We start from the raw sequence: 1,153,433 nt of genomic DNA, 5'->3' as shown, positions 1-1,153,433 counted from the left end.
ACTGCACATTGTGTTTAATGTAAAGATCCCTGCATCACTAGGGGGAGCTCACTACACATTGTGTTTAATGTAAAGATCAGTGCATCACTAGGGGGAGCTCACTGCACATTGTGTTTAATGGAAAGATCACTGCATCACTAGGGGGAGCTCACTACACATAGTGTTTAATGTAAAGATCGCTGCATCACTAGGGGGAGCTTCACTGCACATAGTGTTTAATGTAAAGATCGCTGCATCACTAGGGGGAGATCACTGCACATAGTGTTTAATGTAAAGATCAGTGCATCACTAGGGGGAGCTCACTGCACATAGTGTTTAATGTAAAGGTCAGTGCATCACTAGGGGGAGCTCACTGCACATAGTGTTTAATGTAAAGGTCAGTGCATCACTACGGGGAGCTCACTGCACATAGTGTTTAATGGAAAGATCAGTGCATGACTAGGGAGAGCTCACTACACATAGTGTTTAATGTAAAGATCGCTGCATCACTAGGGGGAGCTTCACTGCACATAGTGTTTAATGTAAAGATCAGTGCATCACTAGGGGGAGCTCACTGCACACTGTGTTTAATGGAAAGATCACTGCATCACTAGGGGAAGCTCACTGTACATTGTGTTTAATGTAAAGATCACTGCATCACTAGGGGGAGCTCACAGCACATTGTGTTTAATGTAAAGATCAGTGCATCACTAGGGGGATCTCACTGCACATTGTGTTTAATGGAAAGATCACTGCATCACTAGGGGGAGCTCACTACACAGTGTTTAATGTAAAGATCGCTGCATCACTAGGGGGAGCTCACTACACATAGTGTTTAATGTAAAGATCGCTGCATCACTAGGGGGAGCTCACTGCACATTGTGTTTAATGGAAAGATCAGTGCATCACTAGGGGGAGCTCACTGCACATTGTGTTTAATGGAAAGATCAGTGCATCACTAGGGGGAGCTCACTGCACATTGTGTTTAATGTAAAGATCAGTGCATCACTAGGGGGAGCTCACTGCACATTGTGTTTAATGTAAAGATCAGAGCATCACTAGGGGGAGCTCACTGCACATTGTGTTTAATGTAAAGATCACTGCTTCACTAGGGGAAGCTCACTACACATTGTGTTTAATGTAAAGATCTCTGCATCACTAGGGGGAGCTCACTACACATTATGTTTAATGTAAAGATCAGTGCATCACTAGGGGGAGCTCACTACACATTGTGTTTAATGTAAAGATCAGTGCTTCACTAGGGGAGCTCACTGCACATTGTGTTTAATGTAAAGATCAGTGCATCACTAGGGGGAGCTCACTGCACATTGTGTTTAATGTAAAGATCACTGCATCAGTAGGGGGAGCTCACTACACATTGTGTTTAATGTAAAGATCAGTGCATCACTAGGGGGAGCTCACTGTACATTGTGTTTAATGTAAAGATCAGTGCATCACTAGGGGGAGCTCACTACACATTGTGTTTAATGTAAAGATCACTGCATCCCTAGGGGGAGCTCACTGTACATTGTGTTTAATGTAAAGATCACTGTATCACTAGGAGGAGCTCACTGCACATTGTGTTTAATGTAAAGATCAGTGCATCACCAGGGGGAGCTCACTACACATTGTGTTTAATGTAAAGATCAGTGCATCACTAGGGGGAGCTCACTACACATTGTGTTTAATGTAAAGATCAGTGCATCACTAGGGGGAGCTCACTGCGCATTGTGTTTAATGTAAAGATCAGTGCATCACTAGGGGGAGCTCACTGCGCATTGTGTTTAATGTAAAGATCACTGCATCACTAGGAGGAGCTCACTGCGCATTGTGTTTAATGTAAAGATCACTGCATCACTAGGGGGAGCTCACTGCGCATTGTGTTTAATGTAAAGATCACTGCATCACAAGGGGGAGCTCACTGCACATTGTGTTTAATGTAAAGATCAGTGCATCACTAGGGGGAGCTCACTGCACATTGTGTTTAATGTAAAGATCAGTGCATCACTAGGAGGAGCTCACTGCACATTGTGTTTAATATAAAGATCAGTGCATCACTAGGGGGAGCTCACTGCACATAGTGTTTAATGTAAAGATCGCTGCATCACTAGGGGGAGCTCACTGCACATTGTGTTTAATGTAAACATCACTGCATCACTAGGGGGAGCTCACTGCACATTGTGTTTAATGTAAAGATCACTGCATCACTAGGGGGAGCTCACTGCACATTGTGTTTAATGTAAAGATCAGTGCATCACTAGAAGGAGCTCACTGCACATTGTGTTTAATGTAAAGATCACTGCATCACTAGGGGGAGCTCACTGCACATAGTGTTTAATGTAAAGATCAGTGCATCACTAGGGGGAGCTCACTGCACATTGTGTTTAATGTAAAGATCAGTGCATCACTAGGGGGAGCTCACTGCACATAGTGTTTAATGTAAAGATCAGTGCATCACTAGGGGGAGCTCACTGCACATAGTGTTTAATGTAAAGATCAGTGCATCACTAGGGGGAGCTCACTGCACATTGTGTTTAATGTAAAGATCACTGCATCACTAGGGGGAGCTCACTGCACATTGTGTTTAATGTAAAGATCAGTGCATCACTAGGAGGAGCTCACTGCACATTGTGTTTAATGTAAAGATCACTGCATCACTAGGGGGAGCTCACTGCACATAGTGTTTAATGTAAAGATCAGTGCATCACTAGGGGGAGCTCACTGCACATTGTGTTTAATGTAAAGATCAGTGCATCACTAGGGGGAGCTCACTGCACATTGTGTTTAATGTAAAGATCAGTGCATCACTAGGGGGAGCTCACTGCACATTGTGTTTAATGTAAAGATCACTGCATCACTAGGGGGAGCTCACTGCACATTGTGTTTAATGTAAAGATCACTGCATCACTAGGGGGAGTTCACTGCACATTGTGTTTAATGTAAAGATCAGTGCATCACCAGGGGGAGCTCACTACACATTGTGTTTAATGTAAAGATCAGTGCATCACTAGGGGGAGCTCACTGCACATTGTGTTTAATGTAAAGATCAGTGCATCACTAGGGGGAGCTCACTGCACATTGTGTTTAATGGAAAGATCACTGCATCACTAGGGGGAGCTCACTGCGCATTGTGTTTAATGTAAAGATCAGTGCATCACTAGGGGGAGCTCACTGCGCATTGTGTTTAATGTAAAGATCACTGCATCACTAGGAGGAGCTCACTGCGCATTGTGTTTAATGTAAAGATCACTGCATCACAAGGGGGAGCTCACTGCACATTGTGTTTAATGTAAAGATCAGTGCATCACTAGGGGGAGCTCACTGCACATTGTGTTTAATGTAAAGATCACTGCATCACTAGGGGGAGCTCACTGCGCATTGTGTTTAATGTAAAGATCACTGCATCACTAGGAGGAGCTCACTGCACATTGTGTTTAATGTAAAGATCAGTGCATCACTAGGGGGAGCTCACTGCACATTGTGTTTAATGTAATCATCACTGCATCACTAGGGGGAGATCACTGCACATTGTGTTTAATGTAAAGATCAGTGCATCACTAGGGGGAGCTCACTGCACATTGTGTTTAATGTAAAGATCACTGCATCACTACGGGGAGCTCACTGCACATTGTGTTTAATGTAAAGATCACTGCATCACTAGGGGGAGCTCACTGCACATTGTGTTTAATGTAAAGATCAGTGCATCACTAGGGGGAGCTTCACTGCACATTGTGTTTAATGTAAAGATCAGTGCATCACTAGGAGGAGCTCACTGCGCATTGTGTTTAATGTAAAGATCAGTGCATCACTAGGAGGAGCTCACTGCGCATTGTGTTTAATGTAAAGATCAGTGCATCACTAGGGGGAGCTCACTGCACATTGTGTTTAATGTAAAGATCACTGCATCACTAGGGGGAGCTCACTGCACATTGTGTTTAATGTAAAGATCAGTGCATCACTAGGGGGAGCTCACTACACATTGTGTTTAATGTAAAGATCAGTGCATCACTAGGGGGAGCTCACTGCACATTGTGTTTAATGTAAAGATCAGTGCATCACTAGGGGGAGCTCACTGCACATTGTGTTTAATGTAAAGATCAGTGCATCACTAGGGGGAGCTCACTGCACATTGTATTTAATGTAAAGATCAGTGCATCACTAGGGGGAGCTCACTGCACATAGTGTTTAATGTAAAGATCAGTGCATCACTAGGGGGAGCTCACTGCACATTGTATTTAATGTAAAGATCAGTGCATCACTAGGAGGAGCTCACTGCACATTGTGTTTAATGTAAAGATCAGTGCATCACTAGGAGGAGCTCACTGCACATTGTGTTTAATGTAAAGATCAGTGCATCACTAGGGGGAGCTCACTGCACATTGTGTTTAATGTAAAGATCAGAGCATCACTAGGGGGAGCTCACTGCACATTGTGTTTAATGTAAAGATCAGAGCATCACTAGGGGGAGCTCACTGCACATTGTGTTTAATGTAAAGATCAGTGCATCACTAGGGGGAGCTCACTACACATTGTGTTTAATGTAAAGATCACTGCAGTAGGCTCCTACACTCCCCCTAGTGGTGGCTGTAAGAAGGTACATTGTGCTCATGTAAACAAATCTACATAAAAACTGCAAAAAAAATAAAAATATAATCAGTTTTTGCTCCTTGTGAATTTTTTAATGGCAAAAAAAATGAAAAAAAAAAAATCATTCATTTGAACAGAAATGTTATTATTTCCCCCAACTTGAGTCAAGGAGTATACAGCGGACTTGCTGCAGCTTTTCCCAAATCTTAAAGAAAATTGCCCAAAAGGGTTCATATACTTTTGCAATCATTAGTTTCATTTTTCCAATGAATGCAAAACTAAAAAGGAAGTGCAAAATACTCTAATCAGAAAAGTTCCGACCGTTTTGTGTATACAGCTCCCATGCAGTCCTGCATGTCTCCATGGTATCAGATAGCACAGATCCTGTAGTCTGGTGTCAGTTCACTCCAAGGTGGCAGAGGGAGGGATCAGACGGTGAAGGGTTTGTTTTGTAATCTGTAACCATGGAGATGCATAGGTCTGCATGGGAGCTGTAGGCTTAAAACGGTTGAGATATTTTTGGGGTATATAGAAAAAGGGAGGCAGTGAGCAAAAATCATCAGAGCCGGTAAGCGTCTGCAGTATTATTAAAGCTACCGTTACAGTGATCCAGAGCCACATCCCAGTCACTTCAATAGGAACTGAGCTGCAGTATCGAGAGCGGCCACTGCAGGTGCTGATCCATGGGCGGGGGGGACAGTTGTCAGACCTCCAACGCGATTTGATATTGAGTCCTGGACAGCCCCTTTAAGTGCTGCCATTTCAGTGGCATGGATGGAGGTTACGGGCTCCTAGTTCTTCCGATAGGAGACGGTTCAGGAGGTGGAACCCCTGTGCCATCAGGTTATTTTATTTGGGTGGGGGAAGGGGGGCATTTCCTGTGAATATGCCATCAATTCTTAAAGGGATATCCCAGCACTGCTCACTTCCTCAGCGGGAGGTCAGCAGCATCCGGTGACGTCTACAGATACCTGCTGGGTCGCAGTCAACAATCCCAGTAGGTATTTGTAGACGTCACCTGCATCAGTGGTTGGGACTAATCATTTCCCGGAGTAGGGCAGCCATGTCTTGGTGTCTATGGCATCAAAAGGGTTAAATTAACGGGATCCGTATTTTGGGCTGAGGGTCTCAGCTCCAGTCCTGCTGCAGGCGGGGGAGGGAAGACTCGGAGTTTAGCCCTTTATAGTCTGTGGACGGCCTCTGCTCAGCCCTTGATGACGGCGATGGGTCGCAGCTTGATGGCTTTCTTGCTGATGCCGGCATCGTGGCAGGTGTTCACCACGTCCGTCACGTTCTTGTACGATTCGGGGGCCTGAGGGGACATGGTGGATGTGAGTCGTACGGAGATGAGCGGCGCTGCTGCCCCCTTCCCCCCGTACCGGTCCACTCACCTCCTCCATCACCAGTTTGGGGGAGGCCACGCGGATGGCGATGCCCAGGTCTGCCAGCTTGTCCAGAACATCTTGGAAGTCCAGGTTGCGTCTAGATTTGGCTCTGGACAGCGCTCGACCCTGAAGAATGGAAAAGTCAGAGGCGCCATCTTATTAACCCAACACGGACCGGAGGCGCTACTCACCGCTCCGTGGCAGGTGGTCCCGAATGTCTCAGTCATGCCTTGCTCGGTGCCGGTCAACACGTAGCTGCAGGTGCCCATGGTGCCGCCGATCAGCACTGGCTGCCCGGTCAGCTGCGGAGAGGAAACGCAGCATAAGATCACCATTGGACTCTGCTCCCGAAAGTGTGGGGGGTCCCCGATAAATCTCACCTGGTAATCCACGGCAATCAGCGGGTGGTGTGGCGGGAAGGCGCGGGTGGATCCCTTCCGATGCACCAGCAGGGTCCTCTCCTTCCCGTCCACTACATGCTGCTCCACCTTGGCGATGTTGTGTGACACGTCGTAGATCACGTGCATGTCCAGGTCGTCCGGGGTCGTGTTGAAGACTTTCGCAAACGCCTTGAGAGATCGAAAACAGAAATGAGGGGGGTCTCAGAAGACGACGATTAACCCCCGCAGTCCCGTCCTCCTTACTTGTCTGGTCAGGAAGGTCATGGAGGAGCGGTTCACCCAGGCGTAGTTCCCGGCCCCGGCCATGCCCTTCAGGTAGTCCTGTCCTTCGGGGGAGGAGATCCTGGCGCACGCCAGCTGCCGATCATTCACTGTAATTTTGTCTCGCTTCATGGCTTTCTCCATGGCGACGAGAGCGTCTGGAGAGGAGGAGAACAGATGGGTGAGCGGCTGATATCAGGGAACAATAGAGGATATATGGAGGATGCACGCACCTGTCGCCACCTGGTGGCCGAGGCCGCGACTGCCGCTGTGGATCATCACGCACACCTGCCCCTTATGGTCGATGCCCATTTTCTTGGAAGCGTACTCGTCGTAGATCTCGTCCACCACCTGGATCTCGGCGTAGTGGTTCCCGGCTCCCAGGGTGCCGAGCTGCGAATAGAAAAAAAAAAAAAAAAAAAAAAACCTATTGCAGCGTATCCCAGAGTTGAATTAGGAGTTCAGCTCTGGAGGGCGATGTACCTGCGGCAGCCCCCGCTTCTTGGCCTTGGATGACACCTTGCTGGGGTCGGCCTGCAGCATCCGGCCGTACTCCTCGCAATGCTCCTTGTCCTCGGCCCACGCGTAGCCCTCCCGGAGGGACCAGTCCACCCCCATCTCCAGCGCTTCCTCCAGGTCTCTGGGTAAGAAGAGCGGATGGATTAGGACGCCCAGAACCAGAGCTTAGGGCCCCTTTAAGGTTTAGCCCCTCCCCCCACATACTTAGCGGTCATGGGGATCACCCCCTTGGATCCCACCCCGACGGGAATGTGGTCGAACATAGACTGAGCCAGCTGCTCCTTCACCGGCTGCACGTCCCCCTCGTCCAGATTGGTCCGCAGCAGGCGGACCCCGCAGTTAATGTCAAATCCGACGCCCCCTGTAGGATGATGGGTAAAACAGCAGCTGAGCAGGCAGTAAATTTTAGGGCCAGGGCCTCTTTAAAAATGTTCACAGATCCGTTTCCCTCCTACCTGGAGAGACCACCGCATCGGGGTTATCCATATCGAAGGCCGCCATGTTTCCGATAGCGAAGCCATAGCCGGAGTGGACATCGGGAAGCCCGATGGATCTCTGCAGGGCGAGAGAATGGGGGGTGAGGGGGCGGCACAGGTCAGAGCCCCTGCAGCGCCCCCCATCGCTCCCTGAGCTTACATGCACGATCCCGGGCAGAGCCGCCACGTTCCCAATCTGCTTCATCGCAGGAAGAAAACCGCCAGCGCCTGAGAAAGGAAAGAGGAGGAAAGGCGAAATTCACTGGTGTAACTGATAACATAGAAACGAGGAGAAGTTCATATCACTTCTGGTATACAGGACCTGTGCAGAACAATGTACCGCCATGGTTATAGAATACAACCTAGCCCACGCGTCACTCATCTATATGCCCCTCATAAGAGAAGGGGGAGGGGGAACAACATACAGAACACACAGGGACGAGACCCCGATAATACAGATATGTTATCATAAAGGACTCTACAACGTACCGCCACCCCGACAGGCGTTCCTCAGCTCCTCAAACATCAACTTCTCCAGGGGGTCATTCACATAGAAAACACCTTCCACCTGAGGGCGAGACAAACATCCTGTATTATACTCCAGAGCTGCACTCACTATTCTACTGGTGGAGTCACTGTGTACATACATTACATTACTGATCCGGAGTTACATCCTGTATTATACTCCAGAGCTGCACTCACTATTCTACTGGTGGAGTCACTGTGTACATACATTACATTACTGATGCTGAGTTACATCCTGTATTATACTCCAGAGCTGCACTTACTATTCTGCTGGTGCAGTCAGTGTGTACATACATTACATTACTGATCCGGAGTTACATCCTGTATTATACTCCAGAGCTGCACTTACTATTCTGCTGGTGCAGTCACTGTGTACATACATTACATTACTGATCCGGAGTTATATCCTGTATTATACTCCAGAGCTGCACTCATTATTCTGCTGGTGCAGTCACTGTGTACATACATTACATTACTGATCCTGAGTTACTTCCTGTATTATACCCCAGAGCTGCACTCACTATTCTGCAGGTGCAGTCACTGTGTACATACATTACATTACTGATCCTGAGTTACATCCTGTATTATACTCCAGAGCTGCACTCACTATTCTGCTGGTGCAGTCACTGTGTACATACATTACATTACTGATCCTGAGTTACATCCTGTATTATACTCCAGAGCTGCCCTCACTATTCTACTGGTGCAGTCACTGTGTACATACATTACATTACTGATCCTGAGTTACATCCTGTATTATACTCCAGAGCTGCACTCACTATTCTGCTGGTGCAGTCACTGTGTACATACATTACATTACTGATCCTGAGTTACATCCTGTATTATACTCCAGAGCTGCACTCACTATTCTGCTGGTGCAGTCACTGTGTGCATACATTACATTACTGATCCTGAGTTACATCCTGCATTATACTCCAGAGCTGCACTCACTATTCTACTGGTGCAGTCACTGTGTACATACATTACATTACTGATCCTGAGTTACATCCTGTATTATACTCCAGAGCTGCCCTCACTATTCTACTGGTGCAGTCACTGTGTACATACATTACATTACTGATCCTGAGTTACATCCTGTATTATACTCCAGAGCTGCACTCACTATTCTACTGGTGCAGTCACTGTGTACATACATTACATTACTGATCCTGAGTTACATCCTGTATTATACCCCAGAGCTGCACTCACTATTCTACTGGTGCAGTCACTGTGTACATACATTACATTACTGATCCTGAGTTACATCCTGTATTACACTCCAGAGCTGCACTCACTATTCTGCTGGTGCAGTCACTGTGTACATACATTACATTACTGATCCTGAGTTACATGCTGTATTATACTCCAGAGCTGCCCTCACTATTCTGCTGGTGCAGTCACTGTGTACATACATTACATTACTGATCCTGAGTTACATTCTGTATTATACCCCAGAGCTGCACTCACTATTCTACTGGTGCAGTCACTGTGTACATACATTACATTACTGATCCTGAGTTACCTCCTGTATTATACTCCAGAGCTGCCCTCACTATTCTACTGGTGCAGTCACTGTGTACATACATTACATTACTGATCCTGAGTTACATCCTGCATTATACTCCAGAGCTGCACTCACTATTCTGCTGGTGCAGTCACTGTGTACATACATTACATTGCTGATCCTGTACTGATCCTGAGTTATATCTTGTATTATACCCCAGAGCTGCACTCACTATTCTACTGGTGCAGTCACTGTGTACATACATTACATTACTGATCCTGAGTTACATCCTGTATTATACTCCAGAGCTGCACTTACTATTCTGCTGGTGCAGTCACTGTGTACATACATTACATTACTGATCCTGAGTTACATCCTGTATTATACTCCAGAGCTGCCCTCACTATTCTACTGGTGCAGTCACTGTGTACATACATTACATTACTGATCCTGAGTTACATCCTGTATTATACTCCAGAGCTGCACTCACTATTCTGCTGGTGCAGTCACTGTGTACATAAATTACATTACTGATCCCGAGTTACATCCTGTATTATACTCCAGAGCTGCCCTCACTATTCTACTGGTGCAGTCACTGTGTACATACATTACATTACTGATCCTGAGTTACATCCTGTATTATACTCCAGAGCTGCACTCACTATTCTACTGGTGCAGTCACTGTGTACATACATTACATTACTGATCCTGAGTTACATCCTGTATTATACTCCAGAGCTGAACACACTATTCTGCTGGTGCAGTCACTGTGTACATACATTACATTACTGATCCTGAGTTACATCCTGTATTATACTCCAGAGCTGCCCTCACTATTCTACTGGTGCAGTCACTGTGTACATACATTACATTACTGATCCTGAGTTACCTCCTGTATTATACTCCAGAGCTGCACTCACTATTCTACTGGTGCAGTCACTGTGTACATACATTACATTACTGATCCTGAGTTACATCCTGCATTATACTCCAGAGCTGCACTCACTATTCTGCTGGTGCAGTCACTGTGTACATACATTACATTACTGATCCTGAGTTACATCCTGTATTATACCCCAGAGCTGCACTCACTATTCTGATGGTGCAGTCACTGTGTACATACATTACATTGCTGATCCTGAGTTACATCCTGTATTATACCCCAGAGCTGCACACACTATTCTGCTGGTGCGGTCAGTGTGTACATACATTACATTGCTGATCCTGTACTGATCCTGAGTTATATCTTGTATTATACCCCAGAGCTGCACTCACTATTCTGCTGGTGCAGTCACTGTGTAAATACATTACAGATCCTGAGTTACATCCTGTATTATACTCCAGAGCTGCACTCACTATTCTGCTGGTGCAGTCACTGTGTACATACATTACATTACTGATCCTGAGTTACATCCTGTATTATACTCCAGAGCTGCACTCACTATTCTGCAGGTGCAGTCACTGTGTACATACATTACATTACTGATCCCGAGTTACATCCTGTATTATACTCCAGAGCTGCACTCACTATTCTGCTGGTGCAGTCACTGTGTACATACATTACATTACTGATCCTGAGTTACATCCTGTATTATACTCCAGAGCTGCACTCACTATTCTTCTGGTGCAGTCACTGTGTACATACATTACATTACTGATCCTGAGTCACATCCAGTATTATACCCCAGAGCTGCACTCACTATTCTGCTGGTGCAGTCACTGTGTATATACATTACATTACAGATCCTGAGTTACATCCTGTATTATACTCCAGAGCTGCACTCACTATTCTGCTGGTGCAGTCACTGTGTACATACATTACATTACTGATCCTGAGTTACATCCTGTATTATACCCCAGAGCTGCGCTCACTATTCTGCTGGTGCAGTCACTGCGTACACACATTACATTACTGATCCTGAGTTACATCCTGTATTATACTCCAGAGCTGCACTCACTATTCTGCTGGTGCAGTCACTGTGTACATACATTACATTACTGATCCTGAGTTACATCCTGTAATATACTCCAGAGCTGCACTTACTATTCTGCTGGTGCAGTCACTGTGTACATACATTACATTACTGATCCTGAGTTACATCCTGTATTATAGCCCAGAGCTGCACTCATTATTCTGCTGGTGCGGTCACTGTGTACATACATTACATTACTGATCCCGAGTTATATCCTGTATTATACCCCAGAGCTGCACTCACTATTCTGCTGGTGCGGTCACTGTGTACATACATTACATTACTGATCCTGAGTTATATCCTGTATTATACCCCAGAGCTGCACTCACTATTCTGCTGGTGCGGTCACTGTGTACATACATTACATTACAGATCCTGAGTTACATCCTGTATTATACTCCAGAGCTGCACTCACTATTCTGCAGGTGCAGTCACTGTGTACATACATTACATTACTGATCCTGAGTTACATCCTGCATTATACTCCAGAGCTGCACTCACTATTCTGCAGGTGCAGTCACTGTGTACATACATTACATTACTGATCCTGAGTTACATGCTGTATTATACCCCAGAGCTGCACTCACTATTCTGCTGGTGCAATCACTGAGTACATACATTACATTACTGATCCTGTACTGATCCTGAGTTATATCCTGTATTATACCCCAGAGCTGCACTCACTATTCTGCTGGTGCGGTCACTGTGTACATACATTACATTACTGATCCTGAGTTACATCCTGTATTATACTCCAGAGCTGCACTCACTATTCTGCTAGTGCAGTCACTGTGTACATACATTACTGATCCTGAGTTACATCGTGTATTATACTCCAGAGCAGCACTCACTATTCTGCTGGTGCAGTCACTGTGTACATACATAACTGATCCTGAGTTACATCCTGTATTATACTCCAGAGCTGCACTCACTATTCTGCTGGTGCAGTCACTGAGTACATACATTACTGATCCTGTACTGATCCTGAGTTACATCCTGTATTATACTCCAGAGCTGCACTCACTATTCTGCTGGTGCAGTCACTGTGTACATACATTACATTACTGATCCTGAGTTACCTCCTGTATTATACTCCAGAGCTGCACTCACTATTCTGCTGGTGCAGTCACTGTGTACATACATTACTGATCCTGAGTTACATCCTGTATTATACTCCAGAGCTGCACTCACTATTCTGCTGGTGCAGTCACTGTGTACACACATTACATTACTGATCCGGAGTTACCTCCTGTATTATACTCCAGAGCTGCACTCACTATTCTGCTGGTGCAGTCACTGTGTACACACATTACATTACTGATCCTGAGCTACATCCTGTATTATACTCCAGAGCTGCACTCACTATTCCTTTGGTGCAGTCACTGTGTACATACATTACATTACTGATCCAGAGTTACATCCTGTATTATACTCCAGAGCTGCACTCACTATTCTGCTGGTGCAGTCACTGTGTACATACATTACATTACTGATCCTGAGTTACATCCTGTATTATACCCCAGAGCTGCACTCACTATTCTGCTGGTGCAGATACTGTGTACATACATTACATTACTGATCCGGAGTTACCTCCTGTATTATACTCCAGAGCTGCACTCACTATTCTGCTGGTGCAGTCACTGTGTACACACATTACATTACTGATCCTGAGCTACATCCTGTATTATACTCCAGAGCTGCACTCACTATTCCTTTGGTGCAGTCACTGTGTACATACATTACATTACTGATCCAGAGTTACATCCTGTATTATACTCCAGAGCTGCACTCACTATTCTGCTGGTGCAGTCACTGTGTACATACATTACATTACTGATCCTGAGTTACATCCTGTATTATACCCCAGAGCTGCACTCACTATTCTGCTGGTGCAGTCACTGTGTACATACATTACATTACTGATCCGGAGTTACATCCTGTATTATACTCCAGAGCTGCACTCACTATTCTGCTGGTGCAGTCACTGTGTACATACATTACATTACTGATCCTGAGTTACATCCTGTATTGTACTCCAGAGCTGCACTCACTATTCTGATGGTGCAGTCACTGTGTACATACATTACTGATCCTGAGTTACATCCTGTATTATATTCCAGAGCTGCACTCACTATTCTGCTGGTGCAGTCACTGTGTACATACATTACTGATCCTGAGTTACATCCTGTATTATACTCCAGAGCTGCACTCACTATTCTGCTGGTGCAGTCACTGTGTACATACATTACATTACTGATCCTGTACTGATCCTGAGTTACATCCTGTATTGTACTCCAGAGCTGCACTCACTATTCTGCTGGTGCAGTCACTGTGTACATACATTACATTACTGATCCTGAGTTACATCCTGTATTATACTCCAGAGCTGCACTCACTATTCTGATGGTGCAGTCACTGTGTACATACATTACTGATCCTGAGTTACATCCTGTATTATACTCCAGAGCTGCACTCACTATTCTACTGGTGCAGTCACTGTGTACATACATTACTGATCCTGAGTTACATCCTGTATTATACTCCAGAGCTGCACTCACTATTCTGCTGGTGCAGTCACTGTGTACATACATTACATTACTGATCCTGAGTTACATCCTGTATTAGATTCCAGAGCTGCACTCACTATTCTGCTGGTGCAGTCACTGTGTACATACATTACTGATCCTGAGTTACATCCTGTATTATACTCCAGAGCTGCACTCACTATTCTGCTGGTGCAGTCACTGTGTACATACATTACATTACTGATCCTGAGTTACATCCTGTATTATACTCCAGAGCTGCACTCACTATTCCGCTGGTGCAGTCACTATGTACATACATTACATTACTGATCCTGAGTTACATCCTGTATTATACTCCAGAGCTGCACTCACTATTCTGCTGGTGCAGTCACTGTGTACATACATTACATTACTGATCCTGAGTTACATCCTGTATTGTACTCCAGAGCTGCACTCACTATTCTGCTGGTGCAGTCACTGTGTACATACATTACATTACTGATCCTGAGTTACATCCTGTATTATACTGCAGAGCTGCACTCACTATTCTACTGGTGCAGTCACTGTGTACATACATTACTGATCCTGAGTTACATCCTGTATTATACTCCAGAGCTGCACTCACTATTCTGATGGTGCAGTCACTGTGTACATACATTACATTACTGATCCGGAGTTACATCCTGTATTATACTCCAGAGCTGCACTCACTATTCTACTGGTGCAGTCACTGTGTACATACATTACTGATCCTGAGTTACATCCTGTATTATACTCCAGAGCTGCACTCACTATTCTGCTGGTGCAGTCACTGTGTACATACATTACATTACTGATCCTGAGTTACATCCTGTATTATACTCCAGAGCTGCACTCACTATTCTGCTGGTGCAGTCACTGTGTCCATACATTACACTACTGATCCTGAGTTACATCCTGTATTATACTCCAGAGCTGCACTCACTATCCTGCTGGTGCAGTCACTATTGTACATACATTGCATTACTGATCCTGAGTTACATGCTGTATTATACCCCAGAGCTGCACTCACTATTCTGCTGGTGCAATCACTGTGTACATACATTACATTACTGATCCTGTACTGATCCTGAGTTATATCCTGTATTATACCCCAGAGCTGCACTCACTATTCTGCTGGTGCGGTCACTGTGTACATACATTACATTACTGATCCAGAGTTACATCCTGTATTATACTCCAGAGCTGCACTCACTATTCTGCTGGTGCAGTCACTGTGTACATACATTACATTACTGATCCTGAGTTACATCCTGTATTATACTCCAGAGCTGCACTCACTATTCTGCTGGTGCAGTCACTGTGTACATACATTACTGATCCTGAGTTACATCCTGTATTATACTCCAGAGCTGCACTCACTATTCTGCTGGTGCAGTCACTGTGTACACACATTACATTACTGATCCGGAGTTACCTCCTGTATTATACTCCAGAGCTGCACTCACTATTCTGCTGGTGCAGTCACTGTGTACACACATTACATTACTGATCCTGAGCTACATCCTGTATTATACTCCAGAGCTGCACTCACTATTCTGCTGGTGCAGTCACTGTGTACATACATTACTTTACTGATCCTGAGTTACATCCTGTATTGTACTCCAGAGCTGCACTCACTATTCTGCTGGTGCAGTCACTGTGTACATACATTACATTACTGATCCGGAGTTACATCCTGTATTATACTCCAGAGCTGCACTCACTATTCTGCTGGTGCAGTCACTGTGTACATACATTACATTACTGATCCTGAGTTACATCCTGTATTATACCCCAGAGCTGCACTCACTATTCTGCTGGTGCAGTCACTGTGTACATACATTACATTACTGATCCTGAGTTACATCCTGTATTATACTCCAGAGCTGCACTCACTATTCTGCTGGTGCAGTCCCTTTGTACATACATTACATTACTGATCCGGAGTTACATCCTGTATTATACTCCAGAGCTGCACTCACTATTCTGCTGGTGCAGTCACTGTGTACATACATTACATTACTGATCCTGAGTTACATCCTGTATTGTACTCCAGAGCTGCACTCACTATTCTGCTGGTGCAGTCACTGTGTACATACATTACTGATCCTGAGTTACATCCTGTATTATACTCCAGAGCTGCACTCACTATTCTGCTGGTGCAGTCACTGTGTACATACATTACATTACTGATCCTGAGTTACATCCTGTATTATACTCCAGAGCTGCACTCACTATTCTACTGGTGCAGTCACTGTGTACATACATTACTGATCCTGAGTTACATCCTGTATTATACTCCAGAGCTGCACTCACTATTCTGCTGGTGCAGTCACTGTGTACATACATTACTGATCCTGAGTTATATCCTGTATTATACTCCAGAGCTGCACTCACTATTCTGATGGTGCAGTCACTGTGTACATACATTACATTACTGATCCTGAGTTACATCCTGTATTATACTCCAGAGCTGCACTCACTATTCTACTGGTGCAGTCACTGTGTACATACATTACTGATCCTGAGTTACATCCTGTATTATACTCCAGAGCTGCACTCACTATTCTGCTGGTGCAGTCACTGTGTACATACATTACATTACTGATCCTGAGTTACATCCTGTATTATATTCCAGAGCTGCACTCACTATTCTGCTGGTGCAGTCACTGTGTACATACATTACTGATCCTGAGTTACATCCTGTGTTATACTCCAGAGCTGCACTCACTATTCTGCTGGTGCAGTCACTGTGTACATACATTACATTACTGATCCTGAGTTACATCCTGTATTATACTCCAGAGCTGCACTCACTATTCTGCTGGTGCAGTCACTGTGTATATACATTACATTACTGATCCTGAGTTACATCCTGTATTATACTCCAGAGCTGCACTCACTATTCTGCTGGTGCAGTCACTGTGTACATACATTACATTACTGATCCTGAGTTACATCCTGTATTGTACTCCAGAGCTGCACTCACTATTCTGCTGGTGCAGTCACTGTGTACATACATTACATTACTGATCCTGAGTTACATCCTGTATTATACTCCAGAGCTGCACTCACTATTCTGATGGTGCAGTCACTGTGTACATACATTACAGATCCTGAGTTACATCCTGTATTATACTCCAGAGCTGCACTCACTATTCTACTGGTGCAGTCACTGTGTACATACATTACTGATCCTGAGTTACATCCTGTATTATACTCCAGAGCTGCACTCACTATTCTGCTGGTGCAGTCACTGTGTACATACATTACATTACTGATCCTGAGTTACATCCTGTATTATACTCCAGAGCCGCACTCACTATTCTGCTGGTGCAGTCACTGTGTACATACATTACATTACTGATCCTGAGTTACATGCTGTATTATACCCCAGAGCTGCACTCACTATTCTGCTGGTGCAATCACTGAGTACATACATTACATTACTGATCCTGTACTGATCCTGAGTTATATCCTGTATTATACCCCAGAGCTGCACTCACTATTCTGCTGGTGCGGTCACTGTGTACATACATTACATTACTGATCCTGAGTTACATCCTGTATTATACTCCAGAGCTGCACTCACTATTCTGCTAGTGCAGTCACTGTGTACATACATTACTGATCCTGAGTTACATCCTGTATTATACTCCAGAGCAGCACTCACTATTCTGCTGGTGCAGTCACTGTGTACATACATAACTGATCCTGAGTTACATCCTGTATTATACTCCAGAGCTGCACTCACTATTCTGCTGGTGCAGTCACTGAGTACATACATTACTGATCCTGTACTGATCCTGAGTTACATCCTGTATTATATTCCAGAGCTGCACTCACTATTCTGCTGGTGCAGTCACTGAGTACATACATTACTGATCCTGTACTGATCCTGAGTTACATCCTGTATTATACTCCAGAGCTGCACTCACTATTCTGCTGGTGCAGTCACAGTGTACATACATTACATTACTGATCCTGAGTTACCTCCTGTATTATACTCCAGAGCTGCACTCACTATTCTGCTGGTGCAGTCACTGTGTACATACATTACTGATCCTGAGTTACATCCTGTATTATACTCCAGAGCTGCACTCACTATTCTGCTGGTGCAGTCACTGTGTACACACATTACATTACTGATCCGGAGTTACCTCCTGTATTATACTCCAGAGCTGCACTCACTATTCTGCTGGTGCAGTCACTGTGTACACACATTACATTACTGATCCTGAGCTACATCCTGTATTATACTCCAGAGCTGCACTCACTATTCCTTTGGTGCAGTCACTGTGTACATACATTACATTACTGATCCAGAGTTACATCCTGTATTATACTCCAGAGCTGCACTCACTATTCTGCTGGTGCAGTCACTGTGTACATACATTACATTACTGATCCTGAGTTACATCCTGTATTATACCCCAGAGCTGCACTCACTATTCTGCTGGTGCAGATACTGTGTACATACATTACATTACTGATCCGGAGTTACCTCCTGTATTATACTCCAGAGCTGCACTCACTATTCTGCTGGTGCAGTCACTGTGTACACACATTACATTACTGATCCTGAGCTACATCCTGTATTATACTCCAGAGCTGCACTCACTATTCCTTTGGTGCAGTCACTGTGTACATACATTACATTACTGATCCAGAGTTACATCCTGTATTATACTCCAGAGCTGCACTCACTATTCTGCTGGTGCAGTCACTGTGTACATACATTACATTACTGATCCTGAGTTACATCCTGTATTATACCCCAGAGCTGCACTCACTATTCTGCTGGTGCAGTCACTGTGTACATACATTACATTACTGATCCTGAGTTACATCCTGTATTATACTCCAGAGCTGCACTCACTATTCTGCTGGTGCAGTCACTGTGTACATACATTACATTACTGATCCGGAGTTACATCCTGTATTATACTCCAGAGCTGCACTCACTATTCTGCTGGTGCAGTCACTGTGTACATACATTACATTACTGATCCTGAGTTACATCCTGTATTGTACTCCAGAGCTGCACTCACTATTCTGATGGTGCAGTCACTGTGTACATACATTACTGATCCTGAGTTACATCCTGTATTATATTCCAGAGCTGCACTCACTATTCTGCTGGTGCAGTCACTGTGTACATACATTACTGATCCTGAGTTACATCCTGTATTATACTCCAGAGCTGCACTCACTATTCTGCTGGTGCAGTCACTGTGTACATACATTACATTACTGATCCTGTACTGATCCTGAGTTACATCCTGTATTGTACTCCAGAGCTGCACTCACTATTCTGCTGGTGCAGTCACTGTGTACATACATTACATTACTGATCCTGAGTTACATCCTGTATTATACTCCAGAGCTGCACTCACTATTCTGATGGTGCAGTCACTGTGTACATACATTACATTACTGATCCTGAGTTACATCCTGTATTATACTCCAGAGCTGCACTCACTATTCTACTGGTGCAGTCACTGTGTACATACATTACTGATCCTGAGTTACATCCTGTATTATACTCCAGAGCTGCACTCACTATTCTGCTGGTGCAGTCACTGTGTACATACATTACATTACTGATCCTGAGTTACATCCTGTATTAGATTCCAGAGCTGCACTCACTATTCTGCTGGTGCAGTCACTGTGTACATACATTACTGATCCTGAGTTACATCCTGTATTATACTCCAGAGCTGCACTCACTATTCTGCTGGTGCAGTCACTGTGTACATACATTACATTACTGATCCTGAGTTACATCCTGTATTGTACTCCAGAGCTGCACTCACTATTCTGCTGGTGCAGTCACTGTGTACATACATTACATTACTGATCCTGAGTTACATCCTGTATTATACTCCAGAGCTGCACTCACTATTCTGCTGGTGCAGTCACTGTGTACATACATTACTGATCCTGAGTTACATCCTGTATTATACTCCAGAGCTGCACTCACTATTCTACTGGTGCAGTCACTGTGTACATACATTACTGATCCTGAGTTACATCCTGTATTATACTCCAGAGCTGCACTCACTATTCTGATGGTTCAGTCACTGTGTACATACATTACATTACTGATCCGGAGTTACATCCTGTATTATACTCCAGAGCTGCACTCACTATTCTACTGGTGCAGTCACTGTGTACATACATTACTGATCCTGAGTTACATCCTGTATTATACTCCAGAGCTGCACTCACTATTCTGCTGGTGCAGTCACTGTGTACATACATTACATTACTGATCCTGAGTTACATCCTGTATTATACTCCAGAGCTGCACTCACTATTCTGCTGGTGCAGTCACTGTGTCCATACATTACACTACTGATCCTGAGTTACATCCTGTATTATACTCCAGAGCTGCACTCACTATCCTGCTGGTGCAGTCACTATTGTACATACATTGCATTACTGATCCTGAGTTACATGCTGTATTATACCCCAGAGCTGCACTCACTATTCTGCTGGTGCAATCACTGTGTACATACATTACATTACTGATCCTGTACTGATCCTGAGTTATATCCTGTATTATACCCCAGAGCTGCACTCACTATTCTGCTGGTGCGGTCACTGTGTACATACATTACTGATCCTGAGTTACATCCTGTATTATACTCCAGAGCTGCACTCACTATTCTGCTGGTGCAGTCACTGTGTACATACATTACATTACTGATCCCGAGTTACATCCTGTATTATACTCCAGAGCTGCACTCACTATTCTGATGGTGCAGTCACTGTGTACATACATTACATTACTGATCCTGAGTTACATCCTGTATTATACTCCAGAGCTGCACTCACTATTCTACTGGTGCAGTCACTGTGTACATACATTACTGATCCTGAGTTACATCCTGTATTATACTCCAGAGCTGCACTCACTATTCTGCTGGTGCAGTCACTGTGTACATACATTACATTACTGATCCTGAGTTACATCCTGTATTATATTCCAGAGCTGCACTCACTATTCTGCTGGTGCAGTCACTGTGTACATACATTACTGATCCTGAGTTACATCCTGTATTATACTCCAGAGCTGCACTCACTATTCTGCTGGTGCAGTCACTGTGTACATACATTACATTACTGATCCTGAGTTACATCCTGTATTATACTCCAGAGCTGCACTCACTATTCTGCTGGTGCAGTCACTGTGTACATACATTACATTACTGATCCTGAGTTACATCCTGTATTATACTCCAGAGCTGCACTCACTATTCTGCTGGTGCAGTCACTGTGTACATACATTACATTACTGATCCTGAGTTACATCCTGTATTGTACTCCAGAGCTGCACTCACTATTCTGCTGGTGCAGTCACTGTGTACATACATTACATTACTGATCCTGAGTTACATCCTGTATTATACTCCAGAGCTGCACTCACTATTCTGATGGTGCAGTCACTGTGTACATACATTACAGATCCTGAGTTACATCCTGTATTATACTCCAGAGCTGCACTCACTATTCTACTGGTGCAGTCACTGTGTACATACATTACTGATCCTGAGTTACATCCTGTATTATACTCCAGAGCTGCACTCACTATTCTGCTGGTGCAGTCACTGTGTACATACATTACATTACTGATCCTGAGTTACATCCTGTATTATACTCCAGAGCTGCACTCACTATTCTGCTGGTGCAGTCACTGTGTACATACATTACATTACTGATCCTGAGTTACATGCTGTATTATACCCCAGAGCTGCACTCACTATTCTGCTGGTGCAATCACTGAGTACATACATTACATTACTGATCCTGTACTGATCCTGAGTTATATCCTGTATTATACCCCAGAGCTGCACTCACTATTCTGCTGGTGCGGTCACTGTGTACATACATTACATTACTGATCCTGAGTTACATCCTGTATTATACTCCAGAGCTGCACTCACTATTCTGCTAGTGCAGTCACTGTGTACATACATTACTGATCCTGAGTTACATCCTGTATTATACTCCAGAGCAGCACTCACTATTCTGCTGGTGCAGTCACTGTGTACATACATAACTGATCCTGAGTTACATCCTGTATTATACTCCAGAGCTGCACTCACTATTCTGCTGGTGCAGTCACTGAGTACATACATTACTGATCCTGTACTGATCCTGAGTTACATCCTGTATTATACTCCAGAGCTGCACTCACTATTCTGCTGGTGCAGTCACTGTGTACATACATTACATTACTGATCCTGAGTTACCTCCTGTATTATACTCCAGAGCTGCACTCACTATTCTGCTGGTGCAGTCACTGTGTACACATTACATTACTGATCCGGAGTTACCTCCTGTATTATACTCCAGAGCTGCACTCACTATTCTGCTGGTGCAGTCACTGTGTACACACATTACATTACTGATCCTGAGCTACATCCTGTATTATACTCCAGAGCTGCACTCACTATTCCTTTGGTGCAGTCACTGTGTACATACATTACATTACTGATCCAGAGTTACATCCTGTATTATACTCCAGAGCTGCACTCACTATTCTGCTGGTGCAGTCACTGTGTACATACATTACATTACTGATCCTGAGTTACATCCTGTATTATACCCCAGAGCTGCACTCACTATTCTGCTGGTGCAGATACTGTGTACATACATTACATTACTGATCCGGAGTTACCTCCTGTATTATACTCCAGAGCTGCACTCACTATTCTGCTGGTGCAGTCACTGTGTACACACATTACATTACTGATCCTGAGCTACATCCTGTATTATACTCCAGAGCTGCACTCACTATTCCTTTGGTGCAGTCACTGTGTACATACATTACATTACTGATCCAGAGTTACATCCTGTATTATACTCCAGAGCTGCACTCACTATTCTGCTGGTGCAGTCACTGTGTACATACATTACATTACTGATCCTGAGTTACATCCTGTATTATACCCCAGAGCTGCACTCACTATTCTGCTGGTGCAGTCACTGTGTACATACATTACATTACTGATCCTGAGTTACATCCTGTATTATACTCCAGAGCTGCACTCACTATTCTGCTGGTGCAGTCACTGTGTACATACATTACATTACTGATCCGGAGTTACATCCTGTATTATACTCCAGAGCTGCACTCACTATTCTGCTGGTGCAGTCACTGTGTACATACATTACATTACTGATCCTGAGTTACATCCTGTATTGTACTCCAGAGCTGCACTCACTATTCTGATGGTGCAGTCACTGTGTACATACATTACTGATCCTGAGTTACATCCTGTATTATATTCCAGAGCTGCACTCACTATTCTGCTGGTGCAGTCACTGTGTACATACATTACTGATCCTGAGTTACATCCTGTATTATACTCCAGAGCTGCACTCACTATTCTGCTGGTGCAGTCACTGTGTACATACATTACATTACTGATCCTGTACTGATCCTGAGTTACATCCTGTATTGTACTCCAGAGCTGCACTCACTATTCTGCTGGTGCAGTCACTGTGTACATACATTACATTACTGATCCTGAGTTACATCCTGTATTATACTCCAGAGCTGCACTCACTATTCTGATGGTGCAGTCACTGTGTACATACATTACATTACTGATCCTGAGTTACATCCTGTATTATACTCCAGAGCTGCACTCACTATTCTACTGGTGCAGTCACTGTGTACATACATTACTGATCCTGAGTTACATCCTGTATTATACTCCAGAGCTGCACTCACTATTCTGCTGGTGCAGTCACTGTGTACATACATTACATTACTGATCCTGAGTTACATCCTGTATTAGATTCCAGAGCTGCACTCACTATTCTGCTGGTGCAGTCACTGTGTACATACATTACTGATCCTGAGTTACATCCTGTATTATACTCCAGAGCTGCACTCACTATTCTGCTGGTGCAGTCACTGTGTACATACATTACATTACTGATCCTGAGTTACATCCTGTATTGTACTCCAGAGCTGCACTCACTATTCTGCTGGTGCAGTCACTGTGTACATACATTACATTACTGATCCTGAGTTACATCCTGTATTATACTCCAGAGCTGCACTCACTATTCTACTGGTGCAGTCACTGTGTACATACATTACTGATCCTGAGTTACATCCTGTATTATACTCCAGAGCTGCACTCACTATTCTGATGGTGCAGTCACTGTGTACATACATTACATTACTGATCCGGAGTTACATCCTGTATTATACTCCAGAGCTGCACTCACTATTCTACTGGTGCAGTCACTGTGTACATACATTACTGATCCTGAGTTACATCCTGTATTATACTCCAGAGCTGCACTCACTATTCTGATGGTGCAGTCACTGTGTACATACATTACATTACTGATCCTGAGTTACATCCTGTATTATACTCCAGAGCTGCACTCACTATTCTGCTGGTGCAGTCACTGTGTCCATACATTACACTACTGATCCTGAGTTACATCCTGTATTATACTCCAGAGCTGCACTCACTATCCTGCTGGTGCAGTCACTATTGTACATACATTGCATTACTGATCCTGAGTTACATGCTGTATTATACCCCAGAGCTGCACTCACTATTCTGCTGGTGCAATCACTGTGTACATACATTACATTACTGATCCTGAGTTATATCCTGTATTATACCCCAGAGCTGCACTCACTATTCTGCTGGTGCGGTCACTGTGTACATACATTACTGATCCTGAGTTACATCCTGTATTATACTCCAGAGCTGCACTCACTATTCTGCTGGTGCAGTCACTGAGTACATACATTACTGATCCTGTACTGATCCTGAGTTACATCCTGTATTATACTCCAGAGCTGCACTCACTATTCTGCTGGTGCAGTCACTGTGTACATACATTACATTACTGATCCTGAGTTACATCCTGTATTATACTCCAGAGCTGCACTCACTATTCTGCTGGTGCAGTCACTGTGTACATACATTACTGATCCTGAGTTACATCCTGTATTATACTCCAGAGCTGCACTCACTATTCTGCTGGTGCAGTCACTGTGTACACACATTACATTACTGATCCGGAGTTACCTCCTGTATTATACTCCAGAGCTGCACTCACTATTCTGCTGGTGCAGTCACTGTGTACACACATTACATTACTGATCCTGAGCTACATCCTGTATTATACTCCAGAGCTGCACTCACTATTCTGCTGGTGCAGTCACTGTGTACATACATTACTTTACTGATCCTGAGTTACATCCTGTATTGTACTCCAGAGCTGCACTCACTATTCTGCTGGTGCAGTCACTGTGTACATACATTACATTACTGATCCGGAGTTACATCCTGTATTATACTCCAGAGCTGCACTCACTATTCTGCTGGTGCAGTCACTGTGTACATACATTACATTACTGATCCTGAGTTACATCCTGTATTATACCCCAGAGCTGCACTCACTATTCTGCTGGTGCAGTCACTGTGTACATACATTACATTACTGATCCTGAGTTACATCCTGTATTATACTCCAGAGCTGCACTCACTATTCTGCTGGTGCAGTCACTGTGTACATACATTACATTACTGATCCTGAGTTACATCCTGTATTGTACTCCAGAGCTGCACTCACTATTCTGCTGGTGCAGTCACTGTGTACATACATTACTGATCCTGAGTTACATCCTGTATTATACTCCAGAGCTGCACTCACTATTCTGATGGTGCAGTCACTGTGTACATACATTACTGATCCTGAGTTACATCCTGTATTATACTCCAGAGCTGCACTCACTATTCTGCTGGTGCAGTCACTGTGTACATACATTACATTACTGATCCTGAGTTACATCCTGTATTATACTCCAGAGCTGCACTCACTATTCTGATGGTGCAGTCACTGTGTACATACATTACATTACTGATCCTGAGTTACATCCTGTATTATACTCCAGAGCTGCACTCACTATTCTGCTGGTGCAGTCACTGTGTACATACATTACATTACTGATCCTGCATTACATCCTGTATTATACTCCAGAGCTGCACTCACTATTCTGCTGGTGCAGTCACTGTGTACATACATTACATTACTGATCCTGAGTTACATCCTGTATTATACTCCAGAGCTGCACTCACTATTCGGCTGGTGCAGTCACTGTGTACATACATTACATTACTGATCCTGAGTTACATCCTGTATTATACTCCAGAGCTGCACTCACTATTCTGCTGGTGCAGTCACTGTGTACATACATTACATTACTGATCCTGAGTTACATCCTGTATTGTACTCCAGAGCTGCACTCACTATTCTGCTGGTGCAGTCACTGTGTACATACATTACATTACTGATCCTGAGTTACATCCTGTATTATACTCCAGAGCTGCACTCACTATTCTACTGGTGCAGTCACTGTGTACATACATTACTGATCCTGAGTTACATCCTGTATTATACTCCAGAGCTGCACTCACTATTCTGATGGTGCAGTCACTGTGTACATACATTACATTACTGATCCGGAGTTACATCCTGTATTATACTCCAGAGCTGCACTCACTATTCTACTGGTGCAGTCACTGTGTACATACATTACTGATCCTGAGTTACATCCTGTATTATACTCCAGAGCTGCACTCACTATTCTGCTGGTGCAGTCACTGTGTACATACATTACATTACTGATCCTGAGTTACATCCTGTATTATACTCCAGAGCTGCACTCACTATTCTGCTGGTGCAGTCACTGTGTCCATACATTACACTACTGATCCTGAGTTACATCCTGTATTATACTCCAGAGCTGCACTCACTATCCTGCTGGTGCAGTCACTATTGTACATACATTGCATTACTGATCCTGAGTTACATGCTGTATTATACCCCAGAGCTGCACTCACTATTCTGCTGGTGCAATCACTGTGTACATACATTACATTACTGATCCTGTACTGATCCTGAGTTATATCCTGTATTATACCCCAGAGCTGCACTCACTATTCTGCTGGTGCGGTCACTGTGTACATACATTACTGATCCTGAGTTACATCCTGTATTATACTCCAGAGCTGCACTCACTATTCTGCTGGTGCAGTCACTGTGTACATACATTACATTACTGATCCTGAGTTACATCCTGTATTATACTCCAGAGCTGCACTCACTATTCTGATGGTGCAGTCACTGTGTACATACATTACATTACTGATCCTGAGTTACATCCTGTATTATACTCCAGAGCTGCACTCACTATTCTACTGGTGCAGTCACTGTGTACATACATTACTGATCCTGAGTTACATCCTGTATTATATTCCAGAGCTGCACTCACTATTCTGCTGGTGCAGTCACTGTGTACATACATTACTGATCCTGAGTTACATCCTGTATTATACTCCAGAGCTGCACTCACTATTCTGCTGGTGCAGTCACTGTGTACATACATTACATTACTGATCCTGAGTTACATCCTGTATTATACTCCAGAGCTGCACTCACTATTCTGCTGGTGCAGTCACTGTGTACATACATTACATTACTGATCCTGAGTTACATCCTGTATTATACTCCAGAGCTGCACTCACTATTCTGCTGGTGTAGTCACTGTGTACATACATTACATTACTGATCCTGAGTTACATCCTGTATTGTACTCCAGAGCTGCACTCACTATTCTGCTGGTGCAGTCACTGTGTACATACATTACATTACTGATCCTGAGTTACATCCTGTATTATACTCCAGAGCTGCACTCACTATTCTGATGGTGCAGTCACTGTGTACATACATTACAGATCCTGAGTTACATCCTGTATTATACTCCAGAGCTGCACTCACTATTCTACTGGTGCAGTCACTGTGTACATACATTACTGATCCTGAGTTACATCCTGTATTATACTCCAGAGCTGCACTCACTATTCTGCTGGTGCAGTCACTGTGTACATACATTACATTACTGATCCTGAGTTACATCCTGTATTATACTCCAGAGCTGCACTCACTATTCTGCTGGTGCAGTCACTGTGTACATACATTACATTACTGATCCTGAGTTACATGCTGTATTATACCCCAGAGCTGCACTCACTATTCTGCTGGTGCAATCACTGAGTACATACATTACATTACTGATCCTGTACTGATCCTGAGTTATATCCTGTATTATACCCCAGAGCTGCACTCACTATTCTGCTGGTGCGGTCACTGTGTACATACATTACATTACTGATCCTGAGTTACATCCTGTATTATACTCCAGAGCTGCACTCACTATTCTGCTAGTGCAGTCACTGTGTACATACATTACTGATCCTGAGTTACATCCTGTATTATACTCCAGAGCAGCACTCACTATTCTGCTGGTGCAGTCACTGTGTACATACATAACTGATCCTGAGTTACATCCTGTATTATACTCCAGAGCTGCACTCACTATTCTGCTGGTGCAGTCACTGAGTACATACATTACTGATCCTGTACTGATCCTGAGTTACATCCTGTATTATACTCCAGAGCAGCACTCACTATTCTGCTGGTGCAGTCACTGTGTACATACATAACTGATCCTGAGTTACATCCTGTATTATACTCCAGAGCTGCACTCACTATTCTGCTGGTGCAGTCACTGTGTACATACATTACATTACTGATCCTGAGTTACCTCCTGTATTATACTCCAGAGCTGCACTCACTATTCTGCTGGTGCAGTCACTGTGTACATACATTACTGATCCTGAGTTACATCCTGTATTATACTCCAGAGCTGCACTCACTATTCTGCTGGTGCAGTCACTGTGTACACACATTACATTACTGATCCGGAGTTACCTCCTGTATTATACTCCAGAGCTGCACTCACTATTCTGCTGGTGCAGTCACTGTGTACACACATTACATTACTGATCCTGAGCTACATCCTGTATTATACTCCAGAGCTGCACTCACTATTCCTTTGGTGCAGTCACTGTGTACATACATTACATTACTGATCCAGAGTTACATCCTGTATTATACTCCAGAGCTGCACTCACTATTCTGCTGGTGCAGTCACTGTGTACATACATTACATTACTGATCATGAGTTACATCCTGTATTATACCCCAGAGCTGCACTCACTATTCTGCTGGTGCAGATACTGTGTACATACATTACATTACTGATCCGGAGTTACCTCCTGTATTATACTCCAGAGCTGCACTCACTATTCTGCTGGTGCAGTCACTGTGTACACACATTACATTACTGATCCTGAGCTACATCCTGTATTATACTCCAGAGCTGCACTCACTATTCCTTTGGTGCAGTCACTGTGTACATACATTACATTACTGATCCAGAGTTACATCCTGTATTATACTCCAGAGCTGCACTCACTATTCTGCTGGTGCAGTCACTGTGTACATACATTACATTACTGATCCTGAGTTACATCCTGTATTATACCCCAGAGCTGCACTCACTATTCTGCTGGTGCAGTCACTGTGTACATACATTACATTACTGATCCTGAGTTACATCCTGTATTATACTCCAGAGCTGCACTCACTATTCTGCTGGTGCAGTCACTGTGTACATACATTACATTACTGATCCGGAGTTACATCCTGTATTATACTCCAGAGCTGCACTCACTATTCTGCTGGTGCAGTCACTGTGTACATACATTACATTACTGATCCTGAGTTACATCCTGTATTGTACTCCAGAGCTGCACTCACTATTCTGATGGTGCAGTCACTGTGTACATACATTACTGATCCTGAGTTACATCCTGTATTATATTCCAGAGCTGCACTCACTATTCTGCTGGTGCAGTCACTGTGTACATACATTACTGATCCTGAGTTACATCCTGTATTATACTCCAGAGCTGCACTCACTATTCTGCTGGTGCAGTCACTGTGTACATACATTACATTACTGATCCTGTACTGATCCTGAGTTACATCCTGTATTGTACTCCAGAGCTGCACTCACTATTCTGCTGGTGCAGTCACTGTGTACATACATTACATTACTGATCCTGAGTTACATCCTGTATTATACTCCAGAGCTGCACTCACTATTCTGATGGTGCAGTCACTGTGTACATACATTACTGATCCTGAGTTACATCCTGTATTATACTCCAGAGCTGCACTCACTATTCTGCTGGTGCAGTCACTGTGTACATACATTACATTACTGATCCTGAGTTACATCCTGTATTAGATTCCAGAGCTGCACTCACTATTCTGCTGGTGCAGTCACTGTGTACATACATTACTGATCCTGAGTTACATCCTGTATTATACTCCAGAGCTGCACTCACTATTCGGCTGGTGCAGTCACTGTGTACATACATTACATTACTGATCCTGAGTTACATCCTGTATTATACTCCAGAGCTGCACTCACTATTCTGATGGTGCAGTCACTGTGTACATACATTACATTACTGATCCGGAGTTACATCCTGTATTATACTCCAGAGCTGCACTCACTATTCTACTGGTGCAGTCACTGTGTACATACATTACTGATCCTGAGTTACATCCTGTATTATACTCCAGAGCTGCACTCACTATTCTGCTGGTGCAGTCACTGTGTACATACATTACATTACTGATCCTGAGTTACATCCTGTATTATACTCCAGAGCTGCACTCACTATTCTGCTGGTGCAGTCACTGTGTCCATACATTACACTACTGATCCTGAGTTACATCCTGTATTATACTCCAGAGCTGCACTCACTATCCTGCTGGTGCAGTCACTATTGTACATACATTGCATTACTGATCCTGAGTTACATGCTGTATTATACCCCAGAGCTGCACTCACTATTCTGCTGGTGCAATCACTGTGTACATACATTACATTACTGATCCTGTACTGATCCTGAGTTATATCCTGTATTATACCCCAGAGCTGCACTCACTATTCTGCTGGTGCGGTCACTGTGTACATACATTACTGATCCTGAGTTACATCCTGTATTATACTCCAGAGCTGCACTCACTATTCTGCTGGTGCAGTCACTGAGTACATAGATTACTGATCCTGTACTGATCCTGAGTTACATCCTGTATTATACTCCAGAGCTGCACTCACTATTCTGCTGGTGCAGTCACTGTGTACATACATTACATTACTGATCCTGAGTTACATCCTGTATTATACTCCAGAGCTGCACTCACTATTCTGCTGGTGCAGTCACTGTGTACATACATTACTGATCCTGAGTTACATCCTGTATTATACTCCAGAGCTGCACTCACTATTCTGCTGGTGCAGTCACTGTGTACACACATTACATTACTGATCCGGAGTTACCTCCTGTATTATACTCCAGAGCTGCACTCACTATTCTGCTGGTGCAGTCACTGTGTACACACATTACATTACTGATCCTGAGCTACATCCTGTATTATACTCCAGAGCTGCACTCACTATTCTGCTGGTGCAGTCACTGTGTACATACATTACTTTACTGATCCTGAGTTACATCCTGTATTGTACTCCAGAGCTGCACTCACTATTCTGCTGGTGCAGTCACTGTGTACATACATTACATTACTGATCCGGAGTTACATCCTGTATTATACTCCAGAGCTGCACTCACTATTCTGCTGGTGCAGTCACTGTGTACATACATTACATTACTGATCCTGAGTTACATCCTGTATTATACCCCAGAGCTGCACTCACTATTCTGCTGGTGCAGTCACTGTGTACATACATTACATTACTGATCCTGAGTTACATCCTGTATTATACTCCAGAGCTGCACTCACTATACTGCTGGTGCAGTCACTGTGTACATACATTACATTACTGATCCTGAGTTACATCCTGTATTATACTCCAGAGCTGCACTCACTATTCTGCTGGTGCAGTCACTGTGTACATACATTACATTACTGATCCTGAGTTACATCCTGTATTGTACTCCAGAGCTGCACTCACTATTCTGCTGGTGCAGTCACTGTGTACATACATTACTGATCCTGAGTTACATGCTGTATTATACCCCAGAGCTGCACTCACTATTCTGCTGGTGCAATCACTGAGTACATACATTACATTACTGATCCTGTACTGATCCTGAGTTATATCCTGTATTATACCCCAGAGCTGCACTCACTATTCTGCTGGTGCGGTCACTGTGTACATACATTACATTACTGATCCTGAGTTACATCCTGTATTATACTCCAGAGCTGCACTCACTATTCTGCTAGTGCAGTCACTGTGTACATACATTACTGATCCTGAGTTACATCCTGTATTATACTCCAGAGCAGCACTCACTATTCTGCTGGTGCAGTCACTGTGTACATACATAACTGATCCTGAGTTACATCCTGTATTATACTCCAGAGCTGCACTCACTATTCTGCTGGTGCAGTCACTGAGTACATACATTACTGATCCTGTACTGATCCTGAGTTACATCCTGTATTATACTCCAGAGCTGCACTCACTATTCTGCTGGTGCAGTCACTGTGTACATACATTACATTACTGATCCTGAGTTACCTCCTGTATTATACTCCAGAGCTGCACTCACTATTCTGCTGGTGCAGTCACTGTGTACACACATTACATTACTGATCCGGAGTTACCTCCTGTATTATACTCCAGAGCTGCACTCACTATTCTGCTGGTGCAGTCACTGTGTACACACATTACATTACTGATCCTGAGCTACATCCTGTATTATACTCCAGAGCTGCACTCACTATTCCTTTGGTGCAGTCACTGTGTACATACATTACATTACTGATCCAGAGTTACATCCTGTATTATACTCCAGAGCTGCACTCACTATTCTGCTGGTGCAGTCACTGTGTACATACATTACATTACTGATCCTGAGTTACATCCTGTATTATACCCCAGAGCTGCACTCACTATTCTGCTGGTGCAGATACTGTGTACATACATTACATTACTGATCCGGAGTTACCTCCTGTATTATACTCCAGAGCTGCACTCACTATTCTGCTGGTGCAGTCACTGTGTACACACATTACATTACTGATCCTGAGCTACATCCTGTATTATACTCCAGAGCTGCACTCACTATTCCTTTGGTGCAGTCACTGTGTACATACATTACATTACTGATCCAGAGTTACATCCTGTATTATACTCCAGAGCTGCACTCACTATTCTGCTGGTGCAGTCACTGTGTACATACATTACATTACTGATCCTGAGTTACATCCTGTATTATACCCCAGAGCTGCACTCACTATTCTGCTGGTGCAGTCACTGTGTACATACATTACATTACTGATCCTGAGTTACATCCTGTATTATACTCCAGAGCTGCACTCACTATTCTGCTGGTGCAGTCACTGTGTACATACATTACATTACTGATCCGGAGTTACATCCTGTATTATACTCCAGAGCTGCACTCACTATTCTGCTGGTGCAGTCACTGTGTACATACATTACATTACTGATCCTGAGTTACATCCTGTATTGTACTCCAGAGCTGCACTCACTATTCTGATGGTGCAGTCACTGTGTACATACATTACTGATCCTGAGTTACATCCTGTATTATATTCCAGAGCTGCACTCACTATTCTGCTGGTGCAGTCACTGTGTACATACATTACTGATCCTGAGTTACATCCTGTATTATACTCCAGAGCTGCACTCACTATTCTGCTGGTGCAGTCACTGTGTACATACATTACATTACTGATCCTGTACTGATCCTGAGTTACATCCTGTATTGTACTCCAGAGCTGCACTCACTATTCTGCTGGTGCAGTCACTGTGTACATACATTACATTACTGATCCTGAGTTACATCCTGTATTATACTCCAGAGCTGCACTCACTATTCTGATGGTGCAGTCACTGTGTACATACATTACATTACTGATCCTGAGTTACATCCTGTATTATACTCCAGAGCTGCACTCACTATTCTACTGGTGCAGTCACTGTGTACATACATTACTGATCCTGAGTTACATCCTGTATTATACTCCAGAGCTGCACTCACTATTCTGCTGGTGCAGTCACTGTGTACATACATTACATTACTGATCCTGAGTTACATCCTGTATTAGATTCCAGAGCTGCACTCACTATTCTGCTGGTGCAGTCACTGTGTACATACATTACTGATCCTGAGTTACATCCTGTATTATACTCCAGAGCTGCACTCACTATTCTGCTGGTGCAGTCACTGTGTACATACATTACATTACTGATCCTGAGTTACATCCTGTATTGTACTCCAGAGCTGCACTCACTATTCTGCTGGTGCAGTCACTGTGTACATACATTACATTACTGATCCTGAGTTACATCCTGTATTATACTCCAGAGCTGCACTCACTATTCTACTGGTGCAGTCACTGTGTACATACATTACTGATCCTGAGTTACATCCTGTATTATACTCCAGAGCTGCACTCACTATTCTGATGGTGCAGTCACTGTGTACATACATTACATTACTGATCCGGAGTTACATCCTGTATTATACTCCAGAGCTGCACTCACTATTCTACTGGTGCAGTCACTGTGTACATACATTACTGATCCTGAGTTACATCCTGTATTATACTCCAGAGCTGCACTCACTATTCTGATGGTGCAGTCACTGTGTACATACATTACATTACTGATCCTGAGTTACATCCTGTATTATACTCCAGAGCTGCACTCACTATTCTGCTGGTGCAGTCACTGTGTCCATACATTACACTACTGATCCTGAGTTACATCCTGTATTATACTCCAGAGCTGCACTCACTATCCTGCTGGTGCAGTCACTATTGTACATACATTGCATTACTGATCCTGAGTTACATGCTGTATTATACCCCAGAGCTGCACTCACTATTCTGCTGGTGCAATCACTGTGTACATACATTACATTACTGATCCTGAGTTATATCCTGTATTATACCCCAGAGCTGCACTCACTATTCTGCTGGTGCGGTCACTGTGTACATACATTACTGATCCTGAGTTACATCCTGTATTATACTCCAGAGCTGCACTCACTATTCTGCTGGTGCAGTCACTGAGTACATACATTACTGATCCTGTACTGATCCTGAGTTACATCCTGTATTATACTCCAGAGCTGCACTCACTATTCTGCTGGTGCAGTCACTGTGTACATACATTACATTACTGATCCTGAGTTACATCCTGTATTATACTCCAGAGCTGCACTCACTATTCTGCTGGTGCAGTCACTGTGTACATACATTACTGATCCTGAGTTACATCCTGTATTATACTCCAGAGCTGCACTCACTATTCTGCTGGTGCAGTCACTGTGTACACACATTACATTACTGATCCGGAGTTACCTCCTGTATTATACTCCAGAGCTGCACTCACTATTCTGCTGGTGCAGTCACTGTGTACACACATTACATTACTGATCCTGAGCTACATCCTGTATTATACTCCAGAGCTGCACTCACTATTCTGCTGGTGCAGTCACTGTGTACATACATTACTTTACTGATCCTGAGTTACATCCTGTATTGTACTCCAGAGCTGCACTCACTATTCTGCTGGTGCAGTCACTGTGTACATACATTACATTACTGATCCGGAGTTACATCCTGTATTATACTCCAGAGCTGCACTCACTATTCTGCTGGTGCAGTCACTGTGTACATACATTACATTACTGATCCTGAGTTACATCCTGTATTATACCCCAGAGCTGCACTCACTATTCTGCTGGTGCAGTCACTGTGTACATACATTACATTACTGATCCTGAGTTACATCCTGTATTATACTCCAGAGCTGCACTCACTATTCTGCTGGTGCAGTCACTGTGTACATACATTACATTACTGATCCTGAGTTACATCCTGTATTGTACTCCAGAGCTGCACTCACTATTCTGCTGGTGCAGTCACTGTGTACATACATTACTGATCCTGAGTTACATCCTGTATTATACTCCAGAGCTGCACTCACTATTCTGATGGTGCAGTCACTGTGTACATACATTACTGATCCTGAGTTACATCCTGTATTATACTCCAGAGCTGCACTCACTATTCTGCTGGTGCAGTCACTGTGTACATACATTACATTACTGATCCTGAGTTACATCCTGTATTATACTCCAGAGCTGCACTCACTATTCTGATGGTGCAGTCACTGTGTACATACATTACATTACTGATCCTGAGTTACATCCTGTATTATACTCCAGAGCTGCACTCACTATTCTGCTGGTGCAGTCACTGTGTACATACATTACATTACTGATCCTGCATTACATCCTGTATTATACTCCAGAGCTGCACTCACTATTCTGCTGGTGCAGTCACTGTGTACATACATTACATTACTGATCCTGAGTTACATCCTGTATTATACTCCAGAGCTGCACTCACTATTCGGCTGGTGCAGTCACTGTGTACATACATTACATTACTGATCCTGAGTTACATCCTGTATTATACTCCAGAGCTGCACTCACTATTCTGCTGGTGCAGTCACTGTGTACATACATTACATTACTGATCCTGAGTTACATCCTGTATTGTACTCCAGAGCTGCACTCACTATTCTGCTGGTGCAGTCACTGTGTACATACATTACATTACTGATCCTGAGTTACATCCTGTATTATACTCCAGAGCTGCACTCACTATTCTACTGGTGCAGTCACTGTGTACATACATTACTGATCCTGAGTTACATCCTGTATTATACTCCAGAGCTGCACTCACTATTCTGATGGTGCAGTCACTGTGTACATACATTACATTACTGATCCGGAGTTACATCCTGTATTATACTCCAGAGCTGCACTCACTATTCTACTGGTGCAGTCACTGTGTACATACATTACTGATCCTGAGTTACATCCTGTATTATACTCCAGAGCTGCACTCACTATTCTGCTGGTGCAGTCACTGTGTACATACATTACATTACTGATCCTGAGTTACATCCTGTATTATACTCCAGAGCTGCACTCACTATTCTGCTGGTGCAGTCACTGTGTCCATACATTACACTACTGATCCTGAGTTACATCCTGTATTATACTCCAGAGCTGCACTCACTATCCTGCTGGTGCAGTCACTATTGTACATACATTGCATTACTGATCCTGAGTTACATGCTGTATTATACCCCAGAGCTGCACTCACTATTCTGCTGGTGCAATCACTGTGTACATACATTACATTACTGATCCTGTACTGATCCTGAGTTATATCCTGTATTATACCCCAGAGCTGCACTCACTATTCTGCTGGTGCGGTCACTGTGTACATACATTACTGATCCTGAGTTACATCCTGTATTATACTCCAGAGCTGCACTCACTATTCTGCTGGTGCAGTCACTGTGTACATACATTACATTACTGATCCTGAGTTACATCCTGTATTATACTCCAGAGCTGCACTCACTATTCTGATGGTGCAGTCACTGTGTACATACATTACATTACTGATCCTGAGTTACATCCTGTATTATACTCCAGAGCTGCACTCACTATTCTACTGGTGCAGTCACTGTGTACATACATTACTGATCCTGAGTTACATCCTGTATTATATTCCAGAGCTGCACTCACTATTCTGCTGGTGCAGTCACTGTGTACATACATTACTGATCCTGAGTTACATCCTGTATTATACTCCAGAGCTGCACTCACTATTCTGCTGGTGCAGTCACTGTGTACATACATTACATTACTGATCCTGAGTTACATCCTGTATTATACTCCAGAGCTGCACTCACTATTCTGCTGGTGCAGTCACTGTGTACATACATTACATTACTGATCCTGAGTTACATCCTGTATTATACTCCAGAGCTGCACTCACTATTCTGCTGGTGTAGTCACTGTGTACATACATTACATTACTGATCCTGAGTTACATCCTGTATTGTACTCCAGAGCTGCACTCACTATTCTGCTGGTGCAGTCACTGTGTACATACATTACATTACTGATCCTGAGTTACATCCTGTATTATACTCCAGAGCTGCACTCACTATTCTGATGGTGCAGTCACTGTGTACATACATTACAGATCCTGAGTTACATCCTGTATTATACTCCAGAGCTGCACTCACTATTCTACTGGTGCAGTCACTGTGTACATACATTACTGATCCTGAGTTACATCCTGTATTATACTCCAGAGCTGCACTCACTATTCTGCTGGTGCAGTCACTGTGTACATACATTACATTACTGATCCTGAGTTACATCCTGTATTATACTCCAGAGCTGCACTCACTATTCTGCTGGTGCAGTCACTGTGTACATACATTACATTACTGATCCTGAGTTACATGCTGTATTATACCCCAGAGCTGCACTCACTATTCTGCTGGTGCAATCACTGAGTACATACATTACATTACTGATCCTGTACTGATCCTGAGTTATATCCTGTATTATACCCCAGAGCTGCACTCACTATTCTGCTGGTGCGGTCACTGTGTACATACATTACATTACTGATCCTGAGTTACATCCTGTATTATACTCCAGAGCTGCACTCACTATTCTGCTAGTGCAGTCACTGTGTACATACATTACTGATCCTGAGTTACATCCTGTATTATACTCCAGAGCAGCACTCACTATTCTGCTGGTGCAGTCACTGTGTACATACATAACTGATCCTGAGTTACATCCTGTATTATACTCCAGAGCTGCACTCACTATTCTGCTGGTGCAGTCACTGAGTACATACATTACTGATCCTGTACTGATCCTGAGTTACATCCTGTATTATACTCCAGAGCAGCACTCACTATTCTGCTGGTGCAGTCACTGTGTACATACATAACTGATCCTGAGTTACATCCTGTATTATACTCCAGAGCTGCACTCACTATTCTGCTGGTGCAGTCACTGTGTACATACATTACATTACTGATCCTGAGTTACCTCCTGTATTATACTCCAGAGCTGCACTCACTATTCTGCTGGTGCAGTCACTGTGTACATACATTACTGATCCTGAGTTACATCCTGTATTATACTCCAGAGCTGCACTCACTATTCTGCTGGTGCAGTCACTGTGTACACACATTACATTACTGATCCGGAGTTACCTCCTGTATTATACTCCAGAGCTGCACTCACTATTCTGCTGGTGCAGTCACTGTGTACACACATTACATTACTGATCCTGAGCTACATCCTGTATTATACTCCAGAGCTGCACTCACTATTCCTTTGGTGCAGTCACTGTGTACATACATTACATTACTGATCCAGAGTTACATCCTGTATTATACTCCAGAGCTGCACTCACTATTCTGCTGGTGCAGTCACTGTGTACATACATTACATTACTGATCATGAGTTACATCCTGTATTATACCCCAGAGCTGCACTCACTATTCTGCTGGTGCAGATACTGTGTACATACATTACATTACTGATCCGGAGTTACCTCCTGTATTATACTCCAGAGCTGCACTCACTATTCTGCTGGTGCAGTCACTGTGTACACACATTACATTACTGATCCTGAGCTACATCCTGTATTATACTCCAGAGCTGCACTCACTATTCCTTTGGTGCAGTCACTGTGTACATACATTACATTACTGATCCAGAGTTACATCCTGTATTATACTCCAGAGCTGCACTCACTATTCTGCTGGTGCAGTCACTGTGTACATACATTACATTACTGATCCTGAGTTACATCCTGTATTATACCCCAGAGCTGCACTCACTATTCTGCTGGTGCAGTCACTGTGTACATACATTACATTACTGATCCTGAGTTACATCCTGTATTATACTCCAGAGCTGCACTCACTATTCTGCTGGTGCAGTCACTGTGTACATACATTACATTACTGATCCGGAGTTACATCCTGTATTATACTCCAGAGCTGCACTCACTATTCTGCTGGTGCAGTCACTGTGTACATACATTACATTACTGATCCTGAGTTACATCCTGTATTGTACTCCAGAGCTGCACTCACTATTCTGATGGTGCAGTCACTGTGTACATACATTACTGATCCTGAGTTACATCCTGTATTATATTCCAGAGCTGCACTCACTATTCTGCTGGTGCAGTCACTGTGTACATACATTACTGATCCTGAGTTACATCCTGTATTATACTCCAGAGCTGCACTCACTATTCTGCTGGTGCAGTCACTGTGTACATACATTACATTACTGATCCTGTACTGATCCTGAGTTACATCCTGTATTGTACTCCAGAGCTGCACTCACTATTCTGCTGGTGCAGTCACTGTGTACATACATTACATTACTGATCCTGAGTTACATCCTGTATTATACTCCAGAGCTGCACTCACTATTCTGATGGTGCAGTCACTGTGTACATACATTACTGATCCTGAGTTACATCCTGTATTATACTCCAGAGCTGCACTCACTATTCTGCTGGTGCAGTCACTGTGTACATACATTACATTACTGATCCTGAGTTACATCCTGTATTAGATTCCAGAGCTGCACTCACTATTCTGCTGGTGCAGTCACTGTGTACATACATTACTGATCCTGAGTTACATCCTGTATTATACTCCAGAGCTGCACTCACTATTCGGCTGGTGCAGTCACTGTGTACATACATTACATTACTGATCCTGAGTTACATCCTGTATTATACTCCAGAGCTGCACTCACTATTCTGATGGTGCAGTCACTGTGTACATACATTACATTACTGATCCGGAGTTACATCCTGTATTATACTCCAGAGCTGCACTCACTATTCTACTGGTGCAGTCACTGTGTACATACATTACTGATCCTGAGTTACATCCTGTATTATACTCCAGAGCTGCACTCACTATTCTGCTGGTGCAGTCACTGTGTACATACATTACATTACTGATCCTGAGTTACATCCTGTATTATACTCCAGAGCTGCACTCACTATTCTGCTGGTGCAGTCACTGTGTCCATACATTACACTACTGATCCTGAGTTACATCCTGTATTATACTCCAGAGCTGCACTCACTATCCTGCTGGTGCAGTCACTATTGTACATACATTGCATTACTGATCCTGAGTTACATGCTGTATTATACCCCAGAGCTGCACTCACTATTCTGCTGGTGCAATCACTGTGTACATACATTACATTACTGATCCTGTACTGATCCTGAGTTATATCCTGTATTATACCCCAGAGCTGCACTCACTATTCTGCTGGTGCGGTCACTGTGTACATACATTACTGATCCTGAGTTACATCCTGTATTATACTCCAGAGCTGCACTCACTATTCTGCTGGTGCAGTCACTGAGTACATAGATTACTGATCCTGTACTGATCCTGAGTTACATCCTGTATTATACTCCAGAGCTGCACTCACTATTCTGCTGGTGCAGTCACTGTGTACATACATTACATTACTGATCCTGAGTTACATCCTGTATTATACTCCAGAGCTGCACTCACTATTCTGCTGGTGCAGTCACTGTGTACATACATTACTGATCCTGAGTTACATCCTGTATTATACTCCAGAGCTGCACTCAGTATTCTGCTGGTGCAGTCACTGTGTACACACATTACATTACTGATCCGGAGTTACCTCCTGTATTATACTCCAGAGCTGCACTCACTATTCTGCTGGTGCAGTCACTGTGTACACACATTACATTACTGATCCTGAGCTACATCCTGTATTATACTCCAGAGCTGCACTCACTATTCTGCTGGTGCAGTCACTGTGTACATACATTACTTTACTGATCCTGAGTTACATCCTGTATTGTACTCCAGAGCTGCACTCACTATTCTGCTGGTGCAGTCACTGTGTACATACATTACATTACTGATCCGGAGTTACATCCTGTATTATACTCCAGAGCTGCACTCACTATTCTGCTGGTGCAGTCACTGTGTACATACATTACATTACTGATCCTGAGTTACATCCTGTATTATACCCCAGAGCTGCACTCACTATTCTGCTGGTGCAGTCACTGTGTACATACATTACATTACTGATCCTGAGTTACATCCTGTATTATACTCCAGAGCTGCACTCACTATACTGCTGGTGCAGTCACTGTGTACATACATTACATTACTGATCCTGAGTTACATCCTGTATTATACTCCAGAGCTGCACTCACTATTCTGCTGGTGCAGTCACTGTGTACATACATTACATTACTGATCCTGAGTTACATCCTGTATTGTACTCCAGAGCTGCACTCACTATTCTGCTGGTGCAGTCACTGTGTACATACATTACTGATCCTGAGTTACATCCTGTATTATACTCCAGAGCTGCACTCACTATTCGGCTGGTGCAGTCACTGTGTACATACATTACATTACTGATCCTGAGTTACATCCTGTATTATACTCCAGAGCTGCACTCACTATTCTGCTGGTGCAGTCACTGTGTACATACATTACATTACTGATCCTGAGTTACATCCTGTAGTATACTCCAGAGCTGCACTCACTATTCTGCTGGTGCAGTCACTGTGTACATACATTACATTACTGATCCTGAGTTACATCCTGTATTATACTCCAGAGCTGCACTCACTATTCTGCTGGGGCAGTCACTGTGTACATACATTACATTACTGATCCTGAGTTACATCCTGTATTATACTCCAGAGCTGCACTCACTATTCTGCTGGTGCAGTCACTGTGTACATACATTACTGATCCTGAGTTACATCCTGTATTATACCCCAGAGCTGCACTCACTATTCTGCTGGTGCAGTCATTCTTACCAGCGCCACCTATGGACCGCGCTCCGGTATGACACTGACTATATATAGCCGTACGGACACATTACGCAGCCGCTCGCTCTCGGATACGGACCTGCATGTTGGGCACGAATCCCTTGCGGATCCTCCAGCAGTTCTTGTGGATCTTGTCCAGATACTGTAACTCGTCATTGTAGCTGCGGCTCATGGTGACAGCTTCTGGCCTCACACACACTGTCCCCAAGCCGGCACCGGAACTGCCTCTGACATCACTTCCGGCAGACACTTTCTGCGTCACTGAAACCTATTTTTTCCGCCACGCTTTCAATGGCCGTCATATGTGGACACCGTGCTCTATCACGTGATTTGACGTTTTCCCGCAAGCTTTTCCGCCACCCTCTTCAATATGGCCGGCATAGAAAAGCTGTTGCGGCTGGCGGCGTCCTTAGTCATGTGACCATGATGTCATCACGTTTCGTTTGTTGTGTGCGCGCAGGTAAGGAAGAAGCAGCTGCTCATCGTCTCCCTCTGCTGGCTGAGGTTGGGATCACCGTTTGTTTGGCGTGTGTGCGCGTTATAGTAGCTGGACCGAGGAGCCTGCACTCTATTTGTGTCCCGCCCCTCTTAGTTAAGCAAACCGCAGGCATTAACCCCTGTTTAACCTGTGAGCTCTTCCTATGTGGCAGCCATAGACGTCGTGTGACTCAGCGTCAGATTTCGCACTGTATGTAGCCGCTAAAGTGAAAGTGGGGGGCGGGGCGCGGAGCTGACGGCTGCTCTCTCCTATCAGGCCCAGGATGAAGCTGAGGGTCCGCGCCGGGCAGCACAGCGGCCGCCTGGAGCTGGGGGGCGGCGAGGAGACGCTGGGGGCGCTGCGGAGCCGACTGCGCATGTCCTACCTCCCGGCCCTGGGGTACAGGTAGGTGATCGGCTGCGGCGGGGCTGCTGTCAGTCACACAGCTGAGGGTCTGATGCAGCGGGAAGGAGGCTCCTGAACCCTCAGACTGTACCTTGGTCATAACATAATGTGATGCCCCCCCGCATGGTGTGAAGTGCCCCCCATACAGTATAATTCCCCCCACATGGTGTGAAGTGCCCCCCACATACAATACAACACCTCCCCCTGAACCCCGCACGCACAGTGTGGCGTCCTCCACGGAGTTCCCCCATACACAGCATGATTCTTTCTGCCCCCCACGTCCAGTATGGCATCTCCCTCTCTCCCTGAGACCCCCACGTACAATTTGATACGCCCCCCTGCACAGTATGACATCTCCCACGGAGTGCCCCCCCCACCCCATACACAGTATGATGTCTTCCTCTCCCCTGGAACCCCCCACGTACAGTATAATGCCCCCCCACGCACAGTATAACGTCTCCCGCGGAGTTCCCCACATACAGTATGATTGCCCCCTCCTCCCCACTCACAGTATAATTACCCCCTCACAGTATGATTGCCCCCTCCTCCCCACGCCCAGTATGATTGCCCCCTCCTCCCCACGCCCAGTATGATTGCCCCCTCCTCCCCACGCACAGTATGATTGCCCCCTCCTCCCCACGCACAGTATGATTGCCCCCTCCTCCCCACTCACAGTATGATTGCCCCCTCCTCCCCACTCACAGTATGATTGCCCCGTCCTCCTCACGCACAGTATGATTGCTCCCTCCTCCTCACGCACAGTATGATTGCCCCCTCCTCCTCACGCACAGTATGATTGCCCCTTCCTCCTCACGCACAGTATGATTGCCCCTCACACTCACAGTATGATTGCCCCTCACACTCACAGTATGATTGCCCCGTCCTCCTCACGCACAGTATGATTGCCCCCTCCTCCTCACGCACAGTATGATTGCCCCCTCCTCCTCACGCACAGTATGATTGCCCCTTCCTCCTCACGCACAGTATGATTGACCCCTCCTCCCCACGCACAGTATGATTGCCCCTCACACTCACTGTATGATTGACCCTCCCCACTCACTGTATGATTGCGCCCCCCCCCTCCTCCCCACTCACTGTATGATTGCCCCCCTCACACGGGTTACCCGGCTTTGTTGGTGCGCTGCTTCCTGCCAGATGTATTATGGGTAGTAAAGGCAGAGGGCGTCACAGAGCGATATCACAGCAGTTGTAAAGGGAATCTCAGTAACAGTCATCAGCCTATTCCTGCCTTATCCACCAGGGGGAGGCAGTGAGTGCAGGAGAAAGCTCCTCCTAGATGGCAGTATTCCTGACCTTTGCCCTGTCCTGAGGCATGCTGGGAGGGCACACAGGTGTGGAGGGGGCACTTTCTGACTCCCGTACGGCTGCTTTCGGTCCGGAGTTGCCCTCTGATGGTCTTCCTTCCCCCCCTCAGCCCTGATCTGCTTTTCTCCATCACCCTGAACGGCAGCGACTCCCTGACGGAGGACGAGCGCAGCCTGGAGTCCTTGGGGATCGTATCCGGGGATCTGATCGTCATAGTGACCGAGGACCTCCCTGCCCCGGAGCAGCCGGCGCCTCAGGCTGCCGCCGAGACCAAAGATGGCGGCTACAAAAGACAGAAATACGAGGGAGATGCCGCCGCTGCCGGGGCGCACGATGCAGCAGAGGTGAGACGGCTCGCTGCCCACAGGAATCACCTTTCTAGCAATTGTCTGATATCAGCCTGTGTCTCTGCAGGCGGAGGAGGCCGCGCTGCGCTGCTCCCCGGAGCCCATGCTCTGCAGCGAGGCGGCAGACGGAAAGATCCCGCACTCCCTGGAGGCGCTGTACCCCGACTGCCGCTGCGCCAGCGACGCCCTGGTGGTCATAACACATCTGCTCATGCTGGAGACCGGGTACAAAGAGGAGGTGAGCAGTGACTGCCAGCTGCCACCGGGGGGCAGTATGTGCATAGTCGCTGTACGGCCTGGTCATAGAGCCAGGGACCAGCAGAATAGTGAGTGCAGCTCTGGAGTATAATGCAGGAGGTAACTCAGGATCAGTAATGTAATGTATGTACACAGTGACTGCACCAGCAGAATAGTGAGTGCAGCTCTGGAGTATAATACAGCAGGTAACTCAGGATCAGTAATGTAATGTATGTACACAGTGACTGCACCAGCAGAATAGTGAGTGCAGCTCTGGAGTATAATACAGGATGTAACTCAGGATCAGTAATGTAATGCACCAGCAGAATAGTGAGTGCAGCTCTGGGGTATAATACAGGATGTAACTCAGGATCAGTAATGTAATGTATGTACACAGTGACTGCACCAGCAGAATAGTGAGTGCAGCTTTGGAGTATAATACAGGATGTAACTCAGGATCAGTAATGTAATGTATGTACACAGTGACTGCACCAGCAGAATAGTGAGTGCAGCTCTGGAGTATAATACAGGATGTAACTCAGGATCAGTAATGTAATGTATGTACACAGTGACTGCACCAGCAGAACAGTGAGTGCAGCTCTGGAGTATAATACAGGATGTAACTCAGGATCAGTAATGTAATGTATGTACACAGTGACTACACAAGCAGAATAGTGAGTGCAGCTCTGGGGTATAATACAGGATGTAACTCAGGATCAGTAATGTAATGTATGTACACAGGGACTGCACCAGCAGAATAGTGAGTGCAGCTCTGGAGTATAATACAGGATGTAACTCAGGATCAGTAATGTAATGTATGTACACAGTGACTACACCAGCAGAATACTGAGTGCAGCTCTGGAGTATAATACAGGATATAACTCAGGATCAGTAATGTAATGTATGTACACAGTGACTGCACCAGCAGAATAGTGAGTGCAGCTCTGGAGTATAATACAGGATGTAACTCAGGATCAGTAATGTAATGTATGTACACAGTGACTACACCAGCAGAATACTGAGTGCAGCTCTGGAGTATAATACAGGATGTAACTCAGGATCAGTAATGTAATGTATGTACACAGTGACTACACCAGCAGAATAGTGAGTGCAGCTCTGGAGTATAATACAGGATATAACTCAGGATCAGTAATGTAATGTATGTACACAGTGACTACACCAGCAGAATAGTGAGTGCAGCTCTGGAGTATAATACAGGATGTAACTCAGGATCAGTAATGTAATGTATGTACACAGTGACTACACCAGCAGAATAGTGTGTGCAGCTCTGGAGTATAATACAGGATGTAACTCAGGATCAGTAATGTAATGTATGTACACAGTGACTGCACCAGCAGAATAGTGAGTGCAGCTCTGGAGTATAATACAGGATCTAACTCAGGATCAGTAATGTAATGTATGTACACAGTGACTACACGAGCAGAATAGTGTGTGCAGCTCTGGAGTAAATACAGGATGTAACTCAGGATCAGTAATGTAATGTATGTACACAGTGACTGCACCAGCAGAATAGTGAGTGCAGCTCTGGAGTACAATACAGGATGGATTTCTTCTTGTCCTCTCTGTTTCCAGGGGGTGACGCACAAGGTGTCTTCGATGCCGATGGATTGGAGAAGCGGTGATGGTGTCTACAAGCTGCACTACTCCCATCCTCTGTGCGGTGACAGCTCCGCAGCGCTCCTCTGCGTGCCGATGGGCAAACTGCTGATCATTAATGGTGAGACCGGTACATGGACGCTCTGACTGCGCTGACACATTGTAACAAGGCAGCAGACAGTGTGTGCAGACTCTCAGCTGTGAGCAGTGACTGGTTTGTTCGGGTTTTGAGCTTTTAGACAGAAGCAAACGGAGACCGTGAGAATCGTGAGGGAACGTTTAATATTACAGTAATGAGATGCCTCTTCTCCGCTTAGTGACCACAGTCACATCCAGAGCTGCATTCACAATTCTTCTGTGGGATCTGGTTCTGTGTCCTGTGTTGCTGTAGTGTTGGCCATACCATAGTCTGTGGGATCACTAGTAATTGGTTGGGGTTTGTGATGCAGCTTTGGATGTGAGTGGAGTACAGACCCTCGCGTGTGATCTTACATTTCTCCGTCTCGTCTTTGTAGCTGCTTTAACCATCGGCGGTGAGCTGAGGTGTGTGAAGAGGCTGCAGCTCCCCACCGACTCCTACATCACCTTCCCACAAGAAGGTAAGAAAGTCACCAAAAGTGGCCGCATGACAGCCCACGGGGGCACCTGCTCTATACTGAGGGGCTGGACTTGTGTGATGTGAAAGCAGATTGTCACTGCTGCTCCTCCTCCCCTCTCACAGCATGAGTTTCACAGAGAGGCTGTAATATGATGCCTCATCCCCCTCCCCTCTCACAGCATGAGTTTCACTGAGAGGCTGTAATGACGCCTCGTCCTCCTTCCCCACTCGCAGCATGAGGCTGTAATATGATGCCTCGTCCTCCTTCCCCACTCGCAGCATGAGGCTGTAATATGATGCCTCGTCCCCCTCCCCTCTCGCAGCATGAGTTTCACTGAGAGGCTGTAATGACGCCTCGTCCTCCTTCCCCACTCGCAGCATGAGGCTGTAATATGATGCCTCGTCCTCCTTCCCCACTCGCAGCATGAGGCTGTAATATGATGCCTCGTCCTTCTTCCCCACTCGCAGCATGAGGCTGTAATATGACGCCTCGTCCTTCTTCCCCACTCGCAGCATGAGGCTGTAATATGATGCCTCGTCCTTCTTCCCCACTCGCAGCATGAGGCTGTAATATGATGCCTCGTCCTTCCCAACTCGCAGCATGAGGCTGTAATATGACGCCTCGTCCTTCTTCCCCACTCGCAGCATGAGGCTGTAATATGACGCCTCGTCCTTCTTCCCCACTCGCAGCATGAGGCTGTAATATGACGCCTCGTCCTTCTTCCCCACTCGCAGCATGAGGCTGTAATATGACGCCGCGTCCTTCCCAACTCGCAGCATGAGGCTGTAATATGACGCCGCGTCCTTCCCAACTCGCAGCATGAGGCTGTAATATGACGACTCGTCCTTCTTCCCCACTCGCAGCATGAGGCTGTAATATGACGCCGCGTCCTTCTTCCCCACTCGCAGCATGAGGCTGTAATATGATGCCTCGTCCTTCCCAACTCACAGCATGAGGCTGTAATATGACGCCTCGTCCTTCCCAACTCGCAGCATGAGGCTGTAATATGACGACTCGTCCTTCTTCCCCACTCGCAGCATGAGGCTGTAATATGACGCCGCGTCCTTCTTCCCCACTCGCAGCATGAGGCTGTAATATGATGCCTCGTCCTTCCCAACTCGCAGCATGAGGCTGTAATATGACGCCGCGTCCTTCCCAACTCGCAGCATGAGGCTGTAATATGACGACTCGTCCTTCTTCCCCACTCGCAGCATGAGGCTGTAATATGATGCCTCGTCCTTCTTCCCCACTCGCAGCATGAGGCTGTAATATGATGCCTCGTCCTTCCCAACTCGCAGCATGAGGCTGTAATATGACGCCTCGTCCTTCTTCCCCACTCGCAGCATGAGGCTGTAATATGACGCCTCGTCCTTCTTCCCCACTCGCAGCATGAGGCTGTAATATGACGCCTCGTCCTTCTTCCCCACTCGCAGCATGAGGCTGTAATATGACGCCGCGTCCTTCCCAACTCGCAGCATGAGGCTGTAATATGACGCCGCGTCCTTCCCAACTCGCAGCATGAGGCTGTAATATGACGACTCGTCCTTCTTCCCCACTCGCAGCATGAGGCTGTAATATGACGCCGCGTCCTTCCCAACTCGCAGCATGGGGCTGTAATGACACCTTGTTCTTCTTCCTCTCTCACAGCATGAGTCTCACACACAGGATGAAGTGAGACACCTTGTCCTCCTTTCCCTCACAGCTTGAGTCTCACAGAGAGGCTGAAATACGACACCTTGTCTTCCTTCTTCCCTTCTCACAATGAGGCTGGGAAGAAGGGATGTAATATTCCTCTTCCTCCCCTCTCACAGTAGAAGTTTCACAAATATTCTGTGAGAGGGGAAAAAGGAGGTGGAGGGATCATATTACAACCAGCCTGTGTGACTCATGCTGTGAGAGGGGATGAAGGAGAACGAGGTGTCATATTACAGCCTCATGCTGTGAGCGGGGAAGGAGGGTGAGGCGTCATATTACAGCCTCTCTGTGAGACTCATGCTCTGAGGGATTACTGCATGTGTCTTGTAGACTGGCTGTAACATGATCCCTCCTCATCTTTCCTTCTCTCTCATGAGTCTCAGAGACAGGCTGGGGAAGACCGGCTATATGATGATCCCTTCTCCCCTCTGGGTATCTGCGAGACTCATGCTGTGAGAGGAAAGGGGAGGAGGGTCTTTATTGATAGTCGTTCTGACTACCCCAGTTTGTCTGTGAGAGGGGAGGAAGTAGGACGACTCGTTTGACAGCAGGAGTCTCACCGACTAGGGAAGAGGGTCTGTAATCTGACTCCTTCCTCACAGCATGAGTCTCACAGACTGGAAAAGAGGGTCTTTAATCTGACCCCTCCTCACCGCATGAGTCTCTCCGACTGGGAAAGAGGGTCTGTAATCTGACCCCTCCTCACCGCATGAGTCTCTCCGACTGGGAAAGAGGGGCTGTAATCTGACCTCTCCTCTTCCTTTTTTCCCATCTCACAGCATGAGTCTCAAGCAGACAGTGAAGGAGAAATTCTTCTGCAGCTGCATCCCCCTCCTCCCTCGCGATCTGCGCTGAGTCTTCAGGCATAATGTCGCCCTTACATTATACTACCAATGCAAATGCTTTTCCTTTTAGACCGTTCTGTCGCCTCGGTGTACAGGGACTTGCAGAAGTTATCACGCCTCTTCAAAGATCAGGTCGTGTACCCTTTACTCGCTGCTACTCGGCAAGGTAAGAGATCAGCAGCGCCACTGAGAGGCAGGGAGGGAGGGCTGCAGTTATTAGTGGACCTGACCGTGTCCTACTCCTCCATCCCGCAGCCCTGGGTCTTCCCGATGTTTTCGGTTTGGTGGTTTTGCCCCCCGAGCTGAAGCTGCGGATCTTCCGTCTTCTGGACGTTCGCTCCATCTTGTCGCTCGGCGTCACTTGTAAAAATCTGCACGCGGATGTTGAAGACCCTTCCCTGTGGAGGTTCCTCTACCGGCGAGACTTCAAGGGTAAAGCGATTGTGTTTATGTAGTGTCTTATACTCCGATCACACACAAAGCTGCGTTCACAGCTCTGCAGGATTCCTGAGAACTCTCGAGTTCTAAGTGCAGCTTTGGCTGTGACTAGAGGATAAGGCTTGATATTGCTCCTAATGAGCTTGAGAAGTAACCAATGTCTCTGTCTATATAATCAGATGGCAGCGAGCGAGACCCTCACCACACAGACTGGAAGGAGGTAGGTGCATTTATCTGTACACTCACACCCCCTGGTCACGCAGGGGCCGCGCCGCTGACACGCCTCCCCCCTGGTCACGCAGGGGCCGCGCCGCTGACACGCCTCCCCCCTGGTCACGCAGGGGCCGCGCCGCTGACACGCCTCCCCCCTGGTCACGCAGGGGCCGCGCCGCTGACACGCCTCCCCCCTGGTCACGCAGGGGCCGCGCCGCTGACACGCCTCCCCCCTGGTCACGCAGGGGCCGCGCCGCTGACACGCCTCCCCCCTGGTCACGCAGGGGCCGCGCCGCTGACACGCCTCCCCCCTGGTCACGCAGGGGCCGCGCCGCTGACACGCCTCCCCCCTGGTCACGCAGGGGCCGCGCCGCTGACACGCCTCCCCCCTGGTCACGCAGGGGCCGCGCCGCTGACACGCCTCCCCCCTGGTCACGCAGGGGCCGCGCCGCTGACACGCCTCCCCCCTGGTCACGCAGGGGCCGCGCCGCTGACACGCCTCCCCCCTGGTCACGCAGGGGCCGCGCCGCTGACACGCCTCCCCCCTGGTCACGCAGGGGCCGCGCCGCTGACACGCCTCCCCCCTGGTCACGCAGGGGCCGCGCCGCTGACACGCCTCCCCCCTGGTCACGCAGGGGCCGCGCCGCTGACACGCCTCCCCCCTGGTCACGCAGGGGCCGCGCCGCTGACACGCCTCCCCCCTGGTCACGCAGGGGCCGCGCCGCTGACACGCCTCCCCCCTGGTCACGCAGGGGCCGCGCCGCTGACACGCCTCCCCCCTGGTCACGCAGGGGCCGCGCCGCTGACACGCCTCCCCCCTGGTCACGCAGGGGCCGCGCCGCTGACACGCCTCCCCCCTGGTCACGCAGGGGCCGCGCCGCTGACACGCCTCCCCCCTGGTCACGCAGGGGCCGCGCCGCTGACACGCCTCCCCCCTGGTCACGCAGGGGCCGCGCCGCTGACACGCCTCCCCCCTGGTCACGCAGGGGCCGCGCCGCTGACACGCCTCCCCCCTGGTCACGCAGGGGCCGCGCCGCTGACACGCCTCCCCCCTGGTCACGCAGGGGCCGCGCCGCTGACACGCCTCCCCCCTGGTCACGCAGGGGCCGCGCCGCTGACACGCCTCCCCCCTGGTCACGCAGGGGCCGCGCCGCTGACACGCCTCCCCCCTGGTCACGCAGGGGCCGCGCCGCTGACACGCCTCCCCCCTGGTCACGCAGGGGCCGCGCCGCTGACACGCCTCCCCCCTGGTCACGCAGGGGCCGCGCCGCTGACACGCCTCCCCCCTGGTCACGCAGGGGCCGCGCCGCTGACACGCCTCCCCCCTGGTCACGCAGGGGCCGCGCCGCTGACACGCCTCCCCCCTGGTCACGCAGGGGCCGCGCCGCTGACACGCCTCCCCCCCCTGGTCACGCAGGGGCCGCGCCGCTGACACGCCTCCCCCCTGGTCACGCAGGGGCCGCGCCGCTGACACGCCTCCCCCCTGGTCACGCAGGGGCCGCGCCGCTGACACGCCTCCCCCCTGGTCACGCAGGGGCCGCGCCGCTGACACGCCTCCCCCCTGGTCACGCAGGGGCCGCGCCGCTGACACGCCTCCCCCCTGGTCACGCAGGGGCCGCGCCGCTGACTCCGCTTCCCCCCCTGGTCACGCAGGGGCCGCGCCGCTGACACGCCTCCCCCCTGGTCACGCAGGGGCCGCGCCGCTGACTCCGCTTCCCCCCCTGGTCACGCAGGGGCCGCGCCGCTGACTCCGCTTCCCCCCCTGGTCACGCAGGGGCCGCGCCGCTGACACGCCTCCCCCCCCTGGTCACGCAGGGGCCGCGCCGCTGACACGCCTCCCCCCTGGTCACGCAGGGGCCGCGCCGCTGACACGCCTCCCCCCTGGTCACGCAGGGGCCGCGCCGCTGACACGCCTCCCCCCTGGTCACGCAGGGGCCGCGCCGCTGACACGCCTCCCCCCTGGTCACGCAGGGGCCGCGCCGCTGACACGCCTCCCCCCTGGTCACGCAGGGGCCGCGCCGCTGACTCCGCTTCCCCCCCTGGTCACGCAGGGGCCGCGCCGCTGACACGCCTCCCCCCTGGTCACGCAGGGGCCGCGCCGCTGACTCCGCTTCCCCCCCTGGTCACGCAGGGGCCGCGCCGCTGACTCCGCTTCCCCCCCTGGTCACGCAGGGGCCGCGCCGCTGACACCGCCTCCCCCCTGGTCACGCAGGGGCCGCGCCGCTGACACCGCCTCCCCCCTGGTCACGCAGGGGCCGCTCCTGTTAACAAACGCCGCTCGTCTCCTTCTTGTCTTGCAGCTTTATAAGAGGAAGCAGACTCAGCTCCGGGTCTTGTGCCTTAGACGTCATCCCTACAACCCGGATTTCCCGCCGCCGGACTTCCCACCATTTTGTCCTGACCCTTTGCACCCTGACCAGTCGCCACCCAACTTTCCCTACCCGCCGGGCATCATCGGGGGCGAATATGACCAGCGCCCCTTGTTTCCATTTCCTAGAGATCCTCTATCATTATTAAACCCGCGCAGACCTTACGACCCGGGTCTCTTCCAGCTCGCCAGGCCCCGGTTTAACCCTCCATTACCTGGTCATTTTGGTGAATCATCACGTTCAAGACGGGGGCCTTTCTTGTGAAAGAAATAGGATCCAGAGTGCCCCCCCATCGCATTCAGGACCATGGACAGCTCCTCCTGATGTATGATGGTGAATCGGAGGCACTACTACTCCCGGGGGAGGATGGGAGTGATCACCTCTCCTGTTTATACTTTTCAGATGGAGTTTACCTTCTCATTTACTTCTTTGTTAAAGGGGAACTCCCCCAATAACTAGTTGCCTTATTTCCGATTTAAGTTTTTTTCCCTTTCGAATGGGGTTTGTCACAGCCGTGCCCCTTTAATATCCCAGCGGGGTCATCCATAAAAGTAAACTTTACCTAAAGAAAAACGGGTGACCACAGTTTATCCTCAATTTTTCACTCCCTTTATCTGGGTCTATGGGGTCCAGGATTTGGGGGGGTGGTTGTTTAATGGGGTCCTCACACTGCCGATCTGCTATAACTGCCACTGTGATGCCGGCAACATGGCGGGAGGTTCGGTCGCCTGCAATTATTTTCCTAACGAACAGCTCCTCATATCTCAGACCTGACTACATGGAGTTCGTAGTCTGTTTCCATAGAGACAAGTTGAACTTAAAGCTAAAATCTGTCCATCACAAATTTTTATATATATATTTTTTTTTTCTGTGCTTCCATCAATAGTTGATCAGCATAAACTGGGGTAAAGCTCTCTGGCTTGTATTAGATTGTAAGCTCTTTGGGGCAGAATAAGTTTGAAAATATTTCAGATTTCAGTTGAATGAAGTTCCAGAATGTTTTTTACATTGTTGCTAATTTTGTCCTATACTAAGGATGATGATGATAATAATAATAAAAAAAAAAGTTGCTTATAAAAAGCTTCAGACTCTAATCTATCAAATTACAGTTGTCTCTGAGCTTGTGGGTGGAATCTAGCTGCTGTGATGTCTCATGTACAACACACACACGAGAGATTCCTGCTCTCCTGTATGTATGTAGCACATGTTCAGACTCAGCAGCTGCATGGATGATACTATACAGCAGTGTAGCTGTGAATCCAGCTGTAAGAGTTAAAATACTCACAAGAGGACATTATACAGCAGCACTGAGCAGTATAGCTGTGCATCCAACCCCGGGATGAGCTAAACCACTTACTAGTAAGCATTATCATCATCTGTCTCTGCTCTTTCCTCACTCGCTGCTCTCTGCCCCCCCCCACTCTTGCTGCTCTCTGGGCCACCCCCCCTCTACTCTCGCTGCTCTTTCTCGCCCACCCCCCCTCCACTCTCTTGCTGCTCGTTCCCTGCTCTTTCTCGCCCACCCCCCCCTCCACTCTCGTTCCCTGCTCTTTCTCGCCCACCCCCCCCCTCGACTCTCTCGCTCGCTGCTCTGGATGTATTTGAGCCATTTTTCTTTTTTAGAGTGAGGAAGAAGTGGTTCATAAGTGGAGAAAGAAACAGTTTTTTTCTGAATTATATTACCTTGTACTGTTATTTTGCATAAATTTTGTTGAAGCAAAAACAAACATTTAGGCGGCTTTTATTTTATTTTTTTCCGCTATCATTAAATAAACACAAATACACAAAACGTAAAGCAGGAAGATCGTGGAGTAAAACTGTGGACTCCAAGGCCACATCTTCTATCACCTTCCACCCCCGTTCCTTTACAATCTACCCAAAAATCGTCTTCTCGGTGCTCATATCTTGTTCACAGTCTGGCTCTGCCTCCTCTTTCCAGGATTAGTGAAACACCGCTGCCATACCTGTTTATCGATTGTATCTTGTTTTCAGTTCAGCTCCATTAAGATAAATGAAGCTGGACTTGGACTGCAATACCATTAAAAACCTGTTGGCAGGTGGGGCGCTGTTTCTAGAAGAAAACTGTCATGTTTTTCTAACCCTGTACAAGCTTCTTTAAAAGAATTGAAAAGAAGCTGCGAATTGGAAAATGAAAATAAATATTAATTTCACACGTGGATGAACTCAATTCTAATAATGTCAAATACCCAGTTCTTAGTGCAATCCGCTGAATCCCGATAAAGAACATTTGATATGTGCATTGCTTTGAGTTTGAGGTTTTTTTTTGTAACATGCATGTTGGTATTCAAGCCAAGATGTTAAAAGTGGGAAATCTCTGAGGACATAAGGCAACAACTCAAAGTAAATGGCTCTGTTCTTGGTCTCTATATTACTTGAAGACTCAAAGGATGGAAAGCATTGATGACGTAACCTGATGTAACTGAGAAATTTCACATTTTTATGAACGGTCTAGAATTCAGATTCCAAGACTTGATTTATATTTCTGTAATCGGCACCAATAATCCACATATTTAGGTCAGGGTACAGTAATGGGGTCAGACTTGACCCCAATTTGAGTACTTTACCTGAAGATTCAAACTGCACAGAACTTACTCATCTCGCATGTGTTGTTGGTGTGGACACAAATGGATCCATGGCTTTTGTGGGATACATAAACCCAATTCAGAGCTCTTTGAGGCCCAAAGGATGGAAGCATAAACTGTTAACCTGAATAAAGTGAAAAATCTTGCATCCAGTATGTGAATTAGATTCTTAAGACTTACTGTAATTTTATATTTGTTTTCTGGCCAAAATGATGAATCTAATCTTAAATTTCTAATCTCTAAATTATTGCAAGGCCAAAGTCTATGGTACAGTAATGGGGTCAGACTTGCCCCAATCCCATTAGTAGTGTAACTCAATATTCAAACTGTACAACCCCCACTCTAGTGTTTTGTTACCAAAGCTATACTGTACCTTTATGGACTTTTCAGGGTGGGAAGACTTATTGGTAAACATAATGAGAAGTCACAAAGACTGGAATGGCTTCAAGTTTTTGCAAAAGTTATTGAGTGTTAGGGTGCGAGGAACCAAGATTTGCTGGGTGATTGAGGAGTATGGGGTAGGTTGATGGTGGCATCATGGATTGTTGATATGCCTGATGACCTCAGACAATGGCAGCATAGACAGGATCGAGTCTCGAGCATTGCTAAGAGAGGGTGAGGGTCGGCTTCACTTAATATTTGGACTGCAAAGATACGAAGGTTTTCTGGACTTCACGGTAGTAAGGGTCCATGGTAAGATGGTCTACAAGTTCTAGAAAGTCTTAGTCTGAAGCTAAATGCCAGTCTCTCCAGAATATTCCATGTTCTTGATCGGTTTTAGGTTCCTGAGGATGAGGGTTGAGCACCACAGGTACGAGATATCAGAACACATACTCATGCTGGGTAAACTATGTAGATGAGGGGACACCACGGGAGAGATCTGGAAGGTAAGGAAACGAGATGACTCCACCAAGTTTAGGGATCTTTACTAGGTTTCAGGCTTTGAATCAAACTAGTTACAAACATTCAAGAAGTTGAGGAACCATTGAGGGTTGACAGAAAGATGACCAACTGTAAGATGTGGTTGGAGTTAGGGAAATATTCTATACAGGAGACTTCATGATGATCTTCTGGTAGTGCACAATTGGATGCGTCCGCGTGATCCAGCAGAATAAGGTGTCTTGATAGGGTCAGACGTTCATGTGTTTTGGTGGCTTTAGGAAGAGCAGAGCTCAACAGAGGTGAATGATATATGTATTTATTATTAGTCGGAGAACAGGCTTGCAAATGATTTTCTCAGGTTGCGAATAGTTTCCGCTTTAGCTTCATCCTCATTTCCGGAGCTTCGCTGAGATGGATCCGAGATATTGAAGTTGTTGGTCAGTGACTGCGATTTACTGCAAAATAAACATATAAAGAGTGATACAAGTACTATAATACTGCCCCCTATGTACATGAATATAACTACTATAATACTGCCCCTATGTACAAGAATATAACTACTATAATACTGTTCCCTATGTACAAGAATATAACTACTATAATACTGCCCCTATGTACAAGAATATAACTACTATAATACTGCTCCCTATGTACAAGAATATAACTACTATAATACTGCCCCTATGTACAAGAATATAACTACTATAATACTGCTCCCTATGTACAAGAATATAACTACTATAATACTGCTCCTATATACAAGAATATAACTACTATAATACTGCCCCTATGTACAAGAATATAACTACTATAATACTGCCCCTATGTACAAGAATATAACTACTATAATACTGCCCCTATGTACAAGAATATAACTACTATAATACTGCCCCTATGTACAAGAATATAACTACTATAATACTGCTCCTATGTACAAGAATATAACTGCTATAATACTGCTCCTATGTACAAGAATATAACTACTATAATACTGCCCCTATGTACAAGAATATAACTACTATAATACTGCTCCTATGTACAAGAATATAACTACTATAATACTGCTCCTATGTACAAGAATATAACTACTATAATACTGCTCCCTATGTACAAGAATATAACTACTATAATACTGCCCCTATGTACAAGAATATAACTACTATAATACTGCCCCTATGTACAAGAATATAACTACTATAATACTGCCCCTATGTACAAGAATATAACTACTATAATACTGCCCCTATGTACAAGAATATAACTACTATAATACTGCTCCTATGTACAAGAATATAACTACTATAATACTGCTCCCTATGTACAAGAATATAACTACTATAATGCTGCCCCTATGTACAAGAATATAACTACTATAATACTGCCCCTATGTACAAGAATATAACTACTATAATACTGCCCCTATGTACAAGAATATAACTACTATAATACTGCTCCCTATGTACATGAATATAACTACTATAATACTGTCCCTATGTACAAGAATATAACTACTATAATACTGCCCCTATGTACAAGAATATAACTACTATAATACTGCCTCCTATGTACAAGAATATAACTACTATAATACTGCTCCTATGTACAAGAATATAACTACTATAATACTGCCCCTATGTACAAGAATATAACTACTATAATACTGCCCCTATGTACAAGAATATAACTACTATAATACTGCCCCCTATGTACAAGAATATAACTACTATAATACTGCCCCCTATATACAAGAATATAACTACTATAATACTGCTCCTGTGTACAAGAATATAACTACTATAATACTGCCCCTATGTATAAGAATATAACTACTATAATACTGCCCCCTATGTACAAGAATATAACTACTATAATACTGCTCCCTATGTACAAGAATAGAACTACTATAATACTGCCCCTATGTACAAGAATAGAACTACTATAATACTGCCCCCTATGTACAAGAATAGAACTACTATAATACTGCTCCTATGTACAAGAATATAACTACTATAATACTGCTCCTATGTACAAGAATAGAACTACTATAATACTGCCCCCTATGTACAAGAATATATCTACTATAATACTGCTCCTATGTACAAGAATATAACTACTATAATACTGCCCCTATGTACAAGAATATAGCTACTATAATACTGTCCCCTATGTACAAGAATATAACTACTATAATACTGTCCCCTATATACAAGAATATAACTACTATAATACTGCCCCTATGTACAAGAATATAACTACTATAATACTGCCCCCTATGTACAAGAATATAACTACTATAATACTGCTCCTATGTACAAGAATATAACTACTATAATACTGCCCCCTATGTACAAGAATATAACTACTATAATACTGCTCCTATGTACAAGAATATAACTACTATAATACTGCCCCCTATGTACAAGAATATAACTACTATAATACTGCTCCCTATGTACAAGAATATAACTACTATAATATTGCTCCTATGTACAAGAATATTTATACACGCTCTCCATTCCTCACTAACACGGTTCGCTGATTGGTCGCGGCCGCCGCCCGCGACCAATCAGCGATTTTGGCGCCAAATTTAAACACCGCTCTGGTCGCGGTCGCCTGCCTCGACCAATCAACAGAGCGTTGTTTAAATTTTGCGCCAAAATCGCTGATTGGTCGCGGCCGTCAGATGCGACTAATCAGCGACTTTGGGGCCAAATTTAAACCCCTCTCTGCATCGCTCTGCTGATTGGTCGCGGTCGCCTGCCTCGACCAATCAGCAGAGCGTTGTTTAAATTTGGCGCCAAGCTCGCTAATTGGTCGTGGCTGGCGTCCGCGACCAATTAGCACAGCAGTGTTTAAATGTGGCGGCAAGATCAGTGATTGGTCGCGTGCGGAGAGCGCGACCAATCTGCGAATCGTATTGGTGAGGACCGGGGAGCGCCGCTGCCTGTGCGGGTACTTCCGCTGCGAGAACCCGGGACATGAGCGGGCGCTCACAGCAGAAGTATCCCGACCCGCAGCGCCGCTCCCCGGTCCTCCCTTCACACCCTAGCCGCTGATGTCCCCACAGTATCCGCATGGTGTTACAAAGATCCGGACATTTGTGTTAAAAATCGCTGATTGGTCGCTGGTGCTGGCTGCGACCAATCACCGATTTGGGCGCCAAATTTAAATATCGGCCGCGATCAATCAGCGATTTTTAACACAAATGTCCGGATCTTTGTAACACCATGCGGATACTATGGGGACATCAGCGGCTAGGGTGCGAAGGGAGGACCGGGGAGCGGCGCTGCGGGTCGGGATACTTCTGCTGCGAGCAGTCGCTCATGTCCCGGGTTCTCGCAGCGGAAGTATCCGCACAGGCAGCGCCGCTGACATCCATGTGGCTAGGGTGTAAAGGGAGGACCGGGGAGCGGCGCTGACATCCAATTGGTCGCGGCCGCTATTTAAATGTGCCGCACAAATCGGTGATTGGTCGCGGGCAGCGTCGGCGACCAATCAGCACAGCGGTGTTTAACTTTTGCGTTAAGATCAGTGATTGGTCGGGTCCGAAGACCGCGACCAATCATCGAATCGTCTTGGTGAGGACCGGGGAGCGGCGCTGCCTGTGCGGCTACTTCCGCTGCGAGAACCCGGGACATGAGCGGGCGCTCGCAGCAGAAGTATCCCGACCCGCAGCGCCGCTCCCCGGTCCTCCCTTCCGCATGGAGGTCAGTGACGCCGGCGGTCCTTCCGCTGCTACCGGCCGGGACATGAGCGCCTCGCGCCGCTCATGTCCCGGCTGCATCTCCGTCCCGCAGATGGGTCCGGCGGTCGGGGTCCTTCTGCTGGTACCGGCCAGGAGATGAGCGCCTCGCGGCGCTCATCTCCCGGCTGCAACGCCGCTGAGCTCCGTCCCGCAGATGAGCCGCTAACGGCCGCCATCTTTTTTCTGAAATCCCGCGGTGCTGATTGGCCGCTGCTGGACCAATGAGCGACGCGGGATTTCCTGGACGGACGGACGGACAGGATAAGACAATTATACAGTAGATAATACTGCCCCCTATGTACAAGAATATAACTACTATAATACTGCCCCTATGTACAAGAATATAACTACTATAATACTGCTCCTATGTACAAGAATATAACTACTATAATACTGCCCCCTATATACAAGAATATAACTACTATAATACTGCCCCCTATGTACAAGAATATAACTACTATAATACTGCTCCAATGTACAAGAATATAACTACTATAATACTGCCCCCTATGTACAAGAATATAACTACTATAATACTGCCCCCTATGTACAAGAATATAACTACTATAATACTGCCCCCTATGTACAAGAATATAACTACTATAATACTGCCCCCTATGTACAAGAATATAACTACTATAATACTGCCCCTATGTACAGGAATATAACTACTATAATACTGCTCCTATGTACAAGAATATAACTACTATAATACTGCCTCTATATACAAGAATATAACTACTATAATACTGCCCCCTATGTACAAGAATATAACTGCTATAATACTGCCCCCTATGTACAAGAATATAACTACTATAATACTGCTCCTATGTACAAGAATATAACTACTATAATACTGTCCCCTATGTACAAGAATATAACTACTATAATACTGCTCTTATGTACAAGAATATAACTACTATAATACTGCCCCCTATGTACATGAATATATCTACTATAATACTGCTCCTATGTACAAGAATATAACTACTATAATACTGTCCCCTATGTACAAGAATAGAACTACTATAATACTGCCCCCTATGTACAAGAATATAACTACTATAATACTGCTCCTATGTACAAGAATATAACTACTATAATACTGCCCCCTATGTACAAGAATATAACTACTATAATACTGCTCCTATGTACAAGAATATAACTACTATAATACTGCTATATACAAGAATATAACTACTATAATACTGCCCCTATGTACAAGAATATAACTACTATAATACTGCCCCTATGTACAAGAATATAACTACTATAATACTGCTCCTATATACAAGAATATAACTACTATAATACTGCTCCTATATACAAGAATATAACTACTATAATACTGCCCCCTATGTACAAGAATATAACTGCTATAATACTGCCCCCTATGTACAAGAATATAACTACTATAATACTGCTCTTATGTACAAGAATATAACTACTATAATACTGCCCCCTATGTACATGAATATATCTACTATAATACTGCTCCTATGTACAAGAATATAACTACTATAATACTGCCCCTATGTACAAGAATAGAACTACTATAATACTGTCCCCTATGTACAAGAATAGAACTACTATAATACTGCTCCTATGTACAAGAATATAACTACTATAATACTGCCTCCTATGTACAAGAATATAACTACTATAATACTGCTCCTATATACGAGAATATAACTACTATAATACTGCTCCTATGTACAAGAATATAACTACTATAATACTGCTCCTATGTACAAGAATATAACTACTATAATACTGCTCCTATATACAAGAATATAACTACTATAATACTGCTCCTATGTACAAGAATATAACTACTATAATACTGTCCCTATGTACAAGAATATAACTACTATAATACTGCTCCTATGTACAAGAATATAACTATTAAAACACTGCCCCTATGTACAAGAATATAACTACTATAATACTGCTCCTATGTACAAGAATATAACTACTATAATACTGCTCCTATGTACAAGAATATAACTACTATAATACTGCCCCCTATGTACAAGAATATAACTACTATAATACTGCTCCTATGTGCAAGAATATAACTATTATAACACTGCCCCTATGTACAAGAATATAACTACTATAATACTGCTCCTATGTACAAGAATATAACTACTATAATACTGCTCCTATGTACAAGAATATAACTATTATAATACTGCTCCTATATACAAGAATATAACTACTATAATACTGCTCCTATGTACAAGAATATAACTACTATAATACTGCCCCCTATGTACAAGAATATAACTGCTATAATACTGCCCCCTATGTACAAGAATATAACTACTATAATACTGCTCTTATGTACAAGAATATAACTACTATAATACTGCCCCCTATGTACATGAATATATCTACTATAATACTGCTCCTATGTACAAGAATATAACTACTATAATACTGCCCCTATGTACAAGAATAGAACTACTATAATACTGTCCCCTATGTACAAGAATAGAACTACTATAATACTGCTCCTATGTACAAGAATATAACTACTATAATACTGCCTCCTATGTACAAGAATATAACTACTATAATACTGCTCCTATATACGAGAATATAACTACTATAATACTGCTCTTATGTACAAGAATATAACTACTATAATACTGCTCCTATGTACAAGAATATAACTACTATAATACTGCCCCCTATGTACAAGAATATAACTACTATAATACTGCTCCTATGTACAAGAATATAACTACTATAATACTGCCTCCTATGTACAAGAATATAACTACTATAATACTGCTCCTATATACGAGAATATAACTACTATAATACTGCTCCTATGTACAAGAATATAACTACTATAATACTGCTCCTATGTACAAGAATATAACTACTATAATACTGCTCCTATATACAAGAATATAACTACTATAATACTGCTCCTATGTACAAGAATATAACTACTATAATACTGTCCCTATGTACAAGAATATAACTACTATAATACTGCTCCTATGTACAAGAATATAACTATTAAAACACTGCCCCTATGTACAAGAATATAACTACTATAATACTGCTCCTATGTACAAGAATATAACTACTATAATACTGCTCCTATGTACAAGAATATAGCTACTATAATACTGCCCCCTATGTACAAGAATATAACTACTATAATACTGCTCCTATGTGCAAGAATATAACTATTATAACACTGCCCCTATGTACAAGAATATAACTACTATAATACTGCTCCTATGTACAAGAATATAACTACTATAATACTGCTCCTATGTACAAGAATATAACTATTATAATACTGCTCCTATATACAAGAATATAACTACTATAATACTGTCCCTATGTACAAGAATATAACTACTATAATACTGCTCCTATGTACAAGAATATAACTATTATAACACTGCCCCTATGTACAAGAATATAACTACTATAATACTGCTCCTATGTACAAGAATATAACTACTATAATACTGCTCCTATGTACAAGAATATAACTACTATAATACTGCTCCTATATACAAGAATATAACTACTATAATACTGCCTCTATGTACAAGAATATAACTACTATAATACTGCCCCTATGTACAAGAATATAACTACTATAATACTGCCCCTATGTGCAAGAATATAACTACTATAATATTGCCCCCTATGTACAAGAATATAACTACTATAATACTGCTCCTATATACAAGAATATAACTACTATAATACTGCTCCTATATACAAGAATATAACTACTATAATACTGCTCCTATATACAAGAATATAACTACTATAATACTGCTCCTATGTACAAGAATATAACTACTATAATACTGCTCCTATATACAAGAATATAACTACTATAATACTGCTCCTATATACAAGAATATAACTACTATAATACTGCTCCTATATACAAGAATATAACTACTATAATACTGCTCCTATATACAAGAATATAACTACTATAATACTGCTCCTATATACAAGAATATAACTACTATAATACTGCCCCTATGTACAAGAATATAACTACTATAATACTGCTCCTATGTACAAGAATATAACTACTATAATACTGCCCCTATGTACAAGAATATAACTACTATAATACTGCCCCTATGTGCAAGAATATAACTACTATAATACTGCCCCCTATGTACAAGAATATAACTACTATAATACTGCTCCTATATACAAGAATATAACTACTATAATACTGCTCCTATATACAAGAATATAACTACTATAATACTGCTCCTATATACAAGAATATAACTACTATAATACTGCCCCTATGTACAAGAATATAACTACTATAATACTGCCCCCTATGTACAAGAATATAACTACTATAATACTGTCCCCTATGTACAAGAATAGAACTACTATAATACTGCTCCTATGTACAAGAATATAACTACTATAATACTGCCTCCTATGTACAAGAATATAACTACTATAATACTGCTCCTATATACGAGAATATAACTACTATAATACTGCTCCTATGTACAAGAATATAACTACTATAATACTGCTCCTATGTACAAGAATATAACTACTATAATACTGCTCCTATATACAAGAATATAACTACTATAATACTGCTCCTATGTACAAGAATATAACTACTATAATACTGTCCCTATGTACAAGAATATAACTACTATAATACTGCTCCTATGTACAAGAATATAACTATTAAAACACTGCCCCTATGTACAAGAATATAACTACTATAATACTGCTCCTATGTACAAGAATATAACTACTATAATACTGCTCCTATGTACAAGAATATAACTACTATAATACTGCCCCCTATGTACAAGAATATAACTACTATAATACTGCCCCTATGTACAAGAATATAACTACTATAATACTGCTCCTATGTACAAGAATATAACTATTATAATACTGCTCCTATATACAAGAATATAACTACTATAATACTGCTCCTATGTACAAGAATATAACTACTATAATACTGCCCCCTATGTACAAGAATATAACTGCTATAATACTGCCCCCTATGTACAAGAATATAACTACTATAATACTGCTCTTATGTACAAGAATATAACTACTATAATACTGCCCCCTATGTACATGAATATACCTACTATAATACTGCTCCTATGTACAAGAATATAACTACTATAATACTGCCCCTATGTACAAGAATAGAACTACTATAATACTGTCCCCTATGTACAAGAATAGAACTACTATAATACTGCTCCTATGTACAAGAATATAACTACTATAATACTGCCTCCTATGTACAAGAATATAACTACTATAATACTGCTCCTATATACGAGAATATAACTACTATAATACTGCTCTTATGTACAAGAATATAACTACTATAATACTGCTCCTATGTACAAGAATATAACTACTATAATACTGCCCCCTATGTACAAGAATATAACTACTATAATACTGCTCCTATGTACAAGAATATAACTACTATAATACTGCCTCCTATGTACAAGAATATAACTACTATAATACTGCTCCTATATACGAGAATATAACTACTATAATACTGCTCCTATGTACAAGAATATAACTACTATAATACTGCTCCTATGTACAAGAATATAACTACTATAATACTGCTCCTATATACAAGAATATAACTACTATAATACTGCTCCTATGTACAAGAATATAACTACTATAATACTGTCCCTATGTACAAGAATATAACTACTATAATACTGCTCCTATGTACAAGAATATAACTATTAAAACACTGCCCCTATGTACAAGAATATAACTACTATAATACTGCTCCTATGTACAAGAATATAACTACTATAATACTGCTCCTATGTACAAGAATATAGCTACTATAATACTGCCCCCTATGTACAAGAATATAACTACTATAATACTGCTCCTATGTGCAAGAATATAACTATTATAACACTGCCCCTATGTACAAGAATATAACTACTATAATACTGCTCCTATGTACAAGAATATAACTACTATAATACTGCTCCTATGTACAAGAATATAACTATTATAATACTGCTCCTATATACAAGAATATAACTACTATAATACTGTCCCTATGTACAAGAATATAACTACTATAATACTGCTCCTATGTACAAGAATATAACTATTATAACACTGCCCCTATGTACAAGAATATAACTACTATAATACTGCTCCTATGTACAAGAATATAACTACTATAATACTGCTCCTATGTACAAGAATATAACTACTATAATACTGCTCCTATATACAAGAATATAACTACTATAATACTGCCTCTATGTACAAGAATATAACTACTATAATACTGCCCCTATGTACAAGAATATAACTACTATAATACTGCCCCTATGTGCAAGAATATAACTACTATAATACTGCCCCCTATGTACAAGAATATAACTACTATAATACTGCTCCTATATACAAGAATATAACTACTATAATACTGCTCCTATATACAAGAATATAACTACTATAATACTGCTCCTATATACAAGAATATAACTACTATAATACTGCTCCTATGTACAAGAATATAACTACTATAATACTGCTCCTATATACAAGAATATAACTACTATAATACTGCTCCTATATACAAGAATATAACTACTATAATACTGCTCCTATATACAAGAATATAACTACTATAATACTGCTCCTATATACAAGAATATAACTACTATAATACTGCTCCTATATACAAGAATATAACTACTATAATACTGCCCCTATGTACAAGAATATAACTACTATAATACTGCTCCTATGTACAAGAATATAACTACTATAATACTGCCCCTATGTACAAGAATATAACTACTATAATACTGCCCCTATGTGCAAGAATATAACTACTATAATACTGCCCCCTATGTACAAGAATATAACTACTATAATACTGCTCCTATATACAAGAATATAACTACTATAATACTGCTCCTATATACAAGAATATAACTACTATAATACTGCTCCTATATACAAGAATATAACTACTATAATACTGCCCCTATGTACAAGAATATAACTACTATAATACTGCCCCTATGTACAAGAATATAACTACTATAATACTGCCCCTATGTACAAGAATATAACTACTATAATACTGCTCCTATATACAAGAATATAACTACTATAATACTGCTCCTATATACAAGAATATAACTACTATAATACTGCCCCTATGTACAAGAATATAACTACTATAATACTGCTCCTATATACAAGAATATAACTGCTATAATACTGCCCCTATGTACAAGAATATAACTACTATAATACTGCCCCCTATGTACAAGAATATAACTACTATAATACTGCTCCTATATACAAGAATATAACTACTATAATACTGCTCCTATATACAAGAATATAACTACTATAATACTGCCCCTATGTACAAGAATATAACTACTATAATACTGCTCCTATGTACAAGAATATAACTACTATAATACTGCCCCTATGTACAAGAATATAACTACTATAATACTGCTCCTATATACAAGAATATAACTACTATAATACTGCCCCTATGTACAAGAATATAACTACTATAATACTGCTCCTATATACATGAATATAACTGCTATAATACTGCCCCTATGTACAAGAATATAACTACTATAATACTGCCCCCTATGTACAAGAATATAACTACTATAATACTGCCCCCTATGTACAAGAATATAACTACTATAATACTGCTCCTATATACAAGAATATAACTACTATAATACTGCTCCTATGTACAGGAATATATCTGCTATAATACTGCCCCCTATGTACAAGAATATAACTACTATAATACTGCTCCTATGTACAGGAATATATCTGCTATAATACTGCTCCTATGTACAAGAATATAACTACTATAATACTGCTCCTATATACAGGAATATAACTACTATAATACTGCTCCTATGTACAAGAATATAACTACTATAATACTGCCCCTATATACAAGAATATAACTGCTATAATACTGCCCCTATGTACAAGAATATAACTACTATAATACTTCCCCCTATGTACAAGAATATAACTACTATAATACTGCCCCCTATGTACAAGAATATAACTACTATAATACTGCTCCTATATACAAGAATATAACTACTATAATACTGCTCCTATGTACAAGAATATAACTACTATAATACTGCTCCCTATGTACAAGAATATAACTACTATAATACTGCTCCCTATGTACAAGTATATAACTACTATAATACTTCTCCTATATACAAGAATATAACTGCTATAATACTGCCCCTATGTACAAGAATATAACTACTATAATACTGCTCCTATGTACAGGAATATATCTGCTATAATACTGCTCCTATGTACAAGAATATAACTACTATAATACTGCCCCCTATGTACAAGAATATAACTACTATAATACTGCCCCCTATGTACAAGAATATAACTACTATAATACTGCCCCTATGTACAAGAATATAACTACTATAATACTGCCCCCTATGTACAAGAATATAACTACTATAATACTGCCCCCTATGTACAAGAATATAACTACTATAATACTGCTCCTATATACAAGAATATAACTACTATAATACTGCTCCTATGTACAAGAATATAACTACTATAATACTGCTCCTATGTACAGGAATATATCTGCTATAATACTGCCCGTATGTACAAGAATATAACTACTATAATACTGCTCCTATGTACAGGAATATATCTGCTATAATACTGCTCCTATGTACAAGAATATAACTACTATAATACTGCTCCTATGTACAGGAATATATCTGCTATAATACTGCTCCTATGTACAGGAATATAACTACTATAATACTGCCCCCTATGTACAAGAATATAACTACTATAATACTGCCCCCTATGTACAAGAATATAACTACTATAATACTGCCCCTATGTACAAGAATATAACTACTATAATACTGCCCCCTATGTACAAGAATATAACTACTATAATACTGCCCCCTATGTACAAGAATATAACTACTATAATACTGCTCCTATATACAAGAATATAACTACTATAATACTGCTCCTATGTACAGGAATATATCTGCTATAATACTGCTCCTATGTACAAGAATATAACTACTATAATACTGCCCCCTATGTACAAGAATATAACTACTATAATACTGCCCCCTATGTACAAGAATATAACTACTATAATACTGCCCCTATGTACAAGAATATAACTACTATAATACTGCCCCCTATGTACAAGAATATAACTACTATAATACTGCCCCCTATGTACAAGAATATAACTACTATAATACTGCTCCTATATACAAGAATATAACTACTATAATACTGCTCCTATGTACAAGAATATAACTACTATAATACTGCTCCTATGTACAGGAATATATCTGCTATAATACTGCCCCCTATGTACAAGAATATAACTACTATAATACTGCTCCTATGTACAGGAATATATCTGCTATAATACTGCTCCCTATGTACAAGAATATAACTACTATAATACTGCTCCCTGTGTGCAAGAATATAACTACTATAATACTGCTCCTATGTACAGGAATATATCTGCTATAATACTGCCCCCTATGTACAAGAATATAACTACTATAATACTGCTCCTATGTACAGGAATATATCTGCTATAATACTGCTCCTATGTACAGGAATATATCTGCTATAATACTGCTCCTATGTACAAGAATATAACTACTATAATACTGCCCCCTATGTACAAGAATATATCTGCTATAATACTGCCCCCTATGTACAGGAATATATCTGCTATAATACTGCTCCTATGTACAGGAATATATCTGCTATAATACTGCCTCCACTGTATTATTGAGGTTGTTCTGCATATATCGGTCACAGACGACTCACTTGAGGTGCGGATGTGGCGCTGGCTGGGTCTTTGCTGCTGCTCCAGGCGGTGCCTGTTGGTTCTGCGCCTGCCCTTGTGCTGGGGGTCTTGGCTGTTGGGGGGATGTAGATTTGGTGGGGGTCTGGCCTGGAGGGGTTCCACTCGCGGCTCTGGGGAGCTGTGGAGAATTTGGAGACCTCTGAGGCTGCGGTGAGCTCGGCTGGGAAGTCTGGGTGGGTTGCTGTCCCTGCGGTGAAAGCCTTTGCTGTTGAGGGGCTGCTGTCCTGGAAGAGGGGGCACCCTGTGCTGGACGAACTCCACCTTTACAGAAAGACATAATATGTAGAAAATAAATGTAATTTATTCCCATTTTCCCTTTATTCAGTTAGCTTGCAGATGATTGTCCAGCCCGGATTCAAGAGTAGCAAACCCTCAGCTGTGATAAGCGCTGTCGGGGTCCAGAACACCAGAAGTCTATATAAAGGCTTGTTATAGCGCATTACTAACTATGACCAGCAGATGTCACCCATGTACCAGCACATTATTACTGATGGTGGGATAAAGGGGAACTGCAGCAGAGACAGCGCCCCCTTGTGGGGCAGCTCTTTTGTTTTTTTGCAGACCTGTTAAAAGTTTACCTTGTGGGGAAGGTCTTGGCTGAGCTGAAGGTGGAGCGCCCCCTGCTCCTGGTGGTCCCGGCTGGGGCTGCATCTGTGGCTTGACCGCCTGCGGCTGCATCTGTTGCGGCTGGGAGAGAAGAGATGGAGTTTTTCTTGGTCACTGTGGTTTTTCACCTTCTGCGGGGTGCCCCTCACCCACTGGGGTGGCACGAGGCCAGACTGGCACTGAAAATGAGTTATACACACAGTGTCGGGTACCAGGCCTCATGTCTGAGGGGCAATTTCTAGGTTTCTTTAATATACCGCCCCTTTAAGGTAGACTAAAATTGTGGAAACCGTTCTCTGAGATCTCCCTTCAAGGCTGAGATCTGACAATCTCTCCTGATCTCTGTTATCAGGGTGGAATCTGAATATACCTGATTTCTTTGAATCGGGGCTGCCGGAGATTTCATCTGGACGTGCTCCGTCATTTTGGCCACCACCAGATCGGCCACGAGCTGCCGGTCTTCCTCCACGTGTTCCCCGATCAGCGGCATCGAACTGTCCATCACCTGAAGAGCAGAAGATGGAAAAAATGCCAACTTTACTCCTATCAAAAAAAAAAAAAACATGCTTGGAAACAGTGTCAGCAAGTTGCTGTTGACAGATCTCTTATCCTTCGAATGCCTCTAAAGACTGTGAATTGACATCCACACGACCCATAATTAATTTTTATTTATAAAAATAACATAATCTGAGGCTAAAATATCCAAAAAAACTATACTTGGAAACTGTCAGCAAGTTGCTGTTGACAGATCTCTTATCCTTAGAATGTCTGTGTCTCAGAAAACTGTGAAATGACAACTACACGAACCATAACTAATATTTATTCATAAAAATAACTTAATCTGAGACTAAAATATCCAAAAAAACTATACTTGGAAACTGTCAGCAAGTTGCTGTTGACAGATCTCTTATCCTTAGAATGTCTGTGTCTCAGAAAACTGTGAAATGACAACTACACGAACCATAACTAATATTTATTCATAAAAATAACATAATCTGAGACTAAAAATAAAAAAAAGAACATGCTAGAAAACCGTCAGCAAGTTGTCTATGTCTCTGAAAACTGTGAAATGACAACCACATGAACCATAACTAATATTTATTAATAAAAAAATAACATCATCTGAGACAAAAAAAAACAAAAAAAAAACATGCTTGGAAACCATCAGCAAGTTGCTGTTGACAGATCTCTTATCCCTAGAACTTCTCTGAAAACTGAATTGACATCCATACAACCAATAATTAAATTTTATTTAGAAAAATCACATCATCTGAGACTAATAATTAAAAAAAAAAAATGCTTGGAAACCGTCAGCAAGTTGCTGTTGACATCGCTTATCCTTAGAATGTCTCTGAAAACTTTGAATTGACGTTCACATGACCCATATCTAATAGTTAGTTATGAAAATCCGATATTAGCAGCTCCTGCCCTGCTTTTTGATGGTTTCCATGCACACTTTCTTTTTCTATGTAAAAAAAAACAAAGCAAAAACAGTTGTGGCCTATAGAGCTGATACTAATCCAAAGTGAAGCGAAATATGCTACATGCTGACTGTTTCCCTTCATCCTTGTATGATTGTTGGATGTTGTAGTACTTTCTGAAGGTGATCTAGCACTAAAAAAATTGGTCTGTTATAGCAGTTCTGCCCTTGAATAGAGATTATGTGCAGTACCAGACATGGCCACATGGACGAGGGTGGCGCTGTTTTGTGGAAGATAAAGCCCTCTTTTATTATTATTACTAGGAAAAGCGGCAAAATAACAATGCACACGGGAAAGACATGACGATGTGAGCGGCTCATTAACGATGACACCGTGACCCAACATCTACGGGAGCATCTGCTGCAGCCATCAGCATTCCTCCTGCGGAGCATCATACAGCGACCAGAAATAGGGACCGTGTCACCCGCGTCCTCATGTGACACCAGATAAAGGAAAAGTGCTGCATTCAGTGGACTAGAGATGTATCGAACGTATGTGAGCAGGCTATAAAAAGTCATAGAATGAGGGGCAGAGCTAAAAGAACTATAGAATGATGGGCGGAGATATAACAATATAGAATGAGGGGCGGGGCCATTAAAATGTAGAATGGGGGCGGAGCGATAAAAAAAACTACAATGTGGGGCAGGGCCATAAAAACCCTAGAGAGAAGCGTCAAGTTATAAAAAACTATAATGTGGGGCGGGACAATAAAAAATCCTAAAATGAAGGGTGGAGCTATAAAAAACTAGAATGAGGGGTGAGGCTATAAACTACAGAATGAGGGGCGAGGCTATAAACTATAGAATGAGGGGCGAGGCTATAAACTATAGAATGAGGGGCGAGGCTATAAACTATAGAATGAGGGGCGAGGCTATAAACTATAGAATGAGGGGCGAGGCTATAAACTATAGAATGAGGGGCGAGGCTATAAACTATAGAATGAGGGGCGAGGCTATAAACTATAGAATGAGGGGCGAGGCTATAAACTATAGAATGAGGGGCGAGGCTATAAACTATAGAATGAGGGGCAAGGCTATAAACTATAGAATGGGGGGCGAGGCTATAAACTATAGAATGAGGGGCGATACTATAAACTATAGAATGAGGGGCGAGACTATAAACTATAGATTGAGGGGCGAGGCTATAAACTACAGAATGAGGGGCGAGGCTATAAACTATAGAATGAGGGGCGAGGCTATAAACTATAGAATGAGGGGCGATACTATAAACTATAGAATGAGGGGCGAGACTATAAACTATAGATTGAGGGGCGAGGCTATAAACTACAGAATGAGGGGCGAGGCTATAAACTATAGAATTAGGGGCGAGGCTATAAACTATAGAATGGGGGGCGAGGCTATAAACTATAGAATGAGGGGCGATACTATAAACTATAGAATGAGGGGCGAGGCTATAAACTATAGAATGAGGGGCGAGGCTATAAACTATAGAATGAGGGGCGAGACTTTAAACTATAGATTGAGGGGCGAGGCTATAAACTATAGAATGAGGGACGAGGCTATAAACTATAGAATGAGGGACGAGGCTATAAACTATAGAATGAGGGGCGAGGCTATAAACTATAGAATGAGGGGCGAGACTATAAACTATAGAATGAGGGGCCAGGCTATAAACTATAGAATGAGGGGCGAGGCTATAAAACTAGAGAATGAGGGAGGAGGCTATAAACTATAGAATGGGGGACGAGGCTATAAACTATAGAATGAGGGGCGAGGCTATAAACTATAGATTGAGGGGCGAGGCTATAAACTATAGAATGGGGGACGAGGCTATAAACTATAGAATGGGGGACGAGGCTATAAACTATAGAATGAGGGGCGAGGCTATAAACTATAGATTGAGGGGCGAGGCTATAAACTATAGAATGAGGGGCGAGGCTATAAACTAGAGAATGAGGGACGAGGCTATAAACTATAGAATGAGGGGCGAGGCTATAAACTATAGAATGAGGGGTGAGGCTATAAACTATAGAATGAGGGGCGAGGCTATAAACTATAGAATGGGGGGCGAGGCTATAAACTATAGAATGGGGGGCGAGGCTATAAACTATAGAATGAGGGGCGAGGCTATAAACTATAGAATGAGGGGCGAGGCTATAAACTATAGAATGAGGGACGAGGCTATAAACTATAGAATGAGGGGCGAGGCTATAAACTATAGAATGAGGGGCGAGGCTATAAACTATAGAATGAGGGGCGAGGCTATAAACTATAGAATGGGGGACGAGGCTATAAACTAGAGAATGAGGGACGAGGCTATAAACTATAGAATGAGGGGCGAGGCTATAAAACTAGAGAATGAGGGAGGAGGCTATAAACTATAGAATGGGGGACGAGGCTATAAACTATAGAATGAGGGGCGAGGCTATAAACTATAGATTGAGGGGCGAGGCTATAAACTATAGAATGGGGGACGAGACTATAAACTATAGAATGAGGGGCGAGGCTATAAACTATAGATTGAGGGGAGAGGCTATAAACTATAGAATGAGGGGCGAAGCTATAAACTAGAGAATGAGGGACGAGGCTATAAACTATAGAATGAGGGGCGAGGCTATAAACTATAGAATGAGGGGCGAGGCTATAAACTATAGAATGAGGGGCGAGGCTATAAGCTATAGAATGAGGGGCGAGGCTATAAACTATAGAATGGGGGGCGAGGCTATAAACTATAGAATGGGGGCGAGGCTATAAACTATAGAATGAGGGGAGAGGCTATAAACTATAGAATGAGGGGCGAGGCTATAAACTATAGAATGAGGGACGAGGCTATAAACTATAGAATGAGGGGCGAGGCTATAAACTATAGAATGAGGGGCGAGGCTATAAACTATAGAATGAGGGGCGAGGCTATAAACTATAGAATGGGGGGCGAGGCTATAAACTATAGAATGAGGGACGAGGCTATAAACTATAGAATGAGAGGCGAGGCTATAAACTATAGAATGGGGGGCGAGGCTATAAACTATAGAATGAGGGGCGAGGCTATAAACTATAGAATGAGGGGCGAGGCTATAAACTATAGAATGAGGGGCGAGGCTATAAACTATAGAATGAGGGGCGAGGCTATAAACTATAGAATGAGGGACGAGGCTATAAACTAGAGAATGAGGGACGAGGCTATAAACTATAGAATGAGGGGCGAGGCTATAAACTAGAGAATGAGGGAGGAGGCTATAAACTATAGAATGGGGGACGAGGCTATAAACTATAGAATGAGGGGCGAGGCTATAAACTATAGATTGAGGGGCGAGGCTATAAACTATAGAATGGGGGACGAGACTATAAACTATAGAATGAGGGGCGAGGTTATAAACTATAGATTGAGGGGAAAGGCTATAAACTATAGAATGAGGGTCGAGGCTATAAACTATAGAATGAGGGGCGAGGCTATAAACTATAGAATGAGGGGCGAGGCTATAAACTATAGAATGAGGGGCGAGGCTATAAACTATAGAATGAGGGGCGAGGCTATAAGCTATAGAATGAGGGGCGAGGCTATAAACTATAGAATGGGGGGCGAGGCTATAAACTATAGAATGGGGGCGAGGCTATAAACTATAGAATGAGGGGAGAGGCTATAAACTATAGAATGAGGGGCGAGGCTATAAACTATAGAATGAGGGACGAGGCTATAAACTATAGAATGAGGGGCGAGGCTATAAACTATAGAATCAGGGGCGAGGCTATAAACTATAGAATGAGGGGCGAGGCTATAAACTATAGAATGGGGGGCGAGGCTATAAACTATAGAATGAGGGACGAGGCTATAAACTATAGAATGAGAGGCGAGGCTATAAACTATAGAATGGGGGGCGAGGCTATAAACTATAGAATGAGGGGCGAGGCTATAAACTATAGAATGAGGGGTGAGGCTATAAACTATAGAATGAGGGGCGAGGCTATAAACTATAGAATGGGGGGCGAGGCTATAAACTATAGAATGAGGGGCGAGGCTATAAACTATAGAATGGGGGGCGAGGCTATAAACTATAGAATGAGGGACGAGGCTATAAACTATAGAATGAGAGGCGAGGCTATAAACTATAGAATGGGGGGCGAGGCTATAAACTATAGAATGAGGGGCGAGGCTATAAACTATAGAATGAGGGGCGAGGCTATAAACTATAGAATGAGGGGCAAGGCTATAAACTATAGAATGAGGGGCGAGGCTATAAACTATAGAATGAGGGACGAGGCTATAAACTAGAGAATGAGGGACGAGGCTATAAACTATAGAATGAGGGGCGAGGCTATAAAACTAGAGAATGAGGGAGGAGGCTATAAACTATAGAATGGGGGACGAGGCTATAAACTATAGAATGAGGGGCGAGGCTATAAACTATAGATTGAGGGGTGAGGCTATAAACTATAGAATGGGGGACGAGACTATAAACTATAGAATGAGGGGCGAGGCTATAAACTATAGATTGAGGGGAAAGGCTATAAACTATAGAATGAGGGGCGAGGCTATAAACTAGAGAATGAGGGACGAGGCTATAAACTATAGAATGAGGGGCGAGGCTATAAACTATAGAATGAGGGGCGAGGCTATAAACTATAGAATGAGGGGCGAGGCTATAAGCTATAGAATGAGGGGCGAGGCTATAAACTATAGAATGGGGGGCGAGGCTATAAACTACAGAATGGGGGGCGAGGCTATAAACTATAGAATGAGGGGAGAGGCTATAAACTATAGAATGAGGGGCGAGGCTATAAACTATAGAATGAGGGACGAGGCTATAAACTATAGAATGAGGGGCGAGGCTATAAACTATAGAATCAGGGGCGAGGCTATAAACTATAGAATGAGGGGCGAGGCTATAAACTATAGAATGGGGGGCGAGGCTATAAACTATAGAATGAGGGACGAGGCTATAAACTATAGAATGAGAGGCGAGGCTATAAACTATAGAATGGGGGGCGAGGCTATAAACTATAGAATGAGGGGCGAGGCTATAAACTATAGAATGAGGGGTGAGGCTATAAACTATAGAATGAGGGGCGAGGCTATAAACTATAGAATGGGGGGCGAGGCTATAAACTATAGAATGAGGGGCGAGGCTATAAACTATAGAATGGGGGGCGAGGCTATAAACTATAGAATGAGGGGCGAGGCTATAAACTATAGAATGGGGGGCGAGGCTATAAAAAATAGAATGTGAGGAGGGGCCATAAAAAATCCTAGAAAGAAGGGAGGCGCTTTAAAAAACTAGAATGTGGGGCGGCGCCTTAAAAACTACAGAATGAAGGGCAGAGCTATAAAAACTAAAGATTAAGGGGCGGGGCTATAATAATTATAGAATGAGGGGTGGGGCTATAAAACTATAGAATGAGGAGCAGTATTATTTGAAAATTAAATGGTTAGGTGAGATCTATATGGCGGTCTTATATGGGATACAGAAGGCGGTATTATTTGGACGCTTCATTTGATTTAGGCATTATGTGCTGGTAGTGGTTGGGTTACATATCACTATATTGTATTGGCACTATATGGCTATATTACGTGGGTTCTTTAAGGGAGTATTATGTATAGATACTGCATATTGTTTGGGACCAATATGGCGGTATTATGTGGCTGGTGTATGACAGATATTATCTTTGCACTACATTGTGGTCTTATGTGGCCTATTAGAAGGGACACTATTTGGTTCTCCATATAGTTAGGAAACGATATGGCGGTATTATAGGGAAGATAAATGACAGTATTTATTGTGGCACCATTTTGCAGTACGATGTGGGCTATTCCTGGGGTGGTAATTTGGCTCTTCAAGGGTTCTGGAAACTATGTTGTGGTATTGTTTGGATACTGCAAATTGTTTAGAAACTATTTGGCGGCATTATGTGGACTATATATGGCAGTATTATCTCGCTACTATATGCCATTAATATGTCAATTATTTAAAAGTAATATGGTTTGGATACTGCATATTATTAGGTATTATAAGGTTGTATATTACAGTATTATCTAGCACCATATGGCGATACTGGGCACTATATGTTATGTCTCATTCTCCCTATTAATATATGACTATAAGACGGCGTTACTCACCTCAATAATATAATCTTTGTCATCTTTGCTGTGTACGGCTTTCACTGCGCAAATGTCTAAACCGCCAAACATCTCAGCGCAGGAGTCCGCCCATAGCCGGTACCTGAGACGACAATTACACAATATTCACTACATACTTCTACTGGGATGGACTGATGCAAAGCTCCAAATCCTCAGCTGCTCATGCTGCTGCAATGTTGTATTGTATCCGCCAGCAGCCACCACTAGGGGGAGCTCCCTGTATACAGATACATTATAAGATCCTGTCTGCAGTCACCACTAAGGGGAGCTCCCTGTATACAGAGATACATGATAAGATTCTGTCTGCAGCCACCACTAGGGGGAGCTCCCTGTATACAGAGATACATGATAAGATCCTGTCTGCATTCTCCACTAGGGGGAGCTCCCTGTATGCAGAGATACATGATAAGATCCTGTCGGCAGCCACCACTAGGGGGAGCTCCCTGTATACAGAGATACATGATAAGATCCTGTCTGCAGCCACCACTAGGGGGAGCTCCCTGTATACAGAGATACATGATAAGATCCTGTCTGCAGCCACCACTAGGGGGAGCTCCCTGTATACAGATACATGGTAAGATTCTGTCTGCAGCCACCACTAGGGGGAGCTCCCTGTATACAGAGATACATGATAAGATTCTGTCTGCAGCCACCACTAGGGGGAGCTCCCTGTATACACAGATACATGATAAGATCCTGTCTGCAGCCACCACTAGGGGGAGCTCCCTGTATTTAAGTATTTAATCATTTAACTCTTTGTGATAAACCCCTCACCTGTCAGTCATGGCAATCTGCTCCAGCATGGCAGAGCCGGTGTTTGCCTTCCAGTTTCCGGAGATAGACGTGCGCCTTAATTAAAAGAAAACCCATATATATATATTAAAGGAACAGAAAAAAATATATATTTTTGACAACTGATATTGTAACAAGTCTTCAGCTGTGAGAAAGACTTAAGTTTTGGACTAAAGTTTTGGTTTCTATTCACTGACAGCGAGTGTACAAGTAAAGTAAGTGTGGCCCGGCTTTTCCCCAGTAGTGTGGTGGGGTTTCTCGGGTGCGGGGGTCTTCTCTTGGGTTTGTGCACCTGCAGCGAGCTCGGAGTTAACCCTCGCTGGGGCAGAGCTGGTTGCCATTCTCTGCACGCTTCCTATCAGGCAGCCGGGGCTCGCAGCTGACGTTCCCATCATTGCGGCTTTCTTCTCCTATGTTGCGCCGGTGGCTCTTGGCTCGGGGCTCAGACCACGTCCCGGCCTCGCAGACAGCGCGGTATTGTTCCGTGGCCGAGTCCCCCCGGGGTGCGTGTACTGCGCTTCCTGATCTCCCAGAAGGAGCTGTGCCCGCCTGTGATGGCAGCATTGTGTGCCCGCTGCGCCCGCATCATGTGGGGTCATCCGGCTGCAGCCATTAATCATACGAGTCAGCGGAGCGCAGGCGGATGATGAGAGTGATAGTGAGAATAACACCCTGCACTCGTGTGTCACCACACACCATATACAGGAGACCCTCCATCATCGGAGGCCCCGGGGGGCCGGGACATTTTGTGGGATCCTCTCTATGTAAGTCATATAATTTATTAGGGCTAAACAAGGAACAAAAAAATACTACACAGTGTTTTATGGGTGCAGAATATACTCCAGAGCTGCATTCATAATTCTGCAGTATTTCTTTCTTGTTCAGGTGAATGTATTCAGAGTAATACAATCTTTACACCAAACTCCGTACAGTCATCTGTAACTGCCCCTGTATAATACAAGCTCATCTAAACTGTAAGGGCTGTGCCAGCAGAATAGTGAGTGCAGCTCTGGAGTATAATACAGGATGTCACTCAGGATCAGTGATGTAATGTATGTACACAGTGACTGCACCAGCAGAATAGTGAGTGCAGCTCTGGAGTATAATACAGGATGTAACTCAGGATCAGTAATGTAATGTATGTACACAGTGACTGCACCAGCAGAATAGTGAGTGCAGCTCTGGAGGATAATACAGGATGTAACTCAGGATCAGTAATGTAATGTATGTACACAGTGACTCCACCAGCAGAATAGTGAGTGCAGCTCTGGAGTATAATACAGGATGTAGCTCAGGATCAGTAATGTAATGTATGTACACAGTGACTGCACCAGCAGAATAGTGAGTGCAGCTCTGGAGTATAATACAGGATGTAGCTCAGGATCAGTAATGTAATGTATGTACACAGTGACTGCACCATCAGAATAGTGAGTGCAGCTCTGGAGTATAATACAGGATGTAGCTCAGGATCAGTAATGTAATGTATGTACACAGTGACTGCACCAGCAGAATAGTGAGTGCAGCTCTGGAGTATAATACAGGATGTAGCTCAGGATCAGTAATGTAATGTATGTACACAGTGACTCCACCAGCAGAATAGTGAGTGCAGCTCTGGAGTATAATACAGGATGTAGCTCAGGATCAGTAATGTAATGTATGTACACAGTGACTGCACCATCAGAATAGTGAGTGCAGCTCTGGAGTATATTACAGGAGGTAACTCAGGATCAGTAATGTAATGTATGTACACAGTGACTGCACCAGCAGAATAGTGAGTGCAGCTCTGGAGTATAATACAGGATGTAACTCAGGATCAGTAATGTAATGTATGTACACAGTGACTGTACCAGCAGAATAGTGAGTGCAGCTCTGGAGTATAATACAGGATGTAGCTCAGGATCAGTAATGTAATGTATGCACACAGTGACTGCACCAGCAGAATAGTGAATGCAGCTCTGGAGTATAATACAGGATGTAACTCAGGATCAGTAATGTAATGTATGTACACAGTGACTGCACCAGCAGAATAGTGAGTGCAGCTCTGGAGTATATTACAGGAGGTAACTCAGGATCAGTAATGTAATGTATGTACACAGTGACTGCACCAGCAGAATAGTGAGTGCAGCTCTGGAGTATAATACAGGATGTAACTCAGGATCAGTAATGTAATGTATGTACACAGTGACTGTACCAGCAGAATAGTGAGTGCAGCTCTGGAGTATAATACAGGATGTAGCTCAGGATCAGTAATGTAATGTATGCACACAGTGACTGCACCAGCAGAATAGTGAATGCAGCTCTGGAGTATAATACAGGATGTAACTCAGGATCAGTAATGTAATGTATGTACACAGTGACTGCACCAGCAGAATAGTGAATGCAGCTCTGGAGTATAATACAGGATGTAACTCAGGATCAGTAATGTATGTACACAGTGACTGCACCAGCAGAATAGTGAGTGCAGCTCTGGAGTATAATACAGGATGTAACTCCGGATCAGTAATGTAATGTATGTACAAAGGGACTGCACCAGCAGAATAGTGAGTGCAGCTCTGGAGTATAATACAGGAGGTAACTCAGGATCAGTAATGTAATGTATGTACACAGTGACTGCACCAGCAGAATAGTGAGTGCAGCTCTGGAGGATAATACAGGATGTAACTCAGGATCAGTAATGTAATGTATGTACACAGTGACTCCACCAGCAGAATAGTGAGTGCAGCTCTGGAGTATAATACAGGATGTAGCTCAGGATCAGTAATGTAATGTATGTACACAGTGACTGCACCATCAGAATAGTGAGTGCAGCTCTGGAGTATAATACAGGATGTAACTCAGGATCAGTAATGTAATGTATGTACACAGTGACTGCACCAGCAGAATAGTGAGCGCAGCTCTGGAGTATAATACAGGATGTAACTCAGGATCAGTAATGTAATGTATGTACACAGTGACTGCACCAGCAGAATAGTGAGTGCAGCTCTGGAGTATAATACAGGATGTAACTCAGGATCAGTAATGTAATGTATGTACACAGTGACTGCACCAGCAGAATAGTGAGCGCAGCTCTGGAGTATAATACAGGATGTAACTCAGGATCAGTAATGTAATGTATGTACACAGTGACTGCACCAGTAGAATAGTGAGTGCAGCTCTGCGGTATAATACAGGATGTAACTCAGGATCAGTAATGTAATGTATGTACACAGTGACTGCACCAGTAGAATAGTGAGTGCAGCTCTGCGGTATAATACAGGATGTAACTCAGGATCAGTAATGTAATGTATGTACACAGTGACTGCACCAGCAGAATAGTGAGTGCAGCTCTGGAGTATAATACAGGATGTAACTCAGGATCAGTAATGTAATGTATGTACACAGTGACTGTACCAGCAGAATAGTGAGTGCAGCTCTGGAGTATAATACAGGATGTAACTCAGGATCAGTAATGTAATGTATGTACACAGTGACTGCACCTGCAGAATAGTGAGTGCAGCTCTGGAGTATAATACAGGAGGTAACTCAGGATCAGTAATGTAATGTATGTACACAGTGACTGCACCTGCAGAATAGTGAGTGCAGCTCTGGAGTATAATACAGGATGTAACTCAGGATCAGTAATGTAATGTATGTACACAGTGACTGTACCAGCAGAATAGTGAGTGCAGCTCTGGAGTATAATACAGGATGTAACTCAGGATCAGTAATGTAATGTATGTACACAGTGACTGCACCTGCAGAATAGTGAGTGCAGCTCTGGAGTATAATACAGGAGGTAACTCAGGATCAGTAATGTAATGTATGTACACAGTGACTGCACCTGCAGAATAGTGAGTGCAGCTCTGGAGTATAATACAGGAGGTAACTCAGGATCAGTAATGTAATGTATGTACACAGTGACTGCACCAGCAGAATAGTGAGTGCAGCTCTGGAGTATAATACAGGATGTAACTCAGGATCAGTAATGTAATGTATGCACACAGTGACTGCACCAGCAGAATAGTGAGTGCAGCTCTGGAGTATAATACAGGATGTAACTCAGGATCAGTAATGTAATGTATGTACACAGTGACTGTACCAGCAGAATAGTGAGTGCAGCTCTGGAGTATAATACAGGATGTAACTCAGGATCAGTAATGTAATGTATGTACACAGTGACTGCACCAGCAGAATAGTGAGCGCAGCTCTGGAGTATAATACAGGATGTAACTCAGGATCAGTAATGTAATGTATGTACACAGTGACTGCACCAGTAGAATAGTGAGTGCAGCTCTGCGGTATAATACAGGATGTAACTCAGGATCAGTAATGTAATGTATGTACACAGTGACTGCACCAGTAGAATAGTGAGTGCAGCTCTGCGGTATAATACAGGATGTAACTCAGGATCAGTAATGTAATGTATGTACACAGTGACTGCACCAGCAGAATAGTGAGTGCAGCTCTGGAGTATAATACAGGATGTAACTCAGGATCAGTAATGTAATGTATGTACACAGTGACTGCACCTGCAGAATAGTGAGTGCAGCTCTGGAGTATAATACAGGATGTAACTCAGGATCAGTAATGTAATGTATGTACACAGTGACTGTACCAGCAGAATAGTGAGTGCAGCTCTGGAGTATAATACAGGATGTAACTCAGGATCAGTAATGTAATGTATGTACACAGTGACTGCACCTGCAGAATAGTGAGTGCAGCTCTGGAGTATAATACAGGAGGTAACTCAGGATCAGTAATGTAATGTATGTACACAGTGACTGCACCTGCAGAATAGTGAGTGCAGCTCTGGAGTATAATACAGGAGGTAACTCAGGATCAGTAATGTAATGTATGCACACAGTGACTGCACCAGCAGAATAGTGAGTGCAGCTCTGGAGTATAATACAGGATGTAACTCAGGATCAGTAATGTAATGTATGCACACAGTGACTGTACCAGCAGAATAGTGAGTGCAGCTCTGGAGTATAATACAGGATGTAACTCAGGATCAGTAATGTAATGTATGCACACAGTGACTGCACCAGCAGAATAGTGAGTGCAGCTCTGGAGTATAATACAGGATGTAACTCAGGATCAGTAATGTAATGTATGTACACAGTGACTGCACCTGCAGAATAGTGAGTGCAGCTCTGGAGTATAATACAGGAGGTAACTCAGGATCAGTAATGTAATGTATGTACACAGTGACTGCACCAGCAGAATAGTGAGTGCAGCTCTGGAGGATAATACAGGATGTAACTCAGGATCAGTAATGTAATGTATGTACACAGTGACTCCACCAGCAGAATAGTGAGTGCAGCTCTGGAGTATAATACAGGATGTAGCTCAGGATCAGTAATGTAATGTATGTACACAGTGACTGCACCATCAGAATAGTGAGTGCAGCTCTGGAGTATATTACAGGAGGTAACTCAGGATCAGTAATGTAATGTATGTACACAGTGACTGCACCAGCAGAATAGTGAGTGCAGCTCTGGAGTATAATACAGGATGTAACTCAGGATCAGTAATGTAATGTATGTACACAGTGACTGCACCAGTAGAATAGTGAGTGCAGCTCTGCGGTATAATACAGGATGTAACTCAGGATCAGTAATGTAATGTATGTACACAGTGACTGCACCAGCAGAATAGTGAGTGCAGCTCTGGAGTATAATACAGGATGTAACTCAGGATCAGTAATGTAATGTATGTACACAGTGACTGCACCTGCAGAATAGTGAGTGCAGCTCTGGAGTATAATACAGGATGTAACTCAGGATCAGTAATGTAATGTATGTACACAGTGACTGCACCAGCAGAATAGTGAGTGCAGCTCTGCGGTATAATACAGGATGTAACTCAGGATCAGTAATGTAATATATGTACACAGTGACTGCACCAGCAGAATAGTGAGTGCAGCTCTGGAGTATAATACAGGATGTAACTCAGGATCAGTAATGTAATGTATGTACACAGTGACTGCACCTGCAGAATAGTGAGTGCAGCTCTGGAGTATAATACAGGATGTAACTCAGGATCAGTAATGTAATGTATGTACACAGTGACTGTACCAGCAGAATAGTGAGTGCAGCTCTGGAGTATAATACAGGATGTAACTCAGGATCAGTAATGTAATGTATGTACACAGTGACTGCACCTGCAGAATAGTGAGTGCAGCTCTGGAGTATAATACAGGAGGTAACTCAGGATCAGTAATGTAATGTATGTACACAGTGACTGCACCTGCAGAATAGTGAGTGCAGCTCTGGAGTATAATACAGGAGGTAACTCAGGATCAGTAATGTAATGTATGCACACAGTGACTGCACCAGCAGAATAGTGAGTGCAGCTCTGGAGTATAATACAGGATGTAACTCAGGATCAGTAATGTAATGTATGCACACAGTGACTGCACCAGCAGAATAGTGAGTGCAGCTCTGGAGTATAATACAGGATGTAACTCAGGATCAGTAATGTAATGTATGTACACAGTGACTGTACCAGCAGAATAGTGAGTGCAGCTCTGGAGTATAATACAGGATGTAACTCAGGATCAGTAATGTAATGTATGCACACAGTGACTGCACCAGCAGAATAGTGAGTGCAGCTCTGGAGTATAATACAGGATGTAACTCAGGATCAGTAATGTAATGTATGTACACAGTGACTGCACCTGCAGAATAGTGAGTGCAGCTCTGGAGTATAATACAGGAGGTAACTCAGGATCAGTAATGTAATGTATGTACACAGTGACTGCACCAGCAGAATAGTGAGTGCAGCTCTGGAGGATAATACAGGATGTAACTCAGGATCAGTAATGTAATGTATGTACACAGTGACTCCACCAGCAGAATAGTGAGTGCAGCTCTGGAGTATAATACAGGATGTAGCTCAGGATCAGTAATGTAATGTATGTACACAGTGACTGCACCATCAGAATAGTGAGTGCAGCTCTGGAGTATATTACAGGAGGTAACTCAGGATCAGTAATGTAATGTATGTACACAGTGACTGCACCAGCAGAATAGTGAGTGCAGCTCTGGAGTATAATACAGGATGTAACTCAGGATCAGTAATGTAATGTATGTACACAGTGACTGCACCAGTAGAATAGTGAGTGCAGCTCTGCGGTATAATACAGGATGTAACTCAGGATCAGTAATGTAATGTATGTACACAGTGACTGCACCAGCAGAATAGTGAGTGCAGCTCTGGAGTATAATACAGGATGTAACTCAGGATCAGTAATGTAATGTATGTACACAGTGACTGCACCTGCAGAATAGTGAGTGCAGCTCTGGAGTATAATACAGGATGTAACTCAGGATCAGTAATGTAATGTATGTACACAGTGACTGCACCAGCAGAATAGTGAGTGCAGCTCTGCGGTATAATACAGGATGTAACTCAGGATCAGTAATGTAATATATGTACACAGTGACTGCACCAGCAGAATAGTGAGTGCAGTTCTGGAGTATAATACAGGAGGTAACTCAGGATCAGTAATGTAATGTATGTACACAGTGACTGCACCAGCAGAATAGTGAGTGCAGCTCTGGAGTACAATACAGGATGTAACTCAGGATCAGTAATGTAATGTATGTACACAGTGACTGCACCAGCAGAATAGTGAGTGCAGCTCTGCGGTATAATACAGGATGTAACTCAGGATCAGTAATGTAATGTATGTACACAGTGACTGCACCAGCAGAATAGTGAGTGCAGCTCTGGGGTATAATACAGGAGGTAACTCAGGATCAGTACAGGATCAGTAATGTAATGTATGTACACAATGACTGCACCAGCAGAATAGTGAGTGCAGCTCTGGAGTATAATACAGGATGTAACTCAGGATCAGTAATGTAATGTATGTACACAGTGAGTGCACCAGCTGAATAGTGAGTGCAGCTCTGGAGTATAATACAGGATGTATCTCAGGATCAGTAATGTAATGTATGTACACAGTGACTGCACCAGCAGAATAGTGAGTGCAGCTCTGGAGTATAATACAGGAGGTAACTCAGGATCAGTAATGTAATGTATGTACACAGTGACTGCATCAGCAGAATAGTGAGTGCAGCTCTGGAGTATGATACAGGATGTAACTCAGGATCAGTAATGTAATGTATGTACACAGTGAGTGCACCAGCTGAATAGTGAGTGCAGCTCTGGAGTATAATACAGGATGTAACTCAGGATCAGTAATGTAATGTATGTACACAATGACTGCACCAGCAGAATAGTGAGTGCAGCTCTGGAGTATAATACAGGATGTAACTCAGGATCAGTAATGTAATGTATGTACACAGTGACTGCACCAGCCGAATAGTGAGTGCAGCTCTGGAATATAATACAGGATGTAACTCAGGATCAGTAATGTAATGTATGTACACAGTGACTGCACCAGCAGAATAGTGAGTGCAGCTCTGGGGTATAATACAGGATGTAACTCAGGATCAGTAATGTAATGTATGTACACAGTGACTGCACCAGCAGAATAGTGAGTGCAGCTCTGGAGTATAATACAGGATGTAACTCAGGACCAGTAATGTAATGTATGTACACGGAGACTGCACCAGCAGAATAGTGAGTGCAGCTCTGGGGTATAATACAGGAGGTAACTCAGGATCAGTAATGTAATGTATGTACACAGTGACTGCACCAGCAGAATAGTGAGTGCAGCTCTGGAGTATAATACAGGATGTAACTCAGGATCAGTAATGTATGTACACAGTGACTGCACCAGCAGAATAGTGAGTGCAGCTCTGGGGTATAATACAGGATAACAGTGTGGTGGGATTATTAGGGTACAGTAGGGCAGAGCGGCCTCATACTCCTGGTCCAGGTGACCATGTCCTGTACTGACCTTATGTATCCTCATAAACTCTCCATGCCTGTGAGTCATCGGGGTCCTCCCTTCACTTCCGGGGGATCCCCCATCACTCTCTCCGCAGCCACCACATGTTTGGTGTCTTTGGGATGGCGGCCTCTGACATCAGCTCATCTTCCAGTAATCCCATCTGTGTAGACAGGGCAAGGACCCCGGGGCTGGGTCTCCGAAATGACGGCAGCAGATACATTAACTAAACAAACTCTGCATCCAGGAACCTGCAGTGACCTCATCTCACACCGAACCTGCGTACTTAACCCCTTACTGCACACGTGGCACATACGACAAATTCATTGCCACTCCTGGCCCTGACAGATGTCGCACACATAGTGCGGAGAGGTGCAGGGGCGGCAGTGAGGCGAGGCAGCGGAGTCACACTTACATATAAGCCTTATAGTTATTCCCGATCTTCTGGATGCGGATGTCGTACTTGGAGTCTACGAACGGCTCGGTGGTCACGTAGGTTTTTGCCATGGCCACGATGCTGGACATGTCCTGGAAGTCGTACTGGTTTTCCACCTTTATCTAAAAAAAAAAAAAAATAATATAATCATCTAAAACCAAATGAAAGGTATAGAAAAACGTCCAATAATCCCGCAAGGCGAGCACAATCCTTCCACCGCCACGTGGGGCACATTCCCGACCACGTGCTGCCGTTATTAGCTCCACATGAGTCATCGCCCAAACTGTGCGGTTTACAAATGTGCAAGTTTGACAGAAATGAAAATTTTTATGTTACTGGAGTGATTTATTTGGGCGTCACAGACAGACGGACGGGAGGCACGTGGAGTGCGGGCGCTGGATAGAGAGTCACTGTCTTCTTTAAAGAGTCATTAAAAACATCAAAGCGGAAATAGAATCTGGGAACGCAGACGTTTTGGAACGTCGATGGGAACCTGTCCGGCCCAAGCAAAATATATTATAGCTGTAACATGCCCTAGAAATATAGAGGCATTTGTCACCTCTGTATTCCATAACAGGAAGTAGCTAACCTGTCACATAGGCCCCTCCCCTCTAAAAATATGAAAGTGGAAAAAGAAACTGGCACCTGATACATTTTGGAACCATAATGGGAATCTGTCCGGCCCACTCAAAATGTTTTATAGCTTTGATGCCCCATGAACATAGATATTGTACTCGTATAACAGGAAGTAGCTAACCTGTCACATAGGCCCCTCCCCTTTAAAAATATGAAAGTGGAAAAAGAATTTAGCACCTGATACATTTTGGAACCATAATGGGAACCTGTCCTACCCACTCAAAATGTTTTATAGGTTAGATGTCCTATGAACATAGCTATTGTACTCGTATAACAGGAAGTAGCTAACCTGTCACATAGGCCCCTCCCCTTTAAAAATATGAAAGTGGAAAAAGAAACTGGCACCTGATACATTTTGGAACCATAATGGGAACCTGTCCGACCCACTCAAAATGTTTTATAGCCTAGACGCCCCATTAACATAGATATTGTACTCGTATAACAGGAAGTAGCTAACCTGTCACATAAGCCCCTCCCCTTTAAAAATATGAAAGTGGAAAAAGAAACTGGCACCTGATACATTTTGGAACCATAATGGGAACCTGTCCGACCCACTCAAAATGTTTTATAGGTTAGTTGTCCTATGAACATAGCTATTGTACTCGTATAACAGGAAGTAGCTAACCTGTCACATAGGCCCCTCTCCTTTAAAAATATGAAAGTGGAAAAAGAAACTGGCACCTGATACATTTTGGAACCATAATGGGAACCTGTCCGACCCACTCAAAATGTTTTATAGCTTAGACGAGTACATAGATATTGTACTCGTATAACAGGAAGTAGCTAACCTGTCACATAGGCCCCTCCCCTTTTAAAAATATAAAAGTGGAAACTAAACCTTTGGAGCCTTAAAGGGAACCTGTCTGGCTCACTTAAAATATATGTCCTAAAAAATTGACCCTCTAGGCTCCATTGTACCCACATAAGTTACATTGTGCTCTTATAGTCATTGAATGGGGCTAAGAGAGAGCACATAATTCAATAGGGCACATATCTTGTAAATCAGTTCCTGAAGAAGGAGACATATTTCTTAAGAGCTATTGGAGCGGAGGGGGGGCAAGAGTCATCTTTTTGTATCCATAGTTGGGACCTCAGGGGCCAGTTTAGTGTGAGCAATGCTGGCTACTATTATGTTACATACAGCTCTAATTTTTTGGGGGGGTTGAGGGAGGGGGTCACATAGTCCCCTTTTTTTTTAGAAACATCAAACAGCATTTGAAAACTAATACATTTTTGAAACCGGTATAACCCACCTAAAAAGATATACTAGGCACTACTGTACCCCCAATGGGAAACTGTCTAGCCCACCTAAAATTAGATCCCCTAGACACTATTGTACCCCCATAATAGGGGCAGGAACAAGCTTAACTGTCGCATAGGACCCTCCCCTTGAAGAATCAAAGCGGAAACAGAATCTGGTAAACAAGAGTTTGGAACCGCAATGGGTACCCATCCAGCCCACTGAAAATATTTTATAGCTGTACTATATCCTAACCGTAGACTGACTTTGCTCCGTTGTACCCTAAACAGGGGCAGAAAGTTTTTTAGCATTTACATAGGTTCCTCCAAATTTTGAGCTCCTATGGCGATAGAGATCACATGATTTAATAGGTTACATATCCCGTCGATCACTTCCTGTAGGACTAGACATACTTCTCAGGAGTCTGGGGGCAGGACTTGCTTTTTGTGCCCATAATTGAGGTTAAAATTTAAAGTAAGTAATGGCGGCTACTAGCTACATTTGCATCAGGGTCACATAGGGATCTTTCCTTTAAAATCTGAAAGCAGAAACAGTATCTGGGAACCAAGGCATTTTGGGACCTTAATGGGAACCTGTTCAGCCCACCAAAAACTGACCCATTAAATGCTATTGTGCTCCCATTGCACTCTCACCATCCACCCTCGTAATAGGTGCTGGAAGTAGCTGAACATTCACATTGTTCTTCACCTTTAAAATCATCAAAGTGGTAACAAATTTTGGGAACTAAGTTTTGGACCTTTAACAGAATCCTGTCCGGTCCCATTAAAATATGTTATAGCTTTCTACCAAAAATGGCACTACAAGGCGGTACTGAACCCACTAACCAGGGGCAGGAAGTAGCTTACTAGTCATATAGGTCCTCCTTTTTTTGGAGCTAATTCTCAGAGCCAAGAGATGTCACGAGTCAATAGGTTACATATCTTGTTGAAGGAGGAGACATGTTTCTAAGAAGTCAGGGGGGCGGGACTCACCTTGTTTTCCACTCATAGTTGGCATTTTAGGGAGTCATGTAATGTCAGCAATGGCGTCTACAAGCTAGGACACTGTACAGCTACAATAATCCATAATAATCTACATAAAGCCTCATGTCTCATGCTCTGATCACATCCAGAGCTGCATTCAAAATGCTGCTGCTTTCCTGTTGCCAGAGAGATAGACATTATAAGAACAAGGCTGCACCATGTAGCTGCCTGATATTCATGGTGTTTGGGATAACTCCGTCCTACTGGTCTTTCATATCCTTGCTGTTGTGTGTGAGCATCATCCTCCAGTACTATCAGTGTCGTAGCGATCACACAGTCCATACCATAGTCCTGAGCTGTCAATCACCATCTAGCAGTCCCACTCACATTCAGCTGCTCAGCTTATACACACAGGGCACAGATCTGAGATCAGCTGTGATCGGTGAAGGAAATGGGAGTGTTCCATCTCCCTGCAGTGCCTCCACAGGAGAAATGAAGTATTACATGACCCTTCAGAAATCGATGAACCGTCGAGTCCTCCAGAGAGACACTCTTTTGTAGCATTCCCTGCTCAGTCTTTGTCAAATGGCAACCAGCAAAGGTTTGAAGGCAGCTCTGGATGTGACTGGAGTATAAGACAGGATGTAATTTTAAATCTGAACAAAACAATTAACTCTTTATTATATGTACATAGCAGTCATGGGAAATTTTGCTTGGTAGCAGCAGGTACATGGAAAGATCGGTGCTTTACAGCCACACGCCGTCACATCTCATCAAGATCTGCTCTGGTGGTGCTTGAGGATTTTATGGGAGACTCCTAATCAAAGCAGCCGTCCAGCTGGGAAAACAGGGATTGTTGTCTTACATGTGGGAGTGGAGGCCGATGACATCACTTGGCCGGATAGACTTTGGGGGCCGACAAGGGAAGTGGGGTGAGGACATTAAGTCCATTATCCAGCTCCTGTTCTCCTAGAAAAATATTTATCAAGATGCTGATGAGCCAGAAGGACACGAAGATAGAAAGATGGGCGCCGATAAGGCCGGGGCGTCACTGTCAGGCCACACTTCTGTCACATCACCTATCTTCTCTTCTATAATCTTTATTTTTATATATTCTTATTTCTTACCTATACATCTCTCTCTATCACTCTCTCATATCTATCATTCTATCTTATCTCCTATCTATCTAGCTAGGCTCGGACTGGCCCACGGGAAGCCGGTGAAACACCCGGTGGGCCTCACCAACTGAGCCTCCACGTTTAGCACTCCTCTTGGTCTGGTGCCCCTGTCGACTAATCGAAAAAAACATGTTTTCCTATTGTTAAATATATTGAATGATATTGCTGTGATGACCCTGTATATTTGAAAGGCTGAATATACTGTATCACAGGATCTGGTCAAGCATCAATATGTGAGCGTGAGTGATGGGTATTTTTTCTACTGATCAAGATTATATCTTGTCTGACACCTGGGTCAGAAGAGCGAGGCTCACCTCATCCCAATCCAAATTCAACTCCCTGTAACTCCTGTCTGATTTTCAGCATCCAACTACTACTTACTAGCTGAGTCAGCTGTTGCTCTAAGCTCTGCTAAGTCAAGATTTCTGCTATTACGGTACCTGTTTTATTATCCATTACTGCTTTCTTAGCACTATCGCACACTAGAACTCTGCCACTCCTGTGGTTAACTGTGTCCTTGCTGCAAGATACCTGATTTCATGAATATCTCTGCTATTCCTGTGGTTAACTGTATCCCTGCTGCAAGACATGTGATTTAATGAATGTATTTGCAATTCATGTGTTTAACCACAGCCTTGCTGTAAGATACGCAATTTCATGTATGTCTCTGCTGCTCCTGTGGTTAACTGTATCTTTGCAGAAAGATACCTGATTTCATATATGTCTCTGCTATTCCTATGGTTAACCGCATCCTTGCTGGAAGACACGTGATTTCATGTATGTCTCTGCTGCTCTGGTGGTTAACTGTATCCTTGCTGCAAGATACCCGATTTCATGTATGTCTCTTCAATTCCTGTGGCTAACCACATCCTTGCCTTAAGGTACTAAGGTACATGATTTCATGTATTTCTCTGCTATTCCTGTGATTAACCGCAACCTTGCTGCAAGATACGCGATTTCATTTATGTCTCTGCTTCTCCTGTGGTTAACAGCATCCTTGCTGCAAGATACCTGATTTCATGTATGTCTCTGCAATTCCTGTGGTTAACCGCATCCTTGCCTTAAGGTATCTAATTTCATGTATGTCTCTGCTATTCCTGTGATTAACTGCATCCTAGCTGCAAGATTCGCGATTTCATGTATGTCTCTGCTTCTCCTGTGGTTAACCGCATCCTTGCAGCAAGATACCTGATTTCATGTATGTCTCTACTATTCCTGTAGTTAACCGTATTCCTGCTGCAAGATACCTGATTGCATATATAACCCTGATGTTCCTGTATGTATGAATTTCCATTCTATTATGTTGCAGCGCTTGTGTGGTATCAGGTACTTAATCGTTCAGATGCTCCAAAGTGATACCAGGATGCATTTTGTTCTCTAATACTCAGTTTGACTATCTATCTATCTATCTATCTATCTATCTATCTATCTATCTATCTATCTATCTATCCATCTAGATCCTTCACATGTATGCTTTATGCTTTCCCACTTGATAGTCCAGAACACTACTAGCCGGTCAGGATTGTATTCATGGCAGTGATTTATATTCCCACATAGCAGACCCACCTATATCCTCACTTTCCGGTCCTGTGATTTCAATCCTCCCTATGATTTTCGGAGTGAGAAGAACAATTCCCACGTCCAGGCAGAGACATTTCAGAATGATCCGTCCTGTACTGAGTCACATCACAATATTTCTTGGGTGTTTGACTCTCTGGATGAACCGTAGAACGGAAAGTCTAGAAGCGTTGGCGCCATAGTCACTGGTGATTATATCCAGTCTCAGGTTGGGTAATTCGAGATACCTTGGGTGAAGGTGTTAGAGGAACGCTTGAATTAAGGCGATACGTCATTAATAATAATTTCTCAGGGGCAAAATGTACTAATCCCCAACCAGAAATGTTCTCTTGTTCTCCGAGCCAGGATAATTTAATCCGCAGCTTCAGTGGATGGAGACACAGTGTTCCCTCAGTGGTAGAAGGAAATGTTTTCCATAGACCGGTATTAGCTGAAGAGACCGTCCCAATGGGACCATCAGAATTACCGCATCGGTCCTGCAAGCATCCATACTTGTCATAAATCTAACACTTGGTATTCAAGAAACGTACTGTATTCAGCCTAAAATCCCCAGGGCATCTGCAGCTAGGACTCCTTGTATGAGGGCATCTTCTAGACGTAGGTTGTAGCATATGGACCCACTAAGAAGCCCCTGATTCGAGGATAAAAGGGACACACCATGGAGGCGGCACACCACCCTGTCTGTCACTGAGTCATTTTGGGCAACTGATGCACCAAGAGGGCACCCATGGAGGTACCTGTCTTTATCTAAAAGACTATCTTGGATAAGCAAGTGCTCAGAAGAAAGGTACTGTATGGCTTTAGGGTAGTGGTCTTTTACCAGAGGGCATCTTCAAGACGTCCTAAAAGAGTGGACCCACTAAACAGCCCCTGATATAAGGATCAAAATCACACACTATGGAAATAGCTAACCCCTTAAAGAGGTTGTCCACTACTTTTACATTGATGGCCTATTCTTAGGATAGGTGATCAAAGTCTCATCAGCCGGGGTCCGACATCCGGCACCTCTGCCGATTACCTGTTAACGGTGGCGGCCGGAAGTGCTTACTTGTGGAGCTGGCCGTCAACTTGTAGTGGCGCCGCAGGGTACTCACATCCACCTCCTATTGATTAGAATAGGAGGCGGATGTGTAGTACTAACCCCTGGCTACTACAAGTAGACGGCCAGCTCCGCAAGTAAGTGCTTCTGACCGGTTGCCGCTGCCACCAATAAAAGCTGATCGACGGAAGTGCCGATTGTCAGACCTCGGACGATCAGACATTGATGACCTATCCTAAGGATAAGCTATCAATGTAAAAGTAGTGGACAACCTCTTTAATCTGTTACTGGGCCTAATGCCTAATGAAGGCACAAAGAGTGCACCCATAGAGGTACCACCCTGCCCCAAAACACCATACTGAAGCAGAAAGTTTTTAGAACAAGACTATGGGCTAGTAATTAACTTCAAGGAATATTCAATACTTTTTACTAGAGGAAGGCTAGTGGTAGCATAACGACCCACCAAAAAGCCCCTGGTATGAGGATCAAAGTTACACTTTATGGAAATAGCACCAACCGATCTGTCACTGCGCCATCTTGGCCAGTCAAGGCACCAAAAGAGCCACCATGCCCTCACTGTCTTAAACTATTTTGAAGTAGGAATTGTTTAGAAGAATGTTATGGGATAGTGGTCTTGTACAGGATGGTGTCTTCAAGATGTTCTACCATTACACTGCCCCTGATATAAGCCCCAAAATCAAACTACAGTACCTAGCTTTCATTGGACCATCCTGGCTAACCAGGATAATGAAAGGGCACCCATGTTAGACCTTCCTGCCACAAAGACTATGTTGCAGAAAAAGACAACAGAAAAGGCTCTGAAGAAGGCTATGGACTAAAGGTCTTCTACTTAGGAGTATCTTTGAAGAAGGCTATGGAATAAAGGTCTTATACTTGAAAGTATCTTTAAGACATTCTACTAGAGGAAGGCTAGTAGTAGCATATGGGCCCACCAAAAAGGCTCTCATATGAGAATCAAAGGCACACTCTATGGAAATAGTGCCCCATTGATCTGTCACTGTGTCATCTTGGCCAGTCAATGCACCAAAAGAGCCACCATGCCCTCCCTTTCTCAGATTATTTTGAAGAAGGAACTGTCTAGAAAAATGTTATGGGCTAGTGGTCTTCTACATGAGAGTGTCTTCAAAATGTCCCACTATTATTAGCATATCAACCAACTAAATAGCCCATGATGTGAGAATCGAAATCACACTCTATAAATATAGTATCCTACCTACTCTGTCATTGGGCTACCCTTGTCAGCCAAAACTTCGAGAGGGCACCCACAGTTGCCTTCTTGCCCCCCCAAACTATTTTGAGACAGAAAGTGTATAAAATATAGCTATGGGATAGTGGTCTTCTACTTGACAGTCTATCACAATGTTCTACCATTAAACAGCTGTTGATATAAGCCTCAAATCGCACCATCTGTCCGTCATTGGACCATCCAGGCCACTTAGGGCACCCATGTTAGCTTTTGGGCCTAGGAGGTCAATTTTGCAAAAAAAGAAAAAAAAAGCTCCATAGAAGGCTTTGGACTAGTGGTCTTCTACTTGACAGCATCTTAAAGACATTCTACTAGAGAAGGGCTAACGGTAGCATATGGACCCACTAAGGAGCCCCTGATTTGAGGAGTAAAATCACACTGTATAACAATAGTTCTGCAACCTATCTGTCACTGAGCCATCTTAGCTAATTTTGAAATTGACAAGACAACCATAGACTTGCACTCTTGCCACAAAAGAGTATTTTGAGACCGGCAGCGTCTATTGGTTAGTGGTCTTCTACATAAGGGTGTCTTCAAGATGTTCTACTACAGTGGTGGACTCATTGAGGAGCCCTTGATACATGCCTCGAAATCACATTGCCTGTCTGTCATTAGACCATACTGGCCAACTAGGGCAACGAGAGTCACTCATGTTGGTGCCTCCCTGCCCAAAAGATAGTCTTCACGCTAATAAAGCTCAGACTATGGAGTAGTGGTCTCCAACATGTTGCTTTACAGGTTCTGCGTAGCTATTGCTCTCAGTCAAGGTATGATGGAAGTTGCATTTTTCATTATCTGAAGAGCCACAGGTTGGAAACCATGGTCATGGGCTATCAAGTTGGACGACTTGGCTCAATAACAGACACACAGCATGCACTAGACTTTGGTTGCTCATCTAAAGCCATGAACCCACAAGGGTTAGAACTAGTGCTAGAGACTTCCTCGCGGAGTAGACATAATTACCATTCATGGATCTAACACAGGGTCCATTCATCCGTAACCTTTACTGTTTGGCAGACATCTTCATAGGTCACTACAATGGACACCACCAAGAATGTTCTAGAATGTAATGCTGGGATTCAAGGTGGCACCAGTAGCCTGTAGCCTCCATGTCAAAAATTCCATCTCAGGACTAAGAAAGGTGACAACTTTTGACAAAATTGGGAGCAACGACTCGAATTGAAAAGCCTCATACAAAGTTATGGTGGCCTGAGAGGTTGAGTAATTGGACATAAGGGTCCATTTAGTGACCCCCTCAGATTTTGGGGTGATACAGTCCATAAAACTCGTGTGATGGCTTCACCTGTTCCAACCTAGATGCCTCGCGAAGATATTTTATCAAGATATTATTGGAAAGGATCGAGTAATTGAAAAGAACATAAAGACCTCACAGGAAAGGGGCTTTGAACCTTCCATGAAATGCTTGTAGGACATTAATTCCAGTCTGAAGACCCAATCATTGTATCTCCACTGTTGCTCTCTTAACACTCGATCAATCCTGTAACTATAGGAAGTGATTACAAAACATCACATTGAGCAATTGCTGATACAGCAGTGTCCTAACGCATTTTGCGGCCCCAAACCTGACGCCTTTCACACGGTAAAGTGGCCATTCCCAGGTGTCGCCTGAGAAGTTGGTCAGATTACAAAACCCTCAGAGATGGAACTTCCCGATAAGCCATCGTGTTATTAGGGTCAAAGGATCCTGAAATGCGTGTAGTTGTTCCGCTAGTCCTGGTCTTGTGTGACAAGAACCATATCCCCCTTGTCACACTATTTAGGCCAGATTAACCCTATGCCTATACGGAACGATACATGTTGCCTTTGCCATGGAAGCTATCGCATTTCACCTCCGCGGGGGATTTATCACAATTGCACCTTCATTTTTGGTTAAAACAACGATTGCACCCAGCTCCCGAAAAACGCTCAGGACGATCCATCTGGGCTCAGATTTCATGTGTATTGGGGCCGAGCAAACAGCAGAGACAGCAGGGAATTCTGTAAAATCTCACCTCTCCGTGTGACACTGCACTGACACTTCTCTTACCTTCCCCATTCCTGCGTGAGCGTGACCCATCTTCACCACCACCGGAAAGGTAGGAGACGTCAGCTGAGGAGAAAGAAGCACAATGTCAGATCCTGCCAGGATTATACACGTGAGGTCAGAAGGATGCGTCCTGCGCCGACTAACAGTGAGTGCAGCTCTGGAGTATAATACAGGAGGTAACTCAGGATCAGTAATGTAATGTATGTACACAGTGACTGCTCCAGCAGAATAGTGAGTGCAGCTCTGGAGTATAATACAGGATATAACTCAGGATCAGTAATGTAATGTATGTACACAGTGACTGCACCAGCAGAATAGTGAGTGCAGCTCTGGGGTATAATACAGGATATAACTCAGGATCAGTAATGTAATGTATGTACACAGTGACTACACCAGCAGAATAGTGAGTGCAGCTCTGGGGTATAATACAGGATGTAACTCAGGATCAGTAATGTAATGTATGTACACAGTGACTGCACCAGCAGAATAGTGAGTGCAGCTCTGGAGTATAATACAGGATGTAACTCAGGATCAGTAATGTAATGTATGTACACAGTGACTACACCAGCAGAATAGTGAGTGCAGCTCTGGGGTATAATACAGGATGTAACTCAGGATCAGTAATGTAATGTATGTACACAGTGACTGCACCAGCAGAATAGTGAGTGCAGCTCTGGGGTATAATACAGGATGTAACTCAGGATCAGTAATGTAATGTATGTACACAGTGACTGCACCAGCAGAATAGTGAGTGCAGCTCTGGAGTATAATACAGGATGTAACTCAGGATCAGTAATGTAATGTATGTACACAGTGACTGCACCAGCAGAATAGTGAGTGCAGCTCTGGAGTATAATACAGGAGGTAACTCAGGATCAGTAATGTAATGTATGTACACAGTGACTGCACCAGCAGAATAGTGACTGCAGCTCTGGAGTATAATACAGGCTGTAACTCAGGATCAGTAATGTAATGTATGTACACAGTGACTGCACCAGCAGAATAGTGAGTGCAGCTCTGGAGTATAATACACGATGTAACTCAGGATCAGTAATGTAATGTATGTACACAGTGACTGCACCAGCAGAATAGTGAGTGCAGCTCTGGAGTATAATACAGGATGTAACTCAGGATCAGTAATGTAATGTATGTACACAGTGACTGCACCAGCAGAATAGTGAGTGCAGCTCTGGAGAATAATACAGGAGGTAACTCAGAAACAGTAATGTAATGTATGTGCACAGTGACTGCACCAGCAGAATAGCGAGTGCAGCTCTGTAGTATAATACAGGATGTAATTCAGGATCAGTAATGTAATGTATGTACATAGTGACTGCACCAGCAGAATAGTGAGTGCAGCTCTGGAGTATAATACAGGATGTAACTCAGGATCAGTAATGTAATGTATGTACACAGTGACTGCACCAGCAGAATAGTGAGTGCAGCTCTGGAGTAAAATACAGGATGTAACTCAGGATCAGTAATGTAATATATGTACACAGTGACTGCACCAGCAGAATAGTGAGTGCAGCTCTGGAGTATAATACACGATGTAACTCAAGATCAGTAATGTAATGTATGTACACAGTGACTGCACCAGCAGAATAGTGAGTGCAGCTCTGGAGTATAATACAGGATGTAACTCAGGATCAGTAATGTAATGTATGTACACAGTGACTGCACCAGCAGAATAGTGAGTGCAGCTCTGGAGTATAATACAGGATGTAACTCAGGATCAGTAATGTAATGTATGTACACAGTGACTGCACCAGCAGAATAGTGAGTGCAGCTCTGGAGAATAATACAGGAGGTAACTCAGAAACAGTAATGTAATGTATGTGCACAGTGACTGCACCAGCAGAATAGCGAGTGCAGCTCTGTAGTATAATACAGGATGTAATTCAGGATCAGTAATGTAATGTATGTACATAGTGACTGCACCAGCAGAATAGTGAGTGCAGCTCTGGAGTATAATACACGATGTAACTCAGGATCAGTAATGTAATGTATGTACACAGTGACTGCACCAGCAGAATAGCGAGTGCAGCTCTGTAGTATAATACAGGATGTAATTCAGGATCAGTAATGTAATGTATGTACACAGTGACTGCACCAGCAGAATAGTGAGTGCAGCTCTGGAGTATAATACAGGATGTAACTCAGGATCAGTAATGTAATGTATGTACACAGTGATTGCACCAGCAGAATAGTGAGTGCAGCTCTGGAGTATAATACAGGATGTAACTCAGGATCAGTAATGTAATGTATGTACACAGTGACTGCACCAGCAGAATAGTGAGTGCAGCTCTGGAGTATAATACACGATGTAACTCAGGATCAGTAATGTAATGTATGTACACAGTGATTGCACCAGCAGAATAGTGAGTGCAGCTCTGGAGTATAATACAGGATGTAACTCAGGATCAGTAATGTAATGTATGTACACAGTGATTGCACCAGCAGAATAGTGAGTGCAGCTCTGGAGTATAATACAGGATGTAACTCAGGATCAGTAATGTAATGTATGTACACAGTGATTGCACCAGCAGAATAGTGAGTGCAGCTCTGGAGTATAATACAGGATGTAACTCAGGATCAGTAATGTAATGTATGTACACAGTGACTGCACCAGCAGAATAGTGAGTGCAGCTCTGGAGTATAATACACGATGTAACTCAGGATCAGTAATGTAATGTATGTACACAGTGACTGCACCAGCAGAATACTGAGTGCAGCTCTGGAGTATAATACAGGATGTAACTCCGGATCAGTAATGTAATGTATGTACACAGTGACTGCACCAGCAGAATAGTGAGTGCAGCTCTGGGGTATAATACAGGATGTAACTCGGGATCAGTAATGTAATGTATGTACACAGTGACTGCACCAGCAGAATAGTGAGTGCAGCTCTGGAGTATAATACAGGATGTAACTCGGGATCAGTAATGTAATGTATGTACACAGTGACTGTACCAGCAGAATAGTGAGTGCAGCTCTGGAGTATAATACAGGATGTAACTCAGGATCTGTAATGTAATGTATGTACACAGTGACTGCACCAGCAGAATAGTGAGTGCAGCTCTGGAGTATAATACAGGAGGTAACTCAGGATCTGTAATGTAATGTATGTACACAGTGACTGCACCAGCAGAATAGTGAGTGCAGCTCTGGAGTATAATACAGGATGTAACTCAGGATCTGTAATGTAATGTATGTACACAGTGACTGCTCCAGCAGAATAGTGAGTGCAGCTCTGGAGTATAATACAGGATGTAACTCAGGATCTGTAATGTAATGTATGTACACAGTGACTGCACCAGCAGAATAGTGAGTGCAGCTCTAGAGTATAATACAGGATGTAACTCAGGATCAGTAATGTAATGTATGTACACAGTGACTGTACCAGCAGAATAGTGAGTGCAGCTCTGGAGTATAATACACGATGTAACTCAGGATCAGTAATGTAATGTATGTACACAGTGACTGCACCAGCAGAATAGTGAGTGCAGCTCTGGAGTATAATACAGTATGTAACTCGGGATCAGTAATGTAATGTATGTACACAGTGACTGCACCAGCAGAATAGTGAGTGCAGCTCTGGAGTATAATACAGGAGGTAACTCAGGATCAGTAATGTAATGTATGTACACAGTGACTGCACCAGCAGAATAGTGAGTGCAGCTCTGGAGTATAATACACGATGTAACTCAGGATCAGTAATGTAATGTATGTACACAGTGACTGCACCAGCAGAATAGTGAGTGCAGCTCTGGAGTATAATACAGGATGTAACTCAGGATCAGTAATGTAATGTATGTACACAGTGACTGCACCAGCAGAATAGTGAGTGCAGCTCTGGAGTATAATACAGAATGTAACTCAGGATCAGTAATGTAATGTATGTACACAGTGACTGCACCAGCAGAATAGTGAGTGCAGCTCTAGAGTATAATACAGGAGGTAACTCAGGATCAGCAATGTAATGAATGTACACAGTGACTGCACCAGCAGAATAGTGAGTGCAGCTCTGGAGTATAATACAGGATGTAACTCAGGATCTGTAATGTAATGTATGTACACAGTGACTGCACCAGCAGAATAGTGAGTACTGCTCTGGAGTGTAATACAGGATGTAACTCAGGATCAGTAATGTAATGAATGTACACAGTGACTGCACCAGCAGAATAGTGAGTGCAGCTCTGGAGTATAATACAGGATGTAACTCAGGATCAGTAATGTAATGTATGTACACAGTGACTGCACCAGCAGAATAGTGAGTGCAGCTCTGGAGTATAATACAGGATGTAACTCAGGATCTGTAATGTAATGTATGTACACAGTGACTGCACCAGCAGAATAGTGAGTGCAGCTCTGGAGTATAATACAGGATGTAACTCAGGATCTGTAATGTAATGTATGTACACAGTGACTGCACCAGCAGAATAGTGAGTGCAGCTCTGGAGTATAATACAGGATGTAACTCAGGATCAGTAATGTAATGTATGTACACAGTGACTGCACCAGCAGAATAGTGAGTGCAGCTCTGGGGTATAATACAAGATGTAACTCAGGATCAGTAATGTAATGTATGTACACAGTGACTGCACCAGCAGAATAGTGAGTGCAGCTCTGGAGTATAATACAGGATGTAACTCAGGATCAGTAATGTAATGTATGTACACAGTGACTGCACCAGCAGAATAGTGAGTGCAGCTCTGGGGTATAATACAGGATGTAACTCAGGATCAGTAATGTAATGTATGTACACAGTGACTGCACCTGCAGAATAGTGTGTGCAGCTCTGGAGTATAATACAGGATGTAACTCAGGATCAGTAATGTAATGCATGTGCACAGTGACTGCACCAGCAGAATAGAGAGTGCAGCTCTGGAGTATAATACAGGATGTAACTCAGGATCAGTAATGTAATGTATGTACACAGTGACGGCACCAGCAGAATAGTGAGTGCAGCTCTGGAGTATAATACAGTATGTAACTCAGGATCAGTAATGTAATGTATGTACACAGTGACTGCACCAGCAGAATAGTGAGTGCAGCTCTGGGGTATAATACAGGATGTAACTCAGGATGAGTAATGTAATGTATGTACACAGTGACTGCACCAGCAGAATAGTGAGTGCAGCTCTGGGGTATAATACAGGATGTAACTCAGGATCAGTAATGTAATGTATGTACACAGTGACTGCACCAGCAGAATAGTGAGTGCAGCTCTGGAGTATAATACAGGATATAACTCAGGATCAGTAATGTAATGTATGTACACAGTGACTGCACCAGCAGAATAGTGAGTGCAGCTCTGGGGTATAATACAGGATGTAACTCAGGATCAGTAATGTAATGTATGTACACAGTGACGGCACCAGCAGAATAGTGAGTGCAGCTCTGGGGTATAATACAGGAGGTAACTCAGGATCAGTAATGTAATGTATGTACACAGTGACTGCACCAGCAGAATAGTGAGTGCAGCTCTGGAGTATAATACAGGATGTAACTCAGGATCAGTAATGTAATGTATGTACACAGTGACTGCACCAGCAGAATAGTGAGTGCAGCTCTGGGGTAAAATACAAGATGTAACTCAGGATCAGTAATGTAATGTATGTACACAGTGATTGCACCAGCAGAATAGTGAGTGCAGCTCTGGAGTATAATACAGGATGTAACTCAGGATCAGTACAGGATCAGTAATGTAATGTATGTACACAGTGACTGCACCAGCAGAATAGTGAGCGCAGCTCTGGAGTATAATACAGGATGTAACTCAGGATCAGTAATGTAATGTATGTACACAGTGACTGCACCTGCAGAATAGTGAGTGCAGCTCTGGAGTATAATACAAGATATAACTCAGGATCAGTAATGTAATGTATGTACACAGTGACTGCACCAGCAGAATAGTGAGTGCAGCTCTGGAGCATAATACAGGATGTAACTCAGGATCAGTAATGTAATGTATGTACACAGTGACTGCACCAGCAGAATAGTGAGTGCAGCTCTGGAGTACAATACAGGATGTAACTCAGGATCAGTAATGTAATGTATGTACACAGTGACTGCACCAGCAGAATAGTGAGTGCAGCTCTGGAGTATAATACAGGATGTAACTCAGGATCAGTAATGTAATGTATGTGCACAGTGACTGCACCAGCAGAATAGTGAGTGCAGCTCTGGAGTATAATACAGGATGTAACTCAGGATCAGTAATGTAATGTACAGTGCTGGCCAAAAGTATTGGCACCCCTGCAGTTTTGTCAGATAATACTCAGTTTCTTCCTGAAAATGATTGCCATCACAAATTCTTTGGTCTTATTATCTTCATTTAATTTGCTTGCAAGGAAAAAACACAAAAGAGAATGAAGCAAAAATCAAATCATTGATCATTTCACACAAAACTCCAAAAAAGGGCCGGACAAAAGTATTGGCACCCTCAGTCTAATACTTGGTTGCACAACCTTTAGCCAAAATAACTGCGAACAACCGCTTCCGGTAACCATCAATGCGTTTCTTACAATGCTCTGCTGGAATTGTAGACCATTCTTCTTTGGCAAACTGCTCCAGGTCCCTGATATTTGAAGGGTGCCTTCTTCAAACGGCCATTTTGAGATCTCTCCACAGGTGTTCTATGGGATTCAGGTCTGGACTCATTGCTGGCCACCTTAGAAGTCTCCAGTGCTTTCTCTCAAACCATTTTATAGTGCTTTTGGAAGTGTGTTTTGGGTCATTGTCCTGCTGGAAGACCCATGACCTCTGAGGGAGACCCAGCTTTCTCACACTGGGCCCTACATTATGCTGCAAAATTTGTTGGTAGTCTTCAGACTTCATAATGCCATGCACACGGTCAAGCAGTCCAGTGCCAGAGGCAGCAAAGCAACCCCAAAACATCAGGGAACCTCCACCATGTTTGACTGTAGGGACCGTGTTCTTTTCTTTGAATGCCTCTTTTTTTTTTCCTGTACACTCTATGTTGATGCTTTTTCCCATCTACTTTTGTCTCATCTGACCAGAGAACATTCTTCCAAAACGTTTTCGGCTTTCTCGGGTAAGTTTTGGCAAACTCCAGCCTGGCTTTTTTATGTCTCGGGGTAAGAAGTGGGGTCTTCCTGGGTATCCTACCATACAGTCCCTTTTCATTCAGACGCCGACGGATAGTGCGGGTTGACACTGTTGTACCCTCGGACTGCAGGGCAGCTTGAACTTGTTTGGATGTTAGTCGAGGTTCTTTATCCACCATCCGCACAATCTTGCGTTGAAATCTCTCGTCAATTTTTCTTTTCCGTCCACATCTAGGGAGGTTAGCCACAGTGCCATGGGCTTTACACTTCTTGATGACACTGCGCACGGAAGACACAGGAACATTCAGGTCTTTGGAGATGGACTTGTAGCCTTGAGATTGCTCATGCTTCCTCACAATTTGGTTTCTCAAGTCCTCAGACAGTTCTTTGGTCTTCTTTCTTTTCTCCATGCTCAATGTGGTACACACAAGGACACAGGACAGAGGTTGAGTCAACTTTAATCCATGTTAACTGGCTGCAAGTCTGATTTAGTTATTGCTAACACCTGTTAGGTGCCACAGGTAAGTTACAGGTGCAGTTAATTACACGAATTAGAGAAGCATCACATGATTTTTCAAAGGGTGCCAATACTTTTGTCCACCCCCTTTTTTAGATTTGGTGTGGAATTATATCCAATTTAGCTTTAGGACAATTCTTTTTGTGTTTTTTTTCATTGAAGACAAATTAAATGAAGAGAATAATACCAAAGAATTTGTGATTGCAATCATTTTCAGGAGGAAACTGAGAAATATCTGACAGAATTGCAGGGGTGCCAATACTTTTGGCCAGCACTGTATGTACACAGTGACTGCACCAGCAGAATAGTGAGTGCAGCTCTGGGGTATAATACAGGATGTAACTCATGATCAGTAATGTAATGTATGTACACAGTGACTGCACCAGTAGAATAGTGAGTGCAGCTCTGGAGTATAATACAGGATATAAATCAGGATCAGTAATGTAATGTATGTACACAGTGACTGCACCAGCAGAATAGTGAGTGCAGCTCTGGAGTATAATACAGGATATAACTCAGGATCAGTAATGTAATGTATGTACACAGTGACTGCACCAGCAGAATAGTGAGTGCAGCTCTGGGGTATAATACAGGATGTAACTCAGGATCAGTAATGTAATGTATGTACACAGTGACGGCACCGGCAGAATAGTGAGTGCAGCTCTGGAGTATAATACTCAGCTTTGAGTCACATTTACCAGGTATCATATAAAGTTTTAACACCAGAAGTTCAAAGAGTCATCTTGTTACTTAGTGGAAAAGCAACTGAATCCATCCTTGTAGTGAGTTCTGTGATCTCCTCGTCATCCAGTTCACCCTTTACATCACATTATTTATGTCACTTGTTTGATATTTTGAAATTCTTATTTTTCTGTAAAGATTTATGTTCAGGACAGGAAGAGACATCTCCACTCCCAACTCTTTCACCAGGAGGAAAAACGCTGCTTTTATATTTGTACATTCAACCTTCGACCTGATACAGGGTGGAACAGGGAGTGTGACCAGAATACACAGGAGCCATCATACTGAAAGTGACAACTAATCAACTCATCTGTAGCAAACTACAACAAAGTAGTGAGACTAGAGGTGGTGCCGTCACTGTGTACACACATAATGTAGCACCCTGAGGATTCGGCTGCTACAGGGGTATTGCACCTCAACCCAGAGGTGTGATATTCCACTCCCGGGTAAGGATGGAGTGTGGATCTGAGCTCGGTAGGCTGCATGCACTACATACATCCCATTTCCGAGGAACGGACCAACGGTACTCCCACTTAGAAATGTGCAGGTACGACCGAGTCTGTTCCTGGCTGGAGTGGGAGGGGGGTGGTACATCCCATGTAGTGTAGGGGCAGATAGGGGGAGCAGCCTGGGTAAAGATAGGAGCTCATTGGGTGCTGGTCACCTGAGCTCACACATAGAGGGTGTATATAAGGTGGGCACCAACTAAGAACAGGGTCAGTCTGTTAGCCTTTGCAGAGGAGTCACAGGAAGAGGAGCAGAGCAGATCCAGAGAGAGAGAGAGGAGAAAGAAAGAGAGACCCAGAGGGGGAAACAGAAGAAAGGAACTCTGAGAACCCAAAGTCCATCAGCGGGTGAAGAGTTGGCATTAGGGTACCGGAACCCAAGCTGGTGGGGGCAAAAACACACCCCAGCCAGAGACCGGAGGCCGTGGGCAGCGTCTGCCACGGCCACCCACCACATCCACCACGAAGGCGTACCACGTGGAGGGTCAGGGAACCCAAGGCCAAGGGTCACCCAACAGAAGGCCCGAGGGAGCTGGACCTGGGTGGATCACTAGTGGGGACGGCCAGAGAAAGGACAGAAGGAGAGCTCAGGGTCACGCTCCGGACTCGCTTGGGGGTTGGCTGGATCCAGGACCTGGTGGACGCAGCACGGCTCGGGTGGTCACTAGCAGCTGGAGTGACCGGAACATCAGCAGTGAGTAAATACCCTAAACTGCACAACCCGACTCTGTCTTCCTTTAACATCTATGCTGCACCACTACAACCCCTATCCTCTGCACCTGACCCCCTGAGGCTATACCCCACCCGTTGGGGGTTATACCATCACAAGCTGCACCTACACCATCAGCCTCAGCGGACCCTGCTGCAGCGGCGGCCACAGTGACCGCATCACAACGGGTGGCGTAGTCGACACAAAAGAACTCTTAATAACATCTGTAGGACTGCCACATAACACTGAGCTTGACGCCCTGGGCACGGGGCCGGGTCACAGCCGCTCGGAGACTACAACCCCCCATCTGATCCGGTGCCGGGTATTCCCCTCAAAAAGAAATATGTCCCAGGGGGCGCGTCAACTTTGGCGTAGTCGGCAGGATTACGTGCCCGCAACACCCGGGTACTGCGTGCCTGAAGAAAAGTGCAAGTTTACCTCAGAAAGAAGTCTCCCGCCGGTTCCGGAGGGTCCACGCCATCGGACTCCATCACCAGTCGTTTCCCGCCGATTGTCCGCCATTTCCAACTTGTTCCCGCCATCTGCAGAGTTTCCCGCCACTGGGCGACGCTTCCCGCCAAAACCGCAGATTTCCCGCCTTGGAAGAGCAGCGGACGCCATTATGGGCGTGCCAAAGGAGGGCAGGAGGCCGCCTCCCATCGTGGGCCAGGACAGAAAATGGCGCCAAAAGTGGAAACCGCCCCCACCAACAGAGACTGTGATGCTGGAGGTGTCTGTCAGCGTGAAAGAACTACCCCTGGAGCTGACAGTCACCGAGTTGCCCCGGGACCGCCCTCGAAGTGGGAGGAGACGAGAGAAAAGAGCGAAGATGGGTGCCGCCTGGAGCAGTCTGGAGCGAGCGCACCCGGAGGCAGGAAGCCTGGAGAAGAGTAGCAGAAAAGCTCACCCGGAGATGTCCAGAGAGCAGAGCAGCACCGGCCCGCTGGCCAGGAGCCTGCTGGAAGAAGAGCAGAGCAGCACCGACCCGTTGGTCAGGAGCCTGCTGGACACCACGACCCCACTAGGCCTAGTGGAGGTCCTTGCACAGCTCCCCCGAGACCGGGAGTGTGCGCAGACTGCCCTGGAGGGCCTCGCACGGAGGATGGCCCGGGTACAGCGCGAGATATTGGCGGAATGGAGCCGGGAGATGGCCCAGCAAGCTGAAACCAAGACGCAAGCTGAAACCGAGACCCGGAGTACGCCACCCAAGATGAGGAAGGAGACCGCCTCTGAGGATGGCGCGGGAGGACCCAAGGCCGGAGACGGCGCCGAGGAGGGAGCCGAACGCATGGAGGCAGGTAAAGGGGACGCCTATACCCCAAGCCGTGACACCGCTTACCTGCCCCAGCTCCCCGTCGCAGAGCCCGAAAGTCCCCCTGCTGTGCCCGAAAACGCCATGTCACCGACGCAGACTAGGCCCCAACCGGAAGCCGCCGCCGCGACCCCTGTGACGTCACACGCCTCGACCCCGAGCGTGACCAAGCAGGAAGTACCACCAGCCTGGTCGCAGGGCCTAGAATTCCCGGGCGCCGCAACACCAACAGCGCCCCCTACCTCTGCGGAGCCTCCGGCCTGGCCGCAAGGCCAGGTAGCCCAGGGCGCCGCCGTATTAACGGTGCCCTTCACCTTCCAGGTGCCCCAGGCCTGGCCTCAAGGCCTGGGCAACCCGGGCGCCACCACCACCGCGCCCGCACCCGTAAAACCAAGGGTGCCGCGTCTGGGAGAGGACTTGTTTGCCCAGCACACGTGGCCGGACGGGCAGCCTTTCATCTGGCCCCAGAAGTATTACGAACTGGAGCACCAGAGGAGGGTTGGGGCCATGTGTGCACCCCTGATTCCGGCTCCGAAGCCCGTAGTAAGGATCTCGCCCCCGCTAGCGGAAGCACAGTTTGAGTGGGACCCCACCGGAGAAGATCTAATGGGGTTCACTCAGGAAACTAGGGCAGCTGCAGCAGAGCGTGCGGAGTGCTGCCGCCAACAGCTCGAGGAGTTTGCGAGGGAGCGGAGAGAGAGGCGGGTCCGGGAACAACAGGCCCAAATAAGGAGCGCCGAGCAAAAGAGCCGGACCAGGAGGGACCCCCGTGCAGCGCACAGTCCCCGTACCACCGGGACTGTAATCAAGTTTAACCAGCAGCACGGGTGGGGCTTCATCAGAGACAACAACACCCTCGGCGACGTCTTTGTCACGCGCAGAGACGTGGAATCCCATCTGCCGGAGGGGCACAGAGGTCGTGACCTCTACATCGGAGACGAGGTCACCTTCACCCGGCACAAGTGTGCCAAAGGACCTTATGCCCTCCACGTACACCGCCTGACGGAGGAGGAGTTGCGGTGCGAGGAGGAGGAACAAGAGGACCCGGACGGGTCTGAAGTAACAACCAGCTATAAGCAAAGAGCAGGAGGAAGACGCCGTTGAGTGCGGCAGAGCAAGTGATGTAAATAGTTACCCGACCGGGTACCAAAGAAACTGTTGATATATATATATATAGTCCCCGTTGGGACCAGCAAGTGTGAACTGTTTACCCGTTAACCCCTTAATCGCACAGGCTGAGGACTGTGAGCAGCCATTCCCTTCCCTCTACCTGGCCGAGGACTGAGAGCGGCCAACTTCCCCTGTATATAGTTGCGCTTCCTAAAGCGCCCCCTACCGGTTTTATAGGAAAACCAGTTTTTCTAAGAGACTGTCGCACTTTTCCTGGACACACGTTGCACAGTGTCCGGAGGAGGAACCTGAAACAAGAAACGACTACGAGAATGTTTATATGAAAAGTTTCATACATATAATGTTTTATATGTTTTATTATGTTTATATGAAAAAAAAAAAAAAAAATTTTTGTATGTTTTGGTGTTTTTGTCTTTACAGCCCGAGGACGTGCTGTGATTTACCAGGGGGGAATGTAGCACCCTGAGGATTCGGCTGCTACAGGGGTATTGCACCTCAACCCAGAGGTGTGATATTCCACTCCCGGGTAAGGATGGAGTGTGGATCTGAGCTCGGTAGGCTGCATGCACTACACACATCCCATTTCCGAGGAACAGGCCGACGGTACTCCCACTTAGAAATGTGCAGGTACGACCGAGTCTGTTCCTGGCTGGAGTGGGAGGGGGGTGGTACATCCCATGTAGTGTAGGGGCAGATAGGGGGAGCAGCCTGGGTAAAGATAGGAGCTCATTGGGTGCTGGTCACCTGAGCTCACACATAGAGGGTGTATATAAGGTGGGCACCAACTAAGATCAGGGTCAGTCTGTTAGCCTTTGCAGAGGAGTCACAGGAAGAGGAGCAGAGCAGATCCAGAGAGAGAGAGAGGAGAAAGAAAGAGAGACCCAGAGGGGGAAACAGAAGAAAGGAACTCTGAGAACCCAAAGTCCATCAGCGGGTGAAGAGTTGGCATTAGGGTACCGGAACCCAAGCTGGTGGGGGCAAAAACACACCCCAGCCAGAGACCGGAGGCCGTGGGCAGCGTCTGCCACGGCCACCCACCACATCCACCACGAAGGCGTACCACGTGGAGGGTCAGGGAACCCAAGGCCAAGGGTCACCCAACAGAAGGCCCGAGGGAGCTGGACCTGGGTGGATCACTAGTGGGGACGGCCAGAGAAAGGACAGAAGGAGAGCTCAGGGTCACGCTCCGGACTCGCTTGGGGGTTGGCTGGATCCAGGACCTGGTGGACGCAGCACGGCTCGGGTGGTCACTAGCAGCTGGAGTGACCGGAACATCAGCAGTGAGTAAATACCCTAAACTGCACAACCCGACTCTGTCTTCCTTTAACATCTATGCTGCACCACTACAACCCCTATCCTCTGCACCTGACCCCCTGAGGCTATACCCCACCCGTTGGGGGTTATACCATCACAAGCTGCACCTACACCATCAGCCTCAGCGGACCCTGCTGCAGCGGCGGCCACAGTGACCGCATCACAACGGGTGGCGTAGTCGACACAAAAGAACTCTTAATAACATCTGTAGGACTGCCACATAACACTGAGCTTGACGCCCTGGGCACGGGGCCGGGTCACAGCCGCTCGGAGACTACAACCCCCCATCTGATCCGGTGCCGGGTATTCCCCTCAAAAAGGAATATGTCCCAGGGGGCGCGTCAACTTCATTACTGATCCTGAGTTACATCCTGTATTATACTCCAGAGCTGCACTCACTATTCTGCTGGTGCAGTCACTGTGTACATACATTACATTACTGATCCTGAGTTACATCCTGTATTATACTCCAGAGCTGCACTCACTATTCTGCTGGTGCAGTCACTGTGTACATACATTACATTACTGATCCTGAGTTACATCCTGTATTATACCCCAGAGCTGCACTCACTATTCTGCTGGTGCAGTCACTGTGTACATACATTACATTACTGATCCTGAGTTACCTCCTGTATTATACTCCAGAGCTGCACTCACTATTCTGCTGGTGGAGTCACTGTGCACATACATTACATTACTGATCCTGAGTTACCTCCTGTATTATACTCCAGAGCTGCACTCACTATTCTGCTGGTGCAGTCACTGTGTACATACATTACATTACTGATCCTGAGTTACCTCCTGTACTATGCTCCAGAGCTGCGCTCACTATTCTGCTGTGGAGCAGCTTTCTATCCTCTCCCCCAGTAACTTCGATCCTCGGCTCATTACACATAACATTCCAGGGGACGGATTCATCTCCTGCGTGTGATTTATCGCGTCGCCCCCACATTGTGCCTCCTATGAAATCCAGGGAATTGTTTGTCCCGGGGGCTAATGAGCCGCTGCGGTCACATGGGATCCGTTATCAGAACCAAAGGAAATGAAAACAATGGGCAGCGCCGTCTGTCCAATGTCATAAAAGGAAATTCTCCAGAAAAGAAAGCGAATCTCGTGCCGTCCGGTGACGTCATCACTGCCTGAATTAAAGGGGGTTTCCATTGACGCGTCAGAAATCAGCAGAGGGCAAACATATCCCCCTATATCATTTTATCTGCAGATTTTGGGGGTTCTGGTGACTCAGCCATAAAAAAAAACCCCAGTGATCAGCTGTGATCGGTGAAGGAACCTGTTAGTAAGTGCTGATTTTCCCTGCAGTGCCACCACCAGGGGAGATGAAGTATTACACCGTCACACTGAGATCAATAATGTAAGGCTTGCTTTGGCTGGATCCTCCAGTGGGTAACATCGGGACTTCTTATATACTTCATCATCATCATCATCATCATCATCATCATCCTCATCATCCTATTACATGGGTTAAAGGTCACCTATAAATAACTGCAGAAAAAACATAGTGTTTTATAATCTATAGGGCCAGGACCTCACATCCATCATCTCGGAGGTGGCAGCGAATTTGTGAGACAATAGTGGTTGTGCCGTCTTAAGACAGACCTGGGAACCCTGCAGCTACGCAACCTCTTCACCCCATTATCTTAATGGGGTGCAAAGCAGTCATCAAAGCAAAAGGTGGCTACTTTGAAGAACCTAGAATATAAGACATATTTTCACTTGTTTCACACTTTTTTGTTAAGTATATAATTCCACATGTGTTAATTCATAGTTTTGATGCCTTCAGTGTGAATGTACAATTTTCACAGTCATGAAAATACAGAAAAATCTTTAAATGAGAAGGTGTGTCCAAACTTTTGGTCTGTACTGTAAGTGAACACCCAAGGAAATTGCCCTTCGCCCCAAACAAAAACAGATTTCCGCTGCGTCATGTTCCCGCAACTTCAGAGAACTATATTTGAATCATAAAGGAAACTTTAAGAAATCGGAAAAAAAAAAGGGCGAAAAACCAGAAAAGTTCAAAACCTCGTCATCGGGACCAGAAAAACAAACGTAAGTTAAAAAAATGCGCGCGTTGCAACATTTCAGAGAAAGGTGAAGTTGTGTGCGTCCGCACGTAGGAACCTTCTACCGGGAGCGTGAACAACTTCTGCTTTGTTGCGAGCGGAGACGTGACGACTGCAATTTACAAACCAGGGGAAAATACTCACATTATTTTTTAGAAGTCACCAAAAATTTCAAAATTGTCACTTTTGCATATTTTGGAAAGTTTCCCATTAGGATTTCGAAAGAATCGGGATAATCCTATTGGTTGTCACTGCGCTGTTCCAAAAAAAAAAAAAAAAAAAAAAAAAAAAAAGATGAAAATTTTTTTGGGGGGGAAATTTTTGTAATTTTTAGTTTGATTTATGATTCCTTTCCCCATGAATTCAGCTGTCCTCGCTCTCATCGCCCTGAGGACGTGGTCCGAGGACGCTTCCTATGTAATTCTATAGAGTTTATCCATCAGGGGCCGTCACCGGTGGCTGAAGATTCTCAGGAAGACGTTCTATTTATATAACGTGAGAGAAACGAGACCGCCGCTAATTAAGACGTCTCCCGGGATGATGAAATGTCCACGCGGGAGACACTTAGTTCGGGACTTTCTCAAGGTAAATGATCAAAAAATGTATACAATAAGTGTCAACACCTTTCACGTATCGCCGCGGGGGCCACGGGGGTCACTCGAGGTTTCTCCTTCTATGTGAATGTAGAATTATAACCGGCCCATCCATGGATTCCCTATGAGCCCCTCACTTACATGCTGTAAGAGATCCTCAGATTCCCATCAAATCTGTAAGTGCTGTGGTCTCGAAGGGTTAATGATACTTGGCGTGTTATAGCGCCTGCTAGGAGGATCCATAGGGTGGGATTTCTCTAGCTTCTTTCTCTAAAATACCACTTTAAATTCAGCGTAACTCAGGAAGAGGAGCCATAGAGAGATAAGCGGGGGCTGAGACAGCAGGGTGGAGCCTGGGCGACCCTACGAAACGTATGGCTGTCGCTGCCTGCTAGGAGGATCCATAGGGTGGGATTTCTCTAGCTTTTCTGTCTTAAATACCACTTTAAATTCACCGTAACTCAGGAAGAGGAGCCATAAAAAGCTAAGCGGGGGCAGAGACAGCAGAGACTTAGTATCCCTACGCCATGTATTGCTGTCACTGCCTGCTTGAGGATCCATATAATGGGATTTCTCTAGCTATTCTCTCTGAAATCCTACTTTAAATTCACTGTAACTCAGGAAGAGGAGCCATAAAGAGATAAGCGGGGGAGGAGACAGCAGAGACTTTGTATTTATGAAGCCTGGGTCATCCTACGAAACGTATTGCTGTCGCTGCCTGCTAAGAGGATCCATTGGGTGGGATTTCACTAGCGTTTCTCTCTCAAATCCCACGATAAATTTAGTGTAACCCAGGAGGAGCCATAGAGAGATAAGCGGGGGAGGAGACAGCAGGGACTTTGCATTTATGAAGCTTGGAAGACCCTACGACACATATTGCTGTCACTGCCTGCTAGGAGGATCCATTTTTTGGGATTTCTTCAGCTGTTCTCTCTGAAATCCCACTTTAAATTCAGTGTAACTCAGGAGGAGCCATACAGAGATAAGCGGGGGCGGATACAGAAGCAACTGCATTTTTATGAAGCCTGGGTGACCTTACGACACATATTCCTTTTGCTACCTGCTAGGAGGGTCCATATGTTGGGATTTCTCTAGCTTTTCTTTCTGAAATACCACTTTAAATTCAGCGTAACTCGGGAAGAGGAGCCATACAGAGATAAGCCTGGGAGGAGACTGCAGAGACTTTGCATTATTATCAGTCCTGGGTGACCCTACGGTGTGTCTCTGCCTGCTGGGAGGATTCATAGGGTGGGATTTCTCTAGATTTTCTCCCTCAAATCCCTCTTTAAATTCAGTGTAACTCAGGAGGAGGAGGGATAAAGAGATAAGCGGGGGAGGAGACAGCAGGGACTTTGCATTTATAAACCTGGGCGACCCTACAACACATATTGCTGTCGTTGCTGTGGGGTCATGGGGATGACTCAAGGATTCTCCTTCTACGTGAACATGTCCTTCCATGGATTTCCTATGGTCCCTCATATACATCCTGTAAAGGTCCGTTCATATATGTCAGAATTGGCACCAATTCGGGCCGAATCCATATCTACTGGTGATCTTCTCTAACAGTTGGCATTTTATAGCAACTAGTGGAGCAACCAGATTGTCTGATTTCTGTAGCTTTTCTTTCTCAGGTCCCATTTTTACATTCAGAGTTAACTCCTAGGAGGAGGAACCATAGAGAGATAAGCGGGGGCGAAGTCAGCAGGGACTATGCATTTCTATGAAGCCTGGGCGACTCTGTGACTGGGTGAGAACCCAAACCTTATAAAAATGGCTCCACTCCCTGGCCTCAATGAGGAGGTAAGTAAGAGACTAAGCACTACTGTAAAATATGTCTATTACCCGAATTCCCCCATTTATTGTCCTGTGGGGCAACGGTTGAGAACTTGATTTTTTGACACCCCCAAAAATCAAGTTAAGATTGCTGATAATGGTTCGATATGGATAAGTAATCATCAACGTGGCCACATTGTTCTAGAATACACGTCTTCTTAGCAAAAAGATGCAGTGTATGGACCTTGGGTCTAGTTTTGGGCAATTTCAATCACCTGAACCGAAACGATAAGGCTCTGAACTTGCCCCCCATAGGCACCGTTGGACGCTGCCGGTCTTTTCAGATTAGTGACTGTAGCGGTTGACCAGATGTCTTTAATTTGCTAGAGTCTTGAGAATTCGGATCGTTTGTGGCCGACGCGTTTTGGGAGTTAATGAATTCCTGTAATTTGTGGGTTTTCTGTTATCAGGAGAGGTGGGAGAGTCGCTGCGGAGCGCGGTAATGGAGGAGCAAAGCCTAATTTAAGGGGTGGCTTTCTCTAAATGTTTTTTTAATTCCATTTGCTTTATTATGGCTTCAATAGTAGCTGCAGAGACGTGAGCAGAAGAAAACTAGAAAATCACCTTCTGAATTCTATGGGAGAGTGTAGAGAGCATGCTCTGTGTCATGCGCAGAGGTCACTGTGCAGGGAGAGGGAGGAGGGAGGTGGAGCTGCACAGTCTCAACCTTTTAAAAAGCCTTTTAGTTAGGGCCAGTAGGTTCAGCCGCTCTGTAGGGCCAAAAGAGACCTCTGCATCCAGGAATTTGAGGATTATTGCGTCTAGTCCCATGACTGGGACTATTAGGAGCACTAAGTGGTTACTGTTTGGTCCCAGCTCAGCTGGGAGACAAAGTTAGTACTGATGAAATCTTGAGACGTCTCTTTACAGTCGCCCTACAATCAGTTCCAGAATCCTTTTAACATTTTTCCCTATAGCCAGGATGTTTCTCATCCTCATCGGGCGCCGAGACGAGGAGCAGAGCAATAATATGTGACAGGTAATTATTAGCGAGGTCAGCGAACCCTTCGTTCTTCACCGTGGATGAATATGTATCAATTTGCATCACATATAGGAAACATTTTTACATATCATGCAAATCCCAAAATGTAAATGGCAGACACATTACGTGTTTGGACTCCTGAGATGAGAATATATATATTTACACCACTGCCTCACCACCAATGTGTACGTAGTAGGGGGTATAAGTCTAATACAAAAAGTATAGCGCTCGTACACACAGATGGAGAGTGAAAGCTGACAAACTTCTCTTTTTTTATGGAACTATTTTATTACCTTAACCATAACTCTAGCTCTAACCCTAATCATAGCTCTAACCCTTAAAATAACCCATATCATAGCTCTAACCCTAGCACTAACCCTAACCATGGCTCTAACCATACTAACCCTAACCATAGCTCTAACCCTAGCACTAACCCTAACCATGGCTCTAACCATACTAACCCTAGCAATAACCCTAACCATAGCTCTAACCCTAGCACTAACCCTAACCATGGCTCTAACCATACTAACCCTAGCAATAACCCTAACCATAGCTCTAACCCTAGCACTAACCCTAACCATGGCTCTAACCATACTAACCCTAACCATAGCTCTAACCCTAGCACTAACCCTAACCATGGCTCTAACCATACTAACCCTAGCAATAACCCTAACCATAGCTCTAACCCTAGCACTAACCCTAACCATGGATCTAACCATACTAACCCTAGCAATAACCCTAACCATAGCTCTAACCCTAGCACTAACCCTAACCATGGCTCTAACCATACTAACCCTAGCAATAACCCTAACCATAGCTCTAACCCTAGCACTAACCCTAACCATGGCTCTAACCATACTAACCCTAGCAATAACCCTAACCATAGCTCTAACCCTAGCACTAACCCTAACCATGGCTCTAACCATACTAACCCTAGCAATAACCCTAACCATAGCTCTAACCCTAGCACTAACCCTAACCATGGCTCTAACCATACTAACCCTAACCATAGCTCTAACCCTAGCACTAACCCTAACCATGGCTCTAACCATACTAACCCTAGCAATAACCCTAACCATAGCTCTAACCCTAGCACTAACCCTAACCATGGATCTAACCATACTAACCCTAGCAATAACCCTAACCATAGCTCTAACCCTAGCACTAACCCTAACCATGGCTCTAACCATACTAACCCTAGCAATAACCCTAACCATAGCTCTAACCCTAGCACTAACCCTAACCATGGCTCTAACCATACTAACCCTAGCAATAACCCTAACCATAGCTCTAACCCTAGCACTAACCCTAACCATGGATCTAACCATACTAACCCTAGCAATAACCCTAACCATAGCTCTAACCCTAGCACTAACCCTAACCATGGCTCTAACCATACTAACCCTAGCAATAACCCTAACCATAGCTCTAACCCTAGCACTAACAATAACCATGGCTTTAACCCTAACCATAGCTCTAACCTTAGCATTAACCCTTACTATAACTCTCACCCTAGAAATAACCTTAACCATAACTCTAACCCTAGCTGCAACCTTAACCATGGCTCTAACCATACTAACCCTAGCAATAAGCCTAACCATAGCTCTAACCCTAGCACTAACCATAACCATGGCTGTAACCCTAACTAACCATAGCTCTAACATTAGTACTAACCCTTACTATAACTCTCACCCTAGAAATAACCTTAACCATAGCTCTAACCCTAGCTGTAACCTTAACCATGGCTCTAACCATACTAACCCTAGCAATAAACCTACCCATAGCTCTAACCCTAGCACTAACCATAGCCATGGCTGTAACCCTAACCATAGCTCTAACATTAGCACTAACCCTTACTATAACTCTTACCCTAGAAATAACCTTAACCATAGCTCTAACCCTGGCACTAATGCTAACCATAGTCCTAACAAAAGAAGTAACCCTAACCATAGCTCTAATCCTAGCACTAACCCTAACTATAACTCTTACCCTAGAAATAACCTTAACCATAGCTCGAACCCTGGCACTAATGCTAACCATAGTCCTAACAAAAGAAGTAACCCTAACCATAGCTCTAACATTAGCACTAACCCTAACTATAACTCTTACCCTAGAAATAACCTTAACCATAGCTCGAACCCTGGCACTAACACTAACCATAGTTCTAAAAAAGTAAATAAACCTAACCATAGCTCTAACCCTAGCACTAACCCTAACCATAGTTCTAACCCTAGCACTAACCCTAACCATAGTTCTAACCCTAGCACTAACCCTAACCATAGTTCTAACCCTAGCACTAACCCTAACCATAGTTCTAACCCTAGAAATAACCATGACCCTAGCTCTAACTCCAACCATAGCTCTAACCTTAAGAATAACCCTAACCATGGCTCTAAGTCTAACTATAACTATAATGTTAGAAATAAGCCTAACCATAGTTCTAATCTTAACCACAGCTCTAACCCTAGCACTAACCATAATCATAGCTTTAACTCTTGCCATCCCTCTAACCCTAACACTAACCCTAGCAATAGCTCTAACTCTAACCATACCACTAACCATAGCTCTAAACCTAGCCATAGCTCTAACTCTAACCATACCTCTAACCCTAGCACTAACCCTATCCATAGTTCTAACCCTACCACTAACACTAACCCTAGCATTAACCTTAACAATAGCTCTAACCTTAGCAATAACCCTAACCATGGCTTTAATCCTGAAACTAACTCTAACCATAGCTCTAACGCTAGAAAAAAAGCACAACCATAGCTCTAATCTTAACCATAGCTCTTAGCCTAGCACTAATCTTAGCCACAGCTCTTACGCTAACCATAGCTCTAACCTTAGCAATAACCCTAACCGTGGCTCTAATCCTGATACTAATCTTAACCATAGCTTTGACACTAGAAATAACCCTAACCATAGCTATAACTTTAACCATAGCCCTAATCCTAGCTCTAAACCTGACCATAGCTATAACCCTAGAAATAACCCTAACCCTAGCTCTAACTCCAACCATAGCTCTAACCTTAGCAATAAACCTAACCCTAGCACTAACCCTAACGTAACCCTAGTTGGGGTTTAGAAAAAGTATGTAAATATGTAATTTTATTTTTTCTTAATTTTTTTAACAGGGAACACTTTTGAAAATTTGAGACAGCTCTCCCGGTAGGTCTTGGTCTCTCCTTTTCGTAAAATTACAAGTGTAAGGAGAGGTGGGGAGCAGGGGGAGAGCACAGTGCAGTGAACATGATTCAATACCGTCTTGCTCAGCCTCTGCCTATACAGAGCGCAGCAGTTGAGATGAGGTTGTCATCATCTGCTGCGCTCTGCATAGGTAGAGACTGAGATAACACAGCTCACTTTATTATACCGAGAGCTTTGTCATCTCGGTTATTGCCTATGCAGAGCGCAGCAGCCGATGATAAACTAATCTGAATAGCTGTGCTCCACCTAGGCAGCAACTTGGATGAGAAAGCAATTGATGGCTTCCTCATTCATTCTAATAAAGCCTAAGAGGGAATCATATTGGCAGATTATTCTACAATTTTCCAGGGGGGTGGTGCCCTTTAAGACTGGCAGACATCTTGCCACAGTAGATATATACAGTACAGACCAAAAGTTTGGACACACCTTCTCATTTAAAGATTTTTCTGTATTTTCTTGACTATGAAAATTGTACATTCACACTGAAGGCATCAAAACTATGAATTACCACATGTGGAATTATATACGTAACAAAAAAGTGTGAAACAACTGAAAATATGTCTTATATTCTAGGTTCTTCAAAGTAGCCACCTTTTGCTTTGATGACTGCTTTGCACACTCTTGGCATTCTCTTGATGAGCTTCAAGAGGTAGTCACCGGAAATGGTCTTCCAACAATCTTGAAGGAGTTCCCAGAGATGCTTAGCACTTGTTGGCCCTTTTGCCTTCACTCTGCGGTCCAGCTCACCCCAAACCATCTCGATTGGGTTCAGGTCTGGTGACTGTGGAGGCCAGGTCATCTGGCGTAGCCCCCCATCACTCTCCTTCTTGGTCAAATAGCCCTTACACAGTCTGGAGGGGTGTTTGGGGTCATTGTCCTGTTGAAAAATAAATGATGGTCCAACTAAACGCAAACCGGATGGAATAGCATGCCGCTGCAAGATGCTGTGGTAGCCATGCTGGTTCAGTATGCCTTCAATTTTGAATAAACCCCCAACAGTGTCACCAGCAAAGCCCCCCCACACCATCACACCTCCTCCTCCATGCTTCACGGTGGGAACCAGGCATGTAGAGTCCATCCGTTCACCTTTTCTGCGTCGCACAAAGACACGGTGGTTGGAACCAAAGATCTCAAATTTGGACTCATGAGACCAAAGCACAGATTTCAACTGGTCTAATGTCCATTCCTTGTGTTCTTTAGCCCAAACAAGTCTCTTCTGCTTGTTGCCTGTCCTTAGCAGTGGTTTCCTAGCAGCTATTTTACCATGAAGGCCTGCTGCACAAAGTCTCCTCTTAACAGTTGTTGTAGAGATGTGTCTGCTGCTAGAACTCTGTGTGGCATTGACCTGGTCTCTAATCTGAGCTGCTGTTAACCTGCGATTTCTGAGGCTGGTGACTCAGATAAACTTATCCTCAGAAGCAGAGGTGACTCTTGGTCTTCCTTTCCTGGGGCGGTCCTCATGTGAGCCAGTTTCTTTGTAGCGCTTGATGGTTTTTGCAACTGCACTTGGGGACACTTTCAAAGTTTTCCCAATTTTTCGCACTGACTGACCTTCATTTCTTAAAGTAATGATGGCCACTCGTTTTTCTTTACTTAGCTGCTTTTTTCTTGCCATAATACAAATTCTAACAGTCTATTCAGTAGGACTATCAGCTGTGTATCCACCAGACTTCTGCACAACACAACTGATGGTCCCAACCCCATTTATAAGGCAAGAAATCCCACTTATTAAACCTGACAGGGCACACCTGTGAAGTGAAGACCATTTCCGGTGACTACCTCTTGAAGCTCATCAAGAGAATGCCAAGAGTGTGCAAAGCAGTCATCAAAGCAAAAGGTGGCTACTGTGAAGAACCTAGAATATAAGACATATTTTCAGTTGTTTCACACTTTTTTGTTAAGTATATAATTCCACATGTGGTAATTCATAGTTTTGATGCCTTCAGTGTGAATGTACAATTTTCATAGTCATGAAAATACAGAAAAATCTTTAAATGAGAAGGTGTGTCCAAACTTTTGGTCTGTACTGTATCTGCGATCATCTAGCGATATATGAAAATACAACAGGGTGCACTAATCATTCTGCTGGCGACACAACTACCCTACACTGCTACTATGCGATGCCAGGTTTATGCCCGCAGGATGCCAGTGTCATCTGCTCAGTGTCAGTAGGACGCCGTGAAAGCTGGCAGGGTGTGCGGCACAGATGAGCTTTTTTTTGCTGCGGGGCCCAGAATGTGCCAGGTTCTGTATCTTTTGCGGGGCCTCCACCTTAATGATATTTTCGGCTGATGAATGTGCCGCCCCCCTCGCTCCACATTTTTCTGACTCGCGTTTACGTTTTCCGGGCGATGTTCCCAGTCCGATCGGGTTCAGAGACGACAGAATGTTAATTAAAACAAGGCGGAGGGGTGAACTCGGCCTCATTTGGGTTGTGATTGCCGCGGCCGGTTCCCCTCGGTCACATAGGGTCCACTAGCTTTGTGTGTGATATCTCCTGAAATACTCTGCGCTGCTGTGGGGATCATTGTTTCTTTCACGATCTGGTCGTGCTTTCTTTTCTTCTTAGATTCACAACCCGTGCGAATATTATCACATGAGTGGACGGGTCACTGCGCCCCCCATTATCCCCAACCCCACAGGAGCAAAATACTTGTCTCCTGAAATACTCTGCACTGCTGGAGAACTGCTCTTTAGACTATGTCTTTCCCATATCATGGAGGAGTGCTTATCACATGTAATCCTGTCCTCACTAACACGTCGCAGCTCCCCTCCCCAAGAAAAAAAATCATCTCCTGAAATACTTTGTGCTGCTGGAGACTGTGCTCTGTATGATAACTCCACCCCCCCCCCTATATTACTGTTCCTGTCCTCACTAACATTATCACATGATCACATGAGGGGACTGATCACTGCCCCCCTCCAAGATAAGTCTTCTTCTGAAATACTCTGTGCTGCTGGAGGACTCGGCTTCTCCTACCTGCTCCCATACCCTTTCATACATAATGGCACTGACCCCGTGAATGTGCAGCTCTGTCCTCACAAACCTCGCATGATACTTCTCCTTTACATGATACCTCCTTAAATACTCTGTGCCGCTGTGGAAAGCCACGTCCTTTTCACGCTTGTAAAATAACTTTTTCTCCATTAATAATAAAGCAGAATAAATAATATCTACTGTTTTCGAGAGGAGTATGGAGGTCGGGTGATTAATGGCGCTCTGTCCCTTTAAACGACAAACAAATGTTATTCATTAAGAGCCATTATGAGGCAGCGTGGTGTCAGTCCTGGTGATAATGAAGATAAAGGGCTACCTAGCTTCAGACCATATGCTGCACTTAAGCTTTCCATTTGCTGTGCGGTTGAAGCTATTGTTCTCCGTTATCAGCCACCCAATGCAGAGGCATAGACGGGCTCTTTGGATTATCTCTGCTCATTTGGTTCTAGGGTCAGCAAAAGTCAAATCCAGCAACTTTGCAATATATATTCCTTGTCTTTTACGCTGTTTTTTTCAGTTACTTGTCCTAGATGGAAACCATCAGTAAGTTGCTGGTGACTGATCTACCATTCTTTTTGGGTTTCTCTAATGGACACTCTGAATACATACTGGTGTCCTGTGACCTGCGGGTCTGGTCCGGTTCTAGTACAAAGTAAAGTATCAGGATGATAGATATAAAATAACCCAGTAACAGCAACTTGCTGATGGTTTCCAGGTAGAAAGAATGAATCAATTGCAACGTTCGGTGGCGTGTCTTCTCGGCTTAAACGGTCTGTACACTTGTAACCATTTTATTTATTTGCCCTAGTACATTTAAATCAGTGAAGCACATCTACCGTTTTGTGTATACAGCCCCCATGCTGTCCTATGTGTTTCCATTGTTGCAACTACAAACAAACCCTGGGTGTAGTCTGATTCCGCCTTCATGACTTAAAGAAGATGAGACGAAACGTAACACAACTGCAATATCTGACTACGCAGGGTTTGTTTGTAGTCTGTAACCATGGAGACCCATCGGTCTGCATAGGAGCTGTGTACATGAAAAAAAAAAAAAAGTGGTATTGCCTCTTTTTGCAGGATTGGCAATGTTGAAGCACCTCAGTAACACCTCTGTATGGCTGTGCCTTGAGGGGTGGGATGGGATGAAGAGTGGTGGGGGGTCTATTTGACCAAGAGGACCCTCTGGATTGGAGCATTGTACATGTCCTTCATGTGCGTGTCAGACGAGGGAAAAGATACAGACGAGGGGAATTACACACATGTCCTGGATCCTACACTTGGATTGCGCTGCGGGAGATTAAAGCCCAGACTGGGACATTTAAAGGAACGGTAGCCAAATTAACCATAGTAAGGAGCCAAATCAGGCTGGGGGGAATATCGGTGCCAGGATGTGGAGGGGACAGTATGTCGGTAATAGGAAAGGATGACATAAAATGGAGAGAGAATTTAACGATATAAAAAGTCACAATGATACCCCCTCTTGTTTAATAAGGGCGGGTGTCAGTATCAGTCAAATTTAGGAAAATACCGGGTCCTAGTGCATTTTCCCCTGGTGTAAATGCCGCTGTTCTCCTGAATCCGGCTATATTTTACTTTTGTTCCTGTGACTTTCCGTTCCTGAGATATGGCCCCTTCTTCCCTGCCTATCAAACTAGCCTTTTAAGTCAACTAGGTGTGGTCATCAAAGACAACGCCCATAAAAAATAGAGGATCACACCCACTTGGCTGAAAAGACTAGATTTCTACTCAGGAAAGAAGAGGCGATATCTCAGGAACGGAGAGGCGCAGGAACACAAGAAAAGCATCGCCGGATTCAGGAGAACAGCGGCATTTACACCAGATGGAAAATTATAGGAATCCATTCTATGCCATTCCATGCTACTTGCTGATGGTTTCCAGGCTTAAATAATCAATTTTATGATTTTGATTAATTTATTACTTCGTACTTACGTACGTCTTACTATTACCATATTTTTGCCCTAAACTGTGTTATTGTCTAGCGGGGAGTGATCTGCTTGTTCCATCATTATGGGACATCTATATGGGCTGCGGACGGCCTGAGTCACAGGGATGGGAACGTGCTTGGAAGATCACACAACTATAGAAAAGAAAATAATGATGGTCCATGGGATAAAAGGGGGTGGGGGCAGGATCGGCACATGTCTGCAGGGCTGAGCTGTCAGGGGACTTCAGCTTGGGGTCAGCCCACGCTGGGGTCCCATCATTAGCTCAGAGGTGCAATGTACTCTGTGTCTGTTTGGTGGAAATGATTCATGCTCTGTGTACAGTCGACACGCTGACTCACAATGAGAAACAGAAGGTAATCTCACATTAAATTGACAAGGCTCCGACACAAATCTCCTTCCCATTTTTCCAAAGGAATCAGCGAAGAAAAGAGAAACAAATATTCTGTGTGTAATATGTTAACTAAAGTAATACAGCCCTCATGTGCTCATCTGTGGAGCACGACTGAGCCCTCCTAATGCTCCAAAGACTCCCAAACAAAGTACATCTGAGTGATTTGATTTATTGCCACTTATGTACAAGAATATAACTACTATAATACTGCTCCCCTATGTACAAGAATATAACTACTATAATACTGCTCCCCTATGTACAAGAATATAACTACTATAATACTGCTCCCCTATGTACAAGAATATAACTCCTATAATACTGCCCCCTATGTACAAGAATAGAACTACTATAATACTGCCCCCTATGTACAAGAATAGAACTACTATAATACTGCCCCCTATGTACATGAATATAACTACTATAATACTGCCCCTATGTACAAGAATATAACTACTATAATACTGCCCCCTATGTACATGAATATAACTACTATAATACTGCCCCCTATGTACAAGAATAGAACTACTATAATACTGCCCCCTATGTACAAGAATAGAACTACTATAATACTGCCCCCTATGTACATGAATATAACTACTATAATACTGCCCCTATGTACAAGAATATAACTACTATAATACTGCCCCCTATGTACAAGAATAGAACTACTATAATACTGCCCCCTATGTACAAGAATAGAACTACTATAATACTGCCCCCTATGTACATGAATATAACTACTATAATACTGCCCCTATGTACAAGAATATAACTACTATAATACTGCCCCTATGTACAAGAATATAACTCCTATAATACTGCTCCCCTATGTACAAGAATATAACTCCTATAATACTGCTCCCCTATGTACAAGAATATAACTACTATAATACTGCTCCCCTATGTATAAGAATATAACTCCTATAATACTGCTCCCCTATGTACAAGAATATAACTCCTATAATACTGCCCCCTATGTACAAGAATAGAACTACTATAATACTGCCCCCTATGTACAAGAATAGAACTACTATAATACTGCCCCCTATGTACAAGAATAGAACTACTATAATACTGCCCCCTATGTACATGAATATAACTACTATAATACTGCCCCTATGTACAAGAATATAACTACTATAATACTGCCCCTATGTACAAGAATATAACTCCTATAATACTGCTCCCCTATGTACAAGAATATAACTCCTATAATACTGCTCCTATATACAAGAATATAACTACTATAATACTGCCCCTATGTACAAGAATATAACTACTATAATACTGCTCCTATGTACAAGAATATAACTCCTATAATACTGCCCCTATGTACAAGAATATAACTCCTATAATACTGCTCCTATGTACAAGAATATAACTCCTATAATACTGCTCCCTATGTACAAGAATATAACTACTATAATACTGCCCCTATGTACAAGAATATAACTCCTATAATACTGCTCCTATGTACAAGAATATAACTCCTATAATACTGCTCCCTATGTACAAGAATATAACTACTATAATACTGCCCCTATGTACAAGAATATAACTACTATAATACTGCTCCTATGTACAAGAATATAACTACTATAATACTGCTCCTATGTACAAGAATATAACTCCTATAATACTGCTCCCTATGTACAAGAATATAACTACTATAATACTGCCCCTATGTATAAGAATATAACTACTATAATACTGCTCCTATGTACAAGAATATAACTACTATAATACTGCTCCCTATGTACAAGAATATAACTACTATAATACTGCTCCCTATGTACAAGAATATAACTACTATAATACTGCCAGTATGTACAAGAATATAACTACTATAATACTGCCCCTATGTACAAGAATATAACTACTATAATACTGCCCCCTATGTACAAGAATATATCTACTATAATACTGCTCCTATGTACAAGAATATAACTACTATAATACTGCTCCTATGTACAAGAATATAACTACTATAATACTGCCCCTATGTATAAGAATATAACTACTATAATACTGCTCCTATGTACAAGAATATAACTACTATAATACTGCTCCCTATGTACAAGAATATAACTACTATAATACTGCTCCCTATGTACAAGAATATAACTACTATAATACTGCCAGTATGTGCAAGAATATAACTACTATAATACTGCCCCTATGTACAAGAATATAACTACTATAATACTGCCCCCTATGTACAAGAATATAACTACTATAATACTGCCCTTATGTACAAGAATATAACTACTATAATACTGCCCCCTATGTACAAGAATATAACTACTATAATACTGCTCCTATGTACAAGAATATAACTACTATAATACTTCTCCTATGTACAAGAATATAACTACTATAATACTGCCCCCTATGTACAAAAATATAACTACTATAATACTGCCCCTATGTACAAGAATATAACTACTATAATACTGCCCCCTATGTACAAGAATATAACTACTATAATACTGCCCCTATGTACAAGAATATAACTACTATAATACAGCCCCTATGTACAAGAGTATAACTACTATAATACTGCCTCCTATGTACAAGAATATAACTACTATAATACTGCCCCCCATGTACAAGAATATAACTACTATAATACTGCTCCCCATGTACAAGAATATAACTACTATAATACTGCCCCCTACGTACAAGAACATAACTACTATAATACTGCTCCTATGTACAAGAATATAACTACTATAATACTGCCCCCTATGTACAAGAATATAGCTACTATAATACTGGTCCTATGTACAAGAATATAACTACTATAATACTGCTCCTATGTACAAGAATATAACTACTATAATACTGCCCCTATGTACAAGAATATAACTACTATAATACTGCTCCCTATGTACAAGAATATAACTACTATAATACTGCTCCTATGTACAAGAATATAACTACTATAATACTGCCCTTATGTACAAGAATATAACTACTATAATACTGCTCCTATGTACAAGAATATAACTACTGTAATACTGCTCCTATGTACAAGAAAATAACTACTATAATACTGCCCCTATGTACAAGAATATAACTACTATAATACTGCTCCTATGTACAAGAATATAACTACTATAATACTGCTCCTATGTACAAGAATATAACTACTATAATACTGCCCCCTATGTACAAGAATATAACTACTATAATATTGCTCCTATGTACAAGAATATAACTACTATAATACTGCTCCTATGTACAAGAATATAACTACTATAATACTGCCCCTATGTACAAGAATATAACTACTATAATACTGCCCCCTATGTACAAGAATATAACTACTATAATACTGCCCCTATGTACAAGAATATAACTGCTATAATACTGCACCCTATGTACAAGAATATAACTACTATAATACTGCTTCTGTGTACAAAAATATAACTACTATAATACTGCCCTCTATGTACAAGAATATAACTACTATAATACTGTCCCTATGTATAAGAATATAACTACTATAATACTGCTCCTATGTACAAGAATATAACTACTATAATACTGCCCCCTATGTACAAGAATATAACTACTATAATACTGCTCCTATGTACAAGAATATAACTACTATAATACTGCTCCTATGTACAAGAATATAACTACTATAATACTGCCCCCTATGTACAAGAATATAACTACTATAATACTGCCCCTATGTACAAGAATATAACTGCTATAATACTGCCCCCTATGTACAAGAATATAACTACTATAATACTGCCCCTATGTACAAGAATATAACTGCTATAATACTGCCCCCTATGTACAAGAATATAACTACTATAATACTGCTTCTGTGTACAAGAATATAACTACTATAATACTGCCCTCTATGTACAAGAATATAACTACTATAATACTGTCCCTATGTATAAGAATATAACTACTATAATACTGCCCCTATGTACAAGAATATAACTACTATAATACTGCCCCCTATGTACAAGAATATAACTACTATAATACTGCCCCTATGTACAAGAATATAACTGCTATAATACTGCCCCCTATGTACAAGAATATAACTACTATAATACTGTCCCTATGTATAAGAATATAACTACTATAATACTGCTCCTATGTACAAGAATATAAATACTATAATACTGCCCTCTATGTACAAGAATATAACTACTATAATACTGTCCCTATGTATAAGAATATAACTACTATAATACTGTCCCTATGTATAAGAATATAACTACTATAATACTGCCCCTATGTACAAGAATATAACTACTATAATACTGCCCCCTATGTACAAGAATATAACTACTATAATACTGCCCCTATGTACAAGAATATAACTGCTATAATACTGCCCCCTATGTACAAGAATATAACTACTATAATACTGCTTCTGTGTACAAGAATATAACTACTATAATACTGCCCTCTATGTACAAGAATATAACTACTATAATACTGTCCCTATGTATAAGAATATAACTACTATAATACTGCTCCTATGTACAAGAATATAACTACTATAATACTGCCCCCTATGTACAAGAATATAACTACTATAATACTGCTCCTATGTACAAGAATATAACTAATATAATACTCCCCCTATATACAAGAATATAACTACTATAATAGTGCCCCCTATGTACAAGAATATAACTACTATAATACTGCCCCTATGTACAAGAATATAACTACCATGTTACAATAATAGAGCACAATCAATCCATGACAATTAATGGTGGTGAGAGCTTTTCATGAAGTATAATGAGCAGAACTAAAAGGCCTGGGGTAGAGAAATCCAGAATACAGGTGCAGCATATGAGGAAACTTGGGAGACATTAGTGAGATCATATGAAAAGTTATTACAATAACCAGAGACCACTAGGAAAAGAGACGTCTTGGGTGGAGATAGAGTAACAGCACCGCATATCTCAGTGTTATGTAATTTGGGGTGTGAGCGGGGATGCTGGGGTTATCACTAGTCATTTTTAGTTTCTGAGTGCAGTTATTCTTTCTTCGGCCACTTCATCATTGCCTTTGGCAAAACAAATACTAATCTGCTTTCCTCGTCTCTTTCTTGCCAGATCCTTTCGGAATAAATCCCGCTGCTGATGACTGATTTCACTTTGATCTTCTGTTCAATGCAAAAGTGAAGACGGGGATAAACAGGACGCAGCAGCTACACAATGTTCACGTTGGTCCAGGGCCATCATTGTGGTAAGCAGGAGCGTTGCTCCGCTGCTATTAACACTGTGTGGCGGCTGATTCACAAGGATTCAGACATCCACCCCGTCTGCTGGTCTGTACGGTCCAGCATGTGACTGACATAAGTGACAGCATCGCTGGAGATTTTCATCAAACTCCTGGTCTGTGACCCATTATTCTCGCTGTGAAAAAGTTTTACAAAAATTAAATAATACCGCCATAGAGTGCTCACAATTCTTTTATATAATACATAATATACTAACACTGACACAATGTGCTCATATAGTTTGGTCGCTAACATGAACGCAACCTCACACTGCCCAAAAATGAATACTACCTCACAGTGCCAAGATGATATCATCATACAGTGCTCATGATTTTTCAATAAAATACTGATACCGCCACACTGTACTTATGTAATTTAATTTTTACATAATTAATACAGCTACACAATGATCTTGACTGTCTTCATGTAATAATCTTGACTTTCTTGGCGGAATGTTGTTGACTATTCTTGACGGAGCAATTTTGATGGAATTATCTTGACTTTCTTGGTGGAATATTCTTGTTAGACGATTCTTGACTTTTTTGGTGAAGTGTTCAAAACCATCTTGGCGGAATGTTCTTGACTTTCTTGACAGAATGATCTTCACTGTCTTGATGGAATGATCTTGACTGGATGGAAGTGTGGCACCCCAGGGGTCTGGTTGCCACAGTAATAGGAATATTACGTCTGAGAGCAAGTGGGAGGTTTCTCTGGTCAGGAGCCCTAAGCATGCAACACCTCCTGCCCAGACCTGGGAGGGGAGGAATCTGCCCTTATAAACTGGGTCTGGGCGGGATTAGTGGAGTCAGAGCCTGGAGAGGGAAAGTTACAGCAGGAGCTCTGTAGGAGCAGGAGCGAGTGCCAGGGGCTGGAAGCTGAGCAGAGATATAGCTCACCCTGGCAGAAGAATCTAGGACACCGGAGTCCAAGGCTGTGGGGACTGATATCCACCCAGCAGCAGAAACCAGCCGGCAGGGGATTCCAGGTCCTCTGGCCATAGAAGCCCGGAGGCTCAGTCACAAGGAATGGACCAGCACCGCCATCCAGGAGCGGAGGCTAACAGAAGGCCCCAAGTCACCAGTCATACGGGTGAGCACTACACGGTATACTCAGGGACGTGGGCTACTTCTACCCGCTTACAGCAAGGTAGCCAGAAAGAGTGCAGATAGACGGGGAGGCCTACAACTCCACCTGGCCAGGGGAACTCCTGCTTGCTCGCAGACTGACCAGGCCCCTTATGCTAGCCAGTACTCCCGGGAGGGTCTGCCTTAATATCACCAGTAAAGACCCTGAACTGCACTGCAAAAGACTGAGTCGTTCCTGCTCATCGCCGCACCAGCACTACTAGTGCTGGGACGCCCGCGCACCATCACTCCCATCATCCACATTCCCTGCTCTGAGGCCATACTCCTCCCGTGGGGAGTTATCCCATCTTTTGCTGCGCACACCACACCAGCCTCAGCGGACTGCCTCGCAGCGGCGGTACACCTTGACCGCAATCCACGGGTGGCGTAGTCGGACAATTAACTTAAAACCCCTAAAAGACTGCCATCGGCCTGACCACCCTGAGCCACGGGACCGGGTCGCCGCCACGGAGACTACAACCCCCAGAGATCCGGCTCCGGGTAGCCCACACACGTCCACACTAGGCCCAGGGGGCGAGTCAGCTTTGGCGTAGTCGGCAGGATTTCGTGCCCGCAACCACCGGGTACTGCGTGCCTTCAAAAGACTGTCATACCTGCCGTGGTGAAGGTTCCTGCCATCCGGAGCTGTTTCCCGCCGTCTTCGGTCGGTTCCCGCCATCCGGAGCCGTTTCCCGCCGTCTTCGGTCGGTTCCCGCCATCCGGAGCCGTTTCCCGCCATCCGCAGCTGTTTTCCCGCCATCCGCAGTCGTTTTCCCGCCATCGGACGCCATCTTCGGGACGCCGCGCGGGAAGAAGAGGGGCGTGGACGCCGAAAGCGCGCGAGATCCGAAGCTCCGCCTCACGCATCGACGCTGCGCAAGGTCCTGGAAGGGAGAGAGAGCGACGCTGACGTCACCAGAGCGCGACGCAAGGTCCTCCACCCTGACGATCGTCTGCGGAGCCGCGGCCTACGGAGAAGAAGCAACAGAAGGTAGGCCACACTTAACTAGTGGGGAGGAAGATGACGGATATGGAGGGACCCTCTACCACCAGCGCGGCCGCTGCCGTGGTAATGCCATTTACAATGCCCTATATCCCCGGAGCGGCCTGGCTGCCCCAGTACTCAGGGGAGTCGCATACCCTAAGCGACTTTAAAGAGAGACTGTACAGCCTGTTTAAGGTGTACCCCCTGACAGAGGGACAAAAAGTGAGCATATTGGTAGGCCAGCTAACCGGGGCAGCCCAACGTGAAGTAAAGTCCTGGTCAGTCCGGGATAAGGAGACTGTAAAAGAAATCTTAACCAGTCTGAGGGACACTTTTGATACCCGCACCTCAGCAGAGATCAAAATGAAATTCTATGGGTGCAAGCAGCGGGCCCAAGACAGTATAAGAGACTATGCTTTGAATTTGCAAGAGGCCCTGGGAGCCATTAAACAGGCAGACCCTGACAGTGTGCGGAATGCAGATGAACTGTTGACTGAGCAATTCATCGAGGGTCTGCTGTCCAGCGCCCACCGAACCCAGTTACGTGCAATGGCCTTGCAGAACCCTGGTCTGGACTTTGCAAAGTTCAAGGACAGGGCCATCCGGGTGCTCAGAGAACCGGCACCGGGTAGCGCTGTAACCCACAGGCGCACTGCTATTACCTATCACCAGGACGCGGCGCCCTTGTCTGCAGAGCCTATAGGAGCTGGTGCGCAGGCTTTGGATAACAACCTGGCTATAGACCTGCAACATCAGGTCCAAGAGTTAACCAAAAGCATAGCCGAGCTAACCAGAACTGTGCAGTCTTTACAGGTTTCTCCTCCAGGAAGGATCAAGCTGGCCACCAGTCCGGAGGACATCCCGTGGCACCGACAGAGGAGGATCCCATCGTCCAGAGGAAGACCCAGCGACAGATACAACGAGGACGGACAACCCATCTGCCGCCGCTGCAATCAACCCGGACATATGGCAAGGTACCGTCATTTAAACGGGCACAACCTGGGGTAGAGGGCCAACCCCCAGGCATAAGATCATCAGGCCCATCGAACTGGCGTGATAAATACGTAGGGGGACGTCCGGTCTTGCCTGTGGTACTGGATGGCATTCCTATGAGTGCCCTACTAGACACTGGGTCACAAGTGACTACCATCCCGTACGTGCTCTTTAAGCGGTACTGGAATGACTCGGACATAACCCGCTACCCAGATGACGACCTGAGTATCATCGCCAGCAATGGTCAGCCCGTGCCGCAGGTGGGATTCAAGGAGGTGACCATTAAGGTCGGTAAAGTCGAACTGGCGGCACAAGGACTGATTATTGTGGACATTGACCGTCATGAGAGCCACCCTAGAATAACCTTGGGAACTAACGTGATTGAAAATTGTCTTGCAGAGGTGATTCTCATTTTACAGCAGGTTGCCAAGAACCCCAGCTCCAGTCAGCAGCGTGTCCTCCAAAAAGATATCCGGGTACTGATGAAGCGGCAACAAGTGGAACTATCTGGTGGTGAGATAGGTAGCGTGAGAATATGTGACCCGTTCCCTATTGCCATGCCCCCGAAAAGTGAGATGATGATCTGGTGCCGGGCAGCTATTGGTCTAAGAGGTAGAGACTACCAAGCAATAGTAGAACCCGTCTACTCAGACAGTAGGCCCACCATTTTGACAGCACGGGGGGTGGTCGATGTACGCCATGGGAGGGTGCCCGTCCGCATCATAAATATCGGGGAGAGAGAAGTATACCTGCCCCGGTATGCCACGCTAGCCAAATTGTTCACCATAAACCAAAATTCTGTAAAGGTCGTAGAACCCTTGCCTCCATCTCAACCAGAGGAAGGTAAAGGCTCTAAGAAACAAATGAAGGACTGGTGTCAGCAACTGCATTTGGGTACTGACTCCACTCCCTCACACCAAAAACAGGGAGTCTACCGGGTGGTTCAGGAGTACGAAAGAGTCTTTAGTAAACACCCGCTAGACTTCGGGCGAGTAAAGGGGGTAGAACATCACATCCCCACAGGAGACCATCCACCCATAAAGGAAAGATACCGACCTGTACCCCCTGCACACTATCAGCATGCAAAGGGGATGTTGCGGGACATGAAGGAGGCTGGGGTAATCAGGGACAGCTGTAGCCCCTGGGCAGCTCCACTAGTTCTAGTGAAAAAGAAGGACAACACAATGAGAATGTGTGTAGACTACAGAAAGGTCAACCGTATCACACACAAAGATGCGTACCCGTTACCTAGAATAGAAGAATCTTTAGCTGCATTAAAATCTGCTAACTTCTTCTCCACTTTGGATCTTACTAGCGGGTACTGGCAGGTTCCTGTAGCAGAGGCGGACAAGGAGAAGACTGCGTTCACCACCCCGATGGATCTCAGCGAATTCAATTGTATGCCGTTCGGGCTCTGCAACGCACCAGGAACCTTCCAGCGGTTGATGGAATGCTGTCTGGGACACCGGAACTTCGAGACGGTCCTGTTATACCTGGACGATGTCATCGTTTATTCCAAAACCTACGAGGACCACCTGAAACACCTGGCAGAAGTGTTTGATGCCCTGGCAAGCTACGGCCTAAAGGTGAAACCCTCCAAGTGTCACCTCCTGAAACCAAAGGTGCAGTACCTGGGACACGTGGTGAGTGCTGACGGAGTGGCTCCCGACCCCGATAAGATCACCGTGATTAAGGACTGGTCAAGACCCTCCAGCATAAAGGAAGTGCGGCAGTTCCTCGGGTTGGTAGGCTACTACCGAAGATTCATTCCCGGTTTCACCAAAATGGCAGCCCCTATGCAGGACCTCCTGATAGGCCAATCCAGGAAGGCCAAAAACCAGAAGCCGCCCTTCAGATGGGAAAAGCTGGAAGAAGAGTCCTTTCGCCAGCTGAAGATGGCCCTCACGGGGGACGAAATTCTGGCATACCCTGACTACAGCCAGCCCTTTATCCTCCACACGGACGCGAGCAACATCGGGCTAGGAGCCGTACTGTCCCAGATCCAGCAGGGGAAAGAACGGGTAATCGCTTACGCCAGCCGAAAACTACAGCCCACAGAGAGAAACCCTGAGAATTATAGCTCATTCAAGCTAGAGTTCCTGGCAGTGGTGTGGGCAGTGACCGAACGTTTCAAGCATTACCTTGCCTCTTCCAAGTTCACCGTGTACACGGATAACAACCTGTTGACACACCTGGACACTGCAAGACTTGGTGCCCTGGAGCAGAGATGGATGGCCCGCCTGTCCAACTACGAATTCACCATCAAATACCGGGCGGGACGCTCAAATGCCAACGCGGATGCCCTGTCCAGAATGCCAAACTTACCGGACGTAGGGGAAGATCCAGAAGATCTGGAGGAAGTCGAACTCCCTGCGTTCCACCGTCATGGGATTACCCTGTATTCCCACCGTGTGAAGGACAGGCGCTCTGCTACGTTCAATCCCTTACCCCAGTATAGCTGGGCGGAGACACAAGACAGTGATCCCGCAGTCCGTCTAGTGAAGGAAATGCTGACACAGGCTGATGCCCGTCTTGACCCAGATGCTCCGGAGGAGACCAAGCAACTGTGGAAGGAGAAAAGTAAGCTGTTTCTCTACAGGGGAAGCTGTGCCGGAGAATGGTCAACTCTCGAACACATGAGCTAACCTGGCAGGTAGTGGTCCCAAGACGAGACGCGGCTATGGTTCTGGAGGCATACCACAACGGAGCGGGACACTTCGGATGGAAAAAGCTGGAGTTCTTGTTGCGTGAACGGTTCTACTGGATTGGCATGAGAGGAGCCATCGAGAGGTGGTGCAGAGATTGTGGCCCGTGCAACCTAAGAAGAAAGGACTGTGCCAGCCAGAAGACTCCCCTGCAGTCCATCATCACCAGGCAGCCACTGGAACTGGTAGCCCTGGACCATGTGAAACTGGCTCCAAGCAGATCTGGGTAGGTCTACGCCCTCACCATCGTAGATCACTACTCCCGGTTCCTGGTGGTGGTCCCTGTCAAGGACTTAACGGCTCAAACAGCAGCTAGAGCCTTCCAGCAGCACTTCTGCCGTCCACACGGGTATCCGGAGCAAGTGTTGACGGACTAAGGACCAGCCTTCGAAGCGGAGGTCTTCCAGGAGTTCTGCAACCTGTATGGCTGCAAGAAGATAAGAACAACGCCCTATCACCCTCAGACCAACGGACTATGTGAGAAAATGAACCAGGTGGTGATAGACTTGCTAAAAACATTGCCCCTGGAAGAACGCAGTCTGTGGCCTGAAAAACTGCCTGATTTGGTGGACTTGTACAATCACATCCCCGTAGGCTCCACCAACTGTACCCTGGCTTACCTAATGAGAGCAAGACCTGGTAAGCTGCCTATTGACCTGGATATGGGAGTCCTGACACCTGAGGACACCTCGCCAGAGGCAGACTGGGATACAGAATGGCAGCAGCAGTATCGGAAAGTACAGGAGAGCGTCGAGCAGAGTCTGTCTCAAGCAAGAGAAAGGCAAGAGAAGGCTTATAACCAGTATGCTCCCGCTGTTCCCCTGGTGCCTGGAGAGCAGGTCTTGAAGAGAAAGAGGCGGCTCCACAAGTTGGATGACCAGTGGGAGAAGGACCCATACACCGTACTGCCCTCAAGTCATGAGAACCCAAAAGTATGTATCATCAGTAAGGACGGAGGAGAAACCACAGCCATTGTTTCCAGAGACCACCTGAAAAAGTGTCCCGAGCAGCTGCAAAGCCCTGAAGAAGATCAAGAAAACCCTCAACCCGCAGAGGAAAGGGAAGAAATGATCAGTACCGTACTCGGAGACTTTCCCCGGTCCTGGACTCAGATTAACAACGCAGTCGTGGTACCCGTCCTCACCTTTCTCCAGCCAGCCCCAGAAGAGCCTACAGAAGAACAGGTAGTGTCAGAAGAGCAGCCGGCCCAGGAGGCAGAAGAACCCATACCAGCAGTCCAGGAGAATCAACCCTCTGCTAGTAGTGAGCCTGCCGTGCCCCTAGTAAGCCAAAGAGTACGCAGAAAGCTGCCAGACTTACCCGCAACACCTCCTACACCCTGTAGTGCAGAACCAGATAGTGGGTTACGTAGGTCCACCAGGAGCACTAGAGGACAAATGCCCGCTCGCTGGAGAATCTAAACTGTAATATATATTTACCTGTACATACGTAAATGTTGAAAAAGGTTCATGTTTTGTTACCTGGGTACTAATTATGTTTCTCTAGTTACCCTTCAGGTTTATTTGGACTGACAGGTTATGGACGCTGAATAACCAGAACTACATGTAGATAGTTGTACCTTGGTGCCTCTTTCGAAGATGGCCGCAGAAGAGAAAACCTGTCTGGCGTGGCCTCCTTGTGGCCCAAAGTAGCTAGCTTCAGCCTTGCAGCCACGCCCAGGGCCAACGCTTGGGGTTTGCTTTGGACAGGTCTCCTACTCTGTGCCAAGACTTCACCTTGTTGGGTGATATGGACACCCGGTCACGGACACGCCGTGACCTCTAAAGACTAAAGCTTCTTGTATATATGTTGTTGTATTATTGTTTATACCCTGTATTTGCGTTTTCTTAAAAATGTGTTTAGTCCCGGAGTACTAAAATTCACTAGGGGGGGAATGTGGCACCCCAGGGGTCTGGTTGCCACAGTAATAGGAATATTACGTCTGAGAGCAAGTGGGAGGTTTCTCTGGTCAGGAGCCCTAAGCATGCAACACCGCCCGCCCAGACCTGGGAGGGGAGGAATCTGCCCTTATAAACTGGGTCTGGGGCGGGATTAGTGGAGTCAGAGCCTGGAGAGGGAAAGTTACAGCAGGAGCTCTGTAGGAGCTAGGAGCAGAAGACCAGGGGCTGGAAGCTAAGCAGAGATATAGCTCGCCCTGGCAGAAGAATCTGATAACCGGACACCGGAGTCCGAGGCTGTGGGGACTGATATCCACCCAGCAGCAGAAACCAGCCCGCAGGGGATTCCAGGTCCTCTGGCCATAGAAGCCCGGAGGCTCAGTCACAAGGAAGGGACCAGCACCGCCATCCAGGAGCGGAGGCTAACAGAAGGCCCCAAGTCACCAGCCATACGGGTGAGCACCACACGGTATACTCCCGGGAGGGTCTGCCTTAATATCACCAGTAAAGACCCTGAACTGCACTGCAAAAGACTGAGTCGTTCCTGCTCATCGCCGCACCAGCACTACTAGTGCTGGGACGCCCGTGCACCATCACTCCCATCATCCACATTCCCTGCCCTGAGGCCATACTCCTCCCGTGGGGAGTTATCCCATCTTTTGCTGCGCACACCACACCAGCCTCAGCGGACTGCCTCGCAGCGGCGGTACACCCTGACCGCAATCCACGGGTGGCGTAGTCGGACAATTAACTTAAAACCCCTAAAAGACTGCCATCGGCCTGACCACCCTGAGCCACGGGATCGGGTCGCTGCCACGGAGACTACAACCCCCAGAGACCCGGCTCAGGGTAACCCACACACGTCCACACTAGGCCCAGGGGGCGAGTCAGAAGACTCTTGACTTTCTTGGTGAAATGTTCTAAACCATCTTAGCAGAATGTTCTTGAATTTCTTGGCAGAATGTTCTTGACTGTCTTTATGGAATGATCTTCACTTTCTTGGCAGAATGTTCATGACGGAACGATCTTGACTGTCTTGATGAAATGTTCTTGAATGTTTTACTGGAATAATCTTGACTTTTTGGCAGAATGTTCTTGATTGAAGGCTCTTGGCATTCTTGGTAAAATGTTCTTAACTATCTTGGTGGAATGTTCTTGACTTTCTTGGTGGAATGTTCTTAATCATCTTGGCAGATGTTTGTGACTTTTTTGATGGAGCAATCTAGATGGAATGATCTTGAATTTCTTGGCAGAATGTTCTTGATGGAAGGCTCTTGACTTTCTTGGTAAAATGTTTTTAACCATCTTGGTGGAATTCTTGACTTTCTTAATGGAATTGATCTTGACTGTCTTGATGGAATGATCTTGACTTTCTCGGCAGATTGTTCTTGACTGTATTCATGTAATAATCTTGACTTTCTTGGTGGAATGTTGTTGACTTTCTTGATGGAGCAATCTTGAAGGAATGATCTTGACTTTCTTGGCAGAATGTTCTTGATGGAAGGCTCTTGACTTTCTTGGTAAAATGTTTTAAACCATCTTGGCGGAATTCTTGACTTTCTTGACGGATTGTTCTTGACTTTCTTAATACAACGATCTTGACTGTCTTGATGGAATGATCTTGACTTTCTTAATACAACGATCTTGACTGTCTTGATATAATAATATTGACTTTCTTGGCGGAATGTTGTTGATTTTCTTGATGGAGTAATCTTGATGGAAAGCTCTTGACTTTCTTGGTGAAATGTTCTTAACCATCTTGACAGAATAATCTTGACTGACTTGTTGGATTGATCTTGATTTCCTCAGCAGAATGTTCTTGATGGAAGACTCTTGACTTTCTTGGTAAAATGTTTTTGTTTTTTCATCTTGTTCTTGACTTTCTTGGCGGGTGTAACGGGTCTGGGAGGCTGAACCTCTGAGCTACTATACAAGGGGGCAGTCCTTGTAAGGGAGCGGGTGGCGACCAGGGAAGACGGGCAGGAGGTCACAGCAGGTGACCGGGACAGTCTCTGAGTGAACGGGCTAGAGGTCACGGCAAGTGACCGGGGCAGTCTCTGGATGAACGGGCTGATGGTCACGGCAAGTGACCGGGGCAGTCTCTGAATGAACGGGCAGATGGTCACGGCAAGTGACCGGGGCAGTCTCTGAATGAACGGGCAGATGGTCACGGCAAGTGACCGGGGCAGTCTCTAGGTAAAGGGTTGGTACGACCTGTGGCGGCTGATGATAGACGTGAGCTCCCAGGTGAGCAGGCGAGAGTCTCTGGATGAACGGGTGGTCACAGCATGTGACGGCGGAGCCTCCAGGAAGACCAACAGACAGGCGGCAGATGAGCGCTCCCAGGTGAGCGGGCAGAAGTCTCTGGACAGGCGGGTGGTCACAGCACGTGACGGCAGAGCCTCCAGGTAGGCTAGCAGACAGGCAGCAGATGAGCGCTCCCAGGTGAGCGAGCAGGAGTCACTGGACAGGCAGGTGGTCACAGCACGTGACGGCGGAGCCTCCAGGTAGACTAGCAGGCAGGTAGCAGGTGTGTGCTCCCAGGTGAGCGGGCAAGCTGGTCCATAGACAGACTGACAGGAGTTGGAAGGCAGACCGTCGGACCTCAGGCAAGCAGGCAGGTGGCTGATGTGCGCTCCCAGGTGAGCGGGCAGGCTGGTCCTTAGACAGACTGACAGGAGTAGTAAGGCAGACCGTCGGACCTCAGACTAGCAGGCAGGTAGCAGATAATCAGGCAGGAATCTGGCAGGTAACTGGCAGGTAACTGGCAACGGGACCTGAGGGCTGAAGCAGAGTAGTGAACAGTGCAACAACATTGCTCGGGCACCTCCATTTTGGAGGAGGTGCCTTATATATGGTAAAGTCCTCCGGCCATTGGCCGGGGACTCCTTAGGACGGCGCGCGCGGCCCCTTTAAGAGGGAGGGAGGGTGCGCGCGCGCGCCCTAAGCACAGTGGCCGGGAAGGAGCGCGCGCTGCGAGCAGAGCGGGAGAGGGACGCCGGGCACGGAGCAGAGCGGTGAGGGGAACAGCGTCCCTGCCTAGCAGAGGGCAGGGACGCCGGCACTACAGTACCCCCCCCTTTAGGCCCCCCCTTTTTTAGGCCAGATAGAAATTTAGCTAGGATGAGAGGGGCATGGATGTTCTCCCGGGGCTCCCACGTTCTCTCCTCAGGACCAAACCCCTTCCAATCTACCAGAAAAAAGGTCTTTCCTCTTACCCTTTTGGTGGCAAGAATGTTCTCTACCTCAAACTCGTCCTCAGCAGAAACCGGAGCAGGAGGCTTACCTGTAGACTTGGAAAAAGAGTTAAGCACCACGGGTTTGAGGAGAGATACATGGAAGGAGTTAGGGATCCGTAAGTTGGCCGGGAGTTTCAATTTATAGGCCACCGGGTTGATCTGACTGATGACCTCCAGAGGGCCGATGAACCGAGGCCCTAACTTGTAAGAAGGTATCTTGAGTCGAACATATTTAGATGAGAGCCAGACTTTATCTCCTGGACGAAATTGTGGAGGATCCAGGCGTTTTTTGTCAGCGTGTCTTTTCATACGCTCGGATGACAGAAGGAGTGCGGACCGGGTACTCTCCCATATGGAGGAAAATTTGCTAACGAGAGATTCCGCAGCCGGGTTGTCCACAGAGGTGGAGACAGGAAAAGGAATCCGAGGATGCTGACCAAAGACTACAAAAAACGGGGATTTGGAGGAGGATTCGCTCTCGTGATTATTATAAGAGAACTCGGCCCATGGTAGGAGATCCACCCAGTCAGAATGGTGGGCATTAACGAAGTGCCGGAGGTAACTGGTCAGGTTCTGATTGGTCCGCTCCACTTGACCATTGGACTGTGGGTGGTAAGCGGAAGAGAAGTCCAGGGTGACGTCTAGTAGTTTACAAGTGGCTCTCCAGAAACGTGAGGTGAACTGTACCCCACGATCCGACACGATGTGGAGGGGCAGGCCATGAAGACGGAAGATGTGGCGGATAAAGTCTTTAGCCAGCTCGGGTGCAGACGGAAGGCCTGGCAGGGGAATAAAGTGAGCCATCTTGGAAAAGCGGTCAGCGACCACCCAAATGACCGTACAACCGGCAGAGACGGGGAGATCAGTTATAAAGTCCATTGCTATATGCTGCCAGGGGGCAGCAGGTACAGGAAGCGGAAGGAGGCGTCCGGCTGGCAGATGTCTCGGGACTTTGTTGCGGGCGCAGGACACACAGGCAGAAACAAAGTCTATTATGTCCTTGTGCAGGGTAGGCCACCAATAGTGCCGGGCAATAAGCTGGAGGGTCTTTTTCTGACCGGCGTGGCCAGCTAGTTTAGACGAATGGCCCCAGTGTAGGATCTTCTCCCGATCAGGTACTGAAACAAACGTCTTACCGGGAGGGAGACGATTTAGACTCACGGGAGCCACCTGCATTACTCTGGCGGGATCGATGATATGTTTAGGTTCTTCCTCGAGATCGGACACCAGAAAGGATCGGGACAAGGCGTCTGCTTTGACGTTTTTGTCAGCCGGGCGAAAATGAAGAACAAAATCAAAGCGAGCAAAAAACAAGGACCACCGGGCTTGGCGCGGGTTAAGTCTCTGGGCATGCTGGAGGTAAGCCAAGTTCTTGTGGTCAGTGTAAATTATTACCGGATGAAGAGCCCCCTCGAGTAGGTAACGCCACTCCTCCAATGCCAGCTTGATGGCCAATAACTCTCGGTCTCCTATGGAATAGTTGCGCTCAGAAGAGGAGAAGAGTTTGGAGAAGAAGCCACAAGTTACCATTCTCCCGGAAGATGATTTTTGAGTAAGTACCGCTCCGGCTCCAGAGGAGGAGGCGTCAACTTCCAGGAAGAACTGCTTGTTGCCGTCCGGGCGATGCAGCACCGGGGCGGAAGAGAAGGCCTGTTTTAGGGAAAGAAAGGCCTCCTCTGCTTCGGGCGGCCACTCTTTGGGATTAGTACCCTTACGGGTGAGCGCGGAAATTGGGGCAGTCCGGGAAGAGAAGTGCGGGATGAAGAGGCGGTAATAGTTGGCGAAGCCCAGGAACCGTTGAATAGCCTTCAACCCCTCTGGTCGGGGCCATTTCTCGATGGCAGACAGTTTCTCAGGATCCATTTGTAGGCCGGTCTGAGAGATAATGTAGCCCAGAAACGGAAGCGAGGTCTGCTCAAAGAGGCACTTCTCATATTTAGCGTAGAGATGGTTCTGCCTGAGCCTGAGCAGGACCTGACGAACATCCCTCCGGTGAGTCTGGAGATCCGGAGAGAAGACCAAGATGTCGTCCAGGTACACCACTACGCAGGAGTAGAGAAGGTCCCGGAAGATGTCATTGACCAACTCTTGAAAGACGGCAGGAGCGTTACAGAGGCCAAAGGGCATTACCAGATATTCATAGTGGCCGTCCCGGGTGTTGAATGCCGTCTTCCATTCATCCCCCTGACGGATACGAACCAGGTTGTACGCCCCACGGAGGTCCAGTTTGGTGAAGATTCTAGCCCCCCTCAGACGATCAAATAACTCCGGAATGAGCGGAAGGGGGTACTTATTCTTCACCGTGATCTGGTTAAGGCCTCTATAGTCTATACAGGGACGGAGAGAGCCGTCCTTCTTTTTGACGAAAAAGAAGCCTGCTCCCGCCGGGGAGGTAGATTTCCGGATGAATCCCCTGGCCAGATTCTCCTCAATATATTCGGACATCGACCGGGTCTCAGCAGCGGATAATGGATAAATACGCCCACGGGGAGGAGAAGTACCAGGTAACAGGTCGATAGGGCAGTCGTATGGTCTATGAGGGGGTAGTGTCTCTGCCTCCTTTTTATTAAAGACATCAGCATAAGACCAATAAGGAATCGGAAGTCCAGGTAGATTAGCTGGGGTAGGAGGAGGACGGACGGGATGAACGGGAACCAGACAGGTCTTATGGCAGCCCTGTCCCCAGCGAAGGACTTCTCCGGTCTGCCAGTCAAGAACGGGTGCATGTTTCTGGAGCCAAGGTAGGCCTAGCAAGAGGGCGTGAGAGAGTCCAGGCAGAACATGGAAGGAGATACTTTCAGAATGCAGCATTCCCACCTGCAGAGTAATGGATTCGGTGATGAGTTGGATGGGGCGTGGTAAGAGCCCCCCATCCACGGCAGCAACAGACAAGGGTACAGCCAGAGGTTTGGTGGGGATGCGGTATTTCTCTACCAGGGACTGTGAAATAAGATTCCCGGCTGCTCCAGAGTCCAGTTGGGCTAGTTCGAAATAACGGTTCTCCCCGTAGACGATTGAAACTGACAACAGCAGGGATGGAGAGGATTTATTCTTGTCTAGGTGGACCTCTCTGAGCGAACCTAGACACAGGCGTTTCCCGACCTCTCCGGGCAGGCACGGATCCGGTGCTCCTTACTGCCACAGTAGAAGCAGGTCCCCTCGGCACGGCGTAAGTCCTGACGGGTCTTGACCATCTTGGTCTGGTCGACCTGCATAGGCTCAGGAGGGTGTACCTGGTTAGAGACAGAAGGAGTGACGGGTTTCTGAAAAGTAGGAGCTAGACGTGGTAACCTCCTCTCACGGGTGACCTCTCTGGCACGCTCCTGGAACCGTAGGTCAATCCGGGTGGCAAGAGTTATTAAGTCATCGAGAGTGGTAGGAATGTCCCGACCAGCAAGTTCATCTTTAATACGGCCGGACAGACCCTCCCAGAAGACGGAAACCAGAGCGTCGTTATCCCAGGCCAGCTCCGAGGCAAGGGTACGGAACCGTATGGCATATTGGCCCACGGTGAGACTCTCCTGACGGAGGCGTAGCAACGATGATGCGGATGAGGTCTTCCGTCCGGGTTCGTCGAAGACTTTCCGGAAAGCCGTGAGAAAAGCAGGCAAGTTGGACACTAGGGGGTCTCCTCTCTCCCATAGAGGATTTAGCCAGGCCAGGGCCTCCCCGGTGAGATGGGACATGATGAATGCAATTTTGGCTCGGTCGGAGTTAAACTGGTGGGACAATAGTTCAAAGTGCAGGGTGCACTGATTTATGAAGCCCCGAGCCTGGGCTGAGTCGCCTCCGAAGCGAGGAGGTGCAGAAAGCCGAGGTCCGGGGTAGGATATCATGGTGTTAGTGGACAGCGGAGCTGCCGGATTGCGAGACATGGCACTGGCGGAGGTTGTTGGTGGAGCAGTCAGAGTGTCCAGGCGAGTATTGACATTCCGCAGGTGACCCAGGATGGACTCCTGTTGGGACCTTTGATGGGACAGTTCATGACACAGGTCCGAGAGCGAGGGAGCTTGGGTGCCACCGGGTTCCATGGCCCGAGCAAACTGTAACGGGTCTGGGAGGCGGAACCTCTGAGCTACTATACAAGGGGGCAGTCCTTGTAAGGGAGCGGGTGGCGACCAGGGAAGACGGGCAGGAGGTCACAGCAGGTGACCGGGACAGTCTCTGAGTGAACGGGCTGGAGGTCACGGCAAGTGACCGGGGCAGTCTCTGGATGAACGGGCTGATGGTCACGGCAAGTGACCGGGGCAGTCTCTGAATGAACGGGCAGATGGTCACGGCAAGTGACCGGGGCAGTCTCTGAATGAACGGGCAGATGGTCACGGCAAGTGACCGGGGCAGTCTCTAGGTAAAGGGTTGGTACGACCTGTGGCGGCTGATGATAGACGTGAGCTCCCAGGTGAGCAGGCGAGAGTCTCTGGATGAACGGGTGGTCACAGCATGTGACGGCGGAGCCTCCAGGAAGACCAACAGACAGGCGGCAGATGAGCGCTCCCAGGTGAGCGGGCAGAAGTCTCTGGACAGGCGGGTGGTCACAGCACGTGACGGCGGAGCCTCCAGGTAGACTAGCAGGCAGGTAGCAGGTGTGTGCTCCCAGGTGAGCGGGCAAGCTGGTCCATAGACAGACTGACAGGAGTTGGAAGGCAGACCGTCGGACCTCAGGCAAGCAGGCAGGTGGCTGATGTGCGCTCCCAGGTGAGCGGGCAGGCTGGTCCTTAGACAGACTGACAGGAGTAGTAAGGCAGACCGTCGGACCTCAGACTAGCAGGCAGGTAGCAGATAATCAGGCAGGAATCTGGCAGGTAACTGGCAGGTAACTGGCAACGGGACCTGAGGGCTGAAGCAGAGTAGTGAACAGTGCAACAACATTGCTCGGGCACCTCCATTTTGGAGGAGGTGCCTTATATATGGTAAAGTCCTCCGGCCATTGGCCGGGGACTCCTTAGGACGGCGCGCGCGGCCCCTTTAAGAGGGAGGGAGGGCGCGCGCGCGCGCCCTAAGCACAGTGGCCGGGAAGGAGCGCGCGCTGCCAGCAGAGCGGGAGAGGGACGCCGGGCACGGAGCAGAGCGGTGAGGGGAACAGCGTCCCTGCCTAGCAGAGGGCAGGGACGCCGGCACTACAGCGGGATGTTCTTGTTGGAAGGCTCGTGACTCTATTGCTGAAATGTTCTTGACCTTCACGGCTGAATGTTCCTTAAATTTTGGTTTGTCTTCCTGAGAAGATTCTTCATGGTGACGCCATGCATCTTACATAATATTTGAATAATAATAGTCTCATACTTGGGATGTGCTGGCACAAGCCGTGCACTTACATGACAGGACCTCCCAAATTCAAGCATAATGGAGTCATTGAAACATAGGCAGCAATATATATAATATAACAATGATATCACTTGAAAACAGTGACCGTCTGGGAGGAGTCTTAAAGGGAAGGTACACAACAGCCATGCCACTGGAGCTTAATTTGCTAAACTTCTGTCCTCGATCATCAGCCACATCTAACAGGTTGTGATTTGTGGGGGTCTTACTAGGAAGCCGTAAGAGGGCCACATCGTAGCATGGTATGTGGGGAATACCAGCAGGTAGATGTGATGCCGGACACATCCAGAATCCACCGCTAAAAGTGCCAGGGGCATCGGATAACTCCTCCCGTAGTTCCTGTTGAATTCCTGGTTGGTTACTCAGATGGTACTTGTGTTATTGTAATCAGTCTTGGAGGATTTGCTCGGCACGGAACCAATGTCAGGAAATGAAACATTTCGAAAAAAAAATTCTACTCAAATTCCAAACAAAAAAATCCTTCTCCGCGCGACTGATCAAAGACGAAAATGAAGGTCAAAAAACATTCAGCGTTCAGATACACAGAGATCATGCAACGAGCCTCATAATCAAGAAAACCCTCACATTACACCCCACCATAATACTACACAACCCTGGCATTACACCCCACCATAATATTACACAACCCTCACATTACATCCCACCATAATACTACACAACCCTCAAATTACACCCCACCATAATACTACACAACCCTCACATTACACCCCACCATAATACTACACAACCCTCACATTACACCCCACCATAATACTACACAACCCTGGCATTACACCCCACCATAATATTACACAACCCTCACATTACATCCCACCATAATACTACACAACCCTCACATTACACCCCACCATAATACTACACAACCCTGGCATTACACCCCACCATAATATTACACCACCCTCACATTACATCCCACCATAATACTACACAACCCTCACATTACACCCCACCATAATACTACACAACCCTCAAATTACACCCCACCATAATACTACACAACCCTCACATTACACCCCACCATAATACTACACAACCCTCACATTACACCCCACCATAATACTACACAACCCTGGCATTACACCCCACCATAATATTACACAACCCTCACATTACATCCCACCATAATACTACACAACTCCCACACTACACCCCACCATAATACTACACAACCCTCACATTACACCCCACCATAATACTACACAACCCTCACATTACACCCCACCATAATACTACACAACCCTCACATTACACCCCACCATAATACTACACAGCCCTCACATTACACCCCACCATAATACTACACAACCCTCATATTACATCCCACCATAATACTACACAACCCTCACATTACACCCCACCATAATACTACACAACCCTCACATTACACCCCACCATAATACTACACAACCCTCACATTACACCCCACCATAATACTACACAACCCTCACATTACATCCCACCATAATACTACACAACCCTCACATTACACCCCACCATAATACTACACAACCCTCACATTACACCCCATCATAATACTACACAACCATCACATTACACCCCACTATAATACTACACAACCATCACATTACTTCTCACCATAATACTACACAACCCTCACATCATACCCCACCATAATACTCCACAATCCTCACATTACACCCCACCATAATACTACAAAACTCTCACATTACTCCTCACCATAATACTACACAACCCTCACATTACACCTCACCATAATACTACACAACCCTCACATTACACCCCACCATAATAATACACAACCTTCACATTACATCCCACCATAATACTACACAACCCTCACATCATACCCCATCATAATACTACACAATCCTCACATTACACCACACCATAATACTACACAACTCTCACATTACACCCCACCTTAATACTACACAATCCTCACATTACACCCCATCATAATACTACACAACCCTCACATTACACCCCACCATAATACTACACAACCCTCACATTACACCACACCTTAATACTACATAACCCCCATATTACACCCCCCCCACAATACCACACAACCATCACATTACACCCCACCATAATACTACACAACCCTCACATTACACCCCACCATAAAACTACACAACCATCACATTACACCCCACCATAATACTACACAACCCTCATATTACACCCCATCATAATACTACACAACCCTCACCTTACTCCCACCATAATAATACACAACCCTCACATTACTCCCACCATAATAATACACAACCCTCACATTACTCCCACCATAATAATACACAACCCTCACATTACTCCCATCATAATACTACACAACCCTCACATTACTCCCACCATAATACTACACAACGCTGGCATTACACCCCACCATAATACTACACTACCCTCACATTACACCCCACCATAAAACTACACAACCCTCACATTACACCTCACCATAATACTACACAACCCTCACATTACTCCCACCATAATAATACACAACCCTCACATTACACCCCACCATAATACTACACAACCCTCACATCATACCCCATCATAATACTACACACTCCTCACATTACACCCCACCATAATACTACACAACCCCCATATTACACCCCAACATAATACTACACAACCCTCACATTACACCCCACCATAATAATACACAACCTTCACATTACATCCCACCATAATACTACACAACCCTCACATCATACCCCATCATAATACTACACAATCCTCACATTACACCACACCATAATACTACACAACTCTCACATTACACCCCACCTTAATACTACACAATCCTCACATTACACCCCATCATAATACTACACAACCCTCACATTACACCCCACCATAATACTACACAACCCTCACATTACACCACACCTTAATACTACATAACCCCCATATTACACCCCCCCCCACAATACCACACAACCATCACATTACACCCCACCATAATACTACACAACCCTCACATTACACCCCACCATAAAACTACACAACCATCACATTACACCCCACCATAATACTACACAACCCTCATATTACACCCCATCATAATACTACACAACCCTCACCTTACTCCCACCATAATAATACACAACCCTCACATTACTCCCACCATAATAATACACAACCCTCACATTACTCCCACCATAATAATACACAACCCTCACATTACTCCCATCATAATACTACACAACCCTCACATTACTCCCACCATAATACTACACAACGCTGGCATTACACCCCACCATAATACTACACTACCCTCACATTACACCCCACCATAAAACTACACAACCCTCACATTACACCTCACCATAATACTACACAACCCTCACATTACTCCCACCATAATAATACACAACCCTCACATTACACCCCACCATAATACTACACAACCCTCACATCATACCCCATCATAATACTACACACTCCTCACATTACACCCCACCATAATACTACACAACCCCCATATTACACCCCACCATAATACTACTGTCATGCACAGTGTAGGAAAGACAAAGTGCAACTCAAAGGGATGAGGGGAAGGGAGCCCAGACACTAAGGAAAGGGGGTTGAGACCTCCTAGGCTGCTCTGATATCACCCTGTCTTCCCTACCGTCCCTATATTGGTTTCTCACCAATTGCCTATCAGGAACCTAAAACCCTACAGTACAGACCAAAAGTTTGGACACACCTTCTCATTTAAAGATTTTTCGGTATTTTCATGACTATGGAAATTGTACATTCACACTGAAGGCATCAAAACAATGAATTAACACATGTGGAATTATATACTTAACAAAAAAGTGTGAAACAACTGAAAATATGCCTTATATTCTAGGTTCTTCAAAGTAGCCACCTTTTGCTTTGATGACTGCTTTCCACACTCTTGGCATTCTCTTGATGAGCTTCAAGAGGTAGTCACCGGAAATGGTCTTCCAACAATCTTGAAGGAGTTCCCAGAGATGCTTAGCACTTGTTGGCCCTTTTGCCTTCATTCTGCGGTCCAGCTCACCCCAAACCATCTCGATTGGGTTCAGGTCTGGTGACTGTGGAGGCCAGGTCATCTGGCGTAGCACCCCATCACTCTCCTTCTTAGTCAAATAGCCCTTACACAGCCTGGAGGGGTGTTTGGGGTCATTGTCCTGTTGAAAAATAAATGATGGTCCAACTAAACGCAAACCGGATGGAATAGCATGCCGCTGCATGATGCTGTGGTAGCCATGCTGGTTCAGTATGCCTTCAATTTTGAATAAATCCCCAACAGTGTCACGAGCAAAGCACCCCCACACCATCACACCTCCTCCTCCATGCTTCACGGTGGGAACCAGGCATGTAGAGTCCATCCGTTCACCTTTTCTGCGTCGCACAAAGACACGGTGGTTGGAACCAAAGATCCCAAATTTGGACTCATCAGACCAAAGCACAGATTTCCACTGGTCTAATGTCCATTCCTTGTGTTCTTTAGCCCAAAAAAGTCTCTTCTGCTTGTTGCCTGTCCTTAGCAGTGGTTTCCTAGCAGCTATTTTACCATGAAGGCCTGCTGCACAAAGTCTCCTCTTAACAGTTGTTGAAGAGATGTGTCTGCTGCTAGAACCCTGTGTGGCATTGACCTGGTCTCTAATCTGAGCAGCTGTTAACCTGCAATTTCTGAGGCTGGTGACTCGGATAAACTTATCCTCAGAAGCAGAGGTGACTCTTGGTCTTCCTTTCCTGGGGCAGTCCTCATGTGAGCCAGTTTCTTTGTAGCTCTTGATGGTTTTTGCAGCTGCACTTGGGGACACTTTCAAAGTTTGCCCAATTTTTCGCACTGACTGACCTTCATTTCTTAAAGTAATGATGGGCACTCGTTTTTCTTTACTTAGCTGCTTTTTTCTTGCCATAATACAAATTCTAACAGTCTATTCAGTAGGACTATCAGCTGTGTATCCACCAGACTTCTGCACAACACAACTGATGGTCCCAACCCCATTTATAAGCAAGAAATCCCACTTATTAAAACTGACAGGGCACACCTGTGAAGTGAAGACCATTTCCGGTGACTACCTCTTAAAGCTCATCAAGAGAATGCTAAGAGTGTGCAAAGCAGTCATCAAAGCCAAAGGTGGCTACTTTGAAGAACCTAGAATATAAGACATATTTTCAGTTGTTTCACACTTTTTTGTTAAGTTTATAATTCCACATGTGTTAATTTATAGTTTTGATGCCTTCAGTGTGAATGTACAATTTTCATAGTCATGAAAATACAGAAAAATCTTTAAATGAGAAGGTGTGTCCAAACTTTTGGTCTGTACTGTATATCTCCCTAGAGCTAGGCCCTCCTGGCTAGGGAAGAGGGGGGTGAGCAGTAGTCAGTCCCCACTAACAATTAAAGACAACGAGGTAGACAGACACGGGGGAAAGTAATTTAGCTTGAGCAGACTTCAGAGAGATTACACACACGTCCTCTTAGCTCCAGAAAGGAAGTAAGCAGACTGCGGCAGCTCCAAGCTTTCACAAGGAAAGATGTGAATATCACTGGCACCTGCCTATTGCAAATTTGAAAGTATTTAAACACCCAGGCCAGGGTGTTAGTCAGCAAGAGGAAGGCAGCCGCTAGGTCCTAAAGTGAGATAGATCTAAAAAGGCATCTGTAATGCCAAAAGAAGAGATCTCCTGCAACCAGCTGCTGGGCGACTATCTGTCACATCTGACACACCCGTGACAACTACACAACACTCACATTACACCCCCACCATAATACTGCACAACCATCACATTACACTCCACCATACTACACAACCATCACTTTACACACACCATAATACTACACGACCCTCACTACACAACCCTCACATTACACTCCACCATAATACTACACAACACTCACATTACACCCCACCGTAGCACTACACAACCCTAACACTACACCCCATCATAATACAACACAACTGTCACACTACACCCCACCATAATAATACACAACCCTCACATTAAACCCCATCATAATATTATACAACCCTCACATCATACCCCACCAAAAAACTACACAACCCTCACATCATACCCAACCATAATACTACAAACCCTCACATTACACCCCACCATAAAATTACACAACTCTCACACATTTCACCCCACCATAATAATACACAATCCTCACATTACGCCCCACCATAACACTACACAACTCCCACACTACACCCTAACATAATACTACACAACTCTCACATTACACCCCACCATAATACTACACAACCCTCACATTACATCTCACCATAATACTACATAACCCTCACATTACACCCCACCATAATACTACACAACCCTCACATTAAACCCCACCATATTACTACACAACCCTCACATTACACCCCACCATAATACTATACAACCCTCACATCATACCCCACCAAAAAACTACACAATCCTCACATTACACCCACCGTAATACTACACAACCCTCACATTACACCCCACCATAATACTACACAACTCTCGCATTACACCCCACCATAATACTACACAACCCTCACATTACACCCCACCATAATACTACACAACCCTCACATTACACCCATCATAATACTACACAACCCTCACATTACACCCCACCATAATACTACACAACCCTCACAATACACCCTACCATAATACTACACAACTCTCACATTACTGCTCACCATAATACTACACAGCCCTCACATTACACCTCACCATAATACTACACAACTCTCACATTACACCCCACCATAATAACACACAACCCTCACATGACACACCACCATAATACTACACAACTCTCACATCATACCCCACCATAATACTACATAATCCTCACATTACACCCCACCATAATACTACACAACTCTCGCATTACACCCCACCTTAATACTACACAATCCTCACATTACACCACAAATTAATACTACATAACCCCCATATTACACCCCCACCACAATACCACAAAACCCTAACATTACACCCCACCATAATACTACACAACCCTCACATTACACCTCACCATAATAATACACAACCCTCATATTACACCCCATCATAATACTACACAATCCTCACATTACACCACACCATAATACTACACAACTCTCACATTACACCCCACCTTAATACTACACAATCCTCACATTACACCCCACTATAATACTAAACAATCAGCACATTACACCCCACCATAATACTACACAACCCTCACATTACACCCCACTATAATACTACACAATCAGCACATTACACCACACCTTAATACTACATAACCCCCATATTACACCCCCACCACAATACCACACAACCCTCAGATTACACCCCACCATAATACTACACAACCCTCACATTACACCCCACCATAATACTACACAACCCTCACATCATACCCCATCATAGTACTACGCACTCCTCACATTACACCCCACCATAATACTTCACAACCCTCACATTACACCCCAACATAATACTACACAACCCTCACATTACACCCCACCATAATACTACACAACCTTCACATTACACCCCACCATAATACTGCTGTCATGCACAGTGTAGGAAAGACAAAGTGCAACTCAAAGGGATGAGAGGAAGGGAGCCCAGACTCTAAGGAAAGGTGGTGGAGACCTCCTAGGCTGATCTGATATCACCCTGTCTTCCCTACCATCCCTATATTGGTTTCTCACCAATTGCTGATCAGGAACCTAAAACCCTATATCTCCCTAGAGCTAGGCCCTCCTGGCTAGGGAAGAGGGGGATGAGCACTAGTCAGTCCCCACCAACAACTAAAGACAACGAGGTAGACAGACACGGGGGAAAGTAATTTAGCTTAAGCAGACTTCAGAGAGATTACACACACGTCCTCTTAGCTCCAGAAAGGAAGTAAGCAGACTGTGACAGCTCCAAGCTTTCACAAAGAAAGATGTGAATATCACTGGCGCCTCCCTATTGCAAACTGAAAGTATTTAAACACCGGGGCCAGGGTGTTAATCAGCAAGAGGGAGGTAGCAGCTGGGTCCTAGAGTGAGACAGATCTAAAACGGAATCTGTAATGCCAAAACGAAGAGATCTCCTGCAACCAGTTGTTGGGCGACTGTCTGTCACATGTGACACACCCGTGACAACTACACAACACTCACATTACACCCCCACCATAATACTGCACAACTATCACATTACACCCCACCATAATACTGCACAACCATCACATTACACCCCACCATAATACTACACAAGCCTCACATTACACCCAACCGTAGCACTACACAACCCTAACACTACACCCACCATAATACAACACAACCCTCACACTACACCCCATCATAATACTACACAAACCTCACATTGCAAGCCACGATAATACTATACAACTCTCACACTACAACCCACCATAATACTACACAACTCTCACATTACACCCCACCATAATACTACACAACCTTTACATTACACCCCACCATTATACTACACAACCCTCACTTCATACCCCACCATAATACTACACAATCCTCACATTACACCCCACCATAATACTATACAACCCTCACAATACACCCCACCATAATACTACACAACCCTCACATTACACCCCACCATAATACTACACAATCCTCACATTACACCCCACCATAATACTACACAACTTTCACATTACACCCCACCTTAATACTACACAACCCTCACATTACACCCCACCTTAATACTACACAACCCCCTTATTACACCCCCACCACAATACCACACAACTCTCACATTACACCCCACCATAATCTATATATATAATCGTCTTATCCCGTCTGTCTGTCTGTCTGTCTGTCTATCTTTCTGTCTGTCTGTCTGTCTGTCAAGGAAATCCCGCGTCGCTTATTGGTCTGACCCCGGCCAATCAGCGACGCGGGTTTTCGGAAAAAAGATGGCGGCCGTTAGCGGCTCATCTGCGGGACGGAGATGCAGCACGGAGATGAGCGGCGCAAGGCGATCATCTCCTGGCCGGTAGCAGCAGAAGGACCCAGACCGCCGGCGCCGCAGACCTACATGCGACTAGGGTGTGAAGGGAGGACCGGGGAGCGGCGCTGCGGGTCGGGATACTTCTGCTGCGAGCAACCGCTCATCTCCCGGCTTCTCGTAGTGGAAGTAACTGCACAGGCAGCGGCGCTGACATCCATGCGGCTAGGGTGTGAAGGGAGGACCGGGGAGCGGCGCTGCGGGTCGGGATACTTCTGCCTCGAGCAGTCGCTCATCTCCCGACTTCTCGCAGCGGAAGTAGCCGCACAGGCAACGCCGCCCCCCGGTCCTCACTAATACGATTCTTCTCCCCGGTCCTCACCAATACGATTCACTGATTGGTCGCGCTCTCCGGCCGCGACCAATCAGTGATCTTGTCGCAAAAGTTAAACACCGCTGTGCTGATTGGTCGCGGCCGCTGCCCGCGACCAATCACCGATTTGGGCGCCACATTTAAATAGCGGCCGCGACCAATCACCGATCTTGGCGCCACATTTAAACAGTGCTGTGCTGATTGGTCGCGGACGCTACCCGCGACCAATCAGCGATCTTGGCGCCACATTTAAACACTAGTGTGCTGATTGGTTGCGGACGCTGACCGCGACCAATCAGCGATTTTGGAGCCACATTTAAACACTGGTGTGCTGATTGGTCGCGGACGCTGCCCGCGACCAATCAGCGATCTTGCCGACACATTTAAACACTGCTGTGCTGATTGGTCGCGGACGATGCCCGTGACCAATCAGCGATCTTGCCAACAAATTTAAACAGTGCTGTGCTGATTGGTCGCGGACGCTGCCAGCGACCAATCAGCGAGATTGGCGCCAAATTTAAACACCGCTATGCTGATTGGTCGCGGTCGCCGGCCGCAACCAATCAGCATTATTGGCGCCAAATTTAAACAATGTTCTGCTGATTGATCGCGGCCGCCAGCCGACCGCGACCAATCAGCGAGAGTGGCGCAAAATTTAAACAACGCTCTGCTGATTGGTCGCGGCCAGCCGGCCGCGACCAGTCAGCGAAATTGGCGCCAAATTTAAACAACGATCGGCTGATTGGTCGCGGCCGCCAGCCGACCACGACCAATCAGCGAGATTGGCGGCAAATTTAAACAACGATCGGCTGATTGGTCGTGGCCGCCAGCCGACCGTGACCAATCAGCAGTATTGGCGCCAAATTTAAACCCCGCTCTGCTGATTGGTCGCGGTGGCCGGCCGCGACGAATCAGTGATATGGGCGGCAAATTTAAACGCCGCTCTGCTGATTGGTCGAGGCCGCCGCCTACGACCAATCAGCGATTTGGGCGCCAAATTTAAACGCGCTCTCCAGTACTCAGTAACATGGTTCGCTGATTGGCCACGATCAATCAGCGACTGCCGCAGCACGTCCGCGAATTGGCGCCGGATTTTAAACACTCAGGCCACCGTCGGGAGATCAGCGGCGACGCAGTCGAGAGATGAGCGGTGCCAGCCGCTCATCTCCTGGCTGCACGCAGCACAAGTACCCCGACCGGCGGCCTCGCTCCCCGGTCCTCCCTTCACACTTGCCATCGGGAGATCAGCGGCACTAGCCGCTGATCTCCCGACGGTAGCCGCATGGAAGCCAGCAGCGATGCAGCCGGGATATGACCGGCGCTAGCCGTTCATCTCTCGGCTACTCACACCGAAAGAACCCGCACATCAACGCCACTCCCCGTTCTCAGTAACACTGGTCGCTGATTGGCCGCAGCCACCGCCCGCGACCAATCAGCGATATGGGCGGCAAATTTAAACGCCGCCCTGCTGATTGGTCGCGGTCCGCGACCAATCAGCATTATTGGCGCCAAATTTAAACCCCGCTCTGCTGATTGGTCGCGGTTGCCGGCCGTGACTAATCAGCATTGTTGGCGCCAAATTGCCGACCGCGACTAATCAGCATTATTGCCGCCAAATTTAAACACGGCTCTGCTGAATGGTCCCGGCCGTGACCAATCACCATTATTGGTGCCAAATTTAAACACCGCTCTGATGATTGGTCGCGACCGCCGGCCGCAACCAATCAGCATTATTGGCGCCAAATTTAAACCCCACTCTGCTGATTAGTCGCGACCGCCGGCCGTGACCAATCAGCGATATAGTCGCCAAATTTAAACACCGCTTTGCTGATTGGTCGCAGTTGCCGGCCGCGACCAATCAGCGATTTTGCCGCCAAATTTAAACACCGCTCTGCTGATTGCACCCGGTCGGCCGCATACATATTCTAGAATACCCGATGCGTTAGAATCGGGCCACCATCTAGTAATATATAACCCTCACACTACACCCCACCATAATACTACACAACCCTCACACTATGCCCGTCCAGATTTCTCTTATGGCAGTTTTCGGTGGAGAATCTAGTAAATGTGACCCCGTCTCACACAGACAAGCTATTCACATCCCTCCACTCCACCATTAGTCACAGACACCGAGGCATCACCCCAAATTAGTCATGTATCACGGCCTACCCACTATGGGCCACTATCCTTCCTGGAATCCACGCGCGTAGGTTGGAAATATTATCTGTTTTTTAAACTAAAGAATGAAGAAAATATGATCATAATTTCGTCAGGCTATCCGGGGAGTATGTGATGGGGGAGATCCCCGAGCTGGGCCAAGATATCTTACGTTCTCTCATTGTGTGGGAGGACATGGGGTAAAAAGGGGAACGCCGGACAAAAGGGGACAGAAGTCGTTCTCCAAATATCTAAAAAAAAAGCTCAGAGAACGGAAATGTGCCGGGATTTCTTGGATTATCTTTCTAGTTTTCTCATCATGACCTTGTATGGACGGCAGATCGCGGGATTATTCTATATGGTGGAGTAGTAGTTTTACCTGCAGTCCTATGCAAAACTGGCCATAAAACAAACTCAGCTCTGCTACATATAAAAAAAATCATTCTTGTCTACTCTGCCAGATTGGTCGAAGAGAACCGGGAAATCTTAAATAACCCTCACACTACACCCCAATATAATACTACACAACCATCACATTACACCCCACCATAATACTACACAACCATCACATATTACACCCCACCATAATACTACACAACCGTCACATTACACCCCACCATAATACTACGCAACCCTCACATTACACCCCATCATAATACTACACAACCCTAACATTACACACCACCAAAATACTACACAACCCTTACATTAGACCCCACCATAATACTACGCAACCCTCACATTACACCCCACCATAATACTATATATCCATCACATTACACCCCACCATAGTACTACACAACCCTCACATTACACATCTCCATAGAAATACAGAACCCTCACATTATACCCCACCATAATACTACACAACCCTCACATTACACCCGACCATAATACTACACAACCCTCACATTACACTTCACCATAATACTACACAACCATTACATTACACCCCACCATAATACTACACAACCCTCACATTACACCCCACCATAATACTACACAACCCTCACATTACACCCCACCATAAAACTACACAACCCTCACATTACACCCCAACATAATACTAAACAACCCTTACATTACACTTCACCATAATACTACACAACCATTACATTACACCCCACCATAATAATACACAACCCTCACATTACACCCCACCATAATACTACACAACCCTCACATTACACCCCACCATAATACTACACAACCCTCACATTACACCCCACCATAAAACTACACAACCCTCACATTACACCCCAACATAATACTACACAACGCTGGCATTACACCCCACCATAATACTACACAACCCTCACATTACACCCCACCATAATACTACACAACCCTCACATTACATCCCACAATAATACTACACAACCCTCACATTACATCCCACCATAATACTATACAACCCTCACATTATACCCCACCATAATACTACACAACCCTCACATTACACCCCACCATAATACTACACAACCCTCACATTACACCCCACCATAATACTACACAACCTTCACATTACATCCCACAATAATACTACACAACCCTCACATTACACCCATCATAATACTACACAACCCTCACATTACACCCCACCATAATACTACACAACCCTCACACTATGCCCCGTCCAGATTTCTCTTATGGCAGTTTTCGGTGGAGAATCTAGTAAATGTGACCCCGTCTCACACAGACAAGCTATTCACATCCCTCCACTCCACCATTAGTCACAGACACCGAGGCATCACCCCAAATTAGTCATGTATCACGGCCTACCCACTATGGGCCACTATCCTTCCTGGAATCCACGCGCGTAGGTTGGAAATATTATCTGTTTTTTAAACTAAAGAATGAAGAAAATATGATCATAATTTCGTCAGGCTATCCGGGGAGTATGTGATGGGGGAGATCCCCGAGCTGGGCCAAGATATCTTACGTTCTCTCATTGTGTGGGAGGACATGGGGTAAAAAGGGGAACGCCGGACAAAAGGGGACAGAAGTCGTTCTCCAAATATCTAAAAAAAAAGCTCCGAGAACGGAAATGTGCCGGGATTTCTTGGATTATCTTTCTAGTTTTCTCATCATGACCTTGTATGGACGGCAGATCGCGGGATTATTCTATATAGTGGAGTAGTAGTTTTACCTGCAGTCCTATGCAAAACTGGCCATAAAACAAACTCAGCTCTGCTACATATAAAAAAAATCATTCTTGTCTACTCTGCCAGATTGGTCGAAGAGAACCGGGAAATCTTAAATAACCCTCACACTACACCCCAATATAATACTACACAACCATCACATTACACCCCACCATAATACTACACAGCCCTCACACATTACAATCCACCATAATACTACACAACCCTCACACTACACCCCACCATAATACTACACAGCCATCACATATTACACCCCACCATAATACTACACAACCATCAAATATTACACCCCACCATAATACTACACAACCATCAAATATTACACCCCACCATAATACTACACAACCCTCACATTACATCCCACCATAATACTACACAACCCTCACATTATATCCCACAATAATACTACACAACCCTCAGTTTACACCCCACCATAATACTACACAACCCTCACATTACACCCCACCATAATACCACAAAACCCTCACATTACAACTCACTATAATACGACACAACCCTCACGCTACACTCCACTATAATACTACACAACCCTCGCATCACACCCCACCATAAAACTACACAACCCTCACATTACACCCCACCATAATACTACACAACCCTCGCATTACACCCCACCATAAAACTACACAACCCTCACATTACACCCCACAATAATACTACACAACCCTTACATTACATCCTATCTATAATACTACACAACCCTCACACTACATCCCACTATAATACTACACAACCCTCACATTACATCCTATTTACAATACCACACAACCCTCACACTACACCCCACTATAATACTACACAATCTTCACATTACACCCCACCATAAAACTACAAAACCCTCACATTACACCCCACTATAATACTACACAAATCTCACACTAAACCCCACCATAATACTACACAACCCTCACACTACACCCCACCATAATACTACACAACCCTCACATTACACCCCACCATAATACTACACAATCCTCACATTACACCACACAATAATACTGCACAACCATCACATAACACCCCCCATAATACTAAAAACAACCCTCACATTACACCCCACCATAATACTACACAACTCCCACACTAAACCCCACCATAATACTACACAACCCTCACATTACACCTCGCCATAATACTACGCAACCCTCACATTACACCCCACCATAATACTACGCAACCCTCACATTACACCCCAAAATAATACTACACAACCCTAACATTACACACCACCAAAATACTACACAACCCTTACATTAGACCCAACCATAATACTACACAACCCTCACATTACACCCCAACCATAATACAAAACAACCCTCACATTACACCCCACTATAATACTACACAACCCTCACATTACACCCCACCATAATACTACATATCCATCACATTACACCCCAACATAGTACTACAGAACCCTCACATTACACCCCTCCATAGAAATACAGAACCCTCACATTATACCCCACCATAATTCTACACAACCCTCACATTACACCCCACCATAATACTACACAACCCTCACATTACACCCCACCATAAAACTACACAAACCTCACATTACACCCCACCATAATACTACACAACCCTCACATTACACCCCATCATAATACTACACAACCATCACATTACACCCCACCATAATACTACACAACCCTCACATTACACCCCACTATACTACACAACCCTCACATTACACCCCACCATAATACTAAACAACCCTTACATTACACTTCACCATAATACTAGACAACCCTCACATTACATCCCACCATAATAATACACAACCATCACATTACACTCCACCATACTACAAAACCCTCACATTACACCCCACCATAATACTACGCAACCCTCACATTACACCCCATCATAATACTACACAACCCTCACATTACACACCACCATAATACTACACAACCCTTACATTAGACCCCATCATAATACTACACAACCCTGACATTACACCCTAACCATAATACTACACAGCCCTCACATTACACCCCACCATAATACTACACATCCCTCACATTACACCCCACCATAATAATACACAACCCTTACATTACACTGCATCATAATACTACACATTCCTCACATTAAACCCCACCATAATACTACACAACCCTCACATTACACCCCACCATAATACTACACAACCCTCACATTACACCCCACCATAATAATACACAACCCTTACATTACACTGCATCATAATACTACACATTCCTCACATTAAACCCCACCATAATACTACACAACCCTCACATTACACCCCACCATAATACTACACAACCCTCACATTACACCCCACTATAACACTACACAACCCTCACATTACACCCCATCATAAAACTACACAACCATCACATTACACCCCGCTATCATACTACACAACCCTCACATTACACCCCACCATAATACTACACATCTCTGACATTACAACCCACCATAATAAAATAAAGCCCTCACATTACACCCCACTATAATACTACACAACCCTCACATTACACCCCACCATAATACTACACAACCTTCACATTACACCCCACCATAATTTTACACAACCCTCACATTACACCCCACTATAATACTACAGAACCCTCACATTATACCCCACAATAATACTACACAACCATTACATTACACCCCACCATAATACTACACAACCATTATATTACACCCCACCATAAAACTAAAAAACCCTTACATTACACCCCACCATAAAACTACACAACCATCACATTACACCCCACCACAATCCTACAAAACTCTCACATTACACCCCATCATAATAATTCACAACCCTCATACTATACTCCACCATAATACTACACAACCTTCACATTACACCCCACACTAATACTACACAAGCCTCACATTACACTCCACACTAATAATACACAACCCTCACATTACACCCGAACCATAATGCAACACAACCCTCACATTACACCCCATCATAAAACTACACCTGACCATAATAATACACAACCCTTACATTACACCCCACCATAATACCACACAACCCTCACATTACACCCCACCATAATACCAAACAACCCTCACATTACACCACACCATAATACCACACAACCCTCACATTACATTCCACCATAATACTACATAACCCCCAGATTACACCCCACAATAATACTACACAATACTCACACTAAACCTTTCCATAATACTACAGAATCCTAACATTACACCCCACCGTAATACTACACAACCCACACATAACATTCCACCATAATAATACACAGCCCTCACAGTACACACCACCATAATACTACACAACTATCACATTACACCCTACCATAAAACTACACAACCATCACATTGCACCATAACATAAAACTACACAACTCACAAATTAGACCCCACCATAATACTACACAACCCTCACATTACATTCCACCATAATATTACAGAACAATCACATTACAACCGCCATAATACTACACAATCTTCACATTACACCCCCATAATACAACACAACCCTCACATTTCAACCAACCATTATACTATAGAACCCTCACATTACACCCCACCATAATACTACACAACCCTCACATTAAACCCTACCATAATACTACACAACCCTCACATTACAACCTCCCATAATATTACACCCCACCATAATACTACACAACCCTGACATTACATCCCACCATAATACTAAACAACCCTCACTTTACACTCACCATAATACTACACAACCAGCACATTACACCCCACCATAATACTAAACAACCCTCACATTACACACAACCATAATACTGCGCAACTCCCACACTACACCTCACCATAATACTACACAACCCTCACATTGCACCCCACCATAATACTACAAACCTCACAAAATTACACCCCACCATAATACCACACAACCCTCACATTACACCTCAGCATAATACTACACAACCCTCACATTACATTCCACCATAATATTACAGAACAATCACATTACACCCCACCATAATACTACACAACCCTCACATTACACCCCATCATAATACTAAACAACCATCACATTACACCCCACTATAATACTTCACAACCCTCACACTACGCCCCACCATAATACTACACAACCCTCACATTACACCCCACCATAATACTACACATCTCTCACATTACACCCTACCATAATACTACACAACCCTCACATTACACCCCACCATAATACTACACAACCGTCACATTACACCCCACCATAATACTACACAACCCTCACATTACACCCCACTATAATACTACAGAACCCTCACATTATACCCCCCATAATACTACACAACCCTTACATTACACCCCACCATAATACTACACAACCATCACATTACATCCCACCATAATACTACACAACTATCACATTACACCCCACTATAATACTACAAAACCCTCACATTACACCCCAACATAATATTACACAACCCTCACATTACACTCCGCCATAATACTATACAACCCTCACATTACACCCCACCATAAGACTACACAACCCTCAAATTACACCCCACTATAATACTACACAACCATCACATAACACCCCACTATACTACACAACCCTCACATTACACCCCACCATAATACTAAACAACCCTTGCATTACACTTCACCATAATACTACACAACCATTACATTACACCCCACCATAATACTACACAACCCTCACATTACACCCCACCATAATACTACACAACCCTCACATTACACCCCACCATAAAACTACACAACCCTCACATTACACCCCAACATAATACTACACAACGCTGGCATTACACCCCACCATAATACTACACAACCATCACATTACACCCCACCATAATACTACACAACCCTCACATTACATCCCACAATAATACTACACAACCCTCACATTACATCCCACCATAATACTATACAACCCTCACATTATACCCCACCATAATACTACACAACCCTCACATTACACCCCACCATAATACTACACAACCCTCACATTACACCCCACCATAATACTACACAACCTTCACATTACATCCCACAATAATACTACACAACCCTCACATTACACCCATCATAATACTACACAACCCTCACATTACACCCCACCATAATACTACACAACCCTCACACTATGCCCCGTCCAGATTTCTCTTATGGCAGTTTTCGGTGGAGAATCTAGTAAATGTGACCCCGTCTCACACAGACAAGCTATTCACATCCCTCCACTCCACCATTAGTCACAGACACCGAGGCATCACCCCAAATTAGTCATGTATCACGGCCTACCCACTATGGGCCACTATCCTTCCTGGAATCCACGCGCGTAGGTTGGAAATATTATCTGTTTTTTAAACTAAAGAATGAAGAAAATATGATCATAATTTCGTCAGGCTATCCGGGGAGTATGTGATGGGGGAGATCCCCGAGCTGGGCCAAGATATCTTACGTTCTCTCATTGTGTGGGAGGACATGGGGTAAAAAGGGGAACGCCGGACAAAAGGGGACAGAAGTCGTTCTCCAAATATCTAAAAAAAAAGCTCCGAGAACGGAAATGTGCCGGGATTTCTTGGATTATCTTTCTAGTTTTCTCATCATGACCTTGTATGGACGGCAGATCGCGGGATTATTCTATATGGTGGAGTAGTAGTTTTACCTGCAGTCCTATGCAAAACTGTCCATAAAACAAACTCAGCTCTGCTACATATAAAAAAAATCATTCTTGTCTACTCTGCCAGATTGGTCGAAGAGAACCGGGAAATCTTAAATAACCCTCACACTACACCCCAATATAATACTACACAACCATCACATTACACCCCACCATAATACTACACAATCCTCAAATTACACCCCACCATAATACCACGCAACCCTCACATTACACCCCACCATAATACTACACAACCGTCACATTACACCCCACCATAATACTACGCAACCCTCACATTACACCCCACTATACTACACAACCCTCACATTACACCCCACCATAATACTAAACAACCCTTACATTACACTTCACCATAATACTACACAGCCATTACATTACACCCCACCATAATACTACGCAACCCTCACATTACACCCCATCATAATACTACACAACCCTAACATTACACACCACCAAAATACTACACAACCCTTACATTAGACCCCACCATAATACTACGCAACCCTCACATTACACCCCACCATAATACTATATATCCATCACATTACACCCCACCATAGTACTACACAACCCTCACATTACACATCTCCATAGAAATACAGAACCCTCACATTATACCCCACCATAATACTACACAACCCTCACATTACACCCGACCATAATACTACACAACCCTCACATTACACTTCACCATAATACTACACAACCATTACATTACACCCCACCATAATACTACACAACCCTCACATTATACCCCACCATAATACTACACAACCCTCACATTACACCCCACCATAAAACTACACAACCCTCACATTACACCCCAACATAATACTAAACAACCCTTACATTACACTTCACCATAATACTACACAACCATTACATTACACCCCACCATAATACTACACAACCCTCACATTACACCCCACCATAATACTACACAACCCTCACATTACACCCCACCATAAAACTACACAACCCTCACATTACACCCCAACATAATACTACACAACGCTGGCATTACACCCCACCATAATACTACACAACCCTCACATTACACCCCACCATAATACTACACAACCCTCACATTACATCCCACAATAATACTACACAACCCTCACATTACATCCCACCATAATACTATACAACCCTCACATTATACCCCACCATAATACTACACAACCCTCACATTACACCCCACCATAATACTACACAACCCTCACATTACACCCCACCATAATACTACACAACCTTCACATTACATCCCACAATAATACTACACAACCCTCACATTACACCCATCATAATACTACACAACCCTCACATTACACCCCACCATAATACTACACAACCCTCACACTATGCCCCGTCCAAAATTTCTCTTATGGCAGTTTTCGGTGGAGAATCTAGTAAATGTGACCCCGTCTCACACAGACAAGCTATTCACATCCCTCCACTCCACCATTAGTCACAGACACCGAGGCATCACCCCAAATTAGTCATGTATCACGGCCTACCCACTATGGGCCACTATCCTTCCTGGAATCCACGAGGGTTGGTGGGAAATATTATCTGTTTTTTAAACTAAAGAATGAAGAAAATATGATCATAATTTCGTCAGGCTATCCGGGGAGTATGTGATGGGGGAGATCCCCGAGCTGGGCCAAGATATCTTACGTTCTCTCATTGTGTGGGAGGACATGGGGTAAAAAGGGGAACGCCGGACAAAAGGGGACAGAAGTCGTTCTCCAAATATCTAAAAAAAAAGCTCCGAGAACGGAAATGTGCCGGGATTTCTTGGATTATCTTTCTAGTTTTCTCATCATGACCTTGTATGGACGGCAGATCGCGGGATTATTCTATATGGTGGAGTAGTAGTTTTACCTGCAGTCCTATGCAAAACTGGCCATAAAACAAACTCAGCTCTGCTACATATAAAAAAATCATTCTTGTCTACTCTGCCAGATTGGTCGAAGAAAACCGGGAAATCTTAAATAACCCTCACACTACACCCCAATATAATACTACACAACCGTCACATTACACCCCACCATAATACTACGCAACCCTCACACATTACAATCCACCATAATACTACACAACCCTCACACTACACCCCACCATAATACTACACAACCCTCACATTACACCCCACCATAATACTACACAGCCCTCACACATTACAATCCACCATAATACTACACAACCCTCACACTACACCCCACCATAATACTACACAACCATCACATATTACACCCCACCATAATACTACACAACCATCAAATATTACACCCCACCATAATACTACACAACCCTCACATTACATCCCACAATAATACTACACAACCCTCACATTACACCCCACCATAATACTACACAACCCTCACATTATATCCCACAATAATACTACACAACCCTCAGTTTACACCCCACCATAATACTACACAACCCTCACATTACACCCCACCATAATACCACAAAACCCTCACATTACAACTCACTATAATACGACACAACCCTCACGCTACACTCCACTATAATACTACACAACCCTCGCATCACACCCCACCATAAAACTACACAACCCTCACATTACACCCCACCATAATACTACACAACCCTCGCATTACACCCCACCATAAAACTACACAACCTCACATTACACCCCACTATAATACTACACAACCCTTACATTACATCCTATCTATAATACTACACAACCCTCACACTACATCCCACTATAATACTACACAACCCTCACATTACATCCTATTTACAATACCACACAACCCTCACACTACACCCCACTATAATACTACACAATCTTCACATTACACCCCACCATAAAACTACACAACCCTCACATTACACCCCACTATAATACTACACAAATCTCACACTAAACCCCACCATAATACTACACAACCCTCACACTACACCCCACCATAATACTACACAACCCTCACAGTACACCCCACCATAATACTACACAATCCTCACATTACACCACACAATAATACTGCACAACCATCACATAACACACCCCATAATACTAAAAACAACCCTCACATTACACCCCACCATAATACTACACAACTCCCACACTAAACCCCACCATAATACTACACAACCCTCACATTACACCTCGCCATAATACTACGCAACCCTCACATTACACCCCACCATAATACTACGCAACCCTCACATTACACCCCAAAATAATACTACACAACCCTAACATTACACACCACCAAAATACTACACAACCCTTACATTAGACCCAACCATAATACTACACAACCCTCACATTACACCCCAACCATAATACAAAACAACCCTCACATTACACCCCACTATAATACTACACAACCCTCACATTACACCCCACCATAATACTACATATCCATCACATTACACCCCAACATAGTACTACAGAACCCTCACATTACACCCCTCCATAGAAATACAGAACCCTCACATTATACCCCACCATAATTCTACACAACCCTCACATTACACCCCACCATAATACTACACAACCCTCACATTACACCCCACCATAAAACTACACAAACCTCACATTACACCCCACCATAATACTACACAACCCTCACATTACACTACACAACCATCACATTACACCCCACCATAATACTACACAACCCTCACATTACACCCCACTATACTACACAACCCTCACATTACACCCCACCATAATACTAAACAACCCTTACATTACACTTCACCATAATACTAGACAACCCTCACATTACATCCCACCATAATAATACACAACCATCACATTACACTCCACCATACTACAAAACCCTCACATTACACCCCACCATAATACTACGCAACCCTCACATTACACCCCATCATAATACTACACAACCCTCACATTACACACCACCATAATACTACACAACCCTTACATTAGACCCCATCATAATACTACACAACCCTGACATTACACCCTAACCATAATACTACACAGCCCTCACATTACACCCCACCATAATACTACACATCCCTCACATTACACCCCACCATAATAATACACAACCCTTACATTACACTGCATCATAATACTACACATTCCTCACATTAAACCCCACCATAATACTACACAACCCTCACATTACACCCCACCATAATACTACACAACCCTCACATTACACCCCACCATAATAATACACAACCCTTACATTACACTGCATCATAATACTACACATTCCTCACATTAAACCCCACCATAATACTACACAACCCTCACATTACACCCCACCATAATACTACGCAACCCTCACATTACACCCCACTATAACACTACACAACCCTCACATTACACCCCACCATAAAACTACACAACCATCACATTACACCCCACTATCATACTACACAACCCTCACATTACACCCCACCATAATACTACACATCTCTGACATTACAACCCACCATAATAAAATAAAGCCCTCACATTACACCCCACTATAATACTACACAACCCTCACATTACACCCCACCATAATACTACACAACCTTCACATTACACCCCACCATAATTTTACACAACCCTCACATTACACCCCACTATAATACTACAGAACCCTCACATTATACCCCACAATAATACTACACAACCATTACATTACACCCCACCATAATACTACACAACCATTATATTACACCCCACCATAATACTAAAAAACCCTTACATTACACCCCACCATAAAACTACACAACCATCACATTACACCCCACCACAATCCTACAAAACTCTCACATTACACCCCATCATAATAATTCACAACCCTCATACTATACTCCACCATAATACTACACAACCTTCACATTACACCCCACACTAATACTACACAAGCCTCACATTACACTCCACACTAATAATACACAACCCTCACATTACACCCGAACCATAATGCAACACAACCCTCACATTACACCCCATCATAAAACTACACCTGACCATAATAATACACAACCCTTACATTACACCCCACCATAATACCACACAACCCTCACATTACACCCCACCATAATACCAAACAACCCTCACATTACACCACACCATAATACCACACAACCCTCACATTACATTCCACCATAATACTACATAACCCCCAGATTACACCCCACAATAATACTACACAATACTCACACTAAACCTTTCCATAATACTACAGAATCCTAACATTACACCCCACCGTAATACTACACAACCCACACATAACATTCCACCATAATAATACACAGCCCTCACAGTACACACCACCATAATACTACACAACTATCACATTACACCCTACCATAAAACTACACAACCATCACATTGCACCATACCATAAAACTACACAACTCACAAATTAGACCCCACCATAATACTACACAACCCTCACATTACATTCCACCATAATATTACAGAACAATCACATTAAAACCGCCATAATACTACACAATCTTCACATTACACCCCCATAATACAACACAACCCTCACATTTCAACCAACCATTATACTATAGAACCCTCACATTACACCCCACCATAATACTACACAACCCTCACATTAAACCCTACCATAATACTACACAACCCTCACATTACAACCTCCCATAATATTACACCCCACCATAATACTACACAACCCTGACATTACATCCCACCATAATACTAAACAACCCTCACTTTACACTCACCATAATACTACACAACCAGCACATTACACCCCACCATAATACTAAACAACCCTCACATTACACACAACCATAATACTGCACAACTCCCACACTACACCTCACCATAATACTACACAACCCTCACATTGCACCCCACCATAATACTACAAACCTCACAAAATTACACCCCACCATAATACCACACAACCCTCACATTACACCTCAGCATAATACTACACAACCCTCACATTACATTCCACCATAATATTACAGAACAATCACATTACACCCCACCATAATACTACACTATCCTCACATTACATCCCACCATAATACTACACAACCCTCACATTACACCCCATCATAATACTAAACAACCATCACATTACACCCCACTATAATACTTCACAACCCTCACACTACGCCCCACCATAATACTACACAACCCTCACATTACACCCCACCATAATACTACACATCTCTCACATTACACCCTACCATAATACTATATAACCCTCACATTACACCCCACCATAATACTACACAACCGTCACATTACACCCCACCATAATACTACACAACCCTCACATTACACCCCACTATAATACTACACAATCAGCACATTACACCAGACCATAATACTACACAATCCTCACATTACACCCCACTATAATACTACAGAACCCTCACATTATACCCCCCCATAATACTACACAACCCTTACATTACACCCCACCATAATACTACACAACCATCACATTACATCCCACCATAATACTACACAACTATAACATTACACCCCACTATAATACTATAAAACCATCACATTACACCCCAACATAATATTACACAACCCTCACATTACACTCCGCCATAATACTATACAACCCTCACATTACACCCCACCATAAGACTACACAACCCTCAAATTACACCCCACTATAATACTACACAACCATCACATAACACCCCACTATACTACACAACCCTCACATTACACCCCACCATAATACTAAACAACCCTTACATTACACTTCACCATAATACTACACAACCATTACATTACACCCCACCATAATACTACACAACCCTCACATTACACCCCACCATAATAGTACACAACCCTCACATTACACCCCACCATAAAACTACACAACCCTCACATTACACCCCAACATAATACTACACAACGCTGGCATTACACCCCACCATAATACTACACAACCCTCACATTACACCCCACCATAATACTACACAACCCTCACATTACATCCCACAATAATACTACACAACCCTCACATTACATCCCACCATAATACTATACAACCCTCACATTATACCCCACCATAATACTACACAACCCTCACATTACACCCCACCATAATACTACACAACCCTCACATTACACCCCACCATAATACTACACAACCTTCACATTACATCCCACAATAATACTACACAACCCTCACATTACACCCATCATAATACTACACAACCCTCACATTACACCCCACCATAATACTACACAACCCTCACACTATGCCCCGTCCAGATTTCTCTTATGGCAGTTTTCGGTGGAGAATCTAGTAAATGTGACCCCGTCTCACACAGACAAGCTATTCACATCCCTCCACTCCACCATTAGTCACAGACACCGAGGCATCACCCCAAATTAGTCATGTATCACGGCCTACCCACTATGGGCCACTATCCTTCCTGGAATCCACGCGCGTAGGTTGGAAATATTATCTGTTTTTTAAACTAAAGAATGAAGAAAATATGATCATAATTTCGTCAGGCTATCCGGGGAGTATGTGATGGGGGAGATCCCCGAGCTGGGCCAAGATATCTTACGTTCTCTCATTGTGTGGGAGGACATGGGGTAAAAAGGGGAACGCCGGACAAAAGGGGACAGAAGTCGTTCTCCAAATATCTAAAAAAAAAGCTCCGAGAACGGAAATGTGCCGGGATTTCTTGGATTATCTTTCTAGTTTTCTCATCATGACCTTGTATGGACGGCAGATCGCGGGATTATTCTATATGGTGGAGTAGTAGTTTTAACTGCAGTCCTATGCAAAACTGGCCATAAAACAAACTCAGCTCTGCTACATATAAAAAAAATCATTCTTGTCTACTCTGCCAGATTGGTCGAAGAGAACCGGGAAATCTTAAATAACCCTCACACTACACCCCAATATAATACTACACAACCGTCACATTACACCCCACCATAATACTACGCAACCCTCACATTACACCCCATCATAATACTACACAACCCTAACATTACACACCACCAAAATACTACACAACCCTTACATTAGACCCCACCATAATACTACGCAACACTCACATTACACCCCACCATAATACTAAACAACCCTTACATTACACATCTCCATAGAAATACAGAACCCTCACATTATACCCGACCATAATACTACACAACCCTCACATTACACCCGACCATAATACTACACAACCCTCACATTACACTTCACCATAATACTACACAACCATTACATTACATCCCACCATAATACTACACAACTATCACATTACACCCCACTATAATACTACAAAACCCTCACATTACACCCCAACATAATATTACACAACCCTCACATTACACTCCGCCATAATACTATACAACCCTCACATTACACCCCACTATAATACTACACAACCATCACATAACACCCCACTATACTACACAACCCTCACATTACACCCCACCATAATACTAAACAACCCTTACATTACACTTCACCATAATACTACACAACCATTACATTACACCCCACCATAATACTACACAACCCTCACATTACACCCCACCATAATACTACACAACCCTCACATTACACCCCACCATAAAACTACACAACCCTCACATTACACCCCAACATAATACTACACAACGCTGGCATTACACCCCACCATAATACTACACAACCCTCACATTACACCCCACCATAATACTACACAACCCTCACATTACATCCCACAATAATACTACACAACCCTCACATTACATCCCACCATAATACTATACAACCCTCACATTATACCCCACCATAATACTACACAACCCTCACATTACACCCCACCATAATACTACACAACCCTCACATTACACCCCACCATAATATTACACAACCTTCACATTACACCCATCATAATACTACGCAACCCTCACATTACACCCCAACATAATACTAAACAACCCTTACATTACACATCTCCATAGAAATACAGAACCCTCACATTATACCCCACCATAATACTACACAACCCTCACATTACACCCGACCATAATACTACACAACCCTCACACTACACCCCACCATAAAACTACACAACCCTCACGTTACACCCCAACATAATACTAAACAACCCTTACATTACACATCTCCATAGAAATACAGAACCCTCACATTATACCCCACCATAATACTACACAACCCTCACATTACACCCGACCATAATACTACACAACCCTCACATTACACTTCACCATAATACTACACAACCATTACATTACACCCCACCATAATACTACACAACCCTCACATTATACCCCACCATAATACTACACAACCCTCACATTACACCCCACCATAAAACTACACAACCCTCACATTACACCCCAACATAATACTAAACAACCCTTACATTACACTTCACCATAATACTACACAACCATTACATTACACCCCACCATAATACTACACAACCCTCACATTACACCCCACCATAATACTACACAACCCTCACATTACACCCCACCATAAAACTACACAACCCTCACATTACACCCCAACATAATACTACACAACGCTGGCATTACACCCCACCATAATACTACACAACCTTCACATTACATCCCACAATAATACTACACAACCCTCACATTACACCCATCATAATACTACACAACCCTCACATTACACCCCACCATAATACTACACAACCCTCACACTATGCCCCGTCCAGATTTCTCTTATGGCAGTTTTCGGTGGAGAATCTAGTAATTGTGACCCCGTCTCACACAGACAAGCTATTCACATCCCTCCACTCCACCATTAGTCACAGACACCGAGGCATCACCCCAAATTAGTCATGTATCACGGCCTACCCACTATGGTCCACTATCCTTCCTGGAATCCACGCGCGTAGGTTGGAAATATTATCTGTTTTTTAAACTAAAGAATGAAGAAAATATGATCATAATTTCGTCAGGCTATCCGGGGAGTATGTGATGGGGGAGATCCCCGAGCTGGGCCAAGATATCTTACATTCTCTCATTGTGTGGGAGGACATGGGGTAAAAAGGGGAACGCCGGACAAAAGGGGACAGAAGTCGTTCTCCAAATATCTAAAAAAAAAAGCTCAGAGAACGGAAATGTGCCGGGATTTCTTGGATTATCTTTCTAGTTTTCTCATCATGACCTTGTATGGACGGCAGATCGCGGGATTATTCTATATGGTGGAGTAGTAGTTTTACCTGCAGTCCTATGCAAAACTGGCCATAAAACAAACTCAGCTCTGCTACATATAAAAAAATCATTCTTGTCTACTCTGCCAGATTGGTCGAAGAGAATCGGGAAATCTTAAATAACCCTCACACTACACCCCAATATAATACTACACAACCGTCACATTACACCCCACCATAATACTACGCAACCCTCACATTACACCCCATCATAATACTACACAACCCTAACATTACACACCACCAAAATACTACACAACCCTTACATTAGACCCCACCATAATACTACGCAACCCTCACATTACACCCCAACATAATACTAAACAACCCTTACATTACACATCTCCATAGAAATACAGAACCCTCACATTATACCCCACCATAATACTACACAACCCTCACATTACACCCGACCATAATACTACACAACCCTCACATTACACTTCACCATAATACTACACAACCATTACATTACATCCCACCATAATACTACACAACTATCACATTACACCCCACTATAATACTACAAAACCCTCACATTACACCCCAACATAATATTACACAACCCTCACATTACACTCCGCCATAATACTATACAACCCTCACATTACACCCCACCATAAGACTACACAACCCTCAAATTACACCCCACTATAATACTACACAACCATCACATAACACCCCACTATACTACACAACCCTCACATTACACCCCACCATAATACTAAACAACCCTTACATTACACATCTCCATAGAAATACAGAACCCTCACATTATACCCCACCATAATACTACACAACCCTCACATTACACCCGACCATAATACTACACAACCCTCACATTACACTTCACCATAATACTACACAACCATTACATTACACCCCACCATAATACTACACAACCCTCAAATTACACCCCACTATAATACTACACAACCCTAACATTACACACCACCAAAATACTACACAACCCTTACATTACACCCCACCATAATACTACGCAACCCTCACATTACACCCCATCATAATACTACACAACCCTAACATTACACACCACCAAAATACTACACAACCCTTACATTATACCCCACCATAATACTACACAACCCTCACATTACACCCGACCATAATACTACACAACCCTCACATTACACCCGACCATAATACTACACAACCCTCACATTACACTTCACCATAATACTACACAACCATTACATTACACCCCACCATAATACTACACAACCCTTACATTACACCCCACCATAATACTACACAACCCTTACATTACACCCCACCATAATACTACACAACCATCACATTACATCCCACCATAATACTATACAACTATCACATTACACCCCACTATAATACTACAAAACCCTCACATTACACTCCGCCATAATACTATACAACCCTCACATTACACCCCACCATAAGACTGCACAACCCTCAAATTACACCCCACTATAATACTACACAACCATCACATAACACCCCACTATACTACACAACCCTCACATTACACCCCACCATAATACTAAACAACCCTTACATTACACATCTCCATAGAAATACAGAACCCTCACATTATACCCCACCATAATACTACACAACCCTCACATTACACCCGACCATAATACTACACAACCCTCACATTACACCCCACCATAAAACTACACAACCCTCACATTACACCCCAACATAATACTAAACAACCCTTACATTACACATCTCCATAGAAATACAGAACCCTCACATTATACCCCACCATAATACTACACAACCCTCACATTACACCCGACCATAATACTACACAACCCTCACATTACACTTCACCATAATACTACACAACCCTCACATTACACCCCACCATAATACTACACAACCCTCACATTACACCCCACCATAATACTACACAACCCTCACATTATACCCCACCATAATACTACACAACCCTCACATTACACCCCACCATAATACTACACAACCTTCACATTACATCCCACAATAATACTACACAACCCTCACATTACACCCATCATAATACTACACACCCCTCACATTACACCCCACCATAATACTACACAACCCTCACACTATGCCCCGTCCAGATTTCTCTTATGGCAGTTTTCGGTGGAGAATCTAGTAAATGTGACCCCGTCTCACACAGACAAGCTATTCACATCCCTCCACTCCACCATTAGTCACAGACACCGAGGCATCACCCCAAATTAGTCATGTATCACGGCCTACCCACTATGGGCCACTATCCTTCCTGGAATCCACGCGCGTAGGTTGGAAATATTATCTGTTTTTTAAACTAAAGAATGAAGAAAATATGATCATAATTTCGTCAGGCTATCCGGGGAGTATGTGATGGGGGAGATCCCCGAGCTGGGCCAAGATATCTTACGTTCTCTCATTGTGTGGGAGGACATGGGGTAAAAAGGGGAACGCCGGACAAAAGGGGACAGAAGTCGTTCTCCAAATATCTAAAAAAAAAGCTCCGAGAACGGAAATGTGCCGGGATTTCTTGGATTATCTTTCTAGTTTTCTCATCATGACCTTGTATGGACGGCAGATCGCGGGATTATTCTATATGGTGGAGTAGTAGTTTTACCTGCAGTCCTATGCAAAACTGGCCATAAAACAAACTCAGCTCTGCTACATATAAAAAAATCATTCTTGTCTACTCTGCCAGATTGGTCGAAGAAAACCGGGAAATCTTAAATAACCCTCACACTACACCCCAATATAATACTACACAACCGTCACATTACACCCCACCATAATACTACGCAACCCTCACATTACACCCCATCATAATACTACACAACCCTCACATTACACACCACCATAATACTACACAACCCTTACATTAGACCCCATCATAATACTACACAACCCTGACATTACACCCTAACCATAATACTACACAGCCCTCACATTACACCCCACCATAATACTACACATCCCTCACATTACACCCCACCATAATAATACACAACCCTTACATTACACTGCATCATAATACTACACATTCCTCACATTAAACCCCACCATAATACTACACAACCCTCACATTACACCCCACCATAATACTACACAACCCTCACATTACACCCCACCATAATAATACACAACCCTTACATTACACTGCATCATAATACTACACATTCCTCACATTAAACCCCACCATAATACTACACAACCCTCACATTACACCCCACCATAATACTACGCAACCCTCACATTACACCCCACTATAACACTACACAACCCTCACATTACACCCCACCATAAAACTACACAACCATCACATTACACCCCACTATCATACTACACAACCCTCACATTACACCCCACCATAATACTACACATCTCTGACATTACAACCCACCATAATAAAATAAAGCCCTCACATTACACCCCACTATAATACTACACAACCCTCACATTACACCCCACCATAATACTACACAACCTTCACATTACACCCCACCATAATTTTACACAACCCTCACATTACACCCCACTATAATACTACAGAACCCTCACATTATACCCCACAATAATACTACACAACCATTACATTACACCCCACCATAATACTACACAACCATTATATTACACCCCACCATAATACTAAAAAACCCTTACATTACACCCCACCATAAAACTACACAACCATCACATTACACCCCACCACAATCCTACAAAACTCTCACATTACACCCCATCATAATAATTCACAACCCTCATACTATACTCCACCATAATACTACACAACCTTCACATTACACCCCACACTAATACTACACAAGCCTCACATTACACTCCACACTAATAATACACAACCCTCACATTACACCCGAACCATAATGCAACACAACCCTCACATTACACCCCATCATAAAACTACACCTGACCATAATAATACACAACCCTTACATTACACCCCACCATAATACCACACAACCCTCACATTACACCCCACCATAATACCAAACAACCCTCACATTACACCACACCATAATACCACACAACCCTCACATTACATTACACCATAATACTACATAACCCCCAGATTACACCCCACAATAATACTACACAATACTCACACTAAACCTTTCCATAATACTACAGAATCCTAACATTACACCCCACCGTAATACTACACAACCCACACATAACATTCCACCATAATAATACACAGCCCTCACAGTACACACCACCATAATACTACACAACTATCACATTACACCCTACCATAAAACTACACAACCATCACATTGCACCATACCATAAAACTACACAACTCACAAATTAGACCCCACCATAATACTACACAACCCTCACATTACATTCCACCATAATATTACAGAACAATCACATTACAACCGCCATAATACTACACAATCTTCACATTACACCCCCATAATACAACACAACCCTCACATTTCAACCAACCATTATACTATAGAACCCTCACATTACACCCCACCATAATACTACACAACCCTCACATTAAACCCTACCATAATACTACACAACCCTCACATTACAACCTCCCATAATATTACACCCCACCATAATACTACACAACCCTGACATTACATCCCACCATAATACTAAACAACCCTCACTTTACACTCACCATAATACTACACAACCAGCACATTACACCCCACCATAATACTAAACAACCCTCACATTACACACAACCATAATACTGCACAACTCCCACACTACACCTCACCATAATACTACACAACCCTCACATTGCACCCCACCATAATACTACAAACCTCACAAAATTACACCCCACCATAATACCACACAACCCTCACATTACACCTCAGCATAATACTACACAACCCTCACATTACATTCCACCATAATATTACAGAACAATCACATTACACCCCACCATAATACTACACTATCCTCACATTACATCCCACCATAATACTACACAACCCTCACATTACACCCCATCATAATACTAAACAACCATCACATTCCACCCCACAATAATACTTCACAACCCTCACACTACGCCCCACCATAATACTACACAACCCTCACATTACACCCCACCATAATACTACACATCTCTCACATTACACCCTACCATAATACTATATAACCCTCACATTACACCCCACCATAATACTACACAACCGTCACATTACACCCCACCATAATACTACACAACCCTCACATTACACCCCACTATAATACTACACAATCAGCACATTACACCAGACCATAATACTACACAATCCTCACATTACACCCCACTATAATACTACAGAACCCTCACATTATACCCCCCCATAATACTACACAACCCTTACATTACACCCCACCATAATACTACACAACCATCACATTACATCCCACCATAATACTACACAACTATAACATTACACCCCACTATAATACTACAAAACCCTCACATTACACCCCAACATAATATTACACAACCCTCACATTACACTCCGCCATAATACTATACAACCCTCACATTACACCCCACCATAAGACTACACAACCCTCAAATTACACCCCACTATAATACTACACAAACATCAATAACACCCCACTATACTACACAACCCTCACATTACACCCCACCGTAATACTAAACAACCCTTACATTACACTTCACCATAATACTACACAACCTTCACATTACATCCCACAATAATACTACACAACCCTCACATTACACCCATCATAATACTACACAACCCTCACATTACACCCCACCATAATACTACACAACCCTCACACTATGCCCCGTCCAGATTTCTCTTATGGCAGTTTTCGGTGGAGAATCTAGTAAATGTGACCCCGTCTCACACAGACAAGCTATTCACATCCCTCCACTCCACCATTAGTCACAGACACCGAGGCATCACCCCAAATTAGTCATGTATCACGGCCTACCCACTATGGGCCACTATCCTTCCTGGAATCCACGAGGGTTGGTGGGAAATATTATCTGTTTTTTAAACTAAAGAATGAAGAAAATATGATCATAATTTCGTCAGGCTATCCGGGGAGTATGTGATGGGGGAGATCCCCGAGCTGGGCCAAGATATCTTACATTCTCTCATTGTGTGGGAGGACATGGGGTAAAAAGGGGAACGCCGGACAAAAGGGGACAGAAGTCGTTCTCCAAATATCTAAAAAAAAAGCTCCGAGAACGGAAATGTGCCGGGATTTCTTGGATTATCTTTCTAGTTTTCTCATCATGACCTTGTATGGACGGCAGATCGCGGGATTATTCTATATGGTGGAGTAGTAGTTTTACCTGCAGTCCTATGCAAAACTGTCCATAAAACAAACTCAGCTCTGCTACATATAAAAAAAATCATTCTTGTCTACTCTGCCAGATTGGTCGAAGAGAACCGGGAAATCTTAAATAACCCTCACACTACACCCCAATATAATACTACACAACCGTCACATTACACCCCACCATAATACTACGCAACCCTCACATTACACCCCATCATAATACTACACAACCCTAACATTACACACCACCAAAATACTACACAACCCTTACATTAGACCCCACCATAATACTACGCAACCCTCACATTACACCCCAACATAATACTAAACAACCCTTACATTACACATCTCCATAGAAATACAGAACCCTCACATTATACCCCACCATAATACTACACAACCCTCACATTACACCCGACCATAATACTACACAACCCTCACATTACACTTCACCATAATACTACACAACCATTACATTACATCCCACCATAATACTACACAACTATCACATTACACCCCACTATAATACTACAAAACCCTCACATTACACCCCAACATAATATTACACAACCCTCACATTACACTCCGCCATAATACTATACAACCCTCACATTACACCCCACCATAAGACTACACAACCCTCAAATTACACCCCACTATAATACTACACAACCATCACATAACACCCCACTATACTACACAACCCTCACATTACACCCCACCATAATACTAAACAACCCTTACATTACACTTCACCATAATACTACACAACCATTACATTACACCCCACCATAATACTACACAACCCTCACATTACACCCCACCATAATAGTACACAACCCTCACATTACACCCCACCATAAAACTACACAACCCTCACATTACACCCCAACATAATACTACACAACGCTGGCATTACACCCCACCATAATACTACACAACCATTACATTACATCCCACAATAATACTACACAACCCTCACATTACACCCCACCATAATACTACACAACCCTCACATTACATCCCACAATAATACTACACAACCCTCACATTACATCCCACCATAATACTATACAACCCTCACATTATACCCCACCATAATACTACACAACCCTCACATTACACCCCACCATAATACTACACAACCCTCACATTACACCCCACCATAATATTACACAACCTTCACATTACATCCCACAATAATACTACACAACCCTCACATTACACCCATCATAATACTACGCAACCCTCACATTACACCCCAACATAATACTAAACAACCCTTACATTACACATCTCCATAGAAATACAGAACCCTCACATTATACCCCACCATAATACTACACAACCCTCACATTACACCCGACCATAATACTACACAACCCTCTGTAGCGCTGGCGTCCCTGCCCTCTGCTAGGCAGGGACGCTGCTCCCCTCACCGCTCTGCTCCGTGCCCGGCGTCCTCTCCCCGCTCTGCTGTCAGCGCGCGCTCCTGCCCGGCGTCCTCTCCCCGCTCTGCTGTCAGCGCGCGCTCCGTCCCGGCGTCCTCCTCCTGCTCTGCTCTCGGCGCGCGCTCCTTCCCGGCCCCTGTGCTTAGGGCGCGCGCGCGCGCGCTCCCCTCCTCTTAAAGGGGCCGCGCGCGCCGCCCTAAAGAGTCCCCGGCCAATGGCCGGAGGACTTCATCATATAAAAGGCACCTCCTCCAAAATGGAGGTGCCCGAGCAATGTTGTTTGCACCTGTGTCTCACCTGTGCTTCAGCCCTCAGGTCCCGTTGCCAGTTACCTGCCAGTTTCCTGCTAGTTACCTGCCAGTACCTGCCAGTTACCTGCCTGATTCCTGCCTGAATACTTGTTACCTGTCTGCCAGTCTGAGGTCCGACGGTCTGCCTTACTTCTCCTGTCAGTCTGTCTAAGGACCAGCCTGCCCGCTCACCTGGGAGCGCATGTCAGCTACCTGCCTGCTTGCCTGAGGTCCGACGGTCTGCCTTACTACTCCGGTCAGTCTGTCTATGGACCAGCTTGCCCGCTCACCTGGGAGCGCTTCTCCGTTATCTGCCTGCTTGCCAGCCCGGAGGCTCCGTTGTCACGTGCTGTGACCACCAGCTATCTCAGAGACTCTTGCCCGCTCACCTGGGAGCGCATCTCCGTTACCTGCCTGCTTGCCAGCCCGGAGGTCCCGTTGTCACGTGCGGTGACCATCAGCTATTCCAGAGACTCTTGCCCGCTCACCTGGGAGCGCATCTCCGTTACCTGCCTGCTTGCCAGCCCGGAGGTCCCGTTGTCACGTGCGGTGACCATCAGCTATTCCAGAGACTCTCGCTTGCTCACCTGGGAGCACACATCTACCACCTGCCTGCTAGCCTACCCGGAGGCTCTGCCATCACAGGTCGTACCTACCTCTTACCCAGAGACTGCCCTGATCACTTGCCGTAACTCCCTGTCCGTTCACCCAGAGACTGCCACCCGCTCCCTTACAAGGGCCGCCCCCTTGTATAGTAGCTCAGAGGTTCCGCCTCCCGGACCCGTTACAGTCCGCCTCCCGGACCCGTTACAGTTTGCTCGGGCCATGGAACCCGGTGGCACCCAAGCTCCCTCGCTCTCGGACCTCTGTCTTGAACTGTCCCGTCAGAGGTCCCAACAGGAGACCATCCTGGGTCACCTGCGGAATGTTAATACTCGCCTGAACACTCTGTCTGATCCACCAACAACCTCCGCCAGTACCATGGTATCCTTTTCCGGACCCCGGCTCTCTGCACCTCCTCGCTTCGGAGGCGACTCCGTCCTGGCTCGGGGCTTCATAAATCAGTGCACCCTGCATTTTGAACTATTATCCCACCAGTTTAACTCCGACCGAGCCAAAATTGCCTTTATCATGTCCCATCTCACCGGGGAGGCCCTGGCCTGGCTAAATCCTCTATGGGAGAGAGGAGATCCCCTGGTGTCCGACTTGCCTGCCTTTCTCATGGCTTTCCGGAAAGCCTTCGACGAACCCGGACGGAGGACCTCATCCGCATCTTCTCTGCTTCGCCTCCGTCAGGGAAGCCTCACCGTGGGCCAATATGCCATACGGTTCCGTACCCTTGCCTCGGAGCTGGCCTGGGATAACGAAGCCCTGGTATCCGTCTTCTGGGAGGGTCTGTCCGGCCGTATTAAAGATGAACTTGCTGGTCGGGACATTCCTACCACTCTCGATGATCTAATAACCCTTGCCACCCGGATTGACCTACGGTTCCAGGAGCGTGCCAAAGAGGTCACCCGTGAGAGAAGGATTCCACGTCTAGCTCCTACTTTCCAGGAACCCGTCATTCCTTCCGTTTCTCCACAGGTACACTCTCCTGAGCCTATGCAGGTCGACCAGACCAAGATGGTCAAATCCCGTCAGGATTTCCGCCGTGCCGAGGGGAGCTGCTTCTACTGTGGCAGTAAGGAGCATCTGATCCGTGCCTGCCCGGAGAGGTCGGGAGAACGCCTGTATCTAGGTTCACTCAGAGGGGTCGATCTAGACAAAAATAAATCCTCTCCATCCCTGCTGTTGTCAGTCTCAATCATCTGCGGGGAGAATCGTTATTCCGAACTAGCCCAACTTGACTCTGGAGCAGCCGGAAATCTTATTTCACAGTCCCTGGTGGAGAAATTCCGCATCCCCACCAAACCTCTGGCTGTACCCTTGTCTGTTGTTGCCGTGGATGGGGGCCTCTTACCTCGCCCCATCCAATTCATCACCGAATCCATTACTCTGCAGGTGGGAATGCTGCATTCAGAGAGTATCTCCTTTCACGTTCTGCCTGGTCTCCCTCACGCCCTCTTGCTAGGTCTGCCTTGGCTCCAGAGACATGCACCCGTGCTTGACTGGCAAACCGGAGAAGTCCTTCACTGGGGACAGGCCTGTCATAAAACCTGCCTGGTTCCCGTCCATTCCGTCCGTCCCTCTCCTATCCCAGCTAATCTACCTGGACTTCCGATTCCTTATTGGTCTAGTGCTGATGTCTTTGTTAAGGAGGAGGCAGAGACATCACCACCTCTTAGACCATGTGACTGCCCCATCGATCCCGCCAGAGTAATGCAGGTGGCTCCCGTGAGTCTAAATTGTCTCCCTCCTGGTAAGACGTTCGTATCGGTACCTGATCGGGAGAGAATCCTACACTGGGGTCATTCGTCTAAACTAGCTGACCACGCCGGTCGGAAAAAGACCCTCCAGCTTATTACCCGACACTACTGGTGGCCTAACCTGCACAAGGATGTTATGGACTTTGTTTCTGCCTGTGTGTCCTGCGCCCGCAACAAAGTTCCGAGACACCTGTCGGCCGGCCGCCTTCTTCCTCTGCCAGTACCTGCTGCCCCCTGGCAGCATTTAGCGATGGACCGTCCTCAATTCCGTCCTGGGGATAAAGTCTGGCTCTCGTCCAAATATGTCCGACTCAAGATCCCTTCCTATAAGTTAGGGTCTCGGTTCATCGGCCCACTGGTGGTCATCGGTCAGATCAACCCGGTAACCTATAAATTGAAACTCCCGGCCAACTTACGGATCCCTAACTCCTTCCATGTATCTCTCCTCAAACCTGTGGTACTTAACTCTTTTTCTAAGTCTACAGGTACGCCTCCTGCTCTGGTTTCTGCTGAGGACAAGTTTGAGGTAGAGAACATTCTTGCCAGCAAAAGGGTAAGAGGAAAGACCTTTTTTCTGGTAGATTGGAGGGGGTTTGGTCCTGAGGAGAGAACGTGGGAGCCCCGGGAGAACATCCATGCCCCTCTCATCCTAGCTAAATTTCTGTCTGGCCTAAAAAAGGGGGGGCCTAAAGGAGGGGGTACTGAAGCGCTGGCGTCCCTGCCCTCTGCTAGGCAGGGACGCTGCTCCCCTCACCGCTCTGCTCCGTGCCCGGCGTCCTCTCCCCGCTCTGCTGTCAGCGCGCGCTCCTGCCCGGCGTCCTCTCCCCGCTCTGCTGTCAGCGCGCGCTCCGTCCCGGCGTCCTCCTCCTGCTCTGCTCTCGGCGCGCGCTCCTTCCCGGCCCCTGTGCTTAGGGCGCGCGCGCGCGCGCTCCCCTCCTCTTAAAGGGGCCGCGCGCGCCGCCCTAAAGAGTCCCCGGCCAATGGCCGGAGGACTTCATCATATAAAAGGCACCTCCTCCAAAATGGAGGTGCCCGAGCAATGTTGTTTGCACCTGTGTCTCACCTGTGCTTCAGCCCTCAGGTCCCGTTGCCAGTTACCTGCCAGTTTCCTGCTAGTTACCTGCCAGTACCTGCCAGTTACCTGCCTGATTCCTGCCTGAATACTTGTTACCTGTCTGCCAGTCTGAGGTCCGACGGTCTGCCTTACTTCTCCTGTCAGTCTGTCTAAGGACCAGCCTGCCCGCTCACCTGGGAGCGCATGTCAGCTACCTGCCTGCTTGCCTGAGGTCCGACGGTCTGCCTTACTACTCCGGTCAGTCTGTCTATGGACCAGCTTGCCCGCTCACCTGGGAGCGCTTCTCCGTTATCTGCCTGCTTGCCAGCCCGGAGGCTCCGTTGTCACGTGCTGTGACCACCAGCTATCTCAGAGACTCTTGTCCGCTCACCTGGGAGCGCTTCTCCGTTACCTGCCTGCTTGCCAGCCCGGAGGTCCCGTTGTCACGTGCGGTGACCATCAGCTATTCCAGAGACTCTTGCCCGCTCACCTGGGAGCGCATCTCCGTTACCTGCCTGCTTGCCAGCCCGGAGGTCCCGTTGTCACGTGCGGTGACCATCAGCTATTCCAGAGACTCTCGCTTGCTCACCTGGGAGCACACATCTACCACCTGCCTGCTAGCCTACCCGGAGGCTCTGCCATCACAGGTCGTACCTACCTCTTACCCAGAGACTGCCCTGATCACTTGCCGTAACTCCCTGTCCGTTCACCCAGAGACTGCCACCCGCTCCCTTACAAGGGCCGCCCCCTTGTATAGTAGCTCAGAGGTTCCGCCTCCCGGACCCGTTACAGTCCGCCTCCCGGACCCGTTACACCCTCACATTACACCCCACCATAAAACTACACAACACTCACATTACACCCCAACATAATACTAAACAACCCTTACATTACACATCTCCATAGAAATACAGAACCCTCACATTATACCCCACCATAATACTACACAACCCTCACATTACACCCGACCATAATACTACACAACCCTCACATTACACCCCACCATAATACTACACAACCCTCACATTACACCCGACCATAATACTACACAACCCTCACATTATACCCCACCATAATACTACACAACCCTCACATTACACCCGACCATAATACTACACAACCCTCACATTACACTTCACCATAATACTACACAACCATTACATTACACCCCACCATAATACTACACAACCCTCACATTATACCCCACCATAATACTACACAACCCTCACATTACACCCCACCATAAAACTACACAACCCTCACATTACACCCCAACATAATACTAAACAACCCTTACATTACACTTCACCATAATACTACACAACCATTACATTACACCCCACCATAATACTACACAACCCTCACATTACACCCCACCATAATACTACACAACCCTCACATTACACCCCACCATAAAACTACACAACCCTCACATTACACCCCAACATAATACTACACAACGCTGGCATTACACCCCACCATAATACTACACAACCCTCACATTACACCCCACCATAATACTACACAACCCTCACATTACATCCCACAATAATACTACACAACCCTCACATTACATCCCACCATAATACTATACAACCCTCACATTATACCCCACCATAATACTACACAACCCTCACATTACACCCCACCATAATACTACACAACCTTCACATTACATCCCACAATAATACTACACAACCCTCACATTACACCCATCATAATACTACACAACCCTCACATTACACCCCACCATAATACTACACAACCCTCACACTATGCCCCGTCCAGATTTCTCTTATGGCAGTTTTCGGTGGAGAATCTAGTAAATGTGACCCCGTCTCACACAGACAAGCTATTCACATCCCTCCACTCCACCATTAGTCACAGACACCGAGGCATCACCCCAAATTAGTCATGTATCACGGCCTACCCACTATGGGCCACTATCCTTCCTGGAATCCACGCGCGTAGGTTGGAAATATTATCTGTTTTTTAAACTAAAGAATGAAGAAAATATGATCATAATTTCGTCAGGCTATCCGGGGAGTATGTGATGGGGGAGATCCCCGAGCTGGGCCAAGATATCTTACGTTCTCTCATTGTGTGGGAGGACATGGGGTAAAAAGGGGAACGTCGGACAAAAGGGGACAGAAGTCGTTCTCCAAATATCTAAAAAAAAAGCTCCGAGAACGGAAATGTGCCGGGATTTCTTGGATTATCTTTCTAGTTTTCTCATCATGACCTTGTATGGACGGCAGATCGCGGGATTATTCTATATGGTGGAGTAGTAGTTTTACCTGCAGTCCTATGCAAAACTGGCCATAAAACAAACTCAGCTCTGCTACATATAAAAAAATCATTCTTGTCTACTCTGCCAGATTGGTCGAAGAGAACCGGGAAATCTTAAATAACCCTCACACTACACCCCAATATAATACTACACAACCGTCACATTACACCCCACCATAATACTACGCAACCCTCACATTACACCCCATCATAATACTACACAACCCTAACATTACACACCACCAAAATACTACACAACCCTTACATTAGACCCCACCATAATACTACGCAACCCTCACATTACACCCCAACATAATACTAAACAACCCTTACATTACACATCTCCATAGAAATACAGAACCCTCACATTATACCCCACCATAATACTACACAACCCTCACATTACACCCGACCATAATACTACACAACCCTCACATTACACTTCACCATAATACTACACAACCATTACATTACACCCCACCATAATACTACACAACCCTCACATTACACCCCACCATAATACTACACAACCCTTACATTACACCCCACCATAATACTACACAACCATCACATTACATCCCACCATAATACTACACAACTATCACATTACACCCCACTATAATACTACAAAACCCTCACATTACACCCCAACATAATATTACACAACCCTCACATTACACTCCGCCATAATACTATACAACCCTCACATTACACCCCACCATAAGACTACACAACCCTCAAATTACACCCCACTATAATACTACACAACCATCACATAACACCCCACTATACTACACAACCCTCACATTACACCCCACCATAATACTAAACAACCCTTACATTACACTTCACCATAATACTACACAACCATTACATTACACCCCACCATAATACTACACAACCCTCACATTACACCCCACCATAATACTACACAACCCTCACATTACACCCCACCATAAAACTACACAACCCTCACATTACACCCCAACATAATACTACACAACGCTGGCATTACACCCCACCATAATACTACACAACCCTCACATTACACCCCACCATAATACTACACAACCCTCACATTACATCCCACAATAATACTACACAACCCTCACATTACATCCCACCATAATACTATACAACCCTCACATTATACCCCACCATAATACTACACAACCCTCACATTACACCCCACCATAATACTACACAACCCTCAAATTACACCCCACCATAATACTACACAACCTTCACATTACATCCCACAATAATACTACACAACCCTCACATTACACCCATCATAATACTACGCAACCCTCACATTACACCCCAACATAATACTAAACAACCCTTACATTACACATCTCCATAGAAATACAGAACCCTCACATTATACCCCACCATAATACTACACAACCCTCACATTACACCCGACCATAATACTACACAACCCTCACATTACACCCCACCATAAAACTACACAACCCTCACATTACACCCCAACATAATACTAAACAACCCTTACATTACACATCTCCATAGAAATACAGAACCCTCACATTATACCCCACCATAATACTACACAACCCTCACATTACACCCGACCATAATACTACACAACCCTCACATTACACTTCACCATAATACTACACAACCATTACATTACACCCCACCATAATACTACACAACCCTCACATTATACCCCACCATAATACTACACAACCCTCACATTACACCCCACCATAATACTACACAACCTTCACATTACATCCCACAATAATACTACACAACCCTCACATTACACCCATCATAATACTACACAACCCTCACATTACACCCCACCATAATACTACACAACCCTCACACTATGCCCCGTCCAGATTTCTCTTATGGCAGTTTTCGGTGGAGAATCTAGTAAATGTGACCCCGTCTCACACAGACAAGCTATTCACATCCCTCCACTCCACCATTAGTCACAGACACCGAGGCATCACCCCAAATTAGTCATGTATCACGGCCTACCCACTATGGGCCACTATCCTTCCTGGAATCCACGCGCGTAGGTTGGAAATATTATCTGTTTTTTAAACTAAAGAATGAAGAAAATATGATCATAATTTCGTCAGGCTATCCGGGGAGTATGTGATGGGGGAGATCCCCGAGCTGGGCCAAGATATCTTACATTCTCTCATTGTGTGGGAGGACATGGGGTAAAAAGGGGAACGCCGGACAAAAGGGGACAGAAGTCGTTCTCCAAATATCTAAAAAAAAAGCTCCGAGAACGGAAATGTGCCGGGATTTCTTGGATTATCTTTCTAGTTTTCTCATCATGACCTTGTATGGACGGCAGATCGCGGGATTATTCTATATGGTGGAGTAGTAGTTTTACCTGCAGTCCTATGCAAAACTGGCCATAAAACAAACTCAGCTCTGCTACATATAAAAAAATCATTCTTGTCTACTCTGCCAGATTGGTCGAAGAGAACCGGGAAATCTTAAATAACCCTCACACTACACCCCAATATAATACTACACAACCGTCACATTACACCCCACCATAATACTACGCAACCCTCACATTACACCCCATCATAATACTACACAACCCTAACATTACACACCACCAAAATACTACACAACCCTCACATTACACCCCACCATAATACTACACAACCCTTACATTAGACCCCACCATAATACTACGCAACCCTCACATTACACCCCAACATAATACTAAACAACCCTTACATTACACATCTCCATAGAAATACAGAACCCTCACATTATACCCCACCATAATACTACACAACCCTCACATTACACCCGACCATAATACTACACAACCCTCACATTACACTTCACCATAATACTACACAACCATTACATTACATCCCACCATAATACTACACAACTATCACATTACACCCCACTATAATACTACAAAACCCTCACATTACACCCCAACATAATATTACACAACCCTCACATTACACTCCGCCATAATACTATACAACCCTCACATTACACCCCACCATAAGACTACACAACCCTCAAATTACACCCCACTATAATACTACACAACCATCACATAACACCCCACTATACTACACAACCCTCACATTACACCCCACCATAATACTAAACAACCCTTACATTACACTTCACCATAATACTACACAACCATTACATTACACCCCACCATAATACTACACAACCCTCACATTACACCCCACCATAATACTACACAACCCTCACATTACACCCCACCATAAAACTACACAACCCTCACATTACACCCCAACATAATACTACACAACGCTGGCATTACACCCCACCATAATACTACACAACCCTCACATTACACCCCACCATAATACTACACAACCCTCACATTACATCCCACAATAATACTAAACAACCCTCACATTACATCCCACCATAATACTATACAACCCTCACATTATACCCCACCATAATACTACACAACCCTCACATTACACCCCACCATAATACTACACAACCCTCACATTACACCCCACCATAATACTACACAACCTTCACATTACATCCCACAATAATACTACACAACCCTCACATTACACCCATCATAATACTACGCAACCCTCACATTACACCCCAACATAATACTAAACAACCCTTACATTACACATCTCCATAGAAATACAGAACCCTCACATTATACCCCACCATAATACTACACAACCCTCACATTACACCCGACCATAATACTACACAACCCTCACGTTACACCCCACCATAAAACTACACAACCCTCACATTACACCCCAACATAATACTAAACAACCCTTACATTACACATCTCCATAGAAATACAGAACCCTCACATTATACCCCACCATAATACTACACAACCCTCACATTACACCCGACCATAATACTACACAACCCTCACATTACACTTCACCATAATACTACACAACCATTACATTACACCCCACCATAATACTACACAACCCTCACATTATACCCCACCATAATACTACACAACCCTCACATTACACCCCACCATAAAACTACACAACCCTCACATTACACCCCAACATAATACTAAACAACCCTTACATTACACTTCACCATAATACTACACAACCATTACATTACACCCCACCATAATACTACACAACCCTTACATTAGACCCCACCATAATACTACGCAACCCTCACATTACACCCCAACATAATACTAAACAACCCTTACATTACACATCTCCATAGAAATACAGAACCCTCACATTATACCCCAACATAATACTACACAACCCTCACATTACACCCGACCATAATACTACACAACCCTCACATTACACTTCACCATAATACTACACAACCATTACATTACATCCCACCATAATACTACACAACTATCACATTACACCCCACTATAATACTACAAAACCCTCACATTACACCCCAACATAATATTACACAACCCTCACATTACACTCCGCCATAATACTATACAACCCTCACATTACACCCCACCATAAGACTACACAACCCTCAAATTACACCCCACTATAATACTACACAACCATCACATAACACCCCACTATACTACACAACCCTCACATTACACCCCACCATAATACTAAACAACCCTTACATTACACTTCACCATAATACTACACAACCATTACATTACACCCCACCATAATACTACACAACCCTCACATTACACCCCACCATAATACTACACAACCCTCACATTACACCCCACCATAAAACTACACAACCCTCACATTACACCCCAACATAATACTACACAACGCTGGCATTACACCCAACCATAATACTACACAACCCTCACATTACACCCCACCATAATACTACACAACCCTCACATTACATCCCACAATAATACTAAACAACCCTCACATTACATCCCACCATAGTACTATACAACCCTCACATTATACCCCACCATAATACTACACAACCCTCACATTACACCCCACCATAATACTACACAACCCTCACATTACACCCCACCATAATACTACACAACCTTCACATTACATCCCACAATAATACTACACAACCCTCACATTACACCCATCATAATACTACGCAACCCTCACATTACACCCCAACATAATACTAAACAACCCTTACATTACACATCTCCATAGAAATACAGAACCCTCACATTATACCCCACCATAATACTACACAACCCTCACATTACACCCGACCATAATACTACACAACCCTCACATTACACCCCACCATAAAACTACACAACCCTCACATTACATCCCAACATAATACTAAACAACCCTTACATTACACATCTCCATAGAAATACAGAACCCTCACATTATACCCCACCATAATACTACACAACCCTCACATTACACCCGACCATAATACTACACAACCCTCACATTACACTTCACCATAATACTACACAACCATTACATTACACCCCACCATAATACTACACAACCCTCACATTATACCCCACCATAATACTACACAACCCTCACATTACACCCCACCATAAAACTACACAACCCTCACATTACACCCCAACATAATACTAAACAACCCTTACATTACACTTCACCATAATACTACACAACCATTACATTACACCCCACCATAATACTACACAACCCTCACATTACACCCCACCATAATACTACACAACCCTCACATTACACCCCACCATAAAACTACACAACCCTCACATTACACCCCAACATAATACTACACAACGCTGGCATTACACCCCACCATAATACTACACAACCCTCACATTACACCCCACCATAATACTACACAACCCTCACATTACATCCCACAATAATATTACACAACCCTCACATTACACCCCACCATAAAACTACACAACCCTCACATTATATCCCACAATAATACTACACAACCATCACATATTACACCCCACCATAATACTACACAACCATCAAATATTACACCCCACCATAATACTACACAACCCTCACATTACATCCCACAATAATACTACACAACCCTCACATTACACCCCACCATAATACTACACAACCCTCACATTATATCCCACAATAATACTACACAACCCTCAGTTTACACCCCACCATAATACCACAAAACCCTCACATTACAACTCACTATAATACGACACAACCCTCACGCTACACTCCACTATAATACTACACAACCCTCGCATCACACCCCACCATAAAACTACACAACCCTCACATTACACCCCACCATAATACTACACAACCCTCGCATTACACCCCACCATAAAACTACACAACCCTCACATTACACCCCACTATAATACTACACAACCCTTACATTACATCCTATCTATAATACTACACAACCCTCACACTACATCCCACTATAATACTACACAACCCTCACATTACATCCTATTTACAATACCACACAACCCTCACACTACACCCCACTATAATACTACACAATCTTCACATTACACCCCACCATAAAACTACACAACCCTCACATTACACCCCACTATAATACTACACAAATCTCACACTAAACCCCACCATAATACTACACAACCCTCACACTACACCCCACCATAATACTACACAACCCTCACATTACACCACACAATAATACTGCACAACCATCACATAACACCCCCCATAATACTAAAAACAACCCTCACATTACACCCCACCATAATACTACACAACTCCCACACTAAACCCCACCATAATACTACACAACCCTCACATTACACCTCGCCATAATACTACGCAACCCTCACATTACACCCCAAAATAATACTACACAACCCTAACATTACACACCACCAAAATACTACACAACCCTTACATTACACCCAACCATAATATTACACAACCCTCACATTACACCCCAACCATAATACAAAACAACCCTCACATTACACCCCACTATAATACTACACAACCCTCACATTACACCCCACCATAATACTACATATCCATCACATTACACCCCAACATAGTACTACAGAACCCTCACATTACACCCCTCCATAGAAATACAGAACCCTCACATTATACCCCACCATAATTCTACACAACCCTCACATTACACCCCACCATAATACTACACAACCCTCACATTACACCCCACCATAAAACTACACAAACCTCACATTACACCCCACCATAATACTACACAACCCTCACATTACACCCCATCATAATACTACACAACCATCACATTACACCCCACCATAATACTACACAACCCTCACATTACACCCCACTATACTACACAACCCTCACATTACACCCCACCATAATACTAAACAACCCTTACATTACACTTCACCATAATACTAGACAACCCTCACATTACATCCCATCATAATACTACACAACCCTCACATTACACACCACCATAATACTACACAACCCTTACATTAGACCCCATCATAATACTACACAACCCTGACATTACACCCTAACCATAATACTACACAGCCCTCACATTACACCCCACCATAATACTACACATCGCTCACATTACACCCCACCATAATAATACACAACCCTTACATTACACTGCATCATAATACTACACATTCCTCACATTAAACCCCACCATAATACTACACAACCCTCACATTACTCCCCACCATAATACTACACAACCCTCACATTACACCCCACTATAACACTACACAACCCTCACATTACACCCCACCATAAAACTACATAACCATCACATTACACCCCACTATCATACTACACAACCCTCACATTACACCCCACCATAATACTACACATCTCTGACATTACAACCCACCATAATAATATAAAGCCCTCACATTACACCCCACTATAATACTACACAACCCTCACATTACACCCCACCATAATACTACACAACCTTCACATTACACCCCACCATAATTTTACACAACCCTCACATTACACCCCACTATAATACTACAGAACCCTCACATTATACCCCACAATAATACTACACAACCATTACATTACACCCCACCATAATACTACACAACCATTATATTACACCCCAGCATAATACTAAAAAACCCTTACATTACACCCCACCATAAAACTACACAACCATCACATTACACCCCACCACAATCCTACAAAACTCTCACATTACACCCCATCATAATAATTCACAACCCTCATACTATACTCCACCATAATACTACACAACCTTCACATTACACCCCACACTAACACTACACAAGCCTCACATTACACTCCACACTAATAATACACAACCCTCACATTACACCCGAACCATAATGCAACACAACCCTCACTTTACACCCCATCATAAAACTACACCTGACCATAATAATACACAACCCTTACATTACACCCCACCATAATACCACACAACCCTCACATTACACCCCACCATAATACCAAACAACCCTCACATTACACCACACCATAATACCACACAACCCTCACATTACATTCCACCATAATACTACATAACCCCCAGATTACACCCCACAATAATACTACACAATACTCACACTAAACCTTTCCATAATACTACAGAATCCTAACATTACACCCCACCGTAATACTACACAACCCACACATAACATTCCACCATAATAATACACAGCCCTCACAGTACACACCACCATAATACTACACAACTATCACATTACACCCTACCATAAAACTACACAACCATCACATTGCACCATACCATAAAACTACACAACTCACAAATTAGACCCCACCATAATACTACACAACCCTCACATTACATTCCACCATAATATTACAGAACAATCACATTACAACCGCCATAATACTACACAATCTTCACATTACACCCCCATAATACAACACAACCCTCACATTTCAACCAACCATTATACTATAGAACCCTCACATTACACCCCACCATAATACTACACAACCCTCACATTAAACCCTACCATAATACTACACAACCCTCATATTACAACCTCCCATAATATTACACCCCACCATAATACTACACAACCCTGACATTACATCCCACCATAATACTAAACAACCCTCACTTTACACTCACCATAATACTACACAACCAGCACATTACACCCCACCATAATACTAAACAACCCTCACATTACACACAACCATAATACTGCACAACTCCCACACTACACCTCACCATAATACTACACAACCCTCACATTGCACCCCACCATAATACTACAAACCTCACAAAATTACACCCCACCATAATACCACACAACCCTCACATTACACCTCAGCATAATACTACACAACCCTCACATTACATTCCACCATAATATTACAGAACAATCACATTACACCCCACCATAATACTACACTATCCTCACATTACATCCCACCATAATACTACACAACCCTCACATTACACCCCATCATAATACTAAACAACCATCACATTAAACCCCACTATAATACTTCACAACCCTCACACTACACCCCACCATAATACTACACAACCCTCACATTACACCCCACCATAATATTACACATCACTCACATTACTCCCTACCATAATACTATATAACCCTCACATTACACCCCACCATAATACTACACAACCGTCACATTACACCCCACCATAATACTACACAACCCTCACATTACACCCCACTATAATACTACACAATCAGCACATTACACCACACCATAATACTACACAATCCTCACATTACACCCCACTATAATACTACAGAACCCTCACATTATACCCCCCCATAATACTACACAACCCTTACATTACACCCCACCATAATATTACACAACCATCACATTACATCCCACCATAATACTACACAACTATCACATTACACCCCACTATAATACTACAAAACCCTCACATTACACCCCAACATAATATTACACAACCCTCACATTACACTCCGCCATAATACTATACAACCCTCACATTACACCCCACCATAAGACTACACAACCCTCAAATTACACCCCACTATAATACTACACAACCATCACATAACACCTCCCATAATACTAAAAACAACCCTCACATTACACCCAACCATATTACTACACAACCCTCACATTATACCCCACCATAATACTACACATCCCTCACATTACACCCCACTATAATACTACACAACCATCACATTACATCCCACCATAATACTACACAACCCTCACATTACACCCCACCATAATACTACACAACCATCACATTACATCCCACCATAATATTACACAACTATCACATTACACGGCACCCTAATAATACACAACCCTCACATTACACCCCGCCATAATACTATACAACCCTCACATTACATCCCACCATAATACTTCACAACCCTCACTTTACACTCACCATAATACTACACAACCAGCACATTACACCCCACCATAATACTACACAACCCTCACATTGCACCTCACCATAATACTACACATTCCTCATATTACAAACCACCATAATACTACAAACCCCGCAAAATTACACCCCACCATAATACTACACAACCCTCACATTACATCCCACCATAATACTACACAACCCTCACATTACACCCCACCATAATAATACACAACTCACAAATTAGACCCCACCAAAATACCACACAACCCTCACATTGCACCCCACCATAATACCAAACAACCCTCACATTACACCCCACCATAATACCAAACAACCCTCACACAACACCACACCATAATACCACACAACCCTCACATTACATTCCACCATAATACTACATAACCCCCAGATTACATCCCACCATAATACTACACAATCCTCACACTAAACCCCACCATAATACTACAGAACCTTAACATTACACCCCACCGTAATACTACACAACCCACACAACATTCCACCATAATAATACACAACCCTCACAGTACACATCACTATAATACTACACAACCATCACATTACACCCTTCCATCAAACTACACAACCACCACATTGCACCCTACCATAATACTACACAACTCACAAATTAGACCCCACCATAATACTACCCAACCCTCACATTACATTCCACCACAATATTACAGAACAATCACATTACAACCGCCATAATACTACACAATCTTCACATTACACCCCCCATAACACAACACAACCCTCATATTTCACCCCCATCATAATACTACACAACCCTCACATTTCACCCACCATTATACTATAGAACCCTCACATTACAACCCCCCAAAATATTACACAACCCTCACATTACACCCCACCATAATACTATACAACCCTCACATTACACCCCACCATAATACTACACAACCGTCACTTTACTCTCACCATAATACTACACAACCAACACATTACACCCCACCATAATACTACACAACCGTCACATTACACCCCACCATAATACTACACAGCCCTCACATTGCACCACACCATAATACTACACATACCTCAAATTACACCCCACCATAATACTACAAACCCCACAAAATTACTCCCCACCATAATACTACACAACCCTCACATTACACTTCAGCATAATACCACACAACCCTCACATTACATTCCACCATAATATTACAGAACAATCACATTACACCCCACCATAATACTACACAACCCTCACATTACACCTCACCATAATACTACACAACCCTCACATTACACCCCACCATAATACTACACAACCCTCACATTACACCACACCTTAATACTACACAACCCTCAGATTACACCCCACCATAATACTATACAACCCTCAAACTACACCCTACCATAATACTACACAACCCTTACATTACACCCCATTATAATACTACACAACCCTCACATTACACCCCACCATAATACTACACAACCCTCACATTACACCCCACCATAATACTATACAACCCTCAAACTACACCCTACCATAATACTACACAACCCTTACATTACACCCCATTATAATACTACACAACCCTCACATTACACCCCACCATAATACTAAACAACCCTCACATTACACCCCACCATAATACAACACAACCCTCACATTATACCCCACCATAATACTACACAACCCTCACATTACACCCCACCATAAAACTACACAACCCTCACATTACACCCCACCATAATACTACACAACCCTCACATTACACCCCACCATAATACTACACAACCGTCACATTACACCCCACCATAATACTACACAACCCTCAAATTACACCCTACCATAATACTACACAACCCTCACATTACACCCTATCATAATACTACACAACCAGCATATTACACCCCACCATAATACTACACAACCCTCACATTACACCTCACCATAATACTACACAACCCTCACATTACACCCCACCATAATACTACACAACTCCCACACTACACCCCACTATAATACCACACAACCCTCACATTACACCCCACCATAATACTACACAACCCTCACAATACACCCCACCATAATACTACACAACCCTCACATTACACCCCACCATAATACTACACAACCGTCACATTACACCCCACCATAATACTACACAATCCTCAAATTATACCCCACCATAATACCACGCAACCCTCACATTACACCCCACCATAATACTACACAACCGTCACATTACACCCCACCATAATACTACGCAAACCTCACATTACACCCCATCATAATACTACACAACCCTAACATTACACACCACCAAAATACTACACAACCCTTACATTAGACCCCACCATAATACTACACAACCCTCACATTACACCCCACCATAATACTATATATCCATCACATTACACCCCACCATAGTACTACACAACCCTCACATTACACCTCTCCATAGAAAAACAGAACCCTCACATTATACCCCACCATAATTCTACACAACCCTCACATTACACCCCACCATAATACTACACAACCCTCACATTACACCCCACTATACTACACAACCCTCACATTACACCCCACCATAATACTAAACAACCCTTACATTACACTTCACCATAATACTACACAACTCTCACATTACATCCCACCATAATACTACACAATCCTCACATTACACCCCACCATAATACTACACAACCTTCACATTACACCCCACCATAATACTACACAACCCTCACATTACACCCCACCATAATACTACACAACCCTCACATTACACCCCACCATAAAACTACACAACCCTCACATTACACCCCAACATAATACTACACAACGCTGGCATTACACCCCACCATAATACTACACAACCCTCACATTACACCCCACCATAATACTACACAACCCTCACATTACACCCCACCATAATACTACACAACCCTCATATTACACCCCATCATAATACTACACAACCATCACATTACACCCCACCATAATACTACACAACCCTCACATTACAACCCCCCAAAATATTACACAACCCTCACATTACACCCCACCATAATACTACAGAACCCTCACATTACACCCCACCATAATACTACACAACCCTCACTTTACTCTCACCATAATACTACACAACCAACACATTACACCCCACCATAATACTACACAACCGTCACATTACACCCCACCATAATACTACACAGCCCTCACATTGCACCCCACCATAATACTACGCATACCTCAAATTACACCCCACCATAATACTACAAGCCCCACAAAATTACTCCCCACCATAATACTACACAACCCTCACATTACACTTCAGCATAATACCACAAAACCCTCACATTACATTCCACCATAATACTACACAACCCTCACATTACACCTCACCATAATACTACACAACCCTCACATTACACCTCACCATAATACTACACAACCCTCACATTACACCCCACCATAATACTACACAACCCTCACATTACACCCCACCATAATACTATACAACCCTCAAACTACACCCTACCATAATACTACACAACCCTCACATTACACCCCATTATAATACTACACAACCCTCACATTACACCCCACCATAATGCTAAACAACCCTCACATTACACCCCACCATAATACTACACAACCCTCACATTATACCCCACCATAATACTATACAACCCTCAAAATACACCCTACCATAATACTATACAACCCTCACATTACACCCTATCATAATACTACACAACCAGCATATTACACCCCACCATAATACTACACAACCCTCACATTACACCTCACCATAATACTACACAACCCTCACATTACACCCCACCATAATACTACACAACTCCCACACTACACCCCAATATAATACCTCACAACCCTCACATTACACCCCACCATAATACTACACAACCCTCACAATACAACCCACCATAATACTACACAACCCTCACATTACACCCCACCATAATACTACACAACCATCACATTACACCCCACCATAATACTACACAATCCTCAAATTACACCCACCATAATACCACGCAACCCTCACATTACACCCCACCATAATACTACACAACCGTCACATTACACCCCACCATAATACTACGCAACCCTCACATTACACCCCATCATAATACTACACAACCCTAACATTACACACCACCAAAATACTACACAACCCTTACATTAGAGCCCACCATAATAGTACGCAACCCTCACATTACACCCCACTATAATACTACACAACCCTCACATTACACCCCACCATAATACTATATATCCATCACATTACAACCCACCATAGTACTACACAACCCTCACATTACACATCTCCATAGAAATACAAAACCCTCACATTATACCCCACCATAATACTACACAACCCTCACATTACACCCGACCATAATACTACACAACCCTCACATTACACCCCACTATACTACACAACCCTCACATTACACCCCACCATAATACTAAACAACCCTTACATTACACTTCACCATAATACTACACAGCCATTACATTACACCCCACCATAATACTACACAACCCTCACATTACACCCCACCATAATACTACACAACCCTCACATTACACCCCAACATAATACTACACAACGCTGGCATTACACCCCACCATAATACTACACAACCCTCATATTACACCCCACCATAATACTACACAACCCTCACATTACATCCCACAATAATACTACACAACCCTCACATTACATCCCACCATAATACTATACAACCCTCACATTATACCCCACCATAATACTACACAACCCTCACATTACACCCCACCATAATACTACACAACCCTCACATTACACCCCACCATAATACTACACACCCTTCACATTACATCCCACAATAATACTACACAACCCTCACATTACACCCATCATAATACTACACAACCCTCACATTACACCCCACCATAATACTACACAACCCTCACACTACACCCCACCATAATACTACACAACCCTCACACTATGCCCCGTCAAGATTTCTCTTATGGCAGTTTTCGGTGGAGAATCTAGTAAATGTGACCCCGTCTCACACAGACAAGCTATTCACATCCCTCCACTCCACCATTAGTCACAGACACCGAGGCATCACCCCAAATTAGTCATGTATCACGGCCTACCCACTATGGGCCACTATCCTTCCTGGAATCCACGCGCGTAGGTTGGAAATATTATCTGTTTTTTAAACTAAAGAATGAAGAAAATATGATCATAATTTCGTCAGGCTATCCGGGGAGTATGTGATGGGGGAGATCCCCGAGCTGGGCCAAGATATCTTACGTTCTCTCATTGTGTGGGAGGACATGGGGTAAAAAGGGGAACGCCGGACAAAAGGGGACAGAAGTCGTTCTCCAAATATCTAAAAAAAAAGCTCCGAGAACGGAAATGTGCCGGGATTTCTTGGATTATCTTTCTAGTTTTCTCATCATGACCTTGTATGGACGGCAGATCGCGGGATTATTCTATATGGTGGAGTAGTAGTTTTACCTGCAGTCCTATGCAAAACTGGCCATAAAACAAACTCAGCTCTGCTACATATAAAAAAATCATTCTTGTCTACTCTGCCAGATTGGTCGAAGAAAACCGGGAAATCTTAAATAACCCTCACACTACACCCCAATATAATACTACACAACCGTCACATTACACCCCACCATAATACTACGCAACCCTCACATTACACCCCATCATAATACTACACAACCCTCACATTACACCCCACCATAATACTACACAACCCTCACATTACATCCCACCATAATACTACACAACCTTCACATTACATCCCACAATAATACTACACAACCCTCACATTACACCCCACCATAATACTACACAACCCTCACATTACACCCCACCATAATACTACACAACCCTCACATTACACCCCACCATAATACTACACAACCCTCACATTACACCCCACCATAATACTACACAACCTTCACATTACATCCCACAATAATACTACACAACCCTCACACTACACCCCACCATAATACTACACAACCATCACATATTACACCCCACCATAATACTACACAACCATCAAATATTACACCCCACCATAATACTACACAACCCTCACATTACATCCCACAATAATACTACACAACCCTCACATTACACCCCACCATAATACTACACAACCCTCACATTATATCCCACAATAATACTACACAACCCTCAGTTTACACCCCACCATAATACTACACAACCCTCACATTACACCCCACCATAATACCACAAAACCCTCACATTACAACTCACTATAATACGACACAACCCTCACGCTACACTCCACTATAATACTACACAACCCTCGCATCACACCCCACCATAAAACTACACAACCCTCACATTACACCCCACCATAATACTACACAACCCTCGCATTACACCCCACCATAAAACTACACAACCCTCACATTACACCCCACTATAATACTACACAACCCTTACATTACATCCTATCTATAATACTAAACAACCCTCACACTACATCCCACTATAATACTACACAACCCTCACATTACATCCTATTTACAATACCACACAACCCTCACACTACACCCCACTATAATACTACACAATCTTCACATTACACCCCACCATAAAACTACACAACCCTCACATTACACCCCACCATAATACTACACAATCCTCACATTACACCACACAATAATACTGCACAACCATCACATAACACCCCCCATAATACTAAAAACAACCCTCACATTACACCCCACCATAATACTACACAACTCCCACACTAAACCCCACCATAATACTACACAACCCTCACATTACACCTCGCCATAATACTACGCAACCCTCACATTACACCCCACCATAATACTACGCAACCCTCACATTACACCCCAAAATAATACTACACAACCCTAACATTACACACCACCAAAATACTACACAACCCTTACATTAGACCCAACCATAATACTACACAACCCTCACATTACACCCCAACCATAATACAAAACAACCCTCACATTACACCCCACTATAATACTACACAACCCTCACATTACACCCCACCATAATACTACATATCCATCACATTACACCCCAACATAGTACTACAGAACCCTCACATTACACCCCTCCATAGAAATACAGAACCCTCACATTATACCCCACCATAATTCTACACAACCCTCACATTACACCCCACCATAATACTACACAACCCTCACATTACACCCCATCATAATACTACACAACCATCACATTACACCCCACCATAATACTACACAACCCTCACATTACACCCCACTATACTACACAACCCTCACATTACACCCCACCATAATACTAAACAACCCTCACATTACACCCCACTATAATACTACACAACCCTCACATTACACCCCACCATAATACTACATATCCATCACATTACACCCCAACATAGTACTACAGAACCCTCACATTACACCCCTCCATAGAAATACAGAACCCTCACATTATACCCCACCATAATTCTACACAACCCTCACATTACACCCCACCATAATACTACACAACCCTCACATTACACCCCACCATAAAACTACACAAACCTCACATTACACCCCACCATAATACTACACAAACCTCACATTACACCCCATCATAATACTACACAACCATCACATTACACCCCACCATAATACTACACAACCCTCACATTACACCCCACTATACTACACAACCCTCACATTACACCCCACCATAATACTAAACAACCCTTACATTACACTTCACCATAATACTAGACAACCCTCACATTACATCCCACCATAATAATACACAACCATCACATTACACTCCACCATACTACAAAACCCTCACATTACACCCCACCATAATACTACGCAACCCTCACATTACACCCCATCATAATACTACACAACCCTCACATTACACACCACCATAATACTACACAACCCTTACATTAGACCCCATCATAATACTACACAACCCTGACATTACACCCTAACCATAATACTACACAGCCCTCACATTACACCCCACCATAATACTACACATCCCTCACATTACACCCCACCATAATAATACACAACCCTTACATTACACTGCATCATAATACTACACATTCCTCACATTAAACCCCACCATAATACTACACAACCCTCACATTACACCCCACCATAATAATACACAACCCTTACATTACACTGCATCATAATACTACACATTCCTCACATTAAACCCCACCATAATACTACACAACCCTCACATTACACCCCACCATAATACTACACAACCCTCACATTACACCCCACCATAATACTATATATCCATCACATTACACCCCACCATAGTACTACACAACCCTCACATTACACATCTCCATAGAAATACAGAACCCTCACATTATACCCCACCATAATACTACACAACCCTCACATTACACCCCACCATAAAACTACACAACCCTCACATTACACCCCAACATAATACTACACAACGCTGGCATTACACCCCACCATAATACTACACAACCCTCACATTACACCCCACCATAATACTACACAACCCTCACATTACATCCCACAATAATACTACACAACCCTCACATTACATCCCACCATAATAGTACACAACCCTCACATTACACCCCACCATAAAACTACACAACCCTCACATTACACCCCAACATAATACTACACAACGCTGGCATTACACCCCACCATAATACTATACAACCCTCACATTATACCCCACCATAATACTACACAACCCTCACATTACACCCCACCATAATACTACACAACCCTCACATTACACCCCACCATAATACTACACAACCTTCACATTACATCCCACAATAATACTACACAACCCTCACATTACACCCCACCATAATACTACACAACCCTCACATTACACCCCACCATAATACTACACAACCTTCACATTACATCCCACAATAATACTACACAACCCTCACATTACACCCATCATAATACTGCACAACCCTCACATTACACCCCACCATAATACTACACAACCCTCACACTATGCCCCGTCCAGATTTCTCTTATGGCAGTTTTCGGTGGAGAATCTAGTAAATGTGACCCCGTCTCACACAGACAAGCTATTCACATCCCTCCACTCCACCATTAGTCACAGACACCGAGGCATCACCCCAAATTAGTCATGTATCACGGCCTACCCACTATGGGCCACTATCCTTCCTGGAATCCACGAGGGTTGGTGGGAAATATTATCTGTTTTTTTCAAACTAAAGAATGAAGAAAACTTAATTATAATTTCGTCATCCTATCCGGGGAGTATGTGATGGGGGAGACCAAGATATCTTACGTTATCTCATTGTGTGGGAGGACATGGGGTAAAAAGGGGAACGCCGGACGAAAGGGGACAGAAGTCGTTCTCCAAATATCCAAAAATAGCTCCGAGAACGGAAATGTGCCGGGATTTCTTGAATTATCTTTCTAGTTTTCTCATCATGACCTTGTATGGACGGCAGATCGCGGGATTATTCTATATGGTGGAGTAGTAGTTTTACCAGTTTTTTTTATTAGGGGGCACTCCTCTGGCTTTATTACTGTGGGCAGTTTCCGGGCACTGTTGTTTATGAGGGGGCACTCCTCTGGCTCTATTACTGTGGGCACTTTCCTGGTACTGTTGTATATGAGGGGGCACTCCTCTGGCTCTATCACTGTGGGCACTTTCCTGGTACTGTTGTATATGAGGGGGCACTCCTCTGGCTCTATCACTGTGGGCACTTTCCTGGTACTGTTGTATATGAGGGGGCACTCCTCTGGCTCTATTACTGTGGGCACTTTCCTGGTACTGTTGTTTATGAGGGGGCACTCCTCTGGCTTTATTACTGTAGGCACTTTCCGGGCACTGTTGTTTATGAGGGGGCACTCCTCTGGCTCTATCACTGTGGGCACTTTCCTGGTACTGTTGTATATGAGGGGGCACTCCTCTGACTCTATTACTGTGGGCACTTTCCTGGTACTGTTATATATGAGGGGGCACTCCTCTGGCTCTATTACTGTGGGCACTTTCCTGGTACTGTTGTATATGAGGGGGCACTCCTCTGGCTCTATCACTGTGGGCACTTTCCTGGTACTGTTGTATATGAGGGGGCACTCCTCTGGCTCTATCACTGTGGACACTTTCCGGGCACTGTTGTTTATGAGGGGGCACTCCTCTGGCTCTATCACTGTGGACACTTTCCTGGTACTGTTGTATATGAGGGGGCACTCCTCTGGCTCTATTACTGTGGAAAGTTTCCTGGCACTGTTGTTTATGAGGGGGCACTCATCTGGCTTTCTTACTGTAGGCACTTTCCTGGTACTGTTGTATATGAGGGGGCACTCCTCTGGCTCTATTACTGTGGGCACTTTCCTGGTACTGTTGTATATGAGGGGGCACTCCTCTGGCTCTATCACTGTGGGCACTTTCCTGGTACTGTTGTATATGAGGGGGCACTCCTCTGGCTCTATTACTGTGGGCACTTTCCTGGTACTGTTGTATATTAGGGGGCACTCCTCTGGCTCTATCACTGTGGGCACTTTCCTGGCACTGTAGTATATGAGGGGGCACTCCCCTGGCTCTATCACTGTGGCCACTTTCCTGGTACTGTTGTATATGAGGGGGCACTCCTCTGGCTCTATCACTGTGGGCACTTTCCTGGTACTGTTGTATATGAGGGGGCACTCCTCTGGCTCTATTACTGTGGGCACTTTCCTGGTACTGTTGTATATGAGGGGGCACTCCTCTGGCTCTATTACTGTGGGCACTTTCCTGGTACTGTTGTATATGAGGGGGCACTCCTCTGGCTCTATTACTGTGGGCACTTTCCTGGTACTGTTGTATATGAGGGGGCACTCCTCTGGCTCTATTACTGTGGACACTTTCCTGGTACTGTTGTATATGAGGGGGCACTCCTCTGGCTCTATCACTGTGGCCACTTTCCTGGTACTGTTGTATATGAGGGGGCACTCCTCTGGCTCTATCACTGTGGGCACTTTCCTGGTACTGTTGTATATGAGGGGGCACTCCTCTGGCTCTATTACTGTGGGCACTTTCCTGGTACTGTTGTATATGAGGGGGCACTCCTCTGGCTCTATTACTGTGGGCACTTTCCTGGTACTGTTGTATATGAGGGGGCACTCCTCTGGCTCTATTACTGTGGGCACTTTCCTGGTACTGTTGTATATGAGGGGGCACTCCTCTGGCTCTATTACTGTGGGCACTTTCCGGGCACTGTTGTATATAAGGGGGCACTCCTCTGGCTCTATCACTGTGGGCACTTTCCTGGTACTGTTGTATATGAGGGGGCACTCCTCTGGTTTTATTACTGTAGGCACTTTCCTGGCACTGTTGTATATGAGGGGGCACTCCTCTGGCTCTATCACTGTGCGCACTTTCCTGGTACTGTTGTATATGAGGGGGCACTCCCCTGGCTCTATCACTGTGGGCACTTTCCTGGTACTGTTGTATATGAGGGGGCACTCCTCTGGCTCTATTACTGTGGGCACTTTCCTGGTACTGTTGTATATGAGGGGGCACTCCTCTGGCTCTATCACTGTGGGCACTTTCCGGGTACTGTTGTATATGAGGGGGCACTCCCCTGACTCTATCACTGTGGGCACTTTCCTGGCACTGTTGTATATGAGGGGGCACTCCTCTGGCTCTATCACTGTAGGCACTTTCCGGGCACTGTTGTTTATGAGGGGGCACTCCTCTGGCTCTATTACTGTGGGCACTTTCCTGGTACTGTTGTATATGAGGGGGCACTCCTCTGGCTCTATTACTGTGGGCACTTTCCTGGTACTGTTGTATATGAGGGGGCACTCCTTTGGCTCTAACACTGTGGGCACTTTCCTGGTACTGTTGTATATGAGGGGGCACTCCTCTAGCTCTATTACTGTGGGCACTTTCCTGGTACTGTTGTATATGAGGGGGCACTCCTCTGGCTCTATCACTGTGGGCACTTTCCTGGTACTGTTGTATATGAGGGGGCACTCCTCTGACTCTATTACTGTGGGCACTTTCCTGGTACTGTTGTATATGAGGGGGCACTCCCCTGGCTCTATCGCTGTGGGCACTTTCCTGGTACTGTTGTATATGAGGGGGCACTCCTCTGGCTCTATCACTGTAGGCACTTTCCGGGCACTGTTGTTTATGAGGGGGCACTCCTCTGGCTCTATTACTGTGGGCACTTTCCTGGTACTGTTGTATATGAGGGGGCACTCCTCTGGCTCTATTACTGTGGGCACTTTCCTGGCACTGTTGTATATGAGGGGGCACTCCTCTGGCTCTATCACTGTAGGCACTTTCCGGGCACTGTTGTTTATGAGGGGGCACTCCTCTGGCTCTATTACTGTGGGCACTTTCCTGGTACTGTTGTATATGAGGGGGCACTCCTCTGGCTCTATTACTGTGGGTACTTTCCTGGTACTGTTGTATATGAGGGGGCACTCCTCTGGCTCTATCACTGTGGGCACTTTCCTGGTACTGTTGTATATGAGGGGGCACTCCTCTGGCTCTATTACTGTGGGCACTTTCCTGGTACTGTTGTATATGAGGGGGCACTCCTCTGGCTCTATTACTGTGGGCACTTTCCTGGTACTGTTGTATATGAGGGGGCACTCCTCTGGCTCTATTACTGTGGGCACTTTCCTGGTACTTTTGTATATGAGGGGGCACTCCTCTGGCTCTATTACTTTGGGCACTTTCCTGGTACTGTTGTATATGAGGGGGCACTCCTCTGGCTCTATTACTGTGGGCACTTTCCTGGTACTGTTGTATATGAGGGGGCACTCCTCTGGCTCTATCACTGTGGGCACTTTCCTGGTACTGTTGTATATGAGGGGGCACTCCTCTGGCTCTATTACTGTGGGCACTTTCCTGGTACTGTTGTATATGAGGGGGCACTCCTCTGGCTCTATCACTGTGGGCAGTTTCCTGGTACTGTTGTATATGAGGGGGCACTCCTCTGGCTCTATTACTGTGGGCACTTTCCTGGTACTGTTGTATATGAGGGGGCACTCCTCTGGCTCTATCACTGTGGGCACTTTCCGGGCACTGTTGTATATGAGGGGGCACTCCTCTGGCTCTGTCACTGTGGGCACTTTCCTGGTACTGTTGTATATGAGGGGGCACTCCTCTGGATCTATTACTGTGGGCACTTTCCTGGTACTGTTGTATATGAGGGGGCACTCCTCTGGCTCTATCACTGTGGGCACTTTCCTGGTACTGTTGTATATGAGGGGGCACTCCTCTGGCTCTATTACTGTGAGCACTTTCCTGGTACTGTTGTATATGAGGGGGCACTCCTCTGGCTCTATCACTGTGGGCACTTTCTTGGTACTGTTGTATATGAGGGGGCACTCCTCTGGCTCTATTACTGTGGGCACTTTCCTGGTACTGTTGTATATGAGGGGGCACTCCTCTGGCTTTATTACTGTGGGCACTTTCCTGGTACTGTTGTATATGAGGGGGCACTCCTCTGGCTCTATTACTGTGGGCACTTTCCTGGTACTGTTGTATATGAGGGGGCACTCCTCTGGCTCTATTACTGTGGGCACTTTCCTGGTACTGTTGTATTTGAGGGGGCACTCCTCTGGCTCTATCACTGTGGACACTTTCCTGGTACTGTTGTATATGAGGGGGCACTCCTCTGGCTCTATTACTGTGGGCACTTTCCTGGTACTGTTGTTTATGAGGGGGCACTCCTCTGGCTCTATCACTGTGGGCATTTTCCTGGTACTGTTGTGTATGAGGGGGCACTCCTCTGGCTCTATTACTGTGGGCACTTTCCTGGTACTGTTGTATATGAGGGGGCACTCCTCTGGCTCTATCACTGTGGGCACTTTCCTGGTACTGTTGTATATGAGGGGGCACTCCTCTGGCTCTATCACTGTGGACACTTTACTGGTACTGTTGTATATGAGGGGGCACTCCTCTGGCTCTATTACTGTGGGCACTTTCCTGGTACTGTTGTTTATGAGGGGGCACTCCTCTGGCTCTATCACTGTGGGCACTTTCCTGGTACTGTTGTATATGAGGGGGCACTCCTCTGGCTCTATTACTGTGGGCACTTTCCTGGTACTGTTGTATTTGAGGGGGCACTCCTCTGGCTCTATCACTGTGGACACTTTCCTGGTACTGTTGTATATGAGGGGGCACTCCTCTGGCTCTATTACTGTGGGCACTTTCCTGGTACTGTTGTTTATGAGGGGGCACTCCTCTGGCTCTATCACTGTGGGCATTTTCCTGGTACTGTTGTGTATGAGGGGGCACTCCTCTGGCTCTATTACTGTGGGCACTTTCCTGGTACTGTTGTATATGAGGGGGCACTCCTCTGGCTCTATCACTGTGGGCACTTTCCTGGTACTGTTGTATATGAGGGGGCACTCCTCTGGCTCTATCACTGTGGACACTTTACTGGTACTGTTGTATATGAGGGGGCACTCCTCTGGCTCTATTACTGTGGGCACTTTCCTGGTACTGTTGTTTATGAGGGGGCACTCCTCTGGCTCTATCACTGTGGGCACTTTCCTGGTACTGTTGTATATGAGGGGGCACTCCTCTGGCTCTATCACTGTGGGCACTTTCCTGGTACTGTTGTATATGAGGGGCACTCCTCTAGCTCTATTACTGTGGGCACTTTCCTGCTACTGTTGTATATGAGGGGGCACTCCTCTGGCTCTATTGCTGTGGGCACTTTCCTGGTACTGTTGTATATGAAGGGGCACTCCTCTGGCTCTATCACTGTGGGCACTTTCCTCATACTGTTGTATATGAGGGGGCACTCCTCTGGCTCTATTACTGTGGGCACTTTCCTGGCACTGTTGTTTATGAGGGGGCACTCCTCTGGCTCTATCACTGTGGGCACTTTCCTGGTACTGTTGTATATGAGGGGGCACTCCTCTGGCTCTATTACTGTGGGCACTTTCCTGGTACTGTTATATATGAGGGGGCACTCCTCTGGCTCTATCACTGTGGGCACTTTCCTGGTACTGTTGTATATGAGGGGGCACTCCTCTGGCTCCTTTTTTGTGGGTACTTTCCCAGCATAGTTCTTTTTGGGGCACCACCATGGGTATCTTTATGTGGGTTGTTTCCTGGTACTGTTGATTATTGATCCTCTATCGCAGTCTTAGCATTAATTCTCACCCATAGCATCGCCCAGATGACACCCACTAGTGGTCAAGGTTTACGTAAACTGACCGGAACATGCCCAAATTTGCCAGGATTGCTTTTTGAAAACCAGTTTGGGCAAATTCGGAACTGTTGGCAACTAATAAAGTCCCCCCCACCAGAAAATGATATAACAAAGTAAAGGCCGGTATAGGTTTTCACCACTACCTGTGTATACAGAACGAGGGCTATAGGATGCCGACATCGAGGAATCATTTCCCATTTATACCAATTGATATTTTAAGGAAACAGGGGGAAGCCATTAATAAATGTAAGGAATTTGTGGGGTGGGGGTTGGACATGTCTGTTCTGCATTACTACCCAGGGAACGCACTGCCCCAAGCTACAAACATCACTAATGAATGAGTAGTATTATTATAATCATAGGTTGTAATGAGATTGCCCTCTTAACCCTTACAGTCCCAGGGGACCACCAGCACCACTTAGACTGAAGCTTAACAGGCCTTGTAGGCAGTCAGGTGGTCACTAATGGAAGTAACCCTGACACTGCCAACTAGATTCTCACTTATTGATGCACCCAATTTAATATCTGTCTTTACACTTTTATAGAAGACCCGTCACTTGCCATAAATATGCAAAAAATTTGTACCTGGTGTAAATGCCGCTGTTCTCCTGAATCCGGCGATGTTTTTCTTGTGTTTCTACGCCTCTCCATTCCTGAGATATGGCCCTTTCTTCCCTGCCTATAAATGTAGCCTTCTTAACCAAGTGGGCATGGTTCCTGACTCCTCTCTGTGGGCGTGGTCTGAATGACCAAGTCCTTCTGGATAAAAAAGATCAGATTTAAATACAGGGAAGAGAGGGCTATATCTCATGAACGGAGAGGCGCAGGAACACAAGAAAAACACTGTCGGATTCAGGAGAACAGCGGCATTTACACTAGTTAAAAAAAAATACAAATTCACGGCAAGTGACAAATCCCCTTTAAGGGTGCCAAAAAGGGGCATAATTAATAAATTGGCTGGTGAACAATTTTTACCAATAAATACTGGTGTGGACAAAGCGGCACCAAATATATGAAGCCACCTGTGCCATTTTCATGAATCTGGTGTCCCTATTAGCGCCATTTTTTTCCTCGCAAATCTTCTATGCCTTAAAGGGACGCAAAGGTGCAGCGCCTATCTCCTTTGTCATTTAGAGGACGTTGTGTTATGTATTAGCAAAAAAAAAACCCTTTAAAACAATTGAAATCTTACATTTGATAATTCAAAAAATCTTATAATCCAGAAATGTTGAAAATTGAAAGCCACTTTTTTTCAGGCTAAATTCATGCAAGGAGCCACAATACCTTAAAAAAACCTAAAAATTTCCATTAAAGTCAATAGGGTTATTAACAGTTAACGGCAAGAAATATCTGAATATATTATTATCGTATTCCTCATAGCAGTGTGCAGTGCTCCCCCTAGTGGTCATTAACCCAAAATACCAAAAATAATGTACAAAACTCTCCACTTTACGGCATCATCGTTAGATGTTTGCTCAGTCTCTTCCAGAAATGATTCAGATCTCATGCTCCTGCTCCATCTACACCTAATGGTGCTTGTCTGCATTGAATAGGTGCTGAATATTGGAGATAAGGGGGGTTATAAAGGCTTTGCAGCACCCTGATGGGTATACTGGAGGGTCCACATCCACATCAAAACTCATTTTTGCAAGCTATTGTTATCTGTTATCAGCCTTTTATATATTGGAGCTTTGGTTGCGCTTCCTAGGACTAACTTCTTCTTCTATCTCCTGTTACACCCATATGGGTCGTGGAAGATGAGATATTCGGAGACACGGGATCATTTTACCTACAGAGTTGTGCTACCTGCAGCCACCACTAGAGGGAGCACACTATGTCTGCATTAATAGAACATTATGCAGTGAGCTCCCTCTAGTGGTGGCCTTAGTTAGATCAAAGTTGATCATTTTCTTTTACGTCTCTGCTGTGGATTTGGAGCTTTGTATGGAGCCCTCCCCACTACGAGGATATATTAAAGTTAAGGCTAGTTATATCTATTTTTACCCGGGGGTTGAGCCCTGTTCACATCTTAATCCCGGGGGAAGGACCTTGCTCTGAGTGTTTATGTGCAGAGAGGGGCGGGGAGCCAGCAGCACAGCACTTGCCAAACCTCTGGACTGTACACCGTGTGCCGCGCACCCGCCCTGGGCGCTCACTACGACGGGTGCAGAAGTCGCCCCTTGCATCACACAGCACGACACCTGCCTGCCATTAATGGGGCACTTTTTCTTAAAGGGCCATACACAGTTTTTTTTAATCGACGACAAGTGTAGAATAATGTTCCGATCTATAGAGAATTGTCCTCTGACTTAAAGGGATAGTGTAATTAACACAGGATCCTGTGACCACTAGGATTCGGCAAATATTTGAGCTACCGGAAAGACAAAGCGAAACCTACAGTGCCTGGAAAAAAGAAATGACTACAGAATCACTTTCATTAATATCCTTCTATGAAATGGGAAGTGTCGCTCCGGATCCATGAGGCCGATTCCGAAGTCACATGACGGCAAGTAAGAGGGTCACATTGCCGGGTTTCCTCCACCGCAGCCGACAGATAAGGACGGGGACGGAGGAAAGTTTTGATGCTACCTGTGGCCATGTGACGTCTTTTAAATTGGTGGAAAATGAGCGATTCGCGTCCTGTTATTATATTATTACATTAAGGAATTGTACTATGAGCGATTCTCCCATATAATATCATCAATACTGGCGCTCATGAGATTCCCGGTAAATCCAGACATCAACGTATCAGTTCTCCAAGAGTCCTAAACCCCCGAGAATGATCAAAACCTACATCCTGTATTACCCTCCAGAGCTGCACTCACTATTCTGCTGGTGCAGTCACTGTGTACATACATTACTGATCCTGTACTGATCCTGAGTTACCTCCTGTATTATACTCCAGAGCTGCACTCACTATTCTGCTGGTGCAGTCACTGTGTACATACATTACATTACTGATCCTGAGTTACCTCCTGTACTATACTCCAGAGCTGCATTCACTATTCTGCTGGTGCAGTCACTGTATACATACATTACATTACTGATCCTGAGTTACCTCCTGTACTATACTCCAGAGCTGCACTCACTATTCTGCTGGTGCAGTCACTGTGTACATACATTACATTACTGATCCTGAGTTACATCCTGTATTATACTCCAGAGCTGCATTCACTATTCTGCTGGTGCAGTCACTGTGTACATACATTACATTACTGATCCTGAGTTACATCCTGTATTATACTCCAGAGCTGCACTCACTATTCTGCTGGTGCAGTCACTGTGTACATACATTACATTACTGATCCTGAGTTACCTCCTGTACTATACTCCAGAGCTGCATTCACTATTCTGCTGGTGCAGTCACTGTATACATACATTACATTACTGATCCTGAGTTACATCCTGTATTATACTCCAGAGCTGCACTCACTATTCTGCTGGTGCAGTCACTGTGTACATACATTACATTACTGATCCTGAGTTACCTCCTGTACTATACTCCAGAGCTGCATTCACTATTCTGCTGGTGCAGTCACTGTGTACATACATTACATTACTGATCCTGAGTTACATCCTGTATTATACTCCAGAGCTGCACTCACTATTCTGCTGGTGCAGTCACTGTGTTCATACATTACATTACTGATCCTGAGTTACCTCCTGTACTATACTCCAGAGCTGCATTCACTATTCTGCTGGTGCAGTCACTGTATACATACATTACATTACTGATCCTGAGTTACCTCCTGTACTATACTCCAGAGCTGCACTCACTATTCTGCTGGTGCAGTCACTGTGTACATACATTACATTACTGATCCTGAGTTACATCCTGTATTATACTCCAGAGCTGCATTCACTATTCTGCTGGTGCAGTCACTGTGTACATACATTACATTACTGATCCTGAGTTACCTCCTGTACTATACTCCAGAGCTGCACTCACTATTCTGCTGGTGCAGTCACTGTGTACATACATTACATTACTGATCCTGAGTTACATCCTGTATTATACTCCAGAGCTGCACTCACTATTCAGCTGGTGCAGTCACTGTGTACATACATTACATTACTGATCCTGAGTTACATCCTGTATTATTCCCCAGAGCTGCACTCACTATTCTGCTGGTGCAGTCACTGTGTACATACATTACATTACTGATCCTGAGTTACATCCTGTATTATACTCCAGAGCTGCACTCAATATTCTGCTGGTGCAGTCACTGTGTACATACATTACATTACTGATCCTGAGTTACATCCTGTATTATACTCCAGAGCTGCACTCACTATTCTGCTGGTGAAGTCACTGTGTACATACATTACATTACTGATCCTGAATTACATCCTGTATTATACTCCAGAGCTGCACTCACTATTCTGCTGGTTCAGTCACTGTGTACATACATTACATTACTGATCCTGAGTTACATCCTGTATTATACTCCAGAGCTGCATTCACTATTCTGCTGGTGCAGTCACTGTGTACATACATTACATTACTGATCCTGAGTTACCTCCTGTACTATACTCCAGAGCTGCGCTCACTATTCTGCTGGTGCAGTCACTGTGTACATACATTACATTACTGATCCTGAGTTACTTCCTGTATTATACTCCAGAGCTGCACTCACTATTCTGCTGGTGCAGTCACTGTGTACATACATTATATTACTGATCCTGAGTTACATCCTATATTATACTCCAGAGCTGCACTCACTATTCTGCTGGTGCAGTCACTGTGTACATACATTATATTACTGATCCTGAGTTACATCCTGTATTATACTCCAGAGCTGCACTCACTATTCTGCTGGTACAGTCACTGTGTACATACATTACATTACTGATCCTGAGTTACATCCTGTATTATACCCCAGAGCTGCACTCACTATTCTGCTGGTGCAGTCACTGTGTACATACATTACATTACTGATCCTGAGTTACATCCTGTATTATACTCCAGAGCTGCGCTCACTATTCTGCTGGTGCAGTCACTGTGTACATACATTACATTACTGATCCTGAGTTACATCCTGTATTATACTCCAGAGCTGCACTCACTATTCTGCTGGTGCAGTCACTGTGTACATACATTACATTACTGATCCTGAGTTACATCCTGTATTATTCTCCAGAGCTGCACTCACTATTCTGCTGGTGCAGTCACTGTGTACATACATTACATTACTGATCCCGAGTTACATCCTGTATTATACTCCAGAGCTGCACTCACTATTCTGCTGGCACAGTCACTGTGTACATACATTACATTACTGATCCTGAGTTACATCCTGTATTATACTCCAGAGCTGCACTCACTATTCTGCTGGTGCAGTCACAGTGTACATACAATACATTACTGATCCTGAGTTACATCCTGTATTATACTCCAGAGCTGCACTCACTATTCAGCTGGTGCAGTCACTGTGTACATACATTACATTACTGATCCTGAGTTACATCCTGTATTATACCCCAGAGCTGCACTCACTATTCTGCTGGTGCAGTCACTGTGTACATACATTACATTACTGATCCTGAGTTACATCCTGTATTATACTCCAGAGCTGCACTCAATATTCTGCTGGTGCAGTCACTGTGTACATACATTACATTACTGATCCTGAGTTACATCCTGTATTATACTCCAGAGCTGCACTCACTATTCTGCTGGTGCAGTCACTGTGTACATACATTACATTACTGATCCTGAGTTACATCCTGTATTATACTCCAGAGCTGCACTCACTATTCTGCTGGTGCAGTCACTGTGTACAAACATTACATTACTGATCCTGAGTTACATCCTGTATTATACTCCAGAGCTGCACTCACTATTCTGCTGGTGCAGTCACTGTGTACATACATTACATTACTGATCCTGAGTTACCTCCTGTACTATACTCCAGAGCTGCGCTCACTATTCTGCTGGTGCAGTCACTGTGTACATACATTACATTACTGATCCTGAGTTACTTCCTGTATTATACTCCAGAGCTGCACTCACTATTTTGCTGGTGCAGTCACTGTGTACATACATTATATTACTGATCCTGAGTTACATCCTATATTATACTCCAGAGCTGCACTCACTATTTTGCTGGTGCAGTCACTGTGTACATACATTATATTACTGATCCTGAGTTACATCTTATATTATACTCCAGAGCTGCACTCACTATTCTGCTGGTGCAGTCACTGTGTACATACATTACATTACTGATCCTGAGTTACATCCTGTATTATACTCCAGAGCTGCACTCACTATTCTGCTGGTGCAGTCACTGTGTACATACATTACATTACTGATCCTGAGTTACATCCTGTATTATACTCCAGAGCTGCACTCACTATTCTGCTGGTGCAGTCACTGTGTACATTCATTACATTACTGATCCTGAGTTACATCCTGTATTATACTCCAGAGCTGCACTCACTATTCTGCTGGTGCAGTCACTATGTAAATACATTACATTACTGATCCTGAGTTACATCCTGTATTATACTCCAGAGCTGCACTCACTATTCTGCTGGTGCAGTCACTGTGTACATACATTACATTACTGATCCTGAGTTACATCCTGTATTATACTCCAGAGCTGCACTCACTATTCTGCTGGTGCAGTCACTGTGTACATACATTACATTACTGATCCTGAGTTACATCCTGCATTATACTCCAGAGCTGCACTCACTATTCTGCTGGTGCAGTCACTGTGTACATACATTATATTACTGATCCTGAGTTACATCCTGTATTATACCCCAGAGCTGCACTCACTATTCTGCTGGTGCAGTCACTGTGTACATACATTACATTACTGATCCTGTACTGATCCTGAGTTACATCCTGTATTATACTCTAGAGCTGCACTCACTATTCTGATGGTGCAGTCACTGTGTACATACATTACTGATCCTGTACTGATCCTGAGTTACCTCCTGTATTATACTCCAGAGCTGCACTCACTATTCTGCTGGTGCAGTCACTGTGTACATACATTACATTACTGATCCTGAGTTACATCCTGTATTATACTCCAGAGCTGCAATCACTATTCTGCTGGTGCAGTCACTGTGTACATACATTACATTACTGATCCTGAGTTACATCCTGTATTATACTCCAGAGCTGCACTCACTATTCTGTTGGTGCAGTCACTGTGTACACACATTACATTACTGATCCTGAGTTACATCCTGTATTATACTCCAGAGCTGCACTCACTATTCTGCTGGTGGAGTCACTGTGTACATACATTACATTACTGATCCTGAGTTACATCCTGTATTATACTCCAGAGCTGCACTCACTAATCTGCTGGTGCAGTCACTGTGTGCATACATTACATTACTGATCCTGAGTTACATCCTGCATTATACTCCAGAGCTGCACTCACTATTCTGCTGGTGCAGTCACTGTGCACATACATTACATTACTGATCCTGAGTTACATCCTGCATTATACTCCAGAGCTGCACTCACTATTCTGCTGGTGGAGTCACTGTGTACATACATTACATTACTGATCCTGAGTTACATCCTGTATTATACTCCAGAGCTGCACTCACTATTCTGCTGGTGCAGTCACTGTGTACATACATTACATTACTGATCCTGAGTTACATCCTGTATTATACTGCAGAGCTGCACTCACTATTCTGCTGGTGGAGTCACTGTGTATATACATTACATTACTGATCCTGAGTTACATCCTGTATTATACTCCAGAGCTGCACTCACTATTCTGCTGGTGGAGTCACTGTGTATATACATTACATTACTGATCCTGTACTGATCCTGAGTTACATCCTGTATTATACTCCAGAGCTGCACTCACTATTCTGCTGGTGGAGTCACTGTGTACATACATTACATTACTGATCCTGAGTTACATCCTGCATTATACTCCAGAGCTGCACTCACTATTCTGCTGGTGGAGTCACTGTGTACATACATTACATTACTGATCCTGAGTTACATCCTGTATTATACTCCAGAGCTGCACTCACTATTCTGCTGGTGCAGTCACTGTGTACATACATTACATTACTGATCCTGAGTTACATCCTGTATTATACTCCAGAGCTGCACTCACTATTCTGCTGGTGGAGTCACTGTGTATATACATTACTGATCCTGAGTTACATCCTGTATTATACTCCAGAGCTGCACTCACTATTCTGCTGGTGGAGTCAGTGTGTACATACATTACATTACTGATCCTGAGTTACATCCTGTATTATACTCCAGAGCTGCACTCACTATCCTGCTGGTGCAGTCACTGTGTACATACATTACATTACTGATCCTGAGTTACATCCTGTATTATACTCCAGAGCTGCACTCACTATTCTGCTGGTGGAGTCACTGTGTACATACATTACATTACTGATCCTGAGTTACATCCTGTATTATACTCCAGAGCTGCACTCACTAATCTGCTGGTGCAGTCACTGTGTGCATACATTACATTACTGATCCTGAGTTACATCCTGCATTATACTCCAGAGCTGCACTCACTATTCTGCTGGTGCAGTCACTGTGCACATACATTACATTACTGATCCTGAGTTACATCCTGCATTATACTCCAGAGCTGCACTCACTATTCTGCTGGTGGAGTCACTGTGTACATACATTACATTACTGATCCTGAGTTACATCCTGTATTATACTCCAGAGCTGCACTCACTATTCTGCTGGTGGAGTCACTGTGTATATACATTACATTACTGATCCTGTACTGATCCTGAGTTACATCCTGTATTATCCTCCTGATAAAATAGCGGCTTTGTACTTTGAAGCCTACAGAATTATGAGTGCAGCTCTGGAGGAGATTTGTCTTTTCTGGGTGATTTTCTGCAGGTGTTCTCATACACGGTGACATCATCTTTCAGGTTTATGCTCCTGATTTACCATCTGGAGAGCCGCCAGTGAATAACGTAATGTGCTATAGCGCTGATAACTTGGCCATGCGCAGGGAAGGAATTTCGGAACTACGGACAGATGTAGCAGAGCTGACGCCATGTGATGAGGATGAGTTTGCCGGGTGACTATATGAGCTCTGCTACATATGAGGTGCACAGCATCAGTAAGTTGTAGTGGATGTTTGCTTCGCAGACGCTTTGTGCCCTGGCGCGGCTCCCAGGCCTGGCACCGGCTATGTTGTGGTAGATTCAGGACAGATCTTAGATGTGGCAGAGCCCAATCTGCTATTTAACAGATTCATTTATGCACTCTATTATCGGGCTATGTTGGGATGATCAGAGGACAAACCCAGCTCTCCTGTATTGGCCAGGTCGGCTCTGCTTCATATGTACAGATAAATAGAGCAGAATGATATAATGTAGGTTGTATACCTGTGCCATATGATAAACTCAGCTCTGCTACAACTCTATACATTCCTGTCTGTTTAAAATGTCAGATTGCAACATTATATATCTATAGCTGTGCCATACAACAAAAACAGCTCAGCTACATCCATATGCAGCCCTCCAGCTCGGAGATGTTACGGCTTTATATGTTTTCGGAAAACCCTTGTGGCAAATGGCAAACTCAACTCTGCTACATCTGTAAGAATTCCTCTATCATCTATATAGTTGTGCCATTAGACAAACTCAGCTCTACTACATTGCTATATATCCATGCAAAAGAGAAAGAAAAAATCAAGAGATTGGACCATCATCTACATAGCAGTACTAAATGAGAAACTCGGCTCTGCTACATCTGTATACTTATGTTAAAAAAAAACAAACATGCGATATCATACAGTATTGGACAAAAATTTGGACACCCCTGTTAATGCGATGGTTTTCTTTTTTTTTTTTTTTTTTTTATTGGAAAGTGCACATTTCAGGCTGAAGGCAGCAAATCCACGAAGTATGAAATATGGAAACAAGGAGTAAAGAAACACATTCAAGGTTCTAGCAACTGCACTTGTGGATACATTCAAGGTTCTAGTAACTGCACTTGCAGATATCTTCAAGGTTCTAGTAACTGCACTTGCGGATACCTTCAAGGTTCTAGTAACTGCACTTGCGGATACCTTCAAGGTTCTAGTAACTGCACTTGCGGATACCTTCAAGGTTCTAGCAACTGCACTTGCGGATACCTTCAAGGTTCTAGTAACAGCACTTGCAGATACCTTCAAGGTTCTAGTAACAGCACTTGCGGATACCTTCAAGGTTCTAGTAACTGCACTTGCGGATATCTTCAAGGTTCTAGTAACAGCACTTTCGGATACCTTCAAGGTTCTAGTAACTGCACTTGCGGATACCTTCAAGGTTCTAGTAACTGCACTTGCGGATACCTTCAAGGTTCTAGTAACTGCACTTGCGGATACCTTCAAGGTTCTAGCAACTGCACTTGCGGATACCTTCATGGTTCTACTAATTGCACTTGCGGATACCTTCAAGGTTCTAGTAACTGCACTTGCGGATACCTTCATGGTTCTAGTAACTGCACTTGCGGATACCTCCAAGGTTCTAGTAACTGCACTTGCGGATACCTTCAAGGTTCTAGTAACTGCACTTGCGGATACCTTCATGGTTCTAGTAACTGCACTTGCGGATACCTCCAAGGTTCTAGTAACTGCACTTGCGGATACCTTCAAGGTTCTAGTAACTGCACTTGCGGATACCTTCATGGTTCTAGTAACTGCACTTGCGGATACCTCCAAGGTTCTAGTAACTGCACTTGCGGATACCTTCAAGGTTCTAGTAACTGCACTTGCGGATACCTTCATGGTTCTAGTAACTGCACTTGCGGATACCTCCAAGGTTCTAGTAACTGCACTTGCAGATACCTTCAAGGTTCTAGTAACTGCACTTGCGGATACCTTCAAGGTTCTAGTAACTGCACTTGCGGATACCTTCATGGTTCTAGTAACTGCACTTGCGGATACCTCCAAGGTTCTAGTAACTGCACTTGCGGATACCTTCATGGTTCTAGTAACTGCACTTGCGGATACCTCCAAGGTTCTAGTAACTGCACTTGCGGATACCTTCAAGGTTCTAGTAACTGCACTTGCAGATACCTTCAAGGTTCTAGTAACTGCACTTGCGGATACCTTCAAGGTTCTAGTAACTGCACTTGCGGATACCTTCATGGTTCTAGTAACTGCACTTGCGGATACCTCCAAGGTTCTAGTAACTGCACTTGCGGATACCTTCATGGTTCTAGTAACTGCACTTGCGGATACCTCCAAGGTTCTAGTAACTGCACTTGCGGATACCTTCAAGGTTCTAGTAACTGCACTTGCGGATACCTTCATGGTTCTAGTAACTGCACTTGCGGATACGTCCAAGGTTCTAGTAACTGCACTTGCGGATACCTTCAAGGTTCTAGTAACTGCACTTGCGGATACCTTCATGGTTCTAGTAACTGCACTTGCGGATACCTCCAAGGTTCTAGTAACTGCACTTGCAGATACCTTCAAGGTTCTAGTAACTGCACTTGCGGATACCTTCAAGTTTCTAGTAACTGCACTTGCGGATACCTTCATGGTTCTAGTAACTGCACTTGCGGATACCTCCAAGGTTCTAGTAACTGCACTTGCGGATATCTTCAAGGTTCTAGTAACAGCACTTTCGGATACCTTCAAGGTTCTAGTAACTGCACTTGCGGATACCTTCAAGGTTCTAGTAACTGCACTTGCGGATACCTTCAAGGTTCTAGTAACTGCACTTGCGGATACCTTCAAGGTTCTAGCAACTGCACTTGCGGATACCTTCATGGTTCTACTAATTGCACTTGCGGATACCTTCAAGGTTCTAGTAACTGCACTTGCGGATACCTTCATGGTTCTAGTAACTGCACTTGCGGATACCTCCAAGGTTCTAGTAACTGCACTTGCGGATACCTTCAAGGTTCTAGTAACTGCACTTGCGGATACCTTCATGGTTCTAGTAACTGCACTTGCGGATACCTCCAAGGTTCTAGTAACTGCACTTGCGGATACCTTCAAGGTTCTAGTAACTGCACTTGCGGATACCTTCATGGTTCTAGTAACTGCACTTGCGGATACCTCCAAGGTTCTAGTAACTGCACTTGCGGATACCTTCAAGGTTCTAGTAACTGCACTTGCGGATACCTTCATGGTTCTAGTAACTGCACTTGCGGATACCTCCAAGGTTCTAGTAACTGCACTTGCAGATACCTTCAAGGTTCTAGTAACTGCACTTGCGGATACCTTCAAGGTTCTAGTAACTGCACTTGCGGATACCTTCATGGTTCTAGTAACTGCACTTGCGGATACCTCCAAGGTTCTAGTAACTGCACTTGCGGATACCTTCAAGGTTCTAGTAACTGCACTTGCGGATACCTTCATGGTTCTAGTAACTGCACTTGCGGATACCTCCAAGGTTCTAGTAACTGCACTTGCGGATACCTTCATGGTTCTAGTAACTGCACTTGCGGATACCTTCATGGTTCTAGTAACTGCACTTGCGGATACCTCCAAGGTTCTAGTAACTGCACTTGCGGATACCTTCATGGTTCTAGTAACTGCACTTGCGGATACCTCCAAGGTTCTAGTAACTGCACTTGCGGATACCTTCAAGGTTCTAGTAACTGCACTTGCGGATACCTTCAAGGTTCTAGTAACTGCACTTGTGGATTCCTTGAAGGTTCTGGTAACTGCACTTGCAGATACCTTCAAGGTTCTAGTAACTGCACTTGTGGATACATTCAAGGTTCTAGCAATTTTCCTGATCTTCATGTCTTATGTCGATTCTCTTTCTGTAGTTGAGTGGTTCTTGCCATACTCTGGCTTAGAACAGCTGTGGAAAAGAGCTCCGTCACTGCCTCTTCCAAAACAACCCCTAATGGTGGCAAACACTTTCTTGACAAGGCGACCTGCTCATGGGACGACTTGAAGCTGCGGAGAGGGTGCTTGGGGGGGGGGGATTGTAAGGCTTTCATCATAGTAAAAGTGGGGGAACTGTGAGGAATATAAGATGTAACACACATTCCGGTTCCGTGTTTCTTTTCGCCTTGTCTCTATGTCTTCCTACCAGGTTTTGCTGCCTCCAGCCTGAATTTGCAATTGTGCACATTCCAATAAGAACAAGGGGAAGAAACAACAACAAAAAACTGCATAAGCAGGGGTGTCCAAACTTTTGACTTTTGTTCATGTAAAGAGAGAGAGAGTTGTACTAAATGACAAACTCAGCTCTGCTACATTTGTAACAAAAAAAAAAAAAAAAAAAGAGTTTGCAATATTCTCTCTGCTACATTTCTACTTTTGTAAAATTCCAGATATTTAGTTGCACCGTGTAACGAGCTCGGCTCTGCTGCATCCGTAAGGAGCGATATTATAGTAATTTTGCCCTTTTTTTCTCTCCGTCCGTGTACTGATGTAGCAGAGCTCATTGAGCTATTTTATCTCTGCGAAAACAGTCCTAATAAAAAAAAAAAAAAAAAAAAAAAAAAAAGATTTGTGCCACATGACAAACTCAGCTCGGCTGCGCCGGTCTTCTTTCTTTTGGCGCAGATCCCACGCCTGGCAGAGGGGCTGTTGTTTTGAACTTGAGCTCCTCTGCTTTGGTAATCACCAGTCCCCTCTCCCCATCCAGAGGTGCAGGAACATTCCCTTATCCCCTAGAAGGACACAGAGGAGCGAAGCCTCGCCCCCGCTGCCTGCACTGGGCTTGCTGAGGATGCCATTGGCCTGGGCTCCAGGGGCAGAGCAGAGGAGGGGACACTGCCACATATAAACCTGCAGCCACCAGGCGGGAGGCTCACTCCTACCAGGTTATACCCTCCTGCCTGCCATCCTTCAGCACCATGTCTGTCATTGCCAACCTCATGCTCTTGTCACTTTTCCTCATAGTTGGGGACTTCTTGTACCCGGCGGACGGCTGCACTTGTGCCCCCAGCCACCCCCAGGATGCCTTCTGCAACTCCGACATAGGTAAGTGCCTTATATCCTCTGGTGGGTGCGTGTTTTTCTATACGTTTAATAGATGAAAAAAAATCTATTCTTTTTTTTTTTTGCAATCTATTATTTTCTGTTATCAGCCAGATCAGACTTTACGTCGGACTATTATTAGGGTTACTGTCCCTTTAAGATGCCCCTCCTGTCGCAGTGTATTTAGGAACTTTTCCCCTCTCCGCAGACGGTTTCCTTTTTTTTTTGCTCTTGGCATCCTCCCGGTGTAGCAGAGCTGTGTTTATCATCTCCGGGGGCTGCAGAGATATCGCCGTAGATCGTCCATAGTTGTCTATGGTTTTACATGGGACTGCAGCAGGTCAACTCGACACATTACAAACTCAGCTCCGTTTGCTAGTGTCGACTTTGCTATCTGACAAACGACAGAGTCAGCTCTGCTGTGCCGACTTTTTTGGCCACACGTGACAAATTACGATTAGTGCGTGTTGTTTGCTATGGAGAAAGGATGATAATTCTGGATCTAAATCTGCAGGAGCTGGAGAACTACAAGTCCCAGCGCTTCTTTTTGGGGGTTTGCAATGGATTTTATTTTTTTTGCATGCAACCAAAACTGATTTTTTCTTTTTTGTAAACTCAATTGACTTTGGTAAAAAAAAAAAAAAAAAAGGGTCACCGGCCCTTTAAATGCTTTAAAAACACTAGCACTGGCTGTCCTCACCCAGCTTTTCCCAAAAAAAAGGATGTGGTGTCCTGAGTGCAGCCTGCGAAGGGTTAATAAGAGGCGCGCCTCCTCACCCCCTCCTCCTTAATCTGCACTTCCTCAAGGCTTTGCCTGTGGTTTCTTCAAAACCTCTACTAAACGCCAAGTGCAGGAGCGAAGCTGTGAAGTCACCGGCACAAGGAGCTGAAGGGCGCGCTGTCACTTTAAGGGTCTCACTTTTCACTTTCATCCTCCCAGGTTCTGAGAGATCCCCCTATTCTCCAAAAAAAAAAAAAGTGGTGTCCCCTTTAAGGAATTGTCATCTGATGGGGGGTTCAGCAGGGACTCCACTGCACACCCCCCCCATTGGATGAGAGTGACGCCTTATAACATCATCCCGGGGCCCTAAAGGAGTCACCTGCGGGACGTCACATTGACTCCTTGTGAGGATGTCCCTATGATAAACATTCAGGGCGCAGAGTGATGGTCACCCAAATAACGGATGCTGGGAGTTATAGTCCGGGTCTCCTGTGCCACATGTGTGAGGACAGCGCTGCCCCTTATCCTGTACGATCACGCGGCAGATGGTTCCCGGTCTCAGCTTCCAGCATTTTGGCTTCTTCTATTTTTGGTAATTCTGTGACCTCCATTCTGAGATCTCTTCACACTGCAGTCACATAAGAGACCGCAGCGCCGGTCACTGCTTCACGGATGACTACAAGCCATCTGTCAGGAGACAGTCACCTCCGAGTGCCGCACTACAGCGTCCATATATCTACAGAAACCTACATTACATCCTGTATTATACTCCAGAGCTGCAATCACTATTCTGCTGGTGCAATCACTGTGTACATACATTACATTACTGATCCTGAGTTACATCCTGTATTATACTCCAGAGCTGCACTCACTATTCTGCTGGTGCAGTCACTGTGTACATACATTACATTACTGATCCTGAGTTACATCCTGTATTATACTCCAGAGCTGCACTCACTATTCTGCTGGTGCAGTCACTGTGTACATACATTACATTACTGATCCTGAGTTACATCCTGTATTATACTCCAGAGCTGCACTCACTATTCTGCTGGTGCAGTCACTGTGTACATACATTACATTACTGATCCTGTACTGATCCTGAGTTACATCCTGTATTATACTCCAGAGCTGCACTCACTATTCTGCTGGTGCAGTCACTGTGTACATACATTACATTACTGATCCTGAGTTACATCCTGTATTATACCTCAGAGCTGCACTCACTATTCTGCTGGTATAGTCACTGTGTACATACATTACATTACTGATCCTGAGTTATATCCTGTATTATACTCCAGAGCTGCACTCACTATTCTGCTGGTGCAGTCACTGTGTACATACATTACAACTGTGTACATACATTACATTACTGATCCTGAGTTACATCCTGTATTATACTCCAGAGCTGCACTCACTATTCTGCAGCTTGATATTATCAAACATAACCCTAACAATGACTGCACTCAGGATCAGTAATGTAATGTATGTACACAGTGACTGCACCAGCAGAATAGTGAGTGCAGCTCTGGAGTATAATACAGGAGGTAACTCAGGATCAGTAATGTAATGTATGTACACAGTGACTTCACCAGCAGAATAGAGAGTGCAGCTCTGGAGTATAATACAGGATGTAACTCAGGATCAGTAATGTAATGTATGTACACAGTGACTGCACCAGCAGAATAGTGAGCGCAGCTCTGGGGTATAATACAGGATGTAACTCAGGATCAGTAATGTAATGTATGTACACAGTGACTGCACCAGCAGAATAGTGAGTACAGCTCTGGAGTGTGATGCAGAATTCAAGTTAACATCGGACCCTCCATAAGCAGCTGTCGCCCCCCACCTCCCCCACAATTAAGGATTATTACACTATTTATGGCACCATAGTCTCATATTATAGAGTTTGGGGGCATTGTCTCTATAGTATTAGATGCAGTGTATATCGGGGCTGCAGTAACTCAGCGCACGGTGCGGTTCCTATCGTGCAGGTAGTTGACCCACGAGTGAAAAGACACGATGGCTTCATTATAAATACTTAGGAAACAGCTGCGGTTTGTGCTGTGAACAGATGGACGGGGCGACAGGTGCGTGGTCAGTCTATGGGGCCATACACAGCAGGGATCCATTATATTACTGCACTACATTTATATACAGAGGGGTAGGGCTGTATACAGTCAGGGGTAGTGCTGTATATAGTCAGGAATAGTGCTGTATACAGTCAGGGGTAGTGCTGTATACAGTCAGGGGTAGTGCTGAATACAGTCAGGGGTAGTGCTGAATACAGTCAGGGGTAGTGCTGTATATAGTCAGGGGTAGTGCTGTATATAGTCAGGGGTAGTGCTGTATACAGTCAGGGGTAGTGCTGTATACAGTCAGGGGTAGTGCTGAATACAGTCAGGGGTAGTGCTGAATACAGTCAGGGGTAGTGCTGAATACAGTCAGGGGTAGTGCTGTATACAGTCAGGGGTAATGCTGTATACAGTCAGGGGTAGTGCTGTATACAGTCAGGGGTAGTGCTGAATACAGTCAGGGGTAGTGCTGAATACAGTCAGGGGTAGTACTGTATATAGTCAGGGGTAGTACTGTATATAGTCAGGGGTAGTGTTGTATATAGTCAGGGGTAGTGCTGTATATAGTCGGGGGTAGTGCTGTGTATAGTCGGGGGTAGTGCTTCATATAGTCAGGGGTAGTGCTGTATATAGTCAGGGGTAGTGCTGAATACAGTCAGGGGTAGTGCTGTATACAGTCAGGGGTAGTGCTGTATACAGTCAGGGGTAGTGCTGTATACAGTCAGGGGTAGTGCTGTATACAGTCAGGGGTAGTGCTGTATACAGTCAGGGGTAGTGCTGTATATAGTCAGGGGTAGTGCTGTATATAGTCAGGGGTAGTGCTGTATATAGTCAGGGGTAGTGCTATATATAGTCAGGGGTAGTGCTGTATATAGTCAGGGGTAGTGCTGTATATAGTCAGGGGTAGTGCTGTATATAGTCGGGGGTAGTGCTTCATATAGTCAGGGGTAGTGCTATGTATAGTCAGGGGTAGTGCTGTATACAGTCAGGGGTAGTGCTGTATACAGTCAGGGGAAGTGCTGTATATAGTCAGGGGTAGTGCTGTATATAGTCAGGGGTAGTGCTGAATACAGTCAGGGGTAGTGCTGAATACAGTCAGGGGTAGTGCTGAATACAGTCAGGGGTAGTGCTGTATATAGTCAGGGCTAGTGCTGTATATAGTCAGGGCTAGTGCTGTATATAGTCAGGGGTAGTGCTGTGTATAGTCGGGGGTAGTGCTGTATACAGTCAGGGGTAGTGCTGTATACAGTCAGGGGTAGTGCTGTGTATAGTCAGGGGTAGTGCTGTGTATAGTCAGGGGTAGTGCTGTGTATAGTCAGGGGTAGTGCTGTATATAGTCAGGGGTAGTGCTGTGTATAGTCGGGGGTAGTGCTTCATATAGTCAGGGGTAGTGCTGTATACAGTCAGGGGTAGTGCTGTGTATAGTCAGGGGTAGTGCTGTGTATAGTCAGGGGTAGTGCTATGTATAGTCAGGGGTAGTGCTGTATATAGTCAGGGGTAGTGCTGTATACAGTCAGGGGAAGTGCTGTATATTGTCAGGGGTAGTGCTGCTTGTTGTGTGCCCCCATAGGACATTATGCGGCCCCTCTCGCTTGTGCTGAGGGTGGGTCACATGGAAAGTTCAGGAATCAGCTTAAGGGAACAGGAGAAAGCGAGAAATAATGGGGCGAGAGAGAGAGAGGGCGTCATAATAGCCGAAAATGGGGAAGTGTAACTGGAGAAAAGCCGATGGGGTGAGAGAAGGGGTCAGGTTGTGGGGAAATGATTCTGACCTCTCCCCATCGCCACATTATATACACTGGAATATAGATATATACCTCCCCCTCCGTGACTTCCACAGCCTGGAGCTGATTACTCCCCCCTCCCTCCTGTATTTTAGCAGCGAGATCTGATTCATTCTCACCAATCAGGAGCTGAGGCTTTGGGGACTTGGTGACAGCGCACCTGCCTGCTGGCGAAGCAGTGGGAAGACGTCTTTTAAAACCAAGGAGGAAATTAAATCCCGCGGATGGCCGGCCCGGTGTTCTCACATACATAATTGGTCTGGCAGCCGATGTAATGAGTAAAGAGAGGACCCGTCACGGCAGAAAAACTCCGCCTCAGGGGAAATTCATCTTGGAAGATTATTTTTTCCTTTTTTTATAAAAAATATTTTTTTTTTTTGTAAGATTTGTTAAAAAAAAAAAAAAAAAAGTTTGAAAAAGTTTTCCAAAAGCGTAAAAAAGTGCATGCGAATCATTCTGTCACTTTAAATGGGCACCACAGTATTGGAAGCCCAAGCAATCCAGTCGATCCCTGGCTGATGTGGGTGGACGAGTAAAAAGACCCAGAGCGAGTAAGATCGACAATCAGTGGCAAAGGGTGTTCGGACTGCGCTCCCCTTTGTCTCATTAACTTCCAAAAAGTTGCTTTCTGGGGTCTTATTGCTGGAATAAATAGACCCATAACCATCAATGGTTGCCCATAAGGGCCCCTTTGGTCGGGGGTTGGTGGGCTAAGATAACTTGGGCATGTCCTAAAGTGGTTGTCAAAAACTTTTAACACAAAAATTCGAAAAAAAAAATCTTTTCAAAGTATTTTAAATTTTTTTTGGTGGGGGTGGTAATGGGAGCAGTAACGACCCCTCAACAGGAAAAGTCTGAGTTTGCACTACTCCTCACTTGGGCACTGTTTTTTCTTTTCCCCTGATGTTACTCAGTTCCCGCAGGTTCTCGAAACAAAGGCCACAAAAACGAAAACTCTCGGGACAAAACCTCCTGTTTTGTTTCAGTGGTTGCTATCACAACTGGCTCCATAACCTCCCCCCCCCAGCCACAGAAAAAAGGACGGACTCTTAAAGGACCCCAAAGTCTCTTCTGTCCCTTTTATGCACTCTTATCTGAAGTCTCATTAGAGAGCAAATATATATACTAATAGGAGACTTGCCTTACATTTCAGCCAATCATAGTTGTGAGAAAGGTCACATGACAATCCCCTAAAGCCATGCCTTCTTAGAAGCAGGAGGAGTCTTTTTTCAAGGTGTCCAGGGGGTGGAGCTCACATTTTCTGGACTCTTTGGGGGTTGATTTATGGAGATACATGCACAGACGGACCCCCACCAATCAATAAGTTATCACCTATTTCAAAGATAGGTCATAACTTGTTTTCAATGGACAACCCCTGTAAAGATGTGTGTGACATCCAACTTGTTGATGGTTTCCAATGACAACTAGCAGAATTATGAGTGCAGCTCTGGAGTATAATGTAATAATAGTGTAAGATAATAATAGTCTCGTCTCCTGATTGGCAGATCTACTAAACTATGAACCGTAAATCGAGTCGCACTTGTAGTGCAGGTGCCTGGGAAAGCTGGGTGGCTTCTGTGCCAGCAGTAATGGAGGTCACACCTGGAGTTCAGCTCCTGTTTGGTTTATTCTGGGTCTTTAGTTTTGGCTTTTTCTCAAAGCACAAACTTCTACATCTGATAAAGTTGTGCCGCCTTTGTGTGGAGAGATGGGTGGACCCCCAGGGTTGACATGTGCATTGGTGGTCCTATGTATTCTAACCCCTCTGAATGATTAATGACGCCCGCACTGCCCAAAGAGCAGAGCAAAGGGTGTGACAGGAGGTGAACTTCTGCACTTGTGCCATTCACACATTTCCTGAGGTCACAGAGCATAAATCATAGTGCAGACAGAAGCCCCGGAGCACAACTGAGGACTAAGACCCAAGGGCTGCAGTGAATGCTCCAGGGACTGGGAGTGTCCAAGGTCTGCAGTTTAAAGGATAACTCCACTCCGAATCTAAACTTGCAGGGGTGACCACTGTTCTGACTCCATTAGCAGAATAGTGAGTGCAGCTCTGGAGTATAATACAGGATGTAACTCAGGATCTGTAAAAGATCAGTAATGTAATGTATGTACACAGTGACTAAACCAGCAGAATAGTGAGTGCAGCTCTGGGGTATAATACAGGATGCAACTCAGGATCAGTACAGGATCAGTAATGTAATGTATGTACACAGTGACTGCACCAGCAGAAAAGTGAGCGCAGCTCTGGAGTATAATACAGATGTAACTCAGGATCAGTGCAGGATCAGTAATGTAATGTATATGCACAGTGACTGCACCAGCAGAATAGTGAGTGCAGCTCTGGAGTATAATACAGGATGTAACTCAGGATCAGTAATGTAATGTATGTACACAGTGACTGCACCAGCAGAATAGTGAGTGCAGCTCTGGAGTATAATACAGGATGTAACTCAGGATCAGTACAGGATCAGTAATGAAATGTATATGCACAGTGACTGTACCAGCAGAATAGTGAGTGCAGCTCTGGAGTATAATACAGGATGTAACTCAGGATCAGTAATGTAATGTATGTACACAGTGACTGCACCAGCAGAATAGTGAGTGCAGCTCTGGAGTATAATACAGGATGTAACTCAGGATCAGTAATTTAATGTATGTACACAGTGACTGCACCAGCAGAATAGTGAGTGCAGCTCTGGAGTATAATACAGATGTAACTCAGGATCAGTACAGGATCAGTAATGTAATGTATATGCACAGTGACTGTACCAGCAGAATAGTGAGTGCAGCTCTGGAGTATAATACAGGATGTAACTCAGGATCAGTAATGTAATGTATGTACACAGTGCCTGCACCAGCAGAATAGTGAGTGCAGCTCTGGAGTATAATACAGGATGTAACTCAGGATCAGTAATGTAATGTATGTACACAGTGACTGTACCAGCAGAATAGTGAGTGCAGCTCTGGAGGATAATACAGGATGTAACTCAGGATCAGTAATGTAATGTATGTACACAGTGACTGCACCAGCAGAATAGTGAGTGCAGCTCTGGAGTATAATACAGGATGTAACTCAGGATCAGTAATGTAATGTATGTACACAGTGACTGCACCAGCAGAATAGTGAGCGCCGCTCTGGAGTATAATACAGATGTAACTCAGGATCAGTACAGGATCAGTAATGTAATGTATATGCACAGTGACTGCACCAGCAGAATAGTGAGCGCCGCTCTGGAGTATAATACAGGATGTAATTCTGGACCAGTACATGAGGAGCTATAAACCAGTATATAGAGCTGGCATTGGTACGTTATTTCCATGGTACATTTCGGGGTGTGAATATAATGGTGTTCTCAGGTTTGCCGCGTCTCCTACTTTTGGCACCAAAAAAAGAATAGAATGTTATAGTGCAGGAATGCGGAGTGTTACTTAACGTCTTCGTGAGGAATGTGGATAGCAGCACCGTGAGTCAGCGCTGCTGTGGATCTACTTAAAGCAGGAATTCTGTCCCCAGGGGAGTCTTAAAGAGGCTTGTCACTGGAAGCTGTGTGCTTAACCTCCGCTAAGGGTCACTTTAAGACCTCCTGCATACCTCGCCCCTATGGTTCCCTTTGGCCCAAGTTCAAGTGTCTCTTGTGAACCCTTTAACCAGTTCGCCAGCGTACGATGCGCAATGGGTTTTCTGTGTGTTTCCAATCAGCGGACCGATGGGTGACATCAATTTTAGCTCATGGTCACAAAAAAGTATCCTCGTCATTACTTGGTTCACTGTATGGCGCTATTAAATGTTCAGTCTGTGCCCAATGTTATGGCAACATGATATGGCAATGAGTTTTGCTGCAATGAATGATACTACTATGTAGACTCCCTCCTCTGTAGTATGTGCTCGCTGTTTGGCTGTTATGCAGGTGCAGTATGGCGGTATTATTTGGGATCCGCAGGTCACTTTTATGCAGGTGCAGTATGGCGGTATTATGAGGACTCTCTATGCCAGTATTATAAAGTAACAATATGGCCTTATTACTTTAAAACGCTTTTATGTGCTAAGTGTAAGAGATCGTTATACATACCGCATATAGCAGTAATATCTGAGTACTTTATTGCACTTTTATAAACTAACTGTAAGGCATTGTTATATAGTTTATTATATGGCAGTATTAATTGGGCACTGTTATAAGGTACATTTTGGCAGTATTATTTGGGTACTTTATAACACTTTTATGTTTTAGATGTAAGACACACTTATCACACAATATAGCAGTATTATTTGACTACTTTATAGAACTATGGCAGTATTACTTGGGCACTATAGATCACTGTTATGCAGACATAATATGGCAGTATTGTGAAGGCTCTGTATGTCGGTGTTATAAATATGGCGGTATTACTCGGGCACTGTAGGTTAGTGCTATGATGTACAAGATGGCAGTATTATTTGCTTACTTTATACCATTTATGTACCACTAGTTAGGTGTCGTTATATAGACACAATATGGCGGTATTACTCGGGCACTGTAGTTTAATGCTATGAAGTTACAGGATGGCAGTATTATTTGCGTACTTTTTACCATTTATATACCACTTGCAAGGTGTTGTTACATAGACACAATATGGCGGTATTACTAGGGCACTGTAGGTTAATGCTATGAAGTTACAGGATGGCAGTATTATTTGCGTACTTTTTACCATTTATATACGACTTGTAAGGTGTTGTTTTATAGACACAATATGGCGATATTACTCGGACACTGTACGTTAATGCTATGAAGTTACGGGACGGCAGTATTATTCGGGTACTTTCACTTATGTACCATTTGTAAGGTGTTATATAGCCACAATATGGCAGTATTACTAGGGCACTGTAGGTTAATGCTATGAAGTTACAGGATGGCAGTATTATTTGCGTACTTTTTACCATTTATATACCACTTGTAAGGTGTTGTTATATAGACACAATATGGCGGTATTACTAGGGCACTGTAGGTTAATGCTATGAAATTACAGGACGGCAGTATTATTTGCGTACTTTTTACCATTTCTATACCACTTGTAAGGTGTTGTTATATAGACACAACATGGCGGTATTACTAGGGCACTGTACGTTAATGTTATGAAATTACAGTACGGCAGTATTATTTGCATACTTTTTATATAGACACAATATGGCGGCATTACTGACTATTGTGTGGTTACTGTGCATTCGGGGCAGTACAGGAGTGAAACTATTTATGATGGAAACTCCCTTTAAGTCCCATATCTTTCAGCTTTTTGAGCAGCCTATAAGTCATGTATGGCTTCCTGACGACTCCCCAGGGCGACCCATGTGAACGGCCCCTCCGAGCTCTGCAATCCACCTGCGATGTCGCCTATCGCCGGCCTCGTCCGAGCCTGGATCCCATCCGCCTCAGGAAATGTGCACAGAACGTTCCTGAAAAGTCAGCGTTTTCATTAGTGTCGCTGGGTCTAGAAATGAAGTGCTGCATATTCTGGGGGGGGGGGGGATGGGTGTCACTTAGGGGGTCCCTCCGCTTCGCTGCCATGGGAGTATTATTATAATGCTATTTCTTCCTGCTATTTTTATGCCTCTGGTGTGATTTCTATACCATCTGTCCATCGCGCCTCGTCGTCTTCCTCTTCAGCTGTACAGGGCGTGATTGTTATTACCAGAGGAAGACGTATATCAGCACTTGGAAGCAATTGTCTGCGCGGAGGAAACGGGCGTCCATCATATTCTCACATCCAGCCAGATGTGCTCCAAAAATACACCATTTTTTGTAAGAGTTTTTTTTCCCCCGTAATCAATTGGTGATGCCTGGCTGTCGCTTTTATATATGGCGGTGAAATGGCGCCCGATTATTGCGGTATATAGCTGAACTGAACTCGATCGGATGTTGGATTTATTGAGGGTCTGTTCTCATTGCTTCCATATTTTTATAGGGTCCATGACGGACCCCCTTTTTGGTCGTCCTAGTCATCCTTGTCTCTTTAACCATTTCTTAAAGGGGTTGTGCATCACTTCTTAGCTTTGACGGCTACCTTGCCAGCTTTGTCGCCCGGCATGGAGCAACGTTTCTCAACGGAAATCAGTAGCTGTACGACCCCTTTAATTGTAGGAGACAACAAATATGGCCGCCATTGTAGTCCCTATAGCACTTGTTACTCGGCTACACTCCCGTATGGATTTCTGTCAGCTTAGTTATTAAAGCTAGATGAAGACAATGGAGACAGGATCGATCTGGTTTAAATAAGTGAACCCTGAGAGGCCATTTGTAGGATAAATAAAGAGGGGAGAAATTGCCCGTAGCGGCCAATCGGATCGCTCCTTACACTTTCAAATCAACACTGGAAAGATGTAAGCTGCAATTTGATTGGTTGCTATGCATCTCGTTTGTGTGTGTTTGACTACATAGTGGACATAGAAAGGTGCGGTTAATAGCAACCAATCAGATTGCTTCTTTCAGTTTCAAATCAGCACTAAAAAGATGTAAGCAGCAATGTGATTGGTTGCTATGTGCCTCATGTGTACATAGCTGACTCAGTTAGGAGTAGGTGCCCATAGCGACCAATCAGATCACTTCTTTCAGTTTCAAATCAGCACTAAAAAGATGTAAGCAGCAATGTGATTGGTTGCTATGTACCTCATGTGTAAACCGTGTAAGAGCAGGTGCCCATAGTGACCAATCAGATCACTTCTTCCATTTCTGAATCAGCCATGGAAATAAGTAAGCTGTAAGCTGCGAGTGGATTGGTTACTTTGAGCAACCAGTTAATGCCATGTCTGTACCAGGCCCGCCATGAGGCCTATAGGAGACTTTTTTTCAGGAATAAAAAGTTCATGGTAGTGGTAAAACAAAGCCATGAAAGTGATGTCACATGACCATATAAAGCAATGGTTAATGGCAGTAAAGAGTCACATGATCAGGTCACATGACTATGGGATTCTATCCGTGGTTTTATTCGGGGGAATTTTGGGAAAAGGTTTGATAATAGGTGGGAACCAGCCTCCATATCAGTGGGGGAGCTCATCTCTGTAAGGAGTAAAAAAAAAAAAAGTTTATGGAAAATCCCTTTAAGAAAAAAATTCCTTGAATTAGGTTTTTCAGTAGCGATGTGTGGTTCTCTGAGGTGTCTTACACGTGGGGTATATATATATACATACATATGGACAATGCTCCGGGGGGATGAATATATGGGGGGAGTGTGTTTCATTATCACATCCCCTCTACCATTCTCACACGCAGATCTCCAGGGTCAGTAATGGATGATTTCACACGTTGCCTTCAGACATCACACACAACACTGAAGCCAGACGCTTTCCACACATTACGCTTTAGGAGCCACGTGGGGCCCCTCATGTATAAAATGGCCGCCCATTGGAATTTGGTGTAGGAAAAATCTAAAAATATATATTTATTAGGACCGAATCCATGTGTGTAATATGGCGCTTACGGCATACTTCCCGACTCTCTCAGGTCGTCCTGTAGGCTCCCGGAAATAAGGGGAGACCTCTCGGACCCCGGAAGAGTTAGCAAATCTCCCAGACAAATCGGAGATTCTGGTATATCTGAAACCAGGGAAAAAATACATATATCTACGCATTAAGGGGTGTAGCCAGGTACCCAATTTTTGAGTGGAGCGACGTGATTGGTACTCCTTAAAAGTGCACCTTTAAGGAGGACTAACACTTGCTATAAATATGTAATTATGGTGTAAATGCCGCTGTTCTCCTGAATCCGGCGATGTTTTCCTTTTGTTTCTGCGCCTCTCCGTTCCTGAGATATGGCCATTTCTTCCTTCTACATAATTCTAGTCTTTTAATACAAGTGGGTGTGGTTCCATTTACCACTCCCACAGAGAAGACCCTAGGACCACGCCCAGTTGGCTAACCAGACTAGCTTTTTATACATAGTAAACAGAGCTGTATCTCAGGAACGGAGAGGCGCAGGAACAAAAGAAAAATATTGCTGGATTCAGGAGAACAGCGGCTTTTACACCAGGTAAAAAAAAAGAGACAGGTTGTCTTTACACTTTAAGAAAAAATAACCCTCTGGGTAATAATCTAAATATTTTTGTATATTTTTTTTTCCCCGCCTGTGGCTGCTCAGTGGTTCAGTAAAGACATCAAACATTTCCGGCTTCTCCTCAGGTCAGAGGCCAGTTACCTCTGTCTTCTTCAAAGGTGAACATCATCCTCTTCTTCGGCGCGGTGACATGTGATCGGCAGGAATGTCAGCGGATCGACTTTCAATAATATTTTACTGGTCTATTGTGGGAAACTGTTACTTCCGAACGTCTCCATGAGAAGCTTGGGACTATTTCACACCTAAGTGCTCGCGTCCTCTTGGCGCGCCTGCCGCGACGAGCTATGCTTTGATCTCCGTGCCACGTCCCGGCGCTCGGGAAGAGTAGTTTCCGGGTGCAGATATCTAACTAAAGTTCTTCAGTGTTCTCACGTATTTTATTATTGAGGCAACAAGGGTCTGAAGATCTTTCTTCGGTTGTCCTGAACCCTTCGAAAATAGTCTTGTTTTGTGTATACAGCTCCTATGCAAACCCATGTGTTTCCATGGTAATATAGTACAAACAAGCCCTGTGTACCTAATCAAAGGTAGGGGACAGAGGTAGTAACAGCTGACTGCAGGATCAGACTACACAGGGTTTGTCTGTAAATGTTGACTCGCATAGGTCTTCACTGGAGCTGTGTACACAAAACGGTCGGAATTTTTTCAAGACTGTTCTGTTCAGTGATGTAATAGTAACACATACTTGGTATCCAAGGCCTGGAGACACTAACATCCCTCAGCTCAGACGTTTGGTGCCCTGGAGGTGGGTATCTTGACGGCCGTGACACCCGGCTGTAACCTCCTGTTCTCTTCAGGCCAGGACCGGATCAGGTTTCTTGGATTCCTGGGATTATATGCCGACACAATTTCCTAGAGCTCATGTATGACGGATGAGGCTGATGGCAGTCATGTCCTCAGGATTGTGACATAGCTCGGCACTTAGGATTTCTCAATCACCCCTGGTGAGAGCACTTGTATCTGATGGCAACATGAGAATGACTGGGGCTGTGACCAGTGATGTCATCATGTCTGCGAGGTGATGTCACTTCAAGGGGAACACAACTGATTGTCAATTAATGTCAGGGACCCTCGCCAGAAAGAAAGGAATAGCCCCAACATTTATTTTTGATGGAGAGTCATTGGATGATGTGGTGGGAGAGTCATTGGCCAACCATCTGTAGGAAGCCATATTGGCCAACCGTCTGTAGGAAGCCGTATTGGCCAACCGTCTGTAGGAAGCCATATTGGCCAACCATCTGTAGGAAGCCGTATTGGCCAACCGTCTGTAGGAAGCCATATTGGCCAACCATCTGTAGGAAGCCGTATTGGCCAACCATCTGTAGGAAGCCATATTGGCGAAACGTCTGTAAGAAGTCCTAGTGACAACTGTCTGTAGGAAGCCCTATTGGTCAAATGGGAAGTCCTATTGGCTTAACATCTGTAGGAAGTCATATTGGCCAAACATCTGCAAGAAGCCATATTGGCCAACCGTTTATAGGAAACCGTAATGGCTAACAGTCTGTAGGAAGCCGTATTGGCCAACCGTCTGTAGGAAACCCTTCTGGCAACCGTATTGGCCAACCATCTGTAGGAAACCCTTTTGGCAACCGTCTTTAGGAAGCCCGATTGGCCAAATGTTTGCAGGAAGCTCTATTGGTAACCGTCTCTAGGAAGCCCTGTTGGCCAACCATCTGTAGGAAGCTGTATTGGCCAACCGTTTGTAGGAAGCCCTGTTGGCCAACCATCTGTAGGAAGCTGTTTTGGCCAACCGTTTGTAGGAAGCCGTATTAGCCAACCGTTTGTAGGAAACCGTAATGTTCAACCACCTGTAGGTAGCTATATTGGCCAACCGTTTGTAGGAAGCCATATTGATTGACTACTTGCAAGAAGCGATGTTGACCACCTATAGATAGAAACCACAGTTGATGTACTACTTGTAGAAAGCCCAAATGATCCAGTACTTTGATCTATTACGATTAGGAAGCGGAAGCCTAATTGACAAATGGATTGGTGGAAAACCCTAATTCATCGATTACTTGTAGCCCAATTGACAAATCGCCTGTAAGTGATTCAGTTGATCAATTGCCTTTCGGAAGCCACTTTGATCGACTACTTGTAAAAAGTCATATTAACTTAACAGAAGCCTCAGATGAGTTTCTACTTGGAGGGAACCCAACTGATCAATCACTTGATAGAGAACCTAATTGATTGACTACTTTGTAGGTAGTCCAATTGAAAAGGTAAAGCCCAGTTGACTTGTAGGTAGCACAATTGATTAACACCTGTAGAAATTCAGATAGCCCAACTGGCTAGTAGGAAACCTTGCGTAACCAACTACTTGTAGAAGCCCAATTGACTGACTGTCAGTAGGATGCCATATTGAATCAATACATGTCTAACTAGCCCGCCCCCTTTAGGAAGCCATGGTACCCAACTGCTTGACAGAAACCAGAATTGACTTTCTATTTGTTGGAAGCCAAACCGATGAACTGCTTGATAAAAATCACATTTTATTGACCACTGTAGGTAGCCCAATTGACCGTCTATTTGTAGAAAGTGCAATTACCTAACTAGCTATAAGAAGTCTTGGCTAATCAACAACTTTTCAGTAGTCCAATGGATCAATATGGCATATTGTGGGACACCATATTGATGTACTACTTGTATACAAAGTCTAACTGGCACACCACCTGTAGAAAGCCATATTATTCAGCGTCTAGAAAATGTCCAGATGAATGACTACTTGTCGGAAGTTCCATGGACCGACTAATTGATGGTAGGTGGCCCAAGTGACTATACATCATTTTTAGCTATACCCAATTGACCAACCACATGTGGAAACCTGACCATCAACTTTTAAGAAGGTTGACTATCCAACTGTCTACAGGAAGCCATATTTTAGGAAGCCCAATTGACCAACTACTTTGTAGAAAGTCTAACTGGTCCACCCGCTTAAAGAAGCCATGATAACCAGATACTCAATGGAAAACCTTACTTCTAGAAGCCCAGTTGTCCAACTGTTTGGTGGAAACCTTAGTTGTGACTGACTACTTTTAGGTAGGCCAATCGACCGACCACTGGAAGGAAGTCCAATGAGCTCTAAGAGCCAAACTTACCATTCACTGATCTAACCACCAACTTGTAAGAAAGCCTGACTGACCACCCACGCCATATTGATTAGCTATTTGCAGGTAGCTCAATTGACCAACCTCCTGAAGGAAGTCCAACCAGTTGTAGGAAGCCTTGATTAACAATCAGCCTGTAGGAACCCAACTTACCAATCACTCGACTGACCACCAACTTGTAAGAAAGCCTGACTGACCACCCACGCCATATTGATTAGCTATTTGCAGGTAGCCCAATTGACCAACCTCCTGAAGGAAGTCCAACCAGTTGTAGGAAGCCTTGATTAACAATCAGCCTGTAGGAACCCAACTTACCAATCACTCGACTGACCACCAACTTGTAAGAAAGCCTGACTGACCACCCACGCCATATTGATTAGCTATTTGTAGGTAGCCCAATTGACAAACCTCCTGTCGGACACCATATAAACCAATTACTTAACAGGTTGACCGATCGAAGCCCAAACATGGTTTCTTGATGGAAGCCTCAAATGACCACATTGATATGAGAACTTTTTCTGAATGTTGTGGCCCCCCCTGTGTTACACCGGGTTGGGGCCCCATATTACTTTATTGTGCCGGCAGAGCATGGGTTAATCACACAACCCACCTGTCAGGGTTTATGTGAGTCTTGGGACATGAAGCTTTTGTACGCCCATCGGCAGCACATTCCGCCGCCGCCCGTGGCCGGACCGCCCTCCTCGCCCGGTTATATAACGTTACATTTCACAAGTATCAAAATCAGCAAACTTTACAAGAAATTCCTGAACAGGAAAAGTCACATCCTCCGCAGCCCTCCAGTCTGGCCAATCCCCTGTGAGTGTGAAGGTGTGTTCCCACCAATGGGGGTCCCCAATCCTCACATTAAAGGGTGTGCAGCGTTGTGTCACCTTCTACTGTGAGGTTCCTCAGTGCAACCCCATTAGAAAGAATGGGGTCACCCCTGCACAGTGGCGCCCCCCCTGCCAACAGGCTGTGCAGGGAACTGCGGCAGGGGTGGCCGTATTATGACAGTTCTCTGTGGTCAGCAGAAAGTGGTAGCTTTGTGGTTGTTTTTTTTTCCCTGTATGTTCCAAAGCCGGTGATGATGGAAAAAAAAAACCCTGACTTCTCACAGCTTCACAGAGTATTTAAGCAATGAATATTATTTTAACCAATTTTTTTCCCCCCGTTACAGTGATCAGAGCCAAAGTCGTGGGCAAGAAGCTGATGAACGATGGTCCTTTCGGGACGATGCGCTACACGATAAAGCAGATGAAGGTGAGAAAGGCGGCTAGTTAACTGCCAGCAGCACTGAGTATTTAAGGACGAGAAGGAACATGGAGACGAAAAAATCATGGTCCCCAGCAGCACAGAGTGTTTCAGGATCCAAGGCTGCAGCTCTGACACCGGTAGGGGCGGTGCAGTGACGTCAGCGCCGGGGATGGTGACAAGTGTAGGAACATAGGCCCATTGTATAAGGGCTCACTGACACACTGTGACGGCAGCCCCCCACCCTATATAGACCGGACCCTTTATAAGGCATGTTTACATTGGCTGGGCTGTTAACCGCTTAGACGCCGGGGCGCCTCACATTCCTGATGTCCCTGGCGGGGGGGGATTATTTCATGTGTTTACCCCAGATTTGCAGTAAACAGATGAGGTCAGCGGCCTCGCCCCTCCGCAGAGGTCCGCGTTGGGTTAGGGTGGTCTCCGCTTCCAACCGGTGACACTAAAACACTTTTGGGCAAGAGAAATGATTTTCCTGGTCCCGGGAGGGCGGCGGCGGGCCGCAGACAGGAGTGGCAGCCAGTTCTCTGCCAATCCTCCCTTTGTAGAGAAGTCCGAGTACAGATTTCTTAAAGAGACGCTGAACCTAAATTGTACGCTCTTTATTTACCAAGCTGTTGTTCCCTGGTATCAGCCAATTCAGGCCGAGTGACAGCTGATAATTTTAAGATTACTGGCCCTTTAAATGGAATGGAAGACCAGACCCCTACTGTATAAGGACACCAGACCCCTACTGTACAAGGATTTCAGACTAGACCACTCATGTATAAGGACCTCAGAACAGACCCCATCTGTATGAAGACCTCAGACCAGACCCCTCCTGTATAAGGACACCAGACCCCTACTGTATAAGGACCTCAGACCAGACCGCTCCTGTATAAGGACCTCAGACCAGACCCCTACTGTATAAGGACTTCAGACCAGACCCCTCCTGTATAAGGACCTCAGACCAGACCCCACCTATATGAAGATCTCAGACCAGACCACTCATGAATAAGGACCTCAGACCAGACCCCTCCTGTATAAGGACCTCAGACCAGACCCCTACTGTATAAGGACACCAGACCCCTACTGTATAAGGACACCAGACCCCTACTGTATAAGGACACCAGACCCCTACTGTATAAGGACCTCAGACTAGTCCCCTCCTGTATAAGGACTTCAGACCAGACCCCTATTGTATAAGGACCTCAGACCAGACCCCTCATGTATGAAGACCTCAGACCAGACCAATCAAGTATAAGGACCTCAGACCAGACCCCTCCTGTATAAGGACCTCAGACCAGACCCCTCCTGTATAAAGACACCAGACCAGACCCCTCCTTTATAAGGACACCAGAACAGACCCCTCCTTTATAAGGACACCAGACCCCTACTGTATAAGGACCTCAGACCAGACCCCTCCTGTATAAGGACCTCAGACCAGACCCCACCTGTATGAAGTCCTCAGACCAGACCACTCAAGTGTAAGGATCTCAGACCAGACCCCTCCTGTATAAGGACACCAGACCCCTCCTGTATAAGGACACCAGACCCCTACTGTATAAGGATTTAAGACTAGACCACTCATGTATAAGGACCTCAGACCAGACCCCTCCTGTATAAGGACACCAGACCTCTACTGTATAAGGATTTCAGACTAGACCACTCATGTATAAGGACCTCAGACCAGACCCCTACTGTATGAAGACCTCAGACCAGACCCCTCCTGTATAAGAACACCAGACCCCTCCTGTATAAGGATACCAGACCAGACCCCTTCTGTATAAGGAGACCAGACCCCTTCTGTATAAGGACACCAGACCCCTACTGTATAAGGACCTCAGACCAGACCCCTCCTGTATAAGGAGACCAGACCCCTACTGTATAAGGACACCAGACCCCTACTGTATAAGGACCTCAGACCAGACCCCTCCTGTATAAGGACACCAGACCCCTACTGTATAAGGACTTCAGACCAGACCCCTCTTGTATAAGGACCTCAGACCAGACTCCTCCTGTATAAGGACCTCAGACCAGACCCCTCCTGTATAAAGACACCAGACCAGACCCCTCCTTTATAAGGACACCAGAACAGACCCCTCCTTTATAAGGACACCAGACCCCTACTGTATAAGAACATCAGACCAGACCCCTCCTGTATAGACCTCAGACCAGACCCCACCTGTATGAAGACCTCAGACCAGACCACTCAAGTGTAAGGACCTCAGACCAGACCCCTCCTGTATAAGGACCCCAGACCAGATCCCTCCTGTATAAGGACCCCAGGTCACAACACTCCTGTATTAGGACCTCAGACCAGAACCCTCCTGTATTAGGACCGCAGACCAGACTCCTCCTGTGTAAGGACCTCAGACAAGACCCTTTCTATATAAGGACCCCAGTCCACACCCCTCCTGTATAGGGACCTTAGACCAGACCCCTCCTGTATATAGACCCCATACCAGAACCCTACTGTATAAAGACCTCAGATCATAACCCTCCTGTATACAATGTATACATACTCCAGACAAGATATACTGTATATATATATATATATATATATATATATACCCAGTACACACTCCTCTTAATATAGCCTCCTGTATACAGACCCCAGCAAAAATCCCCAAGTATATAGACCCCACACATCCCTCATATACAGACCCCTGTATACAGACTCAGTCATTTGGGGTTGTACCCAGCAGGGGAGGAAAGGGCATGAGTGGGGAGAGGCGAGGTCACGGCTCACACAGGACTCTTTGCCGACTCTTCCAGGAGTCCGGGAGATCTCTACTTTTTTCTGCGGTATCCTTGTGCTGGGCCTCGTAGACTCGTCCGGGCCTCTTGCACATTTGATCTGGGACTCCGTAATATGGACGGGGTTAAAGGATTTGGCTGCGACCACCCCCCAGTCATGAGGCTGGCTTATTTCCTCACCAAGTAACAGAGCAGAGTAATACTTTGGCACAAAATCGACAAAACCTGCAACTTATTAAAGGAATAAAGCTTCAGGGAGCGGGATACGGGCCGTCTGGGTAACAATGGCGGTATTTATGTACAAAGCTGAGGGGGGCTCAGCGAGGGGGCGCAGACTTATGATGATTATGAGATTCAGCTGTGCCCGTGGTGGGATAAGGGCAGATTTGGCTGTAGTGGTTGCGCGGCCTTAGAAAGGAAACCAAAGATTTCCCTCATAAAATTTCAGCTCCCCCAAACGTTCCATTTTTTTCTATACTGAAAGGACCGAATGTTCCAAAAAATTCAACATGAGTGATGACTATCTATGGCCTCGGCTTTAGGTTCTTCATACATGGTCCAACCTGAACAGCAAGAGAGAATTAGGTGTTACGGTCAATATGGAAAAGCCTATATGTCATACAAATTATCCTACTAATCTGTAAGGATCAGGCACCGACTAGGCAAAGAACACCTTAGGATGAGCAGATGTCACTCATCTAACAGGGAAGAATGAAGCAAAAAGACTAAGTAATAAAGAAGGGTGATGTCCACTTGAGCACCAGCAAAGAAGCAAAGAAAGATGAGCAGTTGTCTGGCCAATCAAAGGTCGTGCAAGGAAAGTCTTCGGACATGATGATGTCTCATGGACCAGAAGAGAGGGATGGTGTTTCTTGGTCATGCTATGTACAAAGAAGGCAGAAAAAAATATGCTGAAGGGCGATGCTCACTTAAGCATCAGCAAAGAAGCAAAGTGAGAGGAGCAGACGACTCATGATTCAAAATAGTAGCATGGTGTTCATTTTTCTCTGCCATGGCATGACCAGTGAACACCATCCTCCTATTTTTAATGTTGAGTCGTCTGCTCATTTCTCTTTGCTTCCATGATGATGCTGAAGTGGGCATCACCCTTCTGCGCAGGCTTAAGCACCAGCAAAGAAGCAAAGAAAGATAAGCAGTTGTCAGACTAATAAATTGTTATGCAAGGAAAGTCCCCGGACATGATGATGTTTCAAGGACCAGAAGGGAGGGATGGTGTTTCTTGGTCGTGCTATGGACAAAGAAGGCAGAGAAAACTATGCTGAAGGGCGATGCCCACTTAAGCATCAGCAAAGAAGCAAACTGAGAGGAGCAGACGACTCAAGATTCAAAATAGGAGGATTGTGTTCATTTTTCTCTGCCTTCTTTGTCCATGGCATGACCAGTGAACACCATCCTCTTATTTTTAACGTTGAGTCTTCTGCTAATCTCTCTTTTGCTTCCTTGCTGATGCTTAGGTGGGCATCACCCTTCAGTGTATTTTTCTCTGTCTTCCTTGTCCATGGCATGACTAGTGATCAGATATCTAACCAATAAACAAGAGTGATGCAAAAAAATGAAAAAAGATGAGAGGATGTCTGACCAACTGAAGTAGGTGATCACCTAAAAAGAAGGTGTCCACATTTGATGATGTCTCAAAACACCAGAACTCAGAGATGGTGTTTACAGCTCATGCCATGGACCCAGAAGGCAGAGAACTAATAACTAATAAAGGGTAATTCTCATTAAAAGAGAAAGGGAGAAAAACAGATTATTAACTATTTTAAATTGGGAGAAGGGTATTCATCACTCAAGTTCCAGTATTGCAAAGGAGGTCCCAGGACCTAGAGATGTCTTAACGACCAGATGGGAGGGATGGTCAACGAAGCTAAGAAAGTCCCAGGACAAGTAGATGTTTCCACAACAAGTATAGTAGATACGTATATTGCTCCTCACCAGAAATGCATAGGAAGTCTCAGGATGAACAGATGTCTTATCAATCAAAAGGTCTCAAGGCTGACAGATGTCTTATTGATCTGAAGGGAAGGATGAGACTCATTGGTGATGGACTAACAGCAAATAAGTGGACCAACCAATATGGGAGGATGGTTTTCATTCTTCCTCATTCACCAGTGGCACAAAGAAGGTCTCAAGACACAAAGATGTCTGTGACCAGAAGAAAAGAATAGCCATCACTGAAGTATGAACAGATGTCTCACCAGACACATTATAAGGGTTGCTTTCTAGTCATGCACCAGAGGAGGTCCTAAGATGAGCAGATGTCTTTGAGCTCTGATCTAGGATGGGTTCAAAGAAGAAAACAAGAAGTAGATGTCCTGCTGAATAATAAAGAAGTAGTGGACACCACCCATGTACACCAGTGTAGAAACAAAAGATATAACGATGTCTCAGTGACCAGGACAAAATATGGCGTTCAGTGGTTCAGCAAAGCTAAGAAGGTCCAAGGATGAGCAGATGTCTCACCAACCAAAAGATCTCAAGGCACAAAGATGTGTTAACGATCAGAAGGGAAGGATGGTGCTCACTCTCATGGACCAAAGACTTATGAGCAGAACCACAAGATGATGGAGTTTATTGCTCATTTACCAGCGGTGCAAAGAAAGTCTTAAGATATGAAGATGTCTCCGTGACCAGAAGGTATTAGCTTAATTGGTCATACATTTATGAAATTAAGAAAGTCCTAAAATAAGTAGATGTCTTGTCGTCAAGTAGTCTAGGCATACTGCTTTCCATTAATGCACCAGAGGAACGTTAGACATCTCATGTCTCACCAACCAAGACGTCTCCGAATATGAAAATGATGTAACGATCAGAAGGGCACGATGGACCAAGAAGACAGAGAGGGTCTCAGAAAGGACATATGTCCCAGGATGAGCACCAACATTTAGTGTTGATGGCCACTGATCACAATGGTGTCGAAATTTTTGGTCTGTTCCCGTGAGAATTGGAAAAGTTCATCAAGTCGCATCCAGATTATCAAGGCCGATGACGTCACTGATGTCGACGCTATGAGGTCATACAATGGCAGCTCTGGACTTGGCCATGGACCAGTCTTCTCGTTTGAAGTCACCATTGGCTACTAATAAAAGTTGACGTGTCCACCCAGCGAGCCATCTGGACCCGATAAGGGGAAATCTGGGACTTATTAGCTTGTCAAGAACCCAATAAAACCAGACTGAGTCTGATTAGCAGATCCGGGTTGTGAAGCGGACAGCGCAGCGAGGGTGAAAGAAATGGCGTCTTATCTCCACAATGTCTTCTTCAACGATCCCTGCTCCACCGCCCTAAGGTGGCCCATGTTCTGATGTAGCAGAGCTACTTCGCTACTAGAGCGGTACAATTCCTGAGGAAAATTGGGCAATTGTCCGAAGTCCAAATTTCTTTGAGAGCCCACGAAGAGCAAGCTAAATCCTCCTGGTACTATTAGGCAGTGTATGGCGGTGTTATCCAGGAACCAAAGTGCAGTATTATATGTAACTAATATGCCAATATAGTGTGGGCTATGTAAGAGAATAATCTGGAATACTGCATATTATTTGGGCACTATTTGGTGGTATTATTATGTGGGCCGTATATGGTAGCTTTATCGTTGCACTATATAGTGGTATTATATATCATAATATTATGTAGGCATTATATGGAAGTATTATGTAGGCTGTATAATGCAGTATTATCTTGGCACATACAGTATGGTATATAGTGAGCTGTATATGGCAGTATAATCTTGAAACTATATTGTTGTATTAAGTAGGCTGTATATGGTAGCGTATCATTGCCACTATATGGTGGTACAGTATTTTGTGAGCTGTTCATGGCAGTATTATCTTGGCACTATACAGTATGATGGTATTTTGTGAGCTGTATATTGACACTATATGGTGGTATTATGTGAGTTGTTTATGGCAGTTTAATATTGGCACTATATGGGGGTATTATGTAGGCTGCATATGGCAGCATATTATTGTTACTGTATCATGGTATTTTGTGAGCTGTATATCGCAGTATGATCTTGACACTATATAGTGGTATTATGTAGGTTGTATATGGTAGCATATCCTTGCCACTATATGGTGGTACAGTATTTTTTCAGCTGTTTATGGCAGTATTATCATGGCACTATACAGTATGCTGGTATTTTGTGAGGTGTATAAGGCAGTATAGTGACACTATATGGTGATATTTTGTGAGTTATGGCAGTTTAATCTTGGCACTATATGGTGCTATTAAGTAGGCAGTATACGGCAGTATATCATTAGCACTATATGGTACTATTATGTAGGCTGTATATGGCAGTATATCATTAGCACTATATGGTGGTATTATGTAGTCTGTATATGGCAGTATATCATTAGCACTGTATACTGCTATTATGTAGGATGTATACCGCAGTATATTATTAGCACTATATGGTGCTATTATGTAGGCTGCATATGGTAGTATATTATTAGCACTATATGGTGCTATTAAGTAGGCGGCATATGGCAGTATATTATTAGCATTATATGGTGCCATTATGTAGGTTGTATACGGAAGTATATCATTAGCACTATATGGAGCTATTATGTAGGCTGCATATGGTAATATATTATTAGCACTATATGGTGCTATTATGTAGGCTGTATACGGCAGTATATCATTAGCACTGTATACTGCTATCATGTAGGCTGTATACGGCAGTATATTATTAGCACTATATAGTGGTATTATGTAGGCTGCATATGGTAGTATATTATTGTTACTATACGATGGTATTTTGTGAGCTGTATAAGGCAGTATTATCTTGACACTATATAGTATGGTGGCATTTTGTGACCTTTATATGGTATAATATTATTGGCACTGTATGGTGGTATTTTATGAGCTGTTTATGGCAGTTTAACCTTGGCACTATATGGTGGTATTTTGAAGGCTGTATATGGTAGTATAATATAGTGTTATGTGGACTATATATTGTATTATTTTGCCACTATATGGCAGTATTATTAGGGCTGAAATAACAAGTAAGAAAAAGTGTAAAAACACTTGCATGAGGCTCGGGGCCCCATTTTCAATGTTATTCATCCTCCGCTATCCCGCTGAAGATATTCCCATACGTTCGCTTAATAGATGGGATGACATCCAGACAATATGGAGCACATATTTATAGAGTTCATTGTGCAAACGTAGATCTTTTTTTTCTTCTTGGCGTTGTTCATCCGAATATATTATGTGGAATTGACTCCTTGTGTTTCCTGATTCCCTGCAGATGTATCGTGGCTTTAAGAAGATGCCTCATGTGCAGTACATCTACACCGAGTCTTCAGAGAGCCTGTGCGGAGTCAAGCTGGAGGTCAACAAGTACCAATACCTCATCACAGGTGGGCACTACGTGGCACTATCCTCCGTACAAGGAGGCTGACAACTCACTGTGGTTCTTACCTGTGTGGTCAGGGCCCCTGGAGAGCCAATCCTGATCTGCCTCGCCCCCATAGGAAGGGATGGCTTGCACTTCTGCTGCACCATTAGAATGAAATGGTGGTGGTGTCAAGTAGCTGCTACAAAAGGCCCCTAAATTTTATCGTTGCTATGATATTTCCTAATTTCTTTGCGGGCCTTGTGCACGGTAGGAGTCTAATTTATGCACCACCCCCGAGGGCGCCATCTTGTGGTATGGATTTAAGACTACCCCAAGCCACCTCCTCATAAAGGAAAAGGGAGCGCCCCTAAAAATCCACCTGTACAGTCCTGGTCGTGCATATCCGTGCTGGCTGCTATTATTTGCTGATCATATAAGTTTTCCATAAATTCACGAATATGAAGCCGCTCTGTCAGAAGCTTGTAGGGATCAGTGAGGGACACGCTTATTTTTAGGATACGGTACAGTTTCTGAGCAAGGACTGTAGGGACAGGAATATCCAAGCTCCATTACAGACGGTTTATGTGGATACCCAGTGTATGGGCTGGGCGGCACTTGCTCAGATAGGTCCCGGATACCCTGGACCAGCTCCATGTAGCCCCCTGGTGACCTACAATAAGTGTACACAGGGTTACAGTGCTATTATATTGGCACTATATGGCGGTATTATGTGAGCATAGTTATTGTCCACTGAAATACAGTACTATTTAGGCACTGTCTTATGGTATTATTGAGGCAATGTATTATGCTGCTATATATTCTCCGTACGATACTATATGGCGGTATTACATGAATACAGATATTGTTCACTGCACTATGGTATTATCTAGGCGCTGTATCAATGTATTATGCTGCTATATATACTCCGTACTGTACTATATGGTGGTATTATATGGCTATAGTTGATGTCCACTGCACTATGGTATTATCAAGGCGCTGTATTAATGTATTATGCTGCTATATATACTCCGTACAGTACTATATGGCAGTATTATGAGGATACAGTTGTTGTCCACTGCACTATGGTATTATCTAGGTGCTGTATCAATGTATTATGCTGCTATATATTCCGTACGGTAATATATGGCAGTATTATGTGGGTCCATTTGTTGTTAATTACACAACAGTACTTTCTAGGCACTTTATAGTAGTATTCTCAAGGCAATGTACTATGCTGCTGTATATTCTCTGTACGGTACTATATTGTGTGGATACAATTGTTGCCCACTGCATTATAGTATTCTCTAGGCTCTGTATCAATGTACTGTCCTGATATATGTACACTGTATGGCACTATATGGTGGTATTATTTGGATACAGTTGTCCACTGCTCTATAGTACTATCTATTCACTGTCTAGTGTTAATATGATATATGTACACTGTATGGCACAATATGGTGGTATTATTTGGATACAGTTGTCCACTGCTCTATAGTACTATCTATTCACTGTCTAGTGTTATTATTAAGGCAATGTATTACTCTGTTATGGTTTTAAATCAGCACTATATTGCGGTATTATGTGGACCCAGTAATTGTGAATAGTACTAACCAGGCCCTTATAAGGGCAACATATTCTGCCGTCATGTGGACACTGTATGGTACTATATTGGCACTATGTGGCGGCATTATTTATCACATTGCATATTATTTAACCCTATTATGGCACAAATACTCTTTTGCCGAAGGGCCTTCACTTTTAAGTGTCCTGACGAATAGTTGTTCTCGCCTGATCAGAAAATCGGAGAAAATCGCCTCTAATCCGACATCCAATGCTCCAGCAATTTCTAGGAATTAACTAACAAAGGCAGAACATGAATTAGTAATGAGGTAGTAATGATAGTATAGCGGTATAATAATACGGTATAATATGTAATGTGGTTATTTATGGCGCTATAATAGGTCTCATCTTTTTCCTTCTAGGGCGCGTCTACGAGGGGAAGGTATACACCGGCCTGTGTAACCTGATCGAGAAGTGGGATAAGCTGACACTCGCCCAGCGCAAGGGACTCAATCACCGATACCACCAGGGATGTAGCTGCAAGGTAAGGGGGGCAATTCTTGTTTACCCCCAAAATAATCTAGGTCCAATCACTGACGATCTCCCGAACAATCGATTATTATAATTGGAGCTTTATCCTATTTTTTTGCTATAGAGTAGAGTGCTTCTGCAGGCTGCACAGACTTGTTTTAGGTCCCTCCCACTTAAAATTTAAAGAAACAGTACACCTGAAATAAGAAATCTCTTAAATGGTTCTCCTTTATTTATTTCTTTTTTTTACAGATCAAGCCTTGCTATTACCTCCCATGCTTCATCACGTCGAAGAGCGAGTGTCTGTGGACAGATCTGCTCTCCAACTTTGGCATCCCGGGCTACCAGTCTAAGAATTACGTCTGCGTCAAGCAGAAGGAAGGTTACTGCAGTTGGTCCAGAGGATGGACACCACCAGACAAATCCGTAATCAACACCACGGACCCCTGAGCCGCTGGACACTTAAAGGGGAAAAACCCCTCCCGAAAACTGTAAAAGGACAGTAACCCTGAAATATATACAGCAATGAAATTAGTGCCTGATTTCTTGCTAAAAAAAAAAAAAATTAGCACTTGGAACACATACGTCTTTACCATCATACTGAAAGTATATTTTTAATCACTTTTTTTATTTTTGTAATTATTTTTTTTATTTTCCAATCACCCATTTAGGCCAGATTATGTGCAGGGTACTTGCTCCATTTTCTTCTCCTTCCGTCTATGAACGGTCTATTAGGCCATTACTAGAGACGGTCTTAGTAGGGGGATATCCTACCATGGTGAAACAGGGCAGTGGATTTTTTTTTTTTTTTTTTTTTTTTTGCAGTTCAACCTCCGGCCACAAGGAGTGCTGTGTTATAAAAAAAAAATTACAAATTTGGCTTCTATGATGCAATTAGTGCATTTTTTTTTTTTGCAAGGAGGATAATGTAAGGGGTGTATTTTAGATATTTTAATGTGAAATGCTAGACCAGGTCACCCCTCGCATATGATTTGTGAGACTGACTATGCCTAGTTGGCAGGTTAAGATGAGAGCAATAATTGGTCATGTGTGATGCCTTGCGGGTCTGGGCAGAAGATATCCGTAAAAAAAATATAAAAAAATAAGCTATTTTAGATGACTATGAAGGTTACAGTGGTCCTGGCGGTAAACTACGAAAAGGTCACAGATTACGATGCAGCGCCCTCTTGTGGCCTGGAGTTCTATATATAGTATTTGGACTTAAAATTAAACTTTTTGTATGAAAAAAATATATATATATCTTTATTAAGTATGATAAACGCTAGGATTCAATATTTTTGATCAGCTGAATGAAGATATTGGGAAATGTCCTTAATTTGTATTTTTTTTGTTGTTGTAAAGTTTTACAGGATAAGAAAACATGGCTGATTTCTTCCACAAAGAGCGCCACATCACTGTACGGGCCTGTAATTGGTACTACAGTTTAGCTCTATTGAAGTAAATATGGCTGAGTTGCAATACCACTCACGGCCTGTTGACAGGTATGGCGCTATTTTGCACGAAATCAGCCATTTTTTTTTTTACATTTTTGTTTTTTATTCTGTACAACCCCCTTTATGTAAGCAGAAGGGAATAAGAATATACAAACCAATGTGGTGTCAAATGAGGTCAAAACGACAAAAAAAGAATTGAATCATGAAAATTGCCTAAATGATCTTATAAATTAAGACTGAAATTTAGGTTCCCTTTTGTATTTTAGGATCTGTTTTGGGTCAAAAAGTGAGACATGGGCCTTTTTTTACACCCATGATAATGAGCATTATAAAATTAAACATATGCGATTGCACCTCCAAGTCTATAGAGGCGTTGTTATTTTGTTTTGTACTAAAACAGTTCAGACCTATCACTTGCAACAAATTTTTTTTTCATCGGATGTAAATGCCGCTGTTCTCCTGAATCCGGCGATGTTTTTCTTGTGTTCCTGCGCCTCTCCGTTCCTGAGATATGGCCCTTTTTCCCTGTATCAAGTCATTTATCCAACTAGGTGTGGTCTACAAGAAGGACTACACCCACTTGCCTAACAAGACTAGATTTATATACAAAAAAAGAAAGGGCCGTATCTCAGGGACGGAAAGTCGTAGGAACATAAGACAAACATCGCCGGATTCAGGAGAACGGCGGCATTTACACCTGGTAAGAAAAATTACATATTTATGGTGAGTAACAAGTCGTCAGATTTTTACAGTCCGCCCTCCGACACCCTATCTAGATTTCAGAATATCCTTACAAAAGTTTTATCCAAATGTATTCTTTTTTTGTTCAATATCCCTTTGAGAATATTCTCAAAAACCTGCACTGAGCTGTGGTGCCTTGACGTGACCCTAAATTATATCTATTTTTTATTTTTACGTGATTTTTTTTTTTATATATATATAGAAGCGTTTATATGTAGATCTCTAATATAAATTCTCAATTTTCTGACATAATGGGTGACTAAGTTTTACCGCGATTGTGTGACGTAACCTATTTCCTGTTTATATATATATATATTTTTAATTTTCTCTTATTTATCGATTGTAGAGGAAAAGTTTTTTTGTTTTCTTTTTAATATATCTTCACTCCATTCCAAGTAGGGAGTAGTTTGGTTTTTTGTTTTTTTTTATGCTATTTACAAGGTTTGCTACAATTATATCACAGATAAGGATATTTTATATGAATATGCTTTTATATATTTGCAGAAAATATTCTTGGTGTCTGATGCAGAGCGTTGCGTTTTATGTCGTTTTTTTTTTTTTCTTATGTTTTTTTTTTTTTTGTAGATAGATTTAGAAAGTTTCATTTCCGGAAAACTTTGCTTCGTAGCCCAAAAAAAAAAAGCAATTGGGTTGGGTCAAACTAGAACTCCTATCAGCCGCAACTCCTGTCCATAGGATATAATAGAGCTATGGGAGATCCAATTTAAAGGGGCAGATCCACTTTTTTTTTTTTGGCGGCCGGCTAATTGGCTACGATAGGACTTTGGAAATTAGCGAAGACCATGGAGACTAATGACTTGTTTGTGAAAGTCGCCGCTTTCTGGCTCAGATCTGGACACTCGCCTTTTCTGCATCACGTAATGCGGTGACCCAGGCAGTGTAGCTCATGGCTTTCTGTGGACAGGAGATGCTGGGAGTTGTAGTTTCACCCCCCCGTCAGTCCCACCCAGCCCTGTACATACACAGTAGGAGCGACTGGTGGAAGGGTATGGGGTCACCGGTGAAGATCTGCGTCCCGCGCTGCCTGTGGCCACTTGTATGGGCGTTTTTGTGTCATGTTATTTATGAACTGTATATTCTGTGATTGTATATTGGCTTCTGCTCTAAAATGTTTGTGTTTTGCAGTATATTTTATCCTAAACATTAAACAAATCCTTTATATTTCTATCAAACACGCGGATCCCGTCTCCTCTGTTACTGTATGTGAGCCGGCGCAAAAACGCGGAGTTCTGTGCATCAATGGTCCGGCGCCAAGTAACCTCCTCTACCGCCACGTCCAAAGGTGCAGACTGGGGATGGAAGGACTGTAGGGAGGAACCATGACCAAAGTCCCCGCTCCATCATGACCCAATCATCAACAAAACTGTACCCAGGGCATTGGAGGAGATCTGTCCATCAATGGACGGGCGCCAAGTAACCTCCTCTACCGCCACGTCCAAAGCTGCAGACTGGGGATGGAAGGACTGTAGGGAGGAACCATGACCAAAGTCCCCGCTCCACCATGACCCATCATCAACAAAACTGTACCCAGGGCATTGGAGGAGATCTGTCCATCAATGGACGGGCGCCAAGTAACCTCCTCTACCGCCACGTCCAAAGCTGCAGACTGGGGATGGAAGGACTGTAGGGAGGAACCATGACCAAAGTCCCCGCTCCACCATGACCCCATCATCAACAAAACTGTACCCAGGGCATTGGAGGAGATCTGTCCATCAATGGTCGGGCGCCAAGTAACCTCCTCTACCGCCACGTCCAAAGGTGCAGACTGGGGATGGAAGGACTGTAGGGAGGAACCATGACCAAAGTCCCCGCTCCACCATGACCCCATCATCAACAAAACTGTACCCAGGGCATTGGAGGAGATCTGTCCATCAATGGTCAGGCGCCAAGTAACCTCCTCTACCGCCATGTCCAAAGGTGCAGACTGGGGATGGAAGGACTGTAGGGAGGAACCATGACCAAAGTCCCCGCTCCACCATGACCCCATCATCAACAAAACTGTACCCAGGGCATTGGAGGAGATCTGTCCATCAATGGTCAGGCGCCAAGTAACCTCCTCTACCGCCATGTCCAAAGGTGCAGACTGGGGATGGAAGGACTGTAGGGAGGAACCATGACCAAAGTCCCCGCCCCACCATGACCCCATCATCAACAAAACCCAGGGCATTGGAGGAGATCTGTTCATCTATGGTCGGACGTCAAGTAACCTCCTCTACAACGTCCAAGGGTAGAAACTGAGGATGATGGGACTGAAGGGAGTAACTATGACCGAATTCCCTGTCACACCATGACCTCGATCCACCAGAGCCCCATTATCACCAAAATTGTACTCAGGGCATTGGAGGAGATCTATTCATCTATGGTATGGTGTCAAGTAATCACCTCTCAAGGTGCAGACCAGTGATGGAAGAACTGTAGGGAGTAACCATAACTAAATTGCCTGTCCCACATCGACCCTGATCCACCATAGCCCCATCATCACCATCAGGGCATTGGAGTAGATCTATTGATCTATGGTCTGGCATCAAGTAATCACCTCTACTAGGTCTAAGGGTGCAGACCAGTGATAGAAGGACTGTAAGGAGTAACCAAAAATCACAGCTCAACCAGAACCTCCATTATCACCAAAACTCCTCCAGGGCATTGGAGGAGATCTGTTCATCTTTGGTCTGGCATCAGGTAACCACCTCTATCAAGGGTACAGACTGCAGATGGAAGGACTGTAGGGTGTAACCATAACAAACTCCCCCCCCCCCCCCCCCCCCGCCATGAACCCAATTCACCATAGCCCCATCATCACCAAAACTAGAATCCTTGACTAGGACCTCGCACCACCACCCATATCTCATTAATGAGCTGATAAGGATCGGAAGAGGGACTTGAGGAGGCAATTTTTTTCTCAACTGGGAGGCTGGGGTAGGGGAAACTAGTGGGAATACATTATTTTACCATTTGGTGGTATTGGTAATGGCACTCCGAGACGGGCAAAGTAGGAATGAGCGGGGAGCAGACATCCTTATGATAGAGTGCAATGTACGAGCTGTATGCAGTGAGCTCCCTCTAGTGGTGGCTGCAGGTGACACAATTTTATCAGGTTCCTCTATGTCGGTGCAGAAGGGTTGGAGCTGTGTAAATCAGAATTTAATCTTAAACTTACCTGATTATTGATTCTGAACAACTTTTGTCCTTGTAAGAAAGAAAAATAAAATTGTTGTCCCCTCCCCCGCAATTATAACGAACGGCCTTCATTCCGCATATTAATGAGTGCAGGTAATGACGTCCATAAGTCACGTTAACAGTGCGCCAGATGCCGCCTGCGTACACCGCCGTCTCCGGTGACTAGAGGTTTGGCCGTAAACTTAATACCTATTAAACCTAATTAATTTGACTAATTGGGGTCGGGAAATAACGATCCATAATTCGTACAGCTGCCGCCAAGACAAACTCGACGCGCCATGTTGTCCAAGGTTACCAGTCTGAAACCGCCGTCCATCTGCTCCGTGTCTTTAGAAAAAGTTTTAAAGGGGATGTGAACTTTTTTTTTTTTTTTTGCACCAATTCAGGTTTTCTGTACGCAGCTCCTATGCGGATCTACGTGTCTCCATGGTAACAGACTACAAACTGATCTCTGTGTAGTCCTGCAGTTATGATGGAACATATTTGACAACTTTTATTCCTAAATACGCCCCTTTTCCTGCGTTATGCCTGGGGGAAACTTTCCAACTGTTCTGGGTGGTCTCCCCCTTTTATTTCAGGTGCCTCCCTGACATTCTGGGGTGTTGGACAGAATCAAAAAGTCATGGCACCCCACCTGCTCACAGGTTGTGATTTGTATTGCAGCTCAGCCTCGTTCACTTCAATAGGGACGAGCTGCAGTACCGGACGTCGCCTGTAATCGGGTGGCGCTGTTTCTGGAAGGACGGAGACATTTTTTTCAAATTCTGTGCCACTGTCTCCATATAGATCATCAACAAGAAGAGGAGTAGTCTGTATCCATGGAAACACATGGCTCTTCATACTAGCTGTATACACAAAACGGTGGAAGCAAATTAAACAAGCAACCTCTGCTGTCCACTGCAGTCGCTGCGTCTGTAGCTCGGCACGTTTGGTGCCGCTTATTCCGAGCTGGTGTCAATTGGTCACAGATAAAAAGCCGTAGATTTTGGAAGACGTACAAACGGAAAAAAAAAATGTTATTAATTATTAGTATTAATTTTTTTTTATAAATTTCGGCAATTTTTACAATTCTTTTTTAGAGTTTTCAGCAGTCTCATTATCATCAGAGGCAGGATTACAATGACAGGTAACACCTCTATACACAGCTGATAACATAGGCTCCACCAATCACCTTTGCACACGCTCATTGAATGCCTGGTCATCACTGCTAATGTGTGTGTGTTATTTCCTGAAACAACAGGAAGTTAGACTCTAAAAAGCCCCGGTGGCCGGTATGAGAATTGCAAGATTTCTTTTTTTTTTTTCTGTGATATGCAAAAAAAAAAACCATTTCCAAAAAAGAAAAAAAAAAAAATTCCAGGTCATCATCTGATGACATATTCTCTTGAAGTCAGTACATGCAGAGCTTGTTTCCAGTATAGAAGGACAGAAATAAAATAAAGAAGTCACAAATCACCAGTTAATAAGAAAGAAGGATAAAATACCCCTACACATAAAAGGGAAGGAGTCTCAATAATTATGGGGGAGAGGATGAATCACATTTAAAGGGGTTGACTCCTAATGACAAGCCATGCCCATAATCTTCCTTAGCCTATGAGAACATCAAAGGAGTGTTCAGAACCACCTCTTTTTAAGATGAAGCAAATTTTTCCCAAATTTTGCCAATTTTTTCCCAACATTTTTCCAAAATTTTACCCAAGTTTTTCGCAATATCTTTCCAAAATTTTACCAAAATTTTTAGGGTCTTTAAACCAAGACCCATTTGTTTAAATGGATGGTTTGTGGCAAGTCTCAACTGGACAAGTTATTAGTTATCTGTTGATATCACAGCTGGATAAGGCTGATAGCTGGAGATATTTTCAGCAGGGCCTTAGACAATAGATGGAGCAGTGATGAACATACTTGTACTCGAGATCTGGATAAGGTCGATAGCTGGAGATATTTTCAGCAGGGCCATAGATAATAGATGGAGCAGTGATGAACATACTTGTACTCGAGATCTGGATAAGGTCGATAGCTGGAGATATTTTCAGCAGGGCCATAGATAATAGATGGAGCAGTGATGAACATACTTGTACTCGAGATCTGGATAAGGTCGATAGCTGGAGATATTTTCAGCAGGGCCATAGACAATAGATGGAGCAGTGATGAATATACTTGTACTCAAGATCTGGATAAGGTGGATAGCTGGAGATATTTTCAGCAGGGCCATAGACAATAGATGGAGCAGTGATGCACATAGTTGTATTCAAGATCTGGATAAGGTCGATAGCTGGAGATATTTTCAGCAGGGCCATAGACAATATATGGAGCAGTGATGCACATGCTTGTACTCGAGATCTAGATAAGGCCAATAGCTGGAGATATTTTCAGCAGGGCCATAGACAATATATGGAGCAGTGATGCACATGCTTGTACTCGAGATCTAGATAAGGCCAATAGCTGGAGATGTTTTCAGCAGGGCCATAGACAATAGATGGAGCAGTGATGCACATACTTGTACTCGAGATCGTGGGGGTCTCAGCAGTTGGACCCTCAGCAATCAGCAAATTACTGACTGAGGATCCTTTGGATAGGTGATAACTTGTCCAATTGGAGATAACCCTATACTGTTACTGTATCTGTTCTCACTGCAATGGACCGTCAGGGAGGAGGGAGGTGATCGGATGACAGAAAGACCTCACCATGAGGGCTAATATGGCCGACAATGGTTGGTGCCAAGAAGTTGCATTCTGTTATCACATCACACGGTATTGCACAGTCAATCAGAAGAGATTAGAGCCAGTTTAAAAGTACAGGTGGGGAATGCAGCAGCCATTTAAGGATGAATCTGGATAGTGAGAGGACGCCACAGCTCAAAGAGATAGGGAAAGAAAACCAAAAACACTGAATAAGCAATACTGATAGTGTGTGACAGCTCAGCAGTATAGAAGATTAGTGTGTGTGTCTTGATCGCGGGGTCACGTTAGCAGCCAAGTGGATGACACGAGCTCCGAATTATCTCTAATTAAATGAGCTGATGGCTGTGACGGAACGACGTTGAGGACAACTTTCTCCGCTCCTCAGCATCGGCTGTATGGGCGAGCGCATAATCATCATCTGCCATAGGCCACAGTCACCACCTCTCTACACCCCGAGACGCCCCCTGGCCCCCTGTCTCATTCTAGAGCCATCTGGGAAACCAGTGTCACTCACCATCTGCTTGTGGTTTGGGAAGAAGGACTGCTCGATCAGGGGGAACTTCTCCGCGCCCAGACTCTGGAAGATCTTTATGAGCTGTGAAAACTGGAAAGACAATGACAGTGTGAGAGCTGTGAGCACAACGTGCGGAGACCTCCATTCACCACATAGGACGCCGGCAGGTTATTACTACAAACTCATATGTACAGTGTTTAAGGCCGCATCAATACCCAGGTTATACCAGCATGCTCCTTAACACAAGATGTCAGTGGTATAAATATTTACATAATTATATACAGAAGATGACCAGGTTATACCAGATGTTCATATATACAGGAGATACCCAGGTTATACCAGTTGTACATATAGAATTATATAAAGGATGCCCAGGTTATACCAGCTGTACATATATAATTATATACAGGAGATGCCCAGGTTATACCAGCTGTACATATATAATTATATACAGGAGATGCCCAGGTTATACCAGCTGTACATATATAATTATATACAGAAGATGCCCAGGTTATACCAGCTGTACATATATAATTATATACAGGAGATACCCAGGTTATACCAGCTGTACATATATAATTATACACAGGAGATGCCCAGGTTATACCAGCTGTACATATATAATTATATACAGGAGATACCCAGGTTACACCAGCTGTACATATATAATTATATACAGGAGATGCCCAGGTTATACCAGCTGTACATATATAATTATATACAGGAGATGCCCAGGTTATACCAGCTGAATATATATAATTATATACAGGAGATGCCCAGGTTACACCTGCTGTACATATATAATTATATACAGGAGATGCCCAGGTTATACCAGCTGTACATATATAATTATATACAGGAGATGCCCAGGTTATACCGGCAGAACATATATAATTATATACAGGAGATGCCCATGTTATATCAGCTGTACATATATAATTATATACAGGAGATGCTCAGGTTATACCAGCTGTACATATATAATTATACACAGAAGATGCCCAGGTTATACCAGCTGTACATATATAATTATACACAGGAGATGCCCAGGTTATAGCAGCTGTACATATATAATGATATACAGGAGATGCCCAGGTTATACCAGCTGTACATATATAATGATACACAGGAGATGCCCAGGTTATACCAGCTGTACATATATAATTATATACAGGAGATGCCCAGGTTATACCAGCTGTACATATATAATTATATACAGGAGATGCCCAGGTTATACCAGCTGTACATACATAATTATATACAGAAGATGCCCAGGTTATACCAGCTGTACATATATAATTATACACAGGAGATGCCCAGGTTATACCAGCTGTACACATATAATTATATACAGAAGATACCCAGGTTATACCAGCTGTACATATATAATTATATACAGGAGATGCCCAGGTTATACCAGCTGTACATATATAATTATATACAGGAGATACCCAGGTTATACCAGTTGTACATATAGAATTATATATAGGATGCCCAGGTTATACCGGCTGTACATATATAATTATATACAGAAGATGCCCAGGTTATACCAGCTGTACATATATAATTATATACAGGAGATGCCCAGGTTATACCAGCTGTACATATATAATTATATACAGGAGATGCCCAGGTTATACCAGCTGAATATATATAATTATATACAGGAGATGCCCAGGTTATACCTGCTGTACATATATAATTATATACAGGAGATGCCCAGGTTATACCAGCTGTACATATATAATTATATACAGGAGATGCCCAGGTTATACCGGCTGTACATATATAATTATATACAGGAGATGCCCATGTTATATCGGCTGTACATATATAATTATATACAGGAGATGCCCAGGTTATACCAGCTGTACATATATAATTATATACAGGAGATGCCCAGGTTATACCAGCTGTACATATATAATTATACACAGAAGATGCCCAGGTTATACCAGCTGTACATATATAATTATACACAGGAGATGCCCAGGTTATACCAGCTGTACAGATATAATTATATACAGAAGATACCCATGTTATATCAGCTGTACATATATAATTATATACAGGAGATGCCCAGGTTACACCAGCTGTACATATATAATTATATACAGGAGATACCCAGGTTACACCAGCTGTACATATATAATTATATACAGGAGATGCCCAGGTTATACCAGCTGTACATATATAATTATATACAGGAGATGCCCAGGTTATACCAGCTGAATATATATAATTATATACAGGAGATGCCCAGGTTACACCTGCTGTACATATATAATTATATACAGGAGATGCCCAGGTTATACCAGCTGTACATATATAATTATATACAGGAGATGCCCAGGTTATACCAGCTGAATATATATAATTATACACAGGAGATGCCCAGGTTATACCAGCTGTACATATATAATTATATACAGGTGATACCCAGGTTATACCAGCTGTACATATATAATTATATACAGGAGATACCCAGGTTATACCAGCTGTACATATATAATTATATACAGGAGATGCCCAGGTTATACCAGCTGTACATATATAATTATATACAGAAGATGCCCAGGTTATACCAGCTGTACATATATAATTATACACAGGAGATGCCCAGGTTATACCAGCTGTACACATATAATTATATACAGAAGATACCCAGGTTATACCAGCTGTACATATATAATTATATACAGGAGATGCCCAGGTTATACCAGCTGTACATATATAATTATATACAGGAGATACCCAGGTTATACCAGTTGTACATATAGAATTATATATAGGATGCCCAGGTTATACCGGCTGTACATATATAATTATATACAGAAGATGCCCAGGTTATACCGGCTGTACATATATAATTATATACAGGAGATGCCCAGGTTATACCAGCTGTACGTATATAATTATATACAGGAGATGCCCAGGTTATACCAGCTGTACATATATAATTATATACAGGAGATGCCCAGGTTATACCAGCTGTACATATATAATTATATACAGGAGATGCCCAGGTTATACCAGCTGTACACATATAATTATATACAGAAGATACCCATGTTATACCAGCTGTACATATATAATTATATACAGGAGATGCCCAGGTTATACCAGTTGTACATATAGAATTATATATAGGATGCCCAGGTTATACCGGCTGTACATATATAATTATATACAGAAGATGCCCAGATTATACCAGCTGTACATATATAATTATATACAGGAGATGCCCAGGTTATACCAGCTGTACATATATAATTTTATACAGGAGATACCCAGGTTATACCAGCTGTACATATATAATTATATACAGGAGATGCACAGGTTGTACCAGCTGTACATATATAATTATACACAGGAGATGCCCAGGTTATACCAGCTGTACACATATAATTATATACAGAAGATACCCAGGTTATACCAGCTGTACATATATAATTATATACAGGAGATGCCCAGGTTATATATAATTATATACAGAAGATACCCAGGTTATACCAGCTGTACATATATAATTATATACAGGAGATGCCCAGGTTATACCAGCTGTACATATATAATTATATACAGGAGATACCCAGGTTATACCAGTTGTACATATAGAATTATATATAGGATGCCCAGGTTATACCGGCTGTACATATATAATTATATACAGAAGATGCCCAGGTTATACCAGCTGTACATATATAATTATATACAGGAGATGCACAGGTTATACCAGCTGTATGTATATAATTATATACAGGAGATGCCCAGGTTATACCAGCTGTACATATATAATTATATACAGGAGATGCCCAGGTTATACCAGCTGTACATATATAATTATATACAGGAGATGCCCAGGTTATACCAGCTGTACACATATAATTATATACAGAAGATACCCATGTTATACCAGCTGTACATATATAATTATATACAGGAGATGCCCAGGTTATACCAGTTGTACATATAGAATTATATATAGGATGCCCAGGTTATACCGGCTGTACATATATAATTATATACAGAAGATGCCCAGATTATACCAGCTGTACATATATAATTATATACAGGAGATGCCCAGGTTATACCAGCTGTACATATATAATTTTATACAGGAGATACCCAGGTTATACCAGCTGTACATATATAATTATATACAGGAGATGCACAGGTTGTACCAGCTGTACATATATAATAACATACAGGAGATACCCAGGTTATACCAGCTGTACATATATAATTATACACAGGAGATGCCCAGGTTATACCAGCTGTACATATATAATTATATACAGGAGATGCCCAGGTTATACCAGCTGTACATATGTAATTATATACAGGAGATACCCAGGTTTTTCCAGCTGTACATATAAAATTATATACAGGAGATACCCAGGTTATACCAGCTGTACATATATAATTATATACAGGAGATGCCCAGGTTATACCAGCTGAATATATATAATTATATACAGGAGATGCCCAGGTTATACCAGCTGTACATATATAATTATATACAGGAGATGCCCAGGTTATACCAGCTGAATATATATAATTATATACAGGAGATACCCAGGTTATATCAGCTGTACATATATAATTACAAACAGGAGATGCCCAGGTTATACCAGCTGTACATATATAATTATATACAGGAGATGCCTAGGTTATACCAGCTGTACATATATAATTATATACAGGAGATGTCCAGGTTATACCAGCTGTACATATATAATTATATACAGAAGATGTCCACGTTATACCAGCTGTACATATATAATTATATACAGAAGATACCTAGGTTATACCAGCTGTACATATATAATTATATACAGGAGATGCCCAGGTTATACCAGCTGTACATATATAATTATATACAGGAGATGTCCAGGTTATACCAGCTGTACATATATAATTATATACAGAAGATGCCCAGGTTATACCAGCTGTACATATATAATTATATACAGGAGATGCCCAGGTTATACCAGCTGTACATATATAATTATATACAGGAGATGCCCAGGTTATACCAGCTGTACATATATAATTATATACAGGAGATACCCAGGTTATACCAGCTGTACATATATAATTACATACAGGAGATACCCAGGTTATACCAGCTGTACATATATAATTATATACAGGAGATGCCCCGGTTATACCAGCTGTATATATATAATTATATACAGGAGATGCCCAGGTTATACCAGCTGTACATATATAATTATATACAGGAGATGTCCAGGTTATACCAGCTGTACATATATAATTATATACAGGAGATGCACAGGTTATACCAGCTGTACATATATAATTACATACAGGAGATACCCAGGTTATACCAGCTGTACATATATAATTATATACAGGAGATGCCCAGGTTATACCAGCTGTACATATATAATTATATACAGGAGATGCCCAGGTTATACCAGCTGTACATATATAATTATATATAGGAGATGCCCAGGTTATACCAGCTGTACATATATAATTATATACAGAAGATGCCCAGGTTATACCAGCTGTACATATATAATTATATATAGGAGATGCCCAGGTTATACCAGCCGTACATATTTAATTATATACAGGAGATACCCAGGTTATACCAGCCGTACATATATAATTATATACAGGAGATGCCCAGGTTATACCAGCTGTACATATATAATTATATACAGGAGATGCCCAGGTTATACCAGCTGTACATATATAATTATATACAGGAGATGCCCAGGTTATACCAGCTGTACATATATAATTATATACAGGATGCCCAGGTTATACCAGCTGTACATATATAATTATATACAGGAGATGCCCAGGTTATACCAGCTGTACATATATAATTATATACAGGAGATGCCCAGGTTATACCAGCTGTACATATATAATTATATATAGGAGATGCCCAGGTTATACCAGCTGTACATATATAATTATACACAGGAGATGCCCAGGTTATACCAGCTGTACAATTAGAATTATATACAGGATGCCCAGGTTATACCAGCTGTACACATAGAATTATATACAGAATGCCCAGGTTATACCAGCGTGCCCCGTGTCATTAGGAGGCTTTCTCGCACACGGGGGTTCGGCACTCTGTCCGCCTCCTCTCTGCACTGACAGTGCTGGGAATAAGCAGATGATAGAGCCCAGATCTGCGCTGTATAATGACCCGGTTTCCCTCTGTTTATTGAGTGAAGTCTCTGCTGTTTTCGTGCTGATCGTATCTAACATTTCCCGATGCAGAGTATTTGGGTGGATCATTGAGGCACCAGAAAGGTAAAAAACTGAGCTGGGAACCAAAAATCCCCCCCTCGTCCCAATGATGTTCCCCCCAACAATTACGCCGTCTCTCTAGATTTGGACATACTTGTGGACATAAGACACATTTCTCATGGGTGTAATGTAATGCGCTGGACTTAAAGGGCAATTCCATTTAGAACCAGTTCTGTATTTCCCTGCACATTGTTGGCTGAGCAATGAGTCAAAGCAGAATCAGTCAGTGAGTTGATGGGAGCTTGTATCTATTTTTTGTCTTTTTCGGAGCTCCTCTGTGCTGATTTATAACAACGGACTACGTTAAACCTGAGCTGAACCAGCTGAGAGGAGCCTAGAAAAAGACACATTAAAAAAAAAAGAAGGTGCTCACTGTTGGATCCTCAGAAAACTCATTCAGCAGCCAGGAATGTACAGGAAGACAAAGAGACAGTCAAAGATATTGAAATGAAGAAATAATGTTCAGTATAAAATATATGCATTTGGGTTAAAAAAAATAAAACATTATTACTTTTTTTTAATAAATGTAGGCAGACTATCCCTTTAATTAAATGTGTCACATTGTACATGAAGTCCTATGAGTGATCACCCCTTTAAAGAGCAGGAGGAGCTGAGTTGATTGATATATAGTTTTATAGGGAAAGATTAACTATAATGAATAAATAATTAATTTAAGCTTGTTTTTGGCTAAGGAGTCCAGTGGGTGGATCTCCTAGTCCAGTGGGCGGTCCTCCTAAGTGATTGACAGCCAGACATGTACTATGCTCCGCCTACAGGACTCCTAAGCATAGAAAGAGTAGGGATTTAAGCAGACAATATACAGGTTATACTGAATCTTTTCCCACACACCCATATATCAATCTTCTCAGCTCCTCCTGCTCTATAAGATGCCGCCCAATAGGAACTCATTTTACAAAATGACAAATTTTATTTAAAGGGATACACTACTTATATTTTGTGAGCATGCACGTTGAAGAAGTTTTGCTTGCAGTCCTATGTAAATTCACACATAACACAGTGTGATATTCCCACATGTTGTGCAGACGGCAAACCCAGCTCTGCTACGTCTGCACTAAAGGGAAGAACCGGACTACCCCTATTAACCACTGAGATGCCGGCCATGTTTTCTGTCAGTCTCATCTTACCAATAACGCAGGGCAAAAATCTGGCTCATTATTCTTGGCAAGCGGGCAAAGGAAAAACATGGCTGCCAGCATCAGAGCGAGGCGGGAGAGTGACAGGAGGAAGGAAAACAAGCGCCTGTTTAGACTGGGGATGTGTCCTATCAGCATCCTGCATCAGGGATCAGTCCTGCACCTCCTCTGGGGGTCCGAACCCCCTGTCACCAGCTCCGATATCTCCTGACCTGAACCCACCAACCAAAGACAAGATATTACATTCCATACAACAACAGCAGAATTGTGAGTGCAGCTCTGGAGTATAATACAGGATGTAACTCAGGATCAGTAATGTAATGTATGTACACAGTGACTGCACCAGCAGAATAGTGAGTGCAGCTCTGGAGTATAATACAGGATGTAACTCCGGATCAGTAATGTAATGTATGTACACAGTGACTGCACCAGCAGAATAGTGAGTGCAGCTCTGGAGTATAATACAGGATGTAACTCAGGATCAGTAATGTAATGTATGTACACAGTGACTGCACCAGCAGAATAGTGAGTGCAGCTCTGGAGGATAATACAGGAGGTACCTCAGGATCAGTAATGTAATGTATGTACACAGTGACTGCACCAGCAGAATAGTGAGTGCAGCTCTGGAGTATAATACAGGATGTAACTCAGGATCAGTAATGTAATGTATGTACACAGTGACTGCACCAGCAGAATAGTGAGTGCAGCTCTGGAGTATAATACAGGATGTAACTCAGGATCAGTAATGTAATGTATGTACACAGTGACTGCACCAGCAGAATAGTGAGTGCAGCTCTGGAGTATAATACAGGATGTAACTCAGGATCAGTAATGTAATGTATGTACACAGTGACTACACCAGCAGAATAGTGAGTGCAGCTCTTGAGTATAATACAGGATGTAACTCAGGATCAGTAATGTAATGTATGTACACAGTGACTACACCAGCAGAATAGTGAGTGCAGCTCTTGAGTATAATACAGGATGTAACTCAGGATCAGTAATGTAATGTATGTACACAGTGACTGCACCAGCAGAATAGTGAGTGCAGCTCTGGAGTATAATACAGGATGTAACTCAGGATCAGTAATGTAATGTATGTACACAGTGACTGCACCAGCAGAATAGTGAGTGCAGCTCTGGAGTATAATACAGGATGTAACTCAGGATCAGTAATGTAATGTATGTACACAGTGACTACACCAGCAGAATAGTGAGTGCAGCTCTTGAGTATAATACAGGATGTAACTCAGGATCAGTAATGTAATGTATGTACACAGTGACTGCACCAGCAGAATAGTGAGTGCAGCTCTGGAGTATAATACAGGATGTAACTCAGGATCAGTAATGTAATGTATGTACACAGTGACTGCACCAGCAGAATAGTGAGTGCAGCTCTGGGGTATAATACAGGATGTAACTCAGGATCAGTAATGTAATGTATGTACACAGTGACTACACCAGCAGAATAGTGAGTGCAGCTCTGGGGTATAATACAGGATGTAACTCAGGATCAGTAATGTAATGTATGTACACAGTGACTGCACCAGCAGAATAGTGAGTGCAGCTCTGGAGTATAATACAGGATGTAACTCAGGATCAGTAATGTAATGTATGTACACAGTGACTGCACCAGCAGAATAGTGAGTGCAGCTCTGGAGTATAATACACGATGTAACTCAGGATCAGTAATGTAATGTATGTACACAGTGACTGCACCAGCAGAATAGTGAGTGCAGCTCTGGGGTATAATACAGGAGGTAACTCAGGATCAGTAATGTAATGTATGTACACAGTGACTGCACCAGCAGAATAGTGAGCGCAGCTCTGGAGTATAATACAGGATGTAACTCAGGATCAGTAATGTAATGTATGTACACAGTGACTGCACCAGCAGAATAGTGAGTGCAGCTCTGGAGTATAATACAGGATGTAACTCAGGATCAGTAATGTAATGTATGTACACAGTGACTGCACCAGCAGAATAGTGAGTGCAGCTCTGGAGTATAATACAGGATGTAACTCAGGATCAGTAATGTAATGTATGTACACAGTGACTGCACCAGCAGAATAGTGAGTGCAGCTCTGGAGTATAATACAGGATGTAACTCAGGATCAGTAATGTAATGTATGTATACAGTGACTGCACCAGCAGAATAGTGAGTGCAGCTCTGGAGTATAATACAGGATGTAACTCAGGATCAGTAATGTATGTGCACAGTGACTACACCAGCAGAATAGTGAGTGCAGCTCTTGAGTATAATACAGGATGTAACTCAGGATCAGTAATGTAATGTATGTACACAGTGACTGCACCAGCAGAATAGTGAGTGCAGCTCTGGAGTATAATACAGGATGTAACTCAGGATCAGTAATGTAATGTATGTACACAGTGACTGCACCAGCAGAATAGTGAGTGCAGCTCTGGGGTATAATACAGGATGTAACTCAGGATCAGTAATGTAATGTATGTACACAGTGACTGCACCAGCAGAATAGTGAGTGCAGCTCTGGAGTATAATACAGGATGTAACTCAGGATCAGTAATGTAATGTATGTACACAGTGACTGCACCAGCAGAATAGTGAGTGCAGCTCTGGAGTATAATACAGGATGTAACTCAGGATCAGTAATGTAATGTATGTATACAGTGACTGCATCAGCAGAATAGTGAGTGCAGCTCTGGAGTATAATACAGGATGTAACTCAGGATCAGTAATGTAATGTATGTATACAGTGACTGCACCAGCAGAATAGTGAGTGCAGCTCTGGAGTATAATACAGGATGTAACTCAGGATCAGTAATGTAATATATGTACACAGTGACTGCACCAGCAGAATAGTGAGTGCAGCTCTGGAGTATAATACAGGATGTAACTCAGGATCAGTAATGTAATGTATGTACACAGTGACTGCACCAGCAGAATAGTGAGTGCAGCTCTGGAGTATAATACAGGATGTAACTCAGGATCAGTAATGTAATGTATGTACACAGTGACTGCACCAGCAGAATAGTGAGTGCAGCTCTGGAGTATAATACAGGATATATCTCAGGATCAGTAATGTAATGTATGTACACAGTGACTGCACCAGCAGAATAGTGAGTGCAGCTCTGGGGTATAATACAGGATGTAACTCAAGATCAGTAATGTAATGTATGTACACAGTGACTACACCAGCAGAATAGTGAGTGCAGCTCTGGGGTATAATACAGGATGTAACTCAGGATCAGTAATGTAATGTATGTACACAGTGACTGCACCAGCAGAATAGTTAGTACAGCTCTGGAGTATAATACAGGATGTAACTCAGGATCAGTAATGTAATGTATGTACACAGTGACTGCACCAGCAGAATAGTGAGTGCAGCTCTGGAGTATAATACAGGATGTAACCCTGGATCAGTAATGTAATGTATGTACACAGTGACTGCACCAGCAGAATAGTGAGTGCAGCTCTGGAGTATAATACAGGATGTACCTCAGGATCAGTAATGTAATGTATGTACACAGTGACTGCACCAGCAGAATAGTGAGTGCAGCTCTGGAGTATAATACAGGATGTAACTCAGGATCAGTAATGTAATGAATGTACACAGTGACTGCACCAGCAGAATAGTGAGTGCAGCTCTGGAGTATAATACAGGAGGTAACTCAGGATCAGTAATGTAATGTATGTACACAGTGACTGCACCAGCAGAATAGTGAGTGCAGCTCTGGAGTATAATACAGGATGTAACTCAGGATCAGTAATGTAATGTATGTGCACAGTGACTGCACCAGCAGAATAGTGAGTGCAGCTCTGGAGTATAATACAGGATGTAACTCAGGATCAGTAATGTAATGTATGTACACAGTGACTGCACCAGCAGAATAGTGAGTGCAGCTCTGGAGTATAATACAGGATGTAACTCAGGATCAGTAATGTAATGTATGTACACAGTGACTGCACCAGCAGAATAGTGAGTGCAGCTCTGGAGTATAATACAGGATGTAACTCAGGATCAGTAATGTAATGTATGTACACAGTGACTGCACCAGCAGAATAGTGAGTGCAGCTCTGGAGTATAATACAGGATGTAACTCAGGATCAGTAATGTAATGTATGTATACAGTGACTGCACCAGCAGAATAGTGAGTGCAGCTCTGGAGTATAATACAGGATGTAACTCAGGATCAGTAATGTATGTGCACAGTGACTACACCAGCAGAATAGTGAGTGCAGCTCTTGAGTATAATACAGGATGTAACTCAGGATCAGTAATGTAATGTATGTACACAGTGACTGCACCAGCAGAATAGTGAGTGCAGCTCTGGAGTATAATACAGGATGTAACTCAGGATCAGTAATGTAATGTATGTACACAGTGACTGCACCAGCAGAATAGTGAGTGCAGCTCTGGGGTATAATACAGGATGTAACTCAGGATCAGTAATGTAATGTATGTACACAGTGACTGCACCAGCAGAATAGTGAGTGCAGCTCTGGAGTATAATACAGGATGTAACTCAGGATCAGTAATGTAATGTATGTACACAGTGACTGCACCAGCAGAATAGTGAGTGCAGCTCTGGAGTATAATACAGGATGTAACTCAGGGTCAGTAATGTAATGTATGTATACAGTGACTGCATCAGCAGAATAGTGAGTGCAGCTCTGGAGTATAATACAGGATGTAACTCAGGATCAGTAATGTAATGTATGTATACAGTGACTGCACCAGCAGAATAGTGAGTGCAGCTCTGGAGTATAATACAGGATGTAACTCAGGATCAGTAATGTAATGTATGTACACAGTGACTGCACCAGCAGAATAGTGAGTGCAGCTCTGGAGTATAATACAGGATGTAACTCAGGATCAGTAATGTAATGTATGTACACAGTGACTGCACCAGCAGAATAGTGAGTGCAGCTCTGGAGTATAATACAGGATGTAACTCAGGATCAGTAATGTAATGTATGTATACAGTGACTGCACCAGCAGAATGGTGAGTGCAGCTCTGGAGTATAATAGAGGATGTAACTCAGGATCAGTAATGTAATGTATGTACACAGTGACTGCACCAGCAGAATAGTGAGTGCAGCTCTGGGGTATAATGCAGGATGTAACTCAGGATCAGTAATGTAATGTATGTACACAGTGACTGCACCAGCAGAATAGTGAGTGCAGCTCTGGAGTATAATACAGGATGTAACTTAGGATCACTACAGGATCAGTGATGTAATGTATGTACACAGTGACTGCACCAGCAGAATAGTGAGTGCAGCTCTGGAGTATAATACAGGATGTAACTCAGGATCAGTAATGTAATGTATGTACACAGTGACTGCACCAGCAGAATAGTGAGTGCAGCTCTGGAGTATAATACAGGATGTAACTCAGGGTCAGTAATGTAATGTATGTATACAGTGACTGCACCAGCAGAATAGTGAGTGCAGCTCTGGAGTATAATACAGGATGTAACTCAGGGTCAGTAATGTAATGTATGTATACAGTGACTGCACCAGCAGAATAGTGAGTGCTGCTCTGGAGTATAATACGGAACACGTAATATATGTACATAGTCGTTACGATAGATTTTACCTTCATTAACATAATATAGACAAGTACATTGGATTTTTTTGTTTAAAATTTAGGGGTGTGCATATTTTTGCACCCCTAGTAGACACTCACCACCCAGGGCTTGCTGCAGAAGTTGTAGATGGAGTAGAGAGAGTTGACGCTGGCGACCCCTCCGTACTGCAGCCCCATCACCAGGCTGCGGAAATCCTCTCCAGGGGTCATGCTGTACGCGTGCTGCCGGATCAGAACAAAGTCCGGCTTGAAGGATCTGGAAGGAAGAAAGAGAATTCGGATCAGGGCTGAATGTGGATATAGAGGAACCTACGGCCTGTGTGAGCCCCAAGAATTCGCTGTAGAGTTCCCCTTTAACACAGAGGAGCCGGGTACATCACACACGTTCCTGCCTCCTCTGTCACCTCTGAGTGTTGACCTTGGACATAACCTGAGTGTACTTTGGGTGTGTTAAGACGTCTGAAGCAGAGAAATTGGAGATTTTCCTATTTTGGTCAATCTGACCATTGGATTGACACCATTTAAGGTCACATCGCTGTCAGTCTTCAGGGGGTTACATCAAACCCTCCATTCTGGGAGCCTCTTCAGCAGGTGGAGGATGCGGGCAGGAAGTGGTGCGCTGTGGAATCCGACATTTCCTGGAGGAAATACCAAGGCTGATCCGAGACAAAGTAGGATTTTATATAGTCATGGCCGAAAGTGTTGTCACTCTTGAAATTATTCCAGAAAATGAAGTATTTGTCCCAGAAAATTACTACAATTCCACGTTATTTCCTTTGTGTGTATTGGAACAATGCAAAAAAAACAGAGAATAAAAGTCAAATTAGACATAATTTCACACAACACCCCAAAAATGGGCCAGACAAAATTGTTGGCACCTTTCCAAAAATTTAGGTAAACTACTTTTTTTCAAGCATGTGATGCTCGTTCAGATTCACCTGTGGCAAGTAACAGGTGTGGGTAATATGAAAATCACACCTGAAACCAGATAAAGAGGGGAGAAGTTGACTCAATCTTTGCATTGTGTCCGTGTGTGCCACAGTAATCATGGAGAACAGAAAGAGGAGAAGAGAACTGTCTGAGGACGTGAGAACCAAAATTGATGAACAATATCAACAATCTCAAGGTTGCAAGTCCATCTCCAGAGATCGTGAAGTTCTTTTGTCCACGGATTGCAACATAATCAAGAAGTTTACAACCCATGGCACTGTAGCTAATCTACCTGGATGTGGACAGCAGAGAAAAATTGATGAAATATTGCAACTCAGGATAGTCCTGATGGTGGATGAGAAGCCGCCAATCAAGTTCAGGCTATCCTGCAGGCTCAGGGTGCATCAGTATCAGCATGAGCTACTTGTGCACACCTCAATGAAATGTATGGCAGGAGAACCAGAGGACCCCACTGGTGACACAGAGACATAAAAAAGAGAGACTGCAGTTTGCTAAAATGTACGTAAGTCAAAATCCTTCTGAGAAAGCGTCTTGTGGACAGATGAGACCAAGATAGAGCTTTTTCGTAAAGCACATCATTCTACTGTTTATCGACAACGGAATAAGGCCTATGAAGAAAAGAACACACTACCTACAGTCAAATATGGTGGAGGTTCAAAGATGTTTTGGGCTTGTTTTGCGGCCTCTAGCACTGGGTGCCTTGACTATGTGCAAGACATCATGAAATCTGAAGATTACCAAAGGATTTGGGGTGACAATGTAGTGCCCACTGTTGGAAAGCTGGGCATGGGTCTTCAAGCAGGACAATGACCCTAAACATACTTCAAGAAGCCCCCAGAAATGGATGGAAACAAAGCGCTGGAGAGTACTGAAGTGGCAGCAATGAGTCCGGATCTAAATCCCATTGATCACCTGTGGAGAGATCTTACAATTGCTGTTGGGAGAAGACGCCTTCCAATATGAGACCTGGAGCAGTTTTTATGAAGAGTCATCCAAAATTCCAGCTGAGAAGGGTAATAAGCTTGTTGATGGTTATATAAAGTGATTGATTACAGTTATTTATTGCAAAGGGCATGCAACCAAATATTAAGTTGAGGGTGCCAAATTTAAGCTTGAGATTGTTGCTGTTTATCAACAATTTTGGTTCTCAAGTCCTCAGACAGTTCTCTTCTCCTCTTTCTGTTCTCCATGCTTAGTGTGGCACACACAGACACACAATGCAAAGACTGAGTCAACGTCTCCTCTTTTTATCTGGCTTCAGGTGTGATTTTCATATAGCCAGCACCTGTTACTTGCCACAGGTGAGTGTGAACGAGCATCACATGCTTGAAACAAAGTTGTTTACTCACATTTTTGGAAAGGTACCAACAATTTTGTCCGGCCCATTTTTGGGGTTTTGTGTGAAATTATGTCCAATTTGCCAGTTTTTCCTTTGTTTTTTTGTGTTTTTCCAGTACACACAAAGGAAATAAACCAGTGTATAACAAAACATGTGGAATTGTAATAATTTTCTGGGAGAAATACTTCATTTTCTGGAACAATTTCAAGGGTGCCAACACTTTCGGGAAACACTGTGGCTCCAGGAATGATCAATAGACTCCTGACAACCCGTATGAATATACGTCAATCAATCAAATCCCTTATAAATAAGATTTCCAGCTTTGCAGATGTATTGACCATTCAGGATCTTTGGAAAGCTGGATGGAAATTCTCCAGAACGACCCTCAAATCCCGAGAGAAAGAAGAAAATCCTGGAGGGAGAAGGCGAAGGGCAAGATAATGGCACAATATTCTTTTTTTCTTTTTTAAATGGTCATAAAAGTAATAATTAGGTAAGAAGAGGCCGGGGCAGGAGGCCGGCAGCACAGACGAGGCTCAGTCTGCTGGAGGACGCCGCTGCCGAGCTCAGGGGGAGATCTCATGACTGTTACTCCTTTACTCACAATTTCACTGCTTATTACCACTTAATTTTCAGGAAAATAAAAATCTGATTGCTAATTGGAAACAGTCAGCAGGCTGCCGCTGACAGATCTGCTCCAATTATTTGTCTGTTTTTAGTATTATGTGCAAGTACATGTCGAGCTGAGAAGGGGCTTATGGTCTGATTGGTTCAGTAGGACCGTGGTACCCCATAAAGTCTGACCTAACGCCTTAACCCTCTCCCTCCCAAAAGGTACCTTAATTCTTTATGTATTATACTCCAGAGCTGCGCTCACTATTCTCCTGGTGCAGTCACTGTGTACATACATTACATTACTGATACTGAGTTACATCCTGTATTATACTCCAGAGCTGCACTCACTATTCTGCTGGTGTAGTCACTGTGTACATACATTACATTACTGATCCTGAGTTACATCCTGTATTATACTCCAGAGCTGCATTCACTATTCTGCTGGTGCAGTCACCGTGTACATACATTACATTACTGATTCTGAGTTACCTCCTGTATTATACTCCAGAGCTGCACTCACTATTCTGCTGGTGCAGTCACTGTGTACATACATTACATTACTGATCCTGAGTTACCTCCTGCATTATACTCCAGAGCTGCACTCACTATTCTGCTGGTGCAGTCACTATGTACATACATTACATTACTGATCATGTACTGATCCTGAGTTACATCCTGTATTATACTCCAGAGCTGCACTCTCTATTCTGCTGGTGCAGTCACCGTGTACATACATTACATTACTGATCCTGAGTTACATCCTGTATTATACTCCAGAGCTGCACTCACTATTCTGCTGGTGCAGTCACTGTGTACATACATTACATTACTGATCTTGAGTTACATCCTGTATTATCCTCCAGAGCTGCACTCACTATTCTGCTGGTGCAGTCACTGTGTACATACATTACATTACTGATCCTGAGTTACATCCTGTATTATCCTCCAGAGCTGCACTCACTATTCTGCTGGTGCAGTCACTGTGTACATACATTACATTACTGATCCTGAGTTACATTCTGTATTATACTCCAGAGCTGCACTCACTATTCTGCTGGTGCAGTCACTGTGTACATACATTACTGACCTGAGAGCTGGTCCTGCGTCTCATGCCTCAGTCCAACGTCCTTAGGCCAGATCAGGCAGTGCCAGTTTTTCACCCAAATACCCAGTGTCCCACAAGATGAACCCACCTCCCCCCTTTTCCCTCCACCCAACCTAACACCTCCACCCAAACCCATATATACAATATATACAGAAACAAACAATACAATAACCACAACTGACAAAGCCCAAGTTCGGCGCCTGCAGCCCTACATCACTGTCTACTGATCAATAAAACAAAAATCTATGGTGTCAGCAGCAGCCCACCACCAGGAGAGGAGATGACCAGACTAGGGCACACTAAAAGAAAAGCCCCTCCAGAGGAGAGCGGCCCTCCGTGTACCCAGTCTCTCATACTCCAGAGAACGCACCTTCACCAGGTCACCGAGTATGGTCCTAAACACATCGTCCACTGGGAGGATTTTCCGCTGCGTCGATACTAAGCACCGTGCGTTCCACGTGTGATACCTAACCACTGCGCTAACTAGAAATAAGGTGCAGCGGTCCCGACCACCCAGGTCCCCGAATGCTCCATAGGCCCATTCCGCATAAGAGAGACCGGCCAGCCGGGGCCAGCCAATGGAGGCGCCCACCCTGTTGTACACCTCTGTGTTAAAGGGACAACGAAGCAGGAAGTGGTCCATGCTTTCAAGCATGGTACCACAATGCTCCCGAGGACAGTTCCTGTCCTCAGAGCTCCTACACTTCAGATTGTCCCTCACACACAGTTTCCCATGGAAGCAGCGCCAAGCCAAGTCCCAAACCTTCGAGGGGATCCTGATAGAATTCAAAAGATGCAGACCCACCCCAAGATCCCGAATTGGGCAATCCCTAAGCGCCAGAGGCCTCTGAAAATGGGTCAACAGAACCCTTTTGTCAAGGAGCTTCCTTGGCAGAGTCCTGACCTCCCACATTCCCAGACCCCACCGGCGAATTACCTTCAGAACCACGGTAGCGTAAGCCGGGAGATGTCCATGCGGTGTGCGGAGATCCTTCATTTGCCCTCCTGTCTCCCATTCCTGGAATAAAGGCTGAAACCATCCCTTACAGGAGAATACCCACGGAGGAGCCCTCTCTTTCCAGAGGTTTACAATATTGATCTTAATGAAGGTATTCACAAGGAATACCACAGGGTTGACCATACCCAACCCTCCTAGTCTCCTCGTACGGTAAGTAACCTCCCTCTTGACCAGGTTCAGTCTATTCCCCCATAACAGTTGAAAGAACAAACTGTAGATCCGAGTCCAGAGAGGCTCTGGCAAGATGCACACACTACCCAGATAGATCAGCAAAGGTAGCAGGTAAGTTTTGATCAGGTTTACCCTTTCCCTTAGGGTCAAAGACCAACCCTTCCATTGGTTCACCTTCTGAGTGGCGATCTCTAGCCTGCTGTCCCAATTTTGTTTGGGGTAATCCCCCTGGCCAAATTCGATGCCAAGAACTTTTGCAGAGACTTTGGGTTCTGGAAGGGTGTCCGGGAGATCAAAACCAGGATCTCCTCCTCCCAGCCAGAGACTCTCACACTTATCCCGGTTGATCTTAGACCCGGATGCCTCCGAGTAGCGATTTACCTCTGACATCAGCCATTCTGCCTCCCCATCAGAGGAAACAAAAACGGTGACGTCATCGGCATACGCCACCACTCTCAGAGTGGCTTCCGGTGCTGCCCGGTCCATCCCGATCCCAGCCAACGGTCCACGCTCCATCCTCCTAAAAAGTGGGTCAATCGCAAACACGTACAGTAGCAGGCTCAAGGGACAACCCTGGCGAACACCACACCCAACCTCAAAAGAGCTGCCAATCCAACCGTTCACAAGCGGGAAACTCTCTGCCCCAGCGTACAAGGTCTTAAGCCAATCAACAAAGCCCCCCGGCAGGCCATATCTCAGAAGGACAGACCAGAGGTACTCATGATTAACCCGATCAAACGCTTTTGCCTGGTCCAATGACAGCATGTACCCCTTCCAGTGACCAGCCCTACCATGCTCCACCGCCTCTCGGACACAGAGTACAGCACTAATTGTACTGCGGCCCAGAACAGAGCAATGCTGGGCTCCCGAAAGGAGTCGGGGCGCAGATTTCACTAGCCGATTAAACAGCACCTTTGCCAAAACCTTCCTGTCTGCATTGAGAAGCGCTATGGGACGCCAATTCTCAATGCAAGATGGGTCCTTACCCTTTGACAAGATGATCAGGGCAGACCTCCTCATTGACTTTGGCAGAGTGCCCGAGGAAAGACACTCATTGAATACCTCAGTCAAGAGGGGAACCAAGGCGTCCTTAAAGGTCTTATAGAATTCTGATGTTAAGCCATCTGGACCGGGAGATTTCTTTAGGGCAAGCCCTTCAATCGCCAACTTAACTTCCTCTTCCCTGATCATCTCTGTCAAAACGCCAAGAAAGGGGTCTACCCCTGGTTCGGGGACGGCTTCAGCCAGAAAAGCCGACATCTCATCCCAATCCAGATCCCTCTTCCCCAAGAGGTGCGAGTAGAAGGATCTGACGACCTCCAGGATCCCTGATCTGGATCTTTTCAGGGACCCCGCAGTGTCAACCAGTCCTGTAACAACTTTACTATTCACTGACATCTTGCAGTTTCTGTAAGGGTCGGGCGAGCGGTACTTCCCGTAATCCCTCTCAAAAACCAAAGATGCGTGTCTATCATACTGACACCTCATTAGCAAAGATTTCACTCTGGAGATCTCCTCGCGGCTACCTCCAGTTGAGACAAGATGCTCGAGTTTCCTCCTCAGGCCCTGATACAGGCGGTACCTGTCCAGGCTCCTGAGGCTCGAGAGCTGGCGGAAGAATCTCGCCACCCTTTTCTTAAACATCTCCCACCACTCTGACTTACTACTACAAAGATCCAGTAAGGGTACCTGGCTCTGAAGAAAATCCTCAAAGGACTGTCTTATCGCCGCTTCTTCCAAGAGAGACGAATTGAGCCTCCAAAAGCCTCTTCCCATCCGGGGGGTCTCTGTAACATTCAGGGAAAACAAAATCAAACAGTGATCGGAGAACTCCACCTCAACAACAGATACTGCTGAAGAGACGGCTTCCTCCTTTAAATAAAACCTGTCTATCCTGGACCTACAGTTACCTCTATGATAGGTGAACCCCTCGTGGCCTGGGGTGTGCCGGATGTGGACATCCACCAGGCGAGCCTCACTAGCTATACTATTAAGGGCGACGCTATCATAAGTCAGCTTGTCTCTGGAACCTCCTCTATCCCGGGGCCTCGTGACAGTGTTGAAGTCCCCTCCAAAGAAGACCTGCCGACTCGTAAAAAGGTAGGGCTTGATCCTCGTAAAGAGACACTTCCGGTCCCACTTAGATTGGGGACCATAAATGTTAATGAGCCGAAGCTCCTGTCCCTTCATGAGGACATCTAATATCAGGCACCTCCCCATTTCTAGCTCAATAACCCGTCAGTATCACCATTACCCACCTCCATCTCACCCTCCACCAAACCAGCAACCACACCACTAGACAATGAATTATCCTCATTCACCCCCACCACCACATTCATTCCTGCTGGACCAGTAACAATAGCGGATGACCTTTTGACCTCCGCATCAGGCACAAGGGGCTCAGTCACCCGAACTGGAGGCGACCTCAACCCTGGTCTTATGTGTGCCCTCCACATCATCGGTCGGTAATTTCCGCTGTTTGGCATTTGGTATAATGTGTCGCTGATCTTTAGCTGCAGTTAGGCGCCGCTGATCTTTAGCATCAGGATCTTCCGGACCAGCGACGCCAACACAAAATAGCACTTTCGTGGGAGGACCGGAACGCTCAGCCCCAACTGCCCCCTCACACTGCCGCCGCTTCTCAACTAAGTGATCAGCGGCAACAGCATTCAGAGGCGCCGAGGCTACCGGAGCTGTCCCCGACACCGGGCTGCTCCCCCCTCCCACTGAGGAGCGCACCACAGCATCGTGGCCTGATGGAACGCCCGCCGCCGGGCCGCCCTCACTGTCCAGCCTCTCGGCTGATGCACCTCCTGCTGCGTCCCCGCTACTACAAGCAGAGACGGAGCTCTGCGCCTCACTACCGCGCTCTGTAATCTCCCCGCGCCTTTGCACCGGATCCACAGCAGAACCCGGGCTGGGCTGGGCAACGGGGCTTATACAGCGAGCTGAGCCTGCCGCCGACTCAGGGGGTACAGGGAGGGGGGCATATACGTATCTTACCGCTTCCTGCAGCTTTGGCTTGGTCTTCTTTGCCTTTTTGTGGCCCCCAGGTGCCTCTTCTGGTAGATCGTCACCAAGATGGAAGTTTTGGAGGCACACTGGGGACTCCAGGAGCTTAATCTCTGCCATTAGCGCCCCTCCCTGGCCGCTGCTGTCACTGTCCTCCCCAGAGCCGACAGAACTGCGACCGGATGTCACTGTCGCCTGTCCTGCAGGGAGCTCGCTGCACGTGGCCTGCGGGTGACTTTCCAGGCTGCCAGGTGGGGCTTCCTGCTGGTCATCATCACTCTCATCATCCACCTGGCTCTCAGGCTGCAGCCCCATCTGCCTTTGCTCTCTGGTATCAGCCATTTCTCTAAAGCGGTCTTCATTTATAAGTTTTTCTTTGAAAGGACCACTCTGCTCCCTGATGGTGGCTTTCCTAAGTTCCAGGCGTTGAATTTCACTGCTCAGTCTTTTTACCTCGGCTTGGAGTTTTGCCTTCCTTGGTTTGGAGGCCCCCGTAGCTTTGGCGCTTGTGCAGCGCAGCTCCTCCCGGAGCCTCCTGATGAGCTTACTGGCATCTTCATACTCACGGAGGCGGATCATGACCCGGGAGGCATAGGTGGACACAGACTCCCGGGGTCCCTGCAGCGCACAACCCCCCTCAGGGAGGTCGGCCTCACCTCCATGAGCACTCAGCTTTCCTCCAGAAGGAGCGCCATCATACACGCCGCTGTCAGGCTTTTCCTCCATGCTGGAAGCCTTGCGGCTTCTGGGGGTCTCCACAATCCCGGGGGGAGTAGGAGCCACATTGCTGCGACTCCTGGTGCAGCGTCTCACCCCCGAGTCCTCTGATGTGCAGGCCGGTTGCTGGTTTCTTCTGCCCCCCGCCGGCCTGGTTCGGGAAGCAGAAGCCTGGGACTTGGCTCCATCACTCATCCCAGAAACCCGCTCCCTCCCTGGGAAAGAGAGAAAGCAGGTCCCCAGGTGGAGAGGTGTTGGTTTCTCAGAGATCAGGAGCTCACAGCAGGATCTGCAGCCACCACACCCGTAATCAGCACACTGACTAGCAGCTGATCAGAGCTGCACCCAGTATGCTGCTGGTGGAGTCACTGTGTACATACATTACATTACTGATCCTGAGTTACATCCTGTATTATACTCCAGAGCTGCACTCACTATTCTGCTGGTGCAGTCACTGTGTACATACATTACATTACTGATCCTGAGTTACATCCTGTATTATACTCCAGAGCTGCACTCACTATTCTGCTGGTGCAGTCACTGTATACATACATTACATTACTGATCCTGAGTTACCTCCTGTATTATACTCCAGAGCTGCACTCACTATTCTGCTGGTGCAGTCACTGTGTACGTCTATATATATAATCGTCTTATCCTGTCTGTCTGTCTGTCCTGGAAATCCCGCGTCGCTCATTGGTCCAGCAGCGGCCAATCAGCGCCGCGGGATTTCTGAAAAAAGATGGCGGCCGTTAGCGGCTCATCTGCGGGACGGGGATGCAGCCGGGAGATGACCGGCGCGAGGCGCTCATCTCCCGGCCGGTAGCAGCAGAAGGACCTCGACCGCAGGAGCCGCTGACCTCCATGCGGAAGGGAGGACCGGGGAGCGGCGCAGCGGGTCGGGATACTTCTGCTGCGAGCGCCCGCTCATGTCCCGGGTTCTCGCAGCGGAAGGAGCCGCACAGGCAGCGCCGCTCCCCGGTCCTCACCAAGACGATTCGATGATTGGTCGCGGTCTTCGGCCACGACCAATCACCGATCTTGCCGCAAAAGTTAAACACCACTGTGCTGATTGGTCGCGGACGCTATTTAAATGTGGCGCCCAAATCGGTGAGAGGTTGCGGGCAGCGTCGGCGACCAATCAGTACAGCGGTGTTTAAATGTTTCTGCAAGATCGGTGATTGGTCGCGATCTTCGGCCGCGACCAATCACTGATCTTGCCGCAAAAGTTAAACACCGCTGTGTTGATTGGTCGCGGACGCTGCCCGCGACCAATCACCGATTTGGGCGCCACATTTAAATAGCGCCCGCGACCAATGACCGATCTTGCAGACACATTTAAACACCGCTGTGCTGATTGGTCGCGGACGCTATTTAAATGTGGCGCCCAAATCGGTGATTGGTCGTGGGCAGCGTCCGCGACAAATCAGCACAGCAGTGTTTAAATGTGGCGCAAAGATCGGTGATTGGTCGCGGTCGATATTTAAATGTGGCGCCCAAATCAGTGATCAGCGGCTAGGGTGTGATGGGAGGACCGGGGAGCGGCGCTGCGGGTCGGGATACTTCTGCTCGAGCGGTCGCTCATGTCCCGGCTTCTCGCAGCGGAAGTAGCGGTACAGGCAGCGGAGCTCCCCAGTCCTCACCAATACGATTCGCTGATTGATCGCGGTCTCCGCACCCGACCAATCAGTGATCTTGGCGCTAAAGTTAACCACCGCTGTGCTGATTGGTCGCGGCCGCTGCCCGCGACCAATCAGCGATTTTGGCGCCACATTTAAACACTGCTGTGCTGATTGGTCGCGGACGCCAGCCGCGACCAATCAGCGAGATTGGCGCCAAATTTAAACAACGCTCTGCTGATTGGTCGCGGACGCCAGACGCGACCAATCAGCGAGATTGGAGCCAAATTTATACAACGCTCTGCTGATTGGTCGCGGCTGCCAGCCGCGCCCAATCAGCGAGATTGGCGCCAAATTTAAACAACGCTCTGCTGATTGGTCACGGACGCCAGCCGCGACCAATCAGCGAGATTGGCGCCAAATTTAAACAACGCTCTGCTGATTGGTCGCGGAAGCCAGACGCGACCAATCAGCAGTATTGGCACCAAATTTAAACACTGCTCTGCTGTTTAGTCGCAACCACCGGCCGTGACCAATCAGCGATATTGGCGCCAAATTTAAACACCGCTCCGCTGATTGGTCGCGGTGGCCGGCCGCGACCAATCAGCGATATTGCTGCCAAAATTAAACACCGCTCTGCTGATTGGTCGCTGTTACCGATCACGAATAATCAGCATTATTGGCGCCACATTTAAACACCGCTCTGCTGATTGGTCACGGCCGCGACCAATCACCATTATTGGCGCCAAATTTAAATACCGCTCTGCTGATTGGTCGCGACCGCCGGCCGCAACCAATCAGCATTATTGGCGCCAAATGTAAACACCGCTCTGCTGATTGCGCCCGGTCGGCCGCATACATATTCTAGAATGCCCGATGCGTTAGAATCGGGCCACCAGCTAGTCTATTATAATTATTACCTTGTTTTTTCTTCTAGCACTTTGTGAAATTGCGTCCTGCTGGGCGATACTGATCAAACATTCGTAAAAGTCATGAGTGGAAACCATAGTAAAGTAGTAGCCAGCAGCTTCTTTCCTTCTTGTTGATGGTTTCCAGGTTGCGGCATGGTATTTTTCATTGTGCAATGAACATATCTTTTAGGCTATGTGCGCACGTTCAGGATTTGAAGCAGAAATTTCCACAATGTTTCTGCATCTTCTTGGCAGGAAAAATGCTGCAGAAAAAACGTGCGGTTTTGCTGTGTTTTTTGAAGCATTTTTGTACATCAATGACTGCTTTTTGGAGCTAAATAAAGTTATTTGGTGGGACATTGCTTAAACACTTGGATTACCCTCAGAACTGGGGTGATTATATTGGTTAATTTAAATGATTAAATAATGTGTCTGTTGTATTTCAAATAAAGTGTTTGCTCTGTCTCTGTGTGTTTATTTAACTCTTTACTTTAGTTTAATTAGGTTTGGTGATGAAAGGGTCTGATTGACACCTTGTCATCACCAAACAAAAGAGCTAGGTGTCAGCTAATCCCATTCGCCCAATCTCATTAGCATTTCCATTCATGTAATTTCTGGGGCAGCTGTGAGCTGCTATTTTTAGCCTAGGAAGGTTCCATTAGGCAAACATGGTCCCTGGCTATTATTAACAGCTGACAGCTGGTTCGTTAGCCGCTACGTTCCCCCGATCAGCACTCAGCAGCGCTTTGGACGCAGCGTAGTTTTGCTGCGTCCAAAACGCGGTGTTCTAATGCCGCACTTTTGTTGTCGGTACATGTGAATCCACCGAATATAATGACACTTTAATCGGTCAAAATCTGCAGCGGAGATTTGACATGCTGCGGGTGAGTTTGGGTACGTGGCCACGGTCAGGAGCCGCAGCAGGTTTGATGCTGCGTGTTTATACAGCGTCAAACCCGCAACGTCCAGATGTTACAGCGTAGTGGATGGAATCCCTAGAAATCCCATGTCCACTATGTGTGCATCAGAGGCTGCGGATCACCCGTGGACACTGACATGCGACGCGTCTTTCAGGATCACAGCATGTCAAATTCTCTTGCAGAGTCGCTAGTCCGCGCAACAGAAATTTGACCACCAGAAAGTATTGAATGCGGTAAATCCGCACGGTTCGGTGAACACATGTGGATTCAACTGCGTTCAATAGAATGCAACGTTTTGGACGCAGCAAAAAAAAAAAAAGGGAAAAGTGGCACCGACACCGGGGGGCAGGAGGAGACACGAAAACGACACAATCTACCTCCGCTGTGCTGCAATAACACAACTTTTCCAAATATTTTCAGCTAGAGGGCACTAGAGCAACGCGAAAAATCGACACCCTTCCAGCAGAGCTCAATTGTCTAATATGATTCCTGCCACCATGCTTTACACTGCAGCTATACTCACTTTTGTGCCAATAAGGTGGCACCTTTACGATGGGGTGAAGATCTGCACTGCAATATGGCTAGGTGGGGCATGCTGGGAGTTGTAGTTTTCCTTGCTTCTACTCTGATGAACTTCCGGTCCCAGGTGCACCAATTAGTCCTCTTAGTGCAGGTATGCACTAGAGAAAATACTCCGGGTTACATCACAGAGCAGCCATCTCTGGGACACATACCTCCCATCGACTACGCGACCATTAGCCACCTTACACTATTATAGCGGCACTATTGCTCTTATGTTTACGGCTGTCACTATTATATAGACACTGATGTGACCAGTTCTACTGACATTGCTGGCACTATTATGTGGAGTGCACTCTATGGCACTATTATATGGAGACTGTATGACAGTAATATCCGGGCACCTTGTTGCTTTTAGGCACTGTATGGCACTATTATCTAGAGAGTGTACTATTAATACTGGAGAGCTATGTGGCGCTATTATTTGGTGACTGTATGGCACTATTATATGGGTCACATATGACCACTCCATTTTCAAATTCTACTGCCCCATTATTGAAGATGGATTCACAAATTTTTATACTGACTTTTAGTGGGGTCCGGTGTACCCCAATCTGGTCAGAGACCTGTGATACGAGGGGTAAAGGGTGACTGCCCCTACCTGCAGCCATGACCCTTATAATAAGCACCCCCCCCAATGACCACAGTTCAATATACTTCCTTGCTATAGCTCTGGAGAACCCCTTTAATGGTTTCCTTAAAGGATCTTTCTTTAAGGACTTTTCTTTTTGGGAGCTGTCATGGCTGATGAAGAAAAATTGAATTTTTTTTCCCATTTTTTTTTTTTTTGGATAAAATTTCAAACTATTTTCTGCCAAGAGAAGACGGTGATCGGGGTCCCGAGTCTGCGACCTGGATGTAATGACGAGTTAGCAGAGACGGGAGGGCGAGAAATTCCAGATGCTCCGTAAGACGGGCTTTGAGTCAATCGCAATGGGATCTTCACCCCCCCCAAAAAAGGACCATATGGTGTCCAAGTGGTGGGACCACAAGGGACCTACCTAGTGGTTGAAACACACATGGAGGACTCGGGTCTCCAACATACAGCTGGAGAAACACCATGGGGGAGGACGTGGAGCTCGGCGGGCGTGCGGGGACAGGCTTAGGCTGGAATGTTCAGGCCTCGGGGCTACAAGTCCTATATTAGGAGACATTCCTTCTTCTGCTGTTCCAGGACAATATAATGAAAGGGAAGGGGGGTCTCTGTCTGGGACCAGTTAAAAATATTTAGCCTTTTAACCCACCGTGTAATGGTTTATACATTGATTTCGGCCTAATCTGTATAGGGGTGTCCTAACTTTTTCCCTGAAGGATGGGGCTGCTGGATTTCAATATGTCCAATCTTTTTCGTTCGCATGTCTGGTGGGTCGGGAGCCCCTACAGAGATCATTTTTGGGGTGGGTTGTGTTTGGGCCCATGTTTTGTTTTTTTTTATCGGGTATTTGGTCGTGGAGTCGGTACGGGGAAGATCTTACACAAGAGTTGAAAAAGTAACGTCTTTCCAGTGGAGGTCTTACAGGCCTTTTTTAAAGCTCTAAGCCTCCTGTAGATAAATGATAAAACTTCCATCATCAGTCTCCACTAGGGGGAGCTCACTGCATACAGGCCTATAATAGACTTCAATGAAGAAGCTGTATGCAGTGAGCTCCTCAGCTCCCTCTAGTGGTGGATGCAGGCAGGCAAAAATGTGATCAAACCATCTCCTATTAATTGGCTCAGAAAAATGAGAATAGAGGGGTATCTACAGGATGTTATTCTCCAACGGGGTGGAGCTAATCTGTTTTGTTGTCCATTTTTTAGTTAAAGAAGGCAAGTTTTCAAATTAAAGGAAAAAGCAGAAAAATTGGTACAAAGAAGAACAAAGATATCATGTGACCATTCGGGGAACTCCTCCTACCTGACTACCTTGGTGCCGTTCCTCATGACTTGCATATCCACCATACAGCCGCCATTTACATACGACGCCAGGTTCAGCTCGGAAAATTCGGCCTAATGGAAGAAAAACTATAGTCATTTTGAATGTCATCCATTTCTGGAAAAGTTAGGTGAGAAGAAGTGTGGCCGACGTTACGACTCCTAACGGGGTTTTCTCCACATTTTATAGGGTCACAAATGCTAAAAAAAATGTTTCAAAGAATATTTACTGCTGGAAATCAGGAGAACAACCTCCATGGTGGAGATACTGATCGTCTCCCAGGTTCCCCAGACACAGAATTAACCCGAGAATTTTTGACGGGGACTTGAACTTTTATTTTAAACTTCTTAACGAACTTCCCTTTAAAGAGAAAAATACGAGTCCTGTGGGACAGAGAGTAATAAGTTCTGTCCTGTTACATCTGCTCGACTTTCACAGGAAAGGAACGTGTTTAACCCGGTAGGAGAGTTTCCTGTCAGCCGCTAAATTTAGAAAATTCGGACTTTTCTCCCCCAGTTCCAGCAGTTTCTGTAGAGAATCATCTACATTTACAGACCGCGCCAGACCACTTCACATGACAGCACGGACACTGCAAAGAAAATAACTAATATAATACTGCCCCATAGGTACAAGAATATAACTACTATAATACTGCCCCCTATGTACAAGAATATAACTACTATAATACTGCCCCCTATGTACAAGATTATAAATACTATAATACTGCCCCTATGTACAAGAATATAACTACTATAATACTGCTCCTATGTACAAGAATATAACTACTATAATACTGCTCCTATGTACAAGAATATAACTACTATAATACTGCCCCCTATGTACAAGAATATAACTACTATAATACTGCTCCTATGTACAAGAAAATAACTACTATAATACTGCCCCCTATGTACAAGAATATAACTACTATAATACTGCCCCTATGTGCAAGAATAAAACTACTATAATACTGCCCCCTATGTACAAGAATATAACTACTATAATACTGCCCCCTATGTACAAGAATATAACTACTATAATACTGCTCCTATGTACAAGAATATAACTACTATAATACTGCTCCTATGTACAAGAATGTAACTACTATAATACTGCCCCCTATGTACAAGAATATAACTACTATAATACTGCTCCTATGTACAAGAAAATAACTACTATAACACTGCCCCCTATGTACAAGAATATAACTACTATAATACTGCCCCTATGTGCAAGAATAAAACTACTATAATACTGCCCCCTATGTACAAGAATATAACTACTATAATACTGCCCCCTATGTACAAGAATATAACTACTATAATACTGCTCTTATGTACAAGAATATTACTACTATAATACTGCCCCTATGTACAAGAATATAACTACTATACTACTCCCCCTATGTACAAGAATATAACTACTATAATACTGCCCCCTATGTACAAGAATATAACTACTATAATACTGCCCCCTATGTACAAGAATATAACTACTATACTACTCCCCCTATGTACAAGAATATAACTACTATAATACTGCTCCTATGTACAAGAATATAACTACTATAATACTGACCCTATGACCAAGAATATAACTACTATAATACTGCTCCTATGTACAAGAATATAACTACTATACTACTCTCCCTATGTACAAGAATATAACTACTATAATACTGCCCCCTATGTACAAGAATATAACTACTATAATACTGCTCCTATGTACAAGAATATTACTACTATAATACTGCTACTATGTACAAGAATATAACTACTATAATACTGCCCCCTATGTACAAGAATATAACTACTATAATACTGCTCCTATGTACAAGAATATAACTACTATAATACTGCTCCTATGTACAAGAATATAACTACTATAATACTGCTCCTATGTACAAGAATATAACTACTATAATACTGCTCCTATGTACAAGAATATAACTACTATAATACTGCTTCTATGTACAAGAATATAACTACTATAATACTGCCCCCTATGTACAAGAATATAACTACTATAATACTGCCCCCTATGTACAAGAATATAACTACTATAATACTGCCCCTATGTATAAGAATATAACTACTATAATACTGCCCCCTATGTACAAGAATATAACTACTATAATACTGCCCCCTATGTACAAGAATATAATTACTATAATACTGCCCCTATATAATACTGCTCCCTATGTACAAGAATATAACTACTATAATACTGCTCCTATGTACAAGAATATAACTACTATAATACTGCTCCTATGTACAAGAATATAACTACTATAATACTGCCCCCTATGTACAAGAATATAACTACTGTAATACAGCTGCTATGTACAAGAATATAACTACTATAATACTGCTCCTATGTAAAAGAATATAACTAATATAATACTGCTCCTATGTACAAGTATATAACTACTATAATACTGCTCCTATGTACAAGAATATAACTACTATAATACTGCCCCTATGTACAAGAATATAACTACTGTAATACTGCTCCCTATGTACAAGAATATAACTACTGTAATACAGCTGCTATGTACAAGAATATAACTACTATAATACTGCTCCTATGTATAAGAATATATCTACTATAATACTGCTCCTATGTATAAGAATACAACTACTATAATACTGCCTCTATGTACAAGAATATAACTACTATAATACTGCCCCTATGTACAAGAATATAACTACTATAATACTGTCTCCTATGTAGAAGAATATAACTACTATAATACTGCCCCTATGTACAAGAATATAACTACTATAATACTGCCCCCTATGTGCAAGAATATAACTACTATAATACTGCTCCCTATGTACAAGAATATAACTACTATAATACTGCTCCCTATGTACAAGAATATAACTACTATAATACTGTCTCCTATGTACAAGAATATAACTACTATAATACTGCTCCCTATGTACAAGAATATAACTACTATAATACTGCTCCCTATGTACAAGAATACAACTACTATAATACTGTCTCTATGTACAAGAATATAACTACTATAATACTGCCCCTATGTACAAGAATATAACTACTATAATACTGTCTCCTATGTAGAAGAATATAACTACTATAATACTGCTCCCTATGTACAAGAATATAACTACTATAATACTGCCTCTATGTACAAGAATATAACTACTATAATACTGCCCCTATGTACAAGAATATAACTACTATAATACTGTCTCCTATGTAGAAGAATATAACTACTATAATACTGCCCCCTATGTACAAGAATATAACTACTATAATACTGCCCCCTATGTACAAGAATATAACTACTATAATACTGCCCCCTATGTACAGGAATATAACTACTATAATACTGCCCCTATATACAAGAATATAACTACTATAATACTGCCCCTATGTACAAGAATATAACTACTATAATACTGTCTCCTATGTAGAAGAATATAACTACTATAATACTGCCCCCTATGTACAAGAATATAACTACTATAATACTGCTCCCTATGTACAAGAATATAACTACTATAATACTGCCTCTATGTACAAGAATATAACTACTATAATACTGCCCCTATGTACAAGAATATAACTACTATAATACTGTCTCCTATGTAGAAGAATATAACTACTATAATACTGCCCCCTATGTACAGGAATATAACTACTATAATACTGCCCCTATGTACAAGAATATAACTACTATAATACTGCCCCCTATGTACAAGAATATAACTACTATAATACTGCCCCTATGTACAAGAATATAACTACTATAATACTGCTCCCTATGTACAAGAATATAACTACTATAATACTGCTCCCTATGTACAAGAATATAACTACTATAATACTGCTCCCTATGTACAAGAATATAACTACTATAATACTGCCCCTATGTACAAGAATATAACTACTATAATACTGCCCCTATGTACAAGAATATAACTACTATAATACTGCCCCTATATACAAGAATATAACTACTATAATACTGCCCCTATGTACAAGAATATAACTACTATAATACTGCCCTATGTACAAGAATATAACTACTATAATACTGCTCCCTATGTACAAGAATATAACTACTATAATACTGCCCCTATGTACAAGAATATAATTTGTGTAATACAGATGTGAGTGGTGACAATTATTAGGATCCATCTTCTTCCTCCCGGGAGACACATGTTGCTCATTTGCACAGATTGGAGTCTAAGTGTAAAGAACCACAAGATGTAGCTGAATTCTGGCAATAATAGAAGAAAAAAATTGTAGAATAATAGAAGAAAAAAATTGTAGAGAAAACCGCAGGTCCAAAAGTGACTCTTTCCAGGAACTCCTTGGAGCAGGAACACTTTTTTTGGTCACGTCCTCATCTGTTTCTCCTTTTTATCTATCTGAAAAGCCGAGGTTTTGGCTAAAGAGCAAAATGTGGTTACAATGTGGCGATATCACTAGTATGGGATCCTGGCTTATAGGCAGATTTTACTTTCAAGATACATTTCAGTGGAGCTTTATCTCAATTAGCCTCATTCATTTCTTATTAGATCTTGGCAGACCTCAGAAATTCATTTTCTTGCAACAAAGGGAAAAAATTATCTTCTAACACATACAGTTACAAGAAATTCTGCTCCGTGAGGCAGCCACTAGAGGGAGCTCACTGCATACAGTTACAAGAAATTCTGCTGCCTGAAGCAACCACTAGAGGGAGCTCACTGCATACAGTTACAAGAAATTCTGCTCCCTGAGGCAGCCACTAGAGGGAGCTCACTGCATACAGTTACAAGAAACTCTGCTGCCTGAAGCAACCACTAGAGGGAGCTCACTGCATACAGTTACAAGAAATTCTGCTGCCTGAAGCAACCACTAGAGGGAGCTCACTGCATACAGTTACAAGAAATTCTGCTGTCTGAAGCAGCCACTAGAGGGAGCTCACTGCATACAATTACAACAAATTCTGCTGCCTGAAGCCACCACTAGAGGGAGCTCACTGCATACAGTAACAAGAAACTCTGCTGCCTGAAGCAACCACTAGAGGGAGCTCACTGCATACAGTTACAAGAAATTCTGCTGCCTGAAGCAACCACTAGAGGGAGCTCACTGCATACAGTTACAAGAAATTCTGCTGTCTGAAGCCACCACTAGAGGGAGCTCACTGCATACAGTAGCAAGAAATTCTACTGTCTGAAGCAGCCACTAGAGGGAGATCACTGCATACAGTTACAAGAAATTCTGCTGCCTGAAGCAGCCACTAGAGGGAGCTCACAGCATACAGTTACAAGAAATTCTGCTGTCTGAAGCCACCACTAGAGGGAGCTCACTGCATAGTTACAAGAAATTCTACTGTCTGAAGCAGCCACTAGAGGGAGCTCACTGCATACAGTTACAAGAAATTCTGCTGCCTGAAGCCACCACTAGAGGGAGCTCACTGCATACAATTTTAGTATACAGTCAGCACCTCTGCTCCCTCTAGTGCCGACTGCAGGCAGACAGAAACCACTTTCTCTGCTCTATAGTGCACCTTCGCCCTTAGTCTCCGGCCTCTGCTGATTCTCGCAGTGCACCGATGTTTCCTAATGATCAGCGGTATCCTTGTAAATAATTGCACCCTCACTCCTTGAAATCTCAGTAATCTCCCCAGATTGTGCCATTTGTCTCAGCCCAAGTTGGTTATTTGCTAATTATGGGAGGTATTTTATAACTTTCTATATGGCCGCCCCAGGGCCGGACTGTCCGCAGGTCGTGCATTACTCTGGCGCCTGGTTTACCATCCCAGCTTACAAGCGGCCAGTCCGAAGAACAATGGGACAGATTTTTTGTCTAGATTAAAATGCACCAAATTTTTACAAATTTTGTCGTATCAAGCTTTGAGCCTGTTTATTATGTGCTTCACACTATTTTCAGAGCTTATTGGACAAGCAGGCATGGCTAAAGGAAAGACGGGCATCTTAAAATACGTATGTTTGTGACAATTCCCCCCAAGAATAAGTGTAAAGTTTGACAAAAGTGTCCCTGAGAAATAAGCAAAAAAATCATCCCAGGGTCTCTGCTTGTATAGACAAACCATGTCATAATTTTATCTTCCATAATGCCGCAATATAGTGCTAAGATAATACCCTGAAACACATCCTATATAATATCTCTAAATAGTGCCCAAATAATGTGCAACATCCAAATAATACACCATGAAACAGCCACTATCATACTACCACCTATACAATACATAATACCGCCATATAGTGCTAAGATAATACATCTAAACACAGCCTACGTAGTATCACTAGACAGCGCCCAAATAATATGCAATATTCAAATAATACTCCATGAAACAATCACTATAATACTACCACCTACACAACACATATCGCCATATAATGCCAAGATTATGCAGACAATTAAAACCTATATAATTTCGCTAAATACTGCCCAAATAATGTGCAATATCCAAATAATACACCATGAAACAGACACGATAATACTACCACCTATATAGCTCATAATACCGCTATATAGAGCTAGAATAATACTGCCAAACGCCGCCTATATATTACCACTATTTGATGCCCATATAGTGTGCAATATCCAAATGATACTCCAAGAAACAGCCACAATAATACTACCAACTATACAGCACATAATACCGCCATATAGGGCCAGGATAATACTGCCAAACACAGCCTATATAGTACCACTAAATACTGCCCAAATAACGTGGAATATCCAAATAATACTCCATTAAACAGCCACTATAATAATAATAATAGGTATAAACCACATAATATTGCCACATAATTTCTACATAATGCTGCCATACATATCTTGTACAATACCACCATTTAGTGCCCAAATACTATGCCGTATCCAAATACACATTCAGAGCTTACATAATCTATTACTGCAAAATACTGCCATATTGTTCCTACATTATACCACTATACCCCGCTAATGTAATGCCTAAATTTAATACCCAAATAATATGCAATATCCCAATAATACTGCCCATATAATACTACCACTTACATCCCATGTTATATCGCCACACAGTTGTTACATAATACTGCCATATATTGATTTTCTCCCAGGTTTCCCAGAGAAAGATAAGGGCTAATTTCTAGTATTGTCATTCTAAGATACTTTACATGACTCCAGGCAGCAGAGACCCCTCTGCTGCAAACAGATAATTAAAGTGGGTTACCTTCTGGATCGCAGACACAAACTCCATCCCAGCTTGCAGAAGAATGTGGGAGGTGACAGATTTATGGTCCTTGCCTCTCTATGTCACATAACTGCAAACAGATTTCTTTGAGCTCCTTTGTTCCCCTTTCTAAATTATGAATATTGTTTTTTTTTTAAGAACAGCCAGGGTCCAACGGTTATGGCAGACATATTTCCGGAATTGTGACAGAGTGGCAAAGATAACGAGCTAACATTACTGGGTGGTCGCCGCATCAGTCCCAAATGAAAATCTGATAGATGGATAACAATATCTATGCCATGTTTCCTATCTAAGAAAAACTAAAATCATGATAGGGAATCTGACATTAATATTTCCTGCCTGGGAACTTCAGGGGCGAAGATATCCTGAAAGTTGAAGATCTCTTAATTTCTGAGACCCTTGCCACATCCCATGACTAGCCCCCATATGAGGTCATCCAGGGAAGGTATGTGGGCTTGGTTTTTATGCCATGTTTCAAATCTATGGGAAGCTAAAATCATATGAGGAAATATTACATTAATATCTCCCGCCTGAGACCTCCAGGGGAGAAGATATCCTTAAATTTGGAGATCGCTTAATTTTTGGGACCCTAGCCACATCCTAAGACTAGACCTCATATGAGGTTAACCAACAAAAACAAATTTTGAGTTTTTGTCATTGTCTGTCCAGGAAGATACAGTGCACGGTGGTTCTGTACCATTTCCCTAAAAAAGGAGTGCTTCCCTCCACTACGATATGAGCCACATCTGTGACATCAGGTTTAGTACTTTTCTAACTTATCCCTTTTTATTTTATGAAATTGTACATATCGTACTGTTTTGTTCAAACTTTGTATCATCTTTACATATTTTTATAAACATTGCCTACTTTTATATATAAAAATGAATAGCTTAGTTCCCGTTGCTCTATAAACTGCACCCCGGAAGCCATACGTTATCTGTAACGGGTGCCCAATCGGCCTGTATAAATGATTGGTAGCAGCTAGTTCCTTAGGTGGACAGAAAATGTAATAAGGTTATGAAGGTCATGAAGGGGGAGATTTATCAAACATGGTGTAAAGTGAAACTGGCTCAGTTGCCCCTAGCAACCAATCAGTTTCCACTTTTCATACCTCACAGACTCTTTGGAAAATAAAAGGTGGAATCTGATTGGTTGCTAAGGGCAACTGAGCCAGTTTCACATATCTAGTTTTCACAGATAGATCTCCCCCAAATCTGTTTTCTTTTCAGATAATTCAGATAACACATAATGGCAAATAGTTTAAATACAGATCAAAGAAAATGGATTTTAACAGAGTATTGGAAATCTCAAAATGCTGAAACCGTTGGAGCAAATTGGGTTGAAACATTTGGTACTCAAGCCCCAAAGAGACGAACCATTTACCGCATTCGTGACAAATTCAATGCCACTGGCTCAATCCTTAATGCTCCAAAAACTGGTCGACCCCAAACAGTCTGTGCAGAAGATAATAAACAACTTGTTGCTGAAACATTTGTTCAGAGTCCAAAAAAGTCCCCAGAAGAGCCTCTGTGGAATTGGGAATTTCACAAGCTTCTATCATGCCAATCCTGAAATCTATTGGGTGGAAAGCTTATCGTTCACGTCTAATTCATGGTTTATTGGAGGATGATCCAGACAGGCGGCTGCAATTTAGTGTTTGATAAATCTCCCCTTTCATAACCTTATTACACTTTCTGTCCACCTACTTTTGGACCACCCTGTATATTCCATGTGTTGGAATCGGAGGTGTACATACCATACGCTCACTGTGAGTTTCCCAATAACTGACCTAGTGGTGCAAGCAGCTGTGGCCTCGTCCATCACTCGTCAGTCAATTGCGAAATTGTCCTGACGATTGGAGGCAGCGGAGTGATGTTCCTCCGACAAACTGGTGGCAGCGGTGAGATCTGCGCGATCTCCCTGTTGTTCAACCTGACAAGTATGATGCACAGTAGATTTCCCTCAATGAGGCCATATTATGGCGTCATTTTTCCCACACCCTCCTATGTTTATTCTCTTGCTGCAGTCGGCTCGGCTGTCACATTAGGATATCCTCCTGACGTCCTGTACACTGATGAGCGGTGAAGCCCCACCAGAATTATTAGTACTGGATCTCACGGCGGTTCGTGGGTCCTGCGGCTTTGGGGTGGGGGGCGTCAGGCAGAGGTTATGATGACATATATCCTCAGACTGTGTACGAAATGTGTTTACACTACTAATTATATCTCGTACTCAGCTCCCACGGTCCACAGTGCACCATCCTGTCACTACCCGCCACACACATAGTCGGAGGATGCCGCCAATACGGTCCCAAAATAGAGAAGTTATTTTCTGTATACAATAGATAAATATAGAAAAATCACCGAGGTCAAAGCTGCTATACAGATCGTATGTAATAATGTGCGACGGTAGCATGCGGTACAATTTATTATACTCCTGACTGGGGATGGTCACTAAAGAAGCAGAAACCGAACATGTCCACAGGGAGGAGAATAATGAAGAAAGGAGAAGCTGACCGCAAACATTGCTGAAATGGATTTTATCATAAAGCTCCTGTCCTGATGTCACACAGAATATAACTACTATAATACTACTCCTATGTACAAGAATATAACTACTATAATACTGCTCCCTATGTACAAGAATATAACTACTATAATACTGCTCCTATGTACAAGAATATAACTACTATAATACTACTCCTATGTACAAGAATATAACTACTATAATACTGCTCCTATGTACAAGAATATAACTACTATAATACTGCCCCCATGTACAAGAATATAACTACTATAATACTGCTCCCTATGTACAAGAATATAACTACTATAATACTGCCCCTATGTACAAGAATATAACTACTAAAATACTGCTCCTATGTACAAGAATATAACTACTATAATACTGCTCCTATGTACAAGAATATAACTACCAAAATACTGCTCCTATGTAAAAGAATATAACTAATATAATACTGCTCCTATGTACAAGAATATAACTACTATAATACTGCTCCCTATGTACAAGAATATAACTACTATAATACTGCCCCTATGTACAAGAATATAACTACTGTAATACTGCCCCTATGTACAAGAATATAACTACTATAATACTGCCCCTATGTACAAGAATATAACTACTATAATACTGCCCCTATGTACAAGAATATAACTACTATAATACTGCCCCTATGTACAAGAATATAACTACTATAATACTGCTCCTATGTACAAGAATATAACTACTATAATACTGCCCCCATGTACAAGAATATAACTACTATAATACTGCTCCCTATGTACAAGAATATAACTACTATAATACTGCTCCCTATGTACAAGAATATAACTACTAGAATACTGCTCCTATGTACAAGAATATAACTACTATAATACTGCTCCTATGTACAAGAATATAACTACTAAAATACTGCTCCTATGTAAAAGAATATAACTAATATAATACTGCTCCTATGTACAAGAATATAACTACTATAATACTGCTCCCTATGTACAAGAATATAACTACTATAATACTGCCCCTATGTACAAGAATATAACTACTGTAATACTGCCCCTATGTACAAGAATATAACTACTATAATACTGCCCCTATGTACAAGAATATAACTACTATAATACTGCCCCTATGTACAAGAATATAACTACTATAATACTGCCCCTATGTACAAGAATATAACTACTATAATACTGCTCCTATGTACAAGAATATAACTACTAAAATACTGCTCCTATGTAAAAGAATATAACTAATATAATACTGCTCCTATGTACAAGAATATAACTACTATAATACTGCTCCTATGTACAAGAATATAAATACTATAATACTGCCCCTATGTACAAGAATATAACTACTATAATACTGCTCCCTATGTACAAGAATATAACTACTATAATACTGCTCCCTATGTACAAGAATATAACTACTAATACTGCTCCTATGTACAAGAGCATACCTAAAATACTGCTCCTATGTAAAAGAATATAACTAATATAATACTGCTCCTATGTACAAGAATATAACTACTATAATACTGCTCCTATGTACAAGAATATAACTACTATAATACTGCCCCCTATGTACAAGAATATAACTACTATAATACTGCTCCTATGTACAAGAATATAACTACTATAATACTGCCCCCTATGTACAAGAATATAACTACTATAATACTGCCCCCTATGTACAAGAATATAACTACTATAATACTGCTCCCTATATACAAGAATATAACTACTATAATACTGCTCCTATGTACAAGAATATAACTACTATAATACTGCTCCTATGTACAAGAATATAACTACTAAAATACTGCTCCTATGTAAAAGAATATAACTAATATAATACTGCTCCTATGTACAAGAATATGACTACTATAATACTGCTCCCTATGTACAAGAATATAACTACTATAATACTGCCCCTATGTACAAGAATATAACTACTGTAATACTGCCCCTATGTACAAGAATATAACTACTATAATACTGCCCCTATGTACAAGAATATAACTACTATAATACTGCCCCTATGTACAAGAATATAACTACTATAATACTGCCCCTATGTACAAGAATATAACTACTATAATACTGCTCCTATGTACAACAATATAACTACTAAAATACTGCTCCTATGTACAAGAATATAACTACTATAATACTGCCCCTATGTACAAGAATATAACTACTATAATACTGCTCCTATGTACAACAATATAACTACTAAAATACTGCTCCTATGTAAAAGAATATAACTAATATAATACTGCTCCTATGTACAAGAATATAACTACTATAATACTGCTCCTATGCACAAGAATATAACTACTATAATACTACCCCTATGTACAAGAATATAACTACTATAATACTGCTCCCTATGTACAAGAATATAACTACTATAATACTGCTCCCTATGTACAAGAATATAACTACTATAATACTGCTCCTATGTACAAGAATATAAATACTATAATACTGCTCCTATGTACAAGAATATACCTACTAAAATATTGCTCCTATGTAAAAGAATATAACTAATATAATACTGCTCCTATGTACAAGAATATAACTACTATAATACTGCCCCTATGTACAAGAATATAACTACTATAATACTGCCCCCTATGTACAAGAATATAACTACTATAATACTGCCCGCTATGAACAAGTATATAACTACTATAATACTGCTCCTATGTAAAAGAATAAAACTAATATAATACTGCCCCCTATGTATAAGAATATAACTACTATAATACTGCTCCTATGTAAAAGAATATAACTAATATAATACTGCCCCTATTTACAAGAATATAGCTACTATAATACTGCTCCTATGTATAAGAATATAACTACTATAATACTGCTCCTATGTATAAGAATACAACTGCTATAATACTGCCTCTATGTACAAGAATATAACTACTATAATACTGCTCCTATGTACAAGAATATAACTACTATAATACTGCTCCTATGTACAAGAATATAACTACTATAATACTGCCCCCTATGTACAAGAATATAACTACTATAATACTGCTACTATGTATAAGAATACAACTACTATAATACTGCCTCTTTGTACAAGAATATAACTACTATAATACTGCCCCTATGTACAAGAATACAACTACTATAATACTGCCCCCTATGTACAAGAATATAACTACTATAATACTGCTACTATGTATAAGAATACAACTACTATAATACTGCCTCTTTGTACAAGAATATAACTACTATAATACTGCCCCTATGTACAAGAATACAACTACTATAATACTGCCCCCTATGTACAAGAATATAACTACTATAATACTGCTCCTATGTATAAGAATATAACTACAATAATACTGCTCCTATGTACAAGAATATAACTACTATAATACTGCCCCTATGAACAAGAATATAACTACTATAATACTGCCCCATATGTACAAGAAGATAACTACTATAATACTGCCCCCTATGTACAAGAATATAACTGCTATAATACTGCTCCTATGTATAAGAATACAACTACTATAATACTGCCTCTATGTTCAAGAATATAACTACTATAATACTGCCCCTACGTACAAGAATACAACTACTATAATACTGCCCCCTATGTACAAGAATATAACTACTGTAATACTGCTCCTATGTATAACAATATAACTACTATAATACTGCCCCCTATGTACAAGAATATAACTACTATAATACTGCTCCCTATGTACAAGAATATAACTACTATAATACTGCCCCTATGTACAAGAATATAACTACTATAATACTGCTCCTATGTACAAGAATATAACTACTATAATACTGCTCCTATGTACAACAATATAACTACTATAATACTGCCCCCTATGTACAAGAATATAACTACTATAATACTGCCCCCTATGTACAAGAATATAACTACTATAATACTGCCCCCTATGAACAAGAATATAGCTACTATAATACTGCTCCCTATATACATTATATATATATATATATATATATATATATATATTTTGTGTTTTGTATCTTTTTGCTAGTGTGAACATGCTCTTATTTCTTGCATGTGTACCATCTTAGACCTCAGTTCACATTGCTTGGTTTTTTGTTTTTTTTCCCCTATATCCAAGAATATAACTACTATAATACTGCTCCTATGTGCAAGAATATAACTACTATAATACTGCCCCTTATGTACAAGAATATAACTACTATAATACTGCCCCCTATGTACAAGAATATAACTACTATAATACTGCCCCCTATGTACAGGAACATAACTGCTATAATACTGCCCCTATGTACAAGAATATAACTACTATAATACTGCCTCCTATGTAAAAGAATATAGCTAATATAATACTGCCCCCTATGTACAAGAATATAACTACTATAATACTGCTCCTATGTATAAGAATATATCTACTATAATACTGCTCCTATGTATAAGAATACAACTGCTATAATACTGCCCCCTATGTACAAGAATACAACTACTATAATACTGCTCCTATGTACAAGAATATAACTATTATAATACTGTTCCTATGTATAAGAATACAACTACTATAATACTGCCCCTATATACAAGAATATAACTACTATAATACTGCCCCTATGTACAAGAATATAACTACTATAATACTTCCTCCTATGTACAAGAATATAACTACTATAATACTGCTCCTATGTATAAGAATACAACTACTATAATACTGCCCCCTATGTACAAGAATATAACTACTGTAATACTGCCCCCTGTGTACAAGAATATAACTACTATAATACTGCCCCCTATGTACAAGAATATAACTACTATAATACTGCTCCCTATGTACAAGAATATAACTACTATAATACTGCTCCTATGTATAAGAATACAACTACTATAATACTGCCCCCTATGTACAAGAATATAACTACTGTAATACTGCCCCCTGTGTACAAGAATATAACTACTATAATACTGCCCCCTATGTACAAGAATATAACTACTATAATACTGCTCCCTATGTACAAGAATATAACTACTATAATACTGCTCCTATGTACAAGAATATAACTACTATAATACTGCCCCCTATGTACAAGAATATAACTACTATAATACTGCCCCCTATGTACAAGAATATGACTACTATAATACTGCTCCTATGTACAAGAATATAACTACTATAATACTGCCCCTATGTACAAGAATATAACTACTATAATACTGACCCTATGTACAAGAATATAACTACTATAATACTGCCCCCTATGTACAAGAATATAACTACTATAATACTGCCCCTATGTTCAAGAATATAACTACTATAATACTGCCCCTATATACAAGAATATAACTACTATAATACTGCCCCTATGTACAAGAATATAACTACTATAATACTGCCCCATGTACAAGAATATAACTACTATAATACTGCCCCCTATGTACAAGAATATAACTACTATAATACTGCTCCTATGTACAAGAATATAACTACTATAATACTGCTCCTATGTACAAGAATATAACTACTATAATACTGCCCCTATGTACAAGAATAAAACTACTATAATACTGCCCCCTATGTACAGGAATATAACTACTATAATACTGCTCCTGTGTACAAGAATATAACTACTGTAATACTGCCCTCTATGTACAAGAAAATAGCTACTATAATACTGCTCCCTATATACATTATATATATATATATATATATATATATATATATATATATATTGTCTTTTGTAGGTTTTGTATCTTTTTGCTAGCGTGAACATGCTCTTATTTCTTGCATGTGTACCTTCTTAGACCTCAGTTCACATTGCTTGGTTTTTTTGTTTTTTTTTCCCCTATATACATGAATATAACTACTATAATACTGCTCCTATGTGCAAGAATATAACTACTATAATACTGCTCCTATGTACAAGAATATAACTACTATAATACTGCCCCCTATGTACAAGAATATAACTACTATAATACTGCCCCTATATACAAGAATATAACTCATATAATACTGCCCCCTATGTACAAGAATATAACTACTATAATACTGCCCCCTACATACAAGAATATAACTACTATAATACTGCCCCCTATGTACAGGAATATAACTACTATAATACTGCCCCCTATGTACAAGAATATAACTACTATAATACTGCTCCCTATGTAAAAGAATATAACTACTATAATACTGTCCCTTATGTACAAGAATATAACTACGATAATACTGCTCCTATGTACAAGAATATAACTACTATAATACTACCCCCTAAGTACAAGAATATAACTACTATAATACTGCCCCCTATGTACAAGAATGTATCTACTATAATACTGTCCCCTATATAGGAATATAACTACTATAATACTGCCCCTATGTACAGGAATATAACTACTATAATACTGCTGCTATGTACAAGAATATAACTACTATAATACTGCCCCCTATGTACAAGAATATAACTACTATAATACTGCCCCCTATGTACAAGAATATAACTACTATAATACTGCCCCCTATGTAGAAGAATATAACTACTATAATACTGCTCCTATGTACAAGAATATAAATACTATAATACTGCTCCTATGTACAAGAATATAACTACTATAATACTGCTCCTATGTACAAGAATATAACTACTATACTACTGCCCCTATGTACAAGAATATAACTACTATAATACTGCCCCCTATGTACAAGAATATAACTACTATAATACTGCTGCTATGTACAAGAATATAACTACTATAATACTGCCCCCTATGTACAAGAATATAACTACTATAATACTGCCCCCTATGTACAAGAATATAACTACTATAATACTGCTCCTATGTACAAGAATATAACTACTATAATACTGCTCCTATGTACAAGAATATAACTACTATAATACTGCCCCTATGTACAAGAATATAACTACTATAATACTGCTTCTATGTACAAGAATATAACTACTATAATACTGCCCCCTATGTACAAGAATATAACTACTATAATACTGCCCCTATGTACAAGAATATAACTACTATAATACTGCCCCCTATGTACAAGAATATAACTACTATAATACTGCTCCTATGTACAAGAATATAACTACTATAATACTGCTCCTATGTACAAGAATATAACTACTATAATACTGCCCCTATGTACAAGAATATAACTACTATAATACTGCTCCTATGTACAAGAATATAACTACTATAATACAGCCCGTTTCTTTTGTGGCCTGTGTTGCGCTCCGCACTCACACCCTGCTCTGGGCATATTGCTATATGTCGGTGTTGTGCGGCGTGTCCCTTTAACCCCCGCTGTATCTACAGTCCTGTGCTCGGATTTGTGTTTAGTTTTACGTCTCCTGGAAATTCCAAGTCTCAGGTTTTAAAATAGATCAAGCGCTGCGGATCTTATCTTCTGCGGCCTTCGTGTTCCTTCCTTCGGTTTTGCTTCTCTGTGAAGAGTTTATTATTCTGGCATTTCACATCTGCCAAGTTTCCGAGACCAAATTAGAAATAAAAATGGAAGAAAAACTAGACAGGTCTGTGTGGAAACAGTCAGGAGAGAGGGATGGGACCTGAGATCTGGGCCCCGGCCGTCCGCTGATCTTCTGCTTTAACAATTCGCCACAATGCAAATAAATGGAGACTGTCAACAAGTAGTCTTTGATATAGCGTCAGCCACTGCTAACTGATTTATATCTTCAGTAAAAATGCTGACTTTTTCCAAGTGGAAACCATCAGCAAGCAACTTAAAAATGAATGGATAATTCGTATACCACTCCTCTGGCAGGTTGAAACCAACAGGATTCTTCAACAACTTGTGCTGATGATCCACAATCTCTAACTGCCGGCAATTACCAAATAGAAACTGTCAGCAAGTAGTTTAACCAGTGCGGATACTCATCCATGTCTGTTATGTGGAGGCAGTCAGTAAGTATTTTATATGCTGCTGATTCCATATTTTGTAAAAACTAGCTATTGGCAAGTGGAAACCATCAGCAAGTAGTCTAAACATTTACTGAATGGTTCTTATATGTAACAACGGGTAGAAATAGTCAGAATGGATCACAGCCATTGCTGACATCTCCATTTGTTCATTAGAATAACAACAAGGAGCTGACGGCACCGAACAGCTAGCGAGTGCCAAGTGGAAACCATCAACAAGTAGTTAAGGCACTGCTGATTGATTCACAAACCTTACAGCTGCTGAGTACACGCGGGAAAATAGAAGATCGCTGGATCCAACCAGCTTCAGAGCGGCACTGTCAGGCTCTAATCTAAAGCCACTATGAGACTGGAGAGGTGGCCGGTTACCTAGGCAACGAGCAACACATAAAAGAATTCTAAATCCCTCAGTTTCTGAGAATGGAGGGAATTTTTTTTTTAATAGGAAGTGATTTGAAAAGTTCTAACTATTTACTAAGAACTTAAAACAATATTCCCATCTCCAGGATCCCATCCTAACATGTAGCAGGTGTAATAATAATAATAATAGCAAATACCTCCAATTAGACATGTAGTATAGTTCTTCTGATTAGCTATATTGCTTACTACATGTGCAGGGCATTGCAGTAGCTTAGGTCCATGGTTTCGACCACTAACAGCTGACTGTCACAATATGAATGGTTGTAACCAAAGACACCTAAGCTACTGCAATGCCCTACACATGGGGTAAGCAACATAGCTAATCAGAAGAACTATACTATATTTCTAATATGAGGCATTTGCTAATGTTGTTATTATTATTATTATTATTATTATTATTACACCTACTACATATTGGGATAGGATCTTGGAGATGGGAGTACCCCCTTTAAGTTGGAATTTGTCTTAAGGTGGAACTGGTAGTTAAGGAGTAACTAACATCTAAAGGTAAGGTAAAACTATAATTTAAGGTGGAACTAGCTTTTAAGGTGGAACAACTCTTTAAGGTAAAACTGTGATTGAAGGTGGAACTAATCTTTAAGGTGGAACTAGAACTACACTTCAAGGTGGAACTACCCTTTATTGTAGGACTACCATTTAAGGTGGAACTACTTTTTAATTAAAAACTACCCTTTAAGGTAAAACTATAATTTAAGGTGGAACTAATCTTTAAAGTGGAACTAATCTTGAAGGTGGAACTACCCTTTAAGGTAGGACTGCCATTTAAGGTGGATTTACCCTTTAACATGGAACTATCATCTAAGGTGGAACTATAATTTAAGGTAGAACTAATCTTTAAGGTAAACTTTAAGGAACAACCCTTTAAGGTAAAACTATTATTTAAGGTAGACTAGAACTACTCTTAAGGTGGAACTAACCTTTAAGCTAGGACTACTATTTAAGGTGGAAATAATCTTTAAGGAGGAACTACCCCTTAAGATGGAACTCTTTAAAGAGTTGTAAAACTGTGGAACTACTCTTTAAGATAAAACTAAATCTTAAGGTAGGACTCCCATTTAAGGTGGAACTACCCATTAAGGTAAAACTATCATTTAAGGTGGACTAGAACTACTCTTAAGGTGGAACTAACCTTTAAGCTAGGACTGCTATTTAAGGTGGAAACACTCTTTAAAGAAGAACTAGGACTGCAGTTAAGGTGGAGCTCCCCTTTAAGGTGGCGTTTCTCTTTCAGGTGTGGGTACCAGGTTCATCCTTTCTTTATATGGCACCGCTGCTTTGTCAGTGTGCATTGTGGGTATTCTGCTGCTGACTATATCCACTGCTGACAGTTTCCCTGTATCTCTGGAGAAGACGCCTCCTGGGCTCTCCCCTCTTCCTCGTCTTTCTTCCATCCACATGAGGAATCCATGAATGGAGGGTCTGTTCTGGAATCTGATGTGGAGAATATTAATGTAATGGAGGAATGAGAGCGGCGGGGCACCGGGCGGCGGGGGTAGGGGGCAATGCGGCTGCAGAGGGACAGTATGATGGGACGGTGGCATCGTGGTGACTGTGGAGAGAGGAGGATGGGGGTCGGAGTCGGGGGATTTTATGCTTCGACAACATCGATCAGTGCCCCCCGAGCACGTCGCTGGCGAGGCCTGGAGCTGGCAGGGGGCGAGCGCGGCACCACATTGTGCCTTCACCCTGAGCGCTGATGATTTTTGGCGCCGTGACACAAAAGGTCAGAAAGCAATTTTTTTCCTTTTTTTCACAGCATTGGGACTCAGAACTTGGCACCGCTGCCAACGACTGTGGGCACAGAATAACATCACACTGGGGGTAAATTGCTAAACTCTTCTTTTTTTCTGAAAAAAAGGGGTAGTCCATGATTAATAAAATATGGCTGCCGTCATCCAAAAATAGCGCAAACCCTGTCTACTATGGTAATGCAGATCTACACCATTCACTTCAGGGTAGATGCAATAACTGACAAATCCTGCAGACAGGGGTGGCGCTGTTTTGTAATCCTGGTGGCATGATATTAAACAGGTACAGCGCCAAAAATGTCGAATTAGCTCCAACGCACCCACTAAATTGCCAATCAGGCTCTCTTTACTTTTCATTACATTATCAAAGCAGTTGCCGCCACTAGGGGGAGCTCACTGTAAACCGTTCTCATTAGCATTCAGTTCTATAATAACATTACAAATCTCTGTATACAGGGAGCTCCCCCTAGTGGTGGCTGCAGACAGGATCTTATCATGTATCTCTGTATACAGGGAGCTCCCCCTAGTGGTGGCTGCAGACAGGATCTTATCATGTATCTCTGTATACAGGGAGCTCCCCCTAGTGGTGGCTGCAGACAGGATCTTATCATGTATCTGTGTATACAGGGAGCTCCCCCTACTGGTGGCTGCAGACAGGATCTTATCATGTATCTCTGTATACAGGGAGCTCCCCCTAGTGGTGGCTGCAGACAGAATCTTATCATGTATCTCTGTATACAGGGAGCTCCCCCTAGTGGTGGCTGCAGACAGGATCTTATCATGTATCTCTGTATACAGGGAACTCCCCCTAGTGGTGGCTGCAGACAGGATCTTATCATGTATCTCTGTATACAGGGAGCTCCTCCTTGTGATGGCTGCAGATAGTAAGAATTAGATCTTTATTAGCGTCATACTATACATGATGGAGCTTTAGATATGGCCTTTGGTCCAATTTTCTGTTTGGCTTTGAGGACTTATAGCTACTGTGTAGATCTTTACTTATTACTGTAATATCTAGTGATGTCACAGAGACATGATAAGCCTCAAAACTCAGTAAAAAAATCTTAGTACCACCTACCTGCTCCACCCGAATCTCATATTCTTTATTCACTTTCTTTCCTCTGAAATACTTGGTCCTGAAAAACAAGGGAAGAAATCATCAGTTGTCAAAGATGGAAGGAGATGAATATGGAACTATGCAAATGTAAAGTAAAGAAGTTAGTTACTAGTAGTAGTTGTTAGATTGTTGTACATAGGGGGCAATATTATAGTAGTTATATTCTTGCACATAGGGGCAGTATTATAGTAGTTATATTCTTGTACATAGGGGCAGTATTATAGTAGTTATATTCTTGTACATAGGAGCAGTATTATAGTAGTTATATTCTTGTACATAGGAGCAGTATTATAGTAATTATATTCTTGTACATAGGGGCAGTATTATAGTAGTTATATTCTTGTACATAGGGACAGTATTATAGTAGTTATATTCTTGTACATAGGAGCAGTATTATAGTAGTTATATTCTTGTACATAGGGGGCAGTATTATAGTAGTTATATTCTTGCACATAGGGGCAGTATTATAGTAGTTATATTCTTGTACATAGGGGCAGTATTATAGTAGTTATATTCTTGTACATAGGAGCAGTATTATAGTAGTTATATTCTTGTACATAGGAGCAGTATTATAGTAATTATATTCTTGTACATAGGGGCAGTATTATAGTAGTTATATTCTTGTACATAGGGACAGTATTATAGTAGTTATATTCTTGTACATAGGAGCAGTATTATAGTAGTTATATTCTTGTACATAGGAGCAGTATTATAGTAGTTATATTCTTGTACATAGGGGCAGTATTATAGTAGTTATATTCTTATACATAGGGGCAGTATTATAGTAGTTATATTCTTGTATATAGGAGCAGTATTGTAGTAGTTATATTCTTGTACATAGGGGGCAGTATTATAGTAGTTATATTCTTGTACATAGGAGCAATATTATAGTAGTTATATTCTTGTACATAGGGACAGTATTATAGTAGTTATATTCTTGTACATAGGGGGCACTATTATAGTAGTTATATTCTTGTACATAGGGGCAGTATTATAGTAGTTATATTCTTGTACATAGGGGCAGTATTATAGTAGTTATATTCTTGTACATAGGGGGCAGTATTATAGTAGTTATATTCTTGTACATAGGAGCAGTATTATAGTAGTTATATTCTTGTACATAGGGGCAGTATTATAGTAGTTATATTCTTGTACATAGGAGCAGTATTATAGTAGTTATATTCTTGTACATAGGAGCAGTATTATAGTAGTTATATTCTTGTACATAGGGGCAGTATTATAGTAGTTATATTCTTATACATAGGGGCAGTATTATAGTAGTTATATTCTTGTATATAGGAGCAGTATTGTAGTAGTTATATTCTTGTACATAGGGGCAGTATTATATTAGTTATATTCTTGTATATAGGAGCAGTATTATAGTAGTTATATTCTTGTACATAGGGGGCAGTATTATAGTAGTTATATTCTTGTACATAGGAGCAGTATTATAGTAGTTATATTCTTGTACATAGGAGCAGGATTATAGTAGTTATATTCTTGTACATAGGAGCAGTATTATAGTAGTTATATTCTTGTACATAGGGGGCAGTATTATAGTAGTTATATTCTTGTACATAGGAGCAGTATTATAGTAGTTATATTCTTGTACATAGGAGCAGGATTATAGTAGTTATATTCTTGTACATAGAGGCAGTATTATAGTAGTTATATTCTTGTATATAGGGGCAGTATTATAGTAGTTATATTCTTATACATAGGGGCAGTATTATAGTAGTTATATTCTTGTATATAGGAGCAGTATTATAGTAGTTATATTCTTATACATAGGAGCAGTATTATAGTAGTTATATTCTTGTACATAGGGGGCAGTATTATAGTAGTTATATTCTTGTACGTAGGAGCAGTATTATAGTAGTTATATTCTTGTACATAGGAGCAGTATTATAGTAGTTATATTCTTGTACGTAGGAGCAGTATTATAGTAGTTATATTCTTGTACATAGGAGCAGTATTATAGTAGTTATATTCTTGTACATAGGGGCAGTATTATAGTAGTTATATTCTTGTACGTAGGAGCAGTATTATAGTAGTTATATTCTTGTATATAGGAGCAGTATTATAGTAGTTATATTCTTGTACATAGGAGCAGTATTATAGTAGTTTTATTCTTGTACATAGGGAGCAGTATTATAGTAGTTATATTCTTGTACATAGAGGCAGTATTATAGTAGTTATATTCTTGTACATAGGGGCAGTATTATAGTAGTTATATTCTTGTACATAGGAGCAGGATTATAGTAGTTATATTCTTGTACATAGGGGGCAGTATTATAGTAGTTATATTCTTGTACATAGGAGCAGGATTATAGCAGTTATATTCTTGTACATAGGAGCAGTATTATAGTAGTTATATTCTTGTACATAGGAGCAGTATTATAGCAGTTATATTCTTATACATAGGGGCAGTATTATAGTAGTTATATTCTTGTATATAGGAGCAGTATTATAGTAGTTATATTCTTGTATATAGGAGCAGTATTATAGTAGTTATATTCTTGTACATAGGGGCAGTATTATAGTAGTTATATTCTTGTACATAGGAGCAGTATTATAGTAGTTATATTCTTGTATATAGGAGCAGTATTGTAGTAGTTATATTCTTGTACATAGGGGCAGTATTATATTAGTTATATTCTTGTATATAGGAGCAGTATTATAGTAGTTATATTCTTGTACATAGGGGGCAGTATTATAGTAGTTATATTCTTGTACATAGGAGCAGTATTATAGTAGTTATATTCTTGTACATAGGAGCAGGATTATAGTAGTTATATTCTTGTACATAGGAGCAGTATTATAGTAGTTATATTCTTGTACATAGGGGGCAGTATTATAGTAGTTATATTCTTGTACATAGGAGCAGTATTATAGTAGTTATATTCTTATACATAGGAGCAGGATTATAGTAGTTATATTCTTGTACATAGGGGGCAGTATTATAGTAGTTATATTCTTGTACGTAGGAGCAGTATTATAGTAGTTATATTCTTGTACATAGGAGCAGTATTATAGTAGTTATATTCTTGTACGTAGGAGCAGTATTATAGTAGTTATATTCTTGTACATAGGAGCAGTATTATAGTAGTTATATTCTTGTACATAGGGGCAGTATTATAGTAGTTATATTCTTGTACGTAGGAGCAGTATTATAGTAGTTATATTCTTGTACATAGGAGCAGTATTATAGTAGATATATTCTTGTACATAGGGGGCAGTATTATAGTAGTTATATTCTTGTACATAGGAGCAGTATTATAGTAGTTATATTCTTGTACATAGGGGCAGTATTATAGTAGTTATATTCTTGTACATAGGGGCAGTATTATAGTAGTTATATTCTTATACATAGGGGCAGTATTATAGTAGTTATATTCTTGTATATAGGAGCAGTATTATAGTAGTTATATTCTTGTACATAGGGGCAGTATTATATTAGTTATATTCTTGTATATAGGAGCAGTATTATAGTAGTTATATTCTTGTACATAGGGGGCAGTATTATAGTAGTTATATTCTTGTATATAGGAGCAGTATTATAGTAGTTATATTCTTGTATATAGGAGCAGTATTATAGTAGTTATATTCTTGTACATAGGGGGCAGTATTATAGTAGTTATATTCTTGTACATAGGAGCAGGATTATAGTAGTTATATTCTTGTACATAGGAGCAGTATTATAGTAGTTATATTCTTGTACATAGGAGCAGTATTATAGTAGTTATATTCTTGTACATAGGAGCAGTATTATAGCAGTATTATAGTAGTTATATTCTTGTACATAGGGGGCAGTATTATAGTAGTTATATTCTTGTACATAGGGGGCAGTATTATAGTAGTTATATTCTTGTACATAGGAGCAGTATTATAGTAGTTATATTCTTGTACATAGGGGCAGTATTATAGTAGTTATATTCTTGTACATAGGGGTAGTATTATAGTAGTTATATTCTTGTACATAGGAGCAGTATTATAGTAGTTATATTCTTGTTTATAGGAGCAGTATTATAGTAGTTATATTCTTGTACATAGGGGCAGTATTATAGTAGTTATATTCTTGTTTATAGGGAGCAGTATTATAGTAGTTATATTCTTATACATAGGGGCAGCATTTTTCTGTAATTGTAGTGAATAATCGGTTGAACATATCTGAAACATAAGAACCTCGGACATGTAAAATACCCGTAGACTCCGGTCACATAAACACTTGCCGTAAATATAGAGTCATACAACAGATTCTGAAATGTTTTGTAAAAACAAGTATTCACATGTTCCTGGCAAAAGTACTGAACATTGCGGAGATCTGTACTTTGACTACTGATCTTGTACCACTTAGAGCCTGTGAAACGCGTCAGTGACTTAAATACAAGATGTCTAATTTCACTGTGGCTCAGTGGTTAACAGTGCAGTCTTGCATCTCTGGTGTCCAGGGTTCAAATCCCACCAAGGACAACATCTGCAAGATGTTTGTATGTTTTCCCCATGTTTGCTTGGGTTTCCTCCCACCCTCCAAAATGTGATAGTGGAGATTGTGAGCCCCAATGGGTGAGATAAATAATATAAATGAAAAAAAATAAAAATAGTAGGAACATGAAAAATGAGTAATGATATGTCGCCACCTAGTGGCCAAATAATCATTAATGTGTTTTTCCACTTTAAAAAAAAATGTATTTGAGATTTAGAGTTTGTTGCAGTCTAGCTAAATAGGTCTTATACTCTAGTCACATCCAAATCTGCTTACAGATTATTTTTGGGGACTCTACACGTCCTGAATCGATAAATCCCCCATGAATGACATTCCTATCTACTCCCCCGGGATGGACCAGGAGAAATCTCCCATGGGAATAATTTGGATTCTTTTCTTTTGTGCCCTGATTTATTTTTGGCGGCTTCTTCTTTTTCACCCAGACCCCGCTGTGTATGGAGATCATGTCCCCTCGCGTCCCCCCGCGTCTCCCCCCATATGTAGGATTAATCCAGAGACACCACACGTCCCGGACTTAGCTGAGAAATGCGTCCCCCCACTGCGAGTGTCCCAATCACTGGCCCTGGAGGGTCCGAGGAGACAAGACTCTACTGTACGGGGGTATTGTGTGCAGATAATGGCGGCACTCTGCCTGGGAGATGCCGAGCAAAGGTGGAAAAATGTCATCAGGCATCGCCGGCATGGGTAATCCCACTCTCTACCAAATGGTAATCATGTTAATTGTGCTTTAATAAAGCAGAGCTGCAGTGTAAAGCATGGGGATGCACAGAGCTTCCCCTGGACTGACCATAGACCGTGCAGTTGAGGTTCTGTTCACACCACCTTTCTCGTATATGTTGGGCCAACCTCTAAACAACTGGTGAGGATTTAATTTATGCAAATTTATGCGTTTCAGAGCATTTTTGGAGGAGTAATTCTAATTTTATGAAAATACTCAGGATGACAGGTTTTCACACACTTGTTCCTGTTTTACTACACGCCCCGTTCCAATCAGTGGTCAGTGCAGTGGCGTCATCTAGTGGCACGATCTGTAATTACAGTTTTTCTTATAGAGCTCAGCACCGCTTGGCTGGTCTCCGCGTTTTCTCCCGCATGGGTGCTGCGTACTAGATATCGGCTCAGGGTATTATCTCCTGCTAAAATTAACTCTAATCAGATCCAATAGGTTTATTTATTAAATGCTGCACATTTCATGCACAGCGCCACCATGACTGCCAAATAATGGCGATATAATACTGCCATATAGTAATAAAAGATATAACCGTAATCACACAATATTACTATTCACTGCCTATATAACACTGCCATATAGTAATAAAAGATATAACCGTGACCACACAATATTACTATTCACTGCCTATATAATACTGCCATATAGTAATAAAAGATATAACCGTAATCACACAATATTACTATTCACTTTCTACATAATACTACCATATAGTAATAAAAGATATAACAGTTATAACACAATATTACCATTCACTGCCTATATAATACTGGCATATAGTCATAAAAGATATAACAGTGTCCACACAATATTACCATTCACTTCCTATATAATACTGCCATATAGTAATAAAAGATATAACAGTGTCCACACAATATTACCATTCACTTTCTACATAATACTACCATATAGTAATAAAAGATATAACAGTTATAACACAATATTACCATTCACTTCCTATATAATACTGCCATATAGTAATAAAAGATATAACAGTGTCCATACAATATTACCATTCACTTCCTATGTAATACTGCCATATAGTAATAAAAGATATAACCGTGACCACACAATATTACCATTCACTGCCTATGTAATACTGCCATATAGTAATAAAAGATATAACCGTAATCACACAATATTACTATTCACTGCCTATATAACACTGCCATATAGTAATAAAAGATATAACCGTGACCATACAATATTACTATTCACTGCCTATATAATTCTGCCATATAGCAATGAAAGATATAACCGTAATCACACAATATTACTATTCACTTTCTACATAATACTACCATATAGTAATAAAAGATATAACAGTTATAACACAATATTACCATTCACTGCCTATATAATACTGGCATATAGTCATAAAAGATATAACGGTCTCCACACAATATTACTATTCACTTCCTAAATAATAATGCTATATACAAAGCATGTAACACTGCAACTTAATTGTGTCATATACTATTACATAATAATGAAGAAAACAAACGGAGAACAAAAGAGTAATTAGCAATGAAACAAAATCTTTATTAGTGATTCATAGTCACAGTGATAAAAGGATATATGAAAGAAATAATAACAAAACAAGGGGATCAGGAACAGACAGTGCCAGAAACAGGACAACCCCTGGCAATAAAATTACTGAGCAATCCAAAGTGCAAAAATGCAGATAAATATACAGGCAGAGGGACACTCCATAGGTATATAATTACCAATAAAGGTAATGGATAAATATCACAGTTCACCCATTAAGGAATAAAAAGTCAATATGACTCAACCATAATATGTGCAAAAATCGCTGAGTAGCGACAATAAAGCAAAGATCCAAATTAAGGGTAAGTTATATGGCTGCCCTATGCCACACGATGTTAAGTAAGGAAGTATACAAAAAGTACCCGGACCTAGTTAAAATCACTCACCCAATGGCAAGGTGTTCGGGAAACAGGAAGCTCACAGGGTGCCTGGGGAGCCACAGAACGTACTACAGGTGAAAGCGCGCCCCGACGCGCGTTTCGCTCTTCTTTATCAAGAGGCGCTGTGTGTATGCCCGACAGGACCTGATTATATACGCCCACCCTTGGTCACGTGATGCAAAAGAGGGAAACACATTGGTATGTAGCGGTGCGTGTACCCGGAGCCACGCCCCCCGCCGCCCGCGTCACAGCCGTCAGGTCACGAGCGCGCACCAGGCAGCGCGCCTAGGAAGCGCTCCCGGGGGCGCGCCAGGGACAGAAGACAGCCGGACACGGGCACGGGTCAGCCAGGAGCCGGGAGACAGGCACCCCACCAATGTGAAAAAGAAGATAGATATAAGAAATACAGACAGAGGATGGTGAGCAAATACAAAATAGTAAAATACACCTTAAATAAGACAAGATGCTCTCAGACACAAATGAATGAGTAAGATAACTTAATGGAGCATAATTATAATAAAGATCCATCAATTAACTCTAGATAATTACAATAAGTGCCCAATAAGGGTAAATATATATAAGTCCAGAGATATATGTGGAGACAAGTCGACATGGGACCATTTCCCACAAGGATCAGAAGATGATAATCGAAGGGCTCTTGCGAAATGCTCCATGTTATCCGCCATAAAATGCCTTGAACAGAGAATTGAGGAAGGTCCATATGGCGCACACAAACAATGAGTTAATAGCCACGAGTCTAAAAAGGTAGAGAACAACAAAGTTAAAAGCAAATAATAAAAACAGACTAAAAACTAGAGCACGGACTTTAGATCAAGAAAAATAAACACTGAGGGAGAGAACAAGCCAAGCAAAAAAGGGCCCAATCACAAAAATGAGGAGAAGCTCAAATTTTCATTAAGGCCACGCGGTGCCAAGGTGTCCAGGGTGCTAATCCACCTGGCCTCTTTTTGTGCAAGGCAAAGTCTGTAGTCACCCCCTCGAGAGCCCAGATGTACCGCATCTATTCCCCGCACCAAAAGGCTGCGTGGGTCACAATTGTGAACTTGTTTAAAATGTCGCGGTAAAGTCCTGAGCTCACGGGGGTCCGACACAGATTTAGCTGCGCCAATGTCCCGCACATGCTCCCGCACCCGGATCCTCAATTCCCTTGTCGTAAGACCTACATAGATTTTCTGACAACTACACGTGGCATAGTAAACCACGTGTGTTGTACCACAGGAAATGTATCTGAGGATCCGGTAAGTGCGGGAGCCATCTGAGCTCGCAAAAGACGAACTGCGAAGGACATTGGCGCAGGCCCTGCAATGGCCACATGGATAGGACCCAACCCTGGGACCGCGCGACCCGAAAGGATTAGCTACAGGTGGGACATAGTGACTTGAAGTAACCAGATCACCCAGATTTCTGGCACGTCTGGCAGTCATGAGTGGGAATTGTCCCACCACATCCCTCAGGGAGGGCTCCGCACCAAGAACATTCCAATGTCGTGAGAGGACCCGCCTCATAGAAACCCACTCATGATTATAAGTGGAAATGAAGCGGGTCCTCTCAGGAGGCCCGGAGAGAGGTGATCTCGGAAGAGGATATAGTAGAGAACTGCGGGGGGTGCTGCGGGCCCTACCGTAGCCACGGCCGATGCAGCGGTTACTGTAGCCTCTCTGTTTAAAACGTTGTGTCAGAGCTGCTGCCTGCTTTTCAAAGTTGGCTTCCGTCGAGCAAATGCGCTTAATCCTAAGGAATTGTCCGACCGGGACGGCCCTAATAGTAGAGGAAGTATGACCAGAGGCCGCATGCACCAAAGAGTTCACCGCTGTGGGCTTCCTGTAGACGTCCGTCTGGATGAGGGAGTGTGAGTCCACCACCAGAGTGACGTCCAGGAAGTCCAAGCGTGTAAGGCTATAAGTGTAAGTCAATTTGATGCCCCACTCATTGTTGTTAAGCCGCCCCATAAAGTCATCAAGCTCCTCCGCCGAACCCCGCCAGAAAAATAGGACATCATCGATATACCTGAGCCATGCCACGACCCGGTCAGCGCCCCGCACACCATCGCCCCCAAAAATATCCCTCTCCCACGCGCCAAGGAAGAGGTTTGCATACGATGGTGCACAGGCCGCCCCCATGGCCGTCCCACGTCGCTGCAGGTATATCGTGTCCTTGAAAAGAAAATAATTATGGCAAAGGATAAAGCGGAGGAGCTCGAGAATAAATTCCCGTGAAGGGCCGCTCAGGTCGGAACCCCCAAGGAAAAGCTCGACGGAAGTCACACCAAGATCGTGATCAATGCAGGTATACAGACTCTCCACATCGGCCGTGACCATGATAGTGCCAGGTTCCAGAGAGATGCCATCAACCCTAGTAAGGACGTCCGTCGTGTCCCGCACATAGGACGGGAGGGTCCCCACCAGTGGTCTCAAATGACTATCAACATATTGTGAGATAGGACCACATAAACCACCCAGGCCGGACACGATCGGACGTCCAGGAGGGTTAATGGCATCCTTATGTACTTTGGGGAGTAAGTAAAAAGTAGCTGTTTTAGGGGAACGTACAGTCAGAGCCTCCACAGTTCTCTTATCTATAATACCTCTCTCACAGGCCCGGGCCAGAATACCCTGCAAGGTGGCGGAGAAGGAGGCAGTGGGATTGTATGACAGCCTAGAGTAAGTCTCCTTATCTCTCAGCTGTCGCAGGGCCTCCCTCTCATATTTGTGGTGGGGCCACAGGACGATATTCCCTCCCTTGTCCGCCGGCTTAATGACTGTGTCCTTAAGAGTTTGAAGTTGTCGAATCGCTTGGCGTTGGGCGGAGGTTAAATTGTCAAACTTTCTCCGTGTGGAGAGTTTTTTGAAATCCTCCGCCACTAGATTAACGAAAATTTCTACTGCTGGACAAATAGACAAGGGAGGAAACCTCGTTGACTTAGGATTCCTAACCTGTGGTAACCCACCTGAGGGAGGGTTAGTTTGTTCAGATAAAAGATCCTCCAGATGTTGTAAAGCCTCCTCCTCCGTCACCGCTGGGACATGATCACCATCCGGCCTAAAATGGAGTTTTTTTAGAATCAATTTCCGAGCAAACAGGTGGAGGTCCTTGAGGGCCGTAAAATAGTCAAAAGAGTTAGTAGGAGAAAATGACAGGCCCATAGCAAGGACCTCCATCTGTGTCTCGGTTAGGATATGATTGGTAAGGTTCATAACACAGAGCCCCCCACAGGGATCACCAACCAATGTGTTTCCCTCTTTTGCATCACGTGACCAAGGGTGGGCGTATATAATCAGGTCCTGTCGGGCATACACACAGCGCCTCTTGATAAAGAAGAGCGAAACGCGCGTCGGGGCGCGCTTTCACCTGTAGTACGTTCTGTGGCTCCCCAGGCACCCTGTGAGCTTCCTGTTTCCCGGACACCTTGCCATTGGGTGAGTGATTTTAACTAGGTCCGGGTACTTTTTGTATACTTCCTTACTTAACATCGTGTGGCATAGGGCAGCCATATAACTTACCCTTAATTTGGATCTTTGCTTTATTGTCGCTACTCAGCGATTTTTGCACATATTATGGTTGAGTCATATTGACTTTTTATTCCTTAATGGGTGAACTGTGATATTTATCCATTACCTTTATTGGTAATTATATACCTATGGAGTGTCCCTCTGCCTGTATATTTATCTGCATTTTTGCACTTTGGATTGCTCAGTAATTTTATTGCCAGGGGTTGTCCTGTTTCTGGCACTGTCTGTTCCTGATCCCCTTGTTTTGTTATTATTTCTTTCATATATCCTTTTATCACTGTGACTATGAATCACTAATAAAGATTTTGTTTCATTGCTAATTACTCTTTTGTTCTCCGTTTGTTTTCTACATTGGACACGAGTAGGCAATTTGAACTCGGTGCTTGACTACTTGTCTTAGCACCGGGTTTTGCATTTTTGTATATAATTGGCCAGTTTTTGTCTCATATATGCTTTTCTGTATTTTTACAGTTTTCATTTGGCCTATAATGGACTTTCGTGCACGAGATACCACTTGGCTTGCGCAGTTAGATGAGTTATCCAGCAATGGGGGTCTGGTGGTGCCGGACACAGATCAGACACTGAGGGAGAGAATTGCCAGCTTTAAGGCCTTAATTAAGCGGAGATGCCGTACCTGGTGGAACCATGCTTTCCTCACTAAATATATTGAGAAATCTCTGATTCCGAGAGGCCTGAGGATACAGATTTTCCCCTCTTTCAAAATTGAAGATGACCTCTTCAAAACTAACTGGGAATCCTTGGCTAACAACTGTTCACTTGGTTTCCTGGGTCTCCTTAGGGAGCAAAGTGAAAAATCCCTTCGTGAGTTAGAATCTGAGATTGATGTTCTACAAGTACAGCTTAAGAAGGATTTGTCGAGTGATGACCTTAAGAAACTCCAGGAGGAAATTGATGCGGACTGTCAGAAACTTGTCAAAGAAATTCAAGCTATGAAAATAAAAAAATTTCAACGTGATACATTGGATATGTCCACTCATAGAGTGTACCGGTGGAGATCACCGGTGGAAAATCTAAGATCAAGATCCCGCAATAATTCTTTTACACGATCTAGGTCCACCTCGATTGCCTCGGGAACCTCTAGTGAGGGCCAGGTACCAGTTGTTGGCGCGGATTCTCAGGGGGGTTCTGTGACTCGACCTACTGGAAGTGTTCAGACGAGACCGAATAATAGGAGGAAACGGACGGTTCCTTTTCAGGTTGGTGATCCCTGTGGGGGGCTCTGTGTTATGAACCTTACCAATCATATCCTAACCGAGACACAGATGGAGGTCCTTGCTATGGGCCTGTCATTTTCTCCTACTAACTCTTTTGACTATTTTACGGCCCTCAAGGACCTCCACCTGTTTGCTCGGAAATTGATTCTAAAAAAACTCCATTTTAGGCCGGATGGTGATCATGTCCCAGCGGTGACGGAGGAGGAGGCTTTACAACATCTGGAGGATCTTTTATCTGAACAAACTAACCCTCCCTCAGGTGGGTTACCACAGGTTAGGAATCCTAAGTCAACGAGGTTTCCTCCCTTGTCTATTTGTCCAGCAGTAGAAATTTTCGTTAATCTAGTGGCGGAGGATTTCAAAAAACTCTCCACACGGAGAAAGTTTGACAATTTAACCTCCGCCCAACGCCAAGCGATTCGACAACTTCAAACTCTTAAGGACACAGTCATTAAGCCGGCGGACAAGGGAGGGAATATCGTCCTGTGGCCCCACCACAAATATGAGAGGGAGGCCCTGCGACAGCTGAGAGATAAGGAGACTTACTCTAGGCTGTCATACAATCCCACTGCCTCCTTCTCCGCCACCTTGCAGGGTATTCTGGCCCGGGCCTGTGAGAGAGGTATTATAGATAAGAGAACTGTGGAGGCTCTGACTGTACGTTCCCCTAAAACAGCTACTTTTTACTTACTCCCCAAAGTACATAAGGATGCCATTAACCCTCCTGGACGTCCGATCGTGTCCGGCCTGGGTGGTTTATGTGGTCCTATCTCACAATATGTTGATAGTCATTTGAGACCACTGGTGGGGACCCTCCCGTCCTATGTGCGGGACACGACGGACGTCCTTACTAGGGTTGATGGCATCTCTCTGGAACCTGGCACTATCATGGTCACGGCCGATGTGGAGAGTCTGCATACCTGCATTGATCACGATCTTGGTGTGACTTCCGTCGAGCTTTTCCTTGGGGGTTCCGACCTGAGCGGCCCTTCACGGGAATTTATTCTCGAGCTCCTCCGCTTTATCCTTTGCCATAATTATTTTCTTTTCAAGGACACGATATACCTGCAGCGACGTGGGACGGCCATGGGGGCGGCCTGTGCACCATCGTATGCAAACCTCTTCCTTGGCGCGTGGGAGAGGGATATTTTTTGGGGGCGATGGTGTGCGGGGCGCTGACCGGGTCGTGGCATGGCTCAGGTATATCGATGATGTCCTATTTTTCTGGCGGGGTTCGGCGGAGGAGCTTGATGACTTTATGGGGCGGCTTAACACCAATGAGTGGGGCATCAAATTGACTTACACTTATAGCCTTACACGCTTGGACTTACTGGACGTCACTCTGGTGGTGGACTCACACTCCCTCATCCAGACGGACGTCTACAGGAAGCCCACAGCGGTGAACTCTTTGGTGCATGCGGCCTCTGGTCATACTTCCTCTACTATTAGGGCCGTCCCGGTCGGACAATTCCTTAGGATTAAGCGCATTTGCTCGACGGAAGCCAACTTTGAAAAGCAGGCAGCAGCTCTGACACAACGTTTTAAACAGAGAGGCTACAGTAACCGCTGCATCGGCCGTGGCTACGGTAGGGCCCGCAGCACCCCCCGCAGTTCTCTACTATATCCTCTTCCGAGATCACCTCTCTCCGGGCCTCCTGAGAGGACCCGCTTCATTTCCACTTATAATCATGAGTGGGTTTCTATGAGGCGGGTCCTCTCACGACATTGGAATGTTCTTGGTGCGGAGCCCTCCCTGAGGGATGTGGTGGGACAATTCCCACTCATGACTGCCAGACGTGCCAGAAATCTGGGTGATCTGGTTACTTCAAGTCACTATGTCCCACCTGTAGCTAATCCTTTCGGGTCGCGCGGTCCCAGGGTTGGGTCCTATCCATGTGGCCATTGCAGGGCCTGCGCCAATGTCCTTCGCAGTTCGTCTTTTGCGAGCTCAGATGGCTCCCGCACTTACCGGATCCTCAGATACATTTCCTGTGGTACAACACACGTGGTTTACTATGCCACGTGTAGTTGTCAGAAAATCTATGTAGGTCTTACGACAAGGGAATTGAGGATCCGGGTGCGGGAGCATGTGCGGGACATTGGCGCAGCTAAATCTGTGTCGGACCCCCGTGAGCTCAGGACTTTACCGCGACATTTTAAACAAGTTCACAATTGTGACCCACGCAGCCTTTTGGTGCGGGGAATAGATGCGGTACATCTGGGCTCTCGAGGGGGTGACTACAGACTTTGCCTTGCACAAAAAGAGGCCAGGTGGATTAGCACCCTGGACACCTTGGCACCGCGTGGCCTTAATGAAAATTTGAGCTTCTCCTCATTTTTGTGATTGGGCCCTTTTTTGCTTGGCTTGTTCTCTCCCTCAGTGTTTATTTTTCTTGATCTAAAGTCCGTGCTCTAGTTTTTAGTCTGTTTTTATTATTTGCTTTTAACTTTGTTGTTCTCTACCTTTTTAGACTCGTGGCTATTAACTCATTGTTTGTGTGCGCCATATGGACCTTCCTCAATTCTCTGTTCAAGGCATTTTATGGCGGATAACATGGAGCATTTCGCAAGAGCCCTTCGATTATCATCTTCTGATCCTTGTGGGAAATGGTCCCATGTCGACTTGTCTCCACATATATCTCTGGACTTATATATATTTACCCTTATTGGGCACTTATTGTAATTATCTAGAGTTAATTGATGGATCTTTATTATAATTATGCTCCATTAAGTTATCTTACTCATTCATTTGTGTCTGAGAGCATCTTGTCTTATTTAAGGTGTATTTTACTATTTTGTATTTGCTCACCATCCTCTGTCTGTATTTCTTATATCTATCTTCTTTTTCACATTGGTGGGGTGCCTGTCTCCCGGCTCCTGGCTGACCCGTGCCCGTGTCCGGCTGTCTTCTGTCCCTGGCGCGCCCCCGGGAGCGCTTCCTAGGCGCGCTGCCTGGTGCGCGCTCGTGACCTGACGGCTGTGACGCGGGCGGCGGGGGGCGTGGCTCCGGGTACACGCACCGCTACATACCAATGTGTTTCCCTCTTTTGCATCACGTGACCAAGGGTGGGCGTATATAATCAGGTCCTGTCGGGCATACACACAGCGCCTCTTGATAAAGAAGAGCGAAACGCGCGTCGGGGCGCGCTTTCACCTGTAGTACGTTCTGTGGCTCCCCAGGCACCCTGTGAGCTTCCTGTTTCCCGGACACCTTGCCATTGGGTGAGTGATTTTAACTAGGTCCGGGTACTTTTTGTATACTTCCTTACTTAACATCGTGTGGCATAGGGCAGCCATATAACTTACCCTTAATTTGGATCTTTGCTTTATTGTCGCTACTCAGCGATTTTTGCACATATTATGGTTGAGTCATATTGACTTTTTATTCCTTAATGGGTGAACTGTGATATTTATCCATTACCTTTATTGGTAATTATATACCTATGGAGTGTCCCTCTGCCTGTATATTTATCTGCATTTTTGCACTTTGGATTGCTCAGTAATTTTATTGCCAGGGGTTGTCCTGTTTCTGGCACTGTCTGTTCCTGATCCCCTTGTTTTGTTATTATTTCTTTCATATATCCTTTTATCACTGTGACTATGAATCACTAATAAAGATTTTGTTTCATTGCTAATTACTCTTTTGTTCTCCGTTTGTTTTCTACATTGGACACGAGTAGGCAATTTGAACTCGGTGCTTGACTACTTGTCTTAGCACCGGGTTTTGCATTTTTGTATATAATTGGCCAGTTTTTGTCTCATATTACATAATAATGCCTAACAGTAAGAACATAAAAGTGCCATATAGTGCCAACCTAGTATTACCGTACCCTTCTACTATATAATTGTCTTATCCCGTCTGTCTGTCTGTCTGTCTGTCTATCTGTCTGTCTTTCTGTCTGTCCTGGAAATCCCGCGTCGCTCATTGGTCCGGCAGCGGCCAATCAGCGCCGCAGGATTTCTGAAAAAAGATGGCGGCCGTTAGCGGCTCATCTGCGGGACGGAGCTCAGCGGCGATGCAGCAGGGAGATGACCGGCGCGAGGCGCTCATCTCCCGGCCGGTACCAGCAGAAGGACCTCGACCGCCGGACCCATCTGCGGGACGGAGATGCAGCCGGGAGATGAGCGGCGCGAGGTGCTCATCTCCCGGCTGGTAGCAGCGGAAGGACCGCCGGCGTCGCTGACCTCCATGCGGAAGGGGGGACCGGGGAGCGGCGCTGCGGGTCGGGATACTTCTGCTGCGAGCGCCCGCTATGTCCCGGGTTTTCGCAGCGGAAGTAGCCGCACAGGCAGCGCCGCTCCCCGGTCCTCACCAAGACGATTCGATGATTGGTCGGGTCCGAAGACCGCGACCAATCACTGATCTTACCGCAAAAGTTAAACACCGCTGTGCTGATTGGTCGCCGACGCTGCCCGCGACCAATCACCGATTTGGGCGCCAAATTAAAATATCGGCCGCGACCAATCACCGATCTTGGCTCCACATTTAAATAGCGTCCGCGACCAATCAGCACAGCGGTGTTTAAATGTGGAGCCAAGATCGGTGATTGGTCGCGGCCGATATTTTAATTTGGCGCCCAAATCGGTGATTGGTCGCGGGCAGCGTCCGCGACCAATCAGCACAGTAGTGTTTAACTTTTGCGGCAAGATCAGTGATTGGTCGCGGGCCAAGACGGCGACCAATCACCGATTTGTGCGGCACATTTAAATAGCGGCCGCGACCAATTGGATGTCAGCGCCGCTCCCCGGTCCTCCCTTCACACCCTAGCCGCATGGATGTCAGCGGCGCTGCCTGTGCGGATACTTCCACTGCGAGAACCCGGGACATGAGCGGGCGCTCGCAGCAGAAGTATCCCGACCCGCAGCGCCGCTCCTCGGTCCTCCCTTCACACCCTAGCCGCTGATGTCCCCACAGTATCCGCATGGTGTTACAAAGATCCGGACATTTGTGTTAAAAATCGCTGATTGGTCGCGGCGCTGCCCGCGACCAATCACCGATTTGGCCGCCACATTTAAATAGCGGCCGCGACCAATCACCGATCTTGGTGCCACATTTAAACACCGCTGTGCTGATTGGTCGCGGACGATATTTAAATGTGGCGGCCAAATCGGTGATTGGTCGCGGCTGATATTTAAATTTGGCGCCCAAATCGGTGATTGGTCGCGGGCAGCGCCAGCGACCAATCAGCGAATTTTAACACAAATGTCCGGACCTTTGTAACACCATGCTGATACTGTGGGGACATCAGCGGCTAGGGTGTCAAGGGAGGACCGGGGAGCGGCGCTGCGGGTCCGGATACTTCTGCTGCGAGCAGTCGCTCATCTCCTGGCTTCTCAGAGTGGAAGTATCCGCACAGGCAGCGGCGCTCCCCAGTCCTCACCAATACGATTCCGCTCCCCAGTCCTTACCAATACGATTCGCTGATTGGTCGCGCTCTCCGCCCGCGACCAATCAGTGATCTTGGCGCTAAAGTTAAACACCGCTCTGCTGATTGGTCGCGGCCGCTGCCCGCGACCAATCACCACATTTAAATAGCGGCCGCGACCAATCATCGATCTTGCCGCCACATGTAAACACTGCTGTGCTGATTGGTCGCGGACGCCAGCCGCGACCAATCAGCGAGATTGGCGCCAAATTTAAACAGCGCTCTGCTGATTGGTCGCGGATGACAGCCGACGGCGACCAATCAGCGAGATTAGCGCAAAATTTAAACAACGCTCTGCTGATTGGTTGCGGCCGCCAGCCGACCGCGACCAATCAGCGAGATTGGCGTCAAATTTAAACAGCGCTATGATCTCCCGACGGCAAGTGTGAACGGAGGACCGAGGAGCGGCGCCGCCGGTCGGGATGCTTCTGCTGCGAGCAGCCGCTCATCACCCAGCTGCTCGCAGCGGAAGTACCCGCACAGGCAGCGCCGCTCCCCGGTCCTCACTAATACGACGCTGATTGGTTGCGGCCGCCGGCCCCGACCAATCATCGATATGGGCGGCAAATTTACACCCCGCTCTGCTGATTGGTCGCGGTGGCCGGCCCCGACCAATCAGTGATTTTGGTGGCAAATTGAAACACCGCTCTGCTGATTGGTCGCCACCGCCAGCCGCAACCAATCAGCGATTCTGGCGAAAAATTTAAACAATGCTCTGTTAATTGGTCGCGGTCGCAGGCCGCGAACAATCAGCAGTATTGGTGCAAAATTTAAACCCCGCTCTGCTGATTGGTTGCGACCGCCGGGCGTGACCAATCAGCGATTTTGGCGCCAAATGTAAACCCCGCTCTGCTGATTGGTCGCGGTCGCCGGCTGCGACCAATTAGCAGTATTGGCGCCAAATTTAAACACCGCTCTGCTGATCAGTCGTGGTCTCCGACCGCGACCAATCAGCAGTATTGGCGCCAAATTTAAACACCGCTCTGCTGATTAGTCGTGGTCTCCGACCGCGACCAATCAGCAGTATTGGCGACAAATTTAAACACTGCTTCGCTGATTAGTCGCGGTGGCCGGCTGCGACCAATCAGCGATATTGGCGACAAATTTAAACACCGCTCTGCTGATTGGTCGCGGCCGTGACCAATCAGCATTATTGGCGCCAAATTTAAACCCCGCTCTGCTGATTAGACGTGACCGCCGGCCGTGACCAATCTGCGATATAGGCGCCAAATTTTAACACCGCTTTGCTGATTGGTCACGGTTGCCGGCCTCGACCAATCAGCGATTTTGGCGCCAAATGTAAACACCGCTCTGCTGCTTGCGCCCGGTCGGCCACATACCTATTCTAGAATACCCGATGCGTTAGAATCGGGCCACCATCTAGTTCTACATAACTAAGCATATTACTCAGTATATACAGCAGTTCCCACTTAATTGTGCCATATAACATTACATAATAATGCCTTAATATAAAAGCGCCACATAGTGCCAACATAATATAATCGTACCCTGTGCCATATAGTATTACATAATAATGCCTAATAGTGAACATATAAAAGCACCATATAGTGGCAAAATAATATTACCATAATATACTACACATGTAACACAGTATATACAGTAGTTCCCACTAAATTGTATCATATAGTACTACATAATAATGCCTAAGAGCAAATAAAAGTGCCACATAGAGCCAATTTAATAGTATTATATACTGCCTAAATAATACCGTCATATACAAAGCTTATAACACGTTATATACTGTATTTTCCATTGAATTGTGTGTTATAGTACATACATACATAAAAATGCCATATAGTGACAACCTAATATTACTGTATACTGCCTATATAATACTGTCATATAGTAAGCATACAATATGGCGTATATATGGTAGTTCACACTTACTTTTGCCGTATAGTACTACATAATAATGCCTTGAACGAATACAAGTGTCATAAAGTGCCAACTTACAAAATAATACTGTCATCCAAAAGTGACATGTATATAGCAGTACTATTTATTGAAAATATAGTGGCACAAAGTGTCCACTTAATGCTGCCATATAGTGCACATAATGATGATGACTATGGTCAGAGTGTAATTAGAAGTGTAGAAGTTTACGGCTGATGGATATGATGGATGTGAATTGTAAACTTACCAGTCTGTATGAGCATCATCAATGACCAGAAGGATTTTGGGTTTCAGGATCACAGGAGGGGCCGGGGGTCCAGTCTGCTCCACCAGCCCCGCAGCGGCCTGAGTGGTCTGTTTCACTGCATTGGTGATGGAGCTGAAGAGGCTGCTGCTTCCAGAGGTGGAGGTGGAGGAGGCCGAGACCTGCAGAGGAGGCTGCTGCTTCCGCTCCAATGCTGGAGACGCAGGAGAGCTGGTGGAGTTCTCCGGCCGCTGAAGGTCCATCATGTAACCATTGGGCAGGTTAGCCACAAAGCTGCTGTCCGAGAGGCGTCTGCGGAGGAAATTCATGGCCGCGGACAACTGCAAATAGTTCTTCTAGGTGACTGATGTTGTAGGATCTTTGTCCGCCTGACACAAACTTCAGTCTAAACAGAAAGAAAGTGAATATAAATACGTTTTATAATACTGCCCCTATATACAAGAATATAACTACTATAATACTGCTCCTATGTACAAGAATATAACTACTATAATACTGCCCCTATATACAAGAATATAACTACTATAATACTGCTCCTATGTACAAGAATATAACTACTATAATACTGCTCCTATGTACAAAAATATAACTACTGTAATACTGCCCCTATGTACAAGAATATAACTACTATAATACTGCCCCCTATGTACCAGAATATAACTACTATAATACTGCCCCCTATGTAAAAGAATATAACTACTATAATACTGCCCCCTATATACAAGAATATAACTACTATAATACTGCCCCTATGTACAAGAATATTACTACTATAATACTGCCCCTATGTACAAGAATATAACTACTATAATACTGCCCCCTATGTACAAGAATATAACTACTATAATGCTGCTCCTATGTACAAGAATATAACTACTATAATACTGCCCCCTATATACAAGAATATAACTACTATAATACTGCTCCCTATGTACAAGAATATAACTACTATAATACTGCCCCCTATATACAAGAATATAACTACTATAATACTGCCCCCTATGTACAAGAATATAACTACTATAATGCTGCTCCTATGTACAAGAATATAACTACTATAATACTGCCCCCTATATACAAGAATATAACTACTATAATACTGCCCCCTATGTACAAGATTATAACTACTATAATACTGCTCCTTTGTACAAGAATATAACTACTATAATACTGCCCCTATGTACAAGAATATAACAACTATAATACTGCCCCCTATATACAAGAATATAACTACTATAATACTGCTCCTATGAACAAGAATATAACTACTATAATACTGCCCCTATGTACAAGAATATAACTACTATAATACTTCCCCTATGTACAAGAATATAACTACTATAATACTGCCCCTATGTACAAGAATATAACTACTATAATACTGCTCCTATGTGCAAGAATATAACTACTATAATACTGCTCCTATGTACATGAATATAACTACTATAATACTGCTCCTATGTACAAGAATATAACTACTATAATACTGCCCCCTATGTACAAGAATATAACTACTATAATACTGCCCCCTATGTACAAGAATATAACTACTATAATACTTCCCCTATGTACAAGAATATAACTACTATAATACTGCCCCCTATATACAAGAATATAACTACTATAATACTGCTCCTATGAACAAGAATATAACTACTATAATACTGCCCCTATGTACAAGAATATAACTACTATAATACTGCCCCTATGTACAAGAATATAACTACTATAATACTGCCCCCTATATACAAGAATATAACTACTATAATACTGCCCCTATGTACAAGAATATAACTACTATAATACTTCCCCTATGTACAAGAATATAACTACTATAATACTGCCCCTATGTACAAGAATATAACTACTGTAATACTGCTCCTATGTGCAAGAATATAACTACTATAATACTGCTCCTATGTACATGAATATAACTACTATAATACTGCTCCTATGTACAAGAATATAACTACTATAATACTGCCCCCTATGTACAAGAATATAACTACTATAATACTGCCCCCTATGTACAAGAATATAACTACTATAATACTTCCCCTATGTACAAGAATATAACTACTATAATACTGCCCCCTATATACAAGAATATAACTACTATAATACTGCTCCTATGAACAAGAATATAACTACTATAATACTGCCCCTATGTACAAGAATATAACTACTATAATACTGCCCCTATGTACAAGAATATAACTACTATAATACTGCCTCCTATGTACAAGAATATAACTACTATAATACTGCCCCTATGTACAAGACTATAACTACTATAATACTGCCCCTTATGTACAAGAATATAACTACTATAATACTGCCCCTTATGTACAAGATTATAACTACTATAATACTGCCCGCTATGTACAAGAATATAACTACTATAATACTGCTCCTATGTACAAGAATATAACTACTATAATACTGCCCTCTATGTACAAGAATATAACTACTAAAATACTGCTCCTATGTACAAGAATATAACTACTAAAATACTGCCCCTATGTACAAGAATATAACTACTATAATACTGCTCCTATGTACAAGAATATAACTACTATAATACTGCCCCTATATAATACTGCCCCTATATACAAAAATATACTATAATACTGCCCCTATGTACAGGAATATAACCGCTATAATACTGCCCCCTATGTACAAGAATATAACTACTATAATACTGCTGCTATGTACAAGAATATATCTACAATAATACTGCTCCTATGTACAAGAATATAACTACTATGATACTGCTCCTATGTACAAGAATATAACTACTATAATACTGCCCCTATGTACAAGAATATAACTACTATAATACTGCTCCTATGTACAAGAATATAACTACTATAATATTGCCCCCTATGTACAAGAATATAACTACTATAATACTGCCCCCTATGTACAAGAATATAATTACTATAATAATGCCCCTATGTACAAGAATATAACTACTATAATACTGCCCCTATATAATACTGCTCCCTATGTACAAGAATATAACTACTATAATACTGCCCCCTATATAATACTGCCCCCTATGTACAAGAATATAACTACTATAATACTGCTCCTATCTGTACATGTGCCCAGTGTAACATACCTGGCGGCGTCCTTGCATAGTGGTCCATCTCCCACTGTGCAAGAGCGCGCACTTGATCTCCTGTCCAGAATGTCTCTCTGGCTTCCCTCCATGCTGTCTGTTTGTGTCTGTTTCTGCTGCTTAAGGGCGGCGCCCGATCACTTCCTGCTTTTTGTACCTGCTGTTGGTCACACCCCTTGTGCGTCCTCAGCCTATTGCTGTCTGTCACCTGGTATATAGCTCAGCTGCGCCCATCTATCCCTGCCTGAGCATAGTGTTTCTTTCAGTGTGTGCTTGCACTCTGAAGGTGCCAGGTCCCGTTCTGTGTTCTCTTGTCTGCCTATCCTGGAGGCTGTATTTCCAGGCCTGTCTGAACACGCTCCTAGCCTGTTCCTCCTGCCTTCTAGGGGCCGATTACCTAGACCTGTTCCTGTATCTTGTCTGACCTGTCTGAACACGCTCCTAGCCTGTTCCTCCTGCCTTCTAGGGGCCGATTACCTAGACCTGTTCCTGTATCTTGTCTGACCTGTCTGAACACGCTCCTAGCCTGTTCCTCTCGCCTTCTAGGGGCTGATTACCTAGACCCGCTCCTGTATCTTGTCTGTCCTGTCTGAACACGCTCCTTGCCTGTTCGTCCTGCCTCTCGGGTGGCCGTATTCCCAGACCCGCTCCTGTGTCCCGCTGCAGTGTCGGTCTCCTCCGTACACTCAGTTCCAGTCTGAACTCTCTCCTATCCTTTACCTGTTTTGCCTCTATGTCCGTTCCCTTCCTTTTTCTGCAGAGTCTGAACTCGTACCTAACTCCTGCTTGTTGTCTCTGTACTCCCGTTTGTGAGTTTGTGGTCCACTCGCTACTTCACTGCAAGTACCCTGTGGGTGTCTGGCTCTGCCTTTCCCTTCCTGTCTGTTCCGTGTGAACAGAGCCCTGTCCCCCCTACTCAGCCTAGCCTGCTCTGACTCCTTTGCTCACCGCTCCGGCGGTTCTAGCCTGCTCTGACTCCTTTGCTCACCGCTCCGGCGGTTCTAGCCTGCTCTGACTCCTTTGCTCACCGCTCCGGCGGTTCTAGCCTGCTCTGACTCCTTTGCTCACCGCTCCGGCGGTTCTAGCCTGCTCTGACTCCTTGCTCACTGCTCCGGCAGTCCTGTCCTGCCCTGCTTCTGCCCGCTGCTCCGGCAGTCCTGTCCTGCCCTGCTTCTGCCCGCTGCTCCGGCAGTCCTGTCCTGCCCTGCTTCTGCCCGCTGCTCCGGCAGTCCTGTCCTGCCCTGCTTCTGCCCGCTGCTCCGGCAGTCCTGTCCTGCTCTGTTCTTGCCCACCGCTTCGGGCGTTCCCTCTCTGCTGTGGTTGTCTACCGCATCTGCGGTTCTGTGACCCAGTCTGTACTGGGTCTTAACCTTTCTGTGCTCCAGCCCGTCCTTTCGGCCAGTACCTCCCTGCCTGCATACTCGCCTGTATCCACCCATCTGCATACCTGCCGTGTTTGCTTATATCCACCAGTCTGTGCCAGCCTAACCTGCCTGTTCCTGAGTCCCAGTGTGTACTGGGTCCTATCCCGCCTGTGTTCCTACCTGCTAGTGCCTCCCTGTCTGCACTCTAGCTGTGCTTGCCTGTACCCCTCTACCTGTATTGTTCCTGAGTCCCAGTGTGTACTGGGTCCTATCCCGCCTGTGTTCCTACCTGCTAGTGCCTCCCTGTCTGCACTCTAGCTGCGCTTGCCTTTACCCGCCTGCCTGCATACCAGTCGTGCCTGCCTATACCCTCCAGTCTGTGCGCCAGCCTAACCAGCCTGATCCAGTAATCCCTGTGTGGGTCAACCCCCGTGTCCGGAGTTTGACCTGGAGTAGCACCTGGTCCCTCTGCCCGGTTTCTCCCTGGTGCACTGGCGTCGTATGCCGTCGTGCCATCTTGGTCGGATCGGCCAGATACTTAGTCACGCCCCTCCAGGCACTCTCCGGTTCATGGTCCAGTGGAATCACTACAATCACACGCACACGCCGCTCAGCCCGGGCGTGTGCATAACACCCAGGAATAAGCTTGTATAATATTTATGTAATCCCCGTATATAAGAGATTTTTTTTTAAAATATTCACTTCCCTGTTCGGCCCATAGGTGGCGCTGTCATTTCAGAAATCTGCTTTTCCCGGTTTTAGGATTTATTCCGCTTTTGAGAAAGGATATAGAAATCTGCCATTTGGGATTTATGAGTAAAGAATAAAAAAAAAAAAAAAAAAAAAAAAAAACAGCTCCCTGAATTTTTTTTCCATTTGACCTAATTTTTTATTTTATAAAACTGGTTTCTTCCATCTGCTGGTTACACTGGAGACAGGAGTGAGCGCCGCCCGATGCATCCACTATGTAAATGTGATATATGTAGGCTCAGAGCATCATCCCCTAAGAGATCAATTATCACAGGGGCCCCAGGCGACGCTCCAGTCAAGGGCCCAGGCTCCATTTAATTTTCCAAACATGATCTTAATAGCTGGCAACATAATATGTAACTTGATGAAGAATGTGTCCCCGCCCTGATTAATTTCATTCATAGATTGTGTCTGGAGTTCTGTTTTTTTGACACGGAGCTCCAAATCCTCAGCATAGACATTAAAGCATATAATACAAGTTGTGTTACTTTTAGCCACCACTAGAGGGAGCTCACTGTATACAGTACTTATGCTAGGCTCACTGGGTGAGGTGGATCCTCAAAGCCCAAGGTCTGGGTGGGCACATGGGCCATGGGCGTCGGTGTAGCAGAGAGATATTGCACGTGGGAAATAGGTAGCAGAGGTCCTGAAGACTGCAGACAGGTAGCAGAGGTCCTGGAGACTGCAGACAGGTAGCAGAGGTCCTGGAGACTGCAGACAGGTAGCAGAGGTCCTGGAGACTGCAGACAGGTAGCAGAGGTCCTGGAGACTGCAGACAGGTAGCAGAAGTCCTGGAGACTGCAGACAGGCAGCAGAGGCCCTAGAGACTGCAGACAGTAAGCAGAGGTCCAGGAGACAACACACAGGTAGCAGAGGTTCTGGAGACTGCAGAGAGGTAGCAGAGGTCCAGGAGACAGCACACAGGTAGCAGAGGTCCTGGAGACAGCACACAGGTAGCAGAGGTCCTGGAGACTGCAGACAGGTAGCAGAGATCCTGGAGACTGCAGACAGGTAGCAGAGGTCCAGGAGACAGCAGACAGGTAGCAGTGGTCCTGGAGACAGCACACAGGTAGCAGAGGTCCTGGAGACTGCAGACAGGTAGCAGAAGTCCTGGAGACTGCAGACAGGCAGCAGAGGCCCTAGAGACTGCAGACAGTAAGCAGAGGTCCAGGAGACAACACACAGGTAGCAGAGGTTCTGGAGACTGCAGACAGGTAGCAGAGGTCCAGGAGACAGCACACAGGTAGCAGAGGTCCTGGAGACAGCACACAGGTAGCAGAGGTCCTGGAGACTGCAGACAGGTAGCAGAGATCCTGGAGACTGCAGACAGGTAGCAGAGGTCCAGGAGACAGCAGACAGGTAGCAGTGGTCCTGGAGACAGCACACAGGTAGCAGAGGTCCTGGAGACTGCAGACAGGTAGCAGAGATCCTGGAGACTGCAGACAGGTAGCAGAGGTCCAGGAGACAGCAGACAGGTAGCAGAGGTCCAGGAGACAGCAGACAGGTAGCAGAGGTCCAGGAGACTGCAGACAGGTAGCAGAGATCCTGGAGACTGCAGACAGGTAGCAGAGGTCCTGGAGACTGCAGACAGGTAGCAGAGGTCCTGGAAACAGCACAGAGGTAGCAGCGGTCCTGGAGACAGCACAGAGGTAGCAGCGGTCCTGGAGACAGCAGACAGGTAGCAGAGGTCCTGGAGACAGCAGACAGATAGCTGAGGTCGGGGAGGACCAAAAACAGGTAGCAGAGGTCCTGCAGACAGCAGACAGGTAGCAGAGGTCCTGGAGACAGCAGACAGGTAGCAGAGGTACTGGAGACAGCAGACAGGTAGCAGAGGTCCTGGAGACAGCAGACAGGTAGCAGAGGTTGGGGAGACCATAGACAGGTAGCAGAGGTTGGGGAGACCACAGACAGGTAGCAGAGGTCCTGGAGACAGCAGACAGGTAGCAGAAGTCCTGGAGACAGCAGACAGGTAGCAGAGGTCCTGGAGACAGCAGACAGGTAGCAGAGGTCCTAGAGACAGCACACAGGTAGCAGAGGTCCTGGAGACAGCACACAGGTAGCAGAGGTCCTGGAGACAGCAGACAGGTAGCAGAGGTCCTGGAGACAGCAGACAGGTAGCAGAGGTCGGGGGGACCGAAAACAGGTAGCAGAGGTCCTGCAGACAGCAGACAGGTAGCAGAGGTCCTGGAGACAGCAGACAGGTAGCAAAGGTTGGGGAGACCACAGACAGGTAGCAGAGGTCCTGGAGACCACAGACAGGTAGCAGAGGTCCTGGAGACCACAGACAGGTAGCAGAGGTCCTGGAGACCACAGACAGGTAGCAGAGGTCCTGGAGACCACAGACAGGTAGCCGAGGTCCTGGAGACCGTAGACAGGTAGCCGAGGTCCCGGAGACCATAGACAGGTAGCAGAGGTCCTGGAGACAGAAGACAGGTAGTAGAGGTCGAGAAGCCGGAAGCACAGGAGACAGGGAACAGGTAGCAGAGGTACTGGAAGACCAGGAACAGGTAGCAGAGGTCCTAGAAAACCAGGAGCAGGTAGCAGAGGTCCTGGAAGATCAGGAACAGGTAGCAGAGGTCCTGGAAGATCAAGAACAGGTAGCAGAGGTCCTTGAAGCCGCAGGCGGATAGGAGACATCCTGAAAGCTGCAGGCAGACATGTAGCAGAGGTCTTGGAAGACCGGGAACAGGTATCAGGGATCCTGCAAAACTGGTAGCAGAGGACCTAGAAGACTGGGAACAGGTAGCAGAGGTCCGGACAACTGGAAACAGGTAGCAGAGGTCCTGGAAGACTGGGAACAGGTAGCAGAGGTCCTGGAAGACTGGGAACAGGTAGCAGAGGTCCGGAAGACTGGAAACAGGTAGCAGAGGTCCTGGAAGACTGGAAACAGGTAGCAGAGGTCCTGGAAGACTGGAAACAGGTAGCAGAGGTCCGGAAGACTGGGAACAGGTAGCAGAGGTCCTGGAAGACTGGGAACAGGTAGCAGAGGTCCTGGAAGACTGGGAACAGGTATCAGAAGTCCTGGAAGGCACATTCGGACAGAAGACATCCTGGAAGCCAGAGGTGAACACATAGCAGAGGTCCTGGAAAACCAGAAACAGGAAGCAGAGGTCCTGAAAGCTGCAGGCAGACACGTAGAAAAAAGTCTTGGAAGACCGGGAACAGGTATCAGGGATCCTGCAAGACTGGAAACTGGTAGCAAAGGTCCTGAAGACTGGGAACAGGTATCAGAGGTCCTGGAAGACTGGAAACAGGTATCAGACAGAACTCCGGAGCAACTAGAAAATCTTAATACCAAGTCCCAGGTGTGTATCCTGGTGGGCCTCATATAGGCCTAGGAATCTATAATAATAAAACTGTATGCAGTAAGCTCCCTCTAGTGGTGGCTGCTGGTAGAATTTTTTTTTTGTACTGGGATATTAGTATTCCTCCTTGTTTACCCCTATAATACTCACCTATTACATGCTTTAAATGTAAATCCTTACTAGATTGTGCTATATTTTTGTTCTGTGGGTCCATCTGATCCAGCGCTATGCCTTTTCCATTACAAAAGAATCAGTGAACGGTATCTGTATACAAGAAAGCTGGGTACCAACCAACATGGCTGCCACCGATGCTCCACCTCCTCTTCCTAAACATATATTCTTACTTACCAACTTTTATTGGAAAGAATCCGGGAAAGGCTTGAATTTGTGGCACAAGTAGCTGTCCAGCAAACTTAAGCCATTGTGATGGCCATTTTCTGAACCTGCGCCCCTCAAAAAAAAAAAAAAAAATTCCTAATAAAAATATGTAAAAAAAACTATGATCAATAAAAATATTAAAAAGACACAATTAATTATTATATTTTATAATTGTAATTATCACATAATAATAAAATTTTAAAAATTGTATGTACCCCCAAAAGAGTACTAGTAAAAATGTCAGCTCATCCCACTAAGTACAAGCCCCCTACAGAAAAATAAAAAGTTATTGCTCCCAGGATATGGCGACACAAAAACAACATTTTTTTTAAAGGGAATCTGTCAGCAAATTTTTGCTATGTAATCTGAGAGCAGTATGATATAGGGGCTGAGACCCTGATTCCAGTGATGTATCACTTACTGGGCTGTGTGTGTTTAATACAATCAGTGTTTTATCAGCAGGCAATTATCGCTACAGGACTAGGTGTCGCGTTTCTCCTAGTCCAATCACGCCCCCACCCTTGAAAGCAGCCAATCAGTGGTGTGGGCGGGGTTATACACTGCTCAACATTCCGAGCTCTCCTAAAAGAGAAAACAGTGATTGTATGACAACTGCTGCAGCCAGTAACCTAAGTGATACATCGCCGGAATCAGGATCTTGGCCCCTACATCATGCTGCTGTCAGATTACATAGCAAAAATCTGCTGAAAGATTCCCTTTAAATGCTTCCTCTTATAAGTTCAAACAGGCCAGGTAGCAAACGTGTTAAAAAAAGAGAATATAATCCCCGGCATTAATAACGCTACCCCCGGGGTTGTCGAGCTTCGAAATGGCATGATATGAATCAAAATGAGGGCAAGCGGCGAGGACTTTCCCCGGTGGCCGACGACGTCTAGAAGGAATGATTGAGGGGCAGGCGTCGGGGCCTGACATAAACTTCTGCTGCTGTCACTATGTGATATGGGCACAGGAGGCGATGCTGGACGGGTTGGCGCGGCTGTGTGGGCGTCCTGTCAGCTCTCGTCAGCCGCCTCCTCTCTCCAGAGTGTTCAGCCAAGGGAGAATTCTGCATCAACCCATCAAAGGCATGTGATTCATGGTGGCGGGGCTACTGCAGTGCCTGGCGCGGTGCCAGTCTGGGTGCCCAAGCTGATGATGGGTCCTAGCCTTTACCAAGAAATAAAACACTGACTTCTGACTGCCACATTACAAAATGGGGAAATGCCTTGAATGAGGTGGGGGGGGTCCTACTTTACATAATAGGACAACCAGTGTGAAGACTCCATGGGGTGACGATAATAGTGGGCACAGGTGGTAGGAATAGGCTCCTTCCACTACAGAGGTATCTCCCCCTCCTCCCTCGCTTCCCTTTCTCGTTACGGTATTATTTGTGTATGGTATGGTACTATTATATGTCTTCTGTATGGAAGGCAAGGCTAGTTTGGCACATCATGATAGTATTATGCTGGCACTATATAGCAGTATTTTGTAGTTACTATTATTTCACCTTTTTATTGTATAATTATGTTCGCAGTATAAAGTGGATGATGGAAATTTGATTGTAGTACTATGAGTGCACTGTGTGGCAGTATTATATGTGTACTGTCATTTGGGAATGCTAATATAGTACTATGAGTACACTGTATGGCAGTATTATATGTATATTGTCATTTGGGAACTTTAATATAGTACTATAAGTGCACTGTATGGCAGTATTATATGTATCCTCTCATTTGAGAATGTTAATACATTACTCTCAATGCACAGTATGGCAGTATTATATGTGTGCTGTCATTTGGGAATGTTAATATAGTACTATGAGGGTACTGTATGGCAGTATTATACGTGTACTGTAATTTGGGAATGTTAATAAAGTACTATGAGTGCACTGTATGGCAGTATTGTATGTGTACTGTAATTTGGGAATGTTAATAAAGTACTATGAGTGCACAGTATGGCAGTATTATGTGTGTGCTGTTATTTGGGAATGTTAATAAAGTACTTTGAGTGCACTGTATGGCAGCATTATATGTGTACTGTAATTTGAGAATGTTAATAAAGTACTATGAGTGCACTGTATGGCAGTATTTTGTGTGTACTTTCGATCAGACACTTTAATATGGTGCTATGAGTGCGCTACATGACAATAATATGTTGGAGGCGTTAGTTGGAAACTTGATTACAGTATAAGATGAACAATGTATTGCAATACTTTTCTGTAGTATTATGTGTGCACTGTGTGACAGTATTACGTGGATATATGTTCAACATTTGATTGTAGTTCCTTGAGAATCCTGTATGGCAGTATTATGAGCATGTTTATTTGGACTTTAATGGATTATCATATAGGCACTATAGGGCAGTATTATGTGAGTGATGAGAGCTGGACACATAACTGCCATCAATGGGGAATGGCAGTATCATCTATGTGTACGATGGGGACTTCAATATCATAAAAGTACTATAGGGCAGTATAATGTGGGCGATATAAATTAAAAGTTATTTTAGTATTATGTGACTCTGTATGGCAGTATTGTGCGTTTGTTGGGGAGTTTAATGTATTATCCAATAAGGCAGTATACGTGGGTGCTGATGGTTTGACGCGTAATTACAGTACTATGAGATGGCGGCATTATGTGAATATTTATTAGTGACAACGGTAAGGCAGCATTATGTTGGTGCTTTTAGTAGGGACTGTAACTAGTATTTTGTGGGCAATGTATGGCGGTATTACTTGTGTGCACTGTATTTTTAATAAGCTATTATGGTATTGATATTGTTAGATTTTATTTTTTGGGCAGCATTTAGTAGGGACTGTTACTGTAGTGCTATGTGGGCACTGTATGGCGGTATTATTTGTGTGTACGGTGTTTTTAATACGGTAATACGGTATTGATATTGTTGTTTTATGGGCTGTATTTAGTACGGAAGGAAACTGTAGTATTATGCTGCTGCTTTTATTATATTGGTGCTTTTAGTAGGGACTGTAACTGTAATATTATGTGGGCACTGTATGGCGGTATTATTTGTGTGCGCTGTATTTTTAATACTGTAATATGATATAGATGTTGTTATATTTTGTGGGCTGCATTTAGTAGGGACTGTAACTGTAGTACTATGTGGGCACTGTATGGCGGTATTATTTGTGTGTGCTGTATTTTTAATACGGTATTATGGTATTGATATTACTATATTTTATTTTACGGGCCCAATTCAGTAGACATTAGCGTGTGCCCCTTCCTCGTCTTCATACAGTCATCTATCCGCAATGGCGGGGGAATCCCTGAGCGCAGTGCAGAGCGGCGGAGAAGTAATTGAAGCTGGGAGTGGCGGGAGGTCGGCGGACGTCCATTCATGCAGATACATGTTTCCAGGAGAATAGGATCAATATCAAGATAATTGGCTCAAACTCCAGTCACAGCAGGAAATGGCGGCACTTTATAGATGGGAATATGGACGGAGCGTGGAGGCGGGGGATTAACCCTTACACAGCCTCGTAATTTACCCACAAACCATTAATGACATGAAAACTGCTCTGTAGTGTTACGACAGATCCAATACCACTACCCTGTACCCATGTAGAGTTTTATTCTAGATTTCCATCCCTGAACCAGGAGGATCGGGATGAACAAGAAGGAGGAATCTAACATTATTACAATCCTCATTCTACCGGCAACAATATTGATCAATATGAATACACAGGGGGTCTAATACTTATGCAATTACCTAAATCAATGGGCCAATAAACAACCGCAAGTCGCAAAAGTGATAGTCCTGTGAAAAAGTATTCACGCCCTGTCAGACAGCCATACACCCCAGGGTGGTCCCATCCCACAGACCCTCAATGATGCAAAGTCGGATGCCGGTGTTAAAAGATTTTTTGAAAAATGGTTGTTAATTTTCCGTATTTATGTGACCCGCTGGATCTCGGCTGTGACAGACGCATAAATTGTGCTGCGCTCATGAGTCACAAGTCTGCACGGCTCCTACACAATATTAATGAGGCTTCTTCCTTCACTTTTTATACCAGATCCCCAAAGGACCTAATATTTGTGGTGTTTATTGGGTTTACGAGAAGCAAAGAAATTCACCCCCCACCGGATTTATCATCATTATTTCTATGTGCAGCGACTAAAGATTATTCTACAGGACAGAGCTAAATACTGACAAGATCCAGGACTACAGATCCTGAACCGCAAACCACAAATCACGTTAATGTGAGGCCGCAAACCGAGATAACTAAGCAGGGAGCACAGATCTCATACATTACTTACTCTCAAATGTACTATAATACTGCTACATACTATAATACTGCTACTATGTACAAGAATATAACTACTATAATACTGCCCCTATGTACAAGAATATAACTACTATAATACTGCTCCTATGTACAAGAATATAACTACTATAATACTGCTCCTATATACAAGAATATAACTACTATAATACTGCCCCTATGTACAAGAATATAACTACTATAATACTGCCCCTATGTACAAGAATATAACTACTATAATACTGCTCCTATGTACAAGAATATAACTACTATAATACTGCCTCCTATGTACAAGAATATAACTACTATAATACTGCCCCTATGTACAAGAATATAACTACTATAATACTGCAACTATGTACAAGAATATAACTACTATAATACTGCCCCTATGTACAAGAATATAACTACTATAATACTGCCCATATGTACAAGAATATAACTACTATAATACTTCTCCTATGTACAAGAATATAACTACTATAATACTGCCCTCTATGTACAAGAATATAACTACTATAATACTGCCCCTATGTTCAAGAATATAACTACTATAATACTGCACCTATGTACAAGAATATAACTACTATAATACTGCCCCTGTGTACAAGAATATAACTACAATAATACTGCCCATATGTACAAGAATATAACTACTATAATACTGCCCCTATGTACAAGAATATAACTGCTATAATACTGCCTCCTATGTACAAGAATATAACTACTATAATACTGCTACTATGTACAAGAATATAACTACTATAATACTGCCTCCTATGTACAAGAATATAACTACTATAATACTGCTCCTATGTACAAGAATATAACTACTATAATACTGCCTCCTATGTACAAGAATATAACTACTATAATACTGCCCCTATGTACAAGAATATAACTACTATAATACTGCACCTATGTACAAGAATATAACTACTATAATACTGCCCCTATGTACAAGAATATAACTACTATAATACTGCCCATATGTACAAGAATATAACTACTATAATACTTCTCCTATGTACAACAATATAACTACTATAATACTGCCCTCTATGTACAAGAATATAACTACTATAATACTGCCCCCTATGTACAAGAATATAACTACTATAATACTGCTCCGATGTACAAGAATATAACTACTATAATACTGCCCCTATGTACAAGAATATAACTACTATAATACTGCTACATACTATAATACTGCTACTATGTACAAGGATATAACTAGTATAATACTGCCCCCTATGTAGAAGAATATAACTACTATAATACTGCTACATACTATAATACTGCTACTATGTACAAGGATATAACTACTGTAATACTGCCCCCTATGTAGAAGAATATAACTACTATAATACTGCCCTCTATGTAGAAGAATATAACTACTATAATACTACCCCCTATGTACAAGAATATAACTGCTATAATACTGCTCCTATGTACAACAATATAACTACTATAATACTGCTCCGATGTACAAGAATATAACTACTATAATACTGCCCCTATGTACAAGAATATAACTGCTATAATACTGACGATATGTACAAGAATATAACTGCTATAATACTGCTCCGATGTACAAGAATATAACTACTATAATACTGCTCCGATGTACAAGAATATAACTACTATAATACTGCTACTATGTACAAGAATATAACTACTATAATACTGCCTCCTATGTACAAGAATATAACTACTATAATACTGCTCCTATGTACAAGAATATAACTACTATAATACTGCCCCCTATGTACAAGAATGTAACTACTATAATACTGCTCCTATGTACAAGAATATAACTACTATAATACTGCTCCTATATACAAGAATATAACTACTATAATACTGCCCCTATGTACAAGAATATAACTACTATAATACTGCTCCTATGTACAAGAATATAACTACTATAATACTGCCCCTATGTACAAGAATATAACTACTATAATACTGCCCCTATGTACAAGAATATAACTACTATAATACTGCCCCCTATGTACAAGAATATAACTACTATAATACTGCCCCTATGTACAAGAATATAACTACTATAATACTGCCCCCTATGTACAAGAATGTAACTACTATAATACTGCCCCTATGTACAAGAATATAACTACTATAATACTGCACCTATGTACAAGAATATAACTACTATAATACTGCCCCTATGTACAAGAATATAACTACTATAATACTGCCCATATGTACAAGAATATAACTACTATAATACTTCTCCTATGTACAACAATATAACTACTATAATACTGCCCTCTATGTACAAGAATATAACTACTATAATACTGCCCCTATGTACAAGAATATAACTACTATAATACTGCACCTATGTACAAGAATATAACTACTATAATACTGCCCCTATGTACAAGAATATAACTACTATAATACTGCCCATATGTACAAGAATATAACTACTATAATACTGCCCCTATGTACAAGAATATAACTGCTATAATACTGCCTCCTATGTACAAGAATATAACTACTATAATACTGCTACTATGTACAAGAATATAACTACTATAATACTGCCTCCTATGTACAAGAATATAACTACTATAATACTGCTCCTATGTACAAGAATATAACTACTATAATACTGCCTCCTATGTACAAGAATATAACTACTATAATACTGCCCCTATGTACAAGAATATAACTACTATAATACTGCACCTATGTACAAGAATATAACTACTATAATACTGCCCCTATGTACAAGAATATAACTACTATAATACTGCCCATATGTACAAGAATATAACTACTATAATACTTCTCCTATGTACAACAATATAACTACTATAATACTGCCCTCTATGTACAAGAATATAACTACTATAATACTGCCCCCTATGTACAAGAATATAACTACTATAATACTGCTCCGATGTACAAGAATATAACTACTATAATACTGCCCCTATGTACAAGAATATAACTACTATAATACTGCTACATACTATAATACTGCTACTATGTACAAGGATATAACTACTATAATACTGCCCCCTATGTAGAAGAATATAACTACTATAATACTGCTACATACTATAATACTGCTACTATGTACAAGGATATAACTACTATAATACTGCCCCCTATGTAGAAGAATATAACTACTATAATACTGCCCCCTATGTAGAAGAATATAACTACTATAATACTACCCCCTATGTACAAGAATATAACTGCTATAATACTGCTCCTATGTACAACAATATAACTACTATAATACTGCTCCGATGTACAAGAATATAACTACTATAATACTGCCCCTATGTACAAGAATATAACTGCTATAATACTGCCCCTATGTACAAGAATATAACTGCTATAATACTGCTCCGATGTACAAGAATATAACTACTATAATACTGCTCCGATGTACAAGAATATAACTACTATAATACTGCCCCTATGTACAAGAATATAACTACTATAATACTGCTCCGATGTACAAGAATATAACTACTATAATACTGCCCCTATGTACAAGAATATAACTACTATAATACTGCCCCCTATATACAAGAATATAACTACTATAATACTGCCCCCTATGTACAAGAATATAAGTACTATAATACTGCCCCTATGTACAAGAATATAACGACTATAATACTGCTCCTATGTACAAGAATATAACTACTATAATACTGCCCCTATGTACAAGAATATATCTACTATAATACTGCTCCTATGTACAAGAATATAACTACTATAATACAGCTTCTATGTACAAGAATATAACTACTATAATACTGCTCCTATGTACAAGAATATAACTACTATAATACTGCCCCCTATGTACAAGAATATAACTACTATAATACTGCTCCTATGTACAAGAATATAACTACTATAATACTGCTCCTATGTACAAGAATATAACTACTATAATACTGCCCCTATGTACAAGAATATATCTACTATAATACTGCTCCTATGTACAAGAATATAACTACTATAATACAGCTTCTATGTACAAGAATATAACTACTATAATACTGCCCCTATGTACAAGAATATAACTACTATAATACTGCTCCTACGTACACGAATATAACTACTATAATACTGCTCCTATGTACAAGAATATATCTACTATAACACTGCCCCGATGTACAAGAATATAACTACTATAACACTGCCCCGATGTACAAGAGTATAACTACTATAATACTGCTCCTATGTGCAAGAATATATCTACTATAACACTGCCCCGATGTACAAGAATATAACTACTATAATACTGCCCCTATGTACAAGAATATAACTACTATAATACTGCCCCTTATATACAAAAATATAACTACTATAATACTGCCCCTATGTACAAGAATATAACTACTATAATACTGCCCCCTATATACAAGAATATAACTACTATAATACTGCCTCTATGTACAAGAATATAACTAATATAATAATGCTCCTATGTACAAGAATATAACGACTATAATACTGCTCCTATGTACAAGAATATAACTACTATAATACTGCCCCCTATGTACAAGAATATAACTACTATAATACTGCCCCTATGTACAAGAATATAACTACTATAATACTGCCCCCTATGTACAAGAATATAACTACTATAATACTGCCCCCTATGTGCAAGAATATAACTACTATAATGCTGCTCCTATGTACAAGAATATAACTACTATAATACTGCTCCTATATACAAGAATATATCTACTATAATACTGCTCCTATGTACAAGAATATAACTACTATAATACTGCCCCTATGTACAAGAATATAACTACTATAATGCTGCTCCTATGTACAAGAATATAACTACTATAATACTGCCTCCTATGTATAAGAATACAACTACTATAATACTGCCCCCTATGTACAAGAATATAACTACTATAATACTGCTCCTATGTACAAGGATATAACTACTATAATACTGCCCCCTATGTACAAGAATATAACTACTATAATACTGCTCCTATGTACAAGAATATAACTACTATAATACTGCTCCTATATACAAGAATATATCTACTATAATACTGCTCCTATGTACAAGAATATAACTACTATAATACTGCCCCTATGTACAAGAATATAACTACTATAATACTGCTCCTATGTACAAGAATATAACTACTATAATATTGCCCCCTATGTACAAGAATATAACTACTATAATACTGCTCCTATGTACAAGAATATAACTACTATAATATTGCCCCCTATGTACAAGAATATAACTACTATAATACTGCTCCTATGTACAAGAATATAACTACTATAATACTGCCTCCTATGTATAAGAATACAACTACTATAATACTGCCCCTATGTACAAGAATATAACTACTATAATACTGCTCCTATGTACAAGAATATAACTACTATAATATTGCCCCCTATGTACAAGAATATAACTACTATAATACTGCCCCTATGTACAAGAATATAACTACTATAATACTGCTCCCTATGTACAAGAATATAACTACTATAATACTGTCCCTATGTACAAGAATATAACTACTATAATACTGCCCTCTATGTACATGAATATAACTACTATAATACTGCCCCTATGTACATGAATATAACTACTATAATACTGCCCCTATGTACATGAATATAACTACTATAATGCTGCCCGCTGTGTACATGAATATAACTACTATAATACTGCCCTCTATGTACATGAATATAACTACTATAATACTGCCCCTATGTACATGAATATAACTACTATAATACTGCTCCTATGTACATGAATATAACTACTATAATACTGCCCCTATGTACAAGAATATAACTATTATAATACTGCCCCCTATGTACAAGAATATAACTACTATAATACTGCCCCTATGTACAAGAATATAACTACTATAATACTGCTCCCTATGTACAAGAATATAACTACTATAATACTGCCCCTATGTACAAGAATATAACTACTATAATACTGCTCCCTATGTACAAGAATATAACTACTATAATACTGTCCCTATGTACAAGAATATAACTACTATAATACTGCCCTCTATGTACATGAATATAACTACTATAATACTGCCCCTATGTACATGAATATAACTACTATAATACTGCCCCTATGTACATGAATATAACTACTATAATGCTGCCCGCTGTGTACATGAATATAACTACTATAATACTGCCCTCTATGTACATGAATATAACTACTATAATACTGCCCCTATGTACATGAATATAACTACTATAATACTGCTCCTATGTACATGAATATAACTACTATAATGCTGCTCCTATGTACAAGAATATAACTACTATAATACTGCTCCTATGTACAATAATATAACTACTATAATACTGCTCCCTATGTACAAGAATATAACTACTATAATACTGCTCCTATGTACAATAATATAACTACTATAATACTGCTCCTATGTACAAGAATATATCTACTATAATACTGCCCCTATGTACAAGAATATAACTACTATAATACTGCCCCTATGTACAAGAATATAACTACTATAATACTGCCCCTATGTACAAGAATATAACTACTATAATACTGCCCCCTATGTACAAGAATATAACTACTATAATACTGCCCCTATGTACAAGAATATAACTACTATAATACTGCTCCTATATACAAGAATATAACTACTATAATACTGCTCCTATGTACAAGAATATAACTACTATAATACTGCCCCTATGTACAAGAATATAACTACTATAATACTGCCCCTATGTACAAGAATATAACTACTATAATACTGCCCCCTATGTACAAGAATATAACTACTATAATACTGCTCCTATGTACAAGAATATAACTACTATAATACTGCCCCCTATGTACAAGAATGTAACTACTATAATACTGCCCCTATGTACAAGAATATAACTACTATAATACTGCACCTATGTACAAGAATATAACTACTATAATACTGCCCCTATGTACAAGAATATAACTACTATAATACTGCCCATATGTACAAGAATATAACTACTATAATACTTCTCCTATGTACAACAATATAACTACTATAATACTGCCCTCTATGTACAAGAATATAACTACTATAATACTGCCCCTATGTACAAGAATATAACTACTATAATACTGCACCTATGTACAAGAATATAACTACTATAATACTGCCCCTATGTACAAGAATATAACTACTATAATACTGCCCATATGTACAAGAATATAACTACTATAATACTGCCCCTATGTACAAGAATATAACTGCTATAATACTGCCTCCTATGTACAAGAATATAACTACTATAATACTGCTACTATGTACAAGAATATAACTACTATAATACTGCCTCCTATGTACAAGAATATAACTACTATAATACTGCTCCTATGTACAAGAATATAACTACTATAATACTTCTCCTATGTACAACAATATAACTACTATAATACTGCCCTCTATGTACAAGAATATAACTACTATAATACTGCCCCCTATGTACAAGAATATAACTACTATAATACTGCTCCGATGTACAAGAATATAACTACTATAATACTGCCCCTATGTACAAGAATATAACTACTATAATACTGCTACATACTATAATACTGCTACTATGTACAAGGATATAACTACTATAATACTGCCCCCTATGTAGAAGAATATAACTACTATAATACTGCTACATACTATAATACTGCTACTATGTACAAGGATATAACTACTATAATACTGCCCCCTATGTAGAAGAATATAACTACTATAATACTGCCCCCTATGTAGAAGAATATAACTACTATAATACTACCCCCTATGTACAAGAATATAACTGCTATAATACTGCTCCTATGTACAACAATATAACTACTATAATACTGCTCCGATGTACAAGAATATAACTACTATAATACTGCCCCTATGTACAAGAATATAACTGCTATAATACTGCCCCTATGTACAAGAATATAACTGCTATAATACTGCTCCGATGTACAAGAATATAACTACTATAATACTGCTCCGATGTACAAGAATATAACTACTATAATACTGCCCCTATGTACAAGAATATAACTACTATAATACTGCTCCGATGTACAAGAATATAACTACTATAATACTGCCCCTATGTACAAGAATATAACTACTATAATACTGCCCCCTATATACAAGAATATAACTACTATAATACTGCCCCCTATGTACAAGAATATAAGTACTATAATACTGCCAACTATGTACAAGAATATAACTACTATAATACTGCCCCTATGTACAAGAATATAACTACTATAATACTGCTCCTATGTACAAGAATATAACTACTATAATACTGCTCCTATGTACAAGAATATAACTACTATAATACTGCCCCTATGTACAAGAATATATCTACTATAATACTGCTCCTATGTACAAGAATATAACTACTATAATACAGCTTCTATGTACAAGAATATAACTACTATAATACTGCCCCTATGTACAAGAATATAACTACTATAATACTGCTCCTATGTACACGAATATAACTACTATAATACTGCCTCCTATGTACAAGAATATAACTACTATAATACTGCTCCTATGTACAAGAATATATCTACTATAACACTGCCCCGATGTACAAGAATATAACTACTATAACACTGCCCCGATGTACAAGAGTATAACTACTATAATACTGCTCCTATGTGCAAGAATATATCTACTATAACACTGCCCCGATGTACAAGAATATAACTACTATAATACTGCCCCTATGTACAAGAATATAACTACTATAATACTGCCCCTTATATACAAAAATATAACTACTATAATACTGCCCCTATGTACAAGAATATAACTAATATAATACTGCCCCCTATATACAAGAATATAACTACTATAATACTGCCTCTATGTACAAGAATATAACTAATATAATAATGCTCCTATGTACAAGAATATAACGACTATAATACTGCTCCTATGTACAAGAATATAACTACTATAATACTGCCCCCTATGTACAAGAATATAACTACTATAATACTGCCCCTATGTACAAGAATATAACTACTATAATACTGCCCCCTATGTACAAGAATATAACTACTATAATACTGCCCCCTATGTGCAAGAATATAACTACTATAATACTGCTCCTATGTACAAGAATATAACTACTATAATACTGCTCCTATATACAAGAATATATCTACTATAATACTGCTCCTATGTACAAGAATATAACTACTATAATACTGCCCCTATGTACAAGAATATAACTACTATAATGCTGCTCCTATGTACAAGAATATAACTACTATAATACTGCCTCCTATGTATAAGAATACAACTACTATAATACTGCCCCCTATGTACAAGAATATAACTACTATAATACTGCTCCTATGAACAAGGATATAACTACTATAATACTGCCCCCTATGTACAAGAATATAACTACTATAATACTGCTCCTATGTACAAGAATATAACTACTATAATACTGCTCCTATATACAAGAATATATCTACTATAATACTGCTCCTATGTACAAGAATATAACTACTATAATACTGCCCCTATGTACAAGAATATAACTACTATAATACTGCTCCTATGTACAAGAATATAACTACTATAATATTGCCCCCTATGTACAAGAATATAACTACTATAATACTGCTCCTATGTACAAGAATATAACTACTATAATATTGCCCCCTATGTACAAGAATATAACTACTATAATACTGCTCCTATGTACAAGAATATAACTACTATAATACTGCCTCCTATGTATAAGAATACAACTACTATAATACTGCCCCTATGTACAAGAATATAACTACTATAATACTGCTCCTATGTACAAGAATATAACTACTATAATATTGCCCCCTATGTACAAGAATATAACTACTATAATACTGCCCCTATGTACAAGAATATAACTACTATAATACTGCTCCCTATGTACAAGAATATAACTACTATAATACTGTCCCTATGTACAAGAATATAACTACTATAATACTGCCCTCTATGTACATGAATATAACTACTATAATACTGCCCCTATGTACATGAATATAACTACTATAATACTGCCCCTATGTACATGAATATAACTACTATAATACTGCTCCTATGTACATGAATATAACTACTATAATACTGCCCCTATGTACAAGAATATAACTATTATAATACTGCCCCCTATGTACAAGAATATAACTACTATAATACTGCCCCTATGTACAAGAATATAACTACTATAATACTGCTCCCTATGTACAAGAATATAACTACTATAATACTGCCCCTATGTACAAGAATATAACTACTATAATACTGCTCCTTATGTACAAGAATATAACTACTATAATACTGTCCCTATATACAAGAATATAACTACTATAATACTGCCCTCTATGTACATGAATATAACTACTATAATACTGCCCCTATGTACATGAATATAACTACTATAATACTGCCCCTATGTACATGAATATAACTACTATAATGCTGCCCGCTGTGTACATGAATATAACTACTATAATACTGCCCTCTATGTACATGAATATAACTACTATAATACTGCCCCTATGTACATGAATATAACTACTATAATACTGCTCCTATGTACATGAATATAACTACTATAATGCTGCTCCTATGTACAAGAATATAACTACTATAATACTGCTCCTATGTACAATAATATAACTACTATAATACTGCTCCCTATGTACAAGAATATAACTACTATAATACTGCTCCTATGTACAATAATATAACTACTATAATACTGCTCCTATGTACAAGAATATATCTACTATAATACTGCCCCTATGTACAAGAATATAACTACTATAATACTGCCCCTATGTACAAGAATATAACTACTATAATACTGCCCCTATGTACAAGAATATAACTACTATAATACTGCCCCCTATGTACAAGAATATAACTACTATAATACTGCCCCTATGTACAAGAATATAACTACTATAATACTGCTCCTATATACAAGAATATAACTACTATAATACTGCCCCTATGTCCAAGAATATAACTACTATAATACTGCTCCTATGTACAAGAATATAACTACTATAATACTGCTCCTATGTACAAGAATATAACTACTATAATACTGCTCCTATGTACAAGAATATAACTACTATAATACTGCCCCTATGTACAAGAATATAGCTACTATAATACTGCTCCTATGTACAAGAATATAACTACTATAATACTGCTCCTATGTACAAGAATATAACTACTATAATACTGCTCCTATGTACAAGAATATAACTACTATAATACTGCTCCTATGTACAAGAATATAACCACTATAATACTGCCCCTATGTACATGAATATAACTACTATAATGCTGCCCCCTATGTACAAGAATATAACTACTATAATACTGCCCCTATGTACAAGAATATAGCTACTATAATACTGCTCCTATGTACAAGAATATAACTACTATAATACTGCTCCTATGTACAAGGATATAACTACTATAATACTGCTCCTATATACAAGAATATAACTACTATAATACTGCCCCTATGTACAAGAATATAACTACTATAATACTGCCCCTATGTACAAGAATATAACTACTATAATACTGCTCCTGTATACAAGAATATAACTACTACAATACTGCCCCCTATGTACAAGAATATAACTACTATAATACTGCCCCCTATGTACAAGAATATAACTACTATAATACTGCTCCTATGTACATAAATATAACTACTATAATGCTGCCCGCTGTGTACATGAATATAAATGCTTTAAATACATGAACTCTTCATTGCGGTTTATTATATTGTTCTGGACGTTCTCTTCTAGTCCCAGTTTTCCATTAAGGAGAGTGGCGGACGCATCGTCCATCACGTTCAGTCATTACATATTTGCTGCGGGGGAGAGGGATATTGAATGGAGGACGCATTAAATATAATGACTTAATGCAAAACAACATGACGGCATCATTGTAACTTTAATTGCCAAATATGTGAGTGTGAACTGGAGCAGAGCTGGAGTGGCGCTCTTGGTATTTAAAGGGGAATTCCTTTTTGTTGTGACCTCTTGCAAATATGTATTCTTACAAAAATGTCATATTTTTCCATTTTCTGCAGATCTCGGTGCTGGGATACATACGCTGATTGCTGGGTACCCTGCGGGGGGGAATAGAGCGCGTTTCCCTGTGTGCGTTCCCTCCGCAGACCACATGGCACAGAGAAGTGATCCTGGCATCTCAGAATAGCAGCCGGTCCAGATGGCAGCAGACGCGCGTCAGTGACAGGCACAGGCGCATCCAAGCTGAACCCTGACATAGTGGATGGAGGTGACCCCACTAGTGACCCCTGCAGACCACGGACCTGTCCTACACATCATACAAAGCAGCCTTTTACCCAAAAAGGTAAAAGTGAACATCTCCTTAAATACTCTGTGATGCTGAGGTACACGGCACTCTAATCTTCCATCTGTCATATACCAGCCCCGACCTCATCAATGAACGTAGAGATCCTAACTGCCTCCATGAGATCAGCACATTCCCCTCCTGAAATCCTCTGTGCTGCTGTGGCACTCCTCCCATTTGTCTGGATGCCCTCCTCACTTCCAGACATTGCCCCTGTTGCACGCAGCCCATGTCTTCCCATGACTGAACAGGTCGCTGCCTCCTACAAGCTCAGCATGCTCCTCTCCTGAAACACTCTGTGCTGCCAGTACACTCCTCCCTTTCCACCTTGTCTGGATTTCCTTCCTCACTTCCTGACACTGCCACTGTCACGTGCGGCCGTGTCCTCCCTAACATAAACACCAGGTGGCTCCCACAAACGAGAGCTGCTGAAATACTCTGTGCTGCTGTTTGCATCAGACGTTCTATTCCCATCTGCAGAATCTTATCCCAATATGTGCCAGGTGTAGTAATAGTATTATCAAATATCTCCATTTAGAAATGTAGTATAGTTCTTCTGATTCGCTGTGTTGCTTACCCTATGTGCGGGGAATTGCAGGAGTTTAGGTATCCATGGTTACGACCACTCATATAGTGTAAGTTGGCTGATAGTGGTGGTAACTATAAATACCTAAGCTACTGCAATGCCCTGCGCATGGGGTAAGCAGCATCGCTAATCAGAGGAACTATACTACATTTCTAATTGGAGTTAATAGTAGTACTACATATTGGGATAGAATCTTGGAGATGGGAATAACCATAAAGAATGATGAAAAGAGATGCATTCATTGCCGGACTGCAGTTAGTTTTGCCATCTACGGAGATAAGAAGCTGCAAGACGTCGTCTTATTAAAGTAAAACATTTCATCGCGTCTTCAGTGAAGCGTGAAGTCTTGAAGTGAGGCCCAGGTGCATTGTGGGTATGCTGTCAGACCCGCCGCTCCCTGCATTAGCGCTCGGATCCCCCTCGGTCACATCAGCCATTAGCTCCCCTTCTGTCATTACCCAACAGACCCCGGTGGATCGCCGCAATCCTTACAATTAATCAGCATCAATCAGTGTAATATACAGGCGGCTGTTATCATACAGGGGGCTGGGGTCCCGGACGTGGGACGCCCCTCTAATGGGTAAGGCTGTGACCTGCGGAACACCGGAGAAACTCCGCATACATGATGATGTTCCCGCCACACACAGATCAGTCCCCAAATACTGAACGTGTGAACGTTGCCTAACACCGAGGATTTTTTCAAGTGAGGAGGACGCGCTGCCTCCATTTCTGCTACTTGTATTTTGGGGTCCGATTGCCTGTGGATCTGGACGTCTGCGCCCGGATTGGTGGATTCGTGCCATCTTCGTTATTTACTTTATTCTCTCTTATCAAATATCCATCCATCCATCCATCCATCCATCCATCCATGCATCCATCCATCCATCTATCTTTGAAACCAGAAGTTTCCATAGACTATATAAAAAGACACATATCTGACATGAAATCAGAATAAACCTTTCCCGTTTTAGGTCCATTAGGATTACCATAATTACCATAATTACCATAATGTTTAATATTTGCCAAATGCCAGAATAATGAGAGAGAGAGAAAGTTTTAAGGCATTTTTATTGTGTGTGTGTGTGTGTGTGTGTGTGTGTGTGTGTGTGGATACCCGGAACCGGACCCGTTGCGGATGCTGGGGGTTGTAGTCCTTGCGTGGCGGGGACCCGGTCCCGTGGCTCAGGGTGGTCAACCCAAATGGCAGTCTATTTATAGGGTTTTGTGATATTAAATGTCCGACTATGCCACCCGTGGATTGCGGTCAGAGTGAACCGCCGCTGCAGGGCAGACCGCTGAGGCTGGTGTTGTGGGTGCAGCAGAGGATAGTATAACTCCCCACGGGAGGAGTATAGCCTCAGGGCAGTAAATAGGGATGTTGGTGGTGATGGTGCACGGGAGCAGCAGTAACCACACGGAGTCTGTCATGCAATTCAGGGTCTTTACTGTTGATGGTAGTAAGGGACCCGTCCGGAATACAGGCTAACGAAGGAGGCCTGGTCAGTCTGAGAGCAACTGGGAAATCCGGCTGGTCAGGGGGAGTTTGTAGGCCTACCGTGCTGACTTCACTCTTTCTTGGCTATCCCGCTGTAGTGTGGTGGTAGCCCACGTCTCTGAGTGTACCGTGTTGTTCTCACCTGTATGACTGACGACTCGGGCCTTCCGTGCTTCTCACCCCTCCGGGGCAGTAGTGGTCCCTCTCGTGTGGCTGAGCCTCCGGGCTTCCTTGGGCCAGAGGACCTGAAGTCCCCTGCGTGGTGGTTTTCTGCTGCTGGGCTTATAACCCTCACAGCCTCGGACTCCAGTGTCCGGCTTTGTAAGTCTCTAGCCAGGATGAGCTCTGCTAGCTCCCCTCCTGGCCTCGTGTTCCTCCTCTGCCTTCAGGGACTCTTCAGCATGCTGCTGACCTGTTCCTATCTGCGACCTGTCTGGAACTTCTCTCTGGCTGGACTCCCTAACCCCGCCCCATTTCCAGTTTATAAAGGGCAGGCTTCTCCCCTCCCTGGACTGAGGCAGGAGGTGCCGCATGCTAATTGTCCCCAACCAGGGAACCTCCCACCTGCTCTCAGACATACATTGCTGTCACTGTGGCAACCAGACCTGGGGTGCCACATTTGCTTTAAGAAATGAAGGTCAGTCAGTGCGAAAAATTGAGAAAACTTTGAAAGTGTCCCCAAGTGCAGTTGCAAAAACCATCAAGCGCTACAAAGAAACTGGCTCACATGAGGACCGCCCCAGGAAAGGAAGACCAAGAGTCACCTCTGCTTCTGAGGATAAGTTTATCCGAGTCACCAGCCTCAGAAATTGCAGGTTAACAGCAGCTCAGATTAGAGACCAGGTCAATGCCACACAGAGTTCTAGCAGCAGACACATCTCTACAACAACTGTTAAGAGGAGACTTTGTGCAGCAGGCCTTCATGGTAAAATAGCTGCTAGGAAACCACTGCTAAGGACAGGCAACAAGCAGAAGAGACTTGTTTGGGCTAAAGAACACAAGGAATGGACATTAGACCAGTGGAAATCTGTGCTTTGGTCTGATGAGTCCAAATTTGAGATCTTTGGTTCCAACCACCGTGTCTTTGTGCGACGCAGAAAAGGTGAACGGATGGACTCTATATGCCTGGTTCCCACCGTGAAGCATGGAGGAGGAGGTGTGATGGTGTGGGGGGGGCTTTGCTGGTGACACTGTTGGGGATTTATTCAAAATTGAAGGCATACTGAACCAGCATGGCTACCACAGCATCTTGCAGCGGCATGCTATTCCATCCGGTTTGCGTTTAGTTGGATCATCATTTATTTTTCATCAGGACAATGACTCCAAACACACCTCCAGGCTGTGTAAGGGCTATTTGACCAAGAAGGAGAGTGATGGGGTGCTACACCAGATGACCTGGCCTCCACAGTCACCAGACCTGAACCCAATCGAGATGGTTTGGGGTGAGCTGGACCGCAGAGTGAAGGCAAAAGGGCCAACAAGTGCTAAGCATCTCTGGGAACTCCTTCAAGATTGTTGGAAGACCATTTCCGGTGACTACCTCTTGAACTCATCAAGAGAATGCCAAGAGTGTGCTAAGCAGTCATCAAAGCAAAAGGTGGCTACTTTGAAGAACCTAGAATATAAGACATATTTTCAGTTGTTTCACACTTTTTTGTTAAGTATATAATTCCACATGTGCTAATTCATAGTTTTGATACCTTCAGTGTGAATGCACAATTTTCATAGTCATGAAAATACAGAAAAATCTTTAAATGAGAAGGTGTGTCCAAACTTTTGGTCTGTACTGATATATATATATATATATATATATATATATATATATATATATATATACACTGCTCAAAAAATAAAGGGAACACTTAAACAACAGAATATAACTCCAAGTAAATCAAACTTCTGTGAAATCAAACTGTCCACTTAGGAAGCAACACTGATTGACAATCAATTTCACATGCTGTTGTGCAAATGGAATAGACAATAATTGGCAATAATTGGCAATTATCAAGACACCCTCAATAAAGGAGTAGTTCTGCAGGTGGGGACCACAGACCACATCTCACTACCAATGCTTTCTGGCTGATGTTTTGGTCACTTTTGAATGTTGGTTGTGCTTTCACACTCGTGGTAGTGAGACGGACTCTACAACCCACAGAAGTTGCACAGGTAGTGCAGCTCATCCAGGATGGCACATCAATGCGAGCTGTGGCAAGAAGGTTTGCTGTGTCTGTCAGCATAGTGTCCAGAGGCTGGAGGCGCTACCAGGAGACAGGCCAGTACACCAGGAGATGTGGAGGGGGCTGAAGGAGGGCAACAACCCAGCAGCAGGACCGCTACCTCCGCCTTTGTGCAAGGAGGAACAGGAGGAGCACTGCCAGAGCCCTGCAAAATGACCTCCAGCAGGCCACAAATGTGCATGTAGGCACAAACGGTTAGAAACCGACTCCATGAGGGTGGTATGAGAGCCCGACGTCCACAGATGGGGGTTGTGCTCACAGCCCAACACCGTGCAGGACGCTTGGCATTTGCCACAGAACACCAGGATTGGCAAAGTCGCCACTAGCGCCCTGTGCTCTTCACAGATGAAAGCAGGTTCACACTGAGCACATGTGACAGACGTGACAGAGTCTGGAGACGCCGTGGAGAGCGATCTGCTGCCTGCAACATCCTTCAGCATGACCGGTTTGGCAGTGGGTCAGTAATGGTGTGGGGTGGCATTTCTTTGGAGGACCGCACAGCCCTCGACGTGCTCGCCAGAGGTAGCCTGACTGCCATTAGGTACCAAGATGAGATCCTCAGACCCCTTGTGAGACCATATGCTGGAGCAGTTGGCCCTGGGTTCTTCCTAATGCAGGACAATGCCAGACCTCATGTGGCTGGAGTGTGTCAGCAGTTCCTGCAAGATGAAGGCATTGAAGCTATGGACTGGCCACCCGTTCCCCAGACCTGAATCCGATTGAGCACATCTGGGACATCATGTCTCGCTCCATCCACCAACGTCACGTTGCACCACAGACTGTCCAGGAGTTGGCGGATGCTTTAGTCCAGGTCTGGGAGGAGATCCCACAGGAGACCATCCGCAACCTCATCAGGAGCATGCCCAGGCGTTGTAGGGAGGTTATACAGGCACGTGGAGGCCACACACAATACTCAGCCTCATCAGGAGCATGCCCAGGCGTTGTAGGGAGGTCATACAGGCACGTGGAGGCCACACACAATACTCAGCCTCATCAGGAGCATGCCCAGGCGTTGTAGGGAGGTCATACAGGCACGTGGAGGCCACACACAATACTCAGCCTCATCAGGAGCATGTCCAGGCGTTGTAGGGAGGTCATACAGGCACATGGAGGCCACACACAATACTGAGCCTCATCAGGAGCATGCCCAGGCGTTGTAGGGAGGTCATACAGACACGTGGAGGCCACACACAATACTGAGACTCATCAGGAGCATGCCCAGGCATTGTAGGGAGGTCATACAGGCATGTGGAGGCCACACACAATACTGAGCCTCATCAGGAGCATGCCCAGGCATTGTAGGGAGGTCATACAGACACGTGGAGGCCACACACAATACTGAGCCTCATCAGGAGCATGCCCAGGCGTTGTAGGGAGGTCATACAGGCAATTGGAGGCCACACACAATACTCAGCCTCATCAGGAGCATGCCCAGGCGTTGTAGGGAGGTCATTCAGGCATGTGGAGGCCACACACAATACTCAGCCTCATCAGGAGCATGCCCAGGCGTTGTAGGGCGGTCATACAGGCACGTGGAGGCCACACACAATACTGAGCCTCATCAGGAGCATGCCCAGGCGTTGTAGGGAGGTCATACAGGCACGTGGAGGCCACACACAATAATGAGACTCATCAGGAGCATGCCCAGGCGTTGTATGGAGGTCATACAGGCACGTGGAGGCCACACACAATACTCAGCCTCATCAGGAGCATGCCCAGGCGTTGTAGGGAGGTCATACAGGCACGTGGAGGCCACACACAATACTGAGCCTCATCAGGAGCATGCCCAGGCGTTGTAGGGAGGTCATACAGGCACGTGGAGGCCACACACAATACTGAGCCTCATCAGGAGCATGCCCAGGCGTTGTAGGGAGGTCATACAGGCACGTGGAGGCCACACACAATACTCAGCCTCATCAGGAGCATGTCCAGGCATTGTAGGGAGGTCATACAGGCACGTGGAGGCCACACACAATACTGAGCCTCATCAGGAGCATGCCCAGGCATTGTAGGGAGGTCATACAGGCACGTGGAGGCCACACACAATACTCAGCCTCATCAGGAGCATGCCCAGGTGTTGTAGGGAGGTCATACAGGCACGTGGAGGCCACACACAATACTGAGACTCATCAGGAGCATGCCCAGGCGTTGTAGGGAGGTCATACCGGCACGTGGAGGCCACACACAATACTGAGCCTCATCAGGAGCATGCCCAGGCGTTGTAGGGAGGTCATACAGGCACGTGGAGGCCACACACAATACTGAGACTCATCAGGAGCATGCCCAGGCGTTGTAGGGAGGTCATACAGGCACGTGGAGGCCACACACAATACTCAGCCTCATCAGGAGCATGCCCAGGCGTTGTAGGGAGGTCATACAGGCATGTGGAGGCCACACACAATACTGAGCCTCATCAGGAGCATGCCCAGGCGTTGTAGGGAGGTCATACAGGCACTTGGAGGCCACACACAATACTCAGCCTCATTAGGAGCATGCCCAGGCGTTGTAGGGAGGTCATACAGGCACGTGGAGGCCACACACAATACTCAGCCTCATCAGGAGCATGGCCAGGCGTTGTAGGGAGGTCATACAGGCACGTGGAGGCCACACACAATACTCAGCCTCATCAGGAGCATGCCCAGGCGTTGTAGGGAGGTCATACAGGCACGTGGAGGCCACACACAATACTGAGCCTCATCAGGAGCATGCCCAGGCGTTGTAGGGAGGTCATACAGGCACGTGGAGGCCACACACAATACTGAGATTCATTTTGACTTGTTTTAAGGACATTACATCAAAGTTGGATCAGCCTGTAGTGTGTTTTTCCACTTTAGTTTTGGGGGTGACTCCAAATCCAGGCCTCCATTGGTTAATACATTTGATTTCCATTGATGATTTTTGTGTGATTTTGTTGTCAGCACATTCAGCTTTGTACAGAACAAAGTATTCAATGAGAAGATTTCATTCATTCAGATCTAGGATGGGTTATTTGAGTGTTACCTTTATTTTTTTGAGCAGTGTATATATATACCCACCCCGATACGGTCACTGCCAACTCCACAACAACAAAAGGGAACTACCAGCTGCCACCAGCAATCTTTTATACAGGTCGAATGAACATCAGTTGCAGGTAGTGTGGCACCCCAGGGGTCTGGTTTCCACAGTAACGGCAATGTTATGTCTGAGAGCAGGTGGGAGGTCTCTTGGTCAGGAATCCTATGCATGCCACACCTCCTGCCCAGTCCTGGGAGGGGAAGAACTTCCCCTAGATAAACCTGGGGCTGAGGCAGGGTTAGAGAGTTGAGAGGGAGAGTTCAGCCAGGAGGGCTGACAGGGAGCTGTGGCTCCGGCTGGGCCCAGCTCCTGGGCCATGCCAGAAGTAGAGAAGAGAAGCAGCATAGGAAGAAACAACAGGAGCTCTGTGGGAGCAGTGTTACAAAGAGTCAGGGGCTGGCAGCTGCAGAGCTCGCCCTGACTGAGAAGATTTCTTACCGGACCCGGAGTCCGAGGCTGTGGGGACTAACTCCTACCCAGCAGCAGAATCCGTCAGGCAGGGGATTTCAGGTCCTCTGGCCAAGAAACCCGAAGGCACGGTCACACGCATGGGACCAGCACCGCCGTCGTGGAGCGGAAGCTACTAGAAGGCCCCGAGTCACCGGCCATACGGGTGAGCACCACACGGTACACTCAGGGACGTGGGCTACTTATACTCGCTTCTAGCAAGGTAGCCAGAAGAGTATCGTTAGTTTGGGAGGCCTACAACTCCGCCTGGCCAGGGGAGATCCCATCTGCTCAAGGACTGACCAGGCCCCAACCGCTAGCCAGTACTCCGGGAGGGTCTATCTTTGTCACCAGTAAAGACCCTGAACTACACCACATCGTCTCTGAGTGGTTCCTGCTACCCCCATCATCCACGTCGGCTGCCCTGAGGCCATACCCCTCCCGTTGGGGGTTATACCATCCACGCTGCACCATCCTTCCACCGGCCTCAGCGGTCTGCCCTGCAGCGGCAGCTCCATAGCTGCATTCAACGGGTGGCGTAGTCGTCCAACATCTACCGCTGATACAGCGCCACTTAGTCTGACTCCCTGGGCACGGACCGGGTCACCGCCACGAGACTACTACCCCCATCTGATCCGGCTCCGGGTAAGCCCCCGTGCGCGCGATACCGCACGACACAGAAGGCCCAGGGGCGCGTCAGTAGCATATGGCTTCAGGGGTGCGGTTTACAGAGCAAGAGGAATAGAACTATTAAATTCTATATATGTAATCCGGAAAGGTAGGCAGTGTTTATACAAAATATACAAAGATGATACAAGATGGGAACAAAACAATATGATAAATACAATTACATAAAATGAAAGGGATAACAAAAGAAAATTACTAAACCTGTGACACTGAAATGGCTCAGGGCTTAGCGGAGGGAGGGACTCCTTAGGAAAACGGGCAGAACCACAGCAAGCTGTACCTTTCAGGACTGACAAAATAGAAAGACCCAAATTCTGCTTTTTATTAGATCAAGGTTATGCCTACATACCTCCCCCTGGTGAGCACATATAGGGGAGGGTTGTGGGATGTTCTAGGTCTGTTAGAATTTTATGAGATACCCATCTTTCAGGATATCTTCACCCCTGGAGGTCCCAGGCGGTCGATATTGTCATCATGTTACCTATTGTGATTTTATCTGTCTTTAGAGATGAAACATGGAATGGATAGCACCATCCATCGGATGTTAAGTTGGAGGGGTTAGAATGGCCTTTCGGTGATGTGAGTGAATGTGTTATGTTCGTCCCTTCGCTGTGACACCGAAAATATATCTCCTATAAATACCGGATCAAAGCAAACCCCAATATTCATCACTGATCACTGGCTCCAAAAAGTCTCAAAACAGTGGTTTGATCAGAGTAAGCCCATGCTTTGGAAGTGTACTTCTCCGCTTCTGAGTAAATGAATCCCAGCTTAGAGTCTGGTTCTCAGAGCAGATCTCATGTTGTAATTACCTGGTCACCACAAGAGGCCCCTACTTCAACGGATTTGTTTCTCACTTACCTAGTTATTATTAATCCCATATGTTGAATTTGAAGTCCTACTTCAACGGAGATGGAAGTGTCAGCTCTTTCTCACTTCCCCAGTTATAATCTCATATGTTCAATGTGAGGGTGATATGTCCCCTCTCTAGAGATGTCTGTATGGATATTAACTGTCCTCTATGACAAAAAAACTCTTAAGTTTAGTATTGGTGGAATTATACTATCATGAAGAATGAGGCACAATGAAAGGAGTGAAAACGAACACACCCCCCCCAAGAAAAAACAATAGCAGAATTGCGTTTGGAAAAAGTCATTTTTCCCTATTTTTCAGGATCTTACATGGTAAAGTGAATAATGTCATTGAGATTTTGGACTCATTCCGAAAAAAAAATAAATTAAGGGAGTTAAGGGAAGGGGTTAAGGGAGCTATGAGAAGGAATAGGATAGTTAATAAAATCCTATAAGATCCCCTAATTTCTTGGGATCTCATCCTCACTGCTGCCACTAAAGCTCTTTTTATAGAAGGTGATAATTGAGTAACTGCGAAATTACAGTATGTAAGTGTCGGTGCCGTGAAATCACAAAAACACATGTCTAAGTGGTGAGAAAATGTTATCATTAAAGTAAAAAATGGCCTCGTATCCTCTGTGCCACATTGCTGTATACATCGGATGGCAGGCTGCCACTCTTTAACCCCTTACGTTCTTCACGCTGTTGTTGAGGATTCCGCTAATTATTATAAATCAGGTTCCATTAGAAATCCTAATAGTGTGGAAATACATACTGATTATTAATTATATATATATACTACAGGTCGCCACATGCAGATCCTCCTGTAAATCCATATCCCCAAGCGTATTTCCCTGTGTAAATAGACTCCTGCATGTGTCTCTTTGTTCCCTATAGATCATGATCCTCCCTACCGAAAAGAGCAAACATCTATTATTGACACGGTGGAGACCTAATTATAGTGCTGACATCCTATAGTAATGAAATGTTTATAATAAAGGGGGGAATAAAGAAAAAGACTAGTATCTGTGTATTATATGTGTAATAAATATATTCTATATCAGAGGGCAATCAATAGATCAATAAAACAACACTATAGCACTGCCGAATGTGTACAAGAATATAACTACTAAAATACAGCCCCTTATGTACAAGAATATAACTACTATAATACTGCCCCCTATGTACAAGAATATAACTACTATAATACTGCTCCTATGTACAAGAATATAACTACTAAAATACAGCCCCTTATGTACAAGAATATAACTACTATAATACTGCTCCTATGTACAAGTATATAACTACTATAATACTGCTCCCTATGTACAAGTATATAACTACTATAATACTGCTCACTATGTACAAGAATATAACTACTATAATACTGCCCCCTATGTACAAGAATATAACTACTATAATACTGCCCCCTATGTACAAGAATATAACTACTATAATACTGCCCCCTATGTACAAGTACTATAATACTGCTCCCTATGTACAAGTATATAACTACTATAATACTGCCCCCTATGTACAAGAATATAACTACTATAATACTGCCCCCTATGTACAAGAATATATCTACTATAATACTGCCCCCTATGTACAAGAATATAACTACTATAATACTGCTCCTATGTACAAGAATATAACTACTAAAATACAGCCCCTTATGTACAAGAATATAACTACTATAATACTGCTCCTATGTACAAGTATATAACTACTATAATACTGCTCCCTATGTACAAGTATATAACTACTATAATACTGCTCACTATGTACAAGAATATAACTACTATAATACTGCCCCCTATGTACAAGAATATGACTACTATAATACTGCTCCTATGTACAAGAATATAACTACTATAATACTGCCCCCTATGTACAAGAATATAACTACTATAATACTGCCCCCTATGTACAAGAATATATCTACTATAATACTGCCCCCTATGTACAAGAATATAACTACTATAATACTGCTCCTATGTACAAGAATATAACTACTAAAATACAGCCCCTTATGTACAAGAATATAACTACTATAATACTGCTCCTATGTACAAGTATATAACTACTATAATACTGCTCCCTATGTACAAGTATATAACTACTATAATACTGCTCACTATGTACAAGAATATAACTACTATAATACTGCCCCCTATGTACAAGAATATGACTACTATAATACTGCTCCTATGTACAAGAATATAACTACTATAATACTGCCCCCTATGTACAAGAATATAACTACTATAATACTGCCCCCTATGTACAAGAATATAACTACTATAATACTGCTCCTATGTACAAGAATATAACTACTATAATACTGCTCCTATGTACAAGAATATAACTACTATAATACTGCTCCTATGTACAAGAATATAACTACTATAATACTGCTCCTATGTACAAGAATATAACTACTATAATACTGCTCCTATGTACAAGAATATAACTACTATAATACTGCCCCTATGTACAAGAATATAACTACTATAGTACTCCCCCTATGTACAAGAATATAACTACTATAATACTGCTCCTATGTACAGGAATATAACTACTATAATACTGCTCCTATGTACAAGAATATGACTACTATAATACTGCTCCTATGTACAAGAATATATCTACTATAATACTGGTCCTATGTACAAGAATATAACTACTATAATACTGCTCCTATGTACAAGAATATAAGTACTATAATACTACCCCTATATACAAGAATATAACTACTATAATACTGCCCCTATGTACAAGAATATAAAACTATAATACTGCCCCCTATGTACAAGAATATAACTACTATAATACTGCTCCTATGTACAAGAATATAAGTACTATAATACTACCCCTATATACAAGAATATAACTACTATAATACTGCCCCTATGTACAAGAATATAACTACTATAATACTGCTCCTATGTACAAGAATATGACTACTATAATACTGCTCCTATGTACAAGAATATAACTACTATAATACTGCTCCCTATGTACAAGAATATAACTACTATAATACTGCTCCTATATACAGGAATATAACTACTATAATACTGCTCCTATGTACAAGAATATGACTACTATAATACTGCTCCTATGTACAAGAATATAACTACTATAATACTGCCCCTATGTACAAGAATATAACTACTATAATACTGCTCCTATGTACCTGAATATAACTACTATAATACTGCTCCCTATGTACAAGAATATAACTACTATAATACTGCTCCTATGTACAGGAATATAACTACTATAATACTGCTCCTATGTCCAAGAATATAACTACTATAATACTGCCCCCTATGTACAAGAATATAACTACTATAATACTGCTCCCTATGTACAAGAATGTAACTACTATAATACTGCTCCTATGTACAAGAATATAACTACTATAATACTGCCCCCTATGTACAAGAATATAACTACTATAATACTGCCCCTATGTACAAGAATATACAGTGCCTACAAGTAGTATTCAACCCCATGCAGATTTAGCTGGTTTGATAAGATGCAAATAAGTTAGAGCCTTCAAACTGCAAACGAGAGTAGGTTTTATAAACAGAAGCATAAATCTTACAAACCAAAAAGTTATGTTGCTCAGTTGAATTTTATTCAATTTTAAACATAAAAGTGTGGGTCAATTATTACACAACCCCTATGTTTAATATTTTGTGGAATAACCCTTGTTTGCAATTACAGCTAATAATCGTCTTTTATAAGACCCGATCAGGCCGGCACAGGTCTGTGGAGTTATCTTGGCCCACTCCTCCATGCAGATCTTCTCCAAGTTATCTAGGTTCTTTGGGTGTCTCATGTGGACTTTATTCTTGAGCTCCTTCCACAAGTTTTCAATTGGGTTAAGGTCAGGAGACTGACTAGGCCACTCCAACACCTTGACTTTTTCCCTATTGAACCAGGCCTTGGTTTTCTTGGCTGTGTGCTTTGGGTCGTTGTCTTGTTGGAAGATGAAATTAACACCCATCTTAAGATCCTTGATGGAGGAGCGGAGGTTCTTGGCCAAAATCTCCAGGTAGGCCGTGCTATCCATCTTCCCATGGATGCGGACCAGATGGCCAGGCCCCTTGGCAGAGAAACAGCCCCACAGCATGATGCTGCCACCACCATGCTTGACTGTAGGGATGGTATTCTTGGGGTCGTATGCAGTGCCATCCAGTCTCCAAACGTCACGTGTGTGGTTGGCACCAAAGATCTCGATCTTGGTCTCATCAGACCATAGAACCTTGAACCAGTCTGTCTCAGAGTCCTCCAAGTGATCATGAGCAAACTGTAGACGAGCCTTGACATGACGCTTTGAAAGTAAAGGTACCTTACGGGCTCGTCTGGAACGGAGACCATTGCGGTGGAGTACGTTACTTATGGTATTGACTGAAACCAATGTCCCCACTGCCATGAGATCTTCCCGGAGCTCCTTCCTTGTTGTCCTTGGGTTAGCCTTGACTCTTCGGACAAGCCTGGCCTCGGCACGGGAGGACACTTTCAAAGGCTGTCCTGGCCGTGGAAGGCTAACAGTAGTTCCATAAGCCTTCCACTTACGGATGATGCTCCCAACAGTGGAGACAGGTAGGCCCAACTCCTTGGAAAGGGTTTTGTACCCCTTGCCAGCCTTGTGACCCTCCACGATCTTGTCTCTGATGGCCTTGGAATGCTCCTTTGTCTTTCCCATGTTGACCATGTCTGAGTGCTGTTCACAAGTTTGGGGAGGGTCTTAAATAGTCAGAAAAGGCTGGCAAAAGAGATCTTTAATCCACACATGTGAAGCTCATTATTCTTGGTGCCTGAACTACTTCTTAATGATTTAGGGGGACCAAACAGAATTCTTGTGGTTTGAGGGGTTGAATAATAAATGACACTCTGAATTAACTTTTTACGTTTTAAAAAAAAAAAAAATTTGCTGCAGTGCATTTCCCACTTCCAGGCTGATCTACAGTACAAATGTCACAATGCCAAGTTAATTCCGCATGTGTCAACCAGCTAAATCTGCAGGGGGTTGAATACTACTTGTAGGCACTGTAGCTACTATAATACTGCTCCTATGTACAAGAATATAACTACTATAATATTGCCCCTATGTACAAGAATATAGCTACTATAATACTGCTCCTATGTACAAGAATATAACTACTATAATACTGCCCCCTATATACAAGAATATAACTACTATAATACTGCTCCTATGTACAAGAATATAACTACTATAATACTGCTCCTATGTTCAAGAATATTACTACTATAATACTGCCCCTATGTACAAGAATATAGCTACTATAATACTGCTCCTATGTACAAGAATATAACTACTATAATACTGCCCCCATGTAGAAGAATATAACTACTATAATACTGCTCCTATGTACAAGAATATAACTACTATAATACTGCCCCTATGTACAAGAATATAACTACTATAATACTGCTCCTATGTACAAGAATATAACTACTATAATACTGCCCCTATGTACAAGAATATAACTACTATAATACTGCCCCCTATGTACAAGAATATAACTACTATAATACTGCTCCTATGTACAAGAATATAACTACTATAATACTGCTCCTATGTACAAGAATATAACTACTATAATACTGCCCCCTATGTACAAGAATATAACTACTATAATACTGCTCCTATGTACAAGAATATAACTACTATAATACTGCCCCTATGTACAAGAATATAGCTACTATAATACTGCTCCTATGTACAAGAATATAGCTACTATAATACTGCCCCTATGTACAAGAATATAACTACTATAATACTGCCCCCTATGTACAAGAATATAACTACTATAATACTGCTCCTATGTACAAGAATATAACTACTATAATACTGCCCCCTATATACAAGAATATAACTACTACAATACTGCTCCTATGTACAAGAATATAACTACTATAATACTGCTCCTATGTACAAGAATATAACTACTATAATACTGCTCCTATGTACAAGAATATAATTACTATAATACTGCCCCCTATGTACAAGAATATAACTACTATAATACTGCTCCTATGTACAAGAATATAACTACTATAATACTGCCCCCTATGTACAAGAATATAACTAGTATAATACTGCTCCTATGTACAAGAATATAACTACTATAATACTGCTCCTATGTACAAGAATATAACTACTATAATACTGCTCCTATGTACAAGAATATAACTACTATAATACTGCTCCTATGTACAAGAATATAACTACTATAATACTGCTCCTATGTACAAGAATATAACTACTATAATACTGCCCCCTATGTACAAGAATATAACTACTATAATACTGCTCCTATGTACAAGTATATACTACAAATAAGAGTTTTCTACCATCGTATGCAAATTGTTCTAAACCTACATTTTTCTAATGCAGAAATAAAAAAAGAGAAGTCTAACCAAACTGTGGGTGACGATCAAATGGAGAAAAATAAAAATAAAATAATTCCTTAAGACAAAAGCATTTATTTATGCAGCAGAGTCCTCTCTGTTTAAGGTGTTTGCCGCTCTCATTTCTAATGTTCTGCCAACACGACTCTTCTTGGCAACGAAACCGGCATTTATTTTATGAACAAGAGCCAAAATGATACTGCTGATTCAATCAAGATGAGGTCACTCTAAAAAATGATGTAGCAGTAAAAAACAAATCCTCCTATACAGGGGGCTATAAATGTTTCTTTAACATTGTTGTTGACCTTTACCACTGCAGACTGACATTGATTAAAACGCTTATTGCAACTAAACAATCAATCAGTTGTAGTTAATCGTGGTTTGTGGATCGAAAGTTCTATACAATGTCTTAATCACGGCCCCGCAATGTTATATAGGTCATTACCAACATGGTCTACCAATCACAAAAAATGATGTTACTATTGACGTCAATAAGGGAGAGGTGTCCAGGAAGGTCAACAGGTGACCATATTATCTGTCCGGAGAAGGTCGAGGGGCCCCCATATACATTAGATGGTTGACTAGTCCCTCTGAAATCAGTGGGTTTGGCGTACTTTAAAATGCAGAAGGAAGGACAAAAGGTGACCACATCATCTGTTGGGGTAAAATCGGAAGGCAGCCTCACACATTACATCATTGACCAGAGCCAATGAAATTTTCAGGTATGCCTGATTTAATCAAATGGGTATGACGAACATTAGAATATTCTCCTTGATTAAAGAAAAGAAGAAAGTACACACTCCCTGCAGTTTAGGCCACTTTCAATTACAGCTTAATTCCCTGTAATCGAAAGCTGAGACATTTTCATAAACATAATAAAGATATTTTCAATGCCTAAACATTTTTCTTCACATTTTAACACCATATGTGTTCAACGTTGTCCTAATTCAGTTTTGTAGCACAACACACATTTCTTTTCTACTTGTTATTCCAACGCTTAGTTAATAACTGTGCCCTGATTCATTTTGATGTTATAACTTGGTTGTGAACTTGAAAAATAACACAGAATGAAGTTAACTAACCAAAGACAAGATGTATTTTAAAAATGCTAATGAAGGGGTTGGTAGGGTGCCCATCGCTGTACCTAAAATTTCTCCTGACCTGATTGTTTTAGAAATAAAATCATGTTATCCCTAGAGGCAAAGTACATTGTAATGTTACGAAGACATGGTATAAGTGCTGTGGATTATCTATGTATGCTGGTAGTATGATGTTCTTTCCCAGATTTTTTTTGCTACTCTGTGTTATGACTGAATATATCTCTATACACTTCTAAATTTTGAAGGAGATTCTCCAGTCCTGCTTATGGCCTGATTTAAGTTGAAATCATTTCAGTCCTGAGTTCAATTGCAAATCTACATTGAGCAGGAGATGTGAGTAATATATCAGACTTTTTGCTATCAATCGGATTTCTGACAACCCCACTGGAAACACTGTGGTTGTTACACTGCTTGTCCATAGAAAACAGTTAGTCCCCAAAAACTCAGTCCCTGTACCGGAATGGCACTATGCTATCAGAAGAGAAGGGAATATGCACCAGGCCGTTAGTCCTGCATTATTAATTAAACTTTTCTAAAAATAAATCAATGGGATGAATTCTTTATAATAATAACATCACACCCCCCAACAAAAGATTTCCGTGTTGCATTAACTGAGAATACACGGAGACTGTCTAAGCCTTGTCTCCTGCAGCCGCGCTCTCCGGACTCCTTCTTAAAATAAGTTGCTGAACTCTCAGTAAATAAAGACTCTGACTGCAAGGATCAATACGTGTTTTCATTAGCTAGATAGCTTTATAAATATCTTATACCGTCAGCTGCTGGCCAAAATCTTACATATCCCTGGGATCTTCTCAGCAACTTTATTAAAGGTAACAGAGGTAAAAGCAAAAACCATCCATCCTTGAAGTTAAATATTAAGCCAGAATCCTCCTCCTTCAAACTCCTTTCTATGCTCTCCAGAAGGTGGTCATACACATTGGGCTAATGTTATCCAAACTGCCAATTACAGTGGGACAAGCCATCCGTGACTTTTGGGGTGTCCAAAGTTTCCATGGTGAGTGAAAATGGAAGAGTATAAGAATAAGAATATACCATAATATAATATTGCCTCCTAAGTACAAGAATACAATTACTATAATACTGCACCTATGTACAGTAGTAAAACTACTATAATACTGCCCCCTATGTACAAGAATATAACTACTATAATATTGCTCCCTATGTACATGAATATAGCTACTATAATACTGCTCCTATGTACAAGAATATAACTACTATAATACTGCCCCTATGTAAAAGAATATAACTACTATAATACTACTCCTATGTACAAGTATATAACTACTATAATACTGCACCTATGTACAGCAGTAAAACTACTATAATACTGCCCCCTATGTACAAGAATATAACTACTATAATACTGCCCCTATGTACAAGAATATAACTACTATAATACTGCCCCTATGTACAAGAATATAACTACTATAATACTGCCCCTATGTACAAGAATATAGCTACTATAATACTGCCCCTATGTACAAGAATATAACTACTATAATACTGCCCCCTATGTACAAGAATATAACTACTATAATACTGCTCCCCTATGTACAAGAATATAACTACTATAATACTGCCCCCTATGTATAAGAATATAACTACTATAATACTGCTCCTATGTACAAGAATATAACTACTATAATACTGCCCCCTATGTACAAGACTATAACTACTATAATACTGCCCCTATGTACAAGAATATAACTACTATAATACTGCTCCTATGTACAAGAATATAACTACTATAATACTGCTCCTATGTACAAGAATATAACTACTATAATACTGCCCCTATGTACAAGAATATAACTACTATAATACTGCCCCCTATGTACAAGAATATAACTACTATAATACTGACCCCTATGTACAAGAATATAACTACTATAATACTGCCCCCTATGTACAGGAATATAACTACTACTAGATGGTGGCCCGATTCTAATGCATCGGGTAATCTAGAATATGAATGCGGCTGACCGGGCGCCACTAAGCAGTGAAGCAGTGTTTAAATGGGTTGTGCACTACTTTTAATTAAATTCACAATGTATCCCCTCGGTGCCCCTAATGAATTTTGTCATTACATCATGTTGTGAATCCTGCTTGTGACAGCATCGCTGACGACGCACAGTCAGCACGTAATTCTCCCGCCTGCAGCCGGCTGTTGCTTCCGTTTACATCACGACTATTTGCGGCTGCAGCCGGGGGTCTGCTGTTCCACGTACCACAGTGAATGACGGGCTGTGGGCGGGGTTATCCCCCATCGTGTCACACCCAGCATCCACCGTGCGCTCTGTCAATGAATGCGCGTGCGGTGAATGCGGGGTGTGACGGGGTACTTCTGCTGCGATTTCTGCTGCCAATTCGCGGCGGGGCTGCAGCAGTCGCTGATTGGTCGCGGCCGGCTTCCCGGCTGCATCGCCGCTGACCTCTGTGCAGAGCGGTGTTTAAATTTGGCGCCAATATCACTGATTGGTCGCGGCCGGCGGCTGTGACCAATCAGCGAACCGTGCTAGTAAGGACCAGGGAGCGGCGCTGCCTGTGCGGGTACTTCCGTTGCGAGCAGCCGGGAGACCGCTCCCCGATCCTCCCTTCACACTTGCCGTCGGGAGATCAGCGGCCCCGCCGGTCGGGGTACTTCTGCTGGCGCCGGTCATCTCCCGGCTGCATCGCCACTGACCTCCGTGCGGCAGATGAGCCGCTAACGGCCGCCATCTTTTTCTGAAATCCAGCGTTGCTGATTGTCCGCGGCCGGACCAATCAGCGACGTGGGATTTCCTGGACAGAAGGACAGACAGACGGGATAACACGATTATATATATTAGATAATACTGCTCCTATGTACAAGAATATGACTACTATAATGCTGCTCATGTGTACAATAATATAACTGCTATAATACTGCTCCCTATGTACAAGAATATAACTACTATAATACTGCCACTATGTCCCTATGTACAAGAATATAACTACTATAATACTGCTCCTATGTACAAGAATATAACTACTATAATACTGCCCTCTATGTACAAGAGTATAACTACTATAATACTGCTCCCTATGTACAAGAATATAACTACTATAATACTGCCCCCTATGTACAAGAATATAACTACTATAATACTGCTCCTATGTACAAGAATATAACTACTATAATACTGCTCCTATGTACAAGAATATAACTACTATAATACTGCCCTCTATGTACAAGAGTATAACTACTATAATACTGCTCCCTATGTACAAGAATATAACTACTATAATACTGCCCCCTATGTACAAGAATATAACTACTATAATACTGCTCCTATGTACAAGAATATAACTACTATAATACTGCCCTCTATGTACAAGAGTATAACTACTATAATACTGCTCCCTATGTACAAGAATATAACTACTATAATACTGCCCCTATGCACAAGAATATAACTACTATAATACTGCCCCTATGCACAAGAATATAACTACTATAATACTGCTCCTATATACAAGAATATAACTACTATAATACTGCCCCCTATGTACAAGAATATAACTACTATAATACAGCCCCATATGTACAAGAATATAACTACTATAATACTGCCCCTATGTACAAGAATATAACTACTATAATACTGCCCCCTATGTACAAGAATATAACTACTATAATACTGTCCTCTATGTACAAGAATATAACTACTATAATACTGCCCCCTATGTACAAGAATATAACTACTATAATACTGCCCCCTATGTACAAGAATATAACTACTATAATACTGCCCCCTATGTACAAGAATATAACTACTATAATACGGCTCCTATGTACAGGAATATAACTACTATAATACTGCCCCTATGTACAAGAATATAACTACTATAATACTGCCCCTATGTACAAGAATATAACTACTATAATACTGCCCCTATGTACAAGAATATAACTACTATAATACTGCCCCTATGTACAAGAATATAACTACTATAATACTGCCCCTATGTACAAGAATATAACTACTATAATACTGCTCCTATGTACAGGAATATAACTACTATAATACTGCCCCTATGTACAGGAATATAACTACTATAATACTGCCCCTATGTACAAGAATATAACTACTATAATACTGCCCCTATGTACAAGAATATAACTACTATAATACCGCCCCCTATGTACAGAAATATAACTACAGTGGATATAAAAAGCCTATACACCCAGTTATTTGTCATGTAAAAATATCACACCCAAAAGAATCATTTCAGAAGTTTTCCACCTTTAATGTCTCCCATAATCTTTACAAATCCACTGAGAAACAAACTGAAATCGTCATTTACAGAGATACTGATTAGCCCCATATAAAGTTTCACTGCTCTAGGAGGATTTTCTGACATTTTTTTACTTTCATTTTACAGTAAATTCCATGGTCCATAAACATCTGACAACACAGCGAAGGGATCACATTGTTGAAAGTTATCATTCAGAAGAAGCGTACAAAAAAATGAGATCTACCATGGAGCACTGTGAAGTCGTTATCAAGAAGTGACTTAAATTTGGCACAACAGTGACATTACCTAGAACTGGACGTTCCTCAAAAATTGATAAAAAGACAAGAAAGAAATTGGTCCGACAGCAACAAAAGAGCTGCAGGAATTTTTGGCAGCTACTGGTTGTGTCCTGCATGTAACAACAGCCTCCCATATTCTTCATATGTCCGGCCTGTGGAGTAGGGTGGCAGGACAGAAGCATTTTTTTTACAATAAAAAATTTCCAAGCCCAACTATGTTTTACCAAAACCCATCTAGTCTGTCAAAAGAATGTGGGGAATGTGTACTGGTCTGATGAGATCAAGGTGGAACTTTTTAGCCATGATTCCAAAAGGTGCAAAATCAACACCGCGCATCACCAGAAGATCACAATCCCCACAGTGAGGCATGGTGGAGGCAGCAATAGACTCTGGGGTTGTTTTTTCGGAATTAGGGCTTCAGTCAAGGTGGAAGAAGTTATGAACAGATAAAAATATCTGTCAATTATTCAACAAAACCTTCAGGCTAAAAAGATGAAGATAAGTTTCACCTTTCAGCACGACAACGGTATTTTACCAACGGCGTGTAGACTTTTTATATCCACTGTACTATTATAAAACTATGCTGTCCTGGTTATTGATTTGCATTTTCATCCTCTGCTCGATCAGACATGACATCCGTATTCATTATTTTGTGCAGAGGCTTCTGGGTAATATTTCCCCTCTCCCAGAGCTGCAAAGCTGCAATCATCATGCAATCAGTGAACTATGGACTCGTCTCCAACCTGTGGCTTTTCAGCTGTTGCAAAACTCCCATCATGCCCCAGGCCAGGCCTCTGATTGGTCAATGACTTCCCTAATGGGAGTGCTAGCACTGGTCTCCACTTTCTGTGTACCTGTATCCTTACACTGCTCCAGACTGACCCAGGATATACTTACAGGATGGATTTTGGGGCCCCTCATCCACCTCTTAGGGCCCCAGACTCACAAAACAACACTGAGTCTATTACACCTGCTCCTGACACAACCACATTTGCTCATGCGCACAAGTCACTGTACAGATGTAGCAGAGCTGAACTTGTCGTTTTGCTAGAATTAAGAATATATTATAGGTTGACCTGCAGTGCTATGTAAAATCAGATATAAGGCATGCTACATGACTAACTCAGGTCTGCTACATGTATATAAAAGAGGACAACAGCACACAATGTACGGGCCTTTGCAATAAAAGAGACTTTTTTAATTAACTGTCCTACGATGCACTCATAATCCAGTATTGCAGAAAATGTGCATATACACAATATACGTATGTAGCACATGTATATATAGTATACACAGAAACACACATATATTCATATAACGTGCACACATATACTGTATACTGTTTGTGTATATATATATATACACACACAGTAAACACACACACATATATATAGTACGCACACTCATTACATACATCCTGTATGTACACACACAGTACAGATATATAAACAGTACACACACATATACAATATATATATATACACCAGGTACACATAACACACACATAGCGCACACACATATATATACTCACACAGACACACATATAGTACACACACACATATATACACAGACACATACACACATATAGTATACACACATATATACACAGATACATACACACATATAGTACACATATATACACAGACACATACACACATATAGTACACATATATACACAGATACATACACACATATAGTACACATATATACACAGACACATACACACATATAGTACACATATATACACAGATACAAACACACATATAGTACACACACATATATACACAGATACATACACACATATAGTACACATATACACAGACACATACACACCTATAGTACACACATATATACACAGATACATACACACATATAGTACACATATACACAGACACATACACACCTATAGTACACACATATATACACAGATACATACACACATATAGTACACACACATATATACACAGATACATACACACATATAGTACACATATATACACAGACACATACACACATATAGTACACACACATATATACACAGATACATACACACATATAGTACACATATATACACAGACACATACACACATATAGTACACACACATATATACACAGATACATACACACATATAGTACACATATACACAGACACATACACACCTATAGTACACACATATATACACAGATACATACACACATATAGTACACATATATACACAGACACACACACATATAGTACACACACATATAGCGCGCACACACATATATAAACTCACATAAACACACATATATATGCTGACACATACACATATACAGTACACACACATGTATATACATACACATACATAGTACACACTCTACACCATATGGCAGTGCTTTTTCCCTAGAGATGTAGCAGAGCTGAGTTTGTGCTTTTCCACTATTCCCGTCGATATCCCACCACATGGTTTTCTGTAGATCTAGAAATAAACCTCAAGAGATTGATCACAATCCACCCCAAGGAGTCAGACCGCACACTCGTCTCTGCTACATCTCCACCATCATCTGTCACACCGTCACACCCTTTCCATCCTGGATCTTCAGCTCTTGTGACACATGTTGAATGATCAGAGCTGTGCACACAGCTTCGGCTCTGCTACATTGTACCGCCCCATGCTCTATATATCCTGTCTATACAGCCCTGTCCCTGTATCACCCCAGTGTAGGGAGCTGGCTGGCAGATGTGGGCACTGCTCCTGCAGATGGGGATGGATAGACACAGAGATGGCCTCTGTCCCTGCAGCATTGCAAGGGTGCACAGCCCCCAGCCCAGCCCCTGCTCTTACCTGGATCCTGGGTGCCTGCCCCTGTAGCATCAGACAGTGTCAGATCCCTTCCTGCTGCCTCTGTGCATCCTCATCCCCTGCATCATCACATCACAGGAGGCAGCTGATGCCTCAGCCTCTCCCAGCTCTTGCCTCCTGCCATTGGCTGCGGCCGCCATGGAGTCCCATCCCCTCCCTCCAACCATCAGGGCTGGATACATAATTTAGTGAACCAACTGGTGGACGGGCCGATCAACTGTCAGCCCCGCACCGGTCACATTCATGGGCAATCCGGTTCATTCAAAGGGGAAAGGTGGGGGTGTGTGGATAATGACTACTCCCAGGCAGGATGAATGCATTGTACGCAGCTCTCCTGCATAATTATGGGGGCTGAACCTTTTTGTATTACAGTATATTCCTTTATGATGCACAACAGGCTCCGCCGGCTGAAGAGACGTTGATTTAGCGGTACGATGAGTATGGAAATCGCAGTGCGTTCTGAGATACCGCAGGTGAAAGTATAGGGGAATTACTCCTAACATAGAAGGATAATACCGCCCCAATACAATGTACAAAACAGCAATAAACTGCAGTGCAAAATATTACACTAACAATACTTCCATACAGTAACCTAAATAATGGCGCTGAATAGTGCTACCACCATACAATCAAAATAATATACTGTAGGGTGCATAAGTAGATGTGTCACACAATGGTAAATTCTACTACACAGTGCTGAAATAATAGCACCATACAGTGTTCAAATAATACCGACAAATACTGTTTAAATAAAACCCACATTCAGAGCAGAAATATCACCACCATCCACTGTTAAAATAATGCCTACTGAAATTATATCACAAGAAGATGTTAAAATAATATCTGCATACAGTGCCAAAAAATAACATGCTGCCCCTGCTAAAATAATAATAATAATAATAATAATAATAATAATAAAGAAAGCCACCGTACACTGCTCGAATAACACCTAAAAAAATAATAACATACAATGCTGAAATATTACCACCAGACACTGTTCAATTAGTGCTACCATATAAAGCTGAAATAATACCACTCAGCTCAAAAAACAATACCACCATACAGTGCCAAAATAATACCGCCATACGAAGCCAAAATAATACCACCATACAGTGCCGATATAATACCATACAGATCCAAAATAATACCACCATATATAGATGAAATAACACCACCATACAGTGCCAAAATAACACTACTATATATTGCAGAAATAATACCACCATACAGAGCCAAAGTAATACCAGCATATAGAACCGAAGTAATACCACCATATAGTGCCGATCTAATACCATACAGACTCAAAATAATATCATTATACAGTGCCGAAATAATACCACCATACAGAGCCAAAATAATACCACCATACAGTGCCGATATAATACCATACAGATCCAAAATAATACCACCATATATAGCTGAAATAACACCACCATACAGTGCCGAAATAATACTACTATATATTGCAGAAATAATACCAGCATATAGAGCTGAAGTAATACCACCATATAGTGCCGATCTAATACCATACAGACTCAAAATAATATCATTATACAGTGCCGAAATAATACCACCATACAGAGCCAAAATAATACCACCATACAGTGCCGATATAATACCATACAGATCCAAAATAATACCACCATATATAGCTGAAATAACACCACCATACAGTGCCGAAATAATACTACTATATATTGCAGAAATAATACCAGCATATAGAGCTGAAGTAATACCACCATATAGTGCCGATCTAATACCATACAGAGCCAAAATAATACCATTATACGTAGCAGAAATAATACCACCATACAGAGCCAAAATAATAATAGCATATAGAGCCAAAATAATGCTACCATACAGTGCTGATCTGATAGAATACAGAGACAAAATAATGCCACCATATAGTGCTGAAATAATACCACCATACAAAAGGGCTCTCCACGTTAGTCACCCCTCCCCCATTTATGCCCCATTAGGAGGGGCTTATCCCTGCAGAGCGCTAACAACAAACCATAGAACTATTCCCTGACACACACACACGTTGTCATCCTCCTCTCCGCCCAGCGGTCACGGCGGGGTTAATCCCGTGCCCCGCTCCCCTGGCACACACCCTGACTGCTCCGTATTTAGGCATCACCGGCGTCTCCCTGCATCATTTATAGGGAAGACAAGGATGGGGTTACCATGGCAACCCATCGATTCTGGTCCACGTCCGCCCCCCCAACCGACAAAAAAAAAAAGGTGCCTGTTCCTTTAATTAGATTATTGCTGAGTGAGCGGAGGGGGTTAATGGTGGAGAGCGGGGCCCGTGTCCTACAAAGGGCCTGTTCCCCTGTGACGGTGAAAACACAAACCGCCCAAAACAGACGAGTGGCGGCAGCGTAATTACTGCTCCTCTGAGTCAGCGCGTTTAACCCCTTCATAACTGCGGGTAGTGCAGTCACCTGGAAAAATCACCTCGATTACAGTCACATTCCTTTAATCCGGCATCAATTAACGTGTCTGATTGTGGTGTATTCTGGATTACCGGACAGCTATAGCTCCGCAGAGGGCCTGTGTACTGCGTACCTCTGCGTCTCTACCAATAGAGGGCGCTCCAGGACAGGTCTCACTACAGCGCTCCAATCTGTGGCACTCCAGTGCTTGGAAAACTACAACTCTCAGAATGCCTCGCACCACCCATGTGCAGATTATGCCCCCAGCAAGTGATGAGATTCGTGTCATCCACACACACCGCCACCCCCCACAGATCTCACTGCTCTGCACTGGCACAGGCCCCGCGCTGGTGGGTGACGTGGGCGGGCGAGGCTGGCGACAGGCCGGAAACCAGGAGGCAACGACTGCGACAATCTCACGTGTCAGGCAAGAAGCCGAGATGTCACGTTATCAAGAACTAAACATCCGTCTCTTATCCATCTAAACAGCCGCCTCTGTGAGCGCCGAGACGTGCGACCACTGAATATATCACTGCTACATAGAGTATACTGATATACCTACATAATACTGCCACATAGAGTATACTGATATACCTACATAATACTGCCACATAGAGTATACTGATATACCTACATAATACTGCCACATAGAGTATACTGATATACCTACATAATACTGCCACATAGAGTATACTGATATACCTATATAATACTGCCACATAGAGTATACTGATATACCTACATAATACTGCCACATAGAGTATACTGATATACCTACATAATACTGCCACATAGAGTATACTGATATACCTACATAATACTGCCACATAGAGTATACTAATATACCTACATAATACTGCCACATAGAGTATACTGATATATCTACATAATACTGCCACATAGAGTATACTGATATACCTACATAATACTGCCACATAGAGTATACTGATATACCTACATAATACTGCCACATAGAGTATACTGATATACCTACATAATACTGCCACATAGAGTATACTGATATACCTACATAATACTGCCACATAGAGTATACTGATATATCTACATAATACTGCCACATAGAGTATACTGATATACCTATATAATACAGCCACATAGAGTATACTGATATACCTACATAATACTGCCACATAGAGTATACTGATATACCTATATAATACTGCCACATAGAGTATACCGATATACCTACATAATACTGACACATAGAGTATACAGATATACCTATATAATACTGCCACATAGAGTATACTGATATACCTACATAATACTGCCACATAGAGTATACTGATATACCTATATAATACTGCCACATAGAGTATACTGATATACCTACATAATACTGCCACATAGAGTATACTGATATACAGTACAGACCAAAAGTTTGGACACACTTTCTCATTTAAAGATTTTTCTGTATTTTCATGACTATGAAAATTGTACATTCACACTGAAGGCATCAAAACTATGAATTAACACATGTGGAATTATATTCTTAACAAAAAAGTGTGAAACAACTGAAAATATGTCTTATATTCTAGGTTCTTCAAAGTAGCCACCTTTTGCTTTGATGACTGCTTTGCACACTCTTGGCATTCTCTTGATGAGCTTCAAGAGGTAGTCACCGGAAATGGTTTTCACTTCACAGGTGTGCCCTGTCAGGTTTAATAAGTGGGATTTCTTGCCTTATAAATGGGGTTGGGACCATCAGTTGTGTTGTGCAGAAGTCAGGTGGATACACAGCTGATAGTCCTACTGAATAGACTGTTAGAATTTGTATTATGGCAAGAAAAAAGCAGCTAAGTAAAGAAAAACGAGTGGCCATCATTACTTTAAGAAATGAAGGTCAGTCAGTGCGAAAAATTGGGAAAACTTTGAAAGTGTCCCCAAGTGGAGTTGCAAAAAACATCAAACGCTACAAAGAAACTGGCTCACATGAGGACTGCCCCAGGAAAGGAAGACCAAGAGTCACCTCTGCTTCTGAGGATAAGTTTATCCGAGTCACCAGCCTCAGAAATCGCAGGTTAACAGCAGCTCAGATTAGAGACCAGGTCAATGCCACACAGAGTTCTAGCAGCAGACACATCTCTTCAACAACTGTTAAGAGGAGTGTAGCGCCGGCGTCCCTGCCCTCTGCTAGGCAGGGACGCTGTTCCCCTCACCTCTCTGCTCCGTGCCCGGCGTCCTCCTCCCGCTCTGCTGGCAGCGCGCGCTCCTTCCCGGCCACTGTGCTTAGGGCGCGCGCGCTCTCCCTCCCTCTTAAAGGGGCCGCGCGCGCCGTCCTAAGGAGTCCCCGGCCAATGGCCGGAGGACTTCACCATATATAAGGCACCTCCTCCAAAATGGAGGTGCCCGAGCAATGTTGTTGCACTGTTCACTACTCTGCTTCAGCCCTCAGGTCCCGTTGCCAGTTACCTGCCAGATTCCTGCCAGCTTGCTGTCTTATTCCTGCCTGATATTCTGCTACCTGCCTGCTAGCCTGAGGTCCGACGGTCTGCCTTCCAACTCCTATCAGTCTGTCTAAGGACCAGCTTGCCCGCTCACCTGGGAGCGCACATCAGCTACCTGCCTGCTTGCCTGAGGTCCGACGGTCTGCCTTCCAACTCCTGTCAGTCTGTCTATGGACCAGCTTGCCCGCTCACCTGGGAGCGCACATCTGCTACCTGCCTGCTAGCCTACATGGAGGCTCCGCCGTCACGTGCTGTGACCACCTGCCTGTCCAGAGACTCCTGCCCGCTCACCTGGGAGCGCTCATCTGCTGCCTGTCTGCTAGCCTACCTGAGGCTCTGCCGTCACGTGCTGTGACCACCCGCCTGTCCAGAGACTTCTGCCCGCTCACCTGGGAGCGCTCATCTGCTGCCTGTCTGTTGGTCTTCCTGGAGGCTCCGCCGTCACATGCTGTGACCACCTGTTTATCCAGAGACTCTCGCCTGCTCACCTGGGAGCTCAGGTCTACCATCAGCCGCCACAGGTCGTACCAACCCTTTACCCAGAGACTGCCCCGGTCACTTGCCGTGACCTTCTGCCCGTTCATCCAGAGACTGCCCCGGTCACTTGCCGTGACCTCCTGCCCGTTCTTCCAGAGACTGTCCCGGTCACCTGCTGTCACTGCTTGCCTGGTCGCCACCCGCTCCCTTACAAGGACCGCCCCCTTGTATAGTAGCTCAGAGGTTCCGCCTCCCAGACCCGTTACAAGGAGACTTTGTGCAGCAGGCCTTCATGGTAAAATAGCTGCTAGGAAACCACTGCTAAGGACAGGCAACAAGCAGAAGAGACTTGTTTGGGCTAAAGAACACAAGGAATGGACATTAGACCAGTGGAAATCTGTGCTTTGGTCTGATGAGTCCAAATTTGAGATCTTTGGTTCCAACCACCATGTCTTTGTGCGACGCAGAATAGGTGAACGGATGGACTCTACATGCCTGGTTCCCACCGTGAAGCATGGAGGAGGAGGTGTGATGGTGTGGGGGTGCTTTGCTGGTGACACTGTTGGGGATTTATTCAAAATTGAAGGCATACTGAACCAGCATGTCTACCACAGCATCTTGCAGCGGCATGCTATTCCATCCGGTTTGCGTTTAGTTGGACCTTCATTTATTTTTCAACAGGACAATGACCCCAAACACCCCTCCAGGCTGTGTAAGGGCTATTTGACCAAGAAGGAGAGTGATGGGGGGCTACGCCAGATGACCTGGCCTCCACAGTCACCAGACCTGAACCCAATCGAGATGGTTTGGGGTGAGCTGGACCGCAGAGTGAAGGCAAAAGGGCCAACAAGTGCTAAGCATCTCTGGGAACTCCTTCAAGATTGTTGGAAGACCATTTCCGGTGACTACCTCTTGAAGCTCATCAAGAGAATGCCAAGAGTGTGCAAAGCAGTCATCAAAGCCAAAGGTGGCTACTTTGAAGAACCTAGAATATAAGACATATTTTCAGTTGTTTCACACTTTTTTGTTAAGTATATAATTCCACATGTGTTAATTCATAGTTTTGATGCCTTCAGTGTGAATGTACAAATTTCATAGTCATGAAAATACAGAAAAATCTTTAAATGAGAATGTGTGTCCAAACTTTTGGTCTGTACTGTATATATATATGTATATATATATATATATATATATATATATATATATATATATATATATATATATATATTTCTCCGCCGTATCTCTGCATCATGAATCGTGGTATGTGTTAAAGGGGCCCACTGAGACTCTTTCGCCCGGGACCCAGAAAAACCTGGAGCCGGCCCTGCTCTGGAGCATCATCAAAAGGAGTGTCTATGATGGCGGGAGGCAGTTCACATCTAAGCAACAGCTCTGGGAGGGTATTCTGTCCTCATGCAAAACAATTGAAGTAGAAACCCTCCAAAACCTGACAAATTCAATGGACGAGAGAGTTCAGAAGCTCCTTTCAAACAAGCGGTCCTATGTGCAAATGTAACATCACCTAGAATAAAGTTTTGAGGTGAAAACTGTTTGATTTCAGTTTGTAATAACCTGCTAATGCTTATAATTTCAAAAATGACCATTTTTTTGTTCTTTATTAAAATGAAAAGGTTGAAAACTCTACTGTGCATAATAATTTGGAACATGCATTTTGAGTGCAGTTTGAGTTTTTTATTTTTTAAAAAATATCCTGTTATCATAGGCAGTTTATACAAAAACCTTTCAATTGTACTCTAATAGTTATTTGACTGGAAAATGACAATGACTGCAATTCATATAGGAAATTTGGGAAAATCTGAGAAAATAGTATTTGCATAATAATTTGGAACACAGTGTATGCTGCTCTCTCCTCCATGCTCACATACTGCACTGCTCTCTCCCCCGTGCTCATATAATGTGCTGCACTCTCCCGTGCTCCCTTACTATGTTGCTCTCTCCTCCATGCTCACATACTGCGCTGCTCTTTCCCCCGTGCTCACATACGGCGCTGCTCTTTCCCCCGTGCTCACATACTGCATTGCTCTCTCCCGTGCTCACTTACTATGCTGCTCTCTCCTCCATGCTCACATAATGCGCTGCTTTCTCCTCCGTGTTTACATACTGCACTGCTCTCTCCCCCACGCTAAAATACTTCACTGCTATTTCCTCTGCGCTCACATACTGCGCTGCTCTCTCCTCCACGCTCACATACTGTGCTGCTGTCTCCTCCACGCTCACATACAGCGCTGCTCCCTCCCCTGCGCTCAAATACTGCGCTGCTCTCTCCTCTTTGCTCACATACTGCTCTGCTCTCTCTCCTGCGTTCACATACTGTGCTGCTCTCTCCCCCACGCTCACATACTGTACTGCTCCCTCTCCTGCACTCACATAATGCGCTGCTCTCTCCCCCACGCTCACATACTGCACTGCTCCCTCTCCTGCGCTCACATACTGCGCTGCTCTCTCCTCCGTGCTCACATACTGAGCTGCTATCTCCTCCGTGCTCACATACTGCACTGCTCTCTCCTCCGAGCTCACATAATGCGCTACTCTCTCCCCCACGCTCACATACTGTACTGCTCCCTCTCCTGCACTCACATACTGCGCTGCTCTCTCCTCCGTGCTCACATACTGAGCTGCTATCTCCTCCGTGCTCACATACTGCACTGCTCTCTCCTCCGAGCTCACATAATGCGCTACTCTCTCCCCCACGCTCACATACTGCACTGCTCCCTCTCCTGCGCTCACATAATGCGCTGCTCTCTCCCCCACGCTCACATACTGCACTGCTCCCTCTTCTGCGCTCACGTACTGCGCTGCTCTCTCCTCCGTGCTCACATACTGCGCTGCTCTCTCCCCCTCGCTCACATACTGCGATGCTCTCTCCTCCAAGCTCACATAATGTGCTACTCTCTCCCCCACGCTCACATACTGTACTACTCCATCTCCTGCGCTCACATACTGCTCTGCTCTCTCCTCTGCGCTCACATACTGCGCTGCTCTCTCCCATGCTCCCTTACTATGCTGCTCAGTACTCCTTGCTCACATACTGTGCTGCTCTCTTCCCCGCGCTCACATACTACACTGCTCCCTGTCCTGCGCTCATGTGGCGCCCCTGCGGGTTCAGTCGCCACAGAGGTACTGCATCTCACCCAGAGGTGTGGTATCTCACTCTCAGGTAAGGAAGGAGTACTGCCCGGGACCCTAACACCAGCATCCAACACTACAATACTCCAGACCAGCAGGAGGGGCATGATGCGTCGCTTCCCTGCTGTGCCCTGTCCCTGGCTGGAGTGGGGGGAACCAAAGTAGGGGGAACCATGTAGTGGGTGTGGGTGGAGGAAGTAAATCAGGGGAGCACTTGTTAGGGATAGTATAAAGAGAGAAGCCATCTTGGGGAGTGTAAACAGTCTGAGAGGAGAAGGAGAAGGAGCAGGAGCTCTGCTCAGGAGGAGGGGCTTGCCAGAGAGGCCCAAGACTGAAGAGAGAGAGAGAGAGGAGCAGGAAAGGCTCCAGGAACGTGGAAGGGACCCCAGGGGTACGGGAAGTGCTGGAGGCCACTCGTACGCCCGAACCTGCCAGGAAGTGGAGGGGTCAGGTCGCACAGAGGGGACCGGTCCCTAAACTAGCAGAGTTCTTTAAGCCTCAACTAGGAAACTGGAAGCTGCAGTATTTCAGGTACTGCAGCCACAAGCCACATCTAATCACCAGAAAGGTGGCCATAGAGGACCCAGGGGACAGAGAAGACGTTGCCCGGCATGGTCCGCGGTGACTGGTTTGGGACACTAGGTGTGAGGTGCAGGGACACGGCCAGAAGGAATACACAGAAGGGGGTCCCGTTATGTACTCCGGAGAGACTTGGGAGTTTGCTGAACCCCTCCCTGAGTAAGCACAGGACGCCGTGGGAAGTTACTCTAGTACTGGTAACTGGAAGTCTAAGAAACCGTGGGTAAACCCTGAGGACTGCACCTTACTGTCTCTGTGATCATTATCTGTGCCATCTTCAGCACTACACCATAACAGCAACATCTACACTGCCCTGGAGCTAAGCTCTACCTGTGGAGAGCTAAACCAACTCTGCTACATTCACACCAGGTCCAGAGGACCTGCTCCGCAGCTGCGGCTTCATATAGCCGCATACCACAGGTGGTGTCACGAACATTTCATAAAAACTATAAATCCCCTGTAAATAATATTCCCCTTTTGATTGACCGCCCTGGGTCACGAACCGGGCCACCGCCACTGTGACATCTCCCCTAGCAACGAACGGCCCAGCAGCGAGTACCGCACGGCCCAGGGGGCGCGTTACTCACATACTGCGCTGCTCTCTCCTCCCCGCTCACATACTGCGCTGCTCTCTCCTCCCCGCTCACATACTGCGCTGCTCTCCCCCACGCTCACATACTGCGCTGCTCTCTCCCCTGCACTCACATACTGCGCTGCTCTCCCCCACGCTCACATACTGCGCTGATCTCTCCCCTGCACTCACATACTGCGCTGTTCTCTTCCCTGCACTCACATACTGTGCTGCTCTCTTCTCCCTGCTCACATACTGCGCTTCCCTCCCCACCGCGCTCACATATTGCGCTACTCTCTCCTCCGCGCTCACATAATGCGCTGCTCTCTCTCCCGCACTCACATACTGCACTACTCTCTCCCCTGGGCTCACATACTGCACTGCTCTCTCCCCCGCGCTCACATACTGCGCTGCTCTGCCCCACGCTCACATACTGCGCTGCTCTCTCCCCTGCGCTCACATACTGCGCTGCTCTCCCCCACGCTTACATACTGCGCTGCTCTCTCCTCCGAGCTCACATACTGTACTGCTCCATCTCATGCGCTCACATACTGCGCTGCTCTCTCCCCCACACACACATAATGCGCTGCTTTCTCCTCCGCACTCACATACTGCGCTGCTCTCTCCCCCGCGCTCACATACTGCGTTGCTCTCTCCTCTATACTCACATACTGCACTGCTCTCTCCCCCGCACACACATAATGTGCTGCTTTCTCCTCCGCACTCACATACTGCGCTGCTCTCTCCCCCGCGCTCACATACTGCGTTGCTCTCTCCTCTATACTCACATACTGCGCTTCTCTCTCCTGTGCTCCCTTACTATGCTGCTCTCTCCTCCATGCTCACATAAGGCACTGCTCTCTCCCCCGTGCTCACATACTATGCTGCTCTCTCCCCCACGCTCACATAATGTGCTGCTCTCTCCCCCGCGCTCATACTGCGCTGCACTCTCCCCCAAGCTCACATAATGCGCTGCTGTCTCTTCTGCGCTCACATATTTCGCTGCTCTCTCCCCCGCGCACACATAATGCGCTGCTTTCTCCTCCGCACTAACATACTGCGCTGCTCTCTCCCCCACGCTCACATACTGCGTTGCTCTCTCCTCCACACTCACATACTGTGCTGCTCTCTTCTCCCTGCTCACATACTGCGCTTCCCTCCCCACCGCGCTCACATATTGCGCTACTCTCTCCTCTGCGCTCACATAATGCGCTGCTCTCTCTCCCACACTCACATACTGTACTGCTCTCTCCCCCGCGCTCACATACTGCACGGCTGTCTCCACTGTGCTCACATACTGCGGTGCTCTCTCCTCTGGGCTCACGTAATGAGTTGCTCTCTCCTCCAAGCTCACATAATGTGCTGCTCTCTCCCCCACGATTACATACTGCACTGCTCCCTCTCCTGCGCTCACATACTGCGCTGCTCTCTCCTCCGCGCTCACATACTGTGCTGCTCTCTCCTCCACGCTCACATTCTGCGCTGCTCCCTCCACTGCGCTCACATACTGCGCTGCTCTCTCCTCCGAGCTCACATAATGCGCTACTCTCTCCCCCATGCTCATATACTGTACTGCTCCATCTCCTGCACTCACATACTGCTCTGCTCTCTCCTTTGTGCTCACATACTGCGCTGCTCTCTCCCATGCTCCCTTACTATGCTGCTCACTACTCCTTGCTCACATACTGTGCTGCTCTCTATCCCGCGCTCACATACTACGCTGCTCTCTCCCCTGCGCTCACATACTGCGCTGCTCTCTCCCCCGCGCTCACATACTGCGTTGCTCTCTCCTCTATACTCATGACGCGCCCCCTGGGCCATGATCAGGGAATACCCGGAGCCGGATCTGTCGGGGATAGTAGTCCTCGTGGCGGTGACCCGGTCCGTGCCCAGGGTGTCAAACTAAGTGGCGGAATTAGTAGAAGATGTTATAGAGTTCGACTACGCCACCCGTTGAATGCGGTTACGAAACCGCCGCTGCAGGGCAGACCGCTGAGGCCGGTGGTAAAGTTGTGCAGCGTGGGTAGTATAACCCCCAACGGGAGGGGTATGGCCTCAGGGCAGCAGACGTGGATGATGGGGATGGTAGAATTGCCCGCAGGCACCAGGAACCACTCAGAGACGGTGCGGTGTAGTTCAGGGTCTTTACTGGTGGCAAAGGTGGACCCTCCCGGGAGTACTGGCTAGCGGTCGGGGTCTGGTCAGTCCGTGAGCAGATAGGATCTCCCCTGGCCAGGCGGAGTTGTAGGCCTCCCCAACTAATTGTACTCTTCCTGGCTACCTTGCTAGAAGCGGGTAAAAGTAGCCCACGTCCCTGAGTGTACCGTGTGGTGCTCACCCGTATGGCCGGTGACTCGGGGCCTTCTGGTAGCCTCCGCTCCAGGACAGCGGTGCTGGTCCCTTGCGTGTGACCGTGCCTTCGGGTTTCTTGGCCAGAGGACCTGAAATCCCCTGCCGGACGGTTTCTGCTGCTGGGTATGGAACAGTCCCCACAGCCTCGGACTCCGTGTCCGGTGAGATCTCTTCAGTCAGGACGAGCTCTACAGCTTCCAGTCTCTGACCCCTTTTATCACTGCTCCCACAGAGCTCCTGATCTTGCTCTCCCTGTATCAGCTACACTCCAGACCAGACTGTGTCTCTGTCTGGGACTCCTCTTCTTCTCTTCTCTTTTTAACCCCACCTCAGCCCCAGTTTATATAGGGGAAGTTCTTCCCCTCCCAGGACTGGGCAGGAGGTGTGGCATGCTTAGGTTTCCTGACCAGGAGACCTCCCACCTGCTCACAGACGTAATATTGCTATTACTGTGGTAACCAGAACCCTGGGGTGCCACATTCCCCCCTAGTAAAATTTAGTACTCCAGGACTAAACATATTTTTGAAAACATAACAGGGTATAAACAGGAACAATACAATAAGGAAAAACACGTTAGGGTGGTCACGGAGTGTCCGCAACCGGGTGCAATTTTTGAAGCAAAAAGGGTGTCCATTTCACCAAAGAACAGGGAGCCGTAACCAGGTAGGGGTCTGTCCTGCCCCGAGTCTTTAACAGTCTATAGTCCGTTCCTGGGTTACGCTCCAAACATATATACAACAGAGTTCCGGTTAATCCACAAAAACACCTATAAAATAACTGGAAAAACATAATTATTTACAAGCAACAGTAAACAGGTAAATACCAATAAGACAGTCTGAACACCTTAGATCCTCCAACGTACGGGCAACTGGCCTCTAGTGGCCCTAGTAGACCTACGGAGCTTACTGACCGGTCCTGAGCTACAGGGTGTAGGAGCTGTCAAAGGTAAGCTGGGCAGCTGTCTACGGGCTCTTTGGCTCACTAGGGGCACGGCAGGCTCACTATAAGCAGAGGGTCGATTCTCCTGGTCTGCTTGTGTGGGGTCTTCTGCCTCCCGGACCGGCTGCTCTTCCAGCTCTACCTGTTTTTCCGTAGGCACTTGGGATGCTGGCTGGAGGAAGGTGAGGACGGGTACCACAACAGCGCCATTTACCTGTGTCCAAGACCGAGGGAAGTCTCCGAGTACAGTACTGACCATCTCTTCCCTTTCCTCTGCGGGTCGAGGGTTTTCTTGATCTTCTTCAGGGTTTCGTAGCTGCTCGGGACACTTCTTCAGGTGATCTCGGGAGACAATGGCTGTGGTTTCTCCTCCATCCTTACTGATTGTGCAGATTTTTGGGTTTTCATGGCTTGATGGCAGTACGGTGTACGGGTCCTTCTCCCACTGGTCGTCCAACTTGTGGAGCCGTCTTCTTCTTCTCTTCTCTTTTTAACCCCACCTCAGCCCCAGTTTATATAGGGGAAGTTCTTCCCCTCCCAGGACTGGGCAGGAGGTGTGGCATGCTTAGGTTTCCTGACCAGGAGACCTCCCACCTGCTCACAGACGTAATATTGCTATTACTGTGGTAACCAGAACCCTGGGGTGCCACACTCACATACTGCACTGCTCTCTCCCCCGCACACACATAATGCGCTGCTTTCTCCTCCGCACTCACATACTGCGCTGCTCTCTCCCCCGCGCTCACATACTGCGTTGCTCTCTCCTCTATACTCACATACTGCGCTTCTCTCTCCTGTGCTCCCTTACTATGCTGCTGTAGCACCCTGAGGATTCGGCTGCTACAGGGGTATTACACCTCAAGCCAGAGGTGTGATATTCCACTCCCGGGTAAGGATGGAGTGTGGAACTGAGCTCGGTAGGCTGCATACACTACATACATCCCATTTCCGGGGGACAGATCAACGGTACTCCCACCAGTTTATGTGCAGGTACGATAGTGTCTGTCCCTGGCTGGAGTGGGAGGGGGGTGGAACATCCCAGTAGTGTAGGGGCAGATAGGGGGAGCAGTCTGGGTAATGCTAGGAGCTCATTGGGTGCTGGTCACCTGAGCTCACACATAGAGGGAGTATATAAGGTGGGAACCATCTTAGATCAGGGTCAGACAGGCAGACAGCTACTAGTCAGTCTGTTGTAGAGGGTCAAGCAGTCCTGAAAGAAGAGAGAGAGGAGTCAGAAGAACCCAGAGGGGAAGAAGAGGGAACCCCAAGAGCCCAAATACAAGCAACAGGGTGAAGGGTTGGCACAAGGGTACCGGATCCCAAGCTGGTGGAGGGCACTAATCCTCAGCCAGAGACCGGAGGTTGTGGGCAGGATCTGCCACGACCCCCCACTAAATCCACCAGGAAGGCAGACCAAGTATAGGGTCAGGGAACCCAGAAGAGGTGTACCCACCAAGAGACCCGAGGGAGCCGGACATAGGTGGATCCCTGGTGGGGAAGGCCAGAGAAAAGGAACGTCAGAAAGGGAGCTCAGGATCACGCTCCAGAATTACCTGGGGGTTGGCCGAGTCCAGGACCTGGTGGACGCAGCACGGCTCGGGCGGTCACTCAAGGCCGGAGTGACCAGAACAACAGCAGTAAGTAAAAACCCTGAACTGCACAGCCCGACTCCGAGTCTTATTACCACCCTCACTGCACCACCACAACCATCACCCTCTACAACTGACCCCCTGAGGCTATACCCCTCCCGTTGGGGGTTATACCACAAGAAGCTGCACACACACCACCAGCCTCAGCGGACCCTGCTGCAGCGGCGGCCGTATTAACCGCAAATCAACGGGTGGCGTAGTCGACACTAAAGAACATCCAGCAACATCTGTAGGACTGCCACACACTGAGCTTGACACCCTGGGCACGGACCGGGTCACCGCCACTCGGAGACTACAACCCCCATCTGATCCGGCTCCGGGTATCCCCCAAACAACACTGGCCCAGGGGGCGCGTCACTGCTCTCTCCTCCATGCTCACATAAGGCACTGCTCTCTCCCCCGTGCTCACATACTACGCTGCTCTCTCCCCCACGCTCACATAATGTGCTGCTCTCTCCCCCGCGCTCATACTGCGCTGCACTCTCCCCCAAGCTCACATAATGCGCTGCTGTCTCTTCTGCGCTCACATATTTCGCTGCTCTCTCCCCCGCGCACACATAATGCGCTGCTTTCTCCTCCGCACTAACATACTGCGCTGCTCTCTCCCCCACGCTCACATACTGCGTTGCTCTCTCCTCCACACTCACATACTGTGCTGCTCTCTTCTACCTGCTCACATACTGCGCTTCCCTCCCCACCGCGCTCACATATTGCGCTACTCTCTCCTCCGCGCTCACATAATGCGCTGCTCTCTCTCCCGCACTCACATACTGTACTGCTCTCTCCCCCGCGCTCACATACTGCACGGCTGTCTCCACTGTGCTCACATACTGCGGTGCTCTCTCCTCTGGGCTCACGTAATGAGTTGCTCTCTCCTCCAAGCTCACATAATGTGCTGCTCTCTCCCCCACGATTACATACTGCACTGCTCCCTCTCCTGCGCTCACATACTGCGCTGCTCTCTCCTCCGCGCTCACATACTGTGCTGCTCTCTCCTCCAAGCTCACATTCTGCGCTGCTCCCTCCCCTGCGCTCACATACTGCGCTGCTCTCTCCTCCGAGCTCACATAATGCGCTACTCTCTCCCCCATGCTCATATACTGTACTGCTCCATCTCCTGCACTCACATACTGCTCTGCTCTCTCCTTTGTGCTCACATACTGCGCTGCTCTCTCCCATGCTCCCTTACTATGCTGCTCACTACTCCTTGCTCACATACTGTGCTGCTCTCTATCCCGCGCTCACATACTACGCTGCTCTCTCCCCTGCGCTCACATACTGAGCTGCTCTCTCCTCCGAGCTCACATAATGCGCTGCTCTCTCCCCCACGCTCACATACTGCACTGTTCTCTCTCCTGCGTTCACATACTGCACTGCTCTCTCCTCCACGCCCACATACTGTGCTGCTCTCTCCTCTGCGCTCGCATACTGCGTTGCTCACTACCATTCTCCCTTACTATGCTGCTCTCTCCTCCGTGCTCACATACTGTGCTGCTCTCTCCCCCACGCTCACATACTGCATTGTTCTCTTCTCCGCACTCACATACTGCGCTGCTCTCTCTCATGCTTCTTTACTATGCTGCTCTCTCCTCCATGCTCACATACTGTGCTGCTCTATCCCGCCACGCTCACATAATGCGCTGCTTTCTCCTCCACGTTAACATACTGCGCTGCTCTCTCCCCCACGCTCACACACTGCACTGCTATCTCCTCTGCGCTCACATATTGCGCTGCTCTCTCCTCCGAGCTCATATAATGAGTGTGGCGCCCCTGCGTGTATCCCATTTCATAAAAACTAAAAATCCCCTGTAAATAATATTCCCCTTTTGATGGACCGCCCTGGGTCACGGACCGGGTCACTGCCACTGTGACATCTCCCCTAGCAACGACCGGCCCGGCACCGAGTACCCCACGGGCCAGGGGGCGCATCACTCACATACTGCGCTGCTCTCTCCTCCGCGCTCACATACTGCGCTGTTCTCTCCCCCACGCTCACATTCTGCGCTGCTCCCTCCCCTGCGCTCACATACTGCGCTGCTCTCTCCTCCGAGCTCATATAGTGCACTACTCTCTCCCCCATGCACACATACTGTACTGCTCCATCTCCTGCACTCACATACTGCTCTGCTCTCTCCTCTGCACTCACATACTGCGCTGCTCTCTCACATGCTCCCTTACTATGCTGCTCACTACTCCTTGCTCACATACTGTGCTGCTCTCTCCCCCGCGCTCACATACTACGCTGCTCTCTCCCCTGCGCTCACATACTGCGCTGCTCTCTCCTCCAAGCTCACATAATGCGCTGCTCTTTCCCCCATGCTCACATACTGCACTGTTCTCTCTCCTGCGTTCACATACTGCGCTGTTCTCTCCTCCACGCTCACATACTGCGCTGCTCTCTCCCTCGCACTCACCTGCTGCACTGCTACCTTCACTGCGCTCACATACTGTGCTGCTCTCTCCTCTGGGCTAACATAATGCGTTGCTCTCTCCTCCGAGCTTACATAATGCGCTGTTCTCTCTCCTGCGTTCACATACTGCGCTGCTCTCTCCTCCGAGCTCACATAATGCGCTGCTCTCTCCCCCACACTCACATACTGCACTGCTCCCTCTCCTGCGCTCACATACTGCACTGCTCTCTCCTTCAAGCTCACATAGTGCGCTACTCTTTCCCCCACGCTCACATACTGTATTGCTCCATCTCCTGCGCTCACATACTGCGCTGCTCTTTCCTTTGTGCTCACATACTGCGCTGCTCTCTCCCATGCTCCCTCACTATGCTGCTCACTACCACTTGCTCACATACTGTGCTGCTCTCTCTCCCGCGCTCACATACTACGCTGCTCTCTCCCCTGCGCTCACATACTGCGCTGCTCTCTCCCACACGCTCACATACTGCACTGTTCTCTCTCCTGCGTTCACATACTGCGCTGCTCTCTCCTCCGAACTCACATACTGCGCTGCTCTCTCCCCCACGCTCACATACTGCACTGCTCCCACTCCTGTGCTCACATACTGCGCTGCTCTGTCCTCTGCGCTCACATACTGTGCTGTTCTCTCCTCCACGCTCACATACTGCGCTGCTCTCTCCCTCGCACTCACCTGCTGCACTGCTACCTTCACTGCGCTCACATACTGTGCTGCTCTCTCCTCTGGGCTAACATAATGCGTTGCTCTCTCCTCCGAGCTTACATAATGCGCTGCTCTCTCTCCTGAGTTCACATACTGCGCTGCTCTCTCCTCCGAGCTCACATAATGCGCTGCTCTCGCCCCCACGCTCACCTACTGCACTGCTCTCCCCCGCGCTCACATACTGCGCTGATCTCTCCCATGCTCCCTTACTATGCTGCTCTCTCCTTCGTGCTCATGTGGTGCCCCTGAGGGTTCAGTCGCCACAGAGGTACTGCACCTCACCCAGAGGTGTGGTGTCTCCTTTTCTCAGGTAAGGTGGGAGTGCTGCCCGGAACCCCAACACCTGCATCCAACACTACACTGCTCCAGGCCGGCTGGAAGGGCAAGATGCAATGTGTTTTCCTGCTGAGCCCTGTCCCTGGCTGGAGTGGGGGGAACCCAAAGGTAGGGGGAACTAGTAGTGGGTGTGGGTGGAGGAAGCAGTTTGAGGGAGCACTATATAGTGAGATATAAAAAGGGAGGCCATCTAAGGGAGAGTACAGTCCCTGGTCCCTAGCTGGAGGGTGGAACCATGTAGTGAGTGTGGGTGGAGGAAGAAGTACAGGGGAGCACTTTAGAAGGAGGATATAAAAAGGGGAGCCATCTTGGGAGTGGTCAGAACAGTCAGAGAGGAGAAGTAGTGGGAGTAGGAGCTCTGCTTAGAGGAGAGAGAAGCGGGCCTACACTGTGTGCCGAATTATTAGGCAAGTTGTATTTTAGAGGATTATTTTTATTATTGATCAACAACTATGTTCTCAATCAACCCAAAAGATTCATAAATATCCAAGCTTAATATTTTTGGAAGTGGGCTTTTTTTAGATTTGGCTATCTTATGAGGATATCTGTTTGTGCCGGTAACTATTACTGTCCCGAATTATTAGGCAACTTAATAAAAAACAAATATAATCCCATCTCACTTGTTTATTTTCACCAGGTAAACCAATATCAGTGCACAAAATTTAGAAATAAACATTTCTGACATGCAAAAACAAAAACCAAAATAATTAGTGATGAATATAGCCACCTTTCTTTATGATGACACTCAGCAGCCTCCATCCATAGATTCTGTCAGTTGCTTGATCTGTTTTCGATCAACATTGCGTGCAGCAGCCACCACAGCCTCCCAGACACTGTTCCGAGAGGTGTACTGTTTTCTCTCCCTGTAGATCTCACATTTTATGATGGACCATAGGTTCTCTATGGGGTTCAGATCAGGTGAACAAGGGGTCCATGTCATTATTTTTTCTTCTTTTAGACCTTTACTGGCCAGCCACGCTGTGGAGTAGTTGGATGCATGTGATGGCGCATTGTCCTGCATTAAAATCATGTTTTTCTTGAACAATACTGACTTCTTCCTGTACCACTGCTTGAAGAAGTTGTCTTCCAGAAACTGGCAGTAGGTCTGGGAGTTGAGCTTCACTCTATCCTCAACCCGAAAAGGTCCCACAAACTCATCTTTGATGATACCAGCCCATACCAGTACCCCACCTCCACCTTGCTTGCGTCGGAGTGGAGCTCTCTGCCCTTTACTGATCCAGCCTCTGGCTCATCCATCTGGCCCATCAAGAGTCACTCTCATTTCATCAGTCCATAAAATTTTTGAAAAATCAGTCTTAAGATATTTCTTGAACCATTCTTGAAGTTTTATCTTATGTTTCTTGTTCAAAGGTTGCAGCTCTGAAATATGGCAAAACTGGTGGCGAATGGCATCTTGGCAGCTTCACGCTTGATTTTCCTCAATTCATGGACAGTTGTTTTGCGCCTTCTTTGGCCAACACGCTTCTTGCGACCCTGTTGTCTATTTTCCATGAAACGCTTGATTGTTCGGTGATCACGCTTCAAAAGTTTGGAAATTTCAAGACTGCTGCATCCCTCAGACATCTCACAATTTTAGACTTTTCAGAGCCCGTCAAATCTCTCTTCTGACCCATTTTGCCAAAGGAAAGGAAGTTGCCTAATAATTAAGCACACCTTATATAGGGTGTTGATGTCATTAGTCAACACCCCTCCTCATTACAGAGATGCACATCACAAGATTTACTTAATTGGTAGTTGGCTCTCAAGTCTATGCAGCTTGGAGTAGGACACCATGTATAAAAAGTATCATGTGATCAAAATACGCATTTGCCTAATAATTCTGAACACAGTGTAGTGTGAGAGGCTCAGGAGGACTGGCTGAAGAGGAAGGGAGCAGAGGAAGGCTCCAAGAGTGAGGGGATCCCAGGGGCACGGCGAGTGCGGAAGCGACCCGTGCGCCCGAATCTGCAGGAACGTGGAGGGATCAGGCCGAAAAGGGGACTGGCCCCTAACTAGTGGAGAACTACAAGGCTCAGCTAGAAACCAGAGGCTTCTGTACTTTCAGGGTGCAGTTGCTCACAGCCGCAACTATATCGCCGAAAAGGTAGCCATATCGGATTCATGGAACTGCAGGTTGCCCGCCAAGATCCGAGCTTACCGCCTTGGGACACTGGTTGCGAGGCACAGGGCAGGAGGGTGAGAGCCAGCGCAGGAAGACCGAGGAAGGCACACAGAATGGGGTCCCGTTATGTATTCCTGAAACACCTGGGAGTTTGCTGAACCCCTGCCTTGGTGAACACAGGACGACGTGGGAGGTTACACACTGGCCTTGGTAACTTGGAGTGCAACAACTGTGAGTAAACCTTGAAGACTGCACCCCACTGTGTCCTAGCATTATTATCTGCGCCATCCCCTGCACTACACTGCACTGCAACATCTACCTCATCTATAACATCACTGCACCGCCCTGGAGCTTAGCTCTACCTGTGGAGAGCTGAACCAACTCTGCTGCGTCACCAACAGCTCCAGAGAATCGGCACCACAGCGGCGGCTCCATATAGCCGCATACCACGGGTAGCGTTACGAACATTAACTATAAAAACTATAATCCCCTTTCAACAGTCCCCCCTTTTATTGACCGCCCTGGGTCACGGACCGGGTCACTGCCACTGTGACATCCCCCAGTATCGATCGGCCCGGCTACCGAGCACCCCACGGCCCAGGAGCGCGTCATACTTGGCGTCACGGACAGGATATGAACCAACCCATTATAACCGGGTATTGTGCGCCTAGAGACTGTGTTGTATGCTAAATGTGGCGCCTGCCCCAGGAGAACGGGCGCCATTATGTGCGTGGAAAAAGACAACAAGGAACCTCATATCGTGGGCCGGGTCCCAGAATGGCACCAAAAGCGCAGCCCGCCTCATGCGCCTGTGGCCATATACCTGGATCTGTCCATCAGTCTGGGGAGGCCGTCCCCAGGTGTGGCCGACAGCAAGCAGCCATGGGACTGCCCAGAAAGGGGAGAGGAGAAGAGAAACCTTGGAGACAGGGCGGGGTCTTCAGCAGAGCAGCCAGACCGCACCCGGCAGGCACAATGGAGAGAGACCAGCCTCAAACTCTGGCCCGTGGCCTGCCGCCTGCAGCAGCACCCCTCAACCTGGAGGGAGTCGTGGCTAAATTGTCCCTGGAGGATACTGGATTAATCCGTGATGAGGTACAAGAGCTGGGCTGGCGGATGGAGGAGGCCCAGCAAGCTGCCGTCGCCATATGGAGAAGAAAGTTGCAGGAGAAGTTGGTGACCCGGCAGCAGTCAGCGCTAAGATCCATCAGCGGAGCCCCTCCTGGAGAGGGAGGCGACGGATAGTGCCGGAGCGACCGTGGAAGCAGGTAGGAGCGGCATCCCGGTCTCGGGCGCTGATGACGCTGATCTACTCCTGGTCCCCCTACAGGAGTCTCCTTATTCGGGCCCTTCTGACACTGACCTGCTCCTGGGCCCCCTGCAAGAGCCACCTGCCCCCACACCCGAATGGGTGTACGGACTAGGATTGGTCCGCAAAGATAGAGGACCAGAGCCTCCCTTTGCTGCCCACTCCCGCACCCCTGGTTGCCCATAGAGATGAAGGAGAGCAGTATAGATAGAATAACCAGGCGGATGTCTTGATGGGATTCCTCAGGGAGACCCAAAAGGAGGCCGCGCGCAGAGAGGAGCATTGCCGGAGGGAACTCCTTCAACTAGAGGCGGAGCGGCGGGTGCGCTAGGAGAGAATGGAGGCCCGCAACATGGAGGAGAAGACCCGGGCCCGCAAAGCGAAGCCGGCCACGCCCAATCCACGGGTAGAGGGGGTCGTAGTCAATTTGGACCTGGAAGGAGGATGGGGCTTTATCCGGGAACCACAACATGGCACATACCTCTTTGTAAACCGGCAGGACGTGGAGTCCCATTTACAGCAGGGACATCCGGAGCGGGATCTGTACCCTGGTGACAAGGTCATCTACACCAGGCACAGAGGAGAGCGGGGCTGGTACGTTCTCCATGTTCATAGGGTGGTGGAGGAGAGTGCACCCTTGCCACTTGAAGGAGATGACCCGGCTGGGCCATCTAGTGGTGGGCCAATGTTCCCCCGGACGGGACCCCACTACTAAACTGTTTAGTTGAAAATAAAAGTTGAACTGTATATAGTTACCAGGAAGGGTACATAATCGTTGAGTGAACTGAAAAGGTTTTATGTGTTACCTAGTTACCCGGTAAAGGTATGAAAACTGACAGGCTGAGGACTGTGAGCAGCCAAAAACTTTTAAACTGTATATAGTTTGCACTTCTTAAGGTGCTTCTTATTGGTTTTATACAGATCGCAGAGCAAAAACCCGTTTGGCGTGGCCGAAGATGTGGTCCAACAGCTGGATCACCTATGCCCTGCAGCCACACACAGGGCCTACGTTGGGGGTTTGTTGTGGACGGGTCCCTCAAATTGCACCTTCTTCAGTGAGATGGACACCCGGCTATAGATTTCACTGTAGTTTATTGAAAAATGTTTGATATGGAAAAAAGTTTTATATATATGAAGAAAGTTTTATTGAAGGAAGTTTTATAATGTCTTGATAAAGAAACATGTAACGTTCAAGAAAATGTGCCTCCCATAAAGGGAAGAAAAGTTTTGATAATTCTTATACAGTATGTGAATGCATTCTAAAAATTTTTGTATGTCTAAAGTACCTTGTTTTTACTCTGTTCCAGCCCTCGGACGTGCTGTGTTTTACCAGGGGGGTATGTGGCGCCCCTGCGGGTTCAGTCGCCACAGAGGTACTGCATCTCACCCAGAGGTGTGGTATCCCACTCTCAGGTAAGGATGGAGTACTGCCCGGGACCCACCCACTTGCATCCATTACATTCCACTTCAGAGAGCAGGGCGAGATTGCTCCTAAGGGAGAGCACAGTCCCTGGTCCCTAGCTGGAGGGTGGAACCATGTAGTGGGTGTGGATGGAGGAAGAAGTACAGGGGAGCACTTCAGAAGGAGGATATAAAAAGGGGAACCATCTTGGGAGAGAAAGATCAGTCTGAGGAGAAGCAGTGGAAGCAGGAGCTCTGTAGGAGGAGAGGAGAGGAGCGGGCCTAAGTTGAGAGGCCCAGGAGGACTGCAGGACAAGGAAGGGAGCAGAGGAAGGCTCCAGGAGTGAGGGGATCCCAGGGGCACGGCGAGTGCGGAAGCCACCCGTGCGCCCAAATCTGCAGGAACGTGGAGGGATCAGGCCGCAAAGGGAACCGGACCCTAACTAGTGGTGAACTACAAGGCTCAGCTAGAAACCGGAGGCTTCTGTACTTTCAGGGCGCAGTTGCTCATAGCCGCAACTATATCGCCGAACAGGTAGCCATATGGGATTCAGGGGACTACAGGTTGCCCGCCAAGATCCGAGGTTACCGCCTTGGGACACTGGTTGCGAGGCGCAGGGCAGGAGGGTGAGAGCCAGCGCAGGAAGACGATCGAGGAAGGCACACAGACTGGGGTCCCGTTATGTACTCCTGAAACACCTAGGAGTTTGCTGAACCCATGCCTTGGTAAACACAGGACGACGTGGGAAGTTACCCTGATCCTGGTAACTTGGAGTGCAACAACTGTGAGTAAACCTTGAACACTGCACCCCACTGTGTCCTGGCATTATAATCTGCGCCATCCCCTGCACCATACGGCACAACAAGATCTACCTCATCTATAACATCACTGCACCGCCCTGGAGCTTAGCTCTACCTGTGGAGAGCTGAACCAACTCTGCTGCATTACCAACAGCTCCAGAGAATCGGCACCGCAGCGTCGGCTCCATATAGCTGCATACCACAGGTGGCGTCACAAACATTAAACTATAAAAACTATAATCCCCTTTCAACAGTCCCCCCTTTTATTGACCGCCCTGGGTCACGGACCGGGTCACTGCCACTGTGACATTCCCCAGCATCGACCGGCCCCGCTACCGAGTACCCCATGGTCCAGGGGGCGCGTCATGAGCTGCTCTCTCCCCCGGGCTCACATACTGCGCTGCTCTCTCCCCCACTCTCACATACTGCACTGCTCCCTCTCCCGCGCTCAAATACTGCGCTGCTCTCTCCCCCGCACTCACATAATGCGCTGCTCTCTCCTCTGCACTCACATAATGTGCTGCTCTCTCCCCTGCGCTCACATACTGTTCTGCTCTTTCTCCCGTGGTCACATACTGAACTGCTCTCTCCCGTGCTCCCTTAGTATGCTGCGCTCTCCTCCATGCTCACATACTGCGCTTCTCTCTCCTCCATGCTCACATAATGCGCTGCTTTCTCCTCCGCGTTAACATACTGCGCTGCTCTCTCCCCCACGCTCACATACTGCACTGTTATCTCCACTGCGCTCAAATAATGTGCCACTCTCTCCTCCGAGCTCACATAATGTGCTGCTCTCTCCCACACTGTCACATACTGCGCTGCTCTCTGTCCCACACTCACATACTGTGCTGCCCTCTCCCCCACACTCACATACTGCACTGCTCTCTCCTCTGCGCTCACATACTGTGCTGCTCGCTTCCCCACGCTCATATACTACGTAGCTCTCTCCCCCGCACTCGCATACTATGCTGCTCTCTCCCCCACACTCACACACTGCGCTGCTCTCTCCTCTGCGCTCACATACTGTGCTGCTCTCTCCCCCACGCTCACATAATGCGCTGCTCTCTCCTCTGCACTCACATAATGCGCTGCTCTCTCCCCCGCGCTCACATACTGAGCTGCTCTCTCCCGTGCATCCTTACTATGCTGCTCTCTCCTCCTTGCACACATACTGTGCTGCTCTCTCCTCCTTGCACACATACTGTGCTGCTCTCTCCTCCATGCTCACATACGGCGCTGCTCTCTCCTCCATGCTCACATACTGTGCTGCTCTCTCCCACCGAGCTCACATAATGCGCTTCTTTCTCCTTCGCGTTAACACACTGTGCTGCTGTCTCCCCCACGCTCATATACTGCACTGCTATCTCCCCCACGCTCACATACTGCGCTACTCTCTGCCCAACACTCACATACTGCGCTGCTCTCTCCTCTGCGCAAACATACTGGGCTGCTAGCTTCCCTGCGCTCATATACTATGCTGCTTTCTCCCCCTGCACTCGCATACTACGCTGCTCTCTCCCCTGCGCTCACACACTGCGCTGCTCTCTCCCCTGCACTCACACACTGCGCTGCTCTCTCCCCCATGGTCACATACTAAGTTGCTCCCTCCCCCGCGCTCACATACTACGCTGCTCTCTCCCCCGCGCTCACATAATGCGCTGCACTCTCCCCCGCGGTCACATAATGCGCTGCTCTTTCTTCTGCGCTCACATACTGCGCTGCTCTCTCTAGTGCTCCCTTACTATGCTGCTCTCTACTCCATGCTCACATACTGTGTTGCTCTCTCCCCCCGGGCTCACATAATGCACTGTTCTCTCTTCCGAGCTCACATAATGCGCTGCTCTCTCCCCCGTGCTCACATACTGCGCTGCTCTTTCACCCATGCTCATATACTGCTCTGCTCTCTCCCATGCTCCCTTACTATGCTGCTCTCTACTCCATGCTCACATACTGCACTGCTCTCTCCCATGCTCCTTTACTATGCTGCTCTCTAATCCACGCTCACATACTGCGCTGCTTTCTCCTCCACGCACACATACTGCGTTGCTCTTGACGCGCCCCCAAGGCCGTGGGGCACTCGGCAGCCGGGCCTCTGAATGCCGGTTGGCGGGGAATATCACGGTGGCTGGCCTGGTCCGTGACCCAGGGCGGTCAGTGCAAAAGGGGTTGTTTTTAGAAAGTTCGTGACGCCACCTGTGGTGTCTGGTGAGGATCACCAGCACTGCAACAGCCTCTGAGGCAGATGTTAGGGCAGCTTGTGATGGGACGGCTCCCCACAGGTGGAGCAGGCCTCAGGGCAGTGAAGTGGGGAGAGCGTGGCTTGCGCTGGGCGTTGTAGTGCAGGGGGGAACAATGGCGCCGATGAAACAATGGACGGTGGCGGTGCAGTGCAGTCATCCGAGATATTATTCACAATTCTTCAGACAGTCCACAGGTGCACTGTACAGGTGCAGGCCTCCCGCGTTGCACTGCGTTCACCGGGCAGTGGTTCAATCCTTCCTCAGGCAACTTGGGAATACCTGGCAGAACCCCACTTTCTCGTGTTCCTATTTTGACCGTCTTCACACTGGTCCTTCTCCCTCCTGCTCTGCGCTGCCCACTCTCAGTCCTGTTCAGGTGCTCTGAAGTCCTTCCTGTCCATCAGAGTTACACAGACTTACTTAACCCTCAGGGGACTAGAATGCGGGTGCGATCCCTGTCTTCTGACAGATGCGGGGCGTAGGGGTGCCGTCCTGCACGCGCCGTACCACCTGGGATCCTTCCTTAGAACGGAGCCTACTCCCTGCTCCCCACCTGGGCCTCCAGGCTTGGCCCTACTTGTGGAGCAGAGCTCCTTATGAGACTCTGCTCCCGGACTGTTCTTCTGAACTGCTCTCCACTGAACCTATCTCAGAACTATCTAACCATCACCCTAAGATGGCTTCCCTATTTTATACTCCTACTAAAGTGTTCCCTCTAACTACTTCCTCCACCCACACCCACTACTGGTTCCCCCTACCTTTGGGTTCCCCCCACTCCAGCCAGGGTCAGGGCTCAGCAGCTGCGCTCTGCATGTTGCCCCTCCAGCCGGCCTGGAGCAGTGTAGTGTTGGATGCAGGTGTTGGGGTTCCGGCAGCACTCCCTCCTTACCTGAGAGGAGGAGACACCACACCTCTGAGTGAGGTGCAGTACCGCTGTGGCGACTGAACCATCAGGGGCGCCACACTCTCTCTTTCGCACTCACAAACAGCGCTGCTCTCTCCCCCGCGCTCACATAATGCGCTGCTCTCTCCCCCGTGCTCACATACTGCGCTGCTCTCTCCCCCGTGCTCACATACTGCGCTGCTCTCTCCCCCGTGCTCACATAATGCGCTGCTCTCTCCCCCGAGCTCACATAATGTGCTGCTCTCTCCCCCGTGCTCACATACTGCGCTGCTCTCTCCCCCGTGCTCACACAGTGCGCTGCTCTCTCCTCCTTGCTAACATAATGCGTTGCTCTTTCCTTCGCGCTCACATATTGCATTGCTCTCTCCTTCATGCTCACATACTGCATTGCTCTCTCCCCCGTGCTCACATACTGCGCTGCTCTCTCCCCCGCGCTCACATACTGCTTCGCTCTCTCGTTCGCACTCACATAGTGCCCTGCTCTCTCCCCCACGCTCACATACTGCGCTGCTCTCACCTTCGTGCTCACATACTGCATTGCTCTCTCCTTTGTGCTCCCATACTATGCTGCTCTCTCCACCGCGCTCACATACTGTGCTCTCCTCCTTGTTAACATAATGCGTTGCTCTTTCCTTCGCTCTCATATACTGCGCTGCTCTCTCCCCTGCACTAACATACTGCGCTGCTCTCTCCCCCATGCTCACATACTACACTGTTCTCTCCTCCATGCTCACATAATGCGCTGCTCTCTCCCCCGCGCCCACATACTGCGCTGCTCTCTCCACCGCGCTCACATACTATGCTGCTCTCTCCACCGTGCTCACATACTGTGCTGCTCTCTCCACCGCGCGCACATAGTGTGCTGCTTTCTTCCCCACGCTCACATACTGTGCTGCTCTCTCCTTTGCACTCACAAACTGTGCTGTTCTCTCCCCCGTGCTCACATACTGCGCTGCTCTCTCCCCCGTGCTCACACAGTGCGCTGCTCTCTCCTCCTAGCTAACATAATGTGTTGCTCTTTCCTTCGCGCTCACATATTGAGCGGCTCTCTCCCCCATGCTCCCTTACTATGCTGCTCTCTCCCCCTGTGCTCACATACTGAGCTGCTCTCTCCTCCGTGTTTACATAATGCGCTGCTCCCTCCCTAGCGCTCACATATTGCGCTGCTCTCTACCGCGCACTCACATACTGCGCTGCTCTCACCCGCGCTCACATACTGCGCTGCTCTCTCCACCGCGCTCACATACTATGTTGCTCTCTCCACCGCGCTCACATACTGTGCTGCTCTCTTCCCCGCGCTCACATACTGTGCTGCTGTCTCCTTTGCACTCACAAACTGTGCTGTTCTCTCCCTCATGCTCACATACTGCGCTGCTCTCTCCCCCACGCTCACACTGTGCGCTGCTTTCTCCTCCTTGCTAATATAATGCGTTGCTCTTTCCTTCATGCTCACATATTGCGCTGCTCTCTTCCCCATGCTCCCTTACTATGCTGCTCTCCCCCTGTGCTCACATACTGCGCTGCTCTCTCCCCCTGTGCTCACATACTGAGCTGCTCTCTCCTCCGTGCTTACATAATGCGCTGCTCTCTCCCCAGTGCTCACATATTGCGCTGCTCTCTCCCCCGCCCTCACATACTGCGCTGCTCTCTCCTCTACGCTCACATACTGTGCTGCGCTCTCCTATGCGCTCATATAATGCGCTGCTGTCTCCTGTGCTCCCTTACTATGCTGCTCTCTCCCGCGCTCCCTTACCATGCTGCTCTCTCCTCCGCGCTCACATAATTCGCTGCTTTCTCCTCCACGCTCACATACTGGTTGCTCTCTCCCATGTGCTCACAAACTGCGCTGCTCTTTTCCCCACGCTCACATGCTGCACTGCTCTCTCCCCCACGCTCACATGCTGCACTGCTCTCTCCCCCACGCTCACATACTGCACTGCTCTCTCCCCCTCGCTCACATAATGCGTTGGTCTCTTCTCCGATCTCACATAATGCGCTGTTCTCTCCCCCATGCTTACATACTGCGCTGATCTTTCCCCCGCACTCACATACTGCGCTGCTCTCTCCCCTGCGCTCACATACTGTGCTGCTCTCTCCCCCGCGCTCACATACTGCGCTGCTCTTTCCCCTGCGCTCACATACTGCGCTGCTCTCTCCCCCGCGCTCACATAATGCGCAACTCTTTTCCCCGCGCTCACATACTGCGCTGCTCTCTCCCCCGTGCTCACATACTGCGCTGCTCTCTCCCCCGTGCTCACATACTGCGCTGCTCTCTCCCCCATGCTCACATAATGCGCTGCTCTCTCCCCTGAGCTCACATAATGTGCTGCTCTCTCCCCCGTGCTCACATACTGCGCTGCTCTCTCCCCCGTGCTCACACAGTGCGCTGCTCTCTCCTCCTTGCTAACATAATGCGTTGCTCTTTCCTTCGCGCTCACATATTGCATTGCTCTCTCCTTCATGCTCACATACTGCATTGCTCTCTCCCCCGTGCTCACATACTGCGCTGCTCTCTCCCCCGCGCTCACATACTGCTTCGCTCTCTCGTTCGCACTCACATAGTGCCCTGCTCTCTCCCCCACGCTCACATACTGCGCTGCTCTCTCCTTCGTGCTCACATACTGCATTGCTCTCTCCTTTGTGCTCCCATACTATGCTGCTCTCTTCACCGCGCTCACATACTGTGCTCTCCTCCTTGTTAACATAATGCGTTGCTCTTTCCTTCGCGCTCATATACTGCCCTGCTCTCTCCCCTGCACTAACATACTGCGCTGCTCTCTCCCCCATGCTCACATACTACACTGTTCTCTCCTCCATGCTCACATAATGCGCTGCTCTCTCCCCCGCGCCCACATACTGCGCTACTCTCTCCACCGCGCTCACATACTATGCTGCTCTCTCCACCGTGCTCACATACTGTGCTGCTCTCTCCACCGCGCGCACATAGTGTGCTGCTTTCTTCCCCACTCTCACATACTGTGCTGCTCTCTCCTTTGCTTTGCACTCACAAACTGTGCTGTTCTCTCCCCCGTGCTCACATACTGCGCTGCTCTCTCCCCCGTGCTCACATAGTGCGCTGCTCTCTCCTCCTAGCTAACATAATGCGTTGCTCTTTCCTTCGCGCTCACATATTGAGCGGCTCTCTCCCCCATGCTCCCTTACTATGCTGCTCTCTCCCCCTGTGCTCACATACTGAGCTGCTCTCTCCTCCGTGCTTACATAATGCGCTGCTCCCTCCCTAGCGCTCACATATTGCGCTGCTCTCTACCGCGCACTCACATACTGCGCTGCTCTCACCCGCGCTCACATACTGCGCTGCTCTCTCCACCGCGCTCACATACTGTGTTGCTCTCTCCACTGCGCTCACATACTGTGCTGCTCTCTTCCCCACGCTCACATACTGTGCTGCTGTCTCCTTTGCACTCACAAACTGTGCTGTTCTCTCCCTCGTGCTCACATATTGCGCTGCTCTCTCCCCCGCGCTGCTTTCTCCTCCTTGCTAATATAATGCGTTGCTCTTTCCTTCGTGCTCACATATTGCGCTGCTCTCTTCCCCATGCTCCCTTACTATGCTGCTCTCCCCCTGTGCTCACATACTGCGCTGCTCTCTCCCCCTGTGCTCACATACTGAGCTGCTCTCTCCTCCGTGCTTACATAATGCGCTGCTCTCTCCCCAGTGCTCACATATTGCGCTGCTCTCTCCCCCGCCCTCACATACTGCGCTGCTCTCTCCTCTACGCTCACATACTGTGCTGCGCTCTCCTATGCGCTCATATAATGCGCTGCTGTCTCCTGTGCTCCCTTACTATGCTGCTCTCTCCCGCGCTCCCTTACCATGCTGCTCTCTCCTCCGCGCTCACATAATTCGCTGCTTTCTCCTCCACGCTCACATACTGGTTGCTCTCTCCCACGTGCTCACAAACTGCGCGGCTCTTTTCCCCACGCTAACATGCTGCACTACTCTCTCCCCCACGCTCACATGCTGCACTGCTCTCTCCCCCACGCTCACATACTGCACTGCTCTCTCCCCCTCGCTCACATAATGCGTTGGTCTCTTCTCCGATCTCACATAATGCGCTGTTCTCTCCCCCATGCTTACATACTGCGCTGATCTTTCCCCCGCACTAACATACTGCGCTGCTCTCTCCCCTGCGCTCACATACTGTGCTGCTCTCTCCCCCGCGCTCACATACTGCGCTGCTCTTTCCCCTGCGCTCACATACTGCGCTGCTCTCTCTCCCGCGCTCACATAATGCGCAACTCTCTTCCCCGCGCTCACATACTGCGCTGCTCTCTCCCCGGGGCTCACATACTGCGCTGCTCACTCCTCGGCACTCACATACTGCGCTGATCTCTCCTCCGCAGTCACATACTATGCTGCTCTCTCCTCTGCACTCACATACTATGCTGCTCTCTCCCCCACGCTCACATACTGTGCTGCTCTCTCCTTTGCGCACACATGCTTCGCTGCTCTCTCCCCCACGCTCCCATACTGTGCTGCTCTCTCCTTTGCCCTCACATACTGTGCTGCTCTCTCCTTTGCGCTCACATACTGCGCTGTTCACTCTCAAGCGCTCACATACTGCGCTGCTCTCTCCTCCGTGCTCACATACTGTGCTGCTCTCTCCCCTGCACTCACATACTGCGCTGCTCTCTCCTCCGCACTTACATACTGTGCTGCTCTCTCCCACGCACTTACATACTGCGCTGCTCTCTCCCCCACGCTCACATACTGCGCTGCTCTCTCCCCCACACTCACATACTGCACTGCTCTCTTCTCCGCACTCACATACTGCGCTGCTCTCTCCCCCGGGCTCACATACTGCACTGCTCTCTCTCCCGGGCTCACATACTGCACTGCTCTCTCCCCCGCGCTCACATACTACGCTGCTCTCTCCCCCACGCTCACATACTGCACTGCTCTCTCCTCCGCACTCACATACTGCGCTGCTCTCTCCCCCGGGCTCACATACTGCACTGCTCTCTCCCCCGCGCTCACATACTGCGCTGCTCTCTCCCCTGGGCTTACATACTGCACTGCTCTCTCTCCCAGGCTCAATTACTGCACTGCTCTCTGCTCCGCACTCACATACTGCGCTGCTCTCTCACGCGGGCTCACATACTGCACTGCTCTCTCCCCCGGGCTCACATACTGCACTGCTCTCGCCCCCGCGCTCACATACTACGCTGCTCTCTCCCCCACGCTCACATACTGCACTGCTCTCTCCTCTGCACTCACATACTGCGCTGCTCTCTCCCCCAGGCTCACATACTGCACTGCTCTCTCCCCCGCGCTCACATACTGCGCTGCTCTCTCCCCTGGCCTCACATACGGCGCTGCTCTCTCCTCCGCACTTACATACTGTGATGCACTCTCCCACGCGCTCACATACTGCGCTGCTCTCTCCCCCGCGCTCACATACTGCACTGCTCTCTCCCCCACGCTCACATACCACATACTGCACTGCTCTCTCCCCGGGGCTCACATACTGCACTGCTCTCTCCCCCTCGCTCACATACTGCGCTGCTCTTTCCCCTGGGCTCACATACTGCACTGCTTTCTCCCCCGGGCTCACATACTGCACTGCTCTCTCCCCCGCGCTCACATACTACGCTGCTCTCTCCCCCACGCTCACATAATGCAGTGCTCTCTCCTCCGCACTCACATACTGCGCTGCTCTCTCCCCCGGGCTCACATACTGCACTGCTCTCTCCCCCGCGCTCACATACTGCGCTGCTCTCTCCCCTGGGCTCACGTACTGCACTGCTCTCTCCCTGGCTCACATACTGCACTGCTCTCTCCTCCGTACTCACATACTGCGCTGCTCTCTCCCCCGGGCTCACATATTGTACTGCTCTCTCCCCTGGGCTCACATACGGCGCTGCTCTCTCCTACGCACTTACATACTGTGATGCACTCTCCCACGCGCTCACATACTGCGCTGCTCTCTCCCCCGCGCTCACATACTGCACTGCTCTCTCCCCCATGCTCACATACCACATACTGCACTGCTCTCTCCCCCGGGCTCACATACTGCACTGCTCTCTCCCCCGCGTTCACATACTGCGCTGCTCTTTCCCCCGGGCTCACATACTGCACTGCTCTCTCCCCCGGGCTCACATACTGCACTGCTCTCTCCCCCACGCTCACATACCACATACTGCACTGCTCTCTCCCCCGGGCTCACATACTGCACTGCTCTCTCCCCCGCGCTCACATACTGCGCTGCTCTTTCCCCCGGGCTCACATACTGCACTGCTCTCTCCCCCGGGCTCACATACTGCACTGCTCTCTCCCCCACGCTCACATAATGCAGTGCTCTCTCCTCCGCACTCACATACTGGGCTGCTCTCTCCCCCGGGCTCACATACTGCACTGCTCTCTCCCCCGCGCTCACATACTGCGCTGCTCTCTCCCCTGGGCTCACGTACTGGACTGCTCTCTCCCGGGCTCACATATTGCACTGCTCTCTCCTCCGTACTCACATACTGCGCTGCTCTCTCCCCTGGGCTCACATATTGCACTGCTCTCTCCCCCGGGCTCACATACTGCACTGCTCTCTCCTCCGCGCTCACATACTACGCTGCTCTCTCCCCCACGCTCACATACTGCACTGCTCTCTCCTCTGCACTCACATACTGAACTGCTCTCTCCCCCAGGCTGACATACTGCACTGCTCTCTCCCCCGCGCTCACATGCTGCGCTACTCTCTCCCCTGGGCTCACATACTGCGCTGCTCTCTCCCCTGGGCTCACATACTGCGCTGCTCTCTCCTCCGCACTTACATACTGTGCTGCTCTCTCCCACACGCTCACATACTGCGCTGCTCTCTCCCCCGCGCTCACGTACTGCACTGCTCTCTCCCCCACGCTCACATACTGCACTGCTCTCTCCTCCGCACTCACATACTGCACTGCTCTCTGCCCCGGGCTCACATACCACATACTGCACTGCTCTCTCCCCCGGCCTCACATACTGCACTGCTCTCTCCCCCGCGCTCACATACTGCGCTGCTCTCTCCCCCGGGCTCACATACTGCACTGCTCTCTCCCCCGCGCTCACATACTAAGCAGCTCTCTCCCCCACGGTCACATACTGCAGTGCTCTCTCCTCCGCACTCACATACTGCGCTGCTCTCTCCCCCGGGCTCACATACTGCACTGCTCTCTCCCCCGCGCTCACATACTAAGCAGCTCTCTCCCCCACGGTCACATACTGCAGTGCTCTCTCCTCCGCACTCACATACTGCGCTGCTCTCTTCCCCGGGCTCACATACTGCACTTCTCTCTCCCCCGGGCTCACATACTGCACTGCTCTCTCCCCCGCGCTCACATACTACGCTGCTCTCTCCCCCACGCTCACATACTGCACTGCTCTCTCCTCTGCACTCACATACTGTGCTGCTCTCTCCCCCGGGGTCACATACTGCACTGCTCTCTCCCCTGCGCTCACATACTGCGCTGCTCTCTCCCCTGGGCTCACATACTGCGCTGTTCTCTCCCCTGGGCTCACATACTGCGCTGCTTTCTCCCCTGGGCTCACATACTGCGCTGCTCTCTCCTCCGCGCTCACATACTGTGCTGCTCTCTCCCCTGCACTCACATACTGCGCTGTTCTCTCCTCCGCACTTACATACTGTGCTGCTCTCTCCCACGCGCCCACATACTGCGCTGCTCTCTCCTCCGTGCTCACATACTGCATTGCTCTCTCCCCCACGCTCACATACTGCACTGCTCTCTCCTCCGCACTCACATACTGCGCTGCTCTCTCCCCCGGGCTTACATACTGCACTGCTCTTTCCCCCGCGCTCACATACTGGGCTGCTGTCTCCCTTGGGCTCACATACTGCGCTGCTCTCTTCCCTGGGCTCACATACTGCACTGCTCTCTCTCCCGGGCTCACTTACTGCACTGCTCTCTCCTCCGCACTCACATACTGCGCTGCTCTCTCCCCCGGGCTCACATACTGCACTGCTCTCTCCCCCGCGGTCACATACTGCGCTGCTCTCTCCCCTGGGCTCACATACTGCGCTACTCTCTCCCCTGGGCTCACATACTGCACTGCTCTCTCTCCCGGGCTCACTTACTGCACTGCTCTCTCCTCCGCACTCACATACTGCACTGCTCTCTCCCCTGGGCTCACATACTGCACTCCTCTCTCCCCCACGCTCACATACTGCGCTGCTCTCTCCCTCACGCTCACATACTGCACTGCTCTCTCCCCCGGGCTCACATACTGCGCTGCTCTCTCCCCCACGCTCACATACTGTGCTGCTCTCTCCTTTGCCCTCACATACTGTGCTGCTCTCTCCTTTGCGCTCACATACTGCGCTGTTCTCTCTCAAGCGCTCACATACTGCGCTGCTCTCTCCTCCGCGCTCACATACTATGCTGCTCTCCCCTGCACTCACATACTGCGCTGCTCTCTCCTCCACACTTACATACTGTGCTGCTCTCTCCCACGCGCTCACATACTGCGCTGTTCTCTCCCCCGCGCTCACATACTGCACTGCTCTCTCCCCCACGCTCACATACTGCACTGCTGTCTCCTCCGCACTCACATACTGCGCTGCTCTCTCCCCCGGACTCACATAGCACATACTGCACTACTCTCTTCCCCGGACTCACATACTGCACTGCTCTCTCCCCCGCGCTCACATATTGCGCTGCTCTCTCCCCTGGGCTCACATACTGTACTGCTCTCTTCCGCGGGGTCACATACTGCACTGCTCTCTCCCCCGCGCTCACATACTACGCTGCTCTCTCCCCCACGCTCACATACTACACTGCTCTCTCCTCTGCACTCATATACTGCGCTGCTCTCTCTCCCGGGCTCACATACTGCACTGCTCTGTCCCCCGCGCTCACATACTGCGCTGCTCTCTCCCCTGGGCTCACATATTGCACTGCTCTCTCCCCTGGGCTCACATACTGCGCTGCTCTCTCCTCCGCACTTACATACTGTGCTGCTCTCTCCCACGTGCTCACATACTGCGCTGCTCTTTCCCCCGCGCTCACATCCTGAACTGCTCTCTCCCCCACGCTCACATACTGCACTGCTCTCTCCTCCGCACTCACATACTGCGCTGCTCTCTCCCCTGGGCTCACATACCACATACTGCACTGCTCTCTCCCACGGGCTCACATACTGCACTGCTCTGTCCCCCGCGCTCACAAACTGCGCTGCTCTCTCCCCCGGGCTCACATACTGCACTGCTCTCTCCCCCGTGCTCACATACTACGCTGCTCTCTCTCCCACGCTCACATACTGCAGTGCTCTCTCCTCCGCACTCACATACTGCGCTGCTCTCTCCCCCGGGCTCACATACTGCACTGCTCTCTCCCCCGCGCTCACATACTGCACTGCTCTCTCCCCCGCGCTCACATACTACGCTGCTCTCTCCCCCACGCTCACATACGGCACTGCTCTCTCCTCTGCACTCATATACTGCGCTGCTTCTCACCCGGGCTCACATACTGCATTGCTCTCTCCCCCGCGCTCACATACTGCGCTGCTCTCTCCCCTGTGCTCACATACTGCGCTGCTCTCTCCCCTGGGCTCACATACTGCGCTGCTCTCTCCTCCGCACTTACATACTGCGCTGCTCTCTCCCACGCGCTCACATACTGCGCTGCTCTCTCCCCCGCGCTCACATACAGCACTGCTCTCTCCCCCACGATCACATACTGCACTGCTTTCTCCTCCGCACTCACATACTGTGCTGCTCTCTCCCCCGGGCTCACATACTGCACTGCTCTCTCCCCCGCGCTCAGATACTGCGCTGCTCTCTCCCCTGGGCTCACATACTGCACTGCTCTCTCCCCCGGGCTCACATACTGCACTGCTCTCTCCCCCGCGCTCACATACTACGCTGCTTTCTCCCCCACGCTCACATACTGCAGTGCCTTCTCCTCCGCACTCACATACTGCGCTGCTCTCTCCCCCGGGCTCACATACTGCACTGCTCTCTCCCCCGCGCTCACATACTGCGCTGCTCTCTCCCCTGGGCTCACATACTGCACTGCTCTCTCTTCCGGGCTCACTTACTGCACTGCTCTCTCCTCCGCACTCACATACTGCGCTGCTCTCTCCCCCGGGCTCACATACTGCATTGCTCTCTCCCCCAGGCTCACATACTGCACTGCTCTCTCCCCCGCGCTCACATACTACGCTGCTCTCTCCCCCACACTCACATACTGCACTGCTCTCTCCTCTGCACTCACATACTGCGCTGCTCTCTCCCCCGGGCTCACATACTGCACTGCTCTCTCCCCCGCGCTCACATACTGCGCTGCTCTCTCCCATGGGCTCACATACTGCACTGCTCTCTCCCCTGGGCTCACATACTGCGCTGCTCTCTCCCCTGGGCTCACATACTGCGCTGCTCTCTCCTCCGCGCTCACTTACTGTGCTGCTCTCTCCCCTGCACTCACATACTGCGCTGTTCTCTCCTCCGCACTTACATACTGTGCTGCTCTCGACCACGCCCTCACATACTGCACTGCTCTCTCCCCCGCGCTCACATACTACACTGCTCTCTCCCCCACGCTCACATACTGCACTGCTCTCTCCTCCGCACTCACATACTGCGCTGCTCTCTCCCCCGGGCTTACATACTGCACTGCTCTCTCCCCCGCGCTCACATACTGCGCTGCTCTCTCCCCTGGGCTTACATACTGCGCTGCTCTCTTCCCTGGGCTCACATACTGCACTGCTCTCTGTCCCGGGCTCACTTACTGCACTGCTCTCTCCCCCGCGCTCACATACTGCGCTGCTCTCTCCCCTGCACTCACATACTGCGCTGTTCTCTCCTCCGCACTTACATACTGTGCTGCTCTCGCCCACGCCCTAACATACTGCACTGCTCTCTCCCCCGCGCTCACATACTGCACTGCTCTCTCCCCCACGCTCACATACTGCACTGCTCTCTCCTCCGCACTCACATACTGCGCTGCTCTCTCCCCCGGGCTTACATACTGCACTGCTCTCTCCCCCGCGCTCACATACTGCGCTGCTCTCTCCCCCGCGCTCACATACAGCACTGCTCTCTCCCCCACGATCACATACTGCACTGCTCTCTCCTCCGCACTCACATACTGCGCTGCTCTCTCCCCCGGGCTCACATACCACATACTGCACCGCTCTCTCCCTCGGGCTCACATACTGCACTACTCTCTCCCCCGCGCTCAGATACTGCGCTGCTCTCTCCCCCGGGCTCACATACTGCACTGCTCTCTCCCCCGTGCTCACATACTGCACTGCTCTCTCCCCCGCGCTCAAATACTACGTTGCTCTCTCCCCCACGCTCACATACTGCAGTGCTTTCTCCTCCGCACTCACATACTGCGCTGCTCTCTCCCCCGGGCTCACATACTGCACTGCTCTCTCCCCCGCGCTCACATACTGCGCTGCTCTCTCCCCTGGGCTCACATACTGCACTGCTGTCTCTCCCGGGCTCACTTACTGCACTGCTCTCTCCTCCGCACTCACATACTGCGCTGCTCTCTCCCCCGGGCTCACATACTGCACTGCTCTCTCCCCCGCGCTCACATACTACGCTGCTCTCTCCCCCACGCTCACATACTGCACTGCTCTCTCCTCTGCACTCACATACTGCGCTGCTCTCTCCCCCGGGCTCACATACTGCACTGCTCTCTCCCCCGCGCTCACATACTAAGCAGCTCTCTCCCCCACGGTCACATACTGCAGTGCTCTCTCCTCCGCACTCACATACTGCGCTGCTCTCTTCCCCGGGCTCACATACTGCACTTCTCTCTCCCCCGGGCTCACATACTGCACTGCTCTCTCCCCCGCGCTCACATACTACGCTGCTCTCTCCCCCACGCTCACATACTGCACTGCTCTCTCCTCTGCACTCACATACTGTGCTGCTCTCTCCCCCGGGGTCACATACTGCACTGCTCTCTCCCCTGCGCTCACATACTGCGCTGCTCTCTCCCCTGGGCTCACATACTGCGCTGTTCTCTCCCCTGGGCTCACATACTGCGCTGCTTTCTCCCCTGGGCTCACATACTGCGCTGCTCTCTCCTCCGCGCTCACATACTGTGCTGCTCTCTCCCCTGCACTCACATACTGCGCTGTTCTCTCCTCCGCACTTACATACTGTGCTGCTCTCTCCCACGCGCCCACATACTGCGCTGCTCTCTCCTCCGTGCTCACATACTGCATTGCTCTCTCCCCCACGCTTACATACTGCACTGCTCTCTCCTCCGCACTCACATACTGCGCTGCTCTCTCCCCCGGGCTTACATACTGCACTGCTCTTTCCCCCGCGCTCACATACTGGGCTGCTGTCTCCCTTGGGCTCACATACTGCGCTGCTCTCTTCCCTGGGCTCACATACTGCACTGCTCTCTCTCCCGGGCTCACTTACTGCACTGCTCTCTCCTCCGCACTCACATACTGCGCTGCTCTCTCCCCCGGGCTCACATACTGCACTGCTCTCTCCCCCGCGGTCACATACTGCGCTGCTCTCTCCCCTGGGCTCACATACTGCGCTACTCTCTCCCCTGGGCTCACATACTGCACTGCTCTCTCTCCCGGGCTCACTTACTGCACTGCTCTCTCCTCCGCACTCACATACTGCACTGCTCTCTCCCCTGGGCTCACATACTGCACTCCTCTCTCCCCCACGCTCACATACTGCGCTGCTCTCTCCCTCACGCTCACATACTGCACTGCTCTCTCCCCCGGGCTCACATACTGCGCTGCTCTCTCCCCCACGCTCACATACTGTGCTGCTCTCTCCTTTGCCCTCACATACTGTGCTGCTCTCTCCTTTGCGCTCACATACTGCGCTGTTCTCTCTCAAGCGCTCACATACTGCGCTGCTCTCTCCTCCGCGCTCACATACTATGCTGCTCTCCCCTGCACTCACATACTGCGCTGCTCTCTCCTCCACACTTACATACTGTGCTGCTCTCTCCCACGCGCTCACATACTGCGCTGTTCTCTCCCCCGCGCTCACATACTGCACTGCTCTCTCCCCCACGCTCACATACTGCACTGCTGTCTCCTCCGCACTCACATACTGCGCTGCTCTCTCCCCCGGACTCACATAGCACATACTGCACTACTCTCTTCCCCGGACTCACATACTGCACTGCTCTCTCCCCCGCGCTCACATATTGCGCTGCTCTCTCCCCTGGGCTCACATACTGTACTGCTCTCTTCCGCGGGGTCACATACTGCACTGCTCTCTCCCCCGCGCTCACATACTACGCTGCTCTCTCCCCCACGCTCACATACTACACTGCTCTCTCCTCTGCACTCATATACTGCGCTGCTCTCTCTCCCGGGCTCACATACTGCACTGCTCTGTCCCCCGCGCTCACATACTGCGCTGCTCTCTCCCCTGGGCTCACATATTGCACTGCTCTCTCCCCTGGGCTCACATACTGCGCTGCTCTCTCCTCCGCACTTACATACTGTGCTGCTCTCTCCCACGTGCTCACATACTGCGCTGCTCTTTCCCCCGCGCTCACATCCTGAACTGCTCTCTCCCCCACGCTCACATACTGCACTGCTCTCTCCTCCGCACTCACATACTGCGCTGCTCTCTCCCCTGGGCTCACATACCACATACTGCACTGCTCTCTCCCACGGGCTCACATACTGCACTGCTCTGTCCCCCGCGCTCACAAACTGCGCTGCTCTCTCCCCCGGGCTCACATACTGCACTGCTCTCTCCCCCGTGCTCACATACTACGCTGCTCTCTCTCCCACGCTCACATACTGCAGTGCTCTCTCCTCCGCACTCACATACTGCGCTGCTCTCTCCCCCGGGCTCACATACTGCACTGCTCTCTCCCCCGCGCTCACATACTGCACTGCTCTCTCCCCCGCGCTCACATACTACGCTGCTCTCTCCCCCACGCTCACATACGGCACTGCTCTCTCCTCTGCACTCATATACTGCGCTGCTCTCTCACCCGGACTCACATACTGCATTGCTCTCTCCCCCGCGCTCACATACTGCGCTGCTCTCTCCCCTGTGCTCACATACTGCGCTGCTCTCTCCCCTGGGCTCACATACTGCGCTGCTCTCTCCTCCGCACTTACATACTGCGCTGCTCTCTCCCACGCGCTCACATACTGCGCTGCTCTCTCCCCCGCGCTCACATACAGCACTGCTCTCTCCCCCACGATCACATACTGCACTGCTTTCTCCTCCGCACTCACATACTGTGCTGCTCTCTCCCCCGGGCTCACATACTGCACTGCTCTCTCCCCCGCGCTCAGATACTGCGCTGCTCTCTCCCCTGGGCTCACATACTGCACTGCTCTCTCCCCCGGGCTCACATACTGCACTGCTCTCTCCCCCGCGCTCACATACTACGCTGCTTTCTCCCCCACGCTCACATACTGCAGTGCCTTCTCCTCCGCACTCACATACTGCGCTGCTCTCTCCCCCGGGCTCACATACTGCACTGCTCTCTCCCCCGCGCTCACATACTGCGCTGCTCTCTCCCCTGGGCTCACATACTGCACTGCTCTCTCTTCCGGGCTCACTTACTGCACTGCTCTCTCCTCCGCACTCACATACTGCGCTGCTCTCTCCCCCGGGCTCACATACTGCACTGCTCTCTCCCCCAGGCTCACATACTGCACTGCTCTCTCCCCCGCGCTCACATACTACGCTGCTCTCTCCCCCACACTCACATACTGCACTGCTCTCTCCTCTGCACTCACATACTGCGCTGCTCTCTCCCCCGGGCTCACATACTGCACTGCTCTCTCCCCCGCGCTCACATACTGCGCTGCTCTCTCCCATGGGCTCACATACTGCGCTGCTCTCTCCCCTGGGCTCACATACTGCGCTGCTCTCTCCCCTGGGCTCACATACTGCGCTGCTCTCTCCTCCGCGCTCACTTACTGTGCTGCTCTCTCCCCTGCACTCACATACTGCGCTGTTCTCTCCTCCGCACTTACATACTGTGCTGCTCTCGACCACGCCCTCACATACTGCACTGCTCTCTCCCCCGCGCTCACATACTACACTGCTCTCTCCCCCACGCTCACATACTGCACTGCTCTCTCCTCCGCACTCACATACTGCGCTGCTCTCTCCCCCGGGCTTACATACTGCACTGCTCTCTCCCCCGCGCTCACATACTGCGCTGCTCTCTCCCCTGGGCTTACATACTGCGCTGCTCTCTTCCCTGGGCTCACATACTGCACTGCTCTCTGTCCCGGGCTCACTTACTGCACTGCTCTCTCCCCCGCGCTCACATACTGCGCTGCTCTCTCCCCTGCACTCACATACTGCGCTGTTCTCTCCTCCGCACTTACATACTGTGCTGCTCTCGCCCACGCCCTAACATACTGCACTGCTCTCTCCCCCGCGCTCACATACTGCACTGCTCTCTCCCCCACGCTCACATACTGCACTGCTCTCTCCTCCGCACTCACATACTGCGCTGCTCTCTCCCCCGGGCTTACATACTGCACTGCTCTCTCCCCCGCGCTCACATACTGCGCTGCTCTCTCCCCCGCGCTCACATACAGCACTGCTCTCTCCCCCACGATCACATACTGCACTGCTCTCTCCTCCGCACTCACATACTGCGCTGCTCTCTCCCCCGGGCTCACATACCACATACTGCACCGCTCTCTCCCTCGGGCTCACATACTGCACTACTCTCTCCCCCGCGCTCAGATACTGCGCTGCTCTCTCCCCCGGGCTCACATACTGCACTGCTCTCTCCCCCGGGCTCACATACTGCACTGCTCTCTCCCCCGCGCTCAAATACTACGTTGCTCTCTCCCCCACGCTCACATACTGCAGTGCTTTCTCCTCCGCACTCACATACTGCGCTGCTCTCTCCCCCGGGCTCACATACTGCACTGCTCTCTCCCCCGCGCTCACATACTGCGCTGCTCTCTCCCCTGGGCTCACATACTGCACTGCTGTCTCTCCTGGGCTCACTTACTGCACTGCTCTCTCCTCCGCACTCACATACTGCGCTGCTCTCTCCCCCGGGCTCACATACTGCACTGCTCTCTCCCCCGCGCTCACATACTACGCTGCTCTCTCCCCCACGCTCACATACTGCACTGCTCTCTCCTCTGCACTCACATACTGCGCTGCTCTCTCCCCCGGGCTCACATACTGCACTGCTCTCTCCCCCGGGCTCACATACTGCGCTGCTCTCTCCCCTGGGCTCACATACTGCGCTGCTCTCTCCCCTGGGCTCACATACTGCGCTGCTCTCTCCCCTGGGCTCACATACTGCGCTGCTCTCTCCTCCGCGCTCACTTACTGTGCTGCTCTCTCCCCTGCACTCACATACTGCGCTGTTCTCTCCTCCGCACTTACATACTGTGCTGCTCTCGCCCACGCCCTCACATACTGCACTGCTCTCTCCCCCGCGCTCACATACTGCACTGCTCTCTCCCCCACGCTCACATACTGCACTGATCTCTCCTCCGCACTCACATACTGCGCTGCTCTCTCCCCCGGGCTTACATACTGCACTGCTCTCTCCCCCGCGCTCACATACTGCGCTGCTCTATCCCCTGGGCTCACATACTGCGCTGCTCTCTTCCCTGGGCTCACATACTGCACTGCTCTCTCTCCCGGGCTCACTTACTGCACTGCTCTCTCCTCCGCACTGACATACTGCGCTGCTCTCTCCCCCGGGTTCACATACTGCACTGCTCTCTCCACCGCGCTCACATACTGCGGTGCTATCTCCCCTGGGCTCACATACTGCGCTACTCTCTCCCCTGGGCTCTCATACTGCACTGCTCTCTCTCCCGGGCTCACTTACTGCACTGCTCTCTCCTCCGCACTCACATGCTGCACTGCTCTCTCCCCCGCGCTTACATACTGCGCTGCTCTCTCTTCCGTGCTTACATAATGCGCTGCTCCCTCCCTAGTGCTCACATATTGCGCTGCTCTCTACCGCGCACTCACATACTGCGCTGCTCTCACCCGCGCTCACATACTGCGCTGCTCTCTCCACCGCGCTAACATACTGTGTTGCTCTCTCCACTGCGCTCACATACTGTGCTGCTCTCTTCCCCGCGCTCACATACTGTGATGCTGTCTCCTTTGCACTCACAAACTGTGCTATTCTCTCCCTCGTGCTCACATATTGCGCTGCTCTCTCCCCCGCGCTGCTTTCTCCTCCTTGCTAATATAATGCGTTGCTCTTTCCTTCGTGCTCACATATTGCGCTGCTCTCTTCCCCATGCACCCTTACTATGCTGCTCTCCCCCTGTGCTCACATACTGCGCTACTCTGTCCCCCTGTGCTCACATACTGAGCTGCTCTCTCCTCCGTGCTTACATAATGTGCTGCTCTCTCCCCAGTGCTCACATATTGCGCTGCTCTCTCCCCCGCCCTCACATACTGCGCTGCTCTCTCCTCTACGCTCACATACTGTGCTGCGCTCTCCTATGCGCTCATAAAATGCGCTGCTGTCTCCTGTGCTCCCTTACTATGCTGCTCTCTCCCGCGCTCCCTTACCATGCTGCTCTCTCCTCCGCGCTCACATAATTCGCAGCTTTCTCCTCCACGCTCACATACTGCGTTGCTCTCTCCCACGTGCTCACAAACTGCGCTGCTCTTTTCCCCACGCTCACATGCTGCACTGCTCTCTCCCCCATGCTCACATACTGCACTGCTCTCTCCCCCACGCTCACATAATGCGTTGGTCTCTTCTCCGATCTCACATAATGCGCTGTTCTCTCCCCCATGCTTACATACTGCGCTGTTCTCTCCCCCATGCTTACATACTGCGCTGCTCTCTCCCCTTCGCTCACATACTGTGCTGCTCTCTCCCCCGCGCTCACATACTGCGCTGCTCTTTCCCCTGTGCTCACATACTGCGCTGCTCTCTCCCCCACGCTCACATAATGCGCTGCTCTCCTCCCCGCGCTCACATACTGCGCTGCTCTCTCCCCGGGGCTCACATACTGCGCTGCTCTCTCCTCGGCACTCACATACTGCGCTGCTCTCTCCTCCGCACTCACATACTACGCTGATCTCTCCTCCGCACTCACATACTGCACTGCTCTCTCCCCCGCGCTCACATACTGCGCTGCTCTCTCCCCTGGGCTCACATACTGCACTGCTCTCTCCCGGGCTCACATACTGCACTGCTCTCTCCTTCGCACTCACATACCATGCTGCTCTCTCCCCCGCGCTCACATACTGTGCTGCTCTCTCCTTTGCGCTCACATGCTTCGCTGCTCTCTCCCCCACGCTCACATACTGTGCTGCTCTCTCCTTTGCCCTCACATACTGTGCTGCTCTCTACTTTGTGCTCACATACTGCGCTGTTCTCTCTCAAGCGCTCACATACTGCGCTGCTCTCTCCTCCCCGCTCACATACTGTGCTGCTCTCTCCCCTGCGCTCACATACTGCGCTGCTCTCTCCTCCGCACTTACATACTGTGCTGCTCTCTCCCACGCACTCACATACTGCGCTGCTCTCTCCCCCGCGCTCACATACTGCACTGCTCTCTCCCCCATTCTCACATACTGCACTGCTCTCTCCTCTGCACTCACATACTGCGCTGCTCTCTCCCCCGGGCTCACATACCACATACTGCACTGCTCTCTCCCCCGTGCTCACATACAGCACTGCTCTCTCCCCTGCGCTCACATACTGCGCTGCTCTCTCCCCCGGGCTCACATACTGCACTGCTCTCTCCCCCGGGCTCAAATACTACACTGCTCTCTCCCCCGCGCTCACATACTACGCTGCTCTCTCCCCCACGCTCACATACTGCACTGCTCTCTCCTCCGCACTCACATACTGCGCTGCTCTCTCCCCCGGGCTCACATACTGCACTGCTCTCTCTCCCAGGCTCACTTACTGCACTGCTCTCTGCTCCGCACTCACATACTGCGCTGCTCTCTCCCCCGGGCTCACATACTGCACAGCTCTCTCCCCCGGGCTCACATACTGCACTGCTCTCTCCCCCGCGCTCACATACTGCGCTGCTCTCTCCCCTGGGCTCACATACTGCGCTGCTCTCTCACCTGGGCTCACATACTGCGCTGCTCTCTCCTCCGCGCTCACATACTGCGCTGCTCTCTCACCCTCACGCTCACATACTGCACTGCTCTCTCCCCCACGCTCACATACTCCACTGCTCTCTCCTCCGCACTCACATACTGCGCTGCTCTCTCCCCTGGGCTCACATACCACATACTGCACTGCTCTCTCCCCCAGGCTCACATAGTGCACTGCTCTCTCCCCCACGCTAACATACTGCGCTGCTCTCTCCCCCGGGCTCACATACTGCACTGCTCTCTCCCCCGGGCTCACATACTGCACTGCTCTCTCCCCCGCGCTCACATACTACGCTGCTCTCTCCCGCACGCTCACATACTGCACTGCTCTCTCCTCCGCACTCACATACTGATATGCTCTATCCCCAGGGCTAACATACTGCACTGCTCTCTCCCCCGCGCTCACATACTGCGCTGCTCTCTCCCCTGGGCTCACATACTGCTGCTCTCTCCCGGGCTCACATACTGCACTGCTCTCTCCTCCGCACTCACATACTGCGTTGCTCTCTCCCCCGGGCTCACATACTGCACTGCTCTCTCCCGGGCTCACAAACTGCACTGCTCTCTCCCCCGCGCTCACATACTACGCTGCTCTCTCCCACATGCTCACATACTGCACTGCTGTCTCCTCTGCACTCACATACTGCGCTGCTCTCTTCCCCAGGCTCACATACTGCACTGCTCTCTCCCCCGTGCTCACATACTGCGCTGCTCTCTCCCCTGGGCTCACATACTGCGCTGCTCTCTCCCCTGGGATCACATACTGCGCTGCTCTCTCCTCCACACTTACATACTGTGCTGCTCTCTCCCACGCGCTCACATACTGCGCTGCTCTCTCCCCCGCTCTCACATACTGCACTGCTCTCTCCCCCACGCTCACATACTGCACTGCTCTCTCCTCCGCACTCACATACTGCGCTGCTCTCTCCCCCGGGCTCACATACCACATACTGCACTGCTCTCTCCCCTGGGCTCACATACTGCACTGCTCTCTCCCCCGCGCTCACATACTGCGCTGCTCTCTCCCCCGGGCTCACATACTGCACTGCTCTCTCCCCCAGGCTCACATACTGCACTGCTCTCTCCCCCGCGCTCACATACTGCTGCTCTCTCCCCCACGGTCACATACTGCAGTGCTCTCTCCTCCGCACTCACATACTGCACTGCTCTCTCCCCCGGGCTCACAAACTGCACTGCTCTCTCCCCCGCGCTCACATACTGCGCTGCTCTCTCCCCTGGGCTCACATACTGGACTGCTCTCTCTCCCGGGCTCACTTACTGCACTGCTCTCTCCTCCGCACTCACATACTGCGCTGCTCTCTCCCCAGGGCTCACATACTGCACTGCTCTCTCCCCCGGGCTCACATACTGCACTGCTCTCTCCCCCGCGCTCACATACTACGCTGCTCTCTCCTCCACGCTCACATACTGCACTGCTCTCTCCTCTGCACTCACATACTGCGCTGCTGTCTCCCCCGGGCTCACATACTGCACTGCTCTCTCCCCCGCGCTCACATAATGCGCTGCTCTCTCCCCTGGGCTCACATACTGCGCTTCTCTCTCCCCTGGGCTCACATACTGCGCTGCTCTCTCCCCTGGGCTCACATACTGCGCTGCTCTCTCCTCGGCGCTCACATACTGTGATGCTCTCTCCTCCGCACTTACATACTGTGCTGCTCTCTCTCACTCGCTCACATATTGCGCTGCTCTCTCCTCCGTGCTCACATACTGCATTGCTCTCTCCCCCACGCTCACATACTGCACTGCTCTCTCCTCCGTACTCACATACTGCGCTGCTCTCTCCCCCGGGCTTACATACTGCACTGCTATCCCCCGCGCTCACATACTGCGCTGCTCTCTTCCCTGGGCTCACATACTGCACTGCTCTCTCTCCCGGACTCACTTACTGCACTGCTCTCTCCTCCGCACTCACATACTGCGCTGCTCTCTCCCCCGGGCTCACATACTGCACTGCTCTCTCCCCCGTGCTCACATACTGTGCTGCTCTCTCCCCTGGGCTCACATACTGAGCTACTCTCTCCTCTGGGCTCACATACTGCACTGCTCTATCTCCCGGGCTCACTTACTGCACTGCTCTCTCCTCCGCACTCATATACTGCACTGCTCTCTCCCTTGGACTCACATACTGCGCTGCTCTCTCCCTCACGCTCACATACTGCACTGCTTTCTCCCCCGGGCTCACATACTGCGCTGCTCTCTCCTTTGCCCTCACATACTGTGCTGCTCTCTCCTTTGCGCTCACATACTGCGCTGTTCTCTCTCAAGCGCTCACATACTGCGCTGCTCTCTCCTTTGCCCTCACATACTGTGCTGCTCTCTCCTTTGCGCTCACATACTGCGCTGTTCTCTCTCAAGCGCTCACATACTGCGCTGCTCTCTCCTTTGCCCTCACATACTGTGCTGCTCTCTCCTTTGCGCTCACATACTGCGCTGTTCTCTCTCAAGTGCTCACATTCTGCGCTGCTCTCTCCTCCGCGCTCACATACTGTGCTGCTCTCTCCCCTGCACTCACATACTGCGCTGCTCTCTCCTCCACACTTACATACTGTGCTGCTCTCTCCCACGCGCTCACATACTGCGCTGCTCTCTCCCCCACGCTCACATACTGCACTGCTCTCTCCCCCACGTTTTCATACTGCACTGCTCTCTCCTCCGCACTCACATACTGCGCTGCTCTCTCCCCCGGGCTCACATACCACATACTGCACTACTCTCTCCCCCGGGCTCACATACTGCACTGCTCTCTCCCCTGCGCTCACATACTGCGCTGCTCTCTTCCCGGGGCTCACATACTGCACTGCTCTCTCCCCCGGGCTCACATACTGCACTTCTCTCTCCCCCGCGCTCACATACTACGCTGCTCTCTCCCCCACGCTCACATACTGCAGTGCTCTCTCCTCCACACTCACATACTGCGCTGCTCTCTCCCCCGGACTCACATACTGCACTGCTCTCTCCCCCGCGCTCACATACTGCGCTGCTCTCTCCCCTGGGCTCACATACTGCACTGCTCTCTCCCGGGCTCACATACTGCACTGCTCTCTCCTCCGCACTCACATACTGCGCTGCTCTCTCCCCCGGGCTCACATGCTGCACTTCTCTCTCCCCCGGGCTCACATACTGCACTGCTCTCTCCCCCGCGCTCACATACTAAGCTGCTCTCTCCCCCACGCTCACATACTGCACTGCTCTCTCCTCTGCACTCACATACTGCGCTGCTCTCTCCCCCAGGCTCACATACTGCACTGCTCTCTTCCCCGCGCTCACATACTGCGCTGCTCTCTCCCCTGGGGTCACATACTGCGCTGCTCTCTCCTCCGCACTTACATACTGTGCTGCTCTCTCGCACGCGCTCACATACTGCGCTGCTCTCTCCCCCGCGCTCACATACTGCACTGCTCTCTCCCGCACGCTCACATACTGCACTGCTCTCTCCTCCGCACTCACATACTGCGCTGCTCTCTCCCCCGCGCTCACATACTGCGCTGCTCTCTCCCTCACGCTCACATACTGTGCTGCACTCTCCCTCACGCTCACATACTGCACTGCTCTCTCCCCCAGGCTCACATACTGCGCTGCTCTCTCCCCCACGCTCACATACTGTGCTGCTCTCTCCTTTGCCCTCACATACTGTGCTGCTCTCTCTTTTGCGCTCACATACTGCGCTGTTCTCTCTCAAGCGCTCACTTACTGCGCTGCTCTCTCCTCTGCGCTCACATACTGTGCTGCTCTCTCCCCTGCACTCACATACTGCGCTGCTCTCTCCTCCACACTTACATACTGTGCTGCTCTCTCCCACATGCTCACATACTGCGCTGCTCTCTCCCACGCGCTCACATACTGCGCTGCTCTCTCCCCCGCGCTCACATACTGCACTGCTCTCTCCCCCGGGCTCACATACTGCACTGCTCTCTCCCCCGCGCTCACATACTAAGCTGCTCTCTCCTCCACGCTCACATACTGCACTGCTCTCTCCTCTGCACTCACATACTGCGCTGCTCTCTCCCCCAGGCTCACATACTGCACTGCTCTCTTCCCCGCGCTCACATACTGCGCTGCTCTCTCCCCTGGGCTCACATACTGTGCTGCTCTCTCCTCCGCACTTACATACTGTGCTGCTCTCTCGCACGCGCTCACATACTGCGCTGCTCTCTCCCCCGCGCTCACATACTGCACTGCTCTCTCCCGCACGCTCACATACTGCACTGCTCTCTCCTCCACACTCACATACTGCGCTGCTCTCTCCCCCGCGCCCACATACTGCGCTGCTCTCTCCCTCACGCTCACATACTGCGCTGCTCTCTCCCTCACGCTCACATACTGTACTGCTCTCTCCCCCAGGCTCACATACTGCGCTGCTCTCTCCCCCACGCTCACATACTGTGCTGCTCTCTCCTTTGCCCTCACATACTGTGCTGCTCTCTCTTTTGCGCTCACATACTGCGCTGTTCTCTCTCAAGCGCTCACATACTGCGCTGCTCTCTCCTCTGCGCTCACATACTGTGCTGCTCTCTCCCCTGCACTCACATACTGCGCTGCTCTCTCCTCCACACTTACAAACTGTGCTGCTCTCTCCCACGCGCTCACATACTGCGCTGCTCTCTCCCACGCGCTCACATACTGCGCTGCTCTCTCCCCCGCGCTCACATACTGCACTGCTCTATCCCCCACGCTCACATACTGCACTGCTCTCTCCTCCGCACTCACATACTGCGCTGCTCTCTCCCCCGGGCTCACATACCACATACTGCACTACTCTCTCCCCCGCGCTCACATACTGCACTGCTCTCTCCCCCATGCTCACATACTGCACTGCTCTCTCCTCCGCACTCACATACTGCGCTGCTCTCTCCCCCGGACTCACATACCACATACTGCACTGCTCTCTCCCCCATGCTCACATACTGCACTGCTCTCTTCCCCGCGCTCACATACTGCGCTGCTCTCTCCCCCGGGCTCACATACTGCACTGCTCTCTCCCCCGGGCTCACATACTGCACTTCTCTCTCCCCCGCGCTCACATACTACGCTGCTCTCTCCCCGACGCTCACATACTGCACTGCTCTCTCCTCCGCACTCACATACTGCTCTGCTCTCTCCCCCGGGCTCACATACTGCACTGCTCTCTCCCCCGCGCTCACATACTGCGCTGCTCTCTCCCCTGGGCTTACATACTGCACTGCTCTCTCTCCCGGGCTCACTTACTGCACTGCTCTCTCCTCCACACTCACATACTGCGCTGCTCTCTCCCCCGGCCTCACATACTGCACTGCTCTCTCCCCCGGGCTCACATACTGCACTGCTCTCTCCCCCACGCTCACATACTGCAGTGCTCTCTCCTCCACACTCACATACTGCGCTGCTCTCTCCCCCGGACTCACATACTGCACTGCTCTCTCCCCCGCGCTCACATACTGCGCTGCTCTCTCCCCTGGGCTCACATACTGCACTGCTCTCTCCCGGGCTCACATACTGCACTGCTCTCTCCTTCGCACTCACATACTGCGCTGCTCTCTCCCCCGGGCTCACATGCTGCACTTCTCTCTCCCCCGGGCTCACATACTGCACTGCTCTCTCCCCCGCGCTCACATACTAAGCTGCTCTCTCCCCCACGCTCACATACTGCACTGCTCTCTCCTCTGCACTCACATACTGCGCTGCTCTCTCCCCCAGGCTCACATACTGCACTGCTCTCTTCCCCGCGCTCACATACTGCGCTGCTCTCTCCCCTGGGCTCACATACTGCGCTGCTCTCTCCTCCGCACTTACATACTGTGCTGCTCTCTCGCACGCGCTCACATACTGCGCTGCTCTCTCCCCCGCGCTCACATACTGCACTGCTCTCTCCCGCACGCTCACATACTGCACTGCTCTCTCCTCCGCACTCACATACTGCTCTGCTCTCTCCCCCGCGCTCACATACTGCGCTGCTCTCTCCCTCACGCTCACATACTGCGCTGCACTCTCCCTCACGCTCACATACTGCACTGCTCTCTCCCCCGGGCTCACATACTGCACTGCTCTCTCCCCCGCGCTCACATACTAAGCTGCTCTCTCCTCCACGCTCACATACTGCACTGCTCTCTCCTCTGCACTCACATACTGCGCTGCTCTCTCCCCCAGGCTCACATACTGCACTGCTCTCTTCCCCGCGCTCACATACTGCGCTGCTCTCTCCCCTGGGCTCACATACTGTGCTGCTCTCTCCTCCGCACTTACATACTGTGCTGCTCTCGCACGCGCTCACATACTGCGCTGCTCTCTCCCCCGCGCTCACATACTGCACTGCTCTCTCCCGCACGCTCACATACTGCACTGCTCTCTCCTCCGCACTCACATACTGCGCTGCTCTCTCCCCCGCGCCCACATACTGCGCTGCTCTCTCCCTCACGCTCACATACTGTGCTGCTCTCTCCCTCACGCTCACATACTGTACTGCTCTCTCCCCCAGGCTCACATACTGCGCTGCTCTCTCCCCCACGCTCACATACTGTGCTGCTCTCTCCTTTGCCCTCACATACTGTGCTGCTCTCTTTTTTGCGCTCACATACTGCGCTGTTCTCTCTCAAGCGCTCACATACTGCGCTGCTCTCTCCTCTGCGCTCACATACTGTGCTGCTCTCTCCCCTGCACTCACATACTGCGCTGCTCTCTCCTCCACACTTACAAACTGTGCTGCTCTCTCCCACGCGCTCACATACTGCGCTGCTCTCTCCCACGCACTCACATACTGCGCTGCTCTCTCCCCCGCGCTCACATACTGCACTGCTCTCTCCCCCACGCTCACATACTGCACTGCTCTCTCCTCCGCACTCACATACTGCGCTGCTCTCTCCCCCGGGCTCACATACCACATACTGCACTACTCTCTCCCCCGCGCTCACATACTGCACTGCTCTCTCCCCCATGCTCACATACTGCACTGCTCTCTCCTCCGCACTCACATACTGCGCTGCTCTCTCCCCCGGGCTCACATACCACATACTGCACTGCTCTCTCCCCCATGCTCACATACTGCACTGCTCTCTTCCCCGCGCTCACATACTGCGCTGCTCTCTCCCCCGGGCTCACATACTGCACTGCTCTCTCCCCCGGGCTCACATACTGCACTTCTCTCTCCCCCGCGCTCACATACTACGCTGCTCTCTCCCCCACGCTCACATACTGCACTGCTCTCTCCTCCGCACTCACATACTGCTCTGCTCTCTCCCCCGGGCTCACATACTGCACTGCTCTCTCCCCCGCGCTCACATACTGCGCTGCTCTCTCCCCTGGGCTCACATACTGCACTGCTCTCTCTCCCGGGCTCACTTACTGCACTGCTCTCTCCTCCACACTCACATACTGCGCTGCTCTCTCCCCCGGCCTCACATACTGCACTGCTCTCTCCCCCGGGCTCACATACTGCACTGCTCTCTCCCCCACGCTCATATACTACGCTGCTCTCTCCCCCACGCTCACATACTACAATGCTCTCTCCTCTGCACTCACATACTGCGCTGCTCTCTCCCCCGGGCTCACATACTGCACTGCTCTCTCCCCCGCGCTCACATACTGCGCTGCTCTCTCCCATTGGGCTCACATACTGCGCTGCTCTCTCCCCCGCGCTCACATACTGCGCTGCTCTCTCCTCCGCACTTACATACTGTGCTGCTCTCTCCCACGCGCTCACATACTGCGCTGCTCTCTCACCCGCGCTCACATACTGCACTGCTCTCTCCCCCACGCTCACATACTACACTGCTCTCTCCTCCGCACTCACATACTGCGCTGCTCTCTTTCCCGGGCTCACATACCACATACTGCACTGTTCTCTCCCCCGGGCTCACATACTGCACTGCTCTCTCCCCCGCGCTCACATACTGCGCTGCTCTCTCCCCCGTGCTCACATACTACGCTGCTCTCTCCCCCACGCTCACATACTGCAGTGCTCTCTCCTCCGCACTCACATACTGCGCTGCTCTCTCCCCCGGGCTCACATACTGCACTGCTCTCTCCCCCGCGCTCACATACTGGGCTCCTCTCTCCCCTGGACTCACATACTGCACTGCTCTCTCCCGGGCTCACTTACTGCACTGCTCTCTCCCCCACGGTCACATACTGCAGTGCTCTTTCCTCCGCACTCACATACTGCGCTGCTCTCTCCCCCGGGTTCACATACTGCACTGCTCTCTCCTCCGCGCTCACATATTGCGCTGCTCTATCCCCTGGGCTCACATACTGGACTGCTCTCTCTCCCGGGCTCACTTACTGCACTGCTCTCTCCTCCGCACTCACATACTGCGCTGCTCTCTCCCCCGGGCTCACATACTGCACTGCTCTCTCCCCCGGGCTCACTTACTGCACTGCTCTCTCCTCCGCACTCACATAATGCGCTGCTCTCTCTAACGGGCTCACATACTGCGCTGCTCTCTCCCCTGGGCTCACATACTGCGCTGCTCTCTCCTCCGCACTTACATACTGTGCTGCTCTCTCGCACGCGCTCACATACTGCGCTGCTCTCTCCCCCGCGCTCACATACTGCACTGCTCTCTCCCGCACGCTCACATACTGCACTGCTCTCTCCTCCGCACTCACATACTGCGCTGCTCTCTCCCCCACGCTCACATACTGCGCTGCTCTCTCCCTCACGCTCACATACTGCGCTGCTCTCTCCCTCACGCTTACATATTGCACTGCTCTCTCCCCCAGGCTCACATACTGCGCTGCTCTCTCCCCCACGCTCACATACTGTGCTGCTCTCTCCTTTGCCCTCACATACTGTGCTGCTCTCTCTTTTGCGCTCACATACTGCGCTGTTCTCTCTCAAGCGCTCACATACTGCGCTGCTCTCTCCTCTGCGCTCACATACTGTGCTGCTCTCTCCCCTGCACTCACATACTGCGCTGCTGTCTCCTCCACACTTACATACTGTGCTGCTCTCTCCCACGCGCTCACATACTGCGCTGCTCTCTCCCACGCGCTCACATACTGCGCTGCTCTCTCCCCCGCGCTCACATACTGCACTGCTCTCTCCCCCACGCTCACATACTGCACTGCTCTCTCCTCCGCACTCACATACTGCGCTGCTCTCTCCCCTTGGCTCACATACCACATACTGCACTGCTCTCTCCCCCGGGCTCACATACTGCACTGCTCTCTCCCCCGCGCTCACATACTGCGCTGCTCTCTCCCCCGTGCTCACATACTGCGCTGCTCTCTCCCACACGTTCACATACTGCAGTGCTCTCTCCTCCGCACTCACATACTGCGCTGCTCTCTCCCCCGGGCTCACATACTGCACTGCTCTCTCCCCCGCGCTCACATACTGGGCTCCTCTCTCCCCTGGACTCACATACTGCACTGCTCTCTCCCGGGCTCACTTACTGCACTGCTCTCTCCCCCACGGTCACATACTGCAGTGCTCTCTCTTCCGCACTCACATACTGCGCTGCTCTCTCCCCCGGGCTCACATACTGCACTGCTCTCTCCCCCGGGCTCACATACTGGGCTCCTCTCTCCCCTGGACTCACATACTGCACTGCTCTCTCCCGGGCTCACTTACTGCACTGCTCTCTCCCCCACGGTCACATACTGCAGTGCTCTCTCCTCCGCACTCACATACTGCGCTGCTCTCTCCCCCGGGCTCACATACTGCACTGCTCTCTCCCCCGCGCTCACATACTGCGCTGCTCTCTCCTCTGGGCTCACATACTGGACTGCTCTCTCTCCCGGGCTCACTTACTGCACTGCTCTCTCCTCTGCACTCACATACTGCGCTGCTCTCTCCCCCGGGCTCACATACTGCACTGCTCTCTCCCCCGGGCTCACATACTGCACTGCTCTCTCCCCCGCGCTCACATACTACGCTGCTCTCTCCCCCACGCTTACATACTACACTGCTCTCTCCTCTGCACTCACATACTGCGCTGCTCTCTCCCCTGGGCTCACATACTGCACTGCTCTCTCCCCAGCGCTCACATACTGCGTAGCTCTCTCCCCTGGGCTCACATACTGCGCTGCTCTCTCCCCCGCGCTCACATACTGCGCTGCTCTCTCCTCCGCACTTACATACTGTGCTGCTCTCTCCCACGCGCTCACATACTGCGCTGCTCTCTCACCCGCGCTCACATACTGCACTGCTCTCTCCCCCACACTCACATACTGCACTGCTCTCTCCTCCGCGCTCACATACTGCGCTGCTCTCTCCCCCGGCTCACATACCACATACTGCACTGCTCTCTCCCCCGGGCTCACATACTGCACTGCTCTCTCCCCCGCGCTCACATACTGCGCTGCTCTCTCACCCGGGCTCACATACTGCACTGCTCTCTCCCCCGGGCTCACATACTGCACTGCTCTCTCCCCCACGCTCACATACTGCAGTGCTCTCTCCCCTGGACTCGCATACTGCACTGCTCTCTCCCCCGGGCTCACATACTGCACTGCTCTCTCCCCCGGGCTCACATACTGCACTGCTCTCTCACCCGCGCTCACATACTTCGCTGCTCTCTCCCCCACGCTCACATACGGCACTGCTCTCTCCTCTGCACTCATATACTGTGCTGCTCTCTCCCCAGGGCTCACATACTGCACTGCTCTCTCCCCCGCGCTCACATACTGCGCTGCTCTCTCCACTGGGCTCACATACTGCGCTGCTCTCTCCCCTGGGCTCACATACTGCGCTGCTCTCTCCCGTGGGATCACATACTGCGCTGCTCACTCCTCCGCACTAACATACTGTGCTGCTCTCTCCCATGCGCTCACATACTGCGCTGCTCTCTCCCCCGCGCTCACATACAGCACTGCTCTCTCCCCCACGATCACATACTGCACTGCTCTCTCCTCCGCACTCACATACTGCGCTGCTCTCTCCCCTGGGCTCACATACCACATACTGCACTGCTCTCTCCCCCGGGCTCACATACTGCACTGCTCTCTCCCCCGCGCTCACATACTGCGCTGCTCTCTCCCCCGGGCTCACATACTGCACTGCTCTCTCCCCAGGGCTCACATACTGCACTGCTCTCTCCCCCGCACTCACATACTACGTTGCTCTCTCCCCCACGCTCACATACTGCAGTGCTCTCTCCTCCGCACTCACATACTGTGCTGCTCTCTCCCCCGGGCTCACGTACTGTACTGCTCTCTCCCCGCGCTCACGTATTGCGCTGCTCTCTCCCCTGGGCTCACATACTGCACTGTTCTCTCTCCCGGGCTCACTTACTGCACTGTTCTCTCCTCCGCACTCACATACTGCGCTGCTCTCTCCTCCGGCCTCACATACTGCACTGCTCTCTCCCCCGCGCTCACATACTGCACTGCTCTCTCCCTCACGCTCACATACTGCACTGCTCTCTCCCCCGCGCTCACATACTGCACTGCTCTCTCCCCCGCGCTCACATACTGCGCTGCTCTCTCCCCTGGGCTCACATACTGCGCTGCTCTCTCCCCTGGGCTCACATACTGCGCTGTTCTCTCCTCCGCACTTACATACTGTGCTGCTCTCTCCCACGCGCTCACATACTGCGCTGCTCTCTCCCCCGTGCTCACATACTGCACTGCTCTCTCCCCCACGCTCACATACTGCGCTGCTCTCTCCCCTGGGCTCACATACTGCGCTGCTCTCTCCCCCACGTTCACATACTGCACTGCTTTCTCCCCTGGGCTCACATACTGCACAGCTCTCTCCCCCGCGCTCACATACTGCGCTGCTCTCTCCCCCGGGCTCACATACTGCACTGCTCTCTCCCCCGCGCTCACATACTACGCTGCTCTCTCCCCCACGCTCACATACTGCACTCTTCTCTCCTCCGCACTCACATACTGCGCTGCTCTCTCCCCCGGGCTTACATACTGCGCTGCTCTCTCCCCCGCGCTCACATACTGCACTGCTCTCTCCCCCATGCTCACATACTGCACTGCTCTCTCCTCCGCACTCAAATACTGCACTGCTCTCTCCCCCACGCTCACATACTGCGCTGCTCTCTCCCCTGGGCTCACATACTGCGCTGCTCTCTCCCCCACGTTCAGATACTGCACTGCTTTCTCCCCTGGGCTCACATACTGCACAGCTCTCTCCCCCGCGCTCACATACTGCGCTGCTCTCTCCCCCGGGCTCACATACTGCACTGCTCTCTCCCCCGCGCTCACATACTACGCTGCTCTCTCCCCCACGCTCACATACTGCAGTGCTCTCTCCTCCGCACTCACATACTGCGCTGCTCTCTTCCCCGGGCTCACATACTGCACTGCTCTCTCCCCCGGGCTCACGTACTGCACTGCTCTCTCCCCCGCGCTCACGTACTGCGCCGCTCTCTCCCCTGGGCTCACATACTGCACTGCTCTCTCTCCCGGGCTCACTTACTGCACTGCTCTCTCCTCCGCACTCACATACTGTGCTGCTCTCTCCCCCGGGTTCACATACTGCACTGCTCTCTCCCCCGCGCTCAGATACTGCACTGCTCTCTCCCCCACGCTCACATACTGCACTGCTCTCTCCTCTGCACTCACATGCTGCGCTGCTCTCTCCCCCGGGCTCACATACTGCACTGCTCTCTCCCCCGCGCTCACTTACTGCGCTGCTCTCTCCCCTGGGTTCACATACTGCGCTGCTCTCTCCCCTGGGCTCACATACTGCGCTGCTCTCTCCCCTGGGCTCACATACTACGCTGCTCTCTCCTCCGCGCTCACATACTGTGCTGCTCTCTCTCCTGCACTCACATACTGTACTGCTCTCTCCCCCACGCTCACATACTACACTGCTCTCTCCCCCACGCTCACATACTGCACTGCTCTCTCCTCCGCACTCACATACTTCACTGCTCTCTCCCCCACGCTCACATACTGCACTGCTCTCTCCCCCACGCTCACATACTGCACTGCTCTCTCCTCCGCACTTACATACTATGCTGCTTTCGCCCACGCTTTCACATACTGCGCAGCTCTCTCTCCCGCGCTCACATACTGCACTGCTCTCTCCCCCGCGCTCACATACTGCACTGCTCTCTCCCCCGCGCTCACATACTGCGCTGCTCTCTCCCCTGGGCTCACATACTGCGCTGCTCTCTCCCCTGGGCTCACATACTGCGCTGTTCTCTCCTCCGCACTTACATACTGTGCTGCTCTCTCCCACGCGCTCACATACTGCGCTGCTCTCTCCCCCGTGCTCACATACTGCACTGCTCTCTCCCCCATGCTCACATACTGCACTGCTCTCTCCTCCGCACTCACATACTGCGCTGCTCTTTCCCCCGGGCTTACATACTGCGCTGCTCTCTCCCCCGCGCTCACATACTGCACTGCTCTCTCCCCCATGCTCACATACTGCACTGCTCTCTCCTCCGCACTCACATACTGCACTGCTCTCTCCCCCACGCTCACATACTGCGCTGCTCTCTCCCCTGGGCTCACATACTGCGCTGCTCTCTCCCCCACGTTCACATACTGCACTGCTTTCTCCCCTGGGCTCACATACTGCACAGCTCTCTCCCCCGCGCTCACATACTGCGCTGCTCTCTTCCCCGGGCTCACATACTGCACTGCTCTCTCCCCTGGGCTCACATACTGCACTGCTCTCTCCCCCGCGCTCACGTACTGCGCCGCTCTCTCCCCTGGGCTCACATACTGCACTGCTCTCTCTCCCGGGCTCACTTACTGCACTGCTCTCTCCTCCGCACTCACATACTGTGCTGCTCTCTCTCCCGGGCTCACATACTGCACTGCTCTCTCCCCCGCGCTCACATACTGCACTGCTCTCTCCCCTACGCTCACATACTGTACTGCTCTCTCCTCTGTACTCACATGCTGCGCTGCTCTCTCCCCCGGGCTCACATACTGCACTGCTCTCTCCCCCGCGCTCACTTACTGCGCTGCTCTCTCCCCTGGGTTCACATACTGCGCTGCTCTCTCCCCTGGGCTCACATACTGCGCTGCTCTCTCCCCTGGGCTCACATACTGCGCTGCTCTCTCCTCCGCGCTCACATACTGTGCTGCTCTCTCTCCTGCACTCACATACTGCACTGCTCTGTCCCTCACGCTCACATACTGCACTGTTCTCTCCCCCACGCTCACATCCTGCACTGCTCTCTCCTCCGCACTCACATACTGCACTGCTCTCTCCCCAACGCTCACATACTGCACTGTTCTCTCCCCCACGCTCACATACTGCACTGCTCTCTCCTCCGCACTCACATACTGCACTGCTCTCTCCTCCGCACTTACATACTGTGCTGCTTTCGCCCACGCTTTCACATACTGCGCAGCTCTCTCTCCCGCGCTCACATACTGCACTGCTCTCTCCCCCACGCTCACATACTGCACTGCTCTCTCCTCCACACTCACATACTGCGCTGCTGTCTCCCTCGGGCTTACATACTGCACTGCTCTCTCCCCCGCGCTCACATACTGCGCTGCTCTCTCCCCTGGGCTCACATACTGCGCTGCTCTCTTCCCTGGGCTCACATACTGCACTGCTCTCTCTCCCGGGCTCACTTACTGCACTGCTCTCTCCCCTGGGCTCACATACTGCACTGCACTCTCCCCCGGGCTCACATACTGCACTGCTCTCTCCTCCGCACTCACATACTGCGCTGCTCTCTCCCCCGGGCTCACATACTGCACTGCTCTGTCCCCCGTGCTCACATACTGCGCTGCTCTCTCCCCTGGGCTCACATACTGCGCTACTCTCTCCCCTGGGCTCTCATACTGCAATGCTCTCTCTCCCGGGCTCACATACTGCACTGCTCTCTCCTCCGCACTCACATACTGCACTGCTCTCTCCCCTGGCCTCACATACTGCACTGCTCTCTCCCCCGCGCTCACATACTGCACTGCTCTCTCCCCTGGGCTCACATACTGCGCTGCTCTCTCCCCTGGGCTCACATACTGCGCTGCTCTCTCCCCCGCGCTCACATACTGCACTGCTCTCTCCCTCGGGCTCACATACTGCGCTGCTCTCTCCCCTGGGCTCACATACTGCGCTGCTCTCTCCCCTGGGCTCACATACTGCACTGCTCTCTCTCCCGGGCTCACTTACTGCACTGCTCTCTCCTCCGCACTCACATACTGTGCTGCTCTCTCCCCCGGGCTCACATACTGCACTGCTTTCTCCCCGTGCTCACATACTGCACTGCTCTCTCCCCCGGGCTCACATACTGCGCTCCTCTCTCCCCCGCGCTCACATACGGCGCTGCTCTCTCCCCCACGCTCACTTACTGCACTGCTCTCTCCTCCGCACTCACATACTGTGCTGCTCTCACCCCCGGGCTCACATACTGCGCTGCTCTCTCCCCTGGGCTCACATACTGCACTGCTCTCTCCCCAGCGCTCACATACTGCACTGCTCTCTCCCCAGCGCTCACATACTGGACTGCTCTTTCCCCCGCGCTCACCTGTTTCCCATCTTCTTCCTCTGCAGGTCTCTCTGGTGACCGTGCACAGAGCTGAGGCTTTTGTGAGAGCTGCTCATATGTAGCGGCCACCACTAGGGGGAGCCATTAAATGTTTACTTATATTGCCCTTATTGGCGTCAATGTGAGTTGCATCTACATGTGTAAAAAGTGCTCCCCCTTGTGGCAGCTAAGTGAAGCCAGACATTTATTATTTCTATCCCTTTAAGGATCCGGCTGAGTTTAATTTTATCAATTACTATTAGTAGCACTGAACAAAAAAAATACATAATACACCTCAGCTGCTGCAGAGCCTCATAATACACCTCAGCTGCTGCAGAGCATCATAATACACCTCAGCTGCTGCAGAGCCTCATAATACACCTCAGCTGCTGCGGAACCTCATCATACACCTCAGCTGCTGCAGAGCCTCATAATACACCTCAGCTGCTGCGGAACCTCATGATGCACCTCAGCTGCTGCGGAACCTCATAGTACACCTCAGCTGCTGCAGAGCCTCATAATACACCTCAGCTGCTGCGGAACCTCATAATGCACCTCAGCTGCTGCGGAACTTCATAATTCACCTCAGCTGCTGCGGAACCTCATAATGCACCTCAGCTGCTGCGGAACCTCATAATGTACCTCAGCTGCTGCGGAACCTCATAATGCACCTCAGCTGCTGCGGAACCTCATAATACACCTCAGCTGCTGCAGAGCCTCATAATACACCTCAGCAACTGCAGAACCTCATAATGCACCTCAGCTGCTGCGGAACCTCATAATGCACCTCAGCTGCTGCGGAACCTCATAATGCTCCTCAGCTGCTGCGGAACCTCATATTACAGCTCAGCAACTGCAGAACCTCATCATACACCTCAGCTGCTGCGGAACCTCATATTACACCTCGGCTGCTGCAGAACCTCATAATGCACCTCGGCTGCTGCGGAACCTCATAATACACCTCGGCTGCTGCGGAACCTCAAAAAACACCTCAGCTGCTGCAGAGCATCATACTACACCTCAGCTGCTGCAGAACCTCATAATGCACCTCAGCTGCTGCAGAACCTCATAATACAACTCAGCTGCTGCGGAACCTCATAATACACCTCGGCTGCTGCAGAACTTCATAATACACCTCAGCTGCTGCGGAACCTCATAATACAACTCAGCTGCTGCAGAGCATCATAATACACCTCAGCTGCTGCAGAACCTCATAATGCACCTCAGCTGCTGCAGAACCTCATAATGCACCTCAGCTGCTGTGGAACCTCATAATGCACCTCAGCTGCTGCGGAACCTCATCATACACCTCAGCTGCTGCGGAACCTCGGCTGCTGCAGAACCTCATAATGCACCTCGGCTGCTGTGGAACCTCATAATACACCTCGGCTGCTGCGGAACCTCATAATACACCTCAGCTGCTGCAGCACCTCATAATACACCTCAGCTGCTGCAGAACCTCATAATGCACCTCAGCTGCTGCAGAACCTCATAATACAACTCAGCTGCTGCGGAACCTCATATTTCAACTCAGCTGCTGCGGAACCTCATAATACACCTCGGCTGCTGGAGAACCTCATAATACACCTCAGCTGCTGCGGAACCTCATAATACACCTCAGCTGCTGCGGAACCTCATAATGCACCTCAGCTGCTGCAGAACCTCATAATTCAACTCAGCTGCTGCGGAAACTCATAATGCACCTCAGCTGCTGCAGAACCTCATAATACAACTCAGCTGCTGTGGAACATCATAATGCACCTCAGCTGCTGCAGAGCATCATCATACACCTCAGCTGCTGCAGAACCTCATAATGCACCTCAGCTGCGGCAGAACCTCATAATACAACTCAGCTGCTGCGGAACCTCATAATTCAACTCAGCTGCTGCAGAACCTCAACCTCATAATGCACCTCAGCTGCTGCAGAACCTCATAATGCACGTCGGCTGCTGCGGAACCTCATAATGCACCTCGGTTGCTGCGGAACCTCATAATACACCTCGGCTGCTGCGGAACCTCATAATACACCTCAGCTGCTGCAGAGCATCATAATACACCTCAGCTGCTGCAGTACCTCATAATGCACCTCAGCTGCTGCAGAACCTCATAATACAACTCAGCTGCTGCGGAACCTCATAATTCAACTCAGCTGCTGCAGAACCTCATAATGCACCTCGGCTGCTGCGGAACTTCATAATACACCTCGGCTGCTGCGGAACCTCATAATACACCTCAGCTGCTGCAGAGCATCATAATACACCTCAGCTGCTGCAGAACCTCATAATGCACCTCAGCTGCTGCAGAACCTCATAATACAACTCAGCTGCTGCGGAACCTCATATTTCAACTCAGCTGCTGCGGAACCTCATAATACACCTCGGCTGCTGCAGAACCTCATAATACACCTCAGCTGCTGCGGAAACTCATAATACACCTCAGCTGCTGCGGAACCTCATAATGCACCTCAGCTGCTGCAGAACCTCATAATTCAACTCAGCTGCTGCGGAACCTCATAATGCACCTCAGCTGCTGCAGAGCATCATAATACTCCTCAGCTGCTGCAGAACCTCATAATGCACCTCAGCTGCTGCAGAACCTCATAATACAACTCAGCTGCTGCGGAACCTCATAATTCAACTCAGCTGCTGCGGAACCTCAACCTCATAATGCACCTCAGCTGCTGCAGAACCTCATAATGCACGTCGGCTGCTGCGGAACCTCATAATGCACCTCGGCTGCTGCGGAACCTCATAATACACCTCGGCTGCTGCAGAACCTCATAATGCACCTCAGCTGCTGTGGAACCTCATAATACACCTCAGCTGCTGCAGAGCCTCATAATACACCTCGGCTGCTGCAGAACCTCATAATGCTCCTCAGCTGCTGCGGTACCTCATAATACACCTCAGCTGCTACAGAACCTCATAATACACCTCAGCTGCTGCAGAACCTCATCATACACCTCAGCTGCTGCACAACCTCATCATACACCTCAGCTGCTGCAGAGCCTCATAATACACCTCAGCTGCTGTAGAACCTCATAATACACCTTAGCGGCTGCAGAACCTCATAATGCCCCTCAGCTGTTGCGGATCCTCATAATACACCTCGGCTGCTGCAGAACCTGATAATACACCTAAGCTGCTGCAGAACCTCATAATACATCTCAGCTGCTGCAGAACCTCATAATACACCTAAGCTGCTGCACAACCTCATCATAAACCTCAGCTGCTGCAGAATCTCATCATATACCTCAGCTGCTGTAGAACCTCATAATACAACTCGGCTGCTGCGGAACCTCATAATACACCTCGGCTGCTGCGGAACCTCATAATACACCTCAGCTGCTGCAGAACCTCATAATACACCTCAGCTGCTGTAGAACCTCCTAATACACCTCAGCTGCTGCAGAAACTTATAATACACCTCAGCTGCTGCGGAACCTCATAATACACTTCAGCTGCTGCAGAACCTCATAATACACCTCAGCTGCTGCAGAACCTCATAATACAAACCTCAGATGCTGCAGAATATCATAATACAAACCTCAGCTGCTGCAGAACCTCCTAATACATACCTCAGCTGCTGCAGAACCTCATCATATACCTCAGCTGCTGCAGAGCCTCAAAATACACCTCAGCTGCTGCAGAACCTCATAATACATACCTCAGCTGCTGCAGAACCTCATAATACACCTCGGCTGCTGCAGAACCTCATCATACACCTCAGCTGCGGCAGAACCTCATAATGCACCTCAGCTGCTGCAGAACCTCATAATACACCTCAGCTGCTGCAGAACCTCATCATACACCTCAGCTGCTGCGGAACCTCATCATACACCTCAGCTGCTGCAGAACCTCATAATACACCTCAGCTGCTGCAGAACCTCATCATACACCTCAGCTGCTGCAGAACCTCATAATACACTTCAGCTGCTGCAGAACCTCATAATACACCTCAGCTGCTGCGGAACCTCATAATACACCTCAGCTGCTGCAGAACCTCATAATGCACCTCAGCTGCTGCGGCACCTCATAATACACCTCAGCTGCTACAGAACCTCATAATGCACCTCAGCTGCTGCGGCACCTCATAATACACCTCAGCTGCTACAGAACCTCATAATGCACCTCGGCTGCTGCGGAACCTCATAATGCACCTCAGCTGCTGCGGCACCTCATAATACACCTCAGCTGCTACAGAACCTCATAATACACCTCAGCTGCTGTAGAACCTCTTAATACACCTCAGCTGCTGCAGAACCTCATAATGCCCCTCAGCTGCTGCGGAACCTCATAATACACCTCGGCTGCTGCAGAACCTCATAATACACCTAAGCTGCTGCAGAACCTCATAATACACCTCAGCTGCTGCAGAACCTCATAATATACCTCGGCTGCTGCGGAACCTCATAATACACCTCAGCTGCTGCAGAACCTCATCATACACCTCAGCTGCTGCAGAACCTCATAATACACCTCAGCTGCTGCAGAACCTCATAATACAAACCTCAGCTGCTGCAGAATCTCATAATACACCTCAGTGCTGCAGAACCTCATAATACACCTCAGCTGCTGCAGAATCTCATAATGCACCTCAGCTGCTGCAGAACATCATAATACACCTCAGCTGCTGCAGAACCTCATAATACACCTCGGCTGCTGCAGAACCTCATAATACACCTCAGCTGCTGCAGAACATCATAATACACCTCAGCTGCTGCAGAACCTCATAATACACCTCAGCTGCTGCAGAATCTCATAATACACCTCAGCTGCTGCAGAACATCATAATACACCTCAGCTGCTGCAGAACCTCATAATACACCTCAGCTGCTGCAGAATCTCATAATACACCTCAGCTGCTGCAGAACATCATAATACACCTCAGCTGCTGCAGAACCTCATAATACACCTCAGCTGCTGCAGAATCTCATAATACACCTCAGCTGCTGCAGATCATCATAATACACCTCAGCTGCTGCAGAATCTCATAATACACCTCAGCTGCTGCAGAACCTCATCATACACCTCAGCTGCTGCAGAACCTCATCATACACCTCAGCTGCTGCAGAACTTCATAATGCACCTCGGCTGCTGCAGAACCTCATAATACACCTCAGCTGCTGCAGAACCTCATCATACACCTCAGCTACTGCAGAACCTCATAATACATCTCAGCTGCTGCGGAACCTCATAATACACCTCGGCTGCTGCGAAACCTCATAATACACCTCGGCTGCTGTAGAACCTCATAATGCACCTCAGCTGCTGCGGCACCTCATAATACACCTCAGCTGCTACTGAACCTCATAATACACCTCAGCTGCTGTAGAACCTCATAATACACCTCAGCTGCTGCAGAAACTCATAATACACCTCAGCTGCTGCACAACCTCATCATACACCTCAGCTGCTGCAGAACCTCATAATGCCCCTCAGCTGCTGCGGAACCTCATAATACACCTCGGCTGCTGCAGAACCTCATAATACACCAAAGCTGCTGCAGAACCTCATAATACACCTCAGCTGCTGCAGAACCTCATAATATACCTCGGCTGCTGCGGAACCTCATAATACACCTAAGCTGCTGCAGAACCTCATAATACACCTCAGCTGCTGCAGAACCTCATAATACAAACCTCAGCTGCTGCAGAATCTCATAATACACCTCAGTGCTGCAGAACCTCATAAGACACCTCAGCTGCTGCAGAATCTCATAATGCACCTCAGCTGCTGCAGAACATCATAATACACCTCAGCTGCTGCAGAACTTCATAATACACCTCGGCTGCTGCAGAACCTCATAATACACCTCAGCTGCTGCAGAACATCATAATACACCTCAGCTGCTGCAGAACCTCATAATACATCTCAGCTGCTGCAGATCATCATAATACACCTCAGCTGCTGCAGAATCTCATAATACACCTCAGCTGCTACAGAACCTCATCATACACCTCAGCTGCTGCAGAACCTCATGATACTCCTCAGCTGCTGCAGAACTTCATAATGCACCTCGGCTGCTGCAGAACCTCATAATGCACCTCAGCTGCTGCAGAACCTCATCATACACCTCAGCTGCTGCAGAACCTCATCATACACCTCAGCTGCTGCAGAACCTCATAATACACCTCAGTGCTGCAGAACCTCATAATGCACCTCGGCTGCTGCGGAACCTCATAATACACCTCGGCTGCTGCAGAGCCTCATAATACACCTCAGCTGCTGCAGAGCCTCATAATACACCTCGGCTGCTGCAGAGCATCATAATACACCTCAGCTGCTGCAGAACCTTATAATGCACCTCAGCTGCTGCAGAACCTCATAATACAACTCAGCTGCTGCGGAACCTCATAATTCAACTCAGCTGCTGCACTACCTCATAATACACCTCGGCTGCTGCGGAACCTCATAATACACCTCGGCTGCTGCGGAACCTCATAATACACCTCAGCTGCTGCAGAGCATCATAATACACCTCAGCTGCTGCAGAACCTCATAATGCACCTCAGCTGCTGCAGAACCTCATAATACAACTCAGCTGCTGCGGAACCTCATAACTCAACTCAGCTGCTGCGGAACCTCATAATACACCTCAGCTGCTGCGGAACCTGATAATACACCTCAGCTGCTGCGGAACCTCATAATACACCTCAGCTGCTGCAGAACCTCATAATTCAACTCAGCTGCTGCAGAACCTCATAATGCACCTCAGCTGCTGCAGAGCATCATAATACACCTCAGCTGCTGAACCTCATAATGCACCTCAGCTGCTGCAGAACCTCATAATACAACTCAGCTGCTGCGGAACCTCATAATTCAACTCAGCTGCTGCAAAATCTCATAATACATCTCAGCTGCTGCAGAACCTCATAATGCACCTCAGCTGCTGCAGAACCTCATAATGCACCTCAGCTGCTGTGGAACCTCATAATGCACCTCAGCTGCTGCGGAACCTGATCATATACCTCAGCTGCTGCAGAACCTCATATTACACCTCGGCTGCTGCAGAACCTCATAATGCACCTTGGCTGCTGCGGAACCTCATAATACACCTCGGCTGCTGCGGAACCTCATAATACACCTCAGCTGCTGCAGAGCATCATAATACACCTCAGCTGCTGCAGAACCTTATAATGCACCTCAGCTGCTGCAGAACCTCATAATACAACTCAGCTGCTGCGGAACCTCATAATTCAACTCAGCTGCTGCACTACCTCATAATGGACCTCGGCTGCTGCGGAACCTCATAATACACCTCGGCTGCTGCGGAACCTCATAATACACCTCAGCTGCTGCAGAACCTCATAATGCACCTCAGCTGCTGCAGAACCTCATAATACAACTCAGCTGCTGCGGAACCTCATAACTCAATTCAGCTGCTGCGGAACCTCATAATACACCTCAGCTGCTGCGGAACCTCATAATACACCTCAGCTGCTGCGGAACCTCATAATGCACCTCAGCTGCTGCAGAACCTCATAATTCAACTCAGCTGCTGCGGAACCTCATAATGCACCTCAGCTGCTGCAGAGCATCATAATACACCTCAGCTGCTGCAGAACCTCATAATGCACCTCGGCTGCTGCAGAACCTCATAATGCACCTCGGCTGCTGCGGAACCTCATAATACACCTCGTCTGCTGCGGAACCTCATAATGCACCTCAGCTGCTGCAGAACCTCATAATGCACCTCAGCTGCTGCAGAACCCCATAGTGCACCTCAGCTGCTGCAGAACCTCATAATACACTTCAGCTGCTGCAGAGCCTCATAATGCACCTCAGCTGCTGCAGAACCTCATAATGCACCTCAGCTGCTGCAGAACCTCATAATGCACCTCAGCTGCTGCAGAACCTTATAATACACTTCAGCTGCTGCAGAGCCTCATAATACACCTCAGCTGCTGCACAACCTCATCATACACCTCAGCTGCTGCAGAACCTCATAATACACCTCAGCTGCTACAGAACCTCACAATACACCTCAGCTGCTGCACAACCTCATCATACACCTCAGCTGCTGCAGAGCCTCATAATACACCTCAGCTGCTGTAGAACCTCATAATACACCTTAGCGGCTGCAGAACCTCATAATGCCCCTCAGCTGCTGCGGATCCTCATAATACACCTCGGCTGCTGCAGAACCTCATCATACACCTCAGCTGCTGTAGAACCTCATAATACACCTCGGCTGCTGCGGAACCTCATAATACACCTCGGCTGCTGCGGAACCTCATAATACACCTCGGCTGCTGCGGAGCCTCATATTGCACCTTGGCTGCTGCGGAACCTCATAATGCACTTCAGCTGCTGCAGAACCTCATAATACACCTCAGCTGCTGCAGAGCATCATAATACACCTCAGCTGCTGCAGAACATCATAATGCACCTCAGCTGCTGCAGAACCTCATAATACAACTCAGCTGCTGCGGAACCTCATATTTCAACTCAGCTGCTGCGAAACCTCATAATACACCTCGGCTGCTGCAGAACCTCATAATACACCTCAGCTGCTGCGGAACCTCATAATACACCTCAGCTGCTGCGGAACCTCATAATGCACCTCAGCTGCTGCAGAACCTCATAATTCAACTCAGCTGCTGCGGAACCTCATAATGCACCTCAGCTGCTGCAGAGCATCATAATACACCTCAGCTGCTGCAGAACCTCATAATGCACCTCAGCTGCTGCAGAACCTCATAATACAACTCAGCTGCTGCGGAACATTATAATGCACCTCGGCTGCTGCAGAGCATCATAATACACCTCAGCTGCTGCAGAACCTCATAATGCACCTCAGCTGCTGCAGAACCTCATAATACAACTCAGCTGCTGCGGAACCTTATAATTCAAATCAGCTGCTGCGGAACCTCAACCTCATAATGCACCTCAGCTGCTGCGGAACCTCATAATGCACGTCGGCTGCTGCGGAACCTCATAATACACCTCGGCTGCTGCGGAACCTCATAATGCACCTCGGCTGCTGCGGAACCTCATAATACACCTCGTCTGCTGCGGAACCTCATAATGCACCTCAGCTGCTGCAGAACCTCATAATGCACCTCAGCTGCTGTGGAACCTCATAATACACCTCAGCTGCTGCAGAACCTCATAATACACTTCAGCTGCTGCAGAGCCTCATAATGCACCTCAGCTGCTGCAGAACCTCATAATGCACCTCAGCTGCTGCAGAACCTCATAATGCACCTCAGCTGCTGCAGAACCTCATAATACACTTCAGCTGCTGCAGAGCCTCATAATACACCTCGGCTGCTGCAGAACCTCATAATGCTCCTCAGCTGCTGCGGAACCTCATAATACACCTCAGCTGCTACAGAACCTCATAATACACCTCAGCTGCTGCACAACCTCATCATACACCTCAGCTGCTGCAGAGCCTCATAATACACCTCAGCTGCTGTAGAACCTCATAATACACCACAGCTGCTGCAGAACCTCATAATGCCCCTCAGCTGCTGCGGATCCTCATAATACACCTCGGCTGCTGCAGAACCTCATAATACACCTCGGCTGCTGCAGAACCTGATCATACACCTCAGCTGCTGTAGAACCTCATAATACACCTCGGCTGCTGCGGAACCTCATAATACACCTCGGCTGCTGCGGAGCCTCATAATGCACCTCGTTTGCTGCGGAACCTCATAATACACCTCAGCTGCTGCAGACCCTCATAATACACCTCAGCTGCTGCAGAACATCATAATACAAACCTCAGCTGCTGCAGAACATCATAATACAAACCTCAGCTGCTGCAGAACCTCATAATACATACCTCAGCTGCTGCAGAACCTCATCATATACCTCAGCTGCTGCAGAGCCTCATAATACACCTCAGCTGCTGCAGACCCTCATAATACACCTCAGCTGCTGCAGAACCTCATAATACAAACCTCAGCTGCTGCAGAACATCATAATACATACCTCAGCTGCTGCAGAACCTCATCATATACCTCAGCTGCTGCAGAGCCTCATAATGCACCTCAGCTGCTGCAGAACCCCATAATGCACCTCAGCAGCTGCAGAACCTCATAATACACTTCAGCTGCTGCAGAGCCTCATAATGCACCTCAGCTGCTGCAGAACTTCATAATGCACCTCAGCTGCTGCAGAACCTCATAATGCACCTCAGCTGCTGCAGATCCTCATAATACACCTCAGCTGCTGCACAACCTCATCATACACCTCAGCTGCTGCACAACCTCATAATACACCTCAGCTGCTACAGAACCTCACAATACACCTCAGCTGCTGCACAACCTCATAATACACCTCAGCTGCTACAGAACCTCATAATACACCTCAGCTGCTACAGAACCTCACAATACACCTCAGCTGCTGCACAACCTCATCATACACCTCAGCTGCTGCAGAGCCTCATAATACACATCAGCTGCTGCAGAGCCTCATAATGCACCTCAGCTGCTGCAGAACCTCATAATGCACCTCAGCTGCTGCAGAACCTCATAATGCACCTCAGCTGCTGCAGATCCTCATAATACACCTCAGCTGCTGCACAACCTCATCATACACCTCAGCTGCTGCACAACCTCATAATACACCTCAGCTGCTACAGAACCTCACAATACACCTCAGCTGCTGCACAACCTCATCATACACCTCAGCTGCTGCAGAGCCTCATAATACACATCAGCTGCTGTAGAACCTCATAATACACCTTAGCGGCTGCAGAACCTCATAATGCCCCTCAGCTGCTGCGGATCCTCATAATACACCTCGGCTGCTGCAGAACCTCATCATACACCTCAGCTGCTGTAGAACCTCATAATACACCTCGGCTGCTGCGGAACCTCATAATACACCTCGGCTGCTGCGGAGCCTCATATTGCACCTTGGCTGCTGCGGAGCCTCATAATGCACTTCGTTTGCTGCGGAACCTCATAATACACTTCAGCTGCTGCAGAACCTCATAATACACCTCAGCTGCTGCAGAACCTCATAATACAAACCTCAGCTGCTGCAGAACATCATAATATAAACCTCAGCTGCTGCAGAACCTCATAATACATACCTCAGCTGCTGCAGAAGCTCATCATATACCTCAGCTGCTGCAGAGCCTCATAATGCACCTCAGCTGCTGCAGAACCTCATAATGCACCTCAGCTGCTGCAGAACATCATAATACACCTCAGCTGCTGCAGAGCCTCATAATACACCTCAGCTGCTGCAGAACCTCATAATGCACCTCAGCTGCTGCAGAACCTCATAATACACCTCAGCTGCTGCAGAACCTCATAATACACCTCAGCTGCTGCAGAATCTCATCATACACCTCAGCTGCTGCAGAACCTCATCATACACCTCAGCTGCTGCAGAACCTCATAATGCACCTCGGCTGCTGCAGAACCTCATAATGCACCTCAGCTGCTGCAGAACCTCATCATACACCTCAGCTGCTGCAGAACATCATAATACACCTCAGCTGCTGCGGAACCTCATCATACACCTCAGCTGCTGCAGAACCTCATAATACACCTCAGCTGCTGCAGAACCTCATCATACACCTCAGCAACTGCAGAACCTCATAATACACCTCAGCTGCTGCAGAACCTCATAATACACCTCAGCTGCTGCAGAACCTCATAATACACCTCAGCTGCTGCAGAACTTCATAATACACCTCAGCTGCTGCAGAACCTCATAATACACCTCAGCTGCTGCAGAACTTCATAACACACCTCAGCTGCTGCAGAACCTCATAATACACCTCAGCTGCTGCAGAGCCTCATAATACACCTCAGCTGCTGCAGAACCTCATAATACACCTCAGCTGCTGCAGAACTTCATAACACACCTCAGCTGCTGCAGAACCTCATAATACACCTCAGCTGCTGCAGAACCTTATAATGCACCTCAGCTGCTGCAGAACCTCATAATACAACTCAGCTGCTGCGGAACCTCATAATTCAACTCAGCTGCTGCACTACCTCATAATACACCTCGGCTGCTGCGGAACCTCATAATACACCTCGGCTGCTGCGGAACCTCATAATACACCTCAGCTGCTGCAGAGCATCATAATACACCTCAGCTGCTGCAGAACCTCATAATGCACCTCAGCTGCTGCAGAACCTCATAATACAACTCAGCTGCTGCGGAACCTCATAACTCAACTCAGCTGCTGCGGAACCTCATAATACACCTCAGCTGCTGCGGAACCTGATAATACACCTCAGCTGCTGCGGAACCTCATAATACACCTCAGCTGCTGCAGAACCTCATAATTCAACTCAGCTGCTGCAGAACCTCATAATGCACCTCAGCTGCTGCAGAGCATCATAATACACCTCAGCTGCTGAACCTCATAATGCACCTCAGCTGCTGCAGAACCTCATAATACAACTCAGCTGCTGCGGAACCTCATAATTCAACTCAGCTGCTGCAAAATCTCATAATACATCTCAGCTGCTGCAGAACCTCATAATGCACCTCAGCTGCTGCAGAACCTCATAATGCACCTCAGCTGCTGTGGAACCTCATAATGCACCTCAGCTGCTGCGGAACCTGATCATATACCTCAGCTGCTGCAGAACCTCATATTACACCTCGGCTGCTGCAGAACCTCATAATGCACCTTGGCTGCTGCGGAACCTCATAATACACCTCGGCTGCTGCGGAACCTCATAATACACCTCAGCTGCTGCAGAGCATCATAATACACCTCAGCTGCTGCAGAACCTTATAATGCACCTCAGCTGCTGCAGAACCTCATAATACAACTCAGCTGCTGCGGAACCTCATAATTCAACTCAGCTGCTGCACTACCTCATAATGGACCTCGGCTGCTGCGGAACCTCATAATACACCTCGGCTGCTGCGGAACCTCATAATACACCTCAGCTGCTGCAGAACCTCATAATGCACCTCAGCTGCTGCAGAACCTCATAATACAACTCAGCTGCTGCAGAACCTCATCATACACCTCAGCTGCTGCACAACCTCATCATACACCTCAGCTGCTGCAGAGCCTCATAATACACCTCAGCTGCTGTAGAACCTCATAATACACCTTAGCGGCTGCAGAACCTCATAATGCCCCTCAGCTGTTGCGGATCCTCATAATACACCTCGGCTGCTGCAGAACCTGATAATACACCTAAGCTGCTGCAGAACCTCATAATACATCTCAGCTGCTGCAGAACCTCATAATACACCTAAGCTGCTGCACAACCTCATCATAAACCTCAGCTGCTGCAGAATCTCATCATATACCTCAGCTGCTGTAGAACCTCATAATACAACTCGGCTGCTGCGGAACCTCATAATACACCTCGGCTGCTGCGGAACCTCATAATACACCTCAGCTGCTGCAGAACCTCATAATACACCTCAGCTGCTGTAGAACCTCCTAATACACCTCAGCTGCTGCAGAAACTTATAATACACCTCAGCTGCTGCGGAACCTCATAATACACTTCAGCTGCTGCAGAACCTCATAATACACCTCAGCTGCTGCAGAACCTCATAATACAAACCTCAGATGCTGCAGAATATCATAATACAAACCTCAGCTGCTGCAGAACCTCCTAATACATACCTCAGCTGCTGCAGAACCTCATCATATACCTCAGCTGCTGCAGAGCCTCAAAATACACCTCAGCTGCTGCAGAACCTCATAATACATACCTCAGCTGCTGCAGAACCTCATAATACACCTCGGCTGCTGCAGAACCTCATCATACACCTCAGCTGCGGCAGAACCTCATAATGCACCTCAGCTGCTGCAGAACCTCATAATACACCTCAGCTGCTGCAGAACCTCATCATACACCTCAGCTGCTGCGGAACCTCATCATACACCTCAGCTGCTGCAGAACCTCATAATACACCTCAGCTGCTGCAGAACCTCATCATACACCTCAGCTGCTGCAGAACCTCATAATACACTTCAGCTGCTGCAGAACCTCATAATACACCTCAGCTGCTGCGGAACCTCATAATACACCTCAGCTGCTGCAGAACCTCATAATGCACCTCAGCTGCTGCGGCACCTCATAATACACCTCAGCTGCTACAGAACCTCATAATGCACCTCAGCTGCTGCGGCACCTCATAATACACCTCAGCTGCTACAGAACCTCATAATGCACCTCGGCTGCTGCGGAACCTCATAATGCACCTCAGCTGCTGCGGCACCTCATAATACACCTCAGCTGCTACAGAACCTCATAATACACCTCAGCTGCTGTAGAACCTCTTAATACACCTCAGCTGCTGCAGAACCTCATAATGCCCCTCAGCTGCTGCGGAACCTCATAATACACCTCGGCTGCTGCAGAACCTCATAATACACCTAAGCTGCTGCAGAACCTCATAATACACCTCAGCTGCTGCAGAACCTCATAATATACCTCGGCTGCTGCGGAACCTCATAATACACCTCAGCTGCTGCAGAACCTAATCATACACCTCAGCTGCTGCAGAACCTCATAATACACCTCAGCTGCTGCAGAACCTCATAATACAAACCTCAGCTGCTGCAGAATCTCATAATACACCTCAGTGCTGCAGAACCTCATAATACACCTCAGCTGCTGCAGAATCTCATAATGCACCTCAGCTGCTGCAGAACATCATAATACACCTCAGCTGCTGCAGAACCTCATAATACACCTCGGCTGCTGCAGAACCTCATAATACACCTCAGCTGCTGCAGAACATCATAATACACCTCAGCTGCTGCAGAACCTCATAATACACCTCAGCTGCTGCAGAATCTCATAATACACCTCAGCTGCTGCAGAACATCATAATACACCTCAGCTGCTGCAGAACCTCATAATACACCTCAGCTGCTGCAGAATCTCATAATACACCTCAGCTGCTGCAGAACATCATAATACACCTCAGCTGCTGCAGAACCTCATAATACACCTCAGCTGCTGCAGAATCTCATAATACACCTCAGCTGCTGCAGATCATCATAATACACCTCAGCTGCTGCAGAATCTCATAATACACCTCAGCTGCTGCAGAACCTCATCATACACCTCAGCTGCTGCAGAACCTCATCATACACCTCAGCTGCTGCAGAACTTCATAATGCACCTCGGCTGCTGCAGAACCTCATAATACACCTCAGCTGCTGCAGAACCTCATCATACACCTCAGCTACTGCAGAACCTCATAATACATCTCAGCTGCTGCGGAACCTCATAATACACCTCGGCTGCTGCGAAACCTCATAATACACCTCGGCTGCTGTAGAACCTCATAATGCACCTCAGCTGCTGCGGCACCTCATAATACACCTCAGCTGCTACTGAACCTCATAATACACCTCAGCTGCTGTAGAACCTCATAATACACCTCAGCTGCTGCAGAAACTCATAATACACCTCAGCTGCTGCACAACCTCATCATACACCTCAGCTGCTGCAGAACCTCATAATGCCCCTCAGCTGCTGCGGAACCTCATAATACACCTCGGCTGCTGCAGAACCTCATAATACACCAAAGCTGCTGCAGAACCTCATAATACACCTCAGCTGCTGCAGAACCTCATAATATACCTCGGCTGCTGCGGAACCTCATAATACACCTAAGCTGCTGCAGAACCTCATAATACACCTCAGCTGCTGCAGAACCTCATAATACAAACCTCAGCTGCTGCAGAATCTCATAATACACCTCAGTGCTGCAGAACCTCATAAGACACCTCAGCTGCTGCAGAATCTCATAATGCACCTCAGCTGCTGCAGAACATCATAATACACCTCAGCTGCTGCAGAACTTCATAATACACCTCGGCTGCTGCAGAACCTCATAATACACCTCAGCTGCTGCAGAACATCATAATACACCTCAGCTGCTGCAGAACCTCATAATACATCTCAGCTGCTGCAGATCATCATAATACACCTCAGCTGCTGCAGAATCTCATAATACACCTCAGCTGCTACAGAACCTCATCATACACCTCAGCTGCTGCAGAACCTCATGATACTCCTCAGCTGCTGCAGAACTTCATAATGCACCTCGGCTGCTGCAGAACCTCATAATGCACCTCAGCTGCTGCAGAACCTCATCATACACCTCAGCTGCTGCAGAACCTCATCATACACCTCAGCTGCTGCAGAACCTCATAATACACCTCAGTGCTGCAGAACCTCATAATGCACCTCGGCTGCTGCGGAACCTCATAATACACCTCGGCTGCTGCAGAGCCTCATAATACACCTCAGCTGCTGCAGAGCCTCATAATACACCTCGGCTGCTGCAGAGCATCATAATACACCTCAGCTGCTGCAGAACCTTATAATGCACCTCAGCTGCTGCAGAACCTCATAATACAACTCAGCTGCTGCGGAACCTCATAATTCAACTCAGCTGCTGCACTACCTCATAATACACCTCGGCTGCTGCGGAACCTCATAATACACCTCGGCTGCTGCGGAACCTCATAATACACCTCAGCTGCTGCAGAGCATCATAATACACCTCAGCTGCTGCAGAACCTCATAATGCACCTCAGCTGCTGCAGAACCTCATAATACAACTCAGCTGCTGCGGAACCTCATAACTCAACTCAGCTGCTGCGGAACCTCATAATACACCTCAGCTGCTGCGGAACCTGATAATACACCTCAGCTGCTGCGGAACCTCATAATACACCTCAGCTGCTGCAGAACCTCATAATTCAACTCAGCTGCTGCAGAACCTCATAATGCACCTCAGCTGCTGCAGAGCATCATAATACACCTCAGCTGCTGAACCTCATAATGCACCTCAGCTGCTGCAGAACCTCATAATACAACTCAGCTGCTGCGGAACCTCATAATTCAACTCAGCTGCTGCAAAATCTCATAATACATCTCAGCTGCTGCAGAACCTCATAATGCACCTCAGCTGCTGCAGAACCTCATAATGCACCTCAGCTGCTGTGGAACCTCATAATGCACCTCAGCTGCTGCGGAACCTGATCATATACCTCAGCTGCTGCAGAACCTCATATTACACCTCGGCTGCTGCAGAACCTCATAATGCACCTTGGCTGCTGCGGAACCTCATAATACACCTCGTCTGCTGCGGAACCTCATAATACACCTCAGCTGCTGCAGAGCATCATAATACACCTCAGCTGCTGCAGAACCTTATAATGCACCTCAGCTGCTGCAGAACCTCATAATACAACTCAGCTGCTGCGGAACCTCATAATTCAACTCAGCTGCTGCACTACCTCATAATGGACCTCGGCTGCTGCGGAACCTCATAATACACCTCGGCTGCTGCGGAACCTCATAATACACCTCAGCTGCTGCAGAACCTCATAATGCACCTCAGCTGCTGCAGAACCTCATAATACAACTCAGCTGCTGCGGAACCTCATAACTCAATTCAGCTGCTGCGGAACCTCATAATACACCTCAGCTGCTGCGGAACCTCATAATACACCTCAGCTGCTGCGGAACCTCATAATGCACCTCAGCTGCTGCAGAACCTCATAATTCAACTCAGCTGCTGCGGAACCTCATAATGCACCTCAGCTGCTGCAGAGCATCATAATACACCTCAGCTGCTGCAGAACCTCATAATGCACCTCGGCTGCTGCAGAACCTCATAATGCACCTCGGCTGCTGCGGAACCTCATAATACACCTCGTCTGCTGCGGAACCTCATAATGCACCTCAGCTGCTGCAGAACCTCATAATGCACCTCAGCTGCTGCAGAACCCCATAGTGCACCTCAGCTGCTGCAGAACCTCATAATACACTTCAGCTGCTGCAGAGCCTCATAATGCACCTCAGCTGCTGCAGAACCTCATAATGCACCTCAGCTGCTGCAGAACCTCATAATGCACCTCAGCTGCTGCAGAACCTTATAATACACTTCAGCTGCTGCAGAGCCTCATAATACACCTCAGCTGCTGCACAACCTCATCATACACCTCAGCTGCTGCAGAACCTCATAATACACCTCAGCTGCTACAGAACCTCACAATACACCTCAGCTGCTGCACAACCTCATCATACACCTCAGCTGCTGCAGAGCCTCATAATACACCTCAGCTGCTGTAGAACCTCATAATACACCTTAGCGGCTGCAGAACCTCATAATGCCCCTCAGCTGCTGCGGATCCTCATAATACACCTCGGCTGCTGCAGAACCTCATCATACACCTCAGCTGCTGTAGAACCTCATAATACACCTCGGCTGCTGCGGAACCTCATAATACACCTCGGCTGCTGCGGAACCTCATAATACACCTCGGCTGCTGCGGAGCCTCATATTGCACCTTGGCTGCTGCGGAACCTCATAATACACTTCAGCTGCTGCAGAACCTCATAATACACCTCAGCTGCTGCAGAGCATCATAATACACCTCAGCTGCTGCAGAACATCATAATGCACCTCAGCTGCTGCAGAACCTCATAATACAACTCAGCTGCTGCGGAACCTCATATTTCAACTCAGCTGCTGCGAAACCTCATAATACACCTCGGCTGCTGCAGAACCTCATAATACACCTCAGCTGCTGCGGAACCTCATAATACACCTCAGCTGCTGCGGAACCTCATAATGCACCTCAGCTGCTGCAGAACCTCATAATTCAACTCAGCTGCTGCGGAACCTCATAATGCACCTCAGCTGCTGCAGAGCATCATAATACACCTCAGCTGCTGCAGAACCTCATAATGCACCTCAGCTGCTGCAGAACCTCATAATACAACTCAGCTGCTGCGGAACATTATAATGCACCTCGGCTGCTGCAGAGCATCATAATACACCTCAGCTGCTGCAGAACCTCATAATGCACCTCAGCTGCTGCAGAACCTCATAATACAACTCAGCTGCTGCGGAACCTTATAATTCAAATCAGCTGCTGCGGAACCTCAACCTCATAATGCACCTCAGCTGCTGCGGAACCTCATAATGCACGTCGGCTGCTGCGGAACCTCATAATACACCTCGGCTGCTGCGGAACCTCATAATGCACCTCGGCTGCTGCGGAACCTCATAATACACCTCGTCTGCTGCGGAACCTCATAATGCACCTCAGCTGCTGCAGAACCTCATAATGCACCTCAGCTGCTGTGGAACCTCATAATACACCTCAGCTGCTGCAGAACCTCATAATACACTTCAGCTGCTGCAGAGCCTCATAATGCACCTCAGCTGCTGCAGAACCTCATAATGCACCTCAGCTGCTGCAGAACCTCATAATGCACCTCAGCTGCTGCAGAACCTCATAATACACTTCAGCTGCTGCAGAGCCTCATAATACACCTCGGCTGCTGCAGAACCTCATAATGCTCCTCAGCTGCTGCGGAACCTCATAATACACCTCAGCTGCTACAGAACCTCATAATACACCTCAGCTGCTGCACAACCTCATCATACACCTCAGCTGCTGCAGAGCCTCATAATACACCTCAGCTGCTGTAGAACCTCATAATACACCACAGCTGCTGCAGAACCTCATAATGCCCCTCAGCTGCTGCGGATCCTCATAATACACCTCGGCTGCTGCAGAACCTCATAATACACCTCGGCTGCTGCAGAACCTGATCATACACCTCAGCTGCTGTAGAACCTCATAATACACCTCGGCTGCTGCGGAACCTCATAATACACCTCGGCTGCTGCGGAGCCTCATAATGCACCTCGTTTGCTGCGGAACCTCATAATACACCTCAGCTGCTGCAGACCCTCATAATACACCTCAGCTGCTGCAGAACATCATAATACAAACCTCAGCTGCTGCAGAACATCATAATACAAACCTCAGCTGCTGCAGAACCTCATAATACATACCTCAGCTGCTGCAGAACCTCATCATATACCTCAGCTGCTGCAGAGCCTCATAATACACCTCAGCTGCTGCAGACCCTCATAATACACCTCAGCTGCTGCAGAACCTCATAATACAAACCTCAGCTGCTGCAGAACATCATAATACATACCTCAGCTGCTGCAGAACCTCATCATATACCTCAGCTGCTGCAGAGCCTCATAATGCACCTCAGCTGCTGCAGAACCCCATAATGCACCTCAGCAGCTGCAGAACCTCATAATACACTTCAGCTGCTGCAGAGCCTCATAATGCACCTCAGCTGCTGCAGAACTTCATAATGCACCTCAGCTGCTGCAGAACCTCATAATGCACCTCAGCTGCTGCAGATCCTCATAATACACCTCAGCTGCTGCACAACCTCATCATACACCTCAGCTGCTGCACAACCTCATAATACACCTCAGCTGCTACAGAACCTCACAATACACCTCAGCTGCTGCACAACCTCATAATACACCTCAGCTGCTACAGAACCTCATAATACACCTCAGCTGCTACAGAACCTCACAATACACCTCAGCTGCTGCACAACCTCATCATACACCTCAGCTGCTGCAGAGCCTCATAATACACATCAGCTGCTGCAGAGCCTCATAATGCACCTCAGCTGCTGCAGAACCTCATAATGCACCTCAGCTGCTGCAGAACCTCATAATGCACCTCAGCTGCTGCAGATCCTCATAATACACCTCAGCTGCTGCACAACCTCATCATACACCTCAGCTGCTGCACAACCTCATAATACACCTCAGCTGCTACAGAACCTCACAATACACCTCAGCTGCTGCACAACCTCATCATACACCTCAGCTGCTGCAGAGCCTCATAATACACATCAGCTGCTGTAGAACCTCATAATACACCTTAGCGGCTGCAGAACCTCATAATGCCCCTCAGCTGCTGCGGATCCTCATAATACACCTCGGCTGCTGCAGAACCTCATCATACACCTCAGCTGCTGTAGAACCTCATAATACACCTCGGCTGCTGCGGAACCTCATAATACACCTCGGCTGCTGCGGAGCCTCATATTGCACCTTGGCTGCTGCGGAGCCTCATAATGCACTTCGTTTGCTGCGGAACCTCATAATACACTTCAGCTGCTGCAGAACCTCATAATACACCTCAGCTGCTGCAGAACCTCATAATACAAACCTCAGCTGCTGCAGAACATCATAATATAAACCTCAGCTGCTGCAGAACCTCATAATACATACCTCAGCTGCTGCAGAAGCTCATCATATACCTCAGCTGCTGCAGAGCCTCATAATGCACCTCAGCTGCTGCAGAACCTCATAATGCACCTCAGCTGCTGCAGAACATCATAATACACCTCAGCTGCTGCAGAGCCTCATAATACACCTCAGCTGCTGCAGAACCTCATAATGCACCTCAGCTGCTGCAGAACCTCATAATACACCTCAGCTGCTGCAGAACCTCATAATACACCTCAGCTGCTGCAGAATCTCATCATACACCTCAGCTGCTGCAGAACCTCATCATACACCTCAGCTGCTGCAGAACCTCATAATGCACCTCGGCTGCTGCAGAACCTCATAATGCACCTCAGCTGCTGCAGAACCTCATCATACACCTCAGCTGCTGCAGAACATCATAATACACCTCAGCTGCTGCGGAACCTCATCATACACCTCAGCTGCTGCAGAACCTCATAATACACCTCAGCTGCTGCAGAACCTCATCATACACCTCAGCAACTGCAGAACCTCATAATACACCTCAGCTGCTGCAGAACCTCATAATACACCTCAGCTGCTGCAGAACCTCATAATACACCTCAGCTGCTGCAGAACTTCATAATACACCTCAGCTGCTGCAGAACCTCATAATACACCTCAGCTGCTGCAGAACTTCATAACACACCTCAGCTGCTGCAGAACCTCATAATACACCTCAGCTGCTGCAGAGCCTCATAATACACCTCAGCTGCTGCAGAACCTCATAATACACCTCAGCTGCTGCAGAACTTCATAACACACCTCAGCTGCTGCAGAACCTCATAATACACCTCAGCTGCTGCAGAACCTTATAATGCACCTCAGCTGCTGCAGAACCTCATAATACAACTCAGCTGCTGCGGAACCTCATAATTCAACTCAGCTGCTGCACTACCTCATAATACACCTCGGCTGCTGCGGAACCTCATAATACACCTCGGCTGCTGCGGAACCTCATAATACACCTCAGCTGCTGCAGAGCATCATAATACACCTCAGCTGCTGCAGAACCTCATAATGCACCTCAGCTGCTGCAGAACCTCATAATACAACTCAGCTGCTGCGGAACCTCATAACTCAACTCAGCTGCTGCGGAACCTCATAATACACCTCAGCTGCTGCGGAACCTGATAATACACCTCAGCTGCTGCGGAACCTCATAATACACCTCAGCTGCTGCAGAACCTCATAATTCAACTCAGCTGCTGCAGAACCTCATAATGCACCTCAGCTGCTGCAGAGCATCATAATACACCTCAGCTGCTGAACCTCATAATGCACCTCAGCTGCTGCAGAACCTCATAATACAACTCAGCTGCTGCGGAACCTCATAATTCAACTCAGCTGCTGCAAAATCTCATAATACATCTCAGCTGCTGCAGAACCTCATAATGCACCTCAGCTGCTGCAGAACCTCATAATGCACCTCAGCTGCTGTGGAACCTCATAATGCACCTCAGCTGCTGCGGAACCTGATCATATACCTCAGCTGCTGCAGAACCTCATATTACACCTCGGCTGCTGCAGAACCTCATAATGCACCTTGGCTGCTGCGGAACCTCATAATACACCTCGGCTGCTGCGGAACCTCATAATACACCTCAGCTGCTGCAGAGCATCATAATACACCTCAGCTGCTGCAGAACCTTATAATGCACCTCAGCTGCTGCAGAACCTCATAATACAACTCAGCTGCTGCGGAACCTCATAATTCAACTCAGCTGCTGCACTACCTCATAATGGACCTCGGCTGCTGCGGAACCTCATAATACACCTCGGCTGCTGCGGAACCTCATAATACACCTCAGCTGCTGCAGAACCTCATAATGCACCTCAGCTGCTGCAGAACCTCATAATACAACTCAGCTGCTGCGGAACCTCATAACTCAATTCAGCTGCTGCGGAACCTCATAATACACCTCAGCTGCTGCGGAACCTCATAATACACCTCAGCTGCTGCGGAACCTCATAATGCACCTCAGCTGCTGCAGAACCTCATAATTCAACTCAGCTGCTGCGGAACCTCATAATGCACCTCAGCTGCTGCAGAGCATCATAATACACCTCAGCTGCTGCAGAACCTCATAATGCACCTCGGCTGCTGCAGAACCTCATAATGCACCTCGGCTGCTGCGGAACCTCATAATACACCTCGTCTGCTGCGGAACCTCATAATGCACCTCAGCTGCTGCAGAACCTCATAATGCACCTCAGCTGCTGCAGAACCCCATAGTGCACCTCAGCTGCTGCAGAACCTCATAATACACTTCAGCTGCTGCAGAGCCTCATAATGCACCTCAGCTGCTGCAGAACCTCATAATGCACCTCAGCTGCTGCAGAACCTCATAATGCACCTCAGCTGCTGCAGAACCTTATAATACACTTCAGCTGCTGCAGAGCCTCATAATACACCTCAGCTGCTGCACAACCTCATCATACACCTCAGCTGCTGCAGAACCTCATAATACACCTCAGCTGCTACAGAACCTCACAATACACCTCAGCTGCTGCACAACCTCATCATACACCTCAGCTGCTGCAGAGCCTCATAATACACCTCAGCTGCTGTAGAACCTCATAATACACCTTAGCGGCTGCAGAACCTCATAATGCCCCTCAGCTGCTGCGGATCCTCATAATACACCTCGGCTGCTGCAGAACCTCATCATACACCTCAGCTGCTGTAGAACCTCATAATACACCTCGGCTGCTGCGGAACCTCATAATACACCTCGGCTGCTGCGGAACCTCATAATACACCTCGGCTGCTGCGGAGCCTCATATTGCACCTTGGCTGCTGCGGAGCCTCATAATGCACTTTGTTTGCTGCGGAACCTCATAATACACTTCAGCTGCTGCAGAACCTCATAATACACCTCAGCTGCTGCAGAGCATCATAATACACCTCAGCTGCTGCAGAACATCATAATGCACCTCAGCTGCTGCAGAACCTCATAATACAACTCAGCTGCTGCGGAACCTCATATTTCAACTCAGCTGCTGCGAAACCTCATAATACACCTCGGCTGCTGCAGAACCTCATAATACACCTCAGCTGCTGCGGAACCTCATAATACACCTCAGCTGCTGCGGAACCTCATAATGCACCTCAGCTGCTGCAGAACCTCATAATTCAACTCAGCTGCTGCGGAACCTCATAATGCACCTCAGCTGCTGCAGAGCATCATAATACACCTCAGCTGCTGCAGAACCTCATAATGCACCTCAGCTGCTGCAGAACCTCATAATACAACTCAGCTGCTGCGGAACATTATAATGCACCTCGGCTGCTGCAGAGCATCATAATACACCTCAGCTGCTGCAGAACCTCATAATGCACCTCAGCTGCTGCAGAACCTCATAATACAACTCAGCTGCTGCGGAACCTTATAATTCAAATCAGCTGCTGCGGAACCTCAACCTCATAATGCACCTCAGCTGCTGCGGAACCTCATAATGCACGTCGGCTGCTGCGGAACCTCATAATACACCTCGGCTGCTGCGGAACCTCATAATGCACCTCGGCTGCTGCGGAACCTCATAATACACCTCGTCTGCTGCGGAACCTCATAATGCACCTCAGCTGCTGCAGAACCTCATAATGCACCTCAGCTGCTGTGGAACCTCATAATACACCTCAGCTGCTGCAGAACCTCATAATACACTTCAGCTGCTGCAGAGCCTCATAATGCACCTCAGCTGCTGCAGAACCTCATAATGCACCTCAGCTGCTGCAGAACCTCATAATGCACCTCAGCTGCTGCAGAACCTCATAATACACTTCAGCTGCTGCAGAGCCTCATAATACACCTCGGCTGCTGCAGAACCTCATAATGCTCCTCAGCTGCTGCGGAACCTCATAATACACCTCAGCTGCTACAGAACCTCATAATACACCTCAGCTGCTGCACAACCTCATCATACACCTCAGCTGCTGCAGAGCCTCATAATACACCTCAGCTGCTGTAGAACCTCATAATACACCACAGCTGCTGCAGAACCTCATAATGCCCCTCAGCTGCTGCGGATCCTCATAATACACCTCGGCTGCTGCAGAACCTCATAATACACCTCGGCTGCTGCAGAACCTGATCATACACCTCAGCTGCTGTAGAACCTCATAATACACCTCGGCTGCTGCGGAACCTCATAATACACCTCGGCTGCTGCGGAACCTCATAATACACCTCGGCTGCTGCGGAGCCTCATAATGCACCTCGTTTGCTGCGGAACCTCATAATACACCTCAGCTGCTGCAGACCCTCATAATACACCTCAGCTGCTGCAGAACATCATAATACAAACCTCAGCTGCTGCAGAACATCATAATACAAACCTCAGCTGCTGCAGAACCTCATAATACATACCTCAGCTGCTGCAGAACCTCATCATATACCTCAGCTGCTGCAGAGCCTCATAATACACCTCAGCTGCTGCAGACCCTCATAATACACCTCAGCTGCTGCAGAACCTCATAATACAAACCTCAGCTGCTGCAGAACATCATAATACATACCTCAGCTGCTGCAGAACCTCATCATATACCTCAGCTGCTGCAGAGCCTCATAATGCACCTCAGCTGCTGCAGAACCCCATAATGCACCTCAGCAGCTGCAGAACCTCATAATACACTTCAGCTGCTGCAGAGCCTCATAATGCACCTCAGCTGCTGCAGAACTTCATAATGCACCTCAGCTGCTGCAGAACCTCATAATGCACCTCAGCTGCTGCAGATCCTCATAATACACCTCAGCTGCTGCACAACCTCATCATACACCTCAGCTGCTGCACAACCTCATAATACACCTCAGCTGCTACAGAACCTCACAATACACCTCAGCTGCTGCACAACCTCATAATACACCTCAGCAACTGCAGAACCTCATAATACACCTCAGCTGCTACAGAACCTCATAATACACCTCAGCTGCTACAGAACCTCACAATACACCTCAGCTGCTGCACAACCTCATCATACACCTCAGCTGCTACAGAACCTCACAATACACCTCAGCTGCTGCACAACCTCATCATACACCTCAGCTGCTGCAGAGCCTCATAATACACATCAGCTGCTGCAGAGCCTCATAATGCACCTCAGCTGCTGCAGAACCTCATAATGCACCTCAGCTGCTGCAGAACCTCATAATGCACCTCAGCTGCTGCAGATCCTCATAATACACCTCAGCTGCTGCACAACCTCATCATACACCTCAGCTGCTGCACAACCTCATAATACACCTCAGCTGCTACAGAACCTCACAATACACCTCAGCTGCTGCACAACCTCATCATACACCTCAGCTGCTGCAGAGCCTCATAATACACATCAGCTGCTGTAGAACCTCATAATACACCTTAGCGGCTGCAGAACCTCATAATGCCCCTCAGCTGCTGCGGATCCTCATAATACACCTCGGCTGCTGCAGAACCTCATCATACACCTCAGCTGCTGTAGAACCTCATAATACACCTCGGCTGCTGCGGAACCTCATAATACACCTCGGCTGCTGCGGAGCCTCATATTGCACCTTGGCTGCTGCGGAGCCTCATAATGCACTTCGTTTGCTGCGGAACCTCATAATACACTTCAGCTGCTGCAGAACCTCATAATACACCTCAGCTGCTGCAGAACCTCATAATACAAACCTCAGCTGCTGCAGAACATCATAATATAAACCTCAGCTGCTGCAGAACCTCATAATACATACCTCAGCTGCTGCAGAAGCTCATCATATACCTCAGCTGCTGCAGAGCCTCATAATGCACCTCAGCTGCTGCAGAACCTCATAATGCACCTCAGCTGCTGCAGAACATCATAATACACCTCAGCTGCTGCAGAGCCTCATAATACACCTCAGCTGCTGCAGAACCTCATAATGCACCTCAGCTGCTGCAGAACCTCATAATACACCTCAGCTGCTGCAGAACCTCATAATACACCTCAGCTGCTGCAGAATCTCATCATACACCTCAGCTGCTGCAGAACCTCATCATACACCTCAGCTGCTGCAGAACCTCATAATGCACCTCGGCTGCTGCAGAACCTCATAATGCACCTCAGCTGCTGCAGAACCTCATCATACACCTCAGCTGCTGCAGAACATCATAATACACCTCAGCTGCTGCGGAACCTCATCATACACCTCAGCTGCTGCAGAACCTCATAATACACCTCAGCTGCTGCAGAACCTCATCATACACCTCAGCAACTGCAGAACCTCATAATACACCTCAGCTGCTGCAGAACCTCATAATACACCTCAGCTGCTGCAGAACCTCATAATACACCTCAGCTGCTGCAGAACTTCATAATACACCTCAGCTGCTGCAGAACCTCATAATACACCTCAGCTGCTGCAGAACTTCATAACACACCTCAGCTGCTGCAGAACCTCATAATACACCTCAGCTGCTGCAGAGCCTCATAATACACCTCAGCTGCTGCAGAACCTCATAATACACCTCAGCTGCTGCAGAACTTCATAACACACCTCAGCTGCTGCAGAACCTCATAATACACCTCAGCTGCTGCAGAACCTCATAATACACCTCAGCTGCTGCAGAACTTCATCATACACCTCAGCTGCTTCAGAATCTCATAATACACCTCAGCTGCTGCAGAACCTCATAATACACCTCAGCTGCTGCAGAACCTCATAATACACCTCAGCAACTGCAGAACCTCATAATACACCTCAGCTGCTGCAGAACCTCATAATACACCTCAGCTGCTGCAGAGCCTCATAATACACCTCAGCTTCTGCAGAACCTCATAATACACCTCAGCTGCTGCAGAACCTCATAATACACCTCAGCTGCTGCAGAACCTCATGATACACCTCAGCTGCTGCAGAACCTCATGATACACCTCAGCTGCTGCAGAACCTCATGATACACCTCAGCTGCTGCAGAACCTCATGATACACCTCAGCTTCTGCAGAACCTCATGATACACCTCAGCTGCTGCAGAACCTCATGATACACCTCAGCTTCTGCAGAACCTCATAATACACCTCAGCTGCTGCAGAACCTCATAATACACCTCAGCTGCTGCAGAACCTCATGATACACCTCAGCTGCTGCAGAACCTCATGATACACCTCAGCTGCTGCAGAACCTCATGATACACCTCAGCTGCTGCAGAACCTCATAATACACCTCAGCTGCTGCAGAACCTCATAATACACCTCAGGTGCTGCAGAACTATTAACTGTCATAGAGGTGTGTCCTGCACTTGTGGGCGTGGCTCCAGAAATTATTCTTAAAGGGACGTTCTCAACTAGAACTTTTTTGTCATCAAAATTTTGCAAATTTGAAGTTTACAAAATATTTTTTTTAATATTATGTGAAAGTGCCCCCCCCTACAGCGATACAGTAATGGAACATTCCATACACCATAATATGGATGATTTACAATCCGGGAAGCTCCAAATACCGAGAGGAGGGGTCAGATACAGAGGTAATTGATGGCTGAATAGAGACAGGGGCGTAAATAAATAATGGCGGCTTTGTAAGGTAATTGAACTGCAGCTCAGTGTGAATAACGGACTGTGAAATCGGATGAGACCGCGGACGTGACAGGTGGGAGGAGCCATATTCTGATACATATATACCGTGTATATATATATATATATATATATATATATATATATATATATATATATATATATATACAGGACTGGAGATAACCGGCAGCATCTGAACATTATTTTTTTTTTACCCACAAACGAGGCGCCATCTGTGATTACAGCCAAAACGGCCCTGAATGGCGGTATTAATTATTAACGGCCTCATTAGGAGATGGCACGGAGGGTTAATCTATTATTCACTCCATGGCGGCGTCAGATGTCAGCGAGACTATGAATGAGCGAAAAAGGGGAAAGCGACCACCTGGCAAAGGGATCCTTTTTTTGGGGGGCGGGGGGGGGGGGGGGGGGGGATATGATATTTAAAATATTAAATTGCATCTTTGGCTTAATAAGTGCTGACACCTAGTGGTGTCATGAAAGTATTACAAGAACAAATTTAATTTTTTTTTATTATTTTTTTTTCCATTATTTTAAAATTACTTTTAGGATCACGACTATTAAAAGGGGATTTTTGGCTACGTAATTTTTTTTTTTTTTTAGCTATACAGGATCTGCATCTGGTAAAACTGCAAACCTTTATGGAAAGTAGTAATCATCCAGCTTTTCCAGATTCCTGAATGAGGCAGCGATTTCCCCAATACCACCAAAAAGGAGGTCAATTTAACATTCTGGATGTCCTAATGGGAGCCATATTGCTTGTCCAGGAAAATAAATATTTTGGTAACTTGACAGACGGGGGCGACTTGAAGAATTATTTTTTTTATTGGGGATTTTGCTTTTTTTTTTTTGAGATTCACAAGAGACACAAATCTCCATGATAAAGTCTGCGCTATACAAGCATCAGTCTGTGCAGATTAGAAGGGTAGATGTCGCCATCTGGTGGTCAATATTAAAAATGCAGCTGAGAATAATTTCTAGGAAAACTTTGCCTTTTATCTGATCTCATGTAAAAAAAAAAAAAAAAAAAGGATCCAAAATCTCACAATAGGAACTAGGTGCACAAAGTTTAGCAAATGTTTAAAAACATTTTCAATATCTGCGCTTGCTGTCACTTGATGGAATTTTTGTTTTTCTTACTTTGTCACAGCTGAGGGTTTGTTACAATTGCATCCACTCTGGACAGTCCTCTGAGAAATAAATGTGTCAACCAGCATCCTTTTTTTGCCTCCATATTGCTGTTATAACATATAGTTGACACCAGGGGGTGCCGGGGGTTGCAGTGGGGTCGGAGCAGCTCAATGTAGGCGGAGCTGCTGTTTGATTGACAGCTCATGTTCTGTCCAGTAGAGTGCGGAGGAGAAGACCCCTTCATGACCTTGCAATTTTATGTTTTTTGCTCCCCTTCTTCCCAGAGCCATAACTTTTTTATTTTTCCACCAATATGGCCGTATGAGGCTTTATTTTTCTGCAGGACCAGTTGTACTTTTGAGCGACACCATTGGTTTTACCATATCTTGTGCTGGAAAACGGGAAAAAATTCAAAGTGCGTTGAAATTGCAAAAAAATGCAATTCCACAATTGTTTTTTTTTAGTTTTTTATTTACCACGTTCACTATACGGTAAAACTGACCGGCCATTATGATTCTCCAGGTCATTGCGAGTTCGCAGACACCAAACATGGATAGGTTCTTTTTTTTATTTAAGTGATGAAAAAACGGAAAAATATTTGTAAGAAAAATAATTTGCTTATGTCGCCATTTCCGAGACCCTTAGCGTCTCCATTTTTTGGGGATCTGGAGTCGGGTGAGGGCTTATTTTTTTGACAGTGGCATTTAACTAGTTAACAGCCGTGAGTGGATCAGCTGCGGTTGTGATGACACGTGACCCAGGCGCCCAATCAGCGCTGGCGTCACTGGCCCCGCCTCCTGTCCGGGCGGCAGCTGATCTCTGACTTCCTCTTCCTGATCACTTTGTATGAAGATGGGGGACAGGGACGCCAGCGCTGATTGGGCGCCGGGGTCACGTGTCATCACAACCACATGGGGGTCCCAGGACCGTGAGTGCTGACATTCCTGGAGCGGAGCCGGCACAAGAGGTATTTTAATTTTACCGGGGCCAAACATTTAGATCAAAAAGGGCTTGTCCTAGTAGTGAACAACTCCTTTAAAGTTAGGATTAGGGTCAGGGCTAGGCGTTAGTATTAGGGTCAGCATTAGGGTCAGGGCTAGGCGTTAGTATTAGGGTCAGCATTAGGGTCAGGGCTAGGCGTTAGTATTAGGGTCAGCATTAGGGTCAGGGCTAGGCGTTAGTATTAGGGTCAGCATTAGGGTCAGGGCTAGGCGTTAGTATTAGGATTAGCATTAGGGTCAGGGCTAGGCGTTAGTATTAGGGTCAGCATTAGGGTCAGGGCTAGGCGTTAGTATTAGGGTCAGCATTAGGGTCAGGGCTAGGCGTTAGTATTAGGGTCAGCATTAGGGTCAGGGCTAGGCGTTAGTATTAGGGTCAGCATTAGGGTCAGGGCTAGGCGTTAGTATTAGGGTTAGCATTAGGGTCAGGGCTAGGCGTTAGTATTAGGGTCAGCATTAGGGTCAGGGCTAGGCGTTAGTATTAGGGTCAGCATTAGGGTCAGGGCTAGGCGTTAGTATTAGGGTCAGCATTAGGGTCAGGGCTAGGCGTTAGTATTAGGGTCAGCATTAGGGTCAGGGCTAGGCGTTAGTATTAGGGTCAGCATTAGGGTCAGGGCTAGGCGTTAGTATTAGGATTAGCATTAGGGTCAGGGCTAGGCGTTAGTATTAGGGTCAGCATTAGGGTCAGGGCTAGGCGTTAGTATTAGGGTTAGTATTAGGGTCAGGGCTAGGCGTTAGTATTAGGGTCAGCATTAGGGTCAGGGCTAGGCGTTAGTATTAGGGTCAGCATTAGGGTCAGGGCTAGGCGTTAGTATTAGGGTCAGCATTAGGGTCAGGGCTAGGCGTTAGTATTAGGGTCAGCATTAGGGTCAGGGCTAGGCGTTAGTATTAGGGTCAGCATTAGGGTCAGGGCTAGGCGTTAGTATTAGGGTCAGCATTAGGGTCAGGGCTAGGCGTTAGTATTAGGATTAGCATTAGGGTCAGGGCTAGGCGTTAGTATTAGGGTCAGCATTAGGGTCAGGGCTAGGCGTTAGTATTAGGGTCAGCATTAGGGTCAGGGCTAGGCGTTAGTATTAGGGTCAGCATTAGGGTCAGGGCTAGGCGTTAGTATTAGGGTCAGCATTAGGGTCAGGGCTAGGCGTTAGTATTAGGATTAGCATTAGGGTCAGGGCTAGGCGTTAGTATTAGGGTCAGCATAGGGTCAGGGCTAGGCGTTAGTATTAGGGTTAGTATTAGGGTCAGGGCTAGGCGTTAGTATTAGGGTCAGCATTAGGGTCAGGGCTAGGCGTTAGTATTAGGGTCAGCATTAGGGTCAGGGCTAGGCCTTAGTATTAGGGTTAGCATTAGGGTCAGGGCTAGGCGTTAGTATTAGGGTTAGCATTAGGGTCAGGGCTAGGCGTTAGTATTAGGATTAGCATTAGGGTCAGGGCTAGGCGTTAGTATTAGGGTCAGCATTAGGGTCAGGGCTAGGCGTTAGTATTAGGGTTAGTATTAGGGTCAGGGCTAGGCGTTAGTATTAGGGTTAGCATTAGGGTCAGGGCTAGGCGTTAGTATTAGGGTTAGCATTAGCGTCAGGGCTAGGCGTTAGTATTAGGGTTAGCATTAGGGTCAGGGCTAGGCGTTAGTATTAGGGTCAGCATTAGGGTCAGGGCTAGGCGTTAGTATTAGGGTCAGCATTAGGGTCAGGGCTAGGCGTTAGTATTAGGGTCAGCATTAGGGTCAGGGCTAGGCGTTAGTATTAGGGTTAGCATTAGGGTCAGGGCTAGGCGTTAGTATTAGGGTTAGCATTAGGGTCAGGGCTAGGCGTTAGTATTAGGGTTAATATTAGGGTCAGGGCTAGGCGTTAGTATTAGGGTTAGCATTAGGGTCAGGGCTAGGCGTTAGTATTAGGGTCAGCATTAGGGTCAGGGCTAGGCGTTAGTATTAGGGTTAGCATTAGGGTCAGGGCTAGGCGTTAGTATTAGGGTCAGCATTAGGGTCAGGGCTAGGCGTTAGTATTAGGGTCAGCATTAGGGTCAGGGCTAGGCGTTAGTATTAGGGTCAGCATTAGGGTCAGGGCTAGGCGTTAGTATTAGGGTCAGCATTAGGGTCAGGGCTAGGCGTTAGTATTAGGGTCAGCATTAGGGTCAGGGCTAGGCGTTAGTATTAGGATTAGCATTAGGGTCAGGGCTAGGCGTTAGTATTAGGGTCAGCATTAGGGTCAGGGCTAGGCGTTAGTATTAGGGTCAGCATTAGGGTCAGGGCTAGGCGTTAGTATTAGGGTCAGCATTAGGGTCAGGGCTAGGCGTTAGTATTAGGGTCAGCATTAGGGTCAGGGCTAGGCGTTAGTATTAGGGTTAGCATTAGGGTCAGGGCTAGGCGTTAGTATTAGGGTCAGCATTAGGGTCAGGGCTAGGCGTTAGTATTAGGGTCAGCATTAGGGTCAGGGCTAGGCGTTAGTATTAGGGTCAGCATTAGGGTCAGGGCTAGGCGTTAGTATTAGGGTCAGCATTAGGGTCAGGGCTAGGCGTTAGTATTAGGGTCAGCATTAGGGTCAGGGCTAGGCGTTAGTATTAGGATTAGCATTAGGGTCAGGGCTAGGCGTTAGTATTAGGGTCAGCATTAGGGTCAGGGCTAGGCGTTAGTATTAGGGTTAGTATTAGGGTCAGGGCTAGGCGTTAGTATTAGGGTCAGCATTAGGGTCAGGGCTAGGCGTTAGTATTAGGGTCAGCATTAGGGTCAGGGCTAGGCGTTAGTATTAGGGTCAGCATTAGGGTCAGGGCTAGGCGTTAGTATTAGGGTCAGCATTAGGGTCAGGGCTAGGCGTTAGTATTAGGGTCAGCATTAGGGTCAGGGCTAGGCGTTAGTATTAGGGTCAGCATTAGGGTCAGGGCTAGGCGTTAGTATTAGGATTAGCATTAGGGTCAGGGCTAGGCGTTAGTATTAGGGTCAGCATTAGGGTCAGGGCTAGGCGTTAGTATTAGGGTCAGCATTAGGGTCAGGGCTAGGCGTTAGTATTAGGGTCAGCATTAGGGTCAGGGCTAGGCGTTAGTATTAGGGTCAGCATTAGGGTCAGGGCTAGGCGTTAGTATTAGGATTAGCATTAGGGTCAGGGCTAGGCGTTAGTATTAGGGTCAGCATTAGGGTCAGGGCTAGGCGTTAGTATTAGGGTTAGTATTAGGGTCAGGGCTAGGCGTTAGTATTAGGGTCAGCATTAGGGTCAGGGCTAGGCGTTAGTATTAGGGTCAGCATTAGGGTCAGGGCTAGGCCTTAGTATTAGGGTTAGCATTAGGGTCAGGGCTAGGCGTTAGTATTAGGGTTAGCATTAGGGTCAGGGCTAGGCGTTAGTATTAGGATTAGCATTAGGGTCAGGGCTAGGCGTTAGTATTAGGGTCAGCATTAGGGTCAGGGCTAGGCGTTAGTATTAGGGTTAGTATTAGGGTCAGGGCTAGGCGTTAGTATTAGGGTTAGCATTAGGGTCAGGGCTAGGCGTTAGTATTAGGGTTAGCATTAGCGTCAGGGCTAGGCGTTAGTATTAGGGTTAGCATTAGGGTCAGGGCTAGGCGTTAGTATTAGGGTCAGCATTAGGGTCAGGGCTAGGCGTTAGTATTAGGGTCAGCATTAGGGTCAGGGCTAGGCGTTAGTATTAGGGTCAGCATTAGGGTCAGGGCTAGGCGTTAGTATTAGGGTTAGCATTAGGGTCAGGGCTAGGCGTTAGTATTAGGGTTAGCATTAGGGTCAGGGCTAGGCGTTAGTATTAGGGTTAGCATTAGGGTCAGGGCTAGGCGTTAGTATTAGGGTCAGCATTAGGGTCAGGGCTAGGCGTTAGTATTAGGGTTAGCATTAGGGTCAGGGCTAGGCGTTAGTATTAGGGTTAGCATTAGGGTCAGGGCTAGGCGTTAGTATTAGGGTTAGCATTAGGGTCAGGGCTAGGCGTTAGTATTAGGGTTAGCATTAGGGTCAGGGCTAGGCGTTAGTATTAGGGTCAGCATTAGGGTCAGGGCTTGGCGTTAGTATTAGGGTTAGCATTAGGGTCAGGGCTAGGCGTTAGTATTAGGGTCAGCATTAGGGTCAGGGCTAGGCGTTAGTATTAGGGTCAGCATTAGGGTCAGGGCTAGGCGTTAGTATTAGGGTCAGCATTAGGGTCAGGGCTAGGCGTTAGTATTAGGGTCAGCATTAGGGTCAGGGCTAGGCGTTAGTATTAGGGTTAGCATTAGGGTCAGGGCTAGGCGTTAGTATTAGGGTCAGCATTAGGGTCAGGGCTAGGCGTTAGTATTAGGGTTAGCATTAAGGTCAGGGCTAGGCGTTAGTATTAGGGTTAGCATTAGGGTCAGGGCTAGGCGTTAGTATTAGGGTCAGCATTAGGGTCAGGGCTAGGCGTTAGTATTAGGGTTAGTATTAGGGTCAGGGCTAGGCGTTAGTATTAGGGTCAGCATTAGGGTCAGGGCTAGGCGTTAGTATTAGGATTAGCATTAGGGTCAGGGCTAGGCGTTAGTATTAGGGTCAGCATTAGGGTCAGGGCTAGGCGTTAGTATTAGGGTTAGTATTAGGGTCAGGGCTAGGCGTTAGTATTAGGGTCAGCATTAGGGTCAGGGCTAGGCGTTAGTATTAGGATTAGCATTAGGGTCAGGGCTAGGCGTTAGTATTAGGGTCAGCATTAGGGTCAGGGCTAGGCGTTAGTATTAGGGTCAGCATTAGGGTCAGGGCTAGGCGTTAGTATTAGGGTTAGCATTAGGGTCAGGGCTAGGCGTTAGTATTAGGGTTAGCATTAGGGTCAGGGCTAGGCGTTAGTATTAGGGTTAGCATTAGGGTCAGGGCTAGGCGTTAGTATTAGGGTCAGCATTAGGGTCAGGGCTAGGCGTTAGTATTAGGGTTAGTATTAGGGTCAGGGCTAGGCGTTAGTATTAGGGTCAGCATTAGGGTCAGGGCTAGGCGTTAGTATTAGGGTTAGCATTAGGGTCAGGGCTAGGCGTTAGTATTAGGGTTAGCATTAGGGTCAGGGCTAGGCGTTAGTATTAGGGTTAGTATTAGGGTCAGGGCTAGGCGTTAGTATTAGGGTCAGCATTAGGGTCAGGGCTAGGCGTTAGTATTAGGGTTAGCATTAGGGTCAGGGCTAGGCGTTAGTATTAGGGTCAGCATTAGGGTCAGGGCTAGGCGTTAGTATTAGGGTCAGCATTAGGGTCAGGGCTAGGCGTTAGTATTAGGGTTAGCATTAGGGTCAGGGCTAGGCGTTAGTATTAGGGTCAGCATTAGGGTCAGGGCTAGGCGTTAGTATTAGGGTCAGCATTAGGGTCAGGGCTAGGCGTTAGTATTAGGGTTAGCATTAGGGTCAGGGCTAGGCGTTAGTATTAGGGTTAGCATTAGGGTCAGGGCTAGGCGTTAGTATTAGGGTCAGCATTAGGGTCAGGGCTAGGCGTTAGTATTAGGGTTAGCATTAGGGTCAGGGCTAGGCGTTAGTATTAGGGTCAGCATTAGGGTCAGGGCTAGGCGTTAGTATTAGGGTTAGCATTAGGGTCAGGGCTAGGCGTTAGTATTAGGGTTAGCATTAGGGTCAGGGCTAGGCGTTAGTATTAGGGTCAGCATTAGGGTCAGGGCTAGGCGTTAGTATTAGGGTTAGCATTAGGGTCAGGGCTAGGCGTTAGTATTAGGGTCAGCATTAGGGTCAGGGCTAGGCGTTAGTATTAGGGTCAGCATTAGGGTCAGGGCTAGGCGTTAGTATTAGGGTCAGCATTAGGGTCAGGGCTAGGCGTTAGTATTAGGGTCAGCATTAGGGTCAGGGCTAGGCGTTAGTATTAGGGTTCAGCATTAGGGTCAGGGCTAGGCGTTAGTATTAGGGTTAGCATTAGGGTCAGGGCTAGGCGTTAGTATTAGGGTTAGCATTAGGGTCAGGGCTAGGCGTTAGTATTAGGGTTAGCATTAGGGTCAGGGCTAGGCGTTAGTATTAAGGGTCAGCATTAGGGTCAGGGCTAGGCGTTAGTATTAGGGTTAGCATTAGGGTCAGGGCTAGGCGCTTAATATTAAGGTCAGCATTAGGGTCAGGGCTAGGCGTTAGTATTAGGGTTAGCATTAGGGTCAGGGCTAGGCGTTAGTATTAGGGTTAGCATTAGGGTCAGGGCTAGGCGTTAGTATTAGGGTTAGCATTAGGGTCAGGGCTAGGCGTTAGTATTAGGGTTAGCATTAGGGTCAGGGCTAGGCGTTAGTATTAGGGTCAGCATTAGGGTCAGGGCTAGGCGTTAGTATTAGGGTTAGCATTAGGGTCAGGGCTAGGCGTTAGTATTAGGGTTAGCATTAGGGTCAGGGCTAGGCGTTAGTATTAGGGTCAGCATTAGGGTCAGGGCTAGGCGTTAGTATTAGGGTTAGCATTAGGGTCAGGGCTAGGCGTTAGTATTAGGGTCAGCATTAGGGTCAGGGCTAGGCGTTAGTATTAGGGTCAGCATTAGGGTCAGGGCTAGGCGTTAGTATTAGGGTTAGCATTAGGGTCAGGGCTAGGCGTTAGTATTAGGGTCAGCAGGGTCAGGGCTAGGCGTTAGTATTAGGGTTAGCATTAGGGTCAGGGCTAGGCGTTAGTATTAGGGTCAGCATTAGGGTCAGGGCTAGGCGTTAGTATTAGGGTCAGCATTAGGGTCAGGGCTTGGCGTTAGTATTAGGGTCAGCATTAGGGTCAGGGCTTGGCGTTAGTATTAGGGTTAGCATTAGGGTCAGGGCTAGGCGTTAGTATTAGGGTCAGCATTAGGGTCAGGGCTAGGCGTTAGTATTAGGGTTAGCATTAGGGTCAGGGCTAGGCGTTAGTATTAGGGTTAGCATTAGGGTCAGGGCTAGGCGTTAGTATTAGGGTCAGCATTAGGGTCAGGGCTAGGCGTTAGTATTAGGGTCAGCATTAGGGTCAGGGCTTGGCGTTAGTATTAGGGTTAGCATTAGGGTCAGGGCTAGGCGTTAGTATTAGGGTCAGCATTAGGGTCAGGGCTAGGCGTTAGTATTAGGGTTAGCATTAGGGTCAGGGCTAGGCGTTAGTATTAGGGTCAGCATTAGGGTCAGGGCTAGGCGTTAGTATTAGGGTTAGCATTAGGGTCAGGGCTAGGCGTTAGTATTAGGGTTAGTATTAGGGTCAGGGCTAGGCGTTAGTATTAGGGTCAGGGCTAGGCGTTAGTATTAGGGTCAGCATTAGGGTCAGGGCTAGGCGTTAGTATTAGGGTCAGCATTAGGGTCAGGGCTAGGCGTTAGTATTAGGGTTAGCATTAGGGTCAGGGCTAGGCGTTAGTATTAGGGTCAGCATTAGGGTCAGGGCTAGGCGTTAGTATTAGGGTCAGCATTAGGGTCAGGGCTAGGCGTTAGTATTAGGGTTAGCATTAGGGTCAGGGCTAGGCGTTAGTATTAGGGTTAGCATTAGGGTCAGGGCTAGGCGTTAGTATTAGGGTCAGCATTAGGGTCAGGGCTAGGCGTTAGTATTAGGGTTAGTATTAGGGTCAGGGCTAGGCGTTAGTATTAGGGTCAGCATTAGGGTCAGGGCTAGGCGTTAGTATTAGGGTTAGTATTAGGGTCAGGGCTAGGCGTTAGTATTAGGGTCAGCATTAGGGTCAGGGCTAGGCGTTAGTATTAGGGTTAGCATTAGGGTCAGGGCTAGGCGTTAGTATTAGGGTTAGCATTAGGGTCAGGGCTAGGCGTTAGTATTAGGGTTAGCATTAGGGTCAGGGCTAGGCGTTAGTATTAGGGTTAGTATTAGGGTCAGGGCTAGGCGTTAGTATTAGGGTTAGCATTAGGGTCAGGGCTAGGCGTTAGTATTAGGGTTAGCATTAGGGTCAGGGCTAGGCGTTAGTATTAGGGTTAGCATTAGGGTCAGGGCTAGGCGTTAGTATTAGGGTCAGCATTAGGGTCAGGGCTAGGCGTTAGTATTAGGGTTAGCATTAGGGTCAGGGCTAGGCGTTAGTATTAGGGTCAGCATTAGGGTCAGGGCTAGGCGTTAGTATTAGGGTCAGCATTAGGGTCAGGGCTAGGCGTTAGTATTAGGGTTAGCATTAGGGTCAGGGCTAGGCGTTAGTATTAGGGTCAGCATTAGGGTCAGGGCTAGGCGTTAGTATTAGGGTTAGCATTAGGGTCAGGGCTAGGCGTTAGTATTAGGGTCAGCATTAGGGTCAGGGCTAGGCGTTAGTATTAGGGTTAGCATTAGGGTCAGGGCTAGGCGTTAGTATTAGGGTTAGCATTAGGCTCAGGGCTAGGCGTTAGTATTAGGGTCAGCATTAGGGTCAGGGCTAGGCGTTAGTATTAGGGTCAGCATTAGGGTCAGGGCTAGGCGTTAGTATTAGGGTTAGCATTAGGGTCAGGGCTAGGCGTTAGTATTAGGGTTAGTATTAGGGTCAGGGCTAGGCGTTAGTATTAGGGTCAGCATTAGGGTCAGGGCTAGGCGTTAGTATTAGGGTCAGCATTAGGGTCAGGGCTAGGCGTTAGTATTAGGGTTAGCATTAGGGTCAGGGCTAGGCGTTAGTATTAGGGTCAGGGCTAGGCGTTAGTATTAGGATCAGCATTAGGGTCAGGGCTAGGCGTTAGTATTAGGGTTAGCATTAGGGTCAGGGCTAGGCGTTAGTATTAGGGTTAGCATTAGGGTCAGGGCTAGGCGTTAGTATTAGGGTCAGCATTAGGGTCAGGGCTAGGCGTTAGTATTAGGGTCAGCATTAGGGTCAGGGCTAGGCGTTAGTATTAGGGTTAGCATTAGGGTCAGGGCTAGGCGTTAGTATTAGGGTTAGCATTAGGGTCAGGGCTAGGCGTTAGTATTAGGGTCAGCATTAGGGTCAGGGCTAGGCGTTAGTATTAGGGTCAGCATTAGGGTCAGGGCTAGGCGTTAGTATTAGGGTTAGCATTAGGGTCAGGGCTAGGCGTTAGTATTAGGGTTAGCATTAGGGTCAGGGCTAGGCGTTAGTATTAGGGTCAGCATTAGGGTCAGGGCTAGGCGTTAGTATTAGGGTTAGTATTAGGGTCAGGGCTAGGCGTTAGTATTAGGGTCAGCATTAGGGTCAGGGCTAGGCGTTAGTATTAGGGTTAGTATTAGGGTCAGGGCTAGGCGTTAGTATTAGGGTCAGCATTAGGGTCAGGGCTAGGCGTTAGTATTAGGGTTAGCATTAGGGTCAGGGCTAGGCGTTAGTATTAGGGTTAGCATTAGGGTCAGGGCTAGGCGTTAGTATTAGGGTTAGCATTAGGGTCAGGGCTAGGCGTTAGTATTAGGGTTAGTATTAGGGTCAGGGCTAGGCGTTAGTATTAGGGTTAGCATTAGGGTCAGGGCTAGGCGTTAGTATTAGGGTTAGCATTAGGGTCAGGGCTAGGCGTTAGTATTAGGGTTAGCATTAGGGTCAGGGCTAGGCGTTAGGGCTAGGCGTTAGTATTAGGGTCAGCATTAGGGTCAGGGCTAGGCGTTAGTATTAGGGTCAGCATTAGGGTCAGGGCTAGGCGTTAGTATTAGGGTTAGCATTAGGGTTAGTATTAGGGTCAGCATTAGGGTCAGGGCTAGGCGTTAGTATTAGGGTCAGCATTAGGGTCAGGGCTAGGCGTTAGTATTAGGGTTAGCATTAGGGTCAGGGCTAGGCGTTAGTATTAGGGTCAGCATTAGGGTCAGGGCTAGGCGTTAGTATTAGGGTTAGCATTAGGGTCAGGGCTAGGCGTTAGTATTAGGGTCAGCATTAGGGTCAGGGCTAGGCGTTAGTATTAGGGTTAGCATTAGGGTCAGGGCTAGGCGTTAGTATTAGGGTTAGCATTAGGCTCAGGGCTAGGCGTTAGTATTAGGGTCAGCATTAGGGTCAGGGCTAGGCGTTAGTATTAGGGTCAGCATTAGGGTCAGGGCTAGGCGTTAGTATTAGGGTTAGCATTAGGGTCAGGGCTAGGCGTTAGTATTAGGGTTAGTATTAGGGTCAGGGCTAGGCGTTAGTATTAGGGTCAGCATTAGGGTCAGGGCTAGGCGTTAGTATTAGGGTCAGCATTAGGGTCAGGGCTAGGCGTTAGTATTAGGGTTAGCATTAGGGTCAGGGCTAGGCGTTAGTATTAGGGTCAGGGCTAGGCGTTAGTATTAGGATCAGCATTAGGGTCAGGGCTAGGCGTTAGTATTAGGGTTAGCATTAGGGTCAGGGCTAGGCGTTAGTATTAGGGTTAGCATTAGGGTCAGGGCTAGGCGTTAGTATTAGGGTCAGCATTAGGGTCAGGGCTAGGCGTTAGTATTAGGGTCAGCATTAGGGTCAGGGCTAGGCGTTAGTATTAGGGTTAGCATTAGGGTCAGGGCTAGGCGTTAGTATTAGGGTTAGCATTAGGGTCAGGGCTAGGCGTTAGTATTAGGGTCAGCATTAGGGTCAGGGCTAGGCCTTAGTATTAGGGTTAGCATTAGGGTCAGGGCTAGGCGTTAGTATTAGGGTTAGCATTAGGGTCAGGGCTAGGCGTTAGTATTAGGGTTAGTATTAGGGTCAGGGCTAGGCGTTAGTATTAGGGTCAGCATTAGGGTCAGGGCTAGGCGTTAGTATTAGGGTTAGCATTAGGGTCAGGGCTAGGCGTTAGTATTAGGGTTAGCATTAGGGTCAGGGCTAGGCGTTAGTATTAGGGTTAGCATTAGGGTCAGGGCTAGGCGTTAGTATTAGGGTCAGCATTAGGGTCAGGGCTTGGCGTTAGTATTAGGGTTAGCATTAGGGTCAGGGCTAGGCGTTAGTATTAGGGTCAGCATTAGGGTCAGGGCTTGGCGTTAGTATTAGGGTTAGCATTAGGGTCAGGGCTAGGCGTTAGTATTAGGGTCAGCATTAGGGTCAGGGCTAGGCGTTAGTATTAGGGTTAGCATTAGGGTCAGGGCTAGGCGTTAGTATTAGGGTTAATATTAGGGTCAGGGCTAGGCGTTAGTATTAGGGTTAGCATTAGGGTCAGGGCTAGGCGTTAGTATTAGGGTTAGCATTAGGGTCAGGGCTAGGCGTTAGTATTAGGGTCAGCATTAGGGTCAGGGCTAGGCGTTAGTATTAGGGTCAGCATTAGGGTCAGGGCTAGGCGTTAGTATTAGGGTTAGCATTAGGGTCAGGGCTAGGCGTTAGTATTAGGGTCAGCATTAGGGTCAGGGCTAGGCGTTAGTATTAGGGTTAGCATTAGGGTCAGGGCTAGGCGTTAGTATTAGGGTTAATATTAGGGTCAGGGCTAGGCGTTAGTATTAGGGTTAGCATTAGGGTCAGGGCTAGGCGTTAGTATTAGGGTTAGCATTAGGGTCAGGGCTAGGCGTTAGTATTAGGGTCAGCATTAGGGTCAGGGCTAGGCGTTAGTATTAGGGTTAGCATTAGGGTCAGGGCTAGGCGTTAGTATTAGGGTTAGCATTAGGGTCAGGGCTAGGCGTTAGTATTAGGGTTAGCATTAGGGTCAGGGCTAGGCGTTAGTATTAGGGTTAGCATTAGGGTCAGGGCTAGGCGTTAGTATTAGGGTCAGCATTAGGGTCAGGGCTAGGCGTTAGTATTAGGGTTAGTATTAGGGTCAGGGCTAGGCGTTAGTATTAGGGTCAGCATTAGGGTCAGGGCTAGGCGTTAGTATTAGGGTTAGCATTAGGGTCAGGGCTAGGCGTTAGTATTAGGGTCAGCATTAGGGTCAGGGCTAGGCGTTAGTATTAGGATCAGCATTAGGGTCAGGGCTAGGCGTTAGTATTAGGGTTAGCATTAGGGTCAGGGCTAGGCGTTAGTATTAGGGTTAATATTAGGGTCAGGGCTAGGCGTTAGTATTAGGGTCAGCATTAGGGTCAGGGCTAGGCGTTAGTATTAGGGTTAGCATTAGGGTCAGGGCTAGGCGTTAGTATTAGGGTCAGCATTAGGGTCAGGGCTAGGCGTTAGTATTAGGGTTAGCATTAGGGTCAGGGATAGGCGTTAGTATTAGGGTTAGTATTAGGGTCAGGGCTAGGCGTTAGTATTAGGGTCAGCATTAGGGTCAGGGCTAGGCGTTAGTATTAGGGTCAGCATTAGGGTCAGGGCTAGGCGTTAGTATTAGGGTCAGCATTAGGGTCAGGGCTAGGCGTTAGTATTAGGGTTAGCATTAGGGTCAGGGCTAGGCGTTAGTATTAGGGTCAGCATTAGGGTCAGGGCTAGGCGTTAGTATTAGGGTCAGCATTAGGGTCAGGGCTAGGCGTTAGTATTAGGGTTAGCATTAGGGTCAGGGCTAGGCGTTAGTATTAGGGTTAGTATTAGGGTCAGGGCTAGGCGTTAGTATTAGGGTCAGCATTAGGGTCAGGGCTAGGCGTTAGTATTAGGGTTAGCATTAGGGTCAGGGCTAGGCGTTAGTATTAGGGTTAGCATTAGGGTCAGGGCTAGGCGTTAGTATTAGGGTTAGCATTAGGGTCAGGGATAGGCGTTAGTATTAGGGTTAGCATTAGGGTCAGGGATAGGCGTTAGTATTAGGGCTAAAACTAGAGTTAGGATTAGGGCTACTATTACACTCAGGGCTATTAGGGTTAGGGCTAGGATTAGGGTTAGTATTAGGGCTATGATTAGGGTCAGGGCTAGGAGTTAATATTAGGGTTAGGACTAGAGTTTGAATCAGGGCTAGTAATAGGGTTAGAGAAAGGATTAAGAATAGTATTAGGGCTAGAGTTATTATTAGGCTTAGGACTAAGGGTAGTATTAGGGTTAGGATTAGTATTAGGGGTAGGATTAGGGTTAGGGTTAATATTAATGGTTAAGATTGAAACTAGTATTAAGGCTATGGATACTATGCGGTTCAGGATTAGGGTACTGGTTTAATAAAATAGTTACTAAAATAATGTAAAAACATTAAAAAGGAAAAAATCTACATAACTTATGTAAGCAGGTGGCGCACATGGTTTAGGGAACCCACTGCACCATAGGGCCGGGCTTACCTAGGAAGGGGCAAAGCTAAGCGTCTACCAGGTGCTCCTGATGGTGCAGTCAGCCACCAGGTAACACTCCTAGGCAGTCCCCAATAATGCAGCTGCTGACCCCAGGGGTCAGGAACGCAGAGACGGATATGGACTCGGACTCCGTTCAGACTACTAGGTTGAGGATCTTCAGGCAGAACGGTTACTGACACGGAGAGACAGAACTGATTCGGATACCGCCGGAGCGGCTTCAGGATACAGGTGCTGCTGGTGCGGTGTTATTGTTTGGGGACGGGTTATAGCAGTCCGGATATACAGGGTACTCGGATATGGCACATGTTCAGACACACTGGTCTCAGATACTGATTCAGGGACTGGTCGCACATGAACCAGAGGACAAGGTTCAGGCATGGCAGCACTAGGACCAGGGACGTTGGGTTCAGGACACTGGGACGAGGGATTCGGGTTCAGGACACTGGCTACAGTGGGACCAGGGATCCGGGTTCAGGACACTGGCTACAGTGGGACCAGGGACTCGGGTTCAGGACACTGGCTACAGTGGGACCAGGGATTCAGGTTCAGGACACTGGCTACACCGGGACCAGGAATTTGGCTTCAGGACTCTGGCCACACTGGGACCAGGAATTTGGGTTCAGGACACTGGCTACACCGGGACCAGGGACTCGGGGTCACGACACTGGCTATACCGGGACCAGGGATTCTGGTTCAGGACACTGGCCACTCAGGGACCAGGGATTCAGGTTCACGACCCTGGCCACACCGGGACCAGGGGACCTCACAACCGCACTGGTAGAACACCACACTACCTAATGACTAAATGTGTTGGTTAAGGGGGAGGGAGTCTTTTATACAAGATGAATCCCAGCTATTGGCTGAGAGCCATATTGCAGGTGCACTTTGTTACTAAATGCTTTCCAGCTATTGGCTGGGGGCATTTAACTATGTGCATTCGCTGCCCCTTTAAGAGCAGTGGAGCGGGTGCGCCGCCGGGAACTGCAGTGCGCACATTACCAGGAAGCAGGGAGCACACCGGGGACAACGCCGTGCGAAAGGTGCGGCGAGTATGCCGGCGTTCCTGCATGGAGGGGGAAGGGGAACCATGCAGGGGTGCCAGCAATAGCGTTACAATAACATTTTATAACTTGTCGGATTTCAGCAAAAAGCAGAAAAAAAATCAGATGAAGAGTAAATGACAGTCACATCAGTATTTTCTAATAATTCGTGTGGTCGGGGGATAATGAGGTCAATTCCGGAGAGTGGAAGGGACTCAGGAGTGCTAATGGTTCATGGCTTAGGGGGGCACAACATACAGCATGGCAGCCCAAGATCATGACATGTTGGGACCCCCACAGGAGGGATGAACGTCACACCAGATTATTTCACAATTTTATTGCACAACTGAAAATAAACAAATGTTCTTGAGTTTATTTACACTCCATTTCCTCCGGAGGCGCTGTGTTCACACTCAAACGTCAGCCACCATGTTTCCCACACCAACCAATCAGAGATCACATATCAGTTTTTTTTTCAGAGCAGGTTAGAATATAAAACGGAGGCTCTGATTGGTTGTCAAGGGCAATAGGAACAGCCTCCAAGAGGCTCCGTGTGTCTCTTCTCATCCGAGGACCGTGAGACGGCGATTCACATCCTTATGTGGTTATAGTCACATTTTTGGGCACTTTTTTTTTTTTTTCAAAATTGATGCAAAGACTTAGACTTAGGCAAAAAAGTTAAATATCTGCGTGTTTACAAACACCTACAGTGGATATAAAAAGTCTACACACCCCTGTATAAATGCCAGGTTTTTGTCATATGAAAAAAAAATCCTACCAAAGAAGAATCATTTCAGAAGCTTTCCTTTTCCACCTTTAATGTGGCCCATAATCTGTATAAATCCACTGAGAAACAAAATGAAATCACTTTGAGGGGGAAATAGAAATAACAAAAAAGAAAATACTGCGGTTGCATAAGTGTGAACACCCTCTTATATTGGGAATGTGTTCAGAATTAACCAATCACATTTACCTTCATGCTACACAGTACTCAGTGCATAGCTGCCGTGATTTTGATTACCCCATAGAAAGTTTCATTGTTCTAGGAGGATTTTCCTACCTTTTAGTTGCATTTTACAGTAAAATCCATGGTCCGTAAACAGCTGACAACACAGCAAAGGGATCTGAAAGTTATCAACTAGGAGAAGGGGATCAAAACCATTTCCCAGGCATTAGATCTACCATGGACACTGTGAAGACATCATCAATAACTGGCTTAAATTTAGCCCAACAGTGACCTAGAACTGGACGTTCCTCAAAAATTGATGAAAAGACAAGAAGAAAATTGATCCTGGAGGCTGCCAAGAGGCCGACAGCAACAGTAAAAGAGCTGCAGGAATTTTTGGTTGTCTCCTGCATGTAACAACATTCTCCCGTGTTCTTCATATGTCTGGTCTGTGTGGTAGGGTTTCAAGGTCGAAGCCTATTCTTACAAAGAAAACATCCAAGCCCAGCTATATTTTGCCGAAACCTCCATCAAGTCGGCCAAAAGCATGTGGGGAGCGTGTTCTGGTCTGATGAGTCCAAGGGAGAACTCTTTGGCCATAATTCCAAAAGGTACAAAGCAAACACTGCACATCATCACAAGATCACCATCCCCACAGTGAGGCATGGTGGAGGCGGCTTTATGGTTTGGGGATGTTTTTTAGCAGCTGGAACTGGTGCTTTAGTCAACAGTCCAGCCAGAGTCCACACCTGAGTCATAGGATGACTTGAAGAGGGCGCTGTAGACAGAAAACACCCCAGCAATCCGACGGATGTGGAACTACTGCATGGAAGAGCGGACAAAGATTTTCAACTCTAGACGTGCCGCGCTGATAAACTCCGACCCAAAAGGACTGAATGATGTCATAAAGGGGACTTCAACAAAGTATTAGTGTAAGGGTGTGCAGATTTATGCAACCACATTTTTTTTGTTAATTTTTCTTTTTTCCACTCAAAAGGATTTCAGTTTATCTTGCAATAGATTTGTACAGGTTATGGGCTATGTTAAAGGTGAAAAGAGTTCTTAAATGATTCTTCTTGGTAGGAATTTTTTTTATATGACAAAAACATGGCATTTTAACAGGGGTGTGTAGACTTTTTTTATCCATTCTATATTCATGAAGGATAAAAAAAATAAAAGAACACTCCCACAAACTTAGAAGATTTTTGGAAATCAAACGGCTGTGTATTTCTTTTCACAGTCCGAAAAGTGAATCCCACAAATGTCTAAATTGGAGTTAGGACCTCTCTAACATTTTATAACTTGTGTTGGGAAAGCTCATACAAAAGGTCCATTTGCACCAACTAGGGTGGATGCCAACAACAAGCTTATGACCAAGATGGCCTACCTCCTTTGGCTCCAACAAAATAGGGCACCACCTGCTCACGTCGGCCCTCCAAGACGTGAGGCAAGTTATCTGACTATCCCCTTTAAAAACCTCAAAAAGCCAACAATTGATGTCCAAGTGTTGACCAAAAGCCTTGAAGCCCCCAACCACCTCCATCAACATGGACATTGGTGGAACTCAATGAATGCCATGCAACCCTTGTAGCCCTTATCTCTAAATGATTAAAGTTCATTCTATCTGACCCTTATCTCCTCTGATGACATTGTGGGTAGCCTGCCTTCATAAACATTAGCTTCTTGATGAATCTGGACAAGATTTTAGGGATCGAATGTGTTAAATTTGGTTCTGCTAATCCCCTCGTAAAGAATGCTTGGGATCTATGGAAAAAGCTGGTTTTAGTGACACTGGACTTGAAGATATCTACATGCAACCTCTTGAGTCGCCTTGGCCCAAATGTGCTCCTCAAGGTCTTTGCTCAACTTGAGTTTTAGCCTAACCAGACAAAAATTTATGGGAAATATAGAAAAATAATAAAACATTTGAGAACCATGACCTGATGCACACGTCTCGGTGATCTACTATCTATATCGGATGTGAACAGAGCACCGAGTTGTGGTTTTTCCTCCGTCTTCCATTGGTTATGAGCAGCCACCGGCCGCATGTCTAGTGCATTAGACTTCGTGTCCTTTTTTGTAAACATGACAATTAATACTGAACGGTAAAAAATAGTGGAAAAATCCATTAGGTTATAATTCCTCTGTCTTCACGGACGTCCATCTTGGGTGGGACAGAACTTTCCGTGATTCAGTCTTTCTATTGTATCGAATCCCTGGGGAACAGCAGTCACCTTTTTACCATGCACGAGTTCTTCCGGCATGGACATGGACGTTCTTCCGAGATGAAAGTCCAGTTAGACATTGCATAGTAATGTTGTTCTGGGCTTTCCGGGAACGTTCCGAGCTCTGACTTTCCAGAAAAACGAACATGCCGCAGTATAAATGGCAAAGCCCTACAGATGTCCAGGTGTAATATTGTCTTCTAGGACCATCACTAATTACACAGAAGTTAAAACTTGACAGCCAGGGAAGGCATGGGTTCTCTTTCGTCGCGCCAAAAAGGCGTTCAGTCTTCCGGGCATAAAGTCTTCTGTTGAGGTTGATTAAGATGTCACTATCGGGAAGACGCCCGGCATCATTTGTCAAGTTCACACTGGAAATCATAGACCAACCATCACCATTATTCCGCCATTGCTCGGTTCTCCATCTTACATAAAGATAGCAGGGCGTGAATATTTTTGATTTTTTTTTTTTTTTCAGGGATGAATACAATACAAAAATAGAAAGAAATGCCCTTTGGATCTTTACAATGTCAATACTGCTACAGTTTTTATTTGCATGATCAAGTCATGAAGGTTCTTGGTTGAACCCATAAATATTCTTCTCTGGTCATTACGGCAACATCCCTTATGTGTAATCTGCTCCTTCCACTTTTTGTGGCAACACCAGAACAATAAGTATTCGGCAACTCGATGGTGAAGCAGGTGGTAGGAATTAGGCTGGAGAGATACGGCTGTCCAACCTTGGATTGGGTGTCATAACTGAGACACCAAGTTGGGAAGATGTCCAACAATTAGGCCTTATTCTGTAGGCCCAGGGAAGAAGTCGAATTTATCCGAACCTTCTACCTTCCTGGATCCATATCTATTCGTTCTCTGCTTTGATGATTGTTGGAGTCAGGGGGGGGGGCAAAAAGGGACAATAGGTAAAAGTTCCTTGGCAGTCTCCAGCCAACCATCGATGGTTGATGCCATGCCGTTGAGGTCTTCACCAGATTTTAGGCCCCTTGCATCCCCGGGTCTTGTTAGCTATTGTTCTCTGCAGTGAGGTATTTGAGAGCTGTGAAACCATAACGTCGGGACATGTCTTGTTGGAATTCCTCTTTCAACGTTTTTAGGCAAATTCGATATTGCTTGTTTGAGCGGAACTTGGTGATGTCGAAGCTCGGGGCGTGGGGCATGTGGATCATGTAGGCATTGGGCAGCACTGTGAATTCATATTCCTACGGGAAGAAGAAGAAGAAGAGAGGAGAGATCAGAGACAGCGAGGTGGACATGAAGACAAAAAGGGGAGATGGTCATAGCCTCGCCCCTCGCCACCATATTCAATATTGTGTGGCTTACGGGGAATGGTCACGTTTCAACAATTCAGGTCAAACGCTCTGTAATACTCAGGTCAAACTTCTCAATCATCCCATTTTTCTATGAGCTGTCCAGTTGGCAACTGTATCCAAAAGAGGGCGATCCTGGGGTTTCGTTGTGTGACTGTGTAGCCTAAAAATGTCCTATCAATGGGAACTCAAATGAATGGGGAGCTTTGTTTTTGGAACTAGAAGTGAATAGAGACGCCAAGCGATCAGGGTTCTCCTCTCCAGTACTGGTGGCAGCTTCAACAGGTAAAGAAAAGGGTGGACCCCAGAGGTGGCAGATCCTGTAGATATCTATGTCCAAGATGTGGACCCCCCTTTAATATATAAAAATTATGCAATAGGCTCCTTAGCGCCCCCTAGTGATGGCTGCAGAAAGTCATAATTTTATCAATTAACTCTATGCAGGGGATTTGGAGCTTTGTACCAGGACCCCGACGTGACTGCTACCTATACCCCCCACCCAACATGGACAATCCATAAAAATGTACCTGTGCATCCAGCTCCATGATGTGAGCCACTTTGTTCCACCCAAACCCAACAAATCTCCGGTCGTACTCAGGACAGTTCCGTCTGACCACCACGTAGGGCTCGAAATCTGCCTCCCATTCTACCCGGTAAGGAGTCGTCGCCGTCCTCCATTTGGCAAAGTTGGTAGGAGCATGCCCTTTAGTCCAGACGTGGTACCTGCAGGATAATGGCCGCACGTTACTGTAATGGAAGGAATACTGAAAACGATAGAAAAGACTCAGAGTAATGCGAATATTCCCCGGAACCAAACTACAGCCAGCAGATAATGATGAAATGGCAATGGTGGGTTGGGGTACAGGTGCCGAGACCCCCTCGTGATAATCTGAGCAAATGCCATTTTTACAACCACATTTTTAACAGTTTCGCCCCTGATGGAGCTCCTGGGGCGAAACATAACAGCAAAGGAAATATTGACACTTCCAGAGTAGGCTTTCTGCAGACACTGAACAAGCATAGAATACTGTGAGATTTCAGCTCTGAAACCTACTGTATTGTGAGTGCAGCTATGTACGCAGGATCAGCCCAAGTGTATAAATATATATACAACTCCTAGAATTTGTGCCGACATTGAACATGCAAAAATTTGCGGAGGGACGGCTCACCACAATCCTTCGAAGTCGGTCGGCACAGTTTCCGATGCACTACTCCCACCCAAATTTTGCTGTTACGTTGCTGTTATGTTGGCAGATCGTGTCCCCTTTAAGAGAACAGAATTCTAGAATCTTCTTCTTCCCCAGCTGTCAGCTGATTTGTACCAGATTCTGATAAACTCTTGCTGTGCTCCATCTTGGCTGTACATCAAGGACCGAGGAGGTAAAAACCACCTCGTAGTTGTCACCCCCCTCTAATAATAACTCACAGTGCCCCCGTCTCCTCGCCCGCTGTGCCCTGGCCAGATGAAGCCTCCACCGGACACCGCGGCCCCTGAACATCAGGAGGATCAGGATCTGAGACATTAAACACATCAGATTGTGCCTTCTGGGCTCCGGCACCGGGAGGGGAAGACTGAGAATAATTTATTCGGAGCCAGGAATAAATGACGGCATCTGCTGCCGCCTGGAAGCCCCCGATATTCTCCAATCTTATCACTCACAGATCCCGCTGATGTCTCAGACGTCTGTACACCGCTAATCTGATGCTCAAAGGAGACGCCTGAGGGTCTAGGGCAAATGTATCACTAATATATATATGACTCCAGTCACACCCAAAGCTGCATCCATACTGGAATACAGCTAAATCTCCGGCAGTTCAAGGCAATGTGATCTCTCAGGTCTGTGAGGAAAATTATGAAAATTTCCATATGGCAGCCAAGGAATTTCCATTGCAGCTCTGGATGTGAGCAGAGGATGTGATGTGATAAGGGTAAAATGGGCATAAAGCAATAAGTGACAGAGAACAATAACACGATCCACAATCACATCCAGAGCTGCACAGCTTTCATTTATTTGTAGAACCTATTTACTGCCTTTACAGGTCGCGGGTTCTGAAGTTTTTGAAGAATAAGTCATCAATATCAAAGTACAGTAAACCAGCTGCCGTGATGTCACAGTACAGGGATAATGCACACAGTGATGTCACAGTACAGGGATAATGCACACAGTGATGTCACAGTACAGAGATAATACACACAGTGATGTCACATTACAGGGATAATGCACACAGTGATGTCACAGTACAGGGATAATAAACACAGTGATGTCACAGTACAGGGATAATACACACAGTGATGTCACAGTACAGGGATAATACACACAGTGATGTCACAGTACAGAGATAATACACACAGTGATGTCACAGTACAGGGATAATACACACAGCGATGTCACAGTACAGGGATAATACACACAGTGATGTCACATTACAGGGATAATACACACAGTGATGTCACAGTACAGGGATAATAAACACAGCGATGTCACAGTACAGGGATAATACACACAGTGATGTCACAGTGCAGGGATAATGCACACAGTGATGTCACAGTACAGGATAATGCACACAGTGATGTCACAGTACAGGGATAATACACACAGTGATGTCACAGTACAGGGATAATACACACAGTGATGTCACAGTACAGGGATAATGCACACAGTGATGTCACAGTACAGGGATAATACACACAGTGATGTCACAGTACAGGGATAATACACACAGTGATGTCACAGTACAGGGATAATACACACAGTGATGGCACAGTACAGAGATAATAAACACAGTGATGTCACAGTACAGGGATAATACACACAGTGATGTCACAGTACAGGGATAATACACACAGTGATGTCACAGTACAGGGATAATACACACAGTGATGTCACAGTACAGGGATAATAAACACAGTGATGTCACAGTACAGGGATAATACACACAGTGATGTCACAGTACAGAGATAATACACACAGTGATGTCACAGTATAGGGATAATACACACAGCGATGTCACAGTACAGGGATAATACACACAGTGATGGCACAGTACAGGGATAATACACACAGTGATGTCACAGTGCAGGGATAATGCACACAGTGATGTCACAGTACAGGATAATGCACACAGTGATGTCACAGTACAGGGATAATACACACAGTGATGTCACAGTACAGAGATAATGCACACAGTGATGTCACAGTACAGGGATAATACACACAGTGATGTCACAGTACAGGGATAATACACACAGTGATGTCACAGTACAGATATAATACACACAGTGATGTCACAGTACAGAGATAATGCACACAGTGATGTCACAGTACAGGGATAATACACACAGTGATGTCACAGTGCAGGGATAATGCACACAGTGATGTCACAGTACAGGATAATGCACACAGTGATGTCACAGTGCAGGGATAATGCACACAGTGATGTCACAGTACAGGGATAATGCACACAGTGATGTCACAGTACAGGATAATGCACACAGTGATGTCACAGTGCAGGGATAATGCACACAGTGATGTCACAGTACAGGGATAATGCACACAGTGATGTCACAGTACAGGGATAATGCACACAGTGATGTCACAGTACAGGGATAATGCACACAGTGATGTCAAAGTGCAGGGATAATGCACACAGTGATGTCAAAGTGCAGGGATAATGCACACAGTGATGTCACAGTACAGGATAATGCACACAGTAATGTCACTGTACAGGGATAATGCACACAGTGATGTCACAGTGCAGGGATAATGCACACAGTGATGTCACAGTGCAGGGATAATGCACACAGTGATGTTACAGTACAGGGATAATGCACACAGTGATGTCACAGTACAGGGATAATGCACACAGCGATGTCACAGTACAGGGATAATGCACACAGCGATGTCACAGTACAGGGATAATGCACACAGCGATGTCACAGTACAGGGATAATGCACACAGCGATGTCACAGTACAGGGATAATGCACACAGCGATGTCACAGTACAGGGATAATGCACACAGTGATGTCACAGTACAGGGATAATGCACACAGTGATGTCACAGTACAGAGATAATACACACAGTGATGTCACAGTATAGGGATAATACACACAGCGATGTCACAGTACAGGGATAATACACACAGCGATGGCACAGTACAGGGATAATACACACAGTGATGTCACAGTGCAGGGATAATGCACACAGTGATGTCACAGTACAGGATAATGCACACAGTGATGTCACAGTACAGGGATAATACACACAGTGATGTCACAGTACAGAGATAATGCACACAGTGATGTCACAGTACAGGGATAATACACACAGTGATGTCACAGTACAGGGATAATACACACAGTGATGTCACAGTACAGATATAATACACACAGTGATGTCACAGTACAGAGATAATGCACACAGTGATGTCACAGTACAGGGATAATACACACAGTGATGTCACAGTGCAGGGATAATGCACACAGTGATGTCACAGTACAGGATAATGCACACAGTGATGTCACAGTGCAGGGATAATGCACACAGTGATGTCACAGTACAGGGATAATGCACACAGTGATGTCACAGTACAGGATAATGCACACAGTGATGTCACAGTGCAGGGATAATGCACACAGTGATGTCACAGTACAGGGATAATGCACACAGTGATGTCACAGTACAGGGATAATGCACACAGTGATGTCACAGTACAGGGATAATGCACACAGTGATGTCAAAGTGCAGGGATAATGCACACAGTGATGTCAAAGTGCAGGGATAATGCACACAGTGATGTCACAGTACAGGATAATGCACACAGTAATGTCACTGTACAGGGATAATGCACACAGTGATGTCACAGTGCAGGGATAATGCACACAGTGATGTCACAGTGCAGGGATAATGCACACAGTGATGTCACAGTACAGGGATAATGCACACAGTGATGTCACAGTACAGGGATAATGCACACAGCGATGTCACAGTACAGGGATAATGCACACAGCGATGTCACAGTACAGGGATAATGCACACAGCGATGTCACAGTACAGGGATAATGCACACAGCGATGTCACAGTACAGGGATAATGCACACAGCGATGTCACAGTACAGGGATAATGCACACAGTGATGTCACAGTACAGGGATAATGCACACAGCGATGTCACAGTACAGGGATAATGCACACAGCGATGTCACAGTGCAGGGATAATACACACAGTGATGTCACAGTACAGGGATAATGCACACAGCGATGTCACAGTACAGGGATAATGCACACAGCGATGTCACAGTACAGGGATAATGCACACAGCGATGTCACAGTACAGGGATAATGCACACAGCGATGTCAAAGTGCAGGGATAATGCACACAGTGATGTCACAGTGCAGGGATAATGCACACAGTGATGTCACAGTACAGGATAATGCACACAGTAATGTCACAGTACAGGGATAATGCACACAGTGATGTCACAGTGCAGGGATAATGCACACAGTGATGTCACAGTGCAGGGATAATGCACACAGTGATGTCACAGTACAGGGATAATGCACACAGTGATGTCACAGTACAGGGATAATGCACATAGTGATGTCACAGTACAGGGATAATGCACACAGCGATGTCACAGTACAGGGATAATGCACACAGCGATGTCACAGTACAGGGATAATACACACAGTGATGTCACAGTACAGGGATAATACACACAGTGATGTCACAGTACAGGGATAATGCACACAGTGATGTCACAGTACAGGGATAATGCACACAGTGATGTCACAGTACAGAGATAATGCACACAGCGATGTCACAGTACAGGGATAATACACACAGCGATGTCACAGTACAGGGATAATGCACACAGTGATGTCACAGTACAGGGATAATACACACAGTGATGTCACAGTACAGGGATAATGCACACAGTGATGTCACAGTACAGGGATAATGCACACAGTGATGTCACAGTACAGGGATAATGCACACAGCGATGTCACAGTACAGGGATAATACACACAGTGATGTCACAGTACAGGGATAATACACACAGTGATGTCACAGTACAGGGATAATGCACACAGTGATGTCACAGTGCAGGGATAATGCACACAGTGATGTCACAGTACAGGGATAATACACACAGTGATGTCACAGTACAGGGATAATGCACACAGTGATGTCACAGTACAGGATAATGCACACAGTGATGTCACAGTACAGGGATAATGCACACAGTGATGTCACAGTACAGGGATAATACACACAGTGATGTCACAGTACAGGGATAATACACACAGTGATGTCACAGTACAGGGATAATACACACAGTGATGTCACAGTACAGGGTTAATCGAGTAATTGATGTTACAGAGTTAATCATGGGGCCGGCCACCTTGCACAGTTATCACCAGTGGCCCGCGCGGAGTGCAGACGGCCCCCCTCATTGTTTTGCCCCCAGTAACGTCGCTGCTCACAACCCTCATATTTACAGCAATGAATGAATATCCCTGGCTTTGGCCGGCGGTGGTCTCGGTGGTTGTCGGAGGCTGAACGTACCTGAAGGTAAATAATGTTCCCATATCCAACATGGAGAGTAATTCTGCCTTAGATTTTGGGAAGGAGAGACGATACCGGAGGGTCTCAAAGGCCGGGATGATCAAAGCCTTCTTGGTGTTACTCATGTCCAGCTGCACGAACGACTTCCTGCAGAGAGAGGAAGCTCTGTGTGAAATACAGGACGAGTGTCAGGAATCACCGGGCCCCAGGAAAACACTCAGAAGGGGTCCCACCAATGGCATTGCCAAATATACTGTATATTACATACCTCCAGTCACCACAAGGGGGAGCTCACTGCACACACAATTATACAGCCAGAATAGGATTCAATCCAATGCTCCCCCTAGTGGTGGCTTTAGGCATCATAACTATCATGGCATAGGAAACCACTGGTTGTGTGTTTGGATGGATTTAATAGCAGTTGTGTAAAATGGGGAGGGGGGGGACAGGATGAAGATACTCATTATCTTAATTATTGAGCATAAAAACACATCCTATATTGTAAAATGAATGGAGACAGCTATATAGAAAAAAATATTTTCTTAATTGTAGTTCCTAAATCCACCACTAGTAGGAGCTCTGGGACAATGTATCATCAATATACAGGACGCGCTTATTATTTTATTTTCCCCAAAGGAACGAAACATCAAAGACTTTGTACATTTATTAACGAACCCTCAGAAGATGTTCCTGTAATGCGTCCTGTCTGTTCAGACGTAATTTTCCGAATGTGTTTACAAATATATTATCACAAGTGGAAACCATCAATTTGCACAGAAATTAGGTGGAAATGTGTTAAAACCCCCCAATATTAACTTCCCACAGAAACATGAGATTACTGGAACAACATCAGAACGGTATTAATCCATAAAGGCATAAGAAAGAGAGATAATACCCGGTATACAAAGGAAAGGAACAAGATACAGCTATACAAGAATACAACTGCTATAATACTGCCCCCTATGTACAAGAATATAACTACTATAATACTGCTCCTATGTACAAGAATATAACTACTATAATACTGCCCCCTATGTACAAGAATATAACTACTATAATACTGCTCCTATGTACAAGAATATAACTACTATAATACTGCCTCTATGTACAAGAATATAACTACTATAATACTGCTCCTATGTACAAGAATATAACTACTATAATACTGCCTCTATGTACAAGAATATAACTACTATAATACTGCTCCTATGTACAAGAATATAACTACTATAATACTGCTCCTATGTACAAGAATATAACTACTATAATACTGCTCCTGTATACAAGAATATAACTACTATAATACTGCTCCTATGTACAAGAATATAACTACTATAATACTGCCTCTATGTACAAGAATATAACTACTATAATACTGCTCCTGTATACAAGAATATAACTACTATAATACTGCTCCTATGTACAAGAATATAACTACTATAATACTGCCTCTATGTACAAGAATATAACTACTATAATACTGCTCCTATGTACAAGAATATAACTACTATAATACTGCTCCTATGTACAAGAATATAACTACTATAATACTGCCTCTATGTACAAGAATATAACTACTATAATACTGCTCCTATGTACAAGAATATAACTACTATAATACTGCTCCTATGTACAAGAATATAACTACTATAATACTGCTCCTGTATACAAGAATATAACTACTATAATACTGCTCCTATGTACAAGAATATAACTACTATAATACTGCCTCTATGTACAAGAATATAACTACTATAATACTGCTCCAGTATACAAGAATATAACTACTATAATACTGCTCCTATGTACAAGAATATAACTACTATAATACTGCCTCTATGTACAAGAATATAACTACTATAATACTGCTCCTATGTACAAGAATATAACTACTATAATACTGCCTCTATGTACAAGAATATAACTACTATAATACTGCTCCTATGTACAAGAATATAACTACTATAATACTGCCTCTATGTACAAGAATATAACTACTATAATACTGCTCCTATGTACAAGAATATAACTACTATAATACTGCTCCTATGTACAAGAATATAACTACTATAATACTGCTCCTATGTACAAGAATATAACTACTATAATACTGCCCCTATGTACAAGAATATAACTACTATAATACTGCTCCTGTATACAAGAATATAACTACTATAATACTGCTCCTATGTACAAGAATATAACTACTATAATACTGCCTCTATGTACAAGAATATAACTACTATAATACTGCTCCTATGTACAAGAATATAACTACTATAATACTGCCTCTATGTACAAGAATATAACTACTATAATACTGCTCCTATGTACAAGAATATAACTACTATAATACTGCCCCTATGTACAAGAATATAACTACTATAATACTGCTCCAAGTACAAGAATATAACTACTATAATACTGCCCCCTATGTACAAGAATATAACTACTATAATACTGCTCCAAGTACAAGAATATAACTACTATAATACTGCCCCCTATGTACAAGAATATAACTACTATAATACTGCTCCTATGTACAAGAATATAACTACTATAATACTGCTCCTATGTACAAGAATATAACTACTATAATACTGCTCCTATGTACAAGAATATAACTACTATAATACTGCCCCCTATGTACAAGAATATAACTACTATAATACTGCTCCTATGTACAAGAATATAGCTACTATAATACTGCCCCCTATGTACAAGAATATAACTACTATAATACTGCCCCTATGTACAAGAATATAACTACTATAATACTGCCCCTATGTACAAGAATATAACTACTATAATACTGCCCCTATGTACAAGAATATAACTACTATAATACTGCTCCTATGTACAGGAATATAACTCCTATAATACTGCCCCTATGTACAAGAATATAACTACTATAATACAGCCCCATATGTACAAGAATATAACTACTATAATACTGCCCCCTATGTACAAGAATATAACTACTATAATACTGCTCCAAGTACAAGAATATAACTACTATTATACTGCCCCCTTTGTACAAGAATATAACTACTATAATACTGTTCCCTATGTACAAGAATATAACTACTATAATACTGCCCCTATGTACAAGAATATAACTACTATAATACTGCTCCTATGTACAAGAATATAACTACTATAATACTGTCCCTATGTACAAGAATATAACTACTATAATACTGCTCCTATGTACAAGAATATAACTACTATAATACTGCCCCCTATGTACAAGAATATAACTACTATAATACTGGCCCTATGTACAAGAATATAACTACTATAATACTGCCCCCTATGTACAAGAATATAACTAATATAATACTGCCCCCTATGTACAAGAATATAACTAATATAATATTGCCCCCTATGTACAAGAATATAACTACTATAATACTGCTCCAAGTACAAGAATATAACTACTATAATACTGCCCCCTATGTACAAGAATATAACTACTATAATACTGCCCCCTATGTACAAGAATATAACTACTATAATACTGTCCCCTATGTACAAGAATATAACTACTATAATACTGCTCCTATGTACAAGAATATAACTACTATAATACTGCCCCCTATGTACAAGAATATAACTAATATAATACTGCCCCCTATGTACAAGAATATAACTACTATAATACTGCCCCTATGTACAAGAATATAACTACTATAATACTGCCCCTATGTACAAGAATATAACTACTATAATACTGCTCCTATGTACAAGAATATAACTACTATAATACTGCCCCCTATGTACAAGAATATAACTACTATAATACTGCCCCCTATGTACAAGAATATAACTACTATAATACTGTCCCCTATGTACAAGAATATAACTACTATAATACTGCTCCTATGTACAAGAATATAACTACTATAATACTGCCCCCTATGTACAAGAATATAACTACTATAATACTGCTCCTATGTACAAGAATATAACTACTATAATACTGCCTCTATGTACAAGAATATAACTACTATAATACTGCCCCTATGTACAAGAATATAACTACTATAATACTGCTCCTGTATACAAGAATATAACTCCTATAATACTGCTCCCTATGTACAAGAATATAACTACTATAATACTGCCCCTATGTACAAGAATATAACTACTATAATACTGCTCCTATGTACAAGAATATAACTACTATAATACTGCCTCTATGTACAAGAATATAACTACTATAATACTGCTCCTATGTACAAGAATATAACTACTATAATACTGCCTCTATGTACAAGAATATAACTACTATAATACTGCTCCTATGTACAAGAATATAACTACTATAATACTGCTCCTATGTACAAGAATATAACTACTATAATACTGCTCCTGTATACAAGAATATAACTACTATAATACTGCTCCTATGTACAAGAATATAACTACTATAATACTGCCTCTATGTACAAGAATATAACTACTATAATACTGCTCCTGTATACAAGAATATAACTACTATAATACTGCTCCTATGTACAAGAATATAACTACTATAATACTGCCTCTATGTACAAGAATATAGCTACTATAATACTGCTCCTATGTACAAGAATATAACTACTATAATACTGCCTCTATGTACAAGAATATAACTACTATAATACTGCTCCTATGTACAAGAATATAACTACTATAATACTGCCTCTATGTACAAGAATATAACTACTATAATACTGCTCCTATGTACAAGAATATAACTACTATAATACTGCTCCTATGTACAAGAATATAACTACTATAATACTGCTCCTATGTACAAGAATATAACTACTATAATACTGCCCCTATGTACAAGAATATAACTACTATAATACTGCTCCTGTATACAAGAATATAACTACTATAATACTGCTCCTATGTACAAGAATATAACTACTATAATACTGCCTCTATGTACAAGAATATAACTACTATAATACTGCTCCTATGTACAAGAATATAACTACTATAATACTGCCTCTATGTACAAGAATATAACTACTATAATACTGCTCCTATGTACAAGAATATAACTACTATAATACTGCTCCTATGTACAAGAATATAGCTACTATAATACTGCTCCTATGTACAAGAATATAACTACTATAATACTGCTCCTATGTACAAGAATATAACTACTATAATACTGCCCCCTATGTACAAGAATATAACTACTATAATACTGCTCCAAGTACAAGAATATAACTACTATAATACTGCCCCCTATGTACAAGAATATAACTACTATAATACTGCTCCTATGTACAAGAATATAACTACTATAATACTGCTCCTATGTACAAGAATATAACTACTATAATACTGCCCCCTATGTACAAGAATATAACTACTATAATACTGCTCCTATGTACAAGAATATAGCTACTATAATACTGCCCCCTATGTACAAGAATATAACTACTATAATACTGCTCCTATGTACAAGAATATAACTACTATAATACTGCCTCTATGTACAAGAATATAACTACTATAATACTGCTCCTATGTACAAGAATATAACTACTATAATACTGCCTCTATGTACAAGAATATAACTACTATAATACTGCTCCTATGTACAAGAATATAACTACTATAATACTGCTCCTATGTACAAGAATATAACTACTATAATACTGCTCCTATGTACAAGAATATAACTACTATAATACTGCCCCTATGTACAAGAATATAACTACTATAATACTGCTCCTGTATACAAGAATATAACTACTATAATACTGCTCCTATGTACAAGAATATAACTACTATAATACTGCCTCTATGTACAAGAATATAACTACTATAATACTGCTCCTATGTACAAGAATATAACTACTATAATACTGCCTCTATGTACAAGAATATAACTACTATAATACTGCTCCTATGTACAAGAATATAACTACTATAATACTGCTCCTATGTACAAGAATATAGCTACTATAATACTGCTCCTATGTACAAGAATATAACTACTATAATACTGCTCCTATGTACAAGAATATAACTACTATAATACTGCCCCCTATGTACAAGAATATAACTACTATAATACTGCTCCAAGTACAAGAATATAACTACTATAATACTGCCCCCTATGTACAAGAATATAACTACTATAATACTGCTCCTATGTACAAGAATATAACTACTATAATACTGCTCCTATGTACAAGAATATAACTACTATAATACTGCCCCCTATGTACAAGAATATAACTACTATAATACTGCTCCTATGTACAAGAATATAGCTACTATAATACTGCCCCCTATGTACAAGAATATAACTACTATAATACTGCCCCTATGTACAAGAATATAACTACTATAATACTGCCCCTATGTACAAGAATATAACTACTATAATACTGCCCCTATGTACAAGAATATAACTACTATAATACTGCTCCTATGTACAGGAATATAACTCCTATAATACTGCCCCTATGTACAAGAATATAACTACTATAATACAGCCCCATATGTACAAGAATATAACTACTATAATACTGGCCCTATGTACAAGAATATAACTACTATAATACTGCCCCCTATGTACAAGAATATAACTAATATAATACTGCCCCCTATGTACAAGAATATAACTAATATAATATTGCCCCCTATGTACAAGAATATAACTACTATAATACTGCTCCAAGTACAAGAATATAACTACTATAATACTGCCCCTATGTACAAGAATATAACTACTATAATACTGCTCCTATGTACAGGAATATAACTCCTATAATACTGCCCCTATGTACAAGAATATAACTACTATAATACAGCCCCATATGTACAAGAATATAACTACTATAATACTGCCCCCTATGTACAAGAATATAACTACTATAATACTGCTCCAAGTACAAGAATATAACTACTATTATACTGCCCCCTTTGTACAAGAATATAACTACTATAATACTGTCCCCTATGTACAAGAATATAACTACTATAATACTGCCCCTATGTACAAGAATATAACTACTATAATACTGCTCCTATGTACAAGAATATAACTACTATAATACTGTCCCTATGTACAAGAATATAACTACTATAATACTGCTCCTATATACAAGAATATAACTACTATAATACTGCCCCCTATGTACAAGAATATAACTACTATAATACTGGCCCTATGTACAAGAATATAACTACTATAATACTGCCCCCTATGTACAAGAATATAACTAATATAATACTGCCCCCTATGTACAAGAATATAACTAATATAATATTGCCCCCTATGTACAAGAATATAACTACTATAATACTGCTCCAAGTACAAGAATATAACTACTATAATACTGCCCCCTATGTACAAGAATATAACTACTATAATACTGCCCCCTATGTACAAGAATATAACTACTATAATACTGTCCCCTATGTACAAGAATATAACTACTATAATACTGCTCCTATGTACAAGAATATAACTACTATAATACTGCCCCCTATGTACAAGAATATAACTAATATAATACTGCCCCCTATGTACAAGAATATAACTACTATAATACTGCCCCTATGTACAAGAATATAACTACTATAATACTGCTCCTATGTACAAGAATATAACTACTATAATACTGCCCCCTATGTACAAGAATATAACTACTATAATACTGCCCCCTATGTACAAGAATATAACTACTATAATACTGTCCCCTATGTACAAGAATATAACTACTATAATACTGCTCCTATGTACAAGAATATAACTACTATAATACTGCCCCCTATGTACAAGAATATAACTAATATAATACTGCCCCCTATGTACAAGAATATAACTACTATAATACTGCCCCTATGTACAAGAATATAACTACTATAATACTGCTTCTATGTACAAGAATACAACTGCTATAATACTGCCCCCTATGTACAAGAATATAACTACTATAATACTGCCCCCTATGTACAAGAATATAACTAGTATAATACTGCCCCTATGTACAAGGATATAACTGCTATAATACTGCCCCTATGTACAAGAATATAACTACTATAATACTGCTCCTATGTGCAAGAATATAACTACTATAATACTGCCCCCTATGTACAAGAATATAACTAATATAATACTGCCCCTATGTACAAGAATATAACTACTATAATACTGCCCCCTATGTACAAGAATATAACTAATATAATACTGCTCCTATATACAAGAATATAACTACTATAATACTGCTCCTATGTACAAGAATATAACCACTATAATACTGCCCCTTTGTACAAGAATATAACTACTATAATACTGCCTCCTATGTACAAGAATATAACTACTATAATACTGCTCCTATGTACAAGAATATAACTGCTATAATACTGCCCCCTATGTACAAGAATATAACTAATATAATACTGCTCCTATATACAAGAATATAACTACTATAATACTGCTCCTATGTACAAGAATATAACCACTATAATACTGCCCCTATGTTGAATAATATAACTACTATAATACTGCTCCTATGTACAAGAATATAACTACTATAATACTGCTCCCTATGTACAAGAATATAACTACTATAATACTGCTCCTATGTACAAGAATATAACTGCTATAATACTGCCCCCTACGTACTAGAATATAACTACTATAATACAGCTCCTATGTACAACAATATAACTACTATAATACTGCCCCCTATGTACAAGAATATAACTACTATAATACTGCCCCTATGTACAATACAACTGCTATAATACTGCCCCTATGTACAAGAACATAACTACTATAATACTGCCCCTATGTACAAGAATATAACTACTATAATACTGCCCCCTATGTACAAGAATATAACTACTATAATACTGCTCCTATGTACAAGAATATAACTACTATAATACTGCCCCCCATGTACAAGAATATAACTACTATAATACTGCCCCTATGTACAAGAATATAACTATTATAATACTGCCCCTATGTACAAGAATATAACTACTATAATACTGCCCCATATGTACAAGAATATAACTACTATAATACTGCCCCCTATGTACAAGAATATAACTACTATAATACTGCTCCTATGTACAAGAATATAACTACTATAATACTGCCCCCTATGTACAAGAATATAACTACTATAATACTGCCCCTATGTACAAGAATATAACTACTATAATACTGCCCCTATGTACAAGAATATAACTACTATAATACTGCCCCCTATGTACAAGAATATAACTACTATAATACTGCCCCATATGTACAAGAATATAACTACTATAATACTGCCCCTTATGTACAAGAATATAACTACTATAATACTGCCCCCTATGTACAAGAATATAACTACTATAATACTGCCCCCTATGTACAAGAATATAACTACTATAATACTGCCCCTATGTACAAGAATATAACTACTATAATACTGCTCCCTATGTACAAGAATATAACTACTATAATACTGCCCCTATGTACAAGAATATAACTACTATAATACTGCTCCTATGTACAAGAATATAACTACTATAATACTGCTCCTATGTACAAGAATATAACTACTATAATACTGCTCCTATGTACAAGAATATAACTACTATAATACTGCTCCTATGTACAAGAATATAACTACTATAATACTGCCCCCTATGTACAAGAATATAACAACTATAATACTGCTCCTATGTACAAGAATATAACTACTATAATACTGCCCCCTATGTACAAGAATATTACTACTATAATACTGCTCCTATGTACAAGAATATAACTACTATAATACTGCCCCCTATGTACAAGAATATAACTACTATAATACTGCCCCCTATGTACAAGAATATAACTACTATAATACTGCTCCTATGTACAAGAATATAACTACTATAATACTGGTCCTATATACAAGAACATAACTACTATAATACTGCCCCTATGTACAAGAATATAACTACTATAATACTGCTCCTATATACAAGAACATAACTACTATAATACTGCCCCTATGTACAAGAATATAACTACTATAATACTGCCCCCTATGTACAAGAATATAACTACTATAATACTGCTCCTATGTACAAGAATATAACTACTATAATACTGCCCCCCATGTACAAGAATATAACTACTATAATACTGCCCCTATGTACAAGAATATAACTATTATAATACTGCCCCCTATGTACAAGAATATAACTACTATAATACTGCCCCATATGTACAAGAATATAACTACTATAATACTGCCCCCTATGTACAAGAATATAACTACTATAATACTGCCCCCTATGTACAAGAATATAACTACTATAATACTGCCCCCTATGTACAAGAATATAACTACTATAATACTGCCCCTATGTACAATACAACTGCTATAATACTGCCCCTATGTACAAGAACATAACTACTATAATACTGCCCTCTATGTACAAGAATATAACTACTATAATACTGCTCCTATGTACAAGAATATAACTACTATAATACTGCCCCCTATTTACAAGAATATAACTACTATAATACTGCCCCCTATGTACAAGAATATAACTACTATAATACTGCCCCCTATGTACAAGAATATAACTACTATAATACTGCCCCTATGTACAAGAATATAACTACTATAATACTGCTCCTATGTACAAGAACATAACTACTATAATACTGCCCCTATGAACAAGAATATAACTACTATAATACTGCCCCCTATGTACAAGAATATAACTACTATAATACTGCTCCTATGTACAAGAATATAACTACTATAATACTGCCCCCCATGTACAAGAATATAACTACTATAATACTGCCCCTATGTACAAGAATATAACTATTATAATACTGCCCCCTATGTACAAGAATATAACTACTATAATACTGCCCCATATGTACAAGAATATAACTACTATAATACTGCCCCCTATGTACAAGAATATAACTACTATAATACTGCCCCCTATGTACAAGAATATAACTACTATAATACTGCCCCCTATGTACAAGAATATAACTACTATAATACTGCTCCTATGTACAAGAATATAACTACTATAATACTGCCCCCCATGTACAAGAATATAACTACTATAATACTGCCCCTATGTACAAGAATATAACTATTATAATACTGCCCCCTATGTACAAGAATATAACTACTATAATACTGCTCCTATGTACAAGAATATAACTACTATAATACTGCCCCCTATGTACAAGAATATAACTACTATAATACTGCCCCCTATGTACAAGAATATAACTACTATAATACTGCCCCCTATGTACAAGAATATAACTACTATAATACTGCCCCCTATGTACAAGAATATAACTACTATAATACTGCCCCTATGTACAACAATACAACTGCTATAATACTGCCCCTATGTACAAGAATATAACTACTATAATACTGCTCCTATGTACAAGAATATAACTACTATAATACTGCCCCCTATGTACAAGAATATAACTACTATAATACTGCCCCCTATGTACAAGAATATAACTACTATAATACTGCTCCTATGTACAATAATATAACTACTATAATACTGCTCCCTATGTACAAGAATATAACTACTATAATACTGCCCCTATGTACAAGAATATAACTACTATAATACTGCCCCCTATGTACAAGAATATAACTACTATAATACTGCCCCCTATGTACAAGAATATAACTACTATAATACTGCTCCCTATGTACAAGAATATAACTACTATAATACTGCCCCTATGTACAAGAATATAACTACTATAATACTGCTCCTATGTACAAGAATATAACTACTATAATACTGCTCCTATGTACAAGAATATAACTACTATAATACTGCTCCTATGTACAAGAATATAACTACTATAATACTGCCCCCTATGTACAAGAATATAACTACTATAATACTGCTCCTATGTACAAGAATATAACTACTATAATACTGCCCCTATGTACAAGAATATAACTACTATAATACTGCCCTCTATGTACAAGAATATAACTACTATAATACTGCCCCTATGTACAATACAACTGCTATAATACTGCCCCTATGTACAAGAACATAACTACTATAATACTGCCCTCTATGTACAAGAATATAACTACTATAATACTGCTCCTATGTACAAGAATATAACTACTATAATACTGCCCCCTATTTACAAGAATATAACTACTATAATACTGCCCCCTATGTACAAGAATATAACTACTATAATACTGCCCCCTATGTACAAGAATATAACTACTATAATACTGCCCCTATGTACAAGAATATAACTACTATAATACTGCTCCTATGTACAAGAACATAACTACTATAATACTGCCCCTATGAACAAGAATATAACTACTATAATACTGCCCCCTATGTACAAGAATATAACTACTATAATACTGCTCCTATGTACAAGAATATAACTACTATAATATTGCCCCCATGTACAAGAATATAACTACTATAATACTGCCCCTATGTACAAGAATATAACTATTATAATACTGCCCCCTATGTACAAGAATATAACTACTATAATACTGCCCCATATGTACAAGAATATAACTACTAAAATACTGCCCCCTATGTACAAGAATATAACTACTATAATACTGCCCCCTATGTACAAGAATATAACTACTATAATACTGCCCCTATGTACAAGAATATAACTACTATAATACTGCTCCTATGTACAAGAATATAACTACTATAATACTGCCCCCCATGTACAAGAATATAACTACTATAATACTGCCCCTATGTACAAGAATATAACTACTATAATACTGCCCCCTATGTACAAGAATATAACTACTATAATACTGCTCCTATGTACAAGAATATAACTACTATAATACTGCCCCCTATGTACAAGAATATAACTACTATAATACTGCCCCCTATGTACAAGAATATAACTACTATAATACTGCCCCTATGTACAAGAATATAACTACTATAATACTGCCCCCTATGTACAAGAATAGAACTACTATAATACTGCCCCTATGTACAACAATACAACTGCTATAATACTGCCCCTATGTACAAGAACATAACTACTATAATACTGCCCTCTATGTACAAGATTATAACTACTATAATACTGCTCCTATGTACAAGAATATAACTACTATAATACTGCCCCCTATGTACAAGAATATAACTACTATAATACTGCCCCCTATGTACAAGAATATAACTACTATAATACTGCTCCTATGTACAATAATATAACTACTATAATACTGCTCCCTATGTACAAGAATATAACTACTATAATACTGCCCCTATGTACAAGAATATAACTACTATAATACTGCCCCCTATGTACAAGAATATAACTACTATAATACTGCCCCCTATGTACAAGAATATAACTACTATAATACTGCTCCCTATGTACAAGAATATAACTACTATAATACTGCCCCTATGTACAAGAATATAACTACTATAATACTACTCCTATGTACAAGAATATAACTACTATAATACTGCTCCTATGTACAAGAATATAACTACTATAATACTGCTCCTATGTACAAGAATATAACTACTATAATACTGCCCCCTATGTACAAGAATATAACTACTATAATACTGCTCCTATGTACAAGAATATAACTACTATAATACTGCCCCTATGTACAAGAATATAACTACTATAATACTGCCCTCTATGTACAAGAATATAACTACTATAATAATGCTCCTATGTACAAGAATATAACTACTATAATACTGCCCCCTATGTACAAGAATATAACTACTATAATACTGCTCCTATGTACAATAATATAACTACTATAATACTGCTCCCTATGTACAAGAATATAACTACTATAATACTGCCCCTATGTACAAGAATATAACTACTATAATACTGTCCCCTATGTACAAGAATATAACTACTATAATACTGCCCCCTATGTACAAGAATATAACTACTATAATACTGCCCCTATGTACAAGAATATAACTACTATAATACTGCTCCTATGTACAAGAATATAACTACTATAATACTGCCCCCCATGTACAAGAATATAACTACTATAATACTGCCCCTATGTACAAGAATATAACTACTATAATACTGCCCCCTATGTACAAGAATATAACTACTATAATACTGCTCCTATGTACAAGAATATAACTACTATAATACTGCCCCCTATGTACAAGAATATAACTACTATAATACTGCCCCCTATGTACAAGAATATAACTACTATAATACTGCCCCTATGTACAAGAATATAACTACTATAATACTGCCCCCTATGTACAAGAATAGAACTACTATAATACTGCCCCTATGTACAACAATACAACTGCTATAATACTGTCCCTATGTACAAGAACATAACTACTATAATACTGCCCTCTATGTACAAGAATATAACTACTATAATACTGCTCCTATGTACAAGAATATAACTACTATAATACTGCCCCCTATGTACAAGAATATAACTACTATAATACTGCCCCCTATGTACAAGAATATAACTACTATAATACTGCTCCTATGTACAATAATATAACTACTATAATACTGCTCCCTATGTACAAGAATATAACTACTATAATACTGCCCCTATGTACAAGAATAAAACTACTATAATACTGCCCCCTATGTACAAGAATATAACTACTATAATACTGCCCCCTATGTACAAGAATATAACTACTATAATACTGCTCCCTATGTACAAGAATATAACTACTATAATACTGCCCCTATGTACAAGAATATAACTACTATAATACTGCTCCTATGTACAAGAATATAACTACTATAATACTGCTCCTATGTACAAGAATATAACTACTATAATACTGCTCCTATGTACAAGAATATAACTACTATAATACTACCCCTATGTACAAGAATATAACTACTATAATACTGCCCCCTATGTACAAGAATATAACTACTATAATACTGCCCCTATGTACAAGAATATAACTACTATAATACTGCCCCCTATGTACAAGAATAGAACTACTATAATACTGCCCCTATGTACAACAATACAACTGCTATAATACTGCCCCTATGTACAAGAACATAACTACTATTATACTGCCCTCTATGTACAAGAATATAACTACTATAATACTGCTCCTATGTACAAGAATATAACTACTATAATACTGCCCCCTATGTACAAGAATATAACTACTATAATACTGCCCCCTATGTACAAGAATATAACTACTATAATACTGCCCCTATGTACAAGAATATAACTACTATAATACTGCTCCTATGTACAAGAATATAACTACTATAATACTGCCCCCCATGTACAAGAATATAACTACTATAATACTGCCCCTATGTACAAGAATATAACTACTATAATACTGCCCCCTATGTACAAGAATATAACTACTATAATACTGCTCCTATGTACAAGAATATAACTACTATAATACTGCCCCCTATGTACAAGAATATAACTACTATAATACTGCCCCCTATGTACAAGAATATAACTACTATAATACTGCCCCTATGTACAAGAATATAACTACTATAATACTGCCCCCTATGTACAAGAATAGAACTACTATAATACTGCCCCTATGTACAACAATACAACTGCTATAATACTGTCCCTATGTACAAGAACATAACTACTATAATACTGCCCTCTATGTACAAGAATATAACTACTATAATACTGCTCCTATGTACAAGAATATAACTACTATAATACTGCCCCCTATGTACAAGAATATAACTACTATAATACTGCCCCCTATGTACAAGAATATAACTACTATAATACTGCTCCTATGTACAATAATATAACTACTATAATACTGCTCCCTATGTACAAGAATATAACTACTATAATACTGCCCCTATGTACAAGAATATAACTACTATAATACTGCCCCCTATGTACAAGAATATAACTACTATAATACTGCCCCCTATGTACAAGAATATAACTACTATAATACTGCTCCCTATGTACAAGAATATAACTACTATAATACTGCCCCTATGTACAAGAATATAACTACTATAATACTGCTCCTATGTACAAGAATATAACTACTATAATACTGCTCCTATGTACAAGAATATAACTACTATAATACTACCCCTATGTACAAGAATATAACTACTATAATACTGCCCCCTATGTACAAGAATATAACTACTATAATACTGCCCCTATGTACAAGAATATAACTACTATAATACTGCCCCCTATGTACAAGAATAGAACTACTATAATACTGCCCCTATGTACAACAATACAACTGCTATAATACTGCCCCTATGTACAAGAACATAACTACTATTATACTGCCCTCTATGTACAAGAATATAACTACTATAATACTGCTCCTATGTACAAGAATATAACTACTATAATACTGCCCCCTATGTACAAGAATATAACTACTATAATACTGCCCCCTATGTACAAGAATATAACTACTATAATACTGCTCCTATGTACAATAATATAACTACTATAATACTGCTCCCTATGTACAAGAATATAACTACTATAATACTGCCCCTATGTACAAGAATATAACTACTATAATACTGCCCCCTATGTACAAGAATATAACTACTATAATACTGCCCCCTATGTACAAGAATATAACTACTATAATACTGCTCCCTATGTACAAGAATATAACTACTATAATACTGCCCCTATGTACAAGAATATAACTACTATAATACTGCTCCTATGTACAAGAATATAACTACTATAATACTGCTCCTATGTACAAGAATATAACTACTATAATACTGCTCCTATGTACAAGAATATAACTACTATAATACTACCCCTATGTACAAGAATATAACTACTATAATACTGCCCCCTATGTACAAGAATATAACTACTATAATACTGCTCCTATGTACAAGAATATAGCTACTATAATACTGCCCCTATGTAGAAGAATATAACTACTATAATACTGCCCCCTATGTACAAGAATATAACTGCTATAATACCGCCCCCTATGTATAAGAATATAACTACTATAATACTGCCCCTATATACAAGAATATAGCTACTATAATACTGACCCTATGTAGAAGAATATAACTACTATAATACTGCTTCCTATGTACAAGAATATAACTATTATAATACTGCTCCTATGTACAAGAATATAACTACTATAATACTGCTCCTATGTACAAGAATATAACTACTATAATACTGCCCCTATGTACAAGAATATAACTGCTATAATACCGCCCCCTATGTATAAGAATATATCTACTATAATACTGCCCCTATGTACAAGAATATAGCTACTATAATACTGACCCTATGTAGAAGAATATAACTACTATAATACTACTCCTATGTACAAGAATATAACTATTATAATACTGCTCCTATATACAAGAATATAACTACTATAATACTGCCCCTATGTACAAGAATATAACTACTATAATACTGCCCCTATGTACAAGAATATAACTGCTATAATACTGCCCCTATGTACAAGAATATAACTGCTATACCGCCCCCTATGTATAAGAATATAACTACTATAATACTGCCCCTATGTACAAGAATATAGCTACTATAATACTGCCCCTATGTAGAAGAATATAACTACTATAATACTGCTCCCTATGTACAAGAATATAACTACTATAATACTGCTCCTATGTACAAGAATATAACTACTATACTACTGCCCCCTATGTACAAGAATATAACTACTATAATACTGCCCCCTATGTACAAGAATATAACTACTATAATACTGCTCCCTATGTACAAGAATATAACTACTATAATACTGCCCCTATGTACAAGAATATAACTACTATAATACTGCTCCTATGTACAAGAATATAACTACTATAATACTGCTCCTATGTACAAGAATATAACTACTATAATACTGCTCCTATGTACAAGAATATAACTACTATAATACTGCTCCTATGTACAAGAATATAACTACTATAATACTGCCCCCTATGTACAAGAATATAACTACTATAATACTGCTCCTATGTACAAGAATATAACTACTATAATACTGCTCCTATGTACAAGAATATAACTACTATAATACTGCCCCCTATGTACAAGAATATAACTACTATAATACTGTCCCCTATGTACAATAATATAACTACTATAATACTGCCTCCTATGTACAAGAATAGAACTACTATAATACTGCTCCTATGTACAAGAATATAGCTACTATAATACTGCCCCTATGTAGAAGAATATAACTACTATAATACTGCCCCCTATGTACAAGAATATAACTGCTATAATACCGCCCCCTATGTATAAGAAAATAACTACTATAATACTGCCCCTATGTACAAGAATATAGCTACTATAATACTGACCCTATGTAGAAGAATATAACTACTATAATACTGCTCCCTATGTACAAGAATATAACTACTATAATACTGCTCCTATGTACAAGAATATAACTACTATAATACTGCTCCCTATGTACAAGAATATTACTACTATAATACTGCCCCTATGTACAAGAATATAACTACTATAATACTGCTCCTATGTACAAGAATATAACTACTATAATACTGCTCCTATGTACAGGAATATAACAACTATAATACTGCCCCCTATGTACAAGAATATAACTACTATAATACTGCCCCCTATGTACAAGAATATAACTACTATAATACTGCCCCCTATGTACAAGAATATAACTACTATAATACTGCTCCTATGTACAAGAATATAACTACTGTAATACTGCCCCTATGTTCAGGAATATAACTACTATAATACTGCTCCTATGTACAAGAATATACCTATTATAATACTGCTCCTATGTGCAAGAATATAACTACTATAATACTGCCCTCTATGTACAAGAATATAACTACTATAATACTGCTCCTATGTACAAGAATATAACTACTATAATACTGCCCCTATGTACAAGAATATAACTACTATAATACTGCTCCTATGTACAAGAATATACCTACTATAATACTGCTCCTATGTACAAGAATATAACTACTATAATACTGCCCCTATATACAAGAATATAACTACTATAATACTGCCCCTATGTACAACAATATAACTACTATAATACTGCCCCTTATGTACAAGAATATAACTACTATAATACTGCCCCTATGTACAAGAATATAACTACTATAATACTGCTCCTAAGTACAAGAATATAACTACTATAATACTGCCCCCTATGTACAAGAATATAACTACTATAATACTGCCCCTATGTACAAGAATATAACTACTATAATACTGTCCCCTATGTACAAGAATATAACTACTATAATACTGCTCCTATGTACAAGAATATAACTACTATAATACTGCCCCCTATGTACAAGAATATAACTACTATAATACTGCCCCTATGTACAAGAATATAACTACTATAATACTGTCCCCTATGTACAAGAATATAACTACTATAATACTGCTCCTATGTACAAGAATATAACTACTATAATACTGCCCCCTATGTACAAGAATATAACTACTATAATACTGCTCCTATGTACAAGAATATAGCTACTATAATACTGCCCCTATGTAGAAGAATATAACTACTATAATACTGCCCCCTATGTACAAGAATATAACTGCTATAATACCGCCCCCTATGTACAGGAATATAACTACTACTAGATGGTGGCCCGATTCGAACGCATCGGGTATTGTAGAATAGGTATGCGGCCGACGGGGCGCAATTAGCAGAGCGGCGTTTAAATTTGGCGCCCAAATCGCTGATTGGTCGCGTTAGGCAACCGCGACCAATCAGCAAAGCGGTGTTTAAATTTGGCGGCAATATCGGCGATTGGTCGCGGGCGGCGGCCGCGACCAATCTGCGAACCGTGTTAGTGAGGACTGGAGAGCGTGTTTAAATTTGGCACCAAAATCGCTGATCAGTCGCAACCAATCAGCAGAGCGGTGTTTAAATTTGGCGCCAATACTGCTGATTGGTCGCGGCCGCCGACCGCGACCAATCAGCAGAGCGATACAGAGCGGGGTTTAAATTTGGCACCAAAATCGCTGATTGGTCGCCGGCCGCGACCAATCAACGATTTTGGCACAAAATTTAAACAACGCTCTGCTGATTGGTCGCGGCCATCAGACGCGACTAATCAGCGACTTTGGGGCCAAATTTAAACCCCGCTCGGCTGATTGGTCGCGGTCGCCGGCCTCGACCAATCAGCAGAGAGTTGTTTAAATTTGGCGCCAATGTCGCTGATTGGTCGTGGGCGGCGGCCGCTACCAATCAGCGAACCGTGCTAGTGAGGACTGGAGAGCGTGTTTAAATTTGGCACCAAAATCGCTGATTAGTCGCGACCGCGACCAATCAGCAAAGAGGTGTTTAAATTTGGCGACAATACTGCAGATTGGTCGCGGCCGGCGACCGCGACCAATCAGCAGAGCGTTGTTTAAATTTTGCGCCAATCTCTGGCGTCCGCGACCAATCAGCAGAGCATTGTTTAAATTTGGCGCCAATCTCGCTGATTGATCTCGGCCAGCGACCGCGACCAATCAGCAGAGCGTTGTTTAAATTTTGCGCCAATCTCTGGCGTCCGCGACCAATCAGCAGAGCGTTGTTTAAATTTGGCGCCAAGCTCGCTGATTGGTCGCGGCCGGCAACCGCGACCAATTAGCACAGCAGTGTTTAAATGAGCCGGCAAGATCAGTGATTGGTCGCGGCCGCTATTTAAATGTGGCGCCCAAATCGGTGATTGGTCACGGCCGCTGCCCGCGACCAATCACCGATTTGGGCGCCAAATTTAAATATCGGCCGCGACCAATCACCGATCTTGGCTCCTCATTTAATCACCGCTGTGCTGATTGGTCGCCGACGCTGGGCGCGACCAATCACCGATTTTGGCGCCACATTTAAATAGCGTCCGCGACCAATCAGTACAGCGGTGTTTAAATGTGGAGCCAAGATCGGTGATTGGTCGTGGCCGATATTTAAATATGGCGCCCAAATCGGTGATTGGTCGCGGGCAGCGCCAGCGACCAATTAGCGATTTTTAACACAAATGTCCGGACCTTTGTAACACCATGCGGATACTGTGGGTACATCAGCGGCTAGGGTGTGAAGGGAGGACCGGGGAGCGGCGCTGCGGGTCGGGATACTTCTGCTGCGAGCGCCCGCTCATGTTCCGGGTTCTCGCAACGGAAGTATCCGCACAGGCAGCGCCGCTGACATCCATGCGGCTAGGGCGTGAAGGGAGGACCGGGGAAGGGCGCTGACATCCAATTGGTCGCGGACGCTATTTAAATGTGCCGCACAAATCGGTGATTGGTCGCGGTCTTGGCCCGCGACCAATCACTGATCTTGCGGCTAAAGTTAACCACTACTGTGCTGATTGGTCGCGGCCGATATATAAATTTGGCACCCAAATCGGTGATTGGTCGCGGGCAGCGTCCGCGACCAATCAGCACAGCGGTATTTAACTTTTGCGCTAAGATCAGTGATTGGTCGGGTCCGAAGACCGCGACCAATCATCGAATCGTCTTGGTGAGGACCGGGGAGCGGCGCTGCCTGTGCGGCTACTTCCGCAGCGAGAACCCGGGACATGAGCGGGCGCTCGCAGCAGGAGTATCCCGACCCGCAGCGCCGCTCCCCGGTCCTCCCTTCCGCATGGATGTCAGCGACGCCGGCGGTCCTTCCGCTGCTACCGGCAGGGAGATGAGCGCCTCGCGCCGCTCACCTCCCGGCTGCATCTCCGTCCCGCAGATGGGTCCGGCGGTCGGGGTCCTTCTGCTGGTACCGGCCGGGAGATGAGTGTCTCGCGGCGCTCATCTCCGGGCTGCAACGCCGCTGAGCTCCGTCCCACAGATGAGCCGCTAACGGCCGCCATCTTTTTTCTGAAATCCCGCGGCACTGATTGGCCGCTGCCGGACCAATGAGCGATGTGGGATTTCCTGGACAGACAGACAGACAGACAGATAGACAGACAGACAGACAGACGGGATAAGACGATTATATAGTAGATAATACTGCTCCTATGTACAACAATATAACTACTATAATACTGCCCCTATGTACAGGAATATAACTACTATAATACTGCCCCCTATGTACAAGAATATAACTACTATAATACTGCTCCTATGTACAAGAATATAACTACTATAATACTGCTCCTATATACAAGAATATAACTACTATAATACTGCTCCTATGTACAAGAATATAACTACTATAATACTGTCCCCTATGTACAAGAATATAACTACTATAATACTGCCCCCTATGTACAAGAATATACCTACTATAATACTGCCCCTATGTACAAGAATATACCTACTATAATACTGCCCCTATGCACAAGAATATAACTACTATAATACTGCCCCTATGTACAAGAATATAACTACTATAATACTGCTCCTATGTACAAGAATATAACTACTATAATACTGCTCCTATGTACAACAATATAACTACTATAATACTGCCCCTATGTACAGAAATATAACTACTATAATACTGCTCCTATATACATGAATATAACTACTATAATACTGCCCCTATATACAAGAATATAACTACTATAATACTGCTCCTATGTACAAGAATATAACTACTATAATACTGCTCCTATATACAAGAATAAAACTACTATAATACTGCTCCTATGTACAAGAATATAACTACTATAATACTGCTCCTATGTACAAGAATATAACTACTATAATACTGCTCCTATGTACAAGAATATAACTACTATAATACTGCTCCTATGTACAAGAATATAACTACTATAATACTGCTCCTATATACATGAATATAACTACTATAATACTGCCCCTATATAAAAGAATATAACTACTATAATACTGCTCCTATGTACAAGAATATAACTACTATAATACTGCTCCTATATACAAGAATAAAACTACTATAATACTGCTCCTATGTACAAGAATATAACTACTATAATACTGCTCCTATGTACAAGAATATAACTACTATAATACTGCTCCTATGTACAAGAATATAACTACTATAATACTGCTCCTATGTACAAGAATATAACTACTATAATACTGCTCCTATATACAAGAATAAAACTACTATAATACTGTTCCTATGTACAAGAATATAACTACTATAATACTGCTCCTATGTACAAGAATATAACTACTATAATACTGTTCCTATGTACAAGAATATAACTACTATAATACTGCTCCTATGTACAAGAATATAACTACTATAATACTGCCCCTATGTACAAGAATATAACTACTATAATACTGCCCCCTATGTACAAGAATATAACTACTATAATACTACTCCTATGTACAAGAATATAACTACTATAATACTGCCGATATGTTCAAGAATATAACTACTATAATACTGCTCCTATGTACAGGAATATAACTCCTATAATACTGCCCCCTATGTACAAGAATATAACTACTATAATACTGCCCCCAGTGTATAAGCATATAACTGCTATAATACTGCCCCTATGTACAAGAATATAACTACTATAATACTGCTCCTATGTAAAAGAATATAACTACTATAATACTGCTCCTATATACAAGAATATAACTACTATAATACTGCCCCTATATACAAGAATATAACTACTATAATACTGCTCCTATGTACAAGAATATAACTACTATAATACTGCTCCTATGTACAAGAATATAACTACTATAATACTGCTCCTATGTACAAGAATATAACTACTATAATACTGCTCCCTATGTACAAGAATATAACTACTATAATACTGCCCCTATGTACAAGAATATAACTACTATAATACTGCTCCTATGTACAAGAATATAACTACTATAATACTGCCGATATGTTCAAGAATATAACTACTATAATACTGCTCCTATGTACAGGAATATAACTACTATAATACTGCCCCGTATATACAAGAATATAACTACTATAATACTGCCCCCAGTGTATAAGCATATAACTGCTATAACACTGATATAGGTGTGGTCGGCCTCGCTCCTGCCATCGTTACCTGAGGCTCTCATAGAGTCCATACATAGGTAGGAAGTCTATATCCGAGAGGAACATGTAGGGTGTGCTGACGTGTTTCATGGCCACGTTCCTCAGCAGGTTGACCGGGTAGAACTGTCCTTCTTTGTAGACTATGTGGTAGCCCACGTTGCGCCGGTTGAGCAGCACCTCGGAGCCCTGTGCGTAACGTAAGAACTGCTGGGCCTCAGCGTCTGACAGGTACAGGGCCAGGCTGATGGGGCCCTCCCAGTGTTTGCAGATGGCTTCCAGCATCTGGAGCCTACAAGAGGAGAGAAGAACCTTAGCATTTTCAACAGTTTGATTGTGAAAGATCTGTTTTTTTATTCCCAACTCGATAAATGATATAATTCTTCCTGCCTGCAGTCACCACTAGGGGGAGCTCACTGCATCAAGATGTATACAGTTGGTATAAATCTGTATGCAGTGTGCTCCCCCTGGTGGTGGCTTTATGAACTGCTGTTACATTGCACCTACCTGTCCATGGACAGCTGGGCCACTAGCGTGACGTCAGAGTCGTCGGCCGCCGGCTCGTACTCGTAGTGCAGGAAGTAGAGGTGAGTGCGGTGCACGGTGAATCTCTCCCGCCTGAACTCGTAGCACAGGTCGTCCTCGTCCAGCTCTGACAGCTGGTTCTGGAGCTGTGGACAGAGAGACGGACAAGTCAAACCCAGGTGGCTTTCTGGTGGTAAAAGTCGGAGCGTGTCCCTTTAAGAAGAAAATAAAATGACAGTCTCTGCGGCTGGCGCATTTTAGAGCTTTTTTGTTGCCAGTTTTGCTCTTTCGCTCTCCCGGTGATCAGTAACGTTTCCCGCCGACACTTGGAGAAAAAAATCTTTGATGTTTTATTCAAGAGCAAAAACGCGAAATCTCCGCGGCTCAGGGTGAATGTCCTGTACACAGCGGGAAATGGACGGGAGGGGGGTCCCAACTAACTAAGGGGGGGTCACAACTAACTAAGGAGGGTCCCAACTAACTAAGGAGGGGTCACAACTAACTAAGGAGGGTCACAACTAACTAAGGGGGGATCACAACTAACTAAGGAGGGTCACAACTAACTAAGGGGGGGTCACAACTAACTAAGGAGGGTCACAAGTAACTAAGGAGGGTCACAAGTAACTAAGGGGGGTCACAACTAACTAAGGGGGATCACAACTAACTAAGGGGGTCACAACTAACTAAGGAGGGGTCACAACTAACTAAGGAGGGGTCACAACTAACTAAGGAGGGTCACAACTAACTAAGGGGGGTCACAACTAACTAAGGGGGTCACAACTAACTAAGGAGGGGTCACAACTAACTAAGGAGGGGTCACAACTAACTAAGGAGGCTCACAACTAACTAAGGGGGGTCACAACTAACTAAGGAGGGGTCACAACTAACTAAGGGGGTCACAACTAACTAAGGAGGGGTCACAACTAACTAAGGAGGCTCACAACTAACTAAGGAGGGTCACAACTAACTAAGGGGGGTCACAACTAACTAAGGGGGTCACAACTAACTAAGGAGGGTCCCAACTAACTAAGGGGGGGTCACAACTAACTAAGGAGGGGTCACAACTAACTAAGGAGGGTCACAACTAACTAAGGGGGGATCACAACTAACTAAGGAGGGTCACAACTAACTAAGGGGGGGTCACAACTAACTAAGGAGGGTCACAAGTAACTAAGGAGGGTCACAAGTAACTAAGGGGGGTCACAACTAACTAAGGGGGATCACAACTAACTAAGGGGGTCACAACTAACTAAGGAGGGGTCACAACTAACTAAGGAGGGGTCACAACTAACTAAGGAGGGTCACAACTAACTAAGGGGGGTCACAACTAACTAAGGGGGTCACAACTAACTAAGGAGGGGTCACAACTAACTAAGGAGGGGTCACAACTAACTAAGGAGGCTCACAACTAACTAAGGGGGGTCACAACTAACTAAGGAGGCTCACAACTAACTAAGGGGGGGTCACAACTAACTAAGAAGGGTCACAAGTAACTAAGGAGGGTCACAAGTAACTAAGGGGGGTCACAACTAACTAAGGGGGATCACAACTAACTAAGGGGGTCACAACTAACTAAGGAGGGGTCACAACTAACTAAGGAGGGGTCACAACTAACTAAGGAGGGTCACAACTAACTAAGGGGGGTCACAACTAACTAAGGGGGTCACAACTAACTAAGGAGGGGTCACAACTAACTAAGGAGGGGTCACAACTAACTAAGGAGGCTCACAACTAACTAAGGGGGGTCACAACTAACTAAGGAGGGGTCACAACTAACTAAGGGGGTCACAACTAACTAAGGAGGGGTCACAACTAACTAAGGAGGCTCACAACTAACTAAGGAGGGTCACAACTAACTAAGGGGGGTCACAACTAACTAAGGGGGTCACAACTAACTAAGGAGGGTCACAACTAACTAAGGAGGGGTCACAACTAACTAAGGAGGCTCACAACTAACTAAGGAGGGGTCACAAATAACTAAGGAGGCTCATAACTAACTAAGGGGGGTCACAACTAACTAAGGGGGATCACAACTATCTAAGGGGGGGTCACAACTAACTAAGGGGGATCACAACTAACTAAGGAGGGTCACAACTAACTAAGGGGGGGTCACAACTAACTAAGGGGGGTCACAACTAACTAAGGGGGATCACAACTAACTAAGGAGGGTCACAACTAACTAAGGAGGGGTCACAACTAACTAAGGGGGGTCACAACTAACTAAGGAGGGTCACAACTAACTAAGGGGGGGTCACAACTAACTAAGGGGGATCACAACTAACTAAGGGGGATCACAACTAACTAAGGGGGTCACAACTAACTAAGGAGGGTCACAACTAACTAAGGGGGGTCACAACTAACTAAGGGGGGTCACAACTAACTAATGAGGGTCACAGCTAACTAAGGGGGGTCACAACTAACTAAGGAGGGTCACAACTAACTAAGGAGGGTCACAACTAACTAAGGGGGGTCACAACTAACTAAGGAGGGTCACAACTAACTAAGGGGGGGTCACAACTAACTAAGGGGGATCACAACTAACTAAGGGGGATCACAACTAACTAAGGGGGTCACAACTAACTAAGGAGGGTCACAACTAACTAAGGGGGGTCACAACTAACTAAGGGGGGTCACAACTAACTAATGAGGGTCACAGCTAACTAAGGGGGGTCACAACTAACTAAGGAGGGTCACAACTAACTAAGGAGGGTCACAACTAACTAAGGGGGTCACAACTAACTAAGGAGGGTCACAAGTAACTAAGGGGGGTCACAAGTAACTAAGGGGGATCACAACTAACTAAGGGGGATCACAACTAACTAGCAGAGCTGATCTCTTCATCTCTAAACTTTCCAGCTGCAGATGGTCGACACTGGTCAGATGTAGCAGAGCTGAGGTTTGCATTTGGCACAGTGTACATTACAATGTGTTTTTTACATAGGACTGCAGGTAAAACACAGGGTACACATAAAGCAACTCCAAACCATTCAATAACTAATGCTCCACGTGACAAACTCAGCTCTGCTGCGCTGGCATTGTGCAGCTCTGCTGATGATAGTTGGCAGTCGGATGCCCGGCAGTGAAGGGGTCCGATGAGCTGGGCACTGTGTGTCATGTGTACGCATTGTCGGGCACAGAGCCTGCGCTGATACACTGTAACGAAGTCTCGCTGGCACTCACGTTCTCGCTGTTGACGTCGGTCTCGCTGGGGCAGCCGAACAGCTCTCTGCGCAGGAGGTTCCCGTCGTACTCCAGGAACGTCAGGTAAAGGTTCCGGAAGAATTCCACGTGTTTGTTCTTCACTCTCAGCTTTTTGGGAGAATTCCAGTGAATAACCTGCAAACAAAAAACCCCAAAGGAAATAGTGTAGTCTCCTGAAATACTCTGTGCTGCTGGTAATGTGTGGGATATTAATATTGCTAACTTATTGGTGGGGGTCCGACTCGACTACAGGGTCTGCAGAGCTTCACTATTTGTAGTGAGTAAATGGAGGTGCAATACCAGACTCGGCCACTAGTAAATGCTTGGCGCTGTGCCTGATATATAATAAAGGGGAGGCGGCCTTATCTGTAAACCCCCTTAGCAGTTATTTAGGGGGGCTTTTTTGTTCTGTGCAGATACATTTCGGGGAGGATAATTAAGCAGATGCGCAAATCTGACGTTGAGGAAAGTGGGGGGACAACCCCTTTAAGGGCTCTAATGGCGGCCATATTGGTTGGCACCAGCTAGAAGTGTCCCAATGCAGATATTAATAACCTGAGGATCGGGGGTGGAGGGGGCAGGATCGGCTCGCCAGGCTCCAGCATTTGGGAATGTTCCAGATCCGCTGCCATTAAAATAATGATTTGCGTGCAGACAGGAGATGTGCAGACGGTGGCGGATGTGTGCTGAGGCAGCAGCGTAACTCATCCTGAGACCGCCATCTGGGACACTGCCGCCGCCTCAGCACTTACCAGGATGGGGGCCACCGGCCAACTACAACTTAAAGGGGAACTCTACACTTCAACTACAATATATTAATGCTGCCACCTAGTGTTCAGATACATTACTGCACTGAATCGCTTTAGGAACACAGGCATGCAGATGTCCCCAATGTGGAGATAATCCTGCGGAGGGGGCACAGATACCGCCCCTATAGTATGTGGGGTGCAGCCCCCAGCTCACCTCTCTGTAGAGTTTGTAGAAACCCTAAGTTAAAGGGACAAGCAGTGCCTTGTCGCAACTCTAGGTGGCGATGTAGAAAACACCTTCTCTATTGTGTCTCACTGTGGGCAGGAATCAGACATCACAAATAATGCGTATATATATATATATATAGATATATACACATATGATATATCATGTGAGCACTGTATGGGAGTATTACGTGAGCACTGTATCCAGTATTATGCAGGCACTGTACGCAGTATTATGTAAGCACTGTATGGGAGTATTATGTAAGCATTGTATGGGAGTATTATGTGGACACTGTATGGGAGTATTATGTAAGCATTGTATGGGAGTATTATGTAGGCACTGTATGGAGTATTATGTGGGCACTGTATGGAGTATTATGTGGGCACTGTATGGAGTATTATGTGAGCACTGTATGGGAGTATTATGTAAGCATTGTATGGGAGTATTATGTGGACACTGTATGGGAGTATTATGTAAGCATTGCATGGGAGTATTATGTAGGCACTGTATGGAGTATTATGTGAGCACTGTATGGAGTATTATGTGGGCACTGTATGGAGTATTATGTGAGCACTGTATGGGAGTATTATGCAGGCACTGTATGGAGTATTATGTGGGCACTGTATGGAGTATTATGTGAGCACTGTATGGGGGTATTATGTGGGCACTGTATGCAGTATTGTGTAGGCACTGTATGGGAGTATTATGCAGGCACTGTATACAGTATTATGTGGGCACTGTATGGGAGTATTATGTAAGCACTGTATGGGAGTATTATGCAGGCACTGTATGGGAGTATTATGCAGGCACTGTATGGGAGTATTATGTGAGCACTGTATGGGAGTATTATGTGGGCACTGTATACAGTATTATGTGGGCACTGTATGGGAGTATTATGTGGGCACTGTATACAGTATTATGTGGGCACTGTATACAGTATTATGTGGGCACTGTATGCAGTATTGTGTAGGCACTGTATGGGAGTATTATATGGGCACTGTATGCAGTATTATGTGAGCACTGTATGGGAGTATTATGCAGGCACTGTATGGGAGTATTATGCAGGCACTGTATGGGAGTATTATGTGAGCACTGTATGGGAGTATTATGTAGGCACTGTATACAGTATTATGTAGGCACTGTATGGGAGTATTATGTGGGCACTGTATGGGAGTATTATGTGAGCACTGTATGGGAGTATTATGCAGGCACTGTATGGGAGTATTATGTAAGCACTGTATGGGAGTATTATGTGGGCACTGTATGGGAGTATTATGTAGGCACTGTATACAGTATTATGTAGGCACTGTATGGGAGTATTATGCAGGCACTGTATGGGAGTATTATGTAGGCACTGTATGGGAGTATTATGTGGGCACTGTATGGGAGTATTATGTAGGCACTGTATACAGTATTATGTAGGCACTGTATGGGAGTATTATGCAGGCACTGTATGGGAGTATTATGTGGGCACTGTATGGGAGTATTATGTAGGCACTGTATGGGAGTATTATGTAAGCACTGTATCCAGTATTATGTGAGCACTGTATACAGTATTATGTGGGCACTGTATGCAGTATTGTGTAGGCACTGTATGGGAGTATTATGCAGGCACTGTATACAGTATTATGTGGGCACTGTATGGGAGTATTATGTAAGCACTGTATGCAGTATTATGTGGGCACTGTATGGGAGTATTATGTGGGCACTGTATACAGTATTATGTGGGCACTGTATGGGAGTATTATGTAAGCACTGTATGCAGTATTATGTGGGCACTGTATGGGAGTATTATGTGGGCACTGTATGGGAGTATTATGTAAGCACTGTATGCAGTATTATGTAGGCACTGTATGGGAGTATTATGCGGCACTGTATACAGTATTATGTGGGCACTGTAGGGGAGTATTATGTAAGCACTGTATGCAGTATTATGTGGGCACTGTATGGGAGTATTATGTAAGCACTGTATGCAGTATTATGTAGGCACTGCATGGGAGTATTATGTGGGCACTGTATGGGAGTATTATGTAGGCACTGTATGCAGTATTATGTGGGCACTGTATGGGAGTATTATGTGGGCACTGTATGGGAGTATTATGTAAGCACTGTATGCAGTATTATGTAGGCACTGTATGGGAGTATTATGTAGGCACTGTATGGGAGTATTATGTGGGCACTGTATGGGAGAATTATGTGGGCACTGTATGGGAGTATTATGTAAGGACTCTATACAGTATTATGTAGGCACTGTATGGGAGTATTATGTGGGCACTGTATGGGAGTATTATGTGAGCACTGTATGGGAGTATTATGCAGGCACTGTATGGGAGTATTATGCAGGCACTGTATGCAGTATTATGTAGGCACTGTATGGGAGTATTATGTAGGCACTGTATACAGTACTATGTAGGCACTGTATGGGAGTATTATGTGGGCACTGTATGGGAGTATTATGTGAGCACTGTATGGGAGTATTATGCAGGCACTGTATGGGAGTATTATGTAAGCACTGTATGCAGTATTATGTAGGCACTGTATGGGAGTATTATACAGGCACTGTATGGGAGTATTATGTGGGCACTGTATGGGAGTATTATGTGAGCACTGTATGGAGTATTATGTAGGCACTGTATGGGAGTATTATGTAAGCACTGTATCCAGTATTATGTGAGCACTGTATACAGTATTATGTGGGCACTGTATGCAGTATTGTGTAGGCACTGTATGGGAGTATTATGCAGGCACTGTATACAGTATTATGTGGGCACTGTATGGGAGTATTATGTAAGCACTGTATGCAGTATTATGTGGGCACTGTATGGGAGTATTATGTGGGCACTGTATACAGTATTATGTGGGCACTGTATGGGAGTATTATGTAAGCACTGTATCCAGTATTATGTGAGCACTGTATACAGTATTATGTGGGCACTGTATGCAGTATTGTGTAGGCACTGTATGGGAGTATTATGCAGGCACTGTATACAGTATTATGTGGGCACTGTATGGGAGTATTATGTAAGCACTGTATGCAGTATTATGTGGGCACTGTATGGGAGTATTATGTGGGCACTGTATACAGTATTATGTGGGCACTGTATGGGAGTATTATGTAAGCACTGTATGCAGTATTATGTGGGCACTGTATGGGAGTATTATGTGGGCACTGTATGGGACTATTATGTAAGCACTGTATGCAGTATTATGTAGGCACTGTATGGGAGTATTATGCAGGCACTGTATACAGTATTATGTGGGCACTGTAGGGGAGTATTATGTAAGCACTGTATGCAGTATTATGTGGGCACTGTATGGGAGTATTATGTGGGCACTGTATGGGAGTATTATGTAAGCACTGTATGCAGTATTATGTAGGCACTGCATGGGAGTATTATGTGGGCACTGTATGGGAGTATTATGTAGGCACTGTATGCAGTATTATGTGGGCACTGTATGGGAGTATTATGTGGGCACTGTATGGGAGTATTATGTAAGCACTGTATGCAGTATTATGTAGGCACTGTATGGGAGTATTATGTGGGCACTGTATGGGGGTATTATGTAGGCACTGTATGGGAGTATTATGCAGGCACTGTATACAGTATTATGTGGGCACTGTATGGGAGTATTATGTAGACACTGTATGGGAGTAATATGTAGGCACTGTATGGGAGTATTATGTGGGCACTGTATGGGAGTATTATGTGAGCACTGTATGGGAGCATTATGTGGGCACTGTATGGCAGTATTATGTGAACACTGTATGGGAGTATTGTGTGGGCACAGTATGGGAGTATTATGTAAGCACTGTATGGGAGTATTATGTAAGCACTGTATGGGAGTATTATGTAGACACTGTATGGGAGTATTATGTAGGCACTGTATGGTAGTATTATGTGGGCACTGTATGGGAGTATTATGTAGACACTGTATGGGAGTATTATGTAGGCACTGTATGGGAGTATTATGTGGGCACTGTATGGGAGTATTATGTGAGCACTGTATGGGAGTATTGTGTGGGCACTGTATGGGAGTATTATGTAAGCACTGTATGGGAGTATTATGTAGACACTGTATGGGAGTATTATGTAGGCACTGTATGGGAGTATTATGTGGGCACTGTATGGGAGTATTATGTGAGCACTGTATCCAGTATTATGTAGGCACTGTATACAGTATTATGTAGGCACTGTATGCAGTATTATGCAGGCACTGTATGGGAGTATTATGTGGGCACTGTATGCAGTATTATGTAGGCACTGTATGGGAGTATTATGCAGGCACTGTATGGGAGTATTATGTGGGCACTGCATGGGAGTATTATGTGGGCACTGTATGCAGTATTATGTAGGCACTGTATACAGTATTATGCAGGCACTGTATGGGAGTATTATGCAGGCACTGTATGGGAGTATTATGCGGGCACTGTATGGGAGTATTATGTGGGCACTGTATGGGAGTATTATGTGGGCACTGTATGGGAGTATTATGTGGGCACTGTATGCAGTATTATGTGGGCACTGTATGGGAGTATTATGTTGGCACTGTATGGGAGTATTATGTAGGCACTGTATGGGAGTATTATGTGGGCACTGTATGCAGTATTATGTGGAGACTGTATGCAGTATTGTGAAGGCACTGTATGGGAGTATTATATGGGCACTGTATGCAGTATTATGTGAGCACTGTATGCAGTATTATGTGGGCACTGTATGCAGTATTATGTAGGCCCTGTATGGGAGTATTATGTGGGCACTGTATGGGAGTATTATGTGAGCACTGTATGGAGTATTATGTAGGCACTGTATGGGAGTATTATGCAGGCACTGTATGGAGTATTATGTGAGCACTGTATGGAGTATTATGTGAGCACTGTATGGAGTATTATGTAGGCACTGTATGGGAGTATTATGCAGGCACTGCATGGGAGTATTATGTGAGCACTGTATGGAGTATTATGTAGGCACTGTATGGGAGTATTATGTAGGCACTGTATGCAGTATTATGTGGGCACTGTATGGGAGTATTATGTGGGCACTGTATGGGAGTATTATGTGGGCACTGTATACAGTATTATGTAGGCACTGCATGGGAGTATTATGTGGGCACTGTATGGGAGTATTATGTGGGCACTGTATGGGAGTATTATGTGGGCACTGTATACAGTATTATGTAGGCACTGCATGGGAGTATTATGTGGGCACTGTATGCAGTATTATGTGGGCACTGTATGGGAGTATTATGCGGGCACTGTATGCAGTATTATGTGGGCACTGTATGCAGTATTATGTGGGCACTGTATGGGAGTATTATGTGGGCACTGTATGCAGTATTATGTGGACACTGTATGCAGTATTGTGTAGGCACTGTATGGGAGTATTATATGGGCACTGTATGCAGTATTATGTGAGCACTGTATGCAGTATTATGTGGGCACTGTATGCAGTATTATGTAGGCACTGTATGGGAGTATTATGTGGGCACTGTATGGGAGTATTATGTGAGCACTGTATGGAGTATTATGTAGGCACTGTATGGGAGTATTATGCAGGCACTGTATGGGAGTATTATGTGAGCACTGTATGGAGTATTATGTAGGCACTGTATGCAGAATTATGTAGGCACTGTATGCAGAATTATGTTGGCACTGTATGGGAGTATTATGTGGGCACTGTATGGGAGTATTATGTGGGCACTGTATACAGTATTATGTAGGCACTGTATGCAGTATTATGTGGGCACTGTATGGGAGTATTATGTGGGCACTGTATGCAGTATTATATGGGCACTGTATGGGAGTATTATGTGGGCACTGTATGCAGTATTATGTGGGCACTGTATGGGAGTATTATGTGGGCACTGTATGCAGTATTATGTGGACACTGTATGCAGTATTGTGTAGGCACTGTATGGGAGTATTATATGGGCACTGTATGCAGTATTATGTGAGCACTGTATGCAGTATTATGTGGGCACTGTATGCAGTATTATGTAGGCACTGTATGGGAGTATTATGTGGGCACTGTATGGGAGTATTATGTGAGCACTGTATGGAGTATTATGTAGGCACTGTATGGGAGTATTATGCAGGCACTGTATGGGAGTATTATGTGAGCACTGTATGGAGTATTATGTAGGCACTGTATGGGAGTATTATGTAGGCACTGTATGCAGTATTATGTGGGCACTGTATGGGAGTATTATGTGGGCACTGTATGGGAGTATTATGTGGGCACTGTATACAGTATTATATGGGCACTGTATGGGAGTATTATGTGGGCACTGTATGCAGTATTATGTGGGCACTGTATGGGAGTATTATGTGGGCACTTTATGCAGTATTATGTAGGCACTGTATGGCGTAGAATGTGGGCACTGTATGGGAGTATTATGTAGGCACTGTATGGGAGTATTATGTAGGCACTGCATGGGAGTATTATGTGGGCACTGTATGCAGCATTATGTGAGCACTGTATGCAGTATTATGTGGGCACTTTATGCAGTATTATGTAGGCACTATATGGCAGTATTATGTGAGCACTGTATGGAGTAGAATGTGGGCACTGTATACAGTATTATGTGGGCACTGTATGGGAGTATTATGCAGGCACTGTATGCAGTATTATGTAGGCACTGTATGAGAGTATTATGTAGGCACTGTATGGGAGTATTATGTAGGCACTGTATACAGTATTATGTGGGCACTGTATGGGAGTATTATGTAGGCACTGTATACAGTATTATGTAGGCACTGTATGGGAGTATTATGTGGGCACTGTATGGGAGTATTATGTAGGCACTGTATGGGAGTATTATGTGGGCACTGTATGGGAGTATTATGTAGGCACTGTATGTGAGTATTATGTAGGCACTGTATGGGAGAATTATGTAGGCACTGTATACAGTATTATGTAGGCACTGTATACAGTATTATGTGGGCACTGTATACAGTATTATGTGGGCACTGTATGGAGTATTATGTGAGCACTGTATGGAATATTATGTGGGCACTGTATGGGAGTATTATGTGGGCACTGTATGGGAGTATTATGTGAGCACTGTATGCAGTATTATGTGGGCACTTTATGCAGTATTATGTGGGCACTGTATGGCAGTATTATGTGAGCACTGTATGGCAGTATTATGTGAGCACTGTATGGGAGTATTATGTAGGCACTGTATGGGAGTATTATGTAGGCACTGTGTACAGTATTATGTAGGCACTGTATACAGTATTATGTGGGCACTGTATACAGTATTATGTGGGCACTGTATGGGAGTATTATGTGGGCACTGTATGTAGTATTATATGGGCACTGTATGGGAGTATTATGTGGGCACTGTATGCAGTATTATGTGGGCACTGTATGGGAGTATTATGTGGGCACTCTATGCAGTATTATGTAGGCACTGTATGGGAGTATTATGCAGGCACTGTATGGGAGTATTATGTGGGCACTGTATGGGAGTATTATGTGGGCACTGTATGCAGTATTATATGGGCACTGTATGGGAGTATTATGTGGGCACTGTATGCAGTATTATGTGGGCACTGTATGGGAGTATTATGTGGGCACTGTATGCAGTATTATGTAGGCACTGTATGGGAGTATTATGCAGGCACTGTATGGGAGTATTATGTGGGCACTGTATGGGAGTATTATGTGGGCACTGTATGCAGTATTATGTAGGCACTGTATGGGAGTATTATGTGGGCACTGTATACAGTATTATGCAGGCACTGTATGGAGTATTATGCAGGCACTGTATGGGAGTATTATGCGGGCACTGTATGGGAGTATTATGTGGGCACTGTATGGGAGTATTATGTAGGCACTGTATGGGAGTATTATGTAGGCACTGCATGGGAGTATTATGTGGGCACTGTATGCAGTATTATGTGAGCACTGTATGCAGTATTATGTGGGCACTTTATGCAGTATTATGTAGGCACTATATGGCAGTATTATGTGAGCACTGTATGGAGTAGCATGTGGGCACTGTATACAGTATTATGTGGGCACTGTATGGGAGTATTATGCAGGCACTGTATGCAGTATTATGTAGGCACTGTATGGGAGTATTATGTAGGCACTGTATGGGAGTATTATGTAGGCACTGTATACAGTATTATGTGGGCACTGTATGGGAGTATTATGTAGGCACTGTATGGGAGTATTATGTGGGCACTGTATGGGAGTATTATGTGGGCACTGTATGGGAGTATTATGTAGGCACTGTATACAGTATTATGTGGGCACTGTATACAGTATTATGTGGGCACTGTATGGAAGTATTATGTAGGCACTGTATGGGAGTATTATGTGGGCACTGTATGGGAGTATTATGTAGGCACTGTATGCAGTATTATGTAGGCACTGTATGGGAGTATTATGTAGGCACTGTATACAGTATTATGTAGGCACTGTATGGGAGTATTATGTGGGCACTGTATGGGAGTATTATGTGGCCACTGTATGGGAGTATTATGTAGGCACTGTATACAGTATTATGTAGGCACTGTATGGGAGTATTATGCAGGCACTGTATGGGAGTATTATGTAAGCACTGTATGGGAGTATTATGTGGGCACTGTATGGGAGTATTATGTGGGCACTGTATGCAGTATTATGTAGGCACTGTATACAGTATTATGCAGGCACTGTATGGGAGTATTATGCAGGCACTGTATGGGAGTATTATGCGGGCACTGTATGGGAGTATTATGTGGGCACTGTATGGGAGTATTATGTAGGCACTGTATGGGAGTATTATGTAGGCACTGCATGGGAGTATTATGTGGGCACTGTATGCAGTATTATGTGAGCACTGTATGCAGTATTATGTGGGCACTTTATGCAGTATTATGTAGGCACTATATGGCAGTATTATGTGAGCACTGTATGGAGTAGAATGTGGGCACTGTATACAGTATTATGTGGGCACTGTATGGGAGTATTATGCAGGCACTGTATGCAGTATTATGTAGGCACTGTATGGGAGTATTATGTAGGCACTGTATGGGAGTATTATGTAGGCACTGTATACAGTATTATGTGGGCACTGTATGGGAGTATTATGTAGGCACTGTATGGGAGTATTATGTAGGCACTGTATACAGTATTATGTGGGCACTGTATGGGAGTATTATGTAGGCACTGTATGGGAGTATTATGTGGGCACTGTATGGGAGTATTATGTAGGCACTGTATGGGAGTATTATGTAGGCACTGTATGGGAGTATTATGTAGGCACTGTATACAGTATTATGTGGGCACTGTATGGGAGTATTATGTAGGCACTGTATGGGAGTATTATGTAGGCACTGTATACAGTATTATGTGGGCACTGTATGGGAGTATTATGTAGGCACTGTATGGGAGTATTATGTGGGCACTGTATGGGAGTATTATGTAGGCACTGTATGGGAGTATTATGTGGGCACTGTATGGGAGTATTATGTAGGCACTGTATACAGTATTATGTAGGTACTGTATACAGTATTATGTGGGCACTGTATGGAAGTATTATGTAGGCACTGTATGGGAGTATTATGTGGGCACTGTATGGGAGTATTATGTGGGCACTGTATGGGAGTATTATGTAAGCACTGTATGCAGTATTATGTAGGCACTGTATACAGCATTATGTAGGCACTGTATGGGAGTATTATGTGGGCACTGTATGGGAGTATTATGTGGGCACTGTATGGGAGTATTATGTAGGCACTGTATACAGTATTATGTAGGCACTGTATGGGAGTATTATGTAGGCACTGTATGGGAGTATTATGTGGGCACTGTATGGGAGTATTATGTGGGCACTGTATGGGAGTATTATGTAGGAACTGTATGCAGTATTATGTAGGCACTGTATGGGAGTATTATGTAAGCACTGTATGGGAGTATTATGTAGGCACTGTATAAAGTATTATGTAGGCACTGTATACAGTATTATGTGGGCACTGTATACAGTATTATGCGGGCACTGTATGGAGTATTATGTGAGCACTGTATGGAATATTATGTGGGCACTGTATGGGAGCATTATGTAGGCACTGTATGGGAGTATTATGTGAGCACTGTATGCAGTATTATGTGGGCACTGTATGGCAGTATTATGTGAGCACTGTATGGAGTATTATGTAGGCACTGTATGGGAGTATTATGTAGGCACTGTATGGGAGTATTATGTAGGCACTGTGTGGGAGTATTGTGAGCACGGTATGCAGTATTATGTAGGCACTGTATACAGTATTATGTAGGCACTGTATACAGTATTATGTGGGCACTGTATACAGTATTATGTGGGCACTGTATGGGAGTATTATGTGGCCACTGTATGGGAGTATTATGTGGGCACTGTATGGGAGTATTATGTGAGCACTGTATGCAGTATTATGTAAGCACTGTATGGGAGTATTATGTAGGCACCGTATGGGAGTATTATGCGGACACTGTATGGCAGTATTATGTGGGCACTGTATGGCAGTATTATGTGGGCACTGTATGGCAGTATTATGTAGTCACGGTATGGCAGTATTATGTAGTCACTGTATGGCAGTATTATGTAGGCATTATATAGCAGTATTATGTAGGCACTGTAGATTTTTATATAATAGTGGCATATTATACTAGTACAATGTGAGCACTGTATAGCACTATTAAGTGAGCACTTCAGAGCAGTATTATGTGAAATTGTTAGGAAATATGTGAGAAGTATGATGTGAGCACTGTATGGCAGTATTATGTGACACTAGAGTGAGACAGTACGTCCCTTTTAGTTGGGTACTTTATAGTCCTACTATTTGGGTGATATATTATAGTATAACAATAATATCTGAGTACCATTTTGCAATGTTATGTGAGCACTGTATGGGAATTGGGAATTTTACATAGCTTTATTATGTGAGTATAGTATGGCAGTATTATGTGAGCACTGTATGTTACTGTTTGCTTTTAGGAATGTAGGATGGTATGTTATGGGATGGCGGTATTATGTAAGCACTTAATAACAATACTTTATGGCAGTATTTTGGGAACACTGTAGGGCAGTATTATGTGCACACTGGATGTTACTGCTATTTAGCACTGTATGATGGTATATTATAGGTATTATAGCAGTATTATGTGAACACTGTATGGCAGTATTATATGAACATTGCATATTACTTTGTTTTTAGCGCTGTAGGATGGTATATTATAGGATGGCGGTATTATGGCAGTATTATGTGAACACTGTATGCTACTGTTTTAGCACTGTAGGATGGTATATTATAGGATGGCAGTATTACTCTCCATTTTACGTCACACATGGTGGTCCTTGATCTTGCTGTAGCCGTTGCTGGTAGCTGCATAGTGATAAATATTGTATCCAGTAAGATATAATATAACATATACGGGCAAATCTTTTTCCAAGCAGCATTTTCTGTGCATCCAGCACCATTTTTGGGGACAAATGAGCCCTGCAGTATCCCTCACCTTCCACTAGATGGCAGAAGAGAGCTCTGCAAAGCGACAAGTCCTCCCGAGTGCAGAAAAATTCCGACTAACCTTCAAATCTCCCTCATTTATCTGTAAGTCATCGTTATGCGGAGCTGTCAACCTGGAGCGACAGCACTGAAATCACACACATTCGGGGTGTTTGACCAAGAAAATTAAAGTCGTTTAACCCCTTCGTCGCCAGGAGAGACGTCAGGTTCGTCCGCCTTCCTCGATGGACGTGGACTGATGAGTGGTGATTAGCGCAGACCGACAGCCGCTCACATGGTCTGCCGGAAAAAATGAACGTGCCCATCGCCGAGGGGGATGTCATAAAACATATGAGATGGTCTCCGGAAAAAACACGTTACAATAACTGGTGGGGTCCGGACACCGGCAGCAAATGCTCCAAAGACATAGAGTACTGATAGGGAGGTGAGGTCCGATGGGCACAGGGGAGATGTCTGTACAGCGACATATAAGTCCTGGGATCTGCAGCCAGAGGGGTCACTCGGAAATTATGCTCCCACCTTTAAAAAGTATTTCCACATAGCAAAAACAAGTAATCCCACCTTAAAGAACAAGTAATTCTACCTTAAAAAAAGCAAATAATTCCACCTTAAAAAAGCAAAAAATTCCACCTTAAAAAACAATTACTTCCACTTTAAAAAATCAAGTACTTCCATCTTAAAGCAAGCACTTTCAGTACATTACTAGTGTATTCCTAGCACAATATGGCGGCATAGCAGTATAACCTCAGCATTATACAGCAGTACTATATGAGCTCTTTAAGGGAGTTTTATCTGGATGCTCCATATCATTTTGACTAAGCCATATTATCTGGGCTTTTTTTAACAGTATTATGGTGGTATTATGTGTGGGATGTACAGTCATGGCCAAAAGTTTTGAGAATGACACCAAAATTATATTTTCCCATGATCTGCTGGCCTCTGGTTTTTATTAGTGTTTGTCTGATGTTTATATCACATACAGAAATATAATTGCAATCATATTATGAGTACCAATAGGTTATATTGACAGTTAGAATGAGTTAATGCAGCAAGTCAATATTTGCAGTGTTGCCCCTTCTTCTTCAGGACCTCTGTAATTCTCCCTGGCATGCTCTCAATCAACTTTTGGACCAAATCCTGACTGATAGCAGTCCATTCTTGCATAATCAATGCTTGCATTTTGCCACAATTTGTTGGTTTTTGTTTGTCCACCCGTCTCTTGATGATTGACCACAAGTTCTCAATGGGATTAAGATCTGGGGAGTTTCCAGGCCATGGACCCAAAATCTCTATGTTTTGTTCCATGAGCCATTTAGTTATCACCTTTGCTTTATGGCAAGGTGCTCCATCATGCTGGAAAAGGCATTGTTGGGCGCCAAACTGCTCTTGGACGGTTGGGAGAAGTTGCTCTTGGGGGACATTCTGGTACCATTCTTTATTCATGGCTGTGTTGTTAGGCAAGACTGTGAGTGAGCCGATTCCCTTTGCTGAGAAGCAACCCCACACATGAATGGTTTCAGGATGCTTTACAGTTGGCATGAGACAAGACTGGTGGTAGCGCTCACCTCTTCTTCTCCGAATAAGCTGTTTTCCAGATGTCCCAAACAATCGAAAAGGGGATTCATCAGAGAAAATGACTTTGCCCCAGTCCTCAGCAGTCCACTCCCTGTACCTTTTGCAGAATATCAGTCGGTCCCTGATGTTTTTTTCTGGAGAGAAGTGGCTTCTTTGCTGCCCTCCTTGAAACCAGCCCTTGCTCAAAGAGTCTCCGCCTCACAGTGCGTGCAGAAGCACTCACACCAGCCTGCTGCCATTCCTGAGCAAGCTCGGCGCCGCTGGTAGTCCGATCCCGCAGCTGAAACAGTTTTAAGATACGGTCCTGGCGCTTGCTGGTCTTTCTTGGGCGCCCTGGAGCCTTTTTGACAACAATGGAAGCTCTCTCCTTGAAGTTCTTGATGATGCGGTAGATTGTTGACTGAGGTGCAATCTTTGTAGCTGCGATACTCTTCCCTGTTGGCCATTTTTGTGCAGTGCAATGATGGCTGCACGTGTTTCTTTAGAGATAACCATGGTTAACTGAAGAGAAACAATGATACCAAGAACCAGCCTCCTTTTAAAGTGTCCAGTGATGTCATTCTTACTTAATCATGACTGATTGATTGCCAGCCCTGTCCTCATCAACACCCACACCTGTGTTAATGGATCAATCACTAAAACGATGTTAGCTGCTCCTTTTAAGGCAGGACTGCAATGATGTTGAAATGTGTTTTGGGGGTTAAAGTTCATTTTCTGGGCAAATATTGACTTTGCAAGTACAGTAATTGCTGTTAAGCTGATCACTCTTTGACATTCAGGAGCATATGCAAATTGCCATTACAAAAAATGAAGCAGTAAACTTTGGAAAAATTACTATTTGTCTCATTCTCAATACTTTTGGCCATGACTGTATATGACAGTGTCATCTATAAACGTTGCGGTCTTATTTGAGCTTTATATAGTGGTATTATCATCACTTTCCAGTATTATGTGAGCTGCATATATGAGTATTATCTTGTCACTATATAGCGGTATTATGAGAGTTGTATATGGCAGTATCATTTAGGCATAAGACGGCAATGTATGGTTAAAGTACGTGGGCTGTATATGAAATTATCATCTTACCACTATATGGCAGTATTTTTGGGCTACTTATGATGGTAACACTTGAATGTACGGACTTTATGATGGAATATTGTACGGTGGAATTATTTAGGTTGTACACGGTGGTATTTTTCTACCGCTACATGCCTGTATTATGTAGGTTATACGGCTATACATAGCAGTACAATTTTTGGCACTATAGGGTGGATTTATTTGGACAAGCTATGGCTGTTTTATACATTGTGTGCAGAATTATTAGGCAAGTTGTATTTTAGAGGATTATTTTTATTATTGATCAACAACTATGTTCTCAATCAACCCAAAAGATTCATAAATATCCAAGCTTAATATTTTTGGTAGTTGGAGTGGGTTTTTTTTAGATTTGACTATCTTAGGAGGATATCTGTTTGTGCAGGTAACTATTACTGTGCAGAATTATTAGGCAACTTAATAAAAACCAAATATAATCCCATCTCACTTGTTTATTTTCACCAGGTAAACCAATATCAGTGCACAAAATTTAGAAATAAACATTTCTGACATGCAAAAACAAAAACCAAAAAAATTAGTGATGAATATAGCCACCTTTCTTTATGATGACACTCAGCAGCCTCCATCCATAGATTCTGTCAGTTGCTTGATCTGTTTTCGATCAACATTACGTGCAGCAGCCACCACAGCCTCCCAGACACTGCTCCCAGAGGTGTACTGTTTTCCCTCCCTGTAGATCTCACCACAGCCTCCCAGACACTGTTCCGAGAGGTGTACTGTTTTCCCTCCCTGTAGATCTCACCACAGCCTCCCAGACACTGCACCCAGAGGTGTACTGTTTTCCCTCCCTGTAGATCTCACAATTTATGATGGACCACAGGTTCTCTATGGGGTTCAGATCAGGTGAACAAGGGGGCCATGTCATTATTTTTTCTTCTTTTAGACCTTTACTGGCCAGCCATGCTGTGAAGTAGTTGGATGCATGTGATGGAGCATTGTCCTGCATGAAAATCATGTTTTTCTTGAACGATACTGACTTCTTCCTGTACCACTGCTTGAAGAAGTTGTCTTCCAGAAACTGGCAGTAGGTCTGGGAGTTGAGCTTCACTCCATCCTCAACCCGAAAAGGTCCCACAAGTTCATCTTTGATGATACCAGCCCATACCAGTACCCCACCTCCACCTTGCTGGCGTCGGAGTGGAGCTCTCTGCCCTTTACTGATCCAGCCTCTGGCCCATCCATCTGGCCCATCAAGAGTCACTCTCATTTCATCAGTCCATAAAACCTTTGAATAATCAGTCTTAATATATTTCTTGGCCCATTCTTGATGTTTTATCTTATGTTTCTTGTTCATAGGTGGTGGTTTTTCAGCCTTCCTTACCTTGGCCATGTCCCTGAGTATTGCACACCTTGTGCTTTTTGATACTCCAGTAACGTTGCAGCTCTGAAATATGGCAAAACTGGTGGTGAATGGCATCTTGGCAGCTTCACGCTTGATTTTCCTCAATTCATGGGCAGTTATTTTGCGCCTTTTTTGGCCATCATGCTTCTTGCGACCCTGTTGGCTATTTGCCATGAAACGCTTGATTGCTCAGTGATCACGCTTCAAAAGTTTGGAAATTTCAAGACTGCTGCCTCCCTCCGCAAGACATCTCACAATTTTGGACTTTTCAGAAACCGTCAAATCTCTCTTCTGACCCATTTTGCCAAAGGAAAGGAAGTTGCCTAATAATTAAGCACACCTTATATAGGGGGTTGATGTCATTAATACGCATTTGCCTAATAATTCTGCACACAATATATACTCCAGAGCTGCGCTCACTATTCTGCACACGGTGTATCGGCTGTATATGACAGTATGGTTTTGACACTATATCATGGAATTACCTGGGTTGTATATGGTGGTATTATCTGGGCATTATACAGCTGTATGAGAGTATCATATTAACATAATATGGCGGTATTTTGGGGTTATGTAAAGTTGTATAAGCTTGGTACTATATGGATGTATATGGGAGTATCATAGTACTAATATATGGCGGTATTTTGGAGGCTATATTATCTTGATACTATATTGATAATATGTGGGCTGAATGTGACAGTATTATCTTGACACTATATGGTGGAATTATGTGGTTGTATATAGCGGTATTTTTAGGATTATACGGTTGTATTATCTTGTCACTATATGGCTGTAACACGTGGGTTGCATATAATAGTAATATCTATATACTGTATGGTAGAATTACGTGGGTTGTATATGGCAGTATTTTTTGTGCTACAATCTTGGCGCTATACAGCTGTATATGAGAGTATATTACCCATACATGGCAGTATTGTGGGGGCTATTTAATGTTGTATTATCTTGGTAGTATATGGATGTATATGAGAGTATTATAGTACCAATATATGGCGGTATTATATATGGTTACATTATCTTGATACTACATGGCTAATATGTTGCCTGAATGTGATGGTATTATCTTGACAGTGTATGGTGGGTTGTATATGGCAGTATATTTTGAGCTATATATGGCAGTATTATCTTGGTACTATATGGATGCATATGACAGTATTATAATATCAATATATGGCAGTATTTTGGGGGCTATATATGATTATATTATCTCAATACTATATGACTAATATGTGGCCTGAATGTGACGGTAATATCTTGACACAGTATGGTGGGTTGTATATGGTGGTATTTTTGAGGTTATATACGGTTGTATTATCTTTCCACTACATGGCTGTAATATGTGGGTTGTATATAATGATAATATCTTGACAGTGTATGGTGGAATTATGTGGGTTATATATGGCGGTATTTTAGGGGCTATTTAAAGTTGTATTATCTTGGCACTACATGCATGTATAGGAGAGTATTATAGTACCAATATATGGCGGTATTTTGGGGTTCTATATATGGTTATATTATCTTGATACTATAAGGCTAATATGAGGGTTGAATATGACGGTAATATCTTGACACTGTATGGTGGAACTATGTGGGTTGTATATGGCGGTATTTTTGGGCTATATACGGTTGTATGATCTTGCACTATATGACTGTAATATATGGATTGCATATAGTGGTAATATCTTGGCACTGTATGGTGGCATTATGTGAGTTGTATATGGCGGTATTTTGGGGCTATATATGGCTGTATAATATGGATTGTATATAGTGGTAATATCTTGACACTGTATGGTGGCATTATGTGTATTATTGGGCTATATACAGTTCTATTATCTTGCACTAAATGGTTGTACTATATGGGATGTGTATTATCTTGACACTGTATTGTGTCATTATGTGAGCTTTATACAACTATGCGGTACTTTTTACAACTATGAGGCTAAAAATGCTAGAAATTACCAGCCCAGCAGGAGGCTGCGCCGCGCCTCGCCTAGGTGTCAGGATACCTTCCCTGTGTGCACAGGCTCCATAGACACCCGCTGTTAATAAAGCTGCAGCCGGTTGTGACATCTTTGAAGGCGCAGACGTGACAGATCCTGCGATGACTTTGTAGACACCTGCTCCGCAGACTGTCGCCCTGGAGGAATGCTCTGCAGGTAACGTCTGTGCGCGCAGCTGGCGGTGCCCGACTTCTTCTGATTTGTTTTGTGTTATGTGTCTGCAGGTGAGAGGTTGCGCTCCAGTCACAGCCAGAGCTGCATCCCATTACCAGGTATCTGCACTTCCAACAACCTCTGATTGTCACCAAAGCTCCCATAATGCACAATTCAGGTTGCAGCTCTGGGTGTAACTAGAGTATAGAACATTACGTAGCCAAATGAGCAGGTGCTTGTGCTGCTATGACCAGTGCTGCAGAATTTTGCATGCAGCTTTGGATGTGACTGGAGTATGATGGTGAAAAGGCAAAGCACAAAGACTCCGCACGAGGCCGACAAGAACGACGCGACGTAACACCGATGAAGAAATGGCAGCGGCAGGTCCGAGATTCCCAGTCCTGGAGGAACATCAGGAATATTGGTCCTAAATCAACAGGATATACCACCCTATACCACCAGGGATATTCCCCCTATACCACCAGGGATATTCCCCCTATACCACCAGGGATACTCCCCCTATACCACCAGGGATACTCCCCCTATACCACCAGGGATATTCCCCCTATACCACCAGGGATACTCCCCCTATACCACCAGGGATACTCCCCCTATACCACCAGGGATATTCCTCCTATACCACCAGGGATATTCCCCATATACCACCAGGGATATTCCCCCTATACCACAAGAGATATTCCCCCTATACCACCAGGGATATTCCCCCTATACCACCAGGGATATTCCCCCTATACCACCAGGGATACTCCCCTTATACCACCAGGGATATTCCCCCTATACCACCAGGGATATTCCCCCTATACCACCAGGGATATTCCTCCTATACCACCAGGGATACTCCCCCTATACCACCAGGGATACTCCACCTATACCACAAGAGATATTCCCCCTATACCACCAGGGATATTCCCCCTATACCACCAGGGATACTCTCCCTATACCACCAGGGATATTCACCCTATACCACCAGGGATATTCACCCTATACCACCAGGGATACTCCCCCTATACCACCAGGGATATCCCCCCTATACCACCAGGGATATTCCCCCTATACCACCAGGGATATTCCCCCTATACCACCAGGGATACTCCCCCTATACCACCAGGGATATTCCCCCTATACCACCAGGGATATTCCCCCTATACCACCAGGGATATTCCTCCTATACCACCAGGGATATTCCCCATATACCACCAGGGATATTCCCCCTATACCACAAGAGATATTCCCCCTATACCACCAGGGATATTCCCCCTATACCACCAGGGATATTCCCCCTATACCACCAGGGATACTCCCCCTATACCACCAGGGATATTCCCCCTATACAACCAGGGATATTCCCCCTATACCACCAGGGATATTCCTCCTATACCACCAGGGATATTCCCCATATACCACCAGGGATATTCCTCCTATACCACCAGGGATACTCCCCCTATACCACCAGGGATACTCCACCTATACCACAAGAGATATTCCCCCTATACCACCAGGGATATTCCCCCTATACCACCAGGGATACTCTCCCTATACCACCAGGGATATTCACCCTATACCACCAGGGATACTCCCCCTATACCACCAGGGATATCCCCCCTATACCACCAGGGATATTCACCCTATACCACCAGGGATACTCCCCCTATACCACCAGGGATATTCACCCTATACCACCAGGGATACTCCCCCTATACCACCAGGGATATTCCCCCTATACCACCAGGGATACTCCCCCTATACCACCAGGGATATTCACCCTATACCACCAGGGATACTCCCCCTATACCACCAGGGATATTCCATCTATACCACCAGGGATACTCCTCCTATACCACCAGGGATATTCCCCCTATACCACCAGGGATACTCCCCCTATACCACCAGGGATATTCCCCCTATACCACCAGGGATACTCCCCCTATACCACCAGGGATATTCAACCTATACCACCAGGGATACTCCCCCTATACCATCAGGGATATTCCCCCTATACCACCAGGGATATTCCCCCTATACCACCAGGGATATTCCCCCTATACCACAAGGGATACTCCCCCTATACCACCAGGGATATTCCCCCTATACCACCAAGGATACTGCCCCTATACCACCAGGGATATTCCCCCTATACCACCAAGGATACTGCCCCTATACCACCAGGGATACTCCCCCTATACCACCAGGGATACTGCCCCTATACCACCAGGGATACTCCCCCTATACCACCAGGGATATTTCCCCTATACCACCAGATATACTCCCCCTATACCACCAGGGATATTCCCCCTATACCACCAGGAATACTGCCCCTATACCACCAGGGATACTCCCCCTATACCACCAGGGATACTCCCCCTATACCACCAGGGATATTCCCCCTATACCACCAGGGATACTGCCCCTATACCACCAGGGATACTCCCCCTATACCACCAGGGATATTCCCCCTATACCACCAGGGATACTCCCCCTATACCACCAGGGATATTCCCCCTATACCACCAGGGATATTCCCCCTATACCACCAGGGATACTCGCCCTATATCACCAGGGATACTCCCCCTATACCACCAGGGATACTCCCCCTATACCACCAGGGATATTCCCCCTATACAACCAGGGATACTCCCCCTATACCACCAGGGATATTCCCCCTATAGCACCAGGGATACTCCCCCTATACCACCAGGGATACTCCCCCTATACCACCAGGGATATTCCCCCTATACCACCAGGGATATTCCCCCTATACCACCAGGGATATTCCCCCTATAGCACCAGGGATATTCTCCCTATAGCACCAGGGATACTCCCCCTATACCACCAGGAATATTCCCCCTATACCACCAGGGATAGTCCCCCTATAGCACCAGGGATACTCCTCCTATACCACCAGGGATTATACTAGGAATGTTGTCATTAACCCCTTAACCACTCAAAGTAAAAACTGATGATATAGAACACAGAAAGTAGTAGATGGGATTGTATAAACATTTCTGCCTCAGAATCTGTCGGATCTTCTAGACATAAACCTTGTTCCGTCCTTGATGTGAATCAGGAGGAGAATCCATCTCTCTGTCCTCTCTAGGAGGAATGAGGAGCAGCTTGTTCTTCCCTTCATTAATTTCGGCGGATGCTTTATTATGTCGCTTATTAATTACATAATATTCTCTCTTATTAGATGAGATGTCGAATGAGCCGGTGGAAGTTTCTCCAGGTGTAATAAGTCTGCGCGGTAATGGGGAGAGGTGTAACACGGACGGGCGCCGGCGTCCTCTCACCGAACACCAATAAAGACGCTTGTAATTGGCACCGGCTCCGCGGTAATTCATTATTCTCCAGCAATATGTGGAAAAAACAAGCGGGAACGACATCCGAGGACGCAACACGAGACGTCTAACATACAAGAGCGATTAATTATATCCTCCGAGATCGATGGGAAATTCCAAGGACTACAGAACTGTCATCTACAGTGGGTGCGGAAAGTATTCAGACCCCTTTACATTTTTCACTCTTTGTTTCATTGCAGCCATTTGGTAAATTCTAAAAAGTTCATTTTTTCCTCATTAAAGTGCACTCTGCCCCCATCTTGTCTGAAAAAAACAGAAATGTAGAAATTTTTGCCAATTTATTAGAAAAGAAAAACTGAAATATCACATGGTCATAAGTATTCAGACCCTTTGCTCAGACACTCATATGTAAGTCACATGCTGTCCATTTCCTTGTGATCCTCCTTGAGATGGTTCTACGCCTTCATTGGAGTCCAGCTGTGTTTAATTAAACTGATAGGACTTGATTTGGAAAGGCGCACACCTGTCTATATAAGACCTCACAGCTCACAGTGCATGTCAGACCAAACGAGATTCATGAGCTCAAAGGAACTGCCCAAGGAGCTCAGAGACCGAACTGTAGCAAGGCACAGATCTGGTCAAGGTTACAAAAGAATTTCTGCATTACTCAAGGTTCCTAAGAGCACAGTGGCCTCCATAATCCTTAAATGGAAGAAGTTTGGGACCACCAGAAGTCTTCCTAGACCTGGCCATCCAGCCAAACTGAGCAATCGTGGGAGAAGAGCCTTAGTGAGAGAGGTAAAGAAGAACCCCAAGATCACTGTGGCTGAGCTCCAGAGATGCAGTAGGGAGATGGGAGAAAGTTCCACAAAGTCAACTATCACTGCAGCCCTCCACCAGTCGGGCCTTTATGGCAGAGTGGCCCAACAGAAGCCTCTCCTCTGTGCAAGACATATGAAAGACGGCATAGAGTTTGCTCAAAAACACATGGAGGACTCCCAGACTATGAGAAATAAGATTCTCTGGTCTGATGAGACGAAGATAGAACTTTTTGGTGATAATTCTAAGCGGTATGTGTGGAGAAAACCAGGCACTGCTCATCACCTGCCCAATACAATCCCAACAGTGAAACATGGTGGTGGCAGCATCGTGCTATGGGGGTGTTTTTCAGCTGCAGGGACAGGACGACTGGTTGCAATTGAAGGAAACATGAATGCGGCCAAGTACAGAGATATCCTGGATGAAAACCTCTTCCAGAGTGCTCTGGACCTCAGACTTGGCCGAAGGTTCACCTTCCAACAAGACAATGACCCTAAGCACACAGCTAAAATAACAAAGGAGTGGCTTCAGAACAACTCTGTGACCATTCAGAGCCCTGACCTAAACCCAATTGAGCATCTCTGGAGAGGCCTGAAAATGGCTGTCCACCAACGTTCACCATCAACCTGATGGAACTGGAGAGGATCTGCAAGGAAGAATGGCAGAGGATCCCCAAATCCAGGGGTGAAAAACTTGTTGCATCATTCCCAAGAAGACTCATGGCTGTACTAGCTCAAAATGGGGCTTCTACTCAATACTGAGCAAAGGGTCTGAATACTTATGACCATGTGATATTTCAGTTTTTCTTTTTTAATAAATTTGCAAAAATTTCTACATTTCTGTTTTTTTTCAGTTAAGATGGGGTGCAGAGTGGACGATAATGAGAAAAAAAAAGAACTTTATAGAATTTACCAAATGGCTGCAATGAAACAAAGAGTGAAAAATGTAAAGGGGTCTGAATACTTTCTGTACCCACTGTATATTATCTATTATCTATCTCATCGTGTGGATGGTGTTGGTTTATATTGTCTCACCTGGCAGTTGTTTCCTTTCTGCAGTATACACATGAAATATATAAGACTTCTTCGCTTTCACAATCACCTCACCTTCAGATCAGAGACGTCTCGGTAGCATTGCTCAGAGCGGGTGTGATCTGATAGCTGCACGTTCCAGAAACAGGGAAGCTGATGGACCAAGAACGGGTTCTGCTTGATGACAGCATTAAAGATGTCCTAGAGAAAGACAGAGAGAAAGCACTCACTGTACAATATATATATATATTCTTCTACATAGGGGTCAGTATTATAGTAGTTATATTCTTCTACATAGGGGTCAGTATTATAGTAGTTATATTCTTGTACATAGGGGGGCAGTATTATAGTAGTTATATTCTTGTACATAGGGGGCAGTATTATAGTAGTTATATTCATGTACATAGGGGCAGTATTATAGTAGTTATATTCTTGTACATAGGAGCAGTATTATAGTAGTTATATTCATGTACATAGGGGGGCAGTATTATAGTAGTTATATTCTTGTACATAGGGGTCAGTATTATAGTAGTTATATTCTTGTACATAGGGGGGCAGTATTATAGTAGTTATATTCATGTACATAGGGGGGCAGTATTATAGTAGTTATATTCTTGTACATAGGGGGCAGTATTATAGTAGTTATATTCTTGTACATAGGGGGGCAGTATTATAGTAGTTATATTCTTGTACATAGGAGCAGTATTATAGTAGTTATATTCTTGTACATAGGGGGCAGTATTATAGTAGTTATATTCATGTACATAGGGGGCAGTATTATAGTAGTTCTATTCTTGTACATAGGGGGCAGTATTATAGTAGTTATATTCTTGTACATAGGGAGCAGTATTATAGTAGTTATATTCTTGTACATAGGGGGCAGTATTATAGTAGTTATATTCTTGTACATAGGGGGCAGTATTATACTAGTTATATTCTTGTACATAGGAGCAGTATTATAGTAGTTCTATTCTTGTACATAGGGGGCAGTATTATAGTAGTTCTATTCTTGTACATAGGGGGCAGTATTATAGTAGTTATATTCTTGTACATAGGGGGCAGTATTATAGTAGTTATATTCTTGTACATAGGGGGCAGTATTATAGTAGTTATATTCTTGTACATAGGAGCAGTATTATAGTAGTTATATTCTTGTACATAGGAGCAGTATTATAGTAGTTATATTCTTGCACATAGGGGGCAGTATTATAGTAGTTATATTCATGTACATAGGGGGGCAGTATTATAGTAGTTCTATTCTTGTACATAGGGGGCAGTATTATAGTAGTTATATTCTTGTACATAGGGAGCAGTATTATAGTAGTTATATTCTTGTACATAGGGGGCAGTATTATAGTAGTTATATTCTTGTACATAGGGGGCAGTATTATAGTAGTTATATTCTTGTACATAGGAGCAGTATTATAGTAGTTATATTCTTGTACAGAGGGCAGTATTATAGTAGTTATATTCTTGCACATAGGGGGCAGTATTATAGTAGTTATATTCTTGTACATAGGGGGAGTATTATAGTAGTTATATTCTTGTACATAGGAGGCAGTATTATAGTAGTTATATTCTTGTACATAGGAGCAGTATTATAGTAGTTATATTCTTTTACATAGGGGGCAGTATTATAGTAGTTATATCCTTGTACATAGGGGGCAGTATTATAGTAGTTATATTCTTGCACATAGGGGGCAGTATTATAGTAGTTATATATTTGTACACAGTGGCAGTATTATAGTAGTTATATTCTTGCACATAGGGGGCAGTATTATAGTAGTTATATATTTGTACATAGGAGGCAGTATTATAGTAGTTATATTCTTGTACATAGGGGGCAGTATTATAGTAGTTATATTCTTGTACATAGGGGGCAGTATTATAGTAGTTATATTCTTGTACATAGGGGGCAGTATTATACCGTAGTAGTTATATTCTTGTACATAGGAGCAGTATTATAGTAGTTATATTCTTGCACATAGGGGGCAGTATTATAGTAGTTATATCCTTGTACATAGGGGGCAGTATTATAGTAGTTATATTCTTGTACATAGGAGTAGTATTATAGTAGTTATATCCTTGTACATAGGGGGCAGTATTATAGTAGTTATATCCTTGTACATAGGGGGCAGTATTATAATAGTTATATTCTTGCACATAGGGGGCAGTATTATAGTAGTTATATTCTTGTACATAGGAGGCAGTATTATAGTAGTTATATTCTTGTACACAGTGGCAGTATTATAGTAGTTATATTCTTGCACATAGGGGGCAGTATTATAGTAGTTATATTCTTGTACATAGGGGGCAGTATTATAGTAGTTATATTCTTGTACATAGGGGCAGTATTATAGTATATTCTTGTACATAGGGAGCAGTATTATAGTAGTTATATTCTTGCACATAGGGGGCAGTATTATAGTAGTTATATTCTTGTACATAGGGGGCAGTATTATAGTAGTTATATTCATGTACATAGGAGCAGTATTATAGTAGTTATATTCTTGTACATAGGGGGCAGTATTATAGTAGTTATATTCTTGTACATAGGGGGCAGTATTATAGTAGTTATATTCTTGTACATAGGGGCAGTATTATAGTATATTCTTGTACATAGGGGGCAGTATTATAGTAGTTATATTCTTGTACATAGGGGGCAGTATTATAGTAGTTATATTCTTGTACATAGGGGGCAGTATTATAGTAGTTATATTCTTGTACATAGGGGCAGTATTATAGTAGTTATATTCTTGTACATAGGGGGCAGTATTATAGTAGTTATATTCTTGTACATAGGGGGCAGTATTATAGTAGTTATATTCTTATACATAGGGGCAGTATTATAGTAGTTATATGCTAGTTCATAGGAGTAGTATTATAGCAGTCATATTCTTGAACATAGGGGGCAGTATTATAGTAGTTCTATTCTCGTACATAGGGAGCAGTATTATAGTGGTTATATTGTTGAATATGGGTGCTTTATTATTTTAGTTATAGTGTTGAACATGGGGGCGCTTCTCCAGCTCTTAGTTCCCTCTCTTGGACACATACAGTAGAGCCATGATTTTCGGCTCTGATGCAGTGAATCCTGACCAGACTTAATGCTGCCATCATGATGCCGGGCACACAGGCCTTTCCTTGTACTGTTCCCGCTCCTCGTTCGCAGTTCTGTATTTTGTTGACATTAAATATTCATCCGCCCTTACTGGCTTATTATAAGTAAAGCCGACACATGGATCTTGTTTTCACAGCGAGGTCTGAGCAGATGAGGCTGGGCATGAATATTTTCACCTCTGAATATGTTACTGATATCATAGCTGCGCACTCACTTGATCAGCCAAGGAGGTAGATAACATGCTCATCAGTTCCCGTTCTGCCGTCAGACGCCACATCTGCTCCCATTTCATTTTGCGCAACTTGTCCAGGAGCAAAAGTATCACCCCTGTAAGAAAACGAGGCAATTAACTGATCAATCAACCAATAATTAATAACACTATGTAGATCAATTATTAAAGGGGTTATCAAGCTATTCAATTGCGTTAGTTAATTAGACAGCATGAAAATAAGCAAGTTTGCAATTGACATCCTTTTTCTACTGCTTTTATCTTTTACAGTGTACAGCTGGTTTCCATGGAGAGTAGTTACATCCCAGTGCAGTAGTTACATTCCAAAGAGGGGTTAACTCTTAACATTCCAAACAGCTTTCTCCAGTCCATTGACTTCTATACAGCTGTTAGCTGCTCAACTCCCTTTCATCTTCTGAAGAGGTGAGGTTATAAATCGCCAGCCTAATAGCATTCACAGTAGGTCTCCTAATCAGGGCTCTCTGATCTCTTTATCAGTGGCTTTCTGCTTATTCAAATGCCTTGTTATCTCTATGTGAAAATTCAATAATATCAGTGTAGACTCAGAAGAAAGGACTGACAGCTAAATGTGTTACAGCAGAACTTGTGCTGAGCTTTATAGTGCTACTAATACTACAGTTCTATGTCGCTCAAGGAGAGACTGCCCTGTCAGAAACCAGAAAATGAGGAGACTCTAAGGAGATTGCATAGCTCTGAGCTGCTCAAGAGACAACTTGAGAATACCCCTTTAAATAATGGTGCCATCACTGATGGTGGGCTGCTATTCAGCTTTGTGCGAGGGCCGGACTGTATGGTCTTATCCTAATATTTCTATCAACCTGACAATAAATATATAAACTAATGATCAATCATCCAATAGTCCAGTAAAATCAGCTAATATCTCAATTGATCAGTAGTCTAAGGAAACAATCAGTAGTCCGATCGGTCAACTAACAGGCCAAGTAATTAATTATCCAATTGATCAACCAGTAGTCCAATTAATGAATCTACTAACACATACCTCAATCAATTCATCAATTGTCCAATCAGTTAAACAATAGCCTAATCAATTGATAATTCAATCAGTCAACCAAATTGTGAAATCAATCCAATCAATCAATAACCATCTCAAGCAATCAATAGTCCGATCAACTATTACATCAACCACAGTTCCGCTCAATGAATCCCCTAATAGACGAGTAAGCAAATCATTCAACTAATTGTCCAATAATCCGACAATTGCCCAATCAACCGACAAACAAATAGTCTATTCAATTGATTAATTGCACAGTCAACTAACAGTCCAATCACTTAACCACCAACCCGCCAATGAATTTATGAACAAAAAGTTCAATTGGACAACAGTCCAATCATATATACAATTAATTTTCCAATCAAAAGTCCAATCACATGTACAATTACATACTACAGATAAAGCAAATTAAGTGCTCATTAAGTATGCAAGTATGTATATGCTCTGTGTATACACGTGTCTGTATGTATGTGCTCTGTGCATATGAGTGTCTGCATGTACGTACTTTATATATATAAATATATATACATATATGTCTGTACGCATGTGCTCTGTTTATACAGGTGTCTGTATCCCTGTAGACTATGAGTCCCAATTCTGTACCAGTCAACCAATGTTAGTTTGTTCACCGTGTTGTTCACTCCTTGTCATGTACAGCACCATGGAATCAATGGTGCTTTAAAAATAAATAACAATATCTATGTGCTCTCTGTACATATGTATCTGTATGTAGGTGCTTCTGTGTATACATATATGTCTGTATGTATGTGCTCTGTGAATACATGTGTCTGTTTGTATGTGCTCTCTCTATACATATATGTCTGTCTGTATGTGCTCTGTGTATTCACATGTCTGTATGTATGTGTCTGTGTATACATGTGTCTGTATGTATGGGCTCTGTGTATATAGTTGAAACTAGAAGTTTACATACACTATATAAAAAGACACATACAAATGTTTTTCTCAATATCTGACATGAAATCAGAATAAACCTTTCCCGTTTTAGGTCAACTAGGATTACCATAATTACCATAATTACCATAATTTTTAATATTTGCCAAATGCCAGAATAATGAGAGAGAGAGAATGTTTTAAGGCATTTTTATTACTTAAGGCCCCGTCACACTAAGCGATGCAGCAGCGATCCCGACAACGATACGACCTGTCAGGGATCGTTGCTGCGTCACTAATACATCGCTGGTGAGCTGTCAAACAGGCAGGCTCACCAGCGATCAGGGGAGCAGCGACATCGTGGAAAGAATCGTTCCACGATGTCCTGCTCCTGGTTACCAGCCTGCTGAAGCAGGAGCAGGCTGGTAACTATGGTAAACATCGGGTTACTAGGGGCACACGCGCACTTAGTAACCCGATGTTTATCATGGATACGACTCTGCTAAGGTGAACGGTAACCTCCCGAGCACCGTAGCAGAGTGGTATCCATGGTAAACAGCGGGTTACTAAGTGCGCGAGTGCCCCTAGTAACCCGATGTTTACCATGGATACCAGCCTGATCGTTGGTCCCGCTGGTCACACACAGCGATGTGTGCTGGCCAGCGGGAGGCCAACGACCAAAAAATGGTCCAGGACACTTTGCAGCGATCAGCGACCTCACAGCAGGGGCCTGATCGCTGCAAAGTGTCACACATAGCGACATCGCTGGTGAGGTCGCTGTTGCGTCACCAAAACCGTGACACAGCAGCGATCTCGCGAGATCGCTATGTGAGACGGGGGCTTTACTGCAAAGTCAAAAGTTTACATCCATTTCATTAGTATTTGGTGCCATTGCCCTTAAACTGAATGAGTTGGGTGAAACGTTTGGGATCTCCTTCCACAGCTTCTCACAATAGTTGGTTGGAATTTGGGCCGATTGCTCCTGACAAAACTGCTGTAACTGATCCAGGTTTGTAGGTCGTCTTGCTCGCAACCTTTTCAGTTTTGCCCATAAATTTTCAATAGGATTGAGATCAGGGCTTTGTGATGGCCGCTCCAAAACATGGACTTTGTTATCCTTAAGCCACTTTGGCAGTATGCTTCGGGTCATTGTCCATTTGGAAGACCCATTTATGCCCAAGCTTTAACTTCCTGGCTGATGTTGCTTCAGTATTGCCACATAATCTTCTTTTCTCATGATGCCATCTATTTTGTGAAGTGCACCAGTCCCTCCTGCAGCAAAACAACCCCACAATATGATGCTGCCACCACCGTGTTTCACAGTTGGGATGGTGTTCTTAGGCTCCCAAGCTTCTCCCTTTTTCCTCCAAATGTTATGATGGTCATTATGCCCAAAAAGTTCAATTTTAGTTTCATCAGACCACAGGATATGTCTCCAAAAATTAAAGTCTTTGTTCCTGTGCGCATTTGCAAACATTAATCTGGCTTTTTTATGTTTCTTTTTGGAGAAATTGCTTCTTCCTGGCAGAGTGGCCTTTCAGCCCATGTTGATACAGTACTCGTTTCACTGTGATTATTGACACAATCTTACGAGCTTCCGCCATCATCTTCACAAGGTCTTTTGCTTTTGTCCTTGGGTTGATATGATATGGTATGATGGCTGGACATTCCCATCTTGTTTGTACTTGCGTATAATAGTTTGTACAGATGAACAAGGCACCTTCAGGTATCTTGAAATTGTACCCAAGGATGAGCCAGACTTGTGCAAGTCCACAATTCTCTTCCTGATATTTTGTCTGATTTCTTTAGACTTTCCCAGGATGCTACACAAAGAAGCAGTGTGTTTCAGGTGTGCATTAAAATACATCCACAGGTGGGTCTCTAATTAACTCAGATGTTGCCAAAAAAACTACCAGAAACTTCCAAACACATGACATCATCATATGGGCCGTCCAGAATTGTTTAAAGTCATAGTAATCTTAGTGTATGGAAACTTTTGACTTTGCAGTAAGTAATAAAAATGCCTTAAAAAATTCTCTCTCTCATTATTCTGGCATTTGGCAAATATTAAAAATTATGGTAATTATGGTAATCCTAATTGACCTAAAACGGGAAAGGTTTATTCTGATTTCATGTCAGATATTGAGAAAAACATGCAGATGTTTCTTTATATATAGTGTATGGAAACTTCTGGTTTCAACTGTATATGTGTCTGTATGTATATGCTCTGTGTATACATTTATGTCTGTATGTATGACATCTATGTCTGTATGTATGTGCTCTGTGAATGCATGTGTTTGTATTTATGCATGTGATCTGTGTATACATGTGTCTGTATGTGTGTTCGAGCGAACTTTAGTCCAAAGTTCGGTGCGGGTACCAGAACTCTACCCAAACTTGAACCTAAACCCCATAGAAGTCGATGGGGACCCAAACTTGATGCTGTAAAATGGTCGTAGTAAGGGCTAGGGGGCTGAAAAAGTCTCTCTCTCTCCATCCGAACACTAAAATGCACTTCCGGTTGAAGTCCGTGTTCGGAGTTCAGTCCGGTACGAACCCTGAACTTTACAGTTAGGGCTCGCTCATCTCTAGTCAATATGTATGTGGTCTGAGTATACATGTGTCTGTATGTATGTGCTCTTTGTATACATGCGTCTGCATGTATGTGCTCTGTGTATACATCTATACATTCAATCAACAGCCCAATTACGCAATCATTACAGTAAAATCAACCGATTGTCCAATTAATGAAGCAACAGATCAACCAGTCAATTAATTGTCCAATCAATCCAGCTACCGATACAATTAGTGTAAACACTTGTTAGATCAATCAATCATCTAATCAATGAATTCATCATCAAATTATTGTCCAATCAACCAATTCTCCAATTAATCAACCAATTTTCCAATAATTCAATCAACACACAAATCAATCTTTTTTCTTTTCCTCCATTGCGACAAAAAAAGCGCACCGTGACTGCAATGTGTGAACGCAGTCTAACTGTCCAATCAATCATGCAGCCAATTAACTATTAGTCCAATCCATCAACAAATCAATCAATGTAGACTTCTTTCAATCTATCAATCAAAACCATCAATCAGTTGGTCAGCCCCTATTTCGAATACCTCTGATGGTGACAGATTCTATATTAAGATGTGATTTTATTTTTGCCGTCACCCTGGAGGTTCTATGCATGTCTGATAATCCAGAATGTCTGCTAATCCGGACTATAGACATCCTGCTGCATGTCAGTGAATGTTGCACAGTCAGACCTGCATCATGTAACGACTAGCTTACATAAGGGCTCTTTCATCGCACCCAGCAGCAGCCGCAGCCCCCTCCTCCCCCTCTCCTGCGCCACATTTTACTTCTCAGCTGGTAATGGGCTCGGCACAGCTTGTCGTGAACTCCACAAACCCCAACACCATAAACATCTTCAGAGAAAATAAGAAAACTGCGAATGTTCTTTTGGCTGAGAACAGACTGAGAAACATAATTCACACGTTGCACAAGGCGCGGAGCCACCAATCGGCAGCTTTACTTAACGCTTCTCCCAGAGCGCCTACGGTCAATCCGGTGGGTTTCAGGGACTGAGGGACGCACTCTGGGGAGGACTGGAGGCTTCCTTCATGCTTGTATTAATCACAATTATGTTTTTTTTTGTCTAGTCACATCCAAAGCTGCAATTAAAAAAATTCACTTTTGCGTTTACTTTAAATCTATGGAAGAAGGAAACTTTGCTACTCATATGAGGCACAGGATGAGACAGAGACCAATTTTGATTTACCCGTCCCTTTATCATCCTTAGACACATGTGTACACAGAGCACATACATACATACACATGTATGCACAGCACATACATACAGACATGTGTATACAAAGAGCACATGTATACAGACAGCACATACATACAGATTCTAGTATACACTGAGCACATGTATACAGACACGTGTATACACAGAGCACATACATACAGACACATGTATACAAAGAGCACATGTATACAGAGAGCACATACATACAGACAGGTATATACACAGAGCACATACAGACACATGTATACACAGAGCACATACATACAGACACGTGTATAGACAGAGCACATACATAGACAAGTGTATACACAGAGCAGATACATACAGACATGTGTATATATAGAGCACATACATACAGACACATGTATACAAAGAGCACATGTATACAGACACATGTATACAGAGAGCACATACATACAGACAGGTATATACACAGAGCACATACAGACACATGTATACACAGAGCACATACATACAGACACGTGTATAGACAGAGCACATACATAGACAAGTGTATACACAGAGCAGATACATAGACATGTGTATATATAGAGCACATACATACTGAGAAATGTATACACAGATCACATACATACAGACATGTGTATGCACAGAGGACATACATACAGACATATATGCATAGACAGAGCACATAAATACAGACACAGGTATACAGTACAGACCAAAAGTTTGGACACACCTTCTCATTTAAAGATTTTTCTGTATTTCCATGACTATGAAAATTGTACATTCACACTGAAGGCATCAAAACTATGAATTACCACATGTGGAATTATATACTTAACAAAAAAGTGTGAACCAACTGAAAATATGTCTTATATTCTAGGTTCTTCAAAGTAGCCACCTTTTGCTTTGATGACTGCTTTGCACACTCTTGGCATTCTCTTGATGAGCTTCAAGAGGTAGTTACCGGAAATGGTTTTCACTTCACAGGTGTGCCCTGTCAGGTTTAATAAGTGGGATTTCTTGCCTTATAAATGGGGTTGGGACCATCAGTTGTGTTGTGCAGAAGTCAGGTGGATACACTGCTGATAGTCCTACTGAATAGACTGTTAGCTGCTTTTTTCTTGCCATAATACAAATTCTAAGTAAAGAAAAACGAGTGGCCATCATTACTTTAAGAAATGAAGGTCAGTCAGTCTGAAAAATTGGGCAAATTTTGAAAGTGTCCCCAAGTGCAGTTGCAAAAAACATCAAGCGCTACAAAGAAACTGGCTGACATGAGGACCGCCCCAGGAAAGGAAGACCAAGAGTCACCTCTGCTTCTGAGGATAAGTTTATCCGAGTCACCAGCCTCAGAAATCGCAGGTTAACAGCAGCTCAGATTAGAGACCAGGTCAATGCCACACAGAGTTCTAGCAGCAGACACATCTCTACAACAACTGTTAAGAGGAGACTTTGTGCAGCAGGCCTTCATGGTAAAATAGCTGCTAGGAAACCAGTGCTAAGGACAGGCAACAAGCAGAAGAGACTTGTTTGGGCTAAAGAACACAAGGAATGGACATTAGACCAGTGGAAATCTGTGCTTTGGTCTGATGAGTCCAAATTTGAGATCTTTGGTTCCAACCACCGTGTCTTTGTGCGACGCAGAAAAGGTGAACGGATGGACTCTACATGCCTGGTTCCCACCGTGAAGCATGGAGGAGGAGGTGTGATGGTGTGGGGGTGCTTTGCTGGTGACACTGTTGAGGATTTATTCAAAATTGAAGGCATACTGAACCAGCATGGCTACCACAGCATCTTGCAGCGGCATGCTATTCCATCCGGTTTGCGTTTAGGTGGACCATCATTTATTTTTTAACAGGACAATGACCCCAAACACCCCTCCAGGCTGTGTAAGGGCTATTTGACCAAGAAGGAGAGTGATGGGGGGCTACGCCAGATGACCTGGCCTCCACAGTCACCAGACCTGAACCCAATCGAGATGGTTTGGGGTGAGCTGGACCGCAGAGTGAAGGCAAAAGGGCCAACAAGTGCTAAGCATCTCTGGGAACTCCTTCAAGATTGTTGGAAGACCATTTCCGGTGACTACCTCTTGAAGCTCATGAAGAGAATGCCAAGAGTGTGCAAAGCAGTCATCAAAGCAAAAGGTGGCTACTTTGAAGAACCTAGAATATAAGACATATTTTCAGTTGTTTCACACTTTTTTGTTAAGTATATAATTCCACATGTGGTAATTCATAGTTTTGATGCCTTCAGTGTGAATGTACAATTTTCAAAGTAATGAAAATACAGAAAATCTTTAAATGAGAAGGTGTGTCCAAACTTTTGGTCTGTACTGTACACAGAGCAGATACATACAGACATGTGAATACACAGAGCACATACATACAGACATCTGTATACACAGAGTACATGCATACAGACAGGTGTATACACACAGCACATACATACAGACATATGCATAGACAGAGCACATACATACAGACACAGGTATACAGATTACATACATACATGTATGCCTGCAACCACTACTAGAAGGAGCTCAATGAAAGATCAGGATAGAGTTCATTACTGTGAGCTCCATCTAGTGGTCAATGCATGGAGACACAGGTCCTGAGTCATATGCAAATTAAGGCTTCAGAGTACCCTGGGCGTGTCCTAACTGTCTACGTGTCCAGCTGAGATCCGGCGCATGCGCAAAATCTTAGCCCTTCTTTGGTCTGCGCAGGGGCCACTTCCAAGCCCATGCAAATACAACATTTCTTTTTGCGCAGCCTGTAGAAAATTGACCAGGACGCTTGGACACGCCCACTGGACACTTGAGCCTTCATTTGCATAAACTTTTTCAAGGCTTGCAGCACTAAAATTGACTAAAGGATATCAGATCTTTCCAGGTCACAAAAAGTGGTCGGGGTGGTTTATAGGGGGTACAACTTGCTGACAGTTTCCCTGTATACTTGTAAGAAGGCATCTACTTTATGAAGACCGCTGCTTGCTGTCAGTCAGTGGAAAGTCTTGCTTAGGCTGCTGATGGATTGTCGCAGCTTCACATCTGGTGGTTGCTGAGACGCCAATTAAATTGGTGCAATCTGCCAATTTTTATACATGGCGGAAGCTGAACTATCATATTTCTATGTGCGGCCATTGTGCCCCCATTGTTTGGCAAGAAGACCCCCTACTGACTGTTCTAGCTAATAAATTGGGGGTGATATTGGCACCTCCAGACAAGTCGGGGGTCTGCGTTCAGGTATTGATCCCCCCCACCCCCCGGCACTTTTCCTGGAGTCTGACTCCGGCTCCTTCCGATAAATCCTCGTCCAGCCGCCGCCGAACCAATTACAAGTGTCATTATTATGCGCGAGTGGCGGTGACAGGCGCAGCGTCCCCAGATACGGACAGGCTCCGCTCGATATCTGCGGTGTTCATCATTAACCTGTTCACTCCTGCAGAGACCACATTATGTGCTTACAGCATTATAGCAGGTCCTCCCATACGGCCATGGATCCCCTATGTGGACGATAGGGAGACACAACCCCAAAAGTACAGCGCCAACCACTGTGCCCCCTTTACTTATTGATTTATGGCACCACCATCAGATAACCAGCAACACAGTGCCCCCATTAAAGCGTCATCCAGAGTGACCCCACAACTGTGCCAGCCACAGTGCTTCCATTACAGTGCCAGCCACAGTGCCTCCATAACAGTGTCGGCCACAGTGCCTCCATAACAGTGCCAGCCACAGTACTGCCATAACAGTGCCAGCCACAGTGCCTCCATAACAGTGCCAGCCACAGTGCCTCCATAACAGTGCCAGCCACAGTACTTCCATAACAGTGCCAGCCACAGTGCCTCCATAACAGTGCCAGCCACAGTGCCTCCATAACAGTGCCAGCCACAGTGCCTCCATAACAGTGCCAGCCACAGTACCTCCATAACAGTGCCAGCCACAGTGCCTCCATAACAGTGCCAGACACACTGCCTCCATAACAGTGCCAGCCACAGTACTGCCATAACAGTGCCAGCCACAGTACTTCCATAACAGTGCCAGCCACAGTACTTCCATAACAATGCCAGCCACAGTGCCTCCATAACAGTGTCAGCTACAGTACCTCCATAACAGTGCCAGCCACAGTACTTCCATAACAGTGCCAGCCACAGTGCCTCCATAACAGTGCCAGCCACAGTGCCTCCATAACAGTGCCAGCCACAGTACCTCCATAACAGTGCCAGCCACAGTGCCTCCATAACAGTGCCAGCCACAGTGCCTCCATAACAGTGCCAGCCACAGTGCCTCCATAACAGTGCCAGCCACAGTACTTCCATAACAGTGCCAGCCACAGTGCCTCCATAACAGTGCCAGCCACAGTGCCTCCATAACAGTGCCAGCCACAGTGCCTCCATAACAGTGCCAGCCACAGTACCTCCATAACAGTGCCAGCCACAGTGCCTCCATAACAGTGCCAGCCACAGTGCCTCCATAACAGTGCCAGCCACAGTACTTCCATAACAGTGCCAGCCACAGTGCCTCCATAACAGTGCCAGCCACAGTGCCTCCATAACAGTGCCAGCCACAGTGCCTCCATAACAGTGCCAGCCACAGTACCTCCATAACAGTGCCAGCCACAGTGCCTCCATAACAGTGCCAGCCACAGTGCCTCCATAACAGTGCCAGCCATAGTGCCTCCATAACAGTGCCAGCCACAGTGCCTACATAACAGTGTCAGCCACAGTGCCTCCATAACAGTGCCAGAAACAGTGCCTCCATAACAGTGTCAGCCACAGTGCCTCCATAACAGTGCCAGCCATAGTACCTCCATAACAGTGCCAGCCACAGTACTTCCATAACAGTGCCAGCCACAGTGCCTCCATAACAGTGCCAGCCACAGTACTTTCATAACAGTGCCAGCCACAGTGCCTCCTTAACAGTGCCAGCCACAGTACCTCCATAACAGTGCCAACCACAGTACCTCCATAACAGTGCCAGCCACAGTGCCTCCATAACAGTGCCAGCCACAGTGCCTCCATAACAGTGCCAGCCACAGTACTTCCATAACAGTGCCAGCCACAGTGCTTCCATAACAGTGCCAGCCACAGTACCTCCATAACAGTGCCAGTCACAGCGCCTCTATACAGTGCCAGCCACAGTACTTCCATAACAGTGCCAGCCACAGTGCCTCCATAACAGTGCCAGCCAGTGCCTCCATAACAGTGCCAGCCACAGTGCCTCCATAACAGTGCCAGCCACAGTACCTCCATAACAGTGCCAGCCACAGTGCCTCCATAACAGTGCCAGCCACAGTACCTCCAACAGTGCCAGTCACAGCACCTCCATAACAGTGCCAGCCACAGTGCCTCCATAACCGTGCCAGTCACAGCACCTCCATAACAGTGCCAGCCACAGTAACTCCATAACAGTGCCAGCCACAGTGCCTCCATAACAGTGCCAGTCACAGCACCTCCATAACAGTGCCAGCCACAGTGCCTCCATAACAGTGCCAGACACAGTGCCTCCATAACAGTGCCAGCCACAGTAATTCCATAACAGTGCCAGCCACAGTAACTCCATAACAGTGCCAGCCACAGTAACTCCATAACAGTGCCAGCCACAGTGCCTCCACAACAGTGCCAGCCACAGTACTTCCATAACAGTGCCAGCCACAGTGCCTTCATAACAGTGCCAGCCACAGTACTTCCATAACAGTGCCAGCCACAGTGCCTCAATAACAGTGCCAGCCACAGTGCCTCCATAACAGTGCCAGCCACAGTACCTCCATAACAGTGCCAGCCATAGTACCTCCATAACAGTGCCAGCCACAGTACCTCCATAACAGTGTCAGCCACAGTGCCTCCATAACAGTGCCAGCCACAGTGCCTCCATAACAGTGCCAGCCAGTGCCTCCATAACAGTGCCAGCCACAGTGCCTCCATAACAGTGCCAGCCACAGTACCTCCATAACAGTGCCAGCCACAGTGCCTCCATAACAGTGCCAGCCACAGTGCCTCCATAACAGTGCCAGTCACAGTGCCTCCAACAGTGCCAGTCACAGCACCTCCATAACAGTGCCAGCCACAGTGCCAGTCACAGCACCTCCATAACAGTGCCAGACACACTGCCTCCATAACAGTGCCAGCCACAGTAACTCCATAACAGTGCCAGCCACAGTACCTCCATAACAGTGCCAGTCACAGAGCCTCTATACAGTGCCAGCCACAGTACTTCCATAACAGTGCCAGCCACAGTACCTCCATAACAGTGCCAGCCACAGTACCTCCATAACAGTGCCAGTCACAGTACCTCCATAACAGTATCAGCCACAGTGCCCCCATAACAGTGCCAGTCACAGCACCTCCATAACAGTGCCAGTCACAGTGCCTCCATAACAGTGCCAGCCACAGTGCCTCCATAACAGTACCAGCCACAGTACCTCCATAACAGTGCCAGTCACAGCACCTCCATAACAGTGCCAGCCACAGCGCCTCCATAACAGTGCCAGTCACAGCACCTCCATAACAGTGCCAGCCACAGTAACTCCATAACAGTGCCAGCCACAGTGCCTCCATAACAGTGCCAGTCACAGCACCTCCATAACAGTGCCAGCCACAGCGCCTCCATAACAGTGCCAGACACACTGCCTCCATAACAGTGCCAGACACAGTACTTCCATAACAGTGCCAGCCACAGTAACTCCATAACAGTGCCAGCCACAGTACCTCCATAACAGTGCCAGCCACAGTGCCTCCACAACAGTGCCAGCCACAGTACTTCGATAACAGTGCCAGCCACAGTGCCTCCATAACAGTGCCAGCCACAGTGCCTCCATAACAGTGCCAGCCACAGTACTTCCATAATAGTGCCAGCCACAGTGCCTCAATAACAGTGCCAGCCACAGTGCCTCCATAACAGTGCCAGCCACAGTACCTCCATAACAGTGCCAGCCATAGTACCTCCATAACAGTGCCAGCCACAGTATCTCCATAACAGTGTCAGCCACAGTGCCTCCATAACAGTGCCAGCCACAGTACTTCCATAACAGTGCCAGCCACAGTGCCTCCATAACAGTGCCAGCCAGTGCCTCCATAACAGTGCCAGCCACAGTGCCTCCATAACAGTGCCAGCCACAGTGCCTCCATAACAGTGCCAGTCACAGTGCCTCCAACAGTGCCAGTCACAGCACCTCCATAACAGTGCCAGCCACAGTGCCAGTCACAGCACCTCCATAACAGTGCCAGACACAGTGCCTCCATAACAGTGCCAGCCACAGTAATTCCATAACAGTGCCAGCCACAGTGCCAGTCACAGCACCTCCATAACAGTGCCAGACACAGTGCCTCCATAACAGTGCCAGCCACAGTAACTCCATAACAGTGCCAGCCACAGTACCTCCATAACAGTGCCAGTCACAGCGCCTCTATACAGTGCCAGCCACAGTACTTCCATAACAGTGCCAGTCACAGTACCTCCATAACAGTGCCAGTCACAGTACCTCCATAACAGTGTCAGCCACAGTGCCTCGATAACAGTGCCAGCCACAGTGCCCCCATAACAGTGCCAGTCACAGCACCTCCATAACAGTGCCAGTCACAGCACCTCCATAACAGTGCCAGTCACAGCACCTCCATAACAGTGCCAGTCACAGCACCTACATAACAGTACTAGCTACAAAGCCCCAATAACTGTACCAGCCACAGGAACAAATATCAGTCCCTGCAGCCATGACAGAACCATCACTGTGGTGATCAGTAATGCGGGAGAAACACTAAGGGTCTCGCAGACGTTCCAGGAGACTGAGATGTATGGGACCAGAATACAATGCCAGAACCGCAGTAATGACCGACACTTAGAGGTAGAACAATATCATCGGGATGTAACTGCATAGGAAAAGCCGTCTGCCACCTCTCTATGGGCGCTGCTAGTAATTGGCACCCGTGTTCATGATTTTTTTTTTTAAAGGGGAAGCGCTCTTTTAAGAAGGTTTATCCATTACCAGCACATTAAAGATCAGGTTAGAGGTTTGGTTCGTGCATACGACTTCAAAGACGTCTTCCCTTTGATGCTCGCACCTTATTTCAAACCATTTGCTCCAAACTTCCTTCAAACAGACCAGGAATGAATCATTTTGCATTTTCCTGTGATTTCAGGCTCTCCGAGGCCGCGATATTCCTATTAAGTAATCACCTTTAATCCAGAAAATGGGCGACGGCTATTACATGCAAATCACCGGCATCTGCCGAAACCCCCAGAAAAGAGCACAGAAAAGACCCCCAAAATTAATCAGACCCCCTAAACTAATTAAGACCCCTTAGCAGACCCCATAACTAATTCAGACTCCAGACTAGTACTTTAAAACTAATCAGACCCCCCAAAACTAATTCAGATCCCTTAGCAGACCCCATAATTAATTCAGACTCCAGACTAGCACTTTAAAACTAATCAGACCCCCCAAAACTAATTCAGACCCCTTAGCAGACCCCATAATTAATTCAGACTCCAGATTAGTACTTTAAAACTAATCAGACCCCCCAAAACTAATTAAGACCCCTTAGCAGACCCCATAACTAATTCAGACTCCAGACTAGCACTTTAAAACTAATCAGACCCCCAAAACTAATTCAGACCCCTTAACAGACCCCATAATTAATTCAGACTCCAGACTAGCACTTTAAAACTAATCAGCCCCCCCAAAACTAATTAAGACCCCTTAGCAGACCCCATAACTAATTCAGACTCCAGACTAGCACTTTAAAACTAATCAGACCCCGCAAAACTAATTCAGACCCCTTAGCAGACCCCACAATTAATTCAGACTCCAGACTAGTACTTTAAAACTAATCAGACCCCCCAAAACTAATTCAGACCCCTTAACAGACCCCATAATTAATTCAGACTCCAGACTAGCACTTTAAACTAATCAGACCCCCCAAAACTAATTCGGACCCCAGATCAGAACCCTAAAATTAATCTCGGAACCCAACAATTAATCAGACCTCATTTCAGGCCCTTAAACTCATTCAGACCCCAGACCAGAACCGTGAAATGAATCCGACCCCAAACCAGACCCTAAAGTGAATTAAGACCCCAGACTAGTACTTTGAAACTAAAGATCCCTAAAATTAACCAGACCCTTAAAATCAATTCAGACCACAGATCAGAAGAGAAAACTCATTCAGACCCCAGACCCAGCCCTTAAAATGAATCTGCCCCCAAACCAGCCCCCTAAGATTAATGAGACCCCAAAAAAGAATATAATCAGCATTTATGAAGAATTTGGCACAAAAAAAAACGACACAAGACCAAAAAATGTCTTTAAAAAGAATACAAATGACGAACTGGGCCCATAGTATCCACAGGGATGATGGTCCACGAGGTGTCATCAAAGAGGAGATATATATATATATATTCACCTGGTGTAAATGCCGCTGTTCTCCTGAATCCGGCGATGCTTTTCTTGTGTTCCTGCGCCTCTCCGTTCCTGAGATATGGACCTTTCTTCCCTGCATGTAAATCTAGTCTTGCTAGTCAAGTGGGTGTGACCATCAACTATTCTCTGTGGGCGTCTTCCTAAACACCACGCCCCTTTGGCTTAAAATGACTAGATTTATATACAGGGAAGAGGAGGTCATATCTCAGGAACGGAGAGGCGCAGGAACACAAGAAAAACTTCGCCGGATTCAGAACAGCGGCATTTACACCAGGTAAGAAAATGACATTTATAGCAACTGACAGGTCGTCTTTAAGACTTAAAACCTGTCCTAAACCCTCACTCTCTAGTCCAGATACAATTATAACAAACCTTCAGCTGTGAGAAGCATTAGATCGGTACAGGTTTTGGGTCTATATCAGGATTTCTGCACAGTCGGATGCCGGATTACTGGAATTTACCCTGTGTATTTGGTGATGGCAGAGACTCATATAGGCTAAGAGAGATTTACTGGTATGTGGAATCCATAGTACAAAGGGGCAAAAGGTCTCGGATAGTGGAGGCCACAAATAGTGGAGGTCCCAGATGGTGGAGGCCTCGGATGGTGGAGGCCTCGGATGGTGGAGGCCTCGGATGGTGGAGGCCTCGGATGGTTGAGGCCCTGGATGGTGGAGCCCATGAATGGTGAAGGCCCCAGATGAGGCCCTGGATGGTGGAGGCCCCAGACGTTGAATCCCCCAGATGTTGGACGCCCTAGATGGTGGAGGTCTCGGATGGTTGAAGCCCTGGATGGTGGAGGTCACGAATGGTGAAGGCCCCAGATGAGGCCCTGGATGTTGGAGGCTCCAGATGTCGCAGGCCCCCGATGGTGGAGGTCTCAGATGGTTGAGGCCCTGGATAGTGGAGCCCACGAATGGTGAAGGCCCCAGATGAGGCCCTGGATGTTGGAGGCCCCAGATGGTGGAGGTCTCGGATGGTTGAGGCTCTAGATGGTGGATGCCACGAATGGTGAAAAGCCACAGATGAGGCCCTAGATGGTGGAGGCCCCAGACGTTGAATCCCTCAGATGGTGGAGGCCCTGGATGTTGGAGGCCCCAGATAATGGAGGCTGATAGATTTTCCTGACTCCCATCATAGGTCAGACTTACACTAACCGAGTCCTAGAGAGGGTCAACTTCCTATAATACAGTTTGCTGAGCTGTGTATCTAATCAACATTACACTGTCCCAAAGGAGGACGAGGGAACCCTCTGGTGGGCTCTGGCCTCTCCTTCAAGGGCGTCCATAGTGGGAAACCTCATGGTGTCTGAATGTCAGCGGTATCTATTTTATCAATCATTACTTGTGGAGACTGTGGGACCGCATAACGTGTATAAGGGAGCTATGGGGTGGCATACTGTATATAGAAAGCTGTAGGGACCTCATATTGTATATAAGGAGCTGTGGGGTCCCAAAATATATAGAAAGCTGTGTGGGAACATACTATATATAGAGCGGTATGTAGGTCATCATACTGTATAAGGGGAAGCCATGGGTTCAATATATTGTGAATAGGTGGCTTTGGGGGCCTCATACTGTCAAATGAGCCTATGGGGAAATCCCCCTAAAGGGGGCTTTAGGGGCCTCATACTGTGTAAAGGGGACCATGAGGTCATAATCTGGAGAGGGGTCCAACATACTGTGTATAGGGGGCTTTGGGGCCATCATACTGTATATAGATAGCAATGGGGCTATCATACGTATATAGTGAGCTGTTGGGCCCTCATAATGTGTAAGAGATCTGTGGGGGCTTTATATGTATAGTGGGTTGAGGGGGGCATCCTACTGTATATACAGAGCTCTGGGGGCTTTCATACTGCATATGGGCTGTGGGTCATCATTATGTGTATTGGGACCTATGAGAGCCGTCTTACTGTGTATATAAACTGAGGGCCATCTTACTGTGTATAGGGAGCTGTGGGGGCCTCATCTACTATATAATTGTCTTATCCCGTCTGTCTGTCTGTCCAGGAAATCCCTCGTCACTCATTGGTCCGGCAGCGGCCAATCAGCGCCGTGGGATTTCAGAAAAAAGATGGCGGCCGTTAGCGGCTCATCTGCGGGACGGAGCTCAGCGGCGTTGCAGCCAGGACGGCCGGCCGGCAGCAGCGGACGGACCGCCGGCGTCGCTGACCTCCATGCGGAAGGGAGGACCGGGGAGCGGCGCTGTGGGTCGGGATACTTCTGCTGCGAGCGCCCGCTCATGTCCCGGGTTCTCGCAGCGGAAGTAGCCGCACAGGCAGCGCCGCTCCCCGGTGCTCACCAAGACGATTCGATGATTGGTCGCGGCCTTCGGACCCGACCAATCACTGATCTTAGCGCAAAAGTTAAATACCGCTGTGCTGATTGGTCGCGGACGCTGCCCGCGACCAATCACCGATTTGGGCGCCAAATTTAAATATCGGCCGCGACCAATCAGCACAGTAGTGGTTAACTTTAGCCGCAAGTTCAGTGATTGGTCGCGGGCCAAGACCGCGACCAATCAACGATTTGTGCGGCACATTTAAATAGAGGCCGCGACCAATTGGATGTCAGCGGCACTCCCCGGTCCTCCCTTCACACCCTAGCTGCATGGATGTCAGCGGCGCTGCCTGTGCGGATACTTCCGCTGCGAGAACCCGGGACATGAGCGGGCGCTCGCAGCAGAAGTATCCGGACCCGCAGCGCCGCTCCCCGGTCCTCCCTTCGCACCCTAGCCGCTGATGTCCCCACAGTATCCGCATGGTGTTACTAAGGTCCGGACATTTGTGTTAAAAATCGCTGCCCGCGACCAATCACCGATTTGGCCGCCAAATTTAAATATCGGCCGCGACCAATCAGCACAGCGGTGTTTAAATCTGGAGCCAAGATCGTTGATTGGTCGCGGCCGATATTTAAATTTGACGCCCAAATCGGTGATTGGTCGCGGGCAGCGCCAGCGACCAATCAGCGATTTTTAACACAAATGTCCGGACCTTTGTAACACCATGCTGATACTGTGAGGAGATCAGCGGCTAGGGTGTGAAGGGAGGACCGGGGAGCGGCGCTGCGGGTCGGGATACTTCTGCAGAGAGCGCCCGCTCATGTCCCGGGTTCTCGTAGTGGAAGTATCCGCACAGGCAGCAGCGCTCCCCGGTCCTCACTAATACGATTCCGCTCCCCGATCCTCACCAATACGATTCGCTGATTGGTCGCGCTCTCCGCACGCGACCAATCAGTGATCTTGGCGCTAAAGTTAAACACCGCTCTGCTGATTGGTCGCGGCCGCTGCCCGCGACCAATCACCGATTTGGGCGCCACATTTAAATAGCGGCCGCGACCAATCACCGATCTTGCCGCCACATTTAAACACTGCTGTGCTAATTGGTCGCGGACGCCAGCCGCGACCAATCAGCGAGCTTGGTGCCAAATTTAAACACCGCTCTGCTAATTGCGCCCGGTCGGCCGCATACATATTCTAGAATACCCGATGCGTTAGAATCGGGCCACCATCTAGTACTCTATATAAGAAGCTGTGGAGGACTTTCTACTACATATTGGGTGTTGTAGGAGATCATAGTATGTGTAGGGAGCTGTGGTTCATTATACTATATATAGGGATCTGTGGGCCATCATATTGTATACAGAGAACTGCGGGGGACTTCATACTGTATATAGAGGGCTGTGGAGACATCATACTGTATATACAGTTGAAACCAGGAGTTTCCATACACTATATAATAAGACACATATCCATGTTTTTCTCAATATCTGACATGAAATCAGAATAAACCTTTCCCGTTTTAGGTCCATTCGGATTACCATCATTACCATAATTACCATAATTTTTAATATTTGCCAAGTGCCAGAATAATGAGAGAGAGAGAATGTTTTAAGGCATTTTTATTACTTACTGCAAAGTCAGAAGTTTCCATCCATTTCATTAGTATTTGGTGCCATTGCCCTTAAACTGAATAACTTGGGTCACACGTTTGGGATCTCCTTCCACAAGCTTCTCACAATAGTTGGTTGGAATTTGGGCCGATTCCTCCTGACAAAACTGCTGTAACTGATCCAGGTTTGTAGGTCACCTTGCTCGCAGCCTTTTCAGCTTTGCCCATAAATTTTCAATAGGATTGAGATCAGGGCTTTGTGATGGCCACTCCAAAACATGGACTTTGTTATCCTTAAGCCACTTTGTTACCATTTTGGCAGTATGCTTCGGGTCATTGTCCTTTTGGAAGACCCATTTCCGCCCAAGCTTTAACTTCCTGGCTGATGTCTTAAGATGTTGCCACATAATCTTCTTTTCTCATGATGCCATCTATTTTGTGAAGAGCACTAGTACCTCCTGCAGCAAAACAACCCTACAACATGATGCCGCCACCACCATGTTTCACAGTTGGGATGGTGTTCTTTGGCTTCCAAGCTTCTCCATTTTTCCTCTAAAAGTAACGATGGTCATTATGCCCAAAAAGTTACATTTTAGTTTCATCAGACACAGGACATGTCTCCAAAAATTAAGGTCTGTGTTCCTGTGTGCATTTGCAAACATTAATCTGGCTTTTTATGTTTCTTTTGGAGTAATGGCTTCTTCCTGGCAGAGTGGCCTTTCAGCCCTTGTTGATACAGTACTCGTTTCACTGTGGATATTGACACAATCTTACCAGCTTCCGCTATCACCTTCACAAGGTCTTTTGCTTTTGTCCTTGGTTGATGTACACATGTCGGACCAAAGCACGTTCATCTCTAGGACACAGAACCCGTCTCCTTCCTGAGCGGTATGATGGCTGGACATTCCCGTCCTGTTTGTACTTGTGTATAATTGTTTGTACAGATGAACGAGGCACCTTCAGGTATCTTGAAATTGTACCCAAGGATGAGCCAGACTTGTGCAAGTCCACAATTCTCTTCCTGATATTTTGTCTGATTTCTTTAGACTTTCCCAGGATGCTACACAAAGAAGCAGTGTGTTTCAGGTGTGCATTAAAATACATCCACAGGTGTGTCTCTAATTAACTCAGATGTTGCCAAAAAGCCTATCAGAAGCTTCCAAACACATGACATCATCATATGGACAGTCCAGAATTATTTAAAGGCATAGTAATCTTAGTGTATGGAAACTTTTGACTTTGCAGTAAGTAATAAAAATGCCTTAAAACATTCTCTCTCTCTCATTATTCTGGCATTTGGCAATATTAAAAATTATGGTAATTATGGTAATCCTAATCGACCTAAAACAGGAAAGGTTTATTCTGATTTCATGTCAGATATTGATAAAAACATGCAGATGTGTCTTTTTATATAGTGTATGGAAACTTCTGGTTTCAACTGTATATGGCTCTGGGCATGTATAGGGAACTGTGGGGGACTGTAAGTCATACTGTATATCAGGAAATGTGGGCCATGTTACTGTATATAGGGAGCGGTGGGGAACTTCATACTGTATATAAGGGGCTGTGGCCCATCATGCTATGTATAGGGAGTTGTGGGCGATCATACTGTATATAGGGAGATGAAGGGCAATCATTCTGTATACAGGGAGCTGTGGGCCATCAAACTGTATATAGGGAGATGCGGAGGACTTCATACTGTGTATAGGGCTGGGGGCCATCATACTGTATATAAAGGAGCTGTGGGTCCACCATACTGTGTATAGGGGACCAGTTGGGGCATTATACTGCATATAGGGGAGCTTTTGGCCCATTGTACTATGTATAGGGGAACTGTGGGCCCATTGTATTGCGTATAGGAGAGCTGTGGGCCCATCACACAGTTTATAAAGGAGATGCGGGGCATTATAATGTGTGTAAGGGAGCTGTTGGGGCATTATACTGTGTATAGGGGAGCTTTTGGCCCCTTGTACTGTGTATAGGGGAGCTGTGGGCCCATTGTATTGCGTATAGGAGAGCGGTGGGCCCATAACACTGTTTATAAAGGAGCGGGCATAATACTGTGTATAGGGGAGCTGTAGGGGCATTATACGGTGTATAGGGGAACTGTTAGCCCATTGTACTGTGTATAGGAGAGCTTTGGGCCCATCACACTCTTTATAAAGGAGCTGTGGGGCATTGTACTGTGTATAGGGGAGCTGTGGTGCCATCATATTGTATATCGGTGAGATATGGGGCCATCATACTATATATAGCGGAGCTGTGGGGCCATCATACTGTGTATAGGGGGCTATGGGGACAACATACCATATTGTTGGGGCATCAAAGGTGGCTGGGTCTCTCTGGGGTCCTCATACAGTATGTGTTGTGAGGGCATCATACTTTATACCTACGCACTGTTATTCCCGATATCTACTGACACATATACTGTATATATTTATTTCCGTTTCCTATTTTGATGCTGTTTTTTTCACCCATTATCTCACTTTTTATACCTGCTCTTATCCTTTTCCTGCCTTAATAACGATTTATACATTTTTTTAAAATCTATTTTTGTGCCAAATCTGCTGAATACCCTTTTATTTGTACATTGGGTATTGTAGTACCTATCACAATGAAGTTCGACAACTTCTAAGACAGCGACAGCTCAGAGACGTGTCGCTCAAGGCAGTTATGGACTGAACGTTGCTCCCATACATGACGTGTCTCTCATGGTCGGGTGTGGACTGAGCCTCGTCATCGTGGTGTAAAGTTCAACTTTAATTTCTTGCAACTGCTGTCAGCCATGGCGTCCGCTGATCCGAGAGACGAGCTGCTCTGCTCCATGTGCATGAGCCTTTATACCGATCTTGTAACCCTGAGATGTGGACACAACTTCTGCCGGGTCTGTATTGATCGTGTGCTGGATACACAGGACGAGTCTGGAGATTATTCCTGCCCTGAATGTGGAGAAGAAATTCAGTCACGGCCGGCACTGAAGAAGAACCGCAAACCAAGTAACATTGTGGAGAAAGTCAAGTCTACTGTGCCACCTGGTGAGGAGGTCTCCCAGATCTTCTGCACTTACTGCATTCACTCTCCTGTACCTGCTGTTAGATCCTGTCTACACTGTGAGGCTTCTCTGTGTGATAATCACCTGAGGGTTCACAGTAAGGCAGCAGAAGACGTCTTATCTGATCCCAGCACTTCTCTGGAGAAAAGGAAATGTTCTGTCCATAAGAAGATCCTGGAATATTACTGCACCGAGGACGCGGCTTGTATCTGTGTGTCCTGCAGTTTGACTGGAGAACATCGTGGACATCAAATAGAGACTCTAGCTGAGGCTTCGGTCAAGAAGATGGAGCAGCTGAGAACGGTTTTGGACAGTCTGTTTTCGAAAAGGGAAGTAAAAGTGTCAAGGATTCAGGCATTGTACAACCACATGACAAACGTCCATGACAGAGCTGACTCCGTAGGTCAGACTATTTCGCAGTTCTTTACAGAAATCAGGAGACGGGTGGACGACCTGGAGAAGAAGGTCTTGAGTGAGATCTCCAGGCAGGAAGAGCAGGTGTCACTGTCAGTCTCTGAACTGATCAAACAGTTGGAAAAGGAGATAGAAGACTTCTCCCGGGTGATGTCTTCTATTCAGCAGATGTGCGATATGAAGGATCCACTCATGGTCTTAAAAGCTCAAGAGCTGGAAAGATCTGATATATGCGAGGTGGATACCTGTACGAAAGATGATGTTCATAACGTGGGAGATCTGGATAGACTCGTTATCTCTACGATGATACGTACAGCCATGGAAAAAGTTGCCCAAGAGATAAAGTTCAAAGGCTTCAAGATGCCTGATGCTCCTGACATCTTACTGGATATAAACACTGCGGGAAATGACGTAGCAGTGTCTGAAGACCTCAAGGTAGCCTCTTGGCCCGGAATAAGCCAAAATCGTCCAGATACTCCCAAAATCTTTCAGTCTTGTCAAGTCTTAAGCGAGGACTTATTTTCCTCTGGGAACCATTTCTTGGAGCTGGAAAGCATTGACGGAGGAGACTGGTGTGTGGGAATGAGCTATGCCACTGTAGACAGGAAAGGGGAGCATTGCGTCATCGGGTACAACGATAAATCATGGGCACTCCGTCTATGGAGCAATCAATACTCCGTGATACATGACTCGAAAATCATCCAGCTGCCAGTTCAGCATTCCTGCAAGAAACTAGGTCTCTATCTGGATTACGAGGCCGGCCAGATGTCCTTTTATGAAATGTGTGACCCCATCAGACACTTACACACCTTCTATGCCACCTTCACCGAGCCCCTTCATGTTCTGTGTTGGGTACTGGGCAGTTCTTTAAGGTTCAGTAGAGGAAACGATGATAAATGAAGGAATGGAAGAAAGTTTTACAAAAACGAGACTTGACTGTGTACATGTTCCCACCCGTCCCCCATACACATTTTGTAGGACCGGAAGGAGTATCTTATGCGTATGGGGACCTCTTCACTACTTGATGTCTGGGGAAGAAGAATGGGGGATGTGGTCCTCTTTTTCTCAGGGAAGATCAGCCACCAAGAGGTGTCATCAATGACTTATTCCTTAACCAAAGATCGGGAGACATAACTGTGTGTATGGGAACCGTTAGGGTCATTTTTGAGATATGGCCAACAATGATGCTTCATTACAGAGATTTTCCACCCCTCAGCATGGGGTGAGGCGAAATGATAACCTCATTTGGTGCCAATGTCTCCTTCCTTTTCCCACTTGGCCATAAATTTCCGAATTTGGTCTCCGACAGGAACCCAATTCTTGTCCTTATGGGTACTAGAATATATTGTAAAGGAGCCATAGACCTTAAGTGGTGAGTGATGGTGGATATAAAGTAAGGTCAGGTGTCGGAGTCAAAGTAAGGCCACGTTCAGTATTTGGTCAGTATTTTACATCAGTATTTGTAAGTCAAAGTCAGGAGTGGAACAATCAGAGGAAAAATATATCACCCACTCCTGATTTGGGCTTACAAATCCTGATGTAAAATACTGACCAAATACTGAACGTGTATTTAAGGCTTAAAATATATCCATTTCCTTTATTTTTTATCTTTAGTTTTTTTGGTGATTATTTGTTTATTATGTCTTTACAGCAGTCCATTTTTTTCTATTCTGTCCTCTGCAGAGGCTTAAAATGATGGGATAAAAGTTTCCTGACCTGCTTCCACCACTAGACGGAGCTCACCGCATACATTGTTAGCATAGAGCTCAATGGATAAGTTGTATGCAGTATTGCTTCGGAGCTCCCTCTAGTGGTGGCCGCATGAAGACCCAATTTAGTTTCTTGACTCTTTGGTTACGCAAGGGATTTGATGCTCTGTATCTAAAAAAAAAAATGAAGCCTTGACTGATAAAAAGAAAAAGTTAATGCTTTATTTGGCGGAATTTAGTAGATGATAGCGCTGCTGCCTTGTCTGATAGAAGTGTGAATGGAGTCACTCCGGCCACTTGCCCGCTTTGTATCTCTCTCTCTTGAAGGTCACCGGTGGGGCAGCGCCGCTGCTGTGCCAGCTTTACGCAGACACAAATTCTCAGCTGTGGAAGGAGAGCAGATGGCGTGAATGTTCAGCTGAGTTTTAAATACAATGCACCGGGGGCTTTGTGCGCTCTTGCTGTGAAAATCACCCACATTCACAGAGGAATAGATAGGGAGGAGAAGGCGGGAGGGAGAAGAGGATCTGACTATTTTTGTCATTTGTTAATAAAGTTCTGCAAATTTGAATCCGGCCGTGATGGCGTCAAGGCTAGAAACATCGCAGTCCTGAGTAATACTGCAGTCACATCCAAAGCGAGATTCAAAACAGTGCCACCCTCGTCCATAGGCTTTGTCAGCTTTACTTTAATGAGGCTGTGCTGCAATACCAGACACGGCCTAAGGATATAAGGGGCGCTGTTCCTGGAAAAAAAAAATTCTAATCTTAATTCTGAACTAATCAATCTCTGGCAGCTTTGTAGACAAGGCGGGGGGGGGGGGGGTCTCTTTTTTTTTGTTATTTCTGAATCAGCAGGAAGGTGAACGATTTATGGGGTAATCAGGGCGGTAAAATATTCAATATTCTACATAATCAGAGGATGGCAGCAAATCGTGATTATTAGAATATGTAACTTGTTTTTTATGTTAATTGTAGTGGATAATAATTTGTATTTTTTTCAGTTATGGAGCAGAAATGATGAAACGCACATGATGGTTGCTGTGATTTACTGGGAAAATAAAAAAGGAACAAAGGGTTATTATTGTGTGCGAAATGAAATTTCTTCTTAAAGGGAAACCACCCTTTATATACTGTGATAGCAACAAGTTAATTCATAAATCAATGGCATCTGGGAGACTTGAGTTGGACTTTGCAAAAAGAACCCACAACAACAGCCAAAGTGACCCAAATAACAGGTTCAGCAGACTGACCCCTATAAACAGTGCCAGAAGGGTCCTTTATAAATAGTGCAAGCAGAGTGCCCCCTATATACAGTGCAAGGAGAGTGCCCTCTATTAACAGTGCAAGCAGAGTGCCCCCTACAAACAGTGCAAGCACAGTGCTCCCTATAAACAGTACAAGCAGAGTGCACTCTATAAACAGTGCAAGAAGTGCCCTCTATAAACAGTGCAGGGTGCCCCCTTATACCCAATATCAGCAGAGTGCCCCCTTATACCCAGTATCAGCAGAGTGCCCACTTATACCCAGTATCAGCAGAGTGCCCCCTTATACCCAGTATCAGCAGAGTGCCCCCTATACCCAGTATTAGCAGAGTGCTCCCTTATACCCAGTATCAGCAGCATGCCCCATTATACCCAGTATCAGCAGAGTGCCCCCTATACCCAGTATCAGCAGAGTGCCCCCTATACCCAGTATTAGCAGAGTGCTCCCTTATACCCAGTATCAGCAGCGTGCCCCATTATACCCAGTATCAGCAGAGTGCCCCCTATACCCAGTATCAGCAGAGTGCCCCATTATACCCAGTATCAGCAGAGTGCCCCCTATACCCAGTATCAGCAGAGTGCCCCCTTATACCCAGTATCAGCAGAGTGTCCCCCTTATACCCAGTATCAGCAGAGTGCCCCCTATACCCAGTATCAGCAGTTTCCCCTTATACCCAGTATCAGCAGAGTGCCCCTTATACTCAGTATCAGCAGAGTGCCCCCTTATGCCCAGTATCAGTAGTGCCCCCTTATACCCAGTATCAGCAGAGTGCCCCCTATAACCAGTATCAGCAGAATGCCCCCTTATACCCAATATCAGCAGAGTGCCCCTTATACCCAGTATTAGCAGAGTGCCCCCTTATACCCAGTATCAGCAGAATGCCCCCTTATACCCAATATCAGCAGAGTGCCCCTTATACCCAGTATTAGTAGAGTGCCCCTTATACCCAGTATTAGCAGAGTGCTCCCTTATACCCAGTATTAGCAGAGTGCCCCCTTATACCCAGTATCAGCAGAGTGCCCCCTATACCCAGTATCAGCAGAGTGCCCCCTTATACCAAGTATCAGCAGAGTACCCCCTTATACCCAGTATCAGCAGAGTGACTCTTATACCCAGTATCAGCAGAGTGCCCCCTTATACCCAGTATCATCAGAGTGCCCCCTAATACCCAGTATCAGCAGAGTGCCCCCCTTATACCCAGTATCAGCAGAGTGCCTCTTATACCCAGTATCAGCAGAATGCCCCCTTATACCCAGTATCAGCAGAGTGACTCTTATACCCAGTATCAGCAGAGTGCCCCCTTATACCCAGTATCATCAGAGTGCCCCCTTATACCCAGTATCAGCAGAGTGCCCCCCTTATACCCAGTATCAGCAGAGTGCCTCTTATACCCAGTATCAGCAGAGTGCCCCCTTATACCCAGTATCAGCAGAGTGCCCCCTTATACCCAGTATCAGGAGAGTTCTCCTTATACTCAGTATCAGCAGAGTTCCCCTTATACTCAGTATCAGCAGAGTGCCCCCTATACCCAGTATCAGCAGAGTGTTCCTTATACCCAGTATCAGCAGAGTGCCCCCTTATACCCAGTATCATCAGAGTGCCCCCTTATACCCAGTATCATCAGAGTGCCCCCTTATACCCAGTATCAGCAGAGTGTTCCTTATACCCAGTATCAGCAGAGTGCCCCCTTATACCCAGTATCATCAGAGTGCCCCCTTGTACTCAGTATCAGCAGAGTGCCCCCTTGTACTCAGTATCAGCAGAGTGCCCCCTTATACCCAGTATCAGCAGAGTGCCTCTTATACCCAGTATCAGCAGAGTGCCCCCTTATACCCAGTATCAGCAGAGTGCCCCTTATACCCAGTATCAGCAGAGTGCCCCTTATACCCAGTATCAGCAGAGTGCCCCCTTATACCCAGTATCAGCAGAGTGCCCCCTATACCCAGTATCAGCAGAGTGCCCCCTTATACCCAATATCAGCAGAATGCCCCCTTATACCCAACATCAGCAGAGTGCCCCTTATACCCAGTATTAGCAGAATGCCCCTTATACCCAGTATTAGCAGAGTGCCCCTTATACCCAGTATCAGCAGCGTGCCCCCTTATACCCAGTATCAGCAGAGTGCCCCCTATACCCAGTATTAGCAGAGTGCTCCCTTATACCCAGTATCAGCAGCGTGCCCCATTATACCCAGTATCAGCAGAGTGCCCCCTATACCCAGTATCAGCAGAGTGCCCCTTATACCCAGTATCAGCAGCGTGCCCCATTATACCCAGTATCAGCAGAGTGCCCCCTATACCCAGTATCAGCAGAGTGCCCCCTTATACCCAGTATCAGCAGAGTGCCCCCCTTATACCCAGTATCAGCAGAGTGCCCCCTATACCCAGTATCAGCAGTTTCCCCTTATACCCAGCATCAGCAGAGTGCCCCATATACCCAGTATCAGCAGAGTGCCCCCTTATACTCAGTATCAGCAGAGTGCCCCTTATACCCAGTATCAGCAGAGTGCCCCCTATACCCAGTATCAGCAGAGTGCCCCCTTATACCCAGTATCATCACAGTGTCCCCTTATAAGCAGTATCAGCAGAGTGCCTCTTATACCCAATATCAGGAGAGTGCCCCCTATACCCAGTATCAGGAGAGTGCCCCTTATACTCAGTATCAGCAGAGTGCCACTTATACTCAGCATCAGCAGAGTGCCCCCTATACCCAGTATCAGCAGAGTGCCCCCTTATACCAAGTATCAGCAGAGTACCCCCTTATACCCAGTATCAGCAGAGTGACTCTTATACCCAGTATCAGCAGAGTGCCCCCTTATACCCAGTATCATCAGAGTGCCCCCTTATACCCAGTATCAGCAGAGTGCCCCCCTTATACCCAGTATCAGCAGAGTGCCTCTTATACCCAGTATCAGCAGAATGCCCCCTTATACCCAGTATCAGCAGAGTGACTCTTATACCCAGTATCAGCAGAGTGCCCCCTTATACCCAGTATCATCAGAGTGCCCCCTTATACCCAGTATCAGCAGAGTGCCCCCCTTATACCCAGTATCAGCAGAGTGCCCCCTTATACCCAGTATCAGCAGAGTGCCCCCTTATACCCAGTATCAGGAGAGTTCTCATTATACTCAGTATCAGCAGAGTTCCCCTTATACTCAGTATCAGCAGAGTGCCCCCTATACCCAGTATCAGCAGAGTGTTCCTTATACCCAGTATCAGCAGAGTGCCCCCTTATACCCAGTATCATCAGAGTGCCCCCTTATACCCAGTATCATCAGAGTGCCCCCTTATACCCAGTATCAGCAGAGTGTTCCTTATACCCAGTATCAGCAGAGTGCCCCCTTATACCCAGTATCATCAGAGTGCCCCCTTGTACTCAGTATCAGCAGAGTGCCCCCTTATACCCAGTATCAGCAGAGTGCCTCTTATACCCAGTATCAGCAGAGTGCCCCCTTATACCCAGTATCAGCAGAGTGCCCCTTATACCCAGTATCAGCAGAGTGCCCCTTATACCCAGTATCAGCAGAGTGCCCCTTATACCCAGTATCAGCAGAGTGCCCCCTTATACCCAGTATCAGCAGAGTGTCCCTTATACCCAGTATGAGCAGAGTGCCCCCTTATACCCAGTATGAGCAGAGTGCCCCCTTATACCCAGTATCAGCAGAGTGCCCCCTTATACCCAGTATCAGCAGAGTGCCCCCTTATACCCAGTATCAGCAGAGTGCCCCCTTATACCCAGTATCAGCAGAGTGCCCCCTATACCCAGTATCAGCAGAGTGCCCCCTTATACCCAGTATCAGGAGAGGGCCCCCTATACCCAGTATCAGCAGAGTGTCCCCTTATACCCAGTATCAGCAGAGTGCCCCCTATACCCAGTATCAGCAGAGTGTCCCCTTATACACAGTATCAGCAGAGTGCCCCCTTATACCCAGTATCAGCAGAGTCCCCCTTATACCCAGTATCAGCAGAGGAGTGCCCCTTATACTCAGTATCAGCAGAGTGCCCCCTTATACTCAGTATTAGTGGAGTTCCCTCCTCATACAGTGTATTCTTAAAGCTACAGTCACCTGCTCTTCCATACTGTTTATTGTGTATTTACTTGCAGATTCATTTCTACAACGTTTAGATAGAATAAGACTTGTGTCCGTGTGAAGCAGAGAAATCTCCACTAAGCACAAATCAAAATCCATAATGAGTGCGGCCACGAGACGATACAATATACAAAATACAGCAGAAACTATCATCAGGCCGCTCTACATACTGAGGCAGCCCCATAGTCATCATTCCTCTAATATTCACAGAACACAGAGGGTTAAATGGCTTTGGCTTCTTCCCGGCAAACGGCAACCTTATCAGGTGAGAATTGAATTAAGGTATTAGATTGGGATTCCGGGCACAGAAGTTTCAGCGCAAAGGAAACTTAATCAATGAAATCATTCAGGAACATCTACAGCAGGTTATTACATGGAGGAGGAAGACGGAAAATATACACCAGTCACAGACAGGGAAACCAGCAGCGACTCTGGAGAACAACGTATCACACAGACAACGGAGAATGACATAATAATCCAGAAAAGAGGCAAAGTAATAAGAAACTAATAATAATAATCTCACTATAATACTGCCCCCTATGTACAAGAATATAACTACTATAATACTGCCCCCTATGTACAAGAATATAACTACTATAATACTGCCCCTATGTACAAGAATATAACTACTATAATACTGCTCCTATGTACAAGAATATAACTACTATAATACTGCCTCTATATACAAGAATATAACTACTATAATACTGCCCCCTATGTACAAGAATATAACTACTATAATACTGCCCCTATGTACAAGAATATAACTACTATAATACTGCCCCCTATGTACAAGAATATAACTACTATAATACTGCCCCCTATGTACAAGAATGTAACTACTATAATACTGCCTCTATATACAAGAATATAACTACTATAATACTGCCCCCTATGTACAAGAATATAACTACTATAATACTGCCCCTATGTACAAGAATATAACTACTATAATACTGCCCCCTATGTACAAGAATATAACTACTATAATACTGCCCCCTATGTACAAGAATATAACTACTATAATACTGCCCCCTATGTACAACAATATAACTACTATAATACTGCCACTATGTACAAGAATATAACTACTATAATACTGCTCCCTATGTACAAGAATATAACTACTATAATACTGCCTCTATTTACAAGAATATAACTACTATAATACTGCTCCTATGTACAAGAATATAACTACTATAATACTGCCCCCTATGTACAAGAATATAACTACTATAATACTGCTCCCTATGTACAAGAATATAATTACTATAATACTGCCCCTATGTACAAGAATATAACTACTATAATACTGCCCCCTATGTACAAGAATATAACTACTATAATACTGCCCCCTATGTACAAGAATATAACGACTATAATACTGCCCCCTATGTACAAGAATATAACTACTATAATACTGCCCCTATGTACAGGAATATAACTACTATAATACTGCCCCCTATGTACAAGAATATAACTACTATAATACTGCCCCTATGTACAGGAATATAACTACTATAATACTGCCCCCTATGTACAAGAATATAACTACTATAATACTGCTCTTATGTACAAGAATATAACTACTATAATACTGCTCCTATGTACAAGAATATAACTACTATAATACCGCACCTATGTACAAGAATATAACTACTATAATACTGCCCCCTATGTACAAGAATATAACTACTACAATACTGCCTCCTATGTGCAGGAATATAACTACTATAATACTGCCCCTATGTACAAGAATATAACTACTATAATACTGCCCCTATGTACAAGAATATAACTACTATAATACTGCTCCTATGTACAAGAATATAACTACTATATTACTGCCCCTATGTAAAAGAATATAACTACTATAATACTGCACCTATGTACAAGAATATAACTACTATAATACTGCCCCTATGTACAAGAATATAACTACTATAATACTGCTCCTAGTACAAGAATATAACTACTATAATACTGCCCCCTATGTACAAGAATATAACTACTATAATACTGCTCCTATGTACAAGAATATAACTACTATAATACTGCCCCTATGTACAAGAATATAACTACTATAATACTGCTCCTATGTACAAGAATATAACTACTATAATACTGCCCCTATGTACAAGAATATAACTACTATAATACTGCTCCTATGTACAAGAATATAACTACTATAATACTGCCCCCTATGTACAAGAATATAACTACTATAATACTGCCCCTATGTACAAGAATATAACTACTATAATACTGCTCCTATATACAAGAATATAACTACTATAATACTGCCCCTATGTACAAGAATATAACTACTATAATACTGCCCCTATGTACAAGAATATAACTACTATAATACTGCCCCTATGTACAAGAATATAACTACTATAATACTGCCCCCTATGTACAAGAATATAACTACTATAATACTGCCCCTATGTACAAGAATATAATTACTATAATACTGCCCCCTATGTACAAGAATATAACTACTATAATACTGCCCCTATGTACAAGAATATAACTACTATAATACTGCCCCTATGTACAAGAATATAACTACTATAATACTGCCCCTATGTACAAGAATATAACTACTATAATACTGCTCCTATATACAAGAATATAACTACAATAATACTGGCCCTATGTACAAGAATATAACTACTATAATACTGCCCCTATGCACAAGAATATAACTACTATAATACTGCCCCTATGTACAAAAATATAACTACTATAATACTGCCCCCTATGTACAAGAATATAACTACTATAATACTGCCCCTATGTACAGGAATATAACTACTATAATATTGCCCCCTATGTACAAGAAAATAACTACTATAATACTGATCCTATGTACAAGAATATAACTACTATACTACTGCCCCTATGTACAAGAATATAACTACTATAATACTGCTTCTATGTACAAGAATATAACTACTATAATACTGCCCCTATGTACAAGAATATAACTACTATAATACTGCCCCTATGTACAAGAATATAACTACTATAATACTGCCCCCTATGTACAAGAATATAACTACTATAATACTGCCCCTATGTACAGGAATATAACTACTATAATACTGCCCCCTATGTACAAGAATATAACTACTATAATACTGATCCTATGTACAAGAATATAACTACTATACTACTGCCCCTATGTACAAGAATATAACTACTATAATACTGCTTCTATGTACAAGAATATAACTACTATAATACTGCCCCCTATGTACAAGAATATAACTACTATAATACTGCCCCCTATGTACAAGAATATAACTACTATAATACTGCCCCTATGTACAGGAATATAACTACTATAATACTGCCCCCTATGTACAAGAATATAACTACTATAATACTGATCCTATGTACAAGAATATAACTACTATACTACTGCCCCTATGTACAAGAATATAACTACTATAATACTGCTTCTATGTACAAGAATATAACTACTATAATACTGCCCCCTATGTACAAGAATATAACTACTATAATACTGCCCCTATGTACAAGAATATAACTACTATAATACTGCCCCCTATGTACAAGAATATAACTACTATAATACTGCCCCTATGTACAGGAATATAACTACTATAATACTGCCCCCTATGTACAAGAATATAACTACTATAATACTGATCCTATGTACAAGAATATAACTACTATAATACTGCCTCTATGTACAAGAATATAACTACTATAATACTGCCCCTATGTACAAGAATATAACTACTATAATACTGCTTCTATGTACAAGAATATAACTACTATAATACTGCTCCTATATACAAGAATATAACTACTATAATACTGCCCCTATATACAAGAATATAACTACTATAATACTGTCCCTATGTACAAGAATATAACTACTAAAATACTGCTCCTATATACAAGAATATAACTACTATAATACTGCTCCTATATACAAGAATATAACTACTATAATACTGCTCCTATATACAAGAATATAACTACTATAATACTGCTTCTATGTACAAGAATATAACTACTATAATACTGCCCCGTATGTACAAGAATATAACTACTATAATACTGCTCCTATTTACAAGAATATAACTTCTATAATACTGCTCTTATGTACAAGAATATAACTACTATAATACTGCTCCTATGTACAAGAATATAACTACTATAATACTGCCCCCTATGTACAAGAATATAACTACTATAATACTGCTCCTATGTACAAGAATATAACTACTATAATACTGCTCCTATGTACAAGAATATAACTACTATAATACTGCCTCTATGTACAAGAATATAACTACTATAATACTGCTCCTATGTACAAGAATATAACTACTATAATACTGCTCTTATATACAAGAATATAACTACTATAATACTGCCTCCTATGGACAAGAATATAACTACTATAATACTGCCTCCTATGTAGAGGAATATAACTACTATAATACTGCCCCTATGTACAAGAATATAACTACTATAATACTGCTCCCTATGTACAAGAATATAACTACTATAATACTGCCCCTTATGTACAAGAATATAACTACTATAATACTGCCCCTATGTACAAGAATATAACTACTATAATACTGCCCCTATGTACAAGAATATAACTACTATAATACTGCTCCTATATACAAGAATATAACTACAATAATACTGCCCCTATGTACAAGAATATAACCACTATAATACTGCCCCTATGTACAAGAATATAACTACTATAATACTGCCCCTATGTACAAGAATATAACTACTATAATACTGCCCCCTATGTACAAGAATATAACTGCTATAATACTGCCCCTATGTACAGGAATATAACTACTATAATACTGCCCCCTATGTACAAGAATATAACTACTATAATACTGATCCTATGTACAAGAATATAACTACTATACTACTGCCCCTATGTACAAGAATATAACTACTATAATACTGCTTCTATGTACAAGAATATAACTACTATAATACTGCCCATATGTACAAGAACATAACTACTATAATACTGCCCCTATGTACAAGAATATAACTACTATAATACTGCCCCCTATGTACAAGAATATAACTACTATAATACTGCTCCTATGTACAAGAATATAACTACTATAATACTGCTCCTATGTACAAGAATATAACTACTATAATACTGCCTCTATGTACAAGAATATAACTACTATAATACTGCTCCTATGTACAAGAATATAACTACTATAATACTGCTCTTATATACAAGAATATAACTACTATAATACTGCCTCCTATGTACAAGAATATAACTACTATAATACTGCCTCCTATGTAGAGGAATATAACTACTATAATACTGCCCCTATGTACAAGAATATAACTACTATAATACTGCTCCCTATGTACAAGAATATAACTACTATAATACTGCCCCTTATGTACAAGAATATAACTACTATAATACTGCCCCTATGTACAAGAATATAACTACTATAATACTGCCCCTATGTACAAGAATATAACTACTATAATACTGCTCCTATATACAAGAATATAACTACAATAATACTGCCCCTATGTACAAGAATATAACCACTATAATACTGCCCCTATGTACAAGAATATAACTACTATAATACTGCCCCTATGTACAAGAATATAACTACTATAATACTGCCCCCTATGTACAAGAATATAACTGCTATAATACTGCCCCTATGTACAGGAATATAACTACTATAATACTGCCCCCTATGTACAAGAATATAACTACTATAATACTGATCCTATGTACAAGAATATAACTACTATACTACTGCCCCTATGTACAAGAATATAACTACTATAATACTGCTTCTATGTACAAGAATATAACTACTATAATACTGCCCCTATGTACAAGAATATAACTACTATAATACTGCCCCTAGGTACAAGAATATAACTACTATAATACTGCCCCCTATGTACAAGAATATAACTACTATAATACTGCCCCTATGTACAGGAATATAACTACTATAATACTGCCCCCTATGTACAAGAATATAACTACTATAATACTGATCCTATGTACAAGAATATAACTACTATACTACTGCCCCTATGTACAAGAATATAACTACTATAATACTGCTTCTATGTACAAGAATATAACTACTATAATACTGCCCCCTATGTACAAGAATATAACTACTATAATACTGCCCCCTATGTACAAGAATATAACTACTATAATACTGCCCTTATGTACAGGAATATAACTACTATAATACTGCCCCCTATGTACAAGAATATAACTACTATAATACTGATCCTATGTACAAGAATATAACTACTATACTACTGCCCCTATGTACAAGAATATAACTACTATAATACTGCTTCTATGTACAAGAATATAACTACTATAATACTGCCCTCTATGTACAAGAATATAACTACTATAATACTGCCCCTATGTACAAGAATATAACTACTATAATACTGCCCCCTATGTACAAGAATATAACTACTATAATACTGCCCCTATGTACAGGAATATAACTACTATAATACTGCCCCCTATGTACAAGAATATAACTACTATAATACTGCCCCTATGTACAAGAATATAACTACTATAATACTGCCTCTATGTACAAGAATATAACTACTATAATACTGCCCCTATGTACAAGAATATAACTACTATAATACTGCTTCTATGTACAAGAATATAACTACTATAATACTGCTCCTATATACAAGAATATAACTACTATAATACTGCCCCTATATACAAGAATATAACTACTATAATACTGTCCCTATGTACAAGAATATAACTACTATAATACTGCTCCTATGTACAAGAATATAACTACTATAATACTGCTCCTATGTACAAGAATATAACTACTATAATACTGCTCCTATGTACAAGAATATAACTACTATAATACTGCTCCTATGTACAAGAATATAACTACTATAATACTGTCCCTATGTACAAGAATATAACTACTATAATACTGCTCCTATATACAAGAATATAACTACTATAATACTGCTCCTATATACAAGAATATAACTACTATAATACTGCTCCTATATACAAGAATATAACTACTATAATACTGCTCCTATATACAAGAATATAACTACTATAATACTGCTCTTATGTACAAGAATATAACTACTATAATACCGCTCCTATATACAAGAATATAACTACTATAATACTGCTCCTATATACAAGAATATAACTACTATAATACTGCTCCTATATACAAGAATATAACTACTATAATACTGCTTCTATGTACAAGAATATAACTACTATAATACTGCTCCTATATACAAGAATATAACTACTATAATACTGCTTCTATATACAAGAATATAACTACTATAATACTGCCCCTATATACAAGAATATAACTACTATAATACTGCCCCCTATGTACAAGAATATAACTACTATAATACTGCTCCTATGTACAAGAATATAACTTCTATAATACTGCTCTTATGTACAAGAATATAACTACTATAATACTGCTCCTATGTACAAGAATATAACTACTATAATACTGCCCCCTATGTACAAGAATATAACTACTATAATACTGCTCCTATGTACAAGAATATAACTACTATAATACTGCTCCTATGTACAAGAATATAACTACTATAATACTGCCTCTATGTACAAGAATATAACTACTATAATACTGCTCCTATGTACAAGAATATAACTATTATAATACTGCTCCTATGTACAAGAATATAACTACTATAATACTGCTCTTATATACAAGAATATAACTACTATAATACTGCCTCCTATGTACAAGAATATAACTACTATAATACTGCCTCCTATGTAGAGGAATATAACTACTATAATACTGCCCCTATGTACAAGAATATAACTACTATAATACTGCTCCCTATGTACAAGAATATAACTACTATAATACTGCCCCTTATGTACAAGAATATAACTACTATAATACTGATCCTATGTACAAGAATATAACTACTATAATACTGTCCCCTATGTAGAAGAATATAACTACTATAATACTGCCCCTATGTACAAGAATATAACTACTATAATACTGCTCCCTATGTACAAGAATATAACTACTATAATACTGCCCCTTATGTACAAGAATATAACTACTATAATACTGCCCCCTATGTACAAGAATATAACTACTATAATACTGATCCTATGTACAAGAATATAACTACTATACTACTGCCCCTATGTACAAGAATATAACTACTATAATACTGCTTCTATGTACAAGAATATAACTACTATAATACTGCCCTCTATGTACAAGAATATAACTACTATAATACTGCCCCTATGTACAAGAATATAACTACTATAATACTGCCCCCTATGTACAAGAATATAACTACTATAATACTGCCCCTATGTACAGGAATATAACTACTATAATACTGCCCCCTATGTACAAGAATATAACTACTATAATACTGCCCCTATGTACAAGAATATAACTACTATAATACTGCCTCTATGTACAAGAATATAACTACTATAATACTGCCCCTATGTACAAGAATATAACTACTATAATACTGCTTCTATGTACAAGAATATAACTACTATAATACTGCTCCTATATACAAGAATATAACTACTATAATACTGCCCCTATATACAAGAATATAACTACTATAATACTGTCCCTATGTACAAGAATATAACTACTATAATACTGCTCCTATGTACAAGAATATAACTACTATAATACTGCTCCTATGTACAAGAATATAACTACTATAATACTGCTCCTATGTACAAGAATATAACTACTATAATACTGCTCCTATGTACAAGAATATAACTACTATAATACTGTCCCTATGTACAAGAATATAACTACTATAATACTGCTCCTATATACAAGAATATAACTACTATAATACTGCTCCTATATACAAGAATATAACTACTATAATACTGCTCCTATATACAAGAATATAACTACTATAATACTGCTCCTATATACAAGAATATAACTACTATAATACTGCTCTTATGTACAAGAATATAACTACTATAATACCGCTCCTATATACAAGAATATAACTACTATAATACTGCTCCTATATACAAGAATATAACTACTATAATACTGCTCCTATATACAAGAATATAACTACTATAATACTGCTTCTATGTACAAGAATATAACTACTATAATACTGCTCCTATATACAAGAATATAACTACTATAATACTGCTTCTATATACAAGAATATAACTACTATAATACTGCCCCTATATACAAGAATATAACTACTATAATACTGCCCCCTATGTACAAGAATATAACTACTATAATACTGCTCCTATGTACAAGAATATAACTTCTATAATACTGCTCTTATGTACAAGAATATAACTACTATAATACTGCTCCTATGTACAAGAATATAACTACTATAATACTGCCCCCTATGTACAAGAATATAACTACTATAATACTGCTCCTATGTACAAGAATATAACTACTATAATACTGCTCCTATGTACAAGAATATAACTACTATAATACTGCCTCTATGTACAAGAATATAACTACTATAATACTGCTCCTATGTACAAGAATATAACTATTATAATACTGCTCCTATGTACAAGAATATAACTACTATAATACTGCTCTTATATACAAGAATATAACTACTATAATACTGCCTCCTATGTACAAGAATATAACTACTATAATACTGCCTCCTATGTAGAGGAATATAACTACTATAATACTGCCCCTATGTACAAGAATATAACTACTATAATACTGCTCCCTATGTACAAGAATATAACTACTATAATACTGCCCCTTATGTACAAGAATATAACTACTATAATACTGATCCTATGTACAAGAATATAACTACTATAATACTGTCCCCTATGTAGAAGAATATAACTACTATAATACTGCCCCTATGTACAAGAATATAACTACTATAATACTGCTCCCTATGTACAAGAATATAACTACTATAATACTGCCCCTTATGTACAAGAATATAACTACTATAATACTGCCCCCTATGTACAAGAATATAACTACTATAATACTGATCCTATGTACAAGAATATAACTACTATAATACTGTCCCCTATGTATAAGAATATAACTACTATAATACTGCCCCCTATGCAGAAGAATATAACTACTATAATACTGCCCCTATGTACAAGAATATAACTACTATAATACTGCTCCTATGTACAGGAATATAACTACTATAATACTGCCCCCTATGTACAAGAATATAACTACTATAATACTGATCCTATGTACAAGAATATAACTACTATAATACTGCTCCTAAGTACAAGAATATAACTACTATAATACTGCCTCTATGTACAAGAATATAACTACTATAATACTGCTCCTATGTACAAGAATATAACTATTATAATACTGCTCCTATGTACAAGAATATAACTACTATAATACTGCTCCTATATACAAGAATATAACTACTATAATACTGCCCCTATATACAAGAATATAACTACTATAATACTGTCCCTATGTACAAGAATATAACTACTATAATACTGCTCCTATGTACAAGAATATAACTACTATAATACTGCTCCTATGTACAAGAATATAACTACTATAATACTGCTCCTATATACAAGAATATAACTACTATAATACTGCTCCTATATACAAGAATATAACTACTATAATACTGCTCCTATATACAAGAATATAACTACTATAATACTGCTCCTATATACAAGAATATAACTACTATAATACTGCTCTCATGTACAAGAATATAACTACTATAATACTGCTCCTATATACAAGAATATAACTACTATAATACTGCTCCTATATACAAGAATATAACTACTATAATACTGCTTCTATGTACAAGAATATAACTACTATAATACTGCCCCTATGTACAAGAATATAACTACTATAATACTGCTTCTATATACAAGAATATAACTACTATAATACTGCCCCTATATACAAGAATATAACTACTATAATACTGCCCCCTATGTACAAGAATATAACTACTATAATACTGCTCCTATGTACAAGAATATAACTTCTATAATACTGCTCTTATGTACAAGAATATAACTACTATAATACTGCTCCTATGTACAAGAATATAACTACTATAATACTGCCCCCTATGTACAAGAATATAACTACTATAATACTGCCCCCTATGTACAAGAATATAACTACTATAATACTGCTCCTATGTACAAGAATATAACTACTATAATACTGCTCCTATGTACAAGAATATAACTACTATAATACTGCCCCTATGTACAAGAATATAACTACTATAATACTGCCCCTATGTACAAGAATATAACTACTATAATACTGCTCCTATGTACAAGAATATAACTTCTATAATACTGCTCTTATGTACAAGAATATAACTACTATAATACTGCTCCTATGTACAAGAATATAACTACTATAATACTGCCCCCTATGTACAAGAATAGAACTGCTATAATACTGCTCCTATGTACAAGAATATAACTACTATAATACTGCTCCTATGTACAAGAATATAACTACTATAATACTGCCCCTATGTACAAGAATATAACTACTATAATACTGCCCCTATGTACAAGAATATAACTACTATAATACTGCTCCTATGTACAAGAATATAACTACTATAATACTGCTCTTATATACAAGAATATAACTACTATAATACTGCCTCCTATGTACAAGAATATAACTACTATAATACTGCCTCCTATGTAGAAGAATATAACTACTATAATACTGCCCCTATGTACAAGAATATAACTACTATAATACTGCCCCTATGTACAAGAATATAACTACTATAATACTGCTCCCTATGTACAAGAATATAACTACAATACTGCCCGTTATGTACAAGAATATAACTACTATAATACTGATCCTATGTACAAGAATATAACTACTATAATACTGTCCCCTATGTAGAAGAATATAACTACTATAATACTGCTCCTATGTACAAGAATATAACTACTATAATACTGCCCCCTATGTACAAGAATATAACTACTATTATACTGCCCCCTATGTACAAGAATATAACTACTATAATACTGCTCCTATGTACAAGAATATAACTACTATAATACTGCTCCTATGTACAAGAATATAACTACTATAATACTGCCCCTATGTACAAGAATATAACTACTATAATACTGCTCCCTATGTACAAGAATATAACTACTATAATACTGCCCCTTATGTACAAGAATATAACTACTATAATACTGCCCCCTATGTACAAGAATATAACTACTATAATACTGTCCCCTATGTATAAGAATATAACTACTATAATACTGCCCCATATGTACAAGAATATAACTACTATAATACTGCCCCCTATGTATAAGAATATAACTACTATAATACTGATCCTATGTACAAGAATATAACTACTATAATACTGTCCCCTATGTAGAAGAATATAACTACTATAATACTGCTCCTATGTACAAGAATATAACTACTATAATACTGCCCCTATGTACAAGAATATAACTACTATAATACTGCTCCCTATGTACAAGAATATAACTACTATAATACTGCCCCTTATGTACAAGAATATAACTACTATAATACTGCCCCCTATGTACAAGAATATAACTACTATAATACTGTCCCCTATGTACAATAATATAACTACTATAATACTGCCCCATATGTACAAGAATATAACTACTATAATACTGCCCCCTATGTATAAGAATATAACTACTATAATACTGTCCCCTATGTATAAGAATATAACTACTATAATACTGCCCCCTATGTACAAGAATATAACTACTATAATACTGCCTCCTATGTACAAGAATATAACTACTATAATACTGCTCCTATGTACAAGAATATAACTACTATAATACTGCTCCTATGTACAAGAATATAACTACTATAATACTGCCCCTATGTACAAGAATATAACTACTATAATACTGCTCCCTATGTACAAGAATATAACTACTATAATACTGCCCCTTATGTACAAGAATATAACTACTATAATACTGCCCCCTATGTACAAGAATATAACTATTATAATACTGTCCCCTATGTATAAGAATATAACTACTATAATACTGCCCCCTATGTACAAGAATATAACTAATATAATACTGCTCCTATATACAAGAATATAACTACTATAATACTGCCCACTATGTACAAGAATATAACTACTATAATACTGTCCCCTATGTATAAGAATATAACTACTATAATACTGCCCCCTATGTACAAGAATATAACTAATATAATACTGCTCCTATATACAAGAATATAACTACTATAATACTGCTCCTATGTACAAGAATATAACTACTATAATACTGCCCCTATGTACAAGAATAAAACTACTATAATACTGCTCCCTATGTACAAGAATATAACTACTATAATACTGCCCCTTATGTACAAGAATATAACTACTATAATACTGCCCCCTATGTACAAGAATATAACTACTATAATACTGCCCCCTATGTATAAGAATATAACTACTATAATACTGTCCCCTATGTATAAGAATATAACTACTATAATACTGCCCCCTATGTACAAGAATATAACTACTATAATACTGCCTCCTATGTACAAGAATATAACTACTATAATACTGCTCCTATGTACAAGAATATAACTACTATAATACTGCTCCTATGTACAAGAATATAACTACTATAATACTGCCCCTATGTACAAGAATATAACTACTATAATACTGCTCCCTATGTACAAGAATATAACTACTATAATACTGCCCCTTATGTACAAGAATATAACTACTATAATACTGCCCCCTATGTACAAGAATATAACTATTATAATACTGTCCCCTATGTATAAGAATATAACTACTATAATACTGCCCCCTATGTACAAGAATATAACTAATATAATACTGCTCCTATATACAAGAATATAACTACTATAATACTGCCCACTATGTACAAGAATATAACTACTATAATACTGTCCCCTATGTATAAGAATATAACTACTATAATACTGCCCCCTATGTACAAGAATATAACTAATATAATACTGCTCCTATATACAAGAATATAACTACTATAATACTGCTCCTATGTACAAGAATATAACTACTATAATACTGCCCCTATGTACAAGAATAAAACTACTATAATACTGCTCCCTATGTACAAGAATATAACTACTATAATACTGCCCCTTATGTACAAGAATATAACTACTATAATACTGCCCCCTATGTACAAGAATATAACTACTATAATACTGTCCCCTATGTATAAGAATATAACTACTATAATACTGCCCCCTATGTACAAGAATATAACTAATATAATACTGCTCCTATATACAAGAATATAACTACTATAATACTGCCCACTATGTACAAGAATATATCTACTATAATACTGTCCCCTATGTATAAAAATATAACTACTATAATACTGCCCCCTATGTACAAGAATATAACTAATATAATACTGCTCCTATGTACAAGAATATAACTACTATAATACTGCCCCCTATGTACAAGAATATAACTACTATAATACTGTCCCCTATGTATAAGAATATAACTACTATAATACTGTCCCCTATGTATAAAAATATAACTACTATAATACTGCCCCCTATGTACAAGAATATAACTAATATAATACTGCTCCTATATACAAGAATATAACTACTATAATACTGTCCCCTATGTATAAGAATATAACTACTATAATACTGCCCACTATGTACAAGAATATAACTACTATAATAGTGCCCCCTATGTGCAGGAATACAACTACTATAATACTGCCCCCTATGTGCAAGAATATAACTACTATAATTCTGCCCCCTATGTATAAGAATATAATTGCTATAATACTGCCCCTTTGTACAAGAATATAACTACTATAATACTGCCCCCTATGTACAAGAATATAGCTACTATAATAGTGCTCCTATGTACAAGAATATAACTACTATAATACTGCTCCTATGTGCAAGAATATAACTACTATAATACTGTCCCCTATGTACAAGAATATAACTACTATAATACTGCTCCTATGTACAAGAATATAACTACTATAATAGTGCCCCCTATGTACAAGAATATAGCTACTATAATACTGTAGGAGATTATATCTACTGACCGTCCCTTCCCCCTCAGTACAATGTCTTGCCTTTGCTTGCAGTGATTGTATTATAGCAGTAGATCGATGGAAGCAGCATAGAGAAAGAGATTTAATATCCCAAATGGCATAATCTTTACATTTCGCTTTAATATCCCAAATGGCATAATCTTTACATTTCGCATAATGCGTCGCCTCTTTCACCGCAGCAACGTGGTTTCCAGCTATGAATAAAATTACTCGGACATCTCGCTCAGTTTGAAAAGAAAACCCGGATACCCCAGTGACATGAAATTTGTAGAGTCTATAAATACCGCTCGGTGCTGCCTTCTGCATGCCAAGTGCCATAAAACAGTTATGGTTGCCGGTCGACACTAATCTTATTGATCCAGCGGTACAAGGAGCCAAAATGGCAGCAAAATAGCCCGAGTGAAGGAAGACGTGAGGCCAAAAAGGAAATCACTCAAACTAGACAGAAGCGGAGTGGACCGTATTGCAGTATTCCTTTACTGACCTTGCATTTAAAGGGGTTTTTCAGACATAATAATGGGTCATCAATATCAGATCTATAGGGGTCCGACATTCGGAATTTCCACCAATCAGCCGTTTTCAGGATGTTAACAGTGCACAGTTCCGTAAATTTGGCAATACTCAGGTACTGCGGCTCAACTCCTATTCACTTCAATTGTAGCGACTCCTGTCTCCTCCTTCCGGGGGATGTGCTCTTCACATTCAGAAATGTGACGGTACCCTCGTGCAGGTGGTCTGGTCTCTCTCGCCAGGGTCAAACTACACCAACTTCAACTAAGGCTGGAGTTTTGACAAGCCCTCCATAAGCCCTAGGTAATGCACCTTAATAGCAAGTGCTACTCACCCCCACTTTCTAGCTATCTCTGATGCAGATACTTCTATATTCCTAAGGCCACGGCCCGTATCAGTTTTTAGTCAGTATTTTTTCTCAGGAGTGTGAGCCAAAACCATGTGAGGAACAATCAGAGAAAAGGTATAATAGAAAAAGTCACACATTCTGTATTTATCATCCACTCCTGGTTTTGTCTCCCACTACTGAGAAAAAATACTGATGAAATACTGACTAAATACTGATAATAGGACCGTGGCCTTAACAGTTGAGTTCAGGTGGCATCAATCCTTAAAGGGAACCTATCATCTGATGCTGTCGACACTACGGACAACAAGCTCTCCATAAGCCCTATGTAATGCACTTAATACAAATGCTACTCCCCCCCATTTACTAGCTATCTCTGATGCAGATACTTTTTCAATTCTGTCTGTGTGGGTTATCGATAACGTATGATAACAAAGAGAGGTTTTATCAGTCTCAAATATGCCTAAACTTAAGAGTTGAGTTCAGGTGGTATTAATCCTTAAAAGGAACCTGTCATCTGATGCTGTCAACAACACGGACAACATAAATCAGACACTTGCTTGCCTAAGGACAAACTACAACAACTACAAGTAAGGCCGGAATTTTGACAAGCTCTCCATAAGCCCTATGTAATGCACCTTAATGGCAAGTGCTACTCACCCCCACTCACTAGCTATCTCTGATGCAGATACTTTTTCCAATTATGCTTGTGTGGGTTATCAATAACACATGGCAACCAAGAAAGGTTTTATCAGTCAGAAATATGCCTAAACTTAATAGCTGAGATCAGGTGGCATCAATCCTTAAAGGGAACCTGTCATCTGATGCTTTCGACACCACAGACAACATGAATCAGACACTTGGTGCTGTAGGTACAAACTACGCCAACTACAGCTAAGGCTGGAGATTTGACAAGCTCTCCATAAGCCCCATGTAATGCACTTAATACAAGTGCTACTCATCCTCACTTACTAGCTATCTCTGATACAGATACTATTTCCAATTTTGCCTGTGTGGGTTATTGATAACACATTGCAACCAAGAAGGAAAGGGTTTATCAGTCCTAAACTTAACAGTTGAGTTCAGGTGGCATTAATCCTTAAAGAGAAACTGTTATCTGATGCCATTGACACCACGGACAACAAGCTCTCCATAAGCCCTTTGTAATGCTCTTCAATAGCAAGTGCTATTCACTCCCACTTACTAGCAATCTCTAATGCAGATACTACTTCCAATTCTGTCTGTGTGGGTTATTAATACACATGGCAACCAAGAGGGGTTTTATCAGTTCCAAATAAGCCTAATCTTAACAGTTGAGTTCAGGTGGCATCAATCCTTAAACGAAACCTGTCATCTGATGATGTCGACACCACGAACACCATGAATCAGACATTTGCTGCTGTAGTGACAAACTACACTAACTTCAAGTAAGCCTGGAGTATTAACAAGCTCTCCATAAGCCCTATGTAAAGCACTTAATACAAGTGCTACTCACCCCCACTTACTGGCTATCTCTAATGCAGATACTTCTTCCAATTCCGTCTGTGTGGGTCATCGATAATGCATGATAACCAAAAAAGGTTTTAACAGTCTGGAATATGCCTAAACTTAACAAATGAGTTCAGGTGATATTAATCCTTAAAGGGAACCTGTCATCTAATTTATGTTGCCACCACCACGGAAAGCATGAATCAGACACTTGCTGCTCGACTGCAGCTAGTTATGTTTGAGAGAAATCATATTTTGAACAGATAGCTGGAAGTATGGGTCTCGGATGTCTTGTCCAAAGCAAATGCCTGGCAACTTCTCCCCGCACCGATCACCTAGACTGAAAGGTGGAGAGGAGCTGCCAAGAACATTCCTCGAATTAGTCAGTTGAGATGCATAGTCCACAGTTGGCTTTTCAAAGTATGATTACTCTGAAATACCGCAACAATTCAGAGTAAAATAAACTTGACTGCTATAATACAGTCAGTGCCTCATCCATGCCGCCCGTGGATCAGGGAGCAGGAATCGTATGACGAGTTCCTTTAACTCTTGTGTAAGGGTGACAGACTCAGCTTAGAAGACACATACAAAGTCTCACTTTAAGTTTTTGCATTCACATCTCTCCCAGGCAGAATTGCTTTAAGGAGTTTTTTCCCAACTTGCAGAGTGAAGGTGAGGGAAATATATCTTACTGTCTGCAGAACACAGAACGGAACATTACCTGCTCACATTCCTGGATGCAACACTGACAGATTAGCAGCTTGACAAATCACTTGTGGCCTGTGCTAAAGTCTAAGGGAGACGGCGTCAATAAGTAATTAACTAATACAAACATGAAATAAAGAGGTACACCAGTGATCAGCACCACGGAGCAGGGGAGGGTGCAGCATATGAAAGTGTAAAAATAGGGGCAGTGTTATAGTAGTTATATTCTTGTACATAGGGGGCAGTATTATAGTAGTTATATTCTTGTACATAGGAGGCAGTATTATAGTAGTTATATTCTTGTACATAGGGGGTAGTATTATAGTAGTTATATTCTTGTACATAGGGGGCAGTATTATAGTAGTTATATTCTTGTACATAGGGGGCAGTATTATAGTAGTTATATTCTTGTACATAGGGGGCAGTATTATAGTAGTTATATTCTTGTACATAGGAGGCAGTATTATAGTAGTTATATTCTTGTACATAGGGGGGAGTATTATAGTAGTTATATTCTTGTACATAGGGAGCAGTATTATAGTAGTTATATTCTTGTACATAGGAGCAGTATTATAGTAGTTATATTCTTGTACATAGGAGCAGCATTATAGTAGTTATATTCTTGTACATAGGAGCAGTATTATAGTAGTTATATTCTTGTACATAGGAGGCAGTATTATAGTAGTTATATACTTGTACGTAGGAGAAGTATTATAGTAGTTATATTCTTGTACATAGGAGCAGTATTATAGTAGTTATATTCTTGTACATAGGAGGCAGTATTATAGTAGTTATATTCTTGTACATAGGAGCAGTATTATAGTAGTTATATTCTTGTACATAGGTGCAGTATTATAGTAGTTATATTCTTGTACATAGGGAGCAGTATTATAGTAGTTATATTCTTGTACATAGGAGCAGTATTATAGTAGTTATATTCTTGTACATAGGAGCAGTATTATAGTAGTTATATTCTTGAACATAGGAGCAGTATTATAGTAGTTATATTCTTGTATATAGGAGCAGTATTATAGCAGTTATATTCTTGTATATAGGAGCAGTATTATAGTAGTTATATTCTTGTACATAGAGGGCAGTATTATAGTAGTTATATTCTTGTACATAGGGGGCAGTATTATAGTAGTTATATTCTTGTACATAGGTGCAGTATTATAGTAGTTATATTCTTGTACATAGGGGGCAGTATTATAGTAGTTATATTCTTGTACATAGGAGCAGTATTACAGTAGTTATATTCTTGTACATAGGAGCAGTATTATAGTAATTATATTCTTGTACATAGGTGCAGTATTATAGTAGTTATAGTCTTGTACATAGGTGCAGTATTATAGTAGTTATATACTTGTACATAGGTAGAGTATTATAGTAGTTATATTCTTGTACATAGGAGCAGTATTATAGTAATTATATTCTTGTACATAGGAGCAGTATTATAGTAGTTATATTCTTGTACATAGGTACAGTATTATAGTAGTTATATTCTTGTACATAGGAGCAGTATTATAATAGTTATATTCTTGTACATAGGTACAGTATTATAGTAGTTATATTCTTGCACATAGGTGCAGTATTATAGTAGTTATATACTTGTACATAGGAGCAGTATTATAGCAGTTATATTCTTGTACATAGGGGGCAGTATTATAGTAGTTATATTCCTGTACATAGGGGCAGTATTATAGTAGTTATATACTTGTACATAGGAGCAGTATTATAGTAATTATATTCTTGTACATAGGAGCAGTATTATAGTAGTTATATTCTTGTACATAGGTACAGTATTATAGTAGTTATATTCTTGTACATAGGTGCAGTATTATAGTAGTTATATACTTGTACATAGGAGCAGTATCATAGCAGTTATATTCTTGCACATAGGGGGCAGTATTATAGTAGTTATATTCTTGCACATAGGGGGCAGTATTACAGTAGTTATATTCTTGTACATAGGTGCAGTATTATAGTAGTTATATACTTGTACATAGGAGCAGTATCATAGCAGTTATATTCTTGCACATAGGGGGCAGTATTATAGTAGTTATATTCTTGCACATAGGGGGCAGTATTACAGTAGTTATATTCTTGTACATAGGGGGCAGTATTATAGTAGTTATATTCTTGTACATAGGGGGCAGTATTATAGTGGTTATATTCTAGTACATAGGAGCAGTATCATAGCAGTTATATTCTTGCACATAGGGGGCAGTATTATAGCAGTTATATTCTTGCACATAGGGGGCAGTATTACAGTAGTTATATTCTTGTACATAGGTGCAGTATTATAGTAGTTATATACTTGTACATAGGAGCAGTATTATAGTAGTTATATTCTTGTACATAGGAGCAGTATTATAGTAGTTATATACTTGTACATAGGAGCAGTATTATAGTAATTATATTCTTGTACATAGGAACAGTATTATAGTAGTTATATTCTTGTACATAGGTACAGTATTATAGTAGTTATATTCTTGTACATAGGTGCAGTATTATAGTAGTTATATACTTGTACGTAGGAGAAGTATTATAGTAGTTATATTCTTGTGCATAGGGGGCAGTATTATAGTAGTTATATTCTTGTACATAGGGGGCAGAATTATAGTGGTTATATTCTTGTACATAGGAGCAGTATTATAGTAGTTATATTCTTGTACATAGGTGCAGTATTATAGTAGTTATATACTTGTACGTAGGAGCAGTATTATAGTAGTTATATTCTTGTACATAGGGGGCAGTATTATAGTAGTTATATTCTTGTACATAGGAGCAGTATTATAGTAGTTATATTCTTGTACATAGGAGCAGTATTATAGTAATTATATTCTTGTACATAGGAGCAGTATTATAGTAGTTATATTCTTGTACATAGGTGCAGTATTATAGTAGTTATATTCTTGTACATAGGGGGCAGTATTATAGTAGTTATATTCTTGTACATAGGAGCAGTATTATAGTAGTTATATTCTTGTACATAGGAGCAGTATTATAGTAATTATATTCTTGTACATAGGTGCAGTATTATAGTAGTTATATTCTTGTACATAGGTGCAGTATTATAGTAGTTATATACTTGTACATAGGTACAGTATTATAGTAGTTATATTCTTGTACATAGGTGCAGTATTATAGTAGTTATATTTTTGTACATAGGTGCAGTATTATAGTAGTTATATACTTGTACATAGGAGCAGTATTATAGTAGTTATATTCTTGTACATAGGAGCAGTATTATAGTAGTTATATTCTTGTACATAGGTACAGTATTATAGTAGTTATATTCTTGTACATAGGTGCAGTATTATAGTAGTTATATACTTGTACGTAGAAGTATTATAGTAGTTATATTCTTGTGCATAGGGGGCAGTATTATAGTAGTTATATTCTTGTACATAGGGGGCAGTATTATAGTGGTTATATTCTTGTACATAGGAGCAGTATTATAGTAGTTATATTCTTGTACATAGGTGCAGTATTATAGTAGTTATATACTTGTACATAGGAGCAGTATTATAGTAGTTATATTCTTGTACATAGGGGGCAGTATTATAGTAATTATATTCTTGTACATAGGAGCAGTATTATAGTAGTTATATTCTTGTACATAGGTACAGTATTATAGTAGTTATATTCTTGTACATAGGAGCAGTATTATAATAGTTATATTCTTGTACATAGGTACAGTATTATAGTAGTTATATTCTTGCACATAGGTGCAGTATTATAGTAGTTATATACTTGTACATAGGAGCAGTATTATAGCAGTTATATTCTTGTACATAGGGGGCAGTATTATAGTAGTTATATTCCTGTACATAGGGGCAGTATTATAGTAGTTATATACTTGTACATAGGAGCAGTATTATAGTAATTATATTCTTGTACATAGGAGCAGTATTATAGTAGTTATATTCTTGTACATAGGAGCAGTATCATAGCAGTTATATTCTTGCACATAGGGGGCAGTATTATAGTAGTTATATTCTTGTACATAGGGGGCAGTATTACAGTGGTTATATTCTAGTACACAGCAGCAGTATTATAGTAGTTATATTCTTGTACATAGGTGCAGTATTATAGTAGTTATATACTTGTACATAGGAGCAGTATTATAGTAGTTATATTCTTGTACATAGGAGCAGTATTATAGTAGTTATATTCTTGTACATAGGAGCAGTATTATAGTAGTTATATACTTGTACATAGGAGCAGTATTATAGTAATTATATTCTTGTACATAGGAGCAGTATTATAGTAGTTATATTCTTGTACATAGGTACAGTATTATAGTAGTTATATTCTTGTACATAGGTGCAGTATTATAGTAGTTATATACTTGTACGTAGGAGAAGTATTATAGTAGATATATTCTTGTGCATAGGGGGCAGTATTATAGTAGTTATATTCTTGTACATAGGGGGCAGTATTATAGTGGTTATATTCTTGTACATAGGAGCAGTATTATAGTAGTTATATTCTTGTACATAGGTGCAGTATTATAGTAGTTATATACTTGTACGTAGGAGCAGTATTATAGTAGTTATATTCTTGTACATAGGGGGCAGTATTATAGTAGTTATATTCTTGTACATAGGAGCAGTATTATAGTAGTTATATTCTTGTACATAGGAGCAGTATTATAGTAATTATATTCTTGTACATAGGAGCAGTATTATAGTAGTTATATTCTTGTACATAGGTGCAGTATTATAGTAGTTATATTCTTGTACATAGGGGGCAGTATTATAGTAGTTATATTCTTGTACATAGGAGCAGTATTATAGTAGTTATATTCTAGTACATAGGGGCAGTATTATAGTAGTTATATTCTTGTACATAGGGGGCAGTATTATAGTAGTTATATTCTTGTACATAGGTACAGTATTATGGTAGTTATATTCTAGTACATAGGGGCAGTATTATAGTAATTATATTCTTGTACATAGGAGCAGTATTATAGTAGTTATATTCTTGTACATAGGTACAGTATTACAGTAGTTATATTCTTGTACATAGGGGGCAGTATTATAGTAGTTATATTCTTGTACATAGGTACAGTATTACAGTAGTTATATTCTTGTACATAGGTGCAGTATTATAGTAGTTATATACTTGTACACAGGAGCAGTATTATAGTAGTTATATTCTTGTACATAGGGGGCAGTATTATAGTAGTTATATTCTTGTACATAGGAGCAGTATTATAGTAGCTATATTCTTGTACATAGGAGCAGTATTATAGTAGTTATATTCTTGTACATAGGAGCAGTATTATAGTAGTTATATTCTAGTACATAGGGGCAGTATTATAGTAGTTATATTCTTGTACATAGGGGGCAGTATTATAGTAGTTATATTCTTGTATATAGAGTGCAGTATTATAGTAGTTATATTCTTGTACATAAGGGGCAGTATTATAGTAGTTATATTCTTGTACATAAGGGGCAGTATTACAGTAGTTATATTCTAGCACATAGGGGGCAGTATTATAGTAGTTATATTCTTGTACATAGGAGCAGTATTATAGTAGTTATATTCTAGTACATAGGGGTCAGTATTATAGCAGTGATATTCTTATACATAGGGAGCAGTATTATAGTAGTTGTATTCACTATGCGTTCTTCCTTCCAGAGCCGTTATAATGAATGTCCCCTGCAGATGTTGTACCTGTGTTGTATCCTCTGCCCAGCGCCGGCCATGGTCGGTGGTTTTTCCACAGATTTCCAAGGTACCAATCACTCTGATTCTCAACCAGCCCCAGAACTTGTTGCCCTGAAAGAAAACAGAAAAGAATTGATGATTTATGGGCGTCAGATTGAACAAACAGAAGGCGATTATACGGGATGCTCCTATTCTAGATTTGCCCAATAAGTTACTTTTTAGTTTTCGGACACCTTAGCGCCTCTACAAATGCCACAGTGGCTTCCCACAGAGGTGTCTCTTTGGGGGGTGCAGAGGTACAGGTAGGTGCTGATTCCTTATCCCAGGCCCCGGGGGTCCCTGCAGCACCGAGGTCGGGGCCGTTACTGCAGTGAGTGGCGATGTGCACATCTGGTGCAGCCGGCAATGTCCTCCCTGCCCGTCACTCCGCCGGGTAAACAAGTTCATTGTGTTTAAGCGCTGCCCGTGTTCAGTCATGTCCGAGGCCATTACATTAACGAGGAGAGACGATACCCAGGATGCTTTGCGGCCCCCGCGTTCAGTGGCGTCAATTCCCAGCATTGTTGGGACGAGTTATTCTCATCTCCGCTACCTGTCGCCCTCAATGTCGTCCTGTTTGTCTGACTTTGTCTCTAACCTTCACTGCTCCGTCTCCTCGTCCAGGGTTTATAATGCGATGGACGGATATGTCTTATTTACGCGGCCCGGAATGATGAACCGCGATTTTACGGATTCTGCTCCATCATTGACAGCCTGGACGCCGCTGCAATAGCTGCGTACACTATACAGTCATTACTTGGTCAGTTTCCGTTCATGTTGCTGCAGTCTCTGGAAATGCTATTTGCTGCACAACAGACTGCCTCTGCAAGCTGCACAGACTTGTTACATGCTCCTCCCACTCTGACACAACTTGGAAATCATTAGCCCCAATGCGTAGCCACCGCTCATCTTCCTGTCTGGCCTCCTACCATTCACAATTTTTCTCTCCTCCAAGAAAGTGTCAGGAGGACCCCAGACGATTTCCCACTTAAACCACCAAATTCGGGACATTTAAAGGGATTATTCCGACTTTCAGAAACGGATATTTTCGGATAGAGCTTGTAAATCCAAGCAATTTTGCAATTTACTGCTTATTAAAATTTTCAGTCGTTCTTGAGATATTCACATTTTTCTTTTGTTTACTGTCTGTTACCTAGGAGACCGGCCTCCACTGCTATACAGCAGCAACATGTGCAGTGCTTACAAGTTGTTTTCTTCTGAGCTTGTAAGCACTGTTTTGAAGCTGGTCAGGATCTCTGGAGCGTGGTGTTACCTCCTAATCCCGCGCTGCGCCTGCAAGCTAGTAAGAAGCTGTGGTCGGTCTCCTAGGCAACGAGCTGTAAACAAAAGAAAAGTGTTAATATCTCAAGAACGGCTGAAAATTTTAACAAGCAGTAAATTGCAAAAGTGTTCGTTTTTACAAGCTCTATCCAACAACATCTATCTCTGAAAATGAAAAATCAACCCTTTAAGCCCTGCCCCAAGAATGCCTCCTGTTGGGTGTGTTTTTTTACTTCTTTTTTTTGAGCCTGTTGCAAAGTATGGCAGACACATTTGACAGACAACAAGTCACACTGATATTTTAGGGTTCAATATGTATTGGTACTCGGAAGGGTGTGTCCGTCTGCACAGAAGAATTTTTCGAGTGCAGCTCTGGAGGTGACTGCAGAAACGACTACAATGTTTACATCTGATCAGCCAAAAAATATTATATATACACAATTATAAATTATAGATTTTTTTTTACTGTTCCCGGTTATCAGACGATTCAAGGTGACTTCTATAACGTAAATATACCGGCCCCCCACGGCCCATATCTGCAGTGAGAAGAACCTCCGCAGACATTAGCATCCATCGGTATGACTGATTTCCGCCTCTCCCCTTAGAACGCCCTCCACTTTTTTTTTCTGGAGGTAGAGCGCCCTGTGCTACTGAACTATACCGCCACACAATGCACAGGATCTCATCCTCTCCATTATGTCTGATGAACATCAAAGGACTCAACAAAGTCCAGGAGGCGACTGGATTTCAGAGGGAGGGATGCGCTGGAAGTTGAGGTCATGCCCCGCAGCTTCATGGGGGTTCACATACTAAACTGAATGCGCCATAGATCCATGCATGTTATAACCCGGCAATAACAGAAATCATTTCAATGAATGAGGAGCGAGAAGCTTCTTAAAGAACACTTGTCCTATTTCGGAAAAACTGTCCGTTACACAAAAAAAGAAAAAAAAACAGAACGGCGCCCCCTGCTGACACAATGGATGATCAGGGATGGGGCGGTCCTGCCCAGCCTGTTGCCTATTGTAGATTTTACACAGGTGAACATGTCAATCATTTTATGATGGGCGGAGCTGGACTCTTACAGGAATGATCAGGACTCTTATGTTTTGGCCACGCCCATTTATAGAATGATTGACAGGCTGAAAAGACTCTGGACTGGGCCAATTCCATTGTATCATGGGTGCTTTTCTTTAAAGGGGTTGTCCAGGTTAAGAAAAACATGCCTGCCTCCATCCAGAAATAGCGCCCCCACCTCTGTGCTTAGGTTGTGTCTGGTACTGCAGTTCAGATCCATTGAAGTGATTGGGGGCTGAGCTGCACTACTTCAAAGCCCAGTCTAGTTCTACCCATCATAGAATGATTGACATCCTTTAGAATGGGCGGAGTCAAAATATTTAAAGGGGTATTCCGGGTGTAGCAAGTTAAAGCAGATCCCGAGGATATACGGTGACTTGTGGATTGGTGCAAATCCGACTGCCAGTCCGGCCGTCTGGAAATGCAGAAAACTGGTTACAAGTGATCCAGAAGCGTACCGATGAGCGATATGATGTCACTATGATGTCACGCTTCTTGTCACACATTCTCTGGGCTCCTCCAAACCTGTCCATAAACTTATAGAAACAAGGTATTCTGGGAAGTTTCTAAATTCAGCGAGGCAGGGAATAAGGCATGGGAAGGCAGGAAAAGGGTGAGTAGGAAAGTGGAGTACCCCTATAAGTACAATGGAATCCCGCTTAAGCACTGAGGAGTTCCCCTTTAAGTACACTACCCATTTAAGTGGAGTACCCCTTTAAGCACTGTGGAGTATCCCTTTAAGTGCAGTACCTTTTAAGCACCATGGGGTGCCCATTTAAGTGAAGTACACTTTTAAGTGGAGTGCCCTTTTATGCACTGTGGAATACCCCTTTAAGTGGAGTACCACCTTTAAACACTATGGAGTATCCCCTTTAAGTGCAGTACCCATTTAAGTGGACTACACATTTAAGAACTGCGGTGTACCCTTTTAAGTGCAATACCCATTTAAGTGAAATACCCTTTTAAGTGGAGTACCCCTTTAAGCACTATGGAGTACCCCTTTAAGTGCAGTATTCATGTAAGTGGAGTAGCCCGTTAAGCAATATGGAATACCCCTTTAATTGCAGTACTCATTTAAGTGAAGCACCCCTTTAAGCACTGTGGAATACCCACTTAAATGAAGTACCCCTTTAAGTGGAGTATTCCTTAAGTGGAGTACTCCTTTAAGCACTGTGGGATACCCTTTTAAGTGGAGTATCCCTTTAAGTGAAGTACCCCTTTAAGCACTGTGAAGTACCCATTTAAATGAAGTACCCCTTTAAGTGGATTACCCCTTTAAGCACTGTGAGGGATTGAAGATAACAGGAGGAGTCAAATCCTTAAAGTCCCACCCCCCCAGGACCCTAATCAGACTTTGCACAGACTCACACCGGCGAGGACCTATAAAAGGTGACAGGTCCACTTTAACACTCGGCATTGTGCCTCCTCATCTGTCCAGTAATCCAGAATCCTCGATAATCCGCACCCACAGGGTTAAGCTGCCTGCGCACGGCCTATTGTTCTGCTCACATTTGCATCGGTGCTGCACCATTCATCTGTGATCACACGTATTGTGCGCGAACAACAAAACGCGCGCGGGCTGCAACAATCGTCAGCGCTTACAGCAGTGACAGGAAGCCGTCACTGATCTATAATTTTATATGAAAAGCCGCCGGCTTCTGTGTAATTTGTTCAGATGTGTTAAATTGATAATAAAACGGCGGAGCATTGAACGCCATTACCGCGGATTTTATCCTATTATCCATGAAAAACTTCAAGCTCCCAATTCCGGTGATTTTTCTTATATTTATTTTTATTTTTTTTCAGGTAAAAGCGAGATAATGTTTAATATGAGAAATAAAACAGATATCAAGAAAGCTGTCAGCCATGGACGCTCTTAAATTTATACAATCTCAATTTCATAAGGGGATGAATAGGTTAAAAAGAACAAAATTAAAGGGTAACTCCACAGCAGTAACCGGACCCACTCGGTGTAATTAATATCACCCATATAAGCAGAAAATATATATTTTTTGTTATTTTGGGGAGCACCTTCAAGTAGGTTGTTCAAAAACAACTGGACATTCAGTACAGGAAGGGGCGGAGTTTAGAATGCGGTAAGGACAACCCCCGAGGAACGGAATTCCGCAAACTGTAGAGAATCTTTAACAATTTGATAGAAAAAGTCAACTTGAAATGACCTAATCTTAAAGATGACAGATGGGTTTTCACTTCCATCACTAAATTGCGGCATAGTGATGTCTGCCGTGTAGATTTAACACGTCCTGGTAAAATATCAATGTCACCTATTAATAAACGTTCTTCAATTCAGTTCTGTCACCTTTAAATATCTTTATAATTGAATAGATGTAGAGGGACTTCCAGTTACTATTTGCATTCTACAAGATCATTTATTTTACTTCTATTACAGGAAAAAAAAAAAAAGATTTTGCGAAACTTCATCTCCATGAAATACAACATTTCCAAAAAATGGAAATGAAAACATTTTCAGAAAAGATTAAGTGGTTAATGAGCATAGTGTACTGTAAAACATCTCTATACTGACCTCTATGCAAAATACTGCCCCCTATGTACAAAACTATAACAACTATAATACTGCCCCTATGTACAAGAATATAACTACTATAATACTGCTCCTATGTACAAGAATATAACTACTATAATACTGCTCCTATGTACAAGAATATAACTACTATAATACTGCCCCCTATGTACAAGAATATAACTACTATAATACTGCCCCCTATGTACAAGAATATAACTACTATAATACTGCTCCTATGTACAAGAATATAACTACTATAATACTGCCACTATGTACAAGAATATAACTACTATAATACTGCTCCTATGTACAAGAATATAACTATTATAATACTGCTCCTATGTACAAGAATATAACTACTATAATACTGCCCCTATGTACAAGAATATAACTACTATAATACTGCTCCTATGTACAAGAATATAACTATTATAATACTGCTCCTATGTACAAGAATATAACTACTATAATACTGCCCCTATGTACAAGAATATAACTACTATAATACTGCTCCTATGTACAAGAATATAACTACTATAATACTGCTCCTATGTACAAGAATATAACTATTATAATACTGCTCCTATGTACAAGAATATAACTACTATAATACTGCTCCTATGTACAAGAATATAACTACTATAATACTGCTCCTATGTACAAGAATATAACTACTATAATACTGCTCCTATGTACAAGAATATAACTACTATAATACTGCCCCCTATGTTCAAGAATATAACTACTATAATACTGCCCCCTATGTACAAGAATATAACTACTATAATACTGCCCCCTATGTACAAGAATATAACTACTATAATACTGCCCCCTATGTACAAGAATATAACTACTATAATACTGCTCCTATGTACAAGAATATAACTACTATAATACTGCCCCCTATGTACAAAACTATAACAACTATAATACTGCTCCTATGTACAAGAATATAACTACTATAATACTGCCCCTATGTACAAGAATATAACTACTATAATACTGAACCCTATATACAAGAATATAACTACTATAATACTGCCCCTATGTACAAGAATATAACTACTATAATACTGCCCCCTATGTACAAGAATATAACTACTATAATACTGCTCCTATGAACAAGAATATAACTACTATAATACTGCCCCTATGTACAAGAATATAACTACTATAATACTGCCCCCTATGTACAAAAATATAACTACTATAATACTGCCCCCTATGTACAAGAATATAACTACTATAATACTGCCCCTATGTACTAGAATATAACTACTATAATACTGCTCCCTATGTACAAGAATATAACTACTAAAATACTGCCCCCTATGTACAAGAATATAACTACTATAATACTGCCCCTATGTACAAGAATATAACTACTATAATACTGCCCCCTATGTACAAGAATATAACTACTATAATACTGCCCCTATGTACAAGAATATAACTACTATAATACTGCCCCTGTGTACAAGAATATAACTACTATAATACAACCCCCTATGTACAAGAATATAACTACTATAATACTGCCCCTATGTACAAGAATATAACTACTATAATACTGCCCCTATGTACAAGAATATAACTACTATAATACTGCCCCTATATACAAGAATATAACTACTATAATACTGCCCCCTATGTACAAGAATATAACTACTATAATACTGCCCTCTATGTACAAGAACATAACTACTATAATACTGCCCCTATGTACAAGAATATAACTACTATAATACTGCCCCCTATGTACAAGAATATAACTACTATAATACTGCCCCTATGTACAAGAATATAACTACTATAATACTGCCCCCTATGTACAAGAATAAAACTACTATAATACTGCCTCTATATACAAGAATATAACTACTATAATACCGCCCCCTATGTACAAGAATATAACTACTATAATACTGCTCCTATGTACAAAACTATAACAACTATAATACTGCTCCTATGTACAAGAATATAGCTACTATAATACTGCCCCCTATGTACAAGAATATAGCTACTATAATACTGCTCCCTATGTACAAGAATATAACTACTATAATACTGCTCCCTATGTACAAGAATATAACAACTATAATACTGCCCCCTATGTACAAGAATATAACTACTATAATACTGCCCCTTATGTACAAGAATATAACTACTATAATACTGCCCCCTATGTACAAAAATATAACTACTATAATACTGCCCCTTATGTACAAGAATATAACTACTATAATACTGCCCCCTATGAACAAGAATATAACTACTATAATACTGCCCCCTATGTACAAAACTATAACAACTATAATACTGCTCCTATGTACAAGAATATAACTACTATAATACTGCCCCTATGTACAAGAATATAACTACTATAATACTGCCCCTATATACAAGAATATAACTACTATAATACTGCCCCCTATGTACAAGAATATAACTACTATAATACTGCCCCCTATGTACAAGAACATAACTACTATAATACTGCCCCTATGTACAAGAATATAACTACTATAATACTGCCCCCTATGTACAAGAATATAACTACTATAATACTGCCCCTATGTACAAGAATATAACTACTATAATACTGCCCCTATGTACAAGAATATAACTACTATAATACTGCCCCTATATACAAGAATATAACTACTATAATACTGCCCCCTATGTACAAGAATATAACTACTATAATACTGCCCTCTATGTACAAGAACATAACTACTATAATACTGCCCCTATGTACAAGAATATAACTACTATAATACTGCCCCCTATGTACAAGAATATAACTACTATAATACTGCCCCTATGTACAAGAATATAACTACTATAATACTGCCCCCTATGTACAAGAATAAAACTACTATAATACTGCCTCTATATACAAGAATATAACTACTATAATACCGCCCCCTATGTACAAGAATATAACTACTATAATACTGCTCCTATGTACAAAACTATAACAACTATAATACTGCTCCTATGTACAAGAATATAGCTACTATAATACTGCCCCCTATGTACAAGAATATAGCTACTATAATACTGCTCCCTATGTACAAGAATATAACTACTATAATACTGCTCCCTATGTACAAGAATATAACAACTATAATACTGCCCCCTATGTACAAGAATATAACTACTATAATACTGCCCCTTATGTACAAGAATATAACTACTATAATACTGCCCCCTATGTACAAGAATATAACTACTATAATACTGCCCCTTATGTACAAGAATATAACTACTATAATACTGCCCCCTATGTACAAGAATATGACTACTATAATACTGCCCCCTATGTACAAAACTATAACAACTATAATACTGCTCCTATGTACAAGAATATAACTACTATAATACTGCCCCTATGTACAAGAATATAACTACTATAATACTGCCCCCTATATACAAGAATATAACTACTATAATACTGCCCCTATGTACAAGAATATAACTACTATAATACTGCCCCCTATGTACAAGAATATAACTACTATAATACTGCTCCTATGAACAAGAATATAACTACTATAATACTGCCCCTATGTACAAGAATATAACTACTATAATACTGCCCCCTATGTACAAAAATATAACTACTATAATACTGCCCCCTATGTACAAGAATATAACTACTATAATATTGCCCCTATGTACTAGAATATAACTACTATAATACTGCTCCCTATGTACAAGAATATAACTACTAAAATACTGCCCCCTATGTACAAGAATATAACTACTATAATACTGCCCCTATGTACAAGAATATAACTACTATAATACTGCCCCCTATGTACAAGAATATAACTACTATAATACTGACCCTATGTACAAGAATATAACTACTATAATACTGCCCCTGTGTACAAGAATATAACTACTATAATACAACCCCCTATGTACAAGAATATAACTACTATAATACTGCCCCTATGTACAAGAATATAACTACTATAATACTGCCCCTATGTACAAGAATATAACTACTATAATACTGCCCCTATATACAAGAATATAACTACTATAATACTGCCCCCTATGTACAAGAATATAAATACTATAATACTGCCCCCTATGTACAAGAACATAACTACTATAATACTGCCCCTATGTACAAGAATATAACTACTATAATACTGCCCCCTATGTACAAGAATATAACTACTATAATACTGCCCCTATGTACAAGAATATAACTACTATAATACTGCCCCCTATGTACAAGAATAAAACTACTATAATACTGCCTCTATATACAAGAATATAACTACTATAATACCGCCCCCTATGTACAAGAATATAACTACTATAATACTGCTCCTATGTACAAAACTATAACAACTATAATACTGCTCCTATGTACAAGAATATAGCTACTATAATAATGCCCCCTATGTACAAGAATATAGCTACTATAATACTGCTCCCTATGTACAAGAATATAACTACTATAATACTGCTCCCTATGTACAAGAATATAACAACTATAATACTGCCCCCTATGTACAAGAATATAACTACTATAATACTGCCCCTTATGTACAAGAATATAACTACTATAATACTGCCCCCTATGTACAAGAATATAACTACTATAATACTACCCCTTATGTACAAGAATATAACTACTATAATACTGCCCCCTATGTACAAGAATATAACTACTATAATACTGCCCCCTATGTACAAGAATATAACTGCTATAATACTGCCTCCTATGTACAAGAATATAACTACTATAATACTGCCCCTATGTACAAGAATATAACTACTATAATACTGCCCCCTATGTACAAGAATATAACTACTATAATACTGCCCCCTATGTACAAGAATATAACTACTATAATACTGCCCCTATGTACAAGAATATAACTACTATAATACTGCCCCCTATGCACAAGAATATAACTACTATAATACTGTCCCCTATGTACAAGAATATAACTACTATAATACTGCCCCTATGTACAAGAATATAACTACTATAATACTGCCCCTATGTACAAGAATATAACTACTATAATACTGCCCCCTATGTACAAGAATATAACTACTATAATGCTGCCCCTATGTACAAGAATATAACTACTATAATGCTGCCCCTATGTACAAGAATATAACTACTATAATACTGCCCCCTATGTACAAGAATATAACTACTATAATACTGCCCCTATATACAAGAATATAACAACTATAATACTGCTCCTATGTACAAGAATATAACTACTATAATACTGCCCCCTATGTACAAGAATATAGCTACTATAATACTGCTCCCTATGTACAAGAATATAACTACTATAATACTGCTCCCTATGTACAAGAATATAACAACTATAATACTGCCCCCTATGTACAAGAATATAACTACTATAATACTGCCCCCTATGTACAAGAATATAACTACTATAATACTGCCCCCTATGTACAAGAATATAACTACTATAATACTGCCCCCTATGTACAAGAATATAACTGCTATAATACTGCCTCCTTTGTACAAGAATATAACTACTATAATACTGCCCCTATGTACAAGAATATAACTACTATAATACTGCCCCTATGTACAAGAATATAACTACTATAATACTGCCCCCTATGTACAAGAATATAACTACTATAATACTGCCCCCTATGTACAAGAATATAACTACTATAATACTGTCCCCTATGTACAAGAATATAACTACTAAAATACTGCCCCTATGTACAAGAATATAACTACTATAATACTGCCCCCTATGTACAAGAATATAACTACTATAATACTGCCCCTATGTACAAGAATATAACTACTATAATGCTGCCCCTATGTACAAGAATATAACTACTATAATACTGCCCCCTATGTACAAGAATATAACTACTATAATACTGCCCCTATATACAAGAATATAACTACTATAATACTGCCCCTATGTACAAGAATATAACTACTGTAATACTGCCTCTATATACAAGAATATAACTACTATAATACTGCCCCTATGTACAAGAATATAACTACTATAATACTGCCCCTATGTACAATAATATAACTACTATAATACTGCTCCCTATGTACGAGAATATAACTACTATAATACTGCCCCTATGTACAAGAATATAACTACTGTAATACTGCTCCCTATGTACAAGAATATATCTACTATAATACTGCCCCTATGTACAAGAATATAACTACTATAATACTGCCCCTATGTACAAGAATATAACTGCTATAATACTGCTCCTATGTACAAGAATATAACTACTATAATACTGCCCCTATGTACAAGAATATAACTACTATAATACTGCCCCTATGTACAAGAATATAACTACTATAATACTGCTCCCTATGTACAAGAATATAACTACTATAATACTGCCCCCTATGTACAAGAATATAACTACTATAATACTGCCCCTATGTACAAGAATATAACTACTATAATACTGCTCCCTATATACAAGAATATAACTACTATAATACTGCTCCTATGTACAAGAATATAACTACTATAATACTGCTCCCTATATACAAGAATATAACTACTATAATACTGCTCCTATGTACAAGAATATAACTACTATAATACTGCCCCTATGTACAAGAATATAACTACTATAATACTGCCCCTATGTACAAAAATATAACTACTATAATACTGCCCCTATATACAAGAATATAACTACTATAATACTGCCCCCTATGTACAAGAATATAACTACTATAATACTGCCCCTATGTACAAGAATATAACTACTATAATACTGCCCCTATGTACAAGAATATAACTACTATAATACTGCCCCTGTGTACAAGAATATAACTACTATAATACTGCCCCTATGTACAAGAATATAACTACTATAATACTGCCCCCTATGTACAAGAATATAACTACTATAATACTGCTCCTATGTACAAAACTATAACAACTATAATACTGCTCCTATGTACAAGAATATAACTACTATAATACTGCCCCCTATGTACAAGAATATAGCTACTATAATACTGCTCCCTATGTACAAGAATATAACTACTATAATACTGCTCCCTATGTACAAGAATATAACAACTATAATACTGCCCCCTATGTACAAGAATATAACTACTATAATACTGCCCCCTATGTACAAGAATATAACTACTATAATACTGCCCCCTATGTACAAGAATATAACTGCTATAATACTGCCTCCTATGTACAAGAATATAACTACTATAATACTGCCCCTATGTACAAGAATATAACTACTATAATACTGCCCCTATATACAAGTATATAACTACTATAATACTGCCCCCTATGTACAAGAATATAACTACTATAATACTGCCTCCTATGTACAAGAATATAACTACTATAATACTGCACCTATGTACAAGAATATAACTACTATAATACTGCACCTATGTACAAGAATATAACTACTATAATACTGCTCCCTATGTACAAGAATATAACTACTATAATACTGCCCCTATGTACAAGAATATAACTACTATAATACTGCTCCTATGTACAAGAATATAACTACTATAACACTGCCCCCTATGTACAAGAATATAACTACTATAATACTGCCCCTATGTACAAGAATATAACTACTATAATACTGCACCTATGTACAAGAATATAACTACTATAATACTGCCCCCTATGTACAAGAATATAACTACTATAATACTGCTCCCTATGTACAAGAATATAACAACTATAATACTGCCCCCTATGTACAAGAATATAACTACTATAATACTGCCCCTTATGTACAAGAATATAACTACTATAATACTGCCCCCTATGTACAAGAATATAACTACTATAATACTGCCCCCTATGTACAAGAATATAACTACTATAATACTGCCCCTATATACAAGAATATAACTACTATAATACTGCCCCCTATGTACAAGAATATAACTACTATAATACTGCCCCTATATACAAGAATATAACTACTATAATACTGCCCCCTATGTACAAGAATATAACTGCTATAATACTGCCCCTATGTACAAGAATATAACTACTATAATACTGCCCCCTATGTACAAGAATATAACTACTATAATACTGTCCCTATGTACAAGAATATAACTACTATAATACTGCCCCCTATGTACAAGAATAAAACTACTATAATACTGCTTCTATATACAAGAATATAACTACTATAATACAGCCCCCTATGTACAAGAATATAACTACTATAATACTGCTCCTATGTACAAAACTATAACAACTATAATACTGCTCCTATGTACAAGAATATAACTACTATAATACTGCCCCCTATGTACAAGAATATAGCTACTATAATACTGCTCCCTATGTACAAGAATATAACTACTATAATACTGCTCCCTATGTACAAGAATATAACAACTATAATACTGCCCCCTATGTACAAGAATATAACTACTATAATACTGCCCCCTATGTACAAGAATATAACTACTATAATACTGCCCCCTATGTACAAGAATATAACTACTATAATACTGCCCCCTATGTACAAGAATATAACTGCTATAATACTGCCTCCTATGTACAAGAATATAACTACTATAATACTGCCCCTATGTACAAGAATATAACTACTATAATACTGCCCCTATGTACAAGAATATAACTACTATAATAGTGCCCCCTATGTACAAGAATATAACTACTATAATACTGCCCCCTATGTACAAGAATATAACTACTATAATACTGCCCCCTATATACAAGAATATAACTACTATAATACTGCTCCTATGTACAAAACTATAACAACTATAATACTGCTCCTATGTACAAGAATATAACTACTATAATACTGCCCCTATGTACAAGAATATAGCTACTATAATACTGCCCCCTATGTACAAGAATATAACTACTATAATACTGCTCCCTATGTACAAGAATATAACAACTATAATACTGCCCCCTATGTACAAGAATATAACTACTATAATACTGCCCCCTATGTACAAGAATATAACTACTATAATACTGCCCCTATGTACAAGAATATAACTACTATAATACTGCCCCTATATACAAGAATATAACTACTATAATACTGCCCCCTATGTACAAGAATATAACTACTATAATACTGCCCCTATATACAAGAATATAACTACTATAATACTGCCCCCTATGTACAAGAATATAACTGCTATAATACTGCCCCTATGTACAAGAATATAACTACTATAATACTGCCCCATATGTACAAGAATATAACTACTATAATACTGTCCCTATGTACAAGAATATAACTACTATAATACTGCCCCCTATGTACAAGAATAAAACTACTATAATACTGCTTCTATATACAAGAATATAACTACTATAATACAGCCCCCTATGTACAAGAATATAACTACTATAATACTGCTCCTATGTACAAAACTATAACAACTATAATACTGCTCCTATGTACAAGAATATAACTACTATAATACTGCCCCCTATGTACAAGAATATAGCTACTATAATACTGCTCCCTATGTACAAGAATATAACTACTATAATACTGCTCCCTATGTACAAGAATATAACAACTATAATACTGCCCCCTATGTACAAGAATATAACTACTATAATACTGCCCCCTATGTACAAGAATATAACTACTATAATACTGCCCCCTATGTACAAGAATATAACTACTATAATACTGCCCCCTATGTACAAGAATATAACTGCTATAATACTGCCTCCTATGTACAAGAATATAACTGCTATAATACTGCCCCTATGTACAAGAATATAACTACTATAATACTGCCCTATGTACAAGAATATAACTACTATAATAGTGCCCCCTATGTACAAGAATATAACTACTATAATACTGCCCCCTATGTACAAGAATATAACTACTATAATACTGCCCCCTATATACAAGAATATAACTACTATAATACTGCTCCTATGTACAAAACTATAACAACTATAATACTGCTCCTATGTACAAGAATATAACTACTATAATACTGCCCCCATGTACAAGAATATAGCTACTATAATACTGCCCCCTATGTACAAGAATATAACTACTATAATACTGCTCCCTACGTACAAGAATATAACAACTATAATACTGCCCCCTATGTACAAGAATATAACTACTATAATACTGCCCCCTATGTACAAGAATATAACTACTATAATACTGCCTCCTTTGTACAAGAATATAACTACTATAATACTGCCCCTATGTACAAGAATATAACTACTATAATACTGCCCCTATGTACAAGAATATAACTACTATAATACTGCCCCCTATGTACAAGAATTTAACTACTATAATACTGCCCCCTATGTACAAGAATATAACTACTATAATACTGTCCCCTATGTACAAGAATATAACTACTAAAATACTGCCCCTATGTACAAGAATATAACTACTATAATACTGCCCCCTATGTACAAGAATATAACTACTATAATACTGCCCCTATGTACAAGAATATAACTACTATAATGCTGCCCCTATGTACAAGAATATAACTACTATAATACTGCCCCCTATGTACAAGAATATAACTACTATAATACTGCCCCTATATACAAGAATATAACTACTATAATACTGCCCCTATGTACAAGAATATAACTACTGTAATACTGCCTCTATATACAAGAATATAACTACTATAATACTGCCCCTATGTACAAGAATATAACTACTATAATACTGCCCCTATGTACAATAATATAACTACTATAATACTGCTCCCTATGTACGAGAATATAACTACTATAATACTGCCCCTATGTACAAGAATATAACTACTGTAATACTGCTCCCTATGTACAAGAATATATCTACTATAATACTGCCCCTATGTGCAAGAATATAACTACTATAATACTGCCCCTATGTACAAGAATATAACTGCTATAATACTGCTCCTATGTACAAGAATATAACTACTATAATACTGCCCCTATGTACAAGAATATAACTACTATAATACTGCCCCTATGTACAAGAATATAACTACTATAATACTGCTCCCTATGTACAAGAATATAACTACTATAATACTGCCCCCTATGTACAAGAATATAACTACTATAATACTGCCCCTATGTACAAGAATATAACTACTATAATACTGCTCCCTATATACAAGAATATAACTACTATAATACTGCTCCTATGTACAAGAATATAACTACTATAATACTGCTCCCTATATACAAGAATATAACTACTATAATACTGCTCCTATGTACAAGAATATAACTACTATAATACTGCCCCTATGTACAAGAATATAACTACTATAATACTGCCCCTATGTACAAAAATATAACTACTATAATACTGCCCCTATATACAAGAATATAACTACTATAATACTGCCCCCTATGTACAAGAATATAACTACTATAATACTGCCCCTATGTACAAGAATATAACTACTATAATACTGCCCCTATGTACAAGAATATAACTACTATAATACTGCCCCTATGTACAAGAATATAACTACTATAATACTGCCCCTGTGTACAAGAATATAACTACTATAATACTGCCCCTATGTACAAGAATATAACTACTATAATACTGCCCCTATGTACAAGAATATAACTACTATAATACTGCTCCTATGTACAAAACTATAACAACTATAATACTGCTCCTATGTACAAGAATATAACTACTATAATACTGCCCCCTATGTACAAGAATATAGCTACTATAATACTGCTCCCTATGTACAAGAATATAACTACTATAATACTGCTCCCTATGTACAAGAATATAACAACTATAATACTGCCCCCTATGTACAAGAATATAACTACTATAATACTGCCCCCTATGTACAAGAATATAACTACTATAATACTGCCCCCTATGTACAAGAATATAACTGCTATAATACTGCCTCCTATGTACAAGAATATAACTACTATAATACTGCCCCTATGTACAAGAATATAACTACTATAATACTGCCCCTATATACAAGAATATAACTACTATAATACTGCCCCCTATGTACAAGAATATAACTACTATAATACTGCCTCCTATGTACAAGAATATAACTACTATAATACTGCACCTATGTACAAGAATATAACTACTATAATACTGCACCTATGTACAAGAATATAACTACTATAATACTGCTCCCTATGTACAAGAATATAACTACTATAATACTGCCCCTATGTACAAGAATATAACTACTATAATACTGCTCCTATGTACAAGAATATAACTACTATAACACTGCCCCCTATGTACAAGAATATAACTACTATAATACTGCCCCTATGTACAAGAATATAACTACTATAATACTGCACCTATGTACAAGAATATAACTACTATAATACTGCCCCCTATGTACAAGAATATAACTACTATAATACTGCTCCCTATGTACAAGAATATAACAACTATAATACTGCCCCCTATGTACAAGAATATAACTACTATAATACTGCCCCTTATGTACAAGAATATAACTACTATAATACTGCCCCCTATGTACAAGAATATAACTACTATAATACTGCCCCCTATGTACAAGAATATAACTACTATAATACTGCCCCTATATACAAGAATATAACTACTATAATACTGCCCCCTATGTACAAGAATATAACTACTATAATACTGCCCCTATATACAAGAATATAACTACTATAATACTGCCCCCTATGTACAAGAATATAACTGCTATAATACTGCCCCTATGTACAAGAATATAACTACTATAATACTGCCCCCTATGTACAAGAATATAACTACTATAATACTGTCCCTATGTACAAGAATATAACTACTATAATACTGCCCCCTATGTACAAGAATAAAACTACTATAATAGTGCTTTTATATACAAGAATATAACTACTATAATACAGCCCCCTATGTACAAGAATATAACTACTATAATACTGCTCCTATGTACAAAACTATAACAACTATAATACTGCTCCTATGTACAAGAATATAACTACTATAATACTGCCCCCTATGTACAAGAATATAGCTACTATAATACTGCTCCCTATGTACAAGAATATAACTACTATAATACTGCCCCCTATGTACAAGAATATAACTACTATAATACTGCCCCCTATGTACAAGAATATAACTACTATAATACTGCCCCCTATGTACAAGAATATAACTACTATAATACTGCCCCCTATGTACAAGAATATAACTGCTATAATACTGCCTCCTATGTACAAGAATATAACTACTATAATACTGCCCCTATGTACAAGAATATAACTACTATAATACTGCCCCTATGTACAAGAATATAACTACTATAATAGTGCCCCCTATGTACAAGAATATAACTACTATAATACTGCCCCCTATGTGCAAGAATATAACTACTATAATACTGCCCCCTATATACAAGAATATAACTACTATAATACTGCTCCTATGTACAAAACTATAACAACTATAATACTGCTCCTATGTACAAGAATATAACTACTATAATACTGCCCCTATGTACAAGAATATAGCTACTATAATACTGCCCCCTATGTACAAGAATATAACTACTATAATACTGCTCCCTATGTACAAGAATATAACAACTATAATACTGCCCCCTATGTACAAGAATATAACTACTATAATACTGCCCCCTATGTACAAGAATATAACTACTATAATACTGCCCCTATGTACAAGAATATAACTACTATAATACTGCCCCTATATACAAGAATATAACTACTATAATACTGCCCCCTATGTACAAGAATATAACTACTATAATACTGCCCCTATATACAAGAATATAACTACTATAATACTGCCCCCTATGTACAAGAATATAACTGCTATAATACTGCCCCTATGTACAAGAATATAACTACTATAATACTGCCCCATATGTACAAGAATATAACTACTATAATACTGTCCCTATGTACAAGAATATAACTACTATAATACTGCCCCCTATGTACAAGAATAAAACTACTATAATACTGCTTCTATATACAAGAATATAACTACTATAATACAGCCCCCTATGTACAAGAATATAACTACTATAATACTGCTCCTATGTACAAAACTATAACAACTATAATACTGCTCCTATGTACAAGAATATAACTACTATAATACTGCCCCCTATGTACAAGAATATAGCTACTATAATACTGCTCCCTATGTACAAGAATATAACTACTATAATACTGCTCCCTATGTACAAGAATATAACAACTATAATACTGCCCCCTATGTACAAGAATATAACTACTATAATACTGCCCCCTATGTACAAGAATATAACTACTATAATACTGCCCCCTATGTACAAGAATATAACTACTATAATACTGCCCCCTATGTACAAGAATATAACTGCTATAATACTGCCTCCTATGTACAAGAATATAACTGCTATAATACTGCCCCTATGTACAAGAATATAACTACTATAATACTGCCCTATGTACAAGAATATAACTACTATAATAGTGCCCCCTATGTACAAGAATATAACTACTATAATACTGCCCCCTATGTACAAGAATATAACTACTATAATACTGCCCCCTATATACAAGAATATAACTACTATAATACTGCTCCTATGTACAAAACTATAACAACTATAATACTGCTCCTATGTACAAGAATATAACTACTATAATACTGCCCCCATGTACAAGAATATAGCTACTATAATACTGCCCCCTATGTACAAGAATATAACTACTATAATACTGCTCCCTATGTACAAGAATATAACAACTATAATACTGCCCCCTATGTACAAGAATATAACTACTATAATACTGCCCCCTATGTACAAGAATATAACTACTATAATACTGCCCCCTATGTACAAGAATATAACTACTATAATACTGCCCCTATGTACAAGAATATAACTACTATAATACTGCCCCTATATACAAGAATATAACTACTATAATACTGCCCCCTATGTACAAGAATATAACTACTATAATACTGCCTCCTATGTACAAGGATATAACTACTATAATACTGCACCTATGTACAAGAATATAACTACTATAATACTGCACCTATGTACAAGAATATAACTACTATAATACTGCTCCCTATGTACAAGAATATAACTACTATAATACTGCCCCTATATACAAGAATATAACTACTATAATACAGCCCCTATATACAAGAATATAACTACTATAATACTGCCCCTATATACAAGAATATAACTACTATAATACTGCCCCCTATGTACAAGAATATAACTACTATAATACTGTCTCCTATGTACAAGAATATAACTACTATAATACTGCCCCTATGTACAAGAATATAACTACTATAATACTGCCCCCTATGTACAAGAATATAACTACTATAATACTGCCCCCTATGTACAAGAATATAACTACTATAATACTGCTCCCTATATACAAGAATATAACTACTATAATACTGCCCCTATGTACAAGAATATAACTACTATAATACTGCCCCTATGTACAAGAATATAACTACTATAATACTGCCCCCTATATACAAGAATATAACTACTATAATACTGCCCCTATGTACAAGAATATAACTACTATAATACTGCCCCCTATGTACAAGAATATAACTACTATAATACTGCTCCCTATGTACAAGAATATAACTACTATAATAAAGTGAAGGTAAACGAGCGCCGATATTGTCAATATTCCGCTCTATGTAAAAAGACACTGGAAGGTTCAGCACATATTACATATCATTGGAGCGTATTACAAGATGATATGAGTGGTGGTCCGTGAACGGTGACCCCCACATCCATCTCCTGAATGAAGGGGGCTCAGCTTGTACCTGACGGCTCAGCTCCATCCTGTAATGAATTCCACACTGAGCCATTTCACTTCTGCAATATTTCACCCATTGATTTTACTGTCAAATGAGAAGCTCCTTGCTCCAAATGGCATTTAGCAGGACAAGCCTTGGAGGACGGTGAAGGGTAGGAAAGCAGCTTCCTATTATTAACAGCTCTACAGGCTACTAAAACTCTCGGCTGCTTACAATAGGGGTTAACACCTCGCCTTAAAGAAAAAAAGACCCTTAAAGGGAATCTCTGTTTCTATCTCCAAGTCTCAAAATTAATTATAACTTATTCTAAAATATATCTTTATAGCAGTCACAACTCTATTTTTTATATTCAGAGCTTCAAATCCTTTACATAAAGATGCGACTAAAGAATAAAAAACTTACTACCTGCAGTCACCACTAGAGGGAGCTTAGCTCTCTTGGAACATGAGAACATAAGAGGGAGCTCCCTCTAGTGGAGGGAAGTTGAATTGTTGCAGAAATTCTTCATATCTTGTACTTACTATTTTTTTTTCACAAACTCAATATAGACGTAGAAACGCTGCCGCCGTGAGCTGTGAGGTTTCTATGGAGGGGAAGGCGAAGAATAATATTTTCCTTCCGGGCGTCTCGATATTGCAAATTTCAGTTTAGTTTTCATTTTCTATTAGGAAAAACTCCAATTAATAACCCCCCAGGACCTCGGAAACCTCCGACCTTCCCGCTCTGCTATATCCAGGGGAAGTAACATTGCAACCTCGGAGAGCCGGGCCGGTCAGTGCTTGCTCATTTGCATATCATTTCCCAGACTCCCTGGCTGCAGCAGTTTTGCAATCTATGTAATTACTGGTAATGGCACATTTATCACCGTTAATGATGTAGATTTACAGAAGGGCAGATACGGGCGAGCCTCACTACATAAATTAGGGCTCCTAACGCGATCCGGGCTGATAATGTATCTCACTCCGATGAGTGATATATATAATGGAAGGAAGTAATGGGGGGTGAGGTCACGGAGCCCTGCTCCCGATAAAATGACAAAAATCACTAGTAAATATAAGACCTTGTGTCCTCTTCTAAGTAATTTCTGGGAAAGTGCCACTGCTGGTCACCCTGCCTTCCCAGACTGCATTGCAGCACTAAATTATGGGAAAACTGGGTGACGATCCCTGGGAAATCTGCAATACAAGCTTTTTGTCATTTCCTGTTTCGCTAGTGATTGGCTAAGGAAGCATTTCCTATTGGTCAATAGTGCTAGTGATTGGCTGAGGAGGCATTTCCTGTTTGTCAAAAGCACTGATGATTGGCTGAGAAGGTATTTCCTGTTAGTCGAAAGCGCTACTGATTGGCTGAGGAAGCATTTCCTATTGGTCAAAAGTGCTAGTGATTGGCTGAGGAGGTATTTCCTGTTTGTCGAAAGCGCTACTGATTGGCTGAGGAAGCATTTCCTATTGGTCAAAAGTGCTAGTGATTGGCTGAAGAGGCATTTCCTGTTTGTCAAAAGCACTGATGATTGGCTGAGGAGGTATTTCCTGTTAGTCGAAAGCGCCAGTGACAGGCTAAAGAGGTATTTCCTGTTTGTCAAAAGCGCTAGTAATTGGCTAAAGAGGTATTTCCTGTTTGTCAAAAGCACTAGTGATTAGCCGAGGAGGCATTTCCTGTTTGTCGAAAGGACTAGAGACTGGCTAAAGAGGTATTTCTTGTTTGTCAAAAGCACTAGTGATTGGCTGAGGAAGCATTTCCTATTGGTCGAAATGTCTAATGATTGGCTGAGGAAGCATTTCCTATTGGTCGAAAGGTCTAATGATTGGCTGAGGGAGCATTTCCTATTGGTCGAAAGGTCTAATGATTGGCTGAGGAAGCGTTTCCTATTGGTCAAAAGTGCTGGTGATTGGCTGAGGAAGAATTTCCTATTGTAAAAAGCTCTAATGATTGGCTGAGAAAGCATTTCCTATTGGTCGAAAGCTCTAATGATTTGGCTGAGGTGGAATTTCCCATTTGTTGAAAGTGATAGTGATTGGCTGAGGAAGCATTTCCTGTTAGTCGAAAGAGCTGATAATAGGCTGAGAAGGCATTTCCTGTTTGTCAAAAGCGCTGATGATTGGCTGAGGAGGCATTTCCTGTTAGTCGAAAGTGCTAGTGTTTGGCTGAGGAGGCATTTCCTTTTTGTCGAAAGCTTCTAGTGATTGGCTGAGGAATCATGTCCTGTTGGTCGAAAGCTCTAGTGAGTGGCTAAGGAGGCATTTCCTGTTTGTCAAAAATACTTATGATTGACTGAGGAGGCATGTCCTATTTGTCGAAAGCGCAAGTGATTATATGAGAAGGCATTTCCTCTTTGTTGAAAGAGCTAGTGATTGGCTGAGGAGACATTTCCTGTTAGTCGAAAGTGCTGATGATTGGCTGATGCATTTCCTGTTTGTCGAAAGTGCTAGTGATTGGCTGACGAGGCATTTCCTTTTCTTGAAAGTACTAGTGATTGGCTGAGGAGACATTTCCTGTTTCTTGAAAGCGCTAGTGATTGTCTGAGAAGGCATTTCCTTTTTGTCGAAAGCTCTAGTAATTTGCTGAGGAAGCATTTCCTATTGGAGACATTTCCTGTTTCTTGAAAGCGCTAGTGATTATCTGAGAAGGCATTTCCTTTTTGTCAAAAGCTCCTAGTGATTGGCTGAGGAAGCATTTCCTGTTTGTCAAAAGCTCTAGCGATTGACTGAGGAAGCATTCCCTATTGGTCGAAAGCTTTAGTGATTGGCTGAGGAGGTATTTCATGTTTGTCAAAAGCGCTGATGATTGGCTGATGCATTTCCTGTTTGTCGATAGTGCTAATGATTGGCTGAGGAGGCATTTTGCTGATTGTCGAAAGTGCTAGTGATTGGCCGAGGAGGCATTTACATCAGGTCTTGGGGCCTCATCCTCGTTGGAAATCAGTGCAGGGCTTTACCAGCCAGGGTCATAAAAAAGGAGCATAAGGGGAGAAAAACACCAGATCCTTTAGTGCCAGGAGGCAAAACCCATCAGCATAGCCGGGCCCAAACTTGGTCTTCACTATGGGGGCCGGTCTCTTCAAGCTCTTTGGTAATATATGTAGGATTCGTTCTGCTCATTAATTCGGCCTCTCCCCCCTCTCGCAGCACAATGCAGAGCTGTGGGTTATACGAGTCATTGATGGGCAAAGCCTTAATTAAACATTTCAGCCTCTCGGAGAGAAAACGCCGATGATGACAGGCTAATCCACACTTGGAAGCCTCCAAAGAGCTCATGGGCGACCGTCCTTGAAAAATCTCAGCAATTTAGGAGAGTACATGGGGAATGAGGGGGGTGTAAATACTATTCAAGGCAAGGACGAGGACAACAGTCCTCTCTGCTTCATGGGCCCAATGGCGGCTACACCATACGGGGAGAAAGGTTACGTGCAAATCGGGCGCCGCTGATCTCCTCACACCACCCATTTACTTTCCGTATAAATCTCTTTGCGAGCAGATGAGACTTATCACATCTCCGACGCCTGATTTACACCCTCGCCCGCCCGGGCGCTCCTCAGCCGGAGTATTTTATGAATTCACAAACTATATTAACCTGTATTACCCCTCGTAAAAAGACGTTCCATAAATCCGTGACCCCTTTCGTGATCCAGCACTGACGTGCCAATCTCTGGAGCCCGAGACCTTGTAGAGTCTCACGTTAATATTTACAAGATCTGATCTGTTTTACAGAGAGGGGGATGTAGTCTGTATGTGCCGTGGCCAGGGCGGTTCAACGACGGTATGACAGCTGATGTGCAGGCCTTGAGTGCGAAAAAAAAGGGCCATTTTTGGTGTTTTCTGGTCCCTTTGTGTTTGGGGGATCAGCTAAGATACGGATGAGCTATAGTAATCACATGTGGTGCACCAATGATTGCAGTGGTGCTGTAGCTGTGTAAGGCTGGAGGGGCTGCCCCTGGCTACTCCTATATGGCCCCAGGAGGCACTGCAGCTCTATGGATATGCCCAGCTCAGACACGAGAATACGGCGTCGGTAATATAATGATGATCATAGATGATGCGATGAGCTATAGAAATCACATGTGGTGCACCAGTGATTGTAGTGGTGCTGTAGCTGTGTAAGGAAGGAGGAGGAGCTCTCCCTATATGGCCCCAGGAGGCACTGCAGCTCTATGGATATGCCCAGCTCAGGCACAGAGAATACGGGGTCGGTAGTATAATGATGATCATAGATGATGCGATGAGCTATAGAAATCACATGTGGTGCACCAGTGATTGTAGTGGTGCTGTAGCTGTGTAAGGAAGGAGGAGGAGCTCTCCCTATATGGCCCCAGGAGGCACTGCAGCTCTATGGATATGCCCAGCTCAGATATGAAGTATACGGGGTCGGTAATGTAATGATGCTCATAGATGGTGCGATGAGCTGTAGTAATCACATGTGGTGCACCAGTGATTGCAGTGGTGCTGTAGCTGTGTAAGGCTGGAGGGGCTGCCCCTGGCTACTCCTATATGGCCCCAGGAGGCACTGCAGCTCTATGGATATGCCCAGCTCAGACACGAGAATACGGCGTCGGTAATATAATGATGATCATAGATGATGCGATGAGCTATAGAAATCACATGTGGTGCACCAGTGATTGCAGTGGTGCTGTAGCTGTGTAAGGAAGGAGGAGGAGCTCTCCCTATATGGCCCCAGGTGGCACTGCAGCTCTATGGATATGCTCAGTTCAGACAAGGAGAATACGGGGGCGGTAGTATAATGATGATCATAGATGGTGCGATGAGCTATAGAAATCACATGTGGTGCACCAGTGATTGCAGTGGTGCTGTAGCTGTGTAAGGCTGGAGGGGCTCCCCCTGGCTACTCCTATATGGCCCCAGGAGGCACTGCAGCTCTATGGATATGCCCAGGTCAGACACGAGAATATGGGGTCAGTAATATAATGATGACCATAGATGGTGCGATAAGCTATAGAAATCATATGTGGTGCACCAGTGATTGCAGTGGTGCTGTAGCTGTGTAAGGCTGGAGGGCCTCCCCCTGGCTACTCCTATATGGCCCCAGGAGGCACTGCAGCTCTATGGATATGCCCAGCAAAGACACGAGAATATGGGGTCGGTAATATAATTATGACCATAGATGGTGCGATGAGCTATAGAAATCACATGTGGTGCACCAGTGATTGTAGTGGTGCTGTAGCTGTGTAAGGCTGGAGGGGCTCCCCCTGACTACTCCTATATGGCCCCAGGAGGCACTGCAGCTCTATGGATATGCCCGGCTCAGGCACAGAGAATACGGGGTCGGTAGTATAATGATGACCATAGATGGTGCGATGAGCTATAGAAATCACATGTGGTGCACCAGTGATTGTAGTGGTGCTGTAGCTGTGTAAGGCTGGAGGGGCTCCCCCTGGCTACTCCTATATGGCCCCAGGAGGCACTGCAGCTCTATGGATATGCCCAGCTCAGGCACAGAGAATACGGGGTCGGTAGTATAATGATGACCATAGATGGTGCGATGAGCTATAGAAATCACATGTGGTGCACCAGTGATTGTAGTGGTGCTGTAGCTGTGTAAGGCTGGAGGGGCTCCCCTTGGCTACTCCTATATGGCCCCAGGAGGCACTGCAGCTCTATGGATATGCCCAGCTCAGGCACAGAGAATACGGGGTCGGTAATGTAATGATGCTCATAGATGGTGTGATGAGCTGTAATAATCACATGTGGTGCACAAGTGATTGAAGTGGTGCTGTAGCTGTGTAGGGATGGAGGAGCTCCCCCTATAAGGCCCCAGGTGGCACTGCAGTTCTATGGATATGCCCAGTTCAGGCACAGAGAATACGGGGTCAGTAATGTAATGATGCTCATAGATGGTGTGATGAGCTGTAGTAATCACATGTGGAGCACCAGTGATTGCAGTGGTGCTGTAGCTGTGTAGGGATGGAGGAGCTCCCCCTAGAAGGCCCCAGGTGGCACTGCAGTTCTGTGGATACGCCCGTTATAAAGCGTAATACCCCCCACCCAACATGGTGTGAGCTCCGGCTTGTGGTTGACGCTGATATCTCAAGCTGTTTCTATACGCGGTTTAACCAACAGCGATGACTTGTGATTTCCATTTCGCCCCGAGGAGCTGTGGGCCGGCGTTGGTCTCGGTTGGACCTCATGTGCTTTGTGCACAGACAAAATAAAAAATGCTAAATGAGAAAATCTTATCATCAAAAACCCCGATCTCCCTGCAGACAGCGAAGAGGAGGAGGAGGTTCTGTGCTAGAGAAGACGGCGCAGCTCTCACAGGATCAATCTGTCAAAAGCTTCCCTACCGCTACCATATGTAGAATCAGACTTCAAACACCATCAGCAATTCACCGACTCTCATCCTCCACCGCAACGCCATGTTATACAGCATTATATTAGTAGTTATATTCTTGTACATAGGGGGCAGTATTATAGTAGTTATATTCTTGTACATAGGGGCAGTATTATAGTAGTTATATTCTTGTACATAGGAAGCAGTATTATACTAGTTATATTCTTGTACATAGGGGGCAGTATTATAGTAGTTATATTCTTGTAAATAGGGGGCAGTATTATAGTAGTTATATTCTTGTTCATGGGGGCAGTATTATAGTAGTTATATTTTTGTACATAGGGGCAGTATTATAGTAGTTATATTCTTGTACATAGGAGCAGTATTATAGTAGTTATATTCCTGTACATAGGAGCAGTATTATAGTAGTTATACACTTGTACATAGGGGCAGTATTATAGTAGTTATATTTATGTACATAGCAGCAGTATTATAGTAGTTATATTCTTGTACATAGGGGCAGTATTATAGTACTTTTATTCTTGTACATAGGAGCAGTATTATAGTAGTTATATTCTTGTTCATGGGGGCAGTATTATAGTAGTTATATTCTTGTACATATGGGCAGTATTATAGTAGTTATATTCTTGTACATAGGTGGCAGTATTATAGTAGTTATATTCTTGTACATAGGAGCAGTATTATAGTAGTTATATTCTTGTACATAGGGGGCAGTATTATAGTAGTTATATTCTTGTACATAGGGGCAGTATTATAGTAGTTATATTCTTGTACATAGGGGGCAGTATTATAGTAGTTATATTCTTGTACATAGGAGCAGTATTATAGTAGTTATATTCTTGTACATAGGGGCAGTATTATAGTAGTTATATTCTTGTACATAGGGGGCAGTATTATAGTAGTTATATTCTTGTACATAGGGGGCAGTATTATAGTAGTTATATTCTTGTACATAGGGAGCAGTATTATAGTAGTTATATTCTTGTACATAGGGGGCAGTATTATAGTAGTTATATTCTTGTACATAGGGGCAGTATTATAGTAGTTATATTCTTGTACATAGGGGGCAGTATTATAGTACTTTTATTCTTGTACATAGGAGCAGTATTATAGTAGTTATATTCTTGTACATAGGAGTAGTATTATAGTGGTTATATTCTTGTACATAGGGGGCAGTATTATGTTATATTCTTGTACATGGGGGCAGTATTATAGTACTTTTATTCTTGTACATAGGATCAGTATTATAGTAGTTATATTCTTGTACATAGGGGGCAGTATTATAGTAGTTATATTCTTGTACATGGGGGCAGTATTATAGTACTTTTATTCTTGTACATAGGAGCAGTATTATAGTAGTTACAGTCATGGCCGAAAGTTTTGTAACACTTAAAATTGTTCCAGAAAATGAAGTATTTCTCCCAGAAGATTATTGCAATTACATATATTTTGTTATATACACGTTTATTTCCTTTGTGTGTATTGAAACAACACAAAAAAAAACCTGAGAAAAAAGGTAAATTAGACATAATTTCACACAAAACCCCCAAAATGGGTCGGACAAAATAGTTGGCACCTTTCCAAAATTGTGGGTAAAAAACTTTGTTTCAAGCATGTGATGCTCGTGCAAACTCACCTGTGGCAAGTAACAGGTGTGGGTAATATAGAAATCACACCTGAAACCAGATAAAAAGGGGAGACGTTGACTCAGTCTTTGCATTGTGTGTCTGTGTGTGCCACACTAAGCATGGAGAACAGAAAGAGGAGAAGAGAACTGTCTGAGGACATGAGAACCAAAATTGTTGAAAAATATCAACCTTCTCAAGGTTAAAAGTCCATTTCTAGAGATCTTGATGTTCCTTTGTAAATCAAGAAGTTTACAACCCATGGCACTGTAGCAAGTAGGGTGTGCAACCAAATATTAAGTTGAGGGTGCCAACAGTTTTGACCGTTCCATTTTTGGTGTTTTGTGTGAAATTTTGTCCAATTTGCCTATTTTTCCCCTGTTTTTTTGTGTTGTTTCAATACACACAAAGGAAATAAACCTGTATATAACAAAACATGTGGAATTTAAATCATTTTCTTGGAGAAATACTTAATTTTTTGGAACAATTTCAATGGTGCTAACACTTTCGGCCATGACGGTATATTCTTGTATGTAAATAGTTATGCCAATACCGCAATGTGCAATATGCTAGTACAATACTTCCTCAGTGTGTACAGCCCCTATAACCGGCCCTCTCAGTAGTCGGGTATATAGCCGATGTGCCAGCGGAATCCTTCCGCTTCTATAGATTCAATATGAAGTGTAAAGAAACAACGTATATAAAAACCCACATAAAGATGAGTTATGGGCTTTTACGATAGAGAAAGGAGAGAACCAATGTGGCAGTAATTCAACCCATCCCTGGTTGCACTGATCAGTAAGATTTAAGGTGTGAACCAAGGCCGGTGATAAACACCCGCAATACACGGGGGAGCGAAACAGATTGTTTCGCAGTAATTTCTGCTTATTATCGATGCAGAATATGAGCGTAACGTGATAAATTATGACCGCCATCAGTCAGGCATTACGGCAGAATGCCAGGGTGGTGGCCAGGATTAGTAGACTCCGCAGTGGACTTTATTGGGGAGAGGAACTTTCAGCTCCTGGGGTCCGAGTATTGACTCCCGCCCTTCGAGAAAAGCAATTGCAGAACCTGAAGAAGGTTTTTGCTAATTACCCGGCTGCCGATTGATGATACCCCCCTCCTCGGACCCTGGGGGTTTTTCTGCAAGAGTGTTTTTTTTTTTTTTTGCAAGGTCGTCTCCAGCACATTACCGAATCATTGTGATGTTGGCGGCCCACCGCCGGGCTGCCGGGTCTGCACTCAGCACATAAAGGGGATCAGACAGGCCGTTCCTAATCATCTGGTGGACTCTAATTAATATGGCCCCGGGGGGCCTCTTGTTAGAGGAATCCGAAGGATCTGAAAAGTTACGGAGCCCCTTATAAATTCGACTTCTGATCGTCGCCCGCCTACTACATATATCACTCCAGGTCACCGACACCGCAGGAAAGCGAGTTTCTGCATGCAGCTCTGGAGGTGACTGGAGTACAAGATAGGATGTAAATAAAAAATCAGGCCTAAAGGAGTAAAGAAAAAAAGTGACGACACTGAAAAAAATAAAAGGAGGCAGTAAGGAGATGTGAGATCAGGAAAGCTGCAATGCAGCTTTGGATGTGAATGGAGACGTGAAGTGACTCAAAATCAGGGCTGTTACTTTGTAGTTAGATTTGGGCCCTTAGACAAGTTGTAGAAAGCAGATAAAAGTCAGATCAGGAAAGCTATAAAATGTTGACTGCAGCTTCGGATGTGAATGGAGTGCAAGATACGATGAAAAGAATTAAGCGCAGACGCTGAATAGAGAGGAGGCAGCAGGGAGAAGTCAGATGCGAACGGTAAAAGTTGGAATGAAGCTTTGGATGTGACTGGAGAAGTGAAGTCAGTCAAAACCACAGATAAACGCTGCATGACAAAATTTAGTATGCAGCTTTGGATGTGAATGGAGTACTTAAAAAATAAAAATGAAAGCAAGATCGTAAAATAAGATTATTGTCGGGTACTAGAAATCTGAATGCAGCTCTAGATGTAACTAGAGGCACAAATCAGGCACAAGGTGAGGGAGGTATTTGGAAAGTTCCTCTAAGTCCTTCGCTCTAGATGCGGCTGTGGACGACAGATAAGACGGCGGCGCTGGCGCTCGGCCACTGCTCAGTAGACTAAGCCTAAAGTGTCTTGTTTAACCCCTCATTGTTCATCGTGCAGCGTTATTACAGGGGACGACTTCTTACGATGGAAACGAACCTGGATGTCAAATACCAACGGTCTCCGATCACGTGATCGCCGCGACCAAAGTGACTTTCTAAGGAGCATAGAAGTTTTGTTCCCCTTGTGCGGATACATCGACGACATTTCTAGATTTCCCCTTCATTTCGATGAGGACAGCAACTTTTAAAGGGTATGTCCACATCCCACAAACTAGGCTCAGCTATGTGCTTTGTTTTCTTTAACTTGCTTTACGTACCCTCCCCAGGTCCAGTGATGAATCTCTGCTGCCCCCCCCCCTCCCCCAGTCTGTGAGCGGGTCAGTGGCGGAGACTCAGTGCTGGACCTGGGGAGAGTAAGTTAAGTGCCATTTTTTTCACACATAACTGACACTAAAGGCAAAAGTTTGTCGAAAGTGGAAAATCCCTTTAAGACATGCACAGCTCTACAGCATGTGAAGACTGCTGCATAAAGGGGAGACTTACTGGAGGGTGAATCTGCCAGGAGCCCTAAAATCTCTTTAGATATATTTGCCCACAGATCAGACACATGGATTACTGTTTGATCTGTGGGCTCAATATTTATTTAGGGGATGGTCTTGGTTCTGTATTCATGTAGGTTGCTTAGACTCTGTATTATTTGGTATTCTGGTGTCGGTTCTGTATTTATGTAGGGGGTCTGGTCTGTGATTTTTTTTATATAGGAGGTCTGGGCTCCGTATTAGTTGGGGTTCTGTATTTATGTAGGGGGTCTGGTCTGTGATTTTTTTATATAGGAGGTCTGGGCTCTGTATTAGTTGGGGTTCTGTATTTATGTAGGGGGTCTGGTCTGTGATTTTTTTTATATAGGAGGTCTGGGCTCCGTATTAGTTGGGGTTCTGTATTTATGTAGGGGGTCTGGTCTGTGATTTTTTTTATATAGGAGGTCTGGGCTCTGTATTAGTTGGGGTTCTGTATTTATGTAGGGGGTCTGGTCTGTGATTTTTTTTATATAGGAGGTCTGGGCTCTGTATTAGTTGGGGTTCTGTATTTATGTAGGGGGTCTGGTCTGTGATTTTTTTTATATAGGAGGTCTGGGCTCTGTATTAGTTGGGGTTCTGTATTTATGTAGGGGGTCTGTTCTGTGATTTTTTTTTATTTAGGTGGTCTGGGCTCTGTATTAGTTGGGGTTCTGTATTTATGTAGGGGGTCTGGTCTGTGATTTTTTTTTATTTAGGTGGTCTGGGCTCTGTATTAGTTGGGGTTCTGTATTTATGTAGGGGGTCTGGTCTGTGATTTGTTTTTTTTATTTAGGGGGTCTGGGCTCTGTATTAGTTGGAGTTCTGGTTTAGGGATCTGTATTTAGTATGTGAAGTCTGGTTTGTCCTTGGTATTTGCCTTGGAGGTCTTCTCTGGTATTTTTAGTGGTGTAGAGCAGGGTTCCCCAACTCCAGTCCTCAAAGCCCACCAACAGGCCATGTTTTCAGGATTTCCTTAGTATTGCTATTGGAGGTCTGGTCTCTGGTTAGTATCAGTTGAGGGTGTCTAGTCAATCTTTATTTTGGGGATCTGATTTGCATTTATTTAGGAGGTCTGGTCTGGGGTTTGTATTAGTTGAGGGGGTCTAGTCTGGAGTCTGGATTTATTTTGGAGGTCTGAACTGGAGACTGCATCGGTATTTATCTAGGGGTTCTGGTTGGTTTAAGATTTCTATTTGGTTAGGATCTAGTCTGGGGTCTTTATGTATTGACTCTGATCTTGGTTCTGTATATATTTAGAGGGTCTGGTTTGGTGTATGCACTTATTTTGGAGGTCTGGTCTCTAGTCTGCATTTATTTAGGGGTCTGTACTGTTTTAAGGGATCTGGTATGGGGTCTGTACTAACGTAGAGGGTCTGGCCTGGGGTTTATATTTATTTCAAGGTTTGGGATTCAGGTCTGCATTTATTTAAGGGGTCTTAATTCATTTTTTGAGACTGGCCTGGTGTCTGACACCGATTAGGAGGTCTGGTTAGTGGTTAGTATTAGTTGATGGGGTCTAGTCTATCTTTATTTTTGGGAATCTGATTTGGATTTACTTAAGGGGTCTAAATTCATTTTTTGAGACTGTCCCTGGGGTCTGACCCTGATTAGGAAGTCTGATCTGGGGTTCGTATTAGTTGAGGGGGTCTAGTCTGGGGTCTGGATTTATTTTGGGGGTCTGGACTGGAGACTGCATCTGTATTTATTTAGGGGCTCTGGTCTAAGATCTCTATTTGATTAGTGGTCCGGTCTGGGGTCTTTATGTATTGACACTGGTCTTGGGTCTGTATATATTTAGAGGGTCTGATTCGGTGTATGCATTTATTTAGGAGGTCTGGTCTCTAGTCTGTATTTAGTTAGGGGTCTGTACTTTTATAGGGGATCAGGTAAGGGATCTGTTCCAATTTAGAGGGTCTGATATGGGGTTTGTATTTATTTCAGGGGTTTGGATTCAGGTCTGCATTTATTTAGGGGGTTAGAATTCATTTTTTTGGAACTGGCCCACATCAGGAAGTCTGGTCTGTGGTTAGTATTAGTTGAGGGGGTCAAGTCTATCTTTATTTTGGGGATCTGGTCTGGATTTATTTAGAAGGTCTGGGGTTCATATTAGTTAAGGGGGTCTAGTCTGGGGTCTGGATTTATTTTGGGGGTCTGGTTATATATAAGGGTTCTGGATTTAGTTTGGGGGTCCGTATTTGCTTATGGGACCTTACACATAGCTCATACCAGTTAGGGGGTCTATCCGGTGTATATTTTAGGGCTCATCTGCACTTGTCATGATCCAAATGCCGCGTCCGGGGGCCGTGTGATATATACTCCGCACCGCGCCACTAACAGGATTGGACGTCCGGCCAGAAAAAAATCTATAAATAGTTTAAGATATAAAAACCCGACTCTTCGCCCCCCTGCCGGTGATTTATCACAGCCGCTGTAATATTTAAGCTGTCTCAGCAGCACAGGAGCATCATTAACGCTCAGGAGAAAATTTCCCAACGGTCCGAGCACAAGAGCAGGAACCGAGGGAGGCAAAGAAGGGAAAAAAGGAGAAAAAATGTAAAAAAATCGTCCTGTTTTTGTAACTTTTGCTTAATTTTGCTGCGAGCGCAGCAGAGAATCTCCTGTTATTGTTCGGGAAGGGACATTCATTTATCAAGGTTTTCACTGCGAGTCTGCAGTTCGGTGGAAGGCGGCCACGTTATCGCTCTGCCGTCCTGCGGGGATGAAAAAAAAGGGACAGGACAAAGGAAATCGGCAACTAAAAGGATAAATTGTGCAAAAAAAAATCTTCTCTGCCTTAATCCCGCAATTAGAATTGTAATTCCCCCTTTCACGTTTATAAGGCGACTGGACACAGAAGAAGCAAATATGGCGAAACGTTTTGAATTTTTGCCCAAAAAAGCCTCAAAATAAAAAATCCGATTCATCGTTTGTGGTTTTTTGTTTTTTTTTTATGTCACTTTTTTTTTCATTTTTTGTCTTGTGGTATTTATTCATGTTTTTGTACCAAATCCATCAAAAAGGCGCACGGGGATCGTGAATTTTTTTGTCTTTCTTTTTTATCTTTTAAGATTTTTTCGCGCGAAAAGTTTTGAAAAAGGTTGCAAACATCACACAAAAAAATTCTGGCGAACATAAAATCACTCCAGGGAGAGGGGGCGCTGGAGGAATGGAGGAGGACACTTGAGACAAATTTTGTGACTTTTTGATAAATTAGGCAAAAACATCTGGAAACCACAAACGCCATCCATGGAGGCAAAGTAATAAAAACAGCAGCAAGAACAAGGTCCAGACACTCGTCAAAGTGAAAAGTATCAGAGATGAGGTGTCCAGAAGTGAAGATGACGGAAAAGACTTAAGACTGGGGGCTGATAATTAGGGGACTGGTCTGGGGGCTGATAATTAGGGGACTGGTCTGGGGGCTGATAATTAGGGGACTAGTCTGGGGGCTGACAATTAGGGGACTTGTCTGGGGGCTGATAATTAGGGGACTGGTCTGGGGTCTGATAATTAAGGGACTGGTCAGGGTCTGATAATTAACGGACTGGTCTGGGGGCTGATAATTAGGGGACTGATCTGGGGTCTGATTAGGGTTCGGATCTGGGAGCTGATCATTAAGGAACTGGTCTGGGGTCTGATAATTAGAGGACTGGTCTGTGGTCTTATAATTAGGGTTCTGGTCTCGGGTCTGATAATTAAGGCACTGGTCAGGGTCTGATAATTAGCGGACTGGTCTGGGGGCTGATAATTAGGGGTCTGATAATTAAGGGTCTAGTCTGGGGCTGATAATCAGGGGACTGGTCTGGGGTCTGATTTGGGTTCGGGTCTTGGGGCTGATAATTAAGGGACTGGTCTGGGTTCTGATAATTAGGGGACTGGTCTGGGGTCTGATAATTAGGGGACTGGTCTGGAGTTCGATAATTAGGGGACAGGTCTGGGGTACGATAATTAGGGGACTGGTCTGGGGTCTGATAATTAGGGGACTGGTCTGGGAATTAGGGGACTGGTCTGGGGTCTGATAATTAAGGGAATGCTCTGGAGTCGGATAATTAGGGGCCTGGTCTGGGGTTTTGATAATTAGGGGATTGGCCTTGGGTCTGATAAATAGGGGTCTGGTTTTGGGTTCATATTGAATTTAGGGGGCTGGTCTGGGGTTATTTTGAATGTCAGTGCTTATAGGGGTCAGCCCACTAATAATATAGCTGATAAATGTACAATTCCTGGGGGTTTGACTGTTGGGACCCCCAGTAATCATGAGAAAGGGTTTCCATTTAATGTGTAAGGGGGCGGTAAACCCCTAGATGGGAATGGAGCGGTGGTCTCGCGTGCACACTACCAGTCCATCCACAAGTAGAACCTGGAGCCCTCGTCCTCTGGGGTCCAAGTGGTCGGACCCCATAGATCATACATTTATCGCACCGGTTGACTCCTCCGTACAAGTCCACGGGCGAGAAAATAAGTGAATAAGGAAATAATAATGGAGACTATTAACCCCTGATTGCCCGGTCACATCTGTAAAGGGAGATTAGTGGCCACGAAGGACGGTGGAGACGAAGCAAAATTGAAATGTGGCATCGCTAATGAAGGAGGAAGAATTGTTTAATGGGAGCAGTGGAGTTGTCAGTAACGGAGGCTGTTAGTAAGATTAATGAGGGGGCTGAGCGCGGAGCGCTGCGGTCAATCTCACTAATATAGCAGACATGGAGCGAGCCGCTTCAAGGTGGCACAAGACGTCTGCTCCGAAAAACAAGGTCAAAGCTAAAACTTCCAGTCTGGGAAGGGAGAGGCCGGTGACCGCCATATATATAGCGGTGACATAATGCTCAATGTATGGATCCAATCTCAAAGAGGAAGGTTACGGTTCTGTGTTTTTGCCAGGAGGAGCGTGAGAGGCAAATGTGGCACTAAGGGGCCGAGCAGGGGTAATATTAGGGGCATTGGCCCATGAAATACACAAGCAACCTGCCCAAGTTTCCTAAATGGCGCAGTGATCACTGCTGCTCTTAGTGGTCAACGTTGGTACTGCATTTTTAGCATGATCGTCAGAGACGTCGCCATAGTCCGGTTATGTGCGAGCAGCCGCCCGTCAGGAGGAAGCAGCCGTCACACACAGAAAAGTCCAAAAATGTCCCACACTCGAATGATCCATAAATGTTTCTAGAAACCATTAATATCCGACAGCCGGAATCATAAAGAGTCAACAAAATTGGGGCTAAACAAGCAAAGATGTAAGGAGCTCTCCAAGGACCTGATGACACGGTGAATCCAGAGACACTGAGACCACCGAACGCTCAGCCGAATGTCACCCGGGAAGAGCCCTACTCCAGCATCGGGTTGGTGCTTATAATGGGACCCCTGTAATATTACCAGGTCTGGGCTTGAAATGGGACCCCTGTATTAATATCTATGTACATAGCTTAGGGGGCGCTCAAGGTCCTGATGACACAGTGATTCCGGAAACACTGAGACCACCAAACGCTCAGCAGAAATGTCATCCGGGGAGAGCCGTAATCCAGCATTGGGTTGGTGCTTATAATGGAACCCCCATATTAATATAGGGTGTGGGCTTGTAATTAGACCCCTGTATTAAGACGTACGTACAGTACAGACCAAAAGTTTGGACACACCTTCTCATTTAAAGATTTTTCTGTATTTTCATGACTATGAAAATTGTACATTCACACTGAAGGCATCAAAACTATGAATTAACACATGTGGAATTATATACTTAACAAAAAAGTGTGAAACAACTGAAAATATGTCTTATATTCTAGGTTCTTCAAAGTAGCCACCTTTTGCTTTGATGACTGTTTTGCACACTCTTGGCATTCTCTTGATGAGCTTCAAGAGATAGTCACCGGAAATGGTTTTCACTTCACAGGTGTGCCCTGTCAGGTTTAATAAGTCGGATTTCTTGCCTTATAAATGGGGTTGGGACCATCAGTTGTGTTGTGCAGAAGTCAGGTGGATACACAGCTGATAGTCCTACTGAATAGACTGTTAGAATTTGTATTATGGCAAGAAAAAAGCAGCTAAGTAAAGAAAACGAGTGGCCATCATTACTTTAAGAAATGAAGGTCAGTCAGTCCGAAAAATTGGGAAAACTTTGAAAGTGTCCCCAAGTGCAGTTGCAAAAACCATCAAGCGCTACAAAGAAACTGGCTCACATGAGGACCGCCCCAGGAAAGGAAGACCAAGAGTCATATCTGCTTCTAAGGATAAGTTTATCCGAGTCACCAGCCTCAGAAATCGCAGGTTAACAGCAGCTCAGATTAGAGACCAGGTCAATGCCACACAGAGTTCTAGCAGCAGACACATCTCTACAACAACTGTTAAGAGGAGACTTTGTGCAGCAGGCCTTCATGGTAAAATAGCTGCTAGGAAACCACTGCTAAGGACAGGCAACAAGCAGAAGAGACTTGTTTGGGCTAAAGAACACAAGGAATGGACATTAGACCAGTGGAAATCTGTGCTTTGATCTGATGAGTCCAAATTTGAGATCTTTGGTTCCAACCACCGTGTCTTTGAGCGACGCAGAAAAGGTGAACGGATGGACTCTACATGTCTGGTTCCCACCGTGAAGCATGGAGGAGGAGGTGTGATAGTGTGGGGGTGCTTTGCTGGTGACACTGTTGGGGATTTATTCAAAATTGAAGGCATACTGAACCAGCATGGCTACCACAGCCTCTTGCAGCGGCATGCTATTCCATCCAGTTTGCGTTTAGTTGGACCATCATTTATTTTTCAACAGGACAATGACCCCAAATACACCTCCAGGCTGTGTAAGGGCTATTTGATCAAGAAGAAGAGTGATGGGGTGCTACGCCAGATGAGCTGGCCTCCACAGTCACCAGACCTGAACCCAATCGAGATGGTTTGGGGTGAGCTGGACCGCAGAGTGAAGGCAAAAGGGCCAACAAGTGCTAAGCATCTCTGGGAACTCCTTCAAGATTGTTGGAAGACCATTTCCGGTGACTACCTCTTGAAGCTCATCAAGAGAATGCCAAGAGTGTGCAAAGCAGTCATCAAAGCAAAAGGTGGCTACTTTGAAGAACCTAGACTATAAGACATATTTTCAGTTGTTTCACACTTTTTTGTTAAGTATATAATTCCACATGTGTTAATTCATAGTTTTGATGCCTTCAGTGTGAATGTACAATTTTCAAAGTCATGAAAATACAGAAAAATCTTTAAATGAGAAGGTGTGTCCAAACTTTTGGTCTGTACTGTACGTAGCTTAGGGGGCTCTCATGGTCTTGATGACACGGTGATTCTGGAGCCATTGAGACCACAGAACAGTCAGCAAAAATTTCACCAGGGAGAATGTTACTCCATCACTGGGCATAGAATGTCTATGTCTGCCTCTAGCTCCTCCCTATATGGTCTGTATCTGCCTCTAGCTCCTCCCTAGAATGTCTGTGTCTGCCTCTAGCTCCTCCCTAGAATGTCTGTGTCGGCCTCTAGCTCCTCCCTAGAATGTCTGTGTCGGCCTCTAGCTCCTCCCTAGAATGTCTGTCTCAGCCTCTAGCTCCACCCTACAATGTCTGTGTCTGCCTCTAGCTCCCCACTAGAATGTCTGTGTCTGTCTCTAGCTCCCCCCTAGAATGTCTGTGTCTGTCTCTAGCTCCTCCATAGAATGTCTGTGTCGGCCTCTAGCTCTTCCCTAGAATGTCTGTGTCTGCCTCTAGCTCCTCCCTAGAATGTCTGTGTCTGCCTCTTGCTCCTCCCTAGAATGTCTGTGTCTGCCTCTAGCTCCTCCTTAGAATGTCTGTGTCTTCCTTTAGCTCCTCCCTAGAATGTCTGTGTCTGCCTCTAGCTCCTCCCTAGAAAGTCTGTCTGCCTTTAGCTCCTCCTAATGTCTGTGTCTGCCTCTAGCTCCTCCTTAGAATGTCTGTGTCTTCCTCTAGCTCCTCCCTAGAATGTCTGTCTGCCTCTGGCTCCTCCCTAGAATGTCTGTGTTGGCCTCTAGCTCCTCCCTAGAATGTCTTTGTCTTCCTCTAGCTCCTCCCTAGAATGTCTGTCTGCCTCTAGCTCCTCCCTAGAATGTCTGTGTCTTCCTCTAGCTCCTCCCTAGAATGTCTGTCTGCCTCTAGCTCCTCCCTAGAATGTCTGTCTGCCTCTAGCTCCTCCCTAGAATGTCTGTGTCTGCCTCTAGCTCCTCCCTAGAATGTCTGTGTCTGCTTCTAGCTCCTCCCTGGAATGTCTGTGTTTGCCTCTAGCTCCTCCCTAGAATGTCTGTGTCGGCCTCTAGCTCCTCCCTAGAATGTCTGTGTCTGTCTCTAGCTCCTCCCCTACATAGAACCTTATAAACACTAACTGTCACCTCCTATCTCAGTAATGAGAGGATCTGTCTTCACAGAATACAGATTTTACACCTGAATTGAGAGTAAGATCAGTCCAGGAGTAAGAAGCGCATTTCTCTGATCAGATATATTACAAAGTTTCTTATTTTCACCTGAACTATTGATTTATTAAAATAAAAATGAAAACGTCGGTTATGTATCCGATGTCAATAAAAACGCTCATTTTTTTTTCAATTGTTCCCAATTTACGACAGTTTTAGTTGTTACTTTTTTGTATATAAAGTGGCAAATTTTAAAAGTAAGCTCCCATAAAAGAAAGTGCCTGTCACACAAGGGTTAACGCTGCTTCCTCTTTCTATGGCAACCAGAAAACCTTCTGTTCTGTTGCCACAGCAACCACACCCTTAACTGACTGCTACATGAGCAAAGTCACCTTCCTGTTTAACCGAGGGATGACGGGACCGGCTCTACGCCTGATCTACTCGTCCGTCACCCGCGGCCGGGACACGATGATGATGATGCATAATTAGTAATCTGCAGATTAGGATTACGAGAGGAGATCGAGTCCGAATAGGATCAATGGAAGCATCTAATGTAACGGTTCAGAGCTACGCGGAGACTATAGACATTGGTGCCATGCCCGTAGAAATGGATAGGGGGCAGTAGGGGTGTAGCTATAGCAGGTTCAGTGGTAGCAACAGCAACCGAACCTTGGTGACCGGAAAGGATGGGGAGAACAAAAATCCTTCTTCCACATAGGCATACTTGCCAAACCTTCCAGAAAGTCAGGGAGACAGAAGAAAAAGAAACTTTCCAAACTCTTCGAAGACATATCACCACCAATCTCAAGAACAAGTGGTTCCAAGTCGCTACTGATGAAGAGTTTGGTAGACAAAATGGTGAGGACTAATATTTTAGACTCTCACTTCCACTGACGGGAAATCCCTAAGTATAATTTTTCTAATTGGTGCTTGTCCAACCATTTCGACCACCACCAATAACAAGAACTTAAGGAACCATGTCCCCAATGTTGGAGAGTTTAGTAGAGTAGGGACATAATTGTGAGGACTAATGTTTAAGGTACTCACTTCCACTGATGGGAAATCTTGAAGTTTCGTTTGTCTGAATGGTGGTTGTCCAACTACTTGACCAGTGCACCACCAATTTCGAGAACAAAAGGTCCCTTGTCTCCAGTGGTGGAAAGGCAGACATCAAAATAAATGAGAGAGTTTGGTTGAAGGGTCAACACAGTGGTGGAGGGCTGAGGCTTGGAGCCCTCACTTCGATTGTTGGAAAATATTGAAGGGTCGTTTAAGGACCTCCACCGATTTCAAGAACAAAAGGTCCTATTTTGTTGGAGAGGTGATCATTAAAATGACTGGGAGATACAGAAATGGGGTCCCTTATTGTTGTGATTGTCGGTGGTGGGAAGCTTTGTAAAAAAAACAAGGTTCTTCCAACGTCGAGGCATGAATTAGGAAGAGGTCCTTATTTTAGAACGTTAATCCCAAGATTGGTGTAGAAGATCGCCATTACTCAACAGTATGTCCTTGAGGGCGAATGTCTGTGAACCCCTACTGAGAACTTTCCAAGAAGATTTGAGGTTGTGGGAACTTACTCTATACCAGGGGTCTCAAACACAGCCGGGTAAATGGGCCGCACATAGTAAAAATTTGAACATGACGGGCCGCATTCTGATGTTTTCGGTTATACAATTTTTGCTCTACATGACTCTGATAATTTTCTACCATTTTTAGTGCGTTTTTTAATTATGTTTATCACGTGTTATGGTACAAGTTTTATTTTTTTACTTGTTTTTAATTAAAATATAATTTTTAATGGAAAAATATTTTTATTTTGAGTTTCTTTTTCATTTATAAGAAACCTTTGTTCTTTTTTTGTCCCCCAATCGGCCCCATACAGTAATATTGTTTAACAATTAGCCCTACATGGTAATTCTGGGTCCAATCCAGTAATAATGCTATCCTTTAATAATGTCTCCCATCTTGATCTAGATTTTGCAGTAATGTCCCCCTTACTGTAATAATGGCTCCCATCTTTGTAGTAATGTTCCTCATCTTGTAGTTATGTCCCCATCCTGGTCCCCCTTCCTGTAGTAATTTCGCCCATCATTGTCTCATCTTGTAGTAATGTCTCCATCCTTGTCCCATTTTGTAGCAATGTCCCTATCCTGGTCCCCAACTTGTAGTAATGTCTTTATCCTAGTCCCAATCTTATAGAAATGTCCCCATCCTACTCCCATTCTTGTAATAATGTCCCCATTCTGGTCCCATCTTGTAGTAATTTTCCCCATCCTGGTCCCATCTTGTAGTCATGTCCCCATTCTGGTTCCCCTTTTGTAGTAATGTCCCCCATCCTAGTCCCCTTCCTGTAGTAATGTTCCCCATCCTTGTCTCATCTTGTAGTAATGTCCCCTTCTTGTAGTAATGTCTCTATCCTAGTCCCCATCTTATAGAAATGTCCCCATCCTATTTCCCTTCTTGAAATAATGTCCCCATCCTGGTCCCATCTTGCAGTAATTTTCCCCATCCTGGTCCCATTTTGTAGTCATGTCCCCATTCTGGTCCTCCTTTTGTAGTAATGTCTCCCATCCTAGTCCCCTTCTTGTAGTAATGTCCCCCATCCTTGTCTCATCTTGTAGTAATGTCACCTTCTTGTAGTAATATCTCCCATCTTAGTCCCCTTCCTGTAGTAATGTCCCCCATCCTTGTCTCATCTTGTAGTAATGTCTCCATCCTTGTCCCATCTTGTAGTAATGTCCCTATCCTGGTCCCCAACTTTTTGTAATGTCTTTATCCTAGTCCCCATCTTATAGAAATGCCCCCATCCTACTCCCCTTCTTGTAATAATGTCCCCATCCTGGTCCCATCTTGTCGTAATTTTCCCCATCCTGGTCCCATCTTGTAGTCATGTCCCCATCCTGGTCCCCCTTTTGTAGTAATGTCTCCCTTCCTAGTCCCCTTCCTGTAATAATGTCCCCATCCTGGTCCTCTTCTTGTAATATTGACCCCAATAATTTTCAAATACAAAAAAAAAAACCTCGCATATATTGCGATGCAGAGAGCTGGTCTATGTGCATACAATTCTCCTCGGACGCCCATTCAGCTGAAGCCAGGCGCTCTCCCCTGACTCCCTGGACATGATTGTCTCAGGGGCATAAGGCCGTACAATGGAGCCTCGGGGGCCTCATGCGGCCCTTGGGCCGTGTGTTTGAGACCCATACTCAATACTACAGATGTCTTCCCACCTTGGACTTGGATCCCAAGAACGGAGGTGTCCAGTGCCTGTTCTTGGTGGACATGGACATCCCTACCACGACAGTCAATGTCAATGGAACCAATCAAGCTACTCAAGAGATTCTTTGGTGGGAGCCCAAACTTTCGTCTTTAGATTTTCAAGTGGGTGCCAATATTTTTGCTTGAGTAGGGCACCGTTGATGTGCTACACTAGACAGTATGTATCCAGGCCAAAAACCGGAAGACCCATCACCCAGAGAACGAGGTAAGGCATCCGGTACAGAGGAATTTTTTTTTAGGAGTGTTCTTTATAGGTTTCTTCTAGATAAATTGCAGTTTGTGACCCTTTAAATATCCTCGGTCTAACAGGCAGAACGGGGCCAATTGTCACCGGGAGATGAAAGAGAATAATACAGAGTGCGTCCGTGTGATTCCGCCTGGCGCTAGACTCCACGTCATCGCTCATGTCGCAGTCTCGTTAAACCATTTAAATGCCTCAAATCCTCTTCTTGGAGTTATTAAGCCACATTCTGCTCGCCGGCTTCATCTCCCCCATTAAGATTCACCACCGCAGCGTTTAATCTACTCGCTCTGCCCGCCGACGCCACTTGCACAGCCATAATTATGACAGCAATAATAGGTCATTCTTGGAGAAATAGCAGCGTCCTGCACAGAGTCCTTTCCGCCAACCGCGCCTCTGGACAGTCCGTTAATCACGAGGCCAACATCTAAGGGATGATGGGTCTCATCCCACTCATTTCGTGACTGCGCCGTTATCCGTGAACCAGATAAATAAATACCATTGGGCGACGGGGGGCAGGAGGCTATGGGGGGTCTTGGCTCTTAGTTGCCCACCACTATCTTTGGGTTATTTCCCACACTCTTGTAGGGCCTGAGGTCCTCACAACACCCATTCATACAAGAAACCAAACTGGGCAGCTTTCCAGGGCCCCATAATAGCAGCATTGGCTGACTATATGTTACGTATGCCCTTGTGGCTTACCTACGTGCAATACCAAGCATGGTCTATAGCTCAGAGTGGTGCTGTTTCATTATAGGAAGCTTAGGTTTCAAAGGGAGCCTGTTGGGTTGAAGAGTATGCAAAATAGTTCCCCTGTCAGGAAGAAAAAAGCTGTTTGTAAACCTGCCCCCAATGCTCAATCAAAATGCCACCAAAGGGTAAAAATTACTATTCAAAAGTTGCACGATCTATGCAAATTAGTATTAAAGAGTCATCTGGGTGGGGACAATATTAGAAAGAGTCACACAGGCTGGACTCTATTCCCACCTTCCTGGCTTGACTGACATCTCCTGGCAGCTTTGGATGAAAACCAGCCTCCTTTTAAGGCTTGCGCATGCGCTATCACCTTCACTACAACCTCATACTTTCACAATATAGCAAGGTATATGGTGCGCAGCTTCATCGTCGTACTGTGCATGCGCTGTCATCTTCACTACTGCCTCGTGGTTTCGCAATATAGCAAGGTATGTGGTGCGCAGCTTCACTGTCGTACTGCGCATGCGCTATCATCTTCACTACAACCTCGTGCTTTCACAATATAACAAGGTATATGGTGCGCAGCTTCATCGTCGTACTGCACATGCTCTGTCATCTTCACTACTGCCTCGTGGTTTCGCAATATAGCAAGGTATGTGTTCCGCAGCTTCACTGTCGTACTGCGCATGCGCTATCATCTTCACTACTACTTCATGCTTTCACAATATAACAAGGTATATGGTGCGCAGCTTCATCGTCGTACTGCACATTCTCTGTCATCTTCACTACTGCCTCGTGGTTTCGCAATATAGCAAGGTATGTGGTGCGCAGCTTCACTGTCGTACTGCGCATGCGCTATCATCTTCACCACTACCTCATGCTTTCACAATATAACAAGGTATATGGTGCGCAGCTTCATCGTCGTACTGCACATGCTCTGTCATCTTCACTACTGCCTCGTGGTTTCGCAATATAGCAAGGTATGTGGTGCGCAGCTTCACTGTCGTACTGCGCATGCGCTATCATCTTCACCACTACCTCATGCTTTCACAATATAACAAGGTATATGGTGCGCAGTTTCATCGTCGTACTGCACATGCTCTGTCATCTTCACTACTGCCTCGTGGTTTCGCAATATAGCAAGGTATGTGGTCCGCAGCTTCATTGTCGTACTGCGCATGCGCTATCATCTTCACCACTACCTCATGCTTTCACAATATAACAAGGTATATGGAGCGCAGCTTCATCGTCGTACTGCACATTCTCTGTCATCTTCACTACTGCCTCGTGGTTTCGCAATATAGCAAGGTATGTGGTCCGCAGCTTCACTGTCGTACTGCGCATGCGCTATCATCTTCACCACTACCTCATGCTTTCACAATATAACAAGGTATATGGTGCGCAGCTTCATCGTCGTACTGCACATTCTCTGTCATCTTCACTACGGCCTCGTGGTTTCGCAATATAGCAAGGTATGTGGTGCGCAGCTTCACTGTCGTACTGCGCATGCGCTATCATCTTCACCACTACCTCATGCTTTCACAATATAACAAGGTATATGGTGCGCAGCTTCATCGTCGTACTGCACATGCTCTGTCATCTTCACTACTGCCTCGTGGTTTCGCAATATAGCAAGGTATGTGGTCCGCAGCTTCATTGTCGTACTGCGCATGCGCTATCATCTTCACCACTACCTCATGCTTTCACAATATAACAAGGTATATGGAGCGCAGCTTCATCGTCGTACTGCACATTCTCTGTCATCTTCACTACGGCCTCGTGGTTTCGCAATATAGCAAGGTATGTGGTGCGCAGCTTCACTGTCGTACTGCGCATGCGCTATCATCTTCACCACTACCTCATGCTTTCACAATATAACAAGGTATATGGTGCGCAGCTTCATCGTCGTACTGCACATGCTCTGTCATCTTCACTACTGCCTCGTGGTTTCGCAATATAGCAAGGTATGTGGTGCGCAGCTTCACTGTCGTACTGCGCATGCGCTATCATCTTCACCACTACCTCATGCTTTCACAATATAACAAGGTATATGGTGCGCAGCTTCATCGTCGTACTGCACATGCTCTGTCATCTTCACTACTGCCTCGTGGTTTCGCAATATAGCAAGGTATATGGTGCGCAGCTTCATTGTCGTACTGCGTCTGCGCAAATTTATATTCACTACTACTTTATGCTGTCGCAATAAAGCAACATATGTGGTGCGCAGTTTTATCGTTGTACTGTGCATTTGATGTCATCTTCACTACCTTGTGCTTTCACAACACAGCAAGGTAAGGTATGTAGTGCGCAGCTTCATCGTTGTACTTCGCATGCGCTGTCACTACTACCTTGTGCTTTTGCAATGCAGAAAGGTATGTGGTGCGCAGTGTCATCATCGTACTGGGCATGCGCTGTCGTTTTCACTATTACTTCATGTTTTTGCTACAGAAAGGTATGAGGTGCGCAGCTTCATTGTCGTTCTGCACATGCGCTGTCATCTTCACTACTACCTCATGCATTCGTAATACGGCAAGGTATGTGGTTGTGCAGCTTCATCGTCGTACTGCATATGCTCTGTCATCTTCACTACTACCTCATGCTTTCGCAATATAACAAGGTATTTGGTGCGCCGTCGTACTGCACATGCTCTGTCATCTTCACTACTGCCTCGTGGTTTCGCAATATAGCAAGGTATGTGGACCTCAGCATCATTGTTGTACTGGGCGTGCGCTGTCATTTTCACTACTACCTCATGCTTTCGTAATATAGCAAGGCATGTGGTGCGCAGCTTCGTCGTCGTACTGCGCATGCGCTGTCGTCTTCACTACTACCTCGCCCTTTTGTAGCACAGCAAGGTATGCGGTACGCTGCTTAATTGTCATACTACGCATGTGCTGTTGTCTTCACTATTATTTTGTGCTTTCGCAATGCAGAAAGGTACGTGGTACGCAGCTTCGTTGTACTGCACATGCGCTGTCGTCTTCACTACTACGTCGCCCTTTTGTAGCACAGCAAGGTATGCGGTACGCTGCTTAATTGTCATACTACGCATGTGCTGTTGTCTTCACTATTATTTTGTGCTTTCGCAATGCAGAAAGGTACGTGGTGCGCAGCTTCGTTGTACTGCACATGCGCTGTCGTCTTCATTACTATCTCATGCTTTATCAATACAGCAAGCACTTTATTAAAGTGATTTTTGAGATTTGACTGGCATGGTGCAGGATTAGGGTTCAGATATGACCTGACAGGTTCCCTTTAAATATAGGAAATAAACTGACTTTTTTCAGAATAAGCTCCAGGAGCTGCAATACCAGATAACACCTATAGACAGGAGTGGCACTGTTTCCCCATCCTGAATGACCTCTTTAAGGAACTGCATTACATTTTTATACATTTTTGTTCCCAGCGTTCACCCCTTGGCAAGACATATGTATGGAGAACATAGGAGCAGCTGTGCTCATGCATGATATGAGTCCTGTACGCCACCGCCGCCGCCGCACACGTGAAATTCCTCCCTTAAATAAGAGCCTACATTTAATATCCCCGGAGGGAAATTGTTCTGTAGGAGAATGTAAATAAAAATGCAGCAAACGACTTTATATAGCGCCGCCACCTCGAACAGAACAATTAAATTACATGAAGCCCTGGCTGTGAGCAACTCAGGAAAGGCTGTGCAGATGGAGCAGACTGCGGGGCCGGGTGGGCACTATGGCAAAGAGCAGGAGGAAAGGGAGGAAGGAAGGGAGGGAGGAAGGGAGGAAGGAAGGAAGGGAGGATGGAAGAAAGGGAAGATGGAAGAAAGGGAAGATGGAAGGAAGGGAAGATGGAAGGAAGGGAAGATGGAAGGAAGGGAAGATGGAAGGAAGGGAAGATGGAAGGAAGGGAAGATGGAAGGAAGGGAAGATGGAAGGAAGGGAGGATGGAAGGAAGGGAGGATGGAAGGAAGGGAAGATGGAAGGAAGGGAAGATGGAAGGAAGGGAAGATGGAAGGTAGGGAAGATGGTGGGAAGGGAGGTGGGAAGGGAGGATGGAAGGAAGGAAGGATGGAAGGAAGGATGGAAGGAAGGAAGGAAGGAAGGGAGGACGGAAGGAAAGAAGGAAGGGAGGGAGGATGGAAGGCAGGAAGAAAAGGAAGGAAAGGGAGGAGGAAGAAAGGAAGGAAGGAAAGAAGGGAGGAAGAAGGCAGTAAGGAAAGAAGGGAATAAGGAAGAGAGGAAGGAAGGGAGGAAGAAAGGGCAGGAAGAAGGAAGAGAGGAAGGAGGGAAAGGAAGAGAGGAATGAAGGGAGGAACAGAGAAAACAAGGGAGGAAGGAAGGGAGAAAGGAAGCAAGGGAGGGAGGAAGGGAGAGAGGAAGGGAGAAAAGGATGAAGAGAGAAAGAAAGGAAGGAAGGATGAGAGGGAGGACGGAAGGAAGAGTGGGAGGAAGGAGGGATGAAAGGAAGGAAGAAAAGAAGAGTGAGGAAGGATGGAAGAGAGGAATGGAGGAAAAGAGGAAGAAAAAGGGGAGTGAGACTTAGTAGACTCAGACACTTCCCTCCGTCATCCCTATACTCCTGCCCTGAGGTCAGAACGTCCACATGTCAGCCCACTCATTACAATCTGATATTCTAGATTAACAGCTGTGGGCGATTTCTTGTTTTGTTCTGGATCATTAGCTTTTAGAGCAATGGCGGCAAAGTCTGCGACTAGTATTGGTGACTCCATAGCCTAATGAGCGAGCGCCCGCCATTCTGGATTATCGGAGTTTCCCTGAACATATCTATTATATAGATCTGGTACATATTACGATCACTTCGGGAGGTGCAGATATGACGGGTAGATCGGAGGGTTGGCCTCCACCACAGGAGTCTCGCAGCGTCGCTCTCGTCATCTGCGGATGATAGATGGCCGCCGGCGGCAGGCGAGGTGTGGAGGTGATGCTGATAGGATGACGGATGGATGGACTGTGCGGAGTGACAAATCGAGAGTGAAACCGTGATCGATGGAAGCTCCGGCTGGAATAATATTGTCCGAACACAAGACTCTGCCGCTCGTCATGTTAGTCCCCGCGACGTCCATTCCCTGTCACAGAAGTCAGATGTGCGGAGGATCCTGAGAAGAGAGGATCCCTTAAAGACTTTCTGGATTATTGGATACTGGAGTAAAGGATGGTGCGACGGATCTGCTCCCGTGCGCCCCTCCGTCCGGCGTGTCCACGTGACTGGTGGAGTCATCATAGACGTTTACAGAAGGAGCAGGACGCAATGAATTGTAAATCCGGTCACATCCATCTCCGGCTGATTTCTAATTCCGCGAGCAGCGTTGAAGCGGAGGCGGCACAGATAGGACGAGGATGTGGTCGGGGGACTCTCTGTGAAGGACGGGAGATAGGAAATGAAATGATTTAGAAGATTCGGGAAGAGCGGAATGAAGATGGAAGAAGCAATCACGCCAGGCTCACGTGTTGTTGGGCACGTCTCATCCGGTCAGGGGTCTCCTTGTAGTTTCTGTAATTGGGTCTTGAATTTAGCAATGAAACCACCAATTAATAGATGTTTCGTCTGTGCCCTCCAATGTGATCAATGAGTATTCAAGCAGTTAGTGTCCACGCCGCTGACAAACCCAGCACTGCTACTTCTGATAGGTAACTCTGCTATATCGTTGTGCAGCTATTCATTTTCACTCTGTGACAAACCCAGCTCTGCTACTTCTGATGCTTCGATGGGTAACTTTGATGTATTGCTCTGTAACTCCTCATTTTCACTCTGCAACAAAAACAGCTCTGCTACTTCTCATACTTCGATGGATAACTCTGCTATAATGCAGTACAGCTCCTCAATTTGACTCTGTGACAAATCCAGCTCTGCTCCTTCTGATATTTTGATGGGTAACTGATATATCGCTGTGCAGTTCCTCATTTTTACTATGTGACAAAACCAGCTCTGCTACTATTGATACTTTGATGGGTAACTCTGATGTATCACTGTGCAGCTTAGCATTTTACCTCTGTGACAAACCCAGCACTGCTACTTCTGAAACCTTAATATGTAACTCTGATGTATTGCTGTGCAGCTCATTTTCACTCTGTCACAAAACCCAGCTCTGCTACTTCGATGGGTAAAGCTGCTTATATCAATGTGATGCTTTGCATTTTAACTCTGTGACACATCCAGCTCTGCTACTTCTGATATTGTCCTGGAGCTCAGCTGCATCAGTGTTTAGCCCTAACTTTTTCCTGTACAATATGTAACTCTGATGTATCACTGTGCAGCTTTGCATTTTAACTCTGTGACAAACCCAGCTCTGCTACTTCTCATAACTCAATATGTAACTCTGATGTATCACTGTGCAGCTCCTCATTTTCATTCTGCGACAAACCCAGCTCGGCTACTTCTGCTACTTCGATGGGTAACTCTGCTTTATCACTGTGCAGCTTCGCATTTTGACTCTGTGACAAACCCAGCTCTGCTACTTCTGATACCTCTATATGTAACTCTGATGTATCGCTGTGGAGCTCCTCATTTTCACTCTGTAACAAACCCAGCTCTTCTACTTCAATGGGTAATGCTGCTATATCAATGTGCAGCTTTGCATTTTAACTCTGTGACACATCTAGCTCAGCTACTTTTGATACTGTCTTGTAGCTCAGCTACATCAGTGTTTTGCCCTAACTTTTTCCTGTACAAGCTTTGCATTGGACTCTGTGCCAAACCTAACTCTGCTGCATCAATGAGTCACTTTACCAGCTCTATTTTGGACTCTGTTTCAAAGTCAGCACTGCTATATTGTTGAGTTATATCTGCTGTACTGCTGGGCCAGTTCTACCTCTGAACCTCCGGTGCTAGTCAGCTCTGCCGTTCCACTTCCTCACCCTCAAAAAACTACTCTGCTCCTTTTTGAATTAATACTCTGCTACGCCAATAGCTGTTCTGCGACATCGAACTCCATTAATCCAATTGGACCAACCTGCTACACCGGTGCCATCTGTTAGGTGCTGCATAACTACTGCTCATCTGGCCCAAGGGCTGGGAGCATACACCTCACCAGGTGAGACATAACCGAAATGTGCGACCCTTTCTTGCGATCATGAGGATGTCACGGCACAATGTATTCAGAGGTGATGGCTGCAGACAGTCTCTCAGGGTCTGTTCACACTATTCACACCATGCAAGGTGCCAGCATATGCATAATTCATGCTCCGCTCTGGCAACCGGCCAATCCCTTACAATGGCAGTCAATTAACTAGCACCCGAAACACTGCTGAGTGCTGACCTTTCCTGATATGTCTGATGTAGCAGCGCGTTGTTAGCAGCCGCTGAATAAGCAGAAGAAATGTGAACAGGTGCGACCCGCTCCGTTACCTCCTATCAATACACAGCGGCCGCTGGTCCACCATTATATAGAGAGCGGCGGAGACATCACTGACCACCAGAGACTCATTATCCTGGCACAGAATAACCGGCCTGGGGGAGAATATCTGGAATTGATCGTCTATCTATCTTATCCATTAATCTATCATTCTGTCTATATCTACCTATCCCCAAAAATGGGCCAGACAAAATTGTTGGCACCTTTCCAAAACTGTGGGTACACAACTTGGTTTCAAGCATCTGATGCTCGTTTAAACTCACCTGTGGCAAGTAATAGGTGTGGGTAATATGAAAATCACACCTGAAACCAGATAAAAAATGGAGAAGTTGACTCAGTCTTTGCATTGTGTGTCTGTGTGTGCCACACTAAGCATGGAGAACAGAAAGAGGAGAAGAGAACTGTCTGAGGACTTGAGAACCAAAATTGTTGAACAATATCAACAGTCTCAAGGTTACAAGTCCATCTTAAGATATCTTGATGTTACTTTGTCCACGTTGTGCAACATAATGAAGAGGTTTACAACCACCGGCACTGTAGCTAATCTCTCTGGACGTGGACAGGAGAGAAAAACTGATGAAACATTGTAACACAGGACAATCCGGATGGTGGATAAGCAGTCCCAATCAAGTTCCAAAGAAATTCAAGCTGTCCTGCAGGCTCAGGGTGCATCAATGTAAGCGTGAAATATCTATCCACCTTTGAATGAAATGAAACGCTATGGCAGGAGACCCAGGAGGACCTCACTGCTGATACAAAGACATATAAAAGCTAGAATGCAGTTTGCCAAAATGTACATGAGTCAGCCTAAATCCTTCTGGGAAAGAGTCTTGTGGACAGACGAGACCAAGATAGAGCTTTTTGGTAAAGCACATCATTCTACTGATTACCGAAAATGGAATGAGGCCTACAAAGAAAATAACACAGTACCTACAGTCAAATATGGTGGAGGTTCAAAGATGTTTGTTTGTTTTTTTTTCTGCCTCTGCCACTGGGTGCCTTGACTGTGCAAGGCATCATGAAATTTGAAGATTTCTATCTTTTTATCACCTCTGGGACATATAATATGGCAGTATTGTTGGCACTCAGCTTTCTCAGAAACAGATAAAATGTTAGAATAAGAATTCTACTCAAGATTATTCTTTTTTGATAAGCTAGGCAAATGGTTCAGGAATGCCGGCTACAGAAACTTCTGTGAGAACTCTTCCTAGTTCTGGTGGCAGCGGGCGGTCCGGGGAGCAGACAGGAGAAGTTGTGATCTGAGAACTTCCAGCTTCTGGCACTGAATCATGGTTTTCATGTCTCATTAGGAAGTGTCAGCGCTGCCCTTTACCTGCCAGGAGGAGAGGCTGTAACACTAATCACCCCAGGTGCCGACCTTTACACCATATCATCGGTACAAAGGGAGAAGAGAAGAAACAAGGAAGAATTCTGTGTCCAACATGTGCTCTGGACGGAAGAGGCCGTTAACCCTTAAATGGTAGATTGTGCAGCCAGTGTGTGCCCCATGAGAAGATAGATAAATAATAGAGATAAATAACAGATAAATAGATAGATAGATAGATAGATAGACAGATAGAGGGATAGATAGATAGATAATATTAAGTCTATGGAATTGAACACAAAAATTTAGCATCTGACCTTTGAACTTGTGGAATACGGCCCACAGCTCGGCAATGTCTGTGGCAAAGGTGATATCGGTGTCCAGGACGATGACCCGCTCCAGGCTGGCCGGCAGAGTCTTGGTGAGCACCAGCTTCATCAGCCCGTATATTCCTGAGTAATGCTTGTTAGGGATCCAGGAGACCTCCGACTGAAACGACAAGATAAAGACACTCAACCTTAGGAGATGGATGTGATGTGACAGTGCCCTTGTCCTCCACCACCTGATAGTGGTGGCCCCCATGTCCTCAACCACCTGAAAATGACGGTCCCCATGTCCTCCACCACCTGAAAGTGACGGCCCTCATGTCCTCCACCACCTGATAGTGACCGCCCCCATTTCCTCCACCACCTTATAGTTATGGCCCTCATGTCCTCCACCACCTGATAGTGACGGCCCCGTCCTCCACCACCTAAGAGTGACAGCCCCCCTGTCCTCCAACACCTGAGAGTGACGGCCCCCCGTGTCCTCCACCACCTGATAGTGATGGTGCCCATGTCCTCCTCCACCTGTGAGTGACGGACTCCGTATCCTCCACCGCCTGATCATGATGGTGCCCGTATCCTCCACCACCTGTGAGTGACGATGCCGTGTCTTCCACCACCTGATAATGACGGTGCCCGTATCCTTTACCACCTTAGAGTGATGTGCCCATATCCTCCACCACCTGTAGTAACGGCCCCCGTGTCCTCCACAAACTTAGAGTGACGGTACCCGTATCCTCCACCACCTGACAGTGATGACCCCCGTGTCCTCCACCACCTGAGAGTGACGGTGCCCGTAATCTTCACCACCTGTAGTAACAGCCCCCGTGTCCTCCACCACCTGATAGTGACGGCCCCCGTTTCCTCCACCACCTGATGGTGATGGTGCCCATATCCTCCAACACCTGATAGTGACGGTGCCCGTATCCTCCACCACCTGATGGTGATGACCCCCGTGTTTGATGTTTCGGAGATGTTAGTGGCTTTAGGCTGGGGTGCAGGTATCCGCATGGTTCCAGGCTAACCTTATCCACAGAAATACTATAGTTTTCTGACTTAGTAAATAACCCGGTCGTCTTCATCTAATATGTGCGTTCAGTGTGAGATTCCTGAGCCTGAGACAATCATCCAGGAGCCGGGAGTAAATAATCAAGATCAAGGGAAGGTTTCTACACAAGTAGCAGCATCATAAATACATATTACAGTCACATCAAGCGAAACATTATCATATTATCCCCTCGACAGCGGCCGCCGCAGAAAAGACCGAACCGCCTGCCGCCAGGGAGAGGGAGAATAACTCAATAAGTAGGTTTACGGTCATTTTTGTGTTGGGTTCCGGCTATATGGATATTTTATCCTCTGGGAGGTTCACTACATGCTGCAGATCTGTGGTATCATCACAAGCTGTCATCAGGACTTGTTGGCAGCAGGTGGCAATGAACTGGCTGACGTGGGATCGGGTGACTCATAGCCAGTTAGTTTGGGCATTTTTTTTCCATTTTCTAAAGAGCTTTCTAATTTGATTCTACGAACATCGTATACTGAGCGTATGATAAAGGCGAGACAGGCCTATAGGCTTGATTAAATGGCCGTGTTGGACCTCAGCGTAGCGTTTGGTGTGATTATTCAGATTTTCATTACAAGCAGGGGGCAAACCTGAATAACCCAAACCCATGTATGCCTGAAGACGTAGGTGAGTTCAAGCCTTGCCTCTACTGTACGATGCAAATACCTTCTGGTGCTGGCACCTGCACAACATATTGTCTAATGTACGGTGAAAATACCTTCTGGTGCTGGTACCTGCACAACATATTCTCTACTGGCCCCACATAGTGCTCCATACAGTATAATGGCCCCACATTGTCCTCCATACAGTATAATGGGCCTCACATAGTCCTCCTTACAGTATAATCGCCCCACATGGTCCTCCATACAAAATAATGACCCCACATAGCCCTCCATACAGTATAATGGCCCCACATAGTCCTCCATACAGAAAAATGGGCCCCACATAGTCCTCCATACAGTATAATGGTCCCACATAGTCCTCCATACAGTATAATGCCCCCCACACAGTCCTCCATACAGTATAATGGGCCCCACATAGTCCTCCATACAGTATAATGGGCCCCACATAGTCCTCCATACAGTATAATAGACCCCACATAGTCCTCCATACAATATAATGGCCCCACATAGTCCTGCATACAGTATAATGGCCCCACAGAGTGCTCCATACAGTATAATGGGCCCACATAGTCCTCCATACAGTATAATGGGCCCCACATAGTCCTCCATACAGTATAATGGCACCACATAGTCCTCCATACAGTATAATGGCCCCACATAGTCCTCCATACAGTATAATGGACCCCACATAGTTCTCCATACAGTATAATGGGCCCACATAGTCGTCCATACAGTATAATAGCCCCACATAGTCCTCCATACAGTATAATGGCCCCACAGAGTGCTCCATACAGTATACTGACCTCACATAGTCCTTCATACAGTATAATGGGCCCACATAGTCCTCCATACAGTATAATGGGCCCACATAGTCATCCATACAGTATAATGGCCCTACATAGTCCTCCATACAGTATAATGACCTCACATAGTCCTCCATGCAGTATAATGGGCCCCACATAGTCCTCCATACAGTATAATGGCCTCACATAGTACTCCATAAAGTATAATGGGCCCACATAGTCCTCCATACAGTATAATGGGCCCCATATAGTCCTCCATACAGTATAATGGGCCCCACATAGTCCTCCATACAGTATAATTGGCCCCACATAGTCCTCCATACAGTATAATGGCCTCACATAGTACTCCATAAAGTATAATGGGCCCACATAGTCCTCCATACAGTATAATGGGCCCCATATAGTCCTCCATACAGTATAATGGGCCCACATAGTGCTCCATACAGTATAATGGCCCCACATAGTCCTCCATACAGTAGATGGCCTCACATAGTGCTCCATACAGTATAATGGCCTCACATAGTGCTCCATACAGTATAATTGCCTCACATAGTCCTCCATATAGTATAATGGCCCCACATAGTCCTCCACGCAGTATAATGGCCCCAAATAGTCCTCCATACAGAAAAATGGCCCCACATAGTCCTTCATACAGAATAATGGCCCCACATAGTCCTCCATATAATATAATGCCCCCACATAGTCCTCCATACACTATAATGGCCCCACATAGTCCTCCATACAGTATAATGATGCCACATAGTCCTCTATACAGTATAATGGCCCCAAATAGTCCTCCATACAGTATATTGGGCACCACATAGCCCTCCATACACTATAATGGCCCCACATAGTTCTCCATAGAGTATAATGACCCCACATAGTGCTCCATACAGAATAATAGCCCCACATAGTCCTCCATATAGTATAATGGGCCCCACATAGTCCTCCATACAGTATAATGGCCTCACATAGTCCTCCATACAGTATAATGGCCACACATAGTCCTTCATACAGTATAATGGGCCCCACATAGTCCTCCATACAGTATAATGGCCTCACATAGTCCTCCATACAGAATAATGGCCTCACATAGTCCTCCATACAGTATAACAGCCCCCACATTAAAAAAATAAACAAATACTCACCTCTGCCTGTTCCCCCGCTGCTCCGGTCTCTTCATGGTGTCTTCAGATCCTTTGCACAGCTCGGTACAGTGGACGCGTTGTAATGACTTTGTCGCGCCAGCTGTGCCGAGATGTCAGATGCAGATGGGGGGGAATGATGGTGTCGCGGGCCACATATACTCACTCTGCGGCCAGAGTTTGACACATGTGCTCTAAGATGAGGTTGGGATAATCCTCAGAGGAGTCTCACTCCTAGCTGGTGATATCTAGGGGAAGGACTCCTTAGATAAGTCCATCTATTAAATAACTACCAACTTAATCAAGTCTCCTACTCCTGTCGGCACCTAGAGAGCTCTTGTCTCCCTCCATGGCATGCAGACTATGAACTACACAATGATGGATTAATACAGAAAAAAGAAATATTGCAATATTCTTGGCAAAGATTCTTAACCCCAAGCAAAAGCTTAATTGCTTTGTGCCTAGTGCCAAAGGATGAGAGTCTGAAGACTGGCAAAGGGGTAACATATTAATGCGGAACAGGTTACGACAAGGTGTCGCTTGTCATGGGGGGCTTCGGGATCCATGTTAGCAGAGCTCCCTTCTGGATAATACCGCGGCACGGAGAAAATCCCAGCAAATGATTTGTGTTCCAAGTGCATTAATTGCTAAAGGAGGCCGCGAAGAAGACGAGCCAACGTGTATGCAGCGCTGGTAAGAGAGCTCGTCACAACCATGCCCTAAACTCTGTGACTGCATGCCAGCGGCACTGAACCCTTTCACTGCAAGAGGCGCCATTGTTTACAGCCGGATCTTCTAAGGGGCACTCGTATTTTACAACCTGTCGTTAGGAAAGTCGTAAAGATGATCTTCTTTGGTGACTGTAATGTTTAATTGTATATTTAGCAGAGATGTCTGTTTATGTGTCATATTCAATCTGTCAAGTGGAGCTCCAGCAACTAAAGTTCAGCCTTCCAGCCGGTATATGGGGAACGTCCACTAGAGGGCAGCACTGAATATAACAAAAACTCAGCCTGCGTGCAGACAGTGGCACTGGGATGGGTGTAGTGCCACAGAGTAGTAACACAGCCACATAGTGACCCTCAGTACCTACAGTGCCCTGACAGTAGTTACACAGCCACATAGTGACCCCTCAGTACCTACAGTGCCTTGAGAGCAGATACACAGCCACATAGTGACCACTCAGTACCTACAGTGCTCTGACAGTAGTTACACAGCCACATAGTGACCCCTCAGGGCCTACAGTACCCTAACAGTATTTACACTGACTCTCGGGTGCCTCCACAGTAGTTACACTGACTCTCGGGTGCCTCCACAGTAGTTACACTGACTCTTCGGTGCCTCCACAGCAGTTACACTGACTCTTCGGTGCCTCCACAGCAGTTACACTGACTCTCGGGTGCCTCCACAGTAGTTACACTGACTCTCGGGTGCCTCCACAGTAGTTACACTGACTCTCGGGTGCCCCCACAGTAGTTACAGTGACTCTCTGGTGCCCCCACAGTAGTTACAGTGACTCTCTGGTGCCCCCACAGTAGTTACAGTGACTCTCTGGTGCCCCCACAGTAGTTACTCTGACTCTCCGGTGCCCAGCAGTAGTTACACTGACTCTCTGGTGCCCCCCCAGTAGTTACACTGATTCTCGGGTGCCCCCACAGTAGTTACACTGATTCTCGGGTGCCCCCACAGTAGTTACTCTGACTCTCCGGTGCCCAGCAGTAGTTACACTGACTCTCTGGTGCCCCCACAGTAGTTACACTGATTCTCGGGTGCCCCACAGTAGTTACACTGATTCTCGGGTGCCCCCACAGTAGTCACAGTGAATCTCTGGTGCCCAGCAGTAGTTACACTGATTCTCGGGTGCCCAGCAGTAGTTACACTGATTCTCGGGTGCCTCCACAGTAGTTACACTGATTCTCGGGTGCCCCCACAGTAGTTACAGTGACTCTCTGGTGCCCAGCAGTAGTTACAGTGACTCTCTGGTGCCCAGCAGTAGTTACAGTGAATCTCTGGTGCCCAGCAGTAGTTACAGTGACTCTCTGGTGCCCAGCAGTAGTTACAGTGAATCTCTGGTGCCCAGCAGTAGTTACAGTGACTCTCTGGTGCCCCCACAGTAGTTACAGTGACTCTCTGGTGCCCAGCAGTAGTTACAGTGACTCTATGGTGCCCAGCAGTACTTACAGTGACTCTCTGGTGCCCAGCAGTAGTTACAGTGACTCTCTGGTGCCCAGCAGTAGTTACAGTGACTCTCTGGTGCCCAGCAGTAGTTACAGTGACTCTCTGGTGCCCCCACAGTAGTTACAGTGACTCTCTGGTGCCCCCACAGTAGTTACAGTGACTCTCTGGTGCCCAGCAGTAGTTACAGTGACTCTCTGGTGCCCAGCAGTAGTTACAGTGACTCTCTGGTGCCCCCACAGTAGTTACAGTGACTCTCTGGTGCGCAGCAGTAGTTACAGTGACTCTCTGGTGCCCAGCAGTAGTTACAGTGACTCTCTGGTGCCCAGCAGTAGTTACAGTGACTCTCTGGTGCCCAGCAGTAGTTACAGTGACTCTCTGGTGCCCAGCAGTAGTTACAGTGACTCTATGGTGCCCAGCAGTAGTTACAGTGACTCTATGGTGCCCAGCAGTAGTTACAGTGACTCTCCGGTGCCCAGCAGTAGTTACAGTGACTCTCCGGTGCCCAGCAGTAGTTACAGTGACTCTCTGGTGCCCCCACAGTAGTTACAGTGACTCTCTGGTGCCCAGCAGTAGTTACAGTGACTCTCTGGTGCCCAGCAGTAGTTAGAGTGACTCTCTGGTGCCCAGCAGTAGTTACAGTGACTCTCTGGTGCCCCCACAGTAGTTACAGTGACTCTCTGGTGCCCCCACAGTAGTTACAGTGACTCTCTGGTGCCCAGCAGTAGTTACAGTGACTCTCTGGTGCCCCCACAGTAGTTACAGTGACTCTCTGGTGCCCAGCAGTAGTTACAGTGACTCTCTGGTGCCCAGCAGTAGTTACAGTGACTCTCTTGTGCCCAGCAGTAGTTACAGTGACTCTCTGGTGCCCAGCAGTAGTTACAGTGACTCTCTGGTGCCCAGCAGTAGTTACAGTGACTCTATGGTGCCCAGCAGTAGTTACAGTGACTCTCCGGTGCCCAGCAGTAGTTACAATGACTCTCTGGTGCCCAGCAGTAGTTACAGTGACTCTCTGGTGCCCAGCAGTAGTTACACTGATTCTCGGGTGCCTCCACAGTAGTTACAGTGGCTCTCTGGTGCCCCCACAGTAGTTACAGTGACTCTCTGGTGCCCAGCAGTAGTTACAGTGACTCTCTGGTGCCCAGCAGTAGTTACAGTGACTCTCTGGTGCCCAGCAGTAGTTACAGTGACTCTCTGGTGCCCAACAGTAGTTACAGTGACTCTCTGGTGCCCCCACAGTAGTTACAGTGACTCTCTGGTGCCCCCACAGTAGTTACAGTGACTCTCTGGTGCCCAGCAGTAGTTACAGTGACTCTCTGGTGCCCAGCAGTAGTTACAGTGACTCTCTGGTGCCCCCACAGTAGTTACAGTGACTCTCTGGTGCCCAGCAGTAGTTACAGTGACTCTCTGGTGCCCAGCAGTAGTTAAAGTGACTTTCTGGTGCCCAGCAGTAGTTACAGTGACTCTCTTGTGCCCAGCAGTAGTTACAGTGACTCTCTGGTGCCCAGCAGTAGTTACAGTGACTCTCTGGTGCCCAGCAGTAGTTACAGTGACTCTATGGTGCCCAGCAGTAGTTACAGTGACTCTCCGGTGCCCAGCAGTAGTTACAATGACTCTCTGGTGCCCAGCAGTAGTTACAGTGACTCTCTGGTGCCCAGCAGTAGTTACACTGATTCTCGGGTGCCTCCACAGTAGTTACAGTGGCTCTCTGGTGCCCCCACAGTAGTTACAGTGACTCTCTGGTGCCCAGCAGTAGTTACAGTGACTCTCTGGTGCCCAGCAGTAGTTACAGTGACTCTCTGGTGCCCAGCAGTAGTTACAGTGACTCTCTGGTGCCCAGCAGTAGTTACAGTGACTCTCTGGTGCCCCCACAGTAGTTACAGTGACTCTCTGGTGCCCCCACAGTAGTTACAGTGACTCTCTGGTGCCCAGCAGTAGTTACAGTGACTCTCTGGTGCCCAGCAGTAGTTACAGTGACTCTCTGGTGCCCCCACAGTAGTTACAGTGACTCTCTGGTGCGCAGCAGTAGTTACAGTGACTCTCTGGTGCCCAGCAGTAGTTACAGTGACTCTCTGGTGCCCAGCAGTAGTTACAGTGACTCTATGGTGCCCAGCAGTAGTTACAGTGACTCTATGGTGCCCAGCAGTAGTTACAGTGACTCTATGGTGCCCAGCAGTAGTTACAGTGACTCTCCGGTGCCCAGCAGTAGTTACAGTGACTCTCCGGTGCCCAGCAGTAGTTACAGTGACTCTCTGGTGCCCCCACAGTAGTTACAGTGACTCTCTGGTGCCCAGCAGTAGTTACAGTGACTCTCTGGTGCCCAGCAGTAGTTACAGTGACTCTCTGGTGCCCAGCAGTAGTTACAGTGACTCTCTGGTGCCCCCACAGTAGTTACAGTGACTCTCTGGTGCCCCCACAGTAGTTACAGTGACTCTCTGGTGCCCAGCAGTAGTTACAGTGACTCTCTGGTGCCCCCACAGTAGTTACAGTGACTCTCTGGTGCCCAGCAGTAGTTACAGTGACTCTCTGGTGCCCAGCAGTAATTACAGTGACTCTCTGGTGCCCAGCAGTAGTTACAGTGACTCTCTTGTGCCCAGCAGTAGTTACAGTGACTCTCTGGTGCCCAGCAGTAGTTACAGTGACTCTATGGTGCCCAGCAGTAGTTACAGTGACTCTCTGGTGCCCAGCAGTAGTTACAGTGACTCTCTGGTGCCCAGCAGTAGTTACAGTGACTCTATGGTGCCCAGCAGTAGTTACAGTGACTCTCTGGTGCCCAGCAGTAGTTACAGTGACTCTATGGTGCCCAGCAGTAGTTACAGTGACTCTCCGGTGCCCAGCAGTAGTTACAGTGACTCTCTGGTGCCCAGCAGTAGTTACAGTGACTCTCTGGTGCCCAGCAGTAGTTACACTGATTCTCGGGTGCCTCCACAGTAGTTACAGTGACTCTCTGGTGCCCCCACAGTAGTTACAGTGACTCTCTGGTGCCCAGCAGTAGTTACAGTGACTCTCTGGTGCCCAGCAGTAGTTACAGTGACTCTCTGGTGCCCAGCAGTAGTGACAGTGACTCTCTGGTGCCCAGCAGTAGTTGGCTATTGATTACTTCCACTAGCGCCCTCTTGTGGAAATAAACTGATTCCCATAGATTCTGCAGTCGTTATAATCTCATTGGCTTCCCGGCTCCAATTCTCCATTTTTCCTTCACTAACTTTCCCGAAATGAGTCCCAAAGTCTCCCACAAGCCCTTGCTTCACTTCTCCATAGCAGGTATCACTGCAAAAGGTTAATGTCCCCGTGATGGATTAAAGGAGCAACTGAGCGCCCAACCCACTGATAATAATTAGGGACACCGCACGTCCCCGCTCTAATTAGGATAAATTCAATGTTGCACAAGAACAATGCAGCCTAATTTGCTTATGCAAATGAGACTAATAGGCTGAGGGGCGGCGAGTGTTAGGGAAGAGCGGAAGGTTCTCAGGACGGGACCGACTGGACGTCAGAAGGAGACACCGTCCCGGGCCCCGGCTCCTGAGCCTCTTACACACAGGTATCATCCCCGGCTCTCACCGGCTCCATGCCTGGTAATCTCCGACTCTACCCACCAGCCGCAGAGATAATCCCCGGATACAGACCTGATACTCCCCGGAGAAGCTGCTCCGCAGTAATCTGCCTGACCCCATGAGTAGCCGAGCACCTCGCCTGTGTCTACAAGGAACAGCACTCACCCACTAAGGATCCCCGCCGTCCACAGCACAGGATTTATCCACACAGAAGCAAAGTCACTGTACATACATTACTGATCCTGTATTATACTCCAGAGCTGCACTCACTATTCTGCTGGTGCAGTCACTGTGTACATACATTACATTACTGATCCTGTACTGATCCTGAGTTACATCCTGTATTATACTCCAGAGCTGCACTCACTATTCAGCTGGTGCAGTCACTGTGTACATACATTACATTACTGATCCTGTACTGATCCTGAGTTACATCCTGTATTATACTCCAGAGCTGCACTCACTATTCTGCTGGTGCAGTCACTGTGTACATACATTACATTACTGATCCTGTACTGATCCTGAGTTACATCCTGTATTATACTCCAGAGCTGCACTCACTATTCAGCTGGTGCAGTCACTGTGTACATACATTACATTACTGATCCTGAGTTACATCCAGTATTATACTCCAGAGCTGCACTCACTATTCTGCTGGTGCAGTCACTGTGTACATACATTACATTACTGATCCTGAGTTACCTCCTGTATTATACTCCAGAGCAGCACTCACTATTCTGCTGGTTCAGTCACTGTGTACATACATTACATTACTGATCCTGAGTTACATCCTGTATTATACTCCAGAGCTGCACTCACTATTCTGCTGGTTCAGTCACTGTGTACATACATTACATTACTGATCCTGAGTTACATCCTGTATTATACTCCAGAGCTGCACTCACTATTCTGCTGGTGCTGTCACTGTGTACATACATTACATTACTGATTCTGAGTTACCTCCTGTATTATACTCCAGAGCTGCACTCACTATTCTGCTGGTTCAGTCACTGTGTACATACATTACATTACTGATCCTGAGTTACATCCTGTATTATACCCCAGAGCTCCACTCACTATTCTGCTGGTGCAGTCACTGTGTACATACATTACATTACTGATCCTGAGTTACATCCTGTATTATACCCCAGAGCTGCACTCACTATTCTGGTGCAGTCACTGTGTACATACATTACATTACTGATCCTGAGTTACATCCTGTATTATACTCCAGAGCTGCACTCACTATTCTGCTGGTGCAGTCTCTGTGTACATACATTACATTACTGATCCTGAGTTACCTCCTGTATTATACTCCAGAGCTGCACTCACTATTCTGCTGGTGCAGTCACTGTGTACATACATTACATTACTGATCATGAGTTACCTCCTGTATTATACCCCAGAGCTGCACTCACTATTATGCTGGTGCAGTCACTGTGTACATACATTACATTACTGATCCTGAGTTACATCCTGTATTATACTCCAGAGCTGCACTCACTATTCTGCTGGTGCAGTCACTGTGTACATACATTACATTACTGATCCTGAGTTACATCCTGTATTATACCCCAGAGCTGCACTCACTATTCTGCTGGTGCAGTCATTGTGTACATACATTACATTACTGATCCTGAGTTACATCCTGTATTATACCCCGGAGCTGCACTCACTATTCTGCTGGTGCAGTCACTGTGTACATACATTACATTACTGATCCTGAGTTACCTCCTGTATTATACTCCAGAGCTGCACTCACTATTCTGCTGGTTCAGTCACTATGTACATACATTACATTACTGATCCTGAGTTACCTCCTGTATTATACCCCAGAGCTGCACTCACTATTCTGGTGCAGTCACTGTGTACATACATTACATTACTGATCCTGAGTTACATCCTGTATTATACTCCAGAGCTGCACTCACTATTCTGCTGGTGAAGTCACTGTGTACATACATTACATTACTGATCCTGAGTTACCTCCTGTATTATACTCCAGAGCTGCACTCACTATTCTGATGGTGCAGTCACTGTGTACATACATTACTTATCCTGAGTTACATCCTGTATTATACCCCAGAGCTGCACTCACTATTCTGCTGGTGCAGTCACTGTGTACATACATTACATTACTGATCCTGAGTTGCATCCTGTATTATACTCCAGAGCTGCACTCACTATTCTGCTGGTGCAGTCATTGTGTACATACATTACATTACTGATCCTGAGTTACCTCCTGTAATATACTCCAGAGCTGCACTCACTATTCTGCTGGTGCAGTCACTGTGTACATACATTACATTACTGATCCTGAGTTACATCCTGTATTATACTCCAGAGCTGCACTCACTATTCTGCTGGTGCAGTCACTGTGTACATACATTACATTACTGATCCTGAGTTACCTCCTGTATTATACTCCAGAGCTGCACTCACTATTCTGCTGGTTCAGTCACTACGTACATACATTACATTACTGATCCTGAGTTACTTCCTGTATTATACCCCAGAGCTGCACTCACTATTATGGTGCAGTCACTGTGTACATACATTACATTACTGATCCTGAGTTACCTCCTGTATTATACTCCAGAGCTGCACTCACTATTCTGCTGGTTTAGTCACTATGTACATACATTACATTACTGATCCTGAGTTACCTCCTGTATTATACCCCAGAGCTGCACTCACTATTCTGGTGCAGTCACTGTGTACATACATTACATTACTGATCCTGAGTTACATCCTGTATTATACTCCAGAGCTGCACTCACTATTCTGCTGGTGAAGTCACTGTGTACATACATTACATTACTGATCCTGAGTTACCTCCTGTATTATACTCCAGAGCTGCACTCACTATTCTGCTGGTTCAGTCACTATGTACATACATTACATTACTGATCCTGAGTTACCTCCTGTATTATACCCCAGAGCTGAACTCACTATTCTGGTGCAGTCACTGTGTACATACATTACATTACTGATCCTGAGTTACATCCTGTATCATACTCCAGAGCTGCACTCACTATTCTGCTGGTGAAGTCACTGTGTACATACATTACATTACTGATCCTGAGTTACCTCCTGTATTATACTCCAGAGCTGCACTCACTTTTCTGCTGGTGCAGTCACTGTGTACATACATTACATTACTGACCCTGAGTTACATTCTGTATTATACTCCAGAGCTGCACTCACTATTCTGCTGGTGAAGTCACTGTGTACATACATTACATTACTGATCCTGAGTTACCTCCTGTATTATACTCCAGAGCTGCACTCACTATTCTGATGGTGCAGTCACTGTGTATATACATTACTTATCCTGAGTTACATCCTGTATTATACTCCAGAGCTGCACTCACTATTCTGCTGGTGCAGTCACTGTGTACATACATTACTTTACTGATCCTGAGTTACCTCCTGTATTATACCCCAGAGCTGCACTCACTATTCTGGTGCAGTCACTGTGTACATACATTACATTACTGATCCTGAGTTACATCCTGTATTATACTACAGAGCTGCACTCACTATTCTGCTGGTGCAATCACTGTGTACATACATTACATTACTGATCCTGAGTTACATCCTGTATTATACTCCAGAGCTGCACTCACTATTCTGCTGGTGCAGTCACTGTGTACATACATTACATTACTGATCCTGTACTGATCCTGAGTTACATCCTGTATTATACCCCAGAGCTGCACTCAGTATTCTGCTGGTGGAGTCACTGTGTACATACATTACATTACTGATCCTGAGTTACATCCTGTATTATACCCCAGAGCTGCACTCAGTATTCTGCTGGTGCAGTCACTGTGTACATACATTACATTACTGATCCTGTACTGATCCTGAGTTACCTCCTGTATTATACTCCAGAGCTGCACTCAGTATTCTGCTGGTGGAGTCACTGTGTACATACATTACATTACTGATCCTGAGTTACATCCTGTATTATACTCCAGAGCTGCACTCACTATTCTGCTGGTGCAGTCACTGTGTACATACATTACATTACTGATCCTGAGTTACCTCCTGTATTATACTCCAGAGCTGCACTCACTATTCTGCTGGTGCAGTCACTGTGTACATACATTACATTACTGATCCTGAGTTACATCCTGTATTATACTCCAGAGCTGCACTCATTATTCTGCTGGTGCAGTCACTGTGTACATACATTACATTACTGATCCTGAGTTACATCCTGTATTATACTCCAGAGCTGCACTCACTATTCTGCTGGTGCAGTCACTGTGTACATACATTACATTACTGATCCTGAGTTACAACCTGTATTATACTCCAGAGCTGCACTCACTATTCTGCTGGTGCAGTCACTGTGTATATACATTGCATTACTGATCCTGAGTTACATCCTGTATTATACTCCAGAGCTGCACTCATTATTCTGCTGTTGCAGTCACTGTGTACATACATTACATTACTGATCCTGTACTGATCCTGAGTTACATCCTGTATTATACTCCAGAGCTGCACTCACTATTCTGCTGGTGCAGTCACTGTGTACATACATTACATTACTGATCCTGAGTTACATCCTGTATTATACTCCAGAGCTGCACTCATTATTCTGCTGGTGCAGTCACTGTGTACATACATTACATTACTGATCCTGTACTGATCCTGAGTTACATCCTGTATTATACTCCAGAGCTGCACTCACTATTCTGCTGGTGCAGTCACTGTGTACATACATTACATTACTGATCCTGAGTTACATCCTGTATTATACTCCAGAGCTGCACTCACTATTCTGCTGGTGCAGTCACTGTGTACATACATTACATTACTGATCCTGAGTTACATCCTGTATTATACTCCAGAGCTGCACTCATTATTCTGCTGGTGCAGTCACTGTGTACATACATTACATTACTGATCCTGAGTTACATCCTGTATTATACTCCAGAGCTGCACTCATTATTCTGCTGGTGCAGTCACTGTGTACATACATTACATTACTGATCCTGTACTGATCCTGAGCTACATCCTGTATTATACTCCAGAGCTGCACTCACTATTCTGCTGGTGCAGTCACTGTGTACATACATTACATTACTGATCCTGAGTTACATCCTGTATTATACTCCAGAGCTGCACTCATTATTCTGCTGGTGCAGTCACTGTGTACATACATTACATTACTGATCCTGTACTGATCCTGAGTTACATCCTGTATTATACTCCAGAGCTGCACTCTCTATTCTGCTGGTGCAGTCACTGTGTACATACATTACATTACTGATCCTGAGTTACATCCTGTATTATACTCCAGAGCTGCACTCACTATTCTGCTGGTGCAGTCACTGTGTACATACATTACATTACTGATCCTGAGTTACATCCTGTATTATACTCCAGAGCTGCACTCACTATTCTGCTGGTGCAGTCACTGTGTACATACATTACATTACTGATCCTGTACTGATCCTGAGTTACATCCTGTATTATACTCCAGAGCTGCACTCACTATTCTGCTGGTGCAGTCACTGTGTACATACATTACATTACTGATCCTGAGTTACATCCTGTATTATACTCCAGAGCTGCACTCACTATTCTGCTGGTGCAGTCACTGTGTACATACATTACATTACTGATCCTGAGTTACATCCTGTATTATACTCCAGAGCTGCACTCACTATTCTGCTGGTGCAGTCACTGTGTACATAGATTACATTACTGATCCTGAGTTTCATCCTGTATTATACTCCAGAGCTGCACTCACTATTCTGCTGGTGCAGTCACTGTGTACATACATTACATTACTGATCCTGAGTTACATCCTGTATTATACTCCAGAGCTGCACTCACTATTCTGCTGGTGCAGTCACTGTGTACATACATTACATTACTGATCCTGAGTTACATCCTGTATTATACTCCAGAGCTGCACTCACTATTCTGCTGGTGCAGTCACTGTGTCCATACATTACATTACTGATCCTGAGTTACATCCTGTATTATACTCCAGAGCTGCACTCATTATTCTGCTGGTGCAGTCACTGTGTACATACATTACATTACTGATCCTGAGTTACATCCTGTATTATACTCCAGAGCTGCACTCACTATTCTGCTGGTGCAGTCACTGTGTCCATACATTACATTACTGATCCTGAGTTACATCCTGTATTATACTCCAGAGCTGCACTCATTATTCTGCTGGTGCAGTCACTGTGTCCATACATTACATTACTGATCCTGAGTTACACCATGTATTATACTCCACAGCTGCACTCACTATTCTGCTGGTGCAGTCACTGTGTACATACATTACATTACTGATCCTGAGTTACATCCTGTATTATACTCCAGAGCTGCCCTCACTATTCTACTGGTGCAGTCACTGTGTACATACATTACTGATCCTGAGTTACATCCTGTATTATACTCCAGAGCTGCACTCACTATTCTGCTGGTGCAGTCACTGTGTACATACATTACATTACTGATCCTGAGTTACATCCTGTATTATACTCCAGAGCTGCACTCATTATTCTGCTGGTGCAGTCACTGTGTACATACATTACATTACTGATCCTGAGTTACATCCTGTATTATACTCCAGAGCTGCACTCACTATTCTGCTGGTGCAGTCACTGTGTCCATACATTACATTACTGATCCTGAGTTACATCCTGTATTATACTCCAGAGCTGCACTCATTATTCTGCTGGTGCAGTCACTGTGTCCATACATTACATTACTGATCCTGAGTTACACCATGTATTATACTCCACAGCTGCACTCACTATTCTGCTGGTGCAGTCACTGTGTACATACATTACATTACTGATCCTGAGTTACATCCTGTATTATACTCCAGAGCTGCCCTCACTATTCTACTGGTGCAGTCACTGTGTACATACATTACTGATCCTGAGTTACATCCTGTATTATACTCCAGAGCTGCACTCACTATTCTGCTGGTGCAGTCACTGTATACATACATTACATTACTGATCCTGAGTTACATCCTGTATTATACTCCAGAGCTGCACTCACTATTCTGCTGGTGCAGTCACTGTGTACATACATTACATTACTGATCCTGAGTTACCTCCTGTATTATACTCCAGAGCTGCACTCACTATTCTGCTGGTGCAGTCACTGTGTACATACATTACATTACTGATCCTGAGTTACATCCTGTATTATACTCCAGAGCTGCACTCACTATTCTGCTGGTGCAGTCACTGTGTACATACATTACATTACTGATCCTGAGTTACCTCCTGTATTATACTCCAGAGCTGCACTCACTATTCTGCTGTATTATACTCCATATATCGCCTGATCTGGAGCTGCGCTCATCATGTTGCTGCTGTCCTGTTAGCTCGCAGGCTCGGCTCTACTGTATATCTGCTTGTTCACACCTGCATCTTTGGGAGAAATAATACATGAATACGTTACGATGTAGCAGAGCGCAGTGCATTGTGGGGTGTGACAAGATTTCGGGGGGCCACCAGCAGAACTCTGAATGAAGCTTTAGAGTGGTTGACTCAGTGTAACAAACCCTCAGCTGTGTCAGCAGGATTAGGCTGAATGTACCTCCTGAATTGAAGCAAGAATCATTCTATTCTCTGACAGCAAACAAAATAGACCAATCCCCGTTTTATTTAACCTTCCCCTTGCCGGACCCAATTCCCCTTAAAGGGATAGTAACCCAGACTTAATATCCACTGCAGTGCCGCCTTCCCTGCAGACACTTCTGAGCCTTGAAGTGCCTTCAGACAGTGGTGAGCAGTTGGAATAGCAGCAGCGGGAAGGTAGGAAAGGCTTTTCATGCCTGACGGTTCTCAATTTGTCATTGTGACTACACCTTAATGCATTAATTAAATGAAGCGGAGACTGCGCATTATTTATGTGCTTGCTGCGGCCCATACTAAACAAGTGTCGGGAATTATGGGTAACTGTGACCCACGCTGTATTTAAAGGGGCACTCCAGCATGGTTAAGTATTAACTTCCATTTCCTTCCTGCAATGCTTGTGTGTCAGTCTTCACCGCGGTTCTGGCATTCTATTCAAATGTTTAGGGCTCCAGGCAGTGGGCACTGTTGCTTCCTCTGCAGATTTTGGCCGTGGTCTTGTTTTTATGCCGTGGAGCTGGCATGGGTGCCATCTGAAAGTGGCACAGTGGGCAACAGCTCGGCTCTACTATTCAAAGGTTACATTGTATCACTGTTTTTTAAAGGGGATGTCCACTTTGTACAATTCCATTTGTCAGAAAGGTCTTCAGATAAACAGCTGATCAGATGTGATCCTGGCTGCAAGTGTTCAGTTTGCTCACAGCACCGCCACAGGTGAAGTGCGGCATTACACTTTTCGAGTCCTCCAGAGACAGAGACGTTCTTCCTAGCCACCCTAATCTCTGGCTAATATTAAAGGTCCAGACTGGAGGACCATCCATCTGATAGTGGAAGGTTAGGGTTGTTGTGTTGGGGATTGTGGTTGTTGGGAGTAGTTGTGGATAGTTAGAGTATTGGTGGATAAGTTGGGTTGTGGCCCCATTTGTGGTAGTGTTGGTTGAAAGCTAGTAGACTAAAGGGGGTTTGTGGTAGAAGATGGGTGGTCTTATAGCAGATCCGGGTGTTGTGTAATAATGGATGATAAGTTTCGGGTCTTGATATAGAGGCACTTGCGGTAAAGGGGTGTTTGTTATTACACTGTGTTCCAAATTATTATACAAATAATATTTTCTCAGATTTTCCCAAATTACCTATATGAATTGCAGTCATTGTAATTTTTCAGTCAAATAACTATTAGAGTACAATTGAAAGGTTTTTGTATAAACTGCCTATGATAACAGGATATTTTAAAAAAATAAAAAACTCAAACTGCACTCAAAATGCATGTTCCAAATTATTATGCACAGTAGAGGTTTCAACCTTTTCATTTTAATAAAGAACAAAAAAATGGTCATTTTTGAAATTATAAGCATTAGCAGGTTATTACACACTGAAATCAAACAGTTTTCACCTCAAAACTTTATTCTAGGTGATGTTACATTTGCACATAGGACCCCTTGTTCGAAAGGAGCTTCTGAACTCTCTCGTCCATTGAATTTGTCAGGTTTTGGATGGTTTCTGCTTCAATTGTTTTGCATGAGGACAGAATACCCTCCCAGAGCTGTTGCTTAGATGTGAACTGCCTCCCGCCATCATAGACACTCCTTTTAATGATGCTCCAAAGGTTCTGAATGGGGTTGAGGTCAGGGGAGCATGGGGGTCACACCATAAGTTTGTCCCCTTTTATGCCCATAGCAGCCAGAGATGCAGATGTGTTATGTGCAGCATGAGACGGGGCATTATCATGCATGAAATGATCTTGCTGCAGAATACACGGTTCTTCTTCTTGAACCATGGAAGGAAGTGCTGTTTGAGAAACTCAACATACATTATGGAGTTCATCTTTACCCCTTCAGGGATCCTAAAGGGGCCGACAATCTCTCTCCCCATGATTCAAGCCCAAAACATTACTCCACCTCCTCCTTGGTAGCGCCGTAGCTGTGTTTGCATGGGGTGTCCATCAACCAGCCATCCTCCACTCCATCCATCTGGACCATCGAGATCATTTCATGCATGATAATGCCCCGTCTCATGCTGCACATAACACATCTGCATCTCTGGCTGCTATGGGCATAAAAGGGGACAAACTTATGGTGTGGCCCCCATGCTCCCCTGACCTCAACTCCATTGAGAACCTCTGGAGCATCATCAAAAGGAGTGTCTATGATGGCGGGAGGCAGTTCACATCTAAGCAACAGCTCTGGGAGGGTATTCTGTCCTCATGCAAAACAATTGAAGCAGAAACCATCCAAAACCTGACAAATTCAATGGACGAGAGAGTTCAGAAGCTCCTTTCGAACAAGGGGTCCTATGTGCAAATGTAACATCACCTAGAATAAAGTTTTGAGGTGAAAACTGTTTGATTTCAGTGTGTAATAACCGGCTAATGCTTATAATTTCAAAAATGACCATTTTTTTTGTTCTTTATTAAAATGAAAAGGTTGAAAACTCTGCTGTGCATAATAATTTGGAACATGCATTTTGAGTGCAGTTTGAGTTTTTTATTTTTTTTTAAATATACTGTTATCATAGGCAGTTTGTACAAAAACCTTTCAATTGTACTCTAATAGTTATTTGACTGGAAAATGACAATGACTGCAATTCATATAGGTAATTTGGGAAAATCTGAGAAAATATTATTTGCATAATAATTTGGAACACAGTGTATAGTAGAGGAGAAATTGCATGTAGGGGTGGGGCTCTGTATAGCTGTAGATAAGGAGTCAGGTTACGGTGCTCAAGGATGGTTGTGAGGTTTCGGGTTTTGCTTTAGTGGTATTTGGTGATAAAGGGGTGTTTATTATTATAGTAGAGGAGGAACGGCATGTAGGGGTGGGGTAGTGTATAGCAGTAGAAGAGGAGTCAGGTTTCGGTGCTCAAGGATGGTTGTTAGGTTTCAGTTCTTGTTTTAGTGGTATTTGGTGGTAGAAGGGTGTTTATGTTATTATAGTAGAGGAGGAACGGCATGTACAGATGGGGTTGTGTATAGTGGTAGATGAGGAGTCAGGTTACTGTGCTCATTGATGGTTGTGAAGTTTTGGGTCTTGTTATAGTGGTATTTGGTGGTAGAGGGGTGTTTATGTTATTATAGTAGAGGAGGAACGGCATGTAGGGGTGGGGTTGTGTATAGTGGTCGATGAGGAGTCAGGTTACTGTGCTCAAGGCAACAGTCATGTGGGATAGTTGTGTTATTCTGAAGATGATTAGTAGAGATGAGCAAATAGTTTGGGTTTTGAATTTACCAGTTTCGTAAAATTTTGCCAAAAATTTTAGTACAGGAGAGACTCTAATTATTGCCCTAAGTTGTGACTTGCAACATTCTTCACTATCCAGATTCAACACAAAACGGCTGCTGCATTCCCAGCCTCAGCTTTTATACAGGCTATAACAGTCCATTCTGATTGGATGTTATACCATGTGATGGAAAGCTCGACCGACCGCACCTGAGGTCATGTGAGCCTTCTTTGGCTAATGCAATATTCTACTTTGTGTGAAATGGGGGTGAGATTTTTTTCTTTTTCGTTGATTCACGGAAACTGAAATGCAGATTGTTCAATTTTGCAAGGCACAGCAAATTTACCTCAAAGAATTGACAAAAATTCGATTTGCATCAAATTGATTTGCTCTGGTTGTGTATAATGCTCGGTCCTATGGAGGATGGTTGTGGTATAACGCTCAGTTATATGGAGGATGATTGTGTTACGATGCTCAGTCATATGGAGAATGGATCTGGTATAACGCGCAGTCATATGGAGGATGGATGTGGTATAACGCTCAGTCATATGGAGGATGGATGTGGTATAACGCTCAGTCATATGGAGGATGGATGTGGTATAACGCTCAGTCATATGGAGGATGGATGTGGTATAACGCTCAGTCATATGGAGGATGGATGTGGTATAATGCTCAGTCATATGGGGGATGGATGTCGTATAACGCTCAGTCATATGGGGGATGGATGTGGTATAATGCTCAGTCATATGGAGGATGGATGTGGTATAACGCTCAGTCATATGGAGGATGGATGTGGTATAACGCTCAGTCATATGGAGGATGGATGTGGTATAACGCTCAGTCATATGGAGGATGGATGTGGTATAACGCTCAGTCATATGGAGGATGGATGTGGTATAACGCTCAGTCATATGGAGAATGGATGTGGTATAACGCTCAGTCATATGGAGGATGGATGTGGTATAACGCTCAGTCATATGGAGGATGGATGTGGTATAACGCTCAGTCATATGGAGGATGGATGTGGTATAATGCTCAGTCATATGGAGGATGGATGTGGTATAACGCTCAGTCATATGGGGGATGGATGTGGTATAATGCTCAGTCATATGGAGGATGGATGTGGTATAACGCTCAGTCATATGGAGGATGGATGTGGTATAACGCTCAGTCATATGGGGGATGGATGTGGTATAATGCTCAGTCATATGGAGAATGGATGTGGTATAACGCTCAGTCATGTGGAGGATGGATGTGGTATAACGCTCAGTCATATGGAGGATGGTTGTGTTATGATGCTCAGTCATATGGAGGATGGTTGTGGTATAACGCTCAGTCATATGGAGGATGGATGTGGTATAACGCTCAGTTATATGGAGGATGGTTGTGTTACGACACTCAGTCGTATGGAGGATGGATGTGGTATAACGCTCAGTCATATGGAGGATGGATGTGGTATAACGCTCAGTCATATGGAGGATGGATGTGGTATAACGCTCAGTCATATGGAGGATGGATGTGGTATAACGCTCAGTCATATGGAGGATGGATGTGGCATAATGCTCAGTTATATGGAGGATGGTTGTGTTATGATGTTCGGTCACATGGAGGATGGTTGTGTTATGATGCTCAGTTATATGGAGGATGGTTGTGTTATGATGTTCGGTCACATGGAGGATGATTGTGTTATGATGCTCAGTTATATGGAGGATGATTGTGTTACGATGCTCAGTCATATGGAGGATGGTTGTGTTACGATGCTCAGTCATATGGAGGATGATTGTGTTATGACACTCAGTCATATGGAGGATGGTTGTGTTATGACGCTCAGTCGTATGGAGGATGGATGTGGTATAACGCTCAGTCATATGGAGGATGGATGTGGTATAACGCTCAGTCATATGGAGGATGGATGTGGTATAACGCTCAGTCATATGGAGGATGGATGTGGTATAACGCTCAGTCGTATGGAGGATGGATGTGGTATAACGCTCAGTCATATGGAGGATGATTGTGTTATGATGCTCAGTTATATGGAGGATGATTGTGTTATGATGCTCAGTCATATGGAGGATGATTGTGTTATGACACTCAGTCATATGGAGGATGGTTGTGTTATGACGCTCAGTCATATGGAGGATGGATGTGGTATAACGCTCAGTTATATGGAGGATGATTGTGTTACGATGCTCAGTCATATGGAGGATGATTGTGTTATGACACTCAGTCATATGGTGGATGGATGTGGTATAATGCTCAGTCGTATGGAGGATGGATGTGGTATAACGCTCAGTCATATGGAGGATGAATGTGGTATAACGCTCAGTCATATGGAGGATGAATGTGGTATAATGCTCAGTCGTATGGAGGATGGATGTGGTATAACGCTCAGTTATATGGAGGATGATTGTGTTACGACACTCAGTCATATGGAGGATGGATGTGGTATAACGCTCAGTCATATGGAGGATGGATGTGGTATAACGCTCAGTCATATGGAGGATGGATGTGATATGATGTTCGGTCACATGGAGGATGGTTGTGTTACGACACTCAGTCATATGGGGGATGGATGTGGTATAACGCTCAGTCATATGGAGGATGGATGTGGTATAACGCTCAGCTATATGGAGGATGGATGTGGTATAACGTTCAGTTATATGGAGGATGATTGTGCTATGATGCTCAGTCGTATGGGGGATGGTTGTGGTATAATGCTCAGTCATATGGAGGATGGATGTGGTATAATGCTCAGTCATATGGAGGATGGATGTGGTATAACGCTCAGTCATATGGGGGATGGATGTGGTATAATGCTCAGTCATATGGAGGATGGATGTGGTATAACGCTCAGTCATATGGGGGATGGATGTGGTATAACGATCAGTTATATGGAGGATGGATGTGGTATAACGCTCAGTCATATGGAGGATGGATGTGGTATAACGCTCAGTCATATGGAGGATGGATGTGGTATAACGCTCAGTCATATGGAGGATGGATGTGGTATAACGCTCAGTCATATGGAGGATGGATGTGGTATAACGCTCAGTCATATGGAGGATGGATGTGGTATAACGCTCAGTTATATGGAGGATGATTGTGCTATGATGCTCAGTCATATGGAGGATGATTGTGTAATAGTGTTCGGCCCGCTTGGGTCTGGTCATCATTAGTGGTTGCATCAAAGAAATGGGGGGTCCCAACCCCACCCCCATCCTAAATAGTCATTATGAGTCATCATGGGGTCACCATGGCCGGTACCTCTTAGATTTCCACAAGTGGAGGTGATTAGTTGTGAACAGGAACGCAGGGAGGCAGCAGGCAGAGCAGGGCGATTCATCAGACGGCGGACGTGTTAACCCCTTAGTGGCGGCGCCATTACCCATGACCATCACCCACCGCACAAGACAGAGCACCGCAGCCGGTCAATCAATGCTGATGAGATGGTCTCTCCATCCGTCATACTTGTTCAGTAGACTGGATACGACGCGTGCGACCCTTGTGCATTAACACTATTAAGGCATAAGGATACCCACATGGTCATGGTCCCTCGGCCGGCCCTGGCACCCGCCCAGATTGGCCTGGCACAGGCGCCAGCTCATTTAGGCAGGTGCATTATTTCCAACCTTCCGTCTATAGAAGGATTTCGATTCCTGGCTTCATTAGATGAGCGGCGCCCGCGCTCATATCTGGAGGGTTGAACATTTATTTTGATTGCGCATTGGGAGCTGTTAAGTTTTATTTCTTACCTTCAATTCATCGGCGTCGTAAAAATCCACACGCACCGCAGGAACCATCCAGGTTTCGAAAAGCGTGGCCAGGATCTGCTTGGCAATGGAGTCTGCGATCAGGTGGAAGTGCAGCGGGTTTCTCCTGCGAAGGACAAGAACGAAACGTCAATGCTGTGAAGAACCCTTTAATTGGTGGACATTATTTCAAAGTACATCTTCTGTCCGGCACTTTTAAAGGTTTTGACACCAGTTATTGATATTGTCCAAAGAGAGAAGCAGATATTTCTACCAAAACCCCTTTATTTGGTATTTTTATGGTGGGATCCCTTTAAGGGACTTTAAGTGGCCTTTCTATCAATAAGGCTATGGAAAATCATATTTTAATAAAAGGATCCATTGAAAAATGCTGATTCCAGGGCACAACACTGATGAAATCACCAGTGATCGCCAATAGGAAGATCTGATAAAAAGTGTTGAATTCCTCTATAGCACCCCCACAGGAAAAATGAGGCATTACATCATTAGGTCCTCCAAATATAAAAAGAGGGGAGCTTTCTTTCAGAGCTAATAGATAAGGGTCTTAGTCAGGGGGAATGCCCTTTATTTTCTAATATATTTGAAAAAGGGGTTGTCTCATCTTGCTAAATGGGTAAAACTGCAAAATGTTTGTAAAACTAGCAACTTTGCAATTCACCTTTTATTAAAATTATCTTTTCAGTTCTCAAGAACGGAAGGATTTTATTATTTATAGCTCATTGTCTAAGAGACTGGCCACCGCTGATAGCCTGCAGTGGTGGCCGGTCTCCTAGGCAAGGCGGGAGCACTTACAAGCTCTTTGATGTAGAGCTTGTAAGAGCTGCTTTGAAACTGGCCAGATTGCGGTATCTGGCAAGTTTCAGTCCCCCTACGCTCCTCCGACGTTGCAAAGGCAAAGTTGCTGGGAAACTGTAGAGCAGTACGTTCTTGAAGTATTCGATGCACTCATGCTGTCCGGAGGCTAAGGATCAGAGTGTTCTTAAGGAATGTGGTACCCTTATGCTGCAGAGGCAGAGGAGCAGTGCGCTCCTTAAGATTGCGGTGCGCTCATGCTGGTGTGAGGCTGTAGAGTGGTGCGCTCCTGAAGAATGTAGTGCAATCATGCTGCTAAGAGGCTGGGGAGTGGTGAGCTTGTGAAGAATGTGTTGCGCTCATGTTGCTAGGAGGCTGGGAAGCGGTGCGCTTCTGAAGAATGTGATGTGCTCCTGTTGCTGAGAGGCTGGTGAGCGTTACGCTTCTAAAGAATGTGGTGTGCTTGTGCTGCTGAGAGGTTGGGAAGCGGCATGCTTCTGAAGAATGTTCTGTGCTCATGCTGCTGGTAGGCTACAGAGTGGTGCGGTCTTGAAGAATGTGGTGTGATAATGCTGGGGAGTGATGTACTCCTGAAGAATGTGTTGCACTTGTGCTGCTGAGAGGCTGGGGAGTGATATACTCCTGAAGAATGTGTTTCACTTGTGCTGCTGAGAGGCTGGGGAGTCATGCACTCCTGAAGAATGTGGTGTGATCATGCTGCTGGGAGGCTGGGAAGCAGTGCGCTTGCTGCTGAGAGGCTGGGTAGTAGTGAGCTCCTGAAGAATGTGTTGTGCTCATGCTGCTGAGAGGCTGGGAAGCAGTGCGCTTCTGAAGAATGTGATGTGCACCTGCTGCTGAGAGGTTGGGGAGTGGTATGCTTCTGAAAAATGTGCTGTGCTCATGCTGTTGGTAGGTTAGAAAGTGGTGCACTCCAAAAGAATGTGGCATGATAATGCTGCCAGAAGGTTGGGGAGTGATATGCTCTCGAAGAATGTGCTGTGATCATGCTGCTAGGAGACTGGGAAGCGGTGCGCTCCTGAAGACTGTGATGTGTGCATGCTGCTGGGAAGCAGTGCGCTCCTGAAGAATGTGGTGCGCTCATGCTGCTGACAGGCTGGGGAGAGGTGCGCTCCTGAAGAATGTGGAGGGTGCATGCTGCTTAATGGCTGGGGAGCGGTGCGCTCCTGAAGAATGTGGAGTGCGCAAGCTGCTGACAGGCTAGGGAGCGGTGCGCTCCTGAAGACTGTGATGTGTGCATGCTGCTGGGAAGCAGTGCGCTCCTGAAGAATGTGGAGTGCGCATGCTGTTGACAGGCTGGGGAGAGGTGCACTCCTGAATAATGTGGAGTGCGCATGCTGCTGAGAGGCTGGGGAGCGGTGAGCTCCTGAAGAATATGGAGTGTGCATGCTGCCGAGAGGCTGGGGAGCAGTGCGCTCCTGAAGAATGTGGTGCGCTCATGCTGCTGAGAGGCTGGGGAGTGGTGATCTCCTTAATGTGTTGCACTTGTGCAGCAGAGAGGCTGGGGAGAGGCTCCTGAAAATGTAGTGTGCTCAAGCTGCTGAGAAACTGGGGAGTGGTGCGTTCCTGAAGAATGTGGTGTGCTCATGCTGCTGAGAGGATGAGGAGTGGTGAGTAGTGTTGAGCCACCCCCATAGTGTTCGGGTTCGGTTCGTTGAACACCTTAGAACACCGTTAAAACCAATGGCAGGCAAACAAAAACACATAGAAACACATAGAAAACACCTTCAAAGGTGTCCAAAAGCTGACAAACTGCTCAGAACACGCTCTCTTTAAAAAAGCCGGCCGGCAATTCATCAGCGGCATACATCGGTACCCGACAATTTAGAACAGAAAGAATAGAGCATCACACATAGATTAGTGTGAGAAGTCTTAGATTTTCGGCAGCTTTGGTGACGGTAAGCGAAGTGTCATTGTAGCTTATCTTCGGCTCATCGCCTCTTTGTGTTTCTCGCCCCCACTTTAAGTCGTTTAAAGACGGCGCGAAAACTGACATTAGTTTTACTACAAAGAGTAGAGGAACACCAGTGAGATCTCCCGTTTCCCCCTCCTGTCTTTCCCCTTTCAGGATAATGGATACGTGTCACCCCTGGCGCACTCCAGAGAACAAATCCTTTCATTTGATATTCAAATGATATCCATTAAAATCTAATTCCATCTCCGGGGAATTAGCGGAGCGGTCCGTTAACAAAGGAACGACCTGCGAACTGTAAGTTATGGGCGCCGGGAGGATACGTGACATTGTTGCAGGATGTAGCGATCAGTTTTGTCAAGTTTCTTAATGCAATTATGTCCTTAATCAGCTATTTACATAATTGTGTTACCGGAGCTGTAACTGGAGTCACCGCGTGTAGATTTCAAGGGAAGCAGACACATGTTGAGAATCTAATGGGAAACATTCAGGTGTTCTTACAAGATGGGGCCATAAATGAACTCATCGGTAGTTTATTAGGACACTTGGTGAACTCTGACCCCAGAATTACAGGCTTGATTGACAGGTCACTTAAGGGGCATGTTCATCCATATAATATTTATGCACAGATATGATTAACTTCCCTTTATAAATGTGACTTGAAGAATAAGTAGCGTAAAAATAACTCCAAATGTCAGCTTCGTGGACCTGATATGTATAGTTTTGGTGACATTTTAAGCTTCTCCTGGGCTGGGCAGGAGACACATTCCCAGCCCGGACCACTATCATAGAAGGAAAAGTATGTGAAAGCCTGGATAGGGAAGCCAACACGCTGGTGTAGATAGCCCATAAGGACTTAAAAGGGGATTCCAGGAGTATAAACTTAAAGCTTTGGAAAGCCAGTGTCATTATTATTAATAGTAAGTAATGCTGTATTGTCTCTAGGGATTACACTCCAGTGCAGCTCAGCGTGGGTGGGGCTGTCCAAAGCTTACACTCCAGTGCAGCTCAGCATGGGTGGGGCTGTCCAAAGCTTACACTCCAGTGCAGCTCAGCGTGGGTGGGGCTGTCCAAAGCTTACACTCCAGTGCAGCTCAGCGTGGGTGGGGCTGTCAAAAGTTTACACTCCAGTGCAGCTCAGCGTGGGTGGGGCTGTCCAAAGCTTACACTCCAGTGCAGCTCAGCATGGGTGGGGCTGTCTAAAGCTTACACTCCTGTGCAGCTCAATGTGCATGGGGCTGTCCAAAGCTTACACTCCAGTGCAGCTCAGCGTGTGTGGGGCTGTCCAAAGCTTACACTCCAGTGCAGCTCAGCATGGGTGGAGCTGTCCAAAGCTTACACTCCTGTGCAGCTCAGCGTGGGTGGGGCTGTCCAAAGCTTACACTCCAGTGCAGCTCAGCATGGGTGGGGCTGTCCAAAGCTTACACTCCAGTGCAGCTCAGCGTGGGTGGGGCTGTCCAAAGCTTACACTCCAGTGCAGCTCAGCGTGGGTGGGGCTGTCAAAAGTTTACACTCCAGTGCAGCTCAGCGTGGGTGGGGCTGTCCAAAGCTTACACTCCAGTGCAGCTCAGCATGGGTGGGGCTGTCTAAAGCTTACACTCCTGTGCAGCTCAATGTGCATGGGGCTGTCCAAAGCTTACACTCCAGTGCAGCTCAGCGTGTGTGGGGCTGTCCAAAGCTTACACTCCAGTGCAGCTCAGCATGGGTGGAGCTGTCCAAAGCTTACACTCCTGTGCAGCTCAGCGTGGGTGGGGCTGTCCAAAGCTTACACTTCAGTGCAGCTCAGCGTGGGTGGGGCTGTCCAAAGCTTACACTCCTGTGCAGCTCAGCGTGGGTGGGGCTGTCCAAAGCTTACACTCCAGTGCAGATTAGCATGGATGGGGCTGTCCAAAACTTCACTCCTGTGCAGCTCAGCGTAGGTGGGGCTGTCTAAAGCTTATACTCCTGTGCAGCTCAATGTGCATGGGGCTGTACAAAGCTTACACTCCAGTGCAGCTCAGCGTGTGTGGGGCTGTCCAAAGCTTACACTTCAGTGTAGCTCAGCGTGGGTGGGGCTGTCCAAAGCTTACACTCCTGTGCAGCTCAGCGTGGGTGGGGCTGTCCAAAGCTTGCACTCCTGTGCAGCTCAGCGTGGGTGGGGCTGTCCAAAGCTTACACTCCAGTGCAGATTAGCATGGATGGAGCTGTCCAAAACTTATACTGCTGTGCAGCTCAGCGTAGGTGGGGCTGTCTAAAGCTTATACTCCTGTGCAGCTCAATGTGCATGGGGCTGTCCAAAGCTTACACTCCAGTGCAGCTCAGCGTGTGTGGGGCTGTCCAAAGCTTACACTTCAGTGTAGCTCAGCGTGGGTGGGGCTGTCCAAAGCTTACACTCCTGTGCAGCTCAGCGTGGGTGGGGCTGTCCAAAGCTTGCACTCCTGTGCAGCTCAGCGTGGGTGGGGCTGTCCAAAGCTTACACTCCAGTGCAGATTAGCATGGATGGAGCTGTCCAAAACTTATACTGCTGTGCAGCTCAGCGTGGGTGGGGCTGTCTAAAGCTTACACTCCTGTGCAGCTCAGCGTGCATGGGGCTGTCCAAAGCTTACACTCCAGTGCAGCTCAGCGTGGGTGGGGCTGTCCAAAGCTTACACTCCAGTGCAGATTAGCATGGATGGGTCTGTCCAAAACTTATACTCCTGTGCAGCTCAGCGTGGGTGGGGCTGTCCAAAGCTTACACTCCTGTGCAGCTCAGCATGGGTGGGGCAGTCCAAAGCTTATTCTAGTGCAGCTCAGTGTGGGTGGGGCTGTCCAAAACTTTTACTCCTGTGCAGCTCAGTGTGGGGGGGGGCCTGTCCAAAGCTTATACTCCTGTGCAGCTCAGCGTGGGTGGGGCTGTTCAAAGCTTACACTCCAGTGCAGCATGGGTGGGTCTGCCCAAAGCTTAAACTCCAGTGCAGCTCAGTATGGGTGGGGCTGTCCAAAGCTTACACTCCAGTGCAGCTCGGCATGGTGGGACTGTCCAAAGCTTACACTCCAGTGCAGCTCAGCGTGGGTGGGGCTGTCCATTATTCCTGTGCAGTTCAGCATGGGTGGTGCTGTCCAAAGCTTACACTCCAGTGCAGCTTGGCGTGGGTGGGGCTGTCCAAAGCTTACACTCCAGTGCATCTCAGCATGGGTGGGGCTGTCCAAAGCTTACACTCCAGTGCAGCAAGGCGTGGGTGGGGCTGTTCAAAGCTTACACTCCTGTGCAGCTCAGCGTGGGTGGGGCTGTCCAAAGCTTATACTCCTGTGCAGCTCAGCATGGGTGGGGCTGTCCAAAGCTTACACTCCAGTGCAGCTCGGCGTGCGTGGGGCTGTCCAAAGCTTACACTCCAGTGCAGCTCGGCGTGGGTGGGACTGTTCAAAGCTTACACTCCAGTGCAGCTCAGCATGGGTGGGGCAGTCCAAAGCTTACACTCCAGTGCAGCTCAGCGTGTGTGGGGCTGTTCAAAGCTTACACTCCAGTGCAGCTCAGCATGGGTGGAGCTGTCCAAAGCTTACACTCCTGTGCAGCTCAGCGTGGGTGGGGCTGTCCAAAGCTTACACTTCAGTGCAGCTCAGCGTGGGTGGGGCTGTCCAAAGTTTACACTCCTGTGCAGCTCAGCGTGGGTGGGGCTGTCCAAAGCTTACACTCCTGTGCAGCTCAAGCTCAGCGTGGGTGGGGCTGTCCAAAGCTTACACTTCAGTACAGCTCAGCGTGGGTGGGGCTGTCCAAAGCTTACACTCCTGTGCAGCTCAGCGTGGGTGGGGCTGTCCAAAGCTTACACTCCAGTGCAGATTAGCATGGATGGGGCTGTCCAAAACTTAACTCCTGTGCAGCTCAGCGTAGGTGGGGCTGTCTAAAGCTTATACTCCTGTGCAGCTCAGCGTGTGTAGAGCTGTCCAAAGTTTACACTCCAGTGCAGCTCAGCGTGTGTGGGGCTGTCCAAAGCTTACACTCCTGTGCAGCTCAGCGTGGGTGGGGCTGTCCAAAGCTTACACTCCTGTGCAGCTCAGCGTGGGTGGGGCTGTCCAAAGCTTACACTCCAGTGCAGATTAGCATGGATGGGGCTGTCCAAAACTTAACTCCTGTGCAGCTCAGCGTAGGTGGGGCTGTCTAAAGCTTATACTCCTGTGCAGCTCAGCGTGTGTAGAGCTGTCCAAAGTTTACACTCCAGTGCAGCTCAGCGTGTGTGGGGCTGTCCAAAGCTTACACTTCAGTGTAGCTCAGCGTGGGTGGGGCTGTCCAAAGCTTACACTCCTGTGCAGCTCAGCGTGGGTGGGGCTGTCCAAAGCTTGCACTCCTGTGCAGCTCAGCGTGGGTGGGGCTGTCCAAAGCTTACACTCCAGTGCAGATTAGCATGGATGGAGCTGTCCAAAACTTATACTCCTGTGCAACTCAGCGTGGGTGGGGCTGTCCAAAGCTTACACTCCTGTGCAGCTCAGCGTGGGTGGGGCTGTCCAAAGCTTATTCTAGTGCAGCTCAGTGTGGGTGGGGCTGTCCAAAACTTTTACTCCTGTGCAGCTCAGCGTGGGGGGGGGGGGCTGTCCAAAGCTTATACTCCTGTGCAGCTCAGCGTGGGTGGGGCTGTCCAAAGCTTACACTCCAGTGCAGCATGGGTGGGTCTGCCCAAAGCTTGCACTCCAGTGCAGCTCGGCGTGGGTGGGACTGTTCAAAGCTTACACTCCAGTGCAGCTCAGCATGGGTGGGGCAGTCCAAAGCTTACACTCCAGTGCAGCTCAGCGTGGGTGGGGCTGTCTAAAACTTATACTCCTGTGCAGCTCAGCATGGGTGGGGCTGTCCAAAGCTTATACTCCTGTGCAGCTCAGCGTGGGTGGGGCTCTCCAAAGCTTACACTCCAGTGCAACTCAGCATGGGTGGGGCTGTCCAAACACTTACACTCCAGTGCAGCTCAGCATGGGTGGGGCTGTTCAAAGCTTACACCCCAGTGCAGCTCGGCATCGGTGGGGCTGTCCAAAGCTTACACTCCTGTGCAGCTTAGCGTGGGTGGGGCTGTCCAAAGCTTACACTCCAGTGCAGCTCAGCGTGGGTGGGGCTGGTCAAAGCTTACACTCCTGTGCAGCTCAGCATTGGTGGGACTGCTCAAAAATTACACCGCTGTGCAGCTCAGCGTGGATGGGACTGTTCAAATTTACACTCCGCAGCGTAGGTGGGGCTAGCCAAAGCTTACACTCATGTGCAGCTCGCCGTGGGTGGGACTGTCCAAAGTTTACAGTTCTGTGCTGCTCAGCATAGGTGGGGCTGTTCAAGGTTTAAACTGCTGTGCAGCTCAGTGTCGGTGGGTCTGTAGTAGCAGCTTAGTGTGGGTGGAGTTGTAGTGTCAGCTCATTGTGGGTGGATATGTAGTCGCAATTCAGCAAGGGTGATGCTGTAGTGGCAGCTCAGTGTGAGTGTAAGATTAGCTGCAGCTAAGCGTGGGTGGAGGTATGGTGGCAGTTAAGCATGGATGGAGCTGTAGCTGCAGCTCAGCGTGGAGCCGTAGAAGCTCAGCGTGGGTGGAGCCGTAGTGGCAGCTCAGTGTGGGCGGAGCCGTAGTTGCAGATCAGCGTGGGTGGAGCCATAGTGGCAGCTCAGCGTGGGTGGAGCCGTAGTGGCAGATCAGCGTGGGTGGAGCAGTAGTGGCAGATAAGCGTGGGTGGAGCCGTAGTGGCAGCTCAGCATGGGTGGAGCCGTAGTGGCAGCTCAGCGTGGGTGGAGCCATAGTGGCAGCTCAGTGTGGGTGGAGCCATAGTGGCAGCTCAGCGTGGGTGGAGCTGTAGTAGCAGCTCAGCATGGGTGGAGCCGTAGTGGCAGCTCAGTGTGGGCGGAGCTGTAGCTGCAGCTCAGCATGGGTGGAGCCGTAGAAGCTCAGCGTGGGTGGAGCCGTAGTGGCAGCTCAGTGTGGGCGGAGCCGTAGTTGCAGATCAGCGTGGGTGGAGCCGTAGTGGCAGATCAGCGTGGGTGGAGCCGTAGTGGCAGATCAGCGTGGGTGGAGCCGTAGTGGCAGCTCAGCATGGGTGGAGCCGTAGTGGCAGCTCAGTGTGGGTGGAGCCATAGTGGCAGCTCAGTGTGGGTGGAGCCATAGTGGCAGCTCAGCGTGGGTGGAGCTGTAGTGGCAGCTCAGCGTGGGTGGAGCTGTAGTGGCAGCTCAGTGTGGGTGGAGTCGTAGTGCTAGCTCAGTGTGGGTGGAGCCGTAGTTGCAGATCAGTGTGGGTGGAGCTGTAGTTGCAGCTCAGTGTGGAGTCGTAGTGGCAGTTCAGCGTGGGTGGAGCCAAAGTATCAGCTCAGCGTGGGTGGAGTCGTAGTGGCAGCTCAGCGTGGGTGGAGCCGTAGTTGCAGATCAGCGTGGGTGGAGCCGTAGTTGCAGATCAGCGTGGGTGGAGCCGTAGTGGCAGCTCAGTGTGGGTGGAGCCGTAGTGGCAGCTCAGCGTGGGTGGAGCCGTAGTTGCAGATCAGCGTGGGTGGAGCCGTAGTTGCAGCTCAGCGTGGGTGGAGCCGTAGTGGCAGCTCAGCGTGGGTGGAGCCGTAGTTGCAGATCAGCGTGGGTGGAGCCGTAGTTGCAGCTCAGCGTGGGTGGAGCCGTAGTTGCAGATCAGCGTGGGTGGAGCCGTAGTTGCAGATCAGCGTGGGTGGAGCCGTAGTGGCAGCTCAGTGTGGGTGGAGCCGTAGTGGCAGCTCAGCGTGGGTGGAGCCGTAGTTGCAGCTCAGCGTGGGTGGAGCCGTAGTTGCAGCTCAGCGTGGGTGGAGCCGTAGTTGCAGATCAGCGTGGGTGGAGCCGTAGTTGCAGATCAGCATGGGTGGAGCCGTAGTTGCAGATCAGCGTGGGTGGAGCTATGTGATTGACACCTCTGCTCTAAGATCCTTTTATGCTACAGGCGGAGTCGGTTTGTCGGTAAGGGGCCCTCACCTTCTTCTGGATTTCTTTTTTTTCACCATATCTTGCTAAGCGCATGGGGCCAGCGATTCCTTATGGAAAAGCAGCTGCCAAGGTAAGATTGATTGCTGACATGACTAGAACTATATAAACTCCTCTTTGGCCAACAAATGGCAGTATTATTTCTGACACTATCCACTGGTTCTCTGCTTCGTCTTGCCATGGTCAAAGCCCTGCATTAGAATAACAGGTGGAAGCAGTGATCGCATCCACCTCCTTTGCACAGCAATGTAAAAACTTTCTCCATAAACAGCACCCCACCTGGTGGTTTCAGGTATTGCAGTTTAGCTCCATTGAAATTAATGAAGCTCGGCTGCAAAACCACACACAACCTGCGGGCAGGCGAGGCTCTGTTTTTAACAGAAGTTGCCATGCTCTTTTAATCCTAGACAACTAATTTCTGCTTTTTTTACCAAAATCAGGAAAATTCCTTTAAATCATCTTTTATGTCTTTGTGACTTTTTCTGCATTTTATCGCTCGGAGCACTGTATGCATCTGAACTTAAATTCTGTTCCCAAATTCCCCCGGATCACAATGGGCGCCGGATTGTGCCTGAATTTCCTCCCGGCTCCCCTTCTGCCGTGACCCCGAGGCCACCACTGGAGTGTCAGAGGAGTTTTCATCTGAAGAAAGCCCCTGCTTTGTATTCCGCACCAGTCGAGGCAGCAGCTTTAAGACACAGCGGATTCCTCAGCAGTGTCATGATTAGGTCTTCCGAGCTTTAACATATTTATTACAGATCTGTATTAAAAAAAAACCCGGTCCCGGGAAAAAAATAGAGAAGGTATCGAAAATCCAAGGACGCAGGAACCGCGCGAGAGAAGAAAGAGCTCAGCTCAGGTGTATTCGGAGGCAAATTAGCTCTCCCCCGGAAGGAAAAATTCACACAGGTCAATTATACGGCACGGTCCAACACTTGTTGTTATAGTACATACCTACAGCCACCACTAGGTGGAGCTCTTGCGTGCAGTATGTCTGCAGTATGATGCACATATGCAGTGAGCTCCACCTAGTGGTGGCAGCATGAAGCCAGAATTCCATCATTTGTCAAGTCAGAAAATCCCAAAATTTCAAGTTTATAATCAAAATTGTGGACATTTATTAGGGTATGTTACCAAGGCCGTACATAGAAATCAGCAGATGTTCTAATTGCTACCCCACCCTCATAAAATCATGGCCGTCATAAAGTATGATGCTAACAAAAGTGCCCACCCCAAACAGTATGATATCCCCACAATGAATTCCACCACAGGACCTTCAACATGCACAATATGATGACCCTACAGTACCCCCCACCCCTCGAAAGTATGATACCCCAACACAGTATGATAGTCCCCACAGTCCCCCACACACAGTAGGATGGCCCTGACAGTCGATCATACACAGTATGAGGCTCCCTACAGCCCTCCACACAATTATATGGTCCCCATAGCCCTCTAAACAGTATGATGGCCCTCCATACAGTATGATGGAAACCACACAGCCCTCCAAACATCATATTGGTCCCTCCAAACAATTCAACGCCTCCCGCATAGCCCTCCAAACAATATAATTCCCCACATAGCCCTCAAAACAGTATAATGCCCCCCACATAGCCCTCCAAACAGTATAATGCCCCCCACATAGCCCTCCAAACAGTATAATGCTCCCCACATAGCCCTCTAAACAATTCAATGCCCCCCACATAGCCCTCCAAACAATATAATGCTCCCCACATAGCCCTCCAAACAGTATAATGCTCCCCACATAGCTCTCCAAACAGTATAATGACCCCCCACATAGCCCTCTAAACAGTATAATGCCCCCCACATAGCCCTCCAAACAGTATAATGCCCCCCACATAGCCCTCCAAACAGTATAATGCTCCCCACATAGCCCTCCAAACAATTCAACGCCCCCCACATAGCCCTCCAAACAGTATAATGCTCCCCACATAGCTCTCCAAACAGTATAATGCCCCCCCCACATAGCCCTCTAAACAGTATAATGCCCCCCACATAGCACTCCAAACAGTATAATGCCCCCCACATAGCCCTCCAAACAGTATAATGCTCCCCACATAGCCCTCCAAACAATTCAATGCCCCCCACATAGCCCTCCAAACAGTATAATGCTCCTCACATAGCTCTCCAAACAATTCAACGCCCCCCACATAGCCCTCCAAACAGTATAATGCCCCCCACATAGCCCTCCAAACAGTATAATACCCCCCACATAGCCCTCCAAACAGTATAATGCCCCCCACATAGCCCTCCAAACAGTATAATACCCCCCACATAGCCCTCCAAACAGTATAATACCCCCCACATAGCCCTCCAAACAGTATAATACCCCCCACATAGCCCTCCAAACAGTATAATGCTCCCCACATAGCCCTCCAAACAGTATAATGCTCCCCACATAGCCCTCCAAACAATATAATTCCCCGCATAGCCCTCCAAACAGTATAATGGCCCCACACAGTTTTACAAATAGTATAATGGTACATTAAGTTGGGTATAGCGGCTTATTCTAATGTATGTTTTTTTGCAAGCAGCAATAAAAATTGTTGTTCAGGGCTACAAAACTAATACGCCATCATTAGGATGAGTGGTACTCTGCCGATCAGCTGATTGAGTGGGCTCCATTACTCTTCACCAGGCACAGCTCCGTACTTTTGATAGTGGTGGTGCCCGGTATTACACCTTAGGTGAATGGGACAGAGCTGCAATACCAAACTCAGCCACTACTTTAAATTACAGTGCTACAGTATAAACACTTCAATCAGGTAATCGTTGGGGGTTGATGATGCGGAAAACCCCTTTAAGGGCTGACATTACCCAGATAATCCTTATCTGCACATCCTCTGCAGGCAGGGAGGTAAAATTCCCATATTTCAGGGTAAATATGCTGCAACTAGAATTCACGATCTGGTGCAAATGAAAACTAAAATGCAAATGCCAATTACATTGATTTCTACTCAAACGACACATTTCTCCTCTTTGTTCCCGGGATTGCGTTACGATCCCGGCTCGTAAAATGAATAGAAATTGGCATAAAATGTAACATTTATCCGACACTGTAAAGATAAATGAAATGTTTCTTATGCACAGGAGACAATGCACAGGGAGCGCGATACTCCGGAGATACACCGGAGGCGGCGGACGCCGATGCACCCCCGCGCGGAGGACACCGCACATTAAAAGCATTCCAATAAAAATACAATTTAAGTGCAAGAAAGAAATTGCTTCCAAGCCGTTTCCTTTTTTTTTTTTTATTAACGCTAAAGTTCTTCCCCCATCATCATCCTGGAGTTCACCACTCTCTTACCCACTCCTCCCGACGCCTTCATCTCTTCCCCTCCGCGAGGTCGCTTCCCCACTCCTCCCGCCGCCTTCTTCGCTTCCCCACTCCTATCGCTGCCTTCATCTCTCCTCCCCGCCCCGGGAGGTCGCTTCCCCACTCATCCCTCCGCCTTCATCTTTTCCTCCCCAAGAGGTCGCTTCCCCACTCCTCCCACCGCCTTCATCTCTCCCCCCGCCCCTGGAGGTCACTTCCCCACTCATCCCGCCGCCTTCATGTCTCCCCCCGCCCCGCAAGGTCACTTCCCCACTCCTCCCGCCGCCTTCATCTCCCTCTCCCCCTCCCGAGAGGTCGCTTCCCCACTCCTCCCGCCGCCTTCATCTCTTTCCCCCGCGAGGTCGCTTCCCCACTCCTCCCTTCGCCTTCATCTCTTCAACCTTGTGAGGTCGCTTCCCCACTCCTCTCGCCGTCTTCATCTCTTCCCCACCACGAGGTCGCTTCCCCATTCCTCCTGCCACCTTCATCTCTTCCCCACCACGAGGTCGCTTCCCCACTCCTCCCGCCACCTTAATCTCTTTCCCTCGCGAGGTTGCTTCCCCACTCCTCTCGCCATCTTCATCTCTTCCCCACCACAAGGTCGCTTCCCCACTCCTCCCGCCACCTTAATCTCTTTCCCCCGCGAGGTCACTTTCCCACTCCTCTCGCCGTCTTCATCTCTTCCCCACCACAAGGTCGCTTCCCCACTCCTCCCACCGCCTTCATCTCTTCAACCCTGTGAGGTTGCTTCCTCACTCCTCTCGCCGTCTTCATCTCTTCCCCACCACGAGGTCGCTTCCCCACTCCTCCCGCCACCTTAATCTCTTTCCCCCAAGAGGTCGCTTCTTCCCTCCTCCGGCAGCCTTCATCTTTTCCCCACCGTGAGGAAGCTTCCCCACTCCTCCTGCCGCCTTTATCTCCCCTTCTCCCTGCGAGGTTGCTTCCCCACTCCTCCCGCCACCTTAATCTCTTTCCCCCGCGAGGTCGCTTCCCCACTACTCCTGCCGCTTTCATCTCTTCCCCTCCGCAAGGTTGCGTCCCCATTCCTCCCGTCGCCTTCATCCCCCCCCCCACGAGGTCGTTCCCCCCACTCCTCCAACCGCCTTCACCCCCCCCACGAGGTCGTTCCCCCACTCCTCCCGCCACCTTAATTTTTTACCCCCCGCGAGGTCACTTCCCCACTCCTCCAGCCGCCATCATCTTTTCGCCTCACGAGGTCGCTTCCCCATTCCTCCCGTCGCCTTCATCTCCCCCCCCCATCCCTGCGGGGTAACTTCCCCACTCCTTTTACGACCTTCATCTCCCCCCCCCACTACTCCTTCAGCCTTCATCTTTATCCCCCATGAGGTCGCTTCCCCACTCCTCCCTCAGCCTTCATCTTTACCACCCGCGAGGTCGCTTCCCCACTCCTCCCGCCTCCTTCATCTCTTTCCCCTGCGAGGTGCATCCAGAAAAAGTGACCAATATGCAGTCAAATTAAGCCATTAGAGGGATTACAATATCACCTAGTGGGAACGGGCGGCGACCGGGAGCTGGGGTCGTGAGACCCTATGGATCGATGGTGGAAAAGCAGGCAAAGAAGAGAGAGATGGGCTGAGATGAAATACAAAAATAGAGGAGAGTTAATGAGTTGAATGGGATTAAAAGAGAAAGGTCTATTTCTATTGACTGGAAAGAGCGCCACCTTAGTTCACGTGGCAGTGTCCAGCACTGCAGCTCAGGAAGATAGAAAGAGTGATGACCGGCATTGAAGATAATCATGGAGAGAACGATGGAGAGCAAGATAGAGAAAATGATGGAGCAAACAATAGAAAAAGCAATGGAAAGAGCAACAGAGAGACGGAAAGAAGAGAGACAATGAGAGAGCAAAAGAAAAAAAACGATGAAGAGTTGTAGAGACAGAAGGAGAGAATAATAGAGAGGAGTGATAGCGAAGCAATAGAAAGGTCAATAGAGGGAGAAGTGGGCAGAAAGATGGAGTTAGCGATGGAAAGAGAGTGATGGAGAGTAGTATGGAGAGCAATAGAAAGATGGAGATGGAGAGAACAAGAAAAAGTGATCTACAGAGAGCGATCAAGAGAGCAATATAGAGACAAATAGAGTGAGATGGAAAGAGCAAAAGAGTGATGGAAAGAGCAACTGAGTGAATGATGCAGAGCAGCAGGAAGAAAGAGTGATGAGAGAGCGACAGAGAGAGAGAGATGGATGGAGAACACAGGAAAGCGATGGAGACAGATGTAAGGAAAGGGCGATGTGAGCAAGTGTGATGGATAGAGAGCGACAAAGCGCTACATGGAGAACGAAGGAGAGCGCTACATGGAGAACGAAGGAGAGCGCTACATGGAGAACGAAGGAGAGCGCTACATGGAGAACTAAGGAGAGCGCTACATGGAGAACGAAGGAGAGCGCTACATGGAGAAGGAAGGAGAGCGCTACATGGAGAACGAAGGAGAGCGCTACATGGAGAACGAAGGAGAGCGCTACATGGAGAACGAAGGAGAGCGCTACATGGAGAACGAAGGAGAGCGCTACATGGAGAACGAAGGAGAGCGCTACATGGAGAACGAAGGAGAGCGCTACAAGGAGAACGAAGGAGAGCGCTACATGGAGAACGAAGGAGAGCGCTACAAACAGAATGAAGGAGAGCGCTACATGAAGAAAGAAGGAGAGCGCTACATGGAGAGCGAAGGAGAGCGCTACATGGAGAACGAAGGAGAGCGCTACATGGAGAGCGAAGGAGAGCGCTACATGGAGAACGAAGGAGAGCGCTACAAACAGAATGAAGGAGAGCGCTACATGGAGAACGAAGGAGAGCGCTACATGGAGAACGAAGGAGAGCGCTACATGGAGAGCGAAGGAGAGCGCTACATGGAGAACGAAGGAGAGCGCTACATGGAGAGCGAAGGAGAGCGCTACATGGAGAACGAAGGAGAGCGCTACATGGAGAACGAAGGAGAGCGCTACATGGAGAACGAAGGAGAGCGCTACATGGAGAGCGAAGGAGAGCGCTACATGGAGAACGAAGGAGAGCGCTACATGGAGAGCGAAGGAGAGCGCTACATGGAGAGCGAAGGAGAGCGCTACATGGAGAACGAAGGAGAGCGCTACAAAGAGAATGAAGGAGAGCGCTACATGGAGAACGAAGGAGAGCGCTACATGGAGAACGAAGGAGAGCGCTACATGGAGAGCGAAGGAGAGCGCTACATGGAGAGCGAAGGAGAGCGCTACATGGAGAACGAAGGAGAGCGCTACATGGAGAACGAAGGAGAGCGCTACATGGAGAGCGAAGGAGAGCGCTACATGGAGAGCGAAGGAGAGCGCTACATGGAGAACGAAGGAGAGCGCTACATGGAGAACGAAGGAGAGCGCTACATGGAGAGCGAAGGAGAGCGCTACATGGAGAACGAAGGAGAGCGCTACATGGAGAACGAAGGAGAGCGCTACATGGAGAGCGAAGGAGAGCGCTACATGGAGAACGAAGGAGAGCGCTACATGGAGAACGAAGGAGAGCGCTACATGGAGAGCGAAGGAGAGCGCTACATGGAGAACGAAGGAGAGCGCTACATGGAGAACGAAGGAGAGCGCTACATGGAGAGCGAAGGAGAGCGCTACATGGAGAACGAAGGAGAGCGCTACATGGAGAGCGAAGGAGAGCGCTACATGGAGAGCGAAGGAGAGCGCTACATGGAGAACGAAGGAGAGCGCTACATGGAGAACGAAGGAGAGCGCTACATGGAGAACGAAGGAGAGCGCTACATGGAGAACGAAGGAGAGCGCTACATGGAGAACGAAGGAGAGCGCTACAAGGAGAACGAAGGAGAGCGCTACAAGGAGAACGAAGGAGAGCGCTACATGGAGAACGAAGGAGAGCGCTACATGGAGAACGAAGGAGAGCGCTACATGGAGAACGAAGGAGAGCGCTACATGGAGAACGAAGGAGAGCGCTACATGGAGAACGAAGGAGAGCGCTGCAAAAAGAGAGTGATGGAGAGAATTATCTAGAGAAAGCGACATAGGTATGTGGAGATAGTGGAGGAGAGCGTTATGTAAGGAGAAGGATGGAGAGAAAGAGAAAGGCAGGACAAGAAGTAAGAGACAGCGATGGGAAGAGACGTGAGGAGACAACGATGGAGCAGGGATGTGAGGGAGATCAAGAGGGAGGAAGAGAAAAGAAGAAAGGAAAGAAGAGACTGATGGGGAGTGAGGGAGAAAGTTAGAGAAATGCAAGAAGAAAGAGACTGAGAGTGGTAGAAAAAGACAGCTAAAGACAGTGATGGAAAACGAGGGACGCAGAGACATAGGAGACGATGAGACGCACGACTACATGTACGACACTGACACTCCCAACAAGACAGAGAGCAGCTTTACCTGTGGAACAAGACGGACTTGACCAGTGTGACCACATCACGGCTGGCGTTATACCCCGCACACACTATGGCAACGTGGATGGTCTGTAAAATAAGAGACATATTGTCACAGACAGGACGTCCATTTGTCTGATGCATAGCTACAAATCCGCAGCATAAACAATGCGTAGAAATAAATTATATCTGTCTGCAGCCACCACTAGGGGGAGCTTCCTGTATACAAAGATACACGATAAGATCCTGTCTGCAGCCACCACTAGGGGGAGCTTCCTGTATACAGAGAAACATGATAAGATTCTTTCTACAGTCACCACTAGGGGGAGCTCCCTGTATACAGAGATACAAGATAAGATCCTGTCTGCAGCCACCACTAGAGGGAGCTCACTGTATACAGAGATACATGATAAGATTTTGTCTGCAGCCACCACTAGGGGGAGCTCCCTGTATACAGAGATACACGATAAGATTCTATCTGCAGCCACCACTAGGGGGAGCTCCCTGTATACAGAGATACATGATAAGATTTTGTCTGCAGCCACCACTAGGGGGAGCTCCCTGTATACAGAGATACACGATAAGATTCTATCTGCAGCCACCACTAGGGGGAGCTCCCTGTATACAGAGATACACGATAAGATCCTGTCTGCAGCCACCTCTAGGGGGAGCTCCCTATATACAGAGATACATAAGATCCTGTCTGAAGCCACCACTAGGGGGAGCTCCCTGTATACAGAGATACATGATAAGATCCTGTCTGCAGTCACCACTAGGGGGAGCTCCCTGTATACAGAGATATATGATAATATCCTGTCTGCAGGCACCACTAGGGGGAGCTCCCTGTATACAGAGATACATGATAAGATCCTGTCTGCTGCCACCACTAGGGGGAGCTCCCTGTATACAGAGATACATGATAAGATCCTGTCTGCAGCCACCACTAGGGGGAGTTCCCTGTATACAGAGATACATGATAATATCCTGTCTGCAGCCACCACTAGGGGGAGCTCCCTGTATACAGAGATACATGATAAGATCCTGTCTGCTGCCACCACTAGGGGGAGCTCCCTGTATACAGAGATACATGATAAGATCCTGTCTGCAGCCACCACTAGGGGGAGTTCCCTGTATACAGAGATACATGATAATATCCTGTCTGCAGGCACCACTAGGGGGAGCTTCCTGTATACAGAGATACATGATAAGATCCTGTTTGCAGCGCCACTAGGGGGAGCTCCCTGTATACAGAGACACATGATAAGATTCTGTCTGCAGTCATCACTAGGGGGAAATCCCTGTATACAGAGATACATGATAAGATCCTGTCTGCAGTCACCACTAGGGGGAGCTCCCTGTATACAGAGATACATGATAAGATCCTGTCTGCAGCCACCACTAGGGGGAGCTCCCTGTATACAGAGATATATGATAAGATCCTGTTTGAAGCCACCACTAGGGGGAGCTCCCTGTATACAGAGATACATGATAAGATTCTGTCTGCAGCCACCACTAGGGGGAGCTCCCTGTATACAGAGTTACACGATAAGATTCTGTCTGCAGCCACCACTAGGGGGAGCTCCCTGTATACAGATACATGATAAGATTCTGTCTGCAGCCACCACTAGGGGGAGCTCCCTGTATCCAGAGATACATGATAAGATCCTGTCTGCAGCCACCACTAGGGGGAGCTCCCTGTATACAGAGATACATGATAAGATCCTGTCTGCAGCCACCACTAGGGGGAGCTCCCTGTATACAGAGATACATAAGATCCTGTCTGCAGCCACCACTAGGGGAAGCTCCCTGTATACAGAGATACATGATAAGATTCTGTGTGCAGTCATCACTAGGAGAACCTCCCTGTATACAGAGATACATGATAAGATCCTGTCTGCAGTCACCACTAGGGGGAGCTACCTGTATACAGAGATACATGATAAGATTCTGTCTGCTGCCACCACTTGTTGGAGCGCCCTGTATACAGAGATACATGATAAGATTCTGTCTGCAGCCACCACTAGGGGGAGCTCCCTGTATACAGAGATACATGATAAGATCCTGTCTGCTGCCACCACTAGGGGGAGTTCCCTGTATACAGAGATACATGATAAGATTCTGTCTGCAGCCACCACTAGGGGGAGCTCCCTGTATACAGAGATACATGATAAGATCCTGTCTGCAGCCACCACTAGGGGGAGCTCACTGTATACAGAGATACATGATAAGATCCTGTCTGCTGCCACCACTAGGGGGAGTTCCCTGTATACAGAGATACATGATAAGATTCTGTCTGCAGCCACCACTAGGGGGAGCTCCCTGTATACAGAGATACATGATAAGATCCTGTCTGCAGCCACCACTAGGGGGAGTTCCCTGTATACAGAGATACATGATAATATCCTGTCTGCAGCCACCACTAGGGGGAGCTCCCTGTATACAGAGATACATGATAAGATCCTGTCTGCTGCCACCACTAGGGGGAGCTCCCTGTATACAGAGATACATGATAAGATTCTGTCTGCAGCCACCACTAGGGGGAGTTCCCTGTATACAGAGATACATGATAATATCCTGTCTGCAGGCACCACTAGGGGGAGCTTCCTGTATACAGAGATACATGATAAGATCCTGTTTGCAGCGCCACTAGGGGGAGCTCCCTGTATACAGAGACACATGATAAGATTCTGTCTGCAGTCATCACTAGGGGGAAATCCCTGTATACAGAGATACATGATAAGATCCTGTCTGCAGTCACCACTAGGGGGAGCTCCCTGTATACAGAGATACATGATAAGATCCTGTCTGCAGCCACCACTAGGGGGAGCTTCCTAAATACAGAGATACATGATAAGATCCTGTCTGCAGCCACCACTAGGGGGAGCTCCCTGTATACAGAGATATATGATAAGATCCTGTTTGAAGCCACCACTAGGGGGAGCTCCCTGTATACAGAGATACATGATAAGATTCTGTCTGCAGCCACCACTAGGGGGAGCTCCCTGTATACAGAGTTACACGATAAGATTCTGTCTGCAGCCACCACTAGGGGGAGCTCCCTGTATACAGATACATGATAAGATTCTGTCTGCAGCCACCACTAGGGGGAGCTCCCTGTATCCAGAGATACATGATAAGATCCTGTCTGCAGCCACCACTAGGGGGAGCTCCCTGTATACAGAGATACATGATAAGATCCTGTCTGCAGCCACCACTAGGGGGAGCTCCCTGTATACAGAGATACATAAGATCCTGTCTGCAGCCACCACTAGGGGAAGCTCCCTGTATACAGAGATACATGATAAGATTCTGTGTGCAGTCATCACTAGGAGAACCTCCCTGTATACAGAGATACATGATAAGATCCTGTCTGCAGTCACCACTAGGGGGAGCTACCTGTATACAGAGATACATGATAAGATTCTGTCTGCTGCCACCACTTGTTGGAGCGCCCTGTATACAGAGATACATGATAAGATTCTGTCTGCAGCCACCACTAGGGGGAGCTCCCTGTATACAGAGATACATGATAAGATCCTGTCTGCTGCCACCACTAGGGGGAGTTCCCTGTATACAGAGATACATGATAAGATTCTGTCTGCAGCCACCACTAGGGGGAGCTCCCTGTATACAGAGATACATGATAAGATCCTGTCTGCAGCCACCACTAGGGGGAGCTCCCTGTATACAGAGATACATGATAATATTCTGTCTGCAGCCACCACTAGGGGTAGCTCCCTGTATACAGAGATACATGATAAGATCCTGTCTGCAGCCACCACTAGGGGGAGCTCCCTGTATACAGAGATACATGATAAGATCCTGTCTGCAGCCACCACTAGGGGGAGCTCCCTGTATACAGAGATACATGATAAGATTCTGCCTGCAGCCACCACTAGGGGGAGCTCCCTGTATACAGAGATACATGATAATATTCTGTCTGCAGCCACCACTAGGGGGAGCTCCTTGTATACAGAGATACATGATAAGATTATGTCTGCAGCCACCACTAGGGGGAGCTCCCTGTATACAGAGATACATGATAAGATTCTGTCTGCAGTCACCACTAGGGGGAGCTCCCTGTATACAGATACATGATAAGATTCTGTCTGCAGCCACCACTAGGGGGAGTTCCCTGTATACAGAGATACATGATAAGATTCTGTCTGCAGCCACCACTAGGGGGAGCTCCCTGTCTACACAGATACATGATAAGATTCTGTCTGCAGCCACCACTAGGGGGAGCTCCCTGTATACAGAGATACATGATAAGATTTTGTCTGCAGCCACCACTAGGGGGAGCTCCCTGTATACAGAGATACACGATAAGATTCTATCTGCAGCCACCACTAGGGGGAGCTCCCTGTATACAGAGATACACGATAAGATTCTATCTGCAGCCACCACTAGGGGGAGCTCCCTGTATACAGAGATACACGATAAGATCCTGTCTGCAGCCACCTCTAGGGGGAGCTCCCTATATACAGAGATACATAAGATCCTGTCTGAAGCCACCACTAGGGGGAGCTCCCTGTATACAGAGATACATGATAAGATCCTGTCTGCAGTCACCACTAGGGGGAGCTCCCTGTATACAGAGATATATGATAATATCCTGTCTGCAGGCACCACTAGGGGGAGCTCCCTGTATACAGAGATACATGATAAGATCCTGTCTGCTGCCACCACTAGGGGGAGCTCCCTGTATACAGAGATACATGATAAGATCCTGTCTGCAGCCACCACTAGGGGGAGTTCCCTGTATACAGAGATACATGATAATATCCTGTCTGCAGCCACCACTAGGGGGAGCTCCCTGTATACAGAGATACATGATAAGATCCTGTCTGCTGCCACCACTAGGGGGAGCTCCCTGTATACAGAGATACATGATAAGATCCTGTCTGCAGCCACCACTAGGGGGAGTTCCCTGTATACAGAGATACATGATAATATCCTGTCTGCAGGCACCACTAGGGGGAGCTTCCTGTATACAGAGATACATGATAAGATCCTGTTTGCAGCGCCACTAGGGGGAGCTCCCTGTATACAGAGACACATGATAAGATTCTGTCTGCAGTCATCACTAGGGGGAAATCCCTGTATACAGAGATACATGATAAGATCCTGTCTGCAGTCACCACTAGGGGGAGCTCCCTGTATACAGAGATACATGATAAGATCCTGTCTGCAGCCACCACTAGGGGGAGCTTCCTAAATACAGAGATACATGATAAGATCCTGTCTGCAGCCACCACTAGGGGGAGCTCCCTGTATACAGAGATATATGATAAGATCCTGTTTGAAGCCACCACTAGGGGGAGCTCCCTGTATACAGAGATACATGATAAGATTCTGTCTGCAGCCACCACTAGGGGGAGCTCCCTGTATACAGAGTTACACGATAAGATTCTGTCTGCAGCCACCACTAGGGGGAGCTCCCTGTATACAGATACATGATAAGATTCTGTCTGCAGCCACCACTAGGGGGAGCTCCCTGTATCCAGAGATACATGATAAGATCCTGTCTGCAGCCACCACTAGCGGGAGCTCCCTGTATACAGAGATACATGATAAGATCCTGTCTGCTGCCACCACTAGGGGGAGCTCCCTGTATACAGAGATACATAAGATCCTGTCTGCAGCCACCACTAGGGGAAGCTCCCTGTATACAGAGATACATGATAAGATTCTGTGTGCAGTCATCACTAGGAGAACCTCCCTGTATACAGAGATACATGATAAGATCCTGTCTGCAGTCACCACTAGGGGGAGCTACCTGTATACAGAGATACATGATAAGATTCTGTCTGCTGCCACCACTTGTTGGAGCGCCCTGTATACAGAGATACATGATAAGATTCTGTCTGCAGCCACCACTAGGGGGAGCTCCCTGTATACAGAGATACATGATAAGATCCTGTCTGCTGCCACCACTAGGGGGAGTTCCCTGTATACAGAGATACATGATAAGATTCTGTCTGCAGCCACCACTAGGGGGAGCTCCCTGTATACAGAGATACATGATAAGATCCTGTCTGCAGCCACCACTAGGGGGAGCTCACTGTATACAGAGATACATGATAAGATCCTGTCTGCTGCCACCACTAGGGGGAGTTCCCTGTATACAGAGATACATGATAAGATTCTGTCTGCAGCCACCACTAGGGGGAGCTCCCTGTATACAGAGATACATGATAAGATCCTGTCTGCAGCCACCACTAGGGGGAGTTCCCTGTATACAGAGATACATGATAATATCCTGTCTGCAGCCACCACTAGGGGGAGCTCCCTGTATACAGAGATACATGATAAGATCCTGTCTGCTGCCACCACTAGGGGGAGCTCCCTGTATAAGCTCCCTGTATACAGAGATACATGATAAGATCCTGTCTGCAGCCACCACTAGGTGGAGTTCCCTGTATACAGAGATACATGATAATATCCTGTCTGCAGGCACCACTAGGGGGAGCTTCCTGTATACAGAGATACATGATAAGATCCTGTTTGCAGCGCCACTAGGGGGAGCTCCCTGTATACAGAGACACATGATAAGATTCTGTCTGCAGTCATCACTAGGGGGAAATCCCTGTATACAGAGATACATGATAAGATCCTGTCTGCAGTCACCACTAGGGGGAGCTCCCTGTATACAGAGATACATGATAAGATCCTGTCTGCAGCCACCACTAGGGGGAGCTTCCTAAATACAGAGATACATGATAAGATCCTGTCTGCAGCCACCACTAGGGGGAGCTCCCTGTATACAGAGATATATGATAAGATCCTGTTTGAAGCCACCACTAGGGGGAGCTCCCTGTATACAGAGATACATGATAAGATTCTGTCTGCAGCCACCACTAGGGGGAGCTCCCTGTATACAGAGTTACACGATAAGATTCTGTCTGCAGCCACCACTAGGGGGAGCTCCCTGTATACAGATACATGATAAGATTCTGTCTGCAGCCACCACTAGGGGGAGCTCCCTGTATCCAGAGATACATGATAAGATCCTGTCTGCAGCCACCACTAGGGGGAGCTCCCTGTATACAGAGATACATGATAAGATTCTGTCTGCTGCCACCACTTATTGGAGCGCCCTGTATACAGAGATACATGATAAGATTCTGTCTGCAGCCACCACTAGGGGGAGCTCCCTGTATACAGAGATACATGATAAGATCCTGTCTGCTGCCACCACTAGGGGGAGTTCCCTGTATACAGAGATACATGATAATATCCTGTTTGCAGCCACCACTAGGGGGAGCTCCCTGTATACAGAGATACATGATAAGATCCTGTCTGCTGCCACCACTAGGGGGAGCTCCCTGTATACAGAGATACATGATAAGATCCTGTCTGCAGCCACCACTAGGGGGAGTTCCCTGTATACAGAGATACATGATAATATCCTGTCTGCAGGCACCACTAGGGGGAGCTTCCTGTATACAGAGATACATGATAAGATCCTGTTTGCAGCGCCACTAGGGGGAGCTCCCTGTATACAGAGACACATGATAAGATTCTGTCTGCAGTCATCACTAGGGGGAAATCCCTGTATACAGAGATACATGATAAGATCCTGTCTGCAGTCACCACTAGGGGGAGCTCCCTGTATACAGAGATACATGATAAGATCCTGTCTGCAGCCACCACTAGGGGGAGCTTCCTAAATACAGAGATACATGATAAGATCCTGTCTGCAGCCACCACTAGGGGGAGCTCCCTGTATACAGAGTTACACGATAAGATTCTGTCTGCAGCCACCACTAGGGGGAGCTCCCTGTATACAGATACATGATAAGATTCTGTCTGCAGCCACCACTAGGGGGAGCTCCCTGTATCCAGAGATACATGATAAGATCCTGTCTGCAGCCACCACTAGGGGGAGCTCCCTGTATACAGAGATACATGATAAGATCCTGTCTGCTGCCACCACTAGGGGGAGCTCCCTGTATACAGAGATACATAAGATCCTGTCTGCAGCCACCACTAGGGGAAGCTCCCTGTATACAGAGATACATGATAAGATTCTGTGTGCAGTCATCACTAGGAGAACCTCCCTGTATACAGAGATACATGATAAGATCCTGTCTGCAGTCACCACTAGGGGGAGCTACCTGTATACAGAGATACATGATAAGATTCTGTCTGCTGCCACCACTTGTTGGAGCGCCCTGTATACAGAGATACATGATAAGATTCTGTCTGCAGCCACCACTAGGGGGAGCTCCCTGTATACAGAGATACATGATAAGATCCTGTCTGCTGCCACCACTAGGGGGAGTTCCCTGTATACAGAGATACATGATAAGATTCTGTCTGCAGCCACCACTAGGGGGAGCTCCCTGTATACAGAGATACATGATAAGATCCTGTCTGCAGCCACCACTAGGGGGAGCTCACTGTATACAGAGATACATGATAAGATCCTGTCTGCTGCCACCACTAGGGGGAGTTCCCTGTATACAGAGATACATGATAAGATTCTGTCTGCAGCCACCACTAGGGGGAGCTCCCTGTATACAGAGATACATGATAAGATCCTGTCTGCAGCCACCACTAGGGGGAGTTCCCTGTATACAGAGATACATGATAATATCCTGTCTGCAGCCACCACTAGGGGGAGCTCCCTGTATACAGAGATACATGATAAGATCCTGTCTGCTGCCACCACTAGGGGGAGCTCCCTGTATACAGAGATACATGATAAGATCCTGTCTGCAGCCACCACTAGGGGGAGTTCCCTGTATACAGAGATACATGATAATATCCTGTCTGCAGGCACCACTAGGGGGAGCTTCCTGTATACAGAGATACATGATAAGATCCTGTTTGCAGCGCCACTAGGGGGAGCTCCCTGTATACAGAGACACATGATAAGATTCTGTCTGCAGCCACCACTAGGGGGAGCTTCCTAAATACAGAGATACATGATAAGATCCTGTCTGCAGCCACCACTAGGGGGAGCTCCCTGTATACAGAGATACATGATAAGATCCTGTCTGCAGCCACCACTAGGGGGAGCTCCCTGTATACAGAGATATATGATAAGATCCTGTTTGAAGCCACCACTAGGGGGAGCTCCCTGTATACAGAGATACATGATAAGATTCTGTCTGCAGCCACCACTAGGGGGAGCTCCCTGTATACAGAGTTACACGATAAGATTCTGTCTGCAGCCACCACTAGGGGGAGCTCCCTGTATACAGATACATGATAAGATTCTGTCTGCAGCCACCACTAGGGGGAGCTCCCTGTATCCAGAGATACATGATAAGATCCTGTCTGCAGCCACCACTAGGGGGAGCTCCCTGTATACAGAGATACATGATAAGATCCTGTCTGCAGCCACCACTAGGGGGAGCTCCCTGTATACAGAGATACATAAGATCCTGTCTGCAGCCACCACTAGGGGGAGCTCCCTGTATACAGAGATACATGATAAGATTCTGTGTGCAGTCATCACTAGGAGAACCTCCCTGTATACAGAGATACATGATAAGATCCTGTCTGCAGTCACCACTAGGGGGAGCTACCTGTATACAGAGATACATGATAAGATTCTGTCTGCTGCCACCACTTATTGGAGCGCCCTGTATACAGAGATACATGATAAGATTCTGTCTGCAGCCACCACTAGGGGGAGCTCCCTGTATACAGAGATACATGATAAGATCCTGTCTGCTGCCACCACTAGGGGGAGTTCCCTGTATACAGAGATACATGATAAGATTCTGTCTGCAGCCACCACTAGGGGGAGCTCCCTGTATACAGAGATACATGATAAGATCCTGTCTGCAGCCACCACTAGGGGGAGCTCCCTGTATACAGAGATACATGATAATATTCTGTCTGCAGCCACCACTAGGGGTAGCTCCCTGTATACAGAGATACATGATAAGATCCTGTCTGCAGCCACCACTAGGGGGAGCTCCCTGTATACAGAGATACATGATAAGATTCTGCCTGCAGCCACCACTAGGGGGAGCTCCCTGTATACAGAGATACATGATAATATTCTGTCTGCAGCCACCACTAGGGGGAGCTCCTTGTATACAGAGATACATGATAAGATTATGTCTGCAGCCACCACTAGGGGGAGCTCCCTGTATACAGAGATACATGATAAGATTCTGTCTGCAGTCACCACTAGGGGGAGCTCCCTGTATACAGATACATGATAAGATTCTGTCTGCAGCCACCACTAGGGGGAGTTCCCTGTATACAGAGATACATGATAAGATTCTGTCTGCAGCCACCACTAGGGGGAGCTCCCTGTCTACACAGATACATGATAAGATTCTGTCTGCAGCCACCACTAGGGGGAGCTCCCTGTCTACACAGATACATGATAAGATTCTGTCTGCAGCCACCACTAGGGGGAGTTCCCTGTATACAGAGATACATGATAAGATTCTGTCTGCAGCAACCACTAGGGGGAGCTCCCTGTATCCAGAGATACATGATAAGATCCTGTCTGCAGCCACCACTAGGGGGAGCTCCCTGTATACAGAGATACATGATAAGATTCTATCTGCAGCCACCACTAGGGGGAGCTCCCTGTATATTGTATATTAATTCAATCACTAATAAAATAGTATGCAATGAGCTCCCCCTAGTGGTGAGCACATGAAAAATATGGCTGCAGTTAAATGTGTGGCAGCCTGAGAGTAGGTCTAATATTGAAAATATTATATATTATAGATTATAAGACGTGACCTTATTTATTAGACATTTTCTCGGGGGATCACCATAGTCTTGATTTAAAGACCGGTCCCGGTCCCCAGTCCTGCAGCTAAAATCTCACAAAGAACATTAAATTTAGATTTATCTTTCAAGACTAAAGGGATTTATCGCTTATTGAAAAATTCATCTTACATTCGCATCAGACTCCATGACAAACAGTAATAATGGCATTATATAGACAACCCCCGCCCTGCCCCCGCCCTGTCAGTCTGCTCCTCGGTTATTATAGCGCGGCCTTTGTGATACATTTGGCCATCGATTCTGGAGGAAGATGGATTGAACATGGTAGAAAAAAAACAAAAAAAATTACTAATGTAGAAAAAGCCTCAACTACACTGCTCAAAAAATACAGGGAACAGTGAAATAACCCCTCCTAGATGTGAATGAATGAAATATTCTCATTGAATACTTTGTTCTGTACAAAGTTGAATGTGCTGACAACAAAATCACACAAAAATCATCAATGGAAATCACATTTATTAACCAATGGAGGCCTGGATTTGGAGTCACCCCCAAAACTAAAGTGGAAAAACACACTACAGGCTGATCCAACTTTGATGTAATGTCCTTAAAACAAGTCAAAATGAATCTCAGTATTGTGTGTGGCCTCCACGTGCCTGTATGACCTCCCTACAACGCCTGGGCATGCTCCTGATGAGGCTGAGTATTGTGTGTGGCCTCCACGTGCCTGTATGACCTCCCTACAACGCCTGGGCATGCTCCTGATGAGGCTCAGTATTGTGTGTGGCCTCCACGTGCCTGTATGACCTCCCTACAACGCCTGGGCATGCTCCTGATGAGGCTGAGTATTGTGTGTGGCCTCCACGTGCCTGTATGACCTCCCTACAATGCCTGGGCATGCTCCTGATGAGGCTGAGTATTGTGTGTGGCCTCCACGTGCCTGTATGACCTCCCTACAACGCCTGGGCATGCTCCTGATGAGGCTCAGTATTGTGTGTGGCCTCCACGTGCCTGTATGACCTCCCTACAACGCCTGGGCATGCTCCTGATGAGGCTGAGTATTGTGTGTGGCCTCCACGTGCCTGTATGACCTCCCTACAACGCCTGGGCATGCTCCTGATGAGGCTGATTATTGTGTGTGGCCTCCACGTGCCTGTATGACCTCCCTACAATGCCTGGGCATGCTCCTGATGAGGCTGAGTATTGTGTGTGGCCTCCACGTGCCTGTATGGCCTCCCTACAACGCCTAGACATGCTCCTGATGAGGTTGCGGATGGTCTCCTGTGGGATCTCCTCCCAGACCTGGACTAAAGCATCCGCCAACTCCTGGACAGTCTGTGGTGCAACGTGACGTTGGTGGATGGAGCGAGACATGATGTCCCAGATGTGCTCAATCGGATTCAGGTCTGGGGAACGGGCGGCCAGTCCATAGCTTCAATGCCTTCATCTTGCAGGAACTGCTGACACACTCCAGCCACATGAGGTCTGGCATTGTCCTGCATTAGGAGGAACCCAGTGCCAACCGCACCAGCATATGGTCTCACAAGGGGTCTGAGGATCTCATCTCGGTACCTAATGGCAGTCAGGCTACCTCTGGCGAGCACATGGAGGGCTGTGCGGCCCTCCAAAGAAATGCCACCACACACCATTACTGACCCACTGCCAAACCGGTCATGCTGAAGGATGTTGCAGGCAGCAGATCGCTCTCCACGGCGTCTCCAGCCTCTGTCACGTCTGTCACATGTGCTCAGTGTGAACCTGCTTTCATCTGTGAAGAGCACAGGGCGCCAGTGGCGACTTTGCCAATCCTGGTGTTCTGTGGCAAATGCCAAGCGTCCTGCACGGTGTTGGGCTGTGAGCACAACCCCCATCTGTGGACGTCGGGCCTTCATACCACCCTCATGGAGTCGGTTTCTAACCGTTTGTGCAGACACATGCACATTTGTGGCCTGCTGGAGGTCATTTTGCAGGGCTCTGGCAGTGCTCCTCCTGTTCCTTCTTGCACAAAGGCGGAGGTAGTGGTCTTGCTGCTGGGTTGTTGTCCTCCTACGACCCCCTCCACATCTCCTGGTGTACTGGCTTGTCTCCTGGTGGCGCCTCCAGCCTCTGGACACTATGCTGACAGGCACAGCAAACCTTCTTGCCACAGCTCGCATTGATGTGCCATCCTGGATGAGCTGCACTACCTGAGCAACTTCTGTGGGTTGTAGAGTCCGTCTTAACCTACCACGAGTGTGAAAGCACAACCAACATTCAAAAGTGACCAAAACATCAGCCAGAAAGCATTGGTACTGATATGTGGTCTGTGGTCCCCACCTGCAGAACTACTCCTTTATTGAGGGTGTCTTGATAATTGCCAACAATTTCCATCTATTGTCTATTCCATTTGCACAACAGCATGTGAAATTGATTGTAAATCAGTGTTGCTTCCTAAGTGGACAGTTTGATTTCACAGAAGTTTGATTTACTTGGAGTTATATTCTGTTCTTTAAGTGTTCCCTTTATTTTTTTGAGCAGTGTATATATATTTGCCCATAAACATAGGTCTAAGTTGAAAGAAAGCACAATAATAAAAATAATAATTATGATCATAATAATGACGATAATGATGATAAAAATAATAATAATGATGATAATAATTAGAATGAAAATAATACTAAAATAATAATAAAACTAATAATGCTAATAAAAATGATGATACAAGTAGAAATAAAAAAATAATTATAAATATAAATATAATAATGATACTGATAATAATCATAATACTAAAAATAATAGTATTAATAATGAATTTCAATAAAAATGATATATATATAAGAATGATGATGATGATAATACTAAAATAATAATACTAAAAATAATAATAATAATGAGAATAATTATGATGATAATAATACTAAAATAATAATAATAAAAACAATGATGATGATGATACAAGTAAAAATAAAAAAAATATGATAAATATAATAATAGAGATACTGATAATCATAAGGTAATACTAAAAATAATAGTATTAATAATTAATTTCAATAAAAATAATATATATAATGATGATGATAATGAAAATAATAATGATTATACTAATAATAATAATGATAATAAATAGCGATAATACAAGTAAAATAAATAATAATAATGATACTGATAATAATTAACAATGATGATAATACTAAAAGAATGATAAAAAATAATAATAATACATTAAATATTAACAATAATGATTATGAAATAATAATGCTAATAATAAAATAATAAATATAATAATCAAATAAATATGACGAATGCAATATTAATCATATAAAAAATAATAATAAACTCAGAATTGTTTTGTAATTTTTTCCATTTTTTTTTTTTTTATTGTTTTTCGAGTCTTTAATATCCAAAGTAGGAAAATGGTGACTTTTTTTTCTGCATTTTTCTGCCCTAATGACAGTCAATAGTGTGCTATACAGTGTTGATTAAAAAAAAACTTTTATTTATTTTTTTCTATTTATTTTTCAGTTTTTTTTTTCCTTTTTTAATCTATCTGAGCTAAAATAAGAAGAAAAAAAAATAACTGAATATATATATAATTTTTTTAAGTTGGACGACACAGAATATCAGATTGTTCTGCAACTTTCTGCTTTGGCGGAGAAATATTCTGCTGAATGAAAAATAATAGTAATGACATAACGGATCTATACATTATTTTTTTTTTTTTTTAATGGATTTTATTGTTAAATAGCCGGAGGGCGGCCATAATCGAGCGCATATGTTTTACACACAGAAATTCACCTAATGACAGGGGGCGGCGCCGTCTCCGGGGGCCGTTGCAGGGGTGACAGATATTGTGGCTGCAAATCACGGACGGAATCACATTTGCGATAGACAATTCCATTCCACTAAATGACGGCCTGAAATCCCTCCAGAGGCGCAGCTGCAGCTAATCAGCCATGGAAATACACAAAAAACACAGCGCGCCCGTCGCAGGAAGAGCCTGAAGGTTCACAATCCCAGCGTGACAAAAAACGTCTGTTTCTGGGAAATTCACATCTAAGCTCCGAGCCATAATTGGGATCTGGAAGGCAAAGAAATTCGGTTGAACCCCATTACTCTGACACGGGCGCCCGGACTGCACATATAAGCAGGTCCCGCCTCAACGCTAGACCGTAATAATGTCTTCATCAATGTCACCGGGGGGGGGGGTACTTATTTATTTACGCTCCATACAAAAAAAATAAAAAATCAGGTTACCATAGCAACCAACACGTCAAAATTACTGACAAAAGTTTATATATGAGAATAAAAAAAATTAACGTGATCTGAATATCATATCAGCTGTCATGTCTGATATACAATCTGTCACCAACGTACAAATCTCCTGACAACTATACACATATTCCTCCAATAACAACTACTATAATACAAGAACATATCGACTATATTACTGCCCCTATGTACAAGAATATAACTGCTATAATACTGCCCCTATGTACAAGAATATAACTGCTATAATACTGCTCCTATGTACAAGAATATAACTACTATAATACTGCTCCTACGTACAAGAATATAACTACTATAATACTGCCCCTATGTACAAGAATATAACTGCTATAATACTGCTCCTATGTACAAGAATATAACTACTATAATACTGCTCCTATGTACAAGAATATAACTACTATAATACTGCTCCTACGTACAAGAATATAACTACTATAATACTGCCCCTATGTACAAGAATATAACTTCTATAATACTGCTCCTATGTACAAGAATATAACTACTATAATACTGCCCCTATGTACAAGAATATAACTACTATAATACTGCTCCCTATGTACAAGAATATAACTACTATAATACTGCTCCTATGTACAAGAATATAACTACTATAATACTGCCCCCTATGTACAAGAATATAACTACTATAATACTGCCCCCTATGTACAAGAATATAACTACTATAATACTGCCCCTATGTACAAGAATATAACTACTATAATACTGACCCCTATGTACAAGAATATAACTGCTATAATACTGCCCCTATGTACAAGAATATAACTGCTATAATACTGCCCCTATGTACAAGAATATAACTACTATAATACTGCCCCTATGTACAAGAATATAACTACTATAATACTGCCCCTATGTACAAGAATATAACTGCTATAATACTGCCCCTATGTACAAGAATATAACTACTATAATACTGCCCCTATGTACAAGAATATAACTGCTATAATACTGCCCCTATGTACAAGAATATAACTGCTATAATACTGCCCCTATGTACAAGAATATAACTACTATAATACAGCCCCCTATGTACAAGAATATAACTACTATAATACTGCTCCTATGTACAAGAATATAACTACTATAATACTGCCCCTATGTACAAGAATATAACTACTATAATACTGCTCCTATGTACAAGAATATAACTACTATAATACTGCCCCCTATGTACAAGAATATAACTACTATAATACTGCTCCTATGTACAAGAACATAACTACTATAATACTGCTCCTATGTACAAGAATATAACTACTATAATACTGCCCCCTATGTACAAGAATATAACTACTATAATACTGCCTCTATGTACAAGAATATAACTACTATAATACTGCTCCTACGTACAAGAATATAACTACTATAATACTGCCCCTATGTACAAGAATATAACTGCTATAATACTGCTCCTATGTACAAGAATATAACTACTATAATACTGCTCCTATGTACAAGAATATAACTACTATAATACTGCTCCTACGTACAAGAATATAACTACTATAATACTGCCCCTATGTACAAGAATATAACTTCTATAATACTGCTCCTATGTACAAGAATATAACTACTATAATACTGCCCCTATGTACAAGAATATAACTACTATAATACTGCCCCTATGTACAAGAATATAACTGCTATAATACTGCCCCTATGTACAAGAATATAACTACTATAATACTGCCCCTATGTACAAGAATATAACTACTATAATACTGCCCCTATGTACAAGAATATAACTGCTATAATACTGCCCCTATGTACAAGAATATAACTACTATAATACTGCCCCTATGTACAAGAATATAACTGCTATAATACTGCCCCTATGTACAAGAATATAACTGCTATAATACTGCCCCTATGTACAAGAATATAACTACTATAATACAGCCCCCTATGTACAAGAATATAACTACTATAATACTGCTCCTATGTACAAGAATATAACTACTATAATACTGCCCCTATGTACAAGAATATAACTACTATAATACTGCTCCTATGTACAAGAATATAACTACTATAATACTGCCCCCTATGTACAAGAATATAACTACTATAATACTGCTCCTATGTACAAGAACATAACTACTATAATACTGCTCCTATGTACAAGAATATAACTACTATAATACTGCCCCCTATGTACAAGAATATAACTACTATAATACTGCCCCGTATGTACAAGAATATAACTACTATAATACTGCTCCTATATACAAGAATATAACTACTATAATACTGCTCCTATGTACAAGTATATAAGTACTATAATACTGCCCCCTATGTACAAGAATATAACTACTATAATACTGCCCCCTATGTACAAGAATATAACTACTATAATACTGCCCCCTATGTACAAGAATATAACTATAATACTGCCCATATATACAAGAATATAACTACTATAATACTGCTCCCTATGTACAAGAATATAACTACTATAATACTGCCCCCTATGTACAAGAATATAACTACTATAATACTGCTCCTATGTACAAGAATATAACTACTATAATACTGCCCCTATGTACAAGAATATAACTACTATAATACTGCCTCCTATGTACAAGAATATAACTACTATAATACTGCCTCTATGTACAAGAATATAACTACTATAATACTGCCCCCTATGTACAAGAATATAACTACTATAATACTGCCCCCTATGTACAAGAATATAACTACTATAATACTGCCCCCTATGTACAAGAATATAACTACTATAATACTGCCCCCTATGTACAAGAATATAACTACTATAATACTGCCCCTATGTACAAAAATATAACTACTATAATACTGCCCCCATGTACAAAAATATAACTACTATAATACTGCTCCTATGTACAAGAATATAACTACTATAATACTGCTCCTATGTACAAGAATATAACTACTATAATACTGCCCCTATGTACAAGACTATAACTACTATAATACTGCTCCTATGTATAAGAATATAACTACTATAATACTGCTCCTATGTACAAGAATATAACTACTATAATACTGCTCCTATGTACAAGAATATAACTACTATAATACTGCCCCTATGTACAAGAATATAACTACTATAATACTGCTCCTATGTACAAGAATATAACTACTATAATACTGCCCCCTATGTACAAGAATATAACTACTATAATACTGCTCCTATGTACAAGAATATAACTACTATAATACTGCCCCTATGTACAAGAATATAACTACTATAATACTGCCCCCTATGTACAAGAATATAACTACTATAATACTGCCCCCTATGTACAAGAATATATCTACTATAATACTGCTCCTATGTACAAGAATATAACTACTATAATACTGCTCCTATGTACAAGAATATAACTACTATAATACTGCTCCTATGTACAAGAATATAACTACTATAATACTGCCGTTATGTACAAGAATATAACTACTATAATACTGTCCCTATGTACAAGAATATAACTACTATAATCATGCCCCCTATGTACAAGAATATAACTACTATAATACTGCTCCTATGTACAAGAATATAACTACTATAATACTGCTCCTATGTACAAGAATATAACTACTATAATACTGCCCCTATGTACAAGAATATAACTACTATAATACTGCTCCTATGTACAAGAATATAACTACTATAATACTGCCCCCTATGTACAAGAAAATAACTACTATAATACTGCTCCTATGTACAAGAATATAACTACTATAATACTGCCCCTATGTACAAGAATATAACTACTATAATACTGCCCCCTATGTACAAGAATATAACTACTATAATACTGCCCCATATGTACAAGAATATATCTACTATAATACTGCTCCTATGTACAAGAATATAACTACTATAATACTGCTCCTATGTACAAGAATATAACTACTATAATACTGCTCCTATGTACAAGAATATAACTACTATAATACTGCCGTTATGTACAAGAATATAACTACTATAATACTGTCCCTATGTACAAGCATATAACTACTATAATACTGCCCCCTATGTACAAGAATATAACTACTATAATACTGCCCCCTATGTACAAGAATATAACTACTATAATACTGCTCCCTATGTACAAGAATTTAAATACTATAATAGTGCCCCCTATGTACAAGAATATAACTACTATAATACTACCCCTATGTACAAGAATATAACTACTATAATACTGTCCCTACGTACAAGAATATAACTACTATAATACTGCCCCCTGTGTACAAGAATATAACTACTATAATACTGCCCCTATGTACAAGAATATAACTACTATAATACTGCCCCTATGTACAAGAATATAACTACTATAATACTGCCCCCTATGTACAAGAATATAACTACTATAATACTGCTCCTATGTACAAGAATATAACTACTATAATACTGCCCAGTATGTTGCTATATGCGATTTCTATGGGGTACTGTACTCCACAATCTAGTCTTTGTATATCAGATGCGTTGCAGGCCACGTGATCTTATGATATCCTTGATGGGGGAATGTTGTATGGATGTAAGTAAAAGATCTTATGTATTATGATGTTTGTATAATTCGGAAATGGTCTTCACTAACCCGCTCTCCCCTCCTTCGGATGCTCCTCGGCTCCGTTGGTAGCAGTACTTCACGGGGGTAATGATGGCGGTTTGGAGGAGTTCTGCAGCTGTTTGGTCGCCCACTTGAGACAGCTTTGCTCAAACTATTTTAATTGAGGTATAATACAATTATGGCGCTAAGTCGTTATTACCCTACGCCCGCGTTCTTTCGAAGGATGAGATGTTTTTCACGTGCCCATAATGCGCTAAACGAAAAGCGAATGTGAATTACGCCATTTACATAATGATTATGGGTGAAAATAAAGTGAAACGCCGAGGGTGTTATAAATGTAATGTGGGAGGGGGCACGGCATGACAATATTCAACGTAGAAAAGAGTGAGTGTTAACCCCCTGGCTGCTAAAGCGGGATAAAAAAAATTATATATATATACCCATGGTACCTAAAACATGGAGTTTTGTACCAGCTGAGCAATAATTGACTGTCACTATTGATGAAAATGTCATGATACAAGCTGCGGTATTATTTAAATAGAAATAATTTTTGGACACTAGTACTGTGTGGCACTGTTATTTGGCACTGCTTAGTATAATTAAGGCACTGATAGCGGTATTATTTGGATTTTATATGGTAGACTAAAAGATACTAATATGTGGGCTCTGTATGGTCAGAGTATATCACCACTAGCCGTATTGTAGGGTACAATAAACCGTATGGTACTAGTTTTGCACCATGTGGGATAATTTTTTAGCATTATTTAGATAATATGTTTAGCTCTGCTCTTTGGACACTGTGTGATACTATTATGTGAACATTATGACACTACTGTATGTGTGGGCATCTACAGGACTCCACTTACTCCACGAAGGCCAATAGAGTGTCCTCTTGGTCTTATTTGGGCGAAGTATCTCAGTATGCAGCCCCCAAAAAATGTATATGCCACAATATAGAGCTTTTCCTAGCATGTATATTAAAGAGAGGTCATTAGTGTAATGTGACCAGAGCCTGATACTGTTACGCTGGCTTCATGTGGTAACATTATTTGGTATTATTGATAGTCATATTATATCGCCACTATATAGTACTGTCCTTTCTACACTATGATGCTATATAGCAGGACTTCTCAATGTTTCTCTCTTGTAGCATCACACACGAGGACGTAGTAAGGCTCTCGATTCTCCTCCTGTTAAAACGAACTGGGGCCTAGATAAGCAAATAACTCACCAAGAATGAAGACCTATTGGTGATACCTTCATGACTTCGAGCCAACTCATTGTAGAGGTAAACTGAGTTTTCGTAGGTCTTGTCCGAAGCAAGTTAGTGCTAACTCCGAGTCTTGAAGATTTTAACAGACTCTCATAGCGGTTGGATCAAGGTCAAGCTGGTATCTCATACTTGCCAAGTTTTTTAGAGGATACTGGATGAAGGAGATACCGCCCGGACTCCCAGAAGAGTTGGCAAATATCCCGGGTACCATCGAAACCTCTAGAAGACAAACGTTTTTGAGAAGGTTTTCTAAGGATGGTGTCGAAATGCTCCATCATCAGAAGGTACAATTGCACCTTCAAGGTGTAGGTTATGCAAATTTTTACAGCAAAACCATGTAAATGTAACGTAGAGCAAGTCGGTCACCGTAGGCGAGGTACTCGTCTTCCATGCACCGGCACACTACAAGAAAACAGGGTCCCTGTGTGGGTGTGTGTAGTGGTATTGCGGCAGACAACTTCAGGTTCACCTCTGCCACAATTTGAGCGGTGTTGGACCCCTTTAATCCCATGATGAGGAAATCGGACCAGTTCGTAAAAATAAAGCAGGAAATAAGCTAGCTGTTCTCTTCTGCAAATACAGAGGCACATTCTAGGTGGTTATGGACTGTGGCACATTACTTGGGATGAACTTTACTGTAGAACTACAGGCTAAGCTGAGGACCTTCATCTTCCTGGTACAAGGCCAATTGGTTCGATGTGTTTTGCTGTGATCACTGCACCCTAACTGCACTTCCTGAGAACAACGTAAGGTAGCTCCTCCGGTTGTCACCTCACTAAACGTGCCCCAGACTTGCTGATTCTGTCTCTTGGACCGCAGTTTCCAGTTCTGGCCAACACTAGATGTTCCCTATAGTCTCTTAGAGACGTTCCTGATATTCACTTCCTGTGTGTCCCCTGACTTGCCTGCTTAAAGAAGAACGCTGCTGCCACTGAAGATCTCCTACCGAAACTTGCTCCCTTTTTGTCACTGGTGTGTCGCCACGAAGATCGTCGCGAATACACAGCCTGACTTCTCGCAGCTGAGTTTTTGGTGCTTGGTGTTTTTCGGCTGTGAGGGAGTTAATTCTCTCTCTCTGTGCTAGACGAGGCCCAGCCTCGCCCAGCTGCAGTTAATTCTGCAGTATTGGGACTTCTTCAAATACTTGCCGTTCTGATAGGGTAGTTGTCGGTGAAAGCTTTTCATGCAGACTATCAGAGTGATACGTGGTATTGTGGAGTTAGGAGCGAAGTGTACTCAGTGTGGTTTTTTCCCTTCCTCGCTTTATTCTTTATCCCCTTACCCGTTGGTGTTCCCTCCATTGTAGTGGTGTAAGTTTTTGTATGCAAGGTGGTTTTGGGTTTGCCCCTTGTACTGTCTCGTTCGTCTTGTACTGTGTTTGGCATATACGGTCCTGTCCCCAATTGTTGTGATCGGGGTCCTTCTCAGGACTAGATTACTGAGATTCAGGGATTCTCAGGAGGTAGGTTTACGCTGGCGGCCTGGACCTCTGTACCATCAACAGTACCTCCAGGTAGAGGGATTAGGCAGGGCCTCAGTGTAGGGTCAGCATAGGCCCCTGACCTCCTGAACGCCGAGACAGCGTGACATTTTTACTCTGATTTCTTCTCACACACACACACCCGGTGATGATCACCTTTGTCCCAGGGTGTCCATTCTTGTCTCTGTCTCACCACAACCCCTAACTAAACAGAACCTAACACATCCCTCTTACCCCTCCCCAACTATGGCCAGGCCCTACAGTTAACCATGTCATCCCTGACTTACAAGAACTGCAGCCTCCCAGAGGATAACACATGCAAAAAAATACATTTTGCATAACATTAAAACATAGGGATCTACAGAGGGCATGCATGAGGTCTTTTCCACCTTCACATATACTGCACTCTGGACTTTTTAAAAAAGTTGTAAAGTATGGACCAGTTGTGCTTATTTAGTTATTCTCCAGAATACTCCATTGTTCTAAGAGATAACGTTAGGGCCGATGCTCCTCAGTCATCTATGCATGAAGCACGGCGGAATGTACGTGTTTTTGGGTACAGTGCAGTATTTTTGTCAACGGCGTTAACTATTCCTTAATTTATTCATCAAACTACTGAATGCCAACTGTGCTGTCCTGGTCCTGAAGCAAAATGGCTTCTTTCCCAGCAGCTGCCTGCTTCATATAAACTCAGTGACATTTACAAAAAAAAAGTATGTACCCCCTCCCTAACACAAATACAGGAACATGTCTGCCATATTGTTCAGGTGCAGACACCAGGATATACTGTATACGGTGCCAAGATCAAGATTACTCTCGTATCGTCATCATCACATGCCAGTGGCTGCGTGAGTTATGGATGAAATCACACTGGAATCGTGGTTTATATTTGTTTTATGAAAACCTGTTACTTTTTGCTCACAGCTTTGCCCTAATTTTAATCAAGAGCCTTAAAGGAGGTTCTTTTTACAGATTTTCTATTAGTTAAATAAAGGGTGGACAATCCATGTTTGATCCTTGGAAGAGCTAATAACTTTGCCAGGTTGTGCATGGGACTGAACTGCAGCACCTGGAATAGGTACTTTTGTATGTTTGGTACTGTGGCTGTGTAATCAACGAAGTATCACTAGATTGCTTCAGAAACCTTCACTCTGTCAATTAGCTCGAGCTTTAAGGAGCCCCTGTGGCGCCAACATTGGTTTGGCCGGCAGCTATGTCTTTCGACTGCTCCATACACAGGAGCAGTCGCTCAGCCAAGTGCTCTTACATTGACTCCTCTGGCGATGGCTTATCTTGTCGAGAACAAAAGGATAGACAATCTGAAATCGGACATGCCTTATCCATTCCCGACATCATCTGACTTCTCCAAACTTATTAAACTGCCTATTGAGCCTGTCAATGTCGATGGGTTCGGCCAACGTTAGGCTAATGTGTATGGTGGGCTTTAAGAGTCAGATTCTTCCTGATCAAACACTGATGTCCTCTTTTATGGGTCATTAAATTTACGCCAACTTTCTGGGATTGGCTTGGTCACTGCCAAAATGTTTTCTGCATCCATGCCTTCTGTTCCCAAACCACACTTCATCCGTACAAATTCCACGCTTCTTCTACGTCCAATTTCCTGCACCATGAATTCACATTCGGATATCGGGGTCCCATCTGGTGTCATCCAGTAGAGCCGTTTCCTGGAGCTTTTGGCATCACAGACTTCTTGGGAGTCGGGAGGTCTCTCCTTTTTGATGAAGTCTCTAGGATATTCAAGGAGACCAGGCAAATGTGGTTAAGATCCCTTCAAAGTGCCGTGTTCAGTTTAGAACAAGCATTTTGGGAGAATTTTGGATTAATTAAGGTGGTCTAGGTAAAGAATATTGATCTATTGGACAAAGGAGAGCAGCTACAAAGAGCGTCTCTCTCTCTGGAGGACCTGACTTGTTCTGTATTACACGGACAGTCCTCTGATCTTAATAGCTACTGTGTAATACTCAATTTCTCCTGTAGAGGCACTGCAGGGAAATTGAACACTTACATTAAGGTTTACTTGTAGATCACAGATGATCACTGGGGAATTCCAGCACTTTGTGGTCAGCCCATCACCAGAGGACACTTATATCTCCACCACAAGGTAAGCGATCAGCTCACAATGTTAGACCTTTGATTGTTGACCGATTGTTGGTCGGAGAATTATAGCTAAATTATTATAACCTATTGATTTCCTCCTATAAATCCACATTAATGAGACTCAGAATAGCAGAGGAAATACTACCGGGACCGCCCATCCCTTTGAGATAAATGTATCCCTGCAATCTCGGTGATAATTTCCTGCTCATCAGCTGGTGAGCTGTTTATCGGCACAGAAGGTATTTTCCTATTATCCGACATTAATTAGGCCTCCGGAGTATGAGTGATATCGCCGGGAACGCCCATTCAATTGCTGCAACAAATGTATATCTGTGAAATTAATTTATTACTTATTATCACCTAGCATTAATTAGGCATCAAGGGAATTCTGACAATAAACTGAAATATTCTGACTGGTTTCTTGTTTCACTGTCCACATTGAGTATAAGGTGGACTACTTAGAAGAAGACACCAATGTGGAACCTGGTAGAGAGGAGGCAGATTTTGGATTACGACTCGGGAGCTTGAAGCTCTGACTCAGAATTTGAGGTTCATTCGGTGGCTGTAGCGTCGGCGTCCCTGCCTCCTGCTAGGCAGGGACGCTGTTCCCCTCACCTCTCCGCTCTGTGCCCGGCGTCTTCCTCCCGCTCTGCTGGCAGCGCGCGCTGCTTCCCGGCCACGGTGCTTAGGGCGCGCGCGCACTCCCCCTCTCTTAAAGGGGCTGCGCGCGCCGTCCTAAGGAGTCCCCGGCCAATGGCCGGAGGACTTCACCATATATAAGGCACCTCCTCCAAAATGGAGGTGCCCGAGCAATGTTGTTGCAAAGCCTTCACTCTGCTTCAGCCCTCAGGTCCCGTTTCCAGTTACCTGCCAGTCACCTGCCAGATTCCTGCCTGTTACCTGCCAGTCACCTGCCAGATTCCTGCTTGATACCTGCCAGATATCCGTTTACCTGCTTGCAAGCCTGCGGTCCGACGGTCTGCCTTCCGACACCTGTCAGTCTGTCTATGGACCAGCCTGCCTGCTCACCTGGGAGCGCTCATCTGCTACCTGCCTGCTAGCCTACCTGGAGGCTCCGCCGTCACTTGCCGTGATCACCTGCCTGTCCAGAGACTCTTGTCTGCTCACCTGGGAGCGCTCATCTGCTACCTGCCTGCTAGCCTACCTGGAAGCTCCGCCGTCACTTGCCGTGACCACCTGCCTGTCCAGAGACTCTCGCCAGCTCACCTAGGAGCGCTCACCTGCTACCTGCCTGCTAGCCTACCTGGAGGCTCTGCCGTCACTAGCCGTGACCACCTGCCTGGCCAGAGACTCTCGCCCGCTCACCTGGGAGCGCTCACCAGTCACCTGCCTGCTGTCCTTCTTCCCTGTCACTTGCCGTGAGTACCCGTCCTTCTACCCAGAGACTGTCCCTGTCACTTGCCGTGACTACCTGCCCTTCTACCCAGAGACTGTCCCTGTCACTTGCCGTGACTACCTGCCCGTCTTCCCTGGGAGCCACCCGCTTCCTTACAAGGACCGCCCCCTTGTATAGTTGCTCAGAGGTTCCGCCTCCCAGACCCGTTACAGTGGCCACTTTCCGGAGAAGGGTTCGCCGCTTCGTACTCTCGCCCACTCTAGTAGTAATCCTGGGGTAATGATTATTTCAGCATTGAAGGTCCAAGCGACACCCGAGTGTTTTCTGCTGGCGTCAAGACTAATGCAACGAGTGGAGATTTGTGTTCGGGATCTGGGAAACCATCGGCTTATTAAATGTCTTGCTGCTTTATTGATTATGTGTTTCATTACTTAACAGGAGAAGGCAAGTCCAGGCCACATGAAAACTTCTCAGAGAGCCATTAAAACTCTTTTGAGAGAAGGTCGAAAAATAAGTAAGGAGGAAACGAGAGCTTTTATTTGGGTTCTGTCGGATTAAATTTGCTAATGTCGTTCTGAAACCTTCTATTTACCACTTCAATGGCGGCCTGGAGCTTGTAAGATGCAAATATGCGACTTCAACGCAAGAGACGCGGTGGGAAAAAGGAGTATATTCTATGATCTAGAGACCTGATGGAGCTCTGAAATCTACCGAGCTTGAAGGGTTGGGCAAAGTAAAATGGCATAGCGGTATTAGTAGGTCATGGATTAAATGTGGCCCTCATCCAGAGTCAATGGTTGAGGCTTTCCTAGCAAATAACAGACATTAGTGTCAACTTTTGGAAGTTGCTATCCAGGAGAAGATAAATAATGTAAGCACCACTGAATATTTTTGTCCTTGGCCACCCGCGTTTATATGCCTCCTCCATGCCAATTCTTTGTTCACGCCATGTTCATTGTCCACTCTTGGCTTCCAACTTCTTGAGAAGTTAAGGAGCAAGTAACCTTTCAAAAATTGCTGATTTTCAGAAGGTCTCGTGATATCTTCCAACTTGTTCGGGAGGTCTTCCCTTTTTTCAGAACCATCCCTGATATTTTGGGAGAGTTAATAGGCTGAAGAAGAAAAGATGGCCCACTTCTGTCTCCATTGCCCTTTCACCTTAGTCTACATGAAGCTTTTTTCATCTCTAGCAAATAATTGCCCATAGTCATGGACATTCTGCAAGGCATGAGCAGGTAAGAAGACGCGTCTTAACCTTCTGACCTAGGAAGGACAGCTACACTGGTATGTAATATCCAAATGTATCCAAATGTAGAAGGAGAACAGAATCGCTGGGCAACAGTTTATGGACACAACTAGTAAACTTAGGCTTACAACTCGTTCCACAGGAAGGTACAGTACTTGAAAGTTGCAAAATCTGTGAAGCTCACAGTCAGTGTGGTTTGTACAGATGGCAACTGGTTGGCTGTGATGGCTTTCCACTCCTTGGCTCTCTATCAATAGCAGGGTCGTCCCTTACTAGATGTTCGGTTCATTCCTTGGCTGTGGTGGCTTTCTTCTCCTTGGCTCTCTGTCAATAGCAGGGTGGTTCCTTACTAGATTTTCAGTTCATTCCTTGGCTATGGTGGCTTTCCTCTCCTTGGCTCTCTGTCAATAGCAGGGTGGTTCCTTACTAGATGTTGGTTCATTTCTTGGCTTGGTGGCTTTCTTCTCCTTGGCTCCCTGTCAATAGCAGGGTTGTTCCTTACTAGATTTTCAGTTCATTCTTTGGCTGTGGTGGCTTTCCTCTCCTTGGCTCTCTGTCAATAGCAGGATTGTTCCTTACTAGATTTTCAGTTCATTCTTTGGCTGTGGTGGCTTTCCTCTCCTTGGCTCTCTGTCAATAGCAGGGTGGTTCCTTACTAGATGTTGGTTCATTTCTTGGCTTGGTGGCTTTCTTCTCCTTGGCTCCCTGTCAATAGCAGGGTTGTTCCTTACTAGATTTTCAGTTCATTCTTTGGCTGTGGTGGCTTTCCTCTCCTTGGCTCTCTTTCAATAGCAGGGTGGTTCCTTACTAGATGTTGGTTCATTTCTTGGCATGGTGGCTTTCTTCTCCTTGGCTCCCTGTCAATAGCAGTGTTGTTCCTTACTAGATTTTCAGTTCATTCTTTGGCTGTGGTGGCTTTCTTCTCCTTGGCTCTCTGTCAATAGCAGGGTGGTTCCTTACTAGATGTTGGTTCATTTCTTGGCTGTGGTGGCTTTCTTCTCCTTGGCTCCCTGTCAATAGCAGTGTTGTTCCTTACTAGATTTTCAGTTCATTCCTTGGCTGTGGTGGCTTTCCTCTCCTTGGCTCTCTGTCAATAGCAGGGTGGTTCCTTACTAGATGTTGGTTCATTTCTTGGCTTGGTGGCTTTCTTCTCCTTGGCTCCCTGTCAATAGCAGGATTGTTCCTTACTAGATTTTCAGTTCATTCCTTGGCTGTGGTGGCTTTCCTCTCCTTGGCTCTCTGTCAATAGCAGGGTGGTTCCTTACTAGATGTTGGTTCATTTCTTGGCTTGGTGGCTTTCTTCTCCTTGGCTCCCTGTCAATAGCAGTGTTGTTCCTTACTAGATTTTCAGTTCATTCCTTGGCTGTGGTGGCTTTCCTCTCCTTGGCTCTCTGTCAATAGCAGGGTGGTTCCTTACTAGATGTTGGTTCATTTCTTGGCTTGGTGGCTTTCTTCTCCTTGGCTCCCTGTCAATAGCAGTGTTGTTCCTTACTAGATTTTCAGTTCATTCCTTGGCTGTGGTGGCTTTCCTCTCCTTGGCTCTCTGTCAATAGCAGGGTGGTTCCTTACTAGATGTTGGTTCATTTCTTGGCTTGGTGGCTTTCTTCTCCTTGGCTCCCTGTCAATAGCAGTGTTGTTCCTTACTAGATTTTCAGTTCATTCTTTGGCTGTGGTGGCTTTCCTCTCCTTGGCTCTCTGTCAATAGCAGGGTGGTGCTTTACTAGGTGTTGAGTTCATTCCTTGTCTCCATATCCATCCAGTGCTCACACATCGGATCACTCCAGACCTCCTATGTCAGATGGGCAGCCTGGAACAGACTTTTTTCTCTACAGCCAATGGCTTAAGGCTCTAGAGAGATGTGTTATTTAGAAAACTCTCCTCACCCTCTCCGGTAGGAGATGCCATTGGCTCTTCTACTGATGACTCCAGCAGTCGTCCTTTGTACCTGTGTCACAATCTCTGTGCCAACTTTTATTACAAGGAGACTTATTTGGACCACAAATAGCGTTAGGGGCAAGTACATCATCTTCTGACCTATGAGGATGTCATTCCCATGCTATTGTCTGCTCAAGTTGTCCAACAGATCTCCCTTATGAAGACTAACCAAAACTACAAGATCTCGCCTCACAAAAGATGTAAAAACCGAGTCAACGAGTTCCACAACACAATTTCATATCAGAACATCTTCAACCAGTAACCGGAGAGAATTTCGCTTACTTCTCAGCTCTGGGGATGCTCAATGTTAAAAAGGGGTCAACGGGGGTCCAATAGAGAATATCTACTGTTTCATGAGGAAATTGTCCTTTAAAAGACTATACAAAAAAATGGCTGCCTCAATGGGCAAAGGCCATATGTTTTTGAGGTAGAAACCTAACTATGGATTTGTTAAAAATGTGGCCACTACTTTAGCTTTGTTAGGAGATCCTATTCAAGCCTAAATTTAGACAGGATCTGTTAAGGTATTGGGTTCCCTTGATTCTGTTGGCAAATCCTTATTTGGCATTTTTGGAGACATCTTAGAAGATGGAGAGTCGCCATAAAGGACATAATCTTTAAAGTTTCGAGGTTGTTCCCATGGGTTTCACGCATTGTCTCCTTTGAAGGCATTTGGTGAAACCCATTAAGTTAAATGTAGAAATAGGAAATCTAGATCCCATTTTGAAGATGGCCTCCCTTTATTTGCCTGCATACACAAAACGGAGACTGAACTGAATGAAATCAAGTTCCGAATTTGCATGTGAAGTTGACTTTATAAGAAGCGGAGAGAGAAGGCCTGATGTTTGTAGGATGGATAATTCATCTTGCGGAGAAGTACACACGTGGATTGTCAGAAAGTCTGATTTAGAATTAATTACAAGAATTAATTGGAAGTTAATCTCTACCCACAGATCCGCGCACTAACCTATCATCGAGCAGCCAAGAAGAATTAAAGATTTGTTGGGAGACTCAAAAAGTAGAATGAAATGGAGGAGTCTAGTGCTAAGCTGTGCCAGGGAGACCCGTAATCCGTGTGCGTTCCTACGGCGGAGTTACTGATGGGCGATATCACTAAACCAATAAACGTAACACTTACACGCCGAGCAGATGCAAAATCGGTAATAACTCCAATGTTAATGAACTCATTTTTGGAAAACTCTTCTCTATTATACTCGGCAGAGGCATAATACTGGAGATTGCAGAGTAATAATCATCGAATTAGCTGCACTGCAAACTATGTGTTGTCTACATGTGCTTGTATCAATGCTAAAAGATATATCTACTGTAATACTGCTCCTATGTACAAGAATATAACTACTATAATACTGCCCCCTATGTACAAGAATAGAACTACTATAATACTGCTCCTATGTACAAGAATAGAACTACTATAATACTGCCCCCTATGTACAAGAATAGAAGTACTATAATACTGCCTCCTAAGTACAAGAATAGAACTACTGTAATACTGCCCCCTATGTACAAGAATATAACTACTATAATACTGCTCCTATATACAAGAATATAACTACTATAATACTGCTTCCTATGTATAAGAATATAACTACTATAATACTGCCCCCTATGTACAAGAATATAACTACTATAATACTGCCCCCTATGTACAAGAATATAACTACTATAATACTGCCTCCCATGTATAAGAATAGAACTACTATAATACTGCTCCTATATACAAGAATATAACTACTATAATACTGCCTCCCATGTATAAGAATATAACTACTATAATACTGCTCCTATATACAAGAATATAACTACTATAATACTGCTTCCTATGTACAAGAATATAACTACTATAATACTGCCTTTATGTACAAGAATATAACTACTATAATACTGCCCCCTATGTACAAGAATATAACTACTATAATACTGCCTCTATGTACAAGAATATAACTACTATAATACTGCCCCCTATGTACAAGAATAGAACTACTATAATACTGCCTCCTAAGTACAAGAATAGAACTACTGTAATACTGCCCCCTATGTACAAGAATATAACTACTATAATACTGCTCCTATATACAAGAATATAACTACTATAATACTGCTTCCTATGTATAAGAATATAACTACTATAATACTGCCCCCTATGTACAAGAATATAACTACTATAATACTGCCCCCTATGTACAAGAATATAACTACTATAATACTGCTCCCTATGTACAAGAATATAACTACTATAATACTGCTCCCTATGTACAAGAATATAACTACTATAATACTTCCCCCTATGTACAGGAATATAACTACTATAATACTGCCTCTATATGCTGGAATATAACTACTATAATACTGCCCCCTATGTACAAGAATATAACTACTATAATACTGCCCCCTGTGTACAAGAATATAACTACTATAATACTGCTCCCTATGTACAAGAATATAACTACTATAATACTGCCCCTATGTACAAGAATATAACTACTATAATACTGCTCCCTATGTACAAGAATATAACTACTATAATACTGCCCCTATGTACAAGAATATAACTACTATAATACTGCCCCCTATGTACAAGAATATAACTACTATAATACTGCCCCCTATGTACAAGAATATAACTACTATAATACTGCTCCCTATGTACAAGAATATAACTACTATAATACTGCCCCTATGTACAAGAATATAACTACTATAATACTGCTCCTATGTACAAGAATATAACTACTATAATACTGCTCCTATGTACAAGAATATAACTACTATAATACTGCCTCTATATGCTGGAATATATTGCTATTATATGATATTTATGCTATAAATCCTTTCTTAAAGTAGTTAAGCGTAAATTACATTTTTTGACTTTTTCCTTTCATTCAGGCGGATCTGACAGGTCTGAATAAAATCTTCCGAGCGCACAGAATCTCTATGACCTGCACGTTATGCCGGGTCCCTGAGCAGCTTCTACACTTGAATCCCTCAAATCGCAACAATTCCTTTATTGTGGACCTTCTATTCAAGTACTAAGAAGTTTTTCCGAAAACAGCCTTGTCCAGGGAAGTGATGGAGGCCATAATGGAAGCGCGGTGACTGGGGACCTCGTCCTCGCAGAACGCTGCCTTCTCCTATAGCGGGTGTCACTTTGTGACTTGTAGGTGGTGCGCTGAGGCTTGAGTGAAATGCGCAGAGAAGCATAAGTAACTCACAGCTCGCTCCATTCACACAGCTGTCTGCGACGCGGGATTAGGATTCATATACACTTCATATGGGGGGGGTTGATGGCTCCCGTTCCTCTATCCGACCACTGTACCTGCCAAAACGGCCATTATACTGTGAATTACCCTATTATACCATAAAAAGGACAATAAGTTGCATAAAACAGCACGACGGGAGAAATATGAATATTCCTTAGCGGAATTAGCTCTCCCCCCACCCCAACCCTAACGAGAGATCTCCCTGACGCGCGCTGTCAATCTTAGTTTTACGCCCCATTTGAACCGCGTTCTCCTGGGAGATTCTTATGTTCAAGCACAGTCAGCAAAGGCGGAAACGAACCGCTAACCCCTTATATGCTAGAGGCTGCAATTGGACAGAGGCTGCAGTACCATTCACAGCCACTATACAAAGCAGTGAGCTCTGTCTGGCGCTCCACAACTCCTTCGATCATATGATCGGCAGGGTTTAAACTGAATGCCAGATTTGTAGAAATTAGAAATGAGTAAATTGAATTGTAACTATCTGAATTTCTTAAGAATTTCCCCCAAAATTTGATTTACCAAAATCTAAATTTTTGGGGATTCCATTCTGAGGTCCAGGAATGGCAGGGTGGGGGGATATGTTATGTCTTTTTGGCCCTTTTCATATATCTTGTGTTGCCATAGGTCTTCTAATCGTCTCCTTTGTTTTCTAACTCCTCCTCTATCTGGGCCTCCAGCACTACTGTTCTTTTCTAGGCCCCATACCTTGATGAGAATCGTGCCACACGCAGTCAAGTGGGGCATGACGCACATCTTTGATGTCAATAATGTGCGTCAAGCCTAGAAAAGAAGGGAAAAAAGATGACAGAAAAAGAGGACCTGAGAAAAGCAGATTGGAGGACCAGAGAGGCGCAGATTGTTAGGCCTGAGAGGAGCAGATCAGAGGACCAGGGAGAAGCAGATCAGAGGACAAGAGAGGACCAGATCGGAGGACCAGACAAAAGCAGATTGGAAAAGCAGATCAGAGGCCCAAAGAAAAGCAGATTGGAGGACCTGAGAGGAGCAGATTGGAAGAGCCGATTGGAAGACCTGAGAGGAGCAGGGAGGAGGACCTCAGCGAAACATATCATAGGACAAGAGAGGAGCAGATCGGACAACCAGAGAACAGCAGATCAGTGGACCAGAGAGGAGCAGATCAGAGGTCCAGATAAAAACAGATCGGGGGACCTGAGAGGAGCAGATCGGAGGACCTGAGAGGAGCAGATAGGAGGACCTGAGAGGAGCAGATAGGAGGACCAGAGAAAAACAGATAGGAGGACCGGAGAAGAGCAGATAGGAGGCCCGGGGAAGAGCAGATAGGAGGACCGGAGAAGAGCAGATAGGAGGACCGGAGAAGAGCAGATCGGGGGACCAGAGAAGAGCAGATCGGAGGACCGGAAGGAAAACAGATTGGAGGACCAAAGAGGAGCAGATCAGAAGACAGAGAGGAGCACATCGGAGGACCAGAAAAAAACATATCGGATGACCTATAAAGAGCAGATTGGAGGACCAGAGAGTAGCCAATTCGAATATCAGAGAGGAACAGATCAAAGGACCTGATAGCAGCAGGTTGGAGGACGTCAGCAGCAGGAAATGTATGGAGAGGGCTGAGGATAGGTGAGTATAAAATGTATTTTTTTTTGCCCCTTCCCAGCGAATTTGACTAAAATTACATTTTTTTTATGCAAATTGTATTTCCTGGACGGACTAGAGCTAATATACCGAATTTGAATCTCAAAAGATTTGCTCATCTCTAGTGGAAATTCATAGTCTAACTGGGATCAAACCTTGGATGAAAATGGATTGTTTTCAGGACAAAACACTGGGGCTGGGCATCTCACCGCCTCACTGAAGGCTTACCTCTTCAATTAAATGGCCACACATGGGGTTTAGACCATTAGGACCTCCACTGTCCCGAGAAGATAGACTCATCAAGTTGACAGGTGGCAAACTAAGCTTTTTCCATATGTCTCACTTATTTTGATGGCATGTGGCAACAGGTGCAAAGGGCAAACAATTTTATTCTACCTTTGGGTCAACTAACCCAAAACCATCAAACCTACGAACACAGTGAAGCAAAGATGGACTTCGTAAAGAGTGTAAGAGATATTTATTGGTCCAGTGTAAGGTGTCCATCATGGAGGACCTCCTTCAAGACTACCTCACCAATGTGCTATGTTGAGAGGTTCATTAGTCAGGAGTGCAGCTATAAAAGGGCCAGCTGTAGAAGCCAACCTAAGGGGTCCCAAAGACCTCTCTGCAACATAGGAAGACAATCATTTCAAAGAAAAAATTGACCATATCCGTCAGGAAATTTTCTCCCAATCCTCAAACGTTTTGCATGCTCTCCCCCGCCACATTGTATCTTGCTCACTTTCTGATTTCGAACCAGTCACGGAAGATGAAGTGATCAGGCTCCTTGCATCTTCTCGCCCTACCACCTGCACCAGTGACCCTATTCCCTCACATATCCTTCAGTCCCTTGCTCCAGCTGTCACCACTCACTTAACTAAAATTTTCAACCTCTCCCTCTCATCTGGTATCTTTCCCTCTTCTTTTAAACATGCCAGCATACATCCATTACTTAAAAAAACATCCTTTGACCAGAACTGCACGGCCAACTACAGACCTGTTTCCAATCTTCCCTTTATCTCTAAACTCCTGGAACGCCTGGTCCCGTCTAATCCGCTATCTCTCAGACAACTCTCTTCTTGACCCTTTACAATCTGGTTTCCGCTCTTTACATTCTACTGAAACTGCCCTCACTAAAGTCTCTAATGATCTACTAACAGCTAAATCTAATGGTCACTGCTCCCTGCTGATTCTCCTGGATCTCTCTGCAGCATTCGACACTGTGGATCACCAGCTCCTCCTCACTGTGCTCCGCACTATTGGCCTCAAGGACACTGTTCTCTCCTGGTTCTCCTCCTATCTCTCTGACCGCTCCTTCTCTGTGTCTTTTGCCAGCTCCTCCTCCTCTCTCCTTCCCCTTACTGTCGGGGTTCCTCAAGGATCAGTCCTAGGCCCCCTTCTTTTCTCCTTATACACCGCTCCCATTGGACAAACAATCAGTAGATTCGGTTTTCAGTGTCATCTCTATGCTGATGACACCCAATTATACACCTCTGCTCCGGACATCACCCCTGCATTATTACAAAAGACCAGTGATTGTCTTTCTGCTGTGTCTAACACTATGTCCTCCCTCTACCTAAAACTGAACTACTCGTATTTCCTCCCTCCACTAACCTACCTGTGCTCTATATTGCCATTTCCGTTTGTGGCTCAACCATTACTCCCCAGCAACAAGCCCGCTGTCTTGGGGTCATTTTTGATTCAGATCTTTCTTTCACTCCTCACATCAAATCACTCGCTCGTTCATGTCATTTACACCTCAAAAACATCTCAAGAATCAGGACTTTTCTCACCTTTGACTCGGCAAAAACTCTTACTGTAGCTCTTATTCATTCTCGTCTCGACTATTGCAACTCTCTACTTATTGGTCTCCCTCTTACTAAACTCTCCCCTCTCCAATCCATTCTTAACGCAGCAGCCAGGATCATATTAATCGCCAACCGCTACACCGATGCCTCTTCCCTGTGCCAGTCATTGCATTGGTTACCCATCCAATATAGAGTTCAATTTAAACTTATCACGCTTACCCACAAAGCGCTCCATGCTTCAGTACCCCCCTACATCTCCTCCCTTGTCTCAGTCTACCACCCTACACGTGCCCTCCGTTCTGCCAGTGACTTAAAACTAAAATCCTCCATAATCCGAACTTCCCACTCCCGTCTCCAAGATTTCTCGCGTGCTGCGCCAATTCTCTGGAATGCACTACCCAGGACAGTTCGATTAATTCCCAATACCCACAGTTTCAAGCGAACCCTAAAAAAACATTTCTTTAGACTGGCGTATCACCTAAACACACTCTGTCCATCCCAGCTTTCCCCCATATTAAAATCTTCTTCAACTTCGGGTTCAAACCAACCATGCACATAAAAGCCTCGGTCAGGACGGTACACATACTGGCTGGCGATCAGTCCATGTATTATTTATCCTATTTAGTATATCAAGGCTGCATTATACAATATATGTACATTCTACTTTTTGTGTCTCCCCCCATTTCCTCATAGACTGTAAGCTTGAGAGCAGGGCCCTCACTCCTTTGGTCCCCGATGCTGGAGGAAATCCTTAATGTCACCATAGCACAGCATGAGTTATATCTGATCCTTTGTAGGAAAATAATTGCATAATAATAAGCTCCGAGGAGGAAGAAAACTTCTTTTGTTCGTTAATGCGCTCTAAAATACCTTTTAATGGAAGGCTTTAGTGCTGCACATTGGCACAGCTCGAGAGATGTAGGTAAAGTGCTATTAATGGGCACCCGTCTGCCATCTCGCCTCACCTGGTGAATGTCTTTACTCATCGAAGACCACAAAGTAGACCGCCGTCTCATAATTAGCCAGACAGGAACTAAGCAGATTATTAACCCTTTAGGGACAAAGCTTTTTTTGGGTATTATGATTTTTTTTTATTTATTTTTGTCTTTTCATCGTCAAATTAATAATTTCTTTCATACAGATATTTTTTTTCAAACATATAACAGACTGATTTTTTTTTTGTGTGTGTGTGATAAATTGTAATTTTTTTTAATGCCATCATGTTAAATTACACATAACTTATCTATTAACAGCTATTAGCTTTTCTCGGAAGAGAAAACTGCAGTTCTGGATTTTTTTTTTTTTTGCTTATTAATAATATTCACCCTGCAGAAAAAAGTTTACAACTTTTGCATAATAATTTTTTTTTTTTACAGAATTTGTTTTTATTTTTGACCACTTATTCTGAGACCTAAATCTCTTTTTTTTTTTCGTTTCCGTTGATTATTTTTGCAACATTTTATTATACTATTTTAGGCACCTATTTAATTTTTTTAGCACTTTTTACACTGGGATAGTTTATACAACTCAATGTTAAATTTGGTGTAGTTTGATTTTTTTTTATGTATTTTAATTATATTTTAGTGATTTTTATTCTTTTTTACACTTTAAAAAAAAATGTTTTCTGATTTATCTGCCCTGGGAAAGTTTTCTATTTCTTGCCTTTAGTTTAGTTTTCTCTGTCTTGCCTTCTCTCCAGCTTTCAGTTGGAGTGTCATAGGTTGCTTATTGTTCATATCGGCACTGCTCACCTCCCTATGCGGAAGTGAGCAATGATGGACAACCCCCTTCCATGATGTCCCATCATTATTCATAAACATTCAACTTTTCATACCTCACACTTTTCGACCACCGGCTGCTGGCCACACTCGGAACTGTTACCAGCCACAATGCCGGCCCGCAAACTCTCACTGTCTCCCGTGCCCTCTTCCATAGAGTAAGTTTTTGACCGATTTCCGTGTCGATGTAACGAACTCCGACTCTGTACCAGGCTGAGTTGCTTTCGGAGAACCCGGTTCTCTTCCTCCACTTCTCGCACACGCACTTCCAGGCTCTCCCGCTGGCTGGAAGCTGCATAACGCGGACTGTGAGGCTGGGTATCCAGCGGGGACAAGGAGACAGACTTCCCATCTGCAAAAAAATAGAGAAAGTTTTTTTAAAAAATATCCATCTACCGACTTTGTACAAGGAGAGAGATTTATATTCAATGTGTAGCGGACTGTTGCGTATAATAATGGCAATATATGATCTAACGTAGCAACAGCTGGAGATAAGAGAGTATTCTCATCTACTTTAATAATGAAATAACACTGCATGCAGAAAAGGGCATGTAAAAGCACAACCACAAATTTTACATGTGGTACTGCAATGGGGTTTGCGTAAATGCAATTGTATTGTAAAACCCATTGCGGTACTCCATATAAAAATGATGAACTGATGAATACTGAACTGTCGGAATATAGCAAGTGGTTTTCTGTTTTTTATCCATTGTGACCTACAAAGGCGACATACAATAAACAAGGTTCTCCGTGTAAGTGTTATTCTCAAGTGTTTAGTGTAATAATGGCAATAAAGGATTCTAGAAACACTTGGAAAACACTGAAAAGAAAGAGTGAACTCTTACAATAGCAAAATCAAAGAAAGACAGGTTAAAAAAATAGAAAACAAGAAAAGATCCTTGCTAGTCTGGTTACAAATAATCTAAGAAGCAGTACTCAATGACAGGCAACAGCTACAAAAGCAAATAAGATGCACAAAAAAGAGACAAAAATGGTGATCCCAATGTTAAATTACCCCTTTGTAAATCCTTTGTAAGACAACATCTTGAACAAGGGATTCAGTTTTGTATTGTAAAAATGATATTCTAGGAGAGTGGGTCATTCATTACACATGACGGTAGATGAATTATGTATAATTAATTAAGAAAGGTTAAATTTGGCAAACTTGTGTCTTTTCTCAAACCAACTAATAACAATTTGAAATCATTTAATGCAACACCATTCATTAAACCTACCATACTCTTAACTCTTTTTGGCCTTGGTACCAATAGGTAACAAGTCCTGAAGCCTAGGTTATTTTTCCTAAACCATAACAGCTCACAGAGGATGCACAACATTCCTGTCTTTGTTAGAAAAGCTTTTTATAGGCCAGTAGTGAGGAAGGGAGTATAAACCATTACTATTATAAACCACTTGCTAGATACAGGCAGACCAGTATTAGGTGAAGAAATCACATTCATAATTTTTTAATGTAGTACCACAATGGGGTTTACAATACAGTTGCATTTATGGAAACCCCATTACAGCACCACATGTAAAATTTGAGGTTGTGTTTTTTCATGCCTTTTCCAGCAAGCTGTGTTATTTCATTATTAAAATTGATGGGGGAAAACATACATAAAACTTCTATGAACAAAAAATGATGGACAACACAACATGCTATTCACCTTTATTGGTATTGGTACTAAAGAATACCAGATACTGAAGCAAATGTTATTTGTGCTAAACTATGACAGCACTCAGAGGATGCAAAGCTCTTCTGTCTTCATTAGGAAACTATTATTTTGTTTTGAATAGTAGTAAAACAGTGAGTGTAAACCATTAGCATAAGTTAAAGAAAAGTCATAAAATCCCTTCCAAGATAGACGCAGTTCACCCTCTATTAGTTGGAAAAACCTCACTCATCATTTTTATAAGTGGTACCGGAGTGGGGTTTGCAATACAGTTGCATTTATGTTAACCCCATTGCGGTACCACAAATCTGTGGGTGTGTTTCTTATGTGCCATTTCTGCATGCTGAGTTACTTCTTTATTAAAATAAATGGGGAAAAATACACAAAAAAAGTTTCTGTTTTTAAACATTAACAAAAATCTCCCTTTTGTTGTGAACCTATAATAACAAACATTATGCTCATTTGTTGAACAGTACACGGGTTGATCACTGGACAATCCCTTTACAAAAAAAAAAAAAATTGTCAGTGTTGTAGTCCTCAACAATAATTTGTAGGGGAATCTATAAGAGAAATCAGGCAATGGTTCAGTTTCATTACAGCACCTCCCCAGGCCAATGAAAGTATTACACACATCCTATTGAAATCAGTAGATAGGCTAAAAAAAATCCATGCAAGTGTTAGGTCCTACAGAGTGAAAAATTATGAATAAGATCCTGTGTTAGGGTATCCACCATGGTGTTGATAAAAAATATGCGTGCCATAACAATATATACAACTTTCACTAAAATATATGCGGACACAACTTCAAAGCCGAACATTACCTCCATGTTTTATGGCTGCATTTTCTCATTTCTTGATATGCGCATAAGAATAGAGGCGCCAGGAAAAAATATTCTCCAAGATACATTAGATTAAGGCCATAAAAAGCCACTATTTACATCCCTATAGTGGCACCTAGCTTTTTAAGGATGATTCATGCTTCACGATATGTATATAACACCGTGATCGCCAGCGAACAGACTTTTTTATGCGTCAATTATTCAAAGTCAACTCCTTGAATACAGAAAATAGAAAAAAAAAAGGAAATGAACGTCTTAGAAGTGGTAAATGCGCTTCCTAGTGTCGTCTACATCTCTATAAGTTGGGTCTCCTTCTAGCCTCTTTCAGACCTCGGTGGAATATCTCCGCTATTGAAGCCAGGTCCATTAATTAAAGCCACTAGTGGATTGGTAATTAAGGCTGTGGATGTGAAAAGACTCTGCTCTTTTAATTTGGCTGTTTGCTGCTTAATTGATCTGTTAATTAAGAGCATGGGCCATAGTTGCTCGTTTAACGCCTGTATGTGCGTAAATGTCTAATTTCAGATGATGGTTGAAATTCTTTCCGTGCCAAGAGAGTCATTGAGGGGATATTTACTGAGCAAGCGTCCACCTCGCCGTGACCCCCTGATTGATCCGTTAGCTAATTACAGAGCGGGTAGCGTTACTTGCAAATGTAGTAAAGACACAGATGATTAATTTTTTATTTTATTAATCTCATTCACATCATACATTTTTGCATTTGATCTATCAAAAAAATTTCCAAAGTAAATACAATACACGGATGCCACCAGTGCCAAACTCCGTTAGGGAATTATAGAGGGGTGCCCCTATAAATGATCATCAATCAATCAGCTTCAAAGTCTGTTTTAGATCTGGAGGTCCAGAAAAATAAATTCTTGTGTAATACTTCGTTTTACCTGTGGGAGTGCTGTAGGAAAACTTAACACTTGCTGACAGCTTCTCTAAATGATACAGCTGTTGATACCATTTATCATTACGGACCCTCCTATTTACAGGGGTTTTTCAAATAATCTGTTAGGGAATTCTGAGTTGATAGCTATGTAATATTTCATTTCTCCTTTGGAGGCGCTGTATCAAAATCGATCACTTACTGCTAGGTTCCCATACAGATTACAAGTCTTCTCATCATGATGGTAAGAGTGATGATGATGATGGTGAACCATTGTAAGCGTTCATCGGCGCTCGGCAGATTTTTCGCCACAAATCTCTTACAAATCCGCAGCTGGACACCATGAACCTGGTTTTCAGATGGAACTCGCTTGGAAGTTAAGATTGGGGCTCTTAGCGTTGAAGCGGGATTGTAGGAGGGGCAGGAAAGTTGTTAAAAAGAGGGAGTAACATGGCAGAACATGGAGATCTGCTCAAGGGGTTGTCAAGGAAGCAGGACTGAGTATAGCTCTGTGTTGTGTCGGTGGGCTGTAGATGGGACTTTAGAGACCGGAAGCCTCAGTTGGACACTTCCAGTGGTCTAGGGTTGAAAATATGGAGATCCCAAGTGGTTCTGCACAACTAAGCCTGAGAGTTTCCACCAAGAAATAAGCCAATAAATTGGTCGAATGAGACATTGGAAGCCAAAGTTGGGTCAATGTGGATGGTGGAAGCACTAGAGTAGAGTAAGATTTGTTGCCATGAGGTCTAGTGAGAGGCCTGTTCATCCAACAAGGACTTGAACTGAGACAATGTTAGCTACTCTGCCCTAGGACTATATGTCTGTTGCTTAGAGTATTGTATTACCCATAGGTATTAGGGTATAAAATCAAAATGCCTGTTCAGGATCCATGAGGAACCATGAAGGGACAGACCCAAAGCAAACACCATGAGTAGTGCAAAGGTATGGTCGGGTGTGACATACAGTATGTTTGAGAACCTCATTAAGACACATCAGGATGGGCAAATGCCCAACCCACTTTGGTGCTAGCTGACTTGGAAGGACCTCAGGCGTATAGTGAAGGCCACCGACCCTGGTTAAAGACCACTCAGATTAGTTGAGCCATAAACATAGTCTTTATTCGTCACTTTGTTCACATACAGATGGAGACAGCCCTTGCCATAATGGTGAGGACCATTAGTATCTCCTTAGTCAGGCTACACAAAGAAGGTATTGACTTATTCTTAAGAGTATCTCCATTCCGAGAGCAGAGGCTTGAAAGGCTCTATACAGATTTCCATACAATCGGAGATGTCTGAATTGTTATCCAAGATCTTCGATGAACAGTACACTTATATGATTTTCACGTCAGGGTTGGCGTCTCACAAATGGGCTTGAAGTGATTGTCATCTTGAGAGACGAAACAACGTCATTGAATTATGTGCTGGGCTGGAAAGGACGTTGCATCCAATATGCAGGGAGGCTTTATCTCCAAAATTACTGCTAATGTGATGCCTTATCCAGTAAAGATATAAACAGCTACCAATAATTCAAAGCTTGTCCTGAAAGATATCTGAAGATCCCGAGAGAATGCGGATCAGCGAGTGTAAATGTGGAGCGATCTTGGAGATTATTCTGTTTTTGAGCTGTGATAGGAATGAGAAAAATTGCAAGTGGCTTTTAGAGGTCAAGGGAACATTAAAGTCCTTGATCTATCGACGACTAAACTGGAGTTAAAGAGTCAATTCCAACATATAAAGTTGAATCAATGCCGAGGTTTACTTTTATCTAAAGGTAACATCTTGAACTTAAAGGGTCTTCTACTTGAGGGTCCTTCTATTAGATTATATGCCTGGAATATGGCTTTAAAGAATGTCTCCTAAATGGAAAAATAGCCCATGTAGACTATGATTTCATATGTAGAAGAAAGGAAGCCCTATGGTAAAGTTCCTCCCAGTTATGGAGTTGGATTCGCCAGCCAGAACCAAAGGGTCTCATGTTTGTTTCTCCTTTTGATGACCCTTGGGCAAATTCCTTGTTCGCTTGTCAGCAATTCAGGGAAACTATGCATTAATTAACAATATACTAAGTCAATCGACGATCGTCTAAGTGGTTTCTATACATCAAGTGTTTACATGGGTAGATGTGACGACAACAACGATGATTTTAGTGCCAACATCACTGATCCGAACGGCAGGTCAACGAGCGTTTTACTTATTTGTTGAGTGACATATTTACACGGGCCAATGATTGGAAACGTACATCCATGAGATCCCTGGGGCCTTAATAGTAGGGAGTGTTCCAAAGGTATTTGCCGAACAACAAAAGGACTGGACCAAATTGTGTTGGGTCCTGTCTCCACATGAGTCCCATGTTCTCACCATATGGTATCTATTCTGTTGTCGTATTCTTTCGTCCAGGAATGGATACAGAGAGGGCGTTTCGAAGTCCAAGATCTCATTCTAATGCATACATCCACCTTCTTTGGAGGTAGACGTGGCTTCCATAACACTTGGGCTGCACAGGTTGCCCCAATGGTGCGTCCGTCATTGCTCTCATCCCATATCAATGCTACAAAAATTGCCAAATTTTCATGCAAATTTTAACTAATTGTTAACCAGCTTTTTCAAAAACATCTGTAGCTATGCAATGGCCGAAAATAATTTTCTACGACTTTACTTATTTAACTTAATTTTCAGTGAACTTTTTATTTTAGAGGAAAACCATTTCACTACTGATACGATTTCCGAAATAAACTAAAAAAGTTTGACTTAAAAAAGCAAATTCTGAGCATTGCCGAACCCAAGAAAAACAAAGTTGTCCTTCATATCACGAATGATCTTATAAAGAAAAATACCGTTCAGAAGTTCTTATTTTTTTACACTTTTCTAAAACCTTGGCTCGAAGGCTCCAAAAATGGACAATATAAGTGTCATACCGAGAAGAAAAATGGCCCCTCTGATTGAAGTTCTATAACTATTATAGAAGATAAACTTTAGGCTGAAAGTCCAGGAAATGGAGAAATTTTTCTTAACAAGTACCAAAAAAAAGTACATGATGAAAGATGCTTCGTTCTGCGGAATTTATGTTGTACTGTACGAAAACCCAATTAATTCAAAAAGTTGCCCATGAATCATTCTTTTTTTTTAAATGGCAGTGTTTCAAGCATTAAAATTCTTTTTTTTCGAGCATTTTTTTCCTTACTACCCGTGGTGCTGCTGCCGATTTGTGTTGTTGTAGGGGTGCGATCTAGCAAGAATCATAAGATTGTAACCTTCTAGGAAATATTAAAGGCTGCTACCACCTGAATCCCACTGCCAAATGTATGGTTTACGCGTGCCTAGACGGGTTGCCACTAAGTGGTGAGGTCTGAGTCGCAACTCATTATGAGCTAGGGTTGCAGTGTGTCCATTAATGAGTTAATACTAGAGATGAGCGGATCGATTTGCAAGACCCTGGTCTAGCGGATAGCTCAGTATTCCATGGCTGTTGGATGGGAGCCCTTACGAACCACCTCTTACCTGCCGGCATCTACTGGCGCAACGTCGTCGTTGCAGCGTGATGCAGACACATTTCTCCAGGCCAGCTTATCAAAAAAGGAACAGGGGATACCATCAGGTATGAGGCTGGATGCTGTCCAGCTGACCTGGCCACTGGGCTAAGGTCCTGCAAATTTATTTGCTTATCTCTAGTTAGTACATCATGGGTCAGAATGGAGTAACCATTTCTATGCAGTATATGTTCATGCCCCTGGGGAGTGTACAGAGAGCATAAAAGGGCCCTGTTTCCTGCCAGTAGAGATCAAATATATTAAACTAGATAGCTTGACATCCGGAAGCTGTAGTTGCCCAGTAGGAAGTGTCTGTTTCTTAGCTAGCTAGAAGTAGGGGTGAGTAGTATTAATTACACATTGTTAAATGCCCCAAGGCTATACATAAGACCACATAGGACTAAAGAAGGAAGCTATAGGCTGTACTGCTGTTGGTGTAGTCTGTCCCAAGAGGGGGGCAAAGAGGCTCATTCCTGTGATTAGAAACCTGATGTCACGATTCTGTTGTCAGATTACCACGGGCTATGGGCTCCTTCCCTGTCCCTAACGCTAGGAGCACCCTAGCTATCCCAGCTCCCCAGATTACTTCTGATGGTGAAGATGCTGGGACCATGTACCTTACTGGACTCCTGAATCAGCTCTATATCTGTCCCCCTTCCCAACCCAGGGAAGTGGGGAGGAATAGTGTATGTATATACATAAACCAGACAAACAAGGAAGGATGTACAGGGATAAATGAACATACCAATCATAAAAATATGCACTCACAGACAACAAAAAGGAACACAGGGGAGAAAAAGGTGGGAAACTAAATAGGAGAGAATGAGGATTTGCACACAGCCGAAACACCTAGCAAGTCACAGATAAACACTCCTAATGCCTCTACCAACAACCGATTCCTCCACTCCTCACCAGGCAGTACAAGACTTAACACTGGCAATCCAGATTGCCAGAGGTGAGTATAAATAGTCGAGGGGAGTGGCCAACATTGAACAGCTGAGATCATCCAAGCTGGGAAGCTTCAGAGAGTCCAAGCTGAACAGATTAATCTTGCTAACAGAAACCTGCACCGTTTAATATGAAGGAGAAGTGCTTCTGATCAGTGCAGGAGTACGTGAAATCAGACGCTGCGTTCTTCTGGTCCCTCTCTGTCGCGGAAAACCGGTGACACCTGAAGGGCAAACATGTGCGTCAGGAGAAGGGGCCGTATATGTTTATTGCCACACCAGAGACATCTGAGTGCTCATGCCTGAGTTTGAGAGTGCGAAGACAGGTGCCAATGTGTGGGGACTGAGACATGTCATAACATTGATTGTTTTTTATTATTAACATTATTGTTCTTTTCCCGCCATCAGATCATCCGCACGGCTCACTCCAGCCTCTTTTTTACTTCTCAACGGCACGCGATGTTCTCTTCTTCCATCTTCATTCTGTGTTGAGATTTCTAACTAGAGTAGGATCGACAGGGGCCAACTCAGGCCAAAAGTCTCAGTGCAGAAAGAAGATGGCAGAAGAGGACAAGTGCCATGGAGAAGTAGAGAAGAGGCAGGATTGAGTTTTGCAGAGGTCGCGATAAGGGGTGGGACATAATTTCATCTCTTGCCCTCTAAAAATCAGCAGAATAGCAGAAGATCACTAAAAAATGTAGACAAAGTCTATTCATCTCGAACCGCTTGAGAGTGTTCTGTGGAGTACAGAGACCTTGTGGAGTATGGTCATGGCTACTGGAGAAAATGTGTCACCAGAATGCTGCAACAGAGTGATCCAGGGTGACGGAGATATCAAAAAGGTGACAAAGCAGCAAAAATAGAACACAGCCCATGGTGGGACAGAATCGGGAGCATGATCTAACATACAGACCTACTGTCACGATACTGCAGTAGGATTTCCAGGGACAATGGACTCCTACCCTGTCCATCAAGCTAGGAGAACCCTAGGCTATCCCTGTTCCCCAGATTACCCCTGATGGTGGGGATGCCAGGGTCTCGTACCTCACTATACTCCTATATGAACGCTTATCTGTCTCCTTCCCCCGACCCAGGGAGGTATGGGACAGAAGAATAAGGAATAACATAAACCTGACAGACAGGGGAAAACAGACAGGCATAAAAGAAAACCACAATCATACAAATACACTCACAAAATGACCGAGTGGGAAACAAGGGAGGGATAAGTGGGACAAACCAAATGGGAAGAGGATAATGAGAAACACAGACAAACCAAATCCACGCAGAAATCTCCTGAACACTACTCCAACTATCTGCTCTTAACTCTGAACTCTCCTTCAACTCCAAACCAGGTAGTGGTAAGCTATCACTGGCAAAGAAAGAAGCAAGGAGGAGGGTTCTTAAACATATGGGAAGTAACAAACTCAGAACAGCTGGTACAAAAACACCGAGAACTCCAGGAGTCTAACTAAGCGGTTTAACCCTTGGAGAAACAGAGCAAAGAAAGCCAGAACTGCTAATAGGATGATGAAGCCGTTCTAACAACCGCAGGTGTATGTGTCACCGGACGCTGCGATCGTCTGACCCCATTCTATCGCGGTGTCCCTGTGACACCTACAGTCTCTATCCCATCACTGGTCTCAGTATGGAGACAATTCATCCGCGGCAGCAGGTGCCGAGCGCGAGCTGCTGTGCAGCATATTTACATGAACGTCAGAACAGCTCAGCTTCACAGTAAATTACAGCTGATGGCGCCAATGTCTCTCCGTGAATTACTCCTCTACTTGCGCTGGATTCTCTTTCTTCCTCACTTTAATAATCAATGCCAGTAACGTATTTCCATTATCATCATCATCGGCGGCAGCGGCGGCCGTGGAGGAGAAGACACAATGCTACACCATGAACGTGACAGCACTGGTCAATATCATGAAGAATATCTTTATATCTGGCGTCAGCCTTAAAGGGGTTGTCCATTTTTATTTATTTATTTGTAATTGGGGCTAGAAATAATTTTTGCACCCATTGCCTTCTATAGTCTCCATGAGCCAGAGAATGAGTAAACTGAGTATGCATCAGTCAGCTCGATTTGACGGCCTGACGGGAGAGTTTGAAACTCTTTTCTCCTTCTTTTTCTGAGCTCATTCATGACCTCAAACCACATCAAAGTTGAATGTGGAGGAAAACAAAGAGTTGGGAGGAATCAAATGGGGCAAAAATGGCATAAATTGCAAGAACGTACTCATTTGGAGTACAGATGATGGCAGTGATGGGTCAGCCCATGGCTCCTCCTCTGAGTGTTCTGCTTATCTGCATGTAAGTGGCTTCCAAACTATTTCCCCAGTCTATTTGCATTGATATCAGAATTTAGTCATTTGGAGTACAGATGATGGCAGTGATGGGTCAGCCCCTGTCTCCTCTTCTGAGTGTTCTGCTTATCTGTATCCAAGTGGCTTCCAAACTATTTCCCCAGTCTATTTGCATTGATATCAGAATTCATTCATTTGGAGTACAGATGATGGCAGTGATGGATCAGCTCAGTAATTGTGTCTAATTAACTCTGGAGATAAGCTGCAGCAAGAGACTGTTCTGATAAACATAACACTCGGAGAAGACAGGGGCTGACCCATCACTGCCATCATCTGCACTCCAAATATGTAAATTCTGAAATTAATGCAAATAGACTGGGGAAATAGTTTGGAAGCCAATTACATACAGATAAGCAGAACACTCAGAGGGGGAGCCAAGGGCTGACCCATCACTGTCATCATCTGTACTCCAAATGAATAAATTCTGATATTAATGGAAATAGACTGGGGAAATAGTTTGGAAGCCACTTAGATACAGATAAGCAGAACACTCAGAGGAGGAGCCAAGGGCTGACCCATCACTGTCATCATCTGTACTCCAAATGAGTAAATTCTGATATCAATACAAATAGACTGGGGAAACAGTTTGGAAGCAACTTGGATACAGATAAGCAGAACACTCAGAGGAGGAGCCAAGGGCTGACCCATCACTGTCATCATCTGTACTCCAAATGAGTAAATTCTGCTATCAATGCAAATAGACTGGGGAAACAGTTTGGAAGCCACTTGCAAGCATTTTTTTTACCGAAATGAAGATAATTTTATTAATAAAGTGATTTGCAAGGTTTTATGACTTTCCATGTTTGACAAAATAAAAAAAAAATAATGATCAATAAAAGTTTAGGTGCTCATTAAAAACACTATGCCTTATTATTACTGTGTCCTAAAAGGAGCCTTAAAATATGACACTATGGGTGGAGTTACCCTTTAAATAACCATTTTCAGGACTGAGGTTGCTTGTAGCTCCTGGGCCCCAAAAGCCCAAAAAGGGGCACCAAGCGTTTTAGGGAGGGGTTTCGAAATAGGTTAATGGTCCTATAGGAGCTGCATAAGTGATGTCTTTGGTAAGCATGGCAGTGCCCGTAGGGTCATGCCCCCGTCTTTCTGCACAGGTCTCAATTCACATTCGTTCTTGGTACTGACTCCTTTTATCTCCGACATGCGAGAAAAGCTTTAATCAATCAAAGCAAATATCATCTGAAGACATTCATCTACTCAGCCGCGTATCCACCAGGAGAATCTGTCAATGAGCGAATCTATCCTGGATACCAGATCGCCAATACGCAGATTAATCTGAGGAGCCGGGACCTAGAAACCCTCAGTAACCACAGGAGAAACCCCCCGAACCTTACATCAGGGACCGCAAATACTACAGCTGATAACAGAGAGTAATAGCAAGACACAAAGCTGTACAACAATCCGAATAACCAGACTGCAGCTCTGGAGTATACTACAGGAGGTAACTCAGGATCAGTAATGTAATGTATGTACACAGTGACTGCACCAGCAGAATAGTGAGTGCAGCTCTGGGGTATAATACAGGATGTAACTCAGGATCAGTAATGTAATGTATGTACACAGTGACTGCACCAGCAGAATAGTGAGTGCAGCTCTGGAGTATACTACAGGAGGTAACTCAGGATCAGTAATGTAATGTATGTACACAGTGACTGCACCAGCAGAATAGTGAGTGCAGCTCTGGAGTATAATACAGGAGGTAACTCAGGATCAGTAATGTAATGTATGTACACAGTGACTGCACCAGCAGAATAGTGAGTGCAGCTCTGGAGTATAATACAGGATGTAACTCAGGATCAGTAATGTAATGTATGTACACAGAGACTGCACCAGCAGAATAGTGAGTGCAGCTCTGGAGTATAATACAGGATGTAACTCAGGATCAGTAATGTAATGTATGTATACAGTGACTGCACCAGCAGAATAGTGAGTGCAGCTCTGGAGTATAATACAGGAGGTAACTCAGGATCAGTAATGTAATGTATGTACACAGTGACTGCACCAGCAGAATAGTGAGTGCAGCTCTGGGGTATAATACAGGATGTAACTCAGGATCAGTAATGTAATGTATGTACACAGTGACTGCACCAGCAGAATAGTGAGTGCAGCTCTGGAGTATAATACAGGATGTAACTCAGGATCAGTAATGTAATGTATGTATACAGTGACTGCACCAGCAGAATAGTGAGTGCAGCTCTGGAGTATAATACAGGAGGTAACTCAGGATCAGTAATGTAATGTATGTACACAGTGACTGCACCAGCAGAATAGTGAGTGCAGCTCTGGGGTATAATACAGGATGTAACTCAGGATCAGTAATGTAATGTATGTACACAGTGACTGCTCCAGCAGAATAGTGAGTGCAGCTCTGGAGTATAATACAGGATGTAACTCAGGATCAGTAATGTATGTGCACAGTGACTACACCAGCAGAATAGTGAGTGCAGCTCTGGAGTATAATACAGGAGGTAACTCAGGATCAGTAATGTAATGTATGTACACAGTGACTGCACCAGCAGAATAGTGAGTGCAGCGCTGGAGTATAATACAGGAGGTAACTCAGGATCAGTAATGTAATGTATGTACACAGTGACTGCACCAGCAGAATAGTGAGTGCAGCTCTGGGGTATAATACAGGATGTAACTCAGGATCAGTAATGTAATGTATGTACACAGTGACTGCACCAGCAGAATAGTGAGTGCAGCGCTGGAGTATAATACAGGAGGTAACTCAGGATCAGTAATGTAATGTATGTACACAGTGACTGCTCCAGCAGAATAGTGAGTGCAGCTCTGGAGTATAATACAGGATGTAACTCAGGATCAGTAATGTAATGTATGTACACAGTGACTGCACCAGCAGAATAGTGAGTGCAGCTCTGGAGTATAATACAGGATGTAACTCAGGATCAGTAATGTAATGTATGTACGCAGTGACTGCACCAGCAGAATAGTGAGTGCAGCTCTGGGGCATAATACAGGATGTAACTCAGGATCAGTAATGTAATGTATGTACACAGTGACTGCACCAGCAGAATACTGAGTGCAGCTCTGGAGGATAATACAGGATGTAACTCAGGATCAGTACAGGATCAGTAATGTAATGTATGTACACAGTGACTGCACCAGCAGAATAGTGAGTGCAGCTCTGGAGTATAATACAGGATGTAACTCAGGATCAGTAATGTAATGTATGTACGCAGTGACTGCACCAGCAGAATAGTGAGTGCAGCTCTGGGGCATAATACAGGATGTAACTCAGGATCAGTAATGTAATGTATGCACACAGTGACTGCACCAGCAGAATAGTGAGTGCAGCTCTGGAGTATAATACAGGAGGTAACTCAGGATCAGTACAGGATCAGTAATGTAATGTATGCACACAGTGACTGCACCAGCAGAATAGTGAGTGCAGCTCTGGAGTATAATACAGGAGGTAACTCAGGATCAGTAATGTAATGTATGTAAACAGTGACTGCACCAGCAGAATAGTGAGTGCAGCTCTGGAGTATAATACAGGATGTAACTCAGGATCAGTACAAGATCAGCAGTAATGTAATGTATGTACACAGTGACTGCACCAGCAGAATAGTGAGTGCAGCTCTGGAGTATAATCAGGATGTAACTCAGGATCAGTACAAGATCAGCAGTAATGTAATGTATGTACACAGTGACTGCACCAGCAGAATAGTGAGTGCAGCTCTGGAGTATAATACAGGATGTAACTCAGGATCAGTACAAGATCAGCAGTAATGTAATGTATGTACACAGTGACTGCACCAGCAGAATAGTGAGTGCAGCTCTGGAGTATAATACAGGATGTAACTCAGGATCAGTAATGTAATGTATGTACACAGTGACTGCACCAGCAGAATAGTGAGTGCAGCTCTGGAGTATAATACAGGATGTAACTCAGGATCAGTAATGTAATGTATGTATACAGTGACTGCACCAGCAGAATAGTGAGTGCAGCTCTGGAGTATAATACAGGAGGTAACTCAGGATCAGTAATGTAATGTATGTACACAGTGACTGCACCAGCAGAATAGTGAGTGCAGCTCTGGGGTATAATACAGGATGTAACTCAGGATCAGTAATGTAATGTATGTACACAGTGACTGCACCAGCAGAATAGTGAGTGCAGCTCTGGAGTATAATACAGGAGGTAACTCAGGATCAGTAATGTAATGTATGTACACAGTGACTGCTCCAGCAGAATAGTGAGTGCAGCTCTGGAGTATAATACAGGATGTAACTCAGGATCAGTAATGTATGTGCACAGTGACTACACCAGCAGAATAGTGAGTGCAGCTCTGGAGTATAATACAGGAGGTAACTCAGGATCAGTAATGTAATGTATGTACACAGTGACTGCACCAGCAGAATAGTGAGTGCAGCGCTGGAGTATAATACAGGAGGTAACTCAGGATCAGTAATGTAATGTATGTACACAGTGACTGCACCAGCAGAATAGTGAGTGCAGCTCTGGGGTATAATACAGGATGTAACTCAGGATCAGTAATGTAATGTATGTACACAGTGACTGCACCAGCAGAATAGTGAGTGCAGCGCTGGAGTATAATACAGGAGGTAACTCAGGATCAGTAATGTAATGTATGTACACAGTGACTGCTCCAGCAGAATAGTGAGTGCAGCTCTGGAGTATAATACAGGATGTAACTCAGGATCAGTAATGTAATGTATGTACACAGTGACTGCACCAGCAGAATAGTGAGTGCAGCTCTGGAGTATAATACAGGATGTAACTCAGGATCAGTAATGTAATGTATGTACGCAGTGACTGCACCAGCAGAATAGTGAGTGCAGCTCTGGGGCATAATACAGGATGTAACTCAGGATCAGTAATGTAATGTATGTACACAGTGACTGCACCAGCAGAATACTGAGTGCAGCTCTGGAGGATAATACAGGATGTAACTCAGGATCAGTACAGGATCAGTAATGTAATGTATGTACACAGTGACTGCACCAGCAGAATAGTGAGTGCAGCTCTGGAGTATAATACAGGATGTAACTCAGGATCAGTAATGTAATGTATGTACGCAGTGACTGCACCAGCAGAATAGTGAGTGCAGCTCTGGGGCATAATACAGGATGTAACTCAGGATCAGTAATGTAATGTATGCACACAGTGACTGCACCAGCAGAATAGTGAGTGCAGCTCTGGAGTATAATACAGGAGGTAACTCAGGATCAGTACAGGATCAGTAATGTAATGTATGCACACAGTGACTGCACCAGCAGAATAGTGAGTGCAGCTCTGGAGTATAATACAGGAGGTAACTCAGGATCAGTAATGTAATGTATGTAAACAGTGACTGCACCAGCAGAATAGTGAGTGCAGCTCTGGAGTATAATACAGGATGTAACTCAGGATCAGTACAAGATCAGCAGTAATGTAATGTATGTACACAGTGACTGCACCAGCAGAATAGTGAGTGCAGCTCTGGAGTATAATCAGGATGTAACTCAGGATCAGTACAAGATCAGCAGTAATGTAATGTATGTACACAGTGACTGCACCAGCAGAATAGTGAGTGCAGCTCTGGAGTATAATACAGGATGTAACTCAGGATCAGTACAAGATCAGCAGTAATGTAATGTATGTACACAGTGACTGCACCAGCAGAATAGTGAGTGCAGCTCTGGAGTATAATACAGGATGTAACTCAGGATCAGTACAAGATCAGCAGTAATGTAATGTATGTACACAGTGACTGCACCAGCAGAATAGTGAGTGCAGCTCTGGAGTATAATACAGGATGTAACTCAGGATCAGTAATGTAATGTATGTACACAGTGACTACACCAGCAGAATAGTGAGTGCAGCTCTGGGGTATAATACAGGATGTAACTCAGGATCAGTAATGTAATGTATGTACACAGTGACTGCACCAGCAGAATAGTGAGTGCAGCTCTGGAGTATAATACAGGAGGTAACTCAGGATCAGTAATGTATTGTATGTACACAGTGACTGCACCAGCAGAATAGTGAGTGAAGCTCTGGAGTATAATACAGGATGTAACTCAGGATCAGTAATGTAATGTATGTACACAGTGACTGCACCAGCAGAATAGTGAGTGCAGCTCTGGAGTATAATACAGGATGTAACTCAGGATCAGTAATGTAATGTATGTACACAGTGACTGCACCAGCAGAATAGTGAGTGCAGCTCTGGGGTATAATACAGGATGTAACTCAGGATCAGTAATATAATGTGTGTACACAGTGACTGCACCAGCAGAATAGTGAGTGCAGCTCTGGAGTATAATACAGGATGTAACTCAGGATCAGTAATGTAATGTATGTACACAGTGACTGCACCAGCAGAACAGTGAGTGCAGCTCTGGGGTATAATACAGGATGTAACTCAGGATCAGTAATGTAATGTATGTACACAGTGACTGCACCAGCAGAATAGTAAGTGCAGCTCTGGAGTATAATACAGGAGGTAACTCAGGATCAGTAATGTATTGTATGTACACAGTGACTGCACCAGCAGAATAGTGAGTGAAGCTCTGTAGTATAATACAGGATGTAACTCAGGATCAGTAATGTAATGTATGTACACAGTGACTGCACCAGCAGAATAGTGAGCGCAGCTCTGGAGTATAATACAGGAGGTAACTCAGGATCAGTAATGTAATGTATGTACACAGTGACTGCACCAGCAGAATAGTGAGTGCAGCTCTGGAGTATAATACAGGATGTAACCCAGGATCAGTAATGTAATGTATGTACACAGTGACTCCACCAGCAGAATAGTGAGTGCAGCTCTGGAGTATAATACAGGATGTAACTCAGGATCAGTAATGTATTGTATGTACACAGTGACTGCACCAGCAGAATAGTAAGTGCAGCTCTGGAGTATAATACAGGAGGTAACTCAGGATCAGTAATGTATTGTATGTACACAGTGACTGCACCAGCAGAATAGTGAGTGCAGCTCTGGAGTATAATACAGGAGGTAACTCAGGATCAGTAATGTATTGTATGTACACAGTGACTGCACCAGCAGAATAGTGAGTGCAGCTCTGGAGTATAATACAGGATGTAACTCAGGATCAGTAATGTAATGTATGTACGCAGTGACTGCACCAGCAGAATAGTGAGTGCAGCTCTGGGGCATAATACAGGATGTAACTCAGGATCAGTAATGTAATGTATGCACACAGTGACTGCACCAGCAGAATAGTGAGTGCAGCTCTGGAGTATAATACAGGAGGTAACTCAGGATCAGTACAGGATCAGTAATGTAATGTATGCACACAGTGACTGCACCAGCAGAATAGTGAGTGCAGCTCTGGAGTATAATACAGGAGGTAACTCAGGATCAGTAATGTAATGTATGTAAACAGTGACTGCACCAGCAGAATAGTGAGTGCAGCTCTGGAGTATAATACAGGATGTAACTCAGGATCAGTACAAGATCAGCAGTAATGTAATGTATGTACACAGTGACTGCACCAGCAGAATAGTGAGTGCAGCTCTGGAGTATAATACAGGATGTAACTCAGGATCAGTACAAGATCAGCAGTAATGTAATGTATGTACACAGTGACTGCACCAGCAGAATAGTGAGTGCAGCTCTGGAGTATAATACAGGATGTAACTCAGGATCAGTACAAGATCAGCAGTAATGTAATGTATGTACACAGTGACTGCACCAGCAGAATAGTGAGTGCAGCTCTGGAGTATAATACAGGATGTAACTCAGGATCAGTACAAGATCAGCAGTAATGTAATGTATGTACACAGTGACTGCACCAGCAGAATAGTGAGTGCAGCTCTGGAGTATAATACAGGATGTAACTCAGGATCAGTAATGTAATGTATGTACACAGTGACTACACCAGCAGAATAGTGAGTGCAGCTCTGGGGTATAATACAGGATGTAACTCAGGATCAGTAATGTAATGTATGTACACAGTGACTGCACCAGCAGAATAGTAAGTGCAGCTCTGGAGTATAATACAGGAGGTAACTCAGGATCAGTAATGTATTGTATGTACACAGTGACTGCACCAGCAGAATAGTGAGTGAAGCTCTGGAGTATAATACAGGATGTAACTCAGGATCAGTAATGTAATGTATGTACACAGTGACTGCACCAGCAGAATAGTGAGTGAAGCTCTGGAGTATAATACAGGATGTAACTCAGGATCAGTAATGTAATGTATGTACACAGTGACTGCACCAGCAGAATAGTGAGCGCAGCTCTGGAGTATAATACAGGAGGTAACTCAGGATCAGTAATGTAATGTATGTACACAGTGACTGCACCAGCAGAATAGTGAGTGCAGCTCTGGAGTATAATACAGGATGTAACCCAGGATCAGTAATGTAATGTATGTACACAGTGACTCCACCAGCAGAATAGTGAGTGCAGCTCTGGAGTATAATACAGGATGTAACTCAGGATCAGTAATGTAATGTATGTACACAGTGACTGCACCAGCAGAATAGTAAGTGCAGCTCTGGAGTATAATACAGGAGGTAACTCAGGATCAGTAATGTATTGTATGTACACAGTGACTGCACCAGCAGAATAGTGAGTGCAGCTCTGGAGTATAATACAGGAGGTAACTCAGGATCAGTAATGTATTGTATGTACACAGTGACTGCACCAGCAGAATAGTGAGTGAAGCTCTGGAGTATAATACAGGATATAACTCAGGATCAGTAATGTAATGTATGTACACAGTGACTGCACCAGCAGAATAGTGAGTGCAGCTCTGGAGTATAATACAGGAGGTAACTCAGGATCAGTAATGTAATGTATGTACACAGTGACTGCACCAGCAGAATAGTGAGTGCAGCTCTGGAGTATAATACAGGATGTAACCCAGGATCAGTAATGTAATGTATGTACACAGTGACTGCACCAGCAGAATAGTGAGTGCAGCTCTGGGGTATAATACAGGATGTAACTCAGAATCAGTAATGTAATGTATGTACACAGTGACTGCACCAGCAGAATAGTGAGCGCAGCTCTGGAGTATAATACAGGATGTAACTCAGGATCAGTACAGGAGCAGTAATGTATGTACACAGTGACTGCACCAGCAGAATAGTGAGCGCAGCTCTGGGGTATAATACAGGATGTAACTCAGGATCAGTAATGTAATGTATGTACACAGTGACTGCACCAGCAGAATAGTGAGTGCAGCTCTGGAGTATAATACAGGAGGTAACTCAGGATCAGTAATGTAATGTATGTACACAGTAACTGCACCAGCAGAATAGTGAGTGCAGCTCTGGAGTATAATACAGGATGTAACTCAGGATCAGTAATGTAATGTATGTGCACAGTGACTGCACCAGCAGAATAGTGAGTGCAGCTCTGGAGTATAATACAGGATGTAACTCAGGATCAGTAATGTAATGTATGTACACAGTGACTGCACCAGCAGAATAGTGAGTGCAGCTCTGGAGTATAATACGGGATAAGTAAGGTCATGTATATAGTCATTGTATACAGAGAACCGAGGAGGATTTTCTATCCACTGATCACATACTTTCCTTTGTCAGTAGACGGTAGATGTAAGTGTATTCACACCCTTTAACCATTCACAGGAGGAGAGACTCTTTGTGTTAGTTCTGCGCGATCCACACGACTGACTCATTCTGCCGCCATTGTCACTGTTCCTTCCGCTCCGTTTAATGTGTTAGCGCCCACTGAACAAAATGGCAGGCAGGACAGCCAAAGTGATAAGTGATATAGAAAGCTCTTAACGAGGTGCCGTTAAACCTAGCGCCTCTCTCTCTCCACTACACACCAGACACTTCTGCCAGGTGAGGGCCAGGCGTCTCCACCAGCAGAGGCTTCCCAAAATAATTTCAGATCTCTCCCCATTCCTTCCATTAATTCTCCGACTCCTTGACAAAATGTGTCTGTTTGATGGAGCACTTATCCAGGGAAACGGAGGAAACTTGTCAAGATCTCTAGGAAGGATCACAGTACCACTTACTAGGCTCACCTCTGCTGCAGAACCTCTTTCTGAAGCCTTCATTTCATAAAGAACGTTTGCAGCAGAGTATTTGAGAATTTGATGACATGTATATTATGGACCACACTAAATACCGCTCCATCTGTATGAGAAGAAAGCTCGCTCATCTCCACCGCCTGTCCACGGCTTTATGCTCAGCGGGCGTTCCATCCGCAGGTTAGTGATTTATAATGGTAAAGCTGCTACATGTCACTTCCCCTTGAAGGAAGATTCCCAGCAGCGATGCCTGGGGTGTAACGTTAGGATAAAAAGTCCACTGCTGAGCAGAAGGCATCCGAAATAAATCCATCAGAATGCTCTATAAACATCAGGAACAAAGATAAGACAATTAGGGGCATTGACAAGCTCTGGTGGTGTCATTCTCACACTTGTTACATCATAGGTACTACAGGTCATTCTCACACCTGATATATCATGTTCACTACAGGTCATTCTCACACTTATATCGTGGTTACTATAGGTCATTCTCACACATGTTACATCATGGTTACTATAGGTCATTCTCACACCTGATATATCATGGATACTACAGGTCATTCTCACACTTGTTACATCATAGGTACTACAGGTCATTCTCACACTTGTTACATCATAGGTACTACAGGTCATTCTCACACTTGTTTCATCATGGTCATTATAGGTCATTCTAAAACTTATATCATGTTCACTACAGGTCATTCTCACACTTGTTATATCATGGTTACTATAGGTCATTCTCACACTTGTTTCATCATGGTCACTATAGGTCATTCTAAAACTTATATCATGTTCACTACAGGTCATTCTCACACTTGTTATATCATGGTTACTATAGGTCATTCTCACACTTGTTACATCCTGGTTACTATAGGTCATTCTCACACTTGTTACATCCTGGTTACTATAGGTCATTCTCACACTTGTTACATCCTGGTTACTATAGGTCATTCTTACACCTGATATATCATGGATACTATAGGTCATTCTCACACTTACATCATGGTTACTATAGGTCATTCTCAGACCTGATATATTATGGTTACTATAGGTCATTCTCACACCTGATATATCATGGATACTATAGGTCATTCTCACACTTATTACATCATAGGTACTACAGGTCATTCTCACACTTGTTTCATCATGGTCACTATAGGTCATTCTCAAACTTATATCATGTTCACTACAGGTCATTCTCACACTTACATCATGGTTACTATAGGTCATTCTCACACTTGTTATATCATGGTTACTATAGATCATTCTCACACTTGTTATATCATGGTTACTATAGGTCATTCTCACACTTGTTATATCATGGTTACTATAGATCATTCTCACACTTGTTATATCATGGTTACTATAGGTCATTCTCACACTTGTTACATCATGGTTACTATAGGTCATTCTCACACTTGTTATATCATGGTTACTATAGATCATTCTCACACTTGTTATATCATGGTTACTATAGGTCATTCTCACACTTGTTACATCATGGTTACTGTAGGTCATTCTCACACTTGTTATATCATGGTTACTATAGATCATTCTCACACCTGATATATCATGGATACTATAGGTCATTCTCACACTTGTTATATCATGGTTACTGTAGGTCATTCTCACACTTGTTATATCATGGTTACTATAGATCATTCTCACACCTGATATATCATGGTTACTGTGAGGAGCTGCCCATTTTCTAAAGACTATGATACTTTTCCAGCAACGGACCACCATTTTTGTTAATATTATTATTGTGTTTTATTAGTGATTTACTTGTTATGTTTTATATAGTTCTGCTAACTTGTCAGTATGTGCACTAGATTCACTTGTAAAATGTCCAGCATTCCACTAATCTGTATCTCAGGAGTATCTAACCATTGTTCCAATAGCCAATAATCTCGTTATGTGTATGTAGATTGTAGACACGGTGGAGCTGTCCCCAAAGGGGGTCTTACATGCAGTCTCAGATGAAGGCTTCTAGAATATTCTTCATTGTTTAGTGAGCAGTGAATGTTTAAGGGGGGGGGTGTGATCACTTCTGACCTGGGAGGGGACTGAGCCCAGTGGAAAAAAGGACAGATGTTTTAGGAGAGTTGGGTGGAAGGATTGAAGGAAGAGGATGGAGACAGTGAGTATGGCCTTATACAAAGCCAGTGGAACTATTGAACCCAGATTGGGAATTTGAGGACTGAGAGAACTGTTTTTTTGGCCATTTACCTGGAATTGCTTATTACCATGGCTGTGATAAATAAAATATTGTTGCATTGTTAATCTGCCTAGGTGATTACTTACAACCCACAACCTCAGATCTTTACAAGTGGTGGCAGCGGTGGGATCACCTATCTCTGGACAGCATACCAGGGAAAGTTACTGAGCGGTGACTTGGCAGAAGAGATGGCAGACTCTATCTACAAGAGGCTCAAAAAGGAGGAGTTGAGAACTCTTTGCGCTGGGAGAGAGCTAGAGTGGTTGCCAGAGGATAACCATGCGACCCTAATACAACGCTTGGACGATTGGGACCGTGAACAGCCACAGGAGGAGGTCAGTTCAGACGTGGAGGAGGGCATCTCCCTGGAGGGACCACAGTCCAGGGCTGTCATCCAGATGGCAGAGGATCAACCAACTGAGTTGAGCCGGCTGCTGGACGCGCTAGGAGAGCGGGCCACGGAGATGGAGCGGGCGGCAGTGCTAAGCAAATATCTGGGTGTGCATGTAGTGATACCCCCACCCGCCCCAGCGCAGAGGACAATGGATAACAGGAGAGAGGGGCCTGCATCTTTAAGGTACCGGGATATACCACAGTTTAATGAGGACACCTCAGATATTGATGAACCTCTGTATGCTGCATGAGGTGTCAGTCAGTGACTGGCCCAGATATTTGAGCGTTGGCCTGACCGGAAAAGCCAAAGAAGCTTTTAATAACTTGTCTTCAGTGGATCAGAGATGTTACTCTACCATTCGCAGCGCATTGCTAGAGAGGTATGCCGTCACACCGGAAACCTACCGGAGGAAGTTTCGGGAGACTGACAAGCCCACTGCACACACACATCGGGAGTTTGCCAACACACTACGTACGGCATACACTCGGTGGATAGAAGGACTGAGGGCTCGGGAAGCAGTATATGTAATGGATATAATCATGCTGGAACAATTTATGTCAAAGTTCCCAGGTAATTTGAGAGAATCGGTGGCAGATAGAAAACCACTCAGCCTGGATGAGGCTGAAGATTGGCTGATGATTGGTCTGCCAATCGACCAGGGCAATGTGGAAGTACAGCCCCAGTGAGTCAGGAACAGGATTTTACAAGGAGGCCATCGAGACCCATGGATCGGCCAGATGAGGAACGGCAGGGAGTTCAGTCTTCACAAAGAGGGGGAGGTTGCCCAAGCCCCCAAGTACGGCCCATGTTGGGGCGAGGAAGGCTTAACTGCCATAACTGTGGACGCATGGGACACTTTGCCAGGGAATGCTGGGAATGTTCTAGCCCACATCACAACCTAGGACGAGGATTGGTGTGCCACTGGGCCAATGTCGTAAACCAAAGCCAAAGACAGTTCTCACTGCTTCAGCCGAGAGGGAGCGGCACTATCTGCAGACTAACCCCCCACCTGTGGTGAGTAATACACAAAATGCCATGACTGTCACAATGAAGGAATGTAATCTGGGGGAGGTAAATTACATCAGGGAGGAGGCCCAGGGACTTCGGGACACTGGATCTACCCTCACCCTGGTCAGCCCAGATACTGTCCCCCCAGAGCTCCCTTTACCAGGCCGCCAAGTGACCACCCCCCTAACTGGGTGTCAGCACTCTTGGGTTGGTCGCAATGGATACAAGTTTGGCTCTCAATGGGCACGTGTGGAGTTTCCCAGGACAAACTGGGGAGCAGGTGGGGGATATGGAGGACCCCACGGAAAGGACAGACCCCTGATCCAGCGAACTAAATACAGAGTCCTTGTCTCCAAGCTTCTGCCATCGGGAAGTTGGAAGGATCTGAAAGACCATATGAGAGAAGCTGGAGATGTCTATTACACTGATGTATACCAGGGTGGAATGGGGACTGTGGAGTATATTCGCAAGGACGACATGGAATATGCTTTGAGGAAACTGGATGATACAAAGTTTCGGTCTCATAAAGGCGAGACCTCTTACGTTCGTGTCCGTGCTGAAAAAGTGGGGGAGGTATGTGATGAGCTGCCCATTTTCTAAAGACTATGATACTTTTCCAGCAACGGACCACCATTTTTGTTAATATTATTATTGTGTTTTATTAGTGATTTATTTGTTATGTTTTATATAGTTCTGCTAACTTGTCAGTATGTGCACTAGATTTACTTGTAAAATGTCCAGCATTCCACTAATCTGTATCTCAGGAGTATCTAACCATTGTTCCAATAGCCAATAATCTCGTTATGTGTATGTAGATTGTAGACACAGTCGAGCTGTCCCCAAAGGTGGTCTTAAGCCCCCGTCTCACATAGCGATATCGCTAGCGATATCGCTGCTGTGTCACGGTTTTGGTGACTCACCAGCGACCTCACCAGCGATGTCGCTATGTGTGACACTTTGCAGCGATCAGGCCCCTGCTGTGAGGTCGCTGATCGCTGCAAAGTGTCCTGGACCATTTTTTGGTCGTTGGCCTCCCGCTGGCCAGCACACATCGCTGTGTGTGACCAGCGGGAGCAGCGATCTGGCTGGTAACTATGGTAAATATCGGGTTACTAGGGGCACACGCGCACTTAGTAACCCGCTGTTTACCATGGATACCACTCTGCTACGGTAAGCGGAGGCTCCCGCGCACCGTAGCAGAGTGGTATCCATGGTAAACAGCGGGTTACTAGGGGCACACGCGCACTTAGTAACGCGATGTTTACCATAGTTACCAGCCTGCTCCTGCTTGCAGCAGGCTGGTAACGGGAGCAGGACATCGTGGAACGATTCTTTCCACGATATCGCTGCTCCCCTGATCGCTGGTGAGCCTGCCTGTTTGACAGCTCACCAGCGATGTATTAGCGATGCAGCAATGATCCCTGACAGGTCGTATCGTTGTCGGGATCGCTGCTGCATCGCTTAGTGTGACGGGGCCCTTACATGCAGTCTCAGATGAAGGCTTCTAGAATATTCTTCATTGTTTAGTGAGCAGTGAATGTTTAAGGGGGAGGGTGTGATCACTTCTGACCTGGGAGGGGACTGAGCCCAGTGGAAAAAAGGACAGACATGTTTTAGGAGAGTTGGGTGGAAGGATTGAAGGAAGAGGATGGAGACAGTGAGTATGGCCTTATACAAAGCCAGTGGAACTACTGAACCCAGATTGGGAATTTGAGGACTGAGAGAACTGTTTTTTGGCCATTTACCTGGAATTGCTTATTACCATGGCTGTGATCAATAAAATATTGTTGCATCGTTAATCTACTTAGGTGATTACTTACAACCCACAACCGCACATCTTTACAGTTACTATAGGTCATTCTCATGCCTGATATATCATGGATACTATAGGTCATTCTCACACTTGTTACATCAAGGTTACTACAGGTGATTCTCACACTTGTTACATCATGTTCACTACAGGTCATTCTCACACTTATATCGTGGTTACTATAGGTCATTCACACACTTGTTACATCATAGGTACCACAGGTCATTCTCACATTTGTTACATCATTGTTACTATAGGTCATTCTCAGTTATATCTTGGTTACTATAGGTCATTCTCACTCTTGTTACATCATAGGTACTATAGGTCATTCACACACTTGTTACATCATAGGTACTACAGGTCATTCTCACACTTGTTTCATCATGGTCACTATAGGTCATTCTCAAACTTATATCATGTTCACTACAGGTCATTCTCACACTTGTTATATCATGGATACTATAGGTCATTCTCACACTTACATCATGGTTACTATAGGTCATTCTCAGGCCTGATATATCATGGATACTATAGGTCATTCTCACGCCTGATATATCATGGATACTATAGGTCATTCTCAGGCCTGATATATCATGGATACTATAGGTCAATCTCACACTTATATCATGTTCACTACAGGTCATTCTCACACTTATATCGTGGTTACTATAGGTCATTCTCACACTTATATCGTGGTTACTTTAGGTCATTCACACACTTGTTACATCATAGGTACCACAGGTCATTCTCACATTTGTTACATCATGGTTACTATAGGTCATTCTCACACTTATATCGCGGTTATTATAGGTCTTTCTCACTCTTGTTACATCATGGTTACTATAGGTCATTCTCACACCTGAAATATCATGGATACTATAGGTCATTCTTACACTTTTTATATCATAGTCACTATAGGTCATTTTCAACCTTGTTACATCCGAGATACTACAGGTCATTCTCACACTTGTTACATCATGGATTCTACAGGTCAGTCTCACACTTGTTACATCATGGTTACTATAAGTCATTCTCACACTTGCTATATCATGGTTACTATAGGTCATTCTCACACCTGACAAATCATGGTAACTATAGGTCATTCTCACACTTGTTCTATCATGGTTACTATAAGTCATTCTCACACTTGTTATATCATGGTTACTATAAGTCATTCTCACACTTGTTATATCATGATTACTATAGGTCATTCTCGCACCTTACAAATCATGGTAACTATAGGTCATTCTCACACTTGTTATATCATAGTTACTATAGGTCATTCTCACACTTATATCGTGGTTACTATAGGTCTTTCTCACTCTTGTTACATCATGATTACTATAGGTAATTCTCACTCTTGTTACATCATGGATACTATAAGTAATTCTCATACTTGTTATATAATGATGACTATAGGTTATTCTCACACTAGTCATATAATGGTTACTATAGGCCAATCTCACACTTATTATATCATGTTTACTATATGTCATTCTGAAACTTGTTATATCATGGTTACCATAGGTCATTATCAGGCAATGTTTCAATAAGTCATTCTCACAATTTTTGTATCATAGTTACTACAGGTCATTTTTACAAATGTTTACGTCAAGATCATTATACTGTAGGTGTTTCTCACACTTGTCATATAGTGGCTACTATAGGTCACTTTCACACTTTTACCTAAATTTGAGAAAAAGTGAGAATGTCCTTAGGTATCAGTCTTACTCAGATCACTTAACCAGTTTAACATGTTGCAAGAATGACCCCAGTCATTCTCATGCAGATCAGCTAATGAAAATATGTGAACCACAAAATTTGATTGACTGGGGTTATCATATTGTTTAGACAATTAGGACATCGAAGTTCAACATTTTTTTACAAATCTTAGCCTGAGAATATCCCTCGCAATTCTCTCAATGTTCATAAAGCAAAGCTAAGTCCTGGAGTGATCCTTGATTCTCCCATGGTATCGGTTTGACTCTTCTGTTGGATAGATTACCCAAAGTTCAGAACTTACAGGTATGGGTTTTTCTCATCAGAATGGTACTGCTGCTGCGGTGATCATAGAGGACAATGCTGCTTCTAAGGAGCTGCTGAGGAATGGGTGCACACAACTGTTCATTGAGGAGGTGTTAGAACCTTGCTGTTAGTTTTTTTTTCCTTTGCTGGTCACATGACCTTGTTGGCCTATTTAATCCTGCTCCGCCCTTCTGGCTTTGCTGGACTTCATTGTATATCTAATTTCTAGCTAGCCTGTGCTCTGTATCTAGCTCTGTTAGTTTGCTTGGTCTACGGACCTCTATGTTCTATCTATTTTGTTTGTTCGTCTGTCTGCTACTATTTCTGTTAGGAGGTGTCCCATATTCCTCCCAGTCCTTAGTACTTGTAGGGATTCCCTCCCCACATCTATAGGTCTCCGTACAGACTAGATTAGGACTTTAGCAGGTCTGATCGCAGGATCAGGTTCCCTGTTACATCGTAGGGATTCAGCTGAGTCCTATAGTAGGGACAGATCTCCTCTCTTTCCTTAGCTTTGGTAGCAGAACATAACAGTAGGTCCAGCCTGCAAATTCTCTAAGGAAAGATTTTTTTTTTTTTTTTTTTGTTCCATCATGGTGTCGGTTCAGGATTTGGCTAAACACCTGCAGGGACTCTCTCTGGAAGTGGCCGAGCTCCGTCAGCACGTGAGTAACTGTCCTGGAGCATATTTCTTGGAGCCTAAGGTATGTTTGCCGGATTTATTTTTTGGTGAACATCGAGAATTTTTTTCATTTAAAAATGCTTGCTTATTGTATTTTCGTTTGAGACCCAAGTCCTCTGGGGATGAATCCCAGCGCGTAGGGTTCATAATGTCACTTTTGCGCAAAGAGCCTCAGGAGTGGGCCTTTTCTTTGCAACCTAGTGATACATGCTTCAGATCAGTGGATAGTTTTTTTTCTGCTTTAGGATTATTATATGATGATCCTGACCGTGTGGCATCAGCTGAGACTGAGTTGAGACGTTTAAAACAAGGATCAGGTAATGTGGAAAAATATTGTACTCATTTTCGTCGTTGGTCCACTCAAACAGGGTGGAACGATTCTGCTCTGAAAAGTCTATTTCTTGCTGGGCTCAGTGAAAGGGTTAAAGACCTGCTAATTGCTTATCCTACACCTGAGGATTTGCAACAGGCTATGCAATTAGCTATACGGGTGGATAGAAGACTGCGTGCTAGGGTTAATGAGAGCAAATCCTCTGCTATGTCAGTTTCTGGTTATGATAATGTGTGTACTAACAGTGGTGAACCGATGGAGATTGGATCGGTGGCACCTCGCTCTCAAGAAAAAGACCGTCGTTTTTCGGAAGGCTTGTGTTTCTATTGCGGAAAATCTGGTCATTTGATTAAAGGCTGTGAGCTTCGTATGAAGAAAGAAAAAAAAATGGTCAGTCACGCCCGTATTGCCTGTTTAAATTCCAAGGGTATATTTTTAGCTGCTTCCACGATTGCTCAGGAAAAATTAATGGAATTTCGGGTGTTTGTTGATTGCGGGTCTACACTGAATGTAATTGATGGGGGATTCGTGGAAAAACTCAATTTAAAACCTGAACCTTTATCATCCCCCATTGCTGTGGTTTCTGTGGATGGTTCCCCTTTGAAGAATATTACTCTCAAGGTCAGTGAATTTCCTCTCACTATTAATGGTGTTCACCATGAGAAATTGGATTTGGTAGTGTTGAATAACTTGCCTTCTCCAGTAATATTGGGTTTGCCCTGGTTAAAATTTCACAATCCTGTACTGGATTGGTCTACCAGTGAAATTAAATCCTGGAGCCATAAATGTTATGACAAGTGTTGTAACGGGCGTATTGCAGCTTTGGATAGGGGAGAATTGCCTGTTCCTATTCAGGATTTTTGGAGAGTTTTTTCTGAGAAGGATTCGCAGGTTTTGCCTCCCCATAGAGACTATGATTGTTCTATTGAATTTGTCCCTGGAGCGACTCTTCCTAAAAGTCGTTTATTTAACCTTACTATTCCTGAGAGAAAGGCTTTGGAGGAATACATACAGACAAGTTTGGCCGCCGGTCACATTAGGCCCTCTAAGTCTCCTGTGGCGGTTGGATTTTTTTTGTAAAAAAAAAGGACGGCGGTTTACGTCCTTGTCTGGATTTTCGTGAGATTAACAAAATTACTGTACGCAATCCTTATCCACTGCCATTGATTCCTGATCTGTTTAACCAGTTATTGGGGGCCAAGTGGTTCTCTAAAATTGACCTTAAGGGGGCATACAATCTGTTGCGCATGAAGGAGGGTGATGAATGGAAGACTGCTTTTAACACTCCTGTGGGTCATTTTGAGAATCTGGTTATGCCTTTTGGTCTTACTAATGCTCCTGCATTTTTTCAGAATCTGATTAATGACATCCTGAGACCTTTGATCGGTAAAAATGTGGTTGTGTATTTGGATGACATTTTGATTTATTCGCCGGATCTGGAGTCTCATTGGCGGAGCGTGCGTGAGGTATTACAGTTATTAATGGACAATTCGCTTTTTGCTAAGCTGGAGAAATGTGAGTTCGCTGTACAGAGAATTAGTTTTTTGGGCTACATTATCTCCAGCAAAGGTTTTGAGATGGATCCGGTTAAGGTTCAGGCTGTGCAGGAATGGCCTAGGCCTATTGGTTTGAAATCGATACAGAGGTTTTTGGGTTTCGCCAATTACTATAGAAAATTCATAAAAAATTTTTCTAGTATTGTCAAACCTCTGACTGATCTCACCAGGAAAGGTGCTGATGCGGTTCAGTGGTCTTCTGAGGCCATTGAAGCTTTTGTGTATCTCAAGGAGAGGTTCACCTCTGCTCCCATCCTTATGCAGCCTGATGTGACTAAGCCGTTTTTGGTTGAGGTTGATGCTTCCTCTGTGGGGGTTGGCGCAGTATTGTCTCAGGATAACGGGGATGGATTACATCCCTGTGCCTTTTTTTTCAAAAAAATTTTCGGAGACTGAATTGAATTACGATATTGGTAATCGGGAATTATTGGCTATTAAACTCGCATTTGAACACTGGCGCCACTTCTTGGAAGGTGCGGAATTTCCCGTTCAGGTTCTTACGGATCATAAAAATCTGATATATCTTGATGCTGCCAAGCGCCTGAATGCCCGTCAGGCTAGGTGGGCACTGTTTTTCTCGCGGTTTAATTTCTCCGTTACTTACATCCCTGGTACTAAGAATGTTAAGGCGGATGCCTTGTCTCGCAGTTTTTCTCCCATAGTCGGTGCTGAGAAAGAGGAAAACATTTTACAAGAAGGTGTTGTGATAGCTGCTTTAGACTCCGTTTTGGAAGATGAGATTCTTAAAGCTCAGGAGAATGCCCCTTCTAACACTCCTCATGGGAGGTTGTTTGTGCCTGGGACCTTTAGGAGAGATTTGTTTGTTGAGTGTCACGAATCTCGGTTGGCAGGTCATCCCGGAATCTCTGAGACCAAGAGACTGGTGGGTCGCAGTTTTTGGTGGCCTGGATGGCAGAAGGAAGTCATTAAGTGGGTGCGTCAATGTACTGTATGTGCTAGATCTAAGTCCTCACATACTCCTGCTGCGGGGTTACTTTGTCCTTTGGAGGTCCCCAGTGCTCCTTGGACACATATGGCTATGGACTTTATAACTGACCTTCCCCCCTCTGAGGGTTTTACTGTCATCTGGGTGGTCGTGGACCGTTTTAGCAAGATGTGTCACTTGGTTCCCTTCGTCAAACTGCCCTGCGCTAAAACTCTCGCTAAGGCCTTTGTCAAGGAAATTGTCAGACTTCATGGCGTTCCTACTGACATTGTTTCTGATAGGGGTCCTCAGTTCGTGGCTCGTTTTTGGCGTGCCTTTTGTGACAGGTTGGGAATTCATTTGTCGTTTTTGTCCGGATATCATCCTGAATCTAATGGCCAGACAGAAAGGAAAAACCAGGATGTTGAGCAGTTCTTGCGTTGTTTTGTGGCAGACAATCAAGAGGGGTGGTCTGAGTTTCTGCCACTTGCCGAATTTGCTCTGAACAATCATACATCTTCTTCTGCTGGTTGTTCGCCTTTTTTTTGTTGTTCTGGGAGACATCCGTCGTTTGGGTCGTTCTCCAAGTTGGGATCTGCCGTGCCTGAGGAGGAGAATTTTTCCGGTGATTTGGAAAGAGTTTGGACGGATGTGCGTGGTAATCTTCAGGAGGCCAACAGAAAATCTAAAGACTACTTTGATAGGAAATGACAGGAGGTTTTGTTCGCTGTTGGTGACATGGTTTGGTTGTCCTCTAGGAATCTGCGGTTGAGGATTCCTTCTAAGAAATTGGGTCCCAAGTTTGTAGGGCCCTTTAAGGTGCTTCAGGTTGTCAACCAATCTGCTGTTAGGTTGGAGGTTCCTACCTCCTGGAGAATTAATCCGGTCTTTCATGTCTCTCTGTTAAAAAAAGCTGTTGTGTCGGATGGTGACGCCTCTGCCTCTGTTCCTCCGGTGGTGGAGGACGGGGAATATGAAATTTCTCGCATCCTTGACTCTAGACGGTATAGAGGTAGTTTGCAGTATCTTGTGGCCTGGAAAGGTTTCGGACCCGAGGATAACTCTTGGGTGAGGTCAGATGATGTTTCCGCGTCCAGACTTATCAGAGCGTTTCACAGGAGATTTCCTGATAAGCCTGGTCCTAGGGGATCCGGAGGATCCTCTTAGAAGGGGGGGTACTGTTAGAACCTTGCTGTTAGGTTTTTTTTCCTTTGCTGGTCACATGACCTTGTTGGCCTATTTAATCCTGCTCCGCCCTTCTGGCTTTGCTGGACTTCATTGTATATCTACTTTCTAGCTAGCCTGTGCTCTGTATCTAGCTCTGTTAGTTTGCTTGGTCTACGGACCTCTATGTTCTATCTATTTTGTTTGTTCGTCTGTCTGCTACTATTTCTGTTAGGAGATGTCCCATATTCCTCCCAGTCCTTAGTACTTGTAGGGATTCCCTCCCCACATCTATAGGTCTCCGTACAGACTAGATTAGGACTTTAGCAGGTCTGATCGCAGGATCAGGTTCCCTGTTACATCGTAGGGATTCAGCTGAGTCCTATAGTAGGGACAGATCTCCTCTCTTTCCTTAGCTTTGGTAGCAGAACATAACAGGAGGACAATGCTGCTTCTAAAGTGCTGCCGGTGAATGGGTGCACACTAATGGTTCGGGTATACCATGTTTATACTGTGGTATGTTTCCTATGGAGGAACATCTTAAAAAGCTACAACTTTATCGCCTTGAATTAGAAAATAGGTATCCTGACACAAAGGGCTTCAGGTGGTCCACAGATTTGACCCTTCATTTCTCTCTCTTGTTGGTATTTCTCATCTTTAAAGGGTTAATATTGGTTTCTCGCAAAGGCAATGGAAACACTGTACATTTCCACGGATGATTAGCTGCAGCTGCGCTTCAAGAGAAATTTCAGTCCATAATTAAGTTAAACTTTTAATGTCTTTGATTTGCATATGACAAAACGCACATTTCTTGTTCGAGGAACAATCCAGAAGAGATAGAGGCTGCGATTGTCCCGAGCCCTTCATCCATGCCGCCAGCACCTCATCTACATAATATTATTATACAAAAGAGGCAAGGCAATTATTCACAAAAATAATAGTATAATTAATAAAAGGTTTGATAAGTAAATCAGGGGAAATGGTAATTCTGTGCACAAGGAAAATATAAGGGATATTGTTGTAAAGTATTATAGTAGTTATATTCTTGTATATAGGGGCAGTATTATAGTAGTTATATTCTTGTACATAGGGGCAGTATTATAGTAGTTATATTCTTGTATATAGGGGCAGTATTATAGTAGTTATATTCTTGTACACAGGGGGCAGTATTATAGTAGTTATATTCTTGTACATAGGGGCAGTATTATAGTAGTTATATTCTTGTACATAGGAGCAGTATTATAGTAGTTATATTCTTGTACATAGGAGCAGTATTATAGTAGTTATATTCTTGTACATAGGGGCAGTATTATAGTAGTTATATTCTTGTATATAGGAGCAGTATTATAGTAGTTATATTCTTGTACATAGGAGCAGTATTATAGTAGTTATATTCTTGTACATAGGAGCAGTATTATAGTAGTTATATTCTTGTACATAGGGGGCAGTATTATAGTAGTTATATTCTTGTATATAGGAGCAGTATTATAGTAGTTATATTCTTGTACATAGGGGCAGTATTATAGTAGTTATATTCTTGTACATAGGAGCAGTATTATAGTAGTTATATTCTTGTACATAGGGGCAGTATTATAGTAGTTATATTCTTGTATATAGGAGCAGTATTATAGTAGTTATATTCTTGTACATAGGAGCAGTATTATAGCAGATATATTCTTGTACATAGGGGGCAGTATTATAGTAGTTATATTCTTGTACATAGGGGCAGTATTATAGTGGTTATATTCTTGTACATAGGGGCAGTATTATAGTAGTTATATTCTTGTACAAAGGAGCAGTATTATAGCAGATATATTCTTGTACATAGGGGGCAGTATTATAGTAGTTATATTCTTGTACATAGGGGCAGTATTATAGCAGTTATATTCTTGTACATAGGGGCAGTATTATAGTAGTTATATTCTTGTACATAGGGGCAGTATTATAGTAGTTATATTCTTGTACAAAGGAGCAGTATTATAGCAGATATATTCTTGTACATAGGAGCAGTATTATAGTAGTTATATTCTTGTACATAGGGGCAGTATTATAGTAGTTATATTCTTGTACATAGGGGCAGTATTATAGTAGTTATATTCTTGTACAAAGGAGCAGTATTATAGCAGATATATTCTTGTACATAGGGGGCAGTATTATAGTAGTTATATTCTTGTACATAGGGGGCAGTATTATAGTAGTTATATTCTTGTACATAGGGGGCAGTATTATAGTAGTTATATTCTTGTACATAGGGGGCAGTATTATAGTAGTTATATTCTTGTACATAGGGGGCAGTATTATAGTAGTTATATTCTTGTACATAGGGAGCAGTATTATAGTAGTTATATTCTTGTACATAGGGGGCAGTATTATAGTAGCTATATTCTTGTACATAGATGCAGTATTATAGTAGTTATATTCTTGTACATAGGGGGCAGGATTATAGTATTTAGCAGAGAATGTTATGCCTCCGTTGTCTCACAATAGCATATATTTTATATAGAAACTGCAATGTCTCTTACCATATCCCTGATGACGGTTTCCTGCCGCTGTTGATGTAAATATACTCTGTGACTGACGTGACCCTTTAATCTCGGATAATGCGGTGTAGATTTTGTGTCATCACTGTATTAATAATATATGTGGCAATATACGTTTTAAAGCCTGACACGTGAAATGATTGTTTGCGGTGGGTTATAATTACAAGTTCCTGCACTACTCGGCTCTTCGGAGCTTTTTCCGCTTTCAGCATTATATAGTTTCCAGGGCAACCTGGGATGAATCACTGGGGGGGGATGGGATATATACGATTGGGGTGCATTATTTTATTGGCATTGTATAGTAATACTTTCCAGTTATTGAAATATAATTTATCAATATCCATAGTAACAAAAGGGAAAATACAGATTTTTTTTGTTTCTCCAGACATCAAGGACATTTCTGTAAACGGCGTAATATACGGTATTATGTTGTTGGCCTTGACAACAACGGAGCCGAGATAAAAGTGTTAACTGCTGAGGTTAAATTTGGGAGAACAAATGGTATTTTTTGTATTTGGAACATCATAAAAGTTTTAACACTCTCAGAAACGTTTTGACATAATGGCAGATCATCGATCATCTCTGATCTGTTTTCTATACCCTAACCCTATGATGCTTTCTATACCCTAACCCTGTGATCTTGGCCACCCGTACCTTTCCCCTGAAATGTTCATATTTATGGCCGGGTCTGTTAGAGAAGCTTAGTTTCCATCTTGACTCATGAACAAGAGTCTTGAGTTTGACCCCTGCCCCCATGATGCCCATTTTTTTATCTAGAGAGGAACTGACACCACTCCAGATGTCCATTTAATCGCAATCCCCTTAATTTAACAATTTCAGAATTGTGTTTTTTTTTAAGGATTTTATATTGGGTCATTCATCATTTATTCCTTCTGGAAATGAGCATGCAGTGCTGGTGTCGGCTGTGTTACCCAGTCGGTATCTGACAATAACCCCCTGTTAAATGGCTTCTCCTAGAATGTAAGAAAATGGCAGCCTGGCCAAGGAAAGTGTCAGTACGGGTTGCAGCAGTCTGAAGAAACACATCTCCCGAGACCTGTGTCTCAACTGACAAGGAAGCTGCATCACAGGCACACATACTGGAGCTGCTGGAGAAGTGATGTGACAGAAGGAGAAATAAATGTTCTTCTCGGCTGACTGAGCATGGAGGACTGAGGCTGCTGAAATGCTGAAAAAATCCAGAGTGCTCAGTCAGTGAGAAGATTTATTTCTTCTCCTGTCACAGCCCTTCTCCTCGGTTCACTAAGGTCCGCGTGCTTACAATGCAGCTCCTCTGTCAGTTGAGACACAGGTCTCAGGAGCTGTGTTTCTTCAGACTGCAGCAACCCATCCTGACACATTATTGGCCGGGCTGCCATTTTGTTACATTTGAAGAGAGCCCCTTTAACGGGGGTGATTGTCTGGTACCGATTGTGTAACACAGCCGACAAAAGCACTGCATGCTTATTTTCAGAAGGAATAAATGAGGAGCGACCCAATATAAAAATCCTTAAATCAGCTAATTTATTCCTTCTGGAAATGAGCATGCAGTGCTGGTGTCAGCTGTGTTAGGCCATTGGCACCTGTCAATAACCCCTATTAAAGGGGTTCTCCGAGAATGTAACAAAATGGCAGCCCGGCCAAGTAACATGTCAGGATTGGTTTCAGCAGTCTGAAGAAACACAGCTCCTGAGACCTGTGTCTCAACTAACAGGGAAGCTGTATCAAAAGCACACATACCGAAGCTGCTGGAGAAGGGCTGTGACAGGAGAAGAAATAAATCTTTTTGTCTGACTGCATATGGAGGACTGAGGCTGTTGAAAAAATCATAGTGCTCAGTCAGTGAGAAAATGTATTTCTTCTCTTGCTACAGCCTTTCGCCTCGGCTCACTGAGGTCCATGTGCTTACGATACATCTCCTCTGTCAGTTGAGCCATAGGTCTCAGGAGCTATGTTTCTTCAGACTGCTGAAACCCATTCTGACACGTTTCTAGGCTGGGCTGCCATTTTGTTACATTCTTGGAGAACCCCTTTAATAGGGTTATTGTCAGGTGCCGATTGTCTAACACAGCCGACACCAGCACTGCATGCTCATTTCCTGAACTGATATTTTCCGGGGTATTTTTGATTTTTACAATTCGATTGCTCCCGTACTCACCGTCAGACACGTTTCCACGCGCCAATAACGAAGGACGAGCCGCTATCTAGGGTAATGAGATGAATACACATTTATTCTAATGAACACAACAGAAGACGACGATCTCATCACAGACTGATGTTCTGACTCTAATGAATATATATTCCGGGAAGATCTGTGATTACAAACCAGTGTGCGCATAGGTGGCGGTAATGTATACAGCGCGCGCAACATCACTTGTCAGTCACACAGCGCCGCCGCCGCCACTCATTACCATAATGAGACCTTAGATCCAGGGCGGGATTCTTCTCATTCTGTCCTGTCAGCATCACTGGGGTATGAGAATGTATCACACAGGATAGGATTAGATACACGGCTCAGCAGATAGTATCACACATGGTAGGATTAGATACACGGCTCAGCAGACAATATCACACATGATACACAGCTCAGTCAATTAAGTTGTAGGAAACTCTTTCCTTTATCTGTCCAGGGCAAGTTTATGACTTTGGGAGTCCGTGATCAGTGTTGAGGCCACTAGATCAACTATGGAGAAGTGACCAGGACCTTGTGGTCTTAGGCCACCTCACGGAGCTTCCAGCACTGGGGCCGTAGATTCAATTCTGACCAAGATCATAAAGAAAGAAAAACTCCTCCAAAAAGGTTTCTGCTTGAAAAACTCTTCGTTTTTTTACCTCCTCCAAAAACTCTGTGTGAACACAGCTTAATACGTCCACAAGGAAAGCTGCAGACCGGTGAACATGTGATCTAGAACGCGCGATCCAGCTAGAACAGTATCTCACACGATGACAATGTTCTTCAAAGGATTCAGAGAATTTTTTTTTACCTTCAATTGATCTTCATCACAAAGATCTTGCCGGTCTAACGGCTTAGTAGAGGATGACTAAAATTAAAAATGTCCAAATATGGTTTTCAAAAAGGGTTGTCCAAACTGAGACGACTTCTTAGTCTACGTCTTAATTGGATTGTGAGCCTCCTCAGTGCACGGAGTGATGTGTTCCCTGACATACTAATGTGAAATGTCTTAAAATCCCATACGGAAGAGGCGATAATTACAGAATTCAGACTACGCGGCTGTCAGAGGCCTACATGTAAATGGTATATGATATGTGATGACTCATGAGCATTTAGGAACGGGTGATGAATGCCGGGCGACAGTAACCGAACAAAAATTGATGACTGACGAATAACATGTCAAGAAGGATGACGACTGAATGTCAAAGACGAGGAGACGAATGAGAATCAGAAGTTGGAAGATGAGGAAACTTCACCTGATCCTTCTACAACTGCTGGAGAGTTCAATGCAATCTCTGTAGACCACCGACTCAAGGCCAGGTTATGGGGAACGTCTTCAGACCTTCACTATCTTGGTGGTCTAAGGAGCCTAAATCTGATGTCTATCGAGCTCAGAAGATGAGGCCAAATGCGCTTGACTTTTTCTTTTGGATGTCTCCAATGAACATAGTTTCCAACTCTCCCTGAATATTCGCGAGGCTCTTGAAGAGTCAGCAAAAGGCCAAAGTCTAGTCCAATCTGCCGGAAACCTCCTGGACACCAGGTTTTCTGGGGGAATTCTTCATTTTGGAAGGCAGAGAACAGGACATGAAGAGATGGAGAATGCATAGCAGTCAACTGTGCCAGATTACCAGGGACTCCTGGGTCAAAAGTGGGCATTTCAGTGCAGGTGGGGGTGAACTTATCAGCGGAGAGGCGTTGTTTGGGGATTGGGTTTAAACCTCTTCAGAATCGTTGTCAATTATGGGAATGTTGCGGTGAGGAAGGGAAGGAACACAGATATGGAGAGACTTTGGAAACGCTCCAAAATTGGAGCACCTCCTCCCAGGTACATTTGGAAGTGAACTTTATAGAAAAAGGCCTCTAGTGTTTGTGGGAGTCGGATGCTGTCTGGATCCTGGAGACCTCCACCAACCTTCTTCAGGCCAAGTGGCTTTCAGAAATAAGGACAGACTTTCCATAGTTTCATGGCAGGCCTCCTGAAACTTCTCAAAGAGCGACAAAAATTTCCTGTGTGTATAACTGCAATGTTGTGTCATCAGGAGGCGGGAAATGGGGTGTGGAAGGGGATTGACCTAGAAAGGGGACATGGTTATGAGATATTTTGTGGGGGATGCTGGATACAACAGGATCACTATTCGGGCACAAGCGATAAGCTATGCCAAACAGAGCGGTTATGCCAAAATTCACATTTGGTTTAGTCGTCCCTGTCCTGTCTGAATTCACAAACCACTTTTCTTCTTTAAGGCACGGATCCTGTTGGGTCTTCGATGTATCTGACGCCCAGTAGACCTCGTTACGTCATGACGTGAGCACCCGATGCACATCATGATATTGCGTTAGGGATAGACTGACTCGGCCTCCCCCAGCATCATGACATCACAAGGGTCTAATGGGTACCAGATGCCCCTTCGAGCACTATGGCATGAAGACCAGCGGATTGTGAATGAAGACGAGACTAGAAAAGTCAAATGCGAAGCTGCATGGACAAGGTGAGGGCCGGGAAGGGTTAGTTCATTTTTTTCACATTTTTAATCCCTTCCTGGCCCCTATGAATCCACCAAAAGGGTGTCCGAACCTCAAAAATTTTGGTTCATAAAAAAGTTCTCTCCAAGGTCCCCCCTTTCCACCAAACATTCAAGCAAAGATGACAATTTTTATTGCATACAGCAAAATGAGAACTTCAGCTCCGCTACATTTACCGTGAAACAGCCCCCTACCTCATTCCCCTCGCCCCCGGGCTGGTATAATTGATATTCTCATCGCCCACCTGTCAATCATTACTCATTCATTACCTCTCATCTATTTTCAATCATTCCTACTTATTCATCAATTATCTCTTCCTCGCGTCACTTATCGGCGCCGTTCCTCACCCGTCATGCGCTTGTTTGAGTTTGATAAATGATAACGGCAGATGAAGTAGTGAAAATAAGGGAAGGAAAAAAACATTTCTGTAAAATATTTTCCTTTTCGTGTGGTCATATTATCTCCTGGAAACCATCAGCAAGCAGCTGTTCACGGATCTTTTATTCTCACAAGGCATTTTCTTTATTACTTTTTGGCAACTATTACTTAATCCTACTGTGATTGGCTGCGTGTCACTAATAGAAGAGTAAAAGCTGCTCAAAGTAGTGTACAACAAAAAGGATCATGAAAAGTAGATCCATGAACTGTTACTTGCTGACGGTTTCCAGGGAGCAACATGGCATATAGCTGTCAAACTGAACTGTCGAGCAACTAGGTAACACCAGAGAAGTAGTCCTGCATATGTAAGAATCATCAGCGAGCCTTTAAGGGGCGGGGCATGACACTCTTATTGCTGTTCTTTGCCCCTTAAAGGGGTTGTTCCACTAAATACATTTATTTAAAGGTGATAAATATATGATCATTGTGAGTAGGACTGCTGGGACCGCTAAGGATCCCAAGAAAAGGGTCCTCGAGTCCCGTGTGTGAATGAAGTGGTATGGCACAAGAGTGACCACCGCTTCCCTTACTTCGATGGGATTGACAGAGTCAGCCGCTTGCATTCGTCTTGTAGAAGGGAATAAAGCAGCAGTCACCCATGCGCACTAACTCGCCACACATGTGGGGACCTTAGAGGGTCCCGGTAGTCAGACTCCCAGGGATCATACATAGATAGAGGGGATCTTAGAGGGTCCAGTGGTCAGACACCCAGGGATCATATATAGATAGAGGGGACCTTAGAGGGTCCAGTGGTCAGACGCCCAGGGATCATACATAGATAGAGGAGACCTTAGAGGGTCCAGTGGTCAGACACCCAGGGATCATACATAGATAGAGGAGATCTTAGAGCGTCCAGTGGTCAGACACCCAGGGATCATACATAGATAGAGGGGACCTTAGAGGGTCCAGTGGTCAGACACCCAGGGATCATACATAGATAGAGGGGATCTTAGAGGGTCCAGTGGTCAGACACCCAGGGATCATACATAGATAGAGGGGATCTTAGAGGGTCCAGTGGTCAGACACCCAGGGATCATATATAGATAGAGGGGACCTTAGAGGGTCCAGTGGTCAGATGCCCAAGGATCATACATAGATAGAGGAGACCTTAGAGGGTCCAGTGGTCAGACACCCAGGGTTCATACATAGAGGGGACCTTAGAGGGTCCAGTGGTCAGACACCCAGGGTTCATACATAGAGGGGACCTTAGAGGGTCCCGGTGGTCAGACGCCCAGGGATCATACATAGATAGAGGGGACCTTAGAGGGTCCAGTGGTCAGACACCCAGGGATCATACATAGATAGAGGGGATCTTAGAGGGTCCAGTGGTCAGACACCCAGGGATCATATATAGATAGAGGGGACTTTAGAGGGTCCAGTGGTCAGACACCCAGGGATCATACATAGATAGAGGGGATCTTAGAGAGTCCAGTGGTCAGACACCCAGGGATCATACATAGATAGAGATCTTAGAGCGTCTTGTGGTCAGACACCCAGGGATCATACATAGATAGAGGAGATCTTAGAGCGTCTTGTTGTCAAGACACCCAGGGATCATACATAGATAGAGGGGACCTTAGAGGGTCCAGTGGTCAGACACCCAGGGATCATACATAGATAGAGGGGATCTTAGAGGGTCCAGTGGTCAGACACCCAGGGATCATATATAGATAGAGGGGACCTTAGAGGGTCCCGGTGGTCAGACGCCCAGGGATCATACATAGATAGAGGGAACCTTAGAAGGTCCAGTGGTCAGACACCCAGGGATCATCCATAGATAGAGGGGGTCATAGAGGGTCCCGGTGGTCAGATACCCAGGGATCATACATAGGTAGAGGAGATCTTAGAGCGTCTTGTGGTCAGACGCCCAGGGATCATATATAGATAGAGGGGACCTTAGAGGGTCCCGGTGGTCAGACGCCCAGGGATCATACATAGATAGAGGGAACCTTAGAAGGTCCAGTGGTCAGACACCCAGGGACTATCCATAGATAGAGGGGATCTTAGGGGGTCCCGGTGGTCAGATACCAAGGGATCATACATAGGTAGAGGAGATCTTAGAGCGTTTTGTGGTCAGACACCCAGGGATCATACATACCAGCACTATAGGAGATCACGAGAACTATACTACATTTATAGTTTGAGGTATTTGCTAAAATTATTATTATTACACCCAACGACATATTGGGATAGGATTTTGTAGATGGGAATACCCCTTTAATTGTCGCTGTCATAATGGACAGCGGCATCTAAGGGGGTTGAACTGCTGAGAATAGAGCTGGCTCCTGTCTCAGCAGATAGACATCTACAAAGGCCAGCATTACAGTGTGATACACAAGTGATCGCAGGGTGAAGAAACCGATAAATAGGTAAAAAAATAATAAATATAAAATCTAAAAAAAATAAAAAAACTGATAAAATATTATAACATTTATCGCAGACAGTAAATGGCGGGAAAAAAATTAAAATGTCATAATTGCAGTTTTATGGTTACTTCGCCTCCCAAAAAATGGAATAAAAAGGAATAAAATCCCCAAAATGGTAATGATAAAAACTGCAAAAAAACAAAAAAACAAAAAGGAGGAAAAAACAGAAACAAAGAGGTTCTCACTGGGACTCTGTCGCTTAAAGGAGTATTCCCATCTCCAAGATCCTATCCCAATATGTAGTAGGTGTAATAATAATAATAATAATAATAATGTTAGCAAATACCTCCAATTAGAAATTAGGTATAGTTCTTCTGATTCGCTATGTCTCTTTCCTCAGGTGCATGGCATTACGGGACCTTAGGTATCCATGGTTATAGTTAATAGCAACTAGCTAACTGTCACTATATCAGTGGTTGTAACCATGGATACCTAAGCTACTGCACATGAGGAAAGAGACATAGCGAATCAGAAGAACTATACTATATTTCTAATTTGAGGTATATTATTATTATTACACCTACTAGATATTGAGGTAGGATCTTGGAGATGGGAATACCCTCTTTAAGGGTCCGCATAGACCCGGAAACAGCAAGGAGTGTCCCTTTAAGAAACATGAAAAGCCCTATAACGCTCCGACACCGCACCCAGACGCCTCTTCTGGAGCATTCAGTCCTTTCTCCGGGCTCAGAGTGGTCCTGCTGCCAAGATAAAAAAAGGGGGGGAAGTAAAAAAAAGGAAACAAAACAAAAACCCAGAAAGAAAGCAATATAAATGTTAATGAGGAGGAGAAAAGCAGCCACATTTATAGACTAAATCATCACAGATCAGAATAGACGAGACGCAGACGGGATTATCCGTCCTCCCAATCAAGGAGGGGACGGCAGCCGGATCCTCCACAAAAAAAAATCCATTCTCCGAGGTTGTGCCGAGGTTACAATCCAATATGGCGGCCAGATCTCGATACAGAATCAATGGCTTTGCTTTTTATTCCTCGTCAGAAACAGCTCCACTCCTGTCTACAGGCCGTGTTTGGTACTGTAGGTCATCCCGATTAAAGTGAACGGTGTTAACTTGTAATTCCATCACAGTCCACGCACAAAGGTGGCGCTGTTTTATGATCATGGATGACCCCTTTAAGGTAACCAGTAATCACGGATGATGAGCGATTTGTCGCAATGTAGATTCTTAATGTTCCATAAGTGACAGAACAGAGCGGAATCATCTCCCGGCGCCGCGCACTGGGTGTGTGTCACTGTCAGGAAGCGCCGCATGATGGGCGGGGTATAATACTACCACACTGTTATCAGCCACGCGGCTACACCGGGACAAACGACACTACAAGACCAGGAGCCCCGCCGCTGCTGTATACAACCCTCACATATTCACTATACATCTCCTTATATGTAGTGATATGGAGCACGCTGGTATAACCTGGGCATCTCCTGTGTATAATTATATATGTACAGCTGGTATAACCTGGGCATCTCCTGTGTATAATTATATATATACAGCTGGTATAACCTGGGCATCTCCTGTGTATAATTATATATGTACAGCTGGTATAACCTGGGCATCTCCTGTGTATAATTATATATGTACAGCTGGTATAACCTGGTCATCTCCTGTATATAATTATATATGTACAGCTCGCATAACCTGGGCATCTCCTGTGTATAATTATATATGTACAGCTGGTATAACCTGGGCATCTCCTGTATATAATTATATATGTACAGCTGGTATAACCTGGGCATCTCCTGTGTATAATTATATATGTACAGCTGGTATAACCTGGGCATCTCCTGTATATAATTATATATGTACAGCTGGTATAACCTGGGCATCTCCTGTATATAATTATATATGTACAGCTGGTATAACCTGGACATCTCCTGCATATCATTATATATGTACAGCCGGTATAACCTGGGCATCTCCGGTGTATAATTATATATATACAGCTGGTATAACCTGGGCATCTCCTGTATATAATTATATATGTACAGCTGGTATAACCTGGACATCTCCTGCATATCATTATATATGTACAGCCGGTATAACCTGGGCATCTCCGGTGTATAATTATATATATACAGCTGGTATAACCTGGGCATCTCCTGTATATAATTATATATGTACAGCTGGTATAACCTGGGCATCTCCTGCATATAATTATATATGTACAGCTAGTATAACCTGGGTATCTCCTGTATATAATTATATATGTACAGCTGGTATAACCTGGGCATCTCCTGTATGTAATTATATATATATACAGCTGGTATAACCTGGGCATCTCCTGTATATAATTATATATTTACAGCTGGTATAACCTGGGCATCTCCTGTATATAATTATATATGTACAGCTGGTATAACCTGGGCATCTCCTGCATATAATTATATATGTACAGCTGGTATAACCTGGGCATCTCCTGCATATAATTATATATGTACAGCTGGTATAACCTGGGCATCTCCTGTATATAATTATATATGTACAGCTGGTATAACCTGGGCATCTCCTGTATATAATTATATATGTACAGCTGGTATAACCTGGGCATCTCCTGTATGTAATTATATATATACAGCTGGTATAACCTGGGCATCTCCTGTATATAATTATATATGTACAGCTGGTATAACCTGGGCATCTCCTGTATGTAATTATATATATACAGCTGGTATAACCTGGGCATCTCCTGTATATAATTATATATGTACAGCTGGTATAACCTGGGCATCTCCTGTATGTAATTATATATATACAGCTGGTATAACCTGGGTATCTCCTGTATATAATTATATATGTACAGCTGGTATAACCTGGGCATCTCCTGTATGTAATTATATATATACAGCTGGTATAACCTGGGCATCTCCTGTATATAATTATATATGTACAGCTGGTATAACCTGGGCATCTCCTGTATATAATTATATATGTACAGCTTGTATAACCTGGGCATCTCCTGCATATAATTATATATGTACAGCTGGTATAACCTGGGCATCTCCTGCATATAATTATATATGTACAGCTGGTATAACCTGGGCATCTCCTGTATATAATTATATATGTACAGCTGGTATAACCTGGGCATCTCCTGTATATAATTATATATGTACAGCTGGTATAACCTGGACATCTCCTGTATATAATTATATATGTACAGCTGGTATAACCTGGGTATCTCCTGCATATAATTATATATGTACAGCTGGTATAACCTGGGCATCTCCAGTATATAATTATATATGTACAGCTGATATAACCTGAGCATCTCCTGTATATAATTATATATGTACAGCTGGTATAACCTGGACATCTCCTGTATATAATTATATATGTACGGCTGCTATAACCTGGGCATCTCCTGTATATAATTATATATGTACAGCTGATATAACCTGAGCATCTTCTGTATATAATTATATATGTACAGCTGGTATAACCTGGACATCTCCTGTATATAATTATATATGTACGGCTGCTATAACCTGGGCATCTCCTGTATATAATTATATATGTACAGCTGATATAACCTGAGCATCTCCTGTATATAATTATATATGTACAGCTGGTATAACCTGGACATCTCCTGTATATAATTATATATGTACAGCTGCTATAACCTGGGCATCTCCTGTATATAATTATATATGTACAGCTGATATAACCTGAGCATCTTCTGTATATAATTATATATGTACAGCTGGTATAACCTGGGCATCTCCTGTATATAATTATATAAGTACAGCTGGTATAACCTGGACATCTCCTGCATATAATTATATATGTACAGCTGGTATAACCTGGGCATCTCCTGTATATAATTATATGTGTACAGCTGGTATAACCTGGGCATCTCCTGTATATAATTATATATGTACAGCTGGTATAACCTGGGCATCTCCTGTATATAATTATATATGTACAGCTGATATAACCTGGGTATCTCCTGTATATAATTATATATGTACACCTGGTATAACCTGGGCATCTCCTGTATATAATTATATATGTACAGCTGGTATAACCTGGGCATCTCCTGTATATAATTATATATGTACAGGTGGTATAACCTGGGCATCTCCTGTATATAATTATATATGTACAGCTGGTATAACCTGGGCATCTCCTGTATATAATTATATATGTACAGCTGATATAACCTGGGTATCTCCTGTATATAATTATATATGTACACCTGGTATAACCTGGGCATCTCCTGTATATAATTATATATGTACAGCTCGTATAACCTGGGTATCTCCTGTATATAATTATATATGTACAGCTGGTATAACCTGGGTATCTACTGTATATAATTATATATGTACAGCTGATATAACCTGGGTATCTCCTGTATATAATTATATATGTACACCTGGTATAACCTGGGCATCTCCTGTATATAATTATATATGTACAGCTGGTATAACCTGAGCATCTTCTGTATATAATTATATATGTACAGCTGGTATAACCTGGGCATCTCCTGTATATAATTATATAAGTACAGCTGGTATAACCTGGACATCTCCTGCATATAATTATATATGTACAGCTGGTATAACCTGGACATCTCCGGTATATAATTATATATGTACAGCTGGTATAACCTGGGTATCTCCTGCATATAATTATATATGTACAGCTGGTATAACCTGGACATCTCCTGCATATAATTATATATGTACAGCTGGTATAACATGGACATCTCCGGTATATAATTATATATGTACAGCTGGTATAACCTGGGTATCTCCTGCATATAATTATATATGTACAGCTGGTATAACCTGGACATCTCCTGTATATAATTATATATGTACAGCTGATATAACCGGAGCATCTTCTGTATATAATTATATATGTACAGCTGGTATAACCTGGGCATCTCCTGTATATAATTATATAAGTACAGCTGGTATAACCTGGACATCTCCTGCATATAATTATATATGTACAGCTGGTATAACCTGGGCATCTCCTGTATATAATTATATATGTACAGCTGGTATAACCTGGGCATCTCCTGTATATAATTATATAAGTACAGCTGGTATAACCTGGACATCTCCTGTATATAATTATATATGTACAGCTGGTATAACCTGGGTATCTCCTGTATATAATTATATATGTACAGCTGATATAACCTGGGTATCTCCTGTATATAATTATATATGTACACCTGGTATAACCTGGGCATCTCCTGTATATAATTATATATGTACAGCTGGTATAACCTGGGCATCTCCTGTATATAATTATATATGTACAGCTGGTATAACCTGGGCATCTCCTGTATATAATTATATATGTACAGCTGGTATAACCTGGGCATCTCCTGTATATAATTATATATGTACAGGTGGTATAACCTGGGCATCTCCTGTATATAATTATATATGTACAGCTGGTATAACCTGGGTATCTCCTGTATATAATTATATATGTACAGCTGGTATAACCTGGGCATCTCCTGTATATAATTATATATGTACAGCTGGTATAATCTGGGCATCTCCTGTATATAATTATATATGTACAGCTGGTATAACCTGGACATCTCCTGCATATAATTATATATGTACAGCTGGTATAACCTGGACATCTCCTGCATATAATTATATATGTACAGCTGGTATAACCTGGGCATCTCCTGTATATAATTATATATGTACAGCTGGTATAACCTGGGCATCTCCTGTATATAATTATATAAGTACAGCTGGTATAACCTGGACATCTCCTGTATATAATTATATATGTACACCTGGTATAACCTGGGCATCTCCTGTATATAATTATATATGTACAGCTGGTATAACCTGGGCATCTCCTGTATATAATTATATATGTACAGCTGGTATAACCTGGGCATCTCCTGTATATAATTATATATGTACAGCTGGTATAACCTGGGCATCTCCTGTATATAATTATATATGTACAGGTGGTATAACCTGGGCATCTCCTGTATATAATTATATATGTACAGCTGGTATAACCTGGGTATCTCCTGTATATAATTATATATGTACAGCTGGTATAATCTGGGCATCTCCTGTATATAATTATATATGTACAGCTGGTATAACCTGGGTATCTTCTGTATATAATTATATATGTACAGCTGGTATAACCTGGGCATCTCCTGTATATAATTATATATGTACAGGTGGTATAAGTTATACATCTTTTTGTGTATAGTGATATGGAGCATGCTGGTATAAGCTGGGCATTATATGTACCGCTCGGTAACTCTACAAGCTTCCCACATATTAGCACGAGAACTTTGAAGATTTCTGGGTTTCTTTACATGTCAGAACTGGCCGGCTCAGCGGAACGACGTCCCGCCCGGCGATTCCCAATTTTTATCAATGCAGAGCAAGTCTCGCTGACACTAAATAAAAGCGCACTTCAGACTATTATGAAAATGACAAAGCAATAGAGTTGAAAGAGAATCCTTTAAAGGGATTTCTTCTGACGCCGCGGTGGGGGGCCATCTTGTCTGGATTGATAGATGAAACAAACAGCAGAACAAAACTCTCTTCAGATCTGATCAAGTAAAGTGACTTTAAGAGAGGCACAAAGCGGCTCCGGCAGGACGATCCACCGAGGGCTGGGACGTTTTATGGCATAAAATATTTATTCAATGATGGAGCTCCCCCAAAAATTAGTAATAGGAATTAACGGGTAGCACTAACTGTGAAGGACAACGCTGTTTCTGCAGGAAAAGTATCTCTCTGCCCTTGATAATTCACTCATGGGGTGTCATGATATTGGGATGCCCCACAGAGGTAGCCGGCGTGTCTTCATTTACCACCAGATGGAGAACTCTAAACCTAACTTACATGAGATTAATCCAAAAAGGCCTACTTGGGCTTACGTACAACCCCTTTAAATGCGTCAGTCATAAATATTGATGTAGATATCTACACATGTACCTTAATTCGCAAGCAATGGAGTCATTAGAACGAGATGGTTGCTTCAGAAGCCTGATGTAGCTGGTGGCTGAGGGTTCTCGTCATCGAGCAGTAGACCTAAATGACAACTTAATGGAGGTCCGAAAGAGCCTCGGTGAGGGGAATAATCTTAGGGTGTAGTGAAAAGGAAGTTTAGGGATGGTAAGAGGATAGGAAATGTGGGATGGAGGTCGGGTAGAGAGAAGATTGTTTGAGGGTGGTGGGTAGAAGATTTTTGGTTGTGGTGGGAATGAAGTGAGGGAGTGGTGGGAAAAATATTTGAAGATGGTGGAAAGGAGGTTTAGTGGTGAGAAGGAGATTTGGTGGGGGTGGAAAGTAGGCAAGTGGGATGGTGGGAAGGAAGTGTGATGGTGGTGAAAAGGAGGTTTGTTGGTGGTGGGAAGGAGGTTTGGTGATAGGAAGGAGATTTGGGGGTGGTGGGAAGGTTTGGTGAAATAACAAGGAGGTTTGGTTGTGGTGGGAAGGAGGTGTAGAGGTAGGAAGGAGGTTTGGTGAGGAGAAGGAGGTTTGGGGTGGGAAGGATATTTGATGGTGGCGGGAAGGAGATTTGATGGTGGTGGGAAGGAGATTTGATGGTGGCGGGAAGGATATTTGATGGTGGCGGGAAGGAGATTTGATGGTGGTGGGAAGGAGATTTGGTGATGAGACGGAGATTTGATGATGGGAAGGAGGTTTAGGGGTGGTGGGAAAGAGGCATAGAGGTAGGAAGGAAGTTTGATGGTGGTGAGAAGGAGGTTTGGTGGGGATGGGAAATAGGATAAGGCGGTGCTGCTAAGAAGGTTTGAAATGGTGGGATAGAGGTTATGTAATAGTAGGAAGGCATTTTTGGAGTGGTGGGAATACAATTTGGGAGTGATGGGAAGGAGTTTTTGAGTTGGTGGAAGAATGTTTGGTGCTGGTGGAAATAAGGTCAGAGGATGGCGATAAGAAGAATATGGGATTGTACAGAGTGGGTTTTGGTTGATAGGAATGAGGTTTGCAGTGGTGGTAAGTTTTGGGTTGTGAGAGATTTTGGGTGTGATAGGCCTGAGGGATAGCAGAGGTGCCAATGAGCTTTGGGAGGGATATGAAGATTTCAGGGTGGTGGGATAGTTTTGGGAGTAATGAGAAGTAGGTTAGGAGATGGTGCGGAGGAGGTTTGGGTGGAAAAAAGAAAATTTGAAGGTAATGGAAAAGAAGGCAAAACATTGGTTCAAAGGATGTTTGGAAGTGATGAGAAGGTTTGAAGGTGATGGGAAGAAGATTTTGGAGATATAGGAAGAAGGCTTAGGGTGGTGGGAAGGTTCTTTCTTGACCATGTGCATGCCCAGGGCTTGGATTCCTGCTCTCTCCATTTTCCAGACCATAAAACGTGCTTCATCAATTAGACATAAAAATGAAATGTTTCGATGATGTCAGCATTGCCGTGCACATTTCCTAAGTGCAGATCGTCAATGGTTGCCTTCACATATAAAAATAACCACACAAAGAGGGTGCACCTGCGATCCGAGAAGCCGGTAGACCGACAACCCTATAAGCTTTCAACTTGACAGTCGCTTTTTGGATTGGGTATTTTAAGAGGTTGTGTAAGATACGACTTCAGCTTCCGTGGAGTCACCTGTGCGCCCTTCAAGCCCTCCGACATCTTTGATGGCCACTCTACTTTCCTTCTTTTGTTGCTGGATACGGGCAGGCTTGGCGAGCTGTTCGTTCCAGCCGCATAACGCGGTGCCGCTCTGGAGATTGCCGGCTCGATGCTAAAGGACTCAGAATTTTTAACACATGATAAAATATTGATGCTGTGAGATGAGGAAGAAAAACACGGCTAAATATAAAACAGAGAGACCGAGCAAGCCGGGATCCGGCGGGGGAGAGGGAGCCCAGATGAGCGGGGGACACAGCATACATCACCGTATAGGCGAACACACAGATAATTCCGGGGACACTGTGCATACTGCGGCGGCGGCACCGTGTGGAGCATTATTTATCGGGGAGTTAACTGGGTAATAAAGAGATAAGCGGCGCCTCTCTTGTATCACATTATATCCTTGTCATTGGTTGTGGATGTGGCAGAAGGAAACGTTGCAGGCTGGTGGCTCGGTGGGAGAAGATGTTTCATCAGAACATATCAATGTTTGCATCTGTTGTTTACTCCACGGGGGGACGTCTATCTACGCCGGCGCCAGATTTTCGACTGGTGGGAAAAAGCTGCATGTCTGATGTCACATTGATAACTCTTAAAGAGACGCATCCAAGAAACAGACACTGCAATTACGGAATTTTTGGTATTTTTTTTTTTAGATTTCAAGGATTAAATCCAATTTTTTTGGAACAAATAAGCATAAGTTTTATTTCTGTATATCCTGTTTCTTATATAGCACAGAAATATTCCATATTATACTAGTTGTATTCTTGTACATAGGGGCAGTATTATAGTAGTTATATTCTTGTACATAGGAGCAGTATTATAGTAGTTATATTCTTGTACATAGGAGCAGTATTATAGTAGTTATATTCTTGTACATAGGGTACAGTATTATAGTAGTTATATTCTTGTACATAGGAGCAGTATTATAGTAGTTATATTCTTGTACATAGGAGGCAGTATTATAGTAGTTATATTCTTGTACATAGGGGCAGTATTATAGTAGTTACATTCTTGTACATAGGAGCAGTATTATAGTAGTTATATTCTTGTACATAGGGGCAGTATTATAGTAGTTATATTCTTGTACATAGGAGCAGTATTATAGTAGTTATATTCTTGTACATAGGGGCAGTATTATAGTAGTTATATTCTTGTACATAGGAGCAGTATTATAGTAGTTATATTCTTGTACATAGGGGCAGTATTGTAGTAGTTATATTCTTGTAAATAGGGGCAGTATTATAGTAGTTATATTCTTGTACATAGGAGCAGTATTATAGTAGTTATATTCTTGTACATAGGAGCAGTATTATAGTAGTTATATTCTTGTACATAGGGGCAGTATTATAGTAGTTATATTCTTGTACATAGGGGGCAGTATTATAGTAGTTATATTCTTGTACATAGGGGGCAGTATTATAGTAGTTATATTCTTGTGCATAGGGGGCACTATTATAGTAGTTATATTCTTGTACATGGGGGCAGTATTATAGTAGTTATATTCTTGTACATAGGGGGCAGTATTATAGTAGTTATATTCTTGTACATAGGGAGCAGTATTATAGTAGTTATATTCTTGTACATAGGGGCAGTATTATAGTAGTTATATTCTTGTACATAGGGGGCAGTATTATAGTAGTTATATTCTTGTACATAGGGGCAGTATTATAGTAGTTATATTCTTCTACATAGGGGGCAGTATTATAGTAGTTATATTCTTGTACATAGGGGGCAGTATTATAGTAGTTATATTCTACATAGGGGCAGTATTATAGTAGTTATATTCTTGTACATAGGGGCAGTATTATAGTAGTTATATTCTTGTACATAGGGGGCAGTATTATAGTAGTTATATTCTTGTACATAGGGGCAGTATTATAGTAGTTATATTCTTCTACATAGGGGGCAGTATTATAGTAGTTATATTCTTGTACATAGGGGGCAGTATTATAGTAGTTATATTCTTGTACATAGGGGGCAGTATTATAGTAGTTATATTCTTCTACATAGGGGGCAGTATTATAGTAGTTATATTCTTGTACATAGGGGCAGTATTATAGTAGTTATATTCTTGTACATAGGGGGCAGTATTATAGTAGTTATATTCTTGTACATAGGGGGCAGTATTATAGTAGTTATATTCTTGTACATAGGGGCAGTATTATAGTAGTTATATTCTTGTACATAGGGGCAGTATTATAGTAGTTATATTCTGGTACATAGGAGCAGTATTATAGTAGTTATATTCTGGTACATAGGAGCAGTATTATAGTAGTTATATTCTTGTACATAGGGGGCAGTATTATAGTAGTTATATTCTTGTACATAGGAGCAGTATTATAGTAGTTATATTCTTGTATATAGGAGCAGTATTATTGTAGTTATATTCTTGTACATAGGGGCAGTATTATAGTAGTTATATTCTTGTACATAGGGGGCAGTATTATAGTAGTTATATTCTTGTACATAAGGGGCAGTATTATAGTAGTTATATTCTTGTACATAGGAGCAGTATTATAGTAGTTATATTCTTGTATATAGGGGCAGTACTCTAGTAGTTATATTCTTGTACATAGGGGCAGTATTATAGTAGTTATATTCTTGTATATAGGGGCAGTATTATAGTAGTTATATTCTTGTACACAGGAGCAGTATTATAGTAGTTATATTCTTGTATATAGGGGCAGTATTATAGTAGTTATATTCTTGTACATAGGGGCAGTATTATAGTAGTTATATTCTTGTATATAGGAGCAGTATTATAGTAGTTATATTCTTGTACATAGGGGGCAGTATTATAGTAGTTATATTCTTGTATATAGGGGCAGTATTATAGTAGTTATATTCTTGTACATAGAGGGCAGTATTATAGTAGTTATATTCTTGTACATAGGGGCAGTATTATTGTAGTTATATTCTTGTACATAGGGGCAGTATTAAAGTAGTTATATTCTTGTATATAGGAGCAGTATTATAGTAGTTATATTCTTGTACACAGGAGCAGTATTATAGTAGTTATATTCTTGTATATAGGGGCAGTATTATAGTAGTAATATTCTTGTATATAGGGGCAGTATTATAGTAGTTATATTCTTGTACATAGAGGGCAGTATTATAGTAGTTATATTCTTGTACATAGGGGCAGTATTATAGCAGTTATATTCTTGTACATAGGGGCAGTATTATAGTAGTTATATTCTTGCATATAGGAGCAGTATTATAGTAGTTATATTCTTGTACACAGGAGCAGTATTATAGTAGTTATATTCTTGTACATAGGAACAGTGTTATAGTAGTTATATTCTTGTATATAGGAGCAGTATTATAGTAGTTATATTCTTGTACATAGGGGCAGTATTATAGTAGTTATATTCTTGTACATAGGGGCAGTATTATAGTAGTTATATTCTTGTACATAGGGGGCTGTATTATAGTAGTTATATTCTTGTACATAGGGGGCAGTATTATAGTAGTTATATTCTTGTACATAGGGGCAGTATTATAGTAGTTATATTCTTCTACATAGGGGGCAGTATTATAGTAGTTATATTCTTGTACATAGGGGCAGTATTATAGTAGTTATATTCTTGTACATAGGGGGCAGTATTATAGTAGTTATATTCTTGTACATAGGGGGCAGTATTATAGTAGTTATATTCTTCTACATAGGGGGCAGTATTATAGTAGTTATTTTCTTGTACATAGGGGCAGTATTATAGTAGTTATATTCTTGTACATAGGGGGCAGTATTATAGTAGTTATATTCTTGTACATAGGGGGCAGTATTATAGTAGTTATATTCTTGTACATAGGGGCAGTATTATAGTAGTTATATTCTTGTACATAGGGGCAGTATTATAGTAGTTATATTCTGGTACATAGGAGCAGTATTATAGTAGTTATATTCTTGTACATAGGAGCAGTATTATAGTAGTTATATTCTTGTACATAGAGGCAGTATTATAGTAGTTATATTCTTGTACATAGGAGCAGTATTATAGTAGTTATATTCTTGTATATAGGAGCAGTATTATTGTAGTTATATTCTTGTACATAGGGGCAGTATTATAGTAGTTATATTCTTGTACATAGGGGGCAGTATTATAGTAGTTATATTCTTGTACATAGGGGGCAGTATTATAGTAGTTATATTCTTGTACATAGGGGCAGTATTATAGTAGTTATATTCTTGTACATAGGGGCAGTATTATAGTAGTTATATTCTTGTACATAGGGGGCAGTATTATAGTAGTTATATTCTTGTACATAGGAGCAGTATTATAATAGTTATATTCTTGTACATAGGGGCAGTATTATAGTAGTTATATTCTTGTACATAGGGGCAGTATTATAGTAGTTATATTCTTGTATGTAGGGGCAGTATGATAGTAGTTATATTCTTGTACACAGGAGCAGTATTATAGTAGTTATATTCTTGTACATAGGGAGCAGTATTATAGTAGTAATATTCTTGTATACAGGGGCAGTATTATAGTAGTTATATTCTTGTACATAGAGGGCAGTATTATAGTAGTTATATTCTTGTACATAGGGGCAGTATTATAGTAGTTATATTCTTGTACATAGGGGCAGTATTATGGTAGTTATATTCTTGTATATAGGAGCAGTATTATAGTAGTTATATTCTTGTACACAGGAGCAGTATTATAGTAGTTATATTCTTGTACATAGGAGCAGTATTATAGTAGTTATATTCTTGTACATAGGGGCAGTATTATAGTAGCTATATTCTTGTACATAGGAGCAGTATTATAGTAGTTATATTCTTGTACATAGGGGCAGTATTATAGTAGTTATATTCTTGTACATAGGGGCAGTATTATAGTAGTTATATTCTTGTACATAGGGGCAGTATTATAGTAGTTATATTCTTGTACATAGGGGCAGTATTATAGTAGTTATATTCTTGCACATAGGAGCAGTATTATAGTAGTTATATTCTTGTACATAGGAGGCAGAATTATAGTAGTTATATTCTTGTACATAGGAGCAGTATTATAGTAGTTATATTCTTGTACATAGGAGCAGTATTATAGTAGTTATATTCTTGTACATAGGGGAGCAGTATTATAGTAGTTATATTCTTGTACATAGGGGAGCAGTATTATAGTAGTTATATTCTTGTACATAGGGGGCAGTATTATAGTAGTTATATTCTTGTACATAGGGGGCATTATTATAGTAGTTATATTCTTGTACACAGGAGCAGTATTATAGTAGTTATATTCTTGTACATAGGGAGCAGTATTATAGTAGTAATATTCTTGTATACAGGGGCAGTATTATAGTAGTTATATTCTTGTACATAGAGGGCAGTATTATAGTAGTTATATTCTTGTACATAGGGGCAGTATTATAGTAGTTATATTCTTGTACATAGGGGCAGTATTATGGTAGTTATATTCTTGTATATAGGAGCAGTATTATAGTAGTTATATTCTTGTACAGAGGAGCAGTATTATAGTAGTTATATTCTTGTACATAGGAGCAGTATTATAGTAGTTATATTCTTGTACATAGGGGCAGTATTATAGTAGCTATATTCTTGTACATAGGAGCAGTATTATAGTAGTTATATTCTTGTACATAGGGGCAGTATTATAGTAGTTATATTCTTGTACATAGGGGCAGTATTATAGTAGTTATATTCTTGTACATAGGGGCAGTATTATAGTAGTTATATTCTTGTACATAGGGGCAGTATTATAGTAGTTATATTCTTGCACATAGGAGCAGTATTATAGTAGTTATATTCTTGTACATAGGAGGCAGAATTATAGTAGTTATATTCTTGTACATAGGAGCAGTATTATAGTAGTTATATTCTTGTACATAGGAGCAGTATTATAGTAGTTATATTCTTGTACATAGGGGAGCAGTATTATAGTAGTTATATTCTTGTACATAGGGGAGCAGTATTATAGTAGTTATATTCTTGTACATAGGGGGCAGTATTATAGTAGTTATATTCTTGTACATAGGGGGCATTATTATAGTAGTTATATTCTTGTACATAGGGGAGCAGTATTATAGTAGTTATATTCTTGTACATAGGGGGCAGTATTATAGTAGTTATATTCTTGTACATAGGGGGCATTATGATAGTAGTTATATTCTTGTACATAGGGGCAGTATTATAGTAGTTATATTCTTGTACATAGGGGAGCAGTATTATAGTAGTTATATTCTTGTACATAGGAGGCAGTATTATAGTAGTTATATTCTTGTACATAGGGGAGCAGTATTATAGTAGTTATATTCTTGTACATAGGGGGCAGTATTATAGTAGTTATATTCTTGTACATAGGGGGCATTATTATAGTAGTTATATTCTTGTACATAGGGGCAGTATTATAGTAGTTATATTCTTGTATATAGGAGCAGTATTATAGTAGCTATATTCTTGTATATAGGGGCAGCATTATAGTAGTTATATTCTTGTACATAGGAGCAGTATTATAGTAGTTATATTCTTGTACATAGGGGCAGTATTATAGTAGTTATATTCTGGTACATAGGAGCAGTATTATAGTAGTTATATTCTTGTACATAGGGGGCAGTATTATAGTAGTTATATTCTTGTACATAGGAGCAGTATTATAGTAGTTATATTCTTGTATATAGGAGCAGTATTATTGTAGTTATATTCTTGTACATAGGGGGAGTATTATAGTAGTTATATTCTTGTACATAGGGGGCAGTATTATAGTAGTTATATTCTTGTACATAGGGGGCAGTATTATAGTAGTTATATTCTTGTACATAGGGGCAGTATTATAGTAGTTATATTCTTGTACATAGGGGCAGTATTATAGTAGTTATATTCTTGTACATAGGGGGCAGTATTATAGTAGTTATATTCTTGTACATAGGAGCAGTATTATAGTAGTTATATTCTTGTACATAGGGGCAGTATTATAGTAGTTATATTCTTGTACATAGGGGCAGTATTATAGTAGTTATATTCTTGTATATAGGGGCAGTATTATAGTAGTTATATTCTTGTACACAGGAGCAGTATTATAGTAGTTATATTCTTGTATATAGGGGCAGTATTATAGTAGTTATATTCTTGTACATAGGGGCAGTATTATAGTAGTTATATTCTTGTATATAGGAGCAGTATTATAGTAGTTATATTCTTGTACATAGGGGGCAGTATTATAGTAGTTATATTATTGTATATAGGGGCAGTATTATAGTAGTTATATTCATGTACATAGAGGGCAGTATTATAGTAGTTATATTCTTGTACATAGGGGCAGTATTATTGTAGTTATATTCTTGTACATAGGGGCAGTATTATAGTAGTTATATTCTTGTACACAGGAGCAGTATTATAGTAGTAATATTCTTGTATATAGGGGCAGTATTATAGTAGTTATATTCTTGTACATAGAGGGCAGTATTATAGTAGTTATATTCTTGTACATAGGGGCAGTATTATAGTAGTTATATTCTTGTACATAGGGGCAGTATTATAGTAGTTATATTCTTGTATATAGGAGCAGTATTATAGTAGTTATATTCTTGTACACAGGAGCAGTATTATAGTAGTTATATTCTTGTACATAGGAACAGTATTATAGTAGTTATATTCTTGTACATAGGAGCAGCATTATAGTAGTTATATTCTTGTACATAGGGGCAGTATTATAGTAGTTATATTCTTGTACATAGGGGGCAGTATTATAGTAGTTATATTCTTGTACATAGGGGCAGTATTATAGTAGTTATATTCTTGTACATAGGGGCAGTATTATAGTAGTTATATTCTTGTACATAGGGGCAGTATTATAGTAGTTATATTCTTGTACATAGGAGCAGTATTATAGTAGTTATATTCTTGTACATAGGAGGCAGAATTATAGTAGTTATATTCCTGTACATAGGAGCAGTATTATAGTAGTTATATTCTTGTACATAGGAGCAGTATTATAGTAGTTATATTCTTGTACATAGGGTGCAGTATTATAGTAGTTATATTCTTGTACATAGGGGGCATTATTATAGTAGTTATATTCTTGTACATAGGGGCAGTATTATAGTAGTTATATTCTTGTATATAGGAGCAGTATTATAGTAGCTATATTCTTGTATATAGGGGCAGCATTATAGTAGTTATATTCTTGTACATAGGAGCAGTATTATAGTAGTTATATTCTTGTACATAGGAACAGTATTATAGTAGTTATATTCTTGTATATAGGAGCAGTATTATAGTAGTTATATTCTTGTACATAGGGGCAGTATTATAGTAGTTATATTCTTGTACATAGGGGCAGTATTATAGTAGTTATATTCTTGTACATAGGGGGCTGTATTATAGTAGTTATATTCTTGTACATAGGGGGCAGTATTATAGTAGTTATATTCTTGTACATAGGGGCAGTATTATAGTAGTTATATTCTTCTACATAGGGGGCAGTATTATAGTAGTTATATTCTTGTACATAGGGGCAGTATTATAGTAGTTATATTCTTGTACATAGGGGGCAGTATTATAGTAGTTATATTCTTGTACATAGGGGGCAGTATTATAGTAGTTATATTCTTCTACATAGGGGGCAGTATTATAGTAGTTATTTTCTTGTACATAGGGGCAGTATTATAGTAGTTATATTCTTGTACATAGGGGGCAGTATTATAGTAGTTATATTCTTGTACATAGGGGGCAGTATTATAGTAGTTATATTCTTGTACATAGGGGCAGTATTATAGTAGTTATATTCTGGTACATAGGAGCAGTATTATAGTAGTTATATTCTTGTACATAGGAGCAGTATTATAGTAGTTATATTCTTGTACATAGAGGCAGTATTATAGTAGTTATATTCTTGTACATAGGAGCAGTATTATAGTAGTTATATTCTTGTATATAGGAGCAGTATTATTGTAGTTATATTCTTGTACATAGGGGCAGTATTATAGTAGTTATATTCTTGTACATAGGGGGCAGTATTATAGTAGTTATATTCTTGTACATAGGGGGCAGTATTATAGTAGTTATATTCTTGTACATAGGGGCAGTATTATAGTAGTTATATTCTTGTACATAGGGGCAGTATTATAGTAGTTATATTCTTGTACATAGGGGGCAGTATTATAGTAGTTATATTCTTGTACATAGGAGCAGTATTATAGTAGTTATATTCTTGTACATAGGGGCAGTATTATAGTAGTTATATTCTTGTACATAGGGGCAGTATTATAGTAGTTATATTCTTGTATGTAGGGGCAGTATGATAGTAGTTATATTCTTGTACACAGGAGCAGTATTATAGTAGTTATATTCTTGTACATAGGGAGCAGTATTATAGTAGTAATATTCTTGTATACAGGGGCAGTATTATAGTAGTTATATTCTTGTACATAGAGGGCAGTATTATAGTAGTTATATTCTTGTACATAGGGGCAGTATTATAGTAGTTATATTCTTGTACATAGGGGCAGTATTATGGTAGTTATATTCTTGTATATAGGAGCAGTATTATAGTAGTTATATTCTTGTACACAGGAGCAGTATTATAGTAGTTATATTCTTGTACATAGGAGCAGTATTATAGTAGTTATATTCTTGTACATAGGGGCAGTATTATAGTAGCTATATTCTTGTACATAGGAGCAGTATTATAGTAGTTATATTCTTGTACATAGGGGGCAGTATTATAGTAGTTATATTCTTGTACATAGGGGCAGTATTATAGTAGTTATATTCTTGTACATAGGGGCAGTATTATAGTAGTTATATTCTTGTACATAGGGGCAGTATTATAGTAGTTATATTCTTGCACATAGGAGCAGTATTATAGTAGTTATATTCTTGTACATAGGAGGCAGAATTATAGTAGTTATATTCTTGTACATAGGAGCAGTATTATAGTAGTTATATTCTTGTACATAGGAGCAGTATTATAGTAGTTATATTCTTGTACATAGGGGAGCAGTATTATAGTAGTTATATTCTTGTACATAGGGGAGCAGTATTATAGTAGTTATATTCTTGTACATAGGGGGCAGTATTATAGTAGTTATATTCTTGTACATAGGGGGCATTATTATAGTAGTTATATTCTTGTACATAGGGGAGCAGTATTATAGTAGTTATATTCTTGTACATAGGGGGCAGTATTATAGTAGTTATATTCTTGTACATAGGGGGCATTATGATAGTAGTTATATTCTTGTACATAGGGGCAGTATTATAGTAGTTATATTCTTGTACATAGGGGAGCAGTATTATAGTAGTTATATTCTTGTACATAGGAGGCAGTATTATAGTAGTTATATTCTTGTACATAGGGGAGCAGTATTATAGTAGTTATATTCTTGTACATAGGGGGCAGTATTATAGTAGTTATATTCTTGTACATAGGGGGCATTATTATAGTAGTTATATTCTTGTACATAGGGGCAGTATTATAGTAGTTATATTCTTGTATATAGGAGCAGTATTATAGTAGCTATATTCTTGTATATAGGGGCAGCATTATAGTAGTTATATTCTTGTACATAGGAGCAGTATTATAGTAGTTATATTCTTGTACATAGGGGCAGTATTATAGTAGTTATATTCTGGTACATAGGAGCAGTATTATAGAAGTTATATTCTTGTACATAGGGGGCAGTATTATAGTAGTTATATTCTTGTACATAGGAGCAGTATTATAGTAGTTATATTCTTGTATATAGGAGCAGTATTATTGTAGTTATATTCTTGTACATAGGGGCAGTATTATAGTAGTTATATTCTTGTACATAGGGGGCAGTATTATAGTAGTTATATTCTTGTACATAGGGGGCAGTATTATAGTAGTTATATTCTTGTACATAGGGGCAGTATTATAGTAGTTATATTCTTGTACATAGGGGCAGTATTATAGTAGTTATATTCTTGTACATAGGGGGCAGTATTATAGTAGTTATATTCTTGTACATAGGAGCAGTATTATAGTAGTTATATTCTTGTACATAGGGGCAGTATTATAGTAGTTATATTCTTGTACATAGGGGCAGTATTATAGTAGTTATATTCTTGTATATAGGGGCAGTATTATAGTAGTTATATTCTTGTACACAGGAGCAGTATTATAGTAGTTATATTCTTGTATATAGGGGCAGTATTATAGTAGTTATATTCTTGTACATAGGGGCAGTATTATAGTAGTTATATTCTTGTATATAGGAGCAGTATTATAGTAGTTATATTCTTGTACATAGGGGGCAGTATTATAGTAGTTATATTATTGTATATAGGGGCAGTATTATAGTAGTTATATTCTTGTACATAGGGGGCAGTATTATAGTAGTTATATTCTTGTACATAGGGGGCAGTATTATAGTAGTTATATTCTTCTACATAGGGGGCAGTATTATAGTAGTTATTTTCTTGTACATAGGGGCAGTATTATAGTAGTTATATTCTTGTACATAGGGGGCAGTATTATAGTAGTTATATTCTTGTACATAGGGGGCAGCATTATAGTAGTTATATTCTTGTACATAGGGGCAGTATTATAGTAGTTATATTCTGGTACATAGGAGCAGTATTATAGTAGTTATATTCTTGTACATAGGAGCAGTATTATAGTAGTTATATTCTTGTACATAGAGGCAGTATTATAGTAGTTATATTCTTGTACATAGGAGCAGTATTATAGTAGTTATATTCTTGTATATAGGAGCAGTATTATTGTAGTTATATTCTTGTACATAGGGGCAGTATTATAGTAGTTATATTCTTGTACATAGGGGGCAGTATTATAGTAGTTATATTCTTGTACATAGGGGGCAGTATTATAGTAGTTATATTCTTGTACATAGGGGCAGTATTATAGTAGTTATATTCTTGTACATAGGGGCAGTATTATAGTAGTTATATTCTTGTACATAGGGGGCAGTATTATAGTAGTTATATTCTTGTACATAGGAGCAGTATTATAGTAGTTATATTCTTGTACATAGGGGCAGTATTATAGTAGTTATATTCTTGTACATAGGGGCAGTATTATAGTAGTTATATTCTTGTATGTAGGGGCAGTATGATAGTAGTTATATTTTTGTACACAGGAGCAGTATTATAGTAGTTATATTCTTGTACATAGGGAGCAGTATTATAGTAGTAATATTCTTGTATACAGGGGCAGTATTATAGTAGTTATATTCTTGTACATAGAGGGCAGTATTATAGTAGTTATATTCTTGTACATAGGGGCAGTATTATAGTAGTTATATTCTTGTACATAGGGGCAGTATTATGGTAGTTATATTCTTGTATATAGGAGCAGTATTATAGTAGTTATATTCTTGTACACAGGAGCAGTATTATAGTAGTTATATTCTTGTACATAGGAGCAGTATTATAGTAGTTATATTCTTGTACATAGGGGCAGTATTATAGTAGCTATATTCTTGTACATAGGAGCAGTATTATAGTAGTTATATTCTTGTACATAGGGGGCAGTATTATAGTAGTTATATTCTTGTACATAGGGGCAGTATTATAGTAGTTATATTCTTGTACATAGGGGCAGTATTATAGTAGTTATATTCTTGTACATAGGGGCAGTATTATAGTAGTTATATTCTTGCACATAGGAGCAGTATTATAGTAGTTATATTCTTGTACATAGGAGGCAGAATTATAGTAGTTATATTCTTGTACATAGGAGCAGTATTATAGTAGTTATATTCTTGTACATAGGAGCAGTATTATAGTAGTTATATTCTTGTACATAGGGGAGCAGTATTATAGTAGTTATATTCTTGTACATAGGGGAGCAGTATTATAGTAGTTATATTCTTGTACATAGGGGGCAGTATTATAGTAGTTATATTCTTGTACATAGGGGGCATTATTATAGTAGTTATATTCTTGTACATAGGGGAGCAGTATTATAGTAGTTATATTCTTGTACATAGGGGGCAGTATTATAGTAGTTATATTCTTGTACATAGGGGGCATTATGATAGTAGTTATATTCTTGTACATAGGGGCAGTATTATAGTAGTTATATTCTTGTACATAGGGGAGCAGTATTATAGTAGTTATATTCTTGTACATAGGAGGCAGTATTATAGTAGTTATATTCTTGTACATAGGGGAGCAGTATTATAGTAGTTATATTCTTGTACATAGGGGGCAGTATTATAGTAGTTATATTCTTGTACATAGGGGGCATTATTATAGTAGTTATATTCTTGTACATAGGGGCAGTATTATAGTAGTTATATTCTTGTATATAGGAGCAGTATTATAGTAGCTATATTCTTGTATATAGGGGCAGCATTATAGTAGTTATATTCTTGTACATAGGAGCAGTATTATAGTAGTTATATTCTTGTACATAGGGGCAGTATTATAGTAGTTATATTCTGGTACATAGGAGCAGTATTATAGAAGTTATATTCTTGTACATAGGGGGCAGTATTATAGTAGTTATATTCTTGTACATAGGAGCAGTATTATAGTAGTTATATTCTTGTATATAGGAGCAGTATTATTGTAGTTATATTCTTGTACATAGGGGCAGTATTATAGTAGTTATATTCTTGTACATAGGGGGCAGTATTATAGTAGTTATATTCTTGTACATAGGGGGCAGTATTATAGTAGTTATATTCTTGTACATAGGGGCAGTATTATAGTAGTTATATTCTTGTACATAGGGGCAGTATTATAGTAGTTATATTCTTGTACATAGGGGGCAGTATTATAGTAGTTATATTCTTGTACATAGGAGCAGTATTATAGTAGTTATATTCTTGTACATAGGGGCAGTATTATAGTAGTTATATTCTTGTACATAGGGGCAGTATTATAGTAGTTATATTCTTGTATATAGGGGCAGTATTATAGTAGTTATATTCTTGTACACAGGAGCAGTATTATAGTAGTTATATTCTTGTATATAGGGGCAGTATTATAGTAGTTATATTCTTGTACATAGGGGCAGTATTATAGTAGTTATATTCTTGTATATAGGAGCAGTATTATAGTAGTTATATTCTTGTACATAGGGGGCAGTATTATAGTAGTTATATTATTGTATATAGGGGCAGTATTATAGTAGTTATATTCATGTACATAGAGGGCAGTATTATAGTAGTTATATTCTTGTACATAGGGGCAGTATTATTGTAGTTATATTCTTGTACATAGGGGCAGTATTATAGTAGTTATATTCTTGTACACAGGAGCAGTATTATAGTAGTAATATTCTTGTATATAGGGGCAGTATTATAGTAGTTATATTCTTGTACATAGAGGGCAGTATTATAGTAGTTATATTCTTGTACATAGGGGCAGTATTATAGTAGTTATATTCTTGTACATAGGGGCAGTATTATAGTAGTTATATTCTTGTATATAGGAGCAGTATTATAGTAGTTATATTCTTGTACACAGGAGCAGTATTATAGTAGTTATATTCTTGTACATAGGAACAGTATTATAGTAGTTATATTCTTGTACATAGGAGCAGCATTATAGTAGTTATATTCTTGTACATAGGGGCAGTATTATAGTAGTTATATTCTTGTACATAGGGGGCAGTATTATAGTAGTTATATTCTTGTACATAGGGGCAGTATTATAGTAGTTATATTCTTGTACATAGGGGCAGTATTATAGTAGTTATATTCTTGTACATAGGGGCAGTATTATAGTAGTTATATTCTTGTACATAGGAGCAGTATTATAGTAGTTATATTCTTGTACATAGGAGGCAGAATTATAGTAGTTATATTCCTGTACATAGGAGCAGTATTATAGTAGTTATATTCTTGTACATAGGAGCAGTATTATAGTAGTTATATTCTTGTACATAGGGTGCAGTATTATAGTAGTTATATTCTTGTACATAGGGGGCATTATTATAGTAGTTATATTCTTGTACATAGGGGCAGTATTATAGTAGTTATATTCTTGTATATAGGAGCAGTATTATAGTAGCTATATTCTTGTATATAGGGGCAGCATTATAGTAGTTATATTCTTGTACATAGGAGCAGTATTATAGTAGTTATATTCTTGTACATAGGAGCAGTATTATAGTAGTTATATTCTTGTACATAGGGGGCAGTATTATAGTAGTTATATTCTTGCACATAGGGGGCATTATTATAGTAGTTATATTCTTGTACATAGGGGCAGTATTATAGTAGTTATATTCTTGTACATAGGGGGCAGTATTATAGTAGTTATATTCTTGTACATAGGGGCAGTATTATAGTAGTTATAATCTTGTACATGGGGGCAGAATTATAGTAGTTATATTCTTGTACATAGGAGCAGTATTATAGTAGTTATATTCTTGTACATAGGGAGCAGTATTATAGTAGTTATATTCTTGTACATAGGGGGCAGTATTATAGTAGTTATATTCTTGTACATAGGGAGCAGTATTATAGTAGTTATATTCTTGTACATAGGAGCAGTATTATAGTAGTTATATTCTTGTACATGGGGCAGTATTATAGTAGTTATATTCTTGTACATAGGAGCAGTATTATAGTAGTTATATTCTTGTACATAGGAGCAGTATTACAGTAGTTATATTCTTGTACATAGGGGGCAGTATTATAGTAGTTATATTCTTGTACATAGGGGGCAGTATTATAGTAGTTATATTCTTGTACATAGGGAGCAGTATTATAGTAGTTATATTCTTGTACATAGGAGCAGTATTATAGTAGTTATATTCTTGTACATAGGGGCAGTATTATAGTAGTTATATTCTTGTACATAGGGGGCAGCATTATAGTAGTTATATTCTTGTACATAGGAGCAGTATTACAGTAGTTATATTCTTGTACATAGGGGGCAGTATTATAGTAGTTATATTCTTGTACATAGGGAGCAGTATTATAGTAGTTATTTTCTTGTATATACGGGGTAGTATTATAGTAGTTATATTCTTGTACACAGGAGCAGTATTATAGTAGTTATATTCTTGTACATAGGAGCAGTATTATAGTAGTTATATTCTTGTACATAGGAGCAGTATTATAGTAGTTATATTCTTGTACATAACGGCAGTATTATAGTAGTTATATTCTTGTACATATGAGCAGTGTTATAGTAGTTATATTCTTGTACATAGGGGGCAGTATTATAGTAGTTATATTCTTGTACATAGGAGCAGTATTATAGTAGTTATATTCTTGTACATAGGGGGCAGTATTATAGTAGTTATATTCTTGTACATAGGGGGCATTATTATAGTAGTTATATTCTTGTACATAGGGGCAGTATTATAGTAGTTATATTCTTGTATATAGGAGCAGTATTATAGTAGCTATATTCTTGTATATAGGGGCAGTATTATAGTAGTTATATTCTTGTACATAGGAGCAGTATTATAGTAGTTATATTCTTGTACATAGGAGCAGTATTATAGTAGTTATATTCTTGTACATAGGGGCAGTATTATAGTAGTTATATTCTTGTATATAGGAGCAGTATTATAGTAGTTATATTCTTGTACATAGGGGCAGTATTATAGTAGTTATATTCTTGTACATAGGGGCAGTATTATAGTAGTTATATTCTTGTACATAGGGGGCAGTATTATAGTAGTTATATTCTTGTACATAGGAGCAGTATTACAGTAGTTATATTCTTGTACATAGGGGGCAGTATTATAGTAGTTATATTCTTGTACATAGGGAGCAGTATTATAGTAGTTATATTCTTGTATATACGGGGTAGTATTATAGTAGTTATATTCTTGTACACAGGAGCAGTATTATAGTAGTTATATTCTTGTACATAGGAGCAGTATTATAGTAGTTATATTCTTGTACATAGGAGCAGTATTATAGTAGTTATATTCTTGTACATAGGGGCAGTATTATAGTAGTTATATTCTTGTATATAGGAGCAGTATTATAGTAGTTATATTCTTGTACATAGCGGTAGTATTATAGTAGTTATATTCTTGTACATAGGGGCAGTATTATAGTAGTTATATTCTTGTACATAGGGGCAGTATTATAGTAGTTATATTCTTGTACATAAGGGGCAGTATTATAGTAGTTATATTCTTGTACATAGGGGCAGTATTATAGTAGTTATATTCTTGTACATAGGGGCAGTATTATAGTAGTTATATTCTTGTACATAGGGAGCAGTATTATAGTAGTTATATTCTTGTACATAGGGGGCAGTATTATAGTAGTTATATTCTTGTACATAGGAGCAGTATTATAGTAGTTATATTCTTGTACATAGGGGGCAGTATTATAGTAGATATATTCTTGTACATAGGGGGCAGTATTATAGCAGGTATATTCTTGTACAGAGGAGCAGTATTATAGTAGTTATATTCTTGTATATAGGAGCAGTATTATAGTAGTTATATTCTTGTACATAGGGGCAGTATTATAGTAGTTATATTCTTGTACATAGGGGGGCAGTATTATAGTAGTTATATACTTGTATATAGGGGCAGTATTATAGTAGTTATATTCTTGTACATAGGAGCAGTATTATAGTAGTTATATTCTTGTACATAGGGGCAGTATTATAGTAGATATATTCTTGTACATAGGGGGCAGTATTATAGTAGTCATATTCTTGTACATAGGGAGCAGTATTATAGTAGTTATATTCTTGTACATAGGGGCAGTATTATAGCAGTTATATTCTTGTACAGAGGAGCAGTATTATAGTAGTTATATTCTTGTATATAGGAGCAGTATTATAGTAGTTATATTCTTGTACATAGGGGCAGTATTATAGTAGTTATATTCTTGTACATAGGGGGGCAGTATTATAGTAGTTATATACTTGTACATAGGGGGGCAGTATTATAGTAGTTATATTCTTGTACATATGAGCAGTGTTATAGTAGTTATATTCTTGTACATAGGGGGCAGTATTATAGTAGTTATATTCTTGTACATAGGAGCAGTATTATAGTAGTTATATTCTTGTACATAGGGGGCAGTATTATAGTAGTTATATTCTTGTACATAGGGGGCATTATTATAGTAGTTATATTCTTGTACATAGGGGCAGTATTATAGTAGTTATATTCTTGTATATAGGAGCAGTATTATAGTAGCTATATTCTTGTATATAGGGGCAGTATTATAGTAGTTATATTCTTGTACATAGAAGCAGTATTATAGTAGTTATATTCTTGTACATAGGAGCAGTATTATAGTAGTTATATTCTTGTACATAGGGGCAGTATTATAGTAGTTATATTCTTGTATATAGGAGCAGTATTATAGTAGTTATATTCTTGTACATAGGGGCAGTATTATAGTAGTTATATTCTTGTACATAGGGGCAGTATTATAGTAGTTATATTCTTGTACATAGGGGGCAGTATTATAGTAGTTATATTCTTGTACATAGGGGCAGTATTATAGTAGTTATATTCTTGTACATAGGAGCAGTATTACAGTAGTTATATTCTTGTACATAGGGGGCAGTATTATAGTAGTTATATTCTTGTACATAGGGAGCAGTATTATAGTAGTTATATTCTTGTACATAGGAGCAGTATTATAGTAGTTATATTCTTGTACATAGGGGGCATTATTATAGTAGTTATATTCTTGTACATAGGGGCAGTATTATAGTAGTTATATTCTTGTATATAGGAGCAGTATTATAGTAGCTATATTCTTGTATATAGGGGCAGTATTATAGTAGTTATATTCTTGTACATAGGAGCAGTATTATAGTAGCTATATTCTTGTACATAGGAGCAGTATTATAGTAGTTATATTCTTGTACATAGGGGCAGTATTATAGTAGTTATATTCTTGTATATAGGAGCAGTATTATAGTAGTTATATTCTTGTACATAGGGGCAGTATTATAGTAGTTATATTCTTGTACATAGGGGCAGTATTATAGTAGTTATATTCTTGTACATAGGGGCAGTATTATAGTAGTTATATTCTTGTACATAGGGAGCAGTATTATAGTAGTTATATTCTTGTACATAGGGGGCAGTATTATAGTAGTTATATTCTTGTACATAGGAGCAGTATTATAGTAGTTATATTCTTGTACATAGGGGGCAGTATTATAGTAGATATATTCTTGTACATAGGGGGCAGTATTATAGCAGTTATATTCTTGTACAGAGGAGCAGTATTATAGTAGTCATATTCTTGCACATAGGGGGCAGTATTATAGTAGTTATATTCTTGTACATAGGGGGCAGTATTATAGTAGTTATATTCTTGTACATAGGGGGCAGTATTATAGTAGTTATATTCTTGTACATAGGGGCAGTATTATAGTAGTTATATTCTTGTATATAGGAGCAGTATTATAGTAGTTATATTCTTGTACATAGGGGCAGCATTATAGTAGTTATATTCCTGTACATAGGAGCAGTATTATAGTAGTTATATTCTTGCACATAGGGGGCAGTATTATAGTAGTTATATTCTTGTACATAGGGGGCAGTATTATAGTAGTTATATTCTTGTACATAGGTGCAGTATTATAGTAGTTATATTCTTGTATATAGGAGCAGTATTATAGTAGTTATATTCTTGTACATAGGGGCAGTATTATAGTAGTTATATTCTTGTACATAGGGGGGCAGTATTATAGTAGTTATATACTTGTACATAGGGGCAGTATTATAGTAGTTATATTCTTGTACATAGGAGCAGTATTATAGTAGTTATATTCTTGTACATAGGGGCAGTATTATAGTAGATATATTCTTGTACATAGGGGGCAGTATTATAGTAGTCATATTCTTGTACATAGGGAGCAGTATTATAGTAGTTATATTCTTGTACATAGGGGCAGTATTATAGCAGTTATATTCTTGTACAGAGGAGCAGTATTATAGTAGTTATATTCTTGTATATAGGAGCAGTATTATAGTAGTTATATTCTTGTACATAGGGGCAGTATTATAGTAGTTATATTCTTGTACATAGGGGGGCAGTATTATAGTAGTTATATAATTGTACATAGGAGCAGTATTATAGTAGTTATATTCTTGTACATAGGAGCAGTATTATAGTAGTTATATTCTTGTACATAGGGGGCAGTATTATAGTAGTTATATTGTTGTACATAGGGGGCAGTATTATAGTAGTTATATTCTTATACATAGGAGCAGTATTATAGTAGTTATATTCCTGTACATAGGAGCAGTATTATAGTAGTTATATTCTTGTACATAGGGGCAGTATTATAGTAGTTATATACTTGTACATAGGAGCAGTATTATAGTAGTTATATTCTTGTACATAGGAGCAGTATTATAGTAGTTATATTCTTGTACATAGGGGCAGTATTATAGCAGTTATATTCTTGTACAGAGGAGCAGTATTATAGTAGTTATATTCTTGTATATAGGAGCAGTATTATAGTAGTTATATACTTGTACATAAGGGCAGTATTATAGTAGTTATATTCTTGTACATAGGGGGCAGTATTATAGCAGTTATATTCTTGTACATAGGGGGCAGTATTATAGGAGTTATATTCTTGTACATAGGGAGCAGTATTATAGTAGTTATATTCTTGTACATAGGGGGCAGTATTATAGTAGTTATATTCTTGTACATAGGGGCAGTATTATAGTAGTTATATTCCTGTACATAGGAGCAGTATTATAGTAGTTATATTCCTGTACATAGGAGCAGTATTATAGTAGTTATATTCTTGTACATAGGGGCAGTATTATAGTAGTTATATACTTGTACATAGGAGCAGTATTATAGTAGTTATATTCTTGTACATAGGAGCAGTATTATAGTAGTTATATTCTTGTACATAGGGGCAGTATTATAGCAGTTATATTCTTGTACAGAGTAGCAGTATTATAGTAGTTATATTCTTGTATATAGGAGCAGTATTATAGTAGTTATATACTTGTACATAAGGGCAGTATTATAGTAGTTATATTCTTGTACATAGGGGGCAGTATTATAGCAGTTATATTCTTGTACATAGGGGGCAGTATTATAGGAGTTATATTCTTGTACATAGGGGGCAGTATTATAGTAGTTATATTCTTGTACATAGGGAGCAGTATTATAGTAGTTATATTCCTGTACATAGGGGGCAGTATTATAGTAGTTATATTCTTGTACATAGGGGCAGTATTATAGTAGTTATATTCCTGTACATAGGAGCAGTATTATAGTAGTTATATTCCTGTACATAGGAGCAGTATTATAGTAGTTATATTCTTGTACATAGGGGCAGTATTATAGTAGTTATATACTTGTACATAGGAGCAGTATTATAGTAGTTATATTCCTGTACATAGGGGCAGTATTATAGTAGTTATATTCTTGTACATAGGGGCAGTATTATAGTAGTTATATACTTGTACATAGGAGCAGTATTATAGTAGTTATATTCTTGTACATAGGAGCAGTATTATAGTAGTTATATACTTGTACATAGGGACAGTATTATTTGTTCACTTATTTTGCATTGTAAGAAGATTCCCCTATACGCCCCCTCTCGCCCCTCACCCTGTAACCCGGGCCCGTTCTTGCTTCTGTTCCTTAGCTAGAAATGTTCCCTTCCTTCTCTGTGTTTCCTGTGGCTCGGGAGGGCGCAGGCACGACACTCTTTTAATTATTCAAATATTCAAAGTGAGGGTTTGATTAAATATGCAAATGAATTGCAAAACTAGCCTCTTACAAACAGCGTGACGCTGGCCTTAAGAACAAAGCTGAGAACGTGCGGCCCGCGCATCCCCTCCCCCTCTTCTCTTCCTTTTTAATTACATCTTCGCAGCCCAAATATGCTCCACAGAATCTTCTAATAAAAGACCATTCCCTCCGCCCCTCCGCCCCCTCCGCCCTGGGCCCGGGCCTGTTATAATGAGCATTATGTAACCAAGTCCCTTGGGCCACCCAGCTGAAAAAAGTACTTTAATGCCAATTAGACAAAACCTTGAGTAGATGATTTTTTTCCTGTTTTAGAGGAGGATTTGCTACAGATTTTTTTTTTCCTGTCCCTGATGTGAAATCATCATGAATATCTCTTCTTCTTATATTCCCATAGTTGTGATGTCATCATTAACATGTAATCATTATATGTGATTACAGTGTACACAGACTGATTATATTCGTCCTATTCTGTATTTTATTTATTTTACCTCTTTTTTAGTCAGATCTTCAATTGTTTTATTTTATGTGCTGTGTAATTTATTTATTTTACTTTTTTTTTCTTTTTTTTTTGCGCCAATCCTCATTTTTTTACATTTTATTTATTCTGTATTTTATTTATTTTAAGTATTTTTTGGGACGATCTTCATTGTTTTAATTTTGTGTATTCTGTACTTTACTTACTTTACTCGTTTTTTAGACCGGTTATCATTTTGTCTATTTTATATATTCTGTATTTTAGTTATTTTACGTATTTTTTAGGCCAATTTTTTTTTATTTTGTATATTCTGTATTTTATTTATTTTACATATTTTTGGGCCAATTTTCATTTTTTTATTTTGTATATTCTGTATTTTATTTATTTTACATATTTTTTAGGCCAATTTTTTTTAATTTTGTATATTCTGTATTTTATTTATTTTACATATTTTTTAGGCCAATTTTTTTTTTATTTTATATATTCTGTATTTTATTTATTTTACATATTTTTTAGGCCAATTTTTTTTTATTTTATATATTCTGTATTTTATTTATTTTACATATTTTTGGGCCAATTTTCATTTTTTTATTTTATATATTCTGTATTTTATTTATTTTACATATTTTTTAGGCCAATTTTCATTTTTTTTATTTTAGATAAAATCTATATTTTATTTATTTTACATAGTTTTAGGCCAATTTTCATTTTTTTTATTTTATGTATTTTGTTTTTTATTTATTTTACATATTTTTGGGCCAATTTTCATTTTCTTTATTTTATATATAATCTGTATTTTATTTATTTTACATATTTTTTAGGCCAATTTTCTTTTTTTATTTTATGTATTCTGTATTTTATTTCATTTTACATATTTTTAGGCCAATTTTCAGGTTTTTTATATATATATTTTCTGTATTTTATTTCTTTATAAAGTATTTTTTTAGGCTGATCTTCATTTTTTTTTACATTTTATGTAATCTATTATACCAAATTTCCACTATTTTGCCTGAAATAAATTTCCAAATCCTTTGTGAATAAATTTTTTTTTTTTGGGGGGGGGGGGGGGATTTCTGAAGCCACCACCAGAGGGAGCTAAAGAGCTTACTGCATACTGTGTTTCCATTCATTTCAATGTATAAACTGTAGACTTCCCTCTAGTGGTGGTTGAAGGAAGCTACAATGTGATTTAACTATATCTATGCAGAGGATTTGGTGCTCTGTATCAGTATCAGGTCAGCTGGACTGAGGACGGGTCTATGAGCCTTGGGATAACCCCAGCACTGGAATAGCCTCAATTTCTAAGGGTGTAAATGTCTTCCCTGGGGCAAAAGTTTTCAGTGTAATAAAGTGATTTTTTTATGCCTATGCAGGGCGCAGCAGCCAATGACAAACTCCTCTCAGCTTTTGCGCTCTGCATAGGCAGTTGTGGGATAAGGGGTTTAATATTGGACTGGTTGAAGGTCCACAGGTCCACAGTCCTTCCAGGTCCACATAGGGCACAAATCACCAGACTTTTCTGTCCCTTTAAGGCGGCTGCTGATATCGATCCTTTCTTGTAGTTGTAGATAATTACTTGAAAATTTCAGGTTAGGAAAACTCAATACAAATGAGTCACCCAGACGGGCGAAGTCAGAGCCGTGGACGCCTCCTGAGCACAGATCATTCACGCTGCCGGCGGGACTGACCTTCACATAATGGGCTTTTATAAATAGAGATTACAGGGCGTGAATACTTTTGCAACATTGTTTTTATTATTATTATTATTATTATTGCATCAATACATTGACAATGGTAAACTAGAAGGACCTAATACAGAGGAACCCATGTAACAATACCGAGAAAGATCCCATGATGCACCTCCACCAATCACCCTCGCTATACGTCACGCATCATAAATAAGTCTCTTGGGTTCCATTTCTTTTGAATTTACCCTTAAAGGGTGTGAATTAACTTAAAAAATTCTTCTACCGTTTTTGGTACACAGCTCCCTTACAGACCCATGTGTCTCCATGGTCACAGATTACAAAGAAACAATGTCTCATCTGATCCCTACAGTTCTTTTTTACTACTTCCTCTACTCCTCTTATGGATTATCAACAGTCCCAAGGGTCGACCGTTTTTTGTACACAGCTCCGATGAATACCTATGTGTCTCCAAGATCATAGACTACATAGAAACCATGTTTCATCCGATCCCTACAATTTTGTTTTTTTTTCACTTCATCTACTCCTCTTACGGATTATGAATAGTTCCAAGGGTCGATCGTTTTTGGTACACAGCTCCTTTGCAGACCCATGTGTCTCCATGGTCACAGACTACAGAGAAAAAGAGTCTCATCTTATCCCTAAAAAACAATTTCCCACTTCCTCTGCTCCTCTGGAGTATCAATAGTCTCAAGCGTCGACCGTTTTTGGTACACAGCTCCGATGCAGACCATTGTGTCCATACTTGTTAGCAGCTTTGACCTTCTCTTATGTCAGAGGTGCAGCTCTTATCCTTTAGGATTCGCGAAGGCGAGGCTTGCAAGCAGAGGAATGAAAGGCGATCTATCTACATCCTCCTTATTTTTTGGGAAGAGGGGATATCAGTGCAGCCTAATTTAAAGAAACATGCTCCTGTAATTGCATTAAAAAAAATGTATTTAATTTTTCTCCTAATTGTATTCTTTTTTTCCGCCTTATACTACAAGTATAGTAATATACCGCGTGCATGCTAATGGTGCACAAACAAATATTACTACCGCAATGTCAGTCATTCAATCACGTTCCGCTTTTCAGCCCTGAGTGGCGCTCAGCCGCCCCCTCACATCCCCCCCCCACCGCTTCCCTTCCCAATGACAGAGATCTTTTTCAATGCAGCCACGTAAGGACAGAGCCGGCTGCTTGGCACAGTGTCTGCAGCGACGAATTAACCGGCCTCCTGCCGACAGCTACCGCGGCTTAGCCGGAGAGATGAGCGGAAAATTAAACTTTTCATCCGTCCTGATGAAGATTAATATCTTTTCTGTGACGAGCGGAGAAGCGCTTAATCTACGCTATTAATAAGGAATCGCTGAGGTGTAAGCTCCGCAACACGGCTGTCAACCCAAGTCACTCCCGAACCGGAGGTTTACACGCTCCGCGCTCCATGAGCCCTGAGACATGTGTGTGCGGAAGGCTCCATTACCGTATTTACAATTCACAACAGACCAAAAGCTCAAAAAATTGCAAAGAAACAAATTTTTGGGACCAAGAAGAACCTCAAATCATGGGCCCAAAAATGTTGTTTCCCAAACCTACAGCTCAAGACCCATCGAGCCCTTCAAATTGTGAAATAAAAAGTTTTTCAGGGACCCAACGCCAAGAAGCTCAATTTGTGGGCTCAAATATTACCTTAAAGCATTGCTTTTCAAAATTGACAACTCAAGACCCATCATGCCATAAAGAAAAATTTGAAAAGTTGCAAAACAAAAACTTTTTCAGGGATCTGGAGGCCAAGAAGAACCTGAAATCATAAGCCAAATTATGACCTGAAGGCATTGTTTTCCAAATCTACAACTTAAGACCCATCGTGTCTTGCCTTTAACGGAAAATTTGCGAAACAAATACTTTTTCAGAGGACCTGGAGGCCAAGAAGAACCTCAAACCATGGGCCAAAATATGACCTGAAGGCATTGTTTTCCAAATCTACAACTCAAGACCCATTGTGTAGAGCCCTTGAAGGAAAATTCAAAAAGATGCGAAACAAAAACTTTTTCAAGGACCCAGAAGCCAAGAACCCCAAATCATGGGCCAAATATGACCTTAAGGCATTGTTTTACAGACAACTCAACTCAAGACCCATCGTGTAGAGCCCCTGAAGGAAAATTCAAAAAGTTGCGAAACAAAAACTTTTTCAGGGATCCGGAGGCCAAGAAGAGCTCCACATAATAGGCCCAAATATCACCTTAAGGCATTGTTTTCCAAACCTACAGCTAAAGACCCATCGAGCCCTTAAAAGAAAATTCAAAAAGTTGCGAAACAATAACTTTTTCAGGTACCCGAAGCCAAGAAGAACCACAAATCATAAGGCATTGTTTTCCAAACATACAGCTTGGAATGGACTTAAAAAAAAATCAAAAAGTTGTGAAAGAAAATCTTTTTCAGGTACCCCAGGCGAAGAAGAAGCTCAGTTCATGGGCTATGACCTTAAGGCATTGTTTTCCAATCTACAGCTCAAGACCCATCGAGCCCTTAAAGGAACATTAAAAAAGTTGCTAAACTAAAACTTTTTCAGGAACCCGAGGGCCAGAGAAGAACCCCAAATCATGGGCCAAAATATGACCTTAAGGCATTGTTTTCAAGATCTATGGCTCCTCAGATGTTATTAAGCTACACATCCCATCATGCCCTTAAAGGTAATTTGTCAGCAGGCTCAACCCTCATAAGCCGTCTAAAAGGGGATGTACATAACAGAAAGCTGAATAAAATGATACCTTCACATCTGTGATCGGATGTTTTATTCCACAGAAATCCACCTTTTTCTTAATATGTAAATGAGCTGTTAAGATCTTTGGGCGGGACATAGATCTCCCCGAGAACCTGCCTCCAAAGCTTATTTTATATGAAAAGAGGGGTTACCACTGTGAGACATGTAATGACTGACAGTCTGCTCTCCTGATCTACATGTCTCACACTGGTAATAAGCTCTGAAAGCAGATTGTCGGGGAGATCTATGTCCGGCCCATAGATCTTAACAGCTCATTTACATATTAAGAAAAATGTGGATTTCTTTGGAATAAGATATCGGATCTCAGGTATCAAGGTATCATTTTTTTCAGTTTCCTATGACCTACATGCCTATATAGACGGCTTAGGACGGTTGATCCTGCTGACAGATTACCTTTTAAGGAAAATTCAAAAAGTTCCAAAAACAAAAACTTTTTAAGAGATCCGAGGGCCAAGAAAAACCCTAATATTGAAGGCTGTGATTTCCCAGCTGTTGTTAAAACTATAACAGACGAACAAGAAAAGTTGGAAAGCAGATACTTTGCAGGGTTCAAAGCCCAGTTCTACCCGAAGAATCAAAATTTTTGTCAGAAAATTAGGACCATTGTTTGTAAAATTTGTATCTCTGCAGCTTTTATTAAACAATGACTTTCACCATCCCTTATAAGTTTCAAAAAGTTTCAAAAAGTTTCAGAAAGTTTCAAAAAATTTTCAAGGACCAAGACTAAACATAAAAACCCAAATAATTTTTCCAAACATGACCTCAATGTTTTAAAAAGTCAGTGTCTCACTAGCTGTTGGGAAACTACAACTCTCATCATGCCCTGCCGGAAGAAAAAGAAAAGTCAAAAAGTTGCAGAGCAAAAACTTTGTTGAGACTGAAGCCCAGGTCAAAATCATTGGCCAAAATAAGACCTTAAAGGGTTTGCACCAATTATGGAGGTTATCCCATGTATTCAGGATATGGGATAATTTTTTGATCACTGGGGATCCGACTTCTGGGACCCCAGCTCTAAAAAAAACCCATCTGAATAAAGCGGAGGTCACCTCTACTTCACTCAATCACTTTGGGACTACCAGAGATAGCCGGGAACATGCTGGAACTCTGCTCTGCTTTCTCCCTAACCAAAACTGAAAATAGTGAACAGATATCATTCTACCTGCAGCCACCACTAGGTGGAGCTCAGGGACTAAACGCATACTGTTTAAGTGCAGTGAGCTCCCTCCAGTGGTGGCTGCAGGTAGCAGCATTTTTTCATGTAACCTTAGGTATATGTTGAGGATTTGGAGCTCTGTCTCAGAACAAGAGACTGTTGGGAAGATATACGGTATTAATCAGCACAGGATTTTGGACAGGAGCTCAGACGGTTCCACCAATATCCAGTGGAGGATTTATGAGTAATAATGCTATAACATGTCAGACCCGTTATAATAGGCAGGATATAATTGAGTCAGTGGGGATCTCGTGGATCGGTGTAATGACACTGCGAGAAGGAACAGAGGACGCCGCCGCTCCACGGCCAGAGGAAGACAAGGAGGGCCGACCCAAGCACATCCCCGGGGGGCGCACAGAAAAATATCTTCATCCTCCATAATCATAAAAAGAACATACAATATTGATTAGGACAAAACTCCAGAGAGCCACATCAAGGACGCTCTTAAAGGGGAAGGAAGACGAGAAAGGAAAGAAGGAAAGATCTTTATTATAGTCCTGGTGACAAAATGAAGCGCTAACCCATAATATTTATAACCGGAGGAGAGGGTGATTATAACCAGGGAAAGGAAGGAAGGCAGGAAAAAAGAAAGAAAAAAGGAGAAAGAAAGAGAAAGAGAGAAGGAAGGAGAAAGAGAGAGAGAAAGAGAGAAGGAAGGGAAGAAAGAAGGAAAGAAAAAAGAATGAGAAAGAAAGAAAAAGGAAAGAAAGAAACAATCAAAGAAAGGGTAAGAAAGAAGGAAGGAATAAAGGGAAAGAGAGAAGGAAGGAATGCTAGAAAAAAAGAAACGAAGAAAGAGGATGAAAAAAAGAAAGGAATGAGAAACGAGAGAGCAAGAAAGAGAAAAAGAGAAGGAAGGAAAGAAAAAAGAAAATGGAAAGAAAGAAACAATGAAAGAAAGGGAAAGAAAGAAGGAAGGAATAAAGGAAAAGGGGGAAGAAAGGATTGAGAGAAGAAAGGAAGAATGATAGACAAAAAAGAGAAGAAAGAGGATAGAAAAAGAGAAAGAAAGAAAGGAATGAGAAACGAGAGAGAAAGAGAAAAAGAGAAGGAAGGAAAGAAAAAAAAGAATGAGAAAGAGAAATAAAGAAGAAAAGAAAGACAGAAAGAAAGAGAATAAAGGGAAGGAATGACAGCCATAAGGAAGGAAGGAATGACAGAAAAATAAAAAAGTGAGAGGAAGATAGAAAGAAAAAATAAGGAAGGAAGGAATAACAGGGAAAGAAAGATATAAAGAGAAAGCAAGAAAGAAAAAGAAATAAGAGAGAAAGAAAGGGATAGAGAAAGAAAAAAGAAGGAAGAGAAGGAAAGAAGTAAGGAAAGGGAGAAAGACATACATAGGAACAAAGAGAAAGGAAGAAAGAGAGAGAGAGTGAAAGAAAGAAGAAAGGAACAACAGAAGGAAGGAAAGAAGTAAAGAGAGAAATAAAAAGAAAGAAATAGGAAGATAGAACAATAGGTAGATAGATTTCAGATAAAGGACACATAAGGCACAAACCTGGAAATAAACTGCATAAGATTTCTATGACTTCTTTGCACAGAAATGAAATAAAGAGAAGTTCCTCCTGATGACCCCGGAGATCTCCGCACCGCGGGCAGATATTTATTTATCTACATACTTGTGTGGGAAACATTTGGAGACGGTAATTCTTCTACCGCTGGAAACATCTGCTGGAGCCAATAACAGTCAAGTAAGATAGTGTACAAGCTGCAGAGTCACAGCGTGAGCAAATGTGCGGTGTCAGGCGGGAGGGCCACACACTGCACAGGATCTGCAGCCTCACAGTGTCAGCGGGACTGCACTCAAAAGTGTACAAGACGGGGCCGGAAATCAAGTGCCACCAATGGAGAACAAGCCGAAATTTACAATGGAATAAAAATCCACCTGTCACAATGACATCCAATCACGTGTGCTTTTATAGTGAGCTGAGGAACAAAAGACGCTCCGTGACAGTGTATGGCCAACAAAAAATAAATAGATAGACTTGAAAGTTACAAAGAAAATTATAAAGATAATTGATACAATAGAAAGAAAAATTACTCGAAAAAATTCAGGATCCTACTACTTTGTGGCAGAGAAAGACATCAAACGTCATCTAAGCCTATTTGCTTCCTTTGTTAAAGTTAGTTAAACTATAAACCCCTTGACTGCTGAGTGAGGGGCTGCACAACCTTATGGCATATACATAAATTAAAGAGTTTTTGCTGTGGTTGATACAGAGGACTGTTTGCATCAGCAAAAATAAAACTCTAAATCATTAACTAACACTTTGTTTTTGGACTTAATAGTTTTGGGGTATTTACAGACCCCATGGCGGTTCCATTTTCTATTGTACTTTAACTAAGCTCTTATGAAAGGGGGCTTCTTATTCATTTTCTTATATGGTTCCTTCTTGATGTGTGAACACAATCTATAACAAGTGTCTCTTATTATTTATGATATTATCTGTTCAGCAGTGGGGCACTGAGTTGATCCATGATAATTTTTGGCTGACATGATTCAGATTTAAAATTCAAAAAATCCTTTTCCTTTCCATTGGAAATAATGTAAGATTCTGCAGACTAAGACGTAATACAGAAGCTACATTTCACCAGTACCTTATAACGGAAGCGCCGCATGATGCTTGAAGGAGTCCAGCTGTGAGGGATTCCTGTTAGTATAATTCTGCAGAATGATGTCCCCAGGATACTGAGGACTACAAACAACCTTACTGATATGCACAGTTCTTCATTTTTGAAGATAGACAGCTCTCTGGAATATGACAATAGAAGAAATGGAGAAGTATCTACTGTGCTGGATATTATTATCTAATAATGAGAAAAATAATATGGCACTTGGAATTTGATATATTTTTTAGGTCTGGGAATCAAATGTAGGCCATCTTCAGATTGTTTGGCATTCTGATGGTGGAATGGACCCATTAGTGTTGACCGCCCATCTTTTCTCTGATGTACAGTGGGGAAAAAAGTATTTATTCAGCCACCAATTGTGCAAGTTCTCCCACTTATAAAGATGAGAGAGGCTTGTAATTGACATCATAGGTCGACCACAACTATGAGACAAAATGAGAAAACAAATCCTGAAAATCACATTCTCTGATTTGGAAAGAAATTTTTTTCAAATTTTGGTGGAAAATAAGTATTTGGTCAATTACAAAAGTTCATCTCAATACTTAGTTATATATCCTTTGCTGGCAATGACAGGTCAAACGTTTTCTGTAATTCTTCACAAGGTTGGCACACACTGTTGCTGGTATGTTGGCCCATTCCTCCATGCAGATCTCCTCTAGAGCAGTGATGTTTTGGGGCTGTCGCTGGGCAACACGGACTTTCAACTCCCTCCAAAGGTTTTCTATAAGGTTTAGATCTAGAGACTGGCGTGGCCACTCCAGGACCTTGAAATGCTTCTTATGAAGCCACTCCTTCATTGCCCTGGCGGTGTCCTTGGGATCATTGTCATGCTGAAAGACCCAGGCATGTTTCATCTTCAATGCCCTTGCTGATGGAATGAGGTTTGCACTCAAAATCTCAAGATACATGGCCCCATTCATTCTTTCATGTACACGGATCAGTCGTCCTGGTCCCTTGGCAGAGAAAGAGCCCCAAAGCAAGATGTTGCCACCCCCATGCTTCACAGTAGGTATGGTGTTCTTTGGATGCAACTCAGCATTCTTTCTCCTCCAAACACGACGAGTTGTGTTTCTACCAAACAGTTCTACTTTGGTTTCATCTGACCATATGACAATCTCCCAATACTCTTCTGGATCATCCACATGCTCTCTAGTAAACTTCAGACGGGCCCGGACATGTAATGGCTTAAGCAGGGGGACACGTCTGGCACTGCAGGATCTGAGTCCCTGGCGGCGTAGTGTTTTACTGATGGTAGCCTGTGTAACGTTGGTCCCAGCTCTCTGCAGGTCATTCACTAGGCCCCCCCGTGTGGATCTGGGATTTTTGCTCACCGTTCTTGAGATCATTTTGACCCCACGGGGTGAGATCTTGTGTGGAGCCCCAGATCGAGGGAGATTATCAGTGGTCTTCTATGTCTTCCATTTTCTAATTATTGCTCCCACAGTTGATTTGTTCACACCAAGCAGCTTGCCTATTGCAGATTCAGTCTTCCCAGCCTGGTGCAGGGCTACAGTTTTATTTCTGGTGTCCTTCGACAGCTCTTTGGTCTTCAACATATTGGAGTTTGGAGTGTGACTGTTTGAGGTTGCGGACAGGTGTCTTTTATACTGATAACAAGTTCAGACAGGTGCCAGTACTACAGGTAATGAGTGGAGGACAGAGGAGCAAGTACTACAGATAATGAGTGGAGGACAGAGGAGCCAGTACTACAGGTAATGAGTGGAGGACAGAGGAGCCAGTACTACAGGTAATGAGTGGAGGACAGAGGAGCCAGTACTACAGGTAATGAGTGGAGGACAGAGGAGCCAGTACTACAGGTAATGAGTGGAGGACAGAGGAGCCAGTACTACAGGTAATGAGTGGAGGACAGAGGAGCCAGTACTACAGGTAATGAGTGGAGGACAGAGGAGCCAGTACTACAGGTAATGAGTGGAGGACAGAGAAGCCAGCGCTACAGGTAATGAGTGGAGGACAGAGGAGCCAGTACTACAGGTAATGAGTGGAGGACAGAGGAGCCAGCACTACAGGTAATGAGTGGAGGACAGAGGAGCCAGCGCTACAGGTAATGAGTGGAGGACAGAGGAGCCAGTACTACAGGTAATGAGTGGAGGACAGAGGAGCCAGTACTACAGGTAATGAGTGGAGGACAGAGGAGCCAGTACTACAGGTAATGAGTGGAGGACAGAGGAGCCAGTACTACAGGTAATGAGTGGAGGACAGAGGAGCCAGTACTACAGGTAATGAGTGGAGGACAGAGGAGCCAGTACTACAGGTAATGAGTGGAGGAGAGAGGAGCCAGTACTACAGGTAATGAGTGGAGGACAGAGGAGCCAGCACTACAGGTAATGAGTGGAGGACAGAGGAGCCAGTACTACAGGTAATGAGTGGAGGACAGAGGAGCCAGTACTACAGGTAATGAGTGGAGGACAGAGGAGCCAGTACTACAGGTAATGAGTGGAGGACAGAGGAGCCTCTTAAAGAAGAAGTTACAGGTCTGTGAGAGCCAGAAATCTTGCTTGTTTGTAATTGACCAAATACTTATTTTCCACCAAAATTTAAAAAAAATTTCTTTCCAAATCAGAGAATGTGATTTTCAGGATTTGTTTTCTCATTTTGTCTCTCATAGTTGAGGTCGACCTATGATGTCAATTACAGGCCGAACTCATCTTCTTAAGAGGGAGAACTTGCACAATTGGTGGCTGACTAAATACTTTTTTCCCCACAATATATCCACAAATGATGAAGTCCTTGTGAATGTCAAGGACAAGAAAATTGATTTTTGATCAATTTAAGTCTAACCTAAAGTAGGACATATCAAGAAAATGGAGTCATAGCTCATTGGAAAAGATAACTGTGAGTGACCAAAGAGGCAAAAGAAACCTTCGGAGAAACTTGGGTGTCTTAAGAACCTTCTTGAAAAACATCCATATGGTCACCGGGAATTGATCTCATCTATATATATAATTGTCTTATCCCGTCTGTCTGTCTGTCTGTCTGTCTGTCTATCTGTCTGTCTGTCTGTCTGTCTGTCCAGGAAATCCCGCGTCGCTCATTGGTCCGGCAGCGGCCAATCAGCGCCGCGGGATTTCAGAAAAAAGATGGCGGCCGTTAGCGGCTCATCTGCGGGACGGAGCTCAGCGGTGTTGCAGCCGGGAGATGAGTGCCGCGAGGCGCTCATCTCCCGGCCGGTACCAGCAGAAGGACCTCGACCGCCGGACCCATCTGCGGGACGGAGATGCAGCCGGGAGATGAGCGGCGCGAGGCGCTCATGTCCCGGCCGGTAGCAGCGGAAGGACCGCCGACGTCGCTGACATCCATGCGGAAGGGAGGACCGGGGAGCGGCGCTGCGGGTCGGGATACTTCTGCTGCGAGCGCCCGCTCATGTCCCGGGTTCTCGCTGCGGAAGTATCCGCACAGGCAGCGCCGCTCCCCGGTCCTCACCAAGACGATTCGATGATTGGTCGCGGTCTTCGGACCCGACCAATCACTGATCTTAGCGCAAAAGTTAAATACCGCTGTGCTGATTGGTCGCGGACGCTGCCCGCGACCAATCACCGATTTGGGCGCCAAATTTAAATATAGGCCGCGACCAATCAGCACAGTAGTGGTTAACTTTAGCCGCAAGATCAGTGATTGGTCGCGGGCCAAGACCGCGACCAATCAACGATTTGTGCGGCACATTTAAATAGCGGCAGCGACCAATTGGATGTCAGCGCCGCTCCCCGGTCCTCCCTTCACACCCTAGCCGCATGGATGTCAGCGGCGCTGCCTCTGCGGCTACTTCCGCTGCGAGAACCCGGGACATGAGCGACTGCTCGCAGCAGAAGTATCCCGACCCGCAGCGCCGCTCCCCGGTCCTCCCTTCACACCCTAGCCGCTGATGTCCCCACAGTATCCGCATGGTGTTACAAAGGTCCGGACATTGGTGTTATAAATCACTGATTGGTCGCTGGCGGTGCCCGCGACCAATCACTGATTTGGGCGCCAAATTTAAATATCGGCCGCGACCAATCAACGATCTTGGCTCCACATTTAAACACCGCTGTACTGATTGGTCGCGGCCGTTATTGAAATGTTGCGCCCAAATCGGTGATTGGTCGCGGGCAGCGGCCGCGACCAATCAGCAGAGCGGTGTTTAACTTTAGCGCCAAGATCACTGATTGGTCGCGTGCGGAGAGCGCGACCAATCTGCGAATCGTATTGGTGAGGAGCGGGGAGCGGAATCGTATTAGTGAGGACCGGGGAGCGCCGCTGCCTGTGCGGCTACTTCCGCTGCGAGAAACCGGGAGATGAGCGACTGCTCGCAGCAGAAGTATCCCGACCCGCAGCGCCGCTCCCCGGTCCTCCCTTCACACCCTAGCCGCTGATGTCCCCACAGTATCCGCATGGTGTTACAAAGGTCCGGACATTTGTGTTAAAAATCGCTGATTGGTCGCTGGCGCTGCCCGCGACCAATCACCGATTTGGGCGCCAAATTTAAATATCGGCCGCGACCAATCAGCACAGCGGTGTTTAAATCTGGAGCTAAGATCGGTGATTGGTCGCGTCCGATATTTAAATTTGGCGCCCAAATCGGTGATTGGTCGCGGGCAGCGCCAGCGACCAATCAGCGATTTTTAACACAAATGTCCGGACCTTTGTAACACCATGCGGATACTGTGGGGACATCAGCAGCTAGGGTGTGAAGGGAGGACCGGGGAGCGGCGCTGCGGGTCGGGATACTTCTGCTGCGAGCGCCCGCTCATCTCCAGGCTTCTCGCAGTGAAAGTATCCGCACAGGCAGCGGCGCTCCCCGGTCCTCACTAATACGATTCCGCTCCCCGCTCCTCACCAATACGATTCGCTGATTGGTCGCGCTCTCCGCACGCGACCAATCAGTGATCTTGGCGCTAAAGTTAAACACCGCTCTGCTAATTGGTCGCGGCCGCTGCCCGCAACCAATCACCAATTTGGGCGCCACATTTAAATAGCGGCCGCGACCAATCACCGATCTTGCCGCCACATTTAAACACTGCTGTGCTAATTGGTCGCGGACCCCAGACGCGACCAATAAGCGAGATTGGCACCAAATTTAAACAACGCTCTGCTGATTGGTCGCGGCCGTCAGCTGCGACTAATCAGCGATTTTGGCGCCAAATTTAAACACCGCTCTGCTGATTGGTCGCGGCCGGCGACCAATCAGCGATTTTGGCGCCAAATTTAAACACCGCTCTGCTGATTGGTCGCGGCCGCCATCCGCGACCAATCAGCGAGATTGGCGCCAAATTTAAACAACGCTCTGCTGATTGGTCGAGGCCGGCGACCGCGACCAATCAGCAGAGCGATGCAGAGCAGGGTTTAAATTTGGCCCCAAAGTCGCTGATTTGTCGCGTCTGATGGCCGCGACCAATCAGCAGAGCGTTGTTTAAATTTTGTGCCAAAATCGCTGATTGGTCGCGGCCGGCAGCCGCGACCAATCAGCGATTTTGGTGCCAAATTTAAACCCCGCTCTGTATCGCTCTGCTGATTGGTCGCGGTCGGCGCCCGCGACCAATCACCGATATTGCCGCCAAATTTAAACACCGCTTTGCTGATTGGTCGCGGTTACCAAATTTAAACGCCGCTCTGCTAATTGCGCCCCGTCGGCCGCATACCTATTCTAGAATACCCGATGCGTTCGAATCGGGCCACCATCTAGTATATTAATAATATATTTCAACCCAATCATGATAGGTTAAAACCATACTTCATCCACCTATAATTACAAGATTTCTTTTTGAAGAGGATGTGTCACGTTGAACATAGTGTCTGATCGAACAGCAGAATGTTCTAGAGCAGGAGGAGCCGAGCAGATTGATATATGACATTGTGGGAAAAGATTCAGTAGAACTTATATTTTATTCATTTAAATCCTTGATCCTTTTATGGCTAGGAGTCCAGTAGGCGGTCCTAACCATTGAGTGACCGCCTACTGGACTCCTGTACAGAAGAGGAATTTAAATGGACAGAATACAGGTCATACTGGATCATTTTCCACAAAATTATATATCAATCTTCTCAGCTCCTCCTGCTCTACACCACAGATAAGACTATTGTAAAATGTGACAGGTCCCTTTTAAAGGGATATTACTCTTTAATATGTCACCTGGTTGGGGGCCTATGGAATGTAATTTAGCTACTTCTCTTAGTAAAAGCGTTAATAGTGGTCTATAAAGAGTCATGTTTTGAGCATTTTGTCAGGAAGTGCCCCGAAAGAAATGTGACCCTAATATTTTTTTTTAATGGGTGGGCAGATCTTATGATATGTCAATCTGTCCCTCTATCAAGAACTAAGGGTCTTACTTTTGCTATAGACAGAAAAACCACTCTATCAATTTCACTTTCTGTCCATTTTGATGATTTTGAGGGACAGTAAAGTCCCTTGAAATCTTTAGACTACAGGAAAATGTCCCGATTGAAAGACAATCATCAATTAATCTTCTAGGGAATATAGAGTCTGTTTTTTTTTTTAGTTTCCTCTTGAAAATTAGAACTCCCCCTTTAAGCCCCTCCCCTTTTAAAGTGCCACTTTAAACCCCTCCCACTTTGATGGATTTTCCTCGGAAAGGTTGAGATATTGCAGCAAACATCATTGAACCATCCTAAGAAAGTAGAGAAAAAAAAGTGATCTTTTGCCTTTGACCCATCTAGAATTGACATTAATTACAGCGGGCAGCGAGGAGATTGATTCTACACCCCATTAACTTCTAAACTGGTATGTCATGCTACCGCTGCCTACGCCAAGGACGACTTTATGGCGAGCAGCTCCAGAAATAAATAAACCTCGTTTAGAGTCTTGTGTTTCTCGCAAATTAACGAGGCGCTTTTAACGGGATTTATCATAGCGGAATAAGCATTTAAAGAACCATTACGAAGTATACACAGTCATAAAAATCGCCCACACCCTAATGGCTTAAAGAGTCATTTCCGAGTGCGACTTTGTCTACATTTCATAAAATTATGGAGCTTGTAGCCATTAAATGCTACATCTAAGTACAGGCTTAATAGAACGTGTCAGTCTCCGCGCTCGTAATGACAGCAGGGTACAGGCAAACAGCTCTCGCTACAAATGAGGGGGTCTCGGTGGGTGTACCCCAAGCTTGGTTTCATACTTTACGACATGGTACATTAAATGCTCACATTAAGTCCACAAATAGCAAAAAGACTTTTGCAGATGGCAACACATTCCGCCTAAAATAAATATTTAATAATATTGGTCAGGGCAAACATATTAATATATAACGTCCCTGGTGGTGTAGGGGGGTTTATAATACATCTAGGGGTCTAGATGGCCTTAGTGGTTAATTGTGATTTAGGGGATAGTGGTCCTGTATTATCCCTCGGGGTCTAGAATAGTAGATAATACTGGATCACTATCCCCTAAATCACAATTAACCATTAAGGCCTTGTAGACCCCCAGATGTATTATGTTGATAATTCATAATACACCTGGGGGTCTAGACGGCCTTAGTTGTTATTTGTGATTTAGGGGATAGTGGTCCTGTATTATCCTGCGGGTCTACAGAAATATAATGATTAATATATAGTGCCCCAATGGTGTAGAGGGGTTTAGCTGTTAATACATAATACATCTGGGGATCTAGACGGCCTTAGTGTTTAATTGCGATTTAGGGGATAGTGGTCCTGTATTATCCCTCGGGGTCTAGAGTAGTATAGTGATTAATATATAACATCCCTGGTGGTGTAGAGGGGTTTAGCTGTTAATACATCTGGGGGTCTAGAGGGCCATCCCCAGGGATAATACTGGACCACTATCCCCTAAATGACAATTAACCACTAAGGCCTTCTAGATCCCCAGATGTATTATGTTGATAATTCATAATACACCTGGGAGTCTAGACGGCCTTAGTAGTTAATTGGGATTTAGGGGATAGTGGTCCTGTATTATCCCGGCGGGTCTAGAGTAATATAATGATTATTATATAATGTCCCTGGTGGTGTAGAGGGGTTTAGCTGTTAACACATAATACATCTGGGGGACTAAACGGCCTTAGTGGTTAATTGGGATTTAAGAGATAGTGATCCTGTATAATTCCTGGGGGTCTAGAGTAGTATAATGATTAATATATAACATCCCTGGTGGTACAGAGGTGTTTAGCTGTTAATACATAATACATCTAGGGGTCTAGACGTCCTTAGTGGTTAATTTTGATTTAGGGGATAGTGGACCTGTACTATCTCTGGGATCTAGAGTAGTATACTGATTAATATATAACATCCCTGGTGGTGTACAGGGCTTTAGTTGATAATACATAATACATTTGGGGGTCTAGATGGCCTTAGTGGTTAAGTGTGATTTAGGGGATTGTGGTCCTGTATTATCTCTGGGGGTCTAGAGTAGTATAATGATTAATATATAACATCCCTGGTGGTGTAGACGGGTTTAGCTGTTAATGCATAATACATCTGGGGGTCCAGATGACCTTAGTGGTCAATTGTGATTTAGGGGATAGTGGCCCTGTGTTTTCCCTGACGAGACAGAGAACCAAATGTTTCATGTTGATCTGGACACATGATATAAGAAAGGCTGCAAAGCATAATAAAATGAGTTTTTTTGGCCTCATTGTGGAGATATTAGCAATCAAAGTATTTGGTAGCTAATGAGTTGATTTTGTTAAGTCCAAGTGAGTGTCATCAGATAGTTTTCACTGGGTGGCGTGTATTTCTTCCCCCTGTATGATGTTGACCAATCAGAAGCAGGCAACAACACTCAAGGGAATGAAGAACACGCCCCCACCATAACTTAGAAGAGGCTACTCATGTGTGAGACATATAATGACACAGGCTGATCTCACTGTAAAGTGATTACAAGTTGACCTGAGTGTCAATACTAACACCCTTGAGCTTTCGTCTCCTAGCAGTCAGTGTGATGGGAGGAGCAGTACAGCTGAGTTTAGCTGTGCCACATTATAAACCCTTTTATCATCTCTCCTTTCATAAAACTGTCAGGTCTGCTGTACTGCCCCTCAACACACAGACTGCACGGAAATGAGAGCTCAATGGTTGTGCTCAACCTGCTCTCATGATGGGAGGGGCAGTACAGCTGAATTTAGCTGTGTCACATTATAAACCCTTCTATCAGCTCTCCTTTCATGGTACAGTTACCTCTGCTGTACTGCCCCTCAACCCACAGACTGCAAGGAGATGAGAGCTCAAAGGTTGTGCTCAACCTGCTCTCACTGCAGAGCAATTACAAGGTGCCCTGAGCACAGCAGACCTAAGTATGATTACTGACACTTTTGACCTCTAATTTCCTCCCAGTCCATGTAGAAGAAGGGGCAGTACAGCTGAGGTGACAGTGCTATGAAAGCTGATAGAAGGGTTTGTAATGTGACAAAAACTAAACTCAGAAGTACTGCCCCTCCCTCCACAAGGACAGCCAGGAGATGAAAGATCAAAAGTGTCAATAATCACACTCAGGTGTGCTATGCTCACAGCAACTTGTAATCACTCTGCAGTGAGTAGCTATTGTGGGGGTGTGTTCTTCATTCTTCTGTGTGTTGCTTCCTGCTTATGATTGGTCAACAACAACCTACAGGGGGAAGAAGTACATGCCCTCAGTGAAAACTATCTGAAAACGCCCGCTTGGACTTAACAAAAATTAACCCAGTAAGTACCAAGAAGAAATACAGTTTACGAGCATCATTTTCATTTGGGGTGGTCCAGATTGCCCCCCATCTTTCCCAAGTATTGTGGCCATATTGGCTGTCACCGAGCTATAAAAGAACCAATAGACAGAGTTTTCCTTTAATAAACTAGTAGATGAAAACACCCTTTAAGACTACAGAGGGAAATTTAGGATATTCTATTCCAACATAACAAACAGTACGTAAGACCCCTCCTCCGCCTGTTAATATCGCAAGGAGGAGAAATAAAGAAAAAAAAAATCCACAGAAAATCAACAGAAGTCAGAGACAGATAAGGACTGAGGCCTCCATGTCCGGCCGGACCCTAATTATCCTCTCGCCTCTTTATCCTGGATCATAAAGACAGCCAGGGCTTTTATAACCAAGACTTCTTGTATTTTATCTTTTTTTCTCTTTTTTTTTTAAGATGCGGTCCCACCACACATTCTAGAAGTCGAAGACGCGCGACGACAATCATCGATCCCCCGGAATGGAGATAGATGAAACGAACGGGAAGCAATCTGTGAGCTTCTGATAATAGGATCAACATAGACTCAATTTCATGTAGACACCAATTTTAACAAAATGACTGATGCCTGTCGGATGGTTTTTATTTATTTTTTTTTCATTTTTTTTCGGTCCGGACTAAACCCTTTGAATAAAATGTACCGCCATTCTGTGCTGGAATGAGATGTGATGGGCTCATTTAAAGCCTTATTTTTCAACCATTTATTTCTTCTATCATAAAAAAAAACAGTAGTCTTAAAAAAATATGCCGTTTTATGTATACAGCGCCCATGCAGACCTATGTATCGTCATGATTTTTCCCTGCTCCATTCGCTGCTGTCTGTCAGCTGTATAATACAGTCAACATCTGCACGTAACAGCAGTAAATGGAGCTAAGCTCCGATTGCTGCTGTCTGCCAGCGGCATCATACAGATAAGCTCCAATCGTTGCTGTCTGCTGGCTGTATTATACAGTCGACATCTGCACGTAACAGCAGTAAATGGAGCTAAGCTCTGATCTCTGCTGGCTGCCGGCTGTATTATACAGCCAACATTTGCATGTACCAGCAGCAAACGGACCTAAGCTCTGATCGCTGCTGGCTGCCGGCTGTATTATACAGCCAACATCTGCACGTAACAGCAGTAAATGGAGCTAAGCTCTGATCGCTGCTGTTTGCTGACTATATATTAAAGCCAACATCTGCATGTAACAGCAGAAAATGGAGCTAAACTCTGATCACTACTGTCTGCAGGCTATATTATACAGCCGACATCTGCAAGCAACAGCAGCAACCAGAGCTAAGCTCCGATCGCTGCTGCCTGTCGACTGTATTATACAGCCGACATCTGCACATAACTGCAGCAAACAGAGCTAAGCTCCGATCGCTGCTGCCTGTCGACTGTATTATACAGCCAACATCTGCACGTAACAGCAGTAAATGGAGCTAAGCTCTGATCGCTGCTGTTTGCTGACTATATATTAAAGCCAACATCTGCACGTAACAGCAGAAAATGGAGCTAAACTCTGATCGCTGCTGCCTGTCGACTGTATTATACAGCCGACATCTGCAAGCAACAGCAGCAACCAGAGCTAAGCTCCGATCGCTGCTGCCTGTCGACTGTATTATACAGCCGACATCTGCACATAACTGCAGCAAACAGAGCTAAGCTCCGATCGCTGCTGCCTGTCGACTGTATTATACAGCCGACATCTGCACATAACTGCAGCAAACAGAGCTAAGCTCCGATCGCTGCTGCCTGTCGACTGTATTATACAGCCGACATCTGCACATAACTGCAGCAAACAGAGCTAAGCTCCGATCGCTGCTGCCTGTCAACTGTATTATACAGCCAACATCTGCACGAAACAGCAGCGATTGGAGCTAAGCTCTGATCGCTGCTGTCTGCCGGCTGTATAATACAGCCGACATCTGCATGTAACAGCAGCAAACAGAGGTAAGCTCTGATCGCTGCTGTCTGCATAATACAGACGACATCTGCATGTAACAGCAGCAAACAGAGCTAAGCTCTGATCGTTGCTGTCTGCCGGCTGTATAATACAGCCGACTTCTGCATGTAACAGCAGCAGACAGAGCTAAACTCCGATTGCTGTTGTTTGCCGGCTGTATAATACAGTCAACATCAGCATATAACAGCAGCAAACGGAGCTAAACTCTGATCGCTACTGCCGGTCGACTGTATTATACAGCTGACATCTGCACGTAACAGCAGCGATCGGAGCTAAGCTCTGATAGCTGCTGTTTGCCGGCTGTATAATACAGCCAACATCTGCATGTAACAGGAGCAAACGGAGCTAAGCTCTGACCGCTGCTATCTTCCGGCTGTATTATACAGCTGACATCTGCACATAACTGCAGCGAACAGAGCTAAGCTCCGATCTATGCTGTCTGCTGGCTGTATAATACAGCCGACATCTGTACGTAACAGCAGCGATAGGAGATAAGCTCCGATCGCTGCTGTCTGCCGGCTGTATTATACAGCCGACATCTGCATGTAACAGCATCAAACAGAGCTAAGCTCCGATCTATGCTGTCTGCCGGCTGTGTTATACAGCCGACATCTGCACTTAACAGCAGCGATCGGAGATAAGCTCTGATCGCTGCTGTCTGTATAATACAGCCGACATCTGCATATAACAGCATCAAACAGAGCTAAGCTCCGATCATTGCTGTTAGCCCTTTGAATGACAATGTTAATTTCTATCTGGGGCAATTAAGTACAGGGTCACGGGGGGCTTCATAAGAGAACATGAAAAATTTGAATCACCACTTTTTCCTCATCAAAAGTAAAGACAGTAAAAAAAAAAACATATTGAGCATCAAAATCTATCAAAATATAGATGGGTAACTTAATAAGACAATGCAGTGTCTGCACTATATGGCAATATTATATGTTCATTATTGAATATTTAATAAAAAGTATCAGGTCGATACTATATGGCAATAATATGAGGGGACCTGTATGACAGCGTTGCGTGGGGTTTACACAGCTCTGTTTTTACTCACTGTAACAGTAGTATTATATAATCACTATATGGCGGTATTATTGATATTATTGTTATTTGGCTCTATATTGCGCCATTATTTATGAAACTATCATCAAATTTGCCATACGAGCTCAATTGCTTATCATGAAAAGGGGGGCAGCTATTCAGAAGTACAATCGTGAGAATATGACAAAGGGGTGGTCCAAGGGTTGTACATTTCCAGCACTGACCAGATCATATCGCCATCTGCTACATACCGTCAAAGTGTCCAGTGAACAGATAGATCCACGTGACAGCTGGAACGAAGAGGAGGGTGAAAGATGCTGCCAGGAACTTCCTTCTCCCCCTGCAGAATCCCAGCATTCTCTCAGAATTGGGCGATCCCAAAGGTCACCGAGGTTCCTACGCCGGGAGCATCGTCACTTGTTCCACCGGCATGAGGAAGGCCTAGAGGAGAAAGGAGAAAGGATCCAGCATGAGAGCAAGACCAGAGGAGAGCACCAATCCAGCCGGCACTGCTGGCCAGCATGGAAGGGGTGGCATACAGGGTACTCAGACTGGTGACTGATGAAGACAGGAGATGTCCAGGTTATACCAGCTGTACATATATAAGCATATACCGGAGATGTCCAGGTTATACCAGCTGTACATATATAATTATATACAGGAGATGCCCAGGTTACACCAGCTGTGCATATATAATTATATACAGGAGATACCCAGGTTATACCAGCTGTACATATATAATTATATACAGGAGATGCCCAGGTTATACCAGCTGTACATATATAATTATATACAGGAGATGCCCAGGTTATACCAGCTGTACATATATAATTATATACAGGAGATATCCAGGTTATACCAGCTGTACATATATAATTATATACAGGAGATGCCCAGGTTATACCGGCTATACATATATAATTATATACAGGAGATATCCAGGTTATACCAGCTGTACATATATAATTATATACAGGAGATATCCAGGTTATACCAGCTGTACATATATAATTATATACAGAAGATACCCAGGTTATACCAGCTGTACATATATAATTATATACAGGAGATATCCAGGTTATACCAGCTGTACATATATAATTATATACAGGAGATGCCCAGGTTATACCGGCTATACATATATAATTATATACAGGAGATATCCAGGTTATACCAGCTGTACATATATAATTATATACAGGAGATATCCAGGTTATACCAGCTGTACATATATAATTATATACAGGAGATACCCAGGTTATACCAGCTGTACATATATAATTATATACAGGAGATGCCCAGGTTATACCAGCTGTACATATATAATTATATACAGGAGATGCCCAGGTTATACCAGCTGTACATATATAATTATATACAGGAGATATCCAGGTTATACCAGCTGTACATATATAATTATATACAGGAGATGCCCAGGTTATACCGGCTATACATATATAATTATATACAGGAGATATCCAGGTTATACCAGCTGTACATATATAATTATATACAGGAGATGCCCAGGTTATACCAGCTGTACATATATAATTATATACAGGAGATGCCCAGGTTATACCAGCTGTACATATATAATTATATACAGAAGATACCCAGGTTATACCAGCTATACATATATAATTATATACAGGAGATACCCAGGTTATACCAGCTGTACATATATAATTATATACAGGAGATGCCCAGGTTATACCAGCTGTACATATATAATTATATACAGAAGATACCCAGGTTATACCAGCTGTACATATATAATTATATACAGGAGATATCCAGGTTATACCAGCTGTACATATATAATTATATACAGGAGATGTCCAGGTTATACCAGCTGTACATATATAATTATATACAGGAGATGCCCAGGTTATACCAGCTGTACATATATAATTATATACAGAAGATACCCAGGTTATACCAGCTGTACATATATAATTATATACAGGAGATGTCCAGGTTATACCAGCTGTACATATATAATTATATACAGGAGATGCCCAGGTTATTGCAGCTGTACATATATAATTATATACAGGAGATACCCAGGTTATACCAGCTATACATATATAATTATATACAGGAGATATCCAGGTTATACCAGCTGTACATATATAATTATATACAGGAGATGCCCAGGTTATTGCAGCTGTACATATATAATTATATACAGGAGATGCCCAGGTTATACCAGCTGTACATATATAATTATATACAGGAGATGCCCAGGTTATACCAGCTATACATATATAATTATATACAGGAGATATCCAGGTTATACCAGCTGTACATATATAATTATATACAGGAGATGCCCAGGTTATACCAGCTGTACATATATAATTATATACAGAAGATACCCAGGTTATACCAGCTGTACATATATAATTATATACAGGAGATATCCAGGTTATACCAGCTATACATATATAATTATATACAGGAGATGTCCAGGTTATACCAGCTGTACATATATAATTATATACAGGAGATATCCAGGTTATACCAGCTATACATATATAATTATATACAGGAGATGTCCAGGTTATACCAGCTGTACATATATAATTATATACAGGAGATGCCCAGGTTATACCAGCTGTACATATATAATTATATACAGGAGATGCCCAGGTTATACCAGCTATACATATATAATTATATACAGGAGATATCCAGGTTATACCAGCTGTACATATATAATTATATACAGGAGATGCCCAGGTTATACCAGCTGTACATATATAATTATATACAGAAGATACCCAGGTTATACCAGCTGTACATATATAATTATATACAGGAGATATCCAGGTTATACCAGCTGTACATATATAATTATATACAGGAGATGCCCAGGTTATACCAGCTGTACATATATAAGTATATACCGGAGATGTCCAGGTTATACCAGCTGTACATAGATAATTATATACAGGAGATGCCCAGGTTATACCAGCTGTACATATATAATTATATACAGAGGATACCCAGGTTATACCAGCTGTACATATATAAGTATATACCGAAGATGTCCAGGTTACACCAGCTGTACATATATAATTACATACAGGAGATACCCAGGTTATACCAGCTGTACATATATAAGTATATACCGGAGATGTCCAGGTTATACCAGCTGTACATAGATAATTATATACAGGAGATGCCCAGGTTATACCAGCTGTACATATATAAGTATATACAGAGGATACCCAGGTTATACCAGCTGTACATATATAAGTATATACCGGAGATGTCCAGGTTATACCAGCTGTACATAGATAATTATATACAGGAGATGCCCAGGTTATACCAGCTGTACATAGATAATTATATACAGGAGATGCCCGGGTTATACCAGCTGTACATATATAATTATATACCGGAGATGCCCAGGTTATACCAGCTGTACATATATAATTATATACCGGAGATGCCCAGGTTATACCAGCTGTACATATATAATTATATACCGGAGATGCCCAGGTTATACCAGCTATACATATATAATTATATACAGGAGATGCCCAGGTTATACCAGCTGTACATAGATAATTATATACTGGAGATGCCCAGGTTATACCAGCTGTACATATATAATTATATACCGGAGATGCCCAGGTTATACCAGCTGTACATATATAATTATATACCGGAGATGCCCAGGTTATACCAGCTATACATATATAATTATATACAGGAGATGCCCAGGTTATACCAGCTGTACATATATAATTATATAACGGAGATACCCAGGTTATACCAGCTGTACATATATAATTATATACCGGAGATGCCCAGGTTATACCAGCTGTACATATATAATTATATACTGGAGATGCCCAGGTTACACCAGCTGTACATATATATACAGGAGATACCCAGGTTATACCAGCTGTACATATATATACAGGAGATACCCAGGTTATACCAGCTGTACATATATAATTATATACAGGAGATGCCCAGGTTATACCAGCTGTACATATATAATTATATACAAGAGATACCCAGGTTATACCAGCTGTACATATATAATTATATACAGGAGATACCCAGGTTATACCAGCTGTACATATATAATTATATACAGGAGATGCCCAGGTTAGACCAGCTGTACATATATAATTATATACTGGAGATGCCCAGGTTATACCAGCTGTACATATATAATTATATACAGGAGATGCCCAGGTTATACCAGCTGTACATATATAATTACATACAGGAGGTACTCAGGTTATACCAGCTGTACATATATAATTATATACAAGATATGCCCAGGTTATACCAGCTGTACATATATAATTATATACAAGAGATGCCCAGGTTATACCAGCTGTACATATATAATTATATACAAGAGATGCCCAGGTTATACCAGCTGTACATATATAATGCAGAAGATGCCCAGGTTATACCAGCTGTACATATATAATGCAGAAGATGCCCAGGTTATACCAGCTTTACATATATAATACAGAAGATACCCAAGTTATACCAGCGGTAAATATATAATACAGAAGATGCCCAGGTTATACCAGCGGTAAATATATAATACAGAAGATGCCCAGGTTATACCAGCGGTAAATATGTAATACAGAAGATGCCCAGGTTATACCAGCGGTAAATATATAATACAGAAGATGCCCAGGTTATACCAGCGGTAAATATATAATATAGAAGATGCCCAGGTTATACCAGCGGTAAATATATAATATAGAAGATGCCCAGGTTATACCAGCGGTAAATATATAATATAGAAGATGCCCAGGTTATACCAGCGGTAAATATATAATACAGAAGATGCCCAGGTTATACCAGCGGTAAATATATAATACAGGAAATGCCCAGGTTATACCAGGATGCTCCATATGACTAGATAGATGAAGATGTAGGAGTCTTCCTGACTTTGTCCCTCGGGATGGAGGATAATAACAGATACATTATCACAAGATGAAACCTCCCACTCTGAATCGCTTTTTTACGAAGATCCAGACAAAGAAGAAGCGTCTCCGCCACTTTCCGCACAAATTAACATTAAGTACCAGCACTCCAAGCTGCAAGACTTTCTCAAAAATAATTTAAGTAGGACGGATAATATATTCGGAGTAAAATTGCCTGTATGAAGTAATCTCGCCGCTGCGCACGGGGCACACCGGCTCATTCTCCTCCGGAGCATTGTACTGGCGCGGGCGCCGATGGGTGTCTGACTTCCCTTATAGACTTTTAAATCAGGCTCCTTACGTCTTCATCTCATTCACTTCACAACGGGATTTAAGAGCTGGAAGCAGAAAATAACTTTTTGCCATAGTTTCAACTCTCTCTTAAAGGGGATACATCACTGAAAACTTATTTTTGGAGGGGCTCATTTTGGCTCGCCAAATCCAGAGATGAGCGCTGTGAGATGGCCAATTTTTAAATAAAATCTGATTTCGGGATACCCTGTTGGGAGACATTTCTGCTACAGGTGTCTATATGTGGCCACCCGGTGGTTGTGATGTGAACTGCAGCCTATCCAATGTTTTGCTAACATGGCCCCATATTGGATAGTTAGAAACTGGAGTCCTTAAAGAAATTTGTACTTGTTCGGTCCTCTCCATTGAGTACCGAGCAGGGACGGCCTACCTGTTACCAGTGTCCTAAAAGGTCCTTGAAAGAAGTGTTGAGTAGTCCATAGTCAACAAATAGAGATATAATTTGTATACCTCTTCCCAGGGTGCATTCCCTATAGGACTACCTAAGAGAACCAGTACCATTACCATTAATGGATGGTACTGGTTCCAGGATAGGGGACATTATACAAGGATCGGGCCTAGGATGGGGGACATTATACCAGGATGGGGGACATCATACCGGGAATGGGCCCAGGATGGGGGACATTATACCAGGAAGGGGAACATTATATTAGGATGGGGGACATCATACTGGGAATGGGCCCAGGATGGGGGACATAATACCAGAATGGGGGACATCATACCGGGAATGGGGCCAGGATGGGGGATATTATACCAGGTAGGGACCCAGAATGGGAGACATTATACCAGGAAGGTGCCCAGGATGGGGGACATTATACAAGGAAGGGGCCCAGGATAGGGGACATTATACCAGGAAGTGGCCCAGGATGAGGGACCTTACACCAGGATGGGGGACATTATACCAGGAATGGGTCCAGGAGTATGGACATTATACCAATATGGAGGACATTATACATGGAAGGGGCACAGGACAGGGGACATTATACAAGAATGGACGACATTATAACTGGAAGTAGCCCAGGATGGGAGACATTTTACTAGGATGGGGGACATTATACAAGGAAGAGGCCCAAAATGGGGGACATTATATCAGGATAGAGGACATTATACCAGGAAGGGAACCAGGATGGGAAACATTCTACCAGGAATGGGCTTAGGATGGGAGAAATTAAACCAGGAATGGGTTCAAGATGGGGGACATTATACCATGATGGAAGATATTTTACCAGGAAGGGGCCCAGGATGGTGGACATTATACAAGGAAGGGGCCCAGGATGGGGGACATTATACCAGGATGGAGGACATTATACATGGAACGGAACCAGGATGGGGAACATTATACCAGGAATGGGCTCAGGATGGGGGACATTATACTAGGATGGGGCCCAGGATGGCGAAAATTATACCAGGAATGGGTTCAAGATGGGGGACATTATACCAGGAAGGAGGACATTTTACCAGGAAGGGGGCCCAAGATGGGGATCTTTATACCAGGGTGAGGGTCCAGGAAGGGACCCAGGATGGTGGATATTATATCAGGATGCAGGACATTATACATGGAAACGTCGCATGATGAGGGACATTATACCAGGATGGGAGAAATTATATTAGGAATGGGCCCAGGATGGGGGACATTATACTAGGATGAAGGACATTATACATGGAAGAGAACCAGGATGGGGAAAATTATACCAGCAATGGGCTCAAAATTGGGGACATTATACCAAGAAGGGGCCCAGGATGGGGTAAATTATACCAGGATAAGAGACATCAGACCAGAAAGGGAACCAGGATGGTAGACATTATATCAGGATGCAGGACATAATACATGGAAATGTCCCATGATGTGGGATATTATGCCAGGAAGGAAACTAGGATGGTGGACATTATACCAGAAAAGGGCCCAGAATGGGGGACATTATAACAGGAAGGGGCCCATGATGGGGGACATTATACCATGAAGGGGCCCAGGATGAGGGGCATTATACCAGGAATGGGCTCAATATGGGGGACATTGTACCAGGATGGAGGACATTATTCCAGGAAGGGGCCTAGAATGGGGAACATTATACCAGGATGGGGAACATTATATTAGGATGGGAACTACGGTGGTGGACATTATACAAAGAATGGGCACAGGATGGGGGACATTATACCACGAAGGGGGACATTATACCAGGAAAGGGCCCAGGATGGGGGACATTATACCAGGAAGGGGCCACAGTATACAAAATCTTTAGCTTTCTCACCATAAAAAGAAAGTAGCCCAGGCACATTTCTTGCACAGGGGCCCCAAGCTGTCAGTGTCTTCCGCCTGGAAGTCTCCCTATACCAGTACTGCCCCAGTACTAAATTGTACTATTATATGCAAATAGTGCAGAGCTAATTTGCATATTTTTTTCCCAGGGTGCATTCCCATTGTACTTGGATCTCCGCAAGGAGTACCAGAGCCAAAATTACACTGACCTGAATTTTTTGAGGGGGCGGGGTTGCTCTTTAACTCCCTCCGATATTAGCAAGGACAGGCCCAGCAGTTACAGGGTTACACCAGGGCGATGCCCGCACCCGGGGCTGGTATTCCACCGTTTCATTGGGCAGATAATTATAGCGCCAAGGAGCGACTCTGCGACAAACACTAGAAGCTGTCAAGTCCAGGGAAATCATATTTGTCCTGATCACACAAAGCGAAATTCTCCCCAATTTGTCCTGATTTGTGAACGCTTTTGAGCCGCCTGTCACAGCTCATCAGGCCACGCACCAGATAAGATCCCAATTTGCTCCAGTTTATTAGCACGCCTTGAAAAGAGAGGTCACCCCGATTATTTATGACACCCCCCTCTCCGAACACACGCACACGCCGCCTGTCAACACTAATAAAATGGCAGCTCGCAAGGCGACGGCAGGCGGGAGATGAAAGCTCACACAATTTGCCTATTAAGTCCGCAGCCAGAAGCGAGCTGGAAGATGGCAACGGCTGAGAAGTGACACTATAATATGGTGCAACCCACCCCCTGCCCCGGAGGAAGAAGAAGGGGCGCTGGGAAGGGAGGAAGAAACACTGGTACAAAACCCAAACGATATCCACGCAGAATACAGGGCCGACAACCCAGAATGGGCAGAATCAGAGACCCCATAACCAGTGCTGGAAAAGTGCCACCCTATAACCTGAAATAGTAGTGTAACCCCATAACCAGTGCCGGAAAAGAGCCACCCTATAAACTGAAACAGTAAAGTAACCCCATAATCAGTGCCGGAAAAGAGCTACCCTATAAACTGAAACAGTAGAGTAACCCCATAACCAGTGTCGGAAAAGAGGCACCCTATAAACAGAAACAGTAGAGTAACCCCATAACCAGTGATGAAAAAGTTCCACCCTATAAACTGAAACAGTAGAGTGACCCCATAACCAGTGCCGGAAAAGTGTCACCCTATAAAATGAAACAGTAGAGTGACCCCAAAACCTGTGCTGGAAAAGTGCCACCCTATAAACTGAAATAGTAGAGTAACCCCATAATCAGTGCCGGAAAATGCCACCCTATAAGCTGAAATAGTAGAGTAACCCCATAACCAGTGCTGGAAAACAGCCACCCTATAAGCTGAAATAGTAGAGTAACCCCATAACCAGTGCCAGAAAAGAGCCACCCTATAAACTGAAACAGTAAAGTAACCCCATAACCAGTACCGGAAAAGAGCCACCCTATAAACTGAAACAGTAGAGTGACCCCATAACCAGTGATGAAAAAGTGCCACCCTATAAACTGAAACAGCAGAGTAACTCCATAACCAGTGCCGGTAAAGAGCCACCCTATAAACTGAAACAGTAGAGTAACCCCATAACCAGTGATGAAAAAGTGCCACCCTATAAACTGAAACAGTAGAGTAACCCCATAACTAGTGCCGGAAAAGAGCCACCCTATAAACTGAAACAATAGAGTGACCCCATAACCAGTGCTGGAAAAGTGTCACCCTATAAACTGAAACAGTAGAGTGACCCCATAACCTGTGTTGGAAAAGTGCCACCCTATAAACTGAAATAGTAGAGTAACCCCATAATCAGTGCCGGAAAAATGCCACCCTATAAGCTTAAATAGTAGAGTAACCCCATAACCAGTGCTGGAAAAGTGCAACCCTATAAGCTGAAAGAGTAGAGTAACCCCATAACCAGTGCTGGAAAAGTGCCACCCTATAAGCTGAAATAGTAGTGTAACCCCATAACCAGTGCCGGAAAATAGCCACCATATAAACTGAAACAGTAAAGTAACCCCATAACCAGTGCCGGAAAAGAGCCACCCTATAAACTGAAACAGTAGAGTAACCCCATAACCAGTGCCGGAAAAGAGCCACCCTATAAACTGAAACAGTAGAGTTACCCCATAACCAGTGATGAAAAAGTGCCACCCTATAAACTGAAACAGTAGAGTGACCCCATAACCAGTGATGGAAAATTGTCACCCTATAAACTGAAACAGTAGAGTGACCCCATAACCTGTGCTGGAAAAGTGCCACCCTATAAACTGAAATAGTAGAGTAACCCCATAATCAGTGCCATAAAAATCCCACCTTATAGGCTGAAATAGTAGAGTAACCCCATAACCAGTGCAGGAAAAGTGACACCCCTTAAGCTGAAATAGTAGAGTAACCCCATAATCAGTGGCAGAAAAGGGCCACCATCTAAGCTGAAATAGTAGAGTAACCCCATAACCAGTGCTGGAAAAGTGCCACCCTATAACCTGAAATAGTAGAGTAACCCCATAACCAGTGCTGGAAAAGTGCCACCCTATAAGCTGAAATAGTAGTGTAACCCCATAACCAGTACCGGAAAAGAGCTACCCTATAAATTGAAACAGTAGAGTAACCCCATAACCAGTGCCGGAAAAGAGCCACCCTATAAACTGAAACAGTAGAGTAACCCCATAACCAGTGATGGAAAAGTGCCTCCCTATAAACTGAAACAGTAGAGTGACCCCATAACCAGTGCCGGTAAAGAGCTACCCTATAAAATGAAACAGTAGAGTGAACCCATAACCAGTGCCGGAAAGTGTCACCCTATAAACTGAAATAGTAGAGTAACCCTATAACCAGTGCTGGAAAAGTGCCACCCTATAAGCTGAAATAGTAGAGTAACCCCATAATCAGTGCCAGAAAAGGGCCACCCTCTAAGCTGAAATAGTAAGGTAACCTCATAACCAGTGTTGGAAAAGTGCCACCCTATAAGCTGAAATAGTAGAGTAACCCCATAATCAGTGCCAGAAAAGGGCCACCCTCTAAACTGAAATAGTAGAGTAACCCATAACCAGTGTTGGAAAAATGCCACCCTATAAGCTCAAATAGTAGAGTAACCCATAACCAGTGTTGGAAAAGTGCCACCCTATAAGCTCAAAGAGTAGAGTAACCCATAACCAGAGTTGGAAAAGTGCCACCCTATAAGCTGAAATAGCAGAGTAACCCCACAAACAGTAAAGCAGTGTGCCCCTATAATCAGTGCAGCAAAGAGATCCCATAACCAGTGAGGCAGAGTGCCCCTGTAATCAGTAGAGCAAAGAGATCCCATAACCAGTGAGGCAGAGTGCCCCTATAATCAGTAGAGCCGAGGGAGAAGAGTGCCACCCAACAAACACGACTAGTATGGTGCCACCATAATCAGTGCAGTAGCGTGACATCATACACTATGTACTTGGTGAGTGCAGAGTGGCACCATAAACAGCACAGCATGGTGACCGCCCATAAACAGCACAGCATGGTGACCACCCATAAACAGCACAGCACGGTGACCGCCCATAAACAGAACAGCACGGTGACCACCCATAAACAGCACAGCACGGTGACCGCCCATAAACAGCACAGCATGGTGACCGACCATAAACAGCACAGCACGGTGACCGCCCATAAACAGCACAGCACGGTAACCGCCCAAAAACAGTTCAGCATGGTGACTGCCCATAAACAGTTCAGCACGGTGACCGCCCACAAACAGCACAGCATGGTGACCGCCCATAAACAGCACAGCATGGTGACTGCCCATAAACAGTTCAGCACGGTGATCGTTCATAAACAGCACAGCATGGTGACCGCCCATAAACAGTTCAGCACGGTGACTGCCCATAAACAGTTCAGCACGGTGACCGCCCATAAACAGCACAGCATGGTGACCGCCCATAAACAGCACAGCACGGTGACCGCCCATAAACAGATCAGCATGGTGACCGCCCATAAACAGCACAGCATGGTGACCGCCCATAAACAGCACAGCACGGTGAATATCCATAAACAGCACGGTGACAGCCCATAAACTGCACAGCATGGAGACCGCCCATAAAGTGCACAGCACGGTGACCGTCCATAAACAGTTCAGTACGGTGACCACCCATAAACAGCACAGCATGGTGACCGCCCATAAACAGCACAGCACAGTGACCACCTATAAACAGCACAGCACGGTGACCGCCCATAAACATTTCAGCATGGTGACCGCCCATAAACAGCACAGCACGGTGATCGCCCATAAACAGTTCAGCACAGTAACTGCCCATAAACAGTTCAGCATGGTGACTGCCCATAAATAGCACAGCACGGTGACCGCCCATAAACAGCACAGCATGGTGACCGCCCATAAACAGCATAGCACGGTGACCGCCCATAAACAGCACAGCACGGTAACTGCCCATAAACATCACAGCACGGTGACTGACCATAAACAGCACAGCACGGTGACCGCCCATAAACAGCACAGCACGGTGACCGCCCATAAACAGCACAGCACGGTGACCGCCCATAAACAGCACAGCATGGTGATCGACCATAAACAGCACAGCACGGTGACCGCCCATAAAAAGCACAGCATGGTGACCGCCCATAAACAGCACAGCAAGGTAACCACCCATAAACAGATCAGCATGGTGACCGCCCATAAACAGCACAGCATGGTGACCGCCCATAAACAGCACATCACGGTGACTGTCCATAAACAGCAGGGTGACAGCCCATAAACTGCACAGCATGGAGACCGCCCATAAAGTGCACAGCACGGTGACCGCCCATAAACAGTTCAGTACGGTGACCACCCATAAACAGCACAGCATGGTGACCGCCCATAAACAGCACAGCACAGTGACCGCCCATAAACAGCACAGCACGGTGACCGCCCATAAACACTTCAGCATGGTGACCGCCCATAAACAGCACAGCACGGTGATCGCCCATAAACAGTTCAGCACAGTAACTGCACATAAACAGTTCAGCATGGTGACCGCCCATAAATAGCACAGCACGGTGACCGCCCATAAACAGCACAGCATGGTGACCGCCCATAAACAGCATAGCACGGTGACCGCCCATAAACAGCACAGCACGGTAACTGCCCATAAACAGCACAGCACGGTGACTGAACATAAACAGCACAGCACAGTGATCGCCCATAAACAGCACAGCACGGTGACCGCCCATAAACAGCACAGCAGGGTAACCGCCCATAAACAGTTCAGCATGTTGACCACCCATAAGTAGCACAGCACGGTGACCACCCATAAACAGCACAGCATGGTGACCACCCATAAACAGCACAGCATGGTGACCGCCCATAAACAGCACGGTAACTGCCCATAAACAGTACAGCACGGTGACCGCCCATAAACAGCACAGCATGGTGACCGCCCATAAACAGTTCAGCACGGTGACTGCCCATAAACAGTTCAGCATGGTGACCGCCCATAAACAGCACAGCATGGTGACCGCCCATAAACAGCACAGCACGGTGACCGCCCATAAACAGTTCAGCATGGTGACCGCCCATAAACAGCACAGCATGGTGACCGCCCATAAACAGCACAGCATGGTGACCGCCCATAAACAGCACAGCATGGTGACCGCCCATAAACAGCACAGCATGGTGACCTCCCATAAACAGCACGGTGACAGCCCATAAACAGCACAGCATGGAGACCGCCCATAAAGTGCACAGCACGGTGACCGCCCATAAACAGTTCAGTACGGTGACCACCCATAAACAGCACAGCATGGTGACCGCCCATAAACAGCACAGCACAGTGACCGCCCATAAACAGCTCAGTACGGTGACCACCCATAAACAGCACAGCATGGTGACAGCCCATAAACAGCACAGCACGGTGACCGCCCATAAACAGCACAGCACAGTGACCGCCCATAAACAGCACAGCACGGTAACTGCCCATAAACAGCACAGCACGGTGACCGCCCATAAACACTTCAGCATGGTGACCGCCCATAAACAGCACAGCACGGTGACCGCCCATAAACACTTCAGTATGGTGACCGCCCATAAACAGCACAGCACGGTGATCGCCCATAAACAGTTCAGCACAGGAACTGCCCATAAACAGTTCAGCATGGTGACTGCCCATAAATAGCACAGCATGGTGACCGTCCATAAACAGCACAGCATGGTGACCGCCCATAAACAGCATAGCACGGTGACCGCCCATAAACAGCACAGCACGGTGACTGCCCATAAACAGCACAGCACGGTGATCGCCCATAAACAGCACAGCGCGGTGACCGCCCATAAACAGCACAGCACAGTGACCGCCCATAAACAGCACAGCATGGTGACCGACCATAAACAGCACAGAACGGTGACCGCCCATAAACAGCACAGCACGGTGACCGCCCATAAACAGCACAGCAGGGTAACCGCCCATAAACAGTTCAGCATGTTGACCACCCATAAATAGTACAGCACGGTGACCACCCATAAACAGCACAGCATGGTGACCACCCATAAACAGCACAGCATGGTGACCGCCCAAAAACAGCACGGTAACTGCCCATAAACAGTACAGCACGGTGACCGCCCATAAACAGCACAGCATGGTGACCGCCCATAGACAGTTCAGCACGGTGACTGCCCATAAACAGTTCAGCACGGTGACCGCCCATAAACAGCACAGCATGGTGACTGCCCATAAACAGCACAGCACGGTGACCGCCCATAAACAGCTCAGCATGGTGACCGCCCATAAACAGCACAGCACAGTGACTATCCATAAACAGCACGGTGACAGCCCATAAACAGCACAGCATGGAGACCGCCCATAAAGTGCACAGCACGGTGACCGCCCATAAACAGTTCAGTACGGTGACCACCCAAAAACAGCACAGAATGGTGACCGCCCATAAACAGCACAGCACAGTGACCGCCCATAAACAGAACACCATGGTAACTGCCCATAAACAGCACAGCACAGTGACCGCCCAAAAACAGCACAGCACGGTGACTGCCCATAAACAGCACAGCACGGAGACCGCCCATAAACACTTCAGCATGGTGACCGCCCATAAACAGCACAGCACGGTGATCGCCCATAAACAGTTCAGCACAGTAACTGCCGCAAAACAGTTCAGCATGGTGACCGCCCATAAACAGCACAGCACGGTGACCGCCCATAAACACTTCAGCATGGTGACCGCCCATAAACAGCACAGCAAGGTGATCGCCCATAAACAGTTTAGCACAGTAACTGCCCATAAACAGTTCAGCATGGTGACTGCTCATAAATAGCACAGCACGGTGACCGCCCATAAACAGCACAGCATGGTGACTGCCCATAAACAGCACAGCATGGTGACCGCCCATAAACAGCACAGCGACCGCCCATAAACAGCACAGCACGGTGACCGCCCATAAATAGCACAGCACGGTGACCGCCCATAAACAGCACAGCATGGTGACCGCCCATAAACAGCACAGCACGGTGACCGCCCATAAACAGTTCAGCATGGTGACCGCCCATAAACAGCACAGCATGGTGACCGCCCATAAACAGCACAGCACGGTGACTGTCCATAAACAGCACGGTGACAGCCCATAAACAGCACAGCATGGAGACCGCCCATAAAGTGCACAGCACGGTGACCGCCCATAAACAGTTCAGTACGGTGACCACCCATAAACAGCACAGCATGGTGACCGCCCATAAACAGCACAGCACAGTGACCACCCATAAACAGCACAGCACGGTAACTGCCCATAAACAGCACAGCACAGTGACCGCCCATAAGCAGCACAGCACGGTGACTGCCCATAAACAGCACAGCACGGTGACCGCCCATAAACACTTCAGCATGGTGACCGCCCATAAACAGCACAGCACGGTGACTGCCCATAAACAGCACAGCACGGTGACCGCCCATAAACACTTCAGCATGGTGACCGCCCATAAACAGCACAGCACGGTGACCGCCCATAAACAGCACAGCATGGTGACTGCCCATAAACAGCACAGCATGGTGACCGCCCATAAACAGCACAGCGACCGCCCATAAACAGCACAGCACGGTGACCGCCCATAAATAGCACAGCACGGTGACCGCCCATAAACAGCACAGCATGGTGACCGCCCATAAACAGCACAGCACGGTGACCGCCCATAAACAGTTCAGCATGGTGACCGCCCATAAACAGCACAGCATGGTGACCGCCCATAAACAGCACAGCACGGTGACTGTCCATAAACAGCACGGTGACAGCCCATAAACAGCACAGCATGGAGACCGCCCATAAAGTGCACAGCACGGTGACCGCCCATAAACAGTTCAGTACGGTGACCACCCATAAACAGCACAGCATGGTGACCGCCCATAAACAGCACAGCACAGTGACCACCCATAAACAGCACAGCACGGTAACTGCCCATAAACAGCACAGCACAGTGACCGCCCATAAGCAGCACAGCACGGTGACTGCCCATAAACAGCACAGCACGGTGACCGCCCATAAACACTTCAGCATGGTGACCGCCCATAAACAGCACAGCACGGTGACTGCCCATAAACAGCATAGCACGGTGACCGCCCATAAACAGCACAGCACGGTGACTGCCCATAAACAGCACAGCACGGTGATCGCCCATAAACAGCACAGCGCGGTGACCGCCCATAAACAGCACAGCACAGTGACCGCCCATAAACAGCACAGCATGGTGACCGACCATAAACAGCACAGAACGGTGACCGCCCATAAACAGCACAGCACGGTGACCGCCCATAAACAGCACAGCAGGGTAACCGCCCATAAACAGTTCAGCATGTTGACCACCCATAAATAGTACAGCACGGTGACCACCCATAAACAGCACAGCATGGTGACCACCCATAAACAGCACAGCATGGTGACCGCCCAAAAACAGCACGGTAACTGCCCATAAACAGTACAGCACGGTGACCGCCCATAAACAGCACAGCATGGTGACCGCCCATAGACAGTTCAGCACGGTGACTGCCCATAAACAGTTCAGCACGGTGACCGCCCATAAACAGCACAGCATGGTGACTGCCCATAAACAGCACAGCACGGTGACCGCCCATAAACAGCTCAGCATGGTGACCGCCCATAAACAGCACAGCACAGTGACTATCCATAAACAGCACGGTGACAGCCCATAAACAGCACAGCATGGAGACCGCCCATAAAGTGCACAGCACGGTGACCGCCCATAAACAGTTCAGTACGGTGACCACCCAAAAACAGCACAGAATGGTGACCGCCCATAAACAGCACAGCACAGTGACCGCCCATAAACAGAACACCATGGTAACTGCCCATAAACAGCACAGCACAGTGACCGCCCAAAAACAGCACAGCACGGTGACTGCCCATAAACAGCACAGCACGGAGACCGCCCATAAACACTTCAGCATGGTGACCGCCCATAAACAGCACAGCACGGTGATCGCCCATAAACAGTTCAGCACAGTAACTGCCGCAAAACAGTTCAGCATGGTGACCGCCCATAAACAGCACAGCACGGTGACCGCCCATAAACACTTCAGCATGGTGACCGCCCATAAACAGCACAGCAAGGTGATCGCCCATAAACAGTTTAGCACAGTAACTGCCCATAAACAGTTCAGCATGGTGACTGCTCATAAATAGCACAGCACGGTGACCGCCCATAAACAGCACAGCATGGTGACTGCCCATAAACAGCACAGCATGGTGACCGCCCATAAACAGCACAGCGACCGCCCATAAACAGCACAGCACGGTGACCGCCCATAAATAGCACAGCACGGTGACCGCCCATAAACAGCACAGCATGGTGACCGCCCATAAACAGCACAGCACGGTGACCGCCCATAAACAGTTCAGCATGGTGACCGCCCATAAACAGCACAGCATGGTGACCGCCCATAAACAGCACAGCACGGTGACTGTCCATAAACAGCACGGTGACAGCCCATAAACAGCACAGCATGGAGACCGCCCATAAAGTGCACAGCACGGTGACCGCCCATAAACAGTTCAGTACGGTGACCACCCATAAACAGCACAGCATGGTGACCGCCCATAAACAGCACAGCACAGTGACCACCCATAAACAGCACAGCACGGTAACTGCCCATAAACAGCACAGCACAGTGACCGCCCATAAGCAGCACAGCACGGTGACTGCCCATAAACAGCACAGCACGGTGACCGCCCATAAACACTTCAGCATGGTGACCGCCCATAAACAGCACAGCACGGTGACTGCCCATAAACAGCACAGCACGGTGACCGCCCATAAACACTTCAGCATGGTGACCGCCCATAAACAGCACAGCACGGTGACCGCCCATAAACAGCACAGCATGGTGACTGCCCATAAACAGCACAGCATGGTGACCGCCCATAAACAGCACAGCGACCGCCCATAAACAGCACAGCACGGTGACCGCCCATAAATAGCACAGCACGGTGACCGCCCATAAACAGCACAGCATGGTGACCGCCCATAAACAGCACAGCACGGTGACCGCCCATAAACAGTTCAGCATGGTGACCGCCCATAAACAGCACAGCATGGTGACCGCCCATAAACAGCACAGCACGGTGACTGTCCATAAACAGCACGGTGACAGCCCATAAACAGCACAGCATGGAGACCGCCCATAAAGTGCACAGCACGGTGACCGCCCATAAACAGTTCAGTACGGTGACCACCCATAAACAGCACAGCATGGTGACCGCCCATAAACAGCACAGCACAGTGACCACCCATAAACAGCACAGCACGGTAACTGCCCATAAACAGCACAGCACAGTGACCGCCCATAAGCAGCACAGCACGGTGACTGCCCATAAACAGCACAGCACGGTGACCGCCCATAAACACTTCAGCATGGTGACCGCCCATAAACAGCACAGCACGGTGACTGCCCATAAACAGCACAGCACGGTGACCGCCCATAAACACTTCAGCATGGTGACCGCCCATAAACAGCACAGCACGGTGATCGCCCATAAACAGTTCATCACAGTAACTGCCCATAAACAGCACAGCACGGTGACCGCCAATAAACACTTCAGCATGGTGACTGCCCATAAACAGCACAGCATGGTGACCGCCCATAAACAGCACAGCACAGTGACCGCCCATAAACAGCACAGCACGGTGACCGCCCATAAACAGTTCAGTACGGTGACCACCCATAAACAGCACAGCATGGTGACCGCCCATAAACAGCACAGCACAGTGACCGCCCATAAACAGCACAGCAAGGTAACTGCCCATAAACAGCACAGCACGGTGACAGCCCATAAACACTTCAGCATGGTGACCGCCCATAAACAGCACAGCACGGTGACCGCCCATAAACACTTCAGTATGGTGACCGCCCATAAACAGCACAGCACGGTGATCGGCCATAAACAGTTCAGCACAGTAACTGCCCATAAACAGTTCAGCATGGTGACTGCCCATAAATAGCACAGCACGGTGACCGCCCATAAACAGCACAGCGCGGTGACCGCCCATAAACAGCACAGCACGGTGACCGCCCATAAACAGCACAGCATGGTGACCTCCCATAAACAGCACGGTGACAGCCCATAAACAGCACAGCATGGAGACCGCCCATAAAGTGCACAGCACGGTGACCGCCCATAAACAGTTCAGTACGGTGACCACCCATAAACAGCACAGCATGGTGACCGCCCATAAACAGCACAGCACAGTGACCGCCCATAAACAGCTCAGTACGGTGACCACCCATAAACAGCACAGCATGGTGACAGCCCATAAACAGCACAGCACGGTGACCGCCCATAAACAGCACAGCACAGTGACCGCCCATAAACAGCACAGCACGGTGACCGCCCATAAACACTTCAGTATGGTGACCGCCCATAAACAGCACAGCACGGTGATCGCCCATAAACAGTTCAGCACAGGAACTGCCCATAAACAGTTCAGCATGGTGACTGCCCATAAATAGCACAGCATGGTGACCGTCCATAAACAGCACAGCATGGTGACCGCCCATAAACAGCATAGCACGGTGACCGCCCATAAACAGCACAGCACGGTGACTGCCCATAAACAGCACAGCACGGTGATCGCCCATAAACAGCACAGCGCGGTGACCGCCCATAAACAGCACAGCACGGTGACCGCCCATAAACAGCACAGCATGGTGACCGACCATAAACAGCACAGAACGGTGACCGCCCATAAACAGCACAGCACGGTGACCGCCCATAAACAGCACAGCAGGGTAACCACCCATAAACAGTTCAGCATGTTGACCACCCATAAATAGCACAGCACGGTGACCACCCATAAACAGCACAGCATGGTGACCACCCATAAACAGCACAGCATGGTGACCGCCCAAAAACAGCACGGTAACTGCCCATAAACAGTACAGCACGGTGACCGCCCATAAACAGCACAGCATGGTGACCGCCCATAGACAGTTCAGCATGGTGAATGCCCATAAACAGTTCAGCACGGTGACCGCCCATAAACAGCACAGCATGGTGACTGCCCATAAACAGCACAGCACGGTGACCGCCCATAAACAGCTCAGCATGGTGACCGCCCATAAACAGCACAGCACAGTGACTATCCATAAACAGCACGGTGACAGCCCATAAACAGCACAGCATGGAGACCGCCCATAAAGTGCACAGCACGGTGACCGCCCATAAACAGTTCAGTACGGTGACCACCCAAAAACAGCACAGAATGGTGACCGCCCATAAACAGCACAGCACAGTGACCGCCCATAAACAGAACACCATGGTAACTGCCCATAAACAGCACAGCACAGTGACCGCCCAAAAACAGCACAGCACGGTGACTGCCCATAAACAGCACAGCACGGTGACCGCCCATAAACACTTCAGCATGGTGACCGCCCATAAACAGCACAGCACGGTGATCGCCCATAAACAGTTCAGCACAGTAACTGCCGCAAAACAGTTCAGCATGGTGACCGCCCATAAACAGCACAGCACGGTGACCGCCCATAAACACTTCAGCATGGTGACCGCCCATAAACAGCACAGCAAGGTGATCGCCCATAAACAGTTTAGCACAGTAACTGCCCATAAACAGTTCAGCATGGTGACTGCTCATAAATAGCACAGCACGGTGACCGCCCATAAACAGCACAGCATGGTGACTGCCCATAAACAGCACAGCATGGTGACCGCCCATAAACAGCACAGCGACCGCCCATAAACAGCACAGCACGGTGACCGCCCATAAATAGCACAGCACGGTGACCGCCCATAAACAGCACAGCATGGTGACCGCCCATAAACAGCACAGCACGGTGACCGCCCATAAACAGTTCAGCATGGTGACCGCCCATAAACAGCACAGCATGGTGACCGCCCATAAACAGCACAGCACGGTGACTGTCCATAAACAGCACGGTGACAGCCCATAAACAGCACAGCATGGAGACCGCCCATAAAGTGCACAGCACGGTGACCGCCCATAAACAGTTCAGTACGGTGACCACCCATAAACAGCACAGCATGGTGACCGCCCATAAACAGCACAGCACAGTGACCACCCATAAACAGCACAGCACGGTAACTGCCCATAAACAGCACAGCACAGTGACCGCCCATAAGCAGCACAGCACGGTGACTGCCCATAAACAGCACAGCACGGTGACCGCCCATAAACACTTCAGCATGGTGACCGCCCATAAACAGCACAGCACGGTGACTGCCCATAAACAGCACAGCACGGTAACCGCCCATAAACACTTCAGCATGGTGACCGCCCATAAACAGCACAGCACGGTGACCGCCCATAAACAGCACAGCATGGTGACTGCCCATAAACAGCACAGCATGGTGACCGCCCATAAACAGCACAGCGACCGCCCATAAACAGCACAGCACGGTGACCGCCCATAAATAGCACAGCACGGTGACCGCCCATAAACAGCACAGCATGGTGACCGCCCATAAACAGCACAGCACGGTGACCGCCCATAAACAGTTCAGCATGGTGACCGCCCATAAACAGCACAGCATGGTGACCGCCCATAAACAGCACAGCACGGTGACTGTCCATAAACAGCACGGTGACAGCCCATAAACAGCACAGCATGGAGACCGCCCATAAAGTGCACAGCACGGTGACCGCCCATAAACAGTTCAGTACGGTGACCACCCATAAACAGCACAGCATGGTGACCGCCCATAAACAGCACAGCACAGTGACCACCCATAAACAGCACAGCACGGTAACTGCCCATAAACAGCACAGCACAGTGACCGCCCATAAGCAGCACAGCACGGTGACTGCCCATAAACAGCACAGCACGGTGACCGCCCATAAACACTTCAGCATGGTGACCGCCCATAAACAGCACAGCACGGTGACTGCCCATAAACAGCACAGCACGGTGACCGCCCATAAACACTTCAGCATGGTGACCGCCCATAAACAGCATAGCACGGTGATCGCCCATAAACAGTTCATCACAGTAACTGCCCATAAACAGCACAGCACGGTGACCGCCAATAAACACTTCAGCATGGTGACTGCCCATAAACAGCACAGCATGGTGACCGCCCATAAACAGCACAGCACAGTGACCGCCCATAAACAGCACAGCACGGTGACCGCCCATAAACAGTTCAGTACGGTGACCACCCATAAACAGCACAGCATGGTGACCGCCCATAAACAGCACAGCACAGTGACCGCCCATAAACAGCACAGCAAGGTAACTGCCCATAAACAGCACAGCACGGTGACAGCCCATAAACACTTCAGCATGGTGACCGCCCATAAACAGCACAGCACGGTGACCGCCCATAAACACTTCAGTATGGTGACCGCCCATAAACAGCACAGCACGGTGATCGGCCATAAACAGTTCAGCACAGTAACTGCCCATAAACAGTTCAGCATGGTGACTGCCCATAAATAGCACAGCATGGTGACCGCCCATAAACAGCACAGTATGGTGACCGCCCATAAACAGCATAGCACGGTGACTGCCCATAAACAGCACAGCACGGTAACTGCCCATAAACAGCACAGCACGGTGACTGCCCATAAACAGTTCAGTACGGTGACCACCCATAAACAGCACAGCATGGTGACCGCCCATAAACAGCACAGCACAGTGACCGCCCATAAACAGCACAGCACGGTGACCGCCCATAAACAGCATAGCACGGTGACCGCCCATAAACAGCACAGCACGGTAACTGCCCATAAACATCACAGCACGGTGACTGCCCATAAACAGTTCAGTACGGTGACCACCCATAAACAGCACAGCACGGTGACTGCCCATAAACAGCACAGCACGGTGACCGCCCATAAACACTTCAGCATGGTGACCGCCCATAAACAGCACAGCACGGTGACCGCCCATAAACACTTCAGCATGGTGACCGCCCATAAACAGCACAGCATGGTGATCGCCCATAAACAGTTCAGCACAGTAACTGCCCATAAACAGTTCAGCATGGTGACGGCCCATAAATAGCACAACATGGTGACCGCCCATAACCAGCACAGCATGGTGACCGCCCATAAACAGCATAGCACGGTGACCGCCCATAAACAGCACAGCACGGTAACTGCCCATAAACAGCACAGCACGGTGACCGCCCATAAACAGCACAGCACGGTAACTGCCCATAAACAGCACAGCACGGTGACTGTCCATAAACAGCACGGTGACAGCCCATAAACAGCACAGCATGGAGACCGCCCATAAAGTGCACAGCACGGTGACCGCCCATAAACAGTTCAGTACGGTGACCACCCATAAACAGCACAGCATGGTGACCGCCCATAAACAGCACAGCACAGTGACCACCCATAAACAGCACAGCACGGTAACTGCCCATAAACAGCACAGCACAGTGACCGCCCATAAACAGCACAGCACGGTGACTGCCCATAAACAGCACAGCACGGTGACCGCCCATAAACACTTCAGCATGGTGACCGCACATAAACAGCACAGCACGGTGATCGCCCATAAACAGTTCATCACAGTAACTGCCCATAAACAGTTCAGCATGGTGACTGCCCATAAATAGCACAACATGGTGACCGCCCATAAACAGCACAGCACAGTGACCACCCATAAACAGCATAGCACGGTGACCGCCCATAAACAGCACAGCACGGTAACTGCCCATAAACAGCACAGCACGGTGACCGCCCATAAACAGCACAGCACGGTAACTGCCCATAAACAGCACAGCACGGTGACTGTCCATAAACAGCACGGTGACAGCCCATAAACAGCACAGCATGGAGACCGCCCATAAAGTGCACAGCACGGTGACCGCCCATAAACAGTTCAGTACGGTGACCACCCATAAACAGCACAGCATGGTGACCGCCCATAAACAGCACAGCACAGTGACCACCCATAAACAGCACAGCACGGTAACTGCCCATAAACAGCACAGCACAGTGACCGCCCATAAACAGCACAGCACGGTGACTGCCCATAAACAGCACAGCACGGTGACCGCCCATAAACACTTCAGCATGGTGACCGCCCATAAACAGCACAGCACGGTAACTGCCCATAAACATCACAGCACGGTGACTGCCCATAAACAGTTCAGTACGGTGACCACCCATAAACAGCACAGCACGGTGACTGCCCATAAACAGCACAGCACGGTGACCGCCCATAAACACTTCAGCACGGTAACTGCCCATAAACAGCACAGCACAGTGACCGCCCATAAACAGCACAGCACGGTGACTGCCCATAAACAGCACAGCACGGTGACCACCCATAAACACTTCAGCATGGTGACCGCCCATAAACAGCACAGCACGGTGACCGCCCATAAACACTTCAGTATGGTGACCGCCCATAAACAGCACAGCACGGTGATCGGCCATAAACAGTTCAGCACAGTAACTGCCCATAAACAGTTCAGCATGGTGACTGCCCATAAATAACACAGCATGGTGACCGCCCATAAACAGCATAGCACGGTGACCGCCCATAAACAGCACAGCACGGTAACTGCCCATAAACAGCACAGCACGGTGACTGCCCATAAACAGCACAGCACGGTGACCGCCCATAAACAGCACAGCGCGGTGACCGCCCATAAACAGCACAGCACGGTGACCGCCCATAAACAGCACAGCATGGTGACCGACCATAAACAGCACAGAACGGTGACCGCCCATAAACAGCACAGCACGGTGACCGCCCATAAACAGCACAGCAGGGTAACCGCCCATAAACAGTTCAGCATGTTGACCACCCATAAATAGCACAGTACGGTGACCACCCATAAACAGCACAGCATGGTGACCACCCATAAACAGCACAGCATGGTGACCGCCCAAAAACAGCACGGTAACTGCCCATAAACAGTACAGCACGGTGACCGCCCATAAACAGCACAGCATGGTGACCGCCCATAGACAGTTCAGCATGGTGACTGCCCATAAACAGTTCAGCACGGTGACCGCCCATAAACAGCACAGCATGGTGACCGCCCATAAACAGCACAGCACGGTGACCGCCCATAAACAGCTCAGCATGGTGACCGCCCATAAACAGCACAGCACAGTGACAGTCCATAAACAGCACGGTGACAGCCCATAAATAGCACAGCATGGAGACCGCCCATAAAGTGCACAGCACGGTGACCGCCCATAAACAGTTCAGTACGGTGACCACCCATAAACAGCACAGCATGGTGACCGCCCATAAACAGCACAGCACAGTGACCGCCCATAAACAGCACAGCACGGTAACTGCCCATAAACAGCACAGCACAGTGACCGCCCATAAACAGCACAGCACGGTGACTGCCCATAAACAGCACAGCACGGTGACCGCCTATAAACACTTCAGCATGGTGACCGCCCATAAACAGCACAGCACGGTGATCGCCCATAAACAGTTCAGCACAGTAACTGCCGATAAACAGTTCAGCATGGTGACCGCCCATAAATAGCACAGCACAGTGACCGCCCATAAACAGCACAGCACGGTGACTGACCATAAACAGCACAGCACGGTGACCGCCCATAAACACTTCAGCATGGTGACCGCCCATAAACAGCACAGCACGGTGATCGCCCATAAACAGTTCAGCACAGTAACTGCCCATAAACAGTTCAGCATGGTGACTGCCCATAAATAGCACAGCACGGTGACCGCCCATAAACAGCACAGCACAGTGACCGCCCATAAACAGCACAGCACGGTGACTGCCCATAAACAGCACAGCATGGTGACCGCCCATACACAGCACAGCACAGTGACCGCCCATAAACAGCACAGCATGGTGACCGCCCATAAACAGCACAGCATGGAGACCGCCCATAAACAGCACAGCATGGAGACCGCCCATAAAGTGCACAGCACGGTGACCGCCCATAAACAGCACAGCACGGTGACCGCCCATAAACAGCACAGCACGGTGACCGCCCATAAAGTGCACAGCACGGTGACCACCCATAAACAGCACAGCACGGTGACCGCCCATAAACACTTCAGCATGGTGATCGCCCATAAACAGCACAGCACGGTGATCGCCCATAAACAGTTCATCACAGTAACTGCCCATAAACAGCACAGCACGGTGACCGCCCATAAACACTTCAGCATGGTGACTGCCCATAAACAGCACAGCATGGTGACCGCCCATAAACAGCACAGCACGGTGACCTCCCATAAACAGCACAGCACGGTGACCGCCTATAAACAGCACAGCACAGTGACCGCCTATAAACAGCACAGCACGGTGACCGCCCATAAACAGCACAGCACGGTGACCGCCCATAAACAGCACAGCACAATGACTGCCCATAAACAGCACGGTGACCGCCCATAAACAATACAGCACGGAGACTGCCCATAAACAGTACAGCATCATCACCATATAAACAGCGAAAGCAGTAAAACCCTATTATTAGTCAGAGCACGGTCACCCCCGATAAACAGTACTAGCAGAAGGTCCCACTATAAAGAGTACTAGCAAAAGACCCCTATACTAGAAGGGTGACCCCATTTACATTGCCATTACAATGTCCCCAAACCCCCAAACAGTGCAATCACACAAGAGATGCCACCAGAATGCCCCAATAACCTATACTGTCAGCAGAGTGACTGCCATGGAAGACAATGATCATATTCTGGCAGACTGCAGCCACCACTAGGGGGAGCTCAGCACCATCCAATAACTAATAATGATAGGTTACTGTTCCACCATGATTTATACTGCAGCTGTGCTTGTTCAGCTTGGCTTAGGTGTAACTGCAAGTAAGTAAACCAGTGGGGAAAACCAGAACTGAGGGGCTTCATTTTCTTAAAAAAAGAAAGAAATGCGAGAAATTCTGAGACTGAAAATCCAACCTGACTCCTCTGTATTTTTGTGTGTGTTCTGTGTGTATTAACGCGTAGTGTCCACTGGACATGACAAAATATGTAGAATATGAGGATCTGGTCCTCTGCATGTCCAGTATGTAGGTATGTGTAGTGTATATGTCTCTATCTGTATGAGAGAATGTGCGCTGTATACATTCATTGCACATTCATGCTTATATGTATACATGTTGTATGTATGTAGTCTATAGATATACTACATGTACAGTACAGACCAAAAGTTTGGACACACCTTCTCATTTAGATATTTTTCTGTATTTTCATGACTATGAAAATTGTACATTCACACTGAAGGCATCAAAGCTATGAATTACCACATGTGGAATTATATACTTAACAAAAAAGTGTGAAACAACTGAAAATATGTCTTATATTCTAGGTTCTTCAAAGTAGCCACCTTTTGCTTTGATGACTGCTTTGCACACTCTTGGCATTCTCTTGATGAGCTTCAAGAGGTAGTCACCGGAAATGGTCTTCCAACAATCTTGAAGGAGTTCCCAGAGATGCTTAGCACTTGTTGGCCCTTTTGCCTTCACTCTGTGGTCCAGCTCACCCCAAACCATCTCGATTGGGTTCAGGTCTGGTGACTGTGGAGGCCAGGTCATCTGGCGTAGCCCCCCATCACTCTCCTTCTTGGTCAAATAGCCCTTACACAGCCTGGAGGTGTGTTTGGGGTCATTGTCCTGTTGAAAAATAAATGATTGTCCAACTAAACGCAAACCGGATGGAATAGCATGCCGCTGCAAGATGCTGTGGTAGCCATGCTGGTTCAGTATGCCTTCAATTTTGAATAAATCCCCAACAGTGTCACCAGCAAAGCACCCCCACACCATCACACCTCCTCCTCCATGCTTTACGGTGGGAACCAGGCATGTAGAGTCCATCCGTTCACCTTTTCTGCATCGCACAAAGACACGGTGGTTGGAACCAAAGATCTCAAATTTGGACTCATCAGACCAAAGCACAGATTTCCACTGGTCTAATGTCCATTCCTTGTGTTCTTTAGCTCAAACAAGTCTCTTCTACTTTTTGCCTGTCCTTAGCAGTGGTTTACTAGCAGATATTTTACCATGAAGGCCTGCTGCACATAGTCTTCTCTTAACAGTTGTTGAAGAGATGTGTCTGCTGCTAGAACTCTGTGTGGCATTGACCTGGTCTCTAATCTGAGCTGCTGTTAACCTGTGATTTCTGAAGCTGGTGACTCGGATAAACTTATCCTCAGAAGCAGAGGTGACTCTTGGTCTTCCTTTTCTGGGGCGGTCCTCATGTGAGCCAGTTTCTTTGTAGCGCTTGATGGTTTTTGCAACTGCACTTGGGGACACTTTCAAAGTTTTCCCAATTTTTCAGACTAACTGACCTTCATTTCTTAAAGTAATGATGGCCACTCGTTTTTCTTTACTTATCTGCCTTTTTCTTGCCATAATACAAATTCTAACAGTCTATTCAGTAGGACTATCAGCTGTGTATCCACCAGACTTCTGCACAACACAACTGATGGTCCCAACCCCATTTATAAGGCAAGAAATCCCACTTATTAAACCTGACAGGGCACACCTATAAAGTGAAAACCTTTTCCAGTGACTACATCTTGAAGCTCATCAAGAGAATGCCAAGAGTGTGCAAAGTAGTCATCAAAGCAAAATGTGGCTACTTTGCAGAACCTAGAATATAAGACATATTTTCAATTGTTTCACACTTTTTTGGTAAGTATATAATTCCACATGTGTTAATTCATAGTTTTGATGCCTTCAGTGTGAATGTACAGTTTTCAAAGTCTTGAAAATACAGAAAAATATTTAAATGAGAAGGTGTGTCCAAACTTTTGGTCTGTACTGTACATGTGTATAGTATATACATTTATGTATGTAGTATGTATGGATACAAGGTGTTCATGTGTGTTGCATGTATGTATAGTATCTGAAATGTGTGTATGTGTCTCTATGTATCTGTGTTTAATGTGTGTGTTGTATGTGTGTATCGGTAGGTTGTGTGCGTGTTGTATGTATGTATCTGTAGTTTGTGTGTTGTATGTGTGTATCTGTAGTTTGTGTGTTGTATGTGTGTATCTGTAGTTTGTGTGTTGCATGTGTGTATCTGTAGTTTGTGTGTGTGTATGTATCTGTAGTTTGTGTGTGTATGTATGTATCTGTAGTGTGTGCGTGTATCTGTAGTTTGTGTGTGTGTATCTGTAGTTTGTGTTGTATGTGTGTATCTGTAGTTTGTGTGTGTTGTATGTGTGTACCTGTAGTTTGTGTGTGTTGTATGTGTGTATCTGTAGTGTGTGTGTTTATATATCTGTAGTTTGTGTGTGTATGTGTGTATCTGTAGTTTGTGTGTGTGTATCTGTAGTTTGTGTGTTGTATGTGTGTATCTGTAGTTTGTATGTGTGTATCTGTAGTTTGTGTGTGTTGTATGTGTGTATCTGTAGTTTGTGTGTGTATGTGTGTATCTGTAGTTTGTGTGTGTGTATCGGTAGTTTGTGTGTGTTGTATGTGTGTATCTGTAGTTTGTGTGTGTTGTATGTGTATATCTGTAGTTTGTGTGTGTGTATCTGTAGTTTGTGTGTTGTATGTGTGTATCTGTAGTTTGTGTGTGTTGTATGTGTGTATCTGTAGTTTGTGTGTGTTGTATGTGTGTATCTGTAGTGTGTGTGTTTATATATCTGTAGTTTGTGTGTGTATGTGTGTATCTTTAGTTTGTGTGTGTGTATCTGTAGTTTGTGTGTTGTGTGTGTGTATCTGTAGTTTGTGTGTGTGTATCTGTAGTTTGTGTGTGTTGTATGTGTGTATCTGTAGTTTGTGTGTGTATGTGTGTATCTGTAGTTTGTGTGTGTGTATCGGTAGTTTGTGTGTGTTGTATGTGTGTATCTGTAGTTTGTGTGTTGTATGTGTGTATCTGTAGTTTGTGTGTGTATGTGTGTATCTGTAGTTTGTGTGTGTGTATCTGTAGTTTGTGTGTTGTATGTGTGTATCTGTAGTTTGTGTGTGTTGTATGTGTGTATCTGTAGTTTGTGTGTGTTGTATGTGTGTATCTGTAGTGTGTGTGTTTATATATCTGTAGTTTGTGTGTGTATGTGTGTATCTGTAGTTTGTGTGTGTGTATCTGTAGTTTGTGTGTTGTGTGTGTGTATCTGTAGTTTGTGTGTGTGTATCTGTAGTTTGTGTGTGTTGTATGTGTGTATCTGTAGTTTGTGTGTGTATGTGTGTATCTGTAGTTTGTGTGTGTGTATCGGTAGTTTGTGTGTGTTGTATGTGTGTATCTGTAGTTTGTGTGTTGTATGTGTGTATCTGTAGTTTGTGTGTGTATGTGTGTATCTGTAGTTTGTGTGTGTGTATCTGTAGTGTGTGTGTGTGTGTGTGTATGTGTGTATCGGTAGTTTGTGTGTGTGTATCTGTAGTTTGTGTGTGTATGTGTGTATCTGTAGTTTGTGTGTGTGTATCTGTAGTGTGTGTGTGTGTGTATGTGTGTATCGGTAGTTTGTGTGTGTGTATCTGTAGTTTGTGTGTGTTGTATGTGTGTATCGGTAGTTTGTGTGTGTGTATCTGTAGTTTGTGTGTGTGTATCTGTAGTTTGTGTGTGTTGTATGTGTGTATCTGTAGTTTGTGTGTTGCATGTGTGTATCTGTAGTTTGTGTGTGTGTATGTATCTGTAGTTTGTGTGTGTATGTATGTATCTGTAGTGTGTGCGTGTATCTGTAGTTTGTGTGTGTGTATCTGTTGTTTGTGTTGTATGTGTGTATCTGTAGTTTGTGTGTGTTGTATGTGTGTACCTGTAGTTTGTGTGTGTTGTATGTGTGTATCTGTAGTGTGTGTGTTTATATATCTGTAGTTTGTGTGTGTATGTGTGTATCTGTAGTTTGTGTGTGTGTATCTGTAGTTTGTGTGTTGTATGTGTGTATCTGTAGTTTGTATGTGTGTATCTGTAGTTTGTGTGTGTTGTATGTGTGTATCTGTAGTTTGTGTGTGTATGTGTGTATCTGTAGTTTGTGTGTGTGTATCGGTAGTTTGTGTGTGTTGTATGTGTGTATCTGTAGTTTGTGTGTGTTGTATGTGTGTATCTGTAGTTTGTGTGTGTGTATCTGTAGTTTGTGTGTTGTATGTGTGTATCTGTAGTTTGTGTGTGTTGTATGTGTGTATCTGTAGTTTGTGTGTGCTGTATGTGTGTATCTGTAGTGTGTGTGTTTATATATCTGTAGTTTGTGTGTGTATGTGTGTATCTGTAGTTTGTGTGTGTGTATCTGTAGTTTGTGTGTGTTGTATGTGTGTATCTGTAGTTTGTGTGTGTATGTGTGTATCTGTAGTTTGTGTGTGTGTATCGGTAGTTTGTGTGTGTTGTATGTGTGTATCTGTAGTTTGTGTGTGTTGTATGTGTGTATCTGTAGTTTGTGTGTGTGTATCTGTAGTTTGTGTGTTGTATGTGTGTATCTGTAGTTTGTGTGTTGTATGTGTGTATCTGTAGTTTGTGTGTGTTGTATGTGTGTATCTGTAGTGTGTGTCTTTATATATCTGTAGTTTGTGTGTGTATGTGTGTATCTGTAGTTTGTGTGTGTGTATCTGTAGTTTGTGTGTTGTATGTGTGTATCTGTAGTTTGTGTGTGTATGTGTGTATCTGTAGTTTGTGTGTGTTGTATGTGTGTATCTGTAGTTTGTGTGTTGTATGTGTGTATCTGTAGTTTGTGTGTGTGTATCTGTAGTTTGTGTGTTGTATGTGTGTATCTGTAGTTTGTGTGTGTGTATCTGTAGTTTGTGTGTGTATGTGTGTATCTGTAGTTTGTGTGTGTGTATCTGTAGTTTGTGTGTGTATGTGTGTATCTGTAGTTTGTGTGTGTGTATCTGTAGTGTGTGTGTGTGTGTGTGTATGTGTGTATCTGTAGTTTGTGTGTGTGTATCTGTAGTTTGTGTGTGTTGTATGTGTGTATCTGTAGTTTGTGTGTGTATGTGTGTATCTGTAGTTTGTGTGTGTTGTATGTGTGTATCTGTAGTGTGTGTGTGTTGTATGTGTGTATCTGTAGTTTGTGTGTGTGTATCTGTAGTTTGTGTGTGTTGTATGTGTGTATCTGTAGTGTGTGTGTGTTGTATGTGTGTATCTGTAGTTTGTGTGTTGTATGTGTGTATCTGTAGTTTGTGTGTGTATGTGTGTATCTGTAGTTTGTGTGTGTTGTATGTGTGTATCTGTAGTGTGTGTGTGTTGTATGTGTGTATCTGTAGTTTGTGTGTTGTGTGTGTGTATCTGTAGTTTGTGTGTGTGTATCTGTAGTTTGTGTGTGTGTATCTGTAGTTTGTGTGTGTTGTATGTGTGTATCTGTAGTTTGTGTGTGTGTATCTGTAGTTTGTGTGTGTGTATCTGTAGTTTGTGTGTGTTGTATGTGTGTATCTGTAGTGTGTGTGTGTAGTATGTGTGTATCTGTAGTGTGTGTGTTGTATGTGTGTATCTGTAGTGTGTGTGTGTGTAGTATGTGTGTATCTGTAGTTTGTGTGTGTATCTGTAGTGTGTGTGTATGTATGTATCTGTAGTGTGTGCGTGTTGTATGTATGTATCTGTAGTGTGTGTGTGTATATATCTGTAGTTTGTGTGCGTATGTGTGTATCTGTAGTGTGTGTGTATATATCTGTAGTTTGTGTGTGTATGTGTGTATCTGTAGTGTGTGTGTGTATATATCTGTAGTGTGTGTGTGTATATATCTGTAGTTTGTGTGTTGTGTGTGTGTATCTGTAGTGTGTATGTGTGTATCTGTAGTTTGTGTGTGTTGTATGTGTGTATCTGTAGTTTGTGTGTTGTATGTGTGTATCTGTAGTTTGTGTGTGTTGAATGTGTGTATCTGTAGTTTGTGTTGTATGTGTGTATCTGTAGTTTCTGTGTGTTGTATGTGTGTATCTGTAGTTTGTGTGTGTTGTATGTGTGTATCTGTAGTGTGTGTGGGTATATATCGGTAGTTTGTGTGTGTATGTGTATATCTGTAGTGTGTGTGTGTATCTGTAGTTTGTGTGTGTTGTATGTGTGTATCTGTAGTGTGTGTGTTGTATGTGTGTATCTGTAGTTTGTGTGTGTTGTATGTGTGTATCTGTAGTGTGTGTGTGTATATATCTGTAGTTTGTGTGTGTATGTGTGTATCTGTAGTGTGTGTGTGTATCTGTAGTTTGTGTGTATGTATCTGTAGTTTGTGTGTGTTGTATGTGTGTATCTGTAGTGTGTGTGTGTTGTATGTGTGTATCTGTAGTTGTGTGCGTGTTGTATGTGTGTATCTGTAGTTTGTGTGTGTTGTATGTGTGTATCTGTAGTGTGTGTGTATATATCTGTAGTTTGTGTGTGTATGTGTGTATCTGTAGTTTGTGTGTGTGTATCTGTAGTTTGTGTGTGTTCTATGTGTGTATCTGTAGTGTGTGTGTGTTGTATGTGTTTATATGTAGTTTGTGTGCGTGTTGTATATGTGTATCTGTAGTTTGTGTGTGTTGTATGTGTGTATCTGTAGTGTGTGTGTGTATATCTGTAGCTGGTGTGTGTATGTGTGTATCTGTAGTGTGTGTGTGTATCTGTAGTTTGTGTGTGTGTATCTGTAGTTTGTGTGTGTTGTATGTGTGTATCTGTAGTTTGTGTGTGTGTATCTGTAGTTTGTGTGTGTGTATCTGTAGTTTGTGTGTGTATGTGTGTATCTGTAGTTTGTGTGTGTATCTGTAGTTTGTGTGTTGTATGTGTGTATCGGTAGTTTGTGTGTGTGTATCTGTAGTTTGTGTGTGTGTATCTGTAGTTTGTGTGTGTTGTATGTGTGTATCTGTAGTTTGTGTGTGTGTATCTGTAGTTTGTGTGTGTATGTGTGTATCTGTAGTTTGTGTGTGTGTATCTGTAGTGTGTGTGTGTGTATGTGTGTATCGGTAGTTTGTGTGTGTATCTGTAGTTTGTGTGTGTTGTATGTGTGTATCGGTAGTTTGTGTGTGTGTATCTGCAGTTTGTGTGTGTGTATCTGTAGTGTGTGTGTGTTGTATGTGTGTATCTGTAGTTTGTGTGTGTTGTATGTGTGTATCTGTAGTTTGTGTGTGTGTATCTGTAGTTTGTGTGTGTATGTGTGTATCTGTAGTTTGTGTGTGTATCTGTAGTTTGTGTGTGTTGTATGTGTGTATCTGTAGTTTGTGTGTGTGTATCTTTAGTTTGTGTGTGTATGTGTGTATCTGTAGTTTGTGTGTGTATCTGTAGTTTGTGTGTTGTATGTGTGTATCGGTAGTTTGTGTGTGTGTATCTGTAGATTGTGTGTGTTGTATGTGTGTATCGGTAGTTTGTGTGTGTTGTATGTGTGTATCTGTAGTTTGTGTGTGTGTATCTGCAGTTTGTGTGTGTATGTGTGTATCTGTAGTTTGTGTGTGTGTATCTGTAGTTTGTGTGTGTGTATCTGTAGTTTGTGTGTGTATGTGTGTATCTGTAGTTTGTGTGTGTATCTGTAGTTTGTGTGTTGTATGTGTGTATCGGTAGTTTGTGTGTGTGTATCTGTAGTTTGTGTGTGTGTATCTGTAGTTTGTGTGTGTTGTATGTGTGTATCTGTAGTTTGTGTGTGTGTATCTGTAGTTTGTGTGTGTATGTGTGTATCTGTAGTTTGTGTGTGTGTATCTGTAGTGTGTGTGTGTGTATGTGTGTATCGGTAGTTTGTGAGTGTATCTGTAGTTTGTGTGTGTTGTATGTGTGTATCGGTAGTTTGTGTGTGTGTATCTGCAGTTTGTGTGTGTGTATCTGTAGTGTGTGTGTGTATGTGTGTATCTGTAGTTTGTGTGTGTATGTGTGTATCTGTAGTTTGTGTGTGTTGTATGTGTGTATCTGTAGTGTGTGTGTGTTGTATGTGTGTATCTGTAGTTTGTGTGTGTGTATCTGTAGTTTGTGTGTGTTGTATGTGTGTATCTGTAGTGTGTGTGTGTTGTATGTGTGTATCTGTAGTTTGTGTGTTGTATGTGTGTATCTGTAGTTTGTGTGTGTATGTGTGTATCTGTAGTTTGTGTGTGTTGTATGTGTGTATCTGTAGCTTGTGTGTGTGTATCTGTAGTTTGTGTGTGTGTATCTGTAGTTTGTGTGTGTTGTATGTGTGTATCTGTAGTTTGTGTGTGTATGTGTGTATCTGTAGTTTGTGTGTGTTGTATGTGTGTATCTGTAGTGTGTGTGTGTTGTATGTGTGTATCTGTAGTGTGTGTGTGTAGTATGTGTGTATCTGTAGTTTGTGTGTGTATCTGTAGTGTGTGTGTGTATATATCTGTAGTTTGTGTGTGTATGTATGTATCTGTAGTGTGTGCGTGTTGTATGTATGTATCTGTAGTGTGTGTGTGTATCTATCTGTAGTTTGTGTGTGTATGTGTGTATCTGTAGTGTGTGTGTGTATATATCTGTAGTTTGTGTGTGTATGTGTGTATCTGTAGTGTGTATGTGTGTATCTGTAGTTTGTGTGTGTTGTATGTGTGTATCTGTAGTTTGTGTGTGTTGTATGTGTGTATCTGTAGTTTGTGTGTGTTGTATGTGTGTATCTGTAGTCTGTGTGTGTGTATCTGTAGTTTGTGTGTATGTGTGTATCTGTAGTTTGTGTGTGTATCTGTAATTTGTGTGTGTATGTGTGTATCTGTAGTTTGTGTGTGTGTGTCTGTAGTTTGTGTGTGTATGTGTGTATCTGTAGTTTGTGTGTGTATGTGTGTATCTGTAGTTTGTGTGTTCTATGTGTGTATCTGTAGTTTGTGTGTGTATGTGTGTATCTGTAGTTTGTGTGTGTATGTGTGTGTCTGTAGTTTGTGTGTGTGTATATCTGTAGTTTGTGTGTGTGTATCTGTAGTTTGTGTGTTGTATGTGTGTATCTGTAGTTTGTGTGTGTATGTGTGTATCTGTAGTTTGTGTGTGTGTATCTGTAGTTTGTGTGTGTGTATCTGTAGTTTGTGTGTTGTATGTGTGTATCTGTAGTTTGTGTGTGTATGTGTGTATCTGTAGTTTGTGTGTGTGTATCTGTAGTTTGTGTGTGTGTATCTGTAGTTTGTGTGTGTTGTATGTGTGTATCTGTAGTTTGTGTGTGTTGTATGTGTGTATCTGTAGCTTGTGTGTGTATCTGTAGTTTGTGTGTGTGTATCTGTAGTGTGTGTGTGTATGTGTGTATCTGTAGTTTGTGTGTGTGTATCTGTAGTGTGTGTTGTATGTGTGTATCTGTAGTTTGTGTATTGTATGTGTGTATCTGTAGTGTGTGTGTATGTGTGTATCTGTAGTTTGTGTGTGTGTATCTGTAGTTTGTGTGTGTGTATCTGTAGTTTGTGTGTTGTATGTGTGTATCTGTAGTTTGTGTGTGTATGTGTGTATCTGTAGTTTGTGTGTGTGTATCTGTAGTTTGTGTGTGTATGTGTGTATCTGTAGTTTGTGTGTGTGTATCTGTAGTTTGTGTGTGTATGTGTGTATCTGTAGTTTGTGTGTGTGTATCTGTAGTTTGTGTGTGTATGTGTGTATCTGTAGTTTGTGTGTGTGTATCTGTAGTTTGTGTGTGTATATCTGAAGTTTGTGTGTGTATGTGTGTATCTGTAGTTTGTGTGTGTATATCTGTAGTTTGTGTGTGTGTATCTGTAGTTTGTGTGTGTGTATCTGTAGTTTATGCGTGTATCTGTAGTTTGTGTGTTGTATGTGTGTATCTGTAGTTTGTGTGTGTGTGTATCTGTAGTTTGTGTGTGTGTATCTGTAGTTTGTGTGTGTGCATCTGTAGTTTGTTTGTGTTGTATGTGTGTATCTGTAGTTTGTGTGCGTGTTGTATGTATGTATCTGTAGTGTGTGTGTGTATATATCTGTAGTTTGTGTGTGTATGTATGTATCTGTAGTGTGTGTGTGTTGTATGTGTGTATCTGTAGTTTGTGTGTGTTGTATGTGTGCATCTGTAGTGTGTGTGTGTTGTATGTGTGTATCTGTAGTTTGTGTGTACATATCTGTAGTTTGTGTGTGTGTATCTGTAGTGTGTGTGTGTTGTATGTGTGTATCTGTAGTTTGTGTGTGTTGTATGTGTGTATCTGTAGTGTGTGTGTGTGTATATATCTGTAGTTTGTGTGTATGTATGTATCTGTAGTGTGTGCGTGTATCTGTAGTTTGTGTTGTATGTGTGTATCTGTAGTTTGTGTGTGTTGTATGTGTGTATCTGTAGTTTGTGTGTGTTGTATGTGTGTATCTGTAGTTTGTGTGTGTTGTATGTGTGTATCTGTAGTTTGTGTGTGTTGTATGTGTGTATCTGTAGTGTGTGTGTATATATCTGTAGTTTGTGTGTGTATGTGTGTATCTGTAGTTTGTGTGTGTGTATCTGTAGTTTGTGTGTTGTATGTGTGTATCTGTAGTTTGTGTGTGTGTATCTGTAGTTTGTGTGTGTATGTGTGTATCTGTAGTTTGTGTGTGTGTGTCGGTAGTTTGTGTGTGTTGTATGTGTGTATCTGTAGTTTGTGTGTGTTGTATGTGTGTATCTGTAGCTTGTGTGTGTATCTGTAGTTTGTGTGTGTGTATCTGTAGTGTGTGTGTGTATGTGTGTATCTGTAGTTTGTGTGTGTGTATCTGTAGTGTGTGTTGTATGTGTGTATCTGTAGTTTGTGTGTTGTATGTGTGTATCTGTAGTGTGTGTGTGTATGTGTGTATCTGTAGTTTGTGTGTGTGTATCTGTAGTTTGTTTGTGTGTATCTGTAGTTTGTGTGTTGTATGTGTGTATCTGTAGTTTGTGTGTGTGTATCAGTAGTTTGTGTGTGTATCTGTAGTTTGTGTGTGTATCTGTAGTTTGTGTGTGTATGTGTGTATCTGTAGTTTGTGTGTGTGTATCTGTAGTTTGTGTGTGTATGTGTGTATCTGTAGTTTGTGTGTGTATGTGTGTATCTGTAGTTTGTGTGTGTGTATCTGTAGTTTGTGTGTGTGTATCTGAAGTTTGTGTGTGTATGTGTGTGTCTGTAGTTTGTGTGTGTGTATCTGTAGTTTGTGTGTATCTGTATTTTGTGTGTGTGTATCTGTAGTTTGTGCGTGTATCTGTAGTTTGTGTGTTGTATGTGTGTATCTGTAGTTTGTGTGTGTGTATCTGTAGTTTGTGTGTGTGTATCTGTAGTTTGTGTGTGTGTATCTGTAGTTTGTGTGTGTTGTATGTGTGTATCTGTAGTTTGTGTGCGTGTTGTATGTATCTGTAGTGTGTGTGTGTATATATCTGTAGTTTGTGTGTGTATGTATGTATCTGTAGTGTGTGTGTGTTGTATGTGTGTATCTGTAGTTTGTGTGTGTTGTATGTGTGCATCTGTAGTGTGTGTGTGTTGTATGTGTGTATCTGTAGTGTGTGTGTGTTGTATGTGTGTATCTGTAGTTTGTGTGTACATATCTGTAGTTTGTGTGTGTGTATCTGTAGTGTGTGTGTGTGTTGTATGTGTGTATCTGTAGTTTGTGTGTGTTGTATGTGTGTATCTGTAGTGTGTGTGTGTGTATATATCTGTAGTTTGTGTGTATGTATGTATCTGTAGTGTGTGCGTGTATCTGTAGTTTGTGTGTGTGTATCTGTAGTTTGTGTTGTATGTGTGTATCTGTAGTTTGTGTGTGTTGTATGTGTGTATCTGTAGTTTGTGTGTGTTGTATGTGTGTATCTGTAGTTTGTGTGTGTTGTATGTGTGTATCTGTAGTTTGTGTGTGTTGTATGTGTGTATCTGTAGTGTGTGTGTATATATCTGTAGTTTGTGTGTGTATGTGTGTATCTGTAGTTTGTGTGTGTGTATCTGTAGTTTGTGTGTGTATGTGTGTATCTGTAGTTTTTGTGTGTGTATCGGTAGTTTGTGTGTGTTGTATGTGTGTATCTGTAGTTTGTGTGTGTTGTATGTGTGTATCTGTAGCTTGTGTGTGTATCTGTAGTTTGTGTGTGTGTATCTGTAGTGTGTGTGTATGTGTGTATCTGTAGTTTGTGTGTGTGTATCTGTAGTGTGTGTTGTATGTGTGTATCTGTAGTTTGTGTGTTGTATGTGTGTATCTGTAGTGTGTGTGTGTATGTGTGTATCTGTAGTTTGTGTGTGTATCTGTAGTTTGTGTGTGTATCTGTAGTTTGTGTGTTGTATGTGTGTATCTGTAGTTTGTGTGTGTATGTGTGTATCTGTAGTTTGTGTGTGTGTATCTGTAGTTTGTGTGTGTATCTGTAGTTTGTGTGTGTATCTGTAGTTTGTGTGTGTATGTGTGTATCTGTAGTTTGTGTGTGTGTATCTGTAGTTTGTGTGTGTATGTGTGTATCTGTAGTTTGTGTGTGTGTATCTGTAGTTTGTGTGTGTGTATCTGAAGTTTGTGTGTGTATGTGTGTGTCTGTAGTTTGTGTGTGTGTATCTGTAGTTTGTGTGTGTGTATCTGTAGTTTGTGTGTGTTGTATGTGTGTATCTGTAGTTTGTGTGCGTGTTGTATGTATCTGTAGTGTGTGTGTGTATATATCTGTAGTTTGTGTGTGTATGTATGTATCTGTAGTGTGTGTGTGTTGTATGTGTGTATCTGTAGTTTGTGTGTGTTGTATGTGTGCATCTGTAGTGTGTGTGTGTGTTGTATGTGTGTATCTGTAGTGTGTGTGTGTTGTATGTGTGTATCTGTAGTTTGTGTGTACATATCTGTAGTTTGTGTGGGTGTATCTGTAGTGTGTGTGTGTGTTGTATGTGTGTATCTGTAGTTTGTGTGTGTTGTATGTGTGTATCTGTAGTGTGTGTGTGTGTATATATCTGTAGTTTGTGTGTATGTATGTATCCATAGTGTGTGCGTGTATCTGTAGTTTGTGTGTGTGTATCTGTAGTTTGTGTTGTATGTGTGTATCTGTAGTTTGTGTGTGTTGTATGTGTGTATCTGTAGTTTGTGTGTGTTGTATGTGTGTATCTGTAGTTTTATGTGTGTTGTATGTGTGTATCTGTAGTTTGTGTGTGTTGCATGTGTGTATCTGTAGTGTGTGTGTGTATATATCTGTAGTTTGTGTGTGTATGTGTGTATCTGTAGTTTGTGTGTGTGTATCTGTAGTTTGTGTGTTGTATGTGTGTATCTGTAGTTTGTGTGTGTGTATCTGTAGTTTGTGTGTGTATGTGTGTATCTGTAGTTTGTGTGTGTGTATCTGTAGTTTGTGTGTGTTGTATGTGTGTATCTGTAGTTTGTGTGTGTTGTATGTGTGTATCTGTAGTTTGTGTGTGTGTATCTGTAGTTTGTGTGTTGTATGTGTGTATCTGTAGTTTGTGTGTGTATGTGTGTATCTGTAGTTTGTGTGTGTGTATCTGTAGTTTGTGTGTATGTGTGTATCTGTAGTTTGTGTGTATCTGTAGTTTGTGTGTGTATGTGTGTATCTGTAGTTTGTGTGTTGTATGTGTGTATCTGTAGTTTGTGTGTGTGTATCTGTAGTTTGTGTGTGTGTATCTGTAGTTTGTGTGTGTTGTATGTGTGTATCTGTAGTTTGTGTGCGTGTTGTATGTATCTGTAGTGTGTGTGTGTATATATCTGTAGTTTGTGTGTGTATGTATGTATCTGTAGTGTGTGTGTGTTGTATGTGTGTATCTGTAGTTTGTGTGTGTTGTATGTGTGCATCTGTAGTGTGTGTGTGTTGTATGTGTGTATCTGTAGTGTGTGTGTGTTGTATGTGTGTATCTGTAGTTTGTGTGTACATATCTGTAGTTTGTGTGGGTGTATCTGTAGTGTGTGTGTGTGTTGTATGTGTGTATCTGTAGTTTGTGTGTGTTGTATGTGTGTATCTGTAGTGTGTGTGTGTGTATATATCTGTAGTTTCTGTGTATGTATGTATCCATAGTGTGTGCGTGTATCTGTAGTTTGTGTGTGTGTATCTGTAGTTTGTGTTGTATGTGTGTATCTGTAGTTTGTGTGTGTTGTATGTGTGTATCTGTAGTTTGTGTGTGTTGTATGTGTGTATCTGTAGTTTTATGTGTGTTGTATGTGTGTATCTGTAGTTTGTGTGTGTTGCATGTGTGTATCTGTAGTGTGTGTGTGTATATATCTGTAGTTTGTGTGTGTATGTGTGTATCTGTAGTTTGTGTGTGTGTATCTGTAGTTTGTGTGTTGTATGTGTGTATCTGTAGTTTGTGTGTGTGTATCTGTAGTTTGTGTGTGTATGTGTGTATCTGTAGTTTGTGTGTGTGTATCGGTAGTTTGTGTGTGTTGTATGTGTGTATCTGTAGTTTGTGTGTGTTGTATGTGTGTATCTGTAGTTTGTGTGTGTGTATCTGTAGTTTGTGTGTTGTATGTGTGTATCTGTAGTTTGTGTGTGTATGTGTGTATCTGTAGTTTGTGTGTGTGTATCTGTAGTTTGTGTGTATGTGTGTATCTGTAGTTTGTGTGTATCTGTAGTTTGTGTGTGTATGTGTGTATCTGTAGTTTGTGTGTGTGTATCTGTAGTTTGTGTGTGTTGTATGTGTGTATCTGTAGTGTGTGTGTGTATCTGTAGTTTGTGTGTGTGTATCTGTAGTTTGTGTGTTGTATGTGTGTATCTGTAGTTTGTGTGTGTGTATCTGTAGTTTGTGTGTGTATGTGTGTATCTGTAGTTTGTGTGTGTATCTTTTGTTTGTGTGTGTTGTATGTGTGTATCTGTAGTTTGTGTGTGTTGTATGTGTGTATCTGTAGTTTGTGTGTGTGTATCTGTAGTTTGTGTGTATGTGTGTATCTGTAGTTTGTGTGTCTATCTGTAGTTTGTGTGTGTATGTGTGTATCTGTAGTTTGTGTGTGTGTATCTGTAGTTTGTGTGTGTATGTGTGTATCTGTAGTTTGTGTGTGTATGTGTGTATCTGTAGTTTGTGTGTTGTATGTGTGTATCTGTAGTTTGTGTGTGTATGTGTGTATCTGTAGTTTGTGTGTTGTATGTGTGTATCGGTAGTTTGTGTGTGTGTATCTGTAGTTTGTGTGTGTGTATCTGTAGTTTGTGTGTGTTGTATGTGTGTATCTGTAGTTTGTGTGTGTGTATCTGTAGTTTGTGTGTGTATGTGTGTATCTGTAGTTTGTGTGTGTATCTGTAGTGTGTGTGTGTGTATGTGTGTATCGGTAGTTTGTGTGTGTATCTGTAGTTTGTGTGTGTTGTATGTGTGTATCGGTAGTTTGTGTGTGTGTATCTGCAGTTTGTGTGTATCTGTAGTGTGTGTGTGTATGTGTGTATCTGTAGTTTGTGTGTGTATGTGTGTATCTGTAGTTTGTGTGTGTTGTATGTGTGTATCTGTAGTGTGTGTGTGTTGTATGTGTGTATCTGTAGTTTGTGTGTGTGTATCTGTAGTTTGTGTGTGTTGTATGTGTGTATCTGTAGTGTGTGTGTGTTGTATGTGTGTATCTGTAGTTTGTGTGTTGTATGTGTGTATCTGTAGTTTGTGTGTGTATGTGTGTATCTGTAGTTTGTGTGTGTTGTATGTGTGTATCTGTAGCTTGTGTGTGTGTATCTGTAGTTTGTGTGTGTGTATCTGTAGTTTGTGTGTGTTGTATGTGTGTATCTGTAGTTTGTGTGTGTGTATCTGTAGTTTGTGTGTATGTGTGTATCTGTAGTTTGTGTGTGTATCTGTAGTTTGTGTGTGTATGTGTGTATCTGTAGTTTGTGTGTGTGTGTCTGTAGTTTGTGTGTGTATGTGTGTATCTGTAGTTTGTGTGTGTATGTGTGTATCTGTAGTTTGTGTGTTCTATGTGTGTATCTGTAGTTTGTGTGTGTATGTGTGTATCTGTAGTTTGTGTGTGTATGTGTGTGTCTGTAGTTTGTGTGTGTGTATATCTGTAGTTTGTGTGTGTGTATCTGTAGTTTGTGTGTTGTATGTGTGTATCTGTAGTTTGTGTGTGTATGTGTGTATCTGTAGTTTGTGTGTGTGTATCTGTAGTTTGTGTGTGTGTATCTGTAGTTTGTGTGTGTTGTATGTGTGTATCTGTAGTTTGTGTGTGTTGTATGTGTGTATCTGTAGCTTGTGTGTGTATCTGCAGTTTGTGTGTGTGTATCTGTAGTGTGTGTGTGTATGTGTGTATCTGTAGTTTGTGTGTGTGTATCTGTAGTGTGTGTTGTATGTGTGTATCTGTAGTTTGTGTATTGTATGTGTGTATCTGTAGTGTGTGTGTATGTGTGTATCTGTAGTTTGTGTGTGTGTATCTGTAGTTTGTGTGTGTGTATCTGTAGTTTGTGTGTTGTATGTGTGTATCTGTAGTTTGTGTGTGTATGTGTGTATCTGTAGTTTGTGTGTGTGTATCTGTAGTTTGTGTGTGTATGTGTGTATCTGTAGTTTGTGTGTGTGTATCTGTAGTTTGTGTGTGTATGTGTGTATCTGTAGTTTGTGTGTGTGTATCTGTAGTTTGTGTGTGTATGTGTGTATCTGTAGTTTGTGTGTGTGTATCTGTAGTTTGTGTGTGTATATCTGAAGTTTGTGTGTGTATGTGTGTATCTGTAGTTTGTGTGTGTGTATCTGTAGTTTGTGTGTGTGTATCTGTAGTTTGTGTGTGTGTATCTGTAGTTTATGCGTGTATCTGTAGTTTGTGTGTTGTATGTGTGTATCTGTAGTTTGTGTGTGTGTGTATCTGTAGTTTGTGTGTGTGTATCTGTAGTTTGTGTGTGTGCATCTGTAGTTTGTGTGTGTTGTATGTGTGTATCTGTAGTTTGTGTGCGTGTTGTATGTATGTATCTGTAGTGTGTGTGTGTATATATCTGTAGTTTGTGTGTGTATGTATGTATCTGTAGTGTGTGTGTGTTGTATGTGTGTATCTGTAGTTTGTGTGTGTTGTATGTGTGCATCTGTAGTGTGTGTGTGTTGTATGTGTGTATCTGTAGTTTGTGTGTGTGTATCTGTAGTGTGTGTGTGTTGTATGTGTGTATCTGTAGTTTGTGTGTGTTGTATGTGTGTATCTGTAGTGTGTGTGTGTGTATATATCTGTAGTTTGTGTGTATGTGTGTATCTGTAGTTTGTGTGCGTGTATCTGTAGTTTGTGTTGTATGTGTGTATCTGTAGTTTGTGTGTGTTGTATGTGTGTATCTGTAGTTTGTGTGTGTTGTATGTGTGTATCTGTAGTTTGTGTGTGTTGTATGTGTGTATCTGTAGTTTGTGTGTGTTGTATGTGTGTATCTGTAGTGTGTGTGTATATATCTGTAGTTTGTGTGTGTATGTGTGTATCTGTAGTTTGTGTGTGTGTATCTGTAGTTTGTGTGTTGTATGTGTGTATCTGTAGTTTGTGTGTGTGTATCTGTAGTTTGTGTGTGTATGTGTGTATCTGTAGTTTGTGTGTGTGTGTCGGTAGTTTGTGTGTGTTGTATGTGTGTATCTGTAGTTGTGTGTGTTGTATGTGTGTATCTGTAGCTTGTGTGTGTATCTGTAGTTTGTGTGTGTGTATCTGTAGTGTGTGTGTGTATGTGTGTATCTGTAGTTTGTGTGTGTGTATCTGTAGTGTGTGTTGTATGTGTGTATCTGTAGTTTGTGTGTTGTATGTGTGTATCTGTAGTGTGTGTGTGTATGTGTGTATCTGTAGTTTGTGTGTGTGTATCTGTAGTTTGTTTGTGTGTATCTGTAGTTTGTGTGTTGTATGTGTGTATCTGTAGTTTGTGTGTGTGTATCAGTAGTTTGTGTGTGTATCTGTAGTTTGTGTGTGTATCTGTAGTTTGTGTGTGTATGTGTGTATCTGTAGTTTGTGTGTGTGTATCTGTAGTTTGTGTGTGTATGTGTGTATCTGTAGTTTGTGTGTGTGTATCTGTAGTTTGTGTGTGTGTATCTGAAGTTTGTGTGTGTATGTGTGTGTCTGTAGTTTGTGTGTGTGTATCTGTAGTTTGTGTGTATCTGTATTTTGTGTGTGTGTATCTGTAGTTTGTGCGTGTATCTGTAGTTTGTGTGTTGTATGTGTGTATCTGTAGTTTGTGTGTGTGTATCTGTAGTTTGTGTGTGTGTATCTGTAGTTTGTGTGTGTGTATCTGTAGTTTGTGTGTGTTGTATGTGTGTATCTGTAGTTTGTGTGCGTGTTGTATGTATCTGTAGTGTGTGTGTGTATATATCTGTAGTTTGTGTGTGTATGTATGTATCTGTAGTGTGTGTGTGTTGTATGTGTGTATCTGTAGTTTGTGTGTGTTGTATGTGTGCATCTGTAGTGTGTGTGTGTTGTATGTGTGTATCTGTAGTGTGTGTGTGTTGTATGTGTGTATCTGTAGTTTGTGTGTACATATCTGTAGTTTGTGTGTGTGTATCTGTAGTGTGTGTGTGTGTTGTATGTGTGTATCTGTAGTTTGTGTGTGTTGTATGTGTGTATCTGTAGTGTGTGTGTGTGTATATATCTGTAGTTTGTGTGTATGTATGTATCTGTAGTGTGTGCGTGTTTCTGTAGTTTGTGTGTGTGTATCTGTAGTTTGTGTTGTATGTGTGTATCTGTAGTTTGTGTGTGTTGTATGTGTGTATCTGTAGTTTGTGTGTGTTGTATGTGTGTATCTGTAGTTTGTGTGTGTTGTATGTGTGTATCTGTAGTTTGTGTGTGTTGTATGTGTGTATCTGTAGTGTGTGTGTATATATCTGTAGTTTGTGTGTGTATGTGTGTATCTGTAGTTTGTGTGTGTGTATCTGTAGTTTGTGTGTTGTATGTGTGTATCTGTAGTTTGTGTGTGTGTATCTGTAGTTTGTGTGTGTATGTGTGTATCTGTAGTTTTTGTGTGTGTATCGGTAGTTTGTGTGTGTTGTATGTGTGTATCTGTAGTTTGTGTGTGTTGTATGTGTGTATCTGTAGCTTGTGTGTGTATCTGTAGTTTGTGTGTGTGTATCTGTAGTGTGTGTGTATGTGTGTATCTGTAGTTTGTGTGTGTGTATCTGTAGTGTGTGTTGTATGTGTGTATCTGTAGTTTGTGTGTTGTATGTGTGTATCTGTAGTGTGTGTGTGTATGTGTGTATCTGTAGTTTGTGTGTGTGTATCTGTAGTTTGTGTGTGTGTATCTGTAGTTTGTGTGTTGTATGTGTGTATCTGTAGTTTGTGTGTGTATGTGTGTATCTGTAGTTTGTGTGTGTGTATCTGTAGTTTGTGTGTATCTGTAGTTTGTGTGTGTATCTGTAGTTTGTGTGTGTATGTGTGTATCTGTAGTTTGTGTGTGTGTATCTGTAGTTTGTGTGTGTATGTGTGTATCTGTAGTTTGTGTGTGTGTATCTGTAGTTTGTGTGTGTGTATCTGAAGTTTGTGTGTGTATGTGTGTGTCTGTAGTTTGTGTGTGTGTATCTGTAGTTTGTGTGTGTGTATCTGTATTTTGTGTGTGTGTATCTGTAGTTTGTGCGTGTATCTGTAGTTTGTGTGTTGTATGTGTGTATCTGTAGTTTGTGTGTGTGTATCTGTAGTTTGTGTGTGTGTATCTGTAGTTTGTGTGTGTTGTATGTGTGTATCTGTAGTTTGTGTGCGTGTTGTATGTATCTGTAGTGTGTGTGTGTATATATCTGTAGTTTGTGTGTGTATGTATGTATCTGTAGTGTGTGTGTGTTGTATGTGTGTATCTGTAGTTTGTGTGTGTTGTATGTGTGCATCTGTAGTGTGTGTGTGTTGTATGTGTGTATCTGTAGTGTGTGTGTGTTGTATGTGTGTATCTGTAGTTTGTGTGTACATATCTGTAGTTTGTGTGTGTGTATCTGTAGTGTGTGTGTGTGTTGTATGTGTGTATCTGTAGTTTGTGTGTGTTGTATGTGTGTATCTGTAGTGTGTGTGTGTGTATATATCTGTAGTTTGTGTGTATGTATGTATCCGTAGTGTGTGCGTGTATCTGTAGTTTGTGTGTGTGTATCTGTAGTTTGTGTTGTATGTGTGTATCTGTAGTTTGTGTGTGTTGTATGTGTGTATCTGTAGTTTGTGTGTGTTGTATGTGTGTATCTGTAGTTTTATGTGTGTTGTATGTGTGTATCTGTAGTTTGTGTGTGTTGCATGTGTGTATCTGTAGTGTGTGTGTGTATATATCTGTAGTTTGTGTGTGTATGTGTGTATCTGTAGTTTGTGTGTGTGTATCTGTAGTTTGTGTGTTGTATGTGTGTATCTGTAGTTTGTGTGTGTGTATCTGTAGTTTGTGTGTGTATGTGTGTATCTGTAGTTTGTGTGTGTGTGTCGGTAGTTTGTGTGTGTTGTATGTGTGTATCTGTAGTTTGTGTGTGTTGTATGTGTGTATCTGTAGTTTGTGTGTGTGTATCTGTAGTTTGTGTGTTGTATGTGTGTATCTGCAGTTTGTGTGTGTATGTGTGTATCTGTAGTTTGTGTGTGTGTATCTGTAGTTTGTGTGTATGTGTGTATCTGTAGTTTGTGTGTATCTGTAGTTTATGTGTGTATCTGTAGTTTGTGTGTGTGTATCTGTAGTTTGTGTGTGTTGTATGTGTGTATCTGTAGTGTGTGTGTGTATCTGTAGTTTGTGTGTGTGTATCTGTAGTTTGTGTGTTGTATGTGTGTATCTGTAGTTTGTGTGTGTGTATCTGTAGTTTGTGTGTGTATGTGTGTATCTGTAGTTTGTGTGTGTGTATCTGTAGTTTGTGTGTGTATGTGTGTATCTGTAGTTTGTGTGTGTGTGTCGGTAGTTTGTGTGTGTTGTATGTGTGTATCTGTAGTTGTGTGTGTTGTATGTGTGTATCTGTAGCTTGTGTGTGTATCTGTAGTTTGTGTGTGTGTATCTGTAGTGTGTGTGTGTATGTGTGTATCTGTAGTTTGTGTGTGTGTATCTGTAGTGTGTGTTGTATGTGTGTATCTGTAGTTTGTGTGTTGTATGTGTGTATCTGTAGTGTGTGTGTGTATGTGTGTATCTGTAGTTTGTGTGTGTGTATCTGTAGTTTGTTTGTGTGTATCTGTAGTTTGTGTGTTGTATGTGTGTATCTGTAGTTTGTGTGTGTGTATCAGTAGTTTGTGTGTGTATCTGTAGTTTGTGTGTGTATCTGTAGTTTGTGTGTGTATGTGTGTATCTGTAGTTTGTGTGTGTGTATCTGTAGTTTGTGTGTGTATGTGTGTATCTGTAGTTTGTGTGTGTGTATCTGTAGTTTGTGTGTGTGTATCTGAAGTTTGTGTGTGTATGTGTGTGTCTGTAGTTTGTGTGTGTGTATCTGTAGTTTGTGTGTATCTGTATTTTGTGTGTGTGTATCTGTAGTTTGTGCGTGTATCTGTAGTTTGTGTGTTGTATGTGTGTATCTGTAGTTTGTGTGTGTGTATCTGTAGTTTGTGTGTGTGTATCTGTAGTTTGTGTGTGTGTATCTGTAGTTTGTGTGTGTTGTATGTGTGTATCTGTAGTTTGTGTGCGTGTTGTATGTATCTGTAGTGTGTGTGTGTATATATCTGTAGTTTGTGTGTGTATGTATGTATCTGTAGTGTGTGTGTGTTGTATGTGTGTATCTGTAGTTTGTGTGTGTTGTATGTGTGCATCTGTAGTGTGTGTGTGTTGTATGTGTGTATCTGTAGTGTGTGTGTGTTGTATGTGTGTATCTGTAGTTTGTGTGTACATATCTGTAGTTTGTGTGTGTGTATCTGTAGTGTGTGTGTGTGTTGTATGTGTGTATCTGTAGTTTGTGTGTGTTGTATGTGTGTATCTGTAGTGTGTGTGTGTGTATATATCTGTAGTTTGTGTGTATGTATGTATCTGTAGTGTGTGCGTGTTTCTGTAGTTTGTGTGTGTGTATCTGTAGTTTGTGTTGTATGTGTGTATCTGTAGTTTGTGTGTGTTGTATGTGTGTATCTGTAGTTTGTGTGTGTTGTATGTGTGTATCTGTAGTTTGTGTGTGTTGTATGTGTGTATCTGTAGTTTGTGTGTGTTGTATGTGTGTATCTGTAGTGTGTGTGTATATATCTGTAGTTTGTGTGTGTATGTGTGTATCTGTAGTTTGTGTGTGTGTATCTGTAGTTTGTGTGTTGTATGTGTGTATCTGTAGTTTGTGTGTGTGTATCTGTAGTTTGTGTGTGTATGTGTGTATCTGTAGTTTTTGTGTGTGTATCGGTAGTTTGTGTGTGTTGTATGTGTGTATCTGTAGTTTGTGTGTGTTGTATGTGTGTATCTGTAGCTTGTGTGTGTATCTGTAGTTTGTGTGTGTGTATCTGTAGTGTGTGTGTATGTGTGTATCTGTAGTTTGTGTGTGTGTATCTGTAGTGTGTGTTGTATGTGTGTATCTGTAGTTTGTGTGTTGTATGTGTGTATCTGTAGTGTGTGTGTGTATGTGTGTATCTGTAGTTTGTGTGTGTGTATCTGTAGTTTGTGTGTGTGTATCTGTAGTTTGTGTGTTGTATGTGTGTATCTGTAGTTTGTGTGTGTATGTGTGTATCTGTAGTTTGTGTGTGTGTATCTGTAGTTTGTGTGTATCTGTAGTTTGTGTGTGTATCTGTAGTTTGTGTGTGTATGTGTGTATCTGTAGTTTGTGTGTGTGTATCTGTAGTTTGTGTGTGTATGTGTGTATCTGTAGTTTGTGTGTGTGTATCTGTAGTTTGTGTGTGTGTATCTGAAGTTTGTGTGTGTATGTGTGTGTCTGTAGTTTGTGTGTGTGTATCTGTAGTTTGTGTGTGTGTATCTGTATTTTGTGTGTGTGTATCTGTAGTTTGTGCGTGTATCTGTAGTTTGTGTGTTGTATGTGTGTATCTGTAGTTTGTGTGTGTGTATCTGTAGTTTGTGTGTGTGTATCTGTAGTTTGTGTGTGTTGTATGTGTGTATCTGTAGTTTGTGTGCGTGTTGTATGTATCTGTAGTGTGTGTGTGTATATATCTGTAGTTTGTGTGTGTATGTATGTATCTGTAGTGTGTGTGTGTTGTATGTGTGTATCTGTAGTTTGTGTGTGTTGTATGTGTGCATCTGTAGTGTGTGTGTGTTGTATGTGTGTATCTGTAGTGTGTGTGTGTTGTATGTGTGTATCTGTAGTTTGTGTGTACATATCTGTAGTTTGTGTGTGTGTATCTGTAGTGTGTGTGTGTGTTGTATGTGTGTATCTGTAGTTTGTGTGTGTTGTATGTGTGTATCTGTAGTGTGTGTGTGTGTATATATCTGTAGTTTGTGTGTATGTATGTATCCGTAGTGTGTGCGTGTATCTGTAGTTTGTGTGTGTGTATCTGTAGTTTGTGTTGTATGTGTGTATCTGTAGTTTGTGTGTGTTGTATGTGTGTATCTGTAGTTTGTGTGTGTTGTATGTGTGTATCTGTAGTTTTATGTGTGTTGTATGTGTGTATCTGTAGTTTGTGTGTGTTGCATGTGTGTATCTGTAGTGTGTGTGTGTATATATCTGTAGTTTGTGTGTGTATGTGTGTATCTGTAGTTTGTGTGTGTGTATCTGTAGTTTGTGTGTTGTATGTGTGTATCTGTAGTTTGTGTGTGTGTATCTGTAGTTTGTGTGTGTATGTGTGTATCTGTAGTTTGTGTGTGTGTATCGGTAGTTTGTGTGTGTTGTATGTGTGTATCTGTAGTTTGTGTGTGTTGTATGTGTGTATCTGTAGTTTGTGTGTGTGTATCTGTAGTTTGTGTGTTGTATGTGTGTATCTGCAGTTTGTGTGTGTATGTGTGTATCTGTAGTTTGTGTGTGTGTATCTGTAGTTTGTGTGTATGTGTGTATCTGTAGTTTGTGTGTATCTGTAGTTTATGTGTGTATCTGTAGTTTGTGTGTGTGTATCTGTAGTTTGTGTGTGTTGTATGTGTGTATCTGTAGTGTGTGTGTGTATCTGTAGTTTGTGTGTGTGTATCTGTAGTTTGTGTGTTGTATGTGTGTATCTGTAGTTTGTGTGTGTGTATCTGTAGTTTGTGTGTGTATGTGTGTATCTGTAGTTTGTGTGTGTATCTTTTGTTTGTGTGTGTTGTATGTGTGTATCTGTAGTTTGTGTGTGTTGTATGTGTGTATCTGTAGTTTGTGTGTGTGTATCTGTAGTTTGTGTGTATGTGTGTATCTGTAGTTTGTGTGTGTATCTGTAGTTTGTGTGTGTATGTGTGTATCTGTAGTTTGTGTGTGTGTATCTGTAGTTTGTGTGTGTATGTGTGTATCTGTAGTTTGTGTGTGTATGTGTGTATCTGTAGTTTGTGTGTTGTATGTGTGTATCTGTAGTTTGTGTGTGTATGTGTGTATCTGTAGTTTGTGTGTGTATGTGTGTATCTGTAGTTTGTGTGTGCATATCTGTAGTTTGTGTGTGTGTATCTGTAGTTTGTGTGTTGTATGTGTGTATCTGTAGTTTGTGTGTGTATGTGTGTATCTGTAGTTTGTGTGTGTATCTGTAGTTTGTGTGTGTGTATCTGTAGTTTGTGTGTGTTGTATGTGTGCATCTGTAGTTTGTGTGTGTTGTATGTGTGTATCTGTAGCTTGTGTGTGTATCTGTAGTTTGTGTGTGTGTATCTGTAGTGTGTGTGTATGTGTGTATCTGTAGTTTGTGTGTGTGTATCTGTAGTGTGTGTTGTATGTGTGTATCTGTAGTTTGTGTGTTGTATGTGTGTATCTGTAGTGTGTGTGTGTATGTGTGTATCTGTAGTTTGTGTGTGTGTATCTGTAGTTTGTGTGTGTATCTGTAGTTTGTGTGTTGTATGTGTGTATCTGTAGTTTGTGTATGTGTATCTGTAGTTTGTGTGTGTATGTGTGTATCTGTAGTTTGTGTGTGTGTATCTGTAGTTTGTGTGTGTATGTGTGTATCTGTAGTTTGTGTGTGTGTATCTGTAGTTTGTGTGTGTATGTGTGTATCTGTAGTTTGTGTGTGTATCTGTAGTTTGTGTGTGTATGTATCTGTAGTTTGTGTGTGTGTATCTGTAGTTTGTGTGTGTATGTGTGTATCTGTAGTTTGTGTGTGTGTATCTGTAGTTTGTGTGTGTGTATCTGAAGTTTGTGTGTGTATGTGTGTGTCTGTAGTTTGTGTGTGTGTATCTGTAGTTTGTGTGTGTGTATCTGTATTTTGTGTGTGTGTATCTGTAGTTTGTGCGTGTATCTGTAGTTTGTGTGTTGTATGTGTGTATCTGTAGTTTGTGTGTGTATGTGTGTATCTGTAGTTTGTGTGTGTGTATCTGTAGTTTGTGTGTGTGTATCTGTAGTTTGTGTGTGTATCTGTAGTTTGTGTGTGTTGTATGTGTGTATCTGTAGTTTGTGTGCGTGTTGTATGTATGTATCTGTAGTGTGTGTGTGTATATATCTGTAGTTTGTGTGTGTATGTATGTATCTGTAGTGTGTGTGTGTTGTATGTGTGTATCTGTAGTTTGTGTGTGTTGTATGTGTGCATCTGTAGTGTGTGTGTGTTGTATGTGTGTATCTGTAGTGTGTGTGTGTTGTATGTGTGTATCTGTAGTTTGTGTGTACATATCTGTAGTTTGTGTGTGTGTATCTGTAGTGTGTGTGTGTGTGTTGTATGTGTGTATCTGTAGTTTGTGTGTGTTGTATGTGTGTATCTGTAGTGTGTGTGTGTGTATCTGTAGTTTGTGTGTATGTGTGTATCTGTAGTTTGTGTGTGTATCTGTAGTTTGTGTTGTATGTGTGTATCTGTAGTTTGTGTGTGTTGTATGTGTGTATCTGTAGTTTGTGTGTGTTGTATGTGTGTATCTGTAGTTTGTGTGTGTTGTATGTGTGTATCTGTAGTTTGTGTGTGTTGTATGTGTGTATCTGTAGTGTGTGTGTATATATCTGTAGTTTGTGTGTGTATGTGTGTATCTGTAGTTTGTGTGTGTGTATCTGTAGTTTGTGTGTTGTATGTGTGTATCTGTAGTTTGTGTGTGTGTATCTGTAGTTTGTGTGTGTATGTGTGTATCTGTAGTTTGTGTGTGTATCGGTAGTTTGTGTGTGTTGTATGTGTGTATCTGTAGTTTGTGTGTGTTGTATGTGTGTATCTGTAGTTTGTGTGTGTGTATCTGTAGTTTGTGTGTTGTATGTGTGTATCTGTAGTTTGTGTGTGTGTATCTGTAGTTTGTGTGTGTATGTGTGTATCTGTAGTTTGTGTGTGTGTATCTGTAGTTTGTGTGTTGTATGTGTGTATCTGAAGTTTGTGTGTGTATGTGTGTATCTGTAGTTTGTGTGTGTGTATCTGTAGTTTGTGTGTGTATGTGTGTATCTGTAGTTTGTGTGTGTATCTGTAGTTTGTGTGTGTATGTGTGTATCTGTAGTTTGTGTGTGTGTATCTGTAGTGTGTGTGTGTTGTATGTGTGTTTCTGTAGTTTGTGTGTACATATCTGTAGTTTGTGTGTGTGTATCTGTAGTGTGTGTGTGTGTTGTATGTGTGTATCTGTAGTTTGTGTGTGTTGTATGTGTGTATCTGTAGTGTGTGTGTGTGTATATATCTGTAGTTTGTGTGTATGTATGTATCTGTAGTGTGTGCGTGTAATTGTAGTTTGTGTTGTATGTGTGTATCTGTAGTTTGTGTGTGTTGTATGTGTGTATCTGTAGTTTGTGTGTGTTGTATGTGTGTATCTGTAGTTTGTGTGTGTTGTATGTGTGTATCTGTAGTGTGTGTGTGTATATATCTGTAGTTTGTGTGTGTATGTGTGTATCTGTAGTTTGTGTGTGTGTATCTGTAGTTTGTGTGTTGTATGTGTGTATCTGTAGTTTGTGTGTGTGTATCTGTAGTTTGTGTGTGTATGTGTGTATCTGTAGTTTGTGTGTGTGTATCTGTAGTTTGTGTGTGTTGTATGTGTGTATCTGTAGTGTGTGTGTGTGTATATATCTGTAGTTTGTGTGTATGTATGTATCTGTAGTGTGTGCGTGTATCTGTAGTTTGTGTGTGTGTATCTGTAGTTTGTGTTGTATGTGTGTATCTGTAGTTTGTGTGTGTTGTATGTGTGTATCTGTAGTTTGTGTGTGTTGTATGTGTGTATCTGTAGTTTGTGTGTGTTGTATGTGTGTATCTGTAGTGTGTGTGTATATATCTGTAGTTTGTGTGTGTATGTGTGTATCTGTAGTTTGTGTGTGTGTATCTGTAGTTTGTGTGTGTATGTGTGTATCTGTAGTTTGTGTGTGTGTATCGGTAGTTTGTGTGTGTTGTATGTGTGTATCTGTAGTTTGTGTGTGTTGTATGTGTGTATCTGTAGCTTGTGTGTGTATCTGTAGTTTGTGTGTGTGTATCTGTAGTGTGTGTGTGTATCTGTAGTTTGTGTGTTGTATGTGTGTATCTGTAGTTTGTGTGTTGTATGTGTGTATCTGTAGTGTGTGTGTGTATGTGTGTATCTGTAGTTTGTGTGTGTGTATCTGTAGTTTGTGTGTGTGTATCTGTAGTTTGTGTGTTGTATGTGTGTATCTGTAGTTTGTGTGTGTATGTGTGTATCTGTAGTTTGTGTGTGTGTATCTGTAGTTTGTGTGTGTATCTGTAGTTTGTGTGTGTATCTGTAGTTTGTGTGTGTATGTGTGTATCTGTAGTTTGTGTGTGTGTATCTGTAGTTTGTGTGTGTATGTGTGTATCTGTAGTTTGTGTGTGTGTATCTGTAGTTTGTGTGTGTGTATCTGAAGTTTGTGTGTGTATGTGTGTGTCTGTAGTTTGTGTGTGTGTATCTGTAGTTTGTGTGTGTGTATCTGTATTTTGTGTGTGTGTATCTGTAGTTTGTGCGTGTATCTGTAGTTTGTGTGTTGTATGTGTGTATCTGTAGTTTGTGTGTGTGTATCTGTAGTTTGTGTGTGTGTATCTGTAGTTTTTGTGTGTGTATCTGTAGTTTGTGTGTGTTGTATGTGTGTATCTGTAGTTTGTGTGCGTGTTGTATGTATCTGTAGTGTGTGTGTGTATATATCTGTAGTTTGTGTGTGTATGTATGTATCTGTAGTGTGTGTGTGTTGTATGTGTGTATCTGTAGTTTGTGTGTGTTGTATGTGTGCATCTGTAGTGTGTGTGTGTTGTATGTGTGTATCTGTAGTTTGTGTGTGTTGTATGTGTGTATCTGTAGTTTGTGTGTACATATCTGTAGTTTGTGTGTGTTGTATGTGTGTATCTGTAGTTTGTGTGTGTGTATCTGTAGTTTGTGTGTATGTGTGTATCTGTAGTTTGTGTGTGTGTATCTGTAGTTTGTGTGTATGTGTGTATCTGTAGTTTGTGTGTGTGTATCTGTAGTTTGTGTGTGTATGTGTGTATCTGTAGTTTGTGTGTGTATGTGTGTATCTGTAGTTTGTGTGTTGTATGTGTGTATCTGTAGTTTGTGTGTGTATGTGTGTATCTGTAGTTTGTGTGTGTATGTGTGTATCTGTAGTTTGTGTGTGCATATCTGTAGTTTGTGTGTGTGTATCTGTAGTTTGTGTGTTGTATGTGTGTATCTGTAGTTTGTGTGTGTATGTGTGTATCTGTAGTTTGTGTGTGTGTATCTGTAGTTTGTGTGTGTGTATCTGTAGTTTGTGTGTGTTGTATGTGTGTATCTGTAGTTTGTGTGTGTTGTATGTGTGTATCTGTAGCTTGTGTGTGTATCTGTAGTTTGTGTGTGTGTATCTGTAGTGTGTGTGTGTGTATGTGTGTATCTGTAGTTTGTGTGTGTGTATCTGTAGTGTGTGTTGTATGTGTGTATCTGTAGTTTGTGTGTTGTATGTGTGTATCTGTAGTGTGTGTGTGTATGTGTGTATCTGTAGTTTGTGTGTGTGTATCTGTAGTTTGTGTGTGTATCTGTAGTTTGTGTGTTGTATGTGTGTATCTGCAGTTTGTGTATGTGTATCTGTAGTTTGTGTGTGTATGTGTGTATCTGTAGTTTGTGTGTGTGTATCTGTAGTTTGTGTGTGTATGTGTGTATCTGTAGTTTGTGTGTGTATGTGTGTATCTGTAGTTTGTGTGTGTATCTGTAGTTTGTGTGTGTATGTATCTGTAGTTTGTGTGTGTGTATCTGTAGTTTGTGTGTGTATGTGTGTATCTGTAGTTTGTGTGTGTGTATCTGTAGTTTGTGTGTGTGTATCTGAAGTTTGTGTGTGTATGTGTGTGTCTGTAGTTTGTGTGTGTGTATCTGTAGTTTGTGTGTGTGTATCTGTATTTTGTGTGTGTGTATCTGTAGTTTGTGCGTGTATCTGTAGTTTGTGTGTTGTATGTGTGTATCTGTAGTTTTTGTGTGTATGTGTGTATCTGTAGTTTGTGTGTGTGTATCTGTAGTTTGTGTGTGTGTATCTGTAGTTTGTGTGTGTGTATCTGTAGTTTGTGTGTGTTGTATGTGTGTATCTGTAGTTTGTGTGCGTGTTGTATGTATGTATCTGTAGTGTGTGTGTGTATATATCTGTAGTTTGTGTGTGTATGTATGTATCTGTAGTGTGTGTGTGTTGTATGTGTGTATCTGTAGTTTGTGTGTGTTGTATGTGTGTATCTGTAGTTTGTGTGTGTTGTATGTGTGTATCTGTAGTGTGTGTGTATATATCTGTAGTTTGTGTGTGTATGTGTGTATCTGTAGTTTGTGTGTGTGTATCTGTAGTTTGTGTGTTGTATGTGTGTATCTGTAGTTTGTGTGTGTATCTGTAGTTTGTGTGTGTATGTGTGTATCTGTAGTTTGTGTGTGTGTATCGGTAGTTTGTGTGTGTTGTATGTGTGTATCTGTAGTTTGTGTGTGTTGTATGTGTGTATCTGTAGTTTGTGTGTGTGTATCTGTAGTTTGTGTGTTGTATGTGTGTATCTGTAGTTTGTGTGTGTATGTGTGTATCTGTAGTTTGTGTGTGTGTATCTGTAGTTTGTGTGTGTGTATCTGTAGTTTTTGTGTGTTGTATGTGTGTATCTGTAGTTTGTGTGTGTTGTATGTGTGTATCTGTAGCTTGTGTGTGTATCTGTAGTTTGTGTGTGTGTATCTGTAGTGTGTGTGTGTGTATGTGTGTATCTGTAGTTTGTGTGTGTGTATCTGTAGTGTGTGTTGTATGTGTGTATCTGTAGTTTGTGTGTTGTATGTGTGTATCTGTAGTGTGTGTGTGTATGTGTGTATCTGTAGTTTGTGTGTGTGTATCTGTAGTTTGTGTGTGTATCTGTAGTTTGTGTGTTGTATGTGTGTATCTGCAGTTTGTGTATGTGTATCTGTAGTTTGTGTGTGTATGTGTGTATCTGTAGTTTGTGTGTGTGTATCTGTAGTTTGTGTGTGTATGTGTGTATCTGTAGTTTGTGTGTGTATGTGTGTATCTGTAGTTTGTGTGTGTATCTGTAGTTTGTGTGTGTATGTATCTGTAGTTTGTGTGTGTGTATCTGTAGTTTGTGTGTGTATGTGTGTATCTGTAGTTTGTGTGTGTGTATCTGTAGTTTGTGTGTGTGTATCTGAAGTTTGTGTGTGTATGTGTGTGTCTGTAGTTTGTGTGTGTGTATCTGTAGTTTGTGTGTGTGTATCTGTATTTTGTGTGTGTGTATCTGTAGTTTGTGCGTGTATCTGTAGTTTGTGTGTTGTATGTGTGTATCTGTAGTTTGTGTGTGTATGTGTGTATCTGTAGTTTGTGTGTGTGTATCTGTAGTTTGTGTGTGTGTATCTGTAGTTTGTGTGTGTTGTATGTGTGTATCTGTAGTTTGTGTGCGTGTTGTATGTATGTATCTGTAGTGTGTGTGTGTATATATCTGTAGTTTGTGTGTGTATGTATGTATCTGTAGTGTGTGTGTGTTGTATGTGTGTATCTGTAGTTTGTGTGTGTTGTATGTGTGTATCTGTAGTTTGTGTGTGTTGTATGTGTGTATCTGTAGTGTGTGTGTATATATCTGTAGTTTGTGTGTGTATGTGTGTATCTGTAGTTTGTGTGTGTGTATCTGTAGTTTGTGTGTTGTATGTGTGTATCTGTAGTTTGTGTGTGTATCTGTAGTTTGTGTGTGTATGTGTGTATCTGTAGTTTGTGTGTGTGTATCGGTAGTTTGTGTGTGTTGTATGTGTGTATCTGTAGTTTGTGTGTGTTGTATGTGTGTATCTGTAGTTTGTGTGTGTGTATCTGTAGTTTGTGTGTTGTATGTGTGTATCTGTAGTTTGTGTGTGTATGTGTGTATCTGTAGTTTGTGTGTGTATGTGTGTATCTGTAGTTTGTGTGTGTATCTGTAGTTTGTGTGTGTATGTGTGTATCTGTAGTTTGTGTGTGTGTATCTGTAGTTTGTGTGTGTTGTATGTGTGTATCTGTAGTGTGTGTGTGTATCTGTAGTTTGTGTGTTGTATGTGTGTATCTGTAGTTTGTGTGTGTATCTGTAGTTTGTGTGTGTATCTTTTGTTTGTGTGTGTTGTATGTGTGTATCTGTAGTTTGTGTGTGTTGTATGTGTGTATCTGTAGTTTGTGTGTGTGTATCTGTAGTTTGTGTGTATGTGTGTATCTGTAGTTTGTGTGTGTATCTGTAGTTTGTGTGTGTATGTGTGTATCTGTAGTTTGTGTGTGTGTATCTGTAGTTTGTGTGTGTATGTGTGTATCTGTAGTTTGTGTGTGTATGTGTGTATCTGTAGTTTGTGTGTTGTATGTGTGTATCTGTAGTTTGTGTGTGTATGTGTGTATCTGTAGTTTGTGTGTGTATGTGTGTATCTGTAGTTTGTGTGTGTGTATATCTGTAGTTTGTGTGTGTGTATCTGTAGTTTGTGTGTTGTATGTGTGTATCTGTAGTTTGTGTGTGTATGTGTGTATCTGTAGTTTGTGTGTGTGTATCTGTAGTTTGTGTGTGTGTATCTGTAGTTTGTGTGTGTTGTATGTGTGTATCTGTAGTTTGTGTGTGTTGTATGTGTGTATCTGTAGCTTGTGTGTGTATCTGTAGTTTGTGTGTGTGTATCTGTAGTGTGTGTGTGTATGTGTGTATCTGTAGTTTGTGTGTGTGTATCTGTAGTGTGTGTTGTATGTGTGTATCTGTAGTTTGTGTGTTGTATGTGTATCTGTAGTGTGTGTGTGTATGTGTGTATCTGTAGTTTGTGTGTGTGTATCTGTAGTTTGTGTGTGTGTATCTGTAGTTTGTGTGTTGTATGTGTGTATCTGTAGTTTGTGTATGTGTATCTGTAGTTTGTGTGTGTATGTGTGTATCTGTAGTTTGTGTGTGTGTATCTGTAGTTTGTGTGTGTATGTGTGTATCTGTAGTTTGTGTGTGTATGTGTGTATCTGTAGTTTGTGTGTGTGTATCTGTAGTTTGTGTGTGTGTATCTGTAGTTTGTGTGTTGTATGTGTGTATCTGTAGTGTGTGTGTGTGTGTATCGGTAGTTTGTGTGTGTGTATCTGTAGTTTGTGTGTGTTGTATGTGTGTATCGGTAGTTTGTGTGTGTGTATCTGTAGTTTATGTGTGTGTGTCTGTAGTTTGTGTGTGTATGTGTGTATCTGTAGTTTATGTGTGTATGTGTGTATCTGTAGTTTGTGTGTGTTGTATGTGTGTATCTGTAGTGTGTGTGTGTTGTATGTGTGTATCTGTAGTTTGTGTGTGTGTATCTGTAGTTTGTGTGTGTATCTGTAGTGTGTGTGTGTTGTATGTGTGTATCCGTAGTTTGTGTGTGTGTATCTGTAGTTTGTGTGTGTTGTATGTGTGTATCTGTAGTGTGTGTGTGTTGTATGTGTGTATCTGTAGTTTGTGTGTTGTATGTGTGTATCTGTAGTTTGTGTGTGTTGTATGTGTGTATCTGTAGTGTGTGTGTGTTGTATGTGTGTATCTGTAGTGTGTGTGTGTTGTATGTGTGTATCTGTAGTGTGTGTGTTGTGTGTGTGTGTATCTGTAGTTTGTTTGTGTATGTGTGTATCTGTAGTTTGTGTGTGTTGTATGTGTGTATCTGTAGTGTGTGTTGTGTGTGTGTATCTGTAGTTTGTTTGTGTATGTGTGTATCTGTAGTTTGTGTGTGTATCTGTAGTTTGTGTGTGTATGTGTATATCTGTAGGTTGTGTGTGTTGTATGTGTGTATCTGTAGTTTGTGTGTGTGTATCTGTAGTTTGTGTGTGTGTATCTGTAGTGTGTGTGTGTTGTATGTGTGTATCTGTAGTTTGTGTGTGTATCTGTAGTTTGTGTGTGTGTATGTGTGTATCTGTAGTGTGTGTGTGTTGTATGTGTGTATCTGTAGTGTGTGTGTGTTGTGTGTGTATCTGTAGTTTGTGTGTATCTGTAGTTTGTGTTTGTGAATCTGTAGTTTGTGTGTGTGTGTATCTGTAGTGTGTGTGTGTTGTATGTGTGTATCTGTAGTTTGTGTGTGTTGTATGTGTGTATCTGTAGTGTGTGTGTGTTGTGTGTGTGTATCTGTAGTTTGTGTGTATCTGTAGTTTGTGTTTGTATATCTGTAGTTTGTGTGTATCTGTAGTTTGTGTTTGTGTATCTGTAGTTTGTGTGTTGTATGTGTGTATCGGTAGTTTGTGTGTGTGTATCTGTAGTTTGTGTGTGTGTATCTGTAGTTTGTGTGTGTTGTATGTGTGTATATTTTTTTGTATCCCTTTCCTGTGTTATACAGTCCAACTACCTTTTCCCGTAGATCCATTGACAATTCTTTTGCTTTCCTCATGAGTCACAATCCAGAAACATCAGTGGCTGGATGAAAGATGCAAGAGTCTGTCTGGATCCCAGAAACTTACTCAGCTTTTATGCACACACACTGATTACAAGCAAACAGGTCACAGGTGAGGATGTTACCTTTAGTAGCCATTCAAATCAATTTGTGTCAAATTCTGTGCATGTTATCAGGCCAAAATCACCAGGGTATGTGAACTTTTGATCAGGGTCATTTGGTAGTTTGACAATAAATGCCTTCACCCAACCAATAACCATGAGTGGACAAAAAGTTTTTTTGTTATCATTCATATTCTCTGAAACGAGGCCAAGAAAGGAAAAATTCTTCCGGGGTATGTAAACTTTTGAGCACAACTGTATATATTATGTATGTGTCATGTTTGTCTCTGTATATTTATATATGTGTAATGTGTACGCGTTTTATTTGTCTCTATGTGTTTAGTGTGTATGTTTAATGTGTCTCATATTGGATAGAAACTTCGGCACTCAAAAATATCAGAATTAATGCAGTTTATTAATAAAGTAACAACAAAAAAACTGGGAAAATCAGACCCAAATGAATTCAGATACAAATTCCAACGTTTCGACGCATCTTGGCCTTTTTCAAGGTATGTGTAGGCAGGGGGGTCCCCGTGTGCCGAATTATGGAATTCAAAGGTGCCGCGTGTATGTTTAATGTGTCTCTCATGTATGTGTTTAGTGTCTATGTGTGTTATATGTGTATATATTATGTATGTGTTAGGTTTGTTTCTGTATATTCATACATGTGTAATGTGTATGTGTTTTATATACAGTCTTTGTCTCTGTATTTATATATGTGTTCAGTGTGTATGTTTTATATGTGATCCCATGTATGTGTTTATTGTATATGTGTGCTGTTTGTCTCTGTATATTTATATATGTGTAATGCGTATGTTTTTTATGTTTGTCTCTGTATTTATAGATGTGTTTAGTGTGTATATGTGTTATATGTGTGTCTCGTATGTATGTGTTTATTATGTATGTATGTTGTATGTATATATAATGTGGATCATTCAGCAATCTGGTAATATAACCTATTGGGGCCGCACCGGCCTCACTCACCTCCACCACAACTTCTTCTACACAGAGTTGTAAATCAAAAGCCAAAATTATCTTCGGAGATCTGCCAACCATGCCGAGCTCTTCCAGGCGCACATGGCGGCTGCGATTAGGACTCCAGCTCCTCTCTGTCCCTTTAAACATGGCTGCACATCTATTAATAGTGACTGCGCCTGCTGCTGACTGTAATGAGATGGGAAGAGTTACCTGCCCGTGACACCTCGCATATTACACTGAGTACAGAGGAGGCACCTGATCAGGGACACCAGAGACTGCGGCGGATATGTGCGCTAAACGCGTAGTGACAGTACCCATTACAGTGCCAACCTGCCCAGATAGGACTCATGATCACACAACAGCTGGGACCCCAGAGACAGAACATGAAGCCCATGGGCTTCCACACAAAATCTGTCCAGGTGCCACCACCTACCATGCACCATTTATATTGCTGGTGTCTTCATCTTGGGAAGTGGACTGACCAGGCCCCCCATTAGGCCCAGGTGTGATTGCTACCTCTGTACCCCTATAACTAGACCCATTATACCATTATACAGAGACCTTGAACTATAGAGACATCACTGTTCTGGCACCCAACTCTTGACATGTCATCGCTTTGGGGCTCCTATTATTATAATGGGGCCCGATTGTCATTGGATCCTTGTTCATAAGCCCTAACTGAATAAGCTTCCTCCCACCCAAAATTACAGGCCAATCCCCTAAACTGGTCACTTCCATTTCCACGTCCCCTGCTTGCCCACCTTTGAGGAGCACCAAGAAGACTTGCAAGTTCTTTTGGGAGTTCGGGAGGTCTCTCCTTTTTTCGCATATTGCTCTAGAGCGCTAACTGTTTGTATGTTGTTATTACAATGGGCCCAAATTGCCTATGTCTCCTTTACAATATTGGTGTCTTTTTAAGTGCTAGAGTTTTTGCAGGCCTCCTTAGTGTCACGGGTGTGTCAGAAGTGACAAGACAGTCACCCTGCAGTTGGTTGCAGGAGATCTCTTCGTTTGGCATTGCAGACTACTTCTTAGAAGCTGTATCTCTAGGACCCAGCAGCTACCTTCCTCTGGCTATTTAACACCCTGGCCTGGGTGTATAAATACCTGCTGTGTGCCAGAGGGAGGTGCCAGCGATATTCATTACTCCTTGTGAACGCTTGAGCAAGAGCAGTATTTCTACTCTCTGGTGCTAGAGGATGTGTGCGCATTAGCCTGGAGTCGACTAAAGCTAAGCAATATCCACTTGTTTGTCCCCCCCTTGTTGCCTTTAGTGTTCAGTGGGGATCGATTAGTGCTAATCCCCTCCCTTCCCTAGCATGAGCCTAACGCCAGGTAAAGACAGGGCGAGGTACGCGTGTGGCGATTGGTGAAGAACTAATATAGGGATGTTAGTGGAGAAACGGTGACACTAGATCAGCCTAGGAGGTCTCCACTCCCCCCTTTCCCTAGAGTCTGGGCTCCCTTTCCCTCTTCCCTTTGTGTTGCACTTAGTCTTTCCCACACCTTGCGTGACACTTAGTTAGCAAGCCACCGGGGTGAATCCTACCTCTGCACCTTCTTATAGACCCTATCTATGGTCTCCAATATCAGGTTATTGTCAGTTTATCCCACCTCCCCACAATTACCAGTGAGAATAGATGCCATCTGACTTAAATTTGGTAGGACAATCCTATGATCTAGAACAAAAAAGGGGGAGGGCTTAAGTACAACATTGTATAATTTCTCCAAAAGAAAACATTTTGGACGCATTCTCTGATGGTCCCACAAAAGTCCTGAATTTGGGGATGTCAACATTACTTAGTAGGCCATGAGATAATGATTTTGAGCAAATTTACTATGGACTACGAAAAAAAATTCATGTATCTTAGAATCTAAATAATTTAAACAAATGTTCTCTGCTTGGGTAAGGTTCAAATGAAAAAAAAAATCCCCATCGAAAATATTAACCTAGAAAGCAAATGATCATGTACTGGTTTGGACAAAGTCATTAGGCAATGGGTCGATCTCTTTATCCACAACATCACCATCTTCACCACTATGGTTGAGAATCCTGTCTGGCCTCATCTCAAGCTCTTCAAAGGGTTGACTACTATGGATGGGGTCACCGAAATGAAAATAACTGCCCGCCCCCCCAAAGAAAATCCTACACCAGAAACCAAATGATCATATAACGGAGTTAACTAGGACATCAAGCAGATAGAAGATCAAATTATCGACAAGACCACGATTTTCACCACCATTGTTGAGTTCCTGTTAGGCATAATCTCAGCTCTTCAGAGGCTTGACTACTTTGGGTAGGGACCAAGCAAATGATCATATACTGGTGTGAACTAAGACATTAAGCAATGGGTAGTAGATATCATTATCGACAAGACCACTACTTTTTCCACCATGGTTGAAGTTCCTAGTAGGCCTCATCTCAAACTCTTCAGTGGGTTGACTACCTTGGGTATGGTTCTAGCCACCATCCAACAGAAAATAAATTCCACCGTCCCTCCGAAAATCCTAAACCTGAAAACCAATGATCATATACTGAAGTTGACTAAGACATCAAGAGGTGGGAAAATCCCAATATCCACAGGACCACCATTTTTCCCTCCATGATTTAGGTTACTGGTAGATGTTATCTCAAGCTCTTCAGTGGGTTGACTATTTTGGGTCCAAGACACCAGACAAAAAAAATAATGAAAGAGAAAGAGAGAGAGAAATTTTTGCGTTTAAGTTCAGGTCTCAAATATTTTCAATGGGGTTCCGGTTCTGGTGGAAGTACGGGTACTGTTCTGGTACCCGAACCAAACTTTCTCAAAAGTTTGGGTCAGGTTGCAGAACTCAAACTTCCACCGGTCCACCCATCCCTAATCCTGGGTGGACTAAGACATCAAGCAGTTGGAAGGTCCAGTCATCCATAAGAACACCATGGCTGAGGTTCCTAATAGGCCTCATCTCAGGGTCTTGGGTTGATTCATTTGTTTTTACTCCTGACATTTGACCAATGAATGAGTGCCCTAGATCCTCATAAGAAATGGTGAGTATCTTAGATCCTCATAAGAAATGGCATCAGTTCTTGCCTGGTGAAGCCATCCATCCCAATCATCACCCAGTTACCATAGTGGTTCCTCATCAGGAACTCATCGAAGAACAAGGCTTGGAGCCAACTGAGGAACTGGATACCTTTTCCATGGATACTTGCTTCGGGCGTGACCATCACAGATGGAAAATTATACAGCACCCCTCTCCATTCCCGATCATTCCCATCTTCAGTAGATGCTGAGTACCCCCGGTCTAATCGTATTAGATGCCGCTGAAATAGCCTCAATTCCTATGACATTCTGTCAGATCACAATTATTAGAGCATCAACCACTTATCTTTCTCTAAAGACGTTCCCCGGGGGACAATTATCTAGAAACATGCCCTCTCTCATTCAATTTTCTCATTACAGGATCCTATATAGATGTAGATACTTTTGTGCCTCCGTGTAGCACCAGATGGCGGCGGATACAAAGTCAAAAGAAAGGGCCGGCAACAAGTGAGATGGAGCCCAGGTTTCTTTGTGAGAATGAATAGTGGATAATTACAGGGGAAATACAAATTTCCTGTAGTTTCAGGTTTTCTAATAAGAAGTTGCTTGAATATTAATTTAAAGGGGTCTTCTGTAGTAGCCAACGAGCCCCAGATTGTGCAGAGTTCTTCTGATACAGAAACTCCTGGCTGAAAACCACTTACGCCAGTGAAGCACATGCAGACCTCTGACAGCTAACAATAATGAGAATTAGGTTTGTTCATCCCTCCACAACAGTCACAGTCTCCCACATGCCCACTTGAGAAAATTAATTGCCCATCCATTACTTACAGTATTTAGTTAAGGTGATTATTATAGTAGTTATATTCTTGTACATAGGGGCAGTATTATAGTAGTTATATTCTTGTACATAGGAGCAGTATTATAGTAGTTATATTCTTGTACATAGGAGCAGTATTATAGTAGTTATATTCTTGTACATAGGAGCAGTATTATAGTAGTTATATTCTTGTACATAGGGGGCAGTATTATAGTAGTTATATTCTTGTACATAGGGGGCAGTATTATAGTAGTTATATTCTTGTACATAGGGGGCAGTATTATAGTAGTTATATTCTTGTACATAGGGGTCAGTATTATAGTGGTTATATTCTTGTATATAGAAGCAGTATTATAGTAGTTATATTCTTGTATATAGGAGCAGTATTATAGTAGTTATATTCTTGTACATAGGAGCAGTATTATAGTAGTTATATTCTTGTACATAGGGGGCAGTATTATAGTAGTTATATTCTTGTACATAGGGGGCAGTATTATAGTAGTTATATTCTTGTACATAGGGGGCAGTATTATAGTAGTTATATTCTTGTACATAGGGGTCAGTATTATAGTGGTTATATTTTTGTACATAGGAGCAGTATTATAGTAGTTATATTCTTGTACATAGGAGCAGTATTATAGTAGTTATATTCTTGTACATAGGAGCAGTATTATAGTAGTTATATTCTTGTACATAGGGGGCAGTATTATAGTAGTTATATTCTTGTACATAGGGGGCAGTATTATAGTAGTTATATTCTTGTACATAGGGGGCAGTATTATAGTAGTTATATTCTTGTACATAGGGGGCAGTATTACAGTGGTTATATTCTTGTACATAGGAGCAGTATTATAGTAGTTATATTCTTGTACATAGGAGCAGTATTATAGTAGTTATATTCTTGTACATAGGAGCAGTATTATAGTAGTTATATTCTTGTACATAGGAGCAGTATTATAGTAGTTATATTCTTGTACATAGGAGCAGTATTATAGTAGTTATATTCTTGTACATAGGAGCAGTATTATAGTAGTTATATTCTTGTACATAGGAGCAGTAATATAGAAGTTACATTCTTGTACATAGGGAGCAGTATTATAGCAGTTATATTCTTGTAAATAGGGAGGAGTATTATAGTAGTTATATTCTTGTACATAGGGGGCAGTATTATAGCAGTTATATTCTTGTACATAGGAAGCAGTATTATAGTAGTTATATTCTTGTACATAGGGGGCAGTATTATAGTAGTTATATTCTTGTACATAGGGGCAGTATTATAGTAGTTATATTCTTGTACATAGGAGCAGTATTATAGTAGTTATATTCTTGTACATAGGAGCAGTATTATAGTAGTTATATTCTTGTACATAGGGGGCAGTATTATAGTAGTTATATTCTTGTACATAGGAGCAGTATTATAGTAGTTATATTCTTGTACATAGGAGCAGTATTATAGTAGTTATATTCTTGTACATAGGAGCAGTATTATAGTAGTTATATTCTTGTACATAGGAGCAGTATTATAGTAGTTATATTCTTGTACATAGGAGCAGTATTATAGTAGTTATATTCTTGTACATAGGAGCAGTAATATAGAAGTTACATTCTTGTACATAGGGAGCAGTATTATAGCAGTTATATTCTTGTAAATAGGGAGGAGTATTATAGTAGTTATATTCTTGTACATAGGGGGCAGTATTATAGCAGTTATATTCTTGTAAATAGGGAGGAGTATTATAGTAGTTATATTCTTGTACATAGGGGGCAGTATTATAGCAGTTATATTCTTGTACATAGGAAGCAGTATTATAGTAGTTATATTCTTGTACATAGGGGGCAGTATTATAGTAGTTATATTCTTGTACATAGGGGCAGTATTATAGTAGTTATATTCTTGTACATAGGGAGCAGTATTATAGCAGTTATATTCTTGTAAATAGGGAGGAGTATTATAGTAGTTATATTCTTGTACATAGGGGGCAGTATTATAGCAGTTATATTCTTGTACATAGGAAGCAGTATTATAGTAGTTATATTCTTGTACATAGGGGGCAGTATTATAGTAGTTATATTCTTGTACATAGGGGCAGTATTATAGTAGTTATATTCTTGTACATAGGAGCAGTATTATAGTAGTTATATTCTTGTACATAGGAGCAGTATTATAGTAGTTATATTCTTGTACATAGGGGGCAGTATTATAGTAGTTATATTCTTGTACATAGGAGCAGTATTATAGTAGTTATATTCTTGTACATAGGAGCAGTATTATAGTAGTTATATTCTTGTACATAGGAGCAGTATTATAGTAGTTATATTCTTGTACATAGGAGCAGTATTATAGTAGTTATATTCTTGTACATAGGAGCAGTATTATAGTAGTTATATTCTTGTACATAGGAGCAGTAATATAGAAGTTACATTCTTGTACATAGGGAGCAGTATTATAGCAGTTATATTCTTGTAAATAGGGAGGAGTATTATAGTAGTTATATTCTTGTACATAGGGGGCAGTATTATAGCAGTTATATTCTTGTACATAGGGAGCAGTATTATAGTAGTTATATTCTTGTACATAGGGGGCAGTATTATAGTAGTTATATTCTTGTACATAGGGGCAGTATTATAGTAGTTATATTCTTGTACATAGGAGCAGTATTATAGTAGTTATATTCTTGTACATAGGGGGCAGTATTATAGTAGTTATATTCCTGTACATAGGAGCAGTATTATAGTAGTTATATTCTTGTACATAGGGGCAGTATTATAGTAGTCATATTCTTGTACATAGGGCCAGTATTATAGTAGTCATATTCTTGTACATAGGGCCAGTATTATAGTAGTTATATTCTTGTACATAGGAGCATTATAGTAGTTATATTTTTGTACATAGGGAGCAGTATTATAGTAGTTATATTCTTGTACATAGGAGCAGTATTATAGTAGTTATATTCTTGTACATAGGGGGCAGTATTAAAGTAGTTATATTCTTGTACAAAGGGGCAGTATTATAGTAGTTATATTCTTGTACATAGGGGGCAGTATTACAGTAGTATAGTACCGTAATCATATACTAATCCACAATGGCAATATTATTTTTTTAGTAGTGAATTATATTAGCAACTTCACTTCTTTACCTGTATAGATTTATGTTCAGAGCTCGTATACATTTGGACCACACTGTATAATTGGATGATAAAACACTGGAGAACATGATAAATAAAATACTAACAAATGCCAACGCAGCTGTCACAGAGACATTCCCACGGTAGCGGTCACAGACTTACCCATAATCGCTAAAAGACTGATATAACGTAAAGTGAATTCTATGTTCTGCAAGTTACCGGGATAAAATATGGCTCATTGAAATCTAATATGTTGCAAGTAAAATGTCTTAGACCAAAAATGTCATCACTGAGTGATAAATGCCCCTGGAGATAGAAGTCATTGAAATATTAAGATGTGGTCATCAAAGGAAATCAAACCATAAGTGGGCGTTCAGAGGTCCATTATGGGACGTCAGTCCCGGGCAGGCGATACATCTCTGCCAGCATGTATCTGGTCTCAGAATCCACAAGCAGAAGAATAAGACACGCTGTTCCTAGAGGAACTTGCTTTTCTCTATTTTCAAGAAGAACCTAAAAACTCAACATGGTGGCTCGAAATCCCTTTAAGAAGCCATCATTAATAGACAGTTTAGATGTCCATTACACCATGTTTTTCCCAGGATGAAAATAAATCTTTTGTTCAAGCCTGAAACGCGCCGCACATTGAGGATCTTTCATTCTTTTGATCAGAAGGAGAACAAGAGCCTGAATCCAAGATGGTGCCTAACAATTCCTTTAAGACATGGTCAACAAAGAGAACGGGGTCATAACTTGCCGTTTTAAGGTCAACTATCGAAAGTCAATAGAGAAAAACAAGTTTTTGCTTGGAAGTAAAAATGTGTATCACCTTAAGGCTCCTCTACTTCTCACTTTAGAAGAGCCTGAAAGACTATAGATGGTTGCTGGCAATCTCCTTAAGAAGTTGTCATCAGAGAGAAGAAATCCATATCTGGTAGATTAGAGGGCTATTATTGAAGATCATTTCAAGGCAAATAGATCAGAATTCGCCGGAAAACACAAAGAATCTTGATGTACTTCCTTTTCTTTAATGAGAAGATGGTCGGAAAATATTAGAAAAACTGATCACCGAAGATACAAGATCCATAATCAGCAGTTTAGGTTGTGTTATGGCTCACCTGGTGAGGTGGATTCCCTAAGCTGTAGGTCTGGGGGTGCAGCATGGACTGGAGGGGTTGGTGCAGATAAGTACAGCTGAGCTGAATATACCAACGTAGTGTAGAACAGCAGAGATGGATACACTGGATGGTAACTGGAGTAGCATGGAACAGCAGAGATGGATATACTGGACGGTACCTGGAGTAGCATGGAACAGCAGAGATGGATATACTGGATGGTACCTGGAGTAGCATGGAACAGCAGAGATGGATATACAGGACGGTACCTGGAGTAGCATGGAACAGCAGAGATGGATATACTGAACGGTACCTGGAGTAGCATGGAACAGCAGAGATGGATATACAGGACGGTACCTGGAGTAGCATCGAACAGCAGAGATGGATATACTGAACGGTACCTGGAGTAGCATGGAACAGCAGAGATGGATATACTGAACGGTACCTGGAGTAGCATGGAACAGCAGAGATGGATATACTGAACGGTACCTGGAGTAGCATGGAACAGCAGAGATGGATATACAGGACGGTACCTGGAGTAGCATGGAACAGCAGAGATGGATATACTGAACGGTACCTGGAGTAGCATGGAACAGCAGAGATGGATATAAAAAACGGTACCTGGAGTAACATGGAACAGCAGAGATGGATATACTGGATGGTACCTGGAGTAGCATGGAACAGCAGAGATGGATATACTGGACGGTACCTGGAGTAGCATGGAACAGCAGAGATGGATATACAGGATGGTACTGTCATGGGTGTGTCGCCACGAAGATCGTCACGACTACACAGCCTGACTTCTCGCAGCTGAGTTTTTGGTGCTTTGTGTTTTTTGGTTGTGAGGGAGTTAATTCTCTCTCTCTGTGCTTGACGAGGCTCAGCCTCGCCCAGCTGCAGTTAATGCTGCAGTATTGGGATTCCTTCAAATACTTGCTGGTCTGTTAGGGAAGTTGTCGGTGAAAGCATTTCTTGCAGACCTTCAGAGTGGATCGTTGTTTGGTGGAGTTCGGAGCGAGGAGTATGCGGTGTGGTTTGTTCCCTTCCTCCCTTTATCATTTATCTCCTAACCTGTTGTTGTTCCATCTGTAATTGTGGTGTTAGTTTTTGTATGCAAGGTGGTTTTTGGTTTTCCCCTTGTACTGTCTCGTTTGTCTAGTACTGTGTTTTGGGCATTTTCTATCCTGTTTCCCATTGTTGTGACCGGGGTCCTTCTCAGGACTAGATTACTTAGGTTCAGGGATATTCAGGAGTTTAGGGTTACGCTGGCGGCCTGGACCTCTGTACCATTAACAGTACCTCCAGGTTGAGGGATTAGTCAGGGCCCCCATCTAGGGTCAGCTCAGGCCCCTGACCCCCCTGTACGCTGAGACAGCGTGACAGATACCTGAAGTAGCATGGAACAGCAGAGATGGATATACTGAACGGTACCTGGAGTAGCATGGAACAGCAGAGATGGATATAAAGAACGGTACCTGAAGTAACATGGAACAGCAGAGATGGATATACAGAATGGTACCTGGAGTAGCATGGAACAGCAGAGATGGATATACTGGACAGTGCCTGGAGTAGCATGGAACAGGAGAGATGGATATACTGGACGGTACCTGGAGTATCATGGAACAGCAGAGATGGATATACTGGATGGTACCTGGAATAGCATGGAAGAGCAGAGATGGATATACTGGATGGTACCTGGAGTAGCATGGAAGAGCAGAGATGGATATACTGGATGGTACCTGGAGTAGCATGGAACAGCAGAGATGAATACACTGGAAGCCTTTAGAAGCAGCATAAAACAGTTGAGATGGATATGCTGAAAGGCACCTGGAGCCGCATGGATCAGCTGAGCTGGATATGATGGAGCAGCAGAGATGGATGTGCTGGATGGCAAGTGGAGCAACGTGAAACAGCAGAGATGGATATGATGGACGGCACCTGGAGCACCATGGAACAACAGAGATGGATATGCTGGATTGTACTTGGAGCAGCATGGAACAGCAGAGATGGATGTGCTGGAAGGCACCTAGAGCAGCATAGAACAGCAGAGCTAAATATGCTGGACGGTACCTGAAGTAGCATGGAAAAGTAGAGATGGATATGCTGAAAGCCACCGGGAGCAGTTCGAAACAGTAGAGCTAGATATGCTAGAGCAGCATGGAATAACAGAGATGGATATGCTGGATTGTATCTGGAGCAGCAGAGATGGATACGCTGGACGCCACTAGAAGAAGCATAAAACAGCTGAGACGGATATGCTGAAAGGCACCTGGGGCAGAATGGAACAGCAGAGATGAATATGCTGGAAGGCACCTGGAGCAATATGAAACTGCAGAGATGGATAAGCTGGGAGCTACCAGAAGCAGCATGAAACAGCTGAGATGGATATGCTGGAAGGCACCTGTACAGCATCTGGAGCAGCATTGAACAGCAGAGATGGATAATCTGGACGGAACCTGGAGCAGTATGGAACAGCAGAGATGGGTATACTGGACGGCACCTGGAGCGCCATGGAACAGTAGAGCTGGATATGCTGGATCAGTAAAGATGGATATGCTGTACAGCATCTGGAGCAGCATTGAACAGCAGAGATGGATAATCTGGACGGAACCTGGAGCAGTATGGAACAGCAGAGATGGATATACTGGAAGGCACCTGGAGCAGTATGGAACAGCAGAGATGGGTATACTGGACGGCACCTGGAGCGCCATGGAACAGTAGAGCTGGATATGCTGGATCAGTAAAGATGGATATGCTGTACAGCATCTGGAGCAGCATTGAACAGCAGAGATGGATAATCTGGACGGAACCTGGAGCAGTATGGAACAGCAGAGATGGTCATGCAGCATGGCATCTGGAGCAGTATGGAACAGCAGAGATGGGTATACTGGACGGCACCTGGAGCGCCCTGGAACAGTAGAGCTGGATATACTGGAACAGCAGAGATGGATAAGCTGGACATCACCTGGAGCAGCATGGAACAGCAGAGATGGAAAAGCTGGACATCACGTGGAGAAGCATGGAACAGTAGAGACGGGTATAATAGACAAAACCTGAAGCTGCATGAAAATGTAGAAATGGATATACTGGATGGCAGCTGAAGCAGCGTGGAAGCTGTAGACCTGGAAATGCTGGAACAGCAGATGTTTTTAGGTATAATAAGGAACACTTATGTGTCTGTAAAAACTATCAAACACGTCACACCCCTGAGGAGTTCACATTTCTTTGGTAAGAAAAAGAAGAATAGCCTAAAAGATCTAAGAAGGTGTTTGGACTAAGGATCAATAACCAGCAGAGGTCGTACAGGAATCTGTTGAAAAACAGTAAATATCATAAAACGCGCTTCTCAATGAGAAACCTCCATTTCTATTATTACAAGAAGAGGATGAACCCAAAATATCCACAAATGGAGGTTGGAAAATCAGTCAGTAAGACAAAATATCCGTAAACAGCAAATTAAATGTCTAACATATATCATCATTATGAAGGCTGAAAAATCAATAAAACGCGCAGGGTCTTCTGTGTTTCCACATCTCTGAATAGATGGAGAAAGCCCTAAAAGATCTATGGCTGGGAAACCTTTTAAGAATCGGTTATAACAGAGAGGAGAACCATAATCATCAGTTTAGTGGTCTATTATTATATATCATTATCAAGGCTGGAAAATCCATAAAACGCGTCGCTCCTTAAAGGGTTTCATTTTATTCTGATCAAAAGAAAAATATTTAAAAATCCAAAAAGAGGAGTTGGCCTCCAATGAGAAAAGATCAATAGTCAGCAGCTTAGAAGATTATCAAAAAATGTATTTTTAAGGTATAAAACGCGTTAACCCCATCAGCCGCCTCCGTTCTTTAAGAGAAACCTAAAAGGTCCAAGATATCAATGGAAATTCCTTCTTCTCATTTTCTCATTTCAAACAAAAGTATAATATTTCCATTTCAAAGCAAAATACAAACTACGGTATATACCCTGTAATCTGACTTTATTAATGATCGTTTCCCGCAGTCACTGCCGTAGAATTGTGCGGCTCCTCTTAATATCCGCACAGACAATTTCATAATACTCTCAATAATTTTGTTTTTCTAACAATAATTTGCATATGTCCTGCCAAGCGTCATAACCATAGCGAGCGAACGGCAGGATAAATCTGCAGAAAGAAGCCACATGGCCGAGGAAAAAGAGTTTTTTAATACATTTTATTATAGTTGTAACTTTTTATTATTTGCGCAAAACAAAGATAATTACATCAGTGCCGGAATTAATCGTTTTTGTTGATACGGGAGGGTCAATGCATAGATCTGAATACTGCCCCCTATGTACAAGAATATAACTACTATAATACTGCCCCCTATGTACAAGAATATAACTACTATAATACTGCTCCTATATACAAGAATATAACTACTATAATACTGCTCCTATGTACAAGAATATAACTACTATAATACTGCCCCTATGTACAAGAATATAACTACTATAATACTGCCCTCTATATACAAGAATATAACTACTATAATACTGCCCCTATGTACAAGAATATAACTACTATAATACTGCTCCTATATACAAGAATATAACTACTATAATACTGCCCCTATGTACAAGAATATAACTACTATAATACTGCCCCCTATGTACAAGAATATAACTACTATAATACTGCTCCCTATGTACAAGAATATAACTACTATAATACTGCCCCTATGTACAAGAATATAACTACTATAATACTGCTCCTATATACAAGAATATAACTACTATAATACTGCCCCCTATGTACAAGAATATAACTACTATAATACTGCCCCCTATGTACAAGAATATAACCACTATAATACTGCCCCCTATGAACAAGAATATAACTACTATAATACTGCTCCCTATGTACAAGAATATAACTACTATAATACTGCTCCTATATACAAGAATATAACTACTATAATACTGCTCCTATATACAAGAATATAACTACTATAATACTGCTCCTATGTACAATAATATAACTACTATAATACTGCTCCTATATACAAGAATATAACTACTATAATACTGCCCCTATGTACAAGAATATAACTACTATAATACTGCTCCTATATACAAGAATATAACTACTATAATACTGCTCCCTATGTACAAGAATATAACTACTATAATATTGCTCCTATGTACAAGAATATAACTACTATAATACTGCCTCTATGTACAAAAATATAACTACTATAATACTGTCCCTATGTACAAGAATATAACTACTATAATACTGCCCCTATGTACAAGAATATAACTACTATAATTCTACTCCCTATGTACAAGAATATAACTACTATAATACTGCTCCTATGTACAAGAATATAACTACTATAATACTGTCCCTATGTACAAGAATATAACTACTATAATACTGCCCCTATGTACAAGAATATAACTACTATAATACTGCTCCTATGTACAAGAATAAAACTACTATAATACTGTCCCTATGTACAAGAATATAACTACTATAATACTGTCCCTATGTACAAGAATATAACTACTATAATACTGCTCCTATGTACAAGAATATAACTACTATAATAATACTGCTCCTATGTACAAGAATATAACTACTATAATACTGCCCCTATGTACAAGAATATAACTACTATAATACTGCCCTCTATGTATAAGAATATAACTACTATAATACTGCCCCCTATGTACAAGAATATAACTACTATAATACTGCCCTCTATGTATAAGAATATAACTACTATAATACTGCTCCTATGTACAAGAATATAACTACTATAATACTGCCCCTATGTCCAAGAATATAACTACTATAATACTGCCCCCTATGTACAAGTATATAACTACTATAATACTGCCCTCTATGTATAAGAATATAACTACTATAATACTGCCCCCTATGTACAAGAATATAACTACTATAATACTGCCCTCTATGTATAAGAATATAACTACTATAATACTGCCCCCTATGTACAAGAATATAACTACTATAATACTGCCCCCTATGTACAAGAATATAACTACTATAATACTGCCCCCTATGTACAAGAATATAACTACTATAATACTGCCCCCTATGTACAAGAATATAACTACTATAATACTGCTCCTATGTACAAGAATATAACTACTATAATACTGCCCCTATGTACAAGAATATAACTACTATAATACTGCTCCCTATGTACAAGAATATAACTACTATAATACTGCCCCCTATGTACAAGAATATAACTACTATAATACTGCCCCCTATGTACAAGAATATAACTACTATAATACTGCTCCCTATGTACAAGAATATAACTACTATAATACTGTCCCCTATGTACAAGAATATAACTACTATAATACTGCCCCTATGTACAAGAATATAACTACTACTAGATGGTGGCCCAATTCTAATGCATCAGGTATTCTAGAATATGTATGCGGCTGACCGGGCGCAATCAGCAAAAAGGTGTTTAAATTTGGCGGCAATAATGGTGATTGGTCACGGGTGGCGGCCGCGACCAATCAGCGAACTGTGTTAGTGAGGACCGGAGAGCTTGTTTAAATTTGGCGATAAAATCGATCAATCAGCACAGCGGTGATTAAATGTGGAGCCAAGATCGGTGATTGGTCGCGTCCGATATTTAAATTTGGCGACCAAATCGGTGATTGGTCGCGGGCAGCGCCAGAGACCAATCAGCGATTTTTAACACAAATGTCCGGACCTTTGTAACACCATGCAGATACTGTGGGGACATCAGCGGCTAGGGTGTGAAGGGAGGACCGGGGAGCGGCGCTGACATCTAATTGGTCGCGGCCGCTATTTAAATGTGCCGCACAAATCGGTGATTGGTCGCCGTCTTGGCCCGCGACCAATCACTGATCTTGCCGCCAAAGTTAAACATTACTGTGCTGATTGGTCGCGGATGCTGCCCGCGATCAATCACCGATTTGGGCGCCAAATTTAAATATCGGCCGCGACCAATCACAGATCTTGGCTCCACATTTAAACACCGCTGTGCTGATTGGTCGCGGCCGATATTTAAATGTGGCGCCCAAATCGGTGATTGGTCACGGGTAGCGTCCGTGACCAATCATCACAGCGGTGTTTAACTTTTGCGCTAAGATCAGTGATTGGTCGGGTCCGAAGACCGCGAGCAATCATCGAATCGTCTTGGTGAGGACCGGGGAGCGGCGCTGCCTGTGCGGGTACTTCCGCTGCGAGAACCCGGGACATGAGCGGGCGCTCGCAGCAGAAGTATCCCGACCCGCAGCGCCGCTCCCCGGTCCTCCCTTCCGCATGGAGGTCAGCGACGCCGGCGGTCCTTCCGCTGCTACCGGCCGGGAGATGAGAGCCTCGCGCCGCTCATCTCCCGGCTGCATCTCCGTCCCGCAGATGGGTCCGGCGGTCGAGGTCCTTCCGCTGGTACCGGCCGGGAGATGAGCGCCTCGCGGCGCTAATCTCCCCGCTGCATCGCCGCGGAGCTCCGTCCCGCAGATGAGCCGCTAATGGCCGCCATCTTTTTTCAGAAATCCCGCGGCGCTGATTGGCCACTGCCGGACCAATGAGCGACGCGGGATTTCCTTGACAGACAGACAGACAGAAAGACAGACAGACAGACAGATGGGATAAGACGATTATATAGATAATACTGCTCCTATGTACAAGAATATAACTACAATAATACTGCACCTATGTACAAGAATATAACTACTATAATACTGCCCCCTAAGTACAAGAATATAACTACTATAATACTGACCCTATGTACAAGAATATAACTACTATAATACTGCCCCCTAAGTACAAGAATATAACTACTATAATACTGCTCCTATGTACAAGAATATAACTACAATAATACTGCCAATACGTACAAGAATATAACTACTATAATACTGCCCCCTATGTACAAGAATATAACTACTATAATACTGCCCCCTATGTACAAGAATATGACTACTATAATACTGCCCCTATGTACAAGAATATAACTACTATAATACTGCCCCTATGTACAAGAATATAACTACTATAATACTGCCCCCTATGTACAAGAATATAACTACTATAATACTGCCCCTATGTACAAGAATATAACTACTATAATACTGCTCCTATGTACAAGAATATAACTACAATAATACTGCCCCTATGTACAAGAATATAACTACTATAATACTGCCCCCTAAGTACAAGAATATAACTACTATAATACTGTCCCCTAAGTACAAGAATATAACTACTATAATACTGCCCCCTATGTACAGGAATATAACTACTATAATACTGTCCCTATGTACAAGAATATAACTACTATAATACTGCTTCTATGTACAAGAATATAACTACTATAATACTGCCCCTATGTACAAGAATATAACTACTATAGTACTGCCCCTATGTACAAGAATATAACTACTATAATACTGCCCCCTATGAACAAGAATATAACTACTATAATACTGCTCCTATATACAAGAATATAACTACTATAATACTGCTCCTATATACAAGAATATAACTACTATAATACTGCCCCTATGTACAAGAATATAACTACTATAGTACTGCCCCCTATGTACAAGAATATAACTACTATAATACTGCTCCTATGTAGAAGAATAAAACTACTATAATACTGCCCCCTATGTACAAGAATATAACTACTATAATACTGCTCCTATGTACAGGAATATAACTACTATAATACTGCCCCTATGTACAAGAATATAAGTACTATAATACTGCTCCTATGTACAAGAATACAACTACTATAATACTGCCCCCTATGTACAAGAATATAACTGCTATAATACTGCTCCTATGTACAAGAATATAACTACTATAATACTGCCCCCTATGTACAAGAATATAACTACTATAATACTGCCCCCTATGTACAAGAATATAACTACTATAATACTGCCCCCTATGTACAAGAATATAACTATTACTAGATGGTGGCCCGATTCAACTACTATAATACTGCCCCTATGTACAAGAATATAACTACTATAATACTGCCCCTATGTACAAGAATATAACTACTATAATACTGCCCCCTATGTACAAGAATATAACTACTATAATACTGCCCCCTATGTACAAGAATATAACTATTACTAGATGGTGGCCCGATTCAACTACTATAATACTGCCCCTATGTACAAGAATATAACTGCTATAATACTGCCCCTATGTACAAGAATATAACTACTATAATACTGCCCCTATGTACAAGAATATAACTACTATAATACTGCCCCTATGTACAAGAATATAACTGCTATAATACTGCCTCCTATGTACAAGAATATAACTACTATAATACTGCTCCTATGTACAAGAATATAACTACTATAATACTGCCCCTATGTACAAGAATATAACTACTGTAATACTGCCCCCTATGTACAAGAATATAACTACTATAATACTGCTTCCTATATATAAGAATATAACTACTATAATACTGCCCCCTATGTACAAGAATATAACTACTGTAATACTGCTCCTATGTACAAGAATATAACTACTATAATACTGCCACTTATGTGAGCTTTCCTACCTTTTGAGCTACAGTATAAAGCATATAACATGTGTGATATCAATAATAATGCATCTTTAATAATGAAATGCTGTTTTTCTCGGTTTCCCTTTAGTATTAGACGGTATTTAAATACTTATCTGATATATTTTCTCTGGGGGACGATTTCTCGCGGAGCCACCTGGTACAATCTTTATTAATGTAATCATCAAATATAATGAAATCCTCCTGACTATAATAGACATATATGAGGACAGCATATAGCAGGCACTATTTTATTACTATGTGGCGGCACTTAATAAACCATTTATGTATCTCGCTCTCCTGGTGAGATCAATATTACAGCGCGGAGCTAATAACAGAGTATTATAAATAAGTGACGCATCGGGGGGACCGTGCAAACTGCGTGAAGTGTTGATTAATATTTGTGGTGTCTTGGTGACCCCTTTGTAGCTCGCCCGCGGCCGTAGACCCTGAGGTCCATAATACGTCAGTTCCCAGAAAACGTCGAGACCTCCTGGACTCCTCGTAGAGTCGGCTGATCTTACAGAAGTTTGCTGAAACTTTCTTCTCCTGCATTGTTCTTTCTATTGGCCCTGACTTTCCTTCTGTGTGTCCACTATACAGTACATGCAGCAGCCTATACTGACGTGATCACTTCCTGCTATACAATATAGTACTTTTTTCTGTTGCACAGACTTGGTTTTATTAGTTGTGTGAGTTTTAGGTTGCCCAGTCACCCTCGCCGACTTCCTTTCTGGTTAACAACCCTTCGGCTACATGTAGCAACCTATAGTGAAGTCACTTTCTGCTATATAATATACTGCCTCTCTATGCTGCACAGACTTGTTTTATTTAGCAAGCCCTGTGATTTTTAGGTTGTCTAATAATTTTGCCATCTGGTTTAAGTGACTATCTTCCCAGTGCATGTGGTGAGCTGTGCTGATATGATCACTTCCTGCTGTAGGATATAGTGCCTCTCTATGCTGCCCAGACTTGTTTTTATTAGCGGTGTGATTTTTAAGGTTGCCCAGTCATCCTGACTTCCAGTCTAAGTGACCACTATTCAACTACATGTATCAACCTACATTTAAGATACTTCCTGCAATATCATTTACTGCCTCTCTATACTGCACAGACTTGTGTTATTTGGAAAGCTGTGTGATTTTTAGGTTGTCTAGCAACATTTCCATCCTGTTTAAAAGACCTCCCTCCCAGTGTATGTAGCGAGCTATGCTGTAGCGATCACTTCCTACTATAGAACATAGTGCTCTTTATGTGCGGTACAGACTTTTTTTTATTTGGCAAGATTCCAGGTTTAATATCATCCCTAACTTCTTGCCCACGTGACCACTATCCTAGTACACACAGCAACATGTCCTGAAGTAATCCCTTCCTGCTATAGAATATAGTGCCTCTATGCTGCACAGACTTGTTTTAGGTCCCTGTCTTATTTGCTAGATTATTGGCTGTTCTTTCTTTTTCTTATAATAAACGGTCCCTTTCTCTTACGTAGTGGATGAAAATAGGTGCTAAAGGGGTTGGCCACTACTTTTTATTGATGGACTAACCATCAATATCTCTATAGTGGCCGCAGCCAGGTACTGCAGATCCACTCCCTACAGAGCAGGGATGTCAACACACAGATGGTCAAAATGAAAAGCTTGGTGAAAGTCGCGGGCCAACCAATATACAGAATAATGGGCTCCACATAGTCCTCCATACAGGATAATAGGCCCCACATAGTCCTCCATACAGAATAATGGCCCCACATAGTCCTCCATACAGAATAATGGGCCACATAGTCCTCCATACGGTATAACGGCCTCACATAGTCCTCCATAAGTATAATGGCTCCACATAGTCCTCCATAACTATAATGGCTCCACATAGTCCTCCATACAGTATAATGGCCTCACATAGTCCTCCATAAGTATAATGGCTCCACATAGTCCTCCATAAGTATAATGGCTCCACATAGTCCTCCATACAGTATAATGGCTCCACATAGTCCTCCATACAGAATAATAGGCCCCACATAGTCCTCCATACAGTATAATGGCTCCACATAGTCCTCCATACAGAATAATAGGCCCCACATAGTCCTCCATACAGTATAATGGCCCCACATAGTGCTCCATACAGAATAATGGCCCCACATAGTCCTCCATACAGTATAATGGCTCCGCATAGTCCTCCATACAGAATAATGGCCCCACATAGTCCTCCATACAGTATAATGGGCCCCACATAGTGCTCCATACAGTATAATGGCCCCACATAGTCCTCCATACAGTATAATGGCCCCGCATAGTCCTCCATACAGAATAATGGGCCCCACATAGTCCTCCATACAGCATAATGGCCCCACATAGTCCTCCATATAGTATAATGGCCCCACATAGTCCTCCACATAGTATAATGGGCCCCACATAGTTCTCCATACAGTATAATGGCCCCACATAGTCCTCCATACAATATAATGGGCCGCACATAGTCCATAATACAGTATAATGGCCCCACATAGTCCTCCATACAGTATAATGGCTCCACATAGTCCTCCATACAGAATAATAGGCCCCACATAGTCCTCCATACAGTATAATGGGCCCCACATAGTGCTCCATACAGAATAATGGCCCCACATAGTCCTCCATACAGAATAATGGCCCCACATAGTCCTCCATACAGTATAATGGCCCCACATAGTGCTCCATACAGAATAATGGCCCCACATAGTCCTCCATACAGTATAATGGCTCCACATAGTCCTCCATACAGTATAATTGTTAGAACCCTCCTGTTTGTTTTTTTCTATCTTGTGTTTCGCAGTCACGTGACCATCTGCCTTTATATTCCAGCTCCGCCCTTTTGGCTGTGCTGGACTTCATTGTTTGACTGTTTCTCTAGTCAGGTGCGTCTGTGCCTTTCTCTGTCAGTTCGTTTGGTCCTTCTGGGACCTCTAGTACCTTTTTGTCTGTTTGTGTTCTGCAACAACTTCTCTGTTTAGGAGTTGTCCCGTTTTTTGTCCCAGTCCTTAGTTCTTTTAGGGACCCCTCCCCTTATGCTATAAATCTTCGTTCAGACTAGCCGAGGACTAAGGCGGGTCTGTTCGCTAGGAACAGGCAGCCCGCTACATCGTAGGGATTCAGCTTAGTCTTACTGTAGGGACAGCTTTCCCCTATCTGTCCTTCGCTCATGTTGCAGATTATAACAGTAAGTCCAGCCCAAAAAAACTAAAAGGAAAGAAATTCGGGAATCAGTATGGTTTCCGTCCAGGATTCGGCTCAACGCTTGCAGGGATTGTCTCTGGAGGTGGCCAAGCTCCAGCAACACGTGAGTAGCGGTTCTGGAGCGCATTTTGTGGAACCCAAGGTAGGACTGTCTGATGTTTTCTATGGTAAACAGCAAGATTTTTTTTCCTTTAAAAATGCTTGTTTGTTATATTTTCGTTTGAGACCAAAGTCCTCTGGGAATGAATCACAGCGCATTGGTTTTATTATGTCACTTTTGCGCAAAGAACCACAGGGGTGGGCCTTTTCTCTCCAACCTAATGATCCATGTTTAAGGTCTGTAGAATAATTTTTTCTGCTATGGAGCTATTATATGACGATCCTGATCGAATCTCATCTGCTGAGGCAGAACTCAGGCGTTTGAATCAGGGGTCAGGTGATGTTGAAAATTATTGCACACACTTTAGAAGATGGGCCTCAGAAGTTAAATGGAATGATCCAGCTCTGAAATGTCTATTTCCTGCTGGTCTGACTGAAAGGGTTAAGGATTTGCTAATTGCATTCCCCGCACCGGAGAGTCTGCAGGATGCCATGCAATTAGCTGTTCGTGTGGATAGGAGACTGAGATTTAGACAGAATGAGGTAAAGACTCCAGTAATGCCAGTTCCTAGTCCCCAGAAAATCTGCTCTGACGGCGGAGAACCAATGGAGGTTGGGGCGAAGTCGCTCCCCTCTCAGGAAAGAGACCGGAGATTCGCCGAGGGATTGTGTCTTTATTGTGGTAAAGCTGACCATTTGATTAAGTATTGTGAGCTATAGAAAAAAAAAAATGTCAGTTACGCCCGTATAGCTTGTTTACGCTCTGCAGGAGTATTTCTTTCTGGGAGTACTACTTTGCAGGGAGATTTGATTGAATTTCAGGTATTTGTGGATTGTGGTTCAACACTTAATGTGATTGATAAAGGGTTTTTCGAAAACCTTAAATTGAAATCCAAACCTTTGACACCTATTTCTGTGATTGCAATTGATAACACTCCTTTGAAATGTATTACTCACAAGGTTGCTGCATTTCCTCTCACTATCAATGGAGTTCACCAAGAAATTTTGGACTTGGTTGTTTTGGATAATTTGCCCTCTCCGGTTGTTCTAGGTTTGCCTTGGTTAAAACCGCACAATCCTTTACTGGACTGGTCTACTAATGTGATTAAGTCTTGGAGTCCTAAGTGCTATGATAAATGTTGTAATGGTCACATTGCGGCTGTGGAAAAAGGGGAATTACCGGTACCTATTCAAGATTTTTGGAAAGTTTTTTCAGAGAAGGAGTAGCAAGTTTTACCTCCTCATAGGGATTATGATTGCGCCTTTGAGTTTGTTCCTGGAGCTACTCTTCCCAAAAGTCACTTGTTTAATCTGACTATCCCTGAAAGAAAGGCCTTGGAGGAGTACATACAGACTAGCCTGGCTGCTGGTCACATTAGACCTTCTAAGCCACCTGTGGCTGTTGGATTTTTCTTTGTTAAAAAAAAGGACGGGGGTTTACGTCCTTGTCTGGACTTTCGTGAAATTAATAAAATTACCGTACGCAATTCCTACCCATTGCCGTTAATTCCTGACTTGTTTAACCAGTTAGTGGGGGCCAAGTGGTTCTCTAAAATTGATCTCCGGGGGGCATACAATTTGTTACGAATGAAGGAGGGTGATGAATGGAAGACTGCTTTTAACACTCCGGTAGGTCATTTTGAGAATCTGGTGATGCTTTTCGGTCTTACCAATGCACCCGCGTTTTTTCAGAATCTTATTAATGACATCCTGAGACCTTTGATTGGTAAGAATGTGGTTGTGTATTTGGATGACATTTTGATTTATTCACAAGATCTGGAGTCCCATTGGCGGAGCGTACGTGAAGTTTTGCAGTTATTGAGTGATAATTCACTCTTTGCTAAGCTGGAGAAATGTGAGTTCACTGTGCAGAGAATTAGTTTTTTGGGCTACATTGTCTCCAGCGAGGGCTTTGAGATGGACCCTGTGAAGGTTCAGGCTGTGCAGGAATGGCCTAGGCCTATTGGTTTGAAATCTATACAGAGATTTTTGGGTTTTGCCAATTATTACAGGAAATTCATTAAGAATTTTTCTATAATTGTTAAGCCTCTGACCGATCTCACAAGGAAAGGTGTGAATATGGCCCAGTGGACTACTGAGGCCATTGAAGCGTTTGAGTATCTCAAAGAGAGGTTCAGTTCTGCCCCTATCCTTATGCAGCCTGATGAGACCAAGCCTTTTTTTGTCGAGGTCGATGCTTCATCAGTGGGGGTCGGAGCAGTTTTGTCTCAGGGGAACAGGGATGGAGAACATCCTTGTGCATTATTTTCGAAAAAAAATTCGGAAACCGAACTGAGTTATGATGTTGGTAATCGGGAATTGCTGGCTATTAAACTCGCGTTTGAACATTGGCGTCATTTTTTGGAAGGCGCTAGATTTCCTATTCAGCTTTTCACAGATCATAAGAATTTGATCTATCTGGATGCTGCCAAACGCTTGAATGCCCGTCAGGCTAGGTGGGCACTTTTTTTCTCAGTTTCATTTTTCTGTTACCTATATCCTTGGTACTAAGAATGTTAAAGCCGATGCTTTATCTTTCAGCTTCTCTCCTACGGTCGGTGCCGAGGAGGAGGAGAGCATTTTGCAGAAAGGAGTTGTGGTGCCGGCTTTGGACTCCCGATTTGGAGAATGGGATTCTGAAAGCTCAAGATGATGCCCCATCTAACACTCCTCATGGGAGGTTGTTCGTGCCTAGAGCCTTTAGGAGAGATTTGTTTGTGGAGTGTCATGAGTCTCGGTAGGCAGGTCATCCAGGAATTTCTGAAACTAAGAGACTTATCAGTCGCAGTTTTTGGTGGCCTGGATGGCAGAAGGAAGTCATCATGTCGGTGCGTCAATGTACGGTGTGTGCTAGGTCAAAGGCTTCACATACTCCTGCTGAGGGGTTGCTTTGCCCTCTGGAGGTTCCTAGTGCGCCTTGGACGCATCTCACAATGGATTTTATTACTGATCTTCCTGTGTCAGAGGGTTTTACTGTCATCTGGGTGGTCGTAGACCGTTTTAGTAAGATGTGTCATTTGGTTCCATTCATTAAGTTGCCCTGCGCCAAGACACTCGCTAAGGCGTTTGTTAAGGAGATTGTCAAGCTCCATGGCATTCCCACGGATATTGTTTCTGATAGAGGACCTCAGTTTGTGGCTCGCTTTTGGCATGCTTTTTGTGACAGGTTGGGAGTCCATTTGTCATTTTCGTCTGGGTATCATCCTGAGTCTAATGGACAGACTGAAAGAAAGAACCAGGATGTTGAGCAGTTTTTGCGTTGTTTTGTGTCAGACAATCAAGAAGGGTGGTCTGAGTTTCTGCCTCTCGCAGAATTTGCTCTTAACAATCATACATCCTCCTCTGCTGGGTGTTCTCCTTTTTTGTTGTACTGGGAGACATCCGTCGTTTGGTTCATTCTCCAAATTGGGGTCGGCGGTGCCGGAGGAGGAGAATTTTTCCGGTGATTTGGAGAGAATTTGGACTAATGTACGTTGTAACCTGCAAGAGGCTAACAAGAAGTCCAAGAAGTATTTTGACAGGAAACGTAAGGAGGTTTTGTTTACTGTGGTTGACATAGTTTGGTTGTCCTCAAAGAACCCGCGGTTGAGGATTCACTCTAAAAAACTGGGTCCTAAGTTTGTGGGTCCATTTAAAGTGCTTCAGGTGGTTAACCCGTCTGCTGTCAGGTTGGATGTCCCTACTTCCTGGAAGATTAATCCTGTGTTTCATGTTTCCTTGTTGAAAAAGGCTGACGTATCTGATAGGGACGCCACTGTCACATTTCCTCCTGTGGTGGAAGACGGCGAATATGACATTTCTCGTATCTTGAATTCTAGATGGCATAGAGGGAGATTACAGTATCTTGTCACCTGGAAGGGTTTCTGTCCCGAATACAACTCCTGGGTAAGGACGGATGATGTCTCTGCTCCTAGGCTTGTTAAAGCTTTCCACAGGAGGTTTCCGGATAGGCCTGGGCCTGGAGGATCCGTAAGATCCTCATAAAAGAGGGGGTACTGTTAGAACCCTCCTGTTTGTTTTTTCCATCTTGTGTTTTGTAGTCACGTGACCATCTGCCTTTATATTCCAGCTCCGCCCTTTTGGCTGTGCTGGACTTCAGTGTTTGACTGTTTCTCTAGTCAGGTGTTTCTGTGCCTTTCTCTGTCAGTTCGTTTGGTCCTTCTGGGACCTCTAGTACCTTTTTGTCTATCTTTTTGTGTTCTGCAACAACTTCTCTGTTTAGGAGGTGTCCCATTTTTTGTCCCAGTCCTTAGTTCTTTTAGGGACCCCTCCCCTAATGCTATAGGTCTTCGTTCAGACTAGCTGAGGACTAAGGCGGGTCTGTTCGCTAGGAACAGGCAGCCCGCTACATCGTAGGGATTCAGCTTAGTTTTACTGTAGGGACAGTTTTCCCTTATGTTTCCTTAGCACATGATGCAGCTCATAACAATAATGGCCCCACATAGTCCTCCATACAGTATAATGGCCCCACATACTCCTCCATACAGAATAATGAGCCCCACATAGTCCTTCATACATAGGGGTGGTGGTTCTGGTGTCGTTGGCCAAATAAGACTACTCTGAGGGTCAGATTTGGCCCATGGGCCAGAGTTTGACATGTATGCTATAGGGGATGGATCTGCAGTACCCGACAGCGGCCACTATGTTGTTATGTTCCGATAGCATCTTAGAACTTCTGGCCATCGGCGCTGGTAATAGCTGATTGATGGGTGCCGGATATCGCACTCTCACTGATTAGATATTATGGCCTATCCTAAAAAAAAATAGTGGCCAAACCCTTTAATTTGATAACAGTCCCATATCTTGGTTGTATAAAGGGTAACTTAGCATCAGTGATCCTACTTTTTTCTTTAGACCAGTTAGCCCAAGTGTCACCATCACCAGTGTGATGAGACAAGAGTGAGAACGTTATAGAGGCTGAACGAGGCCGGAGAGCAAGATCTCGACATTAGATAAATAAGGTGGATAAAATAAATGGAGGGCAGGAACGGGGAGAAAAGAAGAACATTTTGTCATTTATACGGAGATTAATAGAAATCCAGAAGACAGATTTCAGGAGATCAGCGGCAGATAAATGAATCGGAGACGGCGGTGGAGAGTGATTCTCTCGCGGCAAGGCTCAAAAGAGATTGCACGGGATAGAGGTGTCCAACTGAGCAGCCTGATGAGAAAATGCGCCTGCAATCAATATGGGAGAAAATGAGGACACAAATTAGAGTTTGGTACGTCAGGGAGTGGGGCGCATCTTCTGAAGAAGTCTCGGGAACCTGAGAAGCCTCGGAGAAATTGAAGTTTCCTTGAGACGAGAAAGTGGAAGAGTTAGATAAATAATCTGTCTCCACCCGTAAATCCAGAACATTCTCTATTCGAAGAAGAATGTTTACACTAATGGTTTCTTCTAAATGTCAACTAATATCAGCCGGTCTGGGATCTTAGGAAGTCTCCGACAAACTCAACTAATTGGGCTTTCAAGTGCAGTCTCCTGCTTAGACCTCCATCCCAAAGGTGTCCTTAGGTTTCCCACTATCTCCATCCATCTTCCATTCTGACCGGTGACTGCTCCTCTAACTTTTCCTTTATTTCCTAAATGGCTTCTCAGTAATTTCCTTTTTGGCTGTCAGGAGTGTAGGGGATAAGAAAAAAAAATCTAATTCTGCCTCCTTATCTGTCCACGCAGTGCACTTCCCACCGTCAAGACTACAGACTGAACGGTCTCCGAAGGAGAGAGCTGTTAAGTGGAAGCGTAAAAGGCAGCCGTGTGGGGTGTCTCTTTCTCCGCCGTGTTACCAAGTCTGTCTTCGTAATTGGGCAGTGAATCAGCCGCAGTGACGGTAAAAAATGAACCTACCGGTGACTGTGGATAATTGTGTAACCTAAATACCATAAACCGCAACTTTACGGGCAAGCATGCATGGGTTCTGTGAAATGTGCTGCCGTCTATTAATAAAAAAGACAAAAACACAATAATTGGAAATGTGGCGGTCTACTGTAGAAGCCGCAAGATTACCTGGAAATGTAAACTATAAATAATGGAGCTCTTTCCCCCCTCTCACAGCAGAAACTTTCAGCACAATCTCATGCATCAGTCAGCACCTGAATTTCATCCACTCGCTCGTCTTCATGCAAATTGATGCTGAGGAACCTCCCTTGGTTTAGGTCTTATCCTTACAGACATAATACGGATCAAAGTGTTGGGCCCCAGGTTTTAATCATTGAATTCAGGTTTCTCATTCAGTCCCATTGCCAAAACATACAGCCTTTCGCCCCCAGTTTATAACATCCAGCCCCATTGTCCCCAGTATATAATATCTGGCCCCTCGCCCCGGCTTTTTAACATCCAGTTCCTCACCCCCCGTGTATAACATTCGGCCCTATTGTCCCTAGTGTATAATATCTGGCCCCCGGTGTATAACATTCAGCCCTGCGCCCACAGTGCATAACATCCGGCCCCTCGCCCCCAGTGAATAAAATCGTCCCCTCACCCCCAGTGTATAACATTCAGCCGAACGCCATCAGTGTATAAAATCCAGGCCCTCGCCCCCAGTGTATAAAATCAGAACCTCAACCCAGTGTATAACATTAACATTCGGCCCCATTTCCACCCAGTGTATAAATTTGAACCCTCGCCCCCGTTGTATAATATTCAACCCCATTGCCTCAGTGTATAACCTCTGGCCCTCCGCCATGCCGTCTGCCTTTACTAACATTTGACATAGCGGCCGGTGGTGCAGGGCTCACTGATACCAGCACGTTCTGTAATAGGAGCCACTGGGGTAACAAGTCCGTCCATTACATTTCTTCCTCCTGAATGTTCCCCCATCACCTGTGATTGATATTATGGAGAAGAGGAAGGAACCGCAGCAACTCAGCCACAAAGTGGAGACCCCGTAATGTTACAGAGCGGGGGGGCCGAGTGCTGAGGAGCAGAGAGCAGAAAAGTCACCACCGCTCTGCTGACCCCATAACTGCAGAGTCCAGACCTCCTCTGGTATAACATCAGCACCAACAGTGCGTCCCCGCCGGGAGCTTCATAGCAGAGTAGCTTCATGCAGCCGTACATCACCAAGCACAATGCCGAGTGTCGGAAGAAGTGGTGTAAAGCCGCCACCACTGGACTCTGGAGGAGACGTGTTCTGTGAAGTGACAAATCACACTTTTCTATCTGGCATCTGATGGAGGAGTTTCAACCACAAAAAGGACAATAAACACACAGAACAGTCCCAGCAAATACCCAAGATGGTACAACATTACACAGTCTCACCCTTCCTTCTCCGCCTGGTTGGGATACAACAGCTGCAACTTTGGAGACTTCCAGGGCCGACTATCTCAACCAGTGGCCCCCCGCTTCTGGCGTGCCCCCACAGAGAGGAGGTATCGGCAAGCTTAGGAAGCTAGCAGTCCATCGAGGTACAAGGCCAGGAGACCTGAGGGTCCCAACCTGGCCTCTCCGAGACTTTCCATGGGGCTAGATGACCGGTGGGTCACAATCTGGCCTCTCCGAAAGTCTCCGTGGGTTGCAGGCGACCGGTGAGTCCCTCCTGGCAACCCCAAACAACATATCCATTGTGCCAGGTGACTTCTTTGTCCCAACCTGGCCTCTCTGAGATGTATCCATGTCTCTCTGATGTTCAATGGAGCAGATCTGAATCTTTACAGTCAGGGCCGGTACCCTTAGGCTAGAATCAAATAGAATTCAAATCTGTGTCTCTTTGGGTAATGCCATGCTATCCATCTACTTTCCTGAAGGCTGTCCCTCATTCTCCTTGTAAAGGCTTTATCCAAACTCAGTCTTAAAACAGACTGCTACAAAAACACATGTCCCTTCTGCTTCTCTGGGCTCAGACACCTGAATGGCAGAACTGCTCTCACCTCCCCCCCTCCCCAAAGCTAAGTGTGCATTAATGGAGGTATCTTTCCCTGGTGACCTCATCACCTGGGTCTACATGTGAGACTCCCTGTGGTGAAGGCTCCGCTGGATCTTCTTTCAACACTTACACAATGTGCCTATATGATTTTTGAACAATGGTTAGAGGCTCCTGAGATACTAATGAGATTAGTGGAATGCTGGACACTTTATAAGTTAAATTAGTGTACATAAACTCACGAGCAAGCAGAACATTAATAAAACACAACCAGCAATCTTTAATAAAACACAATAAGGTATTTCTCTTGGCTTAACTAATCTAATCATCTGGCTTATTAAGATTTTAAACTGTATCGTCATAATAATGCTATGGGCTTGTTATCAGGGGTCAGCCTTGGCCCCTTAGTCCAGTGAAGGGAAATTTTAAAAGCTTTATCACAAGACATTGAGGAAAATTGGAGCTTCCAGCTTTATGGGAACAGTTTGGGGAAGACCTATTTCCATTTCCCTTAACTGTGCCCAATGCACAATGTCCATACAGACATGGTTGGGGGAGTTTGGTGTCCGGTTTATAGGGAAATTATGTACTTTTCACTTCCGGATTAAGGCCCGAACAGTGCTCACTGGAACCTTCAGTAGTTTAGATATTCTTCTATATCCAATGCCATCAGTATGTTTGGCAACAATAAGGTTGCAAAGGTCTTGAGACAGCTCACTGATTTTACCCATCATGAGATGTTTCTTGTGTGGCACCTTGGTAACGAGACATCTTTTTATAGGCCATCAGTTCAACCATCTAATTTTTCACTAAATGGTAAGATAGCTTTCTAATTACTGATAGATTTCAGTTGGTGTCAGGACTCTCCATTGCTTTTTGCACCTCTCTTTCTTCATATATTTAATTCTTTTCCCTGTGTCATTTCTCATTATATAACTTAAATTTATGGACATCTATAGTTTGATTTCTTCTCCTATGTGGATTGGAAGGGTTGTTTACCGACATCGGGTGAGAATTTCATGTCAACAGCACCTTTAGAAATATAATTACTTAGAAAATTGGTGACGTGTTCAATGCTTATTTCACCCGCTGTAGATGTACATGGTCACTCATCTTCTGGATATGTCATAGAGTTGAACACCCCTCTAAAGGACTCAAACTCTGGAGTCAGAACTGTGATGGAGGTTTTGTCCATATTGGTCAAAAATTGATTATCTACCCTAAGTTTCTGTATCTCTCAAACTTGTCTCCTGGCATAAAATGCTCTGATGTGTAAGGGGCAAGCAAGCCCCCCATACGCTTAGGCCAGGAGCTGTGTCAAGCACGGTTCTCCATTTTTAAATAATCCTAAAAAATCTATTGTTTTCGAGGACATTATTTAGCCGCGCATTCTCCCGACCACAAGAACTGATCAAAAATGGATCCCAACGGGGAACACGGCAGGGAAAATGAGCATTTCTGCTGCAGTTTTCCTGGCAATAGCAGCTCATTGTAGGGGGTCCCATCAGCTTAACTCCAGGGGGGCCTGGCAATCTCAAGAGGGTTGCCCAAACTAGCAATACAAGACATTGCTACTGTACAAGTTAATACAAGATGTTCCAGGGAGCAGAAGACATCTGTGAGAGCTTCGATTCGACACATCCACTTCGAACAAAAAAAAGAAATTAAAAAAGGCGACAGCTGTGATCACAGGTTAAATATAACCGCGTCCGAGACTCAAGGGGTGTAAAAATCTAATTTTCTCTTTATTTAAGTAACGTCAGAGCGTTTCTGGACTTTCCTTTAAGACCCGACGCTTAACCCCTATTTAGAGAAAAATGTTGGGTGTCACAAGAAGTTGGGTAATTGATGGATAACCTCCTTCAATTATTGATGATAGTCTGTTGAAGCTGGACAGGCTTAAAATGGGTTATCTGGTCTAGGAGACCCATTTTTATGACCCAATTAGGGAATTCTGAATTAAAGGGGCATTCCAACTCTACACAATTGCGATCTATACACTGGACAGGCGTGATCCGCGTGGATCTGACTATTGAAACCTCAACTGATCAGCAGGACTGGGTCGTTTCATCCTGGACATAAGACTGAGGCTTGGAGAAAAAGAAAGGAGTACGGGTTGCGAATGCGCCCAATCCTGGCACTATCAAAGATAACCATGTGCCATGGCGGCCCCAAAGACTTGAATGGGTCTCCTAAAAGTTGGACACACATTGACCTAATAGTTATTACTTTATCTTTGTCAGCACCATAGACTTTGTAAGGAGCATGAGCAACGTGTGTTCCAATCAACTTCTTCCGATTAGGACCAGGGAAGAAAAGTAGGGACGAATGTTGGGCGTCCTACTGGTCCTACCCACACTGACCTAACAAATATCTATCTATACTATTATTATTATTATTATTATTATTATTATTATTATTATTAACGGCCTTCAGTTCGATCTCAAGCCATGGAGACTTGATGGATGAACGCTCTGTAGGAAGATCGATCTTGTGCAAGTCTAGATAGGTCCACCAGGATCTTCTCTACCGTTATCTTGATGGTATCAAGCCATGGAGTTGCTGGTCTTCCTCTTCTTGCTCCTTCTATTGTTCCGACCATGATGCCCTTCTCCAGTGATTTCTATACTCTATGTCCAAAGTAAGCAAGTCAAGTAGTATCATGGTGGTCCTAGCTTTGAGTGACACGTCTGGATTGATTTGTTCCAAAATTGATTTGTCTGTTCTTCTTACCTTCCATGGTATTGATATCATCCTTCTCCAGCACCACATTTCGAAGGCGTTGATTCTTCTGTCTTGTTTCTTTATCGTCCAGGTTTCTCATCCATATGTTACTACAGAAAAGACCAAACTATGTATGAGCCGTGTCTTTGTCGCCAGTGAAATGTACCTCGATTAAAAGACCTTGTCCACTGTCTTCATTTTTGATTTGCCCCTAGCTATCCTCCTATTGACTTCAGCCTAGTAGAAAGGTTATAATTTATATAAACTGGAATGCCCCTTTAATAAAGTGTTGTTCGGCCTTAATCTTCATCTCTTTAAAGAGTTGGAAGAGCTTACTAAAACAGTTCACTGCTCTGGAGGACCCGATCCATCCAGCAGACAACCCACTCACTTATATAAGGGCTCTGTAATACCTATTCTCCCCTGTGGGAGTGCTGTAGGAAACATAAACACTTCTTCCTGATTTATTTACAATTCAGATTACAGATAAATTTTCTATAAAGAGCTCAATAAAAGAAAAACTGTAGAGGAGAAGGCTATGGAGTTCCTAGAGAAAGAACGAGCCATTCAGGAAAGCTGCTTTCTCCCCAAAGGGGGCTCCCAAGGACTCGAATATATAGAAACTCTCCATCGCTCTCGAGCTTTATAGGATTGTAACACTTGAGTTTTCCGTAAAGCCAACTGAAGTACACTTAGCTACATATGAATTTATATAGGTTATTGCTGTGTGCATATCCCAGTAATTAAACCAACCGCACAATACACATAGCATGTATCAGGTATAGCACCGGGAGGTCTCCGATTAATGCAGACGAAGAGAATGAACATAGATGAGGCGGAGAGGCACAGCATTATATATTGTACCGTTATGACCATCTTCATCTTTATAATACATAAGACATATTATATGAATGAAAATGTAATCGTCTTGAGAGTGAAAACTCCTAAAGATAATCAAATTTAAAACAAGATTTACACAGAAATTGTGAACTGCTGCTCCTATGTACAAGAATACAACTACTATAATACTGCCCCCTATGTACAAGAATATAACTACTATAATACTGCCTCCTATGTACAAGAATACAACTACTATAATACTGCCCCTATGTGCAAGAATATAACTACTATAATACTGCCCCCTATGTACAAGAATACAACTACTATAATACTGCCCCTATGTACAAGGATATAACTACTATAATACTGCCCCTATGTACAAGAATATAACTACTATAATACTGCCCCCTATGTACAAGAATACAACTACTATAATACTGCCCCTATGTACAAGGATATAACTACTATAATACTGCTCCCTATGTACAAGAATATAACTACTATAATACTGCCCCCTATGTACAAGAATATAACTGCTATAATACTGCTCCTATGTACAAGAATATAACTACTATAATACTGCTCCTATGTACAAGAATATAACTACTATAATACTGCCCCCTATGTACAAGAATACAACTACTATAATACTGCCCCTATGTACAAGAATATAACTACTATAATACTGCCCCCTATGTACAAGAATATAACTACTATAATACTGCTCCTATGTACAAGAATATAACTACTATAATACTGCTCCTATGTACAAGAATATAACTACTATAATACTGCTCCTATGTACAAGAATATAACTACTATAATACTGCCCCTATGTACAAGAAAATAACTACTATAAAACTGCCCCTATGTACAAGAATATAACTACTATAATACTGCCCCTATGTACAAGAATATAACTACTATAATACTGCCCCTATGTACAAGAATATAACTACTATAATACTGCTCCTATGTACAAGAATATAACTACTATAATACTGCCCCCTATGTACAAGAATACAACTACTATAATACTGCTCCTATGTACAAGAATATAACTACTATAATACTGCCCCTATGTACAAGAATATAACTACTATAATACTGCCCCCTATGTACAAGAATATAACTACTATAATACTGCCCCTATGTACAAGAATATAACTACTATAATACTGCCCCCTATGTACAAGAATATAACTACTATAATACTGCTCCTATGTACAAGAATATAACTACTATAATACTGCTCCTATGTACAAGAATATAACTACTATAATACTGCCCCTATGTACAAGAATATAACTACTATAATACTGCTCCTATGTATAAGAATATAACTACTATAATACTGCCCCCTATGTACAAGAATACAACTACTATAATACTGCCCCTATGTACAAGGATATAACTACTATAATACTGTCCCCTATGTACAAGAATATAACTACTATAATACTGCCCCCTATGTACAAGAATACAACTACTATAATACTGCCCCTATGTACAAGGATATAACTACTATAATACTGTCCCCTATGTACAAGAATATAACTACTATAATACTGCTCCTATGTACAAGAATATAACTACTATAATACTGCCCCCTATGTACAAGAATATAACTACTATAATAATGCCTCCTATGTATGTGTATGTAACTACACTTTGTAATATAATACCGTATAGTGTCACGCCCTTTCTTGGTGTGGTAGTGATATGCAGCAGGTGTCAGTATTGGCTGTGTATGAGGTCACTTATACTGATGACATCATGCCGCCCCCGGTGCCCTTCGCTCTGGTGTCCTCTGACCTCTGCAGACAGGGAGTCGCTCACTTGGACCTGGCAGAGACAATGGCAGGATTGCACAGTGACCAGCTCTGACCCCGGGTCCAGGCCTTGCGGTTGTCATAGTAACTGGATATCATTTATACATCCGCCGTCTGAATGTGGAAGCCGAGATCACAGGGAAATGAAGACATTAGGAAACAATCTGCAGAATTATATTAAATCCATCAGGAAGGAAATGATTCACTTCATGGCGACATTCCCCACTGAGCGGTCAGTCATAATATACTAATCTCTGGGGGTCCGGCAACTTAGACCCCACCAGCCATTGTCATCTCGTGATGATCGGGGGCAATGAAATGATTAATTTTTCACAGGGCCATTAATTTCAATGAACACCATGCAATGCTTTGTTTGTCCTTTGGAGGCGCTGCAGGGAAACTGAACATTCACTGGCTGATTCCCCCACAGAGGACAACGTGTGATTCCCTCATTTAGGCAAATTCTTCTAACAGAACGAGGAGGTTTAATGTCTGCTGCCTCTTTAATGCCTTTTCTATGTCCTTTTCTTCTAAAGGTTAAAAAAAGAGAAATAAATCATATAAAAAACAAAGAAGAATGACAGAAAAACTGCTGAAGTCACCGGTCTCCAAAGTCACATCACCGCCCCTATGTCCGTGTCGGAACACAATTTATAAATAAAGCTTAGTGAGTACAGTGGGGAAAAAAAGTAGTCACCAATTGTACAAGTTCTCCCCCTTGGTTCTCCCCCTTGAAAAAATGAGGTCGGCCTGTAATTGACATCATAGGTCGACCCCAACTATGAGAGACAAAATGAGAAAAGAAATCCTGAAAATCACATTCTCTGATTTGGAAAGAAATTTTTTTCCAAATTTTGGTGGAAAATAAGTATTTGGTCAATTACAAACAAGCAAGATTTCTGGCTCTCACAGACCTGTAACTTCTTCTTTAAGAGGCTCCTCTGTCCTCCGCTCATTACCTGTAGTACTGGCTCCTCTGTCCTCCACTCATTACCTGTAGTACTGGCTCCTCTGTCCTCCGCTCATTACCTGTAGTACTGGCTCCTCTGTCCTCCACTCATTACCTGTAGTACTGGCTCCTCTGTCCTCCGCTCATTACCTGTAGTACTGGCTCCTCTGTCCTCCACTCATTACCTGTAGTACTGGCTCCTCTGTCCTCCACTCATTACCTGTAGTGCTGGCTCCTCTGTCCTCCACTCATTACCTGTAGTACTGGCTCCTCTGTCCTCCACTCATTACCTGTAGTACTGGCTCCTCTGTCCTCCGCTCATTACCTGTAGTACTGGCTCCTCTGTCCTCCACTCATTACCTGTAGTACTGGCTCCTCTGTCCTCCGCTCATTACCTGTAGTACTGGCTCCTCTGTCCTCCACTCATTACCTGTAGTACTGGCTCCTCTGTCCTCCGCTCATTACCTGTAGTACTGGCTCCTCTGTCCTCCACTCATTATCTGTAGTACTTGCTCCTCTGTCCTCCACTCATTACCTGTAGTACTGGCTCCTCTGTCCTCCACTCATTATCTGTAGTACTGGCTCCTCTGTCCTCCACTCATTACCTGTAGCGCTGGCTCCTCTGTCCTCCACTCATTACCTGTAGTACTGGCTCCTCTGTCCTCCGCTCATTACCTGTAGTACTGGCTCCTCTGTCCTCCACTCATTACCTGTAGTACTGGCTCCTCTGTCCTCCGCTCATTACCTGTAGTACTGGCTCCTCTGTCCTCCACTCATTATCTGTAGTACTTGCTCCTCTGTCCTCCACTCATTACCTGTAGTACTGGCTCCTCTGTCCTCCGCTCATTACCTGTAGTACTGGCTCCTCTGTCCTCCACTCATTACCTGTAGTACTGGCTCCTCTGTCCTCCACTCATTATCTGTAGTACTTGCTCCTCTGTCCTCCACTCATTACCTGTAGTACTGGCACCTGTTTGAACTTGTTATCAGTATAAAAGACACCTGTCCACAACCTCAAACAGTCACACTCCTAACTCCACTATGGTGAAGACCAAAGAGCTGTCGAAGGACACCAGAAACAAAATTGTAGCCCTGCACCCGGCTGGGAAGACTGAATCTGCAATAGGCAAGCAGCTTGGTGTGAACAAATCAACTGTGGGAGCAATAATTAGAAAATGACAAGATCACTGATAATCTCCCTCGATCTGGGGCTCCACACAAGATCTCACCTCGTGGGGTGAAAATGATCTCAAGAACGGTGAGCAAAAATCCCAGAACCACACGGGGGGGACTTAGTGAATGACCTGCAGAGAGCTGGGACTAACGTTACACAGGCTACCATCAGTAAAACACTACGCCGCCAGGGACTCAGATCCTGAGGTGCCAGACGTGTCCCCCTGCTTAAGACATTACATGTCCAGGCCTGTGTGAAGTTTGCTAGAGACATTTGGATGATCTAGAAGAGTATTGGGAGAATGTCATATGGTCAGATGAAACCAAAGTAGAACTGTTTGGTAGAATCACAACTCGTCGTGTTTGGAGGAGAAAGAATGCTGAGTTGCATCCAAAGAACACCATACCTACTGTGAAGCATGGGGGTGGCAACATCATTGGCAGAGAGCTGTTTCTCTACCAAAGGACCAGGACGACTGATCCGTGTACATGAAAGAATGAATGGGGCCATGTATCGTGAGATTTTGAGTGCAAACCACATTCCATCAGCAAGGGCATTGAAGATGAAACGTGGCTGGGTCTTTCAGCATGACAATGATCCCAAGCACACCACCAGGGTAACGAAGGAGTGGCTTCGTAAGAAGCATTTCAAGGTCCTGGAGTGGCCTAGCCAGTCTCCAGATCTAAACCCTATAGGAAACCTTTGGAGGGAGTTGAAAGCCCGTGTTGCCCAGCGACAGCCCCAAAACATCACAGGAGATCTGCATGGAGGAATGGGCCAACATACCAGCAACAGTGTGTGCCAACCTTGTGAAGACTTACAGAAAACGTTTGACCTCTCTCATTGCCAACAAAGGATATATAACAAAGTATTGAGATGAACCTTTGTAATTGATCAAATACTTATTTTCCACCAAAATTTGAAAAAAATGTCTTTCCAAATCAGAGAATGTGATTTTCAGGATTTCTTTTCTCATTTTGTCTCTCATAGTTGAGGTCGACCTATGATGTCACTTACAGGCCGACCTCATCTTTTTAAGAGGGAGAACTTGCACAATTGGTGGCTGACTAAATACTTTTTTTCCCTCACTGTACATACATTACATTACTGATCCCAGAGATATATCCTGTATTATACTCCAGAGCTGCACTCACTATTCTACTGGTGCAGTCACTGTGTACATACATTACATTACTGATCCCAGAGATATATCCTGTATTATACTCCAGAGCTGCACTCACTATTCTACTGGTGCAGTCACTGTGTACATACATTACATTACTGATCCTGAGTTACATCCTGTATTATACTCCAGAGCTGCACTCACTATTCTGCTGGTGCAGTCACTGTGTACATACATTGCATTACTGATCCTGAGTTACATCCTGTATTATACTCCAGAGCTGCACTCACTATTCTGATGGTGCAGTCACTGTGCACATACATTACATTACTGATCCTGAGTTACATCCTGTATTATACTCCAGAGCTGCACTCACTATTCTGCTGGTGCCGTCACTATGTACATACATTACATGACTGATCCTGTACTGATCCTGAGTTACATCCTGTATTATACTCCAGAGCTGCACTCACTATTCTGCTGGTGCAGTCACTGTGTACATACATTACATTACTGATCCTGAGTTACATCCTGTATTATACTCCAGAGCTGCACTCACTATTCTGCTGGTGCAGTCATTGTGTACATACATTACATTACTGATCCTCTACTGATCCTGAGTTACATCCTGTATTATACTCCAGAGCTGCACTCACTATTCTGCTGGTGCAGTCACTGTGTACATACATTGCATTACTGATCCTGAGTTACATCCTGTATTATACTCCAGAGCTGCACTCACTATTCTGATGGTGCAGTCACTGTGCACATACATTACATTACTGATCCTGAGTTACATCCTGTATTATACTCCAGAGCTGCACTCACTATTCTGCTGGTGCCGTCACTATGTACATACATTACATGACTGATCCTGTACTGATCCTGAGTTACATCCTGTATTATACTCCAGAGCTGCACTCACTATTCTGCTGGTGCAGTCACTGTGTACATACATTACATTACTGATCCTGAGTTACATCCTGTATTATACTCCAGAGCTGCACTCACTATTCTGCTGGTGCAGTCATTGTGTACATACATTACATTACTGATCCTGAGTTACATCCTGTATTATACCCCAGAGCTGCACTCACTATTCTGCTGGTGCAGTCACTGTGTACATACATTACATTACTGATCCCAGAGATATATCCTGTATTATACTCCAGAGCTGCACTCACTATTCTACTGGTGCAGTCACTGTGTACATACATTACATTACTGATCCCAGAGATATATCCTGTATTATACTCCAGAGCTGCACTCACTATTCTACTGGTGCAGTCACTGTGTACATACATTACATTACTGATCCTGAGTTACATCCTGTATTATACTCCAGAGCTGCACTCACTATTCTGCTGGTGCAGTCACTGTGTACATACATTGCATTACTGATCCTGAGTTACATCCTGTATTATACTCCAGAGCTGCACTCACTATTCTGATGGTGCAGTCACTGTGCACATACATTACATTACTGATCCTGAGTTACATCCTGTATTATACTCCAGAGCTGCACTCACTATTCTGCTGGTGCAGTCACTGTGTACATACATTACATTACTGATCCTGTACTGATCCTGAGTTACATCCTGTATTATACTCCAGAGCTGCACTCACTATTCTGCTGGTGCAGTCACTGTGTACATACATTACATTACTGATCCTGAGTCACATCCTGTATTATCCTCCAGAGCTGCACTCACTATTCTGCTGACATAGCTAATCAGAAGAACTATAATACTTTTCTAATTGGGAGGTATTTGCTAATAGAATATTATTCTGCCTGTTACATCTTGCGATATGACCTTGGAGATGGGAATACCTCTTTAAGTTACTTGTGTAAAATATTCTTAAAGTTTAATAAAATAAAGTAAAAGATAATATTAATTGAAGATATATATATATATATAAATACACACAGTTGAAACCAGGAGTTTCCATACACTATATAATAAGACACATCTGCATGTTTTTCTCAATATCTGACATGAAATCAGAATAAACCTTTCCCGTTTTAGGTCCATTAGGATTACCATAATTACCATAATTTTTAATATTTGCCAAATGGCAGAATAATGAGAGAGAGAGAATGTTTTAAGGCATTTTTATTACTTACTGCAAAGTCAAAAGTTTCCATCCATTTCATTAGTATTTGGTGCCATTGCCCTTAAACTGAATGACTTGGGTCACACGTTTGGGATCTCCTTCCACAAGCTTCTCACAATAGTTGGTTGGAACTTGGGCCGATTCCTCCTGACAAAACTGCTGTAACTGATCCAGGTTTGTAGGTCGTCTTGCTCGCAGCCTTTTCAGCTTTGCCCATAAATTTTCAATAGGATTGAGATCAGGGCTTTGTGATGGCCACTCCAAAACATGGACTTTGTTATCCTTAAGCCACTTTGTTGCCATTTTGGCAGTATGCTTCGGGTCACTGTCCATTTGGAAGACCCATTTCCGCCCAAGCTTTAACTTCCTGGCTGATGTCTTGAGATGTTGCTTCAGTATTGCCACATAATCTTCTTTTCTCATGATGCCATCTATTCTGTGAAGTGCACCAGTCCCTCCTGCAGCAAAACAACCCACAACATGATGCCGCCACCACCGTGTTTCACAGTTGGGATGGTGTTTTTAGGCTTCCAAGCTTCTCCCTTTTTACCTCCAAACATAACGATGGTCATTATGCCCAAAAAGTTCAATTTTATTTTCTTCAGACCACAGGACATGTCTCCAGAAATTAAGGTCTTTGTTCCTGTGTGCATTTGCAAACATTAATCTGGCTTTTTTATGTTTCTTTTGGAGTAATGGCTTCTTCCTGGCAGAGTGGCCTCTCAGCCCTTGTTGATCCAGTACTCGTTTCACTGTGGATATTGACACATCTTTCCAGCTTCCGCCATTATCTTCACAAGGTCTTTTGCTTTTGTCCTTGGGTTGTTATGCACATGTCAGACCAAAGCACGTTCATCTCTGGGACACAAAACGCGTCTCCTGATCAGTATGATGGCTGGACATTCCCATCTTGTTTGTACTTGCGTATAATTGTTTGTACAGATGAACGAGGCGCCTTCAGGTATCTAGAAATTGGACCCAAGGATGAGCCAGACTTGTGCAAGTCCACAATTCTCTTCCTGATATCTTGGCTGATTTCTTTAGACTTTTCCATGATGCTACACAAAGAAGCAGTGTGTTTCAGGTGTGCATTAAAATACATCCACAGGTGTGTCTCTAATAAACTCAGATGTTGCCAAAAAAACTATCAGAAACTTCCAAACACATGACATCATCATATGCGCAGTCCAGAATTATTTAAAGGCAAAGTAATCTTATTGTATGGAAACTTTTGACTTTGCAGTAAGTAATAAAAATGCCTTAAAACATTCTCTCTCTCTCTCATTATGCTGGCATTTGGCAAATAAAAATTATGGTAATTATGGTAATGATGGTAATCCTAATGGACCTAAAAAGGGAAAGGTTTATTCTGATTTCATGTCAGATATTGAGAAAAACATGCAGATGTGTCTTTTTATATAGTGGATGGAAACTGCTGGTTTCAACTGTATATATATATACAGTGCCTACAAGTAGTATTCAACCCCCTGCAGATTTAGCTGGTTTGATAAGATGCAAATAAGTTAGAGCCTTCAAACTGCAAACGAGAGTAGGTTTTATGAACAGAAGCATAAATCTTACAAACCAAAAAGTTATGTTGCTCAGTTGAATTTTATTAAATTTTAAACATAAAAGTGTGGGTCAATTATTATACAACCCCTATGTTTAATATTTTGTGGAATAACCCTTGTTTGCAATTACAGCTAATAATCGTCTTTTATAAGACCTGATCAGGCCGGCACAGGTCTGTGGAGTTATCTTGGTCCACTCCTCCATGCAGATCTTCTCCAAGTTATCTAGGTTCTTTGGGTGTCTCATGTGGACTTTATTCTTGAGCTCCTTCCACAAGTTTTCAATTGGGTTAAGGTCAGGAGACTGACTAGGCCACTCCAACACCTTGACTTTTTCCCTCTTGAACCAGGCCTTGGTTTTCTTGGCTGTGTGCTTTGGGTCGTTGTCTTGTTGGAAGATGAAATTATGACCCATCTTAAGATCCTTGATGGAGGAGTGGAGGTTCTTGGCCAAAATCTCCAGGTAGGCCGTGCTATCCATCTTCCCATGGATGCGGACCAGATGGCCAGGCCCCTTGGCAGAGAAACAGCCCCACAGCATGATGCTGCCACCACCATGCTTGACTGTAAGGATGGTATTCTTGGGGTCGTATACAGTGCCATCCAGTCTCCAAACGTCACGTGTGTGGTTGGCACCAAAGATCTCGATCTTGGTCTCATCAGACCATAGAACCTTGAACCAGTCTGTCTCAGAGTCCTCCAAGTGATCATGAGCAAACTGTAGACGAGCCTTGACATGACGCTTTGAAAGTAAAGGTACCATACAGGCTCGTCTGGAACGGAGACCATTGCGGTGGAGTAAGTTACTTATGGTATTGACTGAAACCAATGTCCCCACTGCCATGAGATCTTCCCGGAGCTCCTTCCTTGTTGTCCTTGGGTTAGCCTTGACTCTTCGGACAAGCCTGGCCTCGGCACAGGAGGACACTTTCAAAGGCTGTCCTGGCCGTGGAAGGCTAACAGTAGTTCCATAAGCCTTCCACTTATGGATGATGCTCCCAACAGTGGAGACAGGTAGGCCCAACTCCTTGGAAAGGGTTTTGTACCCCTTGCCAGCCTTGTGACCCTCCACGATCTTGTCTCTGATGGCCTTGGAATGCTCCTTTGTCTTTCCCATGTTGACCATGTCTGAGTGCTGTTCACAAGTTTGGGGAGGGTCTTAAATAGTCAGAAAAGGCTGGCAAAAGAGATCTTTAATCCACACATGTGAAGCTCATTATTCTTGGTGCCTGAACTACTTCTTAATACTTTAGGGGGACCAAACAGAATCTTGTGGTTTGAGGGGTTGAATAATAAATGACACTCTGAATTAACTTTTAACGTTTTAAAAAAAAAAAAAAAAATTTGCTGCAGTGCATTTCCCACTTCCAGGCTGATCTACAGTACAAATGTCACCATGCCAAGTTAATTCCGCATGTGTCAACCAACTAAATCTGCAGGGGGTTGAATACTACTTGTAGGCACTGTATATGGTACATATAAATGTGAAATTATATATACAGTGTTTGAAAGAAGCTTATACTTGTGGAAATAATTTTAAATAAGGTTTAATAACAAAATGAAGTAAAACAAATAAAGAATAATATTAGGGTAAATGAAACAATATATCAATAAAAAATAAAAAATAAAAATTATATACATGGTGCCACCGTGATGAATAACAGAAGAAAATAATATAAAATGATAATAATAGAGAAATTAAGATAAAATTATAATATAACATTATAACAATAGAAAATTAAGTCAATTAAAATTCTTAAATGAGGGGAAATAAAAGAGAAAAAAATTAACAAAACTTAAAAAAAAAAATAATAGTCGTAAATCAAAATAGAGAGACGAAAAATAAAATAAAATGATATAAAAAGAACTAAAATCAAATAAAAAAAACAAAAAAAAACAAGTAAAATAATTGGTCATTTGTGCGGTATTCCCACAATCAGGGGGAGCGCACATCCTCCGTCTGTGAATATGATGATAAGTGGACGCTTCCTTCGCTGATTGCTGCCGGTTTTGTCGCTGAGCCGGTCTATTGCTTTGTTACGTTCCGGGCCTGGATGGGTTTTTATGACGGGCTTTAATTTCCGGCTCTCTGGGCTCAGATTGGGGTGACGCGGGTCAGCCTGTGCGCGGAGGAAGGTGCTTGGTATTCTGTGCCCGGCGGCAGGGAGTGACAGCTGAGGGGAGATAAGAGGGTTCACCTCTGCGGAGAATGAAGGGAAGCGTTGATAAAAAAAAACTTATTACATGTTCTTATTGGGTTGTAGATTGTATCACTTGTCTGTTCGGGCTTCCAATAATCAGGGCATGGTAAGGACGCTGCGAACAACCCAAAACCTTACCGTCCACCCTTAATCTAAATAATATATAGAGGTCAGAGCTTCGATGTTCAAAATCTCCTGCGCAGAGTTAGATAATAAAATGGTGTTTTCCTTTCCTACCGCCACCACTAGGGGGAGCTGAAGAGCTAGCTTACATGCAGTACGCTAAGGAGTGGTAGAAACCCCTGCGCCTCCCAAGTTTGCACCTGCATAGTAGTCACTTATTGGGGAGCAAGGCAGAGTAAGAACCATAAAATCATTGACCCATGGCAGAACCGGAATGAAAAGTATAGGGATAAGCAGGTCAGAGGAAAGAAGAGTATTTGGACAAACGAAGGGTTAAGCAATGTAAGATCAAATCCTGAGGATTGAGTAGTCGGGTCAGAACACAAAGTGACAATCCAGGTAGTAAGGTATCCAAAAAGTACAATGATAAAAAAAAGAACCATGGCATCGGTGTTGAGTTAGCCTCATGATTGGTGAGCTGGCTGGCCGGGAGACTCGAGCGGCAGAAAAGAACGACGCAGTGGAGGTCAGTATGCTACACCCCCTCCATAATGTCTATAGGACTTAACAGGACATAAGGAAAGGGGTTGCTATGCTGATATAAGGACTTGCATCATGTTTCTTAACTTTGAGGACCACTGTGACCCACCACCGATTCTGAGAATGGAGACCTAAAGTCCTTTGCGAATGGAACAGGAGAGCACAAATGTGACCACCGTTCTCATTAACTCAATGCGGTAGTATTCACACATGCGCATTACCAATCCACTCACACAGCGGAAACAGGACCCCCGTTCTCGTGATTGGTGGTGGTCCTATTGCTCTGATCCTGTGTGTCTGATGCAGGAGAGCATATGTGAGACCATCACTCTCATAGACAGTGAAAGGCGCTGAGTTCACTCATGTGCGCTACCACTCCATTAACATGGGGGACATAAACCCCCATTCTTGTGATTGTTGGGGGTCCGACTGCTGGGACTCTCACTCATTCTGAGAACAGTGTCCTAAAGTTCTATGTGTATGATGTAAGTATGAGCATGTCCTACCAACCCTCCCCTACACAGTGAATAGAGTGGTGATCACGCATGCGCATTACTTTTCTGTGGACACATGGGAAATGGGATTTCCATTCCCATGATCAGTGACGGTCCGACAATGGGACCCCCAATGATTCTGAGAACAGGGTCCTAAAGCCTCATGTGAATGAAGTGGGAGTGCGCGTCTTACCAACCCTCCTTAGTCATTGTGCAGAGTGGTGATCGCGCATGCGCATTACTTTTCTGTGAACACATGGGAAATGGGATTTCCATTCCCGTGATCGATGACGGTCCGACTAATGGGACCCCCAATGATTCTGAGAACAGGGTCCTAAAGGCCCATGTGAATGAAGTGGGTGTGCATGTCTTACCAACCCTCCCCTAATCAGTGTATAGAGAACTGAATGCGCATGCGCATTACTGTTTTATTCACACATGGGAAATGGGATTCCCATTTTCGTGATTGTTGGGGGTCCGACTGCTGGGACCCCACTGTTTCTGAGAACAGGGTCCTAAAGCCCCATGTGAATAAAGTGGATGTGCATGTCTTACCAACAATGGAAATGGGATTTCTATTTTCGTGATTGCTGGGGGTCTGACTGTTGGGACCCCACGGATCCTAAAGCCCTATGTGAATAAAGTGGATGTGCATATCTTAACAACAATGGAAACTGGATTTCCATTTTCGTGATTGCTGGGGGTACAACTGCTAGGACCCCCACTGATTGTGAGAACAGGGTCCAAAAGTCCTGAGTGAATGAAGTGGGTGTACATGTTTTACCAACCCTCCGCTAGTCAGTGTATAGACTGTTGATCGCGCATGCGCATTACTGTTCCATTCACACATGGGAAATGGGAATCCCATTCTCGTGATTGCTGGGGGTCCGACTGCTGGGGCCTCCACTGATTCTCAGAACAGGGTCCTAAATCCCCGTGTGAATGAAGTGGATGTGTATGTCTTACCAACATGGGAAATGGGATTCTCCTTCTCGTGATTGCTGGGGGTCCGACTGCTGGGACCCCAACTGATTCTCAGAACAGGGTCCTAAAGCCCTGAGTGAATGAAGAGGGTGTGCATGTCTTACCAACTCCCCTAGACAGCGAATGGAGTGGCGATCGTGCATGCGCACAGGATCTCCTTTACTGTGATCGTGGGGGCTCGTAGGGTTGGACCCCCACCAATTATACAATTATCACCTCTCCTGTGAATATGTAATATCATCTAATCATGTGATAACACCTTTAATACTCGGGCACCTTAATACACAGTATAAATGGTGTCATTAACGTGCAGTAGATGAACTGGGAGTGAACTTTTGCTAATTAAGTGCTTTTATTTACAGAGTGTCAGTGGTTTATTCACTGTCGTCTCCTCCGCTAGGTCCATTAATCACTCTTTATGATCCCCCTGATAACGCATCACCCTACAGCGATAGTCACCATATTCCGCGGCTCCTTCGGTCGATGTCATATTTATAAGTAATTATTTTATTGAATATATTGTTATCCCCAGGACAAGCGACGTTGGCTCGTTTCTTCATCTGAGCGCGGACCCCCGGGGGCGGCTGTCTGTGCGGATTTGTAAACATACCTTTCCAATTAAAGGCAGCCTGAGGGGCTAGTTATGTAGTTTGTGCACATGAACATGGTTAGGTGCCAATCTTGTTTATCATAAAAATAAAATTAATATTCTTGCAATTTTCACACCGGCCACTGGGGACTATTTTAGACTCATACTTCCTGCCCTTTCAAGAAGAGTTTTCAGCAGCTTCCTTATCATCAGAGACAGGATTACGATGCTAGGTAACGCCTCTATACACAGGATCCACCAATCACAAGAGGGGATATCACAGCTCGGCTCCTCCTCCCTTCACAATGACCATGGTACACATTCATTAGATGCTTTTATACAAAAAAAGGACTGATCAGCAGGAGATAGGACTGATCAGCAAGAGATAGGACTGACCAGCAGGAAAGTGGACTGATCAGCAGATAGGACTGATCAGCAGGAGATAGGACTGATCAGCAAGAGATAGGACTGACCAGCAGGAAAGTGGACTGATCAGCAGATAGGACTGATCAGCAGAAGATAGGACTGATCAGGAAGAGATAGGACTGATCAGCAAGAGATAGGACTGATCAGCAGGAAAGTGGACTGATCAGCAGATAGGACTGATCAGCAGGAGATAGGACTGATCAGGAAGAGATAGTACTGATCAGCAAGAGATAGGACTGATCATCAGGAGATAGGACTGATCAGCAGGAGATAGGACTGATCAGCAAGAGACAGGACTGATCAACAAGAGATAGGACTGATCAGCAGGAGATAGGACTGATCAGGAAGAGATAGGACTGATCAGCAAGAGATAGGACTGATCAGCAGGAAAGTGGACTGATCAGCAGATAGGACTGATCAGCAGGAGATAGGACTGATCAGCAGGAGATAGGACTGATCAGCAGATAGGACTGATCAGCAGGAGATAGGACTGATCAGCAAGAGATAGGACTGATTAGCAGGAGGTAGGACTGATCATGAGGAGATAGGACTGATCAGAAGAGATAGGACTGATCAACAAGCGATAGGACTGATCAGCAAGAGATAGGACTGATCAGCAGGGGGTAGGACTGATCAGCAGGAGATAGGACTGATCAGCAAGAGATAGGACTGATCAGCAGGAAGTAGGACTGATCAGCAGGAGATAGGACAGATCAGCAAGAGATAGGACTGATCAGCAGGAGGTAGGACTGATCAGCAGGAGATAGGACTGATCAGCAGGGGGTAGGACTGATCAGCAGGAGATAGGACTGATCAGCAAGAGATAGGACTGATCAGCAGGAGGTAGGACTGATCAGCAGGAGATAGGACTGATCAGCAAGAGATAGGACTGATCAGCAGGAGGTAGGACTGATCAGCAGGAGATAGAACTGATCAGCAAGAGATAGGACTGATCAGCAGGAGATAGGAATGATCAGCAGAAGATTAACCCTAGCTCTTCCTGCAGGATTTCTACAGGATAATGCAGAACATGCTGCAGACTCAGTAAGGGCAACTAAAGATATTTTATAAATTAAATATTATTATCAAAGTATAAAATTTCTTTAATCCAAAAAAAAAAAATACAATCCAACATCTACGTTTTTGTACTTCTGAAAAGTTCTTAAAAAGTTTTAAATCCAACCTGCGGAGGGTCCTTCAGTTTCCGCCATCCAATTATACGTGCTTCATCGAAAAATAAGGCAAGTAAAAAAAAAGACTCTTTCTGTGACAATCAAAGTCCCTTTGTTCGCTTCGCCTTTCTGCCTGTGTCAGATTAGTCTTAAAATCCTTTTTGACTTTTGTGATTTTTTTTATAAAAGTCAGAAGAAATGTTGGGTAATTACGGCAGAACAATGGGCGAATCAGCAGAGAGTTCTATGGGGAGGGGGAGAAAGGCATCAAAAAGGGGCTGGAAGGAGGGTGTCGCTCCCCTACCCAGAAGGGATCCAAGAAAAGTATTAAAAGAGTAAAAAAAAAAATACCAAAAACAACCTAAAATTAGGGAGAGTGGTCATTTTTGCCTACCTATCCAGTGTGACTTTCTCCAGCAGTCCCATAGACCAGGCACATTTCTTTTTTCGTACATGCGGTTTAAAGAGCTGGAAAAAAAATTTTGTTCGGATAGTGAAAGAATTTTTGCATTTTTTTCGGGGGGCTTTAATTTTATGTCATTGTAATAATCCTTTTTTTCATTTCTTTTGGCAAAATAAAGTAAATACTGTTTTTCACATTTTTCTACTTTTACTGAAATACATTTAAAATTTCTATTTTTTTTATACGTATACCAGGGTGTCTATTTTTTTGGGCATCGGACCCGGGTCTTGTGTTACGTCCCTAAAGAATGACTGAATTGTACCCCAATAAAAATAGTTTATTCTCACCTAAACTGCTCCCTCGATATCCACAGAGTCCTCTTCAGCCCTTGCACACAACAGCCATTCCCATGCAGTTACGTCATGACGCCACCTGCACTGAGATGCTGCCGTCTTGTAGACGATAGGTCTACAGCAGCCTGAGGCCTACAAGAGGCAGTGGTAGAGCAGGGAGCCCACGGCCTACAAGAGAGAGCAGGGAGCCTGCGGTTCATAAGAGAGCATTAAGAAAGGGAGCCTGCGTCCTACAAGAGAGGGCGGTAGGACAAGGAACTTACAGAACACAAGAGACAAAGGTAGAGCTGAAAGCTTGTGACCTAGAAGAGAGAGTGGGAAGGCTGGGAGATTATGGCCTACAAGATAGAGTGTTAGCGCTGGGAGCTTATGGCCTACAAGGTAGAGTGTTAGGGCTGGGAGCTTATGGCCTACAAGAGAGAGTAGTAGGAGAGGGAGCCTGTGGTCTACAAGAGAGAGTGGTAGGTCAGGGAGTCTCCATCCTACGAGAGTGGTAGGAGAGGGAGTCTGTGGTCTACAAGAGAGAGTGGTAGGTCAGGGAGACTGTGGTCTACAAGAGAAAGTAGTAGGACAGGGAGCCTGCGTTCTACAAGAGAGAGTAGTAGGACAGGGAGCCTGCGGTCTACAAGAGAGAGTAGTAGGACAGGGAGCCTGCATTCTACAAGAGAAAGTGGTAGGTCAGGGAGTCTCCGTCCTACGAGAGTGGTAGGAGAGGGAGTCTTTGGTCTACAAGAGAGAGTGGTAGGTCAGGGAGACTGTGGTCTACAAGAGAGAGCGGTAGGACAAGGAACTTACAGCACACAAGAGACAAAGGTAGAGCAGAAAGCTTGTGACCTAGAAGAGAAAGTAGGAAGGCTGGGAGGTTATGGCCTACAAGATAGAGTGTTAGGGCTGGGAGCTTATGGCCTACAAGAAAGAGTAGTAGGACAGGGAGCCTGCGGTCTACAAGAGAGAGTGGTAGGTCAGGGAGTCTACGTCCTACGAGAGTGGTAGGAGAGGGAGTCTGTGGTCTACAAGAGAGACTGTTAGGACATGGAGTCTGTGGTCTACAAGAGAAAGTGGTAGGACAGGGTGCCCACGGCCTACAAGAGAGAGCAGGGAGCCTGCGGTTCATAAGAGAGCTTTAGGAAAGGGAGCCTGCGTCCTACAAAAGAGGGCGGTAGGACAAGGAACTTACAGCACACAAGAGACAAAGGTAGAGCTGAAAGCTTGTGACCTAGAAGAGAGAGTGGGAAGGCTGGGAGATTATGGCCTACAAGGTAGAGTGTTAGGGCTGGGAGTGCTGGGTGTTAGACAGGGAGTCTGTGGTCCACAAGAGAAAGTAGTAGGACAGGGAGCCTGCGGTCTACAAGAGAGTCTGTTAGGATAAGGAGCCTGCGCTCTACAAGAGAGACTGTTAGGATAGGGAGCCTGCGCTCTACAAGAGAGACTGTTAGGATAGGGAGCCTGCGCTCTACAAGAGAGACTGTTAGGATAGGGAGCCTGCGCTCTACAAAAGAGACTGTTAGGATAGGGAGCCTGCGCTCTACAAGAGAGACTGTTAGGATAGGGAGCCTGCACTCTACAAGAGAGACTGTTAGGATAGGGAGCCTGCACTCTACAAGAGAGCGTTAGGACAGGAGTGGCAGCTTTGAAGAACTTGGCCCGATAAGCCTCATTTTGTAAAGATCAAAAAAGGAATAATAATAATAACAATAATAATAATAATAAAAGTGAAATGATAAAATCTATACTAATAATATAATAATAAAACTGTTGTACCCGGCGGCTGCGACAGACGAGGACGCGACTCCTATTATCGCGTATTAACAAGTCGGCTCCGTCACAGTCCGCTGCTCCAACAACCCACGACGGCTTCCAGGAGCCGCGGCCGCCATCTCCGGGTTTGTGGCTACACGCTAAAATGAAACAGCCAATTAACGTGGCGGCGTTTTACATCCACAAACTGAAGCTTATTAAAACAAGAGATGTAACGAGCGCCATACTTTACACCCAATCCGCATTTACATATCAAGGGCCATTACTAGGAAAACGCAATTTCAATTTGCGCAGGAAGGTTGGGAGTAAAGCGACACCGTCCCGTAATTATATTAACATCATGGCTCCCATGTGGCTCCTTCTTGATATGAAAGCCTCGTTTTTAGACGCTCGCACCCCTTTTAATGAGGCAAAAAGAGTCGGAATAAATCACACATATTAGTTCGCTGGAAAACAACCATTATTACTGCCATTAGCTCTGCAGATGGAATAAGATGAGCGATTTTTTTTTATGTCATTAATTGCCCGAAAATGTCCCATATTAGTGGCAGTCGTCCCCAGTGGGGGTCCCAGCCTAATTTTCTGTATTTTGTTTATGGCTGGGAAGCAGACCCCAGAATCAGAGGCCTTCCTCCTATGCCGGATGTTATCCAGGGTCTCGCCATGTGCCAGTGACTATTTCTTTTCTTTTTGGGCCCCCCTAGATTCCAGGACCTGGGTGCGATTGTAACCCCTGTACCTACTGTAGTTTCACCCCTGAGAATTTTGGTAGTTGGTATGCAGCCACTATCTTAGGATGACTACGCTCAACTAACTCTGTCCATAAAGAAGTCCTCCGACATAACCAGATCTGCTGTGCTGCTGGGCTCTGCTACATTATTATTTGTGAGTCTCCTGCCATATAGTTCTGCTGTGCTGCTGGGCTCTGCTATATTATTATTTGTGAGTCCCTTGATATATCCTGCACTGCTACATTACTACTTGTGAGTCTCCTGACATACATAGCTCTGCTGTCCTCTGCTACAATACTACTTGTGAGTCTCCTGACATACATAGCTCTGCTGTCCTCTGCTACATTACTACTTGTGAGTCTCCTGACATACATAGCTCTGCTGTCCTCTGCTACATTACTACTTGTAAGTCTCCTGACATACATAGCTCTGCTGTCCTCTGCTACATTACTACTTGTGAGTCTCCTGACATACATAGCTCTGCTGCCCTCTGCTACATTACTACTTGTGAGTCTCCTGACATACATAGCTCTGCTGTCCTCTGCTACATTACTACTTGTGAGTCTCCTGACATACATAGCTCTGCTGTCCTCTGCTACATTACTTCTTGTGAGTCTCCTGACATACATAGCTCTGCTGTCCTCTGCTACATTACTACTTGTGAGTCTCCTGACATACATAGCTCTGCTGTCCTCTGCTACATTACTACTTGTGAGTCTCCTGACATACATAGTTCTGCTGTCCTCTGCTACATTACTACTTGTGAGTCTCCTGACATACATAGTTCTGCTGTCCTCTGCTACATTACTACTTGTGAGTCTCCTGACATACATAGCTCTGCTGTCCTCTGCTACATTACTACTTGTGAGTCTCCTGACATACATAGCTCTGCTGTCCTCTGCTACATTACTACTTGTGAGTCTCCTGACATACATAGCTGTGCTGTCCTCTGCTACATTACTACTTGTGAGTCTCCTGACATACATAGCTCTGCTGTCCTCTGCTACATTACTAATTGTGAGTCTCCTGACATACATAGCTCTGCTGTCCTCGGCTACATTACTACTTGTGAGTCTCCTGACATACATAGCTCTGCTGTCCTCTGCTACATTACTACTTGTGAGTCTCCTGACATACATAGCTCTGCTGTCCTCGGCTACATTACTACTTGTGAGTCTCCTGACATACATAGCTCTGCTGTCCTCTGCTACATTACTACTTGTGAGTCTCCTGACATACATATCTCTGCTGTCCTCTGCTACATTACTACTTGTGAGTCTCCTGACATACATAGTTCTGCTGTCCTCTGCTACATTACTACTTGTGAGTCTCCTGACATACATAGTTCTGCTGTCCTCTGCTACATTACTACTTGTGAGTCTCCTGACATACATAGCTCTGCTGTCCTCGGCTACATTACTACTTGTGAGTCTCCTGACATACATAGCTCTGCTGTCCTCTGCTACATTACTACTTGTGAGTCTCCTGACATACATAGCTCTGCTGTCCTCTGCTACATTACTACTTGTGAGTCTCCTGACATACATAGTTCTGCTGTCCTCTGCTACATTACTACTTGTGAGTCTCCTGACATACATAGCTCTGCTGTCCTCTGCTACATTACTACTTGTGAGTCTCCTGACATACATAGCTCTGCTGTCCTCTGCTACATTACTACTTGTGAGTCTCCTGACATACATATCTCTGCTGTCCTCTGCTACATTACTACTTGTGAGTCTCCTGACATACATAGCTCTGCTGTCCTCTGCTACATTACTACTTGTGAGTCTCCGGACATACATATCTCTGCTGTCCTCTGCTGCATTACTACTTGTGAGTCTCCTGACATACATAGCTCTGCTGTCCTCTGCTACATTACTACTTGTGAGTCTCCGGACATACATAGCTCTGCTGTCCTCTGCTACATTACTACTTGTGAGTCTCCTGACATACATAGCTCTGCTGTCCTCTGCTACATTACTACTTGTGAGTCTCCTGACATACATAGCTCTGCTGTCCTCTGCTACATTACTACTTGTGAGTCTCCTGACATACGTAGCTCTGCTGTCCTCGGCTACATTACTACTTGTGAGTCTCCTGACATACATAGCTCTGCTGTCCTCTGCTACATTACTACTTGTGAGTCTCCTGACATACATAGTTCTGCTGTCCTCTGCTACATTACTACTTGTGAGTCTCCTGACATACATAGTTCTGCTGTCCTCTGCTACATTACTACTTGTGAGTCTCCTGACATACATAGTTCTGCTGTCCTCTGCTACATTACTACTTGTGAGTCTCCTGACATACATAGTTCTGCTGTCCTCTGCTACATTACTACTTGTGAGTCTCCTGACATACATAGCTCTGCTGTCCTCTGCTACATTACTACTTGTGAGTCTCCTGACATACAAAGCTCTGCTGTCCTCTGCTACATTACTACTTGTGAGTCTCCTGACATAGTTAGCTCTGCTGTCCTCTGCTACATTACTACTTGTGAGTCTCCTGACATAGTTAGCTCTGCTGTCCTCTGCTACATTACTATTTGTGAGTCTCCTGACATACATAGCTCTGCTGTCCTCTGCTACATTACTACTTGTCAGTCTCCTGACATACATATCTCTGCTGTCTTCTGCTACATTACTACTTGTGAGTCTCCTGACATAGTTAGCTCTGCTGTCCTCTGCTACATTACTATTTGTGAGAGTCCTGACATACTCAGATCTGCTGTGCAGCCAGGCTCTGTTACATTATTATTTGTGAATCTCCTGCCATATAGAAATTTGCTGTGCTGCTGGACTCTGCTACATTCCTATTTGTGAGTCTCTTGACATATCCTGCACTGCGGCTGGGCTCTGCCACATTATTATTTGTGAATCTCCTGACATACCCTGCTCTGCTGTGCTGCAAGCCTCTGCTATATTACTATTTGTAAGTCTCCTGACATGCCAAGCCCTGCTGAGCTGCTGGGCTCTGCTACATTACTATATGTGAGTCTCCTGACATAACTAGCTGTGCTATATAGCTGGGGTTTGCTACATCACCACAAGTGAGTCTATGAACAAATTCAGCTCTGCTATATCGCTGGGCTCTGTTACATTGGCAAAAGAGAGCCATCCAACATACCCAGCTCTGCTGTTCCGGTGGGCTCTGTTACAACACTCAACTGTGTTCCATCTCTACCATAATAGCGTTGCTACATCTATGAGACTACTCTCCTTTGCCGTCATCTCACCTTAGCTTCATCAGCCTTGCCACAATGAGTCTTCCACGCCTCTAGAGCCTCCAACCTTCCAGCTACCATCTGGCCTCTACAGCTTCCACGCTTCCATCCAACCTCTACAGCCTCCACACTTCCAGCTACAATCCAGCCTCCACGCTTCCAGCTACCATCCGGCCTCTACAGCCTCCACGCTTCCATCCAACCTCTACAGCCTCCACACTTCCAGCTACCATCCAGCCTCTACAGCCTCCACGCTTCCAGCTGCCATCCAGCCTCTACAGCCTCCACGCTTCCAGCTACCATCCAGCCTCCACGCTTCCAGCTACCATCCAGCCTCTACAGCCTCCACGCTTCCAGCTACCATCTGGCCTCTACAGCCTCCACGCTTCCATCCAACCTCTACAGCCTCCACGCTTCCAGCTGCCATCCAGCCTCTACAGCCTCCACGCTTCCAGCAGCCATCCAGCCTCTACAGCCTCCACGCTTCCAGCTACCATCCAGCCTCTACAGCCTCCACGCTTCCATATACCATCCAGCTTCTACAGCCTCCACACTTCCAGCAGCCATCCAGCCTCTACAGCTTCCACGCTTCCAGCTACCATCCAGCCTCTACAGCCTCCACGCTTCCAGCTACCACCCAGCCTCTACAGCCTCCACGCTTCCAGCTACCATCCAGCCTCTACAGCTTCCACGCTTCCAGCTACCATCCGGCCTCTACAGCCTCCACGCTTCCATCCAGCCTCTTCAGCCTCCACCCTTCCAGCTGACATCCAGCCTCTACAGCCTCCACGCTTCCATCCAGCCTTTACAGCCTCCACGCTTCCAGCTACCATCCAGCCTCTACAGCCTCCACGCTTCCAGCTACCATCCAGCCTCTACAGCCTCCACGCTTCCAGCCATCATCCAGCCTCTACAGCTTCTACGCTTCCAGCTACCATCCAGCCTCTACAGCCTCCACGCTTCCAGCTACCATCCAGCCTCTACAGCCTCCACGCTTCCAGCTGCCATTCAGCCTCTACAGCCTCCACGCTTCCAGCTGCCATCCAGCCTCTACAGCCTCCACGCTTCCATCCAGCCTCTACAGCCTCCACGCTTCCATCCAGCCTCTACAGCCTCCACGCTTCCAGCTACCATCCAGCCTCCACGCTTCCAGCTACCATCCAGCCTCTACAGCCTCTATGCTTCCAGCTGCCATCCAGCCTCTACAGCCTCCACGCTTCCAGCTACCATCCAGCCTCTACAGCCTCCACGCTTCCAGCTACCATCCAGCCTCTACAGCCTCTATGCTTCCAGCTACCATCCAGCCTCTACAGCCTCCACGCTTCCAGCTACCATCCAGCCTCTACAGCCTCTATGCTTCCAGCTGCCATCCAGCCTCTACAGCCTCCACGCTTCCAGCTACCATCCAGCCTCTACAGCCTCCACGCTTCCAGCTACCATCCAGCCTCTACAGCCTCTATGCTTCCAGCTACCATCCAGCCTCTACAGCCTCCACGCTTCCAGCTGCCATCCAGCCTCTACAGCCTCCACGCTTCCAGCTACCATCCAGCCTCTACAGCCTCTATGCTTCCAGCTACCATCCAGCCTCTACAGCCTCCACGCTTCCAGCTACCATCCAGCCTCTACAGCCTCTATGCTTCCAGCTACCATCCAGCCTCTACAGCCTCCACGCTTCCAGCTGCCATCCAGCCTCTACAGCCTCCACGCTTCCAGCTACCATCCAGCCTCTACAGCCTCCACGCTTCCAGCTGCCATCCGGCCTCTACAGCCTCCACGCTTCCATCCAGCCTCTACAGCCTCCACCCTTCCAGCTACCATCCAGCCTCTACAGCTTCCACGCTTCCAGCTACCATCCAGCCTCTACAGCCTCCACGCTTCCAGCTGCCATCCAGCCTCTACAGCCTCCACGCTTCCAGCTACCATCCAGCCTCTACAGCCTCCACGCTTCCAGCTACCATCCAGCCTCTACAGCCTCCACGCTTCCAGCTACCATCCGGCCTCTACAGCCTCCACGCTTCCATCCAACCTCTACAGCCTCCACGCTTCCAGCTGCCATCCAGCCTCTACAGCCTCCACGCTTCCAGCAGCCATCCAGCCTCTACAGCCTCCACGCTTCCAGCTACCATCCAGCCTCTACAGCCTCCACGCTTCCATATACCATCCAGCTTCTACAGCCTCCACACTTCCAGCAGCCATCCAGCCTCTACAGCTTCCACGCTTCCAGCTACCATCCAGCCTCTACAGCCTCCACGCTTCCAGCTACCACCCAGCCTCTACAGCCTCCACGCTTCCAGCTACCATCCAGCCTCTACAGCTTCCACGCTTCCAGCTACCATCCGGCCTCTACAGCCTCCATGCTTCCATCCAGCCTCTACAGCCTCCACCCTTCCAGCTGACATCCAGCCTCTACAGCCTCCACGCTTTCATCCAGCCTTTACAGCCTCCAAGCTTCCAGCTAACATCCAGCCTCTACAGCCTCCACGCTTCCAGCTACCATCCAGCCTCTACAGCCTCCACGCTTCCAGCCATCATCCAGCCTCTACAGCTTCTACGCTTCCAGCTACCATCCAGCCTCTACAGCCTCCACGCTTCCAGCTACCATCCAGCCTCTACAGCCTCCACGCTTCCAGCTGCCATTCAGCCTCTACAGCCTCCACACTTCCAGCTGCCATCCAGCCTCTACAGCCTCCACGCTTCCATCCAGCCTCTACAGCCTCCACGCTTCCAGCTACCATCCAGCCTCCACGCTTCCAGCTACCATCCAGCCTCTACAGCCTCTATGCTTCCAGCTGCCATCCAGCCTCTACAGCCTCCACGCTTCCAGCTACCATCCAGCCTCTACAGCCTCCACGCTTCCAGCTACCATCCAGCCTCTACAGCCTCTATGCTTCCAGCTACCATCCAGCCTCTACAGCCTCCACGCTTCCAGCTACCATCCAGCCTCTACAGCCTCTATGCTTCCAGCTACCATCCAGCCTCTACAGCCTCCACGCTTCCAGCTGCCATCCAGCCTCTACAGCCTCCACGCTTCCAGCTACCATCCAGCCTCTACAGCCTCCACGCTTCCAGCTGCCATCCGGCCTCTACAGCCTCCACGCTTCCATCCAGCCTCTACAGCCTCCACCCTTCCAGCTACCATCCAGCCTCTACAGCCTCCACGCTTCCAGCTACCATCCAGCCTCTACAGCCTCCACGCTTCCAGCTGCCATCCAGCCTCTACAGCCTCCACGCTTCCAGCTGCCATCCGGCCTCTACAGCCTCCACGCTTACATCCAGCCTCTACAGCCTCCACCCTTCCAGCTACCATCCAGCCTCTACAGCCTCCACGCTTCCAGCTACCATCCAGCCTCTACAGCCTCTATGCTTCCAGCTACCATCCAGCCTCTACAGCCTCCATTGCTCCAACCAATTTAGCTCAACACAGTCAATTAATTTCAGCCCCTTCCCAAATAGTATGGTCACGTCTCTTACACCCATACACGGGCCACCTCCTGTAGTTCATCATGGCTGATGGTTTCATCCTGTCGCTGACAATCCAGCAATGCTAAAAAAAAGCAGATCTCAGACGACAAAAATAGAGCAGTAACAGACAGTCTGGCTTCATCCCCGGCTGTTTACTGCGAGTCCTATTAGATTAAGAGAAAATATCTTTGGACGGACGTGTGAGACGGGTTTTATCTCAGCACGAGGTGGCAGTGGCCGAGTCTTAAAGATCTGATGCAGAAAAAGTCAAAATGTCCATTATATATGTGGCACGTAATCACCGTATTCTTTATAATAGTCAAGAACAATTCCTAAATGATACAATTCCCCCATAACGTAGATGGGTGGGATCACTAGAGTGGGGGAGTTTGGGTGAAAACCATCAAAATCTATTTACATTCCTGTATTAACAATGTCACAAAGAAGTTTCTACAAGCAGAATCTCAAATTATTTTAACAATGGGGTGAAATACGGCTTAGAAGGGAAGTACTATGTATTTTCCCTTTTCCATAATAACATTTGTAATTTGCATGGCTCCACCTATGAATACCATAACCACACCCAGGAGTAACAAAACCACGCCCATGAATAAACCCACAATTGACTGTGATGTATGATAACATTTCTAATTTGCATGGCTCCACCTATGAATACTATAGCCACACCCTGGAGTAATAAAACCACGCCCATGAATAAACTTACATTTCTAATTGGCATGGCTCCACCTATGAATACTATAGCCACACCCAGGAGTAATAAAACCACGCCCATGAATAAACCCATATTTCTAATTTGCATGGCTCCACCTATGAATACTATAGTCACACCCAGGAGTAATTTAACCACGCCCATGAATAAACCCACAATTGACTGTGATGTATGATAACATTTTTAATTTGCATGGCTCCACCTATGAATACTATAGCCACACCCAGGAGTAATAAAACCACGCCCATGAATAAACCCATATTTCTAATTTGCATGGCTCCACCTATGAATACTATAGTCACACCCAGGAGTAATTTAACCACGCCCATGAATAAACCCACAATTGACTGTGATGTATGATAACATTTCTAATTTGCATGGCTCCACCTATGAATACTATAGCCACACCCAGGAGTAATAAAACCACGCCCATGAATAAACCCATATTTCTAACTTGCATGGCTCCACCTATGAATACTATAGCCACACCCAGGAGTAATAAAACCACGCCCATGAATAAACTTACATTTCTAATTGGCATGGCTCCACCTATGAATACTATAGCCACACCCATGAGTAATAAAACCACGCCCATGAATAAACTCACATTTCTAATTTGCATGGCTCCACCTATGAATACTATAGCCACACCCAGGAGTAATAAAACCACGCCCATGAATAAACTTACATTTCTTATTTGCATGGCTCCACCTATGAATACTATAGCCACACCCAGGAGTAATAAAACCATGCCCATGAATAAACTTACATTTCTTATTTGCATGGCTCCACCTATGAATACTATAGCCACACCCAGGAGTAATAAAACCACGCCCATGAATAAACTTACATTTCTAATTGGCATGGCTCCACCTATGAATACTATAGCCACACCCAGGAGTAATAAAACCACGCCCATGAATAAACCCATATTTCTAATTTGCATGGCTCCACCTATGAATAATATAGCCGAACCCAGGAGTAATTTAACCATGCCCACGAATAAACCCATATTTCTAATTTGCATGGCTCCACCTATGAATACTATAGCCACACCCAGGAGTAATAAATTCACGCCCATGAGTAAACCCACATTTCTAATTTGCATGGCTCCACCTATGAATACTATAGCAACACCCAGGAGTAATAAAACCACGCCCATGAATAACCCCATATTTCTAATTTGCATGGCTCCACCTATGAATACTATAGCCACACCCAGGAGTAATAAAACCACGCCCATGAATAACCCCATATTTCTAATTTGCATGGCTCCACCTATGAATACTATAGCCACACCCAGGAGTAATAAAACCACGCCCATGAATAAACTTACATTTCTTATTTGCATGGCTCCACCTATGAATACTATAGCCACACCCAGGAGTAATAAAACCATGCCCATGAATAAACTTACATTTCTTATTTGCATGGCTCCACCTATGAATACTATAGCCACACCCAGGAGTAATAAAACCACGCCCATGAATAAACTTACATTTCTAATTGGCATGGCTCCACCTATGAATACTATAGCCACACCCAGGAGTAATAAAACCACGCCCATGAATAAACCCATATTTCTAATTTGCATGGCTCCACCTATGAATAATATAGCCGAACCCAGGAGTAATTTAACCATGCCCACGAATAAACCCATATTTCTAATTTGCATGGCTCCACCTATGAATACTATAGCCACACCCAGGAGTAATAAATTCACGCCCATGAGTAAACCCACATTTCTAATTTGCATGGCTCCACCTATGAATACTATAGCAACACCCAGGAGTAATAAAACCACGCCCATGAATAACCCCATATTTCTAATTTGCATGGCTCCACCTATGAATACTATAGCCACACCCAGGAGTAATAAAACCACGCCCATGAATAACCCCATATTTCTAATTTGCATGGCTCCACCTATGAATACTATAGCCACACCCAGGAGTAATAAAACCACGCCCATGAATAAACTTACATTTCTTATTTGCATGGCTCCACCTATGAATACTATAGCCACACCCAGGAGTAATAAAACCATGCCCATGAATAAACTTACATTTCTTATTTGCATGGCTCCACCTATGAATACTATAGCCACACCCAGGAGTAATAAAACCACGCCCATGAATAAACTTACATTTCTAATTGGCATGGCTCCACCTATGAATACTATAGCCACACCCAGGAGTAATAAAACCACGCCCATGAATAAACCCATATTTCTAATTTGCATGGCTCCACCTATGAATAATATAGCCGAACCCAGGAGTAATTTAACCATGCCCACGAATAAACCCATATTTCTAATTTGCATGGCTCCACCTATGAATACTATAGCCACACCCAGGAGTAATAAATTCACGCCCATGAGTAAACCCACATTTCTAATTTGCATGGCTCCACCTATGAATACTATAGCAACACCCAGGAGTAATAAAACCACGCCCATGAATAACCCCATATTTCTAATTTGCATGGCTTCACCTATGAATACTATAGCCACACCCAGGAGTAATAAAACCACGCCCATGAATAACCCCATATTTCTAATTTGCATGGCTCCACCTATGAATACTATAGCCACACCCAGGAGTAATAAAACCACGCCCATGAATAAACTTACATTTCTTATTTGCATGGCTCCACCTATGAATACTATAGCCACACCCAGGAGTAATAAAACCATGCCCATGAATAAACTTACATTTCTTATTTGCATGGCTCCACCTATGAATACTATAGCCACACCCAGGAGTAATAAAACCACGCCCATGAATAAACTTACATTTCTAATTGGCATGGCTCCACCTATGAATACTATAGCCACACCCAGGAGTAATAAAACCATGCCCATGAATAAACTTACATTTCTTATTTGCATGGCTCCACCTATGAATACTATAGCCACACCCAGGAGTAATAAAACCACGCCCATGAATAAACCCATATTTCTAATTTGCATGGCTCCACCTATGAATAATATAGCCGAACCCAGGAGTAATTTAACCATGCCCACGAATAAACCCATATTTCTAATTTGCATGGCTCCACCTATGAATACTATAGCCACACCCAGGAGTAATAAATTCACGCCCATGAGTAAACCCACATTTCTAATTTGCATGGCTCCACCTATGAATACTATAGCAACACCCAGGAGTAATAAAACCACGCCCATGAATAACCCCATATTTCTAATTTGCATGGCTCCACCTATGAATACTATAGCCACACCCAGGAGTAATAAAACCACGCCCATGAATAACCCCATATTTCTAATTTGCATGGCTCCACCTATGAATACTATAGCCACACCCAGGAGTAACAAAACCACGCCCATGAATAAACCCATATTTCTAATTTGCATGGCTCCACCTATGAATACTATAGCCACACCCAGGAGTAATAAAACCACACCCATGAATAAACCCACATTTCTAATTTGCATGGCTCCACCTATGAATACTATAGCCACACCCAGGAGTAGTAAAACCACACCCATGAATAAACCCACATTTCTAATTTGCATGGCTCCACCTATGAATACTATAGCCACACCCAAGAGTAATAAATCCACGCCCACGACTAGATCTCCAATTGAATGTTAACCAGTTTTTTTTGTCACTCGGGGTCATTTTTGGATCAGCAAATTAAACCTATCAGTCTGTGATCCCGATACTGGGCCTGAAGGCTTTTTAAGACTTTAACTTCCTGTTGTTTGAGGAGATGCACATATACATTAGCCACAATGGTCAGACTCTGACCCTATTGAAGCATCTAATGAGCGTGTGCAAATTGTTAAGAGCGGAATCTAAAAAAGTCCCGATGCAAAATTTGACTTTTTCTTTTTTTAAATAAAGATCGTGATATAAAAAAAAATTGCCAATTTTTTTTTAAAGACATGTAACACAAAAACCTGATCTTTTCCTTTAAGAACAGAATAAGAAGGATTGAAAATTCGGCTGAGCAGAGAACGGAGAGCGAGATTCTGGATTCTGTGCCAATAACCCACTGCTGCAAATCTCTCATTTCTAATTACTAAGCAAGCTGCAAGACACATACCCAGAGTGCCAGCCAGTTAGGAAGTCACGCCAGCTGGGCACAACCACCCAACCTATTCAGATTGTCAATGGAATTAAAACTGTAGGCATATCAGCAAAGCCGCGCCAAGAGCAACCGCACTTACACGGACATTGTGCTGCGAGATCTGGCAGAAGAAGCCTATGGGTTACTCTTACTTTGTAACCAATATGGAGATTTTCTATTACGAAACGGTCAGATGCCACAAAACTAAAGGCGTATACTCAGATACGGGATCAACAAGTCCTGCAGAGCTTCCACCATGTACATCGAGTGTACTCATAGTCACTCGATAAATCCTAAATCGGGGTTAAAAATATTTTTTGCACTTGGGTGTCATACATAATTTTGCATCGTTTTCCCTTATAGCCTTTGTTTGCAGAATGAGTTAACTGAGAATCCATCAGTGAGCTCCTTCTAAAGGTCAGAGAAGCGTTTGTACCTATTTTATCTGTCTTTTTTTTGACGGGTTTATGATCACAGAGCACTTTGAAGTTGAATGTGCAGCCTGTAAACCTTTTTATTGAAACCCAATTGTAGAAAAAAAAAAAGATTTTCAAAGGGAATCTGTCATCAGGTTGATGTAGGGCATGAGACCCTGATTCCAGCAATCTGTCACTTGCTGATGTGCTCGCTGTAATATTGATGCAATCCATTTTTTCTTTGCTGCAAAATCTAAAAGTGCTCAGAATGCTGAGCTCAGTATAACCCCGCCCACACCACTGATTGGCTGATTTTCTCTCTGCAAGGTATATCATTGGTGGGGGCGTGGCTGGACTAGGAGGCACGAGACACCTAGTCCTGTAGTGATAATCTCCTGCTGATAAAGCACTGATTTTATTGAAACAGCAAAACATAGCTCAGCAACTGACACATCGTTGGAATCACAGTCTCTGCCCCTACATCATGCTGCTGTTAGATTACATACAAAAACTGTTCACAGATTTCCTTTAAGTGCAAAAAAAAGTAGACAACTCCTTTAAACATGAAGAGTCTGTGCATACTTATATGTAGGCATATGAGTGACCGGAAGACCAGAAGACTCCAAGATGGCTGTCTATGGTTGTCACTTTGTAACTTCAGTTCTAGAAGGAAGAGGAACTCAAGGAGGAAAACTAGGATGAGTCCGAAACAGCCTCTTGTAAGTCAGAGATGTGAAAAATTTCAAGACTGTTATCTGCAACCAAAGAAAAGTTGAGCCCTTGTTCTAATGGGTAAGCGGTGATGCCAAGGATGAAGATATCATGCCCATAAAGGGGCAAATGTTTTCATCTGGCCCGTCCCCTTTGACTTTATTTTCTATAGGGACTGCATTGTTCAATCAGAAGGTTGGGAACTGGCCTAAGACTCACAAGGATGGGTTGGATGAGGAAACAATCACTCAGCAATTCTGTCTTGGGCGGCAAAATACAACACCAAAATATGCCACCGGATAAGATTTACGTCTGGCTGCTTGATGGTCACTTTTGGAAACCATTAAGTTAGGGCAATGGGACATGGTGCCACTCTCTTTTTGGTTATGAGAGTGGGTTGGAGGTGGAAACAACACTTCTGGGACACGGTGCCACTCTCCTTTTGGTCATGAGAATGGGTTGGAGGTGGAAACAACACTTCTGGGACATGGTACCTCTCTTCTTTTGGTCATGAGAATGGGTTGGAGGTGGAAACAACACTTCTGGAACATGGTACTTCTCTTCTTTTGGTCATGAGAATGGGTTGGAGGTGGAAACAACACTTCTGGGACATGGTACCTCTCTTCTTTTGGTCATGAGAATGGGTTGGAGGTGAAAACAACACATCTGGGACACGGTGCCACTCTCCTTTTGGTCATGAGAATGGGTTGGAGGTGGAAACAACACTTCTGGGACATGGTACCTCTCTTCTTTTGGTCATGAGAATGGGTTGGAGGTGGAAACAACACTTCTGGAACATGGTACTTCTCTTCTTTTGGTCATGAGAATGGGTTGGAGGTGGAAACAACACTTCTGGGACATGGTACCTCTCTTCTTTTGGTCATGAGAATGGGTTGGAGGTGAAAACAACACATCTGGGACACGGTGCCACTCTCCTTTTGGTCATGAGAATGGGTTGGAGGTGGAAACAACACTTCTGGGACATGGTACCTCTCTTCTTTTGGTCATGAGAATGGGTTGGAGGTGGAAACAACACTTCTGGAACATGGTACTTCTCTTCTTTTGGTCATGAGAATGGGTTGGAGGTGGAAACAACACTTCTGGGACATGGTACCTCTCTTCTTTTGGTCATGAGAATGGGTTGGAGGTGAAAACAACACATCTGGGACATGGTACCACTTTCCTTTTGCTCATGAGAGTAGGTTGGAGGTGGAAACAACACCTGTGGGACATGGTGCCACTCTCCTTTTGGTCACGAGAGTAGGTTGGAGGTAGAAACCACTTCTGGGACATGGTGCCACTCTCCTTTTGGTCATGAGAGTAGGTTGAAGGAGGAAACAACACCTCTGGGACATGGTGCCACTCTTCTTTTGGTCATGAGAGTAGGTTGGAGGTGGAAACAACACTTCTGGGACATGGTACCACTTTCCTTTTGGTCATGAGAGTAGGTTGTAGGTGGAAACAACACCTGTGGGACATGGTGCCACTCTTCTTTTGGTCATGAGAGTAGGTTGAAGGTGGAAACAACACCTCTGGTGACATGGTGCCACTCTCCTTTTGGTCATGAGAGTAGGTTGAAGGAGGAAACAACACCTCTGGGACATGGTGACACTCTTCTTTTGGTCATGAGAGTAGGTTGGATGTGGAAACAACACTTCTGGGACATGGTACCACTTTCCTTTTGGTCATGAGAGTAGGTTGTAGGTGGAAACAACACCTGTGGGACATGGTGCCACTCTTCTTTTGGTCATGAGAGTAGGTTGGAGATGGAAACAACATCTCTGGGACATGGTGCCATTTTCCTTTTGGTAATGAGCGTAGGTTGGAGGTGGAGACAACAATTCTGTGATGGGTGGCAAAATTTGCCACCGGATGGAACTTACTTCTGGCTGTTTTGTTGGCACTTTCGGAAGAAGTTTAGTTAGGGCAAAGAGGCAGACAGCCAAGTGTCAGTATCCCTCCTCTCAGCCCCCACAGTTTCAAGGGTCCTGAAGACGAGTTGGAGGGGGGACATCCACTAAGAACTTCTGTCCTGGGTGGCAAAATCCAACACCAAAATATGCCACCAGATAGGATTTAAGTCTGCTTGCTTGATGGCCACTTTTGGAAGCCATTTAGTTAAGGCAATTGGACATGGTGCCATTCTCCTTTTGGTCATGAGCGTAGGTTGGAGGTGGTAATGACTCTTCTGGGACATGGTGCCACTCTCCTTTTGGTCATGAGAGTAGATTGGAGGTGGAAACAACACTTCTGGGACATGGTGCCACTTTCCTCCAGGACAACACTTCTGTCCTGGGTGGCAAAATTTGCCACAGGATGGAGCTTACTTCTGGCTGTTTTGTTGCCACTTTCAGAAGAAGTTTAGTTAGGGCAATGGGGCAGATATTCCTAGTGTCACTTTCCCTCTCAGCCCCCACAGTTTCAAGGGTCCTGAAGACGAGTTGGAGGGAGAACATCCACTAAGAACTTCTGTCCTGGGTGGTAAAACTCAACACCAAAATATGCCACGGGATAGGATTTAAGTCTGCTTGCTTGATGGCCACTTTTGGAAGCCATTTAGTTAAGGCAATTGGACATGGTGCCATTCTCCTTTTGGTCATGAGAGTAGGTTGGAGGTGGTAATGACTCTTCTGGGACATGGTGCCACTCTCCTTTTGGTCATGAGAGTAGATTGGAGGTGGAAACAACACTTCTGGGACATGGTGCCACTTTCCTCCAGGACAACACTTCTGTCCTGGGTGGCAAAATTTGCCACAGGATGGAGCTTACTTCTGGCTGTTTTGTTGCCACTTTCAGAAGAAGTTTAGTTAGGGCAATGGGGCAGATATTCCTAGTGTCACTTTCCCTCTCAGCCCCCACAGTTTTAAGGGTCCTGAAGACGAGTTGGAGGGAGAACATCAACTAAGAACTTCTGTCCTGGGTGGCAAAACTCAACACCAAAATATGCCACGGGATAGGATTTAAGTCTGGCTGCTTGATGGTCACTTTTGGAAACCATTTAGTTAGGGCAATGGGACATGGTGCCATTCTCCTTTTGGTCATGAGCGTAGGTTGGAGGTGGAGACAACAATTCTGTGATGGGTGGCAAAATTTGCCACCGGATGGAACTTACTTCTGGCTGTTTTGTTGGCACTTTCGGAAGAAGTTTAGTTAGGGCAAAGAGGCAGACAGCCAAGTGTCACTATCCCTCCTCTCAGCCCCCACAGTTTCAAGGGTCCTGAAGACGAGTTGGAGGGGGGACATCCACTAAGAACTTCTGTCCTGGGTGGCAAATTCCAACACCAAAATATGCCACCAGATAGGATTTAAGTCTGGCTGCTTGATGGTCACTTTTGGAAACCATTTAGCTAGGGCAATGGGACATGATGCCATTCTCCTTTTGGTCATGAGCATAGGTTGGAGGTGGAGACAACAATTCTGTGATGGGTGGCAAAATTTGCCACCGGATGGAACTTACTTCTGGCTGTTTTGTTGGCACTTTCGGAAGAAGTTTAGTTAGGGCAAAGAGGCAGACAGCCAAGTGTCACTTTCCCACTGAGCCCCAACAGTTTCAAGGGTCCTGAAGACGAGTTGGAGGGGGAACATCCACTAAGAACTTCTGTCCTGGTTGGCAAAATCCAACACCAAAATATGCCACCGGATAGGATTTAAGTCTGGCTGCTTGATGACCACTTTTGGAAGCCATTTAGCAATGTGACATGGTGCCACTCTTCTTTTGGCCATGAGAGTAGGTTGGAGGTGGAAACAACTCTTCTGGGTCATGGTGCCACTCTCTTTTTGGACATGAGAGTTGGCTGGAGGTGGAAACTACATTTCTGTACAGGGAGGCAAAGTTTGTCTTTGGATGGAACTTACTTCTGGCTCTTTTATGGCCACTTTCGGAAATAGTTTAGTTGGGGCAATGTGATAGATAGTCCTAGTGTCCCTTTCCCTCTAAGCCCTTGCAGCTTCAAGGGTTCTGAAGATGAGTTGGAGGGGAAACATCCATTAAGTACTTCTGTCCTGGTAGGCAAAATCCAGCAGCAAAATACACCACAGGATGGAACTTAGTTTTTTGGAAGCCAAACAGTTTCGGCAAACGGGGTCAATTGCCCTGGTGTCACTTTCCCTTTAAGTCTACGGCTTTTTATATTGAGCAGAACATTGCGGGAGGATAAATACTGCGGATTAATTGTAGCATATTTTTTTGTTATCATCCTTTCCAAGCCTCCATACATCACATTCAAACTGCAAATGATTAGCAACGTGATCAAAGCTCTGCCAAAAACGCGACTCTCCAGACCTCGCTCCTCTCGGTATTTCATCATCTGTCACTTCATACAAGGGAGAAAGTTTTGACGCAGCCTGTGATCTGTTGTTTTGTTTTTTTTTTTCCTGGCGAGGCGCGATCCAAAAGTTTATGGCTTCTGGTGTAAAAAATGAGCCACTCGGCATTTTCTTCTGGTCTGTTTCCTCCGAATGTTAAGTGGTAATTATTCTTTCCCGTTATTTCTTTAAACTAATTATGATGCCACCGTTAGACAAACACAATAATGTCCGGATGAGCGATCTGCCGCCCGTGGATTGTGGCGCATCGATGTTCATTTAAAGAGACTACTCAACTTTATATAAAGCTCCTAAGAGCTCCTTGGAGGTGGGGCTTATATGGATTTGAATAAAAAGAGGTGTTTCTTTACATTTAAGGGTGGAGCTTCATTCCTAATTCCTCCTTGGAGGAAGGAACTTCTCTAATATACTAATCCATAAAGATGAACCAAATTTTCCCTGGAGATTCAATTTGAGATTGATTCACGGCGAATCAAAACTACTCCAAAGTCTCCAATTACCCCAGAGACATTTGTATGACACTATTCTCTTTTTCCTCACATACTAATCTTCACTTTTTTTGCTGTCAAGCCTGTTTACTCAGTGTTTTATGCCTTTTTCTTTTGCTGAGCTGTGACGTCCTCTCATTATCCAGATTCAGCACAAACTGGCTGCTGCATTCCCAGCCTCTGCTTTTATACTGCCTATGATATTCCCTCTTGATTGGCTATGCTATATTGCAAGGCATTGTGAGGCCACGCTCTAGGTCTTGTGATCCTTCCTTCCTTGTTTGTATTCGTCAGGTGAATACCTAAAACTTCTGATTCTCATTGAATCGATCATCTGTACTAATCCATGCAAGATGTGACATATTGGAGGGCTAGGAAGTATGGAGTGGTGGGTGACTGGGTGACCAAAGAAAGTCTACCCAGATATAGATGTGTTTGCATTGCGTCTAATTATCACTTTAGTCCAAAAAAAAAATATGTATAACGAGAAACTCAGTAATACACAAGAAGAAAAGTTTCTGACAGTTGTCAGGGGGATAATTAGTATTATTGGAATGTCAAATGTCATTTATTTAAGATGAAGTTGAGCTAATTATAGACGCGAGTCTGTTGTTATTCCTCGGCTCCTCTACTCCCACAGTTTACATTGAGATATTCTCATTTGTCAGGTAGCTAATCAATCTATTTAACTGTTTGGAGGTAATATGCTGTTCACCTTTATGCTTCCCAGGGGCTGTGACCCTAAATTTTTAAAATGAACGTCCACCATAAATTTCTGAATAGGTGATATAGAGTTATGGAACATAGAATTCTGTCTGCAGTAACCATTAGGGGGAATTAACTTATTGCATACTTTACATTGACCTCAACAATGTCCTTGTATACAGTAAGCTTCCCCTAGTAGTGATTGCAGGCATCCAAAAAGTCCCATTGAACTCTTCCAATGCAGGCGATTGCTAGCTCTGCATCAGGAAAAATTAAGCTTCAAGCAGTTATAAAGTGGATATGGTTTTTTTTGTGGAGAGTTAATGAGGTGGTGGTAAAAACAATATTATTAGTAGCACAAGTTGAGAACAGGCACGCGTGTTGATCCCATCACTGTTCCTAAAGGAATCTGTGCTGATCAACTAACAACAGTTGGTTTAGTAAACTGAAGGTCTATAAACTATTGGATGGGGTAGTTAATAGGAAAAGGAGCAAATTAAAATCCCTAATCTAGTCATTTTTCCATAATTATTTTCAAAATCATAAAAGGGATAGAGTGGGGTAAGGCTGGAACCCATTATAGGACCCAGAAGCTAGTATCCACACAGTTCTTAGGAGAATGCGTGCTATAAAGAGATTATAGAAATTTTTGTGTTGAATGTTAATAGCACAATAATAAAAATGATGAGAAAAGGCATGGGTGTCGATCCCATGCTGTTCCTAAATGAGGCTGTGCTGATTAACTAATAACAGTTGGTCTACTAAACTGAAAGTTTATAAACTATTGGATGGGGTAGTAAATGGGAACAGGAGCAAATTAAAATCCCTAATCTGGTCATATTTCCATAATTATTTTCAAAATCACAAATGGGATTGAGTGGGGTTAGTCTGGAACCCATTATGGGACCCAGAAGATAGTACCCACACAGTTCTTATGAAGATACGTGCTAAAAATAGATTATAGACGTTTTTGTGGAGATTGTTAACAGCACAATAACAAAAATGATGAGAGCAGGCATGGTCATTGCTCCCATCACTGTTCCTAAATGAGGATATGATGAATAACTAATAACAGGTAGTCTAGTAAATGTAAGGAGTGTAGGATACTGAATGGGGTCATTAATGGGAAAATATCATATTTCCATAATTATTTAAAGATCATAAATGGGAGTGAATTGGGTTAGTCTAGAACCCATTATGGGCCCCATACCTAGTATTCTCACAGTTCTTAGGCTATGTTAATACTAGGCGTTTTTTCAGCGTTTTTTATGCAAATTTTAAGCTGTGTTTTACGGTACCAGAAAAGTCTATGAGATTTCAGAAATCTCATGCACACACACTGGTTTTTGTGTCATCAGGATTTTGTGCTTTGCATGTTTATTTGCACAATAGAGTATATCACTTCTTTCAGCATTTTTTCTATGTTTTTTCAGCGTTTTTCACCCATTAAAAGTAATTGGTGGTGAAAAAAACGCTGAAAAAATGCCCAGTGTGAACATAGCTATCAGGTTTTGCTGTGTTTTTAGTGAAAAAAAAAGTACAGCACTATGAAACTCATTTATTTTTGTGATTTTACCATCTTGTCTTGGTCACCTGAAATGGCAGTTTGGATTAGAACAGTTTAATTAAATTAGTTATGTGCTCAGTGTATACATTGGCTGAACTAGGTGTGAGACTGAAAAGTAGCTGTGGCCCACGGAGGTGTGAAATTGAACAATCTCTGAGCAACTCAATGGCAGACCATAGTGTGAAAGTAAATATTGTTCTACATACTCAATGCACTGCCAGTGTCTTAGAAAAACTATTCCTGAACAATTCACCTCCCCCCACTGTTACATTTGTAATTCTGGCTAATATGGTTTCACATATGTCTCACATTGGTGACCTGTGTTTGTGCTTCTGTGGCGGAAGCAAAGCTGAACTTCAGGATCCCGAAAAACTCAGACATCCATTTTTCGGTGACTAAAATAACTTCCTTTATTTCAATACTTAAATCCTTAGTCAACTGCAGGTTTAGAAATGACACTAGCACAATTTAACCTTACATGGCTCTTTTATAGCCACCTTGTGTTTTATTCCCAGACTGGCAGAATCCTATGATCTGACAACCACAGGCGAACAAAAGAGGTCAAACACTTCAATAGGGACGAGGAGTTTTGCGCCTTCAACAGATAGTCCATTCTATCATATCATGTGAAGCTTGCATGCTACTTCTGAAACCATTTCTAGACTCTGCATGAAAACAACTAATTTTCACATATATAAAAAGCATCAAGTTGGAGCGGTATACTGTATATCAAAATTCAGATCAGCTACAGAAGGCTGAATTTTAGTATCAGTATTATGGCCACAAGAGCTGAGCTCCCATCACAATCTCATATGGACTACTTTGGGTCCTGTAATGGAGTCCAGACTAACCCCACTTATTACCAGTTATGATATTGACGACTATTATAGGAATATGAACAGATTAGGTAATGTTTATGGCAAAAAAGACTATCTTTATCAGTTCCTTTTCACTTTGAATCCCTTAAAAAGTAGAATACACACCACAAACTGCCACTGCATTCGTATCATGAAGTACCTATGGGTCCCGTAATGGGTTACATGCTAACCCCACTCAATGTCAGTTACTTATGACCATAATAATTTCGAAAATATGACCAGATTACGGATGTCTATGGTACAACGTTCATCTTTAGTGAAGTCAATTTTCCATTAATTCCCCTACAAAGTAGCATATACACTCCAAACCAACTAAACCAGCAATTATTGGTTGATCAGCAGAGCCTGATTGTAATTTTTCAGGAACAGCGAAGAAAGAGACCAAATTTGGCTCTTTTGTGATACAGAACACCCACCAGTGTGAAGAGGGAAGGCACCGTCAATAACAATATAAAGGGTTTCATGTGAACGAGCACATGAACCTACAAATAGGCGTGTTGGTTTTGTGTATAGCAAAGGAAGGTGAACTCCATTTTGATAATGTCTTGTGAAGTTTTTTTCTTCACTGCTTAAAGAGATATCACGACAGATGCAAATGTCATACGTTGGCAGAATCCACAGCGTTAAATGCAAACGTCAGCTACGCTATTACCTAATACATCTGCTCCCCGTAATGAACCTGTAATTAAAAAGCTTTAATAATAGGAACAAAGGTATCTATGACAATAATATGGAAGAAAGACGGATTAAAGTCTTTTTATAATTCTGGTTTTATAGCTTCTCAAGGGCAACAATAGCTTTAAGTGGAGGCTGAGCAATAGCTGAAATGCACAGCAAGGACATAAAATGCGGAATATACAAGATCCTGCCATCAGAGTGCGACCAGCAAATAATTATTCCTATTGGTAAAGTAAGAAATGGAAAAACATCTGCAACAAATGTCAAAGGGCTCATGGGATTAGAAAAACATACCCAAGGCGTCCCCAAATGGAGACGTAACTCAGGGTGAAAAACAGTGTAACTCCACCAGCAGAATAGTGAGTGCAGCTCTGGAGTATAATACAGGAGGTAACTCAGGATCAGTAAAGTAATGTATGTACACAGTGACTGCACCAGCAGAATAGTGAGTGCAGCTCTGGAGTATAATACAGGATGTAACTCAGGATCAGTAATGTAATGTATGTACACAGTGACTGCACCAGCAGAATAGTGAGTGCAGCTCTGGAGTATAATACAGGATGTAACTCAGGATCAGTAATGTAAGGCATGCACACAGTGACTCCACCAGCAGCATACTGGGTGCAGCTCTGATCAGCTGCTAGTCAGTGTGGTGATTGCGGGTGTGGTGGCTGCAGATCCTGCTGTGAGCTCCTGATCTCTGAGAACCAACACCTCTCCACCTGGGGACCTGCTCTCTCTCTTTCCCGGAGGGAGAGCTGGTTTCTGGGATGAGTGAAGGAGCCAAGTCCCAGGCTTCTGCTTCCCGAACCAGGCCGGCGGGGGGCAGAAGAAACCAGCAACCGGCCTGCACATCAGAGGACTCGGGGGTGAGACGCTGCACCAGGAGTCGCAGCAATGTGGCTCCTACTCCTCCCGGGATTGTGGAGACCCCTAGAAGCCGCAAGGCTTCCAGCATGGAGGTAAAGCCTGACAGCGGCGTGCAAGATGGTGCTCCTTCCGGAGGAAAGCGGAGTGCTCACGGAGGTGAGGCCGACCTCCCTGAGGGGGAATGGGCGCTGCAGGGACCCCGGGAGTCTGTGTCCACCTATGCCTCCCGGGTCATGATCCGCCTCCGTGAGTATGAAGATGCCAGTAAGCTCATCAGGAGGCTCCGGGAGGAGCTGCGCTGCACAAGCGCCAAAGCTGCGGGGGCCTCCAAACAGAGCAAGGCTAAACTCCAGGCCGAGGTAAAGCGACTGACCAGCGAGATTCACCTGCTGGAACTGAGGAAAGCTGACATCAGGGAGCAGAGTGGTCATTTCAAAGAAAAACTAATAAATGAAGACCGCTTTAGAGAAATGGCTGATACCAGAGAGCAAAGGCAGATGGGGCTGCAGCCTGAGAGCCAGGTGGATGATGAGAGTGATGATGACCAGCAGGAAGCCCCACCTGGCAGCCTGCAAAGTCACCCGCAGGCCACGTGCAGCGAGCTCCCTGCAGGACAGGCGACAGTGACATCCGGTCGCAGTTCTGCCGGCTCTGGGGAGGACAGTGACAGCAGCGGCCAGGGAGGGGCGCTAATGGTGGAGATTAAGCTCCTGGAGTCCCCAGTGTGCCTCCAAAACTTCCATCTTGGTGACGATCTACCAGAAGAGGCACCTGGGGGCCACAAAAAGGCAAAGAAGACCAAGCCAAAGCTGCAGGAGGCGGTAAGATACGTATATGCCCCCCTCCCTGTACCCCCTGAGTCGGCGGCAGGCTCAGCTCGCTGTATAAGCCCCGTTGCCCAGCCCAGCCCGGGTTCTGCTGTGGATCCGGTGCAAAGGCGCGGGGAGATTACAGAGCGCGGTAGTGAGGCGCAGAGCTCCGTCTCTGCTTGTAGTAGCGGGGACGCAGCAGGAGGTGCATCAGCCGAGAGGCTGGACAGTGAGGGCGGCCCGGCGGCGGGCGTTCCATCAGGCCACGATGCTGTGATGTGCTCCTCAGTGGGAGGGGGAGCAGCCCGGTGTCGGGGACAGCTCCGGTAGCCTCGGCGCCTCTGAATGCTGTTGCCGCTGATCACTTAGTTGAGAAGCGACGGCAGTGTGAGGGGGCTGTCGGGGCTGAGCGTTCCGGTCCTCCCACGAAAGTGCTATTTTGTGTTGGCGCCGCTGGTCCGGAAGATCCTGATGCTAAAGATCAGCGGCGCCTAACAGCATCTAAAGATCAGCGGCACATTATTCTGAATGCCAAACAGCGGAAATTACCGACCAATGATGTGGAGGGCACACATAAGACCGGGGGTGAGGTCGCCTCCAGTTCTATGGAGGTGACTGAGCCCCTTGTGCCTGATGCAGAGGTCAAAATGTCATCCGCCATTGTTACTGGTCCAGCAGGAATGAATGTGATGGTGGGGGTGAATGAGGCTAATTCATTGTCTAGTGGTGTGGTTGCTGGTTTGGTGGAGGGTGAGATGGAGGTGGGTAATGGTGTTGCTGTTCGGGCTGATGTGGTCACTGGTCCGGTTGCCCCCCCGGGGGTGGCAACACCTGTCCAGAGTTATGCCAGTGTCACCTCCGGGGCAAATAGGGCATCCTCCTTGTCTCCGGGCTTTGGGGACGGCATGTTGCAACGGCGCCTTCTGGAGGCTCTAAAGAAGGGGGAGAGATCACTAATGGTAGAGGGTCGAGAGGTTGATCTATCCTTCTGGATAGAGAGGCATGGCCTCGGGGCCTTCCGAGAGCAAAAAGGGGGGGATACAGTGTGGTCCCTCCCAACAGCCGGGCCAGGCAGTGTGCGTAGGAATGTGGTCCGTCTTCGGTGGAGGGGCAGTGATGCATGTCCTCCAAGGTCTAAAGTTGTGGAGCTCCTGCTGAGGATGGGCTTCAAGGCGATTGACATCTACGCCTTGATACATCCCTATTCCACGCCTGAGTTTGATGTCAGCTTTGTTCGGCCGGAGGGGCTTGAGCTCTTCTGGGCGAATTATGAGCTGGCAAAAAATGAGCCCGGCTGGCGAGACTTTGCCGTTCAGGCAGTGTCTCGCCAAAACCAGATCAAGAAAGTGACCGTGATGACTCGTAACGAGTCGCTTTCTTGCTATGACATCATGACGTGGCTTGGTCGGTATGGAGAGGTGGTGGAGATGCCAAAGAAAAACCGCGACGAGTTTGGTATCTGGTCAGGGGCCTGGACGTTTATGGTAAAACTTAAGCGTTCAGGTGGTACGGTTGCCCACATTCCATCGTCTGCCTTCCTGGGTAGGGATCGTATCCTGGTCTTCTACCAGGGGCAACCGAAGCTCTGTCACAGGTGCGGCGACCCCACACACCTCAGTGCAAACTGCACCGTGCAGAAATGTGCGTTGTGTGGGGGTGTCGGCCATCTTGCCGCCTCTTGTGTGGAGATTAGGTGCCACCTGTGTGGTGAGTTAGGTCACCCATTCAGCCGTTGTCCTCGCTCCTTCGCTAATGCAGTCGAGACCCCGGTGGGAATAAGCCGTGAGGCCGATTCTGCTGGGGAGGGGACTAGCAGGGGTGGGGGAGCCGAGGGGCCAGGGAAGAAAAGCAATAAAAAGACGCCTGCCCAGCTGAGGCATCTAGACAAGCGCAGACAGGAGAGGGAGCGGGGCGAGCCCCAGACTACCGTGGCAGCCCCTGTCCTGGATGCCAGTCTTGCTGCTGAGGCCCCGAGGGATGATGAGTTGGATGAGGAGGTCAGGAGGATCCACAGGGAGGAAACCGCCTCTGCCTCAGAATCCTCCCATTATGAAAGTATGGATGAGGATAATAAGCGGTGGCTAGAGAACAAGCGTAAGCTCGGCACCAAAAAGAAGAAAAAGAAGGGAGATAAAACATCTTCTCCCGCTCTGACCAAGGTACCTAAGGAAGGTAAAACCGACTCCCCTCTGGTTGGTCTTTCTAACCGGTTCCAAGCCCTTGATAACATCTCTTCCTCTGAGGAGGAGGCCGAGGGTGAGGTTCCGGCTTCAGCGGAGCTTACAGGGGGCGCCGAGTCTCCTTCTCCTGGGGATGCAGGGTCCTTGGGGGGAGGGACTGGCCCAGAGTCCGGAGACGAGGACGAGAAAAGAAGGAAAAATGTGGGAATGGACACCTCTGTGTCATTAAAGAGGGGGAAGGATTCCTCCTCTGAGGCAGAGGGTAAGGGGAGTGGGAAGAAGAAAGCCATCTAACTCAATCACCAATGATGGCGGTACCCACTCCGTTGACGCTGGCTTCCATTAATGTCGCCAGCATTAAGTCAAATATGGCTAGATTTGCGGCCTTTGATTTTCTCAGCCGGGTTGAAGCTGACATTTTCTTTTTGCAAGAGACCAGGCTGCCAAATATGGCAGAGGTGTTTATAGCTAAGAGGGAGTGGAAACTCGGGCCCTCCTATTGGTCTCTTGCGGCCGAGCCGTATAGCGGAGTGGCGGTCCTTTTTACCGCACGAGTAGAATGCCGACGGGTTATTGAGTTAGAAATGGGGAGGTGCCTGATATTAGATGTCCTCATGAAGGGACAGGAGCTTCGGCTCATTAACATTTATGGTCCCCAATCTAAGTGGGACCGAAAGTGTCTCTTTACGAGGATCAAGCCCTACCTTTTTACGAGTCGGCAGGTCGTCTTTGGAGGGGACTTCAACACTGTCACGAGGCCCCGGGATAGAGGAGGTTCCAGAGACAAGCTGACTTATGATAGCATCGCCCTTAATAGTATAGCTAGTGAGGCTCGCCTGGTGGATGTCCACATCCGGCACACCCCAGGTCACGAGGGGTTCACCTATCATAGAGGTAACTGTAGGTCCAGGATAGACAGGTTTTATTTAAAGGAGGAAGCCGTCTCTTCAGCAGTATCTGTTGTTGAGGTGGAGTTCTCCGATCACTGTATGATTTTGTTTTCCCTGAATGTTACAGAGACCCCCCGGATGGGAAGAGGCTTTTGGAGGCTCAATTCGTCTCTCTTGGAAGAAGCGGAGATAAGACAGTCGTTTGAGGATTTTCTTCAGAGCCAGGTACCCTTACTGGATCTTTGTAGTAGTAAGTCAGAGTGGTGGGAGATGTTCAAGAAAAGGGTGGCGAGATTCTTCCGCCAGCTCTCGAGCCTCAGGAGCCTGGACAGGTATCGCCTGTATCAGGGCCTGAGGAGGAAACTCGAGCATCTTGTCTCAACTGGAGGTAGCCGCGAGGAGATCTCCAGAGTGAAATCTTTGCTAATGAGGTGTCAGTATGATAGACACGCATCTTTGGTTTTTGAGAGGGATTACGGGAAGTACCGCTCGCCCGACCCTTACAGAAACTGCAAGATGTCAGTGAATAGTAAAGTTGTTACAGGACTGGTTGACACTGCAGGGTCCCTGAAAAGATCCAGATCGGGGATCCTGGAGGTCGTCAGATCCTTCTACTCGCACCTCTTGGGGAAGAGGGATCTGGATTGGGATGAGATGTCGGCTTTTCTGGCTGAAGCCGTCCCTGAACCAGGGGTAGACGCCTCTCTTGGCGTTTTGACAGAGATGATCAGGGAAGAGGAAGTTAAGTTGGCGAATGAAGGGCTTGCCCTGAAGAAATCTCCCGGTCCGGATGGCTTAACATCTGAATTCTATAAGACCTTTAAGGACGCCTTGGTTCCCCTCTTGACTGAGGTATTCAATGAGTGTCTTTCCTCGGGCACTCTGCCAAAGTCAATGAGGAGGTCTGCCCTGATCATCTTGTCAAAGGGTAAGGATCCATCTTGCATTGAGAATTGGCGTCCCATAGCGCTTCTCAATGCAGACAGGAAGGTTTTGGCAAAGGTGCTGTTTAATCGGCTGGTGAAATTTGCACCCCAGCTCCTTTCGGGGGCCCAGCATTGCTCTGTTCCGGGCCGCAGTACAATTAGTGCTGTACTCTGTGTCCGAGAGGCGGTGGAGCAGGGTAGGGCTGGCCACTGGAAGGGGTACATGCTGTCATTGGACCAGGCAAAAGCGTTTGATCGGGTTAATCATGAGTACCTCTGGTCTGTCCTTCTGAGGTATGGCCTGCCGGGGGGGTTCGTTGATTGGCTTAAGACCTTGTACGCTGGGGCAGAGAGTTTCCCGCTTGTGAACGGTTGGATTGGCAGCTCTTTTGAGGTTGGGTGTGGTGTTCGCCAGGGTTGTCCCTTGAGCCCGCTACTGTTCGCGTTTTCGATTGACCCACTTCTTAGGAGGGTGGAGCGTGGACCGTTAGCTGGGATCGGGATGGACCGGGCAGCACCGGAAGCCACTCTGAGAGTGGTGGCGTATGCCGATGACGTCACCGTTTTTGTTTCCTCTGATGGGGAGGCAGAATGGCTGATATCAGAGGTAAATCGCTACTCGGAGGCATCCGGGTCTAAGATCAACCGGGATAAGTGTGAGAGTCTCTGGCTGGGAGGAGGAGATCCTGGTTTTGATCTCCCTGACACCCTTCCAGAACCCAAAGTCTCTGCAAAAGTTCTTGGCATCGAATTTGGCCAGGGGGATTACCCCAAACAAAATTGGGACAGCAGGCTAGAGATCGCCACTCAGAAGGTGAACCAATGGAAGGGTTGGTCTTTGACCCTAAGGGAAAGGGTAAACCTGATCAAAACTTACCTGCTCCCTTTGCTGATCTATCTGGGCAGTGTGTGCATCTTGCCAGAGCCTCTCTGGACTCGGGTCTACAGTTTGTTCTTTCAACTGTTATGGGGGAATAGACTGAACCTGGTCAAGAGGGAGGTTACTTACCTTACGAGGAGACTAGGAGGGTTGGGTATGGTCAACCCTGTGGTATTCCTTGTGAATACCTTCATTAAGATCAATATTGCAAACCTCTGGAAAGAGAGGGCTCCTCCGTGAGTATTCTCCTGTAAGGGATGGTTTCAGCCTTTCTTCCAGGAATGGGAGACAGGAGGGCAAGTGAAGGATCTCCGCACACCGCATGGACATCTCCCGGCTTACGCTACCGTGGTTCTGAAGGTAATTCGCCGGTGGGGTCTGGGAATGTGGGAGGTCAGGACTCTGCTAAGGAAGCTCCTTGACAAAAGGGTTCTGTTGACCCATTTTCAGAGGCCTCTGGCGCTCAGGGATTGCCCAAGTCGGGATCTTGGGGTGGGTCTGCATCTTTTGAATTCTATCAGGATCCCCTCGAAGGTTTGGGACTTGGCTTGGCGCTGCTTCCATGGGAAACTGTGTGTGAGGGACAATCTGAAGTGTAGGAGCTCTGAGGACAGGAACTGTCCTCGGGAGCATTGTGGTACCATGCTTGAAAGCATGGACCACTTCCTGCTTTGTTGTCCCTTTAACACAGAGGTGTACAACAGGGTGGGCGCCTCCATTGGCTGGCCCCGGCTGGCCGGTCTCTCTTATGCGGAATGGGCCTATGGAGCATTCGGGGACCTGGGTGGTCGGGACCGCTGCACCTTATTTCTAGTTAGCGCAGTGGTTAGGTATCACACGTGGAACGCACGGTGCTTAGTATCGACGCAGCGGAAAATCCTCCCAGTGGACGATGTGTTTAGGACCATACTCGGTGACCTGGTGAAGGTGCGTTCTCTGGAGTATGAGAGACTGGGTACACGGAGGGCCGCTCTCCTCTGGAGGGGCTTTTCTTTTAGTGTGTCCTAGTCTGGTCATCTCCTCTCCTGGTGGTGGGCTGCTGCTGACACCATAGATTTTTGTTTTATTGATCAGTAGACAGTGATGTAGGGCTGCAGGCGCCGAACTTGGGCTTTGTCAGTTGTGGTTATTGTATTGTTTGTTTCTGTATATATTGTATATATGGGTTTGGGTGTAGGTGTTAGGTTGGGTGGAGGGAAAAGGGGGGAGGTGGGTTCATCTTGTGGGACACTGGGTATTTGGGGGAAAAACTGGCACTGCCTGATCTGTCCTATGGACGTTGGACTGAGGCATGAGGCGCAGGACCAGCTCTCAGGTCAGTGCCGGGGAGGGACTGGTGGGCTCGAGTGTGGGGGGTTTTGTTTTGTCTTGTATATATTTGTATAGTTAGCATTTATTTTATTTATTTAAAAAAAAAAAAAAAAGAATGTATATATTAGTTTGTATATAATTTGTCGGTTATTGTTTATTATATTGTTATTATTTGTTTGGTAACCGGACCAGATGTCACAGTGTAGATAGTTATTATTGTGTATATATGTATAATATGTGTGTGAGGGGAGAGGGAGCGGCTGGAGCAGCAGAATAGTGAGTGCAGCTCTGGAGTATAATACAGGATGTAACTCAGGATCAGTAATGTAATGTATGTACACAGTGACTGCACCAGCAGAATAGTGAGTGCAGCTCTGGAGTATAATACAGGATGTAACTCAGGATCAGTAATATAATGTATGTACACAGTGACTGCACCAGCAGAATAGTGAGTGCAGCTCTGGAGTATAATACAGGATGTAACTCAGGATCAGTAATGTAATGTATGTACATAGTGACTGCACCAGCAGAATAGTGAGTGCAGCTCTGGAGTATAATACAGGATGTAACTCATGATCAGTAATGTAATGTATGTACACAGTGACTGCACCAGCAGAATAGTGAGTGCAGCTCTGGAGTATAATACAGGATGTAACTCAGGATCAGTACAGGATCAGTAATGTAATGTATGTACACAGTGACTGCACCAGCAGAATAGTGAGTGCAGCTCTGGAGTATAATACAGGAGGTAACTCGGGATCAGTAATGTAATGTATGTACACAGTGACTCCACCAGCAGAATAGTGAGTGCAGCTCTGGAGTATAATACAGGAGGTAACTCGGGATCAGTAATGTAATGTATGTACACAGTGACTCCACCAGCAGAATAGTGAGTGCAGCTCTGGAGTATAATACAGGATGTAACTCAGGATCAGTAATGTAATATATGTACACAGTGACTCCACCAGCAGAATAGCGAGTGCAGCTCTGGAGTATAATACAGGATGTAACTCAGGATCAATACAGGGTCAGTAATGTAATGTATGTATACAGTGACTGCACCAGCAGAATAGTGAGTGCAGCTCTGGAGCATAATACAGGATGTAACTCAGGATCAGTAATGTAATGTATGTACACAGTGACTGCACCAGCAGAATAGTGAGTGCAGCTCTGGAGTATAATACAGGATGTAACTCAGGATCAGTAATGTAATGTATGTACACAGAGACTGCACCAGCAGAATACTGAGTGCAGCTCTGGAGTATAATACAGGATGTAACTCAGGATCAGTAATGTAATGTATGTACACAGAGACTGCACCAGCAGAATACTGAGTGCAGCTCTGGAGTATAATACAGGATGTAACTCAGGATCAGTAATGTAATGTATGTACACAGAGACTGCACCAGCAGAATACTGAGTGCAGCTCTGGAGTATATTACAGGATGTAACTCAGGATCAGTGATGTAATGTATGTACACAGAGACTGCACCAGCAGAATAGTGAGTACAGCTCTGGAGTATAATACAGGATGTAACTCAGGATCAGTAATGTAATGTATATACACAGTGACTGCACCAGCAGAATAGTGAGTGCAGCTCTGGAGTATAATACAGGATGTAACTCAGGATCAATACAGGGTCAGTAATGTAATGTATGTATACAGTGACTGCACCAGCAGAATAGTGAGTGCAGCTCTGGAGTATAATACAGGATGTAACCCAGGATCAGTAATGTAATGTATGTACACAGTGACTGCATCAGCAGAATAGTGAGTGCAGCTCTGGAGTATAATACAGGATGTAACTCAGGATCAGTAATGTAATGTATGTACACAGTGACTGCACCAGCAGAATAGTGAGTGCAGCTCTGGAGTATAATACAGGATGTAACTCAGGATCAGTAATGTATGTACACAGTGACTGCACCAGCAGAATAGTGAGTGCAGCTCTGGAGTATAATACAGGATGTAACTCAGGATCAGTAATGTAATGTATGTACACAGTAACTGCACCAGCAGAATAGTGAGTGCAGCTCTGGAGTATAATACAGGATGTAACTCAGGATCAGTTATGTAATGTATGTACACAGTGACTGCACCAGCAGAATAGTGAGTGCAGCTCTGGACTATAATACAGGATGTAACGCAGGATCAGTAATGTAATGTATGTACACAGTGACTACACCAGCAGAATAGTGAGTGCAGCTCTGGAGTATAATACAGGATGTAACTCAGGATCAGTAATGTAATGTATGTACACAGTGACTGCACCAGCAGAATAGTGAGTGCAGCTCTGGAGTATAATACAGGATGTAACTCAGGATCAGTAATGTATCTACACAGTGACTGTGCCAGCAGAATAGTGAGTGCAGCTCTGGAGTATAATACAGGATGTAACTCAGGATCAGTACAGGATCAGTAATGTAATGTATGTACACAGTGACTGCACCAGCAGAATAGTGAGTGCAGCTCTGGAGTATAATACAGGATGTAACTCAGGATCAGTAATGTATCTACACAGTGACTGTGCCAGCAGAATAGTGACTGCAGCTCTGGAGTATAATACAGGATGTAACTCAGGATCAGTACAGGATCAGTAATGTAATGTATGTACACAGTGACTGCACCAGCAGAATAGTGAGTGCAGCTCTGGAGTATAATACAGGATGTAACTCAGGATCAGTAATGTAATGTATGTACACAGTGACTGCACCAGCAGAATAGTGAGTGCAGCTCTGGAGTATAATACAGGATGTAACTCAGGATCAGTAATGTAATGTATGTACACAGTGACTGCACCAGCAGAATAGTGAGTGCAGCTCTGGAGTATAATACAGGATGTAACTCAGGATCAGTAATGTATCTACACAGTGACTGTGCCAGCAGAATAGTGAGTGCAGCTCTGGAGTATAATACAGGATGTAACTCAGGATCAGAAATGTAATGTATGTACACAGTGACTGTACCAGCAGAATAGTGAGTGCAGCTCTGGAGTATAATACAGGATGTAACTCAGGATCAGTAATGTAATGTATGTACACAGTGACTGCACCAGCAGAATAGTGAGTGCAGCTCTGGAGTATAATACAGGATGTAACTCAGGATCAGTAATGTAATGTATGTACACAGTGACTGCAGCAGCAGAATAGTGAGTGCAGCTCTGGGGTATAATACAGGATGTAACTCAGGATCAGTAATGTAATGTATGTACACAGTGACTGCAGCAGCAGAATAGTGAGTGCAGCTCTGGGGTATAATACAGGATGTAACTCAGGATCAGTAATGTAATGTATATACACAGTGACTGCACCAGCAGAACAGTGAGTGCAGCTCTGGAGTATAATACAGGATGTAACTCAGGATCAGTAATGTAATGTATGTACACAGTGACTGCATCAGCAGAATAGTGAGTACAGCTCTGGACTATAATACAGGATGAAACTCAGGATCAGTAATGTAATGTATGTACACAGTGACTGCACCAGCAGAATAGTGAGTGCAGCTCTGGAGTATAATACAGGATGTAACTCAGGATCAGTAATGTAATGTATGTACGCAGTGACTGCAACAGCAGAATAGTGAGCGCAGCTCTGGAGTATAATACAGGATGTAACTCAGGATCAGTACAGGATCAGTAATGTAATGTATGTACACAGTGACTGCACCAGCAGAATAGTGAGTGCAGCTCTGGAGTATAATACAGGATGTAACTCAGGATCAGTAATGTAATGTATATACACAGTGTCTGCACCAGCAGAATAGTGAGTGCAGCTCTGGAGTATAATACAGGATGTAACTCAGGATCAGTAATGTAATGTATGTACACAGTGACTGCACCAGCAGAATAGTGAGTGCAGCTCTGGAGTATAATCCAGGATGTAACTCAGGATCAGTAATGTCATGTATGTACACAGTGACTGCACCAGCAGAATAGTGAGTGCAGCTCTGGAGACATCTTTGCTTCATCATACAATCATGATTGAAATGAAAGCAGTTGTCCACTCTGGTCATTGTAAGATACTTTCCCAGCAAGAACCTGATCACAAGATGTCCAGCTGGAATATTGATAGATCAACTGTAATCTACTGTAACTTTGAGGAACGTGTTCAAATCCCCTGCAGCGCCCCCAGAGGGGAAATTACATATTACAGTTTTGTAAACACTGATGGATGTAGTTGCTCTCTGCTTTCTGTCTATCAGGTAAAGGTTTTCAGTAAAGGAATATTCTATTACTTTGTTTTTTATAACCAGCCACATTATGGCGTTTTGTTTATTTTTGGTATTGCCCTATAATTTGTAATAATTAGCCCAAGTCTCAGAATCGTCACAACTCGCAGCGTGGAGGCAAAAAGATGACATTTTTGCAGAGTTCTTGCTCACGATTGGCCAAGGTGGCGGGGGGCCACGTCTGAAGTGCGGGAGAAGAAAGCCTAAATGTTGAAGAAGGCAGAACAAAGGCAGATAAGTAGAGGAGAGAAAAGTGAATTTACCCTGACGTTACATAACAAATACAGCAGACAGCGAATCTGCTCCAATCTCATTTACAGCCGCTTGTATAATTGAAGGTGACAGCAGAGGTCACAACAAAGCAAACAGGGGCGATAAAACCCAACCGAATCCGAGCAATGACCGAATGTGTCCTTTTATGATCACAGATGATGCACTGGAGGAATAACTGCTAAATAGCCTATTACTGAGGCTCTCGGCCATAAAGCCGCACGGCAACGGGGACGAATAAAAGTGTGTTCAGCGGCTATCTCCATCCATTAACTGGTGGCAACTAAATATCTACTACAATACTGCTCCCTGTGTGCAAGAATATAACTACTATAATACTGCCCCCTATGTACAAGAATATAACTACTATAATACTGCTCCCTATGTACAAGAATATAACTACTATAATACTGCTCCCTGTGTGCAAGAATATAACTACTATAATACTGCCCCCTATGTACAAGAATATAACTACTATAATACTGCTCCTATGTACAAGAATATAACTACTATAATACTGACCCCTATGTACAAGAATATAACTACTATAATACTGCCCCCTATGTACAAGAATATAACTACTATAATACTGCCCCCTATGTACAAGAATATAACTACTATAATACTGCCCCCTATGTACAAGAATATAACTACTATAATACTGCCTCTATGTACAAGAATATAACCACTATAATACTGCCCCCTATGTACAAGAATATAACTACTATAATACTGCCCCCTATGTACAAGAATATAACTACTATAATACTGCCCCCTATGTACAAGAATATAACTACTATAATACTGCCCCTATGTACAAGAATATAACTACTATAATACTGCCCCCTATGTACAAGAATATAACTACTATAATACTGCCCCCTATGTACAAGAATATAACTACTATAATACTGCCCCCTATGTACAAGAATATAACTACTATAATACTGCTCCTATATACAAGAATATAACTACTATAATACTGCTCCTATGTACAAGAATATAACCACTATAATACTGCCCCCTATGTACAAGAATATAACTACTATAATACTGCTCCCTATGTACAAGAATATAACTACTATAATACTGCTCCCTGTGTGCAAGAATATAACTACTATAATACTGCCCCCTATGTACAAGAATATAACTACTATAATACTGCTCCCTGTGTGCAAGAATATAACTACTATAATACTGCTCCCTATGTACAAGAATATAACTACTATAATACTGCTCCCTGTGTGCAAGAATATAACTACTATAATACTGCCCCTATCTACAAGAATATAACTACTATAATACTGCCCCTATGTACAAGAATATAACTACTATAATACTGCCCCCTATGTACAAGAATATAACTACTATAATACTGCCCCTATGTACAAGAATATAACTACTATAATACTGCCCCCTATGTACAAGAATATAACTACTATAATACTGCCCCTATGTACAAGAATATAACTACTATAATACTGCCCCCTATGTACAAGAATATAACTACTATAATACTGCCCCTATGTACAAGAATATAACTACTATAATACTGCCCCCTATGTACAAGAATATAACTACTATAATACTGCTCCTATGTACAAGAATATAACTACTATAATACTGCTCCCTATGTACAAGAATATAACTACTATAATACTGCCTCTATGTACAAGAATATAACTACTATAATACTGCTCCTATGTACAAGAATATAACTACTATAATACTGCCCCCTATGTACAAGAATATAACTACTATAATACTGCCCCTATGTACAAGAATATAACTACTATAATACTGCCTCCTATGTACAAGAATATAACTACTATAATACTGCCCCCTATGTACAAGAATATAACTACTATAATACTGCCTCTATGTACAAGAATATAACTACTATAATACTGCCCCTATGTACAAGAATATAACTACTATAATACTGCCCCTATGTACAAGAATATAACTACTATAATACTGCCCCCTATGTACAAGAATATAACTACTATAATACTGCCTCTATGTACAAGAATATAACTATTATAATACTGCCTCCTATGTACAAGAATATAACTACTATAATACTGCCCCCTATGTACAAGAATATAACTACTATAATACTGCCCCCTATGTACAAGAATATAACTACTATAATACTGCCTCCTATGTACAAGAATATAACTACTATAATACTGCCCCCTATGTACAAGAATATAACTACTATAATACTTCCCCTATGTACAAGAATATAACTACTATAATACTGTCCCCTATGTACAAGAATATAACTACTATAATACTGCTCCCTATGTACAAGAATATAACTACTATAATACTGCCTCTATGTACAAGAATATAACTACTGTAATACTGCTCCCTATGTACAAGTATATAACTACTATAATACTGCCCCTATGTACAAGAATATAACTACTATAATACTGCTCCTATATACAAGAATATAACTACTATAATACTGCTCCTATGTACAAGAATATAACTACTATAATACTGCCCCTATGTACAAGAATATAACTACTATAATACTGCCCCTATGTACAAGAATATAACTACTATAATACTGCTCCTATATACAAGAATATAACTACTATAATACTGCCCCTATGTACAAGAATATAACTACTATAATACTGCCCCTATGTACAAGAATATAACTACTATAATACTGCTCCTATGTACAAGAATATAACTACTATAATACTGCCCCTATGTACAAGAATATAACTACTATAATACTGCCCCTATATACAAGAATATAACTACTATAATACTGCTCCCTATGTACAAGAATATAACTACTATAATACTGCTCCCTATGTACAAGAGTATAACTACTATAATACTGCCCCTATATACAAGAATATATCTACTATAATACTGCTCCTATATACAAGAATATAACTACTATAATACTGCCCCTATGTACAAGAATATAACTACTATAATACTGCCCCTATGTAGAAGAATATATCTACTATAATACTGCTCCTATATACAAAAATATAACTACTATAATACTGCCCCTATGTACAAGAATATAACTACTATAATACTGCCCCTATATACAAGAATATAACTACTATAATACTGCTCCCTATGTACAAGAATATAACTACTATAATACTGCTCCTATGTACAAGAATATAACTACTATAATACTGCTCCTATGTACAAGAATATAACTACTATAATACTGCTCCTATGTACAAGAGTATAACTACTATAATACTGCCCCTATATACAAGAATATATCTACTATAATACTGCTCCTATATACAAGAATATAACTACTATAATACTGCCCCTATGTAGAAGAATATAACTACTATAATACTGCCCCTATATACAAGAATATATCTACTATAATACTGCTCCTATATACAAGAATATAACTACTATAATACTGCCCCTATGTACAAGAATATAACTACTATAATACTGCCCCTATATACAAGAATATAACTACTATAATACTGCCCCCTATGTATGAGAATATAACTACTATAATACTGACCCCTATGTACAAGAATATAACTACTATAATACTGCTCCTATATACAAGAATATAACTACTATAATACTGCCCCCTGTGTGCAAGAACATAACTACTATAATACTGCCTCTATGTACAAGAATATAACTACTATAATACTGCTCCCTATGTACAAGAATATAACTACTATAATACTGCTCCTATGTACAAGAATATAACTACTATAATACCGCCCCCTTGTACAATATAGCTGGTATAATCCTGCCCCTCCGGGGTCGTCGTGTATGCAATGATCCGCCTTTTCTCCAGGTTATTATACACAGACGGCTCCAGGAGATTTCTACAAGTTTCCAGCTCAGTAAATTTTAGGAGTGTAATTATAAGAGGAGACAGGATTGTGTTTCTCTTTATGGTAATTAGGAACAGACCACTTGGAGAATAACAGCAGGGGGTGGGTGGGGGGGGATTATATTTAGCGTCTCCCACTGATAAGTATGAAGAGTCCATTATGGATGCTGACCGGTCATCAGATTCTCCTGCCGGCCGCTCCTCGTGGGTGGGGCTCCTGGTAAGAAGAGCTTTTTTGCAGAAAGGCAATGATATCACCGTCGTTCCTTAGGACAGCTTTTGAAGACCACTGAGTAATATTAAAATTTGATACAAAAATGTTGCAAATTCCATCCCCCATGCTTTACACTCCCACTCTGCTTGCTGACATTAGCTTCTTTGTACCTGCACATATGAAAAAGAAATCTACTGTATATTTATTGCTGAGCTCCTCACAAGTGTATTATAACCCTGGGACAGGCACGCCGCGCTGTTTATTACATTTATCTGCTATCTTCGCGATTAAGGACGCCACGGTCCGTCCCGAGAGAGCGAGAACGGAGTAATGATTGATGTAATCGCTGAGGGGATGATTCATCGCCCGCTCTTCAGGCCACACGGAGAATGTTATTAAAGAGAAGTTGGACGCTATAAATCGGGTAGCGAAAAACGGCAGCTTTGCTGATACCATCAGCTCTGTTGAAATGAATAGCTGCAGTACCTAAGGTGACCTGTAGTCACGAGTGGCGCTGCTTTTGGAGGAATGCAAAACGTTTTTTCTAAATTTGGGCAACCCCTTTAAAACTTTCCCGAGTTACATGTACGTCACGCGTTGGCTACGTTTCTCAGAAAGGGCTGAAGATCACTTCTGATTAACCCCTTAGGTGCCACTGTCAATTCCCGACAGCGGCATTTAAGGCGTTAAATCCATTTTGGGGCCAATCACCCTCCTCCAGCGCCCTTTGCTTCATAAGAGACCATTATTTTTCTTCTATATCCCAATCGTTAAAGCATAGAAAAAAATAATAAAATAAAATAAAAAAAAATTGTAATAATAATAATAATAAAAAAAATAAATAACAATAATTATAAATAATAATAAAAAATAATAATAATTAAAACATATAAATAATAATAATAATAATAAATAATACTAATAAATAATAATACAAAATAATAAATAATAATTTCAAAATATAAATAATAATAATATTAATAATAAAATAAATAATAATTAAAAAATACTTTTTCAAATTTAAAAAATATATATATTAAACTTTGAATCATCCTCAGTTAAAAAAAAATAATTAATTAATTAATTAATTGATCACTGCAGAAAAACAAAAAAAAAGACGTTTTGTAATTTTTTTTTTATTATTATAAAATATATTAAACTTTGAATCATTCTCAGTTTAAAAAATAAATAAAATTAATTAATTAATTAAGTAATTAATTAATACAATTATCATCATAAAAAATACCCCCCCAAAAATCTATTTCGGAATCTTTTTTTGAAATTTTTTTATTATTATTATTATTATTATTATTATTATTATTATTATTATTATTAAATATATTAAACTTTGAATCATCCTCAGTTTAAAAATGAATAAAATAAATAAATTAATGAATAAATGATGATCACTGTAAAAAAAAGAAAAAATAAATTTCGGAATCTTTTATTTTTTTACTCCTTTAACCCCTCTTGGACTTTTTTTCCCGCTTCTTTTGGGTATATTATATGGTATCTTTAAAAACATCTCCTTCCAAGCCCTGAATAGTAGGGATATATATAGGATATATATATAAAAAAAAAATTGTCAGGGGAAGAAAGCGGTTAAGCATAGTTTGCATTAATTTTAACTAATAAGACAAGGTTTGATTAAAAACAGCGCCACTATTGTGCACAGGTGGTGTCTGGTATTGCAGCTGGACTGAAATTAAATAAATGGAGTTGCAGTACCAGATGCAACCTGTAGTAAGGTGTGGCGCTGTTTTATAAAACAAAAAGAAAAGCAGCCATGTTTTGGGGGTAATCCTACATAGAGGGAGGCAGATTTAGGGCTGTCAGGACCACACATTTAGTGTTGGGAGGTTTTGCCAGATGGCATCTTCTCCCCTATAGCGCCCTGGTTGGTGGGCGGCCTCCCTCTTAGATGAAAGGACGCGGCGGTACATCTGTTTCTTTTTCTGCGGGAGCTGGAGACATATGCGTCTCTGAAATATGCATAGGTAAATTGCAGAAGGGAAACAGACAAAAATCCACAGCGGAGCCCGGACCTCACGCTGACTGCCTCCCGATGACTCACGACTTGTCACATTAGATCAGCTCGCTCGGATGGCGCTGTCTGGCATACCGGGCACTTGGGACCTAAAGAAGCCGCGGTGCAGAAGTCTGGCACGTCGTACAAGCAATGCCCGCGCCGCTGCCTCTTCGAACCTCTCTGCAGTTCTTCTCCTTTTCGGTATCCAATGTGGGGGGGGGGGCTCTCAGTGCGAGGCCACGTCAGTCCTTGCCCCAGGAGTCCCCCCATCCCTGGTCTACCGCCATGATAATCAACAGCAACGGATGCTGCGACAAATCACAGCAGGGAGATGCCTGATCCCCCCGGGGGGTGACATTTGAATCTCCTGAATCTCTTTTTCTCCGATCCTCTGTTATACCTCCTGGAAATATATGAATAAACTAAAAATTGGGAGTTACCAGTTGGCGTGGAAGGGGTGAGCGTGTCACTACACAGCTTGACATTATCCAATCAGAGGTGACTGAGTAGAGACACGCCCACTTAGTAAGCCATTCCCAGGAGGAATAACAGAGGAACGGCTGAATGTAGAGTGTTAAGAAAAAGATATCCAAGACTTTTGCAGCTGCTTTAATATAATTTTTCTCTCCATGCACTTAATTTCTGCTGAGTTGGTGGGTATATGCAATAAATAATCTGAACAAGCAATACTGCAGTGTAAAGCATGAAGGAGAATAAGAATATACTCCACTCCTGTCATTCTCTCAACTTTCTGAGAGAACTGGTGGACACTCTCTCATATTGGATAAGGGGTACAGACAGGAGATGGCAATTTGTCACCCAGATTCCCTGGAGATATATAATGTTGAGTAGAATTCATAATATGTTGACAAAAGACGACTATTTTACATTTTTATTTTAAATAGTACCTGCCACCGGGTGAAAAGTGGTGAATTTTTGCTTTTCATTTATTCTCGCTGTTCCCCTGAGTATTGTGTTTTTTGTTTTTTCTAAATCCGCCATACGGTTCCTGAGATATGGGTCTTTTTATTTAGAGTTCATTTTATGGACTATTCCTAGGGGGCGTAGCTCACAATATGAAGAGGAGGAGCTGTTGAAAGACACGCCCCTGAGGATCCTGTGAGCCACACCCCCTTCATAAAGACCATCTAAATTGGAACTAACGATCATATCTCTGGAACCGTATGGCGGATTTTAAAAAAAACGAAAACCAAAATACTCAGGGAAGTAGCGGGAATAAAATACATGTAAGAACTGGATGCTGACAGGTTCCCCTTTAAGGTGAAAGATCGTAAATATTAGCACTAGGGATCATATCTCTGGAACCGCATGGCGGATTCTAAAAAAACAAAATACTTAGGGAAGTAGTGGGAATAAAATAAGAGGAAGAACTGGACATTGCCAGGTCCCACTTTAAGGTGGAAATTCTGTTGAAGGTGGAACTCCCCTTTAAGTGTCTAAAGCCCTGGACTGGAAATATATATTCAAGGTGAGCGATACAAAACGTGAGCATTTTTCATACGTGTCACCTCCGGGCCAAGATAAACTCACCGTACAGCATCAGTCAAAACAAACACGAACTCAGGACGATGTGAAAATTAATTTGCATGTAATTGAAGACGTCTAATGAACAGCGACGCAGGAGGCGCCGATCGTCTCCCTCAGCTTTGTATTTAACATTCTCACTGATTAATCAAAGCAAAATATAAATTCACTAACAAGGGATAATTGTCCTGTATGCTAGCCGAGGCGTCTCCCGTCCCAGCACGCGAAGAATTAAAGGGACCCCCCAACTTTATGCAAATGAAGCCAGTCGTTTGTCTTGAAACTTTCTAATATACTTTGCGTTTCGATTCCTCGTCATTCTAAAGATCTATGCTTGCAGCACAAAGCAGTCTCGGCTCTGCTGCTTCAAAGTAACAGCGTGTTTACATGACCCTATTGTTTCAATGTGCTGCAATCACTCTCAGATCTGCTTCTTCAAGGTACCTGAATGTCTACATGTCTGCTGCTTCAAGATGCTATTTGGTCAACACTTTCAGCTCTACTGTACTAAGTCGCCTGACAACTAACAAAGTGCTGCTATTCCAAAGTGCTATCTGCGCTCTAAGCTCAGCTGCATCTATCATCTGTCTGTCCACACAGCTTTATTTTTCAAAAGTACTGTCCACACTCTCGGCTCTGCTGCAACAAGGTACATCTCTATCTGTGTACACATCTCTGCAATTCCAAGCTTTTCTGTGCCAAGGTGCCTGAGTACACTTTGCAGTCCGCACACTCCACTCTGCTATTCCAGGGTGCTTAAGAGTGGTAATTAGAACAGGGCACTATGATACATATAACAATTAACAATGTTAAAAAACATGAAAAAAACGTAATATCCATATTGTAACCTGCCCATCGGATTTATATTGGACCTATCGTCCAAAGCATACAAACAAGGGGGTGCTGAAAAGCAAGAAAAAACGATCAAATGGTCCATCATAGTGAAAAAAATGAAAAAACTTTATTATAAATACTGCACAGAGTGTATGGGGAGGAGGGGAAAAAATACATATATATATACGTAAAAAAAAATTAAAAGCAGATACACAACATGTCAAATGCAGGTATAGGGCCCCTCTATTTTAATACTAAGCCATAGCTATAAATAGAATGGGATATAGTGGTGCTGGAACATAGAGGAGGGAGACACATCACATGAAAAATAGCGTACTGGTGTACATATACATCAATGTCCCTTACATCATATATGGCCACCATAGGCCGTAATTACCTTAGTAGGATTGGAAAAAACAACACATCAACTTGCATAAGCACGTGTTTCCCCGACGCGCGTTTCGCTCGCTTTTGCCTTTCTCAAGGGGACTACTCTGGATGAACAGCTGATGCCTTAAATACATTTGTACGTGGGCCGCAGACCAAAAAGGACGCGGCAAAGCCTCCAACGGAAGTGACACCATATGTGTCATCGTTGCAATGGTAGCAACAGGTGCTACCCAGTACACCACCGTGACTGCCCGGAAGTGACGCAAGGCGCGTCACCGTAACTAGGATACCCGATAGCGTCGGCATCGCGGCGGTGAAAACAACCCAGTATGCCGAAAGGAACCGGGTATGTAAGGACAGTGACACCCCTGCGTACTGAATCACGGGGAGGTATGTGCAGGAATATCTAGATCTTAATGCCAATCACTATGACACAATATGTAAAGTGCATGGAAATACTACATAGGTCACCCCGGATATACATAGATATGGAATAATAGATGGGACAGTATAAATACAACTGTTATAAAACACGGTCAATATTCAAAATATCATAAAATAGGCATATAATTACCAGATCACATAGATTAATAGAACATTGCCACCAATATTAATCCCATAACACTGTGTTACATGTACATTCAGTGGTGATCCCAGAAGGGCCCCAAGCTGAAATATGGACATGTATCACCAAAATACTTCCCATGATCCCTAGAACACACACAATAGATACATACAGACAGTCACTGAATAAAAGCCAGTTAGTGTGAGGCATTGCCAAAAAAGGAGGGGGGGGGGACCCAGAAGTCCATCCCCACAATGAAGAATGGTGGACATCCCACTGTATATACATTTTCCGAATGGCAGCCGCCAAAGATGAATCGGATCAGATAACACAAAGAATATAAATTCAGCCAGAGTATAGAAGTCGTTAAACCTGCTAAGATGAATACAATTAAAATCACAGAAACACATAATACTTAAAAAAATAATATGTATATTACGCCGATGGCGCAGAACGCACACCCACAGGACTAGATCATAGAAATGGGGCAAAACTGTTGTTTAAACCGCTCGGATGTAATGTTTTCAAGGTCCATATCCACCTTGTTTCAATCTGAGCAAGTCTCCTGGATATAGGGCCACCACGTATCCCTGTTACAACCATATCTATCCCTCTTACCCTCAACAACTTTGCATTACAATTGTAATATAATTTAAAGTGCTTCAGGATGGTTTTTAACATGGATCTATCACTTTGGTCCACAGCTGCCAAAATCCAACACATGTTCACTAATGGTTGTCTTGAGGCAGCGCGTGGTCATCCCAACGTAGATGAGTCCACACGGGCATGTGGCATGGTATATCACGTTGGGTGATGTACATGTAATATGTTTTTTAATATTAAAAGTTCTCCTGCCCGTAGAGTCAATAAATATGGTATACTTCTCACCACGTTGGGACAAGCCACGCACCGTCCACACGGCGTGCATCCATGTTTGTCAAACCTCCCTCATAGTGGCTACGGACCAGATGGTCACGGAGGTTCTTAGCACGGCGAAATATAATTGTAGGTTTATCCGAGACGTATTTAGCCAATATCGGATCTGCTCTCAAGACGGGCCAAGCTTTTGTGAGGGCCTTTCTTACGGCTGGAATTTGGGTATGGAATGTGGTGATGAATCTCACCGCATCACTCTGCTTCTTTTCCCGAGAGTTATAAAGTAAATCATGTCGGGATGAAAGCTTAGCCCGATTATACGCCCTTTTTATGATCCTGTGGCTATATACACGTTCATAGAAACGTTCCTTCAATTCCAATGACTGTACCTCGAAGTCCCGATGGGTGGAGCAGATTCTAGGGAGTCTCAGAAACTGCCCCACCGGAACGGCTTGGACCATATGAGATGGGTGGGAGGAAGAGGCATGGAGGAGTGTATTGGTTGATGAGGGTTTCCTATAAATATTCGTTTGGATGGCATTATCATTGTCCCTTATTAAACTCACGTCCAGGAACTCAATTTTATTCGGATCACATACAAATGTGATACGTATGTTCATTGTATTTGTATTTAAACCCTGCATAAATTTGTCCAAAACATCACGGAGTCCCTGCCAGATCAGCAAAATGTCGTCGATGTAACGAGTCCAAGAGAGGACGAAGTCCATCGACGACCCCCGATCCGGCAGGAAGAGGCCCCTCTCCCACAGCCCCAGGAAAAGGTTGGCATATGAGGGAGCAAAGGCCGCCCCCATAGCCGTCCCCTTGAGCTGCAGGAAGAAGGACCCCTTAAAAACGAAAAAATTATGGGTCAACGTAAATTCCAATAATTCCATGACTAATGCCTTCATATCACTGGATAAGGAGGACCCTTCCAAGAATAGTTTGGTGGCATTGAGGCCATCAGAAAGCCTGATGCTGGTATACAGCGACTCTATGTCCGCTGTCACCAAAACTGCATCAGGTTCCAAACAGAGACCATCAACCCTTCTCAGCAATTCACCCGTATCTTTCAAAAAAGAGGGAAGATTTTCGACAAGTGGGTATAGTTTAGAGTCTATCCATCTATTGATGGGCTCCAAGTAGTTCCCCCTGCCCGATATGATTGGGTGCCCAGGAGGCTTATCAAAATTCTGGTGACTGGTGGCTTTACCAAGAATGTTGTATAATTCTTTAAAAGCAGATAGGGGGTTATATGTGAGCTTCCTATATAGCATGTTTTGTCACATAATTCCCCATACACCCTGTGCAGTATTTCTAATAAAGTTTTTTCATCTTTTTCACTATGAATGACCATTTGATCGTTTTTTCTTGCTTTTCAGCACCCCCTTGTTACTATTCCAGGGTGCTGTTGCACACTTAGCTCTACTGTGCTAGGTGTCTGACTATAGTCCGCTCTGACACTACATGGTGCTGTCCACAGGGCTGTGGAGTCAGTGACCATTTTGGTGGAGTTGGAGTTGGTATAAAATGGACCGACTCCGACTCCTAAAATATATAATAAATTGGGTACAGTAGTTCAATGCAGTTTGTGGGGAATAATTTTTCATAAGAATTTGGGAAAGATATGAAATGTCCTATAAATGTCTGTCCTATTCCTGATCTAAGGGTCTAGACTTTTAGCGGAGATGAATCTGTGCTACAGTAAATTTATCACTTAAACATGAGCCATGTATGAGGGACTTTGCAGTCCGCACACTCCACTCTGCTATTCCAAAGTGCTGTTGCACACTTAGCTCTGCTGTGCCAAGGTCCCTGACTACACTCCGCTCTGACGGTACAAGGTGCTGTCCGCACACTCCACTCTGTTATTCCAAGGTCCCTGACTACACTCCGCTCTGACGGTACAAGGTGCTGTCTGCACACTCCACTCTGTTATTCCAAGGTGCCTGACTACACTTTGCAGTCTGCACACTCCACTCTGCTATTCCAAGGTGCTGTTGCACACTTAGATCTGCTGTGCCAAGGTGTCTGACTACACTCTGCTCTAACGCTACACGCTGCTGTTCGCACACTTCAATCTGCTATTCCAAGGTGCCAGTCTGCATATCTAACTCCCACATATTATCTGCCACAGTCTTCTTCAGTATGATATCACTATTAAAAAAAATGAAAGCCCAGGAGGCCAGGAGGTATCGCTTTTCTTTGACCTTCTTTGACCTTTCTTTTGACCTTCTTTGTGTTCACTATTAAGGATACGGGAGGGGGGGGATACAGGGGGGGGGGGGGGCTTATGTTAGTTTTCCTAGCTGAGAAGCAACTCCTGCAGCAGAAACCTCCCCCTGCTGGTAGATCAGAGAAGCCCCGCCCAGTGCACTGAGCGAAAGCAATTCAGCTCTAACCACACAACCCTATCTACCGAATATCTATAAATGATCTCATCAGATCCTTTGTGTCTCGTCAGCGCCAGCGACGTTCTTATGTTCTTATGCAAACGACAAGAGAGGAACCATCAAACACCCGAGATAAAATGAGAAATCATAATAGAGCGACCTTTCCCGCCGGGCGACGGGCAAAGGACAGAAATGTTAATTTAAAAAGTTTTGTTCGCTTTTCAGTAGAAGTTATCTAGATAAACCCTGCGCGAAAATGTTTAACTTATTCACAGATTCTTTTTTTCTTCTTTCTTTATGAGCAGTAATGGGTTCAATGTAAGGACAAGACAACGAAGGTGGCGGGGGGCAGCGCCAACGACCAACGCAACGACATCAGAGGGTCCCAGACACTTACTGAGGGCGAATAGGAAGAAGAGACTCCGGCTCACCGGGGGCACATATAGTAACTATCTATCATATATCTATCTATCTATTATCTATCATCTATCTATTATCTATCATCTATCTATTATCTATCTATTATCTATCATCTATCTATTATCTATCATCTATTATCTATCATCTATCTATCATCTATCTATTATCTATCTATCATCTATCTATTATCTATCTATTATCTATCATCTATCTATTATCTATTATCTATCATCTATCTATTATCTATTATCTATCTATCATCTATTATCTATCATCTATCTATTATCTATCTATTATCTATCTATCATCAATCATCTATCTATTATCTATCTATTATCTATCATATATCTATTATCTATCATCTATTTATCTATTTATTATCTATCTATTATCTATTATCTATCTATTATCTATCATCTATCTATTATCTATCTATTATCTATCTATCATCTATCTATTATCTATCTATTATCTATCTATTATCTATCATCTATCTATTATCTATCATCTATTATCTATCATCTATCTATTATCTATCTATCATCTATCTATTATCTATCATCTATCTATTATCTATCATCTATCTATTATCTATTATCTATCTATCATCTATTATCTATCATCTATCTATTATCTATCTATTATCTATCTATCTATCATCTATCTATCTATCTATTATCTATCATCTATCTATCTATTATCTATGAATTACATATCTATTATATATCTATCATCTATCTATCTATTATCTATCATCTATCTATTATCTATCTATTATCTATCATCTCTCTATTATCTATCTATTATCTATCTATTATCTATCATCTATCTATTATCTATCATCTATCTATTATCTATCTATCTATCTATTATCTATCATCTATATATTATCTATCATCTATCTATTATCTATCTATTATCTATCTATCATCTATTATCTATCTATCTATTATCTATCATCTATCTATTATCCATCTATTATCTATCTATTATCTATCTATCTATCTATTATCTATCATCTATCTATTATCTATCTATCATCTATTATCTATCTATCTATTATCTATCATCTATCTATTATCCATCTATTATCTATCTATTATCTATCTATCTATTATCTATCATCTATCTATTATCTATCTATTATCTATCTATTATCTATCTATCATCTATTATCTATCATCTATCTATTATCCATCTATTATCTATCTATTATCCATCTATTATCTATCATCTATCTATTATCTATCTATTATCTATCTATCATCTATTATCTATCTATCTATCTATTATCTATCTATCATCTATTATCCATCTATTATCTATCATCTATCTATTATCTATCTATTATCTATCATCTCTCTATTATCTATCTATTATCTATCTATCTATTATCTATCTATTATCTATCATCTATCTATTATCTATCTATTATCTATTATATATCTATTATCTATCTATTATCTATCTATCTATTATCTATCATCTATCTATTATCTATCATCTCTCTATTATCTATCTATTATCTATAATCTATAATCTATTATCTATCTATTATCTATCAACTATCTATTATCTATCATCTATTATCTATTATATATCTATTATCTATCTATCAATTATCTGTCTATTATCTATCTATCTATCATCTATCTATTATCTATCTATTATCTATCTATTATCTATCATCTATCTATTATCTATCATCTATCTATTATATATCTATTATCTATCATCTATCTATTATCTATCATCTATCTATTATCTATCTAGTATCTATCATCTCTCTATTATCTATCTATCATCTATCTATTATCTATCATCTATCTATTATCTATCTATTATCTATTATCTATCATCTCTCTATTATCTATCTATCATCTATCTATTATCTATCTATTATCTATCATCTATCTATTATCTATTATCTATCATCTCTCTATCATCTATTATCTATCTATCTATTATCTATCTATTATATATATTATCTATCTATTATCTATCATCTATCTATTATCTATCTATTATCTATGTATCATCTATCTATTATCTATCTATTATCTATCATCTATCTATTATCTATCATCTATTATCTATCTATCTATTATCTATCATCTATCTATTATCTATCATCTATCTATTATCTATCTATCATCTATCTATCATCTATCTATTATCTATTATCTATCTATTATCTATTATCTATCTATCTATCATCTATCTATCATCTATCTATCATCTATTATCTATCTATTATCTATCATCTATCTATCATCTATCTATTATCTATCTATTATCTATCATCTATCTATTATCTACCTATTATCTATCATCTACCTATTATCTATCATCTATCTATCATCTATTATCTATCTATTATCTATTATCTATCTATCATCTATTATCTATCTACTATCTATCATCTACTATCTATCATCTATCTATCATCTATTATCTATCTATCTATCATATATCTATTATCTATCATCTATCTACTATCTATCATTTACTATCTATCATCTATCTATTATCTATCTATTATCTATCTATCTATCATCTATTATCTATCTACTATCTACCATCTACTATCTATCATCTATCTATCTATTATCTATCTATCTATCATCTATCTATCATCTATTATCCATCTATTATCTATCATCTATTATCTATCTATTATCTATCATCTATTATCTATCTATTATCTATCATCTATTATCTATCTATTATCTATCATCTATTATCTATCTATTATGTATCATCTATCTATTATCTATCTATTATCTATATATTATCTATCATCTATCTATCTATTATCTATCTATCATCTGTCTATTATCTATCATCTATTATCTATCATCTATCTATCATCTATCTATCTATTATCTATCTATTATCTATCATCTGTCTATTATCTATCATCTGTCTATTATCTATCTATCTATTATCTATCTATTATCTATCATCTATCTATTATCTATCATCTATCTATCTATTATCTATCATCTATCTAGTATCTATCTATTATCTATCATCTGTCTATTATCTATCTATCTATTATCTATCTATTATCTATCTATCTATCATCTATCTATTATCTATCTATCTATTATCTATCTATCATCTATCTATTATCTATTATCTATCTATTATCTATCTATTATCTATCTATCTATTATCTATCTATTATCTATCATCTATCTATTATCTATCATCTATCTATTATCTATCTATTATCTGTCATCTATTATCTATCATCTATCTATTATCTATCTATTATCTGTCATCTATCTATCTATTATCTATCATCTATCTATCATCTATCTATCTATTATCTATTATCTATCATCTATCTATTATCTATCATCTATCTATTATCTATCATCTATCTATTATCTATCGATTATCTATCTATCTATTATCTATCATCTATCTATCTATTATCTATCATCTATCTATTATCTATCATCTATCTATTATCTGTCATCTATCTATTATCTATCATCTATCTATTATCTATCGATTATCTATCTATCTATTATCTATCATCTATCTATCATCTATCTATCTATTATCTATCATCTATCTATTATCTATCATCTATCTATTATCTATCTATTATCTATCGATTATCTATCTATCTATTATCTATCATCTATCTATCATCTATCTATCTATTATCTATCATCTATCTATTATCTATCATCTATCTATTATCTATCAATTATCTGTCATCTATCTATCTATTATCTATCATCTATCTATTATCTATCTATTATCTATCGATTATCTATCTATCTATTATCTATCATCTATCTATCATCTATCTATCTATTATCTATTATCTATCTATTATCTATCATCTATCTATTATCTATCTATTATCTATCTATTATCTATCATCTATCTATTATCTATCTATTATCTATCATCTATCTATCATCTATCTATCTATTATCTATCTATTATCTATCTATATCTATTATCTATTATCTATCTATTATCTATCATCTATCTATTATCTATCTATTATCTATCTATTATCTATCTCTCCCGGCATCTTGCACTAGCAGTGACCCCTCTACATCCATCGGGCAGATGTCATTATCTTCCTGGGAATGTATCGGGGGTCTTGTGCTGGCCGGGGATACATGATACGGGCAGAGGGTCCCATGTTGCGGGTTGGGTCTCGGCTGCGGTTGGACCAGGAGTCGGCGCCGGTGTCTTCAGCCGCACGTCGTCTCCTTGCAGGTGGAGGTGACATTACGCAGCGGGAGCCTCCTGCAGATGGAGACGTTCTCTCGCTTCTATCTTTCAATTACACCATTATACGTCGTACAGAATGAAGTTTTCAGCAGGCGACTTTGGTGGGAACCGTAATAAATCTGCAGAGCTGGGACGCATCCGAGGTAATGGCTCCTGAGAGCAACGGTGGAGCCGTGAGCGTGCACGGTGCGGAGGAGCCTGCGGAGAGCGCTCCTGTGTGATCAGCGCCCTACACAGACACTGAGCTGCGCCATCATCCGAAAAATCCCCAAAATATGTCCCAAATCTAAAAACTGATAACATATATTACGAATCAGCAATCTATAGGGCAGAGTGCACATCACCCAGAATCCTCACTATCAGTCCTGCTGAGACCTATAGTCCCACAAGTGAGAACTGCCAACATTACCATCACCAGTTTCCCTTAGAACAGTCGAAGAATTATACTGACAAGGCACGCCAGCTATTACCAGACACTGGGTTTCGCCTCTTGGTTGTCTTCTGGGGCAAGCTAATAAGAGCTGAACCCATGAAGGAGCCGACAGGCGAAACCCAAGGCTGAATAGAAGCTGTTGTGACTTGTCAGTATAATACAAAGCTCAAAATCTAAGCGAATTCTCCAGCACAGCAGCTCCACGTCTGGCTGTTCTATAAGGGAAACTGGTGGTGGTAATGTTGGCAGTTCTCACTGGTGGAACTACTGATCTCAGCAGGACTGTTGGAAGTGTGACGGAGAGGGAAGATTCTGGATGATGTGGACTCTGTTCTATCCTTTATCTATCATCTATCTATCCATTGATTTATCTATCATTCTATGTATCTATCTTTAGTAAGATGGCCGCCGGACAGGTCCTTGAGGGGAGATATGTATCATCGAGGTTGGCAGCTTTGGTGATGTAAACCCTGGAAAGCATGCTCCAGCACGTATAGTGCTGAGAGGGTTAATTGGGGGTATCAGGGCCGGTTTTACAAGCAGTCATAAGAGATGGGTGGGAATGGCTGCTCATATAGCCCCACCTCGGGGCGTGGTTTTGTAAATAAAATGGAGACCAAGTGTCTCATTCAGTCTCTGTGGCTGGAGGTGTGGAGACCTCCTGTGTGTTTTGCTGAAGGACACTAACCTGAGCAGGCGACCCCGAACTACTGTATGGACTGTTTATTTTATGTTTTCACTCTGTGCCGGAAAAGGCTGTGTTTTTGGTTGCTTATCCTGAGCGGTTTAAGAAGTCTGAATAAACGGGTCTGAACATTTTTATGAAACCGCTTCCTGAGCCTACCTCAAACACAGCTTAGTGAGTACCAAACCCCTACACTTTCCATACATTCTTTTATTATCTATTAATTGTCTATCTATGTGTGGCTGGCACTGTTATGGGGATAATGTGTGGCTGGCACTGTTATGGGGACTATGTGTAGCTGGCACTGTTATGGAGACTATGTGTAGCTGGCACTGTTATGGGGATAATGTGTGGCTGGCACTGTTAAGGGGATAATGTGTGGCTGGTACTGTTATGGGGACTATGTGTAGCTGGCACTGTTATGGGGACTATTTGTAGCTGGCACTGTTATGGAGACTATGTGTAGCTGGCACTGTTATGGGGACTATGTGTAGCTGGCACTGTTATGGGGACTATGTGTGGCTGGCACTGTTATGGGGACTATGTGTAGCTGGCACTGTTATGGGGTCTATGTGTAGCTGGCACTGTTATGGAGACTATGTGTAGCTGGCACTGTTATGGGGATAATGTGTGGCTGGCACTGTTAAGGGGATAATGTGTGGCTGGTACTGTTATGGAGACTATGTGTGGCTGGCACTGTTATGGTAATAATGTGTAGCTGGCACTGTTATGGGGACTATGTGTAGCTGGCACTGTTATGGGGATAATGTGTGGCTGACACTTTTAAGGGGACTATGGGTAGCTCTCACTGTTATGGGGATAATGTGCGGCTGGCACTGTTATGGGGTCTATGTGTACCTGGTACTGTTATGGGGACTATGTGTAGCTGGCACTGTTATGGAGACTATGTGTAGCTGAAACTGTTATGGGGACTATGTGTACCTGGTACTGTTATGGGGACTATGTGTAGCTGGCACTGTTATGGAGTCTATGTTAGCTGACACTGTTATGGGGACTATGTGTAGCTGGCACTGTTATGGGGATAATGTGTGGCTGACACTGTTATGGGGATAATATGTACAGTACTGTGCTAAAGTTTTAGGCAGGAGAGGAAAAACTGCCGGAAATTAAGAAATTTTCCAGAAACAGAAGTGTTAATAGTTCCTTTTTATCACTTAACAAAAGAGAAATCTAATCAAAGCAATATTTGGTGACTGCCCTTCACCTTCATCACTTCTACTAGGACACAAGATTATTCCAAATATCTTGGAGAACTAACCCCAGATCTTCTGAGGATGTCGGTTGTGCAAATATTTCTATCTCAGTAGACTGCTGTAGCTGGTCCCACTGGTTACTAGTTCTGGGTTGATGGCACTGCTGAACATCTTCCGATTTCGAAAGGAAGTAACATCATATGTCTATCATCAGCTGCACTAAGTTTCCTTGGCCGACCACTGCGTCTACGGTCCTCAACGTGGCCCGTTTCTTGGTGTTTCTTAAAAAAGAGCATCTTCAACCCCAGTCTGCTGTGAAATCCTAGCTTGGGAGTCACCTTGCTGATGCAGTATAACTATCTGTGACATGAAAAAAGAACGAGAAATCCTGGAAGTGATGATCGGGCCCCAAAGAGCCCTGATCCACATCATCCGGTCTGTCTGGGATCACATGAAGAGACAGAAGGATCCGCACAAGCCTCATACACAGAAGATCTGGGGTCAGTTCTCCAAAATGTTTGGCACAACCTCCTGCCGAGTTCCTATTTTTTAAAGCACTTTTTCCCACACCAGCCTAGAACTTTTGCACAGTGCTGTATACAAGATAGATAAATAGATAAGAGGTTACATTCCCACAATCTTGTAAGACAATAGACGACAGATTAGACCAGTCTGAGGGTCCCATCCCCCCCTCCCACCTTATTTCTATTGCTCGTGAGGGTAGAAGCTCAGGACAAAGTCACTCAGAGAGTGAAAATACTGTCTTTGTGCTGCAGAAGCCGTCACCCGTCTGAGTGGGAAGACTCCGTCCAGCAGGGAACAGTCACAGTGTTTATGTGAAATCAGCCTAGATCTGCAGCATCTGAACGAACGAAACCCCCCGAAATCTGCACCACTATCTCAGACCACACAAATTCAGAGATGTCATTGCAGCCATCGATTATGGCATCCTAGTGTGAAAGACGCATAAGGTAATTGCACTGCAGGTCTGTAAGTAATCACCAAGCCCCTCACATCAGACACGCGCTCATCTCAAGCTACACCAACTCTGCTCCATCATACAGGTAACAGCAGAACAATTATTAATATCAACGTCATGTAAGTATAAGAATATAACTACTATAATACTGCCCCTATGTACAAGAATATAACTACTATAATACTGCCCTCTATGTACAAGAATATAACTACTATAATACTGCCCTCTATGTACAAGAATATAACTACTATAATACTGCCCCTATGTACAAGAATATAACTACTATAATACTGCCCCTATGTACAAGAATATAACTACTATAATACTGCCCTCTATGTACAAGAATATAACTACTATAATACTGTCCCTATGTACAAGAATATAACTACTATAATACTGCTCCTATGCACAAGAATATAACTACTATAATACTGCTCCTATGTACAAGAATATAACTACTATAATACTGCCCCTATGTATAACAATATAACTACTATAATACTGCCCTCTATGTACAAGAATATAACTACTATAATACTGTCCCTATGTAAAAGAATATAACTACTATAATACTGCTCCTATGTACAAGAATATAACTACTATAATACTGCTCCTATGTACAAGAATATAACTACTATAATACTGCTCCTATGTACAAGAATATAACTACTATAATACTGCCCCTATGTACAAGAATATAACTACTATAATACTGCTCTTATATACAAGAATATAACTACTATAATACTGCCCCCTATGTACAAGAATATAACTACTATAATACCGCTCCTATCTACAAGAATATAACTACTATAATACTGCCCCTATATACAAGAATATAACTACTATAATACTGCTCCTATCTACAAGAATATAACTACTATAATACTGCCCCCTATGTACAAGAATATAACTGCTATAATACTGCCCCCTATGTACAAGAATATAACTACTGTAATACTGCCCCTATGTACAATAATATAACTACTATAATACTGCCCCTATGTACAAGAATATATCTACTATAATACTGCCCCCTATGTACAAGAATATAACTGCTATAATACTGCCCTCTATGTACAAGAATATAACTACTATAATACTGTCCCTATGTAAAAGAATATAACTACTATAATACTGCTCCTATGTACAAGAATATAACTACTATAATACTGTCCCTATGTACAAGAATATAACTACTATAATACTGCTCCTATGTACAAGAATATAACTACTATAATACTGCCCCTATGTACAAGAATATAACTACTATAATACTGCTCTTATATACAAGAATATAACTACTATAATACTGCCCCCTATGTACAAGAATATAACTACTATAATACCGCTCCTATCTACAAGAATATAACTACTATAATACTGCCCCTATATACAAGAATATAACTACTATAATACTGCTCCTATCTACAAGAATATAACTACTATAATACTGCCCCCTATGTACAAGAATATAACTGCTATAATACTGCCCCCTATGTACAAGAATATAACTACTGTAATACTGCCCCTATGTACAATAATATAACTACTATAATACTGCCCCTATGTACAAGAATATATCTACTATAATACTGCCCCCTATGTACAAGAATATAACTGCTATAATACTGCCCCCTATGTACAAGAATATAACTACTATAATACTGCTCCTATGTACAAGAATATAAATACTATAATACTGCCCCTATGTACAAGAATATAACTACTATAATACTGCTCCTATGTACAAGAATATAACTACTATAATACTGCTCCTATGTACAAGAATATAACTACTATAATACTGCTCCCTATGTACAAGAATATAACTACTATAATACTGCTCCTATGTACAAGAATATAACTACTATAATACTGTCCCTATGTACAAGAATATAACTATTATAATACTGCCCCTATGTACAAGAATATAACTACTATAATACTGCCTCTATGTACAAGAATATAACTACTATAATACTGCCCCCTATGTACAAGAATATAACTACTATAATACTGCCCCCTATGTACAAGAATATAACTACTATAATACTGCCCCCTATGTACAAGAATATAACTACTACAATACTGCCCCTATGTACAAGAATATAACTACTATAATACTGCTCCTATGTACAAGAATATAACTACTATAATACTGCGCCTATGTACAAGAATATAACTACTATAATACTGCTCTTATATACAAGAATATAACTACTATAATACTGCCCCCTATGTACAAGAATATAACTGCTATAATACTGCCCCCTATGTACAAGAATATAACTACTGTAATACTGCCCCTATGTACAATAATATAACTACTATAATACTGCCCCTATGTACAAGAATATATCTACTATAATACTGCCCCCTATGTGCAAGAATATAACTGCTATAATACTGCCCCCTATGTACAAGAATATAACTACTATAATACTGCCCCTATGTACAAGAATATAACTACTATAATACTGCTCCCTATGTACAAGAATATAACTACTATAATACTGCCCCTATGTACAAGAATATAACTACTATAATACTGCTCCTATGTACAAGAATATAACTACTATAATACTGCTCCTATGTACAAGAATATAACTACTATAATACTGCCCCCTAAATACAAGAATATAACTACTATAATACTGCCCCCTAAATACAAGAATATAACTGCTATAATACTGCCCCCTATGTACAAGAATATAACTACTATAATACTGCCCCTATGTGCAAGAATATAACTACTATAATACTGCTCCTATGTACAAGAATATAGCTACTATAATACTGCTCCTATGTACAAGAATATAGCTACTATAATACTGCCCCCTATGTACAAGAATATAACTACTATAATACTGCTCCCTATGTACAAGAATATAACTACTATAATACTGCCCCTATGTACAAGAATATAACTACTATAATACTGCTCCTATGTACAAGAATATAACTACTATAACACTGCTCCTATCTACAAGAATATAACTACTATAATACTGCCCCCTAAATACAAGAATATAACTACTATAATACTGCCCCCTAAATACAAGAATATAACTACTATAATACTGCCCCCTATGTACAAGAATATAACTACTATACTACTGCCCCTATGTACAAGAATATAACTCCTATAATACTGCCCCTATGTACAAGAATATAACTACTATAATACTGCTCCTATGTGCAAGAATATAATTCCTACAATAATGCCCCTATGTACAAGAATATAACTACTATAATACTGCTCCTATATACAAGAATATAACTACTATAATACTGCCCCTATGTATAAGAATATAACTACTATAATACTGCTCCTATGTACAAGAATATAACTACTATAATACTGTCCCTATGTACAAGAATATAACTACTATAATACTGCCCCTATGTACAAGAATATAACTACTATAATACTGCTCCTATGTACAAGAATATAACTACTATAATACTGCTCCTATGTACAAGAATATAACTACTATAATACTGCCCCTATGTACAAGAATATAACTACTATAATACTGCCTCTATGTACAAGAATATAACTACTATAATACTGCCCCCTATGTACAAGAATATAACTACTATAACACTGCCCCCTATGTACAAGAATATAACTACTATAATACTGCTCCTATGTACAAGAAAATAACTACTATAATACTGCCCCCTATGTACAAGAATATAACTACTATAACACTGCCCCCTATGTACAAGAATATAACTACTATAATACTGCTCCTATGTACAAGAATATAACTACTATAACACTGCCCCCTATGTACAAGAATATAACTACTATAATACTGCTCCTATGTACAAGAAAATAACTACTATAATACTGCCCCCTATGTACAAGAATATAACTACTATAATACTGCTCCTATGTACAAGAATATAACTACTATAACACTGCCCCCTATGTACAAGAATATAACTACTATAATACTGCTCCTATGTACAAGAATATAACTACTATAATACTGCCCCCTATGTACAAGAATATAACTACTATAATACTGCTCCTATGTACAAGAATATAACTACTATAATACTGCCCCCTATGTACAAGAATATAACTGCTATAATACCGCTCCTATGTACAAGTATACAATGTACAGTGATATGATGGTTCATACATGGTGGTAGCAGTAGTAATAGAGGAGAGTATATACGGTATATTCCCGCTATATGAGCCCTTATTCCATCGGCTGTGTTGGGTTTCTTTCCTCTGTGGTTGGTGTGACGGGGGGATGTGATGGACGTGTATCTGTATCCGTGTAATCTTCCCCAGGGGTCTTTCCACTAATGCAACTTTTAACCTTGACACCAGGTATTCGCCATGAATAAGGATTTCTAGAAAACACATATAAGTCCATGGTGTCAGCAGCTTCCGGCCGGTCAGAGGACGTTTGTTATCTAGGCACAGACCACTGCTGGACTTTATGGATGTAGCAGAGCTGAGTTTGTCATTGCATATATAGTGCAGTAACATGTCAGCAAAAAAATTGATACATTGTAACAAAGTCTCAGCTGTGTGAGCTGGATTCCATAAGGACCAGTCTGAGGTTGAGTCTTACATAAGGATCTTGCTGATTCTGATAATTACTACTTCTCCTCCAAGACGAGCTCATAGGACAATTAGTCACTGACTTAATATAATGGTATTGTGGTTTGCCTGTGGCTGTGCAGAGAGGAGAATGGCTACAAGCGGTGCCTCTCTCCCTGCGTGGACAGACCACGGACTTTTATAGAAAGTGTAATACTTTGTTTGCCCTGCGGGGGCAGTGCAGGGAAACAGAACACTTACTGCTGGATGATGATGATGATGATAATAATAATAAAATAAAGTCATAATATTTCTAATAATAATAATGTAAAATATAATAAAAAGTAATAATAATAATGAAAATTAATAATTAGTAAAAAAAAAAAAATAATTTTAAAAAATTATTGAAATAATATAATGTGAAAAATAATTGTAAAAACATACGAACAATACTACTTAAAAATAGTGATAAAAATTAGAAAAATATAATGAAATAATAATAGAAATAATGTTAAAAATAATAATAGAAAAATATCTGAATAATAATATTGAGAAAAAGTGATGAAAATGAGAAAAAATATTGATATAATAAAATATTAAAAATAATAGAAAAATATCTGAATAATAATGTTTAGATATAGTGCTGACAATGAGAAAAAATATTGAAATAATACTAGAAATAATGTTAAAAATAATAAAAATATCTGAATAATAATGTTGAGAAAAAGTGGTGAAAATGAGAAAAAATATTGATAGAATAAAATAATGTTAAAAATAATATAAAAATATCCGAATAATAATGTTCAGAAATAGTGATGAAAGTTATAAAAAAAAATGTTGAAATAATTAGATAAATAGCGGGAAAAATAATATAAAAATATACGAATAATGTTTAGAAATAGTGATGAAAGTTATAAAAAAAAATGTTGAAATAATTAGATAAATAGCGGGAAAAATAATAGAAAAATATATGAATAATAATATTTAGAAATAGTGATAAAATTAGAAAAAACATTGAAAAAAATAATATAAACATTGTGAAAAATAACAGAAAATATCCAAACAATAATGTTTAGAAATAGTGATGAAAATGATAAAAAAAACTGAAATAATAAAAATAAGGTGAAAAATAGGAGAAAAATTTACAAATAATAATGTTGAGAAATAGTGCTGAAAATTGTAACAAAAAATTGAAATAATAATATAAATAATGTGAAAAATAATAGAAAAATATATGAATAATAAGGTTTAGAAACAGTGATAAAAATGTGAAAAAAAAAAATAATAATATCAACAGACATATCCAGCTCTGCTACACCTAGAACATTCTTGGTAGCTGAAATATCGTAGTTGAATAATACAAATCAATCATCACAATAGTTTCTATACACATAATATCCTCCGGGAGGCGCTGTCCTTGGGCCATCAGAGGTATATGGAGCAGCTAGGACAATCCAGGTGTGGATACATTGTATAGATGGAGTTCCATGATTTGTATCATACAGATGTAGCAGAGCTGAGGCTACATTGTTTCTGTAGGAGGACCACTCATTCTATGGCATTTTATGAATAAACCCAAGCTAGCCAGAACCTAATATGTTAAAAGAAAAACTCATCCTACCTTATGTAGCAGAGCTGATGGGGGTTCCTCCTAAGACCACCCCATTCCAAATGTTAAGTAGAGCAATCTGAGTTGAGAGCCTTTTCCATGCTGACACAGTTAATCTCAAGGAATTGATGTTCTTGTCTTTGGATGAAGTTCTCCAGGCTCCAAATGGAGAAGAAAGAAATACCAGAGATGGGACTTGTCTCCAGTGATCTTCAGAAGCTCCAACCTCAACAGTGAGAAATCCCAGAAAACGTCAAAGAGAATATAAACCTGTGCATGGAAGGGGTTAATGGATGAGACTCAATGGAACATGCCAATGTTATCACTGCAGGAGGATGCTGAGGCTGTGGACTCTTTCTTTTTTTTATGGGCTTTAATTTGATGGTCATCAAACTTGGTGTCCACCCAGATGTAGAGATCTCATATGATGGGTGCTGGAAATTGTCCTGCAGCTGTGATGATCTATAAATGAGAGGTCTATGGGTCAAGTTACAGATGGAGTCTATAGGATAGGTTATTGACGAGAGGTGACAGGTCTGTAAATGAGAGGTTTATAGTGAAGTGGTCTACAGAGAAGACATCTACAGTGGTGGGATCTGTAAATCAAGGGTTTAAGGTTGATTGATCTGCAGACGTCAAGTGTTAATCTTGAGATTAAAGGTCTCTAGTTAAGATAGGTAAGAAAGACTAGATGAGTGGTCAGTAGAGGAAGGACCTGCCCATTCTTCAGGGATCTATAGTTGAGGGGTCTAAATGATCATGCTATTGATGTGTGGTCTATGCAAGAGATCTTTAGATGAAGGGTATATAAGGGTATGAACGGTAGATAATTGTGTAGATAAGGGGTCTGTAGGTGAATTACTTGTAAATGAGTTGGATTATCTGTAAATAAGAGGTCTATAGTTGGGTTATATTTCGATGAGGGGTCTATATTGGGTTATCTTTCGACGAGAGGTCTATAGTTGGGTTATCTGTTGATGAGGGGTCTATAGTTGGGCTATCTGTCAATGACAGGTCTATAATTGGGTTATCTGTCAATGACGGGTCTACAGTTGGGTTATCTGTCGTTGATGGGTCTGTAGTTGGGTTATCTGTTTCTGAGGGGTCTGTAGTTGGGTTATCTGTTTACGAGGGGTCTGTAGTTAATCTGTAGATGAGGGGTCTATAGTTGGGTTAGAAATAGATGAAGGGTCTAGCGTCGGTATGCTGAGTCTACTGTGGTAGATGATGAACCACTGGCATGGATGGTGTCTACAGTGATTAACAAGGGTCTAAGAGGATTAGGTTGGGGTCTATAGTAGATGATGAAGTTCTAAAGTGGTAGATTGGTGTATATTGTTGTCAATAGTTGAGGGTCTATAGGTGGTAGAAAAGGGTCTACACCTGTAGTTGGTAGTTAATAGTGGTTAACATTGTAATGGTCTACAGTGTTGGAAAATAGTCTTGGGTTGTAGTTGAGGATCTACAGTTTTAGATGGGTGTCTATAGTTATTGATGGATCAAGGTCTATAGAAGTAGATGATTGTCTATAGGTATACATGAGGTCAATAGTGGTTAATCAGGGTCTACAGGCAACGATGGAGGTCTATAGTGGTTAATTAGTCTATAATGGAAAATGTAGTTTTTTTGTGGCAAATGAGGATGTTTTGGTGTAGATGAGGGTCCTGCTGATAGGAGGTCTATAGCTGTGGATGGACGTCCAGTAAACAAAGATTCAATAGACGCAAATGGTAGTGTTGGCTGTTCTGTAGATAAGTCTCTAGTTGTGGATGGGGGCCCTGTAGATATGGTCCAGTAGATGGGAGCTCTGTAATGGTCTCTAGTTGTAGATGAGGGTCCTGTACATATAGGGGCTCTGTAGATAAGGGGGTCTCAGGTTGTAAATGGGGGTCCTGTGGAAGGTGGGGTCTCTAGTTGTAGATGGTAGTCCATTAGATAGAAAGTTCTAGTTGTATATGGGGGTCCAGTAGATCAGAGGAGTCCCTAGTTGTAGATTGGGCCCTGTAGATCAGGGCTCTGTAGTGATCTCTAGTTGTAGCTAGAGGGATCTCTAATTCTAGATGGGGGTCCTGTAGATAGGGGATTCTCTAGTTGAAGATTGGAGTTCTGTATATAGTGTCATCTCTAGTTGTAGATAGGGGTCCTGTATATAAGGGGGTCTTTAGGTGTAGATGTGGGTCCTGAAAATAGGGAGGTCTCTAATAGTAGATGGGGCCCTGAAGATAGAGGGGTCTCTAGATACAGATGGGTGTCCTGTAGGTAGGAGGGTCTCTAGTTGTAGATGTGGGCCCTCTAGGTGGAGGTTCCGTAGATGGGGGTCCTGTAGATGGGGTTCCTGTAGATGGGAGTCCTATAGAAGGCGGTCCTGTAGATGAGGGCTCTGTAGTGGTCTTTAGATGTAGATGAGGGTCCTGTAGATGGAGGTCCTGTAGATGAGGTCTCTGTAGAGGGTGGTCCTATAGATGGGGGTCCTGTGGGGGTCTCCAGTTGTGGCTGTGTCCTGTAGATGGGGGTCCTGCAGATGGGGGCTCTGTTGTGGTCTCCAGTAGCTGTGTCCTGTAGATGAGGGGTCTCTGTGCATGCAGTGAGGGTCTCCAGCAGATGTCCTCAGGTCTGCGGGTGGCCGGCTGCTCCTGGATGGATGTGTCTTGCAGGCTGTCTGCCGCCGGTGGGGCCGGGCTCCGGGCTCTGTCTCCCGGCCTGTGGCTCACACTCAGCCTCGGAGCTCTCCTGCCTGCAGCCCGGGCTCCCCCCGCAGATCTGCTCGCAGCTGTGGACCCTCCGCTCCAGGCTTGGCCCGGGATTATCGCAGATCGCTGCCGGTTTCAGCACCACGGAGAGCCGGGCAGGGAGAGCACAGAGTCCGGGAGCCGCAGCAGAAGGATCCGGGACTGAAAGAGCAAAACAAGCGGCGGAAGGGAGCAGAGACCCGGGGAGAAGCTGCAGACAGGACGCCGGAGCATCAGAGCAGCGGATCCGGGAAGTGATGGCTCCTGCCGGTCACAGGGAAGATCAACAACAGGGGATCCGATCTGTCCTGTCCGTGCTGCGCTCACACAGCTCTGCCCGCTCCTCTCACTGCAACCCCGACTAATAGCAGCTGCAGCTCCCCCTCCTGCTGCTCTGCCCGACCCTCCCCCAATGTGTCACCTCCCACTGTGTCCTCCTATCCCTGTATATCCTCCTATCCCTGTATATCCTCCTATCCCTGTATACTCCTATCCCTGTATCCTCCTATCCCTGTATCCTCCTATCCCTGTATCCTCCTATCCCTGTATATCCTCCTATCCCTGTATCCTCCTATCCCAGTATATTCTCCTATCCCTGTATCCTCCTATCCCTGTATATCCTCCTACCCTTGTATCCTCCTATCCCTGTATATACTCCTATTCCTGTATCCTCCTATCCCTGTATATCCTCCTAACCCTGTATATCCTCCTATCCCTGTATCCTCCTATCCCTGTATATCCTCCTATCCCTGTATATCCTCCTATCCCTGTATCCTCCTATCCCTGTATATCCTCCTATCCCTGTATATCCTCCTATTCCTGTATCCTCCTATCCCTGTATATCCTCCTATTCCTGTATCCTCCTATCCATGTATATCCTCCTAACCCTGTATATCCGCCTATCCTGTATCCTCCTATTCCTGTATATCTTCCTATTCCTGTATCCTCCTATCCCTGTATATACTCCTATCCCTGTATATCCTCCTATCCCTGTATCCTCCTATCCCTGTATATCCTCCTATCCCAATATATCCTCCTATCCCTGTATCCTCCTATCCCTGTATATCCTCCTATCCCTGTTTCCTCCTATCCCTGAATATCCTCCTATCCCTGTATATCCTGCTATTCCTGAATATCCTCCTATGCTGGTATATCCTCCTATCCTTGTATATCCTCCTATCCCCTATCCCTGTATATCCTCCTATCCCTGTATCCTCCTATCCCTGTATATCCTCCTATCCCTGTATCCTCCTATCCCTGTATATTCTCCTATCCCTGTATATCCTCCTATCCCGGTATATCCTCCTATCCCTGTATATCCTCCAATTCCTGTATCCTCCTATCCCTGTATATCCTCCTATCCCTGTATATCCTCCTATCCCTGTATATCCTCCTATCCCTGTATATCCTCCTATCCCTGTATCCTCCTATCCCTGTATATCCTCCTATCCCTGTATATCCTCCTATCATTGTATAGCCTCCTATCCCTGTATATCCTCCTATCCCTGTATCCTCCTATCCCTGTATTCTCCTATCCCTGTATCCTCCTATCCCTGTATATTCTCCTATCCCTGTATATCCTCCTATCCCTGTATCCTCCTATCTTTGTAGCCTCCTATTCCTGTATATCCTCCTATCCCTGTATATCTTCCTATTCCTGTATATCCTCCTATTCCTGTATCCTCCTTTCCCTGTATATCCTCCTAACCCTGTATATCCTCCTATCCCTGTATCCTCCTATCCCTGTATATCCTCCTATCCCTGTATATCCTCCTATCCCTGTATCCTCCTATCCCTGTATATCCTCTAATTCCTGTATCCTCCTATCCCTGTATATCCTCCTATCCCTGTATATCCTCCATCCCTGTATCCTCCTATCCCTGTAGATCCTCCTATCCCTGTATATCCTCCATTCCTGTATCCTCCTATCCCTGTATCCTCCTATCCCTGAATATCCTCCTATCCCTGTATCCTCCGATCCCTGTATATCCTCCATCCCTGTATCCTCCTATCCCTGTATATCCTCCATCCCTGTATCCTCCTATCCCTGAATATCCTCCTATGCCGGTATATCCTCCTATCCTTGTATATCCTCCTATCCCCTATCCCTGTATATCCTCCTATCCCTGTATCCTCCTATCCCTGTATATCCTCCTATCCCTGTATATACTCCTATCCCTGTATCCTCCTAACCCTGTATATCCTCCTATCCCTGTATCCTTCTTTCCCTTTATATCCTCCTATTCCTGTATCCTCCTATCGCTGTATATCCTCCTATCCCTATATATCCTCCTATTCCTGTATCCTCCTATCCCTGTATATCCTCCTGTCCCTGTATATCCTCCTATTCCTGTATCCTCCTATCCCTGTATATCCTCCTATTCCTGTATATCCTCCATCCCTGTATCCTCCTATCCCTGTAGATCCTCCTATCCCTGTATATCCTCCATTCCTGTATCCTCCTATCCCTGTATCCTCCTATCCCTGAATATCCTCCTATCCCTGTATCCTCCTATTCCTGTATACCCTCCATCCCTGTATCCTCCTATCCCTATATATCCTCCATCCCTGTATCCTCCTATCCCTGTATCCTTCTATCCCTGTATATCCTTTTATCCCTGTATATCCTCATATCCCTATATATTCTCCTATCTCTGTATCCTCCTATTCCTGTATCCTCCTATCCCTGTATATCCTCCTATCCCTGTGTCCTCCTATCCCTGTATATCCTCCTATCCCTGTATATCCTCTTATCCCTGAATATCCTCCTATCCCTGTATATCCTCCTATCCTTTTATATACTCCTATCCCTGTATATCCTCCTATCCCTCTATCCTCCTATCCCTGTATATCCTCCTATCTCTGTATATCCTCCTATCCCTGTATATCCTCCTATCCCTGTATATCCTCCTATCCCTGTATCCTCCTATCCCTGTATATCCTCCTATTCCTGTATCCTCCTATCCCTGTATATCCTCCTATCCCTGTATATCCTCCTATCCCTGTATCCTCCTATCCCTATATATCCTTCTATCCCTGTATCCTCCTATCCCTGTATCCTCCTATCACTGTATCCTCCTATCCCTGTATATCCTCCTATCCCTGTATATCCTCCTATCCCTGAATCCTCCTATCCCTGTATATCCTCCTATTCCTGTATATCCTCCTATCCCTGTATATCCACCTATCCCTGTATCCTCCTATCCCTGTATATCCTCCTATCCCTGTATATCCTCCTATCCCAGTATCCTCCTATCCCTGTATCCTTCTATCCCTGTATCCTCCTATCCCTGTATATCCTCCTATCCTTGTATATCCTCCTATCCCTGTATATACTCCTATCCCTGTATCCTCCTATCCCTGTATATCCTCCTATCCCTGTATCCTTCTTTCCCTTTATATCCTCCTATTCCTGTATCCTCCTATCGCTGTATATCCTCCTATCCCTATATATCCTCCTATTCCTGTATCCTCCTATCCCTGTATATCCTCCTATCCCTGTATATCCTCCTATTACTGTATCCTCCTATCCCTGTATATCCTCCTATCCCTGTATATCCTCCATCCCTGTATCCTCCTATCCCTGTAGATCCTCCTATCCCTGTATATCCTCCATTCCTGTATCCTCCTATCCCTGTATATCCTCCTATCCCAGTATCCTCCTATCCCTGTATCCTCCTATCCCTGTATCCTCCTATCCCTGTATATCCTCCTATCCTTGTATATCCTCCTATCCCTGTATTTCCTCCTATCCCTGTATCCTCCTATCCCTGTATATCCTCCTATCCCTGTATATCCTCCTATCCCTGTATATCCTCCTATACCTGTATCCTCCTATCCCTGTATATCCTCCTATCCCTGTATCCTCCTATCCCTGGATATCCTCCTATCCCTGGATATCCTCCTATCCCTGTATATCCTCATATATCCCTGTATATCCTCCAATTCCTGTATCCTCCTATCCCTGTATATCCTCCTATCCCTGTATCCTCCTATCCCTGTATATCCTCCTATCCCTGTATAACCTCCTATCCCTGTATATCCTCCCATCCCTGTATCCTCCTATCCCTGTGTATTCTCCTATCCCTGTATATCCTCCTATCCCTGTATCCTCCTATCCCGGTGTCCTCCTATCCTTGTATACTCCTATTCCTGTATATCCTCCTATCCCTGTATATCTTCCTATCCCTGTATATCCTCCTATTCCTGTATCCTCCTATCCCTGTATATCCTCCTAACCCTGTATCCTCCTATCCCTGTATATCCTCCTATCCCTGTATATCCTCCTATCCCTGTATATCCTCCTATCCCTGTATATCCTCCTATCCCTGTATATCCTCCTATTCCTGTATCCTCCTATCCCTGTATATCCTCCTATCCCGGTATATCCTCCTATCCCAGTATCCTCCTATCCCTGTATATTCTTCTATCCCTGTATCCTCCTATCCCTGTATATTCTCCTATCCCTGTATCCTCCTATCCCTGTTTATCCTCCTATCCCTGTATATCCTCCTATCCCTGTATCCTTCTATCCCTGTGTATCCTCCTATCCCTTTATATCCTCCTATCCCTGTATTTCCTCCTATCCCTGTATCCTCCTATCCCTGTATATCCTCCTATCCCTGTATATCCTCCTATCCCTGTATATCCTCCTATTCCTGTATCCTTCTATCCCTGTATATACTCCTATCCCTGTATATCCTCCTATCCCTGTATCCTCCTATCCCTGTATATCCTCCTATCCCTGTATATCCTCCTATCCCTGTATCCTCCTATCCCTGTGTAGTGCCGGCGTCCCTGCCCTCACCGCTCTGCCCCGTGCCCGGCGTCCCTCTCCCGCTCTGCTGTCAGCGCGCGCTCCTTCCCGGCCCCTGTGCTTAGGGCGCGCGCGCTCCCCTCCTCTTAAAGGGGCCGCGCGCGTCGTCCTAAGGAGTCCCCGGCCAATGGCCGGAGGACTTCATCATATATAAGGCACCTCCTCCAAAATGGAGGTGCCCGAGCAATGTTGTTTGCACCTGTGTCTCACCTGTGCTTCAGCCCTCAGGTCCCGTTGCCAGTTACCTGCCAGTTACCTGTCAGATTCCTGCCTGATTACTTGCTACTTGTCTGCTAGTCTGAGGTCCGACGGTCTGCCTTACTACTCCTGTCAGTCTGTCTAAGGACCAGCCTGCCCGCTCACCTGGGAGCGCTTCTCCGCTACCTGTCTGCTCGCCTGCCCGGAGGCTCCGCTGTCACGTGCTGTGACCACCAGCTATTCCAGAGACTCTTGCCCGCTCACCTGGGAGCGCACATCAGCTACCTGCCTGCCTGCCTGAGGTCCGACGGTCTGCCTACCAACTCCTGTCAGTCTGTCTATGGACCAGCTTGCCCGCTCACCTGGGAGCACACATCTGCTATCGGCCTGCTAGCCTACCTGGAGGCTCCGCCGTCACGTGCTGTGACCACCTGCCTGTCCAGTGACTCCTGCCCGCTCACCTGGGAGCGCTCATCTGCTACCTGTCTGTTTGCCTACCCGGAGGCTCTGCCGTCACGTGCTGTGACCACCCGCCTGTCCAGAGACTTCTGCCCGCTCACCTGGGAGCGCTCATCTGTCGCCTGTCCGCTGGTCTTCCTGGAGGCTCCGCCGTCACATGCTGTGACCACCCGTTCATCCAGAGACTCTCGCCTGCTCACCTGGGAGCTCTCGTCTATCTTCAGCCGCCACAGGTCGTACCAACCCTATACCTAGAGACTGCCCCGGTCACTTGCCGTGACCTCCAGCCCCGTTCACTCAGAGACTGTTCCGTTCACTCAGAGACTGTCCCGTTCACTCAGAGACTGTCCAGGTCACCTCCTGTGACTGCCTGCCTGGTCGCCACCCGCTCTCTTACAAGGACCGCCCCCTTGTATTGTAGCCCAGAGGTTCCGCCTCCCAGACCCGTTACAGTTTGCTCGGGCCATGGAACCCGGTGGCACCCAAGCTCCCTCGCTCTCGGACCTGTGTCATGAACTGTCCCGTCAAAGGTCCCAACAGGAGTCCATCTTGGGTCACCTGCGGAATGTCAATACTCGCCTGGATACTCTGACTGCTCCACCGACAACCTCCGCCAGTGCCATGTCTCGCAATCCGGCAGCTCCGCTGCCCACTAATACCATGGTATCCTACCCCGGACCCCGACTTTCTGCACCTCCTCGCTTCGGAGGCGACTCCGTCCAGGCTCGGGGCTTCATAAATCAGTGCACCCTGCACTTTGAACTATTGTCCCACCAGTTTAACTCCGACCGAGCCAAAATTGCATTCATCATGTCCCATCTCACCGGGGAGGCTCTGGCCTGGCTAAATCCTCTATGGGAGAGAGGAGACCCCCTGGTGTCCAACTTGCCTGCTTTTCTCACGGCTTTCCGGAAAGTCTTCGACGAACCCGGACGGAAGACCTCATCCGCATCATCATTGCTACGCCTCCGTCAGGAAAGCCTCACCGTGGGCCAATATGCCATACGGTTCCGTACCCTTGCCTCGGAGCTGGCCTGGGATAACGACGCTCTGGTTTCCGTCTTCTGGGAGGGTCTGTCCGGCCGTATTAAAGATGAACTTGCCGGTCGGGACATTCCTACCACTCTCGATGACTTAATAACTCTTGCCACCCGGATTGACCTACGGTTCCAGGAGCGTGCCAGAGAGGTCACCCGTGAGAGGAGGTTACTACGTCTAGCTCCTACTTTTCAGAAACCCGTCACTCCTTCTGTCTCTAACCAGGTACACCCTCCTGAGCCTATGCAGGTCGACCAGACCAAGATGGTCAAGACCCGTCAGGACTTACGCCGTGCCGAGGGGACCTGCTTTTACTGTGGCAGTAAGGAGCACCGGATCCGTGCCTGCCCGGAGAGGTCGGGAAACGCCTGTGTCTAGGTTCGCTCAGAGAGGTCCACCTAGACAAGAATAAATCCTCTCCATCCCTGCTGTTGTCAGTTTCAATCGTCTACGGGGAGAACCGTTATTTCGAACTAGCCCAACTGGACTCTGGAGCAGCCGGGAATCTTATTTCACAGTCCCTGGTAGAGAAATACCGCATCCCCACCAAACCTCTGGCTGTACCCTTGTCTGTGGCTGCCGTGGATGGGGGGCTCTTACCACGCCCCATCCAACTCATCACCGAATCCATTACTCTGCAGGTGGGAATGCTGCATTCTGAAAGTATCTCCTTTCATGTTCTGCCTGGACTCTCTCACGCCCTCTTGCTAGGTCTGCCTTGGCTCCAGAAACATGCACCCGTGCTTGACTGGCAAACCGGAGAAGTCCTTCGCTGGGGACAAGACTGTCATAAGACCTGCCTGGTTCCCGTCCATCCCGTCCGTCCCTCTCCTACCCCAGCTAATCTACCTGGACTTCCGATTCCTTATTGGTCTTATGCTGATGTCTTTAATAAAAAGGAGGCAGAGACATTACCCCCTCATAGACCATACGACTGTCCCATCGACCTGTTACCCGGTACTACTCCTCCCCGTGGGCGTATTTATCCTTTATCCGCTGCTGAGACCCGGTCGATGTCCGAATATATTGAGGAGAATCTGGCCAGGGGATTCATCTGGAAATCTACCTCCCCGGCGGGAGCAGGCTTCTTTTTCGTCAAAAAGAAGGACGGCTCTCTCCGTCCCTGTATAGACTATAGAGGCCTAAACCAGATCACGGTGAAGAATAAGTACCCCCTTCCGCTCATTCCAGAATTATTTGATCGTCTGAGGGGGGCTAGAATCTTCACCAAACTAGACCTCCGTGGGGCGTACAACCTGGTTCGTATCCGTCAGGGGGATGAATGGAAGACGGCATTCAACACCCGGGACGGCCACTATGAATACCTGGTAATGCCCTTTGGTCTCTGTAACGCTTCTGCCGTCTTTCAAGAGTTGGTCAATGACATCTTCCGGGACCTTCTCTACTCCTGCGTAGTGGTGTACCTGGACGACATCTTGGTCTTCTCTCCGGATCTCCAGACTCACCGGAGGGACGTTCGTCAGGTCCTGCTCAGGCTCAGGCAGAATCACCTCTTCGCTAAATACGAGAAGTGCCTCTTTAAGCAGACCTCGCTTCCGTTTTTGGGCTACATTATTTCTCAGACCGGCCTACGAATGGATCCAGAGAAACTGTCTGCCATCGAGAAATGGCCCCGACCGGAGGGGTTGAAAGCCATTCAGCGGTTCCTGGGCTTCGCCAACTACTACCGCCTCTTCATACCACACTTCTCTTCCCGGACTGCCCCAATTTCCGCCCTCACCCGTAAGGGTACTAATCCCAAACAGTGGCCGCCCGAAGCAGAAGAAGCCTTTCTTTCCTTAAAACAGGCCTTCTCTTCCGCCCCGGTGCTGCATCGCCCGGACGGCAACAAGCAGTTCTTCCTGGAAGTGGACGCCTCCTCCTCTGGAGCTGGAGCGGTACTTACTCAAAAATCTTCTTCCGGGAGGATGGTAACTTGCGGCTTCTTCTCTAAACTCTTCTCCTCCTCAGAGCGCAATTATTCCATAGGAGATCGAGAGTTATTAGCCATCAAACTGGCATTGGAGGAGTGGCGTTACCTGCTTGAGGGGGCTCTTCACCCGGTAATAATTTACACTGACCACAAGAACTTGGCTTACCTCCAGCATGCCCAGAGACTTAACCCGCGCCAAGCCCGGTGGTCCTTGTTTTTTGCTCGTTTTGATTTTGTCCTTCATTTTCGCCCGGCTGACAAAAACGTCAAGGCGGACGCCTTGTCTCGATCCTTTCTGGTATCTGATCTCGAGGAAGATCCGAAACACATCATCGATCCCGCCAGAGTAATGCAGGTGGCTCCCGTGAGTCTAAATCGTCTCCCTCCCGGAAAGACGTTCGTATCAGTACCTGATCGGGAGAAGATCCTTCACTGGGGTCACTCGTCTAAACTGGCTGGCCACGCTGGTCAGAAGAAGACCCTCCAGCTTATTTCCCGTCACTACTGGTGGCCTACCCTGCACAAGGATGTAATAGACTTTGTTTCTGCCTGTGTGTCCTGCGCCCACAACAAGGTTCCGAGACATCTGCCAGCCGGTCGCCTCCTTCCGCTCCCAGTACCTGCTGCCCCCTGGCAGCATATTGCAATGGACTTCATAACTGACCTCCCACTCTCTGCCGGTTGTACGGTCATTTGGGTGGTCGCTGACCGCTTCTCCAAGATGGCTCATTTCGTTCCCCTACCAGGCCTCCCGTCTGCACCCGAGCTAGCTAGAGACTTTATTCGTCACATCTTCCGTCTTCATGGCCTGCCCCTCCACATCGTGTCGGATCGTGGGGTACAGTTCACCTCACGCTTCTGGAGAGCCACTTGTAAACTGCTAGACGTCACCCTGGACTTCTCTTCCGCTTACCACCCACAGTCCAATGGTCAAGTGGAGCGGATCAATCAGAACCTGACCAGTTACCTCCAGCACTTCGTTAATGCCCACCATTCTGACTGGGTGGATCTCCTACCATGGGCCGAGTTCTCTTACAATAATCACGAGAGCGAATCCTCCTCCAAATCCCCGTTTTTTGTAGTCTTTGGTCAGCATCCTCGGATTCCTTTTCCTGTCTCCACCTCGGTGGACAACCCGGCTGCGGAATCTCTCGTTAGCAAATTTTCCTCCATTTGAGAGAGTACCCGATCCGCACTCCTTCAGTCGTCCGAACGGATGAAAAGACACGCTGACAAAAAACGCCTGGATCCTCCTCAATTTCGTCCAGGAGATAAGGTCTGGCTCTCATCTAAATATGTTCGACTCAAGATACCTTCTTACAAGTTAGGGCCTCGGTTCATCGGACCTCTGGAGGTCACCAGTCAGATCAACCCGGTGGCCTATAAATTGAAACTCCCGGCCAACTTACGGATCCCTAACTCCTTCCATGTATCTCTCCTCAAACCTGTGGTACTTAACTCTTTTTCCAAGTCTACAGGTACGCCTCCTGCTCCGGTTTCCGCTGAGGACGAGTTTGAGGTAGAGAACATTCTTGCCACCAAAAGGGTAAGAGGAAAGACCTTTTTTCTGGTAGATTGGAAGGGGTTTGGTCCTGAGGAGAGAACGTGGGAGCCCCGGGAGAACATCCATGCCCCTCTCATCCTAGCTAAATTTCTGTCTGGCCTAAAAAAGGGGGGGCCTAAAGGGGGGGGTACTGTAGTGCCGGCGTCCCTGCCCTCTGCTAGGCAGGGACGCTGCTCCCCTCACCGCTCTGCCCCGTGCCCGGCGTCCCTCTCCCGCTCTGCTGTCAGCGCGCGCTCCTTCCCGGCGTCCTCCTCCCGCTCTGCTCTCAGCGCGCGCTCCTTCCCGGCCCCTGTGCTTAGGGCGCGCGCGCTCCCCTCCTCTTAAAGGGGCCGCGCGCGTCGTCCTAAGGAGTCCCCGGCCAATGGCCGGAGGACTTCATCATATATAAGGCACCTCCTCCAAAATGGAGGTGCCCGAGCAATGTTGTTTGCACCTGTGTCTCACCTGTGCTTCAGCCCTCAGGTCCCGTTGCCAGTTACCTGCCAGTTACCTGTCAGATTCCTGCCTGATTACTTGCTACCTGTCTGCTAGTCTGAGGTCCGACGGTCTGCCTTACTACTCCTGTCAGTCTGTCTAAGGACCAGCCTGCCCGCTCACCTGGGAGCGCTTCTCCACTACCTGTCTGCTCGCCTGCCCGGAGGCTCCGCTGTCACGTGCTGTGACCACCAGCTATTCCAGAGACTCTTGCCCGCTCACCTGGGAGCGCACATCAGCTACCTGCCTGCCTGCCTGAGGTCCGACGGTCTGCCTACCAACTCCTGTCAGTCTGTCTATGGACCAGCTTGCCCGCTCACCTGGGAGCGCACATCTGCTATCGGCCTGCTAGCCTACCTGGAGGCTCCGCCGTCACGTGCTGTGACCACCTGCCTGTCCAGTGACTCCTGCCCGCTCACCTGGGAGCGCTCATCTGCTACCTGTCTGTTTGCCTACCCGGAGGCTCTGCCGTCATGTGCTGTGACCACCCGCCTGTCCAGAGACTTCTGCCCGCTCACCTGGGAGCGCTCATCTGTCGCCTGTCCGCTGGTCTTCCTGGAGGCTCCGCCGTCACATGCTGTGACCACCCGTTCATCCAGAGACTCTCGCCTGCTCACCTGGGAGCTCTCGTCTATCTTCAGCCGCCACAGGTCGTACCAACCCTATACCTAGAGACTGCCCCGGTCACTTGCCGTGACCTCCAGCCCCGTTCACTCAGAGACTGTTCCGTTCACTCAGAGACTGTCCCGTTCACTCAGAGACTGTCCAGGTCACCTCCTGTGACTGCCTGCCTGGTCGCCACCCGCTCCCTTACAAGGACCGCCCCCTTGTATTGTAGCCCAGAGGTTCCGCCTCCCAGACCCGTTACACCCTGTATATCCTCCTATCCCTGTTTCCTCCTATCCCTGTATATCTTCCTATCCCTGTATATCCTCCTATCCCTGTATCCTCCTATCCCTGTATCTCCTCCTATCCCTGTATCCTCCTATCCCTGTATATCCTCCTATCCCTGTATATTCTACTATCCCCTATCCCTGTATATCCTCCTATCCCTGTATCCTCCTATCCCTGTATATCCTCCTATCCCTGTATATACTCCTATCCCTGTATCCTCCTATCCCTGTATATCCTCCTATCCCTGTATCCTCCTATCTCTGTATATCCTCCTATTCCTGTATCCTCCTATCGCTGTATATCCTCCTATCCCTGTATATACTCCTATTCCTGTATCCTCCTATCCCTGTATATCCTCCTATCCCTTTATATCCTCCTATTCCTGTATCCTTCTATCCCTGTATATCCTCCTATCCCTGTATATCCTCCATCCCTGTATCCTCCTATCCCTGTAGATCCTCCTATCCCTGTATATCCTCCATTCCTGTATCCTCCTATCCCTGTATCCTCCTATCCCTGAATATCCTCCTATCCCTGTATCCTCCTATCCCTGTATATCCTCCATCCCCGTATCCTCCTATCCCTGTATATCCTCCATCCCTGTATCCTCCTATCCCTTAATATCCTCCTATGCTGGTATATCCTCCTATCCTTGTATATCCTCCTATCCCCTATCCCTGTATATCCTCCTATCCCTGTATCCTCCTATCCCTGTATCCTCCTATCCTTGTATCCTCCTATCCCTGTATATCCTCTTATCCCTGTATATCCTCCCATCCCTGTATATCCTCCTGTCCCTATATATTCTCCTATCTCTGTATCCTCCTATTCCTGTATCCTCCTATCCCTGTATATCCTCCTATCCCTGTGTCCTCCTATACCTGTATATCCTCCTATCCCTGTATATCCTCTTATCCCTGAATATCCTCCTATCCCTGTATATCCTCCTATCCTTTTATATCCTCCTATCCCTGTATATCCTCCTATCCCTCTATCCTCCTATCCCTGTATATCCTCCTATCCCTGTATATCCTCCTATCTCTGTATATCCTCCTATCCCTGTATCTCCTCCTATCCCTGTATATCCTCCTATCCCTGTATATCCTCCTATTCCTGTATCCTCCTATCCCTGTATATCCTCCTATCCCTGTATATCCTCCTATCCCTGTATCCTCCTATCCCTATATATCCTTCTATCCCTGTATCCTCCTATCCCTGTATCCTCCTATCACTGTATCCTCCTATCCCAGTATATCCTCCTATCCCTGTATATCCTCCTATCCCTGAATCCTCCTATCCCTGTATATCTTCCTATCCCTGTATATCCTCCTATCCCTGTATATCCTCCTATCCCTGTATCCTCCTATCCCTGTATATCCTCCTATCCCTTTATATCCTCCTATCCCAGTATCCTCCTATCCCTGTATCCTCCTATCCCTGTATATCCTTCTATCCCTGTATCCTCATATCTCTGTATCCTCCTATCCCTGTATATTCTTCTATCCCTGTATATCCTCCTATCCCTGTATCCTCCTATCCCTGTATATCCTCCTATCCTTGTATCCTCCTATCCCTCTATCCTCCTATCCCTGTATATCCTCCTATCCCTGTATCCTCCTATCCCTGTATCCTCCTATCCCTGTATATCCTCCTATCCCTGTATCCTCCTATCCCTGTATCCTCCTATCCTTGTATCCTCCTATCCCTGTATATCCTCCTATCCCTGTATATCATCCTATTCCTGTGTCCTCCTATCCCTGTATATCCTACTATCCTTGTATATTCTGCTATCCCTGTATCCTCCTATCCCTGTATATCTTCCTATCCCTCTTTCCTCCTATCCCTGTATATCCTCCTATTCCTGTATCCTCCTATCCGTGTATATCCTCCTATCTCTGTATCCTCCTATCTCTGTATATCCTGCTATCCCTGTATATCCTCCTATCCCTGTATCCTCCTATCCCTGTATACTCCTATCCCTGTATATCCTCCAATCCCTGTATCCTCCTATCCCTGTATATCCTCCTATCCCTGAATATCCTCCTATCCCTGTATATCCTCCTATCCTTGTATATCCTCCTATCCCTGTATATCCTCCTATCCCTGTATCCTCCTATCCCTGTATATCCTCCTATCCCTGTATACACTCCTATCCCTGTATCCTCTTATCCCTGTATATCCTCCTATCCCTGTATCCTCCTATCCCTGTATCCTCCTATCCCTGTATATCTTCCTATCCCTGTATATCCTCCTATCCCTGTATCCTCCTATCCCTGTATCTCCTCCTATCCCTGTATCCTCCTATCCCTGTATATCCTCCTATCCCTGTATATTCCCTATCCCCTATCCCTGTATATCCTCCTATCCCTGTATCCTCCTATCCCTGTATATCCTCCTATCCCTGTATATACTCCTATCCCTGTATCCTCCTATCCCTGTATATCCTCCTATCCTTGTAACCTCCTATCTCTGTATATCCTCCTATTCCTGTATCCTCCTATCGCTGTATATCCTCCTATCCCTGTATATACTCCTATTCCTGTATCCTCCTATCCCTGTATATCCTCCTATCCCTGTATATCCTCCTATTCCTGTATCCTTCTATCCCTGTATATCCTCCTATCCCTGTATATCCTCCATCCCTGTATCCTCCTATCCCTGTAGATCCTCCTATCCCTGTATATCCTCCATTCCTGTATCCTCCTATCCCTGTATCCTCCTATCCCTGAATATCCTCCTATCCCTGTATCCTCCTATCCCTGTACATCCTCCATCCCCGTATCCTCCTATCCCTGTATATCCTCCATCCCTGTATCCTCCTATCCCTGAATATCCTCCTATGTCGGTATATCCTCCTATCCTTGTATATCCTCCTATCCCCTATCCCTGTATATCCTCCTATCCCTGTATCCTCCTATCCCTGTATCCTCCTATCCTTGTATCCTCCTATCCCTGTATATCCTCTTATCCCTGTATATCCTCCCATCCCTGTATATCCTCCTGTCCCTATATATTCTCCTATCTCTGTATCCTCCTATTCCTGTATCCTCCTATCCCTGTATATTCTCCTATCCCTGTGTCCTCCTATCCCTGTATATCCTCCTATCCCTGTATATCCTCTTATCCCTGAATATCCTTCTATCCCTGTATATCCTCCTATCCCTGTATATCCTCCTATCCCTGTATATCCTCCTATCCCTCTATCCGACTATCCCTGTATATCCTCCTATCCCTGTATATCCTCCTATCTCTGTATATCCACCTATCCCTGTATATCCTCCTATCCCTGTATCCTCCTATCCCTGTATATCCTCCTATTCCTGTATCCTCCTATCCCTGTATATCCTTCTATCCCTGTATATCCTCCTATCCCTGTATCCTCCTATCCCTATATATCCTTCTATCCCTGTATCCTCCTATCCCTGTATCCTCCTATCACTGTATCCTCCTATCCCTGTATATCCTCCTATCCCTGTATATCCTCCTATCCCTGAATCCTCCTATCCCTGTATATCTTCCTATCCCTGTAAATCCTCCTATCCCTGTATATCCTCCTATCCCTGTATCCTCCTATCCCTGTATATCCTCCTATCCCAGTATATCCTCCTATCCCAGTATCCTCCTATCCCTGTATCCTCCTATCCCTGTATATCCTTCTATCCCTGTATCCTCATATATCTGTATCCTCCTATCCCTGTATATTCTTCTATCCCTGTATATTCTCCTATCCCTGTATCCTCCTATCCCTGTATATCCTCCTATCCTTGTATCCTCCTATCCCTCTATCCTCCTATCCCTGTATATCCTCCTATCCCTGTATCCTCCTATCCCTGTATCCTCCTATCCCTGTATATCCTCCTATCCCTGTATCCTCCTATCCCTGTATCCTCCTATCCTTGTATTCTCCTATCCCTGTATATCCTCCTATCCCTGTATATCATCCTATTCCTGTGTCCTCCTATCCCTGTATATCCTACTATCCTTGTATATTCTGCTATCCCTGTATCCTCCTATCCCTGTATATCTTCCTATCCCTCTATCCTCCTATCCCTGTATATCCTCCTATTCCTGTATCCTCCTATCCGTGTATATCCTCCTATCTCTGTATCCTCCTATCTCTGTATATCCTGCTATCCCTGTATATCCTCCTATCCCTGTATCCTCCTATCCCTGTATACTCCTATCCCTGTATATCCTCCAATCCCTGTATCCTCCTATCCCTGTATATCCTCCTATCCCTGAATATCCTCCTATCCCTGTATATCCTCCTATCCTTGTATATCCTCCTATCCCTGTATATCCTCCTATCCCTGTATCCTCCTATCCCTGTATATCCTCCTATCCCTGTATACACTCCTATCCCTGTATCCTCTTATCCCTGTATATCCTCCTATCCCTGTATGTTCCTATCCCTGTATCCTCCTATCCCTGTATATCCTCCTATCCCTGTATCCTCCTACCCCTGTGTCCTCCTATCCCTGTATATCCTCCTGTCCCTGTTTATCCTCCTTCCCTGTATCCTCCTATCCCTCTATATCCTCCTATCCCTGTATATCCTCCTATCCCTGTATCCTCCTATCCATGTATATTCTCCTATCCCTGTATATCCTCCTATCCCTGTATCCTCCAATCCCTGTATATCCTTCTATCCCTGTATATCCTCCTATCCCTGTATCTTCCTATGACTGTATATTCTCCTATACCTGTATCCTCCTATCCCTGTATATTCTCCTATCATTGTATCCTCCTATCCCTATATATCCTCCTATCCCTGTATCCTCCTATACCTGTAACCTTCTATTCCTGTATATCCTCTTATCCCTGTATATCCTCCCATCCCTGTATATCCTCCTATCCCTGTATATTCTCTTATCTCTGTATCCTCCTATCCCTGTATCCTCCTATCCCTGTATATCCTCCTATCCCTGTATATCCTCTTCTCCCTGAATAACCTCCTATCTCTGTATATCCTCCTATCCTTGTATATCCTCCTATCCCTGTATATCCTCCTATCCCTGTATCCTCCTATCCCTGTATATCCTCCTATTCCTGTATATCCTCCTATTCCTGTATCCTCCTATCCCTGTATATACTCCTATCCCTGTATAGCCTCCTATCCCTGTATCCTCCTATCCCTGTACATCCCCCTATCCCTGTATATCTTCCATCCTTGTATCCTCCTATCCCTGTATCCTCCAATCCCTGAATATCCTCCTATCCCTGTATATCCTCATATCCCTGTATCCTCCTATCCCTGAATATCCTCCTATCCCTGTATATCCTCCAATTCCTGTATCCTCCTATCCCTGTATATCCTCCTATACCTGTATATCCTCCTATCCCTGTATCCTCCTAACCCTATATATCCTTCTATCCCTGTATCCTTCTTTCCCTGTATCCTCCTATCCATGTATATATGCCTATCCCTGTATATCCTCCATTCATGTATCCTCCTATCCCTGTATATTCTCCTATCCCTGTATCCCTGTATATCCTCCTATCGATTTTTATCCTCCTATCCCTGTATCCTCCTATCCCTGTATGTGCTCCTATCCCTGTAGATCCTCCTATCCCTGTATATCCTCCATTCCTGTATCCTCCTATCCCTGTATCCTCCTATCCTTGCATATCCTCCTATCCCTGTATCCACCTATCCCTGTATATCCTCCATCCCTGTATCCTCCTATCCCTATATATCCTCCATCCCTGTATCCTCCTATCCCTGTATCCTCCTATCCCTGTATCCTCCCATCCCTGTATATCCTCCTATCCCTATATATTCTCCTATCTCTGTATCCTCCTATTCCTGTATCCTCCTATCCCTGTATATCCTGCTATCCCTGTGTCCTCCTATCCCTGTATATCCTTCTATCCCTGTATATCCTCTTATCCCTGAATATCCTCCTATCCCTGTATTTCCTCCTATCCTTTTATATCCTCCTATCCCTGTATATCCTCCTATCCCTCTATCCTCCTATCCCTGTATATCCTCATATCTCTGTATATCCTCCTATCCCTGTATATCCTCCTATCCTTGTATATCCTCCGATCCCTGTATCCTCCTATCACTATATATCCTCCTATTCCTGTATCCTCCTATCCCTGTATATCCTCCTATCCCTGTATATCCTCCTATCCCTGTATATCCTCCTATCCTTGTATATCCTCCGATCCCTGTATCCTCCTATCACTATATATCCTCCTATTCCTGTATCCTCCTATCCCTGTATATCCTCCTATCCCTGTATATCCTCCTATCCCTGTATATCCTCCTATCCCTGAATCCTCCTATCCCTGTATATCCTCCTATTCCTGTATATCCTCCTATCCCTGTATATCCTCCTATCCCTGTATCCTCCTATCCCTGTATATCCTCCTATCCCTGTATATCCTCCTATCCCAGTATCCTCCTATCCCTGTATCCTCCTATCCCTGTATCCTCCTATCCCTGTATCCTCCTATCCCTGTATATCATCCTATCCTTGTATATCCTCCTATCCCTGTATATCCTCCTATCCCTGTATATCCTCCTATCCCTGTATATCCTCCTATACCTGTATCATCCTATCCCTGTATATCCTCCTATCCCTGTATCCTCCTATCCCTGGATATCCTCCTATCCCTGTATATCCTCCTATCCTTGTATATCCTCATATATCCCTGTATATCCTCCAATTCCTGTATCCTCCTATCCCTGTATATCCTATCCCTGTATCCTCCTATCCCTGTATATCCTCCTATCCCTGTATAACCTCCTATCCCTGTATATCCTCACATCCCTGTATCCTCCTATCCCTGTGTATTCTCCTATCCCTGTATATCCTCCTATCCCTGTATCCTCCTATCCCGGTATCCTCCTATCCTTGTATCCTCCTATTCCTGTATATCCTCCTATCCCTGTATATCTTCCTATCCCTGTATATCCTCCTATTCCTGTATCCTCCTATCCCTGTATATCCTCCTAACCCTGTATATCCTCCTATCCCTGTATCCTCCTATCCCTGTATATCCTCCTATCCCTGTATATCCTCCTATCTCTGTATCCTCCTATCCCTGTATATCCTCCTATCCCTGTATATCCTCCTATTCCTGTATCCTCCTATCCCTGTATATCCTCCTATCCCGGTATATCCTCCTATCCCAGTATCCTCCTATCCCTGTATATTCTTCTATCCCTGTATCCTCCTATCCCTGTATATTCTCCTATCCCTGTATCCTCCTATCCCTGTTTATCCTCCTATCCCTGTATATCCTCCTATCCCTGTATCCTCCTATCCCTGTGTATCCTCCTATCCCTTTATATACTCCTATCCCTGTATATCCTCCTATCCCTGTATCCTCCTATCCCTGTATATCCTCCTATCCCTGTATATCCTCCTATCCCTGTATATCCTCCTATTCCTGTATCCTCCTATCCCTGTATATACTCCTATCCCTGTATATCCTCCTATCCCTGTATCCTCCTATCCCTGTATATCCTCCTATCCCTGTATATCCTCCTATCCCTGTATCCTCCTATCCCTGTATATCCTCCTATCCCTGTATCCTCCTATCCCTGTATATCTTCCTATCCCTGTATATCCTCCTATCCCTGTATCCTCCTATCCCTGTATATCCTCCTATCCCTGTATCCTCCTATCCCTGTATATCCTCCTATCCCTGTATATTCTCCTATCCCCTATCCCTGTATATCCTCCTATCCCTGTATCCTCCTATCCCTGTATATCCTCCTATCCCTGTATATACTCCTATCCCTGTCTCCTCCTATCCCTGTATCCTCCTATCCCTGTATATCCTCCTATCCCTGTATCCTCCTATCCCTGTATATCCTCCTATCCCTGTATCCTCCTATCTCTGTATATCCTCCTATTCCTGTATCTTCCTATCGCTGTATATCCTCCTATCCCTGTATATACTCCTATTCCTGTATCCTCCTATCCCTGTATATCCTCCTATCCCTGTATATCCTCCTATTCCTGTATCCTTCTATCCCTGTATATCCTCCTATCCCTGTATATCCTCCATCCCTGTATCCTCCTATCCCTGTAGATCCTCCTATCCCTGTATATCCTCTATTCCTGTATCCTCCTATCCCTGTATCCTCCTATCCCTGAATATCCTCCTATTCCTGTATCCTCCTATCCCTGTATATCCTCCATCCCCGAATCCTCCTATCCCTGTATATCCTCCATCCCTGTATCCTCCTATCCCTGAATATCCTCCTATGCCGGTATATCCTCCTATCCTTGTATATCCTCCTATCCCCTATCCCTGTATATCCTCCTATCCCTGTATCCTCCTATCCCTGTATCCTCCTATCCTTGTATCCTCCTATCCCTGTATATCCTCTTATCCCTGTATATCCTCCCATCCCTATATATTCTCCTATCTCTGTATCCTCCTATTCCTGTATCCTCCTATCCCTGTATATCCTCCTATCCCTGTGTCCTCCTATCCCTGTATATCCTCCTATCCCTGTATATCCTCTTATCCCTGAATATCCTCCTATCCCTGTATATCCTCCTATCCTTTTATATCCTCCTATCCCTGTATATCCTCCTATCCCTCTATCCTCCTATCCCTGTATATCCTCCTATCCCTGTATATCCTCCTATCCCTGTATATCCTCCTATCCCTGTATCCTCCTATCCCTATATATCCTTCTATCCCTGTATCCTTCTATCTCTGTATCCTCCTATCCCTGTATATTCTTCTATCCCTGTATATCCTCCTATCCCTGTATCCTCCTATCCCTGTATATCCTCCTTTCCTTGTATCCTCCTATCCCTCTATCCTCCTATCCCTGTATATCCTCCTATCCCTGTATCCTCCTATCCCTGTATTCTCCTATCCCTGTATATCCTCCTATCCCTGTATGCTCCTATCCCTGTATCCTCCTATCCTTGTATCCTCCTATCCCTGTATCCTCCTATCCTTGTATCCTCCTATCCCTGTATATCCTCCTATCCCTGTATATCATCCTATTCCTGTGTCCTCCTATCCCTGTATATCCTACTTTCCTATTCCTGTGTCCTCCTATCCCTGTATATTCTTCTTTCCCTGTATATCCTCCTATCCCTGTATCCTCCTATCCCTGTATATCCTCCTTTCCTTGTATCCTCCTATCCCTCTATCCTCCTATCCCTGTATATCCTCCTATCCCTGTATCCTCCTATCCCTGTATCCTCCTATCCCTGTATATCCTCCTATCCCTGTATCCTCCTATCCCTGTATCCTCCTATCCTTGTATCCTCCTATCCCTGTATCCTCCTATCCTTGTATCCTCCTATCCCTGTATATCCTCCTATCCCTGTATATCATCCTATTCCTGTGTCCTCCTATCCCTGTATATCCTACTTTCCTTGTATATTCTGCTATCCCTGTATCCTCCTATCCCTAGCAAAAAAGAAGCAAGACAAAAATATATCTCATACCCTACCATAATTATATATAAATGTAAAGCAAAATTGCATAATAAATATAGGGTACTTAGTGAACTATTTTTGATCAAAAAAAGTATACAAGCCGTCCCACCAGCGGCAAGGTGACCCTAAATTGGGACGGTACCTATACTGCCTATATTAAAAACCTTACTGTATATCAAAGTTGAAGTAATGCATATAAAAGGGTAGACAAATAGGACCGGGTCCCAACTCCAGACCACCTAGGCCCGTGGTAAGCTACATATATACCAATCAGCTCAACAAAGGGCATGCCACACCCTTAAATTGCACAGAATGCAAACAAGTCAAAAAACCAGACAATGTGAACTGAGGTCTAAGATGGCAGACATACAAGAAACAGAGGCATGTTCACACTAGCAAAAAAGAAGCAAGACAAAAATATATCTCATACCCTACCATAATTATATATAAATGTAAAGCAAAATTGCATAATAAATATAGGGTACTTAGTGAACTATTTTTGATCAAAAAAAGTATACAAGCCGTCCCACCAGCGGCAAGGTGACCCTAAATTGGGACGGTACCTATACTGCCTATATTAAAAACCTTACTGTATATCAAAGTTGAAGTAATGCATATAAAAGGGTAGACAAATAGGACCTGGTCCCAACTCCAGACCACCTAGGCCCGTGGTAAGCTACATATATACCAATCAGCTCAACAAATGGTAGGGTATGAGATATATTTTTGTCTTGCTTCTTTTTTGCTAGTGTGAACATGCCTCTGTTTCTTGTATGTCTGCCATCTTAGACCTCAGTTCACATTGTCTGGTTTTTTGACTTGTTTGCATTCTGTGCAATTTAAGGGTGTGGCATGCCCTTTGTTGAGCTGATTGGTATATATGTAGCTTACCACGGGCCTAGGTGGTCTGGAGTTGGGACCCGGTCCTATTTGTCTACCCTTTTATATGCATTACTTCAACTTTGATATACAGTAAGGTTTTTAATATAGGCAGTATAGGTACCGTCCCAATTTAGGGTCACCTTGCCGCTGGTGGGACGGCTTGTATACTTTTTTTGATCAAAAATAGTTCACTAAGTACCCTATATTTATTATGCAATTTTGCTTTACATTTATATATAATTATGGTAGGGTATGAGATATATTTTTGTCTTGCTTCTTTTTTGCTAGTGTGAACATGCCTCTGTTTCTTGTATGTCTGCCATCTTAGACCTCAGTTCACATTGTCTGGTTTTTTGACTTGTTTGCATTCTGTGCAATTTAAGGGTGTGGCATGCCCTTTGTTGAGCTGATTGGTATATATGTAGCTTACCACGGGCCTAGGTGGTCTGGAGTTGGGACCCGGTCCTATTTGTCTACCCTTTTATATGCATTACTTCAACTTTGATATACAGTAAGGTTTTTAATATAGGCAGTATAGGTACCGTCCCAATTTAGGGTCACCTTGCCGCTGGTGGGACGGCTTGTATACTTTTTTTGATCAAAAATAGTTCACTAAGTACCCTATATTTATTATGCAATTTTGCTTTACATTTATATATAATTATGGTAGGGTATGAGATATATTTTTGTCTTGCTTCTTTTTTGCTAGTGTGAACATGCCTCTGTTTCTTGTATGTCTGCCATCTTAGACCTCAGTTCACATTGTCTGGTTTTTTGACTTGTTTGCATTCTGTGCAATTTAAGGGTGTGGCATGCCCTTTGTTGAGCTGATTGGTATATATGTAGCTTACCACGGGCCTAGGTGGTCTGGAGTTGGGACCCGGTCCTATTTGTCTACCCTTTTATATGCATTACTTCAACTTTGATATACAGTAAGGTTTTTAATATAGGCAGTATAGGTACCGTCCCAATTTAGGGTCACCTTGCCGCTGGTGGGACGGCTTGTATACTTTTTTTGATCAAAAATAGTTCACTAAGTACCCTATATTTATTATGCAATTTTGCTTTACATTTATATATAATTATGGTAGGGTATGAGATATATTTTTGTCTTGCTTCTTTTTTGCTAGTGTGAACATGCCTCTGTTTCTTGTATGTCTGCCATCTTAGACCTCAGTTCACATTGTCTGTTTTTTTGACTTGTTTGCATTCTGTGCAATTTAAGGGTGTGGCATGCCCTTTGTTGAGCTGATTGGTATATATGTAGCTTACCACGGGCCTAGGTGGTCTGGAGTTGGGACCCGGTCCTATTTGTCTACCCTTTTATATGCATTACTTCAACTTTGATATACAGTAAGGTTTTTAATATAGGCAGTATAGGTACCGTCCCAATTTAGGGTCACCTTGCCGCTGGTGGGACGGCTTGTATACTTTTTTTGATCAAAAATAGTTCACTAAGTACCCTATATTTATTATGCAATTTTGCTTTACATTTATATATAATTATGGTAGGGTATGAGATATATTTTTGTCTTGCTTCTTTTTTGCTAGTGTGAACATGCCTCTGTATCTTGTATGTCTGCCATCTTAGACCTCAGTTCACATTGTCTGGTTTATCCTCCTATCCCTGTATATCTTCCTATCCCTCTATCCTCCTATCCCTGTATATCCTCCTATTCCTGTATCATCCTATCCGTGTATATCCTCCTATCTCTGTATCCTCCTATCTCTTTATATCCTGCTACCCCTGTATATCCTCCTATCCCTGTATCCTCCTATCCCTGTATACTCCTATCCCTGTATATCCTCCAATCCCTGTATCCTCCTATCCCTGTATATCCTCCTATCCCTGAATATCCTCCTATCCCTGTATATCCTCCTATCCTTGTATATCCTCCTATCCCTGTATATCCTCCTATCCCTGTATCATCCTATCCCTGTATATCCTCCTATCCCTGTATACACTCCTATCCCTGTATTCTCTTATCCCTGTATATCCTCCTATCCCTGTATCCTCCTATCCCTGTATCCTCCTATCCCTGTATATCCTCCTATCCCTGTATCCTCCTACCCCTGTGTCCTCCTATCGCTGTATATCCTCCTGTCCCTGTATACCCTCCTTCCCTGTATATCCTCCTATCCCTGTATATCCTCCTATCCCTGTATATCCTCCTATCCCTGTATCCTCCTATCCATGTATATTCTCCTATCCCTGTATATCCTCCTATCCCTGTATCCTCCAATCCCTGTATATCCTTCTATCCCTGTATATCCTCCTATCCCTGTATCCTCCTATGACTGTATATTCTCCTATACCTGTATCCTACTATCCCTGTATATTCTCTTATCATTGTATCCTCCTATCCCTATATATCCTCCTATCCCTGTATCCTCCTATTTCTGTAACCTTCCATTCCTGTATCCTCCTATCCCTGTATATACTCCTATCCCTGTATATTCTCCTATCCCTGTATCCTCGTATCCCTGTATATCCTCCTATCCCTGTATATCCTCCTATCCCTGTATCCTCCTATCCCTGTATATCCTCCTATCCTTGTATCCTCCTATCCCTGTATATCTTCCTATCCCTGTATATCCTCCTATCCCTGTATATCCTCCTATCCCTGTATATCCTCCTATCCCTGTATCCTCCTATCCCTGTATATCCTCCTATCCCTGTATATTCTCATATCCCCTATCCCTGTATATCCTCCTATCCCTGTGTCCTCCTATCCCTGTATATCCTCCTATCCCTGTATATACTCCTATCCCTGTATCCTCCTATCCCTGTATATCCTCCTATCCCTGTATCCTCCTATCTCTGTATATCCTCCTATTCCTGTATCCTCCTATCGCTGTATATCCTCCTATCCCTGTATATACTCCTATTCCTGTATCTTCCTATCCCTGTATATCCTCCTATCCCTGTATATCCTCCTATTCCTGTATCCTTCTATCCCTGTATATCCTCCTATCCCTGTATATCCTACATCCCTGTATCCTCCTATTCCTGTAGATCCTCCTATACCTGTATATCCTCCATTCCTGTATCCTCCTATCCCTGTATCCTCCTATCCCTGAGTATCCTCCTATCCCTGTATCCTCCTATCCCTGTATATCCTCCATCCCCGTATCCTCCTACCACTGTATATCCTCCATCCCTGTATCCTCCTATCCCTGAATATCCTCCTATGCCGGTATATCCTCCTATCCTTGTATATCCTCCTATCCCCTATCCCTGTATATCCTCCTATCCCTGTATCCTCCTATCCCTGTATCCTCCTATCCTTGTATCCTCCTATCCCTGTATATCCTCTTATCCCTGTATATCCTCCCATTTCTGTATATCCTCCTGTCCCTATATATTCTCCTATTCCTGTATCCTCCTATTCCTGTATCCTCCTATCCCTGTATATCCTCCTATTCCTGTATCCTCCTATCCCTGTATATCCTCCTAACCCTGTATATCCTCCTATCCCTGTATCCTCCTATCCCTGTATATACTCCTATCCCTATATATCCTCCTATCCCTGTATCCTCCTATCCCTGTATATCCTCCTATTCCTGTATCCTCCTATCCCTGTATATCCTCCTATCCCGGTATATCCTCCTATCCCAGTATCCTCCTATCCCTGTATATTCTTCTATCCCTGTATCCTCCTATCCCTGTATATTCTCCTATCCCTGTATCCTCCTATCCCTGTATATCCTCCTATCCCTGTATATCCTCCTATCCCTGTATCCTCCTATCCCTGTGCATCCTCCTATCCCTTTATATCCTCCTATCTCTGTATATCCTCCTATCCCTGTATCCTCCTATCCCTGTATATCCTCCTATCCCTGTATATCCTCATATCCCTGTATATCCTCCTATTCCTGTATCCTCCTATCCCTGTATATACTCCTATCCCTGTATATCCTCCTATCCCTCTATCCTCCTATCCCTGTATATCCTCCTATCCCTGTATATCCTCCTATCCCTGTATCCTCCTATCCCTGTATATCCTCCTGTCCCTGTATATCCTCCTATCCCTGTATCCTCCTATCCATGTATATTCTCCTATCCCTGTATATCCTCCTATCCCTGTATCCTCCAATCCCTGTATATCCTTCTATCCCTGTATATCCTCCTATCCCTGTATCCTCCTATGACTGTATATTCTCCTATACCTGTATCCTCCTATCCCTGTATATTCTCCTATCATTGTATCCTCCTATCCCTATATATCCTCCTATCCCTGTATCCTCCTATTTCTGTAACCTTCCATTCCTGTATCCTCCTATCCCTGTATATACTCCTATCCCTGTATATTCTCCTATCCCTGTATCGTCGTATCCCTGTATATCCTCCTATCCCTGTATATCCTCCTATCCCTGTATCCTCCTATCCCTGTATATCATCCTATCCCTGTATCCTCCTATCCCTGTATATCTTCCTATCCCTGTATATCCTCCTATCCCTGTATCCTCCTATCCCTGTATATCCTCCTATCCCTGTATCCTCCTATCCCTGTATATCCTCCTATCCCTGTATATTCTTCTATCCCCTATCCCTGTATATCCTCCTATCCCTGTGTCCTCCTATCCCTGTATATCCTCCTATCCCTGTATATACTCCTATCCCTGTATCCTCCTATCCCTGTATCCTCCTATCCCTGTATATCCTCCTATCCCTGTATCCTCCTATCTCTGTATATCCTCCTATTCCTGTATCCTCCTATCGCTGTATATCCTCCTATCCCTGTATATACTCCTATTCCTGTATCCTCCTATCCCTGTATATCCTCCTATCCCTGTATATCCTCCTATTCCTGTATCCTTCTATCCCTGTATATCCTCCTATCCCTGTATATCCTCCTATCCCTGTATATCCTACATCCCTGTATCATCCTATCCCTGTAGATCCTCCTATCCCTGTATATCCTCCATTCCTGTATCCTCCTATCCCTGTATCCTCCTATCCCTGAGTATCCTCCTATCCCTGTATCCTCCTATCCCTGTATATCCTCCATCCCCGTATCCTCCTATCACTGTATATCCTCCATCCCTGTATCCTCCTATCCCTGAATATCCTCCTATGCCGGTATATCCTCCTATCCTTGTATATCCTCCTATCCCCTATCCCTGTATATCCTCCTATCCCTGTATCCTCCTATCCCTGTATCCTCCTATCCTTGTATCCTCCTATCCCTGTATATCCTCTTATCCCTGTATATCCTCCCATCCCTGTATATCCTCCTGTCCCTATATATTCTCCTATCTCTGTATCCTCCTATTCCTGTATCCTCCTATCCCTGTATATCCTCCTATTCCTGTATCCTCCTATCCCTGTATATCCTCCTAACCCTGTATATCCTCCTATCCCTGTATCCTCCTATCCCTGTATATACTCCTATCCCTGTATATCCTCCTATCCCTGTATATCCTCCTATCCCTGTATCCTCCTATCCCTGTATATCCTCCTATCCCTGTATATCCTCCTATTCCTGTATCCTCCTATCCCTGTATATCCTCCTATCCCGGTATATCCTCCTATCCCAGTATCCTCCTATCCCTGTATATTCTTCTATCCCTGTATCCTCCTATCCCTGTATATTCTCCTATCCCTGTAACCTCCTATCCCTGTTTATCCTCCTATCCCTGTATATCCTCCTATCCCTGTATCCTCCTATCCCTGTGTATCCTCCTATCCCTTTATATCCTCCTATCCCTGTATATCCTCCTATCCCTGTATCCTCCTATCCCTGTATATCCTCCTATCCCTGTATATCCTCCTATTCCTGTATCCTCCTATCCCTGTATATCCTCCTATCCCTGTATATCCTCCTATCCCTGTATATCCTCCTATCCCTGTATATCCTCCTATCCCTGTATATCCTCCTATCCCTGTATATACTCCTATCCCTGTATCCTCCTATCCCTGTATATCCTCCTATCCCTGTATCCTCTTATCTCTGTATATCCTCCTATTCCTGTATCCTCCTATTCCTGTATCCTCCTATCCCTGTATATACTCCTATCCCTGTATCCTCCTATCCCTGTATATACTCCTATTCCTGTATCCTCCTATCCCTGTATATCCTCCTATCCCTGTATATCCTCCTATTCCTGTATCCTTCTATCCCTGTATATCCTCCTATCCCTGTATATCCTCCATCCCTGTATCCTCCTATCCCTGTAGATCCTCCTATCCCTGTATATCCTCCTATCCCTGTATCCTCCTATCCCTGTGTCCTCCTATCCTTGTATCCTCCTATTCCTGTATATCCTCCTATCCCTGTATATCTTCCTATCCCTGTAGATCCTCCTATCCCTGTAGATCCTCCTATCCCTGTATATCCTCCTATCCCTGTGTATTCTCCTATCCCTGTATATTCTCCTATCCCTGTATATCCTCCTATCCCTGTATCCTCCTATCCTTGTATCCTCCTATTCCTGTATATCCTCCTATCCCTGTATATCTTCCTATCCCTGTATATCCTCCTATTCCTGTATCCTCCTATCCCTGTATATCCTCCTAACCCTGTATATCCTCCTAACCCTGTATATCCTCCTAACCCTGTATATCCTCCTATCCCTGTATCCTCCTATCCCTGTATATCCTCCTATCCCTGTATATCCTCTTATTCCTGTATCCTCCTATCCCTGTATATCTTCCTATCCCTGTATATCCTCCTATTTCTGTGTCCTCCTATCCCTGCATATCCTCCTATCCCGGTATATCCTCCTATCCCAGTATCCTCCTATCCCTGTGTAGCACCCTGAGGATTCGGCTGCTACAGGGGTATTACACCTCAAGCCAGAGGTGTGGTATTCCACTCCCGGGTAAGTATGGAGTGTGGAACTGAGCTAGTAGGCTGCATGCACTACATACATCCCATTTCCGGGGGACAGAACAACGGTACTCCCACCAGTATATGTGCAGGTACGACAGCGTCTGTCCCTGGCTGGAGTGGGAGGGGGGTGGAACATCCCAGTAGTGTAGGGGCAGATAGGGGGAGTAGTCTGGGTAAAGCTAGGAGCTCATTGGGTGCTGGTCACCTGGGCTCACACATAGAGGGAGTATATAAGGTGGGCACCATCTTAGATCAGGGTGCAGTTCAGTTGAGTTCAGGCAGGAGAAGCAGAGCAGAGGAGCTCAGCCAGGAGGGCTGACAGGGAGCTGTGGCTCCGGCTGGGCCCAGCTCCAGAACAGAGCCTGCTGAGAGAGAGAGAGAGAGGAGTAAGAAGGACCCAGACAGGAAACAAGAAGAGAACCCCAAGATCCCAGAATAAGGACAGAAGGGTGAAGGGTTGGCGGACACGGGTACCGGATCCCAAGCTGGCAGAGACCAAAACAAACCTTAGCCAGGAACCGGAGGTCGTGGTCAGGATCTGCCACGACCCTCACCAAATCCACTAGAAAGGCACACCAAGCATAGGGTCAGGGAGCCCAGAGGAGGCTTGACCACCAAGAGACCCGAGGGAGCCGGCCAAAAGTGGATCCCTGGTGGGAACGGCCAGAGGAAGGGAGAGTCAGAAAGGAGCTCAGGACCACGCTCCGGAATTGCCTGGGGGTTGGCCGAGTCCAGGACCTGGTGGACGCAGCGCGGCTCGGGTGGTCACTCAAGGCCAGAGTGACCAAAAGGACACCAGTAAGTAAAAACCCTGAACTGCATCTCCCGACTCTGAGTCTTCTTACTGCACCGTCACAACCCCCACCATCTACACCTGCTGCCCTGAGGCCATACCCCTCCCGTTGGGGGTTATACCATCACTGCTGCACCTATACCACCGGCCTCAGCGGACTGCTCTGCAGCGGCGGCTTCAAAGCCGCACTCAACGGGTGGCGTAGTCGACACATCAAATTAACATCTACTGCCATAGACTGCCACTTAGTTTGACACCCTGGGCACGGACCGGGTCACCGCCACAAGGACTACTACCCCCATACAGATCCGGCTCCGGGTATCCCTTGCACACGGCCCAGGGGGCGCGTCAACTTTTGGCGTAGTCGGCAGGATTTCGTGCCCGCAACCACCGGGTACTGCGTGCCTGAAAAAGAGACTTTTAAAACTTACCATCCGTGAGGTTTTCCCGCCATCGGTGAAGATTCCCGCCATCCGGCGCCATCTTCAGCCTTCTTCCCGCAATCGGTGAAGATTCCCGCCATCCACAGAGTTTCCCGCCACTGGGAGAAGATTCCCCCCATTGCAGAAGATTTCCCGCCCTGGCAGAGCGGACGCCATTATGGGCGTGCCAGAGGGTGGCAAGAGGCCACCTCCCATCGTGGGCCAGGACCAAGAATGGCGCCAAAAACGAAGACCGCCCCCACCAGCAGGGACTGTGATGCTTGAGATGTCCATCAGTGTGAGAGAACTGCCCCTGGAACTGACAATCACCAAGTTGCCCCGGGACCACCCTCAGTGTGGGCGGACCAAGAACAAAAGAGAGAAGATGGGAGCAGCTTGGGGGAGTCTGGAGAGGAGTCTGGAGGAGTCGTACCCGGAGATGGAGGCGGAGGCAGGCAGCACCGACCCAGCGGTCAGGAGCCTGTTGCAAGCGACAACCCCAGAAGGCCTGGTGGAGATCCTGGCGCAGCTCCCCAGAGATCGGGAGCATGCACGGACCGCACTGGAGGGCTTGGCTCAGAGGATGGCCCGAGTGCAGCGAGACGTACTGGCCACATGGAGCAGAGAGATGGCCCTGCAGGCAGGAACCCGCCAACGGAGCACGCCACCCGAGACGAGGAGTCAGACCGCCTCTGAGGATGGCGCAGGAGGAATCAAGGCCGGAGACGACGCCGAGGAAGGAGCTAAAGAAACGGAGGCAGGTAAAGGGGACGTCACTACCCCGAGCCGAGAAGCCGTGAGCCTGCCCCAGCTCCCCGTCGCAGAGCCCGAAATTTCCCCTGCCGTGCCCGTCGTCGCACCGTCACCGCTCCCGACTAGGCCTCAAACAGAAGCCGCGGCCACACCCCCTGTGACGTCACGCGCCTTAACCCTGAGCGCGGCCAAGCGGGAGACGCCACCGGCCTGGCCGCAAGGCCGAGTGCCCCCGGGCGCCGCAGTACCAACAGCGCCCTCTACCTCCACTGAGCCACCGGCCTGGTCGCAAGGTCAAGTAACCCCGGGCGCCGCCGTCTTCACGGTGCCCTTTACGTTCAGGGTGCCCCAAGCCTGGTCGCAAGGCCTGGTAAACCTGGGCGCCGCTACCACCACCGCGCCCTCAACTTCCACTGTGCCGCACCTGGGTGAGGACTTGTTTGCCCAGCACACTTGCCCGGATGGGCAGCCCTTTGTGTGGCCACCGGAGTACCACCATCCCCGACTCCGGAAAGAAAGACCTCTGGATGAACCCCTGATCCCGGCTCCGGCGCCCGTCAAGATGACCCCGCTCTCGTTAGAGGAGGCGCAGTTTGAGTGGGACCCCACTGGAGGAGACCTCATCGGGTTCACTCAAGAGACCCGGGCGGCCGCAGCCCAGCGAGCAGAGTGCTGCCGGCAGCAGTTAGAGGTCTTTGACAGAGAAAGGAGAGAGAGGCGGGTCCGTGAGCAGCGGCTGCAAATAAAAAGTGCAGAGCAGAAAAGCCGGACCCGAAGGAACCCCCGTGCAGCCCACGGTCCCCGTGCCACCGGGACTGTAATTAAATTTCAGTTGCAGCACGGTTGGGGCTTCATCCGGGATGACCGCACCCCCGGCGACGTTTTTGTAACCCGGAGAGATGTCGAGTCCCACCTACCGGAGGGACACAGAGGTCGTGACCTATACCTGGGTGACGAGGTCACATTCACCCGGCACCAGTGTGCCAAAGGACCCTATGCCCTTCATGTACATCGCCTGACGGAAGAAGAGCTGCGGTGTGAGGAGGAACAAGAGGACCCGGACGGGTCTGAAGCCTACCCTCAGGAAGGAGCAGGAGGGCATCGTCACCATTAAGAGGTGAACTGAAACTGTATATAGTTACCCGTAAGGGTATATGCCATGCTGCTTAATTAAAATGAGTTCCCCGTTGGGACAAGTGTGAACTGTTCCAGTGTGTCCCATCTCCCCACAGGCTGAGGACTGTGAACAGCCATCCCTTTTCCCCACTGGCCGAGGACTGAGAGCGGCCATATCCATTGTATATAGTTGCGCTTCCTAAGGCGCCCCCTACTGGTTTTAAGGGAACTGTGTTTTTTTTCAGAAGAGACTGTTGCACTTTACCCGGTCACAAGTTGCACCGTGGCCGGAGGAACAAGAATGTTTACTATGAAAAGTTTTATATGAAAAGTTTTATGCTGATGATATATATAATGTTTTATATGTTTATGATGTTTTTGAAAAAAATTTGTATGTTTGTGGATGTTTTTATTCTTTTACAGCCCGAGGACGTGCTGTGATTTACCAGGGGGGAATGTAGCACCCTGAGGATTCGGCTGCTACAGGGGTATTACACCTCAAGCCAGAGGTGTGGTATTCCACTCCCGGGTAAGGATGCAGTGTGGAACTGAGCTAGTAGGCTGCATGCACTACATACATCCCATTTCCAGGGGACATAACAACGGTACTCCCACCAGTATATGTGCAGGTACGACAGCGTCTGTCCCTGGCTGGAGTGGGAGGGGGGTGGAACATCCCAGTAGTGTAGGGGCAGATAGGGGGAGTAGTCTGGGTAAAGCTAGGAGCTCATTGGGTGCTGGTCACCTGGGCTCACACATAGAGGGAGTATATAAGGTGGGCACCATCTTAGATCAGGGTGCAGTTCAGTTGAGTTCAGGCAGGAGAAGCAGAGCAGAGGAGCTCAGCCAGGAGGGCTGACAGGGAGCTGTGGCTCCGGCTGGGCCCAGCTCCAGAACAGAGCCTGCTGAGAGAGAGAGAGAGAGGAGTAAGAAGGACCCAGACAGGAAACAAGAAGAGAACCCCAAGATCCCAGAATAAGGACAGAAGGGTGAAGGGTTGGCGGACACGGGTACCGGATCCCAAGCTGGCAGAGACCAAAACAAACCTTAGCCAGGAACCGGAGGTCGTGGTCAGGATCTGCCACGACCCTCACCAAATCCACTAGAAAGGCACACCAAGCATAGGGTCAGGGAGCCCAGAGGAGGCTTGACCACCAAGAGACCCGAGGGAGCCGGCCAAAAGTGGATCCCTGGTGGGAACGGCCAGAGGAAGGGAGAGTCAGAAAGGAGCTCAGGACCACGCTCCGGAATTGCCTGGGGGTTGGCCGAGTCCAGAACCTGGTGGACGCAGCGCGGCTCGGGTGGTCACTCAAGGCCAGAGTGACCAAAAGGACACCAGTAAGTAAAAACCCTGAACTGCATCTCCCGACTCTGAGTCTTCTTACTGCACCGTCACAACCCCCACCATCTACACCTGCTGCCCTGAGGCCATACCCCTCCCGTTGGGGGTTATACCATCACTGCTGCACCTATACCACCGGCCTCAGCGGACTGCTCTGCAGCGGCGGCTTCAAAGCCGCACTCGACGGGTGGCGTAGTCGACACATCAAATTAACATCTACTGCCATAGACTGCCACATAGTTTGACACCCTGGGCACGGACCGGGTCACCGCCACAAGGACTACTACCCCCATACAGATCCGGCTCCGGGTATCCCTTGCACACGGCCCAGGGGGCGCGTCACCTGTATATTCTCCTATCCCTGTATCCTCCTATCCCTGTATATTCTCCTATCCCTGTATCCTCCTGTCCCTGTTTATCCTCCTATCCCTGTATATCCTCCTATCCCTGTATCCTCCTATCCCTTTATATCCTCCTATCCCTGTATATCCTCCTATCCCTGTATATCCTCCTATCCCTATATCCTCCTATCCCTGTATATCCTCCTATCCCTGTATCCTCCTATCCCTGTATCCTACTATCCCTGTATATCCTCCTATCCTTGTATATCCTCCTATCCCGGTATATCCTCCTATCCCGGTATATCCTCCTATCCCTGTATATCCTCCTATACCTGTATCCTCCTATCCCTGTATATCCTCCTATTCCTGTATCCTCCTATCCCTGTATATCCTCCTATCCCTGTATCCTCCTATCCCTGTATATCCTCCTATCCCTGTATATCCTCCTATTCCTGTATCCTCCTATCCCTGTATATCCTCTTATCCCTGTATATCCTCCTATCCCTGTATATCCTCCTATCCCTGTATATCCTCCTATCCCTGTATATCCTCCTATCCCAGTATAACCTCCTATCCCTGTATATCCTCCTATCCCTGTATCCTCCTATCTCTGTGTATTCTCCTATCCCTGTATCCTCGTATCCCTGTATATTCTCCTATCCCTGTATATCCTCCTATCCCTGTATCCTCCTATCCCTGTATCCTCCTATCCTTGTATCCTCCTATTCCTGTATATCCTCCTATCCCTGTATATCTTCCTATCCCTGTATATCCTCCTATTCCTGTATCCTCCTATCCCTGTATCCTCCTATCCCTGTATATCCTACTAACCCTGTATATCCTCCTATCCCTGTATCCTCCTATCCCTGTATATCCTCCTATCCCTGTATATCCTCTTATCCCTGTATCCTCCTATCCCTGTATATCTTCCTATCCCTGTATATCCTCCTATTTCTGTATCCTCCTATTTCTGTATCCTCCTATCCCTGCATATCCTCCTATCCCGGTATATCCTCCTATCCCAGTATCCTCCTATCCCTGTATATTCTCCTATCCCTGTATCCTCCTATCCCTGTATATTCTCCTATCCCTGTATCCTCCTGTCCCTGTTTATCCTCCTATCCCTGTATAACCTCCTATCCCTGTATCCTCCTATCCCTGTATATCCTCCTATCCCTTTATATCCTCCTATCCCTGTATATCCTCCTATCCCTATATCCTCCTATCCCTGTATATTCTCCTATCCCTGTATATCCTCCTATCCCTGTATCCTCCTATCCCTGTATATCCTCCTTTCCCTGTATATCCTCCTATCGCTGTATATCCTCCTATTCCTGTATCATCCTATCCCTGTATATCCTCCTATCCCTGTATCCTCCTATCCCTGTATATCCTCCTATCCCTGTATCCTCCTATCCCTGTATATCCTCCTATCCCTGTATCCTCCTATCCCTGTATATCCTCCTATCCCTGTATATCCTCCTATCCCTGTATATCCTCCTATCCCTGTATATCCTCCTATCCCTGTATATCCTCCTATCCCTGTGTATCCTCCTATCCCTGTATATCCTCCTATCCCTGTATCCTCCTATCCCTGTATATCCTCCTATCCCTGTATATCCTCCTATCCCTATATATCCTCCTATCCCTGTATCCTCCTATCCCTGTATATCCTCCTATCCCTGTATCCTCCTATCCCTGTATATCCTCCTATCCCTGTATCCTCCTATCCATGTATCCTTCTATCCCTGTATCCTCCTATCCCTTTATCCTCCTATCCCTGTATCCTCCTATCCCTGTATATCCTCCTATCCCTGTATATCCTCCTATCCCTGTATCCTCCTATTCCTGTATCCTCCTATTCCTGTATCCTCCTATCCCTGTATCCTCCTATCCCTGTATATCCTCCTATCCCTGTATCCTCCTATCCCTGTATCCTCCTATCCCTGTATCCTCCTATCCGTGTATCCTCCTATCCCTGTATATCCTCCTATCCCTGTATATCCTCCTATCCCTGTATCCTCCTATCACTGTATCCTCCTATCCCTGTATATCCTCCTCTCCCTGTATCCGCCTATCTCTGTATATCCTCCTATCCCTGTATCCGCCTATCCCTGTATATCCTCCTATCCCTGTATATCCTCCTATCCCTGTATCCTCCTATCCTTGTATCCTCCTATTCCTGTATATCCTCCTATCCCTGTATATCTTCCTATCCCTGTATATCCTCCTATTCCTGTATCCTCCTATCCCTGTATATCCTCCTAACCCTGTATATCCTCCTATCCCTGTATCCTCCTATCCCTGTATATCCTCCTATCCCTGTATATCCTCTTATCCCTGTATCCTCCTATCCCTGTATATCCTCCTATCCCTGTATATCCTCCTATTCATGTATGCTCCTATACCTGCATATCCTCCCATCCCGGTATATCCTCCTATCCCAGTATCCTCCTATCCCTGTATATTCTCCTATCCCTGTATCCTCCTATCCCTGTATCCTCCTATCCCTGTATATTCTCCTATCCCTGTATCCTCCTATCCCTGTATATCCTCCTATCCCTGTATCCTCCTATCCCTGTATATCCTCCTATCCCTTTATATCCTCCTATCCCTGTATATCCTCCTATCCCTATATCCTCCTATCCCTGTATATCCTCCTATCCCTGTATATCCTCCTATCCCTGTATCCTCCTATCCCTGTATATCCTCCTATCCCTGTATATCCTCCTATCCCTGTATATCCTCCTATTCCTGTATCCTCCTATCCCCGTATATACTCCTATCCCTGTATATCCTCCTATCCCTGTATCCTCCTATCCCTTTATATCCTCCTATCCCTTTATATCCTCCTATCCCTGTATCCTCCTATCCCTATTTATACTTCTATCCCTGTATCTTCCTATCCCTGTATCCTACTATCCCTGTATATCCTCCTATCCCTGTATATCCTCCTATCCCTGTATATCCTCCTATCCCTGTATCCTCCTATCCCTGTATATCTTCCTATCCCTGTATATCCTCCTATACCTGTATCCTCCTATCCCTGTATATCCTCCTATCCCTGTATATCCTCCTATCCCTGTATATCCTCCTATCCCTGTATATCCTCCTATCCCTGTATATCCTCCAATTCCTGTATCCACCTATCCCTGTATATCCTCCTATCCCTGTATATCCTCCTATCCCTGTATATCCTCCTATCCCTGTATATCCTCCTATCCCTGTATAACCTCCTATCCCTGTATATCCTCCTATCCCTGTATCCTCCTATCCCTGTGTATTCTCCTATCCCTGTATCCTCCTATCCCTGTATCCTCCTATCCCTGTATATTCTCCTATCCCTGTATATCCTCCTATCCCTGTATCCTCCTATCCCTGTATCCTTCTATCCTTGAATCCTCCTATTCTTGTATATCCTCCTATCCCTGTATATCTTCCTATCCCTGTATATCCTCCTATTCCTGTATCCTCCTATCCCTGTATATTCTCCTAACCCTGTATATCCTCCTATCCCTGTATCCTCCTATCCCTGTATATCCTCCTATCCCTGTATATCCTCCTATCCCTGTATGTCCTCCTATTCCTGTATGCTCCTATCCCTGTATATCCTCCTATCCCGGTATATCCTCCTATCCCAGTATCCTCCTATCCCTGTATATTCTCCTATCCCTGTATCCTCCTCTCCCTGTATATTCTCCTATCCCTGTATTCTCCTATCCCTGTTTATCCTCCTATCACTGTATATCCTCCTATCCCTGTATCCTCCTATCCTGTATATCCTCCTATCCCTTTATATCCTCCTATCCCTGTATATCCTCCTATCCCTATATCCTCCTATCCCTGTATATCCTCCTATCCCTGTATATCCTCCTATCCCTGTATCCTCCTATCCCTGTATATCCTCCTATCCCTGTATATCCTCCTATCCCTGTATCCTCCTATCCCTGTATATACTCCTATCCCTGTATATCCTCCTATCCCTGTATTCTCCTATCCCTGTATATCCTCCTATCCCTGTATATCCTTCTATCCCTGTATCCTCCTATCCCTGTATACCCTCCTATCCCTGTATAACCTCCTATCCCTGTATCCTCCTATCCCTGTATCCTCCTGTCCCTGTATATCCTACTTTCCCTGTATATGCTCCTATCCCTGTGTATCCTCCTATCTCTGTATATCCTCCTATCCCTGTATCCTCCTATCCCTGTATATCCTCCTATCCCTGCATATCCTCCTATCCCTATATATCCTCCTATCCCTGTATCCTCCTATCCCTGTATATCCTCCTATCCCTGTATATTCTCCTATCCCTGTATCCTCCTATCCATGTATCCTCCTATCCATGTATCCTTCTATCCCCGTATCCTCCTATCCCTTTATCCTCCTATCCCTTTATCCTCCTATCCCTGTATCTTCCTATCCCTGTATATCCTCCTATCCCTGTATATCCTCCTATTCCTGTATCCTCCTATTCCTGTATCCTCCTATCCCTGTATATCCTCCTATCCCTGTATATCCTCCTATCCCTGTATATCCTCCTATTCCAGTATCCTCCTATCCCTGTATCCTCCTATCCTTGTATATCCTCCTATCCTTGTATATCCTCCTATCCCTGTATATCCTCCTATTCCTGTATATCCTCCTATCCCTGTATCCGCCTATCCCTGTATACCCTCCTATCCCTGTATCCTCCTATCCCTATATACTCCTATCCCTGTATATCCTCCTATCCCTGTATATCCTCCTATCCCAGTATCCTCCTATCCCTGTATCCTCCTTTCACTGTATCCTCCTATCCCTGTATATCCTCCTATCCCTGTATCCTCCTATCCCTATATATACTTCTATCCCTGTATCCTCCTATGCCTGTATCCTACTATCCCTGTATATCCTGCTATCCTTGTATATCCTCCTATCCCTGTATATCCTCCTATCCCTGTATCCTCCTATCCCTGTATATCCTCCTATCCCTGTATATCCTCCTATACCTGTATCCTCCTATCCCTGTATATCCTCCTATTCCTGTATCCTCCTATCCCTGTATATCCTCCTATCCCTGTATCCTCCTATCCCTGTATATCCTCCTATCCCTGTATATCCTCCAATTCCTGTATCCTCCTATCCCTGTATATCCTCCTATCCCTGTATATCCTCCTATCCCTGTATATCCTCCTATCCCAGTATAACCTCCTATCCCAGTATAACCTCCTATCCCTGTATCCTCCTATCCCTGTGTATTCTCCTATCCCTGTATATTCTCCTATCCCTGTATATTCTCCTATCCCTGTATATCCTCCTATTCCTGTATCCTTCTATCCCTTTATATACTCCTATCCCTGTATAGCCTCCTATCCCTGTATCCTCCTATCCCTGTATATCCTCCTATCCCTGTATATCCTCCATCCCTGTATCCTCCTATCCCTGTATCCTCCTATCCCTGTATGCTCCTATCCCTGAATATTCTCCTATCCCTGTATATCCTCCTATCCCTGTATCCTCCTATCCCTGAATATCCTCCTATCCCTGTATATCCTCCTATTCCTGTATCCTCCTATCCCTGTATATCCTCCTTTGACTGTATATCCTCCTATCCCTGTATCCTATCCCTATATATCCTTCTATCCCTCTATCCTTCTATCCCTGTATCCTCCTATCCATGTATATACGCCTATCCCTGTATATCCTCCATCTCTGTAGCCTCCTATCCTTGTATCCTCCTATCCCTGTATATCCTCCATTCCTGTATCCTCCTATCCCTGTATATTCTCCTATCCCTGTATCCTCCTATCCCTATATCCTCCTATCCCTATATTCTCCTATCCCTGTATATCCTCCTTCCCCTGTATATCTTCCTATCCATTTATATCCTCCTATCCCTGTATCCTACTATCCCTGTATGTCCTACTATCCCTGTATGTCCTACTATCCCTGTATGTCCTCCTATCCCTGTATATCCTCCTATCCCTGTATATCCTCTTATCCCTGAATATCCTCCTATCCCTGTATATCCTCCTATCCTTGTATATCCTCCTATCCCTGTATATCCTCCTATCCCTGTATCCTTCTATCACTGTAGATCCTCCTATCTCTGTATATACTGCTATCCCTGTATATCCTCCTATCCCTGTATATTCTCCTATCTCTGTATCCTCCTATCCCTGTATCCTCCTATCCCTGTATATCCTCCTATCCCTGTATATCCTCTTATTCCTGAATAACCTCCTATCCCTGTATATCCTCCTATCCTTGTATATCCTGCTTTCCCTGTATATCCTCCTATCCCTGTATCCTCCTATCCCTGCATATCCTCCTATCTCTGTATGTACTCCTATCCCTTTATCCTCCTATCCCTGTATATCCTCCTATCCCTTTATCTCCTCCTATTCCTGTATCCTCCTATCCCTGTATAACCTCCTATGCCTGTATATCCTCATATTCCTGTATCCTCCTATCCCTGTATATACTCCTATCCCTGTATAGCCTACTATCCCTGTATCCTCCTATCCCTGTAGATCCTCCTATCCCTGTATATCCTCCATCCCTGTATCCTCCTATCCCTGTATCCTCCTATCCCTTTATCCTCCAATCCCTGAATATCCTCCTATCCCTGTATATCCTCCTATCCCTGTATCCTCCTATCCCTGAATATTCTCCATACCTGTATCCTCCTATCCCTGTATATCCTCCATCCCTGTATCCTCCTATCCCTGTATCCTTCTATCCCTTTATCCTCCTATCCCTATATATCCTTCAATCCCTGTATCCTTCTATCCCTGTATCCTCCTATCCATGTATATACGCCTATCCCTGTATATCCTCCATCTCTGTAGCCTCCTATCCTTGTATCCTCCTATCCCTGTATATCCTCCATTCCTGTATCCTCCTATCCCTGTATATTCTCCTGTCCCTGTATCCTCCTATCCCTCTATATCCTCCTATACCTGTATATCCTCCTACCACTGTATATCCTCCTATCCATTTATATCCTCCTATCCCTGTATCCTCCTATCCCTGTATCCTCCTATCCCTGTATGTCCTCCTATCCCTGTATCCTCCTATCCCTGTATATCCTTCTATCCCTGTATCCTCCTATCCCTGTATATCTTCCTATCCTTGTATATTCTCCTATCCCTGTATCCTCCTATCTCTGTATCCTCCTATACCTGTATATCCTCCTACCACTGTATATCCTCCTATCCATTTATATCCTCCTATCCCTGTATCCTCCTATCCCTGTATGTCCTCCTATCCCTGTATGTCCTCCTATCCCTGTATCCTCCTATCCCTGTATATCCTTCTATCCCTGTATCCTCCTATCCCTGTATATCCTCCTATCATTGTATATTCTCCTATCCATGTATCCTCCTATCCCTGTATATCCTCCCATCCCTGTATCCTCCTATCCCTGTATATCCTCCTATCCCTGTATCCTCCTATCCCTGTATATTCTCCTTTCCCTGTATCCTCCGTTCCCTGTATATCCTCCTATTCCTGTATCCTCCTATCCCTGTATATCCTCCTGTCCCTGTATCCTCCTATCCCTGTATCCTCCTATCCCTGTATCCTCCTATATCTGTTTCCTCCTATCCCTGTATATCCTCCTATCCCTGTATCATCCTATCCCTGTATCCTCCTATCCCTGTATTTCCTACTATCCCTGTATCTTACTATCCCTGAATATCCTTCTATCCCTGTATATCCTTCTATCCTTGTATATCCTCCTATCCCCCTGTATCCTCCTATCCCTGTATCCTCCTATCCCTGTATATCCTCCTATCCCTGTATATACTCCTATCCCTGTATCCTCCTAGCCCTGTATATACTCCGTTCCCTGTATCCTCCTATCCTTGTATATCCTCCTATCCCTGTATCCTCCTATCCCTGTATCCTCCTATCCCTGTATTTCCTCCTATCCCTGTATCCTCCTATCCCTGTATCCTACTATCCCTGAATATCCTCCTATCCCTGTATATCCTCCTATCCTTGTATATCCTCCTATCCCTCTATATCCTCCTATCCCTGTATCCTCCTATCCCTGTATATCCTCCTATCCCTGTATATACTCCTATCCCTGTATCCTCCTATCCCTGTATATACTCCTTTCCCTGTATCCTCCTATCCCTGTATATCCTCCTGTCCCTGTATATCCTCCTATCCCTGTATATCCTCCATCCCTGTATACTCCTATCCCTGTATCCTTCTATTCCTGTATATCCTCTTATCCCTGTATATCCTCCCATCCCTGTATATCCTCCTATCCCTGCATATTCTCCTATCTCTGTATCCTCCTATCCCTGTATCCTCCTATCCCTGTATCTTCCTAACCCTGTATATCCTCCAATCCCTGTATCCTCCAATCCCTGTATATTCTCCTATCCCTGTATATCCTCTTATCCCTGAATAACCTCCTATCCCGGTATATCCTCCTATCCTTGTATATCCTCCTATCCCTGTATATCCTTCTATCCCTGTATCCTCTTATCCCTGTATATCCTCCTATCCCTGTTTCCTCCTATCCCTGTATATCCTTCTATTCCTGTATCCTCCTATCCCTGTATATCCTCCTATGCCTGTATATCCTCCTATTCCTGTATCCTCCTATCCCTGTATATACTCCTATCCCTGTATAGCCTCCTATCCCTGTATCCTCCTATCCCTGTATCCTCCTATCCCTGTATCCTCCTATCCCTGTATCCTCCTATCCCTGTAGATCCTCCTATCCCTGTATATCCTCCATCCCTGTATCCTCCTATCCCTGCATATCCTCCTATCCCTGCATATCCTCCTATCGCTGTATCCGCCTATCCCTGAATATCCTCCTATCCCTGTATATCCTCCTTTCCCTGTATCCTCCTATCCCTGAATGTCCTCCATCCCTGTATCCTCCTATCCCTGTATATCCTCCATCCCTGTATCCTCCTATCCCTGTATCCTTCTATCCCTGTATCCTCCTATCCCTATATATTCTTCTATCCCTGTATCCTTCTATCCCTGTATCTTCCTATCCCTATATATGCTCCTATCCCTGTATCCTCCTATCCCTGTATATCCTCCTATCCCTGTATCCTCCTATCCCTGTATATCTTCCTATTCCTGTATCCTCCTATCCCTGTATATCCTCCTATTCCTGTATCCTCCTATCCCTGTATATCCTCCATCCCTAAATCCTCCTATCCCTGTATCCTTCTATCCCTGTATATCCTCTTATCCCTGTATATCCTCCATCCCTAAATCCTCCTATCTCTGTATCCTTCTATCCCTGTTTCCTCCTATCTCTGTATCCTCCTATCCATCTATATCCTCCTATCCTTGTATATCCTTCTATCCCTGTATATCCTCCTATCCCTGCATCCTCCTATCCCTGTGTATCCTCCTATCCCTGTATATGCTCCTATCCCTGTATCCTCCTATCCCTGTATCCTCCTATCCCTGTATATCCTCCTATTCCTGTATCCTCATATTCCTTTATATCCTCCTATCCCTGTATATCCTCCTATTCCTGTATCCTCCTATCCCTGTATATCCTCCTATCCCTGTATAGCCTCCTATCCCTGTATCCTCTTATCCCTGTAGATCCTGCTATCCCTGTATATCCTCCATCACTGTATCTTCCCATCCCTATATCCTCCTACCCCTGTATATACTCCTAACCCTGTATCTGTTAGAACCTTGCTGTTAGGTTTTTTTTCCTTTGCTGGTCACATGACCTTGTTGGCCTATTTAATCCTGCTCCGCCCTTCTGGCTTTGCTGGACTTCATTGTATATCTACTTTCTAGCTAGCCTGTGCTCTGTATCTAACTCTGTTAGTTTGCTTGGTCTACTGACCTCTATGTTCTATGTATTTTGTTTGTTCGTCTGTCTGCTACTATTTCTGTTAGGAGGTGTCCCATATTCCTCCCAGTCCTTAGTACTTGTAGGGATTCCCTCCCCACATCTATAGGTCTCCGTACAGACTAGCTTAGGACTTTAGCAGGTCTGATCGCAGGATCAGGTCCCCTGTTACATCGTAGGGATTAAGCTGAGTTCTATCGTAGGGACAGATCTCCTCTCTTTCCTTAGCTCTGGTAGCAGAACATAACAGTAAGTCCAGCCAGCAAATTCTCTAAGGAAAGATTTTTCTGTTCCATCATGGTGTCGGTTCAGGATTTGGTTCATCGCCTGCAGGGACTCTCTCTGGAGGTGGCCGAGCTCCGTCAGCACGTGAGTAACTGTCCTGGAGCACATTTCTTGGAGCCTAAGGTATGTTTGCCGGATTTATTTTTTGGTGAACACCGAGAATTTTTTTCATTTAAAAATGCTTGCTTATTGTATTTTCGTTTGAGACCTAAGTCCTCTGGGGATGAATCCCAGCGCGTAGGGTTCATAATGTCACTTTTGCGCAAAGAGCCTCAGGAGTGGGCCTTTTCTTTGCAACCTAGTGATTCATGCTTCAGATCAGTGGATAGTTTTTTTTCTGCTTTGGGACTATTATATGATGATCCTGACCGTGTCGCATCAGCTGAGACTGAGTTGAGACGTTTAAAACAAGGATCAGGTAATGTTGAAAAATATTGTACTCATTTCCGTCGTTGGTCGACTCAAACAGGGTGGAACGATTCTGCTCTGAAAAGTCTATTTCTTGCTGGGCTCAGTGAAAGGGTTAAAGACCTGCTAATTGCTTATCCTACACCTGAGGATTTGCAACAGGCTATGCAATTAGCTATACGGGTGGATAGAAGACTGCTTTTAACACTCCTGTGGGTCATTTTGAGAATCTGGTTATGCCTTTTGGTCTTACTAATGCTCCTGCATTTTTTCAGAATCTTATTAATGACATCCTTAGACCTTTGATCGGTAAAAATGTGGTTGTGTATTTGGATGACATTTTGATTTATTCGCCAGATCTGGAGTCTCATTGGCGGAGCGTGCGTGAGGTATTACAGTTATTAATGGACAATTCGCTTTTTGCTAAGCTGGAGAAATGTGAGTTCGCTGTACAGAGAATTAGTTTTTTGGGCTACATTATCTCCAGCAAAGGTTTTGAGATGGATCCGGTTAAGGTTCAGGCTGTGCAGGAATGGCCTAGGCCTATTGGTTTGAAATCGATACAGAGGTTTTTGGGTTTCGCCAATTACTATAGAAAATTCATAAAAAATTTTTCTAGTATTGTCAAACCTCTGACTGATCTCACCAGGAAAGGTGCTGATGCGGTTCAGTGGTCTTCTGAGGCCATTGAAGCTTTTGTGTATCTCAAGGAGAGGTTCACCTCTGCTCCCATCCTTATGCAGCCTGATGTTACTAGGCCGTTTTTGGTTGAGGTTGATGCTTCCTCTGTGGGGGTTGGCGCAGTATTGTCTCAGGATAACGGGGATGGATTACATCCCTGTGCCTTTTTTTCAAAAAAATTTTCGGAGACTGAATTGAATTACGATATTGGTAATCGGGAATTATTGGCTATTAAACTCGCATTTGAACACTGGCGCCACTTCTTGGAAGGTGCGGAATTTCCCGTTCAGGTTCTTACGGATCATAAAAATCTGATATATCTTGATGCTGCCAAGCGCCTGAATGCCCGTCAGGCTAGGTGGGCACTGTTTTTCTCGCGGTTTAATTTCTCCGTTACTTACATCCCTGGTACTAAGAATGTTAAGGCGGATGCCTTGTCTCGCAGTTTTTCTCCCATAGTCGGTGCTGAGAAAGAGGAAAACATTTTACAAGAAGGTGTTGTGATAGCTGCTTTAGACTCCGTTTTGGAAGATGAGATTCTTAAAGCTCAGGAGAATGCCCCATCTAACACTCCTCATGGGAGGTTGTTTGTGCCTGGGACCTTTAGGAGAGATTTGTTTGTTGAGTGTCACGAATCTCGGTTGGCAGGTCATCCCGGAATCTCTGAGACCAAGAGACTGGTGGGTCGCAGTTTTTGGTGGCCTGGATGGCAGAAGGAAGTCATTAAGTGGGTGCGCCAATGTACTATATGTGCTAGATCTAAGTCCTCACATACTCCTGCTGCGGGGTTACTTTGTCCTTTGGAGGTCCCCAGTGCTCCTTGGACACATTTGGCTATGGACTTTATAACTGACCTTCCCCCCTCTGAGGGTTTTACTGTCATCTGGGTGGTCGTGGACCGTTTTAGCAAGATGTGTCACTTGGTTCCCTTCGTCAAACTGCCCTGCGCTAAAACTCTCGCTAAGGCCTTTGTCAAGGAAATTGTCAGACTTCATGGCGTTCCTACTGACATTGTTTCTGATAGGGGTCCTCAGTTCGTGGCTCGTTTTTGGCGTGCCTTTTGTGACAGTTTGGGAATTCGTTTGTCGTTTTCGTCCGGATATCATCCTGAATCTAATGGCCAGACAGAAAGGAAAAACCAGGATGTTGATTAGTTCTTGCGTTGTTTTGTGGCAGACAATCAAGAGGGGTGGTCTGAGTTTCTGCCACTTGCCGAATTTGCTCTGAACAATCATACATCTTCTTCTGCTGGTTGTTCGCCTTTTTTTTGTTGTTCTGGGAGACATCCGTCGTTTGGGTCGTTCTCCAAGTTGGGATCTGCCGTGCCTGAGGAGGAGAATTTTTACGGTGATTTGGAAAGAGTTTGGACGGATGTGCGTGGTAATCTTCAGGAGGCCAACAGAAAATCTAAAGACTACTTTGATAGGAAACGACAGGAGGTTTTGTTCGCTGTTGGTGACATGGTTTGGTTGTCCTCTAGGAATCTGCGGTTGAGGATTCCTTCTAAGAAATTGGGTCCCAAATTTGTAGGGCCCTTTAAGGTGCTTCAGGTTGTCAACCAATCTGCTGTTAGGTTGGAGGTTCCTACCTCCTGGAGAATTAATCCGGTCTTTCATGTCTCTCTGTTAAAAAAAGCTGTTGTGTCGGATGGTGACTCTGTTCCTCCGGTGGTGGAGGACGGGGAATATGAAATTTCTCGCATCCTTGACTCTAGACGGTATAGAGGTAGTTTGCAGTATCTTGTGGCCTGGAAAGGTTTCGGACCCGAGGATAACTCTTGGGTGAGGTCAGATTATGTTTCCGCGTCCAGACTTATCAGAGCGTTTCACAGGAGATTTCCTGATAAGCCTGGTCCTAGGGGATCCAGAGGATCCTCTTAGAAGGGGGGGTACTGTTAGAACCTTGCTGTTAGGTTTTTTTTCCTTTGCTGGTCACATGACCTTGTTGGCCTATTTAATCCTGCTCCGCCCTTCTGGCTTTGCTGGACTTCATTGTATATCTACTTTCTAGCTAGCCTGTGCTCTGTATCTAACTCTGTTAGTTTGCTTGGTCTACTGACCTCTATGTTCTATGTATTTTGTTTGTTCGTCTGTCTGCTACTATTTCTGTTAGGAGGTGTCCCATATTCCTCCCAGTCCTTAGTACTTGTAGGGATTCCCTCCCCACATCTATAGGTCTCCGTACAGACTAGCTTAGGACTTTAGCAGGTCTGATCGCAGGATCAGGTCCCCTGTTACATCGTAGGGATTAAGCTGAGTTCTATCGTAGGGACAGATCTCCTCTCTTTCCTTAGCTCTGGTAGCAGAACATAACAGTATCCTCATATCTCTGTATATACTCCTATCCCTGTATCATCCTATCCCTGTATATCCTCCTATCCCTGTATCCTCCTATCCCTGTATATCCTCCTATTCCTGTATCCTCCTATCCCTGTATATCCCCTCCTATGCCTGTATATCCTCCTATCCCTGTATATCCTCCTATCCCTGTATATCCTCCTATCCCTGTATATCCTCCTATCCCTGTATCCTCCTATCCCTGTGTATCCTCCTATCCCCGTATTTCCTCCTATCCCTGTATCCTCCTATCCCTCTATATCCTCCTATCCCTGTATATCATCCTATCCCTGTATCCTCCTACCCTGTATATCCTTCTATCCCTGTATATCCTCCTATCCCTGTATCCTCCTATCCCTGTATATTCTCCTATACCTGTATCCTCCTATCCCTGTATATTCTCCTATCCCTGTATCATCCTATCCCTGTATATCCTCCTATCCCTGTATATCCTCCTATCCCTGTATCCTCCTATCCCTGTATATCCTCCTATCCCTGTATATCCTCCTAACCCTGTATCCTCCTATCCCTATATATCCTCCTATCCCTTTATATCCTCCTATCCCTGTATATCCTCCATCCCTGTATCCTCCTATCCCTGTATCCTTCTATTCCTGTATATCCTCTTATCCCTGTATATCCTCCCATCCCTGTATATCCATCTATCCCTGTATATTTTCCTATTTCTGTATCCTCCTAACCCTGTATATCCTCCTATCCCTGTATATCCTCCTATCCCTGTATATCCTCTTATCCCTGAATAACCTCCTATCCCTGTATATCCTCCTATCCTTGTATATCCTCCTTTCCCTGTATATCCTCCTCTCCCTGTATCCTCCTATCCCTGTATATCCTCCTATCTCTGTATATACTCCTCTCCCTGTATCCTCCTATCCCTGTATATCCTCCTATCCCTGTATCCTCTTATCCCTGTATATCCTCCTATTCCTCTATCCTGCTATCCCTGTATATCCTCCTATGCCTGTATATCCTCCTATTCCTGTATCCTCCTATCCCTGTATATACTCTTATGCCTGTATAGCCTCCTATCCCTGTATCCTCCTATCCCTGTAGATCCTCCTATCCCTGTATATCCTCCATCCCTGTATCCTCCTATCCCTGTATCCTCCTATCCCTGTATCCTCCCATCCCTGAATATCCTCCTATCCCTGTTTCTCCTCCTATCCCTGTATACTCCTATCCCTGAATATCCTCCATCCCTGTATCCTTCTATCCTAGTATATCCTCCATCCCTGTATCCTCCTATCCCTGTATCCTTCTATCCCTGTATCCTCCTATCCCTATATATCCTTCTATCCCGGTATCCTTCTATCCCTGTATCCTGCTATCTATGTATATACGCCTATCCCTGTATATCCTCCATCTCTGTAGCCTCCTATCCTTGTATCCTCCTATCCCTGTATATCCTCCATTCCTGTATCCTCCTATCCCTGTATATTCTCCTATCCCTGTATCCTCCTATCCCTCTATATCCTACTATCCCTGTATATCCTCCTATCCCTGTATCCTCCTATCCTTGTATATTCTCCTATCCCTGTATCCTCCTATCCCTGTATCCTCCTACCCCTGTGTATCCTCCTATCCATTTAAATCCTCCTATCCCTGTATCCTCCTATCCCTGTTTGTCCTCCTATCCCTGTATCCTCCTATCCCTGTATATCCTTCTATCCCTGTTTCCTCCTATCCCTGTATATCCTCCTATCCTTGTATATTCTCCTATCCATGTATCCTCCTATCCCTGTATATCCTCCTATCCCTGTATATCCTCCTATCCCTGTTTATTCTCCTATCCCTGTATCCTCCTATCCCTGTATATCCTCCTATCCCTGTATATCCTCCTATCCCTGTATCCTCCTATCCCTGTATATCCTCCTATCCCTGTATATCCTCCTATCCCTGTATATCCTCCTATCCCTGTATCCTCCTATCCCTGTGTATCCTCCTTTCCCTGTGTATCCTCCTATCCCTGTTGTCATGGTACATAGTTTTCCCTGTCCTGCATTTCTGTATAAAATGTCATGATGTGATGTAAGTACCCATGGCCTTTCCCAGATCTTTGTTCCTTAACCATAATTTAACTTGGGCTTGTGTCAACACCGCTAGAGGACTCCCCAATGTACTCTTAAGCAGGGGGAGAACTCACAGTACACATCTTTATAGACACATCGGAGCCATGCCATGGACTAAACCATCGACTAGGAGGGGGGAAACCTCTCCTCCCCTACCCTTGGGCTGTTCCCGGTAGCCCAAGACAATGGACTTATGCGTGACCAGTGTTGTGTTGGGCGATCTCTGGAGGAAGAAGAGTGGGGGCTCTTAGCTGCGGCAAGACCTCACGTCCGTTGGTGATTGTGGACTTATTATGGACCTTAGTAATAACATGGATTTTTGATTTGGTATGCTGCCCGCCTTAATAAACCCCGTTGGATCGTTCTTAGTCCGGTGGTCTCTTCTTGCCCTGCCACATACCCCGTCACAAACTGGTTGGCAGCGGTGGGATCAGAGCAGAAGGAATGGAGGATGACGGCCCATCAACTGCTGGAACCAGAGCCTCAGAGTAGAAGAACTGGACTGTGGTGAGCTTACAAACAAAGGCCCGTGAACTGGGGGTCAGCTACAAGGGACTCTCAAAGGAGCAGCTAACTGAGGCTTTGGAAGGAGGACGCTGAGGAAGCACCTCCACGGCCAATGGAGGAAAGGCGACAGGCAGAGGTAAATACCCAAAAAAGTCAGTGGGCTGTGTGGTACGAGGAGGAGATGGCAATGATGGGAGAGGAGGTCTCCATAGACTATAAGATGGAGGTCATGCGAGGAGCTAAGGAGATGGCATTGCTGGAGAGGCAGATAGCTTTGGAAGCAGCTAGAAGCGCCAGACAAACTGTAACCCCAGCACACACCATGAGGGAACTCCCCAGAGTGTCCCGCAAAGATTTCAAGCCGTTCCAGGAGGCTGCAGGTGACATTGAGGGCTTCTTCCAGGACTTTGAGCATCAGTGTCGATTAATGGAAGTCCCAGAAAGGGAGCGAGTCCGACATCTGGTGGGGCTATTAGAGGGTGGAGCTGCCGCAGCCTATAGAGCTATGGACCCTCGGGGAGACTGTGAGTATGCAGACATTAAACGGACTATTCTGGAACACTACGCTGTGACCCCAGACACTTATAGGACCCAATTTCGTACTTTGGCCTGTGATGAGGAGGTGTCCTTCAAGATGTATGCCCACAGACTCAAACAAATATGTCATCGCTGGCTGGAGGGAGAGGAGGCCTTAACTTGGGGGGCCTTCCTCCAGGTCATCTTGAAAGAGCAGTTTTACTTCAAGTGTCCCGCTGAGATCCGAGAATGGGTGCGTGAAAGGAGACCAGCCACGGTGGAGGAAGCTGCGGCTGTAGCGGATGAGGCGCTCACCATCAAGCCTCAATGGAAAAAACTACTACTCAGTGAGAAAAGAACTACCAGCCCCCCGACGATGGCGGCCCCTGGTCCTTCAGCCTCCCATACTCACCATCCCAATAGACCATCCACTCATGGTGACCTTCGTGTGACAGTGCCTCGCATTACTCCTGCTCCGCCTTCGGGACTACGACGTGGAGGAAGAATCCCAGAGCGCAGATGTTATAGATGTGGGCAGCCTGGGCATCTGCAATTCCAATGTCCAGGTGTTTGGAGGCAGGACAGCTACAGACCGCCTTTGCCGGTTCATTATCTACAGACACCCTCACCAATTAAAGGATTGCAAAGAACAAGCAGATAATACACATTCTAATTTATGTATAATGTTAATACTCCTAACCATCCACATCATGGATAATGTGTGACTGCTGACTAGATTGGATGGACCAATTGGACCAAAATCGAAAAAAACCTATCAATAAACATCCGACAAAACGGCCATATGTATTAAATAAAACAGACCTTTATTGGAACAAGTAGGGTATATAGTGACACAGAAAAAAAGAGCATCCACATAATAGAAATTATTATATTAAAATGGCTAATGATATGCACACAGGGAATCAAAGTGATACTGCCACTGCCCTTAGATATAACCAACACTGCTATATCTGACCTTCTGCAATGGCAATATGTCAGTATAATTGGCAATGTAGCTTGTATTATATTAGAGCACCATCCACCATATATGACCAGCGGTTTTCCATGTTTTAATGTCCACTAATTTTTGCAGTGTTATAGTATATATTCAGCAATATAGCCATTTATGAACATTATATGTCCTCATACCTGCTGGTTGTGGTGTCCAGATATATCGGTGGCTGTCCCTGATGTATGTGTGATGCCCACCCCGACGCGCGTTTCGGTGCGTCCTTCCTCAGGGGGTGACGTCAGACTCCAAGTGTGTGATTTAAAAAGAGGCTGTCAACCAATGGTGATGAGTAAGAAGAGGGTGTGTCGCGCGAGTCACTCCCACCGCTAACCAGGGCCCGCACGCGCCCGGCGTCATGCAGCTAAGGAGACCAGGGCACGTGAGGAGTCACATGCTCCGTCTCCCCGGAAACACGGTCACCAGGAGAAGAGCTGGATTCTGTCCCTGACGACTTGCCAAGTGACTCCGATACCCTGGCTCCCATACCAGGAGTCTATGGGGTGCGAGCCCCAGCCACCTGTTCTTCTGACAGTCAGCACAAACATCTACAGGAGGTCGTGCTGGATGACCAAAAGGTTTTCGGCTTCCGTGACACTGGGGCTTTTCTCACCATAGCCGATCCCCGCGTACTTCAGCCAGAAGCAATTCAAAAGGGACCAGGAATTGCCATTGAATTGGCTGGAGGCACCCAGAGATATATTCCAAGAGCGAGGCTGACCCTGGATTATGGCTTTGGGGCCAAACAATGCGTGGTCTCCCCGCAGACGTTCTTTTAGGAAATGATGTGGGACATCTGCATTGCCACTTCGTCGGTGCGGTAACCAGAAGTCAAGCCAAGAGAGCAGCAGATGGGGACGCATACAACTCATCCATGGAAATGAGGCCACCAGAACCGCCGACACCGCCGGTGAGTGATTCTTCTTGTGGGAACAATGTGAGAGATACCTGGGATAGAGTTCAGTTTCGACAAGAGGTCGATACTGACCCCACCCTAGCTAGTTTTAGAGCACGAGCTGAGACAGGGCAGTTAGGGGAGAACAGGGAAAGGATTATCCGAGAAAATGGACTTTTGTATAGGGTTACCAATGCTGCCTCCCCAGATAAGCCCTGGACTTGTAACAAACAGATGATTGTTCCTCAGAAATACAGGATTCCCCTACTACACCTTGCTCATGATATCCCTACTGCTGGCCATCAAGGCAAAACCCGCACCGAGAGACGATTGACTCAAACCTTCTATTGGCCAGGGATTTCTCAGGCAGTGGCGCATTTCTGCCGAACTTGCGATATATGTCAGCGTAGAGGGCGACCCGGAGATCATCCAAAGGCCCCTCTGCAACCACTCCCTATCATAGAAGAGCCATTTCAAAGAGTAGCTGTCGATATCATTGGGCCTCTAGCTAAGCCAAGTAGATCAGGAAAGCAGTACATTCTCACTGTTGTGGACTACGCCACCCGATATCCGGAAGCTGTGGCCTTGTCCAGTATTTCTGCAGCCAAGGTGGCCGAGGCCCTGGTTACCATTTTCACCAGAGTAGGATTTCCCAGTGAGATCTTGTCGGACCAAGGCTCCCAGTTCATGTCAGAACTAGTCCAGTGTCTGTGGCGCACCTGTGGAGTACGAGGGATTCGAACGACACCGTATCATCCACAAACAAATGGACTTTGTGAACGATTTAACGGCACTCTGAAGAATATGCTGAGGGCCTTCACGGACAGAGATTCAGACTGGGAGAAGTACCTACCCCATCTCTTGTTTGCCTATCGGGAAGTTCCACAGGAGTCCACCGGGTTTTCCCCCTTTGAACTCCTCTATGGAAGAAAGGTCCGAGGACCCTTAACTCTGCTCAATGAATACTGGGTGGGGCAAGTTGAAGATACAGGAGCCCCTGTTGTCCCTTATGTCCTAAAGCTGCGAGAAACCCTGGCTCAACTTGCTAGTTTCGCCCAGAGTCATGTGCATATGGCTCAAACCCGACAGAAGACCAGGTATGACCGTAAAGCACGCTATCGGGAGTTTGTAGAAGGACAACCGGTCTTAATGATTATTCCCCATCCACAAAATAAACTGCTGATCACCTGGGAGGGTCCCTTCTGGGTTCTCAAGAAACTAAATGACACCAATTACCTTCTTGCTCTAGATGATCAGGGACTAAGACAAAAGACTGTCCATGTGAATATGATTAAGGAATACCACGACCGGAACCTTCCAATGATAGCAAGCTGTCGGCTAGCTTCCGAAGACGGTCCCGAGGAAGAGGACTCCCTACCGGATCTCGTGGAAGCCACGAGAGCCCCGTCCACTGTGGAACAGGTTCCTCTGGGAGATCACCTGGACCCCTTACAGAAAGACCAGATGCTGGGAGTGCTTCAACAGAGACGGGCTGCTTTCTCATCTCAACCAGGTCGAACCACCGTCACCCAACATCATGTAGACACTCAGGGTATCCGTCGCATACAACAGGCTCCTTACCGGGTACCTGAATCAGTTCGAAACACCATGCAGCACGAACTAGAGGAGATGTTACAGCTGGGGGTAATCCAGGCCTCTCATAGCCCTTGGGCCTCTCCTGTGGTGTTAGTACCAAAGAAGGATGGGAGTATTCGATTTTGTGTGGACTACAGATGACTTAATGACCATACTGTCAGTGATCCTTACCCAATGCCCCGTATTGACGAACTTCTAGACCGAATGGCTGGATCCCGATATGTCACTACCTTAGATCTCAGTAAGGGATACTGGCAAATTCCTCTGACAGAGGAAGGGAGAGGACGGTCCGCTTTTATAACCCCCTTTGGTCTGTATGAATTTCCAAGCATGCCTTTTGGAATGAAAAATGCCCCGACAACCTTCCAGAGAATGGTAGATCAGATCCTCCGGGGATGTGGGGACTTTGCTTGTGCCTACTTAGATGATATCGCCGTCTTCAGCCCGACGTGGGAGGAACATCTGAATCAATTAGCTGTTATTCTTGACCTGATTCTTGCAGCCGGCCTAACCATTCGACCCGATAAATGTCAACTGGGGATGGGTGAAGTCCAGTACCTAGGGCATAGAGTAGGGGGAGGGAAGCTCCGTCCAGAACCTGCAAAAATCCAGGCTATTAGAGACTGGCCTGTACCCCAAACTAAGAAACAAGTTATGGCTTTTTTGGGCACTGCTAGCTACTACCGAAAATTTGTTTCTCATTTTAGCACTGTGGCCAAGCCTCTTACCGACCTGACCAAGAAAATGATGCCCAGGCTGGTAATCTGGACTCCAGCCTGTGAGGAGGCTTTTAACCGGCTGAAGGACGCCCTGGTCTGTGACCCTGTTCTGGCTGCTCCGGACTACAAGAGGCGATTCATTGTGCAGACGGACGCCTCTGCTTATGGATTGGGAGCTGTACTCAGCCAGGTGAATGCAGCTGGGGACAAGCACCCCGTCGCCTACCTTAGCAGGAAACTGCTGAACCGAGAAGTGGCCTATGCAACTGTGGAAAAAGAATGTCTGGCTATAGTGTGGGCCCTCCGGAAACTAAAGCCGTATCTGTATGGACGAGAATTCACTGTGGTTACTGATCACAATCCCCTCACTTGGCTGAACAGAGCCTCTGCGGACAATGGACGCTTACTACGATGGAGTCTGGCTCTGCAGCCCTATAACTTTACAGTACAGTATAGAAGAGGCAGCCAACACCAAAATGCAGATGGACTGTCCAGGCAGGAGGAGCCCTGAGACCAGTCAGCCCTGCCTGTGTGTACTTAACAAGCGACCTGTAGAGGTCCCTCGTACGTACACAAAATTGGAGGGGAAGGAATTGTCATGGAACATAGTTTTCCCTGTCCTGCATTTCTGTATAAAATGTCATGATGTGATGTAAGTACCCATGGCCTTTCCCAGATCTTTGTTCCTTAACCATAATTTAACTTGGGCTTGTGTCAACACCGCTAGAGGACTCCCCAATGTTCTCTTAAGCAGGGGGAGAACTCACAGTACACATCTTTATAGACACATCGGAGCCATGCCATGGACTAAACCATCAACTAGGAGGGGGGAAACCTCTCCTCCCCTACCCTTGGGCTGTTCCCAGTAGCCCAAGACAATGAACTTATGCGTAACCAGTGTTGTGTTGAGAGATCTCTGGAGGAAGAAGAGTGGGGGCTCTTAGCTGCGGCAAGACCTCACGCCTGTTGGTGATTGTGGACTTATGTTAGGAATAACATGGATTTTTGATTTGGTATGCTGCCCGCCTTAATAAACCCTGTTGGATCGTTCTTAGTCCGGTGGTCTCTTCTTGCTCTGCCGCATACCCTGTCACACCTGTATCATCCTATTCCTGTATATCCTCCTATCCCTGTATATCCTCCTATACCTGTATATCCTCCTATTCCTGTATCCTCCTATCCCTGCATATCCTCCTATCCCTGTATATCCTCCTATCCCTGTATCCTCCTATCCCTGTATATCCTCCTATCCCTGTATATCCTCCTATCCCTGTATCCTCCTATCCCTGTATCCTCCTATCCCTGTATATCCTCCTATCCCTGAATCCTCCTATCCCTGTATATCTTCCTATCCCTGTATATCCTCCTATCCCTGAATATCCTCCTATCCCTGTATATCCTCTTATCCTTGTATATCCTCCTATCCCTGTATATCCTCCTATCCCTGTATCTTCATATCCCTCTATATCCTCCTATCCCTGTTTATCCTCCTATACCTGTATCCTTCTATCCCTGTATCCTCCTTTCCCTGTATCCTCCTATCCCTGTATATACTCCTATCCCTGTATCCTCCTATCCCTATATATCCTTCTATCCCTGTATCCTCCTATCCCTGTATGCTCCAATCCCTGTATATCCTCCTATCCCTGTATCCTCCTATCCCTGTATATCCTCCTATCCCTGTATATCCTCCTATCCCTGTATCCTCCTATCCCTGTATCCTCCTGTCCCTGTATATCCTCCAATCCCTGTATCCTCCTATCCCTGTATATCCTCCTATCCCTGTATATCCTCCTATCCTTGTATATCCTCCTATCCCTGTATATCCTTCTATCCCTGTATCCTCCTATTCCTGTATATCCTCCTATCCCTGAATATACTCCTATCCCTGTATCCTCCTATCCCTGTATATTCTCCTATACCTGTATCCTCCTATCCCTGTACATTCTCCTATCCCTGTATACTCCTATCCCTGTATATCCTCCTATCCCTGTATATCCTTCTATCACTGTATCCTCCTATTCCTGTATATCCTCCTAACCCTGTATATCCTCCTATTCCTGTATCCTCCTATCCCTGTATATCCTCCTATGCTTATATATCCTCCTATCCCTGTATACTACTATCCCTGTATATCCTCCTATCCCTGTATATCCTCCTATCCCTGTATCCTTCTATCCCTGTATATCCTCTTATCCCTGTATATCCTCCCATCCCTGTATATCCTCCTATCCCTGTATATTCTCCTATCTCTGTATCCTCCTATGCCTGTAAATCCTTCTATCCCTGTATCCTCCTATCCCTGTATATCCTCCTATCCTTGTATATTCTCCTATCCCTGTATCCTCCTATCCCTGTATATCCTCCTATCCCTGTATCCTCCTATCCCTGTATATCCTCCTATCCCTGTATCCTCCTCTCCCTGTATATTCTCCTATCCCTGTGTCTTCCTATCCCTGTATATCCTCCTAGCCCCGTATCCTCCTATCCCTGTATATCCTCCTGTCCCTGTATCCTCCTATCCCTGTATCCTCCTATCTCTGTATCCTCCTATCCCTGTATATCCTCCTTTCCCTGTATCATCCTATCCCTGTATATCCTCCTATCCCTGTATCCTCCTATCTCTGTATCCTCCTATCCCTGAATATCCTCCTATCCCTGAATATCCTCCTATCCCTGTATATCCTCCTATCCTTGTATATCCTCCTATCCCTGTATATCCTCCTATCCCTGTATCCTCCTATCCCTGTATCCTCCTATCCCTGTATATCCTCCTATACCTGTATCCTCCTATCCCTGTATATTCTCCTATTCCTGTATCCTCCTATCCCTGTATATCCTCCTATCCCTGTATATCCTCCTATCCCTGTATATCCTCCTATTCCTGTATCCTCCTATCCCTGTATATCCTCCATCCCTGTATCCTCCTATCCCTGTATCCTTCTATCCCTGTATATCATCTTATCCCTGTATATCCTCCCATCCCTGTATATCCTCCTATCCCTGTATATTCTCCTATCTCTGTATGCTCCTATCCCTGTATCCTCCTAACTCTGTATCCTCCTATCCCTGTGTATCCTCCTATCCCTGTATCCTCCTATACCTGTATCCTCCTATCCCTGTATATCCTCCTATCCCTGCATCCTCCTATCCTTGTATATCCTCCTATCCCTGTAGTTCCTCCTATCCGTGAATATCCTCCTATCCGTGTATATCCTCCTATCCTTGTATATCCTTCTATCCCTGTATATCCTCCTATCCCTGCATCTTCCTATCCCTGTATATCCTCCTATCCCTGTATTTACTCCTATCCCTGTATCCCCCTATCCCTGTATGTCCTCCTATTCCTGTATCCTCCTATCCCTGTATATCCTCCTATTCCTGTATCCTCCTATCCCTGTATATCCTCCTATCCCTGTAGTTCCTCCTATCCGTGAATATCCTCCTATCCGTGTATATCCTCCTATCCTTGTATATCCTTCTATCCCTGTATATCCTCCTATCCCTGCATCTTCCTATCCCTGTATATCCTCCTATCCCTGTATTTACTCCTATCCCTGTATCCCCCTATCCCTGTATATCCTCCTATCCCTGCATCCTCCTATCCTTGTATATCCTCCTATCCCTGTAGTTCCTCCTATCCGTCAATATCCTCCTATCCGTGTACATCCTCCTATCCTTGTATATCCTTCTATCCCTGTATATCCTCCTATCCCTGCATCTTCCTATCCCTGTATATCCTCCTATCCCTGTATTTACTCCTATCCCTGTATCCCCCTATCCCTGTATATCCTCCTATTCCTGTATCCTCCTATCCCTGTATATCCTCCTATTCCTGTATCCTCCTATCCCTGAATATCCGCCTATCCCTTTATATCCTCCTATCCCTATATCTTCCTATCCCTGTATGTCCTCCATCCCTGGATCCTCTTATCCCTGTATATCCTCCATCCCTGTATCCTCCTATCCCTATATCCTTCTATCCATGTATATCCTCCTTTCCCTGTATATCCTCCTATCCATGTATATCCTCCATCCCTGTATCCTTCTATAGCTGTATCCTCCTATCCCTATATATCATTCTATCCCTGTATCCTTCTATCCCTGTATCCTCCTATCCATGTATATACTCCTATCCCTGTGTGTCCTCCATCTCTGTAGCCTCCTATCCTTGTATCCTCCTATCCCTGTATATCCTCCATTCCTGTATCCTCCTATAGCTGTATATTCTCCTATCCCTGTATCCTCCTATCCCTGTATATCATCCTATCCCTGTATATCCTCCTATCCCTGTATCCTCCTATCCCTGTATATTCTCCTGTCCCTGTATCCTCCTATCCCTGTATATCCTCCTATCCCTGTATCCTCCTATCCCTGTATATCCTCTTATCCCTGTATCCTCCTATCCCTGTATATACTGCTATCCCTGTATCCTCCTATGACTGTATACCCTCCTATCCTTGTATATCCTCCTTTCCCTGTATCCTCCTATCCCTGTATCCTCCTATCCCTGTATATTCTCCTATCCCTGTATCCTCCTATCCCTGTATATCCTCCTATCCCTGTATCCTCCTATCCCTGTATCCTCCTATCTCTGTATCCTCCTATCCCTGTATATCCACCTGTCCCTGTATCCTCCTATCCCTGTATCCTTCTATCCCTGTATATCCTCCTATCCCTGTATCCTCCTATCCCTGTATCCTCCTATCCCTGTATATCCTCCTATCCCTGTATAACCTCCTATCCCAGAATATCCTCCTATCCCTGTATATCCTCCTATCCTTGTATATCCTCCTATCCATGTATATCCTATCCATGTATATACTCCTATCCCTGTATCCCCCTATCCCTGTATATCCTATTATTCCTGTATCCACCTATCCCTGTAACTTTCTATCCCTGTATATCCTCTTATCCCTGTATATACTCCTATCCCTGTATCCTCCTATCCCTGTATATCCTCCTATTCCTGTATCCTCCTATCCCTGTATCCTACTATCCCTGTATATCCTCTTATCCCTGTTTATCCTCCCATCCCTGTATATCCTCCTATCCCTGTATATTCTCCTATCTCTGTATCGTCCTATCCCTGTATCCTCCTATCCCTGTATCCTCCTTTCTCTGTATCCTCCTTTCTCTGTATCCTCCTTTCTCTGTATCCTCCTATCCCTGTATATCCTCCTATCCCTGTATCCTCCTATCCCTGTATATCCTCCTATCCCTGTATATCCTCCTATCCCTGAATATCCTCCTATCCCTGTATATCCTCCTATCCTTGTATATCCTCCTATCCCTGTATATCCTCCTATCCCTGTATCCTCCTATCCCTGTATATCCTCCTATCCCTGTATCCTCCTCTCTCTGTATATTCTCCTATCCCTGTGTCCTCCTATCCCTGTATATCCTCCTATCTCTTTATCCTCCTATCCCTGTATATTCTCCTGTCCCTGTATCCTCCTATCCCTGTATCCTCCTATCCCTGTATCCTCCTATCCCTGTATCCTCCTATCCCTGTATATTCTCCTATCCCTGTATCCTCCTATCCATGTATATCCTCCTATCCCTGTATCCTCCTATCCCTGTATATCCTCTTATCCCTGTATCCTCCTATCCCTGTATATCCTTCTATCCCTGTATCCTCCTATGCCTTTATACCCTCCTATCCTTGTATATCCTCCTTTCCCTGTATCCTCCTATCCCTGTATCCTGCTATCCCTGTATATTCTCCTATCCCTGTATCCTCCTATCCCTGTATATCCTCCTATCCCTGTATCCTCCTATCCCTGTATCCTCCTATCTCTATATCCTCTTATCTCTGTATCCTCTTATCCCTGTATATCCACCTGTCCCTGTATCCTCCTATCCCTGTATCCTTCTATCCCTGTATATCCTCCTATCCCTGTATCCTCCTATCCCTGTATCCTCCTATCCCTGTATATCCTCCTATCCCTGTATATCCTCCTATCACTGAATATCCTCCTATCCCTGTATATTCTCCTATCCTTGTATATCCTCCTATCCCTGTATATCCTCCTATTCCTGTATATACTCCTATCCCTGTATCCCCCTATCCTTGTATATCCTACTATTCCTGTATCCTCCTATCCCTGTATCTTTCTATCCCTGTATATCCTCTTATCCCTGCATATACTCCTATCCCTGTATCCTCCTATCCCTGTATATCCTCCTATCCCTGTATATCCTCCTATCACTGAATATCCTCCTATCCCTGTATATCCTCCTATCCTTGTATATCCTCCTATCCCTGTATATCCTCCTATCCCTGTATATACTTCTATCCCTGTATCCCCCTATCCCTGTATATCCTACTATTCCTGTATCCTCCTATCCCTGTATCTTTCTATCCCTGTATATCCTCTTATCCCTGCATATACTCCTATCCCTGTATCCTCCTATCCCTGTATATCCTCCTATCCCTCTATATCCTCCTATCCCTGTATCCTCCTATCCCTGTATCCTCCTATCCCTGTACATCCTCCTTTCCCTGTATATCCTTCTATCCCTGCATATCCTCCTATCCCTGTATCCTCCAATCCCTGTATATCCCCCTATCCCTGTATATCCTCCTATCCCTGTATCATCCTATCCCTGTATATCCTCCTATCCCTGTATATCCTCCTATCCCTGTATCCTCCTATCCTTGTATCCTCCTATCCCTGTATATCCTCCTATCCCTGTATATCTTCCTATCCCTGTATATCCTCCTATTCCTGTATCCTCCTATCCCTGTATATCCTCCTATCCCTGTATCCTCATATCCCTGTATATCCTCCTATCTCTGTATATCCTCCTATCCCTGTATCCTCCTATCCCTGTATATCCTCCTATCCCTGTATATCCTCCTATCCCTGTATCCTCCTATCCCTGTATATTCTCCTATACCTGTATCCTCCTATCCCTGTACATTCTCCTATCCCTGTATACTCCTATCCCTGTATATCCTCCTATCCCTGTATATCCTTCTATCCCTGTATCCTCCTATTCCTGTATATCCTCTAATCCCTGTATATCCTCCTATTCCTGTATCCTCCTATCCCTGTATATCCTCCTATGCTTATATATCCTCCTATCCCTGTATCCTACTATGCCTGTATATCCTCCTATACCTGTATATCCTCCTATCCCTGTATCCTTCTATCCCTGTATATCCTCTTATCCCTGTATATCCTCCCATCCCTGTATATCCTCCTATCCCTGTATATTCTCCTATCTCTGTATCTTCCTATGCCTGTAAATCCTTCTATCCCTGTATCCTCCTATCCCTGTATATCCTCCTATCCTTGTATATTCTCCTATCCCTGTATCCCCCTATCCCTGTATATCCTCCTATTCCTGTATCCTCCTATCCCTGTATCCTCCTATCCCTGTATCCTTCTATCCCTGTATATCCTCTTATCCCTGTTTATCCTCCTATCCCTGTATATTCTCCTATCTCTGTATGCTCCTATCCCTGTATCCTCCTATCCCTGTATCCTCCTATCCCTGTATCCTCCTATCCCTGTATCCTCCTATCCCTGTATATCCTCCTATCCCTGTATCCTCCTATCCCTGTATCCTCCTATCCCTGTATATCCTCCTATCCCTGTATCCTCCTATCCCTGTATATCCTCCTATCCCTGTATATCCTCCTGTCCCTGTATATCCTCCTATCCTTGTATGTCCTCTTATCCCTGAATATCCTCCTATCCCTGTATCCTCCTATCCCTGTATATTCTCCTATCCCTGTATGCTCCTATCCATGTATATCCTCCTATCCCTGTATCCTCCTATCCCTGTATCCTCCTATCCCTGTATATCCTCTTATCCCTGTATCCTCCTATCCCTGTATATCCTTCTATCCCTGTATCCTCCTATACCTTTATACCCTCCTATCCTTGTATATCCTCCTTTCCCTGTATCCTCCTATCCCTGTATATTCTCCTATCCCTGTATCCTCCTATCCCTGTATATCCTCCTATCCCTGTATATCCTCCTATCCCTGTATCCTCCTATCCCTGTATCCTCCTATCTCTGTATCCTCTTATCCCTGTATATCCACCTGTCCCTGTATCCTCCTATCCCTGTATCCTTCTATCCCTGTATATCCTCCTATCCCTCTATCCTCCTATCCCTGTATCCTCCTATCCCTGTATATCCTCCTATCCCTGTATATCCTCCTATCACTGAATATCCTCCTATCCCTGTATATTCTCCTATCCTTGTATATCCTCCTATCCCTGTATATCCTCCTATCCCTGTATATACTTCTATCCCTGTATCCCCCTATCCCTGTATATCCTACTATTCCTATATCCTCCTATCCCTGTATCTTTCTATCCCTGTATATCCTCTTATCCCTGCATATACTCCTATCCCTGTATCCTCCTATCCCTGTATATCCTCCTATCCCTCTATATCCTCCTATCCCTGTATCCTCCTATCCCTGTATCCTCCTATCCCTGTATATCCTCCTATCCCTGTATATCCTTCTATCCCTGCATATCCTCCTATCCCTGTATCCTCCAATCCCTGTATATCCCCCTATCCCTGTATATCCTCCTATCCCTGTATCATCCTATCCCTGCATATCCTCCTATCCCTGTATATCCTCCTATCCCTGTATCCTCCTATCCTTGTATCCTCCTATCCCTGTATATCCTCCTATCCCTGTATATCTTCCTATCCCTGTATATCCTCCTATTCCTGTATCCTCCTATCCCTGTATATCCTCCTATCCCTGTATCCTCCTATCCCTGTATATCCTCCTATCCCTGTATATCCTCCTATCCCTGTATATCCTCCTATCCCTGTATCCTCCTATCCCTGTATATTCTCCTATACCTGTATCCTCCTATCCCTGTACATTCCCCTATCCCTGTATACTCCTATCCCTGTATATCCTCCTATCCCTGTATATCCTTCTATCCCTGTATCCTCCTATTCCTGTATATCCTCCTATCCCTGTATATCCTCCTATTCCTGTATCCTCCTATCCCTGTATATCCTCCTATGCTTATATATCCTCCTATCCCTGTATCCTACTATCCCTGTATATCCTCCTATCCCTGTATATCCTCCTATCCCTGTATATCCTCCTATCCCTGTATCCTTCTATCCCTGTATATCCTCTTATCCCTGTATATCCTCCCATCCCTGTATATCCTCCTATCCCTGTATATTCTCCTATCTCTGTATCTTCCTATGCCTGTAAATCCTTCTATCCCTGTATCCTCCTATCCCTGTATATCCTCCTATCCTTGTATATTCTCCTATCCCTGTATCCTCCTATCCCTGTATATCCACCTGTCCCTGTATCCTCCTATCCCTGTATCCTTCTATCCCTGTATATCCTCCTATCCCTGTATCCTCCTATCCCTGTATCCTCCTATCCCTGTATATCCTCCTATCCCTGTATATCCTCCTATCCCAGAATATCCTCCTATCCCTGTATATCCTCCTATCCTTGTATGTCCGCCTATCCATGTATATCCTATCCATGTATATACTCCTATCCCTGTATCCCCCTATCCCTGTATATCTTATTATTCCTGTATCCACCTATCCCTGTAACTTTCTATCCCTGTATATCCTCTTATCCCTGTATATACTCCTATCCCTGTATCCTCCTATCCCTGTATCCTCCTATCCCTGTATATCCTCCTATTCCTGTATCCTCCTATCCCTGTATCCTACTATCCCTGTATATCCTCTTATCCCTGTTTATCCTCCCATCCCTGTATATCCTCCTATCCCTGTATATTCTCCTATCTCTGTATCGTCCTATCCCTGTATCCTCCTATCCCTGTATCCTCCTTTCTCTGTATCCTCCTATCCCTGTATATCCTCCTATCCCTGTATCCTCCTATCCCTGTATATCCTCCTATCCCTGTATCCTCCTATCCCTGTATATCCTCCTATCCCTGTATATCCTCCTATCCCTGAATATCCTCCTATCCCTGTATATCCTCCTATCCTTGTATATCCTCCTATCCCTGTATATCCTCCTATCCCTGTATCCTCCTATCCCTGTATATCCTCCTATCCCTGTATCCTCCTCTCTCTGTATATTCTCCTATCCCTGTGTCCTCCTATCCCTGTATATCCTCCTATCTCTGTATCCTCCTATCCCTGTATATCCTCCTGTCCCTGTATCCTCCTATCCCTGTATCCTCCTATCCCTGTATCCTCCTATCTCTGTATTCTCCTATCCCTGTATATCCTCCTTTCCCTGTATCATCCTATCCCTGTATCCTCCTATCCCTGTATATCCTCCTATCCCTGTATCCTCCTATCCCTGTATCCTCCTATCCCTGAATATCCTCCTATCCCTGTATGTCCTCCTATTCTTGTATATCCTCCTATCCCTGTATATTCTCCTATTCCTGTATCCTCCTATCCCTGTATATCCTCCTATCCCTGTATATACTCCTATCCCTGTATCCTCCTATCCCTGTATCCTCCTATCCCTGTATATCCTCCTATCCCTGTATCCTCCTATCCCTGTATATCCTCCTATTCCTGTATTCTCCTATCCCTGTATATCCTCCTATCCCTGTATATCCTACTATTCCTGTATCCTCCTATCCCTGTATATCCCCCATCCCTGTATCCTCCTATCCCTGTATCCTTCTATCCCTGTATATCATCTTATCCCTGTATATCCTCCCATCCCTGTATATCCTCCTACGCCTGTATATTCTCCTATCTCTGTATCCTCCTATCCCTGTATCCTCCTAACTCTGTATCCTCCTATCCCTGTGTATTCTCCTATCCCTGTATCCTCCTATCCCTGTATCCTCCTATCCCTGTATATCCTCCTATCCCTGTATCCTCCTATCCCTGTATCCTCCTATCCTTGTATATCCTCCTATCCCTGTAGTTCCTCCTATCCGTGAATATCCTCCTATCCCTGTATATACTACTATCCTTGTATATCCTTCTATCCCTGTATATCCTCATATCCCTGCATCCTCCTATCCCTGTATATCCTCCTATCCCTGTATTTACTCCTATTCCTGTATCCCCCTATCCCTGTATATCCTTCTATCCCTGAATCCTCCTATCCCTGTATCCTCCTATTCCTGTATCCTCCTATCCCTGTATATCCTCCTATCCCTGTATATTCTCCTATTCCTGTATCCTCCTATCCCTGTATATCCTCCTATCCCTGTATAGCCTCCTATCCCTGTATCCTCCTATCCCTGTAGATCCTCCTATCCCTGTATATCCTCCATCACTGTATCCTCCTATCCCTGTATCCTCCTATCCCTGTATCCTCCTATCCCTGAATATCCGCCGATCCCTTTATAACCTCCTATCCCTATATCTTCCTATCCCTGTATATCCTCCATCCCTGGATCCTCCTATCCCTGTATATCCTCCATCCCTATATCCTCCTATCCCTGTATCTTTCTATCCGTGTATATCCTCCTATCCATGTATATCCTCCATCCCTGTATCCTTCTATACCTGAATCCTCCTATCCCTATATATCATTCTATCCCTGTATCCTTCTATCCCTGTATCCTCCTATCCATGTATATACTCCTATCCCTGTGTGTCCTCCATCTCTGTAGCCTCCTATCCTTGTATCCTCCTATCCCTGTATATCCTCCATTCCTGTATCCTCCTATCCCTGTATATTCTCCTATCCCTGTATCCTCCTATCCCTGTATATCCTCCTATCCCTGTATCCTCCTATCCCTGTATATCCTCTTATCCCTGTATCCTCCTATCCCGGCATATCCTTCTATCCCTGTATCCTCCTATGCCTTTATACCCTCCTGTCCTTGTATATCCTCCTTTCCCTGTATCCTCCTGTCCCTGTATCCTGCTATCCCTGTATATTCTCCTATCCCTGTATCCTCCTATCCCTGTATATCCTCCTATCCCTGTATCCTCCTATCCCTGTATCCTCCTATCTCTGTATCCTCCTATCCCTGTATATCCACCTGTCCCTGTATCCTCCTATCCCTGTATCCTTTTATCCCTGTGTATCCTCCTATCCCTGTATCCTCCTATCCCTGTATCCTCCTATCCCTGTATATCCTCCTATCACTGAATATCCTCCTATCCCTGTATATCCTCTTATCCTTGTATATCCTCCTATCCCTGTATATCCTCCTATCCCTGTATATACTCCTATCCCTGTATCCCCCTATCCCTGTATATCCTACTATTCCTGTATCCTCCTATCAATGTATCTTTCTATCCCTGTATATCCTCTTATCCCTGCATATACTCCTATCCCTGTATCCTCCTATCCCTCTATCCTCCTATCCCTGTATCCTCCTATCCCTGTATATCCTCCTATCCCTGTATATCCTCCTATCACTGAATATCCTCCTATCCCTGTATATCCTCCTATCCTTGTATATCCTGCTATCCCTGTATATCCTCTTATCCCTGTATATACTCCTATGCCTGTATCCCCCTATCCCTGTATATCCTACTATTCCTGTATCCTCCTATCCCTGTATCTTTCTATCCCTGTATATCCTCTTATCCCTGCATATACTGCTATCCCTGTATCCTCCTATCCCTGTATATCCTCCTATTCCTGTATCCTCCTATCCCTGTATCCTTCTATCCCTGTATATCCTCTTATCCCTGTTTATCCTCCCATCCCTGTATATCCTCCTATCCCTGTATATTCTCCTATCTCTGTATGGTCCTATCCCTGTATCCTCCTATCCCTGTATCCTCCTATCTCTGTATCCTCCTATCCCTGTATATCCTCCTATCCCTGTATCCTCCTATCCCTGTATCCTCCTATCCCTGTATATCCTCCTATCCCTGTATCCTCCTATCCCTATATATCCTCCTATCCCTGTATATCCTCCTGTCCCTGAATATCCTCCTATCCCTGTATATCCTCCTATCCTTGTATGTCCTCTTATCCCTGTATATCCTCCTATCCCTGTATCCTCCTATCCCTGTATATTCTCCTATCCCTGTATCCTCCTACCATGTATATCCTCCTATCCCTGTATCCTCCTATCCCTGTATATCCTCTTATCCCTGTATCCTCCTATCCCTGTATATCCTTCTATCCCTGTATCCTCCTATGCCTTTATACCCTCCTATCCTTGTATATCCTCCTTTCCCTGTATCCTCCTATCCCTGTATCCTGCTATACCTGTATATTCTCCTATCCCTGTATATCCTCCTATCCCTGTATATCCTCCTATCCCTGTATCCTCCTATCCCTGTATCCTCCTATCTCTGTATCCTCTTATCCCTGTATATCCACCTGTCCCTGTATCCTCCTATCCCTGTATCCTTCTATCCCTGTATATCCTCCTATCCCTGTATATCCTCCTATCCCTGTATATCCTCCTATCCCTGTATATCCTCCTATCCCTGTATATTCTCCTATCCTTGTATATCCTCCTATCCCTGTATATCCTCCTATCCCTGTATATACTCCTATCCCTGTATCCCCCTTTCCCTGTATATCCTACTATTCCTGTATCCTCCTATCCCTGTATCTTTCTATCCCTGTATATCCTCTTATCCCTGCATATACTCCTATCCCTGTATCCTCCTATCCCTGTATCCTCCTATCCCTGTATATCCTCCTATCCCTGTATATCCTCCTATCCCTGTATATCCTCCTATCACTGAATATCCTCCTATCCCTGTATATCCTCCTATCCTTGTATATCCTCCTATCCCTGTATATCCTCCTATCCCTGTATATACTTCTATCCCTGTATCCCCCTATCCCTGTATATCCTACTATTCCTGAATCCTGCTATCCCTGTATCTTTCTATCCCTGTATATCCTCTTATCCCTGCATATACTCCTATCCCTGTATCCTCCTATCCCTGTATATCCTCCTATCCCTCTATATCCTCCTATTCCTGTATCCTCCTATGCTTATATATCCTCCTATCCCTGTATCCTACTATCCCTGTATATCCTCCTATCCCTGTATATCCTCCTATCCCTGTATCCTTCTATCCCTGTATATCCTCTTATCCTTGTATATCCTCCCATCCCTGTATATCCTCCTATCCCTGTATATTCTCCTATCTCTGTATCTTCCTATGCCTGTAAATCCTTCTATCCCTGTATCCTCCTATCCCTGTATATCCTCCTATCCCTGTATATCCTCCTATCACTGAATATCCTCCTATCCCTGTATATCCTCCTATCCTTGTATATCCTCCTATCCCTGTATATCCTCCTATCCCTGTATATACTTCTATCCCTGTATCCCCCTATCCCTGTATATCCTACTATTCCTGAATCCTCCTATCGCTGTATCTTTCTATCCCTGTATATCCTCTTATCCCTGCATATACTCCTATCCCTGTATCCTCCTATCCCTGTATATCCTCCTATCCCTCTATATCCTCCTATCCCTGTATCCTCCTATCCCTGTATCCTCCTATCCCTGTATATCATCCTATCCCTGTATATCCTTCTATCCCTGCATATCCTCCTATCCCTGTATCCTCCAATCCCTGTATATCCCCCTATCCCTGTATATCCTCCTATCCCTGTATATCCTTCTATCCCTGCATATCCTCCTATCCCTGTATCCTCCAATCCCTGTATATCCCCCTATCCCTGTATATCCTCCTATCCCTGTATCATCCTATCCCTGTATATCCTCCTATCCCTGTATATCCTCCTATCCCTGTATCCTCCTATCCTTGTATCCTCCTATCCCTGTATATCCTCCTATCCCTGTATATCATCCTATCCCTGTATATCCTCCTATTCCTGTATCCTCCTATCCCTGTATATCCTCCTATCCCTGTATCCTCCTATCCCTGTATATCCTCCTATCCCTGTATATCCTCCTATCCCTGTATCCTCCTATCCCTGTATATCCTCCTATCCCTGTATATCCTCCTTTCCCTGTATATCCTCCTATCCCTGTATCCTCCTATCCCTGTATATTCTCCTATACCTGTATCCTCCTATCCCTGTACATTCTCCTATCCCTGTATACTCCTATCCCTGTATACTCCTATCCCTGTATATCCTCCTATCCCTGTATATCCTTCTATCCCTGTATCCTCCTATTCCTGTATATCCTCTAATCCCTGTATATCCTCCTATTCCTGTATCCTCCTATCACTGTATATCCTCCTATGCTTATATATCCTCCTATCCCTGTATCCTACTATCCCTGTATATCCTCCTATCCCTGTATATCCTCCTATCCCTGTATCCTTCTATCCCTGTATATCCTCTTATCCCTGTATATCCTCCCATCCCTGTATATCCTCCTATCCCTGTATATACTCCTATCTCTGTATCTTCTTATGCCTGTAAATCCTTCTATCCCTGTATCCTCCTATCCCTGTATATCCTCCTATCCTTGTATATTCTCCTATCCCTGTATCCTCCTATCCCTGTATATCCTCCTATTCCTGTATCCTCCTATCCCTGTATCCTTCTATCCCTGTATATCCTCTTATCCCTGTTTATCCTCCCATCCCTGTATATCCTCCTATCCCTGTATATTCTTCTATCTCTGTATGCTCCTATCCCTGTATCCTCCTATCTCTGTATCTTCCTATCCCTGTATATCCTCCTATCCCTGTATCCTCCTATTCCTGTATCCTCCTATCCCTGTATATCCTCCTATCCCTGTATCCTCCTCTCCCTGTATATTCTCCTATCCCTGTGTCTTCCTATCCCTGTATATCCTCCTATCCCCGTATCCTCCTATCCCTGTATATCCTCGTGTCCCTGTATCCTACTATGCCTGTATCCTCCTATCTCTGTATCCTCCTATCCCTGTATATCCTCCTTTCCCTGTATCATCCTATCCCTGTATCCTCCTATCCCTGTATATCCTCCTATCCCTGTATCCTCCTATCCCTGTATCCTCCTATCCCTGAATATCCTCCTATCCTTGTATATCCTCCTATCCCTGTATATCCTCCTATCCCTGTATCCTCCTATCCCTGTATATCCTCCTATCCCTGTTTATACTCCTATCCCTGTATCCTCCTATCCCTGTATATCCTCCTATACCTGTATCCTCCTATCCCTGTATATTCTCCTATTCCTGTATCCTCCTATCCCTGTATATCGTCCTATCCCTGTATATCCTCCTATTCCTGTATCCTCCTATCCCTGTATATCCTCCATCCCTGTATCCTCCTATCCCTGTATCCTTCTATCCCTGTATATCATCTTATCCCTGTATATCCTCCCATCCCTGTATATCCTCCTATCCCTGTATATTCTTCTATCTCTGTATCCTCCTATCACTGTATCCTCCTAACTCTGTATCCTCCTATCCCTGTGCATCCTCCTATCCCTGCATCCTCCTATCCCTGTATCCTCCTATCCCTGTATATCCTCCTATCCCTGTATCCTCCTATCCTTGTATATCCTCCTATCACTGTAGTTCCTCCTATCCGTGAATATCCTCCTATCCGTGTATATCCTCCTATCCTTGTATATCCTTCTATCCCTGCATATCCTCCTATCCCTGCATCTTCCTATCCCTGTATATCCTCCTATCCCTTTATTTACTCCTATCCCTGTATCCCCCTATCCCTGTATATCCTCCTATTCCTGTATCCTCCTATCCCTGTATATCCTCCTATTCCTGTATCCTCCTATCCCTGTATATCCACCTATCCCTGTATATTCTCCTATTCCTGTATCCTCCTATCCCTGTATATCCTCCTATCCCTGTATAGCCTCCTATCCCTGTATCCTCCTATCCCTGTAGATCCTCCTATCCCTGTATATCCTCCATCACTGTATCCTCCTATCCCTGTATCCTCCTATACCTGAATATCCGCCTATCCCTTTATATCCTCCTATCCCTATATCTTCCTATCCCTGTATGTCCTCCATCCCTGGATCCTCTTATCCCTGTATATCCTCCATCCCTGTATCCTCCTATCCCTATATCCTTCTATCCATGTATATCCTCCTTTCCCTGTATATCCTCCTATCCATGTATATCCTCCATCCCTGTATCCTTCTATACCTGTATCCTCCTATCCCTATATATCATTCTATCCCTGTATCCTTCTATCCCTGTATCCTCCTATCCATGTATATACTCCTATCCCTGTGTGTCCTCCATCTCTGTAGCCTCCTATCCTTGTATCCTCCTATCCCTGTATATCCTCCATTCCTGTATCCTCCTATAGCTGTATATTCTCCTATCCCTGTATCCTCCTATCCCTGTATATCATCCTATCCCTGTATATCCTCCTATCCCTGTATCCTCCTATCCCTGTATATTCTCCTATCTCTGTATCCTCCTATCCCTGTATATCCTCCTATCCCTGTATCCTCCTATCCCTGTATATCCTCTTATCCCTGTATCCTCCTATCCCTGTATATACTTCTATCCCTGTATCCTCCTATGACTGTATACCCTCTTATCCTTGTATATCCTCCTTCCCTGTGTCCTCCTATTCCTGTATCCTCCTATCCCTGTATATTCTCCTATCCCTGTATCCTCCTATCCCTGTATATCCTCCTATCCCTGTATCCTCCTATCCCTGTATCCTCCTATCTCTGTATCCTCCTATCCCTGTATATTCTCCTATCCCTGTATCCTCCTATCCCTGTATCCTTCTATCCCTATATAACCTCCTATCCCTGTTTCCTCCTATCCCTGTATCCTCCTATCCCTGTATATCCTCCTATCCCTGTATATCCTCCTATCCCAGAATATCCTCCTATCCCTGTATATCCTCCTATCCTTGTATATCCTCCTATCCCTGTATATCCTTCTATCTCTGTATATACTCCTATCCCTGTATCCCCCTATCCCTGTATATCCTACTATTCCTGTATCCACCTATCCCTGTATCTTTCTATCCCTGTATATCCTCTTATCCCTGTATATCCTCTTAGCCCTGTATCCTCCTATCCCTGTATATCCTCCTATTCCTGTATCCTCTTCTCCCTGTATCCTACTATCCCTGTATATCCTCTTATCCCTGTTTATCCTGCCATCCCTGTATATCCTCCTATCCCTGTATATTCTCATATCTCTGTATCGTCCTATCCCTGTATCCTCCTTTCTCTGTATCCTCCTATCCCTGTATATCCTCCTATCCCTGTATCCTCCTATCCCTGTATCCTCCTATCCCTGTATATCCTCCTATCCCTGTATCCTCCTATCCCTTTATATCCTCCTATCCCTGTACATCCTCCTATCCCTGAATATCCTCCTATCCCTGTATATCCTCCTATCCTTGTATATCCTCCTATCCCTGTATATCCTCCTATCCCTGTATCCTCCTATCCCTGTATATCCTCCTATCCCTGTATCCTCCTCTCTCTGTATATTCTCCTATCCCTGTGTCCTCCTATCCCTGTATATCCTCCTATCTCTGTATCCTCCTATCCCTGTATATCCTCCTGTCCCTGTATCCTCCTATCCCTGTATCCTCCTATCCCTGTATCCTCCTATCTCTGTATTCTCCTATCCCTGTATATCCTCCTTTCCCTGTATCATCCTATCCCTGTATCCTCCTATCCTTGTATATCCTCCTATCCCTGTATCCTCCTCTCCCTGTATATTCTCCTATCCCTGTGTCTTCCTATCCCTGTATATCCTCCTATCCCCGTATCCTCCTATCCCTGTATATCCTCGTGTCCCTGTATCCTACTATGCCTGTATCCTCCTATCTCTGTATCCTCCTATCCCTGTATATCCTCCTTTCCCTGTATCATCCTATCCCTGTATCCTCCTATCCCTGTATATCCTCCTATCCCTGTATCCTCCTATCCCTGTATCCTCCTATCCCTGAATATCCTCCTATCCTTGTATATCCTCCTATCCCTGTATATCCTCCTATCCCTGTATCCTCCTATCCCTGTATATCCTCCTATCCCTGTTTATACTCCTATCCCTGTATCCTCCTATCCCTGTATATCCTCCTATACCTGTATCCTCCTATCCCTGTATATTCTCCTATTCCTGTATCCTCCTATCCCTGTATATCGTCCTATCCCTGTATATCCTCCTATTCCTGTATCCTCCTATCCCTGTATATCCTCCATCCCTGTATCCTCCTATCCCTGTATCCTTCTATCCCTGTATATCATCTTATCCCTGTATATCCCCCCATCCCTGTATATCCTCCTATCCCTGTATATTCTTCTATCTCTGTATCCTCCTATCACTGTATCCTCCTAACTCTGTATCCTCCTATCCCTGTGCATCCTCCTATCCCTGCATCCTCCTATCCCTGTATCCTCCTATCCCTGTATATCCTCCTATCCCTGTATCCTCCTATCCTTGTATATCCTCCTATCACTGTAGTTCCTCCTATCCGTGAATATCCTCCTATCCGTGTATATCCTCCTATCCTTGTATATCCTTCTATCCCTGCATATCCTCCTATCCCTGCATCTTCCTATCCCTGTATATCCTCCTATCCCTTTATTTACTCCTATCCCTGTATCCCCCTATCCCTGTATATCCTCCTATTCCTGTATCCTCCTATCCCTGTATATCCTCCTATTCCTGTATCCTCCTATCCCTGTATATCCACCTATCCCTGTATATTCTCCTATTCCTGTATCCTCCTATCCCTGTATATCCTCCTATCCCTGTATAGCCTCCTATCCCTGTATCCTCCTATCCCTGTAGATCCTCCTATCCCTGTATATCCTCCATCACTGTATCCTCCTATCCCTGTATCCTCCTATACCTGAATATCCGCCTATCCCTTTATATCCTCCTATCCCTATATCTTCCTATCCCTGTATGTCCTCCATCCCTGGATCCTCTTATCCCTGTATATCCTCCATCCCTGTATCCTCCTATCCCTATATCCTTCTATCCATGTATATCCTCCTTTCCCTGTATATCCTCCTATCCATGTATATCCTCCATCCCTGTATCCTTCTATACCTGTATCCTCCTATCCCTATATATCATTCTATCCCTGTATCCTTCTATCCCTGTATCCTCCTATCCATGTATATACTCCTATCCCTGTGTGTCCTCCATCTCTGTAGCCTCCTATCCTTGTATCCTCCTATCCCTGTATATCCTCCATTCCTGTATCCTCCTATAGCTGTATATTCTCCTATCCCTGTATCCTCCTATCCCTGTATATCATCCTATCCCTGTATATCCTCCTATCCCTGTATCCTCCTATCCCTGTATATTCTCCTATCTCTGTATCCTCCTATCCCTGTATATCCTCCTATCCCTGTATCCTCCTATCCCTGTATATCCTCTTATCCCTGTATCCTCCTATCCCTGTATATACTTCTATCCCTGTATCCTCCTATGACTGTATACCCTCTTATCCTTGTATATCCTCCTTCCCTGTGTCCTCCTATTCCTGTATCCTCCTATCCCTGTATATTCTCCTATCCCTGTATCCTCCTATCCCTGTATATCCTCCTATCCCTGTATCCTCCTATCCCTGTATCCTCCTATCTCTGTATCCTCCTATCCCTGTATATTCTCCTATCCCTGTATCCTCCTATCCCTGTATCCTTCTATCCCTATATAACCTCCTATCCCTGTTTCCTCCTATCCCTGTATCCTCCTATCCCTGTATATCCTCCTATCCCTGTATATCCTCCTATCCCAGAATATCCTCCTATCCCTGTATATCCTCCTATCCTTGTATATCCTCCTATCCCTGTATATCCTTCTATCTCTGTATATACTCCTATCCCTGTATCCCCCTATCCCTGTATATCCTACTATTCCTGTATCCACCTATCCCTGTATCTTTCTATCCCTGTATATCCTCTTATCCCTGTATATCCTCTTAGCCCTGTATCCTCCTATCCCTGTATATCCTCCTATTCCTGTATCCTCTTCTCCCTGTATCCTACTATCCCTGTATATCCTCTTATCCCTGTTTATCCTGCCATCCCTGTATATCCTCCTATCCCTGTATATTCTCATATCTCTGTATCGTCCTATCCCTGTATCCTCCTTTCTCTGTATCCTCCTATCCCTGTATATCCTCCTATCCCTGTATCCTCCTATCCCTGTATCCTCCTATCCCTGTATATCCTCCTATCCCTGTATCCTCCTATCCCTTTATATCCTCCTATCCCTGTACATCCTCCTATCCCTGAATATCCTCCTATCCCTGTATATCCTCCTATCCTTGTATATCCTCCTATCCCTGTATATCCTCCTATCCCTGTATCCTCCTATCCCTGTATATCCTCCTATCCCTGTATCCTCCTCTCTCTGTATATTCTCCTATCCCTGTGTCCTCCTATCCCTGTATATCCTCCTATCTCTGTATCCTCCTATCCCTGTATATCCTCCTGTCCCTGTATCCTCCTATCCCTGTATCCTCCTATCCCTGTATCCTCCTATCTCTGTATTCTCCTATCCCTGTATATCCTCCTTTCCCTGTATCATCCTATCCCTGTATCCTCCTATCCTTGTATATCCTCCTATCCCTGTATCCTCCTATCCCTGTATCCTCCTATCCCTGAATATCCTCCTATCCTTGTATATTCTCCTATCCCTGTATCCTCCTATCCCTGTATATCCTCCTATCCCTGTTTATACTCCTATCCCTGTATCCTCCTATCCCTGTATATCCTCCTATCCCTGTTTATACTCCTATCCCTGTATCCTCCTATCCCTGTATATACTCCTATCCCTGTATCCTCCTATCCCTGTATCCTCCTATCCCTGTATATCCTCCTATCCCTGTATCCTCCTATCCCTGTATATCCTCCTATTCCTGTATCCTCCTATCCCTGTATATCCTCCTATCCCTGTATATCCTACTATTCCTGTATCCTCCTATCCCTGTATATCCCCCATCCCTGTATCCTCCTATCCCTGTATCCTTCTATCCCTGTATATCATCTTATTCCTGTATATCCTCCCATCTCTGTATATCCTCCTATGCCTGTATATTCTCCTATCCCTGTATCCTCCTATCCCTGTATCCTCCTAACTCTGTATCCTCCTATCCCTGTGTATCCTCCTATCCCTGTATCCTCCTATCCCTGTATCCTCCTATCCCTGTATATCCTCCTATCCCTGTATATCCTCCTATCCCTGTATCCTCCTATCCTTGTATATCCTCCTATCCCTGTAGTTCCTCCTATCCGTGATTATCCTCCTATCCCTGTATATCCTACTATCCTTGTATATCCTTCTATCCCTGTATATCCTCCTATCCCTGCATCCTCCTATCCCTGTATATCCTCCTATCCCTGTATTTACTCCTATTCCTGTATCCCCCTATCCCTGTATATCCTCCTATCCCTGTATCCTCCTATCCCTGTATCCTCCTATTCCTGTATCCTCCTATCCCTGTATATCCTCCTATCCCTGTATATTCTCCTATTCCTTTATCCTCCTATCCCTGTATATCCTCCTATCCCTGTATAGCCTCCTATCCCTGTATCCTCCTATCCCTGTAGATCCTCCTATCCCTGTATATCCTCCATCACTGTATACTCCTATCCCTGTATCCTCCTATCCCTGTATCCTCCTATCCCTGAATATCCGCCGATCCCTTTATATCCTCCTATCCCTATATCTTCCTATCCCTATATCTTCCTATCCCTGTATATCCTCCATCCCTGGATCCTCCTATCCCTGTATATCCTCCATCCCTATATCCTCCTATCCCTGTATCCTTCTATCCCTGTATATCCTCCTATCCATGTATATCCTCCATCCCTGTATCCTTCTATACCTGTATCCTCCTATCCCTATATATCATTCTATCCCTGTATCCTTCTATCCCTGTATCCTCCTATCCATGTATATACTCCTATCCCTGTGTGTCCTCCATCTCTGTAGCCTCCTATCCTTGTATCCTCCTATCCCTGTATATCCTCCATTCCTGTATCCTCCTATCCCTGTATATTCTCCTATCTCTGTATCCTCCTATCCCTGTATATCCTCCTATCCCTGTATCCTCCTATCCCTGTATATCCTCTTATCCCTGTATCCTCCTATCCCTGTATATCCTTCTATCCCTGTATCCTCCTATGCCTTTATACCCTCCTATCCTTGTATATCCTCCTTTCCCTGTATCCTTCTATCCCTGTATCCTGCTATCCCCGTATATTCTCCTATCCCTGTATCCTCCTATCCCTGTGTATCCTCCTATCCCTGTATCCTCCTATCACTGTATCCTCCTATCTCTGTATCCTCCTATCCCTGTATATCCACCTGTCCCTGTATCCTCCTATCCCTGTATCCTTCTATCCCTGTATATCCTCCTATCCCTGTATCCTCCGATCCCTGTATCCTCCTATCCCTGTATATCCTCCTATCCCTGTATATTCTCCTATCACTGAATATCCTCCTATCCCTTTATATCCTCCTATCCTTGTATATCCTCCTATCCCTGTATATCCTCCTATCCCTGTATATACTCCTATCATTGTGTCCCCCTATCCATGTATATCCTACTATTCCTGTATCCTCCTATCCCTGTATCTTTCTATCCCTGTATATCGTCTTATCCCTGCATATACTCCTATCCCTGTATCCTCCTATCCCTGTATCCTCCTATCCCTGTATATCCTCCTATCACTGAATATCCTCCTATCCCTGTATATTCTCCTATCCTTGTATATCCTGCAATCCCTGTACATCCTCCTATCCCTGTATATACTCCTATCCCTGTATCCCCCTATCCCTGTATATCCTAATATTCCTGTATCCTCCTATCCCTGTATCTTTCTATCCCTGTATATCCTCTTATCCCTGCATATACTCCTATCCCTGTATCCTCCTATCCCTGTATATCCTCCTATTCCTGTATCCTCCTATTCCTGTATCCTTCTATCCCTGTATATCCTCTTATCCCTGTTTATCCTCCCATCCCTGTATATCCTCCTATCCCTGTATATCCTCCTATCCCTGTATCCTCCTATCCCTGTATCCTCCTATCCCTGAATATCCTCCTATCCCTGTATATCCTCCTATCCTTGTATATCCTCCTATCCCTGTATATTCTCCTATCCCTGTATCCTCCTATCCCTGTATATCCTCCTATCCCTGTTTATACTCCTATCCCTGTATCCTGCTATCCCTGTATATACTCCTATCCCTGTATCCTCCTATCCCTGTATCCTCCTATCCCTGTATATCCTCCTATCCCTGTATCCTCCTATCCCTGTATATCCTCCTATTCCTGTATCCTCCTATCCCTGTATATCCTACTATCCCTTTATATCCTACTATTCCTGTATCCTCCTATCCCTGTATATCCCCCATCCCTGTATCCTCCTATCCCTGTATCCTTCTATCCCTGTATATCATCTTATCCCTGTATATCCTCCCATCCCTGTATATCCTCCTACGCCTGTATATTCTCCTATCCCTGTATCCTCCTAACTCTGTATCCTTCTATCCCTGTGTATCCTCCTATCCCTGTATCCTCCTATCCCTGTATCCTCCTATCCCTGTATATCCTCCTATCCCTGTATCCTCCTATCCCTGTATCCTCCTATCCTTGTATATCCTCTTATCCCTGTAGTTCCTCCTATCCGTGAATATCCTCCTATCCCTGTATATCCTACTATCCTTGTATATCCTTCTATCCCTGTATATCCTCCTATCCCTGCATCCTCCTATCCCTGTATATCCTCCTATCCCTGTATTTACTCCTATTCCTGTATCCCCCTATCCCTGTATATCCTCCTATCCTTGTATCCTCCTATCCCTGTATCCTCCTATTCCTGTATCCTCCTATCCCTGTATATCCTCCTATCCCTGTATATTCTCCTATTCCTGTATCCTCCTATCCCTGTATATCCTCCTATCCCTGTATAGCCTCCTTTCCCTGTATCCTCCTATCCCTGTAGATCCTCCTATCCCTGTATATCCTCCATCACTGTATCCTCCTATCCCTGTATCCTCCTATCCCTGTATCCTCCTATCCCTGAATATCCGCCGATCTCTTTATATCCTCCTATCCCTATATCTTCCTATCCCTGTATATCCTCCATCCCTGGATCCTCCTATCCCTGTATATCCTCCATCCCTATATCCTCCTATCCCTGTATCCTTCTATCCCTGTATATCCTCCTATCCATGTATATCTTCCATCTCTGTATCCTTCTATACCTGTATCCTCCTATCCCTATATATCATTCTATCCCTGTATCCTTCTATCCCTGTATCCTACTATCCATGTATATACTCCTATCCGTGTGTGTCCTCCATCTCTGTAGCCTCCTATCCTTGTATCCTCCTATCCCTGTATATACTCCATTCCTGTATCCTCCTATCCCTGTATATTCTCCTATCCCTGTATCCTCCTATCCCTGTATATCCTCCTATCCCTGTATCCTCCTATCCCTGTATATCCTCTTATCCCTGTATCCTCCTATCCCTGTATATCCTTCTATCCCTGTATCCTCCTATGCCTTTATACCCTCCTATCCTTGTATATCCTCCTTTCCCTGTATCCTCCTATCCCTGTATCCTGCTATCCCTGTATATTCTCCTATCCCTGTATCCTCCTATCCCTGTATATCCTCCTATCCCTGTATCCTCCTATCCCTGTATCCTCCTATCTCTGTATCCTCCTATCCCTGTATATCCACCTGTCCCTGTATCCTCCTATCCCTGTATCCTTCTATCCCTGTATATCCTCCTATCCCTGTATCCTCCTATCCCTGTATCCTCCTATCCCTGTATATCCTCCTATCCCTGTATATTCTCCTATCACTGAATATCCTCCTATCCCTGTATATCCTCCTATCCTTGTATATCCTCCTATCCCTGTATATCCTCCTATCCCTGTATATACTCCTATCCCTGTATCCCCCTATCCCTGTATATCCTACTATTCCTGTATCCTCCCATCCCTGTATCTTTCTATCCCTGTATATCCTCTTATCCCTGCATATACTCCCATCCCTGTATCCTCCTATCCCTGTATCCTCCTATCCCTGTATCCTCCTATCCCTGTATATCCTCCTATCCCTGTATATCCTCCTATCACTGAATATCCTCCTATCCCTGTATATCCTCCTATCCTTGTATATCCTGCTATCCCTGTATATCCTCCTATCCCTGTATATACTCCTATCCCTGTATCCCCCTATCCCTGTATATCCTAATATTCCTGTATCCTCCTATCCCTGTATCTTTCTATCCCTGTATATCCTTTTATACCTGCATATACTCCTATCCCTGTATCCTCCTATCCCTGTATATCCTCCTATTCCTGTATCCTCCAATCCCTGTATCCTTCTATCCCTGTATATCCTCTTATCCCTGTTTATCCTCCCATCCCTGTATATCCTCCTATCCCTGTATATTCTCCTATCTCTGTATGCTCCTATCCCTGTATCCTCCTATCCCTGTTTCCTCCTATCTCTGTATCCTCCTATCCCTGTATATCCTCCTATCCCTGTATCCTCCTATCCCTGTATATCCTCCTATCCCTGTATCCTCCTATCCCTGTATATCCTCCTATCCCTGTATATCCTCCTGTCCCTGAATATCCTCCTATTCCTGTATATCCTCCTATCCTTGTATGTCCTCTTATCCCTGTATATCCTCCTATCCCTGTATCCTCCTATCCCTGTATATTCTTCTATCCCTGTATCCTCCTATCCATGTATATCCTCCTATCCCTGTATCCTCCTATCCCTGTATATCCTCTTATCCCTGTATCCTCCTATCCCTGTATATCCTTCTATCCCTGTATCCTCCTATGCCTTTATACCCTCTTATCCTTGTATATCCTCCTTTCCCTGTATCCTCCAATCCCTGTATCCTGCTATCCCTGTATATTCTCCTATCCCTGTATATCCTCCTATCCCTGTATATACTCCTATCCCTGTATCCCCCTATCCCTGTATATCCTACTATTCCTGTATCCTCCTATCCTTGTATCTTTCTATCCCTGTATATCCTCTTATCCCTGCATATACTCCTATCCCTGTATCCTCCTATCCCTGTATCCTCCTATCCCTGTATATCCTCCTATCACTGAATATCCTCCTATCCCTGTATATCCTCCTATCCTTGTATATCCTCCTATCCCTGTATATTCTCCTATCTCTGTATCCTCCTATCCCTGTATCCTCCTATCCCTTTATCCTCCTATCTCTGTATCCTCCTATCCCTGTATATCCTCCTATCCCTGTATCCTCCTATCCCTGTATCCTCCTATCCCTGTATATCCTCCTATCCCTGTATCCTGATATCCCTGTATATCCTCCTATCCCTGTATATCCTCCTGTCCCTGAATATCCTCCTATCCCTGTATATCCTCCTATCCTTGTATATCCTCCTATCCCTGTATATCCTTCTATCTCTGTATATACTCCTATCCCTGTATCCCCCTATCCCTGTATATCCTACTATTCCTGTATCCACCTATCCCTGTATCTTTCTATCCCTGTATATCCTCTTATCCCTGTATATCCTCCTAGCCCTGTATCCTCCTATCCCTGTATATCCTCCTATTCCTGTATCCTCTTATCCCTGTATCCTATTATCCCTGTATATCCTCTTATCCCTGTTTATCCTGCCATCCCTGTATATCCTCCTATCCCTGTATATTCTCATATCTCTGTATCGTCCTATCCCTGTATCCTCCTTTCTCTGTATCCTCCTATCCCTGTATATCCTCCTATCCCTGTATATCCTCCTATCCCTGTATCCTCCTATCCCTGTATCCTCCTATCCCTGTATATCCTCCTATCCCTGTATCCTCCTATCCCTTTATATCCTCCTATCCCTGTACATCCTCCTATCCCTGAATATCCTCCTATCCCTGTATATCCTCCTATCCTTGTATATCCTCCTATCCCTGTATATCCTCCTATCCCTGTATCCTCCTATCCCTGTATATCCTCCTATCCCTGTATCCTCCTCTCTCTGTATATTCTCCTATCCCTGTGTCCTCCTATCCCTGTATATCCTCCTATCTCTGTATCCTCCTATCCCTGTATATCCTCCTGTCCCTGTATCCTCCTATCCCTGTATCCTCCTATCCCTGTATCCTCCTATCTCTGTATTCTCCTATCCCTGTATATCCTCCTTTCCCTGTATCATCCTATCCCTGTATCCTCCTATCCTTGTATATCCTCCTATCCCTGTATCCTCCTATCCCTGTATCCTCCTATTCCTGAATATCCTCCTATCCCTGTATATTCTCCTATCCCTGTATCCTCCTATCCCTGTATATCCTCCTATCCCTGTTTATACTCCTATCCCTGTATCCTCCTATCCCTGTATATCCTCCTATCCCTGTTTATACTCCTATCCCTGTATACTCCTATCCCTGTATCCTCCTATCCCTGTATATACTCCTATCCCTGTATCCTCCTATCCCTGTATCCTCCTATCCCTGTATATCCTCCTATCCCTGTATCCTCCTATCCCTGTATATCCTCCTATTCCTGTATCCTCCTATCCCTGTATATCCTCCTATCCCTGTATATCCTACTATTCCTGTATCCTCCTATCCCTGTATATCCCCCATCCCTGTATCCTCCTATCCCTGTATCCTTCTATCCCTGTATATCATCTTATTCCTGTATATCCTCCCATCCCTGTATATCCTCCTATGCCTGTATATTCTCCTATCCCTGTATCCTCCTATCCCTGTATCCTCCTAACTCTGTATCCTCCTATCCCTGTGTATCCTCCTATCCCTGTATCCTCCTATCCCTGTATCCTCCTATCCCTGTATATCCTCCTATCCCTGTATATCCTCCTATCCCTGTATCCTCTTATCCTTGTATATCCTCCTATCCCTGTAGTTCCTCCTATCCGTGAATATCCTCCTATCCCTGTATATCCTACTATCCTTGTATATCCTTCTATCCCTGTATATCCTCCTATCCCTGCATCCTCCTATCCCTGTATATCCTCCTATCCCTGTATTTACTCCTATTCCTGTATCCCCCTATCCCTGTATATCCTCCTATCCCTGTATCCTCCTATCCCTGTATCCTCCTATTCCTGTATCCTCCTATCCCTGTATATCCTCCTATCCCTGTATATTCTCCTATTCCTTTATCCTCCTATCCCTGTATATCCTCCTATCCCTGTATAGCCTCCTATCCCTGTATCCTCCTATCCCTGTAGATCCTCCTATCCCTGTATATCCTCCATCACTGTATACTCCTATCCCTGTATCCTCCTATCCCTGTATCCTCCTATCCCTGAATATCCGCCGATCCCTTTATATCCTCCTATCCCTATATCTTCCTATCCCTGTATATCCTCCATCCCTGGATCCGCCTATCCCTGTATATCCTCCATCCCTATATCCTCCTATCCCTGTATCCTTCTATCCCTGTATATCCTCCTATCCATGTATATCCTCCATCCCTGTATCCTTCTATACCTGTATCCTCCTATCCCTATATATCATTCTATCCCTGTATCCTTCTATCCCTGTATCCTCCTATCCATGTATATACTCCTATCCCTGTGTGTCCTCCATCTCTGTAGCCTCCTATCCTTGTATCCTCCTATCCCTGTATATCCTCCATTCCTGTATCCTCCTATCCCTGTATATTCTCCTATCTCTGTATCCTCCTATCCCTGTATATCCTCCTATCCCTGTATCCTCCTATCCCTGTATATCCTCTTATCCCTGTATCCTCCTATCCCTGTATATCCTTCTATCCCTGTATCCTCCTATGCCTTTATACCCTCCTATCCTTGTATATCCTCCTTTCCCTGTATCCTCCTATCCCTGTATCCTGCTATCCCCGTATATTCTCCTATCCCTGTATCCTCCTATCCCTGTGTTTCCTCCTATCCCTGTATCCTCCTATCCCTGTATCCTCCTATCCCTGTGTATCCTCCTATCCCTGTATCCTCCTATCACTGTATCCTCCTATCTCTGTATCCTCCTATCCCTGTATATCCACCTGTCCCTGTATCCTCCTATCCCTGTATCCTTCTATCCCTGTATATCCTCCTATCCCTGTATCCTCCGATCCCTGTATCCTCCTATCCCTGTATATCCTCCTATCCCTGTATATTCTCCTATCACTGAATATCCTCCTATCCCTGTATATCCTCCTATCCTTGTATATCCTCCTATCCCTGTATATCCTCCTATCCCTGTATATACTCCTATCATTGTGTCCCCCTATCCATGTATATCCTACTATTCCTGTATCCTCCTATCCCTGTATCTTTCTATCCCTGTATATCGTCTTATCCCTGCATATACTCCTATCCCTGTATCCTCCTATCCCTGTATCCTCCTATCCATGTATCCTCCTATCCCTGTATATCCTCCTATCACTGAATATCCTCCTATCCCTGTATATTCTCCTATCCTTGAATATCCTGCAATCCCTGTACATCCTCCTATCCCTGTATATACTCCTATCCCTGTATCCCCCTATCCCTGTATATCCTAATATTCCTGTATCCTCCTATCCCTGTATCTTTCTTTCCCTGTATATCCTCTTATCCCTGCATATACTCCTATCCCTGTATCCTCCTATCCCTGTATATCCTCCTATTCCTGTATCCTCCTATTCCTGTATCCTTCTATCCCTGTATATCCTCTTATCCCTGTTTATCCTCCCATCCCTGTATATCCTCCTATCCCTGTATATCCTCCTATCCCTGTATCCTCCTATCCCTGTATCCTCCTATCCCTGAATATCCTCCTATCCCTGTATATCCTCCTATCCTTGTATATCCTCCTATCCCTGTATATTCTCCTATCCCTGTATCCTCCTATCCCTGTATATCCTCCTATCCCTGTTTATACTCCTATCCCTGTATCCTGCTATCCCTGTATATACTCCTATCCCTGTATCCTCCTATCCCTGTATCCTCCTATCCCTGTATATCCTCCTATCCCTGTATCCTCCTATCCCTGTATATCCTCCTATTCCTGTATCCTCCTATCCCTGTATATCCTACTATCCCTTTATATCCTACTATTCCTGTATCCTCCTATCCCTGTATATCCCCCATCCCTGTATCCTCCTATCCCTGTATCCTTCTATCCCTGTATATCATTTTATCCCTGTATATCCTCCCATCCCTGTATATCCTCCTACGCCTGTATATTCTCCTATCTCTGTATCTTCCTATCCCTGTATCCTCCTAACTCTGTATCCTTCTATCCCTGTGTATCCCCCTATCCCTGTATCCTCCTATCCCTGTATATCCTCCTATCCCTGTATCCTCCTATCCCTGTATCCTCCTATCCTTGTATATCCTCTTATCCCTGTAGTTCCTCCTATCCGTGAATATCCTCCTATCCCTGTATATCCTACTATCCTTGTATATCCTTCTATCCCTGTATATCCTCCTATCCCTGCATCCTCCTATCCCTGTATATCCTCCTATCCCTGTATTTACTCCTATTCCTGTATCCCCCTATCCCTGTATATCCTCCTATCCTTGTATCCTCCTATCCCTGTATCCTCCTATTCCTGTATCCTCCTATCCCTGTATATCCTCCTATCCCTGTATATTCTCCTATTCCTGTATCCTCCTATCCCTGTATATCCTCCTATCCCTGTATAGCCTCCTTTCCCTGTATCCTCCTATCCCTGTAGATCCTCCTATCCCTGTATATCCTCCATCACTGTATCCTCCTATCCCTGTATCCTCCTATCCCTGTATCCTCCTATCCCTGAATATCCGCCGATCCCTTTATATCCTCCTATCCCTATATCTTCCTATCCCTGTATATCCTCCATCCCTGGATCCTCCTATCCCTGTATATCCTCCATCCCTATATACTCCTATCCCTGTATCCTTCTATCCCTGTATATCCTCCTATCCATGTATATCTTCCATCTCTGTATCCTTCTATACCTGTATCCTCCTATCCCTATATATCATTCTATCCCTGTATCCTTCTATCCCTGTATCCTACTATCCATGTATATACTCCTATCCGTGTGTGTCCTCCATCTCTGTAGCCTCCTATCCTTGTATCCTCCTATCCCTGTATATACTCCATTCCTGTATCCTCCTATCCCTGTATATTCTCCTATCCCTGTATCCTCCTATCCCTGTATATCCTCCTATCCCTGTATCCTCCTATCCCTGTATATCCTCTTATCCCTGTATCCTCCTATCCCTGTATATCCTTCTATCCCTGTATCCTCCTATGCTTTTATACCCTCCTATCCTTGTATATCCTCCTTTCCCTGTATCCTCCTATCCCTGTATCCTGCTATCCCTGTATATTCTCCTATCCCTGTATCCTCCTATCCCTGTACATCCTCCTATCCCTGTATCCTCCTATCCCTGTATCCTCCTATCTCTGTATCCTCCTATCCCTGTATATCCACCTGTCCCTGTATCCTCCTATCCCTGTATCCTTCTATCCCTGTATATCCTCCTATCCCTGTATCCTCCTATCCCTGTATCCTCCTATCCCTGTATATCCTCCTATCCCTGTATATTCTCCTATCACTGAATATCCTCCTATCCCTGTATATCCTCCTATCCTTGTATATACTCCTATCCCTGTATATCCTCCTATCCCTGTATATACTCCTATCCCTGTATCCCCCTATCCCTGTATATCCTACTATTCCTGTATCCTCCCATCCCTGTATCTTTCTATCCCTGTATATCCTCTTATCCCTGCATATACTCCCATCCCTGTATCCTCCTATCCCTGTATCCTCCTATCCCTGTATCCTCCTATCCCTGTATCCTCCTATCCCTGTATATCCTCCTATCCCTGTATATCCTCCTATCACTGAATATCCTCCTATCCCTGTATATCCTCCTATCCTTGTATATCCTGCTATCCCTGTATATCCTCCTATCCCTGTATATACTCCTATCCCTGTATATCCTACTATTCCTGTATCCTCCTATCCCTGTATATCCCCCATCCCTGTATCCTCCTATCCCTGTATCCTTCTATCCCTGTATATCATCTTATTCCTGTATATCCTCCCATCCCTGTATATCCTCCTATGCCTGTATATTATCCTATCCCTGTATCCTCCTATCCCTGTATCCTCCTAACTCTGTATCCTCCTATCCCTGTGTATCCTCCTATCCCTGTATCCTCCTATCCCTGTATCCTCCTATCCCTGTATATCCTCCTATCCCTGTATATCCTCCTATCCCTGTATCCTCCTATCCTTGTATATCCTCCTATCCCTGTAGTTCCTCCTATCCGTGAATATCCTCCTATCCCTGTATATCCTACTATCCTTGTATATCCTTCTATCCCTGTATATCCTCCTATCCCTGCATCCTCCTATCCCTGTATATCCTCCTATCCCTGTATTTACTCCTATTCCTGTATCCCCCTATCCCTGTATATCCTCCTATCCCTGTATCCTCCTATCCCTGTATCCTCCTATTCCTGTATCCTCCTATCCCTGTATATCCTCCTATCCCTGTATATTCTCCTATTCCTTTATCCTCCTATCCCTGTATATCCTCCTATCCCTGTATAGCCTCCTATCGCTGTATCCTCCTATCCCTGTAGATCCTCCTATCCCTGTATATCCTCCATCACTGTATACTCCTATCCCTGTATCCTCCTATCCCTTTATCCTCCTATCCCTGAATATCCGCCGATCCCTTTATATCCTCCTATCCCTATATCTTCCTATCCCTGTATATCCTCCATCCCTGGATCCTCCTATCCCTGTATATCCTCCATCCCTATATCCTCCTATCCCTGTATCCTTCTATCCCTGTATATCCTCCTATCCATGTATATCCTCCATCCCTGTATCCTTCTATACCTGTATCCTCCTATCCCTATATATCATTCTATCCCTGTATCCTTCTATCCCTGTATCCTCCTATCCATGTATATACTCCTATCCCTGTGTGTCCTCCATCTCTGTAGCCTCCTATCCTTGTATCCTCCTATCCCTGTATATCCTCAATTCCTGTATCCTCCTATCCCTGTATATTCTCCTATCTCTGTATCCTCCTATCCCTGTATATCCTCCTATCCCTGTATCCTCCTATCCCTGTATATCCTCTTATCCCTGTATCCTCCTATCCCTGTATATCCTTCTATCCCTGTATCCTCCTATGCCTTTATACCCTCCTATCCTTGTATATCCTCCTTTCCCTGTATCCTCCTATCCCTGTATCCTGCTATCCCCGTATATTCTCCTATCCCTGTATCCTCCTATCCCTGTGTATCCTCCTATCCCTGTATCCTCCTATCCCTGTATCCTCCTATCCCTGTGTATCCTTCTATCCCTGTATCCTGCTATCACTGTATCCTCCTATCTCTGTATCCTCCTATCCCTGTATATCCACCTGTCCCTGTATCCTCCTATCCCTGTATCCTTCTATCCCTGTATATCCTCCTATCCCTGTATCCTCCGATCCCTGTATCCTCCTATCCCTGTATATCCTCCTATCCCTGTATATTCTCCTATCACTGAATATCCTCCTATCCCTGTATATCCTCCTATCCTTGTATATCCTCCTATCCCTGTATATCCTCCTATCCCTGTATATACTCCTATCATTGTGTCCCCCTATCCATGTATATCCTAATATTCCTGTATCCTCCTATCCCTGTATCTTTCTATACCTGTATATCGTCTTATCCCTGCATATACTCCTATCCCTGTATCCTCCTATCCCTGTATCCTCCTATCCCTGTATCCTCCTATCCCTGTATATCCTCCTATCACTGAATATCCTCCTATCCCTGTATATTCTCCTATCCTTGTATATCCTGCAATCCCTGTACATCCTCCTATCCCTGTATATACTCCTATCCCTGTATCCCCCTATCCCTGTATATCCTAATATTCCTGTATCCTCCTATCCCTGTATCTTTCTATCCCTGTATATCCTCTTATCCCTGCATATACTCCTATCCCTGTATCCTCCTATCCCTGTATATCCTCCTATTCCTGTATCCTCCTATTCCTGTATCCTTCTATCCCTGTATATCCTCTTATCCCTGTTTATCCTCCCATCCCTGTATATCCTCCTATCCCTGTATATCCTCCTATCCCTGTATCCTCCTATCCCTGTATCCTCCTATCCCTGAATATCCTCCTATCCCTGTATATCCTCCTATCCTTGTATATCCTCCTATCCCTGTATATTCTCCTATCCCTGTATCCTCCTATCCCTGTATCCTGCTATCCCTGTATATACTCCTATCCCTGTATCCTCCTATCCCTGTATATCCTCCTATCCCTGTATCCTCCTATCCCTGTATATCCTCCTATTCCTGTATCCTCCTATCCCTGTATATCCTACTATCCCTTTATATCCTACTATTCCTGTATCCTCCTATCCCTGTATATCCCCCATCCCTGTATCCTCCTATCCCTGTATCCTTCTATCCCTGTATATCATCTTATCCCTGTATATCCTCCCATCCCTGTATATCCTCCTACGCCTGTATATTCTCCTATCTCTGTATCTTCCTATCCCTGTATCCTCCTAACTCTGTATCCTTCTATCCCTGTGTATCCTCCTATCCCTGTATCCTCCTATCCCTGTATCCTCCAATCCCTGTATATCCTCCTATCCCTGTATCCTCCTATCCCTGTATCCTCCTATCCCTGTATCCTCCTATCCCTGAATATCCGCCGATCCCTTTATATCCTCCTATCCCTATATCTTCCTATCCCTGTATATCCTCCATCCCTGGATCCTCCTATCCCTGTATATCCTCCATCCCTATATCCTCCTATCCCTGTATCCTTCTATCCCTGTATATCCTCCTATCCATGTATATCTTCCATCTCTGTATCCTTCTATACCTGTATCCTCCTATCCCTATATATCATTCTATCCCTGTATCCTTCTATCCCTGTATCCTACTATCCATGTATATACTCCTATCCGTGTGTGTCCTCCATCTCTGTAGCCTCCTATCCTTGTATCCTCCTATCCCTGTATATACTCCATTCCTGTATCCTCCTATCCCTGTATATTCTCCTATCCCTGTATCCTCCTATCCCTGTATATCCTCCTATCCCTGTATCCTCCTATCCCTGTATATCCTCTTATCCCTGTATCCTCCTATCCCTGTATATCCTTCTATCCCTGTATCCTCCTATGCCTTTATACCCTCCTATCCTTGTATATCCTCCTTTCCCTGTATCCTCCTATCCCTGTATCCTGCTATCCCTGTATATTCTCCTATCCCTGTATCCTCCTATCCCTGTATATCCTCCTATCCCTGTATCCTCCTATCCCTGTATCCTCCTATCTCTGTATCCTCCTATCCCTGTATATCCACCTGTCCCTGTATCCTCCTATCCCTGTATCCTTCTATCCCTGTATATCCTCCTATCCCTGTATCCTCCTATCCCTGTATCCTCCTATCCCTGTATATCCTCCTATCCCTGTATATTCTCCTATCACTGAATATCCTCCTATCCCTGTATATCCTCCTATCCTTGTATATCCTCCTATCCCTGTATATCCTCCTATCCCTGTATATACTCCTATCCCTGTATCCCCCTATCCCTGTATATCCTACTATTCCTGTATCCTCCCATCCCTGTATCTTTCTATCCCTGTATATCCTCTTATCCCTGCATATACTCCCATCCCTGTATCCTCCTATCCCTGTATCCTCCTATCCCTGTATCCTCCTATCCCTGTATCCTCCTATCCCTGTATATCCTCCTATCCCTGTATATCCTCCTATCACTGAATATCCTCCTATCCCTGTATATCCTCCTATCCTTGTATATCCTGCTATCCCTGTATATCCTCCTATCCCTGTATATACTCCTATCCCTGTATATCCTACTATTCCTGTATCCTCCTATCCCTGTATATCCCCCATCCCTGTATCCTCCTATCCCTGTATCCTTCTATCCCTGTATATCATCTTATTCCTGTATATCCTCCCATCCCTGTATATCCTCCTATGCCTGTATATTCTCCTATCCCTGTATCCTCCTATCCCTGTATCCTCCTAACTCTGTATCCTCCTATCCCTGTGTATCCTCCTATCCCTGTATCCTCCTATCCCTGTATCCTCCTATCCCTGTATATCCTCCTATCCCTGTATATCCTCCTATCCCTGTATCCTCCTATCCTTGTATATCCTCCTATCCCTGTAGTTCCTCCTATCCGTGAATATCCTCCTATCCCTGTATATCCTACTATCCTTGTATATCCTTCTATCCCTGTAAATCCTCCTATCCCTGCATCCTCCTATCCCTGTATATCCTCCTATCCCTGTATTTACTCCTATTCCTGTATCCCCCTATCCCTGTATATCCTCCTATCCCTGTATCCTCCTATCCCTGTATCCTCCTATTCCTGTATCCTCCTATCCCTGTATATCCTCCTATCCCTGTATATTCTCCTATTCCTTTATCCTCCTATCCCTGTATATCCTCCTATCCCTGTATAGCCTCCTATCGCTGTATCCTCCTATCCCTGTAGATCCTCCTATCCCTGTATATCCTCCATCACTGTATACTCCTATCCCTGTATCCTCCTATCCCTTTATCCTCCTATCCCTGAATATCCGCCGATCCCTTTATATCCTCCTTCCCTATATCTTCCTATCCCTGTATATCCTCCATCCCTGGATCCTCCTATCCCTGTATATCCTCCATCCCTATATCCTCCTATCCCTGTATCCTTCTATCCCTGTATATCCTCCTATCCATGTATATCCTCCATCCCTGTATCCTTCTATACCTGTATCCTCCTATCCCTATATATCATTCTATCCCTGTATCCTTCTATCCCTGTATCCTCCTATCCATGTATATACTCCTATCCCTGTGTGTCCTCCATCTCTGTAGCCTCCTATCCTTGTATCCTCCTATCCCTGTATATCCTCCATTCCTGTATCCTCCTATCCCTGTATATTCTCCTATCTCTGTATCCTCCTATCCCTGTATATCCTCCTATCCCTGTATCCTCCTATCCCTGTATATCCTCTTATCCCTGTATCCTCCTATCCCTGTATATCCTTCTATCCCTGTATCCTCCTATGCCTTTATACCCTCCTATCCTTGTATATCCTCCTTTCCCTGTATCCTCCTATCCCTGTATCCTGCTATCCCCGTATATTCTCCTATCCCTGTATCCTCCTATCCCTGTGTATCCTCCTATCCCTGTATCCTCCTATCCCTGTATCCTCCTATCCCTGTGTATCCTTCTATCCCTGTATCCTCCTATCACTGTATCCTCCTATCTCTGTATCCTCCTATCCCTGTATATCCACCTGTCCCTGTATCCTCCTATCCCTGTATCCTTCTATCCCTGTATATCCTCCTATCCCTGTATCCTCCGATCCCTGTATCCTCCTATCCCTGTATATCCTCCTATCCCTGTATATTCTCCTATCACTGAATATCCTCCTATCCCTGTATATCCTCCTATCCTTGTATATCCTCCTATCCCTGTATATCCTCCTATCCCTGTATATACTCCTATCATTGTGTCCCCCTATCCATGTATATCCTACTATTCCTGTATCCTCCTATCCCTGTATCTTTCTATCCCTGTATATCGTCTTATCCCTGCATATACTCCTATCCCTGTATCCTCCTATCCCTGTATCCTCCTATCCCTGTATCCTCCTATCCCTGTATATCCTCCTATCACTGAATATCCTCCTATCCCTGTATATTCTCCTATCCTTGTATATCCTGCAATCCCTGTACATCCTCCTATCCCTGTATATACTCCTATCCCTGTATCCCCCTATCCCTGTATATCCTAATATTCCTGTATCCTCCTATGCCTGTATCTTTCTATCCCTGTATATCCTCTTATCCCTGCATATACTCCTATCCCTGTATCCTCCTATCCCTGTATATCCTCCTATTCCTGTATCCTCCTATTCCTGTATCCTTCTATCCCTGTATATCCTCTTATCCCTGTTTATCCTCCCATCCCTGTATATCCTCCTATCCCTGTATATCCTCCTATCCCTGTATCCTCCTATCCCTGTATCCTCCTATCCCTGAATATCCTCCTATCCCTGTATATCCTCCTATCCTTGTATATCCTCCTATCCCTGTATATTCTCCTATCCCTGTATCCTCCTATCCCTGTATCCTGCTATCCCTGTATATACTCCTATCCCTGTATCCTCCTATCCCTGTATATCCTCCTATCCCTGTATCCTCCTATCCCTGTATATCCTCCTATTCCTGTATCCTCCTATCCCTGTATATCCTACTATCCCTTTATATCCTACTATTCCTGTATCCTCCTATCCCTGTATATCCCCCATCCCTGTATCCTCCTATCCCTGTATCCTTCTATCCCTGTATATCATCTTATCCCTGTATATCCTCCCATCCCTGTATATCCTCCTACGCCTGTATATTCTCCTATCTCTGTATCTTCCTATCCCTGTATCCTCCTAACTCTGTATCCTTCTATCCCTGTGTATCCTCCTATCCCTGTATCCTCCTATCCCTGTATCCTCCTATCCCTGTATATCCTCCTATCCCTGTATCCTCCTATCCCTGTATCCTCCTATCCTTGTATATCCTCTTATCCCTGTAGTTCCTCCTATCCGTGAATATCCTCCTATCCCTGTATATCCTACTATCCTTGTATATCCTTCTATCCCTGTATATCCTCCTATCCCTGCATCCTCCTATCCCTGTATATCCTCCTATCCCTGTATTTACTCCTATTCCTGTATCCCCCTATCCCTGTATATCCTCCTATCCTTGTATCCTCCTATCCCTGTATCCTCCTATTCCTGTATCCTCCTATCCCTGTATATCCTCCTATCCCTGTATATTCTCCTATTCCTGTATCCTCCTATCCCTGTATATCCTCCTATCCCTGTATAGCCTCCTTTCCCTGTATCCTCCTATCCCTGTAGATCTTCCTATCCCTGTATATCCTCCATCACTGTATCCTCCTATCCTTGTATCCTCCTATCCCTGTATCCTCCTATCCCTGAATATCCGCCGATCCCTTTATATCCTCCTATCCCTATATCTTCCTATCCCTGTATATCCTCCATCCCTGGATCCTCCTATCCCTGTATATCCTCCATCCCTATATCCTCCTATCCCTGTATCCTTCTATCCCTGTATATCCTCCTATCCATGTATATCTTCCATCTCTGTATCCTTCTATACCTGTATCCTCCTATCCCTATATATCATTCTATCCCTGTATCCTTCTATCCCTGTATCCTACTATCCATGTATATACTCCTATCCGTGTGTGTCCTCCATCTCTGTAGCCTCCTATCCTTGTATCCTCCTATCCCTGTATATACTCCATTCCTGTATCCTCCTATCCCTGTATATTCTCCTATCCCTGTATCCTCCTATCCCTGTATATCCTCCTATCCCTGTATCCTCCTATCCCTGTATATCCTCTTATCCCTGTATCCTCCTATCCCTGTATATCCTTCTATCCCTGTATCCTCCTATGCCTTTATACCCTCCTATCCTTGTATATCCTCCTTTCCCTGTATCCTCCTATCCCTGTATCCTGCTATCCCTGTATATTCTCCTATCCCTGTATCCTCCTATCCCTGTATCCTCCTATCCCTGTATCCTCCTATCCCTGTATATCCTCCTATCCCTGTATCCTCCTATCCCTGTATCCTCCTATCTCTGTATCCTCCTATCCCTGTATATCCACCTGTCCCTGTATCCTCCTATCCCTGTATCCTTCTATCCCTGTATATCCTCCTATCCCTGTATCCTCCTATCCCTGTATCCTCCTATCCCTGTATATCCTCCTATCCCTGTATATTCTCCTATCACTGAATATCCTCCTATCCCTGTATATCCTCCTATCCTTGTATATCCTCCTATCCCTGTATATCCTCCTATCCCTGTATATACTCCTATCCCTGTATCCCCCTATCCCTGTATATCCTACTATTCCTGTATCCTCCCATCCCTGTATCTTTCTATCTCTGTATATCCTCTTATCCCTGCATATACTCCCATCCCTGTATCCTCCTATCCCTGTATCCTCCTATCCCTGTATCCTCCTATCCCTGTATATCCTCCTATCCCTGTATATCCTCCTATCACTGAATATCCTCCTATCCCTGTATATCCTCCTATCCTTGTATATCCTGCTATCCCTGTATATCCTCCTATCCCTGTATATACTCCTATCCCTGTATCCCCCTATCCCTGTATATCCTAATATTCCTGTATCCTCCTATCCCTGTATCTTTCTATCCCTGTATATCCTTTTATACCTGCATATACTCCTATCCCTGTATCCTCCTATCCCTGTATATCCTCCTATTCCTGTATCCTCCAATCCCTGTATCCTTCTATCCCTGTATATCCTCTTATCCCTGTTTATCCTCCCATCCCTGTATATCCTCCTATCCCTGTATATTCTCCTATCTCTGTATGCTCCTATCCCTGTATCCTCCTATCCCTGTTTCCTCCTATCTCTGTATCCTCCTATCCCTGTATATCCTCCTATCCCTGTATCCTCCTATCCCTGTATATCCTCCTATCCCTGTATCCTCCTATCCCTGTATATCCTCCTATCCCTGTATATCCTCCTGTCCCTGAATATCCTCCTATTCCTGTATATCCTCCTATCCTTGTATGTCCTCTTATCCCTGTATATCCTCCTATCCCTGTATCCTCCCATCCCTGTATATTCTTCTATCCCTGTATCCTCCTATCCATGTATATCCTCCTATCCCTGTATCCTCCTATCCCTGTATATCCTCTTATCCCTGTCCTCCTATCCCTGTATATCCTTCTATCCCTGTATCCTCCTATGCCTTTATACCCTCCTATCCTTGTATATCCTCCTTTCCCTGTATCCTCCTATCCCTGTATCCTGCTATCCCTGTATATTCTCCTATCCCTGTATATCCTCCTATCCCTGTATATACTCCTATCCCTGTATCCCCCTATCCCTGTATATCCTACTATTCCTGTATCCTCCTATCCTTGTATCTTTCTATCCCTGTATATCCTCTTATCCCTGCATATACTCCTATCCCTGTATCCTCCTATCCCTGTATCCTCCTATCCCTGTATATCCTCCTATCACTGAATATCCTCCTATCCCTGTATATCCTCCTATCCTTGTATATCCTCCTATCCCTGTATATTCTCCTATCTCTGTATCCTCCTATCCCTGTATCCTCCTATCCCTTTATCCTCCTATCTCTGTATCCTCCTATCCCTGTATATCCTCCTATCCCTGTATCCTCCTATCCCTGTATCCTCCTATCCCTGTATATCCTCCTATCCCTGTATCCTGATATCCCTGTATATCCTCCTATCCCTGTATATCCTCCTGTCCCTGAATATCCTCCTATCCCTGTATATCCTCCTATCCTTGTATGTCCTCTTATCCCTGTATATCCTCCTATCCCTGTATCCTCCTATCCCTGTATATCCTCCTATCCCTGTATATACTCCTATCCCTGTATCCTCCTATCCCTGTATATCCTCCTATCCCTGTATCCTCCTATCCCTATATATCCTCCTATTCCTCTATCCTCCTATCCCTGTATATCCTCCATCCCTGTATCCTCCTATCCCTGTATTATCCATCCCTGTATCCTCCTATCCCTGTATATCCTCCTATCCCTGTATCCTCCTATCCCTGTATCCTCCTATCCCTGTATATCCTCCTATCCCTGTATCCTCCTATCCCTGTATCCTCCTGTTCCTGTATATCCTCCTATCCCTGTATATCCTCCTATCCCTGAATATCCTCCTATCCCTGTATATCCTCCTATTCTTGTATATCCTCCTGTCCCTGTATATTCTCCTATCCCTGTATCCTCCTATCCCTGTCTATCCTCCTATCCCTTTATATACTCCTATCCCTGCATCCTCCTATCCCTGTATATTCTCCTATCCCTGTATCCTCCTATCCCTATATATCCTCCTATTACTCTATCCTCCTATCTTTGTATATCCTCCTATCCCTGTATATCCTCCTATTCCTGTATCCTTCTGTCCCTTTATATCCTCCTATCCCTGTATAGCCTCCTATCCCTGTATCCTCCTATCCCTGTAGATTCTCCTATCCCTGTATATCCTCCATCCCTGTATCCTCCTATCCCTGTATCCTCCTATCCCTGTATCCTCCTATCCCTGTAGAACCTCCTATTCCTTTATCCTCCTACACCTGTATATCCTCCATCCCTGTATCCTCCTATCCCTGTATATCCTCGATCCCTGTATCCTCGTATCCCTGTATCCTTCTATCCCTGTATATGCTCCTATCCCTGTATATCCTCCTATCCCTGTATATCCTCCATCCCTGTATCCTCCTATCCCTGTATCCTTCTATCCCTGTATCCTCCTATCCCTATATATCTTTCTATCCCTGTATCCTTCTACCCTGTATCCTCCTATCCATGTATATACTCCTATCCCTGTATATCCTCAATCTCTGTAGCCTCCTATCCCTCTATATCCTCCATTCCTGTATCCTCCTATCCCTGTATATTCTCCTATCCCTGTATCCTCCTATCCCTTTTTATCCTCCTATCCCTGTATATCCTGCTATCCCTGTATCCTCCTATCCTTGTATATTCTCCTATCCCTGTATCCTCCTATCCCTGTATATCCTCCTCTCCCTGTATCCTCCTATCCCTGTATATCCTCCTATCCCTGTATATCCTCCTATCCCTGTAGATCCTCCTATCCCTGTATATCCTCCATCACTGTATCCTCCTATCCCTGTATCCTCCTATCCCTGTATCCTCCTATCCCTGAATATCCGCCTATCCTTTTATATTCTCCTATCCCTATATCTTCCTATCCCTGTATATCCTCCATCCCTCGATCCTCCTATCCCTGTATATCCTCCATCCCTGTATCCTCCTATCCCTGTATCCTTCTATCCCTGTATATCCTCTTATCCCTGTTTATCCTCCCATCCCTGTATATCCTCCTATCCCTGTATATTCTCCTATCTCTGTATGCTCCTATCCCTGTATCCTCCTATCCCTGTTTCCTCCTATCTCTGTATCCTCCTATCCCTGTATATCCTCCTATCCCTGTATCCTCCTATCCCTGTATATCCTCCTATCCCTGTATCCTCCTATCCCTGTATATCCTCCTATCCCTGTATATCCTCCTGTCCCTGAATATCCTCCTATTCCTGTATATCCTCCTATCCTTGTATGTCCTCTTATCCCTGTATATCCTCCTATCCCTGTATCCTCCCATCCCTGTATATTCTTCTATCCCTGTATCCTCCTATCCATGTATATCCTCCTATCCCTGTATCCTCCTATCCCTGTATATCCTCTTATCCCTGTCCTCCTATCCCTGTATATCCTTCTATCCCTGTATCCTCCTATGCCTTTATACCCTCCTATCCTTGTATATCCTCCTTTCCCTGTATCCTCCTATCCCTGTATCCTGCTATCCCTGTATATTCTCCTATCCCTGTATATCCTCCTATCCCTGTATATACTCCTATCCCTGTATCCCCCTATCCCTGTATATCCTACTATTCCTGTATCCTCCTATCCTTGTATCTTTCTATCCCTGTATATCCTCTTATCCCTGCATATACTCCTATCCCTGTATCCTCCTATCCCTGTATCCTCCTATCCCTGTATATCCTCCTATCACTGAATATCCTCCTATCCCTGTATATCCTCCTATCCTTGTATATCCTCCTATCCCTGTATATTCTCCTATCTCTGTATCCTCCTATCCCTGTATCCTCCTATCCCTTTATCCTCCTATCTCTGTATCCTCCTATCCCTGTATATCCTCCTATCCCTGTATCCTCCTATCCCTGTATCCTCCTATCCCTGTATATCCTCCTATCCCTGTATCCTGATATCCCTGTATATCCTCCTATCCCTGTATATCCTCCTGTCCCTGAATATCCTCCTATCCCTGTATATCCTCCTATCCTTGTATGTCCTCTTATCCCTGTATATCCTCCTATCCCTGTATCCTCCTATCCCTGTATATCCTCCTATCCCTGTATATACTCCTATCCCTGTATCCTCCTATCCCTGTATATCCTCCTATCCCTGTATCCTCCTATCCCTATATATCCTCCTATTCCTCTATCCTCCTATCCCTGTATATCCTCCATCCCTGTATCCTCCTATCCCTGTATTATCCATCCCTGTATCCTCCTATCCCTGTATATCCTCCTATCCCTGTATCCTCCTATCCCTGTATCCTCCTATCCCTGTATATCCTCCTATCCCTGTATCCTCCTATCCCTGTATCCTCCTGTTCCTGTATATCCTCCTATCCCTGTATATCCTCCTATCCCTGAATATCCTCCTATCCCTGTATATCCTCCTATTCTTGTATATCCTCCTGTCCCTGTATATTCTCCTATCCCTGTATCCTCCTATCCCTGTCTATCCTCCTATCCCTTTATATACTCCTATCCCTGCATCCTCCTATCCCTGTATATTCTCCTATCCCTGTATCCTCCTATCCCTATATATCCTCCTATTACTCTATCCTCCTATCTTTGTATATCCTCCTATCCCTGTATATCCTCCTATTCCTGTATCCTTCTGTCCCTTTATATCCTCCTATCCCTGTATAGCCTCCTATCCCTGTATCCTCCTATCCCTGTAGATTCTCCTATCCCTGTATATCCTCCATCCCTGTATCCTCCTATCCCTGTATCCTCCTATCCCTGTATCCTCCTATCCCTGTAGAACCTCCTATTCCTTTATCCTCCTACACCTGTATATCCTCCATCCCTGTATCCTCCTATCCCTGTATATCCTCGATCCCTGTATCCTCGTATCCCTGTATCCTTCTATCCCTGTATATGCTCCTATCCCTGTATATCCTCCTATCCCTGTATATCCTCCATCCCTGTATCCTCCTATCCCTGTATCCTTCTATCCCTGTATCCTCCTATCCCTATATATCTTTCTATCCCTGTATCCTTCTACCCTGTATCCTCCTATCCATGTATATACTCCTATCCCTGTATATCCTCAATCTCTGTAGCCTCCTATCCCTCTATATCCTCCATTCCTGTATCCTCCTATCCCTGTATATTCTCCTATCCCTGTATCCTCCTATCCCTTTTTATCCTCCTATCCCTGTATATCCTGCTATCCCTGTATCCTCCTATCCTTGTATATTCTCCTATCCCTGTATCCTCCTATCCCTGTATATCCTCCTCTCCCTGTATCCTCCTATCCCTGTATATCCTCCTATCCCTGTATATCCTCCTATCCCTGTAGATCCTCCTATCCCTGTATATCCTCCATCACTGTATCCTCCTATCCCTGTATCCTCCTATCCCTGTATCCTCCTATCCCTGAATATCCGCCTATCCTTTTATATTCTCCTATCCCTATATCTTCCTATCCCTGTATATCCTCCATCCCTCGATCCTCCTATCCCTGTATATCCTCCATCCCTGTATCCTCCTATCCCTGTATCCTTCTATCCCTGTATATCCTCCTTTCCCCATTTATCCTCCTATCCATGTATATCCTCCATCCCTGTATCCTTCTATACCTGTATCCTCCTATCCCTATATATCATTCTATCCCTGTATCCTTCTATCCCTGTATCCTCCTATCTATGTATATACTCCTATCCCTGTGTGTCCTCCATCTCTGTAGCCTCCTATCCTTGTATCCTCCTATCCCTGTATATCCTCTTATCCCTGTATCCTCCTATCCCTGTATATCCTTCTATCCCTGTATCCTCCTATGCCTTTATACCCTCCTATCCTTGTATATCCTCCTTTCCCTGTATCCTCCTATCCCTGTATCCTCCGATCCCTGTATATTCTCCTTTCCCTGTATCCTCCTATCCCTGTATATCCTCCTATCCCTGTATATCCTCCTATCCCTGTATCCTCCTATCCCTGTATCCTCCTATCTCTGTATCCTCCTATCCCTGTATATCCACCTGTCCCTGTATCCTCCTATCCCTGTATCCTTCTATCCCTGTATATCCTCCTATCCCTGTATCCTCCTATCCCTGTATCCTCCTATCCCTGTATATCCTCCTATCCCTGTATATCCTCCTATCACTGAATATCCTCCTATCCCTGTATATCCTCCTATCCTTGTATATCCTCCTATCCCTGTATATACTCCTATCCCTGTATCCCCCTATCCCTGTATATCCTACTATTCCTGTATCCTCCTATCCCTGTATCTTTCTATCCCTGTATATCCTCTTATCCCTGCATATACTCCTATCCCTTTATCCTCCTATCCCTGTATATCCTCCTATTCCTGTATCCTCCTATCCCTGTATCCTTCTATCCCAGTATATCCTCTTATCCCTGTTTATCCTCCCATCCCTGTATATCCTCCTATCCCTGTATATTCTCCTATCTCTGTATCCTCCTATCCCTGTATCCTCCTATCCCTGTATCCTCCTATCTCTGTATCCTCCTATCCCTGTATATCCTCCTATCCCTGTATGCTCCTATCCCTGTATCCTCCTATCCCTGTATATCCTCCTATCCCTGTATCCTCCTATCCCTGTATATCCTCCTATCCCTCTATATCCTCCTGTCCCTGAATATCCTCCTATCCCTGTATATCCTCCTATCCTTGTATGTCCTCTTATCCCTGTACATTCTCCTATCCCTGTATCTTCCTATCCCTATATATCCTCCTATCCCTGTATATACTCCTATCCCTGTATATCTTCCTATCCCTGTATCCTCCTATCCCTGTATCCTCCTATCCCTGTATATCCTCCTATCCCTGTATATCCTCCTATCACTGAATATCCTCCTATCCCTGTATATCCTCCTATCCTTGTATATCCTCCTATCCCTGTATATACTCCTATCCCTGTATCCCCCTATCCCTGTATATCCTACTATTCCTGTATTCTCCTATCCCTGTATCTTTCTATCCCTGTATATCCTCTTATCCCTGCATATACTCCTATCCCTGTATCCTCCTATCCCTGTATATCCTCCTATTCCTGTATCCTCCTATCCCTGTATCCTTCTATCCCAGTATATCCTCTTATCCCTGTTTATCCTCCCATCCCTGTATATCCTCCTATCCCTGTATATTCTCCTATCTCTGTATCCTCCTATCCCTGTATCCTCCTATCCCTGTATCCTCCTATCTCTGTATCCTCCTATCCCTGTATATCCTCCTATCCCTGTATGCTCCTATCCCTGTATCCTCCTATCCCTGTATATCCTCCTATCCCTGTATCCTCCTATCCCTGTGTATCCTCCTATCCCTCTATATCCTCCTGTCCCTGAATATCCTCCTATCCCTGTATATCCTCCTATCCTTGTATGTCCTCTTATCCCTGTACATCCTCCTATCCCTGTATCCTCCTATCCCTATATATCCTCCTATCCCTGTATATACTCCTATCCCTGTATATCTTCCTATCCCTGTATCCTCCTATCCCTATATATCCTCCTACTCCTCTATCCTCCTATCCCTGTATAGCCTCCCATCCCTGTATCCTCCTATCCCTGTAGATCCTCCTATCCCTGTATATCCTCCATCCCTGTATCCTCCTATCCCTGTATTCTCCTATCTCTGTATCTTCCTATCTCTGTATATCCTCCTATCCTTGTATCCTCCTATCCCTGTATCCTCCTATCCCTGTATATCCTCCTATCCCTGTATCCTCCTATCCCTGTATCCTCCTATTCCTGTATATCCTCCTATCCCTGTATATCCTCCTATCCCTGAATTTCCTCCTATCCCTGTATATCCTCCTATTCTTGTATATCCTCCTGTCCCTGTATATCCTCCTATCCCTGTATCCTCCTATCCCTGTCTATCCTCCTATCCCTGTATATCCTCCTATCCCTGCATCCTCCTATCCCTGTATATCCTCCTATCCCTGTATCCTCCTATCCCTATATATCCTCCTATTACTCTATCCTCCTATCTTTGTATATCCTCCTATCCCTGTCTATCCTCCTATTCCTGTATCCTCCTGTCCCTGTATATCCTCCTATCCCTGTATAGCCTCCTATCCCTGTATCCTCCTATCCCTGTATATCCTCCTATCCCTGTATATCCGCCATCCCTGTATCCTCCTGTCCCTGTATAACCTCCTATCCCTGTATCTGTCACGCCAAGTGTGTGAAAGACTTAGTGCAACACAGAGGGAAGAGGGAAAGGAAGCCCAGACACTAGGGAACGGTGGAAGTAAAGACCTCCTAGTCTGGTCTAGTGTCACCCTGTCTCAACTACCGTTCCTATATTGCCTGTTCAGCAATCGCCGCACGCGTATCTCGCCCTGTCTTTCCCTGGCGTATGGTTAATGCTAGGGATGGGAGGAGATGATCACTAGTCGATCTCCACTAAACTCTATAGACAACAAGGGTAGACAAACAGGGGGAGAATGCTTACCTTTAGATGACTCCAGACAAATGCGAACTCGGCCTCGAGCTCCAGAGAGGACGAAATACTACTCTTCCTAAAGCATCACACGTAGAAATGATTATCGCTGGCACCTCCCTCTCAGACACACCAGGTATTTATACACCCAGGCTAGGGAGCTAATTACCAGAGGGAGGTAGCCGCTAGGTCCTAGAGACAGACTTTCATCTAAGAAGATGTCTGTAATGCAAAACGTAGAGGTATCCTGCAAACAACTGCAGGGCGACTGTCTGTCACCTCTGATACACCCGTGACAGTACCCCTTCCCCCTCTACGATTTGCCTTAGGACCGGGTTTCTCAGGAAAAGAGATGTGGATTGAGCGAACCTGGGAGTGTTCACCTCTGACAGTGAAACCCACATCCTCTCCTCTGGTCCATAGCCTTTCCAGTGCACCAAGTATTGTAGAGAGCGACGTTGGAGACGAGAATCTACAATCCTCGAAATCTCGAACTCCAGATTACCATCAACCATTACTGGGGGCGGTGGAAGAGGTGAGGGCTCAAGAGGTTCCACATACTTTTTGAGAATGGACCTGTGGACCCATAGGCGGATTATAATGAGGGCATTATAATATGTGCGGCGCCGTGGCACATACCGGCAGTCAGAGGCGGGGGGCCCCCGGACCGCTCTCCCAGCAGCGGCGCACGGCCGCTACTTCTTCTTCGGCCGGGCCAGCACTGCACCTGTTAACTTCCCTGTGTGCTGGCCCGGCCGCGTCACAGCTAGGAGATACGGCCCTGTGCGCGGCTGTGTCTGCTAGTGTGACGTCATGCAGTGCGCGCCCTGCACTGCTACTTACCACCGGAGAGGAGCTGGAGGACTTTAGCCGGGGGATGGTGAGAGTGAGTGTGTGTGTTTGTGTCTGAATGTGTGAGTGTGTGTGTGTGTGTGATTGAGTGAGTGTGTGTGTGCAGGCAGATATCATTGTGTGATGTCTGTTTATATGTATTTTTGTATTTCAAATGTGTTTATGCGTGTATGTCTGTATATGTTTGTGTGTGTGCGTGACTGCGTGCTGCCTCCTGCTGTGTATATAGATGGCTACGTGCGGCCTCCCGTTGTGTATAGATGGCACCGTGTGGCCTCCCGCTGTGTATAGATGGCTATGTGCGGCCTCCTGCTGTGTATAGATGGCTATATGCGGCCTCCCGCTGTGTATAGATGGGTATGTGCGGCCTCCTGCTCTGTATAGATGGCTACGTGCGGCCTCCTGCTGTGTATAGATGGCTATGTGCGGCCTCCCGCTGTGTATGGATGGCTACGTGAGGCCTCCCACTGTGCATAGATGGCTACGTGAGGCCTCCTGCTGTGTATAGATGGCTACGTGCGGCCTCCTGCTGTGTATAGATGGCTACGTGCGGCCTCCTGCTGTGTATAGATGGCTACGTGCGGCCTCCTGCTGTGTATAGATGGCTATGTGTGTCCTCCCGCTGTGTATAGATGGCTACATGCAGCCTCCTGCTGTGTATAGATGGCACCGAGCGGCCTCCCACTGTGTATAGATGGCTATGTGCGGCCCCCTGCTGTGTATAGATGGCTACGTGCAGCCTCCTGCTGTGTATTTACGGCTACGTGCGGCCCCTTGCTGTGAATAGATGGCTACGTGTGGCCTCCCGCTGTGTATAGATGGCTACGTGCGGCCTTCTGCTTTGTTTAGATGGCGCCGTGCGTCCTCTTGTGTGTATAGATGGCTACGTGCAGCCTCCCGCTGTGCATAGATGGCTAAGTGCGGCCCCCTTCTGAGTATAGATGGCTACGTGCGGCCCCCTGCTGTGTATAGATGGCTACGTGCGGCCTCCTGCTGTGTATAGATGGCTACGTGCAGCCTCCTGCTGTGTATAGATGGCTACGTGCGGCCTCCCGCTGTGCATGGATGGCTACGTGCGGCCTCCCGCTGTGTATAGATGGCTACGTGCGGCCTCCTGCTGTGTATGGATGGCTATGTGCGTCCTCCCACTGTGTAATGATGGCTATGTGCAGCCTCCCGCTGTGTATAAATGGCATCATGCGGCCTCCCGCTGTGTATAGATGGCTACATGCGGCCCCCTGCTGTGTATAGATGGCTACGTGCGGCCTCCTGCTGTGTATACATGGCTACATGCGGCCTCCTGCTGTGTATAGATGGCATCGTGCGCCCTCCCGCTGTGTATAAATGGCTACGTGCGGCCCCCTGCTGTGTATAGATGGCTACGTGCGGCCTCCTGCTGTGTATACATGACTACATATGGCCTCCTGCTGTGTATAGATGGCGCCGTGCGGCCTCCTGCTGTTTATAGATGGCTACGTGCAGCCTCCCGCTGTGTATAGATGGCTGCGTGCGGCCTCCTGCTGTGTATAGATGGCACCGAGCGGCCTCCCACTGTGTATAGATGGCTACATGCGGCCCCCTGCTTTGTATAGATGGCTACGTGCAGCCTCCTGCTGTGTATTTACGGCTACGTGCGGCCCCTTGCTGTGAATAGATGGCTACGTGCGGCCTCCCGCTGTGTATAGATGGCTACGTGCGGCCTCCTGCTTTGTTTAGATGGCGCCGTGCGTCCTCTTGTGTGTATAGATGGCTACGTGCAGCCTCCTGCTGTGTAAAGATGGCTATGTGCGATCTCCCGCTGTGTATAGATGGCTACGTGCGGCCTCCCGCTATGCATAGATGGCTAAGTGCGGCCCCCTTCTGAGTATAGATGGCTACGTGCGGCCCTCTGCTGTGTATTGATGGCTACGTGCGGCCTCCCGCTGTGTATTGATGGCTACGTGCGGCCTCCTGCCGTGTATACATGGCTACGTGCGGCCTCCTGCTGTGTATAGATGGCTACGTGCAGCCTCCTGCTGGGTATAGATGGCTACGTGCGGCCTCCCGCTGTGCATGGATGGCTACGTGCGGCCTCCCGCTGTGTATAGATGGCTACGTGCGGCCTCCTGCTGTGTATAGATGGCTACGTGCGGCCTCCTGCTGTGTATAGATGGCTATGTGCGTCCTCCCGCTGTGTATTGATGGCTATGTGCAGCCTCCCGCTGTGTATAAATGGCATCGTGCGGCCTCCCGCTGTGTATAGATGGCTACATGCGTACCCCTGCTGTGTATAGATGGCTACGTGCGGCCTCCTGATGTGTATACCTGGCTACATGCGGCCTCCTGCTGTGTATAGATGGCATCGTGCGGCCTCCCTCTGTGTATAAATGGCTACGTGCGCCCCCCTGCTGTGTATAGATGGCTACGTGCGGCCTCCTGCTGTGTATACATGACTACATATGGCCTCCTGCTGTGTATAGATGGCGCCGTGCGGCCTCCTGCTGTTTATAGATGGCTGCGTGCAGCCTTCTGCTGTGTATAGATGGCTACGTGCGGCCTCCCGCTATGTATAGATGGCTACGTGCGGCCTCCTGCTGTGTGTAGATGGCGCCGTGCGGCCTCCCGCTGTGTATAGATGGCTACGTGCAGCCTCCCGCTGTGCATGGATGGCTACGTGCGGCCTCCCGCTGTGTATAGATGACTACGTGCGGCCTCCTGCTGTGTATAGATGGCTATGTGCGTCCTCCCGCTGTGTATTGATGGCTATGTGCAGCCTCCCGCTGTGTATAAATGGCATCGTGCGGCCTCCCGCTGTGTATAGATGGCTACATGCGGCCCCCTGCTGTTTATAGATGGCTACGTGCGGCCTCCTGCTGTGTATACATGGCTACATGCGGCCTCCTGCTGTGTATAGATGGCATCGTGCGCCCTCCCGCTGTGTATAAATGGCTACGTGCGGCCCCCTGCTGTGTATAGATGGCTACGTGCGGCCTCCTGCTGTGTATACATGACTACATATGGCCTCCTGCTGTGTATAGATGGCGCCGTGCGGCCTCCTGCTGTTTATAGATGGCTACGTGCAGCCTCCCGCTGTGTATAGATGGCTGCGTGCGGCCTCCTGCTGTGTATAGATGGCACCGAGCGGCCTCCCACTGTGTATAGATGGCTATATGCGGCCCCTTGCTGTGAATAGATGGCTACGTGCGGCCTCCCGCTGTGTATAGATGGCTACGTGCGGCCTCCTGCTTTGTTTAGATGGCGCCGTGCGTCCTCTTGTGTGTATAGTTGGCTACGTGCAGCCTCCTGCTGTGTAAAGATGGCTATGTGCGGTCTCCCGCTGTGTATAGATGGCTACGTGCGGCCTCCCGCTATGCATAGATGGCTAAGTGCGGCCCCCTTCTGAGTATAGATGGCTACGTGCGGCCCCCTGCTGTGTATTGATGGCAACGTGCGGCCTCCCGCTGTGTATAGATGGCTACGTGCGGCCTTCTGCTGTGTATACATGGCTACGTGCGTCCTCCTGCTGTGTATAGATGGCTACGTGCAGCCTGCTGCTGTGTATAGATGGCTACGTGCGGCCTCCCGCTGTGCATGGATGGCTACGTGCGGCCTCCCGCTGTGTATAGATGGCTACGTGCGGCCTCCTGCTGTGTATAGATGGCTACGTGCGGCCTCCTGCTGTGTATAGATGGCTTTGTGCGTCCTCCCGCTGTGTATTGATGGCTATGTGCAGCCTCCCGCTGTGTATAAATGGCATCGTGCGGCCTCCCGCTGCGTATAGATGGCTACATGCGGCCCCCTGCTGTGTATAGATGGCTACGTGCGGCCTTCTTGCTGTGTATACATGGCTACATGCGGCCTCCTGCTGTGTGTAGATGGCATCGTGCGGCCTCCCGCTGTGTATAAATGGCTACGTGCGGCCCCCTGCTGTGTATAGATGGCTACGTGCGGACTCCTGCTGTGTATGCATGACTACATATTGCCTCCTGCTGTGTATAGATGGCGCCGTGCGGCCTCCTGCTGTTTATAGATGGCTACGTGCAGCCTTCTGCTGTGTATAGATGGCTACATGCGGCCTCCCGCTATGTATAGATGGCTACGTGCGGCCTCCTGCTGTGTGTAGATGGCGCCGTGCGGCCTCCCACTGTGTATAGATGGCTACGTGCAGCCTCCCGCTGTGTATAGATGGCTGCGTGCGGCCTCCTGCTGTGTATAGATGGCACCGAGCGGCCTCCCACTGTGTATAGATGGCTATGTGCGGCCCCCTGCTGTGTATAGATGGCTACGTGCAGCCTCCTGCTGTGTATTTACGGCTACGTGCGGCACCTTGCTGTGAATAGATGGCTATGTGCGGTCTCCCGCTGTGTATAGATGGCTACGTGCGGCCTCCTGCTTTGTTTAGATGGCGCCGTGCGTCCTCTTGCTGTGTATAGATGGCTACGTGCAGCCTCCTGCTGTGTATAGATGGCTACGTGCGGTCTCCCGCTGTGTATAGATGGCTACGTGCGGCCTCCCTCTGTGCATAGATGGCTAAGTGCGGCCCCCTTCTGAGTATAGATGGCTACGTACGGCCCCCTGCTGTGTATTGATGGCTACGTGCGGCCTCCCGCTGTGTATAGATGGCTACGTGCGGCCTCCTGCTGTGTATGGATGGCTATGTGCGCCTCCTGCTGTGTATAGATGGCTATGTGCGGCCTCCCGCTGTGTATAGATGGCTACGTGCAGCCTCCTGCCGTGTATAGATGGCTACGTGCGGTCTCCCGCTGTGTATAGATGGCTACGTGCGGCCTCCCACTGTGCATAGATGGCTAAGTGCGGCCCCCTTCTGAGTATAGATGGCTACGTGCGGCCCCCTGCTGTGTATTGATGGCTACGTGCGGCCTCCCGCTGTGTATAGATGGCTACGTGTGGCCTCCTGCTGTATATGGATGGCTATGTGCGCCTCCTGCTGTGTATAGATGGCTATGTGCGGCCTCCCGCTGTGTATTGATGGCTACGTGCAGCCTCCTGCTCTGTATAGATGGCTAAGTGCGGCCTCCCACTGTGTATAGATGGCTACGTGCGGCCTCCTGCTGTGTATAGATGGCTATGTGTGGCCTCCTGCTGTGTATAGATGGCTACGTGCGGCCCCCTGCTGTGTATAGATGGCTACGTGCGGCCTCCTGCTGTGTATACATGGCACCGAGCGGCCTCCCGCTGTGTATAGATGGCTATGTGCGGCCCCCTGCTGTGTACAGATGGCTACGTGCAGCCTCCTGCTGTATATTTATGGCTCCGTGCGGCCCCTTGCTGTGTATAGATGGCTACGTGCGGCCTCCCACTGTCTATAGATGGCTACGTGCGGCCTCCTGCTGTGTATAGATGGCGCCGTGTGTCCTCTTGCTGTGTATAGATGGCTACGTGTGGCCTCCTGCTGTGTATAGATGGCTACGTGCGGTCTCGTGCTGTGTATAGATGGCTATGTGCGGCCTCCCGCTGTGTATAGATGGGTATGTGCGGCCTCCTGCTCTATACAGATGGCTACGTGCGGCCTCCCACTGTGTATAGCTGGCTACGTGTGGCCTCCTGCTGTGTATAGATGGCTATGTGCAGCCTCCTGCTGTGTATAGATGGCTACGTGTGGCCCCCTGCTGTGTATAGATGGCTACGTGCGGCCTCCTGCTGTATATACATGGCTACGTGCGGCCTCCCGCTGTGTATAGATGGCTACGTGTTGCCTCCTGCTGTGTATAGATGGCTACGTGCGGCCTCCTGCTGTGTATAGATGGCTACGTGCGGCCTCCTGCTGTGTATAGATGGCTACGTGCGGCCTCCTGCTGTGTATAGATGGCTACGTGCGGCCTCCCGCTGTGTATAGATGGCATCGTGCGGCCTCCCACTGTGCATAGATGGCTAAGTGCGGCCCCTTCTGAGTATAGATGGCTACGTGCGGCCCCCTGCTGTGTATTAATGGCTACGTGCGGCCTCCCGCTGTGTATTGATGGCTACGTGCGGCCTCCTGCTCTGTATAGATGGCTATGTGCGGCCTCCCACTGTGTATAGATGGCTACGTGCGGCCTCCTGCTGTGTATAGATGGCTATGTGTGGCCTCCTGCTGTGTATAGATGGCTACGTGCGGCCCCCTGCTGTGTATAGATGGCTACGTGCGGCCTCCTGCTGTGTATACATGGCTACGTGCGGCCTCCTGCTGTGTATAGATGGCTACGTGCAGCCTCCTGCTGTGTATAGATGGCTACGTGCGGCCTACCGCTGTGCATGGATGGCTACGTGCGGCCTCCCGCTGTGTATAGATGGCTACGTGCGGCCTCCTGCTGTGTATAGATGGCTATGTGTGTCCTCCCGCTGTGTATTGATGGCTATGTGCGGCCTGCCGCTGTGTATAGATGGCATCGTGCGGCCTCCCGCTGTGTATAGATGGCTACATGCGGCCCCCTGCTGTGTATAGATGGCTACGTGCGTCCTCCTGCTGTGTATACATGGCTACATGCGGCCTCCTGCTGTGTATAGATGGCTACGTGCGGCCTCCCGCTGTGTATAGATGGCTATGTGCGGCCTCCTGCTGTGTATAGATGGCGCCGTGCGGCCTCCCGGTGTGTATAGATGGCTAAGTGCAGCATCCCGCTGTGTATAGATGGCTACGTGCGGCCTCCTGCTGTGTATAGATGGCTACGTGCGGCCTCCTGCTGTGTATAGATGGCGCCGTGCGTCCTCTTGCTGTGTATAGATGGCTACGTGAGGCCTCCTGCTGTGTATAGATGGCTACGTGCGGTCTCGTGCTGTGTATAGATGGCTATGTGCGGCCTCCCGCTGTGTATAGATGGCTATGTGCGGCCTGCTGCTCTATATAGATGGCTACGTGCGGCCTCCCACTGTGTATAGCTGGCTACGTGTGGCCTCCTGCTGTGTATAAATGGCTATGTGCGGCCTCCTGCTGTGTATAGATGGCTATGTGTGTCCTCCCGCTGTGTATTGATGGCTATGTGCGGCCTGCCGCTGTGTATAGATGGCATCGTGCGGCCTCCCGCTGTGTATAGATGGCTACATGCGGCCCCCTGCTGTGTATAGATGGCTACGTGCGTCCTCCTGCTGTGTATACATGGCTACATGCGGCCTCCTGCTGTGTATAGATGGCTACGTGCGGCCTCCCGCTGTGTATAGATGGCTATGTGCGGCCTCCTGCTGTGTATAGATGGCGCCGTGCGGCCTCCCGGTGTGTATAGATGGCTAAGTGCAGCATCCCGCTGTGTATAGATGGCTACGTGCGGCCTCCTGCTGTGTATAGATGGCTACGTGCGGCCTCCTGCTGTGTATAGATGGCGCCGTGCGTCCTCTTGCTGTGTATAGATGGCTACGTGAGGCCTCCTGCTGTGTATAGATGGCTACGTGCGGTCTCGTGCTGTGTATAGATGGCTATGTGCGGCCTCCCGCTGTGTATAGATGGCTATGTGCGGCCTGCTGCTCTATATAGATGGCTACGTGCGGCCTCCCACTGTGTATAGCTGGCTACGTGTGGCCTCCTGCTGTGTATAAATGGCTATGTGCGGCCTCCTGCTGTGTATAGATGGCTATGTGTGTCCTCCCGCTGTGTATTGATGGCTATGTGCGGCCTGCCGCTGTGTATAGATGGCATCGTGCGGCCTCCCGCTGTGTATAGATGGCTACATGCGGCCCCCTGCTGTGTATAGATGGCTACGTGCGTCCTCCTGCTGTGTATACATGGCTACATGCGGCCTCCTGCTGTGTATAGATGGCTACGTGCGGCCTCCCGCTGTGTATAGATGGCTATGTGCGGCCTCCTGCTGTGTATAGATGGCGCCGTGCGGCCTCCCGGTGTGTATAGATGGCTAAGTGCAGCATCCCGCTGTGTATAGATGGCTACGTGCGGCCTCCTGCTGTGTATAGATGGCACCGAGCGGCCTCCCGCTGTGTATAGATGGCTATGTGCGGCCCCCTGCTGTGTACAGATGGCTACGTGCAGCCTCCTGCTGTATATTTATGGCTCCGTGCGGCCCCTTGCTGTGTATAGATGGCTACGTGCGGCCTCCCACTGTCTATAGATGGCTACGTGCGGCCTCCTGCTGTGTATAGATGGCGCCGTGCGTCCTCTTGCTGTGTATAGATGGCTACGTGAGGCCTCCTGCTGTGTATAGATGGCTACGTGCGGTCTCGTGCTGTGTATAGATGGCTATGTGCGGCCTCCCGCTGTGTATAGATGGGTATGTGCGGCCTCCTGCTCTATATAGATGGCTACGTGCGGCCTCCCACTGTGTATAGCTGGCTACGTGTGGCCTCCTGCTGTGTATAAATGGCTATGTGCGGCCTCCTGCTGTGTATAGATGGCTACGTGTGGCCCCCTGCTGTGTATAGATGGCTACGTGCGGCCTCCTGCTGTGTATACATGGCTACGTGCGGCCTCCCGCTGTGTATAGATGGCTACGTGCGGCCTCCTGCTGTGTATAGATGGCTACGTGCGGCCTCCTGCTGTGTATAGATGGCTACGTGCGGCCTCCCGCTGTGTATACATGGCATCGTGCGGCCTCCCGCTGTGTATAAATGGCTACGTGCGGCCCCCTGCTGTGTATAGATGGCTACGTGCGGCCTCCTGCTGTGTATACATGACTACATATGGCCTCCTGCTGTGTATAGATGGCGCCGTGCGGCATCCTGCTGTTTTTAGAAGGCTACGTGCAGACTTCTGCTGTGTATAGATGGCTACGTGCAGCCTCCCGCTATGTATAGATGGCTACGTGTAGCCTCCTGTTGTGTATACATGGCTACATGCGGCCTCCTGCTGTGTATAGATGGTGCCGTGCGTCCTCCTGCTGTTTATAGATGGCTACGTGCGGCCTCCTGCTGTGTATAGATGGCTACGTGCGGCCTCCTGCTGTGTATAAATGGCTACGTGCGGCCTCCTGCTGTGTATAGATGGCTATGTGTGTCCTCCCGCTGTGTATTGATGGCTATGTGTGGCCTCCCGCTGTGTATAGATGGCATCGTGCGGCCTCCCGCTGTGTATAGATGGCTACGTGCGGCCCCCTGCTGTGTATAGATGGCTACGTGCGGCCTCCTGCTGTGTATACATGGCTACATGCGGCCTCCTGCTGTGTATAGATGGCGCCGTGCGGCCTCCTGCTGTTTATACATGGCTACATGCGGCCTCCTGCTGTGTATAGATGGCTACGTGCGGCCTCCCACTGTGTATAGATGGCTATGTGCGGCCTCCTGCTGTGTTTAGATGGCACCGTGCGGCCTCCCGCTGTGTATAGATGGCTAAGTGCAGCCTCCCGCTGTATATAGATGGCTACGTGCGGCCTCCTGCTGTGTATAGATGGCACCGAGTGGCCTCCCGATGTGTATAGATGGCTATGTGCGGCCCCCTGCTGTGTACAGATGGCTACGTGCAGCCTCCTGCTGTGTATTTATGGCTCCGTGCGGCCCCTTGCTGTGTATAGATGGCTACGTGCGGCCTCCCGCTGTCTATAGATGGCTACGTGCGGCCTCCTGCTGTGTATAGATGGCTACGTGCGGCCTCCTGCTGTGTATAAATGGCTACGTGCGGTCTCGTGCTCTGTATAGATGGCTATGTGCGGCCTCCCGCTGTGTATAGATGGGTATGTGCGGCCTCCAGCTCTGTATAGATGGCTACGTGCGGCCTCCCACTGTGTATAGCTGGCTACGTGCGGCCTCCTGCTCTGTATAGATGGCTATGTGCGGCCTCCTGCTGTGTATAGATGGCTACGTGCGGCCCCCTGCTGTGTATAGATGGCTACGTGCGGCCTCTGTTAGAACCTTGCTCTTAGGTTTTTTCCTTTGCTGGTCACATGACCTTGTTGGCCTATTTAATCCTGCTCCGCCCTTCTGGCTTTGCTGGACTTCATTGTATAACTACTTTCTAGCTAGCCTGTGCTCTGTATCTAACTCTGTTAGTTTGCTTGGTCTACGGACCTCTGTGTTCTTTATATTTTGTTTGTTCGTCTGTCTGCTACTATTTCTGTTAGGAGGTGTCCCATTTTCCTCCCAGTCCTTAGTACTTGTAGGGATTCCTTCCCCACATCTATAGGTCTCCGTACAGACTAGCTTAGGACTTTTAGCAGGTCTGATCGCAGGATCCGGTCCCCTGTTACATCATAGGGATTAAGCTGAGTTCTATCGTAGGGACAGATCTCCTCTCTTTCCTTAGCTCTGGTAGCAGAACATAACAGTAAGTCCAGTCTGCAAATTCTCTAAGGAAAGATTTTTCTGTTCCATCATGGTGTCGGTTCAGGATTTGGCTGATCGCCTGCAGGGACTCTCTCTGGAGGTGGCCGAGCTCCGTCAGCACGTGAGTAACTGTCCTGGAGCACATTTCTTGGAGCCTAAGGTATGTTTGCCGGATTTATTTTTTGGTGAACACCGAGAATTTTTTTCATTTAAAAATGCTTGCTTATTGTATTTTCGTTTGAGACCCAAGTCCTCTGGGGATGAATCCCAGCGCATAGGGTTCATAATGTCACTTTTGCGCAAAGAGCCTCAGGAGTGGGCCTTTTCTTTGCAACCTAGTGATACATGCTTCAGATCAGTGGATAGTTTTTTTTCTGCTTTGGGGCTATTATATGATGATCCTGACCGTGTCTCATCAGCTGAGACTGAGTTAAGACGTTTGAGACAGGGATCAGGTAATGTGGAAAAATATTGTACTCATTTCCGTCGTTGGTCTACTCAAACAGGGTGGAACGATTCTGCTCTGAAAAGTCTATTTCTTGCTGGGCTCAATGAAAGGGTTAAAGACCTGCTAATTGCTTATCCTACACCTGAAGATTTGCAACAGGCTATGCAATTAGCTATACGGGTGGATAGGAGACTGCGTGCAAGGGTTAATGAGAGCAAATCCTCTGCTATGTCAGTTTCTGGTTATGAGAATGTGTGTACTAACAGTGGTGAACCGATGGAGATTGGATCGGTGGCACCTCGCTCTCAAGAAAAAAGACCGTAGATTTTCTGAAGGCTTGTGTTTCTATTGCGGAAAATCTGGTCATTTGATTAAAGGCTGTAAGCTTCGCATGAAGAAAGAAAAAAAAATGGTCAGTCATGCCCGTATTGCCTGTTTAAATTCCAAGGGTGTATTTTTAGCTGCTTCCACAATTGCTCAGGAAAAATTAATGGAATTTCGGGTGTTTGTCGATTGTGGGTCTACTCTGAATGTTATTGATGGGGGATTCTTGGAAAGACTCAATTTAAAACCCGAACCTTTATCATCCCCCATTGCTGTGGTTTCTGTGGATGGTTCCCCTTTGAAGAATATTACTCTCAAGGTCTGTGAATTTCCTCTCACTATTAATGGTGTTCACCATGAGAAATTGGATTTGGTAGTTTTGAATAACTTGCCTTCTCCAGTAATATTGGGATTGCCCTGGTTAAAATTTCACAATCCTGTACTGGATTGGTCTACCAATGAAATTAAATCCTGGAGCCATAAATGTTATGACAAGTGTTGTAACGGGCGTATTGCAGCTGTGGATAGGGGAGAATTGCCTGTTCCTATTCAGGATTTTTGGAGAGTTTTTTCTGAGGAGGAGTCGCAGGTTTTGCCTCCCCATAGAGACTATGATTGTTCTATTGAATTTGTCCCTGGAGCGACTCTTCCTAAAAGTCGTTTATTTAACCTTACTATTCCTGAGAGGAAGGCTTTGGAGGAATACATACAGACAAGTTTGGCCGCCGGTCACATTAGGCCCTCTAAGTCTCCTGTGGCGGTTGGATTTTTTTTTGTAAAAAAAAAGGACGGCGGTTTACGTCCTTGTCTGGATTTTCGTGAGATTAACAAAATTACTGTACGCAATCCTTACCCACTGCCATTGATTCCTGATCTGTTTAACCAGTTAATGGGGGCCAAGTGGTTCTCTAAAATTGACCTTAAGGGGGCATACAATCTGTTGCGCATGAAGGAGGGTGATGAATGGAAGACTGCTTTTAACACTCCTGTGGGTCATTTTGAGAATCTGGTTATGCCTTTTGGTCTTACTAATGCTCCTGCATTTTTTCAGAATCTTATTAATGACATCCTTAGACCTTTGATCGGCAAAAATGTGGTTGTGTATTTGGATGACATTTTGATTTATTCGCCGGATCTGGAGTCTCATTGGCGGAGCGTGCGTGAGGTATTACAGTTATTAATGGACAATTCGCTTTTTGCTAAGCTGGAGAAATGTGAGTTCGCTGTACAGAGAATTAGTTTTTTGGGCTACATTATCTCCAGCGAAGGTTTTGAGATGGACCCGGTTAAAGTTCAAGCTGTACAGGAATGGCCTAGGCCTATTGGTTTGAAATCGATACAGAGGTTTTTAGGTTTCGCCAATTATTACAGAAAATTCATAAAAAATTTTTCTAGTATTGTCAAACCGCTGACCGATCTCACCAGGAAAGGTGCTGATGCGGTTCAGTGGTCTTCTGAGGCCATTGAAGCTTTTGTGTATCTCAAGGAGAGGTTCACCTCTGCTCCCATCCTTATGCAGCCTGATGTGACTAAGCCGTTTTTGGTTGAGGTTGATGCTTCCTCTGTGGGGGTTGGCGCAGTATTGTCTCAGGATAACGGGGATGGATTACATCCCTGTGCCTTTTTTTCAAAAAAATTTTCGGAGACTGAACTGAATTACGATATTGGTAATCGGGAATTATTGGCTATTAAACTCGCATTTGAACACTGGCGCCACTTCTTGGAAGGTGCGTAATTTCCCGTTCAGGTTCTTACGGATCATAAAAATCTGATATATCTTGATGCTGCCAAGCGCCTGAATGCCCGTCAGGCTAGGTGGGCACTGTTTTTCTCGCGGTTTAATTTCTCCGTTACTTACATCCCTGGTACTAAGAATGTTAAGGTGGATGCCTTGTCTCGCAGTTTTTCTCCCATAGTCGGTGCTGAGAAAGAGGAGAACATTTTACAAGAAGGTGTTGTGATAGCTGCTTTGGACTCCGTTTTGGAAGATGAGATTCTTAAAGCACAGGAGAATGCCCCATCTAACACTCCTCATGGGAGGTTGTTTGTGCCTGGGACCTTTAGGAGAGATTTGTTTGTTGAGTGTCACGAATCTCGGTTGGCAGGTCATCCCGGAATCTCTGAGACCAAGAGACTGGTGGGTCGCAGTTTTTGGTGACCTGGATGGCAGAAGGAAGTCATTAAGTGGGTGCGTCAATATACTATATGTGCTAGATCTAAGTCCTCACATACTCCTGCTGCGGGGTTGCTTTGTCCTTTGGAGGTTCCCAGTGCTCCTTGGACACATTTGGCTATGGACTTTATAGCTGACCTTCCCCCCTCTGAGGGTTTTACTGTCATCTGGGTGGTCGTGGACCGTTTTAGCAAGATGTGTCACTTGGTTCCCTTCATCAAACTGCCCTGCGCTAAAACTCTCGCTAAGGCCTTTGTCAAGGAAATTGTCAGACTTCATGGCGTTCCTACTGACATTGTTTCTGATAGGGGTCCTCAGTTCGTGGCTCGTTTTTGGCGTGCCTTTTGTGACAGGTTGGGAGTTCATTTGTCGTTCTCGTCCGGATATCATCCTGAATCTAATGGCCAGACAGAAAGGAAAAACCAGGATGTTGAGCAGTTCTTGCGTTGTTTTGTGGCAGACAATCAAGAGGGGTGGTCTGAGTTTCTGCCACTTGCTGAATTTGCTCTGAACAATCATACATCTTCTTCTGCTGGTTGTTCGCCTTTTTTTTGTTGTTCTGGGAGACATCCGTCGTTTGGGTCGTTCTCCAAGTTGGGATCTGCCGTGCCTGAGGAGGAGAATTTTTCCGGTGATTTGGAGAGAGTTTGGACGGATGTGCGTGGTAATCTTCAGGAGGCCAACAGAAAATCTAAGGACTACTTTGATAGGAAACGACAGGAGGTTTTGTTCGCTGTTGGTGACATGGTTTGGTTGTCCTCTAGGAATCTGCGGTTGAGGATTCCTTCTAAGAAATTGGGTCCCAAGTTTGTAGGGCCCTTTAAGGTGCTTCAGGTTGTCAACCAATCTGCTGTTAGGTTGGAGGTTCCTACCTCCTGGAGAATTAATCCGGTATTTCATGTCTCTCTGTTGAAAAAAGCTGTTGTATCGGATTGTGACGCCTCTGCCTCTGTTGCTCCGGTGGTGGAGGACGGGGAATATGAAATTTCTCGCATCCTTAACTCTAGACGGTATAGAGGTAGTTTGCAGTATCTTGTGGCCTGGAAAGGTTTCGGACCCGAGGATAACTCTTGGGTGAGGTCGGATGATGTTTCCGCGTCCAGACTTATCAGAGCGTTTCACAGGAGATTTCCTGATAAGCCTGGTCCTAAGGGATCCGGAGGATCCTCTTAGAAGGGGGGGTACTGTTAGAACCTTGCTCTTAGGTTTTTTCCTTTGCTGGTCACATGACCTTGTTGGCCTATTTAATCCTGCTCCGCCCTTCTGGCTTTGCTGGACTTCATTGTATAACTACTTTCTAGCTAGCCTGTGCTCTGTATCTAACTCTGTTAGTTTGCTTGGTCTACGGACCTCTGTGTTCTTTATATTTTGTTTGTTCGTCTGTCTGCTACTATTTCTGTTAGGAGGTGTCCCATTTTCCTCCCAGTCCTTAGTACTTGTAGGGATTCCTTCCCCACATCTATAGGTCTCCGTACAGACTAGCTTAGGACTTTTAGCAGGTCTGATCGCAGGATCAGGTCCCCTGTTACATCGTAGGGATTAAGCTGAGTTCTATCGTAGGGACAGATCTCCTCTCTTTCCTTAGCTCTGGTAGCAGAACATAACAGCCTCCTGCTGTGTATACATGGCTACGTGCGGCCTCCCGCTGTGTATAGATGGCTTCGTGCGGCCTCCTGCTGTGTATAGATGGCTACGTGCGGCCTCCTGCTGTGTATAGATGGCTACGAGCGGCCTCCTGCTGTGTATAGATGGCTACGTGCGGCCTCCCGCTGTGTATAGATGGCATCGTGCGGCCTCCCGCTGTGTATAAATGGCTACGTGCGGCCCCCTGCTGTGTATAGATGGCTACGTGCGGCCTCCTGCTGTGTATACATGACTACATATGGCCTCCTGCTGTGTATAGATGGCGCCGTGCGGCATCCTGCTGTTTATAGATGGCTACGTGCAGCCTTCTGCTGTGTATAGACGGCTACGTGCAGCCTCTCGCTATGTATAGATGGCTACGTGCGGCCTCCCGCTGTGTGTAGATGGTGCCGTGCGGCCTCCCGCTGTGTATAGATGGCTACGTGCAGCCTCCCGCTGTGTATAGATGGCTGCATGCGGCCTCCTGCTGTGTATAGATGGCACCGAGCGGCCTCCCACTGTGTATAGATGGCTATGTGCGGCCCCCTGCTGTGTATTGATGGCTATGTGCAGCCTCCTGCTGTGTATTTACGGTTACGCGCGGCCCCTTGCTGTGAATAGATGGCTACGTGCGGCCTCCCGCTGTGTATACATGGCTACATGCGGCCTCCTGCTCTGTATAGATGGCACCGTGCGGCCTCCTGCTGTTTATAGATGGCTACATGCGGCCTCCTGCTGTGTATAGATGGCTACGTGCGGCCTCCCGCTGTGTATAGATGGCTATGTGCGGCCTCCTGCTGTGTTTAGATGGCGCCGTGCGGCCTCCCGCTGTGTATAGATGGCTACATGCAGCCTCCCGCTGTGTATAGATGGCTACGTGCGGCCTCCTGCTGTGTATAGATGGCTACGTGCGGCCTCCCGCTGTGTATAGATGGCACCGTGCGGCCTCCTGCTGTTTATAGATGGCTACATGCGGCCTCCTGCTGTGTATAGATGGCTACGTGCGGCCTCCCGCTGTGTATAGATGGCTATGTGCAGCCTCCTGCTGTGTTTAGATGGCGCCGTGCGGCCTCCCGCTGTGTATAGATGGCTACATGCAGCCTCCCGCTGTGTATAGATGGCTACGTGCGGCCTCCTGCTGTGTATAGATGACACCGAGCGGCCTCCCGCTGTATATAGATGGCTATGTGCGGCCCCCTGCTGTGTACAGATGGCTACGTGCAGCCTCCTGCTGTGTATTTATGGCTCCGTGCGGCCCCTTGCTGTGTATAGATGGCTACGTGCGGCCTCCCGCTGTCTATAGATGGCTACGTGCGGCCTCCTGCTGTGTATAGATGGCGCCGTGCGTCCTCCTGCTGTGTATAGATGGCTACGTGCGTCCTCCTGCTGTGTATAGATGGCTACGTGCGGCCTCCTGCTGTGTATAGATGGCTACGTGCGGCCTCCTGCTGTGTATAGATGGCTATGTGTGTCCTCCCGCTGTGTATTGATGTCTATGTGCGGCTTCCCGCTGTGTATAGATGGCATCGTGCGGCCTCCCGCTGTGTATAGATGGCTACATGCGGCCCCCTGCTGTGTATAGATGGCTACGTGCGGCCTCCTGCTGTGTATACATGGCTACATGCGGCCTCCTGCTGTGTATAGATGGCGCCGTGCGGCCTACTGCTGTTTATAGATGGCTACATGCGGCCTCCTGCTGTGTATAGATGGCTACGTGCGGCCTCCCGCTGTGTATAGATGGCTATGGGCGGCCTCCTGCTGTGTTTAGATGGCGCCGTGCGGCCTCCCGCTGTGTATAGATGGCTAAGTGCAGCCTCCCGCTGTGTATAGACGGCACCGAGCGGCCTCCCGCTGTGCATAGATGGCTATGTGCGGCCCCCTGCTGTGTACAGATGGCTACGTGCAGCCTCCTGCTGTGTATTTATGGCTCCGTGCGGCCCCTTGCTGTGTATAGATGGCTACGTGCGGCCTCCTGCTGTGTATAAATGGCACCGAGCGGCCTCCCGCTGTGCATAGATGGCTATGTGCGGCCCCCTGCTGTGTACAGATGGCTACGTGCAGCCTCCTGCTGTGTTTTTATGGCTCCGTGCGGCCCCTTGCTGTGTATAGATGGCTACGTGCGGCCTCCCACTGTCTATAGATGGCTACGTGCGGCCTCCTGCTGTGTATAGATGGCGCCGTGCGGCCTCCTGCTGTTTATAGATGGCTACATGCGGCCTCCTGCTGTGTATAGATGGCTACGTGCGGCCTCCCGCTGTGTATAGATGGCTATGGGCGGCCTCCTGCTGTGTTTAGATGGCGCCGTGCGGCCTCCCGCTGTGTATAGATGGCTAAGTGCAGCCTCCCGCTGTGTATAGATGGCTACGTGCGGCCTCCTGCTGTGTATAGATGGCACCGAGCGGCCTCCCGCTGTGTATAGATGGCTATGTGCGGCCCCCTGCTGTGTACAGATGGCTACGTGCAGCCTCCTGCTGTGTATTTATGGCTCCGTGCGGCCCCTTGCTGTGTATAGATGGCTACGTGCGGCCTCCCACTGTCTATAGATGGCTACGTGCGGCCTCCTGCTGTGTATAGATGGCGCCGTGCGTCCTCCTGCTGTGTATAGATGGCTACGTTCGGCCTCCTGCTGTGTATAGATGGCTACGTGCGGTCTCCTGCTGTGTATAGATGGCTATGTGCGGCCTCCCGCTGTGTATAGATGGGTATGTGCGGCCTCCTGCTGTGTATAGATGGCGCCGTGCGTCCTCCTGCTGTGTATAGATGGCAACGTGTGGCCTCCTGCTGTGTATAGATGGCTACGTGCGGTCACTTGCTGTGTATAGATGGCTATGTGCGGCCTCCCGCTGTGTATAGATGGGTATGTGCGGCCTCCTGCTCTGTATAGATGGCTACGTGCGGCCTCCCACTGTGTATAGCTGGCTACGTGCGGCCTCCTGCTGTGTATAGATGGCTATGTGCGGCCTCCTGCTGTGTATAGATGGCTACGTGCGGCCCCCTGCTGTGTATAGATGGCTACGTGCGGCCACCTGCTGTGTATACATGGCTACGTGCGGCCTCCCGTTGTGTATAGATGGCTACGTGCGGCCTCCTGCTGTGTATAGATGGCTACGTGCGGCCTCCTGCTGTGTATAGATGGCTACGTGCGGCCTCCTGCTGTGTATAAATGGCTACGTGCGGCCTCCCGCTGTGTATAGATGGCATCGTTACATAGTTACATAGTTTATAGTTACATAGTTTATAAGGCTGAAAAAAGACAAGCGTCCATCCAGTTCAGCCTACTTCTTGTGCACTGCAGCTATTCTGCTATTCCTATACCATGCGGTATAGGCCAATTTACATCATTGAGGAAAAATTCACTTCCCGACACCAATCTGGCAGTCAGATTAAATCCCTGGATTAATTAACTAAGCATAAGATGTAATTTTATTGTTCTCAAGAAAGGCGTCCAGGCCTCTCTTGAACTCATTAGGTGAGTTGGACATCACCACTTCCTCTCCCAGAGAGTTCCAGAGTCTCACGGCTCTGACCGTAAAGAATCCCCTTCTATGCTGGTGCAAGAACCTCCTTTCCTCCAGACGCATAGTGTGCCCCCTCGTCTTTGTCACCATCCTTGGTATAAACAGGTCATGGGAGAGATCTCTGTACTGCCCCCTGATGTATTTATACATATTTATGAGGTCTCCCCTAAGCCTTCTCTTTTCCAACGTAAATAGGCCTAATTTTGACAACCTCTCTGGGTATTCTAGTCCCTCCATTCCCTTTATTACCTTAGTCGCCCTCCTTTGTACCCTCTCTAGCTCCAGTATGTCTTTCCTGAGCACCGGAGCCCAGAACTGTGCACAATATTCTAAGTGCGGCCTTACCAGCGCTTTATACAGAGGAAGAACAATGTTCTCATCATATGCCCCTATTCCTCTTCTGATGCATGCCATGACTCTATTTGCCTTCGCAGCTGCTGCCTGACACTGGGCACTCCAATTTAATTTGCTATTAACCAAGACGCCCAGGTCCTTCTCCATGTCAGATTTCCCCAACGGTTTCCCATTTAATATGTATGGGTGACTGCTGTTTTTCTTCCCCATGTGCATGACCTTACATTTATCGGCATTGAACCCCATTTGCCATTTTTTGGCCCAACTCCCCAATTTATCTAAATCCTCCTGTAGCTGTGCCCTATCCTCATCTGTGTTAACTACTTTACAAAGTTTAGTATCATCTGCAAATATTGCTATTTTACTATGCAACCCTTCCACTAGATCATTAATAAATATATTAAATAATATAGGGCCCAAGACAGACCCTTGAGGCCCCCCGCTAGTAACCCTGACACACCCTGAGCTTACTCCATTGATAACCACCCTCTGCTTTCTATCACTCAGCCAGCTATTTACCCACTTGCACACATTATCCCCCAGACCAAGCATTCTCATTTTATATACCAACCTTTTGTGTGGCACGGTATCAAACGCTTTGGAGAAGTCCAGGTATACAACATCCACTGACTCTCCCCGGTCCAGCTGTGAGCTCACCTCCTCGTAGAAGGCCATCAGGAGCGATCCCTCATGAATCCATGTTGATATGGAGTTAGACAGTTAATATCATTAAGATATTCTACAATAGCATCTCTAAGAAATCCTTCAAACAATTTACCCACAACAGACGTTAAGCTGACTGGTCTATAGTTCCCAGGGTCACTTTTAGACCCCTTTTTGAATATTGGTACCACATTTGCTTGGCGCCAGTCTAGTGGGGCAGTCCCTGTCCATAAAGAGTGCTTGAATATAAGATACAGCGGTCTGTCTATCACATTACTTAATTCTTTTAGTACCCGGTGGTGTATGCCATCTGGGCCTGGTGACTTGTCTATTTTGATATTATTTAGGCGTTTCTGAACTTCCTCCTGGGTTAGGTGGGTGATATTTAGCGGAGGGTTTACTTTATCACTCTGCATTTCCTCCGATAAATTGTTTTCTTTTGTGAAAACAGTGGAGAAGAAGCTATTGAGTAGGTTTGCTTTACCCTCATCGCCCTCTATGATTTTACCCAGGTTATTTTTCAATGGGCCAACTCCATCAGTTTTAATCCTTTTACTGTTTATGTAGTTAAAGAACAGTTTGGGATTCGTTTTACTTTCCTTGGCAATTAGTCTCTCTCTCCTCTTTTGCTATTCTTATTTGTTTCTTACAGATTTTGTTTTTTTCCCTATAAGATATTAGCGCTTCCTCGCTGCCTTCTTGTTTAAGTTTACCGAAAGCCCTTTTTTTGTTTTTCATTGCCCTCTTGACTTCCTTATTTAGCCACATTGGCTTCCTCCTATTCCTAGCCCTTTTATTCCCATAAGGTATGTACCTTCTACAGTGACTATGTAGGACTGTTTTGAAAATTTCCCATTTTCTATCCGTGCTCCTATTACTGAAGATACTATCCCAGTCTATAAGGTGAAGGGCATCTCTTAGCTGAAGTTCAGTGTTTTTGTGACTCCCTTGCTGGGCACCTACTGAAGCACATGTGGAATTGTATAATGTTGTGGTCACTATTTCCCAGGTGCCCCCCGACCTGCACCTCAGTTATTCTGTCTGGCCTGTTAGTTAATATTAAGTCTAAAAGGGCCGTCCCTCTAGTTGGTTCCTGCACAAGTTGTGACATATAATTGTCTTTGATAATTGACAGAAACCTGTTTCCTTTCTGAGATCTACAGCTTTCGGTTTCCCAGTCTATATCGGGGTAGTTGAAGTCCCCTATAATAATCACCTCGTTATATTTTGCTACTTCGTCTATTTGTCTCATTAATAGACTTTCCGTGGCTTCTGCTATATTTGGTGGTTTATAACAGACTCCTATGATAATTTTATTATTGTTTTTTGCCCCATGTATCTCCACCCATAAGGACTCGACCTCCTCATTTCCCTCCCATACATCCTCCCGTATTGTAGGCTTTAGACACGTCTTTACATATAGACAGACTCCAGCCCCTTTCCGACTTCTTCGATCCCTTCTAAACAGACTGTAACCCTGTAAGTTAACTGCCCAGTCATAGCTTTCATCTAACCATGTCTCGGTTATTCCCACTATGTCATAGTTACCTGTAGATATTTCTGCTTCCAGTTCATCCATCTTGTTTGTCAGGCTCCTGGCATTTGCTAGCACGCAGTTTACACGATTTTGTTTTGTTCCAATCTTCTCCCTGTGGATTGTATTAGAAATTTTCTTACCTCCCTTCCAAGCATCTTGTCTTGGACCTTCTTTGTCGCACTTCATATCTTTCATTAGTATGTTCTCTGGTTGCATGTTCGTGTCCGGCGTTTTTCTTCCCATCCCCTCTTCTTCTAGTTTAACGCCCTCCTGATGAGTGTTGCGAGTCTCCTGGCGAATGTGTGTTTCCCGGGTTTGTTGAGGTGTAGTCCGTCTCTGGCAAGGAGTCCGTCATAGAGGTAATTCACACCATGGTCCAGGAATCCAAATCCTTGTTGTCTGCACCATCGTCTCAGCCAGTTGTTCACATCAAGGATCCTGTTCCATCTCCTGACGCCATGCCCGTCTACTGGAAGGATAGAAGAAAAAACTACCTGCGCATCCAGTTCTTTTACTTTCTTCCCCAATGCTTCAAAGTCCTTGCAGATTGTCGGTAGGTCCTTCTTTGCCGTGTCATTGGTGCCAACATGTATCAGAAGAAATGGGTGGACATCCTTGGAACTGATGAGCTTCGGTATCCTATCGGTAACATCCTTGATCTTCGCCCCTGGGAGGCAGCATACTTCTCTTGCGGTTATGTCCGGTCTGCAGATAGCTGCTTCTGTTCCTCTCAGTAGTGAGTCTCCCACCACCACCACTCTTCTTCCCTTCTTGGCTGTCCTTTTTCTTGTCGCTTCTGGGTGTTTCTGGGTGCTCTTTTCTTTTTTGCTTGCTGGTAGTTCCTCATCCTTAGGTGTGCCATCTTCGTCCTCCACAAGTCCTTGGAATCTGTTTCTCAGTTGTGTGGTTGGTGGTGTCTCCATGGTCTTCTTGATTCTTTTGGTCACTTGCCTCCACTTGTCTGCCTCTGGAGGTTCTCTGATGCTTCTTTGACTTTCCGTGACCAGTAGTGACGCTTCTGTTATGTCCAGGAAGTCTTCATTTTACTTGATGAGTTTTAATGTCGCAATTCTTTCTTCCAGTCCCCGCTGTGTATAAATGGCTACGTGCGGCCCCCTGCTGTGTATAGATGGCTACGTGCGGCCTCCTGCTGTGTATACATGACTACATATGGCCTCCTGCTGTGTATAGATGGCGCCGTGCGGCATCCTGCTGTTTATAGATGGCTACGTGCAGCCTTCTGCTGTGTATAGATGGCTACGTGCAGCCTCCCGCTATGTATAGATGGCTACGTGCGGCCTCCCGCTGTGTATAGATGGCGCCGTGCGGCCTCCCGCTGTGTATAGATGGCTACGTGCAGCCTCCCGCTGTGTATAGATGGCTGCGTGCGGCCTCCAGCTGTGTATAGATGGCACCGAGCGGCCTCCCACTGTGTATAGATGGCTATGTGCGGCCCCCTGCTGTGTATAGATGGCTACGTGCAGCCTCCTGCTGTGTATTTACGGCTACGTGCGGCCCCTTGCTGTGAATAGATGGCTACGTGCGGCCTCCTGCTGTGTATAGATGGCTACGTGCGGCCTCCTGCTTTGCTTAGATGGCGCCGTGCGTCCTCTTGTGTGTATAGATGGCTACGTGCAGCCTCCTGCTGTGTAAAGATGCCTATGTGCGGTCTCCCGCTGTGTATAGATGGCTACGTGCGGCCTCTCGCTGTGCATAGATGGCTAAGTGCGGCCCCCTTCTGAGTATAGATGTCTACATGCGGCCCCCTGCTGTGTATAGATGGCTACGTGCGGCCTCCTGCTGTGTATACATGGCTACATGCGGCCTCCTGCTGTGTATACATGGCATCGTGCGGCCTCCCGCTGTGTATAAATGGCTACGTGCGGCCCCCTGCTGTGTATAGATGGCTACGTGCGGCCTCTTGCTGTGTATACATGACTACATATGGCCTCCTGCTGTGTATAGATGGCGCCGTGCGACCTCCTGCTGTTTATAGATGGCTACGTGCAGCCTTCTGCTGTGTATAGATGGCTACGTGCGGCCTCCCACTATGTATAGATGGCTACGTGCGGCCTCCTGCTGTGTGTAGATGGCGCCGTGCGGCCTCCCGCTGCGTATAGATGGCTACGTGCAGCCTCCCGCTGTGTATAGATGGCTGCGTGCGGCCTCCTGCTGTGTATAGATGGCACCGAGCGGCCTCCCACTGTGTATAGATGGCTATGTGCGGCCCCCTGCTGTGTATAGATGGCTACGTGCAGCCTCCCGCTGTGTATAGATGGCTACGTGCGGCCTCCTGCTTTGTTTAGATGGCGCCGTGCGTCCTCTTGCTGTGTATAGATGGCTACGTGCAGCCTCCTGCTGTGTATAGATGGCTACGTGCGGTCTCCCGCTGTGTATAGATGGCTACGTGCGGCCTCTCTCTGTGCATAGATGGCTAAGTGCGGCCCCCTTCTGAGTATAGATGGCTACGTGCGGCCCCCTGCTGTGTATTGATGGCTACGTGCGGCCTCCCGCTGTGTATAGATGGCTACGTGCGGCCTCCTGCTGTGTATGGATGGCTATGTGCGCCTCCTGCTGTGTATAGATGGCTATGTGCGGCCTCCCGCTGTGTATAGATGGCTACGTGCAGCCTCCTGCTGTGTATAGATGGCTACGTGCAGTCTCCCGCTGTGTATAGATGGCTACGTGCGGCCTCCCACTGTGCATAGATGGCTAAGTGTGGCCCCCTGCTGTGTATTGATGGCTACGTGCGGCCTCCCGCTGTGTATAGATGGCTACGTGCGGCCTGCTACGTGCGGCCTCCCGCTGTGTATAGATGGCTACGTGCGGCCTCCTGCTGTATATGGATGGCTATGTGCGCCTCCTACTGTGTATAGATGGCTACATGCGGCCTCCCGCTGTGTATAGATGGCTACGTGCGGGCTCCTGCTCTGTATAGATGGCTACGTGCGGCCTCCCACTGTGTATAGATGGCTACATGCGGCCTCCTGCTGTGTATAGATGGCTACGTGTGGCCTCCTGCTGTGTATAGATGGCTACGTGCGGCTCCCTGCTGTGTATAGATGGCTACGTGCGGCCTCCTGCTGTGTATACATGGCTACGTGCGGCCTCCTGCTGTGTATTTACGGCTACGTGCGGCCCCTTGCTGTGAATAGATGGCTACGTGCGGCCTCCCGCTGTGTATAGATGGCTACGTGCGGCCTCCTGCTTTGCTTAGATGGCGCCGTGCGTCCTCTTGTGTGTATAGATGGCTACGTGCAGCCTCCTGCTGTGTAAAGATGGCTATGTGCGGTCTCCCGCTGTGTATAGATGGCTACGTGCGGCCTCTCGCTGTGCATAGATGGCTAAGTGCGGCCCCCTTCTGAGTATAGATGGCTACGTGCGGCCCCCTGCTGTGTATTGATGGCTACGTGCGGCCTCCCGCTGTGTATAGATGGCTACGTGCGGCCTCCTGCTGTGTATACATGGCTACGTGCGGCCTCCCGCTGTGTATAGATGGCTACGTGCGGCCTCCTGCTGTGTATACATGGCTACGTGCGGCCTCCTGCTGTGTATAGATGGCTACGTGCAGCCTCCCGCTGTGCATGGATGGCTACGTGCGGCCTCCCGCTGTGTATAGATGGCTACGTGCGGCCTCCTGCTGTGTATAGATGGCTACGTGCGGCCTCCTGCTGTGTATAGATGGCTATGTGCGTCCTCCCGCTGTGTATTGATGGCTATGTGCAGCCTCCCGCTGTGTATAAATGGCATCGTGCGGCCTCCCGCTGTGTATAGATGGCTACATGCGGCCCCCTGCTGTGTATAGATGGCTACGTGCGGCCTCCTGCTGTGTATACATGGCTACATGCGGCCTCCTGCTGTGTATACATGGCATCGTGCGGCCTCCCGCTGTGTATAAATGGCTACGTGCGGCCCCCTGCTGTGTATAGATGGCTACGTGCGGCCTCTTGCTGTGTATACATGACTACATATGGCCTCCTGCTGTGTATAGATGGCGCCGTGCGGCCTCCTGCTGTTTATAGATGGCTACGTGCAGCCTTCTGCAGTGTATAGATGGCTACGTGCGGCCTCCCGCTATGTATAGATGGCTACGTGCGGCCTCCTGCTGTGTGTAGATGGGGCCGTGCGGCCTCCCGCTGTGTATAGATGGCTACGTGCAGCCTCCCGCTGTGTATAGATGGCTGCGTGCGGCCTCCTGCTGTGTATAGATGGCACCGAGCGGCCTCCCACTGTGTATAGATGGCTATGTGCGGCCCCCTGCTGTGTATAGATGGCTACGTGCAGCCTCCTGCTGTGTATTTACGGCTACGTGCGGCCCCTTGCTGTGAATAGATGGCTACGTGCGGCCTCCCGCTGTGTATAGATGGCTACGTGCGGCCTCCTGCTTTGTTTAGATGGCGCCGTGCGTCCTCTTGCTGTGTATAGATGGCTACGTGCAGCCTCCTGCTGTGTATAGATGGCTACGTGCGGTCTCCCGCTGTGTATAGATGGCTACGTGCGGCCTCCCGCTGTGCATAGATGGCTAAGTGCGGCCCCCTTCTGAGTATAGATGGCTACGTGCGGCCCCCTGCTGTGTATTGATGGCTACGTGCGGTATCCCGCTGTGTATAGATGGCTACGTGCGGCCTACTGCTGTGTATGGATGGTTATGTGCGCCTCCTGCTGTGTATAGATGGCTATGTGCGGCCTCCCGCTGTGTATAGATGGCTACGTGCAGCCTCCTGCTGTGTATAGATGGCTACGTGCAGTCTCCCGCTGTGTATAGATGGCTACGTGCGACCTCCCACTGTGCATAGATGGCTAAGTGTGGCCCCCTGCTGTGTATTGATGGCTACGTGCGGCCTCCCGCTGTGTATAGATGGCTACGTGCGGCCTGCTACGTGCGGCCTCCTGCTGTGTATAGATGGCTACGTGCGGCCTCCTGCTTTGCTTAGATGGCGCCGTGCGTCCTCTTGTGTGTATAGATGGCTACGTGCAGCCTCCTGCTGTGTAAAGATGCCTATGTGCGGTCTCCCGCTGTGTATAGATGGCTACGTGCGGCCTCTCGCTGTGCATAGATGGCTAAGTGCGGCCCCCTTCTGAGTATAGATGGCTACATGCGGCCCCCTGCTGTGTATAGATGGCTACGTGCGGCCTCCTGCTGTGTATACATGGCTACATGCGGCCTCCTGCTGTGTATACATGGCATCGTGCGGCCTCCCGCTGTGTATAAATGGCTACGTGCGGCCCCCTGCTGTGTATAGATGGCTACGTGCGGCCTCTTGCTGTGTATACATGACTACATATGGCCTCCTGCTGTGTATAGATGGCGCCGTGCGGCCTCCTGCTGTTTATAGATGGCTACGTGCAGCCTTCTGCTGTGTATAGATGGCTACGTGCGGCCTCCCGCTATGTATAGATGGCTATGTGCGGCCTCCTGCTGTGTGTAGATGGCGCCGTGCGGCCTCCCGCTGCGTATAGATGGCTACGTGCAGCCTCCCGCTGTGTATAGATGGCTGCGTGCGGCCTCCTGCTGTGTATAGATGGCACCGAGCGGCCTCCCACTGTGTATAGATGGCTATGTGCGGCCCCCTGCTGTGTATAGATGGCTACGTGCAGCCTCCTGCTGTGTATTTACGGCTACGTGCGGCCCCTTGCTGTGAATAGATGGCTACGTGCGGCCTCCCGCTGTGTATAGATGGCTACGTGCGGCCTCCTGCTTTGTTTAGATGGCGCCGTGCGTCCTCTTGCTGTGTATAGATGGCTACGTGCAGCCTCCTGCTGTGTATAGATGGCTACGTGCGGTCTCCCGCTGTGTATAGATGGCTACGTGCGGCCTCCCTCTGTGCATAGATGGCTAAGTGCGGCCCCCTTCTGAGTATAGATGGCTACGTGCGGCCCCCTGCTGTGTATTGATGGCTACGTGCGGCCTCCCGCTGTGTATAGATGGCTACGTGCGGCCTCCTGCTGTGTATGGATGGCTATGTGTGCCTCCTGCTGTGTATAGATGGCTATGTGCGGCCTCCCGCTGTGTATAGATGGCTACGTGCAGCCTCCTGCTGTGTATAGATGGCTACGTGCAGTCTCCCGCTGTGTATAGATGGCTACGTGCGGCCTCCCACTGTGCATAGATGGCTAAGTGTGGCCCCCTGCTGTGTATTGATGGCTACGTGCGGCCTCCCGCTGTGTATAGATGGCTACGTGCGGCCTGCTACGTGCGGCCTCCTGCTGTATATGGATGGCTATGTGCGCCTCCTGCTGTGTATAGATGGCTACGTGCGGCCTCCCGCTGTGTATAGATGGCTACGTGCGGGCTCCTGCTCTGTATAGATGGCTACGTGCGGCCTCCCACTGTGTATAGATGGCTACATGCGGCCTCCTGCTGTGTATAGATGGCTACGTGTGGCCTCCTGCTGTGTATAGATGGCTACGTGCGGCTCCCTGCTGTGTATAGATGGCTACGTGCGGCCTCCTGCTGTGTATACATGGCTACGTGCGGCCTCCTGCTGTGTATTTACGGCTACGTGCGGCCCCTTGCTGTGAATAGATGGCTACGTGCGGCCTCCCGCTGTGTATAGATGGCTACGTGCGGCCTCCTGCTTTGCTTAGATGGCGCCGTGCGTCCTCTTGTGTGTATAGATGGCTACGTGCAGCCTCCTGCTGTGTAAAGATGGCTATGTGCGGTCTCCCGCTGTGTATAGATGGCTACGTGCGGCCTCTCGCTGTGCATAGATGGCTAAGTGCGGCCCCCTTCTGAGTATAGATGGCTACGTGCGGCCCCCTGCTGTGTATTGATGGCTACGTGCGGCCTCCCGCTGTGTATAGATGGCTACGTGCGGCCTCCTGCTGTGTATACATGGCTACGTGCGGCCTCCCGCTGTGTATAGATGGCTACGTGCGGCCTCCTGCTGTGTATACATGGCTACGTGCGGCCTCCTGCTGTGTATAGATGGCTACGTGCAGCCTCCTGCTGTGTATAGATGGCTACGTGCGGCCTCCCGCTGTGCATGGATGGCTACGTGCGGCCTCCCGCTGTGTATAGATGGCTACGTGCGGCCTCCTGCTGTGTATAGATGGCTACGTGCGGCCTCCTGCTGTGTATAGATGGCTATGTGCGTCCTCCCGCTGTGTATTGATGGCTATGTGCAGCCTCCCGCTGTGTATAAATGGCATCGTGCGGCCTCCCGCTGTGTATAGATGGCTACATGCGGCCCCCTGCTGTGTATAGATGGCTACGTGCGGCCTCCTGCTGTGTATACATGGCTACATGCGGCCTCCTGCTGTGTATACATGGCATCGTGCGGCCTCCCGCTGTGTATAAATGGCTACGTGCGGCCCCCTGCTGTGTATAGATGGCTACGTGCGGCCTCTTGCTGTGTATACATGACTACATATGGCCTCCTGCTGTGTATAGATGGCGCCGTGCGGCCTCCTGCTGTTTATAGATGGCTACGTGCAGCCTTCTGCAGTGTATAGATGGCTACGTGCGGCCTCCCGCTATGTATAGATGGCTACGTGCGGCCTCCTGCTGTGTGTAGATGGGGCCGTGCGGCCTCCCGCTGTGTATAGATGGCTACGTGCAGCCTACCGCTGTGTATAGATGGCTGCGTGCGGCCTCCTGCTGTGTATAGATGGCACCGAGCGGCCTCCCACTGTGTATAGATGGCTATGTGCGGCCCCCTGCTGTGTATAGATGGCTACGTGCAGCCTCCTGCTGTGTATTTACGGCTACGTGCGGCCCCTTGCTGTGAATAGATGGCTACGTGCGGCCTCCCGCTGTGTATAGATGGCTACGTGCGGCCTCCTGCTTTGTTTAGATGGCGCCGTGCGTCCTCTTGCTGTGTATAGATGGCTACGTGCAGCCTCCTGCTGTGTATAGATGGCTACGTGCGGTCTCCCGCTGTGTATAGATGGCTACGTGCGGCCTCCCGCTGTGCATAGATGGCTAAGTGCGGCCCCCTTCTGAGTATAGATGGCTACGTGCGGCCCCCTGCTGTGTATTGATGGCTACGTGCGTTATCCCGCTGTGTATAGATGGCTACGTGCGGCCTCCTGCTGTGTATGGATGGCTATGTGCGCCTCCTGCTGTGTATAGATGGCTATGTGCGGCCTCCCGCTGTGTATAGATGGCTACGTGCAGCCTCCTGCTGTGTATAGATGGCTACGTGCAGTCTCCCGCTGTGTATAGATGGCTACGTGCGACCTCCCACTGTGCATAGATGGCTAAGTGTGGCCCCCTGCTGTGTATAGATGGCTACGTGCGGCCTGCTACGTGCGGCCTCCCGCTGTGTATAGATGGCTACGTGCGGCCTCCTCCTGTATATGGATGGCTATGTGCGCCTCCTGCTGTGTATAGATGGCTACGTGCGGCCTCCCGCTGTGTATAGATGGCTACGTGCGGCCTCCTGCTCTGTATAGATGGCTACGTGCGGCCTCCCACTGTGTATAGATGGCTACGTGCGGCCTCCTACTGTGTATAGATGGCTACGTGTGGCCTCCTGCTGTGTATAGATGGCTACGTGCGGCTCCCTGCTGTGTATAGATGGCTACGTGCGGCCTCCTGCTGTGTATACATGGCTACGTGCGGCCTTCTGCTGTGTATAGATGGCTACGTGCAGCCTCCTGCTGTGTATAGATGGCTACGTGCGGCCTCCCGCTGTGCATGGATGGCTACGTGCGGCCTCCCGCTGTGTATAGATGGCTACGTGCGGCCTCCTGCTGTGTATAGATGGCTACGTGCGGCCTCCTGCTGTGTATAGATGGCTATGTGTGTCCTCCCGCTGTGTATTGATGGCTATGTGCGGCCTCCCGCTGTGTATAGATGGCATCGTGCGGCCTCCCGCTGTGTATAGATGGCTACATGCGGCCCCCTGCTGTGTATAGATGGCTACGTGCGGCCTCCTGCTGTGTATAAATGGCTACATGCGGCCTCCTGCTGTGTATACATGGCGCCGTGCGGCCTCCTGCTGTTTATAGATGGCTACATGCGGCCTCCTGCTGTGTATAGATGGCTACGTGCGGCCTCCCGCTGTGTATAGATGGCTATGTGCGGCCTCCTGCTGTGTTTAGATGGCGCCGTGCGGCCTCCCGCTGTGTATAAATGGCTAAGTGCAGCATCCCGCTGTGTATAGATGGCTACGTGCGGCCTCCTGCTGTGTATAGATGGCACAGAGCGGCCTCCCGCTGTGTATAGATGGCTATGTGCGGCCCCCTGCTGTGTACAGATGGCTACGTGCAGCCTCCTGCTGTATATTTATGGCTCCGTGCGGCCCCTTGCTGTGTATAGATGGCTACGTGCGGCCTCCCACTGTCTATAGATGGCTACGTGCGGCCTCCTGCTGTGTATAGATGGCGCCGTGCGTCCTCCTGCTGTGTATAGATGGCTATGTGCGGCCTCCTGCTGTGTATAGATGGCTGCGTGCGGTCTCGTGCTGTGTATAGATTTCTATGTGTGGCCTCCCGTTGTGTATAGATGGGTATGTGCGGCCTCCTGCTCTATATAGATGGCTACGTGCGGCCTCCCACTGTGTATAGCTGGCTACGTGCGGCCTCCTGCTGTGTATAGATGGCTATGTGAGGCCTCCCGCTGTGTATAGATGGGTATGTGCAGCCTCCTGCTCTATATAGATGGCTACGTGCGGCCTCCCACTGTGTATAGCTGGCTACGTGCGGCCTCCTGCTGTGTATAGATGGCTATGTGCGGCCTCCTGCTGTGTATAGATGGCTACATGCGGCCTCCTGCTGTGTATAGATGGCTACGTGCGGCCTCCTGCTGTGTATAGATGGCTACGTGCGGCCTCCCGCAGTGTATAGATGGCATCGTGCGGCCTCCCGCTATGTATAAATGGCTACGTGCGGCCGCCTGCTGTGTATAGATGGCTACGTGCGGCCTCCTGCTGTGTATATATGACTACATATGGCCTCTTGCTGTGTATAGATGGCGCCGTGCGGCATCCTGCTGTTTATAGATGGCTACGTGCAGCCTTCTGCTGTGTATAGATGGCTACGTGCAGCCTCCCGCTATGTATAGATGGCTACGTGCGGCCTCCTGCTGTGTTTAGATGGCTACGTGCGGCCTCCTGCTGTGTATAGATGGCTATGTGTGTCCTCCCGCTGTGTATTGATGGCTATGTGCGGCCTCCCGCTGTATATTTATGGCTCCGTGCGGCCCCTTGCTGTGTATAGATGGCTACGTGCGGCCTCCCACTGTCTATAGATGGCTACGTGCGGCCTCCTGCTGTGTATAGATGGCGCCGTGCGTCCTCCTGCTGTGTATAGATGGCTATGTGCGGCCTCCTGCTGTGTATAGATGGCTGCGTGCGGTCTCGTGCTGTGTATAGATTTCTATGTGTGGCCTCCCGTTGTGTATAGATGGGTATGTGCGGCCTCCTGCTCTATATAGATGGCTACGTGCGGCCTCCCACTGTGTATAGCTGGCTACGTGCGGCCTCCTGCTGTGTATAGATGGCTATGTGAGGCCTCCCGCTGTGTATAGATGGGTATGTGCAGCCTCCTGTTCTATATAGATGGCTACGTGCGGCCTCCCACTGTGTATAGCTGGCTACGTGCGGCCTCCTGCTGTGTATAGATGGCTATGTGCGGCCTCCTGCTGTGTATAGATGGCTACATGCGGCCTCCTGCTGTGTATAGATGGCTACGTGCGGCCTCCTGCTGTGTATAGATGGCTACGTGCGGCCTCCCGCAGTGTATAGATGGCATCGTGCGGCCTCCCGCTATGTATAAATGGCTACGTGCGGCCCCCTGCTGTGTATAGATGGCTACGTGCGGCCTCCTGCTGTGTATATATGACTACATATGGCCTCTTGCTGTGTATAGATGGCGCCGTGCGGCATCCTGCTGTTTATAGATGGCTACGTGCAGCCTTCTGCTGTGTATAGATGGCTACGTGCAGCCTCCCGCTATGTATAGATGGCTACGTGCGGCCTCCTGCTGTGTTTAGATGGCTACGTGCGGCCTCCTGCTGTGTATAGATGGCTATGTGTGTCCTCCCGCTGTGTATTGATGGCTATGTGCGGCCTCCCGCTGTGTATAGATTGCATCGTGCGGCCTCCCGCTGTGTATAGATGGCTACGTGCGGCCTCCCGCTGTGTATAGATGGCTACGTGCGGCCTCCTGCTGTATATGGATGGCTATGTGCGCCTCCTGCTGTGTATAGATGGCTATGTGCGGCCTCCCGCTGTGTATAGATGGCTACGTGCGGCCTCCTGCTCTGTATAGATGGCTACGTGCGGCCTCCCACTGTGTATAGATGGCTACGTGTGGCCTCCTGCTGTGTATAGATGGCTATGTGTGGCCTCCTGCTGTGTATAGATGGCTACATGCGGCCCCTGCTGTGTATAGATGGCTACGTGCGGCCTCCTGCTGTGTATACATGGCTACGTGCGGCCTCCTGCTGTGTATAGATGGCTACGTGCAGCCTCCTGCTGTGTATAGATGGCTACGTGCGGCCTCCCGCTGTGCATGGATGGCTACGTGCGGCCTCCCGCTGTGTATAGATGGCTACGTGCGGCCTCCCTCTGTGTATAGATGGCTACGTGCGGCCTCCTGCTGTGTATAGATGGCTATGTGTGTCCTTCAGCTGTGTATTGATGGCTATGTGCGGCCTCCCGCTGTGTATAGATGGCATCGTGCGGCCTCCCGCTGTTTATAGATGGCTACATGCGGCCCCCTGCTGTGTATAGATGGCTACGTGCGGCCTCCTGCTGTGTATAAATGGCTACATGCGGCCTCCTGCTGTGTATAGATGGCGCCGTGCGGCCTCCTGCTGTTTATAGATGGCTACATGCGGCCTCCTGCTGTGTATAGATGGCTACGTGCGGCCTCCCGCTGTGTATAGATGGCTATGTGCGGCCTCCTGCTGTGTTTAGATGGCGCCGTGCGGCCTCCCGCTGTGTATAGATGGCTAAGTGCAGCATCCCGCTGTGTATAGATGGCTACGTGCGGCCTCCCACTGTCTATAGATGGCACAGAGCGGCCTCCCGCTGTGTATAGATGGCTATGTGCGGCCCCCTGCTGTGTACAGATGGCTACGTGCAGCCTCCTGCTGTATATTTATGGCTCCGTGCGGCCCCTTGCTGTGTATAGATGGCTACGTGCGGCCTCCCACTGTCTATAGATGGCTACGTGCGGCCTCCTGCTGTGTATAGATGGCGCCGTGCGTCCTCCTGCTGTGTATAGATGGCTATGTGCGGCCTCCTGCTGTGTATAGATGGCTGCGTGCGGTCTCGTGCTGTGTATAGATTTCTATGTGTGGCCTCCCGTTGTGTATAGGTGGGTATGTGCGGCCTCCTGCTCTATATAGATGGCTACGTGCGGCCTCCCACTGTGTATAGCTGGCTACGTGCGGCCTCCTGCTGTGTATAGATGGCTATGTGAGGCCTCCCGCTGTGTATAGATGGGTATGTGCAGCCTCCTGCTCTATATAGATGGCTACGTGCGGCCTCCCACTGTGTATAGCTGGCTACGTGCGGCCTCCTGCTGTGTATAGATGGCTATGTGCGGCCTCCTGCTGTGTATAGATGGCTACATGCGGCCTCCTGCTGTGTATAGATGGCTACGTGCGGCCTCCTGCTGTGTATAGATGGCTACGTGCGGCCTCCCGCAGTGTATAGATGGCATCGTGCGGCCTCCCGCTATGTATAAATGGCTACGTGCGGCCCCCTGCTGTGTATAGATGGCTACGTGCGGCCTCCTGCTGTGTATATATGACTACATATGGCCTCTTGCTGTGTATAGATGGCGCCGTGCGGCATCCTGCTGTTTATAGATGGCTACGTGCAGCCTTCTGCTGTGTATAGATGGCTACGTGCAGCCTCCCGCTATGTATAGATGGCTACGTGTGGCCTCCTGCTGTGTTTAGATGGCTACGTGCGGCCTCCTGCTGTGTATAGATGGCTATGTGTGTCCTCCCGCTGTGTATTGATGGCTATGTGCGGCCTCCCGCTGTGTATAGATTGCATCGTGCGGCCTCCCGCTGTGTATAGATGGCTACGTGCGGCCTCCCGCTGTGTATAGATGGCTACGTGCGGCCTCCTGCTGTATATGGATGGCTATGTGCGCCTCCTGCTGTGTATAGATGGCTATGTGCGGCCTCCCGCTGTGTATAGATGGCTACGTGCGGCCTCCTGCTCTGTATAGATGGCTACGTCCGGCCTCCCACTGTGTATAGATGGCTACGTGTGGCCTCCTGCTGTGTATAGATGGCTATGTGTGGCCTCCTGCTGTGTATAGATGGCTACATGCGGCCCCCTGCTGTGTATAGATGGCTACGTGCGGCCTCCTGCTGTGTATACATGGCTACGTGCGGCCTCCTGCTGTGTATAGATGGCTACGTGCAGCCTCCTGCTGTGTATAGATGGCTACGTGCGGCCTCCCGCTGTGCATGGATGGCTACGTGCGGCCTCCCGCTGTGTATAGATGGCTACGTGCGGCCTCCCTCTGTGTATAGATGGCTACGTGCGGCCTCCTGCTGTGTATAGATGGCTATGTGTGTCCTTCAGCTGTGTATTGATGGCTATGTGCGGCCTCCCGCTGTGTATAGATGGCATCGTGCGGCCTCCCGCTGTTTATAGATGGCTACATGCGGCCCCCTGCTGTGTATAGATGGCTACGTGCGGCCTCCTGCTGTGTATAAATGGCTACATGCGGCCTCCTGCTGTGTATAGATGGCGCCGTGCGGCCTCCTGCTGTTTATAGATGGCTACATGCGGCCTCCTGCTGTGTATAGATGGCTACGTGCGGCCTCCCGCTGTGTATAGATGGCTATGTGCGGCCTCCTGCTGTGTTTAGATGGCGCCGTGCGGCCTCCCGCTGTGTATAGATGGCTAAGTGCAGCATCCCGCTGTGTATAGATGGCTACGTGCGGCCTCCCACTGTCTATAGATGGCACAGAGCGGCCTCCCGCTGTGTATAGATGGCTATGTGCGGCCCCCTGCTGTGTACAGATGGCTACGTGCAGCCTCCTGCTGTATATTTATGGCTCCGTGCGGCCCCTTGCTGTGTATAGATGGCTACGTGCGGCCTCCCACTGTCTATAGATGGCTACGTGCGGCCTCCTGCTGTGTATAGATGGCGCCGTGCGTCCTCCTGCTGTGTATAGATGGCTATGTGCGGCCTCCTGCTGTGTATAGATGGCTACGTGCGGTCTCGTGCTGTGTATAGATGGCTATGTGTGGCCTCCCGTTGTGTATAGATGGGTATGTGCGGCCTCCTGCTCTATATAGATGGCTACGTGCGGCCTCCCACTGTGTATAGCTGGCTACGTGCGGCCTCCTGCTGTGTATAGATGGCTATGTGAGGCCTCCCGCTGTGTATAGATGGGTATGTGCGGCCTCCTGCTCTATATAGATGGCTACGTGCGGCCTCCCACTGTGTATAACTGGCTACGTGCGGCCTCCTGCTGTGTATAGATGGCTATGTGCGGCCTCCTGCTGTGTATAGATGGCTACATGCGGCCTCCTGCTGTGTATAGATGGCTACGTGCGGCCTCCTGCTGTGTATAGATGGCTACGTGCGGCCTCCCGCAGTGTATAGATGGCATCGTGCGGCCTCCCGCTATGTATAAATGGCTACGTGCGGCCCCCTGCTGTGTATAGATGGCTACGTGCGGCCTCCTGCTGTGTATATATGACTACATATGGCCTCTTGCTGTGTATAGATGGCGCCGTGCGGCATCCTGCTGTTTATAGATGGCTACGTGCAGCCTTCTGCTCTGTATAGATGGCTACGTGCAGCCTCCCGCTATGTATAGATGGCTACGTGCGGCCTCCTGCTGTGTTTAGATGGCTACGTGCGGCCTCCTGCTGTGTATAGATGGCTATGTGTGTCCTCCCGCTGTGTATTGATGGCTATGTGCGGCCTCCCGCTGTGTATACATGGCTACATGCGGCCTCCTGCTGTGTATAGATGGCGCCGTACGGCCTCCTGCTGTTTATAGATGGCTACATGCGGCCTCCTGCTGTGTATAGATGGCTACGTGCGGCCCCCTGCTGTGTATAGATGGCTACGTGCGGCCTCCTGCTGTGTATACATGGCTACATGCGGCCTCCTGCTGTGTATAGATGGCGCCGTACGGCCTCCTGCTGTTTATAGATGGCTACATGCGGCCTCCTGCTGTGTATAGATGGCTACGTGCGGCCTCCCGCTGTGTATAGATGGCTATGTGCGGCCTCCTGCTGTGTTTAGATGGCGCCGTGCGGCCTCCCGCTGTGTATAGATGGCTAAGTGCAGCCTCCCGCTGTGTATAGATGGCTACGTGCGGCCTCCTGCTGTGTATAGATGGCACCGAGCGGCCTCCCGCTGTGTATAGATGGCTATGTGCGGCCCCCTGCTGTGTACAGATGGCTACGTGCAGCCTCCTGCTGTGTATTTATGGCTCCGTGCGGCCCCTTGCTGTGTATAGATGGCTACGTGCGGCCTCCCGCTGTCTATAGATGGCTACGTGCGGCCTCTTGCTGTGTATAGATGGCGCCGTGCATCCTCCTGCTGTGTATAGATGGCTACGTGCGGCCTCCTGCTGTGTATAGATGGCTACGTGCGGCCTCCTGCTGTGTATAGATGGCTATGTGCGGCCTCCCGCTGTGTATAGATGGGTATGTGCGGCCTCCTGCTCTGTATAGATGGCTACGTGCGGCCTCCCACTGTGTATAGCTGGCTACGTGCGGCCTCCTGCTGTGTATAGATGGCTATGTGCGGCCTCCTGCTGTGTATAGATGGCTACGTGCGGCCTCCCGCTGTGTATAGATGGCATCGTGCGGCCTCCCGCTGTGTATAAATGGCTACGTGCGGCCCCCTGCTGTGTATAGATGGCTACGTGCGGCCTCCTGCTGTGTATACATGACTACATATGGCCTCCTGCTGTGTATAGATGGCGCCGTGCGGCATCCTGCTGTTTATAGATGGCTACGTGCAGCCTTCTGCTGTGTATAGACGGCTACGTGCAGCCTCCCGCTATGTATAGATGGCTACGTGCGGCCTCCCGCTGTGTGTAGATGGTGCCGTGCGGCCTCCCGCGGTGTATAGATGGCTACGTGCAGCCTCCCGCTGTGTATAGATGGCTGCGTGCGGCCTCCTGCTGTGTATAGATGGCACCGAGCGGCCTCCCACTGTGTATAGATGGCTATGTGCGGCCCCCTGCTGTGTATAGATGGCTACGTGCAGCCTCCTGCTGTGTATTTACGGCTACGTGTGGCCCCTTGCTGTGAATAGATGGCTACGTGCGCCCTCCCGCTGTGCATACATGGCTACATGCGGCCTCCTGCTGTGTATAGATGGCGCCGTGCGGCCTCCTGCTGTTTATAGATGGCTACATGCGGCCTCCTGCTGTGTATAGATGGCTACGTGCGGCCTCCCGCTGTGTATAGATGGCTATGTGCGGCCTCCTGCTGTGTTTAGATGGCGCCGTGCGGCCTCCCTCTGTGTATAGATGGCTACGTGCAGCCTCCCACTGTGTATAGATGGCTACATGGGGCCTCCTGCTGTGTATAGATAACACCGAGCGGCCTCCCGCTGTGTATAGATGGCTATGTGCGGCCCCCTGCTGTGTACAGATGGCTACGTGCAGCCTCCTGCTGTGTATTTATGGCTCCGTGCGGCCCCTTGCTGTGTATAGATGGCTACGTGCGGCCTCCCGCTCTCTATAG

The 1,153,433-nt window shown here is 44.2% G+C and overlaps 7 protein-coding genes across 12 annotated transcripts; 4 read left to right on the top strand and 3 right to left on the bottom strand.

Annotated features, from left to right (window-relative positions):
- Positions 1–4,653: 4,653 nt before the first annotated feature.
- On the bottom strand, positions 4,654–43,275 carry RTCB (RNA 2',3'-cyclic phosphate and 5'-OH ligase). The gene is made up of 12 exons (XM_073650223.1): positions 42,979–43,275; positions 8,098–8,176; positions 7,769–7,836; positions 7,588–7,687; positions 7,337–7,493; positions 7,097–7,253; positions 6,847–7,006; positions 6,596–6,771; positions 6,332–6,520; positions 6,143–6,253; positions 5,958–6,077; positions 4,654–5,878 (listed from the first exon to the last, which is right to left on the bottom strand). Exons 1-12 carry the CDS (start codon positions 43,069–43,071, stop codon positions 5,771–5,773), a joined length of 1,518 nt encoding a protein of 505 aa, XP_073506324.1. The 5' UTR covers positions 43,072–43,275; the 3' UTR covers positions 4,654–5,770.
- FBXO7 (F-box protein 7) lies at positions 43,235–54,548 on the top strand. 4 transcript variants are annotated; one of them, XM_073650226.1, is made up of 10 exons: positions 43,235–43,359; positions 43,654–43,782; positions 45,218–45,452; positions 45,508–45,693; positions 47,286–47,430; positions 47,825–47,908; positions 50,519–50,614; positions 50,704–50,880; positions 51,066–51,106; positions 53,400–54,548. In XM_073650226.1, the coding sequence occupies exons 2-10, from the start codon at positions 43,661–43,663 to the stop codon at positions 53,730–53,732; spliced, it is 1,419 nt and encodes a 472-aa protein (XP_073506327.1). In that variant the 5' UTR covers positions 43,235–43,359; positions 43,654–43,660; the 3' UTR covers positions 53,733–54,548. The 4 variants fall into 4 exon arrangements, with proteins under 4 accessions (XP_073506327.1, XP_073506328.1, XP_073506329.1 ...); XM_073650227.1 differs by having other exon boundaries at positions 43,347–43,403; XM_073650228.1 differs by lacking the exon at positions 43,235–43,359 and having other exon boundaries at positions 43,369–43,782; positions 45,523–45,693.
- A 645-nt stretch (positions 54,549–55,193) lies between these two features.
- Positions 55,194–385,152, bottom strand: SYN3 (synapsin III). The gene is made up of 14 exons (XM_073650221.1): positions 384,876–385,152; positions 334,873–335,275; positions 315,317–315,374; positions 294,319–294,410; positions 279,564–279,720; positions 266,437–266,526; positions 98,887–98,949; positions 88,898–89,040; positions 79,623–79,697; positions 78,828–78,930; positions 71,645–71,779; positions 71,247–71,355; positions 70,629–70,929; positions 55,194–57,408 (listed from the first exon to the last, which is right to left on the bottom strand). The coding sequence occupies exons 2-14, from the start codon at positions 335,196–335,198 to the stop codon at positions 57,276–57,278; spliced, it is 1,785 nt and encodes a 594-aa protein (XP_073506322.1). The 5' UTR covers positions 335,199–335,275; positions 384,876–385,152; the 3' UTR covers positions 55,194–57,275.
- Positions 230,421–261,236, top strand: TIMP3 (TIMP metallopeptidase inhibitor 3). Its single transcript, XM_073650220.1, has 5 exons — positions 230,421–230,625; positions 247,574–247,656; positions 255,668–255,779; positions 257,740–257,861; positions 258,101–261,236. The coding sequence occupies exons 1-5, from the start codon at positions 230,499–230,501 to the stop codon at positions 258,296–258,298; spliced, it is 642 nt and encodes a 213-aa protein (XP_073506321.1). The 5' UTR covers positions 230,421–230,498; the 3' UTR covers positions 258,299–261,236.
- LOC141164715 (uncharacterized) lies at positions 313,823–382,628 on the top strand. 3 transcript variants are annotated; one of them, XR_012250938.1, is made up of 3 exons: positions 313,823–314,311; positions 360,283–360,566; positions 381,899–382,628. XR_012250938.1 is itself a non-coding variant. In XM_073650222.1 (3 exons), the coding sequence occupies exons 1-3, from the start codon at positions 314,081–314,083 to the stop codon at positions 329,769–329,771; spliced, it is 894 nt and encodes a 297-aa protein (XP_073506323.1). In that variant the 5' UTR covers positions 313,823–314,080; the 3' UTR covers positions 329,772–330,813. The 3 variants fall into 3 exon arrangements, 1 of the variants encoding a protein (XP_073506323.1); XM_073650222.1 differs by lacking the exons at positions 360,283–360,566; positions 381,899–382,628 and adding exons at positions 326,522–327,267; positions 329,757–330,813 and having other exon boundaries at positions 313,823–314,213; XR_012250937.1 differs by lacking the exon at positions 381,899–382,628 and having other exon boundaries at positions 313,823–314,213; positions 360,283–362,126.
- A 105,973-nt stretch (positions 385,153–491,125) lies between the features above and the next one.
- On the bottom strand, positions 491,126–1,012,220 carry LARGE1 (LARGE xylosyl- and glucuronyltransferase 1). Its single transcript, XM_073650219.1, has 15 exons — positions 1,009,091–1,012,220; positions 836,635–836,824; positions 742,206–742,501; positions 704,708–704,790; positions 687,349–687,472; positions 663,375–663,546; positions 610,400–610,504; positions 556,836–556,948; positions 553,576–553,701; positions 529,640–529,795; positions 526,442–526,605; positions 525,948–526,226; positions 501,872–502,018; positions 495,830–496,025; positions 491,126–495,194 (listed from the first exon to the last, which is right to left on the bottom strand). Exons 2-15 carry the CDS (start codon positions 836,738–836,740, stop codon positions 494,997–494,999), a joined length of 2,265 nt encoding a protein of 754 aa, XP_073506320.1. The 5' UTR covers positions 836,741–836,824; positions 1,009,091–1,012,220; the 3' UTR covers positions 491,126–494,996.
- LOC141164711 (E3 ubiquitin-protein ligase TRIM39-like) lies at positions 578,607–582,111 on the top strand. The gene has a single exon (XM_073650218.1). It carries the CDS (start codon positions 578,650–578,652, stop codon positions 580,228–580,230), a length of 1,581 nt encoding a protein of 526 aa, XP_073506319.1. The 5' UTR covers positions 578,607–578,649; the 3' UTR covers positions 580,231–582,111.
- Positions 1,012,221–1,153,433: the final 141,213 nt, after the last annotated feature.

The sequence above is a fragment of the Phyllobates terribilis genome, unplaced genomic scaffold (assembly GCF_046119375.1).
Source record: "Phyllobates terribilis strain yellow unplaced genomic scaffold, ASM4611937v1 Scaffold_10__3_contigs__length_209671492, whole genome shotgun sequence".
NCBI lineage: Eukaryota > Metazoa > Chordata > Amphibia > Anura > Dendrobatidae > Phyllobates > Phyllobates terribilis.
The sequence above is the reverse complement of the archived record's forward strand: the minus strand, read 5'-3'. Positions and strand labels throughout refer to the sequence as shown.

Excerpts from the sequence above, each read along its gene's own strand:
- RTCB (XM_073650223.1), bottom strand. The coding sequence starts at position 43,071 with ATGAGCCGCAGCTACAATGACGAGTTACAGTATCTGGACAAGATCCAC. Across the intron at positions 7,494-7,587 it reads CGATGCGGTGGTCTCTCCAG|GGGGCGTCGGATTTGACATT; the intron begins GTAGGAGGGAAA and ends ATCATCCTACAG. Across the intron at positions 6,521-6,595 it reads TGACCTTCCTGACCAGACAA|GCGTTTGCGAAAGTCTTCAA; the intron begins GTAAGGAGGACG and ends CGATCTCTCAAG.
- FBXO7 (XM_073650226.1), top strand. The coding sequence starts at position 43,661 with ATGAAGCTGAGGGTCCGCGCCGGGCAGCACAGCGGCCGCCTGGAGCTG. Across the intron at positions 47,431-47,824 it reads CAAACTGCTGATCATTAATG|CTGCTTTAACCATCGGCGGT; the intron begins GTGAGACCGGTA and ends TCGTCTTTGTAG. Across the intron at positions 47,909-50,518 it reads CATCACCTTCCCACAAGAAG|ACCGTTCTGTCGCCTCGGTG; the intron begins GTAAGAAAGTCA and ends TTTTCCTTTTAG.
- TIMP3 (XM_073650220.1), top strand. The coding sequence starts at position 230,499 with ATGTCTGTCATTGCCAACCTCATGCTCTTGTCACTTTTCCTCATAGTT. Across the intron at positions 255,780-257,739 it reads GTACCAATACCTCATCACAG|GGCGCGTCTACGAGGGGAAG; the intron begins GTGGGCACTACG and ends TTTTCCTTCTAG. Across the intron at positions 257,862-258,100 it reads ACCAGGGATGTAGCTGCAAG|ATCAAGCCTTGCTATTACCT; the intron begins GTAAGGGGGGCA and ends TTTTTTTTACAG.
- LOC141164715 (XM_073650222.1), top strand. The coding sequence starts at position 314,081 with ATGCTTCGACAACATCGATCAGTGCCCCCCGAGCACGTCGCTGGCGAG. Across the intron at positions 314,214-326,521 it reads TTGGCGCCGTGACACAAAAG|TTTTCATTTGGCCTATAATG; the intron begins GTCAGAAAGCAA and ends GTATTTTTACAG.
- SYN3 (XM_073650221.1), bottom strand. The coding sequence starts at position 335,198 with ATGAATTTCCTCCGCAGACGCCTCTCGGACAGCAGCTTTGTGGCTAAC. Across the intron at positions 279,721-294,318 it reads AACGGCACCAAGGTAGTCAG|ATCCTTCAAGCCGGACTTTG; the intron begins GTAGGAGGAGTT and ends TCTTCCTTCCAG. Across the intron at positions 266,527-279,563 it reads TCTGCAGCAAGCCCTGGGTG|TTTTCACAGCTCATAAAGAT; the intron begins GTGAGTGTCTAC and ends TTGTCTTTCCAG.
- LOC141164711 (XM_073650218.1), top strand. The coding sequence starts at position 578,650 with ATGGCGTCCGCTGATCCGAGAGACGAGCTGCTCTGCTCCATGTGCATG.
- LARGE1 (XM_073650219.1), bottom strand. The coding sequence starts at position 836,740 with ATGCTGGGATTCTGCAGGGGGAGAAGGAAGTTCCTGGCAGCATCTTTC. Across the intron at positions 687,473-704,707 it reads AAGTCCGTCTTGTTCCACAG|GAGAAACCCGCTGCACTTCC; the intron begins GTAAAGCTGCTC and ends TGTCCTTCGCAG. Across the intron at positions 526,606-529,639 it reads CCGACGTCAACAGCGAGAAC|CTCCAGAACCAGCTGTCAGA; the intron begins GTGAGTGCCAGC and ends CTCTGTCCACAG.